The sequence below is a fragment of the Bos indicus x Bos taurus genome, chromosome 10, assembly GCF_003369695.1.
Source record: "Bos indicus x Bos taurus breed Angus x Brahman F1 hybrid chromosome 10, Bos_hybrid_MaternalHap_v2.0, whole genome shotgun sequence".
NCBI classification, from domain to species: Eukaryota; Metazoa; Chordata; class Mammalia; order Artiodactyla; family Bovidae; genus Bos; species Bos indicus x Bos taurus.
Window position 1 is genome coordinate 40,975,844 of NC_040085.1, and position 1,153,433 is coordinate 42,129,276.

A 1,153,433-nucleotide genomic window follows, 5' to 3' on the forward strand; every position below is an offset into this window, starting at 1 on the left:
TACAGCCTGTGAGCTGCAACTCCTGAGCCTGTGCCACAACCACTGAAGCCCACATGCCTAGAACCTGTGGGCTTCAACAAGAGAAGCCACTGCAGTGAGAAGCCCGTGCTCCACAAGTAGAGAGCAGGCCCTGTTCACCAGAACCAGAGAAAGCCCATGCCAAAAGCATCGAGACCCAGTGCAGCCAAAAGTAAATAAACAAATAAAGAGACCCAGAGAACTCTCTTGCCCTCTTTCTGCCATGTGAGGATACTATAAAAAGAGGGTCCTCACCAAAATCCAACCATGCCTGTACTCTAATCTTATGATTCAGCCTCCAGAACTGTGAGAAATAAACTTCCGTTGTTCCTAAACTACCCAATCTGTGATGCTTTGTTACAGCAGCCCAAGCAGACTAGCAGACATACAGCTGCTCTGAAAGCAATTCTGAGGCCACACTGGGCATTTTATGCAACATAGTGGCGGAAGACAGGCAACTTAGTTGGTGAGGGGCCAGGAGGGGAGGGGTACAGAATTCCCAGAGCCAACACATTCAGAGAACAGCAGATGGTACCTGAAGGCTAAGAGTGATATCTGGACTTGCCAAAGGAGGAGACATATGGATGAACAAGGAAGGCATTCTGAATACTCCTCCATGCTTCATGTACTGGCCAGATCTGTCACCAAGTGAATAAAGCTCAGGAGTATTTTCAGGCATCATCGTGGCATGTCTCCTAGAGCCTGCCATTTCTCCTCAAGAACAAAGGCTGTCGTGGGAGTGTGTGTGTGAGTTAGTTGCTCAGTTTTGTTAGACTCTTTGTGACTCAATGGACTGTAGCCCACCAGGCTTCTCTGTCCATGTAATTCTTCAGGCAAAAATACTGGAGTGGGTTTCCATTTCCTTCTCCAGGGGATCTTCCCGATTCAGGGATCAAATCCGGGTCTCCTGCATTGCAGGCAGATTTTTACTGCTGAACCACTAGGGAAGCCCACTGTAGGAGTGTTCAATAACAGTAACTGTTGTACTTCAGGGAAATGTGTTTATTCAGCACAATGTGTATTTAGGCACAGTTACTGTTCTTGGAAGGAAAGTTAGGACCAATCTAGATAGCATATTGAAAAGCAGAGATATTACCTTGCCAACAAAGGTCCATCTAGTCAAGGCTATGGTTTTTCCAGTGGTCATGTATGGATGTGAGAGTTGGACTGTGAAGAAAGCTGAGCGCCGAAGAATTGATGTTTTTGAATTGTGGTGTTGGAGAAGACTCTTGAGAGTCCCTTGGACTGCAAGGAGATCCAACCAGTCCATCCTAAAGGAGATCAGTCCTGGGTGTTCATTGGAAGGACTGATGCTGAAGCTGAAATTCCAATATTTTGGTCACCTCATGCGAAGAGCTGACTCATTGGAAAAGACTCTGATGCTGGGAAGGATTGGGGGCAGGAGGAGAAGGGGACAACAGAGGATGAGATGGCTGGATGGCATCACTGACTCAATGGACATGAGTTTGAGTGAACTCCAGGAGTCGGTGATGGACAGGGAGGCCTGGCGTGCTGAGATTCATGGGGTCACAAAGAGTCGGACACGACTGAGTGACTGAACTGACTGACTGACTGACTGTTGGAGAAGACTCTTGAGAGTCCCTTGGACAGCAAGATCAGACCAGTCAATCCTAAAGGAAATCAATCCTGAATTTTCATTGGAAGGACTAATGCTGAAGCTGAAGCTCCAATACTTTGGCCACCTGATGCGAAGAGCCAACTCACTGGAAAAGACCCTGATGCTGGGAAAGATAGAAGGCAGCAGGAGAAGGGGACGACAGAGGACGAGATGGTTGGATGGCTTCACAGACTCAATGGACGTGAGTTTGAGCAAGCTCCGGGAGATGGTGAAGGAAAGGGAAGCTTGGTGTGTTGCAGTTCAAAGGGCTGAAAACAGTTGGACATGACTGATCGACTGAACAACAACAACTGTTCCCTCTGGATGGGTGCCTCATGGGACCCTTAACTAAGTGTAGATTATTCAAACTAATTTTATTCGGTGGCACTTGCTCTCAAGTTTCTTATTTTGATCTTGCTTTGATATGAGTTAAGACTGTTTTGGTTTCCTACTTTCCTGGAACATGCTGGGGAGAACACGTGGTCCAGCAGAGAGAGGGTGAACTTCAGCACCAGGCAGCTTGGCTTGAATCACCACCTTGCCCTGTGAGCTGTGAGACGGTAGGCACGCGATGTCACCTCTCTGCCTCAGAGTGCTGTGGCAGAGACACAGTGAGATAAGTCCACGAAATCACCCACACAACATCTGACCCAGAGGTGCCAGGAATCAACAAATAGTTGCCTCCCTCTTCTCCCACCTCCTGCAGAACTTATGGCTACAGCACTCTGCACTGCAATCTCAAATCAAACTCCTGCTTTATTTTTCCCTCCTCCTTTGGCTTTGAATGCAGCGGCTGGCCGCTTCTTTACCCACCAGTATTTGGAAAGAGGAGGCATTCATCATTGGCAGCTCTCTTCTCTCTCCTGGTTGTGCAAATTTCTCTGCAAACTACCAACCCCTTATTTTGTGGCTGGGTTCTATAATTCACAAGTTGGTGTGGGTACTTCTTGGAAATGGCAGAGGGATGATCTTCTCTGGGGTTTATCGAAACTGCTGAATTTGAACTCTTTTTGCCAAAGCCCCTTCTGTAGGATGTGAAGCAGATGGTGGGTTGGCAGATGCTGTCCTAGCAGGAGAGAGGTGCCTGCAAAACAAGGACTCTGATGAAAATGTCAGTGAGAGGTGCCCAGGCCTGCAGGAGGGGATACTCAGCACAGACAGATGGCCTGGCTACAACACTGCCCTCTACACAGCAAATGACCAGCCTAGACACCACTGGAGTCAGGCTGTAGCTCAACAACCAAGTTCTGTGCTGGTTCCCAGTACATTGTTTCCAAAGCTGGCCAGGGAGGATTTCCTACAGCCTGGATTAAATCAGCTTACTTCTTTCCCTCAAGCTGAAAGAGAGGGCCTGGGAGCTTCTGTCTTGTGACCTGAGTGATGGCATGGTGATGGGGGGTTGCGGGGATCATTTTCAATCCTGGACAACTTTGGAAAAGACTGGCATGTGGGAGGGAAGTCAGCAAGCACAAGGTACTGGCAAGCCCAAAAACATGACTGACAGGGGAACTGTGGCCAAGACTGGGGATCAGGGCCCAGGGAGTGGGGAGAGGCTGCTGCCAGGGCAGGGCATGTCACCAAGAAGTCCCCATGCAAATGAGAGCTGGCGGCCCTGCCTGCCTTTAACTACATGGTGGCCCCACCTGGAGGCTGTTGACCCACCCATCTTGATCCATTAGGGGCCAGCTGACAGCTCCCCTTTGCCCCGAGACCTTGACACCCAACTGGGGGCATGGGAGCGGGTCTGTGTCCTCAGGGCAGGAGTGAGCTCTCAGCCAGATGCGAGAGAAGGGCCCATATTCTCAGTTCTCTTTCTGATTTCTTCTGTGAGGTCAGAGCTAGGAGTGGTTGACAGAGAGTGAGGGGGCATTCTTTCTCTGTCAACCACAGGAAACTGTGGGCAAAATTTCAGTGGTGAGGAAATACATCTTCTAAGCGTCGAGTCGCCTGTCATTTAACAAGGCCCGGGTGTGTGGACTGGGTCAAAGTTCTCGTGTCTCAACCAAATTCCTTGTTACCACCTCCCCCTAGGTCTGTTCCACCCCTCAGTCCTCCTGGTTAAGCATGACAAAGGGACTCTACTTCTGGTAACTCCAGCCAAACCCTTTAAAGCCATCCTCTTCCCCTCTCAAACCCCACATTCTTTCTCTCATCAAGCCTTGTTTCTCCTCCTTCAGGAAGCCCACCGTCTAAACCACCACCCCTTGTCTCCCAGCTGGTCTCCCTGCCTCCTATGTGACCCCATCCCAAGCCATCCTCCAACCTGCGTCCCCAGTGATCTTCCAGAACATCCCTCCCCTTGTAAGACCCCTGCCTGTGGTTCTCTACACTCCATGGGATAAAGCAAAAGCTCCTTTACCTGTCTTATTATGCCTTTTGTGGTATTACCGCTTCTTACTTTTCACAGGCCTCTCACACCACTCCCCTCCCCCACTGCTGGCCCTTCCACCACCATCCAGGCCTTTATTTATTCATTTTTATTAGTGACTCATTCACCAAGTATGTATCAAGTTCCTACTGCCTGCCAGCCTCTGTTCTAGGTACAGTGAATACAGTAATGGACAATACAGCAAGGGCAGCAAACGATCTGCCACCAGAGAGCTTACACTCTTTAGTGGCAGGGGTGGGGGTGGGGGAGCAGGACAAAAATATGTAATGAGCAAATACGCAGTATGTCAGACGATGATAAAGGCCAAGGGGAAGATGGAGCAGAGGAAGAAATGGTTGGTAGAGATTTCTAGCGCTCACCTACATCCAATTGCTCTCTCCTTCTAGCCCATGGCCTAGCAGGGTCACCCTCCATTGCTATCCTCTGAAGTTAGATGGGGCTAATAGATATGTGGTTGCCAAGGGGGAGGGAGTTAGGGAAGAGATCGAGTGGAAGGTTGGAATAGCAGATGTAGGCTATTACATATGGAATGGACAATCAACAAGGTCCTACTGTGTAGCACAGAGAACTATAGTCACTACCCTGTGATAAACCATAATGAAAAAGAAAATAAAAAAAGAATGTATGCATATAGATAACTGATCATTTTGCTATATATCAGAAATTAACACAACATTAACTATAAATTAACTATACTTCAATTTTTAAAAAAGGAAAAAAGTCAGATGAAGCTATTCAACTAGTTCTTACCAATGGGACGTGAGCCTTGGTGATGTGAGAGTCAGTTTGGGGCTAAAGCGTTTATTGGGGCGAGGTCGTCCAGTGCTTACTTCCCCGGCCTTCTCTGGCTCTCTCCAAGTGCACATTCCTCAGTAAGTCACTCAGTACTCTCTACAATTTTGACCTTCATTCTTACCTCCTTCAATATCTTCCCCAGCATCTCCCTCCATCCCCCTGGCTCCCCTTTCCTCCAGCCATAACAATCTATCCTCCCAAGAAGACACCTTGACATCTTGTGCCTCCTTTCTCCACTCCCCTATCTGCCAACATTTCAAGGTTTGCCTCAAATTCTATCTTCTCAGGAAGTCTTCTTGGATTTCCTCATCAGGGTGAACTTTTCCCATTTGTAGGACCCCACCACCATTAGCATTTCTGTTTTAGCATTTCTCAGAGGCTGCTTTTGTTAGTTGCCTGGTTATATGTGTGTGCTTGCCAACCAGTTTTGGGGCTTCTGGGGGTTGAAGACTCTGCCATATTCATCTCTGTCTCCAGGGCTGCTGTATAGGGTTGCGCAGGTGGGACTCTGCACAAGAACATCCAGCTTGGCAGTGAGGGGAAGGGTGAAGGGAGAGGGTTGTGGGAGATGAAGTAGGCTGAGCATTGCTCACCAAGCTGTGCTGCCAGGCAACAGCCTGCGTCAGCCCAGAGGAAGAGATGACTTTTTACTTCACACAAAGATTCTGTACAGGTGAGAAGGGGCCTAGCCTGTGCCCCTCTTAATACCTGAGCATTTTGCTTTGCAGGTGATAAGGGCTTCAAGAACATTTGCAGGCGAAGCAGCCCAGTTCTTACCATAAATGCTAAATAGTGATTGAAGGCCGTTGATGAACAGAACAGATCATGCCCTCATGCTCTTTTCCATGGCTGCCTCTGTGGGCCACTTGAGTGGTTCACTTTGTTATGAAGACCCTGCATATGCCTGTGAAAGGATTTAGGAAATCTGTCCTGCATCACGACCCTCAGCCTGCAAAGCTGTCAGCCCCTCCCCCTTGGACAGCAGCCTACTTGTCCTTGTTCTCAGGTGGGTCTCAGCCTCGGCCACATCCTTGGGTGGCTTGTGGAAGATTCTACTACCAGAGTCACAGAAGGCCTGGAGCCAGCTGGAAAAATAACTGCATTTCTGACCCCAAAGTGAAAATTGTCCATTTTCGTGTTTCTACCTGGGCCAGCCCTCGGTGGCGTCATCACGTCCACCAACTCTTTGTGAAGCCCAGGGGGAAGGGAAATTGTTAACAGGAAATTCCTTTCAGGGGCGTCCAGAGGCCACCTGGACCTCCACATAGGAAAGTCATCAAAAGGAACAAGGGCTGTGCTTGGGGGCAGGAGAGAATAAGGGAAGGTGGGGGAAGACAACAAGGCAGGTTGGCCTGTCATGGCCTGAGGCCCAGTAGGTTCCCAGGCTGGGAATCACTTGGGGGAGCTGTTCCTGAAAACAGCTGAGACTGGTTGGGGTGGGGTGCGCCTTGACCTTCCAGGCTCTTGCCCTTCTGCCTGTGTCTTTGCTTGCTCTTCACTTTCCAGGCCCCGCATCTCTGCACATCTTGGCTGGTCACCCTCCTTCTAAAAGTCTTCACTCTTCTGGCTTCTACAGCACGGCACCCCAGTCTCTCTGGATCCCTTCCCTCCCAGGGCTCCTCTGCGCTTCCCCTCTTCCCACCTCTGCCACCAACTCTTGGACGCTGGTGGATGTCTGATCTCATACTGCAAGCCTCCCTGGCTAGCCAACAGCATGGAGGGTGGCCTCATAGCTCTTCTCCCCTTTGACAGTGTATTAGTGCACACACATACGCTACTTTTTAAAAAAATCAAGAGTTTCCTACTATGTGTACTGGGTTCTTGATTTCACCTGATAGCACCATCATCCTCTGGTAGCAGAGGCAGAAGTCTGGAATCAACCTTGATTCCTATTTCTCATGCTTTCCAATTTAATCTTCTAAATCATTCTGAATTGCCCTTCTTGTCTATTTGGACTATGCCCACTCATCACCTCTTACCTAGATGATTATAATAATTTTCTAATTGGTCTTTCCATCTCCAGATTGGTCTCTTTTAGATTAAGCCTTTACATCATTAAAAAATAGGGTTTTTGAAATTGAGATGAAAGTCACATAACGTAGAATTCACCATTTAAACTATTTTAAAGTGTGCAGTTCAGTGGGTTTTTTGGTATATTTATAATACTGTACCATCATCATCACTATCAAATTCCAGAATATTATTATACCAGTGTTTTTGAACTCCAAGCCTTGGCCTATTACTGGGGGGTTATGAAATCAATTTAGTAGTTTGAAACCATTATGTAATTAAAAAAAAAATAAAATCACCATAGATCAGGGATCATTGCAAAGGTGAAAAGCTAACTATTGTTTCATGAAAATTTTGTTTCAGCTAGATGCTTTATATGTTTCTTGTGTATACAAAAAATTGAAATGAATTTCCAACTGTGAATCGTGATTTTAAAAAGGGGAGCAGGAAGACCATTATGAGTCCACAGTGTCTAGCTAGAGAGATTTTAAATTATAAATCTAAGTATGTCACACACACACACACACCCATCTAATGCTTGCCAGTGGCTGCCTAGCTAAATCATTCATTAAGAAATGTTTGTTAAGAGCCTAATATGTACAAGTCACTGTTCTAGGGGCTGGGATATAGCAGTAAGCAGAGTGGACAAAAACACCCGCCCTGATTCAGTTCATATTCCACATGGGGGAACATAGTAAATAAGAAAACTGTACAGTATATTGGGGTTTCCCTGGTGGCTCAGTGGTAAAGAAACCACCTGTCAATGCTGGAGATGCAAGAGACATGGGTTGGATCCCTGGGTCAGGAAGATCCCATAGAATAGGAAGTGACAACCCACTCCAGTATTCTTGGCTGGAAAATTCCATGAGCAGAGGAGCCTGGCAGGCTACACAGTCCATGGGGTCACAAAAGAGTTGGACACAACCCAGCAACTAAACAACAACACAGTGTTAAAAGGTGGTAAGTGCTCTGAAGGAAAAAAATTCAATGGGGTATAGGGGATTGGAGTGTAGATGGGGGAAGGAAGCTGATGCAATTTGGGAAAGGATGGTCAGGGCAGGATTCATCAAGAAGTAACATTTAAGCAAGACTTGTAGATGCCTGGGAAAAGAGCACTTGCACTGGAGGGAAGAGGCCAGGAAAAGATCCTGGGGCAGAAGCTGCCTGGCTGATCTGAGGGCTAGGGAGGAGGCTGGGAGAATGTGTGGGGGCCACTGGAAGGAGATATGGTCAAAGAGGGAGCTAGAAGATAGGCCTTGTTGGGCCTGTGGGCCATTGTGAGGGTTTTTACACGGGGGGAGTGGAGCCATTGCAGAGTTTTGAATAGAGGAGTGACATGCTCTGGGCTACATTTTTAAAAGACCATTCAAGGACTTCCCTGGTGGTCCAGTGGCTAAGACTCCACGCTCCCAATGCAGAGGTCCTGGGTTCAATCCCTGGTCAGGGAACTAGATCCCATATGTTGTAACTAAGAGTTCGCATGCCACAACTAAGATTGCATATCCCATGTGCCTCAACTAAGACTGCTGCTGCTGCTGCTACTGCTAAGTCGCTTCAGTCGTGTCCAACTCTGTGCGACCCCATAGACGGCAGCCCACCAGGCCTAGGTACAGCCAAATAAGTAAGTGAATATTAAAAAAAATAAATAAATAGACCATTTATTGGATTAGTTTGAGGTTCACAGTCCTTTATGTTTTGGTCCTGACTACAGATCTAGATTCACTTCTGGCCACTTCTATCAGCAATACCAAAACGCTCTCATTTCCCTCCAGGTACTGTGATGTTTCCCACCCTGGGACTTTGCTGTTCATTTAGCTTGAAAGACCCCTCCCCTGTGGCTGGGCTCATTCTCCTCATATGCTCTCAGCTCAGCTGCTCCCTCCTGTCTCAGTCCTCCCTTGGACTGGTTGATGTGCTCCACTACTCAGCCCCCACCCTTTCCTGAATGTCTAGCAGTTTCCTGGATTGTACTGTGACTCGTGTTACAGTGTTCAGCTTGCTTGCACATCTCTGATTCCTGGGAGGCACAGGACCTTGCCTCTTGCATCTTCTCATCCCATTACCTACAGCAGTGGTGCCCGTAGATCAAGGAAGTAGTACAGGGATGGGTATTGAATCAGCTGTTGCTGCTGAGAACTCAGAGAAGCCTAAACCAATTGCCCAAGCCACGCAGCTTAGTGCTACCTGCTCCTCGCTGGTGTCCCTTCCACTACACCTTGAGGTTCCTTTCCTGGGGTTCTCTGAGGTTTTCCTGGGGTAGGAGGAGTTGCAATTCTGCAATGTCCCTGGAGGAATTTAACAGATGGGATGGGACAAGCTGAGTGGTGGGAGGGCTGGGGTAGGGAAGAGACTTAGAGGTGGCAGCCTGCCTAAGGTTATGCCATGCTCACTGGACTTGGGGGGGTCCCCTTGCAGCATCTGGCTCTGGACCATGATCAGTCTACATGATATGCCCCAGGCCTGTCTGTATCTCTTCTGAGCAGCAGATCTCCTTACACCCAAAGTGCTTCATCACATTAGAACCAGATCAGAGGGGACAAGCCGGTGTCCCTGTGGCCCCTGGCATAGACAGAGCTTTGGCATAATTTGGGAGCAAACTCAGGGACTCCCCTGAGACACCAGAGTGTTCTGCCCTGGGCTGCCCGGCCAGTGCTCAGAGATTAGGAAAGAAGGGGTGCAGACTTCCCCTGTGAGCTCCTCTCTCCTGTGGTGAAAAAGACACACATGGAGGGGAGGGATAAGTGAGGAGCTTGGGATTAACAGATACACACTGCTATATATAAAATAGGTAAGCAACAAGCGCCTCCTGTACAGCACAGGCAACTCAGTATTTTGTAATAACCTATAGTTGAAAATAATCTGAAAATAATATATCTTTTATTATATATATATACACATTATATATTATTATATATTTTTATATACATATTTTATATAGTGCTCAGCCTCTTGGAGGTGTCCAACTCTGTATGACCCCGTGAACTGTAACCTGCCAAGGCTCCTCTGTCCATAGGATTTTTCAGGCAAGAATACTGGAATTGGCTGCCATTTCCTACTCCAGGGGGTCTTCCCAACCCAGGGATTAAACCTGTATGTCTTGCATCTCCTGTATTAGCAGGTGGACCCTACCCTGTGCCACCTGGGAAGCCCTATATATTTTACATACAAATATATATATTCATTTCAGGTTATTTCTTATATATATATATATATTTATATATAATGCATATAACTGAATCACTTTGCTATATACCTGATATCTAACACAGCATTGTAAATCAACTATATACTTCCATTTTTAAAAAAGCCAGGCACACAAGAACAGGGGCACGATTGAAAATGAAATAAAAGATCACACACTGTTCCCTTCCCACACGTTTTTTTCCTTCTTTTCTCCCCTGTCTCCCCATAGGCAACCAAGAATCACACTTTCTGGACACACTATGAGCTTCCTCTTCCAAGCATCTCTGCAGCCTAGACTTAGAGTTTTTCCTTCCCAGGTCTATTTCCTTATAAATATTCCAAGGTGAGGCTGCCAGCCGGTGATTTATTTACGAGGGAGTATCATTTCAAGCAGCTGTGGCTACTACACCTCTCACCAAACTTAGCCTCGTTATCTATTTTAGATGAGACCAGGATGATTCACTGTATCTTGAGTTTTCATTCCAGCCAAGCTAAAATGATTTCTGCTTTAAAAGATCTAGAACGTAAAAAATTGACAAGTCGAACAAGTGGCTGGTCTGATGGTGGCCACTACTCCTAGTGCTCGAACCTTCTCACAGGGAAGGCACCCACGTGTGCACACACTGGTGTGCCATCACCCTGGGGCCTCTGTCGTGGTTCTCCACCCCCAAAGGGAACCTTACAAAAGAGACAGAGGAGCGCACACGGCCAGGCCAGTCTTGCTATATGGCTGCTTATCCCAAATCTTTCTAAGCCTCCTTATTCCACCCCTGTAACTTCTGGGGGATTGAGGGCTCTCTTGGGATTTCCCAGAAGATGATGTCTGTGCCCACGTGCAGACCACTTCTGCCTGTGATTCCAGGAGATGCCGGAGAGTGAAGGGCAGCAGATATAAGGCAGCAGGTGCTGGAGGAGGCTCGAGGGGGCAGCAGTCCAAGGGGGTCAGGCCGAATGGGTAGGGATAGGGAGGGGTAGCTGCAGTCTGGACCCTGGTTTAGACTTGGCGACAGAGAGGAAATGAGAAGTCCTTCAAAGAAGAGATGATTCAAGGTAGAGGAGCAGACACTCAGATGTCGTGCTGTGGAGGAACAATAAAGGGAAGGTGGTGAGCGCTTACTGAACACTGCTATGTCCCAGTCACTGGGGTATGTACCAGAGGGTATAAACAGGTGTGGTCCCTCACCTGAGAGAGCACAGAGTCTAGTGGGGCGGGCAGGTGAGTCCTGGGTGCCATTAACTATAATACAAGTCAGGGGGCATCAGGGAGCAGTAGTGCCATTGTCAAGTCCAGAGGCTGCAGAGGGGCTGCGATGGACGGGCACCCCTGGTTCCAGGGTCCTCACCCCCAGGGCAGAGGGATGGCTTCCCATTAGGGGCTGGGCCCTAGGGGCAAATGCATGATGCCTCAGTTAAGGCTTTCAGTTTTCTGGAGGTCCCTGCCAGCTCCAGCTTCTCACATCAGACACAGGCAGGGTCATATCTTGTTTTCTGGTGTGGTGACTCAGCTGACCAAAATAACTCATGCTAGCAGCAGCTCTTTCTGCACCTTGTGGGCTGGGGACAGGCAAGCTGGGAAGGCCCACACTGCCAACCACGGAGATGAGAGGACTGCTCCATCTGACTCAGCCACAGATACGGAAGGGGAGAAGAGAAGCAGAGACTCAGAGAGAGACGGAGAGATGCAGAGTGGGGCTTCTTCTAGCAGTAAGGTCGGGTGCTCCTCAGCTCTTGGTTTGGCAGCTGGGGAAGTCACAGGGTGATGACTACCAGGGAAAACAGCTTATGAGTCTCAGAACTCAGGATGCTACCCCCCACCCCGAGACACTGCTGGCCACACCTGCAAGGTGGTGTGAGTGCCCCCCCTAAAATGGACTCCTCCCAGTCAGTCTGCTCCCAACTTGCCCAGGCTCTCACACTTCCCTTGCTCTTGGCTCCAGGATGGTCCCGCACATTCTGTCCCCAGGATCCCCTTGTCTTGGCCCTTGGTTGCAGGGTATGAATGTGCACTTCACAGAATCACTTCACAGGTGCCCTTCTCCTAAGGCCGCCTCATTCTGTAAGTTGGGATTTGCCAGTGAAGAGGGATGCCAATCCATCTTTCTGCTCATCCATATCCAGTTCACACACCAAGGCTCATTCATCCCCACTTCTTCCATTTAGAGTCAGCACAAGAAGCTCACATTTAAAAGTGGGTCTCTTACACTGTTGGTGGGAATGCCAACTAGTACAGCCACTATGGAGAACAGTGTGGAGATTCCTTAAAAAAACTGGAAATAGAACTGCCATCAGATCAGATCAGTCACTCAGTCATGTCTGACTCTTTGTGACCCCATGAATCGCAGCACGCCAGGCCTCCCTGTCCATCACTGGGCATACACAGTGAGGAAACCAGAATTGAAAGAGACACGTGTACCCCAATGCTCATCGCAGCACTGTTTATAATAGCCAGGACATGGAAGCAACCTAGATGTCCATCAGCAGATGAATGGATAAGAAAGCTATGGTAATATACACAATGGAGTATTACTCAGCCATTAAAATGAACACATTTGAATCAGTTCTAATGAGGTGGATGAAACTGGAGCCTATTATACAGAGTGAAGTAAGCCAGAAAGAAAAACACCAATACAGTATACTAACACATATATATGGAATTTAGAAAGATGGTAACAACAACCCTGTATGCGAGACAGCAAAAGAGACACAGATGTATAGAACAGTCTTTTGGACTCTGTGGGAGAGGGAGGAGGGGGATGATTTGGGAGAATGGCATTAAAACATGCATAATATCATATAGGAAATGAATCACCAGTCCAGGTTCGATGCAGGATACAGGAAGCTTGGGGCTGGTGCACTGGGATGACCCAGAAGGATGGTATGGGGAGGGAGGTGGGAGGGGGTTCAGAATGGGGAACACGTGTACACCCGTGGCAGATGCATGTTGATGTATGGCAAAACCAATACAATATTGTAAAGTAAAAAAATAAAATAAAATAAAAGTGGGTCTGGCACCTTGCTGGGGCTTCTCTGATGGTTCAGCGGGTACAGAGTCCACCTGCCATTGCAGGAGACATGGGCTCAATCCCATGGAAACACAGGCTGGGAAGATCCCCTGGAGAAGGGAAATGGCAACCCACTCCAGTATTCTTTCCTGAAAAATCCCATGGACAGAGGAGCCTGGTGGGCTACAATCCAAAGGGTTGCAAAGAGTCGGACACGACTGATCAACTAGGCATGCATCACCACGGCACTAGGCTGAGTGCTGACCAACATCCTTTCATCTAGATAATAAGCCCAAGACACAGATACTGTTAAGTAGGGGAGAAAACTGAGTCCAAAGAGCATCAGTGATTTGCCCAAGGACGGATCCTGAGGCTGAAGCTCCAATACTTTGGCCACCCGATGTGAAGAACCAACTCATTGGAAAAGACCCTGATGTTGGGAGAGATTGAAGACAGAAGGAGAAAGGGGCGGCAGAGGATGAGATGGTTAGATAGCATCACCAACTCAATGGATATGACTTGAGCAAACTCTGGGAAATAGTGAAGGCAGAGAAGCCTGGCATGCTGCAGTCCATGGGGTGGCAAAGAGTCAGACGTGACCGAACGACTGAACAACACAAACACCGGTGGTTAGGGTGCAGCTGGGTCTGGGCCCAGTGCCTTCTGAGGCGTTGCACCCAGGGTCACATCCACACGCCTCTCTCTCAGAATCTGACTGTGGTGCTCAGAGCCCAGATAACTCAGAAATACAGATGATTTTATATTAATAATAGCAAGTGGAAGTCCTCTTTTCCTTGTGATTAGGACTTGTAGTTGGTTGATTAATCAAGCTGTAAAGTCAAAATAGGACATGCATAATCTTATTTTGATGTGAATCCAGGGCCTTTTCTTTAAAAATAAAAAAGCCCCCTAATGATAATCTTCTTTGTCTTGCACAAGCCACACTCGTAATTTCTGTTTTTATAGAGAGAAATTAAGCCACGAAACAATTTAAATGCAGAATCCTAGATTTAACAAGTAGAAGTAGTGTTAGTTGCTCAGTCATTTATGACTCTCTGTGACTGTAGCCAACCAGGCTCCCCTGTCTGTGGGATTCTCCAGGCAAGAGTACTAGAGTGGGTTGCCATTCCCTTCTCCAGAGGACCTTCCTGACCCAGGGATTGAACCCAGGTCTCCTGCATTGCAGGTGGATTCCTTACTGTCTGAGCTACAGGGAAAGCTCCCTCTGATTTTTAGTTATCTCATCTTTGTTTGAAAGATTTTTTAGTGGTTCACCTTTGCCAAGTTTTTCTAAAGTAATGTGTTTGTCATAAAATAGCAATAGTTATCTTTTGTTCCACTCCTCTCTTTTGGTTTACATTCCTTTTGATTAAATCAAATCATTACAGTGTTAAGTATAAGTGTCATAAATAGATTGGGGAAAAAAATAATTGATTCTTGGTAAACATTTGGTGGGAGCAGAAGTAAGGAGACGTGTAAGAGATGAACTCCTAGTTGGGAGCATCAGTTGACATATTTAAGACAGAGGGTGGGGGCTGGATGACCCGGCCAGTCAGCTGAGGAGAGCTTGACTAAGAGACTTTATGTAGGGCTAGCTGGACGTGGCTGAGGTGCGGACAGCTGCAGGTAGCAGGAGTGAAAGGATTTAGTGACATGGCACTCACATATAAGCCGTCGCCGTGATTACCGAGTCTTCCCTGGTGCTGTAGACCACAAGGACCCCTGCCCTTGTGACCTTTCTTTCCTGGGGAACATTCAAGAGCCCCAGATCAACCAGAAAGAGGCCTAGGTCTAGTACCAGCCCTGCTGGTGACTGCCATTGTAGATTTGGGCAAAAGGCATTATATGTCTTCACCTGTTTTCTTCTCTGTAAGCTGAAGTGATTATGTGAAATTGTCTGGGAAGGCTCTCCTGGCCCTGTTAGTTTTGAGCATCTCAGGATCAGGTTTCCTGTTCACTCTCGTCCTTGGGGATCTCAGTCACCCTCAAGGTGACAGCACGCTTCCCTAAGACTGTAGTGACCATTTTGCCCCCACATGTTCTGCATTGAGCAGACCCATGATTCCTGCTCTTCATCCAGCTGCCCTGCAAGTGGGATGACCCGACCTCTCTTGGATGAACAGGTGAGACATTTCAGACAAACTAAATGCAAAAGCATATTGTCAAACGACAATTACTAATATAGTACCTCTCTGGAGCACAAAGGGCTCTCTTATAAGAACATAATACATGATAAAGGAACTAATGTTTGGTATTAGAAAAGCTAAGTAATGGTTTGGGAAAAAATCATTTAGGCTCACATCTCAAACTATACTCAAAAATAAATAAAGTTTTTCTTAAATGTAAAACAATTTTTTTCTACAGAAAAATCAAGAGAAAATGTAACAGAATGTTATCAAAGCCCTGGAGAGAAATGTCTCTGAAAGTCTAAAAGCCATGGATAAACTCACAAAGGAAAAGAATAATTGGTTTCACTGGTGGCTCAGAAGGTAAAGAACCTACCTGCAATGCAAGAGACCTGGGTTCAATCCCTGGGTCAGGAGGATCCCATGGAGAAGGGAATGGCTACCCACTCCAGTATTCTTGCCTGGAGAATCCCACTGGCTATAGTCCATAGGGTCGCAAAGAGTTGGACATGACTGAGGGACTAAGCACATATAAAAATAGGTAAAAGCAGTTTGTGAAATAAAGAAAGGGGTGACAGGAAATATTTCCAGCTAAGATAACACATGAAGGGTTAACAGACAAGAAAACCAGCAAGACACCTATCAACAAATGTCTCCTTGTAAAAGAAGACATTCAACTGGTATGGTAAAAATTCCAAACTTTCCAGTAGTTACATACATGCATGAAAATTAAAATAAGAACAAATAAACCATTAAATTAAGCAGAACATAAAAACTTAGACTATTAGTGCTGGTAAGGCTAGGAGAAAGTTGCCAGGTGGAACTACTAATTCCAACCATTTGGAAATTGATTTCACTTCAAGACATTTAAAAATGGCCTTGTTCCCTTTGATTCTGCTTCTCGAAAAGCATCCTAAGAAGATGATGTTAAATATAGATAAGGCTATTTCTAATGAAGCTGTTCATCAGAACATTTTTAAAGGAAACACTATATATGTTACAGAAGAGGGATGAGTTAAACATTATGCATTAATGCCAACCCAATGAATGATTTTGCAGACATTGAAAGAATCAACACTACGGCAAGGTGGAAAATGACATTTACGTTGCAACTCAGTGACCCTCTCTGAGCTTCAGTTTTCTTATTAACAAAATGTGGGTAGTAATAGTAATTTCCTTGAGAAACCATAATTTGAAAAGATATGTTCAATAGCAGCACTGTTATCAATACAAGAGCCAAGACTGAAATCAATCTAATTGACAGATGAATGGATAAAGATGGGGTACATATATACAATGGAGTATTACCCAGCTATTAAGAAAGAATGAAATAATGCCATATGCAAAAACATGGATGAACCAAGAGATTATTATATTAAGAGAAGTAAGCCAGACAGAAAAAGACAGACATATGATATCACTTACAAGTAGAATATTAAAAAAATGATACTAATGAACTTACTTACAAAACAGAAGTAAAGCCACAGACTTACGGTGACAAAGGGGAAAGTAGGGGGAGGGATAAATGAGGAGTTTGAGATTAACATATACTACTACTGTATATAACATAGACAACCAGCAATGATCTATTGCATAGAACAGGGAACAACATTCATTATTTTGTAATAACTTGTAGGAGAAAATAATCTCAAAAAGACACATATACACATACATACAAATATATACACACACATATGAATCACTTTGCTATACAATTGAAACTAACACAACATTGTAAATCAACTATTCTGAAAAGAATAGTAACTTCCTTATAATGTGTTACAAGAATTGAATGAAATGATGTGTGCTGTGTGCTTAACCTAGAACCCGGGCTATGGGAAGCATGCAATAAAGGTCAATTAATGCCATTATTTCCATAATTGTCAAGTACAGATAATATAGAACTGGAATGGAATATAAAAAACATAATAGTTATGTTAGGGTGGTGGGCTTATAGGTGATTTTTTTCTTCTATTTTCCAAACTTGACATACTATTGATATATTTGGTTTATAATCACAACAGCTTTATTGAGGATCAATTTATATAGTATAAAATCTATCCATTTTATGTATACAGTTCAGTGCTTTTAAATATAGTACAGAATTGTACGACATCACCAAAACCTATCACCCTAAAAAGACTGCTTGTGCAAGTTTGTAGTCCCTTCTTGTTCATACCTCAGCCCCAGGCGACAGCTAATCTGTTTTTTTGCCTCTACAAAGTCACCTCTTTTGGACATTTCATACAGATGGATATAGGCAAAAATGGTCTTTGGTGGGCTTCCCCAATGGCTCCCCAGCAATAAAGAATCTTCCTGCAACGCAGGAGACACAGGAGACCCACATTCCCTAGGCAGGGAAGATCCCCTGGAGGAGCATACGGCAACCCATTCTAGTATTCTTGCCTAGGAAATCCCATGAACAGAAGGCCACAGTCCAAGGGGTCGCAGAGTCTGAAGTGACTGAGCACAGCACAGCACAAGCACATGACCTTTTGGGTCTGGTTTATTTCAGTATATAATTTATGGGAGTTCAAAAGAAGAGTATGCCACTGTCATAGCAAAGCAAAAAACAAAACAAAAAGCAGTGGTTGTTCCTTGGCATGGTTGTCCTTTACATTTTCATCCAAACTTCCAATAACAGCCAGAGTCCTGGCAGAAACAGATGCCCACTTGGAGAGGTCAACTCAAGAGAGTTTAATGGAAGCACTGTTTAGAGAGGGGCTGGTTAAGTGAAGGGACCCGATGGTGCATCATCCAAGGCCTCCCATCAGACAGCATCTGGTCCCACCTTGAAGCCTAAAGGACAGAGGGGAAGAGCAGTGGTGCTGGAACCTGCAGAGTAGGGCCAGACGAGCTGGCACAGAGGAAGTTGGTGGACGGTGGGTACCAACATCCCGACCTTGCTCCCTGTCCTCCATCTTCATCTGCTATAATAGCCTCCTATTGGCTAAACCCAGCGGGAAGGCAGCAGATTGGGAGCTCCTAGAGGTCAGCCTTCAGGGCAAGAGGAGAACAGAGAAAGGTCATGTATGGGCGTAGAGGGGCCACAGAGACCCCAGAGCACAGTTTTCCATTCATGTCTCCCTCTGTCTCCACACCCTCCAGCACTGTGCACTTAATCCCACTACAGCACTTGGAAACCTTCCCCATGCTGTGAACTTTAACATCCTCTTGTGTGTGTGTGTGTGTGTGTGTGTGTGTGTGTATTCGGTTATGTCCAACCCATGGACTATAGCCCACCAGGCTCCTCTGTCCATGGGATTTCCCAGTCAAGAACACTGGAGTGGGTTGCCATTTCCCTCTCCAGGGGATCTTCCTGACCCAAGGATCTCACCTGAGTCTCCCACATCTCCTTCACTGGCAGGCGGATTCTTTACCAGTGGGCCACCTGGGAAGCCACCACAGGAGGTTTAGTCTCTTAGAAGAGCATTAGTGCATTTTGCTGTAATTCCGTATTGGCATGACTCTCCATTTCCCTGGAGGGAAGTAGCTGTTTTAGTCATGATGCCTGGACTAGCGCCTGTCACATGCTAGGTGCCCAAAAAATATTTGTCCAAAGGAACAGTGCCCTCTAACTTTTCTGTGTTCCTGCCACTCCGTCCCATTAGCATCATCCCCAGTGTTGTCTTCTAGCTCAGAGGATGGATTTTAGTGTGCTGGTAAATGATGAATAACCTTACATTTTAGAGATGCTCTAAGATAAGGCAACTGCATCATGACCTCTGACTTCGGGATAAGCCCACAACCTAATGAAGGTGGGAAGTAAGAGTATGAATGCTCCTTTTGTACAGATGCAGAGTGACTTCCTCACCATTTTATTTATTGAAAAAATATTTTATTTGTTTACTTAGCTGCACCAGGTCTTAGTCACAGCACATGGTATCCTTGATCCTCACTGTGGCATGTGAACCCTTGGTTGCAGCATGTGGGATCTAGTTCCCTGACCAGGGATTGAATCTGGGCCCTCTGCACTGGGAGTGTGGAGTCCTAGCCACTGGACCACCAAGTCCCTGGGAAGGTTTTTAAATTTAATTAATTTACTTATTTTTGTACTGCACAGCATATGGGATCTTAGCTCTTAAACCAGGGATCGAATCTGTGCCCCCTGCATTCACAGTGCCGAGTCTTAATCACTGTACTGCCGGCCAAGTCCCTTCCTCATTTTAAGCAGCTCCAAGCATTTCACTTTCTCCAGGTCCTCTATCCCAAAGGAAGGGAACCTCTCTAACTTTTTGCTCAGCACTCAGCTTGCCCTCTCTGATTAGGGAGACAGTAATCATCCCTTGGACTGCAAGGAGATCAAAGCAATCAATCCTAAAGGAAATCAGTGCTGAATATTCATTGGAAGGACAGATACTGAAGCTTCAATATTTTGGCCACCTGATGTGAAGAATTGACTCAGTGGAAAAGACTGATGCTGGGAAAGGTTGAAGGCAGGAGGAGAAGGGGAGACAGAAGATGAAATGGTTGGATGACATCACCGATTCAACGGATGTGAGTTTGAGCAAGCTCCAGGAAGGAGTTGGTGATGGACAGGGAAGCCTGGCAAGGTGCCGTCCATGGGGTCGCAAAGAGTCAGACATGACTGAGAGACTGGACTAAACTGAACTGAACCATCCCTAAAGCAGAACCAACAGAGTGAAGCTAAGACAGTGAGTGAAGTGGCATGAACCAGGCATTCACAGATGCCCAATAAGAGCTCAGCCCATTGGAGAAATCTGCTTTTGAGACTATCACCCATTTCTCTCATTTCATTGGTTCTCAAGCTCCTATAAAAGTCCTCAAAGGAAAGAAAAAGAAAACAATTTTCACATTCAGGTGCCCTCCCAGCTGAAGTAGATGCCTCTGTGTGCAGCCTTAAATCCAGTGGCATTTCCTGACTGGCCACTGCAGTGGGCATTCCATCGGGAGCTTTGTCCTCCAAGTATCATCCCTGGCAGGGAGACTCCAGGCCACAGAACAGATTAAAAAAACTCCGAATCCTGGGCCACAGAGCAAAGTTAGTTCTCTGGCAAGAGAAGGAGGAACGGCATTTGGGAGGGTAGCTACTCGATCCCAAGAAAAATACAGAATGAGTACAATGCCATCCAGACGACCATGAAAATGCCCCTTTCAGAAATGGTCCAGAGGGTAGAGTGGTGGAGCAAGAAGATAATCCTTTGAGCAGATCCTTGTCCAAACCCTGCCTCTGACACTCATTGGCTGGGGTAGGGGGTAGGGGCAGCATGAGGGTTCTCAGGACACTATTAAAACAAGATTTCCTGTTGGCTTCTTCCCAGGAAGGCAGCATAGCATAATTGCAAGGGCATGGCTTTGGAATGACACAGACCTGAGTTTGAATGTGAGTTCTGTTATTTACTAGAGCATGCACTGCCATTTTGCATAGGATTTTTAGCTGGGCACATTAGCCACTGAGCTAAAAGCTGCATTTCCCAGCTTACCTCATGGCTGGATATGATCGTATGACCCCAAGTGGGAGTGAATATGCAACTCACTCACCTGCCCTGAAAGTGAAGGAGCATGTACCACCCTTCCCCGTCCTGACTTTCCTATTGTCTGGAAAGTAAACAGGGGGTCAGGGGAGTCTGCTTGGATCATGCAAATCCCCCAGGTGACTGGCAGAAGCAAACCCAATTCATCTCTCTATGTGTTAGTTGCTCAGTCTTGTCTGACTGTTTGCGACCCATGGACCGTAGCCCACCAGGCTCCTCTGTACATGGAATTTTCCAGGCAAGAATACTGGAGTGGATTGCCATGCCCTTCTCCAGGAAATCTTCCCAACCCAGGGGTCGAACCCAGGTGTCCCGCCTTGCAGGCAGATTCGTTACTGTTTGAGCTACCTGGGAAGCCCAATTCATCTCTGGAGCAATGCAACTTCTATTTAGGCCTCAAAGAACTCCATAAAGAACCAAGGCATAAATGTTCACAAGACAGAGACTGAGAAAAAAAATATATGCAAATAACATATCTGAGAAAAGACTTTGTCTTAGTTCATTCAAGCTGCTATAACAAAGTACCACAGACTGGGTGACTGAAAAACAAGTGAGAGGTATTTCTTACAGTTCTGGAGACTGAAGTCCAAGATTTGGATGACAGCATGGTTAGGTGCTAGTGACAGCTACTTTCTTGTATCCTCACAAGGCAGAGGGAGAGTTAAGGAGCTCCCTGGGGTTGTTTAGCCATTTAGTTGTGTCTGATTCTTTGCGACCCCATGGACTGTAGCCTACCTTGCTCCTCTGTCCATGGGATTTCCCAGGAATACTGGAGTGGGTTACCATTTTCTTCTCCAGGGGATCTTCCCGACACAGGGATCAAACCTGCGTCCCCTGCTTGGAAGGTGGATTCTTTACCACTGAGCCACCTGGGAAGCACCTGGGGTCTCCTTACAAGGCCACCGATCCCATACATGAGGACCCCACCCTCATGACCTCCCAAAGGCCCACCTCCTAATACTATCACACTGGGGGTTAAGATTTCAATATATGAATTCTGGGGGGACAGAAACACTCATTTTATAACAGACCTGTGTGCAGAATAAAGAAAGAACTCTTAACAACTCAATAATAAGAAGATAAACATTCAATTAAAATGGGCAAAAGATTTGATTAGACAGTTCACTGAAGAAGATAAGCAAATGGTTAATATGTGATGAGAAGATGCTTAGTATTAATACCATTAGTCATTAGGGAAACGCAAGTTAAAACTACAATGAAGTACAGTTTGACACCCATTACAATGGCTACAATCAGAAACAGACAACAACAAATATTGACAGGAATGTGGAGAAATCAAAATCCTCAAGTATTAGTATTGGTAGGAAGCTGCTTTGGAAAAATGTTTCAGTTTCTTAAAACTTAAAGTTGCCGTGCTGCTGCTGCTGCTAAGTCGCTTCAGTCACGTCCAGCTCTGCGACCCCATAGACAGCAGCCCGCCAGGCTTCGCCGTCCCTCTTAGAGATAATAATCAAGAGGAATGAAAACATACGTCCACATAAAGACTTGCATACTGTTCATAGCATCATTAATCACAAAATGGAAACAAGCAATTAGTGAATGGATAAACCAAATGTGCTGTGTTCATACAGTGAAAGACTAAGTAGAATGCTGAATGAAAGAAGCCAGACACAAAAGGCACATGTTGCATAATTCCATGTACATGGAAAGCCCAGAAAAGGCAAATTTTTAGAGACAGAAAGTAGACTAATGGTTGCCTAGGAGTAAGAGAAGGAATTAACTATGAGTGAGTATAAGAGATCTTACTGGGATGATATAAAAGTTCTAAAATTGTATTATGATAATGGTTATATTACATTATACAACTCAATAAAGTCACAAAACTATTGAATTGCACACTTAAAATGGATAAATTTTATGAGATATAAATTATACTTCAATAAAGTTGAGACATAGAATTGTATACCATTAAATTTTTCTTTTAAGAACAAGAACAAAAAAATTTTCAGATAAGCACAAATCAAGAGAGATTTTAAAAAGACAGTTTTTTAAAAAGACATTTTAAAAAGGAATCTTTAAAGGAGATAATTTAAGAAAAAATAATATGGGAAGGAAGATTGAGGAAGGAGAAATGATAAGCAAATAAACTAGGAAGGGAAGAAAATGAATTAACCTGATCCAAGGCAACTATAGGAGATTGCATAATTACCTTCTCAGAAAAAAGAATTTATAAATAAATTATTAGAATTAATGAGATTTTAACAAAGCTGATGTATTGAAGGTCAATATGCAAAATTCTGTTGTACTTCAACACACCACCAACAATGTTTGAACATATAATTGAAATGATAAGATTTATATATAAACAAAATATGCAAAGTATGAAATTAACCAGACATATGCAAGCTCTTTATGGAGAAAATTGCAACACTTTCTTGAAAGTCGTTAAAAAAAATAAGCTGAATTAAGAACTAAATCATGTTCTTGGATAAGAAGATTCATCATTGTAAAGATATTGATTATTTACAACATAGTTTAATGTAGTTCCAAGAAAAGCCCTAACAAGATCATTTGTGAAACTTGAAAAGACTTCTAAAATTCATATTGAAAAAAAAAACAACCCAAGATTAGCTAAGACACTCTTGAAGAACAAAGACTTGGGAATTAATCAGCTTGCTGCTGCTGCTGCTGCTAAGTCACTTCAGTCGTGTCCGACTCTGTGCGATCCCATAGACGGCAGCCCACCAGGCTCCCCCGTCCCTGGGATTCTCCAGGCAAGAACACTGGAGTGGGTTGCCATTTCCTTCTCCAATGCATGAAAGTGAAAAGTGAAAGGGAAGTCGCCTCAGTCGTGTCCGACTCTTAGCGACCCCATGGACTGCAGCCTACCAGGCTCCTCCGTGCATGGGATTTTCCAGGCAAGAGTACTGGAGTGGGGTGCCACTGCCTTCTCCTTAATCAGCTTAATATAAAATAATTAAGATAGTGTGGTGCTAGAGCAGGAATGGATAAGTAGATCACTGGAGTAGAACAGAGAGATCAGAAACAGACATAAACATATACAGAAACCTGAATTATTACAAAACAGTATTGCATATAAGCGGGGAAAGGATGGACTATCAATAAGTGATGCTACAACATTCTTGATAAATGATCCCTGAGGACTGGAGGGACATTGACTATCTACCTCACACCACACATAAAAGCAATTCCAAGTGGGTTAAGCACTAAACAATGAAATGCAAATCTATACATGGGACCAAATTATGTAAAAACCATACATACACACACACACACACACACACACACACAGAGTATATGTGAAAACTGGTGAAGACAGAATAAGGTCTGTCATCTAGCCAAAGTTTCTGGGTTTTTACATTGTACTATAGGTATACAAGATGTCACATCTATTCATTGGTTTTGCAACTCTCTGTGAGTTTATAATTATTTCAAAATTAAAAGTTAAAAAAAGGAAAAGCTATTAAATGTTTAGAAGACAATATAGAATGTGTCAAAGACCTCAAGGTGGAAAAGACTTTCTTAGCCAAGATAGACGATGTAGAAGCCATAAAGGAAAAGATGAATAAATATGATTACACTAAAGTTAGAAACTTCTTCATAAAATGACATCTTTTATAAAGAAGATAAGAATACAAGAAAATACATGTGCAACATATATAGTCACCAAAGAATTAGCCTCTAGAATATAAAATAACTATGCATCATCAAGAAACAGAAAAACAAGACTTCCCTGGTGGTCCAGTGGTTAAGATTCCACCTGCCAATGTGGGGGACGTGGGTTTAATCCCTGGCCTGAGAAGATTCCACATGCTGCAAGGCAACTAAACCCGCACACTGCAAATATTGAGATCTGAGCAGCAACTACTGAGCCCATGTGTCTTGGAACCCATGTTCTGCAGTAAGAAAAGCCACTGCAATGAGAAGCCTTTGCACTGCAACTATAGAAAGCCTGCACACGGCAACCAAGACCCAGCGCAGCCAAAATCAAAAACAGATAGATAAATAAAAACAAAGCCAAAAACAACCCAATAGAAAGATGGGCAAAATGTACCATAGACATGTTCAGAGAAAAAATAAAAATAGCCTAGATATATGTGAAAAAAAAAATCCCCAATCTACTTAGTACTCAGGGATGTGTGAAATGGAATCTCAATGAAATACCATTTTATACCCAACAGATGAGCAAAAATTAAAAAATCAGACAGTATTAAGTATAGAAAGAGATGTAGAGAAATAGGAACTCACAAATACTGAGGATGGAATTACCCACTGTGGACATCTGGCAATAGCTACTAAAACTGAACATATACATATCACATGACCCAGTAGTGCTGGTGATAGGCAAACACTGGAAGTAACACAAATGTCCGTCCATAGTTGAACAGATACATTGTAGACTATTTACATGATGGAATACTACACAGCAATTAAAATGAACAGAACATAACTCTACAAAACAAAATGAATGAATCTCACAAGCACAAGTTGGAATGAAAGAAGCCAGACACTAAGGAATATATAGAAGATGATTCCATTCCCAAAACAGGCCAAATTAAAATATGTTTCTTAGTGATACACTCACAGAGGGTAAAACAAAATGAAAGGCAAAAAAAAAAAAAAAGATTACTTCAAAAGTCAGGAAAGTGGTTATTCTGGGGCATTAGGGGAGTTGGATTTGCTTTTGATCAGTGAGGAGCAGACAAATGGCTTCTGAGGTATTGGCAGATATTCTCAATCTAGATCTGAGTCATGGTCTTTTTGGTATCCATTTGTAATTATTTCTTAATTTGTATATATGGTATAGATGGCGCTAGTGGTAAAAAACCCATTTGCCAATGCAGGAGATGTAAGAGATGCAGGTTTGATCCCTGGGTCTGGAATATCCCCTGGAGGAGGACATGGCAACCCACTCCAATATTCTTGTCCGGAGAATCCCATGGACAGAGGAGCCTGGAGGGGTGGGGCTTATGGTCCATGGGGTCGAAAAGAGTCGGACACAACTGAAGCACTTGGTCGGACACAACTTAGCACACACACGCACACAAACTTTTCTATATGTGTGTCTCCCAATGAAAGAGGAGGGAAAAGCAGAGCATGTTCTACTCTACATTTCTTCTATTACAGCCTTTATCACCAGATTACAGTTGCTCATGGCACAGTTGACCCATTACCATATAAGACACATGAGAGCAGGAATCACGTCCAGTTGTCCTTTTAGCCTTGCTGGGCACTGAGGAAGTGCTCAATGATTGTTCAGGAAATGAACAGTAACCTGCCACTCTTTGAAGCAAAGCCTGAGCTCGGGAAATGGCATCTGATTTTACAGCCTAACTTACCCTTCTGCCCAGGAATGACAGAAAAAGACTCAACCAGCAACTCTCACCTCCACAAGGGCGCTGTGACCACAGTGAACCAGAGAGAGGGGACACATCCAGTTGGCTGCCAGCTCTCAACACATCACAGAATGTTAGACAACTTGTGGAGAGAAATTACAGCTCAGCTGGGTGGCTCATGATTTAAGGCCTTCAACATCCTCAGTGGATGGTCTGTGGTGAGAACTGTCAGGAAAATGTGCCTGCCTGGAGCCAGCCCTTGTCTAGTGAGGTCCCTGGAGAAACTTAAGACAATGACAACAGCCCCGGGTTTGTTTACAATGTATGGTTCTCTGCTTATGACCTGACATCAAGCCGCTGAACCCAGCTGCCTAGTAGATGATAGCAGTTTGCCTTCCCGACGTGGGTCCCAGCAGACAGAGGAATAAGGAGGAAAGAGGTCAGGGAATCAGACAGTCTTTTGTTCCACGGGAAAACTGTGGTCTAGTGATTCAGGCAGAAAACCTGTATTTCTGCCTTCCTGCTCCCATAGGCTTGGAATGTGATTGCTAGCAAAGCCTGAGTCAAGTTAACCCACAGCGGTTGAGTCACAAAGGTCAGGGATGCTGGGGCTCACATATGGAATGGTCTGGGGGTACACACTTGGTGCTCACACATTCACTCAACAAGCATGCGTTGAGTGCCCACCACGGGCAGCTGTTGTGCGGGCCCCAGGGAGAGTGTCCAGAGAAGAAAGTCAGATCACCTTTCCAGACTAGACTGGTGCAGGTTGCTGTTCAGGAAGGCACAGATATGGTGGAATTGACCAGCAGTCTCAAGATACTGGTCCTGAAGGAGTTTCCTTGAGGATGGAACTCAGGAGTTTTAGGACCAAGGAAAGGAGGCATCACCTTGCCAGATTTCTCATGGGAAGCCCTGGAACAGGCTGGGGAATGTCAATGCTTACAATACAAATCTGGGTTGACTGAACTATAAAGGGAGACACAGATGTTTGGGGAAAGACTCCCAACTTTTGAAGTTATATCAGGAAGAGTAACTGTTCTTTTTAAAGAGCTGTGCCTTGCTATCATGGTTAGAGACAGCATGCTTGGCTAACAAAAGCATGAGCACCGAACCTCCCCATGGCCCCAGTCGCATTTATGGAGCCCAGGCTAAGGCCCAAACAGTCCTTGTGTGGTGGGATACATGCTGAGCCCCTCACCACCATAACACAATGGGCTTATGCTGTAATGGGGCTACATGAAACACTTTGTCCTTTTTCTTAAGAGTTCATCTCAGCACATTTTTTTTTTAATTGGAGCACTCCTGCCAAAATATGGAAAATATTCAGTGATCCTGTAAGAAGCAGGTTTGTTAACTTATATAAATATTGATACTGAGAGGTGACAGGCAAGTATGCAGCTGTTTATAAGAATCATATACATTTCTGATCATTTATGTCATTAACCTTCTCAAATCTAAACTTAGAATTCCCACTCCATGAAATGTTTTTTGAACAGTACATAAAAGTGTGTGAAATTTGGATATTCTCAACTGTATATTTAGTTAATCAAAGAATTTTATGCATTCTGAACTCTTATGTGTTTAATTATGGATTTGAAAATTTAAAGAAGCATAAAAATAAACTATGATAGAAACTTTGAGAAACCATGGAAGAAAAATTAATTAAACATCAAAGGCGAGAGCAGACAGACTGCCAGACTGATTTGAAAGTCTACTGGTGTCTCAGTCAGTAAAGAATCTGCCCGCAATATAGGAGACCACGGTTCAATCCCCAGGTTGGGAAGATCCCATAGAGAACGAACTAGCATTCTCAGTCGTATCCAGTTCTTTGCAATGCCATGGACTGGGGCTTGCCAGGCTCCTCTGTCCATGGAATTCTCCAGGCAAGAATACTGGAGTGGGTTGCCATTCCCTTCTCCAGGGGAGCTTCCCAACCCAGGAATCGAACTTGGGTCTCCCGCATTGCAGGCAGATTCTTTACCATCTGACCCACCAGGGAAGCCCAATTGTGGTCTAACTTATAATTAATGCCCTGTGTACTTTTTTCTTTTTATGTGAAAATTTAATAAAAGATGTCCTGTCCTGTAAACTCTAATATATACATAAATATATATATATACATATATGTATATATATATTTATAAAAACAGCTCATACAACTCCATATAAAAAAAAAAAATCAACAAAAGGGCAGAAGACCTAAATAGACATTTGTCTAAAGAAAATATACAGATGGCCCAACAGGCACATGAAAAGATGCTCAACATTGCTAATTATTAGAGAAATGCAAATCAAAACTACAATGATGTATCACCTCACATCAGTCAGAATGGCCATCATCAAAAAAACCTGTAAATAATAAATGCTAGAGATGATGGAGAAAAGAGAACCTTCCTACACTGTTGGTGGGAATATAAATTGGTGCAGCCACTATAGAGAACAGTATGGAGGTTCCTTAAAAAACTAAGTTACCATAATATCCAGCGATCTGGTTCCTGGGCAATATATATATATAATAAAAGGTGAAAACTTGAATTCAAAAAGATACATGTACCCCAGTGTTCACAGTAGCACTATTTACAATAGCCCAGACAATCAACAAACTAAATGTTTATTGACGGATGGATAAGGAAGATGTGATATACATATTATGCAGTCATAAAAATTAATGACATTTGCAGTAACATGGATGAACCTAGAAATTGCCATAATAAGTAATTCAGACAAAGAAGGATAAATATCGTATGAATCATTCATAGCAGATCTTAAAAAATGATACAAATAAACTTATTTACAAAACATAAATAGACTCACTGATATAGGAAACAAACTTATGGTTAGCAAAGCAGAAAGGGGTGGGGGAGGGATAAATTAGGAGTTTGGGATTAAAAGATACATACTACTAAATATAAAACAGATAAACAATGAGCATCTACTGCATAGCACAGAGAATGATATTCAGTACATTGTAATAACATATAATAGAAAAGACTCTAAAAAAATCTTTATATGTGAATATATAAAGATGTGGGCCTTGGCCACAGCAGATTTGGAAGCCATGGAGGGTATAATCAGACCTGGGATTTTATGAGTAATCATGATGACTCTGTGATGTCCAGTTCAGTGAAGAATGATACTAAATTCAGGCTAGGCTGGAGAAGACCACAACAGCCTAGGGAGGCAGGATGAGGCTGCAACAAGGGAGGGAGGGACAATGGGGTGAGGAGAGGAGCTGGTCTGAGAAGCATGTTGGTGATAGCTGGACAGATCTTGGAGTCACTTGGCTGATGGACAAGGAGAGCTGGACCAGACCGTGACTCTGGTGAGGATAAGTCCAGGGCATGGAGGTAACAGGCTGAGGGACAGACCTGAGACAGATTCAATATGGGGGACATTGGAGTCTTTGTAGAAATGTCAAAGGGATCACCCAGGGAAGAAACTTAGAGAGAGCAAGAACACTTAAGGGAGGGCAGAGGAAGAGAAGACAGTGGAGGAGGAGAGAGGTTAGTTGGCTCCGAAAGGTTGTTCTTTCTTATCATCTTACAAAGAAAACAGCTTCTTTTCTTGAGTGCCTCCAGCATCCTAGGCCCTTAGCCTCTATGACCTCTTTTTATCTTGTCTCTGCATTACTGACCTTTCTGTGTCCTTTCCTATATCACCGTGGTATGATTGTGGACCTCCAGCCTTTGTGGCGAGGTTAGCTCTATGGCTACTTCCCTTGCACAGGCCAGACCAGCAGTGACCCTTGGCTCAGGCATGGACAGAATGGAAGGACCCTCTGAATGACCTTTTGGACCCTACCCAGTTTCTTTAAACAATTCAGCTCTAAAGAAATAGCCCCTGTCATGGGAATCTATGGTTTCAGGTGCCTCAAAATGGGCTTCCCTGGTGGCTCAGATGGTAAAGAATTCTGCAATACAGCAGACCTGGGTTCAGTCCCTGGGTCAGAAAGATCTCCTGGAGGTGGGCATAGCAACCCACTCCAGTATTCTTGCCTGGAAATTCCATGGACAGAGGAGCCTGGTGGGCTACAGTCCCTGGGTCACAGAGAATCAGACACAACTGAGCAACTAAGCACACACCGCCTCAAAATAGTCAGCTTGGGAGTTTGTTTCCTATAACAGCCCTCCCCTGAAATAGTGCCCCGAGGCTCTCTCTTAGTCAAACAAAAATGACACTGTGCTCACACTGTGCCTGTAGAGTGGCCTTAGAACTCAAGACCATGCTTTTTATGGGAACAAAGCCAGATGATGCTCAGGATCTAGTTAATGGAGTACAGTCTTTGCTGGGAAAGCACAATCTCCAGGTGTTAGCCCACGGCTGGGAGCAGTGTTCACTGTAAGAACCTGGATAATCATTTACAAGAGCCTGCTCGGTGTCAGGCTCAGTGCCAGGCCCGGTGGGGAGGGGCAGGGGTTGGGGGATGGGATATGGCCTCACTATTGACTGCTTCAAGGAGAGGAAAGACAGAGGCCTAGAGCCCGTAAAGATAAGTACAACCCATCTTAGACAAGTCCTGCTGCTGGTGCTGCTAAGTCGCTTCAGTCGTGTCCGACTCTGTGTGACCCCATAGACAGCAGCCCACCAGGCTCCCCCGTCCCTGGGATTCTCCAGGCAAGAACACTGGAGTGGGTTGCCATTTCCTTCTCCAATGCATGAAAGTGAACAGTGTCCGACTGAAGCTGAGTGGCTTCAGTCGTGTCCGACTCTTCGCGACCCAATGGACTGCAGCCTACCAGTCTCCTCCGTCCATGGAATCTTCCAGGCAAGAATACTGGAGTGGGTTGCCATTGCCTTCCTAGGGAGACAGATACAGAGGCAAATCCATTTCAGAGAAATGAAATAGGTTGGCAACCTTCCCCAACATCCTCAATTTTCACACATTAAAAATAAGATTATCTTGGGGACTTCCCTGATGGTCCAGTGGTTAAGACTCTGTGTTTCCGGCAGATGAATAGATAAGAAAGTTGTGGTACATATACACAATGGAATATTACTCAGCTATTAAAAAGAACACGTTTGAATCAGTACTAATGAGGTGGATGAAACTGGAGTGTGTTATACACAGTGAAGTAAATCAGAAAGAAAAACACTTAGGATACAGTGTATTAACGCATATATATGGAATTTAGAATGATAGTAATGATGACCCTATAAACGAGATAGCAAAAGAGACACAGATATAAATAACACACTTTTGGACTCTGTGGGAGAAGGCAAGGGTGGGATGATTTGAGAGAACAGCATTGAAACATGTATATTACCATATGTGAAATAGAGCAGCAGTCCAAGTTTGATGTATGAAACAGGGCACTCAAAGCCGGTGCACTGGGACAATCCAGAGGGGAGGGAGGTGGCAGGGGGGTTTGGGATGGGGGACACATGTACACCCATGGCTGATTCATGTCAATGTATGGCAAAAACCACCACAATATTGTAAAGTAATTAGCCTCCAATTAAAATAAATAAATAAATTAATAATAATAAAAAAAAAAGAATTTGCCTGCCAAGCAGGAAATGTAGGTTTGATCCCTGGGTTGGGAAGATCCCTTGGGGAAGGTAATGGCAACCCACTCCAGTATTCTTGCCTGGGAGATCCCATGGACAGAGGAGCCTGGTGGGCTACTGTCTATGGAGTTGCAAAATGTCAGACACGACTTAGTGACAAATAATACCAACAACAATATATATAATCTACAAATTTTTTTTCAGGATAGTGAAGTGAAGCTACAAAATATATTAAAAAGGAGTTACTGGTTTTGAATGGCTTAAATGTTCTAAACTTTTAAGATGAACTAAATTCTGAGAAAACTTAAGATATGATGTTTATTACACAAATCAACAACAGAAGCTTGAAAACTGCTCTAGTTTTGTAGGTCAGGCTGGCTAGAAGCTGCCAGGTATTTTTATACACATCTAGAACATGGGCATGGTAGGAATAATTCAGATTTATTCCCTTAGTAAATTTGATGGGTATATTTATTTTTTACTTTATTTTAGAATACAGCAGTTAACAATGTTTTGATACTTTGAGATATATAGTCAAGTGACTCAGCCATACATATACATGTATCCATTATTGTTGTCTATAATCATTACACTGCATTAGACCTCTAGGACTTTTTTATCTTTTGGTTGTAATACTCTTAAAAAACATCTGTTCCTGCACCCTTTAGCCCCTGGTAACCACAATGTTATTTTCTGTTTTCATGCATTTGGCAATAGGGGTGCCAACTGATGCTACAGTAGCAATCATATTGCAATATGTGAATATATTAAATCATCGGGTTGTATGTACACTTTAAACTTACACAATGTTATATGTCAAATATATTTCAATAAAAAATAATAAAATTTTACAGCACTGTTTACAATAGCTAGAACATGGAAGCAGCCTAGATGACCATCAACAAATGAATGGATAAAGAAGTTGTGGTACATATACACAATGGAATTACTCAGCCATAAAAAGGAATGTATTTGAGTCAGTTCTAATGAGGTGGATCAACCTAGAGCCTGTTATACAGAGTGAAGTGAGTCAGAAAGAGAAAGATAAATACCATATTCTAACGCATATATATGGAATCTAGAAAAATCGTACTGAAGAATTTATTTGCAGGGCAACAGTGGAGAAACAGACATAGAGAATAGACTTATGGACACGGGGAGAGGGGAGGAGAGGGTGAGATATACAGAAAGAGTAACATGGAAACTTATATTACCATACGTAAAATAGAGAGCCAATGGGAATTTGCTGTACGGCTCAGGAAACTCAAATGGGGCGGGGGGGAGGGGGGTGTTTCTGTATCAACCTAGAAGGGTAGGACAGGAAGGGAGATGGGAGGGAGTTTCAAAAGGGAGGGGATATATGTATACCTATGCTGATTCATGCTGAGGTTTGACAGAAAACAGCAAAATTCTGTAAAGCAATTATCCTTCAATAAAAAATAAATTAATAAAAAGAAAACAAAAAAATAAAAATTTTTAAATGGGGCATGTATAAGCCTACATCAAGTTAAAAAAAAAAAAGACTCTGTGCTTCTTTTGAAGAGGGCATGGGCTTGATACCTGGTCAGGGAACTAAGATCCCACATGTCAGCGAGGCAAAGAAAAAATTAGAGTATCTTGAGGAAAGTTTTCTTTATACTAATAAAAGGTAAATTACAAGCTTCATCTCTGCTTAGACTTGAGGGAAAACATATATTAAATATTGTGGTAAAGGATAAGAATCAATGGTTAACATAAAACATCACACTGAGCTAAAGAGTTTGTATTTCTTTCTGTTGTTTAGTCACTAAGTCATGTCCGACTCTTTGCAACCCCAAAGACTATAGCCTGTCAGGCTCCTCTGTCCATTGGGTTTCCCAGGCAAGAATACTAGAGTGTGTTGCCATTTCCTTCTCCAGGGGATCTTCCCCATCCAGGAATCAAACTTGAGTCCTACCTGGCAGGCAGATTCTTTACCACTGAGCCGCCTGGGATAGCTGTATTTCTTTTTATTTGCCATCAATTCTATATGTTTAAGTCTTATTTAAAATGGTATATTTTTATATAATAGAATAAAAATCCATTTAAATTGCTTTTTCTCTGCTTTTTTGACATCTAAAATGATCTTTTTACAAAAACAGAATTTAGTAGAATCTTTGGATTATTTATCCAGGACTAAGGAGAATCTATCTGTAAGATTTCAAGATTAGATGTACGCACTATTATTCAGGTGGCAGGAGCTTATCCACATGAAAAGAATAAATAAAAAAATTGATGCCTGTGAAAACATCAGTATATAAAATTATTATAATCACAACATTGTTTATAATAGCGAGAAATTAAAAACAAGCAAAATGCACAACAGTAGGGAACTGAATGAATTCATTGTGGATAAGTTCTACATTATTGCTGTTAAAAATGATGCTGTAGAGTAAATTTCTGGGGGTTTGGGTGTGAGGTTGGGTATACAGATTTTCCCACGTCCCCCTCTTTCCTTAAGATTCTGGCCAAAAGGAAATTGTTGGACAAAACAGTATCAAAATAATAGCATTATTACTAACAAGGGAAACACCAATAACCAGTACCAGCCTACAGGAGAACAGGACTTGGAGTTGATGCCAAACTAGAGCCTCCTTCTTCCCCTGGATACAGACTTAAGGACTTGTCTGTAGGAATGAGTAGGCCCACCCAATTATCTCTGAGTCCAGTTCCCCTACTGGCATCATGGACTTGGCTTGTCTCACTTGCATGGTTACTGCAGGAAAAAAAAGAGAGAGAGAATAAAAGAGGGAGGCACTGGGCCTTGCCCTGGATGAGTTTACCACACGGAGAAAGGAAGCTAAGGAGAGGTCAAGCGAGTCCACCCTCAGGAGCTGGCCTTTAACGTTTTAACTCTGCCCACTAGCCAAACAGAGCCTGATGCTGGGCCTCACTAGAAGAGCTACTTCTGCCCACTTGAGAAGAGTGACTGAATGTAGAGAGAGAAAACAGAAGAATGAGTTCCTTCCAACTCTCTCCAAGGGAAAGGAGATATGGGTTCCCTCCTCCATTTGTTGTGGTAGAAATACAAAAAGAACAGTGTTCTCCTCCCCCCAGTACATAGAAACATGAAAAGAATACTCTGATATATGGTTATTGTATTATTTATATTCTCATATATAAAATATAACATGTTTTAAATATTTTTTTCTTTACAGACAGATTTTGTTTTTACCATTAGCATTCATTACTTTACTTTTTAAAAGTAATTCATTTTAAAAATACCAATAAAAACAGTAACATTAGGGTAAGCTGGGTAAAGTATGTATCAGAACTCTGTATTTGCAACATTTTCATAACCCACTCCAGTGTTCTTGCCTGGAGAATCCCAGGGACGGGGGAGCCTGGTGGGCTGCCGTCTATGGGGTTGCACAGAATCAGACATGACTGAAGCAACTTAGCAGCAGCAGCATAACTTTTAAATTATTTCAAAATAAAAATCTTAGGAGATACTAGCCTTGTAAATACTACAGCATGATGGAAAAGTGTTTGATGTCATAAACATCATCCGGTAAATGGGGTTTGCCTATGCCTTCTGTCCTAGCTGAGATAGAGCAGTAGGAACTGAATATACCCACCTACTTGAAATAACTAAAAACTGGATAAATGGTTTTCAAGACATTGGACAGCAAGCAATGACAGTCAGGGGTCTTGGAGAGCTGGGAAACAACTAAGGGAAGCCTGCAATTACTCTCAGTAGAATTTACAGGCTATAGCATGGAGAGGGGGGCCCAGGCGGATCCTTGGTGCTCCCCCTGAGTTGAGGAGATGGAACTGGGAGTCTGGTGAAGCCAAAGTGAGTAGCTTTCACAGGGCCACGCACCAGAGAGGTGAAAGCTACACAGAGAGAAAATTCCAGAGATCCTCAGAGCAGCCACCTGAGTACTGGAGAGTACATTCACATGAAGAAGTTGCCCAAAGCCGGAAAGAGAACCACCCTAAAGGATTAAAAGGAACAATCCTCAGAGGCCACACAGAACTGAAAATAGTGCTTGTTCCCACAAGCCAGATGGAAAAACTCATAATTCCAGAGGGCAGTGGTAGAATACACAGGAAGCTTTTGCCTCCGTAGTGGGAATAATTAACCTCAGGTGGAGTCCTCTAGATCCACCTAACAAGTCATAAAAGCAAAACCCAAAAGCATCAAGATGTTTCCAAGTAACTGAACTACGTCTCAGAACAAAGCTCAAGAATATTTATAAGAATTCAAAAATATCCAGTGCCCCCAAGTGCATGGCATCAAATAAAAAATTGTCAGGCATGCAAAGAAGTGGGAAAACAAGAGCCACACTGAGGCAATAAATCAATCAACCCAAACTGACCCATCCTTTAAAAATTGTCAGTCACTGTATTGTATACTTGTAACTTAAATAATACCATCCAGCAACTATACTTCAATAGAAAAATAAAGGGAGGACAAAAACACTTAAAAAAAAAATGACCCAGAACTGACACAGATGATAAAGTTAGTTTAAAAGGACATTAAAACAGTTATTATAATTCTATTCTATATATTCAAGAAACAAATGAAAAGACCGAACATGTTCGAAGGTAACATGGAAGATATAAAACATATTCAAATCAAACTTCTAGAGGTGAAAACCATGTCTGAGATTAGATTAATGGGAGATTGCACGGAATAGCGAACCTGAAGACTAGTGAAAGATTCAGTGCAATAAAAATGATCCAAAACTATCCAATAGAAAGAAAAAAGAGTGGGAAATAAAGGAACAGAGCACCACCGAACCATGAGAGAACTTCAAATATACGTGTAAAAGAAATCTCTGAGGGAGAATGGGAGAAAGTTGGGAAACAAAAAGTTACCTGAAGAAATAATGGCCAAAAATGTTCCAAATCTGATGAAAACAATAAACTCACATGTCCAAGACTGGGACAAACTCCAAGAAACATGAATAAAGCTACACCAAGGCATTGCACAGTTAAATTGCTCAAAACCAACAATAAAGAAAAACTCTTAAAAGCAACCAGGAAAATAAGACAGATTATGTACAGAGGAACAAAGATAAGAAGGTCAGCAGTTATTTTTCTTTGTAAATAATGTGAGAAAAGAGTGGAGCAATATCTTTTAAGGAATGAAGTTTTAAAAAATACAACTTGTCAATCTATAATTCTATATCTAGCAAAAATATTTTCCAAGACTGAATGTGAAATAAAAACCTTTTAAGACATACGAAGCTGAAAGAATCCATCAACAGCAGAACTGCAATATAAGCAATGTTAAAGGAACTTCTCAGGTCTGAAGGAAAATGACACAAGATGGAAACAGGGATCTCAGTAAAGGAATGAATAGCACCAGAGATGTTAACTTCATGGCTAAATAGTAAGATTTTAAAAATTATTTGGTGTGTTAGTCACTCAGTCATGTCCAATTCTTTGCAACCCCATGGACTGTAGCTTGCCAGGCTCCTCCAACCATGGGATTTTCCAGGCAAGAATACTGGAGTGGGTTGTCATTTCCTTCTCTAGGACATCTTGCTGACCCAGGGGCTGAACCCCAGTCTCCTGCATTGCAGGTAGATTCTTTACAATCTGAGACAACTTAAATGACTTTTGACTGTTTGGGGCAAAAACAGTAACAATATATGATTACATTCATATGTGGAATCTAAAAAGAATTTAATACAAACAGACAAAACAAAAACTAACTCATAGATACAGAGAACAGACTGGTGGTTCCCAGAAGAGAAGGGGATTGAGGTGGGTGAAACGGGTGAAGAGCGTCAGTTGCATGGTGATGGATGAGAACCAGACCTTTGGTGGTGATCACCTAATAGAACATACAGACATCAAAGTATAACGTTGCACGTCTGAGGCTTACATAATGCCATGTACTAATTGTACCTCAATAAAAAGTAAAACAAGGTAGTGTGGAGTTTGTAAAATATGTAGAAGTAAAACATGTGACAATGGCAGAAAGGCCAGGAATGAAGAAATGGAGCCATTCTGTTATAAAGTTCTCATACATATGAGAAGCCCACTTGAAAGTGGACGTGGTAAGTTAAAGACGTTACCATGTGCTTTCCATTGGGCCTGTTAGGGAAGAACTGATAGGCTTGGAAAGACGCGGGTCAGGAACATCAGGATCAGGGCTGCTGATCCTGGGGATGGACTTGGGACAGGAGCTGGACACCCCCTCCCTGGTCAGACAATGCTGCAAGACCAGGGCAAGGGGGAGGAGGCCAGAGCCAGCCTCGAATAAACCATAATTTCTTAGACTCAGAACTGAACTTGAGTGGCAAGAGGGTTCTTTTCAGTATTTCTTCTCACTGGCTCTGCATTTAGAAGTCATGTGGATTGTTCCAGACTATAACCAAATAAGATTCCATATTCCCAGTGGGTACTATAGTTCATTTGACATTTTTTGAGGCCAAATACAATAGTGTCACAGGTTAAGACATTGAGATTAAGGAACTGATCTGTGAGATGGAGGAGATGAAAAGAATAAACACAGTGAAAAGAAGGCATGATTCAAAGACAACTCAGGGTCTACAATGAAAAAGCCAGACTTCATGAGATGAATTTTAACCAAGAGCAGGCTCCTAAACATACAGTGAAGTAACACACAGAAGTCAGGTTTCTCCACATAGAATAAAACATCCAGGGACGGCCCCAGTGGTCCAGTGGTTAAGAATCTGCCTTGCAATGCGGGAGATGCAGGTCTGAAATCTGGCTGGGGAACTAAGATCCCACATACCATGGAGCAACTAAGCCCACATGCTGTAACTACTGAGCCCCACCAGAAGTAGAGAGCCTGTGCACAGCAACTACTGAGCCTGGGTGCTTCAAGCAGAGTCCATGTGCCTCAACAAAAGATCCCACAAGATGCCATGAAGATCCCATGTGCCAGAATTAAGACTCAATGCAGCCAAATAAATTAATATTTTTAAAAAATAAAAAAGAGAACAAATCATTTTAAGAAAAAGCAAGAATAAAACATCCAGGTGGGGGAACACATGAAGAAAGTCTTACCTCCATTTCACTGATGAGGAGTGCAAAGCTCACACAGAAAGATTTGTCCAAGGATATGCTCAAATATCAGAAACAGGTCTTAAGACTCAGGCTTCTTGCCTTGTGATTTAGACTTCTAACTAATTTTAAACTGGTGCATCTTTGAAACATTTTAATGAAGTATAATATGTAGGCAGAAAAGTGAACAAATAAAGGATCAGAAACCGAACACACCAGCATAACTAGCACGCAGATCAAGAAACAGCACTCCCAGCCCCAGAAGTCACTGCCCCCGCCCCTTTCCACTTGCTTTCCCTATGAACTGATTACTAGCCTGATATTCAAGCACATAGAATACTTTTGTCTGCTGTTTTACTTTCTAGAAATGGAAAGATAAATATTTTTTTGCTTCTGTTTGCTTTAGCTAAGTATTTTTTAGTGAGGTTCACCCATATTTTTGCATATTCATACGCAAAAATGAATTTCATATTGCATTTCATTGCATTTCATATTCATATGCAAAAATATGGGTAAAACAGTCTATATTCATATAGACTGTTCAGTCTCATTGCTGTACAGTATCCCATTAAGGGCTTCCCTGGTGGTTCGGAATCTGCCTGCAATGCGGGAGACCCAGGTTATATCCCTGGGTTGGAAAGATTCCCTGGAAAAGGAAATGGCAACCCACTCCAGTATTCTTTCCCGGAGAATTTCACGGACAGAGGCGCCTGGCAGGCTACATAGTCCATGGGATCACAAAGAGTCAGACACGACTGAGAAACTAACATACATATCCCACTATGTGATTATGCCACAATATATTCTTTCTATCAAATACTACAAGCACTTAAGTAGTTCTCAGTACAAAGCTATTACAAAGAATGCAGAAATTAAAGTCCTTTTAGGTGGCTCTGATGACTATATGTACACATTGCTGGTGGATACATATTTAAGACTGGAATTGCTGAGTCTTCAGGTATGTATATGCTAAGCTTTAGTAAACACTATAATTGTCAAATTTAAATTTTGGTTATCATAGTTTGAAAATCACCTAACTATAAAATTCAGAATTTGTTTACATCTGGGCATCAGTCTCATATTACTGAATAACTGTCTTCTCTGCTTATTTGGATCACTGGGGAGCAGCTCATGACTTGAACTTTTCTTTTCCTCCTTGATGCTGGATACTTGGGGTAGGTATACAGTATCTGTTATATAAATACTTTCTTATCCAAATGTAGAAAGAACTGCATAGGCATGAGTCTGCTCCCAGAAAGAATCACTGACTCAGACACACATTCAAAAGACACAAAACACCTCAATAGAAAGAATAACGAAACGAAAATTGGTTTAAAAACTTGGGAGCAGAGCTCATGGTTCATGAATCTTTGCCTCCCTCACAGTATCTAATACTGTCTCAAACAGAATAGGTGCTTAATGTCTATTTGCCAAATGAATGAAATCAAGATAGGGATGGCTGTGAATTGCATTTACCACCTACAGCTCAAAGGCAAGTGCCTTTTGAGATGGGAAAACAAGATGAATATAGAATCGGGTAAAAATTGGAGGAAAACATGCTTTAATCCAACTCACAGAAAACATTTCATACAGGAAAGAAACCTAAGTGTTTTATTAATGTTCTGGCCCCTCCCTCCAGAGACAGAGAAGCCCTGGATCTCTTGCCCTGATCCTAAACAATGTAAAACTGAAGAACAGACAAGTTTGAGGTGCTGGACATTAAACTTTATTCCTCAGTACCTGGAGGCAGTGCAGTGGGAGAAGCAACATTTGAAAAGTTCCAGTAACACCAAAGACAACTGCAGCTCTCTGAGAGACCCTCACCTTGAAGACTCAAGGTGAGCCCTGGGGTGGTGGCTGACAGAGGGTCTGAACACTGGCACAGACTCTGGTTACTAGGAATTAAGGTTCAGCTTCCCTGTTTATGCAGCAACAACGTTCATAAAGACAGGCTTAAGCCCTAAGAAACTGAGACAAGAGGGTAAGCTGTTTCTTGAAAGGGTTTTTTAGAGAAAAGCAGAGCTTTGAAAAGAGATCTGAACTTGACAGTGTCTTGAATCCCTCGACAGACCGTAGGCCCCGGCAGACAGAGAGCATGTTACCCAGACGTGCATTTCTGCTGAGGGCAACACAAAGGAAGTGTCTTTTGTGCATTTCAAAGCCAGAGAGAATGAAAAATAGACCTCTGTGAGTTATGCTCATGGCCTGTTTTGACATCTCACAAGAAATCACAGTTCTGCCAAGGAAAAGCCAAGGGTTTTTGGTCAGGACCCAAAGGAGCCTTTCAAACTTCTAATTAGCAAGCCAGAGGACAGTGTGAGCGTTCTCACCCACCCTGTAAACCGTGGTGAATCCCCTTCATTCCAATCAGAAAAACCCACGAATATTTTTCTAAATGGGGAAAGAACTCGAAAAGGAGAATCACAGCTGTCCTACAGCCAGGATGGGAGGAGTGACGCCTTCTCAGGGCCACTGTCGGCAGGTGAGCCCAGCCCAGTCCCACCTGGGCTTGAGAGAGACAGGAAAGGAGATGTGGGATGGGATGGGGAGTGGAGAGAAAGGAAGGGAAGACGAGGGAAAAACTAGGAGCATTAGAGGTGGAGAAGAAAATGAAAGTTTATTGAGCACCTATTTATAAACTAAATAGTTTATTTTTATGTAAACCATTTCATTTGATCCCCAAAGCACCTCTGACAATGAAGGTATATTATTCCTACTTTTGCAGTCAAGGAAATTAATGCTTGCCTAAAATCACACAGCCAGTCCCCTTCCCCTTGAGCAAGTGGGCTCTAGAGGGCTGTACTATGGCCAAATTGCTCTCCATGCGGTCAAGAGACCCAGGGGCAGGGGATTTCCCAGAGCCTGTGCATCCCTCATCTAGATGCTGCTCCAAGTACCTGCAACCCAGGAATCCCCTATCAGAGGACCCCCAAGCCTTCTTTCAAGGTCCACAGAGGTTTCTTCCCTGAGTCCATAACCCTGAAGGGGTGCTGAGACGTTAATGTGTATTCCCAGGCCTCAGGGGGGTACCAAGGGGTTACTGTTGGCAGGGGTGAGCTGGTGTCTGCACCCGTCCATGTGAGATTTCTTGTGATGTAGGATAGACAGGGTTGGGGAAAAAGTGGGGAGAGAAGGATGGGACAGACACGGATTGGGGAGGAGGCTGGAGCCTGAGTCTTCTCACAGTATCAGAGCTGAAGTTCAAGGAGGCTGGGAATTCTGAATCAAAGCTGGCCTTCCAGATTCTTACAAAGGTATGTTTATCAAGGTATAGGATAGAACTCACATTTAACCATTTGTTATATATATATACACATGTAAAACATACATTTGTTATATATATGTTTATGTTTGTTTTATGTATAAATATAAATAATAAATAAATATATATATATATATATAAAACACACATATATATTTAACTCTTCAATATTGAGCCATACAGCATGGCAGTCTTCATTTCTGCTCTTGCATGGCTCCTGCAAGTGTTAGTGGTGGGGCTGCGTACAGCCTATAAGAGATACAGCTGGTGGGAACTGAATCTAGCTCTGTCCAACATCAAGGGTGAATGCTTTCAACCAACTGCCCCGTGACTCCTGACCCCACAGAGAAGTGGGACACAGGAACAGAGCTGCTATGTAATTTATGGACATGTTCTCATTTTACAGAAATTATCCCAGATGATTTCCCATGGCAGGTCCTGAACTGTTATGAACATGCTGCCCTTGGAAAGCCACCTGCTCCTCTGGGCTCAGTTCCCTCTGCTAGGAATGAAGGGCCGATGACCTCTAAGGAGTCATTCAACTTGAAGACGCTGGGCATCTGAAGAGTACTAAAACCTGTTTTCTGACTGTACTGGGTCTTAGCAATGACAGTAAATAACACTATAAAGACCATGATGGTGAAGATAACAAAAGGAACAAGTCACCTCGGACAACTGAAGGGCCAGGCTTTGGCCATCAATGTCTGGAAAGGGCAGGGGCAGTAGTAGGGAAAGAGGGTGGAAAGCTGAAGATCTCTTCTGTGATGGGAAACCAGAGGATCTAGGGAGCTTCTGGGGGTTGGGTCAGTGGGGTCTGGCCCTGGGATCCCATCATGGCCCCTCCTGCTCCATGTCTTTTGGAGGAGAGGGGGCAGGAGGCTGGGGATAGACCCTGGAGAGCGAAAGAGTGCATTTGGGCCCCTGGGCAGCCAGAGCCAGGCTGAGGGAAAGGAGGGGCCTGGTTCCGGGTAAGGTGGGACCCTGACAAACTCCCCAGAGGACTCCCAGGTATGGGTCTTCTCATCTTGGGTCTGGAGATGTGTTTCTGCCTCTCAAGCTCCATCACCCTGTTCTCTGTGTGAAGAATTCTGCCTCCCTCTCCCTTCAGTTCAATAGGCTATTTCCTATCCATTAGCCTAAATGGTCAGTGGGTACTGAGATTCTCTGCAAGAGGGGTGGGGCAGGGGGTGGCTATCTCTTTAGAAAGATGCATTGGTCTCTTGCCCCCTACTCTGAGCCTTGGATCATCAACCCTGCTCCCCACAGACCCAGTGCTGAGGCAGCTGGCAGTCCTCCATGGGCCCTGGTCCTCCTCAGGTGTGCTGAGAGAGGGTACAGGTGGGGAACTACAGGATGGGAGGAGCTTTGGATTCTTGAGTAAGCAGATCTGGGGTTAATCTCTTGCTTCCTTCCCTAGTGGCTGTATGCTCTTGGGCAAGACTCTGCATTGTTCTGAGACTCAGTTCTTCTCATTCGTAAACTGGGGATGATAGTTTCCTATCTTTGAACCATGAATTTAACACCAAATTATACATGCATGTATTTCAGTACTTCATATTAAGGTCAATGTTGCCTTTAAAAAATAAGCAACATCGTGCGTATGGATTTCCTCTTTCCATGCTGTCTCAACCGTCTTCACTTATTCTGTGGGTCTTCCCCAGGGCAATCAGATAAAAGGCATGTGCACTGGAATCTGGAATAAGACCTGGCAGCCTCTAGATTATGCCATTGGTCTCCCAGAGGGTTCTTACATCTCCCCAGACATTTCCCTCCACTGGACTTAAGCATCTAAGCATTATTTATGGAGAAGACCAGACAAATAGACAATGGAGGAGACAGGAAATCAGGACTTGTGTGTTGAGGAGAAACACATCTGGCTCAAGTTCTGGCTTAAAAGAAGGACCCGGCTTCTTTCAAGCAGCAGACAGCCTTCTGTTGCAAACTCTGCCAGGTCAGTCCCTGGATTATCAGAGTAAAACCCAGAGGACATGCAGGCAGAAGCCTTGGTTGTAGAAGACAGAGAGGCAGACGTGGGGAGCATCTACTGCATAGAAGTGGACCTCCAAAATGAGTAAGACATACTGTACAGCCTATGTGCTCAGTGGCCCAGGCCTGGGCAAGGTAGGGGTTTGACGGGCTGGGTCAGAGCAGAGTAACAGGTGACAGGACAAGGAAGGTGAGCCAGGCTGTAGTTACGGCTGTGTAGGAGGTTGAATGCACAATCCCATTTCCAGTTCCTAGACTGCCAGACCTGGGGATGGTGTGTGCCCAGGCTGGACCAGACAGTAGTCCTCGGATAAGTGCTGAGACTAAAATACGCACAAAGGGATCTAGAAACATAAGTGAGAGGGCCATGGTTTCTGGCTCCGTGTGTGTGTGTGTGTGTGTGTGTGCATGTACAGCATGGGGAGATAAACGTCAATACTGATTCCACCAATACCTCCTCTAGACCTTCTTTCTGCACCCTCCTCCTCTTTTTCTTTGGCAAAAATCCCTACTTTTTGACAGTGTATCATAATGACTGGAATGATTCTTGGCTCCATAATTCTTTGACATGCACAAGACTTGGCAGACTCACAGGAAAATGAGGTCATTTAATAGAAACCTTGTAATGATTGAAACCTGTGCTCTCTATGGTAGGCAGTGAGGCAAGGGACGAGGGAGAGGGAGGAGTAACCTGGGACAAAATCTTGTCAGTCGGAAATGTTCAAGCTGGGGATTTCTCTTCTTCAGGGAGGTGTGATGGATGGGGGGCTTTTATGTCTGGGAATGGGTTTCATACCATTGAGCAGAAGCCTTTGTGCTGAGAACATGGCTGGGTTGGCCTGCCCATTCCAGCTGCTTTGCACATAAAATCTGAGCAAGCTTATTTTAGAAAGATATTTAACGCCGAATGCCGAGTGCATGGCTCACACATACCTGAAAGTGGTGGGGGCCAGTCCATCACAGGACGGAGAGCAAATCAAAGTTGTCCTGTAACATTAGCCGCCAGGGGCAGGGGGTAAACTGATAGCTGACCGTGCTTACCCCATCCTCCAGAGTCACCAGTTCACATTCTCACAGGACAGCGGATTAACAGCTACAGGTGTTCCTACCTTGCCACATGCCCTGAAGTCTATGAGCCACTTTCTGCTATAAACACTTTTGAGAAGAAGCAGGGGTTCTTAGCACCACAGAACAGCCTGTGCACGTGCAACAAACTGCTCTTTTTTTTTAAAAAAAAAAAGATTTTTTGTATGGATCATTTTAAAAGTCTTTATTGAATTTGTTGCAATATTGCTTCTGTTTTTTATGTTTTGGTTTTTCAGCAGAGAGGCATGTGGGATCCTAACTTTCCGACCAGGGATTGAACCTGCATCCCCTGCAAAGAAAGATGAAGTCTTAACTACTGGATCACCAGGGAAGTTCCCAATCTACTTCTTGATTAAAAAAAGAAAGAAAGAAATGTCCCTAGGCTCTAACGCTTCTCTAGTGAAGTCTATCTTTCTGGGAGACTGTGGCAGGGTTGGGGGGTTAGTGCTGAAAGGAGTGATGAGGCCAGGGTCTAGTTTTGGATCCTTTTCTTACTATTAAAAGCACTGAGTTTCTTTGCCAGATCATCTGTCTGCTTTAGCTTTATTATATATATATATATATATATATATATTTTTTTTTTTTTTGTCTGTTAACACACATTTGATATCTGCCTATCCCTTGAGGTCAAAATAAATCAGATACAACACCCAAGGTACGGTGAAAGCTAAAAGTGCAATAGGATTATTGTTATTTTGCTGTATAGTCAGTGTTGGACTACTCTTTCTTATGAGCCCTAATTCTAATCAACGTGAGACATGTGAAAAGCCTAATCAATTCATCCACTTCATGTACATTAAGAAACTACCACGTGCTAGGAATTCTGAGATTCATGCGCTAGCCACTGAGAATACAAAGATGAATACTACATGGTTTCTATTTTCAAATTGATTGAATTTTAAGTCCTCTGTTGGCACTTGTGGGCTGTATATTTATGAGTTAATGAACTAACAGACATTTCACTTCCATCTGCCTTGGGACTCCAGGAGATATATAAACACACACACACTTATCTTCACTTCTTTCCAAAACTGCGACCCTCTGGTTTCTGCTCCTCTGCTTGTAGCTGGGGTGTGGCACAGTTAGCTCCACATGCAACCTTGCAGTAAAAGAGGGTCTAGTGCTCTCAACACATGAAGCTTTCAGGGCCTCACACAGTCAGTCCTTGGTGTTTCAGTGGGAGAAAGAGAACTCAGTTGAGTTCACTGAGACCTGGGTTTGAGTTCCAGCTTTGTTTATTAGCAGCTCTGTTACTTGTATTCCCTTTAGCAAGGCTGAGCCCAGCTTCTCGGCCTATAAGGCACCCCAGCTCAGCGTGCTCTCCTAGAAGGACCAGAGGAGCCCCCAGTTCAGATCCCTTCTCTACAGCTTGGACGGCTTCTTAACCATGCTGAGAACTAGTGGCGGTCATTCACTCACCCTGTAAATACTCACTGGGCACCTCCTCTGTGCCAGGCACTGCTCTCACTATGGAAGAAAGCAACAGCCAGGGGCCTGCTCTCCCGGAGCCCATCCTCCAGCTTCTTCATCACAGGGCCCTTCCCAAGGACACCAGGGCCTTGAAATCCCAAACAAGCATCTGGACTCAGCCCCTGTATTCTGATCTGGAATAATTGGTTGGGCTTTTCTTTTTTTTAAACAAATGCTGCATTATTTCCACGCCCACCCCCCCCCCCACCCGCCCCGCCGACCCCCGAGCCCTTTTTTCTTTTTGACCACACCATGTGGCATGGGGAATCTTAGTTCCCTGACCAGGGATTGAACCTGCTCCCTCTTCATTGGAAGCATGGAATCTTAACCACTGGACCACTAGGGAAGTCTCAGTTGTTGTTGTTGATTAGTTGTTAAGTCGTGTCTGACTCTTCTGTGACCCCACAGACTATAGCCCACCAGGCTCCTCTGTCCATGGGATTTCCCAGGCAAGAATACTGGAGTGGGTTGCCATTTCCTTCTCCAGGGGCTCGTCCCAGATCAGGGATCAAACCCATGTCTTCTGTTTGGCCAGCAGATTCTTTACCATTGAGGCACCTGGGAAGCCCGTAGGAAGTCTCAATACAGCCTTATTTCAATTGCGGTCTGATAACTGGGAAAACCAAGATCTAAACAATGATTTAGATCTTAATTTGTTCCCACGGTTTGCTTCCCAAGTGCTATGGCTGCTTTCACGTTGGCCCAAAAAGAGTGCCTGTGAGGGTCCTGTAGACAGAAGGGTCTCATTCACAGCCATCAGCACACACAAATTGTGGAAGTCGTGGCCCACGGGTTCTTTTTGAGTCATGTGGGAGGGGCCTGGTGCCAAGCTGCAGACCCTGAGGCGGGGCCCAGGAGGTGCAGCAAAGAGCTGGGGTTTCCTTAGATCTTGCTGGGTTCCAAATTCCCCTGTCTCTGCATCTCAGTGGCCTCGTCTCCCACTGAGACTATCACTGGCTCCCTTGCCCATGGGATCTGTATTAGGACCAGATAAAGCAATGAAAAGCTTCCTTGAATAAGCACACACACATGACATTTAACAATAAGAAAAATAATATCATTTCAGGATGATCTCACTGTCTATACGTTGATATCACGTGGCCCTCTTTGGGTTCACTTTTCCCAAGCCATTAGTTTTCCTTGGTAGAGAAAATGGAACTCACAAAGCTGTGTCTCTGGACAGAATGTAGCCCTGCTTTTGCAAACAGAGTGGAGGCAGTCAAAGAAAACGTGTGGGCCAGCGGAGAGGGCAGATGCGCAGGTTTGCTCCATGTTATAGACAAACCATCAGGCTTCCTCTGCAGGAATGTGTGAGGCCAGTCAGCCCAGAAGTCAGTCTAATCTGGCTGGGATGGAAAGGGATATTTGCATTCACCCAGGCAAGCCTGGAGAACAGGTGACAGGATCTACCATCCATGGTAGGCACAGGACTGACTCTCCTGAGACACACAGGGTCTGACTGCCTATTGGAGCCCTAAGAGCCACAGGATCAGCCTGGGGTGGGCGAGGGTAGGGGCCTCTGACTCCTTCCAGGGCGCCTGGTGTCCTACAGAGAGGCCTGACCCTCCAACATTTAACTTAGAAACGGTTTAGCCAAGGCCTTCTGGGCTGTAGGCTGGGTCAGCTTCCCATGCTGAGTGCAGGCCTGGAGTCTCCTGGCTCACTCACTTTCTGCCTCTTCTGTGACACAGGGTGAGGCTCTGTGATATGAGGGTGCCAGAGGTGGAACCTGCTGAGCATAGCCAGCCCCGAACAGCAGTGAGGATGCTGTGGGTGGGCAGAAATCCAAAAGAAGGGGGCTAACATTTATTGAGTTGTACTATACCAGATGGCTTTGGCTTCCTAGGTAGCTCAGTGATAAAGAATCCACCTGCCAATGCTGGAGACGTGGGTTTGATCCCTGGGTCGGGAAGATCCCCTGGAGAAGGAAATGGCAACCCACTCCAGTATTCTTGCCTGGAGAATCCCATGGACAGAGGAGCCTGGCAGGCTACAGTCCATAGGGTCTCAAAGAGTTGCACGTGATCGAGTGTCTGAGCACACACGCAGTATACGAGGTAACTTATGCTAGGGGCAAAAGAGGGCAAGGGTCATGCCTCCTGAGATTACCTGGGTTCAAATGCTGGCTCTGCTACTCACTTGCTGTGAGGCATTGAGCAAACTGCTTTACCTCTCTGGGCCTGGTTTCCTCACCTGAAAACAGGAGGGGTAGTGGGCACTTCCATCGTGGGCATCAGAAACAGATTCTGGTTCACTTAAACAAAGAGGGACTGAAGGTGTAGGTAACTCACAGAGGAGGGGGACAGCTGCAGACAGGGGGGCTCGGACACATCGAGTCCCAAAGTTACTCCGGGGATCCTGGAAGCCAGACACCAGCCCAGGTTGTGTTCTCCGTTGGGGATGAATCAGGCCCTCTCAAGCATCCCAATCCTGATGGAGACTTCCCTCATGGTCCAGTGGTTAGGAATTCGCCTTGCAATGCAGGGGACATGGATTTGATCCCTCGTCAGGGAACTAGGATACCATGGGACATGGGACAGCTAAGCCTGAGCACTGCAGCTACTGGGCCCACGTGCTGCAGCAAAGTTCCCAAGTGCTGCAACTAAGACCGGACACAGAGAAATAAATAAATATTTTTTTAAAAGAAAAAGGACCAATCCTGGGGGACAGAACCCAAATGACCTTTCAGGATCACCTGGCCAACCTATGGCTAAGAGAGGAGGTGAGACAACCTGGCCAAACCACCCTGTGCGTGTGAAATAAATCCAAGTGGCTGATACATATTGCTGGGGTCTCCTGTGCCCCCACATCTCTGTCTACATGCGTTTTCCGCTATCCTTCAGACTTCATTTGCAAAACAGGAGTTGAAAGATAAAATTACTAAAGATTTCAGGACAGTGATGGCAAAGCATTAAAACCAAAGGACAGAGAAGGACAGAGATTGCTCTCAGGACAGAGCTGGTTGCAGGACCAGGAGATGGCATGAATGGCTGCTGGAGCCAAAATATCAGAGGAATCCAATGTATGGGCAGTATCACCCACTGATGGCATTGTTGTGAGGAACAAATGAGATCAAACAGTAAAGTGCTTTAAAAAGAATACATTTGAATCAGTTCTAATGACGTGGATGAAACTGGAGCCTATTATCTAGAATGAAGTCAGAAAGAAAAACACCAATACAGTATACTAACGCATACATATGGAATTTAGAAAGATGGTAACGATAACCCTGTATGCGAGACAGCAAAAGAGACACAGATGTATAGAACAGTCTTTTGGATTCTGTGGGAGAAGGCGAGGGTGGGATGATTTGAGAGAATAGCATTGAAACATGTAAATTATCACATGTGAAACAGATCACCAGTCCAGGTTTGATGCATGAGACAGAGTGCTCAGGGCTGGTGCACTGGGATGACCCTGAAGGGTGGGATGGGGAGGGAGGTGGGAGGGGTTTCAGGATGGGGAACACATGTACACCCATGGCTGATTCATGTCAATGTATGGCAAAAACCACTACAATATTGTAATTAGCCTCCAATTAAAACAAATAAATTAAAAACAAACACCTCAGACAAACAGTAAAGTGCTTAGCACAGTGAGTCCTAAGTGGTCCCCAAGGTTTAGCTGCCCAATGACTTATCTTAATTCTCAACAACTGTGAAATATTGCCCCCATTGTCCAGATGGGAAACTGAGACTCCCAACTGGTAAAGAGAATTACCCAAGGCTGCCCGAATGCCAAGCAGGATCCTGACCCCAACACTGGCTTCAGAGGCAGCTACTCAAACTGCAAAGCCCTGTGCAAGGCAAAAATCGAGGGACCCTTTATTCAAAAAGCAGGGGGAAAAGATACCATTCGAGGAACTTAAACAAAGCTTTTTCCTTCCTCCAGTGTCTCTCTCTAGAGTATTGGTGTTTTTTTTATTTCTACTTAATGTCATTAAATTAAAATTTTTAATTATTACTGTCAATTTTACTGGCCATTAAATTGGGCAATGCCAGTTTTAAATGCACATAAGAGCATTTAACTTGTATGTGGAGTCATCAAGTCATCTGCACGAGTGGTTGGCGAATCCAGAGAAGTAACATGAGTAAGAAAGGATAGAGTTGACTTCCTTAGATGTTCCTGCTTCTTGCAATAGCACTGCCTTCTTTTTGCCTGGAAAGAAAGTTTTGATTTGATTGGAAAGCGTAGCCTCTTGCGGTTTTCAGTGTCATAGGTCTAACACTCTTACCTTGTGTTGAGGCTGGGTCTCACTGGATTCCCATGCATCATGGGTCCCCTGGAATTCTGCATTCATGGGGCACCTTGAGAGCCTTGAGCATGTGAGACAGCTCCAACTGGCCGAGACGTATTGCTGGGGTCTCCTGTGCTCACACATCTCTGCTTACGTGCATTTCCCGCTATCCTTCAGGCTTCATTTGCAAAACATAAATTGAAAGATAAAGTTACTAAGGATTTCAGGACAGTGATGACAAAGCATTAAACCAAAGGTGAGGCCCTTCTGAACTGGTCCTGCTTGCCGCTGACCTCAGAGCCTTGGCTTGTGGAACACACGTACCCCTGGCCCCAGGAGTCCACAAGCCTCTTCCTCCTCTGGGTTTACTTTTTGTTCTATGACAGAAACTGAGTTCTGCCATTAGGGCTCCAAGAGCTGAGGAGGAGGAGGAATGTGTGCCCAGGAGCCTCTTTGCACAGAGTATAGGGCCACAGGGACTGTGAGCTCCAGCAAGGGCTGTATTGTTCATACCCAGCACACTGTGGTGAGGGAGAGACACAGGTCTGCAACTGGAACCCTGATTCTTTGAGGGTAATGCTCCAATGGATCTGCCCAGCTTCAGCCAGCATGAAGCTGAGGGGTTGGAAGCACAGTACCCCTCAGGCAACTGTGTCCTGGGCCTCTTGGTTGCAGGTGGCCCCCAGGGTGAGCTCCCCAGGGAACATGAAGCACCCACAAGACTTGCTCTTGGGTCCAGAGCAGAGCGGGTGCCCTGCCTGCTGACTTCTCCTCCTCAGGAGTACCCCTCCAGCTCTGAGGGCTGAGCCGCCACCTCTCTTAAGCATCAGACCCATGCTGGCTCTGTCAGCTCCAAGGGGTTCAGCCAGGATGCCTCCCAGGGTCTTGGAGGCCAGTTCTGGAAACTTCTCCCTCCCCTGCCCCCCACCTCTTGGGGATTCCAAGTGGTTAGAGGAGAACCACCCCACACCCACAAAGCTCAGCTACACACACATAGGTGCTTCCTAGGGATTTTATTGGCAATCCAGCCACTGGAGTGACCAGTAGGCCCCCTTGGTGTGGGTGGGAGGCTGAGGCAGTCTGAGCAAAGAGCCATTTTCCCTTTGTTCTTAAAGAAAAGAGAACAAAAAAGACTCAGATTTATCTTCTGTTCCCAAGAAGCCAACAGGGGCTTCCCAGATGGCGTTAATGGTAAAACAACAGCAACAGCAAAGAACCCCTCCTGCCAAGACAGGAGGCATAAGAGATGCAGGCTCGATCCTTGGGTCCTGAAGATCCCCTGGAGGAGGGCATGGCAACCCTCTCCAGTATTCTTGCCTGGAGAATCCCCTGGACAGAGGAGCCTGACAGTCTACGGTCCATGGGGTCGCAAAGAGTCGGACATGACTGAGCAACTAATACACACACAAGAAGCCAATAAGAATATTGACACTGTGACTCGTTTCTTACCTGTTAAACAGGAAATTTTTCAGAGGAGGGAAAGCGAGAAATAAAATGTGGAGGCTGAGCTGTAATGGTTGTAAAGCCTCTCGACATCCCGGGCTCGGCCACCCACCACCTCCTCCACAACCTGTGCTAGCCTGCACCAGCCCCTGTGCCTGCATCTGGAAGGGAGACGGGGTGCCCCCAGCCTCTGTGAGGATTACGGCCATACAGGCTGGGACGTGCCCAGGCAGCGCTGCGTGGAGGTGCTGTCCTGTTGCTACTGTCCGATTTTCAGAAACTCTCCCAAAGCAGATTTGCTTCCTTTTAAGCAGACAGTAACCTTTGTCTCCCCAGTTTCAGGATTTTATATTTGAAAGAAAGAGCCACTGTATCAGAGAACAGGAAATAAGATTTGACCCACAAATGTTTCATTTTACCAACTGCCTTGGGGAAACTTTGTGGTCAACACCCTCCCTTAAAAGCTTGCTGTGGGAGCTCTGAAATCGTCTCCCTCATCCCTGGAGAACCTTTGTCTTCTTGGCAGGAGGATGCCTTTCTAGACCCACAGTAAATCGTTGTGGGTCAAGGGGCTCAGTGAGAGAGGGGTTGCAGCCCTGCAGTTAGGGCAGGCTGAGGAGGAACCAGGCAGATCTTAGGACTGGAGCCTCTTCAGAAAACCCTCCCTCTGCCCACACAGAAATACCATCTACCTTGCGAGGAAGGCCATCCTCCCACGCTCCTCTCCTTTGTTCTAAAATGTGTGCTCAGGGCCCAGAATATCTCCATGGGCTGGGCCTGTCTGACCAAAGCTCCCGGGCAGGTCTGTGCCGTCCAACTGCTGCAGGAGCAGAGTTCGATGCTGAGCGCTCCAGTGTGGAGCCATCTGCCGTGAAATCACCTCTCTGTCTTGGGTCAGAAAGGAGAAGAAAAATCCACTCTCAGGAGCTCAGGTCGGCGTTTCTTGCTCAGGCCCTGGAAGTGGGAAATGGCGCTCCTGGGCTGGACAGGTGCGGGTTACTGTCTGCTAATGAAGTCTTTAAGCCCTGCACGTGAACCCTGCCCACAGGGGCCCAGCAGCCTACGGGGCACTCTCATTAAAGGGCTGTGGAGGAGCTGGAAGAGATGGCTACATTTTAGGCACAGGAACAGCCACCAAAATTCCCTTTCCTTATAGACGCTGGCCATTCCATATCGGTGAGGTTGGCTCCTTACCCTGAAAACAGAGGCAAGGGGAGGAGCAGCAGGCTATGCCTGCATCCTGGCCCCTGCTGACCCCACCCTCCCCCACTCCCACCCCACACCCTCCTCCCCACGCCCTCCTCCCCACCCCCACTCCAACAGCACAAACATTTCTTTTGCTAGGCTCAAGGATGGGGGGTGGGCATCAGCGAGTTGGCGTCTGAAATGTATCAAGTATAGAAACCACACCAGAGGGACTGGGTGTCTATTTAACATTCCAACTCTTCCAAGAAGCCTTCCTTAACTTCTCCAGAGCAGGTAGATTATTCCTTCTTGGAAACTCACACAGTATGGACAACCTGTACTATAAATGCACCCTTAGATAGGAACACAGTCTGCCTGGCCCCAAATCTCACCTCTGTCATTGACTAGATAGATGTGTGACTCTGGGTGAGTTACCTTCTCTCTACTTCATTCCATTACTTTCACTTTCACTTCCTCTTACTTTTCTGAGAACACTGAAAATGCCCACTGCATAGTCATGGCAAGTACACTACTTAAGATATACAAAGTGCTTAGAACAAGCTTTAGACAAGAGGCTGCTATTGTAGTCATATCATTTTTTTTTTTTTGTGGTAAAGTATGCATAACACACGGAGAAGGCAATGGCACCCCACTCCAGTACTCTTGCCTCGAAAATTCCACGGATGGAGGAGCCTGGTGGGCTGCAGTCCATGGGGTCGCTAAGAATCGGACACTTACTGAGCGACTTCATTTTCACTTTTCACTTTCATGCATTGGAGAAGGAAATGGCAACCCACTCCAGTGTTCTTGCCTGGAGAATCCCAGGGATGGTGAAGCCTGGTGGGCTGCCGTCTATGGGGTTGAACAGAGTCAGACACGACTGAAGTGACTTAGCAGTAGCAGCATGCATAACACACGGAGAAGGCAATGGCAGCCCACTCCAGTACTCTTGCCTGGAAAATCCCACGGATGGAGGAGCCTGGTGGGCTGCAGTCCATGGGGTCACGAAGAGTCGGACATATGACTGAAGCGACTTAGCAGCAGCAGCATGCATAACACAGGGCTTCCCTGGTGGTTCAGCAATAAAGAATCTGCCTGCACTGCAGGAGACCAGGGTTCAGTCCCTGGGTCAGGAAGATGCCCTGGAGGAGGGCAAGGCAGCCCACTCTGTTACCCCTGCCTAGAAAATCCCATGGACAGAGGAGCCTGGCAGGCTGAGGTCCGTAGGATCACACAGAGTCGGACATGGTTGAAGCAACTAAGCAGCAACAGCTGCAGCATACATAAAAATTATGATTTTAACCATTTTTAAGTGTTTAGTTCAGTGCCATTAAGTGCATTCACATTGTTGTGCAACCACTGCCACTGTCCATCTCTAAACCTTTTCATCATCTCAAATTGAAATTGTTTCATTAAAGAATAACCCAGCACTTCCACTTCTCCCCAGCCCCTCATAACCTCTTCTACTTTCTGTCTCCAATCATAACTTTTTATATAAATGTCTTATTTTCTTTATTTGACAAGTAGTTATTAAATACTTACTTGGCACCTGGAACCGAAATAGAATTTGGGGACACAGTGGTCAAAAAGATTGATAAGAGTCTATGCCCACATGGAGCTTTTACTCTAGTAGGTTGAGGCTCAGTTCAGTTCAGTTCACTCAGTTGTGTCTGACTCTGAGACCCCAGGGACTGCAGCACACCAGGCTTCCCTGTCTGTCACCAACTCCCAGAGCTTTAAACTCATGTCCATTGAGTCGGTGGTGCCATCCAACCATCTCATCCTCTGTCGTCTCCTTCTCATCCCGCCTTCAATCTTTTCCAGCGTCAGAGTCTTTTCAAATGAGTCAGTTCTTCACACCAGGTGGGCAAAGTACTGGAATTTCAGCTTCAGCATCAGTCCTTCCAATGAATATTCAGGACTGATTTTCTTTAGGATGGACTGGTTGCATCTCCTTGCAGTCCAAGGGACTCTCAAGAGTCTTCTCCAATATCACAGTTCAAAAGCAGCAATTCTTCGGTGCTCAGCTTTCTTTATAGTCCAACTCTCACATCCATACATGACTACTGGAAAAACCTTAGCTTTGATTAGACGGACCTTTGTTGGCAAGGTAATGTCTCTACTTTTTAATATGCTGTCTAGGTTGGTCATAGCTTTTCTTCAAAGGAGCAAGCATCTTTTAATTTCAAGGCTGCAATCACTATCTTCATTCTTGAAGAACTATACAAAAGGTTGAGGCTGGAAATGAGCAAATAAATACAAAAGACAATCTCAGATAGAGATGCATGCTACTGTTGAAAAAATAATTTGAACTTGGAAATAGGCAAATGAGAGTACAGTACATCCTTTCAAAGCCACACATGGGTTTTCTTTAACAGTACTGCCCAAAGATCATTCAGTACTCCAGAGGACACACCCATGTTTGATTTAACTATTTACCATTTGATCAGATTGCAGACACTGGGAGTTGCATGTTAACTTGCAGATTTCTTGCCAGTGGAATAGATTATCCCAAAGATTATGGGTTTATTATCCTGTAGGACAGTAGCCAAGTTTGTAGCTAACTAGACTGATGAACTATGGACGGAGGTTCGTGGCATTGTACAAGAGACAGGGATCAAGACCATCCCCATGGAAAAGAAATGCAAAAAAGCAAAATGGCTGTCTGGGGAGGCCTTACAAATAGCTGTGAAAAGAGAAGTGAAAAGCAAAGGAGAAAAGGAAAGATATAAGCATCTGAATGCAGAGTTCCAAAGAATAGCAAGTAGAGATAAGAAAACCTTCCTCAGTGATCAATGCAAAGAAATAGAGGAAAACAACAGAATGGGAAAGACTAGCGATCTCTTCAAGAAAATCAGAGATACCAAGGGAACATTTCATGCAAAGATGGGCTCGATAAAGGACAGAAATGGTATGGACCTAACAGAAGTAGAAGATATTAAGAAGAGGTGGCAAGAATACACAGAAGAACTGTACAAAAAAGATCCTCACGACCAAGATAATCACGATGGTATGATCACTCACATAGAGCCCGATATCCTGGAATGTGAAGTCAAGTGGGCCTTAGAAAGCATCACTATGAACAAAGCTAGTGGAGGTGATGGAATTCCAGTTGAGCTATTTCAAATCCTGAAAGATGATGCTGTGAAAGTGCTGCACTCACTATGCCAGCAAATTTGGAAAACTCATCAGTGGCCACAGGACTGGAAAGGGTCAGTTTTCATTCCAATCCCAAAGAAAGGTAATGCCAAAGAATGCTCAAACTACCGCACAAGTGCACTCATCTTACACGCTAGTAAAGTAATGCTCAAAATTCTCCAAGCCAGGCTTAGCAATACATGAACCGTGACCTTCCAGATGTTCAAGCTGGTTTTAGAAAAGGCAGAGGAACCAGAGATCAAATTGCCAACATCCGCTGGCTCATTGAGAAAAGCAAGAGGGTTCCAGAAAAACACCTATTTCTGCTTTCTTGACTATGCCAAAGCCTTTGACTGTGTGGATCACAATAAACTGTGGAAAATTCTGAAAGAGATGGGAATACCAGACCACCTGACCTGTCCCTTGAGAAACCTATATGCAGGTCAGGAAGTTGGAACTGGACATGGAACAGACTGGTTCCAAGTAGGAAAAGGAGTACGTCAAGGCTGTATATTGTCACTCTGCTTATTTAACTTATATGCAAAGTACATCATGAGAAACACTAGACTGAAAGAAACACAAGCTGGAATCAAGATTGCCAGGAGAAATATCAATAACCTCAGATATGCAGATGACACCACCCTTATGGCAGAAAGTGAAGAGGAACTCAAAAGCCTCTTGATGAAAGTGAAAGAGGAGAGTGAAAAAGTTGGCTTAAAGTTCAACATTCAGAAAACGAAGATCATGGCATCTGGTCCCATCACTTCATGGGAAATAGATGGGGAAACAGTGGAAACAGTGTCAGACTTTATTTTTCTGGGCTCCAAAATCACTGCAGATGGTGACTGCAGCCATGAAATTAAAAGACGCTTACTGCTTGGAAGGAAAGTTATGACCAACCTAGATAGCATATTCAAAAGCAGAGACATTACTTTGCCAACTAAGGTCCGTCTAGTCAGGGCTATGGTTTTTCCAGTGGTCAAGTATGGATGTGAGAGTTGGACTGTGAAGAAAACTGAGCACCAAAGAATTGATGCTTTTCAACTGTGGTGTTGGAGAAGACTCTTGAGAGTCCCTTGGACTGCAAGGAGATCCAACCAGTCCATTCTGAAGGAGATCAGCCCTGGGATTTCTTTGGAAGGAATGGTGCTAAAGCTGAAACTCCAGTACTTTGGCCACCTCATGCGAAGAGTGGACTCATTGGAAAAGACTCTAATGCTGGGAGGGATTGAGGGCAGGAGGAGAGGACAGAGGATGAGATGGCTGGATGGCATCACTGACTCTATGGACGTGAGTCTGAATGAACTCCGGGAGTTGGTGATGGACAGGGAGGCCTGGTGTGCTGCGATTCATGGGGTCGCAAAGAGTCAGACATGACCGAGCAACTGAACTGAACTGAGAAAACTAATAGGATGAGAGAGCTCAGAAATGAACCCATGTTTATATGTGCAATTAATCTATGACAAAGGAGGCAAGAATATACAATGGGGGAAAGACAGTCTCTTCAATAAGTGATGGCTTCTCTTATGACTCAGATGGTAAAAAGTCTGCCTGAAATGCAGGAGATCTGGGTTTGGTCCCTGGGTCGGGAAGATCCCCTGGAGACAGGAATGGCAACCCACTCCAGTACTCTTGCCTGGAGAATTTCATGAACAAGGAGCTTGGTGGGCTACAGTCCATGGAATCACAAAGAGTTGGACACAACTAAGCGACTAATACACCCTCAATAACTGGTGCTGGGAAAACTGGACAGTTGCATGTAAAAGAATCAGACTGGTCTACTTTCTCACTCCATATACAAAATTAAATTTTAAATGGATTAAAGACTTAAAAGGTAAGACCTGAAACCACAAAACTTCTAGAAGAAAATATAGGTAGTACATTCTTTGACCTTGGTCTCAGCAATATATATATATATATATATATATATATATATATATATATATATATTTGGTTCTGTCTCCCTAGGCAAGGGAAACAAAAGCAAAAACAAACAAATGAGACTACATCAAGCTAAATAGCTTTTGCACAGCAAAGGAAACTATTAACAAAATGAAAAGGCTGCCTATTGAATGAGAGAAGAAATTTGCAAACAATATGTAGGATAAGGGGCTAATATATAAAATATACCAAGAACTTCTACAATTCCATATCAACTCCCCCTCCCCCCCAGAAAAAAACCAATTAAAAATTGTACAGAAGATCTGAAAGGATATATTTTCAAAGAAGGCAGAATGGCCAACAGGCACATGAAAAGATACTCAATAACATCTCAAACTACTCCAAGCCTGGGCCAGCTGTTTCTTCCACCAGACTTTGTCTCATCCCTGGCTGTGAGAGTTTGAGTTCGGGAAGTGGATGCCCTGCAGAAAGGCATGGAGATGAATGGATAAGAAAGCTGTGGTACATATACACAATGGAGTATTACTCAGCCATTAAAAAGAATACATTCGAATCAGTTCTAATGAGGTGGATGAAACTGGAGCCTATTATACAGAGTGAAGTAAGCCAGAAGGAAAAACATAAATACAGTATACTAACGCATATATATGGAATTTAGAAAGAGGGTAACAATAACCCGGTGTACGAGACAGCAAAAGAGACACTGATGTATAGAACAGTCTTATGGACTCTGTGGGAGAGGGAGAGGGTGGGAAGATTTGGGAGAATGGCAATGAAACATGTAAAATATCATGTAGGAAACGAGTTGCCAGTCCAGGTTCGATGCACGATGCTGGATGCTTGGGGCTGGTGCACTAGGACGGCCCAGAGGGATGGTATGGGGAGGGAGGAGGGAGGAGGGTTCGGGATGGGGAACACATGTATACCTGTGGCGGATTCATTTTGATATTTGGCAAAACTAATACAAATATGTAAAGTTTAAAAATAAAATAAAAACAAAAAACAAAAAAAACAAAGACACACACTGAGATATACATATATCCAAATAGATACAAGAGATCCTATAGCTTTGTTTTCCAAACTTAGTTATGAATAAAAAATGGTTGGAAAAAAAAAAAAAAAGAAAGGCATGGAGAGAGAGGGGCCAGCCCTGGGCTGGCTGGTAGGAACCCAAAAGAGGAACGTCCAGTGAACCCCAAGAAGTTGCCCTAGGGCTCAGCAGTTGGCCGCGGTCACCAGTGTGTTGGATTCAGGGACTTGGTCGCACTCCTGCTGTAGGACCTGTCCAGTCAAATATGAGTGATACTTTCACCTCTAAAGCCCTCCAGAATTCCCTGAACACCACCCCCAAAACTACTCCTCAAATCCCCTTTCTTGCAGGGAAGAGTCCTCATGATAGCGCTACTGAGCAGTGCCCTCTAGGGAACCCTGTGTTCTGGCTGGAACCCCTCTGGGGGAAGGGATGACAGGCTTTTCACAGAGGCCCAGCCCACTCCAGTCCTCGGAGCACCTGCTGTGTGCTCTTTAAGGTGCCATCAGCTGTTGTTAGGTCTGGGAGCAGCACAAGAGCTCGCCGGTCTTGTTCACCTTTGGGCCTCAGCACATCATATTGCCAGCACATACTGAATATTCCTTAAGTGCTTTTTAAATGAAAAAACAAGATGCAGTGTTTGGACCTTAATGAAATCAATGTGGGGACTGTCTTGTGTTACTTCAGAGCTCTAGCATGAGCAGAAGTTGTGTCTTAAATTAAACTCAGCCTAACAGGCAGCTGTGTATACTGTTAAGCAGAGTTCTGGAGTCAGACGGCCTGGCTGTGCCACTTATCAACCCTGTGATCTCTGATAAATTACTTAATCCCTCCAGATCTAAATTTCTCTTCTGTTAAAACAGGGCTACCTCATTGTATTGCCATGAGGGTTAAAATAATTAAAAATTGTAAAGTATTTAAGAGTACCTTTGCACTGTGTTAGTATATGTTTAAAAAAAAAAAAGGGAAAACTTGCTAAAAAATGGAGTACACAATAAACAGTCTAAGTAATATGGTACTGAATTGTCCATAACAGAGGATGTGTTAGCTCTTTAAGATAATCAATCATAACTATTATCTATTAGGCACGTAATGTCCTCCAGCACTAATGCTAAGTACTATGCACTTTTTATCCTATCTGTCATTGTCTGATGCAGGAAACAGAGGCTTTGTGACAAGTTGAGATCCCTTAGCAGGGAGCTGTTGATTCTGAGGTGAGTCATGTTCAGAATTCAGGGAACACCTGGGTGCCCGAGGTCAAGTGGGGCATGGGAAACACGAGGAAAAGGCAGGTGAGCGATGTGTGGGCTGGAGGGAACACTCTAGGATTGGCCAAAGCCCAGGGCTTGGTGATAAGAAACCCTTTGTGTTGGCGCCCAAAGGCAGAGGAAAGGCAGTTGGGGGCAGGGATGCGGAGGCAGCTTTGGTAGCAATCAATCAGATAGTCAACCCACCCACCAAGCCAGAAACATGCTGTGTTTGGCAATGGAGGGAAGGGAGGGGCTGACAGGTGCTTCCAAATGCCCCAGGTGCAAGGCAGTGTCTCAGCCGGTCCATGAAGCTCTTCAAAGCAGGTGTCCCTGCAGAGACAGAGCTGGAAAATACTGGAGGAGGGAACCGCAGGTAGATGGGATGAGAGACGGGGGGGAGGGGGGACTTCCTCGGCAAAGTGGGGACAAGCCTTTCACAGCAGGAACAGGACGGAGGACATGAAGGGAGAGACATACCTAGAGGCAAAGAGGAAGGCTTTGCCTGTACAAAAAAAAAAAAAAAAGTGGAGATTCAGTTTTGTCTTTTATAATAAAAAAGGAGCTGAGATCCTCAAGTTAAGGACATGAAGTCCTGAGTTTGGAGGCTTGAGAAAGGCATAGTTTGTAATAAGCCTGAGTGAGGTATCCTAGCAGAGCAAGAGAAGCAAAGAAATCTTGACCCAGCAGGCAGATCTGGGGAAGGAGGGTGGGAAATCAGGGGTGCTCAGCAAGACAGATATTTATATGTAGGGGAGGCGACTGCTAGCTCAGTCTCTCTGCTACTCAGCCCCCTGGTTCTTGTGTGAGAACTCCAAGTTCTGGGCACTCTGGGAACTGTCCTATTCACCTATAAGTTATTCTTTCTCCTTGTCCAGCCACTCAAGAGCACATGGAGCCCTTTCAGTGGCCCCATAGGACTCCGTGGGCTTACACATCTGGTGTACTCTCTACCCACTTCCTTTACCCCGTGCCTTCTCCACACTGACTCTCAGGAAGACATCAGTGACCAAAGAGGGGCGTGGCTGCAGCCTCCAGACTGTGTTCCTGGATAAAGCCTTTCCCAGTTATTTCACCGGCGGCTAAGTGGGCATCTAATGAACACCGTGACTTCGTTTTCCAGGTTGGGAGAGTTGACTGTATCAGGTTCTCCATCAATAGAAGCTGCATCAGGCTGCCAGCAGTTGTCTTGATATTAAGGCAAGAAGTGTCTGGTGCTGTGGTCTGTACCTCTCTCCGTCCATGCAGGACCACTCCCATCATTGTCCTAACTGTGGGGTTCCAGGGGGTGTTGGGGCAGGGATGGCAAACACTTGAAACACACATCTCACCGTGCTTTAATCTGGCGTCTGTGGCAGACACCCATAATCTGTCATGCACTGTTTCTCAACACGGTACTCCAGGCAGCAGCACAAAACGAGTGCAGTGGGAAATTATTCCATTTGTCGGGTGGGTTGCTCCAACACCCTTCCTCCTGTGAAGCGGGATGGCTGAAGGTCAAGTTGTGAAGGCATGAGGTGTGGCTTTGCCCCTCAGCCCCGCTTCCCCTTTATTTCCAGAGCTGGGTTCTCTCCTGAAGGTCAATCTCCTCAGGGTGCTGAGGAGCTAAACCCAGATTATCAGGGTCATTGGTTGGCCACGATGGGAGGAGCAATGGGTTCCCATCACAGCCACGCCCCCTTCACTGCCTTCCTCTTGCTAAGTCTTTTCTCTTCTGTAAAGGAGACAAATGGCACCCACCTGTGAATCCTTGGCCCTAGGACTGGGCTCAGGATAGAAATGAGTCCCTGTATGTGTAAGATTCTAAATTGAAATGATCTTTATCAACCTAAGAAAATCTTACATTTAATCCCCAGCAACAACACTTCGCATATTTTAACAGGTGCTTTGAGGGCATGGGGCTTCCCTGGTGGCTCAGACACTAAAGAATCTGCCTGCAATGCAGGAGACCTGTGTTTGATCCCTGGGTCAGGAAGATCTCCTGGAGAAGGAAATGGCAACCCACTCCAGTATTCTTGCCTGGAGAATCCCATAGATGGAGGAGCCTGGTGGGTTACAGACCATGGGGTCACAAACAGACACAACTGAGCGACTTTCACTTGGGAGCACAGCTTTTTAGTTTGAAAGGAACAATTCTGATAGTGGAATTTTAAAAAATGTACTTATTTATTTATTGGGTCTTTGTTGTGGAATGCAAGATCTTTAGTTTTAGTTGCAGCATGAGGGCTTTAGTTCCCTAACCAGGGATTGAACCCAGGCCTCCTGCACTGGGAGCTCAGTGTCTTAGCCACTGGACCACTGGAAAAGTCCTTTATGGTAGAATCTTTAACTGGCGTAGATATTTGGAGGCCTTGTGGCACCCTCAAACCTACCTCATGCTGCCACAGAACTCACATGTATATGGTGCTTAACTGGTGATAAATAAACAGCTGATAAAGGGTTTGGCACTTTCTCTTATGAGCACTCTGTTGCTATTTTAGTGGCATCAGCATGGCTTTGTAAATTTCCTACCTGGTAGATGCTGCAAATTCCTTACTTCCCCCTCCCCCCATTTTTAATCAAGGGCTCATGATGGAAGGTAACTTGCTGGGCAGGGACCATGGTGGACAGAAGTTCTGTCTAGGCTGAAAATGTTTAATCTGGGATCATTCACCCATCTCTGCCCCCAAGGGCAGGGAGAGCATAGCCAAGCCAAGCCAAGGGGAGGGTTATTTTTAATCCCAAAGATGCAGCGTTTGAGAACAAACAGCCTTGGCCCTGGAGTACCTGCCAAATGAGTGTGGGCCTGGAGGTGTCAGAACATGGCCACTTCCCAGCGCTCCAGGGCCCCTCCAGAAACTAGAGCTGCGCGGCCGTGCATATTTTTACACCCGCTGACTTGCTGTGGCCTCTGAGGGCCAGCAGGTCCTGTGAGGACGGGGTGGGAGCCCCATGAGCCATGACCTTTAAATCCAGTCAGGCCCTAACCCGAGACGGTGCCTGGCATCCCCGGCCCTCCCCCAATCTCTCATTGCCTGATGCTCCCAACCCCTCCACCTGCTGTCCCATCCCTATCCCAGCCTCACAGAGCTGAAGGCCAATGGTGAGTATGCTTTCTTTCTTTTATATTTTCCTCTTCTCTTCCTTTATTCTCTGTAACACAGATAATTCATATTCATTGTAGAAAAAATAGAATATTGAGATGAACAAAAAGAAAAGAAGGGACCTCCCTGGCAGTCCAGTGGTTAAGACTCCAACTTTCCAATGCAGAGGGCATGGGTTCAATTCCTGGTCAGGGAACTAAGTCACAGGTTGTTCAGTGTGGCAAAAAAAAAAAAAAAAAAATTTTTTTTAATTTAAAAAAGAAAAGAAAAATCCCTATCACCCCCTGATCATATCCCACTGTGGGTGAGGACCAGCACTTGGTAATACTTGGTGGATATTTTCCCTGACTTTTTGCTATAAATATTTTTTACACACATTTATTTTTTTCAAAACAGGAACTCCACCCAAGGCCTGGTACTGAGGAAACCATGACAGCTCCTCATTTAGGAGGAATGCTGACCTTCTTTCCCACTGAGGGCTACAGGCTTTGTGGCCAGGGCTTTGAGAATGTTACAGGAAGATGAAGCCCAGTGCCTATTTCATACACGCAATTCTCCTCTCCATCCTCATCTTTCCCAGCAGGAATCATTTTGCCAGTGTCAGGTTTTGTCTGTCCAATTAAGAAGGCAGGCTCTGGGGACTTCCCTAGTAGTCCAACGGCAAAGACTCCAAGCTCCCAATGCAGGGGAGTCTGAGTTCAATCCCTGGTCAAGGAACTAGACGCTGCATGCCACAACTAAAAATTTAAGTGTATGCTCAGTCCTACTCTTTGCAACCCCATGGACTGTAGCCCACTGTCTCCTCTGTCCATGGAATTTTGCAGGCAAGAATACTGGAGTGGGTTGTCATTTCCTACTCCAGGGGATCTTCCTGACTCAAGAATAGATCCCACATCTTTTGTGTCTCCTGCATTGGCAGGTACTTCGCTACCTGGGAAGCCCAAGAGTTTGAGAGCTGTAACTAAAGATCTTATGTGCTGTAATTAAGATGCAGGCAAATAAATAAATAAACATTTGAAAAGAAGAAGAAGAAAGCAGGCTCTGGAGTCAGGAAGCTTCAATCTAAACCCTTGCTCTGCTTCTAAATAACTGTAAAGTTGGGCGAGTGGCTTAAATCCTTCGTGTTGAATTTCCTCATTTGTAAAACAGAGATGAAGATAAGATACCTGTTACAGGCCTGGCATGAGAATTCAGTGGACTAATACAGGTAGAGCAGCTAGAAGAGAGGCTGGTACATAGTAAGTGCTCAATAAACATTAGCTCTTGTTCTGCTATAATGAGTATCTTCTTCACTTGTATGGAGCACCTTCTGTTTCTGGCACTAGTCAAGCTTCCTGTATGACTTGGGGCAAATTAATTATCTGATCTCTTTCTTACTTCATTCGATAGGTGTTCAAGGCAGTCGTGGAATGGGGAGTAATTCTGGGTACTTGGATATCAGGAGATGTAACACATTTGCATCATGGGGTCACTTTTAAGTGTTAAAAGCCATGTGGCTTTCGTTGGAATTCTCACGCACATACTACTCCAGTTGTGTACTACTTTTGTGTCTGTTTAAAAACTTCCATAATAAAAATTTTTATACATATATATGTATATAATACATCCAGGGCTTCCCTGGTGGCTCAGATGGTAAAGAATCTGCCTGCATTGTGGGAGACCCAGGTTCAATCCCTGGGTCAGGAAGATCCTCTGGGGAAGGGAATGGCAACCCATTCCAGTACTTCAGTATTCTTGCCTGGAGAATTCCATGGACAGGGGAGAATGATGGGTTACAGTCTATGGGGTTGCAAAGAATTGGACAAGACTGAACCACTAACACACACACACGTGTATATAATATATATATATCCTAAAAAATCCACATCACTCTACTTTCACATTTTTTCTTCATTGTTTTAACATACTTCTTTACAATGTTAATCTTTTTTTCATTAATCAAGACAATGCAACCATTAGAAAGGGCTTCCTCTGGGACACAGTGGTGTTGACAGAAGCCATGGCTGGTCTGTAACAGGTTCTGACTCTGGGCTGGTCATACTCAGCTGTACTGATGACGTGCAGAATTCCCAGCTGACAGGTGATGGGGACAAAGAGCAGACACGCTCTGCACCTGGTGCCAGGCTGCCCGACTTCCTTTCTTTGCTTCCCAGTACTGGCTTCCGGCCCTTAGTTTGGGTCACCCTCATCTTATCTTTGTCAATGTCCAGCACTTAGTGTCCACCACTAAAACTCTGAGAACAGAAGAGGCGGAGGTTAGAGACACGCATCGGGATCAATCAGAACTTCCCACCTCAAGGTTAAGCGGCCCTGACGTCTGTCCCCTCCCTCTTCCGGGAAGCAGAACAATCAGCAGATTGCTCACATCTTTCTCCCTGGTTTTGGCACCCCTCCAGACTCTTGACAACACAATGTCATGTCCTCTGTTGAGAGGACCAAGCTTACCTTGCTTTTTGTGATCATCCAGATGCATTGGCTGTTTTTGTTGCTACGAACGTTATTATTGTGAATAATTACAGCTTCCAATTACAGATTGATTACTGGGCATCAAGTGTTGTTCATCCATGGGTATGGTCTGATTTAATCCACACAACAGCCAATAAGGTAAATACCGTCATCCCATTTTTCAGAGGAAGATGTTGACGCTTACAAAGGCTGAGTGACTCATCGAGGGTCCCAGAGCTAATAAACGGAAATTGAAATCACAGGCTGATTCCAAAGCTCATTTCTTGTTGTTGTTATTTAGTCACTCCGTTGTGTTGGACTCTTTGCAACCCCATGGACTGTAGCTGCCAGGCTCCTCTGTCCACGGGATTCTCTAGGCAAGAATACTGGAGTCAGTTTCTTCCTTCTCCAGGGCATGTTCTGACCCAGGGATCCGACCTGTGTTTCTGCGTTGGCAGGCGGATTCTTTACCACTGAGCCACCAGGGAAGCCTTCCAAAACTCATGCTCTTGACGCTATGCTAATTAAGACTCTTTTCCATCCTCAGAAAGAGGAGAGGGATGTAAAAGAATGGCTGGCTTTTACTAGGCCTACAGTTTTGTTGCTGTTTTGTCTATATCATAAACAGAGATTACCATGAAGAGGAACCCCTTGTTTCCTGGGCTATGGCCTTTCATGAAGGGACCCTAGGAGGTGGGTATGTTCATGTGTGTGTACCTCTAAATGTATGAGGGCTGTCCACAGGTAGAGGACTGTCCACAGGTAGAGGACTGTCAGGTAAGACTCAGCACACACGGTTCCTGCCTCGGCTCTGACACTCACCAGCCTGTTCTCTTGACCCAACCCATTCCCCCTCTCTGGGAATCAGTTTCTTCATCTGTAAAACAGGGATAACAAAACCTAGGTTACTGTCAGCAAGCACATTCCAGGAGATCCCAAGTGGGATGTGCCCAGCTGAGGGTCTAACTAAAGTAGAGCTTGAAAACAAAGGTATGCCTGAGACAGTGGTCCCACAGCAGGATCTGGAACAGGAGAGAAAGGGGCAGTGGGGGTGTGTGTGTGAGTGGAACGAAAGAGGGTGGAAACCATCCTGTTCTGAGCGCTAAGTCTGCCCTCTCTGCCTCACGTTCCCTATCATCTTGCCCAGGGTGCTGGCCGGCTCTCCACACACCCTCCATCCTGCTCCCAGCCAAAAAGAAGATCCTGTTCCTTGTCCACAACACAGGTCACAGCCATGTGTTCTGGGCAGCAGGTGGTTGGCGAGATCCTAGTGGGCTTCTGGTCCAAGAAGTTTGGCCACCTGTGCTGTGAGCCACCTTCTCTTAGGAAACCTAGAATCAAGTGCATTCCTGACCACCTCTCTCTGCCAAGAACACATGCACACACACACACACACACACATGGACAGACACAATGATGCACAGACACACTGGCTCTCTCCCAACCCCCAAGGCCAGCGGTACCCCCTCTCCAGCTCTGACTCTGTCGTCTAATAAGGATGAGTGAGAAAGGGTCATGTGATTCCAGAGAGATTTCCAGTACTCTCCTCCAAAAGCCTTTCAGTTGAATGTTCAGCTCTGGGCTAGCGTCCAGAGCCCAGGGCCCCAAGGCTGAGTCATGGGTTCCTCAAGCCCCAAGTCTCAGTTTTAGCCCAGTCCAGACCTTGGGCCTTTAAAAAAAAACTCACAGGTCATCCCTCTGAGTCAGCAAAGGTTCCCACAGAAACTCCATTTGGTGTGCATTTAATCACAGGGTATTTTTAAAGCCTCATCTGGAGGTAATTTGGAATTTAAATTACCAGGAGAGAGGATATTTTTACCAGAAGAAGGGCTTGAAATAGTTATATCCTGTCAGTTATTGATCAACCATTTCCAAAGGATTAAAAAAAAATAGACCTGTTTTTACCAAATATGTTATAAAAATTCCCTTCAGGATTTGCTCATTATTAGCGTAACTGATATAAATTGTTCCACGACACTTAGGAATGTGTTCCATGACACATTTCATGAATTTTCTAAATCAAATTGAATCATACTTAGACCTCCATCTACTGGGACCGCAGAAAATTCCCAGCCACTTGCCAGGGCCCCTCACTCTCCCTCCACACAGAACTCTGAGGCCTTCAGGATTCCAGAAACATGGAGAAGGGCACCAGGTCTGTGATGGTCACTACTGAGTGGCCTCTTGTCCAAGCTCTAGCAGACCACTTGGAGGCTGCTGCCCACAGCATCTTCTCCAAATCCAAGGCCATGGCGCACGTGTTAGGTCCCGGGCATCCCTTCCCCTCTTAGTCACTCCCCCAAGGCCCTGCCAAGTCCAGCGTGCCTGGTGGAGGCCCAGCACTCAAGGGTCCTCCCAGCCCTTAATGACTTCTGGGCTCCAGGCCCCGTCCCAACCCTCTCCATCTCTAACAACTAGTGTTAAGACTCCAAACCCTTAGAAAATCGAAGAAAGGCCTCTAACTTTTCCCTGGGGCAAGAGAAACCCAACCCTCCAAAACGCAGAGGCCTCTGGAGAGGAAAAGGGGAAAATAGCTCACATTCTTTTCCAGTGAGCCTGTAGAAGAAAAACAGACATGGTTAATTTCTCAATCACAGTAGTCCCTGACTTAGACAATAATTACTCGATTTACTTCGTATTGCACACTCTTTGGGGAGTAAGTAGAGAAACTTTTGGGACCAAAACAAAAACAAAACCCCTTCCTTAATAAAGGTTATGAAATCTTTTGGCTTCTGTGATTTTCAGGGTCTCTCTAGGATACTCCTGTTTGGACATGACATCAAGCCACACAGATGCCATCTAGTAGCTTGGTGTCCAGTAGCTTGGTCTCATGGTTGTTCTTCTTTGTGGAAGAACTACACTCCATTTGAGGACAGATGAGGTTGAGATGCTTCCTAGGTGGTACTAGCAGTAAAGAACCTACCTGCCAGTGCAGGAGACACAAGAGACATGGGTTCAATCCCTGGGTCAGGAAGATTTCCTGGAGGGCATGGCAACACACTCTAGTATTCTTGCCTGGAGGATCCCTGGACAGAGGAGCCTGATGGGCTACAGTCCATAGGGCTGCACAGAGTCAGATACAACTGAAACGACTTAGCGTGTATGCATGAGGTTGAGATAAGGGATGACACTGAAATTCAAGTAAACATGGGTTAGCTTCAACTCACACCCAATACCACAGAAGGCAGGGGAGCTTATGGTTAAAGAGGAATGGCTGTGGAATCAAATCAATCAGTTTAAGTTCTGGCTCCATAACTTTTTGGCTGTGTGAATTTAGACAAGTTACTTGGCCTCTCTGAGCCTCAATTTTTCCATTTCTAGTATATCAACAACTTTGCAATTAAAAGAGCTTTTCTTTACAGGATTAAGTAAAAATTTCATAAGCAACTTGTGATTTATAATAAGTATTCAGTTCAGTTCAGTCACTCAGTCATGTCTGACTCTTTGTAACCCCATGGACTGCAGCCTGCCAGGCTTCCCTGTTCATCACCAATACCAACTCAAACTCATGTCCATCGAGTCAGTGATGCCATCCAACCATCACATCCTCTGTCATCCCCTTCTCCTCCTGCCTTCAAACTTTCCCAGCATCAGGGTCTTTTCAAATGAGTCAGTTCTTCATTGCATCTGGTGACCAGAGTATTGGAGTTTCAGCTTCAACATCAGTTCTTCCAATGAATATTCAGGACTGATTTCCTTTAGGATGGACTGGTTGGATCTCCTTGCAGTCCAAGGGACTCTCAAGAGTCTTCTCCAGTATCACAGTTCAAAAGCAGCAATTCTTCGGTGCTCAGCTTTCTTTACAGCCCAACTCTCACAGCCATACATGACCACTGGAAAAACCACAGCCTTGACTAGACGGACCTTTGTTGGCAAAATAATGTCTCTGCTTTTTAATATGCTGTCTACGTTGTTCATAACTTTTCTTCCAAGGAGCAAGTGTCTTTTAATTTCATGGCTGCAATCACCATCTACAGTGATTTTGGAGCCCCCAAAAATAAAGTCTGTCACTATTTCCATTGTCTCCCCATTTATTCGCCATGAAGTGATGGGACCAGATGCCATGATCTTAGTTTTTTGAATGTTGAGTCTTAAGCCAGCTTTTTCACTCTCCTCTTTCACTTTCATCAAGAGGCTCTTTAGTTCTTCTTTAATAAGTATATATTTGATCAACATCCCTCTTCCTGACATGGAGCTCCTAGGACCCTTGGAGTTTCCTGTAACAAGTGTCTTTTGTTGTATGAATGAGGTGACTTTGGGGAAGCACATAGGTCGCCTCAGAATGGGGACTGGTCACCAGAGGAATCAACGGGTGATTAGAGACAACTTTCAGGCCTCTCTGGGGAGGGGAGAGCAGCTGAAGACTGAGTTCAGTCACTAAGGGCCAGTAATTCAATCTATTGTGTCCATGTAATAAGGCTTCTGTAAAAACCCGAAAGTGGAAGAGTGGCAAGTTTGGGGAGGCCATGGACACTCTGAGCCCCTCCCCACATACCCTAGCCTATGCTCCTCTTTCACCTGGTTGTTCCTGAAGTATATTCTCTTATATATACTGGTAACCTGTTCCCAGGTGGCTCAGTGGTAAGGATTCTGCCTGCCAATGCAGGAGATGCGGGTTCAATCTTTGGGTCAGGAAGATCTCCTGGAGGAGGAAATGGCAACTCACTGCAGCATTCTTGCCTGGATAATCCCATGGACAGAGGAGCCTGGTGGACTACAGTCCATAGGGTTGCAAAGAGTTGAAGAGGTGTTGGAGAAGACTCTTGAGAGTCCCTTGGACTGCAAGGAGATCCAACCAGTCCATCCTGAAGGAAATCAGTCCCGAATATCCATTGGAAGGACTGATACTGAAGCTGAAACTCCAATACTTTGGGTATCTGATGCGAACTGACTCATTTGAAAAGACCCTGATGCTTGCAAAGATGGAAGGTAGAAGGAGAAGGGGACAACACAGGATGAGATGGTTGGATGGCATCACCAATTCAATGGATATGAGTTTGAGTAAACTCAAGGAGTTGGTGATGGACAGGGAAACCTGGCGTGCTGCAGTCCATGGGGTAGCAGAGTCGGACATGACTGAGCAACTGAACTGAATTGAGTGACTAAGCACACACACATAATCTAGTCTAAATGTTTCTCTTGAGTTCTTGAGTTCTGTGAGCTGCTCTAGCAAATTAATTGAACCAAGGATGGGGTCACTGGAATTCGTAGTGTTTAATATGTTGGTCAGAAGCACAGGAGAGAACCTAGGCTTGCAACTGTCACATGTGATGGTGGCGGGTGGGAATAGTCTTGTAGGACTAAGACCTTAACAAGGGGAATCTGATGTTATCTCCAAGCAGACAGTGTGAGATTTGAGTTGCAGGACACCCAGCTGGTGTTGGAGAATAGCTTGGTGTGGGGGGAAAACCACATTGAAATTGGTAACAGAATCTTACAACTATGACACATGAAGACAGAGATATCTCTGTGCCCAGAGCTTCAGAAATTAAACTTTGTACAGTTTTTCATAGTCCATAATATTTCAGAAAGGGAAATTCTCTGGCCTGGGTTGGTCTTCTCTGCCTTTATTAAATATAAACACGTTCTTCAGCCACTGAGTGGACCACAGCCTGAATTCAACAGTGACAGGATGTGTGTCACTCAAGAAGCCAGACTGCCTGATGGAGCTGCCCTCTGAAGGACCTTAACAGCACCCAGGGAGCTCCAGCATCAGTCCTCCTCTCGGAAAGAAGCAAGGACTTAAATAATTAGAGAGTACCATGTTTCCTAAAAGTCTTGTTGATGTATCTCTTCCCTAAAATTATCCTTCAGAAAAGAAGGAGTGGTCTTAGACAAGCTCTTAATTACAGGGTGTTCTCATAATAATTGTATTTTTGAATAAGAGAACACTATTTGGAGAATGTGCAAAATCCTCAAAGAAACTCTATCGATGTTATTTTTAGGTTGGTAAGGAGATCACTTGACAGATTTTGGAGGAAGCAAAGAAATGAATATAAATGTACTCATTGCTGGGGCAAGATGTTCACAAATGTGAGTGCTGGTGGTGGTGGTTTAGTCACTACGTCGTGTCCGACTGTTGCAACCCCATGGACTGTGCCCCGCCAGGCTCCTCCGTCCATGGGATTCTCCAGGCAAGAATACTGGAGTGGGCTGCCATTTCCTTCTCCAGGGGATCTTCCCAACCCAGGGATCGAATCCATGTCTCCTGTGTCCCCTGAACTGCAGGCAGATTCTTTTGCCACTGAGCCACCAGGGAAGCACTGGATATCACTACAAACAACTGTTTAAAGATCACTGATCAAAACGATACTAAAACTAGTTATGTTACAGAAATCATACATATACTCCCAAAAGAAACTTAGAAAATTTGTCTTACAAATATGCCAGTGGGTACTTGTGGCTTGGTATACATTTCCATTAACAACAAGAAACACAGATTCACAAAGTGCTGGATTTCAAACAGTTTTAGGAATTAAAGATGACTGTGGGAGAGGACTCAAGAAGCAGCTCCAGTGAGAGAGACAGTGACGGTAAAGAGAAGTTGGAACAAATCTGTTCCATGAAATGCAAAAGAGGGGAAAAAAATGTAATCTTTCTCTGTGATTTTTAATCATGTGATTTGTAAGTTTGTTGTAAATAATATTAAATATCATTAGCTGTACTTGACTTTTCTGCCGACATTCCTAAAACTTAATACATTCGAGTTGTGTCCCCTTCCCAAAGTTTTTTGTTGTTGTTTGTTTAATCTCTCATTTGGAAAAAAAACAAAAGATGGTCAATATTCAGGGTTGACTTTTGCTTGGGTATATAATTTAAGCTGTAACAGGAAAGAAGGTGATGAAGGTCCCTGACCTTCCTTGCCAAGCAAGCCCAGCTGTACTGGAGGTAACAGACTCCACTTAGACTTGCTTTTATTTGTGCCTCTTTGGCAGGTCCAGGTTTGAATCCCTGGGAACCTGAGCACACTGAGGACATGTCGTTGTTCAGTTGCTAGCTGTGTCCTACTCTGTGGGACCCCATGGCAGCATGGCAGGCTTCTCTGTCCTTCACTATCTCCCAGAGTTTGCTCAAATTCATGTCCATCAAGTCGGTGATGCCATCCAACCACCTCGTCCTCTGTTGTCCCCTTCTCCTCCTGCCTTCAGTCTTTTCCAGCACCAGGGCCTTTTGCAATGAGTCAGCTCTTGGCATCAGGTGGTCAAAGTATTGGAGCTTCAGCTTCAGTATCAGTCCTTCCAATGAATATTCAGGGTTGATTTCCTTTAGGGAACTTGGAACTACTGCCTTCACTTACCCAAGAGCAGATAATTGCCTGGTTCTTTCCAAGAAGAACTCCTAAATGCTCTGGACTGAAGGTGTCCTCCACTCCCCAAATTCACATATTGAAGTCCTAACCCCCAGTGAGATGGTGTTTGGAGATGAGACTTTGGGAAGGTAATTAGGTCTTAATGAGAAGATGAGGGTGGGGTCACTGTGGTGAGATTACTGCCCTTATAAGAAGAGGAGGGGATCAGAGCTTCCTCTCTCTGCTGCATGAGGATCCAGGCAGAAGGCAGCCATCTGCAGGCCAGGAACGGGGGGCAAAGAGGTAATGAACTTCTGTCCGGCTTCCCTGTGGAACAGCAGAAGAACTGACTTCCTCTGTTCATGGCTTTGAAAGTCCAAGCCCAACACAGTGGAGAACCATCACTAAAACCATGGATTGGAAAGGCTCATGATCCCACTGGGAGCGTATGGTTTCCCTCTCCCTACTGGGTGTCCCCCAGGCATCAAGGAAGGCAGGGAGGGAGGGTTACCAAATTCCACCCTCCTTTGCAGCCCAGGAGATAGTCGGGGGATAATTGACTGTCTGAAAAGGACCCTGTCAGGGCCTCCAGGAGCTGACTTCCCACCCCTTCATCCCCTCCCAGCTGCCAACTCTGTCTGAACCGTAGACAAAGCAGCCAGTTGTAACCGAAATGACAGAGTATAGAATATCTGAGGTTGTTTCCAATTAGTTTTTCAAGCAGTCCTACAGAAGGGGTTGGGTTTTTTTAAGTGCTACTTTGCACATTAGGTAATCATCACTTTCAGCCTCTCTGAGCAGAGCATCCAGAGTACCTTCTCTTGGGTCTCCTGGGCAGGAATCCAGAAGTTTCCATTTCATGGAAATCCAGAGCCTTTATCCTTCCTGTCAACGTTGCTGATAAAAGTTGTAGATCATTAGATCCTGGGTAACTCAATGTGGCAGCAGCCTTTCATGATGTTTACTTTTTAAAAAAGTTATAAAGTCGAGAAGGTAAGAGCAAACTGTTCCTGGTGAGATGCCTTCCCTGTATCAGCTCTGTCTCCAGTAACGCTGCCCCATGTGGAGGTTTGTGCAGAAGCTTGACAAGGTGCTAAATGACCTCAGTTTATTTCAATGGGAGGAAGGTTGTTTTAGTTGAATTCATAAGCAGATCATAAGAAAATCAGTGAGGCCCAGTGGAAAACGGCCATGATGAGCAGGATTGAACCATGATGATTTAAACCCGTTGGTATTAAGGCAGAAAATGTATCACAAACTCCCCTTCCCTGAGTAGTTCATGAAACTTGGATACACATAGATGGAAGACCCTAGAGTTATGGCAAACCTTAGGCACACCTTTGGAAAGCTTCAATAAAGAACCACCACCAGAAGCTCATAAAACCCAAGTGGGATGGAGTTTGGGGGTCAGAACAGAGCCTTCAGCTCCGGGACATCTTGGAGCTTCACCTCATGCTGTTCCCTTCTTCGTGGAGGCCATCCTTCCCCTCTTCCCACCTTGGCAACACCTAGCCATTCTCAAGGACCATCTCAGGGACTTTCCTGTGGTCCAGTGGTTAACACTCCACACTGTTAATGCAGGAGGCCCTGGTTTGATCCATGGTCAGGGACTAGACTCCACATGCCATAACTAAGACTCGGTGTAGACAGATAAAGAAATATTTTTTTTTTTTAAGGACAAGCTCAAGTCCTGAAAATTAATTTGACATCAGTCTTGGAAAGTCCAAAATTATCACCTAGTTCTATAATCTACCCCCCTTTATACTTTTGAGCAAGAGTTTGAACACCATTGTTGACTGGAGACTCATTACCCCCAGAGATAATTCCTTCTAGCTCCAAATAGCTTCATTTTTATTAATAACAATATATACTATTTGGGCTTCACTCGTGGCTTAGCTGGTAAATATTCCACTTGCAATGCAGGAGACCTGGGTTCGATCCCTGGCTTGGGAAGATCCCTTGGAGAAGGGAAAGGCTATCCACTCCAGTATTCCTTCCTGGAGAATTCCATGGACTTTGGGTCCCAAAGAGTCGGACACAACTGAGCAACTTTCACTTTCATATACTATTTACTGTGTATTAACTTATGCCTGACAACTGTCACGTGATATAATTCTCACAAGAACCTTATGAGGGAAGGTTTTGTTTCTCTTTGGGAACCCAGGATGGACTGCACAGTGCTGAGCACACCTCTGATGGACTGAGTGGCAGTGGAGAGAGTATCAGACCAAGAGTCTGGCGTCCTGGATTCTGGTTCCAGCTCTGCCACCTCCAGACCAGTCTGGCCCATTCTCTAGCCTCTGTTTCCCCACATGAAGCAGATGATGTGTTGATGTGTGCCCCCACCTCTCTTTGATGCTGGCCAGCTAAGCGCTGGAGCTCTTTCAGGCCACAAGACTTGAAGTTAAGGCCAGGGAGATGGAATCCATTACTTAGACTGAATCACGTCTGCAGGCACCCACCTGGAGAAGCGGGAACGGTCCTTTAGAGCACACAGCTGGCACAGGGAGCCAGGTAGAACCCATGGGCAAGCGCTAACTTCTGTAGGCACCTTGATCTATTTGTCCTCTACACTCTCCAGGCTGATAAAAAACAGAACTAACCCTTGCATAATTCAGAGTCTTTCAGCCTCTAACCTTTTCAGAATTTTCTCAATATTTAGCAAAATATAATTGCAAGAGATAATAAAGATACTCCACTCATAAGGTTATTATGAGAATAAAATCATGTGACAAATGTCAGGCAAAAGTTAATAAACAGTAAATAGTATATATTATATTATTAATTAATATTATAGTGACTGAGTGACTTCACTTTCACTTTCATGCATTGGAAAAGGAGATGGCAGCCCGCTCCAGTGTTCTTGCCTGGAGAATCCCAGGGACAGGGGAGCCTGGTGGGCTGCCGTCTATGGGGTCACACAGAGTCGGACACGACTGAAGCGACTTAGCAGCATAATATAGTATTATATTATATTATTAATAAAAATGAAGCTATTTGGAGCTAGAAGGGGTTATCTCCCTTCTTTTCCAAATCTCAATATTTCACACAGTGTCACTGATAATCTCCAGAAATTTCTTTGGAAAATTCCTTGCTGGAGGTGAGGAGGGTGGACTGGGTCCAGCCTCCAGCGTGGTGTTGGGGAGTTTTTCATTCATTCGCTCATGCACTTCACAACCTGTGTGTGGCAGGTGGCAGGGGTGGCTGTTATATCCCAGGCACTGTGCTGAGTGGTGTCTTGATCATCTACAATGATGAATAAGACTGGACATAATTCCTGTCCACAAGGGGTTTATAGTCTCACTGGTGCTAAAAATATTAAGCAAATAATCACACATTATGATTAAAATTTGTGGTGTCATAAAAAAAAAAACACACACACACACACAGGGGGCTACCAGGGAGACCTATCTTAACCTGAGGGTGAGGTGGGATCAGAGAGGGCTTCCTGGAGGAAGTGGCGTTTGCGCTTAGACCTGAAACATTCAGGAAAGAAGCGTGGTGAGGGTTGGGGAGAGGTGGCTCCAAGGAGGGATAACGTGTGATCTGACCCACAACATACTGTGGTGGGTGGGCATGGGACTCATAATCCCAGCTCTAGCTTTCACTGACTGTGAAACTTTGTGTGAATCACCTAACCTTTCTGGGCCTCAGGGGCTTTTCATTTTGTTTGGGTTTTGTTGGTTTGTTTTTTATCCCTTCTGTAAAATGAAGATCTGCTACCTCAAGCAAATGTTGTGATGCTCAGATGAAAGCATTGGCTAAGATACCACCCAGAAAAAGAATTCTACGTGAATAAATATGAGAGATTCTTATTATTGACATTTACCTTTGAAATTCACTGCATCTGTGAAAGTGAAGTTGTCTGTGGGAGAACTTCAATTGACATTCAGAAAAAATGTGAGTGGAACGGGTTTTCCTTATTTGGATTCTCCACTTTAAATGCAATATTCCCAGATAATGTACAGACACATGAAGGGGATGCAGAGGGATTGGGAAACCTGGTCCCAGATGACCTTGAGAGGGAAAAGCCAGCAGACGAGTGATGGGAGAAAGGGGCTTATTAAACAAACCTCACCGACAGTCACTCACCCTTCTTTTCCAGATGCGCCTCAAAACGTTTGCCAAGAACTCTAATGAGAAACAGACCCTCGCTCCATCCTTCACCTGCAGATTTCTAAGCAGAGATATTGCTGCCACTTCTGCTCAGAGTCCAAGAGTGGTTTGTTTTCAATTCTCCCTTGTAGTAATCGGGACTTTGAGAGCTGGAGAAAACAGTTCAGATTTTTCCTTCTTCTATACTCCAGCCAAAATGCACAGGGTCAAAAAACGAAAGGGAGAAAACCCAGGACATTTGGTGGAGGCCTGGGGCTAATCACCCACCGGAAGCCCTGGTAGTTAATTACCCAAACCTGTATGTTGAGAGGAAGCAGAGGAACCCTAGTTTGCACACAGAAATGTTTACTCAGTCGTGGGACTGTCCAAGTTTATGGTCCCCACCCACCCACCCACCGGCTTCAGTGTGGGTCAATGAATCTATTGTGGAAAAAAGAAAGCCAAGGCAAGACCTTAGCCAGCAAAATGTAGAAGTGGGATTTGTCTCCTTAGCCTGAAACAGAGGTTATAAACAGAGATTTGCCAACTTCTACCATCTTGGATTGGGGGTTTCCTTCCTAACTGCATAACATTCTAAGACAAATGTGTTGTCCTCTTTTGTCTTTTGGGCCAGAAATCCAGGCCTGCCTCTCTTCTCCACCACCTGTCCTCGTTTCTCTGAGGCCTGTTTCAATCTGTCTTGCTTGTTTCCTCTGCTTTCCACAGACTTTGCTTGCCTGCTCGGCCTGCAGAGCCAGGATGGAGATTCTTTCTGCAAGGCACTCTCTCCAAGAAGCCAGCACAGACCCTCGCTCTCTCTTTCTGTGTTTACATACAACTGTGGGAAGACCATACTTTTCTATTTCTCATGTCATGCTGTCTCTTAAAAAAATCCTTATTTCTAAAAACTTTTCCTTCTTGGGACTCCCCTGGTGGTCTTCACTCCTTAGTTCTGGTGGCTAAGACTCTTTACTCCTAAAGCAGAGTGCCTTCAATCCCTGGTCAGGGAACTAGATCCCACATGCTTCAACGAAGACCCAGAGCAGCCAAATACATAAATATTAAAGTAGCGGGGGCGGGGGGGACAAAAACCTTTCCCTTCTTACAGGCAATCAGGATAATGGTTTGCTAAAAAAGAGTTGAGCTATAATCGGCATAAGTGGTGGGAAAACCCAATTCTTGACGTCCTTTTGGATCGTTCACCCCACAGCACCCGATTCCTCTCCATGAGAGCGCTATGCTCTTTAAACCAAGCTTCACCCACATGAAAGTTTGCCAAGACAAACCCTCTATGCGGGAGGAGCTCCCGTCAAAGCCTCTTGTTGGAATAGTGTGCCATGTGACAAATGAATGCGCAGAGGCTAAAAAACAAGCTGGGAAACCATTTTTATGATAAAGTTACATGAAAAAGAAAAGCTGGAAGCAAAACTGGAATTTCATGTGTTCAAAAGTATGGAACCCAAACATTAAAAATAAAAATGCTTGCTTAAAAATAAGAAAGGTTGAAAGAGAAGATTCCAAGATGCACTATAGCTGTGAGGATAGTTGAGTGGGATGAGAATGTGCTATGGGGCCAGGCTACTTGCCTCCAGGTAACAGCTCTGAGTGAATTCTAGGAGCCTCAGTATTCTCATCTGAAAATGCTCCTCCTCTCTGAGGGTTCTGGTGAGGATTAAATAAAGTGATGTATGTGAGAGTTCTGGGGGCTTCCCAGGCGGTACAGTGATAAAGAAAGTCCCCATGGACTGTAATCCACCAGGCTCCTCTGTTCATGGGATTCTCCAGGCAAGAATACTACAGTGGGTTGCCATTCCTTTCTCTAGGAGATCTTCCTGACCCAGGAATCAAACCTGGGTCTCCTGTATTTCAGGCAGATTCTTTACCATCTGAGCCACTAGGGAAGGCCCAGTGGTAAAGAATCCCCCTGCCAATGCAGGAGCTGCAGGAAACATGGATTCGATTGGGTCAGGAAGATTCCCTGGAGTAGGAAATGGCATCCACTCCAGTACTCTTGCCTGAGACAGTTGGACACGACTGAGCAACTGAGCACACAGCATGCATATGAGAGTTCGAGCAACACCTCTTCAGCCTTAAGTTGTCTACTATTCTGCACTTTCTAAACTTTCCATGATGTTTGTATCCTCATTGTGGGGAAAAGTAAACTTATAATAACAACAATCTGGTCCAAGTCATTTCAAACAAGGTACATTTCAAACAAGGTAATGTTACCCAGATTGGATATCATATCTAGTGTGGCAAAACTTCTAAAGTGTTTCCGAAAGCTTTAGTAATAACTGGTCTAAAAGTGCAATTATTTTATCCTGCCAATAACGCAACCATAGACTCAATCTGCCATGGTAGAGAGAAGGTTTCATTTCTTTGTAATGATGGCTACTCCAGGGAGCACATTTTAGAATACTGATGCCTCCCACAGAGATGCAAGGAACTTGGCTTTCTGCTTTCAAAGATACCCAGCAGGCTGAATGTCTCTGAAGAATGAGAGTTCCCCTCCCCCAACCCTTTATATCCTCTGAAATGGCAACATTCTTCTCATCAAACATTTTCATTAGCATCCTATTGTAACCCATTAAGTCCTTAACAGCAGCTTTGACGGGTCCCACCTGTTTTCCATCAAGATTTCAACTGTAAGCCAGCACAAACACGTGTGATAAGTTGATGCTAAAATACCATGACACACTCCTTGGATTTACTAGCGTTTAATAAATGAAGGAGAAAGCTTTGCCTTTTATAGCTCTGAGCCTCCCAGGCCCAAAGCAGACATAGCAGTTGCTTCCTGCTAAGCATTCATCACCCACTGCTTCCAGATCCGAGGGCCAGTCACCTCCAGTCCCTATAAGGGCAGGAGGACCCCTCTCTTTAGGAGTAGCAGGTCCAGCATTCTCAGTCCTGACTGTAGCTCAGTGTCAACCAAGTCGTTTTCTAAGAAGCCCCCAGGCCCAGGCCCCAGTCCCAGAGATTCTGATTTAATTGGTCTTTGGTGTGTGTGTGGTGGGGGTGGGGGGTGTGGGGAATGGGAGCTGGGGACTCAGGGAGTCATAGTTTTTAACAACTCCGCAAAGGCCTCTTGTGCATAGACAGGACTGGGATCTGCTGAAAGTGATTTAGATCATAAGCAGTATGAAGTGAAGTGAAGTGAAGTGAAAGTTGCTCAGTCGTGTCTGACTCTTTGCAACCCCATGGACTATACAGTCCATGGAATTCTCCAGGCCACAATACTGGTTCCTTAGGAGAATATAGTATATTCTACCATCATCTTGGATGATAAAACCTCTCTTCAAAGCAAAGTGCCTATCATATAAAGGTCAATACAACACCGTAGTAGAGATTCTAGTCAACATAATAAAGCAAAAAGAAGAAATAAGACACATAGACTGCAAAAGGAAATATCAGTTCAGTTCAGTTGCTCAGTTGTGTCTGACTCCTTGCGACCCCATGGACCACAGCATGCCAGGCCTCCCTTTCCATCACCAACTCCTGGAGTTTACCCAAACTCATGTCCATTTGAGTAGCTGATGCCATCCAACCATCTCATCCTCTGTTGTCCCCTTCTCCTCCTGCCCTCAATTTTTCCCAGCATCAGGGTCTTTTCAAATGAGTCAGCTCTTTGCATCAGGTGGCCAAAGTATTGGAATTTCAGCTTCAACATCAGTCCTTCCAATGAACCCCCAGGACTGATCTTCTTTAGGATGGACTGGTTGAATCTCCTTGCAGTCCAAGGGACTCTCAAGAGTCTTCTCCAACACCACAGTTCAGAAGCATCAATTCTTCAGCACTCAGCCTTCTCCACAGTCCAACTCTCACATCCATACATGACCACTGGAAAAACCATAGCCTTGACTAGATAGACCTTTGTTGGCAAAGTAATGTCTCTGCTTTTCAATATGCTATCTAGGTTTGTCATAACTTTCCTTCCAAGCAGTAAGCGTCTTTTAATTTCCTGGCTGCAATCACCATCTGCAGTGATTTTGGAGCCCAAAAAGATAAAGTCAGCCACTGTTTCCATTACTTCCCCATCTATTTGCCATGAAGTGATGGGACCAGATGCCATGATCTTAGTTTTCTGAATGTTGAGCTTTAAGCCAACTTTTTCACTCTCCTCTTTCACTTTCACCAAAAGGCTCTTTAGTTCTTCTTCGCTTTCTGCCATAAGGGTGGTGTCATCTGCATATCTGAGGTTATTGGTATTTCTCCTGGCAATCTTGATTCCAGCTTGTGCTTCATCCAGCCCAGTGTTTCTCATGATGTACTCTGCATATAAGTTAAATATAAAATTGTCCTGATGTGCAGATGGTGTGTCTACATAGAAAATCCAAGGACTATTAACAAATGCTATTGAAACTAATAAATTTAGCAAGATTGGAGAACCCAAGGTCAATGACAAAAACCAATTATATCTCTAAATCCTAGCAATGAGCAACTGAAATTTTTGGTTTAAAAAGCAATACCAGGGCTTGCCTGGTGGCTCGGTGGTAAAGAATCACCTGCCAATGCAGGAGAAATGGGTTCAATCCCTGGTCCAGGAGAATTCCACATGCCACGGAGCAATTAAGCCTGTGCACCACAATTACTAAGCCTGTGCTCTAGAGCCCAGGAACCACAACTACTGAGCCCATGTGCTGCTTCTACTGAAGCCTGCACACCTTAGAGTCCGTGCTCTGCAACAAAGAGAAGCCACCACAGTGAGAAACCCGAGCGCTGCAACTAGAGAGTAGCCCCTGCTCGCCACAACTGTGGAGAAGTCTGTGCAGCAAAGAAGACCCAACACAGCCAAGAATAAATAAATAAATTAAAAAAAATTTTTTTAAGCAATACTATTTACAACATAAAAAAAACATGAAATACTTAGGTTTAAATTTTACAAAATATGTGTAGGACCTATATGTTGAAATCTAAAAGTCACCATTAAAGAAATCAAAGGAATCTAAACAAGTTACGTAGATTAGAGGGCTACGTATTAAGATATCAATTATCCCCAGATTGATTGAGTATAGTCCAAATCAATATCTCAGTAGACTTTTTGTAGAAATCAACAAGTTGATGCTAAGATTTATACAGAAAAACACGGGACTTAGAACAGTCAAAACAACTCTGAAAAAAAAAAAGGAGCTGGAGGGCTTATATTATCTTATTTCAATGCGTACTATGGAACTCGAGTAATCAGGACCTAGTGGTATTGGTGAGTGAAGAAAGGGGCCCAGAAATAGATCCACATATTTATACGGTCAGCTGAGTTTTGACAAAGGTACAAACACAATTCAGTGGAAAAAGAACGGGATTTTTCAACAAATTGTGTTGGAACAACTGGATATTCATAGTAAAAAAAAAAAAAAAAAAAAGAACCTTGACCCTTGATCCACATTCCATAACTTGTACAAAAACTAACTCAAAATGCACCATAGACATAAATGCAAAACCTAAAACTACAAAACTCTTAGAAGAAAACATAGGAGAAAAATCTTTCTGACACTGGGTTAGACAAAAATGTCTTAGATATGACACTCAAAGCACCATCTATAAAAGAAATGAATAAATCAGACTTTGTCACAATAAAAAAAAATCTGCTCTGTAAAAACCACTAAGAAAATGAAAAAAAACAAGCCACAGACTAGGAAAATATTATTGCAAAATGCATCTGACAATGGGCTTATTATGTTCATAGTGCATAAAGAACTCTCAAAATTGAACAAGAAAACAAACAACCCAACTTAAAAAAATGGACAAAATATTTAAATAGGCAACTTAACAAAGACCATATAGATGGCAAATGAGCATATGTAAATATAACCAGCATTACTACTAGAGAACTTCAAATAAAAACCGCTATATACATTAGAGCAGCTAAAATTTAAAAAAAAAATTGATAATATCATGTCCTGTTTAGGTGGGGAGCAACTACAATTCTCATATATTGTAATGGTGTAAATGCAAAATGGTATAGCCACTTTGAAAAGCAATCTGTTAGCTTATAAAGTTAATAAGCACTTATCAAATGACCTAGCAATTCTATGTCTAGGTATTTATCCAAGAGAAATAGAAACATTTTCACATGACAGTCCGTATACAAATATTTACAGTGATTTTATTCAAAATTACCAAATGTGGAACTCAAATGTCCATCAATGGGTAAATGAATACGCAAACTGTAGTATATCCATGCAATGAAATACTACTTAGCAATAAAAAAGGAAAACCAACCACAGATATATATAATACACAGATAAATCTCAGATGCGTTTTACCAAGTGAAAGAAAAGTGAAAGTGTTAGACACTAAGTTGGATCTGAGTCTCTGCGACCCCGTGGACTGTAGCCCACCTGGCTCTGTCCATGGTATTCTCCAGGCAAGAATACTGGAGTGGCTTGCCATTCCCTTCTCCAGGGGATCTTCCTGACCCAGGGATCAAACCCAGGTCTCCTGCATCACAGGCATATTCTTTACCGTCTGAGCCACCAGGGAAGCTAGACACAAAAGTCAGCAATTTATGTGATTCTATTTATATGACATTCAGCGAAAGGGAGACATTTAGGGACAAAGAATAGATTAATGATTGCCAGAGGCTAGAAGTAGAAAGAAAGGATGACTACACACAGTGATATGAGGGAAGTTTGGGGGGTTATTTAATTGCCCAATGTCTTGATTGTGATGGTGGTTATATCAATATATGCATTTGTCAAAACTCATAGAACTGTACAACAAAAAGTGTAAATTTCATTGTATGTAAATTATACCTCAATTTTTAAAATGTTGGGGCATCTCTGAAATAAAGAAATATAGAATCTCATTGATATGTGGATTGGTTTGACTCAAAGGTCAAGCAGTGGGTGAAAGTGATTCTTCTGCAAAGTCAATCACAAAATTAAAAGAACTGTATCAAGTAAACTAGACCAGTGATTTTAAATCTGGGTCATTGGAGGCCTGGGGATTTATCTAAAAAAGGTAATGATTAGGAATATGGAGTTATTTCCATATTTCAAAAAAAAGTCCTAAGAAAAGTTATGTTTTATATGAGTAAAATCTCACATTCTTTTGCTTTTGGCTGGAATTTTCTTTTTCTGCTGGTCATATGTAATTCATAGAGAGTTAAAAAGCCCACCCTGTAGCTTGTGGATAAAAGTCCTTCTGAAGACGAGGCTCATGGGGAGAAAATTGTAAAAGGGGTTTTTGGCAGTGAAAAGGTTGTGAATGGCCAGATAAAACCAGACATATGAGGGAGGTGAAGGCATACACTCCTCTGGGAAGGTCTGAAAAAATCCAAACATGGTTTTATTTGCCCGAGATAAATTAGGCTCATCCTGAGAAATGGTGGGGAATAGCCCCCCTCCCACCCCCCACCTCAGATCCTTTCAGGCCTGCAGGAGCTCCAAACCAGCCTGTGTGTAAATCAGAGACTGAACAAACCCTCGAGGTCCGATACCACATGTCAACCCCATCTAGAGCTCCTCTCTCAGTACTAGGACATCCCAAATGAAAAGAAGTGCGTTTCTAGGGACTTCCCCGGTGGCCCAAGGGCTAAGACTCCCACTCCCAACGTTGACGGCCTGGGATCAATCCCTGATCAGGGAACTAAATCCCACGTGCTGCAACTAAGTGTTCACATGCCGCAACTAAAAAGATCCCGCATGTTGCAACTAAGACCTGGCTCAGTCAAATAAATAGATATCTAAAAAAAAAAAAAGTGCATTTCTAGGGCCCAGCCTGAGCCTCTTTGTTGACAACTAGTTCATTGGTTTTATGATTGTTCATCGTAGCAAGAAAAGTTGGGGTTTTGCATCAAGCAACACTGAAACAAGTGACACCGAGCCCAGGCTGAGGTGGGAAAATGCAAGAGATTATGACAGCAACCTTAGACCCACCTGTACAGCGGCCAGTTAACATGCCCTCCTCTGATCAGCTTGCACACAGCTCAAGGGAGCCTAACGGGATTAGGGATAAATACCTTGTTGTTATTTTTAACATAGCTCAACTCTCTAGTAAATCTCTCATTGTCCCTGCCAGTAACCTCTTGGTAAGCAGAGGCATTCACCCTTAGAGACACAGCAGGCAAGACTAGACAATTATTTGTCTGAGACCTTACCCAGCAGTCCCTAAAAAAGAGACTCATAATCTTTGACATCTGTGCCCTTTACGGCATGATAGGAAGTTTAAGGGCTTTGAAGCCAGGTAGAGCCAGATTTGAATACCGATTCTGCCACTTATGAGTCATGGTCAAGTTATCTTGCCTCTTTGAAGCTCAGTTTTCTTTAGAACAAGGAAAATATTACCTACCTCATAAAATTATTTACTTCACATAATGAATGCAGAGTCCCTGAAATGGAATTTATTCCCTAGGAGATGCTCAGCAAAGGTTGGCTACACACACACACACACACACACACACACACACACACACACGTATGTACTAAAACCTATATTCACATGTAGCGTGCATGTGTGCTAAGTCTCTTCAATCACGTCTGACTCTTTGTGACCCTATGGATGTAGCCCGCCAGGCTCCTCTGTTCATGGGATTCTCCAGGCAAGAATACTGGAGTGGGTTGCCATACCTTCCTCCAGGGCATCTTCCTGACCCAGGAATCAAACTTGCATCTCTTACATCTCCTGCATTGGCAGGTGGGTTCTTTACCACTAATGTCACCCAGGAAGCCCATACACATATAAGTGTATATTTAAATTTTAATTAATAAATAATTAGAAGAAAAATAAGACGCACACTTTTTCACCTTTGAACATTTCTGAGAGTGGCTTGTGTCTTTTAATTGATGTCAACCAAAATTTGCTAGCAGCAAATAGAGGAGTGACTCATGACATGGTTGTCATCACAGAGCTGTGCAAACTCAGTGGGTCTCTCCAAGTAGATCATGGACGTGAGAGCTGTGAGAAGCTGCTGGGGCTAATTCGTGCCTTGTGGAAGATTATCACTAGACACGACACATCCATTTGTCAAAAGTGCCTGGCTGACTTTCAGATTTCCAGTGATATGCAATTCAGTAATGGAGAAAATGAAACCATGAGTTTAACCAAACAGGAAATACATGCAAAACCTGACATTAACTGTCTTTACTAAGTACACCCAGGAGGTCAAGTCCACGGGTGCAGGCTCTGTAACTCTACATATCTTTGGCAGTATTTGCCTCAAATGGGAAGTATCCTTAGACTTTAAATGCAGAGAAAACTTAGAGTAGATTGTAAATGGTTACATTAAAATAGAAAATGACATGTAATTGTATAGATAAATAAATGTACACCATTATTCATTACAAATTTTAGATGAATTTTAAATTATAATATGATGTGTCATTTCTTTTTTTAATCTACATCAAATTGATGATGCATCTTATAATTGAAGGCATCTTATAATACACTGGACATGCTAATAACTAAGTCTGATAACCTCACATGGTCATGTTTTCTGTGACATTGGCTGACTGGGCTGATTCAAAGGGAGCAGTGGCAGGCAAAACATATGGCCAACTAACACATCCGATCTCATTAATAATTAGGAAAACACAAATAGAGATTACAATGAGATGCCATTTTATAACCATTTTGGGGGGTAAAATGTGTAAAAGTCTGAAAATATTCAGGTGCTGGAGAGAAAGTGAATTCACAAGATCTTCTAGGCATTCTTGTAATTTAGTATAACTACTTTGAAAGACAGTTTGGTGTTCTCAATAGCCAACTCATTGGAAATGACCTTGATGCTGGGAAAGATTGAAGGCAGGTGGAGAATAGGACAACCGAGGATGAGATGGTTGGATGGCATCGCCGACTCAGCGGACATGAGTGAAAGTTGCTCTGTCATTTCTGACTCTTTGCGACTCCATGGACAGTGGCCTGCAAGGCTCCTTTGTCCATGGAGTTCTCCAGGCAAGAATACTGGAGTGGGTTGCTCTTCCCTTTCCAGAGGATCCTCCCTACCCAGGGATCAAACCTGGGTCACCTGCATTGCAGGCAGGTTCTGTACCATCTGAGCCTCCAGGGAATGGACATGAGTTTGAGGAAATTCCGGGAGATGGCAAAGACAGGGAAGCCTGGGGAGCTGCAGTCCATGGGGTCACAAAGAGTCCAACGTGACTTAGTGCCTGAACAACAACAACAGGAAGTTGAACACACATATACTCTATGGCCCAGCAATTCCATTCCTAGTCCAGGAGTCTCTTTGTTCATGTGGGCCAAGAATCAACATGAGGAAGAGGCTAGTTCAGCCCAGGACTCAGTCACACAAATGCTGGTATCACGACGTCCACTGTGCCTCTCTGTGTGTGCTTCCTATTTTATCACGCAAGATATTATAGACATGCTCAAGAGTTGAGGTTTAATAAAATTAATAAGTTTTACTGTTTTATTAAGACATCATCTTAATGAAACTGCCAATTCTTTTCTTGTGGTATGACAATGAAGAATGAAAGGTGGTATAGTGGTTAAGACTCCCTGCTTTTGACGAAGGGAGCCTGGGTTCAATCCCTGGTCAGGGAACTAGAACCTACATCCTACAGTGAAGACTGAAGACCCCATGTGCTGCAACGAAGACCCAGCACAGGCAAATAATTTTTTTTTTTTAATGAAGAATACAAAGAGCAACAAGTACAGTGAAATGTTATTGCCTCAATTTATATTCAGTCACTCAAACTTTAATCAGCCATTGCTTGCCCACCATCAGTGGCATATAAAAATCAGTACAAATGTTAATAGGGAGGAGAAGGCAAATAATGTCTTAGAATTATTGTGAAAATAATCTGACCTTGTAGATTTCCTGAAAGGATATCAGGGTCTCCCAGGGCCAGGCCACACCATGAGATGCTGCTGCGTGGCATTCCATAATATGAAGAGCCTCCAAATTAATTAATGTATTCTAATGCTGGGCTTTCCAGGTGGCACAGTGGTAAAGAATCTGCCTGCCAATGCAAGAGACACAAGAGACATGGGTTCAATCTCTGGGTTGGGAAGCGCCCCTGAAGTGAGAAATGGCAACCGGCTCCAGTATTCTTGCCTGGAAAACCCCATGGACAGAGGAGCCTGGTGGGTTACAGTCCACAGGGTTGCAAAGAGTTGGACACAACTGAGCACACACGCAATACTGGTGGACGTTTGGGTAGTTTCCAGTTTGAGGCTACTGCAAATGGTTTATAGCAAGCTTTTTAAATAAAGTTTTCTCCCTGCTACATAAGATATGTACTCAATTCAGTGTCTAACACACAGTACATTTAATGCATTATGATTATTAAAATTCCCTTACAGAGATGTCCTCATTCTGTTCTGTTTGATTCCCCTATCCCATCCCACACAGGACGTAGTGGAATTTCCACGCCTACAGATAATAAAAGCTGTTTTCTCAAAAAGCCATAAAGATAAATGAATTAGTCACACTGGAAAAGGCAGAAACAAAAATTCACCTCTTCCCTCCCCTCACCCTGGTCCCCAAGGGTATTCCTAAACTTTTCCATAGCATGGGGGCAGGGATAAAAGAGTTGATGAACGGGCTGCCCATCCCCAACAGGAAGTACCTCTCCAGCCAAGAAAAGGACACCCAAAGAATGGCTGATGCCTGTCCCTTGGGGCCTCTAGGCCTCCTTCCCCTGCCACCGGGAACCAGAGGGTCCTACTCTTAGCCTGCTGGCAGTACGAAAGTGGAGACGGGATCCAAGTCTGTACAATTTGGGACTCAGACCATTGGAGGAAAGATGCAGAGATGGTGCGAAATTACTCTTGGAAATGGCAGCTGTTTGCTGGACATGCCCTTGCCCTGCTGGCTGCCACCCTGCCTCACTTGGTTCCCATCTACTGAAGCCTGGATTCTCTGGATTTCCTGCTGATGTGGGCTCCCTACAGACTTCTGTGCTTGAGTCAGCTAATGAATCTCTGTCACCTGCCCTCAGTGACCCTGGCTCACTCCAGCCCTTCATCGGAAGCCAATTCTAAGGATCCTCTCTCAGAAGGAGGTCAAGGCCAGGCTGCCACCCAGGGAGCCTTCGTAGGGGTCACCGCACGTTGGAGTCTGTTCACTCCAGGTGAACAGTGAATTCACTGTTCACATTCAGCCCTCCCTCGAGGCCTCACCCGGACGCACTGTCAGCCTCCTGATCGGGCAGCAGACCAAGGTGACAGCCCTCAGAGCCTCTTTGCTCCCACGGGCATTAGTCATGACCGCCTCCACTCTCCCAGCACCTTGTCTTCACCTCCCATGAGGGACAAATCACATTCTTCCGCAGCTGTTTGTTTACCCACCTGCCTCTGTGTCCCTCAGGGCTGTGGGCCATCAGGGTGATGATGATGATCCAGGAAGCAGTTTACACTGTAGCTGATGACCCAGCACCAAAATGACCCAGACTGAAGGGCCACATGTGCTCTTCTTCTCACCTTCCCATGAGCAAGCCAGGGCTGAGGAACTCAGTTCTACAAAGAAGCCGCAATTTAGAAGGAGAAGGTTAGTTTTCAGAGAACATACTTGCGCGCTTTCCTTGGGAGAGAGCTTTGCTTAGATTCTCAGAGACATTTCCTAGCACGGAAGTTGCAAGGCACAGCCTACACCTGCAAGGTTGGAATCCTCACGAGCTCTACCTCCAGCTGGAGAGTCACCACAGCAGCCTCTGGACCCTCTGGACCCAGGAAGCAGCTGCCTGGAGTGAAACAGGCTACTAGAGGTGAAAAGCCCTGAGTAGCCAGGTGAGCACACTTCCATAGCACCATTGGCCTCAGAATCCCATACCTGCTGGGGAAAGCCCTCTGGGAGTGATGGTGTTATTGGTTCAAGGGTCCTCAAGCAAACCTCCTTTACCTGCATGTGGATCCTTCTGAATGAAAGGTCAGAGGTGACAGTGGCCGTATCACCCCTGGGGCCCTACTCCTGAGGCTCTATGACGCCAGGTGACTGCCTGGCCTGTTGCTGCAGCCTGCTCTGGGCCTTGTTTGCCCAGCAAGAGCTGAAGGGACATTCAGTGCAAAGTTCAGGATGGTCCTGGGCTGTCCCCCATGGCTGTAGAATTGAAGGGGACCCCAAAGGTCATCAGTTGCCTGCACCTGGCAAGGCCACCCCAAAGTTCTCCCATCTCTGGTCCAGGCAAAAAGCTGTTTCCCAGAAGTGGCGTTACCTGGGAAAGCATTCCCTGTGGGTCCCCTGAGTTAGCTGTCTTTCTCATTGTGACCAGACCTCGGGGAAGGTAGACAGGGACTATCATGTCATGGCTGCAAGATAAGATGGGGTCTCTTCTCAAAGGGCATATTATTAAGTAGCCATGATCACAACACAAGGGGTTTTCAAAGGCTAGACTTGTCCCCTAACACTCCAGAGATTCCAGGGGCAGGCGCCTCACTCTCAGAAATCAGGAGGCAGAAGGTGATGGGGCACAGGATATGGGGCTAAGTTGGGGTGGGGGAGCGGCATTCTTTTGGAGAGAGAATTAAGGTGTAACAAGTTCCTTGGCTGATAACTTTTATGTTTCTTTTTTAAAGAAGACTTTTAGTGTGGATCATTTCTAAAGTCTACTGAATTTGTTACAACATTGCTTCTGTGTTTTCATGTTTGGGGCTTTTGGACCAGAGCGATCTTAGCTCCCCAACCAGTGATGGAACCCACGACCCCTGCTTTGGAAGACAAAGTCTTAACTACTGGATCACCAGGGAAGGAAGTCCTGAAACTTGTATGCTTCTATCATCAAAAAATGATTCTATGAGGACTCATGGCTGACGGGCTACCAGAGATCAGCTACCCCCACCCTCACCATGGGCTCCACTGCCCTGGGCCTCTCCTGCGCCCCACAGCAGACAGAACCCACGGCTGAGAGAGAGAGAGAGAGAGAGAGAAACCTCAGACTTTCCCGTTTACCCCACCAACTCTCAGCTTCTTCACCTCTCAAGGAGGGAAATCTGAAACCTTCTAAGGGTTTTGTGAGGCTCCCGAGAGACAGGGCAGGTACACTGAAGTGTGAGGTGCACAGAGCTGCACAATGTGAGCTATTTTTAGTGTTATTGCTGACTGCTGAGTGTGGCCATCCCTGACGGGGAGGTGGCATGCAGAGAATGCCCAGCTGGAAGGGAAGTGGGCCACAGGGGACTTGCTGGGGCCTGTGACTCGGGACAGTGTGCCTGGAAGCCAGGTGTGTGAATAGGGAGTGTATCTGAGGCTGTGGACACATACCCCACACACAAAAGTGTAGGTAGTACGGGCAACCCCGCTTTCAGGACCAGCTCTTCCTCTAGCTCAGCTTGGAGCTGGGAAGCAGAAACAGGGGGCGGATCAGAGCTTGGGGTTGGAGATGATGAGGGGCTGAGGTGGACCTGCCTTGAGCGTCTGCTGTGGGAATGCCATTGAGCACATGCCCTCCACTGTTGCTGCCTGGCTGGGTAGAACCAAGCCCCTGTGCCTTTAAAACTGTTTGACATCTTTGAGATTGGAACCAGAGCTCCCCAGCGGAAGGCCAGCGGTAGCTCTGGAATGCTGTTCTAATAGAAAACTCACTCTGGGTGGATTTCAACCAATACTCCCACTGTCAGGCTTCAGAGTGAAATCACCTATTATGGTCCTGGAAAAAGCCCCAGATTTCCTGGGCTGATCTCGCACCCATGTAGGTTTGTGAGAATCAAGCTGTTTTCCTCTCAGGCTGTGCAGCCTTTTCTTCCACCCTAGCTCACCGAGCCACCCTGAGGTTCCCATTTGGATGCAGGGCTAAGAGCTCAGGGCTGGGGAGCGAGTGCCAGGGTGGGCTGCCTGAGCCTCCTCTAGCCTGGCCGCTCCGGGTGAGCCTTGCCCAAGCACTCACGGTAGGCGAATGGCAGAGCCTGGACTGGCAGCCAAGACTCCCCTCTGCTGCTTCCCCCACTCCACTGCCTCCTCCCCCAGACCATACATGGGTGCACATTTTGTGTGTTCATGGAATCCAGTTGAACTTGGACACTCTGGCCCCTCTTCATGGCCAGTCAGCTTCCTGATGGGAAGGTCCCTTTGTCCCACTGTGGGAGTTCCTCATTACAGCCAGAAGCCTCTCCAGCCACATCCCTCCTGGGCTGGGCCCTGCCAGTGGTCAAGTTTTCTCTTCAGATGCAGGCCCTGGAGGCAGAGAGAGCAGGGTTGAAACCTGGCTGCTGTTCAGCAGCTGTGTTACCCAGGGCAAGCTATTAGACCTTCCTCATCCTCACTTTCCTTATCTGTAAAATGGGAATAGGGAATATAACCCTTTCAAGGTGTCAGGAGAATTAAATAAGCTAGGCTAAAAATAACAACCTAGCTCAAGAGTTCTCAAAATGTAGGTGGGGTCCTCGGAAAGTTCCCAAGATCCTCTCAGGGATGTGGGGTCGAAACTATTTTTCTGAAAATATTAAGATGTTTTTTGCCCTTTTCACTCTCATTTCCTTGAGGGTACAGTGGGGTTTTCCAAAGAGTACTGACTCTGTCAGGTAATGGAATGTGTGCTGGGTATTCTTTTTTTTTTTTTTTTGCAGTCTCTACATGTGGCATGTGGGATCTTAGTTCCTCCACCAGGAATTGAACCCATGCACCCTGCATTAGAAGTGCAGACTTAACCACTGGGTCTCCAGGGAAGTCCCTGTGCTGGGTATTCTTGCTTTTAATTGTTCTCAGTTTTAATTTATAGAATAGTACATGCCAATAGATATAATACACATCAACAGAAACTCTCTGAGGTCATCGATAATTTTTAAAAGTGTAAAGGGGTCCAGAGGCCAAACATTTTGAGAAATGCAGACCTGGTACAACAATGGGTGCAGAGATTTTCTTGTCTCTGGGCTGTCCTCCTCACCCACGTCTCCACTCTTCCGTTCATTTGGTTCCGTCTTTTGCACCATCAAGGATGCATTGTACTGTTACTGTTCCAGTCCCAACTTGTACCTTCACATGTGGGAAGATTCTAAGTATTCAGCCTGATGTGTTGGTCATTGTTTCTTTGCTCCTATTGCTTAAAGGGGTTTATGTAAATGCCCATCTGGCTTGCAGCATGACCTCACTGTTGATATTATCAACAGTGGAAGTTGATATCAACTGGAAGTTTAAGAAGACTAAGCAGTGTCACTGAAGGTGAAAGTCAGGCTCAGACCTGTGGGTTTCCTATGGCTGGACAGTAACAGGGACTCCTGGAAATGTGGACATGGCCTTTATATTCAGCCAAAATCTGCTTTGCTTGGTCTTCAGATTTTGGAAGTTCAAATAGTCCAAAGTTTTCTTCAAGATTCTTCATCATCGCTGAACATTGAGTGTGATCAGTGATTTTGTGACTGTGTATGTGATTGTATTAGTTGGGGTTTTAGTCAAAATAACATAAGCCATTCTAGGTATTTTCAATAGGAAGAGGTTGTGCAGGGGATTAGAGGCATTCACAACCTTGGGACAGCAGTGAGAGGAGAGGTCAGAAAGGCGGCTTTCAAATCTGGAAGTTCAGAGACCATAAGGAAGTGGTCAGACCATTCTGAGGTTTCAGAATCCTGGAGCACCTCAGTGGGTGATTCTCAAGGAGATGCCCCCAACCACATGCAAAACCCCACAGATGGAGCTGCTTATGTGCCTGTTTGGACTGCTTCTGAGACATCAGCCTCTCCTTATTTTCTGTATCCCTTCCAGATGCCAATCTTGGACAGAGCTAGCCAGGGAGTCTGGGAAGTCTTATTTTCAGGCTTCGTGTCCCTGTGGTTTGGGTGACTGCTTAGAAGTTCAGGGAATCAGCAAACAATATGCCTCATGATGGTTTGTGCTCAGTTATTGAGCTGTGTCTGAATCTTTGTGACCCCATGAGTTGCAGCCAGTTAGGCTCCTCTGTTCATGGAATTCTCCAGGCAAGAATACTGGAGTGGGTTGCCATTTCCTTCTCTCCAGGTGATCTTCTCTACCCAGGAATCGAACCCAAGTCTCCTGCACCAGCAAGCAGATTCTTTACCACTGAGTTATCAGGGAAGCCCTCCTGACAGCATATGTGGCTAATTGGCGAAACAATGTTGGTAGTATGAACAACCATTCAGAAAGATGTACATGTGAGTATTTCCTCTCAAACTCTGAGAAGTATTCTAGATGTATACTTGATTTTTTTCTTCCAAAAAATATTCTGCTTAGAAATTCTTCATGCTTTCTGAGATTCATTAGAAGTAAAGTGTCAGCTTTGCCACCCACCTTAAAATTTCAGGAGGTGCAAATGAAATGTGAAATCATCTAAGCATGCATGATGAATCATTCTTAATCCAGAAATTAAATAAAGTATATAAAGAGTGTTTGCTATGACCAGTGTGTTCTCTTGGCAAAATTCTGTTAGCCTTTGACTTGCTTCATTTTGTACTCCAAGGCCAAATTTGCCTGTTACTCCAGGTGTCTTTTGACTTCCTACTTTTGCATTCCAGTCCCCTATAAAGAAAAGGACATCTTCTTTGGGTGTTAGCTGTAGAAGGTCTTGTAGGTCTTCACAGAACCATTCAACTTCAACTTCTTCAGGGTTACTGGTCAGGGCATAGGCTTGGATTACTGTTATATTGAATGGTTTGCCTTGGAAATGAACAGAGATCATTCTGTCGCTTTTGAGATTGGATCCAAGTACTGCATTTTGGACTCTTTTGTTGACTATGATGGCTACTCCATTTCTTCTAAGGGATTCTTGCCCACAGTAGTAGATATAATGGTCATCTGAGTTAAATTCACCCATTCCAGTCCATTTTAGTTCGCTGATTCCTAAACTGTTGATGTTCACTCTTGCCATCTCCTGTTTGATCACTTCCAATTTGCCTTGATTCATGGACCTAACAATCCAGGTTCCTATGCAATATTGCTCTTTACAGCATTGGACTTTACTTCCAAGATGAGTCACATCCACAGTTGGGTATTGTTTTTGCTTTGGCTCTGTCTCTTCATTCTTTCTGGAGTTATTTCTCCACTGATCTCCAGTAGCATACTGGGCACCTAACAACCTGGGGAGTTCATCTTCCAGTGTCGTATCTCTTTGCCTTTTCATATTGTTCATGGGGTTCTCAAGGCAAGAATACTGAAGTGGTTTGCCATTCCCTTCTCCAGTGGGCCACATTTTGTCAGAACTCTCCACCATGACCAGTCCGTCTTGGGTGGCCCTACATGGCATGGCTCATAGTTTCATTGAGTTAGACAAGGCTGTGGTCCATGTAATCAGTTTTGTTAGTTTTCTGTGACTATGGTTTTCATTCTGTCTGCCATCTGATGGAAAAGGATGAGAGGCTTATGGAAGCTTCCTGATGGGAGAGACTGACTAAGAGGGAAACTGGGTCTTGTTCTGATGGGCGGGGCCATGTTCAGGAAATCTTTAATCCAATTTTCTGTTGATGGATGGGGCTGTGTTTCCTCCCGGTTGTTTGACCTGAGGCCAAACTATGGTGGAAGTAATGAAGATAATTGCAACATCCTTCAAAAGGTCCCATGCAGGCATTGCTACACTCAGAGCCCTTGACCTTGCAGCAGGCCACCACCGATCCACCCCTCTGCCAGAGACTCCTGGACACTCATGGGCAAGTCTGGGTCAGTCTCTTGTGGGGTTACTACTTCTTTCTTCTGGGTCTTGGTGTGCACAAAGTTTTGTTTGTGCCCTCCAAAAGTCTGTCTCCCCAGTCCTGTGTAAGTTCTGGTGGCTCTATGGTGGGGTTAATGGTGACCTCCTCCAAGACGGCTCTTGCCATGCCCAGGTCTACTGCACCCAGAGCCCCTGCCCCTACAGCAGGCCACTGCTGACCTGTACCTCCGCAGGAGACACTCAAGCACAGTTCTGTCTCAGTCTCTGTGGGATCTCTGGGTCCTGGTGTGCACAAGGTTTGTTTGAGCCCTCCAAGCATCTCTGGCAGATATTGGGTTAGTTTCCAAATGCTATTTTGCCCCTCCTACCATCTTTCTGGGGCTTCTCCTTTGCCCTTTGACATGGGGTATCTTTTTGGTGGGATCCAACATTCTTCTATTGATGGTTGTTCAGCAGCAAGTTGTAACTTTGGAGTTCTCACAGGAGAACATGAGCACACGTCCTTCTACTCCGCCAAACTCAGGTCTCCTTGCTTCCATATCTTCCTTCCATAGCACAAAATGAATCAGATCAAAGGCTAACAGAGTTTTGCCAAGAGAATGCACTGGTCATAGCAAACACATAGAGAAGATTCTACACATGGACATCACCAGATGGTCAACACCAAAATCAGATTGATTATATCCTTTGCAGCCAAAGATGGAGAAGCTCTGTACAATCAGCAAAAACAAGACTGGGAGCTGACTGTGGCTCAGATCATGAACTCCTTATTGCCAAATTCAGACTGAAATTGAAGAAAGTAGGGAAAACCACTAGATCATTCAGGAATGACCTAAATCAAATAGCTTACAATTATACAGTGGAAGTGACAAATAGATTCAAGGGATTAGATCTGATAGACAGAGGGCCTGAAGAACTATGGACAGACGTTTGTGACATTGTAGAGGAGGCAGTGATCAAGACCATCCCCAAGAAAAGAAATGCAAAAAGGCAAAATGGTTGTGTGAGGAGGCCTTACAAATATCTGAGAAAAGAAGAGAAGCTAAAGGCAAAGGAGAAAAGGAAAAATATACCCATTTGAATGCAGAGTTCCAAAGAATAGCAAGGAGAGATAAGAAAGACTTCCTCAGTGATCAATGAAAAGAAATAGAGGAAAACAAAAGAATGGGAAAGTTGGACACGACTGAAGTGACTTAGCAGCAGCAGAGATCTCTGCAAGAAAATTAGAGATACCAAAGGAACATTTCATGCAAAAATAGACACAATAAAGGACAGAAATGGTATGGACCTAACAGAAGCAGAAGATATTAAGAAGAGGTGGCGAGAATACACAAAAGAACTATACAAAAAGATATTTATGACCCAGATAAACACGATGGTATCATCACTCACTTACAGCCAGACATCCTGGAATGTGAAGTCAAGTGGGCCTTAGAAAGCATCACTACGAACAAAGCTAGTGGAAGTGATGGAATTCCAGTTGAGCTATTTCAAATCCTGAAAGATGATGCTGTGAAAGTGTTGCACTCAATATGCCAGCTAATTTGGAAAACTCAGCAGTGGCCACAGGACTGGAAAAGGTCAGTTTTCATTCCAATCCCAAAGAAAGGCAATGCCAAAGAATGCTCAAACTACCGTACAATTGCACTCATCTCACACGCTAGTAAAGTGATGCTCAAAATTCTCCAAGCCAGGCTTCAGCAATACATGAACCATGAACTTCCAGATGTTCAAGCTGGATTTAGAATAGGCAGAGGAACCAGAGATCAAATTGCCAACATACCCTGAATCATTGAGAAAAGCAAGAGAGGTCCAGAAAAACATCTACTTCTGCTTTATTGACTATGCCAAAGCCTTTGACTGTGTGGATCACAATAAACTGTGGAAAATTCTGAAAGAGATGGGAATACCAGACCACCTGACTTGCCTCCTGAGAAATCTGTATGGAGGTCAGGAAGCAATAGTTAGAACTGGACAAGGAACAACAGACTGGTTCCAAATAGGAAAAGGAGTATGTCAAGGCTGTATACTGTCACCCTGTTTATTTAACTTCTGTGCAGAGTACATCATGTGAAATACCAGGCTGGATGAAGCCCAAGCTGGAATCAAGATTGCCTGGAGAAATATCAATAAACTCAGATATGCAGCTGACACCACCCTTATGGCAGAAAGCAAAGAACTAAAGAGCCTCTTGATAAAAGTGAAAGAGGGTAGTAAAAAAGTTGGCTTAAAACTCAACATCCAGAAAACTAAGATCGTGGCATCTGGTCCCATCACTTCATGGGAAATAGATGGGGAAACAATGGAAACAGTGACAGACTTTATTTTTCTGGGCTCCAAAATCACTGTAGATGGTGACCTCAGCCATGAAATTAAAAGACACTTGCTCCTTGGAAGAAAAGCTATGAACAACCTATACAGCATATTAAAAAGCAGGGACATTATTTTGCTGATAAAGGTCTGTCTAGGCAAAGCTATGGTTTTTCCAGTAGTCAAGTATGGATGTTAGAGTTGGACTATAAAGAAAGCTGAGCACCTGAAGAATTGATGCTTTTGAACTGTGGTGTTGGAGAAGACTCTTGAGAGTCCCTTGGACTTCAAGGAGATCCAACCAGTCCATCCTAGGAAATCAGTCCTGAACATTCATTGGAGGGACTGATGCTGAAGCTGAAACTCCAATACTTTGGCCACCTGATGCAAAGAACTGACTCATTTGAAAAGACCCTGATGCTGGGAAAGATTGAAGGTGGGAAGAGAAGGGGATGGCAGAGGATGAGATGGTTGGATGGCATCACTGACTCTATGGACATGAGTTTGAGTAAGCTCTGGGAATTGGTGATGGACAGGGAAGCCTGGTGTGCTGCAGTCCATGGAGTTGCAAAGAGTCAGACATGACTGAGCGACTGAACTGAACTGATATAAAGAATATGAAACAATGAAGTGTTAGAGAAAAACGAGGTTTTCAAAAATATATTTTTATCTCACTCATCACACTTTACAACAGATTTCAAAAAAATGCTTGAAAAGATCATTTGTTACAGTTTTGAATTATAAATGCTAAATTTTTTAATTGTCAAAGCAGTTGCTATAGACTGCTAACCATTTTTACAAATGGAAGCGCAAGGATTAAAAAAATATATATATATTTCCCAAAGTTTCCTATTGCTGCTATAGGAAATTAACCACAAATTTAGTTGCCTAAAATGACATAAATCTATAATCATACCATTCTGGAGGTCAGACTGAAAAGTAGGTTTTGCTGAGCTAACTTCAAAGTGTCGGCAGGGCTACATTCTTACAGAGGCTCTGGGGAGAATCTGATCTTTGCCTTGTCCATCTTCCAGAGGCAGCCCACATTCCTTGGCTCAAGGCCCTTTCCCCATCATCAAAGTCAGTCATCACATCACTTTAACTTCTGCTTTTGTCTTCCCATTTCCTTCTCTAACTCTGACTCCTGTGCTTCCCTCTTATGAGGACTTTGTGATTATACTAGGCTCACCCAGATAATCCAGGATAATCACCCCATCTCAAGATTTTAACCTAATCACACATTAAAAGTCTCTTTTGCCATGTAATGTGATATATTCACAGGTTTTGAGTCTCAGAGTATAAGCATCTTTAGGGGTCAGTGGCTGAGATGGTTTGGATGGCATCACCAACTCAACTGACATGAACTTGGGCAAATTCTGGGAGGTGGTGAGGTTCAGGGAGGCTTGGCATGCTACAGTCCCTGGGATTGCAAAGAGTCAGACACAACTTGCTGACCAAAGAACAACAACAAATCTTTGAGGGGTCATTTTCCTGCCTACAACAGTTAAGAAAAATAATAAAATCAGAAGCGCCAAAACTTATGGGGGATTGAGCCTTAACTGGTGTTAAAAACAAGTTATGTCAAGTTTTAGAAAGCATGTAACATTGATTAATTCAAGGTCTAGTGTAAATGAATTCTCTAGAAAGCCTTTCTAACATTTTTACATTAATCAAGTTTTCAACAAAATGATTGATTAAAAAACCCTCCTTGGGCTAAGTTCTCATCACTTTTAACGATTCTATTATAAAACAAATAATAAAGAGCCAAAAAACAAAAAATAGTTTATTGAAAAATGTTTTCCTACATTATACTGTCCTGTGTCAAAAGGTTAGAGAGATTATGTGTGCCAGCTGAGTGTGACACCTACTTAGCAATAGAAATGTGCAGCATAGTAACCACGCGAGCAATCTGAAAACTGATATTGCTGTGTGTTTTTTTTTCCCCCTTGTAGCATCAGATCAAAGTTTAAGGGTTTGAAATTTTAACTAAAATAACATTTTCCTTAATAAAATTATAAAATAATTAAAATCTAAAAGTAAAATTTCAGCCTTATTCTTGTATTCTCAAAGTTATTCTATAATCATGCTATTTGACTGATGTTGAATATTTAACACTTGGCCTTTTAGTTTCAACTAAAATGTAGATTTTGTGCACTCTTGCTCATGTGCTCAGTCATGTCCAATCTTTGTGGTCCCCATGGACTATAGCCTGTCAGACTCCTCTGCCCATAGAATTTTCCAGGCAAGAATACTGGAGTGGGGCACCATTTCCTTCTCCAGGGGATCTTCCCTGACCCGGGGATTGAACCGAGTCTCGTGTCTCCTGCATTGGCAGGTGGATTCTTTACCACTAACAACATCTGGGAAGCCCTCTTGTTAACCCTTCCCCAAGACAATATAGAGTATGAAGAGAGAGAAACAGTGTTTTTTAATAAAACATTATACTTCTCTCTTATGTCTATCTGCTCTAGATATAATACACTTTAACTTATTAGAAAATGTCTTTCCTTACCCAGTTTTCGATCATTTGTGACTGGGTGTCTTGACTCTCTCACGCTCAGCTAGGACAGAGGTATTAACATACTTGTAGTCACAACGTCTATTTGTGTGGTTTAAAAAGTTTTCTTTCGTTTTTCACTCAACTGAATTTCATCATTTTCTTTTTTTTGTCTTTGTGATGTTCCAAGCTAATAACCTCCTGGGAGGCATCTAAAAGGATTTCAAACGTGGATAGCAACTTCCCAGTGATCAGCACAGAGTAAGCATCACTGGTTTTCATGCGTCCAGCTGCTTGACCCTGGCCCTGCAGGACCCACTTACTGTCCAGGCTTAGGGCTGCTGGTCCCATCCCCCGCCTCCCAAGAGTGCTTGGTGAAAGTCTCTCGTGGGGGCAGCCTAGAGGCTCCACAGAGGGACTTTCCACCCTCATTTCCTCTAGAAAATGCTGTCACTTCCACTTGTCTTTTTTTTTTTCCAAGTATTTATTTATTTGACTGCCCAGGTCTTAGTTGGGGCATGTGGGATCTTTCATTGCAATATGTGAGATCTAGTTCCCTGACCAGGGATTGAACCTAGGTTCCCTGCATTGGAAGCACACAGGCCCAAGGAAGTCCCATCCTTCACTTACCTTTAACCAGCTAAATAGGGTGCTATACTTGGAGACAGGCATTAAGTGGCACCATCTTTCTGACTTGGTTGACTGGTGTTCTGGTGCCTTCACGGACTTGTGACCTGGACAGCTGGCCCAGTACTCCATCCAGCTCTGTTAAGAATAAAAACTTTGGTGTCTGATAGGCTTTTTTTTTTTTAAACACTGACAGTAGCTTGTGGACAGCCCTTCTTTCCCATGATACCCAGCTGGGGACAACTTCCCCATCTACTTCTTCACAATCTTGACCTTTTCTCAGGAAAGTTGAGGCCTTAGTGGGGACCAAACAGTCCACAGTGAGATACTCCCTTAGGGTTTCAAAAGGCTTTCTGGTCCCATCACCCAGAGCAGAACATGGCACTAATTAAAGATGATTTGGATCCATTTAAAAGATTAAGGGGACCCTGAACTGATTTGCACCCAGTAGGAAAGGCTGTGCAATAGAAGTGGCTCTGGTTGTTCATCTGTGAGCTGGGTCAGAGAGAGGACTCCATCAAGGTGGGGATGAAAGACACTGTTGATCTGTGGATGGGATCCGGAGGTGAGGGGACGGAACTGGGGTTGGAGATGAGTTGCGAGAGGTAAGCCGACTTGCTTCACTTTGTGTGGCAGAACCTAGGTCTATCCACATCACTACAGATGACTCAGTCTCGTTCCTTTTCATGGCTGAGTAGTATTCCATTGTGTACACATATCTCATCTTCTTTTTCCATTCGTCTGTCACTGGTGTTCCAGGTTGCTTCCATGTCCTGGCTATTGTAAAGAGTGTTGCAGTGAACACTGGGGTATATGTATCTTTTCTGTATGACAGTTTTCTCAGGGTATATGCTCAGCAGCAGGTCAGGCTGCAAATGTAGAGAATGGACATGTAGACAGCAGGGGAAGAGGAGAGTGAGGCAGACCGGGAGAGTAGGACTGACATATACATACTACCACGTGTAAAACGGGTAACTAGTGGGAAGCTGTTTTACAGCACGTGGAGCTCAGCTCTGTGCTCCGTGATGACCTAGAGGGGAGTGATGGAGGGGTGGGGGGAGGCTCAAGTGGGAGGAGATATATGTATCCATACAACTGATTCCCTTTGTTGTACAGTAGAAACTAACACCACATTGTAAAGCAATTATACTCCAATAAAAAACAGGGGTAAGCAGAGATCACAAGACTGCTGCTGTAGTCTGCTTGGGCTGCTGAAGAAAGCAGAGCAGACTATGTGGCTTTGAGCAGAAGTATACTGTCTCACAGATCTGGAGGCTAGAATTTCAAGACCAAGGTTCAGTAGAGAGTTGGTCCCTTCTGAGGGCAGGGAGGGAAGCATCTGTTTCAGGTCTTCTTCTTTGGCTTGTAGGTGGCTGTCTTCCCTCTATGTGCCCCTGTGTCCACATTTCCTCTTTTTACAGTAACACCAGTCAAGTTGGATTAGGGACCACCCTCATGACCTCATTGTAACTTGACTCATTCTATAAAGACCCCATTTCCAAATAAGGTCATATTCTGAGGTACTGGGGTGGGTGTTGAGACTTCAACATATGAATTTGGGGGGACACAATTCCACTCATAACAGGCTCATGATAAAGTGTGACGGTGTCGTGATCTCAATATGAAAGTACTCTGCACAGACATAAACTTGGACACAGCACATGAAGTCAACCAGGTGTTCGTTTCTGGGCGATCACACTTAAGTTGATTTTTGATTATCATGCCTCTTCATAGTTCTACATTTTTAAACTTGAAAATATATTCATGTATAACTGGGTGAATACTCTGACAAATAAACATTAGTGGGGGAGGAGAGAAGAGTAAAAACTGCCAAGTTCCAACTGCCCATGCTCAGATACTGGCTCTGTCACCTTGCGGCTGCGTACCCGTGGGTCAGATAACTAAGTTCTATGTGCTTTGTGTCCTCATCCAGAAAACGGGAACAGTAAGTAATACATAATAGAATATATGAAGATTGCATAAGTTAATATGCGTACGGTTCTTTCAACAGAAATGACAAAAACATAAGGTGTTATTCATTTATTGCAGTATTTTTGAGCTCTTGCTTGTACTACACGAGGTGCCAAAGACAGCCAAGTATACAGATAGTATCATGATGGTTAATACAAACTAAACCCTTTCTATAGGCCAGGTGCCTTTCTAGGCCTTTATGTCATAGAGCATTTAATTCTCACCATAACTCTCTGATACAGTTCCCATTTCTGGTTCTCTCTTCTAAGTGGGGAAACCAAAGCACAAGGAATATTAAGCAGCAGAGCAGGATCTGAACAGACAGCCTGGTTTTTAACCACTTCGTTGCCACTCCCCAAATGCATCCAATAATGGGCTATCGGAGGCCTAAGGTGACTGAAGTCTGTCTCAGGCATCACAATTCATGGCACATAAGCTATTTAGGAAGAAGGGACACTTCACACTTAAATGACAGCACTTCAATACCAGGATCAGGGCACACCTGCCAGCTTGGCTGTACCAAATGCAAGGATGCTTTACCCAGGGATGCAGATCTGGAGCTTGGCGTCTGCTGGCTTCATGTGGATCCTCCTGCCTTGATTTTCCTTTCATTAATACAGAGATATTAGCATAGTTTGTGTCAAGATCCATGTCCACCCTCTTATTTTACTCTCAAAAGAAGTCTGTGACTCGAGAGAACAAAAGCTCAGAGGGGTTTTCACAACCTGCCCAAGATGACACAGAGGAGGGCATAGAGCTGTCACCAGAGTTGGGTCTCCTGACTCCTGGCCCACAGTTACTCTTTCACTGGGGCCCGCAGCCTCCGCAGGAGAGTGTGGGCACAGAGGGCTTCTCCCCTGGACAGAGGAGCGCTCACGTGGCCAGGGAGCCTCTCCCCTGCCCCGCCTCCCTGCCTGTCCTGCTCTCAGAGGGCAGGGTCCTCTGCTCCCCAGCAGAGGACACAGTGCCTGGTGTTAATATTCACACATTAATGGGGGGATGGGGCTAGAAGGTACCTGGAGATAGCCTTCGTGTTTGAGTTCTTAAAGCACCAGACCCCTTTTCCAAGTGGAAATACACATGGAAGCCCAACACGAAAGCAGATAAAAGCAGCTCCATCGAAGTAGGTACAGGGTCCTGACTTCCAGCGTCCTCTTCACACATTCCTGCAGAAGAGGCTCCTGGGAACCTTCTGAAAACCCTGGACTCCAAGAAAATTTAGTGTGAAAACCACCAATCTAGGGATTTCCCTGGTGGTTCAGTGGCTAACACTCTGCGTTCCCAATGGAGGGGGCCTGGGTTCAATCCCTGGTCAGGGAATCAGATTCCACATGACACAGTTAAAGATCCCATGTGCCCACAACGAAGATTGAAGATCTACAACTAAGACCTGGCACAGCCAAATTAAAAAAAAAAATTTTTTTTTTTTAAGAAAACTGCCAATCTAGTCCAACTGCACCCCCTTTCCCACCTCATCACTTGGAAGGCTGAGATTTACTGAGGGTAGGTGAGTTACACATGGACCCAAGAGCCAGGATATGAAGACAGGTCCCCTGACTCCATCCACTTCCCAGCACTCCAGTTTCCTAGATACACAGCCAGTGTTCAGTGTGTTCACACAGAGGACGCAGGCATGGAGGATGGAGTTTCTTTGTTTTCGTTTTTCAATGATGAGAAAAACCGTGGGCTTCTTGGTTTGGAAAGACCACTTGCCCTGGAATCAGACGGAACTGGGTCGGAATGCCATTTCTACCCTTTAGCAGATAAAGATATTGTACCTTAGCATCTTTATCTATCAAATGGAGCCAATACAACTCATGCTGCAGAACTGCTGAGTGGTGAACCAGGCAGTGGATATGATCTGGTCCAGCAACGACTAGCACAAGGGTGCTGAAGAAACATTTACTGCTTCATCTAGGAACTAAAGAGTTGGTATTCACAAAGCACAGACTCCATCTGTAAGAACTGAAGAACTGTCAGTAAAGAAAGTCAAAATTACAGAAGTAATTAAGAAAACCCAATACGCCAAAATCCAGATTTGCAAACCAAATAAAGGTAAATGATTCTTCTTGCAGAAGGATTCTCCTATTTCTAAAACAAAACAAACAAAACTCTGAAACATGCACAGGAATCCCCTTTAAATTAAGAAGTAGTAATTTTACTTATCCAGTCTTCAGGAATGTATTTATTGCATAAAAGCAAATTCATGACAACTTGGACAGCTCCCTCTCAGAACTGCCCAGGGTCTGAATTCCCATAAAGGGAGGAGGAATTTACTTCTTTTAAATAAGAGTTAACCATAAGCCTTTGAGATTAAAAAAAAAATGCCCCTTGGATATTCTCAGCATAAATGTTTTGATCTCACAGTCACAAAGAAAATGCCATAAAGGGAAGTGTTTCAATAATACCACAGGAGTGTAATTCACAGGAGGAATCTTCTCACTGGAGGTTCATTGCACGTCTCTCTTTATCAAAACCGTTGCTTAGCTCTGTGGCCTTGAGCCAGCTAGGTGACCTCTCTGAGCCTCAGTCTCTGAGTCTGTGATCAGGGCTTGGAGAGGGGGGCTAGTCTACATGTCAGACAACAGGCCTGCATTAGGCCTTGCCCTGAAAGGCCAGCTTCCTTCCCTGAGGCGGTCACAGCAGGAGATCTGGCCACCACTACTGTTGCCATTTCTGGGCTCTCTGTAAAACACTTGTTATTGATTTTGACATCAAACAGTCTTCCGAGCTGATGCCCGGAGCTGGAGTTTGACCCACAGTGGACTGGGGAAAGGCTTTGCTTTGAAGGACACCAGGCTTAGCTGGATGCGGGTGGGAATGAGGCCAGCAGAGGCACCACGCTGTCTTCATGGACAACAGCTTTCAGCCCACCTGGAGCAGACGTCTGTGTACCGGTGAGTGGGTGACTCCTGCAGGGCAGAGTTCTCATCCTTGGCTGCAGGTCAGATTCATCAAGGAAGCCTTTAGAAAAATACTGATGCTCAGCACCCACCTCGGACAAACTGAATCTGAGTCTTGGGGTGTTGTCACGTAGCCCTGCCTGATTCCAGGCCATCGTCATGGAACCAAACTCCCCTTTTGTGACCCTCCTTGGCTCAGGGGAGTCCAAACCACTGTCAGTTTAGGCAATAGCAGCGAAGCCTCCTGCCACATTCCTTGGACATGCTGGGACTTTTTCATTTTATTTCAGCCTCATAAACACTGGTGCTTGGCAAGACAGTAGATGAGCAGCCAGTATTTTGCGAAAAAATTTTAACAAGGACATTCAGGCTCAAGGAGATAAGGAAGCTCGCCTAAGCTCACATGGCTGCAAAACGAAGACAACAGGATTCGGGGGCAGTTCGCTTGCCTCCGAAGCTAGTAACACCTGGGTTGGCAAACTGTAGCCTGTGGGCCAAATTCAGCTTGCTGTTTACTTTTATACAGTTGGGGAGCCCAAAAGTGGCCTTTACATTTTAAGACAAAAATAAAAACAAAGGCGATGCAACAACAGATGCTATGTGTGGCCTGCCGAGCCTAAATATCCACCATCTGGCCCCACCGTAGAAGTTTGCCAGCCCCTGGTTAAGACAGTGACAGACGCCTGCGTCTGAGCTCACGCTGGGATGGCTGAGATGACCCTCGATGAGGTGTCTCTCCAAAGCTTCACTGTGACAAGCAGCCTTCACAGCGGTTCTGACCCTTACATGACTAAGGTCTTCAAAGGCTCTTGCAATCCTTGTTCTCCTAGCTTGGCATGAAGGTGATGCCCACTCGTTTGGAGGCACCACAGTTTGCCGGAGCATCCCAGAGAGTTAAGGGCTTCGCAGTGTAGCCTGCTTTTCATCAAAGGCCTCGTTTCACATGCCGGGGCTGAGCCCAGTGGCTGGTCCGCCATAAATCAAAAGCCAGAACAATGACTGACCCCATCTGCTGTTTTATTCACTCCTATTTGATCCTCGCAAAAATTCTGTGAGATGGAAGAGAGGGTATTGTTATCCTAACTTGAAAAATCTTAGATGATGCAACTATGGCTCAGAGGTATAGAGGTGAATAGGCACACAGAGTGGCGGGCCACAATTTGAACCTGGTGGTCTTCTAATGTGAATTATCACGCTCTTCTAGGTTACAACAGCCTTGGCGGGGTGGTGGTCATCAGCCCAAGCATCCAAAACTTGGAGTTAGGAAAAAGAACTGCATGGAGACATACCAGAGGCTTATCGAGTTTTCTAGGGATATATTCCTTTGTTTTGACCTTCTATTTACCAGTTGACTGAAGCACTGGATTACTTCAAATGGATGTGAAATCACAGGAGACTGACAGTATTGACAGCTAATTCTTGTCTTACAGAGGCACCATGATTTTGTCTGGAAGAAGAGATTACAACCCAACAGTTATAGTTTTGCTGCCTTATAAAATAATTAATTTAACAGTGATAACCCACATACTCTATTCCAGCAATGATTAATATTTTTCTTTTTGAATGAAACTTGCCATTCTGCTGGTTCCTTCATGAATGAATTCAATAAATCCTTGATGTATGTTCACTCTATATTTGTATAAGATTCATGTTTTTTAGCTTTTAAAATTATATTTTGACACCCTCATCCATGGATACAAATGGAGACCTCCAATATCAGATCTACCAAGATGCAGTGGTCATGCTGGGTGTTCGAAGAGTCTTCTCTCTGGGTGTATTCACCTACTGAGAGGGCAGAAAACCTTTGGAAAGGTTTGTTTTGAAAACAAAGAGGTTCCAAGAAGTCAAGCAATGTTCCCAGGATCATTCAGCTAGAGCCAGAACCCAAATCCCATGACTCCCAGGCCACATTCTGTCCCCTACACAAAGCCCAGGAGCCAGACACTGAATCTGTGTTATAAACGGCTCAGCTTCCTGCCTGTCTTATTCTCCCTATAACTTTCCTTCCCAAGGAAGCGTCTTCCTCCTGCTGCTGCTACTCCTGCTTCTATATTTCAACTTGACTTCCACTGGGGGGCCAGAGGAAAAAGCCAGAGCCTGAGCAAACAATACCAGGTAGACGATGGCACCACGCAATCCCAGATGCAGGAATAGAGGCCGAACCGTCCCGCTCCCTCCCTCTAATTTCCACTCCCCTGGGGTCCTCAGCTCTATGCTTGTGCCTCCAGACAAAATAGTTCAGGATTCCCTTGCCAAGTGATGAACAGAAAAAACAAACCCACGCCATACCACATAACCCTGCATACCAGACATTCCTCGGATGGTTTGCTTTGTAGGTGATTGGCCACAGACGGCACCACCTTACCAGTGGCAGATGTCCGAGAGAGCAGGCATGGAGACTGGGGGTGGAGGAAGTGGAGGACCTGTGCTCCTGGTGCTCGTCCCAGAGTCAAGAAATGGGACTGAGACCTCTGCTCTTCACATGCACATCTATTATTACTTCCATTCCCACTGAGCCAGCCATAAGCTGGAGTCCAGGCATGGCCAACATCACCATTTAGAGGTGAGTCCCAGGTTAAGAGTCATTCAAATACTTACTGAAGACCTGCCATGAGTCTAGCACCATATTAGGCTCACAGGATTTAACTCTTGAAAGTGGAAGAGATGGGATTTTCTTGGGACACATTCTCAAGATTGCATTTATGTAGGCATGAGGCAAAAAGGAAACTTTACTGAATGCCTACTCTGTGACCAGATGCTTGCTGTCCTTTCCGCACGTGACTGCTGCCTGGGATCAATTACACTGTGTTGGCAACTCAGGCTGGCTTAAATATGGCAGGAATGTATGTGGTTAGGGACTAGGATGTATGAAAGAATTAGACATGTTGATCAACAATGTCACCAAATACCCAGATTCTTTGATTATCTTTGCCATCCTTGGTGAAGGCTCCATCCAGAGGCTGGTTTTACTTGTGGTCAGAAGAGGTTTCTTGATCCAACCCTGATGCAGGGTGGGGAGGCTGATGCCCCAGCAGACACTTCTTCCCAGTTCCTTGGCCAAACCAGGTTTTAGTTCATCTGAGAACCAATCACCATTGGGAGGAATGATGCTGTCATTGTGTTGCAAGAAGGGAGATCCCTTCCGGGGTCTGAGAGTGGGCTCTTGTCTAACACTCAAAAATGAACTGTCCAAAGAGACACATGTGCTGACAAAGTAAGAGACTTTATTGGGAAGGGGTGCCTGGGTGGAGAGCAGCAGGGTAAGAGAACCCAGGAGAACGTCTCTGCCACATGGCCCTTGAGTTTTATGGTAATGGGGTTAGTTTCCGGGTTGTCTCTGGCCAGTTACTATGACTCAGGGTTCTTCCTAGTGGCACGCGCATCGCTCAGCCAAGATGGATTCCAATGAGAAGGCTTCTGGGAGGTTGGCAGGACAAATAGACCGGAGTCTTCTCTCTCCTTTTGACCTTTCCTGTATTCTTCCAGTTGGTGGTAGCTTGGTAGTTATGCATTCCTCACCAGGACTTCCTGATGTGAGGTAAGTCATGCATATGAGATAATTCATTGCCCCTGGCCAGGGTGGGCAGTTCCAGCCCGTGTTTCCCCCAACACTTGGACTAATCAGGCCAGCTGTAGACTTGCCGATCAACTCTCCCAAATTACTGCTGCGGCTCCGCAGGATAAGCAGATGTTGGGAGGTGAAGTACAGTGTTCAGTCCATATCCCCACAGGCTTGGAAGGAAGTAACTGGCTGAAAGTCACGTCTCTCTTAAGTCCAGAGCCCCCCAGGTGTGCTCTTTTCACCTCACCGTGCTGCCTTATGAGGCGAGAAAAAGGAAGGAAGAGGGGTTGGAGAGTCACATTTCAGGTGCCCTTCAGCTGCAAGGGGAAACTCTGGCTTTATTAAAGAAACCTCCAGCTCAGCCTTTCCCTTTTTTCCAGATGGCCTCCACATTCCGCTGGGATTTGGGCCATGAGCACCATTTTACAGCCATCAGCTCACAGCATCTGAGGTGTTTTCAATATTTTATTAACAACCCCCTACTAGCTGGCGCCCATCTTCTGGATTTTTCTGAACAACGGTGTTACCAGGAGGTTTCAGGATATATAGGATCAAGTTGTGCTTCCTTGCAGCTGTCTTAGGAAGGGAATCCCAGGAAAGCAATTTTCTGAGGAATTATTTTAGCAAAAGTGTTGCCCTCTGGCATGGTGGGGCCCCATGAGGGTGTGGGAAGGGAAGGAACAGCTGTGGTGTATGACTGGGTTTTTTTTTTCTCCCTATTCAAGTTCAAATCCAAGCTGGAGTCCAAGACAGCTGATCCCCAGGTCATAAACACTGATTGCAAACTGCATGGTCTAACGATCACCCGGGCAATCAATCTTCATTGAATTTCTCACATATCCACAGCTCAGTTTTAGGTGCTGGAAAAGCTACATGTGACAAGATATGATCCCTGCCTGTGACCTAGATGAGGCTGCTGCACAGACGAAATATTACCTAGTAACGCTAGACAGAGCACCAGCCACGTGTGCTAAGGGGGCAGGGGCACAAAAGAGTAATTCCACTGGAATTTTAGGACAGGGTTTCCCAAGGCACGATCCTTAGAACATCTGTCCCTCAAAATATACTGGAATAAAAATAAAAAGTGCTTCAAGGAGCAAAAACAAAAACTGGGGCAAAACCATATGTCAAATGCTCCTTTTGGAGGTAGCCAATGTATTGGTTGGTCAAAAAGTTTGTTGGGGTTTTCTGAACGAACTTTTTGGCCAGCCGAATATATGCATTTCTTACAGGCCCCAAGACACCTTACAGAGAATTAAGACATTTGTTTGTCTAAATTTAATACAATGATTCTTACATTGATTTGCCCACAAAATGTCCTCTTGTTTTCCTTAAGGAAAACAGGAATGCTCTATTAGTGTCCCATGGAACCACACTGCCCCCTGTGGTCACAACCTGCCAGGACACATAACGGAGAAGACAATCTTGGGTGCTGAGGGCTTTCCTCCCGGGAAGCCAGAACAGCCCCAGTGGCAGGAGGGCTTTGGCGAGAGCCATCTAATCTGCAGACAGGGGGCCCTCTAGGATGCAAATCGAGAATGGGCTCCACGGTGCACAAACATCCCACGCATCAGGTGAGCACACGGTGAGCTGGCAGACATAAAGGGCAAGCGTGAAGATTGTGGCCCTGAGGCAGAGTGCAGCCAGCCTGAAAGCTTTGCTGCGTCTCTCCTCTGCTTCTCTGTCTTCTCCTTCCTTTCGGATGAAGCTCTGATTCCACAGAGCACACCTCTGCCCCAACTCCTCTCCCCAGCTCTCGGCCTCTCTGTGGTACTCTCTCTCCACCTGCTCCTTCCTGCCTGCAGGCCTAGGCCCCCAATGTCCTCCCTGCTCCTGGCAGCTAGCCCAGCCCAACTGTTTTCCATCAACTGCAGGTCTCCCCTGCTGGCCTCCCCGCTAGCCCACACTGTTGCTCGTGCCCTGATGCCCCGCACCCTCCCAGCCCTCAGCCCAGCAGAAGGCAACTCGCACTAGTCTCACCTTCCTCGCAGGAGACTGCATTCTTCAGGAAGGTTTGAAGGGTACAACTGCGCCTTTTAGTCTCTTTCCATTTTCATCTTCCCTCATGCCCATGGAGTCCGGTCTGCCTCTTCCTTCCTGCTTCTCCTTGAACGCCCCGACAGTATCGGGGTGCTAGGACCACAGGACCGGGAAGCCTGGCTCACCCTGGGCTGCCACAATTACAACATGGCCCGCCTCTCAGAGAACCCAGTAAGAACTTCTTCAACATTCAGTTCTGGGCTTTACTGACCAGGATTCTCTTTCTAAAAAGTAAGTTCTAGAGTCCCACTCCAGTACTCTTGCCTGGAAAATCCCATGGATGGAGGAGCCTGGTGGGCTGCAATCCATGGGGTCGCTAAGAGTCGGACACGACTGAGCGACCTCACTTTCACTTTTCACTCTCACGCATTGGAGAAGGAAATGGCAACCCACTCCAGTATTCTTGCCTGGAGAATTCCAGGGACAGAGGAGCCTGGTGGGCTGCCGTCTATGGGGTCGCTCAGAGTCGGACACGACTGAAGTGACTTAGCAGCAGTGGCAGCAAAGTCTCTGGAGAGAGAGGCCCAAGCGGACAGGAAGCTGTTAATGATGGCCTGTACCCATCCCCTACCTCTATGCCCAACACACACACACACAAGTTGCCAGACCCACCGGGCACTTCTGCCTCCGGGCACTGAGGGCTTCTTGCTTTGGGATATTCAAGGAGCAAACCTGCCGGAATCCTGCCCTGCTCAGGGTGGAGAGTGTTCAAACAAAAACATATGGTTGAATTGCTCTGAACCACAGGGTTACTCTTGAACGCTGGTGGTTTAGACTCCGTAGAGAATTGTGATCTGAGAGAAAAAGACCCCCAAACAGGATTTTTGAGACACCAGGTAAGAGTAGAGCCAAGCCAGGCTTGTGGTAACCTGTACATTAAAAAAGAAAAGCTCCTTGACAGGTGCCCATTCAGTGACCCTCATACAGATGCAGACTCACCACCGACTCCTGTGGTCCCTACTGTCCCCTCGACCCCCCACCCCACCTGCTCAGCAGCCCCCTTCTTGGACGTCCTAGGCTCTACCACATGACACGTGGTTCCCTCTGCTCCAAGGTCTTTCTCTTTACCTCTGCCTAATTTCCATCCAATCTGCCAGGCTCAGATAGCTTCTCCATCAACTCTTAGCTAAAAATGAGCTTTGGAAACAAACTGGAGTTTCAGCTTCTGCTTGGCCACTGGTGTGTGATCTTAACACCGTGGTTGGGAGATCCCAGTTCTGTTGGCTGTGTGGCCTTAGGCAAATGACCTAACCTCTCTTAGGCAAAAGACCTAACAGTCTTACCTATGTCTGTGTGTGTGCTCAGTCGTGTCTGACTCTTTGTGACCCCATGGACTGTAGCCTGCCAGGCTTCTCTGTCCATGGGATTTTTCAGGCAAGAACACCCTTATGTATACAATAAGCATGAAAGACTGCCTATGCTTTGGCCTTCCCAGGTTCCCCAGTGGTACAGAACCCACCTGGCAATGAAGGAGACAGGTTCGATCCCTGGGTTGGGATCCCCTGGGAAAGGAAATGGCAACCCACTCCAGGATTCTTGCCTGGGAAGTAAACAGCAACGTGGGTCATGCTTTACATGTTGTGGTGGGGACTCAGGGTAATAAAGGCCCACGCCTAGGCACAAGTACCTACTGGTATAGTAGTTCAGTAAGTGCCAGGCATCTGGAGACAAAACCCCCTCTCCCCTCTAAGCAAAGCCTGTCCTGACTCCTGGCATTGGTCCTTCCTGCTATGGGATCTCCCTGAGAGGCTTGGTGGCTCGGCTCCCATCCTCTTTCCTTGCTCTGAACATCTCAGGCCCAGCAGCTTGGGACCCACTTACTCCTGAGTTACTGACCACGGTCAGGTCATCCCCACACTTGGATTGTGAAGACAGAATCTCTCTTCTGATGCCCCCACAGAGCGATTCATCAGCTAACTGTCCCAAGTGCCTTGGCCTGAGCAAGGCCCTCCTTGGGCTCCTGGCCGCCTTTCTCTCCGTGCCGCTCGCCCTTATCCCTGACCACACTGAACCCTTACTTGTCCCCCTAAGCAACCAACTCCTCATGAATCTGGGTCTTTGCATGTGCCCTTCCCATTGCCTGGAACGCTGCCTTCACCTTCTCCCCCAGCTTCTCTGCCTGGGAATGCCGATTCATCAGGAGTCAGGCCAAACGCCCTCTGCGCGAAGGCTGTTCCTTTTCAGGGTTTTGCCCTCTTTATCCCCTGGCCTGGGCTCAGGTTTGTCCTCCCTGGACTGTGACCTTCTCCAGGAATAAGATAGGGGCCCCAGTGTGCTGCACATAGTAGGTGACGGGGCAGTGAGTAATTTTTTATAATCTTTGATTGTAATCAGCCTGATTTAGCTGCAGAGGGTGTGAATTCCCACAGCTTCCAATCTCACGCCTACCACTGCCCAACTTTCCTGAGTTGTTGTCCCTCTGAAAAACAGCCACAGCACCTTCCCCATTGTTGGCCAGGGCTGAGAGGGTTGCATGTCCAGTGCAATCCATCCAGGACACCCCACAAACATAGGCACCCCCTCACCCACTCTTGGACCGCACATCTCAGACTTCCCACCTTCCTTTCTCTGATAGTCTCACCCCCATTTTTAAGTCAAAGATAGAAAAACATGACTAATGGGCTTAGTGATTTAAATCACCATTTTAAGAGGAAAAAGCCTCTTAGTTGTCAGACATAGTGGTGACATTCTCTCCGTCGCTATGGTGAATCTTTGACATTACCCTCTCACAGACTAGAAATGACGCACAGTTTCGCCAAGTCTGGTTCCCCCAAACAAGGACTCTGGCCAAACAACCTGCGTGCCCACTCTCTACAGGAAGGAGGGGTCACAATCTCTGGAGGCTGCCTTTCTGCCTCGGCTGCTGAAGGTAAAATGATCTTCTGGGGTCAGGCTCCGAGTCAGGTTCACGGAAGAACATCTGCACAGGGCATCCAGCTGTGCAACCTTCGCATCAGGGGATGTGTGTGGTCCCACGGCCTGAACTCCTTGTCTGGGACCCTGCTTCTTTAGGAGGAGGATAATAGCATCTTCCTACTTAGGGTCTATTTCTTACTTGGATTTCCTCCAGAGTCAACAATGCTGTATGGAATTCAGTGGTTCCCTGTGGCTTTGCCTTGGTCTCTCTCTCCCTCACACACACACACACACACACACACACTCACTGTCTCCCCTCCTCTAACACAGGTTGGTGACTACAGAGGTAGTGCTCAAAGGGGAGTTTCTCTCACATGATAAAGACACAGTCTCCTCTTCCTCTTTTCCATGTTCCCATTCCCGTGAGACTTTCACACGGGTTCAGTCCTTTACAAGTTTATTTCTGGTGAATAATAAAAAAAAAATAATTTATGTGACCAGATCAATAAAGACATCACGACCCAGGGCAGAACTCGGCTATCCCACTTCCTTGCAGCTTTATCAGCTTGGAAAGAAGGTAGCCAAGGGAGACCCAGCTGCCTGCTTTGTGGAATCAGGAGCTTCTCACACGACTGGGACGCCTATGGGGGTGCGAGGGGGCTCTGAGGAAGGCAAAGCCGAACCTCTTTACAGAGAAGAACTCTCTCTTTGTAGTGTTTGTTTCTTCAGTTCACAGATGCTCTGTCACATGCCTGTTCCTAATGCCCGTGAACATAACACACCGAGCAGATGCTCAGAAGGATGGAGCAGTCATCTCAGGGACATTTAAATATGGCGCCTGGGGACTCTGTAGGGGAAGATGCCTGCTCCACCAGAGGCCATCCTGAGGCCAGCACTTGGAGGAGGCTGTGCTGAGGTGGGACTTGAGTTGCTGATAAGCTCTCAGGACCACTGGGTTTTTTAATTCTACTGCCTCTGAGCCTGAAGTGAATATCCCCCAGTTCCTTGGGATCCCCTCAAAGCTCTGAGAGATAGCCATCACCTCGGTCAGCAGAGGCTGCCTCCTCCAGGATTCTGAGTGCTGAAACATATGGATAGCCTGTGCTGGGAGCACACAGCCCGATCCCTGGGGCCCCAGCCAGTGTCCAGAACCTCAGCGCTGGGGGATACCTGGGGGTTCACACCCATGGAGGAAGCAGGCTTGCTCACCACATCACCCTGCTGCCTGGCTCCCGTGTGAGGTTGTGGCTTTGGGAACACATGGGTGGTAGGGTTCACTCTCCTGGGTGAATTTTGGTTGTAACATTTTGAGAAATATGGAATACACTTTGGTTGTCTGTAAACTCACTAACAACACACCTAGAACGCAAGCAGGGAGAACCCATGAGGAGCCCTAAAGGGCTTTCTGGGATAAAGCACACAGGGCTCATCACTTAACCATGTGAGTGCTCTGCCGGCGGCCTGGGGGGCTCACAACACCGGACTGAAAGGTGCCTGCAACCCAAGGTTCCTGCTGGCACTGATCACCTGGCCTGCACCTGACCCGATGCCAGCAACTTAAACAAGAGCTGCTTGTTCAACTGAATTGGCTTGAGCATTCTTACTCAAAGACTTCTTCTGAAAGGCAGAACCAAGCAAAGCCCAAACTCCCCAATCACCTGGCAGTTCTGAACTCCAGTTCAGGTTCCTTTTTTTGACCTTCAGATCAGTTCAAGTTTCCTGTCAGTTCCTCTCATGGGGCACACACCTACATACCTACTCCCCCTTCACACAGAGAGGCATCTTTATGCTCCAGGCTTGGAACCATTTTCCATCTGAAACCACTCTCTTGTTAGATGCTCTGAAATGAAAATTCACACCCGCTCCCCCCAAATTCATATTTCCTTTTGAAGGAAAACCAGAACCCTCCCTCCCTTGTTGCCATCCGGGCACACCTACAGGAGCACCTATTACATCATGTCCGAAGCACAGCCTTTCCCCCATTTCATGAAATGGGGAGAGACCAAGTCAGTCACGAGGCCACTCATGTATGTGGCAAAGGGTGGACGGGGGAGGGGCAGATGAAAAACCAGCAACACGCCAGGTGGGGAACCAGCTTCCCTAATGCTCACAGCTGCAGAACGTGCCGGATGGAGGACATTCACCCAGGTCCTACAAAATCAACTTTGTTCCGTACCTGTTTTTTGGAGTTTAAAAAGGGCAGGCCTTCCACCTGGCTTTCTGATATCAAACTCAGGACAGGTTTTAAACGACTCTGAGGCAGGGACACAGAACTCACTGGCTGGCTCCTGGGATGCCAGGCTGTGACCCAGGACAGCTGGAAGGGGAGGAGCAATCACATAGCCTGGAAGACAAGGAGGTGATGGTGGGGTGTGGTGGGGCTCCCCAGAGGCCTGCTATGTGAGGCCATTAGCACATCTAGATCCTGAGTCTCTGGATCTGATTCCTAAGAGTCTCAGAAAGCATGGTACGCCCACCTGCAAAGGGATTCTTGGAGACAGCCCCCAGCCCACGGGCTAAGAAATGACAGGGTGTAGCCCAGACAGCAGTGAAGACTTGTGCTGGCCACACTTGAGCAGGGCGAGCCACAGATTTGTCAGTTTCTCCCATTAGATGGCAGGGCCCGGCCAGCTCCCTCTTCTTTAGGGTTGATTCCTTCATCCCTAGCTCTCTACAGACTCTCTCCACTTGCTTCTCATTTATACTGTATTTCTTGTAGCTTCCTACGTGCCTGGGAAAAAATTCTATGTGGAGGACTTACAAGTCTCTTATAAATAGGAGGAGCCATCCAAAGTTTAACTGCATTTTACAACCATGGCATGGGCCAGGGTCTGTTAAAGCAGGACCATTGGGCAAAGTCTACAGGTGATTCTTTTTGAGAATCAAAGCATCATCTTTTCCCTGGGTGGAATATTCAAGCTATCCTGTGAATGAAATATGAGATGTGAGACCACAGGACTGGATAAATGGAGAATGACTGCTGTCAACAGTTACCAGCTTTAAAAAACCACATACCTCCATCACCACTGTCTTCCCTCAATTAAATTTTTTTCAAAGACACCTGCTACCTGGCATTAGTAGCTATCCCACAAGCCATTCATCCTTCACATACTGTCTTGGGATAAGGCTCAAAAAAGTCTTAAAATGCCCTTCCAAGGAGAGGGCTCTGAAAAGAGAAAGGAGGTGGGGGTGGGAAATTTAAGATTCTTGAACTGTCGCATCCAGAAGACAAACTCTGAAAATATCGTATGTCATCACTTTTAAGATGGGCTAATTAGCAAAACTATGTTGTTAAAAATTCATTATGGTGTTAGAACGCATCTAGGTTTTAGGACTATCAGGACATAGAGAAAACATCCATCTTGGGTTAGAGAGGGGGTGACAGATTTTTAAACAGAATTCTGAATGCTGACCATTTTGAGAGCAGAAAATCTGATATGGGACCTAGAAGACAGGGTCACCAAGGAATGGCTTTACTGGAGTTGAACCCTCAGTTTGAATGCCTAAGGTGGGGGCTGCTGTATTGACTGTTACCTGGAAGACCTGGGTTTATGTGGATGAATTTGTATGAACTCAAACAGCCTCTGCAGAGTAAGGAGCCCACACATTTTATTACAGCCCCTGCTCACCGAGCCCTGACAGTCCCCCATGCCTCTGTCCTTTGGATTATGGAGGAAAAAAAATCATTCAATTTTCTGGGCCACAGAATACAAGTTGGAGCTAGATTGTACAAGGAGCTGACACACGGAGGCAAAAAAGCGTGCAAACAGGAGCAGGTATTGTTCACCCTCCGGGTGAACCAGTGCTAGTGACAGGCAGGAAGGCCTGAGCTGCCCTCCTGGAGTCCACACTGGTTTATGTTTCTGGCTTTTATGAACTGTGTCCAACTCCAATGTCCACCTTCGCCTGAGAGGGAGAAGAAGATCTTTGAGTATCTATGGCATTAATGATTTCCCCCGAGCTGTTTTCGTTTTTTCCTATTAAGATTTCACAGCAGGCCCAGCAGCAGGCCTAGGAAAGGACCGACAGAAGCACGAGTGTCCGAGGGCGACGTAATACTGCCTTCGTTTTGGTAACAGTCCGTGAGCCCGCGCCCCTCTCTCCTGAGATGTGTGAGGTGGGGGGAGGCGGCGGAGGAGCTGTGGGGGGCACTCACTGTACCGTGCGACATCACGATCATGCAGCCGGTGCCTGACGGCACAGCGGAGGGAGCCGGAGCGCTCAGGCCCCGGGCTCGCCCCAGGGGGAGGTGGGCGGTGCCTGGGCAGTGCCCGGCCTCCCAGGACCGCTGTCTGTCCAGTTCGCGCGCGGCCGTCCCCTGGGGCGCGCACCCCTGGCTCTGGCCTTATCCTTCGTCCTCCCTCAGCTCAGTGGGTAGGAATTTATACTGCTGTTGGCGGATCTGGGCCAGTTTTTTCCTTGCTTCTTCCAGTTCTCGTTCCTTCTTCAGCATTTCCTCCTGGGCGGCGATGATCTAGAGGGAAAGCATCAAGCTGGAGGGGTGTGAAAGATTCTAGCAAACTGCCCTCCCCTCCATGCCTGCCTCAAGAGCTCCCACAGCCTCTGCTACCACGGGACACAGCACTGCTTCAAGACTGTATATTCTTAGCTCTGGAGACCCGCCTCTGGGCCATGGTTCAGGTTTTAAGACTAGTGATCCAAGACAATAAGCTGATTTCTGGCCGCTGATTTCTGGCCCCTGATTTAATAACCGACATAACCTGCATCCCTACAATGCACCCGGCTCTGGTTTAAGCACTTTACATAGAGTGTTCCATCACCTCCATGGTGACATTGTAAAGTGTGGCCTATTGATAATGTCTCATTGTTCCAAAGAGAAACGTGAAGCTCAAGAGATGTGGGTCCACTTTCCCGAAGGGCCTCAGCTAGTGGAGTAGGACCCATCTCAGGTATTCTTGAAGCTAAAACTGGAGCCCTTAACTATTAGACAGCTTTCATATATTTATTTCAAGCCTCTAAGGTGTGATCTGAAGAATATTAGTTCACAGGTTTCAAGGGGAAAGGGTAAGCCTGTGCTCTAGAAAGCCACATAGATTTCTGAAAAGCAAAGGTCTTTTCAGAGCCTTGCTAGACTAACGAGCATTGTGATATCTAAGGAAGGAGAACACAGTTCAGCCATTCCCAGAACTGCTGGATCACAGAATCTTCTTCATGGAATTTCTCATGGAACTACTGTATTGAGAAAGAGATTCTGGTAAAAATGTATCCTGCTGCTGCTGCTGCTAAGTCACTTCAGTTATGTCTGACTCTGTGTGACCCCATAGATGGCAGCCCACCAGGCTCCTCTGTCCCTGGGATTCTCCAGGCAAGAACCCTGGAGTGGGTTGCCATTTCCTTCTCCAATGCATGCATGCATGCTAAGTCGCTTCAGTCGTGTCTGACTCTGTGCAACCCTATGGATAGCAGCCCACCAGGCTCCTCCATCCATAGGATTCTCTAGGCAAGAATACTGGAGTGGGTTGCCATTTCCTTCTCCAAAAAATGTATCCTATGTATTTCCAAATACAGGAAATGGTTCAGGAGGAGCTAAGGAAGGTGTGGGAATGAGTAAGTTCAGCCACGGAGCCTCAGTGCTCCTGGTGGAAAACCCATCTTGCATGAAGGATTTATATGAACATACCCAAACTGCAAGCCCAGTTTCCTGACCTTTCCACCGCACTCCCATGCACAAGAATGCAGGCCCGCATAAGTCAGATTCCCATCCACTCTTGTAAAACTTCTGGGAGAGGGTCATCGTTCATTCTTTCTCTAGGGCCAAAGATCTGGAGTAGCAGCTCCAAATGCAACATTTGAAGATAATATTGCTGTCCTCTAACTCTCTTCTTTCCCTTTTCTATAAGAGAATCCCTGATTTTTAGGTAGGCACACTACTACTCAGAGAAGAATACTGCGTTTCTTTGCATCCTTTGCAGCTAGGTTGGCCATGTGACCGAGTGCTGGCCAATGGCATGTGAATTAACTGAGGCAGACAACTTCAAAGTCATGCCTGCCCTAACTTTTCATCTTCCTGCTGGCTGGAAACCTGAGGCGATTATCAAGCCATCTCAGACCGAGTGGCCAAGGGAACATCTCGGGGATGGTGGAGTGATAAGGCAGATGGAACCTGGATCTCAGACACAAAGAAGCCGCCATACCATGCCTGGACTCCTTATACCCAAGACTGTCTTACCAGGGAGAAATAAACTCCCATCCTGTTTAGGCCACTGTTATTTTGTGTCTCTATTATAACTCAGTGCTCATCTTAGGAGTAAACACTGTCTGGGTTTAATCACAAACCTGAGCAATGCCCCCTACAAACTTTGTTTTCACTACAACATCGTCATCGTCAGCTTTGCCAAACGCTGCCTTCTGGGCTGCACGAACAAGGTTGTCTGAGGCTCTTTTCACAGCATTTCCTGCTGCCTGGAGAGGGGACAAGACACACATGATATCATTAAAAACAGTCATTTGGATTCAGCAAGAACAGACATGGAGGCACAGCTCACGAGACTAGGTATCTATTTATCACCCAATTATATACAACACAGTTTCTCTCTAGGTAGTATTCATTTGTCTGTCCGTCCACTCATCCACCCACCCATCCAACTATTTATCCATCCATCCATTGATTCTACCAGCATTGGCACCTACCTAACCTTAGCTCATTCATTAGATTGAGACACACTTCCTGGCTCCCAAGGAACATGCAATTCTAATGGGAATTACAGTTATGTGAACACATGATTATAGCACTATGATACGAAGGTTAACAGAAGCTTGCTCAGGAGCTGTCTCCTGGGTGAGAAATTCACCTCCTCCTGCCCCATCCAGCTGAGGCATACTTGAGGAATTGGCTCAGAGATCACTTTTTCTGTCCGCCTTGGCCTTACCCACACCCTCCCACGCGCCCCTGGAATGCTCTGTGCTGGCTTCTTTGCAGCCCTTACCACACTTGTGGTTGCCTCTCTCGCCCCTGGACAGTGAGTAACTTGAAGGCAGGGGCTGTGACTTGAATCTTTGCATCCCCAGCACTGGGAGCAGTGGGTACCCAGGGCTTGTGCTCACCTAAGGCTTTCTGAGGGAATGAAGGGAACACAACCTACCCCCCGCCCCCCGCCACGGGAGGAACGGAGCCCTGCAGTAACTAGGGCCTTTACAGAAGTGGTTTTAGAGTCACAGCTGGCCTTGGGCTGCAGGCTCAAGGAAGTGGCAGGTGGTAAAGACAGTTACAGAAGGGATGGTCCTTATGCAGCCTGGATCTGCAGCGAGGGTGGACCAGGGGGCTTGCCCTCTGCCACCTGAGGTTTGGAATTTCCTTTTCATTGTGGTTAAGGTTTTGTTAAGTCTCCCACAGTCCTTGCCCAGCCCCCTTAGAGTCAAGAACTTGCACTTGAGGGTAAGCCATCGGAGTGATGAAATTTTCTCAAAGTTAACTGGGGACTTCCCTGGTGGTCCAATGGTTAAGACTCCACACTCCCAAAATAGGGGGCCCAGGTTTGATCTCTGGTCAGGCAACTAGATTCCCACATGCTGCAACTAAGACCCAGTATGATCAAATAAATAAATAAACATGAAAATAAAAAGTTAACTGGCTCATCTGGTTGGTGGTTTAAAGTGGCCAAGGGGTTTAAAAAAAGAAAAGTGGCCAAAGGGGACCATGAAGGCTTGCACAAGAAGGGAAGGTCAGAAATTATTAGTGCACTTTTCTATGTAGAAAGTGAAGTTGAGTAACCTAAGATTCTGCAGCTGATAAATTATAGAGCTGGGATTCGAACAGAGGTCTGTGTAGCCCCAGAGAACCTCTGGGTCATTGTAAGGGACTCATACAACATTGCAGCATACAGTTAAGTCAGAAATGATGACATAAGAGTGATGCTCGGCTACATCTGTGTAAATCCTTAGGACTTACAAAAGCACTTTCACATTTCTTGATTCTTGTAAGAGCCAGTGCCAGCATCTCTATCCTCATTTTACGAAAGAGGCAACTGAGGCCTGAAAGGTTTGAAATGATTTGTATAGGACATTGCACTTAATGAATTGTAGAGGCATCAAGGTCTTGAACCTAGGTATCTGTAGAGGTCTTGAACACAGGTATCTCTTAACTCAGGATATTTTCCAAAGAAGTGTCCCCCAAATCCATAAATCACACATTCACAAACATGCAGCTCCCAACTTCCCCCCTGGGTTTATGCCAGGAGAAAAATGAAGGCAGGTGAAGGAGAGAGATTGACACAGGAGGACCAAACGACCGTAACACACTTTACAACTTAGGAAATAACAAAAAAGTCTGGAGTTTCACTGCAATCATTCAAATATTTCTGCCAGTTATGATCTTACATAAACATTTTTAGCAACATAAACGATGTGCATTACAACATTTATAATAGCAAACATCTAGAAAACTGGACACAAATATGTCTAATTTTGTAAAGAGAAATTCTGGAATAATTAGTTGATAGAATGTCATGCAATCATTAAAAATGAGACTCATGAAGAATGAACCAGTTAGCATTGCACAGGGCCATTACGAAGACTTTTCTTCCAGGAAAAAAAAAGTGTAATAAAACGTGAAGTGAAAAAATGCAGACTGTCTCTGCTTAGGATGACAACTAGACAAAAGCATTTTATATAAGATAAAAATAGGATGAGAAAAAACATAACATTGGACACATGAAGATGCTGAGGCTATCTTTTTCATTCCCACATTTCCTTTACTGTGTTTAAAATACTTTTATAATGAAAACAATCAGGAAAACTTAGATCCACTGGGCAGGATTCATGCGTCACCCTCATAAGTATGTTCTTTGAGCTCTGGGAAACCTTAGCAGCATCTCATATAAATTCTTCAGTCCTTTGGCTCCTTTCTTTAGCAAACACTAAATGAGAGCCTTCACTGAAACAGGTACCATCTTAGGGGTGAGATGCAAAGATAAAGATCTGGGACCTGCACCCAAGAAGCTCAGTCTCATCAAAGGCAGACATACAGATAAATCTGGTGGTACAGGGTGACAGGAACCATTAGGTTGGTCTGATCAGAGGCTCTGGCAGGGCAGAAAAAGGACTGACTCCCCAAGGCCTAGGAGTCAAGGAGGGCTTCCCAGAAGAGGTGGCTTTGGAGATGAGTCATGAAGGATGAGCAGGAGTTCACCAAGATTGGTCTGGTGGGAGGAGGGCCCCAAGACATGAGACCAGAAAGTACATGTGGAGAACATCAGTTTGGTGGGGCGGCAGGTATAGGATGCATGCCTCACGTGGCAGGAAATGAGAAACGTGGGACAGAGCTGGCTGATGGAAGGTCCAGTAGGTCATGCCAAGAAAGTTAGACTGCTTACCCTCTGGTGACACTTACCCGCTCCAACAGGAGTATTTTCCCACCAGCATCAGTGACCATTACCTGTAGCCGCCTCATGGCCTCCGAATCCTGATCAGCCTTCACCTTGCAGGCCACAAGCAGCTGAGCCGTGGATGCAGCTACCTGCTTGGCAGATGAGATGAGCTTCTCCTCGCTGGCGTGTCCCTGCACTGAGGCGTTGGCTGCCTCGCAGAGACTGCTGGTCGCGGCTGCCACCATCCGGGCCTGGCGACAGTCAAAAGAGAAGTGACCCCCAGCCCAAACGTCCCTCAGGGGATCTAAAAAGCCAACGGGGAAGAAGGAGAGAGCGACTCACGGCAGAAATCAGGCCCTGCGACCACTGTCCGTCGTCCGCAGCATTGGCAGGAATGGAACCCACCTAGAGAGGAGCATAGAAGGGGTAAGGAGAGTGGGAAGGTGCAGGGTGACTGCACCCCTCATGCCCTACTCATGACCTGCAACTGGACAGAAAAGCAGCTCATCAGACATGCAGCATCTCCCGGGGACCCCTGCCAATGGCACCTTTTCCCACACAGGACCCTAGCAGCTCTAAGACTGCAGGTCCTGGCCGGTTTCCACCTGGGCCACAGGCGACTGGAAACGCTCTCAATGGCCTCCTTTTAGCCATCAGGTACTACATTTCTGGGAAAATGGCTTAGGAATGATGGATGGGGCTATCTTGATATGTCTGTTTCCTCTGCTGACCCCTCCCCGTTTCTAACACGGGAGCCATGGAGGCCTCTTCATTTAAGAGGTGAGGGAAGCTGAAATCTCTCCTGATTCCTGACTCTGGAAGTCACACTGTGACTTTCTGGCAGATGATGTTAAAAAAGGAGTACATCTCTGTACAACTGAGCACAGATCCTTGTCTTAAGGAAATACAGACCATTTTGTCAGGGGTGGGTATAGAAGTAAGAAGCTGGAAGTAGGATGATCTCTGTTTCTATTTAGAAATTATGGCAACAAATAAAACGTTTTCTGACCAGATGTAGAAGGAACTATGGGAGCAAATACCTTTACTGGTGGGAGGTGTGTGGAGAGGTAAGAGATGAGTAGCTAAATTTGAATATGAAACTGGGGATCTCTTAGCAATTACAGGCATCACATGAGGGCTTGTTGAAGGTCAGATAACGCCCCAGGGTTCTGCATACAGTTCCCCCAATCCAGCTGGACCGCTGCTGTTGTTGTTCAGTTGCCAAGTCATGTCCAACTCTGAGAACCTCTGTTACCAACTTTTTAAATGCTTGAACATATAAGTTCCTTGGAGGACAAAGCCTTGGCCATGCTCAAGTTCAGTTCTCTAGTATCCAACCCTCTGTCCAGCATGCAGACGAGTCTTCATCAAGATGCAGATGAACTGAACTTTCTAGGTAGGATATTCTTCTCAGTGATCCATATTTGGTCTTTACATATTAACCAGTTAACAAGTCCTAGGTGAGTAAGGACTGCACTCTGCTCCATCAATAGGGGATTAGTGAGAAGGGGAAAGGGACAGATTTATGCTGGCTGGGGAGATGTGCATACATTAAATTGGAACACAATGGTTTGGAAAGAGGAGCCAATGTACGCAGGTTGGATTAAGACATGGCTAAGCTTCCCTTGTGGCTCAGTGGGTAAAGAATATGTGTGCCAATGCAGGAGAAATGGTTCAATCCCTGGGTTGGGAAGATCCCCTGGAGGAGGAAATGGCAACACACTCCAGTATTCTTGCCGAAATATTTCCATAGACAGAGGAGACTGGCGGGCTATAGTCCATGGAGTTGCGAAAGAGTAGGACACGACTTAGCGACTAAACAACAAAAACAAACAAGCTTATGAGAGACTTCATGGAGGAAAACGGAAGGCCACTAGCTGAGCCTAGCCATCTCTATTGCAAGTTTTTAGGTCAAGACACAATTGCATCTGTCATCTGTACACTGACAGTAAAGAGCTTTTAATATCAAACAGAAGTGACTGACAGGTATGGTGACCAAATCTCCCCAACCTGTCAGGATTTCTGTGGTGCCTCTATGATTGAAAGTCTTTTCTGCAAGATGTAATTTCAATGGAGTGGTTCCATGCTATATAGGCATAACAGGACACATGGAATATTTTCAATTGAAAGGCCTTCCCACACGCAGGATTAGTCTAATGTACTATTAATCCTCTGGATCACTGAAAAAGAACTAAGCTTTCATGCTAATGCAGATGGAATGGGTGACTGGAGATAAAGCAGGTCGAAGAAATCTCAGCTTTAAAAACAGACCAGTTTTTTGACCAAAGGACTCAGGAAAATGCTAACTGCAGAGCTGGATGGCATTCAGCTCAACAGTCCTAAGAAAATGGAGTCACTGGAACTGAACAAGGTATTACAAAGCCCCTGACTACGGTGCTTATATAGCCATCCACCGGGAACATATGACAGTTTACATCTTTAAATAGACTAATGGACAGCAGGGAGATAAATGAATGTTCAGGCCCTGATGGCTGCCTGGAGTGGGAGCTCTCCTTAACAAGAAGCAGGTGAGAGGCCTGGAAGCCAAATCCTTCATTCTGTATGTTAAGCTGAAGCAGAGTGTGCAGTGCGATGGGCAGAGCAGGGTGACTCAGGGAGGGATGGGGCGACAGGGCTTCCTTGCTCAGAACACACGTGGTACTGCCTTTCCCTCCATCCTCAGAGGCTCCAGCAGCCTGACGTTCCTCACGTGGCCAGCGAGGTTTACAAACCTTTCCTTGGGCCACCAGCTCCCTCTGGGCTGCCGAGGCCGATTTGACCAGGGCACTCGTGGCAGCAGCAATGGATTTAGCAGCCTCCAAGATCTGTTCTTCAAAATCCAGGGTCTCGTCCGCTTGCTATAACCAAAAGAAAACAGCATCATACACAATTCATATCCCAAAGGACATTTTCTGCCAAATGACTTACTTCTCAGTCACCTGGCTCTTCAACTGTACATGGCTTCTTATGGACAAACCATACCCAGGGTAGAAAGGCTTAAGTTGGCTGGAGGCCTCTCCATCTGCTACCTCCCCCCACCCCCTCTCTAAAAGATAAAAATTACCAGCATTGAGATTCTGTACACATTTAAAATCAGGCCATTTTAAGACGGATTATTTTTCCAGACCAGAGTCTTTAAAAAGACATAAATTCACTGGGAAATAAAATATATACAAATATATACAAATGGTTTCATCAACATCAACAACTCAAATCAAAATAATCAATAATCAAAATTCAAAGACTAAGTGGTAGCACACTCTCTCGCCGTGTAAGGCTTGAAAAATGGGTTGAAAAAAGGAAGATGGCTATTAGCTGTTGAAAAACCTTATTTCTCTTGGGTGAAAACAAAGGTAAAATAGTATTTGCATTTCTGTGGTTGAGCAGAGAGTCACATGCCAACCAGAGATCACACGTGGTAGAAAGGAAGCCAGGCAATGTGACATCAAGGTAGGGCTGGCCCCTTGGAAGCCTGAGGCATGGCTCCACCTGGGGAAGAACACAGGCTCTGACTGCACCGGGGCTCTCAGGTCATCAGGGCTCTGCTTGAAATTCGCCATCACCAGGTTTCCTGCTGCCAAAATGCCTGGGTTGTTGAAGAGAAGCTTTTGGGAAGTTGGGCAAGTGTAAAGACCCTAGTCCCAGGCTCAGTGGGACAGAGCATCACCATAAAGGGTGGCCAGACTAGATAACCTGCAAGGTCCCCTCCAGCAGCATTGCTCTGTGGCCATGAGCCAGTGTGGATATGGATAAGTGCCTCTTTGGTCACAGTACCTTAAAGATGTGGCTGGTACCTTTCAGGCATTAAGAGATGATGGTCAAGTATAGCAAGAGTTTTCTTTGTGTGTGTTCGTAAAATAAACGTAACACAAAATTTACTCTTCAAATCAACTTAAAGTATACCATTCAGTGGCACTAAGTACATTACCAATGTACAACAGCAATAGTTTTTTAAGAGTGCCTACTATGTGCAGGTATTTACTTCCATGCACACTGACTTGTTTAATTCTCACCAAAAAAGCAAAAAGTCTTGCACTGAAGTTATCTTTATCCTTATATTTACATTGGAATACTCAGGCTGAGGGAGGTGGAGTACTGGCCCGAAGGAGGCCAGTGGAGGCGTGAAGACTCTCGACATGATCTAAATCTAAGCTTCTCTGCCTTCATCAGGATAGGCTTTTCCCAGACCAGGCCACCTCTTAGGGCATCAGCTGGGGGCAGACTTCAGGTCAGAGGCTCCAAGTCGGCTCACGGATGGTCCCATGTGAACCACCAAACAGGATGGATACACAGATACAATGCTTTTCCAGTTCCCTATTCTTTATGGGATTTCTCATGATTCAAGATGTGGCCATTCTCATTTCTGTTTTAATAACTCATTATCAGAAAAATATTTCCACGCAAGTCCTGTGGATCTGAAGACGGACGGCAGCACTTGAGAAGTTCTGAGACAGAAGCAGTATATTCTCTATTTCTGACAAAGTCTTGCTCCAGGAGCATTCAGGATAGAAATGGGCTCAGTTCCAAAAGATTAAGTTTGGATTCCTGGGGTGGGGAAGCCTGTGGTAATGGTGGAATATAAAATTTGTTTATTGAAACATAAAACAACCCATCGTAACACACTCTGGCATAAAAGGTACTGGTATATTGAGTTGGCCAACAAGTTCACTTGGGTTTTCTGTAACATCTTTAGGGAAAAACTCAACTGAACTTTTTGGCCAACCCAATACACAAGCCATGAAGAAATGGTACTGGGCTCTGATTGGTGTATTCAGTGACCTTGAATTAAGAACTTTTCTGGAAATTTGTTCTGCAAAAGTTAAGAAAAGTTAAGCTTATAAAAGACGTAAGCACTGGGGAAGCCATAGAGTGTCTGAGTCCAAATGGAGCTCCTACTCCTTTTGCAGATGAGGAGATGGAGGCTTGCTGGTGGCTCCTAACATCTCCCAGGCCCTTTTCACAGGCTCTCAGCTATGCTATGGCTTCTAAGATCGAGTCCACTTCACAGGAGGTTTCTGATTTCCCAAATTTTAACATGCACAAAAATGGAATTTCCTTAAAACTAAGTGCGAACTCTAAGCATGGACAGATCTAAAAGAATATCTCATTAGAATCAACGTAAAAGACCTCTCCCATATCTTTTGCTACCCTTGAAGTATTCTGTTTTGTTTTCATAAGACACATGGATTAACATATGCCATATGCACACTACTATATATAAGACAGATAACCATCAAGGACCTACTGTGTAGCACAAGGAACTCTACTCAATATTCTGTGATAATCTATATGAGAAAAGAATCTGAAAAAGAATTAATATACGTGTGTGTGTGTGTGTGTGCATAAAATGAAGTCACTTTGCTATATACCAAAACCAATGCAACACTGTAAATCAACTATACTCCAAATAAATCTAAAAAAACCCCACGTGCTTGAAATATATACTCAACTTGGAAATATTTCTTATACCTACATATTTTTATTGCCATGGCAAGTGTTGTAATGCCCTTTGATGAATATCTTTTCCTTTCTATAAGATCTCTACATTTCAAAATAGACATGGCAGGAAGCCTTATCTCTGGGAGACATTTGCTTTGATTAAAAAGTATGAGAGTTTCCAAACAAAAGGCTTAATAAAGCTGACTGTGATGGAGAGTAAACATTTAAATGCTGCAGTTGGGCACAGTTCCATGATGATATCTGCTTTCTACCTGCCAGATCTGTATCTTTCTGCAGGCCAGATTTACCATCAAGACTAAATGCCCACTTTATCTCTCCTGCTGAAATTATGCATTAACACTTGATGTTTCCTCACACCATACAACTTCTAGCCTAAGAGAAAATGGGATTTTTCCAAGTCAAGGAGAATTCATGAAAAGCCATGGTACTGCAGTCTGAGTTCCTGTTGGCTTTAGCTCCTCCCACCAACATACAGGATGGACTCTGGGAGAGGGGTGTGAGGGCAGCAAGAAGAAGAAGGACATATGCTTAACCATGTTGCAAAAAAGGAGACAAGTGGAACGGGCGTAGTCTTTGAAGGCTTTCCCTAAATAAAACAATCACAATTCAAATGCTGGACTGTTAATAGAATAAACCCCACTGTAGCTGGGAGATCAAGAACAGTAACTTGGAGATGCAGCTAGGAAACCCTGGGAAATAATTTGCAGACCAGGACACCTGAATATGAGGAAATGCTTTCACTCAATGGGCCGGTAAACGGACAGCCCTTCCTTGCTCAGATCACTGAGGATCTGGTGCAAGATGCAGGTGGTAAAGGCTGCTGCTGCTGCTAAGTCACTTCTGTCTGACTCTGTGCGACCCCATAGACGGCAGCCCACCAGGCTCCCCTGTCCCTGGGATCCTGCAGGCAAGAACACTGGAGTGGGTTGCCATTTCCTTCTCCAATGCATGAAAGTGAAAAGTGAAAGTGAAGTCGCTCAGTCGTATCCGACTCTTCACGACCCCATGGACTGCAGCCCACCAGGCTCCTCTGTCCATGGGATTTTCCAGGCAAGAGTACTGGAGTGGGGTGCCATCGCCTTCTCCGTGGTATAGGCTACCCTAGGGTAAATGCAGGCCTGGGCTCAAGACACCAGTGAGCTGAATCCTACCAGCCTGTGATCTCCTCCAGGGCATGGACTGTTGTTTTATCCAACTTATGTCTCTGGAGCATAGCATGAGGCAGAGAAACCCATGCAGAAAAGGTTTGTTGAGAGAATGTATCCATTTAAGATGAGTTTCTGAGTACTAGAGTTCAGCCAGAGGACAATTTACATGGTAAGCAAAGGGGAGAGGCATGGAGCAAGTGCCCGCATCAGTAACTTTCCTTTCCTGATCTCTGGGGATAACTGGACATACACATCAAGGCACTGGCTCCTGCCCTGTAGAACACTGTGGGTTGTTAATTGTATGCCCTGCCTGTATGCCTCAACTGGCACTCACACTCTGACACTGATTCACGCATATACAGATGCAAAACACAGCAGCATGTTACTAAGAGGCCCTCTTAACAAAATAGTGTAACAGATGTTAAGCTAAGAACCTGCCCTTAATGAAGGTGTCAGCTGCAGCCTGAGATCTGAATCCACCTTCTCATCCTCTGTACAATACTCTTTCCCTGGTCTCTACTCCAAAAGACTATTGACCAGGTCACCTGTAGTTCTCAGCAACTGTCTTTTCTGGACTGTTGGGTAGACTCTAGCTTTGACTTTTCAGTAGCTTTGAGAAAAGTCTAAGTACCCTTTTGCTGACATTCTTCCTGTGAGGTGATCTTCTCCAGAACTCCTTTTTTAAAAAGTTAGAGGTTGGGTGAGATCCCTCTGGGAAAGGCCACACTTTGGGCTGACTCCCTCACAACCTGCTTCCCGTGCACGAGAGAGCATTTGAGACTCTTGTTGTACTGATGGAGAAGAGGAAGGAGAGGGAAAAAGAGGGCGGAAAAGGGAGGCCTTTACTCATTTCTGTCTTTCGACCTTTCAGGAATTCTCGTTCTAGGGACAAATCTGACTCCATATTGGATCTGTTTTTGTTTTTAAACTTTAACGTCTGTATTCTATTGTGTTTGCTATGAGTTAAGAATGTTGTCTAGAACCTGAAATATGTAAACTAGCCCACTCTCAAGGCTCTGGCCTCTAAAGGCATAACACTTTTCCATTCATTTAGAGACAAAAAGTTGCAGAACAGACAATAACATGTGTCATGTTTGAGTTTATAGAAATGTTGTGACCAAACCTACACGGACAGCTGCAAGAACAAAGGATTCCAGAACCAAGAAGTTTGTACCAACCAAGCACACACTCTTCCCTTTTAGTATTAAGGGAGCCTAAATCCTAACTCAGGGAAGATGGTTCTTTGGGACAGGAGTCACCATCTTCTTTGTCGGCTGGCTTTCTGAATAAAGTTGCTATTCCTTGCCCCCGTGCCTCATCTCTTAATTTACTGTCATGTTGTGTGGCAAGCAGTATGAGCTTGGACACAGTAACATTCTGAGAACATAATCTTTGTGGCAGTTCACTCATTTTCCTAACCTACCTTCCAGCCTGCTGCTGCTGTTGCTGCTAAGTCGCTTCAGTCGTGTCCGACTCTGTGCGACCCCATAGACGGCAGCCCACCAGGCTCCTCTGTCCCTGGGATTCTCCAGGCAAGAATACTGGAGTGGGTTGCCATCCAATAGGGCAGTTATATATAAATTATTAATATACACAGAGCATACAGTAAATGCTCAATAACTCCCAATTAACTTCATTTTTCTTTCTATTAATACACATACTTTTTGTGGTTTTCAACAACAGTTTTTCAGAGTGTGAGTTAAACTAGTTTGTTTTTCTGCTTGAACCCTATTCTTCACCCATAATTCTAATAAAGGTTCTAGCTGCTATTTCTGAATACAACCTACAATACAAACAAAAAAGACAAATCAAAGATAAATGAAGTGTCAAGCGTCGGCACTGCTTCTAGCTCCTCCTTTGACACCCAACCAGGAAATAGACAACTGGGTTTCAGTCCCTGCTCTGCCCTGTCTGGCCAAGTGATTGGGGAATTTGATGCCCTTCTCCAGATATCAAACAAACATTTCATTTTCTGCTTGTGACATCTTTTTAAAGAATGCATGGACTAAAATTAGCACAGACTCCATTTTTTCTTCCTTCCTCTCTTTTGGCCTCCTTCCTAAAGGATCTTTACTAACGTCCACCAAGCCCATCCTCCTACACAGGTCCCTGGGCATGCACCTGGCAGAGGAAGAACATTTCCGTCTGTGGTCCTCTTTTTTGCCCTTGTCTTTGTGAATTACATCCCTGAAACATCGTGTCCCTTCCCCGACGGACTTGACAGTGAAGGAGCTGAAGACAACCATAGGAGATGGCCTAAGGGTCACTAGCCTCATTTCTGCCTCCCTCCCTGAAAACCTCCTCTGAGGGATCACTTTGCTGAGTGCTGATAAGCATCATAGTCATCTCTCTCACAGCTGGCCACTAAAACCAGACTACAACTCACTGCACTATCTTTCCAGTTAGGAATCACGCTGTGTTTGGTGTTACTGAAGGCCTTGTGCTGCTATTGCTGCTAAGTCGCCTCAGTCGTGTCCAACCCTGTGCAACCCCAGAGACGACAGCCCACTAGGCTCCTCTGTCCCTGGGATTCTCCAGGCAAGAACACTGGAGTGGGTTGCCATTTCCTTCTCCAATGCATGAAAGTGAAAAGTGAAAGTGAAGTCGCTCAGCCATGTCTGACTCTTAGCGACCCCATGGACTGGAGCCTACCAGGCTCCTTCGTCCATGGTATTTTCCAGGCGAGAGTACTGGAGTGGGGTGCCATTGCCTTCTCTGAAGGCCTTGTAGACACTTAGAGTTAAAAACAAGGTCATAAATCACATCAGAAATTTAAAAAAAAATTGGGTATAATTTTTTTAAAGTGTGAACATCTGCATATAATTTAAATGTCCTCCAGGAAAAAAACAGAAGGCAAACAACAAGAACTCCATAACGTGAGTGAAGCATTTTCCTGCCAGGTGGAAACCTGAGTGGAACAGGCAGTCCCAGGTTCCTCTCTTTTGGTAGTGAGTCTGGCCACTAGCGGTTTGCTTCTGATTTTGAGTTGAGAGGAGCTGGAGGGGAGACCTTACCTGTACTCAAAGACCTGAACAGTATGTGAGCCAGGTCAGCTTCTCTTCTGGAGGACCCCAGGTGGGTTGTCTTTAGGACTACCACGCTTACTAGTCCTAATAAAAGGGAAACTTCTCAGAACCACGGGAACTGCCAAGAGACCAGAGCTGGTCAGCTGGCCTGGTCTCCCCAGGTTGATCTGGTCCCAGGGGAAACTCCAGGGAAACAGTCAACAGATAAAGCAGGTGCCAGAGAGAAAGCGTTGCCAAATGGTTATGCCAGCCACCTGGGAAGGGACTGGCCTCTGCACCCAGATGTGGAATAACTGCATGTTTCTGCAACATCTGATGGACAAAGTCCAAGCTTGTCCGATTAGTATTTTGGGAGCAGTTTTCCCACAGCAGCCACCACTCTTTCTTTAAATACCACTGGAATAATCTTTTAACTATTTCTGTTCTTTTTTTCCTGTATGTCATTCCAGATTTATGTTACTGATATCTATCCATCCATCTGTCCTTTATCAGAGGAGAAGGCAATGGCAACCCACTCCAGTACTCTTGCCTGGAAAATCCCATGGACGGAGGAGCCTGGTAGGCTGCAGTCCATGGGGTCGCTAAGAGTCAGACATGACTGAACGACTTCACTTTCACTTTCATGCATTGGAGAAGGAAATGGCAACCCACTCCAGTGTTCTTGCCTGGAGAATCCCAGGGACGGGGGAATCTAGTGGGCTGCTGTTTATGGGGTCGCACAGAGTCGGACACGACTGAAGCAACTTAGCAGCAGCAGCAGCAGCATCCTTTATCAGAATCTACTAATTGCGCTTTCTATTTGATAGAAAAATTCTTAAAGATGTGTCAAACTCTTAAAAAAAATATATAGGCACTCGAGTGTCTATCTAGGAAGCATGGATGAAGAACAGATGACAGGATTTTCCCAAAGATTTAATTAGGTAGAATTGTTACACTGTAAAGCCATGTGACATGAATCCTGTGTGTGTCTGAGGAGGGTCTGAGAGACCCACTGCTCTATTTGGTGGGGAGTCATGTGGGAATACATGCTGACTAGGGGCCCCACTCACCTTTACTCTTCCGCCCACCTCACGTCTCCTGGCCTGGAAGCAGCTAGTGGTACAGGAGCTCAATGTCCACTGCTTGGTCATAGAGAAAATGCTGTATCCTTCTCCCTGAACATCTGGCTGCCTTTTCCCATTTGCCCAACTAATCAGTAGAGCCTGCTGGTCAACAGCAAAATGTACCCTAAAAAGATACATCAATTCTAATGTAGGGGCTTCAAACTTCAGGTCCTTTTAAACTGAGCTTTTCATTATTCAGAACAGCTTGCTGTTGCTTTTCCATGACTGTCATTTTGGCCAAACAACTTTAACTGGGCCTAAAACCCAAAACAACGCCATCTAGCTGCGTGAAGGTAGCATTGACTACGGCAGCATCTTGGCTGGCGTACAGCTCTCTTCTCAATGAGGAGGATCCCAGGGACAGGCTCCACTTCCTGACTCTGGAAGCTGGGGCCCCAACACTGTACTGACCTCCCCTGTGTCACCACTTGTCTGCTGCTGTGACCTGTCACTAGGCGGTCCCTGCCAGCAGCGTTGGGCTGGCTCTTAGACCCACCAGAAGAGGCTTTCCTAATCCACCTGTACACACTTCTGGCTCACTATCTTCATAGAGTAGTGTTTGTATGTTCAGGAGTGACCTTTACAAGAGCACATCCTCTTTGCTCCAAAAATCGGAGCCATTAGCACAATACTTCCCCTTTCAGAAAGCAGAGTTTTAAGTCTTTTGTTGAAAGAGATCAGAATGAACTCACATATCCTTCACAGGCTCTTCTAGGGGGAGGAGGTCAGAGCTAACCCAGTTAGGCTGTTACGTGCCAGGAAAAAATGTTTCACAATCCCGAACTTCCTGTTGCACCCAATTAGGCTATGGAATCACTTTCTGATTGTCGGCATATTCTAAATATTATCAACCTCTTCTGACAAGTTAACCTGCAACAGGAAACTCAACAGACAGAGTATATTCCACACTGCGTTATCTTTATTAGATATATTTCGTCCCCAAGGTTTATATAAAGCCCAGTGACTCACCATCCATACATTTGGTTTGGCTGATTTGGTTTATACATTTTGTTACTGTGGGTGGAAAGCAACGTTACAGAGAGTTGATTTGTGCTTGAATTTTTTGCTGAAAGCTTGATCGTGAAAATTACTAATTTCTAAATTGAAGATCAGGATAAAACTGAATTAAAATGAAATGTAAATCTAGATGTGTCTGGAGGTTATAATCCTGACCCTGTATCACAAACATGGGTTTTATTCCCCCACGTTGAGCACAGCCTTTAAGGATTCATCATTGCACAAAACTAAGCTATACATAATACCTAAGCTCTTATGAAACATCATTAATTATGATTTGTTTCTATAATAAACAAAATAATCTAGCAGTACAGATACAGGTTTTAAATGCTACAAGAAGAAATGGAATATAACAAAAGAGATGTAATGAGTAATCTACCTCTGATTCTAACATATTCTTTCCTGTTGCCTTATAAGCTATATTAGGAACCCCCGGAGACAGGGCAAGACACTGTAGGAATATGTTTGATATATAGTTGGATTAAATAACAACCTAATATATCAAACATATCACACAGAGGCCTGCAGAAAGGCATCCAGGTCTGACTGAGCTGAGAATGGGGCACAGCATTGCAAGCTGCAGCCACGTGGGGGTGGGGTGGGGAGGGCGCCACTGTGGCACCTCCGTTACCTGTCTGTGGAGCACAGGAATGTCTGCAGGTATGGAAACGGCGCCATCAGCGGGATCCTAGGCACACGCACCTGGGCTCACCGACATTCTCATTTTGCCTTTATACCATCTTCCCAAGCAAACGGTGGATCCAAAGATGCCAATTTGTTACTTGTGTCTGGGTGATTCCCGGTAAAAAGAGATGCTTACATTTTTAAGGGCCCAAGCTGGGAATATACCAGGAATCATCTTTACAAAGTCTGGATCATTCTGTTTTTAAAACAGGCAACCTGGGAATGTGGTGGGCAAAGCAACGGAGACGAAAACACTGCCCATCCCCCAAACTCCCTCAAAGCAGTGGAGCTGCTTCCCAGGGACAGAAGCAAAGCACATTCACCCAATCTTGGGTGCCTGGGGTTTTATGTAGTTACCAGGGGCAGAGGTATGGCAGGAATGGCCTACTTACAGAACCCTGAGGATTTGGAATTGATTGACTTCCATTTTGGAAGGGGATGGGAAGAATTGGTTGGTCTCAAAAGACTGATTGATTATGATGTCAGATTGGGATCTTTTTTTTTAAACTGGGGAGAAATTCCTTCTTGAAGTCAAGAAAGATATTTTATTTCATGCAGGCATTAACCACAGAGGAGATGGCATTCCCAGACAGGCACAGAATCTGGTCTTGGGTGATGGGTTCTTCAGAATGGTTTTATAGATAACACAATCCATGTGGTGGGAACCTTTGTCACTGGCTGGAGTGAGATTTTTAATCATTTTAAAGATTCAGGAAGGGCCAAATACTCCTTCATATGAAGACGGGAGTGACACAGTGTAGGTACCCCCAAGGAAGGGACTCAAATCAACACTTATGTCAACTGTGACCCTGGCTTTCCTTATAAATCCACACTGTAAACAGAAAGGCTGGGTGATCCTGGGGCAGCGGGGGAACGCGCACTGACCCAGTTCAGCAGTCATCACTAACTTTTTAAGTGCTATTATTTTTAAAACATTGTCTTATGAAATTTTAAGACATAGACCCTCCCACCACCCCAGTCCCACCATCATTCTTACACATTCCTCACCTGTCTCCTTCACTCACAAGTGTTTCTTTTAACAGAGTTGTGATCATACTGAGTACATGACTCCACATCCTGTTTTCTTTTCACTTAATGTTATGCCAGGAGCACCTTCTTCATGCTACACAGACTGATCATCCATTATTCTGAACAGCTACATACTCGTCCTTCAAGGAGACACTCAGGGTCACCTCCAAATTCTTGCTGCTTTGAATAGGATGAAAGGAGCAACTCTCATGCACACAAGACTTTTATCCTCTCTGGATTTCCTCCTCTGGACAGATTCCCAGAGGTGGGATTAATGGCTCAAAGGGTATGGGTAAACCAAAAACATCCCCCATGGGACTGCACCAGAGTTCCTGATACTAGGTAGGCCAAGAGGACTGGAACAGGCTAAACTGCCACCTGGAGCCCACGCAATGCTGCTTCTAGCTTGGTCGAGGTCACCTGACTCTGGCAAGTAATTTGCCTCTGATTCCGCATCCCTAGAGCAGGGATGCTAATGCTGCTGCCTGGTGGACTTGTAAGGACCAGATGAGTCAATCTATGTAAAATACCTAGAAGATTGACTAGCATGTGCTTGGTACTCAATCAGTGTGAGTTTTTTTTTTTTTTAAGCTAAGGCCATAAGCTCATGGATCCATGGAATAACTTTTGTTTCAGACATTTCCTAGGAGGTAGTAGACAAAAGTTCCAGAAGTGTATTTTTGGTGATAGTGATATTACTAAGTCTTATGACATGTCAGACACTATTTCTAAATTATCTAATATGTTATATTAATAATCCCATGGGGTAGGAACTCTAATGACCTTGTTTTTCAGATCAAGAATCATGAGATAAATCAAGAGCTGGACAGAGGGGAAGCAGAATTGAGAGCAGACAGAGCTCGGGAAGATCCTGCCGAAGGACAACAGGACTGGGGTTGAGACAGCAGCTCTTAGAGCTTGGGAAGTGCTGGGGTAAATTAACGCCAGGCTGATTCTCCAGGAGAAAGAGCAACTGACACGGCTGCAGGGCTAGCAGACAGAAGCTTTCCCCAGAGGACAGCAAAGTATGTGGCAAATCAGAGAAGGAAAAGGAAAATGAATTAAGTTTAAGCCTCAAAATCGCAGTTAATGGCTGCCTGCTTCTTAGCTGAAAGAAGTTTTCCACTCACGCTGAACGTGTTTTATAAGCAGAAATAAAGTCAAGTCCAGAAGACGGAGCTGCCCTTACCCCTACACTTAGCTCTGAAGTTTGCAGAGAAAAACTTGGTTAAAATCTCGTATCACCTAAGACCCTCAGGTTAAGGCCAGTAAAGAGGACCTTGACAAACTCAAAAACTAGAAGCTAAAACTCTGAAGTTTTGAGTTCAGATGAGAAATTCTAAAAAAGGCCTTTACCAAAGTTAGAGTGGCAATTAGGAGACTGGCTCTAAGAATTCCAAGGTTTTAAGAAGGTTTGCAAACTTAATAGATTGACGATATGCCCATGTCTATTTTACACACATCATGAGCCCAAGAACTGCTTTTGAGCACTTTGGTGTATTTTAGTACTCAAACTCCACCCTTTGTTTTTTTTTTTTTAAAGGTACACTTTTAGGCATATCTAAACTGGAGATCCAACTTTTTTTTGAGAAGAGCCAGATTTTACTTCCTAATGTATGTGGGTCCTTGGAAGGGAGGTGAGGTTATCAGCAGGGACTTGCTTGATTAGAAAGATGGCTCCCTTTGGTTCCACCATCCTCCTGGTGAAGACAGCCATGGGGGAGACGGGATTATGGTTTCTTTACAGGGTTGGGCTTTGTCCCCCAGACAGCACCAGTGCGCTGTCTTTTTACGTATTAATTGTCCTCTCTATTGCACTACCTTAAAGTATCTCTTTCTTTTAAATGACTTTCTCTTAACACATATTTATGATCTTAAGTTCTCAACATTTATCTAGATGACAACCATAGATGGAGAAAACATGCCAGTTAACCACAGTCTCCAGCATGTACTGAAAAAAGTCAGTTACTGGGTCCACTTTTGAGGTTCACATTGCTCTCTATTGATTTTTAAGGAAAGGAGAGACCCAGCATTGCTACTTTTGGTAAAAAGCATTATGGAAACCAGAAAATTACAGGGTGACAGTCTCACATTCAATTACTGGGGCTTTCTACAGAAAACATCCAATACCTGCTTCATATAATAGTGAAACAAAAATCACGATTTTTTTCAAGAAACACCTGGATTCTTCCTCTGGCTACCCAAAGGTATTTCTTGGGGTGGTTAACCTGAAAGACCCACTCTTGGGTTTTTTCCATACCCTGTAAAAAGGGGCTAGGCAGGCAGAACAGGTTTGCAGGTTACTAGTTCAAGCACAGGTAGGGACATGAGCTCCCTGCAGCCCACCTGGCTCCACTCACAGCCATCCACTGGAAGACCTGCTGACATCAGATAAGCAGCCACACATGGACACTCACTTTCGGTTTTGCTCTTGGCTTCAGCTGCTCTAACTTCTTAGCAGCAGCCTCAATGGATGCTGCAGCCCCCAGTAATTCTGTTTCTGCAATGACGGTTGGGTCTTCGGGATCCACCCACTCTGTTCCTAAAATCAGTCCAAAAAGGGTCATTCTTTGTAGCTGCGGAACTCAGAGCAGTGACTTAATTGCAAACAGTATCGGGATTTGCATGCAGGCATGCTCCATAAGCCGACCAGCTGCACTCTCCTAAGGGATGTTCTCCCCAAGCTCTCGCAGAGACCAATGGGGTGCAGTGGCTGCCTGTCTGATCCTCGCTTTCCAAACCAGTTGTACAGACAGCCCTACCACAGAAGCAGCCATCAATGTGAGCGGCAAAAATCAAGATTTTACAGACCGAGGCTAGCTTGAGTTTTACTCTGATTTGTAACTTAAAGCTCATGAATGCAAGTCAGCATCCACAGGAGAAATGAGATCATGCTGAGCACAGAGATTTGTCATTCTCTTCTGGGAACTTATCCTCATGAGTTCCCAGAAGAGGACAACCACTCCCCTCAATGCAAACAAAGGGAGATTGGTTAGAAAACCCTTCGTGGGTGAGCTGATTGCTTCCATGTTAACCATGAAGGGGTGTGTAAACAATGTACCCAGATAGCACCAGTTCTAAACATGAAGTGTATTATTTAAATAAAAATAAATATTCAAAGAAAAATACAGACGAAAATGGATGGCAAGACCCTTAAGAGAGAAGTGAACAGTTCTAGATGGATTATGCCGTTTATGTTGAAGCACTTAATACATAACTTGTATTATGTATGAGAAAAGACTTGTTTCAGAAGGATATTACTTTTTAAGTCTAACTCTACTCCTATTTGCCTTTAAAAACTTCCTCACTCTATTCCTCTGGCTGTCAAGAAAAGGCCTGTGTTGGCTGCACATCTTCTCTGCTCAGCTGGCTGTCCAGGCTGCCCCACAGGATGACATGTGAGAATCCGGCCTACCTTTCATGGCCTCTGCTGCCTGGATGAGCTCAGTCACGGCGCCAGCCACGCGCTTGGAGAAAGCAGCCAGCTGGTGCTTAAGTTCTGGTGTTGGTTTCTGAAGAATCTGTGTGAAGAACGCGTCAGACATGTAAGGAAGATGCAGCCATTGTGACAGGAAGCCCACTCTTGCTGATGGATGCAGAGCTGGACCCCCTGGTTTGAAGTTGCAACTCTGTCCCTGAGTGACTTCAGAAACTTAGGGGAAACACCTAAGACTCACTGGCCTTCAGTTTCCTCACGTGAGAAATGAAAAGTTGAGGAGCAGGGGTTTTCCTAAGGTCTTTCTGACATACTTCCCTGAGACCATAAGGGAGATGAAGTTCTTAGTTGTCCTTTTGTTTGTACCTGAAACAAATCTACACACATGAAAATTACCCAAGGTGAAAGAATGCTCTGAGTGAACATGAAAGCCCAAGGCCACAGGTCATTTGGTGCTTGTGACAAAGCAAATATGGGGCCAGAAGACACGTGTGACTCAGGTGGGATCTTGGAAGGAAAAATCCCCAAGAGGAGGGCTGTTCCTAAAAGGACAACTCATTTCCAGGGTTCTGACTGCAAGCTCTCCTGGGAGAAGTCCTACGGACTTTCCTTCTTTTAAACCTAGCTTCAAGGGGCTTTAAACTTGCTTTTTTTTTTTTCTTTTTTTATGGTGTTAAAAAACATCCTAAAAAATAACCCTAATCCAATTTAAAGGACATCCTCAGCTGATTTCTTCCCAAATTAATTCAAGAACAGAACTGTGAAATAGATGAGCACTCCCTACCATCCTCCCCCTATGGATTTACATCTGACTTACACCATCTTCTTCCTCCCTAATCTTGAAATTTCCTTCTTTCAATATTCTTTTCTGCATCTCTTACCCATGCTTTACAGGGGTCATGCTGAGATTTAGAAATGCTCAGACATTCAGGAGGAAAGCACCACTCCTGATGACTATGGACAGTTTTGGAGCCTCTGAGCAGTAGACAAAGCATGGGCTTTGGCTTTGTCAAACCTGTGGTTCAAACCTGGCTTCACCTGCTCCTGGTTTGTGACAATGGGCAGATTACTAACCCCCCTCAGAACCTGTTTTCTTATTTGTAAAACTGTAATAATGTTTACTCCTTAGGAGTGGCATAAACATCAAACGGAATCACACACAAGAAGTATCTTGCACAATGCCTGGAACAAAGTAGGCATTCATGAAACGTTAAATTCCCTTTTTGGTGTCCTATACCCTTTTCACATGGCCAGGAATTGTACTCTTTCTCAAGAGTTTGGAAAATATTTCTTTTGAATCCAAAAACTATAAGAGAATTTTAAGAGAAGCTTGGTGAAAAATCTGGGGTTGGGAGAGTTAACAGGGTTACACATTGACCCAGACATACCAGTGCACAGAAGACATTATGCTTGAACTGATCAGTCACAGATTCTGGAACATCACTTCCCAGGCCTCTATCCCTACCCTCCTTCCTCTGGCACTCTTCTAAATGTTATATTTGTTACTGTTCTGAGTTCAGCTGTTCTATTTTTCTCATTTCCTCACCCTAGGACCTACCTACACATGTCACCATGCAGATATTAACTCAGTACAAACCTGTGAATGACTGAACAAATAAATGAAGTACAACTGTCTTTGTTTATAAATAACATGAACGTCTATGTAAAAATTTTTAAGGCATTTGTTAAAAAAAGTAAAGGAAAAAAAGGTAAAATAAGTGAGTTTATTACCAAGGTCACAAGATATAAGGTCAATCTACAAACACCAATTATATTTCTACATATTACCAGTGAGTAAAAAAAAATTTTCACTGTCAATATGCTACTACATATTAGGAGTGAGAATTAAATTTTTTTAAAAAGCAATACCATTTATAGTAGCATAAAAATTATGAAATACCTGTTAAATTTGATAACAAATGTGCAAGATGTGCATGCTAAAACTATATTGTTGAAAATATTAAAGAAAACCCACATAAATGGATAGATATACTATATTCATTGATTAGAAGATTATTAAGATATCAATTGTTCTCAGATATCTCCATGATCCTAGCCAAAATCCCAACAAGATTTTTTTTTAAAAGATACTGACAAGATGATTCTAAGTTGCATGTAAAATGCAAAGGACCTAGAACAGCTAAACCATTTTGAAAAAGAACAAAGTTACAAGTCTTATAGTATCTGATTTTGAGACTCATGATCAAGTTGTAGTAGTGATCAAGACAACATGATATTGTACAGACATACAGATCAACGGAGCAGGAGAGAGTCCAGAACTAGATTCTGTCAGCCATATTGGTTGACTGATTGAGAACAAGATAACTGTGTCAATAAATGATGCTGGAACGATTGGATAGCCATAGGTAAGAAAATGAACCTGACCCTTTCCTTACACTACATGCATACATGAACTAGAAATGGAGTAGAAAGCTGACTGTAAGAATGAAAACTGCAGAACACAGGAAAATAACCTTAGTGATCTTAGCTTCTTAAATAGGGGACAGAACACATAAATTATGCTTTAAAACTTTAAAAAGCAGGAACCTGCAAGTTTGTCTTAGAACCTTAAAAACATTACGCTGCATGAAAGAAGCCAGTTACAAAAGACCACACGCTGTATGATTGTGTTTATATGCAATGACCGAAATACGCAATTCATCAGTTCAGTTCAGTCGCTCACTTGTGTCCTACTCTTTGCGACCCCATGAATCGCAGCACACCAGGCCTCCCTGTCCATCACCAACTCCCGGAGTTCACTCAGACTCACGTCCATCGAGTTGGTGATGCCATCCAGCCATCTCATCCTCTGTCGTCCCCTTTTCCTCCTGCCCCCAATCCCTCCCAGCATCAGAGTCTTTTCCAATGAGTCAACTCTGAGGCATAAAAAAGATCAGTGTTGGTCTTGGGCTAGGAGTGGGGCTGAAGGGAATGAGGAGGGCTAAAGAGCATGAGGTCTCTTTTTGGGAAGAAGAAAATGTTCTAAAATTATTATTATGGCCATAGTTGTACAACTCTTAAATACAGTGAAAATCAAGGAACTGTATGACTTAACTGGAAAAGTTTGTCATATGCCAATTATATTTCAATAAGGTCGTTAACAAGAAGAGAATTAACTAGGCAGCCAAATGAAAGAAGAAAGCAAGGAAGCTGGTAGTAAAGTATGTCACTCCAGAATGTGCCTCTTTGGCATACAGATTGCTTTCAGTTGGTTATTTTGAGAAAAATCAGACACAGGAGATGCTCTGAAAACAGGGAAGTTACCCTTTGAAAGGGAAATACACATTTATAAAAGAAACCTCCTTCTCTGTACCAGTAAGAGAAGGCTGACTCAAAATCACAAGAGAATGCTGTCAATGAAGACGGCTCTGACTTGGACTTCTCCAGTAGTGTAATGGATAAGAATCTGCCTGCTAATGCAGGGGACATGGATTCGATCCCTCTTCTGGGAAGATCCCATAGGCCCAGAGCAACTAAAACCATGGGCCACAATTGCTGAGCCTGTGCTCTAGAGCTCACCAGCCACGACTACTGAGCCTGCACTTTATAGAGAAGCCACCGAAACGAGAAACCCATGCACCACAATAAAGAGTAGCCCCTGCTTGCAGCAACTAGACAAAGACCACGCAAAGCAACAAGGACCCAGTACAGTCCAACAAGAAAAAACGCTCCGACTTAAATCTGCTAACAATCTTAACCCTCATTAACCCTGCTTTTCCTGACCACCTGCTCCAACCAGCCTCTTCGCACCATAAACACCTTTCCCCTTTTTTTTTTTTTTTTTTGCTTAAAGGCAGTATATAATCGGGTGGCTTAGGCCAGTTTGTGAATTACTCGTTTTTCCCCTGGGTAGCTTCCATTTATCCATGGGGTACACATGTGAATAAAATTTTGTTTGTTGTTCTCTGGTTAATCTGTCATACTATATGCGATCTCAGGCAAGAACTCAGAGCAGAAGGAAAATTATTTTTCTTCCCCCACACTGGGATATAATCCTGAAAATAACTTGATAACCTTGGTGAACAATCTGCCTGCAATGCAGGAGATCCAGGTTTGATCCCTGGGTCAGGAAGATCCCCTGGAGAAAGAAATGGCAACCCATTCCCATAATTTTGCCTGGAGAATCCCCATGGAGGAGCCTGGCAGACTACAGTCCATGGGGTTGCAAAGTTGGACACGACTGAGTGACTAACACACACTTGCAAACAAACATTCAGTTCTTCCTAAATGTTTAATATTTTAGATATAAGACATATCTTAGTTGCACTTTCATTTTTACTCAAGTTCTATCTGCACTTTTTTGTTTTTGGTCTGCATTGCTGTAATTTTTTTCCTTTTAAATATACATTTGTCTCCCGCTGCCAGACACTGTTGGATTTCCTTGGTGGCTCAGATGATAAAGAATCTGCCTGCAATGCAGTAGACCTGCGTTCAATCCCTCGGTTGGGAAGATCCCCTGGGAAGATCCCCTTTGGCTCCTCGCTCCCCTCTAGTATGCACTGTGCATCTGCATTATACGTTAACAGATCTGCCCAAGAAATAGCTGCTCAACCATAAAGATCAATTTTTCTTCTGCTGATGTTGCCATGTAACTCCTTAGAAGATAAAATTCCTTTCTCAATCCTGTAAGGGGTCACAATGACCCACTATTCACACCATGTTCATGCAGACTTCTTTGGTGAACTTCACGTACAATGTCAACATACCATTTTCCTTAAAGATAGAGATGGATGCAGAGTAGATTGTTTAGACAATCTGAGGAGATACTGGGCCACACCTAATGAAAGTTCTCAGCTTAAATACTTACAACCTTATTAATGCTACCAGCATTAATAATTACTTGTATTCTGCCTACTTTACAAGATTATTGTTTCTTGCATTACCAAATGTGTGACTGAGCTTCAGATAAAACTAATAATGACTAGGTGAATTGAAACGACTGACCAAATATATAGTGCAAGGACATCAATGACTGTAACAGTGTAACTCATGATATCGGAAGAAGAAACAAGAGGGAACTGAATCCTGGACCATAACAGACTAGTAAGACCGGTGGTCCAGAGGCCTCTGGTTACTGTTAACAGGGCCTGGTCCTATAACAGCACATTGAGTGGCCTATCAACAAAATCCTGGCCTGACCTGTGAATGAGCATTTCTAGTGCAGTGGCACAAATTGGTCACAAAATGCCTTCCAATCTCTGGTTGCAATTAAAACTGAAAGGGAAGGGAGTGTAAAATAAAGAATGTTGCTCCCCCCATCCAGGCCTGTAAGGATTAAGTCATTCTCCACTAAGTTACTGACCTATAATACATCCTCAAAGAAATTTAGGGCAAGGATGAGGCCTTTTGTGCTCCAGGAAAACCGACTGAACTGGTCCTAAGAGAAATAGATATTTTTAAGAGATTTTAAAAATGAACCTGAATTCTTACATCTTGTACTGTGAAAGCACTTGAACTAAGATGTCTATTTCTAGTGACTAGCAGCAAGCTTCTCCCGAGATGAGTGCTTAATTGTATGTAGTCTCTTTGCTAAAACCACATATATACTGATGCCTGCCTTCTCACTTTTCTCTTCAAAACAGTTCTCAGAGCTCTCTGAGAGACTGTCTCCCAGGATATAATCCTCAGGTTCACTCAAATAAAAATTTTCATTTCTTTCTTTGATTGACTATTAAGGTATTTCACCGACATGACAAAGAACTCATGCCTAGAAAATATAAAGAACTCTAATCAATAAGACAAAAACCCAATTAAAAAGGGCAAAAGATCTGAACAGAGATCATCTGAGAAGATATACAGAAGGCAAACCGGTACATAAAAGATACTCCATGTTGTAAATTAAAACCGCAGTAGACTTCTCTGGTGGTCCAGTGGCTGGGACTCCATGTGCCCAGTACAGGGGGCCAGGGTTCAATCCCTGGTCAGGGAACTAGATCTCACATGCCGAAACTAAGACCTGGTGCAGCCAAAATATATAAATATTAAAAAGAAACCACAGTAAGATACCACTTCATACCCACTAGAATGGATAAAATTGAAAAGACTGACCATTCTAAGGGCTCACAAAGACGTGGAGAAATGGGAACTCTCATATATTGCTACTGGAAATAACCACTTTACAAAAGAATTTAGTAGTTTCCTAAGAAGTTAAAAATATACCCATACTATGACACAAATACTCCACTTTAATATATTTATCCAAGAGAATGAAAACATATAGGCAAAAACACATATATAGGATGCTCTTAGCAGCTTTATTTTTAACAATCAAACCTGGAAACAACCCAAGTATCCATCAACAGGGAAACAGATTAGAGAACACCATGTAACAATAAAAGGGGTGAAATTACTGCTACACATAAGAATGTGGATGGAATTGAATACACTGATGCTGAGTGAAAGAAGCTAGACAAAGAGTATACACTAGAGGATTACTTTTATATAAAAGTCTGGAAAGTGTAAGCAAATCTATAATAACAAAATGCAGATCAGTGGCTGCCTGGCAGTTTTGAAGAGTAATAGATATACTCATTGTTTTGATTGTGGTGATGTTTTCACAGATGTATTCAAATATCAGCACTCAAACGGTAAACTTCAAATATGTGTTTATTGTATGCTAGCTATGCCTCAATAAAGCTGAAACAAAAGTGAAGGGTGTGGTAGGGAGATTCACTTAAATCATCCAACTGGAGTGGTGAAAGACTTCTGTCGTTAAAAGAACCTTGATGGAAAGAGAAAACCACTTCTGTATACACTCTGGCTCTAAGAAAGGGAACGGCTCTGACAACAAAGCACGCTATTTAGACAAGGCAGAGCAATGGAGGTCTATTTTTATTCTGCAATTAAGTCAACATGATTTCTAACAGCAGGAAACAGAACAGAATTAAAGTGCAGCTAGTGAAAGTGAGGGTAATTTTAACCTTGTCAAAGAGCTTATATTGTGGGTTAGCAGCAATATTGAACTGTGGTCACTGCAGAGGCCAATTGGCTGTCTCTCATCCTGCAGTAGAAATCCTCCACGACAAACCAGCTAACAACAAATGCAGAAGGCCAAAACTGCTCAAACAGGCACAGCTAAAGCTGCATAAAGTAGCTCCCAGGGCAGCAAGGACAGGGTTCTGCCTAAATTAGATCCCTCTGTTTATAGACTGATAACTGGATTCTCAAACAAACAAACAAATCATTCCCCAAGGAAGGGTTCTCGATTTGGAGTTTCTAAATTCCCAAAGGATGGAGCGGGGTATCTGGGAATCCTCCTAACAGTTTAAGGGACATTTGTGTTTATGTGCTGATGTTTCTCCTATGAGGGTAGAGAGATGGCAGGAAATGGGCTTTTACCTAATTCAGGGAGGCCCAAATCCATGAAAGGTTAAGAAAGCTGAAATCATGATAGTTATTCATGCCTCAATAGAGAAAAAAAGGAGAATGATATTGGTAAAGGATATAAAATTAATTATTGAGAGTTTTTTTTTAAACAAAATAAGAATCTGAAACAAATAAGACAAAATATTAATTAACAGTTAATTATAGATGGTAGACACACAAATGTTGACATGGTTTTCTGTGTTTTAAGATTTTTTTTCTAAAGTTAAACTAAAATATAGAAATCAGCCAAAACAGGTGAGGAATCCTTGACTCTAAGATATTTGAACCGAACAAGCCAAAGCAGGATACCTTCTCCCACATTTTCGTGTGTCTAAATTTAAGAAAAACAGCCCCTAAAGAAGATAGCTGAACTTCTCTGGACCACTTGAAAGTGATCTCAGTTTATTCCTCTAAATTGCCAGACACTTTATCCAAGTGAGGAGGAGGGGAGGATGGGGAGTATGGTGTGTGTGTGTGAATCTCTAGTTTTCACTGCTTTTTAATTCACCACTCTCAAATAGCTTATCTTAGTATTCTTTCCCTCTACCCTAAAGGTAATTTCCAAATAAATCTAATGTCTTCTCTGAATTTGCAATTTGGCTTTCTTTATCTGACTCTAAGTTCCCTCAGAAGTGAACACTAGTGTCTATGTCTGTGCATTTCCATTTTCTTCATTTCTTCTTGGGTTGGGGCTCCACCAGCTCTGTCCTAAGCAGTCTTATGGCTCATGGTCCTCTCATGTGGAGGGCTTCCCTGGTGGCTCAAGTAGTGAAGAACCTGCCTGCAGCGCAGACGTGGGCTCTATCCCTGGGTCAGGAAGATCCTGTGCAGGAGGAAATTGCAACCCACTCCAGTATTCTTGGCTGGGAAACGGACAGAGGGGCCTGGCGGGCTGTGGTTCATGGGGTCACAAAGAGTCGGACATGACTGAGCAACGAAGCACGCACGCCTCTCATGAGGAACAATCTTCCTCATACTTAGCATCGTATTAGCCCAGATTTCTTTCAAATCTGTTTGGAGAAGGAGTGAGGGCACATGAGGTGAAATGTGAGCTTATTTTCAGCTGCAGGACCAAGGGAACTACCACTGTCTGCAGCGTGGAGGTCGGAACGCTGTCACAGAGGTTCCACCGCTTTCAGTCAGGAACTCGTATTTTTCATATTTATGATAATGAACATTATTATCTGGATGTTTCCTTCCTGTATTTTTATTGGAAAATATCCTTTATGGAATATGTGCAAGTCTCTAAAGACACAAAAATATATGAGCTAATTTTTTAAAACAAATATTTGATGTGATTTCATTCTTATCTTCTTGGACATTAGAACCATCAGCACTTGTCACCATAAATAGGCAATAACATCCTTCTTGCAAAACATGAGACCAATTCTGTATGCTGTAAAAAAAGTTTTCATGTCATCTAGCTTTTTTTCCTATTAGTGATTTCAAATTAGCACCAGCGTTTTTCACACCGTAAATCTCAAAACAACTATGGGGAAACAGGACATTTATACTTCTGCTTTACTTATGGGTTACAATGATAATAATTGTATAGAAAAATAAAAAGAAATTCAGGTGGCAGGCTTCTAACAGACACATCGACCACCACACAATCAACCAAATTAGGTTTGAAAACGTAAGGTTTCAGAGTCCTGTTTCTTTAGCAAATATCAGGAAGAACTCATAACAGAAACACTGGGGAAGCATAGCTAGCTGTAAGGTGCAGTGGTGCTCGTGGGTCCATGAAAAGAAGCGAGTGGTCGCTCCCCTATTGCCAACCTCTGGCTTCACATGAAACCTCCCTGTGGAATGTGTCCTTCCTGTTCCAGAAGAACCTGCTGATTATCACTAGGGCTGATGCCTGACAGTCCTTGTGTCTGTGCTAAGGTGCTTTAGTTGTGTCTGACTCTTTGTGACCCTGTGGACCGTAGCCCTCCAGGCTCCGCTGTCCATGGGATTCTCCAGGCAGGAATATTGGCATGGATCGCCATGCCCTCCTCCAGGGGATCTTCCCGACTCTGGGACTGAACACGCGTCTCTTACGTTTCCTGCGTTGGCAGGTGGGCTGTTTACCATTAGCGTCGCCTGGGAAGTCCGACACAGCCATTAAGTGGCCATAAAGCTGGGGTCTCTGAGTGTGTGGCCTGGGAACGGCTCCTAGGTCTTCCCTCACGTTCACTGACACCCGGAATCCTGGGCTTCTTCTTGAGCGAAGAGGCCGACCATTCCCCCGGCCCCCACCCCCAGGAGGCCTGTCTTCTGCCACTAACACACGGCGTGCAGGGAGAGGAGCTGAGGAGACAGGAAGCGCCTTGGTGGATGCCGCATCTGGTTCCCAGGTACTGGGAGAGGGGCTACAGGTGGCTTGAGGTCAAGGAGAGGACCCTATGAGGGCTCCCTTTTCCTTCTCCCTTGGGAGAAACTTCTCAAAACAAGTGCAGGTACCTGTCCTTCCTCATGCAGACAGAACTCACCCGGGACTAGGGGGGAAGGAAACTCGACATCGTCACTGTTTGCCTTGAAGTCTGCTGCATCGTTCCATGCAGCTTCATGGATTTGGCAAAGACGCCACTGCAGGTGGGTCCCAATGCAGTAACATTCTCGTTAAATGGTTCACCAAGAGCAAAGGTGTGCAGGGGCCTGGACCTACTAACCCTGAGTCAGTTGTCAGTGCAACACAGATATGGACATAGGAGTGGGAAAAAATATGGATTAACCAAGAAACGGACCTGGAGGAAACAGGTGAAGTGAGGATCCCTCCTGTGAGTAATAGGAAGATGCCAGAATTGTGGTGCTGGAGAAGACTCTTGAGAATCTCTTAGATAGCAAGGAGATCAAATCAGTCAATCCTAAAGGAAATCAACTCTGAATATTCATCAGAAGGACTGATAATGAAGCTGAAGCTCCAATAATATGGCCACCTGATGCAAGGAGCCGACTCACTGGAAAAGACCCTGATGCTGGGAAAGACAGGGCAGAAGTAGAAGGGGCAGCAGAGGAAGAGATGGTTGGATGGCATCACTGACTCAATGGACATGAATTTGAGCAAACTCCAGGAGATAGTAGAGGACAGAGGAGCCTGGCGTGCTGCAATCCATGGGGTCACAAAGAGTAGGACACAGCAACTGAACAACAAGGAAGTATTAAACAACAGAGACAGAAATCAAAGCATAGGAGAGACAAGGAGAAACGGGGGGTCAGGGGAGAGCCCCACTTAGGAAGCAAGGTGGGCACTACTGCTGTAGCCCCGCACCTCCGCTCAGCCAGGACGGGTACCTTCCAGAAGTATTTCAAATAAGTGTGCAGCAGATGTAAGCTCAGCCAGTGCCCTGGCCTCCCCACAGTCTCACTTAATCCTGAATAAGCTGCCTGTCTAACATCTGAGCAAACTCAAGCCCAGAAATGGCAGTTGTGGAGCCAGCTTCTTGGCAGAGCCTGAATTTGAATTCGAGGGTTCTGAACCTTAGCCTAAGACTGTTTCTACTATGCTTTCTAATGCTTGGACATAACAAGATTCCATGTGTCCAGAACAGATCGTCTCATCCAGAAAATGATATCTTTTGGAAGCCTTACTGGCTTCATTCTCTTTACACTGAATTTCCTGCTAAGTGTGCTCATGGGCTGAAAACTTCAGTCCCAACACAGAGAGCTGGTTTGGCTGAGGGAGGCTCGTGCCTGCAAACGCTGACTGACCAAGATGTTCTCACCTGGCTCACAAGCAATATACTGGCTTCTACTCACAAGTATTCAGGCTTTGGGAGCCCAATGTGAGGAACCCCAGACTGGTCACTCTAACAAAAGATGCACTTTTGTACTGACCACAGTTACTGGTGGCTCAGTGGTAAAGAATCTGCCTGCCCGTGCAGGAGACGTGGGTTCGATCTCTGGGTCAGGAAGATCTCCTGGAGAAGAAAATGGCAACCCACTCCAGTTTTCTTGCCTGGAAAATCCTATGGACAGAGGAGCCTGGTAGGCTACAGTCCATGGAGTTCCAAAGAGTTGGACATGACTTAACAAAATGACTGAACAATAACAGTTACCTGGGTGAAGAATGTAAGTAATGCTCCCTTAGAAAACCAAAAATGCTTAACATCAGAGGGAAATTTAAGGTGAAGAGAAGGCACTGAAATGCTAGGATGGGGACAGCTGAGAATAGTAAGTAGGACATGGTCCCAGGTCTCCCATTAGTAGCTGGTAACCTCAACCAGGAGGCCAAACATCTTTGAGTCTTGGATCCTTCCTTTGCCCTGTGAGCCGCATGTGGTTGCATGAAAAGAGAAAAATTTCAACGCCCAGAGAATCAAAAGGCTTGACAGTCTTTGAGGTACATGTGTTGTATATCTGAAAGTGATGGATCTTTTTTTTTTTTTTTTAGGTTTGGGAAGAAGCAAAAATATTGAAGGGAGGGGAGCTACCGTTAAGTCTCTCCTGGGGTGTTGTTTATGACTCCTGAACAAGCTCTGTTCCTGACCTCCCCCAGTCCTTTTGGATTTGAATGGCACCTCTCTTCAGTCTACACCTGTATCTTGTGAGTTGGAGCAGTGAATTGTGAGACGCTTTTTGGCTCAATCTAGTCCGAGCCTTGCAAGTGGAGCTTGCATGAAGCTCTAAGTGGGATTTTCCCAAGGAAAGGATGCTTAGCTCCTCCCCAGCCCCATCGCTGCCTACGCCCCTCCTCACCACCAAGACGTGCTCCAGGAGGTCCAGGTAGCCGAGGGTGCACTCTGTCCCATACCGCAAGGCTCTGGTGCGCACCTCCTCACTGACGTCAGGGTGGAAGGAAGCTTGCTGGAGAAAGAAAGGAAGGTTACCTTAAGACAGGAAGAACCAGGAGACAAGTGGACCAGGCGGCCACGTGGTGCTGTACGTCCTACCTGTTTCCACTTTAGGTTCTCTGACAAGTTTGTGTCTGGCTTTTTCCAGTGCCAGGGGCCAGACAAAAGCAAGTGAATCTGGCCTCTTTTTTCTTCCTTTCTCATCATGCCGATGCTCACATCTTTTATTGAAAGGAAGAAATTCCTCACTCTGACCAGACCACACTGCAGTCATAGCCAGTCTCCTGACCGGGCCCACTGGCTCCTGGGAACCTTCAGAGAGCGAGCTCCCCAGCACCCTCAAGGTGCCATAAATAACTCACATTATACATGTCGAGATAAGCCAACCAGGACATATGGTTAACACAGCATCTGGCCCCCCTTCTTTTTGTACTTGTGACCTGCTGACTTGAGTTACTCAAGAAATATCGTTTCACATGGCACGTCCATTCACAGGGCCACCAGATGAACCACATAACATCCAGTGATGTTTGAATTTTGAATAAACAATGAAAACTTTTAGCCTAAGTATGGGGCACCCTGGTATGGTTTTTTTATTTTTTTGCTCAGTCTGGCAATCCTACCCATTTAGCCTTTCCTGCTATAACTTCACTCTGGAAAGAACTCCAAGGGGCTTACAAGAATACAAAAAACAGAAAACTGCAAAAAAAAAAAAAAAAAATCACAAGTCAGGACAAACACAAATCATGCATTAGGATAAAAGGTCAAGGCAGAAGGGGAAGAGTGACCTGTCTCCATGCTTCCTCGTGTCAAATCCTTTTTCCCAGGGATTAGGGGCTATTTGGAGAATACCTGGGATTTCTCCTCACCTGCCCCCCAATTTGAGTGGCCAGCATCTATCATTTATGAGCCTGGTTTTATTCATCTGAGAACTAACAGGCCAGGCCTTTAACTCCTTCCACACTTTCATCAGCCTTGCTCCCCCATGTCTCCAAGCGTGAGGACAGAGCCCAGGTCTGGTTCAACGGGGAAGACAAGGGCTACGATGCTCCTCTGGTAGGTAGTGCGCAAGACCCTCATTGAGAGCTGTGTGGGTGCTGATGATCACTGCTGGTCATCACTTGCTGGTGCCTCTAACTTGACAAAACCCTTGGGGAAAGCAACCTAGCAATAACTAGAAAGTCACACCATTTGACCCACTACTTCTGGGGGTTTTGCCTAAGGATATTATCCAAAGCATAGAAAAATACCCAAAGATGCCCAAAGATGTTCACTGAAGTTGATGATTAAGCAAAGTGCAGATAATCTAAATAGCTGATGATAGGGGAAAGAGTATATTCATTAACAATGTATTTCATGCTCATTAAAGAATCAGTTACAATGACTTACAGTAACAAAGAAACAGTCATGTAATGTTAATTGTAATTGGAGGTATGAAGTTGTGTCTGATAAAGACATATGAACATGAAAGCATGCTCAGAAAGAAATACACACTGGAATTAACTGGGGGTGCAGGGAAGTCTGTGTCCCCACTGGAGCAATTAATGTAATCCTCCGTGTCTGGTAAGATGAGTCAATATGGGTTGTACCCCACTTCTGTTTCTGCTCTAGCTGCCCTGCTCAGACCCAAAGGTGGTGTTCAAACACGGCCATGTAGCCCTCTGCTTGGCACAGAATTGTTCCTTCTTGGCCCACCAACTGGCATGCCTAGTTTTCTATCTATTTACTGCACACCTTTTCTAGAAAGCTGTCTCATTTCCTTTCTGCAAGGGATGGGAGATACCAGAGACCACAGGAAACGTAGGCATCTGTAAGTCCTGTCCTGAGAGGAGTCTCTGGGCTTAGCAGTGACCCTTGTCATCAAGTCTGGTGTTGGCATGTGAAGCTCTGGCTGAAAATCAGGATGGCTTGAGCCAGGGAGAGATCATAATGAAGAGTCAGGGCTAGGCCATTGGCACCTGTACTTTAATCCTTAACCTCTTCCCCTGGAGATGGGAACACAGGGGAGGAAAATCAGAGCTGTCTTCCATTTCACATCTGTAACACGGAGACAGAGGTTCCCGTTCACCATGGTGACCTTGATCTCTGTGACTGGGAGGCCACGAGGAGCAGAAAGAGACGGGACCGGAGCTCAGAGGGTACGATCTCAGTTCTGGTTCTGATTGTATGACCTTGGTCATGCCACATCACCTCTCCAATCAAATAAGGAGAATTCCTAGTTAGAAGAATTCCCTTACCCTACCCATCTAGGATCGATTCTAAAACTATGAGGTGCTCTGCATGTGAACCGTGGTGGTGCTCACTAGCCATATCTGGCTGGCAAATACTGCAGTGATGGAGGTTATAACCCAAACAGAATGATCACTTCTGCCAGGGTAGATCCCACTGAGTGCATCAAAACTGTACTTGGGAGACTTCCCCGGTGGTCCAGTGGTTAAGAATCTGCCTTGCAATGCAGGGGATGTGGGTTTGATCCCAGGTCAGGAAACTAAGATCCCACATGCCAAGATGTCAAGGGGCACTTACACCCTGATGCCACAGCTGTTGAGCCCACGTGCCACAACTAGAGTCTGCATATCTCGAGGAAAGATCCCTCGTGACTCGACTAAGATCCAACACAACCAAATAAATAAAAGAAATAACATAATAAAACTACACTTGGGGCCTGAGGAGAGAAACTGCCTGGCCCAGCACACGTGGGACTCGTGACAGCGGCCCCACCCTCTTGTCACCCTCTTCTCCTCCCACCTCCCCTCCCCTGCACCCCGGGGTCCAGGAAATGCAGTGTTGTTCGCCACACCCAGCCCTCCAGCCTGACTGCCTTGCCCTGCCTCTGCCCAGGGACACCAGCCCATCCATCCCTGCTGAGGAACAGGAGAAGCCATCGTCGGACCCTGCACCAGCTCTCCCCACAACTCACTTCACCACAGAGAAGGGCCTGTTCCCAAGGACCCCAAGGTGCAACAGCTGCTTTTCCCCTTCTGTGGTTCATCTCCATCTGCTGACCAGGGTGGTGGGGGTGGGGGGATGAGGGGGTGGGGTAGGGGTGAGGTGTCACTGATCCATCATGGGGAGAAGTCAGGGTTCCAGGGACATGGCTATCCCCAGAAGGGTGTTGGACTGGGGTGGGGCTGCTCAGTGGGAGGTGGGGGGCCTCTTATGGCTCCTTGGCTTAACAGATGTAAAGTCAAAGTTATAAAGCTCAGGTTATAAAGCTCAGGTCTCCCCAGCTCTCTCCAGCAGCACCAGCTCAGGGCAGCTGCCCCTGCTGTCCCCCTAAGGGTTGGAAGAGCTTCCCCAAGACTCCTGGTGCTGTTTGGTTCCTCTAACTCACTCCCTCACCCAATCATGGCAATACCCTTCCTGGCACAAAACGGCTGATTGAGGAAGCAGGTAAGGGCGCAGGCTGACGAGGGGTGCAGTTTTCCTTTGGAGGGCCTGGGACAAAACCTCACAGTCCTGCTCCACTACTGCAGCCCCTATAAGAAGGTGTCCCCCACCTATTTAGGAAGAACTGAGAGATGAAGTGGGAGGGCAAGTCAGCAGACCAAGTCCACGCCCTCTTAAATATGAAGCTACCTCCAGAGTGTCACCTCCCATGGCTGACGGGCACACCTGTCATCAGTGTGCACTCTATCACACAGGCCAGGGTACTGAGCTGCTCACTCCTACACATGGCCAGTCCCTCTCCTTCTCCAGACTGACTGCAACAGCTCAGCCACGACAGAGCACCACCCTACCCACCCCAATCAACGCCAAGGCCTTTACCTTGCAGGCCGTCAACATGTCCGACACGGCCTTCCGGCTCAGATTGGCAGTGGCTATCACGTCCTCCTGTCGACAAGAGTTCCCAGCAGCCACAGCTTTGGCCGTTGCCATGGTGATGCCTTTGGTCATCCTGATGGATTCTTCAGGTGATGATGTCTTCTCAGGTACCTCTTTTGACTGGAATACCTGGAAGTGAGAAATGGAAAAGCTGAAAAAAGTCAAAGAGGGAAGAATGGAAATAACATATGCTTCCCCTACTGGCTGCAGCGCAGTGTCTGAAAACCGAGCCAGCTATGGGAGGAAACTGGTCAAATGGCAGGAAATCAGAAATGTAACTGGAGTACAGTAATATCATTCTTGCTTTCAAAATTCCAGCGTGGATAAGCCCCACACACCTGTCTGCAGCATTCCTGGGGGGAGAGTGTGGGGCGGAGAATGATCCACACTGTTAACATGCTTGCCTGCGGACACTGACACTCCATGTGCATTAACTCCACCCCCGGGGTGGTGGGGTGGGGTGGACTGTGCAGCTTCCCAGATCTTCTGGCCCATTCCTGCTGATACCTCAGTGGTCCCCAGAAGCTCCGCAGCCCTGATGCTGGTTCCAGAGCAAGACTGACCTGGATGAATCACTCTGGACTCAGCTCTCTCTCTTAAAGACAGTGTGAAGCTGGGGAAGAATAAAGCATTCCATTTCTTCTATTCTCAGCCTGTCTTACAAATATAACTGCCTAATTGTGTGGAGGTGTTCATGTCGAGCCTGCCACCGTGACATTGTGAATTATTTAACAATACTCATACACCTTTAGAGAAGCTGAAATACATTAGCTATGGTAAGTGAGTATCTCACTTTAAAATTCCACCTGCCAGTCAAGCCAACCATTTCTGCTTCCAGCCCATCTGCCACGGTTCTACCATGAGTGATGGATCCCTGAATACGAGGACCCCTGAAACAGGTGGGGCTGCTCTGTCTTCAGTCCTTGTTGTTGTTCAGTCGCTAAGTTGTGTCTTTGCAACCCCATGGGCTGCAGCACACCAGCCTTCCCTGTCCTTCACTATGTCCCAGAGTCTTCAGCCCTACGCAGCCATGTTTGAGCCACGATTCAGAAGGGAGGACCCAGCTGACATCCCTGTCATGTGCCCATCAGCGTCAAACATCACTAACCCCCTAAAAATGAACAACAGCAATCTACTGCCCAGGACCACCCCTTAATGCTGCAGTGTGATGAGCATGGACAGAGCCCTCCATGCTAACATGGGCCTTAGGGCTCATGCTACTTTGGGAACCTCCTATGTTCATGGACATGCATTGTCTAGGTCAATTCTTTTTTTTTTTTTTTGATCTAGGTCAATTCTAGGCTGACCATCTGTAATATCCCAGGAATTACAAATCTCTTTCATTGCCACTGTTTGGCCCACCCACACCTGTCAGAATGTGCTCTAGACTTTTGATAAGAAACCTCAGCTCAGGGACTTCCCTGGTGATCCAGTGGTTAAGAAACTGAGCTTCCAATGCAGGGGGTGTGGGTTCCATCCCTGGTCAGGGAACTAAGATCCCACATGCCATGTGGTATGGTATGGCCAAAAAATAAAATTAAAAAAAAAGAAAAGAAACTCCTAGCCCATGTAGGCAGGTGAGAGCCAGGCAGCAGTCTTAAGGATACTGCCTGCAGTTTTTAGTTTCTTCTTTGTGTGAGAACTAAGCACAATGGCAACCAAGGTTGGAGTCATTAAAAACAGGACACAAGAACCCAAGTCTTCACCACTAAAACCCAACAGAATTGCTCATCTCTGCTGCTTCCCAGATGGCACTAGTGTTAAAGAACTCGCCTGCCAATGCAGGAGACATAAGAGATGTGGGTTTCACCCCAGGGTCATGAAGATCCCCTGGAGAAGGAAATGGAAACCCACTTCAGTATTCTTGCCTGAAGAATTCCATGGACAGAGGAGCCTTGAGGGCTATAGTCTGTAGGGTTGCAAGAGCTGACATGACTGAAGCAACTTAGCACGCACACACTGCTGACCCTCAGGAGCTTGTGGCCTTTGCAGGTGACTCTCTGAAGACTCCTCCTTCCAAAAGAGAAGCTGAATCTGTGAGCAGATCTGCTATTAAAAAGGAACCTCACATGATGGCCCATGTTGCCTCTGCATTTAAATTTTATTTATCTGCAATTCTTTGAAAAATATCCTAAAGCTGTCTGTTTAAGTCATTTGGCCTACTGAGAATAAAGGTACATATAAAATAATGAAAATAAATAGCATTTGTAATAGTAAATTAAAAAAAGAGGAATCTTAGTTTGAAGGTACTCATTTTCAGCATATTTGTTTCAAGGGATTAGGATGAGGCAATCCACAAGGCAATCCACGACCACCATGGAGTCAAAAGAACAGGAGACAACCACAGTAACCCCAGGATACCCTCATTCTAAGACAGTGGAACTGGGCAAGAGTGAACACAGGGTCGGAGTCTCTGAGATCAGACACCTCACGTGGAAGGCAGCCTGAAGTTAAAGGGAAGTGTCCCCAGTAAAAGCGTCTGGGTTTTCCTAACAGTGAACTCAGACTCCCACATCTATCTGTGTGCAGCAGGATGAGCTGTTGTTGGTGGCCATGGGAATCAGGCGAGGACTTCCCTGCTGTCTCAGTGAATAAGAATCCGCCTGCCAATGGAAGGGACACAGGTTTGGTCCCTCGTCCAGGAAGATTCCACATGCCACGGAGCAAGTAAGCCCATGTGCCGTGACTACTGAAGCCTACGTGCTCAGGGCCTGTGAGCTGCAACTGCTGAATTCTGTGCACCCTACAGCCCATGCCTCACAACAAGAGAAACCAGCGCAGTGAGAAGCCTGTGCACCGCAACAAAGAAACAGCCTGTTTCCCGCAACTAGAGAAAGCCTGCATGCATCAATGAAGACCCAGTACAACCAAAAATGAATAATAAAATAAGTAAAATTAAAAAAAAAAGCATAAACTCAAGGCGAGTGCAAGGGGCCACAATGAGTTTTCCCTTTGCCGAGGCTCTTCTGCAGTGCTTTCATTTTATGCTGCTATTTTAGTGGAATTAAACATGGTCCCAAGTCATACATTAATTCATTTAATTACATTTGCAAACTGATCCTAGCCAAACTCTGAGGTCAGTATCACATAGGTTCTCCATGGCACAAGGCTACCAGCAGGCAGGTGAGTGGGCCCCCCTAGCTCAGGCACTCCAAGTAAAATCTCAGAGAAGTTGCACTGGGGTCGGCTATTGCACACAGGGCCCTAGGGAGGTGACTGGTGGCTCCTTACCGTGAGCTCCTGCTTCATGTACTCGATGGTGGCCTCTAGTGCCCGTGTGCCCCGAGTGGCCTCGTCCTCCACTGCCTTCACGGTCTTGAGGAGGGAGGTGACATTGGTCACCATCACCTGCATGGGAAGACAGGCCAAGAGAAAACAGTGAGCTGAGGTCCCATCCCTCTTAGTGCAGCTCTAATGTGCCCACACCTCTACGTGAGGAAGAAACTCAGATGCTCACTGCCCCCTTCAAAACCCGAGAGTGTCATCTCTGTCTCTCACTGGAGCACCCCTGGCATACTTGCCCCTGGCTGGGGCTCCACTCTACCTTGGCAGCCCCCTTGAGCTGGTACATGGAGGGGTCATCGGCAGGCTTGCTGGCAGCTCCCTTGGTAGCACCAATGAGATCTGAGAGGGCCTTGGCCACGTCTTTGATGGCATTGATCAACACTACCTGAAAGAGAGCATGCACCCCCGGTGAGCAGCCGCACCAAGATCACAGCACAAGAGCAGGGCAGGGGGGACCTGGGAGGCGGGGCTCAGTGTCCACAGCTCCCCTGCCCACAGCACAGGACCAAGATCACACAGCACAAGAGCAGGGCTGGGGGGACCTGGGAGGCGGGGCTCAGCGTCCACAGCTCCCCCACCGGCAGCACAGGACCAAGATCACACAGCACAAGAGCAGGGCAGGGGGGACCTGGGAGGCGGGCCTCAGTGTCCACAGCTCCCCTGCCCGCAGCACAGGACCAAGATCACACAGCACAAGAGCAGGGCAGGGGGGACCTGGGAGGCGGGGCTCAGCGTCCACAGCTCCCCCGCCCGCAGCACAGGAGAGTCCCCAGGGCCTGCCCTTGGAGACTCCAGTGTAGGAGTCTGGGTGGAAATCCAGAATCCACGCTTGAAGAAGTTCCCTGAGGGAGGCAGATACTGAGCCAGAATGCCGAACCCAGGTACAGTCTATCTGGCAAGTTCAGAAACATGTCCTGGCTGACAGCTCTGCTGAAAAGCTGTCTGTTAAAGGATGAAGGCAGCTAGGCAGACACCCTGAGAGGCAAAACCACTCACCTGTACCCAGAACTGGTCACCAAAAGCACTGCGAACAAAATGCACGCCCCCTGGCCTGGCCTGCAGCTCCCATAGCAGCCTGCCTGCATCCCCAAGTGGGATCCTGACCCACTCGCCATGCTACAGGCATGGAGGTCTATCTTTTTCCCCATTGGAAATCCTCCCCGACTCTGACCTCAGGGCCTCTGCTCCATCCCCTTCTCTGCCTGGACCCCAGCTTTTTTATCCTTCAGGTCTCAGGGCAAATGTCACGTCCTCAGAGATCCTACTTGACCACTTGCGCCACAAGCCCATCTCCACCGGAATGCCCTCAGCTCGCCCTGCTTTATTTAATGCACTTAGCTGTAGTATAATAGTGATAAAGTAAGGTGGAATTAGTTCATTATATACCATCTGCCTTCCTCGACTGGGATGGACGCTCCAGGAGGGCCAGCCAGGACTTCTGTTGTGTCTTGCACTCAGAACAAGGCCTGGCATGTGGTGGGCACTCAGCAAATCCTCAGGCAATGAGTGGATATACAGGTGTGAACCCACATAACACTAGATGGAACTCAGCGCCTTCACTCTTCTAACTGAACAGACAACAGACCACTTCTGGGTGACTTGGAATCTCAAGTACCAGGTGTCCTTAGGAATTCCATGATGCTGGGTATGACATTTAAGTCTTCTGGGTCCAACAGCTACAATAACAACTCCTAATTCTTACAACAGCAGCTTCCCTGCACAGAGGGCAGTGTTCCAGGTGCCGAGCCAAGTACAACGCACACGATCTTATTTAACCCTCATCACTACCTTTTCAAGTGGGAACTACAATAATTGTGTCCATACTTGAAGAGCCTGGGATCAGCTGGGTTGGGATTCAGACTCTGGTCAGCGTGATGCCAAGGACACGGTCTTCACTTCCACACTGTATTGGGCTCCTGTGGCCCTGGCTCCTTATCTGCAAATGGGGTGAGTAGTGCTAGCCGCACCCACCCACCCCCTACCACACTGCCGGCAGATGAACCAGGTAACAAATGTGAAAACATCTTAGAAACACTAGCGTCCCAGACACTGCAAGCACAGCCAGGCTGTGACTCCCAGCCTCCCACCCTCTCCATCTCGTGGCTTCTCACCCACAGAGTGCACGAACCTCTGCCAGACTCTAAAACCACAGGGCAGGCTGGGTTGTGACGGGGCTCCCGAGAAGGGGCTGTGGTGGGGACCACAGGGGAGAGGCAGAGTGGGCAGCTGTGCTGCTGACACCTGGCACAGGCTGTCCCCTCCCAGTCACTGGACACTGACCAGGAACAAGTGGGTGTACCTTTCAGACAGGGTATTTTGTACTGGTGGTCTCAAAAGAAGATGGGCTCTGGGACATCTGGATCATTTGGGAGTTAAAGACTAAGCAATTCGATACATTTTGGATTTAAATCCAAAGATCTAAATCCTCCCAGCTGATTCATTCCAGGTTGAGCCAGGCTCGGGTTCCAACTGCACTCATGCATTTTCTAGCTTTTCCTTCTTCCATGCGGGTAAGAACAATACCCAGGCAGAGATTTCTGTGAATGCTTTGAATTCCACAGGGCAGTCAATCTGGGCTCTGATATTATCAAAGAGAAAGCCAGCACAGGAGTAAAAAGCCAACACATGGAATGTTTCCCTCAAGGGGCTCCACTCCACTGGAAGATGTCAGGAAGGGAGGGGTCACAGCCGTGTGGGAACAGAGCTGGTGGTCTGGTTGTATTCATCAGCACAATAGCTGTCATCAACTCTGGCACAGGACGGAGGGACCCTTCGTCTCCAGTGATGTCCAAATGGGCCTAACAGGCTTGTTAATTCAGTATAGTTCAAGCAGTAGAAACTGAAGTGTTCACCATTTGATGGTGCTGGGCGGTGAAACAACAGAGGGATATTTAAATTTTGCATTCAGGAATGGGAAGAATCCATCAATGCTGGCCATGGTTGGCTGTTAGTTCAGCAAGAGCTCAACTACTCTGTTGGGCATCCACGATGTGTTGGAAGCCGTGAGTTTGTTTCAAAGATCAATAAACCATGGTTTCTGTCCTTGAGGAGTTGATGGTCTTGGCTGGGGGCTAAGGACCCAGCAGGTAACATCAGTGAAGTGGCTGAATCTGAAGCAGAGAGTCACAGAGCCTGGAGACCATCTCTGCCCCCAAGTTCCTCTCTCTCTTCCCCTTCAGAGTCAGATTTCTCAAATAGGGCATCTATACATACTGCCTCCTACCTTCAGCCTCATCTGGCCACTCCTCACTAACAGCCCTGACAGGGTGACCGCTGCCATCCATGGCGCTGGAGTTGGCTCTCACATCTCCTTTCTTGCCTCCTCGGCAGCATCTCTGGAGGGCTGAAGCACTGCTTCCTCTTAACATCAGGCCCCTGGCTTTCTTCCCACCAGCTGCTGCCACTTCTCAGTCTCCTTGTGCATCTTTTTCCTGAAGATGGTCCAAATGATGGGTTCCTCAGCTTTGCCCTGACCCCGTCTCCTCATTCTCCTCTGTGGCTGTGGTCACTGTTTACTGGAGAACAAGCCCTGCATCCACACCCTCCAACCTGAGCCAGCTCAAGCCTACTCACTTGTTCCAGCTGAGTGTCTCTCTGGAACTTCTAATTCAAAACACTGCAATCTGAATCCATCTGCATCTCCACCCAGGCCAGGCCTCCCTCCAGGGAGCCTCGGCTGGGTACCGGGAGCCACTGTCCATTCACTGATGTAGCCTGAAACACACAGTTGTCCTGGCCAGCTCCCTTGCTGTTATCTCCAAACACTCAGCGTGACCAGTCATTTACCAAGCCCAGCAGAGACCTCCTTACAGATTCCTCTCAAACCTGTGGGCGTGTATCCATTGCCACAGCTGCGCTACAGTCCATGCCACGATGCTGCCTGGATAACTGCTTCCTACCAGTCCCTAAACCACAGACGCACCCACACACATACTGTCTATTCCCCAAGTTCCTATTTTGCCTTCAGTTTCTTCTAAGACCTGTGCATAGAGTCTGTGGGAACATGAGGCCTGACGACATGCCTACCTGGGTCTCAGGATCATCAGAGCCCAAGCTGGCGGCCCCCAGCTTGACCACCTCAGCGAGCTGGGTGATGGTGGCTGCAGAGGACTGAGCTGCCTGGGCCAGCTTGTCCGGAGTGGACGCAGCCCCCGACACCAGCAATTTTGTGTCTTCCACCAAGGCCTTGGCTGTCTTCAGAATGTTCTCCCTGAGGGGAGGGAGGGCAGGGGAAGGGGGCAGACAAAGGGTAGACATTGGTCACTGGTAGTCAGGAAGAAAAGAAACCCTGTGTGTGTGTGCTCAGTCATGTCTGACACTTTGCGACCCCATGGACTGTAGCCCGCCAGGTTCCTCTGTCCATGGGATTTTTCAGGCAAGAATACTGGAGTGGGTTATTTCCTACTCCAGGGGATCTTCCCGACCCAGGGAATGAACTCACATCTCTTGTGTCTCCTGCACTGGCAGGTGGATTCTTTACAACTAGCACCACCTGGGAAGCTCAGTTAGGAAGAAAAGAAATCCTCCTAAGGGCTTTTATTAAAGAAGAGAAGGGATCCAGTTCTCCTCTTGTCATAGGAGGCTCTCATCTCCATGTAAGAGAATTAGGATAGAGGAGAGGAAAGTCAGCTCAGAATTCCCAGTCAGTTAATCGTAAAACTTCAATTACAGATTCAGGGCTATCAGTTTGGTCCCCTTCCCCCACCCCGTACCTTCCTCCCTGTGGTTCCTAGTGGCCCTGAAAATACTTCATAGTGACAGGGGGCTGTGAGGACACGTGGGCAAGGGGACCTGGACATCAGAGCCCAGGGGGCTGAGTTTTGGAAGGGGTGACAGGGCACTGGGAATCACCTCCCCTGCCCAGTCTTGGGGCAGTGGAGAGAGGAAGAAAGGTGCTGGACACGTGGCAAGCACACGGGGGGATATATCCAGCAGCAAACGGAGACCCTAGCACCAGCCTCCGAAGCAGAGTCTGAAGAGCCAGCCTGGGAGAGACAGCAGGCTTGGAGCTTCACTCTCCATTTAGGTAGGAGCTAAATGCCTGTCCGGGCCACTCCCAGTCCCACTGGGGTTAGTGAAAAAATCGAGGGCATAGCTTTTTAGCTTAGAAATAACAAAAAAGACGAAAAAGTTGGAACAGACTGGATGTAGGCTGTGAATGGCAGAGCTGGAACACAATTCTGTTTGCAGTTGAGCAAAGGCACTTATTTGGATTACGTGGTCCATTTCCCCCACTTGAACATCCTTGCGAAATAAAAATGCATAACCATATTTCTGGATGTTGGTCAGCATCTCCAAAGTCCATCAGGCCACAATGAACGTCTCCCTGTCCAGGAGCCCCCAGGATGGCTGTCACTCCCATACCTGTGGTCTGCGAATGTCTCGTTGTTCTCTGCATTCAGGGTCCCTGCAGTCGCAAACATGATGGTGGTGTCCAGGTCGGCGATGATCCCAGATACGGCAGTGGCAGCTGTGATACATGCCTGGGTCCCCTTGTTCCCAGCCTGGAGAGCGGACAGCACCAAGGATACCTGAGGGCAGAGAGGGAAAGTCAGTGGGTGTGGAAGATGGAGAAAATACAACCCCAAAGTTTAAAAACTAAAAAAAAAAGACCACAAAGAACACAAAAAATAGAAGAGGAGGAAACTCTTCCAAACTCACTTTACGAGGCCAACATTACTCTGACACCAAAACCAGGCAACGATACCACACAAAAAAAGACAATTACAGGCCAATATCCTTGATGAACACAGAGCAAAAATCCTCCACAAAATATCAAGAAACCAAATTCAACAAAACAATAAAAGTATCACACACCATAATCAAGTGGAAATTACTCCAGGGTTGCAACATTGGTTCAACATCCAGATATCAATGTGATATACCACATTTACAAAACAAAGGGTAGAAATTAAATAAGTCATCTCAATAAATGCAGATAAAGCATTTGACAAAATTCAACAGCCATTTATGAAAAACACTCTCAACAAAGTGCATATAGAGAGAACATATATCTCAATACAATAAAGGCCACATACAACAAGCCGATAGTTAACATTATATTCAAAGGTGAAAAGCTAAATGCTTTTCTTCTAAGATCAGGAACAAGACAAGGATGGCCACCCTCACCAGTTTAAGTCAATACAATAGTAGAAGTCCTAGCCAGAGCAGTAAGACAAGAAAAAAAATAAAAGGCATGCAAATTGGAAAGCAAGAGTAAAACTGTCCCTATTGGCAGATGACATGATATTCTATATAAAAAACCCTGATGATTCCATAAAAAAAACACCAAACTTTTAGAACTAATAAATGAATTCAGTAAATTTGCAGGATACAAAATCAATAAACAAAAACCTATTGTGTGTCTGTATACTAATAATGAACCAGCAGAAAGAGAAATTAGGAAATCAATCCCATTTATAACTGCATCAAAAAGAATAGAATACTTAGGAATACATTTAACCAAGGAGGAGAAAGACTTGTGTACTGAAAACTATAAGAAGTCAAAGAAATTGAAAAAGGTACAAATAAATGAAAAGATATTTGTGCTCATGGATTAGAAGAATATTGTTAAAATATCCATACTACCAAAACCAATACACAATTTAACACAATTCTTGCCAAAATTAAAATGGCATTTTTCACAGAAAATGAACAGTCCTAAAATTTGTACGGAACCATAAAAGATCCAAATAGCTAAAGCAATCTTGAGAAAGAACAAAACTGGGGGCATTATGCTTTTAGATTTCAAACTAAATCAGAAAGCAACAGCAATGAAAACAGTATGGTAAAGGCATAAGAACAGATATATAGATGGAATTAGAAAGCTCAGAAATGAACCCATTCATATCTGATCAATTAATTTATGACAAAGGAGCAAAGAATATACAATGGGGGAAGAACAGTATAGTCATTAAATGGTGTTGAAAAAACTGAACAGCCATATGCAAAAAAATCAAACTGTATCACCATGATTCACCATACACAAAAATTAACTCAAACTGGGTTAAACATAAGACCTGAATATAAGACCTGAAACCATAAAACCCCTAGAAGAAAATATAGCTGGTCACTTCCTTGACAGAGGTCTTGGCAATGGATCTGACACTTAAAGCACAAGCAACAAAGCAAAAATAAACAAGTGGAACTTGTTTACATATTGATATACGTATATATGTACATATATATGAATATATAAAACTAAAAAGCTTCTGCACAGTAAAGGAAACCACCAACAAAATGGAAAGGCAATCTACTGAAACGGAGAAAATATTTGCAAATCATATATTTGATAAACATAAATAGAACTCAAACTTACACAACTCAATAGCCAACCTCACCCCCCCAAAAAAACCCATCATTTTAAAAACTGGCAGACTATCTAAATGGACATTTTTTCTGCAAAAGATACACAGATGGCCAATCAGTTCAGTTCAGTTGCTCAGTCGTGTCCGACTCTTTGCGACCCCATGAATCGCAGCATGCCAGGCCTCCCAACAGGCACATGCAAAGATGCTCCACATGACTATCAGGGAAATGCAAATCCAAACCACAGTGAAATATCTATCACCTCACATTGTCAGAAAGTTTATTATCAAAACGAAGTAACGAGTGCGGGCAAAGATGTAGAAGAAGGCGAACCCTTATGCAACTTTTGCTGGAAATAAAAATTGGTGCAGGCGTATATGAAAAATTTTATGGAGATCCCTCAAAATATAAACATAGAACACTCATATGACCCAGCAATTTCACTTCTGGCTATGTATTCGAAGAAAAAGAAAACACTAACTCAAAAAGATATATGCACCTTCAAGTTCATTGGAAAACTATTTGTCATAGTCAAGACATAGAAAAAATCTAAGCATCCATCAAAGGACATTAGATAAAGGGAATGTGGTACATATATGCAAAGGAAAATTATTCAGCCATAAGAATGAAATCTTGCCATTTTCAACAACATGAATGGACATCAAAGACATTATACTAAGAGAAATAAATCAAAGAAGGACAAGTGCCACATTCCTCCCTTTTATGCGGAATCTGAAAACAAAGACAAAAACACACACCAAGCCCAAAGATACAGAGAACAGATCAGTGACTGCCAGCGGCGGGGGATGAGGAGGAGGAATGGGAAAAAGAAGAGAAACTTTCTGTTCTCAGTTTAAATACACTGAATAAAAATGAAAACAAAACAAAACAAATTCAATCAAATGCACAGAAACAGAGATCAGATCTGTGGTTATGGTAAGGGGGTGGGGTAGAGTTTGGTGGTGGTGAGACAAGGAAACTGGTCAAAGGCAAAACTTCCAGTTCTAAGGTAAATCCTAGGGATGCAATGCACTAATGACGACTATAGCCAACCCGGCTTTGTGATCTTTATAAAAGATGCTGAAGTCCTACGAGTTCTCATCACAAGGAAAAAATACATAGACACATACACTTTTTGCATTTGTAATGAAGTATGAATAACATACAGCGTTATCTATCAACTATATGAATCTCAATAAATCTGGGGGGTGGGTAAAAAACAAAACAAAACAGAACAAACAGAAGAGTGAATTTTCTCTCTGGGAGTCAGTGTGGCTTGGGGTTACCAGCAGTTTGGATTCAGCAGCCTGCCCGCCTTGGCACTGCCTTTGCTGGCGACACAACCTTGGGCAGGGTGTTTCACCTCTCTAAGTCTCAGTTTTCTCATCTGGAAAAGGGGGCTATTACTTCTTACCAATCAAGGCCGATGGGAGGAATAAGTGGGGGGAAATGCATGTAAAGTACTTGGCATGTAATAAGGGTTTACTAGATGGTGCTGGAGAAGACTCCTGACAGTCCATTGGACTATAAGGAGATCAAACCAGTCAATCTTATGGGAAATCAACCCTGAATACTTGTTGGAAGGACTGATGCTGAAGCTCCAGTATTTTGGTCATTTGACGTGAACAGCCAACTCATTGGAATGGGAAAGATTGAGGGCAGAAGGAGAAGAGGGTCAGAGGATAAGACGGCTGGATGGCATCACCAATGCAATAGACATGAACTTGGGCAACCTTCGGGAGATGGTGAGGGACAGAGAGGCTTGTCCTGTAGTCCATGGGGTCACAAAGGGTCGGACATGACTGAACAACAGAGGGCAGGTGCTACTTGATGATAAAAACCACAAAAAGGGTTAAGGGTCAGGCTCCTATGAACAGTGTGGCTGTTTCTGTCCCCACCGATCAGACTTTCTGTAGAAGAGCCCTCTGCTGACACTTGTCACTCCTTCCCTTGGCTGCCTCTTTACTAGAAATTCTCCAGAGTGGACCCCAAAGGGGCTGGAGCCCAAAGAGGATGCCTTCCTTTAACCTCTCTACACGACTCCCTTGCGTCACCACCTGCCACCAGCATACTCTTATGCTTCTAGAGACATTTCCCCCACAAGGCAAGCTGGATCTGCCCCACCCCTGGGGATGGCTCTTCTGCCACGGTAGAGAGGAGCTGAGCTCCCTTCACAACCACCTCCTATCTCCCAGGCCTCCCCCCATGTTCCTGCCACACCAGCCCCCTCCTTCCTTCTCCAGCCACCTCCTGTCTTCCTCTTATGGGTCTGTCCTCCTGGCTGGGGATGATCACACAGACATACCTAGACAGGTAAGGATGGTGCTGGGTGGAGATGGGAGGGCAGGGAGATGCAGCAGGAATCTACCCGTAAGGCTAGATGCTCTGAACAAGCCGACTCCCTGCCTCTGATCCCTCTCCCGGCATCCTGAGTCAGGGGTACTCTGCTTGGAGAAGCAGGAAGATGGAGGGAGGCCAGCTCAGGAAGATCAGCCTGCGTGGCCACGCTCACTGGCACCTTGCAACTTGGACTACCTCCTCCCCTCCTTCATGCTCCTATTCCAAAGTCTCATACAGGGGAACTTGGCAGGAGTAACTTCAACAGGAAGGGCTTTCAAAGGAGGGAGAATGCCTTCCTCGAGCTGAGAGATTTATTTCCTCGTCCTGGGGAAGCCTGGATAGTCCTGTGGGCTGTGGGAGACCGATGCCTGACCACGGTGAGAGACCACGGACAGAGGAGCCTCTGTCCTGGCAGCTTCAGGGGGAGGGTCCCCTGTGCACCCCTCAAGTCCCGCTGCCAAGCTTCTCAACAGTGCGGAGCTCTCTGTCCTACAACCCAAGCGAAGGACAGGGAAACACCCGCTAAGCACGGGTGCTGCTGCCGGCACCCCACGTGGCCTGTACAGCAGTGGCCCTGAAAAATAACTCCGAGAAACCAGCCAAGCAAAACCGTCAGCAAACTGCAGGAGGGTCCAGGAGGAACGGACATTCAGAATGGGGTGCTGTGAACCAGGGAAAACCTCCCAGAAGAAGGGGTGTTGAATAGACTTAGGGAACAGTGGTTGAAATCAATCAAACTTTGAATGGTGTGCCTGGCATGGTGCCAAGCTCTTTGACACTCATCACTGTATATAACCTGCATAACCCCTGGGCCAGGCATTCTTCTTCTTCATCCTCCCTTGACTGACAAGGAAATTGAGGTGTGGCGGGGGAAGTAGCTTAGCTGAGCCCTATGCTCTCTGCTATGAGAGTCTGTCTCTACAAACAGCTGCCCATAGAGTCAGGAAATGTCCTGTGGCTCCTGTCCCCCTTCCTCACTGTGTGAACTTGGGAGGCTTAACCCTGCTGACTGCACTGTCTCCTCTGGAAATAAACAGGTTACACAAGAGGAGATGTGATCCTTCTTACCTAGTCTCAGCACTTGGGAGCCTCCCTGAAAAGGGAGGGTGGGGGCAACCATGTCCCCAGGGGCTTTAGGAGAGGTCCTGGCGCTGACTGTGACTTGGACATGGTCTGACCAGTCTATCCATAGGAGAGCCCATCAAAGTGACCACCAGGGCCCTGACCTCGGTAGGACAGTCCCTCCGTTTCTCAGGACGACGGATCACCCCCAGCTGCCCTGGGGAGACCCTGGGTGGGAGGGAAGACATGTGGACCTGACCGGGCTGGCTGGTTTTGGGCTTGGTTGCCTGGTCTGTGCCTGGGCACAGCTGGGTGCCATCGTGCCCGCCTGGCCTGAGGGCTGCTCCTTACCTTCTCTGTGACAGCGCGGGCACACTCTATCAGCTCCCTCTTGGTGTAGCTGTCCGTGGGGCACACCTGGAGGGCCCCCGCCTTCTGCACCAGGAAGATGCAGCCGTGGCCCAGGTCCTGTACGCGAGTGCGAATCTGGAAGCCGATCTGTGGAGGCAAGTCCGGGGTGGGGAGGCGAAGTATGATGGCCCTGCCGTCGAGGTCTTCCCTCCATGGAAAATTTCTTCTATGTCCTAGGGGAGCCTGGCTAGGAAAATTCCACTGCTATTAGGAGCCTGTGTTTGGTGAACTATGGAATTTGGTTGGGTTTGCTTCCCTTTTCAGAGACTGTAAAATGCCCACAGTCCCCAGTAAGCAAGCTTGGTAATATTTGTTACCTTTTCTGCTGCATTGCTTATCTGTATCCTGAGCCACTAAGTAAGAATGTTAATTAGATGAACTCTGTGGGATTATTCATTCAACCCGTGTTTATTGAGCCCTTCCTGTGTGTCAGGGCCTCTTTGAAGCAGGCAAGGCATTTAATTTCATTGATTCCTCACAAAAGCCTGGAGAGGGTAATTAGAAGTTCAGAATATACAGCTTTAGTATAAAGCATATTTTAAAGGGTTCAGATTCTTACAAATTGCTGTGTTTGCCAACCAGAACACCTTTTTTCCTCAGCTGTACCACGGAGTGAGAGCAGCCGTGCTGGGCCCAGGCTTCCTTTCCAGCAAGCCAGGTTGAGGTTTCCGTACAAAGTTACACTTTTAGAGCTGCTGGCCCAGCAGGCATGCATGCTTTTAATGACCTCTATGTTTGTGTGATCAGAAATGGTAATTTGCTTAAAAAAAGCCAAGTAAGCTCCATTATGGATAACGTGCCAGCTGTCTCTTTGTGGTGTAATAAATTCCACCTCCATTTCCCAACTATGGTTTTTCTAGTAGTCATGTACGGATGGGGAAGCTGGGCCCTAAAGAAGGCTTAGTGCCAAAGAATTGATGCTTTTGAAATGCTGGGCTGGAGAAGACTCTTGCGAGTCCCTTGGACAGCAGGGAGATCAAACCAGTCAATCCTAAAAATCAACCCTGAATATTCACTGGAAAGACTGATGCTGAAGCTGAAACTCCAATACTTTGGCCACCTGATGCCAAGAGCCAACTCATTGGAAAAGACCCTGATACTGGGAAAGATTGAAGGCAAAGGAGAAGGAAGTGACAGAGGATGAGATGCTTAGACAGCATCACTGACTCAGTGGACATGAATCTGAACAAACTTTGGGAGACAGAGGAGGACAGAGGAGCCTGGTGTGCTACAGTTCATGGGATCGCAAGAGCCGCACAAAACTTAGCGACTGAACAACAGCAAACTATCTCCCAAAGTTTGCATTCTTCTGGCTCCGTTTCACAACAATTTTCATTTTGGTCTGATCAACACAGCCCAAGTAAGCAAATGAACACAGAACAAAATACCCCTAAGCCAAGTGTTATTTTCAAAAATCCACCATAATTAGAAGCTGAGTGCTTATCCTTCCAGCATCTCTCAAGAAGAGTTACTCAGAGAGTCCAGGTTTTATGACTAAAACCTGGGAACTCACACACCTGGGAATTTGAGCTACCTGGGTGCAGTCTTTCAACATCATCCCATGTGTCAGAGTTTAAGAAAGGGTGATTCCGGGGAGTGAGGAGGCTGCAACTGCTCACTCTGTTATAGACAGACATAATGCTTCCAGGGGAAAATGTTATTTCCTTAACCCTCTGAGGCCCAAAGGATGTTTAAATCCATTTGGTAATCCATTCTCCTGCCTAGGAAGTGAGCTTCTGCTCTTTGGGGTGTCTTCTAATCACACATGAGCAGGTGCTACTAAAGCTCTGTAATTAGGCAGGGCTTCTTGCTGACCGTCTCCACATGGAATGAGACACGAGCATCAGGCCAGAATCGTGCAACCAGATAGCTCTGAAAACACATCTGGACTAGTACAGCATCAAGGTCACCATTGAGAACGAGACAGGCTTGAATTCAGCCCACACAGTGGCAATGCCATTTAAGTGCATCTCTTTGCTGGGCATGTCTGCTGGTTTAAACATAAGGTCAACCTGAAGCATGGGGATGCCCCAGTAAAGACTATTCTCAGTCTAGCTCTAGAGGCTTTTCAGACCCATATGGTGTAACCCTAAGTTCTCAAGAGTCAGAGCAAGGGACTTCCCTGGTAGCCCAGTGGTTAAAAATCTGCCTGCCAATGCAGGGGACACAGGTTCAATCCTTGGTCCAGGGAGATTCCACATGCCAAGGAGAAACTAAACCTGTGTGCCACTACTGAGCCCTAGAGCCCATGCTCTCCAACAAGAGAAGCCAGTGCACCACCACAAGAGAAAGCCTGTGTGTAGCAAAGAAGACCCAGTACAGCCAGAAATAAATAAAATTTAAAATTAAAAAGAAAAGAGTTGGAGCTCACCCCAAGGTAAGAGCTCTGCTGTCAAGGATGAGCACAGGTCTTTAAGGGGCAAGACCCTAACAGGGAAGTCAAGTAAGGGGGGGATGGAGAAAGAAACAATCACAGACTTTCAAAATAAACAAAGACCTCATGAGTTCAGTCTTCCCATTTTACAGATGAGGAGACTGAGGCCCAGAGAAGTGCTGTAATTAGCCCAAGATCACACAGCCAATCCCTCACAAAGCCAAATGACAATCTACGTCTTTCATCCCAAGCATGGTGCACTGTTCATTAGATCAGTGTTTTTCTAATTTGATTTTTTTTTCTACTTAGCAGAACCCTTTCCCACTCCCCAAGAAAATCTTTCATGGAAACTCAACATCTAAAACTTAAGGAACTTGTTATTACTATACTCTTTCTTTGGAGTTAAAATTTATATTCTTGACTCAAAAAGTCAACAGTTGAGGCTAAGTGATCCAAACATGGGATTATAAAGACCAGTTACTGCCTTGGCCCCCAACTTGTTTCTGTATTTTGCCCTGCTTGCATGGTGTGGAGGATACTCGCCTGTGCATAAAGCAAAAGGGGAGCATTTTCTTACAGATCCCTGGCCACCCCAGACAGAGCAGATGCCGTGCCAACCAGAGGCCAGCATAAAACCACCCATGCCCCAGGGCAAGGCAGGGGGGGCAGCAGTGTATGTTTAAAAAGGGAAACTTGAGTCAAACGTGCAGAACTTCCAGAGCACCAGCTGCTTGAGGGTTCTAGAGAACGTGGTGTGAGGCTACGGTGCCAGAAAAGACCTGGTTTCCAGAAGAGCCTTCTCCAGGCACCTCTCCTGCTCCCTGTACAGAGCTGAGCCTGGGCTTTCCGTTTGCAGAATGACAGGGCACTGGGGCAACCACAGGCCACTGAAATCACTCCCCAGTCACGTGGGGGTGGGAGGGAGAAGGACCCACTCCTGAGCCGTTCCAAACCTGATATCTATGGGCTGACAATGATAAATGGTGGGAAGACACCCCCTCACCCCCCGCCACCGCAACCCACTCATGTTCTCTTAGCCCCCTCAGAAGGCTGTGCTATAAAAACACCCCAACATCCTGATGTTCAGCCTCCTTCCTGGAGATGACATCACATTTGTAGCAAGCAATCCTCTAAATACAACTATGGAGCTGGCACAGTGGTCACCAGTTAGGAAGCCCAAGGAAGACCAGCACCAGAAAGCAAAGGGATGAGACCAAATGAATTCAACAACAGAAAAGCTTTGGAGTCCTTAGTCAACCCTGGGCTTCGTCCTGGAGTCTGGGTTTGTGCTAGATCACATGACTATCTTCTATAGCCTGGTGTAGGGCAAAGAGCACAAACTGTGATCCCCACTAAACCTGGGTTCGAATCCTGACTTTTCTGTCTACACAATAACTTGTTACCTTATTACACTTGAAACATTCACTTACTGCACAAAGTTATTTAAAAACAGGGCTTTGGACTTCCCTGGTGGTTCAGTGGTTAAGAATCCATCTGCCAATGTCGAGGACACGGGTTTGATCCCTGCTCCGGGAAGATTCCACATGCTGCCGGGCAGCTAAGCCCGTGTACCTAGAGCCCTTGTTCTCAACAAGAGAAGGCACGGAAATGAGAAGGCTGCTCATATGGCACCTATAGAGTGGCCCCGCTCACTGCAATTAGAGAAAGCCTGTGTGCAGCAATGAAGACCCAGTGCAGTCATAAGTAAGTCAAATTTTAAAAGGAGGGTGGGTTCAACACTAACTATTGCAGCTGTGTGGCCCTGGGCATTTCTCAGAGTTCCTTGAGTCTCCTTCGTTTGCTTATCTACAAAATGGGAAGGGCGAATGAGTCTCGCCTTACACACTGCAGTTGAGGGAAGATGGGCCAGAGCCCATCACACCATCTGTGCCATATGGATTGGATAAATGGTTCGCATATTCCTATCTGTCTCCATGGGCACACGGGTTAGTGAAGGACACCAGAATCAACACACTCAATGCTACTGCAATTTCACGGGAGGTTTTGTACTGCTGGAGGAACATCCTAAAAGGGAATGCATTTTGAAAGGCTGTTTCAGATAAGGGCTTTAAAAATGCTAAGCTTCTCAAAGCAACACTAAACTTCTCAGCAAACAGGACTAACCCCTTCCACCTCCCACCTCCCCGCCCGCAAAGTGATCCAACTCACCACCAGTGTTTATTATAAAGGAATGTTGCTCCAAGACATAAAACTTGGAGTTTGAAATTGGCAACTTGAGTCAAGCAATACTTAAACCTCAAGAAAAACCCTCAATTCCCCCATCCTGCCCAAATAAAAGTAAAATGGAGAAGATTGTGTCCTGGTTTTGTGCCTTGCGGGAAATTAGAAGCCTGGCTTTCATGAAGTTCTGGCTCTCATTTCAATTGGAGGGAGTCTAAGAAACACTGATCCATCATCTTTTACTGCCTCAAACTAAACAAAACGTACAGATTTTTCTCAGGCTTCAAGATCAATTACATCGGAAACCAGGTCAAGTGTAATTTGCCTGGCAGAGCTTGTGGAAGTTGGAAAGGCAGTAATGGATGTTATCTGACAAACTACAGTTTCTCCTGAGACAGAAAACATGGCAGGGAAAACCAGCGTGTAGAGCAGAAGCAGGGCATTGCTTTCCCACCTACAGAAAGTGTGCCTTGGAGTGGAAAGTTTTAGGGACATCGAGAGTGGACGCCCGTCCCATCTGGGGGAGAGGGCTGTGGTTCTCACCACGGGCTCATGACAAATGTTCCTGCCAGCTTTTAAGACACCCAGTGTTATGAGTGGTTACAGCAACGTGCTCTCAGACATGGCACCATCATCACTAAACCTTTCCGCAGTATTTACATTTAGAAGCCGGTGGCTCACGGGATTTGTATCTTTTTCCTTCTTTTTTTAAAAAGAGGAAGTGCAGTCGCAGTGTAGTGTTAGTTGCTCAGTTGTGTCTGACTCTTTGCAACCTCATGGACTGTAGCCTGCCAGCCTCCTCTGTCCGTGGGATTCTCTAGGCAAGAATACTGGATTGCCATTCCCTTCTCCACAGGATCTTCCTCTGGGTCCCCTGCATTGCAGGCAGATTCTTTACCATCTGAGCTATAGGGAAATCCCTTTAAAAAGAGGAAGTGCATCATAAAATGCCAAGCTGCCAGAGGGTTTTAACTTTTCTGGAGAAGGTATTGCAGAGATGTTAGCAAAAGTTTTGAATTTTCCATGGAAAAACTAGCAGATACAAAGCTCCGGCTTGATGTTCAGAGGGCAGAGCCAGGACTTTTCCTGTCATTGTCACATTCTGGAAAAGCCCAAAATGCTGACTCGGCAGAGCAGACTGCAGGCCCTCAGTGAAGGGGGCAGCTTCTTACTTGCCCTGGATATAAATATTTTCACATGCTGTGATGTGGGGCTCTCTTGGGTATACACATAATTCCACAGTCTTGGGGAAAAAAACTACATTGCTTCAGGGATCTCCTAGCCTTCTCAGTTTTCCCCCAAATATCTGTCTGGCAAATGCACACAAAGAATTTTCCTTTAGCAAGCCACCGGTAATTTTATATTCTCTCTGCCCCTCTGCGCTCCAGGTCACACTGCTCGTGTGTCTGGAATGTAAAACACATCTCAAGATGTAACGGTAAACAGGGGAAACCTTAATGGAAACGTCAGCTGCCGCAAAGGCAGGGCCAGGATGTAAAGGAACTTGCTGCTTTGCTTTTAGCAATGAAATTTTTTTCCTGGCCTATTTTGTTTCAGTGGTCTGGGCTGCAATTAGAAAACTGTTTGCTTCATACACAGGGTAGGGTTGCTAGCTCATAAGAACTCAGATGTGGAAAGTGTTCTATAGATCACGAAGTCTTCACTCAGCAATGCTGTTTAGGCTAGCACTGAAACTCCAGGAGTTGGTGATGGACAGGGAGGCCTGGTGTGCTGCAATTCATGGGGTGGCAAAGAGTCGGACACGACTGAGCGACTGAACTGAACTGAAACTAACCAAAGAAAAATCATGGAAATTCCATCTTTAAAGATTTCTAGAGACAAGAGATCCAAACCAAACCTCCCCCTACAATCACAGTCTCTTTTAGTTTTCAATCCTCTCGAAAAGCCAAACACGTCTTCCTTTTGTCCAACCAAGCTTTCCCTTACTGTAACAGAAGTTCCCTTATGCTTGTTTATGAAATTCAAAACTGCATGTTAATCAAATGAATTATGAGTCCAGTTGCTCTTACTAAAGGTGGGGGGGGGGGTTCTGTTTTTTGTTTTTTAAATGATGGGCCTGTGTAAAGAAATCAAAGGAATCTTATGTGGGTCTCTGATCATTTTTCTTTCCTGGTAGTGACTTGACAGACTCATGGCAAATAGAATTATTCATGCTGCAGTCTAAAAACTCAATCATCCTAAAATCTCAAAACGCAGGCACTGTTAGAAACTAAGGTCATCCCATGCTGGATATATATGTATGCAATACATATATATGTGGTACTCCCATTTACATGCATTGTTACAACATACATTAGAAAGTGATTTGGTTCTGGGTCTTCACTTCAGTAGTGTCGCTGGGAGTCTTGGTGAAGACATGCTTAGACCTGACTCCCAGGAGAAACAGTAACTTGGGGACACTGCCTGTCACCGAAAGGAGAAGGGAAGACCAGCCACAACCTTCTGCCTTGACAGCCTGGTACATCTCAGAATCCCATGGATGGCGTTCCCTTGTTTTCCCTGGTCCCTGAAATTCACTCCACTGTTCTTTACTGCAAGCTGGTCTGTCTTTCTCTAGGGGGCCTTGCACTGGGTCAGGCCCCTTCCATGTGTTTAACACTGATACAGGTGTAATCAGGGGCCCCAGAGTTTCACCCACCCTGTGTGCTGGTCAATGGACCATTCGATTTCTCAGAGGTATGAGATATGGGACCTCTCAGAGAGTGGCTTCTGGAGTCAATCTTTTGCCACTTTAAGCCTCCTACAGGTATAGGTGTTCCAAGGTGAGTCTGTGTTGGCCGTTAAGGAAAGTGGCTGAGGGAAGACGGGAGGGAAGGACAAGAAGTCCACAGGGATCCAAGGACAGGGATCTGGACCAGTTCTTCAAAAGTTACCAACAATATTTGGGCAAGACTTTGTTTCACAAAAGCAGGCTGGCTACGCAGGTTTTTCTTAAGGGAGGGGTGGGTACATCCCATACTTGGCTTGTCTAATACTTCTGTGAGCCTTTGGAAAATATACAAATAATCGAGTAGGCTGCTAAGCAAGCACAGGAAGTACGAGGAGAATGGCAATGTGTGCCCTGCTCTTGGCATCAGGTGATGGGCTGGGGGACAGGAGACACGGCAGAAACTGTCAACAGAGTCCTTCTGAAAGCCCACCTCGCCAGGTGGCTCCAGCTCTATGCCCAGCAGCCTTAGGAAGGGCAGCGAGCCTGGAACACAGGCTGGGGCTGCTGGGTGTGAACCTGCGGGGTTGGCAGCAGAGGAGAGGGAACTATGCCTGGCTGTGGCTATCGGGGTGGGGTGTTCTGGAGTGGAGCTGAGCTATGGAGACTGCCGCCCCTCCCACCCCCACCATCGCCCGGCCGGGGGAGCGGGCACTAGTGTGGGTTTGCTTCTAAAAACAGGGACTTAAGATGGCAGACCTCCTCTGGTTCCGCCGTGGCTGCTGCCAGCTGGCCCTGGAGAGCCAGGTGCCCATAGTCACTGGTCATTTGTGAAGCCAGTCCTCCCAACTCCTCCGGGTTAGTAACCGACTTAGTCATCTGGAAAAAGAAAACAAGCAAGACACAAACACACAAAGACACACAGAGAAAAGCATGAGAACCACGTGTTAATACCACTGGGAGCCAAAGGGTCTCATTCACTTTTAAGCTTGTGGCTTGCGTGTGGGGGCTGGACGCTGGAGAGCCCAGTTCAAGCAAAGCCCATGCTGCAGCCCACACGACAGGCCAGTGGGTCCTGGCTGGGTCAAGGCGACATGCTCGGGTTCAGGCTGTGCAGTGTGGAGGCCGGGCCAAGGGGTCCACTCTCTGGGAGGTGAGAGCGGTAGCCTCCACCAGCCCTGCCCTGCGGGGTCACCAGGGGAGCCCCCCCGAGAAACCACAAGGGAGCCCAGCCCTGGGAAGGGCGCACCCCTGGTCATATGCTGCTCCCAGGCTGGTCTGGTCTCTGGGGACCCAGGAGCAGGTGCCATGCCACCGAGAGAGGGCACGAGGACAGAATCATCAGGAAATCATGCCTGCAGTGATGGGTAAGTCTAACGTTTTGGTGGCAGGAACTCACAGAACACAGCTTTGTAATAACACTGCTCTGAAGAATAATGATGTTTCAGTCATAAATTCAATGAGGAGAATACTGTGGCCTAAATGGTCAAGTTCTGCCCTTTTTACTCTGAAGATATTCTATAGTTATCTTCCGCTTCACAGAAAAACTCACCTTAGTGTACTCTACCGAGCTAATGTGCTTGCTTCTGTTTTTTTTTTTTTCTCCTCTGACAAAAACGCCTCTTGTCTCACAGGGGCAGTCTTAAGCTGCCACCGACAGGTGTCCACGTCCCTGTTGGATCCAAGCCCTCCTCCCTCCGTCCCTCCTGTTCTCTCACTCTGGGTGACAATACTTCCTCACTCTTTGTGGCATTTGAAGTCCTTGATTTTAAAGGACTTGAAAACAAAAATCTGTTAAATGACTACACAACCATTCAAGCTGGACAGGAACGTGGGCCCATCTAAGGCATGTTTACCAGGAAATGTCACAGGCTTTCGGGTAGAGGTGTGGGTGTGCAGGAAATACACACTGCATGCCATGAGAACAAGGCTGTGCCCAGAGCTGCTCCACGTGACCCTGCTGTGAGGAGCACAATGACCCTGGGGGCCGTCGGTGTAGGGGGCTCTCACCCCCCAGGGCTCTTCACCCCTCAAAGCTCTAGCCAGTCCACCCAGGAGCAGCAATACTGGGCTCCTTAGGCGTGTGGACACCGAGGGGCAAGACAGGCGGGCTGAGAAACTTTCTTCCAGAAACTCCTGAGGCCACTGAAGATATTTTCGCCCCTTCTGTGATGCTCCCTGCTCAGAGGAGTCAGCACTGCTGGGCTGCCGGATTTGAGCCACGATGCCCCTAAGCGCTCCTGAGCAGGGCCAGCTCAGGGCCGACTCCAGCCTTCTCCTCGTCGCTGAGATGGGCACTGTTCCTTCCTCTGCAGTCCAAGTCCTTTTCAACAACATTGAGCCTGGCACAACTGCAGAGTTTCTAAGAAAGAACAGCTGCCGCCAGGGGAGCCTCTGTGGTCCAAGCTCAACCTCTAGTGGACACAAGACTACATGACAAAACCATCAGGAGAGGCGCCTGGCCTGATGGGGCAGGGACCACGAGGTGGCCCAGTCTGGTCCCTGCAACTCAGGCTTAGGTGGCAGCATCTAAGAGGCCATCTCTTAATTTTATCCTGTGACATCTGAGCCTTCAGAAGTTAAGAACTTTCTTACTAGGTCCTCGTATTAATGCTTTGAGGACAATACTTTTCTTTCCTTATACAACTTTTTAACCTATCAAGATAGTATTCACTGAATCTCAATGCCATTTACAGCTAAATATCCATATAATACAATTCTGAATACATTACATTTTAGAAACAAAACAAAACAAAAAAGCCACCTCTAAAAGTTACATGCCTTCTGTTGCCAGGAGAAAAAATTTTTCATATAACCACAGCGTTTCATTTTGCCTGAAAGACTGTCAATATTGTACTATTCATTATAAGCACTGTCCAAACATTAAAATTTGATTCATCAGACAATCTCAGTTTTGTCTCCAAATGCCTTCTCTTGTACTGTAACTTAAGCGTTAAAAACATCTCAAGTTTTCTGTGAGATAAATAGGATTTTGTCCTTTCTCTGTAACTCGCAACTTCCTTCTCATTTCCTCCCTTCTCTTCGCTCCCCTGTCCTCATGCCCAACTCTCAGTCATTTTCATCTGGAGCTTCTTCATGAGAAGAGTGTCCACTGTAGCCTGTGTCCAGTGGCCTGGGGCTTCTAGACCACAGGCAGCCAGAAAGACCACAGACTGGGATGAAGCTGCGGCCTGGGAGGAACTAGGAACACAGAGGGCTGATCTCTCTGCACCACAGACCCCAGACCTGAAGATCCAGTGGTGTGGTGGGTAAAAGGGCAGCCAGCAGCGGTGGAGCAGCCCCTTTTCTTCTTACCATTTCCTGAGCTGTTACCGCGATAGCTTTGGAGTATTTAACCACCGTCGTCTGATAGTCGACAAACGTCCCCTTCGGTTCTGGAGGAGTACCTTCATCCAGCTACAGGGGAGAGGAAAAGAGCCCAAGGGTCATCAGAGGCCTGTTCATTTTTGAACAAAATGAACAAAATGTGAGCTTCATTTTTCAGAATCAGTAACTTGGGAAAAATGGAGAGGCCTGCAGAGTTTTTTGGTCCAGAGTCAACAGAATCCCCCAGCTTCTGTGACAGAGGGGCACACAAGTTACTCAGGGCACACAGACAAGGAGAGGCTCCCTGTTTGTTGGAGGAGAGTGGCAGGGCTATCTGGAGGAATGGTGATCCAGTCAAGTCTTACCAGGTAAGGAGTATGCCATACACAAAAGGTGGGGAAGGAGTCTCAAGGAGCAGGATTAGCACTCAAGCATGTGCGGAGGTGGGTGTGAGTCGGACACATGCAGGAAGGTCAGAACGGAGAACAAAGAGCTGGGGGAGGACATAGACCCTCCATCACAAAGGGCTTTCCTAGGAACGGTGTAGCCCAAAGATGTCTATGCTCTAGAACCCTTGCTTCTGATCTACCTTGGGAAGAGAAGGAGGTGGAAACATAGGAAGAACTTGTTTATCTGACTCTAGTGCCACAAGAATTGAGAGATCAGTGTGGAGGGGAAGGGATAGAGGGTCTGCCCCTTGAAGGGCTGGAGATTTTACTGGCTCAGAAGACTTGATTTGAGACCTGGTTCCAAGACTTGTGAATGGGCCTCAAGCTGGGTATTTAAACTGGTTCTCTGGTCTTTCACTGGAAATTTCAAAGCTCATCATAAGGTTGTAATAAAGACCAACTGAGACGATACCCCATATACATGAATGGAGTGGAAAGGATAAGCATGATAATGAAGATGATGATGGTGATAAAGTCCATGATGGTGATGAGGAAGGCAACCCATCCTCACCACCACCATCATCATGACTGTCACCACTGATTGCCAAACAATATTCTAGGTGAGGAGGCAAGGTGAACAGAAATGAATACAGCAAGAGAGAGCAGTGAACAGGAGAGAGCTGTGGAGGGGGTGGGAATCAGGCTGGACCTATTTAATAAAGAAGTTTGTAATCATGAAGAAAATGGTGGGATCTGCAGTAGGCAATGATCTATCTGAGATCTCCCTGGCAGCTCTCTGCTAGACAGACTTCAGTCTGGGAACACACTAGGGACCACAGAGCAATTAGGAAAAGGTTAGATGGAGTCTTCAATGGGAGCTACTTATCGTGAGCAGATCCCTGTTACAATGTGAGTTGAATGAATGTGTCACTGTAGCCTAGTATAACGTGCCTGCATAAACTGGATGTAATCGCTACTAAACCAACAACACAAACTCCAGGATAGACTTTTTTTTTTTATGTTTCTTTATCAGGAGATAGGGGGCCTCACTGGTCAAATGAGGACTGAGGTGTGGACTCACACACTCAGGATAAATTAACTGGGCATCTCGTAAGGGTCAGGCCACGTGCCAGGAACCTCCATATGAGATGTGGTGTAACTGCAAACGTGCCCGGATATTGGAGCTAGACGGCAGCTTAGAACACAGTGTCCACAGGCTGCCATGATGAACCTTTTCCCAGTGTGAAGACAATGAGAGCAGTAAGAACAAAGAAGTGACTATTTTAAAAAAAAGGATTTAAAATTCATTTAGTTGAAAGAACTTTCCTTCATTCTGAAATTATAGTCTATTTTTTTTTTTTTTTTGGCGTTAACATGTCCTTTATTTTATGGAATATTACTGATGTAGATACCAAGGGTTTTGTTTGTTTTGTTTCTTTAATTACCTTCCTTGACCAAAAGGAAAAAAAAAAAATCGCCCAAACACAAAAACAAACAAAGAAAAGTGACTTGATCATAAAATCCCAAAGACTGAGACTAAGCTCATTGAATGGAGGAAAACAAGGTTTAGAAAGCTTCAGTAATTTGCCCAAGGTTACCCAGAAAGCTTATTACTTCATGCTGCTAAGTCACTTCAGTCGTGTCCGACTCTGTGCGACCCCATAGATGTCAGCCCACCAGGCTCTCCCATTCCTGGGATTCTCCAGGCAAGAACACTGGAGTGGGTTGCCATTTCCTTCTCCAGTGCATGAAAGTGAAAAGTGAAAGTGAAGTTGCTCAGTCCTGTCCGACTCTTAGCGACCCCATGGACCGCAGCCTACCAGACTCCTCCATCCATGGGATTTTCCAGGCAAGAGTACTGGAGTGGGGTGCCATTGCCTTCTCCGTGGTAACCTATTAATTCTCAAACTTCTGTGCTTATATACAGAGAGAAAAGTCTCAAAGAGATCCTCCAGAGCAGAGGCTCTAAAAGTGCCAAGAACTGTACCCAAGTTAGAATTAACTTTGTGTACACTTGGGTTTTTTCTGTCACTCACTGCCTTTTGGAACTTCAGACAATGATTCTAATAGTATGTTAGTGTTTTAACCAAATAACCCAAGCTCAGAAAATGACATATTTATATAATATATACTTATATAATGTGTTGCTGCTTAGGTGATCAAAAGACCTGAGATATCACTTAATACAGAGTTCCCAGTGATGAGCAGGCCCGGGTGGGCTTAGCAAAGGAAAGAGACACTGTGTGGTACTTGGGATGTAAGGTCAGGGTAGATAGGAGTTCAGGAGCATCAGTGAAATCCCAGTCATAGTAAGTCCCCTACATATGAAGGAAATCTATTCCAAGAGCGTGTTTGTAAGTCCAGTTTGTTTTAAACTCCAACAAAGTTAGCCTTGGAGTTAACCAACTAACACAATCAACTATATAGCACTGTACACTGTAATAGGTTTATAATACTTTTTACACAAATAATACATACAAACAAAAAATAAACATTTAAAATCTTACAGTACAGTACCTAGAAAAGTACAGTAGTACTTTACAACAGCTGGCATACCAGGGCTGGCATCGAGTGAACAAGCAAGAAGAGTTACTGCTGGAGGAGAGAGAGGAGGTAGGAGATGGTAGAGCTGAAGGATCATCAGCAGAAAGAGATGGAGGGCAAGTTGCAATTTCACTCATGCCTGACGTTGATGGCACAGGTTCTGGTTCCTTGCTGGAACCAGATGCATGTTTGCAACTTGAAGGTTCATTCATATATAGGGGACTTACTGTATATACTTTGCAGAACTGAGGGGGAAAAAACCCTCTGCTCATAGCCTCGGGGGCTCATGTTATTAGCAGTTCCTAATTATTGCCCTCAGGTAACACCAGGCCTATTCCCCAGTACTTCCAAAAGAATCCAGTGTGTCCTAGGCTGAGAGCAGAGCTGTTATACCCCTGAAATCAGACAGTACAAGAGCCACTTTCCTTCTTGAAGAGCTATCACAATATGCAAGGCTCAAAGGCTATCAAAAAAGACTTCCCTCTTCTAGGGATTTATGCAACTCTTCCCTATAATAAGAGTGATGGTGAAAAGCACCTCCTAAGAAGGAAAAGATTATCATTTGACTTTCTAATTTGTACCTTGAGTTGCATTATTTAATATTGTTGGTAGATACAGGGCTTAATTTCAAAGTTTTGTTGTTCCGATTTTCTAAAAATCAAACAAGCCCACTAAGACTTAACTAAGGGCCTTGAGGAAGCGAATTCCATTCATTTTCTGCCAAACTGTGCAAAGCTGAAGCATGAGAAGCCCATGGCAGAAACTACTGGAGTGCTTTGACAAGGAAGCTTGGGGTCTCTGAGGGATCCCAGCACCCCAGCCCAGCTTGGGAGCTTATCAGTCTGATAATGTCTGCATAATGTTTAATGGGAATTATCCTAATGATAGTTTCAGGCTATCATCTCTTTACAGAGATACACACCAACCAATCTTCTCTAAATTAGCAATTAAAGACCACTTATTATCCTGAAAAACCACGTTAGTGTATTCACCATTGACAATGGACATTCCAAAACACAGATGAAGTCTGCAGTTCTTGGCTATGCTATCAGAGAATGGCAATTAGATGCTGATGAAGAGTTGTTCATTCTAATGAGCAGCAAGCTGGCACAACTAGGGAAGGATTCCTTGAGGACAGAGCACAAGATACTGTCCAGTCATCCTTTCCTACTGACCCAACTCAACTGAAGGGTCACTGGAGAAGAATTGATACCTCTGACATCTCTGTCTGCTGTTCTCTGAGGGTTTTACACTTACCATTTCAGTGGTCTCTGCAAAGGGTTAGATGCCAGAACCATGGGGAGATTTTTTTAAATACTAGGATCCATGTTAAAAATAAATAAAGTAAAATAGATTAAATTAAATTAAAAAAAATACTAGGATCCACCACCCCACAGAGATTCCAAAGGATTAGGGCTGGGAGAGAGTCGAGGGATGTACAATCTAAAATGCTCCCAGGGATTCCAAAGGAGCCATTTTGAAGACCAGCACTTGGGAATCACTTCATTACTTCATTTTAGAGTTTGCTCCCTACAACAACTCTATGAGGTGGACAGGGAAGGTAAATAATTACTTCCATCTTATAAGTGAGGGGACCAAGGAGGCCTTCTCCATTTTTTCCCTGTGTAAATGTGGAAGGAAGGCTTACAAAAGTAATGAATGAGTAATAAAGAATAAAGAGTATGCTGGACGTTTGATAGAATATTTGTACATTAAGCAGACCCCTCAAGAAAAGAGGAGGCTTGGCGGTGTCAGCCTGGACTGCCAGCTCCTTAGAGAAAAACCTCTGGGACCAAGTTCAAGGGAGATCTTGGAGGAAATGGAGTTAAGGAGTGCAGGAGGGCATCTGGGAGCCCAGACCCACCTTGCTCATGGCTTCTGCGATGGCGTCAACCATACCTCCCACCAACCCCACTTCACTGGCAGCTTCATTCAGCGTCACCATGATGTCGTCCACGGCCTCTTTCATGAGCTGGGCGGCCTCCGTGATGGCATCGTGGGTGTGCTGTGCCTGAGAAGAAGGGGTCGGAAGAAGAAGATAATTGTAAGCTGCTTCCATAAGCAGAAGACAATGGTGCTTAATCTCTTTAAGAATTACTTCACTTTTTAAAAAAGATAACGTTAAAAAGCAGAATATAAAACTATATTCTCACTATGTAACACAAAAATGTATTCTCTATTTTTTCCTTTCCTTTTATTATATTTGTATACATTTCTTTGCCAGATAAATAAAAGCCAGAAGGACAAATAGAAAAAAATCTCTTTTTGGAATCAAAATGGAAAAAACCCCTGCAATTTCAACCAGCATCTTATGACTAATTTTATGTTACTATGTCTAGGGTGGTAGAAAAAGAATGCTACAGATTCCCTAAAATACAAATTGACAGATTTAATAGGAAAAGAAAAATGATATAAATAAAAAATGTGTTCACAACCAACACTGCTGCTGCTGCTGCTGCTAAGTCGCTTCAGTCGTGTCCGACTCTGTGCAACCCCATAGACGGCAGCCCACCAGGCTCCCCCGTCCCTGGGATTCTCCAGGCAAGAACACTGGAGTGGGTTGCCATTTCCTTCTCCAATGCATGAAAGTGAAAAGTGAAAGTGAAGTCGCTCAGTCGTGTCCGACTCTTAGCAACCCCAAGGACTGCAGCCTACCAGGCTCCTCCACCCATGGGATTTTCCAGGCAAGAGTACTGGAGTGGGGTGCCATTGCCTTCTCCGACACAACCAACACACTTCTATTCAAAGTTACCCCACACACTAGAATTCCATTTCTATAAACACGACTGGATTATGGAAAAATAAGTACAGACAGGAGAGAGAAACCTGCAAAAGGCTACATGGGCTTTGAAACTGAGTCACACATTATATTTACATGAGGTTGGAGGATGAATGGTGAAAGTTCTCCAGGGACAGACACTCTGCAGGCAAAGCTGGAGTGCTCATGAGTTCCCCTAGACAGTCCTCAGAGAAGCTTTAACAACACGTATGCAGTCCAGAGCAGGCACCGGCGAGTAAGTGCATGAAAGGCTGAAAGAATGGTAGTGCCAGCCTCCTTAGAAAACACCTAAGTGACAGCAAGATGAAGTGGGGAAGAGCTAAGGTCCTGAGGTCAAGAAAAAATTCTGGGGCTGAAATCTGTCTCCACTGCTAACTAGCTAAGTGGTCTGGGGTGAGGCTTCCTAAGCAAAATGGGAATGATTATAACCATGTTATGCAGTGAAAGTCTAATGAGGTGATATGGTTGCAGGCATCTTATCATTTATAATAAGAGCAGTCTAGTAGGGGACTGTGCCCTCACTCGGGAAATCTGACCTAATGCTGGGCAATTGGTGTCAGAATTCTATCGCGCCAGGTACTGGATGCCCCCACACAGTGGTCACAGCTGCCCTGATGCTCCTCGGAGGAAGAAGAACCCTTGAAAAGGACCAAGAAACTGCATCTTTACTTTGGTAGATGAGAAAGTAAGGAAGCCAATAAGAGATGGTAAGTGATAACTCCTTTGCATGATTAAATAAAAGAGAAGAGTTAGGAAGAGGCTACATGAGCCACACGAACTGGCTCAGCCTGTGGCATTGAAAAGTCATGGGAACCAAGCAGAGTCCTTTCAAATCAACATCTGATGAGATGTGAAATGTATTAATTATGGATGGTTATTCTCAAGGTGGGGCTTCCTACGTGGCTCAGTGGTAAAGAATCCACCTGCCAAGACAGGTTCAAGATGTAGGTTCGATCCCTGGGTCAGGAAGATCCTTTGGAGAAGGAAATGGCAACCCACTCCAGTACTCTTGCCTGGAGAATCCCATGGACAGAGCAGCCTGGTGGGCTACAGTCCATGGGGTCACAAAGTTGAACACGACTTAGCGACTGAACCATAACAACAACATTCTCAGGGCAATGGTTCTAGGACACAAACGTTAACTACTGACATTACTACTAAAATCACTTTAGAAGGTAATAATGTCAAATAACCTTGAGGAACAAAGATTACTTTGTTCCTTTGACTCTTCCCCAGACCAGTGTCCACCTTCTCTATTTCTCAGGCCCTCCATGGTGTTGGGAGGCACCTCCCTCCCAGACAAATTCCCCCATCTCCCTGGCACAGAGTTCTGGCTGCCATCTGGCTGGTTTCCTCACAGCTCCACCCTCTCATGCTCTGCCTGCAGAGACTGGCTCTGTTTGTCTCCTCCCTCCTCCCCTCCATCTAAATCCTAGCCCTTTTTTCAAGGGCCAACCTCAATACCACCTCCTCCACAAGCCTTCCAGGGATGGTTGTGTGCTCATCAACCTTCCTCTACATTCCTACAGCCCTGAGAGGAAACTCAGGAGTCAAAGAGTCATCAGAGGGCAATGGCCTCAAAGTAAAGAACTGGGGGACAAGTGATGATGCCTGATTTCTGGTAATGGAAAACGATACAGCTTCTGCCTGGCTCTCTCTGAGGATGCGTGCCTTTGAAGTCTTCAGCCTCTATGTGAGAATGTTGGCTATCTTAAGGCTGTATGGCTGGCAGACTGCATGGTGAGACCACGGTAGAAGTAGCAAGGGGTGTTCCAGACCTCCAAAGTCTGAGTGATTTCCGCTCAGGAGCCAGACTGGGAGTGACTGAGCCTTAGGTCCTTCAAGCCCCAGCGGCCATATGGCTACAGCCACAGGAGGGACTGGGTGAGGACTGCCTCGTGGGGCCCAGTGGATCTGTACATCTGCCGGAGAGAATACAAAACTGGCAGTCTTTTAAAAGTCACTTCATTTCAGGATGGCTTGTTTGTAGCAACAGCCGAGTGGGACAGCACCTAAGAAGGGCTCCTAACCCAGCCTTGGCATCAGAGAAGACTTCTCAGATTCTCTAGGCCCTGGAGGAATAATTCAGTCTCTCACAGGGTGAGGAGAAGGGGGGATGGAGGCAGCTTCCAGGCAGAGGGCACAGCCTGTACGGAGGTCGAAGGGTGAGAAGGCATGTGCGCTGTGAAAAGGAGAGGAACGCCGTATGGGGAGGGTCTGGTGCAGTGCCTGGCACACAGCCCCTGCCCCCTTCTGCTGTCTCTCCACCAGCCAACCTCAGCCCCATCTCTCCAGCCAGGCTCTGAGCTCCTTGCAAGCCATTTGCTCTGCTTTCCTCTAGAAGATGGGTTTAAGGTGCTGAAAGAGACTCATATTTATTTTTGGAGGTATTTTTATAAGCATAGCCTTCACAGGCCATTGGTGCAAATCTCTCCTCTGGAGACTCATTCAGAAATAAATGGAGCCATCTTGGGACTTCCCTGATGGTCCAGAGGCTAAGATTTTGCACTCCTCATGCAGGGGGCCTGTGTTTGATCCCTGGTCAGGGACTAGGTCCCACATGCAGCACTAAAGATCCTGCATGCAGCAACTAAAAGACCCCACATGCAGCAATAAGACCCAGCACAGCCAAACAGGTAAACAGAAAAAAGAAAGAAATGGAATCATTTGTTTTTAGGCTTCAAAAGATCATGGGTGGCACACTTGGGGGCAGAGATGTGGTGTGTGTTGGGCGGGGGTCAGAACAGGACCTGGCCCTCCCCTGCCCCCAAGCCACAGACTGGGCTCACTGGAGCTGTGATGACATGCCCCCGCTCCTCTAACTGGACCAAGAAAGCCCAACAACATTCCTAAGGACGTTGGCAAGATGCCAAGGGTTAGCGTGTACTTGTATATGTGAAAGCCAACCTGTGGACCCAATGAGACTTTTGTTCAGTTTTAAAGTCTTGGTTCTTGTATCCTGGCCTGGGTATTTGAGCATTTTATAGACAATGCTTCATCTTAGGTGACAGACAGAGGCCAGGAATAACAATAAACATCAAACCACAGAAAAGCGGCAATGCAAGGACAGCCGCTAATTTGCAAGGGACATTTCCAGGGGACCCTTCTGTGCTAAGCACTACGCTGAGTGCCATACACCTTCTGAAATCCCTACAGCACTCTGGAAGGTGGGGATTGGATGAGAGCCCTCTGACAGGTGCAATCTGGAATGGGAGCTTAAGCACTTAGAGCTTACAGGCCTGGTGGAGGACAATCGCCACTGACCAGCTGGCCATTTGCTGAGCCTAGGCCACCAGTCAAAAGGGAAATGAACCTATGGCTAGATCAGGTTAGGTTTACCAGCACTCCTGAAAAATAAACCTTAATGGAGGGAATGTGCCATCTACAAGGGGGAGCTTTCAGCCTGTCCCTCTAAACAGGGTGCTTTTAAACAAAGTAAAACAACCAAGTACCATGTGGCAAAAGCAAGAGACCTCAGGATCAGGAGCTATCCAGAAAGTTGGCTGGGCGCCCCCTCACCTAACATCCTGGCATCAGCCTGGCTCCAGCTCTCAGCCACTGTGGCCTCCACACCTGACCATGAACTTATTACCAGTTCCCCAATTTTTTCCTGGAGGCTCACTCCTCGCCTCCCATGGCCTAGATTGCATGTGTCTTTCAACTCCAGGTAGCTGGCCACTGGATGAAACCCAGCCCTGGAACCTCACCCACTGCTGAAAACTAAGACATTTGGTTGATCTTTGTCCTCAGTTCCTAGGAACTTTTAACCCCTTAGTATTTCCCAAATGATCACACAAGTGTCTGTTATTTATGGTGGCCACACAGTAGCTTATGCCAACAAGGTCTCATGGGGCCATTAGGTAGATTCAGAATGGGGCTGGCTGGGTCTTTAAGCAACACAGTATCACCCTGACCGCCACGTCTGGGGAAATGAGGGGGAATGATGGAATGGTTCGTCATATGACTAAACTCAGTCCATCAAGGCTACTTCGTGAAATCCCAATAAAAGCTCTGGACTGGAAGCTGGTGGGTGATGCATAGCAGTAAGCGGGAAGGGTGACACATCCTGAGGATGTGGGAGTTGCAAATTTGAGACCCTCCCAGATCTCAAGCTCTGGGTTTCTTCTTTTGGCTGGTTATATCCTTTATCATGGACTTCTCAGGCGGTGCTTGTGGTAAAAGAACTCGCCTGCCAGTGCAGGAGACTTAAGAGATGTGGGCTCAATTCCCGGGTAGAGAAGCTCCTCCAGAGGAGGGCACAGCAACTCACTCCAGTACTCTTGCCTGGAGAATCCCATGGAGAGAGGAGCCTGGAGGGCTATACAATCCATGGGGTCATAAAGAGTCAGACATGACTGAAGTGATTTAGCATGCACACACACGCATCCTTTATAATAAAAGTGTGATTGTAAGTAGAGCAATTTCCTGAGTTGAGTTGTTTCAGAAAATTAACCAACCTAAGGAGTGGTGAGAACCCCTGAATGTAGCCAGAGCTGGTCAGAGTAAGAGAGGTCTAGGGAGCCTGGAGCTTAGGGCTGGTGTCTGAATCGAGGGCACTCTAGCAGGGGCCTGTGGTCTTACCCGGGGAATCTGACCTAATGCCAGGTAGCGGGAGAACCATACTGCCCAGGTACCATGCAGTGGCCGTGGCTGCCTTGATCCACCTTAGGGAGACAGGAGTCTTCCAAAAGCCCCAAGAAACTCCTTTGGTAGATGAGAAGGTAGTGAGAGATGGGAAACGATAACTCTTTTGAATGATTAAATGAAATAGGAGAACTCCAACAAGAGGCTATGTGAGCCATAGGAAGGTGAAAATTGAAAAGCCACAGGAATCAAGAAGAGTCCTTCAAATACAACGTCTGATGAATTGTGACATATGTGATCATGGATGGCTATCCTGCGGGAACTGCGTCAGAACACAAAGCTCTCTCCCCGAGGGATGTGATGGAGGGGAGCTGGTCATTTTAGGCCAATGGCGGATTTCATGGCACGGAGAAGGTAAAACATAAAATGCGCAGATTGCTTCATTTGATGGAAGCCTGAAAAATGACATCTGTACATAATTCTTCAGAGAGAGAATCTCACATAAATATGATCTCATTGATAAAAAAGGTAAAATGTAAGGTGCACGTTTCTGTAAATCTCACTTAGACTGAAGTGACTATGGGTGGCAAAAAATGTCAGCAACTCTGTGCTTTTATATTAAAGCAAGTACACATTTTGAGGGAGAAGAGAGTCTGGTTTTCCATAAAGGTATAGTAAGGGATCAGAAGCTAATTTGGGGAGTGGCAGAAGTACATCACAAAACAGTTCTCTGAAACTCCCTGGAAAACATAAAGGACACTTCCCATACCAAGCACCAAAACCTACAAAAACACATCCTTGTTCTTGGCTGTCCCAGAAATGAATCACCCAGAATTCTGTTCTCCTTCATTCCACATATTAAAGTTTTACAGATACTTAAAGGGCCAGCTCAGAGTCTTTGAAGCCTGCTCCAATTACTCCATGCCTCACCCAGGACTGCTTTCTCTAACTCCAATGGCAAACCTCATCTTGATCACACTGCGGAGGCCAAACCCCACATGCAGGCTGCTTGAGCACACCAGCTTCAGACAGGGAAAGACACAGCAGGCTCTCAATTAAGGCAGGCTTAGCTGTACAAGGACATCTGGAAAGGGGAGCTGGCAGGCTCAACAATGAGGTTGTTATCTTAGAATCTGGAGGGGCTCCTTGTTTTGTTCCTCACAGAACAACACAGGAGAAAAATCAGACTTCACTCCTCTTTGGAAACAAGTCTGAAGTCGAATTCCAAGGGAGCCTTACTTCTTTATTACAATGTTTCAACTACAAAGCCCAGTAAAGCAGGCGTGGACATCACAGGAGTTTGGAAAATGGAAGAAAAGGCTACGGGGGCAGACCTCACCTTTAGTAGAGAGAAAAAAACAACTAATAATGAGAACTGCCCAGTGATGGACACCAGGGGATATTTGTTGGAATGTTACAGGCAGAAGTTGGAAGGTCCCTTCAAGGAGGATGGGGGCAGGGGAATGAGTGGGGGAGGGTTGGTGGGGGCCAGAGCTCTGGAGGTAGAGAAGGAGTGTAGAAGGGGCTCAGTGGGATGGGGTGAAGTCATACACCAAATGCCTTGTAGGCTCTGGGCCTGCCTCTTTTTAATTTTTTTCTTGCTAGATCAAAGCCACTGAAAACCATTCAACCACATTTTAACCACATTTCCTCTGCAAACAAGGACTATGACACCTAATACATACATACATGCATATATCACCTAACACACAGCAAGTAACACCTAGTGAATATTTGCCCAAAGAATTAGCAATCCCCTGAATCCAAGGGGATTAAGTCTCTGCATTTGGCCTCTTAGGAAAGGGGCTGCAAGCCCAGGTGCAGTGTCCCGGGCTCCCTGTGACAGGCCTGGAGGAGTCAGCAGACAGCACGGGTGATTGCTGTTGGTGAGAGGATCCACAGCAAGCCTGAGCTGCCGTCGCTCATCACGCGTCTTAGTTCCTCACCTGGTGCTTTAGGCCTTTCACTGGAAACGACCCCACGCTGGTCTCCAGCCACCACCTCCGGTCAGAAGATGTCATTATCAAGCTTACAGTGCTGACTACAAATGCTCAACCATGAGTTTCCTTGGCAAAAAAAAACAGACTTCCACGAGGACCTCAGAACTCACAGTCCCAGCAGATGTGCTAATATCGTAAACATGCAGAAGCATCCTAATTTGAGTTATTCTCTGAAAACAAAACTCCCTCAGGTTAGGAGTAGAGATGCGGCATTTAAACAGCCCTGGAGAAAAGACAACCCAGAACTGAGTCTTGAAGGTGAGTCCTGGCTCCTCCAGTTCAGGGAGGGAGCAGAGTGGGTGGGCCTGACTCTGGGACACCTATCACTAACCCATCACAGCCAAGAGGGCATTCTTGTTCTTGCTCTGCCCAGCGCTTCAGCAACTAGACTTATTTCGCCAGAAGACTCAAAACAACTTGAGGGCCGAGGTTGGCTCTCAATATTTTTAGCATCCCCAGAATTAGTCTCTTAAGAGTTGCCAGATGCATGAGTGAAAAACTGAACATAGAGGCTGCAAGTCAAAACATTATCCATGCTGTTTCCAGAATGGAGTTTCTAGACTATTGGTGGGTTGTCATCATCCCACGTTGCTCACAATAAAGCCCCAGCTGCTCCATGTGGGGAGGAAGCCAGTCACAATACAGCCTGGACTCCCCTCCCATCCCACTGTCCCTACACTCTCCATGCCCTATACACACCAGCATGTACGTGCTCAGTTAGGTCTGACTCTTCGTGACCACATGAACTGTAGCCTGTCAGGCTCTTCTTGTCCATGGGATTCTCCTGGCAACAATACTGGAATGGGTTGCCATTTCCTTCTCCAGGGGATCTTCCAGACGCAGGGACTGAGCCCGAGTCTCTTTGTGTCTCCTGCATTGGCAGGTGAATTCGTTACCACTGTACCACTGGGGAAGCCCAGGCCAAGTGCTAAAAAGATCCCAATCCTTCTATAACTCTATCTATACCTTTGCAGATGCTGTTTCCTCTTCCTACCATGGCTCTAGCTACCCTTATATGCCAGGTAATTTCCTTTTGTTGAGACACATCAGCCCTCCTCCCTGTATCTCTCCTTGACCCTCCCAGCCCTGCTCCAGGCTGAGTCCGCCGTGTTTCCGTAGGGTGCAGGCTCAGCCCTGTCCCCACATGCACCTCATCAGACATCTCAGGCAACTCAGCAGAGAAGTCAGCTTCCACATGTGTACAATGCGAATCACCTATGTCACAGAGTTTTTATGAAGATTAAATAGGATGAGGGCATAAGATGTCGTAAATGACATAGAGTCAGCACTCAATAACTATTAGCTTCGAGAACACTATTTGTGATTCTGACTCAGTCTAGAGTTTTCTCTGCTATACCGCTTGACTCATTTGAAGATCTTAGAGATACAACAAAACACACTAAGAAATACATATGGATCCCTGGAGCTTGTAGGTCAGTATCCTACAGAAATATTTCCAGTAGTGCTCCCTCAAGTCAGTCTGCTTAGAAGAAGACATTCAGATCAGATGACTTAGTGGAGGAACGTGTTAGAACAAAATACGAGTGTAGTGGGAAGCCTCCACACCCTCTCCAGGTTCTAGAAACCTGAGGAAACTTAAGGTTCATGCTGGATTTACAAGTAAAACAATCACTCTGACAAAATCATTCCCAAGAGAAAAGAACATGCTGCCACCATCTCTGGCCACTTAAAGTACCCGAGCGACACATCAGGCTGAAGAAATGTTCCACTTGCAAACTGGTGAGGGAGATTTTCATATTAAACTGCTGTCCCCAAGGCAACAGCAGCGTATGCCACAGGTGACCGGGCACCATGTTACTCTTTGAACTTAACTACCAGGAATGGAAATGACACTTACTGGAAAACAACAGAAGTTTGCTTTGTGTAAGCTGCGTGTCAACACCAAGTAGGTGCCCGGCTGGTATGGTTTTTATTCCTATGATAACCACACAGTATATTTTTCTTTCCCAAGGACTCTTGCCTCTACATGCCTGAGCTCTAGAGCCTGTCAGCCTCAACTACTGACCCACACAATGCAGTTACTGAAGCCCATGAGCCTAGAGTCTGTGCTCTGCAACAAGAGAGGCCACCGCAATGAAAAGGCCATGCACGACAACAAAGAGTAGCCCCTGCTCCCCGAAAGTAGAGAAAGCCCATGAGCAGCAAGAAGACCCAACACAGTCAAAAAATAATAATAAAATAATGATAATAAAATGATTAATTAGAAAAATGCCACCATCCAAAATGTGGAGGTGCCTTCCCTGGAGGGATATGATACAGAGGAACTTCTGATGGCTTCTCAGTGTCCTCGGTGAGTCCCTAGCATCCTGAGTTGTACCTTGGGGTTTCCTCCGCCTTCCTTGGCTGCATACAGCATCTGCAGGGCAGACTCTGCGAGCGTCTTGGTCTGGTCCAGCACCGTCATCTGCTGCTGATGGTCCAGAATCTTGGAGGCGACACCCACTGCAGCTAAGATCAAGGGCTCAAAGTAGCTCGCCAGCTGTGTCACCTTTCAAAAAAAAACAAACACATACATGAGTCTCCTTTAGGGGTCCCACTGGTGAGGAGGGAGCTTCCTGGGTGGCTCAGTGATAAGGAACCCATCTGCCAAATCAGGAGATGCAGGGGCTGAGGGTTTGATCCCTGGGTTGGGAAGATCTCCTGGAGGAGGAAATGGCAACCTACTTCAGTATACTTGCTTGGAAAATCCCATGAACAAAAGAGCCTGGTGGGCTGCAGTCCATGGGGTGGCAGAGAGTCAGCCACGACTGAGCACAGCACTACCACCGGCGGGGAGAGTGGGGAGAGACGAGGGCAGAGACGGAAAGAGTTGCAGGGAGAGGGAGATCTGCTGGACTCCACTTTTGTTTTTCTCTACTGTACATCCCTTGCTATGAACTATAGTCGCCATGTTCCATTTATTAGATCCTCGGACCTTATTCCTTGTTCAGCTTCAATTTTGAGAGTACTTGTAATGAATGAACTCTTGCTTGGATTTCTATTCCTCTGGGAAGTTCTCTGTCTCTCTCTGATCATAGCAGAAGTGCTAAGAAATCTGTCCTGAGATCCAGAGTTAGGTGTGAGAATTTTACAAATCTTACAAAGTTTTAACTTCACGAATAGAAGAGCTTTTGAAAGAACCAAAGGTGAACAACGTACAGACTCAAAAGGAAGGGGGCTAGGAGAGCGGCAGGGGAGCAGGAGATGAGAGAAGCAGCCTGAGAAAAAATGAGAGTAAGGGAAGGGAAGTTGCTCAGTCGTGTCTGACTCTTCTCGACCCTATGGACTGCAGCCTACCAGGCTCCTCCATCCATGAGATTTGCCAGGCCTTAGAGTAAAGACACCCTCAAAAGGGTTTTAGAAAGTCAACCCACTGCCCTCCACCCCCAAGTATTTTGACCAAACCATGGATTTGGGGAAAAAAAAAAAAAAAAGATTTCCCATCAGTCAAAATGTTCTGTTTATGATGAACCCAACCTGGGATAGATCATGGCACCTGGTCCCATCGTTTCATGGCAAATAAAAGGGAAAAAAGTAGAAGCAGTGACACGTTTTATTTTCCTGGGCTCCAAAAATCACTGCAGATGGTGACTGCAGCCATGAAATTAAAAAGACATTTGCTCCTTGGAAGGAAAGCTATGACAAACCTAGACAGTGTATTAAAAAGCAGAGACATCACTTTGCTGACCAAGGTCCATATAGTCAAAGCTCTAGTTTTTCCAGTAGTCATGTATGGATGTGAGAGTTGGACCATAAAGAAAGCTGAACACCAAAGAATTGATGCTTTTGAACTGTGGTGTTGGAGAAGACTCTTGCAAAGAGTCCTTTGCAAGGAAATCAAACCAGTCAATCCTAAAGGAAATCAACCCTGCATATTCATTGGAAGGACTATTGCTGAGGCTGAAGCTCCCATACTTTGGCCACCTGATGTGAAGAGCTGACTTACTGGAAAAGACCCTGATGCTGGGAAAGACTGAGGGCAGGAGGAGAAGGGGGTAGCAGGGGATGAGATGGTTAGATAGGATCAGCAACTCAATGGATATGAATTTGAGCAAACTTCAGGAGATAGTGGAGGAGAGAGGAGCCTGGAGTGCTGCAATCCAGGGGGGCACAGAGTAGGACATGACTTACTGGTTGAACAACTACGTGGGAGAACAAAAAAAGCCCATCGAGACAGTTAAGCGCTGCTACAGCAGAGCTCTGTCTCTAGTTGGTAACACTATAGATGGCGCACACAGTCGTCCCTTGGTATCTGCAGCGGGTTCCAAGATCCCCGTGAATACCAAAAATCCGAGGATGCTCACATCTCTTATATGAAATGCTGTAGTACAGTCGGCCCTCTGCATCTGTGGTTTCAGCATCCGTGGATACACGGGGCTGAGTGGACATGCTCACCAAAGCTCACCATCTACCTAGCATCTGTAATATCAGATGTTAACATTTTGCTGTACTTGCTTCAAATGCCATCATCTATTCCCACTCGGATAAAATACAAGAGGGGGGTGGTGGTGGTGGGGGCTGTGGCAAGGTGAGGGTCCAAAATATGAATGTTCATTACAGTAATACTGTGAGACTTCCTTGGTGGTCTAGTGGTTAAGACTCTGTCTTCCCAAGGCAGGGGGCCTGGGTTCAATCCCTGAGTGGGGAACTAAGATCCCACATGCTACAACCAAACCTATGTGCTGCAACTAGAGAAGCCCGCACATCGCCAAGAAGAGTCTGTGAGCCACAGTGAAGACCCAGCACAGCCAAAATAAATAAAGCAAATAAAGTAAAATTATAAATATATATGTATATAAAGCTAATAGTGAGATAAGACTATCAGTGAAAAACAAACACTTTTACTTTTCTATCCCCAATTACAGTTATCTTACACATAGGTTTCAAAGCACTTGAGCAGGGCTGCTGCTGGCCCTTATGGTGCTTTATATGAATTTTAAAGGGGCTCCCCATCCTCTGGGCAGACTGACTGATGCCAAGGCATGTGACTTGGCTGGATTTTGGCCTTCAGGCAAAGACTTATGTGTCAGGCCCAGTCTGCACGATCCAGGGCACAATCTTTCATGTTTGCATTGGATTTCATCTCCACTTCCCCAGGAAGGGCACTGGTCTCACCACCAAGAGCAGTGATGGGTCATCAGGAGTCAGGGCTCAGGATGGGTCCTGTCAGTACTAAAAGAGTCAAAATATTTAACACACTAGAATTCAACATGTTTTCTAGATTAGTTTTACTCAGATAGAAAAGAATCTGCATGCAGTGTAGGAGACCCAATTTCTATCCCTGGGTCGGGAAGATCCCCTGGATCCCTGGAAAAGGGATAGGCTACCCACTCCAGTATTCTTGCCTGGAGAATTTCACAGGCAGAGAAGCCTGGCAGGTTACAGTCCATAAGGTCGCAGAATCGGACATGACTGAGCAACTAACACTTTATTATTTTGAAAGTGAATTTTAGGGATTTCCCTGGTCCAGTGGCTAAGACTCAAAGCAGGGCGCCTGGGTTCAATCCCTGGTCAGGGAACCAGACCCTACATGCTGCAACTAGAGATCCTGCCTGCTGCAACTAAGACCTGGCACAGCCAAATAAATATATATGTATTTTAAAAAGTACATTTTTTCAATGCAACTATAAAATGCTGTGCGCTGAGCATAAGTGAACACAGCTAACCATGTGCCTGACTGCCTCAGGGAGGGAGGGTGGTGGGGTGATGGGGAGTAAGCTGTAGCTGCAAAGCCTCTAGATTAGAATCCTCCCTACTGACTCTGTTTTAAGACATCTTAGGCAGGTTCCATCCCATTATTAATACTAAATTTTAGTTTTCTCCTTGGTAAAATGTAAGTAAGTTTCTTCAGATTTCTCAGGGATTAATTCAGCATATGTAAAGGCCTTAGCACCGGCCTCCATGTGGTATAGCAAGCACTAGGGGTCCTTATTCCTCACATATTGTGGGGCAAAGGTTTCAAAGGCATGGGATTTTTTTTTCTGTATTTAAGAAGTCTGGCAAGGACTCCAACAGCTTCTGTTCTTAGAGACATGATAGAAAAGGAAATCTTCTTACGTGGGTTAGCACGGAAGTTAAAATAAAACAGAATTTTGAGTATTTGGTACATGATGTGAGTCCCTAGGCCTAGGGAAGGTGAGTGGGTTGAATGGTGACCCCTCCCCAAAGGTATGTCCATGTCCAAACCCTGGAGCCTGTAAAGGTGATCTTACAAAGGGATCTTTGCATGAATATTTACAGATCTTAAGATGAGATCACTTTGCCAATAAAGATCTGTATAGTGAAAGCTATAGTTTTTCCAGTAGTCATGTATGGATGTGAGAGTTGGACCACAAAGACGACTGAGCGCCAAAGAACTGATGTTTTCAAATTATGGTGCTGGAGAAGACCCTTGAGAGTCCTTGGACTGCAAGGATATCAAACTAGTCAATCCTAAAGGAAATCAACCCTTCATTGGAAGGACTGATGCTGAAGTTCCAATACTTTGGCCACCTGATGCAAAGATCTGACTCATTGAAAAAGATCCTGATGCTGGGAAAGACTGAGGGCAAAAGGAGAAGGAAGTGGCAGAGGATGAGATGATTGGATGGTATCATTGACTCAATGGATGAGTTTGAGCAAACTTTGGGAGACAGTGAAGGACAGGGAAGCCTGGTGTGCTGCAGCTCATGGAGTCACAAAGAGTCAGATACAACTTAGTGACTGCACAACAGCAGCAACAAAGATGAGATCATCCTGGATTTCTTGGGTGGGCCCAAAACCTGATGACAAGTGTCCTTAGAAGAGACAGGAAAAGGGAAGGCAGAAAAGTGGGCAAAAAAGTGATCAGGGAGAGAGACTGGCCAAGATTCAGTCAAGGAAGGCCAAGAACCACCACCAGTAGGAAGCTGCAAAGAACAGATTCTCCCCAGAGCCTGCACAAAACTTGTGGCCCTGCCAACACCTTGATTTTGGGCTTCTGGAGTCCAGGGCTGTGAGAGATTAAATTTCTGTTGTTTTAAGCCCCCCAGCTTGTGGTACTTTGTCTCAGGAGCCGTGGGAAAACAATCCAGGTGGGGTCTGAGAATCTGCCTTTATCCCTCCAAGTGGTACTGAAGCTGCTGAATTGGGGCCCCACATGAGCACCTCCACGAAACACTGGAACGAGGTGGGTATTAACCATCAGCCCATGATCTCTGTGGACCAAGGGCCCCTAGGCTACCTTTGTCTAGAACTCCCTTTCAGAAGATGAGCCTTGTTTAGCCAAAGGGCCAAGAATCAATTGATAACTCAAGTGACACAAGTTAAGTTTTCTTCTCAGGCCACCCACGGACAGAGGAATTAACCTTCCACACAAACAACATACTGGCAGAGATAAAGATATTACCCTGGAAGTTTAGAAATATTTTCTTATGAAATTCCTCCTGGAATCAAAAGCAGCTGTTGGGGACTTTACTGATGACCCAGTGGTTAAGAATCCACCTACCAAGGCAGGGGACACAGGTTCGATTTCTGGTCCTGGAAGATTCCATGTGCCACTGGAGCAGCTAAGCCCACTACTGAGCCTGATGCTCTGGAGCCCATGCTCCGCAAGAGAAGATACTGCAATGAGAAGCCTGTGCACCTAGAGAAAGCCTATGTTCTGCAATGAAGACCCAGCACAGCCAGAAAATAAAATAAATACGTTAAAAAAAAGTAACTGCTGAAACGAAGTTTGGCTTCTGTGTCAAACTTACTCTGCCCACAGTAGTCACATACACTGCACGCCAGCCTCCAGGCCTGTCCTTCCACCCACGCAAACCATTCCACACCGGTGGACAAGCCCTTTTTTATCATAAAGGGGCTCAGTTGAGAAATGAAACTGGCCACACTTGAAATGGCAGAGAGACACTGACTATTTTAAATCTCAAACGCCTCTCCTTAGAACTGGCAGGAAGCTTAGTAGGCCCTTAGGTAATTTGAAAAAGCAGGAATATTGATTTTTTAAAATCAATACCTGCAGAGACAATTTGGCTACTAGATTTCTTGATCTGCACATTGCTGACGGTGGCACTGATAAATGCTAGGAAACCCTGCATGTTGTTAAAAATCCAATGTCTGTCCTCTCTCTGCTGAGGCCTTGACAAGTCAATGCTCCCTGAAGGATCTGCAAAATGACCCCAAACAGGCAAAGCGTTATGCAGTGCCTGAAACCATATGGGTCTGAGTGCTCAGTTGAAGGGCTGACAGAGTAGCCACACGGAGGTTTTAGCCATCGAGGGTGAAGTCTGAAAGTCTGCTTTGCTTCCTCATGTCTGAAAATGGACACAATACCAGAAACTGTGGAGGAACACTGTGTCCTAAACACACTGGGAAGAGGCTGGCCAGCCAGGGCAAAAAAAACGGCAGACACCAGGCCAGGAATGCCAAGTTCAGTCTCTGGCTTGTTCCAGGAAAGATGAAGAGCAAGAAGTAAATGCCTTGTTAGCTGCAAAGTCTGACCATGGCTAAGTTTTAAGACGCTTCAGTCGTGTCTGACTCTTCAGGACTGTATGGATTGTAGTCTGCAAGGCTCCTCTGTCCAAGGGATTTCCCAGGCAAGAATACTGGAGTGGGTTGTCATTTCCTACTCCAGGGGATCGTCCTGACCCAGGGACTGAACGTGAGGCTCCTGTGTTTCCTGCATTGGCAGGCAGGTTCTTTACCACTAGTGCCATCTGGGAAGCCCCAGAAAAATTTCCCTGCAGTTTCTGTCTCAATGCCAAGTCAAAAGAGATCCTCGAGGGGGTCATTTTTGGAGAAGCTGTTGAGGGAGGCTGAGTGGTCTTTTCTCTAATGTAGGCCAGCACTGACCTGGCTCTAACACCGGCCAAGAGCCTTTGAGGAACAAGAGCAACAGAATCAATACCCTCTCTCCCCCCCCACCCCCACCTCCTCCTTGCACTCTTGGCAGGGTCCCCGCACCCAGCGTCTGTTACCTTATGTCCCAGCTGAGCTGCTTCTCCCCGAGCCGCTGTGGCAATGGGATCGATAAGGTGCCCGATTTCCTGGACCACTGAAGTCAGCTGCTCCTGTAAGGCCTGATAAGGAGACAGATCTGTCAAGTTCACCCCACAACAGCTCCCCAAGTAGTTGTACTGATTTAAAAAGGCCCACATGAAAGATAAGGGAGGTCACAAAAAATGGATGTCAAAATGCCTGGGCATACCCTCCAGCCACTGTTCCACTCTAGCCCTCCCAGGGACCCTCGGTTCCCCTGGGATAGACCCCTCAGTTCTACCAATAAGGGGCATGAGGTGGGCCCTAGGAACACTTTTGCTACTGGCTTCTCACTCAACTGGTGCTAGTGGTATCTTTTTTTTGGGTTACTCAGCATCATTACTGGAAGAGTGGAACTGTGGTGGCTTTCCAATAAGGGAAAAGAACTGTGTCCAAATGGAAGGAACTGCCTGGGGTCTGAGGGATAATCAGGTTGCTGCGTCCTCAGAATTAAGAACCCCTTAAGTGGGGAATGGGGAGGAAGGTAACCTAAAAATGAGATTGGCTCTTAAAGCAGGACTATTTCCCAGACACCATCCAATGAAAATGCCCGATGAGGTGCCCACTAGGCTTAGGTCAGGCGCTCTATGCGCTGTACTTGGTGACGCGGATACCATTGTTGAAAATGGCACCCTCAAGGCATTTCTTCTCAGGTTTGAGAGACAGTTTAATTTCTCCATCCCAAAGAATTGAACTGCTCTCAAGAGATGGGGGAGGTACCTAGATGATTCTGAAGTATGAAGGGGGTGAGGAATTCAAAGATGGAGAGTGCTAACTGGTAGTGGGAAAGATCAGATCCTTCAGTGGGAATCTTCCACGGAGCTTTCCGAGACAGACAGGATTTCTAGGTCAGAATGCTGGGTGTTTTGGGTCTGCACATGCCAGCATGGAATGGGGTGATTCCTAAAAAGGTGACAATGTCCTGCCTATTAAATAGGACATCTGGGCTACTCTCCCACCCAGCAATGCTGCACATGGGCTGGCGAGCTTTGAGCAGAGTTCACTCAATGAGAGAAGCAACCTAACCCACAAGCTTGGAAACAAAATCCTGGGTAAGAAATAAAAAAAGGAAAGAGAGTGATAGAGGTGGGTGGAGAGAAACCTCCACACTTTCAAGGGTCTTATTTAGCAAATTACTTCTGGTCTTCCCACTCATAACTGCAGTTAAGAATGTGAGACTATCCAGGCAAGGTTGTCTTGTTAAATTAAATATGGCTTGTTAAATTAAATATGGTATAAGCAGGAAGCACATGCAGATAAAAGGGAGGGATTTTCTTCCCAAGGAGAAAGTCAAGACAGAGGATATACTTTGGAAGGGTGGTGAAAGAATGGGAGAGCAAGAAGTGGGAGGGGTGATCATCATCTCAGTTTCTTGCTCAGGGTGCTAGTTACAGGATGTGCTTAGTTGGCGGTGGTCTGTGAAGCTGCACACATGTGACAAGCACACTGTTTTGTATGTATATGCTACTTTAATAATAAGTTAACAATAATTCTAACATTCTACTTGGAATGAGAACGTACATTATTTCTTTCTTTCCTTGGAAATGGGGAAGACGGGTAAAGTTGGAGTGAAATAGTTCTATTAATAAAAATAACCAATTCCAACTCCAGACCCTGCTTAGAGACAGGCCAAAGTTCTTTTTTTTCCCCTATTCTTTGGCCATCCTACACGACATGCGGGATTTTAGTGCCCCAACCAGAGACTGAACCTCTGCCCCCTGCAGTGGAAGCACAGTGTCTTAACCATTGGACCACCAGGGAAGACCCCAAGGTTTATTGCTGATGAGCTCTGGGTCAGGAGGGAAACATCAGTCAATAGACCATCCATATTTATTAAGCACCTTGAGTGTCAGGCACTTGCACACAGGAAAAAAAGGAGTATGAATCAGGGGACTTTGTAATAAGTAATAGAAAAAACTCAAGGGAGAAAAGTAGGAAAGTCTATTCTCAACTTCAAAATAATGGGCAAGAGAGGGCATAGTGGCTCTGAACAGAATACAAGAGGTGTCTCAATACTAGACACTAAGTAACAAGAGCAGAATCTGTGATTTCTGCATGGACAAAACACAGAGCATTGAACGCTGAATTTGCCCATTAGTCTAAAAAGCACATTGCTGAAATATGATAGGAAGCACTCAAAATTTACATGCTTAGGCCTGCTCTACTGAGGTATTCAACTGAATATGGTAACTCCACTTACGGATACACTTTTATTTGACAATAATCATTGCCTCCCAAATTTCAGCCACAGTGCACGTGTTCCTTCACCAAAGCATTGTTCTCTGCTCCACATGTGCCCTACCCCCTCCCAAGAACTTCCCAGGCTGGTTCCAGGGGAAGATGGTCCAATGATGAAACTCTTGCATCAACAACATGTTGGTACTATTCCCCCATTCCCAAAGCCTGGTGCCGGGATTCTTCAGTCCTTCCAGAGGCTTTCAGGCTGACCACACAGCCCCATATACCTCCACGGAGATGTCATCCCTCGTGGCCAAGCTCTGGCTGACGGCCGCCAACGAGGCCTGCTCGATGTCCCGGATGCACCGGTTGATGCTGTCGATGGAGAAGTCACACTCTCTCTGTCCCGGGGCCTTGTCCCTAGAAGGGACAGGGCAAGTTGAACACAGGGTCCATGAAGTGGGAGTCCTACAACCTGCTCCAGCACTAGCGGGCCAGGAGCCCCTGTCTACTTTCTACCCCACTCCATTGCTTTAGTGAGTGAATCCCTGACTTTTGCTTGGCAATGCTTCTCTGCAGACCCTAGGCGTTTCTTCATTTAACACTTGTGCTCAGTCTACTTATTTATGGTGGGAAGGGTAGGGTGCTGTCCTGCATCACAGGCAGGTTGCCAGGCAAATGAAACAGTTTGGTATTGGATTCTCCATTCAGTGGCTTAAACACAGAAACATCATTTAAACAAAACGAAAATCAGTGCATTTCCAGTGTAAATATACTATGCTCTCTACATTGCACACTACTCACAAAGTCCTGGGCTATGGCAGGAGTTAAAATATTTAGTGGATCTTTCTTCGCAAGGCATTAGAAAGTTGACGTGATCCTGAGTTTTAAAAGCAATTGAAAGACAAAATACAACTGAGGAAAGGGATGCAATTCCATACTGTGGGCTATTAACTTTGGTCAACTTCAAAAATGTTTTATCTACGCAGGGAATAACTTTTCAGGCTCCTACTATCACCAAGGAGGGTAGGGATGCCAAGAGTTACTGTAGGACCTAGAATATTCTTTTCATCTTATCAGCAAGGTAAGTTAACCATGAAGTGAAAGTGAAAGTTGCTCAGTCGTGTCCAACTCTTTGAGACCCCATGGACTATACAGTCCATGGAATTCTCCAGGCCAAAATACTGGAGTGGGTAGCCTTTCCCTTCTCCAGGCGATCTTCCCAACCCAGGGTCGAACCCAGGTCTCCCGCATTGCAGGCAGATTCTTTACCAGCTGAGTCACAAGGGACAAACGTACAAAGTACAAAGTGAAGTTGCTCAGTTGTGTCCGACTCTGCGATCCCATGGACTGTAGCCTATCAGGCTCCTCCGTCCGTGGAATTTTCCAGGCAAGAGTACTGGAGTGGGTTGCCATTGCCACAAGGGAAGCCCAAAGTTAAGCACGAATCCTGCTAAATATACAGTGGTGCTCTCTGCCTAAGCTCCTAGGTATAGACAATACGGTACAATGGTTAGAAGGACTGAGGCTAAAGCAAGCAGACCTGGAGATGACCTTGGGAATGTCATCTAAATTTCTTTCTGAATTCTCTCATCAGGAAAAGGGAGATAATAGCAGCATCTATTTACAAGGTTGTTATGATAAACATAACATTAATACAGGTAAAATGCCTTGAATAGTATCGAGCACGTAACAAATATTTGTTAGTATTTGTATTGTTGTGACAAGTGCTACCATTGGTCCCAAAGAGGCAAAGAAGAAAAAATGATGACAATAATCAATAACACTGCTGTTAAATAAAAGTCCCGATGGGCTTATCCCCCTCCTGCCCTGTCAGATGCAGGCTGCAAGCAATTTCTGAAGGAGACACTAACCTGATGGACGTGATGAGACTCTTGATAGAGTCAGACACAGTGTGGGAATGTCCGGCTAGCACAGACCAGGTGGGCGGGTCTTTGGGGTTGATGGCCAGTGAGCGGGCAGTGCGGATGAGGTACGATGAGCTTTCCAGCATAGTCTTGGCTGAGACCAGGATTGGTTCCTGTGCCTGGGAGCCCTGGGACCAGACAGCGGAAGTCAAGTGCAGGGCACACAGATTAAGTGAATGAGTTTGACCCAGGAAGGTCATGCTCTTTATCAAGACAGAGGGAAGGGAACCACGGAGGCTGGCTCACATGGAGCCTGGATGGGGAGAACTTGGGGCCATGTCCAATCTTTAAGTATCATTTTTGAGTTTGACATATACCAAGAATCAGCCCCAAACCTACGCCCAGAGATTATTCTCAACATATAAAACCAAGACATCACCTTTTGAGAGATATACCAACACAGTTTCATTAACTGCATATGTCATCACCGACAAAATAACAGTGCCCTATGTACTGACAGACAGGGGTTTTGGAATTCTTAACTGTTCATTCCATTCAGGGACACACAAAACTAGCCACAGGCCTCAATGTCACTGTTGCTGTGAAGACTCCCTACCTCGGAGCTGATCTGGGCGGGAACACTGACAAACTCAGGGTTGGAGGCGAATGCCGTCAAGTTCTCCACGGCTGCGATCAAGGGGGCAGTGGCGACGCGACACTTGTTGCGGTTGTCCTCGGAGAAGTCCCCATCCAGGGCCTGATGGGGGCAAACGCAGAGATCACTCCTGGGCCACGGCAATCACCGCCCAGTGAAAAGGTTCAATGGGAATACTCAAAAGGTCTGGTGAGTTTATAAACAATGAATAAGAACTGACGAGCAGGCTCTCCGCCATCAAGCAGAGTGACTAAGTGAGCAATGATAAGGAATAAAGCGCAACATATGGTTCACAGGCCAGCCGACCTCACAGTCCATCAACTCCCGGCTCACATGCTTCAAAGGGTGCCCTGTTCTCCACTCCCCAGTCATGCTACCAACCTTCCGGCTGAGTCACTTTCTTCCCTACTTTTGAAACTATGTTTTGGCCCCTCCATTTCCACTCCAATTAATTCTATTCCCTCCCAAACTATAAAAATACAATTTTTCACACTGTGTGGCACTTTGAACTTCTAAGTTTACCCGGATGTCCCTGAATAACTAACAGAGGGAGGGCTTTTGTATCTGCCCTTCTGAAATGAGCAAAATGGAATGCAATGGAGAAAAAACAGAACTATTTTAAAGTAGAGTTTAAACTAGTTTAAACTATTTTTAAACTATTTAAAAAACTAGAACTATTTCCTAAAATATGGACAAATCTCACAGATTTAATGTTTAGGTAAGGAGGTCACACACAATACGATACCCACAAATTCCATTTGTGCAAAGTACAAAGGCAGGTGAGACTAATTCTGAGTGTTGGCTGTCAGATCACCCTTTGGAGCCAGTGAGATTAACGGAACACAAAGTGGGCTTCTGGGGGCTGGCCACATTCTGTCTCTTCATCTGGCTGCAGTTACTTAGGTGTGTTCAGCCTAGAAAATTCACTGAACTCTACACATATGGATTTTTTGGTCTATGTATCTTAAGCTTTCAAAGCTTATTTCTTTTTAAAATTAGCAGCATTAATACCACATCCTTCTTCTCCTTTTGCCTTGGGTGTAAGATGAGATGGTTAGATAGTATCACCAACTCAATGGATATGAATTTGAGCAAACTCTGAGAGATAGTGAAGGACAGAGAAGCCTGGTGACTGCAGTTTATGGGGTGGCAAAGAGTTGGACATGACTTAGTGACTGAACAATAACACCATGACCAGAGCACTGAATGATTCATCGCATCACCGATTAATAGCCGGCCTGGAAACCAATCCAGGAAAGCAGCCTGTGATGCATGCCAGGCAAACCCACAAAGGGTTAACACTTGGATCCAAAGTTCCCCGACCCCGGACTCCACATTCTCAAGTCCAAGACTGTTAGAACCAACAGTCTGTGATCCAGTGACAGCACTCCTGCCTCACAGCAAAGGGCTACATTTGAGAAGGCAGTTATGTTTGTAGAATAACATATACTTCCTTGTTAAATGACCAACTAAACTTTTAATGTAACCATTATGAGCAGTATATAAAAGTCAGTTTAGACAATTAGTGAGCAAAAAGCCAGAGGCACCAGAATTACGAAATAAACTGGATCTGAGATGGGAATGTTTCTATTTTTCAACACGGCAAGAGGCGGCAGGCATGGTTAGATTTAAAGGCTATTTGAATAACAACTATATTCCAATCAAGTCTTGGCAACTTGGGACAGCAATTATACATGCACCATGCTACTATTTTTCAGAGGAATCCCCATTAAGCCTCGTTAATTTAGTGTCTTTGCTAATACTGTGCAGAGCTCACCTCTGCTCAGGCCCTTCTCCACCAGACAGGCACTGACTTTGACCCAACCTTGCTCATTCTGCGGTTCTTCCAGGCCCAGTGGAAATCCAACGTGCCTGCTACTTACTCATATTGATGGCTTCAATTCTGACTGCCACACGTACTCACTGAGTGTTAAGTTAGCACCACCCGTTACTGCCCTGCAGCACCGCACTGATGATGTGGCAGTGAGCAATCTCGCTGCTCTCATGATCTTACACTCTTACCATCATTGACTGCTTGAGGTCAGGCCCTTCCAGCTCAATGGAAAATGCCCAGTCTCTGGGCGGTGCCACTTATTCTTCCTGCTCTTGCCCTCTCTGCTCTCCTCCCATCCTCTTCTTTACTTTCGACAACGCCCTCAGTCTATTAGGAAGGCAGATTTCTGATCATGTCACCAACCCTCAGGTGAACTTATGAAAAATGTCAAGATGATTACCCCAGGTTAATTCCAAGGAATGGTTTTTCTAATTGTGCAGTTTCATCAACTGCACCAACAGGATGATGAAAATATTTTTTTTTTTTTGAGCATGGGCCCTAAAATCATAAATCATGTGGCCCACTGCAGGTCAAGGGCGGGACCCTGAATAGCACGGACTGTGGACTAGGATGCCAAGCTCCAATCTGGCACCATTGTTCATTTTCAAGAGGGAAAAGCACCGAGCGTCAGAAAGGATGGTTTGTTTACATGGAGAGTTATTTCACTTCTGAATGTGGCTTCCCCTCTGGGGATGGCTGAGACACCCCAGTAAACTGAATACTTAGATCTGGCTACAGGTAAATTTTAGGCAGGCATGACAGTTTTCATAGAGACATTCCACATCACATAATGACTAGCACCCTAGCCATAACAACATAAAGGTAAATCCACTGAGCCAAATGCGCAGGCCCCACCAGGAGAAGGGCACTCTTCATCCTGGGCCCGCAACTCTGAATTTTCTTATTTAGCAAAATCTCACAGAGATGTGGGAGAAATCATTTCTGCGTGTGCAATAGAATCAAGGCTTCATGGATTTCAAGGATTAGAAGGGATCTTGCTGCTGCTGCTTAGTCGCTTCAGTTGTGCCCGACTCTGTGTGACCCCATGGACTGTAGCCCACCAGGATCCTCTGTCCATGGAATTCTCCAGGCAAGAGTACTGGAGTGGGTTGCCATGCCCTCTTCCAGGGGATCTTCCCAACTCAGGGATTGAACTGGGGTCTCCTGCATTGCAGGCAGATTCTTCACTGCTCAGCCACCAGGGAAGCCCCAGAAGGGATCTTAAAGATCACTTTAAGATCTTTAAAAAGCTCCAATGTTCCAGGTGACAAAACTAACACCTAGGAAGTGACATGCGAGGCTAAGCTCATGCCTCAAACCAGAATCCAAGACCCCTGGCTCCCTTCCCTCCTACTGACCTTAGAAAAGGCAATAAGAAAAGGCATAAGAAGCCCAAGAGGTTTTTTTTCCTCCCTTCTTTTTATCTCAAGAAACCCACTTTACCAATTCAAACAAAAGGATGATCAAGAAAGCATACTTACAGCCGAGTTTAAACTGGTTAGTGAGAGCTGGACCTGTTATCTTTTGGACGCCCTGGAAGTGCTTCATGGCAAAACCCTGAGCTTCAGCTCTGCTGTGAAACGCAAGGCTGAGCTCCGGCTTCTCAGAGCAACAGAAGCTGTTGTTGCACAACTTCTACTTGGCATCCAAACCTGAGTGACTGCACATTTAAAATAACATTCCATTCCCCACATCAGATTTGAGGCTAGGTAAGAAGCTGATGAAAGGGAGAAGCCGGCACAGGTGCATGTGGGGACGAGCAGGTAGATGGCACCCGTGGTTAGGGGTCCGTGTGCTTCCAACTTGGCCGGCATCGAGAGCAGGGCCTGGTCAGAAGGAGGGTGCACACATTTATTCTTTCTGAGCCATGCTTTGGGATTGCAAAGAATGCCATCAGTAGAGATTTATGATTCCTGGAGGCAGACATTCTAATGGGCGCTGATAACCCGCTGTGATGTAATCTGCTCCCTGCTCTCCAATGCCCCTCCGGGGAGGGGGAGGTTCCCCCCTTTCTTCAGGACTAGAAAGGTGTGGCGCTTAGGCATACCCGTGTGATTTAAAGGGAAAAATAAGGTTGACTAAGAAGTACAGAACTTAGAGCAAAATGCAGCCTTGATGGCAGCCATTTCAAGCATTTAGGGAATTAAATATTTATTTGTTCTGCTATTTGGCAGAATTCTTAACCATTCCTTAACTCAGGAGATCTATTCGATATGTAGTATGGTATTGGAGAAGGCGATGGCACCCCACTCCAGTACTTTTGCCTGGAAAATCCCATGGATGGAGGAGCCATGGATGGTGGGCTGTAGTCCATGGGGTCGCAAAGAGTCTGACACGATTGAGCGAATTCACTTTCACTTTTCACATTCATGCATTGGAGAAGGAAATGGCAACCCACACCAGTGTTCTTGCCTGGAGAATCCCAGGGACAGGGGAGCCTGGTGGGCTGCCGTCTATGGGGTTGCACAGAGTTGGACACGACTGAAGCGACTTAGCAGCAGCAGCAGCAGCATGCTGCACTGAAAGGAACTTCACCATTTTCCTATTAGTAAATTAAAAACAAAGTTTATTGTCTTCAGCAAAGCCTGCCCCCTGATGGGAATTGAAAAGCCAAGCTCACTTCAGCAAGCTGAGGGGTGAGTGGGTCATTTCTATGTCTCCTGTGCTGCTACGGATCCCTGGAGTACTGGCGGGGGAGGAGGCCTCCATCTACCCCAGTTACAGCATCCTGCATGCACAGGCCTAGCTTTCAGGCCATCCCAAGAGATCATTTGCTATAGGGAGCTACAAAGAGGGCTTGCCACTGTGAGGAGAATCTGAAAAGGAGGTGAGATCTTAAAGGAGACAGGTTAGGACTGAAAACCAAGGAATCGGGCAGGAAAGAAAGGTTTCCCAGAATTTGTAAAGAAGAGTTTCTTACCTTTTCCCCTCCTTGGCCCATCTAAATACAGCCTGTTTTATGACAATCAAAACGATCGTAAAATGGTCAAGTTTAACTGAAGTTAGTAAATTACATGGCAATGAACTATGATGTCATTACTTTTCAATTCTACTGCTGTCTTCCACCCCTGCATCTCCCCAAACTTGCACACAAGCACTCTAAACACACCCAGGGATTTCTTCCCAGGCTGGTGAGAGGGGTTAGTCTCTCCAAGGTATGTACTCTGCAGGCCAAGAGCGAGAGCGGGTTTGGAAAGAGCAGGGGATCTGGGTTTGAATTCCAATCCACTCCTTACTGGCTGAGTCACCCCAGGAAAGTTACATAACCTCCTGTAAAGATGGGGATGATAAGCACAGGGTGGTTGGTTGTGTGGCCTGAATGAGAGATCTATACAAAATATGGAACAGGCCTTGCTCAAATTAAATATTAAAAAATGTAAGCTTTCTTCATTTCTAATACCGTGGATCATGATGGTCATTAAAGTGAGCTGCCACCAGGATCCTGAGGGCACCTGAGCGTGAACTTTATTTATTCATCTTCAATCAATCTTGAGGTGCCTTTTACTTTTTTAAAAGGCTGTTTAAACAGCTGCACAATCTCTCCTTGGCTTCTGCTTGGCCCAGCCTGTTGACTAATTTCTCCACAAGATTAAATTGGCTTTGTGGATAGAGGAGTCTGGTGGGCTAGAGTTCATAGGGTCTTGGAGTCGGACACAACTGAATCGACTTGGCATGCAAGCACAGTGCAGGAATGACGTGTGTGGTATCATATCCTCTGGAGGGAATGGGTGGTAGGGAAGCCCCGCTCCTCCAGGACTTGCCCAGCAACAAAGCAGCTCACCTCACCTCCATGACCGTGAAAACCCTTCAGTAAAGTCAAGCCTTCTGACACCCCTCCCTCCAGCAGGTCTGGTTTGCACAGAACTGGCAGCTTGCCTCTCTGACAGTCTCCTCTGGAAGCTCTTTGCCTGGGGTCAACTGTCTAGACGGCGGTTGTCTTCCCACCTGGTCAGCTGCTTGGTCTCTGCTTAGTGTCCCACGTCGGGCAGGCCAGGTTTACAGTCTGATTGCCCAGATACAAACACTACAGCCCAGCTACTGCAAGTGCCTCCTCACAGGGCACCCTGCCCTGCCACTCCCACCCCCGCACCTGTTTACGACCTCGATCACAAAGATGAACTTGTTATCAACACGGGATATTGTATTTTAAGAAGTTGATGCTCCATTGAAAACATTTAAACAACTATAAGTGGAAGAGATATCATAGGCTAGAATAGATTAAAAAAAAAAAAAAGACGAAAGAGATTTTCCCAGCAATTTCCCATTCCCTTCTTCTTCCACCTTATCTCTTAGTCCAGAGATATGTAACCATGGTAGGGCGCCTCAAAACTGTCCCCCTCCCAAACACATAGCTCACCCCTCCCTACACACTATGCAGAAGGTTCGTAGACACCAAGGCTGTTGGTTTTTCCTAATAACTATGTCCATCATCAATGAACTCCTCCTCAGTGACTGAAATCACGAGAACAAACGAGAAGTTGCCCCTCACTAGAAGCAAGTCTAGGAGCCGAGCTTCATTGCCATCTCGCTCTCTCACCTGCAGCAGGTGTTACAAAGATTCCTGAGGTCTTAGCTCAGTGACCTACCTTTATGGTCTTCACCAGGTTGGCGGTGCTGTTGGCGACCTCCTTGGCGGACTGGACAAAGTGCCTCTTGGCCACGGGGTTGCCCGTCTTGGATGAGGCGATTCGGCAGGCGTTGCACAGGGCTGAGGTGTGCTTGGCGACAATCGTGGCAGCAGACAAAACCTACAAAGCAGGGACTGCGTTGGGGGCACCCTGTGCTTCAGTGCAGAGGGGGTCAGTTCAAAAGACGGCCACCCTGGTCCCCAGCCCTGGATTCCCCCAACTCACACGTCTAGGGCGCTGTAACTAAAACCCATGTCTCTAGCTCTGCTACCCCCAGAGTCCCACCAAGAAAGGGGAGGGCGAGAATTATTAAGGTAGAAAGAAGAAACAAAGAAAGAGAAAGCTGGCGCTGCTGTGGTGATGGGAGAGGGCTGGGCTCCAGGTGGTCTTAGAGGAGAGGCTGTCAGTATGCTTTGTAACCACTAGCCAGGAGGGATATAGCCCAGGGCCTAGGCTGGGGTTACCCAACAGAAATACAGTGCAAACCACATACCTAATTTTAAAATTTCTAGTAGCCACATTAAAATAAGTACAGAAACAAGGGAAGTTATTTTAAATAACATATTTAAACCTCAGATATCCAAAATATTTCATTTCATCATGTAATCCATTTAAGAAGATTAAACTTTCATAATCCTTTATCATACTAAGTCTTTGAAATCGGTCTGTATTTTATACTGACAGCCTATCATGGTTTGGACCAGTTACATTTCAAGTGCTTAACAGTCACGTGCAGCTGATGTCACCCCCACCCCCAGGCGGGCTGTAGGCACCTTATGAAGGGGTCTGGCTCAAGAATTTTGCAGGCTCCAGCTCAACTGCTTTTCTGAATCTGCCTGATCCACTTTGCTGAGGCTGGTAACACTCTTTGGCCTTAACTGGACAGGTGAGGCATCTTAGGTACACTGATGCTTGTTTGGGGTCCCGGTGGTCCCTGTATTATCTCCTTTACTGGGGTCCTTCTCTTGCCTCAAGGATACTGGTCCCAGGGTCAAGCATGGACGAGCCCCTCATGACCTGCCTCTGCTGGCCCATATAGGCCACTCTTGTTCCTTATAGTACATACTGCTGGAATTACTGGGCTTACCAGGTGGTGCTAGTGGTAAAGCACCTGCCTGCCAATGCAGGAGACATGAGAGAGGCAGGTTCGATTCCTGGGTCAGGAAGATCCCCTGGAGGAGGGCACAGGCCGCACAGAGTCAGATAAGACTGAAGCGACTTAGCACAGTGGAATTACTGAACCTGAGCCATGCCACTTGGGTATCAGAAGTATCATGGAAAGTCGCAAATTCTGTCTAGTTCTCAAATGTCTCTATGGCTCTTTCTGCACTGCAGGTTCTGACCCAGCTTTGGGGCCTGGCTCAGCACCACTATTTCCAGGAAGCGACCCTGACAGCCCCTCAGAGAAACCATTGACAATCCTGGCATGGTCATCATACCCCAATCACTCCAGCTTCCAAATTTTATCCAATAGTAAGAGTTAAGGGGGTAGGGGATTGGGTCTTACTCATGGTGACCCTCAGTGCTGAGCACAGAACCAGTAATCCATGTATCTCCCCTGAACTGATGAATGGAATTGTGAGCCTCCTGATGAATCTCGCTGTGATTACACCACTGTGACTGCCTTCCAGCACTCCATTTCAAAGCACCTACCTGTATTCACCTTCATCATATTTTGCAATAATCCTCTAAGTCATTATCTGGCTGGCCTTGCAAGCTCTGAAAAAACAGTAATCTTCATTCTTCCAGTCTCCTAGCACCCACCTCCAAGAGCTCAAGGATGCACAGACTTCACATTCCTCACCCCCTTCCCCTGCCCAAGGTTACCTGTGACGGGCTGCTGCCGGGATCCACCAGGTTCTGGCACGCCATCTGGATAGCCTGGTTGGCCCTGGCAAACTGGATGGGATCCACAAGGCCCTGGTGGCCTGCCTGGCTGTTTGGATCAGAGACGCCGACCAGGTAAGCAGCCTGGGAGGGAGGAAGAAGGCCACAGCTCAGGCTCTCTGTGCACCTAGATAAGCCTGTGGGGGATTGTGGTCCCACAGTGTACATGCAGCAGTCATTCTCAGGTACTCCCAGTGCAAGGTGGTCAGAGTCATCTCATCAATAAGCGTTTAGGGGTAGACAAGCCGATGCTCGCTTGGGCCAGGGAAGTGCCAGCAGGAGTCTGCTATGGGCTCTGGGGAACAAAGTCTCCTTATTCTTAAGAGAGCTTTGAGAAGCTCTTCCAGGGGAACATGGTCAAGGATGCATGTAGCCCTGAGTGCTCTGGCAGCCACTTTATGACTCCGAGGAGGCCCAGGCTCAGCATGAAGCTTTCTCTTTAGCTGGCAGATGGGAGAGGGAAAAAAACCAAGTGGGTGTAGACTGATGGCATGGAATTGCTGGGTAAGCCAACCCTGGAACCTGCCCTACATGAGGGCTTCTCATCTCATAGTCTAATGTATCCTTGGTGTTTTGGCCAATTTTTTCAAACAGTAAGTAAGAATGAGTAAGATGGTTCAGGGAAACAAAATAAAGGTAATATTTAGTCTCCAACAGGACAAGAGGGTAGAAGAGAAGGTCTTTTCTTCAAATGCTTTGAGTGTGTTAGCCAAATAACAAGGAAGAGATGAATCTGTGAGGGGGCATTTTAACCTCAGCTCATTTCCCCTGAGATGTGAGCAGCAGAATAGGAGGGAGGCAATTTCACCCCCCAAACTAGAGATGTTTTTCTTTGGTTCAATAACATCTTCCAGGCTTGAGGTAACATCAGATGATAAATCCTTCAAGGTAAATGCTGACATTTTTGAAAGTTCAGTGATATGAGCCCAGTAATTATTGGAAATGCACAGGACCTTCAAAGATGAGCCAGGAACATGCCTGATCACGTCTCTGAGTGATGGCATCTAATTTTTTTTTCCCTCTGATTCTAAAAAAGAGCATGACTAAGATTTTTGCAACTCTAAAGCCTCAGAGGGAATTTGAATTATGTAGTACCCATCTTCCCCCCACCCCAAACAACTTATCTGTAACTATGACCTTAAAAAATTTTTTTTTAAAAAGCTGGCCTCTGAACCCTTATGTTGGCTTTATAGTACTCAGTGTCCTCTCCAGTTTGGTCTCTTCCTGGGGGTAACTGGCTGATATTTTGCCTAAATGCTCAGGAAGCAAAAGAGCCACCATGGTTTCCATGGTTTAAGTGGTGGTGGTCGGAGTTGGAGCTGAAGTCCCCCATGCCTTCCTCGTGGACCAGGCACAGGATGGGCTGGAAGGCCTACATCATGGGGCATGGGGACCAGTCCCTTACCTGGGCTGCAGCCTCCGTCAGCCCACAGAGAGCCTTGGACGCAATCCCCACACACTCCCCAAAGGCAGGGAGGTCCCCGGTTTTGGCATTCTGCGAAATCCCTGCCATCGATTCTCCCAGAACCTGCAAAACACATCACCAGTGATACTGTGACCAGGATTCCTTCAGACCATGAGGTAAAGGAGCTACCCTTCCAATTTGAATACTCAAGGACATTTTATTTATAATATTTGCATTATTCTCCTTTTTTTGCAGTAAGAAGAGATTCAAGATAATTATATCGCTTCTATCTCATTAAAGAGAAATACATAATGAAAGTATGAAGCTTTCATCTAAAAGTTATCTATATCTCAAGGAGGTACAGTTAATATACGCCAATCACTAAAGTAAAATCTATACAGGGCACCCTATGGGCAAATGGTCTAAATTGACCATCACACAAAATCACACATATCTGCTGAGCTGTAGATGAAGACACACCCAGAAAGTAGAAAACACACCCGTCCCTTCATTTATTTATTGACTGCTGCTGCTGCTAAGTCGCTTCAGTCGTGTCCGACTCTGTGCGACCCCATAGACGGCAGCCCACCAGGCTTCCCCATCCCTGGGATTTTCCAGGCAAGAACACAGGAGTGGGTTGCCATTTCCTTCTCCAATGCATGAAAGTGAAAAGTGAAAGTGAAGTCACTCAGTCATGTCTGACTCTAGCGACCCCATGGACTGCAGCCTACTAGGCTCCTCCGTCCATGGGATTTTCTAGGCAAAAGTACTGGAGTGGGGTGCCATTGCCTTCTCTGTATTTATTGACAGTAAAATCTAAATATATCTTTAAGGAGTGTACATATAAAGAGGAAGATAGTCTGAAACTAAGGCTAAAATAATTTTTAAGGCTAAATTCTTAAAGTATTTCCCTTTACTTTGAAAATCATTGGTATATTCTCTTTTCAGATGTCTTGAAAATAATAGTCAAAAGGGATTTTAGCATTCAGAATACAACCCAGGGAGGTCAAGCACCCTGTACAAGGGGAGACAGAAGGTCACGGGGGCAGAGGCAGGGTGTCTGCCCCATATCTGGGGCTGTGTCTTCTACAGTCTCCTCACGGCCCAGGAAGGCAGGGGTTACTTTCCAGGGTCACAGATGGTAGAACTGAAGGACGTGCAAGGGACGCTTTAGAGAGACTATCAAATTCATGTCTAGAACACAACACAGAGCTCTTTGTCAAGATGCCATCTTGGATGGGCAAAGAGAGAAATTCCCTAAAGTTGCCTAGATACACAAAATAATCCAGTTTACATAAGGACTTGCAAAGCAGTTAGTGGGTATTTTTATGTACGGTATTTTCCTTTCCTTCTCCCTGCATCCCTCTTTAAGAAGAACAGTTTCTTTGGATCTAAGTGTGGGAAACACGTGCATTCTCCGTTTAGACAATCCACAGTACCATAAAGGATGCTGGACAAAGCAAACTCTAGTCTTAGCCTAACTTGAATAAGACTTCCTGACACCACCAATACAGCTGTGTCTCCAAGCAGAAGAGCCCAAGCCATTCTCATTGTAGGCTTGTTGTTGTTCAGTCACTATGACAGGTTGGGCTCTTTTGCAACCCCATGGACTGTAGCCCACCAGGCTCCTCTGTTCAGGGGATTTTCCAGGCAAGAACACTGGAGTGGGTTACCATTTCCTTCTCCAGGGGATCTTCCTAACCCAGAGGTTGAACCCACATCTGCATTGGCAGGCAAGTTCTTTACCACTGAGCTACTAGGGGAGCCCTGCTGTCTCCCCAAAGCTAATGTAAACGTGATGTAAGCTAACGAGCAGGAACACTCCATGTACAAAGCCAAATGGCAACTGCTCAATATCCATTCAGCTGACTTGCATTTCATGTCACCCGGTTCTGAGATGTTCTCAAAAACACTGGTGTATATGCAGAGTACATCATGAGAAATGCTGGACTGGAAGAAACACAAACTGGAATCAAGATTGCCAGGAGAAATATCAATAACCTCAGATATGCAGATGACACCACCCTTATGGCAGAAAGTGAAGAGGAACTCAAAAGCCACTTGATGAAAGTGAAAGTGGAGAGTGAAAAAGTTGGCTTAAAGCTCAACATTCAGAAAACGAAGATCATGGCATCCGGTCCCACCACTTCATGGGAAATAGATGGGGAAACAGTGTAAACAGTGTCAGACTTTATTTTCCTGGGCTCCAAAATCACTACAGATGGTGACTGCAGCCATGAAATTAAAAGACGCTTACTACTTGGAAGGAAAGTTATGACCAACCTAGACAGCATATTCAAAAGCAGAGACATTACTTTGCCAACAAAGGTTCGTCTAGTCAAGGCTATGGATTTTCCTGTGGTCATGTATGGATGTGAGAGTTGGACTGTGAAGAAAGCTGAGCGCCAAAGAATTGATGCTTTTGAACTGCGGTGTTGGAGAAGACTCTTGAGAGTCCCTTGGACTGCTAGGAGATCCAATCAGTCCATTCTGAAGGAGAATAGCCCTGGGATTTCTTTGGAAGGAATGATGCTAAAGCTGAAACTCCAATACTTTGGCCACCTCATGTGAAGAGTTGACTCATTGGAAAAGACTCTGATGCTGGGAGGGACTGGGGGCAGGATGAGATGGCTGGATGGCATCACTGACTCGATGGACGTGAGTCTGAGTGAACTCTGGGAGTTGGTGATGGATAGGGAGGCCTGGCATGCTGTGATTCATGGGGTCGCAAAGAGTCGGACACGACTGAGCAACTGATGGGATCTGATCTGATCTGATTACCAAAGGTCAGTGTTTCTCAACCTTTTAAAGTATTATTATTACTGCTCTGCTAAGAAGTCTTTTTAGACTACCCTCCCTCCAATTGCCACCCATATTAAATTAAATACTAAGAAATCAGAATCTGTTGAGCAAGGTTAAGATTTGGAGAAGGGAGGATATAAACCATTGTATTATCTTAGATATTTTCACTGCTTGCACCCCCAAACCCCCACAAGTTTTCATATCCCTTTTTTTGGTCAAATTCCATAATATTTTATTTATTTATTTTTTTAATTAGGTAAAATTCATGGTTAATATTTTTCTTTTTTTATTTTCAAAGTAATTTATTTATTTATTATTATTTTTTTACTTTACAATATTGTATTGGTTTTGCCATACATCAACATGCATCCGCCACGGGTGCACACGTGTTCTCCATCCTGAACCCCCTCCCACCTCCCTCCCCATACCATCCCTCTGGGTCATCCCGGTGCACCAGCCCCAAGCTTCCTGTATCCTGCATTGAACCTGGACCGGCGATTCGTTTCTTATATGATATTATACATGTTTTAATGCCATTCTCCCAAATCATCCTCCCCCTCCCTCTCCCACAGAGTCCAAAAGACTGTTATATACATCCGTGTCTCTTTGGCTGTCTCGCATACAGGGTTGTCGTTACCATCTTTCTAAATTCCATATATATGCGGTAGTATATTATATTGGTGTTTTTCTTTCTGGCTTACTTCACTCTGTATAATAGGCTCCAGTTTCATCCACCTCATTAGAACTGATTCAAATGTATTCTTTTTAATGGTGGAGTAATACTCCATTGTGTATATGTACCACAGCTTTCTTATCCATTCATCTGCTGATGGACATCTAGGTTGCTATTATAAACAGTGCTGTGATGAACACTGGGGTACACGTCTCTTTCAATTTATGCCCCTTGAGAACACATGCCATAAATGGATGGCAACAGGAGTACACAGGAGAGTCTCACATACGGTCACTGATAGGCTTTCCCCAGCATGCCGTCCCAGGTGATGGACATGCATGCTTAGATTCACAATAAGACGTATCCCTGAGAGGGTATAAGCAGTGGTTCTCAGAGTGTGGCTCCTGGACCACAGGGCCAGACCTGGGAACTGGTCAGAAATGCACAATCTTGCCCATTTTGGGATGTACTGAATCAGAAACTTAGGGGTGTGGGTGTGGCCTAGCAATCTGTGTTCAAGACCCCCAGGTGATTGCGATGCATGGCTAGGATTGAGAAACACCTGGGCAAAGGCACCATGAGCCTTTTAAGACATGGGCACCCCCAGGCCTGCGCACACAAAGCACGTCCCGATTCCTTCCCACAGTGGGGAGGGACGCTAACAGCACAGTCAGGCTCACCTTGGAGTTTTCCATCACACTCTCGATGCAGTCAAAGTACGAGAGGTCACTGACGGGTTCATTGGGATTGTCCAACATCCCCTTGACAGTCTACAAAGGAGAACATGACTTAAAAAGCAAGCAAGCCTTAGAACAAGGGAAACAACAAAAAATACCAATCATCAATCTCCCTGGCACATGCAGCATTCTGATCACAATCGCTCATTGCACACACTCCTGGGAGGAATTTCAGCTGCAGCAACCTGGGTCTCAGTCAGGCCCTTCAGAAGGTGCAATTAACTCTCCCCTCCACCCCTAGCCCATGCTCTCTCACATGGTAAGTATTCCTATTTCAGAAAACTAAAGGTACGTAGGGTACGACCAAGCCACACCCATTGAGATAAACAATACAACCTGAATTGGTTAAGACTGCTTTATGGACAAGTGGGCACACGGATTTTATTTTTACTCACATATACTCTATGGGCATAAATAAATTTTCCATGAAAAATAAACCCTAAGTATGAATATAAATTGATTAGCACCCACCCTGTGTTCTGGGCCACCAGGGGCCTCATGGCCACCTTCATAGTAATAAGTGTTACTCTTGGGTTTTCTCTAATGCATCCTCTACATGCTACAAAATCAAATGTACAGGAAGACCATTTTTACTCAAAAAGTACTTTATCCTAGCTTCTCAGCCCTAGAAAAATCACTCTCAAACATTTTAGGTAGAAATTACTCATTCTCAGCCTCCATTCAATACTGGAGGCCTCTTCCTGATTGAAATAAAGACTCTCTTAAAAAAACAACTCTTAGAGGAAATACGGAGGCAGGGGTGATAACCTCACCAAATCTAATTTTTCTTGAATTCCATCCCACGAGATGGATGGAATTCAAGATTAGAACTTTGGCCCCAAAAGTTTCCTAGGAAAGATAAAAGGCAAGAAGAAAGGAGAAGAACCTGACCCTGGAGGGAAAGGACAGACAGACACATGCTCTTAAATCCTCAGCAGCCTTTCCAGGGACGCACCTCGAGTTCCCGCAGGGCGTTATCACATTCCTTCTGGCCAGGAGCTTGTTGCGTGCACAGCGTGATGAGCTGGTTGATGCTCTCAGTCACAGCTCTGAGACAGAAACGGGAAGAGTGTTTTGGGTTGTGTTTTGTAAAGATCAACAGAAATTTACCCAATGATGTTTTGTGGGTTTGACAGGAATACAATTAATTCACTATAAAGGCTGCAGTCCCCTTTTGTGAGAGCTCTTTCACAAGGCTCTAAACCAAAAATAAACCAGTCAGTGAAGAGAGAATGAGAATCCACACCTTGCTTCTCATTATTTATTCACTGATTTACCCTTAAAAGTACAAATAGGTCTCTTAAGAAAAGTGTGGCTATATACTCAGAAGAAAGAAGTCACAACCAAGTTGCAAATCGCAAAGAGCTCCTGTTAACACTGAAGTCAGTATCCTTCACTAGCAGCCCATCAGGAATAGGATGATCTCAGCCAGGCTATTTTGGACAGCCTTTATGTAGTTTGGACTATTCTGTATATTTTAAAATAGTCACACTGTAAACTGTGCCTTATGATTTTAAAACCTCTTCTTTCCTTTCATTTCTACATGATTGACCAATTCCTAGAAGCTATACCAAAACTATTCTTTAGAAGAGCTATTTTCTTTGTTAACATTAATAGGAACCAGAGATTCTTAGATGATTTTATATGTGTTTCTGTTCTTCTAAGAACTTAAGACACAGCCCAGATTTTTTTCTTCATTGGCAAGGGTTCTCCCCTTCCTGGGCAGTCACTGTTTAGGTTAAGCCATGGATATATTTTAGAAAGGCATGGTCCATTCTGAGTTAATTCCTTTAATAAGGTGTGAAATATGGATCCAGATTTTAATGGGGGGGGGGATATATGGAGATCTAATTATTCCATTACTTTTTTGATCCAGATTTTAATGGGGGGAGAATATCAGTTCAGTTCAGTCGCTCAGTCGTGTCCGACTCTTTGCGACCCCATGAATCGCAGCACACCAGGCCTCCCTGTCCATCACCAACTCCCGGAGTTCACCCAAACTCATGTCCATCGAGTCAGTGATGCCATCCAGCCATCTCATCCTCTGTTGTCCCCTTCTCCTCCTGCCCCAATCCCTCCCAGGGTCTTTTCCAATGAGTCAACTCTTTGCATGAGGTGGCCAAAGTATTGGAGTTTCAGCTTTAGCATCAGTCCTTCCAAAGAACACCCAGGACTGATCTCCTTTAGAATGGACTGGCTGGGGGGGATATATGGAGGTCTAATTATTCCATTACCTTTTAAAATGTCATCCTTCCTGATTTAAATTGCTTTTGTAACTTTGTGGACAATCAGTTGACCATATTTGTGTGGGTCTACTTCTGGATTCTATTCTATTCCATTGAACTGTGTGTCTAACACTGTTTGGATTACTACACCTTTACACTAGGTCTTAAAACTGAATATAGTATGCTTGTTTTTATAAATGAAAGAGAGAGAGAGAGAGAGAGAGAGATGAGATAATTCCCTAAGGAGATGTTACAATAAGGTGCAAAAACAAGACTTAAACCCATGCTTATTTGACTCCAGTGCCAGATCCAAAACCATTTTTCCGCAGGGTGATAACTGGTCTGTACCTTTGGCAGGACCCTGAATGCTATTCAGTCGGTAACCACTGCAGCTAACGGGCAACTTAAACAAACAAAATAAAAATAGGATGCACATTGCTGCTGATCAGTAACACTGTCTAATGTAAAAATGCCTCATTTTATTAGTTAAATTGGCTTTGCAGCTTCCCACAGAATATCAAATTAGATGGAAAATGATGTTGCCAATGTACGAAGGCAATCAGCTTAATTATTTGATGAGGAGCTACTGCTTTGAATTTTAAATTTAGCAAGAATGATGGGAAGAAGAAAAACATTCCTCAACTCAAGAAAGAATCCTCAAATAGTTTCTGTTAGATTGATTCATTTAAAAAAAACAAAAAAGATCGATTCATTTATTTGGGGAAAAGTGCTTAACTATGTGTCATGGGGGAAGCACTGTGTCTTCCAGGTGCAAAGCAAGACAAAGACAAGTGACATAGCAGGACAGTCTCTAGTTGGGACCACCTTTGGAGGGTGCAGTTCATGACGTATTCATTGGAAGGGGCCCCCAAAGAGTCCAACACCGTGTTCTGTGTGGCAGCCCTCGAGACACATTTTAGAGTGGGCAGGCTAGATGTTTCAACATAGCAAAGGGTGCAAAATGACCCTAACTAGGATGACACAATCATTTGGGGAATATTTCCACATATCACACACACTTTCCATTTAGCTTCTTCAATGTTTCCCATTTATCTACATTAAAAAAGTGTGGTCTCTATATAAAGATATTTCCATTAGAAACTAAGTATTCATGGGAATTCCCTGGTGGTTCAGCGGTTAGGATTCAGTACTTTCACTGCTGCGGGCCCAGGTTCCACAGTTGGTCAGGGAACTAAGATCCCATAAGCCTCATGGTGCAGCCAAAAAAACCCCCCAAAACAAAGACACACTATTATGTATAAAATAGGTAACTAACAAGAACCAACTGTATAGCACAGGGAATCCAAAAAAGAGGGCTCTATGTATACATATGGCTGATTCATTTTATTGTACAGCAGAAACTGACACAGCAGTGTAAAGCAATTATACTCCAATAATAATAATAATAATAATAAACCAAGCGTTTACAATTGGTGAATTCAGAGACTGTGTAGCTATTCATTGGCCTATTTCAAATATTTTTTAGAAGTAAAAAATTTCTAATAAAAACTTGGGGCAAAAAAAAATCCAAAAACCCAACAGACTAAGGATTTGTGGTCGGATAATCCATAACAGTGCCAGCATGGCACTGCTTGTCTGAATGAGTCACTTGGTAATACTGATCCATGACTGAAAAGCATTATATAGGTATCATTTATCCTCATAACTCATTTTAGAGTGTGAATTGCATAGCTAAATAAAAAACGTACAGAGGCAATTGGTTATGTAGATCTGACAATTGGAAATAGTATTTTTATGGTTCAAACTATAAAACATATTCATAAGAGCAAAGGATTAGAGAAAACCCAAACACGCAACAATAAAGGAATGATGAAACATACAGTCTACAACATAATTCTGGAGATTATTCCTTGTATCACAGAATATTCATGATATACAACTAAGTTGGATATACAACTAAGTTAATGTTAGAAAAGAATATATAAATATATATAAAGAATATATAAACGTGTAAACCATATGAGCCAATACCAAAATGTTAAGTGATTTTACAATATTATTTTTTAAATTTATTATTACTATTGCTTGCCATTTATCGGCTTGCAGATCTAGTTCCCTGACCAGGGATTGAACCTGGGCCACAGTAGTGAGAGTGCCACGTCCTAAGCACTAGACCACCAGGGAATCCCCAAACAATATTATTTTAAAGCAAAGATTTTAGTAAATTGACTAAAACACTATGAACCAACCAACTCACATCATTATAAAAATATGGCCAAAATTAGTTGCATGCTCCCTCTGCTACATGTAAATCCCATTAGGCTTGAATTGTAGTTATTTTTATTTTCCCCAGTTTTTTTGGTAAAGATCAAAGCTATACAAATTCATTTTAAAAATACAAAAAATTAAATAACCATAATTTCATCATCTAGAGATAGCGTTTTCTTATAATTCATTCTTTATCTAAGCATATGTAGCTACTCTCTGTCTTTAAACAATTGGAATCTACAACCTTAGATGTAAGAGGCTTTCTAACCTATAGCCAGTTAGTGTTCAGAGATACTAAACTGATTCAGACAGGAGTTTGTGAGCTCTGGAAGGAAACGGTTTATAGATAGGGAACTGGGGCAGAGGTGAGAGAAGAAAATCAGTCAATTTGTGCTCATGATGATCTATTAAGCATCCAATAGCGAGCCTGGAGGGAATAAAGCAACTTCAGACAATTCCCATCCTTAAAGGAGGATATGCTTAGGAAAGCAGCAAAGAGCAAACCAAAATTTAACCTTTGGTATTCCCTGGGTCCTACCATCACAGGCATGGGGAGTAAAAAAATAATACAGTTTAAAGCTCTCTAGGAAAGCAAGATGCCAGCAATCCTGTTGGAGAGGCAAGATAATGAACAGATAAGACATGAAGGTGCACCAAAGGAAGCAGTGATGGGGGTGTGACATCAGACAGAACTGGCGGGACACAGGCAGGACTCGCTGGGAGTGAAAGAAAATTAAAGCCTTGACCACAGGTGTGGGCTCTGCCTGTTAGGGAGAGCCAGACAGGGGCCACAGCAATTGTAAAGTCGGGGCTCAGCAAGATCCCAATTTGGATAATGGGAACAGAACATTGTAGAGGAGACTAAGAGACAGAAGGCCCAGTGTACACTTTTCTACTTTATAGCATGGAATTGCTATTTGGTGGGTCATCCTTTTTCACCATCTCTGGAGCCAGAAAGATGCCTGCCTGGCAGGAACCTCAAGGCAAAGGGCAGCATGGGGAGAGGCACCTCCTGCAAGGCCCTAGGGAGCCCTGGGAAACCGGAAAGCAGCAGAACACCTGGCTTAGGACGGTCCTGCTGCTGCCGGCAGTGGGCGTCAAGTCTTCAGCTCCCAAGAGTCCTTTTGAGCAGGGAGACTGTAGGCTGAGAAGCAGCTTGGGGGTGCTTGGAGGTAGAACACTCTTTTTTTTTTGCCACTGCAAATTGGCTTTTCAGTTCCTTGACTAAGTTTAGGGAGCATCAAACCAGCCCCAAGTCACAGAAAAAGCTGATAAACAATTACAAGAGTCTCTGGCCCACCCAACTGGCCAGAAAAGAGCCGGAGCCAAGCAGTTACACGGGAAGAAGAAGAACAACAAGCCAGACACTCCACAGAAAATGACTTCCTCCCCACGAGGCATCAAAAACCAAGGGACCAGTTTGTACCAGGGCTCAAATGCAGAATGATGAGCAAAGCAAAAAGCACACATACTCTACTGCTCTCCCAGAAGTAAACCTTTTTTTTTTTTTTCTAAAGCAGGAAGAATCATGGTGACTAGAAAGAACAAAGAAAGGGTTCAAGTCTGCTGACATAGGAGCAGGGTGGAGCTGAGTTGGTCCAGGTGTGGGTCCCTACAGTGGCATGTCTGGGGTCTTTGGACATCCACAGGGACAGGGAGGGTACCGCTGTCTTGAGAATAGGGAGGCCAGTGGGACTGCACATGAGGACAATAACCATCAGATTCCTGCTACCCAGCTCCAAAGGTGCTTATACACAGGACTTTTGTGAGGCCCAGAGAGGATGGCGGCCGTATGCCCTGGATGTGCCTGTCCTGACTGGACCGGGGCTGTCCTTTCTTACTCACAGTGTGTGCCCAGCACTGGGCCCATATCAGGCATGCAACAAAAATCGGTTTAATGAACAGATGAAGTAACAAGAGAATGAATGATTGCACCCCATGGGCAGAGCTTTACCCCAAAGAGGAGCTGGCCTGACTCACTCAGGCAAGCTCCCACTGGGAAAATACCCCAGGGAGCCAAGCTTGCCAAGAAGCCAAGGAGAATAGGCCAGCAACTTCCTGCAGCAGTTCCAACCCAAGACTATCAATTCACGTGATGATTTTTGAGTGCTTACTTGGCTGTGGAACCATCAGGCTGGGAATTCTCCCTATCAACTGCTGAAAGCCAGGACAGACAGGGCAACGGAAGCTTTCTCACCTCACCTCCAGGGCCCTTCCTCAATGTAACCACCAGGGGGCGTGCAGACACTCACAGAGCAAGGACACCAGCAATAAGCTCTCAGGTCCCGGAGTCCTTTCTTTAAGGGGCTTTCAAAACGCCCATTTATACTCTCCTTTCCTTCTCACAATTTACGAGAGACGTCAACACGCCTCTGAGTCGGAAACTGTAATTTTGAAAAGGGGCAAAAAATTGAAGATAACGAAAAACAACTGAGTTCAGGTACCTGGAAACATTCGCTGCTTTATACAAAGGCTGTTCTTGAAAAAAAAAAAGTGATTAAGAGGGTTTTATATCAGAAATAGCTGCTCAATAGAGAGGACATCACCGTTCCTCCTCATCCCCACCCTGAGCTCAGGAGGGCATGCACCTGCTGGAACAATCACAAGCAAAGCACAAGATGGAGGTGGGGAGATGTGAGTATGTATCCCATCACCTAGTGGCTCTCGCTGTTGTTTGAAGGTAAAGTATCTTTGGGCCTCCCAGGGGGCACTAGTGGTAAAGAACCCACCTGCAGATCCCCTGAAGGAGGGCATGGCAAACCACTCCAGTATTCTTGCCTGGAGAATGCCACGGACGGAGGAGCCTGGAGGGCTACAGTCCCCAGGGTTGCAAAGTGTTGGACATGACTAAAGGAACTTAGCACTCAAAGTACGTTGATGAGAATGAATGAAGAAATTCAAAAGTTTTCAAGGGAGTTGCTCTGAAATTATCTAAGTCCCCCCATAAAAAATAATACTGCAAACAAAGAGGAGGCCAGAGACAGGTATTAACCAGTGGTACCAAGATACCTTGTCTATTGGGAATGGAACAGAGCTCAAGGGTGATGTGGGCTATACACATTCCTGTTTTGTGAATGGGAAAGTTAAGACGGGTTGAGTGGTCTGACCAAAGTAACCTACTTAGTCAAGCAATGAAGTCTGTATTAGAATTTAGGACTCCTGATTCTGACAACTTAAAAAAAGCCAGGAGAGATAAAGACATTGGAAAACAAATAAGCAAACAAAATCAAATTTTAAAAATTTTAAGTAGAATTCAAGCCATGCTTTTTAAAAATCACTCATCTGCATATTTTGAAAATGTTTCCAAATAGGCTGCAAATCCTAACGGTCCTGCATTTAATCTTTCACTGCTGCTAGTTTTCTGATAAAGTGAGACTAAGTAAGGCTAAGAAAACAGGCCTGCACCACCACAGAATTACAGAACACCCTACCCCCTTGGTTCAGGAATATGAATGTGGGATTACCAATATAAAATCTTCCTTAGCTATCACTGCAGTTTCTCCAGATACCAGCATTCAATCACTAGTCACTGAACTAAATTGCCAGAGTGGACGTGGAGCAGAAATTAATATCATATTACCTACTTCCTTGGGTGAAAACAACAGCAAAGAAGGACATTCACATCATCCCAAGTTCAGATTCATGTTTTAATATATTCCCCCAATTTACTCTCATCATCACCCCATCCATCCTGACTTTGAGCCCTTCTGCATGTGACAAAGTGACCATGTTTAAATCTAGCTAATTAACATGGGTGCCAGGCTCATAGTAGTAAACACACAAGAAATGTTGAATGGCTAGTTGAGCATCTTTTTTTTTTTTTTTTAAACTTTTCAGCATCTTCTGATTTCTTTTTAAAGAACATATGGTACTTTCATAATCTGAATGATATTAGCACTACTTAAAAAAAATCTAAGCCACCATATTTATAAATCAATGGAGGCCTTCAGTCTAAACAAGTCCTCCTGAAAAGGCTTTAAGAGGAGACAGAAGGCATCTTTAGTGGAGAATGCGCATGCAAATGAGCCCATTTAATAAGATACCAGCATCTATGTCACTCTCGCTTCCAACTCTGAGAACAGAAGGTTAGCACCACTTCTTCACTCAGCAAAAGCAGCAGGATGTCAGGCGGACCTCGCAAACACTGATGTTATTTAACCAACATGAAAGCCCATTTTGTTCCACACTTACCTTGCAGCTGCAGCCAGGAGATTTTTCGCATTGGGGGCTCCTGGGTCTACAGAGAGAGATTTGGCAGCTAACAGTAGCTTGCTGGAGGCCATGGAGATATTCTTGAGGTTCCCTATGACTTGGATCTGGTCTTCTTTCGTCTGGAAGGTGAAAAGGAGCTAAAGTAATTAGGGGCTGCCCATTTCTCCTAAGCAGCATTCAGAGCTAGGAGCAGTACCCTGAAATGGAAGGAGGTTATCTGTACAGATGGCATGAAGCCCAATTAGTCTGCAGACACCTAGTGTGTCGAGACTCTGCCTGGTATCTACTGTTCCCCAAACAGATTCCCAAACCGAGATGCACACAGAGGCACAGAAATCCATTCCCAAGTGGGTCAGCCAAGAACTATGCTGTATCACAAGTGTGGGTATTAATGGGGGGTGAGGGGTGGGAGTGAGTAAGAGCGTAAACAGACCAAGCCACAGTCCAGCATCTTGCTCAACAGTGCTGGAGATGTCCAGGGGCTGGTGCATCCCAGCCTGGCACATACCACCATCACTGCCTGGACACTGAGAGCTGACTGCATCCCAAAGGCTTCTGACTCTGCAAATAATACATTGCTCACCTGGCTTCCCATCCGAGAAACAGCCCTTTGTATATAACAGAGTAAGAAGCATGCTGGGTCCCACTTTGAGGGAGTTCGAAGCAAATAAATAGCTCGCAAATAAATAGCTCAGTGAGCTCACCCCAGACCAGTCAACCTCCCTTGTTCTAAAGTAGGGGTTTATCTGTTCATCTGAAGGAGGTAATTTTGAATCACTTGATACTCAGGGTTAGACACAACCTTTTCAAATGGACTCACCAAACCTGAAATAACATGAGTTTTTATAGTACCATACTACATTTGAAGTATAGGATGCAGGGCTCTCCTCCTTCTCTCCTCTGCCCTCCTTTCAAACAGTATAAGATGATGAGTTCTGCTGGAGGATCGTGGCAGAAGTTATCGGTCATCTTCATCTCACACATAAGCTAATAGCGTCTTTGGGAATATCATTCCTGTAAGCTCACGAAGGTCTCTGAGCAGCAAAGATGATGTAAAGCCGTGGGCTGTTCACAGATTCCCAGCTCCTATTTGCCACTTAGCCTCGGGGGCTGACAGTCCACCAGAGGCGAGAGGCAAGGGTCAGCTCCACTCGGCAACCCCCTCCCCTCACCTGCGCCTGGCCTGCCATCTCAATGCCAGCATCGAGGAACTCATCGAAGTCATCACTGAACTTCCCGGAGGCTGCGGCCAGCTCTCCGCTCTGGCCCCGGGTGGCGTGGACCACTTCCCCCGCAGACTGGTTCAGATCAGCGGCTGCTTGGTTCAGTTCACTCTGGGCTTCCTGGAAGGGCTTTGTGCTTGGCGGTAACTGTGGGAAGAGAGGGCACAATTGCAGAAGTTTTACTGAGGGTAGGAGGAATGGTGAATGCGGCAGAGGGAAGACAGACTCTCCAGGATGCATTTCTGAATTGTTTAGGTGAAAAGGCTCTGTGTGGCCTGAGCCCACGTTACGTTTGACCTTCAAATAAATATACCCATTCACTTAAATTTGCTGAACACTTATTCAGTGCTAGACAGAGTGGATCTAAAAATAGTAAGGATGGCTTTCCACAGGGCTTCTGGTCTCCTAAGCCGCACAGCCAAGATTCATACCTGGACAGCCTGACTCTGGGATCTGCTCTCTGAACCCACGCTCTATCTTGGCATTCTCAGATGAAAACTTGCAAAGTTTTAGCTTTCTGGTACTAAAAGGCAGATGCTATTAATATTTAAATCCTATTTTTCCAAACTAATAGTCACCAATTTTATTCATCAGTTGGTCTCTGCTAACAATATAGCTTTCCCTCAGAAGTGCCACTAGCAGAACTGTAACTGTTGGTAAAAAGTTCTAGAGAGTTAAGCTAGATTATATGAGTCACACCACACCCACTGTCTGCATACCTGGCTATGTGCAGGCACACAGCAGAGAAGAAACAGAGATGAAGAAGGCCAAGTCCCCCCAAAGGGGGCTTACAAAAAAAGAAGGGAACAAGCTCCACCGTGAAATTCCACAGACCACTCACTCTTTCAGTGAGTCCTGATGAGAGGTCAGATGATCCAAACCCTCCCCGTCAACAGCCTGCCCCATTCTTGGCTCACAGGGATAACCCAAGATCGAAGGGCAACGTGGGCTCAAGGAAAAAGTAAATTTTAGATGCTCTACCTGGGAATTCGGCTGATTGGAAAGCAAAACAAGGAAAAGGCAAATAGGCACGAAAACCAACCCCTAAGGGAAGGTGAGCTACTCAAAGGGTCCCTGGAGGGGAGAAGACCCCACCTGCACCTGAGGTGAGCCCAGGGCCCCAGGTACCCCTTCCCGAGCCAAAACCTCTCACCGAGTCCACCAGCAGCTTCTTGCTTGACTCCCCAATGCTCTTCAAGGCCACATCCACATCCTTCTGCCCAGGGAGACAGTTCACACAGTTATTCAAGGAGTGAGAAACGGCTTTGGCCACCTGAATACACAGAGGGAGAAAAGCCCCATCAGAAAGCAGCTTCCAGGGCAAACAGACTTGCACATGTGTTGCGAGTGGGCAGAGCTAAGAAAGACGGAAATGACCCGCCAGCATCTACCTGACACTGTTTACCATTGCATCAGGGCATTTAGGCCTCTCAGTGGCATGAACATCCTGTGTCTTGGCACCAGCTGTGACACAGTGACAGAGCACGCTCTACCTGCTCCGGAGGCCAGGCCAAGTCCTGACTGTGACTCAGATACAGTCCTCCCATATTCTGTCAGGTTCCAAAACAAAGATGGCCAGTACCAAGAGGAAGAGAAACAGTTCCCTGCTAGGGAGTCCTGCAGAGGGCCTGAGGTGGAAGGAGGCCCCGAGCTCTTTGGATCACTGTTAGGCAGGCCTGTGATGAATTTCTGCTCAGTGACCCTCTGGTGCCATCACCTCCACACCTCACCCAGCTCAAGGGCTGGAGGGGCGCTCTGAGCTCTTCCAGACCAGCTTGGAGTTTGCCCACACGCTGCCTTTAAAGGAGGTTGTGAGGCTCTCCGTCCGTACTCTCTGGGAAGACTCATCTGAAGAGGCACTAGAGAGAGTTTAAAGTGTTGAGTTTCTAAACCAAGTGTATCTACCTCACCTCCCAGGCCAGGAAGAGGGATACATGTAAGTACACTAGGGCCCAAGACAAGCTTGCTGTGTCCAGACCCTTCAAGTTCCAAGCACAGGTCTCAAGAAAATCCCTGTACTTTCTGTTGACTGAATTAAGAAGATCTCACGTTATGGGGGCTACCAGGCAAAGCTTCTGAAAGTGCTCATTACTGGGTGACAGCCTGTCAACATGTCACCGCGATGGTGACCTTAGCTGCCAGTTCTGGGCCTCACCTGCGCTAGTCTCTGCTGACTCTCGGCGTCTCCGGGTGCAATCAGGGCCTGTTTGGCCTCCTGGATGAGCATGGCCGAGCCCTCCATCACGTCCCGGGCAGAATCCAACATGGCGCGCGCAGCCGCCGGGTCACTCGTGGATGCAGCCACGCCCCGGGCAGCCTGGGCCAGCGTTTTCAGAGCTTGGGCCGTCTCTCGAGCAGCCACCCCTGGGGATTTAAAAGAAAAAAAGGCCCACCAGACTTTCTATTAGGTTTTATCCAAAAGCCATCCTTTTACTTGGGAGTAAATCTCTAGGTCCTTCTAAAGAGAAGAGAATCCTCAGACAGTGCCTAGCACAGGTAAGCTCCAAATTGCTTTTTATAAAATTTGAATTGATGTGCTTCTCAAAGAAGTAGCCCATGCCACTGGCTCTGGGCTGCTCCAAGAGGGATGTTACAACAAATGCCACACTAAAATCTATTTCCTTCTGCTTCTGTCACCTGCACTGTCCCGTCTGTCCTTAGACCTCAAATGCCAAGTGCACAGGATCCAACTCACAGATAAATCATTCTAATTCACTTTTCTTTCCAGTCATTTCTATCAGGGCATAACCCACATACAACAAAGTGAACAAGTCTCCCAGAACGTACAAATGTGTATACCCACGTACCTGGCATCCAGATGCAGACGGAACATTTCCATCACCTGTACTCCTTCCCAGTTAATAGACTCTCACACCAGAAGTAATCCCTATTCCAGTTTTTATCACCTTAGCCTAGTTTTACCTGCTCTTAAACTCCATGTTTATTGAACCACACAGTAGGTGTTCTTTTGTGTTTAGTTTCTTTCTCTGACCGTAACGCTGTGAGATTTACCCATGCTGTTACACACAGCAGGCCATTTCTTTTCCTTGCTGCGTAATATTCCATTATAGGAACACAGCAACATCTGCTTATCCATTCTTGCTGTACATTTGGGGACTGTTTCCTGTGTGGATTATTGTGAATAAAACTACCAGAAAAATTCTCATAGCAGCATTTAGGTAGACAAATGGAAGTGATTCTAGCAGATTTAAACCTAGGAGCTGAATTCCTGGGCCACAGACTAAGTGTATATTTAGCTTTGGCGGACACTACAAAACTTCTTCAGAATGTTTTTGACATTTTACACTCCACCAGCACTATATGAGAGTTCAGTTACTCTGCATCGTGGACCAAACTTGCTATTGCTAGATTTTTTTTAGCCAACTCTGATGAGTGTTCAGCTGTATCTCACTGAGATTTTTCTTTTTTGCCGGGGGGGGGGGGGGGGGGGCAGGTGGCATTGTTCGACATGTGGGATCTTAGTTCCCTAACCACAGATTGAATTCATATCTCCCGCAGTCCACAGTCTTAAAGTCTTAACTACTGGACCACCAGGCAAGTTCCTTACTGAGGTTTAATTCTTCTGCCCCCAGTGAGCAGTGATGTTGGACACTTTTCTCAGTGGCTGTTTGGATATCCTCTTTTGTGAAGTGCCTGCTCATCTTTAAATTTACTTCTAAAGATGATGGGATTTGGTGATAATCTGTAAATATAACCAATTCTTAAAAAATGATAGGACTTCCCTGGTGGCACAGTGGATAAGAATCTGCCTGTCAGTGCAGGGGACACAGGTTTCCCTGGTCTGTGAAGATTCCACATGCCTCGGAGAAACAGTCTGGAGCCACAACTACTGAAGCCCACACCCTCAGAGTCTGTGCTCTGCAACAAGAGAAGCCACCACAAGGAGTATGCACACTGCCACGAAGAGCAGCCTCCGCTCACTGCAACCAGCAAAAGCCCGCAAGTAGCAACAAAGCACAACCAAAAACAAATCAATTAAAAAAACTTTAAAAACTGTCGCACCACCTCTCATAGAAAGGAGAGGTGCCACCCTACATGACACCTAGTACTTGGCACACCCAAGAAAAGGATGAAGACTGGAAATGCCAAAGCATGTGACAAAAGGCTCCTAGAACCTGGGGAACTGCAGAATATCCAGCCTCAAAGCTTGTCTCATGAAACCATTTCAGATGAGGACCAGCGCTGCAAAGCTTCTTATCTGTGGACACACTTGAGATCTGAGTTTTCTTGCATCTCAGATGTGTAAGAAAGGGGTCAGACCCTGCTCAGTGCTGTCTGGGACACAGAACCATGAGGGATTCTTGTCAGAACCCACAACATCCGCATGAAAAATTCAGATCATCTTCTCTTTCACCACAGGCTTCGGGTATGGGCCAAAGGCCTCATGTACAGGCTTCGGCTGGGTGGCCTCCGGGCACCACTGAGCGTGGCCTTTACTGCCGCTGATTCAGCTGAGTGGGCACAGATGCAGCAGGTGATCCTTGCCTTACTGGGGACGAGGTGACCTAATACAATAAAGATTGTGAAAGGCCCCGGACCCATAAATCAACCTCACAGTGCTGCAGGCTGGCTCATCTGTAAATATTTAGGAAGCCACACAGCTGGGACATAACTCTACAATCTAATCAAGAAAAATCACAAAGCTGCCAATCTACCCTTTATCACCTGGCACTTCTGAGCATAGCATGTGAAATGAATGCATGTTTTTTAAAAAATGTTTTTTATGGAAGAGGAGAAAACATAAAGATAAATAAAGCCAAGGTGAAGCAGACAGACACGCCGAGCAGAAGTCTGCATTTTATGCTGAAGTTGCTGGCACAGGTTGGAAGGACATCCTTGCTCAGAAGGGCCCCAGGGTGGTTAAGACCTTGTCCAGCTCTGGGGCTGGTGAGCTGCGTGGGCTAAACTCCTGCCACCTTTTCCCTCTGGGCCTTGGTTTCCCACAGGTTGTAGGAGAGGATGAGACCGCATCTTTGACCAAAGAAAATTCAACACAGTGATTTCTTAGACCTCGCCTCTTGACTTCCTACAGGGACTCTTGAATTTATCTGAGTTGTATGATTTTGGAAGAATAAAACATTTATCACATCCAATTAGAAAAGTCATGATCATGCAAAAATCATTCACCAAAAACCTTTTATAGACTCAGACAGTTTTTCTAAAAGGCAGAAACCAGGAGAGTGGAATTCCAAAAGCTGAGGCATATGCACCCTATGTGTTTTCTGCTGAGGACTCACTATGAAATCTCTAGGCACATCAAGAATCCTCTCTGGAAGGATCAGGTTTTGGAGAAAGCAGAAGCCACACCAACAAATGGATGAAAGAGGACCACCAGATGCCAGGAAGCCCAATAAACATCGAAGTCTGTACATGGCTGAATTTATGGCAACGTTCTCAATAGTGATGTTGGTTATCATCAGGGTCATGTGTCCTAGCAATCACCACTCCCCCCCTGCCCCAAATTATTCCTGTAGTCAAGGGTGCAACATACCCCAAACTGCCAGTGGGAAACACTGAAGCAGACAACTATTTCAATAACCACAATCCTTGGAAGACACAGATTACGTTCACAGTATTCCTGCCAGCTACTTCTCAAAATACTGGGTTGGCCAAAAAGTTCATTTGGCTTTTTCCATAAGCTGGAAGTGAAAAACCCGTATGAACTTTTTGACAAACCCAATATATTCAGCAACAGAGCTTAAGGAGACACACTAATAATATGAAATACAGGGGAATTCTTTATCAAATCATCAATCCTGATCAGAATTCATGTAGATTGTGGGTAGACAGCATTAGATCACATATCAAACTCACAAGGTAAAGACCATGTATGCATACTCGTAGCTGATTCATGCTACTGTAAGCAGAAACTAAGACATTATAAAGCAACTATACTCCAATTAAAAAATAAATTTAAAAATTCATGTATGAAAGATTTTTTTAACCTGCCCCCAAAGGATCTAGAAAGGGTTCTCTGTAACTGTAATCAGAGGAGACTAAATGCATTTTGAACACCATGCTGGCCAACCCCCCCCCCCCCCCCCCCCCCCCCCGCCCCGACACATACATCTGCATTAGAATGCAGTCCAGGGGTAGCTTGTGTACAACTTCTGAATACCCCACACATCACAGATGTGGAGAGGGAACTGACACCCAGAGAGAAGTTGTCCACACTCACGTCCTCTCCCTGCTTCCCATCAACTCTTCGACTTTATTGAAACAGCCGTCAACAGGGAGAGTCAGTGACTTAGTTTTTCCTTAAGCCAAGCGGATGCTTAAGTCCCTCTCTTCAGTGTCTTTCTAGGCAGACACTGAGCTGAGAGACATCCCTTTCTCCTGGTTTCCTTGCTCTAAGGATGCACATTCTCGTGTCTTTCAAAGATTTCTATTGCTCAGCCTTCTCCTCAAAGGGTTCGGCAGGGTTATATCTGATAAAATTTTTCTTATTGTGCCACTACCCCCACCCCAAGGCAAACTTCTCTACCTCCCTACCATCGTATCAATCAACACCATTTTATTCAAAATTTAAAAATATTTATCTCCAGCTCAGACTTCTCTACTGAGTTCCAGAGGCAAATATCTAGTTGCCTAATGAGCGCCTCTCTGTGGATATCCTGCAGGGACTTCAAATTGAATCCATTTGAGGTTGAACCTGGAATCCTGAAATTCCAGCCCTCAACATGTCTGCCCATGATCCAGTGTTTCTACCACAGTGTGTTCAGCCATGAGGCTAAACTTAGAGCTGTCTATGTTACTTTCCTTACTCCCATTCCTACCAACTTCTAATCCCACTGCCAACAATTGTCAAGTCTCTTTGTCTTTAATCCATCCCTCATCTCCAAGGCCATTTCTAAATACATTTTTACGTTTGGAAGTTCTCAGATCACGTACAGCTGAAGCCTGGTGTGAAGGACTTTGAGGACAGTCTTGTCAGCATGTGAAGTGAGTGCAATTGTATGGTAGTCTGAAAATTCTTTGCATTGCCTTTCTTTTGGATTGGCGTGAACACTGACCTTTCCCAGTCTTGTGGCCATGGCTGAGTTTTCCAAATTTGCTGATATATTGAGTGCAGCACTTTAACAACATCCACCTAGCTCAGATGGAATTCCATCACCTCCACTAGCTTTGTTCATAGTAATACTTCCTACAGCCCACTTGATTACAGGATGTCTGGCTCTAGGTGAGTAACCACACCATAATAATTATTGGGTCATTAAGACCTTTTTTTGTATAGTCTTCTGTGTATTCTTGCCACCTCTTCTTAATCTCTTCTGCTTCTGTTAGGTCCTTACTGTTTTCTGTCCTTTATCATGCCCATTTTTGCATGAAATATTCCCTAGGTATCTCCAATTTTCTGGAAGAGATCTCTAGTCTTCCCTAATCTATTGTTTTCCTCTATTTCTTGGCAACGCTCTTATCTCTCCTTGCTATTCTCTGAAACTCTGCATTCTGTTGGGTATACCTTTCCTTTTCTCCTTTGTCTTTCACCTTTCACTTCTCTTCTTTCCTCAGCTATTTGTAAAACTTCCTCAGACAACCACTTTGCCTTCATGCATTCCTTCTTCTTTGGAATTGTTTTGTTCACTGCCTCCTGTACAATGTTACGAACCTCCGTCCATAGTTCTTCAGGCACTCTGTCAGATCTAATTCCTTGAAGCAATTTATCACCTCCTCTTTATAATCATAAGAGATTTGATTTAGGTCAAATCTGAATGGCCTGGTGGTTTTCCCTACCTTCTTGAGAGATTAAAATGCCAGTATTCTTTGGATCATGGAGAAAGCAAGGGAGTTCCAGAAAAACATCTACTTCTCCTTTATTGATTACACTAAAGCCTTTGAGTGTGTGGATCACAACAAACTGTGGAAAATTCTTAGAGAGATAGGAATACCAAACCACCTTACCTGCCTCCTGAGAAATCTGTATGCAGGTTAAGAAGCAACAGTTAGAACCTGACATGGAACAACAGACCGGTTACAAACTGGGAAAGAAGTACATCAAAGCTGTATATTGTCACCCCGCTTATTTAACTTCTATGCAGAGTACATCATGTGAAATGCATGGCTGGATGAAGCACAAGCTGGATTCAAGACTGCTGGAAGAAATACCAAAAACTACCAATATGCAGATGATACCACTCCAATGGCAGAAAGTGAAGAGGAACTAAAGAGCCTCTTGATGAAGGTGAAAGAGGAGATGAAGAAACTGGCTTGAAACTCAACATTCAAAAAACTAAGACCACGGCATCTGGTCTCATCACTTCATGGCCAATAGAAGGGGAAAAAGTGGAAGCAGTGACAGATTTTATTTTCTGAGACTCCAAAATCACTGTGGATGTTGACTGCAGCCATGAAATTGAAAGGCGCTTGCTCCTTGGAAGGAAAGCTATGACAAACCTAGACAGTGTATTAAAAAGCAGAGACATCACCTTGCTGACAAAAGTCCATATAGGCAAAGCTATGGTTTTTCCATTAGTCATGTACGGATGTGAGAACTGGACCACAAAGAAGGCTGAGCACCAAAGAATTGATGCTTTCAAACAGCGATGCTGGAGAGGACTCTTGTGAGTCCATCAGATTGCAAGGAGATCAAACCAGTCTATCTTGAAGAAAATCAGTTCTGAATATCCAATGGAAAGACTGTTGCTGAAGCTAAAGCTCCAATACTTTGGCCACCTGATGACAAGAGCTGGACTTACTGGAAAAAGACCCTGATGCTGGGAAAGATTGAGGGCAAGAGGAGAAGGCGGTGACAGAGGATGAAATGGTTGGATGGCATTGTCGACTCAATGGATATGAGTTTGAGCAAACTCCAGGACATAGTGAAGGCCAGGGAAGCCTGGAGTGCTGCAGTCCATGGGGCCACAAAATGTTGGACACAACCTAGCAACTGAACAACAACAAAATCTCCACAACAAACCACTAACATTTCTTACATGGATAATTGCAACAGCCTTCTCACTGGTCTCAGTGGCCCCAACTTTGTTTCTAACTTATCTGCACAGGAAAGAAGGGTAATCTGCATTAAAGGGCAATCTAGACTGTGTCCATGGATGTAAACTTTTCAGTATTTTCACATGCTCTGAGATTAAATTTCAATTTATTTATTGTTTTAAAAATGTGTATTTATTTGGCTGTGTCGGGTCTTTGTTGTGGCTCATGGGCTCTCCAGTTGTGGGGCTTTGGCTTCAGAGTTGGTGGGTTCAGAAGTTGCAGTGCACAGGTTTAGTCGCCCTACCACACGTGGGATCTTATTTCCCTGATCAGGGATTGGACCTGTGTCTCCTGCATTGCAAGATGGATTCTTTTTTTTTTTTTAATAATTATTTTATTTTTGGTTGCACTGGGTCTTCATTGCTGTGCACAGGCTTTCTCTAGTTGCACCAGCAGGGGTGTCTCTTGTTGCAGAGCACGGGCTCCAGGTGCACAGGCTGCAGTAACTTCAGCATGCTGGTTCAGTAGTTGTGGTACATGGGTTTAGTTGTTCCACAGCATGTGGCATCTTCCCAGACCAGCTATCAAACCTGTGTCCCCTGCACTGGCAGGCAGATTCTTATCTACAGGACAACCAGGGAAGTCCGAAAGGCAGATTCTTACCAATTGACCACCAGGAAGGTCCCTCAATTTATGTAAATTTGCTTATGAGGCCTTTTGGGGCTTCCCAGAAGGCTCAGTGGTTAAGAAACTGCCTGTCAATGCAGGAGCCACAGGAGATGTGGGTTTGACCCCTGGGTTGAGAAGATCTCCTGGAGGAGGAAATGGCCACCCACTTGAGTATTCTTGCTGGGAAATCCCATCAACAGAGGAGCCTGGTGGGGTACAGTCCACAGTGTCACAAAGAGTCTGACACTACTGATGGATTGAGGATGTATGCATGACGCCTTTCAGGATCTGACCCCAGCCGACCTTCACAGCCTTATCTTCTCACTGCCTACCTCCCTGCCTTTTACTAGGATCCCTCTCAGTTCATTTGATTAGCCTTCTCCTCCTGCTTTTGGGACTTCACATATGCTGTTTCCAAGTCTACCTAGTTGGTACCTGCCAAAATGAAATGGGGCTATTCCTAGTCTGCTCTTCAGACACCAGCTAGACAGTTTGTCATTCTGGATGTTAATCAGTATCAGATGATACAAGTTGTAAAGCAGTCATTCCTTCAGTAAAAATCCATTTCATCATCTACATAAAATTTGGCAAGCATTCAGCAATGTGCAGAAATTCTTGAAACTACATCTCTATTATGCCCTACACTTTTAAAAATTTACATACACTTCTTCTCCGTAGATACTATGTGAGTTGTAATAATCCTTAAGACCCCTATCAAGTGTCAATTCTGCTTTAGTATCTTCCTTTAGCCTCTCATGAAGACAGAATTGCTCATTTTTACTGTTGTAGGTACTATATTACACTATGCTATAATTCTTTTTGTGTTCGTGTTATGCTTTTATTTTCAAAGTAATAAATATACACAGTTTTTTAAAAAACTAAAGAGGCAGAATAACTTATTGCAGATGAATCCTCCCCTCCTGAGAGACAACTAGAAACACTGGGGAAAATATATGAAACATCTGTTTGAAGACAATGGAGAGGTACCAAGGAGCCAAGGTAAAGAAAGCCAAGATCCTGAAGAGAAAGAAAGCACTTAGAAGTGAGTACAATGTTACTTTTCCCTCAAGGCATTTTCTAATTCGTAAACTGCTGCCCAGAAGCTGAGAGGCTGAGCAAAACCTTCTGCAATGGCGTGGGGTTGGGATGCTAAACATATAGTTCTGAGTTCAACTGTCAGAATGGCCCTCATAAACACCACAGGTGTTTGGACAGCTGGCACAAAGGGCTACATCATGGAACGTACATTGGAAATAGACTTTACAATATCCAGTCAGTTCAGATCCACTCATATTATGGTGATCTGCTCATTTCTAAACCACCTGCTAAAATAAAAGAATAATCCTCTGTATCGAAGAAAGCACAATCTAGAACCTCAAATTATCTCTACAATGAAAATACCAATGATTAGCATTAAATTTTTAAAATATCAGAAACATCAGGAGATAAGATCAGTAATTGAAAACAGAGGGAAAAAACCCCAAAACAGACAATAAGATGCCCATAGTTGATCTTGACAGTGGCTCCTCAAGGCTGGGACTTTGGAACTTCCCTGATGGTCCATCCAGTGGTTAAGACTGTGCTTTCAATGCAGGGAGCATGGGTGCGATCCCTCGTCAGGGAACTAAAACCTTACATGCTGCATGACCAGGCAGAAAAAAATTTTTTTTTTTTTAAATTTTTACCTGGGTTTTAGGTAAATGTGAAAAGTATGTTGAAGAAGTTAGATGACAAGATAGAGAATTTCTGCAGAGAAGGGGGAAGTATAAGAAAGCTATCAAAAGACTAGTATAAAATATGACATTAAAAATTAAAAACCCAACAGAAGGTTTAAAAATAGAATAGACACAAATAAACAGAGGAATAGTGAGCTGCAGATTAAAAAAAAAGCCCCCAGAATAAAGCATGAAGAAAAATCATGCCCAACATAGAAAAAAAGCATAGGAGACACATATAGTGAAAATGTCCAACATAGGGGGTAACTGGGATCTACAAAGAGGAGAGAAAAAATGGGATGGAAGCAATATTAGAAGGTGCAGTGGTTGAGTTTTTTAAAAGTGACCTAAGATAACAAATCTCATCTTCAAGGAGTACTAAAACCCAAGGCAGGATAAGTAGGCAAAACAGCACACAACAAAACTCTGGGCACAGTGGTTGAAAATCAAAGACTGAGAAAATTCAAAAATTCAAAAAAAGATTGAGAAAGTTCAAGTAGCAGAGGGAAAACTAAAACCACATTACCTGTAGAAGAGTAAAGTGACAGCTAACTTCACAGCAGAAATAAAGGAAGCCAGAAACCAAAGGAATAACATCTTCAAAAGCTAGAAGAAAACAACCGCCAACCTAAAACTTTATAATACATAAAATTATCCACCCAAAATAAAGGTTACACAAGGCATTTTTAGGCAAACAACAACTGAAAGAATTGGTCACAACAGACTCGCACTAAAGGAAGTAATGAAGGGAGTTCTTTGGGCAGAAAGGAAACAATCCCAGGTGGAGGCACACTGAGATCAGGGAGGAATGAACAACAGTGGAAAGGTCAATGTGGAGGAGCACTTGATTATTACTATGACGCAACTCTGAATCCGAATTGAGGAGGTTAAATATATGTAGAATTAAAACACTCAACAACAAGGAACGAGTTGGAAGAAAGATAAATAAAGTGTATGTGTCCCAAGATTCTTGCACTGTCCAGGAAGAGGTAAACATACTAACCTATATTATACTTTTAAAAAATTGTTAAAGAATAGGCAATGAGGACTTTCCGGGTGGGCCACGTGGTTAAGAATCTACCTGCCAATACAGGGGACATGGGTTTGATCCCTGTTCCAGGAAGATCCCACAAGCCAGGGAGCAACTAAGCCTGTGGGCCACAACTTTGCTCTGCAACCAGAGAAGCCACCACAATAGGAAGTCTGCACACCGCAAAGAAGAGCAGCGCCCGCTCACTGCAATTAAAGAAAGCCCGTGTGCAGCAACAAAGACCCAGCACAGCCACAAAACAAACAAAATAGGCAATGAAAGTACAAAAAACCAATCAAGGGTAATGGATTTTATAAAGCACTTATAAATCCGAAAGAAGGCAAGAAAGGAGAGAAGAAGGGAACCTAGGGTAGGTAGGACATAGAGAAAAGAATAGTAAGATGACAAATTCAAACCTTGATATATCAGTAATTACATTATATGTAAGTAGACCAAATACTCCAACTGAAACGCAAATAATGTCACAGCAACAAACAACTTCTCCCCCCATAAAAGGACAACTACATGATATAACAGGACACACATTAAATATAAACATAGAGCAAAACTGAAAGTAAAAGGGGAGAAGCTTGATGATGCATACTATAATGAAAACCAAAATATCTATGCAAAAGACTATAAAACAATATTCAGAGAAAGGAAACCTAAATAATGTAGACACATGCCGTATTCGTAGATTGTAAGACTCGGTGATATAAAAATGCCAATTATCTCCAGATTCAGGAAACCCAAATCAAAATCAAACCACCAAGAAAAAAAAAAAAAACTAACAAGGCTTTTATTGGTGGGAAGGCACAAATTGATCGGCTGCATCTAAAACAGAGTGGATATAAAGGGTCAAGGAAGTCAGGACTAACTTGAGGAAGAACAGTAAGGTCAGGGCACTCACGTTCGTGGATACAGTTAGTATAAAACTGCAGTGATTAGGCAAGTGTGGTACTAAGGTAGGAACAGGCAATTACAGCAATGAAAAAGAAGCAAAGTTTAGCAACTGATTCACACACATTGATTCACTTAATTTATAATGAAGTGGCCCTCAAGACCATTGGGGAAAGGAAGTGCATGGATGCCCTAGTGCAAAAACAACTCCACTAGGATCCCGTTTGCCACTCAGTTCCAGGTGGATCACAGTTCTAAATATAGCAAGTCCATTACAAACGAACAGGTTCCATTCCAAGAGCACATTCATTAAGCCCAATTTGTAAGTCCAACAAAAATAGCCTACCCCATAGGCTATTTTATAAAAAATAGTTACCCAACTGACACAATCAGCTATTCAGTACTGTAATAGGTTTATAATACTTTACACACAAAGAATGCATAAAAACACACACACAAATATTTTAAATCTTACAGTACAGTACCTGGAAAAGTACAGTTGTACAGTAAAACAGCTGGCATACAGGGCCTGGCATCAAGTAAGGCAAGAAGCGTTACTGACTGGACAAGGGAGAAGAGAGGGGAGAGGGTAGAGCAGAAGGACTGTCAGCAACAGGAGATGGAGGGCAAGCTGCAATTTCACTCATGGCTGATGCTGATGGGATGCATATTTGCATCTTTGAAAGTTCACAGCCTGAAGGATCATATACAGGGGACTTACTATATGGAAAGTGAAACAAAGCTTCTAGACTATAACAGCGAAGAATATCTTTATGACTTGGAAAAGTAAAATTGTTAAATGGGACACAAAAAGCACTAACCATAAAGGAGAAGTACAAATTGGACTGTATTAAAGTTTAAGTTTTGTTTATCAAGATACACCTTTAAGACAGCAAAAAGGTAAGCCACAAAATATGTGACAACTAATTCCTGCAGATATATAAGGAAGAAACAGAAAATCAATATTTTTAAAAATGCACAAAAGACATGAAGAGATGCTTCACAAGGAAGGTATCCAAATGGTTGATACACTGAAAATATCCTCAACCACACTGCTTCTCAGGGACACACAAATTAAAAACCGTAATGTGATTCCACTACACACTGAATAGAAAAGCTAAAATTGACAGATTAGAGCGGGGCCCAGGATGTAGAACAAGTAGAACTTTCAGGCACTGCAGGAAGGAGTGTAGCTGCGTAGCTGCACAGCTTTGTTTTCTGTTAAAGTTGCAAAGTCCTGTCCAACTCTTTTGCGACTCCATGGACTGCAGGCCACTAGGTTCCTCTGTCCACGGGATTTCCCAGGCAAGAACACACCCTCAGTTCAGTTCAGTTCAGTTCAGTCGCTCAGTCATGTCTGACTCTTTGCCACCCCATGAATTGCAGCACACCAGGCCTCCCTGTCCATCACCAACTCCCGGAGTCCACCCAAACCCATGTCCATTGAGTCAGTGATGTCATCCAACCATCTTATCCTCTGTCATCCCCTTCTCCTCCTGCCCTCAATCTTTCCCAGCATCAGGGTCTTTCAAATGAGTCCACTCTTTACATCAGGTGGCCAAAATATTGGAGTTTCAGCTTCAACATCAGTCCTTCCAATGAATACCCAGGACTGATCTCCTTTAGGATGGCCTGGTTGGATCTCCTTGCAGTCCAAGGGATTCTCAAGAGTCTTCTCCAACACCACAGTTCAAAAGCATCAATTCTTCGGCGTTCGGCTTTCTTCACAGTCCAACTCTCACAGCCATACATGACCACTGGAAAAACCACAGCCTTGACTAGAAGGACCTTTGATGGCAAAGTAAAAAGTCTCTGCTTATTAATATGCTGTCTAAGCTGGTCATAACTTTCCTTCCAAGGAGTAAGTGTCTTTTAATTTCATGGCTGCAATCACCATCTGCAGCAATCTTGGAGCCCAAAAAATAAAGTCAGCCACTGTTTCCCCATCTATTTGCCATGAAGTGATGGGACCGGATGTCATGATCTTAGTTTTCTGAATGTTGAGATTTAAGCCAACTTTTTCACTCTCCTCTTTCACTTTCATCAACAGGCTCTTTAGTTCTTCTTCACTTTCTGCCATAAGGGTGGTGTCATCTGCATATCTGAGGTTATTGATATTTCTCCCGGCAATCTTGACTCCAGCTTGTGCTTCTTCCAGTCCAGCGTTTCTCATGATGTACTCTGCATATAAGTTAAATAAGCAGGGTGACAATATACAGCCTTGACGTACTCCTTTTCCTATTTGGAACCAGTCTGTTGTTCCATGTCCAGTTCTAACTGTTGCTTCCTCACCTGCATACAAGTTTTTCAAGAGGCAGGTGAGGTGGTCTGGTATTCCCATCTCTTTCAGAATTTTCCAGTTTATTGTGATCTACACAGTCAAAGGCTTTGGCATAGTCAATAAAGCAGAAATAGATGTTTTTCTGGAACTCTCTTGCTTTTTCCATGATCCAGTGGATGTTGGCAATTTGATCTCTGGTTCCTCTGACTTTTCTAAAGCCAACTTGAATATCTGGAAGTTCACAGTTCACATATTGCTGAAGCCTGGCTAGGGGAATTTTAAGCATTACTTTACTAGCGTGTGAGATGAGTGCAATTGTGTGGTAGTTTGAGCATTCTTTGACATTGCCTTTCTGGGACTGGAATGAAAACTGACCTTTTCCAGTCCTGTGGCCACTGCTGAGTTTTCCAAATTTGCTGGCATATTGAGTGCAGCACTTTCAAAGAGTCATCTTTCAGGATCTGAAATAGCTCAACTGAAATTCCATCACCTCCACTAGCTTTGTTTGTAGTGATGCTTCCTAAGGCCCACTTGACTTCACATTCCAGGATGTCTGGCTCTAGGTCAGTGATCACACCATTGTGATTATCTGGGTCATGAAGATCTTTTTTGTACAGTTCTTCTGTGTATTCTTGCCACCTCTTCTTAATATCTTCTGCTTCTGTTAGAACCCTACCATTTCTGTCCTTTATTGAGCCCATCTTTGCATGAAATGTTCCCTTGGTATCTCTAATTTTCTTGAAGAGATCTCTAGTCTTTCCTATTCTATTGTTTTCCTCATTTCTCCCAGCAATTCCCCTGGGATGCCAAAAAATCACAAATACTGATAGTTTGGGGGAATCATATTTGATTAGTTTTTGTATGCTTAGCATCAAGCCCAGTAACAAGCATGTGGAATGTGCTTGAGAAATGTGTGTTGAACTGCTGAAATAAAAACATCAGGTTCATTGTCAAATCAATGAACTCCTCCCACCAGCCCGTGGTCTGTACCTGGCCTCAGGGCATCATGAAGGCGAGTCTCACCTGTGTAGTGCTCATTGCCTTGAGCAGCACAGGTCAGGAGCTGCGCCATGGAGGAGCCTACTGCTTTAGATGTACTTCCCAGGTCCTGAGCACATTTTTCCAGCTGTAAGAATATGCAACAGGGAGAAGAACTTAGAAGAACAAAATCATCCACAAAAGTCTTAGTCCCCAAATAATGCAAATCAAACTCTGGGCTTCAATTCTTTCCCATCTAATATACCAATGGCCCTACGAAGAAGGAGGGTGACAGAGGGGAAAGAACCCAGGTTTCAGGGTAAACAAATCTGAGTTCACACCCTGCCCTCTGCTCCCCTCCTCTACTTGCTACCTGTGATAGGTTTGGGTAATTCACTGAACCTCTCCAAGTCTCTGTGTCCTGAGATTATAGTATCTAGCTCAAAGGTTTTCAGAGAATTAATGTAGGTACTCAACAAATGGTAGCTATTAGTATTATGCCTTTAAAAGCTAATTCAGAAAGTCTGCAAAAAATCCTTAGTGAGAATTAATTATGCCTTGGCAGGAAGTGGGCAGACATCCAGCTGTTTCACCTTCCTGGCACGTGGGACCATTACCATTGTTCAATTTGATCATAATACTTTTATGGAATTCTAACCAGAAGGAAATGCAATAGAAATAGAGGCTTGGAGTGGTAAATGAGATTATAAAAACGGGCAAAGTGCTTGCTTCCCATGACGAGCACATCATCTTGCTTTGTCAACAGAATAAATAATTCAGAGAATAAAGTCAATAGAGGCCTAGGATACGAATAATTGTTTGATTACTAGATGAGGACAATATTTTGGAAGAGAACTTTTGGGTGATCAGGAAGTGCATGCCATTTTAACCACAAAACATGTTTTCTAAGAGGCATTTTCTTCAAGTAAAAAACAGCCTGGTCCATTACAGGCAACCATATAATACAGTACACACAACAATTTCTTTAAAAATTACATGATGTTTCTTGCATTCTAACTAACCAGTTGTTTTATGTAAAGGCAGAATGGGCTCCTTGGAGCACAGAACTTTGCAATGGGACCCTGGACCACAGTTCAAAGCCGCTGGCCCAGGAGCCAATCCTGACCTCAACATTAGCTGGGGCACTTTAGGTAAGTGACTTAACCTCTCTGAGCCTGAGTTGCCTAGTTTTTACAATGAGGGGTAGCTTGACTTGATTATTTTCTGTGTGTTTCCTATGTACCAGGCATTGTTCAATGATAAATTAGTCTTCTTATATTCTTAACGTTTTTAGTTCATCCAAAGAGTGGCACTAGTTAAAAGCTCTCAGTGTAAAATATCAAGGACATGGGTTAGGGAGTCCTGTAGATCTGGGTTCAAACCATGATTGCGATGCTAATGCCAGGTAGCACGAAGAAGAACAGTGACAAACACACACCTCTGTTTTCTCAGCTGTAAAATGGGATGAACAACACTTGTTAATTAAGTTACTGTCAGGATAAACTAGATGGCTTGTGTGTGCATACACTGCTTAACAGGTGCTTAATAAATGAAGGTATCTCATCAGCAATGTTCAAGAGAGAGGGAAAGGAGAAATCTATATACAAACGAGGACAACTGGTAAAACTGTAGCCAAGAAAACCCTGGCACAGGCATCAGGAGGTATTGTAACAGGATTAAGTTAGATTTCTGGTGCCATCATCCCATGTGCTGTTGTGGGTTTGCTACAGCAAAGTGCTTTGTCACTGCCCATTATACGATGGAAAAAAATTTTTTTGAATATGATTGTTGAAAATAATTTGCATTTATCTTTATAACTTAACTGCCACCCATTTCACAGATAAAATACTTGGAACATGGAGATCAGGACTTGCTCACAACTGGTAGATGATATATCCTGAACCAAGAAAGCCAGAACTTCTATGTGTAAACACAGTTCATTCAGCTGCACTGGGCATTCTTTTCAGAAAAAGGCACAACCACCAGCAGGTATTGTTTATGGAAAAGAGGGATGAATATTAACAGATGCCTGGTCATCCCAGGCACACCCTAGGGGAGCACACACAGACCCATCACCAGAGACCCCTTGAAGCCATCTCTACCCTAGTTCTAGAGACATGGGGCCATCCTGGGCTTTGCATTAACAAAGCTTGAAATTTAGGCGCACTGACCCACAACTTCTAAAAATGCCTCAATGTATCCTAATTGAAGGTGAAGTCCCACCCCTGGCTGCCACCGATATCTCCTACCGTCTCCCCGGGGAGTGGCTTCAGCTGACTCTCCACAGCCGCCATCTTGGCGTCCTGCAGTTCACTCTTCAGGGTCTGCACGGTGCTCAGTGCTGAATCGATTTCCATGGGACCACAGGCTTCGTGGGCCTGTCAACAGAGATGGGAATATGTACACGAAGGTCTGCTTGGAAAAGCAACCCCAGTACCTTGCAACACATGAATGCTTTTCGGGATATAATCAATGACTCTCCTAATTTAGCAAGAGCAAGCAAAGGTAACTAGCATTTCCTAAGAGAACAAAATTATGCTCAGTTAAGACTTTAGTCCTAAGTTCCCTAAATAATCAATTGTGTGTGCTTCACAACAGGATATACTTAAAGTCTCCTTGAAGCTGTTTATATCTGCAATACACTGCCTCTCATACTAAGAGCATTCTTATTCACTGTGTCTGGGTTCTAGAAATGGGGCAACCAGCACAGGATGAGTGCACACAGAAACTTGGGAAGCATGTGGCAGCTGAATGAACAAACCAACAAATGAACCCAGGACTCTAGGGACAAGTCTATACCAAAATTCAGTTCAGTTCAGTCACTCAGTTGTGTCTGACTCTTTGCAACATGGACTGCAGCATGCTAGGCTTCCTATCCATCATCAACTCTCCAAGTGTGCTCAAACTAGGTCCATTGAGTCGGTGACGTCATCCAACCATCTCATCTTCTGTCATCCCTTTCTCTTCCTGCCTTCAATCTTTCCCAGCATCAGGGTCTTTCCCCATGAGTCAGTTCTTCGCATCAGGTGGCCAAAGTATTGGAGTTTCAGCTTCAGCATCAGTCCTTCCAAGGAATATTCAGGACTGATTTTCTTTAGGATTGACTGGTTTGATCTCCTAGCAGTCCAAGGGACTCTCAAGAGTCAATTCTTTTTCAAATCTCTAGATTGTAAACCATTACCTTTTCATACTGAAGGTTATGAAAGATATTTTTCCTTAGTAAAAACTTTAAAGAAAACTACTTTATTCTGTGATCTTTTAGAAACACTAGTCTCCAAATGCTTTCATCACATCCCCCCCAACACACTCATTAATAAATTATACACAAATATATTAAAAACAGGTAAATCTTAGCATCTTTCATTTTTAGATAATAGTAACAGCAGCAGCAGTACACACTATTTGATTGATTTCTGTAGTTAGTATTACTAGGTGAGGACGCTGAGACATAGAGAGGTTAATTAACTTGCCAGGTTACAAAATTAGTCGATAGCAAGGCCAGAATTTGAATATTTAGATTCAAATTCTTCTTTTTTTTAAAAAAATTATTTATTTGGCTGAGCTGGGTCTTAGAACTTTGCTGTGGCCTACGGGATCTTTAGTTGCCACATGTGGGACCAGTTCCCTAACCAGGGATTGAACCCTGGCCCCCTGCGTTGGGAGCACAGAGTCTTAACCACTGGACTACCAGGGAAGTCCCAGAGCCTATACACTTAACCCTCACACTATATACAAAAATAATTGGAAGCTCTCACAGAATCTTCGTGAACCCAGTGAACAGTCTTGCTTGAGTCCCACTGTGGGGCTCACAGCTCCAAAGCAGTTGTTGGAGGGGGGTGTGTCAGGGTCACTGAGGAAATTTGTTAAAATGCAGACGTTTGGGCTCTAGAACCTGAGACGCTGACTTGGGTGCTCAGGGGCAAGGGCCAGGAGCCTGTATTTTAAGTGCTTCCGTGTGATCCCAGTGCAGATGGCCTCGGGACCTCTCTTTGAGAAACAGGGTTCAAAATAACTTTTTTATTAGATATATTCTAAATCTCTAGATTATATCTTTCCTTAGGTGATATAGTACACTGTTATATTACAAATTCAAATCAGCTTCAAACTTTCTTCCTTTAGTCATGTATGAGGCTGCTTGCTTCTACAAAGGGAATGTTACAGTAAGGAACAATGAATTCATGCCAGAACTTCATGCTAAGACCATATCAAACAGAACGGTAAGGAGGGTCTTCAGGAATTAATAAGTTGCAGAGACAGAAACTCCTCAATCCCTAATTCTGTTCTATTAAGAATCCTGGTGAGGTGAATGTTCCCATTTAAGACGTGGAAAACTTTCAGGACAAAGATAATACAAATGATCCTCCAAGTTAGACCTACCACCTAAATAATTTGTTACTAAGTTCACAAGATAATGTCTGAATGATGTGATCACTTACTCTGCCCACAGTCCACCTGGCATCAAGAAATAGATGACCAGTCTCCTCTAAGACTGTGAGAAATAGATCATTGCTAGTCCCAGCATAAGGGAGGCGGGGGAGTATGTAACCTAGCATAGTTTAACCAAAGTCATCTGTAACCAGAAGGTGATAACTAAGTCGAGGAGACAGCAGTTAAAAGTGGTAGAAGTCAGTCCACACAAGCATATTTAATGGTCAAGCAAAGGAAACAGACAATTTCACCAAGAAACATGCCCAGCAATGTTCTGGCCCCAAGGAACACCCAGGTCACAACAAGCAGCAAGGAATTAAAAGCTCCACTTGCGGCAAGCTAACTGCCATGACGAGGGTGCACTTGCCTTCTGTGAGGCGGTACGCAGCTCTGCCAAGCTGGTGGCGAGGTTCTTGGCACACTGGCTCAGTTGCATGGCCGCAGCCTGGTCGCTGACCGTGGGCACTGCAGCTTTGGCAGAGGATACCATCTTGCTTCCAGGCTGTAGAGAGAAAAACAGAAAGTCAGACAGCTCCTGGGCAGCAAGAGTCAGAGAAGAGAGACCCAGAGAGCAATGCCACCATATCAGTCACAACTTACTTTGGCCTAAAACAATGAACATTAAAACTATCTAGTTTCCCCCCAAATTTGCCACCCCAAATCAGATACTCTAGGGCAGGACACTCTAGGAATGTTTGAAACAAAAAGTATGTGTCTTTGTGGGTAGAGTGGGGAGTAAAATTAAAATTGGGATGGTGGCTTGAAATTCTTATTTAAAAAAGATTTGAAAGAGATTTCTCGTTAAAGATATTGTGTTTCTTGGAATAGCTCTTGAATATGTATCTCAACTATATCTAATAGACTATTCAGAAAAATACAGGGATATAAAATGAAACAAATGACCTCTCACATCTCAGAATCCAGGAAAAGTTCAATATGTGTGGGTCCTGTGTGCATGCACATATATTTTCCAAAATAAGATCATACTACTTATTCTGTTTTTCAATCTCCTTGTTCCGCATATTCTATTTTTTGATAGCTGTTATAACACTCCAGTGTATACATCTGTTATGACTTTTCAATTCTGTATTGAGTATGTTTTCATATTTTCAAATATAATAAACAATAATGTGATAAACACTTCTGTAGCTAAAATGTTGTACACATTCATTTTTTTAAAAAATAAATTCTACGAAATAAAGTTACCAGAGCAAAGAGTATACATAATTTTAAGGGTTTTGATATGTATGCTACACAATTGCTCTTAGCACAGCTATAACAATTTAAATATCAGGTCATAAATATCAAGAACATAGGAATATTATTAATATTTAAAGAATTCATGAGGATTTATATGAAAAATTAGCATGAATATACAAAAAGCATAAAGACACAAGTTTACATAATAAAAACAAATAACTGAAACATGACCACTGTTAAACACTGTGAAAACCACAGAAAGGCAAAATCAAACAATAAAAGCTTTACCAAGCAAATTGGAAAAAACTTTTTAATGATTGCTTTCCCAACTTGGAAGACATGTATTAAAAAGTGTGCTCCATACACTCTAGCTGTACACTTAGATTCATTCATCCTTCTGGAAAGGTTCTTCTATCACACAGAAGAAGAAAGTTTAAAATGTAAACTTGAAAAAAAGTTTGAAACTTTCGGTCTGTTGATTCCATTTCTATTTATTTCTGACTCTGAACTTATTCTTGTAAAAGTCTGATGCACAGCAAGATTAGAAGAACAAAAGAAACAGGAAAACAAGTGTAGGGACTGGCAGAGTAAGCCCTGGAACACGTCCACACTGTACTATTCTAGGACCCTACAATCCTGCTGACCGTGGGACAGACACGGCTGCGTCCAGGCCCGCTAACCACCTACAGCAGAAGACAAACAACTTGTCTAAGCCATAATTCTCGATGTCCCAAGATAAAAATAAGCTGCTTGCAATCTGAGTTCTAGTAACTTACTCTGAGGAAACAATTTAGGAGGGGCAAAGATTTGAGCACACATTAAGTCTCTTTTATTTTTATCATATCACAGGTTGTTTATGATGGCAACTGACTGTAAACAACCTGTATGCCCAATGACAGAAGAAAAGCTAACCACTGAGTATAGGAGATGAGAGACTATGAATCAAAATCATCAATGTTCTTAATAAATGTTAACTTGAAAAACACAGTTAATACACAGTGAATCCCAAGAGAATGCATACATACATAAATGTGTTTATTTATGAAGTTAAAATGTGAGGAAGCACAAGCTTTTCATGTTCTATACCTGCATGTCAGAGCTAAGGCACTTTAACCAAATAGATGTATCAGTGGGTCCTGTAAGCAGAGATTTGAATAGACAGGGATGAGGAAGAAACATACCAAACCAAACTGACTGTTTACGGGGTCCAAGTTGGCAAAGTGCTGAGAGATGTGAAAACAAGAAGTACAAAGGGGGAGTGTTCCCACAACTTAATAGTCATATTTTTTTGAATTAAAAGTGAACCTAGCCTCACTTAACAAAGACTAACAATACTCACTAATTCTACAACTGTCACAAGAAGGCATGACACCTTTGGAGAAGATGTACTCACTGCTTCTTGTTTCCCTGGCTATGAATAGCGCCATGAGATATTCCGGAAACTTGTCATAGTGTTAGTCATTCAGTCGTGTCCGACTCTGTGACTCCATGGACTGTAGCCCACCAGACTCCTCTGTCCATGGAATTGTCCAGGCAAGAATACTAGAGCGGGTAGTCATTTCTGACCCAGAGATGGAACCAATCAAACCGGGGTCTCCTGCATTGCAGGCAGATTCTTTACCGTATGAGCCACCAGGAAAACTTAATGAATAATGGCATGACGTATTCCAGAAACTAGCGAACCTAAAGCAATACTGAGTACTAGGCTGTTCTCAAAAAATGGAACTGGTTACATGTCTTCCCTCAGAGAAGAGAAATATAGATAGAAAAATGGCAATTTCCCTATACGTCGGCATCTTGCTTTGCCAAGCTCCATCTCCCTCTCCAGGTCTGCTTACTATGAAAACTTTGCTCTTGCTCTAGAATCTGTGAAGTACTCTCGTAAGGATAAAGGGAACCCCCTGCCCAGTGTGGGGTGGGTTGGGTTCTGGTTCTGGGGAAGAGCGGGGTGAATGCTACTGCAGTACCTGGAGGAAGTTCTGGCTGGAGATGATGAGAGCCAGCTGGGCGCTCAGGTCTTCTGCTTGAGCTTGGCTCCCTCTGACCCCCTGGACCAGCTGAGGAATGTGATCAGCCACCGCCTGCAGGAAGCAAGAAAGATGAAAACTGAGCACATCCAGGATGGTGAGTTACCAACACAGCGTGCGGGGGCAAATGCCCCAAGTGATAATGTTCTGTAGGTGTGCCTTCCCTCCTAGGGGGATGCCTGGTCCAGACCCTGCATTCACTCAGCAGCTGTAGCCAGCAGGGTCCCTGCCAACACTGAGTCCCAACACAGCACCTGTGGGAAGGCTCCTCCTGCACACACCCTACCCTGTGGTCCTCCAGGTCCCAACACACCCAGCACAAGACGATCCTCTATAACTTGGCCTGAAAACAATTTCACCAGTAGCAACTCATACCATCCTGACTCATGAGGATTGAAAACCCTAGAATTAAAGACGCTCTCCAATTTATAGGTAAAGTAGAGATTTATTCAGTCCCATGATCAGAAGAAAGTGAGAGAAATACTCAACTAACAGTATACTTCAGCATGTCGATTTCTGACTTTGTGGTTATACGTTCTGTCCATCAACTTTCATGTCACCATGGTTCCCCTTCCTCTGTTCTCATTTCTTAAATGGGGAAACCCACTGCCCAGCGTGGGGAAGGGAGTACAGCATCCTGTGGTGAGAGCACTTGAAAGAGACCATCTCCACCGTGCCAAGGAGATGACGGCCTTTCACTCAGAGTTCTCCCACACGTCCCTCTGCGCCCATGCCCCGTCTGACTAACCAGGCCCTCAGAGCTCATGGCACAGTGGCCAGCACTCTAAGGAAGGGCCCAAGAGCAGCCCACCCTGGTGACATGTTCTTTTCAGGAGTCCAATTAGGCAAAAATCTAAAAAAAAAAAAAAAAAAAATTCGAGGAGACTGTCCGTGGATCCTCTCCAGCAATCTGGTCCGCTTTCCTTTCTGCACAGCATCCTGATAAACAGCAATGCTCTCATCCCCTGACAGGGATACCCACAGGATGAGTATGTTCAGTTTCCTCATAAAATGCAGAGGTGAGGGGTTTCATACTATTTACCTGGACGCAAGAGGCATGTGCTCTCTGAGAAGGGAAATGCCATTTTGCTCTGCCTACTGGCGGCTGATGCCAGGCCCCGATAGGAAACCATCTCTCTCCATAGCAGGCACCTGGCTCTCAGAAAAACCCCCTTGACATGCACAGTTCCAAGGTCAGGGTCCTCCTGTATTGCTGAGGCTTTTCTACCAGAGAAAACTTGCTCCCTAATGAGGGGCTGGGCTCAGAGACCCGGGATTCGGGACTTAAAGGGTCCCGGGTGGTCTCCCTGCAGAAGTAAAGCCATTTCTAAAGTAGAGGCAACAACACCCCTCATGCATGCAGCATTTCAGAGGGGAGTTGAGAAAGGAGAGAGAGGGGTCATAAATCTAACATGTCCCTACACCCAGGTCCCACGGCGGACTGCAAACGCTTGTGGGAGACTTTAGTGAGAAACGGTGCCAAGATGTGGGCGACAGCTATGCAATGAGAGTGTGCATCTGGCACTGCTCAGGGCTCTCCCGGGAGTCAACCGTGGGCCTTCAGAGAAGGCGGCAGAGGCGTGCTGCACCCTCGGCGGCACTGTGGCTTCAGCATGGAATCAGGGCCTGGTCTCCGAAGATCCATCAGGTAACCAGAGTAAGCCCCGAGCACAGCAGCACTGAGACCAGGCAGGACGGATAAATCCAAGACTGAAGGTACATGCCACTGCTCAAAGGGAGGGAGGCACTTGGGAAATTCGATGCTTCATTACTGCTTCAGAGCCCGAAAATGGCCTCATCATCGATTGTCCTTGATTTGTGCTCACAAAAAGGAGAAAAGAATCCAGACAAAGGAAAGACAACGCTGGTAAAAACATTGTGCTTCCCTTCCAAGTACAGGCCATCCGCTTAATAGACAAAAGCCAGATGTGCGTATGTGTGTGTACACCTGAAACACGGGAGCCAGAACAAACTGGATTAGGGGCCTGGGTGATGGGTCTTAACTGAATTAGCCGGCACCACGTGCTCTAATGCTATCAGGGTGTCCTTCAGCAGACCTGGCTCTCCGGTGGCCAGAGCCTCACCTTGCAGCTCTGCACCAGCTGCTGCTGGGCCGCGGGGTTCTTGTTGGACACGGCTGCGTTCTGGGAGGCGGCGATGGTCTGTGTGGCTGCAGCCGCAGCCTGCTTGGCTGCAACCTGGGGGCGGGGGGGGGAGCGGGACAGAGAGAGGAGGTGAGCCAGGGTTCTCGTGTGCAAACACACACACACACACACACACTGATATACATCTCTCCACTAAAGGGGGGCACCGGACAGCTATAAGAAAGGGAGCGCCAGGCGCAGACTCCACCCTTTCAGCACCACTGAATCCTAACCTAGCTGAGTCCTGATGTCTTCCTTTGGTTTATGTTGCCTGGGACAAATGAAAAAGAGAGGCTGGCTTGAGTGTCCAAGTTCCGGTGTTCATTTTTCTTTCCACAAAAGACAAGGGACAAGTCCCAAGACCATATGGAACTGATAAGCAGCACCAAGCCTAAATGTTTTAGGAAAAAGGCCTCTCTCTCCCATGAGGCATGGGCTGCTTTCTGGGTCACGTGCCAGGCATAAACACTGGTGCTCCTGACTTGCCTGGGTTCAGAAAGGCCCAGGCCTTTCTGGGCCTGGCACACTTAATCATGTTGACTCTCCAGTCTCCTTCCGTGGACATGGAGGCCGGTTGTTTTCCAGAACCCAGAAAACTACACGTTGGGATTCCTCACCAGACAGGCAAGTTCTGGCCTCAAATTCCCCCCAAATTGTACCCTAAGAGTCTCCTGTGTACATTTGTGAGATTCATTTTCTAAAGAATTTGTACCTATTACTTTTTTCCCAAGAATAAATGAGCATTCTGAAAAATGACAAAAGTATTTATTAGTCCCTTTCATACCTCTTTATTCCCATCTCCAATCTTCAAAAGTGATTACTTTCTATTGGAAGTCCTAAAAGAACATTACCTCCAACAAAATATTTACATTTTAGCTACATTTTTACATTTTTCCCTGAACATGTATATCCCTTAATGCCAGGGGAAAACAAACAAACAAAAAAACCCCACAAAAATCCTGGTTCCTCCTGAAAGAAAATTTGAATTTTATTCAAGACTGTTAAACTTTGAAAAGATCTTGGCTTTGTGCAAACATGACCTGAAGCAGTTTTTCAAACTGTGTCAATGGATCTAAACCACGGGACGTAAACGAACAGTGGCCCCAAACCAGCTGTTCAAGTTGCTCATGGCATCTAATACATTAAACTGCATCATCCATATTGATTTAGCTTCCTTTGGATGGGCATTGCCTTATGAATTCGACTGTTCTTTCAATGGACTCTCTGCAAATCTAAACTCTAGCAAACCAGGCTCTTTACTCCTTACTGACCTCCAGTCGGTTGACGATTTTTTTCTTAATAGCATTCTGGGCCGCAGCATTGGTTGCTACCCGGAGACCTTCGGCAGCTTCTCTCAGCCTTTGCTGCTGGTCCTCGTTCTCAGGGTTGGCTGCAGCCCCCTGCCAAGGTGAAAGCAAAGATTTCAGGAGGTCCAGGGGGCAATGTGCCAAAGACACTGAATTTGTGCCTTCAATTTTATTTTTCCTAGGAGTACAAGATATCTCAGAATGCTCCGAGCAGTATCTTTGTGACAAAGATGTTTCCTCTCAATAAAAAAAAAAATCTACCAGGGGATGGGATGTTTCAACAATGCACAGCGAAACAGGAGAAATCCAATGGTAACACTTAAGGTGATAGCCTTCGTCATCCATATCAATTACCTTGTGGTCAGAAACCCACGGTTTAAAAGCTGTTAAGTCCCTCCTGCTCACATCTCTCGGGAAGAGCTATATTTTAATTAGAGTGACAGACACATATCCCTGCTGAAAGATTCTCCTGTCCTGCTGTACTGGCGAATGAGAATGGGCTAAGATTACAGTATCCCACAGGGGCCCAGGTTGCAGGGAGGAGGGAGAGGAATGCCATTCAAAGTTCTATGAGGCAATGTTGTTCAAGAAAGACCATATCTAGAAATTACATTTCTAGAGAGCCTGAGTTGGCAAATGTATTCAAGTAGAATTGGTACCCAATTGTACTAAAGTAACAAGAGAAATTGATGCTGCTATCCTGGCATGGAAAGGGGAGGGTTCCATGCACTGCCGATGGCCATGCTTCCCTCGTGTAAGCCCATGGCTCTTTTATCACGTTACTGGAGAAGTCCAAGTGGATTTTACTTAGATAAGTAGGGTTTTGAAGAACAGAAAGGCTAAAGACAATGTAGGGAGAAGATAATTTTACTGCATGATGAGTGAGTGTACAAGTCTTAGTCACTCAGTCACGTCTGATTCTTTGTGACCCCATGGACTGTAGCCTGCTAGGCTTCTCTGTCAATGGAATTCTCCAAGCAAGAATGCTGGAGTGGGTAGCCATTCTCTTCTCCAGGGGATCTTCCTGGCCCAGGAACTGAACCGTTGTCTCCCACATTGCAAGCAGATTCTTTACCATCTGAGCCACCAGAGAAGCCCCAAATCAACAAAAACATAAAGCTTATCCAGTCTTCTACCTCTACCAGCAATAAAAGCATCAATCAAGATTCTTTGCACAGGGCCTGGATGTTTTGTGACCAGCACTGGATGTAAATAGATGAACGAGTTTCTTTCCATGAACATTTTCAGGCTATAATAATTGCTTGCAAGGCAGAAAGAAACACACCAATTACTGAAAATCAATTTTTTGAACGTCTCCATTTCCCATATGGCCACCTAGCCAAGTTTACCAATTTGCAAAAATTGACTTCTCTGAACTGCGGTATTTATAAGAAGTCATAGAAATTCACACTGAGTGGAACAGATCTAACACCCATGGCAGAGTTGTACTGGCAATCTTCTTGGATGGAATCTCCCAATCTTTCAAATCTAAAACCACTTTCACTAGTCTTGATTTTGTGTTTCTAGCAACTAAAAAATTGTATCTTTGCACTTCACACGTGAAAGGACTGTTAGGGCTCCTTTTGCATTCTTCTGCTTTCATGAGAGTCATTTTTTCTGGTCACTGGGCATTTTTTATCAATGCCTCCTGTGGCACAGCAGCCTAAACTGCGTGTTCAAGCAGCAGGAAAGCACCATTTCTGTACTTTATACTGACGTGTGTGTCTGGATCCTTCCTTAGCAATGTCTTTGACGATGAACATATATTAGGTATGGGGTACTAATTTTGGCCTGCAATCTTAGTTACTGATTATCTATATTTTTTCTTCACATTAAATATATTCTTTGTAAGTCTAACTACCATATATTCTTTATCTTTCAACAAAATTAAGCAATTAAAATATTGCCATGATGACTTTTAACTAAAAGATTAAAATAACTTAGAAAAACACTCAACTTGTCCCATTTAATATAAATAATCCAAAATAACAAATACTTTGGTAAGTCGGTATATGCAGTGAATGGGTCTGGGGACCACCACCACACATCTAGAAAAAAATGTGCACGCTGGTCGGCTTAGTCCTGGTTACCGGATAATAGGCTTAACTTTTCTCTTAGTTCTAATTTTCTCATCTGTAAAATAAAGGACTAGACTTTTCACTCTGGAAGACAGCATGGCAACCCACTCCAGTATTCTTGTCTGGAGAATTCCATGGACAGAGGAGCCTGGCAGGCTACAATCCCTAGGGATGCAAAGAGTTGAACACGACTGAAGCAACTCAGCACATATGCAGACTTTTCATTAAAGTTCTTTCCAGCCTAGCAAGTAATTTTTGTGAACATGAGGGTTTGCTTCAAATGGCTTTGTTTAAACTTAGAAAGAAGGGAGAAAAAAGGAAAGAAAACTAGTAACAACCTTAAAAAAAAAAAAAAAAAAACAACTTACTATAATCCAAAGGTCTAATGTGTATTTTTGCTAAAAGGCATGGTTAGAAGCAGAGCTTCTTGGCAGAAAGAGGGATCAGAGCAGAAAAAGGAAGTTCAGACTCTGCCCCTCCTTGGGATTCTCTTCAGTCCCACACAGGATATATCTCCGAGGACTCTCAGCCCCTCAGGTAATATAATGATGAGTTAGACAAGGAGGAAGGTCTACTGGATATCACTGCATGTCACAGACATTGAAAGTGAATGAAATTCACATACTTGGTTGAGATACCCTACTGTTCTGTTAGAAGCCAAGGAGACAGGCTAAGCTGTGGGGGATGTATAATGAACCTGAAAATGCATAGAAATACATTCAACATGTTACCTTGGGGATATGAACTTGAAGCTGGTTTCTATTTTTTTAATCATATATATACATGAATTGTATAAGGTATAAAATTATATAAGGCAATTACATATAAAATCATATATAAGGTAATCTTTTGAATTTTGCCTGTATATATATATATATATATATATATATATATATATTCTTTTTCAGATTCTTTTCCCATATAGGTTATTATAAAATACTGAGTACAGAGTTCCCTGTGCTATACAGTTAGTTCTATCTTATATATAATAGTATGTATATATTAATCCCAAATTCCTAATTTATCTCTCCCCCACATCCCCTTTGGTAATCACAAGTTGGTCACTTATGCAAAATCTTGAAAGAAGTTTAGCTGAGAAGTCAAACGGAGGGTAAAGTGACATTAAGGCTACAGGAAGAAAACAGGTCAAAGTGAATTTACTGTTGAAAATCTCAACTTTAGTCACCATTTTCAATAACGTCAATGGCAATGCCTCAATGGAAAGAATACTTGCTAAGCAGGGACTCTGCTATCTATGGCTGAGTCAGCACCATTTTCCTAAAGAGTTTCATTCACGTGTTCCATGATTTCCCTGTGTCCCACTTGAAGAAGGTTAAGCATTACAAAGCCACGTAGATTTTAAATAAATAAAAACATATACTCTGTTAACTACTCTTTATCTTGAAGGTAACTTTCAGATTCTCACTTTCAATAACGTTCACTTTTCAAGTGAATAAATCCAATGTACTACCTTTGCAGCCTCCACCATGCGAGCTGTGGAGTCAGCCAAGAGTTTAGCTGCTGCCAGGAGCTTCTTGGAATTCTCCATGTCGATTTCAGCTTCCGCGTCTGACCTCATGGCGTTGACGAGGTCTGAGGTGGCCTGGGCCAGGACCCGGGCCTGGCGTACCATTTCACCTAGAGGGTGGGACAGAGGATGCAGTCTGTGCGTCTGCCTCTTAAAGCTCAGGGGAAACCTCAGGGGCCAGTACAGTCTCGTCTCTGTTCCTCTGGCAAAAAGGACAAAGAGAAATGAGCCTCCATGCTCCATTCCTAAGCAATGAAGCCAAGTCAGACCCAGAACCAAAAACATTCCCTATGGCTGCCAGGCCTGTCTACCCCAGAGGCATCCAAGTTCAGTCTCTAACTGTGCGGGATAGAGATGACATAAGTAACCTAAGAGGAACTTTTTATAAAGAGAAGGCAGGGAACAAGATTATGTGGATTTACTATATGCATTTATGCTTAGTAAATACTTATATAAAAAATACTATTTTCCACATGTCAAGAGTCTCTTACACCAAAGCCCCTATGATAAGCTCTTTGAGTAATGTGCATAGAAAAAAGTTATTTTTTAATTTTGAGCCTGCCTAACATCAGATGAGTGGTATCACATAACCCACTCTATTTGTGTCACTTGGCTCTAACTCATAGAAAGCACAGACCCCAGTTTCATGCTCAGATGCTGAGATCTGCTTTGGCCCAGTCTCCCTATCAATTATTTCTTTGCTCACCCTTTCCTTCCCAGCATTGGCTTTGATCTTGTTCTTAGGAACTGTGATTTTATTGAAATCTGTTTCAACTTCCTTTTGGAAGTGGGAGGGCTACCATCATAAACATTAAAAAATAAAACGATTCAAATATGAGCAATATCCTCCTTTGGGTCATTTGTGGAGAATCCTGAGGCACTATCAGCATGAAGGGGGAATGGGAAATTTCATGAAAATCATAATGTGCTCGATTCAAGGTACCCTGGATTAGCTCCTGGGACAAGGAAGGGACATTAGTGAAAAACTGGTGAAATCTGAATAATGTCTGTAGTTTAAAGAACTGTAATGTACCAATGCTCATCTCCCAGTCCTGACCAATGTCCTGTAGGCTGGGGGAGATGTTAAAAACAGAGGAAACAGGGAATAGTAAAGGAAAAGTCTATTACTCCAGCAACTTTTCTATAGATATAAAAAAATCCCACAATATGAAGTTTATTTAAATGAAAGAACCAAAAGAACCCACTTCTTAAATCACTTAAGAAAGATGGAGAAAAGCACAAGGTAGTTTTCTTAAAAAAAAAAAAAAAAAACTCGACTGCTCTGTGCTGATGAATAAGTAGGAAAATAGACATCTTTCAAACTACTGGTGGGGTTGCAAACTGTGGAACCTTTCTGGAGAGAAATTTCAGACATATTTAAAATTAAAAATGTACATACTTATTGACCCAGAAACTCAAATGATGGGAACCTGTCCTATCTATACTCCCCAAAGTAAACAGAGATATTTTTACAAGAATCATTACTACATTAACTTTATAAAACAAACAAAAATTTGGAAATTACCATTAGAAAACAACTGGTTAAGTAAATTATGATGTATTCTTGAATAGAATACTATGCTCCCATTAGAAAGAATACTATAGGTCAACAGGCAGAAACATTCTAATATATTCAGTGAAAAATGCTGCAAAAGAGTATATGTCATAGAACTCCATTAATATGGAAAAAAAGAGGATGTTATACACACATACACCTATATCTAGGTAGGAAGACTGAACATTTCTGAACAGGTAAAACGGAAATTGGTAAGTGGTCATTTCCAGAGATTTAGATGGGATAGTGATGGGCTGGGTCTGCTGCTGCTGCTGCTGCTAAGTTGCTTCAGTCGTGTCTGACTCTGTGCAACCCCATAGACGGCAGCCCACCAGGCTCCCCCGTCCCTGGGATTCTCCAGGCAAGAACACTGGAGTGGGTTGCCATTTCCTTCTCCAATGCATGAAAGTGAAAAGTGAAAGTGAAGTCGCTCAGTCATGTCTGACTCTTCGCGACCCCATGGACTGCAGCCTACCAGGCTCCTCCGTCCATGGGATTTTCCAGGCAAGAGTACTGGAGTGGGCTGCCATTTCCTTCTCCAGGGCTGGGTCTGGGGAGACTTAATTTTTAACTAATAGGCTGAAAAGGTTATATATATATATATGTGTGTGTGTGTGTGTGTGTGTGTGTGTGTGTGTGTGTGTGTGTATAGTGATGTTTGACATCTTAGGAAAACTTTTCTGGTTGGAAAGAAACTGCCCCTCACAAAGCTAGCAAATAGTCAGAGACAGTAAAAGGTCTAGCCAAGAGTATGGTGGCAAACTAACCAATCCAGAGCTATCCTCTATCTGGCCCCTACAGCTAGGAGGCAATATTTCTCTGCCTTCATCACCCCAGAGCCATGGATGAGGCAACTTGGGATCATACCTATAAGGGAAGAGCCAGCTGAAATTATTTAGACTAGTCAAACCTAGGTTGTTCATCTTGCTCCATCTTGCTTTTTCTATGGAAATCCCAATAAAGGCAGTGTCCTGAGCTCTCTCCTCAATCCTGTCTCTTGCCATCTGGTCAGAACCTGATGCTTCCCTTGTGACCCTGTGTGACAGGCAAAGACGCCCTGACTGGGACCTCTGAGTATAATAAACGTCCAAGCCTCATTCTTGCCTCTTCCTGTGGCGACACCAACTTTACCATAGCCAACATGGACATTCTAGGAACAAAAGGGATATACTGTGTACCTAAATTATATATATACATATAAAACTCTAGATGACATTAAGTCTCTCGGTGTTGCTTAGATGGGCAGATTAGAAGCCTTCTATCTTTCCCAGCTTCAGAAGAAGGCTATGACTGAGAGTGATTAGCATTAGCCCTTTTACCAGGTGTCCAGGAAACCATCATCTGACTTGCTCACAGTCAGTGCCATCAGGGAACCCCACACCGCCTGGCCCACCCACAGCCCCAGCCCAGCCCCTCACCAGCATCGCCCATGGAGCTGAAGATGCTCTCGGTAACACACATGATGGTGTCGGTGGCCTGGTCGTAGCGACCGATGGGCTCGCCTCGGCTGGCGAACTGGCGTACGTGCTGCAGGAGGTCGTGGAGGGCCTGGCTGACCACGCTGGCAGCCGCGCTGACCTGCTTCAGCAGCTCAGTGTCGTCGGTGGCCGCCTGGCAGGCACGGACACAGTTTTCTACTGAGCGATCCACAAGCTTCCCTGCTTCGATCAGCTGCTCCTGGCACACGGGGGAGCTGATGGTGGGGCTCACGACCTGAAGCGAGACGGGAGTGGGTCTTGGGCGCCGCATCACAACTCTAGTCTCCAGTGCCCACTAGCACTTCTGCCATGTCCTTCCCTGCCCTGGGCCTCAGTTCCTTACTTAGAGGACCAGCAATCAAACTGAACCGTCACTGGAGGTTTCTCATACTCGACCATTTCACTTTGTGATTTTTGGATGCCCACTAACTTTCACCTCCTTTACTGCTCTATTACTGTGGATACTACTGACTACTTCTGTAGAGAGAAATTTCTGATATTTACCATTCACACCTCTTCCTCTTGGGAACCTCTGAACTGAGTCTTCCAAGCTGAGATAAAGACTATGTCAAAGAATTATAATTTTTTTCCAGACATATTTCCTGGAAGTCTGCTTCACGGTTTAGAGAGTAGAGTGGGTTGCTTCAGCATCTGTGAAACTCGGCTGGTGAACAAGGAAAGCAGGAGGAGGGAGACCATCAATGATGCCTCCAATTGATGCTGCAAACCCTCTCCTAGGACTGAAAATGCCAGGGGGAACCAGATTACAGATCCGTGCGTGTGTGCTCGGTTGCTCAGTTGTGTCCGACTCTGTGATTCTATGGCCTGGGATCCACCAGGCTCCTCTGTCCATCCATGGCATTTCCCAGGCAAGAAAACTGGAGTGGGTTGCCCTTCCCTTCTCCAGGGGATCTTCCTGACCCGGGGATTGAATCCATGTCTCCTGCACTGGCAGGAGGATTCTTTACTGCTGAGCCATGAGGGAAGCTCTTACATCTGTACAGTATGTTGTATTGTCAGGTGGAGAAACTAACACCTACCATCTTGTGATGCATTATCTCAGCAAAGATACACATGGTTGAGTGGAAAGGGTATCTGAAGTTAGACCAGCCTGAGTTGCAAGCCTAGTCCAGGCACTTATGATTTCTGTGGCTGTAATCACTCAGTAACATCTAAGGGCCTCAGTCTCCTCTTCAGTAAAGCGGGGGTGATGGTGCTTCATGAGGTTCTGTGTTACACAGAGTGTGTGCATCCTAATGACAACCATGAACTACATCATTATCCCTCATTCTGATACTGTGCAGTGCAGAAAGGGCTCCCACTATGTAGGTTATTACTGAACCCATGTATAATGCTATAACGGCATAATCCAAGAGCTCTTTGTGCACAGGGGTAAATAAGACATGCTGAGAAGTCCGAAGGGGAGACACAGCAATTTACACGCAGAAATGGCAATTAGATATGGAAAAGTACCACTGCTTCAGGACTTGAGCAAGGAAAAAATTATTAAAGTGGAATTGGACAGCTTATGCTAAAATACTACCATTTCACCTAAAAGACACCTGAAGCAAGCTCTGAATCTCAGACAATTTTAACAAGCTCTGCCCCTGTTTCCTCTCACAGACTGGAGGCGGATAAGAGCACGTGACACTCTGAAGAAAGGGCTGGGGTGCCCACCAGCTTACCTTGGCGCACGCCACTAGCTGGGAGGTAGAGAGGGCACACTGGGTGGCCGCAGCGATCACCCTGTTCTGCAGGACCGTGTCCTCAGCCACTTGGGCAACATTCTTTGCCTTTAGTACCAACATGGCAGCAGCATTGGCAACAGCTTTAGCCAAACTCATTAAAACGTCCTAAGGAAGGGGAAACAGAAAATAGTTATTTATATTTTCCCAGTCATCCATCAGAGCTGGAAAATAAAGCACTTAAATATTTTATGAAAATTCCATTCGACCTTTTTCCTTCAGTACTTTAGAATAACACTTTTTCCACTTATTTTACTGAAATGTCAAGTTAGTCTGAAAGCTAATTAAGGAAGGAGACTTAATCCTAATACTACAGTCTCCTATACTATAAGTAGCATAGGTTTCAATATAAAATAGGTTAATTTGAAGGAAGGGCTTTTTTTTTTTTTTTTTTTAGGGCTTTTGTTTTAACCATTGATTCACATTTGTGCATTTAAACAACACTCAGAATCTTGACAACACCTCCTGAGTATGTGGTAGATCCAGCTGAAAATATACACTGAGTAGTAGGAAGGATGAAATTCATGGCCCGCCATGTCATCATGCTCCACTGTGACTTGAAAATTTATCTTTTGGATCTCTACTTTGCACAAGGATCCAAGCTGTTATCAGTTCAGCCACATCTTGGCCTCCAGAGGGCAACGTTGAACATGCATGGCTAGGACCTCCAGCTCAATAGCTCATGAATTCTCTGAACATAAGTTATCCTCAGTGTTCTGTAGCCTTCTAGATGGAGATAAATTATTATGAAAAGTGGAAAGGGAGCCTATATAAATAAACCAGTCTCAAGAAGACCTCACCAATGATGCAAAGCACTCTGAGCCTTTAAAGATCAGTTTATGTTGCAGGTCAACATAAAGGCTTCCTGCCTGCAGGCTGGAGAATCCTTTGACTCCCCCATCAGGTCTGTCATCATTCTGTGACCTGAAGAATCACCACTGCTACATTTAATGCACTTCTTGGCTTTTAATATTGAAGGTCATTTATTTTGTTTGGAAATGCCTTCCCAAACATATAGGCCAATTTTATTTTCAACCAGCATGTCAAGGCTTTCTCCCAGAGGAAATGTGGTCAGAAGTCTTTATTAATTCATCAGATAATGAAAAGCACTTTTGATTCTGAATGCAAAAGGCACCCACAGAGTCTTTACAACAAGATATTTTATGAGAAGATATACTGGAAAGAGTGTTCTGCCTGTACAATTTTATACAGAGCAAAGACTATATGTTTATTGTTGCTGCCACTCTTTGCGACCCTATGAACTGTAGCTTGCCAGGCTCCTCTGTCCATGGGATTTCCCAGGCAAGAATATTGGAGTGCGTTGCCATTTCCTTCTCCAAGGGATCTTCCTGACCCAGGGATTGAACCCATGTCTCCCACATGGCAGGAGGGTGCTTTACCACGGAGCCACTTGGAAAGCCCAAGACCATATATGTTATCCAGGCAAATCAGAAACCCATGCATCCACCAAGTAAGGAGATTTTAAAATGGACAATAACAAAGCAGTCAGAAAAGGGCAGTTTGATCCAGTCTTTCTTAGGTTTCTGGTGTTTACTCGATGTCCAAGGAGAAGTCATAGCCTGTGCTGCCAAGAGGTGAAGAGGCCTTTGGGATCCGACTGGCACTCATCTGCCACAGAACTTCTAGAAATTGATCCCAACACAGCCTGCAAAGCTATGGTTCTTGGCCCTCTATCTCAATGCTTAGTGAAAGCAAAATTTGAAAGTCACAAATTATTATCAAGATTTTTAAAAGCAGTCTTCCAAAATGTGTCAAAGTATTCCTTCCCTTGAAAGGAATCCATCTTCTCACCCAGAGACCAAGATTTGGTCATGGTTTTGTTAGACTGATTTAAAAATCCTGATTCTCCTACTAATTTTGTCCACCCCCCCGCTCACAAAAAATACAGTTAGAAAAAGAACATGATCCTGTGGCTATAGTTGCTGACAAGGCCCTTGTCAAACTTTTCAACAAGACCACTATTATGCAGCTCATGTAGAATAAACCTTTGTTAACTCTGGGAACATGCAGTACACTGAAAACTCAAGAAAAAGCTCCAAGATAGGATCTCAAGAACTGGAAAACCAAGAGAGTAAGAAATCCAATGTCAGTAAGCCAGGGGTTACCCACAACTGGAGGAGACTGTAGGATGACCTTACTGCACTGGTGTTTACCTAGAGACCTTACAGAAACAGGAAACATTCAAGCCAGGTCTTTCCTGTTAAGAAAACCACCATGGGACACTATCCTGAACTTGAACCTGCTTCTCTAGCCCATCTGAATAGAAGCAGACATTGGAGGCAGAGTTTATATTTACACGTGATGGAAACAGTTTGTCAAAGAATAAAAGGGGAAAAATCTATTTAAAAAAAAACAACCAAGAACCCACATGGATATATGAGATGCTTTAAGAAAGAGCTGTGACTTCCCTCTCAACTATTCCCAGACATTAGAAAATAAGTTGACTGCTTCAGGATAATTAAGCCTAGTAAACCAACGGATGAATCTCATATTTAACCAATTTCTAAGTAGGTACCTACTTACAAAGAACTACTTGCTCTAATACAAAATCCATAGGACAACACATGTGTTTGGGGATCTAATCAAGGGGAAGGAAGGATGAGGACATAATTAGCTTGGCTTTAGCAGGTTGTATTTATGTGGTCTACAGTTAGTTCTGTTTACAGTTATTACTGGCCACGCTAGCACAGAAATGGCTTCCAGGAATACCCCTACCACCCATTCTGTGTCTCAGCCTCCCTGATCACATGAATGTTCATGCACTGAATGTTCAAGCCTTAATGCAGGATCTGAACGAGTCCTGTGTCCCCAGCACCCCAGGAATGTGGAAAGTAGAGGAGAAGGGGCATGTTTAATGTATCCACAACATACACGATCATATCTTAGAGTAACTAACGCATCTCGAGGTGATGAAATCCAGTAGTTCTAGATGAAATAGCAAGCAAAATTGCCCCCCTTGAGGCAAGTGGAATGCTAATAGAAAGCTGGATGATTTTATTCTAAACTCTACAGAAATTCCAAACACTGAACCTGCCATAGGATTTAGAAAAGGGTACCTTCCTGAAAACCTGGACTGCAGCAGTTTAATGAGAACGTATTTGTATGTTACTTGTAAAATTAAGACTTAGGAGGAGTAGGAAGAGGAATGAAAGGCATCTGCCCATAAGTATGTGAGAAGAGGAGTTCATCTGGCCTGAAGATCCCCAGCAGGAGGCCTCCCCACCCCATTTGCGGGGGCTGGGAATGGAGGCAGACAAGTTGAGATCTTGTCTGAGCTGGCAGTGCATCCAGCCAGCTGCAGACAGTGGCTACAGCTGGTCCCCAGAGGATATGTCTTTGGTATTGAAAAAAAGGGGGGGTGGGTGACAAAAGGGACTTCTCTGCCACACTTGTGGTTCTGAATATGACACAGACACATTCAAAGCTCTCAACACAATGGAATGCTTGTGCTATGTGGGAGCAGAGTGTATGGGAGTGCGTGTGTTTTCACTATTACATGTGGACTCAAGAATGATGCAATTCAAAACTGCCCCAAATAGATAAAACAAGACTGGCCATGAGTGGATAATTGTAGAGTTGGGTGGTTGATATAAGGATGGTTGTGACATTATTCCTTCCATGTTTGTGTTTAAAGAAAGGGCAGCATGCTGACTAGTGAGAACAGCTAAGCAGATGTTTCAATGTGGTGATGTATGGTGTAAGTGAATTGAGTTTTTCAATTAAAATTTTTTTTCGTTAACACATAAAAGATTACATTCTAAGATAATCCACCTTCACCCTTCTCTTGTCAGTTCAAGGAAGACTCCGTTTTTCATTACCTTCTCCCTGCTTGGGTCTAAGACCATCACTTAGGGTCCAAGATTATGGACTGCAAATATCTTACCTGGAATCGCTCGTCGGTCTCATTCTCTCCGATCTGCCGCAGAAGATCCCCGCTGGCTTGTCCTATGCTTCCAGCGGCGGTCAAAACTGTCTGTCGAGGCTACAAACACAGAGCACATCTTAGTGGGAAAGAGAATGCACTGCCTCCCCAGCAGCATCAGACAGGGCAGCGCAGGAAGAGGAGTCCTACAGGCTGGCTTCCTCCTGCAGCCCAATAAACTCTGGAACTGTCTGCCAGACAGGAGACATACATGTGCTTGTGGAATCTGTGCAAGGAACTACCATTGCTCAAAACCAGCAATGTCTGAATAGATTTGAAACGATCAATTAACAAGCCTCATTCAACTGGTAGGAAATTAGGGTACAGATTTGTATTCCCTTTACATGTGTATTTGTCATGTGTGTGTTAGTTTCTCAGGTTACATCTAATCAAGTAGCCTTGGGTGGGGGAAGGGAGGCTTCCTTCTAAGAGCCTGTTGTTGTTCAGTCGCTCAGTCATATCCAGCTCTTTGCAACCCCATGGACTGCAGGATGCCAAGCTTCCCTGTCCCTCATCATCTTCCAGAGTTTGCCCAAGTTCATGTCCATTGCATCAGTGATGCCATCCAGCCATCTCATCCTTTGACATCCTCCTCTTCTGCCCTCAATCTTTCCTAGCATAAGGGACTTTTCCAAAGAGTTGGCTGTTCACATCAGATAACCAAAATACTGGAGTTTTTGCTTCAGCATCAGTCCTTCCAATGAGTATTCAGGGTTGATCTCCCTTAAGACTGACTGGTTTGATCTCCTTGCTATCCAGGAGACCTTCAGGAACCTTCTCCAGCACCAGAGTTGGAAGGCATCGATTCTTTGGTGCTCTGCCTTCTTTATAGTCCAGATCTCACAACCACATGGGACTACTAGGAAGACCATAGTCTTAACTATATGGACTTTTCTCAGCAGAGTAAAGCTTCAGTTAAGGCACTCAGTCATGTCTGACTCTTTGTGACCACATGAACCACAGCACACCAGGCCTCCCTGTCCATCACCAACTCCCGGAGTTCACCCAAACTCATGTGCATCGAGCTGGTGATGCCAATCAACCATCTCATCCTCTGTCGTCCCCTTCTCCTCCTGCCCCCAGTCCCTGCCAGCATCAGGGTCTTTTCCAATGAGTCAACTCTTCGCATGAGGTGGCTAAAGTATTGGCGTTTCAGCCTTAGCTTCAGTCCTTCCAGTGAACACCCAGGACTGGTCTCCTTTAGGATGGACTGGTTGGATCTCCTTGCAGTCCAAGGGACTTGCAAGAGTCTTCTCCAGTACCACATTTCAAAAGCATCAATTGTTCGGTGCTCAGCTTTCTTCACAGTCCAACTTTCACATTCATACATGACCACTGGAAAAACCATAGCCTTGACTAGACGGACCTTTGTTGGCAAAGTAATGTCTCTGCTTTTCAATATGCTATCTAGGTTGGTCATAACTTTTCCCTCCAAGGAGTAAGCATCTTTTAATTTCATGGCTGCAATCACCATCTGCAGTGGTTTTGGAGCCCCCCAAAAATAAAGTCTGACACTGTTTCCACTGTTTCCCCATTTCCCATGAAGTGATGCGACCAGATGACATGATCTTAGTTTTCTGAATGTTGAGCTTTAAGCCAACTTTTTCACTCTCCTCTTTTACTTTCATCTTCACTTTCTGCCATAGGGTGGTGCCATCTGCATAGCTGAGGTTATTGATATTTCTCCCAGCAATCTTGATTCCAGCTTGTGCTTCTTCCAGTCCAGCGTTTCTCATGATGTACTCTGCATATAAGTTAAATAAGCAGGGTGACAGTATACAGCCTTGATGTACTCCGTGTAATGCTTAGCCAGTATCAAAGGCTGCACCATAGCTTCTGCACACAGTTCAGCAACCCCAAACCTTGCAGTGTGGTAACGTGAGCCACTGGGATGGAAGGAGCAGCTAGGGAAGCAAGAGTCCCATGGGTCTCAAAGGCTGCATCTACCTCATCAGAGCCTGAGTGACTTTGGGGGAGAATGGATCCATGTATATACATGGCTGAGTCCCCTCACTGTCCACTGGAAACTACCACAACATTGTTAATTGTTTATACCCCAACACAAAATAAAAAGTTAAAAAAAAGAACCTTGAGTGACTGCTCACCCCAAAGCTCACCTCTCCAGAAGTTGGCTGCACAGCTTTCAGCAAATCTGACACAGCCCCGGCGAGGGTCCTCGCGGCTCTGAGCAAGTCCTCCCCACTGCCCACCTCGTCATCCATGAGGGCTGCTAGCAGCTTCACGCCCTTGGACATCTCCGTCAGGTTGGAAGAAATGGTGGTGATGGCGCATCCCACGGCAGTGTAGTCGGTGTCCGCAGGATCACCTGGGACAGAGAAGGATTGACACCATCAGAGAAGGGCGGTGAAGGCTGCAGAGAGCCCAGGGTAACATGAGACAGGGGGTGACACTGGCAGCAGACCCCCACCCGCTTGCGACATCCTGCAAGAGTCAGGCATCTCGTCTCCCCATCTCCAAGGCTGCTCTTCATGAGGTCCTTTCACCCTGAGGTCTCACACTTTGAGATTCTGAGTGTGAACACCTTTAAAACTAGCATCTCACAGTCCTTTTCAGAAGGCCTCTCCAAGGTCAGCAGCTTGGAGAGGTCAACTCTGTCCCCGAAACACTGCAAGGCTGCTTGGTGATGCCAAGATCGTCCCTGGCTCTCACTTGACCATGCGAGGCTGAGAGCCATGCAATCCAGAGAAGACCACAGTTAGACAAGATGGAGGAAGGCACCCGTGACGGCTAGTCATACAAAACCATTTTGAGACTGTAAGCTCTCAGAAGGCAGAAACTGGCCTCAATAAACTCTGAAGTATGTCCAGCAGCTTGATGGACAATGAGCTGAGTAAGTGCTTTTCACTGAGGGTGCATGATATAGTCACATAGGCAAGAGAGGGTCCCCGCCTTTCTCCTGGGTCAGGTGGAGAAAATGCTTGAAGCATTGTGAGGGCCTAAAAATAGGCTCTTCTCTCAGAATAGGAAAAATCTGTTGCTTCAATCAAAGACTAAGAACTTCTCTCTTTTTTTTTTTTTTTGAACAAAACCACAATACACCACAAATCCCTCAAGGACTCACCGGCTGTGAGGTTAACAACTGACGCGGTTCCAGCTGTGATGGCATCGACTTGAGAGTGGATTTCGTGTTTGGATTCATCCACTTTATTCTGAACCCACACCCTGGACGCCTGCAAAACCAGATAACTGCATGACACAATCGCTGCGCAGGGTTACCCAGGAAACCAGAGAAGCCGTGCCATAAAATGAGACCAGCATTCTGACCACACTCCTCTCACTGGGCCGGCACCTGTGAGGCCCTTACGTCATCTTTAACAATGTCCTTAACAGGTCTCTTGCTCATTCATTCATGCCACATGGAATGAAAATTCTCAATGCTTCTTACTCGGGCTACCTTTTATTTAAGATTTTGGAGACAAAACTCTCTATGGTTTTACATAGGTAAATCCAGTTAAAAAAATGGAGATAATTAGTATCTTATAATAATACTGCCCAGTGGCACCAACGTGCATGCTCAGTCATGTCTGACTCCTTCTGACCCCATGGGCTATAGCCTTCCAGGCTCCACTGTCCATGGGATTTCACAGGCAAGAAAACTCGAGTGGGTTGCCACTTCCTACTCAATGGGATCCTTCCAACTCAGGGATTGAACTGCATCTCCTGTGTCTACTGCAGTGGCGGGCAGATTACCACCGAGTCACCTGGGAAACTCACTGGCAGCAACTGTTGCTAATTTTCAACTTCATTTTTTTAGAGAATGGAGTGAGAATCAGGGTATTTTAGCTGAGAGTCTTCTCTCAGTGTAGCAACTGTCTTTTATGACATGAATATCATGCTGATGTGCACCTTTACTGGCAGGATTTTGAGGGGTGGTCTTCAGGACTCCTGCTCTGGATCCATAATATGTCATATGACATTGAGCAAACTTCACTCAGTTCCTGTGCCTAAATTTCTTCTACTGTAAAAACTCAGTGGTCTTTTGAAACCTTTCTAGTTCTTATACTGTATGCTCATGTGACTCTTAGCAAATTCTGCTTTTGGCCATTTCTGGTCTTAGCCAATGAGTGCTTATACTGGCAATGGTGATCCCATGGTAATAGATGGTTCTGGTCTCCTTCCCCAAATAGTCCCCAAATATTAATCTTGGTTCAGAGTATGTCTAGCACTAAAATATTTTATATATTAATTCTTCAAAAGTTGGTGAAGCAAGAATATTAAGTCCAGATATTTAAAAACTCCCTCTCCCAACTATGCTGGATATGGGAGGCTGCCATATGTATTTTTAGTCTCAAGTTCCTGAAAGCAAAATACTTAATAACTTCAGAGACTTGAGACAAACAGCTTTGAGGATGCTGCACCCTTCAGGTTTACAGGTACACAAATGAAAAACACATTGAGCAGAGAGAACTTGGAGGCAGCTGTCCTGACTGGATGAGACGAGGCTACAAACTGTGTCTTGGTTCTGCCCCTGTGATGTCCAGGCAGTACTACAGCCATGGTTTCCAACCCTGGCTGCATATGAGAATCATAAAGAGATAAAACACCATGGAAACCCAGGCCCCACCTCCAGCAACACTGATCTGCTTGGTCTGACCTGGGCCCTAGGCTTTGTCCTTTAAGCCTTTCAGGTGATTCTAATGTGCAAAGCGGGACAGAGAATGACAATGGTAGCCGGTGCTTGGCAAACTTCCCTGTGTACACAAAACAGCTGGGAACTAAAACATAGATTCTGATTCAGAAGGGCGGAGGCAGGCCTAAGATTCTGTACCTCTCAAAAGATCCTAGGTGCTGCCAAGGCTGCTGGCCTGGGGATCACAATTTAAACAGCAAGGGACTAGATGATTTCATGCAATGGCAGCTATGGGAAGGCAGTTAAACGCCCTGCCTCACTGAAAAGTTCAGTAGTACGAACCCAGCAGTTCACAAAGCATGGTTCCCAGACAAGCAGTAGCACCTGAGAACTTGCTGGAAATGCAAATTCTCCAGCCTCACCCCAGACCAACTGAGTCAGAAAAAATGGGGGAGGGGCCCATTTTTAGCCTCTGGATGACTCTGAGGTTTGCTTGAGTGTGAGAACCACCGGGATTAACAACAAATCCAGCTAATACTCACTGGGCTCACACTGTGTTAGGTGCGGGGCTAAGAACTTTGTGAAGTGAAAGTGAAAGGTGCTCAGTCGACTCTTTGTGACGCCATGGACTATACAGTGAGAACAGTATAGAGAACAGTACAGAGACTATACAGTCCATGGAATTCTCCAGGCCAGAAAACTGGAGTGAGCAGCTGTTCCCTTCTCCAGGGGATCTTTCCAACCCAGGGATCGAATCCAGGTCTCCCACATTGCAGGCAGATTCTTTACCAGCTGAGCCACAAGGGAAGCCCACACACAAGGGAAGAACTTTTTTTTCATGATTGTGTTGTCAACCCTCACAACAGCCCTTCTCAGGGATAACAAAGTGGACCTTAGAGAAAGTTGCCCAGAAGACATAGCCACTGAGCTGTAGGCCTGGAATGTGGGCCCCACTTGAGTCTAAGTTCTTAGCCTAAAGGGGTACTGCCAATAGCCCGTAGCATTTTATGATTCTTTCTTCCTGTGCTAAGTGCTAAATTGCTTCAGTCATGTCCAACTCTTTGTGACCCTATGGACTATAGCCCTCCAGGCACCTCAGTCCATGGGAATCTCTAGGCAAGAATACTGGAGTGGGGATCTTCCCAACCCAGGGATCAAATCAGTATCTTTTATGTCTCCTGCATTGCAGGTGGGTTCTTTACCACTAGTACCCTCTTCCTTGGGTGCAGCTTAAAGACAGGGACTCCATCTCTTAAAAAAAATATGGATTGGCACCTCACCCAGCTGGAGACAGAGATTCACCTCACTGAATCTAGCCAGAGTACAGAATCCCATTTTCTGTGAGGGCAGAGACATTAAATAAAAATGCTGAACTTCCCTGGTGGTCTAGTGGCTGACTCCATGCTCCCAAGGCTGGGGGCCTGGGTTCAATCTTGGTCAGGGAAACAGATCCCACAGGCCACAACTAAAGATCCCATGTGCTGCAATTAAGACTGGCACAGCCAAATAAATAAATATTTAAAAAAAGAAAATATTCTTTAAAAAAAGTGCTGAATGACCCTCACCATATCCTGGCCGAGAGGTGGCAGGGAGTCGAGCTCGCTGAGGTCATCCTGGGCCTGCTGGACAGCGTGCATGCTCGTGTTGATGGTCCCCATGAGGGCCTGCTGGGCTGAGGTCTGCAAAGGTAGGTAACACAGGGATCACACCATGCTCCTGGCCTGGCAACAGAGCCTCTATGTAAGCAAGGAAATTGGATCTGGGATCAAGACACAGCGGTCCAGAGTACCTCTCAACAAACTGCCTGAACCACCTCCTATTTCAACTGGGGCTGGAAATAGGTATTGTGACACATGAATAGAATACTAAATAGGGGTGTTTGCAATAGAGTGATTATAATCAGCAGAGTGTAGAGAGTGTAATTAGCTGACAAGAAGGCTCAGAAAGAGTCCCCCGCTGGGAGCTCAGGGGCCCCAACCCTTGAGTATTCAGAACAGAAGTTCCCCTGCACAGGAATCATGTGGGTGTTAGATTTGAATTCTTGGTAAGTAAATAAAGATTTCACCCAAACCTACAATACAGTCAACATGCTTCTTCAGTCAAATCACTTCTGGGCTTTCAGGCTCTTCTGCTTTCAAAAAGTTCTTGTCCCAAAGCATGAGATTCCAGAGAGACTCAGGCAGAGGAGCACAGTGTAAGAAACCAATGATGTGCTCGGGGGGTGTGTGGAGTGGAACGGACTTGGACTAGTTCTGAGCCTCTCTGAGGGGTACTGGGCTGATGAGCAAGTTCGCGAGCAGGATCCTAGCCCTCACTCACAAACCACGTGGAGAGGCCACTGGCTCTTGTCCAGCCCTTGAGGACACCTGTAGTCCTAGACAGAGCACTGCCAGAGCCACCCATTTAAAAGAAAACACACTGGGAATTGGGCATTTGGGACTGCAGAGCTGAAGAGCCAGGGTGCAGATAGGAAGTAGCAAGCGTGGGGATAACACACACAACCCATCACCAGGCTGGTATCGCTCCCTGGACACCAGGGCAGCCTAGTGATGCACAGGGCAGGGCCCCCGGGAGCCTCACCAGCGGGGGCATGTGACCGCGGTGCATCTGCCCAACCATGACCTGCTGCTGTGGGGAGGGCATGCTGCCAACATTGAAGGTCTCAGGCCCGCTGGAGCCAGAGCGCATTACCGCTGGCAGGGCCACCGAACCATGTTCCACCTTCCCGGTGCGATTGAACTGCTGCTGCAGGATGGTGGACCTGCGGGGAACAGAAGCTTTGGTCACTGCGAGGTGGCCGCTCACATGGAGTGTCAATGCGCCTGATACCACAGGTGTTAGCAGTGTTCATGCTGCATGCTATGACAACCAGTTTAAAAGAGGCAAATATAGACAGGATCATGAATGAGGTAACAGCACTCAAATGCTCAGCAAAACCCTGAGATGAATGAATCCTTTGATATAATCAGTACTGTAATTAATTACTGGCTTTATGCTATTAGCTGTTCAGAAAGACACAGAAAGCAATGACGTTCTAGGCCTAAGTGAATGTTCTGGATACAGTGATGTAGTATTTGGTAAATTCTACCTGAAATAGCATTCATTCAACACAAATCTACTGCATGCCAGGTTCTATTCTAAGCCCTGGGGACAGAGATCAGTAATCCTTAGTTTGAAGGAAGAAATGTGGAAATGAACTTCACATCTCCCTCAGCTTAGCTCTCCTTTCCCAGGTGGAAAGCCACTGACCACAGAGGATGTTTCAACACCTGTGGAGCCTTGATGACTGGCTGACCTTGGTACCTCGTCCAAATGATGTCAACTTAAGTCTGGGAAGACTCCCAGAGCATCTAGTAAAAAAAAATTTCAAGTTTTTACCTCTTGATATTTTCCTGGAATGAGAGGTGAGTGCCAAGGACTTTGAGCACATGAGGGTAAGACTCTGATAACCCAGAGGACAAACCCACAGGGAATATGGGAGAGTCTGTGTTGCGGGGTGGGGAGGGAGTGGGGCAGGGTTGGTGAGTAGCTGTGTTAAGGCATAGGAGCCTCTGTCCCAGGATTCTGGAACCATCACAGTGTACTTCCTGTTGCCCAGGGCAAAGGTTGTGAGTCAAGTTAGGGTACCAATCGACAGGTATCCATGGAGGGACATTAGCATCTGCAGAGGAACTGGCACTAGAGAGGGTGTATCTAAGGCTCCTCTCAGAGCTCAGCTACATTCCAAGATCTCAGCCAATGTCTAATTCAGGGAGAAGTGAAAGATCTCGTGATGAGGATCTCCCTGGACTGTGATGCCCTCTGCAGTGGGGAGGGGCTGCAGTGGTGCCAGGCAGGGGAGGGTCCCAGCACTCAGGGCACAGACACTTACTGAGCTTCTCCTAGGAGAAGTTCAAGTGCAGTGGAATCCTGTGAAGCGCACAGTTGACCCTATTAGGAAGCACTAGCTTACTAACATTCATCTGATGGTCATTAATAACTCCAAGAAATCAAGTCTTTTGCCAGAGGGTACCAAACAGCACTTGAAATGCAGTACATCAAATTTGGCTCCAAGTTGTATACTTGCTGCTACTGCTGCTAAGTCACTTCAGTCGTGTCTGACTCTGTGCGACCCCAGAGACGGCAGCCCACCAGGCTCCCCCATCCCTGGGATTCTCCAGGCAAGAACACTGGAGTGGGTTGCCATTTCCTTCTCCAATGCATGAAAGTGAAAAGTGAAAGTGAAGTTGCTCAGTTGTGTCTGACTCTTAGCAACCCCATGGACTGCAGCCTACCAGGCTCCTCTATCCATGGGATTTTCCAGGCAAAAGTACTGGAGTGGGGTGCCATTGCCTTCTCCAAAGTTGTATACTAATAGGGGACAAATAGAGAAACACTTTCAAGGGGATTACGATGCAAACTGTGAGAAAGTGGTACACAGCAGCCAAGGTGGAGAAACAGTGACTACAATTGGGCAAGTTCAAGATGCTGCCCTAGGACAGCGCCCTAGAGGAGATGTCGCAGACCTGAATCCGAGTCCTGGCTCGGCCCCAGGTGTACATCTCAACTGACCTCCAGGAGCTTCAGATTCCTCATCCACGGTCTGAGGATGACAAGATCTAGCCTACCTCTGCCATGGGGGATGTTGCTGGGATCAAGTAAGACAGCAAGATGGACACACACAGTATAGACCAGAAAAACTGTCACTACAATGCTCCATGAACATCAAGGGGGTGGGTGAACAGGCTTCTCAACAGGTCTTGCCTATTCCTAAATTTTAATAAATCTCAGTTTCCTCATTCACAAAACGGGGCTAAATTGAGACTGCTCTAAATTTAAAATAATGATAAAAATAGCAAATATGTATTACAATCAAGAGATTGCTTAATGTGCTTTATTTGTTTTATAAGCATTATTAAGAACTCAAGCATCGAAATCAACTTATGAGGTAGTACTATCAATCATTATTCATGAAGGAGACAGAGAAAACTCATAACGCCCCCAGGGCCACACATTGAAAAACAGACCCCAGATTGAAACCTAGTAACTCTGGCTCCAGAGTCCCTGTTTTTACCATTTCCTTTTGCTACCTCATGACATGTGTATCAAGCACAGCAGTAACTAGCGTCTCATAAACAAAAATTCCCCTACTGGGTAGGTCCCTAGCCCAAAAGATACAGAACTGAACTCACTCTCCAGGCTTTGATGATAATGATGCAGTTTATGAGATTTAAATCAGAAATTCAAAGTGGGACATGAAGGCTTACCATGTCTAAAGATGGAATTAAGTACCACATGGTCTTCCGTGTCTCCCTGAAACCCCCAGCCGCCCTCACCCCAACAGGACACCCTCAACAGTGATGACAATGGTCTGGGGACCACACTTTGAGAAGCAAGACTCATCTGTCTCATCCATCATCCCTCCACGTGAAGGACTTCAGGCAACCGGCCCAGAGTTGGCCTAGGAAACCTGCCCATGCTGGGAGAAGGCAGTTATCCCTCATCTTAAATACACTTACTTTTTAGGGGAGACAGATTCTTCTAACATAGTTGACTCCTCATCGCCCTCCAGTCCAAATCTATCTTTACTTTGTTTCTGAGGTAAAACAAGACAAACATGAAAGTTAGCAGGTCTTGACACAAGATCCTTTTAAGGAGGCCTTTTAAAATGAGCCACATAAGCAGGTACGTTAAGGTTGATCCCAAATTCCTTGTATGGGATATTTAATAAGTGATAGGTGAATAAAATCAATAGTTATAATGAAAAAGAAATGTAATATTTAATATATATATATAGTGCCTTTTGTATATATTATTGCACAGACAATTTCATATAGTTAAAATTAAGACACTAATACTCTACTGCTGCTGCTGCTGCTGCTGCTAAGTCGCTTCAGTCGTGTCCGACTCTGTGCGACCCCATAGACAGCAGCCCACCAGGCTCCCCCATCCCTGGGATTCTCCAGGCAAGAACACTGGAGTGGGTTGCCATTGCCTTCTCCAATGCAGGAAAGTGAAAAGTGAAAGTGAAGTCGCTCAGTCGTGTCTGACTCTTAGCGACTCCATGGACTGCAGCCTACCAGGCTCCTCCATCCATGGGATTTTCCAGGCAAGAGTACTGGAGTGGGGTGCCATTGCCTTCTCCGAATACTCTACTAGAACTTGGCTATTTCAGTGGGTGGTATATTGAAACCTTAGGAAAGGTTATTTTATGTACCACTATGGCATATAACACCCTCCCCCTCATTAAAACTGGATGAGAGAGAAAGAAAAAAAATGAAAGTAAATCTTTAGGCCCTCAACCCAGTTTCTAGAGAGGAAAACATAACAACTACCTAGAGAGGAAGATGCTGAGGGGTGAGCTAGGCTCATTCATTAGCTAAATGATACACTTGCTCACTACCTGGCAGTCAATGACACAAATGTGAGCTGCAGCAAAATCAGAAATGGATACGCGGTCAAAGACTGCACACTCAAGCAATCTTAATGCTAAAGATTCCATTAGCGCATCAAGTACTTTACATGAGCTTTTTATTTTCCAGGTAGCTACACCATCTAAACTGAGACTTTTAAATAAAGAAGTGCTGTCTAATCTGCACAGTATGAAATACCTTTTTGAGGATGATGTCAATGTAGCCTGCAATCAGCTGGGATATTTGCTCTCCTTCAGTGGTCTGTACGGAGTAGTAGCTTTCCTGATACTCCCCAAAATCCTAGGGGGGGAAAACTCACGTTAGAAGAAATACAGTCACATCACCAGTTTCAAAGGTGAGGGGGTCCAATCTTGGAACAAGTTCTGGCATAGATTCACTGTTCTTGCTCATCTCCCCTAAATACAACACCCTAAAATGTATTCAACAAACAATGGTAGGGCTCTGAAACCTGGAAAGTTGTATTGACTGGTGACCTCAGTATTCGAGGCACCACAATCTGATGAGTTCTCGAGTTTTATTTTATATCCCACATTTCCAAGGCTGGGTGCTGGAGAGGCCTGAACTTGGAACCTCCAACAGGAAGGTTATGAAAGTCTGTTCTCTCTGGCCAAGGGACCAGGAGATGGGAAGCCCAACAAAGACCTAATTGGGAGCCTCAAGCAGCTTCACAACTGAGTTGCTCATGGGCGGCTGCAAAGCAGTGAAAGCCTGGCCATCCCAGGCCCTTCTCCACAACCCAGGCAGGCAGGTGGTCTGATCGCTCTGCAGCAGTGGCCACAGTGAAGCCCTGTGTCTCCCTCCCCTCCACTCACCTTCTGTGTTCCTAAGAAAGGTCACCTGTTAATAGTAGGTGGCCATAGGAATTACTTTATTCCCTCATAGACAGCACTAGCAGGCTTTGAGCAGGAACCCAGCAATGTCAGAAGAACAAGGCAGTCCAGAACATTGCCAGGGCTCAGAAAATAAATTTCCATTGCCAACTCAAGTCCACAGAAGTATGCCAGAACATTGGACTATACACCAGACCTAAACAAGGTGACTGTCTATGAAAACAGAGATATAAAGAAGATCCTGATATAAAATCCATAGCATCTACGATATAATTAAAAATCACTACGCATGTCAAGAACCAAGATGAATACAATGTAAGAAAAAAAAAAAGATAATCAACTGATGCCAATACTGAAATGAATCAGATGTTGGAATCATCTGGTAAGAATTTTTAAATTTTGAATCATAAAAAATGTTTCAACAATGACAAAATCTCCTGAAACAAATGAAAACAAGAGGCTTAACAAAGAAATTTAAGTCATAAAAAAGAACCAGACTGAAATTTGCAAATAAAAACATGCCATAATCGAAGTAAAAAACTCATGGGATAGATAAAATAGTACTGTGGAAATGACAAAGAACAGAACCAGTCAGCTCGAAAATAGACTGATAAAATTTAGTCAAGTGAAACAACAGAAAACAGGCAAAACAAAAGAGAGCTTCAGGGATCTGTAGGACAATTTAAAAAAGACCTAATATCCATATCATCAGAAACACAGAAGGAGAGTAGAGCCTCCTACTGTTGGACCAAAATATATACATACATTATATATATATATATATGTATATAAAGAAACAATGACTGAAAACTTATAAAAATTAGTGAATGACGTAAGCCTACAAATTCAAGAAACTAAGCAAACCCTACAACAGAATAAGCCTAAGAAATCCACACCAAGAACTTATGAAAACTGGAGAAAGACAATCTTCAAAACATTCATAGAAAAGCAGCATGTTACCTATAAATGAACACCAACACGATGCCAGAAAGTTTCTATGCTGAAACGGCAGAGGCCAGAGAGAAGTGGAATGACATTTTTCAAGTGCTAAAAGAACTGAGAATCTCAAATTCTGTATCTGGCAAAATTAATCTTCATGAATGAAGGGAAAATAAGAAGATTCTCCGTCAGCTAAAGGAAAACTAAAAAATTTGTTGCTAGCAGATTTACCTTTAAAGAATGGCTTAAGAAAAAAACTCTGAATACACAGAAAATGAAGACAAAAGAAAACTGGTAACTTTAGAAAGAGAAAGAGCAATGAGATGGATAAAAACAGAAGTAAATTATATCCTTCACCTTATGCATTTTCTTCAATCTTATTATGAGGATGAAGCAAAAGTAATACCATCTCATGTAGTGGTCAATGTATAATATATAGAAGAAATACTTAAGTAATTATACTCAAAAAGCATGGCAGGTAAGTAGACCTAAATGGAAGGAAGGTATGTTTTCTGAAGATTCCTCCCAAGTGGCAAGAGTCAATGCTCAAATTAGATAACTAACATTCCCACCAAGGCCCCTTCTTGATACCTTTTTTCTGATGCTCTGATGTAAGATCTTTCCTAGATGCAGATGTTTCAAGTGTTCATGAGAGCTGGAGAATGGCACCATTTAGGAATTCTGAAGAAACTGACAAATTTCAACACTTTCTGATTCTCTTATGGCTCAATACAACTACAAAATAATTGCACTACTGATTTTCATATATCAGTGTGGCTGGCTATAGTGAGGGCCACACGGTATACTCTGCTAAAAGCAGATACTGGGGTTGGGAGGGAGAATTCAGAAGTTTAAAGGTCTGGAACAAACACACATCCTCCCGACATTCAGTGTACTTCACTTTGGGCATTTTGTTATCATCGTCTCATTTGACTCTGGTAACTCTGAGAAACAGGTATTACTATTCCCATTTCACAACCAAGGACGTTAAAGCTCAGAGAGGAGAAGTAACTTGAGCAAAGGCATAGAACTGGGAAGGAAAGCTGATTTCGAACACTACCCCACAGTCTGTGCTACTCCCACTGTACAGCATGTCTCTTCATAGGCAGGCTGGGAAAACACAGCTTGGCAAGATGTCACAATTCTTAAGAGCTTATTTAGAAACTTCTAAAACTAGAGATGAGAAGCATCCCTATGGCCTCACAGCATCATCAAATTGTTTTTTAGGCTATACTGGGGATGGCATCAGAACCACAGAAGACCAAGAATCATCCTTGACTGGCTCTTTCTAATTAAGGAACTCAGACCGCCTTAGAGGACCGACCAGAGATAAAGAGGTGGCTAAGGAGACCCAGCGCTCAACATCTCCCTCACTTCTAGACCAGTGAGTACCCCCACTCCCTGCCCTAGGGACTCCCACCATCTGTCCCTCTCCAAGGCCAGGGAAGCCCAGTGGGCTTATCTTGTTTCCCCTGCCCCATGGTATCACCCAGAATATGCTAGCCCACTCATTGCTTCAGCCAGTCCCTACCAGTGTGAAGCTCTTGGGTGAGGCTGCCCAGCGCTTGACCGTGGTCAGTGGCCACTCCTGCAACACTTCCTTGGTCTTTTCATCCACACGCATCACTGAGTCTTTGGTGATCCCCAGCAGGCGAGGCACCAGCTTGTTCTTCCCTTTCATCTTTTCCTGAAACAGGAGGTACAAAGAATCAGTGCTCTTCCTCTGAATACATCTGATTTTTCCAAGTCATCAGTGATTTTGTGATTTTTTACCTGCGGTCAACTTACATCACTGTTTCAAAATAGGCGGGGCTGTTGGAAAATCAAGAGTTTTTTAAAGACTAGATAAATGACTCGTAAATTAAAGGGATGGAAGCTAAAACAGAGCTATCAGAAGACTGGAAGGATCCACAGAAATTGGAAAGATCCACAAGTTTTCTCTGCAGAGAGATACTGTCCAGAAGGTCAGGCTGCTCCAAAAACAGAGATTGTGACAGAAAAAACATATCCAGAGAAAAAGAAGTTAAACTGAACTCCCAGTAGCCACCTCAGTGAGTAACACAAAAAGGTTAATATAGAATTTAAATATGGCACTTCAGCTATTTAGAATTAACTAAAATTGCCAGAGTAGTTATCTTCTCATTACTAAGCACAGATTTTTTTTTTAAATATTCCCTGAAATATATTTCCATCTGGAGGCTTGGGTTTTGTTATTTTTAATGTGTATCTATGGACTCAAAATATTTTGATTGGTTTTAATAAGTTTTTAAAGAAATAGTTATCATACCTATTAAAATAATTTTTTAAAATAATAATTCCTATCTCATTTCATGCAAAGATGAGCACAATAAAGGACAGAAATGGTATGGATCTAACAGAAGCAGAAGATATTAAGAAGAGGTGGCAAGAATACACAGAAGAACTGTACAAAAAAGATCATCATGAGCTAGATAAACATGATGGTGTGATCACTCACCTAAAGCCAGATATCCTGGAATGCATAGTCAAGTGGGCCTTAGGAAGCATTACTATGAACAAAGCCAGTGGAGGTGATAGAATTCCAGCTGAGCTATTTCAAATCCTAAAAGATGATGCTGTGAAAGTGTTACACTCAATATGCCAGCAAACCTGGAAAACTCAGCAGTGGTCACAGGATTGGAAAGCTCAGTTTTCATTCCAAACCCAAAGAAAGGCAATGCCAAAGAATGCTCAAACTAAAGCACAATTGCATTCATCTCACACGCTAGCAAAGTAATGCTCAAAATTCTCCAAGCCAGGCTTCAACAGTACCATGAACTTCCAGATGTTCAAGCTGGATTTAGAAAAGGCAGAGGAACCAGAGATCAAATTGCCAACATCTGCTGGATCATCGAAAAAGAGAGTTCCAGAAAAACATCTATTTCTGTTTTACTGACTATGCCAAAGCCTTTGACTGTGTGGATCACAACAAACTGTGGAAAATTCTGAAAGAGATGGGAATACCAGACCACCTGACCTGCCTTCTGAGAAATCACTGAGCAGGTCAAGAACCAGCGGTTAGAACTGGACGTGGAACAACAGACTGGTTCCAAAGAGGAAAAGGAGTACGTCAAGGCTGTATATTGTCACCCTGCTTATTTAACATATATAAAGTACATCATGCGAAATGCTGGGCTGGATGAAGCACAAGCTGGAATCAAGACTGCCAGGAGAAATATCAGTAACCTCAGATACGCAGACGACACCATTATGGCAGAAAGTAAAGAAGAACTAAAGAGCCTCTTGATGAAAGTGAAAGAGAAGAGAAAAAGTTGGCTTAAAACTCAACATTCAGAAAACTAAGATCATGGCATCTGGTCCCATCACTTCATGGCAAATAGATGGGGAAACAATGGAAACAGTGACAGACTTTATTTTGGGGGGCTCCAAAATCACTGCAGATGGTGACTGCAGACATGAAATTAAAAGATGCTTGCTCCTTGGAAGAAAAGCTATGACCAACCTAGATAGCATATTAAAAAGCAGAGACATTACTTTGCCAACAAAGGTTCGTCTACTCAAAGCTATGGTTTTTGCAGTAGTCATGTGTGGATGTGAGAGCTGGACTATAAAGAAAGCTGAGCACCGACGAATTGGTGCTTTTGAACTGTGGTGTTGGAGGAGACTCTTGAGAGTCCCTTGAACAGCAAGGAGATCCAAGCAGTCCATCCCACAGGAAATCAGTCCTGAAAATTCATTGGAAGAACTGATGCTGAAACTGAAACTCCAGTACTTTGGCCACGTGATGCGAAGAACTGACTCAGTGGAAAGGACCCTGATACTGGGAGAGATTGAAGGCGGGAGGAGAAGGGGACAACAGAGGATGAGATGGTTGGATGGCATCACTAATGCAACGGACATGAGTTTGAGTAGGCTCCGGGAGTTGATGAATGACAGGGAAGCCCAGCATGCTGTAGTCCATGGGGTCTCAAAGAGTCGGACACGACTGAGCAACTGAACTGAACTGACCTCATACTCATGATACAGCAAATTCAAGATAGGTTAATAATTTAGAAAGAATATATAGTTGGATATTTTTGTGATTCCAGCGGGGGATGGGGTGGGATGTGGAAATGTATAGCACAAATGCCAAATAAAGGAAAAGATTAAAAGCTTTAACTATAAAATAGATGGACTTTGATATATTTTTTTTGAAAAGAGAGAGAAATGAAAGAAAGAGACCTCACCATAAAAAATTAAAAGACAAATGACTGGTGAATAAATATTTACAACTAATAGGATGATAAAAAATTTCATATGCTTTATATGTCACAGGTTATCATAAATCAAACATATGTGGCAAAGAACATGATCAGAAAATGTTTAAAATTATAAAATAACTAGTTAATCAGCCATAAGAAGAAATTAGATAAATTTTCATGTATATATAATAGTTTATCTTTTATAAAATTAATGCTCAATTAAAGAAGGTATGAAAGAGGACCACTATTGATGGTGATTTAAAACAGCAAAACCTTTATGGAAGAAAATTTGTTAACCATTCAAAGCTTTAAAAATGTTCCCACTTTTAGTCCAATTTGCTTTTAGAAACTTATTAAAAAAGAAGTTACAAATGTGTATAAAGATAACAAAGCAAGAAGGCTTAGCTAGAGTTTTTCAGAGCAAAAAAATACAAATAACCCAAAATGTCAACTATAAGAGATTTGATAATTATGATATTCCAAACAGAAGACTACTCTACAATGGTGCATAATCATGCTCAGTCGTGTTCGACTCTTTGTAACCCCATGGACAGTAGCCCTCCAGGATCTTCCCTCCACGAAATTCTCCTGACAAAAAATACTGGAATGGGTTGCAATTTCCTCTGCCAGGGGATCTTCCTGACCTAGGCATTGAACCTGTGTCTCCTGCCTCGGCAGGTGTATTCTTTACCACTGAGCCACCTGGGAATCCCTACTCTACAACTATTACAAATCATAGTACAGAAAAACAACTGGATTCATGATAATAAATTATTCACATTAAAAGAGTTTGTACAGCATGATCCTATGAAATAAAATTTTAAACATTTTTTTTTTAAGAAAACTCACTGCATGAGGAAATGGTAGCAATGATCATCTCACATGATTTGTATTATTGTCCTGTGCTTTTCCTTACTCCAAAAATTTAACTTAAAACACATTTCTAGTGGTCAGGAAAAAACAAACTTTTCAAGATTATTTGCAAAAATCTAGCAATTCCCACAGCACCACTACAAAAGCAATATGCAGACAAATTAGCACAAAGTGTACAAGTATACATGGATGTGTATGCAAGGACAGGTACTTAAACCAGTAGTGTGACCGATGCTTAATAAATATTATCATTAATTTTCAGAGCCTCCCTCAAATGTTGCCATCATCAGCACCATCAACTTCCCCACCTTGAAATGAAGGGGCCAGCAATGATAATAAGTGATAAAGCCAGGATTAGAACACAGGTCTGAGTACAAAAACATCTCTGACTTTAAAAGAGACTGTCTACCAGTTTACTACTTCTGAGAGAAACAATTAGAGAAAATGCAAAAATACCCCTCCCAGTTTCTGTGGGCGGTTCACAAAGCATCAGACAGGGAAGGTCACGGCACACCTCCAGCTTCCTCCCAAGAGGAGGAGATAAAGGCAGTAGGAATCTGAGTGGGTGTCTGAGAAGGGGAATATAGCACTGTAAGAACCTCTGAGTCCTTAGGGAAAACTCAGGGACGAGTCAGATCCTTTGTAGAGAGGCTAGTTCCACCAGGGGTGAAATCAGTGCAGGGTGGACCATGCCAGGCAGCATCACTTGGCTTCAGGAGCCACTGGTTTAGTCATACAGGGTTGGCACCAGCCCAGCTGCCGGGCCTAGGAAGGAGATCAGAAATAAAATATGGTTTGCAGCTGTTGCCTTCCTGCTCTCAAATCTGCACCTCCCCAGTGAGGGGCTTTGGGGTGAGGCAACACAGGATCCTGATGGATTGCCCCGACTCCCGAGATCATTCTGGTCTGGGAGAGGAAACCACAGTGAACGAGCAAACAGCTTACAGTGGGCATTCCAGTACAAGTTCATAACTGGGGGTGGGGGAAGAGGGTATAAAAGAAACTCAGAAAACACTGTCACTCAGCAACAGGGACCACCATCAAGGGACACAATTATTTTTGAGTCTACCCGCAAAATGCAGAGCAGCTGGGGAAAGTTAAAACAGCAAGGGGCTTGGCTCTGTGCTAGTGATACAAGGGCTCCCCCAAGAGAGGATCTGCCTTAGAACCTTAGTGGCAGACCTACATAATAGGAGAAGGTCCAGAGTCAATAAGGTTCCCCCTTCCTCCCTAAATCTAGAATCTCAGTCCACCCCACACGTCTCCTCTCCAGTTTTCCAACTACAGACACCAGTATCCTTTTATCTCTGGGAGAAGACAGCAGGCTAGGCAGGATCCAGTGAAGACCCAACTCTTTTGTGCACAGACACATGTAGACTCTGGTTGCGATTCTGTGAGCTACCTAGCAACTTCTATCTTGAGGCAATCCTCATCAGGTTGGTTTTGTTCTGAGGTGTCGAGCTTGCGTAACTTAAAGGCAGGAGAAGGTATGTATTCTACCAAGGAGAGGTAGGATCCACTAATAACCCCAGCCTTTCTTCATTCAGGGGCTTCCCAAGTGGTGTGGAGGGAAAGAAGTGGCTTGCACTGCAGGAGCCGGGGGTTTAATCCCTGGGTCAGGAAGACTTCCTGGAGAAGGAAATGACAACCCGCTCCAGTGTTCTTGCCTGGAGAATCCCATGGACAGAGGAGCCTGGCAGGCTACAGTCCAGAGTGTTGCAGAGAGTCAGACGGGACTGAGAATGCACATGATCCTCTTCCAAGCACCTCTTAGCCGTTACTGAGGATTCAGTCCTGGCAGCTGGCTGTGATTAAGTCTGCTTAGCCTTGGGCTCTTCTTGCAGGTGTGTGTACTGGCTGATTCTTACATCACCTGTGCCTTACATCAGGTTCAGACTGGGGTGGAGGGATGCCAGTGGGCTAAGCTGTGGGCATGCTTTGGCTCTAAGCCCGACTCCAACGTGGCCTAAGTCCGTGAGCCTGCTGTGCTCACCAGAGTTCTACAGTGGCTTCCTGCCAAAGTGCTGCCTTGGTGCTTTGCTGTGTCATCAGTATGCTTTTCTTTTTAATCTTTTAGGCACATGGCAGAGAGGGATGCTCAAAAGCAAAATGGTGTTAAAGACTCTGTTCATTAGCGGTTTCTCTCCCTAAAAACAACTGGCAATTCATTTTGATTTAATTCATGATTCTGAGTTGCTTTGAATGCCTTCTGTGATGCTTTTATAGTTCAGAGAGAAAAGGGTCAGCTCCCCAGGTTTCTCACCTCAAAGCTCTGGTTGTGGTTGCAAGGAAAGTTAAAGGCAAATTTATAAATCGGAAGGTTTACACAAAGATTTCTTGCAAAGAAACAAGATCTTTTGCAAGTCATGGGAAATGCCTTACTGTTCCTTATGGGGTTTTGAAAAACTTATCAAGATAAACTGCAAAAGATTTCAATGAAAGAGGAAGACTGCAGATGCTTACAGGTCCCATCTATTGAAATCATTTGTACAAGCGTCTCCTTTTCTATATTATTTCCTTTAAACCTCATAAAAAGTCAACGTCCTAGGTTAATAAACCGAAGTTCAGAAATGAAAGTAAAGTAACTTATGGAAGGTCAAACTATGTGCAAAGCCAGAATTTGAAACCCAGGTCTTCTTTCAGAGTGTATGTTCTTAGCCACTGAGAACACTGTCACGTAACAGGCTCATGAGAGTTATCCTCCCTACTGGGGCCAGCAAACCATGACAGGTACTAAAGCCAGTTTTCTGCCCCATCACCCCCCGATTTTTTTGGCCTTAGAGCTAAGAGTAAATTTTCTATTTCTACAGAGTTGAAAGAGATTCAAAAGAGCAATAATACTTCATGAAAAGTGAAAACATTATATTTCATAGTCCATAAATAAAACTTTACAAGAACATAACCAAGCTCATTTATTTACATATTGCCTACTGCTTCTGGGCTACAAGCACAGAGAGGAGAAGCACAGCCAGCAAGGTCGAAGACATTGACTATCTGGCCCTTTATTAAAAAAGGTTTCTAGCCCCTGCTCTGTATCATGATTCTAAAAGCCAATTAAAAGTTGGAGGACTCAGGGGCCAGGAATTAGGAAGCTGTAAGAAGGGCTAAGGAGTTGGCTAACCTAAAATTTACTAAATATCCCTATCTTCCAGCTACTATATTTATTTACATACATTATCTCACTTAATCTTCATTAGAGCTCTGTGATGACCTAGAGGGGTGGGATGGAGGGGATTTATGTTAATATTCAGCAAAAACTAATACACAATTTAAAGTAATTATTCTCCAATTAAAACAACAACAACAATAATAAATGGGGAAAAAAGACCTGTCAGATTCTTCATCTGAACCTGTCAATGCACTACTTAAAATGCAAAAGAATTATAATTCCCATTTTTCACATGAAGAAACTGAGGTTTAAGAAGGTTAAAGATGTCTCTCCAAGTCATGAGTTTCTGCTATTTCTCACAGAGACAATATTATATCAAGAATTCTAGGCCAATCTTCCCAGCTCCAACACCCAAGCACTTTCTATTATAACAAAGAAAATACAGCATGAAGTACAGCTGACCCTTGAGCCACATGGGTCTGAACTAGGTTAGTCTACTTCTTGTCAAAAGTTAATTCTATAGAACTACATGATCCATGTTTGTTGAATCTACAAATGGGGACAGAATATTCACCAATATAGAAGGAAATATGATGGAAGTATCTATAAACATATCAAACTTGTTCTCTCACAATATATATATATGATTGATCTGAAGGCTGTGTGGTATAATTGTGTTCAATATCAATATCTACATTTTATAAATTATAATTTCATTGAGTTTTTTAATTTAGAATTCCGAATAGCCTATTCAAGTAATGAATGAATCACTCACTTTTAACTTACTTCTTAAATTATGCCAATGAACTTCCTTCAAGATTTAATGGTATGTTCAAATTGAGGACCTAGAGAAATATGTTATTTATGCCATTAAAACACATTCTACCCCTTATCCAAACAATTTTATGTGTATGTCTGCCATTCTGTGTGTGATCTCTTTTTACCATATATTCTAAATGGTTGCACATGGTTATACATACACACACATGGGTTATTTCATGTTTTTGACATATGTCATGTAAATTTACTTGTTCACTGAATTTAAAATAAATCTAAAAATTTTAAATGACTCTGTATATTGTTATAACATGTACAAGTATCTGCACACTGAAAATTACAAAATGTTGAAAGAAATCAAAGAGGATCTAATACCATGTTCATAGACTGAAAAACTCAACATAGTAAAGTTATCAATTCTCCCCTAATTGATCTATAATTTCGATGCAATGCCCATCAAAATCCCAGCTAAGTTTTTTTTGTGTGAATACAGACAAGGTTTTTCTAACATGTTCATGAAAAGGAAAAGGATCTAAAGTAGCTAAAACAATTCTGAAAAAGAAGAAAAAAGTGAAAGGAATCATTCAGGTTGAAGTTAGGGCATACTATACAGTTAAAGTGATCAGGACAGTGTGCTATCAGCAGAACGACAGATACGCAAATCAGCAAAACAGATTAGGGCACCCAGAAATAGATCCACAGCAATATATTCAAATTAATTTGACAAGGATACAGAAGCAATACAATGGGGAAAACACCTTTCAACAAACAGTACTGGGGCAACTGGACATCCACAGGTCAAAATGAACCTTGATCTAAAACCTTCACACTTCATACAAAAACTCAAAATGGACCAAGGACATAAATGCAAAACCATAAAGTATTTAGAAGTAAACATGGGAGAAAATCTTTGGAGCCTAGAGTTAGAGCTCTTTTAAAATTTTTTTAATATATTATTTGTTTTTGAGTTTTTCTGCTTTTAAAGTTTTATTTATTTACTTAGTTTGGCTGCAATGGGTCTCCGTTACTTTGTGTGGTCTTTTCTAGGTGCAGCCAGTGGGGGCTGCTCTCTGGTTGCAGTGTGCGGGCTTCCCATTGCAGGGCCTTCTGTTTTTGTGCACAAGCTCTAGGGCACGTGGACCTCAGTAGATGCAGCTTGTGGCTCTAGAGTGTGGGCTCAGTAGATGTGGTACATGGGCTTAGCTGCCTGATGGCATGTTGGATCTTAGTTCCTGGACCAGGGATCGAATCTGTGTCCCCTGCATTGGGAGGCAAATTCTTAACCACTGGATCACCAAGGGGAGTACCAGATAGAAACTCTTAGATGTAACACTTAAAACAAGATTCATAAAAAGGAAAACAATGATAAAACACTTGTCATCTAAATTAAGAATGTGTATTCAAGCCTGGCATGCTGCAGTCCCGGCAGTTGCAAAGAGTCGGACATGACTTAGTGACTGACTAAATATCAACAAAATTCTGTGAGAGATCTTGTCAAGGAGATAAAAACACAGCTACAGACCATGAAAAAATATTTGCAAATCACATTCAATGAAGGACTTGGATCCAGAATATATAAAGAACCCTTAAAACTCAACAGTAAAAAAAAAAAAAAAAAATCTAACTAGAAAACTGGCCAAAAAAAAATGTGAACAGACATTTCACTGAAGGGGATACACAGATGACAAATAAGCACAGGAAAAGATGTTCAAAGTCATTAGCCATTAGGGAAATGCAAAATATAACTGTAATAAGATTTCATAAAACATATCAGAAAGGTAAAATTAAAAAAAATGATAACACCACATGCTGGAGAGGATGATAAGAAACTGGATCACTCATATTTTGCTGGTAAGAGTGTAAAATGGTATAGTCACTCTGGAAAATAGTCTGGCTGTTTGTTATAATGCTTAATGTGTTCTTACCATATGGCTCAGCAATTGTACTCTTGGGCATTTATCCCAATGAAATGAACACTTCATTCACACCAAAATCTATACACAAATATTTATAGCAGCTTAGTTCATAATAGCCACAAACTAGAAACAACCCAAATGTCCTTCAGAGATGAATGACTAGACAAACTGCTACTTCCATACTACGGGGTACTCTTCAGCACTAAAAAGCGATGGGGCTATTGATGTACATTATGACTTGGATAGATCTTGAGGGATTTCTACTGAATGAAAAAAAGAAGTCAAAAATTTATGTATTGTATGATTCCATTTATGTGGTACTCTTGAAATAACAAAATTATTGAGACAGAAAAGAAATTAGAGGTTGCTACTGGGTAAAGAGACCAGGGGAAGGGAACAGGGTGTGAGGAGAAGCAGGAAGGGGTGGGAGGTGTCTATGGCCATAAAAGGGTAGCACAGGGTATTCTCGATGGATTAGAGTTCAATATCTTGACTACAGTGGTGGTAACACAAACCTACACTTGTGAGAAAACTGCACGGAACTAAACACACACACATAAATAAGTACATATAGAACACAAAATCTGATTAAGGTCTATGAACTGTATGTACCAAGGTGGTTGCCTGGTTGTGACATTGTACTCCTGACATGTTACCATTGAGGGAAAATTGATGAAAAGAGAACTCTCAGCATCTTTATAATTTTTAAAATGCTGCTGCTGCTGCTAAGTCGCTTCAGTCATGTCCAACTCTGTGCGACCCCATAGACGGCAGCCCACCAGGCTTCCCCGTCCCTGGGATTCCCCAGGCAAGAACACTGGAGTGGGTTGCCATTTCCTTCTCCAATGTATGAAAGTGAAAAGTGAAAGTGAAGTCGCTCAGTCGTGTCCGAGTCTTAGCGACCCCATGGACTGCAGCCTACGAGGCTCCTCCGTCCATGGGATTTTTCTAGGCAAAAGTACTGGAGTGGGGTGCCATTGCTATTGAGATATAATTCGCATAGCATACAATTCACCCACTTAAAGTATCTGATTCAGTGGATTTTGGTATCTTTATAGATATGTGCAACTATCACCATGGTCAATTTTAAAATATGTTCATCACCTAAAAAAAATTCCTGTACCATTAGTTATTACTCACCTATGTCCCATGATCCCACCCCACTCTTAAGCAACCATTAATCTACCTTCTGTTTCTATGGATTTGCCTTTTCTGGACATTCTATACCAAAGAAATCTTGTCATAGGATTTTTTTGTTTTTCTTGTGAAGAAACCTTCCTTCACTTCACATACCAGTTCCAAAATTCATCCATGCTGTAGTATGAAGCAGTACATTTCATTTTATGACCAATTAATATTTCACCTCATAGATGTATGACTTTTTGTTCATCCATTCATCAGATGATGAATATGTTATTTCTACCTTTTGGCTAAATGCAGCTATATACTTTCATGTACAAATTTTTCTATGAATATATGCTTTGAATTCTCTTAGGCATATATACCCAGGAGTAGAACTGCTGGGTCATATGGCATCTCTATGTTGAACATTTGAGGAACTGCCAGACTGTTTTCTAAGGTGACTGAACCTTTCCTACCAGCAGTAAATGAGGACTCCAGTTTCCCTACATCTTTACCCATACTGGTTACTCTGACTTTTTGATTCTCTGCATTATTTTTCCAAGTTCCTGTGAATCTATGGTTATTTCAAATAGTTAAAAATATGATTCCATATATCTTTGCTAAAAGATAAACAAACATAGCAAATATTAATAATTTTTCATTTCCTAAAGATATGTGTTTAAAAAAATTTTTTTAACATATTACCACACTTCCTAGAATGCACAAAATAATGTTAAAGGGTAACTTGCTCTGATCTCAATTTCTGCAAGTTTCTCTCTAGCACTTCTCTGTTGAGTAGAATACTGGTGATAGGTTTAAAACATTCTATCCTATTGAGGAAGTATATTTGTATTCTAGAATTTTACAGAAATTTTTATAATGAATAGTTGAATTTTATCAAACATCTTAGGAGTTTTATTTAAAATGATCACATGATGCCATCTTTTCTAATTTTCTTTAGATATAGCTGATTTAGAATATTATATAAGTTTAAGGTGTGTAGTATAATGATTTGATATATGTAAATATTGAGAAAAGATTACCACAGAATGTTAAGCCATCCATTACTTCACATAATTACCTCTTTTTAGCTGTTATGAGAGCATTTTAAGTGAGAATATTGAAAGCAACAAAGGAAAAACAACAGATAATACACAAGGAATTCCCGTAAGACTATCTACTGATTTCTCAGCCAAAACTCTGCAGGCCAAAAGAGAGTGGCACAATAGACTGAAAGTGATAAAAGAGAAAAACCTACAACCAAGAATACTCTACCCAGCAAGGTTCTCACTAACATTTGATGAATAAATCAAAAGCTTTACAGGCAAGAAAAAGCCAAAAGAATTCAGTACCACCAACCCAGCTTTACGACAAATGCTAAAGGATCTTCTCTAGGTGGAAAAGAAAAGTCCACAACTAAAAAGAAGGAAGTTACAACGAAAAAGCTCACTGGTAAAGGCAAATATATAATAAAAGTAGGAAATCACCCACATACAACTAGTAAGGAGGATAAAAGACAAAAGTAGTAAAACCATCTGTATCCACAATAAGCAGTTAAGGGATACACAAAACAATTAAATGTAAAATACAATATCAAAAACAGTAATCATGAGGACAGAAGAGTACAAACGCAGAGGATCTAAAATGTATTTGTAATTAAGAGATTAGTAACTTAAAACAAGTAGGTATATACATACGCTGCTATACAAAAAGCTCATGGTAAGTACAAGACAAAAATCTGTAATAGATATACACCGACAAAAAAAGAAAAAGGAATCCAAACCCAACACAAAAGACAGTCATCAAATCAGAAGAGAACAAAATAAGAAACGGGAAAAAACAAATCCAAAACAACTACTGAAATGGCAATAGAAATATGAAAAGTGAAAGTCACTCAGTCATGTCCAACTCTTTGCAACCCCATGGACTATACAGTCCATGGAATTCTCCAGGCCAGAATACTGGAGTGGGTAGCCTTTTCCTTCTCCAGGGGATCTTCCCAATCCAGGGATCGAACCCAGGTCTCCCACATTGCAGGCGGATTCTTTACCAGCTGAGCCACAAGGGAAGCCCAATAGAAATATACATATTGGTAATTAGCTTAAATGAAAACAGACTAAATGCTCTGACCAAGACACCAAACAGCTGAATGGATACAAAAACAGGACCTGTATATTCGCCACCTACAAGAGACTCATTTCAGATCCAGAAAGTGAAAGTGAAGTCGCTCAGTCGTGTCCAACTCTTTGCGACCCCATGGACTGTAGCCTATCAGGCTCCTCCGTCCATGGGATTTTCCAGGCGAGAGTGGGCTTCCCTGGTGGCTCAGATCCAGAGATACATACAAATTGAAAGTGAGGAAACGGAAAAAGGTATTCCTTGCAAATGGAAATCAAAAGAAAGCCAGAGTAGCAACACTTAGACAAAATAGACTTTAAAGTCAAGAATCTTACAAGAGGCAAAGGACACTACATAATGATCAAAGGATCAATCCAAGAAAAAAATATAACAAATTGTAAACATATATGCACCCCAATATAGGAGCACCTCAGTATAAAACACAAATGTTAACAGGCATGAAAAAAGGAGAAATTGACAATGACACAATAACACAGGGGGAGTTTAGCATCACACTTATATCAATGGACAGTTCATTCAGACAGAGAAATCAATAAGGAAACACAGCCCTTAAATGACACATTAGACCAGATGGACTTAACTTGATATTTACAGAGCATTCCACCAAAAGCAATAGATTACACATTCTTTTCAAGTACACATGGAACCTTCTCCAGGATAGATCATATGCTGGGCAGGATGTAAAAATGAGGAAGTTACTGGAAGAGTTTCCTCGTCAACTCAAGAACACACTCTCTGCTTGTTCATAAACTGAATTTCAAAGACCCATCTCTGTCCTTCTAGGTTGGAAGGCCAGCAATTTGCAAGAAAAAACAGATCTGAAGGCCACAGAAAATCTGCAAACCCATCTGCTGCTGCTAAGTCACTTCAGTCGTGTCTGACTCTGTGCGATCCCATAGACGGCAGCCCACCAGGCTCCCCGTCCCTGGGATTCTCCAGGCAAGAACACTGGAGTGGCTTGCCATTTCCTTCTCCAATGCATGAGAGTGAAATCGATCAGTCATGTCCAACTCTTAGCAACCCCCATGGACTGCAATCTACCAGGCTCCTCTGTCCATGGGATTTTTCAGGCAAGAGTACTGGAGTGGGGTGCCATTGCCTTCTCCAAGCAAACCCATCTAACAGGATACAAATTAAGTACCATTAAGTTTGTGGTCAACAAACTTCCTAGTCCAGGGCACTCCTGATAACGTAAGTGAAACATTCTTAGGAGAAAGTGCTAGCAAGTAAAAGTAAAGGCACTCCTTTGGGGACTTCACAGTAGTGACAGAGAGCACAGCCAAGACACAGCTGTTCTGAGAGCCTGAGGGCAGCCAGGCTCACTCACCAGCCTCATAGCTAACTTCATGTCTGTCCCACTGCTCAACTCAGGGCCCTACTGCCAAGATGCTGCATGTGCAAATGCTAGGGGTCTGGGGACTACCCCTAGACTCTTGAGAGTCTCTTGGACTGCAAGGAGATCAAACCAGTCAATCTTAAAGGAGATCAATATTGAATATTCATTGGAAGAACTGATGCTGAAGCTAAAGCTCTAATACTTTGGCTACCTCATGCGAAGAGCCAACTCATTGGAAAAGACCACGCGATCCTGGGAAAGATAGAAAGCAGGAGAAGGGGACTACAGAGGATGAGATGGTTGGAGGGCATTACTGACTCAATGGACATGAATTTGAGCATGCTCTGGGAAATGCTGAAGGACAGGGAAGCCTGGCGTGCTGCAGTCTATGGGGGTGGCAAAGGGACAAGACTGAGCAAGTAAACAACAAAAAAGGGACGACTACCAAGCTTATCAGTGAACGCTTTTAACAAAAGAAGTGGTAAAGACAAACGCTCCCCTCCACCACACCCAACTCACCTTCACCAGGAAGAAGGACACACCATATGTCCGAAGGGACCGCGCCAATTTGACATACTTGACTTTGGCTTCTATTTCGCTCATCTCTCCACAGTTCTTGTGCTCCTATAAAAGTGACAGAGGCAGGGACCAGTTACCGCAGCTCTGACCACAGGTGGACTTAGTGAGAGCTACTACTTCACACGCCATCTATTTATTTGTAGATGCACGTCCCTGCTGCCCAAGGGTCAGAGCACACAGAAAGCACTAATGCAAGCCTTCTTAACTAGAATGTGAGCTCAAATTCCCTGTAGATTTTGCATTATAGGGAACAATTCATGCATGTGCAGCGTGACAAGAACAGGGGCCGTAACTGTAACCTAATTTTCAAAGCACTCTAGGTTTCAAAAGGTTCAGGACCAACACTTTAAACAAGGACTAGAAAAATGTTATTGTCCTGGGAGAGCTATCATTCTAATATACAGGCAAAAGACAACAATTTCCAAACAGCACGACATATAAAAGCCTGGACATCTCAGTGTGTGGAAACAATACTGGATTAAAAACTATGCATTATACACATGAAATTTATCTCTTTCAATTTATATTTACATTTCAATGCCAAAGAAGACTTTGATATTTTGGATTCACTAGAGTGAGTGTTTCTTGGCAAAGTTGACGACAAAGCTTTTCTTACTGGTTGCCTAGAATAGATAACTCTCTGAATTTTAGAATAAATCTGGATTTTAAAAACACACCAGTTCCCAGATTCTAAGGTACAAAAACAAATCTCAGGATTAAAAAAAAAAAAGCTCCTTGTAGCTTCCTTGGTACACTTTAATGGAAAATCACCTTGTTTCAATGCTTCAAAGATAATGTCTTTGAAATTAAATGTATGCACATTTTTCTCAGAAGGGCTAAGTAACCTTTAGCAAGAAGGTATGGATTAAGATAATAAATCTGCCCAAAGTAGAACTGTCAGCTCCTTTCCTCCTGAGTCACTAATCATTTATTATATAAGTGGAGTACATGCACGGGGTCTGAAGCTTTTATGTACAGCGGCCCCTCTCAGACTAATAAATGAGGACAGGAAGTGAGGAGAATAACAAAGCTCTGACCATTCCCAATACCTGAAATATTCTCTTTTCAGCTCCTCTCTGCTTGATGTATTCTTTGGGCAGGAATTCTTTTAGACTGAGAGAGAGAGAGAGAGTAAAAAAGGTAAGGCATTTAATCGTACTCTATGATGAGAAGGAAAGAAAAAGAGACTTTTCATAAAACTCACAGTTAAGTCCCTAACTCTCAGTATTTTATGGTATAATTAATAACAGACGGCCACATCCCACAATGCACTTAAGTAGAACAGAAATATAAAAACTAGTCTGATAAAAGGGTCAAACTATTATAACATAGTTCAAGAAGAAAGAATGTCCTGAAATATTGTAAAGTAACAAAGCAAAGCACCCTAGAGCGTACAGTATGCTAGCTTTTGGGGGAAAAGGAGGAGGATATCCATTTTACACTTTTAATATGTATTTTTAAAACATTAGATGGGTAATTCTAGTACAAGTAAAAATGATTCTTCATGGAAAGAAAGAAAAAACACGGAGAAGGGAACATGGATGGATATTAAACCTTTGACTTTTCCTTATACTGTAGTCTTCACTTTAGAACCAAAAGAAATCACAAAGAGGGTAAAATGCAACACCTAAAACTCTAAAGCAAATGGAAACAAATGAACCGAACAGTGTTTGATAGAGCCTAACTTTGAAAAACAGTCTTTGACTATATCCACCCCAATGAGATATATCTTTAATGTAAAATGCGCCACAGTAGACTTGTTAAATCATTATTTTTAAACTACTATCTACTCTCATCCTAAATATATACACAAATACACATACTGTAAAATTAGTATATTATATTATATAAGTTCAGTTCAGTTCATTTCAGTTCAGTCGCTCAGTCGTGTCTGACTCTTTGCGACGCCATGAATCGCAGCACGCCAGGCCTCCCTGTCCATCACCAACTCCCGGAGTTCACTCAGAGTCACGTCCACGAGTCAGTGATGCCATCCGGCCGTCTCATCCTCTGTCGTCCCCTTCTCCTCCTGCCCCCAATCCCTCCCAGCATCAGAGCCTTTTCCAATGAGTCAACTCTTTGCATGAGGTGGCCAAAGTACTGGAGTTTCAGCTTCAGCATCATTCCTTCCAAAGAAATCCCAGGGCTGATCTCCTTCAGAATGGACTGGTTGGATCTCCTTGCAGTCCAAGGGACTCTCAAGAGTCTTCTCCAACACCACAGTTCAAAAGCATCAATTCTTCGGTGCTCAGCCTTCTTCACAGTCCAACTCTCACATCCATACATGACCACAGGAAAAGCCATAGCCTTGACTAGACGAACCTTTGTTGGCAAAGTAATGTCTCTGCTTTTGAATATGCTATGTAGGTTGGTCATAACTTTCCTTCCAAGGAGCAAGCGTCTTTTAATTTCATGGCTGCAGTCACCATCTGCAGTGATTTTGGAGCCCCCAAAAATAAAGTCTGACACTGTTTCCACATCTATTTCCCATGAAGTGATGGGACCAGATGCCATGATCTTCGTTTTCTGAATGTTGAGTTTTAAGCCAACTTTTTCACTCTCCTCTTTGACTTTCATCAAGAGGCTTTTTAGTTCCTCTTCACTTTCTGCCATAAGGGTGGTGTCATCTACATATCTGAGGTTATTGATATTTCTCCTGGCAATCTTGACTCCACCTTGTGCTTCTTCCAGTCCAGTGTTTCTCATGATGTCCTTTGCATATAAGTTAAATAAGCAGGGTCACAATATACAGCTTTGACATACTCCTTTTCCTATTTGGAACCAGTCTGTTGTTCCATGTCCAGTTCTAACTGTTGCTTCCTGACCTGCATACAGATTTCTCAAGAGGCAGGTCAGGTGGTCTGGTATTCCCATCTCTTTCAGAATTTTCCACAGTTTATTGTGATCCACACAGTCAAAGGCTTTGGCACAGTCAATAAAGCAGACATAGATGTTTTTCTGGAACTCTCTTGCTTTTTCCATGATCCAGCGGATGTTGGCAATTTGATCTCTGGTTCCTCTGACTTTTCTAAAGCCAACTTGAATATCAGGAAGTTCACAGTTCATGTTTTGCTGAAGCCTGGCTTGGAGAATTTTGAGCATTACTTTACTAGCATGTGAGATGAGTGCAATTGTGCAGTAGTTTGAGCATTCTTTGGCATTGCCTTTCTTTGGGATTGGTATGAAAACTGACCTTTTCCAGTCCTGTGGCCACTGCTGAGTTTTCCAAATTTGCTGGCATATTGAGTGCAGCACTTTCACAGAGTCATCTTTCAGGATTTGGAATAGCTCAACTGAAATCCCATCACCTCCACTAGCTTTGTTCATAGTGATGCTTTCTAAGGCCCTCTTGACTTCACATTCCAGGATGTCTAGCTCTAGGTCAGTGATCACACCATTGTGATTATCTGCGTCATGAAGATCTTTTTTTGTACAGTTCTTCTGTATATTCTTGCCACCTCTTCTTAATATCTTCTGCTTCTGTTAGGTCCATACCATTTCTGTCCTTTATCGAGCTCATCTTTGCCATGAAATGTTCTGTTGGTATCTCTAATTTTCTTGAACAGATCTCTAGTCTTTCCCATTCTGTTGTTTTCCTCTATTTCTTTGCATTGATCACTGAGGAAGGCTTTCTTATCTCTTCTTGCTATTCTTTGGAACTCTGCATTCAGATGCTTATATCTTTCCTTTTCTCCTTTGCTTTTCGCTTCTCTTATTTTCACAGCTATTTGTAAGGCCTCCCCAGACAGCCATTTTGCTTTTTTGCATTTCTTTTCCATGGGGATGGTCTTGATCCCTGTCTCCTGTACAATGTCATGAACCTCAGTCCATAGTTCATCAGGCACTCTATCAGATCTAGGCCCTTAAAAATATAACTAGAATAAAGTAAATGAGTAATTATGGTAGTTGTTAGAAATCAAGATTTTTTAGCATAAAATAGATAAATAGATAAATAGAGCAAAAGAAGTTAAATGAATCTTGCACTCTTTCATTTGAATGCAAATACTGACCTGAATGTTGATTCACTTTTATTTTCTGAAAACCTTTTCTAGTTCTGTCCACTGCAGAGGCTAAGGGCAAGGACAACTGGGTTGAGATGAGCACCCTAGTAGATCAGCCAGACGGTCTTCAATGTCAGTTCCACTAAAAAGAATCCTTGGAGAAATGACTGATTCTAGCTTTGGGACAGATGTATGAAATGTTCCTGGGGCTTCCTGTGCCTAAGGATCAAGTGAGTGACGTGAAAGTTACTCAGTCGTGTCCGACTCTTTGCAACCCTGTGGACTGTACAGTCCACGGGATTCTCCAGGCCAGAATACTGGAGTGGGTAGCCGTTCCCTTCTCCAAGGGATCTTCCCAACCCCAGGGTCTCCTGCATTGCAGTCAAGGAAGTTATCAAAATGACAATGGACTGACATCAAGGGATAACCAATCAGACAGGACTGAGCACACACTCCCACAACACACGAACATGATTTTTAAAACCTCATACAAAAGAAGAGAAAATAGAACAATGAACCCACTGCCCAGACTCAACAATTATAACTCACGACTCATCTACTTGCTTATCCACATTACCTCTAATGGATGATTTTGAGGCAAAGCCCAGACATCGTATAATTATTTTTATGTGAGGGGCAATTTGAGTGTCAGAAAGAATGAAGACTGCAATGGGTCAAAACACAGGTGTGTAAAATTCAATAACGATTCTTAGAAATAATCATTGATCACCTTAAGAGGTTACTAGGGCACAAGTTCATACTGAAAATTGATGAAGGAAAAGAAAAAGAAACAAAGCTAATAAATGCAGAAGGAATAATAGAAATCCAAAATGACCATTTTACAACTCTGCATGGAATAGTCAATAGATCTAAACAAGCATGAGTGGCTGCTAAAACCAGTGACAAGTCAATGGGGGACTTTATAATAGATGGATGTCTGAGCCAAACCAAATGATCCATTTGGCATTAATGAAAGTGGGATAACCACACAACACATGCCTTCTGACTGATAAACCAGTAAGTATACAGTTTCACCTAGAAGTATTCTTGGCAATAGAGAAAAAAAAAAACAAGTAAATATATAACTGAATATGAATTTCTTTAAGAATCCAGATATAAATATAAGCTTAGCAAAAAACCTCATAATAGTTTAAAAAAAGAGAGAAACATGGTAAGTGATACTACCAGGATACTATGAGCCAAATCCCATCATGGTAAATATTATAAAAATAACCTAGGTTTTTCACAAATAAATGGCTTGCGGGTAGAGGTAAAAAATTTGCCACACAAACAGATTAAGAGAGTTTTAAGAAATGTATTTATGGGGTGTCACTGGTGGCTCAGTGGTGAAGAATCTGCCTGCCAATGCAGAAGACACAAGTTCAGTCCTTGATCTAGGAAGATCCCACACGCTAAGGAACAACTAAGCTTGTACAGCACCACTATTGAGCCTGTGCTCTAGAGCCTTGGAGCCACAACTACGAGCCCAAGTGCTGTAATTACTGAAGCCTGCACACCCGAGACCCCAGCTCTGCAGCAAGAAAAGCCCAGGCATAGCAACCGGAGAGTAGCCCCTCTCACAGCAACTAGAGAAAGCCTGTGCAGCAATGAAGACCCAGCACAACCAAAACTAAATAATTATTTAAAAGAAGAACTGAAATCTGTTAGTATAGAAAGAAAGAAGAAATGTATTATAAAACCACAGTAACACAGATAGTATAGTACTGACATTAGAATAGAATTGAGAAGCCAGAAATTAACCCTTGCCTTACAGACAACTGATTTTCAACAAGAGTGCTAAGACGCTTCAATGGGAAAATAACAGTCTTTTTAACAAATGGTGCTGTGACAACTAGATATCCACATGCGAAACAATGAAGTTGGACCTCTTATCTCACATGACACATAAAAATTAACTCCAGAACTTCCCTGGTGGTCCAGTGGTTAAGAATCCACCTGCCAGGGCAGGGGACAGGGGTTCAATCCCCGGTCTGGGAAGATTCCTCATGCAGTGTGGCAACTAAGCCCATGTGCCACAACTACTAAAGCCCGTGAGCTCCAGGGCCTGTGCTCCACAAGAGAAGCCATTGCAATAAGAAGTCAGTGCACTGCAGCTAGAGAGTAGCCCCTGCTGGCCGTACTAGAGAAAGCCCATGCGCCGCAATAAAGACCCAGGGCAGCCAAAAACATATAAATAAATGAATGATAACTTAAAAAAAAAAAAGATTGCTATAAAAAATGAACTCCAAATGGATCACTGACCTAAATGTAAGGGTTAAAAGTTTAACTCTTAGAAGAAAAAGGAGTAAATTTTTATGACCCTGGGTTAGGCAAAGGCTTTTAAGATACAATACTAAAAGTACACAAAGCAAATGAAAAAAAGTAAACCGGACTAAATAAAAATCTGAAAAACTGAACCGCAAGAGAAATCACTGAAAAAAAGTGAAAGGCAACCCACATCCTGGGAGAAAAGAAGTGCAAATTATGTATCTGATAACTACTTGTATGGAATCTCTTGCAACTAATGATTTTTTAAAAAACAATTAAAATGGTCATAGGGTTTGAACAGTCACTTCTCCAAAGAAGATATAGAAATAGCCAAAAAGGGTGTGAAAATATTCTCGACACCAGCAGCCATCAGGGAAACACAAAGAAAATCAATATTCAAACACAGTATCACACCAGTGCATACCCAGTAGGACACCCCAATAGAAAAAGACAGGTCATAAGGAGTGTTGGCGGGGGTATGGAGGAATGGGAACCTTCACACATTGCTGGTGGGGATGTAAAATGGCACAGCTGTTGGGGAAAATGATTTGGTAGTTTCTCAAAACATTAAACAACAATTCCACTCCTAGGCATATATCAAGGAAAAGTAAAAACATATGTCCACATAAACATCTGTACATGAACGTTCATTGTAGCATCATTTGTAAGAGCCAAAAGATGGAAACAACTCAAATTTCCATCAATTGATGAATGGATGAAAAGAATGTAGTTGAGCCGTACAGTGTAACTTTACTTGGCAATAAAAAATGTATTCAGTATGATACATGCCATAACATGGAAGCACTGTGCTAAAGGGAAAGACGTTCATGGCAAAAGACTGCAAATAGTTATGTTTCTGTTTATATGAAATGTCTAGAATAGGCAAATCTATAGAGGCAAATAGGATTAGAGGTTGCAGACATTGGGGAATGGAGAGGGGGATCAGGGCGGTGACTGCTAAAGGACACAGGGCTTATTTTAGGAGGGATACAAACATTCTAAAATCAGGTTGTGGTGATTAGGTTGCACAATCTTGTGAACACACTAAAAAGTGCTGAAATATAAATGGGTCAGTTGGATGGTATGTAAGCTCCATCTCAATAAAGCTGTTCTTCAGAAAAGAAAAACATCAACCACTTTAGGCCTTGTTTGGCTCGTCATACAAACCAAGTATAAAATGACATTTTAAATACTATGTGGGGGAGAATTTAACACAAACTGGGTATTAGATGTCATTAAAGAATTGCTGCTAATTTTGTTTGGCATCAGGATGCATTTGCAGTTAGGCGGGATTTTAATTATTTAAAAATTCTGTAATTGTCAGGAAAACATATTTAAGTATTGACATGTGAAATGGCATGCTGTCTTGGATTTGCTTTCAATCACAGTAGCCAGAAAAAGGGGCAAGGGACTTCCCTGGTGGTCCAGTGGTTCGGAATCCACTTTGCAATGCAGGGGACATGGGTTCCAACTCAAGTTAGGGAGCTAGGATCCCACATGCCAAGAGGCGACTAAGCCCCAGTACCACAACTTCTGAGCCCGCACACCATAACTAGAGAGTGTGTGCAACTGAAAGAAGGATCTGAATGACCCAACAAAGATCCTGCATGCCGCAGCTAAGACCCGGTGCAGCCAAATAAATGAATAAACAAAAAAATATCTTAAGAAGGGGTCAAGTTAAGGTTCTGGCTACATTAAGACTTGAATCATGATGCCTCTTCAACCTGTAAACTGCATTTGTAGAAAAAAAATTCTGAATACATTTTCTGGAAGGTTGGGGAACTAGGTTTGAGCACCAGCAGAATACTCAAACCTAATCAAGAGACCCCATGTCAGTCCACAGGAAGGAACCTAGGGAACAACTGGGCGGCCGCACCTTAGATGCTGTGACTATTGTTAAGCAGCTCTGGGGACAAAAAGGTCTGATTGAGAGAAGACTGGAAGATATCAATGTCACAGAAGAGGAAGCTGAGTCACAGAGAGGTCAGGAGACTTGGCTGAGGTCACAGCAGCAGAGAGCCTCTGACCTCCAGTTCAAGAGCGGATGCATGTGGACCCAGGGCTGTTCCAAGCTCCCCTTGGAGCACACGAACAATGATAACCAGGAAGCATCATGGTGGGCCACTGCTGTGAGCCTCTGGATGGCAGCTCCCACAGTATCAACAAAGGAGACCTGGCAAAGATTACCTAAAGGGCCCCAAAAAGGGGCCCATGCCAACCCCCTCACAAGAATGACTGTTACTAGAAGAACACCAGATGGTGACTTGTTGGTCATTTATGGTGAGAAAGTTCTGTGTGGCAACAAGCTGCCCTCGACTCAGACTCTGCAAACTAACGCTCCCGTTCTTTTGTAGGAAGAGAAAACAACTTCTAGAAGCTCGCACTGGAGGTGTGACCCCTAATGTTGCAAGAGTCAATTTTGGGGTAGTGTACTGTAAAGCGCGGGCTTCCCTGATGGTTCACATAGTAAAGAATCTGCCTGCAATGCAGGAGACCCGGGTTCAATCCCTGGGCTGGGAAGATCCCCTAGAGAAGGGATAGGCTACCCACTCCAGTATTCTTGCCTGGAGAATTCCATGGACAGAGGAGCCTGGTGGGCTACAGTCCATGGGATCACAAAGAGTCGGACATGACTGAGAGACCAACACTTCACTTACTGTATTTTGAAATCTGAACTGAGGGAGCATGCGTGTGTGCGTGCATGTGTGGGGGATGTATTCTTCCCCAGTAAATCAACAGCACACACAGTGTCAGCAGGAAGCCAGAAAGAGCAGGCAGCCTGCCATCATCGCTGCCTGCCAGCGCGCGGGGGAGCAGTTCCAGCTCAGTTGTTTTTTTTTGATTACCAGACCCAAGTATGGAAGGTTCCTAAGCGTACATGTGAAATCTGTTGGCTTTCTCTGAGAAAATGAGTCAGATGGTCAAATCTGATTGGAAAATTTTCTCCTAATTAAGCAAGCACTGGCCAAGCCAAGTCCTACCTACTGCCTCCTGAAATATTCCCACCTTAAAAGGGCAGCCTGCAAACCCTCTGCCAGCCTCGTATGTATCATCTTTTCTGAGTGCAATAGTAACACTGATTACTAACACAGCAGACTAGTCAGAGTTCCTCTCACACTCTCAGATCCACAGGAGGCTGAAATCTGCAGCCAAAAGACTCTTCTCTCATGAGCTCTACTTTTGCTCTGGCTGAGTCAGTTGTCTTTCTTCTCCCGTTTGTATTGATCTGCATTTATTCTTCAATCTCACTGCTGGCTGTGTATCACATAATTATGCAATAAACCAAAGTAGCCCCTAACCAGGGGCTAAAATAGTCCCTGGAACAGTACAAAAGAGAGCTTACTGAATGCTTCCTAACAGTAAATATTTACAAAAAGTTATTAGATATAAATAAAACATGTGAACTACTAAACAGAAAAAAAAAATTAAAATTTAAAAATAGTCTGTCCTCAGATTGCTTCATGATTGTCTTTATATTCTCTTATGGATGACGTGGTATATCCAACAAAGATAATGAAGAGCCCTATCCAGGTGACCCATACCAGGAAAAAAAGTTGGTCCTGTATCAAAAGACTGGGAAATAAATGCCTAAGTTGAAAGTTAAAATACAGGGTTTCAGAGAGGTAGAAGCATAGATTCTACACTTTAAATGATTTTGGGGGATGATCCAAGAAACAGTAAACCATGTTCATAGGGGGTTTTCCATTACCAACAGCTGCCATTTATTGAAATGCAAATACTGTTTCAGGGGTTTTACATGCATAAATAGATTAAACTCGAACAAAATTCTTGGAAGAAAATATTTCAACATTCCAGTTTTTTTACACATGGAACAGGAGGCTCAGTGATTCTCAGGAAGTTGCCCACAATCATAGCCAACAACTTAAGCCTCATATGTGGGCTCCAGAGACCATGCTCTTAGCCACTTAGCACTCTGGTCTTCCCATGTTACCCTTTGGTCAAAAGACATACCATATGATAGGTATTTGAGAACCTTGGGACAAAGAAACAGTAACACCCAATCAGATAATGGCAACAATGACCATAGTGGTGGCAGTCAATTTTTTAGAGATGCCAAGAGGCAATGAATAAAGGAAGGGGAATTTAATAAACACATCTTGGGGAGAAGGGTCTGGAGTCAAATCCAGACACTCACTTAAAACTTCATTTTCATATATCAAATGTAAGCTGCTTCTATAAGTAATTCCAAAAGAGGCATTCTAAAGATGTTCTCTCGTCTCAAAAAAAGTGCACAAGTATACGGGAGGCAGCATGGTTTGGGAAATGTAAACTGCGTCTCACCTGTCTCAGAACTCTCATCTTGAAATTGCACCACCAGAGGCAACTCCTACCTCTCTTAGCTGGTCTTATCACCTGGGAAGCATTTAAGATTCCCACCTAGGAATCATGCTGCTCATATGAAAACAATGGCTGCCCTCTCATTCCTGGGGAAGGAGGGCAACAATATGAACATAAAGCAGTGAGGAGGGCTTCCCTGGTGGCTCAGTGGATAAGAATCCGCCTACCAATGCAGGGGACACAGGTTCAATCCCTAGTCTGGGAAGATCCCACGTGCCTCAGAGCAAACTAAGCCCACAAGCCAAAACTACCCATGAGCCCTAGAGCTCGGGCTCCGCAACAAGAGAAGCTACTTCACCCTGCAACGAAGAGTAGCCCCTGCTATCTAGAGCTAGAGAAAGCCCACATGCAAATGAAGACAAATTGCAGCCAGAGTTTAAAAAAAAAAAAAAACAAAAAGCGGGCAGTAACAAGTCTACCAGCACACAGTGGAGCTCTAAAGAGGGGAGGGGACAATGACATAGAGGTGCAGCAGAGACAGTGTCACTCGGGGATACGAGAACACCCAGGTTTCCTGAACCCATGCCGAATCACCAAATGACTAATAATATTTCAAATTTGGTATCACATAAAGTTTCAAAGTGTGGTCTGAGGACCAGCAGCATCGGTACCACCTGAAAACATATAACACGCGCCAAGTTTTTAGGCTTTGCGCCAAACCCACTGAATAAGAGGCTCTGAGGTAAGACCCAACAGTGTGTTTTAACAAGCCCTCTGGACGAGCCAGGGTGGAGGCTTCCCTGGCGGCTCCGAGGTTAAAGCGTCTGCCTGGAATATGGGAGACCCGGGTTCGATCCCCAGGTCAGGAAGATCCCCTGGAGAAGGAAATGGCAACCCACTCCAGTACTCTTGCCTGGAGAATCCCATGGAAGGAGGAGTCTGGTAGGCTACAGCCCATGGGGTCGCAAAAAGTCGGACACGACTGAGCAACTTCACTTTCGCTGGATGAGCCTGCCATAGGCTAAAGGCAGAGGACCCACTGGTCTAGTGGGCCGAAAGCTTAAATGATGGAGTTGGATACACTGGATTTAAATCTTGGGTTTAAATCCAGACTCAAAGATGAACATGTGATTTAAGAATATGGGTCAAGTCCTGGTTAATTTGAAGTGATGTAGTAGGTGGAAGAAAACACTGGTTGAGTTGGAAAATAGTTACAGTGGCAAAAAAGTAGAGAGTGAAGATCACACGGGGAATGCACAGGCAAGGCGCTGAGGACCTGTCTCAGTCACACGGCAGTTCTGTGCTCCTGAACCAAACCCAGTGCCCTTCAGTGTAAAGGTGGGAAATCCCACCGAGGCTCACAGATAGCCTAGGGTTAGATACATGCAGAGGTTCCTGGTTTGAAAGTTATGGAGTCTGAAAGTCGTTAGGGAGGGAGACAGCAACCTTAGGAGGCTGAAGCTAGGAGGAAACAGTGAAGGCAACATTGACCAGTCATCACCACCCCAGACTGATGGGAGCACTCCCGGCTGTCAGGAGCATGGGACAAAAAACCCTCTTGCACTGCTGGTGGGAATGGAAACTGATTACAGCCACTATGTAAGACAGTATGGAGATTCCTATAACAAACTAGGAATAAAACTACCATGTAACTGAACAACAGCACTCCTGGGCATATACCCTGAGAAAACCATAACTGAAAAAGACTCCTGTATCTCAGTGTTCACTGCAGCACTATTTACAACAGCTAAGACACGGAAGCAACCTAAATGTCCATCGACAGATGAATGGATAGAGAAGCTGTGGTGCATTTTTACAGTGGAATATTTCTCAGCTACAAAAAGGACCACATTTGAGTCAGTGCTAATGAGGTGGATGGACCTAGAACCTGTTAAACAGAGTGAAGTAAGTCAGAAAGAGAAAAACAAATACTGTATACTAATGCATATATATGGAATCTAGAAAGAAGGTACTGATGAGCCTATCTGCAGGGCAGCAGTGGGGACGCAGACACAGAGAGCAGGCTTATGGACACCAGGTGGGGAAGGAGAGGGAGGGAAAAGTGGAGAGAGTAGCATGGAAACATGTACACTACCACAGGTAAAATAGACAGCCAGTGGGAATTTGCTGTGTGACTCAGGGAGCTCAAACCGGGCTCTGTGACAACCTAGAGGGATGGGATGGGAGGCAGGTTCAAGAGGGAGGGGCATATCTATATCTATGGTTGGTTTATGCTGATGAATGGCAGGAACCAACACAACATTGGAAAGCACTTATCCTACAGTTAAATATAGAAATAAATAAACAAATAAATAAATAAAATGGCATTATCTCCAAAAAAATTTTAAAAAGCCAACCAGAGGAACCAGTGCATGGGCAGTGGAGAGGAAGAGGGGGTAAGACAGAGCTGGGGAGATTCAAAGGCGAAACTCTTGCTTTACTGTGGGTTTGAAAACAGAATCCATAGCCAAGTTATTCTGACAAAAGCACACACAGAAGGCCAACTACAAAGGAGGAATATGTGTTTGAACAGATGCCAAGAGAAAAACTGACTTAAGACTTCATACTGTGTCAAAGGCTTTGTTTGTTGACAGTAGAATTATCTTGAGTTTGTGGGGGAAAATCTCGAGGTCCTCTCTGAAGCCTTCCTCAGAGACTCATACCCCGGCTGCAGTGTTTTCTCAGTGAAGCACTCCTAAGGAACACGGTAACAGGACGAGGGTGAAACCAAGGAGGAGGGCGGTTCCCCCTGCCTGCCTGCACCCAACCACTGCACCATTTCTCCCCGAGGCATCCAGGGTCACGGAACCTTTGAGCCTGACCTCCAAGGTCTCTTAATTTTTTCCTTACTACGTGGTATATATCCAGCCTCAGTGATTACAAGCTTTTATCACCTCTCACACAGACTACAGCAACTATCCTTTTTAAAGACATTAACTGTGGAAACACGAAGTATAAAGTATACACCTCAACTTATATACCAATCATCAAGGATAAATACACGTTACCATATTGTCATATTCGCTTTATGATTGCTACTTCTCTGCTTTAAAGAACAAATTACAGATTGCGCTGAAGTCCCACACCATCCTTCTTTCTCACCCTATAGGTAGTCATTTTCCTGAAGGTAATTTCCATGCATGGTTTATTATGTTCCTACCTCTCCTTGTGTCTATAAACAATACATTCTGTTTCTCTTTGTATTTTTAAATTCAACAGATTCATCTTATAAAATATCATTTCCTCTGTGCTCTGGTGTCTTCATACATTAAAATGTGTGCCCATCTGAGAGGCATGAAAAAGCTATATCCTTATTGATTTTGCATTCTAGATTGCTTACGAGGCTGAATATCTTTCCCTATCTTTACAAGTAAGTTGAATTTCCTCTTCTCTCAAGTGCCTGTGCATTATCTTGATCTTTTTCCCTAGTGAGGGCGCTCAGTCACTCTGTCATATTTAACTCTTGCGATTCCCTGGACTGTAGCCAATCAGGTTCCTCTGTCCATAGGGTTTCCCAGGCCAGAATATGCCATTTCCTTCTCTAAGGCATCTTCCTGACCCAGAGATCAAACGCACATCTCCGGCCCTGGCAGGATTCTTCACCATCGAGTCATCTGGAAAGCCCCATTTGGAAAACGTCTTTTGCCTACTGTTTTAAGTTTCATTAAGGCAAGTTCGTCTGGAGAAGGCAATGGCACCCCACTCCAGTACTCTTGCTGGCAAATCCCATGGACGGAGGAGCCTGGTAGGCTGCAGTCCTCGGGGTTGCTAAGAGTCAGACACTTTCACTTTTCACTTTCACACATTGGAGAAGGAAATGGCAACCCACTCCAGTGTTCTTGCCCAGAGAATCCCAGGGACGGGGGAGCCTGGTGGGCTGACGTCTATGGGGTCGCACAGAGTCGGTCACGACTGAAGCGACTTAGCAGCAGCAAGGCAAGTTCGTCAACCTTCAGAACTCTTACATCACCCTATGTTAATAATAGAGTGTTTAAATTACTATAGCTTTCTAAGAAATTGGGATTAGTTGTGAGTCTTCCATATATTTCACACATACAAACATATCTATACATTTATTTTTCAGTCCTGCAGATGAATACCATGGTTGTCTGGACCTAGGTGATGATAAGCTGCTTTTCTCTTAACAGTTCTGATAAATTTCTTCACAGATTGAGTGAATTATCTATGTAGATAAGCCTATCACTTGCAACTGACAGTTTCATTTTTCTAATCCTGAAGTTGTTTCTTTTTCCTTTCCTTATTTCGTAACTTCTTTGTTACTTATTATCTCCCTCTACACTAGAACAAAAGTTCCATCAGGGAAGGAATGTTTGACTGTTTTACACTGCTGTCCTCAATGTCGGAGAAGGCAACGGCACCCCACTCCAGAACTCTTGCCTGGAAAATCCCATGGGCGGAGGAGCCTGGTAGGCTGCAGTCCATGGGGTCGCTAAGAGTCGGACACGACTGAGCGACTTCACTTTCACTTTTTCTCTTTCATGCATTGGAGAAGGAAATGGCAACCCAATCCAGTGTCCATGCCTGGAAAATCCCAGGGGCAGGAGAGCCTGGTGGGCTGATGTCTATGGGGTCACACAGAGTCAGACACGACTGAAGTGACTTAGCAGCAGCAGTAGCAGTAGAGCTTACCAGGCAGAAGACATGAATAAATTATTTATTGAACAATGAATTTTGCATTCCTAGAGAAACCAGTTATAACTTGCAGTTACAGATAAACAGAAGTAATGCTGAACTTTACTGATTTTTTATGAATTTTAGGTAGGACCCATATTGAGTTTAAAATTTTATTGGTCTGTATTCAGTTCAATTTTGCTATTTGATCTGCTAGCTTCAAGGTAAGGTGAGGAATTTTTTTCCTCTTTCTGTTCTCTGAAACAAAGTGAAGCTACTTTTTGTTTTGTTTTGTTTTTGATTCATTTATTTTATATTATGAGGACTATTTCTTTCAAGATCATAGATCCATCCAGATTTTCTTATTATCCATTTTTGTCTAGATCTTCAATTTTTGGCTTCAAATTTCCATTTCATTTTCTTATGATTTTTAAAATCCTTATCTGAAGTTCTTCCCCTATAATTCATTACTAATGATTATTTTTGCCTCTTTCTTCTTTTGTTTTACTTGACCAAATCTACCAGAGAGTTATACATTTTATTAATTTTTTCAGACAGGCAGCTTCGGGTTCTGTTGATTCTCTCTGAATTTCTATTTCATTCTCTTGACTAAAACATTTTCTTTGTATTATTTTGATCTTGTTCTACTTATCACTTCCTGAGGAAGGTACGTTAAATTAGTCCACTAAATTTGTGTCTCTGAAATTCCCTGTTTCTCTTGCACCCATTTTCCCAACAATAGAGCAGCTGGGGGACACTAAATAATTCTTAAATTCCTGAAAACTCTGAGAATCGTTTAGTCTCTGATTTTCATTTTTCTCAATAAGCACCTTCACTAAGGTGCTTCTGAGTACAGAAATCATTAAGGGGTCTTAAGAAAGGTGAAAACAAACAAACAAACCCCAAAACTCATAAAAAGGTCCATAGTAACTACCCTATGATCCAGCAATCTCGCTCATTGGTGTATCGCCAAGGAAACTGAAGTCAGGGTCTGCAACCCATGTTCACTGCAGTATTATTTGGAATAGCCAAGATAGGGAGACAACATAAATGTCCCTTGATGGATGAATGGGTAAAGAACATGTGTGGTAGATATATACAATGAAATATTTTCCACCGTAGGAAAAAAGGAAACCCTGCCATTTGTGACAACACAGGTGAACACGGAGGGCAATATGCTAAGTGACAAAGCCAGACAGAGAATGACCGAAACTATATGGTATCACTTACATGCAGAGTTCTTTCTTAAGCCATTCTCACAGAAACAGAAGATAGAAAGGGTGGATGTGAGGGCTGGGGGAGAGAGGTAAACTGCATAATACAGGTCAAAGTGTATGAAATTTACAGTAAGAATTTGGCACACAGCATTACAACTACAGTTAATAACATGGTTCAGTGTACTTCAAAGTTGCTGAGTCGATAAGCATTCTCAACACACACACACAGACACAACACAATGTGAGGTAACGGATGTTAGTTATTTTGATCTTGGTAATCATTCTACATGTATATGGACATCATATCATCAAGTTGCATACTTTAAAATATACATAGTTGTCGATTATTCCTCAATAAAGCTTTTTTTTTTTAAAAAAAGGTCCATAGTATGCTGACTCTGAGCACAAGTGCTACACAAATTTTCAAAAAATTAAAAGAAAATTAATTTTATCGTTAAAAGTTAAAAAGAAAGGAATTAAAGTCATTAAACATCCCTCCATGTACCTTACCCAAAAGCTGTGTGAGTAAAATCTCTGCCTGGCTTTATCTTCAACCAGGCTGTGTGACAAGGCCAATCTTTTATTTTTTTTTAACTGTGAACTGTTCAAAGCCAACAGTATATATGACAGCAAGATGGTGAAAAACAAAGACTAGCAGACATGGTTTGTCACCAGGGTCAGCACAGGGACCCTAACCCTGAAAGGTCTCAGACTATCCAACATACAGTCAGGGAACTGTGACCTCGCTGTTTTGTTTAAAAGGAGATGAATATTCTCAGGCAAGTTTTTACCTGTAATGTATGTGCAATAATATACACAATTAAACATCTACATTAAATAAAAATGCCTCATTACCTAGACTAAACTTGGCCTAATTAAAGAGTAAATCAAATTAATAAGAAAAATAATTTCTATGAGGCACATAAGCTTATTTTAATCTGGAACCCGAGTAAGGATACATATACCATTAGAGTCCTGAGCTTTATACCATAATCTCAGAAACAAGAAAGTTGAACACAATTGCTTAACCTTGGTGACCTCACATTACTAAGAGAAGGCACGTCTTTAATAGAGTGTAGGTGTGCCCATAAGTCCCAGGAGACAGTGTGTGAGCAATACCAGCATGCTGATACTGCACGTAATCCACACACAAGCAGTCGGTGGTGTGATGACACTCACTGGGATGTAATAGGCACAACAGAGCGGAAGCCAAAGAATCCTGCGATCACATTTTAAAGTACTTTCCTAATCTTGCTGCATACTGGGAGACCAGTGAAGGGGGCAACTTTGCCCTCCAAGTAGACATCTGTTTGTAAAAAATGTAAATCCCAATGTGACGAGTCAGAAGCTACCTGCAGAAAAAGTCTATGTAACCACGAACAAGCCACTTCTCCTCTCTGCTGCTTCTTCTGCATCCATAGCATAAAAATATACTGCTTGTTCAATTCACAAGGAGGCCCTGAGGATTATCTATCCAAAAGCTCCAGAGAAAAGGCATAAATAAAATGACCAGGGTAGCATCATTTCAGGTACCCAGTGCAAGGCTGAATTTGGATCACCTTCTGATCAGGGCCACACAGGCTCACAGGTATGAAGGCTTAAAAACTAAACGTAAAACTTTTTGGTTCACAAATCTCTTCACTTTCTCCCATGCTTCATCAGTCACTCAAAGAAACAAAATACATTTCCTCCCTCCGGGGCTTAATTAGTTCTTTGTGCTGTCAGTTTCCGTGGCCATAATCCATAGGTTTATGATACCAAATGTATCTGAGGGACCAACTGTGAGGGCAGAATCCAGGAAGGTGAGAGTAACTAAAAGCTCATGTGCTTTCAGTTACTGGAAGGCATCTGGGGTATAAGAACAGAGAAAGGCAAATTTCCAAGGCTCCTGCAGGAAGGAAGTCAGACCAACTGGATACAAGTGGCCCTGAGGAACTTGGCCAAATGACTCATTTGGAGGATGCAGAATAAACTTAATGACAGGACCTGCCTAGAGCTAGTCTCAAACTCAAGGTTGCTATATGGAATACTGTAGGACAAAGCATCACTTTGGAAGGGCTCCCTGGGATTCATCAACCCAAGGGCAGAGGTTTTTTTTTTTAATAACAACTCAGTTTAGACCCAACAGCACACGGCCCAGGCATTCTCTGCCACCCGGAGAGAAGTCTGATTTCCTTTTTACCTCAGGGCACGTGCTGGTCCCAATTACTTTCCACCAAAGCAAAAGTGAGGTCAGGGGCCAAATAAGCAGTTGTTATTGTCTCCTTTCAATAGACTCAGATACAATATGATGAATGACCTACTTAATGCACCTCACATTGGTGTATCCTATAGAAAAGATGACGCCTACCCACCCCAGTCAGCATTCCTGTCAGGTCCCCACTTGCAAAGCCTCCTGCAAAAGCTGCACTCTACGTGAGAGCATGATTTTGACCAGGTTAAGACTTCCTGTAGTGATATTTTTGGCTCAGCCAAATATTTCATTGGATCTAAGAGGAAGTGGAAGACAGAAAGAACAAGTGGGGGAAACCAGATAAAGGAAAGAAATATTATCAGAGAAAGAAAGAGACAAAATCCTTGGAGAAGCCCAGGCCAAACCAGAGGGGAAGATGACCTCTGACAAACAGCTGCCTACAAATAGTGAGGCTTGTCTGCTGGACATCTCTAGGAAACCCAGTCCCAAGGCCCATGTTCAGTGATGAATCTTAGTGATGAATCTGGAGGGTTAGCTTTCTCTTGAACCCGTAAGTACTGAGCCAGAAAAATCACCCCCATCATTTCATAAAATCAAACCAAAGACCAGATGGGTGGGAAGTGTAGAGCCAGTATTTAAAAATATATATATCACACTTTTTCAGAGCAGTGACAATTTCACTAAATTATACTAAATGATGTGAAACTCTCTCTTTTATACTCTGTTGCTCTAATACTGAAGTCTTTAAAAGAAATGCAACATGACAAAATGCTGCCCCATATGAAGAATATTCTAAAGAGCAGAGATTTCAGAAGATGGGAAAAGCGAGTATCTCAGTTCCAGAGATAACCTGGATCAGGGGTCCCCAACCTCTGGTACTGGGTCCATGGCCTGTTAGGAACTGGGCTGCATAGCAGGAGGTGAGTGCTGAGTGAGCAAAGCTTCATCTGTATTTATAGCTGCTCCCTATGGCTGCCATTTCCGTCTGAGCTCCGTCTCCTGTCAGATCAGCAACGGCTGATTCCCATATTAAATTCTCATGCATCACAATGTAATATAATAGAAATAAAGTACACAATAAATGTAAAGTGTCTGAAGCATCCTGAAGCCATCCCCTACCACTCTGTTCCTGGGAAAATTATCTGCCATGAAATTGGCCCCAGGTGCCAAAAGGCTGGGGACCACTGCCTGAGACAGTAGCTTGGAGGGGTACCGCAGACCCTGTGGTCCAGAGGAAAACACACCCTGCCCAAAAGTGGAAAAAGCCCTCTTCATAGTTATCCCAACACTGAATTTCGAGGCCCCTTGCTTTCTCCACAAATGTCATCATATATTGAATCAAGTAAAAACTAACAGTCTCACAACTGACCAAACCTACAGTGTGTACGCTGCATAACAAGCTCAAAAATAAATAGTGAAAACAACAGAAAAAAGAAAAACCAAATGGTCATTTACTCTAAGAATCCAGGCTTGTGTTTATGCTCCACATGAGGTCCGAATTGAATCTGGGCTTGAAATCCACCAAACTCACATGCTTTCTCGAAGGAGACAGGGTGGGAGCCATTCAGGATATCATCCCGAGCCTGCAACACAAGAGGAAGCAAAAAGCATCAGGAGCTTGGGGGGACCAACACGATTTCTCCAGTTCCATGTTCCTGGCACCCAAGCCTACCCTCTCTGGGGAGATGAGGGGAAGCGTGCCAGCCAAGCCAGAGTGAGGCATTCATTCAGGACGCTGTGAGCGACTGTAGCGTCACAGAATTAATGCAAAGGGAAAACAAGTCCGTGCCCAAACTGCCTATGGATGGAAGGCATCAGCAATGCCCAGTATATTAAAACTAAAGCTTGAGTGCAATCTAGGGAGGTAGAAGTGATTGTGAAAAATAAAGGGGCCAAGGGAAGTCCTTGTATAATGACCAGATTCATAGGGGACAGAAATGCAATAGATTTTTATGACCCTAAGTGATAAAGTTAATAGAAAAATTACCTAGAAGTAAAAATCAACCCAATCCCCACCCCAAGATAAACAGAACAGACAAGCACTCAGTACTGCAGACATCTGGGTGAAATGATAAGCAAATACACAGTCCAGGAATCAGGAAGGCACTGCACTTGAAGTCTTTCTCCTGTTTCCTGACCCCCTCACTTGTGTTGCTATTTATTGTCTTTCCTTTCTCTAGTTAAATGACCCCCAGAACACTTTCAGATGTACACTCTGACCTGTGGCCCTGAGCCTTAAACCAACAAGCATTTTCTTATTGTCTGGATCTCTCTCTCCCTCTGGCCTACCAGCCTCATTTCTCCAAGTCCTTCCTCCATCTGCTAACTTGGGGGCCAGCAAAATTTTCCTGTAAAATGCCGGAGAGTAAACAAATTACATCTTCTGGGCCATGAACTCTGCCGTCAGAATGCGAGTGCGGCCACTGACAATACGTAGACAATTATGTGATAAAGAAGGGGATTTACCAGTGTGCAATATGTAAACAAATGAGATGTGGTTCCAATAAAACTTTAATATTTATAAACACAGGTGACACCGTGGCTGCATTTTGCTGACCCTCCCCCTCCCACATTATTGCTAAGAGCCAATAGGTTGATAAGTAAAAGGAGAGGAAAGGGAAGGAATACAGGGAAGAATGAAAGAAGTAAGAGAGGAAGGAAGATGTTTTCCTTGGGCCAACAGAAGTCTTTGGGACTGTCTAGTCAAAGCCCACATCTTACGTACTGGGTAACTGCAACTCAGATAAATTGAATGATTCATCTGAGTTTAAACAATTGCTTAATGGCAAAAATTTTAAATGTTATTGAGAGAATATCTTTCAGTTAATGAGAAATACTGATTTTCTGACCAATATCCATCCTTGTTTTCTAGATGTGAGCTAAGAAAGCAGTAGTACATGTGAATGGTGAGTATTTCCTGCAAAGCCAGAAGACAGAGAGAGACAGCAGTGGCTACCAGGACCCCCGATGGGAAGCCAACCAAAGCCCCTCTCAGGATGGCCGGCAGCACACAGTGGACGTCAACCTGCACCACAGCTCAACATGATTGAAAAGAGAACGTCACAGACACGGCAAGAACCAGAGCCCAGTTCCTGCCCTCCCCCAGCCACAGCCGGAGTTCTGGAAAGCTCACCAACCTCGGGGTCTGAGCGTTCGATACTGTACCTGAACATAGAGCAAGTTCAGCTGCACGGGGTCTCTTGAGTCCACATTCTGATCAGAGTAAAAGAACTTCCGTCTAAGCAGCAGTGTTTCATTTTCATCTACTCCTTGTTCTCTGAATGTTCGGCTGTGATCCAGCCAATTTACTGCAACGCAAGATGACATATCAAAGAACTGTGTCTACTTTTCCTCTTAGTTCAAGGGGATTAACCAAAACAGCAGCATGATGCAGACGTGGATTTTTAAAATGCTCATATTCAGTTATAGTTGCTTCTTAGATTAAATCTGAGCTCTTTAACTTGGCAAAGTAATTGGATGCTTACTACCTGACATATGAAAAAGCAAATGACAGAGAAGTTCACAGCTCTTCTTAAGTTAGTAAAACCCTACAATGAATTTATAATATGCCCATTCCTTGGGTGGAGGAAGAAACAAGGAAAACAATGCTTTAAGCCGAGACAATCAAGTCTGCATTTTCTTTTAAGTCAAGACTGGCCTTTACTCTGATCAGGAGAAATAATTTATAAACTCTGAGCATAATGAGTTGCTACCCTTGACCTTAGGCAGAAAAGAGGAGGAAACTGGAAGTAATTGGGACCAGGAGAGGACAGGACACTGAGGGGCAGGGGAGGGGAGAACCCTGCACATGGCCCACCAGTAATCTCACTCATTTAGAAAATACTGGCCTGATACCTAGATGCATGGGGATGGATCGTTGCTCTATACTTCCCACAGCTCTCATTCCTACACTCCTCCCCAGGCTTAACACACACACACATACTGAGAGCAAGTATTTATTGACAAGCCTTGACTTCAGCACAGGGAATGTACTGAATGGACCTCCTCTCCCACACTAGCCGGGAGAGCATCATGCACAATATAATCTTCAGGATTTGTCTACCAAGGTCTCACTTGGAAAGAAGCATGCAATTGGAAATCGAATGAGGTAAAAAGAAAAGAAAAAAAAGAGAGAGAGATTGGAAAAAGGGTCAGAGGAAATGAAAGCCCCACTGAAGACCAACGAACATAAGGACAAGGATGACATCTTCCCAATGCAACAGCAAGAGAAAGAACAGTGAAAGAAAGTAAGAAGTTGGGAAGGTCTGAGTGAAATGTGCATAAAGTATGGTCCTTCTGGGAAGGTGTTGGGGGTGGTGTCAGCCAGTGCACAAAACACAGGCTTTGGGGACACGTGGTGCACACATACTTGTTTTTCTGTATATTAACTCTGTAGCCATAGAAAAGGATTTTCCTGTGGTGGAATTATATTACTATTTTGTAACCCCTAAGGAAATAATGGATGGAGGCAATAGTCATCCAAGGCTGTTAATGTCACAAAAAGGAAACAATCAAATTCAGCTTCCCAATGGACGTACCACATAGGAGTCGCTATTCTTAAACACGGATACACGTATCTGATCAAGCCTCCAGAACTCAGGAATTAAAAGGGACATATGAACATGTTAGATGACACCACAGGCATCTAACAAAATCCAGAATATAGAAAATTGTATACAAGTAACAATCCAGGGTTCTCCCCTCAAGAATTACAAGGCAAAAAAAAAGAAAAAGAGAGAGAGAGAGAGTGATGGAGAGAAAGCTTGGGACTAAAAGAGTTAAGCAGCCTTTCATCCAAGCTTATTTGGACCCTAGTTCAAACTGCTAACAAAAAAGCTTTTTTTAGAAGGCAATGGAGAAACTGTAAACATGATGCATGTATTTGACATTAAAAGATTACCTTTTAGGTGTGAAATGCTATTATCACTTTTTTCCCCCGTAAGGGTCTTTTTCTTTTAGTGACACAGACCCAAATGTTCATAGATGAAATAAAGGAATAAAGACCCCTGTCTAGACCATACAAATTATGGGAGAGGAGAGAGGCGGGCAGCCCATGTGCCCACATCACACTTCCTCCCTGGACACTCACAGTCGTCATCCGTGTGAAGCTTGGCCTTCAGCTTCTCCATCTTCCTCTCATCTCTTAACAGTGTCCTATCTTTTTTTAGCGTACCCGTCCCTTCTTCTTTCTTTTCTTCAATTGTTTCTTGGATTAAAGAGTATTCTTCATAGTTTGTAATTCCTAAAATTATAAATGAGTTTATCAATTAGATTAGTGACTGCATTGCCATCAGTCCCTTTCGTCCTGGGGCCCGTAATACTCCAAGGAGTCCCTGGGGATGAAGGACAGAAAGAAGCCTTGCCAAGGGGGAAGGTCAGGGTCACTCCAGGGAGCATGCATCAAGTAACTGGCCACAAAGGAGGGTCCTCCACTAGGTAAGTCACATCCCAACGTCATGCTAAAGTCTCCTGAGTAATTTTTGAGTAATAAGAACAAAATAGAAATAGAACAGAGGAAGGCAAGACAATGTCAAACAAGCAGTGTCTGAAGGACCTGGGCTTCATTTTCATTATGAGAAAAATAAGACAGGAAAGGCCACTTTCTTAAAATATTCAAGTGGGTTCATATATTGCAACATCTGTAAGACGTTACCAAAAACCAAACAAACATTTTGGCCAACCCAATAGAAAGGAGACAGACTTGTTCTTTGAGGAGACGAATAGAAGCAAGGTGGGGGGGCAATGTCTAATATGATTGTATAGGCTGGCCCCATGAGTCTCCCGGAGGTAATGGGGGTCAGTGATGCTTAGACAGAATCTCCCAGTCATGGGTGGGAGCCTGAACCATATGATTTCAAAAACATTATTTTCAATTTGAGAATTCATTTAATTTTGAAAGGGAAATAAAAGCTCTCACTTGTGACTCAGAGAGACGCTTAAGTGTTTACAATACCAGTTAGCCGGTTTGCTAATCAGGAAAATGAACACACTCTCTTGGGATTGCGCCAAAGTCAATGAGTTATGATATGTTCAAAATTGCCCAGACACCCAAAGTGGGTGTAAAAAGGAGAAGCATGTTATTAACAACAAAGCCAAATCCAGAAGCTTGGCATGTGAACACTCACCTATCCTGCTGCAGATAGTAACCAGGAGTTCCCCGACTGTCTTGGAGTCATCCACCATCACCGTTTTCACAGATCCATCAAGCATCCGAATTTTCTGAGGTCTCTGTTTCTTTTTATATTCCAAAATATCCTAGAGCAAAATCATGTAAACATTTCATGTTGCGTGGGAAATTAGTTAATAAACCTGGACACTTCTCTTTAATAAAAGAATTTTCCCTAGCTCCCTCTGATTCCCTCCTTCTAATTTTTCACAAGATTTTTGCCACTAATACAGAACCTCCAGTGCTAAACTGCTTACATAAAGATTTCTTTAAAATCTGATAGTATACATGTATACCTGTGGTGGATTCATTTCGATATTTGGCAAAACTAATACAATTATGTAAAGTTAAAAAAAAAAAAAATCTGATAGTAAAATTGCACCCCCAGAAGTACTACTTATAGCTCACAGTTACTGAAAACTAACCTCTATAAAGTCAAAGTAACATATATCCTTCTGAAAAGCTGAGAATGATCTGCTGTAATGAGAATTAGCAAAGGAAAATGCCTACTTGTTTTTTGAAAAGATTGTGCTTCTCCAATGGTCTCTTACACAGTAGTAAGAAATTTGTATATATATATATGTTATAAAAGACATAAATAATGCCCCCATAATTCTTCATTTAATGGTATATCACCAAAAAAGTGGTTTTCACGATAATGGCAAAACCAAAAAGGTAATAAGTTTGAGAGTTATGTCTAAATAAGAGATTTCTCTTTTACTACACTTCTTAAAAATAGAACTATGGAAGGAAAATTAACCGGCGCCTCACACTTCACTCTCATTTATGGAATACTGACTAATCTGATACGTCTATTCTGTACATCAAAACCCAGTATATCTCAGAAGTTAAGTTGAACAGAATATAACACATTTAAAAAAAAATTGAAGTATAGTTGATTTACACACTGTATTCGTTTCAGGTATACAGCAAAGCGATTCAGTTACAAACGTACATTTTTTCAGGGCATCTTCCATTATACGTTATTATATGATACTGAATATGGTTTCCTGTTACTCATTATTTTTTACTCATTATTTCTTCCTACTTCCACAACACAACCATTTTTGTTGTTAATATTACTGATAGTGATTAAACACAGCTAATATGAACTTTTTATAAAAGCAAAACACTGGTTATGATTTAACCTCTGACAATCTTTAGGACTGTAGATAGACTGATAGCTTGACAGACAGAATGAACAACTTTTTTGTTCCCTCTGGATCCTTACTTTCTATCACCAGTCACCAGGGGACGTCCTACATACGTAGAGGAAGATGCTCTACGTCATAACTACCATGGCCCAGCAGCAGCATGTCGAAAGAGCTTAAAACCGTAGCCTCATGCTGCTTTAATTACTCTGCGAAGTCTCAAGAATTTGGACTGTTGATATTTCCTATCACTAACCTGGACAGACTTTACAAAATACATTACATCAAAACTATTAAACAATGCTCTGAAATCAAAACAGATTTTCCAATCTCTCCTTTTCTTTGAAGCATAATCATGTTGGCTTCTATGGAAGGCCTAGGAAGAAAGTGATGAAAACTCAAAGGAAGATCAACAGCATACCCCATTTCTCAACATGTAGTAATCCAGTGTTCTGCCTGCTTCCAGCCAAATTCCTTTCCTGGGGTCTTCATCCGAGAGAAATAGCCCATAGTCAGACGCTGGAGGGAAAACAGAAGGAAAAATAAAAGGCAAAGTGATGATGAACCCATCACTGACTTCCAGGCCCTTGAATCTGCTGACTTGGCAGGATGGGAGGTGGGCTCCTTCACCAGAGAAATACTTCATTCTCCAAACATGAGCAGCCACTGGGACTAAAACAGATTGAGAAGAATAAGAGCTGAGCTGCAAAACCAGCACCCACATACGAGGTTCAGATTTCTTAAACCCAGTGGGCAGTAGGTGTGTCTAAGGTTTAGGGAAACACCAGAAACAAAGCAGTCTAAATTTCTTGTTACTGAACTGGGCTTTTGTTTCCTACCATGTGCTTCTGGACTTCCCTGGTGGCTCAGACAGTAAAGCGTCTGCCTACAATGCGGGAGACCCGGTTTCAATCCCTGGGTGGAGAAGGAAATGGCAGCCCACTCCAGTATTCTTGCCTAGAAAATCCCATGGATGGACGAGCTTGGTAGGCTACAGTCCATGTGGTCGCAAAGAGTCGGACACGACTGAGCGACTTCACTTTCACTTTCTTTCAGGTGCTTTAAAAGTCAGGCCAAGAACTCATGAGAGACCATGGAAATGATCACTTGAGTCCAAGGCCACCCAGGTAAAGAGGGGCTGATGGAGACTTTATACTTGGCATGATCCTTCCATCACCCCCACATGGCGTTACAAAGTAAAAGAGTTCCCATGACGTGAAGTCTCTGCTCCCCATACCATCAAATTAAGAGTAAAGTCGGAGAGTTAAACCCTGTGTTCTTCACAGAAATCCCTTAATCTAACCCAGGAAGTACAAGATGGTGGAGGCAGGAGGAAAGCGGTATCATTTCCTGTCTCAAAAGCAGAGACATTACTTTGCCAACAAAGGTCCGTCTAGCTAAGGCTATGGTTTTTCCTGTGGTCATGTATGGGTGTGAGAGTTGGACTGTGAAGAAAGCTGAGTGCCAAAGAATTGATGCTTTTGAACTGTGGTGTTGAAGAAGACTCTTGAGAGTCCCTTGGACTGCAAGGAGGTCCAACCAGTCCATCCTAAAGGAGATCAGTCCTGGGTGTTCATTGGAAGGACTGATGCTAAAGCTGAAACTCCAATACTTTGGCCACCTCATGCAAAGAGCTGACTCATTGGAAAAGACTCTGATGCTGGGAGGGATTAGAGGCAGGAGGAGAAGGGGACGACAGAGGATGAGATGGCTGGATAGCATCACCGACTCGATGGACGTGAGTTTGAGTGAACTCCGGGAGTTGGTGATGGACAGGGAGGCCTGGCGTGCTGCAATTCATGGGGTCGCAAAGAGTCGGACACGACTGAGCAACTGAACTGAACTGAACCCAGGAAGTACAAGATGGTGGAGGCAGGAGGAAAGCGGTATCATTTCCTGTCTCAAGATTTGTCTCTTCCTAAATGTGATTCAAGGAAACCTCTGAGACCCAGATGAGGGCCAGAGCTCCTGTTGTTTCTTAGAAAAACAACTTCAAGATCTGTAAAGGTTTGTATCTCCACCAGAGCTTTTGAGCAATCCAACTCAAACAAAGTTTAAAAAAGTCTGAGAATAAACAGTAACAGAAAAGTAAAAACATCAGATATGATTGGATAACCAGAACTTGGGAACCTGGGCAATTTTTTTTTTTGGGTGGGGGGAGGGTGGGTTAATCTAGAAATAACAGATTGTTTTGAATAATATAGATTATTATTATAGATTGTGTTTTGAATAATATAGACATTGCTTTTGGACCAAAAGATTCGTGGTTTTGAGAGTAACAGAACTTTTCATGAAGACCCATGCCTAACAATAACTGTCTTTGAATGTTTGATTTTTATGATTCCAATTTTCAAGGAAAGTTTTATTCCATTTTCACACTAAAGGCTTATGAATTCAGGAGTAACCTCAATTTCTTATGCATCAGTCAAACACTAAATAAAGGAAGGAAATGTAGAGAGAAGACAAAGGGAAATGGAAAATAAACTTGTATGACTGACTTGTTTAAACTCAGATTAACTGTGGCCAGTGGTTTAACCAAACATTAAACAAAACATGTCTCACAATTTTTTTTTAAGGTTTGAGATAAAGATTAGAAGCCCCTGCAAAGTACTTGAAATATGATGCTTGCCCTGGGTCCTTATGGCAGTTCCAGTCTTCTTCAGGCTGCTGGCAGTAGAAACAGTGAAACAGGGCTCAGGATACACAAAAGCAATAACTGTTTGAGCAACTTCATCTGTACTCTATAGGCCTTTATACCAAAAAGTGATTTGTAAACTGCAGAACACGTTGCTGAAGTATGAAAGGGACATGATGATGATGCTGGTTCACTGGCAGAACTACAATGATGTCATTACAAGTTTTACATACGAGGCGAGTAAGGTCCAGGATAAGAATTTCATTCGAAACATATACACTAGCTGACCTGTGCACATATGCAGAGCCTCTGTTTCCTTAGCTACCAGGGTAAAATATACAAACACACTTCAAGCAGCCAGCAAATAACCAATGACCTACCTTGGCCAGTTTGCGCCTCGGGTACCCTTTCTCGAATGACTCGACACGCATCGTACACAGCCGTTGATGGCTCAAACTGCATGGTCTTGACCACATTGCAGTGGCGGACACAAATCTTTAAAGACAGAGCCACCATTTTCCCAGGAGATTTGAGGACCCTCACTTAGAGTGCCTGGAAAACACAAAGGGGCAAAGCGTGACATTCATGACACCTGGCCAAAAAAAAGTTACACTCTGAATCAGCTTTAAAAATCGAAAAAGAAAAAAATGGCAATTAAAGAGGCTTTGGACAAAACTACAAATTAAACAAATTTAGAATAAGACAGCAGCACACAGTCTTGGAGTTACCACAGCGTGGCAAGGAGAGCCTCCTAGAAGGAGGGAACTGCAGGCGTTCACCAAGGCTCCTTCCTCAGGCTGCTCCCTACTTGGGGTTTTTCCAAGTATTAGTCAGTCGCGTCCAACTCTTTGCAACCCCATGAACTATATAGCCCACCAAGCTCCTCTGTTCATGGGGTTCTCCAGGCAAGAATACTGGAGTGGGTTGCCATGTTCTCCTCCAGGGGATCTTCCCGACCCAGGGATCGAACCTGCGTCTCCTGCATTACAGGCAGATTCTCAACCGTCTGAGGGACTGGGGAAGCTGTTGGGTTTTCCCAAGGGAGAGAGGAGTTTCCCAGGTGAATGTCCTCCACGTGAGAGGCAGAGCACCCACTGCTGTCTGCTGTAGATACCTGTCAGTATCCTCAATCATAGGGCTCCCTCCCCAGCAGCTCCTGGGCACAGAGAAGGAGCACCTCTACCCTCCGGTGGTGCTTCTCACAGCCAAACTGCACCACGTCTGTACCAGAAGACTTAGCTTGTAGGCCCAGACCCATCCCCAGGAGACAGCAACTGGCCACTCTGCTTCCATTTCCCCACAACAAGAGAGCTATGCTGTTTGCCCTGCATAATTCATAGAAGAACTGAATCCTGAGCGGACATCAATGCCAGGCCAATGCACAGCTATCACTAATGAGGCCAGAGTGAGATATTTTAAACACTCAGTGTGCCAGACAGCTTCACACTCTTCAGGGGTCTCAATGTAGAGAAAAAGATGATTTAGTTGTTCTTTCATTCTGACAAAAGCCTGGGATATTTTACTTCTTACCCAGTTCAATGGCTTTAAAAATAGATAGGTGCTTAGGCTAGGTTTGAATTATTTCACAAAAGCCTTCTTTGCCATTTTATATCCAACCATTAAATACACTTTCCAAGTTGATGGCTTCTAGGTTATTCGAATTACCTGTTCTATTCCTTGGCCAAACTTACCCCCGACACCCAGCCCAGTCCAGTCTCTATCAATGCAGGCCTTGGGTGCAAAAGGGAGGCACTTCTCTGCACCTGAGGAGCCAACACAGACTTACCCAGCTCACTGTCATTCTGGCAACCAAAATAAGGGGCTTCACAGCGAATAAGCTATTAGAATCCTAGAATGGCATGAATAACAAACCTTCAGGAGTGGCAAGCTCACACTCCTTTCTTATCTTTCATTAGATAGTCTACAGGAAGTAAGCACCACAGCTCCCTCTGAGAATGCAAACCCTAAGAAGCAACAAGGTGGCCACAGGCAGAGAGGAAAACAGGCTGACCAGGCCCAGGCCTGGGGTGGCAGCCTCGATCTGCTTCCCAGCAAGCCTCAGTGACCACTAGCTTCCTAATATCAAGCAACTCTGGTCACTTGGCTATGGAGAACACTTTTCAACAGAAGCTCTGGTATCCATGGGCAGGATGTACACACACTCTCAGGCAGCAGCCATTTGGTCTGTCCAACTGTAAAGTCATTCTGACCTCTGCTTACCTTCTACATGAATTCTGTCCATGAAAACATGAAAATATTTCTTACTTGAGAAATATCAAGATATACTTCTTAACAAACAACAGTATTTGCTGACAATCTGCCTAAATGGAATTAATTGACTCTAGTCTGGTCATTGGCTAGACTGAATTATTCAGAATATCTGATGGCTTTCCATCTACAATACTGTGGTCTTACAAAGCCATATATGCAGGCATCCCTTTGGAGATGTTGCAGATTTGGTTCCAGACCACCACGATAAAGTGGGATACTGAAATGGAGTGAATCACATGGATTTTTCTGGTTTCCTCGTGCATATAAAACTCGTTTACGCAATAATGTGGTCTATTAAGTGTACAATACCATTATGTCTGGAAAGAAAATACATATACTCTTATCAGAAAATATTTTATTGCTGAAAAATGCTAGCCATTCTCTGAGCTGTGAGCAAGTTGTGATTGTTTTGCTGGTGGAAGGTCATGTTGATGAACGCTGACTGATGAGGGCAGTAGGGTTGAAGATTAGTCTGGCTGTGGCCACTGCTTGAAACAACAGTGAATTTTGCTGTACTGACTGACCCTTTCTTTCACAAAAGATTTCTCTATAGCACTTCTAATTTCCTTCAAGAACTTTTCCTCTGCATTTACAACTTGACTGCTTGGCACAAAAGGCCTAGCTTTTGGTCTGTTTTGGCCTTTATCACTAATGAAATCACTCCTAGCTTTGGACTTAAAGTGAGAGATGTGAGACTCTTCCATTTATTTGACCACTTAGAGGCCACAGTAGGGTTATTTACTGGCCTAATTTCAATATTGCTGTGTTTCAGGGAATAGAAGAGGCCAGAGGAGAGGGAAAGAGCTGGCTGGTCAGTAGAGTAGTCAGAACACACTTATCAATTAAGTTCCCTGTCTCATGTATGGGTGCAGTTCAAACAAACAATTATAATAGTCACATCACAAATATAATAATGAAAAAGTTTGAAATACTGTTAGGATTACCAAAATGGAAAACAGAGATATGAAATGAGCATATACTGATGGGAAAATGGTGACATTGATAGACTTGTTTGACTCAGTGTTGCCACAAGACTTTGATTTATAAAAAAAAAAAAACACAAAAAAACACACAGTATTTGTAAAGCACAGTAAAACAAGGTGCTATGAAATGCTGTATGCCTATAAGGTTCAACTCAACTCTTTTTATAAGCATATTTAATGAATCAACTCTCTAATTTGAGGAAATCAAAATGTACGGTATCACTTATACATGGAATTTAAAAAATAATACAAATGAATGTATATGCAAAACAGAATCAGACTCATGGAAAAAGAAAACATGTGATTACCAAAGGGGAGAAGAAAAGGAGAGGGACAAATTAAGGGTGTGAGACTAACAAATACAAACTACTATGTATAAAATAGATAAGCAAGAAAGATCTACTGTATAGCACAGGGAATTCCAGCCATTATCCCACAACCCATAATGGAGCATCATCCACAAAAACACTGGATCACTATGCTGTACAGCTGAAACTAACATCATATTGTACCTCAACTATACTTCAACAAAAACAACTCTAGAGATAAATTGACAAATCTGCTGTGATGCAGACCACTCCATGGGTTAGTTTTTCCCCTGCAGCTGGTGACAACTATGGGGATTCCTGAACCTGTGAGATCCATGTGCATGAAAATGAAAGTGGCTCAGTTGTGTCCGACTCTTTGTGACCCCATGGACTGTAGCCTGCTAGGCTCCTCTGTCCAAGAAATTCCCCAGGTAAGGATACCGGAGTAGGTAGCCACTCCCTTCTCCAGGGGATCTTCCCAACCCAGGGATTGAAACTGGGTCTCCCACATTGCAGGCACCTTCTTCACTGTCTGAGCCACCAGGAAAGCCCCATGAGATGGCTGGTGGTAACTGTCAGTGGGAAAGACTGTGAAACTCAATGATTTCATGGATGCTGTTTATGAATACACCAAAGAGAATGGGATGGTTAATATTTTTCATTCCCTGAGAACAGGAAGCAGTACAATATAAGTGTCCCTTCATGAAGCATCTCTTCCCAGCCTAATCATTGGATTTTCTGAAGAGTAAATGAATGGTTTCTGCAGCCAAGCAGAGAAAGACTCAATCATAGAAAGACAGAGCCATGACATGGGGTGAGAGCAGAATTGAGCAGCAGAACAGACCACACGGGAGCTCAGCAGGAGGAAGAACTAGGGCAGCAAGGAGAAAGGGGCAAATGAAGGTCTGGGGGCTGCTCTAGGACAGATGGTGCAGAATCAACGAGTAACGTGGGAGAGAAGCCCAGAACACTGGGAAGCAGAAGGCAAGAAGAGAAGAAGAAAAAATTGACGGTGAAGGAACATCTCTATCCAAAACAACTGGGAAAATGAAGAAGCCATTGACTGAGAAGGAGAAAGGTGCTGGAAGGCACAGGTTTGGGGTGAAAAGTTACTAATGAGTTTCTTTGGGATGTATTCAGTGAGATGTAGAGCGGAGTCCAATACAAAACTGAAGGTATGGGACTTCTCTGGTGGTCCAGTGGCTAAGACTCCACACTCTCCAAGGAGGGTGCCCAGGTTCCATCCCAGGTCAGGGAACTAGATCCCCCCCTGCCACAGCCAAGAGTTCAAATGCCACAACTAAAGATCCCACATGCTGCAACAAAGATGGAAGATCCCGCATGCTGCAACTAAGCGCTGGCACAGGCAGGTAGCTAGACAGAGAGATACACACACACACACACATATACATATAAAATATTTTTTTTAAAAACTGGAGGTATAAATCATCATAGTCAAATCCTTGGGGTTAGAAAGATCATCTAGGGAGTGAGCAAGAGTGGAAACAGACCTGAGGTCTAGACCACAAGAAGGCCTAGTGGTGGGGGAGGGAGGAGTATGGAGAGGGAGTGCAGGCAGAGGAAGCTGTGTCACACAGGAGGGAGCGATCACCTGGGTTAAATGCTAGTCACAGTTCAGGAAGAGGGGCACTGAGCTAGGACAGCTGAATTGGACAGCTTGGAGGCGAAAGAAATAGCACACGTGTTCAGTTCTCTGTCTTCGTGAAGCCAAATGAGAAGCAGCAGCCTGGTCGTGTCTCCTAGGCTCCCGTCCTGGAGGGCCAGGAATTAGCAAGAGGGCTAAGAATGCAGGAAAGTGGACAGCTGAATTGGCCAGCTTGGAGGTGTCTAGCAGCGGAGGTAAGAGGAGCGGGAAAGGCCAGAGCAGCAGGTTTACGAGACAGACGAGGAGAAGGGCTGGCACACAGAGTATGGAGACCTGCTGGAAGGCGTGGAGGGACAGGCAGTGGCTCTCATTCATGCGTTAAAGGCTCTTCATCCAGAAGCAATTCATCACATGCTTGCTGCACACTTTACAGAGTATCTATATAGCCCTGGCTGCCCCCTTATTACAGCCCAAGGGGCAGCCCCGGGATAGCTAAGTGCCCTTCCTGGAGACAGGTGCCTCACCACACACACTGCAGCGTACATGTGTATGAGAGGAGAGGGTAGGATTAGGTAAGCCGTGGTTCAAGCAAAGGCTGCTGGATGGGAGCAGGCGGACCAGGGTCAATCCCAGCCTGTCGATACCTTGAACCTTCTCTCTCGGCTTTCCAGAGAGCAGGAAATGACCAACTCCCATGAAAGGAGCCAGCAGACAGGTGATGCTCAGCTAACTCCTTCCCATCTCCTTATCCTGATATCTCATGATGGAGGCCACTCTCCTTAGTTTAGGACAGATGTTCAACAGAATAAGGGACACCAGATTCATTACTTGATCCGTGTTCAACTTTTCTACCCTCTAAAAACAATCACTGCAAAAACCATCAGTTTCACTACATGGGGACACATTACAAAAAATCCAGTTAGTCACCCTGAAAGAGCTGTGCACAGTGGTTGAAAACTACAAGGCTCCAATTTCTTCTACTAGTCTTGGCTCTCTCTCTTCTTATGACTCAGTGTTCCCAACCATGAAAGCATGAAACAAGACAATTTCCTACATGGGAATATTTTTTTTTAATGTAAATTATGTACATAAAATGCTTTACAAATGACAAAATTCTGTATAAAGACATATTTACTACTAACACGCAAGAGGATCCCACACACAGAAAACCCTCAGTGAAGTTTTGAAACCAAAGTGCATAGAGATTTAATCACCATTCCGCCAGGAGCACAGCAGTGAGAAGTTCCTAGCCCTACTCTCAACATGACAGATGTGCAGAATGGACATTTGTTGGAATAAAGTGTCCTGACTTACAACAAAAAGAAAGTAGGCTTAAAGTATAAAGCAGCCTAGAGATGTCAGCAAAAGATGGGTATGTATTCAACACCCCTGAGAAGTCTCTATAGATCCACTCAGGCCCAAAGAAAATTAGGCAGCTCTGATGACACGTGATAAAACCTGACTTTGCCTCTCCACTGTGATGTTTTCAGGTCAGTGCAGCACTGACTCTGACAACAACTGAGCCTCCTGTCCACTTTTCTGTATTCTTAGCCCTCCTGCTAATTCCTGGCCCTCCAGGACGGGAGCCTGGGAGACATGACCAGGCTGCTTCTTCTCATTTGGCTTCACAAAGACAGAGAACTGAACACGCGTGCTATTTCTTTCAGTCCTGTTAGAGTCTGATGAACCTCTATTCTACGTTCCTATCCTTGTTCTTCTTCTGCCCCAGGTGGAATGTCTGCTATAAAATTGGACCTTATGTTCCTGTTCTTTTTTTTTTTTTTTTTTTGCTAAAATACAGGTATAGGAATTCCTGGCAGTTCAGTGGTTAGGAGGACTTGGTGCTTTCAATGCCTGGGCCCTGGTAGGGGAACTAAGATCTTGCAAGCTTCGTGGTGAAGCCAAAAAAAAAAAGACAGGGTATAAAGGCATAAAACATTCATTACTCTCCTTTGCAAAATCTCTTCTCATTCCGACCATTTTGGCCCTGCGTGTGTGAAGGTTGCCTGGACCAAGACAGAAACCCTTCTGCGCCATCCACTGTGGAAGATGAGCCAATGGAACCAGTGGTGAAGCGCAGACGTTCTCTCCTTTTAAAGTAAACACTTTTCAGTCCCAGAGAGCTGTAAACAGCCCAGTGTGATGGCAGCGGCGCTGGCTTGAGGCTAGCTCCAAGCTCCAGTACACCCTGGGACAAACAAGCCTGACTCAGCCAGACCTCATCCTCTCTGAAAGCACACCCACCATTGGTCAAGATGAGCAATCACCCCTTGGATCTCTGTCCTGGTAAGTGAAGGCCATGAAGTGCTCCCACTGCCCCCGACCCCTGCCTTACCAACTCCCACCCTGAGCTGGTCATTTAAGTGCCACCTGCCTCAGTCTTCTCTCTGAAATAGGAGACAATAATAAATGTACCTCTAAGATGGCTAGAGAACTAAAGAAATTCATACATGTCCAAGGCACACAGAAAGTACTGGGTCAAAGTTTGTTGTTATTATTTATTAGTCATGGTAGTTGGGAAAACACTGGAAGCAGCATACTGTGTTCAGTCACGGCCTAAGCTGCAAACTTCACTTTATTGTTTAATTTGCATCTATCATACACTAGATATTATGATGTTGGTGCAAAAGTAATCACGGTTTTACATTGGTGACCTTTGCTGTTTGATATTGAAATATATTCATAAATGTGGTTATACATCATTTTAATGTGTATTTCTCACTTTATGCTTTTTTGCTAATGACTTATTAGCTGCTGTGTATTTTATATTTATCTTAGATTAGGAAAAAGATGTTAGATAGAAAGTAAATTCGAGCAGTTCTCTTATTTGAGTTCAAAATAGGATTTAGAGCAGCGGAGACAACTTACAACATTAACAACACAATTGGCCCAGAAACTGCTAATGAACATACAGCGCAGTGGTGGTGGTTCAAGAAGTTTTGCAAAGGAGAGGAGAGCCTTGGAGGTGAAGAGTGCAGTGGCCAGCCATTGGAAGTTGATAATGACCAACTGAGAGCCATCATTGAAGATGATCCTCTTACAACTACATGGGAAGCTGTTGAAGAACTCAACGTCGACCATTCTACAGGTCATTCAGCATTTGAAGCAAATGAGAAAGATGAAGAAGCTTGATAAGTGGGTGCCTCATGAGCCGACTGCAAATCAAAAAAATCGTCCTTTTGAAGTGTCGTCTTCTCTTATTCTACACAATAACAATGCACCATTTCTCTATTGGATTGTGATGTGCAAAGAAAAGTGGACTTTATGCAACAAGCAGTGATGACGAGCTCAGTGGCTGGACCAAGAGGAAACTCCAAAGCACTTGCCAAAGCCAAATTTGCAACAACAAACAAAAAAGGTCATGGTCACTGTTTGGTCATCTGCTGCCAATCTGATCCACTACAGCTTTCTGAATCCCGGTGAAACTCTCACATCTGAGAAGCATGCTCAGCAAACTGATGAGATGCACCAAAAGCTGCAACACCTGCAGTGAGCACTGGTGAAGAGAAAGGGCCCAATTCTCCTCCATGACAAGGCCCAACTGCACATCACACGACCAAGGCTTCAAAAGTTGAAAGGATTGGGCTACAAAGTTTTGCCTCATCTGCCATATTCACCTGACTTCTTGCCCACTGACTACCACTTCTTCAAGCATCTTGACAACTTTTTGCAGGGAAAATGCTTTCACCACCAGAAGGAGGCAGAAAATGCTTTCCAAGAGTTCAATGAATCCTGAAAAATGAATTTTTATGCTATAGGAATAAACAAACTTATTTCTCATTGGCAAAAATTTGTTGACTGTAATGGTTCCTATTTTGATTAATAAAGATGTATCTGAGCCTAGTTATAATGATTTAAAAGTCACGATCTGAAACCACAACTACATTTGCACCAACCTAATAATACTTTCGGAGAAGGCAATGGCACCCCACTCCAGTACTCTTGCCTGGAAAATCCCATGGACGGAGGAGCCTGGTGGGCTGCAGTCCATGGGGTCGCTAAGACTCGGACACGACTGAGCGACTTCACTTTCACTTTCATGCATTGGAGAAGGAAATGGCAACCCACTCCAGTGTTTTTGCCTGGAAAATCCCAGGGATGGCGGACACGACTGAAGCGACTTAGCAGCAGCAGCAGCAATAATACTTTTACAGGCATTAGGGAAGCAAAGACAGACATTCCTGCCTAGTTAGAACTTACTGTCTAGTAAACTTGTTCATCTTTATTCAAATCATATAACATGATTTTTTGAAATGCAGAACTATCCTGGGATGAGCTGTGATGCTGAACATTTTTGTGCATCAGATAACTGCTAGTACCTGGACTGTTGCTCTTAGATGTTGGTTGAATTCCCTCATACCAAGAGCCCAAAGGGAAAAGAATCTCACCCTCTGGAGCAGGGTTGGCACCACAGTAGGCCCATGTCCTAGGGCTCATCAATGTCCTCTGCCCAGAGTGACCTATATGAGGTGCCACTGGCTCTGCACTCTGCTAGACAGTAGAGGAGTGGCACTCAGCTGGCAGGACCACAAGGCCAGGCCACCACGCCTCAATGGAGTCCTGGATATGAAAAAGAGTAAGAGCTAACCACCAATCACAGCCTCTTCCTCCAGCCACTGACTCCATTCTGACCCACTGGAGGACTGCTGTACCCAATTATGATTGCTGCACCTCACCCGCTCTGTGGTTCTGCTCCTCTCTCAGCAGGCAAAATACAATTCTGTTTAGTAACAGCATGCATCACATAATTAGCATAAAATGTGGGCCTATACAAAAGCTACCATTCATCTGTATTTATATCCCCTATGAATGATTCTGCTCTCAAAGAAATGCCCTGGAAAGAGCTTCCCCTTCTCTCCACCCCTTACCTCCTCCTCCTGCAAGGGAGGAAGGAGGAAAGCTCATCTGACAAGTAAGAACCCATCTGGGTAGTCACAGCTACCCAGAGGTGCCTCCAAAGCAAAAGCCAGGGTCTTATACTTCACCTGTTCTCCTGGGCTGTTAGGTACCTTAGGGCTCGCCTTGAACATTCAGACCCCATATAGTGAGCCTGCCAGGCATACACAAATGTCTATATCATTATGGCCACCTATGCCTCTCAAGGTCATAGCACAGTACCCACAAGTATGTTTGATAAATGTTTGTGGAATTAATAGGTACACCATGGAAAGATAGATGTTTTTTCTAAATTAGTCATTAGGAATTATTCACACTCACAGCATGACTCAAGGATGAACAGAGGGCAAACATCCCAGCAGACCCAAATATTCCTACTCATCCACAAATGTTTACACTGACCACAGAAACTTAACCTCCATGGCTCACAAGATGAAGTTCTCCATTTTAGAAAATGAGAAACAAAGAAAGAACCAAATCCACAACAGTTGGAAGATCCCTGGGGATCCCTTCTCACGTACCTGCCAGAAAGGAAGGCTCAATACCTGTTTATTTAATGCACAGTTGGAGATACAAGTCAGCATTTTTAATTTCACCAAGAGAACCAAAGAATGCCTACAATGGGAAATTCAGAAGGATGAGAAAAAATCTTTGAGATTATTTTCCATGTTTAGATGAAGACACTATAATCTTGAGACCAAGAAATCTTCTCAAGGTCACATTGATAGCAAAGCACAAAGCAGAGCTCCTCACGTTACCACAATGAACAGAGCTGGTTATGTACATGGTATGGTCAGAGTCCTCCGAGGATCCCTCCAATTACCCTCCAATTCCCAGATGGCTCCTGGCACCTGAAACTCCATCATTAAGTACATGGTTGGTCATAATGATTTGTGTCCAGTTAAACTCTGCTGTAAAAGCAGACACCTACATTTATCACTGTATTAAAAAGCTACATTTCAGAACCTCTCAAGTAAAGGAGATGAGAGCTGCTCATTATTAAAGATGATTCCTAATTACCAGGAAATTCTGAGGAGGGAGGGATAGGTTAGTGCAAATCAATCCAGAACCTGACACTGTTGAAAAAGGTCAATGAGCAGAGAAGTACAGGAAGACCCGCTAAAAGGAAGGAAAACAAACACCTACCTGTTCACAGAGTTCTAATTTGCTTAGAGGCCATTTTTAATACATACAACATTTTGAACTATATGAGTAGTCAGGCTCAAACTGCTTAGCTCAAAGGTCTGGGCCCCTCATTCACCCATTTGCACCCCTACTCACATTGTAAGAACTCTTCATTTTAACAGAACAAATGTATTTTCAATCCCCGGATAACTCAATTATTTTCGCCTTGTGGCATACATCTGTCTAAACATGCACCACCATGCTTCTCCATTCTTCCTGGTTATTCACCAGCATCAAGCTTTGCTTTTAAGGGGACTTCCTTGGTGGTCTGGTGCTTAAGAATTCGCCTTGCAATTCAGAGGACATGGGTTCGATCCCTGGTCGGGGAACTATGATGCCACATGCAGGGGGGCAACTAAGCCCGTACAAGGCACTATGCACCACAACTACAGAGTCCGTGTGCCACAGCTGCTACTGAAGCCTGCACACCACTACTAGAGAATCCGCGCACTGCAGCGAAAGACCTCGCACACCACTACTAGAGAATCTGCGCACTGCAGCGAAAGACCTCGCACGCCACCGCTAGAGAATCCGTGCACTGCAGCGCAAGACCTCGCACACCACCGCTAGAGAATCCGCGCACTGCAGCGAAAGATCGCGCACACCACTACTAGAGAATCCGCGCACTGCAGCGAAAGATCGCGCGTGATACAACCAAGACCTGACGCAGCCAAAGAAATGAATCTTTTTTAAAAAATAAAAAGCTTTGTTTTTAGAAACTAGTCTTTCCAGAAACTAGAAACTGTAGTCTTTCCAGTTGGCAGAAACCCTCTCCTCTCCTAGGCTCTCAGAATTCTCATCAGTAGCCCTCTCGGGGCAGGGGGGTGGAGGGGGATTGGGGGGTAGGTGGGGTGCGGAGTCCGTATTGGAACAACCATGAGACGCTACGCTTGTGTCCGTTAGGCATGGAGCAGTCAATGGCACTTTCACAGGTGTCTTTTCACATGATGTGCTCAATAGGTTACAAAGGAAAACGAGTTTGGTTTTGCTTTGCATTTCACAGATGGAGACAGAGGGTCTGGGAGGGTAGTGAATTCCTGGCCTGTGTGTGGCATATACTGCTGTCTCCCATCAGACTACTAAGAAGGCAGTGCTGGTTTTCCAGTAATCCCTCTAGTCCACCTATGCTCACCAAGACAGTTGAATAAATCATCTACGAATCTCAGTCCCTTTGCACGTTACCTATCAGTCTTTCCTCTGACAAGTAAGGAAGAAAGCTCGACATTTAAACAAAATATTTCTCTGTATTTATTTGGCTGCACAGGCTCTCAGTTGCAGCACACAGGAGCTTTAGTTGCAGCATGAGAACTTGTTAGTTGTGGCATGTGGAATTTAGTTCCCCGACCAGGGATCAAACCCAGGCCCCCTGCATTGAGAGCTCAGAGTCTTAGCCACCAGACCACCAGGGAAGTCCCTAGAAGGCTCCACATTTAACTCTGATTTTGAATTCTTTTATATCCTAACTCATACAAATGATTTGAAGCTGTTTACAGAAATAGGACAGAGAAATGAAAGGTCGGGTCTAAGAAAAAAAATAGAAGAAAAACAAAAGTGAAGGTCAAGACCAGGAGAACTATGAATTCTTTACTATTCATTTGGCTAACTGGGAATAAACACATCCTATTAGTTCTTCTGACCTAGTGACAAGCCTGTAAAAGCCTAAGAAAGGGATTCTCGAGGCTACTGCTGATGTTGACAAACACAAGCTTTGTCACTAAAGGAACACACCCCTGGCGTGGGTACAGATAGAATACCTTTCACTTGGGAGGAAAAAAGGAGAGGGCTTTGTTCTACAATGATACGGAAAAAATATATATTCAGTGTGTTTCTGACTGAACCTGGAAGAATGTATGAAAGGAACTGCACACAAGTTCCCCCTCAGGTCATCTTTCTCAAGCTTGTGCCGAATTTAATGCTAAAATAGCATACACCTGACTGAAGGTAGCTGCCAAGTGTGCACTTCACGTGTGAAGTGACAACACAGGCCATCATGCTTGGTTTCACTTAAGAAACTGAGGAAAATCTCCCAACTCCTAGCTCCATTTTCTTTCACTGACAGGGTTTTCACCGATGACCTCAGACCAATGAATTCCTGGCCACAAACCCCCAGCATCATCCATCATTCAAAAAGGTAATAGTGCGTGGTTTTGGCAAGGATGGATTCTGAAGAAAAAGGAGTATTAAAAACATATTATTTCTATTTCTTTATGTTAATCCATTAACCATAAATCAGCAGTGCATTTGTGTTAGAGCCCAGACTTAAAAATCTGGCACTTACGTGGAGAATGGAACCAAATCAAGGGATGTGACTAAAATTTACATTTCTGGAGAGTCAAAGTCCATCAGCATATTATCAGAGTACCAATCTCAGCATTTACTCATGAGACTAGATTTTCCAAAGGATCTCCATTTTCTATGGTTATTCCTTCCAAGATCACCCTTGTTTTATAACTAAAAATTGCAATGTTTCAGTTACACTTAATATAGCCTGTGGTATCCCAAATCTCAGCCTTAGACGTCATTCAGCTCAGCTCTCTACAAAATACATAAATCTTTGCTCTAACTTTCCCATTCTTCTGAATTCCTTACCTTCATTTATTTTTTAAATTTCTTAAAGAGAATAGCAAGGAACATAGAAGCAATTATGTGTCTGGCACTTGTTCCAAGCCCTTTTCATAATCACTGAATCTTTGCCGTGACCCCAAGCTAAGGAATTTAGGCTTCACCCAGGGAAGACAACCAGGACACAGTGGTTACGTGGCTTGACAGAGGCCACTGCTGAGGGCACTGCCTCCAACTGTATGCTTTTAAAACAGAGAGAAACAGGGAAAAATAAATGCAGTGCTTGTGTTAGAAGAGTAGTACAATGCATGAGCTGTGTATTTTGTTTTTTACTAACAACTGGCTTTTTACTGGTTGTAGTATTACATGTCATACACTGAACTAAGCACTTGACTTAGTCAGTGAGAGAGAGTCCTTATTTACCTTGGAAAATCAGGCTTAAGAGGCTATGTCTCCTAAGCAACAGGCTCACAGAGGTGCGAGGGGAGGTTGAATCTAGACTTTCTGTCGGCCCTGCCTTACCCAAAGATGAGCACTGCTAACATTTTGACACACCTCCTTTCTTTGTTTATGCATAACTTTATGTAGGTTGGAATTCTGCATTCCAACACTCCCCCCATTTTAATTACACAATCATCATTTTCCACAGTATTGCAAAGTTTTTAGGAACACTGTTTAAATAGATGTGTAACATTGCAATGCAAGGCATCCTGATTTACTTTGCTCTATCTTCATTTTTGTGTACATCAGCTACCTGTTTTTGCTATTATGAATAAGGCTGTGAAAAGATTTTTCTATTTAGAAACTCTTGTTCTTTATTTCAGACTTTCTTAGGCTAGGTTTTTCTTTAAAGGAATCATCAATGTTTTTAAAATGCAACCCAGAAGATGTTAAGGTAAGAAGGAAAAATGAAATCTGAATGTACAGATATTGGTGGTTTGATTTATGGATTAGCTAAGTGAATATGCATTAACAACAGGAAAAGCCAGAAATCAATTTAGATTTTTATGATGCAGTCCATCGCACAGAATGATTCGGCTAGCAAGGGCTCAGGGTGCAAAGGACTCTATCCAAAGACAAAGTAGACAAAAGGCATGAATGGGGGGAAAACAGCTGGCATGGGCAACAAACTAGTTTTATAGAAAAGAGGCGGAGGAAAGATGGATGCTTAACACACATTTAAAAATATATTGTGAACAGTGGAAATAACAGACAAAAGAAATAATTAGACTTTACTAAATGAAATAGCATGGATGTGCATGGTCAATATCAACGTTCTGCTTTCTGTAAGCCCAAGTTTCTAAAACCATCCGGTAGACAGAATCAGAATTACAAGAAAGATATTAACAAAACTGAAGCACTATGATGGAGCACCATTTTCCTGTACTTAATAAAATAAAGCCAAATCAAAAGTCTTGCCAATTACATCAGTGAGTGATGGATAAGATTTACATTTACATTACATTTCCAAATGACAAAACTAAATCTAATTTTAAGTCTGTGTACATAAATATTACTTCATTAAGAGCATGAAAAAGAAAGAAACACGTCCCCGGGGTTATGACATGAAATGATGAACTCTTGACAGCATGGGTAAGCATACCATAGTATTTTAAATTATGATTGTAAGATAGTGTTATAGTTCTCTATAACCTAGACTATTTGGAAAACAATTCTGAGAACATATACAGAACTTAAGCTAAAGGGGGATACACAACAGAAGAAAATAGAGAGACCAGTCAAGAGAGAGGGAAACCAAGGCTAAGGATCTCTAAAGAAATGGCAGGACTGAAGTGTGTTCTGGCTTTGAAAGTGAGAGTGCTTCATCAACAGGAATTATGATACAAATCCTGTCATCTATCAGTATTGGCTTATAAACCTGATACTCATCCTGTCCTCCAACTCAACACCTAACATATGTTTATGGGTTAAATTGTGTCCCCACCTCTCCCCATTCTTAAAACTCACGTATTAAAGTTCCAATCCTAAGAATCTCAGAATATGACTTTATTTGGAGATGGGGTATTTATAAATATAATTCAGGTTAAAATGAGGTTGCTAGAGCAGGCTCTAATCCAAAATAACAGGTATGCTTATAAAAAGGGAAAATTTGAACACAGAGACATGGATAGAGGGAAACTAATGTGAATAGACACAGGGAGACAGGCATCTACAAGCCATGGAGAGAGGCCTGGAAAAGATCCTTCCTCTCTAGCCCTCAGAAGGACACCTTGATCTTGGACTTCCAGTTTTCGGAATGGTGAAGCAGTCAATTTCTGCTGTTTAAGCCACCTAGTTGTGGCTTCTTTGTTACGGCAGATTCAGCAAACTCATACACTTAGAGAGAATTATGGTTCAATTCAGATTTCAACTAGTAGCATTTTCCTAAATACAGGAAATTAGTACAGTTTTGACACAAACTGACTAATGTGTAGTAAATACATATTTTCTTTATGAACATGTAAAGGTAGGCATAGGCTTTCCGGGTGGCTCAGTGGTAAAGAACTTACCTGCCAATGCAGGAGATGCAGGTTTGATCCCTGGGTCGGGAAGATTCTCTAGAGAAGGAAATGGAAACCCACCCCGGTATTCTTGCTTAGAAAATCCCATGGACAGAGGAGTCCATGGGGCTGCAAAAGAAGTCGGACACAACTTAGTAACTAAACAAGAACAACAAAGGAAGGCACGGATGCAGCTACTGCCCTATGCAGCGGCACATGGATATGGATACGTTCCGTGTAAAGTCACAAGAGTAGCAAGTGATGGCAGGGGATGGGGGTCACAAGAGGGGTAGGGGTTCTAACCTGGACATACCTACCTCCAAGTCCTTGCCATAATACCACCCAACACATCTAGATTGTAATGTGGAAAGGACAGTATGGTTGAAGACAAGTAGAACTTGGAATTCTTAGACAAAAATATGGGAGAAACTATGTGTCTTATTGGAGTGATAAAATCGTATTTTTTGAGTGTGACTTCTTTTTCTCCTTTAGTTATACACTTTTTCATGAATTTAAATAAATTCAACTACAACAAAACAACACTTTCAATTACTCTAATCTTGATGAAAGGGAATGGCTCTCTTCCTTCTAAGATCATCCCATCCAGTGTACAAAGAGACAGGAAGCTCCCCAGGCCTTTTTATGTCAGGCAATGACAAACGGACCAGAAGTACCCACTGGATGAAGACAGGACTCTGGGAAGAGTCCGCTGAGAATCGTATTAGGCTGAGGGTGAGATGTGAACTTAGCCTTAAGCAAAGAACAGGATCTGAGTACATAAGGGAGAGGATTTGAGTAGATGAGAGAGACGAATAGCCCTCCAGATGGTGTTAGGAGAAGCTACCCTTTAACCCCAGAGGAAATTCGACTCTTGTTCAAGATTCAGCTTGTCTCCCCCTCCTACTCCTCTCTCAGACTGTACTCACCTCCCAGGACTTAGTGACCACCATGCCTCCAGGGCCCAGCACAGAGCCTGGGAGATGAGTAGATATTTCATAAAGACTGAACACTGAATGACTGTTTCTGAGTCTACTTTTCACACACTATGATGAGCTCCTGGAGGGCCCATAATTACTCGTTATCCACAGCACTGGGCAGACTTTCAGAACTATTTGATAAATAGTCGGCGGCAATTCCTCCATATGATTTCCTTTTTATCACAGAGGAACAAACATCAGAAAGAATTTATAGTTCTGTTAAAAATTAGGCCAGTTCCTTCAGATTTAAAATAACCATCTTTCAGCCAAATTCAAGCATATCCCCTCCACTGTCTTGACTAATATTGAGACAAACCATGTTATGGAGAAAACAAATTTGGTCTTGGAGTTAGAACACATGGGTTTTGATGGCAGTACCACCATTTAGGGCCTGTGTGTTTCCAGAGTTAAGATGCACACCGAGTCTCAGTTCACACAAAACTCACTTAAAATAATAAAGATCTTGTTGTTGGAAAAGTCTAACCACAGTATTAGCTGCTACTATTATTACTATTAATACCTAATATGCTATTTGGATTAAAAAAATGTGGAATTCTAAAAGTTATTCCACCTCCAAAAGAGATGCAAAGACAGATAATTTATAGTTATTTGGCTGGTGGACAGGGTAGGAAGGGTAATGGCTCCTCGATAAGAATTAACTTACTACACCCTGTTCGAGTGATTCTTTCTCCCCCTTACCTAAAAGGTAGTCTGTGGGATAATTTTATGACTCAGATAGGTTTCAGATGCAGAAAATTTTTAGACAAGGCAGGGTGGCATCATGGATACTCTAGTCCTTAAATCTTACATAGAACTAATTTAAAAAGAGAGACAACCAAGTTTCAGCCCTGGATCTGCTCCTCACTATGGCAGGAAGCCAACTACTGCAACTGAATGGTGTACAAAATGCTCGATCCTTAAAGAAGCATTCATCCACTTATTCACCCACATAGACTCACTGAGTGCCATTTACTAGACCAGATGCTCCTCCATGGACAGAGAGAGTCCCAACAAGCAATACAGGGTGATGAGTCTCGAATAAGAACTGATGTCACTCTGATCAAGAAAGTCCTCTCAGTAGGAGTAAGGGCTCTAAGTGGTTGTGAGTCCTTGAGGCTCCTGAAGAGCTCTAAGATTAGTCTGAGTCCTTGGCAGGCGAAATTTAACTGGGGGTGCTTCAGTTAGAATGGGAATGGTCTACAGTACAGGCAGGCAAGAACTGACCACCCGGACAGCACTGCCCCACAGAGTGGCACAAGTCCTCAGCAGGACACTGTGTCCTTTTTGAATGATGTGGGCTTTCCTGGTAGCTCAGAGGTAAAGAATCCGCCTGTTAATGCAGGAGGCCTGAGTTGGATCTCAATTGGGAAGATCCCCTGAATAAGGAAATGGCAACCCACTTCAGTATTCTTGCCTAGAGAATACCCATGGACAGAGGAACGTGGTGGACTACACTCCATGGGGTTGCAAAGAGGTGGATACAACTGAGCAACTAACACACACAGGAGTGATGGAGTAATGTTATCTATAAATATTTATATTTTCCTGAGAAGATGCCTTTTTCTTTTGACATTTAGACTGACACAGAGATAGCCACAAAGAGACAGGAAGCTCCCCAGGCCTTTTTATGTCAGGCAATTCCATTAAATAGTCCATCCCTCAACTGAGTTATTTTCAAAAAATTCTGCCCTTTTAGGCCTTATGATTAAAGGCCTAAAAATAGCTGCTGGGGTTATCTCAAAAGCTGTGAGGAGGGGAGAAAACAACTTCTCATCAGTACTTATGTGACTACTGTGTTTTACTGGTGGCCTGATGGCATCATCCATTGTTATTCTCATGGGCTTACATCACCATGGCTCCCAATGAAGCTGCAACTGACAGGTTTTATCATTACCAACATTTCATATATAAAAATATGACTATTAAAATACTACTATCAAACTCTCACGCTTAAAAAGAATGATAGATGGTTATTTGTGTTACAGAAGGTATCCTGACACACAAGTGAATTCACTGAGCAAGGCTTCTTGAAAATTCAATTGTTTATCATCAAGTCCTCAAGGGACTACAGCCTTTAACTCTGGGTCCCTCATCAAAGACAGTCTTAAGGGCCCCAGACATAAGAGTCCTGCTCCAGTCTGCTCTATTATTTCAGTGGATCTCAACTTTCTCTGGATTGGTTCTGATTTTAAAATTCCATGGCTCCATGTATCAAAAAGATTTTATGTACTCTCTAAACTACATACATTTATAATAATCAACCCTCCACTTTCTGGTCACCAAAGACTTAACCCTGATCAAAAAGCATAACCATCTTCTCCACACTGGGGTGCAGGAACTCAAACCAAGTAAAAGAGCTAGGCTTTCCCTGTGCTCACCTGCCTGCCTTCAGGATTTTCAAAATGCAGAAAGCATGCTCAAGGGCCTTCCAAGCAAAGAGGCATGGCTTTGCTTCAAGCTCCTTCTCAGGCTTCTACCTTCCTCAAGAAAGGTAGGTGAGCACCTACTGGGATTGGGCTCGGGGCTGCTCTGAGGGTCTCCACACTTTATGGTGGCTGCTGGACCAGGCACAACAGAATGACAATCCAGGAAGGACTGAAGCCAGGGCTGGGAGAAAGGACACATTAGGGAAGCCAGAGGGACCAGAACCAGAAAAGGATGGGAAGCTGATGGGAAGCTGATGGGAAGAAAGCTGGGGGACACATGGGAAATTGTCAGTCAAACTCATCTATTTTGCTTTTGGGGAGCATAATTATAATCCAAGCTTCCCCTGATTGTTACTATCTCAAGTGAGAAGGGGTTGGCTAAATATTTCAATGCCCCAGAAAAAAAAAATTATAATGAAAAATCCTTTCGAGTTTTCCCATGTACACCCTTGAAAGGCATGTATAAAGTTGACTGAGAAAAACTCTCTTCATTCTCTGCCCCCTGCCCTAGTGGTGGCTATCTCTGTGAGCCAGTCTAAATGTCAAAAGAAAAAGGCATCTTCTCTGGAAAATATAAATATTTATAGATAACATTACTCCATCACTCCTGAAATGTTAAACAGAGCAATTTCTTCATTCTTCTCTTTATTGATTTAGGTATGCAGTACATAATAATCAGAAAGCAAAAAAAAAAAAAAAAAAAGTAACAGAATGCAAGTCACTAGGTCATGCATCAAATAAATGGAGACCAAAAATAATATTCATTAAATCTCTCTGTGATATATCCCCAGAGAGGTACCAGAAACAAGAAATCAATGTCAAAAAAACCCAGCCTCGGGCCATTGGAGATTGGCTGCTCAAGTACCTCCTTCTGTGACGAGACTGTCCAAGTCTGTGGAATTCCTGCTCCAATATACATGCTCTCAAGGGCTAATTTTCACCAGCTGACTGAAGGGCCAGTGAGAAAGAGTGGAAATGCAGGGGGGATATCAAGTCTTCATTCAGCTCTAAAAATATTTTGGGAAAGTGAAGAGGAACTAAGAAGCCTGTTGGTGAATGAAAGTGTAAGAGGAGAATGAAAAGGCTGGCTTAAAACTCATTCAGAAAATGAAGATCATGGCATCTGGTCATATCACTCCACGGCAAATAGATGGGGAAACAATGGAAACAGTGAGAGACTTTATTTTCTTAGACTCCCAAATCACTGCAGATGGTGACCACAGCCATGATATTAAAACACACTTGCTCCTTGGAAGAAAAGCTATTACAAACCTAGACAGTATATTAAAGAGCAGAGACATTAATTTGCTGACAAAGGTCCATATAGTCAAAGCTATGGTTTTTCCAGCAGTCCTGTATAGATGTGAGAGTTGGACCATAAAGAAAGCTGAGTGTTGAAGAATTGATGCTTTTGAGGTGTGGTGTTGGAGAAGACTCTTGAGAGTCCCTTGGACTGCAAGGAGATCAAACGAGTCCATCCTAAAGGAAATCAGTCCTGAATATTCATTGGAAAGACTGATGCTGAAGCTGAAGCTCCAATACTTTGGCCACCTGATGTGAAGAACTGACTCATTGGAAAAGACCCTGATGCTGGGAAACATTGAAAGCAGGAGGAGAAGGGGATGACAGAGGATAAGATGGTTGGATGGCATCACTGACTCAATGGACATGAGTTTGAGCAAGCTCCAGGAGATGGTGAGGAGAAGGCAATGGCAACCCACTCCAGTACTCTTGCCTGGAAAATCCCACGGACGGAGGAGCCTGGTAGGCTGCAGTCCATGGGGTCGCTAAGAGTCGGACACGACTGAGCGACTTCACTTTCATTTTTCACTTTCATACATTGGAGAAGGAAATGGCAACTCACTCTGGTATTCTTGCCTGGAGAATCCCAGGGATGGGGGAGCCTGGTGGGCTGCCGTCTATGGGGTCACACAGAGTCGGACACAACTGAGGTGACTTAGCAGGAGATGGTGAAGGACAGGGAAGCCTGGCATGCTGCAGTCTATGGGGTCGCAAAGAGTCAGACACAACTGAACAAACTGACCTGAACTGAACCTCAATTTTCTTGACCTCTATTAGACCTCATGTCTTTTAAAGTCTCAGGTCTGTTTTCTGGGTCCCTCTTATGAAACCCCAAATTGGGTTCTACCAGCATGACAGTCATCTTCATAAGCGATAGTCAACTTGGAATAAGCAAGGATTATGGTGACTGCAGCCATGAGATTAAAAGACGCTTACTCCTTGGAAGGAAAGTTATGACCAATCTAGATAGCATATTCAAAAGCAGAGACATTACTTTGCCAACAAAGGTCTGTCTAGTCAAGGCTATGGTTTTTCCTGTGGTCATGTATGGATGTGAGAGTTGGACTGTGAAGAAAGCTGAGTGCCGAAGAATTGATGCCTTTGAACTGTGGTGTTGGAGAAGACTCTTGAGAGTCCCTTGGACTGCAAGGAGATCCAACCAGTCCATTCTGAAGGAGATCAGCCCTGGGATTTCTTTGGAGGGAATGATGCTGAAGCTGAAACTCCAATGCTTTGGCCACCTCATGCGAAGAGTTGACTCATTGGAAAAGACTCTGATGCTGGGAGGGATTGGGGGCAGGAGGAGAAGGGGACGACAGAGGATGAGATGGCTGGATGGCATCACTGACTCGATGGACGTGAGTCTGAGTGAACTCCGCGAGTTGGTGATGGACAGGGAGGCCTGGTGTGCTGCGATTCATGGGGTCACAGAGAGTCGGACACGACTGGGAGACTGAACTGAACTGATGATTAATAAGTGTGATATCTGCACAGCTTTTCCAACTCAAGAAAGATGCCCCACTGTATTGTCAGTTAACTCTATCAACTAGCTCTATCAGCTTGACTGAAAATTTTTTCTTCAAAAATCAATTACTGTAATCTATCACATCAACAGGTTTTTAAAAAAATATCACACAATCATGTTAATAGATGCAGAGACAGCATTTGACAAAATCCAACACTCATTAATGATAGAAACTCTCACTAAACAAGAAATAGAAAAGAATTTTCTCAACTTCACAAAGATTATCTATGAAAAATCTAAAGCTAACATTATACTTAAAAAGGTAAGAAACTTAAAGCTTTTTCACTAAGATCACGTAAAAAGCAAAGATATTCCCTCTAACCACTTTAACATCACTCAGGGAGTCCTTGCTAATACAATAAGCAAGAGAAAGAAATAAAAGGTATACAGACTGGGAGAAAAGAAATTAAAGAGGATGACATGATTCTCTATGTAGAAAATCCAAAAAAGTTGACAAAAAAATGAAAATCCTTGAAGTAATAATTGATTATAATGCACATTTGGAACATTCAAGTTAATATGCAAAACTGAATTTCTTTCCTATACAGAAACAATGATCAAAAGGAATTTAAAATTAAAAATTCCATTTACATCAGTTCCTCCCAAAATAAAATATTTAGGTATTAATATAAATCTAACAAAACACATATAAAATCTCTATGTGGAAAACTACAAAATCTAGATAAAGAAAATTAAAGAAGCAAATAAATGAAGGGATATCCCATGTTCACAGAGAGGAACACACGATACTGTCAAGATGCTGGTTCTTCCAACTTGATCCATACATTCAATCAACCCATGTCAATATCCCAATGAGATATTTTATGGGTATCAATGAAGTGATTTTAAAATTTATATGGATTTCCATGGTAGTCCCATGGCTAAGATTCTGCACTCCCAATGCAGTGGGCCTGGGTCCCATTCCTGGTCAAGGGACAAGATCCCACGTGCTGCAAATAAGTTCACATGCTATGACGAAAAGATCTTCAGGCTGCAACTAAGACCCAGTGCAGCCAAATAAATAAATATCAAAAAAAAAAAAAAGCGAATGATTTGAATAATTTTTTTAAGTTTATATGGAGTGATAAAACTCCCCGAATAACCAACATGACATAGAAGGAAATAACAGTTGGATGGCTGAGGATACTCATTTTAAGACTTATTTACTATTGTACTCCCATTCCACAGTACCATTATCCACAGTAGCCAAGGTAAGGAAATAACCTAAGTACCTGTTGACAGATAGGTAGATAAAGGTAGTATGATATATATATACACACATGTATGCATATACTGTGGAATAGTTCAGCCTTAAAAAAGGAAGGAAATCTTGTCATTTGTGACAATATGAATGAAACTGGCAGACATTATGCTAATAAGCTGGACAGAGAAAGATGAATACTACATGGTATCACCTATATACGGAATCCTAAAAAAAAAAAAAAAGAAGCCAAACTTGTAGAAACAGAAAGATGCTCAACATTGCTCATTATTAGAGAAGTGCAAATCAAATTACAATGAATGTAAACTGCCACAGCCACGATGGAGAACAATATGGAGATTCCTTTAAAAACTAGGAATAAATCTACCATATAACCCAGCAATCCCACTACTGGGAATATTCCCCGAGAAAACTACAATTCTAAAAGACACAAGTACCCCAGTGTTCACTGCAGCAATATTTACAATAGCCAGGACATGGAAACAACCTAGATGTCCAGTGACAGATGAATGGATAAAGAAGTTGTGGTATGTTTATAATGGAATATTACTCGGCCATAAAAAAGGAATGGATTTGAGTCAGTTCTAGTGGGGTGGATAAACCTAGAGCCTGTTCATATAGAGTAAGAAAGAGAAAAACAAATATTGTATATTCATGCAAATACATAGAATCTATGGTACTGAAGAACCCATCTGCAGGGAAGGAATGGAGACACAGATGTAGAAAAAAGACTTGTGGACACAGTGAGGGAAGGACGAGTGGGAGGAACTGAGAAAGTAGCATTGACATATAAACACTATCAAGTGTAAAACAGATCGCTGCAGGGAAGTTGCTATACAGCACAGGGAGCCCAGCCTGGCACTCTGACAACCAGAGGGGTGGGATGAGGGAGGGGAGGGAGCATCAAGAGAGAGGGGAGATATATATATAAAATTATGACTGATGTGTTATTGTGCAGCAGAAACCAACACAACACTGTAAAGCAATTTTTCTCCAATTAAAAAAAAAAAAAAAAACCTTGTAGAAACAGTAAACAGGTAGTTGCTAGGGGACCGAGGGGTAGGGAAAATATGGACAGGTTAGTAAAATGGTACAAACTTTTAGATATAAGATGAGTAAGGCCTGAGAATGTAGTGTAGAACATTGTGACTATAGTTGATACTGCACTGTAAAACTAAAGATTGCTGAGAGAGAACTAGATGTTCTTAGCCCCTGCCCCCCCAAAAGGGTAAATATGTGAGATAATGGATATCTTCATAATTCAATGATGAGATCCTTTCACAGTATCTATAGAGTAGCAAATCATCACGTTGGCAGTTTCATTTGTCAATTATACCTCAGTAAAGCTGGGGAAAAACAGACTTACTACAAAGCTACAGCAATCAAGACAGAGTGGTATTGGCAGAAGAATAAACCAATGGACCAATGGAACAAAAGAGAAACTTCAGAAATAGATCCCCACAGATTCAATCAGTTGATCTTTGACAAAGAAGCAAAGACAATACAATGGAACAAATAAAGTCTCTTAACGAATGGTCCTGGAACAACTAGACAATCACACACAAAAAATAAATCTAGACAAGCTTACATCCTATACAAAAATTAACTCAAAATGGATCAGGAATATGAATTTAAAATAAAAGTATAAAATTCCTAAGAAAATAACACAGGAGAAAACTTGGAATACCTGGGATACAACCATGCTTTTTAAAACATAACACCAAGCACATCATGCATGAAAAGAATCTATTGATAAGCTGCAAAAGGTAAAAATTTAAAACTTCTGCCCTGTGAAAAACAGTATCAAGAGAAAATATTTGCAGAAGGCATGTCTGATAAAGGACTATTATCCAAAACATAAAAACAACTTTTAAAGTCAACAATAAGAAAACAAACCACTTGGTTAGAAAGTGGGCCAAAGACCTTTAGAGACATCTTGCCAAAGACATGCAGGTGGCAAGTGAGCATATGAGAAGATGGTGCACGTGATGTGTCATCAGGGAGATGTAAAGCAAAATGAGATACCTACCTATATGCCTATTTCTGCTGCTGCTGCTAAGTCGCTTCAGTCGTGTCCGACTCTGTGCGACCCCATAGACGGCAGCCCACCAGGCTCTCCCGTCCCTGGGATTCTCCAGGCAAGAACACTGGAGTGGGTTGCCATTTCCTTCTCCAATGCATGAAAGTGAAAAGTGAAAATGAAGTCACTCAGTCGTGTCCTACTCTTCGCGACCCCATGGACTGCAGCCTACCAGGCTCCTCTGTCCATGGGATTTTCTAGGCAAGAGTACTGGAGTGGGGTGCCATTGCCTTCTCTGATATGCCTATTAGGGTAGCCAAAATCTGGAACACTGACAATACCAAACGCTGTTGGTGAGCATATGGGGCAACAATAACTCTCATCCATTGCTACTGGGAATGCAAAATAAAACAGCCACTTTGGGAGAGAATGTGATGATCTCTTACCATACAATCCAGTAACTGTACTCCTTGGTATTTATCCAAAGGAGCTGAAAATTTATGTCCATATAAAAACCTGCACATGGATGTTTATAGAAGCTTTATTCATAACTGTCAAAACTTGGAGGCAATCAAGCTATCTTTCAATGTGGTTTAGTTGCTAAGTTGTGTCCAGCTCTTGCGACCCCATGGACTGTAGTCTGCCAGGCTTCTCCATCCATGGGATTCTTCAGGCAAGAATACTGGAGTAGGTTGCCATTTCCTGCTCCAGGGGATCTTCTCAAATGAGGAATCAAACCCAGGTCGCCTGCATTGCATGCAGATTCTTTACCGACTGAGCTATGAGGGAAGCCCGTCCTTCAATAGGTGAATGAATTAATAAACTGTGGTACCTCTAGACAAAGGAGTAGTGTGTGTGTGTGCTCAGCTGTGTCCAATTCTTTGTGATGCCATGGACTGAAGCACACTAGGCTCCTCTGTCCATGGGATTCTCTAGTCAAGAATACTGGAGAGGGTATTACTCAGTGGTAAAAAAAAAAAAAAAAAATATGAGCTATCAAGCCAGGAAAGGACATGGGGAAACCTTAAATGCATATTACAGAATGAAAGAAACCTATCTGAAAAGGCTATGTAATGTGTACTTTCAACTATGTGACGTTCTGGAAAATGCAGAACTATGGAAACAATAAAAAGATCAGTGATTTGGGGGTTAGGGGTGGAGTTAAGTAGAGCTCAGAGGATTTTTAGGGCAGTGAAAGCAACTGTGTATCATATTATAAGGATGAATAGGTGTCCCTATATGCATTTGTCCAAACCCATTGAATGTACCACATCAAGAGTGAATCTTTAGGTAAACTATGAACTTTGATAATAGATTTGGGGTCAATATAGATTCATCCTTGGTTTAAAACCTTTTTTTCTTCTTTTACTCTGTTGAGTGATGTTGATAATTGGGGAGGTTTTGCATATGTGGAAGCAGGGGATATATGGGGACTTTCTATACTTTCTTCTCAATTTTATATTGTAAATCTAAAAGTTCTCTTAAAATAATGAAATCTTATAAAAATTTTTTTTCCTCTTAGATAAAATTCTCAAAATTCTCTTTTCTTGGGTCTATACCTAGAACTGTATATACCTAGGTATATATCTAAACATAATTCTTTGTTTAATTTTTTGAGAAACTGCCTGCTATTCTGAATCAGCCGCACCATTTACATTCCTCACCAGACATGAATGAGGATTCTACATGTTCTCCCCAACACTTACTGTCTTTTCGATCATAGCCATTCTAACAGTTAAAGTGCTATCTTACCGTGGTTTTGATTTGCATCTCCCGGATGACTAATGATGCTGAGAACATTTTCATGTGATTATTGACCACCTGTTTATCTTCTTTGGAGAAACAGTTATTCTAAACCTTTTGCTGTTGTTCAGTTGCTCAGTCACGTATGACTCTTTGCGATCCCACAGACTGCAGCACGCCAGGCTTCTTAGTCCTTCACCATCTCCTGGAGCTTGCTCAAACTCATGTCCAAGGAGTCAGTGATGCCATCCAACCACCTCATCCTCTGTCGTGCCCTTCTCCTCCTGCCTCCAGTCGTTGCCAGCATCAGTCTTTTCTAATGAGTCAGCTCTTCAGATCAAGTGGCCAAAGTACCGGAGCTTCAGCTTTAGCATCAGTCCTTCCAATGAATATTCAGGACTGATTTCCTTTAGGATTGACTGGTTTGATCTCCTTGCAGTCTAAAGGACTCTCAAGAGTCTTCTCCAACACCACAGCTCAAAAGCATCAATCCTTTGGGGCACAGCCTTCCTTATGATAAAGCTTTACTCCATTTTAAAAACTGGATTATTTGCCTTTTTATTGTTGGACTATCTGACTTCTTTATACATACGAAAGTGAAAGTCGCTCAGTCATGTCCGACTCTTTGCGACCCCATGGACTATACAGTCCATGGAATTCTCTAGACCAAAATACTAGAGTGGGTAGCCTTTCCCTTCTCCAGGGGATCTTCGCAACCCAGGGAGCAAACCCAGGTCTCCTGCGTTGCAGGCGGATTCTTTACCAGCTGAGCCACAGGGGAAGCCCCTTTATATATATACATATATATATAATTTTTTAGATATATATATTTTTTATTGAAGCACAGTTGATTTACAATGTTGTGCCAATCTCTGCTGTAGAAAGTGACTCCGTTACACATATATAGACAGTCCTTTTTATATTTTTTCCATTTTGATTTAGGACATATTGAATATCCCTGTGCTATACAGCAGAACCTTACTGTTTAACCATCCTATATACAATAGTTTACAGCTGCTAACCCCAAACTCCCAGTCCCTTCCTCCTGTTACTGCCCCCGTTTTAGCAAGCACAAGTCCGGTCTCTCTGTCTGAGAATTTGTTTCTGTTTTGTAGATAGGTTCACCTGTGCCATATTTTAGATGCCCCATGTAAGTGATCTCATAGGGTATCTGTCGTTCTCTTTCTAACTTCCCTTCACTTAGTATGATCATCTCTGCTTGCCTGCTGGTGCTGCAAACGGCATTATTTCGCTCCTTTTGATGGCCGAGTAGTATTCCATCATATATCCGTACCACATCGTCTTTGTTCATTCACGTGTCGATGGACATTTAGGTTGTTTCTGTATCTCGACTATTATGAACAGTGCTGCTATGAACATAAGGATGCATGTATCTTTTTGACTTATAGTTTTATCTGGGTATATGCCCAGGAGTGTGATTGCTGGATCATATGGTAAATTTATTTTTAGTTTTCTGAAGAACTTCCACACTGTCTTCCACAGTTGATGTACCAACTTACATTCCCAACAGCATAGGAGGGTCCCTTATGCTCCACACCCTCTCCTTATAGACTTTTTAATGATGGCCATTCTGACCAGTGTGAGGTAGTACCTTACAGTTTTCATTTAGATTTCTCTAATAATTAGTGATGCTGGGCATCTTTTCATGTGCCTACTGGCCATATGTAGTTCAGTTTATTACTTGTTTTTCTTTTGTTGCTTGTGCTAATGGTATAATAGTTAAGAAGCTGTTTCCTGATTCAAGGTCATAAAGCATTACACCAATGCTTTCTTCTAAGAGTTTTATAGTTTTACGTCTTACATTTGGACCTTTGATCTACTTTGAGCTAATTTTTTATATATGGTATGAGGTAGGAGTCCAATTTCACTTCTTCCCTATCAGCTTTTAAAACTAAGAAATAGCTTTCTTCTAACTTTCACTGAATAGTGGACGTAGGGAGAAAGAATAGCTATTTCCAAGTCCAAAATTAACTTATGAATAAGAAGAGAAGACAGCAACTGAATTTTTCCTGAAGAGTCTGAAATCACCTTCAGTAATTGTAGAAATCCAGTATTTCAAGCATTGAGGTGAAGCTCAGTGCTCTGTGATTTTCCAATGACCAGCCAAGTAAAAAGACTTCACTTTTAAGGGATACCATGTGAAACCAACAAAATAAATAAAATTAATGGATAACAGTAATATACCCTGCACACTGCTAGCCCCTAAGGTATAGTATACATATAAATATATGTAACTCACAGTCACTTACCCTAATGGCTAAGCTTGTGAAATAACGCTGGTTTTCCAGGAAGTAGTTCAATTTCAATGAGTGAAGTAGTTCAATTATGTAAGCCTTTGGAGGAAAAAAAGGGGTAAAATTCCTTTTAGGAGATATATCCTATTTGCTCACATCAACAGGGCTGGTGAAATATTCAAACAGGGGCACAAGGATTTCGTAAAAACAAGATTTTATAATCTTGTTGATAACCATTCCAACAACTCTTTAACTTTTTTATTGAGTATTAGACAGTGGACAACCATTTCATCAAATAAACAAAAAAAAAAAGGAAAGAAAATTTCCTGATTTTGAAGACACAGATAGAAGAGATTCTCTAAATAGAGAATGATGGGAAGAAGGTATTAAAATGGCCTCTGCATCTTCAATTACCTTTAGAATAAATGTTCATGTATTCAAAAGAGATTTTTTCAAGGCTTAAATGGATTAGAACTTGGTTTAACTGAGTCTTTAAATTTTTAAAATAGCTTAATATTTGCCTTTTATTGGGTCTCACAAACACAAAGAAAGTGGAAAAAAAGGAAAATGTATTCAAAACCATGTTTAGAAATATGTAGGAAGATGAGTAGAAAATACATAAGATCAATATACCCATCATTCTCAAGGGAACAAATGTTTCATAAGAGCTGCTCTCAGCCAGGCACTTGCAATCAAAAGAAAACTGTCTCCCTCTGATAGCTCATGGCTTAGCCTCACAGGGACCTACCTGAGAACGTCAAGAAAACTTCAGAAAGTGCCTCATTAGAGAGAAAGCCATCCATAAAACTAATAGATACCCATGGAGAAAGACAGGCCAGAAATAAGAAATTTTAAAAACAAAAATAACAGGTTATCACTGAGATACCTTCTGATGCTCGGCTCAGAGTTCCTCTCTGAATCACACAGAAAAGAAGAATCACCTTTGAAGCTGGACAGTCTTGGAAAGTGTCATGTACGAGTGACATTGAAGTTACATCTCACACAGAGATGGGCTCACCATTTATGATAATCCATTATGCAGCAGACAAAAAATGATTATCTGACCTACGCCATCCAGGGACCACATAAAATTGGTGACACCAAGGAAGTGATGGAGCCTAGATGATACCTACCTAAGTTTTGGTCTACCAGCATAAGGACTGATACAAAAAGTGGAAAATTGATAGTTTCACCACCAAATAGGTAAGTCACCAGGAGAAGGCAATGGCACCCCACTCCAGTACTCTTGCCTGGAAAATCCCATGGATGGAGGAGCCTGGTGGGCCGCAGTCCATGGGGTCACTAAGAGTAGGACTAGACTCAGCAACTTCACTTTCACTTTTCACCTTCATGCATTGGAGAAGGAAATGGCAACCCACTCCAGTGTTCTTGCCTGGAGATTCCCAGGGACGGGGGAGCCTGGCGGGCTGCCGTCTATGGGGTCACACAGAGTCGGACGTGACTGAAGCGACTTAGCAGCAGCAGCAGCAGCAGGTTAGCAGGATAGGAAATTATTGGAGTAGAGCAAAATGTAGCTGAATATGATTATCACATGACTGACTGCTGCAAGGCCACCCAGAACTCCCTGCTCTGATCCTATAAGCTACAAGCAACTTTTTGCTTTAGTGAGTAGATGGGTCCTCCTAGCAGCTTCCAAATTAAAAGTCCTCTCAAGATGTCTCCTTGAAATAGGAGACCTCCTCCATCACTTAACATCTACTTAGCTCTGATGAATAAGGCTTTATGAAAAGAAGGCTCAATTTTCCATTTACTGTCAGACTGTCTTTCCCCATACTTGGTATACAGAAACATCCAAACTTTCTTCTAATTCTAGATCTTAATTATGAGGATTAATTATCAAGACTTAATATCCAGACCTTCCTTTGAAAAATGTCTCTGTTTTAAGAGAAGGTTAGAGAAAGCAATATGGTCTCCACTATAACTCAGACATACTTAACAATAAATCCATTTAATTCAACAAATGTTTCTTAAAGATTCTACTGTATACAATGTTTTAAGTGATAATATTATTTCAACTTTTGCTCCTGTTGCAATGGCACTGTCTAATTGGGATTTTGCCTGTACAAGGCCCTCCAGGAAAACCATGAAGTAGAACCTGAAGTTGTTCCTTTAAAACGCCAAGGAAGCCTTGGCGGGTGTAAGAACAGTTTCAAAACTACGATCATTTAATCTTATGCCAGAATTATACAGTGAGTTATTAGTAAAGAAGAATGAAAATTATAGCCCTCAGCTTCTTACCAAGACTAAATAACTGCAGCATGAGGTTTAAATAGAGCAATGACTAACAATTAACATCACTGTTAATCTTCAGTTTCTCAATGCAAAGAATCTTAGGTCGCTAGTACAATGATGAAGTTCTGATTCTGTATCGGAACTATAGAAAAGGAGAACATCCACTTTCCATATTGACAGTCCATGTGTGATTTCATCCTGTTCATAATTTTCCCTATTGGAAACTCAAGTCATAGTTCAACCAGAATCTTAATGAATGAAGAAATTCCAGTGCTTCAAAACTCCACATGACAAGGCAGAGCAAACAACACAACCCCTACCTGGAAAGAACTGAGAAGACAAAACCAGCAAGCTGAAAATAAGAATCATTCATTCTGGAAGTTTTTACAAGATGGTTTCTTAAAGAACCCAATGCTGGATAAATTAGAAAAGGCAAAGAAAATTCATGTACTGCACAATGATACTGTAATGATGTTATAACCAATTTTTTAAACGCAAATAAGTAGAGGTAATTCTGGTACAGCTAAGAGACAAAACCCTTAGCATGCATTCAGTATGGCTCTATTTTTAAAATAATGCCTCTGACACACAGCAGTTCAATTTCTGTGTTAGCCTCTAAAAAGCACAAATCAATGTTTCACAATATGATTCTCCGCATGACGAACCTCTTCACTTATCTCAAGGATAACTGCAGCTATTAAATATTATTCTATGAATACAAGTTAATAGCAGAAATGAAGACTTAGCTTACCTAATTCCCTCTTTGGCTGGTTCCCAAAATTCACCAACTCCCTCCATCAGGAGGGACAAAGAGACAGCAAGACAGAATGGGAAATATCTATTAAGGCTCCTCATGATGAAAGCGACTGAGGTATCTGGGATATGATTCTATATCATTCTGCCTTTGGCAGGGTAGAGAATTTAATATCAAATCTTTCTGCACATCCAAGAGAATGGATCAGCCCCTTAAGAATTCTCTTTTGCCAAGAAACAAAATGGTCTACCTACTAGCACTGCATTAGCCTTTGGTGATGATGAAATTTTAAAAGGCATGTGTAATAAAGGCGTGGCTGGAATAAGCAGGCATAAAGCAAGTCGTTCCTTGCTTCTTTAACCACCAGCACTTACCTTAGTCCTTCCTTTCAACCCTCAAAATAATAAACACACAGTTCTATTTTAGTAGGGAAGGGTTTAAAATACTTATGTTAATATAACTGAACATCTGCCAAGAGGAAAAACACTAATATCTGTCCTCATCCCACACTCAAGCTTTTTTCCCCTCTATGTCCAGCATTCAGTACCAAACATGACTCGTGACATCTTTAGTTTCACCTATATGTCAACTTCACACTAGTAACCACAGACACCTGGTCCAACTTAAAGCTCTGCTTTGTAACTTCCCATATAGCATAGCAATATACAGGCCTCAAAGAGCTGAGTGTCCTTGGACAAGGCATTTATCAATTTGATTCCCACTTTCCTCTTATGTAATAAGTGGTGATCTTAAGAGTGGACTGCCAGCATCTAATGCCATACGTCTGGGTGCACATCATTCCTGTTGGCTCACCCCTATCAGGGAGAAAGCTAATGTCAGTCTTGGATCCTTGAGTTCATTTATCTCAAAAGACTCAGGATTTGAAATTAGAAAAGAAAATTTTAAAAGCCAGTAGTGAGTACATTTGTTTTTTTCCTACACCTCAGTCAATAGTGCTTTGACCTGGGCTTTTGACTGCAGATTTCTTAGGGCAAGAGACCTATTTAGGATGATGTCAGTAAGCTATTTATGTTATTACTCCAGCAAAGGAGAACAATAAACTCCTATTTCGGAGAAGGAAATGGCAACCCACTCCAGTGTTCTTGCCTGGAGAATCCCAGGGACGGGGGAGCCTGGTGGGCTGCCATCTATGGGTTCGCACAGAGTCGGACATGACTGAAGCGACTTAGCAGCAGCAGCAAACCCCTATTTTTTATGTTTTTGTTTGTTCAAATGGATGACAATCAACAAAAATAATCGTTCATATTTTCATAAGCTACAGAACACAATTCTAGCAGATACAAGGTAGAACTATCACTCTGAAAATCTGAATATCAGTAATTTTGAAAGCTTCAAATGCATGATCAGCTCCTATTAAAATGTCTTATGTGTATTTACAAGTGCTAACATCTCACACGTACCCTTCTGTGCTATCACCCAAATGCTCAAAAAATCATTAGGAGGAATGGTTTGAGGTTGAGAGCTGTAGGAAGACACATGCTGTCCAACTCGCCTTGTGGCACATGGGAGAATGTGGACTCTGCTCACCTTTCAGAAAAGAATGAGAATGGATTTTATGGGGAATGCAGACCTATCCTCCCTATAGCCTCCACATCCCCTGACTCCCTGTGCTGCACAATCACACAGGAGCAGCCCATAATCGTCCAGCATCCATTCCCATCTGCTCACTCATCTCTGCTTTCTCCAGCAAAATAACATCACCAGAGTGCAGTCCACAAGCCAGGCTGGTGACACGGAAGCCCAGATTGCCTGGATCTGAAAGAAGAATCTTATGGAATAAAAAGACAACTGGCTCCATTTAAGATTCCTCCTTGCCCATCAGCTTCAGCCCATGCTCCCTCTTAATCCCCTGAACATATGCTGTGGCAGTTCCTGTCCTCTCCCTGCCCTTGCCAGGGCACAGGAGCCTAGCTGTTCCCAGCAGTTGGTGACTTCCTCTTGGCTCACCACCGCGTACTAACAGAACGGATGCTAAAGACCAGCTCATGGCAAAAGGCATTTTCTCAGACTCTTAGACTTAACCACTGCCTACGTCCACTTCCCTTTCACCCAATTATGATCTCTGACAGTGAAATATCCCCAACTCACACTGCAGCCACCAAAGCCCAACCATACCCAATGTAGGGGGCTCTACTACAACCCTATGCTTTGAAAGGTTTTAGTTGTGATCAGCACGGTTCCAACTAGGAAGAGTTCTCCTAATGGGTTCGCTTAGGCAGGCGCAACCAGAAAAGTAGGTCAGAGACCTGAGTTACAGTCTGAAGGCTTATATGCATGTTGGCTAGCAAAGCCAAGCCCCAGAGTTCTGGATGGTTTGCAGGATGCAAGCAATGCTATCTGCAGTTGGATCCTCCTGCTACTACCCCCAATACTCCCACATCAGCCTTGATGACCAGCACATTGACAAGACACACTCCTGCATCTTCCAGTTATCCCCAAAGCCCAACAACACTTCCCTTAGGTGGCAGGAAAAACAAGTCATCTAGATGTTACTGGTACAAACAATTTTCTGGTCACCATGCTCCAGCTGTCCCAGGCAACAACTTCTAATTAAGACAGGCCTGATCTTGCTTACTTGTGATGCTTTTTTCCTATTTGGTCAACAGATGTCACATTAATGTGGTGTTTTTAGCTTTCATACTTACGTTTTAAAAAAAAATAAAATAAAAAGTAAGCTGTCTTCTTGCCTTTACTCCATCATGTACTTATGCTTATTATGTAACTGTACATACACAGACATGCACACACACAACCACACACTTTTGACATAACACACAGGATTGTTAAGGGATTAAGTCAGTACTCTAAGCTCTTGAAGACAATCTGACAAAGCAGCAGAAGAAAACTGTCAAAGCTTTTCCATTTCTTTGGTTTTTCCCTCATTACTGTGATAGTTGTTTGTTTTTTTTTTTTCCCCTCTCTCTGCCCTCCAAAGAGAAAATCTTACACCTTTCGACAGCCCAATTTCTGAGCCTAAGCTACAAAATAGCACTCTCCCATGCCCTGTGTCATTTGAGACCTTCCCACTTCTAGGTTCTCCAGGATCAAAACACTCCACACCCTTTCTTGGGGCTACAGACAAGAAGATTTGCTCAGAAGGGCAGAGGTGGCTTACTCTATCTGGTGAGAAGCAAAGAATTTCCTGAGTGTCACAGTAACTTTTAAATCCATCAGAAACTATCTAACACTAAGTTTTTCAAACTTGGGAACAAACATGGAAAAGTGACCATTTGCAAAGAGCAAGCATTGGCGGTTCAATGGTGTAAATCTTCCTGGATCTAAGGAATGTTAAACCAGCCACTGAAAACCAGAGGCAATGTATTACTTCTGAGTAGAAAACTCATAGCTTTACTGTGAAACCATTTGGAGTAGGACCCTTAACATATATTCTTGGGCCCTGAAGATATATCAAATCCCTCAACTCTCCTCTGTATTTAGGGGAACGGTGGAAATCCTGGACCTCAGCCATCATACAGTTGACAGCAAAGGAAAAATAATAATACCGCAAGCCAAAAAACCAATTAAGGGTAGCTCTAACAAGAGTAGTGAACTTGATGGGTCCCTGTTCAATGAAATGGCCAATCAACAGTTCTTATGAATGCAAACACGTCCCCACATACTTTACTCTTTTCAGCCTTATCTCCAGCCCCAAATGAAATACATGAACTTACAAAAAAAAAAAAAAAAAACAAATCAAAGGTCTTATGTCAAATGAAAAACTGCCTAATGATAACAGTCAACTCACTAAGAAGTAAAGTCTTAGAAGACAACTTACACTTTGAATTCCTGTCCACATTCATATTAGCAGTAGCCATAGAGCTGACTACCTATACTGCACAGTGACCTCAGCTTGTGCTGGCATGGATTAGCTATGATTTAAATTTAAGGTAAGATACATTTACATTCTATAAATGTATTTCATGCATGAACTACAGAATGAGCTTATGACTGCTATCTTATCAACACAGTCAGCAAAAACTCATTCACAAATTCATACTTGGTTTTGGTAAACAGAACCATCACTAGATCCCTGGATGAACTATACAAGAGGTGCTCACTTTTCCTTTGACTTAAAGCTCTGAGATTTTCGAGGAAAATAGAACAAATGATTTTCCACATAGGTTCAAACCATTAGCCCCCTTCATGCTTAGTTGTGGAAAAACACATGGAAAGAAATTCTAAAATGCTAGACTATTTACCTAAACTCACCTGGTTTGGGACCCCCTTTCCCAAACAGCTCTGCTCCCACTGGTATGGTCATGTTTAATTCCTTTCTACTGTAGCACAGGTTTATTAGCAGAGGGCTTGCTAAAATCTCCACTGTCCATTCAAACAGTCACTCCGTATGGATATTAAGTAAAGAAAATCCACTTAGTGATGTGCCATGAGGAGGGGAGGTCATATTGATCATCCTGATTAGCACTGTCAGCTAGGGTAAGGAAGACTGGCTGGCGCTAAGGGCCAGCTGCGCAGGGTACACAGACCAAGACAATGAGCAACATCGATGGCCTCTGAGCCATCGGTCTAGGCAGTGATGGATGTCATGTGAACAGCTTATGGGGTTATTAAGGGTAGAGAACTGGCCCGAGAGAAACCCAAAGTCCATCTCCTTTCATTAAGATAAAGTTGGATTTTCCATGACACAGTGCAGGGCTAAGGTTTTGTCCCTTTTATCACTGACACACACAAAAAATCAATTCATATATTAAATAAAAACTCATGAGCATGTGTGTAAAACAAATTACAAAACGCTACTTGTCTGTTTTCTTTTAAATGAAGAACAGAATATATAAAATTCCTTAGTAGACACAATTATAGATTATTTAATTCTATGTTATTTAATCTGCATTGTTTAATGCAGATTAACTGCATTTAATTGCATGGTCCAAGGGAAGAACAAGAAGCTGGGGCTTTCTCTGCATCCTTTTGTGCATGGAAGGGGTACATGCTTAATAAGTATGGGTACAATATATCACTCTGCAGTCTTCACCTTACACCTTAGACTGAATGGAGCCTGTTGCATCCTTCTAGACCAGAAAGAGTCCTTCCTAAGTTGCAATTAAATAGTTGAAATCAGAAATCATCAGTAAAAAAATGTCCCTGTATTTACACATACATATACATACTCACTTATACTTTTCCTATTTCTTTTCTTCTGTGCTCCCAAAAGAAGTCTCTACTATTAATAATTACTTAACTGTATAACCTGGAGTGAATCATTTTAACTTTGTGGTCCTCAATTTCCAAATTAAGACTAAAAATCATTTTCACATTAAGAAACGTCTACAAACCACAGGAACACCCTAAAGACTAAATTGAGTAAGTAATGCCCAGTAGAGTTCATATTAGAAAGACATTATTATCCTTCCCTTTGCTCTCCACCCCTTCTAGCACTTAGCCCTGTCAGTTCCAGAAAAGCTTGGCTCATGTGGAGCACCTCCCGGGAAGGATGACAGCAAATGCTTTCTTCTGGAGAGCAGCCAGGTTTTCGTAAATGTGCATACATGACATCTAAAGCTAGCAGAGTGATTTTCCAATCCAAATTGGCTTCATGTCCTGAGCTTGTCTGAGTTGGGAGGCTCTCTTAGTAGGATCACTAGAAATTCTGTGTGGGGAAATCTCTGGAGTTCGCCCTTCCTTTTGAGCATCTGATAATGAAAGTAAGAGAGACTTTTCCATTGGGCCAATTCTTAATGGTCAGGGAGCCCTTCAGAGCAAATGAGAGGGCTCCTGTTGCAAGAAATCAAGCCAAAGAACATCACGTGGAAGTGCAAGGCTGCAGGCTCTTGGGGATGTTTCTCAGACACTTTGCCACTTCCATCACCACTCCAGGGGAACATATTACTGCTGCACAATCGAGTTCCGCAGCCTGAGGACTTGACTCACCTTGATTTATGCTTCCAGAACACACTTGGGAATACGGGCCTAGGGGTACCACACACAGGGAGGCTGAATCAATGTCCTCAAGATGCTGCATTTTTATCTCTATTGATCAAGAGTCACAACTCCCTTCAAAGACACTGTTTTCAGTAACTGCATATCGACTTCCCTTTCTCCTGATGATAACATGTGGGGCAGCAGATTGTGCTCCCAATGCTGTGCTTCCCAGTGGACATTCAAGAGGATCCCGTCACAGAGGGCAATCTTGCATCCTTTGTAGCGTTTCCATCTTGTTTGTTGACACCCCAACCCCAGGCCTTGAGCACTGAAGGTGTGAACAAATACATCTGTAAGAGACACAATCGATTTCTTATTCCTTAAGTCCCAGCTGCTACACAAGCAGGTTTAAGGAATTTGAAAAATCACCGTGGTGGAATAGCAAAGGCAACAGCCATCTAGCCCCACAGACCACTTCCTACAAATTAAGATTTAAAAAGTCCACGGGAGCTCCTTCAAGTGGCACAGGATTCCAGTAAGTCGCCTTTTACAACACATTGACCAAATTAAAATGGAAGGCTTACCAGACACAGCAGCTTCCTGCACATGGAAAATTTCACTGCACTGAGTATAAACACTGAGTATAATCACAATTTAAAACCTTGCTCACCTCACAGCACCTCAAGCTGAAGGTCAGTAAGAGGATGGCCTTCAAACTATGCCATTTTGTAGTGGCTGTTACATTAATTCCCTAGAGCTGCCATGTGCATGCATGTGGGCTCAGTCACTTCAGTGTCTGACTCTTCACAATTACCATACAATGGGTGTCTTCAAACAACCGGACTTTATTTTCTTATAGCTACAGAAGCCAGAGGTCTGGAATCAAGAGTCTCTGGCGGGTCACCCTCTTCAGGATGACTCTAGGGAGTGTTATTTGCACAGTGGTGTCCCACTCTTTGCAACCCTATGGACTATACATACAGCCTGCCAAGCTCCTCTATCCATGGATTTTTCCAGGGAAGAATATTGGAGTGGGTAGAAGCCTGGATCTCCTGCATTTCAGGCAGATTCTTTACCATCTGAGTCACCAGGAAAGCCCAAGCTGACTCTAGGGAGAATCACTCCTTATTTCTTGGAGCTTTCCGAAGGTTCCATCTCCACATAAGTCACCCTTCTCTGTGTATCTCTCTGTGTCCTCTCTTTATATAAGGATGCCAGTCATCAGATTAACCCAGTACAATCACACCTCTATCTTTAAGCAATTGTATCTACACTGAATATTTCCAAACTGGGTCCCATACTGGGGTTTCAGGTAGACATGAATTTGGAGGGGATATTATTCAACCCACTACAGTTATTAATGAAAAGTCCAGTTGGACTCCTATGGCAAGGATTAGCTTGATATAAAAATAATACTTTCTGGGACTTCCCTGGTGGTCCAATGGTTAAGAATCTGGTTTATAATGCAGGGGACAAGGGTTTGATCCCTGGTCAATGAACTAAGATCCTACATGCCGTGGAGCAACCAAGCTGACACCACAACTAGAGAGTCTGAGCACCACAGCAGAAGCCCCTGCATGGCACAAATAAGACCCGATGCAGCCAAATAAAGAAATACATTAATAAAGACACGTTCTGCAGAAATAGGAAAACAAAGACTATATTTAAAGCCATTAGAGCTGGATAATAGGGTATGTGAGTGACTCATCGAAGGAGATAAACTGAAGTTAAGCTAAGAAAAGCCACAACTATGAGTAAGCCCACACCAAGAGCTTCCATACTTCTCTCTCACTCTTCTTTAAGGGGATAGAGAGCTGTGTCGTCAGAGCCAAATGTGGAAATTATATGACATTTTTCAGGGGGAAGAAAAACACTGCAGCTCTGCTTCCTTCTCCGCCTCCAACCCAAGGAAGACTGTGGACAATACACACCACACTCTCACCTAGACTCATTGCTACCCTCATCTAAGAATCAAACATCTCAGCATCCAAGCAACATAACTTAATCCAAACTTGGAAAAAGAAAGCACAGCACAGTATAGGCCAGTTAGAAATGCTTCCTTTGCTTCTCCAAGTTGCTCTGCAAAAATTAAAAAGCACAGTTGTTCAATCCTCTAAACTAGCTTCTATGCTGTGAGTCTAACTTGTAGGATTAATAGAAACTTTAGAATAGAAGTCATTTTAACAATGCATATTTTCTAACTGAAACTTTATTCTCTACATATAAAGCTGGAAAAGGTGTTCAACATCTTCAGCATTACATTTCACTCTGAAAACTAACACATCAGGAGAAACAATCTAGGAAGCTTCAGGAAACTCCTTCACCATTGCAAGCTCTCCAGTTTTCAGGAATAACCACCTTCATTGTACCATAAAAGTGTTTCCAAGAGGAAGACTGTTGAATGACTAATTCTCCAAGCTTGCTGCTCTCCCTGGTTCCTCCTGCAGGTGGACAGAGACGTGGGCTGCCTTCAACATGCAGTCCTGGCGAGCCAGTACCCTGGCTACAGTGGGAGAGTCTGCCTCTGAGCCCCTCTTTAGAGCACATGGGAGTATTTTAATACACAACCAGTTCGGAACAGTCACTCCCAGTCCTCTAGCTGGGAGTTCCTATAGGGTCTTCCGTCAACACTAGGGTCCATGGTCTCAGTAATCACCTCACAGTAACAGGTTCCAATGTCTGAGAGCCTCCCTTTGTGCCCTGGGAGTAGCAGGGAAGACTGGAAAGAGGGATGAGAAGAATGGAATAAAAACTTTCCCAAGACTTCCCTGGTGGTCTAGTGATTAAGACTTCATGCTTACACTGCAGAGGATGGGGGTTCGACCCCTGGCTGGGGAACTAAGATCCCACATGCTGCGTGCCAAAAAAAAAAAAAGTATGCAGGAATGTGATAATCTATGTACATGTCTGAATATATCTGAAAAAAAAAAATGTCAGTAAGCAGGAAATTAAAAAAAAAAGGAAAACTTTTCAAATCTTGTACCAGGAAATCATTGATGAAGACGGACATAGACCTATCAGAGTATCTAAACAAAAGGTGGAATAAAGGAATAGGAGAAAACGTTCAAATTCCAGTTCAAATTCAATGAAACTCTGTAGAACTGTTTGCCCGGTCTTGGGTGACTATGACCCTCTCTGCTGTTACTGAAGGAGGAAATGTGTATCTTAAACAACAACGGAGAGATGAACCAGCATGGATCATCAACCTCCTTTACGATTCTCCTTTAAGAAAGGACTTTTCATCCGGCTGATGACAAAGCCTGCTTCCTAGTCCATACTTTAAATGCGACAGCATCTGTTTTCACTCGATAGCAAAAGGTATACATTTCTTCCTTTACATCTTCAGCACTACAATCTTTCTCCCTCCTCTATGCCCCTGATTTAGATGTTGCTAAAACCGCAATGAACAGAAACCTCAAAGGAGCACCACTCAGAGTGACAGGCACTTCAAACAGTTCAGCAGTCAGAGGTGTGAGGAGGCTTCGAGGGCCATGGCCGTGCCAGGCGGCCTCCGGGACTCAGGTGTGACAGCCCACGCCAGGCTGCTCACAGAGGCGTGACAAAGGCAGAGCAGCGAGTGTGTCTCCTGCTTCTGTTTCAGTTGTGTTTCTTCTCTCTGCAACTCTGCTAACAGCTCTTTATAAATGTGCAATCGATGGTAAGTGGATACCTCAGCATATTAGATCAGGGAGGTGAAGCGCTGGCGTCACTCAGCTCAGGGAGAGACAGCAGACTGTGAAGCCAACACCAGGAAGTGATCGCCGAGAGGCCTTCAAAGGATGGCCCTCGAGGGACAGCACATCAAGGATGGCCATCGCATCACTGCCAACAGCGTCAGGAGGAGCCCTGCACTCAGCCTAACTCAGATGCAGCAAGTAGGCTCGGCCGGGCTAACTTCTGCCTTCTGCCTGGACACGTTGCAGCCGCTGCACTGTTTCCTTTACATTCATAAAGCTGACAGGATGGAAGTAAGGCGCTGACCTCACTCCAGAGAATGCCTGTGCACTGTGATGTATAAACTCACAGTCCAAACAATCTGAGCCCATGAAGCCTTACAGTTAAATCCCAACTCCAGTCAGGACATTTTATGGGCATGTGGCATACCACAGCCTTGTCCTCTTAGGTTAAAAAACCTTCCTGAGGGGACTCTTCTGCGGCTAAGACTTTGCCTTCCAATGCAGGAGAGTGTGGGTTTGATCCCTGGTTGGGTAGCTAAAAAAAACCAAAACATAAAACAGAAGCAATCTTGTAACAAATTCAATAAAGACTTGAGAAATGGTCTACATAAAACAACAACAAAAACTTTAAAACCTTCCTGAAGATGCACACTGGGGTGACACCTTCTCACCTGCCAGACCCAGTCCAGATGGCACGGGCCATACAGGCCACAGAGAGGAACATGTCACTTCTGCACTGCTCTTCTGAAAAAGTCATTATTTATTAAGTGCTTTCTAAGAAAATGAGTCCCATCACTTCATGGGAAATAGATGGGGAAACAGTGGAAACAGTGTCAGACTTTATTTTTTGGGGCTCCAAAATCACTGCAAATGGTGACTACAGCCATGAAATTAAAAGACGCTTACTCCTTGGAAGGAAAGTTATGACCAACCTACATAGCATATTCAAAAGCAGAGACATTATTTTGCCAACAAAGGTTCGTCTAGTCAAGGCTATGGTTTTTCCTGTGGTCATGTATGGATGTGAGAGTTGGACTGTGAAGAAGGCTGAATGCCGAAGAATTGATGCTTTTGAACTGTGGTGTTAGAGAAGACTCTTGAGAGTCTCTTGGACTGCAAGAAGATCCAACCAGTCCATTCTGAAGGAGATCAGCCCTGGGGTTTCTTTGGAGGGAATGATGCTGAAGCTGAAACTCCAGTACTTTGGCCACCTCATGCAAAGGGTTGACTCATTGGAAAAGACTCTGATGCTGGGAGGGATGGGGGGCATGAGGAGAAGGGGACGACAGAGGATGAGATGGCTGGATGGCATCACTGACTCAATGGATGTGAGTCTGAGTGAACTCCAGGAGTTGGTGATGGAAAGGGAGGCCTGGCATGCTGCGATTCATGGGGTCGCGAAGAGTCGGACACAACTGAGCAACTGAACTGAACTGAAGAAAATGAGATTAATGAGACAATCCAGAAACTAGATGAAAAGGCAATAGCAAAAGCACCTTAATTACTGAAGTGTACCGGTGGCTACCCCCTCCAGGATTCTTGCCTGGAGAATTCCACGGACAGAGGAGCCTGGCAGGCTACCGGCCGTGGGGTTGCAAAGAGTTGGACACGACTAGAGTATAATCATGTTAAGAATTTAAGAAACAAATGTTCTGGGGAGATAGCAAAAGCCTCAGACTCACACAAGATTCCCTGTGAAATTCCCTGTGGCGCTAGTGGTTAAGAACCCACCCGCCAATGCAGGAGATGATAATAAGAGACATGAGTTTGATCCCTGGGTCAGGAAGATCCCCTGGAGGAGGAAATGCAACCCACTCCAGTATTCTTGCCTGGAGAATCCCATAGATGGACGAGCCTGCGGGGCTACGGTCCATAGGGCCGCAGAGTCAGACATGACTGAAGCGACTTAGTAGTAGCAGCACACAAGATTCCCTATGAAATTCCCTATATAAGATGAAGACTGGGGAGAAACTTGCCACACCCCTTAAGAGCTTTGACTGCATCTATCTAGAACAGTTATTTTGAGAAAAATCATAGTGAAAGCAGTAAAAAATGTTGCAAAAAAATGAAAACTTACTCACCAGATTCTAAAATGACAATAAAGTTGAAATAACTACATCCTCACAGTGGTAGAAGACTCACAGATAAATTAGACACGATATAATGTTCATATGTGATAAAAGTGTCACCAAAATTCCATGAGCAAACAGTACTTAAAAAGTGGTGCTATGAAAATTGTTTAATTTGAAAAAAAAAAAAAAGATCATACTTCATACTGTAGGCCATAAAATTTACATCAATTAAAAGTTAGATTTTTTTAAAAAAGAAAACATAAAACAGAAAGATCTATGCAATTTATCTCAGTCGGAATGGCAAGGTCTTTCTAAGTAAAAACAACACAAGAGAAGAAATCACAAAGTGATTTCACAATATAAATAGTAAAAACATTATAAAATAAACCCAGAAGATAAGTAATCAACTTTGAAAATATGCTGACAGAGTATTACTACCTATCTGAGAGATACCAGCTAGGGCTGGCAAAAAATAATTAAGAAAAAAAACAAATACCCTAATGCAAAATGGTTAAAGAACAGTAACAAATTTAAAAACAAAAAAATGGGAAGGAAATAAAATGGGGGGAAAGTTCATCCTTAATAACATGTTTAAAGTACAAATCCAAATAAGACATTCTCTAACTATCATGTTAGGAGGTATCTGAACACTCATCAAGTTGGCAGGAAATACAGTGAAATACACACTTCTCTCTACAGGAGGTACAATTTAGGGGCACAGACAGTATGGCCATAGTATTGAAAGATTATAAATATGGCGGTCACATTCTTTAGACTGCTAACTTCCTTTGTAGATATTTAAAGGAGATAAATAAAGATAAGCAGTTTTTAGGTTTGAGAACATTTTTCACTCCTTTCATAACCATGATAAAAACTATTACAAATTACACATTCATACTGCACAAAGACGAAAAGAAAATCTTCCTAAATTTATTTTAAATTATTTAATAATAAATTTTATTATCTTCAAATTCTGGTTTGTAAATGATTTATAGTTTGCCATGTTTTGATTTCCTACAATGTGCATATACAGTAGACATTCTCATAATCAACTTAACTCTTGACTCAAAGTTACTCTTTGGTGGCTATACCCACTACGGAGTAGTGTGCCGACACGAGTCTGTCTGTTCTGAAACCTGTTCAAGTCAGTCGTATTTATTATGTATTTGTATACTTAAATATCTGGGCTTCCCTGGTGGCTCAGTTGTAAAGAATCCATCTGCCAGTGCAGGAGATGCAGGTTCGATCTCTGGGTCTGGAAGATCCACTGGAGAAGGAAAGGGCAACCCACTCTAATCTCCTTGCCTGGGAAATCCATGGACAGAGGAGCCTAACAGGCTACAGTCCAAGGAGTCACAAAATAGGTGGACACAACTTAGTGACTAAACACCACCACCTGATCTCTTCACACATGGACGGACATTTGGTTCATTTTCAATTTGGGAGTTGACAGTACTGGGTGCATGTGTCTACTGCCCGGCCTGTGACATCTGTGTACAAGTCTTTGTAAGAACATAGCCTACGTATTTCTCTTGGGTGAATCCAAAGGAGTAGAATGTCTAGGACATATGATAGGTGCTATGTTTGTTCAAAAAGTGATGCTGGGCAAATTTTTATTTGATTTTAAAAAGCTAGATCATAATTGATACTATACATGACAATAACATTTATAGGAATTGATAGAGATTTTAAAAAACTAGAGCATAAGACATGGGAAGCTGAAGAAACCTGCCAAATGTTTTACAAAGAGTTGTACCATTTCACATTCCTACCCTTAATGTGTATGAGTCCCGCCTGCTCCATGTCAGCTGTATGTATGTTTTGTAGGACACGGGATCCCTTGTTTATGAAACACACACTATACACAGCTGAGTCTACTTTTAAGGCATTAGAGTATTAGGTGACCATCCTAATTAATTATGAGTGGGAATTTTTAATTTCTACCCTCTCCCTATAACACAGATGATAATGAAAAAAAAAGTACATTGATAACAATATACATCTATTGAGTGTTTACCACATGCTTGATTCTATGCATTCCATCTTGTAAATACTCTATGACCCGACAAAGCTAAGTGTGTGTGCGTGCTAAGTCACTTCAGTCGTGTTCAAATCTTTGAGACCCCTATGGACTATAGCCCACCAGGCTCCTCTGTCCATGGGATGCTCCAGGCAAGAATACTAACATGGGTTGCCATGCCCTCCTCTCCAGGATCTTCCTGACCCAGTGACTGAACCTGTGTCTCTTACATCTCCTGCACTGGCAAGCGGGTTCTTTACTGCTACTGCCACCTGCTGCTGCTGCTGCTGCTAAGTCGCTTCAGTCGTATCCGACTCTGTGCGACCCCAGAGACGGCAGCCCACCAGGCTCCCCCGTCCCTGGGATTCTCCAGGCAAGAACACTGGAGTGGGTTGCCATTTCCTTCTCCAATGCATGAAAGTGAAAAGTGAAAGTGAAGTTGCTCAGTCGTGTCCGACTCTGTGCAACCCCATAGACGGCAGCCCACCAGGCTCCTCCATCCACGGGATTTTCCAGGCAAAAAGTACTGGAGTGGGGTGCCACTGCCACCTAGAAAGCCCTAATAAGCCAAGGACTAAAGTTAAACCATTAAACCCATCTTATAAGTGATTTAAGTATGGGGAAAAGACAACAAATAAATTATACATGATCACAGAGCTAATGAATGGCAGAGTCAGAATCTGAACTCAGAAATCTGAGCACTGAGCTTTAGCTCTTAACTACTATCTGTATCCCGGAATCCCTAGCTATCATCTACACATTCCTGAACGTTGGCTATTCATCTTTTTTAGTACTTATTTATTTAGCTGTGCTGGGTCTTAGTTGTGGCATGCAAGATCTTTAGTTGTGGCATGTGGGATCTAGCTCCCTGACTAGGGATCGAACCCAGGCCCCCTGCATTGCAAGTATGGTGTCTTAGCCACTGGACCACCAGGAAAGCCCCTCAGTTTTTTATTTTACAAAGCTATGAATGATTCCTAATATTTCTTTTCAGTTCTACCTCAGAAACAACTGATTTCAAGTCTTTCAGGAACAGATTGAGAAAGAAGCCCTGGAATATTATTTTGAGCAGAACAAATGCTCAATTCTTACAATACCAACATTTCTACATAATATAAAATCAGCACAGCAATGACAGAGTGGATATTGATTAATTCAGTCCAGCACCTCACTGAGTAAATGCAAAAGTTGGTCCTAAGCTGTGAGAAAGTATTATTTCAAGGAACATGGCTTACTTTGTAACAGTGCTTTTCTGGTGCAAAGAAGAAAAAAAGAAATAAAACCTCCTGAGCAGACAGACTCATTAGCCACTGTGTGTCAGACTGCTGTCCTGTTACTGAAAGGCCTGACCATAAAGACCCAGGGCTGGAAGATAACCAGGTCAGCAATGTGTTGTATTTTAAGAACTTCCTGGCATTTGTAGCCATTATTCTAATGGGTGAAAACAGAGGGTAATTGTACAGCCACTTCTTTGTCTAAGGAGAGCCTAGGAGTCCAGCAGGGATTGAGGACAGTAGCTGCATTAAAGAGAAAGCAAGGAAAACGGCCCTTTCTAGCAGCGGCAGACTGTGATATCGACCATGTGATAGAGAATTTTGATTCATCATCAAAAGGAAAAGAAAGGTTAGAAAAAATAATCAGCATCTCCCCAGTACTGACACAACAAAAGGAAACAGTTCTACTACAGAGATTAACTCCGGGTAAAAGGGTCTTCAAGAGAAGGAGGATTGTTCGATGACAAATTGGATTTTTAATACCTACTGAGTGCACAGCATGCTGCTGGGGTTGGGGGATAGGACGTTAGGCAGTAGTTAGACACAAACAAGAAGTAGGAAACAGGGACTTTCCTGGTGGTACAGTGGATAAGAATCTGCCTGCCAGCGTAAGGGACATGGGTTTGATCCCTGGTCCAGGAAGATTCCACATGTCACGGAGTAACTGGTCCCTGAACCATGATTACTGAGCCCATGAGCTGCAACTACTTAAGCCTGTGGGCCTAGAGCCTGTGCTCTGCAACAAGAGAAGTCACGAAATGAGACGCCATGCCCCACAACAAAGAGCGGCTCACCACAACTAGAGAAAGCCTGTGCACAGCAACAAAGACCCAGCACAACTGAAAATAAATAAATATTTGTTTAAAAAAGAAGGCAGAAACAGAAGGGGGGTCTCTATGCCAGGCTGCAGTTTATCATGCACTTGGGGAAAGTGCCTATGCCCCGGAAACAACCATGACGCACTCCAGGCCGGTCACTAGCTATTCACCACCAGCACCTTTGCTCACACTAAGTGCAGCCACACGTCAAGTCCTCCCAAAATGCTGCCTCCTTTACTCCTACGCAGAATCACATGAGGCAGGCATTGCTCACCTCCATGTTATAGATCATTAAACGGATTGGGGAGAGTTTCGCTACTTGCATCTACCCATGTAGCTGGTAAGTGGTAGAGTCAGGAATCCAGTGCAGCTCTGTTTGACTCCAAAGCTGATGTTTAGTTACTAGGTTATAAAAACTCTCCAGAGCCTCCAGAAACTCTTGCAAGAATGATCCCTCTGGTTAGTGAAGGTCTGGAAGGCTTCCTGTAGGAAGGAAAGTCATGGCAGAGAGACTGAAGAAAAGGGGGCAAGAACATTACAGTGGGCAGCCAGTTGGTAGCATGTGGTCAAACACAAACATTCACCACTCACTTCATATATGCCAAACTCTGGTGACAGTGATGAGAAACTCGGACCTGATCCACGCTCTCCAGGGACTCAATGTTTATCAAGAGAGGCACACACCTCCACGAGGGTGAGTCTACCAGGCAGGGACATACTCCTGAGGGTCTGGCACACTTGGCAAGCCCCACCATTTACACCCGATCTAAAAAACAACAGTGAGTGCTCTGTTTACCAGATAGCATGGCACTGCCACAAATCAATAGCATAAAGTCAGTTTTCATTTCCTGGGACTCAACAGCTTTGAAACTTTAATCTGTCCTTAAACTGGATGATACTTGCGTTATTTCAAATTATGAAAAAACAAGGAGGCTTTATAAATATTTTAATATCAGCCTATCGTTTTTTAGAGAATAGTTGATTTAGAATGTTGTGTCAGTTTCATTTGTACAGCAAAGAGATTCAGCTATAGATATATATACTTTCATTCTTTTTCAGATTCTTTTCTCATATAGGTCATCCCAGGATTCTGAGTAGAGTTCCATGTGATATGCAGTAGGTCCTTGTTGGTTATGTATCTTATATATAATAGTGTATCTGTGTGTTCATCCCAAGGTTCTGATTTATTCCTTCCCCCAGCCCCACCATATTCCCCCTTGGTAACCATAAGTTTGTTTTCGATATCTATAAGCCTGTTTCTGTTTTGTAAATAAGTGCATTTCTTTCATTTTTTTAAAAAAATTAGCTTCCACGTATGAATGAAATATGATATTTATCTTTCTCTGACTTATTTCGCTTAGTATGATAATCTCCAGGGTCCATCCATGTTGTTGCAAATGACATTATTTCATTCAATATCAGCCTATCCTAAAGTGACATAATACATTATACATGTGATCGTAAGATGCAATCATACCACTCACCCTTTCCTTTCTGAAAAATTCGGCCTTAAACTCATTAGGTGTGAAAGAACAAAACACGTGCCAGTAATGGGTATGGGAGGGGGTACCATGGTGCTCAGAACAAAGGGAAACTAGAAGGAACCCCATGGTGTTACACTGGAATTTAAAGCACAAGTGTCAGTTTTCAAGATAGACAGGCAGGTTTTCAAGACAGACAGGCAGACAGATATACTGTTCTGTATGTCTGTAATACACAGACACACAAAGCCGTAGTACTGGCAAAGCGAATATACGTACACACACACACACACACACACACACTCTTCACCCTTTACTGATTCCATATTTCTGAATCCATTTACTCAGGAAAGTTTACTTGTAACCCTAAACTTGATACCTGCAGCAGTTTCCTGGTTATTCTTGGACACATGTAGAGTAGGAAAAACTCTGAGTGACATGATATACATTTTCCCAGCTGAGATTCAAGAAGGCAGTGCCCCGCCGTCTTGTTTCAGCTCTCACACTGTGAACAAGTCCTTATTGTGGTCTATTTAGTGCCATGTTCTTTGCATTTTCTGTGGTTTGCTTGGTATTTACACTGCTTAAAACGGCCCCAAGCGTAGTGATGACCTGTCTTGTGTTCCTAAGTACATGTATGCTGCAATGTGCCTCATGGGGAAAACTGCTGTTGGCCAAGAGTTCAGTGTAAATGAATCAACAATATATATTAAATACATTGTCTTTAAACAGAAACACACATAATACATGGTTACATACGGATTACTTAACAAAGATGTTGTGACCTGAGGCTGGCAAGAACCCAACCCTGTATTTCCCCAAGGAGCAATGGTTCAGTATTTGCTAATTCTATGTTCACTCTGGCTTTATAAATCACAATACTGTAAATATCAAGAACCACTGAGGAAGCCTGGGATGGATGATACCCCAGTAGCAAAGAGCACTCTCAGTGCCCAGATATTGGCTTCAAATCACCTTTTTTCTAATAAAAGCTACCAGAGCTCCTTGGAGAAATGGCTGGAAAAGGGGAAATATAAGATGAACCCGGCATTTCTTTTTCTATTAGAAAGTAAAGAATTGCTCAAAGAATGATGATGCATCAAAAGGCCACAGGAACAAATTCGAATGGGCTCCCACTGGTCACGTCAAGAACAATGTGAACAGAAAAATAATAGTTACAGATTATGTCTTGCTGAATAAAATATGAAACATCAGTCCCTACCAAAATAAATAAATGAATAAACAAAATGAAAATTTGATAAGAAGTGGAATAGTTACACAGTTTCCAAGTATCTCCCAACAAAGTCGTTATTCATCGACTTTGAATAGAACAGAGAAAAACAAAACAACAATCAAAACCTTTACAGGAGTAAAATCTAGCCAACACAACTTCAATCATGTGATGACACGAACATCATCAGTAATGGGACAAAACTAGATTGTGTACCACATGTGTGTGTGCTCAGTCGTGTCCAAACCTTTGCGACCCCATGAACTATAGCCCACCAGGCTCCTCTGTCCATAGCATTTCCCAGGCAAGAATACTGGAGTGGGTTGCCATTCCCTTCTCCAGGATCTTCCCAACACAGGAATCGAACTTGAGTCTCCTACATCTCCTGCACTGGCAGGCAGGTTCTTTACCACTGAGCCACCTGGGAAGTCCAGTGACAGGACACAAAACGAACAGCATCATTCTTGTGATATTCTTGACCAAAGATGCACAACTTCAATTTATCCATGAGATAAGACCGTAACATTGAAAGATAAGCTACAAACTAATAGTCTTTTCAGCTGCAATAGTGTCACAGTCATCAAAGTCCAGAAGAGGCTCATGGACCATTGAAACTAAGGAAGACAAAGGACACATAAAAGACACGTGACAAGTAGTCACAATGAATGATTCTGCGTTTGGTTCTCTTGCTATCAAGAACGTGAAAGGGACATTTGTGGTGCAACTTGAAGGGCATCTGAGGATTAGATGGCAGCAATTGTGATGACTGCACTGTGGTTAGTTCAAGGATGGCCTTTTCTAGGAAACACCTGCTCAAATAAAAGTAACCGGGGATGACTCTGCATTAGGTAGGCAACTTAAAATCAGATGGTTCAGGGAATCATTCTTTGTGCTGTACTTTCAAGTATTTCTTTAAGTTTGTGATTGTTTCTAAAAAATTACAAAGTTTTTTTTTTTTTTTTTTTTGCAGTAAGCCCGGAAAGGAAGCTAGTCCAGATGAGCATTCCTTTCTACTAACTTTTCCTCCACCTCTAAAGCAAAGAAACACCCGCCCCCACCGCCCCGCTACTGCATGCTCACAAACCCTCAGGGCTCCCACACTGCCTCTGTCCTCCCCCAACAGGCACAGTCCCTGCAAGGGCTCTCAGGGTACACTGAAAGACCTCTAATTGCTCATCTTCTGGTTTCTGCCCAGTACTCCACCGGAACCCATTCTGGCCACTTTTCACATCTCTTCCCTGCTGATGACATAGGCCTTCCCTGTCCAGTCTGCCCCCCTGCACAGCGCTGGACACCAGTGGGTGCTCTACTGGACCTCCCACCTCTGACCTCCTCCCTCTCCGTCTCCTCTGGAGGCTCTCTACCTTGCCTAAACCTCATGATCCTTGAGTCTCCTCTTCCTCCTCCTCCTCTTCCACACCTTTGCCTGGTGGATCTTATCTGCTCTTAGGACTTGAAATCACCAGATCTGTAGAGAGAGGCCAGGCCTCCCTGTGTTCTCCTGATCCATGATGTCATCACATTTCCCCAAGATCTTTCACCATATCAAATGGATGCTATCAACAAAATCACCAACATTTATGCTACCCCCCGCCCCTGGGTTTCTGATCTCACTGGCAGCAATTCAGTTCAGTTGCTCAGTCATGTCCGACTCTGTGGCCCCATGAATGGCAACATGCCAGGCCTCCTCATCTATCACCAACTCCCGGAGCTTGCTCAAACTCACATCCATCGAGTCGGTCATGCCATCCAATCATCTCATCCTCTGTCATCTTCTTCTCCTCCTGCTTTCAATCTTTCCCAGCATCAGGGTCTTTTCCAATGAGTCAGTTCTTCACTTCAGGTGGCCAAAGGGTTGGAGGTTCAGCTTCAGCATCAGTCCTTCCAATGAATATTCAGGACTGATTTCATTTAGGATTGACTGGTTTGATCTCTTTGCAGTGCAAGGGACTTTCAAGAGTCTTCTCTGACACCACAGTTCAAAAGTATCAGTTCTTCGGCACTCAGCTTTCTTTATCATCCAACTCTCACATCCATACCCAACTACTGGAAAAACCATAGCTTTGACTAGACAGACCTTTGTTGGCAAATTAATGTCTCTGTTTTTTAAATGCTGTCTAGGTTGGTCATAGCTTTTCTTCCAAGGAACAAGCGTCTTTTAATTTCATGGCTGCAGACACCATCTTCAGTGATTTTGGAGCCCAAAAATATAAAGTCTGTCACTGTTTCCACTGTTCCCCCATCTATTTGCCATAAAGTGATGGGGCTGGATGCCATGATTTTAGTTTTCTGAATGTTGAGTTTTAAGCCAACTTTTTCACTCTCCTCTTTCACTTTCATCAAGAAGCTCTTTGGTTCCTCTAAGCTTTCTGCCTTAAGGGTGGTGTCATCTGCAAAGCTGAGGTTATTGATATTTCTCCCGGCAATCTTGATTCCAACTTGTGCCTCATCCAGCCTGGCATTTTGCATGATGTACTCTGCATATACATTAAATACAGGGTGACATATACAGCCTTGACATATTCTTTCCCCAATTTGGAACCAGTCTGTTGTTTCATGTCCAGTTCTAACTGTTGCTTCTTGACCTGCATTCAGATTTCTCAAGAGGCAAGTCAGGTCAGCTGGTATTCTCATCTCCTTAAGAATTTTCCACAGCTTGTTGTGATCCACACAGTCAACGGCTTTGGCATAGTCAATAAAGCAGAAGTAGATGTTTTTCTGGAACTCTCTTGTTTTTCTATGATCCAACGGATGTTGGCAATTTGATCTCTGGTTCCTCTGCCTTTTCTAAATCCAGCTTGAACATCTGGAAGTTCTCAGTTCGCATACTTTTGAAGCCTGGCTTGGCTAGCATGTGAGATGAGTGCAATTGTGCCGTAGTTTGAGCATTCTTTGGCATTGCCTTTCTTTGGGATTGGAATGAAAACTGACCTTTTCCAGTCCTGTGGCCACTGCTGAGTTTTCCAGATTTGCTGGAATATTGAGTGCAGCACTTTCACAGCATCATCTTTTGCTACTTGAAATAGATCAGCTGGAATATTAGATCCATGAGTCAAGGTAAATTGGAAGTGGTCAAACAGGAGATGGCAAGAGTGAACATTGACATTTTAGGAATCAGTGAACTAAAATGGACTGGAATGGGTGAATTTAATTCTGATGCTAAGTCACTTCAGTTGTGTCCAACTCTGTGCGACCCCATAGATGGCAGCCCACCAGGCTCCCCCGTCCCTGGTATTCTCCAGGCAAGAACACTGGAGTGGGTTGCCATTTCCTTCTCCAATGCATGAAAGTGAAAAGTGAAAGGGAAGTTGCTCAGTCATGTCCGACTCTTAGCGACCCCATGGACTGCAGCCTACCAGGCTCCTCTGCCCATGGGATTTTCCAGGCAAGAGTACTGCAGTGGGGTGCCATTGCCTTCTCCGGAATTTAATTCAGATGACCATAATATCTACTATTGTGGGCAAGAATCCCTCAGAAGAAATGGAGTAGCCCTCATAGTCAACAAGAGAGTCTGAAATACAGTACTTGGGTGCAATCTCAAAAATGACAGAATGATCTCTGTTCATTTCCAAGGCAAACCATTCAATATCACAGTCATCCAAGTCTATGCCCCAACCAGTAATGCTGAAGAAGCTGAAGTTGAATAGTTTTATGATGACCTACAAGACCTTCTAGAACTAATACCAAAAAAAAAAAAGATGTCCTTTTCATCAGAGGGGACTGGAATGCAAAAGTAGGAAGTCAAGAGATACCTGGAGGAGCAAGCAAGTTAGGCCTTAAAGCACAAAATGTAGCAGGGCAAAGGCTAACAGACTGTAGCCAAGAGAATGCACTGGTCATAGCAAACACCCTCTTCCAACAACATATGAGACAGCTCTACATAGACATCACCAGATGGTCAACACCGAAATCAGGCTGATTATACGCTTTGCAGCCAAAGATGGAGGAGCTCTATACAGTCATCAAAAACAAGACCAGAAGCTGACTGTGGCTCAGACCATGAACTCCTTATTGCCAAATTCAGACTTAAATTGAAGAAAGTAGGGAAAACCATTGGACCATTCAGGTATGACCTAAATCAAATCCCTTACGATTATACAGTGGAAGTGACAAACAGATTCAAGGGATTAGATCTGATAGATAGAGTGCCTGAAGAACAATGGATGGAGGTTCATGACACTGTACAGGGGACAGGGATCAAGACCATCCCTAAGAAAAATGAATGCACAAAGGCAAAATGGCTGTCTGGAGAGGCCTCAAAAATAGCTGAGAAAAGAAGAGAAGTTAAAGGCAAAGGAGAAAAGGAAAGACATACTCATCTGAATGCAGAGTTTCAAAGAATAGCAAGGAGAGAGAAGAAAGCCTTCCTCAGTGACCAATGCAAAGAAACAGAGGAAAACAACAGAATGGGAAAGACTAGAGATCTCTTCAAGAAAATCAGAGATACCAAGGGAACATTTCATGCAAAGATGGGCACAATAAAGGACAGAAATGGTATGGACCTAACAGAAGCAGAAGATATTAAGAAGAGGTGGGAAGAATACACAGAAGAGCAATACAAAAAAGATCTTCATGACCCAGATAACCACAATGGTGTGATCACTCACCTAGAGCCAGAAATCCTAGAGTGTGAAGTCAAGTGGGCCTTAGGAAGCATCACTGTGAACAAAGCCAGTGGAGGTGATGGAATTCCAGCTGAGCTTTTTCAAGTCCTAAAAGAGGATGCTGTGAAAGTGCTGCACTCAGTATGCCAGTGGCACCAGCAACCACCCAGCTGTCAAAGTCGGAAGTGAAAGTCATCCTTGACAGGCACCTGTCCTCTGCTGTCACATCCACTCACCTGACGACTGAAAACTTCAGCTCCTAAGTGTCTCTCAACACTGTCCTCTTCTCCAGCTCTAGAATACAATCGTCTTCTGCCCAAATTAGTCCAAAATCATCCCAACTGGGCTTCTCACTTCTGTTCTTACTGCCCCTAAACACATACTCCACGTCCTAAAGATCCCACTCATCTTAAATCCTTTAATCCCTGTTTTTAAGAAACATCCAAATTCCTTACTAGACATTAAAGATATCTTTGTCATCTCTATCTTTAATCCTCTGCACCAATTATATTACATTTTCCATCCTCAGCCTGCCAACAGTCCTGCTGCCAGCATCCAGCAGAATGCCGAGTACTCTACAGACAGTCAATGAGTGCTTACTGAATGAACCAATGTATCAGTTAGATGAGGGGACAATAGACCAACCTATTATCTGACAGACTCAAATCTTCAGATGTACAGAAGTGTTAAGCATGTGACTAAAACCCCTGGCAAACACTTCAAAATGTCAGAGAGGGTCTGCACAAAGTAATTAGCAGTTCAAGGTCAAGGTCCTTGAGGTTAGATATTAAAGTGGAAGAAGGGAAACACAGTTGCTTACAATCAAGTACAAAGTGGTTCCCTCTATCACATGCCACAATAGGACTTGATGCCACTTTATTTAAGGTGTGGGGCACACTGCCCATGGTGTACTAATAGTAAACTCAAATATAGTGGGGCAGTGGGCTTGCCCAGGGACAGACAGACAGACCCAGATACACACACACACACACACAAAAACCAAGGGCTGGGGAAAGTCAGGTCTGCTGCACATAGGGGTCAAATAAACTCTAAGAAAGAAAGAACAAATGACAACCAAAAACCAAATGAGGAACATTTATGGAAACTCATATGACACACAATGGTATGGAATGATCTTTCATTTATTATTTCTTATATTTACCCTAAAACTCCACTAAAATTTGGCCATTCTGGAGGCGTCACTAAAAATAGAGGCTATTAATAATAAGGTCCCAGCTAGGGTCACTCACTTTAATTTAGGTACTGCTGGGAGTCAAAGGAAACATGAAGTCAAGAAAAAGAAAACAAATGCAATGGAATTAAGGCAAGTTTAGCTAAAAACCATAATTGAAATGGAATCAGTAATCTAATTAAGGGGTGGGGAGTGCCACCAACCTTTCCAGCCTCAGAAAGAGCACTTGATGTCTAGATGACAAATAAAAAGCTATCATGACTTCTAGTGACCTCAGGATGGCTCTGATGCCTACTAACCATTCACAGAGATCTTTCCCTGAGAGGAAAGACAGTCTAAGAAGAGTCCAGGAACACTTGAAGGGCAGGAGAAAGCCCAAAAGCACAAAAAGGAAGCAACGTTTGTGGGACCCAGGACCACAGGTGAGAAAATCAGGAGATGAGAAGACCGAGGACCCTTCAGGCCCTGCTGGTACTGGTGATGCCACCACACCAACAGCTGCAGCCCACCACAGGGTGCTGGCTGTGGGCCAGCTGAACAGTATCTTACAACAAATGTTGTGGGGAGGATACTATTAATTCCATTCTTCATAGCAGAAAGGTCAATTCCACCCAATATGTAAATCAGGCAAATGGTGAAATGAAGACTTGACCCGAAATCTGCCCAACTTCCAAATAATGACCTTCTTTTTGAAGTACCATGTCTAGTTACTCCCGTATAAATGACTATTCTTATCCAGAAGAAGAAAGGGAGTGTCGGCTTAAAACACTCACAGAAGAATCTGGTAGTGAGGAAGCTAGCCAGCCAAAGCATGGTGTAAAATCATCCTGCTTCACTGATCTTATGTTCAGGTTAGAACAACCAATGCTAAAGTAATGGATGACCAAGACAATACTTTAATTTACCATCCTTCATGGGGAAAATGAAATACTGTCCTCTAGGTCTGGATTCCACCATCACTGAACTTCTCCCTGTTGAATGATAGCTGTTCCTTTCCTAATATTACTCAAAATATTAATGAAGTGAAGTCCCTCAGTCGTGTCCAACTCTATGCGACCCCATGGACTGTAGTCTAAAGCTAAATGTAGTCTAAAGTCTAAATGTCCATGGAATTTTCCAGGTAAGAGTACTGGAGTGGATTGCCATTTCCTTCTCCAGGGGATCTTCCCAACCCAGGAATCGAACCCAGGTCTCCTGCATTGCAGGCAGACACTTTACCATCTGAGTCACCAGGGATAATTTCCAGCTAAAAAAAATCTTTGTGACATGGCAGATATCGCCTAAGTTTTATCAGTCACCAGCAATATTACTTATATTACTACTAAAACTAACAACTAGGAACTCTGGTGCAACACTAGTAACGCTAGTTACTGTGATCACTATGCAAGTCTATCCAAACAGACCACATGTAGCCAAGGAAGGGAAAATCAGATATTCTGTCCTTTTACACCTAGCAGTGGTGGCATATGTATCTGAAGAGGCATTTCCTGCAGTTTGGAACTGTGGCAAATACAGCAATTGGCTCACTTGTACAGAGAGGCTGCAAAGCTAACATGATGCCCAGGCTCTCTTGCCACTGTGGGGCCCAACGGCCCGTAGACTCTGCCAATGAGACAGCTGCACAGGTGACTTCCCTTTGGAACTAAGGCATGGTGAAAAGAGGCAGAATGTGTATGCATCCTGAGAAGACTCTTCTTTTAAAACTTCTTATTTAAAAAAAAGATAAAAACTTTTTATTTTATATTGGGCTTGTTGTTCAGTTGCTCAGTAGTGTCTGACTCTGTGATCCCATGGGACTGCAGCACACCAGGCTTCCCCATTCTTCACCATCTCCCAGAGTTTTCTCAAACTCATGTCCATTGAGCCAGTGATGCTATCCAACCATCTCGTCCTCTGTCATCCCCTTCTCCTCCTGCCTTCAATCTTTCCCAGCAACAGGGTCTTTTCAAATCAGTCAGTTTTTGCATTAGGTGGTCAAAATATTGGAGCTTCAGCATCAGTCCTTCCAATGAATATTCAGGGTTGATTTCCTTTAGGATTGACTGGTTTGATCTCCTTGCAGTCCAAGGGACTCTCAAGAGTCTTCTCCAACACCACAGTTCAAAAGCATCAATTCTTCAGTGCTCAGCCTTTTTTATGGTCCAACTCTCACATAAAGTACTGGGGTATAACCGATTAACAATGTTATGACAGTTTCAGGTGGACAGCCAAGGGACTCAGCCGTCCATGTATATGGATCCATTCTCCCCCAAACTCCCCTCCCATTCACGCTGCCACATAACACTGAGCAGAATTCCCTGTGCTATACTGTAGGTCCTTGCTGGTTACCCATTTTAAATATAGCAGTGTGTTCAGGTCTATCCCAAACTTCCTAACTATTCCTTCTTCTGCACCTTCCCCAGCAATCACAAGTTCGTTCTCTTTCTAAGTCCATGAATCTCTTCAGAAGCCATTTCTTTTCACAGGAGGCACAGAGCAGGAGCCAACCATTCACTTGAGTATCTACCGTTCACCCAGTACTTACTGGGTCCCTCATTAAAGACCTTCCCACAGCAGCAGCCAGGGCAGCTTTCCAGATTCTGGCAGGAGATGAGGATCCTAAAGGTGGGGTGCGGTGTATGCTGGGGGCTTAGCCTAGAACTCACTCCTCCAAACCTTCCAAGGATCCTGGAAGCATTCGCCTCCAGGCTTAAACCTACTTCAGCTCTAACTCCCTGGAGGAGATTCTGTGTCTAATACAGGAAATGTGAGCAATAAGAAGAAGCTCATCACTTCTACTACTTTATTAAATTTGCAAAATATTAGGTATAAAATACTTAACCACAAAGGATAAAGAAACAAACTCAATCTATTTTCATTATATTTTGGTACAATATCATTTGGGCCAGGGTAATGCTTATACACCATCGTATCACACCATTTTATAAACCTGAACCTACACTGTAATTCACCTCATTCATAAACATGAGATAACTTGACCTACTTTCTAATATATTCAGCTCCTTCTTGTCTGCATTAATCTGCAGTGACATTTTAAAAGTTGCTCTAATAATTTCCATTATATGAAAATGCATTTTTCATTTACATCATCTTTGATTTTCCTCCCACAAACAAAATACTGTGTTTTTTCAATGGTTAGCCTACAAATGTCATAGGAAACAAGATGTACAGGACAGCTGATACAAAACGTTCCAGAATGAATTGGGCTCAGTTTTTTGGTGGGGGATGAGGGTGGCTGGAGGAGGAAGAGGCAAAGAATGAGGCAATTTTGCCCAAGTCCACATAATATGGGATGGTGGGTTTGGCTCTCTTGTTGTATAACCTGTGGCAAATTAGAGAGCACAGCTTTAAACAGTAAATGTGGGCAATAGCACCCCACTCCAGTACTCTTGCCTGGAAAATACCATGGATGGAGGAGCCTGGAAGGCTGCAGTCCATGGGGTCGCTGAGGGTCGGACACGACTGAGCGACTTCACTTTCACTTTTCACTTTTATGCATTGGAGAAGGAAATGGCAACCCACTCCAGTGTTCTTGCCTGGAAAATCCCAGGGATGGGGGAGCCTGGTGGGCTGCCGTCTCTGGGGTCACACAGAGTCGGACACAACTGAAGCGACTTAGCAGCAGCATGATTTCATATCAAATAATGTAATGCTTTCCAAATAACATAATGCATCCACTCATCCCAGTAATTCTCCAATCTCAGGTTATAAAGAAGAAATCCACTTCTACTCTTGTAGCTACTTACCAACTACATCCACATTTGACCATCAATAGCCTCTCAGGCTTGGGTTTCTTCCCTCTGACGAAGCCCTCTTTAAGCCCATTATCAACAATCCTTTTCAATAGGTCCTGCTGTGTTGGAGAACTTCCTCTGGCTCCCCAACAATGACAGCAAAGGTTTGCAAACTGCGGCCCACAAACAAAGAATGGTTTTTACATTTTTGAATGGTTGAAAAAAATTAAAAGAAGAATTACACTTTGTGACATGTGAAAACTGTGAAACAAATTTCAGTGTCCATAAATATAGTTTTATTGAAACACTCATTTATTTATGAAATGTCTATGGCTGATTTTGATTCCAGCAGCAGAGTTGACTAGTTACAAGAGAGATGGTAACTTAAAATATTTACAGCCTAGTCCTTTATGGTAAATGATTGCCAACTCCTAGCTTGGGGTGTAGCATCCATAGCTCTTGGCCTGGCAGTGCAGGTCATGGAAACTTGGATCTAACCAACCTTCCTAAGCCTTATTTTCATTTATTTGAAGACATAACATCTACTTCACTGAAATGCTCTTCTCCATTTGTCCCCAACTTAACTCCTTTTCCTTCCTTCCCTTTTCCAAAGCTCCACTTAATTCCAACAGCTTTTAAGTTTTTTCCTAAAATTTATTATTATTGCTCTTATTTTATTTATTTAGCCACTTGGCTATAAGATCTTATTAATAGTTCCTCAACCAGAGACTAAACCTGGGACAGGGAAGAGAAAGCACCAAGTCCCGTTAGGATTTCCCTGTACCACTAGGGAATTCCCCTCACACCCCAATAGCTTTTAGATATCCTTCTCTTTCTCCATAAAAAGTGAGATCATACAGATTTATATTCCATGAGGTTAAAAAAGAAAAGTCATTTTTAAAGTGCCCAAAGGTATTCTCCATAGCACTATTTACACTAGTAAAAGATGAAAAATATCCTAATGTACACCAGTTGGGCAGGGTGAACAAGGTCAAGGCAATTCACACAATGGAGGATGGGACAGCTGTGCCAAGGGGTGAACTTCATCACTATGACCACTACATTACACCACTATGACCACAACAGAACAAGAGCCAGGAGAGAGTAAATGAGAAAAAGCAAGGTGGAGGGAAGTGTGCACAGCATACTACTATTTGCCTAAGAAGGGGGTGAGATATAAATATTAATATGAAAACATACAACCATTTGCTGAGATTTGTTTTTTCAAAGGTGCAAGGAGAAGTCCCATCTTTTTCAATCGCTACATAAGGGGAGGGAGGATGGAAATGCATGTGTGTTCAGTTGCTCAGGCGTGTCTGACTCTGTGCAACCCTACAGACTGTAGTCAGTCAATCTTCTCTGACCAAACGATTCTCCAGGCAAGAATACTGAAGTGGGTTGCCATGCCCTTCTCCGGGGGATTGTCCCAGCCCAGGACTGAACCCTTATCTCTTATGTCTTCTGTATTGGCTAGAGGGTTCTTTATCACTATCACATCTGGGAAACCCAGGATGGAAAAGGGTGTTTGCATGAGCAAACACCTCTGAACATATACACCTTATTTTATGGATGAGACATGGAAACCTTGACCATGTTGTGCAAAATTATTTAAACTGAAACTGAAAAAAAGAATTTCCTAAAAGCAAAAAAAAAGAAAGAAAGGAAGAAAGCAATGAACCTAACTATATATCCAGTTGGTGGTATGATGACAGAGAAGAACTATTCCAAATGTCTTTAAAATACTCTATTGTGCACATAGCATGGTATAAAGCAGACGAAAACATATAACACCATTAGTGAAACAGAAATCTGGGTGAGTGAAAAAATACAAAGTTGATAAAGCTAGGTAAAAACCCTGTATATCTGAATTGCACTCAGAAGTATTAGTATTAATTAATAATGAGTTTTATCTCTGTGTATGTACACATACACACAGACACACATTCATCAGTACCTACTCCCTAGTTCAGTTCACTGAGAGGATCCAGGAATAACACTAAGTCCAGTAGTAATAAATATTCCTAGTTTCTACATTGTACCTTCTAAATACTCAAAAGAACTAGGGTTTTTTAGAGAAGCAGTGGATCCAAGTTTGGGGTACAAAATGGATAAGAAAAACCAATAACATTTTGTCATACAAGAAAGGACACAAAAACACAAATTATGCCAAAATGACTTGGTCAGTACTTTCCACTGGTTAAATATGGGACAATTTGAGTATCAATAAGAATATTAAATTGAAAGACATCAGTAACATTTATACTGAAAAAAAGAAAAAGAAAAAAAACAGCCAAAAACAAAAAACAAAACACCCTCAATGTTAACTTTTAGATAACCCTACAAAAGAGAACTCATTGCTTTTTCAACAGAGTCAAAGCATCAAGCATTTATCCTGACATTTCTCTGTGAATCTCAGGGTAAACAAACAGTTGTGATTAAATGTCTTTCTTCCTTCCTTTCTATTTTTTTGGCCACACCACACTGCTTGCAGGATCTTAGTTCCCTGATCAGGAATTGAACCTGGGCCCCAGCAGTGAAAGCACTGAGTTCCAACCAGTGGACCACCCGGGAACTCCCTGAATTTCTTTTTATATATGTATTCTCATTTATAAACAAGGAAGGAATGACAGAATTGGCATATCACTATTTTGCAATCACTAATGAATTAAAAGACATAGGTAATAGGCATCAATGATCAACAGTATCACAAAATAAGACCACCGTTTACTATGTATTTCTTAATGAAAATACACAGCCTGCCTATGATATAGTCTTGCCAAATAAAACAAAAGTCTGTATATGAAGCTGACCAAAACTCGAGATTCAGTGAATAAATTACAGCAAACACAAGGAACAGAGGAACATGTTAAATGGCACTATGGGGAATCAATGATGAAAATCCAGACTGTGAAAATTTCTACAGCACAGTTTCTCAACCTCAGCACTAATGACGTTTTGGGCCACATAATCCTTTGTTGTGAGGGGCTGTCTGTGTACTGTGGGTTGTTTAGCAGGACCCTTCACCTCTACCCACTAGATGTCAGCAGCACCTCCGAGCAGTGACAATAAGAACTGTCTCTAGGCAGTGCCAAATGAAGAGAGAGGAGATCATCCCAGGTGGAGAATCTCTGCTGTCAAGGATAAACAGCCAGTTTCTCCAATAAATCACAAGGGTGGGAAAAGATGGAAGGGTAACCTGTAGATCAAATGGAGATTAGAAACATGTCAATCGACTACAATGTATTTTTTAAAAACTATTTATTTATTTACTTATTTGGCTGCACCAGGCCTTAGTTGCGGCATGTGGGGCCTAGTTCCTTGACCAAGGGATCGAACCTGGACCCCCTGCATTGGTAGTGAGGAGTTTTAGCTACTGGACCATTAGGGAAGCCCCCAATTGCAATGTATAAACCTTATTTGGATCCTGATTCAAAGAAATTAAAAAAAAAACAGTCGAAGAAATTTGAACATTAATTTGATATTTAATGATATTAAGGAAGCATTGGTAATTTCTATGTTTTTGGTGTGATAAGGTTTCGTAGATATGTTTTTAAGTCTTATCGATTAGGGACATGTAATAAAATACTGACAGAGGAAAAAATTAAATAGCAAAGCAGTGCCTCCAAGTAACTGGTGGGAGATAGGAAGGTATACGTGATATAAGACCAGCTAAGAATTAATCATCATTGAACTTGAGTGATGGGCATGTAGCTCACCATACAATTCTCTTAACTTCTGGATATGTTTGAAAGTCTCCATAAGGGCTTCTGTGGTGGTGCAGAGGTTAAGAAAGTCTCCATAATACAGAGGTATGAATAAATCAATCTGGCAGGTAATTTCAGTCCCAGTCCTCACAGAGCACATAAGCTCCAGAATGACCAGCAGAGGGATGTAAGAATCTGTAGTTCCCCAGGTCTGTCCAGTTTCTAAATGCCTCCTGGGGTCCTACTGGGATGCTGAAAGTAATCATATTGTTTACGACACAGCCCTTAGACACAGGAGCCAACTGCTTAGCTGCAAGTTCTTTCAGTGCTGGGAGAAAACTTGTGTCGGGCTGAGTGGGCGCTAGAATTCTGGCATCTAAGGTGGCATCTGCCTAAGGGATATTCTAGGGCAAATTTGTCTATAAAGGATTTTTGCCTAAGTCTTGGATACAGACGTTCGCCTCCAAGTAAGGTATCAAATTTTCCTCATCCTGGAAGGAACCCAAGCTCTGTGAGCTGCCCAGCCCACCTCAAATCATCATCCTAGGTAAGAGAAAATAAACTTCTATCTTGTTTAACCTATCAGGATTTATAGTCTGTTCCACTATGCACAGCAAAACTTATACCAATTAAGCCAGAAATAAATTCTTCTTTCTCTTGGAAGACTGTTCTAGCCTACAAGAAATAGCCACTTCTTTCTCTGAACTGACTCTCTTCCTGCACATTTGTCACTGATGCCTCTGCACTCTTCCTGGAATTTCTTTCTTCCTGGAAACTTGCAGACCAAACACGACGATGTCATTGCGTGCTCCAGGGCCAATTCTTATTTCTGTCCTTCCTAGCTCAGAGCATTGACTGTGCCTCCTCTGAATCTGAGTTTCTGTGAACAGTGGCCACCAGAGAGGACAAGGGCCTTGCTCCACACAGCTTATCCCCCAGGCCTGTGTTAAACTCTCCAGTGGGACAGAAAAAGGAACCAAGAATCCTGTGTGACCCAGATGCCTAAGCCAAATGCTCTCCTGCAGCGGAGATAGAGTCATTCTTCACTCCTTAGAGGTAAATAAATGGGCGACTATAAAATGTTCAGGGATTTGAACATTTGAACATTCCTGGGGAATGTTCAGGATCAGGTAATAAAAGACTAATAAAAAAGACTTCTTAAATGTCACTTATTCCCTCTCTTGCTCAGGGGTTGGGTTCTATCCCAGTCTTCTAGAAGCTATGTTTATAGGCATGGGATAAAACCTTAACCAAGATTTAAATTATCCTAGGAGACTTTTCCACCAAATCACTTTTGCTCAAGTATCACTTGAATATAAAACTGAAGATCAATGATCTTTGTAAAACAGAACCAAAATTGTCTCACGTGTATTACAACTCTGTTCATTTAGCACACTTTCCTACCCTGACAACCCATCAATTGATAGATAAATAACAAATTGCCAAGTCAGAATTTATCTTTGCAAGATGATGGCAAGGTCACCTTGGACTAATCATTATCTAATTGAAATGTGAGAATTCACCTCTGATCACCACTTCAACAAAGGAAATACTGACCCCTCTCTATTCATTCAGTCTCAATTTCACTAAACTCAGATAGTTCCTCTATAAACAAACAAGCATGCATGCATGCTAAGTCGTTCAGTCGTGTCCAACTCTTTGTGACCCTAAGGACTGTAGCCCACCGGGCTCCTCTGTCCATGGGATTTTCCAGGCAAGAACACTGAAGAGGGTTGCCATGCCCAGGCATTGTCTAAAGACATCTCTTTCATGCTTATTTCGGGAACATGCACAAAATAGGTCAAGATGTTTGGAGAATAAGCACTATTTGCACTGAGGACCCCATGTTAATGCCACCACCTTGACCTAGCAGAGGAGACAAAGAGGAACTCCATCTGTGGCCTCTGACACCTCAATGGGCTATGACACAGAAAGCAGATGACAGGCTCCATGGTAGACAGTGGAGAGACTGCTGGTTCCACTATTAAAGCTCCACCTGGGTCTACTTAGTAAGTAAGGCAAGCATCCCAGAGAAGGGAGAAGGACAACACTGTGTGGACCCAACAGCCATCCATCTGGTCACTGTCATAACAGTAAATCACTAAACAGAGTTAAGCCAGACGATTTACTCCGACCAGTCCATTCATGAGAGAAAGTAAAGTGTGTTCAAAGTACAACTTGATTGTCTCTCCAATCTTTCTAAAATAACTACCAAAACACACCTTATATTAAGATAATCAGAGAATTCCCCTGGTGATCCAGTGACTAAATGCACCTAACTCACACACAGATACTTGAAGGTCTAAGAAAACCCTTAGATCAATAACCACCATTGATAAAGCACCTTTCCAGTTTGCCATCACGACAAAGAGTATAAAGCCCTCTTTTTTACTTTGAATTCACAAAAGGGACATTAAGCAGGTAAGTACTTTCCAATTTCCAGTCATTCTGTATAAGGAGTCCCTGATCACACAGTGCAGCCACAAGGTTGAAGATGGGAATTAAAACAGAGCTGATTCTCCTAGAGCAGCAGGAATTTTTCGGGGGAAGATAGAGGTTTGTTGAAGAAAGCATGCAAGAGACAGAAGTTTTTTCTAATCTATAAAATTACAGCTGCCACCATGCCCCCAGCCTGTGCCAGAATCTAAGAAGCACTTCCCAGTGGAGACCTTGGATAGCTGTCATTGAGATTCTCAACTTCACGGTATACAAAATGTCAAGGGTAACATCTGTTTCATGGGGCTGGTGTGAAGATTTCCATAGACACCAGGCCTCTAGTACCGAGGTGTCTAACACATCAGGTCCTCATTAGATGGTGGTTAAGGTCAAAGATCAATTGGGCTTCACTGGTGACTCAGTGGTGAAGAATCTGCCTGCCTAGACAGGAGATGTGGGTTCAATCTCTGGTTCAGGAAGATCCCCTGGAGATGAAATGGCAACCCACTCCAGTTTTCTTGCCTGGAAAATCTCACGGACAGAGAAGCCTGGCAAGCTACAGTCCGTGGTCTCGCAAAAGAGTCAGACATGACTTAGTGTTTAAACAACAATGTCAAAGACCAGGCTACTGTCCCTTTATAGACACCAGAGTCTGAAGCTACTTTTCCAACAGCAGAAAACAACAACAACAACAGCAACTTCTCCTGCCATCAGCGCTAGCTCACAGGCAGGTAGCACACCCAAAAATCAGTTCTTGCTAAAGCCTGTGCCAGTGAGACCTCCAAAAACAAAGTGGGTTCCCAGGAGGGATGAGAAGGCAGAGTCTAGAAAAAGACTCAAGACCGCTGGGGCTGTGTGCAAGGGAGGATCCACTCACATGTGCTCCATCGCAGGGCCTAGGCGTGAGGACATCAGGCTCAGAGAGGAAGAGATATAACCACTCCGTAATCTGACTGCCATAGGAGCAGCAGCTACCTAGTGATGATAGAGTTAAAGGTTGCTTCTTGGTTTTAACATTTGGAGTCAAGTTATAGGTAACTCATGGAAACCTTTGCAGGGATGAAAGAATATAATTATTACCAACTCCGAGAATATAAAATTCAAAGGTACAGCTGCCCAAAATGGAAAGGCTGAGTGGAGGAAGGATGGTAGACAAGAAACAGTGCCTCTAAGACTGGAAGGGGCTGCACGTGTCATCCAAGGGCACAGAAGGAGGATTCAAAGCATGAATCAGCCATAGAAGGAAGAGAGGTGGGGAGGTCAGAAAGAGCTAAACAGCCATCACAAGACACCAAAAACCTGCCTTTTAAAACTGATAAAGGGAGAAATGGTGCTGCAAGCATAATATTTATATATGTGGAAATCACCGAACAAGCAGGAAAAATGATCCGTGTGGGTGGGGGTGGCGGGGACAGCGGAGATTGGTTACTTCTAAGAAGAAAAGCTGGTAAGTGAAGGAAGAGAGAGTGTGAGATACTTGTTCCTTTCCATGAGAAGCTTTTCTGTAGCATTTTCTGTTTTTATCCATTTGCATACATTACTTTGACTTAAATTTTTTTTTTTTTTAATGAAAGATCTTCTATAAGACCATTGTTTAGACCACAGCAGGAGGATTCTTCTCAACTTCTACCAGGCCTGACCTTGGTGTGTTGAGAAGACTGCAGCTGGCTTTACGCTGTGTTTACTTTATTTTAATCTTAACGAAGTCATGTTTAAACTCTACAAGTGCAGTAGGCATTTTACAGTTCTGGAAAGCTGTCCAATTCTGGTTTGTTGTAAACAGAATAGAAAGGCTTTGATGGTCATTTTAGATTGTCAGAAAATGGGGCTTCACAGCTAAGAAAACAAGAGAGTCATTTTCAAGATATATGTTCAATAGGCACAAGTATTCAGAGCCTTGGAGTCCATGAAATACAATCAATTCTTAGACAGCAAAGGCTCAAATCTTGAGTTCTCCAGGAAGGCTTTTAAACTTTGAAAGAAATTAACTGATGAGCATAATTAGCCAAAAAGCTTAAGAAACAGCATATTCTACAACACCCATGGATTAAGTTTAATTACGAAAACGATCTGGAAATGGCTATTTTGTTGTTGTTGCACAACATTTAGCAAATACAGACAGCAGAGGAAGGACCCCATCACAAGTCTGGAAATCCTGATCAAGGAGATAATGCTAATTAGGACTCTCAGCCACTCGGGGAGCCCACAGCGGGTGGTAAGGGGCAATGCCTACAGTCGACAAGCAGAGTCACCTCAGGAAAAACCAGCTAATGGAGATGGCAGGAAGACAGAAGTGCATAACAGATTACATTTTTAATGAAGAAAAGCAAGCACAGGAACAACTTATCTTTTCTGACATAGCTGATTAAGTGACTGATACAGAGTAACAAATAGCTATGTAGATCCTGCCTTGAATTTTACAGATTCAATCCTCTCCTAAACAGCACTGGGAACTAAAAATTCCCCAAGCGCCAAAAACAATGTTTTTCATTTAAACTCAGTTTTAAAATATTTTTTCTTACTAGCCTGCAGGGAACATGGAGATAAGTTCAGATTATTGCATCTATTCTCAAATCTGGAATATACCATGAGTCATTAAGTTAAACACTAAACAAATCATTTATCACATGCTCTCGTCCATCTACTCTCCATCAATCTCTCTCATCTCTCTCACTTGCTTGCAATGCTTTAAAGCATCCCGTTTATTCTTGTGAAGCATGGTTGTCTCACATTTAATAGCTTATCGCTACAACATCTCACCCAGCATGGCCTTGCCTTCTGAGAGGCTCACAACATGACTGATTGATAACATTGCTCATTCTTTAAATTTTATTCAGAGTAGGACTGGCCCAGATCCCTACAATTCTACTTCCTCTCATTTATGTCAAAATAAAAGTGCCTCTAGCATTTATTCATGACTTCAGACACTTCCAGAAACGTCAACATTTCAGATCATCTCTCTTATTCCTATACATTTAAGAGAAATGTTTCTGTTATTGTCATCATTGTTTGATACAGCTTTTCACTTTAAAGAAAGGGAGGGGGTGGTGTGGGGTGGGCAGTAAAATAAATATCCCTGGGGTAGAAGCAACCCAACTGAAGCATACAAATCAGGCAGTAAACCAAGTGTCAGGCTGACAGAAGGGGAAACAACCAGATAAGTCTGTCAGATTTCATTTAAGTTTCCCAGAAACTAGGAATATTAAAACACAAGAAAGCCAGACATCACTGGGGGAAAGAGTTTAAAAGGACTGAATCACCATGTTGCAATCAACAAAGACCATAGTTAACAACACAGCATCCTGAAGCAATCAGGGTTGGGCATGCGGCATCGTGAACCATGTGTTAACTACTGCTCCTCCCTCACACTATCTCACTGTCCTCATACTCAGTCCATTATTGCCTGTGTCCTCCACCCATCCCACCCCTCCAACACATCCCCACATCTCCAAGGAGAAGTAAGCAAGAACCGTACTCTTCCGTTCTCTACAGACCCAGGGCATAAGAACACATCTGGCACACTGGTTTTGGATCTGAAATTGATGGGAAAGCCATATATCTGATGCTGGGAAAGACTGAAGACAGAAGGGGAAGGGGGTGACGGAGGATGAGATGGCTGGAAGGCATCACCGACTCAATGGACACGACTTTGAGCAAGCTCCGGGAGATGGTGAAGGACAGGGGGAAGCCTGGCACGCTACAGTCCATGGGGTCGCAGAGAGTTGGACACAACTGAGTGACCGAAAAACAATGGTATATCTGATGTGTTTCCTGTCCACTGTGCCCAGCCCTTCACTGAGACTGGCTACCTAGTGCTGTCTGCACATCCTCAAAAGACAACATCCGTGTCAAGACACCCAGAAGATCTCAGGGCAGGATGGCTCCTTTACTTTTTCCTGTCCTGTATATGTCTGGTCCCACTGCCCTCAGCTCCTAACTCTTGACCATGTCCTTGACCCCTTCCCAGCCTTGCATTCCTCGCACTTGGCATTTGCAATTGTGTCCAGAGTTAGATATTCAGCCCTTCTCACCCCTAGCTCTCAGCATCCCTACAGTGCAGGCAGACACTTATCCATCAAACATCACGTGTCCAGAGGCTGCCCACAGTGGTGTGAAGTGAGGATTCTGCACACTTTTATCAGACAACTCAACACACTGTCACATCTTCATTTTTCCACTGACTGCAAGGTGGCTCACAGATAAATTTAATGTTCACATGGACGAGCCATTTTTCACTTAGGTTCCCCAGCAGAACAATCCCTTGTCTTTTCACCTCTGACTTCTTGTCAGAGAAGTCAACCATGCCAGCTGTCACAGTACTTTCTGAAAATAGCCAATGTATATAACTAGAGTATATTTCTTTCCCACTTTAAAGGAATGATACAGTTTTAGAGGTAGAAGAGCTCTTATGAATCACGCACCCAGTATTTCCCAGAACTCAGTCCCCAGGCCGGCACTAGTTGATGCGTAATGGTCAGTGGTCACCAGAGAAACAAGAAAGAGGAAGGAAATAAAGAGCGTTTTCACAATGCTAAACACAATCAAAAGGCAAATTCACGACACACCTACTTTTTCAGTAGTAAAATATTTTTCTTTCATGAAATGATATTAGCAGATGCTAGTTATTTTTGAAAAATATGAAAAATTGTAAAACAAAATAAAGAGATTAGCATATAAATAGAGAACACTCATGCACTATCCAGCTTAAACAATGACCAACTTCCTTTAAGTATAGCCTGAAAAATCTAGTAAAAATAGATCTTCATTTTCTGTTTTCCTCTTTCACAAAATATAAAAGTGTGGGAATTATGAGGCTGGGCCAGCCTCTACATTTTACAGATAAGGATTTGGAGACTAGCAGAGATTAACCCGTCTAGAGTTGCACAGCTGGTCGAGAACTAATATATCTGTTATGCCATGATACGGTTTTGGAGCAGAAACCAATCCTTTTTAACCTGTTAGACTTTAACTGAGTCACAGCCAAGACTTGAAGAAGACTGCCTTTTGTCCCTGCCCAGGGCACTTCATACACACTACTTGGGAGCAGAGAGAAGGCAATGGCACCCCACTCCAGTACTCTTGCCTGGAAACTCCCATGGATGGGGGAGCCTGGTAGGCTGCAGTCCATGGGGTCACGAAGAGTCGGACACGACTGAGCGACTTCACTTTCACTTTTCACTTTCATGCATTGGAGAAGGAAACAGCAACCCACTCCAGTGTTCTTGCCTGAAGAATCCCAGGTACGGCAGAACCTGGTGGGCTGCCATTTATGGGGTTGCATAGAGTTGGACACGACTGAAGCGACTTAGCAGCAGCAGCAGGCACAACAAATACAACTAAATGAGGAAAACCAATAATCTGTAACCAATGTATACTTCATCTCACACTGTAGCAATTGTGTCCCATCGCTGGAGGGCTCCAGGAACCACTAAACTGTTTCAGCACAAAGATTACTGAAAATAGGTCCATCATTACTAAAAAAAAGGGTATCTTTTTAGATATCATGCTGCTGCTGCTGCTAAGTCGCTTCAGTCGTATCCGACTCTGTGCGACCCCATAGACGGCAGCCCACCAGGCTCCCCCGTCCCTGGGATTCTCCAGGCAAGAATACTGGAGTGGGTTGCCATTTCCTTCTCCAGTGCATGAAAGTGAAAAGTGAAAGTGAAGTCGCTCAGTCGTGTCTGACTCTTCTCGACCCCATGGACTGTAGCCTACCAGGCTCCTCCATCCATGGGATTTCCCAGGCAAGAGTACTGGAGTGGGGTGCCATTGCCTTCTCCTTAGATATAAATATGCGTGAGTTAATATACAATATTTGACTTTTTCTTTCTTCACTCTGTATAATAGGCCCTAGGTTCTTCCACCTTGTTAGGACTGACACAAATACATTCTTTTTTATAGCTGAGTAATATTCCATTGTATGTGAGTGAGTGAAGTCGCTCAGTCGTGTCCAACTCTTTGCGACCCCATGGACTATAGCCCACTGGGCTCCTCCATCCATGGAATTTTCCAGGCAAGAGTACTAGAGTGGGTTGCCATTTCCTTCTCCAGGGGATCTTCCTGACCCAGGGATTAAACCCGGGTCTTCTGCATTGCAGGCAAACACTTTACCGTCTGAGCCACCAGGGAAGTACCAATGTATAATGTAACACAATCTCTGTATCCATGGAGACAGACCTAGAGAACAGAATTGTGGACACGGTAAGGGAAGGAGAGTGTGGGACTAATTGAGAGAATAGCATGGAAACATATACACTCTGTATGCAAAAGAGATGGCAGGCGGAAATTTGCTGTGTGACACAGGAAGCCCAACCCAGTGCTCTGGGATAACCTAGAGGGATGGGGTGGGGAGAGAGACGGAAGGGGAGTTCGGGAGGGAGGGGACACATGTATACCTCTGGCTGATTCATGCTGATGTATGGCAGAAACCAACACAATATTGTAAAGCATCCTCCAATTAAGAAACAAAAAAGGCTGCTGAAAGTTCCACATTAACTTCTCATCCAGTACTTCCCTCCCTAACTCCAAAATTATAAGGTAAATTTTGAGTGAGAGAATGACAGTCCACACAATAAGGTAAAAAACCAGCTACTAACCCCTTTTTCCAAGCCCTACCCTGCCCCCATCAAACTAGCAGACGGAAAAAAATCACACAGCAGTGGAGGTAATAAGACCAGGCAGCTACAGTCCTATCTCACAGAACCGTGGTAAAAAAAAAATCAAACAAGACAGCATGAAGCGACAATGTTTTAATGCTCTGTAAAATTTTATCAGTGCAGGAAGGTGACCCATTGAAAATAAAATAGTTTTTTTTAACAGACTCACCTAAATTCTCAGTTTATGTGAAATCGATTTCCCTGAAGCATCTGAGAATCCTTCAGCAGCAATACCTAAAACAGTTATGAAAACCATCAGAATCAACTAATGTTATAGACATCAGTTTTCCAAAAAAAAAAAAAACTCAATCTATACATTTGGTCATTTCCCCCACACTAAGTGCGAAAGGAAATAACTCAGGAAACAATGAATTTCCGCTGCAACACATGGGCTGGGAATTTTCTTGACCAACAGGGAATCAAGGTCCCAAGGCACTTATTTCAGAGACCAACATTACGTTCCAGTTGGCAAAGAAGCAAAACACATTATTTTCTTCCCTGTGATGGGAATGTTTAATGGCTTTAGATTTAAACAAAGATCAAATATATACATTATCCTTCCTGCCCCCACCTATATTTAAAACAAAAATCACAGGCACTGCACTGATTGTTTTTAAAATCAGCATCCATGAGCTCTTGTCTTATTCACTTTTTCCTCCTGTCTGGGAAGCAGTCCCGTCTTGCTTCCACTGTTTCCATCTTACTCCCAGTTCTCTGAGGCACTTGATATCTGAGAATTTAGCACCTTATCCATGCAAACCCAATTTGAAAGAGAGAAGAACCATAATAGATCACAGATTATGGCCAACAAAATGGGCCAGCATTAAACATTAAACAATGACTGCTGTTAATAGTTAAACAATGGCCTGAGTGAGAACACATATATGAAATAACCAGACAATAAACATGCAGCCACAGAAACAGGTTTCATATGAAATAGACCAAGTGCATGTAATCTAGTCTGGGTAAGTATGTGAGACTAGTTAATAAAAGATGTTGGCTGGCTGTATGGGAGGAGAGAAAAATCTAGCGCGCTCTTTCTCTCTCTCTATTTAAAGAGAATAAATTCAAAATAGAATCAAATGAGTACTAGAAAAACATACAGATGAATAGTTTTATAATATTAAGATAGAAAGGCCCTTTTTAAACATGACATCAAAATGTAAAACTCAAGGACTGAGACATTTGGCTCGCAACATTTTTTTTTTAATCTCAAATACAGGAAAGGCAAAAACAAGTAAAAAATAAAGACAACAAACAAACAAACTTAGATACTTTGGGTAAAATAAAAAACTAAGTAAAATATTCATACAAGAGCTGAAGGACGGACTTCCCTGGCAGTCTAGTGGTTAACATTTCACCTTCCAATACACGGGGTGTGGGTTCAATCCCTAGTCAGGGAGCTAAGATCCCCCATGCCTCAAGGCTAAAAAACCAAAACATAAAAACAGAAGCAGTATTGTAACAAATTCAATAAAGTCTTTAAAAATGATCTGTATCCAAAAAAAATCTTTTAAAAAAGTCAATAAAGAAATTAATACCCCAGCTCAAAATGGATGAAGCAAATTAATAAACTTCCCATGAGAAGAAATAGAACAGTGAACGATAACAAATGCATGAAGAGATACTCAATTATACTAACAACGGGAAAACACAACTTCAGAAAACCGAGCTCCTTTTATCTGTCAGATTGGTGATGATGTCCAAGACTGACAGGAGCTGTTGTTATGGCCACAGCTCACGATGTAGCCACTTTGGCAATTATATCAGCATGTAAAATGGCATACCTTTTGATCTAGCAATCTTTCTCTAAGAATCTACTCAAAATACATTATTGTGAAAGCAGAAAGATGGATACACATAACATGTTTATAATCACTGAAGGCAGAGGGAGTAAGTATCCTAAAGGTTTACAAATAGGAGATGTCAAGTAAACATGTATTTATTGATGATAGTTATTGGTATGAAAAGAGCCGTGATACACTTCTGAGTGAATAAAACAGGCAAGACTTCCCTGGTGGCACAGTTGATAAGCATCCGCCTGCCAATGCAGGGAACACGTGTTCGATCCCTGGTCTGGGGAAGATCCCACACGCTGAGGAACAACTGAGCCTGTGTGCTACAACCACTGAAGCCTGTGTGCCTAGAGCCCATGCTCCACAACAGGAAAAGCCATCACGATGAGACCTGCGCACGGCAATGAAGAGCAGCCCTTGCTCGCCGCAAATAGAGAAAGCCCGTGCACAGCAACAAAGACCCAGTGCAGCCATAAATAAATAAATAAAACTTAAAAAATAAAATAAAACAGGTAAATGACCATGCAAAGTATGATTACATTTCTGCGTGTGCATGCCAGTGTTTCTAGATGTCCTTATACATGCTAGAAGGACGTTTATTAAAACAGTAATGATTGCCTATCTGAATTTTAAAGCATTCCTGCTTTTCTTATAACTGTTTGAATTTCATATAATGAGCATGAATTTTTTTTTCCCCAAAGAACACAGCGGAGCTGTTTTTTAATGTCACGCTTGAGTGTAAAGTAATACACTGCATAGATTGCTACTTTCCCTCCGTCACCTCTCTCCCCTCCTTGTAACGTTTGTGTCACACATGTGCTTGCTGTGAACACTGATGAAAGAGGTCCCTTCCTTCTCTCTGGTTCCTGTTCATTCCTGAGGGCCACTTCATCCTTGCCTTAAGTTCCTAAGACACACCTCTATCCTTATTATAAATCTTTTTTTTTTTTTTTTACTTAAGCTAGCTTGAGTTTGTTATCTGTGACCACAGGAACCCCATGTAATACAGTGCTGCTTTTGATTTTCCACCTTCTCAATCATCCATTCCATTTGAAAACAGAACAGTAAATCTTGTAATCACATGAATGAAGATTTGTTATACACAATGCCATGTATTGTTTATGACCTACAGCCAAAGGGACTGAAGCAGGCAGCTCAAAGTTAGTATAACAAAGGCAAAAATACTATTCAATACTTCAAGAGATAGAGGAGCTCTTTCCTGACTAACATGAGAACCCATGAAAAGACTATTTGAAAAAGAATAAAAACAAAGGGGACATATTTGTCCAGATGGGCTATTTCTACGGTTAAAATAGTCTCCATTATCATGTTTTACCCACTTTGCAGATTTATTTTTATTGGGTTATATTTACATATGAAAAGCTTTTTTTCTTTCTATTTAGACTATAAAATACAGAAATGTATTCCCATAATGGGCCCATTATGTTCAATTTATCTCCAGCAGACAAATTTACTCTTCTCATTGCCCTATCTTTAAAGGTTCAGAAGTTCCATATAATACAAGAATCCTCCTAAGACTGTAATTACAAACCTGGCTAAAAAGCAACAAATATACAAATCCCTTCAGAGGTGTATTGGATGTCAAATACAAATTTAATTAATCCCCCTCAATCTCCCAAAGGGTCCTATCCCCAAAAAAATTTCTCTAGAAAGTAGAAAAAGGACTATCCAATTTCAAAGACAAGCCATCAAAGGTTTAACTTAAACATCTGTGCCTCCAGGGCATCACTCGGACAAACCCGCAGGCCACCCAGTGCCCACTGCTGGCCTCTGTTCTGACCGCACACACCCCACTACCCAGGGTAGGGGCACCCTTCTAAGTAGATACATAGGGGAACCAGGTAAGTCCATATTTGAGGCTGAGATGCATTAGGATTTGAGACAGAACATGGCATTTAGGGGAAGAGCAATAGCACAGTGATTTACAGTGACTGACCCTGATTCTGTCATTTAGTAGACCTATTAAAAAGCAGAGACATCACTTTGCCAACAAATGCCCGTATAGTCAAAGCTATGGTTTTTCCAGTAGTCATATATGGATGTGAGAGTTGGACCTTATATAAAGAAGGCTGAGCGCCGAAGAATTGATGCTGTCGAACTGTGGTGCTGGAGAAGATTCTTGAGAGTCCCTTCGACAGGAAGGAGATTAAACCAGTCAATCCTAAAGGAAATCAACCCTGAATATTCATTGGAAGGACTGATACTGAAGCTGAAACTCAATACTTTGGCCACCTGATGCAAAGACCCAACTCATTGGAAAAGACCCTGATGCTGGGAAAGACTGAAGGTAGGAGGAGAAGAGGCCAAAAGAGGATGGATGGTTGGATGGCATCACTGACTAAATGAGCATGCATCTGTGAACATGGGCAAACCCCGGGAAGTAATGAAGGACAGAGAAGCCTAGCATGATGCAGTTCCATGGGGTCGCAGAGTCGGACATGACTGAGCGGCCAAATGACAACAATTAGTCATTTGGCTCTGGTGTACCTCAGTTTCTTCCCCTGTAATAATAATGCCCAGGAAAAGGGCTGTTGTGAGGATTAAAGGTAATAATACATCTAAAACAATGAGGTAAGTTCAAGAATCAAACATGACCTTGCTTGACCTCCAGCTCAGTGGTCAGTGAGATGGCCACTGCCCACAGGCAGAAACTCATTGCCTGATCAGAGCAAGGTCCCTAGAGAACCCTAGGACAGAATATGTCTCTACATAGGACACTTACCTATTCAAAATGTTTATTTTAAATATGAATAAGACCCTTCCAATTAAATAGGAATTTATTCTAAAGGTATCAGGAGCCTGTTATTTGAAGGAATGCTGCCTTTAAGTAGCCTTCTCTGGATCATATGATAAACCTCTTGGCAGCTCCCATGTTCTACCTTTTCTGGAGTATTTTGAGAAGTGTTTATAGACGTGATGAAAAGGCAGAAAAGCTGCTGGCTAAAACGCTTGTCACCAACAGAAGTACCTAACTGTTTTGTTTTGTTTTTTGCACATCTTGGATCACTTCCTACTTCCTTGTGGAAACTTAGATATAATTCTCCAAGTCCCATGTCACTCATTACCAGAGAAAAGAGAGGAATACTTAGATACTTCAGATGCAGAAATAAAATGAAAACGGATGGGTGAAGTTCCTAACACAGTGCATGGAGCCCAGTAAGCATCTAGTAAAAGGTACATCTTTAAATGATTCATCTGAACAGCAGTAAAGAAGCAAAACGCATATTAAGTAATCTGGGACTACACAAGGCACTTTTTCACCAGGAGAGTCTTACGGACTCTTTGTTTTCCACATCTCACTTGGCAAAATCCCCACAGGAATGCAAGGCCAAGTTGAAGGGGGTTTTAAGCCATGAAGAGCCTGCACAATGTATATGGCTGACCCATAGGAGCCAAGAACACATCTGTCCTAATATTCCAATCAAAGATGGAAAACGGCAACAGGACACTCAAACTTTACCCTCGTACCATCTACACGAGCATAAAAATACTAAGATAGGCCTGTGTGGGCAATATCCCAAGTGTTTTTGGTGCCCAAAGTTGCAAAAGGGCTTTTATAAGGCAAGACCAAGCAAAGGGGCAGGACAGCCACTAGATTTTAGCCAACCACGAGCAGAATATACTATTCTTAGCTTGAAGTTACCACTAACATTTGACACATTTATTACTAATTGCTCAAAAACAAAATCCAAGAAGAAAGAGACCAAGTGTGATGTTTCAGTAGCCATAAAATAAAGACAGGAAGAGCCAAAGAGAGAAAAGAGGACAAATTGTGAAGAAAAAATTCTTCCAACTTCCCAACTTCCTCCAATTCTACCCCTTGCCAAGGATTATTTTTTTTTTTTCTCCTCTGAAACCTTGAGAACATTTTCTTTGAAAGCGCAGTTCAATAATTAGAGTCCAGCTCTACTGTGTCAGAAGGTATCTGACTCTGAGGGAAATGACAATTCTCTTTTCATGGCTTTCCTTGGCTGACTTTCCAGCTAGAGACTGGGTCCGGGGGTCAAAGGAAACTCAGTGAAGCCAAGCTCCAAGTAGCAATGCTCATGGCCCTCAGAAGTAAGGAATGATAGATGACCTTGATCTCTGCAAGCAGAAAGAAAGGCTCCACAAATCCCTCTGGATGCCTCTTCCAGCAAACCAGGAAGTAAGAGGTGTTATGCGTGAAAAAAGATTCTCAATATACATGTGTGAAATGCTGGTTTAAATCAAGGAGTTCCTTTAATGCAGAACATTTTGGACAGTTGAGTGTGCTAATGTGGATATAAATAAGAGGCCCCAACCTTATCTATATACAGATTCCTTTACCTTTTGTGGTCTATGTCTTGGTACACGTGCCCAGGTCGACAGTTTGGAAAATAATGTTATAATTAGTTCTTTTATGCAAATGACTATTGAAGGCTCACTCTGCCCCACTACACACGCAATGACATGACCAGGCACCATGCCCCTAAAGATCAGGTCACAGTGCAAACAATATTAATGCAAAGTGCTGTGAAACTTCTGTTTACTAGGAGGGTTAGAGAAGTGCTCTAATTACACTGCTTTACCTCCTTCAGTCTTTAGATGCTTTTCACAGCTGGACAACCTGGGAAATGCCCTGAATTCCCTGTTGCATTATAATACACTGTTCTCCATCTCTCGTTTATATGTAAGTAAAACTAAAATAGTAACATGAGGTAGAATGTAAGCTTTCACAAGAACAGGGACTCCTCTTGGTATAGAGCTATTCTTCCAGCCCTAGAATAGCTTGTACAGGATGTTCCACAAATATCTGACTATTATGAATAAGTGTTAGTCACTCAGTAGTGTCAGACTCTTTGCGATCCCATGGACTGTAGCCTGCCAGGCTCTATCCATCCATGAAATTCTCCAAGCAAGAATACTGGAGTGGGTGGCCATTTCCTTATCTGCTATATGAATAAAGTACAGAATAAATAAACTTATATAAGTGTATCAACTCATTTTATGAGCTGGCCAAAATATATGCTCTACAGCTTTAAATTGATTTTGAAATGCTTACTGTAAAACAATTTCCTATTTTTTTTCCCAAAAGTAGTTTGTTTTGCCTGTTTCATTCCTACTAATATCTCTCATCCTTTGTAATTCCCTCCCACAAAACCACCCCTCTAAAATAAAGGATATTTTTCCTTTGACTTTTGGATTAGAAAGAACTTCAATATTCTGAACTTAATGTATAAAATAACCCTTGCAACACATTCAAAAGAATACATTTTAAAAGTTTTTGCTAAACTAAATTCACTGTAACAAAATAGGATAATGCATTAAAATTTTTTAACAAGTATGCATTTTTTTTCTTTAAGGGGATGAGGAGGAAAGAGTAGGAAAAAATTGTTTTGGTTCTTCCTTGATCATTCAAAAAATTGATGAGACCTTTCCCTCGCCCATTCCTGACAAAACTATTAATGCCAGTGTGTTTCTATTTGGCAATTTTCAACTTTTGGTTTGGCTACAGTCCCTTTTTTCTTTTCTTACTTTTTAAAAATTAATGTTATTAGAATATCATTGCTTTACAATGTTGCATTAGTTTCTACTGTACAGCAAGGTGAATCAACTATATATGCCTACATGTATCCCCTCTTTTTTGAACTTCCTTCTCATTTAGGTCACCACAGAGCACTAAATAGAGTTCCCGGTGCTATATGCAGGAGGTTCTCAATAATGATCTGCTTCATACATAGTATCAATGGTATATCTATATATATGCATATCCTAATCTAATTCACTCCACCCTCCCATTTCCACCTCGTTGTCCATACACTTGTTCTCTACAAGTGTCTCTATTTCTGCTTTGCAAATAAGATTATCTACGCCATTTTTTCTAGATTCCACATATATGCATTAACATATGATACCTATTTTTCTCTTTCTGACTCATTTCACTCTGTATGACAGTCTCTAGGTCCATTCATGTCTCTGCAAATGGTACAATTTCATTCCTTTTATGGCTGAGCAATATTCCATTGTATATATGTACCACATCTTTGTCCATTCCTTTGCTGATGGACATTTAGGTTGCTTCCATGTCCTGGCTATTGTAAATAGTGCTACAGTGAACACTGGAGTGCATGTATCTTTTGGAATTCTGGTTTTCTATGGGTATATGCCCAAGAGTGGGATTGCTGGATTATAGTCCCGTCTCTTGCAGCAGCCCTGCCCTGTGCCACCAGCATGCCAGCCCTTCTCCAGCCCAGAGTAAACCATCTAAGAAAGTCATTTGAGCTATCCTCAGCTTCCCAACTGCACGAATCTCCGGGGCCCCTTTCTGCACCCCCCGCCTCATCTGGCCTGGCAGTCAGTGCCTCAGCACCAGCGTGCCCACACTCCACCTGGAACCCTGTACTCTGTACTGCTTCCCTGCAGTGCTCTCTGCCTTCCCAACTTCCATGCCTCAAATGGCCTCCACACTCCCCTGCTCACCCAGCACCCCATCGAGTTCCACCTACTTCAGGGAGACTTGATGGACCACATCTTTGTTTCTACATTTACCATGCTAAGTCACTTCAGTCGTGTCCGACTCTATGCGACCCCATAGATGGCAGCCCACCAGGCTCTCCCGTACCTGGGATTCTCCAGGCAAGAACACTGGAGTGGGTTGCCATTTCCTTCTCCAATGCATGAAAGTGAAAAGTGAAAGTAAAGTCGCTCAGTCGTGTCCGACCTTCAGCAACCCCATGGACTGCAGCCTTCCAGGCTCCTCCATCCATGGGATTTTCCAGGCAAGAGTACTGGAGTGGGGTGCCATTGCCTTCTCTGATATTTATCATATCACGTTCAAATAATCTATTTAAGTGTCTGTAGTCCACACAAGACAGTGAGCTGCCAGAGGACAGGAGCTATGACTCCCCCTAGAGTTCCCGCCTCAGTTCACAGCACTGTTCCTTACACCCATTATGTGCTCAGTAGGTATCTGCAGAATGAATGAACATGTGTAGTATGATTAATAACCTCGAGACACCGGGGATGAGAGTGGCAAACTTTAAGAGACTGGAGTACTACAGCAGCAGGGTCAGGGTGGGTTCAGGCGCGCGTGTGTGTATGTGTATACGCACACTCACACTGAAGAGAAGGGCTGCCTCATTCCATGACCCTCCTTCCTGCTTCTTCAAGGTCAAGGTTCCTGTTAACAAACCCCCACTCCTGCCGCCCCACTTTCCTTTTTCAGTCCCAGGGGTTTTGGTTGATGACTCACTCTCCTGCCACAAACCTAAGTGTCTTTGAGTAAGCGTCTCTCCTGTTTGGCCTCCTATCAATAAGGGAACTACACCTTTTCATAACTATACCTTTTCCCCCATCTCAAAGCAAAGAAAGGCTTTGAGATTTAACGATTAGAGGATGGTATAAGATGTCCCCCTCTAAGCTATTCCCTATCCTAACTCCTAAAGAACGTCTGTTGGCTCACTCCAGCTTGGACCCTGTGGGAGAGCAGAGTCACACAGGGACCCACAGTGCAACCTGATGAGCGAGTCATTTTCTAGGCAGGTTGATAATAAGTCTAGGGGTCCCCAAGGAGAGAGGGGTCTGGAATTCTCAAGGAGGAAGAAAGGACAAAATTTTTTTTCCCCTCTACATTCCTTAGGATTATATAATAATAATGTATCCTGCTTGAGGACAGTCTCTGGAAAAAACCTTCTGGCTAATTCTGTTATCTTAAAATGTAAATTATGGGAGTAGGTCTAGTGAGGTCTTTACAACCTCCAGATGTTCTTTTGATTCACTGTAATAACTAATTAGAGAGCATATAATTCCATTGCTAACACTAGCAAGGGGGTACTCTTTCTGCCCCCTTCTGATGCCTATGTCAGAAGCTTTCTCTATCTCCTTTATACTTTAATAAAACTTTATTACACAAAAGCTCTGAGTGATCAAAGCCTCGTCTCTGGCCCCAGATTGAATTCTTCTCCTCAGGAGGCCAAGAATCCCGGAGTCTTTGCATGGTTCAGCAACAACCTTTCACTGATGCACATGGAGAGGCAAGTGTTAGTCATCAACCAGTGGCTGCTGCTGCTGCTAAGTCGCTTCAGTCGTGCCCGACTCTGTGCGACCCCATGGACGGCAGCCCACCAGGCTCCCCCGTCCCTGGGATTGTCCAGGCAAGAACACTGGAGTGGGTTGTGTCCAGGCAAGAACACTGGAGTGGGTTGCCATTTCCTTCTCCAATGCAGGAAAGTGAAAAGTGAAAGTGAAGTTGCTCAGTCATGTCTAACTCTTAGTGACCCCACGGACTGCAGCTCACCAGGCTCCTCCGTCCATGAGATTTTCCAGGCAAGAGTACTGGAGTGGGGTGCCATTGCCTTCTCCATCATCACTTACTACCCCTAGCCTAAACCAGCAGAGCATTTCTTTTAGGAAGGCAAGGTGAGAGACGATACCAATGTGAACAAAAAGGTTCACCTGTACAGTGGAATACTGTTCAACACTAAAAAGAAGTGAGCTCTCAAATCATGAAAGGACACTGAGGAATATTAAATGTGTATCATAAGTGAAAAGCCAATCTAAAAAGGCTATATACTGCATAATTCCAACCAAATGGCATTCAACAACAGAAAAGGCAACACTATGGAGACAGTAAAAAGCTCAGCGGTCCCCAGAGGCTGTGGGCTCAGAAGGGATGAATGGGCAGAGTACAGAGGACTTTTAGGGCAGTGAAACCATTCTATGTTAAGCTATTGTGGTGGATACAACTCAATATACATTTGTCAAAGCTGACAGAACATACAACACCAAGAGTGGACCCTAATGCCAAGAATGAACCTTGGGTGGTTATGATTTGTCACTGGAGGTTCATCAATTGTAACAAACATACCCCCTGGGAAGGAATGTTGATAATGGGGTGGGAGGGGGAGCTATGTATGTGTGTGGAGAGTGGGCGTGTAGGAACTGTGCTCACTTTTTGGCCAATTTTGCTATGAACCAAAAAGTACTCAAAAAATAAAGTCTATGACAGTAAAAATAAAATAAGCAAGAAGAAAAGGGTGAGGTGTGATGTCATGGATGCCCCTCCCCTTCCCCAGCACTGAGGCCAGGGAAACTCCTATGGCAGAGCCTGGGGAGAGGCTCAGAGTGAGACAAAGTGCGCTTGGCCTGCAGAAACAGTGGTGGAGGACCTGGGCTCCCCTGGCCAACTGGATAGCACTTGTACACAGAGCAGTGAGGCTGAACTTGCCCCACATAGAGATCCAACCTGCTAGAAGTGACCCTGAGAAAGTCTCCTCCCCCACAGTTATTCTCACTGCCATCTCAATCTTTAACTTGTGGGCTACTCCTCCGTACTAGCTCCTCAAGAACTTCTTCTTCTGTACTGAAATCATTCAACTGAAGAACACACAGAGAGAATACTACTTTGTCAAGTGGTAAACTATGTAAATTTCCATGCCAATGAAAAACCTATCAACAATGATGGAATATCCCAGGGCTAGGCAAACGGGTGGCCTTCCCGTAGAGGAGAAGTATTAAACTCCTATGAATTCGTTTAAACACTTATTCTTCCAGCTCTCAAAACCTGGCTGCCCAGGTGTTGTGAGCACCATAAAAGCAACAGGAAGAATCAAGGTGCACTGTGGAAATTCATTAGCTTCTGGGCAACTTAAATAGGCATTACAGATAAGAACACGGGGCCTTTTGGGAGGATGGCTTGGCTAATCAAGAACAAATTAGCTACTCAGGTATACATAATGTGAAATCAGGGACACTTTTTTAAAAAATAAATAAGAACTTGTCATCACTTGACTGATCAGTAGCTATTGTATCCCTCATCATTCATCACTCAAAGGTAGTTTTGCTGCCCTCATATCTCTTACTATGTGCAATCTGGTCTTCATGAATGACCACCTGATACATTTTCCAAAAGGCTGAATCATTCTGATCTTTGTTCCACTGGCCAATGGTTCTCCTATACATATTCATTTTGGTACATTTCATTCAAAACCAAAATACTCCACAAGAAACAGTCTTTTGCCACTGAAATTTCCTCTTCTTGTTACCACATTTCGAATGTCAATCCTCCTGAGCCATATGTGTCCTCCTCCTTTCCCTGACCTGTCATTCTAAGCTCCTCCTTTTCCCAGGAGCCTTCCTTCCATGTGGTTTCCCCTACTCTTGCTGTTCTCTATGTTTTCACGGGTCTTGGTAGATTCTCTGCATAATTTGGCCATTCATTATATTATATTGTATTCCTTCCAATTCTGGTTCCACAAGATACTATGATTCCAATAGATAAGGTGTCCAACTATTCCAACAGGTAAGGTGCCCAAGTGCCCAACACAAAGCCTGGTGCCCAGTCACCCACGGCCAGGGGCATCCTGGTTCCCTTACACCCATGTTAAGTGCAGAGAGCAGTGTGGGTCCTCCGAGCCTCACTCCACTCCTCTACAAAAGGCAGAAGGAGGACCTCCTTCACAAGCCAACCTAAGGGCCACATAAGCATAAGGCCTGGGGTAAAAAACATCTGTAACCAACACTGACTTTTTTCTCTGAAAGTGTTATCTCTGGGCTCTGGAACTGGAATAAAATGTCTGTAAGAGCAACATCAAGACTCACATCTTTCCTGTATTTCTTCAAGACATCTTCACATAAAGGAATGTTCAATAGATGCTTTTCAAGCTAATGGCAGTTACTGTTGGATAATGGATTTCAGAGCATTTTTTTTTTTTTTACAACTTCATGTACCATTTAAATACCTAAAGCTTTCTATTAACAATTTCAAATAGCTAATAAAGAGAATAATGAATCCCTAAGTAATCATCACTAGTCATGTATAGATGTAAGAGTCAGACCATACGTAAAAAAGGCTGAGCGCCGGCTAAAGAACTGACGCTTTTGACCTGTGGTGCTGGAGAAGACTTGAGAGTCTCTTGGACAGAAAGCGGACCAAACTCTCAATCCTGAAGGAAATCAACGCTGAATATTCATTGGAAGGACTAATGCTGAAGCTCCAATACTTTGGTCACCTGATGCCAAGAGCCAACTCAATGGAAAAGACCTTGACGCTGCGAAAGATTTAGGCAAGAAGAGAAGGGAGCGACAGAGGATGAGACGGTTGGATGGCATCCCTGACTCAACGGACATGAGTCTGAGCAAACACCAGGAGGTACTGAAGGACAGGGAAGTTCATGGAGTTGCAAAGAGTCAGACATGAATTAGCAACTGAATAGCAACAACAAAAGTACTTTCTTCACTCAGCTCCAACAATTATCAACTCATAGTCACTCTCATTTCGTCCAGACTCCCTCTTATTTCCTTGTGCAAATCTCCCTCACTGGAGATTATTTTGAAGCAATACCAGCTATTATCCCACTTCAATATAACTATTTTCTAAAACTACAATTTTTAAATCTGAAAAATGCACAAAAAGCCACTTTCACTTAGAAAAAAGAAAAATTCTATGCTTATCCATTAACATTATTGCCATCTCGTCTTCTCTGTCCCTGCTGCATACTGCAAGACACAGAGGACTCAAGACAGACCCAGCAGGCCTGAGTTCTGATTCCCAGCAGCACAGGAGCTATCTGGGCGACTGTGGGCAGGACAGTCACACAGCCCCTCCCTATAGGCCTCTGCTACCAAGGAGGAAATCAGAACAGGAGGGCTCTGATGCTCACAGTTCCCCTGCTTGGGCACAGCTAGAACTTCCCCTTTTCTATGTTTCTTTGTCATTCCCAGCACCAACTTCACTACCCAGAGTAACCTAGTCTCTACCTACTCTTTGCCAAAAACAGAATTAGCAAGTATACAGTATTTAAATAGCAAAGTCTCTTCTAGGAACAAGTTTCCTACATAATAACCTTGCATTAAAAAAAAAAATCATTCCATATATATATATATATATATATATATATAAATTAAATCTCTCAAATAAAAAACAGAAACAATAAAGCAGTGTCCTGCTTGACTCTTTCCTCTGGTCTCTGCCCTTATGGAATAAGCAAAAGCAATTCTTGAGTTCCCTCCCTGCCCCTGGGTGAGACTAAGCAGCTAGTCCACAGAAATGACCTGCTAAAAATCACTGATACAAATAGCCAGATGCATTTTGGGAGGAGGGGTGACTCCCCAGATCCCCCTACTATCCCCTCTAAGGTAACTATGAATTCCGTTGAAATTCTTCTGGACCAAATCCTAATTCAAATATAAAACTACTCACATAATTGTGCAAATTATCTCCCTCACTGTGGACTTCGGTTCTCAATCTACACTACCCAGTAACATGACTACTAGTCATTCATGGCTAATGAGCCCTTGACTGGCGGCTAATCCAAATCAAGACGTGCAATGTGTATAAAGTCTACCAATTTTGAAGACTTAGTAAAATAGAATATAAAATACCTCGTTAATACATTCTGTACTGGGACTTCCCTGGTGGTTCAGTGGCTAAGACTCCGTGTTCCCAGTGGAAGGGGCCCAACTTAAATCCCTGGTCAGGGAACTAGATCTTGCATGCCACAAATAAGAGCCTACATGTCATAACTAAGACCCACCACAGCCAAATAAATAAATAAATATTCAAGAATAATGTGGGTTACTTATGGATAGCATTAAAAAAAATCTATAGCAAAGATGCTTTTAAAAATAAACAAGTAAATTCCATATTACATTTTGAAATGTTAACACTTCATATGTACTTGATGAAATAAAACATTAAAATTAATTTCAGCTTTTTCAATGTGGCTACTGGAGAATTTACAATTACATGCATTGTACAATATTTCTAGTACAGTGCTTCTCTAGATTCTAATTCCTTTTCACAACAGCAAAAATAGGTTTCATGTTAACCCACCATAACTGGTGTTATTTGAATACAAGCCTAAAGCTAGAATTAATTTACTTGGACTTCTCCTTCAAATTATTTTGTATACTTCCCCTAATGGTTCTTCTTGCCAATTCCCATTAACATTTAAATATTTAATTTAAGTGTTCCAGTAAGACAATCACAGCTACCTTGAGCATAAAATATCACGTAATCACCAGATAGACCCCATCAGACTTCAAGTCAAAACATTTAAAGGCTGTGCTATTTAAAAAGCAATTCCCAATCCTTATTTTTTATCTAGCAATCAGAATATAACATTTCTTCTGGCTGTTATGACCTTGAGTATTAGAATTTCACTGTATGCAGCTGAGAAAATACTCAAACCCACATTTCTACTATAAGACAAAGGAGAGCTAGGTACACTCCATAAATGTGAAGGAGGAAAGCCACTTATCTGCCTTCTACTGGTTTTCAACGGATGAAATAATGAACATCTGATTAAACATAGGGTTGAACAGTGATTTTTTTTTTAAAGTCAAACATTCTACCTGACCTCTGAAGGTCAGTAGACTTTACAGCTCTTCCTAGCTGTGTTTCTTTGTTATCAGCAGAGATCAGAATAAGTTGGAGCAATTTCAAAAAAGTTTAACAAAAAAACTGGACTCCATGGAAATTGATGAACAAAGTAAAACCTCCACTGTCTAGCCCAGCACTCTCCACAGGGTGGTCTGCCCACAACTAGCTTGTGACTGGTCTGCAATAACGCAAGTACAGAAATCGAGAGTAAACATTTGGAAAGTTTTATAGTAATCTGACAAAGTATTTATGTTGGTTGAATGTAATAAAAATAAAAGTGCTTATAGTTTATGTCTGTTTTAAATATTTCATCTTTATTGTATTTTTTTATTGACACACAAAAGTCGGTCAGCCCAAAACAAATTATAAATTAAATTATGATGGTTCCTTTCAGAAACACTAATCTAAACCAACCCACCAGAATCCTTCATTTTCTGATCATCTCATTCTTCATGTGTAGGACTTGGGAGGCATAAGGTAATGAAGGGGAAAGGGAGCAGAAACTACATTTTTGGGAAGGAAAAACCACCACTTACAAGAGGGTGAGTAAGGCAGAACTATGTCCAAGACACAGCTAGGATTAGGGTCTATAACACTGTTAGGGGAAGCACATTGACTGAAGCCGCCCACTCTGGCCAGGCACCATAGTAACCATTTGCATGAGTTGTCTTAGGACTGGAGGTCCTGGTAAGGGACACGGAACTAATAGCCACCACCAACCGGAAGAGTTCAGGAAAGATCAAAAGGAGACACCACATGTCAACCACCTCCCAGAATCCTCCTCTCTGGCGTCCATCTTGGCTGAACAAAGCATGCACCACCAGGAAGGACTCTGAGTCAGAATGATTGGCTAAGGACAACCTGGAAACTAATCCCATCACCATAAAACCGGAGACTGTGAGCCACATGGCAAAGTTGTTCTCCTGGGTTCCCTTATCCTACTGCTTTCCACCCGGGTGCCCTTTCCCAATAAAATCTCATGCTTTATCAGCACATGTGTCTCCTCGGACAATTCATTTCTGAGTGTTAGACAAGAGCCCAGTTTCAGGCCCCAGAAGGGATCCTTCTTCCTGCAACAACTCTGTAATATTTTTACCTCTACAATACAGTGCCATTTTTCTTCAATTATAGCTTCTTCTTCTTCTTTCTTTTTTTTTTTTTTTGGCTATACCATGCAGCTTACAGAATCTTAGTTCCCCAACCAGGAATCAAACCCAGTCAATGAAAGTGCAGAGTCCAGCTCTTTGCGATCCCATGGACTGCAGTATGCCAGGACTCCCTCACCATCTCCTGGAGGTTGCCCAAGTGCATGTCCATTGAATCAGTGATGCCATTCAACCTTCTCATCCTCTGTCACCCTCTTCTCCTTCTACCTTCAATCTTTCCCAGCATCAGCGTCTTTTGCAGTGAGTCGGCTCTACGCATCAGGTGGTCAAAGTATTGGAGCTTCAGCTTCAGCATCAGTCCTTCAGTAAGTGTTCAGGGTTGATTTCCTTTCAGATTGACTGGTTTAATCTCCTTGTTGTCCAAGGAACTCTAAAGAGTCTTCTCCAGCACCACAATTCGAAAGCATCAATTATTCGGTGCTCAGCCTTCTATTTTCCCAATTATTCTCCAATCCTATCACAGTGTTGAGGTTCTTTTTTCCTGTTCTTCGATCTTAGTTTTAAAACAACAGTCACTTTACTAAGGTACTGATAAGCCCTAATTTCTACCTATCCTGCAACATCTCTGGGATTATTTCTCTTTTACTTGAATACCTACTGCAAAAATATTTTCAATGCTGGCTTTCAGTGGTACGATTTTGAGGGCATATACCTGAACTTATTTTTATTTTGCCCTTGTATTGTTTTTCACTTTAACATTTAAATGATACTGTGCTAGATAGGAAAATTGTAAGTTAAAAGTTCTTTTAGCATTTAAAAATTTATTTTTCAACTGTGTTTTTGCAAACAGAAAAGTCTGATGGCAAGCTTCTTTCTTTGTAAAAGATCTGCTATTTCTATCTGGAAGCGTTTAGAGTAGTATCATTGCTTTTGTTAGTCTAAATGTTGTTTTGTTAGTCTATATGCATTGGTAGTATTTTTTCTTGTCTCTCACTCTGAGCCGTTTCAGTTCACAGCCTGTTATTTAAATTTTTGAGACTCAGCAAAGAGTCACATTTTATAGCTTATAAATTATACCTTTATACATTTTAAAGCTTAGTTTGCACTTTAAAAATATTTACATATTTTAAAAATAAAATAAAATGCCATGGATTAAAAATCACTTTGTGATATGATATGCAAGTGATGGGTCCTGATTAACTATTAAATTATAAACAAACTAAAGTTCATATGTGGAATGATTACAACTCAACTGAACAAAAATGTCAAGTGTTCATTAAACATGCACGGAAATCAAGTAATGGTGTTTTCAAAAAGCCTTCTAGGTTGAAGTTAAAAGCCAAAAATTTTTAGGTGAGTAAGGAGCTCATTAGTAAGCATCAACCACATGCAAAATGTTCTGAGGGACAGAAAACTGAAGAGGCAGCCTCTAAAGAATTCACAAGTGAGACAAGACAGATGGTACCCAAAATATCAAGGAGCAGAGAGTTAAGCAGCTTAAGCATCAAATGACTCGCACTGACTGTCACTTCAATTACAATCAGTCTCAGACTCCATTTCTAAGCACTGGGTCATCCCACAGAGAGGCTACTAAGAAGGCTGAGTCCTCCCCATGTCTGTGACCCAAGGTCAAGGGCTGAGCAAGGAGTCAGCATCCACACACCCGCCCCATGGCCAGTAGTCACCAGCTGTTCATGCCCAGCCAATTACTTCCCCTCTAAACCTCAGTATCCTCATCTGCAAAAAGGGTTAATAACGGATATCCCTCAGGATTATGGGGATATGGGGTTCTGATGCTAAAAAACTCAGGGATTTGAATTTGTAGACGGAAGGAAAGAAGCCACAGCCCAGAGGAGGAGGGGGACTCCTGGAGAAAGGGAATTATGGGGGAGGGGGCAAAGGAAGCTGCTTCTGCCCCAGAGCTCTTTCTTCACACTGGACACTGGCCGGGAGAGGAGGGAAGTGGGCCAGGGGGCACCTCAGGGAGCTCCGTGCTCTATGTGGGATAGGAGGGGTGTTCTCTATGAAAAGTGAGTGCCATTTCACCTTGCTGGGGAACACATGTATACCTGTGGCGGATTCATTTTGATATATGGCAAAACCAATACAATATTGTAAAGTTAAAAAATTAAATTAAATTAAAAAAAAAAAAAAGTGAATGCCAAGGAGGAGCTGGAGTAAGGGGACTCAAGCAAGGTGAGGTCTGCGTGCTTCCCGGAGGAACCTGAGTGCATGGACCAGGGGCTCCTAAAAGGACACCCCTGTGGGAAGAAGCTGAGAAGTGGCTGTGGATTTTAGTGTGTGCAGGCGCCAGCCTCAAGCGGAGTCCCCAGAGGGAGCCTGCATTCTCCAAGCCCCAGGGCAAGGGCATGCGGATCCAAGCTCAGGTCCCCAGTCAAGGAGGAAGTGTGAGCAGGGGATTCTAATCGAGTGGGAGGAAAGGAGGAGTTTCCATAGGGAGGTTTCAGTGAGGTCAAAGAACGGAGATTCATGGTGTCACCAGGGTGCAAAGAAACTCTCAAGAGAGCTGCTATATTATCTGGTAAACCAACACCTGCCTTGGGATGTGGTTATGGAAACTGGAAGGAAAGGCCTTGACAGACAGCCAGTCATGGGTCAGCTGGGTTGTTAAAGGGCACACCTGCAGTGGGGGCTGGAGCTGCCAACCATGCAGGAGCCTGGGAAGGTGGGAAGGCCCATGTGTGGGGGATCAGCTCCTGGGGGATGCCTGGCATTGAGCCCCAGGGACTGCACATGGTGGGGAAGGAGCCACTGGGCAAGGAGGGGCATGGTAGCAAGAGGTGATGGACTTGCAGGAAGCGCAACTGGGAGGTGGTAGCAGGGAGTCGACCCCTCCTCCAGACCCCTAGGAATGTCCTGCCAGGGCAACAGTGACTAAGGAAAGGCAGGGGCTATGAAAGAACCTGGAATCAAAGTGTCAGCAAGCAGCATTCCAGGCTCAGCTTTGTCACTCATAGAAACTGCTCGGTCACTAGGTACTCCACTCTCAGGGACTTCCAGATCTCTGGCTGCACCACACATTCTGGCATAGAAACGTTTGGCAGAGGACTTCCATGGTAGTCCTGTAGTTGAGAATCCGCCTGCTAATGCAGGGGACAGAGGTTCGATCCCTGGTCTGGGAAGATCCTGCATGCCACGGAGCAACTAAGCCCATCTGCCACAACTACTGAGCCCGTACTCTAGAGCCTGTGCTCTGCAACGAGAAGCTACCTCAATAAGCCCGCACACCACAACTAGAGAGTGGTTGCTGCTCGCTGCAACTTTTGCTTGAAAGCCCAAGCAAAGCCACAAAGACCCAGTGCAGCCCAATAAATAAATAAAAATTAAAAAAAAAAAAAAAATTGGCAGTGAGTAGATTGAAAGGCTTCATTTAAGTGTAGGGGAGGAGACGGGAGGCTTACAGGCCCACCCAAGAGCACATGTGTGCTGAGGAGAAGCTACAGAGCAATTTAAGGTACCTGCCAGCTGAGTATCTTCCTTGAGAAAATGACTGTACCCCATGGGGTACAAGCCAGAGAACCTGAAAGGAAGAACTCACAGACTTTGAAGACAAGCAGGTACCTACTATGTTTCTGCCAGGCCAGGCACTAGGCCTAACACCTTCATGTATCCATACACTGGAAACAAAGAGAATGAAAGATGGTTTCCAATCTGTTCTGCCCTTGAATATCATGATTAGACGAAGAAGAGCCCTGCTGCTGCTGCTGCTAAGTCACTTCAGTCGTGTCTGACTCTTAGCGACCCCATGGACTGCAGCCTTCCAGTCTCCTCTATCCATGGGATTTTCCAGGCAAGAGTACTGGAGTGGGTTGCCATTGCCTTCTCCAGAAGAAGAGCCCAGAGCAGAGCAAAAGGGACCGAGGAAACATATCAACCAAAGGCAACAGATATTTAGTACAAAGGCACTTTTAGGTTTAACATTGATTCATTTATTTTTAGAGAAGATAATTATGTTTAGAAAAAAAAAAAGCTTCAATCTTTTAGAGTTACATACTGAAATATATATAGATGAAATGCAATGTGGAGTATTTAAACTAATCAAGTGAGTGGAGAAGGAGATCTTGATGAAACAAAACAGATTGGAATTAATAATCACTGAAGGGGGGGATGGGTACAGTGGAGCTCCTACTGTGCTTTCTGCTTCTGTAGATGTTTCCAATTCCGATTAAAAAACAAAAACAAATAAATGAGAGGCACTACATGAAGGCACAGTACGTTGTTTGTAACCTAACTGTGTTCCTTTGATAACAATACTGCAACACACTCAAAATTCTGAAAGTATGTTTAAATGATAGAAATGCCTCTGGCTTTAGAGGCAGATCAACAGTTTCATAGGGATGCAGTCTTTTCTGTAAGTTTTCTAAGGAAGCACAACTAGCCAGCTGTACGTACAGGCAGTCACGCTTGAGAAGATCCAGGAAATACATCTGCCCAAACAATGTGTCACCTTGACATCCAAGTTCGGCACCTTCCCCTCCGATGACACAAAGTAAGTTTGACTGATTCACAGGCGTTGATAGGCAATAGACTCCTGTCATGCTTTGCTGCCCAGGTGAGGAATCAAGCAATGGAAAGATGCCAAATGTCAGGCATCCTCAATGTGACTGGCATCCCCGTCTTAAAGCCACCAGAGGAATGGCAACAAGTCAGGGAATAAGCCTGCTCTAAAAGCTAACAGTCAATAACGTCGATTTGATCAACGACCTACTGGCCTCACTTGTGTGAGACCCACATCATGACCAGATTGAGCACGACTAGGCTGAAAGGACTCGCAAAAAACAGGAGTCAAGGCTGAGAAATTGAACCACCACTCCTCCGTACCCAGCGCACACATACCTTTATCCTTTCCATCATCAAATTCAGGACCCTATCCAGGGGTTGGACCTGCGTCTCTTGTGTCTTCTGCATTGGCAAGCAGATTCTTAACCACTAGCGTCACCTGGAAAGCCTCCTTTTGTGCTATCACTTTGCAAAGGATCGGCTTAAGCTGGTGTTTCTCCGCCTCGGGTGATTTTGTCCCCCTTCCCCAGGTAATGGGACACTTGGCATTGTTTGGATTGGACACTTTTAGCTGCCACAACTAACTAGGGAGAGGTGCTACCAGCGTTTGATGGGTGGAGGCCAAGGACACCACTGCTCAACATGCTCCCCTGTATAGGACTACTCCACACGACAAAGAATTATCTGGCCTAAATATCAATGGGCTCAAGTTAAGAAGACCAGGCTTAAACAAGGAAAATGAAAAGTGAAAGGAAGATTCAGACTTGTTCAGAGAGGAGGGAGGGCAGGAGAATGCGACTGCCTTCTGCAAGTTCTGTATCTACATATTTCTACCACTGTTCTTCAACCAGATGCGGTATTTGATGCCATGCCCTCTGCTGTAGCTCTTCTTTTGTCCACTAACACGAGAGGGACCAGACACTCGAGAGACTACAACTGCCAAGACCAATATTTGCTCTTTTCCAACGGCCATGTTTACTCAAGATTACTCTGCCCTTGGTGAACTGGAAAGCAATTGGCTGTTGACACACTTGGAATAGAGCCGAGGAATAGTCTGACATCCTTGCTCATGGGTGGTGAAGAGAGAATACGGCTAACAGATGAGCCGTCTCTAAAAACCACCTCAGCTTTGGGATGCAACCCCTTTGAAACCATTGGGAAACAAGTTCCTATCAACAGGGCAACCCTGATAACATTCTCAACAGCACAGGAGACCTTCGAGAAGCAGAAAAAGAATGGCAGTGAAATTAGGCAAACTACACAGAGAGGGAAGGGAGAGGGACTACAATTATCAAATAATTTAACGGCACTTTGACCTGAAGGAGACAGAAAGGAGAACCCACACCTAATTACTGCTCCATCAACTGCAGTTTTATAGCCAGTTGAAACGATATATATATCTTGATTGTAAACCCAGAAATACAACCCACACCGACCTCCATGGTGACTAGTCAAAGATTCTCTCCTTGTTTGATTTTTATTATTTACATTTGCATAAGTGACCTGTTTATATAATAGATACTTCTGGTAACTGAAATTCAGCTGCACCTCAAGGGCACAATCGCAGATTTTCTCCCACGGGCCACAGAGCTTCATTTTTCACAGCCATTCATGCCCCTTTAGCGCAAAAATTAAACTGTGGTAACTTCCCTGGTGGTCCAGTGGTTAAGAATCCACCTTCCAATGCAAGGGACGCAGGTTCAATCCCTGGTTGGGGAAAATCCCACGTGCTGCAGGGCAACGAAGCCCAAGCACCACAACTAGAGACAAGCCCACACACCTCGATGAGCCCTTGCACACCGCAACTAAGGCCCGACACAGTCATAAATAAATACATACATACATAAATACTTAAATTAAACTGTGGCTATAATTACTACCAACCAAGTTCACCTGCTAACATGAGAAGCCAAGAGATTTTGGACTAAAGACTATACCAATGCCACACATGAATTCCAACTGCTATCCAATTCAAGAACGTCTGGGCAGAAGGTATGCCCGAGATGGCAATTCTGACATCCTGGCAACAGCGAGCACCCATGCCTGCTGATGGGTTCTTTCTCAATCTCCCATGCCTGGACTAATGTGGGCTCTGATGGATTCTTTCTCAATCTCCCCACTTCTGGGAAGGAGCTCAGGCACCAGACCCAGAAAGTCAGACCAGAGGTCCCTGCCCCAAGAGTGCATAACCTTAGGGTGCAGAGGCCATGTCAGAGCAGACCCTTGGTCGTTTCAAGAGAACTCACACCCAACCTCGGCATGAAAGGGCTGAATACTGGCCTCTCAAAAGATAAGTCCGTGACTTAACTGTGGGAACCTGTGAATGTGGCCTGATTTGGAAAAAGATTACAGATACACATTCGGATAGATACTGACAATACTGAGCTGAGATGACCCTTGGACTACACAGGGAAGTCCTAAATCCAATAAGAAGTGTCCTTATAGGAGCCAGAACAGAAGACACAGAAGACAGAGGTCTGTGTGTGGAGTGCGGTAGCCACAAGGCAAGGAATGCCCAGGGCCACAAGAAATGAGAAGAGGTCAGGAATGATTCTCCCCCAGAGCCTTCCAAGGAGCATGGCTCGGCCAACACCTTGATTTTTACTTCGGGCCTCCAAAACTATTAAAGAATACATTTCTGCTGTAGTGAATGAAAGGTGGCAAAATATGCCGCTTTGGTATAATGATTATTTTCAGCTGTAGGCAAGGGAGAAACAGCAAATGCAGGGAGATGCTTTCTGTGATCTGCCCTTATTTGCCTCAAGATAAACCTCCAAAAGCAACTGGACTGTAAATCCCTACCCCTGGAGTTTCAGCACCCAGGAGAGGAAATACACCCTCCCTGCTTCTTTCCCTATTAAGTACATGTATTAAACAGATCCCCAGCCCCCTTCCCTATTAAGATGATGTTGTTTAGTCACTAAGTTGTGTCCGATTCTCTGCTACCCCATGGATTATAGCACGCCAGGCTCCTCCATTCTTCACTATCTCCCAGCGTTTGCTCAAATTCATGACCGTTGAGTCAGTGATCCCATTCATGGATCACAGCCTTGTCGTGGCAAAGAGGCTTGTGTAACTCAATGAAGCTATGAGTCATGCCATGCAGGGCCACCCAAGATGGACAGGCCCTAGTGAAGAGTTCTGACAAAATGTGGTTCACTGGAGGAGAAAATGGCAACCCACTCCAGTATTCTTCCCTAGAGAACTCCATAAAGTGGTATTTAAGCCAGAATTCTACCTCTGCCTCTTAGAGTTACTTATTATACCCCACGTGTATCTCCCATTACACATGAGGCATACATGTCAATAAACTTCTGTTTTTCTCCTGTCAATCTTTTATTATAGGAGGTCTCAGCTGAGAACTCAGAAGGGCGGAGAAAAAAATATATTTCCTTCATACATAAGCCACTCAACTTGCAGTAATTGGTTAACATGGTCCTGGGAAGCTACTCCATGGCCCAGCACTGGGCCTGGCCAGCCTTAGCATCTCAGAGTGGCCAGGTCAGGGTACACCTGGGCATATTCCAGAAGCTTCTGCCTGAAACTTGTGAAAAGTTCAGGTAGGCAGGGCTGAGGATATGCCTTCAGCCCTGAAAGCCCAGGCCAAGGATGTTTTCCAAAGGATGAGCTCTGCAGAAAGTCAAGAAAGTGATTCCATCTGTCATGGGCAGAGCACCACTGACAAGAAACAACCCCTCCCAAAGGGACTTGGGCGGGGGGCAGGGGTGGGGGTGTAAAAAACACCCACCACCTTGAGGGTCCTCAGATGAAGGGTTGTTCATCATCAACCACCTTTCCTGACACTTCCTGAGAACTTCCCACTGGCCATACCACCCAGGTTACTACTTATTTTGAGTTTTGATTGCATCATTTTCTGCCTTTTCTTTAAATTGGTACTTCTTGCATATGTTGCTGCTGTTTAGTTGCTAAGTTGTATCTGACTCTTTGGGACCCTATGGACTGTAACTCAACAGGCCCTCTGTCCATGGGATTTCCCAGGCAAGAATACTACAGTGGGTTGCCATTTCCTTTTCCAGGCGATCTTCCCAACCCAGGGATCAAACTCGAGTCTCTTGCATCTCAGGCAGATTCTTTACCCCTGAGCCACTTAAGAAGCCTGAAAATTTTCATTTAGTGTTGCACCTGAAAAGACATTGGCCCTATTGGTACACCTCCTGAGAACACTGAAGCTGAGGGGATTTGAGCAGTTTGCCCCCATACTGTGGGTTAGCTGATGGAGAAGCCAGAACTGTGAGTTGCAGCAGACTCCAGAGCGCATGTCTTCAGCCTTGGGCCACTCTGCTCTGCCTCCCTTGCATGCAAGAGGCTTGTACTAAGCCCACCCCACCCCACTCCAGCGTGCTCCCTGCCAGGGCCCCCTGCCTAAGCCCCACTATGGCAAGGTCCCCGTTCTTCCCAGCCTGAACCTCAGCCATGGCCCAGGCCCCTTCCCTTGACCCCAGTACCTAATGGTGTTCAACAATAATAGGTACATAAAAACGCTCATGCCAGGTATCAGGGGTTCAGAGAAAATCCAGACAAGAATAGGGAAGTATAAACAAACGGTTTTGTCGTAAGAACTATAGGGGACCAGAGAAGAGGGAATTCCCGAGGTCCTAACTCAACGCGTGTCATCTTCACCTACAAAATGACATTGGCTCTGGCTAAAGTTAATGATCCCCATAAAGGCAGGCACCTCACACTCAAGCAAGGTCCCGTCACTCTGTCGGCAATGCCACTGCCCTCCGGGAGCCCACATGACCTAACTGCTCTGACTCCAGCCTCTCTGTGCTCAAATCCACCCTCTGCCAAAGTTCCAGGAATCTCGAGGACACATAAAGGTTTACTACCTTTTCAGTCAGTGCTTTCTTTCAGCCAAGCATTCTGACAGTGCACTTCAGACACCTTTGAAATACCTGGTCCCTTGAGCCAGCAATCACAGTGATGGCAATCTATCATCATGGAATAATCTTACATGCAGAAATGCTTTCATATATGAAGACATATATGAAATAAACCTTCCTTCTTCACCCTAACAAGAATTTGAAAACAACCCTATGTTCCAAAAGAAGGGGCTAAGTTATTAACAGGGTTTGATTCTCTTGATTGGATATTAATTACCTAGCTAGGAAAAAAAAATGTTGTTTATGAGATTTTTAGAAAATGCTTACTCTCTAATAAATAGAAAAACCAGAAAGCTAAATGTACTTATGGCATGACCACAACCAACCCACCCCATGGAAGAGAAATCTGAGAGGCAGTCAGTCAAAATACAAGTGTTTCCTGAGTGGTGGGGCTCTAGGTGTTTCTCTTTTACTTTTTAATTTTGCCACACATTTTCTATAATGACAATGTTGAGAGCAGAGGAAAAATGAACTTCCTAGGTAAGATAAAAGATAAGGCTCCCAGAGCTCCCCACTGCTGCTGCAGCTGTTCAGAAGGACACAGAGGACCCTCCACAAGTGAGTGCTACCTTCGGCCCTCAGCTTCCACAGCCCCTTCCCCCACCGACCCTGTGCACCCCACCTTCCAGGCACATCTCGTTACTTAATATTCCTAGAAGCACCCTTACACCCTCCACCTCAGAGCTCCACACCCTGGCGCGTCCGTTTCCCCCCCCCCCCCCCCAGGGAAACTGAAAATACAAGGTTTATTAGTCACAGGTCCTGAAAGATAAAGGGGCATGCCTAAGATAAGAGAGAGGAAGTACAGATGTGGGTTCTGTCTTTAAAGGAGTGGAGGGGAAAGGTGACTAGTACTTGAAGAGTTCACTCTATATTGGTGAATTTAACACATAGGAGGAACTAGTGTGCAGGAAGAGAAAAATGGGGTCACTCAAGCAGTCAGTTACCTAGGTTACCCAGGACTCTCTAAAAGGTGACCTTAGTGGAAGGAGTAGCCTAGTTTTTGTCTGATTGTTTAGCTGGTAACTGTTATGCAACCAGTAATAGATTCATCTGAGATGCTGAGATGGATGTCTTTGAAACAGATGCCTCAGCAATTGAAACCTAATGTCAGCCACTTACACTGTAACTTTTTAAATGCAAAGACATTCCCCCAGTTTCTTAAGGAGAAACTAACTCCCCCAACGAAAGAAGGGCCTTTTTCTGTCTATTAAGATGCTTAGAGATCTGGTCAAAGTGTTCTCCCTCTTACAATAATCCTTTTTTTTTTTTTTTTTGGTGTGGTCTTCCTGTCTCCCACTGGGATGCAGGTTCCAAGAGGGCACATGTTTATTACTCTGCATAAAGAAGGCTGAGCACAGAATTGATGCTTTCAAATCATGGTACTGGAGAAGACTCTTGAGAGTCCCTTGGACTGCAAGGAGCTCAAACCAGTCAATCCTAAAAGAAATCAACCATGAATATTCACTGGAAGAACTGATGCTAAAGCTGAGGCTCCAAATACTTCGGCACCTGATGCAAAGAATCGACTCATTGGAAAAGACTGTGATGCTGAGAAGGATGGAAGGCAAAAGGAGAAGGGAGCTACAGAGGATGAGATGGTTGGATGACATCACCAACTCAATGGACACGAATGTGAGCAAGCTCTGAGAGATGGTGAAGAACAGGGGAGCCTGGAATGCTACAGCCCACGGCGTTATAAGGAGTCGGACACAATTTAGTAACTGAACAACAAAAACTAGCATAGCAAGGGTAATCAAAAGAGGTCCAAGTTCATTCGGGATTAATATACAGCTATGTAAGGAATTTAAAGGTGCAACTGTTGCCAGAAAGTGCCCCTCCAGCAATCCAGAAGCACTTCATTAACAAGTGGTATGTTAATTGTTGCTCACATACCCCTGGGCACAGATTCCCCTGAAATTCTCTACTGAGCAATAATGTCTTAAATTTGGGGCCGATCATATTTCAAAAAGCTCTTTCAGGCATGTCATCTGTCAGCCTAAAGCAATTTATTGTGAAGATACTTTAATGCTTTCAAATTTTCCTTAGAATTCTAAGTTAGGTGACTTCTTGCTATTCCAAACTAATGAAAATTTTTACTGCACCAAAAGAATATTATGAACACTTCTCAAAATGATATTTATGAACTTTCTTCACCATGGCAAGTCAAGGGGAAGTTTGTGCCCTGAGTGTTAGCAGGGACCTCACCCAATGCATACCCGCAGTGTTTTAACACTTATTAGCAGCCTGTCTGGGGTTGCTGCTGAAGCTCTAGTAAGCAGACACACACCAATTAGCAGGTCAGACAGGCACCTCTGCTGTATAAGGCTAACTGCACAGGTGACGAGGGGATATTTATAAGCAATTCTGAGCACATATGTGTCAGTGGGAAAAATGCAGCATCTTATATAGTTTGAGAAATTAACATGCTCAGGAAAAACAACATCCAAGTGTGATTTGTAAGAAAATCTATAAGGCATATAATCCAGGATGGGGCCAACCTAGGCAAAACCTGAAGTGGTCACAGAAGTTTCTCATCTAGGTCTGAAATCTTCAGAGATTAAAGTGGGTGGGTGGGAGTAGTTTGCCATCATGGGAAATAGCCAATCCAATCATCTTTGCTTTTACTGTGAGACCAGACTCTCAACCCCACAATAAAGCCAGAAAGCTGGGCTGCCTGATTCCTACTAGAATGTGACTTCCACTGAGTCTACAGGACTTTCCCCTAGTGGGGAAAAGTCCACCAAGCAAACCTCTTAAGACGCAGGTCTCTGTCACCATCATGCTTCCTACAAATCAAGTGGCTACAGTTCTGAGGCCCTCAGACTCCCTTCCTCACTGGTGAAATAGGACAGGACCTGTTTACAGCTTCAACCTCTGACAGTATTAGGGTGTGTGCAATCATTTAAAAAATTCTAACACCATCACTGAAGATGTGTATATTGTTTTTTTTTTTTAATGTTCCCTACGAACTAATTTATTGGCTCAAGAAGTAGGAATTGCCTGCATGGCACTTGGTTAGGTGATAGGAACATAGGAGAGGTCATGCCAGGCCTCTGCTATAGAGCTGTCCTCCCAATCCAGGGGAGGAAAGACCCAAACACAAAGGACTAGGACATAATGAGGTACACAGTGGCAGGGCTGTGGGGTTCATCCAGAGTGTTCTGGGGGTAGACTGGTAGGGGAACCAGAAGGAACCTTTTCATAAGGAGCTTCCCATGGGAGCTAGGTGGAGCTGGCTCTGGAAAACGACCAGGGCCACGGCAATTGGGTATCATGTGCAAGAGGGGGCAGAAAGCCATGATGTTTCAGAAGGGACATTTCAGGAAGGCCAGCCCAGGGGCAGACAGAGGGAGGAGCGGTCAGAGAGCTGGGCACCACCATCTCCGTGACTGCATTTCACCCTCACTATTCTGCAGTGACCATCACAAACCACAAGTTAAAAATGAGGACTGCTCCAAAGGATACACACACCTCAATGTTCATGGTAGCACTACTCATGATAGCCAAGATACAGAAGCAACCTAAATGTTCATCAACAGAAGAATGGATAAAGATGGGGTACATATAGGATACACGCACCTCAATGTTCATAGCAGCACTATTCACAATAGCCAAGACACGGAAGCAACCTAAATGTCCATCGACAGAAGAATGAATAAAGATGTGGCACATACATACAATGGAGGATCAGTCAGCCATTAAAAAAGAAAGAAATGATGCCATTTGCAGCGACATGGATGGACTTAGAGGGAGTCTCAGGTGGCTCAGCAGTACAGAATCCACCTGTCAGGGCAGGAGATGCAGGTTCGATCCCTGGGTCAGGAAGATCCCCTGGAGGAAGAAATGGCAACCCACTCCAGGGTTCTTGCCTGGAAAATCTCATGGACAGAGAAGCTTGGTGGGCTACAGTCTGTGGGGTCACAAAGGATCAGACACAACTGAGCAACTGACCACTCCCACAGGGATGGACCCAGAGACTGTCATCCTGAGAACTAAGACAGAGAAAGAGAAATATCATATAATATTTCTTATATCCAGAATCTAAAAAGACATGATATAAATGAACTTACAAAACAGAAAGAGACTCACAGACTAAGAGAAAGAACTTACGGTTGCCAGGTACGGGAAGGATGAGAAGAAGGGATAGTTAGGGAGTTTGGGATCGATGTGTACACACTGCTATATTTAAGCTGGATTACCAACAAGGACCTACTGTATAACACAAGGAACCCTGCTCATTGTTATGTGCCAGCCTGGATAGGAGTTTGGGGGGAATGGATTCATGTATACGGATGGCTAAGTCCATCTGTTGTCCACCTGAAACCATCATAACATTATTAATCAGCTATACCCCAATACAAAATAAAAAGTTAAAAAAAAAAAAAAAAAAAGTCCTGCAACCCAGACATTGGGACTCAGGCAACTGTCTCAGCAACCCCTTGCTGCATAGTTACCACACTCCTGGCACATGTAAGTTCCAAGAGATAAGACAGATGGGTAAAAACAAACCAAAGTGGTTTCAATAAAAACACTATTTTAAGATCAGAAGTTGTCAAGGGTATCACAGAAACATATTTATGTAATATGGGGCTGAAATTGGCTCTAGAGAAAAATAAAATTAGAACATATCATTAGGAGACCAAATGCATCCAAACCACTAGGATGCAGCAGGAATCACCAAACTGAAGATTCATAAAACACTGTCCTCAGCATCTAACAGAGGGGTGGGGACTGGGGGGTCAGCACAGGAAGGAGGAGTAGGGGGAGGCTTCTCAAGGGAGAGGATGTTTAAATCTGCAGATTGAGAAGAGAGGAGAAGAAAGGGGGAAGGGGTGGTGGGATACTGCAAACAGGAAGTTCTTGAGAGGGGATAGGAACCTGGCCCAATAGGAAAACCACAAGCCAGAGGGTTGGGAATATTCTAGAACATGAGGCAGCTGATCTGCAGACTGAGGACAGCAGCAGGCCACTGGACCTGAGCACAGAGAATGGCACCCTTTTGCAAGAAAAGAGACTTTTTTATATAAACATTTTCCTCCACCCCATACAAAGTGTTTGGCTCACTGGTGCTTGGAGATGGAGGCAGTTGTCCCTGGAATATCAGAAGCCTGTGTGCACTTTCTGCAGGAGAGGGTGGGGCATTCAGCCACAGGACTCCCTGGAGGACTGTGACGTAAGGTAAACTCACCTGGAAAATGGTCCCCTGGCAGAGACCCTAAGGAGGGCCTCTGAATGACTCCGCACAATGCTCTCTCTGGCTCCTCTGGTGAACGCATTAGCTGCTCAGGAGAGGGCTTAAGGAAACACAGACACACCCGCTCAGGAGGGGCCCGGTGGGGCGGGTCACATTCCTTTGAAAACAGGGCCCTGCTGTAATTTGTGCAATCAGACCAGAGATTGGACGGCCCAGCTTGGCTTCCCATTTACTACAATATCTCGCTCCTGCTCAGGAAACCCCACCCGGGCTTTTGTTTGGAATTTTTGTTCCTTGATTAGGTGTAAGCCCTGTTATTCCCGCCACTCCAAAGTAGCACAGGGGTCTGATGGAGCCGCAATGCACAGCACAGGCAGAAACCCACTTCTGTGAATCAGGCAAGCGCATTCTTTTCTTCTCAGTCGTTTTAGAATGATGATTTCTTTTTCATTCACTACTCAAGAGAGGAAGGTGGAAAAAAAAAAAAGAGAGGAAGGTGGGAGAAGCAGGGACATTTTGTGCAACTGGAAAGGCAAATCAGTTTTATTCTCGATTTAGAACCACGCGAGCCCAAGGGACACTCCCGGGCTGTACGCAGAGCCTCTCATTGCCTCCTGACCTGGAGGCCTGGTACATCTCTGCATTCAGCTAGTGAGAGGGGATGAAGGAGACCAAGCCCTATCTGTGCATCACATCTTTGCAAAGTCTGCAAAGTCTTCCTCCTGGCAGGAATGGCAGAGCTGCACTGTAATGCTATCTGACCGCCTTCCTTATGCAGTTCAGCTGGGATCCAACCCCTAGGGCAGGCTGAAGAGCAGGGCAGGGTCAAGGGCCAGTAGGAAGATAGATTCCAGAATGATTGACATTTCTTACAAGGAAAGACAGAATTTATAGGTAAATTTCATTTCAAAGCAGCAAATATTAGAATTGGCAAAAAGAATAAATCATTTCATTAGTTAGTAAGTACTCAAGCAACGTAGGAAGGCCTATCCTGTGGTTTGTCCAACCTCAAGTACCATAGGCCTACCTAACCTCCTGCCCTTCCAACAAAGCCTTTCTGGGGCAGGGGTGGAGGTCTGAACCTAAGGCAGCTAATCCATCATCAGGTCAGGGACGTAACATTTAGGTGATCTGGCTCTAACAAGCCAATTTTGGCCTAGACTATCCCCCAGTCATTCTGATGGAACCCTAGCAGGGAGGTTGGAAGGTTAGAAGTCAGAAAAGCCAGGACTGGACCTTGCAAGTTCAAGTGCATGAAAAGAGGATCAAGGACACCTCAAGCTAGGCTCAGAGATGAGGGAGCCCAGAAGAGCACCTTGAGTGTCTCAGCCCAACTCCCCTGAGCCCTGGACATCCTATTCTTCCCATCCTGTGAAGTCCAAGACGACACATGGAAACCTTCCCCGCTGACCAAACTGATGTGAACGGGTTTCTCCCACAACCAAAGGCCCTTGCCTGAAATATCTGCCCAATGTGTATACAGTGCTATTTCAGAGCTAAGACAAAATCTCTTACTGGAAAAACTGCAGAATGTGGCAGCATAGCTGCAAGAAAATGCTAGTGAGATAATACACAAAGTCTGGCTCAGAAATGGGCAGCACAGCTCACTCTGGGTCAGATTTGCCAGAGAGCACTCCTTAGGAGAGAAAGGACTCCACCTTGCCCAGGAAGAACAGGAAGGGTATATCTGAACATGGAGGACAAAGTTGATAATCCCTCTGTGAACAGGACTTCATTCTAATTCCTTTGGGCTGCAGCCACATCCGCTGGCCTCAGTCGCTTAGACTGTAGCCCACGCAAAACGGGGAGAGGTTCTGCTGGCGAGCTCTCCTGCCCTGATTTTTGGTGATCCTAGTGAAATACAGCAATCCCCCGCGGTAGGCTACTTAGTGCTCTCTGGTTAACAACTGGCCTACAGGCTGAAAAGCAAGAGGCAGGTCAGGCTGCTGGGGAATCCTGCCTCTAAACTCCTCCCAACCTGGCTTCTGGTTCACATCATGAGCAGAAGGGCAAGGGGATGTTCATTCATAGCAGTCCAAGTGGAATCAGGAACTACATCCTGAACTTGTCAGAGGTATTCAGGGATGAGGATGAGAGTGGAGATAGAAAACAAACAAAGATGCCATAGCACATCCTTAAGCAGCTTATCATTTATCAGGAAATATGACTTGTACACAGATGACCCAATCACAAGCATGCACACACTAACTGCTCACACTAAGCGCACACACCAGATCAGATCAGATCAGATCAGTCGCTCAGTTGTGTCCGACTCTTTGCGACCCTATGAATCACAGCACGCCAGGCCTCCCTGTCCATCACCAACTCCCAGAGTTCACTGAGACTCACGTCCATCAAGTCAGTGATGCCATCCAGCCATCTCATCCTCTGTCGTCCCCTTCTCCTCTTACCCCCAATCCCTCCCAGCATCAGAGTCTTTTCCAATGAGTCAACTCTTCACATGAGGTGGCCAAAGTACTGGAGTTTCAGCTTTAGCATCATTCCTTCCAAAGAAATCCCAGGGCTGATCTCCTTCAGAATGGACTGGGTGGATCTCCTTGCAGTCCAAGGGACTCTCAAGAGTCTTCTCCAACACCACACTTCAAAAGCATCAATTCTTCGGCGCTCAGCCTTCTTCACAGTGCAACTCTCACATCCATACATGACCACAGGAAAACCATAGCCTTGACTAGACGAACCTTTGTTGGCAAAGTAATGTCTCTGCTTTTGAATATGCTATCTAGGTTGGTCATAACTTTCCTTCCAAGGAGTAAGTGTCTTTTAATTTCATGGCTGCAGTCACCATCTGTAGTGATTTTGGAGCCCAGAAAAATAAAGTCTGACACTGTTTCCACTGTTTCCCCATCTATTTCCCATGAAGTGATGGGACCGGATGCCATGATCTTCATTTTCTGAATGTTGAGCTTTAAGCCAACTTTTTCACTCTCCACTTTCACTTTCATCAAGAGGCTTTTGAGTTCCTCTTCGCTTTCTGCCATAAGGGTGGTGTCATCTGCATATCTGAGGTTATTGATATTTCTCCTGGCAATCTTGATTCCAGATTGTGCTTCTTCCAGTCCAGCATTTCTCATGATGTACTCTGCATATAAGTTAAATAAACAGGGTGACAATATACAGCCTTGACGTACTCCTTTTCCTATTTGGAACCGGTCTGTTGTTCCATGTCCAGTTATAACTGTTGCTTCCTGACTTGCATACAAATTTCTCAAGAGGCAGATTAGGTGGTCTGGTATTCCCATCTCTTTCAGAATTTTCCACAGTTTATTGTGATCCACACATTCAAAGGCTTTGGCATAGTCAAGAAAGCAGAAATAGATATTTTTCTGGAACTCTCTTGCTTTTTCCATGATCCAGCGGATGTTGGCAATTTGATCTCTGGTTCCTCTGCCTTTTCTAAAACCAGCTTGAACATCAGGAAGTTCACGGTTCACATATTGCTGAAGCCTGGCTTGGAGAATTTTGAGCATGACTTTACTAGCGTGTGAGATGAGTGTAATTGTGCGGTAGTTTGAGCATTCTTTGGCATTGCCCTTCTTTGGGATTGGAATGAAAACTGACCTTTTCCAGTCCTGTGGCCACTGATGAGTTTTCCAAATTTGCTGGCATATTGAGTGCAGCACTTTCACAGCATCATCTTTCAGGATTTGGAATAGCTCAACTGGAATTCTATCACCTCCACTAGCTTTGTTTGTAGTGATGCTTTCTAAGGCCCACTTGACTTCACATTCCAGGATGTCTGGCTCTAGGTCAGTGATCACACCATCGTGATTATCTGGGTCGTGAAGATCTTTTTTGTACAGTTCTTCTGTGTATTCTTGCCATCTCTTCTTAATATCTTCTGCTTCTGTAAAGCGCACACACCAACTCCTCATAAAATAGATGAGGAAATCACTTCTAAATCCTGAATTCAAGGGAATTTTCATTAAGAAGTACAACTGAGTTGCAATATAAAATATTGTAGTTACATAGGCAAGATCAGTATTACCGTCAAAACATGATTTAAATGAGTAAAATGAATGACAATGATGGCTTTCAAGTTTTGTGTTTTTTTTTTTTTTAAAGCAGCCAAGTGTTTTCTTTAAATGTAACTTTACTCAGAAGCCAATAAGCAAAGTAGATTCATAAAAGCAGAGCTTCTGTGGTTGAATGGGGGCTCAAGACCTGGAGCTCATTTTCTGTAGGCTGCTCATGGGCCACCATAGCTGGAAAACACTTCCTGTAACATATTGGGGCTGATGTCTTTCAGGCACACGTGGTAATTTTAAACTCACCTAGTGGAAGTGTACCCAGGCAGCTGAATATACTTGCAAAAAAAAGGTGATTGTGTACAAGGCAAGGACTGAGATTTTTATTTTAACTGAGCCTGTGGTTTTAATTTTAACTCTGCCAGTCTACCTCTGACAACCCAGAAACTTATCCCTCATCTCAGGGAAGGGCCAGAGTCCTAAGCTAACACACTAGACACCTTGTATGTCACTATCTGCCTCTTACACATCTGCTTCTTAAGTCTAAACTCACTCTGCTCCTGCGCAACCTCCAAAGTCCCTCTGAATCTAACCTTCAGTAAAGATTTTCTGAATTTCAACCCTTCCAGTTTATTCTCGGGGCACACTGATAATGTGGCTCTGAAACCGTTTACCTTAGTCTGAGACTTGACTTCACGTGCTGGGACGCAAACCCAGCCAAAACCCTGCCTGGGACTCGAACCCCAGTCTCTGGGACTCAAACCTAGCCAAAACCCACAGTCTTCCAGCTGAAGTCACACGCCTGGTTTTAGAACCTAGTGAAACTCAGGTTCTTGACATCTCGTGGCAGAAAGAATTCAGTGAAAGACTAAGTGATAGGTAAGAAGTGGATTTATTTAGAGAGAAACACACTCCACAGACAAGAGTGTGGTCCTTCACAGAGGGAGAGCACAGCCTCGAAATGTGGTGTGGTTAGTTTTTATGGGCTGGGTAATTTCATAGGCTAAGGTGTGGGAGGATTATTTCAACTATTTGGGGAAACGGGTGGAGAGATTTCCAGGAATTGGCCATCACCCACGTTTGGGTCTTTGATGGTCAGCCTTGGAGCTGTCATGGCACCTCTGGTTGTGTTGTTTAGCTTGCTGCTGTGCTACGATGATCATATATTGAGGATCAAGGTCTAGTCGAAGGTAACTTGTTGGCCACCTTGGACCCACTTGAGTCTAATCAGTTTAAGTTGTGTCCTTGGACTATGTCATGGCTTCCCTGGTGGCTCAGAGGGTAAAGCACCTGCCTGCAATTCGGGAGACCTAGGTTTGATTCCTGGGTCAGGAAGATCCCCTGGAGAAGGAAATGGCAATCCACTCCAGCACTCTTCCCTGGAAAATCCCATGGACGGAGGAGCCTGATAGGCTACAGTCAGTGGGGTCGCAAAGAGTCAGACACAACTAAGCGACTTCACTTCTTCACTTGGGCTATGTCATTCCTTCAAAGGTTGTGCCCAGTCCCCTTCCCTCCTGCTTCAGCTCCATCTGCTTAAGGAGAATATGACTATTATATCCCAAGATTTCACCCAACCTGTGTCTATGCCCCCTCTGGCTAGACCCCCTCTACTGAACCTATGCTCTCCAAAAAATCTAATCATCAGGCTCATGTAAGTCAGCCTGGCCCAAAGCATGTTCCTAGGATTGCTGCAGAGGTCCTGAGGACCAGAAAGTCCTCAGAGGCTTCAGCAGCCTCCTATATGCTGTGAATTCCTTACAGGAGAATCAAGAAGGAGCACCTCAATGCATAAGAAACATTTCATGTGTACGGCATATCCCACATCACTGCCCTGTCCTTTGGGAAACATCAATGACTTAAACATTTCCTCCAATTATAGTCAATTTGATATTTTCTTATAAATACTTTCCTCTAAAGATAACTAAATCAGAAATACGTGGAAATGAGCCAACAAATGGTAAATTACAAGTAATGTCCCATTAAAATGACAAAGATGACAAGGATGCATGCTATTTCTACTCAATATTTTACTTCACCCTCTAACTAATGCAGAGAAATGAATTAAGATAAAAATACTAGGAAGGAAGCAGGAGATCTTCATATTTTTTGCTAATGAAATGCCTGTCTGCCTAGAATATGGTCAATTATAGATGGCCAGATACAGTAACCATTTAGAAAATGCCATTTTAAAAAATTCCAATCATTATCAAGAAGGGGAGAAAGGGAGGGAAGGAAACGGGGGGGAAAAACCTAGAAATCAACTTACCTATAAATATAACACATCAATCTTATCTTAAATTTTATTGAAGGACAGTAAAAGAAGATACAATAATGGAGATAACTACCGTTTCCCAGATGAAATAACTCAATATTGTTAAGACAGCAATTATCTCTCTCCCAGTTTAAAAAAATCAGTGTGACCCAACCAACACAGCAACAGGATATTCTATAGAACTTAAAGCTGATTCTAAAGTTTAATTGGAATAGAAAAATCTTCAGAATGACTACGTTTTTAAAAAAGAAGGGAAAACTATCCTGACAAAACTAAACATGCTGTAAAGCTACAGTAACTAAAATGGTGTGATATCATCACACAAATAATGAACAGGATACGGGACACAAGAAACAAATGCATAGATATCAAGGTGACAACAAACCTACCATTTAAAGGAAAAACAACAAACTATTTGACACACTATATTAGGAAAGTAAATAGTCATGTAACAAAAATGAAGTCACAAGCCTACCACTGTCAGACACAAAAACAAATTCCAGGCAGGTAAGAGGCACAGATGTAAAAAATTATAGAGCCAGAAAAAAAAAGTGAAGGCACTCATTTATGTATTTACAAAGCCCATGAAACAAAGAAAAACTTACAGATGTGGCAACACTACAGTTAAACCTTCTACATTGTATAAACAAAGCCAAAGACATGCAAAAAAGAGACATTATCTGCAATCGATATTTTGAGGAAGGCAACACAATTAGCTTGATCTATTACTTTTTACTCTCAAACTTCTTATCATGGTTAAGTATTTAACATTTGAGAACTCAAATATTGTTAATAATACATATTTAAATTTTTTTAACCAAAAAAGTTAATATGAAGGAACACTTCAAGTAAACCCTTTCATAAATATTCACAAATTAAAAATTAGTACAGTAGAAAAAAACTTGTTTGCTATTTGTCAGGAATAAAAATAAGATGACTGTGGGCAATTATCTAAAATATTTTCCTTTAAACATTGTCCTTAGTGCCTCTCCCATAGATATTCTGGAAGAGAAACTATGCACTCAAGCGGGTGTGCCTCTTGGTTTTTATGATTATCTGAATGCCTGCACGAGTAAACAAACAACCATCCCATAAGTAAACTAAGAATCTCCTAGGAGAGACCCTGTAACTCCCAACCTGTGGGAGGGATGTTCTCTTTTCTTTTCAAAAGGGATAGATTTTATAAAACTAAAGAGTTCTGTGAATTTTTCATAACAAATGCATTGTAAAAAATAAAAATTGTTTTAATCTGTATCTCTGCCAAATCCTTAAGTTTTCTCCACGTCTACAAAGAGACCTACTAGAGTCTTGTTCAAGTGCTGAATTTGGAATCAAAGTGCAAAGTTATTGTGTAAAAGACAGTCCCTTATTGCAAAGTAGAATCTTATGCCCTGCAAAACAAAACCTTGTAGGCCCTTTTTGCTGTGAGGTGAGGAAATTCACACTCAGCCAGTGGCATGACCTTGTATTTTCCATTCTTTTCAGAAACCAGCCCTTCTTGGTAAAGTCATACTTTTTATTTTACCATTTTCCAATAGTCAACTGGTAACGTTGTCTATGTGCTCACTCAGTTGTGTCAGATTCTTTGCAACCCCGTGGACTATAGCTCACTAGGCTCCTCTGTCCATGAGATTTTTCAGGCAAGAATACTGGAGTGGGTTGCCATTTCCTCCTCCAGGGATCTTCCCAAACCAGAGATCGAACCCACATCTCCTGCGTTACAGGCAGATTCTTAACCACTGAGCCATGGGGGAAGCCCCACAGGGAACCCTAAGTAGGTACAATTTTCCTGTCCTAGAAACAGCATATATCATTTATTTCAAAGGTCTTTCCATCAATCAATGCTACTAATGTGTTAAGTCTTTCTTTCCCAGGAGCATTTTTGTTATCTCACTTTAAATCATCCTAGGTGAAAATTATAGTTTTCTGATAGAAATAAGGCTTAAAATTCTATCAAATGTTCATATCTAGTATCAACAGCTGGTACAAAGAGGTCTCACTTCCTCACCCTAGATCAGGGAGTTCTTATCTACAGGATTCCCAGTCACTCCAAGTAGTCTCTGTGGCCATGAAACTCATAAGTGAGCATCAGATGTCTTTTTTCCTCTAGTCATGGTGAGGGGAGGGGTTACAGAATCACTTTGACATAAAAGTGTTCCTCACATTGTAATCATTCCACGAACATCTGCGTACTAATTAATATTATGCATTTTGCCTGATCCTGGGCAATGTTTACCCACTGGCATCCACTGATTACTTTTCTATCAGGAAATTCAATTCTCTGAAATCCTCCATCAAGCCTAGTGATTAAAAAAAAAATCATAAAATTCCAAGACTGAATCTATGTTGTGTTCTGTAGCTTAGGCTACTGGCAAAAAAATAAATACAAATTAGATTAAAAGACATTTATCACAAGCTCATTGCTTAGCACAAAAATTAAACTATCACTATTAAATAGAAACATTATTTATGCAATTTTTCCTGACAACTTAAGTATTTTCTAAATAACGGGAAGCATTTTTTACACCTAAATTATATGAAGTAATAAAGCATAACACAAAATAGGCAAATATTCAGTTTCATCTGTATTAAATTATGGGTATAAAATGCATTTAATTTCATGTGTGTTTATTAAAAGCCTTGAAATGACACATACCAAATTCTTAACACTCTTTAGGAAATGGTGGGGGAAAGTGAGACGAAGAGAGATTTTTACAGTTTATTTTCTAAGTGTCTGTATCACTTGAATTCTCTAACACGTTCAATTTTTTTCATTTTAAAAATAGGAAAAATGCAGAATAATGCTGGCACAGATGCACTGGAAATGGCACTGTGGTGAATTGCTATGGCACAGGAAACTGATACAACATTTTCACCACATATGTAATGGTTTTCAATGTTTGTGTCCATTGACTCTGCAATTATTTGTTTTACCATTACCATGGCTATCTTAATTTTTATAAAGAAAATCAAAGTAGGTGAACATATATATCTCAGTAGATCTTTAAAATACAGGCTTTTGAAATGTAAGCTAGCCAAGTATCAGTAGAGTTGATCCTTGCTATTTGCAGTGGTTATGTTCTACCGTCACCACAAACACTGAACCAGTCAATAGTAACTAGTGCTTCAAAGGGGAAATCCAGGCTTAGGCAGGTTCCTGTGAGCCTCCAGTCACAGCAGTTTCATCAGCTCATCAATACATAACCCTGTGTTATGCGTGTCTCCAGACAGATAGATGGATAGATATGACTGACATTGAACTCATGGCCAACAGCACCATCATTCATGCCTCAACGACGCTTATATAAAATACCCCCATTTTCTCCATAAGGCATGTTACAGCCTTCCTGTGCTTAAACACTACTCAGCACTGTACTTAGGGGCTGTTTGAAAGGGCAAAATCACCAATAAGGAGCACAAAAATCTGAAAAATGTGGCACTAAATAGACCCTGAAAGGGATACTTGTTTACAGACTGAGAGTTGAAACAAGGCACAGCATCACCTTATTTGACCTCAGCTGGGAACAGATGCATCAGGTGACTCAGATTTTTTTTGCCTCTCTGCACATGTGTGTATCCAAGACTAACTGTAAAGGAGCCAGGAGTATCGATTTTAGGTTTACAAATGAACTTTAGCAAGTAGACAAATTTGCAAATATGTAATCTTACATAATAATCAATTGTACACCTTTCCCTTTATTAGATAGAACAACATTCTCAAAAGATTAACAGCAGAGTCAAGAGAGATCCGTGAAAAACTTTCTTGTCTCTGCTCGGTGGTTCTCAACCAGGTGTGATTTTGCTCCCAGGGGACATTTGGCACTGTCTGGAGACGAATGTTGGTTGTCATGATTGGGTCTAGTGGGTAGGGGCCAAGGATGCTACAAAACACTAGGAATGTACAAGACAGCCTCCGAACAACAGGATTATCTGGCCCAAATTATCAATAGTGCCAAGAATAAGAAATCCTGTGCTAAGTGACCTTTATCTTTACACCTATCAAGATACACATTAATGCCTAAACAATAAACAATTAAATGTCAAGGACAAAGCAGTTCTCCTACTTTATTGACGCCCCTTTACTTTCAAGCTTAATTATGTGCAACTGAAGGGGCGTCCCTCGTGGGTCAATGGTAAAGAATTCACCTGCCAACTCAGGAGACACAGGTTCCATCTTTGGTTCGGGAAGATCCCACATGCCGCAGAGCAACTAAGCCCACACATCACAAATATCGTGCCTACACTCTAGAGCCTGGGAGCTGTGACTACTGGGCCAACGTGCTGAAACCACTGAAGCCTGTGCACCCTGGAGCTCATGTTCTGCCACAAGAGAAGCCACAGCAATGAGAAGTCAGCATATGGCAACTAGAGTAGACCCCGCTCAGCACAAGAGAAAAACCCACACCTTAATGAAGACCCAGTGCAGTCAAAAATAAATAATAAACAAATGCAACTGAAAACACAAAACAGTTATAAGCTATATTGAGAAGTACTACTTTTCCCATCATTTCCACTTGAACAGGGAAACTCCAACAATAACACAAAACATTGCACCAGCCTGAAATTTTTTTTCTGCTTCAACACTAGGAAAGTAAAAATTATTGCTGCGTAGGTAATAAGAAAGTATAATCTGTAGTATACTGCTCATGAGATAGAGAAGTACGCTTACTCCTAGCAGCTTTCAGATTAAGTTACAAGCCTTTGAGAAGGTTCTTATAGTTACCCTGTCTGAGGAACAAAATGCAACAGTCTTATGGCTTAATGATTCTATGAAAAAAGGCCCAGTTAAGTGGCCCCCAAATATCCTTACTGCACATTGAACCCATATGCCTTTAATATTATACATTTATTCAGTCTTGAATCAATCATATTTTTAAATAGTGAATCAAGCAATTTGTAGAGTGGCCTCCAAGGTCACTCAAGAGCATTTCAAAACCCCTGAGCTAACTTAACAAGGATAAATAATTCCCAACTGGGAGGCACACTAGTAGACTAAGAATTGTACTTGGAGTTTGGAACCTGAATTCTTGGCTGTGTGAGTTTAGAGCCAAGTGATTAATTTAAGAGTCTTTTATTCTGGAAAGATGTTTCAGCACAACTGTGTAAAAATAAGGCCAAGATACTGTTTCCTGTCCTAAGTATGCTCTGCTGGAGATTATACGCTCTGCTGCCAAATGCTTTCAACTTCCTACTGGGTCCTGCTGACGACTCAGACCTAGAAACCCTCTATCCAAGCTAGTGCACTAGGACGACCCAGAGGGATGGTATGGGGAGGGAAGAGGGAGGAGGGTTCAGGATGGGGAACACATGTATACCTGTGGCGGATTCATTTTGATATTTGGCAAAACTAATACAATTTGTAAAGTTTAAAAATAAAATAAAATTTAAAAAAAAAAAAGAATAAGGCTGATTTAGAAAAAAAAAAAAAAGAAACCCTCTATCCTTCTGCAACTTCGCTGGCCACCCTCTCAGGCTCCCGCTCTTCTTCTCTTCCAGCCTCCATTTGCAGCCCCACACCCACATACCACACTCCAGGCCAGGACTCTTCAGACCACCAGGATCAAAACCACCCAAGGAGTCAGAGATTAAAATGTGATTCTCAGCCCACATTCCTGACCTGCTAATTGAATCTTGGATGGAAGAGTTGAGAATCTGTATGTCCACTCCACATCCCACTTATTTAAGAACGATGTAGCCCAGCCACAGAATAACACCTGTGGCTTCCTGAAAATGTATCATTTTATCTTTGATTTATTGATCACAATTTCTATCGCCTGACTCTATCCCCTAAGCCCACTTTCAGCATGCTAGTGGAGCTAGGAAATGTCATCTGTTGTTAATACATACATTTGAGACAAATACCTCTTTTCTAAACTTTAATATGCTACTTATGATATCCACCACATAAAGTCAGAATTGTGCATTTATTGGCTGCCACAACCAGACCGAGAGCACAAGGGTAGAGATTATGTGCCATACCTAGCCTCATCCCCATTTACAAGCACAGTCCATGGCACACAGCAGTTCTCATTCGTTGAACAGATGGATGGATGGGTGGATGGCCTGCCTCTCAATGGCACTATTGAACTTCAGTAATTTTACATAATTTGTGATTAATGTTAATGTGAACAATCCAAAGACTCAATTGAGTACCCCACCCCTCAGAAGAATTTTGAGTGAGTGGATCTTTGAGTGTGAATTTTGAGTGAGAGCCTCACAGCAAAAAGGAGAGGTACTTCTCCAGAGCCATTCAAATTTGGCACTTTGTAGGGTCTTCATAAGTTGGCTAGTTGACTGAGCAAGTGTACTCCTAGCAAGGAGCAAAAGCAGACAATGAAGACGAGAAGGAAACTGGTCACCAAAGAACTTTTCTGGGCATGAGAAGACAATAGTTAAGGCCAAGGTTAAACATTCTTATCATCAAAGATGAAGACAAATCTGTAATTAGCCCAAATGGATCAGCCCACAGGATAAAGTCTAGACTCATTCAAGGTCAATTATCCTGAGATTCAAAGCTGTCCATAATTTACAGGTGGAATGGACTTTTTTTTTTTTTTTTTTCATTGTTAACCCATTGACCAAACCTCCTATTCACTTCCACCTTTCTAGATTTTCCTTTGGGAAATCACTATATAGCAGCCTCAGGATTTAGGTGCTGCTGCTGCTGCTAAGTCGCTTCAGTCGTGTCCGACTCTGTGCGACCCCATAGACGGCAGCCCACCAGGCTCCCCCGTCCCTGGGATTCTCCAGGCAAGAACAGTGGAGTGGGTTGCCATTTCCTTCTCCAATGTATGAAAGTGAAAAGTGAAAGTGAAGTCGCTCAGTCGTGTCCAACTCCTAGTAACCCCATGGACTGCAGCCTACCAGCCTCCTCTGTCCATGGGATTTGCCAGGCAAGAGTACTGGAGTGGGTTGCCATTGCCTTCTCTAGATTTAGGTGCTAGTGGTCCTAAAAAATGAGTCCCAGAGGTTGACCCTTACTAGTATAAGCCAATCAGCCCCATCTTATCCCCATTCTGACTAATTGTGAGATGAACAGAAACTCAGGCCTAAGTACAAGGCATTCCCCTGGCTGCCTCGATGGTTAAGACTGGTCCAGTCAGAAAAGGCTCAGGTCTTTTATTTGATGGTATGGATGTGAACAAAGAACTATGTAGCCATGCTGCTGGCAGCCATCTTGTGAACATGAGGAAATCTAAGGAAATCTTGAGGACCAGCTCTGCAACCTGAAAAGTGGGCCTTTTCCCCCATAATCAAACCAAGGAGTTATCCAGTTTAAGCTAACTTGGGTTTTTCTGTTATCCAAAGCATCGTGATGCATGCCCATTCCTACTTTTCAAGTTGCTCTTTCCCTTTTCTCTTAGCACAAACATAGATCTACTATTTCAAGAGTCTGTACATTGTCCACTAACATAACTCATTCATTCCCACCTCCACACTCAGCATGTCATTTATGCCTAAAATGTTCTTCCCTCATTCTCTTTTATTCAAATTCGGTCTGTCTTCTAGACCCAGGCTGGCATCCTTATCTCTCTAAAGGCAGATATCCAGAACCATAGTTTTCTTATCTCCTCTGAACTCCTGACCTTGAGCACACCATCTTTATTAGTTGTCATCCATATCTCAACCTTACACTTTTTAAGAAATGTTTTTATTTTTAATTGGAGGATAGTTGTTTTACAATATTGTGTTGGTCTCTGCCATATATCAACATGCATCAGCCATAGGTATAGATGTGTCCCCTCCCTCTTGAACCTCTGGTGCTCTGTGACAACCTCGAGGGGTAGGATGGGGTGGGAGGTGGGAGGAAGATCCAACTTTACACTTTTAATGATCCTTTTAACATTTTATCCATTTTTAAAACAGAGTCACAAACTAGAATTCAAGTACTCTATATTTTTCAACCCTTTCTGAACAGCCTCTTGCACAATGTCTTATGGTTCGCAGAAAACCAATACATTTCTCCAGGCAAATTCAAAATGTGATTTAAACCTCTAAGTGACTGCCAGACATACCCTCTTACTTCACAAAGCAACACAGAAGATAGCAAGGAATTTTGGCATTACACAGTTGGCCAGGGTCCCATCACATTTCACAACCAGACTGGCAGTAACAGCTGGATGAAGATGAGAAATTCATCAGGCTGCCTCCCCGTGTGCAGATCACTGAAGGCCTTCCAGTGAAGACGCAGACTGACACTGCAAGTTCTAAAAAGTCCAGTCCCAGACCTTTCAAACACCTGTATAAAAATCATCCTAGGGGCAACACCAGACTAGAAAACAGGAAAGCACAGTCCAAGGCGTTCACAGAACAACAGCTCTGGTCACCTGTAAGCCTTTCATATCCTCTTTCAGGCTTGAAGTCTTAGGTTCCTTTACAGCACCCAAGGGTGCATCTGTAAGATTTAAATGACAGTCATGCAGTAAACAGAGACTGAGATTTATCCCCCTTCACAGCGACAGTTAGACAATGAGTAAGGTGAACAATGGTATCAGGATCCAGGATTATTTCCACTGAAGACGACAGAAAATGAGAAAAGGGGAAGTATGCGTGTGCGTTGTGTGTTCACACACAAGCAGCAAAGATGCTGATTCAGCCAAAGGATCAAAACAGTCCTGGCCACTCAAAGTCAACCCTTTGGTGTGTGGCGTGACAGGTCTCCTGCACAAAGATTTTGATGTTCCAGTTAGGGTCTATATACTATCACCTGACCGTGTTTTTCAACAGGTTATAGAAATGGAAGGGCTGCCTGACAAAATTTACACCACCACTATAAATGATCTATAGCAACAGCTTTCTTATATGTATACACCTATAATGACTGAGAGCCTAGTGCCAGTTAATCCTCCCCTCCTAGAGACTAGTGGTTTCTTTGGTTTCTTGGCTCAATGGCCAGAGTCATCCATTCAGTACTGCTGCTTCACTCTTTTCCCTCCCTGTTCAACAGTGCCTTCTCTGCCTAAGTCCTAAATGGGTTCTGAAGAGGTTCACAGATTGCATTTCATTGACCAGCCCCTGCAGACAATGTGACAGATCAAAGGCTTGTCAACTGACACATTTCATGTCTTCTCACAGTCTCTGCATATCACAAGAATTACCGTGAGGAATTCAGTTCTACTAGTGGCTCAAGTTTGCAAATGCTCTCAAAATTGCCCTTTATTATTAGCCACGTGGCTAGAGATGGCTCTCAAAGCACTTTCTGTTTTTGTTTTTTTGAATTTTTATTTTGTATTGGGGTATAACCAATTAACAATGTTGTGAGAGTTTCAGTTGAACCCTGAAGGGACTCACTCAGCCATACATATAAATGTGTCCAGTCTCCCCCAAACTCTCCTCCCATCTAGGCCGCTACATAACATTGAGCAGAGTTCCGTGTGCTACGCCACAGGTGTTGTTGGTTATCCATTTTAAACACAGTAGCCGCACTTTTTGTTCTAAAGAGATCTGCCTTGGCTTTGTGGTCAGTGACCAACCTGGTTTTGCTTTTCTATCCAGATTGTCTATGGTGCCAAGATGGTTTCATGTACTATCACTGGCCCAGACTCTCCCTGGATCTGTACGCTAAGAAGGACCCTCTCTCCTATTCCCTAGACCGGACAGAAAGAACAAACCTTACAACTAAGTGAGGTTAGAAAACCTGTCTCCTAAGAAGCCAGTCTGGAAGACCAGTCTTACTGCTTCTTTCAAAAAAAAATCTCCCTAGCTCACAACTGTGGGCCAAGAAATGAAATAACCAGAATAGGGCAAAAGCAGAGAAGCAAATCCAAATAGCTGCTGTTTCACCAGGGGAAGAAACCAACCAACCACCGCCATAAGAATCTCTGCCCACACTTACATCCCTTCTCTGAATCCCACAGAGGCAGATTAGCCATGTCCCAGCGCAACGGTCTGCCTCTGTGTTAAAGGGGAAGTCCCTGTCCAGAATCTACTTCAATGAAGCCATGTGGTTTGCAGCAACTGCTTTTCTTTATAACCAAGAGGTCAGGAAAAGTGCCCCCTCAGAGATGCGGGAGACTGAAGTCCATGCCTGCTTCCTTCCCCACGCTGTGTGCCAAGCAGACCAGCCACATCTCCTATCAGAGGACCTGCTCTTGCCATAAGAAGCACAAATGGCTGTCCCCCTCTCAAGCTTCCAGTCTTTCAGAATGTTCCAGCCCCACCTAATGTCCTGCATACCTGGCGCTACTGCTTCGCAGAACCAACAGAATATGGAAACAACATCCCTTAGACCTGGGATGCACAGAGATAGCCAAGCCTGTCCCTGGTAGTCTTTCCAAACCATGTTCCAAGAACTGACAGGATCATCCTGGGACACAAATACCCACAGCTTCAAGCTGCTATTCTGGGTATCCATTCAATATTTATTGAGTGCCCAGCTGGAACAAGGTACTGTCAATACAGCCCAGCCAGGTTAGGCTTGCAAAGGGCTCACCAGCACACCCTGAGTGGCACGAATTTCAGGGCTCTGTCCAGGAAAAGGGAACTATTGTCCTTTATTGATTTAGTTGAGCATAAAAGGATATGCAAATTTGCAGATTTGCAGGCTATGATATATCTGGAACACCACCAGAAAACTTGGAAACTAACACACACACACACACAGTAGAATAAGACATACGTTGCAGCTACAAGGTTAAAGAGAGGCTTCCTCACTAGTAAGGTTTCTTATCCTATCAACCTGCCTTTTCCCCACTGTTTAACTTTTCTCCTATAAAGGAAAATGTGGACTTCCCCCAAATACCTTAATCATTATTGCAACAAGTAATCTATGAAAGGAAGAGCAAAGAAATGTATTGTTTTCCATCCCCCATTTTCCCATACACATCAGTCAATAAAAGAAAAAAAAAAAAACACCAAAACACGTAATACACATAGTGAACTGCTCCCTGCGGTCACCCCCAAATCTCCACCAACTTAGGCTATTAATGCAATGACTATGCTGTCCCCACTGATATGGGAACAAGGAAAACTATAATAAAGCTAACTTATCCTGATAATGTTTCTTTATTTCTACTACAACTCAGCATAGAAATAGCACACAGTCACTTTTTTTGGTATCTCGGCTCAAACTTGCTTTTAAAAGGTCTTTCTCCAGAGAAGAGTAGATGATCACAGGGCAGAGGGAGAGAGGGTGTAGGATGGTTTGGTGGCAGGTAAGTTAGGAACAGTTGCTCCAGAAAATGAAAAACGTTCCAAAGCAGATCAGAGCCTAGCATCTTTGCAAGATTATGAAATTCACGTCTGTTCTTTTCAGGCAACTATGACCCTTCCTGTCCAGAGTGTGCAGGTTTTTCCCCAGGTGTCTGGAGACAAGCTTTTCTAGAAATACATGTTAAACCTCACGTCTTCCATTCTAGTTATCATTAGGTATCATCTTCTGGAATGACCCATGAAAAGATGGCTGAGAATACAGATGCCCCACAGGAGGCATGGACTATACGTCCTGAGAGTCTGGAAGAAGGGGTGCCCTGAACTCGAGGAGGTTGAGGGTACTGTGGAAGAGAGATAGAACTAGGCTTGGACCACTCAATGCAAACCTGTTACGGGCAAGAAACTTCCACAATATTTTTGAAGGTCTGGAGAAATAAAAAAATTATTTTTTTCAACTTTCAGGTATATAATACAGTATTGACTATAATCACCTTACAATACATTAGATCCCCCCTATTTATTTATTTTATAATTGGAATTTTGTACCCTTTGCTGGATATCTTCCCATTTCTCCCACCTGCCAGCCCCTGGCAACCACCATTCTATTGTTTCTGTGAGTTTTGCTATTTTAGATTCCATGAAGTGATATTACACACTATTTCTCTGACACATTTCACTTAGCATAATACCCTCAAGGTCCACGCCTCCATGGTTGTCACAAATGGCAGGACTTCTCTCCTTTTCATGATTGAACAACATTCTATTGTGTATATGTACACCACATCTTCTTTATTCATTAAGGAACATTTTGAAGGAATCTGAAATCTAGATTATTGAAGAACAGATAGATTCATGGAGAGATTAACCCTAAGAACACATATAATTATAATAAAGAAAACTATAGATAACTTCATATGGAGCTTGGAGAGAGAAGGATGGCCTACTATATAGCACAGGGAACTCTGCTCAATATTATATAACAACCTTATATAACAACCTAACTGGGAAAAGAATTTGAAAAAGAATAGATCCAGGTTTATGTATACCTGAATCACTTTGTTGTACAACTGAAACTAACACAACATTGTTGATCAAATATACTCCAATATAAAATTAAAAGTTAAAAGAAAAAAATGAGACTTGATGTGATCTCTCAGATACCTCTAGACTATGGGGACCAGACGGCCATCAGATTCCTTGAGGGCCAAATGGATTGCGAAGTTCTCACTGGCCTTTACAGCAGCTACAGGCTCTAAATGTCACTCCCCTAAGGCTCCATCCTGGGTTCTTATTCCCTCTAGTCCTCCTGTAGCTGCCCTATGGCTCCCTATAGTAGAACTGAATATGGCTTAAAGTATGTATTTATGTGATTATTTTCATTAACTATTTGGTAAGGGCCAGGCATGTGTCAGAACTCCATCTAACATCTGTCTTACCATTTAGTCAGTGCTTATCTTTTCCAATAAGCCCATAAGGGCAGAGGCCATATGTACACTGCATGCTGTTTTAACTGTAGTCCCTGATATAGAACCTGGAATCACAGGTGCTCAATAAATACAGGGTGAATTAATCTAGACCAACCCCCTTACTTAAGAGTTGAGCGTACTGAGTTTCTGAACAATTAGACATGTAACCCAAGTCAGACTCCTGGAGAGTGACACGCAAAGGACTATGGGCTGAGACTTTCTGAGAAACAACACCGATAGTGAGGGTTGTCAGCCCTCAGCTAATAACCATCCTAGGGAAAGCAGCTTCAAAGGAGGTTATCATTTGGATGACAAGGTTCTGGGACTGGATGGAGTACTATGTTCAAACCCCAGCACTCAGACTTCCCTAGTGGTCCAGGGTTAAGAATCCACCTGCCAATGCAGGGGACACGGTTTCAGTATCTGTTCCGGGAAGATTTCACATGCCCCAGGGCAACTAAGCCCGTGTACCACAACTACTGAGCCATCCACCTAGAGATCATGGTCTCAACAGAAGAAGCCACCGCAGTGAGAAGCCCACATACCACAACTAGAGAGTAGCCCCCACTCTCTGCAACTAGAGAAAGCCCACGGGCAACAACGAAGACCCAGAGCAGCCAAAAAAAGAAAGAAAACAGCCCTGTCTCTGTAGTGAACACCAATGAATAGCCTCCCAACACTCATTTCCTTCTAACAAACAGCCTCTGCTTGTATTTATGCTTCTCAAGAAGTTGACATCACTCCTCAGCTGCAGGACATGTGTTCTAAAGTCAGTACAAGCAATGGAATCCTTTTCCCTGGCCACAGTCATCCGTTTAGGGCAAACACATGACCTCAACCAGTCCAACCCTTGTGAATTTCAAGACTTCTGCTTGCAGTGCTGGTTCAAAGTTGCTGGCTCTTCCTCGGTTGATGGAATGCTCTAGAGCTCTGAGGCTATTGTTGCTTTCATGAGCTGAAGACAGAATGAAGGTGAGGCCTCCCATACAGAGAAGAGCAGAGCTGAAAGAGTCCTATAGGGACTTCCCTGGCGGTCTAGTGGCTAAGACTCTGCATTGCTAATGCAGGGAGCTTGGGTTCAATCCCTGGTCAGGAACTAGAGCCCACATGCTACAATCAAGACTGAAGATCCCACACACCACAATTAAGACCTGGCACAGTCAAATAAATAATTAATTAAAAAAAAAAGAGTCCTGTAGACATGAAACTAGATCCCGAATGCCAACATGAATCTCTAGCATATCCCATCACTTTATTTCTTAGTCCCCAAACCACTAAATACCCTTCACCATTTCAATCAATCTGTGGTAGATTTTCTTTTGCTTACAACCCAAAGAATCCTAGTACATACTAGGTGTGTGACACTGGAAAAGCAAAAATGGAGGTAATGTTTACTTCGAAAAGGATATCTTACAAATCAATGGGAGGCAAGAAAGGACTTACTGCCGGGACAACATCTGGCACTTAACAAGTCCTAAATACTTTCTACTTCTTATGAAGGGATTCACCAGAGTTCCGCTAAATAAGTCTTTTCACCCACCATATTAAACAGATTGTTTACAAATAATCTACAACTTAGCAAAGCATCTAAAGTGGCCACAAGACACAAAAAGGTTGAAAGTCACTGACAATCACGGCTCAATACAAAATGGAAACAAATATCCTTGAAATTATAATAAACATCTATACAGTAATGTCTACAGGCTCAGGGAGTGATAGCCTTCTACTGTACATACACATGTGTGAACAAAAATACGATGCCAGGAAAATCTAATGTTTGCAAAGCATTTCAAGAAGCCATCCTCTGTATAAAAGGGGACGTTATCAATTGTGCTGTCTTCAGCACATTCTCTTCCGATTTCAAGCCCCTGTAAAACCTCCCCACACTCCCTACACTCCAACACACACACACAATAGGTACCTGGGCCAATGTGGTTCCAATCAAGCAGGCTGATCCCTGTGACTGGAGGGTGGGGGGTGTCAGCAGAGGTGGTTTTTCAGGTGTCACGTAGGCTTGTCCTTGCAAGTAGCATTCAGGGTCAAAACCAGAAAAGCTGGATTGTCCAAAATCCACAGGGCAAATTCCAGGTCACAAACAGAAGACAGCAAAAACTAACAGACGGGGGAAGGAAAGGTGAAATTTGGCCAAGACAGTAGGCAATAATAGCAATAGTCAATTGTCACCAAGCACAGAGCTGGGTGAGATGTTTAGTGTTAGATCTCTTTTCAGTATCACAAAAAACCTGTGAAGTTCTTGTTCTCCCTATCTTTAAGATTATTACCGAATCCTATTTTCAGGGCAGAAAAGGAGACGCAGACGTAAGCAGCAGAATTTTGGGCACAGTTGGGGAGGGAGAGGGTAGGATGACTTGAGAAAGTAGTATTGAAACATATACATTACCATATGTAAAATAGATATCCAGTGGGAATTTGGTGTATGATGCAGGGAACCCAAAGCCAGAGCTCTGTGACAACTTAGTGGGGTAGGATGGGGAGGGGGGTGGGAGGGAGGTTTGAGAGAGAGGGATATGTGTACATACATGTGGCTGTTTCATGTTGAACTATCACAGAAACCATCACAATATTGTTACCCTCTAGTTAAAAAAAAAAAAAAAAAACCACCAAAACCCACAAAAAAGTTCAATGAACCTCATTACCACATCACAGCTACAAAAATCTACTCAGAGAGAGCCTTGCTTGATCTGTACCCACATGACGCACTGCTCAGCGCTGCCCCACACCAGGAGGGCCAGGAAACCACCAATAAGTCATGTCAGCAAGCCCAGGTGAAAATTCGAAACTCTTAACTTTGACAGCACAAACCATGGCCTGTTTCGTCAAGCCTGCAAATCTCCATTCACTAGGCAGGTACAGGGTCCAGTTCTGTTCTGTAGTGAACTGTGATCACAGCAAACATCGACAACAGAGCTGAGCTACCGCATGTCAAAGACCAGGGAAAGACCTCCAATCTTTATCTTCCCCCAGAAACTCCATTAGGGACAGGGGTCCTGGTACTGCCTCAACTCCTGGGTGATTTTCCCCACAAGTAGATTAATTTTGTCTTTCCAACTAGATCATGCACTGTGACCTGGGCATCTACTGCTAAACCGCGCTTCAGGATCAAATCCAAACTGATGCCCCCAGCTAGAAAGGCTCGCCACCTCTGGCACTTTTTCTCATCTCTCACATATGCCCCCCTAATACCCCGGAAACACTGAACATCTTGGTGTTCCGAAGTACAACTCCCAGCCTTCTGCAAGGATTTTCTCACCTTTTGGCTGAAATGTTGTCCCTCCCCAAAATCACCAGTGATGGCTGAACATTCCTTTCCTCACTTCCAGAAAGCTTTCTGGGATAACCTTTTTGTTGTTCAGTCAGTGAGTTGTGTCTGACTCTTTGCGACCCCATGGACTGCAGCACGCCAGGCTCCTCTGTCCTCCACTATCTCCTGGAGTTTGCTCAAATTCATGTCCATTGAGTGATGCTATTTAAGCATCTCATCCTCTGCTGCCTCCTTCTCCTTTTGCCCTCAGTCTTTCCTAGCATCAGAGTCTTTTCCAATGAGTATTCCTATAAAGCCACACCCATCTCTCACTCTCTGCACACCTACCCACATCATTTTATAGTGACTCCCAATTTTATTAAGTGCTTTTTGAGGGCTGGGAGATTTAGCTATTTTTTGGTTTTATTTTTTATGTTTAATGGAAATCTAAGAAATAATGATGACTTTGTCTGGACTGAGTTTGATGAAGAATATTTACATGTACCTGCCCAATGACTAGCTAGAGGTCTAGAGATCTAGTGAAAGTGAAGTCGCTCAGTCGTGTCCGACTCTTTGCAATCCCATGGATTGCAGTCTACCAGGCTTCTCTGTCCATGGGATTTTCCAGGCAAGAATACTGGAGTGGGGTGCCATTTCCTTCTTCAGGGGATCATCTTGACCCAGGGATTGAACCCAGGTCTCCTGCATTGTAGTTATGTCAAAACATACTTCTGTTCCTTTTTTAGTCTTCAGTGCCTAAAAGAGGAACACAGTAGGTCTTCAAATAATGTTTATTGAATAAAACAAGCCAAGGAAAGAATGAGATGATGGCCAGATGGATAGCAGGGAACACACCTCAAACATTTATTTGTCAACAGCACTTCATGGCCAGATCTAGATACAGCTGATGGACCAAGGTAATGAGCCTTTTGGGTTAACACCCAACAGACACTGTGCCTGCTTCCCTTCAGCCCCTTGGGTACCCGCTCATCCTAGTACTCAGTTATTCAACAGACAAGCTTGTGCTCACCCTGCTGACAGGTTTTACTATGATGCTGACTTCCATCAAAACTCCCTCAGGCCCTTGTCTGAAACTGACTGCAAACTCCTCATGTCTTGAGCATCCCGCTCCCACTGAAGGCACACTATTATCTGGATCACTTTAGCTGCACTTTCTGGACCTGGGCCCTCAGCAGCAAATTTCTTAGGAACGACACCATTACTACAACCAAAACTACTCAAAGCACAGTGGGTTGTCTTACCTACCAATCATACCCACCATCCAAGCTTGGCACATACAACAGGACAACTCTCTCTGTGCTCAACATCGTACACAGATAAAAACAAAAACGCTAGAATCTAAAATACAACACAAAACAAGACATGAATTGGGATTTCCCTAGTGGTCCAGGGGTTAAGAATCTGCCTTGCAATGCAGGGGACACAGGTTCGCTCTCTGGTGGGAGAACTAAGATGCCACATGCTGAGGAGCAACCAAGCCCACGCAACCACAGCTACTGAGCCCAGGCACTCTGGAGTCTGCAAGCCACAGCTAGAGAGTCCCCGCACCACCGCAGAAGACCCCACATCATGCGACAAAGACCACGTGTGCCACAACGAAGGCCCATGCAGCCAAATAAATCAACAATTTTTAAAAGTAAAAATCCTTAAAAAAAGAAAATAAAATGTGACAGAAATGAACATATATCTACGAAACAGAAACAGACTCGGATGTAGAGAACAGACCGTGGTTGCCAAGGAGGAGGGTGTAAGGGAGGGATGAAGTGGGACTTTGAGGTTAGCAGATGTAAAATATTATATATAGAATGGATAAACAACACGATCCGTTGCATAGCACAGGGAACTATATTCAATATCTCGTAATAAGCCATAACTGAAAAGAATATGAAAAAGAACATATGTATAGTAAATCAGCTCTACTTCAATGAATTTTTTAATGCTCCTGAGATAGTGCATCTCCTATCAGAACTGCCTTGGAATCTGTCTTCTTATCTGAGGTTGGGGGAGGGGGTACCATCAGGGAGAGGAGATCATCCCTACCTTTCCATGCAGGTAAGCTACGGTTTCTGCCTGAAGGTGAGCCTTAAAATTTAGATTCTACAGGTAGCTTCTCTTTGCAAATCACAACTGAATCACCCTAAACCAGCCTCCACCAGAAATAAGGCACTGGGTATAGTACTTTAAGGTCTATTGTCATTTTACGTTCCTCTAAAGAATAAAGATGTTTTATTATGGTAATCAGCAGGTTATAAAGCATTCGACTTCTCTCTAAAGTAAATCAGATATATCTCTCCCCAAGAGTTTTTTTAAACCATTCCATTTGTTCTTAGAACTTACAACAATTTTTCAGAGCGACAGTACCAGGCTTATTGATTCACAAATGGCCTACGCGTGTCAAGTCGGTATATTGCTCTTCAAGTAGAAAGGAGTTGGAGGGGAGAGTTAAACCTTCTGATTCACAGGCAGAACTCACCTCCATTTGCCTCTTAGGTCATGTACATTGAACCCTGTGGACATAGAAATCTAAGACGCCAAATCTAAAACCAAGGAGGAAAAAATGAATACATAAAACCAAGGAGGCAACCTAAAAAGCTCTCCAAGACCAAACACTGGGGACAGAATTTGCTTCTATAAGTACGTGTCCCTGCAATGACCTTTCCATTTCATGATTTGGAGGGAATTTATTTATCTGGCATAGCTGAGTTGCAAGCTCACACTGAGGTCTGAGACCTTGGACAAGTTAGGCTACATCTAAAGCAGAGTATGGCAGAGTACTGATGATGAGAAAACTCTGCAGTGATCCTGTAAGAATTAGAGCTACTGGGGCAGAAGTACTCACAAGAAAGTGTTAGTTGCTCAGTTGTGTCAGACTCTTTGCGACTCTATGAACTGTAGCCCACCAGGATCCTCTGTCCATGGGATTCTCCAGGCAAGAATACTGGAGTGTGTTGTCATCCCCTTCTCCAGGGGATCTTCCCCACCCAGGGATCAAATCCAGGTATCCTGCACTGCAGGCAGACTCCTTATGGTATGAGCCACCAGGCAAGCCCATCCCATCAATGGCCATTATAATGTGATTCCTTAAACTCCTGATAAAGTAACAGAGGTAAAAATAAAGAAAGACGGGCGTTCTTCAAGGCCTTGAAGGACAACTGTTGTGACAAGAGGTAGCATTTAGGTCATTTGCAGTGATGTGGATGAACCTAGAGTCTGTCATACAGAGTGAAGTAAGTCAGAAAGAGAAAAGCAAATACCATATATTAAACATATATATGGAATCTAGAAAAATGGTACAGATGAAATATTTGCAGGGCAGGAATAGAGACACAAACACAGAAAACAGCCACATGGACATGGTTATGGGGAAAGGAGGGATGGGTAGGAAGAACTGCACTGACATTTATAGACTACCATGTGGAAAACAGATAGCTGGTGGGAAGCTGCTGTATAACACAGAGAGCTCAGCTCAGTGCTCTGTGATGATCCAGAGGGGTGAGATGGGGTGGGTGAGAGGGAAGCTTAAGGGGGAGGGGATATATGGATACATATAGCTGATTCACTTTGTTGTACAGTAGACACTAACACGACAGAGCGACTTCACTTTCACTTTTCACTTTCATGCATTGGAGAAGGAAATGGCAACTCACTCCAGTGTTCTTGCCTGGAGAATCCCAGGGACGGGGGAGCCTGGTGGGCTGCCGTCTACGGGGTCGCACAGAGTCGGACACGACTGAAGTGACTCAGCAGCAGCTGCAGCAGTGTTTACTGGTGGAGAAGGCAATGGCAACCCACTCCAGTACTCTTGCCTGGAAAATCCCATGGGCGGAGGAGCCTGGTAGGCTGCAGTCCATGGGGTCTCAAAGAGTCGGACACGACTGAGCGACTTCACTTTCACTTTTCACTTTCATGCATTGGAGAAGGAAATGGCAACTCACTCCAGTGTTCTTGCCTGGACAATCCCAGGGACAGGGGAGCCTGGTGGGCTGCCGTCTATGGGGTCGCACAGAGTCAGACATGACTGAAGCGACGCAGCAGCAGCAGCAGACACTAACACAACATTCTAAAGCAACTATACTCCAATTTAAAAAAAAAAAATTTAGGTCTTCCTGAATTCCATAAAAGGAAGAAGGTATCCTGATTAAATGTATGAACTGGACTCTTAAGATCAGTCTCTGTAGTAAAAAAGCTGAGCAATAAATCAGGGTTGAACTTGATAGAAGTACCTCTTTAAACCTTCTCATCCATCATCTAGCCTCTTAAATGAATCTAACCAATGAGTAAACCATCCGGGGCTGTGGTCTAAGAGTAAGAACCAGTTGAGGGACTGAGCAAGAAAACCCCCTCTGCCCACGAGGCTCAGCTTCCTCAGATGTAAAGAGTTGATTCTAAGCATCCCATAAGATCATCTTCTTTAAAGAATTTTAGAAACTTCATATGAAGCATGGCATTGGTCCACCTCCCAGGAGCTTAGCACCCCTGGAGAGCTGGTTCAGCTTCTGAACTAAATAAACCCTGCTGGAAGATGAGCCCCTAGCCCCTGAATACCAAGGAGCTATTAGTCCCAGAGAAGCAGACTTTCGCTGAATACTACTTATTTAGAAAACTCCTTTCATGAACAACAACTACAGTATCTATTCTTGGAAACAGGTTAGTTAGGAAAGCATTCCACTGGCTTTACATAGCCCTAGCAGGCAGCATCCATCCATCACTTCCCTCACTCCCACAGAGAAAGCGCAGGTGAGCCTGGGACATCGCTCAGCCAGCCTCCTGAATGCAGCTGCGTGATTACGATCGGCACAATTCCAGCACTGCGCACGGTCCCCACGGAGGGAAGACAAAACCAACGTGCTGTACCAGCTATTTCACCACCAACAGGTGAAAAGAGCAAGTGGACAAATAATCGGTAAGCTCTAAGAAGTCATTTTCCTTGAATCCTTTTCAAAATTGCACCCAAATCGGTGCCACAGAAGGAAAAATGAAATGTCAGAAGCATGTGTCTTTGCTAAGAACCCTGACCTTTCACCTGCAGATACATTATAGAAGAATCAGAAGTGGCCCTCAGGCCTGGCTGCCCATTAGTGACACCTGGGCAGTTTCAAAAAGGCCAGCGCCTGGGGCTCCCTTAGACATTCTGTCAAGCTGGTCTAGGGTGTGACCTAGGTGCTGCTCTCCAACACTGCAACACACTGATTAAGAGGGTCTCCAAACTGAACCCACAACAACAGAAGAGAAGAGAAGGCCATGTGTTTCGGTTTGTCATATTAAGGAGGAAAAATCAAAGTGCATTTATGAAAATCAAATGCCAGCAGTCAATCGTAAAGGAAATCAGTCCTGAATATTCATTGGAAGGACTGATGCTGAAGCTGAAGATCCAATACTTTGGCCACCTGATGTGAACAGCTGACTCATTTGAAAAGACCCTGATGCTGGGAAAGATTGAGGGCAGGAAGAAAAGGGGACGACAGAGGATGAGATGGCTAGATGGCATCAGTGACTTAATGGACATGAGTTTGAGCAAGCTCCGGGAGTTGGTGATGGACAGGGAAGTCTGGTGTACTACAGTCCACAGGGTCACAGAGCCAAACACGAATGAGTGACTGAACTGAGGAGTCTTGAATGCAGTGGTGACTTCATGATTCTATATTTTTAAAAACTCACATGTACGCACAAAGAGTTACTGTATGGAAATTAAAAAAAATCAAATTATGGACTTATTTAACCTAGTTAATTTTTAATCTTAGCTGAATAGTAAGAACCACCCAAATCCTGTTGCCCAGGCTACACCCCACATCAATCACTTAAATCTCCAAGTATCAATAATTCTAAAAACTCCACGGGTGGTCCAATGGGCAGCCATATCTCCTCATTCCCCAGAGGAAGAACAGAGGCAAAGGTGATCTCAACATAGGTCCATAGAAATGTGGCTCCAAACCAGTGATCACACCTACACGTACAGTCCGTGATCCAGGGAAGTTCACTAACATCTACTCAAGTGTCCAAAATTTCTTTTCTATCAACTTTCATTAGGTTTCAAGACACTGGCATGATCCATAAGCCTAGTAAGAACAGGGCTGGATAGTCACGAGTAGAGTACTCAATTGCCTCAAAATGTGCCGACAAGGGACTTCCCTGGTGGCTCAATGTGATCTGTCTGCCAATGCAGGAGACACGGGTTCAATCCCAGAACCTGAAAGACCCCACATTCCACAGAGCAACTAAGCCCATGCACCACAATTACTGAGCCTATGCCCTAGTGCCCTGGAGCCAAAGCTACTGAAGCCCGTGCATCCTAGAGCCCATGCTCCGCAACAAGACAAGCCACCACAGTGAGAAGCCCATATGTCAAAATGAAGGGCAGCCTCTGCCCATCACAACTAAAAAGAGCCCACATAGCAACAAAGACCCAGCACAGCCAAAAATAAATACAATTTTTAAAAATTAAAAAACTATTGTGTAAACCAGGATGGGCATCACCTAGGACTGGTTAGAAATGCAGAATCTCAGCCCCTATCCCAAACCTGTGGATTCAGAAAATGTCTTAACAGGATTCTCGGTGGTCCAGATGCATATTAAAGTTTAACAAGCATGAGTGCTGACCAATTCTCATGTTCATTCAGCAGAGTTACTGAGCACCTGGCCTACATACTATATCTAGCAGTGAATAGAGCAGAAAAACCTCTGTCCTCTAGAAGCTTCTATGGAGCAAAGGATGGAACTAAGGCCCAGGGCTGTGGGTCACAGAGAGAGTTAGCGGTAGAAACAGGTTTAAAACTTCTGTCTACTAAGAATACAGGCAACTTTCTCTAAAAATCACAAATATAATTCCCAGAAGAGAGGTTGCCAAATAAGAAACCAGAAGACAGTCTCTATATATCAAGTTAGAAAACTTTGGCATCAGAAATCCAGTTTCCATAAACCTCTACTCCCTGAGTAAACCAGCACAGCCAGATTACACCAGCCAACATGCCATGTTTACATAGGTAAGTTTTTCTCATAGGTGTCTGAACAGGATGAACAAGAAACATGCGTTAAAAGGAAAAGCATCTTGACCACAAGCTAATACTCAAAGTCTTTCTTTAGATACTCTTAAAAATCTAGTCAACTGATAAGCCTCCCAATTTTTTCAAAATGTATTGTTCTGACACATTTAGATGAAAATCCAACTACTGGTGCTCTTCGCTTCTTCCTTGTCTCATAAACAAAAGTCTGGTTGGAAGACTGCTAACATTTGTCCTGCTAGGTGCTTACGTAGACTATCCCTCTCGATCACACTGTCTCTACCATGCAAAGAAGAAAACCAAGGCTGGGCAAGGTAACTCGAGTAAACAAAGACACACAGGTAGCACAGCTGAAATGACAGAGCCACGCTTTAAATCTAGATCTAACTCCTAATCCCTTCCAGGCAAAGTGAGGTCCCTGGACCTCCCACCTAGAAGATTATTGCAAATGTAAACTCCCTGGTCCCAGCCTGGACCTGCTAAATCAGAATATGTATTTTAATCCTTGGTGATTGACGCCCACACTGACATCTGGGAAGCATTGAACACATAATCCCAAAGGCAAGTTAACTGGCAAACATCTTCGGTTCCCTCCATAAGCGGAGAGCAGTCACTTACCTGAGACTTGAAGCCACTTGTCACATCACAAACTCATAGTAATTCACATGGCTTGGTGCAGGGGGTCTTAATGGCTCCCTACAGGTTGCTGGACAGAAAGACCAAGTTTTCTCTCCAGGCAGAATGCCAGGGATGCTTACAGTGTCTTAAAGCTTCTAATGGTCTATAAGTTTGATATTAACAGGCCTGGGTTCAAACACCCACAAAGAAATAAATACTGCCCTAATTCAAGAAATAATACTGCCCAAATACTACTGGGCTTCCCAGGCAGTGCTGTGGTAAATAATCTACCTGGCAATGCAGGAGATGAAAGAGACTCAGGTTCAATCCCTGGGTCAGGAAGATCAAATGGCAAGCTGATCCAGTATTCTTGCTTGGAAAATTCCATGGACAGAGGAGCCTGGCAGGCTATACAGTTCATGGGGTGGCAAAGAGTCGGAGGACACGACTGAGTAACTGAGCACACTTACAAGCCCTCCTGGCATTAACCTCAGCAGTATGGTTCCTTGTTAAATAACTAATGAGGTGACAAAGAAAAACACTATTATTCTCAGAATACATCTTACTGTGTATCTCTGTGTCTAAATATACACACACACATATATATATATCTTAGTGTATATTTCTGTCGCTCTGTCTCATTTTATACATATATATATTTATATATATATGGCTGCAAGAATGAAATTAAAAGACACTTATTCCTTGGAAGAAAAGCTATTACCAACCTAGACAGCATATTAAAAAGCAGAGACATTACTTTGCCAACAAAGGTCCATCTAGTCAAAGCTATGGTTTTTCCAGTAGTCATGTATATATGTGAAAGTGACTTCTTGGAAAAGACCCTGATGCTGGGAAAGACTGAAGGCAGGAGGAGAAGGGGACGACAGAGGATGAGATGATTAGATGGCATCACTGACTCAATGGATATGAGTTTGAGCAAGCTCCAAGAGTTGGTGATGGACAGGGAAGCCTGGCATGCTGCAATCCATGGGGTTGCAAAGAGTCAGACACGACTGAGCGACTGAACTGATATATAAAATGATCCTTGGAGTCTAGAGACTTGAGTAAGAGCTCTTACAACTAAATGTAGGCTTGATCCAAATTCGCCATGAGGAGATGGGGAGGGAAGGAGGATGACGCCTAGGAACACATCCCCACCAGCTTTCCCTGACTCACCCATTTCCAGGTTTTAGTTAGTTTTGAGTTTCTCAAATTGTGGATCACAGGCCAACTGCTTCAGAATTACTTAAGCAATAAAAATGCACATTCCTGGGCTTAAGACTCCACATGTTTAACAATATCCCCCCCCCAAAGATTTCTGCAAACATAAAAATTTTAGGACACTTGCTCATCTGACCTAAGTATCAGTTCTGTGGCTCTGTCATGTCTGACTCTTTGCAACTGATATGAGAATTATCAGACTCATTAATCCCATAAGCCACGGGCAGTTAAGCCCACAACTACTGAGCCTGAGTGCCCCAGGGCCCATGCTCCACAAGAGAAGCCACTGCAATAAGAAGCCCGTGCACCGCAGCTACAGTGCAGCCCCCACTCGCCACAAACAGAGAAAGCCTGCGCCCAGCAACAAAGACCCAGCACAGACAAAAACAAATAAATATTTTTTAAATAAATAAAATAAAATACATAACATCTTGAGTGCCTCTGAACTTGCAGATAATGATTCAGGGATGAAAGACAAACCCGTAATAGTACTAGGGGAAAAATACTCTATAAAATGAGTATTTCATAATAAATCCAAAAACACACTATCAAAGGAGTCCAACAATAAGTGATAAACTGGGATAAATTGTTTGCAGGTAAAACAAACAACCTCCTTAATATATTCAGAGTTCCAACAAATGGATAGGAAGTAGACCAACAACCTAACAGAAAAGAAGGCACAAACTACAAACAACTGTCAAAAGGAATTAAGACAGTTCTTCAACAAACCTATAAAAGGTACTCAACCCCACTTACAAGAGAAATGCAAATTACATCTGCGGTAAATCACTTGTTCATCTTTCAGGAAAGACAAAGATCAAAAAGATCCAGGAGTGGGAAACAGAACTCCATACATCTTTCCCCAAAGAAAGAAGTGTAGCAATAGCTATCAATTTTTTAAATTGATATTCATTTGACCCAACAATTCTTTGAGAGATTTCTTATAAATTCATGTATATTAGAAATCTTCATGAAGCTTCATCAAGAATAACAGAATCTGAGAAACCAAAAAAGAAAAAGTCAATTGTAGATGAATAGGCAAATAGGCTATAGTACATCCACATTACATAGAATACTAAGGAGTCATTGAAAAAAGGAACCAGAAACAGGCAGTTCTATATGTATTAATACCTATGTGCAAAGACCTACAAATGTAAAGCAAAATACTAAAGAGTAACGTGGTAAAGCTATCACTTTTGCTTTAGAATATATATAGTTATACTTGTGCTTTGTGCTTAGTCACTCAGTCATGTCCGACTCTTTGCAACTCCAGGGACTATGGCCCGCCCTCTGTCTACAGTATATTTCAGACAAGGACACTGGGATGGGTTGCCATTTCCTCCTGCAGGGGATCTTCCTGACCCACGGATGGAACCCACGTCTCCTGAGTCTCCTGTACTGGAAGGCAGATTGTTCACCTGCTGAGCCATCTGGGAAGCCCCATAGTTATATATACACAAACACATGCATGCTTGTCTACATACAGATTATCTCTGGATGGACACATAAAATATGAGAGAAGGTTCCTTCTGGGTAAGGAATCTTGTGTCCAAGAGACAGAGGTAGGAAGGATAATTATTTTCCCCATGTATCTGCCCTCCATGCATGTACTGGCTAGTCAAAAAAATTTTAAGAAAAATAAGAGAACAACCGAAAGAGGTGGGGAAGGCAAAGACTGGGGTAGAATAGAGGAGATGCGACCGAGTATAAAATGAGAGTTCTCCCCACTTCTTTCCTCAACAGTAATGGACAGTATGTGCTAAAAGCTCTAAAAATGTTTCCTAAACCCATGTACTTCCACTTCTGATAATTCATCCTGAAACACTGAAAAACACTTTCTGTACAAAGATATACAGGAACTGACCAGGTCAATTTTCATATATTCACTTAAATTATGTATCAATTTAAACTATATTTACATAGTTTGAAACAGCATTATAACCTTAGCATTGCCAACATTAATTGAAAAATGAAAATATAAAACTGAATAAGATATAAGCTACTTAAAATATTTCCTCATTTTATTGAAAAAATATATATACATATGTTCATCTATAAATAAAGGAAAACATTATAAAGAAATGCACTAAAAGGTTAACAGCAGTTATCTTCAGGGTAAATAATACATGCACATGATTTCATTTTAATATATTTTCCACATGTGTTATTTTTATAACCTAGAAAAATTAAAAACATAAAGATGCACAGAGAAAGATACCAAGAGGAAATCTATCAAAATGCTAACAGTTGCTGTGAGTTTTAGAATATTAAGCTTATTCTTCCACTATTATAACACTTCCAGTAATGATCATTTTGTATTTTATCATCAAAAAACCACACTTTTGCCTTCGAGAAAAAGAAGCTGGCATCAGTTCTGGATTAGAACCCCCAGATAAAAGCTGGCCCAGGAACTGCGAGTTAAAGCCTTGCTGTGTTCAGGGCGAGGTCTCCGGGTGCTCCCAGTCAAAATACCATCTGCAGAGAGAATCTTCCATGTTACTTCCACAGCGGGGCAGGAAGAAATTTCCTACAAAGTTCCCAAGGCACATCTTCATCTTTGGGCTTGACTGACCCCTAGTTCCTCAAGAGTGTAAGGTAACAAGCCAGGTGGGTTTTTCCACAAAGCAGGGTTTTTGTTTGTTTGTTTTTCCTAAACATGCACAAGAGGTCAACTGTTTCTTGAGGGAGAGCACTGGAATTTTTATCCCCAGCCCAGTTGTACAAGACAAAGGTACCAGCTCACCCAGGCAGGATTCTATAAGGGGAGTCAAACTAATACCAGTGTGAAGAAGACCAAAGTGTGTTCATAGTCATAATCACTTAAAATGGTCTCTGGGGAGAACTAAACTGAACTTCCGATTCTAGCACCAGATGCCTGACACCTTTCCAGTTCCAGCAGCTCCAGCATGTACTCCTCACCTACAATCCAACCCCCCATTCAGGGCCCATCCAAGCAGCAAAGGGAGACTCATGGCTCAGCGTGTCTTTGGTACCAAGCGTGCATGCGTATACCACCTGTATACATACGCAAGCGTGTATACACTCAGTCGCTAATCCATCCGACTCTCTGCAACCCCACAGACTGTAGCCCACTAGGCTCCTCTGTCCATGGGATTTCCCAAACAAGAACACTGAAGTGAGCTGCCATTTCCTCCTACAGGAAGGAGGACCCCAACCCACGGATCGAATCTGAGTCTACTGCATTGGCAGGCGGATTCCTTATTACTGTGCCACCTGGGAAGCCCCTTGTATAATGCAGATACACATACACACATACACTCTAACAGACTCCATAGATAGATTGTATATAGGGGCTCACATACCACAATGCCCACCCATACACCTAAGTCTTACATCTGCTTTATAGCCTAACTTTTCAGTGAATCACAACTTATCTGTACCCACACAGTCTTATCTATATACACAGTCTGAGAATAGGACCCAGACTCTGTAACCCTTGCATATCCTTTCACACAGAAACAGAGAACATTTCCAAAGTTACCAACAGAAATACAGACCACTGGGGACAGGGTCTGGGAGAGATCTACTTGGGCCAGTGTCCTAAGCTAATAGAAACAACATGAGATTTTACAGTTTTACTTCTATTTGGAGGCAGAACACTTTTAAGATCGCCAAGGGATTCTGCCCAGGAGGGGATAATGCCTCTTAACCCACTGAAGGAAGGGCCCTTGGGACCACTCAGACTGGCTAGACCACCCCAGAGACGAGGCCTGCACTGGAGCCGGGAGTGGCTGTCACTGGGTGTCAGAGGGGACTCTGACAAGCTGCAGAAGCAAAATCCCAGGGAGGCACGTGTGCAAACTAGTATCAGATCACACGAGAATGGCAGCTCTACATATGCATGTCTAAGGGAAAGGCACCCATGTCTCCACTGTCATCAGAAGATAGCATTCCTTAACTATTTTGTCTATCAGGTTTAAGTTTATCATAATATAAGAACAGATAATAAATGTACCAGCAATCCCCATGACCAACCACACCACTGCCAACTCTCACACACCCCTCGTGCCCTAGGACCACCATTAATGCAAGACTAAAGCCTTTAGTTGTGGATCCAACACCACATTGCAAAGAGTTCTAACAAACAGATGATCAGAATTGCTCAGCAGGGCCTCCCTGGTGGTCTAGTGATTAAGAATCCAGCAGCCAAGGTAGGGGACACAGGTTTGATCCCTGGTCTGGGAAAATTCCACATGCTGCGGAGCAACTAAGCCCATGTGCCACAACTACTGAGCCTACGTGCCACAACTTCTGAAACCCACGCATCCAGAGCCTGTGTTCCGCAACAGGAGAAGCCACTGCAATGAGAAACCCACGTGGCTCAGCTAAAGAGTAGCCCCCCCGCCCCGCTTGCCACAACTAGAAAGGCCCACGCAGAGCAACAAAGATCCAGCTCAGCCAATAAATGGAAAAAAGAACTGCTCAGCAGGCTGGTGCGGACCAGCCTGGGGGAGCTGACGGAAGGCTTCAACTAGAGGCAGGGGTGTGGTGAGGAGCAGGGCAATGAGCACCGCATCACTCGCCTCAGCCCCGCTGATGACCAACTTCTCTGGAACCTGGTCTCCTCATCCCTTCACCTACTCTAAGGGTCCTTTTCTAGACAAAACAGCCTCACGTCTAAGTCAGTGTCCCATTTCCTGCAAGGATTTGGCACTCTATCCCTGAACATGTAATATGAAGCAACAAAGCAGAAGTCATCAAAATTGGCAAGAAATGGGTGATGCCATTAAATTTTCACCCACTTCTGATACTTGAGGACAAGATCAAATAACCTGTACATTACCACAGAAAAAAACTGGACTATCCTTGAGTACAATCCTGCCAATGACCTGAGAAGACGAGCCTGGGGGAGAGCGGGTAGGGAGGTGCCAGGGGACCTAGTGAATGACCCCATTTCAGAAGCAAACGCGGGGATGTATTCAATACATTCTAGTAGCACCAAGTCACATGAATCTGGATGCACAAATTAACCCCAGGCTGGTTTTAAATCATCTCTAAGAGACTGTTACACATTTCAGGGAGATCTGAGAATGTTGTGCACATGATCCTCGCTGTGTGCAAGAAGATGCCTGCCTCACTGAAGGACAGGTGGCTGCCTTTAGCAACTTTGTAAGTAGATTAAACACACCAAAGAAGCAGTGCAGAGTTCTGGATACCAGGATGAGACCTGCAGCCAGATGGAACAGCACAGGAGCTGCGTAACCTTAACCAAGTGCTGCACATTCCCTAAGCCTCAGATTCCTTACATGGAAGACTGGAACAGCAGCAGCATCCTCATAAAGATGTCACAACATGAATTAACACACAGACACCATGCTGGTAACCATGGCAACACGACAACATTATTCTTGTCCTATCTAGCTAACTTTACGGCTTGAGGTCAATCATTTGAACTCTGTGGTCCTCTTTTCTCCCCCTCGAGTAAAAAATGAAGGGAGGAAGATTCTTTCCAACTTAAAATCCTTTGATTCTAAGCTCCTGTCTGCTCATCTGCTTAGGAGATGCATCATGGAGAGCAGAAACAACTTGAACTTCTAGACCCTACCAGTTTCTGAATTATCTGTAAGAATGACTGAAGAAGAGTCAACATGCAATGGATTATGAATGCAACCCAAGTGACTGCAAATTCTAAAGCTAAAAGTCTCAGTCAGTGAAGTTGTAGGTAACTATTATCCCAACAGGTATCATTTACTGCCACTTACTACTTGATGGACATGGGTTTGGGTGGACTTCAGGAGTTGGTGATGGACAGGGAGGCCTGGCATGCTGCGGTTCATGGGGTCGCAAAGAGTCGGACACGACTGAGCAACTGAACTGACTATATGCCAAACACAGAACTGTCTAAAATATACAATTTCCTCTATTCTTTCAGAGTGGAGAAGCAATAGGCTTTTTTTAATTGAAGTATAGTTGATTCACAATGCCATGTTACTTTCAAGTGTATAGCACAGTAATTCAGGTGTGTGTGTGTGTATAATATTATATTGGTTTTCAGATTCTTTCCCTTCAATTCACTTTTATTCCCAGTGATACTGCTCTCCCGGGCTCTCAAGCTCAAGACCTTCTCTCTAAGCCACATTGCTACAAGTACCACTCAGCTCCAACAGGAACCAAAACAGCTTCCTATACACACACACACACACACACACACACACACACACACACACACACACACACACACACACCCCCCCCCCCCCCTCTCTGGGAATGAGAATTTCTACATTAAGAGAAAAATTTGCAGTATAAAATCCTCCATTTACAAAGCTCCTATTCACAGCTTTTTGAAAGCCAGTGATTTTAATTTACGTAGCAACATGACATTTTAATTTCCCAGCCTTGAAAAGGCCAAGTTATCAGGGCACAGGAATGCTGGAACAGCCTGGAATTCCCATAAACAAGGAGTCCCAGGTGGTTTTAAGGGCTCTCCCTTAAAAGAATAGAAGGGCAGGGATTTATATTTAAAAAATGCCTCATTGGGAAATGCAGAGGAGTGCCTGTGTCAAAAAAAAAAAAACAAAACCCTCCATCCTGGGCCCTTCAAAAGGAGAGAGGACCAGCATCCGATCTCTGTAAAACTGGGCTGCTCCACAACAGGCTGGCATCTCCACTGCCCTGCTGCCAGGTTAGCCCCCCCAAAGCTGAGCTCTTCCTACCTGTGTCTGGACGCTCACCATGGGAAGGGAACTGAAGGGCATCTCACATGCACAGAGCACTTGCCTTTGAGGCTCTACATTTGCACTTGATTTTGATTCTGAGTAGCCTAAACAATGGGCTTCCCAGGTGGCGCTAGTGGTAAAGACCCCACCCGCCAATCCAGGAGACACTAAGAGACAGGGGTTCAGTCTCTGGGTCGGGAAGACCCCTGGGTCCTCCCTGGGTTGGGAGGAGGGCATGGCGACCCACTCCAGTATTCTTGCCTGGACAATCCCAGGGATGGTGGAGCCTGGCAGGCTACACCCCATGGGGTTGTAACGAGTCGGACACGATTGAAGCAACTTAGCAAGCACACACAGCCTAGCCTACATGATACTGACTTTAAAATTTATCGAAGACTACCCCTTGTCACTTTTCATAAATGTTCCACGTGTGCTTGAAAGTAAGTATGCTCCAGATATGGGAGCTGTGTTTTATACATGTCCACTGCCTTAAGCGTCTATATTCTTCACTGTTTTCATTGTTTGCCTGCATTTGATATATGAAATACTAGGAAATGGGTAAAATTTCCTAAAAATTGGCAGAATTTGGTTAAATTCTCCCCCTATGCCAATGGACTTGTCAACTTTTCCCTTTGATATCTGGCCAATTTTACTCTCTTTACATATGTACACATAAACATGAAAAGCCATAAATAAGGGCAAACAAGTTTAGAATTATTATATATTCCAGATTTACAGTGTTGCAGATTTATATTAGTAGTTTGAAGCCAGCTTCAGCATCTGAACAGAACTGGGTACGACTCCCAACTCCATAACCTGCTCTAAGCCTCCACTTTCTCATCCATGAAAAGAAAACACAACCTCAAACCTCATAAGGTGCTTGAGAGGATTAAGTAAGAAAGAGTATATATTGAGTTGGGCAAAAAGTTTGCTTGAGTTTTTCCATAAGATGTTAAGGAAACTTCTGGCCAACCCAATACACTTAGCATAGGTGCCCCATTCTGAGGATGCTAGCTACTAACAAAATGGTCTATGACTACTTGCCTGATATCATGCTGCTATGCCATAGTATAGAAATGGAACCCTTTGACCTCTTATTCATCAGAAAGCAGGATAGGGTGTCAGAGGAGGCAGATGTATTAAGTGTTTATTCCAGGGCTTCAGGGTTGGGGAAGTACAGGAGAACACTACCCAGTTCATATCTCACTGAGAATGTCAAGTCACATGGCAGCTGAACATGCCACCTGCCCCATCTGAACTGCAAGTGCCTGGTTTAGCTTAGTTCTCGTTGGGATTTATTTCGCCTTGTTGCTAGCTTGAGGGTTCTGTTGAAACAGCTGTACAATCGTGTACTTTATAAGATTCTAGTTCTGAGAAACACTTGGTAAATTCAAAGCAGGCAAGAAATAGTATCTAAGCTGTTGATTGCTTGTGTTTATCCCAGCCCTGGGATCCTTGGAATTGCGTGTACGTGTATACTTGGAGTAGGGGGTGGAGGCTGTAAGGGGCCAGTATGTGAGAAAACAATTTCAGGGCAGACCATTCATTTCATTAGCAGCTTCCAAACCCTCAACAATATTCTCCCACCCCAGCAGGGTGAGCAAACCTCTGCCAGAGTCAAAGTTAACTGTACATCCGGGGGAGAAGATGCAGCTTTCTTCTCTGGCTTTTGAACTCTAAAATTGACACTTGGGACTCGTTCTGTCCTGAAATTGTCAGCTGTAGGAAAAAAACAAGAAAAGCATGATAAGCCAGCCAGTAAAGCTGCCAAATGGAAGAACCATCTTAGAAAGCCTCAGCGGTTTTAGCAAGTCACAGATTTGCTTTAAAATAAAAAAATAATTATAATAAAGCAAAATCACCACCAGTGCTGGAAAACAACTCCTTATGAAAGGTTTTTGCCTCCAGGTCCATTAAAAACGGGGAACTACAGAGAGCCCACAGGGCGTGCAAGAAGGCATTCAGTCCTGCTGCTGGGGCTGGCACAGACCAGCCCACACACAAGCTGGGCAGCACCCTAACAATCTGAGCAAACTGCATTCACAAGAACTTGATAAGCGGACAACACAGCCTAAAACAGACTTACTCAGAAACCAAACCCTCAAAAGGTAGAAACCAATCAAGTGCACAGGGTGTCAAACCCAGGAACAACAAAAATTTAACAGGATTTACTAACAGAGTCTCCTTTATTTCTTGACATGTTCCCTTTAAAAGAGAGGAAGATAATGCAGCTACTTAGACGTGCTGCTTTCTTTTCTTTGAGAGTTGCACCACTATTTGTCAAACGGGTGTCACCAGTGTCAACCACTCAATTCACACGCCCACAAGTGGTCCTGCTAATCCGATCCCAGGGCTCTCACATTCCACATCAGCCATTCTTTGCTTGCCTCAAAACCACTGCACAGACGTGAGAAACTCAGCCAGAGGGAAGGGATATAAGAGGGGGACATGATCTTCTGTGCAACAAAAAACTACATATGATCACCTTTCCCTTCAAGCTTTAGGCATGCTCTTTAAGCACCTCTGACCCAGAATTCCAAGGATCAGACACACTTTCCCGTCAATCTTTTAATACATGAGAGACAATAGTTCAAGGGAAAAGATGAGTGAGGTTTTCACTGGGGTATCCTCTCCCTCCTTCCATGCGAGCCACCAGGCAAGAGCTTCTAACTCAACCCTTTGCCTTGGCAAGGACTAAGTAGGGCGGAGAAGGCAATGGCACCCCATTCCAGTACTCTTGCCTAGAAAATCCCATGGTCAGAGGAGCCTGGTAGGCTGCAGTCCATGGGGTAGCGAAGAGTCGGACACGACTCAGTGACTTCACTTTCACTTTTCACTTTCATGCATTGGAGAAGGAAATGGCAACCCACTCCAGTGTTCTTGCCTGGAGAATCCCAGGGACGGGGGACCCTGGTGGGCTGCCGTCTATGGGGTCCCACAGAGTCGGACACGACTGAAGCGACTTAGCAGCAGCAGCACAGGGACTTCCCTGATGGCCCAGTGGTTAAGACTGCACTTCCAATGCAAGGGGCGTGGGTTTGATCCGTGGTTGGGGAACTAAGATCCCACATGCCTAGCAGTGTAGTCAAAAGTAATAATAATAATAATAAAATAAACTAAAAGTCTTATTTTAAAAAAATTGAAAACGATATATACTAAAGTTAAAAGGTCTCTAGCAAAACAACCTAGGGCAAGTGAGCAGACAGCCACTACAGAGATGACTTTACACTTCATTCTGTCTCCCTCAGATTTTCAAAAAATCTTGCTGATTTTATTTTCCAGCTAACAAAGGTATAAATGCTGGTAAAACAAATTCAAACCTCATTCCATCCCTGTTCCCCACCCTCCATCAAAATAATGTGAGTGTACAGTTTGACAAACTTTATTCCACGTGTTTTTTCCATGCCAACCATGGCTATATTAACTGAACACTTGCTGCATTCCAGTTACAATTCAAACTCTCCACTGTGTACCATTTGGCTTTCATCTTCATAATTTCTCTATGAGGTGAGTATTTCTAACCCACTTTATGGACAAGGAGATCGACTCAGAATGGCAGGTTATTTGCCCAAGATCACATCCCCCAATCCTGCTAATGAGGTCAACTTCTAAAATCGCTACATACACACACTCTTTTTACCTGCATGCTGAACCTCTTAAATACACAATTTGTTGCTCCTTTTCCCACTTAACAACATACATGGTCATCTTTTCATGTACCTCTTTGGTCCCCACACTGTAGCTCCAACTTCTGTTTTAAAGAAAGAAGGCTTTGATTTATTGTTCTACTGCCAAAGGGACCAGGAAAGGGGGGGGAGGCAGGTAAGAAATAAAAGCTACTACTCATGATTCCGTATTTTCCGTGCATTTAAGATGGAAACTTAAATGGAGGTTATCTGTTTAGCCACTTCAGGAAGCTTGTGAGCCTGTGTATGCGAATATATTTTTGCACGAGTAAACACTGCTTGGTTCTTGTATCTTCCACATCAAAGTCAAATTTCAGTATGTAGACAGGCACGTGCCATTTCTCTCCAGAATAAATACACATTTGGGAGGGACACAAACCTCTACAGTGACAAAGATTTCAGATCCCCAAAGAAAGATGGCATTTTATTTCTCAGTTCCTGGCTCGTTCCCCACCCCCCTTTTTTATAGACACTAAAGACTCTTTTAAAGAGAAACTACAGGGATATTTTCTTAGAAATACAATTTCAATTTCACGAGCACATAACATACTCCCTTCTAGAGACTATGCTTTGTTGAGAATTGTGCAGCCAGTTTTATAGTCTTCAACCAAACGGAACTTGACTGCCACAAATTATACTCCTTCTACACCACTGACGAGACACACTTCCCTTTTTTTCATCCCTTTTGCCTCCTGGCCTGATTCTAGGGGCTGGCATATCCTGCATCAGCTTTTGGAAATAGGAGAATACTGGAGTCATCAGTTCCCAATTCTCCATTTTGCAAACAGACAGAATTTCCAAGGTTAAGCATATTTAATACGGTATTATCATCTCCTGCTAATGATTCCTACTGAAAAGGTACAGGAAGCAAATACCCTCAGTGTCTCATTTATGAGCCACTAGGGATGCAGTTTTAAGTAAGGATGTAAGCAGTAACAGGAAAAAAAAAAAAAATGAGCCTTGCCCACACCAAGAATTCCTTGACTTGGTTCCTATCAATACTTGGGAGATATTTACCAACTAAGTGAGAAATACTTTACCCTCACCCAGGGATGCTGGGTTAGCACATCCCCAACTGTTTGGGTGATGTTTATCTTTCATACAAAAAAGCACAGTCAGGAGAGAAGCGTTTTATCTGGCTTAAAATCCCCAGCTCTGTGGTCAATACTGTGGGCTCTGGAAGCTTCAGACCACGTTCACCCAGTTCTACCACTTATAGCTCTATGACCTTGGCCAAGACACATAACCATTTTGTATAATATGGGGACAATAGTAACTACCTCAGAATTGTTGAAATAAGTTAATACTTCTTTTTTAAATTTTTATTTATTTTTCATTGGAGGATAATTGCTTCACAATGTTGTGTTAGTTTCTGCCATTCATCAATATGAATCAGCCACAGGTATACATATGTCCCCTCTCTCTTGGACCTCCCTCCCACTGCCCAGCCCTGTAGGTTGTCACAGAGCCCCGGGTTGAGCTCCCTGTGTCACACAGCAAATTCCCACTGGCTGTCTATTTTACATATGGTAATTGGCTGTCTATTTTACATATGGTAATATATATGCTACAGTGCTGCTCTCTCCATTCATCCCACCCTCCTTCCCCTGTTGTGTTCACAAGTCTGTCTGTTCTCTGTGTTTGCGTCTCTATTGCTGCCTTGCAAATAGGTTCATCAGTACCATTTTTTTAAACTCCATATATATGTGTTAATTTATGATATTTGTGTTTCTCTTTCTGACTTACTTCACTCTGTATAACAGGCTCTAGATTCATCCACTTCACTGAAAGCAAAAGTCGCTCAGTCGTGTCCAACTCTTTGTGACCCCATGGACTATACAGTCCATGGAATTCTCCAGGCCACAATACTGGAGTGAGTAGCCTTTCCCTTCTCTAAGGGATCTTCCCAACTCAGGGATCGAACCCAGGTCTCCCACATTGCAGGCGGATTCTTTACTAGCTGAGCCACACTGGAACTGACTCAAATCCATTCCTTTTTATGGCTGAGTAATATTCCATTATATATGTACTACAGCTTATCCATTCATTTGTAAGTTAATACTTCTAACCACACTTAGATCTCTGTGTGGGACATGTAAGTGCTCAATAAATCTTTAATATTATTATCTATTCTTTCAACATTATATTTCCATCCTATACTCAAAATGCCACACTAATAGTAGCTCTGTACTGAGTACCATACTTTTCCATGCATTATCCCACTCTAAGGTTAAGCTTATTTAATAAGCCATCATCATCAATTCTGGAGAAGAAAATGGCAACCCACTCCAGTGTTCTTGCCTGGAGAATCCCATGGACAGAGAAGCCTGGTGGGCTACAGTCCATGGGGTCACAAAGAGTCGGACACAACTGAGCAACTGTCACTTCACATCTATTTATATTGTCCTCAAAACTAATGCCAGCTGAGGCAGATAGTAACTCAATTTTCTGTTGAAGCATCTGAGATTCAGATATGTTTAAACTCTTACCTAACATCCTACATTAGTGACCTGAAATCTGAACTTGAGTTTGTCTTCAGAAGCTACACTGTGCCTACCTCCCCAAGCCCTGGGCTCCTTTCTGCCCCAGGCACAAGTCAGCACAAAGGAGTGTTACGAGTCAACGTCTACCGAGTCCTCACCAAGTGCTGGGCCCAGAGTTAGTGCTTTATACACACTCCCACTCCAGACAGTAACCTTGTGGATGGGTAAAACCACCACTCCCAGTTTTCAGATGAGAAAATTGAGGTTTAAACAGTTGAAGTACTATGTGCAGGGGTAAAAAATTTACTAGGAAAGCTAGAACATGGGCTGTAGAGTCTCACATAATTATTTTATTAACAAAAACAAAGAGGAAAGGAGGAAATGTTCCAACAGGCCCAATAAACCTCTGTACCAGCAAATCAGTATGTTTTGAGGAAGAGTTAACACATTTGTTTCAAGATGGGCAATGTGGTAAGACACACAGCTCCTAATTCTCTTAGAACAACATGAACAGCATATGTGACTATTTTTTTATTAATTAGATGTAAGCAGAGTTCTCAAACAGCCTGTATGGCAGAGTAATTTTTGCTAAAAAAAAACAAACAATAACAACAACAACAAATACTGGAGCAATGAACAACTAATCAGATTCATTACACAGCGATAACCACCTCCTTTTTCTCCAGGGCCCTTAGGAGAAAGTGGGCTGCTGCTGCTGCTGCTGCTGCTGCTGCTAAGTCGCTTCAGTCGTGTCCGACTCTGTGCGACCCCAGAGACGGCAACCCACCAGGCTACCCCATCCCTGGGATTCTCCAAGCAAGAACACTGGAGTGGCTTGCCATTTCCTTCTCCAATGCATGAAAGTGAAGGTATTCAGTCGTGTCCAACTCCTAGCGACCCCATGGACTACAGCCCACTAGGCTCCTCCATCCATGGGATTTTCCAGGCAAGAGTACTGGAGTGGGGTGCCATGGGCTTCATAACCGAAACCCCTAACAAATTGAAAAAAAAAAAACAAAAAACAGGCACAACTGTGCTTGGGGTATCTTTGCTTCTGTAACAATGTAACTCAGTCATTTTTCCAAAGAAAACATGAAACCTCACATTTTATCCCAAGGAGAACAAATACCTTAAACTTTTCTGTGATTGTTAACAGCAGTTTGGGGTATGAAGAAAAGGAAGAGGACAAACAAAGAGGAGTGAGCCCACAGAGCAGTAAAGCAGGACAGACAGACAAGGAGAGGAAAGGTGGACACTGGAGGTGCTACAGAGGAGGAGGAGGGGTCAGAATTCCAAAGATTCCAAGTTAGTAACACAGCCTCGCACTGTCCTTGGGGAAGGAGACACCCCCACCCCCCACTGAAATCTCCTTAGCTCACTCACCCATATTCATTGATCTTCAACGTTCAATAAAACGGTGCCCGGGAGGGAACTGCTCACGTGGGGAGGGACAGGGAGTGGGTTCCACCATCTTCCCATCTCCAGCATCACAGCTAGAGCAGTACCATCACCTGATGGTCCAAAGCAGCAGTCCCTGAACTTTTTGGCACCATGGACCAGAGGACAATTTTTCCATGGACCGGGGGGTGGCGGGAGGGTAGTTTGGGGATGATTCAAGTGCATTACATCTATTATTATATCAGTTCCACGTCAAATCATCAGGCATTGGATCCTGAAGGTTGGGGACCCCTGGTCCAAAGGAAACCCACATTTGCCTCCTCTCTGTTCAATCTGTGCCTCAGCAAGTAGGCTCAGGCCCAAGTTTGCCAAAATAGTATTCTGCCTCTTTATCATACAATTGCTCAGTTCACCTCTTACCTGAAATTGCCAGCAAACTGTTCAAACATACCTTTCCACTATCCCAATGATGTGAGGCACAGATACTAAGACAGATTTCATAGCATAAAGCAAATAAGTAGTGATGCGATTGATCACCTGCCTACCAAAGATTCCAACCGGCTTAACGCCAGGCAGGCAGAGACTGACAGTACCAAAGGCAGAAGGACACGGGGCCTTCAGTCATGGGGAAATGAAACAGAGGGCAGAGGGGGAACTCTCCAGGCCGGAGCAGCTGTCTAAAAGCAAGCATGCTTCCCAAGTTGAAATCAAAGGACTTGAGTTAATTACAGGTCACTGACAACTCCACACAGTGAGTGGATTCCCTCAGCTGACAGAGAAATTTTGTCTTACTTGTAGTCAAAAGAAATCTCAAGTGAAATTTAAAATTCTTCAAGCGGAGGAGCACAACTAACTAGATGTCAGCATAATGTGATTAGGACCAAAATAAACCTACAACCCACATAAAAACACTGAGCATTTAAAGCGAGGCGGGCACAATGCTGTGTGTCACTTGCCAAGAAGAGAGAACAGAAAATCACATATTATTCTGGCCCTTGTTGTTTTTTTTTTTTTTAAAAAGCTTTCGTTGCCCAAAACCAATAATAAATTCTGAGTACATCAAGTCCTCTTTCAATACTGCCTTAGCCTCAGCCAATAAATATTACTAGTTTAAGAGAAGCTGCAACCTGAACCGCAGAAAAAGACATGAGTTCTATTTGGACATGCCACTTTCTCTAAACCCACGTCTCTATCTATAAAAGGAGCTGGTTGGATTGGCTCACCCTTCAGGTGTGGGTGTGTCCTCCAGCGTCTTGAGTTTGGGGATTTGTTGTGATTTCAGTTTTGTCACAGCCATGTCCTGTTGGAGTTGCCCATCTTGTTGGATGAGGACTCTACTGGCACGGGACTCAGTCGGGCACCGTACGAAAGTGATATGTCACTTGCACGGCTGGTATGGGCGTGATAAACACACACAAAGGGAAGGCAAAAAGTGCCTACCAAAGGGACGCCAAGTATGTCCTGCTGGATTTATTTATACTTTAGGATCTCACCACTGCCAAAAGAATTCACAGGAGTCTGATATGAAAACACAAACAATCATGTATACAGGGCAAGTGAAGTGAAGATAAAATAAACCAGAACCCACAGGGAGTTCTCTCCTCCACAACGATCACTGAGTCACTGGTAAGCAAGTCCACACAAATCAGGCTAAAGATAACTTCTACGTAAGTAACAATCCTGCAAACCTTGGAAGCATCCTTTTCTTAGGTGAGAATGCTCATCAGAAAGTTTCCTAAACTCCACAAATAATAGGACCCTGCACAAGTTATATCTCAAAGAAAAGGGGAAAGAAGGCTTAAAGTCCGTGTACAGGTGCACCAGACACAAGGCCATGGTCACTGGCTCCTGGGCACAGGCGAAGTCTGCAAACAATCCATTAATAGGAAAATGGATACATTATAGTATATACACACAAGGATTTAATACACAGGAATAAAAAGGAACAAACCTGTGAAGCAAACCATCACACACACAATGGTGAGGAAACAGAAGCAACAGCTAACTGACACAATAAATTTCCTTTTTTCAGGGGTCAGAATCGTATTAGGAGAGAGTGACCAGCCACCTACCACACAGATTTAAATAGGAGATCACAAAAATCCGAGAAGTAAACACAGCATTCAAATGGGCCTTAGAGCTCCTCTAACTCAGCTCCATCATTTGGGGAAACAGAGGTGGAGTTCAAAGGCACACAAGTCCTTACATTCCAGGTCTAAACCATTGTATCAGACCTGCTCCACTCCTAAAAGGTTTGCAAGGTACATTTCTGCTCTCCTTGTGGATATGAGGTACATAACAAGACACATCTTCCTTTAGTAAAAGTTTTCACTTCCCCAAGTTGTTAATCCCACACCCCAAGATGAGTAAACTCTTCTCATTAGCTATGCCCATTATTTAGTGACAATACCTGTTAAGACTCACTTAAGGGCAGCTGAAAGATTAAACTGAGCTTACAACTCTCCAAGTCTTTAACCCTTCAATTATCATCATAACCTGCCACAAAATTAACTTCCATGTTTTGAAATAATACACCAAACTGACATACAATTTCTGTTTTCTTCCCTCTGTCAAATGTCTGTGCCCATGAACTGTGAAATTTTCTTCAAAGGTTCTTGAAGGTCAGCTTATGTTTACATGCTAATGACTATTCTGAATTAATTACAACTCTTCATTAAACAACCTCATCTGCCTAATACAAGCTAGGAAAGACCTCTGAAAGAAAAAAAGCCACATTAAAACTCTGTTCCAAAAATATCATACACAGTTCTAAAGGAAGACCACTGGGGTGTTCTCTTGAAGGGATCACATTTGACCTTTTTAACAGAATTATATTTTACTGACTCGTTGGAGGAAGTTTTAGGGTTATTTTTTTCAACATACTACCAACATAATGAAAGCAAGCAAACCTCATTCATAGTCTGTTCAAAACTTTTGCTCTCAAGTAATAAAAAGAGGACCTCTGGGAAATTAATTACCAAAAAGAATTGAGAAAGAATTGAAGATGTGTTCATATTAAGCTGGTAGCCTTCAAGGGATTTGTGGCAGGAGGGGAAGGGGCAAGTCATAGTGTGTGCTGTGCACATAATTTAAGCAAGAAAGTAGAAAGACAGGCCCTCCAAATTACAGCAAAGATAACACTGAGGTTTCTGCCTGCTCCCTAACAGGGAACTGTCATTCTCTCTTGCTTCAATAAGGGGGGCTGGGGGAGAAGAGATTAATGTGTAAGAGATCTGGAACATTCTCTGTCTCTAGTAAAGACAGAATTCAGGGCTTCCCTCATGATCCAGTGGTTAAGAATTCACCTTGCAATGCAAGAGACATGGTTCAATCTCTGATCCAGGAAGGCTCCATATGTTGCAGGGCAACTAAGCCTGTGTGCCACAACTACTGAGCCTGTGCTCCAGAGTTGCAGCTACTGAACCCACGTGCAGCAGCTACTGAAGCCCACACTCTCTAGAATGTGTGCTCCACACGAGAAGCCACCATAATGAGAAGCCCCCACGCACCACAACTGGAGAAAGCCCAAGCACAGCAACAAAGACCCAACGTAGCCAAAAATAAACATACAAAAAAAAAATTTTTTAAAAGACAGAAATTGGTGTGATAAAGCCTGACTCACAGCTCCCACACATCAGGCTACAAATTTTTATGCCAATTTGATCTGTAGCTGCAAAATGTCCTGCAGGCCCTGAGGGGGCCTGTAATTCAGTCAGTATTTACCAGGCACCAAATTCATGCACAGCTGCTTCAAGACCCTGTCTGGACTGAGGACTGGGCAAGGAATTTGCATTGACCACATGCTTCTCATGTACAGGACACTCTTCAAGGCCCCTTACCTGGCTGTCCCATCTCAGCATCCATTCTCACAGTCATCCTACAGAGAAGAGTGATGGGCCATTTCCAGGGGCAGCTGGAGGTTAAATGACTTGCCCAAGGGCACATAGCTCAGGGACAGAAGCAGGAGGGGAACCCAGGTCTACACGGCTGTCACATGTACTCCCTCCACTGCCCACACAGACCCCAGGCTACAGGACAGCCGCCCCCCTCCCCTGCGAAGATGAAGGAAACTCAACATTTGCAATAGAGCAAGAACTTAAGACACAGTAAAAGGACATGAACATTGAGGTGAGATGACATGTCACAGGGCCTTGGGGAGGAAGACCCCACCTCACAGGCAGGTAGTAAGTGGACCAGAAAAAGTGCAAAGGAGGAATCACTGCTGCTGGGCTTTAGGGAATGAGGTGGACACCATGCCTAGTGACAGGTGGACAAGTACAGCAAGCAAAAGAAAAACATGGCTAAAGTACACAGGCCTGCAGGGTAGACACTTTACACAGGAGGTGGTGTGGGGAGATGAGGCACTGACAGGAGGAAGACAAAGGCCACCCTTGTGAGGAGGGCTCAGATGACCAACTGGGTTTATATGTCATCCACTGGAGAAAGTGGAGTCAGAGGGCATATTAGCCCATTTGAGGTGCTATAGCAAGGACGTATGTATATGGATGGCTGAGTCCCTTTGTTGTTCACCTGAAACTATCACAATATTGTTAACTGGCTATATTCCAATATAAAATGAAAAGTTAAAAAAAAAAAAAAAACACTGCAGACTGAGTCACATAAATAAGGTATTTGTTTTTCACATTTTGGAGACTGGAGGATCAAGGCGTGAGCAGATTTAGCATCTAATGAGGTTCAGAGATGGCCATCTTCTTGCTTGTGTCCTCACATAGTGGGAGGGCAAGGGAGCCGAGAGGGATCTCTGTTAGTTGGTGTTAGAGGTAAAGAATCCAACTGCCAGTGCAGGAGACATAGGAGTTATGGGTTCAGTCCCTGGGTTGGGAAGATCCTCTAGAGAAGGGAATGGCAACCCATGCCAGTATTCTTGCCTGGAAAATTCCATGGACAGAGGAGCCTGGGCTATAGTCCACAGGATCGCAAAAAGTCAGACATGAGTGAGAATGCAGCACCTACAATCTCATTCATGAGGATTCTACCGTCATGACCTAATCACCTTCCAAAGTCCCACCTCCCAACACTGTCACATTAGGGGTTAGGATTTCATCATATCAATCTTGGGAGAACACAAACATTCAATCCATAACAGAGGGTCTTGAAACGGAGGCTGGAAGAGAATGATTTGGGAAAGATTGAGTATTCACTTTTGCAGGCTAGATGAATGGGGGAAAGATACTGTTACAAACTCAAGCAGGAAAGAACAGTATCCTAGGTTTGTAAATGTCCAGAGTACCCTTTCCCAAACATCCTTACCCAAACCAGCAGTGCAGTACAGAAGATTTTTGAAGGATGGTTTCTCCTTCCAAGAAACAAAGATACTATGGATAAATAATACATAAACAAATAGCTCCCAATTTTTTATTCACCTTAATGTAAGGAGAACCCAAGAATTATCAAGAGTTGGTTCAATGTCTATTCAGTTAATACAATCACCGAATTTAAAAAGTCTATTAAGAGAAAATATAAAATCTGAAAGGGAGAATTTTGCCTTTGAACAATTATCATCTATATTTCTGAAGTACATCAATAAACATCTTGATAGAGAAGACAGAGTGTTGGTTTAGTTATGAAAAATGTATATAGCAATCTATGTTTCTGTGACACTTCTGGGTCTTTTTAGAAAGAGTTACTGTGATATTTAGGTTTATCAATGTTATCAAGAATAAAGAAAAGCTTAGAAGTAGAAAACAAAAAAGGTTTTCTGACCCAGAGACATTTCTGAATTAATAGGCCCAGAAATGAGCCACTCAAAGAGAAGAGATAGAGAAAACTCAGCCAGAGGGCCCTAGAAATGATGCTCTTTCCATGAAATGGAGGCATGTCACCATTAAAAGATGAAAATTTTACTTTGCTATGACAGACCCAAACCATGCAGAGACATCAAGGGGCTGGAAGACTATGTGACATGGCAAACTGTGAAAAATTCATCCAGCTGGATTAATGTCAGATTCACCGGCCTTTAGTTCTAACTCGTGAGCAGAGCCTGGTCATCAATGAAGGGTATTCCTGTGAGCACTGACCAGGACTAGACACTGAAACCAGGGCACCAGGAGGAGGCCTTTAACTCACAGCCTTTTACAGAGAGGGGTAAAACCAACCGGGTTGCTACTGGCTCCTCGGTAAGACATCCAAAAAAGACCATATGAAGGCAAATTAAAGATCTATTTTTATTTGAACTAAAGACAAAAAAATCCAGAAAAACGGGGCTGTTCATTCAACCCTGGCTCAAAAGAACAGCTGGAATACATCCTGAGTTAGAAGTTTTAGTCTCTAGAAATTCCACAATGGTCAATTAATGAAACTTGAATTGAATATTAAGAATTAGGAGTGAGGACTTCCCTGGTGGTCCAGTGGTGAAGAATCTGCCTGCCAATGCAGGGGACACGAGTTTGATACCTGGTCCAGGAAGATCCCACGTGCTGCAGAGCAACAAAGCCCACGCACCACAACTACAGAGCCCATGCGCACGGGAACCCGTGCTCCACAAGAGAGCCACCCCAAGGAGAGGCCCACGCACTACAACTAGTGAGCCTCTAGTTGGGTTGCCCGCACTTGCTACAACCAGAGAAAACCCTTGCACAGCTATAAATAAACAAGTAAATGAAAGAATTAGGAGTGAAATTTTTGAGTATTCATCTCTAGAAACTCAAAGAGCATGGCTACATCCTCCCACAAGGCATCCTTCTTTTGGGGGCAAAAAGGCCTCTACTTCCCACGTGTCCCCCCAGGGTGCACTGCAGGCAGGGGAGCTACAGGACAAATGTGCCATCTCTTACAGGCCAGTCAATCCTCCTCTAGGATTTGGGAATAAAAATACTGTTTCTATGTTAAAAGAGATAAGATGTACTATGAGATGGAATACAAAATTGAAGTATTCATAAGAAAAAAAAACACAAAAGGACCATTTAAATAAATTTTCACAAGCCTCTAGTGGACAGTTTGAAGCCAGGCCCAACCTTTGAGGGGGCGGGTGCTGAATTTTTCATGTAGAAGCAGAGAGTACTTCCTATAATCTCATCAGCCTTTCTTTAACTTAGAAAGATGCCTGAACACGAAAAACAGGCTGAGTGACCCCTCAGATGCCTGTATGTTTTACTATTTTGATATGTCACAGGTGCCAAGTTCTCCTAGTTGCTGCCTAATCATCCTTAGTGAATCATCCCTCAGAAACAGCTGGAAGCAGCACAACCAGAAGGAGGATCCACGGCTTGTGGTCACTCCTAAGTGAGGACAGAAGACGGACTTGCTTCAGGCCTAGCACTCAGCAATCAGGAGTCAGCCCACTGGCATTGCAGGCACTTGTTATCAAAGTGCTTGGGAATAGGTGGCGCTAGTGGTAAAGAACTTACCTTCCAATGCAGGTTCCATCCCTGGGTCGGGAAGACACCCTGGAGGAGGGCATGGCAACCCACTCCAGTATTCCTATCTGGAGAATCCCAAGGACAGAGGGACTGGAAGGCTAGAGTCCATTGGGTCACAAAGAGTTAAACACAACTGAAGCAACTTAGCACAAAGACCTAGGGCCAAGGCCAAGGGACGACCTGTACATCTTAACTTTTACACCCCATTCCAAATGTGACTTACCTTTTCTGAACTTGGGAAGGGCAAGTGGTATGACTTTATAGCATGCATTTGGATTCTCTAGAGGCTGTCCTTTCACATCCATAACCACACACTTTGTCATTAATTCTCAGAGTTGTTTCAAGGGCCTGGAGGCACCCAGTGGGGAGAGGCAGGGCGATGCTTGGTGCTCCGGCCCATCACAGTCTACCCTCAGCTGCAAATCACCAACCACACTACTACCCTCAGGTGGGCAAAACATCACCATGGGCAGATCAGCAGGTGAAAAGAAACAGAGGCTCCAAACGGGGCCTGGGGCTACAATAACCAAAACTTACGAATTAAATGATGTGCTAATTCCCAGGCCCAGCTCAAAGAAGTAGTCTTATTATGTGTCAGACAAGATCCGTGTATTTTGCATGTATCATCACCACACACCTATGTCAATAATATCTCATTACCTGAATTATCCCAACGCCTCTGTCCATGGAATTCTCCAGGCAAGAATACTGGAGTGGGTAGCTGTTCCCTTCTCCAGAGGATCTTCCCAACCCAGGGCTTGAACCCGGGTCTTCTGCATTGCAGGCAGATTCTTTACCATCTGAACCACCAGGGAAGCCCAATCTCAACTCTAGCCTAAGATAAGAGCCAACATAGTCCCCATTTTACAGCTTAAGAAAAGAACTTCAGCAAGATGAAATGTTTGCCCAAAGCCACTAAGCAACATCCATGTCTGACTGCCCCTGAAGCCAGTGCCCCTACCCTCTGGGTCACTACCTCACAGGGCCAACGCTTCTGCACCCACAGCCCTGAGTCCTTGAGAAGACAGCATGTTCTGGTGGATCCCCAGTGCTGACTGATGGGCTGACAAGACATGTCATGATCTGGGACGCTGAATGTGGGCCATTTGGGGCCCTGGAACCACAACTTCCCAGCTCACTTTGGAAAGTGCTTAACAAAACCACCAGGGACAACATCAAAAAGAATGGGAAAATACAGTCTGTTGGTAGGATTCCAACCTGAAAACTTCTCCTATGTGTTAAGAACATTCTGCTTCATGTGGCTTATAAAAATAAGAGCTTTAAATACAGAATTAATTTCAAACTAACATCCCTATCCAAACCCCAGCCTTAATGTTTCCTCTTCTTATTGGGAAACAACAGGATGTGGACACTGAATCAAAGCCATTGGATTCTCTCTTGCTCTCAAGGGAGCCCAAGTATAAGAAAGTGGCTGAGTAAAGGGAGTTCCAGGCAGGGAGGTGGAAGGTGGGCAGGGTTCAAGGCAGGCTGGTTGGTGGTCCTGCTGGGAAGGGAGGCATGTGAAAGGCCAAGAATTGACAAGCCCCCCCTAAACCCCTTTCCTCCCTGGCTCTGTGGGATGAGTGAGATGCTAGCAGGGTGGGGCTCAGAGAGCCAGATGGAGCCAGTCCTAGAGTTTATGCGTTCCAGGCAAAACATGCCAAGGATCCAAGTGTGGATGGACACTCCACACCCGGCTGCTGAGTCAGAAGTGGAATCCCAATGCCAAAACATTCTTTGAAATCTAGATCCTATCAGAAAATCCCTTGGAATTTTGCTCAGACAGGTTTGAAGTGTCAACTGGTATATCTGTATTTTATTATGATTATCACAAGCTAGAAATTCATAAGATAACAGAAATAGAAAGTCATCAATGGAATAACATGTACCAAACGCTATTATCCATAACTGGCTAAAACAAACAGGCTTTACTATTGAACTGAGGCTTTAACACACAAGAGTCATTCTTCCAAAAAGGTAAACCCTTACTGAAAAAAAAAAAAAAAGTCTATTTATATTAAATAGCTACTCTAAAATCCTGACCCACTCAAAACCACCCCTGTCAGCATGACCAGTATATGCAGACATGATGCACAGGATGATGGCTAAAATCACAGACCCTAGAACCAGACCCCTTGATTCAAATGCTGGCTCTGTCACTAAGTATCAGTTCAATTCAGTTGCTCAGTCGTGTCCAATCCTTTGCGACCCCGTGAACCGCAGCACACCAGGCTTCCCTGTCCCTACCAACTCCTGGAGCTTGCTCAAACTCATGCCCATCAAGTCGGTGATGCAATTCAACCATCTTATCCTCTGTCATCCCCTTCTCCTCCTGCCTTCAATCTTTCCCAGCATCAGGGTCTCTTCCAGTGAGTCAATACCTCACTTCAGGTGGCCAAAGTACTAGAGCTTCAGCTTCAGCATTACTCCTTCCAAAGAATATTCAGGACTGATTTCCACTAAGTATGACAGGATCCTAAGCAAGTTACTTAACTAATCTGTAGCTTAGTTTCTTTATCTGTAAAATGAAGATAAGAACAGGACTTTCACCCTAGGGTTGTTAAAAAGGCTAAATAAATACTGGTATTAGAACCTGGTTTATGGTAAATCCATCCATAAGTGTTTACTTGTCATAGTTATTCAGTTCAGTCGCTCAGTCCTGTGTGACTCTTTGCAACCCTGTCAATCGAAGCACGCCAGGCCTCCCTGTTCATCACCAACTCCCGGAGTTTACCCAAACTCATGTCCATTGAGTCAGTGATGCCATTCAGCCATCTCATCCTCTGTCATCCCCTTCTCCTCCTGCCCCCAATCCCTCCCAGCATCAGGGTCTTTTCCTATGAATCAACTCTTCGCATGAGGTGGCCAAAGTATTGGAGTTTCAGCTTTAGCATCAGTCCTTCCAATGAACACCCAGGACTGATTTCCTTTAGGATGGACTGCTTGGATCTCCTTGCAGTCCAAGGGACTCTCAAGAGTCTTCTCCAACACCACAGTTCAAAAGTATCAATTCTTCAGTGCTCAGCTTTCTTCACAGTCCAACTCTCACATCCATACATAACCACTGGAAAAACCATAGCCTTGACTAGATGGACCTTTGTTGGCAAAGTCATGTCTCTGCTTTTGAATATGCTATCTAGGTTGGTCATAATTTTCCTTCCAAGGAGTAAGCGTCTTTTAATTTCATGGCTGCAGTCACCATCTGCAGCGATTTTGGAGCCCCCCAAAATAGTCTGACACTGTTTCCACTGTTTCCCCATCTATATGCCATGAAGTGATGGGACCGGATGCCATGATTGTAGTTTTCTGAATGTTGAGCTTTAAGCCAACTTTTTCACTTTCCTCTTTCACTTTCATTATTATTAGAGAAATGCAAATCAAAATTACAATGAGGTATAAAACTCATACTGGCCAGACTGGCCATCAAAAGGTCTACAAACAATAAATGTTGTAGACAGTGTGAAGAAAATAGAACTCTCCTACACTGTTGTGTGTGTGCTAAGTCACTTCAGTCATGTCCAACACTGCGACCCTATGGACTGTGGCCCTCCATGCTTGTCTGTCCATGGAATTCTCTAGGCAAGAATACTGGAGTGGGTTGCCATGCCCTCCTCCAGGGAATCTTCCCAACCCAGGGATAGAACCCTTTCCTTATGTCTCCTGCATTGGCAAGTGGATTCTTTACCACTAGCACCATCTGGATAACCCTCTACAATGTTGGTGGGAATGCAAATTGGTACAGCCACTATGGAGAACAGTATGGAGTTTCCTTAAAAAAGTAAAATTAGAAATATTGTATGATTCAGTAATCTCACTCCTGGGCATATATCTGGAAGACCAAAACTCTAATTCTTTTATTCAAAAAAAGATACATTCATCTCAATATTCATAGCAGCATTACTTACCATAACCAAACATAGAAGCAACCGAATGTGCATCAACAGAGGAATGACTATAGAAGATACGGTGTGTATACACAATGGAATATTGTGCAGTCATAAAAAAGAATGAAACGGTGCCATTACAGCAACATGGATGAACCTAGAAACTACCATACATACAGAGAAAGAGAAATATTATATGGTATCACTTAAATGATGCCAGTGAATTTATAAAACAGACTCACAGACATAGAAAACAAACTTATGGTTACCAAAGAGGTAAACAGGGGAGTGGATAAATTAGCAGTTTTGGATTAACAGATATCCACTACTATATATAAAATAAACAACAAGGACCCACTGTATAGCACAGGGAACTATATTCAATATGCTGTAATAACCCATAATGGAAAATAACCTGAGAAAGAATAATATATATGTGTGTGTATAACTCAATCACTTTGCTGTACACTTGAAATACAGCAGTAATACAACAGTGTGAATCAGCTATACTTCAGGAAAGAAAAAAAGTGTCACTCTCACCATCACATGTATGTGAAGCAGCACTAAAGTAAATGGTGATTAGAAGTAATAGATAGGACTTCTCAGGTGGTACAGAGGGTAAGAATCTGCCTGCCAATGCAGGGGACACAGCTTCGATCCCTGGTCTGGGAAGATTCCACACGCCTCAGAGCAGCTAGGCTCGTGCACCAAAACTACTGAGCCCGCCTGCTGCAACTACTGAAGCCTGAGAGCCTAGAGCCTGCGCTCTGCAGCTGGAGAAGCCACTGCAATGAGAAGTCCTTGCACTGCAATCAAGAGTACCCGCCACTCCCCAGAACTAGGAAAAGCCCAAATGCAGCAATGAAGTCAGCACCCAGCACAGCCAAAAACAAATAATTTTTAAAAGAATAGTCTATTCACAGAAGGAAGGGAAAATAATGGCTATATACAGATCTTTAATAGGCTAAAACTACCACAGAAAATAATCTATTGTAAAAAGGAAAACATAAGCCTAGACATTTTAAACTAAAAAAGTTTATGCTCAAAGCTTGAACCCTTATTTTCAAGGGAAATTTAAGAAAGTGAACTAAGTTATAAAATTTTTACTTTTTATCACTTGTTCAAAGTTAAAATGTATTAAAAAATAACTTATTTCCCTACTTTATAAGTTAAGTGTTAAGTTAAGCAGCTAGTTCAACTAGCTCAGTTGTGTCTGAAACTTTGCAACTCCATGGACTGTAGCCTGCCAGGCTCCTCTGGCCACGGAATTCTCCAGGTAAGAATATTGGAGTGAATTGCCATTCCCTTCTCAAGAGGATCTACCCAACTCAGGGATCAAATCTGGGTCTCCTACATTGCAGGCAGATTCTTTACCATCTGAGCCACCAGGGAAGACCTACTTCTCTAAATTTCTTTTCAATGCAATACCAATTTGGCCACTTTTATTTCAAATTGCCCACATCTTAAAAATTTTTTTTCTTCAATGCTTAAAAATTTACTACAGTGGTTAAAAATTCATCTAGAAGAAAACACTACATTTTAAAATTTACCACCATAATTAAATGGTACTTTTATTCTTCTCTATCAAATGTACCAATTAAGGCTTACTCAGAGAGCCACTGTGAAGAATTTACATGGAATCTTACTTATTCTCTAATGAGAAGTACAAAAAAAGAGAAAGAAAAGAAAAAAAAAAAGAAATCCAAAATTTACAACCAAAAGAAAGAGAGAAAGCAAGGCTTGAAATTTCACTAAGGACAGCAAGTAAACATTCTGCATGTCAAAAATCAAGTTCTATAAAGATTATTTCATATAAAATTATGAATCTGGTTTTCAGGTACGAATGATATGGGATTCAGCTCTTTATTTCAGAGAAACACTTCATCTATCTTCCTTACAAGACAAAAGGGCAAAACAGTCCCCAAAAAACAGCTTGTTAAAGACATCTGTGCTTCTCCTGCCGGGTGCTGCCTACATCCTTGGGAAGACAACTCAATTGCTTACTAGGCATGCCACATTTTATTATGCCTCAATTCCACACTTCCTCTGATCCACCGTGTTAGCATTTAATTACCACCCAATTAATTCATAGCAGTAACTCAAGCTCATGGGCATTTCTGCTTTAGTCACAGCAATCAAACCAACCACCCAAAGCCCACCCCACACTTCCCACCCACCTGTGCTCTGTCTCCCAGCCATTTCTCTGGGCTATGACTGCAAAAGTCTACAGAACATCAATTCTTCTCCAGCCTTAGCCACAGCTGCCCAGAGGAGAACCTGTCTTGGGTTTCCAGTGCAAATATCCCTACTGGATGGGGACTTGGTAATAGGAGGAGGACAACTCAAGCATCCAATGGGGTTTCAACTAAATGAGTGGTTACCAAACTAGAGGAGTGGTATCCCTCAGCAGAAAATCCCCACTCCTCCCTAAGCTATGCTGATTGATAAACTTTCCCTTCAATGTCCTCCCCCTTGAGAAAACAACCTCAAGCCATCATTTCATTAAAACCAGCCATTTTAAAACCTAAAAAGTAGAACAGATATCATCTTTCAATAAAAGGTGATGCTTTGAATACATTTATCTTAATAGAAAGTATCTTTATATTTTTTCTCCTGTTGACTTTTTTTTAATCATTTATTTAATTTGGCTGCACTGGGTCTCAGTTGCTGCATGTGGAATCTAGCTCCCTGTCCAGGGATCGAACCCAGGCCCCCTGCATTGGGAGTGCAAAGTCTTAGCCACTGGACCACCAGGGAAGTCCCTCCTGTTGACTTTTAGAATGATTCATGGATCAGTTCTTTGGGATACACCAGCTTTAATGGTTTTAAGGTCCCTGCTGCTGCTGCTGCTGCTAAGTCGCTTCAGTCGTGTCCGACTCTGTGCGACCCCATAGACAGCAGCCCACCAGGCTCGCCCGTCCCTGGGATTCTCCAGGCACGAACACTGGAGTGGGTTGCCATTTCCTTCTCCAATGCATGAAAGTGAAAAGTGAAAGTGAAGTCGCTCAGTCATGTCCGACTCTTAGCGACCCCATGGACTGCAGCCCACCAGGCTCCCCCGTCCCTGGGATTCTCCAGGCACGAACACTGGAGTGGGGTGCCATTTCCTTCTCCAATGCGTGAAAGTGAAAAGTGAAAGTGAAGTCGCTCAGTCATGTCCGACTCTTAGCGACCCCATGGACTGCAGCCCACCAGGCTCCCTTGTCCCTGGGATTCCCCAGGCAAGAGTACTGGAGTCGGGTGCCATTGCCTTCTCCATCAAGGTCCCTACTGACCCTTAAGTTACTTAAGCACAGCCCAGCAAGTGTTTTTAAATTAAAGAAAAATTAAGATGTTTGATTATTTGTCAACAATAAATTTAAAAAAACAGGATTATTGGGTCATATGGTAGTTCTATTCCTAGTTTTTTAAGGAATCTCCATATGTGGCAACCTAGAGGGGTGGGATGGGGTGGGAGATGGGAAGGAGGTTCAAGAGGGTAGAGATATATGTATACCTGTGGCTGATTCATATCGTTGTATGGCAGAAACCAGCACAACATTGTAAAGCAATTATCCTCCAGTAAAAAATTAAAAAAAATAATCTGTGGATCATTTCACATATGCTCATCAACAAACAGATATACAAGCCCAAAACAAGAACAACAGGGAGCACTGTAGGATTAAAATGAAGCTTTCTGCTTTCCTGGTATAATTCCTAGGAAGATTAATATCCTGTCTAAATGCCATTCTACTCATACGTGATTCCAAAAAGATGTTTTTCTGGCTCTACAACAGAAGCAAAATCAGCTGTTTTAACTTGGGGCCCCAGAGTGTAACTCTCCAGTTGCACAGCTATTTATAACTACAGAGAAATGCTTGCTTCTGCCACATCAAAGTATGCAAGACCCCAGGGAAAGGTCACAACACATTGTTACTTGTTTCAAACACACTGCCAATTTAAGATTCCCTCAACCTTTGGGTGCACTTTCCTATTAAGAAAGCTCCAGAAACAAACTAAAGGGTTTCCTGGCAGGAGGGCTCTCACCTTACCTACATTCAGCAGATTTCCTAAGAATTCAAAAAGCTCGCCTGAAGAGCTGGATTCCAGTTGGCTGTTTGTAGGATGATCTGAGTGATGCTCCCATGCAGATATGAACTTGCTCAATAAATATTTGCGGAACATTCCCTGCTTAGAAGGTACCCCAGAGACTCTCCTCAGTCTTCTCCTCCCACCACACCCAAAAAAGGTCCACTTTTCCGGACGGTAGCCTGGGCTCTTCCACAAAGTGCCACGATCCGATGTGCTGTAACAAATGCCACGCTCTCAGACCGAGCAAGGCACACAAATGATTTCAGAGAACAGAGAGGTCGCTTCCTCGTAGAGAGATGGTGGTTGGCTGGATTTGAGCTGAACGCTTCAGGAAATTGACAAGGGAGAATGTATGTCAGGAAGCCTTTAACCGGGAACTAGAATGTCAGCTCCACCAGGGCCCGATCTTAGGGGTCTTGCTCAAAACGGTGTTCCCCACATCTTAGAACAATGCCAAAAAGTAAAGCTCTCTAAATATTTAAGAAAAATAAAGGAAAGAACGGTTCTAGGTCTATCACTGACTTAGCTATCATGTCATTTGCTTCACAGCATTCAACGACCTTGGATTAACCTAAGAACCAAGTCCAGGATGCCTAAAGGGGCAAATTTCTCCCCTCCACACTAAAGGGGAGAGGCAGACAAGACTCCACACTGTACATCAGAGATTGGCAAATGGGCTGCATGGAGAACTTCTTTCACCCTTCCTCACATCAGTCATGAATTCTTTAATTTCTACCGATGTCACAAAGCAGTCCTGAACCCAGCATGCAGAAGGGACCGAGTTGAAATTTCATTTAACATCTAATACTCGTGCCTACAAGAAGACAGAGCCAACACTGTGGTTGGGAGAAGTCCAGGAAGTGCACCAGCCTGGGGCCACCAGAGAAATCACAGCGCTGAGTGAGGGGTCACCCACCAGCTGTGCTCCCCACCCCCAGACCCCAGTTAGAGGGCAGGTGGGCCCCAGTGGGCAGAACCCCAGGACAGAACTGCCGGAAGAACACTAGCTAAACAGGAGGAGTCCTTGCTTACTAACGTGACGGCACAGGACTGTTTACATGTCAGCATTTCCGAGTACATTTTAAAATAGGCTTCTTTAAATGAACGTAAACCAGGTTTGAAACCACTTTTCCTGAGCTCTCTGCATAAGCTAAAGTGAGATTCAGTTGTAAAATAAGAGGAAGAGGACAGTAAGAGAACCAAAATCTACTTTCTGAAGGTACCACCAAGAACATGGCTTTGGGGTTTTGTTTTTTGCTTATGTTATCACCCAATAGCAGTGTTAAGAATGCTCCAGAATGAAAAGAGAAAAAACAACTTCTTCCTCTGCTACCCCCTCAGCATTCAGCACACTGTTCCTCCCTCATGATTGCTGCTGCTGCTGCTGCTAAGTCGCTTCAGTCGTGTCCGACTCTGTGTGACCCCATAGACGGCAGCCCATCAGGCTCCCCCGTCCCTGGGATTCTCCAGGCAAGAACACTGGAGTGGGTTGCCATTTCCTTCTCCAATGCATGAAAGTGAAAAGTGAAAGTGAAGTTGCTCAGTCGTGTCCAACTCTTAGCGACCCCACAGACGGCAGCGCACCAGGCTCCTCCATCCATGGGATTTTCCAGGCAAGAGTACTGGAGTGGGGTGCTGTTGCCTTCTCCGCCCTCATGATTACATGATTACAATAAAATGTAGTCAGTCCTTTGATTACAAAAGAATCAACTATTAGGGTCTACCTAAATGAGCTATCAGAAATATCTGTTTATGATCTACCTCAAGTTCGTTTTTTTTTTTTTTTTTTTAATTACAGTATAGCCTAAGAATCAAGGTTCCCTTTTTTCCATCTAGATACACAACAGTTCTAGCATGACTTGTTGAAAAGCCAGCCCATTCTCCATTGAATTAGTTTGTCTCTCTGGTGGAAGTCTATGGACCACTGATCTGTGGTCTGTTTCTAGATTCTCTGGGCTTCCCTGGTGGCTCAGATGGTAAAGAATCTGCCTGCAATGCAGGTTCAATCCCTGGGTTGAGAAGATTGCCTGGAGAAGGGAATGACAGCCCACTCTAGTATTCTTGCCTGGAGAATTCCCTGGACAGAGGAGTCTGGCAGGCTACAGTCCAGGGGTTCGCAAAGAGTCAGACACTATTGAGTGACTAACAACAGTTTCTAGACTCTCTAGCCTGCCCCAGGGATCAAGTCTGTCTGCTTACAGGATGCTGCACTGTCTTGTATCTATGCCATTTCATAGTAAGTCTTTAAATTACATAGTGTAAGCCCTCCAACTATGTTCCCCCTCAATTATTTTGGCTACTCTAAGTCCTTTGCATTTCCATGTAAATTTTATAGTTTGTTGATGTTCTTAAGATTTTTTTAAATACCTTTCTGGGATTTTGATTGAGACTGTATTGAACCTTTAGGTTAACTTGGGGAGGGGAATCTCTTAATGTTAAGTCTGCTGCTGCTGCTAAGTCGTGTCCAACTCTGTGCGACCCCAGAGACGGCAGCCCACGAGGCTCCCCCATCTCTGGGATTCTCCAGGTGAGAACACTGGAGTGGGTTGCTATTTCCTTCTCCAATGCATGAAAGTGAAAAGTGAAAGTGAAGTCGCTCAGTTGTGTCTGACTCTTAGCGACCCCATGGACTGCAGCCTACCAGGCTCCTCCATCCATGGGATTTTCCAGGCAAGAGTTCTGGAGTAGGTTGCCATAGTCTTCCAAACCTTAAACATGGTATCGCTCTCCATTTTCTTGAGGGTCTATCAGAATTAAGCAAAAACATAAAATCTAGGGCATCTACCTTGTGTGTGTCAGGAAAGAAAGAACAGTTGGAAAACAATCTCTGCAAATTTACAACTTTACAGTTTCTACACGAGCTCTCCATGTGATGAGTTATATTGATGGATAAATAAAGGCTCAGGAATGCAATTATCAAAAAAAAAAAAAAAAACCAGCCAGATGCAGAACCAAAATACAGGTACTCTTTCTCCCTCAATTCAGGTTCTTCAGTCTTAGATACTGCACAGCTTGCTGCAAACTAGGAATCAAAGGGAGGTTTGTCAGGAGAGAGGATAACTGAGGAAGCAGTGTAAGCCGCACTACAGGACAGACACCTGCTCCTAAAGGAGCTCAGTGGGGCTTCCTTCCTCTTCCTTGTCCTCAGCCAAGCTCACAGGACAGAGGAGGAAGAGGAGGAACCACCACAAGAAATTCAGAGCCAGAAAAAACCCTTCTAGAAAGGCCCCAGCTGGAAAAGAGCCAGGAGAGGAAACGGGCAGGCATACTAGAGGAGCTCCACAGAGCACAGCCGCGGGCGCATGCATGGTCACCAGGATGCCTGGGAATTTCTAAGAAGGGAAAAGCTGAGGAGGAGGGCGGGCACTCTAATTTCCTTTTCACTCTACAGAAAAAAAAAAAAAAAAATCAGTTGCCTAAGGAGCTTTAGAAGGTGGTGACAGTGAGTAAATCTACTGCGCGCTTAAGAATTCTCTCAATGTACAAAAGCACATTTGGGTTAAGTAGACAAGTCCACGCTAAAAGGTGAAGTGGAGGATTCAAGCTCAGTGTACGATAAACACAAATCACATCAAGATATGCAGTTAAGGGCTTCCTTGGTGCTTCAGTGGTTAAGAATCCACCTGTCAATGCAGGAGACACAAGTTCGATCCCTGATCTGGGAATATCCCACATGCAGCAGAGCAACCAAGCTTGTGTGCCACAACTATTGAGCCTGTGCTCTAGAGCCCATGTGCGGCAACTGCTGAAGCCTTGTGCCCTAGAGCCTGTGTCCCACCACACGTGAAGCCACTGCAGTGAGAAGCCTGCGCACCACAACTACAGAGTAGCCCCGGCTCACCGTAAGTAGAGGAAAAAACCCGAGCAGCAACGAAGATCCAGCACAGCCAAATAAATAAATCAAAAAAAAAAAAAAAGACAGCTAGTTAAGTCCTTACTGAGTGCCTCAGGATGGTGAGTTCAGACCTCAGAATCACAGACACAGAATTTAGGGTCAATTCTGTGCAGAGTCAGGCCATTTGTTTTACTGAGTGGGTGCTTTTTATTCTCTAAATGTTTTACATTATCAGAGATTATCTACAGTAAACACATTACTTCTGAAATTAAAAAGTAAATAAGATGTCTTAAATGGCTATGGAGGGAGTGTATCTACTCTGCTGCAGCTCCAAAACCAGCCACATAAATCCAGGCAACATGGATGAGCATGGCTAGGTCACGAGGTATGAAGCACTTGGCCTTGGAAGAATGAGCAGCTAATAGAGTGGTATTTGACAACACAGCAAAAACAGCTGTAAAGTAAAAGCCTTTCAGGCTTTACCATGTTACTTTCCTCCAACCCATCTCTAGGTTTTATGATATCTAAAATATAAGGATTAGCCTCAAAGTTGTTACCAGGAATGCAAGAATAAGAAAGGGAGACAGAGGTGACATGAAAGTAAAGTCTAAGACCATTTATCACCCAGCTTTTATATTTCACACTGCCCTGCAATTTTACAAGTGGCAATTCTCACAGCCTGCCTATGTGTTCATGTTTCCAAATTCCATCTCCAAACGTGGATGCAGAGCCATTGATTACGCCCCTCTGTCTCATCCTCCAGCTAAGCCAGAAGCCAAGCAACAGAAGACACAACAAGAGTTTTTGTGGATCAATAGAGTTGTGATAGGGGCTTCCCAGATGGCGCTAGTGGGAAAGAACCTACCTGCCAGTGCAGGAGATATGAGACGTGGGTTTGATCCCTGAGTCGGGAAGATCCCCGGGAGGAGCGCATGGCCGCCGACTCCAGTACTCTTGCCTGGAGAATCCCACGGACAGAGGAGCCTGGCGGGGCTACAGTCCACGGGTCACAAAGCGTAGGACACAACTGAAAGTACGTAGCACGCATGCTTGCAGAGTTGTGACAACAAACTGTTGAGTCCAGAGTGCAGTGAATTCCTTTCCGAAATTCATCATTTCAGGAGAGCCCAGCCATCACCGGCCCAGTGCTCCTTCCTGGCAACAAATCTGACACCCTGAGCCTGGAATGACTCGTCCAAGGTCAAGCACCAGTGGGCAGCACAGGCTTGCCACCCTGGCTGACCCCCTTACCGACTGCTTTTCCCGTTATGTCACAAAGACAACCTTCCTCAGAAACATCAAAGCCTAAAAATCTCAATTTATATCCCCTGAAGGGGAAGCTGGCAATCCAAGCATTTGTTTTTGGCAACTCTGTGTTCTATAATGGCACTTAAGAAAAGCTGTCAAAGTTAGAAAATTCAAGCTACAAGGTCTTTTCCAAGAAAAACAGGGCTTGTTTTAAAAAAAAAGAAAAAGAAGAAGGAAGTAAACAGCCTTGTAAAGGAAAATAGATCCCCAATTCTGTAAAGCTTCATGCAGCTGAGGAAAGCTGTGGTGATTATCTCCCATTCAATGCAGTAGACTGTCCCATTCTTTTATTTAATATTTATTTACTCACTTATTTATTTACCTGTGTCGGGTCTTAGTTGCAGCATAGTAGCATGTGGGATCTTAGTTCCTGGAGCGGGGATCAAACCCATGTCCCCTGCATTGCAAGGCAGATTCTTAACCAGGGGACCACCAGGGGAAGAAGACTGTTCCATTCTTGAAGGTGGAGCCGTCTCTCACTGGGCCCATCAGAAGCCTAGGACTAAGAGGGCAAGGCAGACCACAAAGCCATGCCATATGCCAAGCTGTCTGCATCCCACACACCCTACTCTGTCCTAACCATGCTTCAGTGCTTTTCAGCCAGTGTCGTAGTACCTGACCCTCTATGGACATGATGTCCATTTATTAGTTATCTACCTTGCAAATCAACCTCTCCAAAATCAGCTGTCAGAGTCATGAGATTCTTCCAATCACATCTTTAAAAACTAACTACGGAGCAATCAGAGTCTTCATTAGATACAGCATAAAATCATTTACCACCCTAAAATCCTGCTAGTAAAACTAGGTGCAATCAAAGAAAAGACAACCACTTCCACAGGTCAACCCACATCAATGGGGATGAATCCCGCTCACTGTGCCTCTTCCTTCCCCAGGATAATGTACAGTCACTTCTGTGACTTAGATATTCTGCACCACCGCAGATGGCTTTACAATGCAGAGAGTGGCTGAATCATGAAAAGCTCTAATCAAGAATTAAGGTTTAATAAAGTAGATACGGTGTATGTATATACATACATATACATACAGTGGAATATTACTCAGCCATAAAATATTGTATATGAACAATGCGGCTTCCCAGGTGGCACAGTGCTGAAGAATCTGCCTGCCAATGAAGGAGAATTAAGAGACTTGAGTTCGATCCCTGAGTTGGGAAGATCCCCTGGAGTAGAAAATGGCAACCTGCTCCTGTATTCTTGCTTGGAAAATTCCATGGACAGAGGAGCCTGGCAAGCTACAGTCCATGGAGTTGCAAAGACATAACTGAGCAAGCACTCATGCAAGCATATGGACACACATATATGGGAAAAATCGGTAATAGACTATCTTATTTACAAAGCAGAAATAGAGACACAGATGTAGAGAACAAACATACAGATACCCAGGGTAAAAGGGAGGATGGGGTGAATGGGGAGATTGAGACTGACATATATACACCATTGAGTCTATGTATAAAATAGATAACTAATGAGAACCTACCTTACAGCACAGGGAACTACTTAGTGCTCTGTGGAGACCTAAATGGAGAATTCACTCTGCTACACAGTAGAAACTAATAACATTATAAGTAACTATACTCCAATAAAAATTAATTTAAAAATTAAAAAAAAAAGAATAAAGGTTTTCCCAGGGCAGTCCAAGTACAAGCTTCATTTTGAGAAGAATCCATCAAAACCTCAGGGTGTTGTATGGTAGAAACCAATATGACATTGTAAAGCAATTATCCTACAGTTTAAAAAAATTTTAATTAGAAAAGGCAAATGTACAGAGTACGAGAAATGGGTGAAGAAGACCAAAAAATACACACTTTCAGTTATAAAATAAGTTAAGTTCTAGGGATATAATGTACAGCATTGTGACTACAGTTAATAATACTATATTGCATATTTGAAAGTTGCTAAAAGGTAGATCTTAAAAGTTCTCATCACAAGAAAGAAAAAAAAAATCTAACTATATAAAGTGATGGATGTTAACTAAACTTACTGTGATGATTATCTCACAGTGTATACAAATACTGAAATCATTATGTTGCATACCTGAAACTAACATGTTGTATATCAATTATACCTCAAAGGAAAAAAAAATGGGAAAAAAAAACCCACCTCAGGTTGGTATCCAAGCAACCCCACGGAAGGGTGACCCCCTTCAGCACAAGCCTAGCAAGGACGGAACTGACGGAAGTTCTCAATGGCCAGTCATGAATGTCCACCCCAGCCTTCCCCATGGCCTCCGCCAAAGGCTTGTTTGATAAATGCAAGCCGAGAGACACATGTGACCGGCTCAGGAGGAAGGGGAACAAAGGGGACTTTGTATAGTCCTGAGTATGCCATCCGATGGCCCAACCCACGTCCTTCAGCCAAATGGAAGCCAGGAGTACAGACAAATCTTTTCTTAAACAATGCATGGAGGGAAGCTTACCTGGCCCAGTCTCTCTCAGCCTTTTGAAAAAAGTCTGCTCACTGGGATGGTCTCTACCATGCCCATGGCACACTGAACCTTTATTTAAGCAGAATATATCTACACTTCCAAATGTACACAAAATGCCTTTCTCAGTGGCACTATTAGTGAGGAACAGAAGTGCTTTGCCAAGAATGCAAGCCCCCTCAGGTTCCCAAATTCTCAAGATCAGGTTCAGAAAAGATGGCTTGTGAGAACTGTCTTGAAACAATGATATCTTTCTTCTGCATCTTTAACTGCTCAAGAAGACTATGCATGTTAAATAGCAGGACAAAGTTACTCAATTGAAGCAAAAATTCCTTTCCCAGTAGTGCTCCCTCAAGAAGGAATGTTACATTATGTTCAACTCCAAGTAAGAACTGGTAGAGCTTCGGATGGCCACAGCAGAAATTCCAGGTCTTTCTCAGCCATTTCTAAGGATGTTTTGTTAAACATAATCTTTCTCCCCTTACCTTGTTTTAGGTTTGCCTTCTGTGAGCCTGGCTGTGTTTTGGCACCATGAATACAAAGGCAAGTCAGGGACTTCCCCTGTGGTCCAGTGGTTAAGACTCTGCACTCCCAGTGCAGGCGGTCTAGGTTCGATCCCTGGTCAGGGAACTAGATCCCACGTGCTACAGACCCTGCATTTCACAACAAAGATCTAATGTGGTCAAATAAATTTAAAACAGCAACAACAAAAAGGCAAGTCAGACTGCCCTTGCCCAACTGAATCCCCATTTAATCCACAACAAAGGTGCCCTCTTGTTTTATGACACAGAGGCCAGCCACAATGCACCTCCCTGTATAATGAGCAAACGAGAGACAATGAATATTTGGTTCCCCAGTGAGGTCTGTGGCACCGTCTTGGCCAGGAAGTCCTACTACACACACTTTAAACGTGAAAAAAAAAAAAAAACAACCCACCAATGGTTACCACCCATTGGGACATTCATTCTTCTAACTTTCACCAAAATTGCAATTTTGAAACAATGTGAGGAAAGAGTGTTGAAGGAATGACAAATTTTAGCAAACTAAACTTTTCAACCACCTTTCTCTCAATTTCAAAATATGTTTGCTTAAAAGAAGCCTGGTTTCAAGTCATATCCAGGCCATTTCTCTATTCAAGTTTTTAAGTAAAAATAATGTCTGAGAGCAGAAAGATTAGACTGCAAATACAAATGCAGGCCCGGGGGGAAAAACTGTCATCAAGTTATTCCTAGAATCTTCCATGAAGTTAGCATGGCATGTCTGTAATTCTGTCTTAATAGGTACTAGAGCAAAGATCCAATCTTCTTTCACTGGTCATATCATCATCAATGACTTAAGACTCCACTATATTCCATCAATACATTTCTTTTGTTTAACAGTAACCTTTAAACAGCTCTCAGAGCCTATTAACTCCTTGAATGGTTTTGCCAAATTTCTCTTAACAATTTTTCATCTCTTCCACCAACTTCTCCCAACTCTTCCTAAAAGGTAATGATCAGTAATGAATATTTATCCATAAAAAGAACTGAACTTTAGGGGGAAAAAATCTCCTAGAAAGAATAAGTTCTGTGGAAAAGATTTCACCAGGTGTTGGGGGTCATTTGACATCAGGATGCACCTTGTACTCCTGTGAAGTATACTCAGACAGAGGTCAGGCTTGTGGCCATCTCGGCTCTCCAGGATACAGCCACCAACCCAGAAGCATATTTAAAAAAGAAAAAAAATCTCTTCAGGGAGATGAAGGCATTGTCCAATAGCTTATCACACTTTGTTTCTTTTTAAAAAATATTTTCTTGGCTGCGCTGGATCTTAGTTGCAGCACACGGGATCTTCGATCTTCACTGTGGCATGAGATCTTTAGTTACGGCCTGAGAACTCTTAGTTGCAGCATGAGGGATCTAGTTCCCCCATTAGGGATCAAACCCAGATCCTCTGCCTTACTGCATTAGAAGTACAGAGTCTGAGCCACTGGGCTACCAGCGAAGTACCCCCAACACTTGAAAGCAAGTCTCTCTTACCTGAACTCAAAATTGTTGACCACTGTGTATGTTTAATTCCAACAAACTTGCCAAGTGGCCCTTCTGCCAGAGAGTAAGTAGCCACTAGTCAAGAAAGGACAGGCACAGTGACCGTGGGGGAACTGACCGCTAACCTGGAGGGAGCTTGAAAGACTCAAAAGACTCAGCACTAAAACTGCACAAAAAAAGGTGTGAGGACCTACTTTGTAGGATTCTACAGTTCTACTCAAATCACTCACTCGTGCACCACAGGAGTTATGAAATGACAACAATTCTGAATTATCAGGAAACATGTTGTTGTAGCACATGCTTGAAACAAAAAAGCAGAAGAACTATTTAGACAGATTTCCAAAGGGTTTTAACTGAATTAAGTTCAAGAGCTTTCAAGGGTAAGAACCTATTCTCTGAATGAAAAGTTCACACAATGTGAAATACACCTCATCCCACAATGAAGCTGGATAAAAGAAGGGTAGAGACAGCATTCTGTTTTCACATTCAATAGTTAACCCTTCATAGTAACTTCACTACACTGTATGATTGCTTCGTATCATCCCAGCTCCTTGCAAAGCCAAAGGCCTTCCTGTCACCTCACCCATGCAGGGTTTGTGCACAAGCTTGTAAGAAATTTCAAGTAGTTACTGAAGGTATAAAAAATAAATAGCCTATCAGCCTTTTAATGACCTCAAAGACAGAGTTTTTTTAACATAATCTCATAGGCCAGTGGATGATGCTAGGGGCTGCTCCACTGTGCCAAAAAAACGCAAACACAACCATAAACCTACATGAGAGATATTAAGAAAAGCAAGTTCAGGTTAGATAGAAGAGCCAAAGCATTTACTTTAAAATCTAATTCTGACTTACATTTATAAGAGGTATACAATTCTAGACTTAATTTCTCAATTAAGACACAAAGCTGGGGATGTTCTTAGTTTTCATACAGCAAATTAAAAGCCATCAGGACTTGGGCATCAGTAAAGAAGGACCAGGTGATGTAGAATACAGAGAAGAACCCACAGCCCATTACCAAAAGAAGAAATTATATGGATACTGAAATGCAGTTCTTTTTTCTTTTTATTTTCAACATTAATATGCCTTCTCAACTTAGCTTATGGTTATATTAAGCTGACTATGGGGTCTCTGGCATAAAACCATTCTCAGGAAGAAAAAAAAAATCATCCTGTGATAAGGTTTTTGAGTGCCCTGTGGCTACTTGAGTTCTGGGTGGCTGCAACTTAAGGACAGAACTTCGTGAAATCATTTCAAAGTCATCAACCCAAAGATAAGGCTAGACCTAGACACAAGCTTCTTCCCATCTAAGGATGCAGGAGCCATTGATTCATAGGAGGGCACTTCCAGAAGGAGCTGAGAAAAATACTAATAGGCTGTGAGTGACTCACAGTCATTCTAAACAGCCCTCCTAACAACCCAATTAAAGATCCAGCCATTTAGCCTAATTTTTTTCACCTCCATAGGTTTAATCTTCTTAGAATCAAGTACTACGATCTCCAATAGAAAACAAAGTAACCCTCACTTGTGATGCCCAGATATGTTGGGGAGGAAGTAAGAGAAAAAAACACAAGTGCAGAGATACCATCCACAGACAGAAGAAATACCAGAACTCCTCTGTGCTCAATAAACACTCATTCATTTATTCCGCCAAAGAACTTTTACTGAATCCCAGGTATGCCCTCGACACAGGGGATGCGGCTAGGAATAAAACCAGTACCTCATTTTTGAAAACCAAAATTTCAACACACTGAGGAAGTGCGGGAACAGTCCAACACTAGAGAAAAAATCATAGCCCAGAGGAGGAGCAAATCACCTCCATGTGAGAGAAGGAGACAGAGTCAGAGGTTGCTTCACATCATGGGGAACACAGGCAGGAATAATGAAAATAGAGCACAGAGAACCCTTATTTGGCTACAGAACATTGTTCATTTTACAAGTATATTTAAATGAAACATTAATGAGTATATGTGTACTCAACAATAACAGGCAAAACAACTAGACATTAGTCACAATCCATAGAGGTGATTCACATAATTAAAAAAAATTAGACCTATGCAAATCACAGCCCCATCCTTAGGAGGAAAGGCATTAGTAGACTAAATACACAAATGTATAGAATCAATATTCCATTGCCAGGGAACAATCAAGCAGCGATCACACACAACCACATGGGAGCAGAGCTTCTCAAACCTTAATGTGCACACACACAAGCTGGAAGCTGGGGTGGAGCCTGACAGTCTGCATTTCTAATAAGCTCCCAGGTGATGCAGACAGGGCTGGGCCCGTGGCCCACTCTGAGTGATGCTCAGTTCTGACTGAGCATCCTAGACATCTACAGAGGGGGCTCATAAACGAGACAAATTCCAGTCCTCATCTGAAGCCTGATGAGCAAGAATCTTAGGAGATGAGGTTCCCTGTCATTTCTCTCTAAACTATAAGGTGGTTCTCAAGTGCAGCCAGACTTGGGAAATCAGTCACATAGACTTTTTGTATACCTCACCCCAAGAAACAGGTCAGTTCTTTTCTGTACATAGAAAATGCCAGCAGCTGTAGAAGATATCCATGGAGATAATGAGTCAGAAAGAGGAAGCCCAGCTAACCTGACCAGGCTGATCAACTTGACCATCGTGATGCCTAGAATCACAGCCTCCACAGGCTGACACCTGTCGTAGAATCTATCTTGCCCCTTTTCATCCACTATAACTATAACCAAACTATAACCAAAGCTAGTGCTTAGATCATTATCTCTTTAGCTTCATAAAACACACCAAAGAGGAAAAGGACTTTTTCTTTGTTTTTGCCTAAAAATTATAGATAAGGGGTCATCCATGATGAAAGACTGGAAAGAAACCAAAAGACAAACATGCAATTAACCAGCCCAATGCCTCCAGGCTCCAGTCTTGAAAGGGCTCTTCAGCCACACACACCCTCACTACAAAGTGCAATTCTTTTAATAAAAGGGACTGAGTGGAATGTAGTCTTTCAAGGCTTTCATGCACAAAATCGCTTCTAGAAAAAAGGAAAAGTAATCGTTTACCATCTCCAGTGGAATAGGTGATAGACCCGGGTCCATCTGAAACACCAGCATTTCATGTTTCTCTATGTCCACTTTACATCTAAGGAGACATTTCTGTTCCATGTATTCAGCCTCTTGCTCCCAATTTCTATCCATCTCATTAAAAGTTGTAAGCTATAATCCCCTTCTCACCCCTGCTTACCCTGGCAGAGGGCAGGAAAATTGGAAAATCTTCAACTAGGATGAAGATGTTCATAGCAGTACTAGTCACAGTAGCTGAGACATACAAGCAACCTAAAAGTCCATCACCATATAACTGGATAAAGAAGATACGGTACATACGAACAATGGAATATACCTCAGCCGTGAAAAAGAATGCCATCTGAAATAATGCCATCTGCAGCAACATGGATTATTATGCAGCAACTACAGATTATTATGCCAAGTGAAGTAAGTCATAACAGAGAAAGATAAAAACCATATGAGATCACTTCAACGTGGAATCTAAAATACGACACAAATGAACTTAAGTACAAAACAGAACGAGATTCACAAACAAAGAACAGGCTTCTGGCTGCTCAGTGGGGGAGGAATGGATTGGAAGCTTCAGATTGGCAGATGCAAACACTTTCTATGGGATGAATGAACAACAAGGTTGTGCTGTATAGCATAGAGAACTACACTGACTATCCTGTGCTAAATCGTAATGGAAAGGAACCTGAAAAATAATCTACATATGCATTTTTTAAAGATGTGGTGTATATACACAATGGAATACTACTCAGTCATAAAAAGAAATTTCTCCATATGCAACAACATGGACGGACTTGTAGGGTATTATGCTAATGAAATAAGTCAGGCAGAAAAAGTATTTATAATATCACTTATATGTGGAATCTAAAAACCATAACAAACTAGAGAATAAAAAAACCCTAGTAGATTCACAGACATAGAGACAAACTAGTAGTTACCAGTAGGGGGTGTGGGGGGTACAAGACAGAGGTAGGGAGAAAAAAAGATTATTATGGGATTATATGAACTCATGTATGTGAAACTTTTGAAAACTGTAAAGCACTATAGAATTTAAAGAACTCTTCATCCAATTTTTTTTTTAAGTGTTGTCAGTTCAGTCTCTCAGTCATGTCTGACTCTTTGCGACCCTCTGGACTGCAGCACACCAGGCCTCCCTGTCCATCACCAACTCCGGGAGTTTACTCAAACTCATGTCCATTGAGTTGGTGATGCCATCCAACCATCTCATCCTCTGCCATCCCCTTCTCCTCCCGCCTTCAATCTTTCCCAGCATCAGGGTCTTTCAAATGAGTCAGTTCTTCGCGTCAGGTGGCCAAAGTATTGGAGTTTCAGCTTCAACATCAGTCCTTTCAATGAATATTCAGGACTGATTTCCTTTAGGATGGACTGGTTGCATGTCCTTGCTGTCCAAGGGACTCTCAAGAGTCTTCTCCAACACCACAGTTCAAAAGCATCAATTCTTTAGCCCTCAGCTTTCTTTATAGTCCAACTCTCACATCCATACATGACTACTGGGAAAACCATAGCTTTGATTAGATGGACCTTTGTTGGCAAAGTAATGTCTCTGCTTTTTAATATGCTATCTCAGTGGGGTTCCCTGGTGACTCAGACGGTAAAGTGTCTGTCTGCAGTGCGGGAGACCCAGGTTGGATCCCTGGGTCGGGAAGACCCCCTGGAGAAGGAAGTGGCAACCCACTCCAGTACTCTTGCCTGGAAAATCCCATGGACGGAGGAGCCTAGTAGGCTACAGCCATGGGGTCGAAAAGAGTTGGACATGACTGAGCGACTTCACTTTCACTAGGTATTGTAGTCAGGGTCAATAAGCAAGGCCATGTCCTCCTCCTCTCTATTTAATGCTCTGGGGAGAAAGATCCAAAGCTCCCTCAACATGGATCACATCACTCAAATGAAAAAAAGGAGGACGGGGGAGCAGCAGCTTTCAATTCCTACCACGTGCCACACACAGCATGTTCATCTTTCTATCTTGAGTCCTAGGAAGGTAACTGTATAAAGAAATGAATGACTGGATAAATAACTGGAAATAACAGGATGAACAACATCCTGTCCTCCAGGACTTCCATTTTCTAGCTGGAAGACCAGACAGCACAGTGTAACTGCAAGTGCAGTGAAGGAGGTTCAGGCTCAGTGGCAGCTAGGAGGCGGTGAGGCCTGCGTCAGGACTCAGGTCTTCCCATTCCATGTCACTTGCTCTGCTTTAGCCCATGTTGCGTTCTTGGAAACAGATGTCAAAAGCCTTAGAGGAACAGAGAGGGAGGAGGGCTCAGCTGGGAGTGGAGTGGCTGGGGAAGGCGGCAGGATGGGGTGGCATGTGACGCAGGCTCAGGGGAGGAACCAAACTGCCTGGCTGTCAGGGGCCCATCACTTGCACAGCTGTCTTGCAGCAAATCTGCTGGGAATCGACTACCATTTACTAGTATTCAATAAGCATGGAGGGGGGATGGGGAGTGGAGGTGAGATGGGGGAGGAGACAGGGCAATGTCTTTTCAAATGTATGTATTTTTTCCTCTTTTAAAAAAAAAATTTTTTTTTTATCCTTATCTGCTAGGACTAGGAAGGAAAGGACAAAAGCCTAGGATAGGAAAGAAATAAAGATGTTTTTCCCCTCCAACCAAAAAAATACACCATGGGGACAGTCAGAGGTTCCTGACAATTTATCCCATCTGTGGAAGCATGACTCTTAAAATGGAGAATCACCCAGAAAATCTCCTATGGGGCCTGAACCTCTGCCATGTAATGATTTTTCCTTCTTAAGGGAATAAAGGTTAACAGAGTGCAACCTTTTTTCTAAATAACGTTGCACAGTCCTTTTCGCAATCAGATACCTGCTCTGAGAATTAACACATCCAAATCCCCTGCTTGAATGGACATCTCCCTAATCTACTTCTGGAGAGGCGCATGCTTTTGTTTAAAACCCCCAAGACCCTGCCAGCTGAGGTCCAGCCATAAGCAGAGACTGTAATTTAATTTTGCCAAGAGCTCAGGACCTCAGTCCTAGGGAGAATCAGCCCTTAGTAAAGGCTCCAGGGCCGAGGCACGCCCCCCTCCCCGGCCATGCCCACCCCAACTATGAGGGAACACACAGACCCAGGGGGTCTCAGGGCCCTTGGGATAATTGAAGATGCTAACTACAAACACTGAGGATCAAAATGCATGTGACACCTATTGGCCGGTCTGCTGTCCCTTGGCCTCCTACCATTTGTCTTCCTGGAAATAAAGGAATCCCAGTATTACCCTGACAGAGGGCAGCTGCACACCTAATTCAGGCAGATCTAAATGCCACCTTCCTCACCAGGATCCTCCCTTCTAGCAGACAAGCAGGCTCAGTGCTGTTTACTTAGACGTTTGATTTAGCCACTCTGTGATGGGCCTTATAATGTGGGAGAGTAAAGGGGTGATGCTGGGTAGATATGGGAGAACTTTTGGTAAGGCAAGCTTAGAACAGATTCACTCCAGACAATAATATGCTCAAATTCAACCTATACTTGTAAAAAAAAAAAAAAAGCCAAGGGTAGATGGGAAGACAGTTACTTATTGTACAAGTATTATGAGCCAGACATGGGGATGGAGGCTTTACCTGCATTATCTTGCTTAGTCCCCTTCTCACAGCAACCCTACCAGGTGGATGGGTTCCCAGCATTTCACAGGTGAGGAAACTGCAATTCAGGAGCTCTCTAACTGGCCTGCACTCATGCAGCCATTAGATGGTGAGGTAACATTTGAACCCAGATCTGGGTGACCCGTGTCGGGCAGTATGGCTCTGCCCTCTGACACAATCGAAGATTATCAGATGAAAGTTTACTGTTGAGTTACCAGTGCTGCAGCTGGCCAACAGCAGTTCAGAGATCAGACTTCCCAGATCATGGTTTACACCCATGAACTGGACCCTCCAGCTACAAACTACACACATCCTAACCCAGTGTCCCAAAGGAGGCAGAAGGGAACACAAGGCAAATGCAGACTTCTGATCCTTCTTCTACCCCAACAGGAAGGCACAAACAATCCGAGTGCTCCAATGTCACACAATGAGAAGGTGGCCAGAGCATCATCCTCGGCTAGCGCACCCTTTCCAAAGCACCACCTCAAATCACCAGAGGCTTCAAAAGTGGCCATGTTCTCTGTGATTACATGAATTCCACCAGAGGGGCACTTACCCTGGTAGTCCAGGGGTTAAGAATCTGCCTGCCAATGTCAGGGATACGGGTTCTGTCCCTGGTCCAGGAACCAACATCCCACATGGGGTTCCTGAGGCAGATGGTCAAATGAGATACGAGAGAGGGGAACAACCCAAGGACTCTTATCAGTCTGGAGGGTTTTGAAGTCAGCACAGCATCCTGAGTCACAGAGGGGAAAAGATAAAACTGTGATGCTTATCTACTCCTTTTTAAGTGGGAAAGTATACAAGATACTTCAGACATTTGCAAAAAAACACAGTAGTCTCACCTGTAATTGAAGGAAAGCTCAATCACTTAGCTAAAACTTGCTAATCCTGAATTCCTCCTTCCTGGAAGATCCCAAAGTAAACGAACCACCACTACATTCTCAGAGGGTTTTTTGTTCTTTTTTTTAAGATCTTTCTGATGTGGGCCATTTTAAAAGTATTAAATTTGTTACAACGTTGCTTCCGTTTTATGTTTGAGTTTTTTGGCTGTGAGGCATGTGGGATCTTAGCTTCCCAACCAGAGATCAAACTCACATCCCCTGAACTGGAAGATGAAGTCGTAACCACTGGACCACCAGGGAAGTCCCTTCAGCGTATTACTTTTCATCTATCCTAGCTCTTCTCAAAACCTTATTCTTCACATTTTATGGACATCTTTGTTTGCATCCATCAGCCTCACCTTCCCTTCCCACACCTTCCCCAACACCTACTCCCCATCACAACCACCACCAGATCACATTTATCCAGCATTTCTACATTAGATACAGAGGATCCTATAAAAAGAAAGTCACGCTTACTTGGCCAAAGCCCCTTCCTCATACAAAAATACCATAGGCAGAAAATCAAATGATGCTCTATCAGTGTCTTTAAAACTTAAGAACATATTAACAACTCAGAGAAGCTTTTGCTGATACCAAGACACAAAACAAGGGATTAAATTATTAACATTCTTCTAGGAGAGATGGACAAATGGCAGCCCACTCCAGTATTCTTGCCTAGAAAATCCTGTGGACAAGGAAACCTGGTGGGCTGCTGTCCACAGGATTGCACAGAGTCGGACATGACAGAAGTGACTTAGCATGCATGCATGCATTGGAGAAGGAAATGGCAACCCACTCCAGTATTCTTGCCTGGAGAATTCCAGGGACAGAGGAGCCTGGTGGGCTGCCGTCTATGGGGTCGCACAGAGTCGGACACGACTGAAGTGACTTAGCAGCAGCAGCAGCAGGAGAGATGGACTGTCTCCAAATCTAGTTGCCCTAAGGCTGTCCATAATTTTTACTCAAATTCAGGCATAAGCACAGCCTGAATATATGGCCTGGGAATATATGGCCAGGCATATTTATTTTTCCAAGCATCTGTCTCTGGGATGTAGTGAAGGTCTGCCATCACAATTCTTCTGATGACATGGACAAATGTGCTCTAATTCATGCAGTGATAACCCCACAAATAAGTTAAGGCACTACAACTGCCTGGAACAAATCAAAACACTATTTAAGAAAAAAATGAATTCATAAATCAGTTTAATCTTTAAAACAGTTCCTTTTTGAAAAGGGCAACATCCTTGAGGTCAGGGGTTGTGTCATATTCCTTTATATGTTCCCCCTCTCCAATATTTAGCAGGATACTGGGTAGAATAGTCAAGATGTACTGTTACTCATGAGTATTTTTGAAACCTCTATGCAGGTCAGGAAGCAACAGTTAGAACCGGACATGGAACAACACACTGGTTCCAAATAAGAAAAGGAGTACGTCAAGGCTGTATATTGTCACCCTGCTTATTTAACTTATATGCAGAGCACATCATGAGAAGCACTGGGCTGGAGGAAGCACAAGCTGGAATCAAGATTGCTGGGAGAAATATCAATAACCTCAGATATGCAGATGACACCACCCTTACGGCAGAAAGTGACGAGGAACTAAAGAGCCTCTTGATGAAAGTGCAAGAGGAGAGTGAAAAAGTTGGCTTAAAGCTCAACATTCAGAAAACTAAAATCATGGCATCTGGTCCCATCACTTCATGGGAAACAGATGGGGAAACAGTGGAAACAGTGTCAGACTATTTTTTTGGCTCCAAAATCACTGCAGATGGTGAGTACAGCCATGAAATTAAAAGACGCTTACTCCTTGGAAGGAAAGTTATGACCAACCTAGACGGCATGTTAAAAAGCAGAGACATTACTTTGTCAACAAAGGTCCATCTAATCAAGGCTATGGTTTTTCCAGTAGTCACATACGGATATGAGAGTTGGACTATAAAGAAAGCTGAGCGCAGAAGAATTGATGTTTGTGAACTGTGGTGTTGGGGAAGACTCTTGAGAGTCCCTTGGACTGCAAGGAGATCCAACCAGTCCATCCTAAAGGAGATCAGTCCTGGGAGTTCATTGGAAGGATTGATGTTGAAGCTGAAACTCCAATATTTTGGCCACCTGATGTGAAGAGTTGACTCATTTGAAAAGACCCTGATGTTAGGAAAGATTGAAGGCAGGAGGAGAAGGGGACAACAGAGGATGAGATAGCTGGATGGCATCACTGACTCGATGGACATGAGTCTGAGTGAGCTCTGGGAGTTGGTGATGGACAGGGAGGCCTGGTGTGCTGTGGTTCATGGGGTCGCAAAGAGTTGGACGTGACTGAATTGACTGACTGACTATATTTCACTTTTAAAAGTACTTTCCCCCCTGTTTGTTTATCTTATTTTGTATCTTATTTTACTGACCCTAGACTGCATGTTGCTATGTTGTTTGCTTCTTAATAAAAAGTGGGATCAACAGCTCTAGGGGTCAGCAAGGTCAAATATTCAACAGGAAACAGCGCATAAAGTGGAAGAAGTTTGAAGCAGAATAAGCGTTAATCAAAGTAATATTGCCAAGGACTTCCCCGATGGTCCAGTGGTTAAGAATCCTTCTTCCAATGCAGGGGAGACAGGTTTGATCCCTGGTCGGGCAACTAAGATCCCATGTGCTACAACTAAGACCCAATGCAACCAAGTAAGTTTTTTTTTAAAAAAAGGTAATGCTGGCCACAAACTGAAATGCCCAGAGCTCTAAACAGCACATCTTTCCCACGTGGCAGTCTCCTGAGTCTTGAGTTATATCTACAAGGAATCCCATGATTGCTTAATGAGCTGGGAGCAACCATCCTAGGTCTTAAGAATCCCACAATCAGTCCAAGAGCTTACACACCTGATATTCAACACCATGCAAGCTAACCAGACCCAAGCAGCTCAATGTCAGAATCCATGTCAGAAGAGATCATGAAAAGAAGAATGCAGCGGCGGCAGCCTGGATCATCATCTTTTGCATTTGTCAAACACATGTAAACAAGAGATTTCTCCACATCCTCATCGATCCTTTCCACTCCTACATAATTTGGAGACAGGCAGGACAGTCAGATGGAGTCAAAGGGAACTCAGGGTTCACAAGGCTTTTGTAGTTCTGTCTCCAGGATTTACTCTTGCCACAGGGCAGAGAGGATGCTCTGTTCCTGCCTCAGGCAAGTTTTTCCTATAAGTGGGTTCTGAGGACATCAGCCTTTTCACCTGCATTCAGGAGCAAACCCCGCAGAGAACAAGAGTGCCCACTTCAGGCAAGTCCCAAGTACAAAGAGCACCTGCAAACCAGACTTCCCTTTAAAGGAGGGTGTGGTCCTCTTTACATGCTCACCTCCTCTGGGAAACACAGATTAAATAATACAAGCTCAATATTAACCAAAGGATCGCGGCTAAGATTAGTGTAGGACAGAAAGACATCTTGTGCTTTCTGACGTGATATACTGAGAAAGGTTCAAAACATCATTTATGTAGCATTCCTGACAGAAACACATCCAATCATGAGGAATCTCCTAGTGAGGAATTATCATACAAATCCAAATTGCTAGGAAGTAACTGACATTTTTTTAAGAGTGCAAGTCAATGCCATCAAACACACACACACACACACACACACACACAGAGGCAGAGGGACTGTTTCCAATTAAAAGGATGACAGAGATGTGACAACTGAATAAAATCAGCACGATCCTGGACTGAATCCTAGGTCAGGGGAAGAGTGGCCATAAAGGATGTTATTGTCTTAAGTAGCAAAATTGGGGCATGAACTGTATATTCAACAATAGGACATCAATGTTATACGTCCTCATTATAAAGCAACTATATTTCAATGAAAATTAATTTGAAAACAATTTTTTTAAAGAAAAAGATATGCAGATTGGGGAAAATGTTATGTATGTTCTGTTTTACTAACTAAACTATAGTTACAAAGAGGAAATGTCTTTGTTCTTAGGAAAGACATGCAGAAGCTATTTAGAGGTCAAGTGGCTGACATGTGTAACTTCAAATGGTTCAAAAAAGATAATAGGCATCAATATGGAACAATAAAGCAAATGAGGCAAAACAGTCATAATTGATGAATGAAGGTTAGACTATACAGGAGTTCTTTTGTACTCTGGCAACTTTTCTGTAAGTTTATTTTAAAATAAATCTTTTTAAAACAACATAAATTCAAATTCCACTTGCAAAGTATTTCTACAGTAACACTGGTTGAATAAGGCAAGGCCCCCATCCCATAGGAAAAGCACCTGTCACCATCCACCCACCCCCAGACCCAGGTGATGTGCCCCTCTTCCACCTCGAAGTCAATATCTGGCCAAGCTCAACCACTGCGATTCATCTCCCAGGAATTTGAAACTGAGCCAGGAAGAGGTGAGAACACTGAGCAGAAGAGAAGGCAACTTCAGGTACGAGGGCTCCGCATAAAGAGTGGGCAGAGGAGTGGGTCTGGTTTTGATGAGGAGGACGTGGTGACACAGGACAGGACTGTCTCAGAGCACGAATGAGCACATTGGTGGTTATGTCTCAGGCACACAGCAATCCCTCAATACAGGCTGGCTGCAATCAGCAATTACTGGGCAGAAATGTCTCAGAGCACGAAAGAGCACATTGGTGGGTATGTCTCCGGCACACAGCAATCGTTCAATAAAGGCTGGCTGCAATCAGCAATTGCACTGAACAACTCCACAACTCCACCCCACCCCCGCTTCATTTTAGCTACCTCAACTGTGTCTGTTCCTTGGCAACAGACCATCAATACAACAAGATTAAGAGTCCCCATGAACTCCTGCCCACAAAGGTAGACTGGGGAGTGCAGCCACCCACCCCTCTCCTGCTCCCAAGCTGCCGCCCTGTTTCCACCAAAGAAGGGACGGCTCCTTCTATTCTCATACCCACAGCCTCTTATCCAGGGACAAACTGGCTGCAGCAAAGTGTGCAGCCTGTAACGGAGACCACTCAACCTCTACCAGGCACGACACACTGTGGCAAACAGCCAGAAGGAAAAGACCTGGGCCTTGACCAGGCAGGAAACCTGGATCCTTGTACTACGAACCTCAGTGAAAACCTGGTAAGTTACCACTTTCATCTGACCTGCAGGGAGACAGAATAATGGTACCCAAAGTTGTCCACGTCCTCATCTCTGTAACCAGTGTGCATGCTACATTACATAGCAAAATGCACTTTGCAGATGGGATTAATTTAAGGACCTTGAGGTAGGGAGATTTTCCTGGATTATCCAAGTGGGTCCAGCAGAGTCAAAAAGATCCATAAAAGCACAGAACCGTTCCCAGCTGTGGTCAGCGGAAGATCAAAATGTAGCAGGATTTGAAGATGGAGAGAAACAAGCCAACGAAAGCAGGTGGCCTCTAGAACCTGAAAAAGGCAAAGAGATGGAATTCTCCTCTAGAGCAGGGGTCCCCAAACTCCAGGATCTAATGCCTGATGATCTGAGGTGGAGCTGATGTGATAATAATAATAGGAATGAAGTACACAACAAGTGTAATGTGCTTGAATCATCCCAAAACTATCCCTACCCCCTGCCTGGTCCATGGAAAAACTCTTTCACAAAACCAGTCCCTGGGGTCAAAAAGGCTGGGGACTGCTGATCTAGAGCCCCCGGAGGAACAGAGCACTTGATTCTAGCTTCCTGAGACTCGTATCAGGCTTCTCAGCTGCAGAATTGTAAGATCAAATAGATTTATGGTGTTTTAAGTCACTCAGTTTGTGGCCATGTGTGACAGCAGCACTAGAAAACTAACAGGGACTTTATTCCCTCCTCTGGAAATGAGAGGGTTTTCATCCTTTCTGAGAAGTGGGGTCAGTAGAACTCCTGGGGCACCCCTGGAGAAACCTTGGCCCTTGACCATAAGTTCTCTGAAGGTACGTAATTCACAAAACCAAAAACCTCCATGTCAGATGGAATTTATTTAGTATCATCCGCCCTTGTTTTGTGGGCTTCCCAGGTGGCTCAGTGGTAAAGAATCTGCCTGGCAATACAGGAGACTCAGAAGGCATGACTTTGATCCCTGGGTCTGGAAGGTTCCCTGGAGGAGGAAACGGCAACCCACTCCAGTATTCTCACTTGGGAAATCCCATGAACAGAGGAGCCCCTGGCAGGCTATATATAGTCCATAGGGTGGCAAAGAGACAGACACAAGTGAGCATGAGCATGCATGCCCTTGTTTTGTATTTTGCCACTAGAACTCATTCTTTTTTTAGTAATAAAAATAAAATGTCTCCCAAGTTACTAACTAATTGGCAAACCCCAGGGGCCCAGAACACCAGCATCCACATTGTATCCGCTTGATCAGTAAACATTCCCCCAACAACCACGCCCACCCCAGAGGACTTTAGCACTGTCTCAGATCCAGTAGTGAAATCACCATGGCCGCCTTCCAGATTTCTGAGTCATCTTCACCACTGCAGGTCCAAGCAGCAGCAGCTGGATTTTGACCTCAAGGCACCAAAGCCCAAACCCAGCCCTGGAAATTCAGCTGCTGCACAAGGCCTCCCAACCCCCACCTCCCTTCTCTAACATCTTCCCTATGCAACTGCCCTGCTGTCTCCTGGGAGCCATGCAGCTGGCTGAAGGAGATGCTGCCAAGTGTAATCCATGGGTGTAGTGATGCGCTCCAGCTACATCACGGGAGCTACTTAAACTGATTGCCTCTGTTCTCAGGAGGGTGTTTGAGGGTATTTCTTATCACGGAAATATTTACAATGAATGAAACATCTGGGGAAGACAGCTACTGTCCTAACTCTGATGCAGCCTCACTAGAAAGGCCTATGACAAACCTCGTGGCTATAGTGAAGACAGTAGTTTTTTTGAGCAGAGCCTATTTGTAGCTTCCACTTCTTTATTCTCCCAAGAGCTGGAGAGTGTGTGTGCCCCCTGCAAGTGCAGTTCCAAGGACAAGAGGTCAAAGTCCATCAGAACAGACCTAGGAACAAGGAGCTGTTGTTCCTTCTGACAATCTTTGCTGCATCTATTCAAAACTGGGGCCACCAGGTGGGTTTCCCAGGGGGTCTATTCAAGTATAGAGATTATCACCTCTAAAGCAGAGAGCACCTAGATACCAGGGACTTGTACTGGAAATGGTTCTGGCCCAAAAGGGAGTCTGTTCTAAGCACCGTGGTGCAGGAATTGGCCAGACAGGGTGCCGGCTGCTCTACAAAAGGAAGAAGCCTGTTTTAGGGTGGGCAGGCCAACAAAGCTCAGCCACGGGGAATTTGATCACCTTTTTATCATCCTGTCATCACCCACTCCAGTTAAACCAAGATCTGCCACAGATGCCTGCCAAATGACAACGCAGGACCATGGCTCTGCCTTGGAGGAAAGTGCTCCTGAAATGTCACACAGTCATTCTGGGTGCCCAGGAGACCCCGGCCACAGACAGCCCAGCACGGCCACAATAATCTGCCCAAGAGTCTCCCTCTGAGCAGGGGCAGAGGTGGGGAACTGGAGAAGGGGGTGAGCCCACAAATGCCTGGGCAGAAGGCAGCCGCCTCCAACCTGACCCACATCTTCCCTCTCCCGTGTGCTGCAACACACGCTCCGGAGCATCCATCAACAGCACCACTGCGTACAAACAGAACGAGAAAGATGCAGAGAAAAGGAGCCTGCGGGGAGGAATCGGCAAGTCCGGAGGTGAGGCCTCAAAGGCTGAAACATAGAACCAGAAAAGACATCCTGGCAACCTTGCTACTCAGAGACTTTGTTTGAAGCCCTAGAAACTCCTAAACCTGGCATGGCAATAATTCTTTTTCAAGTCCTCTATATATGAAGCTTTCAAAATGACAAATTTTCAGGACTAAACAACATTCTGTGCTAGTGACAGCTCTTAGGTCACTGGGCACCTAAGAGTATCTGATCTTCTTAAAGGTGAATTTTTAAAGGTGCATAGCTTCTGACCTCTACAGAAATGCCACATGGTCTACAAATAAATATTTTAAAAATGCTCACTACAGTTTAACAAAATGTAGGGAGAGGGAGGGTAGGAAGCCCAGCCAGCAATGAGAGAATGAAAGCTCATAAACTTACATCTTCATGTAAAAAATAAAACACAACAATTAACAACAACAACAAAATAATAATAATATGTGGTCTTTCAATATAGGGTCGATTTTTTTAGCATGGAAAGTGTGTCCATAATAGTTTTTAAAATATACTACACAGATTATTATACCATATTAATTTAAAAGGAGAAAACATGTTTTCTCATGTTTTTTAAATAATATCAGGAGTATAAAGAGTCCTACTACCACTTTGAAAATACCTTCCCTTCTCACAAAGAGCAAAGGGTGTCAACAGTATCCTTTATTGTTCTTAAAGCAGGTAAGGGCTCTGTCTGCAAGGAGGGAACAGTTGTAAAAAAAAAAAAAAAAAACTGCCAAATCCCCAGTCAGTCATTCCTTTAATTAGACATCTTGCTTTTTTAGGCTTTTCTTTTTTTAATAAAGAGAAACATGCCCCTGAGGGTCCCAAATGAGAGAAAGCATTGGGATTGGAAGTCACCATAGACCCACAGCTGCAGACAAGGTCATACAACAGACCAGAACATCCCAGTTGGCTGGATAGGGTGCCTCTGGGTAGTCAGCCACAGGCTGCGGGCGAAATCCTTCCGTACCCCAAACCCCACGTGCCCTGGGAGCAATGCTGGCTCTAGGGTTGGCATGTTGAAATGAGGGAGATTGAGAGAATCCTGCAGAGGCAGAGGCGGGAAGAACCGCAAATCACAAAGTATCCGAATGTTGTTTATTGCTTCATTTGAAGGTCTGTGTCTATCCTTCGGCATCCTAAAACGTATTACATCGTGAATTTTTAAGTATATCTGGTACAAAAAGGGGAGACAGTCCCAAATTTGGCAACCCTATAGCATGAAACAGAGGTCCAAGGGGCTGGACAGCTTGACTGGGCTTACCCGAAGGGAAGAATGTCATTAAAGGGGGAGCCATTCTCTTTCTTTCTACAAAATTTTTACTCCTCTTCTTCAATTACATGTTGTAAATTATCTTTGTAACTTTGTAAAGTACATTACATTTTAAAGAAATATAAGCAAAACCTGTTACAGGAAGAGTATACTTACTCTTCTTTTTTTTTTTTTTTTTAAAGACCCTCATCCAGCCTCTCCCCTATTACTGAACATAATTGAAGAACCCAGAGAGGAGGACTTAAGTCCACAGAAGGCAAGGAAACCCTTACTGTTGTGTTTACCTGTTAAGGCTTGCAATTACCAGAGATTCCTCTGACTACTGTTCCCAGCAGCCTGTTTGCTCAGGGGTTCATCAGCAGTGCTTATTAAGCCATTGCTCTTCTGATACACTGGCTTTAGATAAGCCAATGGAAGAGAGAAAAGACATTGTTGGGTTCATTTAACAAATGTTTATTGAGCCTAAGGCTGAGTGCTGGGCCCTGGGATACAGGATAAAGCATAATCCCCCTGTCCTCAGGGGCTCTTTTCTACAGACCAAGAAATTGGCTTTAGACACGAGCAAAGAGCTCGACCAGAGGGAATACAGCCAGACAGCAGGGGAAAGGGGCACTTCAGCTAGTCTCCGAAGAGCGAATGGCCAGGATGAATACACAGGGCTCAAAGAACATCATAGCTAAAACCACTCTCTCGTCTCACCTCCTTCCTTTCACTGTTGAGGAAACAAGTCCAGAAAATAGAAGCCACTAGACATTGGTGCCAGTATGAGAATGTCAAGTGCAGGTAAACACTCTCGGGCCCAAGGTTACCCACTACAGAGCAAGGAGGTAAATCCAGCTCCCACTCGCTCCAAATCCTTAACTCTGGATGCAAAAGCCTAAAGAAGGGAGAAGGAGCTGCTTCCAAGATCCAATTTTACATTTTCATGGGTGGGCGGGCCCACCTTGCCACTCCGGTGGGGAGGTACAGGCATGAACTTGGTAACACAGACTTTGCAACACAAGCCTAACAGTACAGTTCCTCCATTGCCTAAAACATGAGAATAGGAGTGCACACCTTGCCTCGAAAACCCAGTTATAGGGATTCAACCTAATTCTGCATTTGGTGAGTGATTCAGTGGTTCAGAACGTAAAGCATCTGCCTATAATGCGGGAGACCTGGGTTTGATCCCTGGGTCGGGAAGATCCTCTGGAGAAGGAAATGGCAACCCACTCCAGTACTCTTGCCGGGAAAATCTCATGGACGGAGGAGCATGGTAGGCTACAGTCCACGGGGTCGCAAAGAGTTGAACACGACTGAGTGACTTCATCTTCAGTTTCACTTTTCAGCTTATACACAAACTCAGCATATATGTGAAGCCAAAATCACAGAAACCTCATTCAAAACTTAAAACTCATAAACTCTAGAATTGTGTACCTGATACAGAATAGACAAAATAACCCTGAGCAGAATGAGGTTATTTGGAAATGGTCAGATACAGGAATCCCACACAGTGATCAGAAAATGGTCTTCAGAAACAATGCAATCAGGACTTCCCTGGTGCTCTAGTGGTTAACAATCAGCCTGGCAATGCAGCGGATGCAGGTTCAAGCACTGGTCAGGGAACTAAGATCCCACACGCCTCAGAGGAAGAGTCCACCCAGCCAAAAATAAATTAATTAAAATGTTTTTAAAAATGCCTTCAACCTGACTTCTCACCTTCTGCCTCCAGCAGGAGCCATCAAGGATTAAGTTGTAGCCCTGAATCTTAGGGCTAAAGGCAGTTATGCAAGCCCCCTAGAGACCTGTCACTGGGGAGGCTGGCGGGAGCCAGCAGGGGTGGGATGAAAAACCAGCCTCCCCAGTGCACTTTTCTCTTCCCAGTTCATTTCTGCGAAGCAATGACCAAGTTCCTTCTATAACTCAAGAGGCCAAAGTGCTACAGAAGCAATATTTTAAAGCTGATACACAGGGCAGGGTCATACCCTCTACGGGTAAAATGAGGATGAGATGGAAGAAAAACAGCACAAATAATCAGCAATTCAGTCTTGCCACCAGTAGTAAAGTTCTCTTTCTAGTTGTGATGCCGGTGATGAAAGAAAGAAGAGAGAAAACCCTGCCCAAGGTCCAGCAGACTAGGCCGGACCCTCGTCTTACTTGCTACGTGATCCCAGGCAACTGCCTTCACCCCCGACCTCAATCTTGTCCTCTATGAAATGGTCACTACCTGCCTCGTGAGTCGTCAGGAGGCCTAAGGCACAAGGTCATGTGCCAAGTGCTTTGCCTTAAACCTCATATGTTGTAAGTATTCCATAAACGGCCACTGGAACTATTAACTACCCAAGAGGCAAATCAGTCTGGCTCTTTGTAAAAACTACACGACTTTTGAGAGGCCTGACTGCAGCTGTACAGCAGTGCTGAGCCGGCAACAGCAACACTCGGGAGAACAGCCCAGGGCCAGTTCACCAGCTGGATTCAAGACGCCCTCTTTGGCAGCTGCATCCTGAGCCTCCCCAACAGCCCCTTGAACCCTCTCTCTGCCTGCTTTTTCTGTGGTCAGTTCTCTGCTTCCAATATAGTCTCTCTTCTCAACAACCCACTTAAGTGCGTTAGCCTAGCTGAGGCAGCCTGCTCTGAAAAACAAGAAACAGCCCCAGTGTTTTCAGAAATGCTGACTTCAAAACAGGCACACTCGTCCTACGAGGCAGAGACCTTATAGGATTCCACCTCAAGAATCTGAAAAGCGCAGAACTTAAAGGGAGGATTTCCCTGACAACACCATAACACAGTATAAGGAGATACGAGCTCAGACTCTGGTGAGGGTAACTTAACAGGCTCCCATACTCCCTGGTCAGGCTCATATCTCAAACCACTCAGCCTCACATCGTTCAAGAGACGAACCCACCAGAGAAACTCCCGCAGGGTCTCTGAGGGTTTTGCAGGCACACACCCTAGGCAGTTCACCGAGAGTCACACTCAAGGACAAGTCTCGTGGGCATCAGGATCCCCTTAGACCTTTCTTCTCCAAGTGTGAGATACAAATCAGCAGCTTCAGCATCACCTGGACCTTGTGAGAAACACAGGCTCACAAGCCCCACCCAGACCTACCCCATCGGGGTCCCCCTTTTAACTAGATGCCAGGGTGACAGTGCTTGAGAGTATTTAGAACAAAGTATAACCAGAATGGACTGTGATTGTTGACTCAGGTTTTCACTCAGTCTTTTCCTTTCTTTGTGGAAGAAAGGCAACTTTAGCCACTGGCACATAGTAGATAATCAATATTCGTTGAATGGATGAACAGATGAATGGGTAGTCTACCAAGTGACTCAAGAAACTTACCCTGTATTAAGTGCAAAGAAAGATGCAAGCATGGGCCTCAGAGACATTTGGGGGCCGGGATAAGGCGTCTAAAGACGAGGTTGTCAGTGGAGGCCTCTCTAACAGGAGCTCACATCAGGGGCGGCATGAAGCTACGCTGTGATGGATGAGCAGGCACATGCTGGGAAGAGGATGTCAGCCCTACAGGTCAGCACCTACACTTGCAACATAAAGGGTCTCTGGCTGTAGACCAGTAAGGACAGATAAGACTCATAAGTTTCTTGGTCCAATGGTTAAGAACCCGCCTTGCAATGTAAGGAATATGTGTTCAATCCCTGGTTGAGGAACTTAGATCCCACATGCCGCGGAACAACTAAACCTGCGAGCTGCACCTAAATCCATGTGCTCCAGAGTCCTTGAGCCACAACTAGAAAGTCCGTGAGGCACAATGAAAGATCCCACATGACTTGATGAAGATCCTGTGTGCCACAACTAAGATCCGACATAGATAAATAAATTTTTTTTTAATTTTTAAAAGAACCCTGGAACTAAGAAACTAAAGGGAAAAGAAAAAAATTATTTTAAAAATACCCATAAGTTGGGCTCTGATGGTAGAAAAGAGCAGCTCTCAGGAGGCACATTCAGCAGGTCCCCGACTGTAAGACAGTGGGGGTCAGGAAGGCCGTGTCTGGAGTCACAGTTGCCATCTCCATGGCTCCTGGAGGAGGGTGTGCCAGAGGAGGGCTGAAGAGGGAAGCAGTCCATCAGCTAGACTCTGTTTCCTGGCCACAGCCCCTCCAGCCCAGAATCCCAAGCAGAGACATGGAGATTACTCACTGTTTTCTCCAAGTCGATCCAGGAACTTGCAGCCGAGCATCCAAGGGTCCAGGAGCTCAGTCCAGATGTTACCCTGCAACAGCACGCTGGCCAAAAGGAGACAAACGACAGGAGTCAGTGCAGGTGGCCACATTAGTGAGTAAGGAACACTGTCTCAGCATGGAATGACACTGACGGGGTTCAGATGATAAACAGCAGAAAAGCAAAGTGCCCCCTCGGAGCCAGTGGTCTCAGAGCGCTGTGCAGTGATACGGCAAACTCCTCTGCCCTCAGCGCCAGCAGAAGCACCGGCCCACCAGCAGCAGCTTCAGAGCAGTCTCTCTGCAAATCCCCCGATATGGAGTCTAGACATAGGGCTGCAAAGGGCCCTTGGAGAGAATCAGGCCCAGCCCCTCTCTTTACAGACAAGAAAAGCCAACACTTAGAAAAGACAACAGGCCTTGTCTAAAATCAGCAGAGTATAAAGGCTAAGCCAGGAAGGGAATTGAGGAAGCAAGTCTATAAAAAAGCTTAAGTTTACCTGTAAATTACCTTCCTTCAAGAAACCTGGGTTCTAAATAAATGTTTTTCTTATCTGTTCTGGCTCTTAACAGACAGACAAAGCAGCCTGCAGTTCCAGATCTTAATTGTTTCCCGAGTTCTCTCTCCTTTATCCCCAAAGACTTTGAAGAGCCAAACTAAAACTCCTGGTTTTCTTCAAAAACAAAAGAAAACAAGGGAGAAAAAGAAAAACCTCAGGACTGTTCATATTTGAGTACAAGACGAAAAACCTAAAAACCTTGGAGAAAAACTTGAAGACCTAAAAATTCTGAATTTATGAGATATAAACAGCACAGAACAAACACAAAAGCTTCTCTTCCATACATCAGGTTTATAGACCCGAGAGACTAGAACATTCCAGGGACATGCCTGGAGACCATAAGAAGTGGTACACTTCAAAGACGAGGGGGCTGTCTTGTTAAAATAAAATGGATGATCAAAATGCCAAGTCTTTAAAAAAATGACACTTCTGATTATGTTTTTTTTTTAATGAATTGTCGTCTAATTATATATTTAAAACATAATTATGTAAACCGTTACCTCTTCCCCTGGGGTTCTAGTTCCAACTGACCTTGACAAATCAATGTAACCTTGGGCATATCACACCTAACCATGCACGTCTTCCATCAACTCATCCATGAAAAGGCAGTGATGGGATAAGACTCAACTCTTCAGCTGGAGACTTCTGAAAATCCCCTACATTGCTAAAACACGCTGAAAGTACCTCCCATTAAGTCAGCTTATACAAAGCATAGTTACTCGCCTACTTTGAAAAAATGAATGTCAGTCATTATAAATTTAAATTGCCATCTCTTAAGAAATAACTACAAAGTTGGTGTAACAACAGTCATGTTCTGTTTCCAGGGAGTTTACTTCAACAGTGACAAATCTGCCCCCACCTACACTAAATGGGGTATCTGGGTCTGTTTCCCCAAAGGTCCGTTATTATTTATAAGGATGAAAGTTAGGGTTTCTTTTGCATGAAGTGGAATTTAGGCAGTGAGGTCATTTGTTTTGAAACTACAGCAACCATTCCAGTTTTTTCCCCCCATTTTAGCATTTCAGTTACTCTGGGTCAAGAGTAAAAGATTAAGATTTCAGAGAAAATCCAAAGCCTGGTAGGCCACCCACAGAATGGTCAAAGATTCTGCCCTGGACAGTCCAGGGCACAACTAACCAAGGGGGTTCCCTTTCCCAAGTTAGGCAAGTTCACTGATAAAAAGTCAGTGCAGACTTGCACACACACAGACTCATACATATTTCAAAGAATGTTCAACAGTCCCAGGATTCATTTTTTAAAAATAAACAAAAAAACAGAACCTACCATACTGACCACATGGTTCCTGATCCTTACAGGGCAGGAGGGTCCATAAACTCCTCTGGAAATATGATGAACCCTCTCGCCCAGAAGAAGGACATGATAGATTCAGTTTCAAATTTTCACAGAAATTTCTCTGTACCTCTGGCTAAGGACCCTGGCTTAATTAAAACAAGGAATCCCTTTTCATCTTTCTCTCTGAAATTTGTACAAGCTCTTGGTAAAGAGGGTCATGAGTGACAGTCCCATTTACAAAGTGATACACAAGGGCAGGGACCGGTGAGAAAACTGGCTTCGTGCAGCTCTTAGGATGGAGAGTATGACTCTGCAGCCAGCAATGCTAACAACTGTTCTTGAGGCCCTGGCTGTGCCTGGGAGCCTTTGCCAAACAGTTTCAACAGGGACCTTCCCAAATCTGGTTTTGCACTTGGCACTCAGTTCTTCAAAACAACAAAGAATAGCACAGAAACATATATAATACCATATGTAAAAGAACCAGTGGAATTTGCTGTGTGACTCAGAGAAGTCAAACCGGGGCTCTGTGACAATCTAGAAGGGTGGGAGAGGGTGGTGGGTGGGAGGCAGCTTCAAGAGGGAGGGGACATATGTATACTGATGGCTGATTCATTTCAATGTATGGCAGAAACCAACACAATATTGTAAAGCAATTACCTTTCAACCAAAAATAAATAAATTAAAATGGCTGCAACAACACAACAACAAAAATCAACAAACATCTGCATGACTTAGGAATGCATACTAAGGTACCAAGGATCAGTTAAAATGAAAAACCAAGATGCTTATCATAACTCTGAGGTGATAGGGGGCGATTTTTTTTTGTTGAGATATTTGTAATGTTGATTTCTTAGCCTGGCTGTCGGCTTCCCAGATGTTCAGATTATTCCTATATGTTGCATATATTATTCTCCATGTATGTCACAGAGTAAAGCAATCTTCCTTACAGAGAGATTCAGGCCAGGGACAAGGCTCTCCAGGACTTGTCATCTCAGCCCCAGCTCAAGACACAGCAGTAAAACTGCACTGAGCCCAGCAATGGTCTGAGGGTGGGGCCCACCAGGGAACAGTGACCAGCTCTGGCCCCTGGGACACCATCTATAAATAAGTCTTTTTTTTTTAAACAAGTCCACGCCCTGGGACAGTCCGCTGTTCTGGGCTGAGGCCACGCTGACCTCCGACGCTGCCCATCACTCTGGGAAATGCTGGTGTTGAGTTTCTGTGAACTCACTGGTCTTCCTCTGCCATGCTTGGCAGGCCTATATCCTGGGGCACATTCTGTTACTGTGAACAATCTCAGCAAGTCTTCCTGAACCGCTGAGAAAGGAACAAAGCCCACACTCATATGTGGAGCTGGCAAGACTGCTTAGCCATCTCCTTCCTCAGCTGGATACAGAGGCTGGAGGGGCCTTATGTGTTCTCCTTCAGCTGCCTCATTACTCCACCCTCCGGGTGAGAATTCTGCTCATTCATTGAGCGGTCAAGACATCTACTGGCCAGAAAAAGAGGTAGACAGTGTAAGGAGTTGTGACCAATATGTTTAGATTCCTATCCCTTTTGTCGGAGAAGGAAATGGCAACCCACCCCGATAGTCTTACCTGGAGAAATTTCATGGACAGAGGAGCCTGGCGGACTACAGTCCATGGGAATCGCAGAGTCGGACACAACTGAGCGACTAACACTTACTTACACTTACTTATCCCTTTTGCATACTTACCAATACTATCTTGATCAAATAAGGAAAGTATGCTCCTTGCCTAATAGTTTGAGCAAGAGCATGCCATTCCAAAAAGACCCATCTTAGGGTAATCTTACTAGCAGATGAGGGGCTTCCCAGGTGGCACTCGTGGTCAAGAACCCACAAGCTAATGCAGGAGACATAAAAGACATGGGTTCAATCCCTGGCCAGGAAGATCCCCTGGAGAAGGGCATGACAACCCACTCCAGTACTCTTGTCTGGAAAATCCCATGTACGGAGGAGCCTGGTGAGCTGCAGTCCATGGGGTTGCTAAGAGTCGGACACGACTGAGTGACTTCACTTTCACTTTTACGTATTGGAGAAGGAAATGGCAACCCACTCCAGGGTTCTTGCCTGGAGAATCCCAGGGACGGGGGAGCCTGGTGGGCTGCCATCTATGGGGTCGCACAGAGTCGGACACGACTGAAGTAACACAGCAGCAGCAGCAGAGTCAGATACAACTGAAGCAACTTAGCATGCACACACGCACTAGCAGACAAAGCTCTGATTTTTCAGTTACAACAGCCAAATATTGACACTATGACATCACATAACATTTTAACCCGGTTTGGAATAACCTACACCCATACCCTGTGGCTTTTTCATACTGTTCATGGGGTTCTCAAGGCAAGAATACTGAAATGGTAAATGCAGCCATGAAATTAAAAGATGCCTGCTCCTTAGAAGAAAAGCTATGACAAACCTAGACAGTATATTAAAAAGCAAAACATTACTTTGTTGATGAAGGGCCATATAGTCAAAAGCTGTGGTTTTTCCAATAGTCATGTACAGATGTAAAAGTTGGACCATAAAGAAAACTAAGTCCTAAAGAATTGATGCTTTCAAACTGTGGTGCTGGAGAAGACTCTTGAGAGTCCCTTGGACAGCCAAGAGATCAAACCAGTCAATCCTAAAGGAAATCAACCCTGAATATTCATTGGAAGGATTGAAGCTGAAGCTCCAATATTTTGGCCACCTGATGTGAAGAGCTGACTCACTGGAAAAGACCCTGATGCTGGGAAAGATTGAGGACAGAAGGAGAAGAGGATGACAGAGGATGAGATAGATGGATGGCATCACCGACTCAATGAACGTAAGCTTCAGTAAACTCCAGGAGACAGCGAAGAACAGAAAAGCCTGGCATGCTGCAGTCCATGGGGTTGTGACGAGTTGGACACGACTGAACAAGAACATACCCTGTGGAAGACAGACACACAGTAGACCGTGTTCCATAAAGGAAATAGTGCAGCTCTTCATCTCTATGTCTCTTCTACTCTTCTCCTAGCTCAATTCTGCAGTTCAAAAAAGCAAAGCAAGGGAGTTCCCTGATGGTTCAGTGGCGAAGACTCCATACTCTCAGTGCAGGGAGCCCAGGTTTGATGCCTGGTCAGGGAACTAGATCCCATGTGCCACAGCTGAGACTTTTACACATCAATGAGGCCAAAAAAATATTATTTAAAAAATGAAAAAATTTTATTTTAAAAATAAACAACGCAAAAGCCAAAATACAAAACCCACTCTCTAATATGTCACCTTCAAAAGTAGAACATCCCTCTGACTACTGACCTTTCTCCTGAGTTCAAGACTGGCATAGCTTGCTGTGTGCCTGTGTGTGTGTGTGTGTATGTAAGCACTGGACAACACGCATGCATGCAAGCCCAACATTCTTGATGGACTCAAAACAATAGCTTACAGGGAAACTCTCGCTCAGAGCTCAGGAAAAGTAAAGGCCAGCCAATTCCAGAAAAACAAAGGGTTTTAGCAACTAACATGAGAACAAAATGATCTCATGCCCCTTTCCCACTGCGCCTGCGCCTAAGTGGGATCCTTCTCAAACTTGAAGTGCTCACTCAGAGGCAGTCACTGTTTCCACCCTAGGGAAACCCATGGGGAGGACGGCCAAGCCAGGAAGCAGATTCCAGAGGTAGCTTTTTGATGTTTAACCCAGAAGACCCACAGACGGGGGCTCCTCAGCCAAGGAGGGGCCGGAACGCTCGGTGAGGCAGGAGACCTCATCCTCAGGGCATGAGTCACTACGTCCAATAGCCAGTTCCTTTACATCAAGGGCCTGGCCCAGGAATGAAGGTGGACCCTCCAATAACAGGCCTGAATCTCTGGGGCCCTAGACTGTGCTTAAACTTCCTTTCTTTCTCTCTTTTTTAATTTATTTTTGGCTGCACTGGGTCTTGTTGCCGCACATCTACTCTCTAGTTGTGGCGCTCAGGCTTCTCACTGAGACGGCTTCTCCTGTGGCAGAGCGTGGGCTCTAGGCACACAGGCTTCAGTAGTTGCAGCACATAGGCTTAGCCACCCCGAGGCATGTGGGATCTTCCAGAACTAGGGATCGAACCCACGTCCTCTGAATTGGCAGGCAGACTATTAACCACTGGACCACGAGGAAAGTCCCTGTGCTGACTCTTTCAATCCTCGAGATTCTCTTACGTCTCAGCGAACACAGACAGGAAAAGACCACACTCACAGGGCTCCTGGTGCCTTCCCCCCATTATCACATAGAGCGGCACACAGGCTAAAGGGACAGGTAAAAGCAGGGAGCGTGCTCCAGATTTCCTACACAGTGCAGACCCCACCCCCCGCCCTCCACTCCACAAACACACCAGAGGAGTTGTAGTTCTGGCTTCCTTGGAGAGAGGAACCATCAAGACGTAAATGCTCTTAAATCAATTTTTAATTCATCCCAAAAGCCCCTACATGCATTTTTAAAACAGCAAAAAATAATTCTAAGGCATTATTAATTTATTCTGTAAGCAAATACTTAATACATATGGATTAAGGATCCCTTGAATGACTTCCACAACACAATGAAATAGCCTGTGTTCCACCTCACAGTGGTGCTGGGGCAGGGATTGGGGGAGTAAAATATAGCCCCCAAAACACCGGCCATACCTAGAGGCTATTCTGTTTGCAAGAAACTCTAAATAAGTCACGTGTGAAGGTATGAATTATTTTTGAAATCAGCCAAACCTGCATTGCCTCCCGCAGCTGGGTGATCTTCTCCAGCGCACAACCCCCAACCACCGTCCCATGCACAGCTCTCCTGCAATTCCCTTTGCAGGGACCCCACCACTGTGCTTTTGATAGGGTACCAAATCATCTCTTCTCTGGTGTCTCACCTGGAGATCCCTGAGGGCAGCCTTAGTACCCTACACTGGGCACCCAGGAGATCAATAGTAAGGAACAGGTGGAAAGAGGGAGAGAGGTGATAACTTACAGAGGCCACTGCAGGTAACTAAGAGGAACGATAATAAAATTTGGGGAGGAGGACAGGTATAAGTGTACCTTTCCCTGCCCCCAGACCAGCATAGCTCAGCCAATGCTCAATCAAGTTTGAAAACCCAGGACTGTAATAAAGATACAAAGAAACAGTCTTCCCAGAGGCCCAGCCCACATTGAGCAGCCAGCTTCCCCATCCATCAGCCTGACAGCAGCATGGACAGAAGCAGACTGGAAGGCGCTGGGTGTCCTCTGCTCAGAGCTGCGTTTTCCACCTCCTTTCTCCCTTCTCTCCTGCACTTGACGTTCACTGATTCCAGCTGCAGTTCAAATCTCTTACCCGGGGAAAAGGCCCTGCACACCCTGACCCCCTCTTGAGCTCCCCTGGCTCAGCCACTGCACAGAGATGCCCCTCCCCTCCCACCCCCACAGCCGCAACCTAGCCCTGGGAGTGTGTCTGGTATCTGGGATTCTCCCCAGCCCACCATACCCTGCCTTCTCCTCGCCCCCTTTGAGGTTTGTCCCCAAGCCATGCCTTCCAGGAAAGCCCAACACCCTCATCTGATATCCCCTCAAAACCCAGATCAAATGCCCTCAAGCCTCCAAAATGACCCCTCTGAGCCTCCCAATCAAAATTAGCCTTTCCTTCTCCATATATGCCATGCCAGAGTCTTTTGTCCCCCTGTGAGACACCCAATATCCAGAGCGTTAGTTTCTGTGTGCCCTTTCACACTCCTCCCTAGACTGAGTTCCTGGAGGGCAAGAATGCTATGTAGGGAACAAAGATAAAGGTGGATCAAACAGTGAAGCCTCTTGACAGAACAGTCCAGACCCGGATACCTACGAGATGCCTATGCCTTGGTGTTAAAGATTCTTATGGGTTTCAGGGTGACAATTCTAGAATCAAATCAAGCACACAAATAGCCTAAACAAGGGTTTATGGGTTTGAGGTTTTTTTGGTTTGTTTGTTTGGGTACACTCTAGTAACTCAACCACTCAACCATATTAGTCCATAAGTTCAGGCTCTATCTCCCCAGGAAATAGACTTCTTCAGTGTTCCTTGGGGACCAAAAAATACTGCAACTTCAAAATGCAGAGGCACACTCCTCTTTAGAAAAGACACAGTGTCTCGATAAGTAACATTATTAAAGAAGCTGAATTTATAAACTCAGGCTCATGGCATAGATTTCTTTTTGAGACAGATCAACCCACACACTTTTTCTTCTGATTCATTGAATGTGTTATGCGGGTCTAGAATCCAGACATTTCCTTAAGTCAGAAAATCCATTTGCTTGTGAAAAGACAGAAATGGCAACGTCGTTATGCTGGTCTCCAATGAGAAGCCGGCTTACATGCTCCAAATAAAGTAAGGAGGCAATATTTGACCCCAGTCAAGAAGCCTCTGGGATCTATTTTCCCCTCAACACAAATGTTTCTCATTTGGTCCAAGCTCTGTTTCAATTACACGCCAAGAAAAGACAAAGAAAAGCCCACTACCACCCACTCCTGCTTTCATGAAAACATTATAAATTATCTTTATTACGTCATATAGTAAAGTGGCCTCACATAAGGCAACGCTGACAAATGGTTGCAGCAGCCGCTTTCCTGCCTTGTTCACAGGTGTCCCCCTGCTTGTCCGCCAGGCAGTGGCCTTTCCTCTCCAGAAAACAGCCTGGGGACGTGCTGATGCCTTTGATGTTTGTTTCTAAAGGACTGTCATGAACATCAACAGAATAAAACAACTTCTGTGTAACATTAAATAATGTTTATTTCAGCAACAAAACTTGAATGAATACAGTGTCTTAACAGTCTATCTTTCTTCAGCTAAGTCAATCCCAGCTGCAAGCTGGGAGGTCAGTAGTTTTAACTTCCACCTAGAGCCCACAGGCTGGGCTTCCCAGGTGGCACAGTGGTAAAGAATCCACCTGCCAATGCAGGAGACATGGGTGATGCAGGTTCAATCCCTGGGCCGGAAAGACCCCCTGGAGGAGGAAATGGCAAACTGCTCTGTATTCTTGCCTGGAGAATTCCATGGACAGAGGAGCCTGGTGGGCTACAGTCTATGGCGTCGCAAAGAGTCGGACACCACTGAGCGACTGAGCACAACAACAGAGCCCATAGGCCAACTCCCTTGTCACCATTCAGGTAGAAGCATTTCAAAGAAATTGAAATCACCAAGCTATCTCCTCTGGCACTGTCCTTCAATTAAGTAAACTCTTAAGTGTTAAGCTCTGAGGGTCCTACAGGCTCACACTCCAGAATGGAAGCCAAAGCTTTCCCATTTAAACCAAAAAGAAAGGAAGGAAAGCGTGAAGCATCTGAATTCTAAAGACTAGACAACCTTTATCATCAGTGTCTCTTCTTCCCAAGGTCCTGGATGGTGATTGGTATGAACTTACACAAGATTCTATACTCAAAGTCTACCTTCTTCATTCCAACCAGAAATTTTAGATGCAGTAGGAAACTTGGAAATTCCTGGGCCCATGGCTTATCAAATTCTCCTGCCAGAATTTCACTAGACAGAAGAGGGTGGGCCACCAGGATTGGGAAGCCATTCATAGCAAGCATGAGATGTTCTTCATTTCATTCAAGTTCTATATCCTAGCTTCAATTCTTATCAGGCAGATTTTCCACTTACTCAATATGTACATGTGGCCAGTGCCTCTCGTGGCTTGTTCCACCTCTCCCTTGAGATGTTCTTTCTGTCGCTTCCTTAATAAACTTGTTTAAAAATATATATATTTATGTACATGCTAAAGTACCTCATCTTCCAAATTCCCTGGGTGAAATTAAGGCTCCAATAGTAACCTTAGGAGAATTCTGTGATTTCATACACCCAGGCTACGTTCACCACCCTGCACTTCATCGTGGTCCAGGGGGCAGGAATCTTGGCTCCGTTCTTCCCGCAGACGAGGAACCTGAATGTGTGATGACTTTACGAAGCGAGTTGGAGGCAGCCCCAAGTACAGAACCCAGGTCTCCGGCTTCTGAGTCAGGGGCTTTTCACCCATGTGCATCCAACAGTTCATGGCCACCCAGAGTCAATCCTTAACTCATAAGGTCCTGGTCCGCTTTAAAATCTGTCCCTACCTCTGCTCTATATTCAGGCAGGTTTAAGTTAATCAGTGTTTTCTTCTGAGCTTACCTCAAGGTTCACAAAATAGGAACTTGAATTTTCATGGGTTTCAGATTGCTAAAAATCCCCTTGGCCTTTGGAAATGTTTTGACTTCTCGCCCACTCACAGTGCACGGTGTCCCCATTGACACACAGTGCCTAAAATTAAACGTACAAGCTGCTTCGTGAAGGACAAGTCAGCATTCAAAATCTAAAAAGAAAACCAAATCAAATCTACAAGGGAAAAGTGTCATCCCAAACACAATGCAATTCAGTTCAGAACCATGCTGACCACTTTCCTATAAATGGCCTTGGAGCCAGTGTTATCTACTGTTAGAGATGGTTCAGATGGTAAAGAATCTGCCTGCAATGAGGAAGACCCAGGTTCAATCTCTGGGTCAGGAAGATCCCCCGGAGAAAGGAATGGCTACCCATTCCAGTACACTTGCCTGGAGAATTCCACGGACAGAGAAGCCTGGCGGGTAACAGTTCATGGGGTCGCAGAATTGGACATAACCAAGGGACTAACACTTTGACTTCACATTTAAAAGCAAAAGGGGAAAGGGGCCATGCCAATATAAAAGTTGTATCTCTCAATTTCGAGGGGCATCATATACATCTAAAGCAGTGGTTCTCCATAGGGAGCACTTTTAACCCCTCAAGGGACAGCTAGGGATACTTGGAAACATTTTTGTCTGTCACAATTTAAGTGGGAGAGGGAGATGCTACTACTCTCTAGAGGCCAGGGTTGGGGCTAAACATCCTATAATGCACAGGACATCCCCCACAAAAAGAACCGTCCAGCCCCAAATGTGAATGGTACTGAGGTTTAGTACACGTACCTAAAACACAGGAAGAATACTAGGGTGAAGTCAGGAGTCCTGTTTCTTCCCCCGTGGGCTCTTGGTCTGGGCAAAGCACCCGAATTTCTGGGTCTCTGGTTCACTGTCACTCAAAGACGTTGGCCTGTCTCAGAGACTTTGCAACCTCAGCACTGAATTCAAACATTACCTCTGCAAGCTTTCCAGCATGGCAGCTCTCCAAGCCTTTGTGGCTACTGTTTCTTACCCTAACACCCTTCACCAGGGGCATTTCCCACCACTCTCAGGTCCATCACATTTCCCTTGGGAGGAGGAGCAGTGCTGAAAGCGACCTGTTTCTTAGTATCACCAAGCGCCACACACATCCTCGGTGATCTCTGAGGTCACAGAAATAAAAGCAGAGGGTTCCTGGATACAATCCTCTTCCAACTCTAAAACCATTCTACGGAGTCAACAAACCAAGGACAGACATGTAAGCTTCATTTTACATTCTACATTCTGCTTTGAAAAAATGCCTAAGCGAAAAAAAGAAAAAAGTTTTATAATAGAAGAAAACAGCATGGCTACAATGGTATTCAATGATGTAAAAGGTTTTTTTGCATTTTCATAATATTTGGCAGCCATCAACCAGCCTACCACCCCAACTTAAGGAGCAGACTCAGTATGAAGTCACAGTTTTGTGGACAGAGTCAACATGAGACCATCTTCCCATTCTCAAGACCTTCTCTACTGGCTCCAGCTGTAGACACCACTTCCATGAGACCAGCTTAGCTGAGAGGCTGAGCCCCTCCATACACAATCCAATGGTATCTAAAACCACAGAACCCAGGAATTGTTTTACAAGTAGAATTCTCATTTTTAGGAAAACAAATATAACCTGTCTGACTAGGGGGAGAACATCAACATGTTAAACTGCCTGCATAAGTCCACATTGCTCTCTCTCTCAATGAAGGCAAAAGAGCAAACCATTTGTCCAGTCACGCTGCTTAGGAATCCCCTTGTCTCCACTGCGCTCAAAGCCAATGATTCTCCAGATCCCAAGCTGGGACACAGTACCTGGATTCACAGGAAAAGCAGAAGCCAACCAGAAGAGAAAAGAGGGAAGTGTAATTTCTAAGACTAAAATGCAATAGCACACACCCCTGCTGCAAGACGAAGGGTTTTCACACATTTCATTTGCCTCAAAAAACAAATAAACCAATACTCCCCACAAGTTTCCAATACATCCATTATCCATAAAGCAAATGGGAAGAAAAAATTCAAAAATCATTTAAGAGGAAGAACAAAAGCTAGTGAAAACTCTACAGATGGCAACAGAGAGTTAATGTCTTGAGGCAAGGCTTCCTCTCGGCAAGTACAAATCCGAAATCATAATAAAGATGCTGAAGGATTTAGTCATGAGCCCTCCCCTCTGCCATCAGAAGGAATGGCAAAAATGCAGAGTGAGTGCTGGGAGCCAGAACATTTCATTTCTTTCTAACTGTGCAAAGAATTTGCATTTAAAACGAGCATTGCATCAGTGCTTCTAAGAATGCTTGATATTGCGCTGCTAAGAAGAAGAAAAGTGGTCCTCCACAACATCAAATTTCTAATTATTTAATTGCAACACAAGTATCTGGGTTCCCTGGTGGACTCAAGAACACTTGTAGCTAATTACATCTTCCTAGTCAGGTGAAACTTCAAACACAGTCAAATACAGACAACTCTAAAAATACACTCAAAATCACATTACTAAACAGTAACAAGGATAAAAAGTACCTTCCTGGTGACTAAACACCCCATGAGTCAAACTTTACTTTCTATATAATTTCACATTTACAAGGAAAGTAGTATCAAAGAGATAAAGATTTGTATGAACTAAAAACCAATAGGAAAGCAAAAGGCATTTTTTCTTGAGCAGCTATTTGTTGAACATCTACCGTGAGAAGGACGGAGTGCTGAAGCAGGATCAAGGTAGCAGGACTCAGTGGCAGGAAAACCCAAGAGAGACGCCCCTCCCACCCAAGCCAGGAAGGGGAGTGCTTATATACACAGGACCTATAAATTAATAACCCTGAATCTCAGCATCTACATTCAAAACACAAAACTAAAATTTGATTTTTTTTTTAAAAAGGAAGAAGGATGAAAGAGAGGGATCCAGGGAGAAACACCAGAGAGTGCCTCATTTCCTTCACCAACAGAAGTGGGATCAGGGCTTCCCTGGTGGCTCAGATGGTAAAGAATCTGCTTGCAATGCAGGAGACCTAGGTTCGATCCCTAGGTTGGGAAGATCCCCTGGAGAAGGGAATGGTAACCCACTCCCAGTATTCTTGCCTGGAGAGTCCCATGGACAGAGGAGCCTGGAGGGCTGCCGTCCACGGCGTCACAAAGAGTCAGACACAGTGGAGTGACCAACACTTTCATTTCACTCCCTTCAGAAGCAGGATCAGAAAATGGGGATGTCAGTCAATGGCTTTGTCCTAAGTAATTTGTTAAAAGTGGGAGGGGTTTTGTCTTCTTCACTCAACAACATTGCAGGGTAGAAAGAAATACTAGAAAAATATTAATACAAGTTTTAAAAAAAAGGGTTACCAGAGCCGTGGGGCTGGAAAGAAGGCAAGAGCACCCTGTTTTGCAGGGGAATAAATGCTCCAATGAGACACGAGGCTCTTGTGATCATAGCCACCAGCTGAACTGAACAACACAAAGGGAATTCTTGGGAATCTGAAGCTGTTTCCCATCTCCTTCCACATCTTCCTCATGTGGGTGGCTGCTCTGCGGTCAGGATAGCTTTTCACCAGCGCTAGATGACTTCCTAACAAGGGCATTTTAATTAAAGATGAGACATGAGGCAATGCAAACGAAAAGAGCCCTCAGCTAGGGATGGTGTCCAGCCTGAAGCCTCCATGCAGCTCCCATTCCGACCAGGGCCTGGCACCAAGCTGGCTTCATATGCGCTGGTTCTGAATCTGGACAGGCGGCCTGGACCCGCTGGCAAGAGCCACACCCGCAGCTCAGGGCCATTTCCTGTGCTGGCTCTCTCGTTATTTCAGCCTACTTCGCTACCCCACCCTTCTCCCCCAAACCGAGTGTCCCCCCCCGCCAGCTAAGCAGACTTCCCCAGCATCCCCAAGGGGTGACACCTCTGTCATCCGTGCCTGGCAAATTCCCAGGCTGGGGATCTGGACCATGAGGGTCCAGGGAGATGAGTCACTGGCTCAACACCAAGAACCCAGCAGGTAGTGCTGGTTTCCAAAACAGATGGCCCTAACGACTCCTGGAGCAACCAGCCAACTCCATGGTGCTTCCCTTAACTGGACCGCCCACGGGCCTTTCAGACTGAGGCCAAGGACCAGCTGTGGACAGCTGATGCATGCCACCCCACTCTCTTCTGAGGGTTTCTGTGAAACAACAACAACAAAAATCCAGCCCTCCTCCTCCTCCTAACTCCTACACAGATTGTCCCAGGCCATTACCTCATCAGCTTGGATAGGGTCTAGCCAACACTTGGACTTTCCTGTGCTGACCCGGCCATTCTTGAGCCAGCAGCAATCTCCCTCAGAGCTCTGGCGTGTGTTCTTCCCTCTGCCTGCAGTATTCTGGCCCAGGTGCCTCACCTGGATGGCAAACTTTCATCCTTCAAGTCTTAGCTTAAATGTCATCTCTCAAGAGACTCATCCAAAATACCTACCCCCTACTCCTCGGCTCCCCCCTCACTAGGCTTTGCTCCTCTTGCTCCCAGCTGTCGGCCCAGGACTGGAGCGGAGCTTGGCCCATGGTGGATTCCCAGGCATAATTTACTCCACGAATGAATGCCCCGGGAAAAGTAAATCAAACCACATCTGAATTCTCGCTCCTCAGAATAAATCCATCCGTGTCAAAATGCACGTACAAGAATATGCACATCAGCTTGTTTATAAGAGCCCAAATCTGGAAACTACCAAAACGTCCGTGAACAGAAGAGACCCTATGAATAAAAGGAATAAATACTAGACAACATCGGGAATGACAGTCTACAATTCACAGGGCAGCATGGAAGCATCTCACAACCGTCATGCTGAACAAAAGCAACGAATAACAAGGACACACCGGCAGGTTCCATTTATAGAAAGTTCAAAGTCAAATCAGGAGAGCGATTCCAAGGAGGACGCAAAGTCGATGTTGGGGGCACCTGGGATTCTGGCTACACTCTTTCCTGATCTGGACACAGGTTATACAAGCGTGCTCAGTTTGAGAATTCATCAAGTTGTAAATTTATGATTTGGGTACTTCAATTCTATTTCAACAACGCTTCAAAACAACATCTGAAATAAACATGGGTTTCTTTTCTCTTTTTAAAAAAATATTTATTTATTTGTCTGCACCAAGACAGATCTTTGATCTTTGTTGTAGCATGAGAGATCTTTAGTTGGGGGCATGCAGGATTCAATTTCCTGACCAGGGATCGAACGAAGACCCCCTGCTTTGGGAGCACAGGGTACCAGGGAAGTCTCTGGAATTTTTCTCTTAAAAGAGCCAACTACAGACACTATTCTGCCACAAGGCCCGACATCCTACACCCAGGCTTCCTTGGATGGTGTTTTATGGGTGTGCAACACTAGCCTCCCTCTACATACATCTAGCATGTTGTCCAGCTGCCATGTGACTGCATTTAAGGCTTCCAGGGCTCAAATCCACCAGGACAATGCTATCTGCTACAATATTCTTCTTCCTCATAGTCCCAGAAATGCAAGACTGGGTCCTAACATTACTGACTTTAGATGGAAACAGGTGACAAGAATCACTGCCTACATAGGCTGAATGCTTGTATCCCACTTGTCCCTGCCCCCAAAATTCATATGTTGAAATCCTACCCCCCAGTGTGATGGTATTTAGAAGATGGTTAGGTCATGAAGATGGAGCCCTTGTGAGTGGGGTTAGCACCCTTATAAAAGAGACTCTAGAGAGCTCCCCAGCTCCTTCTACCATACAAGGACTCAGTGAGAAGATAGCCATCTGCTTATGAACAAGGAAGTAGCTCTCAGATACCAAATCCATCAGCACCTTGGTCATTGTAGACTTTCCAGTCTCCAGAACAGTGATACAAATTCCTTTTGTTTATAAGTTGCCCTGTCTGTGGTACTGTTAGAGCAGCCCGAATGGCCTAAGATGCATTCCCCTACAATCACAGCACATGGGCAGACACGTGAGGCCACAACTCAGCTCAAAACCCAGTGACCTGGACTTCCCTCGTGGTCCAGTGGTTAGGAATCCGCCTGCCAATGTAGGAGACACAGGTTCCATCCCTGGCCACGGGCATTCCACATGTCACCGGGCAACCAGGCCCTCACACCGCAACTATGAGCCCATGAGAGCTTGTGCTCCACAGCTAGAGAACAGCCCCTACTCGCCCCAACCAGAGAAAGGCTGTGAGCAGCAGTGAAGACCCAACGCAGCCAAAATTAGTTTTTAAAAAACCAATGACCTGAGGCCCTGGGTCACACAATGAGAACAAGAAGCATGGGTTACCTTCTATCTTTCTAGTAATTTCTTCTTCTTAAAGTTGTTCGTGAGAACCAATCATTCAAGGGAAACTCCTCTTAGGCAGGAAAAAAAAAAACCAATGAGTGACAAAGCAGTGGCCTCTTGGCTCAGTCCAAATCTTAGGAGCAGAGACAGCTAAATGGCCCCAGGCCAACTATGATCTGGAGGACACACGGCCAGCAGAGAATCAGAGGGAGGAAAAGAGAGGACTGCGCCTGCCCAGGACATCTACTGAGACACAGCCAGTGACAGACAGGTCTGTGCGTTCAAGGGCCCAAACCTCAAATACCAGTCAGATCATGATCCTACTGCCAACCTGCAAAACAGAGGTCCACACTCGACTTGCCCGGCATGCGTGTGCACTTTCACTCACACACATTCCACACACTTGCACACACACTCTCACCTCCAACTCAAATAAACTTCCCTCTGTTGAAATTAATCTCACCAAATATTCCGGCTTGAGGAATAGTGCAAAGGTATACAGTTACTAGGGTTTCCCTGGTGGCTCTGATAATAAAGAATCTGCCTGCAATGCGGAAAACGAGGGTTCAATCCCTGGGTTGGGAAGATCCCTGGAGAAGGGAATAGCTACCCACTCCAGTATTCTTGCCTGGGAAATCCCATGGACAGAGGAGTCTGGCAGGCTACAGTCCCTGGGTTCACAAGGATTTCACCTTCCACTTTGTGGAAGACACAACTTAGCAACTAACATTTCCTCTTTCACACCCTGCTTTATAAAATATGTCCCCTTCCTGAATGAAGTACATTCCTGTTTTGTCATCCTATCTATCTATGCTTCTGCCCTGGAAAGGTAGAAAGAGCAGATCAATTGATCTCTGTTGCAATTCCTTTTTTTTAAACCAGACCCACTGGTTTCCAAAGGTAACCTGTGCCGTGTGAATGAGCAGACTCCTGGGATGGAGGTCCCACTACCATGGCCCCCACTCAGGTCCACTTGTCACGGGGAAGTGAAATGGGAGAGGAGGACAGGAAGAAACTGCCTGGCTGAACTCGTCTGGGCAAACAACAGGACCCCTCGACCCGGCATGAAACTCTCAGTTCTTAAGTCTGTGGAACCCCTCCCCCACCTAGCGGTCTGGGAGCCGCTCCAGGAACGGTACAGACAGCCAGGACCAGCCAGACACGGCCCTTTCCTGACAATGAATCCATGTGCCGTTTCTCATTAGGCCCAGCTCAGGAGGAGAAATGAGAATCACACAGGGACCCAGGGCCCCAAGGTGACAGCAACTGCAAACTTGCCAGTTCTAATTCCCATCTCAAGGAACGCGCGGCGGTGCAGGGGGCAAACCGTGCCTCAGCGTGGGCTTGGAGAGCAAGTGGAAGGAGGCACAAGAGCAAGCTTTGTCCCCCATCGCTGGCCCCAGGGGAGCGTTCGCCCATCGGCGATGCCAGCAGAGCCACAACAGAGCTGGTCCGGGAGCCGCTGAGAATAAAGACCCCATTGTTGCCGCCTGTGAGGTTTTCAAAGCCCACGACACAGAAGCCAAGGCCTGACAACTGTCGGGGAGGAGCAGCAGGTTGGACTTGTCTCGTCACCATCATCTGAGGAAACCTTTTACCCATTTTCTTGGCCAACCTGCCTCCCCACGACTGCTCTTTACACCAGGACAGGGAGCTCGAGACATGACAGGCCACAGGAAAGGACAGAACAGCAGGGACTCCGTCCTGGGCATGCAAAGCGGAAGGTGACAAATGAGAGACTGGCTAAAGGTGAGCAGAGAAGGGGACCAAATGTGACTTGGCCACCCTCCCTGTAACCCACCCAGGTTTCCTGCACCTGGCATCTGGCCCTCACTAAGGCACAGGCAAGCATGTGCCTTTGCAAGTTCCCACACACCTTCCTTTTGTCCAGTCCCTCAGCTTGTCACGGCCTTGTCAGCCAAAGACGGCGAAGGCGCCAACACAAACCAGCCAGCTTCCTGCCTCTCCAGATCCCACAGCCCTCAGTCCCGGCGGGATCCCTCCCTGGGCAGGACCACTTTCCCAGGGAGGCAGGCCATTTGAAAAGCCTCTTCTGCCAGTAAGGCTGGACCACCAAGTAAGATGGGGCCCAGCTCCCCTGCACAGTCATCCACCCCTGCCTGAAATAATTCACAGCTCAAATATTCAGAGTTGCTCAGTTGTGTCCGATTCTTTGCGACCCCATGGACTATAGCCCACCAGGCTCCTCTGTCCATGGAATTCTCCGGACAAGAATACTGGAGTGAGTTGCCATTCCCTTCTCCAGGGGATCTTCCCGACCCAGGAACTGAACCCACACTGTACGTGATTCTTTGCCATCTGAGCCATCAGGGAAGCCCAAATGTCCCCTGGAAACCCAAGGAGATCCCCCTTTACGAAGAGCAGACAGCACATGGGCAAGCTACAAGGCATGTCAAACACTCACAAATTTTAAGACTTATTTCGAAAGCATGATGTCCTACTATCAAACCCTCTCCTCCCCAGACCCCCATCCCACAGCCTAATCCTAGGGATTCAAAGAGCCCTGCACACCCTCTTTCCTTCCAGAAGGCAGCAAGAGCAGACAGAGCAAGGGAGAACCTCAGCGGTGAGATACGTTCCAGACAATACCCCGGGACAATGCCAAGCCCCAAGAACAGAAATGGCCATACGTGTCTGTACGGAGATCAGAGCCTCTGAAAGCACCCTGACTATGTGATAAGCCCTCGTACCCACCCCAACCACTAAGAATCTAAAATTAGCCAGAAAAAGCGAGCACTCAGCCCCACTTCTCCTACACAGCACCTGATAAGTGTCACTACCTCCTCTGGCAATGGCTTGTCTCGGGGAGTGCTATAAATACCACCGAGGCCTACCCGATGTGAATTATGAATACCAAGAATAGTTTCAGGGTTTCCAGGCACTGGCTATGTGACAGAGGTGTCAAATTCAAAGTCGCCTGTGCAAGACGCAGATGCAGGGAACACACAAACCCCTTCCACCCCGCCCTGCCTTCTAAACCTTGGGGAGGATTCCTCCAGCACTGCCACCTCCTGCTCGGCTGAAACCGCTGCCAGCACCACCGCCCTAGAAATCCAGTGAGATGCTCTTTGCTTCTTAACAAATTGCTAGGACGTTTGAGATGCAGGGACTTAAGTGGTTTGAAGTTATAGATAAAGACAAGTAGGATTTTAGCTTTCTTAGGTACTTAAATCTCAGCGCTTTTAAGGGATAACGTGTCTGACTCTTTGCAACCCTATGGACTGTAGCTCGCCAGGCTCCTCTGTCCATGAGATTCTTGGAGGCAAGAATACTGGAGTGGATTGCCGTTTCCTATTCCGGGGGATCTTCCCAACCCAGAGATCAAACCCACATCTCCTGCATTGCAGGAGGATTCTTTACCACTAAGCCATCAGGGAAGCCCTTTAAAGGGGTGAGGCCCTTGCAAACAGAGGCTGGCGGGGAAGCAGGTATTGACTGGATGACCCCAAGCGATTTCTGTCTCCCTTGCACCTTGCATCCAGAGGGTGTTTAATTGATGTCTGTGGAATGATCTTCAATTTGGGGGCTTTCAGGGGTTCAAAACTGCAGAATCCTAACCCCTAGGGTCTTGGCTGGTGGCACTGGCACAGATAAGGGAACTTGCTGAAGAGCAGAAAGTCAGCTAGGACACTGGATTGAGTGAGAGATAAAGCCCTCGGCACAGGGAGTAGGTGGGGGTAGGGAATGATTTGGGAAGACAGAAGGCCAGGGATGCCGATATGCATAGACATAAGAAACAGGACTGACGGGAAGACAAGAAGGTGGGTCCAGGCAGTATCGTGTTCCAGAGGCGAAAGGGAGAGAGAGTGTTAAGAGAAAAGGATGATAAACAGCAAGATGTGAAGGGAGGCCAAGGATCCAGCTGTGACAGTTGGCCCCCAAAGGGGGTGGGGAGGATCTTCCAGAACAGTGTTCTGCTCAGCGGTAGCTGTGGAAGTTGAAGAGCAAGGGCAAGAGGTATAGGCTACACCTCTTTTCTAAAGTTTGTCAACTGATATCTAACGACACTATACTAGTAGTGAAAAGAAAAATAATCACTCCCCATCAATTTACAGCCCTAGGCTTTTAACACCCTTTCTCCCCAATGTGCCTTCCCGCCTTTGCGTCTTTGTTCTTCCTTCTCTCCCAACCAGAACAATCTGCTTTTCAATGTCGTACAGAATCTCCAAGCTCAGTTGAGGCTGCACCTCTGGGAACCCTTCTAAGTTTCCCAGGTCCCCATCACTTCCTGTCCCTGTTGGGTACCACTCTCCTGACCCACAAATGGCTGCGACTGTGTGTCCTCTCTCATCACAAACTCCTGTAGACAGCGCCAAGGTCTCACTGTTTCCGTGTTTCTCTCAGGAGGTACCATAATCCTTTGTCCATGAGACAGCCTCAAAAAACAGCAATTAATAAGACTGTTTCTTTAAAACCAGTTGTTTTCTCCCTCCTTTGCCCAGATTCTTTGCGCTTAGTAACAGTCGTAACTGCCCACACACCATCCCTATGTCAAATATTTCCCCAGCGTGTGTGATTCTGTCAGCCCCTTGGGAAGAACAGAACATGGCAGTGAATCTAAAGGACTGGAGTTGGGGGTGGAGGGAGAGAAGACAAGATACTAGAGTTTCTCTCTTCTCTTCCCCAAGTACCGCCTCCCCCCAACCCCCACTCCATCCCACATAGTCAGAGGAAGCCAGGGCCTTGGGAAGAATCCTCTGGAGGCATCACTTCCAACCTTTATCCCAAGGAATTCAGGACTTATTAAGCTAGCCTAGGTCATTTTTTTCTCTGAAGGGCTGAAATAATGGAAGTCAGACTTCTAGAGTCTGAGCTAAATACCTGGAGCTGGGATTTCCCAGATGGTCCAATGGTTAGGACTCTGCACTTCCATGTCAAAGGGGCATGGGGTTCAATCCCTGGTTGGGGGACTAAGATACCACACGCCTTGCCACACAGTCAGAAAAATAGAAAACCTGGACCTACATGCTTGGAACAAAACCCCTTTCCTGCCCCAAGCCCTGCCCTCCCAGGGTCAAGATGAGGTCTGACAGAACTGAGCCAGGAGGAGCCAGTGGGCCAGATGCAGCAAGTCTAACAACCAGACCTAAAAATGACCCGACACTCCATGAAGGTAACCCCACATGGTAATTCCCACTAAGGCTCCTGGACAGAGAAGCAACAGCTGGGCAGGAGATAGACAGACCTCCAGCAGCCACCACCCTCAGCCAACCACACTCCTCCAGTGAGCCTGGAAGCTGCAAGGATGGAACACGAGAATGTCAAGGCCTGGCCTCTCTCATATGTGGGGGCAGCAGCTGAAGCCCTCTCTCCCTTGGGGTCCCAGAGGCCCCCCTTCTCTCTCCCATTTCTGCCTGCCTCTGCCACCAACACTTGCTTGAGGACTGCTCTGCAAACTGACAACAGTGGAAAGGAAACATCCAGTCTATAGTCACAGTTGAGTCATTAATTATGGCATAACTTTACTGGGGAAGTAAAAGGCCAAAACGAGCCACCAATTGCTAGGGCTTCAAAACACCAAAATGAAGTGCGTATGCCCTTACGGTGAACAAAGGATACTGCATACATATGTCCTGGAAGTTTCAGGAGGCATCCTCAGCAGGCAGACCCCTCAGCTCTCCCACAGGCTGCTGGGGGCCTGCGATCGCATTTGTGGGTGGGCCTGGCCCCGTAGAGAATAGCATCAAACACTGATTTTCTCCATCTACTCACCAGCAGCTCAGGAAGGGCTCACACTGTTTGCAAGGCCTGAAAACTATTATTTTCTGTCCTCCAAAACACAGCCCCAGGAAGCTAAATCCGAGAGGGAAGGGATAAGTGCAAACAGCCACATGGACAACACAGAGAAAGGAGAATTCAGTGCCAGGTTGACTTAGAGCAAATAGTATCGGTGGCATTTTTGTCGAACTCTTAAACAGAAGACGGACTCCAAGTGTCATCAAAGAGAAGCAACCTGAGGACAGTTGACTGTTAAACAGGAAGGGACAAGAGGGAAACTTGGAGTCAAGTTTCCATTTTTCACACTATATAAAACCACCTCTCCACAGCTGGCTCCATCCATCAACAAGAGAAACTCCAGCTGGGGCAGGCCTGCAACAGGCCCTGGAGAATCCCTCAAATACCCTCTCCAGGATCCCTGCAAACTGCCAGGTATCATAACACCTGCACGGGAATAATGAATAACTGGAGATCAGACCTCCTACTTTTGACACCTGTCATGCACAGGTTGTATTTTGATCACCAGTGGGTACTTTCTGCCGCTTTATCTATAGACACAATAGACAAGAGCCTACGCGATTACTATAAAAATCCAACTTTTAGGAAACAAGTTTTTAAAATTGTTTAATATCCACCAAGAGTAAGTTGATGATGCCAAGTCACCTCTCCCCTACCATCAAATCTGCCCATCTCCTGAGATCTTTTTTACCCAATTATCTGACCTTCTACCCAAGAACCACTTTGTGCTTACCATAGGGTTGCCCAGACTTGGCAAACAAAAATACAAGCTATTTGGTTAAATGTGAATTTCAGAGAAACCATAAATAATTCCCAAACACAAGTATGTCCCATGCAATATTCATGACATGCTTCTCATAAAATTATTCACTGCTTCTCTGAGACTTAAATTCAACGGGGCAGCCTGTATTATATCTGGCAAGTCTAGTTTGACATTCTAGAGAAAACACTGAAGCCTGACAGCAGCTGGAAGCAAACTTTGGGATCCCCCAGCTGTCGCCTCATTCCACACAGAGGATTAGCTGAAGCAGTGCACTGGCCTTGCCGCTCTGGGCACAAGGACGGGAGAGGGAGGCGGGAATAGTCTCTACCACACAGAAGTCAAGCCCACTCTCCACTACTTACAAGGCTTATTGAAAATATCAATACAGAAAAAATGTGAACTTAAACACACAAGCCAGACACAAAGCAAGCGTTTTATGCTTCTACTTATATGAGGTACAGAGATTCCTAGAGACAGGAAGTAGAATGGTGGTTGCCAGGGGCGGAGGGGAAGGAAGATAATGACAAATTACTGTTTAATGGGTACAGAGTTTCAGTTTGATGAGAAAGTTCTGGAGATGGATGGTGGTAGTGGTTGGGTGACTTATGTGTACTTACTGCTCCTGAACCGTACATTTAAATGGCTAAAGAACTAAATTTTATGTTATGTATATTTTACAACTTTTTTCTTTTAAATTAGCCAATTTTCTCCTCTTTTTCACATTAGCTAGTAGCTTTTCCCTCCCTTAAGCCTAATTTATCTCTAACTTCATGGAGTAGGTATCGCTGCTAAGATTCTCACAATGTATGAGGAAATCACATCAGCAAGACAGGGATGAAAATCAAGATTGGCGGGGCGGAGGGGGAAGGGGGTGAGTCCCTATACCCAGCTGGCCCCATCGATCAGGGCCTCCCAAGGCCCCGCAGAGGCACCCCACCCCCCACTGCACCCGCCCTGCTCCTGTGTTCTCAGGCCCCGTCATCATCCTCCACCCAGCCTTCAATAGGCTCTAGAAACCTCTCAGGAACTGAACTCAAGAGAGTCAAGAAAGGTCAAGGAGGCCACTGGACCTGTGGAAGCAGAGCCCTAAGCCCCACACCATCTCTGTAGTCGGCATACTTCTCTTCTCTGAAACAGTAACCAGGTCTTAGGGCTCTGAACTTGCCTTCAGGAAAGTGAAAAAGCCAAACAATAGTTGAAAGACAATTGAAGGGAGAAAAACCAAGTTTGATTCCTCTGGGACCAAGAAAGGGTTCTTTCCCATCCGCTCACACAGTGATGTCACATACACATCCCTTCTACCACCCGACTCCGAAGGCTCCAGGCCAGAGGTCACTTCAAACACGTTCTGGTGTAAAGTTACAGGTCACTTGCCTTGCAAGGGCCAAACAAAACAAGATTTGGGGACTTCAGAAATGGCTCTGACATATACAGTTAAAAAAATAAAACCCAGGCCGAGTCAAGGGCTAGAAAATATTTTCAAAGGCCACAAACCTGTGCAAGGGTCCACACGTTGTCTGGAGACAGCAGGGAGGCTCCCTCACTCAGTCCTGGTAAGTCCCTGGGTCGATCCTCAGGGCTGTGTAGACTCTCCCTCCCAGGAACCCATATTCTTTTTTTTTTGCAGGGGGGTGGGTTTGGGGTGGGGCGGCGCACCGTAAGTCCTTTAGGAATCCGGATTATTCTCAGCTCTTACTTGCCCAATCTGACCCTGACCTGGCCAGACAGCTAAGCAGCCACAATGACCCCTCATTCCCCACACCAGACTCAGCAGGGCAGACAGAGGGACAAGGGGGTGGGTCTTTAGCAGGGGTTCTCTTACCTCTCTGAGCCACAGAATCACAATGGAGATTCCCATGCCACCCCCACCCCATCCCCAGATTCCTCTCTCCATCTAGTGCAGAGTCCAAGGATCACCAGGTTCGGCAAGTACCCCAAGCAATTCCAAAGGAAGGGGACCCTCAGACCACACACAAAACAGAGGCCAGATTTAAGCTTTAAAAAAATAAATGTTAGAGCAATTCAGTGATACATAAGAATGCTCACAATATAATGTTTGGTGGGGAAAAGCTGAATAGCCAACTTCATATCCTGGGGTCCAAGTTGAATATTTATATACACACTGAACTTGTTTCCAAGTTAACTAGTGGAGGTGATGGAATTCCAGCTGAGCTATTTCAAATCCTAAATGATGATGCTGTTAAAGTGCTGCACTCAATATGCCAGCAAATTTGGAAAACTCAGCAGCGGCCACAGGACTGGAAAAGGTCAGTTTTCATTCCAATCCCAAAGAGAGGCAATGCCAAAGAATGCTCAGCTACACAATTACACTACCACACAATTACACTCATCTCACACACTAGCAAAGTAATGCTCAAAATTATCCAAGTGAGGCTTCAACAGTATGTGAATCGTGAACTTCCAGATGTTCAAGCTGGATTTAGAAAAGACAGAGGAACCAGAGATCAAACTGCCAACATCCAACAGATCACAGAAAAAGCAAGAAGGTTCCAGAAAAACATCTACTTCCGTTTCATTGACTACGCTAAAGCCTCTGACTGTGTGGATCAAAGCAAACTGTGGAAAATTCTTCAAGAGATGGGAATATCAGACCACTTTACCTGCCTCCTGAGAAATCTGTACGCAGGTCAAGAAGCAACAGTTAGATCCAGACATGGAACAACAGACTGGTTCCAAATTGGGAAAGGAGTATGTCAAGACTGTATATGTCATGCTGCTTATTTCACTTATATGCAGAGTATATCATGTGAAATGCCAGGCTGGATGAAGCACAAACTGGAATCAAGATTGCAGGGAGAAATATCAATAACCTCAGATACGCAGATGACACCACCCTTATGGCAGAAAGCAAAGAGGAACTAAAAAGCCTCTTGACAAAGGTGAAAGAGGAGAGCTGGCTTAAGGCTCAACATTCAAAAAATGAAGATCATGGCATCCAGTCCCATCACTTCATGGCAAATATATGGGGAAACAATGGAAGAAGTGACAGACTTTATTTTCTTGGGCTCCAAAATCACTGTAGATGATGACTGCAGCCATGAAATTAAAAGACACTTGCTCCTTAGAAGAAAAGTTAGACAAACCCAGACAGCATATTAAAAAGCAGAGACATTACTGACAAAGGTCTGTATAGTCAAAGTTATGGTTTTTCCAGTAGACATGTATGGATATGAGAGCTGGAGCATAAAGAAGGCTGAGCACCAAAGAACTGATGCTTTTGAACTATGGTATTGAAGAAGACATTTGAGAGTCCCTTGGACTGCTAAGAGTCACACCAGTCAATCCTAAAGGAAATCAATCCTGAATATTCTTTGGAAGGAATGATGCTGAAGCTCCAATACTTTGGCCACCTGATGTGAAGAACTGACTCGTTAGAAAAGACCCTGATGCTGGGAACAATTGAAGGCAGGAAGAGAAGGGGACAATAGATGATGAGATGGTTGGATGGCATCAGCAACTCAATGGACATGAGTTTGAGCAAGCTCTGGGAGGTGGTGAAGGACAGGGAAGCCTGGCATGCTGCAGTTCATGGGGTTGCAGAGAGTGGGACATGACTGAGCAACTGAACATACAGCCGCTGAATATACATACAGCCAATATGTATCAATCAGTACATATTGAACTTGCTTCCAAGTTAACTAAGGAATAAGACTTCCTTCTATAAACATTTTTGCTTCCCTGGTGGCTCAGAGGTTAAAGCGTCTGCCTCCAATGCGGAAGACCCAGGTTCAATCCCTGTGTGGGGAAGATCCCCCGGAGAAGGAAATGGTAACCCACTCCAGTATTCTTGCCTGGAGAATCCCATGGATGGAGAAGCCTGGTAGGCTACAGTCCATGGGGTTGCAAAGAGTCAGACATGACTGAGTGACTTCACTTTCTTTGACTTTCTATAAACATGGTGATTTTCAGACACCATCAGCTTCTGAATCTGCCTGCTCATTCATCCATGCTCTGATGCCAGCTTCTGGTAGCCTCACCATCTGAAAACAGGATCTGCTATTGAAGGGAAGAGAGTGATTAGTGGGGAGAAGAGGGTTCCAGACCAGGATCTTTTCTGATTCAGAGCTGAAGGGTGAGGACTCCCAAGACACGCTGAGAGATCAGCAGGGAAACTGGCTGGCCAGAGCAGAGATTTTGCAGGAGATGGAAGAAAACAACATTAGAAAAGTGAGTTGGGGTCCAGCTATATATGCAACCGGGGCCACTTGAGCAGCACTGGAGCCGCAACACACAGTGAACTGTGTGCCAGAACTTGACGACAAGGAATGCAAATTGTTTTACAACCAGGACAGGGAAGAAACAGCAAGAAGGAAGGGGGATGGGGTAGGGGACAGTGGAGAGTAAATCAGAAAATACAGACTGACAATCATCCAACTACCCACCTTTGACTACGAATATTAAGTCTGGAAGCCCAGCCACCTTCCAACTTTCTCTTGTCTTTACTATGCATAGCTGTGGCAGAGGTTCTGTTTGCTTTTGAGGAGAACTTGGCACTCCAGGGCCAGTGGCTCGAAACACTGGAGTTGTCCTGATAGCAGCAACTGTGATTTCTCAACCCCCTTCCTTGTGCCAGCTCACCTGCCTTTCAAGCATCCACCTCAGCCCCAGGCTCCAGTAGCAGAGAGAGGAGTGAAAGGGAAAATGCCAGCATCAGGACCAACTCTGGCATGGAGCATCCTTCAGAAACAAAGGATTCCCGTTATGCCAAAGACTTTCACAGACCCCCTTCGTGACAAACTACAATACCAGGCACCACCACTTATCACCCACCAGCCATGTGGGCCTCCTCCTTTAAGAGCTGGTCTATCTCTAAGGCTTCTCTTGGGAAATTAAGCCACTTTACTTCAGGCTTTGAAAACTAATGCTTAGTGACAAGTTATTTTTCCTACTGTCAAAGAATAATACCCAGAATTCAGTATTCTATATTAAAATCAGTTCTTTTTGCTATACATCAAAAGCCCATTCCCTCCTACAAATGGCAAAGCTGAGACACCATACCAAGGGATGTAAAAAGCAGCAGCCAGTTGCCCTGCAAAATCACGCCAATAATACCCTCTCTCACCCTGAAGAAAGAAGCCCCCAACACAAATAAAGGAGAAGAAACTGGAAGAGAATGCACCATCTTAGTCATCTGTTAGTGGGATAAGCTGCATTTTGACATTTTAAACTAGGTCAGAACTTGGGCTCTGATCTTGGGCTTTCTTTTATTTATTATTTTTATTTTTTGGCTGTGCTGGTCTTTGTTGTTGCACAGGCTTTCTCTAGTTGTGGCGAGCAAGGGCTAGCTAGTCTCTACTTGCGGTGAACGGGCTTCTCATTACAGTGGCTTCTCTTGTAGAGCATGGGCCCTAGAGTACAGGCTTCAGTAGTTGTGGTACATGGATTTAGGGACCTCGTGGCACGTGGGATCTTCCGGGATTAGGGATCAAACCCATGTCTCCTGCATTGGCAGGCAGATTCTTTACCAGGGAGCCACCAGGGAAGTCCCTGGTATTGGGCTTTTAAAGTACTTTCTTACTTTATATTTGGAGTAACAGATTGGTGAGTGTAGAGACTCCTTCCTAAATTATGATGCCTAATAACCAAAGCGTATTTCTAATTTTTTTGGATCTCAATTACAAAGCCTGCTGTGCTTAAAAAAAAATTAAAAAATTCTTTGATTAAAACTATTAGCTGCACCATAAGATTAAAACATAAATGTCTTCTCCTCCAATGGATTTCAAGTGTTTCAGCCTTTAATCAGAAGTGGTCAACCTCTTACCTCTTTGTAACAAAGAATTCCTCATGGGTTTTAGACAAGCATCACATGACTGTGAGGGCACTAGAGGGAAGAGCAGACACACAACAGAATCAACTAAATGCGGAGGAGAGGCTCCTTCCAGCCTGCCCACTTCAAGTCTCATTCTTCCCTCCCTGGATGGCTCTAATATGATCATGCGTTCTTATAACTACATTTGCAAATGACTGACTCAATTCAATAACTGCTACCTAATTATATCTAGACTTGGGATGTACTTGTTTGAGGGAAGCTATATGGAATTAGGGCCTTAACAACCGGGAACTCTGTTGTTCTTCACTGCTGTGAGCCTGTAGTCTACAGCACTGGTGTCTCCCCAGGCCTCCCCAGGGCAATTCTGGACCCAAAGGCTCCAATGGAATCTAATGTAAGGTGGAGATATAGGCTCAGTGGGGCCAACCAGAGACAGGCTTCCAAGTTCAGCTCCTAAATCCACGGCCTTGGGGGTGAGCTGAAAGTACAGATGCCTCGGCCCCTCTGGAGGACGCTCCACCAGCACCCTGGGGAGGGGCAGCTGCAGGTGACAGTGCAGCCTTAGCAGTTCAGCCTTGGCTCACTGTAGATAAGCAGTAGCAGTTCTAGGTAAGGGCCATCGGCCCCTCACGATAGCACATTAGCCAAGTACGAAGCTAGAAACCAGCTTATTGCTGATCAATATAGCTGGTACAAAACCAGAAAAACACTGGAGTGAGGAGTGGTAGGAAGTCAGGTCCCCTAATACTCTCAGGGGATTTGGAACTTGAGAGGGGTTAATTTTATCAAAGGAGCACTTCCAAAGATGACTGAGCCTTTGAAGAAAGAGTCGGGGTCCTGTGCCGTTCCAGTCACTTGTCTTGCCAACTCAGTCACAGGCTTTTTCCATGTACTTCCCTGGCCATCCTGCTTGAAGCCACCTGTCCCCACTTTAAACTCCTAATGTACATCACTTATACAACTTCCCAAATTGCACCCCACTCCACTAGTGAATAGTCCATGACCTTAAAAGAAAATAAAGGGTTTCTTGGACAATAAAGTCTGATAAACCAAAGATTATGCAGATGTGTATTCATTATGGAGACTATGATTCTGAGGTTTTTAATAAATTGTTCAATTTTATTTGAGGAAAAAGCAAGAGAGTTCCAGAAAAACATCTATTTCTGCTTTAATGACTACGCCAAAGCCTTTGACTGTGTGGATCACAATAAACTGTGGAAAATTCTGAAAGAGATGGAAATACCAGACCACCTGATCTGCCTCTTGAGAAATTTGCATGCAGGTCAGGAAGCAACAGTTAGAACTGGACATGGAACAACAGATTGGTTCCAAATAGGAAAAGGAGTACGTCAAGGCTGTATATTGTCACCCTGCTTATTTAACTTCTATGCAGAGGACATCATGAGAAACGCTGGACTGGAAGAAGCACAAGCTGGAATCAAGATTGCTGGGAGAAATATCAATAACCTCAGATATGCAGATGACACCACCCTTATGGCAGAAAGTGAAGAGGAACTCAAAAGCCTCTTGATGAAAGTGAAAGTGGAGAGTGAAAAAGTTGGCCTAAAGCTCAACATTCAGAAAACAAAGATCATGGCATCCGGTCCCATCACTTCATGGGAAATAGATGGGGAAACAGTGGAAACAGTGTCAGACTTTATTTTTTTGGGCTCCAAAATCACTGCAGATGGTGACTGCAGCCATGAAATTAAAAGACGCTTACTCCTTGGAAGGAAAGTTATGACCAACCTAGATAGCATATTGAAAAGCAGAGACATTACTTTTCCAACAAAGGTCCGTCTAGTCAAGGCTATGGTTTTTCCTGTGGTCATGTATGGATATGAGAGTTGGACTGTGAAGAAGGCTGAGCACTGAAGAATTGATGCTTTTGAACTGTGGTGTTGGAGAAGACTCTTGAGAGTCCCTTGGACTGCAAGGAGATCCAACCAGTCCATTCTGAAGGAGATCAGCCCTGGGATTTCTTTGGAAGGAATGATGCTAAAGCTGAAACTCCAGTACTTTGGCCACCTCATGCGAAGAGTTGACTCATTGGAAAAGACTCTGATGCTGGGAGGGATTGGGGGCAGGAGGAGAAGGGGATGACAGAGGATGAGATGGCTGGATGGCATCACTGACTCGATGGACATGAGTCTGGGTGAACTCCGGGAGTTGGTGATGGACAGGGAGGCCTGGCATGCTGCGATTCATGGGGTCGCAAAGAGTCGGACACGACTGAGGGACTGAACTGATCTGAACTGAAATGCAGTTGACCTAGGAACATGTTTTCAAGGAAAACCTATTACTGACTTGCAGAAATGAAGATCTACAGAAGATGTGGGGAAATGCTGAGCTATCCCATTCACTCAACAACTCATTATGTCACATCTTATGTTATTTAAGTGGCTTGAATAGTTATTCAATTTTTCATTATTTAGTTCTGTATGCATTTGGGTATTATCTTAAGTAGAACATTCATTTAAGCTAAGATCACATCTTACATGCCTTTGAGTTTCCAGAAGCCCCAAGTCTACCTGCTATAGAGATACACTCAAATTCTTTTAAGTGTTAGCTCTGACATTATAAAACATGTGTGTTAGAATATATGATTTTTAAAACCTCAGTTCATCAAGTTTCTATATACATATGGGCTTCCCTGGTGGCTCAGTCAGTAAAGACTCCACCTGCAATGCAAGAGACCCAGGCTGGATCCCTAGGTTGGGAAGATAACCTCAAGGAGGAAATAGCAGCCCACTTCAGTATTCTTATCTGGGAAATCTCATGGACAGAGGAGCCTAGAGGGCTACAGTCCATGGGGTCACAAGCATCGGATGTGACTACACCACCACACACACACATACATATAAAAGAGGCTTCCCAGGTGGCTCAGTGGTAAAGAATCTGCTTGCTGATGCAAGAGATGCTGGCTCAATCCCTGGGTCAGGAAGATCCCCTGGAGGAGGAAATGGCAACCCACTCCAGTATTCTTATCTGGGAAATCTCACAGAGGAGCCTGGCAGGCTACAGTCCATGCGGTCACAGAGTTGGACACGACTGAGCACACCTGCACGCGTACACATATGTATGTATGTATGTATGTATGTATACCAAAGCCCAGGGATGTAAATGGGTTGTCCAATATCATAAAAAGTTAATCAAAGAACCATGAGAAGATCCGAGGTCTTCCAACTCCTTAGTCTTCCTTCTGTAATTTAAGGAAGGCTTATCCTTTCAGGTTCCAGTTGGTTTTCCAGTAGGTGAAAGAATGAATTTCAGTGATTTGAATACTCTAGGGAGCATGACACACTCTTACCAAGTAAAGAACAAAAATGAAAAAAGATTCAAGTAATAACAGAGGTTCAGGGGACTTCCCTGGTGGTCTAGTGGCTAAGAATATGCCTTTCACTGCAGCAAGTGTGGTTTTGATCCCTGGTCAGGGAACTAAGATCTCACAAGACACAAGGTACAGCCAAAACATTAAAAAAAAAAAAAAAAGGAAAAGTATATGCGTCTTGTGCACACACGTGCGTGTGCGAATCTATTTCTTCCTAAAGGTGTCCAGTGATAAAACCATGATACCTCTTATTCCTCCACTAGTCTCAAACTGACATGGATTCAATCCTAGCAGATCTATATCAGAACCACTTGGGAAGAAAGAGGGGGAGGGGTGTCATCTGCTAATACAGAAAAAAGACCTCCAAAAGTGCAGGTCTCAGCATTTTCACAAAGCCCACAGGTGACACCAGCCCACAGACACAGATGTGAACTACAGGTCTGGAGGCCTGGAGCCAAATGTCTCATTTGCAAGGGACTGCCCAACGGACATTTCAAGATTTCACTCTACTCCTAAAGGTCAATTTCCTCCAACAAAGACTCTCCGACCCACTCTTCCCCAAGCCTGCCATTCTCTTTCCTGTTCCAGAATCCCTCAGTGCTTGACTTGTACAGCTGACAGTGAGAATTCTCCTGTAACGCCAGGGCTATGAGACACAGTAACCGTGACTGTTAAAGCACACATCGTGGGACCTCCCTGGTGGTCCAGTGGTTAAGAATCCGCCTTCCAAGGCAGGCAGACTTGGGTTCGACCCTTGGCTGGGGAACTAAGATCTCACATGCCACAGAGCAACTAGCCTGCACCCCGTAACCAGAGAGAGCCTATGCAGCCAAAATATAAGTAAATAAATGCAATTTCCCTCACATTTAAAAACAAAATAAAGCATACACTGTGCTTCTTTGTATTAAGACTTTTTAGTTCCTCACGGGGGCCCAGACGTTCTCAGCCCATGCACAGACACTGCAGATGTCAGGCAATGCTGCACAAGCATTGCACTCTGCTTCTCCCCTTTCCAAGCCACTCCATAATGCATATTAGAAACCACACCAGGGAAAACGATCTTATTACAAAGTGATCTTATCACTTTGCTCCCTACTTTCCAGTAGGTCATCCAAAAGGATGGTGTCTCAACCAGTAATCAGTAGCAAACCACCTCAACACAGCTCACAATTGATTGTGAGTCGCAGAAGTGTCAGGACACTGGGGTTAAGAACTGTTGACAGAACTAGTCACTAATATCCTTATGCTGGTGTTGGAAATGAAGACACAGAAAAGAAGACTAAGCAATGATGGTTCTCTAGAAAGTAGAAATGTCCATTTGTTCAAAATCTACTTTATTGCATTTAAGGGGATAAATTACTGACTATGGGAATAGTCCTCACAAAGCTGGTAAATCACAAAAGCTCCAAGACAATGGCCTTATAAAAATCTGAAGACTACTAACTAGGGAATCCCCTGGCAGTCCAGTGGTTAGGACTTGTTTCACTGCTGGGGTCCAAGTTCCATCCCTGGTCAGGGAGCTAAGATCCTATAAGCCAGGCAGCATGGCCCCCCCTAAAAAAATGAACAAATAAAATTTTAAAATAAAAATAAAGACTACTATTACTATACTTCCTTTGTGGAACTTATCCCTTACCTTATAGACAAGAACCCCAACATCAAAACTTCCCTGGTGGTCCATGGAAGACTCTGCTTCCAATGCAGGGGGTGCAGGTTCAGTCTCTGGTTGGGGAACCACGATCCCATATGCCGTGTGGCATGGTCAAAAAATAAAATTAAATTATAATAATAAATAAAAAGGACAGCATCCACAGGGCCAAGACCATCTGAAGGCTCAGTCCGCATGTGGTTTGTCACCTCTGTGGACAGCACAAAGGTAACCAATGACCTCATGTTGGTAAAGACAAAGTCCATTTCTCAGAACCCCTCATCCTACCCTCTCATCAGCACCTAGAAGTCCTACCCTCACTCACCTCAACACCGCCCATCCCCTCGGTTTTCCTCCTCCTCCTCTGGCCATAGCTTCCTAGTCTCCTCTGCAGGTTCACCCTGCTCTGCTACACTGTGAACTGGGAAGGTTGTGCCCAGGCTCGTATCAGTAGGTACTCAAAGGTTTGCTGACTGAATGGTGAACTCTGTTTACACTGATGGATAAACTGCTGGAAACCAGACTCCCATGCTACAGGCACCCTACAGAACGATCCCCAGCCTCTCCAACCAGCAAGGCAACCGGAAAAACCAGGGTTTGCATTCACACCCTACTCTCTCCTCCCAGTGCTCCTTGATTTTTTCATTTCAGGCTTCGGAACTTGCTTTTTTCCCATTTCTTTTTGTTGGGGATTGTTTTGATTCCTGTCTCCTGTACAACATCACGAACCTCCGTCCATAGTTCATCAGGCACTCTGTCTATCAGATCTAATCCCTTAAATCTCTCACTTCCACTGTATAGTCATAAGGGATTTGATTTATGTCTTGAGAGTCCCTTGGACTGCAAGGAGATCCAACCAGTCCATCCTAAAGGAGATCAGTCCTGGGTGTTCATTGGAAGGACTGATGTTGAAGCTGAAACTCCAACATTTTGGCCACCTGATGCGAAGAGCTGACTCACTGGAAAAGACCCTGATGCTGGGAAAGATTGAGAGCAGGAGGAGAAGGGGACAATAGAGGATGAGATGATTGGATGGCATCACCCACTCAGTGGACATGGGTTTGGGTGGACTCTGGGAGTTGGTGATGGACAGGGAGGCCTGGCGTGCTTCGGTTCATGGGGTCACAAAGAGTCGGACTCGACTGAGCAACTGAACTGAACTTAGGAACTTGAGAGGATTTTGATTAGGTCTCTTTTGAGGTAGCTGGGAATAAAAATTGTTCAACAGGAAAATAACTGCTCCATAACAGGTTTATTAAAGAGCTCCTTCCTAACTCAATGTATTTTCCTTTTGCCCAAGCTTTAACATTTTAAACAAAGAATGCAGACCTTTTATCAGTAAAGGTCACTGTCCAACAGAAATTGCTGATGGCGGTAAAACAAATAGTAGTTTTATATTAAAAAACAGTGAGGGCAACAGGAAGGGCATGTATGAAAAACCAACACTGTAGTCAGAAGAAATACTAGACAGCATCTATAAGTCTGATCTTTTAAAGAATAAAGATAACATATTAGGGGCCTGCTAGGTAGCGCTAGTGGTCAAGAATCCACTTGCCAATGCAGAAGACACAAGAGACCCAGGTTCCATCCCTGGGTCAAAACATCCCCTAGAGGAGAAGTGTCAACCACTCCAATATTCTTGCCTGAAAAGTCCATGGACAGAGGAGCCTGGCGGGCTACAGTCCATGGGGTTGCAAAGAGCTGGACACAACTAAAGGCACACACATATAACACCTGAGCTGTGACAGGCTGAGCGATGCCCTTCCCCCAGAAGATGGTCTCCTAATCCCCAGAACCTGTGCAAACGCTACCTCACATGGCAGAAGAGTACGTGCAGATGTGATTACGAACCTTGAGATGGGGACAACATCCTGAATCATCCAGCTGGGCCCAGTGTAATCACAAGGTCCTTAAAAGAAGTGTCTAGGTCAAAAGAAAGGAGAAGTGACATTGGAAGCAGAGGTCAAAGAGCAACCTAGGAAGATGCTATGCTGCCGGCTCAGAAGATGAGGCCACAGGCCAAGGAATGCCAGCTGCCTTTAGAAGCTGGAAGAGTCAAGGAAAGAGAATCTCTCCAAGAACCTTCAGAAGGAGCATAGCCCTGTTGACGCATTGTTTCTAAGACTTCTGACCTCCAGAACTATGAAGATAATTTTGTGTTGCTTTAAACTAGTAAGTTTAAGGTAATCTGTTATACTAGCAAAATGTTTTTATTTCCATGGCTGAGTAAATCACCTGAAATACTTAAGCTCATTTCTAATGAGATAAAAACAGAAATTTTCCTCTGGCAAGTAGGAAGTATGAATACCATTTTTCAAAAGAACAGGAGTACTTTAATGAGTCCACCTCGCCAGCCTTTCATGTGAACGTTCATATGGGCTTCCCTGGTGGCTCAGTGGTAAAGAATCCACGTGCCAATGCAGGAGATGTGGGTTCAGTCCCTGGGTAGAGAAGATCTCCTGGAGGAGGAAATGGTCACCTGCTGCAGTATTCTTGCCTGGGAAATTCCACGGACAGAGGAGCCTGGTGGGCTACAGTCCATGGAGTCACAAAGAGTCAGATATGACTGAGATACTGTGCACAAAGTCATTTATGCCCTTAGTGTGAACAAGTATCAACTCCTGATAACTGCCCCAGGGAGCAGATAGAATAAAGCGAGAAGTCAAGTTCCAACTGAAGGCAGGTTTACAGATCTCCACGGTGTAAATACTCTCACCAAAGCCAAGTAAAGCCACCAATGTAATGTCACCGAATATCAACTTGAGAAGAGATGCAGTCAGCTCACATGAGCAGCTATGAGACAGCTGGGCAGTTCATGCCCTAATTTTCTGATTCACAGTACTTAATATGTGTTTCCGGAGAAGGCAATGGCACCCCACTCCAGTACTATTGCCTGGAGAATCCCATGGGCGGAGGAGCCTGGTAGGCTGCAGTCCATGGGGTCGATAAGAGTCGGGCACGACTGAGCGACTTCACTTTCACCTTTCACTTTCCTGCATTGGAAAAGGAAATGGCAACCCACTCTGGTGTTCTTGCCTGGAGAATCCCAGGGACGGGGGAGCCTGGTGGGCTACCGTCTATGGGGTCACACAGAGTCAGACATGACTGAAGTGACTTAGCAGCAGCAGCAATATGTGTTTCACTTTGATGGAGGTACTATGAGATTCTTTAGCAAACAAAGTAGTCTTTTAATTAAATAAAAGTTTGGGAAACAGCACTATACCTTCCCTCGGATATTCATACATTAAAGGCTCTGACAAGTTCTGCAGGCTTTTTTGTGTTTTATTTTTTAAGCTCAGTTATCATAGTTCAACTCTGTGTTTTGTACTTGTATTCACGGGTGGGGCCACCTGAAGCTTACTCAAGTTAGAAAGCTCTTTTTAGGAGAAAGGATACAAGATTAGGTGCAGACCCTTGGTAGGGACCCTCTATTTGAGGGATCCTGGAGCTTCAACCTTATAGCTTCATGGCAAATTTCATCCGTGCATGTGTTGAAATCTCCCTGCACTTACCAACACCTGACATTGCACTAGTTCAAAGATGCACACACGTTAAGAAATGCTGTCCCAGAGCATGAATATGAAACAGGCCAGAAACAGAAAGTGCTTGCTGAACAAGGTATCTATTCTACACCAATGTGACTATATCTGGACCCTAACTTTGTTTCCAAGGGCCAGCTTCCAAAAGATAGAAATAGCCTTGTTTTATAGGCTGCTTCCTTCAGGAAAGTATTCCCTGTAATAGTCACTGATTCATGCTTTCAACATTTCCTGAGCACCACACGGGAGGATACAAAAAAAGGCTGAAATAGCCTCAAGGAGCTAAACTCTGAAAGAACAGCAGATGTGCACCCACACCACAAGCTGCTTGGCATGACAGCTCCATTTGAGATGGGAGGTATCAATCTCAAGTAGAGGCATGGTGGTCAATAATTCTGCTATGATGATCTAGGAGTCCATAGCCAAGGGCAAGATAGGGACAGAATGGGGATAGGAGGAGAGAGTAATGAGGTTGCTATGGAAACCCTCCCCAGAGCAGTGAAGGACAGCCAGCACTGCCCTCCCTCGTCCTTGGGCACAAGCACCACTCTACCACCCTTCAGGCTATGGGTCTATTTCCAGAAAGAAAAAAAAAAGCTCCGTTATTAGGTTACATTTACAGACCCACTGAGAGAACAATGCTCTTGCTAAGTTCCCAGATGCACCTCACCCAAGGAAAAGGATCTACCTTTAGGCCTAACCTACCTAAAAGATACAGGCTTCCTGGTGGCTCTGCTGCTGCTACTGCTGTAATGTCGCTTCAATCGTGTTCAACTCTGTGCAACCCCATAGACAGCAGCCCACCAGGCTCCGTCGTCCCTGGGATTCTCCAGGCAAGAATACTGAAGTGGGTTGCCATTGCCTTCTCCCCTGGTGGCTCAGTGGTAAAGAACCTGCCTGTCATTGCAGGAGATGCGGGTTTGATCCCTGGGTTGGAAAGATCCCTCAGAGAAGGAAATGGAAACCCACTCCAGTATTCTTGCCTGGGAAATCCCATGGGCAGAGGAGCCTGAAAGGCTACACAATCCATGGGGTCGCAAAACAGTCAGACACGACTTAGGGACTCAACAACAATAAACAACACCCAAAAGATATATAAGAATCAAGAATGACTTGGTCTCTATCTCAAGTTCAGGAATAAGGAGTTTGAACAGGCAAAGGTGCACCATACATCTAGTATTTTAATTTGGCAGTGATTAGATGATAAAGTCTGGAGAAGGCAATGGCACCCCACTCTAGTACTCTTGCCTGGAGAATCCCATGGACAGAGGAGCCTGGTGGGCTGCAGTTCATGGGGTCGTGAAGAGTCGGATACGACTGAGCGACTTCATTTTCACTTTTCACTTTCATGCATTGGAGAAGGAAATGGCAACCCACTCCAGTGTTCTCGCCTGGAGATTCCCAGGGACGGGAGAGCCTGGTGGGCTACCGTCTACAGAGTCGCACAGAGTCGGACATGACTGAAGCGATTTAGCAGCAGCTAAAGTCTAGGTTATATGTAACCTCTGGGAAGTGGAAAGAATCAAGTTCATGAGAGGTCTAAACTGTTGTCCTTGTTGAAGGACAACAAGGCGCATGAAGCTGGGGAGGTGGTGAGAAGGAACCCAGGACAGAGAGTTCAGTGTCTCACACACAGTGGGTTCTTTACAAACATGTGTTGATTACATATGAACATGTCTGAACCTAGTGAATGAAGAGACCATCCCAGCTGTTCAGCTCACGTCTCAAGTCTAGTCACAGGACTCAGAGCCATGCCTTGCATGCTGTCAGCACTCCTGTCCAAGTACAGGAGTTCCTGTCCCTAGAATAACCTTGATCCTGGTTAACCCGGAGACCACAGCAAGGGAGACCAAATACTTTCTTGTCCCCTCGCTAAGGGCTCCTGACTTCAGCCCAAAGCAACTTTTAAAATGCCAAGTTCACTGGAATCGAGGCCAAAATCTCAGTGTTCCCATATGACAACTCATTCCCAAAGGGGAAAAGACCAACACTGACCAGAGGCTTTTACAATCAGAGTCACTGACTCTGGCCATTCACCAGAAATAAATATTTATTCCCACTGGAGGCCTTCCAGAGGCTGGTGGCATGCTGACCCATCACATAAAGACTGATCAGGACAGGGCAAATGGCCCATGCCTCAGGACTAGCTGTGTCCAGGATGAAACACAGGTTTCATCACACCTGCCAACTCCCAGGGACTGGCAGTGGCTCCCTCTCCTAGGATCAGTAGGAAACTGTCATGATTTTCTAACAATATCTGCCACAGGCACAAAGTGATAGCACATGGGCTATTTACTGCCCCTGGTCCTGGTTTACTTACACTGTATGAATTTTATAAATGCATATGCTAAATATATACACATATGTAACAATATAACCCATTTGTAAGTCCCCCTGATTAGCTTTAAAAAAAAAAATAAAAGTTTTATTACAAACAATTACATCTAAATTGCAACCATACTGAAGGGAAAGAGTAGGAAGCATGACTCCAATCAGAGCCCAACATGTGGTAACACAGCTCTTGCTGGGAGGATCCAACTATACAGGCTTGTCAGCCACAGGCCTTTCCCTCCCCAAGCAGGAAGCTCCCGGGTGCAGAGAGAGGAGTCGCTGGGGAGGCACTTCCTCCCATCCTTGGGATCACCAAGCGCCTGCCTTGGCTTGGGCCTTTCACAGCAAATTCAGCAGGGCGAGGAGGGCTGACCCTTGCAGACCCACCATTCACTGCTCAAGGCTCTGTTTGGGGGACTTCCTTGGTGGTCCAGAGATCAAGAATCCACCTTGCAATGCAGCAGATGCAGGTTCAATCCCTGGTTGGGGATCTAAGATCCCACACACCATGGAGCAACTAAGCCCATGCACCGCAACTAGAGAGTCCATATGCTGCAATGATGCAACAAAGGTCCCATGTGCTGCCATTATGATGCGATGTAGCCAAGTAAATCAATAAAAATACATTTTTTAAAAAAGGCACTGTTTGGGGGTTTTTACACGGTCTCAGGAGCCTCATAATCATCCTTAATCCCAAACTTTGAGCTAAATACAGTGAATGCTGGCTCCCCCTCACTTCCAACTTCCCTCTTTCTCTAGCTACATTGGATACCAGGACAGATCAGCTATGTATCCAGCCATGCGAGATGAAACATAAACACTGCAAGAGAAGTAAGGAGATCAGCAACTCCATGACGCTGAAAAGGATGGCATATGTTTAGAGCAACACTCTAGCACACAAAGCTATGTTTCCACCTAAAGAGGAGAGAGGAATCAAATGGAATTTGTACAGGAAAGTGTAAAAGTGTCAGTCATTCAGTCATGTCTGAGTCTTTGTGACCCCATGAACTGTAGCCTGCCAGGCTTCTCTCTCCATTGAATTTTCCAGGCAAGAATACTGGAGTGGGTTGCCATTCCCTTCTCCATGGGATCTTCCCAACCCAGGGATTGAACCAGTGTTTCTTGCATCTCCTGCATTGCAGGCAGATTCTTTACCATCTCAGCCACCAAGGAAGCCCAACTTTCCTTTCCTTGTATAGGAAAGGACCTTCCTTTACAGGCAAGTTTGTCTTTCACTTGCAAGGATATATCTATTTCCACAAGGTAAAATGAAATAGTCTGTTTAAATATTCTGGCAAGTGCAAAAAACTAAAAAAAAAAAAAAAAAAAAAAGGCAAGGAGGTGGTCTGGCTGCTCCTCAGTGTCCCCTCTGTTTTCCATGAATAATCACTACCAGATTAGGTCATGTTGACTATTTCTAGAGCAGCAAACAACGGCTCAGCGCCAGACATCTTGGAAGTAAGTTTGACTCTCTGACTAAGGCTGGCTTGTGATGCTTCTCTGAATACTTTCTGGCCCTGAGGTCATCCCACTACATCCTCTTTAATGCCTGCCTTCCCTTCGAGCTGTCAGGACCGGGGCAGCTCCCACCAGAGGAGGGGGTGGGAAAGAGGATGGACTACTGATGTCTGGTGCTCCTCCTGAACCCTCAAGCCTGCAAATCAATTCACTGCACCGACGGTTGTAGCATAAATGATTCATAGCTGTGTTAATCAATACATTTCTGCAGACACTGCTATTAACTCTTGGTCATTTCAAGGGGAAAATACATTTCAGAAGCTGTTGTGCCAACCTGGTGGACACAAAATCCTGGAGCTTTGTGAAAGTATCTAGTCACACAGCGGGGGGGAAAAAGGTAACCTGACCTACAATAGAGACGTTAGTATTCTTAGGCAGAGGCTGGGATTAAAAGCTCATGCCAGTAAGGAGATGGCTCTACACATGCCCAAAGCAAGAGCTACGACTGTGACCCTTGCCCAAATTTACCTTTGCCAACAGAAACTGAGCAGCAGGGCAAAAGAGTACCTGTCTTTATAATTAACATTTCAGGTCACAAATAGCAAAAGAAACAGCACCATGATAGTAACATCCACGCCCAGTACCATGACAGACATTACTAATCCATCACCACACTCTGGGCCACAGAAGCCAATTTGGCCTCATGACTTGTCTCACCTAAATCCTCTCAGCAGCCTCTCTAATGGCTAGGATATGAAACTGAAGATGAAACCCATTCACATATCTGCTTAACTCCTAACACTGCTGTCAATGATGTACTAATCAGGAAATACTCCTGGACTGTGGGCAAGCTGCACACTAGCATGGGAGCTGCTCTTTAAGAGGGCTTGATGGTATTTTATCTAAAGTAGCTTATGATCAATAAGAGATAAAACAGAACCATGCAAAACAAAAAGCCAATGTGATAGAAGTCCATTGAACAAATAAATGTGTCGGCAATTCTGAGGAAATATTAGAGGATGCACATGAAAGAGAAATCACAGAATCAAAGAATTGTGGAGCAAATAACCCAATCTGTAACACAGTCCACGAGACCCTCCCCTCGCAACCAGGCCCCTTGAGCCTTCTCTCAGAGACTTGCTCCAGCCACTGTGGCCTTCTCTGGTTTCTCTAATACAGTAAGCCCTCCTGCTCCAGGGCCTTGCCCCGCAGCTTCCTCAACTTAGAAGACCCCATGGCACCACTCCACTGACACCCTGCCATCCACTCCCTTGAGTCTGAACACCCTCCACTCAGACTACCAGCTTCCATTCAGACATATGCTCTGAAGGAAGCCCTCCTGAGCATCTTCATGACCACACCACCCCAGAGCAGCATAAGACTCCTGGTCCTTCATCAGCCCTCATCCCAGTTTCAGTGACTCTTGGAGTGAAGCCCACATCCTGGCTAAATTTTCAACTAGTTCTGTAAGGACAGGGCAGATGCCTGCTGTGTTCGCCACTGCATCCCCAAAATACAGAGCAGTACCTGGAACCTACAGGGAACACTGAATCAATGAATCGATAGATCAGTGTGCAAGTAGACAATAAGGCAGAGAATTTAATTAGAGCTGAAGGTCAAACAGGGGTTTAGAAGATGATGTGTGATGCAGAGGGTGATGGAAGTCAGGAGAAAGATGTCTACCTATGACATAAGTTTTGAAACAATTAGGCACAAGAAAGACCCAGAGAGAGTAGAAAAGGCAGACAAAAACAGTATCATGAAGGATGATACAAACCCAAGTCATGAAATAAGTTTAACCACAAAAATTAAGTTTTCTGCAGGGAAAAAGCTAACAAAATCCAATGGGGGAAGTATGTGTATCAAGTAACAGAAGAATCACTTCCAGACTATGTAAAAAGCAACTAGAAATCAATAGGTGATCCAACAATATAACAGACAGATGAGCAAAGAACAAAGAGACAGTTAACAGAAAAATACAAATGATTTAAGCACAGAAAAATATGTTCAAGCTCACACATAGTAACTGACATAAGATACCATTTTTTTCCCAGCAGATCAGAAAACACCAAGAAATTTGGTAACACACTGTTCATAGGGTGCAGGGAAACAGGAAAACCATGCGTTATTGGTTAGACAATTAATACCTTTTGGAGGACAGTTTGGCAAATATCAAATTAAAGATGAATGCCCTCTCTGACTCAACCATTTACTTCTAGGAAGTCATCCCACAAATGTGTTCACACTTGTGTGCAAATGTGTGTGTGTTTGCATCAATAGCATTGCGTAAGACAAAGGAAGACTGGAAACAAGCTAAATGTCAATTAATAGGAAGCCAGTTAGAAGAGCCAATGGAACACTGTACTGCTGTTCCAGAATGAGGCGCATCTATATAGTCTGATGTATTGGGCTGGCCAAAAAGTAAGATGTTACAGAAAAATCCAAATGGACTTTTTAGCCAACCCAATAAAATGATTTACAATGGTAAGTTTGTTGTTGTTTTTTAAGAAAGGTATATAGAAGTATATAGAGTACTCCATTCACATAGGGGATAGGAAAAGGCAATGGAAGAAAGGAAGAAGGACTACTAAATATTCACACACACACACACACAGATTATTTCCAGACCATACACGACACTGCTAATAGCGGTCATCTTTGGGAAGAGACCTTAGCTTCTAAGGTACCGGGGTTGGAGGGAAACTTTTCATCATATACCCCTTTTTACAGTCTGAAATTTTTAACCACACGATTTTTAATCATTTACCTTTGTAAAAATTAACATTAAAAACAGGGAAGGAAGACAGATGACTCCAAAATACAAATTACTGAGAAAGGAAGAGAAACTAGACAGGAGACCTGAGTCATCAAGATTCAAATATCCAGGCGGGAACCCAGAGGGGCATGCTGAGATAATGTCCCTCGTACCAGAAGAGGGGCCCTTGGGTACAGAGGCTGTGATGAGCAAGGACCCTGGATGACAACCTTGACCCAGAAGCAGAGCCCGCTTTGCAAGTAGACCCCAAGCAAGCAAGCACAGGCATAAAACATAAAATTCAAATGCCTGAGATCTGCCAACACCAAGCCTTTTAAAAACTGAGGTCAGTTACACTGATGATAGTCACTTGGTATGGGGAAACTGTCCTCTGGGCTTAGTAGGCCCTGACAGTTTTTAGAACTTTGGAGAATCGGTCCTCCTGAGCCACAGGAAAAGGTCGGTCCAGAGGGCGACCACAGCTCTGGAGTTGATTTAACAAGAGAACAAGAGGTTACAAAGTAGAGAGCCTCAGGCTTCTGTGTCAAGTTGTCCCCTGGGTTCCTGAGGTCGACAGCTACAGATGACAGTCACTGAATGAACTGCCCAGCCAGAGCCGAAGGAGGGCTGCAGTCTTCCTCTCAGGAAAACAGCACCATTTATCCTTAAAGTTTCAACTCCCTGGGTGTTTGGGTGGAAGACCCTAAGGTGGAGACCCTGAGTTCTTCACCCTAGGAGGACACATTTCTCACCACTTCTGCCCCGCTATTTGAGGCCTGTTTCCACTGCCTCTTTCAGCACAATTCTCTAAAATAGAAACCCGGTGACCTAGGCTGTGGTCTATTTCAGAAATCATGTTAAACACATCTGGATGGGAAAATGCCTGCCTGGCAGGGGCTTCTCCTTGGCACTTAATAAGCTAGAGCACAGACACATCTCTGTCTCCTGCCAATCGTGAGTGATCTTTGGAGTCAGTGAGTTTCACAGGCACAAATATTTCGTAAGTACGCATTTTAGTGAATAAACCAAAAGAACTTAAATTATTCATAGCCAAGTAGTAGTTTTAAATCTAAGTATTCAGATTAGCCAGTTGACTTCTAGGAAGTTGCCAGCGACCTAGTCAGAGCTCAATACGACACCTTCTGCAGCTTCTTGGCCTCTAAGCACCTAAGCCTCAAAAGGCCTAAAGGTAATAAAAATAAAAACACCTAACTGGGACTTCCTTGGTGGTCCAGGGGCTTAGACTCCACACTCCCAAACAGAGGGCCCAGGCTCAATCCTCGGTCAGGGAACTAGATCTTGTGTGCCACAACTAAAGACCAGGCACAGACAAATATTTTTAAAAACACACACACCTAACACACATTAGCACAACTCTGCAAGCTTTTCAAAGTGCTCTCACACATTCTCATATGTACACGGTACACGTGATACATATGGTACCCTGTATGCTTCCAGCCCAAAGTAAGTGTGGCCGAAGCATGCTGCATGGTACATAGTAGCCTCCTCAATAAATAGCAGAAAAGAACGATTTATCTTCGAAAGTAGAAGTTTTCCAGAAACGTGAGACAAGAAAGTAAAGCAACATCTCAGGCCCAATTTCGTACAGACGGATTACAAAAGTTATAGCACTCCACAGCTCAGAAACATTACTTTAGGGACTTTTAGAAACTTCTAACTGCTTCTGATTTTTCCTCATAGTCACTCTAAACTCATTTTCTCTTCAAGTGGAGGATTATTTTTCCTTTAATGTTTATGTACTTCTTTTCCAGCAATTTTCTCTTATGAAAAATCTAATAAAGGCATAGTGTTAAAAACTTTTTTTAATTAACCACACATATACACAGCCCAGCCACTATGATACCAGGATGAGGCCTGCTATGATTCTGAATCACAGGTGAATTTGGTATCCATATGTACTAAGTTGCTCAGTCATGTCCGACTCTGCAACCCCATGGACTATAGCCTGCCAAGCTCCTCTGTCCATGCGATTCTCCAGACAAGAACACTGGAGTGGGTTGTCATGCTCTCCTCCAGGGGATCTTCCCAACCCAGGGATCAAACCCACGTCTCTTAGGTCTCCTGCATTAGCAGATGGGTTCTCTACCACTAGCATCACCATAACTGGAGCTAAAAGAGCAATCTGTCCCTTCCTGGAGATGCTCCCTGACTGTCCCTCTGATCCACGGCAAGGGATGTGCTTGCAGCCACGGTCAGGGCCTGAGGCCTGGACAGGTCTACCCTCTGTGCATTCCTATCCCAAACATTTTGTTCAGCAGAAATGAAATCCAAGAAAACAGTAACACCAAAACCATTGACAAGGACCAAAGAACTGGCTACCCATCAGTTTCAAGTCTCCTATTCTAGAACTTTCTCATTCCTTCTATCTCTATCCAAATTTCCCCCAAAGCCTTGGTCACAGCCTGAGGGGACTTGTGGCAATGAACATGCAGCTTTCCCCCTTGGACAAGGGAACGTTCTTAGTACCTAAGAACCAACTGATGCATGCTCTCTTTCTCCCCTTCGCACATTCGTCCAAATGGAGAGGCTGAAGAAAGCCGCACAAATTCCTATTTGCTGAGTTCTTAGGATCCCTTCAGCCTCTAAACTTGAACCAAACTCAAACAAGCCACTTGTCGATGTTTGGTTTCAAGATTCCAGAGTCTGAGACAACATGTGGTCCTTCTGGGCACAAACCCTGAGAAATCAAACAAGCAGTACAGTCACAGTTGTAGTTACTCAACCCTGGAGGGGGTTGTTCTGGTGTCCTGAGGATTCGGCACATGTCTCAATGGCCTAATTATGTCATTACCTAATTTCATGTTTAATATATCAGTGTGCGGTCAAATTATAGCCACAAATATGTAGGGGTGAATGCTGGGGCTTAACTAGGCATTTACCCCTGGGGCTGTGCTGGGTTCATGGCAGATTTAAAACCTTGATACTATTAAACTAGGTCTCTTTTTAATGTTCATTTTAGACATATACATAAATGAACACACTTCCCTTGTCCAAGGGGGAAAGCTGCACATTTATTGCCACAAGTCCCCTCAGACTGTGACCAAGGCTCAGGGAGAAATTTGGGTACCTACAGCCCTCTGCCTGGGCCCTTCAGAAAGATGCTGACCTGTTCAAGAAGAGGTTTTCCTTCAAACCTCACTCTGTAGACCTGGGGCGCTACAGGCAACATCGTTGCTCAACAAGAATCCAGAGCGAGGTATCCAGTCTCTCAGTTCCTCTCTTGTGCTTGATCATCCATGTTACAACCATCATCTTGGGAAGAACTGAAAGGCTTCTTTTCCAGGAAGCCTTCCAGATGTTCATACAACACCGATCTGTCTGCTGGCTAAAACTGAGGCATGCTCAATTGTGTCCGACTCTTTTGCGACCTCACGGACTGTAGTAGCCTGCCAGGCTCCTCTGTTCATGAGATTGTCCCAGCAAGAATACTGGAGTGAAAAAAAAAAAAAAAGAATACTGGAGTGGTTTGCCATTTCCTCCTCCAGGGGATCTTCCCAACCAGGGATCGAACCTGTGTCTCCCGCATGTCCTATATTGCAGAGAGATGTTTTTACCACTTAGCCACCAACGAAGCCCCTAAAACTGATGATCATTCAATAACTGTCCTGAGCAACTTACCCTGAATTATTCATGTTCCTTCATTACCTTGAAATTGCTGCCTCCGTGTAACAATCTTGCTGCTTCATTCTAAGTACTGAGCTATGTTTTATACTATGTTCATAATCCATTTGGGTTTAAATACAAGGCAGGGCACCAGTATACACACAATGAATACTTATTAGCCGTGTTGACTGCGTCTCCAACAGTGGGACGGATTTTCTCCAGCACTCATCTGAACTCCTGCAGAAGCAAGCCACTGTGCCCAAACTTTGAGTGCAAATTAACTCACGAGTGCTAAACTTCCCAACACAAACTGCTTGCCCCCAGTAACCCAGATTAAGTGCTATTTAGAAAACAAGGGTCTAGGGGAAAAAACAGCTGCAGCCCTAATTGGGGTCAACATTCTATAGGCAGGGAGAGCTTGGACAGGAAATGGCAGCTGTAGAGTTGGTTTTGCTAGCTTTTCTATGGCTTAAATTGAACCATAGATGACCCAATAAAACAGGTACACTGTTTTCAAGCTCACAGTAATTTGCTCTCCACTTAAGAAACAAAGCAGTTGTTTAACTTTCCACACAATGGTATGTTCCCCAAAGTCAGTTAAAACTGTAATGGAACTGTCTCCCTTCAAAACACTAATAGTATCAATCACTGCTTCTGTTAGAAATCTAATAAAAGTGTTCAGAATATGTAAATACTTGGGACTAACAGACACCTAATTTTTTTAAAAAACCTGTATACATTTAGAACAGAAATAATACATGTTGGGGAGGATGTAGAGAAAAGGAACCCTGGTACACTGTTGATGAGAATTGATGTAGCCACCATGGAGAACAGTATGGTTTCTTAAAACACTAAAAATAGAATCTAGCAATTTCAATCCTGGGTATATATCTGAAAAAAAAAAAAAAAAAAAAACCCAATGCAAAGATATATACACCTCAGTGTTCATAGGAGCATTATTTATAAGATATGCCAAGGTATGGAGGAAACCTAAGTGTCCATAAACAGATGAACGGATAAAGAAAGTGTGGTATGTGTATACAATGGGATATTATCTCAGACATAAAAAAGAATGAAGTTTTGCCATTTGCAGCAACATGAATGAACTTGGAGGGCGTTACGGTAAGTGAAGTGAGTCAAAGGAAGACAAATACTGTATGACATCACTTCTGTGGGATCTAAAAAATACAACAATAATGAATATAACAAGATAGAAACCAACTCCCAGATACAGAGAATAAAATAGGAATTACCAATGGAGAGAAGGAAGGGGGAAGAGGCAGTATAGGGGGATTTTATTAGATATAAAATAAGGTACAAAAATATATTATACAACATGGGGAACATAGAAAATATTTTACATAGTAACTATAAGTAGGTTATAAACTTTAAAAATTGTTAATAACTATATTGCACACCTGTAATTTATATATTATATATCAAACTATTCTTCAATTTTTAAAAACCTGTACACTTTTAAAATATTCCAAAAAACTCAAAAACCAGAGTAAATTAGCTTTTTTAGAGTATCACTAAATTAGAATTATTATAAAGTGAAAACGTTTTTGCAGTCAGGACCAGGATTTCAGGAAATTTCTGTATTTATATCAATTATGTAGGAATCCTAACCAGTGATCTTAGATCACTTCTAAGATGAAACAATAAAATCCTTTCTGGGAAAGGATCAGAATTTCCGTCCTGCATCATCCTTGCCAAGGAAGCTGAACAGAGGCACAAATACTCCAGCACTTACTTATGTCTGTTTCTGTATCGTTTCTGGTGTTTCTGACATCAGCGTGCCCAAGGTTTTAGGAATTCACAATTAAAGTAAAAATGACTAGGTCATCCTGCACACCTTAACCAGGAGTCAGCCAGAACACTGTCCAGCTTCTACTGTGAAAACCAAGCTAAACTGCTGGCGCTCCTCCAGAAGACTTCCAATGTGCGTCCTTTCTCTGGCTTCTCTGAAAGTCACTGATACTTACATACACCAACAAGAGTGAAATTCCCCCTGAATTATGAACCTGGCAGGCAAAACTTACAGGATAATAAACCGTGAACAATCAAGACACGTCTCGAGTGAGTAGAAGCAGGGAACCATTCTTAACAAAGTCATGTCTGCCAGAACCACAGTGAAGACTGAGCCACACGCAATTATAACACATGTGCTTCTTATAAACTGTAAGACGTTTTTAGATTTTTAAAGCAACTGAAGGGAAGGGTTTGGGCATTTTCAAACCGATCAATCAGTTCACTCTGCTGGCTTCCCAGCATAGCCACGTCATACCACCCCGGGCAACACCATCACACGCATATAACCCTGCTCACAATTTGCTGCTACCAGGCATCTTCTCCACTACTTTCCTAAAATAGTACCATCACTAGCACCACACCCCCAGAGGGGATGGGGTGTTGATTGAGGACTCACCCCGACCCTCAAGACAGAGCAGCAAGGGCAGAGAGCCTGGAGACCTGTCAGGATAAGTGACATGTTCTAGGGCCTGTCTTCACACAGAAGTCTCCCCTGGGAGACTTTGAAAAACAGGGTCCCACATTCCATGCAGAAAGGCTCTGATTCCCTGGGTCCAGGGGGGTTTAAGTCTGCATTTTCAAAGCTCCCCTAGGTGATTCTAGAAGGTCAGACAGGATCAGGAATCCATGAATATTAAATCCCTATTACTAATAACTTGAAAGAAAGTGAAAGTCCCACAGTTGTGTCCAACTCTTTGCAGTACCATGGACTGTAGCTTGCCCTGCTCCCCTGTCCATGGAATTCTCCAGGCAAGAACACCAGAGTAGGTTGCCATTTCTTTCTCCAGAGGATCTTCCCAACCTGGGGATCGAATCTGGGTCTCCTGCATTGCAGGCAGATACTTTACCAACTGAGCCACTAGGGAAGCCCAAAAATATGATTATTACTCCAGGCAAGAATACTGGAGTGGGTTGCGATGTCCTCCTCCAGTGGATCTTCCCAACCCAGAGATCGAACCCATGTCTCCCACATTGCAGGTAGATTCTCTACCATCTGAGCCAAACCTGACCTATAGGACATTGTGACATTCTTGGAATTCCCACACCTGCAGTTTAACACAGGACATACAACACTCGGCAGGTCATCAATACACAAACGCCTCTTCCAGAGGGACCACACGCCATCCTTATGGAGAAAGGAACACAATGCTTTGTAAAAGCTTTTTCTCTTCTGAGAAGCACATTCAGTAGTGGGAAAGAATCTAAAGAGACTCTGCTGTGAATATGGAAAACCAAACTGAAGCAGCCCACTCTGGACACAGCAGGCAGGAGACGGAAATGGCCCTTGAAATGGTCAGCAGTCAAGGCAAATCCGCTTCTCGTGCTTTCTTTCTTGAACTAAGTTTACAACCCTGCTCCTACTGTTGTTCTTAAGATAAATCCTAGAGACACAAACATTCGGTCTACATTAAACACAGGCCACAGAAACCAAATGAGGAAGGAAACGTCTGTGCGTCCACAAAGGCAAACAAACAAACAGTGTTTCAGGCTGTAAACCTTTACGGTTCCAGGAAACCAAACTGCAGGTTAGCTGTCACTAGAGTTAAAGCCACCGCCACCAGATACAACTGCCTCTCCCTCCAGCCCCCTCCCCTCACTCCTCCACCTAACCCCTGAAATCCTCTGCAAACATGCCAGTCTACCAACGACATGCCAATCTACCAACGAAAGTAACATCCCCAATTATTAAACATTAGGTGGAGAAGGAAATGGCAACCCACTCCAGTATTCTTGCCTGGAAAAGTCCATGGACAGAGGAGCCTGGCAGGCTGCAGTCCATGGGGTTACATGACTGAGCATGTGTGCATGAGGGTGGAGGGTCACAGGTTGGTAGCAATAAACTGGTAGAACTAAAAAAAAAAAAAAAACATTAGGGACGTCTCTGGTGGCCCAGGGGCTAAGACTCTGAGCTCCCGATGCAGGGGGCCCAGGTTCGATCCCTGGTTGGGAAACTAGATCCCATATGCTGCAACTAAGACCCAGCACAGTTACAAAACAAACAAACAAACAAGTTCGCGGGAGGGCAGCTAATTAAAATAAACAAGTAAACAAATAAACATTATTTTTCTTCCAACAAATCAATGAATCTCCCACCTTTCCTTGGGAGCAGGCTATGAAAAGGGGTCTGAGGAAACGAGAAACCAGCAGAATGGGATTAGGGGGAGATGGGGAGGGAAAGAGGAAGGTGGAGGGTGCACATCCAAGAAAATGAGGGCTGAGCTTGACGTCTCAGCCACTTGCTGGCCCCATGAATCCTCCCCTTCTGAGAGCGGAGCTCATAAAACAGTGAGGAGCAACACATATGTCGGTCATCCCACAAAGACTTAATGATGCCTTCCAAGTACCTGGCACCAGGCCCATCCCTGGGAACAATCCTCAAGGAGCTTTGAGGAAATTCTAACGGTGATCGAAGGGTAGGCACCCTTTGGAGAGTGCCCGAAGATGGAGAGTCAGGGAGACTGCTACCAGGAAGTAGACTGCTACCCTGGCTAGGACTGCTACCTATCCAGGCTGAGATCCTGTGTACCTGTCAGTTGGTCAGTCAAGAGGGAAGGGCGAGATAACTTCCAGGATATGGGCATGGAGGCAGGGCCAGACTCTCCAGGGATCTGGAGCCCAAGGGGCTTGTCCAGAGGCAAATGATCTGACCCGACCTGCAGGTCAGAGAGGGAGGCCTCCTCTCCAACTGTGGCCTAAAGGAGGAGGCAGAGGGAGGCAGCAGGATCTTCGATGTACAAGAAGGCTGTGCCCGAGGTGGGGCACCAAGGGCAGGTTTCTGCTAGGAAAGACCACCACCACCGCCACCCCCACCCAAAGGTTTGGTGCAGACTTTTAACCTGGCCACCTTATCAAAAAAAGGGAGAGAAAGAACATAAGAAAAAAGGAGACAAGACTTGTTTCATGAGTGTAGCAAGAAGGCAGTTCTTAGATAAAGCAGCATAGGCAGCAGCAGGGGAAACCCAAGCTCCCCAGCAACACCATGCCCTGAATCCCACTCCAGGATGGAGCTGTGAGAGGGACACCTGCAGACAGACCCTCACCCATCACACCAGGCCTCCAAGCCGTCACACCTCTCCTGGAGGCCTAAGATCCACCCCGTTGACACTGTCCCTCATCTCAGACCTAGCAAAGTGACCAGGGCTGGGTCTGTTCACTGATCGACCCTTGGTGCCCAAAGTGGAAAAGGGGCTCAACATTGGTTAAGTCAATGGTTCTCAATGGGGTTATTTTACCTGCCATGGACATCTGACAATGCTGAGATATTTTGATTGTCACAGTGAGGGCAGAGGGTGATGCCAGCATCTACTGAGCTGGGGCCACGGATGCTGCTAAACATCCTCCAGTGCACAGGACAGCCTCTCTCCCCCTCAATAGAACTGATCAGCCCAAAGTGTCAACTGTGACAAAGCTGAGAAAGCCTGGGTTAAATGAAACCAATGTAAGACTGGGAGCAGCAGGCTCAGGGTAGACAGCACCTCTGAGACACCTGGGGGACTAGGCCTTGGCACCCACAGCACTGATGCTGCTAAAGGTGGGGGTTGGGGGGAGTACCCATCCACCTCCAACCTGGCAATGGTCAAACTCTGCCAATCTCCCATCCCTACTTTTCCCCCGCTGCTGCCTCTTCCTGCCACCTTCAAGCCCCACTTGGCGGTGGGGATGCGGGGGGAGGAGGAGGACTCACCCAAACCACTCAGGAAGTAGATGGTATCTCATAAGAGAGGCTACAACAAGGCCAAAGTAGAAGAAGCCTGGCCAAAGAGGATGAAAGCAAGAGAACCTCACACAGATCATTTTTAAGGGCTCAGACATAAATCTGGGCAGCCCCTCCCCCAAGAGTTCCTGGGAGACCCATCTTTCCCGGCCCTTGCTTCTCAGACCCATAACTCCTCACATCTGTGGACACGAGCATGCTCACGTGCATAGCCCTCAAGACCCACGTGCGCCGAACCCTCCCTTCCCTGCCTGATATGTCCGTAGAAATGCCCAGAAGCACCCCAGCCAGAAGCCAGGCATCCTGCTCCTCACCTGCACTCACTCACTCACTCACTCCTTTGGCTCTGCCCCGTGAAGACCCCCAGAACCAGTCCCTCCTCTCCCCTCTCTAGCCCTTTTGCCACCACAAAACCCAGATTTTTGATATTTCTCACCCAAGTGGTGGCAATACCTCCAGGGCTAAGCTTTTCAAACTTTGCAGTAATCTAGGAATATAGAGGTGGTGTCTGGAAGGCTTGCTTAAAATGCTGATTTAGTAGCTACGGATGGAGCAGAGGAATTCCCCAAGTACACGGATGCAGTGCTCCCAAACCACATGTGGCCCAGCAGGCTTTGGAAGCACCCCACCTCCACCCCCAGAGAGCTGGCACTGTGCTCAGCTCTGTGTCCCTGGCACCACAAGGCAGGGCCTCCCAGAAAAATGCCTCCTGAGGGAATTAACACATATTACACACATATACCACACACACACACACACACATTAACACATGTATACACATATACCACACACACGAAAAATGTCTCCAGAGGGAATTAACAGACATATACACACGCACAGCAAACTGACTGAAAACCACAGCCTCCTGAGGGAATTCACACACACACACACACACACACACACACACACACACACACACACACACAGAGCAAACTGATTGCAAACCACAGCAGACAGATAGGACTCAAGCGCCAGCTTCTTTCTAGCATCCCCATCCAGCGATGCCAATGATCTAAGAGTGAGTTCAGACAAATGTCCAGCTTTGAGCCCCAGTCCCCATCACCCTAGAAGAACTCACCAGGAAGTCCAGACTGAGGTGTATCTGGATCTGAAAGGCTCTTGTCCACATCCCCTCTTCTCCTCCCATCCCAATCCCTGCCCATGGTGGGTGCCCCCCCACTCTCCCAGACCCAGCCCACCTCCCTCCCAGTCAGAGTCCAGGCAACAGGGTACCAACCCAGGTCCAGGCCAGGCCAGAGGCCCCAGAAGGGCAGCAACGGCTTTGCTGCTCTGCATCTCCTGAGGGTACAGGGCCTAGAAAGTGTTTGCTAAAATGGTAAAATCAAATGAGGGGAGAAGACAGTGAACCGTTGCAAGCTGCACCTTTCCTTTCCTTTAACTTGTGGTACAGGCACTTGACAGCCCCACAGAAAGGCCTGGAAGGAGCAAGCTAGTGACAGCAGGAGTCGCTTCTTGGACATATCACCGGCCTCTTCAGGCCTTTGCCAGGCAAGGTTTCAGGACCCATGCTTCCACACAAACGCCTCTGGCCAGGTCATGTTCTGGACTTCCCATGCACTGGAGAAAGGCAACTCCCACCACCAACTCTCCCCACCCTCACCCGTTAAAGACACAGTTTTAACTGGTCTGGAGGCCTGAGAGGGAAATTCAAGACAGAAACAAAAAGCTGGTGGTTTCAAGGCCTCCCAGCAGTTCTGACACAGGTCTGGGTTGAAAACTGTCTACGAACAATCATTATTATATTTGGGCCAATGAAGAGTTCTCCCCAAAAACAGGGATGGGAAGGTAACAGCAGCAACTATCACTAAAAGCAATGTGACAAAAGTTACCCACCGGGACTTCCTTGGTGGTTCACAGATTAAGACTCTAAGCTTGCAATCCAAAGGGCATGGGTTTCATCCCTGGTGAGGGAACTAAGATCCGACATGCTGGGTGGCATGCCAAAAAAAAATTTTTTTTAGATAAAAGAAAAAAGCTACCTACCAAGTGGATCCTGTAGAATCAAGGCAGACAATCCTGATGTACCAGCACTTTCATGAGGCTTAATTCAACCCAGGAAGGACACAGCCATGCACAAGTTTACACAACAAAACACAAATGTGTCGTCCTATCTCCGAGAGGAGACAAACACCAAAGCAGGAACATTTACTCCCTAAACCACTGTACTGATGGACTGAGGCAACTGTATACCAGCCTCTTCCAGTCTTCTTAGAACCATCCCTTGTGAAGTCCAACCCTCTCCTATAAAAGTCCACCCAGCCTCTGGAATGCAAAGAAGGGTCTGTTACAAGACTACTGAAGTCAATGCTACTTTACCTCCACTATGAGGTGAGGCCAAGGAGCCCTGTGAGAGAAGGCAGCTGACCAGGCTGCTCAGTGGACGCACATCCCAAAAAGAGAGCTCAGAGCACACGCGGAGACCATGCCGGATTTGCATCAGCCCCATGGGCAATTAACCCAAATGCACATTAAAATCACCTGGGGGGGTACTTCCCTGGTGGTTCTGTGGTTAAGACTTTGTGAGTCTACTACAGAGGGCAAGGATTCAATTCCCGGTTGAGGAACTAAGACCCCTCCATGTCATGTGGCACAGCCAAAAATAAAACAAAAATTAAAAATAAAATCACCTGGGGGCTCTTGTAAGCCAAGGATGCTTGGGCTGCAGCAGTGGTGTTACAGATGACACTGGTTGGGGCAGGGCGGAGCGTGGGTGGAGTTTAATAGTTCTCAGGTGAGTGTAATAAGCAATCAAAATGGAGAGGCACCAGCCAGTCCCCAGGAGGAAGCCAGCTATGCAGCTGGAGAAGACCTGGTAGCTGGTACGAGAACAGCTCTCCTGCCATCTGCTGCACAGACTCCACTTCTCTAACCCCTGCAGACCTCACCCAAAAAAGACAGGACCAAGGATGTCCCTGGTGGTACAGCGGATAAGAATCCGCCTGCCAATGCAGGGGGCACGGGTTCGATCCCTGGTTTGGGATGATGCCACATGCTGTGGAGTAGGTAAGCCCATGCACAAGAACTACTGAGTCTACGCTCTAGAGCCCAGGAACCACAACTACCGAGCCTGTGCTCCAGCGCCCAGGAGCCGCAACTACTGAAGCCCTGAGCTTGTACACCACAATGAAGAGTAACCCCTGCTCACCACCACCAGAGAAAGCCTGCGCAAGGCAGTGAAGACCCAATGCAGCCAAAAAAACCCAGAACCAAGCCTGTCTGAGGCCTCACCACTCAGCTTCCCATCCTTCCTATGACGACGCACAATTCCAGCCACCTCCCAGAGAAGCTCGATCCACCAGCCTTCAACAGGGTGTGGGGCACAGCAAATACAATGTTTGTTCCTGTCCACTGTTCTGTCACTACCATCTTCAGGCTTAAGAGAAATAACCAGTGAGCACTTCCTCTGCCAGGCCTTGCGCTAAGTGCCTTATGCATTGGATCATTTAATCCCATCACAACTCATTGAAGCCAGTAACCGTTATTATTTCCATTTTACAGATGAGGAAAGTGAGGTGTGGCCAGTTAAGAACTGAAGCAGCGAGCTGTGCCACTAGAACCACGATTCAAATCCAGATGGTAGGGCTCTAAGTCTTTGCTTCCAGCCATTCTGCTACTCAGACAACATCGAGTTAGAATTACCATCAAGGTCAACTATGGCAGAGAGCAGATGTTACCCAGTGAAAGCAGAGTCCATTAAAGCCCTGAATTTGGTATCTTAAGAATTTCATCACCAGAGATGGGGGATATCTGATTCTTACTGACAGTTCACATGGATAGGTTTTAGGGACCATCCATTTGTTCTTACATATTTGCAGGGTACCTATCTATTATAGGTAAGATATAGAGATGGGGTGTTGGTAACATGGAGACACACAAGCCACTCCCTCCTGATGACTTTCTAAGCTAATGTGATTCTGGGCTACATCAGGACAACCTCCTCCTCATAGGAAAAGCCAGCCCCATGTTGCTCTGCACTGGGCTGCATAGCTATTTGAGTGATTGGGTGGTTATTTCATGTTGGTTTTAAAGACCAGGTGCCCACACTCCACTCTAGACTCTCTAAACCAGTCTCTGGAAGAAGGTCCAGGATATGCCAGCTTACAAGGTTCTCCAGCTGGGCTGAGAACCAGTGACCAAAGAATGGAAACAAGAAGGTCAACAATCCAGAAACCTCACATGTGAAGAGTTGTTGAAGATGGGTTGAATAAAAGGGACATTTAGCCTGGATAAAAGATGGAATGAAGGGTGGAAATGGGACATGGGGACTTCCCCATGGAAGGCATTTCTACATTGCTGCTGGGGTGCCAGGGGATAAGATCAGGACCAATGGGGAGACAACAGGGAGAGGAGGACAACTCCTAAGAAAAGAAATTTGGGGCCCCTTCAATTTGGAGATCTCCAAGCCTCCTCCCAACTCTGGTTATCGTGCTCTGAAAAGCTTCAGTGTAAATGACCTGCTACCCAGATAATCAAAAGATAATTACAGTAATATAATAAAAAACTGCCATTTAAAATTAATAGCAACTAACTGCTTTTGAAGTTCTAGACAAGAAACTTTGATCTCCTTGCAGTCCAAAGGACTCTCAAGAGTCTTCTCCAACACCATAGTTCAAAAGCATCAATTCTTCGGTGCTCAGCCTTCCAACTCTCACATCCATACATGACTACTGGAAAAAAAAAACATAGCTTTAACTTACAGACCTTTGTCAGCAAAGTGATGTCTCTGCTTTTTAACACACTGTCTAGGTTTGTCAAGGAGAAGGCAATGGCACCCCACTCCAGTACTCTTGCCTTGGAAAATCCCATGGACGCAGGAGCCTGGTAGGGTGCAGTCCATGGGGTCGCTAAGAGTCGGACTTCACTTTCCAACTGAGCGACTTCACTTTCATGCATTGGAGAAGGCAATGGCAACCCACTCCAGGGTTCTTGCCTGGAGTATCCCAGGGACGGGGGAGCCTGGTGGGCTGCCGTCTATGGGGTCGCACAGAGTCGGACACGACTGAAGCGACGTAGCAGCAGCAGCAGCTAGGTTTGTCATAGCTTTCCTTCCAAGGACCAAGTGTCTTTTAATTTCGTGGCTGCAGTCACAATCTGCAGTGATTTTGGAGCCTAAGAAAATAGAGTTTGCTACTGTTTCCACATTTCCCCCGTCTATTTGCCATGAAATGATGGGATCAGATGCCATGATCTTAGTTTTTTGAATGTTGAGTTTTAATTGGTCCACTCACTGGAGAAGGGAATGGCAAAACTTCAGTATTCTTGCCTCAAGAATCCCACTCATAGGGGTGCTCAAAGGATGCCTTCTGAATGACTGAATAACACACTGATTTCATTTTTAAGTCAGGATTGGTTAACCATTATCATCCAAAGTGGTATGAAATTCTATTGAACATTTTATTCAACTCAAACTTCATTGCTTTTTAAATGAGAGCATTTAAAATTGTTTACATGCAATACAACGAGCTGGCAGAGTCCTTGCTGGCCCACAACTGGACCATGAATGCACCAAATTCTGGACCATGTGGCTTTCAAGCATGTCTGCCGTACAGTGTGACACTGTTTTGAATTTCCCAACTTTTTAACAGTTGATTGCTGTTACTGTTCTTTGACTGGGGGCCTAACATAAAATCCAAAGGGGACTTCCCCGGTGGTCCAGTGGCTAAGGCTCTGTGCTCCTAACGCAGGGGACCAAGGTTCAATCCAGATCCCACATGCTGCACTAAGAGTTCACATGCCACAAAGAAGAGCGAAGATCCTGCATGTTGCAACTAAGACCATGTGCAGCCAAATAAATACGTCAATTTAAATTTTAAAAATAATTTAAAAGAAATATATCGAAGGAAGCCAAGTTGGATCAACAAGGAACCTCAAAGAGCCCTAGGGGAGAGCCATCTTTCAGGAAGTAGACCTGATGGAGAAAAGGAGTCCCTGGAGCTGTCAGTAACCAAAGAGTTCAGGCTTCCGCATGGAACACAGCAGCTTTTCTGAAAGGAATGCTCTCCCCATCTTGCCCCCAGGAGGACACACTATTGAGATGCGGCAATGGTTTAGAATTTTTAAGTGGCCAGCACTCACTGCTCCTTACATATGCAGGTCACTGAGGAAGACCCCAGAAAGCGTAACTCTACAGCAACTTCTGGATCCAGCAGCTTCTTTGTGGCCTTCCAATTCGCTTCTGTGATAGACCCGGGTCTAAGCCTACAGAAATATGAATCATACATTTTTTCTTACAGAAATATAATTTGAGTCATATACGTGATTTTAAATTTTCCAGTAGCCACATTTAAAAAAGTAAAAAGAAACACGTGAACATGCTTTTAGTAATGTATTTTATTTAATCTGATATACCCAAAATATTATCATTTCAACATTTAATCAATATAAAAAATCATTAATAAGATATTTTACAGTCTTTCTTTTATGCCAAGTCTTTGAAATCTGGTGTGTACTTTACATGTACTGCACACTTCTTAATCTGGATACAAAATCTTCTTTGGAAATAAACGTGTGATCTATATTGTGAATTCATAACACTTACAGCTGAAAAGGCTGATTCACACACCCAAGTTATTCCAAACACACTTACAAGTTTTCCTATCACCAAATTGAGAAACTGATTTTAAATTCACATTTAAATGGATTACGTAAATTCAGAAATTCTCTTTCTCTACCCCACTAGCCACATTTCAAGCATTCGCGAGCCATATGTAGCCAATAGCTACCATAATCAGACAGGACTGAGGGGTCTTCTCTCCAAAGCACTCCATGTTGAAAGCTTTCTTTTCTTAGTCATCAGAAGGAAGGGCTGCTCATAGGGTAAAAGCATGAGGGATTTGTCGTTGTTGTGAATATTTGAAAAGTTTTTTTGATTCTAGATCAGTATATGCAGTTAGTGGCCTCTCTTAAGGATGACAGGTTCAACCAGGAGAGAGACCACGAGGAAGAGAGTGGAAGCAGATTTCCAGAGCACCTACTGTGAGCCAAGCACTGTGCTGAGTGGAACAGCCACTTCCTACTTGGTCCCCACCATCCCCTGGGTGACTCATCATTAAGTAGATTTAACAGATAAACAATCTGAGATCAGCCGCAGTGAGGGAATTGCCCAAGGCCCCACAACTCTTCAGAAGGACCCTTCCTTTCTCCCCATGCCACATCAAAATCCAAGGATTAGGGGCGGGGACATGCTGTGTCCTCTTTTTTTTTTTTTTTTTTTTAACTCTTTTGGCCATGCAGCATATGGGATCTTATTTCCCCGACCAGGGATCAAAGCCATGCCCCCTACACTGAAAGTGCATAGTCTTTACCACAGGACCGCCAGGGAAGTCCCTGTGTCTTCTCTACATTTAGTACCAGGTAGAATTCAAAACAAGCCAGAATGCAGGTAACCAGAGCTGACAAACCACACACTGGTCTGAAAATGAATGTGGAGGGGAAGGAAGGGGGAGCAAGAGGATAAAAGGGAGGGAAAGATCTGAAAATGCTACTTTTTACATTTTTGTCCCACTAAATACAAAATCCTTCAGTGGTGCCCCCTCACTGCCCACTGGCACTGTTGTGGCCAAGAATTGGGTGCTCGTTTCCCACCGCCAGGCTCGGAGCCCTCAGAAGCTTTACTTAGCTCTAGCTTCACAAGTCTCCATCTAGACTGGATTCGGTTCTTGCAGAACCGAGGTGCCAACTGTGAGGTTCCCACAGTAGGGCTGAATCAGGCAGGGAAAAGAATTTTCTGACTTGGTAAATGAAGGATAAGCAATTCATTGAAGCATCATCTGATAGGAAATTTCTGTACATAAGCACTGCCAGTCAACTCAAAGTTTCTTGGCAAAACCTCAGAAAGACCAAGGTAAAGCAGTTTCAGCTTCCTCAGGACTTCCCTGGTGGTGCAGTGGTAAAGATTCTGCCTGCCAATGCAGGAGACACAAGAGAGGCGGGTTCACTCTCTGGGTCAGGAAGATCCCCTGGAGGAGGAAATGGCAATCCACTCCAGTATTCTTGCCTGGAGAGTCCCATGGACAGAGGAACCTGGTGGGCTACGGTGTCCATGGGATCACAAACAGCTGGACACGTAACTGAGCACACAGGTGACCCTGACGTGAGGCTTCCTCAGGCATTAGAGGAAGGAAGCATAAAATGCCGGGGCTAAAAGGCACATAAAGTCTCACGACATCCTTTAGAGAAGAGCCAGAGAGTAAGCGGATGAGGATTCTGATTGGAGGGGGAAAAAAGACAAATGTATTGAAGGCAACAAATTGGGGAAGGACGGTGACAAATTAAGTGATTTTTATCACCTTATAATGGCAGGGTGAGTCAGATAATGAGCAAAGATTGAAACCCGAGCAGAATCCTATGGGGCCTTTCCAGGTATAGAAGTCCCTCCTTGTGCCCCATTTCCTGTCTGTGAAAAAAAAAGGTTTAGTCTCCTAGGCTTCCCAGAGTTTCAAAGAGCACTCAGACTCAAGCAGTTAATGATTAGAACAGTAGAGTCACAGGACTCCTAGTTCCTCCCAAAGGGATATAGATAACAATCTGACGCATATCTTTGATTGTTCCACAGAAACTAAGACCACAACACAGGTGGAGGATGGTGAGGACATGCTGACCACAAGCCTATAAACCCTGGACCAGGTGGAAGCAGAAGGCTGATGACTGAGATTCCTGAAACATCACCCCTGCCCTCACCCCTATTGTTGCCTTTTAAAACTCTTACCTGAAAGCCACTGGGAAGTTCAGGTCTTCTGGGTACAAGCTGCCCGTTCTCCTCGCCTGGTGCCCTGCAATGAACATGGTACTATACCACAACACGGTGTCACTAAATTGACCTTGCTGTGGTTTCAGGCAAATTCTGTCTGCTGTACAGAATTATCCTTCAGGACCTTACTGCTTGGGGGAGAAGAAGGTGGCTCTGCCCAGGGGTACCCCAAGGCCTGATGCCGTCTATGAGGCACTCCCAACTGGAGCTCCAAAAGCTGGTTTGTAACTCGATCTGCATATATGTATGATCTGGTAAGATTTCTTAGCCAGGCTGCAACGGCTGTCCGACCAGGCTTAAGAAGAGAAAAAATGGCAGCTTGGGGAAATGAAATGGAAACAGAGCCTCCAAATCATGAGACCAAAGAGCTTTAGTCCTACCTCTTTTTTCACATGAGAATCCTAAGATACTCCTAAAAGGTAGTTGTCCAAGGTCAATGTCTATATCTGTAGGTAGGAACCCCAATGAACTGAGGAAGATCCCTGATTCCAGGATACATAAGCCACCCTCACCAGGGAAATGGGGCAGGGCTGCTCACGTAAGGTCAAATACTAAATAAGCCTCTCTCACAACTGCCTGAGAATCACCTCTTTAAACTGTAATCATCGAGGAAAATAAAGCTCAGTTTCCTGGGAGGAATAGGACTTAACTTTAGTTGTCACCAGCCTCCAAAGTGCAAGCCCTACCTCCAGTGGTAAAGACTTGACAAACGGAACAATTCTATCTTGAACGCTTGAATACAATGCATTGTACCCACCTAGCTACAGAAAAGACTGAGAATTCTTTCCACCTTTGTAATCTCTAGCTTTGCAGTCCTCGCAACAGGCTGCCTGTGATATGTATCACATTCTGGTTTAATGTTTATTCAATAACAAAATGGTTTTCTTTCTCTTCTCTTTGTGGGGAGGTGTTCTGGGCTGGGAGGAGATTTTGTCTTTAATTGTATTTCCCTAACACTCCTCATAGAAATGCCCCAATCTGCACCCAGATCCGACCTCCTAGAAGTTATTTAAGTTATTTTTTATTTTAGTTATCTTACACTAAAATGGGGTACTATTTTGGCTTTATGATGTGGTTGGCCATATGGGCAGGGGACAGTCATCTCCATAACCCACTCAGAGATCCTAAAAGAAAAAGCAGATTGTAGCTTGGGGACAGTCTTTTCCATTAGCCCCTCATACCCCAAGGTCCAGAGAAACAATCCCAGCAGATGCCAGAGCCCCTGAGCTGTGGCTGACTCCTCCCTTAAACCGTGCCCTCTGCCAGGAAAGACAGACAGCTGCCCCTTCCTCTGGGTAAACCCCCTACCATGGCAGGAATTCTGTCTTACCCCACTCTTGCTGTTGCCCAGCACAGAGAAGGTATGAATGAATGGAAACCTTTAACTCTCCTCTTTTCCCTCAAGTCAATACTATCTCCACACTCAGTTTGATTCAGTTGGAAACATTTGTTCCACAAGGAAATGTTTCTCAAACAGAGAGCTCTGTTTGAACTGATGGAATGAAAACATCCTTTCAAGAGACGAATGCTCATCAAACATTTCTGCTATTGCACAGCCAGCAGAAACACAGGTGAAAAACATCCCCCTCTTAACCCTGCTGCTTGTTATGATGTTTCCACAATGGAAATCTGTCTCTCTGCAAGGTCCTCAGCCAGTTTTGGCACCTCTCCTGTCCTTTCCTCCCTGCTACCTGTCCATCTCTATCTACCCCTGACAGGAACACTGTCAAAGACATCCTTGAGAGGAAATGTCCTGAAATTGATTCATCGGAGAAGGCAATGGCACCCTACTCCAGTACTCTTGCCTGGAAAACCCAAGGATGGAGGAGCCTGGTAGGCTGCAGTCCATGGGGTCACTAAGAGTCAGACACGACTGAGCAACTTCACTTTCACTTTTCACTTTCATGCATTGGAGAAGGAAATGGCAACCCACTCCAGTGTTCTTGCCTGGAGAATCCCAGGGACGGGGGAGCCTGGTGGGCTGCTGTCTCTGGGGTCGCACAGAGTTGGACACGACTGAAGCGACTTAGCAGCAGCAGCAGTCACCATCAGAGCATGCTTTTTGCAAAGACCGGTCTGAGGTGAGTTGGACGGACCTATCCATCCAGACTGTGGGCTACTGTTAAATATTACTGAGCACTAATGGAAATCTAGCTCTACGAACCCCCCATTAACTTGGCCTGGGTTACCAGAACAAGAACCCAACCCAATTGGAAGGCTTCGGGAAATGATCCACCAGACTGAACATCCAAACAGTTCTTACTGCTTGAGAACTATACGGCAGGGACTTCCCTAGTGGTCCAGTGACTAAGACTCCACATTCCCAATGCAGGCAACGCGGGTTGCCTCTTTGGTCAGGGAACTGAGATCCCCATGCCGTGCATCACGGCCAAAAGAAAAAGAAACAAATTGACTGTCTATATTTAAAAAGGAAGAACTACACAGCAGCGGTTCTCAAACCTTGCTGTGCAGTCAAACACTCTGCAGAACTTGTTCCAACACAGGCTCCTGGACCCCTGCCCCAGAGTTATGAATCAGTAGGGGAGGGAAGGGCCTGAGGGCTCTGCCTCTCTGTCAGTTCCCAGGTGATAACTGTGCTGCTGGTCCCAGAAGTACACTTGGAACAGCTGAACACAGCACGTCAGTCACCGGTTGAATGACCAAGCTAGAACCTGGCTTCTTACCAGACTGGCCAAGTTGCACACAGAAGCCTAGTGGTTCTCAAACCCAGTCCCTGCAAAACACTGGTATTCTACCACTGAAACCAAAGCATGGGATTTCCCCTCAGCTTTCAAAACAAACTCAACCTCTGGCACTAACAAATTACTTGCTTCTGTCATAATCTAAAAGGATCTAATTTCTCGACACATTATATACTTTTGTTAATACTTCATTGATATATATATATAAATAGATAACCAACAAGGACCTACTGTACAGCACAGGGATACACTCAGTATTTTGTAATAACCTACAAGGGAAAAGAATCTGAAAAAGAATAGACATATATGTGTATATAGAGATATATGTATATAAATGTGGTGGGGCTTCCTGGGTGGCTCAGTAGTAAAGAATCTGCCTGCCAATGCAGGAGACATGGGTTTGATCCTTGGGTCAGGAAGATCCCCTGGAGAAGGAAATGGCAACCTACTCTAGTATTCTTGCCTGGACAGAGGAGCCTGGAGACTAGTCGACAGGATCACAAAGAGTCAGGCATGACTGAGTGACTGAATAACAACAATGTATATGTGTGTATGTGTGTGTGTGTGTGTGTGGTATGTATGTATGGTGTTGACTAAACAACAATTTATATGTGTGTGTGTGTATATATGTGTGTGTGTGTGTGAATCACTTTGCTGTACATTTGAAACTAACACAACATGGTAAGTCAACTATACCTCAGTGGAAAAAAATAACTTCATTGAGTTCAACCAATATGACACATGACTGATAAGAAGTTGTAACGGCCGGGCTGACACAGCCAGCACCACAAGGAAAGACAGCAAAATTCAGTGCACTTGGCCTCTAGCTCAGGTCCAGCTTCGCTAAAGCGTTTGTCTCCTCTGACTGTGTCATCAGGATGTTCTAACTACTTAACACACCCCCAAGACTGCTGGACAAAAGGTTTGGTTGTCCTCAAAATTCAATCTAGTGAACAAAATGAAACAGGCACACACATTACACTTTTTTAAACCAAGGCAAAGTGTAATCTATTTGCTAAGCCATCACAGGGTTCAGATTTTCCACACGAGCAATGAAGCATCACAGAAATGGCCATATCCTCCCCATGCCTGGTCAGCAGGGCCCTTTAGGATTCCCCTCCTCAAGCCAAAGGGGTTTCCCAGGTGGCTCAGTGGCGAAGAACCTGCCTGCCAATTCAGGAGATGCCGGAGACTCAGGTTCGATTCCTGGGTCAGGAAGATCCCCTAGAGAAGGAAATGGCAACACACTCCTGTATTCTTGCCTGGAAAATTTCACGGACAGAGGATCCTGGCGGGCTGCAGTCCACAGGGTCACAAAGAGTCAGACATGACTGAGCACGCACACATGCACTCAAGCTAAAAGAACCACCAAAAAATTTCAGTCTTCCCACAATTTAATTTTAAAAATGTAATATGCGTCTGTCCTTGGCAAGAGCATCTAAACCCATACTGCAACTACGAACATAAACATTCTGCCCACGTCCAGCGCAGAGCCTATCCCTGTCCTATGTGCCACAGGCCACTCAATTTGATGCCTCAAGCCAAGAAAAACAGCCTAGTGTCACACCCCCAACCACTGGACACTTACCAGCTTGGGATTTTTCCTTCCTGACCTTTATCCCTTGAATGCATAAGGTGGACTAGCAAATGAAACCAGCAGATTTAAATATTCTATTTCATTAAAAAAAAAAAAAAAACCCACTATGTTAGCTTTAAAGGGGGGGCTGGGCCAGAACATCTGGATCCAATCACTATAAAATTTCACATTCTTAGCATCTTCCCTCCCATAGAGAAGGCCGCAGAGCACAGGGACAGAGCACAGATGGAATCCCTGGACCCTGACCCAAGCTTTGCCACTAACCCAACACATAACCTTGGATAGAGTCCATGACCTCCCTAGGGCTCAGTTTCCTAAAGAGTCTCCGTGGCCACACCACCAGTGGTAACTGGTAATAGAATTCAAATGCTGATGAATTTGTAATGACCTTCATTTTTCTGCTTAATTTTATCTGCAAAGATTTCAATTCTCCTGGGAAGAGACAGAGCCATTGTTCCTTTCTCTCTGGGGCCATCACTTCCATTGCCCCTCCTCCCCATCCTCCCCTCTCCCTGGCGGTCTCAGCACTTCCCCAATTTAACTTCTCCAAGAGGGGGCTGCGATGAGAAAGAGGGCCCCTGGGAGAGCTTCCCAAATTGGCACTGAGCTCTCTTCGACTAATGTCTAGCACAGCAGGCCTTTGGTTCATCAAATAAGCTTCTAATTGTCGTTTTGGAAATGTGTGTGGACGTTTATTTCAAGCCATTTGGCAAGAGCCTCACAGGGTATGTTCTCTGACATTGTGCTTGGAGAAGAAGGATTAAAAAGTCTGGAGGAGCATTAGAAAAATTGCACTCCATCTGACCCTGACCTTGGATGGAGATAAAACAACTTTTTCAGGGATCCACCACCAGGACGATACAAACTTCTGCAGGTCTCCAAGAACTCAAAGGTGCTGACTTTGACATTTGGACCTAAGTTTCTTCCCAGGAACAGTGAGAAGGGGTCTTGACAGGGTTAATGATGCCAGAATCTCAGCTTCTCTATACACCGGGGCCAAATCAAATCTTGAAGACAGTTTTGGGTGAAATAGAAAAGGATAGTTTTATCACTTTGCCAGGCAAAGGCGGACACAGTGGACTCCTGCCTCAAAAAAAAACTTTGTGTCCCCATTTGGAGACAATAGAGAGGAGTTTTATAGTAATGGTTCAAAGAGGGTGTGATCAGATTGTGGACATTCTTCTGATGGGCTGATGGTGAGGTAAGTAGGAGTCAGCATCACCAACCTTGAGGTTCCAACTGATCTAGGGTCTACATGCTTGTGGACAGTACACCATCATTAATCTTAACTTCTCCCACTTGGAGGGGGTTTCAGTATCTGCAAAACAATTCATAGATACTGTTGTGTGTATCCTTTGATAGGGAACCAGGGCCTTGACCCAAGATTGCACTATTGTTTCTCTTGACTGTTTGTTTCTCCCTTGTCTTACATCCCCTCCCTTCCCTAATTATCAACTGCTTGAATCTACCCATTGGAACTCTGGGAAGGTCATGGAGGCTGAATGAAGGCTATTTCCTATAAGCAAAGAAATGGAAGACACAGAAAGGCTTTGTGCCCAGGAGCCCCACAGGGCCGACTCTGTATCATGAATGGACGCCAAGGGCTACGGCACACTTGAGTGTTCCCAGCAGTCCTCTCCTGTCCCCAGGTGGCATTCTTCCCAGGTGCAACACTAACAGGCTGAGGGCCCTGACATCAGGCTAGAGACACACCCTCAGAGTCTGCAAGTACTGGAGCTTCAGCTTGTGTGTTCAGTTCAGTTCAGTTCAATTCAGTCACTCAGTCATGTCTGACTCTTTGCAACCCCATGAACCGCAGCATGCCAGGCCTCCCTGTCCATCACCAACTCCCAGAGTCCACCCAAACCCATGTCCATTGAGTCAGTGATGCCCTCCAACCATCTCATCCCCTGTCACACAGCTTGTGTGAGGAGCACTCAACTTGGAATCAGAAACCTGAGTTCAAATCCCTGGCCTAACATATCTTCTGATTCCTCAGAAGAGATAATCAGACCTGTTACCACCACCTCTCTGGTGTAAAATGTTGACAGGTGTCCCTGCCCTCTAGGCAAACCCTGCCCCAAATTGATTCTGGATATACATTCAAGTTGGGATCTTATTAAAATGCTGATTCTGAGTCAGCAGGTCTGGATGGAACTCAAGAGTTTCAACGAGTTCCCTGCTGATGCTGATGTTGCTGATCCTCGGAGCAAATTCAGGTGGCAAGGACAAAGGGATTTATGACCTCATCCAGGGTTTCTCAAATATCCCCTATAAGAATCACACGGGGTAACTGTTACATACACAGATTCTAGGGCCCAAATCCAGACCAGGGCAGGCCTGATGAGCTGTCAGCTTAGCAAGTATTCAAGTGAGTCTTATTATCAGAGAAGTTTGGGAACTCTAGTCTAGATCATCTGCATCTCTCATTTTACTTTATTTTTGGCTGTGCTGTGTCTTCATCGCTATGTGAGGGCTTTCTCTAGTTACAGCCGGGGGTGGGGGGGGGCCTCCTCTCCAGTTGCAGTGCTTGGGCTTCTCACTGCAGTGGCTTCTCCTGTTGTGGTTTGCAGGCTCTGGGGCGCACGGGCTCGGTAGTTGTGGCTCACAGGCTTAGTTGCTCTGCGGCATGTCGAATCTTACTAGAGTGTGGATTGAACCGATGCCCACTGCATAGCAGATGGATTCTTAACCACTAGACTACCAGGGAAGTCCTGCATCTCTCATTTAAAACTCCCAGGCAGCCAGGGGCAGTCCTTACTTCCTTTACATTGTTCTCTTCAGTGAGAAAAGAACTTAAAAATCTAGTAACCTAGCTCCTGCTTCCGGGGGTTAGGGTGAGAGCACATTTAGAGATGTGCTCCCCCCAAACTTTTCCAAGTCTTGGCACACCTGGAAAATTATCCTCTTTGTCCAGCCTGAGCTCTGCAGGCCCTGAGAGCCAGAGGAAGGAAGCGGGCATCACTATCTCAGTGAGCTTATGATCATAACCCAGCTCCCTGGCTAGAAAGAGCTGCTCCCACCTCAATCTCATTAGTCAGTGAGCAAAACCAACTAACACAGCCCTCCAATATATTCCTCCATCGTTCTTCAGATGATCCAAAACACAAGAGAAAAAAGCAAACATTCCAAACTCCCATTCTGAGGTTGTCCACAAGAGCCAGTGCAGCACAGTGGTGAGAAATACAAACATATTTACTCACCCTAACAAATTACAGATAATTACCATGTGCCCAGAAGCATGCATAGTATGCTTTACATTTATGATCTCATTGAATCTTTGCAACAAATCCTTGATTCGTCTCTTTTATTGAGGTCACTGACGCTTACAGAGGTTAGATGACTCCCGCAAGGTCACACTCTGAATAGTGGTCACCATATTACAGGTTCCTACATGTAACCTTTGTGACACTCAACCCTGCCAATTACAAATTGGCCCTTGCTGAGGGCATTTGCCATCTGCCTCTATGGAGATCAAACCCTGTGCCTTGCAGCTGTTGAAGTTCGACATGCCCTGAACGGAATTCAGGGTGGAGAGTGAAGCACTCTGTGCTCCAGGGAAACTGGTGGAACAGGTCTTTAGATAGATGTTTTCAGAAACTGACTTCATGAGCCCAATCTTTGCATCTCCTCATATCTAGAAAAGCACTGAAAACCTTCATGATAATATCAGCTCTTTGTGACTAGCAGAAAAGTAAAATATGTGCTTGACTCATTGAACTTCCCCTTCACCAAAATCACATATATCAGTCTTCCCCCACGACCTCTTCAGAGCAGTTCCTCAGAACTATCTGAAGTGCTGTCTACTGGGCTGCAGTCCTCATTTTGACCCAAATAAAACTTAACTTGAAACTCTCATGTAGTGCATCTTTTTTTAGTCAACAATCCTCTTCTGATTTGTTTTAATGCCTCCTGCCCACACATACCCTCCCAAACTGTGCTTTCCATGAAAGCAGTGCTCCGGTCTGGGCCATGTCCACCATGCATGCACCTTAGAGACACTCAGAAAACGACCTGCCAAACTGATGAATGATTTCAAAGCCAGGGCTCCTCCATGATAACAGAATGCCTCCACTCTACAGGCTACAGGTACACCTAGGTTTAAAACACCCCCAGCTGATAACACATGAATTTACAAGACCTAAGTTGAAAAAAAGATGGTGAAGGGCAGTGGTCTGGGAGTCAGAGGCATGAAGGAAGGATTCTTCTCCCATTTCAGCCACGCTGACCTCACATCTGGACGAGCCACTTGGCCTCACGGAACTGAACCTCGCTTTCTCCATCAACATGATGGTTTTATTCATCCCCCAAACCTTTGTGAACTTCCACCATGCACTAAATGTGGCACTGAGATGAAAATGATCCAGATGGGTGGGAGGCGACTTCCCAGGTGGCTCAGTGGTAAAGAATCCTCCTGCCAATGCAGGAGACATGGGTTGAATCCCTGGTCTGGGAAGATCCCACATGCTACAGAGCAACTACTGAAGCCCACTTGACTAGAGACCGTGCTCCACAACAGAAGCCATCACAGTGAGAAGCCCACACACCACTAGAGAGTAGCCCGCACTCACAGCAGCTAGAGAAAAGCCCGCACAGCAGTGAAGACCCGGCACAGCCCACACACAAAAAAGAATGGGTGGAAGGCAAATCCCACCCCTCAGTCCTGTGCCGTCCCCACTCCTCCCACCCCACTAAGGACCAGCGAAGGTAAAGCACACAGAACACTTTTCAAACAGGTATGGAACAAAGACGAACCCAGGGGAGTCATGTGCGTCACAAACGACATCTTGAATTCAAAAATTAATTCACAAAAAGAATGGTTAAAGTGACAAGTTCCCCTGGCACATTTTTTGGAGACAGATTCATTTAAGTATTATTATGTACAGTAAATTTCACCCTTTTTAAGTGTAGAGATCAATCGATTTTGACAAACACATGCAGTTTCTGCAGCAATGTTAAAAATAGATTATTCACCTCTAACTTTCCAAGAATATGTTACATGAAGTAAAGAGGGCACATATGGCTTGATGACACAAAACTAACTCTAGCTTCTCTTTCTAAAAGTAATGGTCCCCATTCTGCCAGAAAGAAGAACCTAGAAGTGAAAATCTTGTCTTTGGGGGAAAAAAAATCAATTTGTAGATGCATCTACAAAGCAAGGAATGGAAACTACCAAGATATACTGGTCAATGCAGTTGAATTTCCTTTACTAATGGGAGAGTCCCTCCCCTTGACAACACCCCTGCTCATATGAAAGCATTTACCTTTTTTTTAAAATATACAAATGGAGCCCAAGAATACAAACCTATTTCTACCATAGGTCATCTTTAGCCACTTGTGCAGTTTAAAACCACAAAGCCTCCTTGAATTCATTCCAAAAATCTCTAATAAGTTTCACATGACTATCAATGCTCCAAAGGAATTTACCTGGACAAGGAGCATAACTTTCATTTTAAGACGTATCTTAAAATGAATTGCATGAGCTTATGTACAAAAGGGAGGGAGGTGATTATTCAACTAGAACTCTAAAAATCTGTTAAAATTACATCCCAGCTGCAGAACAAGGTCCTGGTAACTTCAGACTACAAAAAGAATTACAAGTTGGAAAATGGCAACAAATGCCACTGTAAACAATCTAACAGTGTTTTGTTAATTTTATTTTTATGTATTTATTGTTGGCTATACTGGGTCTTCGTTGCTACACGTGGGCTTTCTCTAGTTGTGGTGAGCAGGGACTTCTCTCTGGTTGCAGTGCATGGCCTCCTCGTTGCAGTGGCTTCTCTTACCGCTCGTTCGCAGGCTGTAGAGCACCAGCTCAGCAGTTGTGGCACACAGGCTTAGTTGCTCCATGGAATGTGGGATCCTCCCAGACCAGGGGTCGAACCCACGTCTCCTGCATTGGCAGGTGGATTCTTAACCACTGGACCACCAGCAAAGTCTCTAACAGTGTTTTTAACCTTCCTATTTGGCTGGACTCTGGTAAAAACCACAGGGTTTTCCAAACCCTGGCTGAGTGGCACTGAAACCTCAGTATCCCTAACAATCTTCTGATTATGAAAACTCCCTATTCTTGGGTCCCACACAGATCTACCAAATTAGAATACCTGGGGCCTGGGCAACTACAGTATTTAACCTTCATCCTTTAACCTTATTCCTGGGTAATTCTGATCATACTTGACCTAAGGACCACATTCTAAGAAATACACTAAGAGAGCATGTGTTTTGTTATACAGTCATCAAAATAAAGTCAAGTTGGTGAAATAACCTGAACATTGATCCTGAGTATAAGTTATATAATCTACAGGCTAACGGCCAAGGCTTAGGAATGTTTTTGTGATTCAGAGAGAATGTCATTGTAATATCAACAGATGAACTACACAGGGATAATCTTTCGTTAATACTGTGTTGCCAGTTCTGTGGTCCCCAGACTTGTATCTCAGAATTTTTGAATACCACGTTAGAAAAAAAAATCTCTAGGGCTGGAGCCTAGAAATCCAGGTTTCAAAATTTTCTCTAGGTGTTTCTTCTGTACTGGGCACGCGCCACCACACTTTATTTCCTGTGAATCCATTTTATAACGATGAATACTTAACAGTCACAAAATTTTTCTTGTCCTCTTGCCAGCTCTATTTCTGCCTTGATAATGCATGCAATGCTTATGTGCTACCACAAAGGCAACAGTTTAACTCTCACCCGCTCCCCACTGCACCGCAAGGTGCGTCTGTACAGCACGGAAAGTTCAAGACACATTTGCTGTCCATTAGGTGAGAGAGTGTGCACAGCCTGGCAGCCAGAGGCCCTCCTCATCAGTATGGTGGCAGGGGCATGATCTACGAAGGTGCTTCTAGGCTCAAAGCACCCCAATTCCAGTGAGCGCCTTCTCAGGATGTCTCCAAGGGCCTCCCAAAGCCACCGACAGAAAAACGCGAACTTGACAGTGTTGGTGGGTTCCCTCCCCGCCAAAAGTACCTCCACGGCACAGTGCACACGTTCTCACATATTGCAGTGCATCAAAAAATCTCCAGGGGAAACAATAAAAATACTTGGCTGTGTGTGGCTGCACAATATGGCGTGTGCGATCTTAGTTTACTGACCAGGGATCAAACCCGTACCTTCTGCAGTAGAAGCATGGAGTGTTAACCACTGGACCTCCAGGGAAGGGCCCAGAAACAATAAAAATACTGCTTCCTTACTTGCAACCTCAGCTTCTGGTTCAGTAGCATTCCACAAAGTTTCCTAAATCTTAGTATTTTAAACGAGTCTCCCAGGAGATTCTTATGCATACCAAGACTTGAGAAATCACCACTGTTACAGGAGACATCTAAGATACAGAGGAGAAAATCTGAACTTAAAACAAATGTACCCAGTGTTTAGTGTGTAAACCTTGGAACGTATCAATTTCCTCAAAGTAGAAATAATTCCTGCCTGCCATGGCCGTTCTGATGGCAGAAAATACAGACAAGACCTTAGGAAAATATAAAGTCCCAAGTGTAGGTCAATGAAACTGTTAGGTGCAGAATGGCAGGCAAGGGTCCCTTAGCCTAAAGAGGTAACTTCAGTAACAACCATTCCATGTCAGAGGCAGACTCTGAGAAACAAGTCTGTCTAACAATGTGTTATGCCTTAAATTGCATCCCATCAAAAAATAAATGCTAGAGATTTCCATGGAGTATCCCCTGACAGTTCTTTCCCTGTCAAAGAGAAAGGCTGACCTAGAACCACTTGGGCTCCCTTTAAAAAAAAAAAAGGGAGGTCCAGTAGTTAAGACTGTGTACTTCCAATGCAGGGGGCAGAGGTTCAATCCTTGGTCTGGGAACTAGATCCCACATGTTGCACAGTGCAGTCAAAAGAAAAGAAAATGTTGGAGTCCTAACCCCCAGAACCTCAGAATGTGACCTTATTTGGAAATAGGGTCTTTACAGAGGTAATTAAGTTAAAATGAAACTGTTAACAGTGGGTCCTAGGCTCCCCTGGTGGCTCAGATAGTAAAGAATCCGCCTGCAATGCAGGAGACCAGGTTTAATCCCTGAGTTGGGAAGATCCCCTGGAGAAGGGAATGGCAACCCACTCCAGTATTCTTGCCTGGAGAATCCCATAGACAGAGGAGCCTGGCGGGCTACAGTCCATGGGGTCACAAAGAGTCGAACAGGACTGAGCGACTAACACTTTCACTTTCACTCCCTTATCTGTTGTGACTCATGTCCTTATATTGATACAAAGAGGAAATCTGGACACAAAAACAGAGCTGCCTAGGGAGAAGATGGCCATTAACAAACCAAGGAGAGAAGCCTGAAATAGATGCTTCCTCGAAGCAACAGTTAGAACTGGACATGGAACAACAGACTGGTTCCAAATAGGAAAAGGAGTACATCAAGGCTGTATATTGTCACCCTGCTTTTGATGTATGCAAAATACATCATGAGAAACGCTAGGCTGGATGAAGCACGTGCTGGCATCAAGATTGCCGGGAGAAATATCAATAACCTCAGATATGCAGATGAAACCACCCTTATGGTGAAAATCGAAGAACAAAAGAGCCTCTTGATGAAAGTGAAAGTGGAGAGTGAAAAAGTTGGCTTAAAGCTCAACATTCAGAAAACTAAGATCATGGCATCCAGTCCCATCACTTTATGGCAAATAGATGGGGAACAGTGGATACAGTGGCAGACTTTATTTTGGGGGGTTCCGAAATCACTGCAAATAGTGATGGCAACCGTGAAATTAAAAGACGCTTACTTCTTGGAAGGAAAGTTATAGACCAACCTAGACAGCATGTTAAAAAGCAGAGACACTACTTTGCCACAGGGCTTGTAGATTCCACAGGGCTTGTTCTCATATCTTCATCAGGTATATTCATAAAATTATATATACTCTACTTGTCAGTCAGGACCATCAGACACCCAGCTCTTGGGGGACAAGGCATCACAGTCTGGGACCTGTAGCAACTGTCACAAACTCACAGCTCCAACACTTCTGGAAGTTCACCAGCCTGAGAGCAAGCAAGTGATTTTTCATTCTGACAAAATAGTGCAAACCCACCTTACACAGCCAATCAGACTCCCTTTTTTCTTCCATCAGCACCTATGGGCAGCTTTTCACTTCCAGTGGTCTGAGAGCTGGTAAGTTACCTTCAACATGCAGGCACCCAGAGACCCTAAACAAGAGGACCCATAAAAGCCCTCGGGACATGATCCTCTCAAACCGAACACAGCTTTCATTCTTGACTAAGTGGCAAAACACATTGGGAAATGCTCCCAAAGAAAATATACAGTCCTGCTAATATGCATTACACCCAGAACCCCACAAGATCACAGTCAGTAAGCAGAGGGAGTGTGGGAGAGAGAAGAGCGGATTGGCCTGGTTGAAATGATTACACAGCCTCAGGAAGAAGCCATGTCTGTCTAGAGTGCAAGGCTGGCAAGCATCACCCCTGCTGGGCAGCTGTCCCCAAGGCCCTGGCTGATTTTACCCCCTTCATACCCTTTCCGGGCAATGTCTCCTAGAAGGCTCCCTTTGTTGTTTGGTGGCTCAGTCATGTCCAGCTCTTTGCAACCCCAAGGACTGCAGCACACCAGGCCTCCCTGTCCTTCACCATCTCCTGGAGTTTGCTCAAATTCATGTCCATTGAGTCGATAATGCCATCCAACCATCTCATCCTCTGTCACCCCCTTCTTCTCCTGCCCTCAATTGTTCCCAGTATCAAGGTCTTTTCTAATGAGTTGGCTCTTGGCATCAGGTGGCCAAAGTAATGAAACTTCAGTTTCAGCATCAGTCCTTCCAGTGAATATTCAGGATTGATTTCCTTTAGGATTGACTGGTTTGATCTCCTTGCTGTCCAAGGGACTCTCAAGAGTCTTCTCCAGCACCACAGTTTGAAATCATCAATTCTTTGGCACTCAGCCTTCTTTATGGTCCAACTCTCACATCCATACATGACTCCTGGAAATAGTGTCCAAGTCCCGCTCGCCAAGATCCCAAATCGAGGGGAGTCTGGGAACTAGCACAATCAGCCTGTTTAAGGAGTTTTCTTGGTGACTTTTTTTAATATTTATTTATGTATTTGGCTGTGCTGGGTCTTAGTTGCAGCCCTCGGCATCTCCAATCTCCACTGCACCATTCGAGGTCTTTCAGTTGCAGTGTGTGGGATCTAGTTCCCTGACCAGGGATCAAACCCAGGTCCCCTGCACTGGGAGCACAGAGTCTTAGCCACTGGACCACCACGGAAGTCCCCACTGGTGATTATGATACATGCCTAGAGCCTAGAATCATAGTCATGAATTAAAGTGAGGGTTCACCCGGGCATCCCAGAAAATGGAGGCCGTGGTGGTCAGGAGGGTGGGAATTCAGAGCCAGTTGTCCCAAGGGACCCCGTCAGTCACATTCTCTGGGACTCAGTTCTGTCCCTGTCAAAGAGAAAGGCTGACCTAGAACCACTCAGGCACCCTTTTAAAAATAAATAAATAAATATAAAACACTGATAATAAAAATAAAGATGTCCCACAAGACATCACTCTTTCTTCCTGGAAGTACTAGACTCAAGGGCTGTGTGGTGCATATCAGGCTGCCCGTGGCTGACATCTTACCCACAGGAAGAGCTCCTTCACCCCATGGGGAGGGCCCAGGAGTGACAGATGCTAAGCCCAATGCAGAGCCCTTCAAGGAGAAAATTAAGCCTCTTAAAGTGCCCTTGATGTAATCTCTCAAACCCAGGAATAAGCCACACTCTTCTTGGAAGATTTACCATGCATGACCTCAGGCTACACTCAGGAAATATCTCTACTTACATCAAACTAGGTCCTGGACACGGATGCCAAGCAATTAAATGGGCAGTCGTGAAGCATGCAAATAGCGAGAGAAGACAGGGCCTTGATTTAAACACACAAAGTCTGGAGGCTGAGAGAGTAGTGCAGAGGGAAGCATAGAACACTTCACCCATCTGCAGGAATTCACTCTGCGAGGGCCTCAAACACTGTGCGAGTAAAAGAGAGTCATCTCTCCGTGTGGTCGAGTGGACTCTGGGGACGAGTGATGAACCAAGACAATTCACCAGAACACTGAGGTCAATGATAAACACTTAAGACAAGTGAACTTACGTCTTCAACCCAGCGGCAAGTTAGCAAGCAGACCACTTAAGAGCCCCTCTTCAGAGATAAAAGCGAGAGGCAGCCATTTGTCTCGGTCTAGCTGTCCTCAGCAGGTGCTTTCCCCCACTCGACAAGTATTTAATAAGGACAGGCTTCATTCATTCAGTGCTTGGACTCCCTAAATCTCAGCACATGACCTAAGAAATACTGTCCCCCAGAGACGCTGCTTTTCTACCTCAACACTACTCTCTTCCTTAACTCCAATCTGGAAAACAATAATTTTTCCTCACACAAAGCTAACTCTATAATCAACAAGTTTTCCTCATCAATTACTCACATTTTTTTTGTTGAATGAACCTATCTATGAAACAGAGACAGACTCACAAAGAACAGACTTATAGCTGCCAAGTGGGAGATGAGGGGAGGGGGAGCGGGGGGAATGGACCGAAAGTCTGAGATTAGCAGATACAAACTAGTACAAAGAATGGGTAAACAAGGTCCTACCACACAGCACAGGGAACCACAGTCAATATCCTAGGATAAACCATAATGGAAAAGGATATGGGAAAAAACGGTGCGTGTGTGTATAGATATATATATAAAACTGAATCACTGAGATGTATAGCAGAAATTAACACAACACTGTAAGTCAATTACATTTCAATAAAAAAATTTTGTTGTTGATGATCTACCATGTGCCAGATGTTGTTTGACTCTTGTGGACAGGGTGCCATGGATGGTTTCTCTCACGAGCTTACATTCTAGTGCCATGAGACAGGCATGCAATGAATCATGTATGTAATACAGGCAGACCTCATGTTACTGCACTTGGCTTTACTGAGCTTTGCAGATGCCACTATTTTTACAAACTGAATGTCTGTGGCAACCTTGTGTTGAGCAAGTCTATCAGGACCATCTTTCCAAAAAACATTTGCTCATTTCCTGTCTCTGTACCACATTTTGGTAATTCTCACAATATTTCAAACCTTTTCGATATAATTATATTTGTTAAGGTGATGTGTGATCATAGATCTTTGATGTAACAATTATAATTGTTTGGCAGGTACTGTGAACTGCACCCAAATAAGATGACGAACTTAATAAATGTGTTCTGGCTGCTACGCCAACCAGCAGCTCCCCGTCTCTCTCCTTCTCCTCCAGCTTCTCTATTTTCTGAGACACAATACTGAAATTAGGCCAATTAATAAGCCTACAAAAGCCTCTAAGTGTTCAAGTGAAAGGAAGAGTCACACATCTCTCACTTTAAATCAGAAGCTTGAAATGGTTAAGCTGAGTGAGGAAGGCGTGTCAAAAGCCCAGACAGGCCAAAAGCGAGGTCTCTTGAGCCAAACAGCCAAGCTGTGAATGAATGCAAAGGAAAAGTTCTTAAGGGAAATTGAAAGTAATACTTCAGCGGATAGACAAATGATATGAAAGGGAAACAGCTTTATTGCTGACATGGAGAAAGTTTTATCAGTCTGGATAGAAGATCAAGCCAGCCACAACATTCCTTTCAGCCAAAGCCTAATTCAAAGCAAGGCCCTAACTCTCCTCCATTCCAGGAATGCTGAGAGAGGTGAGGAAGCTGTAGGAGAAAAGCCTGAAGCTTGCAGAAATAGGTTAGCGAGGTTCAAGGAAAAAAGCTGTCTCCATAACATAAAAGTGCAAAGTGAGGCAGCAAGTACTGACGCCAAAACCTGCAACAAGATATCCAGAAGATCTAGCTAAAATCATTAATGAAGGCGGCTACACTAAACAACAGATTTTTCAATATAGATAAAACAGTCATACTAGAAGATGTCATCTAAGACTTCCATAGCTAGAGAGGAGAAGTCAATGCCTGGCTCTGCGAAGGACAACAGGTTGACTCTCTTTTTAGGGGCTAATGCAGAGGATGACTTGGAGTTGAAGCCAATATTCAGTTACCATTCTAAAAGTCCTAAAGCCCTTAAGAAAAAGACTCAAGCTATTCTGCCTGTGCTCTGTAAATGTATCAACAAAGCCTGAATTACAGCACACCCAGTTTACAACACAGCTTACTCAATATTTTAAGCCCACTGTTGAGACCTACTGCCCACAAAAAAAAAAAAAAATTTCTTTTCAAATATTACTGCTCATTGACAATGCACCTGGTCATCCAAGAGCTCTGATGGAGACGTACAATGAGATGAATGTTTTTCATTTTTACATCCATTCTGTAGCCCATGGATCAAGGAGTCATTTCAACTATTAAGTTTTATTCTTTTAAGAATTGCATTTTATAAGGCTGCAGATGCCATAGACAGTGATTCCTCTGATAAATCTGGGCAAAACAAACTGAAAACCTTTTGGAAAGGATTCACCAGTCTAAACACCATTAAGAACATTCATGATTCGTGGTAAGAGGTCAAAATAACAACATTAACAGGAATCTGGAGAAGCTGATTCCAACTCTCATGGATGACTTTGAGGGTTCAAGGTTTCAGTGGAGGAAGTAACTGCAGATGTGGTGGAAACAGCAAGAGAATTAGAATCTGAAGTGGAGCCTGAAGATGTGACTGAATTGCTTAGATTTCATGAGAAAACTTGAATGAATGAGGAACTGCTTCTTATGCATGAGCAAAGAAAGTGGTTTCCTGAGATGGCATCTGCTCCTCGTAAATGCTGTAAAGGTTACTGAAATGACACCAAAGGATTCAGAATATGACATACACTCAGTTGAAAAAGCAGCAGCATGGTTTAAGAGAACTGACTCCAGTTCTAAAAGAAGCTCTACTGTGGGTAAAATGCTATCAAACAGCACTGCCTGCTACAGAGACCATTCATGAAAGGAAGAGTCAAGCCATGTGGCAAACTTCATTGTTGTCTTATTTTAAGATGTGGTCACAACCACCGAACCTTCAGCCATCACCTCAAAAATAGGTTAGCAGCCATCAACATCAAGGCAAGACCCTCCACCAGCCAAAAAAAAAATATGACTTTCTGAAGACTCAGAGGACGGTTATCCCTTTTTTGCAATAAAATCATTTTTAATTAAGATATGTACATTGGTGTTTTTTAGATGCAATGCTACTGCACACTTAATAGACTATGAAAGTGAAAATGTCAGTAGCTCAGTCATGTCTGCCTCTTTGCAACCCCATGGACTGCAGCCAAGCTCCTCTGTCATAGAATTCTCCAAGAAAGAATACTGGAGTGGCTTGCCATTTCCTTCTCCATGGGATCTTCCCAACCCAGGGATCAACTCAGGTCTCCCACACTGCAGGCAGATTCTTTACCATCTGAGCCACCAGGGAAGCCTATTTACTATAATATACTATATACTACATATAGCCTATATACTGTAATAGACTTTAGTATAGTATAAATATACTCTAGCAAACCAGAAACTTTGTATGACTCACTTTGATATTCACTTTATTGCAGTGGTCTGGGACGGAAGCTACACCATCTCCTAGGTATGCCTGTTATCAGGGGATGACACGTGATATGAAAACAAGGAAGAGGCTGAGAGCAGGGACAAGGGGGACCTAGGAAGACCTCTATGGAGGCGATACTGGAACAGACACCCAAGTCAAGTGAAGTGTGAGAGAACAGCCCCCACCTTCAGAAGCCAGAAGGAGGAGATCAAGCAGCAGAGCAGGAGCTGGAACAGCCTGAGTGTAGGAGGAAAACCAGGTGAGGACCGTGGCGCAGAAGCCAAGTGAAGACAGCCAAAGAGAGAGCTGGCTACCTGCTGCCGAGGCCACAGGCAATGACAACTAAGCGCTGGCCACCAGGCATCACTGGCGCCTGGAGAAGTGTACTTTCTGTGAAGGGATGGGACAGAAGCCAAATTGGTGGGTTCAAGACAGAATGAGAGAGGGACATGGAACAGAATGTATGACAATTCTTTTGGAAGATACTGACTCCAAGGGAGAATAGAGGAATTGGGAGAACTGTCAACTGGGATATTGGGTTAAGAGTGTTGTGTTGGTGGTACTTTTCCCCTCAAGATGAGAGAGACTACAGTATGTTTCTCATGGAGATGATCCATCAGAGGGAGAAAGCTGATGGTGCAGAAGGGAAAGAAGATTCATGCACGAGTGAGAGCCTTGCATGCCAACAGGGAACAGGCTCCAGGGCTGTGCAGCTACAGTGCAGGTAGGCTAGCAGATTTAGCATGAGGAAATGATGAAACTACTTCCCAACTGCTTCCTTTTTCTCAGTGAAATAAGCCAAGTCATCAGCTGCCAGTGAGGTGGGGACAGAAATACAGTGGGCTCTGCAGTGCCAAGAGTCCATCTGGAGGTTTATGGTCATAAATAAAAAGTGAGACGATGCAGGATGGCTGGTTTTCTCCAGCCAGGTTCATCAGCCTGAGGCAGGAGCAGGGTGGACAGAGGATGGAGTTTTCCTAGGAAAGTAAGATGAAGGGAGAAATAGTCAAAGAAGTTGTGGGATGTAGGCAAGCACCTTGGGGTGGGGGTTGAGGGTGGGGCATAGTGGGAAGAGATAATAAGGGTGACAGAGGATGAAGAAGTGCAAGGGTCACCAGGTCAGAGCCCCTTGGAGGGTGCAGGCTGGGTGCACTTGGGTAATAACAGGAATAAGGTGAAAGAGAAAAGGCGAGGGTCAGATGGGAATGCTTGTCAAGATTTTGATGGAGGTACAGTTATTGGTAATGATAAGGTCTACACTTGCGATTCCAAGTTTAGTGGGTAATAAAATCAATTTAGCCGGTCATGACCAGCAATTTTTTTTTAATGAGACAAAATAAAAAGTATGTGACTACATTACAGCTAGTAAGGGTGAACACTGTTGGTGAAACTTGGTTCCGTTGTATGTATATTTGCATTGGGTCATCACATAAGATGTATTTCTCCTATAAATCGGGGTTTGAAAAAAAAAACTCCCCCAGGACACCAGGGCAAGGTTTCTCTATCGTGACACTGCTTATGTTTTAGGCCACGTAATTCTCTACATATGGGGGCGGGTACTGGGGGAGTGCATTATACAGTGTTTGCCAACATCCCAGGCCTCCACTCACTGAATACCTGACGCACTTCCATGTCCCCTCAAGGTGTGACAGACAAAAATGTCTCTGCATGCCTGTGTGCTCAGTTGCTCAGTCGTGTCCGACTCTTTGAGACCCTATGGACTGTAGCCCGCCAAGCTTCTTTGTCCGTGGGATTTTCCCGGCAAAGAATACTGTAATGGGTTGCCATTTCCTCCTCCAGGGAATCTTCCTGACCCAAGGATTGAACCCAAGTCTCCTGCGTCTCCCGCATCGGCAGGCAGATTTTTCATCACTGAGCTACCCGGGAAGCCCTAAAATGTCTCTGCTGCTCCTGCTGCTGCTAAGTCGCTTCAGTCGTGTCCGACTCTGTGTGACCCCATAAACGGCAGCCCACCAGTTCCCCAGTCCCTGGGATTCTCCAGGCAAGAATACTGGAGTGGGTTGCCATTTCCTTCTCCAATGCATGACAGTGAAAAGTGAAAGTGAAGTCGCTCAGTCGTGTCCAACTCTTCCCGACCCCACGGACTGCAGCCTACCGGCTCCTCCACCCCTGGGATTTTCCAGGCAAGAACACTGGAGTGAGTTGCCATTTCCTTCTCCAAAATGTCTCTAGACATTGCCAAATAGCCTCTGGGTGGCAAAACTGTTGAGAACCAGCAGTCTAAGAATAACTGTGGGAGGGATGGCTGAAGTAGACAGAAGAAAGGATAACTAAAAGAGAGTTGGTCAAAGGACTGAGTTGGGTGGACAATCTACATAGATGCCCAAGTTACCAAAAATGTTGATCAGAGAAGGGACTGTGGTCCAGATGAACACCATCTTCAAAGAATAAGGCAAAGTGACCCTGAGAACTGTAGATGCATGTTCTCTACCCCAGCTACATATTAGAATTACCTGGAGAACTTACCCACTAATGTCCAGGCCCCATCCAGACCAACTAAATCAATATCCCCAAGTGATCCCAACACGTGGCCAGGGTGGAGAACCCTACAGAAGGGGTCCACCCTCCAGGGGAGTATGATGAAAAACAAAAAAACAGGAACCAGAGACTAATAGGCTTCTCTGCTTTCCCATGAGAATCCACTACAGAATATTTAAAATAAACCTGAACTTTGACTTTCACTGTAGATTAACCACACATCCATGTACGAAACATCATTATATCCCCAAACACCTACATCGGATACAGACAACAGTTCAGTAAAGTAACTCAAATAATTCTTTTTCTCAGCAAGGTGAAACTGATAAAACTGAGTTAATTTGCCTCGACTGGCATTGTAACTTCCATCCATGAAAGGGTAGAGCACTGGCTGGACAAGAACACAACAGCTGCAAAACACAAGAAACTGTTCCCCTACACCAGTGGTTTGCAAAGTATGGTCCAGGACTAGGAAGATCAGTGTGATCTGCGAACTTGTTAAAAATGCAAATTGTCAGGCCCTACCCAAGACTTCCCTGGTGGCTCAGACGGTAAAGCATCTGCCTGCAATGCAGGGGACCTGGGTTCAATCCCTGGGTTGGGAAGATTCTCTGGAGAAGGAAATCGCAACCCACTCTAGTACTCTTGCTTGGAAAATTCCATGGATAGAGGAGCCTGGTAGGCTACAGTCCATGGGGTCGCAAAGAGTCGGACACAACTGAGCGACTTCACTCACTTTACTCACTCACCCAAGACTTGCAGAATCTAAAACTGTGGCTCAACAAAGTGGGTTTTAACAAGTCCTCCAGGTGATTCTGATGGTGAAGAATCACCATCTCCTGCCTGCAATGCAGGAGACCTGGGTTCAATACCTGGTTTGGAAAGATCTCCTGGAGAAGGGAATGGCTACCCACTCCAGTATCCTTGCCTAGATATATCCTTCCCACAGATGGGGAAGCCTGGTGGGCTATAGTCCATGGGGTCTTAAAGAGTCACTGTGCAGGGGATTCTGAGGCATTCACACCTGGAAACCACTGAATCTAAAGCACGGTTTTCAAATTTGCAGCACAGCCCTGGCTTCCAAGTGGTTGAGATTCTGAGTGTCCCACCAGCATTCAGAGTCATGTGATATGTACTTTTTAAAATGTGAATGGAGGTGTCACTGCTTTTGAAAGTTTCATTTTTTTGGTAGTGACTGCCAAGAACTCAAATACTATTAAGTTTCAAAAAACACATCTAGAGGCAGGATTGAAAATGGTACACAGGTAGAGCAATCAGCTAAGCTAAAGATAGTATGGATGGAGACCGGGATTCAAATGCCAGCAGAATCATTTAGCAGCGACGCAGCAGCAGCAGCAGCAGCAGCTCTGGGCTTCCCTGATGGCTCAGATGGTAAAGAATCGGCCTGCAATGCAGGAGATCCGGGTTCGATCCCTGGATCGGGAAGATGCCCTGGAGAAGAGAATGGCTACTCACTCCAGCATTCTTGTCTGGAGAATTCCACAGACAGAGGAGCCTGGCAGGCTACAATCCATGGAGTGCAAAGAGTCTGACATGACTAAGCAACTAACACACTCATGTCTCTCTCTCTCTCTCAGGCTCAGGAAAACCAAGTTTGAGGACATGCTGCCTGTCTCCTGGAAGACTCTCCAGTTGGCCAGAAGACCTCCCCTCTACCTTCAGAATGGGATCAAAGAAAGTCAAGGAAAAGGGCTTCACAAACTCTTATCATCATTGTCCTGGGAGACAAAGGTAAATAGCTCTTCTGGAAGCCAAGGCTTATACTGAAGGATTTCACTTAAAGTTGGGAAATCTCAGAATTTTAGAAGATAATTGAAAGTTTCCAAAGAGACAAGAGATTGCTGCAGAATGGATCAGGAAAAAAAAAAAAACAGAATATTGCCCAGTTTTTGTTTCTAAAATGGTTCCAGACAAATTTCGTATTCATTAACCAAATAATTCTTTAAAATGTTTCCATATGAAAAAAGCCTGAATGTTTAGGCAAGTAAACCATTCAAGGTGTATAGGGAGCAAGTTAATCACCCCTCCGCCCCACAGCTAATTTTAAACAATATTCGGTTTTAATGTGTCCTTCCATATCTTTCTTCAAGGTCATACACATAGGGCTTCTTTTTTAAATCAGAAATAGTATCATACCACATATGATATTTGCCAACTTTTTTATTTACATATATCATAGACATCCTTCACAAAATAATCTCTCTATATATGGATGAGAGGGTCCATATATATGGACCCTATATATTCATCCTACTGATGGAAACTCATAATGCTTCTAGCTTATTTACTGTAGTAATCTGGCAACAAACATCCTCACACACAGATCCCTACATGCTGTTTCTACTTCTGCAAGAAAGGATTCCAAATATGCGACTGCATACACAAATATACACATTTCAAATTTTCACTGAAACTGTCTGCTTTCCCACAAGGGTGTACCCATTCATACTCCCACCAAGAGTCTGAGGGTTGCCTCCAACCCACCTAACAGAGGATGTTACCAACCTTTAAAACACGCACTAATTGGATGAACAGAAAACTAACCGTTCTTGGCTTTTTAATTTGCATTTCCCTGACCGTGATGTGTTATGAGAATCTTTTCACGTTTATGACCATTTGTATACCCCTTATCTCGAGAATTGCCTGTTCACATCCTTTGCATATCTTTGATCATGCTGTCCTTCAAGTACTATTTAATCTCATACTATTGCCCTCCTCCACCTCCCAATCTGCAAGACGCATAAAGTATAAAAGATCATGTTCTAGGAACTGGGTGTGTGGGGTGAGGCCAGGAGATGTCTAAGTACACAATAAACCCTCAAAAACAATCAGAATAGCAGTGAATAGCAGACTTAGAAAATTTTGTTTGAGTGCAGCTAAAAGAGTAAAGGGAAATACAAATATTCACTTCCTATTCTACATATTCAGAACAACATCACTTTGGATGAAATTTAATTGTTGGTTAACGGAGAAATGAAACACTGTCCTAGCACTGACTCTAACAACCCACTGTGAAAGAGCGGCAAAAAAGCCGTCTTGATTCACAGCTCTGGGTGGTACATAATCAAAGGCTCTCAAAACCAAGGGACACCTGCCACTAAGCCACAGGCTTGGTCAACAGACAGGTGAAGTCCACCTTAAACATTTTGTTCTTTTCTTGTTTTATCTCCACTGCCATCCAAGGTTTTTTTGCCTTTGAAAATTTCCTGCTTATTGAGGAAGGGAATTGAGGACAGCCTACAGGGGAGTTTGATAGAGTTCAGATTTCTTAACTCTTTTAACTTTAGGCAAAACATCTGGTTATACCCAGCATTTATCCCCATTATTTGTAATAGTTCTGTTTGGCTTATATTTTAACTAGTCTCCTTATTAAATATAAGAGTAATAGGATTAAAAAGTTCTGGGGGAAAGTACTGTAATTAAAAAGGCACCAGTTGGGTATATGTTAAGCTGTAATTCTGGTCCTGCTTATTAAGTTTTCCTTCTTGTCTTTAATTTTTTTTTTAACCCATAAAAATAACTTTGAATTACTTAACTCTTTTTTAGTACTTCCTGTATTGGCTAATTCACCACCTCAAACCTCCAAGAAAACATTATGACTCAAAAGTTCTGAAGTAGTAATGTCAGATATCACAAATTTTAGACACTGTCCCAAGAGTCTGGGCATGCCACACACACACCACAACACACACACCACACAGTAACTTGACAGGCAATTCTCCAAAATGAATAAACATTTCTAACCTCTTGAAGTTATAAAATCTTAATAGGAAAAAATTGCAGGAACTTTGATCAAGCCAAGAAGTTATAATAAGAATCAGGCTGCTAAGTCACTTCAGTCATGTCTGACTCTGTGCGACCCCATAGACGGCAGCCCACCAGGCTCCCCTGTCCCTGGGATTCTCCAGGCAAGAACACTGGAGTGGGTTGCCATTTCCTTCTCCAATGCATGAAAGTGAAAAGTGAAAGTGAAGTCACTCAGTCGTGCCCGACTCTTAGCGACCCCATGGACTGCAGCCTACCAGGCTCCTCCGTCCATGGGATTTTCCAGGCAAGAGTACTGGAGTGGGGTGCTATCGCCTTCTCTGAAGAATCAGGCAAGAGGCAACAAAGCACAATCTGTAACACTTTGTTAAGAGAGGCATAAAAAATATATATATTGAATGAAGATACAAGGGTTTATAATAAAACTTTTTTAATTTTTAATTTTAGCTTTATTGAGAATACTTTAGATTTTTATTATGTAATGTTTAGCACATGCACAAAAAATATGTGACATACATATAGTTATTAAGCACAATACTAAGATGAATAAATACATCTTTAGACTTTTTTTTTTTCTGAGCAGTTGGTAAAAATTTAAATTGTTCACCACCTATAACCATCCTTAACTGCTCTTGGAAACAAATGATCTGCTGGTAACAGGGAGAGGAGGAATGGGAGAATCAGTATAATTTGAGCTATAGAAGAAACTAGACTAAAGCAAATAACACACACACACCTCTTTCTAAAACCTGACTTTGCTTAAAAATACTTTAGGGAATACTGTTTGAAAATCCCCAAACAAGTAGATTTAACAGTAGATGAATTCAAAACCCATATAAATAAACCTATGCCTATAAAGAATATCCCCAATAACTCAATGAACAGGGCCAAGTTTTAAAAGTGCACTTTCCCTTTGGAGGTAAAAGCACATCAATGCCAAAAACAGAACCTCTAATAATTCTTCAGTACTCCTTGATGACCTGAGTGGGTACAAAGGCAGAGAGAATCCAAGGACTTCCCCAATCTGAGGAGCCCTGTGTTTTCTGATTCAAGGCACCATTTCTAAGACTGGCAAGTTTACAAAAGGGATGGAGGCTTTCAGCAACTAATTTGATTCTCTCCTAAATTAATTACGCTAATTCTAGAAAAATGTATCTTAGGCTCAGGTTGTTCTCCACAGTTCTAGGGCTCAGTGAAAACAAAATTAGCATTTTTGCAGGTATCCCTCCTCTCTCAAGGTCATGTGTCTTGTCACATCCATGGCCTCTCCCGGGTTTTTGCATAGGTACCCCAGATCAGCCAAGGAAGATAAAATGTTGGAAATTCAATGCCTGACATTCTCACTGGATAGTATTTATTGAAGGGACAGACGTAAGAGCAGCCTAAATCCTGACATCACAGGGCACATCTCTGAGATGAAAGCCTCCCCCCTCCCCCACATGCTCTCAGTGATCCCATAAAGCCTTTCCAATGATGAAGCCCCAAAGTGCTGACATGACCTCAATACTATGGCATCATTTCTCTAGCCAAGGAAAAAGGCTGGCACGTTCCTGCCAGCGAACTGTAGGTCAGCCAACTCGCCCTTCCCCTGCCCCTTCACAAAGCAGAGATCACAATCTATCTCAAAAGTAAAGATTTCCCCACCGCCCCCCTCCCGAGAAGTCGCCAACTCCAAGCTCTGAAGAAAGGAGAATAGCGCTCAACCTGACGAATGTCACCACTCAGCACCCCGGGTTCTATCAGAAGCCAAAGTTCAGTGGTATTTAGAGCACCGAGCTGCTTGTAATTTATTATATCTGGGGGTCCAGTTCTCCAGAACACCCACCCCGCCCCGCTACTCTCGCGTCTTTAAATGCGTCTCGGACAACACCAACACTTCCGCTCATTCCCCTCTCTCATCGTCTAGAAATAACCAGAGGTTAGTTTTAACCACAAGACAGGCATTCTGAATCAATCTCCTTTTCCCAAGTCACCTGGGTTCTTCACGGGCAGCAAAAATCCAAGTTTCCCCACGCATCCCGTGAAACCCCAACTTCTGGAATGTCCCCCTGACCTCGCCTCCACCAGCTGGCACCGCGGGGAGAGCCGAGCACGCAGCCGCGGGCGCTGCTGCTGTCGCGGCCGCAGCCAGAGAGTCGAGAGGCGGCTCGGGCTGGTCTTCCGCCACGGGGTCACCGCAAACCACGGACGATAACCGGGGCTCCTCCTTTACGCTGGGAGTGAGCTCCCGCGCTCTGATGGGCACCCAGGAGGGTCCTGGCGCCAGCAAGACGGTCCACACCGGCGCCCGACCGGGAAAAGCGGTCAAGCGCACGGCTCCAGCGGAGCGCCCCGGCGGCCGCGGCCGCAGGAGAGGGGCGTGTTCCTTGCGCCTCGGAGCCCGACCGCCGCGTCTCAGCGGGACCGTGGACCGAGGCAGGCAGAGCGCGCAGTCTCTGACGGCGGCTCTCGGCCCTCAACCCCAGCGAGCCGGCCTGGCGACGCGCTGCAGCCCGCGCGCCCTTGCGGGGACAGGCGCGGTGCGCGCCCTGTGGAGCCGCCTCCGTGCCGGCCTGGGCGCACAAACTTTCCCGGGGAAAACCGCTCCAGCCTCTCCTGCCGGGGCGCCGCGCTCTTCCCCCGGCCCACCAGCTGTTCGCCCACTCCCCTCGGTAGCCAAGACCCACTGAAAATATGGCGCCCTCGAACGTCGCTCCTCGGTCCCCTTGGGGAATCCCGAAATGCCGGTGTCCGGGACCCCTGGCTCCCGACGGGGGCGAAATTTCAGCTCCTGGGGCCAAGGAAGGAGAGGGCGCCCCTGGTCCAGCGCGAGGACAGCGGCGGCACTGAATCCCAATCCTCCCCTCGCTCTTGGTCCCCCAGCTTCCAGCAGTTTGCTAGTGGCGAGATTGCCAAGTAACACAATCGTGGAATCGGCAGGTCTGAGAGTCCGGGACTGGGAAAGGAGCTCCGCACCGGCCGGCTGTCTTTGCCCGGAGCCCGGCCGGAGACTTGTTTGCAAAGTGGCGCTGGAGTCGGGGCGACCAGTGCTGGAACGAAGCCGCTCTGCCCGCGCCAACTCTCCCGGCGCGGGGGCCCGGCCGGGGCCGAGGGGACACTCCAGACAGGCGGGGCCGCTTTTCAAAGCCCAGTTACCGGAAACCCAGGGGGAGCCCCGCAGGGGACCAGCTGCCCACAGCTAGGAATCCGCTCTCGGGAGCCGGCTGTGAGGCTGTTTGCAAACCGCCGCGCTCGGGTCCAGCGCAGTAAAACATACATGTGCAATAGACAGGTGCATTAATTTCATTTTATTTTTATTTTCCTGCAAAAAGCTCCCTAGAACATCAAATCTGGGAGCTTTGCGAGGTTTTTTCTGCATTGGCATCACTCACGAGATGCAAAAGGAAGGGGAAAACCACCCACATTTTCCTTCTGTAAAGGGGAGGGAAAAGACACGAGAAATTCATGCAACGTGCATGCAGCTGGAGGAAGAGGAAAACCCGAGTGAGCCGTGCGCCTTACCGGGGGATGCATTTACTGTCTCACTGCAGAGCGCCTGCCTCGGAGTGCAGCCGGCGTCCCCCAGCGCGCCCAGCTACCGCTCCGCTCCCGCAGCCGCCCCAGCCGCTGCCGCCGCCGCTGGCTCCAGGCGCGGAACAAGAGCCGAGGGCGAGCGCGAGCGCACGGCCCGGGAGCGCCGGGAGGGCAGGAAGCGCGTCATCACTCGGGGACGGCGCGGCCCCGCGCGGCCAGGGTTCGGCCGCCGCGCAGCGCGGCACCGAGGTTGGGCAGGCACGGGCTCCACCGGGCATCTCTTAGGTCTCTAGCCAGCCGTCCGGTGCTGGGAGGTTTCGGGGGCAAAGGGGGGCGCCGGCCGAACTGTCGCAGAGCTCGAGTCTGCTGTGTAAAGAGGAAGGGAATGCACCGTCTTGGGGAATGGGGCCCCTGGGTCCGCAGAGCGCTTCCCCAAACCGCTGGCCCGCCGCGGAGGGGAAGCGAGGTGAGGTTCCAACACAAGGAACCTGGTGGGCTCTGGGGTCCTTTAGCGATGCTGTCGGTGGGAACCCCAAGCAGGATTGTCCCTCTCTGTAAGTGTCGCACGCGCCGACACCAAAACCCACCAGGTCAGAGGTCATTTAGGGATTTAGAGAACGGCTTTTAGGGATGAGGGGGTGTAATCTATTAAATTCAGCAGAAGAAAATTTTCTCCTGCCTACTGTGCCCTTAAAGTCAATGATATATCTTTGCAATTACACAGCCATTAGGAAATGTTGTAGGATGACCTGAAACAATGAGAAGTTTTGGAGGTCAGGAGACATCGCAAAACACTATGTACTATATGATGTCATTTTTGAAATTATGTGGAGAGGTAGAAAAGACTGGAAGCAGAAACCAAGATGTTAACTGGGGCTCGGTAATTGGAGTTGTGGGTGATTTTTCTTTGTCTGCTTAGTTCTAGTTTGTGATTTTTCTATAAGGGACACATGAAAGTGAAGTCGCTCAGTCGTGTACAGCTCTTTTCGACCCGATTGTAGCCTTCCAGGATCCTCGGTCCATGGGATTTTCCAGGCAAGAGTACTGGAGTGGGTTGCCATTTCCTTCTCCAAGGGACATACATAACTTTTGTAATTACAAATAAAATGTTTTTAATAAGAAAAGACCTTGCATTTTTCTCCATCCCAATATAAAATAATCAGGATTAACTCCTTTTCCCAAAAAACAGGTAGCAAATCTCTTTAATTACTCCTAACTGAAACTACCACAACTTTTTAGTGTTTCTCAGAGCATGAAACTTCTGCCCTTATGAACTGGAGACTATGTAAATTGATCTGTCTCGATGAACTCTGTTGAGACATTGGATAAGGCTGGATACTCTATAAGAAAAAAAAAGCATGTTCTTGTCAGGGCTGATGGAGTTGACTTTACTATGACCACAGATGTTAATAACAGAGAACAGCTTTGTAACTTATTTCAGAAAATAAACTTTATAAAGCAAAAAGCACAGTTAGAGAACCAATGAACTGGCTACTTGAGAAAGTTCAAAACGGTTCTGTTCACCACACTCTTTTAAACATTCCCCAGTCTAACAATCACTGGTGGTGGCAAGAAGCCACCTCAGGGGATGGTTAGAAAAGTAAATGTTTATTGATTTTTGTAAGAGATTGGTAATAAGGTCATTAAATTAATGCCACCTAAATTGTCCCTTGGTTTACTGACCGTATTTTTATAGCTCAAATGACAGGTTTGTGTAAGAGGCTCTTCAAGACAAAGAGAAGAATTGACTACAACTAAAGCCATTTTCCCCTTCTGCTTAGTTGTTAGTTCATGGGTCCCAGTGACTTCTTGTCAAACATCTCAAAATTAGATTTTTTCCCCAACTTGGATTTAAAGATTTTCCATAATTTAATTCACCATTCTCAAAATATCCCATGTTCTCCCTCTGCCTGCCAGTGAGAAGCTGTTGAATTTTAGAAAATAATAGCAAAGTTATTTCTTGTGCCTCTGTACCTAAAAGGGCCGGACACTTAGTAGGTACACAATAAATACTTGTTCCATGAAAATGGCGTATTTGTTCACTGTCTACTTGACTAGTTCCTGAGATATTTGAAGAGTCATCTCTCCTGCTAGACTATCAGTGCAATCCTGGGATACCAACATCTTGTAGAGTTATATATAGCATTGGTTTAGTCCAGTAATTTCACTCGTTTCAAAATAGCAGCTAAGCCTGAGACATTCAGAGGAGTGAGGTGCAGGTGTCTAAATATCTATGCATTATGTGTTCAATTAGCCTATTTTGTGGTTCTCAGATCAATCAGACCCTTTCCCCCAATGAGAACATCAGTCCTAGAATTCTTTGCTTTAGTCTGGGCTTCTAACCAACTGACTTTGAACACTTCACCTATCTTTATGATGTCTCAGTTTCTCTAACCTCTCTTAATAACCTCAAAGCCATTTATTGTTTCTTTAGAAAAACCAACTCTAACCATTCTAATGGCTAATAGTTTATTTTTCAACAGTTTTCCAAATAAAAGTAAAATAGATTTTACCAGTAACCTACAGTAACTGCTTTGAAATTGAGACACCTTCTGTAGACCTTCAGTGCAGTTCAGTTCAGTCGCTCAGTCGTTTCCAACTCTGCGACCCCATGAACCGCAGCACCCCAGGCCTCCCTGTCCATTACCAACTCCTGGAGTTTACCCAAACTCATGTCCATTGAGTCTGTGATGCCATCTAACCATCTCATCCTCTATCCCCTTCTCCTCCTGCCTTCAATCTTTCCCAACATCAGGGTCTTTTCAAATGAGTCAGCTGTTCGTATCAGGTGGCCAAAATACTGGAGTTTCAGCTTCAACATCAGTCCTTTCAATGAACACCCAGGACTGATCTCCTTTAGGATGCACTGGTTGGATCCCCTTGCAGTCCAAGGGACTCTCAAGAGTCTTCTCCAACACCACAGTTCAAAAGCATCAATTCTTCAGTACTCAGCTTTCTTTATAGTCCAACTCTCACATCCATACATGACTACTGGAAAAACCATAGCCTTGACTGGATGGACCTTTGTTGACAAAGTAATGCCTCTCATTTTAATATGCTGTCTAGGTTGGTCATAACTTTCCTTCCAAGGAGTAAGCGTCTTTTAATTTCATGGCTGCAATCACCATCTGAAGTTATTTTGGAGCCCCCAAAAATAAAGTCAGCCACTGTTTCCACTGTTTCCCCATCCATTTGCCATGAAGTGATGGGACTGGATGCCATGATCTTAGTTTTCTGAATGTTGAGCTTTAAGTCAACTTTTTCATTCTCCTCTTTCACTTTCATCAAGAGGCTCTTTAGTTCCTCTTCACTTTCTGCCATAAGGGTGGTGTCATCTGCATATCTGAGGTTATTGATATTTCTCCCGGCAATCTTGATTCCAGCTTGTGCTTCATCCAGCCCAGTGTTTCTCATGATGTACTCTGCTGCTGCTGCTAAATCACGTCAGTTGTGTCCAATTCTGTGCGACCCCATAGACAGCAGCCCACCAGGCTCCCCGGTCCCTGGGGTTCTCCAGGCAAGAACACTGGAGTGGGTTGCCATTTCCTTCTCCAATGCATGAAAGTGAAAAGTGAAAGTGAAATAGCTCAGTCGTGTCCGACTCTTAGCGACCCCATGGACTTCAGCCTACCAGGCTCCTCCGTCCATGGGATTTTCCAGGCAAGAGTACTGGAGTGGGGTGCCATTGCCCTCTCCAGATGTACTCTGCATATAAGTTAAATAGGCAGGGTGACAATATACCGCCTTGACATACTCCTTTTCCTATTTGGAACCAGTCTGTGGTTCCATGTCCTTAAAAGACAGTTACTTCTAAACTATTTCTATAAAGTCAGCTATTATTAGTCCCTCTCTTTACTAGTTACAGTGATCATAATTCATTGTAGACCAGCAGAAAACCTGATCTAACAAGTTCACATTCTTGAACTCTGTCTCCATCCAGCAGAGGAAAACATGGTAGCAGTTTATCTTAGAGTCTAGAGCTTGTGATAAAACTCATTCCATTAAGCAATTTACCAAGTCTTCATATGGTCCCATGGAGAAGGAAATGGCAACCCACTCCAGTATTCTTCCCTGGAGAATCCTATGGACAGAGAAGCCTGGTGGGCTACAGTCCATGGGGTCGCAAGAGTCAGAAACAACTTAACGACTAAACCACCACCACCACTATATTGTCCCAATTCCTGCCAAGCAGATCATTAGAAACTGAAAAAAATGCACATTTTGTGTGACTAAAATGTACGATATTGGGGGAACTAAATCAAAGAGATAGCTTCTGAGTCGATTACAAATATATCTGGAACTAAAATTTATTTTTTTCACTAGCTAGACAGCATATTAAAAAGCAGAGACGTTACTTTGCCAACAAAGGTCCATATAGTCAAACCTATGGTTTTCCAGTAGTCATGTATGGATGTGAGAGTTGGACCATAAAGAAAGCTGAACGCCGAAGAATTGATGCTTTTGAACTATGATGTTGGTGAAGACTCTTGAGAATCCTTTGGACAGCAAGGAGATCAAACCAGTCTATCATAAAGGAAATCAACCCTGAATATTCATTGGAAGGACTGTTGCCAAAGCTGAAGCTCCAATTCTTTGGCCGCCTGAAAAAAACTTTCAAAGAAAGAACTGACTCATTGGAAAAGACCCTGATGCTGGCAAAGTTGAAAGCAGGAGGAGAAGAGGACGACAGAGGATGAGATGGTTGGATGACATCACCAACTCGATGGACATGAATTTGAGCAAGCTCCGGGAGTTGGTGATGGACAGGGAAACCTGGTGTGCTGCAGTCCATGGAGTCACAGAGAGTCGGACACAACTGACTGACTGAACTGAACTGAGAGCTATAAACACCAAACCATACTTGCTTGGTGCTACAGAAATTCTAAGAAATTGATCTATTCACCCATTTCCCTATTAGCCATAACCTCTTAACTTTCTATTTGCACATATGCCTAAGAAAACCCTATTGTGTCCATGTTGAAAAACAAAAAGAAATTCCACCAAACATTTTGTTCTACTTTTGTTAATACTTTTGTTCATATTTTGTGGTATATTTTCTGGCATTTCCTCAATACAGTACACCAACAGTTCATGATATTTTCAAAATTGCCTTACCCATTCCAAGAAACAGGGTGGACAGGGGAACCATGTTTTCTGAAAATGTCCTGTTACTCAGAACCAGAGATGGAAATGGGATGCTTGAGCTTCTATTTATTCTCATTTGACACTTTTAGGTTTATAGAAATCTCTCCATCTGCTCTATAATTTTAAGATCTAGGAGAGATTACTACCTAATAATTATAGACAGAATATTATCTGAGTTTCAGTACAGCATATAATTGATAAGTTACTTTCATTTTATTTGAAGGGCAGATTTTTGACATTACGCAGAATTAATATATTTTAGCTTTGTAGCTATCTCCATGGATAGAGCCTCACCTTATTCCTGACATTCAGTGTGGAGTGGAGGATGCAGATTTAAATGTTTTTTTTAAGAAAAGGAAATCATTCACATGGATTCAGGAAACAATTGTTATTATTGTACCCAACACAGGAGATGCTTGAGATTTATTTTGTTTTCCTATGATATATAAAACACACCAGTGAAGGTTCTTTAAGTATCTCTGAAGAACATGCTATCTGGAAGAATTCCAGTAATTATGATGTTAAACTGGATTTATCTTTAATCCAAATCACATGGTTAATATCAGCATTCAGTTCAGTTGAGTTCAGTTCAGTCGCTCAGTCGTGTCCCACTCTTTGTGACCCCATGAATCGCAGCACGCCAGGCCTCTCTGTCCATTACCAACTCCCGGAGTTCACTCAAACTCACGTCCATTGAGTCGGTGATGCCATCCAGCCATTTCATCCTCTGTCATCCCCTTCTCCTCCTGCCCCCAATCCCTCCCAGCATCAGAGCCTTTTCCAGTGAGTCAACTCTTCACATGAAGTGGCCAAAGTACTGGAGTTTCAGCTTTAGCATCATTCCTTCCAAAGAACACCCAGGGCTAATCTCCTTTAGAATGGACTGGTTGGATCTCCTTGCAGTCCAAGAGACTCTCAAGAGTCTTCTCCAACACCACAATTCAAAAGCATCAATTCTTCGGCGCTCAGCTTTCTTCACAGTCCAACTCTCACATCCATACATGACTACTGGAAAAACCATAGCCTTGACTAGATGGACCTTTGTTGGCAAAGTAATGTCTCTGCTTTTGAATATGCTGTCTAGGTTGGTCATAACTTTCCTTCCAAGGAGTAAGCGTCTTTTAATTTCATGGCTGCAGTCACCATCTGCAGTGATTTTGGAGCCCAGAAAAATAAAGTCTGACACTGTTTTCACTGTTTCCCCATCTATTTCCTATGAAGTGATGGGACCAGATGCCATGATCTTCGTTTTCTGAGTGTTGAGCTTTAAGCCAACTTTTTCACTTTCCTCTTTCACTTTCATCAAGAGGCTTTTGAGTTCCTCTTCACTTTCTGCCATAAGGGTGGTGTCATCGGCATATCTGAGGTTATTGATATTTCTTCCAGCAATCTTAATTCCAGCTTGTGTGTCAGGAAGCAACAGTTAGAACTGGACATGGAACAACAGACTGGTTCCAAATAGGAAAAGGAATATCAGCATTATGTGAGACAAAATGTTTCCCTTTTGGTTGCTTGATAACTGAGTTGAGAAGACTTGTTTGGGGTTATTATACTGTGGCTAAAAACATTTTAAAATATTTTTAGTGTGGATTATCAAAACTCCTTTACTATTAAATGTCTAACTTTTAAGTCTTTCTTGTCATTAGGGATTTTTTTAAAATGCTATATGTATAAACATATTTTCATGAAATGTTCTCTAATACCAAGGTATTGTAGAAAGACTTTTAAACTAAAAAAAAAAAAAATTTTTTTTTTTTAATCTGTGGTCATAGTTAATTGAATAAGAACGGCTGGTACTTCCCTGGTGGTCCAGTGGTTAGGAATCTGACTGCCAATGCAGGGGGCACAAGTTTGATCCCTGGTCTAAGAAGATCCTACATGCTGCTGAGCAACTGAGCCCAACTGCCACAACTACTGAAGCCCGAGCACGCCTAGAACCCACGTTCTGCAACAAGAGAAGCCACTGCAGTGAGAATCCCACCCACTGCAACTAGAGAGTATCCCCTACTCACCACATCTGGAGAAAGTCCAAGTGCAGCAACGAAGACCCAGTGCAGCCAAAAATAAATAAATTTTTTAAAAAGAATGGCTTCTTTGGCTCTAGAGATGTATTTACTTATAGGTGCCAAAAATTTTGTTTAGGCATCAAACCAACTTTAATTTTAAAACAATGTATTTATGTTCATGTAGGGAATATTATTCTAAATCAACCTCAAATGGAATAGACTGGTTCTAAACAAATAAGATGATTAAATTATGGCTAAGTCATTAATTGTTTTTTATTACATAATTGAAAGTGATGAACTGAAATAGAGTAAATGTAGGTAGAAATTAGATATTTTTAATGTTTCTTCAGAGAGGTAAGTGATGGCTTTGGGTCTACATCAAAGACAAAATAAATATATCCAACACAATTGTTACTTGCCTATTTCTTTAAATAGATTTAGCAAATATTTGTTGGATTAGTGCCAAGACTCATTATGAGCAAAACACTCTCCCTCCCAGCTGCGCAGAATCCAACTGAACAAAAAACAGTCCTTGCCTTTCTGGGGGGCTTCCCTGGTGGCTCAGGGAAAGGCTACCCACTGCAGTATACTTGGGCTTCCCTTGTGGCTCAGCTGGTAAAGAATCCACCTGCAATGTGGGAGACCTGGGTTCGATCCCTGGGTTGGGAAGATCTGGAGAAACGAAAGGCTACCCACTCCAGTATTCTGGCCTGGAGAATTCCATGGACTGTAGAGTCCACAGGGTCGCAAAGAGTCAGACATGGCTGACTGAGTGACTTTCACTTTCATTCAGAGTGACTTTCACTTTCATTCAGAGTGACAAGCTCTTAATGTCAGTTCAGTTCAGTTCAGTCGATCAGTCGTGTCCCACTCTTTGCGACCCCATGAATCGCAGCACGCCAGGCCTCCCTGTCCATCACCAACTCCCGGAGTTCACTCAGACTCACGTCCATCAAGTCAGTGATGCCATCCAGCCATCTCATCCTCTGTCGTCCCCTTCTCCTCCTGCCCCCAATCCCTCCCAGCATCAGAGTCTTTTCCAATGAATCAACTCTTCACAAGAGGTGGCCAAAGTACTGGAGTTTCAGCTTTAGCATCATTCCTTCCAAAGAAATCCCAGGGCTGATCTCCTTCAGAATGGACTGGTTGGATCTCCTTGCAGTCCAAGGGACTCTCAAGAGTCTTCTCCAACACCACAGTTCAAAAGCATCAATTCTTCGGCGCTCAGCTTTCTTCACAGTCCAACTTTCATATCCATACATGACCACAGGAAAAACCATAGCCTTGACTAGATGGACATTTGTTGGCAAAGTAATGTCTCTGCTTTTCAATATGCTATCTAGGTTGGTCATTACTTTCCTTCCAAGGAGTAAGCGTCCTTTAAATTCATGGCTGCAATCACCCTCTCAGTGATTTTGGAGCCCCCCAAAATAATGTCTGACACTGTTTCCACTGTTTCCCCATCTATATGCCATGAAGTGATGGGACCGGATGCCATGATCTTCGTTTTCTGAATGTTGAGCTTTAAGCCAACTTTTTCACTCTCCTCTTTCACTTTCATCAAGAGGCTTTTGAGTTCCTCTTCATTTTCTGCCATAAGGGTGGTGTCATCTGCATATCTGAGGTTATTGATATTTCTCCTGGCAATCTTGATTCCAGCTTATGCTTCTTCCAGCCCAGCGTTTCTCATGATGTACTCTGCATGTAAATTAAATAAGCTTTTAGAATGCACCAAAAATAATGGTTTTCCCTACCAATCCTAGGCACAAAGGCTTAGCTGTAGTCCTTGTAGCCCAATGTTCTGTTGTCCAGAGCAGCTCAAAACAGACACCTTTGATATCAGCTTGGCATCATTATGTGTTCATTTAAATCTTAGCGATCAACTACAATGCAGGAGTTCAAATGAACTGGCCCATATGTCATTTGTCTCACCGTTTTGAATATACTTTTACTTCCTGCCAACCAGATCCATCTCCTGAAGCTTCCTCAGGTTAAGAAGATTTAATTGTTCTCATTTTGCCTCAAAGGTGATTCCATTGAGTTTTATCAAACTTTCAGCATTATATAAACTCAGAATTTTCAGCATTAGAACCACCTTTGCAAAGACTGTAAAGCTGACATTATACACAAATATGTGCAGGGTTAGGTTAGTGAGTCAGAAGGGAGCTAAAAAGAGAAGGAAATATCCATTCTGATGATTTGTAATGCATCAGCTCTTAACATTATTATTTAAGTATTTTCCCAGTGCAATATGAATAATACTAAAATTAAAAAAAAAACTCAAGCATCAACTCAATTAGCTTAATTTTTTCTACCCAAAGGTAAAATAGAAACAAAGGGATAACATTTCATCTTCCTTCATATCAGAATATATGCAAAAACATCATTTTGGTCTCCTGTGAAATTAAAAGATTTTAATTTTTTTAATGTATTAATATGTGGGTGAGAACCACAAGGCCACCATGGAAATATAGGGCTCTTTACAATAATCAGTGGGATGAAATAGTACTTTAATATCATTTACCTCTCTAATTCCTCTCCATGCCATTCTAACTTTTATTAATAATCCTTATTGTTACAGTGAGTGAGTGAAAGTTGCTCAGTCATGTCCGATTCTTTGCAACCCCATGGACTATAGAGTTCATGGAATTCTCCAGGCCAGATTACTGGAGTGGATAGCCTTTCCCTTCTACAGGAGATCTTCCCAGCCCAAGGATCAAACCCAGGTCTCCCACATTGCAGGGGGATTCTTTACCAGCTGAGCCACAAGGGAAAGTAGTTGAGTACAAAGTTTCCAACACAGAAACTTCCTGCATTCACTGGGCTTCAATCATTCTAACATAACTCTTTCTTCATTATCCATATGACTTGGCACAGCTAAATAGAATTCTTAATTAACCATAAAGACAGTCAAAATTAAATAACAGTTATTCAGAGGTTCCTTCTTTTATGCCTAAAATTAAAAATAAAGCATTAGTGAAATTATGTTAAACACTATCAATTTGATGATGACAAGTGTCTGACTCATCTTTTTATCTCCTGAGACCCAGTGCCCATAGGAGCAGGCACTGAATATATGTTTATTAAATAAATTTCTCTACCATTATTTAGATAAATTAACTCCTTCAGCTGAATGTGGCCCACAGATACCCAATTTACAACCAATAAATGACTAGGGCACTGAGAGGAATAAAACTAAACTAAGGAGGGCCAAATCTATAAAAACTAATTTCTGTCCTTTTGCAACATCTGCGTATGCTGTGCTCAGCCATGTCCAATTCTTTGCAACACCATGTACTGTAGCCCTCCAGGCTCCCCTGTCCAAGGAATTTTCCAGGCAAGGATACTGGAGTGGCTTACCATTTCCTCCTCCAGAGGATCTTCCTGACCCAGGCATCAGACCCGGGTCTCTTGTGTCTCCTGCATTAGCAAGCAGATTCTTTACCACTGCGTCACCTAGGATCTTCTCTTTTAAAAATTATTTGAGGAACTCCCCTGGTGGTCGAGTGGCTAAAATTACTTTGAGCTCCCAATGCAGGGGACCTGAGTTTGATGCCTGTCAGGGAACTAGATCCCACATGCCAAAACTAAAGATCCTACATGCCACAACTAGGACCCAGCACAGCCAAATAAATAAGTTAATTAATTAATATTTTTTATTATTTGAATAGCCTTCCTTCCATCCTTGTCTCCCAGTCACCTAGTTCCTCTATTCAGAGGCAATCTTTTTACTAGTTACTAAGGTATCCTTTCAGGATATACAAATATAAACATATTTTCCCTTTTCCCCACGAATTGTAGTATACTATTCTGTGACTTTCTTGCTTTGTTATTATTTGTAGGTAGAATTTTTTTAAACATGGTATTACGAAAATCTTAAAACATCTACCAAAAGTAGAGAGCATTATGTAATGAACCCCATGTACTACCACACCTAATTTCAACCATCTCAAGGTATTACCACTTGCTTTGTCTATTTTTTTACTTGTATTGTATATTTTATAGCAAATCTCATACATTGTGTCATTTCATCTCTATTTCCTAAGTACCTTCTACTGTCTAAATTCTATGAACATTTTCTTGTATAACTACAATGCCATTATCCCACATAATAAAATTAATTCCTTGGTATCATTTAGTGCCCAGCCTATACTCAGGCTTCCCCAATTTTCTTTGTTGTTTTTAAATATTTATTTAATTAACAGGAGCTAGTGTATAGCACATGGGACACTGCTCAATGTTATGTGGCAGCCTGGATGGGAGGGGAGTTTGGGGGATAATGGATACATGTATGTGTATGGCTGAGTCCCTCATTGTTCACCTGAAACTGTCATTAAAAAAAAAAAATTGTTGACCTGCTATACTCCAACAAAATTACAAGTTTAAAATCAATCAATAAACAATGTTTTATCTACTTTCCCGTGCCGGGTCTTGCCGCACTCGTGATCTTTGCTGTGACATGCAGGGTCTCTTAGTTGCGGTGTGTGGGATCTAGTTCGCTGACCAGGGATCAAAATGCAACCCTGCATCGGGAGCGAGGAGTCTTACCCACTGGACCACCAGGGAAGTCCCACCCTAAGTGATAAAATGACAAACACTAGATTTATTCTCTGTGTTTGTTATGCCTCCTTTCATCTTGACATCTGAAGTAACCCATCCTTATTTTTCTGGTGGTACTGACTTGAAGACAACTGTTTACCATCCTGTAGAATGTTTCACACTCTGGATCTACCTGTTCTCCTGTGTGCTGTTGCTTACTTTGTCCTCTATCTCCCTATTCCTTGTAAACTGGAAGTTGTTTCTCTCAACTTAATTAGGTTCTGGTTGAAATTTGGGGCAAGCAGATTTCATAGCTGGTATGAAATCGAGACTCAGGTTCATTCCCTGGGTTGGGAAGATCCCCTGGATGAGGAAATGGCAATCTACCCTAGTATTCTTGCCTGGGAAATCCCAAGGACAGAGGTACCTGGCGAGCTACAGTCCATAGGTTTGCCAAGAGTCAGACATGACTGAGTGACTAGACACACACACTGCATGTCTCACACCACACCACACAAGGCAACACATAATGGTAAGTTGTCCAAATTTCAGTGAAACTGAGGTTGACCAGTGGGTTCAGAAGGTGCCATCCTGGTGTTTTCGTAAATTTCCCACAAGCCTTTTATCAAGGTGTTTCATCATTGATGATTTTTGCCTATATCAGTGATTCATTAAGGGCTATAAAATGGGAGTATTCTAGCAGTACTGTGTGGTGACAAGCACCTTCTTTACCTGAACGGATTCACAAGATCTTAGAATTCATTGTGAACTGGAAAATTTACAACCAAGTTCATGGAAATACATGATCCCAAGAATTAGCACTAAGAAGTTTCCAAATCTGTCTCAATTCCATTCAAGTGAAAATTAAAAACTTGTAGCTTCAAAATCTTTGTTTTTAAGACTTAAAAAGTCTAGATCCATTTGGGAGGAACAGATCTTATCACTTGGGGGGGGGGCGGTGTTCTGCAGTTATATAACATTATAAATATAATCTACCGGGAATGTCTCCCATATGCACTAGGCAGCCCAACATATCTATAGAAAGAATATTCTCACTCAATATGAAATTAATTATAGAATTATTCCCTGTATAGAATGCTAGAAAGATGAAAACAATCCTCTCCGGAGAGGAAATCTCCAGGGAGATGAATATTTCCAGAATTGCAGATAAGGGCCAGCAAAGAGCTAATGTGTGGCTTCGAGGCCAGAGAAAGGGAGGATGTTCAAGCATTGGGCATCTCTCTAAAACGAGGGGCTGTCTCTTGTCCAAACTTAGACTCAGTAGGCTTCTCACTCAAATGCCTACGCCCTGCTCCAACAGATTCAGATTTGCTAAGTTTCTTCCTTTAAAAGCATCCCAGGAGAAAATGATGCAGTGGTCCAGTGCCTTAGCGGCCTTTTCATATTGTAACTGTTAGATCAACATGATACGTGTCCTAAAATGAAGTGAAAGTGTTAGTAGCTCAGTCATGTCTGACTCTTTGCGAACCCTTGGACTGTAGCCCACCAAATTCCCCTGTCCCTGGAGTTTTCCAGGCAAGAAAACTGAAGCGGGTTGCCATTCCCTTCTCCAGGTAGTCTTTCTAAACCAGGGATCGTACCCAGGTCCCCTACATTGCAGGCGGATTCTGTACCATGCGAGCCACTGGGGAAGCCCGGTATGTGTTCTACCCTATTTTAAAGTTGAAAGTGTAAAGAAAAGAAAAGAAAGAAAGAAAAGAGAAAAAAAAGGAAAGAAAACAAGGCAGTGGGTCCAGAGATCACATTCAGAGAAAAAACCCGCAGTAACTACTGAGGGGTCCGAATCTCACACCTGTACACACATTTGCCATTGTCTAGTACCCCTGGGAGGGATTGGGGGCAGGAGGAGAAGGGGATGACACAGGATGAGGTGGCTGGATGGCATCACCGACTCAATGGACATGGGTTTGGGTGGACTCCAGGAGTTGGTGATGGACAGGGAGGTCTGGCGTGCTGCAGTTCATGGGGTTGCAAACAGTCAGACATGACTGAGCGATAAGACTGAACTGAACTGAGTAGACCTGCTTCACTGTAACACTATTTGTCTCTGAAGTGTTTCCTCAAGAACTATATCCATTATACTACACTGGGAAGATACCTGCATTCTCCATCCTCTTTGTGCAAGTTCAGCAGAGCCCTTTTATCAGTGCTCAACAGTATGCCCTGCAGTTGTGGCTGTGCCAAACAGGACTCTGCTTGCCATTGAGTTGAGTGTGACAATGATTACTTTTACTCTGCATGCCCTCCCACCCCTTCTGCCGTTATTTCTGTGCTGGAGAAGTTTTGACCTCCAATGGCTGATAAAAATGTGTCAGTCATAGTGCAAGATCCATCACGGATGAGCAACGTGGGAGTGAGACCTTAAGCTGTCGACAGGCTCCAGGGCCTCCTAGGAAGCAGCCACAGAGGGTAAAGAGCAGTGGGCAATTACAGGTTGGTGAAGGGAGATTTTCTAGAGGGAGAAAGATAGTAAGGTATATCGCAGCAGGGTGGATGGGCCAACAAGAAACCAGGAGGGGAGGCCTGAGACTTCAGAGGAGGTTGGAAGAGAAGTGAGGAGCACCTACCAGTGCAAAAGTTTGGAGACATCCATCTCCAAAGAGACTAGTGATGACCTCGTTCATCACTGAGTTCGTGAGGCAACCTCATCCTAGTCTCTCCCCCGCCAAATCCCCACAACACAGCTTAGTTCTGTGTTGGGCTTTGGGCTGGATAATGAACCATTTAAGAATGGAGAAACACCAAAGTGTAAGAGATGTGTGGAGTGTGTCCATGCTCTCTGCAGAGACACTGAAGGGGCTAGGGTAACCAAAAAAAGCCACAGTGGAGGGCTGGAGAGAAACACTGCACAGGATAGAATATTTTTGTTTCAAGAGTGTGTTAAGGAACTCAGGTTCTAGGGAAGTGAGCTAAGAGTAGAAGAACCACTAGAATGACTCAGTTGCAAAGAACTAGGAGAGTGTCCCAGTTCAGAAGAGTCAAGGGATAGAGATGTTGAAAAAGAAATACAGAGACCTGGAGTTAGGAAGAAGCTAAGCTCCAGTCTACTTGAGTAGGTCTGAGTAGGACGTGATATGGAATGGATGGGATGCTTGAGTTCCCTTGACATATGTATGCTTCAGAAAGCAAAGCACAACAAAATAGATGTTTTAATACATCAAAACCCTTCATTATTAAGAACATTATTAACGAGTCACTCAAGTAGATGTACCTGAAGTATCTAGTGCTATACTAGGCACATGGAAATCTCCTAGTAACTGTTTTTTAGTGAACAAACAAATAATAGGGCTTCACTGATTCAATGGATATGAGCTTGAGCAAACTCTGGGAGATAGTGAAGGACAGGGAAGCCTGGCACGCTGCAGTCCATGGGGTCTCAAAGAGCTGGACACGACTTAGCGACTGAACAGCAAACCAATGGGTGGGACTCAAGCCAAATGATGCTTCACATCAAACAAAGTAAATGGCCTCTTTGTAGCACAGACAACTCTAGCGCCATCCCACCATCCACGTCCCTGCTCTGGTTTTCCTTGTAGCACTATACTTGACTCACATTCACATCTCTGTCTTGTCTACCAGATCAAGCTGCCTGATGACTTGGTTCCTGAGAGGCCGTATCTTACTCATCTCCAAGCCTTCAGTTCTTACAAGGTCACTGAGGATAAAGTGCTGGCAAATACCTGTTGAATGAGTGACTTCAGGAATGAACAGGTAGTTACTTATCAAAAGACTCAGATCTTTAATACTGACTTGGTCCTATGTCACCTAAGCTGCCCTTTCTGTTACCCCCTCAATGCATCTTACATATCTGTAAAAGTACCTTACATGGATGGGAAAAAAAAAATGAACTGGAAAGTTCTAGAAGAAAAGGAGACCCTTAGAAAGCCATGCTGTCATTTGGAAGACAGTGAGCACTACTACAGACTACAGTTATGGTTTACCAAATAACCTCAACAGCGGCTAGATAGCACCAGTGTGGTCTGGTCTTGACTCTGGTTTTCTACTTTTATGTTCTTTGGTGTTTTTGGGGAAATGATTCAAAACTATTTCTCATTTCCACAAAATGAGCATAGCCGGGGTGGATCATTTCTTCAGGAGAGATGGCGGCCTCCCACATGACCACAAACAGTCTGGCAAGTGATAAAATGTGAAATTACTTGTAAGCTGAGGGCAGTCATTTCTAGTCCCATTTCTTGACTGACAGTTGTTTAGATTAAAACCAAAGATATTCTTTGACTTTAATTCTTCTGGTGAGGACCTCTTTTGAGGGTTCTGCTTTCTGCCTTACCTAGATCTAGTCACAATTATATAAGATCAGTCCTGTCTCAAGTAATCACTTCTAAAGGCAGGGAGTGGGAGGTTTACTGAGGAGGAGAATGAGGACGGAAATGGGAATCAGGAAACCTAGGTGGCTCCTTGGCAGATATGTAAGCTTGGACATGTCCCCCATTTTTCACGTCAGAGTATTCTCACTTGGAAATGGAGCTGATTGGGTCCCAAAATCCATAATTCCACTTCCAGCTTTCTGTCATTTCTCCACACATCTGTAAAACAGACAATCAGTGCCATTCACTTACCACTTAATAATCTATTGCCTTGTACTGTGGTTAATGTACATGGTCCCACAATAAGAGTGTAAGCTCCTTAATGGCTGAGATGCATCTTTTATTTTGTGGTGGTTGCCCTGGTACATCCACTGAGGAATCTCTTCCCTCTGTTGCTGGAAGTGTTGTTGGCCAATAGCTCCTATCTGAGTCCCTCTCCACCCTTCCTGGTACAAGGGAAGTGTGTGTGAGTGGCGTGTAGGGTAAAGATAGCCAGTACCAACAACTAGATGGTTGATGTGGGAGAACTAAGAATAGTGGCCAAGGGGGGACAACTCTGAAGAGCTGCCCCAGAGCAGAGCATCCCTGGAGATCCCTGAGGTCTTTCTGTGACCAGCCTCTTCCTCCATTTATCCCGCTCTCTTCACTCCCTCACAGGTGTGGTTAATAAGAGCGTTTCCTAGTTGACCTCCTGCACACACATCTGAATCTCAGAGCCTGCTTTCTAGGGGCTGTAATTATGTGCCTGGCTACCTTCCCGTCTCCTCCCATGTACCCACCATGTCCCCTGTGTAAGGTGGGCTGAAATGAGCTGGAGTCCACAGGGCCACGTAGGTAGGAGAGAAGCCCTGTTCCTTGTCTCCACAAGTGCTGAAACTCACTGTGTTTCTCCCAGGCTCCAAATCTCCACCAGCGAAGCCAAGAACAGACGAAATGCTCTCCATGGGTAAGGCACCCAGGAATGATTTGTTCCTGCTCATCTCTTTTCTTGTGTACGTCTAATTCCTGGCAACAGCTAGAGTGGAGTAACTGAGTCCTATGTAACACAACTAAGACTAACAGAATATTTAAAAATTGGCCGGTCTCCTTGTGTTTCTAAAGCCAGAAGGAAAAAAACCCTGGTTTTCAAGCTGCTTCCTCTCCCAAATGAAAACCAGGAGGAAACTGATCACACAGGGATGGTCTGGCATCCATCAGCATAGATGGTGTCAAGGTGTTTAGCAAAGCTTGCTGCTCCCTTCCATAATAAAGGGAAAAATTGCTTTAGGCAACTCCTCTCCCCTCCACATATTCTAATACATTTACTTGATTGCTCTTATGAGCAAGTTGTGTCATTTTTAACCAGGTTAATTATAGAACCTACACACACAGCCACACACACACATCTTAATCTGTAGAACCAACTGACTGTACTTTATCATCTTGTGTTCACATAAACCTTTCAAAAGGATACTTGCTTTTAATACGCAATGTCATTTCCTTTCTGCTGTATGCTTTTCTTGGATAGCCAGGAGTATCTGTGCCTCATTTTTCCCCTGCTTTTTTGGTTTGAATCTCAGACATTTGATATGATTTATAGAAGCACAGTCCTTTGAAATGATAAGACAACGAACTGCAGATTTGGGGCATATTTAAATAATTCAAACATTGTTGGAGACATTGTGATTCCAAGAGGAAAGGAGAACAGTCGACACCAGAAAATTTCCTGCTGGAATTCTGCCAAAGAATAGCTGGCCGTCCTGGGGAGGTCCGTCATTATGGGACTTTGCTGTTTGTAAATTTAATAAACGGCTCACATCTGCTTATAATATTATGGAAGCCTCTGCTAGCAGTGCTTCTTCCATAAAGCACATGGTTTGTTTTACAAATCGATCGATGCTTTCTGTTTGTGGGATTTGTCAGGGTGGACAGTGGAAACGCAACACCTGTATTTACACAAAAGAGCCCAGGCGGCTGCATCTGCATCCCACTTGTGTCTGAATCGCAGTGTGACCCTGCTGGAACCATCTAGTCCTTCCTCAGCACGTATAACCTAGGCCTGGGGAGGGACTCGAGGGCAATTCATCCAGAGTTAGTGACAGAGTTAGGGTTCAGGGGTTCAAAGGGTGTCAGAACCCTCCCTCCCTCCCTCTATATCCTTCATTCCTTCTTTCTTTTTTTTAATGTTTGTTTTTATTTATTTGTTTATTTGGCTGCGCAGGGTCTTAGTTGTGGCACACGGAATCTTTCATTTGCAGCATGAGGGACCTTTAGCTGTGACATGCCCACTCTCAGTTGTGCCACGTGGGAATCTAGTTTCCTGACCAGGGATCAAACCCAGACCCCCTACATTGGGACTGCAGAGTCTCAGCCTCTGGGCCCCCAGGGAAATCTCTTCTTTCTTGCTTCTTTTTGAGTGACCGCAGCATACTTCTCGTCCCCATTTGGGGCACACGCACAGCATCCTTGATCTGAGCGTGGTCCCCCTCCTATCTGATCCATGCACTGCGGCCTCCCTTCCAATCAGGCCACCCCTCTGATGTGTTTCACATGCCTCCTTTTCATTTTTATGAATCTTAAAAGTGTCTGTTTCTCCACCCCCCAGACACTGGCTTTGAGGTCCTCCCACGGTGCTCCGTGTGTGTTACGTGTATGTAGTACCTGCGTGCTGTATGTAGTGTATGTACGTGTATGTACGTGTGTGTAGTAACGCTGCGCGCTGCAGCCTCCTCCGGGCACTGGGCTTCTCCGGCTGTAACACCCTGCCACCCTGCCATTCCGTCCCACTGTGGTTCTGCAACCCCATGTCTGGGCTCCTTTGCGCTCTTTCAAGCAAAAGACATATCCCCTCCCCCCTTTTATAAAACTTATAAGGCACAACAAATCCAATGAATATAAGCGATTTAGCAGTGGCTTCAGTAACCTTTCACCTCTAGATAAATTACTGGTACGATTTAATACAATACAGACGGAAAGTGTTCAAAAACTGTTTTATGCAATCAAAATGGGCAGAATGTTCTGAAAATGTTTTCCCAGCACTAACTTCCGTTCTCAGGAGACAAATATCTTCATTGTTAAAAAGAAAGAAAAGAACTTTGGCAGGAGTACAGCGGGGAACTGGACCATTTCTCTGAAAGACATTTCTGCAATATGTATTAAAGGCTTTGATCCACTAATTGCATCTCTAGGAATTTATCACAAGGTAATAATAAGGAGTGGGTGCAAAGATTCATCAAAGAATGTTAGCAGAATTATTATTTATAATTGTGAAAAAACTGGAATCCATCTCGATGTTCCACAATAAAGGATAATTTATTCTACTAATTAATACATTCTACTAATGAGTTCATTCAACACATGTTTATTGAGTTCCTGCTGTGTGGCAGGCAGGGTGCTAAAGGTTGGGCATATAGGATGATCAGAATAAACAGGGTCCCAGAGGCTTCCCTGGGCTTCTCCAACGGCTCAGGGGTAAAGAATTCACCTGCAATGCGGGAGACACAGGAAATGCGGCTTCAGTCCCTAGGTAGGGAAGATTCCCCCAGAGGAGGAAATGGCAACCCACTTCAGTATTCTTGCCTGGAAAAACTCCCATGGACAGAGGAGCCTGGCAGGCTAGAGTCCATGGGCTCGAAAAGAGTCGGACACAACTGAGCTTAAAACTGAGCTTAAGCACTAGTATGACCAGGGACTTCCCTGGTCATTCAGTGGATAAGACACTGAGCTCCTAATGCAGGTGCCCAGCTTCAATCTCTGGCCAGGGAACTAAGATGCCATATATCTCAACTAAGCTCGTGCATGGCCCACACACCTCAAGTAGATAAGCCCACATGCCACAAGAAAGAGCCTGCCTGCCCCAGCAAAAATCCAGCACAGCCAAAAAAATAAAAAATAAGGTCCCATTCTAGAAAACAGAGAGCCATTCAACCTGATGCACTGAAAACATTCATGATAGAATAAATGATAAGAGCAGGCTAAAGAAAAAACATTATTATTACAATGTGCAATGTTTTATTTTTAGATTTATTATTGCAGAATGTTATTTTTAAAAAGCAAAGGTATAAGTTAAATACAAAATAACAGATGTGATTTAAAAAAAAAAATCACTCAAGGCAGCACCTGGTCAGCAGAGCAGCCAGACACACCCTTGGAGGCAGTGATGACCCCCAGAGGCTCTTGTCCCTGGGGCAGGTTAGCACTTATGAGTTAAATTACCATTATGAGTTATTTAACCCTTGGTCTGCTGAGCTGGGGGCTGGGAGGTCTGAGTTCCACTTGAACATCGTGAGAGCAAAGACAGGCTTCCATCTGTTCATGACTCTGTTTCTTACCTGTAAAATGAAGGTGCTGGACTTGGGGGTCCCCTCTAGTCCCCTTCAATCTGAAGTTTTTCCTTTCCTCCTGATTGTATTCCACATACTATCATTTTCTTATTTTCCCCCCTGTTTTGTGACATTTGTGTTTTTTCAACTCTGAGTGACTGAACTGGGTCACTGCTCCGTAAATCCAGTTGTCAGCCTGTCACCTGTGGAAATGACTGGAAATACACGATTGCCTGTGCTGAGAGCAGCATAGCTGGGCTGTACCCGTATGTCCTTAGGGTTTTCTTCTCCGAACTGCATGTGTCACTAATAAAAGGCAAAACTGCTTCTGTGGTCACATACCAAAGAATCGAGATTTTTATTTCATATCTCATATACTCTTCTTATTAAAAATGTTTACTTATAAAGTTAATTTTCTTCTAAAACTAGATTTTTTTTCTTCTCATTTTAGAATTTGCAAGTCAAGTGTTGCTTCACAGTAAGAACATAGTATTCCATCAAAACCTAGGGAAACATTTACCATCTTTCTTTATAATATAGTTATTCTGAAATACCCTCTCTGATGGCCACTGTACAATGATTATATTTTGAACTGTGAAAAATCGAATATAGTTGCGTTTTAGGAGATGGAGAGTATTAGGAGGGTTTGGAGCAATTGACAGATCTGCTGGAAATGTCTGAAGGGCACTTGTCAGGATGACATTTCACACTCTGCCTTGCTGTCCACCCTTTGCCTAGTCTTTCTAGACATGCTTCCATTCATAATTTTAACAAATACAGTATCTGATGACATATATTATGTATAGTAACTCAATTGTTCTTAAACTTTGACAGTCAAAGCAACATATTATGCTCATTAAAAACATAGATTCCTAGGGACTTCCCCGGTAGTCTAGTGGCCAATACCTCTCACTCCCCATGTAGGGGGTATGAGTTCCATCCCTGGTCAGGGAACTAGACCCACAACTAAAGATCCCAAGTGCCACAACTAAGACCCAGGCAGCCAAAATAAATATTAAAAACATAGGTTACTGGACTCAATCTTAGACCTACTAAATCCTAAATCAGAATCTCTGAGGCTGAGGCCTTGAGATCTGAATTTGCCTCCCCACTCCATGTGACTCTCAAGTACACTAAAATTTGAGAACCCCTGAACATTATCATTTTATAATTAAAATTAGCCACTCTCGAGTATTTTATCTTCTCACTTATAATCCCATGTTTCCTTTTGTCTAATATGTCATAATTCCTGAGGCTTACCCTTGAAACAGACTCCACAACTAATCTTTTCTTTGGAAAACTTGGCCATTAACTTCCTCTTTGTGTTTGTGGCTGTGACTAGTTTTATCCAGGAAGATCCCAGGACAGGATCTCATTTCTATCCGTTGTTACTATTTGGAAATGATTTTAAAGACACTAAGGTCCTTATGAAGACACAGCTGACTTTGTTCTGTTGTAGGTTCTGGGATTAGAATGTCTTTTTTATGTCAAAAAGAAAGAAAATAATTCTTCTCTTCGTTCCCACTCAAGTGCTCCTCCAGTATATTCCAGAAGTTTTAACCCCAAGTGGGATGTAACTCTAGCCAACACCAGCCTGCTTAGATTTTATCTATGGAAAGAAAGTAGAAGAGAGGAAAGACAGCAACAAGACCTCAAACCAAAGAACAAATTTTTAAATTGCTCTTTCAAAACACAAATAATTAAGAAAAAATACAAAAAAAAATACCCCTTAAAAAAAATTTCATATTTCTATCTCCCTTCCCCAGCCCTTCACCACAACCCCCTTCTCTTTAAAAGAAAAAATTAAAACCCCTTAATGAAAACAAAATAATTAATGTAAAGTATTCCAGTCTTCCCCCTCTCATTCCAATGTCCCAACTCCCTACTCTGGGAATGAGTTCAGCAGTTAGAACCTAGTGATTAATTTTCTGACCAAATTTATGTCATTTATTAGTCACATATTCAGGTGACTTTCTGTATTAGTTACCTACAGTTATGTAACAAGTCATCCCAGGTTTGGTGGATTAAACTATAAATATTTATTATCTCACAGTCCCTGCAGGTCAGGAATCCAGGAGCAGCTGACCAGTGTGGTCTGGCTCAAGGCACCTCACGAGGTGGCAGCCAAGATGTCAGCCAGAGCCGCGGGGCAGACACTGGGCTTGACTGCGGCTGAGGGTCTGCTTCCAGAGTGGTTCATTCACGGGCCTAGCAAGTCGGTGCTGGTTGTTGGCAGAGGCCTCAGTTCCTTCCCACACTGATATCTCCAAAAGACTGTGGGAGGGTCCAACGGCTGCTGGTTTCCCCCAGAGGGCACAACAGAAGCATTTCCAGAGAGGCGTGAAGGTAACATTAGGGACACAGAGATGCTTTGGAAGCTTTTCTCAAATTCTGGTTCTCTCTTTTTTGTTCTGAGGTTGGTTAGTGTTCTTCTTTCTCCCCTAACATTATACTAACAGTCATACTAGAATGCTGTGCGGGACATTTCTTTAAAAAGGAAAGTTCAGGAGACTTCCATGGTGGTCCAGTGGTTAAGACGTTGCACTCCCAATGCACGGGGCAGCAGTTGGACCCCTGGTCAGGAAACTAAACTTCTGCATGCTGCACAGTGTGGCCTAAAAACATGAAAAGGAAAGTTGCCTCTTTTTTTTTTTTTTTAAGTTGCCTCTTTTTTGCCCCTGTGGCAGAAGGCTGCTGGCAAGGGTGAATTTTTTAGTTCTCCAGAGAAATACATTCACATGTAAAAATGCAAGTATATCAAGAATACTAGACTAGGTTGTGTTTCCCTGGTAGCTCACATGATAAAAAATCTGCCTACAACACAGACCTGGGTTCGATTCCTGGGTTGGCAAGAATTGGCAACTTCAATGTTCTTGTCTGGAAAATATCATGGACAGAAAGCCTGGTGGGCTGTAGTCTGTGGGGTTGCAAAGAGTTGGATATGACTGAATGACTAACACGTTCAGAGTGAGTGGCCATTCTCTTCTCCAGAGCATCTTCCCGACCAGGAATTGAACCTGGGTCTCCTGCTTTGCAGGCAGATTCTTTACTGTCTGAGCCACCAGGGAAGCCCCCACCCAGTATACCTGGGTTTGGCTAAATCATCTTCTAGGTTGAATATTTTGTTGTTCAAAATTGAGTAGTTGTGAGACCAATTATCTGAAGTCTTTTTGGAATTGGAAATCTAGGAGGCAGGGGTTATCATATTGGAAACATATTTTGAAATAGATCAGAACTATATCTATAAGCTTTCTTTGACTCTGGGCATCGAGGCTTTTAATAAACTGTTTAGTTGAGAAATGACATAGGAGGAAACAAAATCCTGGACCAGAGCTCTACAGACCAGGTTCTAATCTCATGTGGCCCCTGACACTCTGTATGTCATCCTGGGCCTCGCTTCTCCCATAGGAATACATGGTTGATAATGGTTTTTTCCTTCTACATTGAATAACAGTAATAATATCAAAGTATCCCATTATTCCTGAATAGCTTAGCCAAAGATTAAGAGTGGAGCTATTTAAACCTCTGGAGATAGATGGGGAGAAAGAAGCAGTGAAAGGAAAGTAAGAGAGGATTATAAGGATGCTTTAGTCACCAGCTGTGAATGAGCAGCTAACTCTGGGAGGTGAGACTATGGAAAGAGCCAAAGAAGCTCACTTTCCTCATATCAGCATGGTGATGACTACACACCACGAGGGGACAATCAAAAGGAATCATGTACAGAGCAGATGACACAACCCTTATGGCAGAAAGTGAAGAGGAACTAAAGAGCCTTTTGATGAAGGTGAAAGAGGAGAGTGAAAAAGCTGTCTTAAAACTAAACATTCAGAAAATGAAGGTCATGGGATCCGGTCCCATCACTTCATGGCAAATAGATGGGAAAACAGTGGAAACAGTGAGAGACTTCATTTTGGGGGCTCCAAAATCACTGCAGATGGTGACTGCAGCCATGGAATTAAAAGACACTTGCTCCTTGGAAGAAAAGCTATGACAAAGCTAGACAGCATATTTAAAAGCAGAGACATTACTTTACTGACAAAGGCCTACCTAGACAAAGCTGTGTTTTTCCAGTAGTCATGTATAGGTGTGAGAGTTGGGCCAAAACGAAAGCTGAGCACTGAAGAATTGATACTTTTGAAGTATGGTATTGGAGAAGACTCTTGAGAGTCCCTTGGACAGCAAGGAGATCAAACCAGTCCATCCTAAAGGAAATCAGTCCTGAATATTCATTGGAAGGGCTGATGTTGAAGCTGAAACTCCAATACTTTGGCCACCTGATGTGAAGAACTGACTCATTAGCAGAGACCCTGATGCTGGGAAAGATTGAAGGCAGGAGGAGAAGGTGATGACAGAGGATGAGATGGTTGGATGGCATCATTGACTCAATGGACATGAATTTGAGCAAGCTCCGGGAGCTGGTGCTGGACAGGGAGGTCTGGTTGTGCTGTACCCCATGGGGTCGCAACGAGTCAGACATGAATGAGTGACTGAAGTGAACTGACCTGACAAAGCAATTATAGCTCCCTTTGGGAGCCTTCACTCTTCACCCATGTCCATGGTTAATGTGAGGTTTATCACATACTTTTATTAAAAGTTGATCAGTTGGTCAATAAAGTATCCACTGTAGTTTAGTTTCTTTCCGTAGGCGAATTTAATAAATTTGTACTAAAGTCCAATCTTTCACATGCAGTTTTTCTTAGTTCAGTCTGATTTCTGACATATAAAAACTATCTTTCATTTGCTAGGTCCCCATCTGAGATCTTTGTGGTACACTTCATCTTCTATTTATCTATGCATCTTTAAAATCACTGAGCAGTTAGGGACCCATTTTGATAAAAAGTATTGAAACTTTTTAAACTATTTATTTACTTATTTGGCTGCACTGGGTATTAGTTGCAGCACACAGAATCTTTAGTTGTGGCATGCAGGATCCAATTTCCTAACCAGGAATCAAACCCGCACCCCTGCATTGGGATCTCTGAGTCTTAATCACTGGACCCCCAGCGAAGTCTCAGTACTAAGGTTTTAATACTTCATCCCTTTGTGTATGTCTTTTTATGTGTTTTTTTATACATAGTCCTTTTATGTGTGTTTATGCATACATAAAGCAATGCATGATGGGAAAAAAGAAGCCCAACTCTGCCCTTGTGGAAAGTGTTAGTTGCTCAGTCGTGTCTGACTCTTTGGGTCCCCATGGACTGTAGTTCACCCCACTCCTCTGTCCATGGAATTCTCCAGGCAAGAATACTGGAGTGGGTATATTAGCTTCCTCACCAGGGATCAAACCTGGACTTCCTGCTCTGGAAGCCTAAATTTTAATCACTGGACCCTCAGGGAAGTCCCCCTAATAATTTTTTAATTCTTTTAACAAATAATCCTCTAGAATGGACAATGAGCAGGCTTATGCTGTGTAGTGGAAGAAAATAGTAGAAAAGATGGTTCCCATTCTTGCTCTTACGGAGTTTACAGCCTACAGAGGAATATAGATTTATAGCAGGTACTTTAGAAGGAGGGGTGCCGAGTGCTGAGAAATCATGGGAGAATTTTTTTTAACAATTTCTTTCTTTTTTAAATTTTATTTTATAAATTTTATTTATTTATTTTTGGCTATGCTGGATCTTTGTCACTGCTCAAGGGCTTTCTCTGGTTGTGGCAAGTGGCGGCTACTCTCTAGTTTCAGTTCACGGGCTTCTCATCAAGGTGGCTTCCCTCTTGCAGGGCACAGGCTCTAAGGCGCGTGGGCTCAGTAGTTGTGGCTCGCTGGCTTAGTTGCCCAGCGGCTTGTGGAATCTGGGAAGATTCCAGGGATCTTGATTGATTCCAGGGATCAAACTTGTGTCCGTTGCATTGGCAGGCAGATTCTCAACCATTGGACCACCAAGAAGATTCTGTGAGAAAGTTTTTTATGCTTGTATCATATTAATCTCAAACCTGCAACTTTAGCTTTCATGATCTGTAAACCCAGGAAACGGAGGTGCTGGGCAATCTCAGGGCAGGGCTGAAGTAGATGACAGATCTGTTACTGGGCTGGAAGTAATGGATGAGGTCCTCTGTGGCCCAACCCAGGAATGGGAGAAGGGCCACACCTCACCCTCCTAACAGATACTGCAAGGTTTTTTTCTCTTGTGAGTGTTTATGGGGTTAGTTTTGTGCCCTCAAGACTATAAGCTAGAGTCATCCCTCAATTTATCTTTTGTGTTTAAAATAACATCAGTTTATTCAAGTAAAACTGACACCCATAAAATCCACTGATTTGAAGTGTACCATTCAAGGATTTTTAGTAAATTTCCACCGTTGGGCAATCATCACCACAATCTAGTTCAAGAACATTTTCTGTCGCCCCTGAAAGAAACGTCCTGCCCTTTTGCAGTCATTCCCCATTCACGTACCCAGCCTAAGGCAACCACTAATCTATTTTACATCTTGATAGATTTGCCTATTGAGGACATTTCATACAAATGGAATTAAACAGTATGTGGTCATTTGCGTCTGGCTTCTTTCACCTGGCATGACGCTTTCTCGGTGCATCCATGTTGTAGCTGCTCTCTGCACCCTTACTGCTGAAGAATTGTGCATCACTTGGATGTTGCATGTGTGATCCTCTCACCAGCTGATGGATGTTTGAATTGTTTCCATCTTGGAGCTATTATCCTTGATTTCGCTTAGCCCCTCTGTGAATGGGTCAGATTACTGGCAGAATTATCCTTGTTTTTGCCCCAAATGCAGAGTCACAGTGCCATTAAAGCCTTCAAGCAGCATCCTCAAGAGAATGGGGATTTCATTCTTGTTTTTTTCTTAAGTCCTCTTTCCCTGCGTGGTCTCTGTCTTTTGTCTCTTCGCTCTGTCACTTCTCCTTCTTACCCCTGCCTCACTGTGTCTCTCTCTCTTAGCTGGCCACGACGCAGACAGTATGGTTCATTGGCAAGAGCCTTAAGGGCAAGCCAGAACATCTGGATTTCAGCCTGCTGTTGGCTAGACCCTCTCTGGGCCCTAGTGACTTCATTTGAGGGAGAGTACTAGATCTAGTGACCTATTGATCACTAGACTGGAACAATATTATTTTAGTCATTTTTAAAATTAATCAAATTCATTTATATATATTTGGCTGTGCTGGGACTTCGTTGCTGTGCAAGGGCTTTCTCTAGTTGCAGTGAGCAGGAGCTACTCACTAGTTGCGGTGAGTGGCCTTCTTATTGTGGGGGCTTCTCTTGTTGTGGAGTACAGTCTCACACTTCAGTAGTGGTGGCGCACAGGCTCGGTAGTTGTGGCGCATCAGCTTAGTTGCTCCTCGGTGTGCGCAATCTTCCTGGACCAGGGATCAAACCTGTGTCCCTTGCATTGGCAGGTGGATTCTTAACCATTGGACCAGCAGTGAAAGTGTTAGTCGCTCAGTTGTGTCCAACTCTTTGTGACCCCATGGACTGTATAACCCACCAGTCTTCCCTGTCCATGGAATTCTCCAAGCACGAATACTGGTGTGGGTTGCCATTCCCTTCTCCAGGGCATCTTCCCCACCCAGGAATCTAACATGAGTCTCCTGCATTGCAGGCAAATTCTTTACCATCTGAGCCACCAGAGAAACCCACTGGACCACCACCACCAGGGAAGCCCCTATTTACTCTTTTAGTAGAATCATTTTCTTAAAATAAAATCTTAGTAGACTCTCACTGCATAAAAGAATAAGCTGCCACAAAGTTTGTGGTGGAGGGTGAAGTTTAGGATCCTGTTGACTCTGTCTGGGGGTGTTCTATCTACCTCAGAGCTCCAGGGTACCCAGCTTGAAATGCCCTGGGCTAGTTTCATTCTAAGCATCTATCCGTGTTTTTAAAATCTCAGATTATCCTAGCCCTTCTCCAACATATTCAAATGGAAGGAACCAGGATAGTGATCATAGCAGTAAACATAAGAATCAGAAAAATAGACCAAACTCTAACATTTTTTAAGTGTGTAAACTTGGGCAAATTATTAAACTTGAATCTTAGCTTCCTCATCTGTAAGTTGCAACTGGTAATAGATATGGTGATGTCACATCATATGCACATTTAATATACCGGTTGTGCGTAACATAATGTGCATAATGTAAAGTACAGGCTATAACTGGCACGAAGAGAAGTTTACTTATTATGCAGGTCCTGGTTCTATTTATCCTCAGCTCCATTTCTCACCTTTTATCTGCTCTGTGTCTTGGGCAATCAGACTGATCCCTACAAGCTGCATCTGACTCCATTGTCTGCTGGCTGGCAGCTATGTTCCACTAAAGAGAGGAGCTGGTTGGAGACCAGAGGGAAGGAAGGAGAGGCCAGGGTATTTCTCCCTCACCTCATCTTGGATGGCGTCTCCTTTATGGCTCCACTTCCTTCAAAGCTGGCCCACCTTGTTCCAGTTTAACTCCAGTGATCCCAGCCCATAGGTCCTGGTTACACTTTTTTCTGTTTTCCTCCATCCAAGTGGTGGTAGAGGCTTCCAGAAATTAGGAGACGTTTGATATCTTCACTGTCTTTTGTTTGACTTCTCAACTCTCATCTTCTGAGCGCTTCTATCACCTATATACCAATTTCCTATATTCCAGCCCATCTATTTGAGTATCCAGAGTGGTTTTTCTTCTCTCGGTGAGACTCTGACTTTTGCAACTAAACACTTGGCAAAAGAGAGAGAGATAATAAGAATCTAAACAGGTTGGGCGGGACTTCTCTGATGGCCCAGGGCTAAGACTCCATGCTCCCAATGCAGCAGGCCCAGGTTCTATCCCTGGTCAGGGAACTAGATCCCACATGCCACAACTAAAGATCCCATATGCAGCAACTAAGACACAGCATAGCCAAATAAATAGATAAACAAATAAATGTTAAAAGTAAATAAATGGGTTGCTCACCTCCACTAGCCATTCATATCAATGACCTAGTGCCTTGAGTGAGAGTGAGTCAGAGACATGAGCCCCTCAGTCAGGCTCCTGTCCTTATTGCCTACTCCCCACCATTGGGCTTAAAGTTGTGGAGGGTTTTAGTATATCCAGGCCTCTAAAGGCAAGCTAACTTATTTACATAGACACCAAACCACGTGTTCAGCACTTTGTGATCAGGAGACGTTAAGTAGATGTGATTTGTCCTTTGCTGATGACTATAGATCGCCACCCTCCCTGCCCCCACTGCCACACAAGATAAATGCTGCTGAGCATCACAGGACAATATGAGGATCAGATAAAATCGTGTGCGTGAAAGCAACTTATAAACTGTAAAATTTAAAACAAATATAGGGTATTATTATTACTTATATTCCAAGGCTAGTTCTTCCAGGAACAGTGCAACTTAATACTGCCTTTTTATGGGACTTAACACGTCCTTTATAACTCCGAAGTTACTTAGGAAATTGTTCCAGGGTCCTTCATTGTTTTAAACAACTGTTCCACAGGGGAGATGAGGAGAAGGCATTTAAGTTCACAGTTTTGACACAAAAAATCCCCAAAGTAATGTTCTTTCCTATTCTATAAAATGCATTGAAATTTACAGAATCATTCAAAGGCCACGTTGCTCTTTGTCTTGGAGATGAAATTGGTTTTGGGGAAAGTATGACATTTTCTTCTCTTTACCTTGCTAAGCGCTCAATGCCAAATTAATGTTTCTTAGTATTTCTTTACACTTTCCTTCTCCAGTTACCTCGAAACTAAAATTAGAAAAGGAAAAGAAACTTAAATTCCATTTTCTTTTTTTCCAAGTCAGAAAGGCGACTTTTGATAAACCACAGGATTTTCACATTACTGTACTAAATGACCTATGCTACTAATGTGAACTGCTGCTGCTGCTGCTGCTAAGTTGCTTCAGTCGTGTCTGACTCTGTGTGACCCCATAGACGGCAGCCCATCAGGCTCCCCCGTCCCTGGGACTCTCCAGGCAACAACACTGGAGTGGGTTGCCATTTCCTTCTCCAATGCATGAAAGTGAAAAGTGAAAGTGAAGTCACTGAGTCTTGTCCGAGTCTTAGCGACCCCACAGACAGCAGCCCACCAGGCTCCTCCATCCATGGGATTTTCCAGGCAAGAATACTGGAGTGGGGTGTCATTGCCTTCTCCGAATGTGAACTAGGCCCCTATAAATTTTTTCCTCTGAAAATATGGATCTTATGGGCACTCGTTTTGAACAAGAAAACATTTTTCTTAAGTTTTCATTCAAATCTTTAAATGCTTTAAATGGCTTGTATTTTAGGACCAAAAACTGAACCTTCTGTTTGATTATAAGAGGTAATGAAGCTAATGAAACATTCATCCAAGTTGGACTATCAGTTACTAATCTCAATTTCACAAAATAATAATGATGATTACAATAAGCCCCAGGAGATTGCTGTCTTGGCTTTTTAAAATTAGAATTGAGAAGGAGTTACTACCCAAACATCATAAAATTTGTTCCCTGGATGCTGCATGTGAAAAATTTGTCTCTGGTGACACATACCCAGCTTGGACCCATAGGATGACGAAATACCCTTCTTATTGCCTGATCTTTGTTTCGACTGCAAATTCAGCAATAGATCTGAATTTTTGTATTCAGCTTTTAGATTACTCCAAGTGTCTCCAAAAATGTAATAAAGAGCTCCAAATCAATTTTTTTATTGGTTCAAAATACAGTTTTTCTATTGAGACAAGCACTGATGGATATTGCTGGATTTTTACCAGCATGTGTATGGGGGTGGTGGGAGTGGGGAGGGGGTTGGAGAAGGATGAGGAGGGACAAGCTGGGTCTGTCCTGCATTACCGAGGGCTGAAGTCTTACAATACATGCCATGTAATCAGGCTAAGAACAAATAATCCCCATGAATAAATTTACAGTAAATTGACCTACATTTCACATTAGATAAAGCACACTTAAGTCATTAAATGAATTTCTCCCTCTGGTTCATTAGTTCTCAGCGTGCTCTGATCCTTTATCCATTTGTCATATAGCTCATGAAAGCTGAATATGAAAAAGAAACTAAATTATCGTGTCCATCCCTTTACCGGGTCAGGACATGTTCCCCACAGAGGAATTATGACAATATCGGAGATTGACTGGCTCTCCTCTTGATCTTGGCTAAAAGACCGAGAAGTTACCTTCGACGTATGGGCCTTATGGCACTCTGCCAAGCACTGTGCCCATTAGCAATGATGTGCCCATGCTCGCCCTTACCCAGAAGTTATCTAGTGCTAAGAGCTTAGATTCAGCATTTTGAGAGCCCTCGAGAATGGATCTAGTGACAGTTCTGAGCATCATAGTTGACGATTAAAGAGGTTGGCCTTTTAAAAAAATTCTCACTTGAAGCTCAAACACTCTCTTTCCTCTCTGAAGGTACTCATTGAGTAAAGGTGGGATGGAGGGGAACAATGTAGGGTTGCCTTGGGTAATATTTGCCACACCAAGTGGACCTACTTTTTTAAATTGAAGTATAGTTGATTTACAACGTTGCGTTAGTTTCAAGTGTACTTCAGGGTGATTTGGTTATACTTGTATATGTATATATCTATATTCTTTCTTTTGACTCTTTTCCATTATAGGTTATTGCAAGATATTGCATGTAGTTCCCTGTGCTGTACAGTAAATCCTTACTGTTTTTCTACTTTATGTATGCGAGTGTGCTTCTGTTAATCCCACGCTCCCTATTTTATAACCCCTTTTTCCCCTTTAGTGGGCTTCCCTGGTGGCTCAGATGGCAAAGAATCTGCCTGCAAAATGGGAGACCTGGCTTCCATCCCTGGGTTGGGAAGATCCCCTGGAGAAGAGAACAGCTACCCACTCCAGCATTCTTGCCTGGAGAATTCCATGGACAGAAGTGCCTGGTGAGCTACAGTCCATGGGGTTGCAGAGAGTTGGACACAACTGAGCAACTTTCACTTCACTTTTTTCCCTTCAGTAACCATAAGTCTGTGAGTCTGTTTCAGTTCTGTAAATAAGTTCATCTGTACTATTTTTTTAGATTCCACATATATATGATATAGTAATTGTTTGTCTCTGTCTGACTTACCTAATTTAGTAGGAAAATCTCTAGGTCCATCCATGTCGCTACAAATGGCATTGTTTCATTTTTTATATGAATGTTTTATATATATATATATATATATATATATATAAAACATCTTTTTTATCTATTCATCTGTTGATAGACATTTAGGTTGCTTCCATTTCTTATCTAGTGTAAACAGTGCTGCTATGAACATTGGGATGCATGTTATCTTCTCGAATTAGAGCTTTTGTCCTTTCTGGGTATATGCCCAGGAGTGGGATTGCTGGATCATATGGTAACTCTATTTTTAGTCTTTTAAGAAGCCTCCGTACTGTTTTCCATAGTAACTGTACCCATTTACCATCAACAGTGTAGGAAGGTTCCAAGTGGACCTATTTTTAAATAGCATTATCCTTTTTGGTGAGGGACTTGTGGCATTTCATGAAGCTTAGGGTCTGGCTTTGGAAAGTCTGAGAGACAAAGAGATGCTAACATTAGCAGCTAAGGGCAGTATTTTAATAAATAAGGTCATATATACAGTAATGCTGTAGGGTAGAGACAGATCTGCAAAGAGGAAAAAAGGAAACCAACACAAACAAGACTAATTATCTGTCATCAGTGGCTGCCTTCAGAGTTCATGGGGTCTTGGTTGTCACTAGTTAGATATACGAACAATGGAAGGAAGGAGGTACACTGGGAAGACTAAACCTATGATATTTGTCCATAATATTGGCTGGTGCTGTAAGAGGTACATAGGAAAAGTGGAGTATGTTCAGAAGTGAGTAATACAAGAGAGGCCAGGACTTCCTGGTCCAGTGGTTCAGACTGCGCTTCCACTGCAGGGGGTACAGGTCCGATCCCTGGTCAGGAAACTCACATCTTGCTTGCTGTGCAGTTTGGCCAAAAAAAAAAAACAACACCAAGAGATGCCATATAAAAATTTATTATATTAAAATAACATACGCTAAGACAAGTCCAGAGCTAGGGACTAGAGATACAGAGATGAATGATACCCTCCCTGCCCTGAAGGAGATAACAGCTTAGTAGCTATGATCTGAAGATTGCTAGCTAGGTAAAATGAAGACCCTGGTGCTCAAATTCTTCAAAAATCATCATCTAGCAGAGGGATTAGTCCTGTTCTGTGTGTTACTAAGAGTAGAATTAAATCCAATGGGCAGAAGTTCATTTCAGCTCAATACAACAATATCAGGTTGACATTTTTAACTTTTAGAGGTATCTAAAAGTATAATGGACAGCTTGGAGAAACTGTGAAGTCTGCATTCTTAGGAGGCCTGATGACGTGCAGGAATATGGGGGTAATAAAGGCACTCACTCACTATTTATGAATCAGTACACCAGGTATGCTACTATGTGAGCAAAACCCAGGATCCTTTTCTCAAGGAATTTGTACCTAGTGGGAAAAGACAAATATGAATCAAATGATCACAAAAATACATGTAGAAATGCAACGGAGGAAAATATTTGGATGGAAAGACACATGGCATTACAATAATAGGTAAGAGTGCTTGACTTTGTGGCAAGGTCAGGGAAGACGAGGTGGAGCTCTCAACTGAGTTGAGATCCAAAGGGTGAGTGGGGGTAGAGAAGATCGTTTTGGGAAGAAGGACAAATAGCACAAGGTCCTATGGTGGGAAGAAACCGCTGATGATGGCATTTCTCGATGACCTTTAAGGTCCTTTCCTTTTAGGAATTTTAATTATTTATTGAATGAGAATAAATAAACGAAACAAAATTCAAAAGTAGGGAAGGTCATCAAGTGAAAATAGATCTCTCTTTCCGCTCTTGACTTGCTGAAGACAGTAACTGTCACAGGTCTATCTGATCCTTCTGGAGGTATTAGACACATCAGCCAATATTCCCTCCACAGAGTTGTAGCTCCCTATACACCATTCAGCATCATGCTTTATTCTCCAAATGGTAGATCTTGAGGCTTGAGAGAGTGTCCTTTAAAGCGACTTGGAAGTTTTTTTTCTCTTTTTAATAGCCATTTTTATAGCAGTCCATTAAAGAAGGGACCATAGTTTATTTAATTTCTTCTTTACTGAACCCATTTGAGAAAATGGCAAGCAATGTAGCAATGAATATCCTTGTATGCATTGGGTTGACCAAAAAGTTCGTTCAGGTTTTCTGTACCATTGTATGAAAAACTCAAATGGACTTTTTGGCCAACCCAATACATAATTTTGCACATTTAAAAATATAACTGTAATGCAAATTTTTGTTTTATTCCTTAAAAAATTTTTTTTCTTAAATTGATGTGGACCATTTTTAAAGTCTTTATTGAATTTGTTACAATATTGCTTCTGGTTTATGTTTTTGGTTTTTCAGCTGCAAGGCAGTGGGATCTTAATTCTCTGATGAGGGTCTGAACCCACATGCCCTGCATTGGAAGGGGAAGTCTTAACCAGTGGACCACCAGGGAAGTCCCTGTTTTATTCTTTAAAAAAATCTTTCATTTCTCTTCTATTGGCTAAAATGATACCTGCTTATAGGGAGGTATTTAAACATTGCAGAAATACATCAGGCAGAATGTGAAAGTACCCAAGAATTTTACCCTCCAAAAATAACCACGATGACTATTAGTTTACCTAGATGATTTCTAATCTAGCGTAACTAAAAAAGAACAGACATGGTGCAAAGATCAGAGAGTAAATGCCAGAATATCTCTATGTTTGGGGCTCCCGTGGGAGAGAAGTTGCCAGAAAGGACTGATGGTTTCCTCTATTATATTAAGGGTTTTTAATCTGTCTGGGCTCCATAGATGGCTTTGGAATGCAGATTAATTTATTAACACAGCTGTATTTTCCAAAGAAGGGGTTTATAGCTTTCATCAGATTCTCAACGGAATCCCTTGAAAGTCATGTCTGACTCTTTGTGACCCCATGGACTGTAGCCCAGGCAAGAATACTGGAGTGGGTTGTCATTTCCTCCTCTAGGAGATCTTCCCCACCCAGGGAATGAACCCAGTCTCCTGCATCTTTTGCATTGGCAGGCAGATTCTTTGCAACTAGCGCCCCCTGCCACCAAAAGAGAGAGGCCATTCTTGTTTAAGAACCATGCTAATCTTGGCAGAGGTCTCTTCCAAGAGTTCCCAAATTCTTATGGAATCTGAACAAATTATTTAGCCTCCTCTATAAAATAGGGATAATAATTGTAATTCTTAGGGTGGTTGTGAGGATGAATTAATATTTATAAACATTTAGAAACGTTTCTGTCCAATAACAAGACTTACATACATGTCCGTAAATTAACTCTAGTTCCTATATCCCCTGCCTTCCCAACCCCAGTAAGAAAACCAAGGTCTGTAAGTAAAGAACAGCAGACTCTTGACAAGCAGCCCAGACCTCCTGAATAATTTCTACTACAGAATCCTCCCCAGGGCAGCATGCTAACCCTATCCAGGGATCAAAATGTATCTAGGTCAGTTGAGGAGGTGGCTAAGGCAAGAGGACGTTGAAGCACTGCAGTAAAACTTGGTGTTAATTTTGCAGCTAGTAGGATAGTCTTTCAGAGAAGGCAATGGCACCCCACTCCAGCACTCTTGCCTGGAAAATCCCATGGACAGAGGAGCCTGGTGGGCCGAAGTCCATGGGGTCGCTAAGAGTCGGACAAGACTCAGTGACTTCAGTTTCACTTTTCACTTTCATGTATTGGAGAAGGAAATGGCAACCCACTCCAGTGTTCTTGCCTGGAGAATCCCAGGGACATCGGAGCCTGGTGGGCTGCCGTCTATGGGGTCGCACAGAGTCGGACACGACTGAATCGACTTAGCAGCAGCAGTAGCAGCAAGATAGTCTTTTGGGAGAAGGGCATGGCAACCCACTCCAGTTTTCTTGCCTGGAGAATCCCCATGGTCAGAAGAGCCTGGTGGACTGCAGTCCATGGGGTGAGAGAGAGTTGGACACGACTGATCGACTAAGCACAGCATAGCACAGGATAGTCTTTTAATATAAAAAATGCAAATTAAATTATATGGGATAAATAAATACATACATTCACACATACATACATACATATGCCTTATTTCTATAAGAAATTATTTAATTCTCAATAGAGGAAATTTTTTCTCTAACAGCAAGAGAAGAAAGTACCTCTAAATCAAAATAACTAAAAACTCTCAATTAGGATATGGATCCAGCGGGAATTATGACTGCTCACTCTTTTCTCAACCATTACCCTCTTCACAAAAACGTAGAATACATCCACACCCACACACCCTGTCCACATCCAGCATCATCTACTTTACCCAGTTGCAGGGCACATCCCACACCTGTTTGGTGGGCTTGGGATGCTGCTCTTATGTGGATCTGGGCTCTGTGGACAGGCCTAAGAACAAGCAGTTAAAAAACAGTCCCACTTGCCTGTTTCCTTAGGCCTGTGCCACTTCACTGGCAGCTCTGTTCTCTAGGCCAGAAGCTGGAGCCCAGAGCCCGGTCCACATGAACCTAGCAACAGCAGACCCTGAATTGTTCATTTGAAACTCCCTGAAGAAAGCTTCTTATCAGCTGAACTTGCTGTCTTTAAGGTTTTGATCTTGGCAAAGTTGAGTCATTCTAAGTGCTTCTGTGTGTGGTTTGGAGAAACATTCAGACAGGGCTGCAGGGCCAGCTCCTCGCCGAATCATCCAGGATGAGCTCCTGTAGGGACCCACCGGAGGCCAGTCCCTGAGGGACATTCCCAAGAGTCATGATAACAAGATGTGCTTGTTTATTTTATTTTTGGCAGTGGAACTAGTTTTCAAAGCACAGTCACACTCAGGCAGGTTGGGGCAGGTATGACTGACCCTTCCTTACAGCTGAGAGAAGAGAGGACTAGGGGTGGGAACTCAGGGTTCATGGTACTATTAAGTTGCAAAGGTAAGACAGGAATGCAGTTCTCCCAATGCCAGGCCCTGTGGTCTTTACATTCTTTCGGTCTCAGACCACCCTGTAGAGCCAACCAGGTTTGTCTTGGAAACTCTCCGCCCTTTTGGTGATCCAGTGCGCTGCAGTAGCCTGCAAACTCATTGTCAAGCTGAGACCTGCCTCCCTTCAGTGAAAGGCACACGTTCTGAATTGCGCTTTTCTCCATCACCTCATCCGATCCCTCACTGTCTTTCTGCACAGATCACAGGTCAAAGGGGAAAGTAGTGGAATTAAATGCATTTGTGCATAGATGTGAATTAATAAATAATTAATGAGAGATCAGGGCTTCCCTGGTGGCTTAACGATAAAGAATCTGCCTGCAATGCAGGAGCCACAGGAGACATGGGTTTTATCTCTGGGTCCAGAAAATCCCCTGGAGTAGGAAATGGCAACCCACCTAGTATTCTTTTTTGGGAAATTCCATGGACAGAGGAGCCTGGCAGGAGACAGTCCATGGGGTCTCAAAGAGTCGGACATGACTGAGCAACAACATGCATGTCACATTAAATACTTTGGAATCCCCAAACATAGGCTTCTGGGAAAGTACAGGTTCAAGAGCTATTGCTGGGCACAAAAAATACACCATAAGGTATCTGCTTGCCTCTTTTTCTAAAATATTTATTCATATTTATTTGGCTGTGCTGGGTCTTAGTTGTGGCATGCAAACTCTTAGTTGCAGCTTGTAGGATCTAGTTCCTTTGACCAGGGATTGAACACATGCCCCTAGCACTGAGCGCTCAGAATTTTAGCCACTGGACCACCTGGGAAGACCCTGGTTACCTCTTTCTAAAAAAATATTTGTATTTATTTATGTGGCTGTGCTGGGTCTTAGTTTCAGCATTCAGGATCTTTAGTTGTGGCATGAGAATGCTTGGTTGCAGCATGTGAGATCTAGTTCCCCTGGCTCCCTGTACTGGGGCACAGAGTCTTAGCCACTGGACCACCAGGGAAGTTCCGAGAGTGTTTTATAAAAGGTCAAAAGCAAAGTCAGCATCCCTTTTGTGAGTCTCCTGAACGAGCACCACAGTTTAAACCTCTGCAGCTGACTTCTGTTTGCACCAATATTCTAGGGTCTCCACCATTGCGTGTAACCTAGAGGGCTGCTTCTCAAACTTTGGAGTGCTCCAGGATCGCCCCAGAGTGTTTGTTCAACACTCACCTTTTGGGGCTGCTCCCCACACCTGCTAAATTACAATCTCTGATGAGAAGGTAGGCTCTAGGTGGGAGTCCTGGGCTATAATCCTGCTTTAGGAGAGTTACTTAATTGATTTGTGCCTCAGTTTTATTGTCTATAAATTGGGGCTGACAGCATCTCCCTGAGGGATTACTGAAAGGAATGAACAAGGTTGTTCAGTTGCTCAGTCATGTCAGACTCTTTGTGACCCCACCTGGAGGAGCAGGGGCTCCCAGGGTCCTGCCTGCTATGGCTGCTGCCAAGTCGTTTCAGTCGTGGCCGACTCTGTGCGACCCCATAGACGGCAGCCCAACTGGCTCTCCCATCCCTGGGATTCTCCAGGCAGGAACACTGGAGTGGGTTGCCATTTCCTTTTCCAATGCATGAAAGTGAAAAGTGAAAGTGAAGTCGCTCAGTCGTGTCTGACTCTTAGCCACCCCATGGATTGCAGCCTATCAGGCTCCTCCGTCCATGGGATTTGCCAGGCAAGAATATTGGAGTGGAGTGCCATTGCCTTCTCCGCCTGCTATGGCTAGGGGGTTTCATTTCTTCAACAGAGTCTTTTGTTATTGTGGCTGAGCAGGGCTGGAAGCAGGAGGTGATGAAATATTGCTTTATGTGTCTCTCTAACTTTTCAAAACTATGTCCTTCCACCAACGGGTGATGTCATTATCCTTGTTTTTCTGTTGAGAGAAATAAGGTTCAGGGAAGCCCTGTCACTTGCTTAAGTCCATGCAGCTTCCAGATGGGAGGGTGAGGATCTGAAGCCAGTGTGTGACCCCAGAGTCTACCCTTCACCTCCACCGTCCTCTGGGAAGGCTCCTGTGTCCTCTTGTAGCATCTGCCCCTTGAGCCATGCTGCAGGAGGTCCCCTGCTTTCGTCTCCAATCCTTCTTTCCAGTCTTCCTATTCAGGTTCTACAGACTTGTCTGAGTGACACAACACTATCATTTGGTATAGACTCCAAGTGAGGCTGAACTCTTGCTGGCTGTGTTATCTTGGCCAAGTTAGTTAGCCTCTCTGGGCCTTCGTTTCCTCATCTATAAAAGAAGACTCAGAAGGCAGTGTAATCATGGTGTTATTGTGAGGACTGTGTCCTAGGCTCAGCTCAGAGCCAGCACTAGTCATTTATATGTGACGTCTTTATAGTCATTTGTATTGATTACACTTTCATCTTTTAGGGAAAAAGTTGGTATCCACAGTTTGTGTACCAAATCTGGCCCATCACACATTTTTGTATGAACAGTGAGATGAGAAGTTTTTACATTTTTAAATGGCTGAAAAAAATTTAAAGAACACTATTTCATGACACATGAAAATTATATACAACTCAAATTTCAGTGTCCAAAATAAAGTCTTATTGAAATACACCATGCTCATTCATTTGTATATAATCTGTGGTTACTTTCCCTCTATAAGTTCAGAGTTGAGTAGCTGTAACAGAGACTGAACTGCATGTCTGGCAAAGCCAGAAATATTTACTATCTGATCTGTTATAGAAAATGTTTGCCAATCCCTGATATAGGGAATAAACAGCTTATTCTAAAGTCTTCTGTGTAGACCTGTCCTGGGCTATAAGTAGGGAGGAACCCTCTTAAAAAAAAACAGGTTTTGAACCCCTGGTGGTAAAGAAGGAGAAGTAAGGGACTTCCCTGGTGGTCCAGTGGTTAGGAATCCACCTGCCAATGCAGAGGACATGGGTTTGATCCCTGATCAGGGAACTAAAATCCCAAAAGTCATGGAGCAACTAGGACTGTGCGCCTGACTACTGAACCCAAGCTCTAGAGCCTGTGCTCTGCAACAAGAGAACCCTGAGCACTGCAACTAGAGAGTAGCCCCCCTCACTGCAACTAGAGATAACCCGCATGCAGCAATGAAGGCTCAGCTCAACGGAAATTAATTTACTAATTAAAATTTAAAAAGAAGGAGCAATGAGACTCCTGTGTAGCTGCTGACCATGTTGGAAGGAACAGTTATGTGGTATCACCACAATGTAGGTCTTGGACACAATGAGGCAGCCCACAAAGAGTGTTGGCAGAAAAGGTATAAAGTTGTTAGCTGGGATTCAAAGAGACCCACCCACCATCTTCTCCCAGCAGACACCCCTGGCTTCCAGAACTTCTCAGCCTGCATTTCATCTAGCGGGGTCATGAGATCGAGCCCTGGACGAGGACTTATAAGTACAAAAGCTGTACCAGCTTCCAGAACACTTCCTTAAAAATAGTTAGCATGGTCACTCCTTCTTGGCCCTTTCTTTTGCTTTGTTGCCTGGGGGATGACCGAAGATCTAGCATCCATGTCGGACCATGAAAATAAGAACCATTTCCTTGGAATGATGGAATAGTGATCTGGAAGCAGGCTAGAGCGCAAGGACTTTGAGGAAAAGGGACATTGCTCCTGGCCTGAATTGCTTACCTCCAGACTTTTACAGGAGGAAAAAAAAAAAACAACTTTGCTGTTATTTTGAATTTCTTTTTAAAAAATCTTTAAATTTTTTATTGGCATATATCCGATTAACAATGTTGTGATGGTTTCAGGTAAACAGCAAAGGGACTCAGCCATACATATTGGAATTCTTATATACTGAGTCAAACTTAATCCTAACTGATACAGTTTGCAAGGTGTCTTCTGGTGATAACTTCCTCTTTTCTGCCAGTGGTTCTTGACCTTCATTTTAATTGACTTTCCCTGTGTCAGAGTGTGGGGAGCTGGGGAGGGGGAGACAGCCATCCCCTGTGATTGAAGAGGTGGAATAGGAGGGTGGTGGAACTAAGTAAGGGTCCTTCCTTTTAGCTGATTTCTGTGCTTGCCTTCCTCAGCCTGCAAAAAATGATGGCAGTTCCGTCCCTCATCTGAGCACCGAGCTGGGCACAGGCAAAGAGGTTTTAATTTATTTTTTTTTATTTCTTAAACTAGCCATCTGCAGGCTCAAAATTTATCCTCTGATAGTTCCCCAAGTACTGAGGGCAAGCATTGCCTTATCCAGTGGACTGGTCACTTCCATCCGTACTTGAGTATATGTGCTGCTGAAGCGAGTGTACTTCCAGCCTGCTTTAAAACTTGCATCGCCCAATGTTTCACATTACCTGTAAAGCCAAGAGTAACATCTTTAGTCCAGCCATAAACTGCTTCAAAATATGGCTGAAGCCAACTTCTTCATATCAGCCCCTGCCTTTTGGAAAATGAGAAGTGCAGCTGCTGAGAAGTTTTACTTGAATAAAACGCAGCTTTCCAGTGGCATCCTGTTCCTCAGGATGTTGTGTAGATTGGCCACTAGAGAGACCCTTCTCAGAGTCGAAGACTAGTGTGTGTGTGTGTCTGTGTGTGTGTCTGTGGTGGGTGGGCTTCCTCACCTAAGAGCAGGTGGTAGAAGACACTGACCTGGACTGGTGCCCTGAATGTTTGCTCAGGCAGATTGGATCAGGGAGCCAGGAGGAAGTGGGAGAGGGAGCCCTGGAAAATCTGGTCCAGACCTGCCTTGTGGTCCTAACACTCTCTACAAATCCAGGCACTGAACAGACTAGGATATTCTTTATTTTTTCTCCATACCCTGCAATATGTAGGATCTTAGTTCCCTGATCAGGACGGAACCCATACCTCCTGCAGTGGAAACTCAAAGTCTTAACCACTGGACCACCAGGGGAGTCCCTAGGATACATTTTTTTGAATTAGGACTCAAATCCTTTACTTTCCTAATTCAGGAACTCAGGAAACTCAGGAAACTCAGGAATCAAATGGATTTAGAGATCACAATACCCCTTTCTATCTCAATGCACTTTCCAAGCTCAGGAATCAGATAGAATGATGAGGGGTAAGGTAAAATATTCCCCTACTTGATACCCAATGGGTCATTATTTCATAAAAATATAATTATTAAGTTTATAGAACAAAATTTATTTCTGGAGTCAGGTTTATTAAAAGATTGCAACTTTTAAGCTGGTTACATATTTTTTTCTCTAGAACCAGAGTGATGACAAGATGGTTTATAACTGTCACTGTTTTCATGGCCATGGGTTGGCTGCTATAGCCTCAGGTTAAATTTCCTCAAAAGATGTCCAAGATCCTCCACAATATTAGCTGTGTTTTCCTAACCAGCTAAACCATCTCACTGTCTACCCATATATGTTTGCTCATTTCTTGCCTTGGCTATCAGCTCTCTGTGCTAGGAACTTACTCTCCCTCTCCTTTGCCTTCCAAATATAATCCCTTTTTTTAGAAAGAAATACTGCTCTTCTGAACTGTAATCCTCAGAATGGATACCACCAGTTCAAACACTGTAGAATTTACCTGTTTGCTTTCCTAAGGTGCAGGCACGTAAGCCTCCTTCCGTAACAAAACCATAAGCTACTTAAAGATGAAGACTGGGCCAATGCTGTCTTTTCTTTCCTTTCCGTTTTCACTTCTATATCCAGGGTCAGGCTAGTACCAGAATTTCAATAAGTATGTCTGGGTCCCTGCTAAATGTGCCACTTGTTCAAAGACAGACATTCAACTCAGAAGTGCACCAGGACCAAGTGGGAACCAGAGATAATAAAACCCCATAAAATGCAATTTCCTGTTTTCTGTGATGCCAGAGTCAAAGATTTCTACCGTATCTCCTAGGAAATATAGAACGAATCAAAATTGAAAAATGGAAGGAAGCTGAACTGAAAAGCTGCTAAGGAAACAAAAACAAGCAACGAGTTTTCCTGGCCATAGATTTCTCCCCCTCCCCCAACCCAGGTGACCAGTTGCAAGGTAAGGACATCCTTTCCCAAGTTCAGAGTACTGGATGAGTTCAGAGCCTGCCGCACCTTGTGTAGGTATGGCCACTCATTCCATTCTGTCTTTTGAAACCTCTGTAGGTGAGAGGCTGACTAAAGGTGCTCTTCTAGCAGCCAAGGACTTCTCAGATGGCGCTAGTGGTAGAGAACCTGCCTGCCAATGCAGGAGACGACACAAAAGACTCAGGTTAGATCCCTGGGTCAGGAAGATCCCCCGGAGGAGGAATTGGTAACCCACTCCAGTATTCTTGCCTGGGAAATCCATGGACAGAGGAGCCTGACAGGTTACAATCCATGGAGTCACAAAAGAGTTAGACACAACTGAGCAACTGAGCACATACACATGCCTAGCTGCCAAGGCAAAGGGCCAAAGACCGGATGACGGGTCCTGTGTCTAGAGGAGGGCTCTGAACTTTGACTTGGCAAAGTGGGCAGTGTCCGTACTACATTACCCAGACTATCCTGCTAGCTGCTCTTGGTGGGAGTCTGCCACTGGGGACTCCAAAGCAGGAGAAGAAACCAGCCTACACTGTCTCTTGCTGTTGGCAGCATCAGAGGGTGGTGAGCAGGATGGTGAACAGTGAGTGGCAAGGAATCTAGGTGGCCAGCAGCGGTGAGGGCACTAGCATCTTGATGTCTGGGGCATCTCTTCTCCCTGTTTTCTCCTGCCCCTTCACTATCTTTGCAACCAGCTCTTTGCATGAAATATGCAGAGCAGATACTGATTTCCCAACTGAACCTTGCTCATACAGATGCCAGATTAAATAGTCCATAACCCAGATGCTGTGGATATAACAAAAGGCCCAGGGGGAGACCCAAACAGGGCAGAAAAGTGAGGAAATGCAGAATGGAAGGCATTTGGGACCAGGAGGTCAGCCACCTGAAAGGAAGTTTCCTCTGCTGTTCGCAGGTCAATGAGTGAGCACTAAATGGTCAGCTGGGTATTAGATCAGACCAAGCACAAAGTCAGAGACTATCCTGAGAAGAGGTTCAGAAGGAGGAGGGAAGTGTGGAGAGGACACAGAAGTTGTGTGTGGAAGAGAAGGGCCACTAAGAGGCAACGGGGTGGTCATATTCCCAAAGACACTGCCGTTTCACTGCATGGCATGGAACTGGCCTTAACGCATAGAGTGATGAGACAGTTAGATTTCAGGCTATGGCTTAGGGTCACCCATTGGAGTTAAGGCAGATTTGATAATACACTGTACTTTGAAAATATCTTAAAGTGGATTTGATGAACTTTAAGAAACTCAGGACTTCCCTGGTGGTCCAGTGGTTGAGAATCTGCCCGTCAATGCAGGGGACAGGGGCCGGGTCCAGGAGGATCCCACATACCTCAGGGCAACTAAGCTCATACGTCACAATTATTAAATTCATGCTCTAGAGCTTGTGCTCTGAACCAAGAGAAGCCACCGCAGTGAGAAGCCTGAGCACCACAAGGAACAGTAGCCCCTGGTCGCTGCAACTAGAGAAAACCTGCGTGCAGCAACGAAAATCCAGGGCGGCCAAAAAATACACACGTACATAAATTCAGACCTTGCTTGGGCTGTAAATTTGGTGTTACCCCAATAGAAGTTCTTGCTTTCTCAGTGTCCCTCAGTCCCTAGGTTGAACTTGGTTCTATCAAATAACATGCTGTAAAGCTGATGGGATATCACCAAGAACAGGTCACAATAGGCTATTACTTGTCTTGTTAGTGCTCTCTTTCATTGGCTCTTCTCACTTGCCGGCTTTGATAACACCCTTGTGAGTTGTCCTATAGAGAGGCCCATGTGTCAGGAAACTGAATGTGCCCACTGGCCAACAGCCCACAGGGAACTGAATCTTGCCAACGGTCTCATGAAGAGATGCCTTCCCAGTTGAGTCTTGAAAAGTCTTCAGCTCCAGCTGACACCTTGAATGAAAGACCACACCCAGATTCCTGCACATGGAAACCAGGTGCTAATAAATGTTGTTTTAAACCTCTGAGTTATGGGGTAATTTGTTACACAGCCTAGAGAGCTGATATAGATACTCTACCTTGAGTTTAGCCAAGATGAGGTTTTCTTACCCACCCCCTCCTCTATTTGCAAATCCAAAGCATGAGCCCCATTCAGCAGTGCATGGACAGGGATAAATGACCAATGACTCCCTTGAAGACCGACCCAAAGGAGAGGCAGGATTCTTTGAAAGGAAAAGAAGCATAGGAGATAAATAAACTAAGAGGGAGCAGTGGGGGTGTGGGGAAGGTGAAATTGGGGGAGACCTTACAGAAGGAAGTAGTCCTGACAGCTGAGAGCTAGGCCCACACCTTAAACAGGGGCTGGGTTACAAGTGAACTTTCATCAGGGCTGACTCTCAGCCACATACTTCTCTGTATGTACAGTCTGGAAGGGTATATGCCAGTCTCTTGACAGTGGACACCTCCAGCAGATGGGATTAGAGAGGACCTTTTCTTCCAACTTTGTAGATTTCCATCTTGGATAATGATTTTTAAAAATTTTATACTATTTTTATAAACATAAAAATTATATTAGTGAGTACTATAGAACCTTCTTGAAAATTTGATTTGGATTGCATTATTTGATAATGACATCATCTCTAGAATAATTTTCTTGTCCTGTACATTGTGTACAGTGTTACTTTTACACTTTTCAGTAACATTTGGTTACACAACACGTGTGTGTGTGTGTGTGCGCGCGCTGTGTATGTTAAGAACAGAATAACTAAAATGCATCAGCTGCCTTCCCTGTGTTGCCCGCTGTTTATTCATAGGCCTCACTTTAGTACTGCTGCTGCTGCTGCTAAGTTGCTTCAGTCGTGTCCGACTCTGTGCAACCCCATAGACGGCTCCCCCGTCCCTGGGATTCTCCAGGCAAGAACACTGGAGTGGGTTGCCATTTCCTTCTCCAATGCATGAAGGTGAAAAGTGAAAGTGAAGTCGCTCAGTCATGTCTGACTCCTAGCGACCACATGGACTGCAGCCTACCAGGCTCCTCCATCCATGGGATTTTCCAGGCAAGAGTACTGGTGTGGGGTGCCATTGGACTAGGAAATAGGTATTTACAGATGAGGAAACAGGCTCCTGACTTGCTGGGAACTGGGCTCCCAGTCTGAATCAAGATGAAACAGAAGCATCATCTTTTCTCCAGGTTCCCTATAGTCTAAAGCAGTGGTCCCCAACCTTTTTGGCACCAGGCACTGGTTTTCCAGAAGACAGTTTTTCCATGGATGGGGGGTGGGGGGTGGTGAGCTATCAGGTGATAATGCGAGAGGTGGGGAAAGATGGGGAGTAGCAGATGAAGATGAAGCTGTGCTTGCTCACTTGCTCACCTCCTACTATGCGGCCTGGTTCCTAACAGGTTGCAGACCAGTACCAGGCCACGGCCCAGGGGTTGGGGACCCCTGCTCTAAAGAACATAAACTGGGTGTAGACGAGATAAGCTGTGTGATATCCATTCCATAGTTCGTGAACCTCTTTCTCCTTTGGCCAACCAATCACAACCTACAATATACTATAGAAGCATACATTAGTATGGAGTTGTGAACTGTTGGGGTTTAAAAATATTAAAACTTAACTTCACTCTAATGATTGTACTAGCCTACATGAGACACTTTTATTTCAAGAATCCAGGATTTTCATCAACATTAATGGTCAGCATCCTCAAGCACTTTCAGAATGTACCATATATTTTTCCATTTCACACATCAGTAGCCACTTTTCTTTAAAGTTATGTGTTTTTAATGGGTATAAACATATTTTTTTTATATTTCAGAAGAGGCTTTCTTGAAGAAAACTAGGGTCAGATGAGACTCTTTTCTCTTGGAGGCTCTAGGCCATCTGCTGAGAAGCTCTTAGTGGCACAGGGCAGAGCAGGTGCTCTGGAGTCAGAGGAACTTGGTTTGAACCCCGATTCTGCCATTTCTTTTTTTTTCCATATTTATTTACTTATTTGGCTGTGCCAGGTCTTAGTTATAGCACACCAGATCTTTGATCTTTGTTGCAGGATCTGTAGTTGCAGCACGTGGGATGTAGTTCCCTGAACAGGGATTGAACCCAGGTCCCCTGCATTTGGAGTGTGGAGTCTTAACCACCGGACCATCTGGGAAGTCCCTCTGCCATTTCTTACTGTTTGTCCTTGAGTAACTTACTTTACTCCTTTATCAGTTAGGAAAACAGAAACCTGTTGTTTTACCAGAGAGAATTTTATACAGGAAATTGATTAAATCAGTGCTACAGGGACTACAGAAGCAAAAGGTAACCCAGCAAGAACACAATAAAATCACAGAAAGCAGCGGTTTTGTCCCCTCTAGGGCTGCGGGGAATGGGGGGAACATGAAAGAAAAGCTGGGGTTCTCAGAATCTAGAAGCTGTCAGGAGCGACATTGTGGAGTGGGAGCCCAGATCTCTGAAGGCAAGGGCCATCACTGAGAAGGTGTTGACAGGTGCAGGAAGCTGAGGGAAGTGGCAATCCCTCCTTCCCTCTCCTTGCACCCCTTGTTGGCAGAACCTGACAAAGCAAAGAAGAAGAGAGGCTGCAGAATCCCAGCTCAGTGGTGCTAGTGGTAAAGAAACCTCCTGCCAATGCAAGAGACATAAGAGACATGGGTTTAATCCCTGGGTCTGGAAGATCCCCTGGAGAAAGAAATGGTAACCCACTCCAGTATTCTTGCCTGGAGAATCCCATGGACAGAGGAGACTTGTGGGCTACGGTTCAAGGCATCTCAAAGAGTTGGAAATGACTGAGCATCTAAGCACACATACACAGCTCCTAGAGTCACAGCACAGTGTACGGGGTAGCTGTGTTGCCCACATCTGAAGCCTCAGCTTCTTCAAAGAGAATTAGAAATGATAAGAGTACTTACCAAAAGCTTGCATTGTAACCAAGCAGAGCCTTGTGGGGTTCCTGGGCAAAAAGCCTTCTGGGTCCCCAATTTCTTGTTTGTAGGAAATAGATTTCATTCTGCCTCCAGGATCTTCCTTGAGTTCCAAAGGGCAGGTTGAAGAAGCTGCTGATGAGGGAAGGGAGGGGGTTCAGGGAAAAGGAAGGAATTATCAGGAAACAATAGTGCAGCCTTACGGTAGGGCCTCGGTTCACCCATCAAGGGACACACATAACAATATCTTTGAGCTGTTTTGCAGATAATGAAACCCCCACCTGTGGGCATGCTGCCCACAAGGAGGTAGACCCCAGACCAGTTAGAATCAGAAGATAATGATGCTGACTCCCAATTACCTCACCACCAACCAATCAGAAGAATGTCCATGAGCTGATCATGCCCTCCTCTATGAACCATTGTTATAAAACTCTTCACTATTGCCTCCAGGTTGAGACACAGTTTTGAGGACATTATCCTGCTATGGCCCCCCTTTTGCCTGGCAAAGTAATAAAGCTATCATTTTCTAGTTTGTCCAAAACTTTGTCTGTGAGAATAAATTTGGCACCCATGTACGGAGGCCGAATTTCGGCTACATTATAAGCATGAAATGAGATCACGACATTGAAGTGATCAACCCAGTGCCTGGCAAATAGCAGTGATTCATTTTTGGTGACTTACTGTTTTATTGGAAAAGACTTTGATGCTGGGAAAGATTGAGGGCAGGAGGAGAAGGGGATGACAGAGGATGAGATGGTTGGACGGTATCACCTACTCAATGAACATGAGTTTGAACAAACTCCAGGAGATGGTGAAGGACAGGGAAGCCTGGCGTGATATAGTCCATGGAGTCAAAAAGGGTTGGACATGACTGAGCTACTGGACAACAACTGTTAATAAACCACATTCAGTTTAAGACATATGCCATGGAAATCAGTGTCAAAGTGTTAGGTAGTTAGAATAGGAAAAAGGAGTCAAAAATGGCGGTAGCTAAAAGACAAAGAAGGAAGAAGCCTGCGAAAATAGAACAAAGGAAGATCCCAGGACCAGAGTGAGAACCTCAGGTGAAACATGCAGCCCTCCTGGCTAGCCCAGTTTACAGAGGGCAGGCTCAGGGAGAGGAAGCCAAGATGGATTGAGGCTCTTCTTTCGGGTTGGCTTGCCCTCACGCCTCAAGGATGTATTTTTCCTTTGCTCGCCAAATAAAACTGAGCTGTAACCGAGCTGTAACACTGGTCTGCTGTTTCAAATTTTCACTGTGATGAGACAGAACCGAGGAACTTACCCACTGCCCCAACAAAAGAATAAAAAACATTTATTTCACTTTTTAAATTATTTTTTTAGTTTATTTTAATTGGAGGCTAATTACTTTACAATATTGTAGTGGTTTTTGCCATACATTGACATGAATCAGCCATGGGTGTACATGTGTCCCCCATCCTGAACCCCCGTCCCACCTCCCTCCTCATCCCATCCCTCAGGGTTGTCCCAGTGCACCAGCTTTGAGAGCCCTGTTTCATGCATCGAACTTGGACTGGTGATCTATTTCACATATGGTAATATACATGAAACTTTTTTTTTTTTTTAAACTTTACATAATTGTATTAGTTTTGCCAAACGTCAAAATGAATCCATCACAGGTATACATGTGCTCCTCGTCCTGAACCCTCCTCCTTCCTCCCTCCCCATACCATCCCTCCGGGTTGTCCCAGTGCACCAGCCCCAAGCATCCAGTATCGTGCATTGAACCTGGACTGGCATCTCGTTTCATACATGATATTTTACATGTTTCAATGCCATTCTCCCAAATCTTCCCACCCTCTCCCTCTCCCACAGAGTCCATAAGACTGTTCCATACATCAGCGTCACTTTTGCTGTCTCGTACACAGGGTTATTGTTATCATCTTTCTAAATTCCATATATATGCGATATTTTTTATGTGCAAATTGTTTATTCACATGTGAGGGTGTCAATTGGTAGAGGAGAGGAGGACACAGGAAGGGAAAGGGGGGTGAAGAGAAGGGAAAAAAGTACCTAAGCCTGGGAACAGTGACTTAAAAAAAAAAAAAAAAATTTATTTGGCTGCTCCAGGCCTTAATTGCAGCACACAGGATCTTCAACCTTCATTGTGGCCTGCAAAACCTTTTGTCGTGGCATGCAAACTCTTAGTTGAGGCGTGTGATATGTACTTCCCAGACCAAGAATTGAATCCAGGCCCCACTGCATTGGGAGTGTGGAGCCTCAGCCACTGGACCACCAGGGAAGTCCCAGTAGTGACTCTGGCTTGCAAATGTTGGTTATACTGGTTACACAGCAGCAAGCAGGAACATTCTTTGAGTAGGCTGACTAGGCATATCAATTTATGGATTTTCTAAATATCCTGAGAGCTTGGCTGTGTGTGCATTGGGCAGACTAGTGTGTGAGCATCCTTCTGCCAGCACCATCCCCTTTGTGTGTGAGCATCCTTCTGCCAGCCCATCACCTTCGTTAGGTAAGGGCTGCACTAGTTCCCTCCTTGGGAGGTCTCACCTGGGTTGGTACTTCAATCTGGGTCTCACCAGTGATACTAAGCCTTGGCTGACCTTGTAATTGCCTGGAGCTTTGAGGAACTGAAGCCTAGCTCCATCTCTACCAATTGTGATGTAATTAATATGGGGTGCTGGGTAGTAGGATTTCTAAAACTTCCCAAGGTGATTCTGAGGTGCATCCAGGTTTGAGAACCACTGCTATAAACAAACAAAGCAATCTGAACTGGTGTTGTCTGAATTAACAAATCAATTCAATTTTTTAAAATAGGCCTGCTTAGGGACTTCCCTGGTGGCCCAGTGGCTAAGATTCTGAGGGTTCTTAGCCTCAATGCAGGGGGTTCGGTTTCAATCCTTGGTTAGGCAACTAGATCCCACGTGAGGCAAATAGGAGTTCACGTGTCTCAACTAAAGTTCCTGCATGCCACAACAAAGATGGGAAATCCTGATCCCTGAGTGCTGCAGCTAAGACCCAGCACGAGTTGAATAAATTGATTAACCAATTAATTAAAAAATAAAGAAAATAAAAAGTTCAGCTTAAAGAGGAAATAATTGACAATAGACCAATTTTTTTAGCTTAAGAAAAAGAAAGGAAAGGAAAAAACATGAAATGTTTTACTAAAACAAAGTAAGAAATAGGTAAACACTAATAGCCCTTTCCCAGATCTATTAAATTAGAACCTTGGAGATCTGGTGGGAATCTAGAGGCTTTTTTTTTTCCTTGTTCATATTTTTTTCCCATATGGCTTATCACAGGGTATTGAATATAGTTCCCTGTGCGGTACAGTAGGAGGGAATCTCAAGTTTTAAAAGTAGTCCAAGTGATTCTGATGATCCACCAGCTTGGGAAACTCTGCAGGTAAAGTACAATTCATTAACTTTTCAAAAATTCCTCTTGATATTAACATCTTCTTGGCTTAACTTGCCTTCATGTTGGATCCAGACTTAATTAGAATATGTCCTCCAAGTATATCCTGCATTTTTGCAACAGATCATTCCTGGATTCTCTCAAACTCCCTTTGACTTAAAAACCCTTGCAAATTTTCACAGTTGTAGGCTGTACACACTTTACTAAAGGACACTCTTCAGTGGTGGCCTTTGCCCACCTGATTTCTTCCTAATAGCAAATGCCGAAGGTTAGGTACAGTGTGACTTGAGTAATGAACAGTGCAGTCCTGGAAAATGAGCCTGTTTGGGGCAGTCAGGAAGGCAGGGCTCAGGATGGGGAGGAGATAGCCCCAGCCCTTAGATTCTGAGTTGAAGAGGCCAGCATCTCAGCGGTGCCTTCATTCAGTAGTGGGAAAGGGATGAAAGACACTTTTCCCCAAACTGATCAAATAACCCACACCATGGCCAATTACAGGGCCAGGGGCGGCTGCAGATTCATTAGATGGCCCTGGGGCCCATGTAGGGCCCATTATCACCTCTAGGTGTGTGACTACGTTGGGTGTAGAACAGAGCTTCCCTGTAGTGGGGTTGCTTACCAGAGTCCTGATGACTCACAGAGTAGACTCAGTTGGTCATTTTGAAGGCCAAGGTATACAAAAACACCTAGCTAAGTATAGTACAATTTGCGATGAAATGTGATTGGCGTGTGTTATCAGAACATTTCAACACCCACCTTGGTCAGAATAGAGTGGTTTTCTTCTCTATAGATCAGTGTTGTGGAAATGCAAAGAAGGGGGGAAAATTAGAAAACAGTGTATGCTGTAAGATTCTGTTTACGTAGAAAAGTAATTTTATGACTAGAAAAAAGCTGGAGTGATAGATTAAATAATAATATGTTAATAGTTTTCTTTAAGTGTGGGACTTAGCAGTAATTTAAAATCTCCTGTTAATCTATATTTTCTTAAGTGTGAAAGTGAAAATGTTAGTCGCTCAGTCTTATCTGACTCTTTGCAACCCTGTGGACTATAGCCTGCCAGTCTCCTCTGTCCATTGAATTCTCAAGGCAAGAATACTGGAATGGGTAGCCATTGTCTTCTCCAGGGGATCTTCCCAATCCAGGGACAGAACTCGTGTCTCCTGCATTACAGGCAGACTCCTTATAGTCTGAGCCACCAGGGAAGCCTATTTTTTTTTCTAAGATCAGATCAGATCAGTCGCTCACTTGTGTCCGACTCTTTGCGACCTCATGAATCGCAGCATGCCAGGCCTCCCTGTCCATCACCAACTCCTGGAGTTCACTCAGACTCACATCCATCGAGTTGGTGATGCCATTCAGCCATCTCATCCTCTGTCGTCCCCTTCTCCTCTTGCCCCCAATCCCTCCCAGCATCAGAGTCTTTTCCAATGAGTCAACTCTTCGCATGAGGTGGCCAAAGTACTGGAGTTTCAGCTTTAGCATCATTCCTTCCAAAGAAATCCCAGGGCTGATCTCCTTCAGAATGGACTGGTTGGATCTCCTTGCAGTCCAAGGGACTCTCAAGAGTCTTCTCCAACACCACAGTTCAAAAGCATCAATTCTTTGGCGCTCAGCCTTCTTCACAGTCCAACTGCCACATCCATACATGACCACTGGAAAAACCATAGCCTTGACTAGACAGACCTTTGTTGGCAAAGTAATGTCTCTGCTTTTGAATATGCTATCTAGGTTGGTCATAACTTTCCTTCCAAGGAGTAAGCGTCTTTTAATTTCATGGCTGCAGTCACCACCTGCAGTGATTTTGGAGCCCAGAAAAATAAAGTCTGACACGTTTCCACTGTTTCCCCATCTATATGCCATGAAGTGATGGGACCGGATGCCATGATCTTCATTTTCTGAATGTTGAGCTTTAAGCCAACTTTTTCACTCTCCACTTTCACTTTCATCAAGAGGCTTTTTAGTTCTGCTTCACTTTCTGCCATAAGGGTGGTGTCATCTGCATATCTGAGGTTATTGATATTTCTCCCAGCAATCTTGATTCCAGCTGTGTTTCTTCCAGTCCAGCATTTCTCATGATGTATTCTGCATAGAAGTTAAATAAGCAGGGTGACAATATACAGCCTTGACGTACTCCTTTTCCTATTTGGAACCAGTCTGTTGTTCCATGTCCTATTCTAACTGTTGCTTCCTGACCTGCATACAAATTTCTCAAGAGGTAGGTCAGGTGGTCTGGTATTCCCTTCTCTTTCAGAATTATCCACAGTTTATTGTGATCCACACAGTCAAAGGCTTTGGCATAGTCAAGAAAGCAGAAACAGATGTTTTTCTGGAACTCTCTTGCTTTTTCCATGATCCAGCGGATGTTGGCAATTTGATCTCTGGTTCCTCTGCCTTTTCTAAAACCAGCTTGAACATCTGGAAGTTCACGGTTCACATATTGCTGAAGCCTGGCTTGGAGAATTTTGAGCATGACTTTACTAGTGTATGAGATGAGTGCAATTGTGTGTAGTTTGAGCATTCTTTGGCATTGCCTTTCTTTGGGATTGGAATGAAAACGGACCTTTTCCAGTCCTGTGGCCACTGCTGAGTTTTCCAAATTTGCTGGCATATCGAGTGCAGCACTTTCACAGCATCATCTTTCAGGATTTGGAATAGCTCAACTGGGATTCTATCACTTCCACTAGCTTTGTTCATAGTGATGGTTTCTAAGGCCCACTTGACTTCACATTCCAGGATGTCTGGCTCTAGGTCAGTGATCACACCATCGTGATTATCTGGGTCGTGAAGATCTTTTTTGTACAGTTCTTCTGTGTATTCTTGCCATCTCTTCTTAATATCTTCTGCTTCTGTTAGGTCCATACCATTTCTGTCCTTTGTCGAGCCCATCTTTGCATGAAATGTTCCTTTGGTATCTCTGATTTTCTTGAAGAGATCTCTAGTCTTTCCCATTCTGTTGTTTTCCTCTATTTCTTTGCATTGATCGCTGAAGAAGGCTTTCTTATCTCTTCTTGCTATTCTTTGGAACTCTGCATTCAGATGTTTATATCTTTCCTTTTCTCCTTTGCTTTTCACTTCTCTTCTTTTCACAGCTATTTGTAAGGCCTCCCCAGACTGCCATTTTGCTTTTTTGCATTTCTTTTCCATGGGGATGGTCTTGATACCTGTCTCTTATACAATATCACGAACCTCTTTCCATAGCTCATCAAGCACTGTATTTATCAGATCTAGGCCCTTAAATCTATTTCTCACTTCCACTGTATAATCATAAGGGATTTGATTTAGGTCATACCTGAATGGTCTAGTGGTTTTCCCTACTTTCTTCAATTTAAGTCTGAATTTGGCAAACAGATCCTAGAGAACTCCTTTAATCTTTCTGCCATATTGAGAACATGTTGAGAAGATAGCCATCTGTGGGCTAGGAAATCATCCCCACCAGATGCTGACTCTGTAGGCATCTTGATCTTGGACGTCCCAGGCCCTATGAGAAACAAATGTTTGTTGTTTATAACCTACCCAGATTATGGTATTTTTAAATGGTGCATGGACTAAGACAATCCTACTTCTTAAATTTTAATTTGATAGCTTAAATGGTGCATGGACTAAGACAATCCTACTTCTTAAATTTTAATTTGATAGCTTAAATGGTGCATGGACTAAGACAATCCTACTTCTTAAATTTTAATTTGATAGCTAAATTAAAATTTAAGAAGTAGGATTGTCTTAGTCCATGCACCATTTAAAAATACCATAATCTGGGTAGGTTATAAACAACAAACATTTGTTTCTCATAGGGCCTGGGACGTCCAAGATCAAGATGCCTACAGAGTCAGCATCTGGTGGGGATGATTTCCTAGCCCATAGATGGCTATCTTCTCAACATGTTCTCAATATGGCAGAAAGATTAAAGGAGTTCTCTAGGATCTGTTTTATAAGGGCACTAGTCCCATTCAGCAGATGAATTCTGTGCAACACAAACATTCAGTCTATAGCAATGGCTTTATAGACAGGAAAGGAAAAGCTGTGGAGAAGCAGAGTCTCATGTGGGCTGGGGAGAAAGATGTTGGCAAGCCCAGTTTCCAAGTCATTGTGCAGACATAGGATAAAATTGCATAATGTATCAATATCTATTTGTTGGTTGACTTGTTTAAATCAGAAGGAAGAAATCAGTGGAGGAAATGTCTGAGGTGCACGTAAGGAAATCACATTTAAGTAAGTAAGGAGACCATATTTGAGTCTTCATGTTTCCCTGCAAAGTATCTCATAAAGGCTCTGCATATAGTTTTACATGAAACATGTTTTTCATGTGTTTATCTGTTGAAGAAGAGAGAAATTTTAAGTGGTAGCCCTTCAAAGAGAAGGCCAATTTAATGTAGTATAAGTTAAACATTTGTGTCCTGGCAAGGGCTTTTTTTTTTCTGGAAGAAAAGAAAAAAAATCAGAGCAAACCTCATCCACTTGTGACACTCCCCAAACAGATTTTGATCTTCATTCCTCCAAAAAAAAATTTTTTTTCCACAGTTTAGTTCTCTCTCCGTTACATTTTGAGGGCCTTTGATCTCCTCAAATCCAGCCTTTAGGAATAGCCAACTAATTAATCTTCTCCCAGAAGCAGAAGCTTTGGAAAAAATGATAATTAGGAGGTGAGTGAAAAAAGCTTTCATCTCAAATATTTACTAATGAGTAAGAATGTTCATCTTACCTCTGCCCCAGAAGACTACAGAGTTCTGTCCGCCCCAAGTCTGGTTGCACAAAGGTCTTTTTGATTTTTTTCTTTTTCGTTTAAATTTCTCATCACAGCATCATGTTTTGGTAAGCGGTGGATTTTTGAAGTGGTCTTTGTTTTGGGTTATGGTTTGCAATTCTAATTGTTACAATCAAGCCAGTCAACTCCATGCTGCCAGACGAGAATGATCACATTCTACCATAACAAATTGGGTAGCACCTGCTAACCAGTTGGGGAGCCCCAGGAAGAGGTCCCTCACCCCTCTAAGGCCCAAAGATGGGGTAGAGGTGAGGTGGAATTACACAGGGGTAGAGGGAGGTGGGTAGAAAATGAGTAAACCATTCTACATGGGAGGATTTCTTCTCCCAGCATTCTGAACAGGTAAAAATATTAATTATTTTTTAATAGATAATACATGCATGAGGCACAAAATCAAAAAGGTACAAAGAGGGTGGCAAAGGATCAGATGCTTAAATAGCATCACCGACTAAATGCACTTGAATTTGAGCAAACTCTGAGGCACAGTGGAGGACAGAGGAGTCTGACATGGTGCAATTCATGGGGCCGCAAAGAGTCAGACATGACTTAGTGACTGAACAACAGCAACAAAAGGATATACAATGATGCGAAATGTGTTTCACGCAGGCGCATAGCTTATGGCTATGCGTGTAGTTCACTGCACAACTCCTGGGAAACCTAATTCATAGTTTAAAATTTTTATGTACTTATTTTTCAGGATAAACTCTGTTTTCTTATTATATAAACAATCTATCTTGATGGAAAATACTGAAAAGTCCAAATTACGTAAAAATAAACTGTCTTTCCAGCCAACTAGCAGTAACATCTGCCTGCGTTTGGATGTGGTTTCTTTCAGCTTTTTAAAAACACATACATTTGCTAAGTGCATTGAATAACACACTTGCATTAACTAATTGCAATTCTACTCCCATCTGCTAGTCACTTCAGCATCCTCTCAAAGTCTAACCATAGCCAGGGCCCAGAAGGCTTCGTTTCATATAAATAAAATAATGTTTAGGTTGCGGATGCCTGGCCTAGTCCAACATTTAAATTATCCAGTCCTGATACCTGAGCCCCAACTCCAAGCCTGGGATTGGCCAGGAAGTGGAGGTAGGGCTTCTGGTAGGGTCAAAAAAACTTTTGGCAATTTTAAGCAACTTCTGGACAAAACCTTCGCTTTTCTTGGCCCTTTTGGGGTTTTTAAAAGGGAATGGTTACCAAATGCCACAGGTCCATGAAAAGATTTTCAACTATTCATATCGTGAAAACAAAAGGACAATGCAACGTTTTTCAGAGTTAAATGTATTCAATATAAAAGGATTGTCTTTCATAATGTCTGACTTTTTTTATGTTAAAATAGGCTTTTCTTTTAGAGATGGTGAATGTTTAAAACCGATTTTCTTAACAGTAGCAAAAAGTTGACAATCTGGTATCAATGCCTTAAATTATTTTTAAAGTTGTAATGACCTGTGAAATCTTTGAGCTCCATAAGAACCTCTTACTGGATGAAACCATTCCATAGTAGGCTATGTTACGTATTCACTTCCCTTGCACACCCAAGGCACTCAGTGCACGTTTGTCATTGCTCACAAAGCGAGTGGGGATGAGACTGGGGTGGGGAAGGGGGAGTTAACTGGGTTGAGGCTCCCTGAAACACTAGATCTGAGAAAATTATTCACTTTTGCTGCAATGACATTATTGCCTACCTTAAAGAGGAGCTTTAAAGTCTTCATATCTCTGAATTGCTCCTGAGGACATTGCAAGTATCAGTATTCTCATTTTATGGAAGAGGAAATGAGAACTCTCAGAGACTAAATTGCCCAAAACCACACAGCTGCAGAGTTTAGACTGGAACCCAGGCTAGTTGGACCCCAGAGACGTGACATCTCCCCTATACAGCATCCAGATCACAGACAACCAGTTCAGGACCCCTGAAATTTTAAATTTTCTTTATCTACCTCCCTCTTCCCCCAAAAGAAGAAAAATATTAAGGGGGAGGAAAAGGGGAGGTGTCATCTTAATTCTCAGTAGCACTTTGGTTGATAACTCTGAGCCGCTTCCACCTGAGTAATAATGGCTCCATTTCAAGATCAAATTGAAGAAAAATCATAAAGAGCTAATCCAATTTTATGCAAACATAGCAGATGAATGATCTGTATTCACCCTCAGGTTTCCTTTTTGCATTTTTTCCCCCTCTCTAAATTTACTGGCTTGTACCCAGCCAGCCTCAATTTGATTTAATGGAATCCCTTAAGGCTGAGTCATGAATGTTTATTCACACTTATATGTGCAAAGCACACAGTTAGATTCAAGCTTCTTGAACTTGAAGGTGCAAACGAATCACTTATGCATCTGGTAAACACGAAGCATCTGATTCAGTGGGTCTGCGGTGGGATCTAAGAGTCTGCATTTCTAACACGATCCTAGTAGATGCTGAAGTTGCTGGTCCTTGGAAGACCCACTGAGCAGTGACATTTTAGATAATAATTTTCCTAACTAGGTAATTTCTGAGCTGTTTTCCACAATAAAACCTTCTTTCAGGAAAAATAGAGATGTGGATGGGCCTGGAGTCTGTCATACAAAATGAAATAAATCACAAAGAGAAAAACAAATATTGTATATTAAAACACATATGCGGAATCTAAAATGGTAAGGATGAACCTGTTTGCAGGGCAGGAATAGAGACACAGATGTAGAGAACAAACATGTGGACACAGGGCCGGTAGGGAAGGGTGGGATGAACTGGGAAAGTAGCACTGACATATATACAGGTACAATAGATAGCTAGTGGAAACCTGCTTTAGAGCACAGGAAGATCAGCTCTGTGCTTTGTGGTGACCTAGAGAGGTGGTGTGGGGCTTCCCTGTTGGCTCAGACAGTAAAGAATCCTCCCGACAATGCAAGAGACCCTGGTTCGATCCCTGGAGAAAGGAATGGCTACCCACTCCAGTTTTTTGCCTGGGAAAGCCCTTGGACAGAGGAGCCTGGGGGGCTACAGTCCATGGGATTGCAAAGAGTTGGACACGACTGAGCAGCTAACACGCACACACAGGGGTGGTAGGGGGGTGGGAGTGGGAGGGAGGCCCAAGAGGAAGGGTACATATGTGTACATACCCCTGATTCATTCCACTGTACAGCAGAAACTAACACAACCTTGTAAAACAATTATACTCCCTGATTTCCTTCTGTGTGGATCAGAATAAACTGTGGAAAATTCTGAAAGAGATGGGAATACCAGACCACCTGACCTGTCTCTTGAGAAACCTATATGCAGGTCAGGAAGCAACAGTTAGAACTGGACATGGAACAACAGACTGGTTCCAAATAGGAAAAGGAGTACTTCAAGGCTGTATATTGTCACTCTGCTTATTTAACTTATATGCAGAGTACACCATGAGGAACGCTGGGCTGGAGGAAGCACAAGTTTGAATCAAGATTACTGGGAGAAATATCAGTAATCTCAGATATGCAGATGACACCACCCTTATGGCAGAAAGTGAAGAAGAACTAAAGAGCCTCTTGATGAAAGTCAAAGAGGAGAGTGAAAAAGTTGGCTTAAAGCTCAACATTCAGAAAATGAAGATCATGGCATCTGGTCCATGGGAAATAGATGGGGAAACAGTGGAAACAGTGGCTGACTTTATTTCTGGGGGCTCCAAAATCACTGCAGATGGTGACTGCAGCCATGAAATTAAAAGACGCTTACTCCTTGGAAGGAAAGTTATGACCAACCTAGACAGCATATTAAAAAGCAGAGACATTACTTTGTCAACAATGGCCCATCTAGTCAAGGCTATGGTTTTTCCAGTGATCATATATGGATGTGAGAGTTGGACTATAAAGAAAGCTGAGCACTGATGCTTTTGAACTGTGGTGTTGGAGAAGACTCTTGAGAGTTCCTTGAACTGTAAGGAGATCCAACCAGTCCATCCTAAAGAAGATCAGTCCTGGGTGTTCATGGGAAGGACTGATGTTGAAGCTGAAACTCCAATACTTTGGCCACCTGATGCGAAGATCTGACTCATTTGAAAAGACCCTGATACTGGGAAAGATTGAGGGCAGGAGGAGAAGGGGATGACGGAAGATGAGATGGTTGGATGGCATCACCGATTCAATGGACATGGGTTTGGGTGAACTTGGGAGTTGGTGATGGACAGGGAGGCCTGGTGTGCTGCAGTTCATGGGGTCGAAAAAGAGCTGGACACAACTGAGCAACTGAACTGATTTCCTTCTTTACAATTATAGAGTTATAGGCTTCTGTGATAGCTCAGTTGGTAAAGAATCTGCCTGCAATGCAGGAGACCCCAGTTCAATTTCCAGTTTGGGAAGATTCCCTGGAGAAGAGGAAGGCTAACCACTCCAGTATTCTGGCCTAGAGAATTCCATGGACTGTATAGTCCATAGGGTTGCAAAGAGTCAGACACGACTGAGTGACTTTCCCTCACTCATTCATGTCCATGGGATTCTTCAGGCAAGAATACTGGAATGGGTTGTCATGCCCTTCTCCAGGGGATCTTCCTGACCCAGGAATCCAACAAGCATCTCCTGTGTCTCCTGCTTTGCAGGCAGATTCTTCACCCTCTGAGCCTTCAGGAAAGCCCATTTGCTTATAGCTGATTTGTGTTGTTGTACCGCAGAAACCAACACAAGTTTGTAAAGCAATTATCCTCCAGTTAAAAAAAAAAAATGAAATCATGCAGGAGCATGGCTGACCACCTGCCCCTACATTTTGGCCTCCTGAACTTTTAGGACACAAGGAATCAGATTGGTGAGCTTCCACTCATTATGAATTAGCACATTCCCAGAACATGAGCGATGGTATTCTGGTGGGTTCTATGTTTAGCATCACATGTCAGGATATCTGGCAACTACTTTTTAGAATTTAAAAAAGAAAGTGCTTCAGAAAGAAAATTGCCTAGTGACAGAAGCAACTTTCAAATAATTTTTAGCTTTCAGAGTATTTTCTTCCCTTTAGCAATTATATAATTAAGTGCCTGTTGCTTAAGGTTTTCCTTCCTTCTCTTTGTCGCTCCCTGCTTTCCTTCCTTCCTCCTCTTCTCCTTCCTTCCTTTTTTCCTTTCTCCTTCTTTTCCATCTGTCTATCCATCCATCTGTCTTTCTTTAGGTAACTGGGGATTGTCTACAAATATAGATGTGCTGGGAAGCAAAACTTAACTTATACGACATGCAGGGAGCTATAGTTTTTAGGAAAGTAGAGTTTAACAAAACACACTTAAAATTTTTTCTCAAAGTGTTTCCCACAGAACACAGATCTCATAGGATGTGCTGGTAAAACCAACCAAATGAAGAGCTTCTGTGCTCTTAACTGGGAAAATTTCCTAAATGTTACATGTGGAATATATCTCTTGTAGATTTATGATGCCCGTTAGTATATTAAAATCTCCGGGAAGTACTTTTGTAATACATTTATATTTTTTTAAACTTAAAATATGGTCTGTGGATTAGGTCAGCTGAGTGTTGGAATTGTTTTCATACTGGTTACTGATTAAGTATTGAAATGAACAGAGTAAGCATTTAGAAACTTTAGAGAAATTTGGCAGAAAAATATTTGTTGACTGTAATAAATTTCATTTATTTGGTGACAAGTTTTATTATATTTGACAAAAAATGGCCTGAGAAAAACAGAATAAAAGAAACACTGGTCATTCATTACAGAGAGTTAGAGAAGCTTTGGTTTAAACCAATTTTTCCAGACCTATTTGACCAAAGAAACTCTGTTATCGGCCACCCTGTTAGCAGCCTGAGGAATTAGTTTTGTACGCGGCATCTTGGGAAATGCTATGCAAAAATTTTAACTGTACATAATTTAATATTCAATAACTTCAAAAGTACTTCAGGATTTTGAGGACCTCAAATTCATAATTTAGACAAAGTTTTTTGCCCTGCTGCATATAGCTGGCTGGTAGTTTTAACGACTAAACATGTGTACCATACAGATGACCAGGCTGCAGGATTTGCTCTGTGAAGAGCTTATAGCTCACATTAAGGATTAGAGACAGTTCTGACAAGGCTGTCAGCAAGGGGTGAAATTTGCAAAAGGTGAAAAAATTTTAAAAAAGGAGCGACATGAGACGAAGTACTTAGTGCCAATTAAAATTTCATGCTTTGTCAAATCAACTGCTCATATTTTAAAGAAATTTAAGACTGCCATATAAGTTATAAAAATTTTATTTCATTTTATCATTCCTTCAAATCTGAGTTGAAAGGATTTCTCTGTTTAAAATGTCCTATTTCCCCCAAATTACCTTAGCTCAATGCTAATTTAATCTCTTCATTATTCATTCAAATTTGCAAAGTTAAAGGAAACCATGATAATGAAAGGAGAAAAAAAAGGCTTTACTTAAGTATATATACATACCTATGTGCTTGCATACTAAGTCTCTTCAGTTATGTCCGATTCTTTGCGACCCTATGGGCTGCAGCCTGCAAGTCTCCTCTGTCCATGGGGTTCTCCAGGCAAGAGTACTGGAATTGATTGCTGTGCTCTCCTCCAGGGATCAAACTCCAGGGATCTTGACCCAGGGATCAAACCTGTGACTCTTGTTTCCTGCATTGAAAGGTGGATTCTTTACCATTAGCACCACCTAGGAAGCCCCATACATACGTGTAAGTATATACTAATAAATAATACATATATATTGTATGTATGTGTATATATAATAATTATACAATACGCTGTATTACATATGTACACATATATTATGTATGTTAAGATTGGCAGTTCTCTGGAACACACTTTGGGAAACTCTTATAAAACCCATTCAGAAAGCAAAAGTGAAAGACGCTCAGTCCTGTCTGACTCCTTGAGACCCCAGGACTATGCAGTCCATGGAATTCTCTAGGCCAGAATACTGGAGGGGGTAGCCTTTCTCTTCTCCAGGGGATCTTCCTAACCCAGGGATTGAACCCAGGTCTCTCACATTGCAGGCAGATTCTTTACCAGCTGAGCCACAAGGGAAGCCCAAGAATACTAGGGTGGGTAGCCTATCCCTTCTCCAGAGGATCTTTCTGACCTAGGAATTGAACTGGGGTCTCCTGCATTACAGGCGTATTCTTTACAAACTGAGCTATCAGGGAAGCCCAAAACCCATTCAGAACTGAAACTTTATTCACAAGAGAAATACATTTAAAACCCAATATCACTATATATTTTATATATATATATAGTGACTATATATATAGAAATGAAGATTTTTCACAATTGTACAAATTGTATAAAATATGTTATGTACTATATCCCTGGGTTGGGAAGATCGCCTGGAGAAGGGGATGGAATCCCACTCCATTATTCTTCCCTGGAGCATTCCATGGACAGAGGAGCCTGGCGGGCTACTGTCCATGTGGTCACAAAGAGTTGGACACAACTGAGTGACTAACACACACACACTCACACATATGTTATATTAGTACATAATATATTTTAATATCCAATAAAAACTACCCTTGAAAGTATATTTAAAATCCACTGACAAGGCTTCCTTCTGCCAAAATTTGTACAATTGATCACAGACTAATGAAATAGACAAATAGACAAAAGTAGCTAATTGTGGCAGGTGAACGGGAGTGACAAATCTATATTTCATAAACTATATAGTAATAGATACGGAGTTTTAAGATGTATTTCACTACTGAATGAAGTTTCATTTCTAAATGTGTTGAATAAAGTTTCCCAAAGTGTGTTGCAGAGAACAGTTGGTCTTTACATAAACAAGGGATTCTATGTTCATGAGTCTCATTACACCATTTTTCTCCAAGTTCACAACGTATATTAGCGTCTTAGCTCTTGGGCTATTATAACAAAATACCACAAACTGAATAGCTTGCAAACAACAGTTGTAGAGGCTGAAATTCCAATGTTGGGGAGAAAGAAAATTTCCTCTACCCTCCTAGATTCTTCTGACTTATCTAAGGATTAACCTGACATGAGACAATTAACAGGAGAAAATAGAATTTAATGTCATATGTACGGGAACCCCACATACATGAGAGATTCAGAGATAGAAAGGTAAAATGAGGTGTATGTGCCACGTTGAGCTAAGGAATAGGATAGGGGCTTGGGGCTTCCAAGAACAGGAGGATCCATTCACAGGATGATAAGAAGAGATATTTGGTATTACACGTTTGCCCTGCCATATTGATGGGGCCACTTGGATAAAAATTTATCTGTGGAAATAATTCTTTTTTGGGGATAATCTCCAATTGAAGTTCTTCTAGATTGTTAAGGGAGAGACCATAGTTTCTCTTCAACCGCAGGGTCTTGATTGCCTTTAGCTCAAAATAATCCTCATGCAAAAATGACTTATTTTGGGAAGACTTGTTCTGAACCTCTACATCAATATCCCAGTGCTAGCATGGTCAGGTTCTGGCTAAGACCTCCGGCCAGATTGCAGACTCCAAACTTCTGGATGTGTCCTCACTGGGTAGAAGGAGCTAGAGAACTGTGTGGTGCTTCTTTCATAACAACAATAGCCTCTTTTGAGAAGGCTGCACCTTCAGGACCCAATCATCTCACAATGGCCCCACCTCCTAACACTGTCTCATTGGGCATTAGGATTCCAACAGTGAATCTGGGGATGAAGCAGGTTCCAGTAGGAATTAGCATATAAATGACTCTGAGGCACGCTGCAGTAAAGATACTGCTTAATTTTGTTTAAATAAAACTTTGCAAAATTTAATTGACCATGAGATTTAAACATATTTTTAACTACCATATTTTAGAACTTATTGTGGCCCAGGCAGCTTGCAAGAATTATTTTCTTTAATCTATTGCTTCAAACACACACACACACACCATTTCTTTTTTTTTTAATTGAGATACAATGGATATATCATTGTGTAAGTTAAAATTTTATAGCATGATGATTTGATACACATATATTGCAAGATGATTACAGTACATTTAGTTAACCTCCATTACCTCATATAATTACCTTTTCCCTCTTTTTGTGGTGAGAACATTTAAGATTTACTCTCTTAGCAATTTTCAAATGCGTAATACAGTATTGTTAACTATGGTCACCATGCTGTACATCAGATTCCCCAGAACCTATTCATCTTATAAGTGGAAGTTTACACCCTTTAATCAACACCTTGCCATTTCTCCACATTTCAGTCCCTGGCAACCACCAGTCTAGTCTCTTGGTTATTTTATTTTATTAAAAAAATATTATTTATCTGACTGTGCAGGGTCTTCGTTGTGGGGTTCAGGATCTTCAGTCTTCCCTGTGGCATGCAGGATCTTTAGTTGCGGCATGCAAACTCTGAGTAGCAGCATGTGGGATCTTGTTTCCTGGCCAGGGAGGGATTGAACCTGGCCCCCCTGCACTGGGAGAACGAAGTCTTAGCCATTGGACCACCAGTCCAAGTTTGGTTATTTTAGATCACATACATGAGTAAGATCACACAGTATTTGTCTTTCTCCGTCTGACTTATTTTACGTAACATAACATAACTACTCCAAGGCCTATGTATGCTGTTGTGAACGGCAGGATTTCCTTCTATCTCACGACTGAATAATATTTCATTGCTTGTACATGTGTCACATTTTATGTATTCATTCATCTGTCGATAGACACTTGTTTCCATGCCTTGTGAATACTGCTGGAATGAACATGGGAGTATAGATCTTTCTTTGAGATAGTAATTTCATTTCCTTTGGATTCATGTCCAGAAGTGAATTGCTGGACTACATGGTAAGTCTATCATTCATTTTCTGAGGAACCTCCATACCGTTTTCCATAGTGGCTGCACCAATTTACATCCCCACCAACAGAGCATGAGGGTTCCCTCTTCTCCACACACTCCTCAGCATTTGTTATCTTTTGATAACAGCCATCCTAACAGTTGTGGGTGATATCTCATTGTGGTTTTGATTTGCATTTCCCTGATGACTGAACTGAACTGATGACTAGTGACGTTAAACATATATTTACATATCTATTAGCCATTTGGAAGTCTTCTTTGGGAAAATATCTATTCAGGTCTTCTGCTCATTTTTAAATTAGATTATTATTATTTTTTCTATTGAGTTCTATGAGTTCCTTGAATATCAAATAGATGGTTTGCAAAGATTTTCTCCTACTTCACTGGTTGCTTTTCATTTTGTTGATTGTTTTGTTTTTTTTTTTTCACTATGCAGAAGCTTTTTTTTTTTTTAAAGCTCAACATTCAGAAAACAAAGATTATGCCATCTGGTCCCATCACTTCATGGCAAATAGATGGAGAAAAAGTGGAAACAGTGGCAGACTTTATTTTCTAGGGCTCCAAAATCACTTCAGATGATGACTGCAGCCATGAAATCAAAAAGCGCTTACTCCTTGGAAGAAAAGTTATGACCAACCTAGATAACATATTCAAAAGCAGAGACATTACTTTGCCAACAAAGGTCCATCTAGTCAAGGCTATGGTTTTTCCAGTGGTCATGTATGGATGTGAGAGTTCGACTCTAAAGAAAACTGAGCGCCGAAGAACTGATGCTTTTGAAGTGTGGTGTTGGAGAAGACTCTTGAGAGTCCCTTGGATAGCAAGGAGATACAAGCAGTCCATGCTAAAGGAAATCAGTCCTGGGTGTTCATTGGAAAGACTGATGTTGAAGCTGAAGCTCCAATACTTTGGCCACCTGATGTGAAGAGCTGACTCATTTGAAAAGACCCTGATGCTGGGAAAGATTGAAGGTAGGAAGAGAAGGGGATGACAGAGGATGAGATGGTTGGATGGCATCACCGACAGGATAGACACGGGTTTGGGTGAATTCTGGGAGTTGGTGATGGACAGGGAGGCCTGGTGTACTGCAGTCCATGGGGTCGCAAAGAGTCAGACATGACTGAGTGACTGAACTGAACTGAACTGAGAAGCTTTTTAATTTATAGTTCCACTTCTTTATTTTTATATTTGTTGTTTGTGTTTTTGTTGTCATATATTAAAGAATCATTGCCAAGACCCATGTCAAGGAGATTTCCCCTATGTTTTTTGCAAAGGATTTTACAGTTTCAGGTCTTACAGTTAAGTCTTTAATCCATTTCAACTTAAGTTTTTGAATTAATAGCTTATTTTTGGCTCTGCTGGGTCTTTTGTTGCTGTGCTCAGGCTTTCTCTCGTTGTGCTGAGCGGGGGCGACTCTTCGTTGTGGCGCGCAGGCTTCTCACTGCGGTGGCCTCTCTTGTTGCAGAACACAGGCTCTGGGCCCATGGGCTTCGGTAGTTGTGGCAGGTGGGCTTAGTTGCTCCATGGCATGTGGAATCTTCCCAGACCAGGGACTGAACCCGTGTTCCCTGCATTGGCAGGTGGATTCTTATCCACTGTACCAACAGGGAAGTCCTCAACTTAATTTCTGTGAGTGGTGTAAAGCAGGGGTCCAATTCCATTCTTTTGCAGATGATTATCCAGTTTTTCCAACACCGTTTGTTGTAGAGATTTTCCTCTCCCTATTGAGTATTCTTGGCTTCCCAGTCAAACATTAGTTGATTGTCCATGCTTACTCACACACAATTTCATCATTATCCCTAAACAGTCAGTGTTGATTCTTTGGATCGAAGGAAATGTTAAGTGAGAAGATAAACATTTCATCACATATTATGCTTATCTCTTTATATATTTTACTCTGTAATGTATTTGACTTCTTGGTATTTTAATTATAAACATTTCCTTGTGCAATAAAAATTACATAAATAACAAGTACATGGTTTCCCTTAGTTAATGCTGGCAACTCAAAATGCTTAACAGCGTCTCCCCCAGAAACTGATTTTCTTCACAAAATGTCCTGAGATTAAACCATGGAAAGGAATTCTTTGGTGCTCTCCATATTTGTATTTAAATGCTCATATTAATGTGATAAATAAAAATAACCAAAATCCTCAAGGAAATAAAAGCATAGCACAACATCTTTGTGCTTCGAGCTGCAGGGTAACAGTTGAAGCAGTACAATATGTGTGTCACATGGGCTCCTGTGTATCCAGCAAAGCTAGGCCAGGTTCCAATCTGACCTCAGGAATCCTGTAATATTTCTAATGTAAGGTATAGAAACACTACCACATCAGGGGGAAGTCTGTTTTCTTTTTTCCTCCTTTTTTTTATGTTGAAGTTAAATCAGCTATTGAAAAAAGGATTTTAAAAACACATTCCTGTAGGAACAAGCTTCAGCACATTCTGAAGCTCCAGAAATGTAAACACAACTTGGAATTTGAATCCGGATGATTCCTGACAGGATCTGTGATTTGGACTTGACTAAAAGTTCTCAGTCTGATTTTCCAGGCCTGCTCCTCTCCCCTCCTGCTTCCCCGACTCTGCTCAGGCCTTTGAAATCCACACCAGCTAACAGCCGCTGGAGGTAGGCAGAAGGGCCTGGCAGGGATGGGTGGCCCCACCTGTGTCTCAGTGGTGCCAGCCCCAACAACTGTTCACCGGGCTGGTAGAAGGGCAGAAGGACGGAAAGACAAATCCAAGGGCCAGAAGTCAAAGGAATCACGGTGACAGAGGGGTAGTTAGAGTCAGGGGAGAGGAATTTGGGTGGGGAAAGGCCTGTTCAGTGGCTTTAGTGTGAGGGGTTTGGCTTCTCTGAGGGATTTGTTGGAATCACACAGCACCAGTGAATTGGGAGGCCTCTCATGGAAGTGCAAATTAACAATAATTCCCTTTAAAAAACATAGCCACCTAGGTGGTATTCTTAAATCCTCTGATCCTGTAAACCCAAAAGTTTGAAACGTGATAACTGCTACTGATTCCATCAGAGGTAAACAGACCACATACACTTTTCAGACTCAGAGGTGAGCTCCACTGGGGGTCTCCCTCAGGAGGGCAGAACATCCCAGGAAGCCCTGGTTTTGAAACTGCACCACCTCTGATTGGGACTTGAACCCAGCTGAAACCCATCGTGGGAGCTGAACCCATGGTCTTCTAACTGAGATCACACCTGGTCTTGGGGCTTAATGAGACTCAGATTCTTTTTTTCAACCTTTAATTGGAGGATAATTGCTTTAAAATGTCATGTTGGTTTCTGCCATACAACAATGTGAATCAGTCAAAGGTTTACATATGTTCCCTCCCTCTTCAACCTCTCTCCCATCCCCTACCCCATCCCACTCCTCTAGACCGTCATAGAGCACAGGGTTGGAAGCTCAGATTCTTGATATCTCATTGAAAAAAGAATTCAATGAGAGACAAAGTGATAGGTAACAAGTGGATTTATTTAGAGAGAAACACACTCCACAGACAGAGTATGGGCCATCTCAGAAAGCAAGAGGAACACCAGAGTATGGGGTTGTCAGTGTTATAGTGTTGGGTGATTTTATAGGCTAATGAGTGGGGGAATTTGGGGGAAAGAATGAGGATTTCCAGGAATTGGGCCACCACCCACTTTTTGACCTTTCTGGTGGGCCTTTGAACTGTCCTGGCCCCTGTGAAAGTGAAAGTGTTCGTTGCTCAGTCTGGTTTGACTCTTTGAGACCCCATGGACTGCTATAGCCCACGAGGCTTCGCTGCCCATGGAATTCTCAGACAAGAATACTGGAGTGGGTTGCCATTCCTTTCTCCAGGGGATCTTCCTGACCCAAGGATTGAACATGGGTCTCCTGCATTGCAGGCAGTTTCTTTACTGACTGAGCTACCAACGAAGCCCAATGTTACAATGAGTGTATATTGAGGCTCAAGGTCTAGTGGAAGGCAACTTGTCTACCGTAATCTTGGACCTATTTGGTTCTAATCAGTTTGTGTCGTGTCCTCAAGCTATGTCATTCTTTTGTGCACTGTCCCCTTCCCTCCTATTTCAGTTTCAGACAGCTATGATGAAGGCCTCCTCGAGGTAGAAGCCAGACAATCAGGCGCAGCATCACAACTAAGTCTGAGCACACTCAGGCTTTTTAGGGTCCCCAGCCCGATCGCCTAGAATACTCCTTATCACGTCTTCTTTTTAGGTAAGGCCTGAAGGGCAGGGCAAGGCACCTCTGGTAAAAATGCAGCCTCAGCCTCGGGGGTTATGACTTCAGATACCCATGATTCACAGGAGACACTTCTTTGGAGGACTGCCCTGGGCTACATTCAGCCACTTGTGCAGAGAGCCTGAAAGACCTGGAAATTTCTGCCTGTGGGGCTTTTAGCCAATGACACTGGAGCTGGATTCATTGCCTCAAATCAGGACAGACTCTGAGGTGCAATGTACTCTCTGGAGCTCCACTGCAATATCAGATTGAAGCTACCTTCTGTAGGATTTTCTATGAGCTCGCAGCTCCTTCATAGGGAAGGAGCTATACTTTCCCCTTTATCCTTCTAGGTTCTTGGCTGAGACTCCCCTATAATAAAAGACAGGTTAACAAGAGAAAAACAATTTAAATTACATATGCACAGATACACCTATGGGAGTTCCACAGAGATATGAGACTCAAAGAAGTGAACAGACCAAGAAACTTTTATACCTTCTAGACAAAGAAGCAATACATTTGTGAAGAATTGACAAGTGGTTTGGGCTAAGGATAGTAACCTGGTGAAGAGGTAACAAGCTTTGTTTAGATAGCCTTCGTGGCCCTAAATTCCCTGTCTCTGGTGAATGTCTCCTTTCCTCCCAGCACAGGGAAGGCACCTTTCAAAGGGAGATTTATCTCCTGCTTTCAGGGAAGAATGGTGAGATCAGAGAGACCTTCCTGTTTCTGTTTCTCAAATTCCTTTATCTTAAAGAATAAAATATTGTCAATGTGTTAAAGTGACATATTTCAGGGTAATAAAACAGGAGGGAAGGGGGCAGGCCATAACCTTTGAAAGAATGATCAAGGACACAGCATAAACTGTTTAGAACCAAATGGGTCCTAGACGGTGGGCAAGTAGACTTCTACTAGACCTTAAGTAAGTGTTAGCTGTTCAGTCATGTCTGACTCTTCGCAACCCCATAGACTGTAGCCTGCCAGGCTTCTGTCCATGGGATTCTCCAGGCAAGAATACTGGAGTGGGTTGCATTCTTTTCTCCACAGGATCTTCCCAACCCAGGGATCGAACCTGTGTCTCCTGCATTGCCGATGATAGCTTACCGTGAACGGTGTCAGATTCGTGATTTCCGAAGAAGATTTGGCTTTGGGACCAGGGACCAGGCTTGATCACTCAAGAGCTTTTGTGTAGCAGAGTTTTATTAAAGTATGAAAAGGGACAGGGAAAGCTTCAGACATAAGACATCAGAAGGGGGACAGAGAGTACCCCCCTCGCTAGTCTTAGCAAGGCCTTATTTACTTTTATCAGACCCACTCCTACAACATACATCTTAAATTAACAAGATTAGAACTAACAATAGAAAGGTCTTACCAGACCCACTCCCACAGTATACAAGTTTTAAGATAACAAGATTAGTCAGAAGGTTCTTGATAAGGAGAAACATATCTGGAGCAAGAGACATTGCTATATTGACTAAGACAAAGCAATGTAGAAAAAAATGTTTGTCCTTTTCTCCTCCTTGAGATCCTCAGACTCCTCTCTACTCCTTGGGAGCCCCAGACCCCATTCTCCTCCTCGGGGACCCCGGACTTCTCATCAACCTAACTAGGAATTGACTCTCTCACAGGTAGATTCTTTACTGACCTTAAGCCTCAGTATATGCTCGCTGTAACACATCAGCAACCTAAATGACACATTCACAGGCAGCACGACAGTTCCAAGGCAGACCAGTCAGTTCAGTCGCTCATTTGTGTCTGACTCTTTGCAACCCCATGAACCGCAGCACGCCAGGCCTCCCTGTCCATCACCAACTCCCAGAGTTTACCCAAACTCATGTCCATTCAGTTGGTGATGCCATCCAGCCATCTCATCCTCTGTCGTCCCGTTCTCCTCCTGCCCCCAGTCCCTCTCAGCATCAGAGTCTTTTCCAATGAGTTAACTCTTCGCATGAAGTGGCCAAAGTTAGCTTCAGCATGAGTCCTTCCAATGAACACCCAGGACTGATCTCCTTCAGGATGGACTGGTTGGATCTCCTTGCAGTCCAAGGGACTCTCAAGAGTCTTCTCCAACACTACAGTTCAAAAGCATCAATTCTTCGGCACTCAGCTTTCTTCACAGTCCAACTCTCATATCCATCCATGACCACTGGAAAAACCATAGCCTTGACTAGATGGACCTTTGTTGGCAAAGTAATATCTCTGCTTTCCAATATGCTATCTAGGTTGGTCATAACTTTTTTTCCAAGGAGTAAGAATTTTAATTTCATGGCTGCAATCACCATCTGCAGTGATTTTGGAGCCCAGAAAAATAAAGTCTGACACGTTTCCACTGTTTCCCATCTATTTCCCATGAAGTGATGGGACCAGATGCCATGATCTTCGTTTTCTGAATGTTGAGCTTTAAGCCAACTTTTTCACTCTCCACTTTCACTTTCATCAAGAGGCTTTTTAGTTCCTCTTCACTTTCTGCCATAAGGGTGGTGTCACCTGCATATCTGAGGTTATTGATATTTCTCCTGGCAATCTTGATTCCAGCTTGTGTTTCTTCCAGCCCAGCGTTTCTCATGATGTACTCTGCATATAAGTTAAATAAGCAGGGTGACAATATACAGCCTTGGCATACTCCTTTTCCTATTTGGAAGCAGTCTGTTTCATGTCTAGTTCTAACTGTTGCTTCCTGACCTGCATACAGGTTTCTCAAGAGGCAGGTCAGGTGGTCTGGTATTCCCATCTCTTTCAGAATTTTCCACAGTTTATTGTGATCCACACAGTGAAAGGCTTTGGCATAGTCAAGAAAGCAGAAATGGATGTTTTTCTGGAACTCTTTTGCTTTTTTGAAGATCCAGCTGATGTTGGCAATTTGATCTCTGGTTCCTCTGCCTTTTCTAAAACCAGCTTGAACATCTGGAAGTTCATTGTTCACGTATTGCTGAAGCTTGGCTTGGAGAATTTTGAGCATGACTTTACTAGCGTGTGAGATGGGTGCATTTGTGCAGTAGTTTGAGCATTCTTTGGCATTGCCTTTCTTTGGGATTGGAATGAAAACTGGCCTTTTCCAGTCCTGTGGCCACTGCTGAGTTTTCCAAATTTGCTGGCATATTGAGCGCAGCACTTTCACAGCATCATCTTTCAGGATTTGGAATAGCTCAACTGGAATTCCATCACCTCCACTAGCTTTGTTCGTAGTGATGCTTTCTTTTTTTTTTAATTAATTTTTTTTAAAACTTGCAATGCTAGTGATAGAACCAAAGGCCAATATCTACATCAAACAGGAGAAACATAATGGAAACTAAACAATTTTACATAATAACGTTGCCTTGCTCCTATACAGTCAAATGGACATTCAAAAGGACATGATTTTTCTGAATGTTTCTTTCAGAAAGTTAGAATTGGATGCCTGCAAACAATAAAACTAATAATATATTAATACATAATGTTAATAATATACAGTTGGTCATTCTTTTTCCTATTCTACCACAGCTAACTGACTGGAAGTCAGTTTTAGTTAACTACTAACATAAGACCCTCGTCAATAAGTGAAGATATATAGGAAAATCCATAATATATCTAAAAAACATCAAAGATAAAATGATGATAAAAAAATACAGTGACATCTTAGTTGATATAAGAAACAGGATGATTATGAAAGCAAAGCCCATGATCACATACAGGCCATGGAAGCCTGTGACTGTCATGAGTGTTGACTTCTCCTTCATCTGAGGTTGTAAAAAGTGCTTTGTAAAATCCTGAGGTTTGCAGCAGTTGTAACCTTCTGAAGAGACTGTAATAAAAAGGGTTTCTAGAATATCCTGATGATTTCCATCTACCACGCTGTGGTGAGCTCAAGCAATACATACTCCAGAGGACAGAAAGCAGACATGTTGGGAAGTGGGGATGACTTCTACTGCACTTAGGGAGAAAGGACATGTTGCTAGTCAGCCTAGTACAAGTGCAGAAGCAACACCTTAGTGATTAAACCTTTAAAGACTCTATAAAAATGACAACGACTGGTAGGAATAAACCTTCAGAAGTGCCTTCTCAGACCTCCTGTCATAAGCACAAGCATAATAAAAACACTGAGTTTTCATGGTCTCACACAAAATTAGACTCACTTATGACAATGGCCAGAGAGGCTCCTATAAGACATTGGGGCTGGGATTTACTGTAGGATGCACATCAGTTTCAGTTCAGTTCAGTTCAGTCTCTCAGTCGTGTCCGACTCTTTGCTGAATCTCAGCACGCCAGGCCTCCCTGTCCATCACCAACTCCCAGAGTTCACTCAGACTCACATCCATCGAGTCAGTGATGCCATCCAGCCATCTCATCCTCTGTCATCCCCTTCTCCTCCTGCCCCCAATCCCTCCCAGCATCAGAGTCTTTTCCAAGGAGTCAACTCTTCGCATGAGGTGGCCAAAGTACTGGAGTTTCAGCTTCAGCATCATTCCCTCCAAAGAAATCCCAGGACTGATCTCCTTCAGAATGGACTGGTTGGTGGTAATTTTGTCAAGCTAACGAATGAGTAATATAAATATGAATAATTAACTTCGTTCTTCATAGTTATTACCATCCAGTATTTGCTTTGAAAGGAGTTGAACTACTCATTGTTAAAGAGAAATGATCCTTTCCTCTCTGAAACATTTGTGAATCTTTCAGTTGGGTGTGGTGAATAACATACTTAAGGATCTAATACATAAAAATGCAATAGGCAAAGCACATAGATTTTCCGCTCCCTTTCTCAAAGGATAGAATATTTTGTATTTGCCCTGATTTTATGTCTTGACTTCATGTACAATTGTATATTGATATTTTTAGTTGAAATACAATAGGACTAAAAATATTGATATAATACTAATAAATCATGTTGGTATGTGTGGTTGTCACATAGGATTCACAAGAGATTTACATTCACAGTTGTCAAAGTAAAAGATTAATGCTATTTAGCTTCTTCGTGAATCTATACCATGAATGAAGAGCTTTTCTCAACATATTTCGCTGAGGGAACTACAAGGATGACAGGCATAATACTATGCTTCAACTCATGGATTTCTAAGCATTGCTCACAATACAGATCTGATTTTCAACATTAGGGTTCTTTCAGTGTCCTTGAATAGCATTTGTTTTTCTGTTCAGTTCAGTTCAGTTCAGTCGCTCAGTCATGTCCGACTCTTTGCGACCCCATGAACTACAGCATGCCAGGCCTCCCTGTCCAGCACCAACTCCCAGAGTTTACCCAAACTCATGTCCATTGAGTCGGTGATGCCATCTAACCATCTCATCCTCTGTCATCCCCTTCTCCTCCTGCCTTCAATCTTTCACAACATTAGGGTCTTTTCAAATGAGTCAGCTCTTCGCATCAGGTGGCCAAAATATTGGAGTTTCAGCTTCAACATCAGTCCTTCCAATGAATACCCAGAACTGATTTCCTTTAGGATGGACTGGTTGGATTTCCTTGCAGTCCAAGGGACTCTCAAGAGTCTTCTCCAACACCACAGTTCAAAAGCATCCACTCTTCTGCACTCATCTTTCTTTATAGTCCACCTATATATTCCAGATGAAGTTCAAGGGAAGCTGTGATACTCACTGACCTTGAAGGAGTCCACACGGAATGAAGAAGTACTGTGGGAAGTCTATTAGTAACCACCGTGTCTTGGGTCCTCTGGATGACCAGGCTCCTCAGTCCATTGAATTCTCCAGGCAAGAACACTGAAGTGGGCTGTCACTTCCTTCTCCAGGAGATCTTCCCGACCCAGGGACCGAACCCGGGTCTCCCACACTGCAGGCAGACTCTTCACCAACTGTGGTCCACACCCCTCTGCTCCGCTCACTGGATACCGATCAATGGGGACCCAGGAGCCCACGAAATGGGCGTTCCCAGCTGCAATGGCGACCTGTGAGAGCACAACTGGGACCCCCACCCCCCGATGCCCATAGTGATGCTTTCTAAGGCCCACTTGACTTCACATTCCAGGATGTCTGGCTCTAGGTGAATGACCACGCCATCGTGATTATCTGGGTCGTGAAGATCTTTTTTGTACAGTTCTTCTGTGTATTCTTGCCACCTCTTCTTAATATCTTCTGCTTCTGTTAGGTTCATACCATTTCTGTCCTTTATCAAACCCATCTTTGCATGAAATGTTCCCTTGGTATCTCTAATTTTCTTGAAAAGATCTCTAGTCTTTCCCATTCTGTTGTTTTTCTCTATATCTTTGCATTGATCACTGAGGAAGGCTTTCTTATCTCTCCTTGCTATTCTTTGGGACTCTGCATTCAGATGCTTATATCTTTCCTTTTCTCCTTTGCTTTTCACTTCTCTTCTTTTCACAGCTATTAGTAAGGCCTCCTCAGACAGCCATTTTGCTTTTTTGCATTTCTTTTCCATGGGGATGGTCTTGATCCCTGTCCCCTGTACAATGTCACAAACCTCCATCCATAGTTCATCAGGCACTCTGTCTATCAGATCTAGTCCCTTAAATCTATTTCTCACTTCCACTGTATAATCATAAGGGATTTGATTTAGGTCATACCTGAATGGTCTAGTGGTTTTCCCTACTTTCTTCAATTTAAGTCTGAATTTGGCAATAAGGAGTTCATGATCTGAGCCACAGTCAGCTCCTGGTCTTGTTTTTGTTGACTGTATAGAGCTTCTCCATCTTTGGCTGCAAAGAACATAATCAATCTGATTTCGATATTGACCATCTAGTGATGTCCATGTGTAGAGTCTTCTCTTGTGTTGTTGGAAGAGGGTGTTTGCTATGACCAGTGCGTTCTCTTGGCAAAACTCTATTAGCCTTTGCCCTGCCTCATTCCGTACTCCAAGGCCAAATTTGCCTGTTACTCCAGGTGTTTCTTGACTTCCTACTTTTGCATTCCAGTCCCCTATAATGAAAAAGAGATATTTTTGAGGTGTTAGTTCTAAAAGGTCTTGTAGGTCTTCATAGAACCATTCAACTTCAGCTTCTTCAGTGTTTCTGGTTGGGGCATAGGCTTGGATTACTGTGATATTGAATGGTTTGCCTTGGAAATGAACAGAGATCATTCTGTTGTTTTTGAGATTGCATCCAAGTACTGCATTTCGGACTCTTTTGTTGACCATGATGGCTACTCCATTTCTTTTGAGATTTCTGCCCACAGTAGTAGATATAATGGTCATCTGAGTTAAATTCACCCATTCCAGTCCATTTTAGTTTGCTGATTCCTAGAATGTTGACGTTCACTCTTGCCATCTCCTGTTTGACCACTTCCAATTTGCCCTGATTCATGGACCTGACATTACAGGTTCCCATGCAATATTACTCTTTACAGCATCGGACCTTGCTTCTATCACCAGTCACATCCACAGCTGGGTATTGTTTTTGCTTTGGCTCCATCCCTTCATTCTTTCTGGAGTTATTTTTCCACTGATCTCTAGTAGCATATTGGGCACCTACCAACCTGGGGAGTTCCTCTTTCAGTATCCTATCATTTTGCCTTTTCATACTGTTCATGGGGTTCTCAAGGCAAGAATACTGAAGTGGTTTGCCATTCCCTTCTCCAGTGGACCACATTCTGTCAGACCTCTCCACCATGACCTGTCTGTCTTGGGTGGCCCCACACAGCATGGCTTAGTTTCATTGAGTTAGACAAGGCTGTGGTCTGTGTGATCAGATTGGCTAGTTTTCTGTGATTATGGTTTCAGTGTGTCTGCCCTCTGATGCCCTCTCACAACACCTACCATCTTACTTGGGTTTCTGTTACCTTGGACTTGGGGTATCTCTTCATGGCTGCTCCAGCAAAGCGCAGCTGCTGCTCCTTAACCTAGGCGAGTCACCTCTCCTGACCTTGAACGTGGAGTAGCTCCTCTCGGCCCTTCTGTGCCCGCGCATCTGCTAAAGCAGACCAGAAATGTCCAAAAGTGGGTAGTGGCCCAATTCCTGGAAATCCCCATCCCGTCCCCAAAATAGCTAGAATACTCCTTCCACTCATTAACCTCTGAAATTACCTAGCCATATAAAAACTGATAACTTCATACCCTGGGGCCCCTCTCACCTTCTGAGATGGCCCAAACTCTGTGAAGTGTGAAAATCACTCAGTGGTGTCCGAGTCTTTGCGACCCCATGGACCCTTTATGACCGAAGGACCTGCTAGGCTCTTTTGTCGATAGAATTCTCCAGGCAAGAATACTGGAGTGGGTAGCCATTCCCTTCTCCGGGAGATCTTCCCAACCCAAGGATCAAACCTAGGTCTCCTGCATTGCAAGCGGATTCTTTACCGTCTGAGCCACCAGGGAAGCCTGATAGGTAAGAAGTGGACTTATGCAGAGAGAAACACTTTGTTTCTGAATTATTTCTGCGATGAGACATTAAGAACCTGGGCTCCATTAAGTCCTGGGACCAGGTGTGTGATCTCAGTTAAAAGACCATGGGTTCAAGTTACATGATTTCAGCAGCATGTCTTGAAACCCACCACACCTTTCACTCTTCTGCTTCCCCATCTCTTCACCAGTCTCTTCTGGAAGCACTTTGTTCATAAATCATTTGTTCCCGAATTCTCCTCTTGACATCTGCTTTTGAAGAAACCAACTTAAAATGGGCAGTTCTTAAAATCCAGGTGTCCCTGAGAAGAATAGCACCTTTGAGATACAAACGGGCCAGTTCATTATTTGACAAGTGCAGTCCCATTAAAAAACTGAAAATAAAAGTCACTCTGTCGTGTCTGACTCTTTGTGACCCCATGGACTGTAGCTTACCAGGCTTCTCTGTCCTTGGAATTCTCCAGGAAAGAATACTGGAGTGGATAGCCATTCCTCTCTCCAGGGGATCTTCTCAACCTAGGGATCAAACACAGGTCTCGATTTAATTAAAAAGTGCTTGCTCCTTGGAAGAAAAGCTATGAAAAACCTAGAGAGTGTATTAAAAAGCAGTGATATCACTTTGCTGACAAAAGTTTGTATAATCAAAAGTATAGTTTTTTCCAGTGTACGAATGTACGAATGTGAAAGTTGGACCATAAAGAAGGCTGAATGTGGAAGAATTGATGCTTTTGAATTGTGGTGCTGGAGAAGACTCTTGAGAGTCCTTTGGAGAGCAGGGAGATCAAACCAGTCAGTCCTAGAGGAAATCAGCCCTGAATATTCATTGGAAGAACTGAAACTGAAGCTCCAACAATTTGGCCATCTGTTGCGAAGAGCCAACTCATTGGAAAAAACCCTGATGCTGAGGAAGATGGAAAACAAATGGAGAAGTGGGCGACAGAGGATGAGATGGTTGGATAGCTTCACCAGCTCAATGGACATGAATTTGAGCAAACTCGGGGAGACAGCGGAGGACAGATGAGCCTGGTGTGTGTGTGCTGCAGTCCATGGGATCACAAAGAGTCAGGCTTGACTTAGTGACCAAACAAGGTTGGCCAGTCAGGATTCTAGGCTGTGATTTCAAAGCAAAAGAACTGCTCACTTATCTGGCTACTTTTTAACCATTCCTCTGGTTCTCTGTATAATGAGAATGCAAACTAAGAGAAGTTCAAGGCTGTACTGTTTGTACTAATTTAAAAATGTTAGCAATGTTTTACACTATCTTAAAATCATAACCTATAGAAATGCAAAAAAAAAAAAAAAGTTTCAAATGGTCTTTTCCTTTAGGCACCTAAAACCCAGGTGTTTGGGTTTTAACTCTACGATCTTGCTCCATTATGTATTTTTAAAAGTTACATGTAAACAGGCACCGTTTACTGAATATAAAGGGAAATCATTTGATTTGAGCAGGACAGGAAATATGAACAATTTATATGCCTTGAGGCACAAATGAGAAAGAATGGTAGAAGTTGTAAAGTCTGAATGAATGGAATCTATTCATGTTCTGTTAAATAGCCTGGGACCAAAGCAGAAAGTATGTGATATTAACTTAAGTAAGTACCTAGGGCTGAAAATACAGGGTTTTGTTTTTAAAATGTGAGGAGATCTAGACCAAGTTAATTTTAAAGTCCTAGATGGATATGATTATTAATACTTACACTTTGTTGCTTAAAGTGAGATCGGGAAAAGGTAAGGGTGTTAATAGGACATGAGATTTTATTAGAAAACGAATTTTAAAAATTGTTTTTGTGGACTTCCCTGGTGGCACAGTGGGTAAGAATCTCCCTGCCAATGCAGGGACACGGTTTGATCCCTGGTTTGGGAAGATAACACATGCTATGGAACAACAAAGCCCGTGCACCACAACTGCTGAGCTCGCACTCTATGGTCTGCTTGCTGCAACTACTGAAGCCTGCAGCCTCTAGGGCCATGAGCCACAACTATTGAGCCTGTGTGCCGAAACTACTGAAGCCTGTGAGCCTAGAGCCTGTTCAGTTCAGTTCAGCTCAGTCACTCAGTCGTGTCCGACTCTGTGACTCCATGGACCACAGCATGCCAGACCTCCCTGTCCATCACCAACTCCCGGAGTTCACCCAAACTCATATTCATTGAGTCGGTGATGCCATCTAACCATCTCATCCTCTGTCGTCCCCTTCTCCTCCTGCCCTCAATCTTTCCCAACATCAGGGTCTTTTCAAATAGGTCAGTTCTTCGCATCAGGTGGCCAAAGTATAGGAGCTTCAGCTTCAGCTTCAGCATCAGCATCAGTCCTTCCAATGAATATTTAGGACTGATCTCCTTTAGGATGGACTGATTGGATCTCTTAGCAGTCCCAGGGACTTTTAAGAGTCTTCTCCAACACCACAGTTCAAAAGCATCAATTCTTCAGCGCTCAGCTTTCTTTATCATCCAACTCTCACATCCACATGTGACTGCTGGAAAAACCATAGCCTCGACTAGACGGACCTTTGTTGGCAAAGTAATGTCTCTGCTTTTTAATATGACTTCTAGGTCAGTCATAACTTTCCTTCCAAGGAGTAAGCATCTTTTAATTTCATGGCTGCAGTGACCATCTGCAGAGCCTGTACTCCACAACAAGAGAAGCCGCAGCAAAGAGAAGTCCACGTGTTAGGGGAAGCACACTGATTGACACCGCCCATCCTGGCCAGGCACCATAGTAACTATTTGCATGAGTTGTTTTATGACAGGAGATCCTGATAAGGAATATGGAACTAATAAGCCACCACCAACCGGAAGAGTTTGGAAAAGGTCGGAAGGAGACACCGCATGTCCGTTCACTTCCCAAAATCCCTTTCACTAGTATCCATCTTGGCTGAGCGATGCGTGCGCCACCAGGAAAGACTCTGAATCAGAATGATTGGCCAAAGACCACCCGGAAACTAATCCCATCACCATAAAATCCGAGACTGTGAGCCATGCGGCAGAGCAGTTCTCCTGTGTTCCCTTACCCTACTGCTCTCCACTCGGGTGCCCTTTCCCAATAAAATCTCTTGTTTTGTCAGCACATGTCTCTCCTCGGACAATTCATTTCCGAGTGTTAGACAAGAGCCCAGTTTTGGGCCCTGGAAGGGGTCCCCCTTCCTGCAACACACGCACCACAGCTAAGAGTAGCCCTGGCTTGCTGCAGCTACAGAAAGCCTGAGCACATCAACAAACACTCAGCACAGTCAAAAATAAATAAATAAATTATTTTTGTGAAGTATATTACACCAGAGAATATATTACACATGAACAGTCTGAAGAATATAAATGGCATGTACCTGTGTATTCTGCACTCAGCATTAGAAATAGATTATATCAACACTTCTGAGGACTCTGAATCCTCTGTCTCTCACCTGGCACTCTTTCCTCTCCTTTAAGGCATAAAAGTCAAACTATTAGTTGCTCAGTTGTGTCTGACTCTTTGCGACCCCATGGACTATAGCCCACCAGGCTGTTTATGGAATTCTCCAGGCAAGAATACTGGAATGGGTTGCCATTCCCTTCTCCAGGGGATCTTCCCAACCCAGGTATCCAACCTGGGTCTCCTGCATTGTAGGCAAAAAAAATTTTTTTTTTTTTTTTAACCATCTGAGCCACCAGCGAATCCCTTAAGGCATGACTGCTGCTGCTGGTGCTTAGTCACTTCAGTTGTGTCCGACTCTGTGCAACCCCACAGACGGAAGCCCACCAGGCTCCACCGTCCCTAGGATTCTCCAGGCAAGAACACTGGAGTGGGTTGCCATTTCCTTCTCCAATGCATGAAAGTGAAAAGTGAAAGGGAAGTCACTCAGTCGTGTCCGACTCTTAGCGACCCCGTGGACTGCAGCCCATCAGGCTCCTCCATCCATGGGATTTTCCAGGCAAGAGTACTGGAGTAGGGTGCCATCGCCTTCTCCGTAAGGCATGACAGCTATCCTAAAATCTGTATTTATCATTCTTTTGCTTTTCTTTATAGCTTTACATATATGTTTGGAGACTTTAACAATATTTTGTTAAGCTTTGTTTGTTGTAGACCTTTATATAACTAGAATCACATTGTATTTTTCTGTTAACAGCTTTTTCTTTCTTTCAATATTGCTTTTGAGATGTATTAGCTGTAGTCCATTCATTTTCATTGTACTGTTTTATTCCACTATACTTATACCATCATCCTCAATCCATTCAACTCTTGGTGGGATGTAAGTTGTTTCTGATGTTGTAAAACAACAAATCTGGCTTTATGCATGTTTTTCTGGTGCACAATTTTAAAATTCTCTAGGGAATACTTTGGGCTTCCCTGGTAGCTCAGCTGGTAAAGAATCTGCCTGCAATGCAGGAGACTCCAGTTCGATTCCTAGGTTGGGAAGTTCTGTTGGAGAAGGGATAGGCTACCCACTCCAGTATTCTTGGGCTTCCCTGGTGGCTCAGATGGTAAAGAATCCACCTGCAATAAGGGAGACCTGAGTTCAATCCTTGGGTTAGGAAGATCCCCTGTAGGAGAGCATGGCAACCCGCTCCAGTATTCTTGCCTGGAGAATCCCCATGGACAGAGGAGCCTGGTGGGCCACAGTCTATGGGGTCACAAAGAGTCATGTATGACTGAAGCAACTAGCACACAAGGAAAACCTAGGGGTGGAAATACTGGGTCCTAGGTATGTGCATCTTTAACTTTTAGACAATGCGTGGGTTCTAATCAGGTGAGGCCTGACAGTGTTTTGCTTCAGGTATGTAACACTACCTCTTACCTCCTGCTCTGGATGCTCAATTTGGAAATATGGAAGGACTTAGCTAGCACCTTCTGGGGCAAGCCTCTGACTGATGGTGGATGAAGCCTGTGGCTTCCCTCTCTTTCTTTACCGCCAGGAGTCAGAGATGCAGTTCCACCAGTTCCTCAAAGGAGGACCCAGAGCACCTCTGGCAGCAACACAAAATGCCTCCTTAATCTCCCGCCCTCCTCTCCAGCTTCACTCCCTCTTTCAATTTTGCCCCAGGGAACACCCTCTCCAATACAATGCTTTGTTTTATTTGGCTGTACTTCCTGGGAAGTCCAAGCTGCTGCTGCTAAGTCACTTCAGAAGTGTCCAACTCTATGCGACCCCATAGACGGCAGCCCACCAGGCTCCCCCATTCCTAGGATTCTCCAGGCAAGAACACTGGAGTGGGCTGCCCTTTCCTTCTCCAATGCATGAAAGTGAAAAGTGAAAGTGAAGTCACTCAGTCATGTCCGACTCCTAGCGAGCCCATGGACTGAAGCCCACCAGGCTCCTATGTCCATGGGATTTTCCAGGCAAGAGTACTGGAGTGGGGTGCCATTGCCTTCTCTGGAAGTCCAAGCTAAGCTATGCTTATTGTATTATAAACTTTCACAGCTGTATATTTTCTTCTGATTTCCCCCACAAGTTGTATCTCAACACATTTTGATGTGCATATCTTTTGTTGGGGGAATGGGGAAGTTCTTAGACTTCTCCAATTTTCACTAATTTTTTGTCATTGATTATGAATTATTTATGTGTCTTTATATTTTAAAATGTATAGATTTTAAAATTATTTGATTTTTTAAAATTTGTATTGGAGTAAAATGGTATGGACCTAACAGAAGCAGAAGATATTAAGAAGAGATGGCAAGAATACACAGAAGAACTGTACAAAAAAGATCTTCATGACCCAGATAATCACGATGGTGTGATCACTGACCTAGAGCCAGACATCCTGGAATGTGAAGTCAAGTGGGCCTTAGAAAGCATCACTATGAACAAAGCTAGTGGAGGTGATGGAATTCCAGTTGAGCTATTTCAAATCCTGAAAGATGATGCTGTGAAAGTGCTGCACTCCATATGCCAACAAATTTGGAAAACTCAGCAGTGGCCACAGGACTGGAAAAGGCCAGTTTTCATTCCAGTCCCAAAGAAAGGCAATGCCAAAGAATGCTCAAACTACCGCACAATTGCACTCATCTCACATGCTAGTAAAGTAATGCTCAAAATTCTCCAAGCCAGGCTTCAGTAATATGTGAACCATGAACTTCCTGATGTTCAAGCTGGTTTTAGAAAAGGCAGAGGAACCAGAGATCAAATTGCCAACATCCACTGGATCATGGAAAAAGCAAGACAGTTCCAGAAAAGCATCTATTTCTGCTTTATTGACTATGCCAAAGCCTTTAACTGTGTGGATCACAACAAACTGTGGAAAATTTTGAAAGAGATGGGAATACCAGAACACTTGATCTGCCTCTTGAGAAATTTGTATGCAGGTCAGGAAGCAACAGTTAGAATAGGACATGGAACAACAGACTGGTTCCAAATAGGAAAAGGAGTACGTCAAGGCTGTGTATTGTCACCCTGCTTATTTAACTTATATGCAGAGTACATCATGAGAAACGCTGGGCTGGAAGAAACACAAGCTGGAATCAAGATTGCCGGGAGAAATATCAATAACTTCAGATATGCAGATGACACCACCCTTATGGCAGAAAGTGAAGAGGAACTAAAAAACCTCTTGATGAAAGTGAAAGTGGAGAGTGAAAAAGTTGGCTTAAAGCTCAACATTCAGAAAATGAAGATCATGGCATCCGGTCCCATCATTTCCTGGGAAACAGATGGGGAAACAGTGGAAACAGTGTCAGACTTTATTTTTCTGGGCTCCAAAATCACTGCAGATGGTGACTACAGCCATGAAATTAAAAGACGCTTACTCCTTGGATGGAAAGTTATGACCAACCTAGATAGCATATTCAAAAGCAGAGACATTACTTTGCCAACAAAGGTCCGTCTAATCAAGGCTATGGTAAAGGCTATGGTATTTCCAGTGGTCATGTATGGATATGAGAGTTGGACTGTGAAGCAGGCTGAGCACCAAAGAATTGATGCTTCTGAAGTGTGGTGTTGGAGAAGACTCTTGAGAGTCCCTTGGACTGCAAGGAGATCCAACCAGTCCATTCTGAAGGAGATCAGCCCTGGGATTTCTTTGGAAGGAATGATGCTAAAGCTGAAACTCCAGTACTTTGGCCACCTCTTGTGAAGAGTTGACTCATTGGAAAAGACTCTGATGCTGGGAGGGATTGGGGGCAAGAGGAGAAGGGGACAACAGAGGATGAGATGGCTGGATGGCATCACTGACTCGATGGATGTGAGTCTGAGTGAACTCCAGGAGTTGGTGATGGACAGGGAGGCCTGGCATGCTGCAATTCATGGGGTTGCAAAGAGTCGGACACGACTGAGCGACTGATCTGATCTGATCTGATCAGATAGTTGATTTACAATGTTGTTTTGGTTTCAGGTGTACAGAAAAGTGAATCAGTTACATACATATATCCACATATAGTATCTATTTATCTATACCTATATATATCTCCACTCTTTTTTAAGATTGTTTTCCCATATAGGTCATTACAGAATATTGAGAAAAGTTCCCTGTGCTGTATAGTAGGTCCTTTTTAATTATCTATTTTATCTATAGTAGTGTATATATGTCAATCCCAATCTCCCAATTTTATTTACCACCACCCCCCACCATTTCCCCTTCATAAAAAGTTATCTTTTATAAATTAATTTCTATCTCAATTACATTGTGATTAGTGGATAGGTCCTGTTAGGCACTGATTCTTTGAAATTAATTATGAAGATTTGCTTTATGGCTTACTATATGGTCATTTGTTATTTAACATAGCCATTTCTTAGTTTTTTTGTAACAGTGCTCTTCTCCAAATCTTCTGTATACTTGCCAATTACTGTTTTGTGTGTTTAACCTGACAATTACTGAGAGAAGATTACTAATATCTCTCATTATGATGGCAAGTCTGTCAATTTCTCCTAGGCATTAAGTTTTTATGTATGTATTTTTGCTTTATATAGTCAGCAAAAGAGGTTAGTCAGGCTTAAAAAATGTAGTTGAGGTCAACAAAATGATTGTTTCAGCATCTCAAATTCTCCTAGTCTGTTTTAAATGGAAAGAAATGGGTAAAACTCAACTGAGCTAGTTCTTCTTAAGTAATGGGTGAACAGGTAAGGAAAACCTAATTTGTCTATAATGAGTTGGTCTGTTTGACTATATATGGATTCTCCACACAACTGAATTAGGCCAATTAAATGCCCAAGTAAATGACATTTAAATGTTTAAAATTTTAAAATATTTAACTGTTTTCTCTTCCTATCTTTTCATTTTGAAAAGTTTCGAGCATGTGTGCATGCTCAGTTGCTTCAGTTTTGTCTTACTCTGCAACCCCATGGACTGTAGCTCACTAGGCTCCTCTGTCCATGGAATTCTCCAGGCAAGAATAGTTGAGTGGGTTGCCATTTCCTTCTCCAGGGGATCTTCCCAACCCAGGGATGAAACCCACGTCTCCTGCATCTCCTGCATTACAGGCAGATTCTTTACCCCTGAGCCACCTGGAAGCCCTGAAAAATTTCACACCTATATAAATTTGAAAGAATAGTATAATGAAAGCACATACAACATTTAAACTCTTTTTCCAAATTCACCAATGTTAATGTTTTGCCAGATCTGCCTCCCCCTCACCTTACATATACATTGTTGGTTGAACCATTTAAAAGTAAATTGCAGATGTCGTAACACTTCACCCGTATATGTTTTAGCCTGTGTCTCCTAAGAACAATGGCGTTTTCCTAAAGAACCATGACACCATCATGTCATTGAAAAATTTAATATTGACTCAATAGAATTATTTAATATACATGATGGTGGTGGTGGTGGTGGTGGTTTAGTCACTAAGTCGTGTTTGACTCTTGAGGCCCCATGGACTGTAGTCTGCTAGGCTCCTCTGTCCATGGAATTCTCCAGGCAAGAATACTGCAGTTGCCGTTTCCTTCCCCAGGGGATCTTCCCGACCAGAGATTGAATCTGAGTGTCTTGCATTGGAGGCAGATTCTTTACCATTGAGCCATCAGGGAAGCCCTTATTGTGTGTGTCTATTTTTGATATTTTTTTGATTGATATTGGATATTTTTCATATTCTTTTGCATTGTAGCTTATTACAGAATATTGAGTTCCCTGTGCTATACAGTAGGTCCTTGCTGGTTACCTATTTTACATATAGCAATGTGTATATGTTAATCTCAAACTCCTAATTTATCTCTGTATCCCTCAAATCAATTTTTAAATACTGCTTGATACATTAATACTATTCTGAGAGATTCACCATCAATCAGGACATATTAGAGGGCCAGAGAACAAATTTGTTTTAACTTTAACTCAGCATTTCCTAAACTTAGTTGCAAATGGAACCCTGCCCTTCGTTTTTTGAAACGCAATAAATACCACTTATTCCAAGTTTCCTTGATAATGAGGCCTGTTTTCCAGTTTTTTCCTGTCTCCTCCCTCCAGGGTCATCCTCATTGAATGCTGTTTCAGCGAGACTGCAGCCTCAAACACAGTTTTCTAACTCAACCACAAGGTGGCTCTGCTTGTCTTACAAACGAAGGCTGCAGGCACCTTCCAACTTCTGGGCAGGGCCTGACACAGCCAGGGTTTGAGGCTGTGCTACACAAGGTAGTCTGTTCTAGAGAAAACTGGGGTCTTTGTTACCTGTGTACATGGGTCAAGTTAGAACTATAGTTCCCTGATCCAGATGGGTGAAGCTTTCAGAAGGATTTTGTAAGAACCGAGATTTTCTCATTGTCCCTTCCAAGTTTCTATTTTGAGGGTACATTTCTGTAGAGTTCATGAACAGGACGCTTTTCTCCCAGGTCAGTGATGAACCAAGCACCTGAAATCTGGAAAGAGGCTTCTCCAGCAAGCCACTGATTCCAACTAAGCATATTTTTGTTTCCTTTTAGGTCTTTAAGAACAAAGAGATCTTGAAGCAGGGAGATGTTGGTACTGAGCTCTATTGCATCCTAACCTCCGGCTTAACCCTAGGGGCTGATGAATTCATTTTAATTAGCAGCAGCAGGAGCAATTCAGCGGTTGAGCCTATCCTGACTGAGTTGTTTCTGAAGAACTCCTTTTTGCAGATACATGCATTTTTAATGAATGGGAACAATTACTGTCCTTTAGGTCAGAAAAGTGGTGTTTCTCACTGTGTTGAAAGAGCTTATAATATAAGCTGTGCTGTGGGTAGGCAAGAAGGGTTAATGATTTCCAAGGGTGTCAGTATCCTTGTGGTCACCAATTCTAAGAAGGTCTGTGTTCATAGACGTTAACTTCAGATAGCTTTAGGAAAAATCTCTTTATATCAGCTGGTTCTCAGTCACCCACTCTGTTCTTTTTTAAGTTCTCTCTCACTCCAGGTTTCATTCATTCATTCACTCCCTCATTCAAAAGATTTAGTATCTATTCTTTGTAAAGCACATAGTAAAATGCTGTAGGAGGTTAGAAGATGAATTCTCTTGACATGGAGGTTGGGGAGGCGTGAGATAGACAAATAAATAAAAAGTAGCAAGTTAGTCTGTCTAGCTTACTTTCAACCCTCACCTGCACCCTATGTTCAAAGATACCTGATGTCTCCAATCTGATGAGTCTATGACCAAATTTGTCCTGTCTCTTTTTCACCTTAGTTTTCAACTCTCTCACATCTGCTCAATCAGTTGCCACTTGTCCATTCATTTTCTAACATGTGAAACATTACTGCCATCTTTCCTCTGCTGTCATTTCCACTCAGCCTTCTGACTAATGCCCTTTTAATTTTGATCTGGTTGTGTCTCTGCTGGAACTTCTGGGAATTTCCAGAGCCCACCCCACATCCACATTAGTAGTTGTCGCCTCTGAAACCACTGGAGTCACAACATGAGTACTGAGATCAGCTCAGCTCACAGCAGCCTAGGAAACTTTATTGGCTGCATGGTTAGCTGTATTGCTGCTACTGCTAAGCCACTTCAGTTGTGTCCGACTCTGTGCGACCCCATAGACGGCAGCCCATCAGGCTCCCGGTCCCTGGGATTCTCCAGGCCAGAACACTGGAGTTGGTTGCCATTTCCTTCTTCAGTGCGTGAAAGTGAAAAGTGAAAGTGAAGTCGCTCAGTCATGTCTGACTCCTAGCCACCCCATGGACTGCAGCCTACCAGGCTCCTCTGTCCATGGGATTTTCCAGGCAAGAGTACTGGAGTGGGGTGCCATTGCCTTCTTCGAGCTGTATTGCTAGCCTTGATCAAATGAGTACTCTTAGTCACAGGCTTAATGTAGCTGAAAGCCCATGTGCTGTATTAAATACTTCTCATCCTAGGTAAGTTCTCCTTCCATCATCATAATCCAGATACAATGATAAGCAAGGGGACATTATGGAGAGGGAAGTGGAGATGCGACCTTAATCCCTAATACAGATGTATGTGTTCTTTCAGGTCTCATTTGATGATATTTTCTTCCTGTGGATATATATGACTTATCACATATACCTGCCTATGAGCAGTAGAAATGCCTGTGAGTGTACTTGGTAGCTCCTGATATTGTGACTTCCAGGATGATTGCTTCAACATGTAGGTATCTTCCCAAGAGACTTGTATCAATAAGATAAATACTGGAATTACAAAGCCTTCACTAGATAGAGTAAAAGGAACAGCCCAGCTCTAACTCCTGGACTATGCTTTTAATCACAAAGGAAGTCGAATGACTATTTCAATTGTAAGATTTAAAGAAGAAAGTGAATTATCATTGGATGCTTTATATACACATCAAGTTAGGATGCTGCGTAACGGAGACTCAGGGAAGGTAGAACACGGAGTAAGGCAGGTTTTATTCTGTATCTCCATCTCCTTAAATAGAGAACTTCGTTTGTATCTTTTTCCTCAACCTAAGTTTCCTCCCCAAGTCTGTTATCTAGTCATGTGATCTTGGTGAGTCATGTAATCAGGGGTGATACTAAAAATGTTTCTGCTGACGTGAGGCAGGCTCTGCTCTTCAGAAGACAGTCCCCAGGTTTCCTGCTGTGCTAAGCATTAATACTTCCTTGGTGGATTGTGATGGGGTCCAGGACGCCCTGGGGGAGGGTCTGGGACGTCTGGAGCAAGAGAAGCACTTAGGAGTCTTGGGGCAATAGCTATGTACTACTTGGCTTAGAATTAGTTCAGCATTAAATGAACTGATGTGACCGCACTAGTACGCATGATCTTTTTGAGGGAATGTTCCTCATCTGTGAAATGGGGATAAGATCCACTCTGCCTTCCTGCGCTATGTATATAAATATTCTCTGGGCATGGTAGAGCCCTGAATAACTGAAAGATGAGATCAGAGTTCTTGTTTTATGGGTAAATGTGCCTCTGGTGGGGGAGGTGAGGCACTTTCCCAGTGGGTGAGGGTTCAAAAGGGCTGAGGTTGTGAGAGGGACTGACTCTACTCTGAGAGTACCCAGAATTTCAACAAAACTAAGAGCTGATTGTGGACAGTGGGGTAGGCCTGCCAGAAGAGAACTTTCAGCAGCTATTGGAGCCAGACTACAGGCTACGTACGAGGAGGACTGGAGCTCAGGGAAGACGAAGAGGTGAGGAAGAACCACCCCCGCTGCAGGGACTGTTTCCCAGGACTGCTCTTCACTGACCCCTGAAGTGTGATTTTGGGGTGAGTGGACAAGAGATGGAGAGAAAAGGAAAACCTTGTTTCAACTGTGACCCCATCAGGGGTTTTCTGCCAAAGAGAATATAATTAAAAGTGTATGGCTAGGGACTTCCCTGGTGGTCCTGTGGTTAAGATCCCCATGCAGAGGGCCTGGGTTTCCATCCTTGGTCAGGGAACTAGACTGCACATGCGGTAACCAAGACCTGGTGCTGCCAGATTAATTTTAAACAAGTGTATGGCTCATAAAAGGTACTCCGTGTATGTTGATAATTAATTGCCTATGCAATGTATACTGAAACAATATTGTGTAGAAGATATTTAAAGTGTGCTTATTATTTATCTGAAATATCAGAAGTATCTAAGTTACATGTCTCTTTAATTAGATTTCCCTGATGATTCCGTTCTCCTTGATGGATCTTTGTTTTGCAGAATTTGCTTATTAAATTCCTTACAGTAGCAATCTAAATTCCACTGCACTGTAACACATCTACAGTGATCACATCTAACTAAGTGCACTACTTAGTCTATTAAACATTCATTAATGAGCAAACACATTCAACAGTAACATTATGAGCCAGTTTACTGAGCATGTACTGGCATATAAACAACTTTGAGAACTGTTCTTCAAATTTTATTTGTTGAAACACATAATACCATCCTTCGTGGCCAAAGCTGCTTTTCCATTTTCTGGATTGCATTGCTTCTCTTGACCAATGACTTTTAAAAATGTCCACTGACCTAAAAAAAGCACTGTCAAAAAAATTTATTCCCATCTTCAACCCCACATATGACTCTTTCTCTTGCTCCCATGTCAGGAGAATATTTAGTAACTCCATATAAAAGACAGAATTCTGTGGGAGATGAAACCATTTCAAAAGATAGTTATGGTAAGGGTAAATGCCATAATAATTATCCACTTCAGGTAGGAATTTACCTGTTCATAAATAAGGTTCCTTTTAAGAACATCCTTGACATTCAAAGGATTTTTTTTTTTTGCCAGTACTTTCCTTATTGCTTTCAAAAAATTCCCGTAAGTAATGGAGTTCTATTAAAGCTGTTTGTTCTTTCAGCATACATAATCCTATTGCTAAAGAGATATTGAAAATTATGAACAAGACATAAGTAGGTTTCACTCAATGGATTATTGGGATCTTTTCTTTAACATTTGACTATTATTTCAGCACTTCAAATAAACTGATATTTTCACACCTGCAGGTTTTTTTTTTTTAATTTTTTTTATTTTTAATATGGACCATTTTTGAAGTTTTTGTTGACTTTGCTGCAATATTGCTTGTTTTATGTTTTGGTTTTTGGACACCGAGGCCATATGGGATTTTAGCTCTCTGAGCAGGGATCAAACCTGCCCCCCCTGAATTGGAAGGCAAAGTCTTAACCACTGGGCCACCAGGGAAATTTCCTCACACTTATATCTATTAAAGAGAGGCAACAGGATTTAAATAACAGAATGGAAGAATACTGAGTAACACCTATGTTAGGGGTGCTGGGCCACCTCCACACTCAGCGTTTAGATGTGTTCCTGACTTGTTACAGAGCCATGGCAAGGATACACAGCCAGGTCGGAAGGGGGGAAGACTCCAGTGGAGTCTGGAAGAGTCACTGCCCTGGCTTCCCAATGCTCTCTTCCTCTCACAGGGGTCACACTGAATATACTCTTCCCCTGGCAACATGTGTGTAATGTTCCTGCCCAGGGAAGGCCATTAGTGTCTTAGTGCCCAAAGTTGCCTCTTTTTAAATAAATAATTTAGAATAACTCTAGATTTACAGAAGAATTGTAAAGATAGTAGAGTCTCCACTTACCCATTTCCTCTATTATTATTTTGGCCACACTGCACAGCATGCAGGATTTTAGTGCCCAGACCAGGGATGGGATCCATGCCCCTGGGAGTGGAAGCACAGAGTCCCAACCACTGGACCACCTGGCAAGTTCCAATTTTCCTCTGTTATTAGCATCGAATTCATATGGTATGTGTCTGTGTGTGCTCAGTCATGTCCGACTCTTTGTGACCCCATGGACAGCAGCCCACCAGGCTCCTCTCTCCATGGGATTTCCCAGGCAAGAATACTGAAGTGGGTTGCTTTTCCAGGGGATCTTCCTGACCCAGGATTGAACCCAAGTCTCCTGTGTCTCTTGCTTTGGCAGGCAGATTCTTTACCACTTCATCACTTATTGGACTTTTTGGTCACAACTGGCAAATCAACACTGATACTTTATTGTTATCTATTTGGGCTTCCCTGGTGCCTCAGATGGTAAAGAATCTGCCTGCAGTGTGGGAGACCTGGGTTTGATCCCTGGGTTGGGAAAATCCCCTGAAGAAGGACCTGGCAATCCACTCCAGTATTCTCGCCTGGAGAATCCCCATGGACAGAGGAGCTTGGCAGGCTATAGTCTGTGGGGTGGAAGAGTCTGAGTGAGTAACACACATGTAGTTTATTCAGCTCCCTTTTCACCCAAGTCCTTTTTCATTCCAGGATCCCGTCCAGGACACCGCATTACAGTTAGTCATTACGTCTCCTCAGGGCCTTCTTGATTGTGACAGTTTCTCAAACTTTCCTTGTGAACTGATCCCAAGTCACTGCTAATTATCGGTGATTATTTTCTTGATTTGGGATTTTCGTTAAAGAATAGTTTCTCTCTTTCTTAAATATAAAAAAAAAAAATAAACGTTTTTACCTCTCAGTCCCTTCTGTTGGTTTTCCCTCAGCTAAATCTGCAGGAGGGATCATAAGGAATTGTCCAGATCTTTATTTGGGAGGGATGTGTATGATTTTTAGCCAGTGTTGCCATTTAAGTGATGTAAGTACCAGTAACTGTGGCAGGAAAAAAAGCTAAAACAGCTCTAATTGCTGAATTCTTGCAATTTATTGAAAAAAGCTGAATATAAGACATTGAAGGCATTCTGACATGATCAACATAGGATTCAGGGCAAAATTATGCAGGATATATTCTGCCTATACTCTGGTAATCCTATATTGGGGTCACTATCCTGGGACTCTCATATGGCACGTGGCTTGCTCTAACCCTGAGGATAGAGGCAGCCTGGGAACCAGATAATCCCACCCTACCCCAGGGCCTCCACCAAAAGGAGCCTTCCTCCCTTGTTTTGAATTTTCTGACCCTGGTTCAAACCTTGCTGGCACCTATGGGCTTTTAATATTTTGTGCCCCTGGCTGTTATACAATATTTCACCTCAAAAATATAGCCTCCCCCTCACCAAAGGGTGCACCTCTCCAGTGAGAGGACCTGGCTAGGTAAGTGGAGGTGACCTACCGCCTCTGGAGCTTGGAGGAGGCCCAACCCAGCACTGCAGAGAAAGAGGGGGCAAAAATGTCTCTCCATTTTTGAGGAGACAGAACCAGCTCCTGGGCCAGCCTGAGGCCTCCTGGTCCCACTCGAAGCCCCACTGGAAGCCCGGATCCCCACTGGTGCAGGGGTTGGGGGGGAACCCCTCATCCCTCCCACTCACCCTCTGATCCTGGTCAACTGGCTTGATTTCTCTGAGCCCAGTGGGGATGACAACAGTCCCTGCCTTTCAGGGTCCTTGTGAGGCTCAACTGTCACTCATTCGGCTATCCGGGAGCTTTAAATCCCACCCTGTGCAACCCCTGGGCAGTTCTGATGTAACTGGTGTGGGCGCCACAGGGACCACAGTGGTTTGAAAATGCAGATGATTCTCACAGCAGCCTGACCTGCCGCTCTGAGGGGACAGCTCTTCCTCCGGGGATGCTGGCCAGGCTGCTGCTTTGATGAGTGAGGGTGCCACTCCCCCATGTTCTTGAAAATATGACCCCAGGGACGCCTGAGCTCCACCGTGGAGGGAAAGCACTTAGAAAAGGCTGACAAGGGTCCTGCAGATGCGCCCTGGGCTTTCCCTGTTGGCCCTGCCCGCAGCTGGATGCCTCTGAGCACCAGCCCAGCCCCAACACAGGCGGGGACCCACAAACCTGCCTTGGTGACCCCTCTGCTGGGCAGCCATCCCCATGGGGACCCAGCCTCTCCTGCCAGACGCAGGCCCTGGGCCCGGAGGGTGGGGTTTGGGGTGGGGGTAGGGCACCCTACTCTGCCACCTGTCACTGCAGAGAAGGGCTGCGGTCACCGGAGAATGAAGGAGAAGAAAGCTGGAGGCCCTGGGGTCGGGGAGATGTCTGGGGACCTGGTAGGCAGAGCGACATCTGCTTTCCTCATCCTGAGGAGAGAGGATCCACAGAAAGTTCCAGAGCCCAGAGGAAGAAAGTCCGGGGATAGCCAGGCGTCCTGGGGTGGGGGTGGTGGAGTGGAGAGCAGGGTTTCCCGGGGATGCCTGCACCCCCGAGCCCGGCCCTGAACAGAGGCCGGAGAGCAGGTTGTCTCCGGGGGCCACATAGCGCTGGCTTGGGAGCTTCACCCAGAGTCCAGTTTCCCCAGCGGAGGCCAGAGCCCTCAGCCTCCCAGGACCCCAGTGTTCAATGGGTCAATGAACAGCCGGCAGGCTTGGGGGCTAGAGTCCCCGCGAGAAACTTCAGCCATGGGAAGAAGAGGCCAGAAACCCTGTTGTGGGGTTTATTCAAAAGACAGGGTCCCAGGTTCCTAGCCAGAGGGAGGGAAGGAGAGAGAAGGAGGGAAGTATGGGGAAGGGGAGCATGGTGCAGGGGCTTCAAACCCTTATGAAGGATGCTTGCCAGTGATGAATTCTCAAGGGATGTTTTACTTTCACCTGAGAAGAGGCAAATTAGGATAGGCACTTCTCTTTGCAGTGTGTTGGGAAGCGGTAAATGCTTCTACCTAGCATCTATTCGGAGAAGGCAATGGCACCCCACCCCAGTACTCTTGCCTGGAAAATCCCATGGATGGAGGAGCCTGGTAGGCTGCAGTTTATGGGGTCGCGAAGAGTTGGACACGACTGAGCAACTTAATTTTCACTTTTCACTTTCATGCATTGGAGAAGGAAATGACAACCCACTCCAGTGTTCTTGCTTGGAGAATCCCAGGGCTGGCGGAGCCTGGTGGGGTGCTGTCTATGGGGTCGTGCAGAGTTGGACACGACTGAAGCAACTTAGCAGGAGCAGCAGCAGTTCTTCTGGGGTACCAGTATTATGGGGGGTAGAGTTTAGGTCCTCCACCTTGAGCCCCCTGGGTTTCTCCCTTAATCATCTTACCTCCATGAGGCTATGGAAACTGAAGTTCAAGTTCATTTTCAAGACTGGGAGGTCTACTGCTGATTGGCTGCCTTTGTTCTTGTTGTTCAGTTGCTAAGTCATGTCTGACTTTATGAAGTCCTTACGATAAAAGCTGATTGCAATGCATAGCTTACCTCTCTAGATTCTTGGGGTTTTGGCCTCAATATTTCTTACTTCCCCTCCCAGCTCATCTGTGTGTTTAAGAAATTAAAAAAATTTTAATCAGAATTTGTTTTCAGAAGCATGCTTGTTCAGGACACTTAGTCCACCTTACCACCAGAGAGGGAAGTGTTCTCAGTTTTTTAATCTAGAAATTGAGGTAGTTGGACTGGAGAAGAGGGTCCTAATATTTTTGGGACAGACTTAAAAATCTGATGAAAGTTAGGGCCTGGGATTCTCTTTCCAGGAAAATGTATGTGCATACATACAAAATGCATGCATGCTCATTCCCCTGAAGCTGTTCACAGACTCAAGGTTAAGAACTCACAAACAAGCTGCTCTCTGAAATCCCAGCCAGAATTAACATGGGCTTGCTGTGTTCTCTGTTCTGGGGAGAGAGTTTCCGTGTCTCCTCTTAATAGATCTGAAGAACAGAGACTTTCTTTTGTGAACCAGGGCTTCCAAGAACTTCAGGACCTGTCAGAACAGGGCAACAGACTCACCAGCTAAGACTCACCTGGTGTTGAAGCAGACCCCCTCTTATTCAGTCATTCATTCAAAAAACATTCACTAACCTAGTTCCAATTATCTATTGCTGTAACAAACTACCCCAAAACTTAATGACTGAAAGTGAAAGAAACTGAAATGGCAACCTACTCCAGTATTCTCACCTGAAGAATCACATGGACAGAGGAGATTGGGTGGCTATAGTCCATGGGGTTGCAAAGAGTGGGACACGACTGAGTGACTAGCACTTTCACTTCCACTCATGGTTCTGTTGGTGACTGGGCTCAGCTGTGTGTTTCACTTAGGACTTTTTGTGTGGTTGCAGTCACACAGTGGCTGGGGCTGGAGTCATCTTGAAGACTTAGTGTCATGTCTAACAGTTGATATTGCCAGCTAGAACCTCAGCTGGAGTTGTCAGCTGGAACCCCTGTATGTGGCCCACGTTTCCTCCTAGCAGGATGAGTTTCCCAAGGGAGAGAAAGCTGGGCAGAAGTTCTCTTACCTCTCAAGACCTATCCTTGGAAGATATTTGACACTCCTTGATGGTAGAAAAATTAAAGGATATGCAGGCATGTTTTAAAACTACTACATAACCCCTCCACATCAAGCACGGGACAAAGCACTTGGGATGGAGAGCGGTGAGTCATACAAATCCTGCCCTTATGTTGCTTGGTCTAGTGGCAGAGATAAACCCTAGTAAACAGTATTACCAGTATGTACACAATCATAAACTTTGATGGTACTATGGAGATGAGTACAGGGAGAATGAAAAATTGTATTACATATTTGTATGACCTGGACCAGAAACTCAAGGGAGAATTTCCTTAAGAGGAGACATTAAATTCCTAGCAAGTCTTTTTAAGTCTCAAAATCAGTCTTGAATCTGTCCACCCCCCTCCATTTCCACTGTTGCCAGAGCCACCAGCATCTCTCACTCAGATGGGTTCATCAGCTTTCTAACCACCTCCAACTTCTACCCCTACCTGCCACCCAGCCCCCACCCAGTTCCTTCTCATAGCAGCTAGAGTGAGTTAAAATGTTAGATGAGGTTGCATGTTCATATGACTTTATTTATAGTTAACAAACGGCACCTTTTAAGTGCACTGTTTGATGAGTTTTGACATATGTACCCATGAAGCCATCACTACAATAAAGTTAATGAACACATCACTGTAAGAGTTTCTTCATGACCCTTTGCAATCCAAACCTCCCTCTCTCACTTCCTACCCCCTAAGTCACCACTAATCTGCTTTCTGTCACTGAAGACTAGCTTGCATTTTCTAGAATTTGATGTAAATGAGATTATATAACATACTATCTTTAGTATGGTTTAATGATTTCATTCTGTTACCAATACTTACTTTTTATTGCCAAGTAGAATTCTTTCATAAGGGCTTCCCAGCTGGCACTAGTGGTAAAGAACCACCTCTGCCAATACAGGAGATGTAAGAGATGTGGGTTTGATCCCTGGGTTGAAAAGATCCCCTAGAGGAGGGCATGGAAACCCATTCCAGTATTCTTGTCTGGAGAATCCCATAGACAGAGCAGGCTATGGTTTATAGGGTCGCACAGAATAGGACATGACTGAAGCAACTTAGCATGCATACCTGCAATCTTTTATATGGATGTAATGCAATTTGTTTTTTCATTTACTTTTTGCTGGACATTTCAATCACTTCCAGATTTTAGCTATTAAAGATAAAGCTATGGGAAGTCTTTGTGTGGATATATGCTCTCATTTCTCTTGGGTAAATAGCTGAGAATGGAATAGCTGGATCATGGACTTGGTATATGTTTAACTTTGAAAGAAATTATCTAAATATTTTTCCAAAATAATTTTACTATTTTCTATCTCCTCTCCTGAAGTGACTGAGCTTTTCTGTTGTTCCACATCCTCTCCAACACTAAGTATGAGCAATCTTTTTTATTTTAGCCTTTCTAATTGGTGTATAGTGATATCTCACTACGGTTTTGATTTGCATTTCCTGGTGACTAAAGATGCTGTGTTTTTATCATGTGTTTATTGTCAGACTGGCGTGCTGCGATTCATGGGGTCGCAGAGAGTCGGACACGACTGAGTGACTGATCTGATCTGATCTGATTGTCAGACTCACACACACACAAGTCAAAGCCAAGGCCTGCGTGGTTCAACTTGTAAGGATACAATGAGCCACTTTCAGTTTCTACAGTTACTTATGTAGGTAGTGAGTAGAAGAGTAAGCTAAAGGCGCCAGCTCCCATGGTTCTTGCCTGACACAATAGAAAGAATGAGACTGAGACAAAAAGGGCCAGATGACTGTGTCATGAAATAGGGGAAACCCCATCACTGAGGAGCCAGTTCTAAACTCAGCTAAGAGGTTTTATATTCAGCCAACTCTTCTGATGAGGTGGGGCCTCCCAGGGAAGATTGCCTCGAGCTTCTCACAAGCCCCCGGTCCTCTCCTGTTCTCCTGAGACATTATGCCAAGACTCAGACAGGCTGTGATTCAAGCCTTTGCCTGTGGGGTTGCCGCAGCTTGCCAGGGTGAACCTGTTTCCCTAGATTTATTTACTATTCATGTTATTTTGGAAATTTTTAAACTTAAAAATTTTTATTTTTATTGAAGTATGGTTGATTTACTCATGTTCTCTTCTTTGATGAAGTGTCTGTTTAAAGTTTTTGCCTGCTTTAAAAATTGGGTTGTCTGTCTTATTGAGTTATAAAAGTCCTTTATATAATCTATATATAAATCCTCTCTTGGATTTTATGCTTTGCAAATAATTTCTCCCAGTCAGTGGCTTATCTTTACATTCTTATTAAAGTTTAAAATTTTGATTAAGTCTAGTTTACAAAAATTTTCTTGGGGTTCTTGGTGACAACATATCTAAGAAATCTTTGTCTAGCCAAAGTCACAAAGAATATCTCCTCTATTTTCTTGTAGAATCAGTAAGTTTTATAGTTACAGGTCTTATATATAGGTTTATGATACATATTGAGTTAATTTTTGTGTATAATGTGAGAAATAAGAGTGGAGGCATTCCCCCCTCCCCACAGATACCCAGCCAGTTGTGCCAGTACTGTTATTGACAGTTTCCAGCTGGGCTCCAGCAAGGGTCCTCCTGGCTGGTGAGCTATGGAGACTGAGTTGGGTTCAGAAGCAAAGGAAAGGATTCTTTGATTAAAGAATGGAGAGGTGGGAGCTCAAGCTCTAGAGTCCAGACTCTGCTGGAGAGGCAGAGCACCTGGCTGCTTTTTAGGGGTCTTGGCAGTGGGGGAGGGGGCAGGTGCCAAGTTCTCTGCTGCTTTGCACTCTCCAGATCTCAGTGCCAGGCACAGTGTCTCTGCACACGGCCCACTGCGGCGCCATCTTGAACTGAGGTGTCATGTCCAGCACTTCTGCACACGCTCCTGGAGCTGAGGTGTCAGTTCGGCCATTTTGGAAGGAATTCTGTCGGGTCTGAAGTGCTGGGCACTGCAGTTGTGTGCTGGGATAGCTCATCTGATGTGTTAGGTACAAGGCTTCTGCACACAGCACTTACAGGCAAGTAAAACTAAATTAAGCAAAAAAGAAGTTAGACCTCATAGCCTAGATTCCATTTTATTCCCCTGTCCCTCCCCAACCCCTACCGCAGTGGGCTTTGCCGGTGACAGCACCACTCCTTGAAAAGATTATCCTTTTCCTGTTAATTACCCTGGGAACTTTGTTGGAAACCCATAGCCATATATATATGGAACTACTTCTGTGCTCTCTTATATTCCATTGAGCTGTATATTTATCTTTATGCTGATGCCACACTGTCTTTTAAAAAATCTTTATTTATTCATTGGACTGCTTGGGGGCTTGGTTGCAGCTCTCAGGAGTTCTTATTTGCAGCAGGTGAACTCTTAGTTGTGGCATCTGGGATCTAGTTCCCTGACCAGGGACTGAACCTCAGCCCCCTGCACTGGGACCTCAGACTCTTAGCCACTGAACCACCAAAGAAGTCCTAATACCACACTGTCTTGATCACTGTAGCTTTATACTAAATCTTGAAATCAGGCAGGGTAAGCTCTCTAATTTTATTGTTCATTTAAAAAATGGTCATCTTAGATTCTCTGCTGCTAATGTTATGCTTCCTTCAAAAAAATTTTTGGTAGCTTTTTTCCTTTTTCTAAGTTCTGGATATATTAAATTGTTTCCTACAGTTTGTTAAAATTACTCTGTGAAGTCATCTGGGCGCAGGTCATTTTGGAAGAGTAGGGATTACTATCTGACAGTTTCCTGGAAAATCATCTGTTTCGCCTACATTTGCAAGTATATTTGCCTGAGTAAAATAATCACTTTTGACTCTATTATCTTCTTTTAGGGAGGGCTTAATTTTTTTGTGTTTCTGATTTTGGGTGTCTATACCTTTCTTTTCATTGTTTAGGTTATATAATTTATTTTTCAAAGAGTTAACCTACTCTTTAAATTTAATCATCCAAAGAACTAGCTCTTTAGTTCTATCCTTTTCCTGCTTTATTTATTGTGATGCTTTCCACTTTAATCTTTATTAATAAGCTCTTCCTGTTTTCCAGATTTTTGAAATGGATGTATAATTTATAATTATTTTTTACTTAATGGAAGAATTTACATCTATGAATTTTATTCATGGAAATGCTTCTGCTGAAAGCCATAGATTGTGATAGTTGATGTTTTCATCATTATTACGTTCTGGATGGTCTACAACTTTAGAATTCATTTCTTATGCACAAGAGCAAAAGGAGTTCAAATTTTTCCAGGTGATAGAATTTTAATCTCTTAATTTTTAGTTTCATTTATTCAGAGAATATTGTCTACACAATTTTCAATACAATATTTCTACTTTGGGGACTTTATTTTTTCTTTGTGGTATGATAAATGGTCAGTTTTGCAAATATATCAAGGGGTTTTGAAAAGGTCTGTCTTTTTTTTCAATGAATAGAGTATAATATACATCAGTGAAAATCTACCCATCTTTAAGTTTAAAAGCTGAGAAGATATTTTTTGTGTTTCGTGGTTATATACTAGATTTTTGCTTCATGGATATTTAGGAATCATGAAGGTTTTATCTATTTTCCCTTTTATCTATTTTTCCTTACCTGTTTCCCCTTTCATTTCTCTTCTATTTATCGTGTGTGTAATAAGTAAATTCATTTTATTTTTAAAATTGGATGTTTCACTGAAAATAGTGAATGTTCTATGTTAAGTCAAAAGTCATATGTTGAGTGGAGTAATTTAGAGTTCTTCCTTTATAAAGAGAAAGCTTATCTATTTTAAATTTACATGATTTCCTATTCCTTTTTAAGAGTAATGGACTTGCACATGTACAAAAAAAGTGGCCTATTTAGGCAGATGTGATTGTAATGACCATACTAGGGTAACAACCTAACAATCCATCAATATATTTATAGAATGACATGCAGCTCTCAAGAAATATGGAAAAAGACCTACATATACAGACATGCAATTCTCTCAAACAGTAAGTGAAAAATGGAGTGTATGTACATGCAGGCACATATTGTAAAGACAAGAGACAAGACAAGAAAGATGGTCAAGAGGTTGTTGTTGATTGTTACTCATAAGGACAGGTAGGAGGTACATGGGACATTTTGCTTTTTACTCTAAATTTATTCTAATTCCTTGATGTTTCATGAGACCATACAAATATTGTTTTGTTATTTTTTTTTTAGTGTCTAGGCCCTCAAAAGTAGAGGATAAAGGTGTTCTGTACCTCTAGTCTATGTGTAGCATGTATGACAATACTGTGGATGAGATGTTTTCCTTTTTCCACTTGTCAAGAGGCCTTGCAATTTCTTTTCTCACACTCCCTTTCAGAAAGGTTGTGGCAAACACACCACTCCTTTTCAACTGTCCTTGGTATTCAAAAGTTATCCACCTTGATATCCTACCTAAGTGCGGGTAATGGGCAATGTTAAGATGCATCCTTACATTTTCTCCAAATAGAATTTATCTGCCATTGTCCTTTTCCCCTAAAGTTTATTTCTTGCTAAGTGAAAATGGGTAGTAATGTATACTTAATGCTAACTTGAAACTCGTTACAAATGGTAATAATCCATGGATATTTTTTGCAAAGGTAAATCGTGGAACAAGCTAGGTAACATATTATTACTCTTGGAAGATATATCTGACTCTGATGCCCATGACTGCACATTTCTCAGAAGATTCTGCTTCCCTTTCCCTCCACCTGGGAATTGGGTGCCAGCATTCCAGGCGGAAGATGAAGTACAAGGGCAGGAGCTCTACTTTCTCCCACCCAGGCCCTGCTCCTGCTGCATCCAGTCCCCTCAGACTTACCGAGCACTGAAGTGTTTGCAGGAAGGTGTCGGTGCTCCCCAGCCAGCGATCTATGGTACAAGTCTGAAGACACATGCGCCAGAATGTCTTCTGTCTCAGGCACTGATTCCCTGGAGATGTGTGAGATGAATCGGGGCAGCACAAACCTGCTCTGCTGAGAAGTAGCCCTGACAGTTCCATCCTGGCCCTTGGAATGGGGGGCAGTCCAATGTCTAGTTTATCAGTTTCTCCGAGCTGTCCGCCTACTTCCTTTGGCTGGAAACTATCCAGGCAGCAGACTCACTGTCAGATCATTATCAGGGATGAAATCCTGGAATCTAGAAACCCTGGGCACAAAGCCCCCTTTTCCCCTAATTCTTTTAAAATTTACCATAGGAACCTGGATCTGCTTTCATCCTGCTTCCTAAGAGAATTATATTATTTTAGAGTTGTTGAGGGACTTGCGGAAACCATGCATTCAATCCCTCATTTTACAGATACAGTCACTGAAGTTCAGGGAGGGGAAGGGTCTTGCTCAGGATCAGGCAGCTGACAATAAAACATCACAGACTGAGTCTCTGCCTTGCCCTTCAGCTTGCAGGCCATCAGATACTCTTATGCCAGTGAGCACATCACAGAATTTCCCTCACAGTTTCAATTTCAAATAGTCTGTATCTCACAATAAGACAATACTGTTTTATTTGATAGAAACTTAGGCTCACTACATGTACTTCTGTGGTTAAAATCAAAGGTTTAACTCTCAAATTCCAAATCTGAAACCCTTTAGATATTGGAATCTCTTTGAGAGCCTGATGAAATTTATGAAACCTTTTCACCAGAAAATCCTACTCACATATACAAATATATACTTTTGCATGCAATGTCAAGAGGCCTACAGACAACTTAAAGTGCACCAACATCTACAAAGTATAGGTTCAGAACACTGATTTACAAGTAGAAATTTCAATATTGGTCAAGAGGATGGAAGCACCATAATAGACAAAGGTGTGCAAATATGAGGTGGCAGCACTCAAATCATAAGTACTACAATGACAAGGAATATTATATGTTCACACCTTAGAAAGATCCTTTTAACCTCCCACTACTGTGTGGTTTGAAATAGCTCAACTGGAATTCCATCACCTCCACTAGCTTTGTTCATAGTGATGCTTTCTAAGGCCCACTTGACTTCACGTTCTAGGATATCTGGCTCTAGGTGAGTGATCACACCATCGTGATTATCTTGGTCGTGAAGATCTTTTTTGTACAGTTCTTCTGTGTATTCCTGCCACCTCTTCTTAATATCTACTGCTTCTGTTAGGTCCATACCATTTCTGTCCTTTATCGAGCCCATCTTTGCATGAAATGTTCCTTTGGTATCTCTAATTTTCTTGAAGAGATCTCAGCAGTGGCCACAGGACTGGAAAAGGTCAGTTTTCATTCCAATCCCAAAGAAAGGCAATGCCAAAGAATGCTCAAACTACCACACAATTGCACTCATCTCACATGCTAGTAAAGTCATGCTCAAAATTCTCCAAGCCAGGCTTCAGCAATATGTGAACCGTGAACTTCCTGATGTTCAAGCTGGTTTTAGAAAAGGCAGAGGAACCAGAGATCAAATTGCCAACATCCGCTGGATCATGGAAAAAGCAAGAGAGTTCCAGAAATAACATCTATTTCTGCTTTATTGACTATGCCAAAGCCTTTGACTGTGTGGATCACAATAAACTGTGGAAAATTCTGAAAGAGATGGGAATACCAGACCACCTGACCTGCCTCTTGAGAAACCTGTATGCAGGTCAGGAAGCAACAGTTAGAACAGGACATGGAACAACAGACTGGTTCCAAATAGGAAAAGGAGTATGCTAAGGCTGTATATTGTCACCCTGCTTATTTAACTTATATGCAGAGTACATCATGAGAAATGCTGGGCTGGAAGAAGCACAAGCTGGAATCAAGATTTCTGAGAGAAATATCAATAACTTCAGATATGCAGGTGACACCACCCTTATGGCAGAAAGTGAAGAAGAACTAAAAAGCTTCTTGATGAAAGTGAAAGTGGAGAGTGAAAAGGTTGGCTTAAAGCTCAACATTCAGAAAATGAAGATCATGGCATCCGGTCCCACCACTTCATGGGAAATAGATGGGGAAACAGTGAAAACAGTGTCAGACTTTATTTTTCTGGGCTCCAAAATCACTGCAGATGGTGACTGCAGCCATGAAATTAAAAGACGCTTACTCCTTGGATGGAAAGTTATGACCGACATAGATAGCATATTGAAAAGCAGAGACATTACTTTGCCAACAAAGGTTCGTCTAGTCAAGGCTGTGGTTTTTCCAGTGGTCATGTATGGATGTGAGATGCTTTTGAAGTGTGGTGTTGGAGAAGACTCTTGAGAGTCCCTTGGATTGCAAGGAGATCCAACCAGTCCATTCTGAAGGAGATCAGCCCTGGGATTTCTTTGGAAGGAATGATGCTAAAGCTGAAACTCCAGTACTTTGGCCACCTCATGCGAAGAGTTGACTCATTGGAAAAGACTCTGATGCTGGGAGGGATTGGGGGCAGGAGGAGAAGGGGATGACAGAGGATGGATGGCATCACTGACTCGATGGATGTGAGTCTGAGTGAACTCCAGGAGTTGGTGATGGACAGGGAGGCCTGGCGTGCTGCGATTCATGGGGTCGCAAAGAGTTGGACACGACTGAGTGACTGAACTGAACTGAACTTAACTGTGTGGTTAGTTAATATCAGTAAACCAATTTTGTCCATGAGGAAACAGAGGATCAAAAATTTCAGGGACCATTCCACTTTGCTGAAAAATGGCAGTCAGAATTAAAACAGATCTTCTCTCTAGCACTGTCTCAGCTGCACTACTTGCAGATTTGTCTCAGGATCATTCTTGAACAACTAAAGGCAAGAGTTCTTTTTTTTAAAGACGTGGATCTTTTTAGGGTTTTGCAAAAATATCCTTAGACAGCAATATGAGTTAGAGGCTGACTAACCTCTTACAAAACCAAAGGAGTATAAGCCTGTAGCTACCCTCTGAGCTTTTTCTAAGATCCCGGAGAAGTTCCCAGAATAGACTGGTTGTGACTCGGGATGAGCTCTTATAACCACCAGGGCAGATTCCACAGAGGTGGTTGACATGAAGCCTTCCTACAGCTGTATTTCTCCAAGAGCTAGCCTAAGCAATGATACCTAACATGCAGCCATGAGAACATGATTGCTTTGGTTCTGAGACCTGTCACTGTTCTAAGAGAAAAAAATATAGATTTTTTCCATCCTAGTCTATCCTATTTTCCCACAGGACAAATGAGGGATGAGTTTACAAGCGGAGAGAAGACAGAGCCTCTGCCAAAATCTTAGAGAAGGGAAGCAATAAAGGGCACACAAACAAATTTTACTTATTTCATATGTGAAAAGAATTCTAAAGCAGGATAGTGGGGTGACATTAGAAGTCCCTGTATATGAAGTCAGGTTTCAAAAGAAATAGCAGTGATCCTTGCTGCAGTGCTTCTCACCCACCCCAGGCAAGCGGGAAAAGTTTAAAACCCTTACAAATGTGGGTCTTACTGCTGACAATCCCTGGACTTCATCACTTATAAAGCAACTCAAAGAGACACAGTGGGGAGCTACATGTCTTTTTCACCCTAATATGAGTTATTCTGGCCTTGTGCCAAGGGACAGCTGAACGATTTATCAAGAAGAAGTGAGCATCCCAAGATACCATAGAGCACTTGTTAGGGGAGTGAAAAACACAGAAGCCAGAACTCTACAGGAGGTGGAAGATCAAAAAAGCAACTTTCTGTATTTCATGAAGAGATCCAGGACAGTCCCTCAATAAAGATTCTATAGAAATCTAGAGATTCCCCTCCCTGCAGAGGGTGGCAGTTTCCTAAGGCAGAGAGGATGAGAACCCCGAGCCTACCCATAGTCAGAAATTTCAGAAGTGATGCCAGTCACTTGTGTCCTCAGATAGGGGCAAAGCACAGGTTCCTGTGTATTTCAGGCCAGATTCCTGGTGACTGCACTCTCCCTTCAGTGACAGCTTGGAAAGTGGGGAAAGAAAAGGGGTGTGGGATTTTGAGCGTATTTTTCACGTTCGGCATCTGGTCTCTTCTCTAAGGATGAATGAAAGTTGGTTTTGATAGGGGGAGTGGGAAACAGAACATGAAGCTTCTGGGTACCTGAAGGAAGGCTAGAAAGAAAGATAGAGCATCAGAATGGGAGATGGGAAGCTTGAGAACAAGCACCAAAGTCCTCTGTGGGTCTAGGGCAGGCTGAAGGAAAGCTTCATAAAGTCCTCAAGATGCCCTCTACAGAATACATGGTAAAGCTTTAAGCTTGCAGGACAAGATCTTATGTTTATAAATCAGATTATTTCAGAAATGATCACCATTAACCTCTCCCAAGAAGGGACAAAGTGTATATCGAACCTACACAGTCAGTCGTAGAGGAAATCAGTCCTGAATATTCATTGGAGGGACTAATGATGAAGCTAAAACTCCAACTCTTTGACCACCTGATGCAAAGAACTGACTCATTGGAAAAGACCCCGATGCTGGGAAAGATTGAAGGCAGGAGAAGAAGAAGACGACAGAGGATAAGATGGTTGGATGGCATCACCAACTTGATGGACATGAGTTTGAGCAAGCTCCAGGAGTTAGTGATGGACAGGGAAGCCTGGTGTGCTGCAGTCCATGGGGTTGCAAAGAGTCCGACACAACTGAGTGACTGAACTTCGTTGCTTTAAATTTAGTAGATCCCCGAGGGCCTTGAGCTATGTTCCTGATCTGCCCTTGTTTCTCCCTTGGGAAGTAGCTCAACAAAATCACGTGTAGTTGGGGAGGGAGCTGAGATCATTACCTTAGTGAATTCCCTGCCCTCTTAGAAAAAATGACAACTTGGAGTTAGCCTTGTTGCACAGGGGGAAGAAAGAGAATAAGTACCTGGGAGGTGGCAGCCAAGAAAGCAAAAAAAAAAAAAAAATGCGCAAGCAGTAGCTGGGAGAGCAAGAAGCAAGTGGTTATGGTTCATAACAAAGTCTAGAGCAAGTTGTGGGACAACTGGGTTTCAGACACTCCTGAAATACAGGCTATAGAGGCTGCCATGTCTCAAAGCCGGGCAGGATGAGGACACAGAACATTCTTTTTTGTAAGCCAGAGCTTACTGAAGGGGCATCGTCTACCTTTGCCCTAGACAGGGGAAACAGACGTGTGTAAGCCTGTTGTGAATCTTTCTAATGGCTCAGAGAGGCATCGAGAGGCATATGTGAAACCAAGGTGATTTCTGAGGAGCTAGAGCTGGGTTAATGGCAGGGGTGCCAATCCCAATCTGAAGCAATGGGGAAGATCCAGGAAAATGTTTTTACTGATGCAAGCAAGAGGAGAAAAGATGAAACTGTATACTGAATTTTAAAGCCAAATGATTCCTTTTGAAAGTTTTTGCTGTATTCTTACAGTTAGTCCTTTCTAATTTTAAAAACTTTTGTTTATTTTTGGCTGAGCTGGGTCTGTTGCTGCACCTGTGGGGCTTCCTCTAGTTGAGGTAAGTGGGGGCTGCTCCTTAACCGAGGTGCGTGGGCTTCTCACGGCCGTGGCTTCTCTTGTTCCAGAGCATGGGCTTATTCTCCCAGAGGCATGTGGGATCTTTCCAGATCAGGGATCAAACTTGTGTTCCTTGCTTTGGCAGGTAGATTCTTAACCACTGGACCACCAGGGAAGTCCAGTTCTGTTTTTTTGGTGCCAAATTTTTTTTTTTTTTTAATAAAAATGACCAGGGAATACAGAGTGACTTGGTTTTATGAATTTTTGTTAAAATGTTCTTATGAGGCTATATTAAAAGTGCCAAGCCTATATTATTTTTGTTTGTTTTGTTGTTGTGTAATTTTGCTTGCTCATGTCTGAGACATACTGGGAAAATTCACAGCATCCTCAGCTGACTTTTAACATCACATCAAAAAAAGCCTGGGGTGGCAGGAAACGTTCTCCCATATCAGCAGACACCTGCCCTTCCCTTTGTTTTTCCGCTCCTATGGTAAATGGGTCTTCTGGGCACAGGATTATTTTGGAAACACCTGCCAGTCCTTCAGACCTCTGGGGTGCTGCCCAAATACACACCCTCACTTCTTTCCCTTCCTTGTTGCAATAAGCTGTACCTGCTTTCCAAATTATTCCCCCAAACCTTCCCATATGTAGAGACAGATGCTATTTAATATTTTTTTCTCTTTTCACAGGGATGTTGGATGATGTGGAGATAGAGATAAGAAGAAACAGGAACCAAGGAGAGAAGGAGCAGTTCCATGATGTACACCCCCTCCCTGTACTTGCTCCAAGGATTTGAAGGGCCAGAGCAGGCAGTGATCCACTCCCAGCTGTGCTGCAGCTCAGGCCAGACGAAGAGTACTAAGGTGCCTTCAAATACCACCGGCAGGAGCAGGTAATATCAAGAGACTGATAAGGGAGGAGTTACTGGTCTGACTGCCTAATTATACAGTTTTGTTTCTCAAAACTGCCTCCTTTAGGCAACCCCTAACCCCTGACCATTGCTGCCACCTATACTCCAAACCAATTTATAACACAAAACTTGACTCTCTCAGAAGACTGGCTCATGTGAACACCCACCTCACGTAGTCCAAGGAAGTCTCACAATAGTATCTATCCCACCCCCCAAGATTCTTCTCACATTGGGTGAAATCAAGTATAACTGTCCACCGCACCACAAGTTCCACCCTAATTGAATATTTCTAAGAATGAACCAACAAGAACAAAAGTTTTTGACCAAGGGTCTATATACAGCCTTAGGAGTTTAAGGACCTGCAAACAGGGCCCCAAATATATATATACAGATTTTCTCCTTTAGAGTACTTTCTATTACTTTGGGTGAAAACTGATTTTTTTTTTTTTTTTTTTTGCATTCACCAGATGTTTAAAAAATTTTCTTTCCTATTCCTCATTCAGGAAAGACCAGACAGTAGAATGGCCAAAAAGAGAAGGGGCCAGAGGAGAGGCAGAGTTTCGTGGACCACCCAGCAGAAGAGGACATAACCAGGGATGGGAAAGGAGGTAGCATTGTTCCCTCTTCTGGTCTGTTTGTAAATAGGGAGTGAAAGCAAGAGATATCCATCAACCATCCCCTACTCCAGGTTTTTATTCAACAGCCCTAAATGTCACCCCGATCCCTCTAAAGGATATGGCAGCACCTTTAGAGACTTGACCTTGCAGCTAACACCTACATCACTTGACATCCTAAGTATTATAATATATAATACTTATATTACCTGAAAGATATACTTGGGCCTCATCTGATGTCCTTCTGCCACCTCTGAGACACACATGCAAAGAAGGCCATTGTGGGAAAGCCTCCACCCTCTACCATATACTTATTCTCACTTTAGGCCAAGTCATCTATCAACAGAGAGACGGGAAGGGAATCCAGCTATAATCTTGGTTTAAAAAAAGAAGAATAGAAGAAAAAGCTGTTATTTTTTAGCCATTGTGAAGGTTATATGACTGCTTCCCAAAGGGCAACTGAGGGTTGGTTTGAATAAAGGAGGAAAGGACAGAACATGAAGGTTTTGGTTACCCAAGAGGAGGGCTCAGATTCACTGCAAGGGAGGTGGCAAGGCTGGAAGACAAATACCCCGACCTCGTTGAAGTCTACAGAAGATCCTGGCGACATTCCTAATCCCTGGAGAATTCTCCCCTGGGAAACATGTTACTAGCAAAAATGGAGAACCATGGATGTCTCTGACCACAAGTGCTAATCGCTAATTATTTGCCTTCGTATCCAAAGAGCTTAAAGGAGGTTTTGACACGATGGTGCTGAGGACATCAAGACACTGGGCATGAGGAGGAAGGCTATCAAGAAGATGGAAGAGGGAGATGAGAGGACGAGTGAAGGAGAGCAAGAAAACAACCTTATTTTCTTTCTCAGAGAAATCTGGGGCAAGCCCTGGTGAAAGATTCTAACTATGCTCTAGGGCTACAGTGTGATGTATCCCAGAGCAGGCATGGTGAGAATGCACAGCCCATCTGTATTTCAGAGGTTTCAAAAATATGTTTCTTCTCTGTCTGCCTGGATGAGGGGAAATGTGTAGATCCCTGAAGTCCAGACAACATTCGTGTTGGCTATTGCACTCTCCCTTGGGCTGTAGGTTGACCATCAAGACGAACTATGGGTCCTTTTCCCCTTGGTGTGATACACCTGGTCCTTGCTGAAGGACACATGATTTTTGGTTTTGCTAAAGGAGGAGGAGACAAAACACGAAGGTGTTTGTTGACTAAGAGGAAGCCTTGACAAATACTTCAACTTTGAAAAGGGACGTGGGAGAAGTTGGAAAGGACCACACTTCACAGAAGCTCAAAAGAAAAGGACCCCTCTGTTATTTATGGCCCAAAGATACTAACAGCAAGAGAGAGGGGTGTGTCTGAAACCAGACAGAATGACAACTCTTCCACAAGCCAGAGATTGAGGAGTGACGTAAGCCACCTCTGTCCTAAGGCACGGAAGGCACATCTTTGCAGACTGAGACCTCCATCTTTGTCCCCATCCCCTCCCTGCAGCACCTTGGAGAGGAAGCAGTGGGGAAGGTTTGATTTCACTTATGGTGAGTGATGTGACCTGTGATGACTCACAAGGATGACTGTGAGCTTGTGTGGGCAGGAGGATATCAAGGAAGTGGGTACTGCAGAGGAGCCTGCCATGGAAAATACTGACACTATTGAAAGGGCAGAGGAGGAGCTGGAATATAGCACCCAAGCTCCATAGACACCAGGGCACATCTCAGAAAAAGCTCCAAAGGTAGGCCTAAGGTGCTACCCACCAATCAACTGAGTTCCAGGACAGGGGATGCAGGTCCATGGTTTGGTGTTGAAATGTCTTTCATCAAATTACAGTGATGGTAGACATGTGTGTACTTATATGTGTTGCTTAATCCCACCCTTAGTAGATGCTGATTCAGGGAAACTAGAGGAAGTCTCATAATTTCTCCCACAATATATATAACTGAGGATGTGGCAGCCGTGGGCCCAGTAGTCCTAAAGTACCCAATTAACACTTCCAGTGGTGCCAGAATCTTTAAAGGTCTGAATCTTTAGCCACTAGCCACATAACTGGCTCCCCGTCCCAGTATAGTCTGTGGACCCAAATTTAGGGTCATTGAAATCAGTTTCTGCCCAGTATGCATGAGGAATGCCTTAACCCCACCAAGCCTTGCATTCAACCACAGTCCAGCTGCAAGAACATTGGCATTATTCCTGCCTTTGGCAGGGTATCACATAATTCACCAGCAGGCAATTTAAGAGCAAGGAGCTGGTCTCACTCATCTGATTTCCCCTTGTTTCTAAGCCTAGTGCACAGAATAGTCAGCTCTCAATATGTATTTATTAAGGAATAAAGGAAAAAGGGAGACGAGGGCAGACAGAGAAAATATGCTTCTGGGAGAAAGGATACAACTATGTACTCTTGCTGTCCTCTCTTGAAAGACTCTAACCCCATGCCTTTTTTCTCTCCTTCTTCTTGCCTATATCCTTCTTCCAGTGACCAATTATTTCTTTACTTTTAATGTCACCTAATCTCTTCCTGTTTTTGCCTTGTTTTTACCCATATTTACTTTCTCACCATTTCTGCTTTTCTCTTACTCAGGTTTTTGCATATCTCATCTGCCTATTTTTTTCTGTTTGATCTCTTATTCTATCATCTGATAACATTTTATTTTATTAAATAGGAATGTTGCAGCTTCAGGAGAGTAAAGGGGTGAAAGAGTCGTTATAAAGCAAAAGTGTCATCTGGGAATTTTCCATATTGGTAGGACCCATTCATCCTTCTTCCCCTAGCCTTTCCCAAGGAATCAAAAAGGACTATTCAAGGCTGTCCCACCCCCATCACCCTCTGGGCTCTATCTGGTCGCCCTTCTGGTCTACCAGTTACCATCAACAAGGGAACTAACCCTTTGAGGCACTGCCTAGCTTTCTGTCCTCTACTGCACTATCTCAAAGAAACAAGCCCCAGGTCCTATTTCTGAGCCTATATTCTACAATGAAGACCTATTTCTTCAAAAGCCAAAAGAAATCCTTGTTTTCTCCACAGTCTGCTTTCCCAGAAGCTGACATCTGAGAACCCCACATGCCTGTCTAGCCTCGGTACTGAAGTTTCTAGGAACTTTGTTAGATATGCACAGAGACTGATTAGCCCTTAATTAAGGGATGAATCCCAGCTTCAGCTTTCAAATACCCTAAGATCAGCTCCACTAATTGAAAAGAACCTTCACAGAGTAGGGGCTTTGAACCTTAGCATTACCAGGGAGTGACTCCCCACAGTAGGTTCTCTCTATTTGAAGAATAAAATAATTTCCTTAAAGGCATTACAATGTAAAAAATTTAATTTATTTATGGCTGTGCTGCCTCTTTATTGCTGCATGTGGGCTTTGTATAGCTGTGGTAAGAGAGGGCTCCTCTTGCTGTGGAGCATGGGCTCTGGGGTGCAGGGGTTTCCGCAGTTGTGGCACACAGGCTTAGTTGCCCCTCAGTGGTAGGTGGGATCTTCCTGGACCAGAAATCAAACCCATATCCCCTGCATTGGCAGGTGGATTCTTAACCACCGGACCAACAGGGAAGTCTGCCATTACAACTGAAAGTTCATTTTTTTAAAGCATTATAATACATGCGAAAATGTAAGGAAAAAACGTTTGCTTCCTTTACAGAATGAGGTAGGGGCAGGCAGAGGTCGGGGCTACTACCCTTGCCTGGTGCAAAAAGCATGGCTATGTGTGGAGACTCAGAGGGCGAGTCTGCAGATCGCAGTCAGTGAGTACCTGTGAAAGTGGGTGCATCTGATTTCTAATGACGTGGACGGGAGCACACAAGGGCATCTTTCCCTTTTTCAGAATCCTCGCGTGTGTGCCTGGGAAGAGGATCTAATTACGCAGACACAAAATAAACTGTCTAGAGTCACCACCTGTCTGATAAAATTGCCCTCAACCAGTGACTCCTGCTGTTCAGATACCAGCCCCTTTATGAGAATTAGTAGTCTTTGATACAGTCCAAATTCTTTCAACTCTAAGAAATTTGAATGGCTTTGATGCCAGGGATATTTCTTGAAATGATGCTTGTGGGTTTAAATCTTGCATTGTTATTATTTAGATTGTTGAACATTAAGTCCAAGATTTTCGTTCCCCTTTCAGCAGGGCCTAGGATTTGGTGTGCTCACAGTACACTGTAGATGTGGGTAGGAGTTGCATAACTGTTTCATCCATTTCAACTCTCTGACCCTTGTGATTTAGCTCTTGTTCTTAAAATTGTTCTTCGCAGTTGTTCTTAAAATTACAGTGGCATCTGCATTTCTGTCCTCTTCGTATTTGCTTCTGTCTTGAAGAAACACCTTTGTTCTTCAATCATCTTCCCCCTTGGCTCGGTACCTCCAAATTGGGGAAATGGTATGTGTAGCCACATTGGAGTTGTTTTCTAATCAGGAGTTCCTCTTGAGTCAGCTTAGTCTAAAACTTTTCCTGACCTTTTCTTACATCCTACTTATTCAGGGCCTGTCCAGTTCTGGTTCTAAACAGGGTATGAATATGCCTTAATGGTGGACTGCTAGAGACACCAGCAAAATTTCTGTCCTTCCCCAAAATAAGGCTTTTAAATTCAAAGGCCTATGAGTGAGAAACTGAAATTCCATCATTATTCTGATTTCCCAAGTTTAAGCAATTGCCTTTTAGCTCAAAGCAAATAAAAGGGTCCAAAAGGCAGAGGAGAGCAAGTTCTGAGGCTAGAGATGGAAAGAAGGGACTAAAGAACAACAGGATATGAAGAAGGAATGCAAAAAGGGTGAGAGCATCACTGGCCTTCCAGTGATGACCACTCCAGACAAGGAGTGGTCCTTGTCTCTGCTCCACTCCTCTCTGTTCAAGCTGTTACTGTGAAGAGCTGTTTCCGGCAAACAACCCATTGAGGGCAGAGGGCCTGGTCAGCTACGTCTGAACTTTGTTCAGCCACGTCTGGACTTTGTTCAGCCCTTCTGTGTTTATTCTCTCTATACCTTTCCCCCTCATCTGTCTCTCTCAGCTTTTTGTGGTGTCGTCCCTTTCCTTGCCCTCTCATACTCTTCCCTTCATTGCTTATATTTGCTCCCTATTCTGTTTTCCTAGCTTGTCCTCAGTCTTTCCCTTGGTCTCCCAAATCATGCCATGACCCACACCTACAAGAACAAAGGACAGCAAGAGGAAGGAAATCATTTCTTTCTAATTTATGGACCGACCCTTTGAGCCAAACTGATGCTCTAGTTGATGCCCCATCCTTGTTTCCTTTAGAGTTCACACCCAGTACCCTCCAAATTCCATCATCATGGAAGCTCTACTGTTTTCCGAAAGTGTAATCTTAGTCTCCCCCCTCCAAAGAAAAATGTTCAGTTTCATTGTAGAAGGCCACCGCAAGAACTAGTTATTTAAAGGCTGATTTCTTCATACACATCTTTTTCTTGCCTCTTAGACTGATGTCATCTCCCCAAGTTCTTGTTCCAGTGACTTTCTCCCCAGACCCAGTTCAGCAGACTAGAATTTCTGCCGGCTCCTCCACCCAACCCCAAGGCAAATGATCACGTGATGTGAAACATTCCAAGGGCAACTCTGAAGGCCATGTCAGATGTTGGCCCTAAAAATGGAAAATCCTCATGGCCACTGTATTGCATGTATAGAAATAACAAATTACGGTGTTATACACCTGGAACTGACAGTGCTTTAGGTCAACTACCCTTCAATAGAAAATCAAATTTAAATTAGAGAAAATTTTAGCAGTATGCCATAAGGCTGATGTTTTATATAGCTATTATTAATATAATTTATTAAAGAAAGAATATTTTTTAAAAACCGTTATTTTAAAAAATAGACAACCTCAAAGTTTTATGCTGCCTCATACCAGGTGAACCCAAATGTCAAAATTCCTTACCCCATTAAAAAGCAAAGTTAGTTGCTCCACTGGACAGGGAATCCTTTGAGACCAAAACTCATCCATTGTTTCATTCATAATGCTCCAGTGAGCCTAGCGCATGGTAAATGCTCCATAATTGACTAAAATGATTTCTCTAAATATACCAGAAAAAATCAGGGTTCACTCTCTATAGTGTATCATCTAGATCTGGTGACAAATAGAAGGGAAAGCATGTGGTGCTGTGTGACACAAAGTATAGAATGAGTAGGATTTGATTGGAACATGAGAGGAGAGAAGGAAAACAGGAAAATTCAAGACAGGAGATGCCCCAGGTTGTGATAGACTGTAAGCTGGGCACAGATGCACATTTTTGATGATCTCAGTTGCATCCGGGAATGGAGAAATCTGTGACCTGCAGATCCCTAAAGGAACCAGAAGTAGGTTTTCCTCAACAATTGTAATCAAGAAAGCTACTTATTAGGGAGAAAAAATTGTCTCAATATTGAGTTAAACAAACCATCTGCTCTCCTTGTGGTTCATATTCAACATCTATTAAATTCAACTGTACATTTTCTCCAAATTGAGTATCTTTTATGTCATTCTTTTTCCCCACAATAAAGTTTGAGTTTGGAGTTTAATTTACAGCCACCATGTGCTTGTCCTATTAATGGGCTTTATAGACTCCTGCAGCTCAAACCCACTCTCACTCTAAGGTCAGGTCTCAGGCCACAGCTTATGTGGGAAGTGTGGGCCCATCTACAGTTCAAGTTCTCAGCTACCGAGGTTTTTGATTTTCCAGTTTGCTATTTGCTAGGGGGGAATCCTCTCGACAGTAGCGGCTCTTTACAAAGTCAATTATCTTTACCATCTTTTGGACCAAATGTAAGTAAAGTAACAGACATTTCTAGGTGGTAACACTCCCTAAGGTCTGACGGAAGGTCAGGGGTTGGAGTTTACTTGGCTTCTTGACAAGCTTCCTGGCAGGGGCCATCAAATATCCTAGTGATATTGTCAAGTTTTCCATTTAGCATATGGGGGCTTCTTGTCAGGAGTTCTGGGAATGCTGGCTCATTCAGCAAGGACAGGCTCAGCCCCTCTAACAGTTCACTCCTTCATTCATAAAGCTATGTATTGGAGCACCCACAACATGCCTGTCTCTCACTGCGCTTAGCAGTGGGCGTTTAAGAGGACAAAGTGTAGGAGCTAATGGTCATCACTGATAGATGTCCCCAGGGCTCTCTTCTGCTTGTGGCAGCTTCCAGAAGCTCTTCCTTCTTCAGTTCACAATGTCTACAGTTTCTATAGAAAATTTTCAAGTTTCTATCTTGCCTGACTGCTTCCTGCCCTGTGTTCCTGTATTTTTTAAAATGTGCTACACTCAGTATGTCTTCAAATTTGGAAAACCTGGCAGTGGCCACAGGACTGGAAAAGGTCAGTCTTCATCCCAATTCCCAAGAAGGGCAGTACTAAAGAATGTTCAAACTACCAGACAATTGCACTCATTTCCCATGCTAGTAAAGTTATGCTCAAAATCCTTCAAGTTAGGCTTCAGCAGTACTTGAATTGAGAATTTCCAGATCTACAAGCTGGGGTTAGAAAAGGCAGAAGAACCAGAGATCAAATTGCCAACATTTGCTGGATCATAGAGAAAGCAAGGGAATTCCAGAAAAACATCTACTTCTGTTTCATTGACTGTGCTAAAGCCTTTGACTGTGTGAACCATAACAAACTGTGGAAAACTCTTAAAGAGATGGGAATACCAGACCATCTTACCTGTCTTCTGAGAAACCTGTATGCAGGCCAAAAAGCAACAACAGACTAGTTCAAAATTGAGAAAGGAGGACAACAAGGCTGTACATTGTCACCCTGTTTATTTGACTTCTATGCCGAACACATCTTGCTAAATGCCGGGCTGCATGAGTTACAAGCTGGAATCAAGATTGCTGGGAGAAGTATCAACAATTTCAGGTATGTGGATGATACCACTCTAATAGCAGAAGGTGAAGAGGAAATTAAGAGCTTCTTGATGAGGTGAAAGAGGAGAGTGAAAAAGCCAGCTTAAAACTCAATATTAAAAAAACCTAAGATCATGGCATCCACCTCCATAACTTCATGGCAAATAGAAGGGGAAAAGGTGGAAGCAGTGACAAATTTCTGCTTTTGGGGACTCTAAAGTCACCATGGATGGTGGCTGCAGCCATGAAATTAGAAGACAATTGCTTCTTGAAGTAAATCTATAACAAACCTAGACAGTGTATTAAAAAGCAAAGATATTACTCTGCTGACAAAAGTTCGTATGGTCAAGGCTATGATCTTTCCGGTAATCAGGTATGGATGGATGTGAGAGTTGAACCATAGAATGCTTTTAAACTGTAGTTCTGGAGAAGACTCTTGAGAGTTCCTTGGACAGCAAGGAGGTCAAACCAGTCAGTCCTAAAGGAAATCAACCTTGAATACTCATTGGAAGGACTGATTCTGAAGCTGAAGCTCCTAAACTTTGGCCAACTGACTTATTGGAAAATATCCTGATGCTGGGAAAGATTGAAGGAAGAATGAGAAGAGGGAAACAGAGGATAAGATGGTTGGATGGCATCACTGATTCAATGGACATGAACTTGGGCAACCTCTGAGAGATGGTGAGGGACAGGGAGGCCTGGTGTGCTGCAGTCCATGGGGTTGCAAAGAGTCGGACATGACTTGGCAACCAAACAACAACAGTAAAATGTACTTAATATAAAAGTTACTGTTAGTGACATTTAGTATATTCATAACTATCACCACCATTTAGTTCTGGACAATTTTCATTACCCCAAAAAGAAACTCTATTCTCTTTATAAACATTTACTCCCCATCCTCTGCTTCTTCCCCTCCCATGACCACCCAGCAGCCATGAATCTGCTTTCTGTCTCCATGGGTTTGCGTATATAGATATTCCTTAAAAACTGAATCATGCAACATAATAACCTATGTATGTGTCTGTCTTCTTTCATTTAGTATAAAGCTTTCAAGGTCCATCCATTTTATAGCATTTGTCAGTGATTCACTCCTTTTAATGTCAGAATAGTATTCTGTGGTATGGAATATACCACATTTTATCCATTCATCAGTGGATGGACCTTTGAGTTGGTTTTACTTTTTGGCTATTATAAATAGTGCTGTTCATCCATGTTGCTGTACATGGCATTATTTCATTCTTTTTTATGGCTGAGTAACATTCTAGGATACAGATAAATCACATCTTCTTTATCCATTCCTCTGTCTGTGGACATTTAGGTTGCTTCCATGTCTTGGGTTGTTTTTACTTTGGGGCTATTAAAAGTAGTGCTGCAAGTTTTTGTTTGACACCTGTTTTCAATTTTTCTGGTATAAGCCTCGAGTGAGATTGATGAATTATATGGTAATTCTAATTTATTAAGAGGTTTTCAAACTGTTTTCCATAGTGGTTGCACCATTTTGCAGTCCCGCAAACAGAGTATGAAAGTTCCAATCTTTCCACATCCTCACCAACACTTGTTTTCTGTTTTTAATTATAGCCATCCTAAGGGAATGTGAAGTGGTACCCTCTTGTGGTTTTTATTGCATTTCCCTAATGGCAAATTATGTTGAGCATCTTCTCATGTACTTTTTGGCAATTTGTTTATTTCCTTTGTAGAAATGACCATTCAAGTCCTTTGCCCATTTTAAACTGTGTTTTGTCTTTTTGTTGTTATGAGTTCTTTATATATTTTGGATAATAGACCCTTATCAGATACATGAGTTTAAAATATTTTCTCCTATTCTGTAGAGTGTCTTTTCACTCTCTTGATGGTGTCCTTTGATGCACAAATGTTTTAATTTTTTTTTACTGAAGTATAATTGATTTACAATGCAGTGTTGGTTTTGATGTACAGCACAGTGATTCAGTTACACACACACACACACACACATTTTTCCTTTATAGATTATTACAAAACATTGAGTATAGTTTCTTGTGCTACAGTAGGCATTTATTGATTATCTATTTTGAGTGCAGTAGTATTTATTTATATGTTAATCCCAACCTCCTAATTGATCCCTCCTCTCCTTTTCCCTTTGGTAAACATAATTTTGTTTTCTATGTCTGTGAGTCTCTGTTTTGTAAATAAGTTCATTTGTATCTTTTAAAAAAATAGATTCCACATATAAGCAAAAATCATATGATATTTGTCCTTCTCTGGCTTTGTTGTTGTTCAGTCGCTCAGTTGTGTCTGACTCTTTGTGACCCCATGGACTGCAGCACACCAGGCTTCCCTGTCCTTCACCACCTCCTGGAGCTTGCTCAAACTCATGTCCATTGAGGTGGTGATGCCATCTAACCATCTCGTTTTCTTTCGTCCCCTTCTGCTCCTGCCTTCAATCTGGCTGGCTTACTTCACTTAATATGATAATCTCTAGGTCCATCCATGTTGCTGCACATGGCATTATTTCATTCTTTTTTATGGCTGAATAATATTCCACTATATACAGGTAAGGAGAAGGCAGTGGCACCCCACTCCAGTACTCAGGCCTGGAAAATCCCATGGACGGAGGAGCCTGGTAGGCTGCAGTCCATGGGGTCGCTAAGAGTCGGACATCACTGAGCGACTTCACTTTGACTTTTCACTTTCATGCATTGGAGAAGGAAATGACAACCCACTCCAGTATTCTTGCCTGGAGAATCCCAGGGATGGGGGAGCCTGGTGGGCTGCTGTCTGTGGGGTAACACAGAGTCGAACACAACTGAAGCGACTTAGCAGCAGCAGTAGCAGCATATACAGATAAATCACATCTTTATCCATTCCTCTGTCAATGGACATTTAGGTTGCTTCCATATCTTGACTGTTGTGAATAGTGCTGCTATGAACATTGCAATACATATATCTTTTCAAATTAGTGTTTTCATCTTTTTTGGATATATAGCTAGGAGTAGAATTGCTGGATCATATGGTAGTTCTGTTTTTAGTTCTCCAAGGAAGCTCCTTACTGTTTTCCACAGTGGTTGCACCAATTTACATTCCCACTAACAGTAGAGGAGAGTATATTTTCCTCTGTATCCCCTCCACATTCCAGCCTTTATTATTTGTAAACTTTTTGATGATGGCCATTTTGACTGAATGAGGTTAATACCTCACTATAGTTTTTATTTGTGTTGGTCTATTGGAAGGAAAAGTTATGACCAACCTAGACAGCATATTGAAAAGCAGAGATATTACTTTGCCAACAAAGGTCTGTCTAGTCAAGGCTATGGTTTTTCCAGTGGTCATGTATGGATGTGAGAGTTGGACTATGAAGAAAGCTGAGCACCGAAGAATTGATGCTTTTGAACTGTGGTGTTGGAGAAGACTCTTGAGAGTCTCTTGGACTGCAAGTAGATCCAACCAGTCCATCCTAAAGGAGATCAGTCCTGGGTGTTCATTGGAGGGACTGATGCTGAAGCTGAAACTCCAATATTTTGGCCACCTCATGCGAAGAGTTGATTCATTGGAAAAGACCCTGATGCTGGGAGGGATTGGGGGCAGGAGAAGGGGATGACAGAGGATGAGATGGCTGGATGGCATCGCCGACTCGATGGACATGAGTTTGAGTGAACTCCGGGAGTTGGTGATGGACAGGGAGGCCTGGTGTGCTGTGATTCATGGGGTTGCAAAGAGTCTGACATGGCTGAGCGACTGAACTGAACTGAATAATTAGATATGTTGAGGTTTGTTTTTTTTTTTTCATGTATTTTTTGGCCATTTGTATGTCTTATTTAGAGAAATATCTTTTTTGTTTGGTTGGCTTTTTTGTTTTTAGAAATTATTGCTTTATTTGAGAAACTTACTTCCAAATTACTTTTATGTGTTTTAAAAAGTCATAAGGAGCAGTCAAGAAAAAAAACATATATAGTTTCCATAGGAATAAGGACAAAAAAATGGGGTTGATGACTGCCAAATGATATTTCCTAAAGGAAAAAAGTGTAATATTTAACTTCTTTTTTTTTTTTTTTTGAGGCGGGGTAAGTGAACTACATACATCATAAATAAAATTTTCTTACTTTACAAGGAGGAAGGACTGTGATCCTGTTTTTGATGCATATTAAATACAAAAATCCACTGTTCTGATCAAGATGAGAGAAGAAACATCATTCTTCAGCACTTCAGTTCTCGCGCGATGAAATCCAAAGGTCTGTTGAATCCCCCTTTTCCATTCATGTACTGACTATACTTTCTCTTCTGAGACGTGTTTATGGCACAGGCATTTACAGAGCCATCCACCTTTTTCCCTTTTGTGGAGTCAAAGGAGGCAAATCCCATTAACTTCATCATTTCTAGTTCTTCCTCTGTTCTGTTGCTTACTCAGTTATCTCACATTCTTTGCTCTTTGTTTTCTTTGTCCTCCATCTCTTCTTTCAGTCGAGAAGGGGAGGGAGATGTGGATCTGTGTCGTCTTGGGGACCTGGAACGCCTTCTGTGAGGGGAGCGAGAGTGGCTTCCTCTCCGATCTCCCTCGCTGGACTGGGACCTTTCTTGGTGCCTGTGTTCTCTTTCCTGGGACGTGGACCTGACCGCCTACGCTCCCTGTGACCCATTTGGAATACTCCTCCAGGACCGAGAAATATCTATTTAGATCTACCTAAGATTGACTTGGTTGCTTTTTTGATATTGAACCACATGAGCTGTGTACAGTTTGTAAATTACTCACTTTTTAGTCACATCACTTGCAAATATTTTCTTCCAGTTTGTAGGCTGTCTTTTGATTTGTTTATGGTTTTCCTTTGTTGTGCAAAAGCTTTTTCTTTTCTTTTTTAAAAAAATATTTAACTGGCCTGTGCTGAATCTTCGTTGCAGCATGCAGAATCTTATTTATTATTTTTGGCTGTGCTGGGTCTTCTTCATTACAGTGCATGGACTCTTTGTTGTTGCACAGACTTTTTCTAGTTGCAGCAAACAAAGGCTGCTCTCTAGTTGCAGTGTGAAGGCTGCTAATTGTAGTGGCTTCCCTTGTTGGGGAGCACGGGCTCCAGAGCACATGGGCTTCAGTAGTTGTGGTGCTTGGGTGCAATAGTCCAGGTGTGTGGGCTTATCTGCCCAGTGGCATGTGGGATCTTAGTTTCCAGACCAGGGATTAAATCAATGTCCCCTGCATTGGCAGGCAGATTCTTAACCCCTGGACCACATATGTGGGATAGTCCCAAGTATGTGGGATCTTTTAGTTGCAGCAGGCAGAATCTTTAGTTGCAGCATGTGAACTCTTAGTTGAGGCATGCAAACTCTTAGTTGCGATATGTGGGATTCTAGTTCCCTGACCAGGGATTGAACCCGGGTCCTCTGCATCGGCAGCTGGGAGTCTTTATTTAGCCACTGAACTACCAGTGAAATCTCTGCTGTGCAAAATATCTTAAGTTTAATTAGGTCCCATTTTCATTTTTATTTCCATTACTCTCGGAGAAGGCAATGGCACCCCACTCCAGTACTTTTGCCTAGAAAATCCCATGGACGGAGGAGCCTGGTAGGCTGCAGTCCATGGGGTCGCTAGAGTCGGACACGACTGAGCGACTTCACTGTCACGTTTCACTTTCATGCACTGGAGAAGGAAATGGCAACCCACTCCAGCGTTCTTGCCTGGAGAATCCCAGGGACGGGGAAGCCTGTTGGGCTGCCGTCTTGGGTCGCACAGAGTCGGACACGACTGAAGCGACTTAGCAGCAGCAGCAGCAGGAGACCAATCCAAAACGATATTGTTGTGATTTATGTAAGAGTGTTCTGCCCATGTTTTTCCTCTGGGAGTTTTATATTAACTGGTCTCACATTTGGGTTTTTAATCTCTCTGAGTTTATTTGTGTGTGTGGTGTTAGAGACTTCTCATTTCACTCCTTTACATGCAGCTGTCCAGTTTTCCCAGTACCACTTACTTTTTTGCTTCTTGTTTTTTGGCTGTGTGGCGCTGCTTGTAGGATCAGGGATGGAATCTGGGCCCACAGCAGTGAAAGCATGCAGTCCTCACCACTAGACTACCAGGGAATTCCCCCAGCGCCACTTATTGAAGAGACTGTCTTTTCTCCATTGTATATTCTTGCCTCCCTTGTCATAGATTAATTGGCCATAGTTGCATGAGTTTATTTCTGGGCTTTCTATTCTGTTCCATTGGTCTATTTTTTTTTTTTTTTTTCTGTGCCAGTATTATACTGTTTTGATCACTGTAGCTTTATTGTATGATCTGAAGTTGGGGAGCCTGATTCTTGCAGCTCCATTTTTCTTTCTCTAGATTGCTTTAGCTTTTTGGGGTCTTTTGTGCTTCCATACAAATTAAAAAAATTTTTGTTTAGTTCTGTGAAAAATGCCACTGGTAATTTGATATGGATTGCACTGAATCTGTAGATTACCTTGGGTAGTATAGTTGTTTTTACAATGTTGATTCTTCCAGTCTAAGAATATGGTGTATCTTTCCGTTTGTGTCATCTTCAATTTCTTTTATCATTGTCTTGTAGTTTTCTGAGTACAGGTCTTTTGCCTCCTTAGGTAGGTTTATTCTTATGTATTTTATTCTTTTTTTAATGCAGTGGTCAATAGGATTGTTTCCTTAGTATCTCTTTCTAATTTTTTGTTGTTAGTATATATTATAAATGCAGATTTCTATGTACTAATTTTGTATCCTGCAACTGTACCAAATTCATTGGTGAGCTCTAGTAGGATTTTAGTATTTTCTATGTATAGTTTTCTGAGCTTTCCCAAGTGGTTCAGCAGTAAAGAATCCACCTGCCAATACAGGAGACACAGGTTTGATTCCTGGGTTGGGAAGATCCCCTGGAGAAGGAAATGGCAACCCACTCCAGTATTCTTGCTTGGATAATTTTGTGGACAAAGCAGCATGGCAGGCTACAGTCTATGGGGTTGCAAAAGAGTCGAACATGACTTAGTGACTAAACAACACATATAGTGTTCAATTATCTGTCATCTGCAAATAGGGATAGTTTTACTTTTCCAATTTGGATTCCTCTCACTTTTTCTTCTCTAATTGGTGTGACTAGGGTTTCCAAAACTATGTTGAATAAAAGTGGCGAGCAAGCATGGGGATCCTTGTCTTGTTCCTGGATCCTTTCACCACTGAGTATGACGTTAGCTCTGGTTTTGTCATTTATGGCTTTTATTTTGTTGAGGTAGGTTCCCTCTATACCTACTTTCTGGAGAGTTGTTTTTTTTTTTTAAATCATAAATGGATGGTGAATTTTATTAAAAGCTTTTTCTGAATCTATGAAGATGATTATATGGGTTTTATTTTTCAATTTGCTATTAAAAAATATTTATTTGGCTGTGCCAGGTCTTAGTTGCTACGCATGGAATCTTCAGTCTTCATTGCAGCATGTGAACTCTTAGTTGTAGCATGCAGACTCTTTGCTGTGGCATCAATTTGATATTTGTATTTTATTTTTTTAATTTTATCAAAGTATAGTTGGTTTCCAATGTTGTGGTAATTTCTGTTGTATATCAAAGTGACTCAGTAATATATACACATATATTATTCTTTTTCATGTATTTTTTCTTTATAGTTTGTCACAGGCTATTGAATATAGTTCCTTGTACTATACACAGTAGGACCTTATCATTCTCATCTTCAGTTTGTTAATGAGGTGTATCACATTGTTTTGTAGATAATGAAAAATCCTTGTGTTGTTGTAATAAATCCCACTTGATCATGGTGTATAACCCTTTTAATGCATTGTTAGATTTGATTTGCAAGTATTTTTTTGCTTGTGGCTATGTTCATCATTGATATTGGCTTGTACTTTTCCTTTCTGTGTGTGGTATATCTTTGGTTTTGGGCTTCCCTGGTGGTTCAGTGGTAAAGAATCCACCTGCCAATATAGGAGACTCTGTTCGATCCCTGGGTCTGGAAGACCCCTGGAAAAGGAAATGGCAACTCACTTCTGTATTCTTGCTGGGGAAATTCCATGGACAGAGAAGCCTGGCAGGTTACAATCCACGGGGACACAAAGAGTCGGACGCAGCTTAGTGACTAAACAGCAAAAACAACAAATCTTTGGTTTTGGTACCAGGCTGATGGTGGCCTCATATAATGAATTCTGAGGTGTGTGTCCTTTATTTTCAAGTTTTTTGGAATAGTTTCAGAAGAATAGGTATTAACTCTTCTCTAAATGTTTGGTAAAATTCACTTGTAAAGCCATCTGGTTCTGGACTTTTGTTTGTTGGGAGTTATTAAATCACAGATTCAATTTCAGTACTTATAATTGGTCTGATCATATTTTCTATTCGTTCCCAGTTCAGTCTTGGGAGATTTTACCTTTCCAAAAATTTATACATTTCTTCTAGGTTGTCCATTTCATTGGCATATAGTTGCTGGTAAAGATTCTTATGGTCTTTTGTTTTTAGTTGCTGTTTTTTTTTAAAATTTGAATCATACCTTTTTTTGGGGCCACACCCCATATCATGCAGAACTTTTTCAATCAGGGATCAAACCCACACCCCCTGTAAGTGGCAATGCAGTCTTAACCACTGGATGGATCACCAGGGAAGTCCTCTCCTATGGTCCTTTGTATTTCTGTGGTGCTGGCTGCAACTTCTTTTTCATTTCTGATTTGATTGATTTGGACCCTTTCCCTTTGCTTCTTTATGAGTCTGTGATTCTGCCTAAAAGCTTATAAATTTTGTTTATATTTCAAAGAACCAGTTTTAGTTTCATTGATCTTCACAAAAGTTTTAATTCTGATGAAATCCAATTTATTTTTTGAAAATTATTTGTGCTTTTGATATTATATCTAAGAAACCATGGCTAAATCTAATGTCACAAAGATTTACCCCTATATTTTGTTATGAGTTTTATGGTTTTAGCTCTTATATTTAGTTCATTTTGAATTAATTTTTGCATAAAGTGTGAGGTAAGATCCAGCATCATTCTTTTGCACATGGCTATCCAGTTGTTCCTACACCATTTGTTAACAGGACTATTCTTTCTTCATTGAATAGTCTTAGCATCCTTGTCAAAAATCAATTAACATTCAATTTATATTTCTGGAATCTTAATTCTACTTTATTGATCTATATATCAATCTTATTCTAGTATCACATTGTCTTGATTATTATAGCTTTGTAGTAAATTTTGAAACAAGGAAGTAAATGTGAGTCCTCCAACTTTTTTTTTGTTTTTTTTGTTTTTTGGTCCCCTTTCCATTCTGTATGAATTTTAGAATGATTTTTTTCAATTTTTGCAAATAGATCTTTGGTTTTGTTTTTTTAAAAAATAATGATTGCACGGATTCTGTGGATTGCTTTTAGTATTATCACTATCTTAACAGTTTCAAGTCTTTCAATTCATGAAAATGAGATGTCTTTTCATTTAGATAACCTCTTTAATTTCTTTCAGGAATGTTTTGTAGTTTTCCTTGTATTATACACATCTTGGTTAAATTTGCTCCTAAGTATTCTATTCTTCCTCATACTACTGCAAACAGAATTTTAAAAATTAATTTCCTGTTTGGACTGTTTATTGCCAGTTTATAGAAATACAGCTGATTTTTGACCTTGTATAAAGTTGATGAATTTAGATGAATTTTAGCTCTAACATTTTTTTAATAGATTCTTTATAGACTATTCTATATATAGGATTATGTTATCTGTGAATAGAGAGAGTTTTACTTATTTTTCAATTGGTTGCCTTTTTTTTTTTTCCCCTTGCATGGTTGCTCTGGCTAGGACTTCCAGTACAATATTGAATAGCAGGGGTAAAAGTGAGCATCCTTATCTTGTTCTTGATCTTTAAGGCAAAGATTTCAGTCTTCTATGCATATGAGTATGATATCACTGAGCTCTCTCCAAGAGCTCACAGGCAGAGCTGCTCCTTAGGCTTTCCTGCTGGTGGGGGCTGATACCATCTCCTCCTGCCTTTAACTGCCATGGGGTCCCTAGACTGTATAGCCTTGGTTCCCTTCCAAGCTCAACAGTTCGGGGAAAATCTTTTAGTTCCACGGCTGGGGACCAGCTCCTTACAGAGTCTCTGGTAGCACTTCTGTTCCACGCTCTTTCAAAAAGTTTATAAAGACCTCCTTGGAATGGCACTAGGAGACTGAATAAATCTATCATTGCCACACCAGCTACAGTTCTCAGGCCCTCTCTGGCACTTCGTGCACTGGGGGCAATGGTCAGGCTCTTCAAAGAGAAAAAACCTGTAAAGGCCATTGGCCCACCGCTCAGTCCTACCCCAATCTTTGTTGGTCTTGTAGCCACACTTTCCACCACATTTTCATGTGTTACAGGGAATAGATCCCATGAACCACAACAAAAGAGGAATACAGTCTCTAATGAAATACACCAGGAATGGAATTAAGCCTCTCCCTTCAAGAGCTTCCTCAGTCAGAACCTTCTTTCCACAATAGTGAGATTCCAGCCAGCTTCACATCTCTCTTCAAAGAACTGACTCCCAATAAAATCCCTAGATGTCCAGCTTCCATCAGACATTTTTACAACCCTACATTGAGCAATCAGATCCCCTTCAAAAGAGATATAAGCAAGAGCAGGTTTTGAGATGTGAAAGGTAGAGAGAGGACCAGGTGGTACTAGGCAACTGAAAGGAAGAGGGGGCTTGGATGGGTATGAAAAGACTGCAAATCAACTTCCCTTTTGAATAGCTGGCCCTCAGGCCAACCCTGAAAACAAGATCCAAACAAGATCCAAATAAGTACTAGAAGTGATGTGTACAACAGACACAGTCTAAGAGAGGCAAGACTAGAGCCCAGCTGGCATGGCAGGCTTTCAGGGGAGTGATGGGTCATCTCTCCGTTCTAAATATCCTCCTAAACCCAAAATACCCCTTCTTGCTCCTTGTTTTTCTCCTCACTGCATCCCTCCAATAGACCAGAAGAGCCTGGATGGGACTTTAAGGGTGCCAGCACTATCACTGGGTAGAGGAGTAATGGCAGCCAGCGTTGATAGATGGTAACATCTAACTACACAGAGCATTCTGCTTGTATTGAACTCATTTTACCTGCCCTACATCACGCTGAGGTTGGTACTAATTATTATTTCATTCTTACTTTACAGTTGAGGAAACACAGAGATTTCAAGTAACTGGCCCAATGTCACACAGTTGGTATAACAGCAGGACTTGAACTCTGACAGTCTAGCTATAGCCTCTGACCTCTAGTGCCTGCGTCTTTCCATGGTGACTGGGAATTTCTCTGGCAAGATTTCTTTTCCATCAGTGTTTTCTTCCTTTCACTTTCCCTTCCATTTTATTCTTTTAGCTGAAGAACACCACTTTTGGTTGCCGCAGTCCTCCTGGGACAACATTTTCTCTAACTTTTCCCAGTCAACCCCTTCTAACCTGGACTTTGCTCTGCTACCTGCTCCCCAACCTCGAGGACTTGCAAACGTCTTTCTCCTTTTCCCTTTGAGCTGAGAGAACTGAAGAGGAGGTCTGATTTGGCAAGGGAGACTCCTTGCAAGGTCAGAGAGATACTGCGTGGTCAGCAGGATCTGAGCTCCAGTGTCTAAATTTCCTCCATGTTCTTGGGGGAACCTGCTCTCTTCCACCCTCCCTCCTGCTTTTTGATCACTCTGTCTCCTCCGCTATTACTCTCCTGGCCTGTGGCTCCTTCCACCCCCAATACCCATTTCCATTTTTTCATTGCTTTATCTGTTTTTCTCTGCATGTTCCCCTTCTCCTGATACATGTTCATCTCTGGAATATTTTTCCTCAGCTTACTTTTTCTGCATATATCTCACTGAAGTTATGTCTGTGTCTGTTTTGTGTGTGTGTGTGTGTCTGTCTGTCTGTTTTTTAATGCTGATTTTTTTTTTTTTTTTTTTGTCGGGTGAGCCCAGAGCGGAGCAAGAGCTCAGTAAGATTTATTTATTTATTTATTTATTTTTAAAGATACTCCTATTCTCTTTTAACGTGGTTTAAAGGCCTTTGCCACTTGTGCCCTCCAAAGTGATGCTGTAGCCATAAGCACCTTGGCTCTTTGCTCTACCCTTTGGAGGTACCATTCCCTTTGCTAGAAAGAATTTGCCACCCTGAACCCACTATTCAGCCAACTCCCACTCATTTTTCTAGGCTCAAACACTGCTTCCTCCAGGAGGCAATCAGTGACCACCCAGGTGTCTAAGATGGGCTTCCAGCCTGTCTTTCTGATGTTAAAGCAACAGTCATGTGTACTGCATTTGCCTTTTATCTTATATGTCTCCCCATTAGACTTAGCTCCTTGGAGGCAAAGATTTACTTCCAGACTTACTTCCTTTTAACGGAATAAAAAAAGGTCTCCAGTTCTTGGGCCTCCCTAGTGGCTCAGCTGGTAAAGAATCCACCTCCAATGCGGGAGACCTAGGTTCGATCCCTGGGTCGGGAAGATCCCCTGGGGAAGGGAACAGCTACCCACCCCAGTATTCTGGCCTGGAGAATTCCATGGATTGTCTAGTCCACGGGGTTGCAAAGAATTGGACATGACTGAGCGACTTTTACTTCACTTCAGAAAAAAGGCTGCTTCTGGCATGCTTCCCTACCAACTAGTCTCTTACCACATCATTCTCTGAAACAGTGGCTCATTTCTGCTGATCTGGGGATTCTACAAGCCCAAATACTACCTGCGTCCTCCTCCAAGTCTTAAGAGGCTTTGGTTCCTTGGGGGTGTTTCTTCTGGCTTCTCAAGTCAATCTCTTGTTTTTGTTAATTAATCATGGAAGAAAGGTTAGGTGGAGGTTTTGTGGAGTCCTTCTTATAACCACGTTGGTGGCTCCACTTCTAGGTAGGAAACTTAGGTGAAACCACATATAAGCCTTCCCCACTGCTCTGTAACAATAGTGTGCTTTTCTCTAAGGGAGGCACCATATCTTAGTTTTTTCCTTCTTCTCCCAACGCCCTGAAAAAACATTTGTGGAAATGTTTCATTGACATATATACAATATACATGTGTATGTGCGTGTGTGTATATACCTACGTACAGATTATCTAGATATAGATCTTCTACATAGATGTTTCTTTCATAACATATATATGTTTATATGTACATATCTATATATAACTGAGAAATTGTGAATTTGGGCCATAAACTGGATTTTGAGAGGACCCAGTCAGTTCCAACACCTTTAAATCTGAGCCGTGAAATTTATATATTCTCTTAAAGGAAAATGTCTTCTCCAGTAGCTTTCAGCCAAAGGAAAACTACATCATTGCTAGCATTCTGCCTGTAGTGTCTGTTTCTTGAATGTTCAAACACTGGTTAGTCAATTCACATTTCTCTGCATGTTCCCCAATCCTAGAGAGGGAAATCTGAGCCACGGCAGATTTTAAGTTTCCTGTTGCTGGTTTCACCCTCAATCAGGGCACCCAGCAGGGTGCGCTCTGCCCTGGTCTCCCTCCTGGTGGTGGCAGCTTCCTTAGCTGATCTGCTCAGAGTCACCCTCTCCACAGCAGTGCCCTGGCTGAGTCCTTTCACAGACCTTTCTGTGCCCCAAGCCCAGGCATTCAGGAGCTCTCTTGAGACCCTTATGCCACATCTCATGATATCCTCAGTTGTCTTCTTTTATGTGATTTTCTTAGCTATTTTAGACATTTACTCTCCCACGTGATCTAAGATCATCTTATCTGATTTTGGAACAATAAACAAAAGAATTCTTGAGCTATTTTAAAAATCTTCCATCATAGCAAATATTTAAAGAAATCAAGTTCTCATTGCATGGCTAGTAGTTTTTGCTTGATACACTTAGTAGCTGTATCCCTAGGCGTAAATAAGTTTGTGACATAATTTATTCAACCTAGCTTCTTAGTGATAGTATTTATGCTTTCTTGTTTATATATTTTCATTTGACCATTCTTTAAATTCTTCAGGCCTTTTGAAAGCATTTTAAGTGTATTTCTTGTTCAACAGCATATAACGGGTTTTTTTTTTTTTTTTTTAAACTCAGTTGCATACTGTCTTTTAATAGGGAAATTCAGCCCATTTACATTTCATAATAACTATATTGTTAATCTCCCTTTTATTCCTTTCATTCTACTTTATGTTCACCATTTACCAAGGGTATCCCCTTCTCCACTCTTTTTTTTTCCGCTTTCCTTAGTTTTCACTTTCTCCTGGCTAATTTAGAAACTCTACTGTGTTTATCCATTTTGTCATTTCCTCCCACTTTCTGACACACATGATCAAATGCATGTTTCTTTTCTGGGAAATAAAAAGATACAAATTTTCCTCCACTCCCTCCATAAATTCTATATATGTTGTCACAGAGAGAGGACTTTGCCCAGCCATATTTGGCTGAGGAGGGGTAGGGCAGGTAAGCAAAGTGGGCTCAGACCTGAGAATGGGACTCCAGGAGCCCCCATCCAACACTGTCTCTATGGACAGACTAGATCTGACAGCTCCCAGTTACCAACACCCCAAAAGCCCTACTCTTAAAGCTGGAGATGCCTCTCTCAAGACTTGATGCACCTGTCCTCAGACCCCTTTGGGGACTGATGTGGGAGGAGGAGATAAAGAGGCTGCACCAGTAAGTGCACTGAAGGGAAGCTATGGGGCCCCTCTGTCTGCAGAGTGGATATGGAAAGCTCCCCACACCAAAGCCAGCTGGGGCGCTGGGCAGCTGGAGTGCTGGGGGCTTCGGTGCTCATAGGGAGGAGGGTAAGGCGTGATGGGGAAGAGTGCTCCTGGGGATCACGGCTCGGGGAGGGGCATATAAGATAAACAAAGAGGCCCTGCTGGGGAGGCGGGACTGCAGGAAGACTGAGTTCTATGACAGGGGCTTTCCTGCTATGGAGGATGTAATTTTAACTGGGGAGGACAGGACAGTATCCTGGGTCTTGTGACTCAAGTGTTTCTTTTCAGGGAACATAGAAGTTCTGGGGTAGTCAGTCAGCCTCAGATTGGGAGTGGGCAGGCCCCTCTACCCTTTGCCCTCGGCTGTGCACTGCATATTTAAGAGGTTGGTTCAGAGCCTGCGTGAGACTCTTCATTCCCCATGGGGAAGATGGACTCTCCAGCTCTGTACTCCAAAAACCCAGGATCCTAGACCCCAGAACACCCTAAAGGACAGTGAGGGTCGGGGGTACCCTTTCTCAGGGTCTGCAAAGGGTTCTGTGAAAAGGAACGCATCTCAGCTCCACTATCTAATACTGGGTTCTCATAGAGTGTTGGGCATACAGATGAGAATAAGGTGCACACTAAAGGAGGCTATGGCTCCTTTGGTGGTGGGGAAGCAGGAAAGAGGCTACTAATTCTCATCTAAGCATGGACTACCTGACAGGCACTGTGAAGTACAAAAATCCTGACAACAAGCATTGTCAACACTCATTCAGATGAAAAACCAGAGTCTCTGACTGGATGGCCTGCCCAAGGTAGCACACCTCATCCGTGTGGAAAGCTCAGATGAAAGCTGATCCTGTCCAATTTCAAAGCCCAAGTCCTAACCTCTAGACGCTCTCAAGTTGTTTTGAATACTCTGGTAGCCATAATTCGGAATCTGGCCTTACACTTACCACTGAATGGGGAAGCTACCCAAGGACTGAATAAATAAGATACAGGAGATCCCTTGGTGACAGGGCAGTCTGCTCCCAATTCACAAGTATGCAGTGTGGGTTGTCCTCTGGTCCTTCTCTTAGGGGAAGGTATAATTAATTACTCAGGTCCCTCGGCCCCAAACCATGGTCAGAATCCCCACTAACCCTTTCCATACCAGTTCCTTGTCCCCTAAGCTGCCCTTGCTTCCTCTTTCTGTTAGAACCATACTGTGTGGGAAAGGCCTGTGAGTATTAGAGGAAGTTCCCCACAAGAGCAAACAGGTATCTCTTGATCAGGTTGTCAAAGGGCTTGGTTCCCTGTTCCCACAGTCTCTTCATATCTCTTAAAAAGCCTTTTAAAATATATTTGCATTGTAGAAAACACAGATAAAAGGAAAATGGAAAGCATTCATCTCATCACTACTAAATAACCACTGTTCCCATTATAGCAAATCTCTCTCCATCTGTCCTGGGAAAGAATAGGTCTGTGAAGCAAAGCTTAATTGTTGCCTTTGTGGAGGTTAGAGGTTATAAAGCCTATAGTTCTTGTAAGAAGTTTTGTTGGCTGTTTAACCCATTGTTCAAAAGACTCCACCATACTAACTTTATAATTTAGATAATATAGGTGATGTTTATTAAACCTGTTATCAACAGGTAATGCTCAATTAAAAATGTTTTTCAAAATGGTATTCATTAAATACCTGAGTTTAATAAGCCAAGCACAAAAGACATAGAGGTAGTGCTTGCCATGGGCAGAAGCCCTTTGGATCTGAAGGGTAGCCAGGTAAAGGACATGTGAGTAACTGAGACCCAGGAGAGGGTGATGAAAGGACATAGAAAATGCCAAAAAGACCCAGGAGAGGCCAGGAACACGGGAGTGACAGGAGCACAGATGCCTCAGATGCTTCAGAACAAGGGATTGTATGACCACCTTTGCTCAGCCAGAGCCCTCTTACCTGCAGATGAGAGCCAGAGGGCCAGTTGGGCAAAGGGGGCAGGGATGAGGCTTAAATGCCCGCCTAAGCATCCAGTGGAGCAGGACAAAGGAGAAATGGCTTCATTTCTGGGGAGGATTAGGAGGTGAGAAAGGGGCACCTGCCCTGCCCCCATGATCCAGAATAGTCAAAGACTGTTCAACCCATCAGGTTAAAAAATTGAGACCAGAAGGGCTGAAGAGGGCAAGGAGAAGGCATACAGGTCTGCCCCCCACCCCCCGCCCCCCCATGTGCAGTGTAGAGCTGCTAATCTGGCATCCAGAGGGCCCACATGGGGTCTCGTTGCTGTCGGGGGAGATGGGCAGACAGCCACCACAAGCGGGACAGAACCCCAGCCTGCGACCAGCCAAGAGCGTCCATGTGACACCCCCAACGTCTCAGCGGGTGGTGTAGGGCTCGCGCACAGAACTCCAAGGTCACAGGAATGAAAGGAGGCGGGGCTGCCCAGGAGAGAGACCACCGACAGCTCACCTGGACATCAGCCCGGTCATTGGTCAGATCCCGGCAGGGAAGCTCTGAGAACCCTGCGCACCAGCCCAGTCACCCGGGAGACTCCGGGGCGGGGCGGGGGAGAGGGCTGGGAAGGGCACGAGGGGCCGGGCTGTCGTTGAAAGGCGTTGGCCGTTGGCGGAGCCCCTCCGCAGTCTTCTTTCTGTTAAGTTCACTGCTGGAGTCAAGGTTGGCCACACGCCCTCAAGGCTGCAGCAGGCTTGCCAGTCGAGAGGCTGTGGAGGTTGGAGGCTCGAAAAACTAAACTGTTGCCCAGGCCTTGAACTGTAGCAGAGCCATATATTCTTGTGGTGACCGTGGCCTTAGGAAAAGAAATCTTCCTCTAGGATGATTAGGTTGGAGCTGCGCAAGCTTTATTAATATAATGCAACCGGCCTATGGGGTGACCTTGGAGGAACCGCGGGAACATTTCAAACCTTGTCCTGGGCAGGGGGTTATATGGTGGATGTCAAATTGGGTAGTTACACCCATAAATACAGAGTTTGAGCTGATGACTTCTCTTTAGCTCAAGGTTGAGGATTTTTAGCCAAGTTTTCTGATTCCAAGGGGGAGCAGACATGCCTCCTGCTATGAGTGACTGATGGGATCATTGCCATCAGTTTAGTGACACCTCCACATAGTTAGGGTTTCATGGACTCGGCCTCTGCATCCAGATTCCTGTCCCCATGAGACAAGCCTAGGGGTTCCTGTCGTCATTCAGGCCATCTCTATTTTCCTTCCGTTCCTTTCTTTTCCCTATCAAAGCCCTCTCCTTCTTCATCTCTTAGGATACAATAGTTTAACCTCTCTTCCCCTTCTTACTAGATATGAGGAATTCCCCAAATGACTTTTAAGTCACTTTGATGTCATTGGGGAAGTCACTTGGTTATGGTTAGGGTTACAATTAGGGTTAACAGTTAAGCATGCTGTTAAGGTTCAGGGGATGAGACAAAAGAATATTGCCCTTCAGTGGGTTCCCTCCCTAGTGGGAGGAAGAGTCTGGTGTCTTAAGTAAGGCAGACATTCTGGCTTATAGGTTAAGTGGGGTATGTGAGCTGCATTAAAGCTCTGAAGTTTGTCTGTTGATGAGGCAAAATTTGTGGTGGTCCTGCACTGGAGCCCTGAAATGATATTGGACTGGATCTGGATCTAGGCTTACCAAGAGTTGCTGGGCATTATGGGATTGGGGATGGGTGTTTTTCCCAGAAACCAGAACTGGGGAAATAAAATAGATAATACCTGGGGTAGTGAGAAAGGCTGCCTTTAAGGTTCTGTGGTGGGGCCGCTCTTAGAACTTGTTTTAAAATAGGTTAAGCCGGTATAGGAACTGTTCACATCCATGGTAATAGTCATTAGAAAAGACTTAACTGCAGTCTTCAGGGACCCAAAGGAAAAGAGGATGGCACATCACTGCTGATAGTTGTTCCTGACCTAAGAGACACATGTGGGCTTAGAGGAAGACCAATTCTTCCTTCCGGAATTATTACCCTGTCTCTGTAACTGGGCCTGGAAGATAGAAACAATATCGCAGAGAGAACAAAATGGCAGTCAAATGCAATTTTAAGGGTTGTTAAGAGTTTGGGATCCAATCCTGAGATTGAATGCCATTTAGCACTTAAGGTCTGGGAAGTGGGTGTCAGAGTAGCAGGAGTCTGGTGGAGAAGGGGACATATGATATTCATTGTCAGGCAGTTTGTCACTATAAATGGCATCTCCATGGTCTGCTTACATCTTCTGCCTAGCAGGAAGGACCCTGGATGTATGATGTCAGCTATGCATCCACGTTCTAAACTGGGGAAATCTTTTTTGGTAATTTGCTGCTTTGGTCTTTAGCTCTCCCCTCCGTGTTTATATCAGCAAAGTGCCTAAAGTTAGCCTGTGCTGTTGTTCCCCCACTGAAAACATGCCCTCTATGCTAAAGTGGGAAAGAGTGTTGGATTCTGGTGGGAAGCTAGGGTTGAATTTGTAAGGATTGTAAGTCTTGTCCCTTCCTCCAGTTGTGAGATCATCTGATGAGGCCAGACACTTTTGGAACCCAGATTAGAACTGGGAAGAGGGAGTTTGCAGAGGCAGCAGCCCTGAAGGAGGTTGCATTATGATCAGAAAATGGGGAGGTACATGAGATGCGTAGCAGTGGTGCTGAGCAAGGGCTTGGCTGCAGCCTTAGGATGCTAGCTGGGGCCTTTGCTGTCACTCAGAACAGGGCCTCGAGCTGCCTCTTTGGAGCAGTGTGCAGAAAAAGCACCAGGTATCCTTGTGTTGAATGAGGAGACATACCCCTGAAAGCATCAGTTCCCAGGTTGATGGTAACTAGAAGAGTTTTTAGGGTTACTTTGAAGAAGCCAGAGGATAGGCTAGAAAATACCTGAATGGAAATGTCTTATTCTTTGTGATAAGACAAAGGCAGGGGAAAGAATGATTTCTATTTACTGAACCCTTGGGCCTTGCTTTTGTGGGCCTCTTCTTTTTGGCTATTGCTTCATTTTTCATCATTTTGAGGTATTCCTCTTTTTAGAATTTTTTTTCTTCTCGCTTGCTTTAGGTCTGTCAATCCTTACCATAAAGGAAAAATAAATGAGGCCATGAATAATGAAAAAACTAGAGTAAGGAGAGGAGAAACCAGGAAAATTGTAGAGAATAAAAACATTAGGGAGTTTAGGTTACAACAGCAGAGAGAGGAGAAAAACTTGGGGGGGCGGAATTAGGAAAAATTGATTCAGGTTAGAGATTATGTGAAAGGAAAGATAGAGGAATATTGAGGAAAGGGCGAAGGCTAAGAAGAGCGAGGCTGCTAGGGCAGAAGCATAAGAAACCCACACGCAAAACAGGAAGAATTAAACCTCCTTCCCTCTGTCTCTACTTTGCTGCTTTTCTCCCTGCTTTCCTTCCTACGCTGAGTGTTGACTACATGCCAAGTCCTGTACAGGCACTGAGGATAAAAGATGAGCAAGAGTCCTTCCCTGCCCCATAAGAGCTTATATGTAGTGGGGAGATAATGTCTAGGCTGTCTGTAGGATTGTGGGGTGAGAAGTGGGTTTCCAGGAACTCCCTTTTCCATGTATAGGTAAAGAGAGGACTAAGAAAATGAAGACTTCTGCCCCTGGAATGGATCCTGAAGTTTTCTCTTTTAATTGTTATTGGCCCGAGGGTGGAAGACCAGCTGATATGTATGGTCTAAGGATTCAGACTCTACTCACTACTTCTCTTTGCGTTGTATTTTGGGGAAATGTTATAGGCACCCGGCAGGGGTCTGAAGTGAGTCAGGGATAGGATGTTTCTTGTGTCTGGATGCCACACCCACCAGGCACCGAGAGAGGGGTCAATGATCACATCTTTCAATGAGGTTGCAGGTCATTCAGCAGCAACGCACCTTGGGCTCTTGCTTGGCTGTCATGCTATGTGCAAAAGAGAGTAAAAGAAGTTGTGAGAAAATTGGGAAGTACAAAGAAGGATGAAGAAGCATCTTTATCCCCAAATAACAACAACAACAAAATAATAATAATCTGAAGAAGAACAACTTGGTATCCAATTTATGGGTTCCTAAAGTCCAGGAAGCCCCCAAACCAGAGAACACATACCCCTCCCCCCGCCCCAGCACACACTTTTGTAGAAGAGACCGCCAATATTTAAGGGTTGTTAAGAGTCTTTGCTGAGACTGAGGAGGGAGGTGGTGGGACAGAGCAGAAAGAGCCAAGGTTTTCAACCCTTGATGGGAGAGCCTTTCGCGGGGAGGTACTTTTGTGAAGGTATTTAAGATCTTCCATATCCTTGCGGGTGGAAGAGTATACAGAAAGTTTCCAGAACAATAGCCTTCTGAGAGACTAAAGGTTTACTATGCATCTAGGTTTTTAGTTTTATAAAGCAGACATTGAAAACTAACTGAGTTTTGGGCAACAGGGTTGGGTTTTGAGTGGATCTGGGAACTCTTTCCTACATGCTCTGTTTGGAAGGTATTCCCTTCTGTTGATTGAGAGAGGGCCTCAAGGTCCCTGGCCAGAGTCCAAAAGAGCCTGGAACTAATGTACTGAATAGATGGACACTAACCTATAGACACAAGGTCGGATGAAGGACATTGGCTGTCCTGCTGTCATTTTACCAAGTATTTTGAGTGTTTTGTGTACCAAAGTCCTCTAATGATGGGTGGCATGTTAGGTTGGACAGATGTCTTCACTACAACAAGAGCAGCACCACCATATTTGCTCCATCACCATGGGCCTTTGAAAACTTTCAAAAAATTGCCACAGTCCTTGGACAGTATTTAGTTTGCATGGACCCACGCCAGCAACAATGGCATAAAGTCACAAGAGATTCCCCATCTTCATTTCTTTGAGCAGATACCCAAAGGAAGAGTTCTGGGAGTGTGACCAGAGACTTGACAGAGGTTCTGAAATCTCTGACTTATGAATTGATTAGGGGTTCTCACCTTGCTTTGCCCTACTGGAGGTGTTTCTCTGGCCGTTTAGCAAGTTTCCTGACATCTTAGTCTTCCTATGACTCTTCCAAGTCTTTTTTCTAGCTGTCATAGCTCCCTTTTGGTATGCATTATGCCTTTCCTAAGATGTTACTGGCTGTTCTCACAACTAAGCTGTTCTTTGGGAAAGGCCAGGTATTTCCTAACTACGGAAAAAAACAAAAAACAAACTTGTGTACCTCACCACTTCTGGCATCTGGTTTTGTTTTCCTTTAAATAGTGTTTAGTGTCTGGACTCCAAAGCCTGTAATTCTAATGACATTTTTCTGGTAACCCGGCCTGGGAGTAATGCTTGCAGAGTATGGTGACCCAAGGACTAAAGACCAGATAAAACCAAGGAGGGTCTTGGAATGTAGTAACGGAGAAACCAGACCCTTATTGTCCTTCCCTCCCCGCTATTGTAACTATTAATGGATTTCAGGTCCTCCTGAGCAGTACAACCTCTCTCTCCTCCTACCCGCCACAGGGAGAAGGTATTTGCCTTACTCCCTTACTCTTCCCCCACCCAATATACGTGCCTCATCCAATCAGCAAATGACCCGCAAGACCCCTGTCCCACTCCTTGTACCCTGGGTATAAAAGTGGACTAAGGATCCCTGTTCAATGCCCGTTCTCCCTCGAGCTGCCCGCTGTTCTAACAGCGTCTCCCATTCTAATAAATTATTTCCCTCTCATTCTGTCTCATGTCTGGAAATTCTTTTCCAACCTGTGCCTGGACCATGACACAGAGTGCCACTATAAACAGCACGATAGGGCGCCAATCTGCGGTCTTACAGTCCTCTCCTACTTGCTGTTCAATCTTAAAAATAACTGCTTGTTGAAATGGGTTGCCAATGAGTTTTCCCTGGGTAGAACCTTCATTCCAAAATGGAAAATATTATATGTGAAACTGTTTTGAACAGGGAACAAAAAGCCTATGTTCTGGTCCAGGCTGCAGACTTATTAGCTGTGTGAATTTTGGCACATCTTCAGATTGCTTTGGGTTTTGGTTTCCTCATGGGGAAAATTAGGATATTATACCTACCTCACAGGGTTGTTGTGAGGATTAAATGTGCTCTATAATATGTCATACCATATAAATATTTGCAACTTTTTGTTAGGATATGAGTTCTTTAAGAATATTCCCTTGCTACATAGCAGATATGCTGACATTTCTGCTATCAGATTAAGGATTTTCACTGTCATGTATTGTATAGTTGTCTTTGGAACAAAATTTTATGTTTTCAGGTAAATATTTCTGGGTGGAAAGGATTCATAGCTTTCATGTTTCCTAAAGAAGGGATTCATTGCCCTAAAAATGTTAAAATTCAGCACTTAGGAATTGGAAAGTTGGATTCAGTAACAGAAATTTATTGCTTCCAGAAGGTCCCTTTTAACACATCTGTAGTAGTTGCAATGTTTTTTAGATAGTCAAATTCTTAATGTGGCCTGATGACTATACAGAATATTTGAAATCAGGGCTGAAAATCTTGGACATATTGTATATTGTCATGGTAGCAATTAGATTATCCAATTGCCTACAGTGTGAGGGTAGGTGTAAAACTAACTTATTTAGCCCCATGAAAGTCACCTTACCTCATAGAATCTGTTACCTTATTTGTGAAGTGTAAGAGATTGGACCTTAAAGATTTTCAAGGTTGAATTCTAGGTTGAATTCTCTAGGAAAGTGAGACCAAAGTTTGACTTTGATGGAACCCTACTGAGGACGAAATGAAACAGGCTCTGTGAAAGAGGAAAGAGAGGGAGTGTCCGAGTGAGCATCCCGGAAGCCAACCCTCCATAAAAGTGGAAACGCGGGCCTGCTGAGGTGAAGAGCCACAGTACTCCGGGCAGTAAAAGAGCTGGGGTCTACTTAAGATAAAAGACTCTGATGCACCAGAGGCTTAGCCTTCACCTTTCTCCATGGGACTAACTTGCCAGAACAAGCTGTTCCTCAACAAGAGAACACATCATCTCCCAGAACTTTCAAAACTTCTTCCAGTTCTCACAGGAGCAAATGCCTGGAGTTTTCCCACTTTCCACGTCAGGAGGTTTACCTACTTTCAGAACATGCTGCTCTACAGACATCTGAAGCTACAAGTAAGTCAAGGAATGACAAGGCTGTTTGGAGTGGTGAAGAGAACCCCAAGACTGTACTTTTTTAGGGTGCCTTGGAATTCCCACTCCCACATGAGGAATTTTAAGCATAAAACCTTTATATTCTTAAATTTCTTTTCCAATATATGATTATTAACTAAAGTCTATAGTTTACATTCACTATAGGGTTCAGTATTTGTGGGTTGTTTTTTTCTTTAACTGGCTTGAGGCTATTTGTGCACGTTGGATGACTGTCTCATCATGTAGTAAGTGTATATTTAGCAGCCAAAGAAACTACCAAATTGTTCTCTGAATTGATGGTACCACTTTACATTCCTACTAACAGCGTGTGAGTATTCTATCCTCACCAACACTTGACATTATCCTTTTAATTTTATCCTTCGGATGGATTTTGAGATATCTCATTGTGGTTTAAATGTTCAGTTCTCTAATGACTAGTGAGGCTGAACATCTTTCATTGTTTTATTTGCCATTCATATTTTCTTTGAGGGCTTGTCTTGTGGCTCAGCTGGTAAAGCATCCAAAATCCATGCTCTTAACCACTACCTTGTTTAACCTGCCTCAGAGGCCCCACTGCTCTGCAATCACCGGGCTTGAAAAGCTAGGCTTTTATTTCTGAGCCTTAGCTCTTCACACACATACTTCATAGTTCATTGTGAGAATTAAATCTATGCGTGTAGATCTGTGCATGGTGCCTCACTAGTAAACACGAGCAATGTGAGTTATCAACAACATCGCCATCACTACTATTACTAAGTGCCAAATGCCTACAGATCCATGTTTCCAGGTTTGCCTGCCCCTCACACTCTCCCTCACCTGTTGCCCTGCGCTAAGGTAGGTCTCTGACACTCACAGTTACTCCCAGGCTGTCTCCACCTTAGTTTCCAGGCTACTATGTAGCTCAGCGGCTTCCCTTTTGGCTGAGCTGGTAAAGAATCTGCCTGCAATGAGGGAGACCTGCGTTTGATCCCTGGGTTGGGAAGATCTCCTGGAGAAGGGAAAGGCTACCCACCCCAGTGTTCTGGCCTGGAGAATTCCATCGATTATATATAGTCCATGGTCTTGCAAAGAGTCAGATATGACTGAACGACTTTCACTTTCTATTTTCTTTGAAGTGTCTGTTCAAATCTGTTGTCCTCCTCTCCACTTATTACTGAATTTCAAGAATTTCAGATATAAGCCCTTTTACAGATATATCTGATGTTTTCTCTCAGTATGTTTCTTGTCTTTTCATTTAGCAGTGTCTTCTAAAGAGCAGAAATTTACAATTTTGATTAAGTCTAGTTTATCAGTTTGTTATATATATATATATATATACACACACATATATATATGTATATATATATACATTGTATTTTAGGAGTAGTATCTAAAAAAACTGTAGCCTAACTAAAGATCACAAAGGTTTTATTTTGCTTTCATCTAGAAGTTTTATAATTTTAGATTTTACATTTTGAGTTAATTTTTGTATATGGTAAAAAACGTTGTATATAGTCCTTCAAAAATACAACTCAAAGTTCACTTTTTATTGGCATATGGGGATCCAGTTGTTTCAACACCACTTACTAAGAAGATCATTTCTCTCTCTACTGCTTTGCAACTTTGTTAAAGATCACTTGTTAATATATGTGTGCTTCTGTTTCTGAACTTTCTATTGTATTTCATTGATTTGTTCATCTTTGTGCCAATATCATATTGTTTTGATTACTACTACAGTAGCTTTACAGTAAGTCTTAAAATCAGATAGTACTATTAGTCTTCTGACTTCTTCAAAGTTGTTTTGAATCTCCTAGGTCTTTTGCATTTCCATGTGAGTTTTAGAATGAGCTCATCATCAGTTTCTCAAAAAATGCTTTCTGGAATTTTTATTAGGGTTACTTTGAATCTATAGCTCAATTTTAGGAGAATTGCCGTCTTAGACTGAGTCTTCTGAACTATGAGCTATGGAATAGCTCTCTATGGGTCTCCTGTAATTCAAGCAGATTCTTCACTGTTTGAGCCACCAGGGAAACTTACTTGTTAGATCTTCTTTAATTTCTTTCCACAATGTTTTACAGTTTCAATTATAGATCTTGTACATCTTTTGTTAGATTTATCCTAAGCAGTTCATATTTTTCAATGCTTTTGTAAATGGTATTGTTTTCTCAATTGTTTGTTGCTGGTTTTGACAAATATAATTGATTTTTGCATATTGATCTTACACCTTGCAAATTCACTAGGCTAACTTACTAGTTCTATTAGGTTTTTTATTTTTAAGACTTCATCCGATTTTCCTGTCATCTGTGAATAAAGGCAGCTTTATTTCTTTTCCATTCTGGATGTCTTTCCTTTTTCTTGCGTTATTGTACTGGTTAGAAACTCCAGTACACTGCTGAATAGAAATGGTGAGAGGGAACATGTTTTTATTTTTCCTGAACTTAGGAATGCGTTCTATTTTATACCGACAAGTATAGTCTTATTAAAATTATGATGATAGCTATAGATTTTCTTAGATGTCCCTTATAAGATTAAGGAGGTTCTCTTCCATTATTGATTTGCTGAGAATTTTAAGAATGGATGTTGGATTTTGTCAAATGGCTTATCATCCTCTGAGATGATTATGTATTGTTGTTGTGGTTATTTTGAAAAAATAAATTAGCTCTATTGACTAGAAAATTTAGGAGCAAAAGGTTACTTTTTTAATAGTGATACCCTTATTTTATGATTCTCTAGCAATCAGCAAACTTTTTTTGTAGTTAATATTTCAGATAATATTTTAGGCTTTGTAAGCCACATACAGTGTCTGTCACTTATTCTTTGTTTTTGTTTTTTTAAACTATTCTTAGCTTATATTCTTAAAATTTTAGTCTGGCCACCTGAACTAAAAATAATTTTAACATTATTACATGATTGGCTATATAGTTGTAAAAAGAAGCAACTTCAGTAGCAACAAAAAGGTATATGATTACCAAACCAAAATTTTCTATTGGCCCTTTGCCAAAAAAAACCTTTGCAAATCTCCTATTCTAGAATATTGTTACAGAATACTTTTCAAGGAGTAATACATTTTCACATATTGTATATGGCCTAGATAAAATTAAGCCAAGAGTGGTAGCTTCTCCCCATCTGTAATCCTAATCCTTAAACTGGGAATTCTTTTTTAAGTGTGATTATTAAATATGTGGCATGAAGAAGCAGCTGATAAAGTCAATTTCATTGTTAGTCTGGAAATTAATTGATGGCAACTATGCTTGATTTCTCAGACATTGGAATACCTGGCTCCTAAGTTTAGAAACAGCACTGGCTGAAACTTGCTTCTTTGGAAACAAACCAGGTATAGTCTTGATTGGCTGGGTGTTAAATACTCACTTTAAGTGCATTTAAAACTGACACTTGCATAGCAGTAATTGTATTCCGGGTATTGTGTTATGGGTTTTTTTCCTCTGAGCATGTCTCCTTGTCTACAAAATGGGGATGATAATGATGTTAATAACAGCTTTCTTGTAGAGTTGCTGGGGGGGCGGTTTACGTTACTTAGCTAAGATGCTTATACAGGTGGAAACAGAATCTGGCTCTTAACTCTATATTGTGCTATTTCCCTAGTGCATTAAGTTCTCCTTTCTCTGCTTCCTCCCTTTACCATTTGATCTTCTCCAGGTCCTCTAGGTTGTCACAAAGACTGAAAAGTTCCATTAACACTAAATAAAGTGAACTACAAGATTTATGGTAGTTTTTAAGCAGTGTTCAATTTTAACTTGCAGTACAAAACAATGTTTTATTAATCTTCATTTTGGTCTGGACTTAATATCTGTTCAAGAATTCAAAACCTTATGAATGAGGAGGGTTAGAATATTTTATAAAGGGAGAAAGAGAGAGACAATAAGAATGAAATTAAAGAAACTAAGAACTAGAAAAGCTTGCACCTGTTTCTTACCTGAATATAGAATTGAAATTTGGAGGTAGTCAAAGTACTTTCTCCCTTATTTGGCTTCATTTGGATCAATTTAACCAATTTGTGTGTTTTTGAAGGAACCTCTATGGGCTAACCATCAACTGCATGTCAATTATGACAGTACTTTCAAAGGTCAACAAACAAAATAACCCAAATCAAAATGACATGTCATTCATTATAAACTACATTGATTCATTCCTCATACCATGTACATCCTCAGGGTTACTGGTTTTCTTCCTAGGGAATGGGCCAGGATGCACCTGTCTGATGGGGCATTCCACACAGATCTACACTACTGATTCACTCTTGTGACTAGTTTCCATCCACTTCCCTGGGCTAGGCCTGATTCAGTTCTCCCACAGGCTCATGGTCCTTGGTTTTCCCCTTTCAGCATAAGTCCATTGCTCTATTACCAAGCCCCTAGTCGTATGGCTTCACATATACAGCAGTTAAGTAGTGTGGGTCTCTTTCTGCCTGGCAGGGGCCCACCATTTGACCTATAAGGGAATCAGGGAAAGCTACATTATTTTCAAGCTACAACATTTTCACTTTTTCTTGAGCTTTCAGTGAACTCATGTACTTTCCCATCTGCCTAAAGCCTTTTTATTTTACCCAGATCTGTCCTTTCCCAAGTTCCTGGGCTCTGAAGTGGCAACTGTTACACTGACTATATTTAAAACTCCATCCTAATATCATCAACTATTACTCACATTCATTGTCTAAAGTAGCTTCATGTCCACCTCCCTAGAGAAGTACCTACTTCTTAAGGGACAAGTGTTCTATTGTGGAACACTATCATTTTGGTAAATCTAGAAAATACCAGCAAGCAATGAGATAAAGATTGGAATTATCTGCAACCATCCGGAGTCAACTTGCTGGCCACATTTTAGTGGATATACCCACAGTGTTTGCCCTATATACATTTTTTCTTTCAGAAATGGGATCATTTAGTACAATTCTGTCTACCACACTGATTTTTTTAATGATCTTTCATATAATTGTGCTTTAATTTAATTAATGAATTAACAAACTTGTTAACAAATTAACAAAATTAACAAATCTGCTGTTGCCCACAGGCCCCATTCCAGGAGGATTTTCACGTGGAAGGTGAATGGACACCAACCAGAGACTAGAGACATTGAGAACAGGGACCCCCCTGTGTTGCTCCGTATCCTGAGTGAGAGGGCAAGTGTGCTTTTAAGTGTGGGATATTTGAATTCTTTTGTGTGAGGTTTCTTTGAAACTGTGCATTTCCACTCACGAAACAAATGGTGCCATAGAATGCCTGGCACTAAGGTATATAAACGATTTACTGAAACCTTGACATTTGTGCTATCTCACAACATATATACTTCAAGGCGATACTAGAGCATTGTAATAAAGTGGACTTTTGATGACATATGATCTGACAAAGCATTTATTTGTGTAAAATATCTTTCAAAGATGACACAAATTAAGTAATATGTAGTACTATATATGTTTTAGATAAGGATTTCTTCATACTACTTATATAAAAAAATGTCATACAACTTGAAGCCCTCACTTGCAAAGGGCAGCAATAAGTGTTATGTATTAGCCATTGGAGGGCTCTTCACTATTTAGACTGTACCAAGGCCCAAAGTCTTAACTCTGAGAAAATATTCAAGGGAATGTGGGGAGCTTTTGCTTTTTAGTCCATTGGTTCATTCTGAAGATGCCTGAACTCCACTGACCCTGGGCTGGGCTGGCTGCAGTGAACTTAGCACTGCTACTCTCAAAAGCTATGTCCACGGTATACAGCTTCCCATGGGGCCATTATGTTTTCTCTCTTCCAAGATGCCTCTGTCTCAGGGATGCTGAATGTGAGTAGAGTGATAATATTATTATATTAGCTACCATCCAAACTGGAAAGCCCAGCTACCTCAGTGGATCCAGAATCCATCTGTTCTTCAAGTTGGGCAGTTCATCCTGAGAGCTTTGTTGGGTCTCTGTCATCTAGTCAAACAAAGTGGTGACGAAAGGGGTTATTCAAGCTGGTTTATCTGCACTTGGCTTGAAACATGCACACGGTATCATTCCAACTGTGAACCAGAAAATATGACTCAAGACAAATGTCAGACTGTACTTAAGTATAGAGAGACTTTTAATTTTTAACAAGGCACTCCAGTCATCTCTCTTAAAAAAGACCCCCTTCACAGCACACAGAACTTTAAAAGAAGGCACAGGGACATGGCAGATTATGCTAACAGTATTTGAATAAAATGTATTTAAGGGAAATGCTAATTGCAGAGAATGTCTGGCATTTTAAGAGAAAAAATTGCTCTTAAGTCGAACCAAGTTTTGTCCTTTATGTTATGGAGAATGAAAAGTATTTTATAGTCCTTTAAATTTCCTTAAGCAGCAACTGTTCTTTAGCAAATCTGGGAAAGCTTCATGGATGAGGCAAGACCCTGGCCAAATTGAGAAATTTTCATGTTTCCCTTGGGAAACAGATTTGAATAGTCTTATTGAAAAGCAGAGGTGTAGAGGTGATCTCTTTTTGCTATGCTGTGCACAATTGATTTGGTTCCTATGACGATGCCTGTCTGTGTCCCAGCACTGAAGTTATGCCATCTTCTCAAATGATGAGAATGGATACTGCTGACAGTAATAATAGCAACAGGAATAATGTCCCACTTTTGTTTGCCGTGTGGCTGAACCTGGCTATTATTATGAATCTCTAAAGTCTCGGGTCAAATACTACTATTTACTGTAATATTTTCTGTTTTCTCCATACAAAATTGATCCTCTTTGGGTTTTCCAAAATGCTTGTTTTTTGTGTGTTCCATTACATGTGAAAAGTTTTCTCGTAAAAGTTGCAGAAAATTGACATAATTCCATAGCTCCAGAGGGAGTAGTTTGAGAAGCATGGTGCTAAATAATAACCGACCACAGCTCTCACTGAGTGCCTGCCTAGTAAGGCATCAGATGGTGCTCTGTGAGGAGGAATTTCTGCAACCTGGAATAAAGGGAGGTTTGGGGAGCACCACTCAGGCAGCAATCACCTTATTTGTTGTATCTTATTATAACAAAAAGTTGTTGGGGCCTCCCTGGAGGTTCAGTGATTAAGACTCCATGCTTCTAATACAGGGGACACAGATTCGATCCTTTGTCGGGCAACCTAAGACCTTGCATGTCACATCACAAAAATAAAAAAGAAACCATTTCTTCTGACTGGGCCTTGGGAATTAGTTCCAAGCTCAAGTTACACGTTACACTCTTTTGTTTATTGCAGGTAGAAAAATACCTCCTAGATAGCTGAAAAGATGAAATGATAATTGAGATATATTTAGTGTTCTCGGAACTAAATATGTTCCATGTAAACATAGCTTGGAGTAACCACTGATTGCATCTTAATTTTGGACACTGATTAGCATTCAAAACCAAGAATAAATTAATCAAAGACAAAACTGCACATGTCATTAAGAGTAAACCATTCTTCCTTAAAGGCACTTTTCCCAAGTTACTGATCTTCTTCCTTGGGGAGAAGTCAGAATCCTTCCATCACATGCTCAGTTCAACTCAAGTCAACCCCTGGCATGTAGGTGCAATGGGGAGTTCCTGTGTAGCATCCCATGACAGGCATGGGGGCTTTTCCCACAGGAAGATGTTAATGTCTGTCTGCAACAGCATGTTTCCTTAACTTTCTCTGAGCTGATAGACTTCAGGGACATAGACTGACATGCACACAGTTAGGTGTTGTGTTGAACGGCCTTGCAGCACACAGAGCTCATTTGATGTGCTCTTTTGTCAGTCCAATGAGCCGCCGCTTCTGCCACCACTCTTTGGTGGTGGCCCTAGGAAAGCCCCAAGTGAAACTGCAATGTTAGGGCGTATCTCGTGAGACAATTACTTTTTCAAATTGTTTATGCTTTGGAGAAGTATTTCAGAGAACTCATGCTTCCTGACGAATTTCTAGACTAGAAAGAAACAGGAGAAATTATTTTTAATATTGTATATTATTTAACCCAATATATCCAAAATATTATCATCTCAAGATGTATTAAAATTATTAATGGGATATTTTACATTTTTAATACTAAATCTTTGAAATCTTGTACTTTACAGTTAAAGCACACTCCAGTTTAAACCAGCCACATTTCAAGTGCCCAAAAGTCACATGTGGCCGATGGTCACTGTTTTGAACAGCACAGGTCTAAACCTTCTTCTCTTACTCACACCTCTCCTTTCCTAAATTTCCTGGGATCTGAAGTGGCCAGTATAATATACAAATTCCATTTAAAGTCCTGTTCCTGATTTCTTCCCCTGGTGATTAAACAAATCACTGCTTGATTAACATAGTCATAAGGCCTGCTCTTCATCTACTCTTCAGAGGAAAATGGTTTTTTGTCCTATTACAGAAGTAACATGCTTATTGGGTTGATCAGAAAATACATTTAAGCAAGAGGAGAAAAATTTGAGTACTCCATAATTCCACTGTCCAGAGATAACTACACACCCTGTTTTAGTGGCCATTCTGAAAGATTTCATATGTATATCTTTACCCAGAAATGAGATTGTATGGTGCACATTGTTATAATTATTGTCATCTATAACTTCAGTTTAAGTGATCTCTAACATAATGGATATTATTGTGTTGTTTAGTTGCTAAGTTGTGTCTGACTTTTTTGTGACCCCATGGACAGTAGCCACCACTGGGGTCCTCTGTCCATGGGATTTCCCAGGTAAGAATCCTGGAGTGTGTTGTCGTTTCTGTCTTCAGGGAATCTTCTCAACCCAGAGATCGAACCCGTTTCTCTTTTTGGTAGGCAGATTCCTCACTACTGAAGCCATGGATGTTATATCTCAGTTTATTTAACCAGTCAGCCCAGAGGTTATCAGAAATGAGGACTTGGTCTAGACAAGAAATGAATATTATCTGGATATACCTTAAGTAGTCTTACCACTCAGGAAGGACATGAGTGCATTTGTGATTAAATGAGGGATGGGTGAATTGTGTTAAGTGGAGGAATCTTTAGGATTAGATATTTCTGCAAATGGAGTGAAGGATGCCAGCATGTGCAGAGTGGTCATGGTGTGTGTGTTTTGAATGTGTCAACTCTCCGGTAGTTACTCCAGAGAATAGTCACTTATGAGGCTATGGTGTGTTGCTCAGACTACCACCCCCACTTCAGCTTCTAGGCACTCATTCTCCTAGCTGCTAACAAAACACAGATTAATTCTTCTCCAGGAAGGAATTGCCTTAGTTGAGGGACTCAACCATGATCAAGGTCATGCCCACTTCCCTGGGAGACCTCTTGGCCAATGATTGATTGATGAGGGCAAGAGGGATAATAATTGCCTGCCTCCTTACCCCACACTGAGATAACTCCTCAGGCCTCTCCCAGTTCCAGAGCTCTTTGTGGAATCTGCAGAGGCCTCTGTGGGGACTGCCTTGCCACTTTCGTGCCTTGGCCCAATCCTGCTCTCTTCACCCCCCCACAGGTGTATCTCTCAAGAGCATCTTCCAATAATGCAGTTAACGTGCACATCTCTAGTTTACTGTTTCTCAGGGAACCTAGTCTGTGACAGACACTTAAAATTTTATTGATCTGACAAAGAGTTTGTGTATATTTTATAGAAACAACTCAACTATTCTAATTGTAATAGTTACAGATTTCTCCACAATTCGGGTGTTACTAGAAATGTCACATTTCCCTTCTAAGTGAGATCTGGCTTGGATTTCTTGCTTGAGAAGGCAACTAAAAATGTTCTGTATCTCTCCTTCTCTATGGCTCTTTCCAGGCTTCCCTGGTGGCTCAGACAGTAAAGAATCCACCCTTCAATGTGGGAGACCTAGGTTTAATCGCTGGGTTGGGAAGATCCCCTGGAAGAAGGCATGGTAGCCCATTCCAATATTCTTGCCTGGAGAATCTCATGAATAGAGGAGCCTGGCGGCTACAGTCCATGTGGTCACAATGAGTCGGACACCCCTGAAGCTACTTAGCATGCATGCATGGCTCTTTCTTTACCATTTGGGCTGTACCAAGATCCCAGGTCTCTGGTCTGACAAAAAGTTGACAGGGGGGTGGGGACCCCCTGCCCAGGCCTTAGCAGTCTTCTCCCTTGAGGGACCCCTTGCCCTGTGCTGGCCTGGGCTCTTCCATGCTCTACTCTGTACTCATGTGGCTCCACAGCTCCCCACGTGGAGGAAAAATGCTCTACAACCTAGTTCCTTCCTAGAAATTCCAGGCTTTATTCAGTCATTTCCTTATTCATGATGAGCGGATTTTATTCTTTAAACAGCAACAGTTGGTTGTCAGCCAGTTGGAAGCAGCCTCAGGAAAGTGGCCGAGCCTTAAGTGAGTTGGCTAACTTTCACATTTCCCCTGAAGAGGCAACAATTATAAATATCTCTACCCAAGAAGCAGAGGTGTGGAAGTGGCCTCCGGTTCCTGTGCTGGGAATAACGGGGTGGTTCAATTTTTATGGGGATTCCTACATTTTTTCCTCTTTTAGAAATTCCCCAGACGTCACTGATGACAGATGGATCAGACATGGTATGATTCAGTCATTGTTGTGGGTTGAATTGTTTCTCCCCAGCATATCTGTGGAAGACCTAACTCCAGTACCTCAGAACTGGAGTTCTTGTGACCAAGTTTAGAAAAATAGCATCTTTACAGATGTAATTGGTTAAGATGAAGTCCTATGGGAGTAGAGTAGACCCTTAATCCAATAAGACATGTGTCTTTTTAAGAAGAGGTGAAACACAGAGGCACAGACACAGGAGGGAGAATGCCATGCATAGAGGCAGGCAGAGACTAAGTTGCAGCTGTAAGCCAAGGAGCTCCCAGAGCTTCCAGCAAGTAACCAGAAGCCAGGAAGAGGCGAGGAAGGATACTTCCTACAGGTTTCAGAGGAAGCACAGCTCTGCTGACATCTTCATTTTAGACTTCTAGCCTCCAGAGTCAGAAGACAATTTCTGTTTTCTATTTCTCAAAAGACATCATAAAAATATGAAAAGCAAGTCACAGGGGAGACAGGTACAGTACCTAAAAGTGACCGAGAAGTAGTGTTCAATGTGTGTATATATGTACAAGAGAAAGAAATGACGCAATAATGTATTTTTTTTTTAATTTAGAAGAAAAAAGAAGAAAGCTGCATGATTAATTACACACAAAATTGCTACACCTCAATTATCAATGACAGGAATGCAAATTAACATGATAATTTACTATTTTAAAATCACTGTATTAGTATCTAGGGCTGCCATAACAAGGAACTACAGACCACAGGTCTTAAATACTGGAAACGTATTTCTGCACAGATCTGGAGTTAGGAGTCCAAAGCCAGATGTTGGCAGTGTTGACTTCTAAGGGACTCTCTCCTTGGCTTGCAAGTGACCATCATCTTCATATTGTCTTCCCTCTGTGCGTGTCTGTTCTAATCTAATCTCTTCTTTTTTTTTTTCCTAATCTCTTTTTATAAGGATACCAGTCACATCAGATTATGGCCCCCTCTAATGACCACTGGAATACCTCACTCCAGTATTCTTGCCTAGAGAATCCCAGGGATGGAGGAGCCTGGTGGGCTGCCATCTATGGGGTTGCACAGGGTTGGACACGACTGAAGTGACTTAGCAGCAGCAATGACCTCATTTAACCTTAAATACCTCTTTAAACCGGCAATTTTGGATGGTAAAGAAGGCTAAGCGCCAAAGAACTGATGCTTTCAAATTGTGGTGTAGGAGAAGACTCTTGAGAGTCCCTTGGACAACAAGGATATCAAACCAATCAATTTTAAAGGAAATCAACCCTGAATATTCATTGGAAGGACTGTTGCTGAAGCTAAACCTGCAATCCTTTGGCCACCTGAGCCAACTCATTGGAAAAGACCCTGATGCTGGGCAAGATTGAAGGCAAAAGGAGAAGAGGGCAGCAGAGGATGCGATGGTTAGATAGCATCGCCAACTCAATGGACATGAATTTGAGCGAACTCCGGGAGATAGTGAAGGACAGTGGAGCCTGGCGTGCTGCAGTCTATGGGTTTGCAAAGAATTGGACACGATTGAGATACTGAACAACAACAACAGCTTTAAAAGATCTTGTCCCTAAATATAGTCACATTCTGAGCCACTACAGGTTAGGATGTCACATTGTGAATTTTGGGAGGGCACAATTCAGCCCACAACACTCACCAGATTAGCAATATTTTAAAATCTGAGGCGTCCCTGGTGGCTCAGTGGTAAACAACCCACTTGTCAGTGGGGGGACGCGGGTTCAGTCCCATATATTGAGGATCGCATATGCCGTGGAGCAACTAAGCCCCTGCACCACAACTATCAAGCCTGCGCTCTAGGTCTTAGGAACCACCACTTCTACTGAAGCGGGAGTGCCCTAGAGCCGGTGAGCCACAGCAGAACAAGCCACTGTAACGAGAAGCCTGTGCACCATGGCTAGACAGTAGGCCCTGCTCACCACAACCAGAGAAAAGCCCACACAGCAACAAAGACCCAGCACAGCCAAAAATAAATAAAATTATTTAAAAAAAATCTGATCATACTACATGTAGTTGAGGATGGGAGCAATAGCAAATCTTATATACTGCTGTGAGGAAAGAGATTTCACATTAAAACTGAAGGCGCAAATACACTAGAGATGTACTCTAGAAAATCTTTGCACAGGTGACTGAGAAGACCTGTATACCTGAGCTCATACAAGCTGTGGAAAAACTGGAAACAATCCGAGCATCCATCAGCAAGAGAATGAAGCATGTTTACACAATGGAATGCTGTACATCAGTAAGAATGAATGCACTAGAGCTCTACATGGGCACGTACATGAATCTTACAATGTAGAATGAAAAAAAAAGCAAATTGTGAAGAATGTTTAGAATTATCATTTTTATAAAAAATGGAAAAAATTTTTAGGGAGAAATATGTATATGTGTTATTATTTAGTCTCTAAGTCTTCTGACTCTTCTTGACCCCATGGTCTATAGTGCATCAGGCCCTTCTGTCCATGGGATTCTCCAGGCAAGAATACTAGAGCAGGTTGCTATTTCCTTCTCCAGGGTATCCTCCCAGCCCAGGGACTGAACTCAGGTCTCCTGCATTGGTAGGCAGACTCTTTACCACTGAGCCAACAGAGAAGCCTACATGTGTATATGCAATAAAACTAATATTTAAAGAGGAGGGGAGGGACTTCTGTGGCAGCCCAGTGGCTAAGATGCCTCGCTCAATGCAGGGGGCCCAGGTTCAATCCCTGGTCGGGGAACTAGATCTCACATGCTGCAATGCAGATCGAAGATCTTCCTGCACGCCTGCAGCTAACACCTGGCACAGCCAAATAAACAAACAAAATAAAGGGGTGGGGGAGAGAGAGGGAGAGAAATGAGAGAACAACAACCCCAAATTCAAGATAATACTTAAATCTGGGGAAGAGACAAGAATGTGGTTAAGAAGTGTTACCTTGGGAGCTTCAACTGTTTTCAAAATAGTTTTTTTTTTTTTTTTTTTTTTAAGCTGGTTGGTGGGTAAAGAGGTGTTCACTATATTATGCTTTGGTCTTTACATACATGAAAAGCATTTTTTTCTAAAACCTAGAAAAGAAAAATTGAAGAAAATGTGAATGGAATCTAGAAACCCCAGACAAAGAACAAAAATAAGTCTTCAACAGGAATGTTACTTCTGGTCAGCATTAAAGTAGTGATAGGAAAGAGAATGAAATACTTAAAAATTTGCTTGCTATTTGCAGAGAAAAGACAGATAAATCAGTGACTGACTACCTAGGATCAAGCGTTTCACTGGGGATCAAGACTAAAGAGTTTATTTTCTAGACAGCCCATAAGGAAGTATAAGCTGCTATTCATTAATTAACTGTGTTCACCAATTTTAATAAGTCATATCAAGTACTTGATTTAATATGAAGGTATCATAATCACTATCATAATGTAAATGTACATACATGGTTAAAATTTTAAAAGACTATTTGACTTACAGAGATGGAAATAACATTAATGACACTGTACATAACTTGGATTAAGCAGTAATTAAGACAAGCACCACCGGAAAAAACACACAACTACCCCAGGAAAGAATATACTAACTTAGAGTGGAAATGAAAAGTTAATACTACAATGAGGATCCATTGTATAGCACAGGGAACTATATTCAATATCTTGTAATAACTTTTAATGGAAAATAATTGAAAAAGAATATATATATATATATATCTGATTACTTTTCTGTACACCTGAAACTAACACAACATTATAAAACAATACTTCAATTGAGAAAAAATAAAGTTATCCCCAGCCTTCTCACGGGGGCTTCTTTCACACCTTGTTCTTCCCATTTTGGGGTCATAGGTAGTGTCAATTAGTGACTTCACTCTTAGCTAATTGCATGTCTTTTCCATTTTTACCATGTCAGGCGTTAGCTGACAATAGATTCTCTGGGTCTTTATTATGTGGATCACCGAAAATCCTATTTTGGAACCAAGGTATGGTATAAATAGAGAATCAGTACACTTCCCAAGAAGACAAGGATTCTGTCTGCAAGTGGTATAACTAGTGATTTCCTACTTAGGACAATTGCATGTTTTAATCTTTTAGGTGCTGGTATCATCAATAAGCGGAGAAGGCAATGGCACCCCACTCCAGTACTCTTGCCTGGAAAATCCCATGGATGGAGGAGCCTGGAAGGCTGCAGTCCGTGGGGTCGCTGAGGGTCGGACACGACTGAGCGACTTTCCTTTCACTTTTCACTTTCCTGCATTGGAGAAGGAAATGGCAACCCACTCCAGTGTTCTTGCCTGGAGAATCCCAGGGACGGCTGCTGCCTATGGGGTCGCACAGAGTCGGACACGACTGAAATGACTTAGCAATCATCAATAAGGTGTGTAGTTTCAATGCAAGGCCTTGGGATAAGGCTTTCTTTTCCTTTTGTCTACCTACCTAGAGAGGAGATGGGTTCAGGAAAAGCAGCTTTGAGGGTGGCACTATACTGAAGTGGTTAAAGCACACAGGGAATGAGCTGAAGTGATCTGAATTTGAGTCCCAGTGCCACTCTTACCAGATGGCAGATTTTGGACAATTGTTTACTCTCTACAAGCTGCAGTTTCTAAATCCCTACCTTCTTTAGAGGGTTGTTTAGGGATTAAATAAGACCCCAGTATGTAGTGAGTATTCAGTAAACATTAATATCATTAATGGTATAGTTTCTTTAACAATTTCAGAGCCTGAATAAAAGATGATGGTGAACCTTTTGTATTTATTTGTTGTTGCTGTTCAGTCACTCAGTTGTGTCTGACTTTTTGTGACCCCAAGGACTGCAGCACACCAGGCTCCCCTGTCCACTATTTCCTGGAGCTTGCTCAAATTCATGTCCATTGAGTTGGTGATGCCATCCAACCATCTCATCCTCTGTCGTCCCTTTCTCCTCCTGCCTTCAATCGTTCCAGCATCAGGGCCTTTTCTAAACGAGTCAGTTCTTCACATGAGGTGGCCAAAGTATTGGAACTTCAGCTTCAGCATCAGTCCTTCCAATGAATATTCAGGATTGATTTCCTTTAGGATTGACTGGATAGATCTCCTTGCAGTCCCAGGGACTTTCAAGAGTCTTCTCTAACACCACAGTTTGAAGGCATCAGTTCTTTGGTGCTTAGTCTTTTTTTTGGTCCAGCTCTCACATCCATACATGACCACTGGAAAAACGATAGCTTTGACTATACGGACCTCTGCAGGCAAAGTAATGTCTCTTCTTTTAATATACTGCTTAGGTTGGTCATAGTTTTTCTTCCAAGAAGTAAGCATCTTTTAGTTTTCTGCAGTGATTTTGGAGCCCAGGAAAATAAAGTTTGTCACTGTTTCCATTGTTTCCCCATCTATTTGCCATGAAGCGATGGGACTGGATGCCATGATCTTTGCATTCTGAATGTTGAGTTTTAAGTCAGCTTTTTCACTCTCCTCTTTCATCTTCATCAAGAAGCTCTTTAATTCCTCTTTGCTTTCTGCCATAAGACACAAAATAATGAAATAATGGTGTTATCAGAGTTTCCGCTGGGGGAGGGGGTTTTCACTTTCTACTATTGTGATTTAAGAATCAGGAAGGATACCAGGCCTCTAACTCTGGACTCAGCCTATAGCTATTGGTTTAGATGAATGAATGACTGAAGTGTATCCCAGTGTAAGTAATTTAATTGTCCTGTATCTTAGTTCTCTTCTGTAGAATATTAATCTATGGAAAACTAATTGTTTTAGAAAACCCTCTATATAGAGATTGTGTTTATGGTGTGCTTGTTTTTCCATGAACATGGCTATACTGGTAGCATAATTTCTCAAATCTCATGTCCTGCTTTTAGTGGATTTACTTGCTGACAGAAGTTCTGTGCGTTCATGTCACAAAGACCTTCAGGAGAGGAAAAGCCATTTTCACTGAGGTCTCATTGGAAGTGAGCTGGCTCCTGGGCATATCATGCAAGTGTGCTATGCTTAGAGAAGGCCATTCACCCAAGAATTTGCAGACTGGCCTGAAGAATCAGTAGGAAATGATCCAGTCAGAGACCTCTGGGAATTCTTCTGCTTGCAAGTTTGACTTCAGCAGGTATGGTTACTACTCCCTGGCTGCATATTGATTCACACTTGCCCTCTCAAAAAACAGAACAACAGTGATCACTTTTAAAAGAAAATATTAACTATTCACTTATGGAAAACATTCACTTTCCTTACCTTTAAAAATTTGGAAATAATGGTACTTAATCCAAAGCAAAGATAATGGAAAATACTTAGGAGACCAAGTTGCTTTAAGAATGAACGTTCTGGATGTTAAGTGCAATACAAAACATGCACACAATCTCTGACACATAGTGAACTCAGTGAATGAAACTGAACTGAGTGGATGAATGGAAGGAGAAAGGAAAGAGAAGGAAGAAATTAGCAAAACGCTAGAATTTACAATACCTGAGCTGTGATTCATAATTTGACTGATAAGCCTCAGTTTCTTTTATCGTAAACAGAAGCAATGTCCACCGCATTGGTTTGTTGTGAGAAAGAAACTGAACAAAGCAGAGAGAGATGTGGTTAAAAGCACATGACAGTCATAAGACCGGATCAGGCTAAATACAACACAATATAATTCATCAAATATTTACTGAGCACTTTTTATTTTCCCGGCATTGTATGTCCAGGCACTGAAAGTGGAGGAGATGAATAAGACAGCCAGGCTTGTCCCTTAGAGAGGTCTGCTTTGGGATGGAGGCTGACCCAGGTTCTAGACAGCAGCCCTTTTCTTTATTTTACATATACTGATAGTAGGTCCCGCAGATTCCTCTCTGGTCATCTTACCACAGTCCTTGCCCTCAAGAAATTCCTAGTTTAGTAGGGAAGACAAACTTGTCAACCAAAAATTGCACAGCAGCCTGCTGAATGCAGCAGTGGTGGTGCCTAGAATGCACAAGAAGGGATGAAGGAGACATGGAGAACTGTAGTGAAGGAGGCGAGTAAAGGATTCTGAACAGGTGGATGTCTGGCTGAAGTAAAACAAAAGGAGTTCTTTATAGAGGAAAAAAAAAAAAAGCAGAGAAGGGCATTTCAGATTACAGGAAGTGTCACGTGCAAAAGCAAACCGACAGGAAATTGCTAGTTCCAGCTTCTGCCATTAATTAGTTCTGTTGAACCCTTTACAGGATTTCATCAAGTCCCACTGGACTTCCAGTTTTCTCATCTTAGAAAATGAAGGTTGGGAGGGAGGTAGAGGTCGAGAGGCAACGTGGATTTTTTTGTTAGGTGCTTGAGTAGAGAGAAAAGGGCAGCTTTGAATTATCATGTCATGTTTAGGGCATGAGCCAAAAACCCATTATTTGTGACAATCAAGATGATAGGCAGGGACTTCCCTAGTGATCCAGTGGCTAAGATTGCATTCCCAGTGCTTGCGACCCGAGGTTCCAACCCTGATCAGGGAACTAGATCCCACATGCCGAAACCAAGACAAACAAATAAATATTTAAGTTGATAGAGCCGGTAGACATTCAGAGATTTTTGCATACTTTAATTCACCCACTCCACCAACATATATGGCATTGACTGAGGCAGTCAATGATACTCTTTAAGAAGGCCAAGGTTTAGCAGAGGGAGACAGACGCATAAATAAGTACACGAGTACCATGGGAACTATACTGGTCTACAGACTGCAGGTTCATGGGGGCAGTAAAACAGAAGCTACTAGTGTGTGTTGTTCACATGTGGGGTTGGGGGTGAGGAGAGGGGGACAGGATTTAGCTCCCAGCTAAAAAGAACTTCTTGCTTCCTTATCCTTCACCTTTTCCGAGAAGCCGCCGGCATTTTCAGCCGCCAATTCTTCCTGGCAGGCCGACCCAGGCGTTCTCCCTCTACCGGCAAACTTTCGCAGGCCCATGTGAGCGGTTCCCTGCATGCAGAGCGGATGCAGGCCCCAGGGCTGAGCAGAAGGGGGCTGGCCTTCGCCACAGCTTCGCTCCCACGCGAGCCCCAGCAGCTCTGGCGAGAAGGGGCCGCCGGAAGGGCGAGCCGGCCGGCGCCTCCAAGGGTTGGACTCCTGGCCAGCTGGGCGGGACTCAGGTTGCAATATAAGGGGGAGCGCCCCTGTCCCGGCTACAGTGCTGAAGCTGGAGCGTCAGCAGGCACTAGAAGGCAACTTGAAACTTACGAACCAGAGGGATTGAAAAAGAGGCAAAGGTCTGATTTCTACTTCTTTAATTAGTACCAATGAATGGAAGGCGGGTGGCTTTGTGGGCGCGAGCGAGCTCGCCGGGACTGGCAGGGGATCGTTGGCGCGCTGATACCCCGAGGGCTCTGGATGGGTGTCCAGCCACTCTCGAGAGGCCCGAGGAGCCCAAACTCATTCGCTTCTCTCCTCCCGCAGGAGCGCTTCTTCCCGCCACTCCCAGCCCCAGCCTCTGAGGATGCGGCTCCTCGGGAAACTGCGCGCCTCGGCGGCGAGCAGCGCGCCTCTGGAGCCTGCCTTCTCCAATGTGCTCACCCCGAACCGCATCCCCGAGTTCTTCATCCCGCCGCGGCTGCCCACCCCCTATGCCCCCGAGTCCTCCCCCCCGGCCGCCGCGCTGCCCCGGAGGTGCGCTGCTGAGCCAGACCTTTGGCTTCGAGGAGCCGACGACGGCGCGGGGCGTACGGACTGGGACCCGCGCTCGCAGGCCGCACTCTCGCTGCCGCACCTGCCCCGGGCGCTCACTGCCTACGGCTTCTGCGCGCTGCTTGAGAGCCCGCACACCCGCCGCAAGGAGTCACTCTTCCTCGGGAGCCCGAGCTCCGCCGCGCTCCCGCCCGCGCCCCGTCCCCGGGCCCACACCTACGGGGGCGGCGGCGGAGACGCCCCCCTCGCTCCCGGGGCGAGATCCCCCATTGCGACCCCCGCAGCCCGCGGTGGCCCCAGCCCGTCCCTGGACACGCTCGCCCCGCCGCCCCGCTGCCGCCGCCTCCTACGCGCCCCGGAAGGGCTGCTGCGCCGAGCATTGCGGGCCGGGAGGAGCCGAGGCCTGGCCCGCGCCCGCTCCGTCTCCAGCGGGGACGGGGAAGATGATGACGAGGACGAAAGCCGCGCCAGCCCCGGGTCCCCGACGCAGGCCCCAGTCACATCCCTTTCGCCGCATCGCGACCCGCGTCCCGAGCGCCTGGAGGCCGAGGGCACCGTAACTCTGGGCCGCGCCGGGGGCGCCCTGCGCCTGGCCGCCGAATACAATCGGGCCAGCGGGCGCCTCCGTGTCCGGCTGCTCCGTGCTGAGGGCCCGGCCGGAGGGGCCGCCGAGCCCCGCGCCCCGGTCGGCTGCCGGATCAGCTTCGTCCTGAAGCCGCGGGGCGCCGTGGTCCGGCGGAGCCGCAGGGCCGTCTTGGAGCAGGACTTGTGCTTGGACGGGCTCTCGGAGGACGAGGTGCGCCGCCTGGCCGTGCGCGTCAAGGCCGAGAACCGGGGCCGCGGGCTGGAGCGGGGCCGCCTGCTGGGCCAGGGCGAACTGCTGCTGGGCCCCCTCCTGCTCCTCTGAGGGCGCGCTCTGCCGCGGGGCCTCTCGGACACTGATTAGCCACTGATATTGTACAAAATAAATGTTATTTATTTATTTTTCTAATCATGTTCTTGCTTTGTTGCCGTTTTAATTCGTAGATGTCCGGATTTGCCATCGTTTATTGGTAGGGAAGGATAAAATTATGACTCCCTCCTCTATTCAAAACACTCAATCCTTTTTTCCAGGCCTTTTTTTTTTTTCTCTAAACATAAGAGATTGGCTTGTGGCTGGACGAAAGGAAAAACAACGACACTCCATCTGCGTTGTTTTGTCATTCCTAATTTATTAATATAGCAATACCAAACGACTTACGGGTTTTTTAAAAAATGGTATTCCTTCAGCATCATGCCCAAGGCCAGGATGGACATAGGCAGCTTTCCATGTTTGGTGTGGTGCGGGTTCATGTTCTCATTCGTGAGCACACACCTCAGGGTGGGAACCTTCTGTCACATGGATACCTTGGTGAGAAAAGAATTCCTTTTCCATGAAGAAAGAACAGGATCTTTTTGAAAGTGGAGTCTTTAATAATGGCTGAGGAAAAAGCAAAGAGAGGAAGCAAAGGAACTTCAGTGGATGGTATGTGGGCAGTAGATACTCCTGGCCTCCCCTTCTGCCTTCTCCAGAAGGAGCCCTGGGAAATACAAGCTATTTCAGAAGGGAATTCATTCTTGTCTCTGTAAACAAGGTGATATTTTGCTTTGTGGCTTTATTTCTGCCTAACTATATGTAAGGTGCTCTGTCATTTCAGTCCTGACTCTTTGAGACCCCATGGACTGTTGCCCACCAGGTTCCTCTGTCCATAGAATTTTCCAGGAAAGAATACTGGAATGGGTTGCCATTTCCTACTCTAGGGGATCTTGCCAGCCCAGGGATCAAGTGTCTCTTGCAAACAGATTCTTTACTGTTGAGCCACTGGGAAAGCCCTGTACATAGTAATTAATCCTATTGGATTTCCCAGACAAGTTGAAATGTAAACTGCTAGTTTTTTGAAAACAAGGTTCTAAGAGAGGGTTTCTTAATCCAATTTATTTTCATTTGTTTATTCAACAAATAGACCTGAGTCCACTGGAAACTGATTATACCCAAGAAGGTATGCCCTTGACTATAGGTATCTATGGTGTGATGGAGAGCAAGAGGAGGTTAGAGAGTGATCTAGATTTCAGTCTTTTATCTAGTGCTTGTCACTTGTCTGTACTATGACAAATCAGTTCACCTCCTGGAAATCAGTGAAAGGAGGAGTTACCTACCTCACCAGGTTTTGTGACGATATGCCTTAACATCCAAATAACCCTTAAATACACCTGAAATATGCTAGCATCCCTGAAAAGACTTGAACTGTACTAGTGAACAGGGGCTCAATGATGTTCCATAAAATGAACTCCTTCATTTATTCTCCTTTCTTTCTAATTGTTTCTCCTCCATCCTGGAGTGGAAGCTAGCAGAATGAATGGCCACCTGAGACTGAGGATTTAGGGCAGCCCAGGTGGGGTTATAGAACTGTTCAGCATCCCCGTGGTGAATTTCCCCAGAAACAGTAGTTTGCACTCATGCTTCATCAAAATGCACTTCAACATTGTTATTAGCAAAATGAAGTTCTAGGTACCAATTTGGTTAGAATAAATAGATAAAAATCTTGGATTTTAAGCATAATTTCAAAGTTGACAAATTAGCCCTTAGAAATCAGCTAATCAAATGACTTCTGAAACTGATAATATACCGCAGAAGTGACAGGTCCAAAGCCAGTGACTAGCTGGGCTCAGACAAGAGCCAAGGTGTCCTGACTTCTGCAGAGGACTGACCTACCCTTTGCTTTTTCCTTCAACAATTAGATGTTGAGTTCTTACTCTGAATAAGAATGGTACCAAGGTCAGGGGACAAAGCTATAAACAAGATAAAGTTCCTGTTCCCCCAAGAGTTAATTTTTGTAAGGGTACCAAACCAAAGCCAAATTTTGTTATTACAGTTTGCGGTGACTATCATAAAGACAATAAATTATGGAGGGTGATAGAGATCCTGTGGGTTGGGGAGGTGGCAAGTGGGATGTTCTCTGGGACAGAGTGGTCAGAAAAGTCTCCATAAGATCTGAGGAAGGAATCATCCACAAGAGAAATCTGACCTATCCAAATAACCGCTTAATATGGACATATGACTCATCAATACCTCCAAATCAGAATTCTCGATTTTCTCCTCCCAAATCTCTTCCTCCCCTGATTTTCCTTATTTCACTAAATGGCACGATCCTTCTTTCTTTTACTCAGACCAGAAACCTGGAATCAGCTTTAACTTCTCTTTCACACACCCTCCACTTTTCTTAGATGTAAATGTCACCTCCTTAGAGCATCCTCCACTGGCCATCGTATTTTTAAAAAGCATCATTGTCGCTGGCACTGCTTTATTCTTTTCCATAGCACTTAGCACTACTTTACATTATATTATAGACTTATTAATTTTTGTTTATTTTCTTTTCAACTAGAATGCATGCTTTATAAAGACAGATTTGTTTATTTATTCAGTGCTCTATTTCCAGTGCCTAGAAAAGAGTCTGACATATAGTAGATATTCAACAAGTATTGATTGAGTGTTGAATGAATAGAGGAAGAGATTAAATAAATACAGGAGAGTGCTTACTCCTTGAAAGGAAACTTATGACCAACCTGGATAGCATATTTAAAAGCAGAGACATTACTTTGCCAACAAAGGTCCATCTAGTCAAGGCTATGGTTTTTCCAGTAGTCATGTATGGATGTGAGAATTGGACGGTGAAAAAAGCTGAGTGCCAAAAAATTAATGCTTTTGAACTGTGGTGTTGGAGAAGACTCTTGAGAGTCCCTTGGACTGCAAGGAGATCCAACCAGTCCATCCTAAAGATCAGTCCTGGGTGTTCATTGGAGGGACTGATGTTGAAGCTGAAACTCCAATACTTTGGCTACCTCATGGGAAGAGTTGACTCACTGGAAAAGACTCTGATGCTGGGAGGGATTGGGGGCAGGAAGAGAAGGGGACGACAGAGGATGAGATGGCTGGATGGCATCACTGACTCGATGCACATGGGTTTGGGTGGACTCCTGGAGTTGGTGATGGACAGGGAGGCCTGGTGTGCTGTGATTCATGGGGTCTGAAAGAGTTGGACGCGACTGAGCAACTGAACTGAACTGAACTGAGAGGACCTAGGACCAAGTACTGAGACAGTCCAACATTTGGAAATGTAGAGGAGGAAATGTCAGTGTAGGGGACAGAGAAGCAGCAGCCAATGAGGTAGGGGAGAGGCCAGGGTAGCACAGAGTCCTGGAAGGCAAGATAGGAATGTATTCCAATAAGAAGAGGGTATTCAACTCATTTACATCCTGCTGGAAAGTCTAGATAAATGGAAACAGAGAAATGCCTATTGACATTGGGAAGGTGAAGGTCAGTGGCGAACTTGACAGGAGAAAGTCTAGTAGAATAGTGACATTTGGAACCAAACTAGAATGGATTAAAACATGAGTGGAAGGAGAGAGTGCACAGACAAAGTTTTGGACGAGGAAAGGAGAGAAAAAGAGCTGTAGCAGGAAGAGAATACAGAGTCAAAGGATAATCATTGCTTAAAAAAACTTTTTAAAAGATTTTTTTCATGTGGACCATTTTTAAAGTCTTTATTGAATTTGTTACAATATTGCTTCTGTCTTACATGTTTTGGTTTTTTGGCCTAAAGGCATGTGGGATCTTAGCTCCCTGACCAGGAGTTGAACCTGCATCCCCTGCATTGGAAGATGAAGTCTTAACCACTGGACCACCAGGGAAGTCCCACATTTTGTTTTAATCTGAAAGAATCCAGCACATGTTTGGAATTCCCAGGATGGAGGGAGGTATTGATAATGAAGAGAAAGAAAACCGGCAATAATTATGGAAGTACAGTCTTATAAAAGCAAGAAAGGGTCCAGAACACCAGTGGGTAGAAACAGGGTAAAGAACACACATTCCTGGTGCAGCTCTTGTTCCACAGCTCCATTCTGCCATCCATGCATCATTCCATCCTGGGGCAGCTCACAGTTGTAGTCTGAGGATGCTGGGACTACCCTCTGATTTCTCATCAGAGACCAGGCTAGCGAGAAGGCCTTGTTTCTACAAACATTTCCGTAAGACTAAGAATGAATTTCCCTGGAAAACCCCAGTGAACTTCTCCACGTGTTTTATTGGCACAAATTGAATCCATCGCTGAGTATGAGGTCAGTGTCTACTGAGGCCCATGCTTCTTCCTATTAGGAAATAAGACGGGAAATGATGTGGAGTATTAAAATAAGCCAAAAGCCTGATGCTGGAAAGACTTCGCTTCAAATCTTGGCTCTGCTGCCAACTAATTGTTTGATCTTGGGGCACATGTTTAACTTCTTTGAATTGAGGTTTTTGTCTTTTCTAAAATACTGAGTGTGAAGACATGTGTGTGTGCTCAGTTGCTCAGTCATGTCCAGCTCTTTTGCGACCCCATGGACGGTAGCCTGCCAGGCTCCTCTGTCCATGGCATTTTCCAGGCAAGAATACTGGAGTGGGTTACCATTTCCTCCTCTAGGGGATCTTCCTGACCCAGGGATCAAACCCTCGTCCCCTGGATCTACTGTGTGAAGGTGGCCAGGGTTAAAATAGAGAATTCCATTTCATCCCAGGAAGTTTTGCATTAACAGAGGGAGGGGCCCTTCTGTTTTTGAATATATTGTGAACACCCTTCTTCAGTGCTTGCTGACGAGTATCATTTTGCTGAATGGTTTCATGTTCACCTGTGGTTCTAGTCTTAAGTCTGTACAAAGGGCAGGCTGCTGGGAACCTGTCTGGGTGGCTGCACTAAGTGACATAAACACAGAGAATTGCATCTTTCCATTCCACTGGTTGTGCCCTTCAGACTCCATCTGCCGTGTTCCCAAGAGAGGAACAACAGCTCCGCTGGTGTGTCCTTCTAAAATCCAGCCATTACCACGAGGAGGTTTCATCGTTTGCGAACAGCAAGTGCTTGATAAATATCCCCGGTGATCAGACACTGTTTGTCCTGATATAGAAAATCCAAACTTTATTTTACTTGGTAAAAAGAATAGGATTTATTTTGCAGATTGCTAACACTTTTTAAAAAAGAAGCAGTGTCTCCTGTCTGCTCCTGTCAGGCTGCTGCTACTGCTGCTAAGTCACTTCAGTCATGTCCGACTCTGTGCGACCCCATAGATGGCAGCCCACCAGGCTCCCCCGTCCCTGGGATTCTCCAGGCAAGAACACTGGAGTGGGTTGCCATTTCCTCCTCCAATGCATGAAAGTGAAAAGTGAAAGTGAAGTCGCTCAGTCGTGTCGGACTCTTCTTGACCCCGTGGATGGCAGCCCACCAGGCTCCTCCATCCATGGGATTTTCCAGGCAAGAGTACTGGAGTGGGGTGCCATCGCCTTCTCTGGTCTGTCAGGCAACAGTGCCTCGTTTGTCAGAACTGCTCTCACAATGCTCAGGATCCTTCTCTCTTCCTCCTCCTGGTCACTGTGGCAGGAGCCACCCTCTTTCCTCCGCTTAGGCTGCTCTGCATTGCCTCTTTACCATCATCAAACTTTTAATTTTTATTTTGAAATACTTTCAGATTTACAGAACAGTTGCAAAAACGGCACTAAAAATTCCCATATACCTTTCACCCACCCAAATTCTCCACGTGATAACATTTTCCACATTTTTATCATGACCATTGTTTATTTACAATCTACTCTAGGTACCCATCTGTCTTTCTTTTCCTGAAAGATTTCCGAATAAGTTGTGTACATGTGCCATTTTGCCCCTCAAAGCCATTGTAAGGGCATAATATGCTGAAAGCAAGAAGGCCCTGCTCACCCCTCTGTGTACAGACAAAGCCATTGTAAGGGCACAATATGCTGAAAGCAAGAGGGCCCTGCTCACCCCTCTGTGTACAGAACACCTGCTCTACTTTTTTTTTTTTTGGCCACGTCCCACAGTGTGTGGGATCATAGTTCCCAAACCAAGGATTGAACCCTCACCCCCTGTGTTGGAAGTCTGAGTCTTAACCACTGGACCATCAGGGAAGTTCACCTCCGATCTTTCCTGAGAACCTCTGACGTCTGGACCAACGACGGGCACCAGTGACAGTGCCAATAGTTCTGTTGGTAAAACTTGATTTCCTGCTTTTAAGATGAAAACATAAATATCTATATTGATATCTTTTTCTCTGAAATGGATTATCTTTCCCCTAGGGTGCATAGAATCCATAGAATCCAATCCTCTAGATTTTTAATTGTCAAGGAGATCAAGTACTCATTAGGAAGATGAATCTACTTATTCCCTGAAAGAAATTGCTTCGATCCTTAACAGAGAAATCGAAGAAGTCTAATACAAACAGAGGAATTCATAGAGAATGAGCAGAGAGTGTAAATGTTAGCCTTTTTGAGGCTAGTAAATTGCCAACATTCATTGAATCATAGAAAAAAGCAAGAGAATTCCAGGAAAACATCTACTTTTGCTTCATTGACTATACTAAAGCCTTTGACTGTGTGGATTACAACAAACTGTGGAAAATTCTTAAAGAGATGGGAATATCAGACCACCTTACCTGCCTCCTGTGAAACCTGTATGCAGGTCAAGGTGCAATAGTTAGAGTTAGACATGGAGCAACAGACTGGTTCCAAATTGGGAAAGAAGTAAGTCAAAGCTCTGTATTGTCATCTTGCTTATTTAACTTATATGCAGAGTACATCATGAGAAATGCTGGGCTGGATGAAGCACAAGCTGGAATCAAGATTGCTGGGAGAAATATCAATAACCTCAGATATGCGGATGACACCACTGTTATGGCAGAGAGCAAAGAGGAACTAAAGAGCCTCTTTATCAAAGTGAAAAAGGAGAGTGAAAAAACCGGCTTAAAACTCAACATTCAGAAAACGAAGATCATGGCATCTTGTCCTATCACTTCATGGCAAATAGATGGGGAAGCAATGGAAACAGTGAGAAACTTCATTTTTGGGGGGCTCCAGATCACTGCTGATGGTGACTGCAGTCACGAAATTAAAAGATACCTGCTCCTTGGAAGAAAAGCTTTGACAAATCTAAACAGAGCGTTAAAAAGCAGAGACATTATTTTGCCAATAAAGGTCCATCTAGTCAACGCTATGGTTTTTCCAGTAGTCATGTATGGATGTGAGAGTTGGACCATAAAGAAGGCTGAGCACCAAAGAATTGATGCTTTTGAACTGTGGTGTTGGAGAAGACTCTTGAGAATCTCTGGGACTGCAAGGAGATCAAACCAGTCAATTCTAAAGGAAATCAATCCTGAATATTCATTGGAAGGACTGATGCTGAAGCTGAAGCTTCAACACTTTGGCCACCTGATGTGAAGAGCTGACTCACTGGAAAAGACCCTCATGCTGGGAAAGACTGAAAGCAGGAGGAGAAGGGATGACAGAGGATGAGATGGTTGGATGGCATCACTGACTCAATGGACATGTTTGAGTAAGTTGTGGGAGATGGTGAAGGACAGGGAAGCCTGGTGTGCTGAAGTCCATGGGGTCACAAAGAGTTGGACACGACTGAGTGACTGAACAACAACAAAGCATAGTAAATATATGAGGCCTTGTACTGGGTTGGCCAAAAAGTTCATTCCTATTTTTCTAAACATTGTATCAAAAAAAAAAAAAAAAACGAACTTTTTGGCCAACCCAGTACTTGTGACTTGTCTGACAAGTGATTTCTGACCACTCTCTTCTAATGAGCACTCTGTCCTGTAAAATTTGGATCAGTAGTGGGTATTTACTGATAAGTAATTACTCCTTGTGGCGGCAGTATCTTGATTTTCTTAAGTGGCATCTCTCTACCAGTTCTCTCAGTTGATACGTTTCAGGTGATTCTGCATCATTTCAGGGGTAGGCTGACTCCGGCCTGGCCAATGAGAGTATTTCTTACTCTTGGCCTCAATGATTGGTTTGAGGATGGAACTGTGATCCAGTGAGGCTCACGTTTGGTTCAGTGAGATTCAAACCTAGGAGTTGTGTTGAGAAGTGAAAGTCACTCAGTTGTGTCTGACTCTATGCAACCCCGTGGACTATACAGTCCATGGAATTCTCCAGGCCAGAATACTGGAGCTGGTAGCCTTTCCCTTCTCGAGGAAAGAGAGAGAAACAGACAGACAATTTGTGTTGAGAAAGAGACAATTTGCTACTGAGTTTGAACCTGATGAGACGCAGGCCTGGAGCTCCTGCTTGCTTTCTTGCCGGTGCATTGAATGCAAGGATAAAGGCAACGTGAAGGGGACAGAATGGTAAGTGGAGAGTCAGCATCCCAGCGACATCACTTGCCTTCTGAATCTAGCTGTGGCTGTAGCTGGGTTACCCTTCATCTCTCTTCAGTTAAACTGGGTTTGAATTGGACTTTCTGTCACGACATCAAAAAAGGACTTTGATTGGACATGCCAGAACTTGAGCTCACCTTATTTCTCATCTCCTCCCCATTATGGACCCTACTTGTCTCCTTGATTTCTAACTCAGGAAGTCAGTGATGGAGTGAGGTGCAGAATCGAGCAAGACTCGACAATGGGGTAAGTATGTATATTTAATGTGTTGATTGGTCACTCAAAAAGAAAAAAAAAAAAACATCGAGAAGCTTAAAGATTTGTTCGTGGGCCAGGTCAAAACATGCCCATGTCAAGATGACCGTGTCAAAATATCAAATACTTTCCAGGTAAGGCTGTACCTGGCAGCAGCTCGCCTGAATTGCATGCATCACATCTTGTAGGAAACAGGTCTCTGAAAAGATAATCTTGGAAATTTGAAGCTTGCAAAGGGACAAAATTTTGAGAGGTGCTGTTTGTGTTGTGAAAACATTTTATATGAATAATAACAAGAATTTCCTGCCTATCACTTTCTAGTCTGTAAAATGTTTTCACTGAATTTATTGCTCTTGATCCAAACAGCAACCCTTTAAGTCAGATGTAGATACTTTTACTGTTATAGCCAGTTGCCCTATTTTACAGATTAAGAATTGTAATAAATTACTCCTGCAAGCCCAGTATGTGAGGGAACCAGGAATCAGTCCCAGATTTTCTGATTATATCAACATGCCCCAGTGGAATTGTCAGCTCTTTGAATCAAGGTCCATTTCTCACACATCTTTACATGTCCCTGCCAATGCCCACCGCCCACCACCCCTCCCCTGCCCATCCCAGCCCAGCTGTATTCCATGAGGTAAGCCTGCAGTGAATGCAGATGAAATGGTTCTGTGCTGGGCATTTGGGGACCAAATCAAAAAAGGACAGGATAGAGAAATGTCCCTTGGAGCTTCAGGCAGTTGAGCAGTTGTGAGAGGTCCCTCAGACCAAACCAGAGTTTTATCACCACCAACCTTCCTTCCCTATTCTTCCTCTCACTTCCACAACCCTTATTCTAGGATGTTCTGGGTGTCAGTCACAAATTTTGAAAACTCTGTAGAATTTATCATAGAAGGTCCTTGTTTCTGATAATCTCAGCTTTAAAAAAATTAAAGTAAAAACAAAAATCAAAATTGCGCCCCCCACCCCAAAACCTGGACTTGATGTGGTTAGTTAATGATAAAGAGGAAAAAAGAAACAAAAGTAAAGTTCCTATTTTAACTTTGGTTCTGATTTACAGAATACATTAATATCACTGGATTATATGCCTATATAATTTAAGCAGTTCACCTAGAAGCTTGGCTACAGTGTAGTTTAGACTATAAAATAATGGCTCAGAGATATTAGTCATGGGATAGAAACTTTCAGTTATAAGGTGAATAAATTCTGGAATCCTGTACACCATCTGTACAGCATGGTGACTGTAGTTAATAGTAATGTATTACACACTAGAACTTTGCTAAGAGAGTAGATCTCAAGTTTTTCAACACAAATATACACAAAGTAACTGTGGGAGGTGATGGGTGTGTTAACTAGATTGTGATAATCACTGCACAGTGCATACATGTATCAAAACATTACCTTAAACACCTTAGATATATACAGTTTTTAACTGTCAAAAATGCATTAATTAAAATATTTTAAAAACTAATGGCTGAAAGAGACAGATTTGTCTCTAAAGGGACACTTGCTTGACTTAATTTTATATCCATGCTTGATTATGCTATTTTTCTCCCAAGGTCAAATTGGAGTCATTCTGGATTCACTCCATGGTCACTGTAGAATCCCACAGTGAGTATTTCTGGGCTCCCTCAATGCTGCAGTGAAGAACGCTCCCCACTGCTCCACAGAGGCAGTAAGTCGGGAGAAAAGTCAGTCTTCGCAGAGATAGACAAAACTCAGCAAGTAATACATGTCATGAATATTACTGCTATTAGGAGTGTGCGATTGTGGTCATGCTTTTCTTTATTCATAACCTTTTTTTTCAAAGCTGAGTTTATAATTTAAAAAACAATTAAAACACCCCACTTGATTTTACAGAGATCTGTCTTAGAACCTGAAAGAATGATCCTTGAGCGCAGTGCTTAATCTTGCTAAGCCTCAGCTCTATGTACATTCATGGTGATGGTTTAGCCACTAAGTCAGTCCATGTGACGCCATGGATTGTAGCCAGGCAGGCTCCTCTGTCCATGGGATTCTTCAGGCAAGAATACTGGGGTGGGCTGCCATTTCCTTCTCCAAGAGATCTTTCTGACCCAGGGATTGAACCCTGGTCTCCTGCATTGCAGGCAGATTCTTTACCAACTGAGCTACATGAGTCAGTGAGTTAGTGAAAGTTGCTCAGTCGTGTCTGACTGTGACCCCATGGACTATACGGTTCATGGAATTCTCCAGGCCAGAATACTGGAGTGGGTAGCCTTTCCCTTCTCCAGGAGATCTTCCCAACCCAGGGATCAAACTCAGGTCTCCCACATTGCAGGCAGATTCTTTACCAGCTGAGCCACAAGGGAAGCCCACTGAGCTACATAGTAGCTTGGAAACTAAGGTGGAGACAGCCTGGGAGTAACTGTGAGTGTCAGAGACCTACCTTATCGCAGGGCAACAGGTGAGGGAGAGTGAGAGGGGCAGGCAAACCTGCAAACATGGATCTGTGGGCATTTGGCACTTAGTAATAGTAGTGATGGCGATGTTGTTGATAACTCACATTGCTCGTGTTTACTAGTGAGGCACCATGCATAGATCTACATGCATAGATTTAATTCTCACAACGAACTGTGAAATATGTGTGTGAAGAGACAACTAAGGCTCAGAAATAAAAGCCTAGATTTTCAAGCCCGGTGACTGCAGAGCAGTGGGGCCTCTGAGCCAGGATAAACAAGGTAGTGGTTAAGAGCATAGATTTTGGATTTTAACCATCTCTCTTCTACTTATGAGCCATGTGACCTTCAGAGATTTACTTTTTTCCCTGTGTTTCCTTAGTGTGAAATCAAGGTGTAACACCACCTACCCTGGAGAGTTCTTGGGAGGATTAAATCAATAAATATGTTAATTACTAGCCTATTTCAGGTACCTGTCAGGTTGTTCCCTTTAGACCAGGACTGAAATGAAAGGATGTTTGCAGACGCAGAGTCACAGTGGGACCTCCTTCTTTAAAAAAATTATTTGTTTATGTATTTGGCTGCACCAGATCTTGGTTGTGGCACACAGGAGCTTCGGCCTTCGTCACCCCTTGCAGAATCTTTCAGTCACAGCATGTGAACTTTTCGTTGCAGCATGTGGGATCTAGTTCCCTGACCATGGATCGAACTCAGGTCCCCTTCATTGGGAGTGAGGAATCTTAGCCACTGGACCACCAGGGAACTCATGTCCACCTTCTTAGCTGGAAGTCTAGAAGCTCAGCTCTCCCGGCTGACTTTGCACAGGGTGGACTTGTGTTTCGGCCCCCAGCCTCGTCCCGCTGTATGCCTCCATCCTCTGACTCTGGTACCTCTGGGCCCACTCAGCCTACTCCCAGCCTGCGGTGGAGATGCTGAGGCTGACTCTGCATATCCTACCAAGTCCCTGGCTCTGGAGTGATCACTAGGGACCATCGGTGTTGATCACATGTGTGTGTGTGTGCCCACCTTTGGGAGAACGGAGTGTGAGAAGGGAACCTTTGTGTGCTCCCCATGCTGTCTGCATCAGGACCTCAGAGACTGGGTGGGGCTGGGAAGCAATGCTGGGAGAAGGGACGTTGTTGCTGGAGAAAACCCGTGAGTTAGGTGCGAGGCAGAGGTTCATCTATGGAGGGGTGTGATGAAAAAGTACATTCACCTCTTTGGGTGTCCCGGGCTGGGCCCTTCCTCAAAGCAAAGTGGAAAAAAAAAATCAACAATGAGGGATTCGTGCGTGAAAATGAGCCGGTCTCTCACCAGAATCTCAGCAAGGAGGGCTTGGACTCTGTCCCACATGGCAAAAGGCAATGCTTTTGCCTCTGGAAGTGAGGTTGTTTTGAGTAGGAGGAGAAGGGCAGTGCTGGGCAATCTCTTGACTCCCAGAGAAGAACCAACCTTGGTCACAGAGGATCAGGCTTCTAAGTAAGAAGCCTGTCCCAAGATCTTTTCAAGCTGCTTGGGGCTGAAAGCCTTCTGTGATGGGTACCTTTTGGGATGGGGCTGCTAGCTTACTGGTGAGCCTGGCAGGAAGGCCAAGCAGTGGTTGGTGAATGTAGCCCCTACCCAGAGCTGCCTGGGGGCAAAGAAAGACAAGGGATCGAGGAAGACAAGGGTGTTAGGACAGGAGTGGGTGCTGCCAGCCCTCAGGGATGTGATAAGGGGAGGGCTGATGGGAGGATACAGCCGTCCTGGAGCTGTGTCTTCCTGCAACTGCCAAGCAATGTGCGATTGGAGGAAGGGTGAGAACAGGAAGGAAAGGAAATTGTGATGGGGTGGGGTGATCAGGACCCTATTGAGAGGGACAATTCTTGATCCTTCTTTTGGAGGTTTTATTTGGGCAGAAGGTCACAATTTTTTAAAGTATTATTTTTTACCATCTCATTCTGAGTGCAAGGCACTGTTCTAAGTGCTTGAAATTTATTCAGATATTTCATGCTCAAGGCCAGGGGTCCCCAACCTCTGGGATCTAATGCCTGATGATCTGAGGTGGAGCTGATGTAACAGTGATAGAAATAAAGTGCAAAATAAATGTAATGCTCTTGAATCATCCCCAAACCACTGCCTCTTCCCTCGCCCCCAGTGCCCATGGAGAAAAACTGTCTTCCGTAAGACTGGTCCCTGTGCCAAAAAGGTTGGGGACCACTGCTCGTGGCATTATTGTTCCTACTTTGCAAACGAGCAGAATGAGCGACAGTGGAATCTAGTATCTTGCCCAAGGTCACACGACTAGGAAGGGGTAGAGCTTGGATTTGAACCCAGGCAGCCTGGCAGGAGAGGTCCAGTTCTTAACCCTAGTTCCTCTCTTTGGAAGACTCTAGATGTGGGCTATGGAGAAGGCAATGGCACCCCACTCCAGTACTCTTGCCTGGAAAATCCCATGGATGGAGGAGCCTGGAAGGCTGCAGTCCATGGGGTCGCTGAGGGTTGGACACGACTGAGAGACTTCACTTTCACTTTTCACTTTCATGCATTGGAGAAGGAAATGGCAGCCCGCTCCAGTGTTCTTGCCTGGAGAATCCCAGGGACGGGGGAGCCTGGTGGGCTGCTGTCTATGGGGTCACACAGAGTCAGACACGACTGAAGTGACTTAGCAGCAGTAGAGACGTGGGCTAAGGAGCCTGTTGCACATAGAGACATTGGGTTGGCAAAGCAGGGAGAATTTGAAAACAAACTTCATCCATCTCCCAACCTTTTTACAGGCACTGACCTTAAAAAGGGCTTCCCTGCTGGCTTGGTGGTAAAAAAAAAAAAAATCCACCTGCTAATCCCAGGAGACCTGGGCAAATTAAACCCCAAACTGTTTAATCAGTTCTGTTCTTTGTGTTTCCATTCACTGTAATGTGGTCATGATTACAATATCATTTTTGTTCCCAGGAACAGAATTCCTGAAAGGGAAAGGATCAGGTGAGAAAAAGAGGAAAGTATGAGAGCAGAGAGGTTTCCTGATACCCTGAGCTCACTCCAAAGTGCGTTAGTCTGGACTGAGTTTTCCTTGCTGATGGGCCACAATGGTTTGCCCTCTTCTAAAGAGGAGAGCATGATTATGGAACCGTAGAGAAGGCTTGGGCTTCACTGGTAGCTCAAACAGTAAAGAACCTACCTGTAATACAGAAGACCTGGGTTTGATCCCTGGGTTGGAAAGATCCCTGGAGAAGGGAATGGCAACCCACTCCAGTATTTTTGTCTGGGAAATCCCATGGACAGAGGAGCCTGGTGGCTACAGTCCATGGTGTTGCAGAGAGTCAGACATGACTGAGTGACTAAGCACAGACACAACCTTAAGAAGTAAATCCTGTGGACATAAGGCTTAGAGAGAATGTCCTAATGTACTTTACCCTGAGATATTAATGCTATAACCATTCTGGAAAGCAAACATATGTTTACCTTCCAGAAAGTTTTTCTGAAAATGGATATCTTAAGGACACTTTAAAAAATAAAAAGTAGATACATTCTTTGAAAGGGGACAAATAAAAATAATTAGTAAAATAACTAATGCACAGAAAAAGCTAAAAATCTTAAAGAGATTTGAATAGAACATTGGATGTGGATTTGGTTCCAGGTACATCATGTGACAAGAAACCCCAAACAGTTTAATCAGTTCTGTTCTTTGTGTTTCCATTCACTGTAATGTGGTCATGGTTACAATGTCATTTTTGTTCCCAGGAATAGAAATCCAGAAAGGGAAAGGACCAGGTGAGGAAAAGAGGAGAGGGTGAGAGCAGAGAGATTTCCTGATGTCCTGAGCTCACCCCTAAGTGCGTTAGTCTGAACTGACAAGTCCCCATTGGTTCATCCTCTTCTAAAGAGGAGAGCGTGATTATGGAAACTTAGAGAAGGTTTGGGCTTGCTTCACTGGTAACTCAGATGGTAAAGGATCGCCTGCAATGCAGGAGACCCAGCTTTGAGCCCTGGGTCGGGAAGATCCCTGGAGAAGGGAATGGCAACCCACTCCAGTATTCTTGCCTGGAGAATTCCATGGACGGAGGAGCCTGGTAGGCTACAGTCCATGGTGTCACAAAGAGTCAGACACAACTGAGCGACTTTCACTTCATTTCAGAGAAGGTTTATGAAGCATTTCCTCTGGGCTGCCTTCAAGGAACTTATAATCTTGTGGAAGAGAAGGCATGTCTACAAGACAAGACAAAGTGAAAGAGTCCAATGGGGGCAGAAGCCGAGACGCTGAAGGGCTGATTAGCTACAAGGCCCCCTCCCGGGCAGGGCTGATCTGTGCTCTTCCTTCTGCTTTCTCCCTCGTGGTTCCTGAGTGGGAACACAGCACCCAGGGCTGATTCTGATGGAGATTAACTCAGTTCCCAGGGTACTTTCCTAGAACACACTCTGGAAGGCACCATGAAGTGGGGGACACAGGTGGAGAGTTTGATTTTCACGGAGCCTCACCCAGAGCGTGGGGAGGCATGGACTGGTGGAACAGCCTGGGATAACTTGCCTGTGCCTGGGAGGCTGGGTCCAGAGCCAAGACAGAGGATGCAGGGACAGGGGGTGCCATCTTGTTGGAAGGCTGGCTTCCTGGGGGCTGGAGAGGGCTTGCTCAGTTTTGGGGTGTGAGGAACAAAGGAGGTCGCAGTGAGGATTTGGGTCGGGGGTAAGGACTATGGCAGTATCTATGTCCACACACTATGCCTACACACACCAGGCTTCCCTGGTATCTCAGTCGGTAAAGAATCGCCTGCAATGCGGGAGACCTGGGTTCGATCCCCGGGTTGGGAAGCTCCCCTGGAGGAGGGCATGGCAACTCACTCCAGTATTCTTGCCTGGAGAACTCTCACAGACAGAGGAACCTGGAGGGCTACAGTCCATTCAGTTTCAGTGAGTCAGACACAACTGAGCGACTAAGCACAGAACAGCTCATGCCCACACAACAGTTGCCCTGGGTCAGCTTCCTTACCTCCTCCCCCACCTCCTCAAGCTCTGTTCCCAGAAGCTTATATGCGACCTGAACATTTGCAAAATGGATTCTATTTTTACGCCTTCCTGTATTATACTTCCTAAGATGTTTTACCATTTCTGTTTGGTCCTCAATTGTCAGTTTCTACAAACTTCAGATTTAACAAATGTTCTGTTTCATCCTCTCCTCTTCAAGCCAAACTTCTCCCTAACTCTTCCAGCTCACGTGTGCACACTCTTAAATATAAAGGAATGGTTTTGTTTAAAGGAGCACTCCAAGATTTCCTACTTAGAATTTTGCTTTTCTTTCTATGCACTCCCCTACTATTTGTGCAGAGGCAGAGCGATATCAGACCATTTGAGTTCCATTAAGGCTCAGCCACCTAATACCTAAGTGACCTCAGGTAATTTACTAAACTTGTATCAGCCTCAAGTTTATTACTGAGAATAACAACGTCCATCTAATTTAGGATTGTACTAAGAATTAGAGATAATACATGCAAAGACCTGGCACATAACAAGCACTTGGTAATGGATATTTATACTGTTGTAAAAGAGATCATTTCAGTGCTTTTAATACTTTGATAAATAATCCACAGCATGCACAATCCTGGGAATCTGTAACTCTGACACCGTGAGAATTGCTCAGAAGCTTTTAGGTGTGTCCTGTTTCAGGGAAAGTTTAATATTTCATGGGTTGTTTGGAGGTAAGGATTAAAATAAGCTGTTTTCACAGTGAAATGTGTGTACGTGGTTGCTAAGTTGCTTCAGTTGTGTCCCATTCTTTTCGACCCTTTAGACTATAGTTCTCCAGCTCCTCTGTCCATGGGATTTCCCAGGCAAGAATCCTGGAGTGGGTTGCCATGCCCTCTGCCAGGGGATCCTCCCGACCTAGGGATCGAACCCTCATCTCTATGTCTTCTGCATTGGCAGGTAGGTTCTTTACCACTAACGCCACAGGAGAAGCCTGTTTATTGTCTACCTTGACACATTAGACTCTAACTTCCATGAGATCAGGATTTTCATCTTGTCTTGATTATACTGTATCCCCAGTACCTAGAATAGTACTTGCCCCATAGTAGGCACTCTATCAATATTATCTGATAAATGCATGTCAGATAATTTCCAATAAACTGTTTAGGAAAACAAGAAGACATGTTTATGTTTTGTGTGTGTGTGTGTGTATTTATATTTTTTCTTTTTAGATCTCTGACAACATTGGTCATCACTTTATTCTTTTATAGTTTTATTTATTTATTTATGGCTGTGCTGGGTCTTTGTTGCTGCAGAGGCTTTTCTCTCATTTCGGCGAGCAGGGCTATTCTCTAGTTTCGGCAGGGAGGCTTCTTGTTGCGGTGCCTTGTCTTGTTGCAGAAGCACGGGCTTCAGGAGTCGTGGCCCTTGGGCTCAGTAGCTGCAGCTCCCGGGCTGTAAAACACAGGCTCCATAGTTGTGATGCATGGGCTTAGTTGCTCCTCCGCACGTGGGGTCCTCCCGGACCAGGGACTGAACTCATATTTCCTACATTGGCAGGCAGACTCTCCACCACTGAGCCACCAGGGAAGCCCTGGTCATCACTTTTTAAATGCTACTAGATGAATGCCTTGTCGTGGGGCCTGCCTGGGAGGACAGCAGTGGCTGAGGGAGTAATGCCAAACCTGTGGAGTTGGGATAAGCTCACGTGGTGTGATAAGGCCCCAGAAAGCATATAGAATTCCCCAGGGCACCCCAAGAGGAGCTCAGCAGTGACTGAGAGCCAGTTGGTCCACCCAGAAAGGCCTGGTGTCAGAACCAAGAAGTAGAGTGTGTGGGCCCAGAGAGCAGAGGCCATGAGGAGACGTGAGCATCTGTACTGTGACCGGTTCATAGGAATGAAGACCAGCTGAGCACCGTGAAACCACCACTCAGCACAGCCAGGCACCTCTGACAACGGTTCTCTGTACATATGCCTCCCTGTTGAAAGGAGGAATGAAAGGTAGGGAAAGGTGGGAAATCTTGAACTGATGGAGTTTAAACTCTGAATTCACCATGTTTAAATGTGAGAATTATGGAGTTACTGTAAACCCAACACACACATACACGCACGATGCAGAAATCCCTCCAGACAAAAAGCTTTCATGATATCTAAAGTCAAGTGTTTAAAATTATGTAATTTCAAAAAACAACATGGGTAACAAAACCTCAGAACATGGGCTCTCTAAAATCCTTGCAAATTGGTTTGGCCTGGCAGGTGTCAGGGTCAAAGTTAACCTGATAACTAAATTGTTTAATGGAAATGCGGCTGCTTGTGGGAATTATAACTTGTTTGAACTTTGGTCTAAGTTGGCAATTTCTAAAGAGACAGGTGGCTGAGGTGAAACACTAGGATTGGGTTACACAAGCCAGAGTCTGGCTTCACTCTTGCTCTTTTTTAAATTGAAGTATAGTTGATTTACAATATTGTGTTAGTTTCAGCAAAGTGATTCAGCTATTACTTTGTGATATATATATATATTCAGATTATTTCCCATTATAGATTATTTCAAAATACTGAATATATTTTCCTGTGCTAATTCCCTATGCTATACAGTAAAACTTTGTTGCTTGTTAATTTTATGTATAGTGGTTTGTATCTGTTTAAACCCATGCTCTTAATTTATCCCTCCCCTCTCCCTCTCCCCTTTGTTTATTTTCATGTCTGTGAGTCTGTTTCTGTTTTGTATACAGATTCATTTGAACTATATTTTAAATTCCACATATAAGTGATATCATATATTTGTCTTTCTCTGACTTAATTTAGTATGATAATCTCTGGGTTCATTCATGTGGCTGCAAATGGCATTATTTCATTACTTTTTAATGGCTGAGCAATATTCCACTGTATATATGTATCACATCTTCTTTATCCATTCATCTGTCAATAGACATTAGGCTGCTTTGATGTCTTGGCTATTGTAAACAGCACTGCAATGAATGTTGCGGGGCATGCATCCTTTTGAACCATGGTTTTCTCTGCACATATACCTAGGAATGGGATTGCTGTATCCTTTGGCAGTTATATTTTAGTTTTCTAAGGAACCTCCATGGAGAAGGCAATGGCACCCCACTCCAGTACTTTTGTCTGGAAAATCCCATGGACGGAGGAGCCTGGTAGGCTGCAGTCCATGGGGTCGCGAAGAGTCAGACACGACTGAGCGACTTCACTTTCACTTTTCACTTTCATGCATTGGAGAAGGAAATGGCAATCCACTCCAGTGTTCTTGCTTGGAGAATCCCAGGGACGGGGAAGCCTGGTGCGCTGCCGTCTATGGGGTCGCACAGAGTCGGACACGACTGACGCGACTTAGCAGCAGCAGCAGCAGCAGCAAGGAACCTCCGAGCTATTCTCCGTAGTGACTGCACCAGGTTAAATTCCCACCAACAGTGTAGGAGGGTTCCTTTCTCTCCACCCCTTCTCCAGCATTTATTACTTGTAGATTTTGATGACTGGCTTTACTTTCAATGGGATGTTATGACTTTGAGGGCAGTGTTCTGCAGCTGCCACAGTTGTTCTCATGCTCACATGGGTAGCATGAGACCCTGGGTCTTGATAGCTACTGTATCTTAGCCTTTTGTCACTCGCGCTTTTCCAGAAAAGCCCCACAAGATTCGTTGTTTAGCTGTAGACAGAACATACGGACTGGGAATCTGGGTTGGGGTGAGAGAGTCATTTCCTAGGCAGGTTGATAGGAAATCTAGGGGTCCCCAAGAAGAGAGGGGTCTGGAATTCTCAAGGAGAAAGAAAGGACAAACTTCTCACAGTCTTTGTAGACCAGGACCTGGGGACTGGAGTCGATGAAAATGAGAGGATAACAGGCAGGAAGGCCAGGGGTCTCCAAATGGAGGAAATAGCCTGCAAGTGTCAGACATTTTTATCTCTCTTAAGCGACAGGAGGAAACAAACTAGCAATATTTTTTCCTTCTCTATACAAATTTAAAGGGAGGTTTCTCTTAAAATACTGTGTTGCCATAATGACACCTGGTTTCGCCTGAAGTTAGCTATTCTTGAGCCTAGAGATAACCAATGCCTTTTTCTTATGGAAATATTTGTCTTAAGCTATGCTAATGTACTATGCCTTTACCCCAAACTCTGTCTCCAAGTCGGTTCCGCATCTTGGCCCAGAACCTACTTGACAAACCAGTATGTTAAACTCAGATATTGTTCCCCTAATCTATGTAAATGAAACTATTTGTATGGTGAACCTTCTTCAAGGTTCAAGTTAATCATTTTATGGCCCAGGATAAACCATTTGGTGCCAAGATTATCCCAAAATGCATCTTATGGGTGAGGGGCCTGGTGCCATTCTGAATTTTAAGACATTCCTTTTTTTCATTAACAGACTGCTAGTGACTATATAACATCCAGCTGAAGACTAGCAGGGGGTTACTCTTTCTGCCCCCTTCTGATGCCTATGTCAGAAGCTTTCTCTATCTCCTTTATACTTTAATAAAACTTTATTACATAAAACTCTGAGCGATCAAGCCTCGTCTCTGGCCCCGGATTGAATTCTTCTCCAGGGGCCAAGAATCCCAGTGTATTCGCGTGATTCAACAACAACCTTTCAGGGGGACATTTGGGAAGTCATGAGGACAAGTGGATGGCATGAATAAAAGGCTGGGAATGGAGGAAACTTCCAGGCCTTCAAGTAGAATGGGACACACACAAGAAATGAGAGCTGAGTGAGAACTGAGTGAGGTGTTCCAAAAGGGGACTGGTTGACACCAACAGTTATCAAATCTGGGGCTAAATTAGTTGCTAAGAAGACTTGACGCTAAACTCCACAATGTGTCTGACTAAACTTTTTTGCATCGGATCACGGTAGGGCCCAGGAACTGGGAACAAGAATGGCCCTGCTGGTGCAGATTCTCCAGCTTTGGCCAGGAAACAAGCTGGGTCCAAGAGTCTGTCCCAGCATCTGCTGCCTTGAATCACAGTATAACAGTGATAAGAGTCCCACAGGCCTGTGTCCTGTCACCCCAACTAGACCAGAAGGCAGGGACCGTACTGCACACTTCTTTGCATTAAGCACATCATTCACCTTCTTGTTGATATTCAGTGAATGTATGCTCTGGATTGATGGGTCTTTGTTCCTTCAAGTTACAAAAAAAAGACTGAAATATCATCTCCTAGGTAGTCTGGCTATGTTCAAAGAAGTTGTTTTCCTGGTTTCCTGCATGGAAAATGATGAATAATCATGGAGCTGGAAGCAGGGTCTAGGAGGCCTCTCTGGGGTAGGGGAAATTTATGAGGCGGGGTGGCTCGTGGTCAAGTCAGGGCACGAGGGACACTCTGGAGATGCTCTCACTTCTCCCTGCCACAGACTCCCATGGGCTGCATTCCTCTGCAAGACAGAGCTAAAGGCACTGCTGGGCTCCAGGCTCCGCCCCGTGTCTCAAGTCTCCAGCAGTTACAGTCTTGACACATATGCTTTTCATTTTAGGTTTTGCTCACTGGATACTTCCATGTCCTCTGTCTCCCAGAATCCTCATGTTCAAGGACTCTCCCCTTCCTTGGGACTTTGGAATCCCACCAGTCTGAGTGCGTAAAGCAAGGCCCAGTGTCCTTGATTCCTTATGATTGTCCCCTTAAGCGCTCTAGACTTGGGCTTGGTGTGAGTCAGAGATGACGGGAGAGAAGGAAAGATTCTCTCTTCAGGCCCAGGAAGGCCAGATAATTTGGTGCTGGCCTCTGCTCTGAAGCTTCTTGAAGGGACCAGAGCCAGAAATTCCAGAGCAGGGTTGGGGAGGTCAAAAGAAGCTGAGGAGGACTGAAGTGCTAGAGGCAGAAGGAATCAGGGATTGGATGTTGGTCTTAGGGAGAGCCTGAGGTCAGACCAAAATTAGGATGAGGGTTGGAAAGGAGGGTGGAAATGGTCAGGTAGAGTGGCTTGATTCAAAGGCAAAAGGTCCAAAGAGACACCAAAGCTCTGACAAGATCATGGTTGACTTTTGAAATAGCTCTGTCCTTGGAAGGTAGAAACAAACTATATGAAAGTCCCAGTGGAGAATATAAAGGAATTGTTCAGATTTATACCTGCATCAATTCTTTTAATGTTTGTAGCTACCATGTTATTGCCATGATAATGCCCATTTATGCCCAGTGTAGTAATATGGAAAGAGTCCTAGTCAGGTTTCTGGGGTCTGGTCTCTTCAATAGAAAGACACTTATCTCTCTGAGCCTCAGTCTTCTTATCTGTAAAATGGGACAATAATATTGCTCTCAATGTGCTGACAGAATTGGAGGTAATTAAAGTGATTTCCTAAGAAGCCCAAAGGCCAATACCATTATAAAAGAAAGAGTTTTAATTGTTTACTGTCCCAGCTATGGAAAGATGTGAATTTGGAGAGGTTATGTGTGGAGGGTGTAGACAAAATACTAGCATTTTAAATTTATTTCACATGTTATTTGTTTTTTCTCTTGGGCCTCTGAGATGAATAGGAGCCTCTGAGACCAAATTTTAAAAGGTAAAGAAAGACATCAGTGAAATTTTGGTATCCTGTAAGCAGAGCCCAGTCTCCTGATAAGATATTTACATTTCCACTAGATATTAATGGACATGTGTTTTAACAGAAAAAAAAAAAAAAAAAAAGAAGGGTTTTTCAGGTCTTGATAACAGTCTGCTTGAACCATATTTCTTAGCCAGCCATATTTTTGCTTGCCCAGAGAAACAAGGTCTCTATTGCTGTTGGTTAGTATTGATTTTTTGCTATGTTGATAATCCTGTTACAATTTCACCTCTTTTTAGTATTTTGTAAACAGTATCTTAATGGTGTATTTCAAGCAAAAAGATTTCAAGAATTCTGATGACACTGCTGTACAGCCAGTGTTTACTTGTGGACCTGTATCAAAATGAGGATTTATGATGGAATATGGGGTTCAAGGGCTTAATTATAAATTGTCAAAATGCTAGAGACAATGAAAGAAATAGTCCATTGGGTTTCCCTCGTGGCTTGGTGGTGAAGAATCCGCCTGCCAATGCAGGCGGATTCAATCCTTGATTCAGGAAGATCTCACATGCCTCGGAGCAACTAAGCCCATGCACCGCGATTATTGAGCCTGTGCCCTAGAGCCTGGGCATCACAACAAGAGAAACCACTGCACCGAGAAGCCTGCACGCTACAACTAGAGAGCAACCCCCGTTTGCCACAACTAGAAAAAAGCCCGAGCAATGAGGACCCAGCACAGCCAAAATGAAGTGCTCTTTTTAAAAGAAATTTTTTGTTCTTAAAGAGCTGGCTTAACCCAAATGAGAAACAATTTTAATGCGACACTAGGGGAAGATCTGATAAAAACACAAGGAATGATAGTAAAAATTTGAAGATTTAAGAGAGTAAGAGTGGAAATAATGCCCAAGAGAAAAGGTTACAAAATGGAATCAGAAGTCTCAAGGTCCTCAGTTGTAAATAATATGCCTTTGTCTGTACTGTTGTATCAAAAGTAACTTATTGAAATTATTTTAATTTGAATACTGTGCAAACATTTCAGAACGTTAGGAAACAAAGAGGATATATCAACCACAATTCTACCACCTTATCACACACAGCTAGAATATTTTCATATTTCCTTCCCTATTTGCTAACTTTTCAAAATTACAGTTGTACACTTCCTACAGTGTTGTGCATTTCCACATTTTACAGTCTTCATAGTTATGGTTTTCATAGGCATGTTTTGCTTCCTTCACTGATTTCTTTTCCTTGTCTTACAAATATATTCAGATTTCTTTTAATTGAAATTTAGTTGATTTACAGTGTTGTGTTAGTTTCTATGTATACAGCAAAGTGATTTAGTTATACAAATATATATATTCTTTTCATATTGTTTTCCATTATGGTTTATTACAGGATATTAAATATAGTTCCCTGTGCTAGCCTCAGATTTCTTCATCATAAAAAAGTATTCCTCATCTCTTTATTTTAAATAGAAAAATTCAATATATATATTGCCAAGTGGAAATAAGTCAAGCTCAGGAAAAAAATGTGTATGGAATGCTCCTTGCTCCTTAGATGTAAGATATCCACTTTGATTATAGCCAGTATAGAATTTTGAGACTCTTCTAGATAGGAAGGGTTATAATTCTACCAACAGTAAAGGTTTTGTGCTCTGTTAAGCAATTCTTGGGCAGCTTTCCCTTTCCCCTACAATCCTTATCTTTCTCATTTGCTTCTTAATTTAGTATTATTTCCATATTCTATCTGGGGAGCCAAACCTATAAAGTCACTGCCTCAACTTTATGATTCAACCTCTGTTAGGTACCCATTGTTAAAAGATAAACTGAAGCATATTAAAAACTTTAAGAGTTTATTTGAACAAAGATCAATTTCAATTGGGTGGTGCCAGAGTGCAAATGGTTAGGAGCCCTCTGTGGACAGGAACTTAGGGAGAGAATTTTATAGAGGAAAGGCGGAAGCAAGGTAAGGAAATTATTGATGGGCTCTAACTGCAAGCCTCGGTGGCTGTTTGTAATTGGTTGTCCTTATGTTTCAATTTTGTAATCTCGAGACATTCACAGGCATAAAGTGTGGTTTGCTTAAATGGGCTGCCATGGCATTAGAGCCACCTCAGTCTTATGATCTCCCTGTTTAATTAGTTTAACACCGTTTACAGGACCCCAGGAAGGTTTGATATAAACCCCTTAGACCTGAGGCAGGACTTAGCCTTAATACTGTGTATTTACAAACTAATTTGCTTCCAGACTGCAGTCATTGCTCTGCCGTAGAGTCCTTTTAAGCCTCAGAATTAATCCCTACAAACACCTAGGGCATGAGAATATTTTGCACTTTAATTTTGTATCCCATTAGTATATATACCTGGGGGCTTCCCAGGTGGCGCTAGTGGTAAAGAACCCGCCTGCCAATGCAGGAGATTTAAGAGACATGGGTCCGATCCCCGGGTCGGGAAGATCCCCTGGAGGAGGGCGTGGCAACACACTCCAGTATTCTTGCCTGGGGGATCCCATGGACAGAGGAGCCTGGCAGGCTACAGTCCATGGGGTCGCAAAGAGTCGGACACGACTGAAACGACTAAGCATGCGCGCAGCACATACACACAGGTCAATATTTCTTGGAAAGTAGATATGAGCCAAGTATTTTAATGAGATCCCCCACTAGTTAGATTAATTATCATCAGTACTTGATAAAATCAACCAGGTGATTGCTTCACTTTTCTGAATTATTTTCCCAATTTCAGAACCTACTCTTTTAGAACATCCAAAGCCCTCACTTTCTCCCAATTTCCTCTCTTTTTAGCAATGCATATTTCAGCACTTAGAACACTGCCCAGTACATAATCGGGATTTAACAAATTTATCAAGTGACTGCATGTAAAGTATGAATTCTTATAAAGCACTTACTGAGATGCTATGCAGTGTTTCACATCAGACCTTCTTTAAATCCTATAATCTTGCAGAGTAGGTATTATTATCCCCATATACAAAGGAAAAAAGAAAGATTCAGAGAATAAAGTGGCTTTTTTTTTTTTTAAGTTCACTTGTCCACTCGTGGTAGGTTGGATAATGGTCCCCCAGAGATATCCACATCCCAGTTCCCAGAACCTATGGATACATTGGGTTTCCTTGGTGGCTCATACAGTATATTTGGGAGAGCTGGGTTTGATCCCTGAGTTGGGAAGATCCCCTGGAGGAGGGCAACCAATCCACTCCAATATTCTTGCCTGGAGAATCCCCATGGACAGAGGACAGAGAAGCCTGGCAGGCTACAGTCCATGGGGTTGCAAAGAGTCGGACACGACTGAGCGACTAAGCAAACATGAAGACATTGCCTTACATGGCAAAGGGGACTTTGCTGAAGTATTATGCGGAGGATATTGAAATGGGAAGATTACCCTGGATTATTAGGAGAGGAGTGGTCGATGAATCACAAGGGTCCTTAAAGAGGGAGGCAGGAGAGTCAGCTAGATGGAAGGCAACATAATGATGGAAGCTGAGGGAGAACAAGAACCCATGACGTGATTTGAGACTCTGAGCCAAGGAATGTGGGCAGCCTCTAGAAGTTGTGAAGGGTAAGCAACAGATCCTCCCCTGGAACCTGCAGAAGGAACACAGGCTTGATTTTGGCTTGTAAAACCCACTTTGGACTTCTAATGTTCAGAACGGTAAGATTATACATTTGTGATATCTTAATACACTGTGTTTGCAGTCATGTGTTACAGCACTTGTGGGAAGCTAGTACACTGCTCTAACTGATCTTCAAGGGGGCAGGACCCATAACAGCAATATTACAGAGACCTCATCTTTTCTCACCCCACTCCTGCTGTGGGGCTGGTTCTTTGGCCTGAGATGAAATCTCATGCTGGTACCATAACTTCTATGTAATAAAAGTCCCCAGTCACCTTAGCCCTTTAAATCATCTCCAGTAATAATTAAAATGTCAATTACAATGTAATTTTTATTTTTAGCTGTTCTGGGTCTTTGTTGCTGCTTGGGCTTTTCTCTAGCTGTGGAGAGTGGGGGCTACTCTCTATTGGGGTGCAGTTTCTCACTGCGGTGGCTTCTCTTGTGTAGAACAGGCTCTAGGATTTGTGGGCTTCAGTACTTGCAGCACATGGGCTCAGGACTTGTGGTTCCTGGACTCTAGAGCACAGGCTCAGTAGTTGTGGTGCATGGGCTTAGTTGCTCCACAGCATGTAGGATCTTCCCAGACCAGGGGTCAAACCTGTGTCTCCTGCATTAGCAGGTGGATTCTTTACCACTGAGCCTCTAGGGAAGCCCTGTGTAATTTCATTTTTAAAACACAAACAAACCCTAAACTTTAAATATGAATCTTCTCTGTCTCCCCAGCCAGGACCTCTGATGGAACAAACCTGCCTTGGACACTGGGTCTCCTGACATCACTGCTTCTTTGCACATCAGACTTGCTTTACATTCAGATGACTCCAAAAGTTGCAGTGGTGAGAGGAAGGAAAGGAAAAGACAGGAAGGGTCTTATTTGACCAGCCCTGGTCTGATTTCAGTTTTGTCTGACCTGGCAAGTGTCTAAGGATGAGTTTCTCTTTGGTGGTTTTCTTGGAGATGAAGAAAGAAAGATGGATTTCTTTCTTCCAGGCTGAAAATCCTTTCCCTTCCATTCCCTTGTTGGTGGTAGATGTGTATCGTCTGGCTGGTCATTTAGTAACTCCTCCCTCTACCCCTCTGACGCTCAGTACAACTTTGGCCCTTATTCTTCCAAGGCAGACCCCTGGGGTGGGACCCCAAGGTCTCCAGGCAAGGTCTTTCTGCTAGGGCTCCTATCTGGATCTGGGCAGACACCAACACATCCTTGGACCTCCAGGAGTGCACTGACACCATAACAGCAGCCCCTTCTACTGGCCCAGGCTGCTTCCGCCGCCTCTCCTCTTGAACTGTTTCACTGACAAACGCAGTCCTCTGAGCAAACAGCATGGCTCTCCCGCCCCCTCCTTCCTGTCCACATCACACACACATCTTCCTCTTTGGCATGAGGGCTGGGACTCACAGTGCCCTGGCAGTTCTCTAAAGAGATACTCCAATGTCCAGGTTCTCTCCAGCTCTCTGACTGGACTCACAGCACCCTGGCAGTTCTCCAAAGAGATGCTCTAATCTTCAAGTTCTCTCCAGCTCTCCGACTGTTACCTTTTGGGGTTTGCAAGTGGTAACAAGAGTTCCAGCTACCTGGAAATTTGAAAGCAAAATTGATACTTTGCCCTGCTGCTATTTTAAGTAATGTGTACATCATTTTTTCACAACCAAAGAAAACAAAAAAGTCAACTTAGGTTTTAATGGGAGATTAAAATAAATCGATCACTATGTCTAGTTCTGCTTCCCCAAATAAAGGAAGCCTTGACCTTGTCCAATAATAGGTTTCTAGCCATTGTAACTGCTTCCTCAGGGGTAGAGTTGTCATCTGATTCTTACCTGACTTGAACAAAAACTTTACCCTGCTGACATCTGACCGCAAGTTATGACTTTTGAGGTTATGACAATCACATGCTGCTTTTCTACCACAACAGCTAATTGAAACTAGGTGGCTTTTTCTAATATTGAGTGTTTTCCCTCTTTAAATATCTCTATGGATTTTCTTTTAATTTTTGCCAACCTGTCCTTCTGAAGACAGATTCCCTTGAATCCTTTTTAAAGTAAACTTCTTTTCTTTCCTGGGCTTCCCCGATAGCTCAGCTGGTAAAGAATCTGCCTCCAGTGCAGGAGACTCCAGTTTGATTTCTGGGTCAGGAAGATCCCCTAGAGAAGGGAATAGCTGCCCAGTCCAGTGTTATGGCCTGGAGAATTCCATGGACAGAGGAACCTGGCAGGCTACAGTCCATGGGATCGCAAAGATTTGGACATGAAACTTCTTTTCTTTCCTAAATGCTTTTGTCTCTGAATCTTCTTTTCTCAAATCCACATGGGCTGTCCATGCAGCCTACACGGTGGGCATCTATCATCTTGGACATTGTCTCGTGTTAGCCAGAATTGAGACTGACATCACGCCACGGTCACATCTCGGCCCACGAGTCGGGTACGAGACTGGGAGTCATAACTGGGCATCATGGAGTAAAAGTGCCCGAGCTTCTTTACTCACTCTATTTGTGTTTAGACTTCCATCTCTCCTGGAGCTGGACAAAGGAAGGCGTTGTCATCAATGCCTCCACTTTCTTTAGCTGACCTAAGAGCTTCAATGCACGCACACCTTTGCTTTTAGAGCTGTGTGCTGGAGGGAGCAGGGTGCCTTCAGGATGATGTACAGTAAGAGGAGGCCAGAAGGAACCCTCCCCTGATGGCAGGGTCACCCACTGGTGACTTAGTTAATGTGGGTACCATGTTCTTTTCCAGGCCAAGGCTGTCACACCACTGCCCTCTAACCATTTCCCATCAGCACTGCCATCTTTCAGGTTGGGCTTCCCCGTGCTCTCCAACATGTCTCCTGTTGAACTTCCTGTCTCAGCACTGGCTGTGTCCCCTGAGACCCACCACTCGGCACCCAGTCCTGATGCCCCTGGTGCTGCTGGCTGTGTCTCTGCCCACCTCCATCAGACTGGTTTTACCTTCACCTGCCTCCAACAGACTGGCCTGACCTAAGGGTCTGTGAGCCGGCTAGTCACTAACAGCATTAACATTAGCACAATCCTAAGGGTCTGTGAGCCGGCTAGTCACTAACAGCATTAACATTAGCACAATAGCCTGAGCAAGGTGACCAAAGTGACACCTTACCTGTCCTCATGCTTCTCATTCTCATTACCTTTTTTTTTTAATGTGCTTTTAGGATCAGTGGTGTGCTGAGGCCTGTGGAGACCTGAGTACTCACAGCCTGGTGAGGGGGAGCAGACTTGCAAACAGATGACTGCCATCAGTGTGATAAAACACTGTCAAGTTCGTTTGTAAAAATTGATGGTGATCTTAGCGTGGTCTCCTACCCAGATGAAGGCACTCTGCTCAGTTCAATGTGAGGTTCTTAAAGTGGAACAGGTGCCATGATGGCTATGACTGTGTATGTGTGTGTGTGTGTGTGTGCGTGTGTGCACACACTCACCACCCATCTACTGGGGCTTCTTAAAGCATTCCTTCCTCTCTGTGATGCCAAGGATAGGGTCACACGCACAGGATTTAGGCAGAATCATAAGCCTAGGTTCCATCTCTACCAGGTGGCCTGGGGAAAGCCATTTAAATACTCTGAGTTTCAGTTTCCTCATCCTTGAAACCAAAATTGAAAATTGCCTCACAGGGTTGTTGTGAGGATCAAGAGTTAATGTATACGATAAAGGGAACACACAGGACTTGCAGTGACTCCAGCCAAGTTTGGGGGTGTTTGTTTAGAGTAGGCTGCAGGCTGGCTGTCTGTGCTGGCCTTGTAAATGCCTCGGGCTCTTGGAGAGCTGGGAAGAACCCCGCTGCGCCTGCCATGGCGTCTCCTCCCACACCCCGGGTCCTGTACACACATGGGCAGAACCTACCTGCTTTGCTGCTCAAGTTGGCAGGAATGTTGGCTGCTGCTGGGAAACTGAAATGAAGAAGGGGCAGTGTGCCAGGGCAAATAGGAAGTTGGCACATTTGAACAATAATGGGGATTTTTTTTTTTGGTTGGGAGATAAGGGTGTTTTTGTTAGTTTAAGAGAGGCAGGGGGCTCATAGCAGTTATCTGAACAGAATTTGTTTGTGATGGTTCCAAGCTGCAGAGCTGGCAGGTGCTGGCACTAGGTGAAACTGAAGTGTTTTGAACCCAGAGGAAAATCCGAAGGTTCCTGATTATTGCTATAGTGCTAAAGTCTGCAGAATGGACCAACACTCAGGCCAACCTAGAGCCTCGACGGAGGTAACAGAGATGCTGCCGAGACCCTGGGACTGGGTGTTGGGCTTGTGATAAGATAAAACCAGTAGCTAGGGGGAGCCCAGAAAGTGTCAGGGCTGAGGCCTCTCCTCTCCCTGGTCTGCAGTGAACAGGCTGAAATACCTAATCAGGGGACCAGGGAAGAATTTCTCATGGCCCCAAGGGTGAATTCCTAGACACGGGCTCTGTAACCCTGTGCTGCCTAGTTCTGCAGTCCAAGGTCAAAGCCCTCTGTGAGCTGATGCAGTCTAGCCCTCTCTCAACCTCACATCAACCCTCTTGGCTCCATACCCTTCACTCTTTAAAATCCCCTGATCTTGCACATGCCCTTCTGTATCCCTGTAACTTTGCTGCTGCTTGACATCCCCTCTGCCCCAGCCCGAACCCGTCGCCTTTCTTATTTGTGACCCGGGGATGGGGTGGGGGCTGCAACATCTTCTCAGTACTCTCAGGTGGAACTGATACTCCCTCGTGGGTTTCCTGGGGCTTTTCCTGGGTACAAACCTGCTTAATAAGCTTTGCTGCAACCCCATATAGGCATCTGTCTCCCCCAGTGAGGCAGATGGCAGAGCCTGTGTCCCCTTGGTTTTCCTTATACCTTCAATAAATTAAATCTCTGATGTGCTGATGTGCTCAGTTGCTCAGTCATGGCCAACTCTTTGCAACCCCATGAACTGCAGCAACCAGGCCTCGCTGTCTATCACCAACTCCCTGAGTTCACTCAAACTCATGTCCATTGAGTTGGTGATGCCATCCAGCCATCTCATCCTCTGTCGTCCCCTTCTTCTCATGCCCCCAATCCCTCCCAGCATCAGAGTCTTTGCCAATGAGTCAACTCTGCGTATGAAGTGGCCAAAGTATTGGAGTTTCAGCTTCAGTATCAGTGAACACCCAGGGCTGATCTCCTTTAGAATGTACTGGTTAGATCTCCTTGCAATCCAAGGGACTCTCAAGAGTCTTCTCCAACACCACAGTTCAAAAGCATCAATTCTTTGGTGTTCAGCTTTCTTCACAGTCCAACTCTCACATCCATACATGACCACTGGAAAAACCATAGCCTTGACTAGATGGACCTTTGTTGGCAAAGTAATGTCTCTGCTTTTCAGTATGCTATCTAGCTTGGTCAAAACTTTCCTTCCAAGGAGTAAGAGTCTTTTAATTTCATGGCTGCAATCACCATCTGCAATGATTTTGGAGCCCCAGAAAATAAAGTCTGACACTGTTTCCACTGTTTCCCCATATATTTCCCATGAAGTGATGGGACCAGATGCCATAATCTTAGTTTTCTGAATGTTGAGCGTTAAGCCAACTTTTTCACTCTCCTCTTTAACTTTCATCAAGAGGCTTTTTAGTTCCTCTTCACTTTCTGCCTTAAGGATGGTGTCATCTGCATATCTGAGGTTATTAATATTTCTCCCGGCAATCTTGATTCCAGCTTGTGCTTCTTCCAGCCCAGCGTTTCTCATGATGTACTCTGCATAGAAGTTAAATAAGCAGGGTGACAATATACAGCCTTGACGTACTCCTTTTCCTATTTGGAACCAGTCTGTTGTTCCATGTCCAGTTCTAACTATTGCTTCCTGACCTGCATATAGGTTTCTTAAGAGGCAGGTCAGGTGGTCTGGTATTCCCATCTCTTTCAGAATTTTCCACAGTTTATTGTGATCCACACAGTCAAAGGCTTTGACATAGTCAATAAAGCAGAAATAGATGTTTTTCCGGAACTCTCTTGCTTTTTCAATGATCCAGCAGATGTTAGCAATTTGATCTCTGGTTCCTCTGCCTTTTCTAAAACGAGCTTGAACATCAGGAAGTTCACAGTTCACATATTGCTGAAGCCTGGCTTGGAGAATTTTGAGCATTACTTTACTAGCGTGTGAGATGAGTGCAATTGTGCAGTAGTTTGAGCATTCTTTGGCATTGCCTTTCTTTGGGATTGGAATGAAAACTGACCTTTTCCAGTCCTGTGGCCACTGCTGAGTTTTCCCAATTTGCTGGCATATTGAGTGCAGCACTTTCACAGCGTCATCATTCAGGATTTGAAATAGCTCAACTGGAATTCCATCACCTCCACTAGCTCTGTTCGTAGTGATGCTTTCTAAGTCCCACTTAACTTCACATTCCAGGATGTCTGGCTCTAGGTGATTGATCACACCACAGTGATTATCTTGGTTGTGAAGCTCTGTTTTGTACAGTTCTTCTGTGTATTCTTGCCACCTCCTCTTAATATCTTCTGCTTGTGTTAGGTCCATAGCATTTCTGTCCTTTATTCAGCCCATCTTTGCATGAAATATTCCCTTGGTATCTCTAATGTTCTTAAAGAGATCTCTAGTGTTTTCCATTCTGTTGTTTTCCTCTATTTCTTTGCATTGATCACTGAGAAAGGCTTTCTTATCTCTCCTTGCTATTCTTTGGAACGCCGCATTCAAATGGGAATATCTTTCCTTTTCTCCTTTGCTTTTCGCTTCTCTTCTTTTCACAGCTATTTGTAAGGCCTCCTCAGACAGCCATTTTGCTTTTTTGCATTTCTTTTCCATGGGGATGGTCTTGATCCCTGTCTCCTTTACAATGTCATGAACCTCCATCCATAGTTCATCAGGCACTCTATCTATCAGATCTAGTCCCTTAAATCTATTTCTCACTTCCACTGTATAATCATAAGGGACTTGATTTAGGTCATACTTGAATGGTCTAGTGGTTTTCTCTTTCTTCAACTTAAGTCTGAATTTGGCAATAAGGAGTTCATGATCTGAGCCACAGTCAGCTCCTGGTCTTGTTTTTGCTGACTGTATAGAGCTTCTTCATCTTTGGCTGCAAAGAATATAATCATCAGTCTGATTTTGGTGTTGACCATCTGGTGATGTTCATGTGTAGAGTCATCTCTTGTGTTTTTGGAAGAGGGTGTTTGCTATGACCAGTGCGTTCTCTTGGCAAAACTGTATTAGCTTTTGCCTTGCTTCATTCTGTATTCCAAGGCCAAATTTGCCTGTTACTCCAGGTGTTTCTTGACTTCCTACTTTTGCATTCCAGTCACCTATAATGAAAAGGATATCTTTTTTGGGTGTTAGTTCTAAAAGGTCTTGTAGGTGTTCATAGAACCATTCATTTTCAGCTTCTTCAGCATTACTGGTTGGGGTATAGACTTGGATTACTGTGATATTGAATGGTTTGCCTTGGAGATGAATAGAGATCATTCTGTCGTTTTTGAGATTGCATCCAAGTACTGCATTTAGGACTCTTTTGCTGACCATGATGGCTACTCCATTTCTTCTAAGGGATTCTTGCCCACAGTAGTAGATATAATGGTCATCTGAGTTAAATTCACCCATTCCAGTCCATTTTAGTTTGCTGATTCCTAGAATGTTGACGTTCACTCTTGCCATCTCTTGTTTGACCATTTCCAATTTGCCTTGATTCATGGACCTAACATTCCGGTTCCTATGCAATACTGCTCTTTACAGCATCAGACCTTGCTTCTATCACCAGTCACATCCACAACTGGGTATTGTTTTTGCTTTGGCTCCATCCCTTCATTCTTTCTGGAGTTATTTCTCCACTGATCTTCAGTAGCATATTGGGCACCTACCGACCTGAGGAGTTTCTCTTTCAGTATCCTATCATTTTGCCTTTTCATACTGTTCATGGGGTTCTCAAGGCAAGAATACTGAAGTGGCTTGCCATTCCCTTCTTCAGTGGACCACATTCTATCAGAATGTGACAGTCCTTTAGTAAGGAGGACTTACTAAATATCAAAATGAAATGAAAAATTATAGCATATGAAACCATATGATACTGACATTGGCCAAGAACTAGAGATCAAAGAACCTAAAAACAAACCAAAACAGCCCTGCATAGTTGAAAACTAGGTTTTTGAGGAAGGTAATATTTTAAATGTTTGAGAGAAGGATGGGTAACATTTATTAACTTTTATCAAGATAACTAGCTATCCTTTTATACAGAAAATTTCTTCCTGATTTTTTTTTTGTGTGTGTGTGCATATGAACTTGGGCAAACTCTGGGAGATAGTGAGGGACAGGAAGGTCTGGGTGCTGTAGTCTATGGGGTTGCAAAGAGTTGGACACAACTTAATGACTGAACAACAACAACAACATATGGAACGATAGAGTCAGAGGCAATTTGGGGCTTTTCCTTTTGGTCCAGAGACTTACTGGTTTAAGATATGAGACTCCTCTTAGAGGGTCCCTAGAATAAATTAGAAGGGTCTTAGGTGGCTTACAGTATGAACAGTTTTTTGATGATGATACGTGATGTAAGAGTGAACACATAACTATGATTGATTGACTGGAATGGAGTAGAGAATGAGCTTGCTGGGCATGTTTGGTAGTAATCACAGTTACACCCTGATAAGCTCTTGACAAAACCAGTGCTTACCTTGGCAATGACCAGCTCTCTATCTGTGCTAAGTGCTCAGGGGAGCACTGCCCATCCCAGGAACTCCAGACGCAAGTGCTCTGTGTCCCCTGGAAGGAAGGAGCTACTCCTTACCTTTATTTTATGTTTAAATTTATTTACGTATTTGGCTGTGCCAGACCTTAGTTGAAGCATGTGGAATCTTCCACCTTCTTGGTGGCATGAGGGATCTTTTTTAGTTGTGGCAAGTGAACTCTTTGTTGCAGCACGTAGGATCTAGTTCTTGGACCAGGGATCAAACTATGACCTCTTGCTTTGGAAGAACAGAGTCTTAGCCACAGGACCACCAGGGAAGTCCCTACCCCGTAGCTTTAGGGGGCCCACCATTGGTTTGGCTGGGAACATAGCTGGATGGGTATATCTGTACAGGTGCCTTCTCACTTCACTACTCCTACTGCTAGCTCTCTGGGTCAGGGGCAGTAGAAGGCAACAATAAAATACATTTGAGTTTTATTGAAACTCTTGCTGTAAGTGTGTGCTGTCTATACTAGGTCCAACCCACAGAAACAAAAGCTAGATACAGTGTAGTGAAACTGCAAAAGTTAGAGGATACAGAGAAAACCTTGAAAGGAGTAGATGGAAGGAGAGAAAGGAAAGAAGCTGATGATAACAGGAGAAAGGCTTTGGAAAAGAGATTTTTTGGCTTGTTTTCTTGGTGTTGGTTTCTAAAACTAAGAGTGATTTGAGGCTATTTATGCTAAGGGGAAGAAACTCTTTTTTAAAAGGCTTAAGATAGAGGAGTTCTGATAAAATGTGGTCCACTGGAGAAGGGAATAGCAAACCACTTCAGTATTCTTGCCTTGAGAACCCCATGAACAGTATGAAAAAGCAAAAAAACAGGACACTGAAAGATGAACTCCCCAGGTTGGTAGGTGCCCAATATGCTACAGGAGATCAGTGGAGAAATAAATCCAGAAAGTGTGAAGAGACAGAGCCAAAACAAAAACAACACCCAGTTGTGGATGTGACTGGTGATAGAAGCAAGGTCCAATGCTGTAAAGAGCAATATTGCATAGGAACCTGGAATGTTAGGTCCACGAATCAAGGCAAATTGGAAGTAGTCAAACAGGAGATGGCAAGAGTGAACGTCGACATTCTAGGAATCAGCGAACTAAAATGGACTGGAATGGGTGAATTTAACTCAGATGACCATTATATCCACTACTGTGGGCAAGGATCCCTTAAAAGAAATGGAGTGGCCATCATAGTCAACAAGAGTCGGAAATGCAGTACTTGGATGCAATCTCAAAAGGAACAGAATGAACTCTGTTCATTTCCAAGGCAAACCATTCAATATCACAGTAATCCAAGTTTATGCCCCAACCAGTAATGCTGAAGAAGCTGAAGTTGAATGGTTCTATGAAGACCTACAAGACCTTTTAGAACTAACACCCAAAAAAGAGGTCTTTTTCATTATAGGGGACTGGAATGCCAAAGTAGGAAGTCAAGAAACACCTGGAGTAACAGGCAAATTTGGCCTTGGAATACAGAATGAAGCAAGGCAAAGGCTAATACAGTTTTGTCAAGAGAACGCACTGGTCATAGCAAACACCCTCTTCCAACAACACAAGAGATGACACTACACATGGACATCACCAGATGGTCAACACTGAAATCAGATTGATGATTATATTCTTTGCAGCCAAAGATGAAGAAGCTCTATACAGTCAGCAAAAACAAGACCAGGAGCTGACTGTGGCTCAGATCATGAACTCCTTATTGCCAAATTCAGACTTAAATTGAAGAAAGTAGGGAAATTCAGGTATGACCTAAATCAAGTCCTTTACGATTATATAGTGGAAGTGAGAAATAGATTTAAGGGCCTAGATCTGATAGATAGAGTGCCTGATGAACTATGGATGGAGGTTCATGACATTGTTAAGGAGACAGGGATCAAGACCACCCCATGGAAAAGAAATGCAAAAAAGCAAAACGGCTGTCTGAGGAGGCCTTACAAATAGCTGTGAAAAGAAGAGAAGCAAAAAGCAAAGGAGAAAAGGAAAGATATACCCATTTGAATGCAGAGTCCCAAAGAATAGCAAGGAGAGATAAGAAAGCCTTCCTCAGTGATCAATGCAAAGAAATAGAGGAAAACAGTAGAATGGGAAAGACTGGAGATCTCTTCAAGAACAGTAGAGATACCAAAGGAACATTTCATGCAAAAATGGGCTCAATAAAAGGACAGAAATGGTATGGACCTAACAAAGCAGAAGATATTAAGAAAAGGTGGCAAGAATAAACAGAACTATACAAAAAAGATCTTCATGACCGAGATAATCACGATGGTGTGATCACTCACCTAGAGCCAGACATCCTGAAATGTGAAGTCAAGGAAACATCACTACGAAAAAAGCTGGTGGAGGTGATGGAATTCCAGTTGAGCTGTTTCAAATCTTAAAAGAGGATGCTGTGAAAGTGCTGCACTCAATATGCCAGCAAATTTGGAAAACTCAGCAGTGGCCACAGGACTGAAAAAAGTCAGTTTTCATTCCAATCCGAAAGAAAGGCAATGCCAAAGAATGATCAAACTGCTGTACAATTGCACACATCTCACATGCTAGCAAAGTAATGCTCAAAATTCTCCAAGCCAGGCTTCAGCAATATGTTAACTGTGAACTTCCAGATGTTTAAGCTGGTTTTAGAAAAAGCAGAGGAACCAGAGATCAAATTGCCAACACGACTGGATCATTGAAAAAGCAAGAGAGTTCCAGAAAGACATCTATTTCTGCTTTATTAACTATGCCAAAGCCTTTGACTTTGTGGATTACACCAAACTGTGGAAAATTCTGAAAGATGAAAATAGCATCTAGGTTGCTTCCATGTCCTGGCTATTATAAACAGTGCTGCGATGAACATTGCAACCTAGATGCCCATCAGCAGATGAATGGATAAGAAAGCTGTGGTACATATACACAATGGAGTATTACTCAGCCATTAAAAGAATACATTTGAATCAGTTCTAATGAGATGGATGAAACTGGAAACTATTATACAGAGTGAAGTAAGCCAGAAAGAAAAACACCAATACAGTATACTAACGCATATATATGGAATTTAGAAAGATGGAAACAATAACCCTGTGTATGAGACAGCAAAAGAGACACCGATGTATAGATCAATCTTATGGACTCTGTGGGAGAGGGAGAGGGTGGGGAGTTTTGGGAAAATAGCATTGAAACATGTATAATATCATGTATGAAACGAGTCGCCAGTCCAGGTTCAATGCACGGTACTGGATGCTTGGGGCTGGTGCACTGGGACAACCCAGAGGGAGGGGAGGGGAGGGAGGAGGGAGGAGGGTTCAGGATGGGGAACGCGGGTATACCTGTGGCAGATTCATTTCGATATTTGGCAAAACTAATACAATATTGTAAAGTTTAAAAATAAAATAAAATTAAAAAAAAAAAAAAAGAAAATAGCAGACCACCTGACCTGCCTCTTGAGAAATCTGTAAGCAGGTCAAGAAGTAACAGTTAGAATTGGACATGGAACAACAGACTGGTTCCAAATTGGGAAAGGAGTACGTCAAGGGAGTGTACTGTCACTCTGCTTATTTAACTTAAGTGCAGAGTACATCATGAGAAATGCTGGACTGGATGAAGCACAAGCTGGAATCAAGATTGCTGGGAAAAATATCAATAACTTCAGATATGCAGATGACACCCCCTAGAACTAAAGAGCCTCTTGATGAGAGTGAAAGAGGAGAGTGAAAAAGTTGGCTTAAAGTTCAACATTCAAAAAACTAAGATCATGGCATCTGGTCCCATCACTTGATGGCAAATAGATGGAGAAACAGTGGAAACAGTGGCTGACTTTATTTTTGGGGGCTCCAAAATCACTGCAGATGGTGACTACAGCCATGAAATTAAAAGACGCTTACTCCCTGGAAAGAAAGTTATGACCAAACTAGACAGCATATTAAAAAGCAGAGACATTACTTTACCAACAAAGGTCCGTCTAGTCAAGGCTATGAATTTTCCAGTGGTCATGTATGGATGTGAGAGTTGGACTATAAGAAAGCTGAGCACTACAGAATCGATGCTTTTGAACTGTGGTATTGGAGAAGACTCTTGAGAGTCCCTTGGGCTGCCAAGAGATTCAACCAGTCCATCCTAAAGGAGATCAGTCCTGAGTGTTCATTGGAAGGACTGATGTTGAAGCTGAAACTCCAATACTGTGGCCACCTGATGCGAAGAGCTGACTCATTCGAAAAGACCCTGATGCTGAGAAAGATGGAAAGCAGGAGGAAAAGGGGATGACAGAGGATGAGATGGTTGTATGGCATCACCGACTCAATGGAGATGAATTTGAGTAGACTCCAGGAGTTGGTGATGGACAGGGAAGCCTGGCATGTTGTGGTCCATGGGGTCACGAAGAGTTGGACACAACTGAGTAACTGAACTGAACTGAACTGAAGACAGGGGAGAAGATTGTCTCCAGAATATGATCAATGGTTACAGCTTCAATGACCACGTAAGCTATCATTCCCATCCCCTCCTTTAAAATTCTTATTCTCAACTACCTCCCTGACTTTAGCCTTATCTGTAATATCTTAATTTCTTAAATGAAAAAATCCATTAGAGTCATTAATGAATAATTGGAAATTAATTTAAAACCCCCAGTTCAGGAGGGAGGCAAGTTCTTTTAAAGAATGAGATCCAGTGTATTGAGTTAACCTTAAAAATACATTCCAATATACTTGTTTCACATGCATGCTTCATGGACCATAGCCCACCAGGCTTCTCTGTCCATGGAATTTCCCAGGCAAGAATACTGGAGTGGTTGGCATTTCCTATTCCAAAGGATCTTCCTGACCCAGGGATCAAACCCATGTCTCCTGTATCTCCTGCATTGGCAGGCAGATTCTTTATTACTGTGCCACCTGGAAAGCCCCTAATTTAGGTGCAGACAAATACTGTTTGATTCCACTTATAAGACTTCCACCTTATAAGGTGGAAGGTCAAATTCATAGAGTCAGAAAGTACATTGGTAGGTGCTGAGTCCAGAGGGTGGGAGCGGGGTGGGGAGGGGAATGGGGAGTTAGTGTTTAAGGGGACAGAGTTTCAGATTAGGAAGGTGAAAAATCCAGGAGATGGATAATGGTGTACAACAGTGTGAATGTACTTAGTGCCACCAAACTGTACAGTTAAAGATGGCTAAAATAGAATGTTTTATATTATGGACATTTTACCACTATAAAAAACTATTGGAAAAAAAAGGGTGAGGTCCAGAGCATAGGTGACACAAAGTTTAAACTTGGATAGAGAGGAGTGAATGTAGTAATAATGAATAAAGACAGGAGAAAATGTGCAAAATACAACAAAAGATAGTATCTTTCTCTAGGAAGTGGTACACACATCCTTTCACACACTGGGTTCCAGTGGGAATGCCTTTTTCTAAACTTGGCAGGTTGGGGGAGGGTGCTCCTCAGGTTTCAAATAAAGGAAATGTGACCAGGCCCCTCATCCCATCTATTGGTCCATTGAATTTGAGGGAACTGTTCCTTTATACCCATCCTGGTAACTCATTGTGCTAAATTGTATGAATCCTCTTTTGAGCTGAGCCAAGAGAAGCTGCTGACAGGTAAGGCTTGCCTCGATGGATTGATTGACAGGGTCGTAATATATGGGTGGGTCTACTTGGTCTAAAGGACTAAGAATAAAGTGAGCAAATTAGAGAGGAGATCAGCTGCTGAGCATCAGGAAGTGTGGAACAGAGAAAGGCTGAGGATAGTGTGTCAAGGAAGCTGCTGAAAGAATTGCCAATGAGCATCAAGGCCCCATGGGTCAGGAAGATCCCTGGAGAAGGAAATGACAACCTACTCTAGTATTCTTGCTAGGAGAATCCCATGAACAGAGGAGCTGGGTGGGCTAGAGTCCATGGGGTTGCAAAGAGTCAGACATGACTGAGTGTGCTCGACTGAGTGTCTGAGCACACACATCAAGGCCCCAAGTGAAGTTCTTAACCTTCTGTCCAGGTAGAAAAGTGAGATAAGGAGTGATTTCCTGTTTCATTTTACCTAAAATATCACAACTTCTTTTACTCACTAGTTCTTCTGCAAAATGATTGCTTGAGTGTGAAAGTTGCTCAGTCATGTCTGACTCTTTGAAACCCCACGGACTGTAGCCCACCAGGCTCCTCTGTCCATGAAATTCTCCAAGCCAGAATACTGGATTGGGTAGCCATTCCCTTCTCCAGGGGATCTTCCCAACCCCGGGATCGAACCCAGATTCTTTACCATCTGAGCCACTGGTGAAGCCCTGCAAATGATATGGGTCTGAATTTTTCCAAGGACTTATGCATTTCTAACAGCTTGCCTGTAGTATCAGTGATTCAGGAGCAGTCAATATTTGTACAGCCTTGTGTTACTTGAGGTTGCAAATGATTACCTGTCAGTAGAATACAAGCAGTTTCCTAATCTCTGAACAGGCTTATTGTATTTTTCCCTATCGCAGACTTTTAATCTTTTGTTGAGAAAAAAGCTAAAGTAGAAAGGCCACCTCAACATAGTGATTAAGAACACAGTTTCTGGAGAGGGGCCCTCAGTGGGTGAATCCTGATTTCAGTATTATGGCCCTGTGATCTTGCAAGCTGCTCAATTTCTTCGGGTCTGTTTCCTCATTCTACATAATGTGAATAGTAGTAGCATGGGGCCCCTAGCATTGTCATAGGAATAAAATGACATAATGTAAGCAAAGTGCCTTGAGTAGTACCAGGATCCAGTAAACACTGAATGCATCGTGGTTGTATATAGCATGTGTAAGAGGAATGTTAAAAGATCCTGGGTGGTCTGTGAATGACTAAAAAATAAATCAGAAGTTTAGAGTCTGAAAGAGATGGTTGAGATCATTTCTGTGAGGATGGTAAATACCTAGCCTATTTTCCACCATGGCAGATAATCACTAATCAATTCTGAAATTCTTTCCCACGGAACTCAGGAGTCTGAGTCCTCCAACAAGGTATCTTACATGATCACTACCAACTGATTGGTGTGGATCCTTGAAATGAAACCCATCTGCCACCCTTAGTTAACGAAGTGACCTTTCTAGTGTGTCCCAGGTGATTAGTGTCAGAGTCTGGACAAAAACAAGAGTCTCTTGTTGCATTGTTGACTGTATCCATCACTGTATGCTCTATAGCCTTATAGAATACAAAATCTTAAAAGGATCTAAAAAATAAATGCTCTTGGAAGGAAAAGGGTAGCTGGAAGTAGATTTGGGGGCTGAAGAAAATGATAAATGGGAAGTTATTATTGTCTACACCTGAATTCTTTTCAACTTTGGCCGTTGGTCATGGTTTGGATGATGGAAAAATTTAAGATGACTGCAGAAATCATGCATTCCACACCATTCCAAAAAACTTTGTTTACTAATTCAACAAACATTATATTTGGTAGAAATGAGATTGTATGGAGGAAGAGATTCCTCTCTACCCTGGGGCAGAGAGAAAGAGAAAGAATTCCTACAAGAAAGACATGGACAAAATTGGGTGCATCAATAATTTCATTTCAGTAAAGACACGTTCAGGGTACCATGGGGAACAAGTGGTCAATTCTACACAGGGGAATGGAAATCAGGAAGACTGCTTGACCTGAATCTTCAAGGAAAAATTAACCTCTGTCGACTAAAGAGAATAGTCAAGCTAAAAGTTGAGAGTTTGTGTTTTAATTATTGAGAGTTTTTAGGACTTCAAGCCCAGGAGACAGCGTCTCAAGTGACCATGAGAGAATTTTTCCGAGGAGGTGGTGGCGGTGGGAGGTGGGAGCAGTCAGGTTATACACAAGTTTGCAACAAGGGGCAGGTAGTCTGAACATCAAAAGATTATTGTTAATTAAGGAAAACCAGTTATCTTAGACTTAAGGAATTTAGCACTTTTCTATGTATGGGAAGGGTTTGGGTTTGCTGAAATCATTCCTTTCTCTGCATCTCAGCTATCTGGGGCCAGTATCCTGGGGCTCAGTGCTTGTGGTAGGGAGTGGAGGCAACTTGATGGTTGCCAGAGAGTGGGCATTGTTCTTCCTATGCACTCTCGGGGCTCAGAAATTCATATTTGGAGGGTCGGAATCGTTGATAGCTGTGATATCTTTGTTTATTGATATGGCAGAAAATACTCTATTTCTCACCTCAACAACCCAGAGATTCTGAAAAATGTTAGTAACCATACTGGCAGGCTAGAAGTTGCATTTTGGGGTGATGAGATTTACGTGGACTTAAATTTACTCTGTTATAAATTACTCCTAATAGTCATATGGGCTTCCCAGGTGGCACTAGTGGTAAAGAACCCGCCTGCAAATGCAGGAGACATAAGAGACATAGAGTGGATCCTTGGGTTGGGAAGATTCTCCTGGAGGAGGTCTTGGCAACTCACTCCAGTATCCTTGCCTGGAGAATCCCCATGGACAGAGGAGCTGTCCATGCAGTCCATGGGGTTACAAAGAGTCAGGCAGGACTAAAGCACCTTAGCATGAATAGTTACATGGTTTTGTTAAGGGGAGGCCACAGTGAATGTTGCTGCCTGCCATAAAACTAATGTCACAAAGCAATGTTTGCCATGACCACATCTCAGGAACAGATTGCTTTGCATATTTACCTGAGGGCCAAATACACTTCCTAGTCTACTGGCCTCTCCTTGTGTGTCTAAACGGCGAATGTCAAGGAGTTCACTGACACTGTGGGAACCCTGCAGGTTCAAACCTACGTGAACTCTGTAGGCTTAAACCTGCAAGACCAAATTGATGCTTTACCCTGTTTGACGTCATGGTCTTAAAATCAAATTTGCTTACCCTCATTCTTCCATTGTTAAACACACTCTGGTTATTATTCTGCTGTTTCCTTAAGGGAAAAAGATAAAGAGGCTCTAAAATTCTAGGCTATAAAAAAAAAACTCAGGGTGGCTGCAAACCTGCCATCCAGATGCCCTTGGGCAATTGGTGGACAATGAAACCTAGGGTCAAGTAGGTCACTCAACCCGTTAAGGCTAAAATTGGTAGACTGAAAATTCTGAAAGAGATGGGAATACCAGACCACCTGACCTGCCTCTTGAGAAACCTATATGCAGGTCAGGAAGCAACAGTTAGAACTGGACATGGAACAACAGACTGGTTCCAAATAGGAAAAGGAGTACGTCAAGGCTGTATATTGTCACCCTGCTTATTTAACTTCTATGCAGAGTACATCATGAGAAATGCTGGGCTGGAAGAAGTACATGCTGAAATCAAGATTGCTGGAAGAAATATTAATAACCTCAGATATGCAGATGACACCACCCTTATGGCAGAAAGTGAAGAGGAACTAAAAGGCCTCTTGATGACAGTTAAAGAGGAGAGTGAAAAAGCTGGCTTAAAGCTCAACATTCAGAAAACAAAGATCATGGCATCCGGTCCCATCACTTCATGGGAAATAGATGGGGAAACAGTGGAAACAGTGTCAGACTTTATTTTTTTGGGCTCCAAAATCACTGCAGATGGTGACTGCAACCATGAAGTGAAAAGACGCTTACTCTTTGGAAGGAAAGTTATGACCAAAGATAGCATATTCAAAAGCAGAGACATTACTTTGCCAACAAAGGTCCATCTAGTCAAGGCTATGGTATTTCCAGTGGTCATGTATGGATGTGAGAGTTGGACTGTGAAGAAAGCTGAGCACCGAAGAATTGATGCTTTTGAACTGTGGTGTTGGAGAAGACTCTTGAGAGTCCCTTGGACTGCAGGGAGATCCAACCCATCCATTCTAAAGGAGATCAGCCCTGGGTGTTCTTTGGAAGGAATGATGCTAAAGCTGAAACGCCAGTACTTTGGCCACCTCATGCGAAGAGTTGACTCATTGGCAAATACTCTGATGCTGGGAGGGATTGGGGGCAGGAGGAGAAGGGGACGACAGAGGATGAGATGGCTGGATGGCATCACCAACTCAATGGACGTGAGTTTGAGTGAACTCCGGGAGTTGGTGATGGACAGGGAGGCCTGGCGTGCTGAGATTCATGGGGTCGCAAAGAGTCAGACCCGACTGAGAGGCTGAGTTGAACAGAACTGATAGTGAATGTTGCTGCCTGCCATAAAATTAATGTCACAAAGCAATGTTTGCCATGACCACATCTCAAGAACAGATTGCTTTGCATATTTACCTGAGGGCCAAATACACTTCCTAGTCTACTGGCCTCTCCTCGTGTGTCTGAACGGCGAATGTCAAGGAGTTCACTGACACTGTGGGAACCCTGCAGGTTCAAACTTACATGAACTCTGTAGGCTTAAACCTACAAGACCAAATTGATGCTTTACCCTGTTTGACGTCATGGTCTTAAAATCAAATTTGTTTACCCTCATTCTTTCATTGTTAAACACACTCTGGTTGTTGTTCTGCTGTTTCCTTAAGAGAAAAAGATAAAGAGACTCTAAAATTTTAGGCTATAAAAAAACTCAGGGTGGCTGAAAACCTGCCATCCAGATGCCCTTGGGCAATTGGTGGACAATGAAACCTAGGGTCAAGTAGGTCACTCAACCTGTTAAGGGTAAAATTGGTAGACTGACTTCTAAAAGTGTTTTTCCACTTTCTTTGCCAGGGATAAGAGGAAATGCATTCAAAGAGGTCAATAAAATCAAGTTTGCCTGGAGCTTTGCGGCTAATGAAAGGCTCTGTTCCAATGTGGACCATGGCAAAATATCATTGACCCGAATCCTCTGTTGAATGAACACCACTGAGAGATGCTGACCCAGTTTCTTTCCGTATGGCCTTTATTTTCTCTTTTTATGTTTGGATTTGAGTTACTATGGATGCCAAGAGACAAAGGTTTTTTTGGGTCAAAGACTTGGTGTGATTATGAAATCACTCCTCTAGGAGCCACTGAAATGAAATTTGAGGCTGAGCCTGAGATGCCCTTGGATTATATCAAATGTAGATTAGACTCTTACAGAGGAAATTTGGCTAAAACAAATGTCAGTCTTTTTTACCCAGTGGTGTTAATAGCTCTTAATGCTTCAGGCCACCATGGAGTCAGGAGCAAGATTGGAATTAGGAGAAATGGCACGCTGCAGGGAACAGTATGAGGGAGGGGGCAGAAGTGAATGGAGGTGCGTGGGCACTGTGGGCAGGATAACAGTCTAGAGCCCCTTCAAAGATTGTTTGACGTTATGTTGGAGGAGTGCTCTGTCTGGAAGGAAGAGAAATGAGGTTAAGTCTATCACCACCAAGAGCCTCTCCTCTCTGGTCTGGGCTACTCAGTTCTGGATCCAAATTTGTAGACTCCTAACAGAAGACAAGATGGTTGGATAGCATCACCAACTCAATGGACATGAGTGAGCAAACTCCAGGAGATGGTGAAGGACAGGGAAGCCTGGTGTGCTGCAGTCCATGGGGTCTCAGAGTCAGACACGACTTGGTGACTGAACACTAACTCAGCAAAGCCAAAAAAAACCCAAAACAAAACTCTGAAGGCAGCTGAGGTATTTACTGCTCTTTGTTATCAGAGCACACCTCTTGGGGATCTAAATGCTGCATTAGTATATAATAGCATACAGTACCATGTTGCAGTAACTGTGATGTTCTCTGAATTTCTGCGTTTCTGGTGGGTCTTCTGTGCCTTGTATAGAGGACTGCCCTAGGGGAATGACTAGCCAGTGATTCCTGCTGGAGAAAACCAGTAGTACTGTTAGGGGAAGCACACTGATTGAAACCACCCACCCTGGCCAGGCACCATGGTAACCATTTGCGTGAGTTGTTTTATGACAGGAGATCCTGATAAGGAATACAGAACTAATAAGCCACCACCTACCGGAAGAGTTCAGGAAAGGTCTAAAGGAGACACCGTGTGTCTGTCCACTTCCCAGAATCCCTCTCGCTAGCATTCATCTTGGCTGAGCGATGCGTGTGCCACCAGGAAAGACTGAATTAGAATGATTGGCCAAAGACCACCCGGAAACTAATCCCATCACCACAAAACCCTAGACTGTGAGCCACGTGGCAGAGCAGTTCTCCTGGGTTCCCTTACCCTACTGCTCTCCACCCGGGTGCCCTTTCCCAATAAAATCTCTTGCTTTGTCAGCATGTGTCTCCTCGGACAATTCATTTCCGAGTGTTGGACAAGAGCCCAGTTTTGGGCCCTGGAAGGGGTCTGCCTTCCTGCAACAGTACCGGGAAGAAAACCCAGGATGCCTGCTCTGAGCCCACACCCTGGGATAGCCACCAGAGAGGGGGTTCTTTGAGGGGTTCTTTGTCCAGCTGAGCATGGGTGGGCAGGACTATAAGCTAAGTCCTGAGAATAGAAGAGCAGCCCGGAGGCTGAAGCAGCCAACTCTGGTTACAGGGCTGGGCTCACCAAACAATGGTCCTATTGTGCTAAATCTTAGAACATGATAAAAATATAATTTTGAAAGAAATGTTGAGTCTCAGTATTCAGAGCCTCTCATACTAGTGGCAAATTTTCTGTGTTCAATTTTGGCCTCTGACCTCATGCCACTTTTCCATTGTCATGAATCTCCTCTGTTTACTTAAGACATTTTCATACAGCATCTTATTTCTTATTGTTCAGGTACAGTTCTAGGGACTGGAGGTGGGGCTAGCTCTATTCTCTTGGATACTATGTTTTACTGGACGAACAGACAGAAACAAAGACATAAGTATATAGTACATAATAGATGCTATATGAGATGGTTGGACGGCATCACCAACCCGATGAACCTGAGTTTGAGCAAGCTCTGGGGGTTGCTGATGGACAGAGAAGCCTGGTGTGCTGCAGTCCATGGGGTTGCAAAGAGTCAGACACGACTGAGTGACTGAACTGTACTGAACTGATATACTATATTATACCATATCATATCATTCCATACCATATCACATCATGCATACATATATTTTTTGATGTGAACCATTTTTTAAGTCTTTATTGAATTTTTTACAATATTCCGTCTGTTTTATGTTTGCTGTTTTGGCCATGAGGCATGTGGGATCTTGGGTCCCTGATCAGGGATCGAACCTATACCCCCTGCATTGGAAGGTGAAGTCTTAACCACTGGACCACCAAGCAAGTCCCTCATACATACATTTTTTAAAAGTGATGCCGAGTCTCCTCCCTAAGGGAGGAGAGAAGGTGGGGTCAGAGAGGTGTCTCTTACACATTACATCTTCTCTGGCTTAGAGCACGAATTCCCTGCTATGGATGAAAACCTGGACTGGGGAATAAGTTTTCCTTTCAGTAGGAGTCGCACAGGAGGCAGGAAATGTGGGTGAGTTCCTTGAGCGATACTTCTTGCTCTAAGCAAGGGGGGCTGCTGTGTTCCTAATCCCTGAGACTGGCCTGACGGATGCTGGATAATCCATCTGTTGAGCGTGGCTGGCTGGCAGAGAACCATGCTAGCAGTCAGGGCCAGCTCAGTCTCTTCCTATCCCACTCTGACAGCTTATTTATCTTATTCACCTGGGTAACAGTTGTAGCAAAGTGGAGTGTGGGGTCTCTGCCATTAGAGATGACATTATGCTGGACAGCAGAGCCATCCTGTTGTTTAGTGAAAAGACAATGACCCTGGCCTTGCGCTCAGCCAGAGGGACTTCATCTCTGGTGACCTGGCTGGTGATGACTGGGGGATCTGGGGACTCTGATTTAGCAGGGGGCCGGAAAGAGAAGGTGAGGGGTCAAGCAAGTCTAGGTGGTGTTGGCACACAGGAAAGGGCATGGAGAGTGACAGCCAGCAGGTGTGCAGTTACGTTCTGGGACGAGAAAAATGTTTTAGGATGAGAGAGGGGTGACGGTTCCACAACTTTCAGGATATACTAAAAACCACTGAATTGTGCCCTTTTATAGGGTGAATTTTATGGCTTATGAACTTTATCTTTTTTTACACTTATTTTTAAAAATTTTATTGTAGTATGGTTGATTTATTATCGTGCATTCGTCTCAGGTGTACAGCAAAGTGATTCAGTTATACATATAATGTGAAGTAGTAATTATCACAAATAACTTCAAATTCAGCAGAAAGGGGGGAGGAGACTTGATTTCCTGACCTCACCTCTTAATATTCTTCCCATCTCACCACAGCCACCTCTTAATTATGTTATTATGTTACCTTATTTTTCATCAAAGGAAAACATCATAAATTCAAAACCATCTGACTGGTTCTGCTTCAGGGTGCCCAGGGACTTGTGGTTCCACTTTTGTTTATAAGCGAAGTCATTTAATCCCAGCTCAGGCAAAAACAAAAGCAGTGCGCTAACAGGAAGTCACTGCCAACACCTGTACACAAGAGCACAAACACGAATTACCATAAGAACAGCACGTTTCTGAATCATTGGTGTGATGAGTAAGTGAGAAGAAGCCAAACAGGGTCGCAGTATTGCCGAAGGCCTGAGCTGAGTTATGGCTCCCAAACTGTTGAATTGTAGAGAGGCCTAGGCAAGGGGGGCTGCTGTGTTCCTAATCCCTGAGACTGGCCTGACAGATGCTGAGGAATCCATCTCTTGAGCATGGCTGGCTGGCAGAGAACCGTGCCAGCAGTCAGGGCCAGCTCAGTCTGGCCCTGCAATTAAAATCAGGGGGGGAGGGTCTGCAATTAAAATCAGTAACCCCATATCCTAAACACAAAATGACAGCACCACCTTGATAGGAGAGAGAAAGGAAGCACATTGTGCAGAAGGTGGAAGCTTTGAGGGGAGAAAGTAGTCTTCCCCTGGCTTCCTATAACCACAGTAACACCTTGAATCCAGTGGAGGTGGGAAGCCTTACAACCATCGTCCCTTGACTTACTGGGAAGATCAGCAAAGACCGCTCCTGCTTATGCCACTTCCACCTATAAGATCTAAGGATGTCACATGGCCTTCCTGAGCCTCAATTCCTTCATCTGTATAGTGGGGATAGTAATAGTTCATCCCTGGTAAGGTTGATAGAACGGTTAAATGGGATACTGCCTGTGTACCCTGCCTGTATACAACTACGATATTAAAAATATGGTAGCTTTTCTTGGCCAAGAGGTAGTCAGGAAGGTGCTGTGGTCTGATTTAACAGACAGAGGAACTGCAGCCAGAAAGAGTGATTCATGGCCTTCCAGAGACAGAACTGAATAAACTCCTGTTTTGTGGCCTAGCCTAACACACTGTCAATGTTATCGTAAAGATAATATATAAAGAGGTAAGAGAGGCAAAACAGAACATGGAGCCTCCCAGAGTCACTTCCCAGAGAACTCATGTTGCAAACTGTCTCCTGCCTTCTCTTTGTGTGTGTGTGTGTGTGTGTGCGTGTGTATGACTGCATCGATTCTTAGTCGCAGCATGCGGGAGCTTGGTGTGGCATATGTGGGATCTTGGTTGCTGCTTGTGGGATCTTTAGTTGTGGCATGTGAACTCTTAGTTTTGGCATGGGGGATATAGTTCTCTGACCGTGGATTGAACCCAGCCCCCTGGCACTGGGAATGTGGAGTTCTAGCGTCTGGACCACCAGGGAAGTCCCCTGCCTTGTCTTTTGAAATCACATGTCAGATTATGACACAAGTCATGTAAATTCTCCTTTCCTTTCAGGAGAAATTCTGGGCTTGCTGCTGGGACGTTTCAGGCCCTTTTGTCAAGGGCCCAATTCAGCTAGCCAGACTTCCCTCCTGCTTCTTCCCTCAGTCAGTTCTTGGAGTTTCCGGGCCATGTGGGTCACCCTACATGTCTTAGCACAAGTCAGAGCCTCTGTTCAGAACACCCTTTCATCTCCAACTCAACCTTGAAGGTCTGTTTCCATTGCTGCTGCCCCAAGAAGCTTCTTCACTCACTGGGCTTCACTTCACTGTGGTTTCATGGGTGACTCCTCATGCACAAGGACTCTGTGTCTGAAATCCCGTGGATGGGATGGGATGGGATGGGATGAGATGAGATGGGATGAGATGAGAGAATCTTACAGTTAAATATCTTAAAGCCGTGGGTCCTGAATCAAGGCTAGCAGTTTGCTGAAGCTGTTGGTTTCAAGCAGGAATATAGAGAAATCTCTTTCTTTGGTCTGTTGGCCTTTCAGAACTTAGGAAATGTAATAGTCAATTCATTAGAAACATCTCAGTCGTTGGTGATACATACAAGCTAACACTTACTTATAGTTGATTAATACTGGAATTCCAAAATTGAGAGCTCTCTGATTTAACTTGCTCATTAGAATGATAATACTGTTAGGTCTAATTACTGCTGCTGCTGCTAAGTCGTTTCAGTCGTGTCCGACTCTGTGCGACCCCATAGACGGCAGCCCACTAGGCTCCTCTGTCCCTGGGATTATCCAGGCAAGAATACTGGAGTGGGTTGCCATTTCCTTCTCCAAAAAATCTAATTACTAACCCCCGAAATTGCTGTGGGATGATTCTGAACTGTGAGCTCTCTCTGAGTATTATCCTTTTGTATGGTCAGAGTCCTGACTTGTATATTTTAGACTTCATTCAAATTAGAAACTTATATTTACTATTGGGCTGTAAAACATTTTGAGTTCTATATTGGATTGTGAAAGTGCATCCTTATTGCACTTTTGAGACAATCGAGACACTAATTGAGAAATTGGGACACTATTCTCTCTATTGACACAATTGTCTCAATTGGGACACTAATTGAGAAAGTTACTTACTTTCACAGTAAATGCACTTTTTAAATATTATGATCTTCATTATATGAAAGGCATAAATCTTGCCAGATTTCATTTCCCTGGAAAGATATACAAATATTTGGATAGTAAAATGTATCTTTTTAATACAAAGAAAGGAAATTTTTCTTGCTCTTTAGAAAGGAAAACTATTTTTTTTCTATTCTGTTTATTAAATATTTAACCAATTTAAATAAATAACTTAAGGTCTTAAGTGAAACATGGAATTGGAGACACTGAGGTCACAGATCCACCAAAAACCCTTATTTTAATTTTTATACTTAACTAACTAAAATAACAGGAACTATACCATTACTAAACCATTGGTAATATTTTTATACATATTAAGTAATAATTCCTTAGAAATGTTTCAGAATCTGCTTCCCTTGCAGTTTAAGCGAGAAGCTTGTGTGAACATTTATATGCATGCCTAAAGGTATTTTGTCTTCCTTGTCTGATTTTATGACTTGAAACTGGTGGTTCTTGTCATCAGCTCCCACCTTGTCCCCAAAGAAACTCACTTAAATGCATGCCTTAACTCTCCTTCTTCTGAGAAATGGGGGATGTGGTTAAAATACCAGGGTTTACTTTCTTTGTCTTGTTTCAGTTTTTAAAATTTTACTTATTTATTATTTTTGGTTGCACTGCGTCTTTGTCACTGCCTACTGGTTTTCACTAGTGGCGAGCGGGGCCTCCTCTCTGCTTGTGGTGTACAGGCTTCTCATCGTGGTGGCTTCTCTTCTTGCGAAGCATGGGCTCTAGGGTGTGCGGGCTTCAGTGGTTGTGGCATACTGGCTTAGTTGCCCCATGGCACGTGGAATCCTCCCAGAGCAGGGATTGCACCCGTGTCCTCTGCAATGGCTGGCAGATTCTTAACCACTGACCACCAGAGACACCTTGTCGTTTTTAATCTCTCCCCAGGATGCATTGTAAATACCTTTACTCCTGACCTGCTATATGGACTATAATTTTTTCTTCTCTCCCTCCCTTTCCCCCAACCTCAATTATATCCAAAGAAGTGACATCTGATCATCTGGGTGCTGAGGAGGTGTGTACAGAAACAAATAATGCATGCAAATACCAAAACTTGGCAAAAGAAGAATGTGTCAATAGGGTGTAATTAATTATCTTATTTGGGGAACAAGATATAGATTTCCTAACAAAAGTTCATCCAGTGGGTGAATGAGTGAATAAATTTGTAAAGATAGAAACAGGATGAATAAAGGGCAGGGTGAACTTGGGCTTGAAGAACAAGAATAATGACTGCTTTTATTTGGTTCAGGGCAGGAAGAACTGCAAATGCATGAGCCTGTTTGGGGTAGATGATATCATGTTTACAAGTGACAAAGAGAAAACGCACCTGTTTTTTAACTTTGCCATTCTATCAAGGTTAATGATCAACACAATGCAAAACATGGGGAACAGGAAATGGAAGCCCAAGGTAGGGGAAGAAATGGGGGGAAAAAAACACCTGTTTTGAATAAGTTCATATCCTGATTCAGTCAAATTGCAGGTAAATGGACTAGAATGCCTGTCAGTCATCTCTGAGGAATTATGAAAAACAGGAAGTATGGAAAGGCTCAAGGTAAGAAAACACTGCTCTAGACCCAGCCAGCCTGGGCCAGGGCCCCCATCCCCAGGCCTCTGGCTTCAGCCTTCCAGCCTCAGCTCCCTAGTAAGGGCCTTCTGTGTCCCCCTTCACACCCCAGGCCCCAAGGACCCAGACCTGGGGTGGGAGCTGCCTCCCTCCTGGTGAAAGTCTTGCCACTGCCCAGCTCTCAGGCATGCTGGCCAGGTATGGCTGGGCTCCTGCAGGCCTCTGCCCACCGTGGGCCCAGTATCCCCCAAGGCCTGTGGGCCCCCAGGTGCTGCCTGCCTCCCCCAGGGAGCTTCTCAGCCCCATGTTGGCCTGGGACGCTGCCTGGGCAGTCCATGCTGGCCAAGGCCAGCCAGCCGGTGCCACCTGCTCCTGTTCCATTGGCCCCAGGCTCTGGCAGCTCCCCACTGACCCCCTGCCTCCACCCTCTGATTGAGCTCTGCATGTTCCACTAACCCATGTAGGTGGCGGGTGGAGGAGCCCGGCTTTGGCTGCCTTGGAGGGCAGAAAACTAAGCTGACCATGGTGGGCCTGCCATGCTTGCCCCAATAAAAGCAATTCCAACCTCAAAAAAAAAAAAAAAAAAAGAAAGAAAGAAAACACTGCTCTAATTGTCAAAAAAGGAAAGGAGGTAGAATCAGGACCTAACCTGGCTGCCCAGTGGTTAGGACTTCATTTTTTAATGTAGGGGGTTTGGATTAGATTCTGGGTCAGGGAGCTAAGATCCTACATACCTTTTGGCCAAAAAACCAAAACATAAAACAAAAGCAATATTGTAGTAAATAAAGACTTAAAAAAAAAAAAAGAAACAGGAAAGAAGGTAGAATCTAGAAACTCCCTAGGGAATTAAGTGAATGTTTTGTGAATTCTTAGTCAAGCAAGTAGAAATTTACCAAGAGCCAGCAGTGGCTCACTGTAAATCATACCCAGCGATCTTTTATTTCCCCTTCCAATGGGACTATTGGTCGATCAGATCGGGGGTATGTATGTAGCAGGTATGGTATATCTGGACTGTAAAGAGCCACTAAATTTATAAAATGAAGAAATGCTGATTGAGTTAGGAGAGAGATTAATCTGTGACTTTTTAAAAGACGGAATCTAAAACATTATTGATTGAAGAATGGGTGACAGCCTGGAAGAAAGCCTCTAAATACATTCTGAAAAGCTTTGGTCTTTAACAGTCATGTTCAGTGTTCATATCAGCGACTCAGATTCACACTATACATCTTAATCGAATTTGAGATTTATAGAAAGACAAATGATAGTGAGTTTGATGGTAGAATTAGGGCCCAAAATAATTTCAGCAAGGTGGAACAGCTGCCTGATGTCATCAAGGTGGAATGTCATGGATGGAAATGTACAGTCTTGCAATGATTGATGAGTATAGGAGAAGATCTGGGACACCCCTGGTTAAGGCTCCGTGCTCCCAAGGCAGGGGGCCTGGGTTCAATGCCTGGTCAGGGAACCAGCTCCCACATGCCACTACTAAGACCCGGCACAGCTAAAAAAATTAAAAAAAAAAAAAAAAAAAAAAGACTGCTTTTGCTTAAAAAAAATGAAATACAGGAGAAGACCTATGGGAAAATGAAGTCGTTTTCATAAATCTGGATAAGAAGATCAGGACTAGAAATGCATGAAAACATTGGTGTGGTCTTTCTGATGATGAGGGCTGTCTGGCAGTGAAAAGAGGTGGTACTCTCCCTATCACTGGAGCTATGAGAGCAACCAGGCTGAAGAACCCGCTATAGACAGTGATTTCCTGGACTGAATAAGGGTTGCTGCGTTCAGTGACCTCTAGGGGGCGCCAGGGCCAGGCCCTGTAGACAGGGGTCCTCTCCCAGGCTGGCTAAGCAGGCACCAGCCACAGGGAGGAAGGCAGCAGAGGGGGCTGGAAGGGCAGACTTCCCGGGTTCCAGGCCCTCTCCTCGCTGCATGTTCTGTCCTCCAGCCCACTGTGGGATTGCCCCTTAGTGCCCATGAATTTCAGGGCAGGCGGTTCTGACAGTTTTGGTCACTGTGTATTTCTTGTCCCTGAAGCTGTCTTCTTTAACCATTAGGACACCGGTGGAGTTGGGACCAGAGCAAAAGTGGGCGGGAGCAGGAGGTCATGAGACAGTTGGGGCCACCATATGGGCAGAGTGCATGGGATGCACAGGTGGTCTGTTGGCCTAAGGGACCAAAATGGGGCAGCCATTGGCAGAGGGGACGGCTGACCACGAGCTGACGGAGCCTGATCTGTGTTAACGTGTGAGGGTGACGGTAATGGAAAGAATGAGACGGGAGGGAATTGCGAGGTAATTACTCCTTGACAGCCAGATAAGGAAAATGAGATAATCCGCAGCAGTGGGGACAGTGATGAGTGCTTATGAGCTTTAAAGGCAGAGAGCCTCAGGGTTGAATCTTGGCTCTGCCCCTAGTCAACTGTGTGTCATTTAACCCTTGAGCCTCTCTTTCCTCTCTAGTCTGAAGGGCACAGTATACCAGCTCTCGTGTTGTCAGAAAGAATAATGGAGTCTCAGGCCTGATTGAAAGCATGTGCCTAGCATGGAGGGAGTCTTTTGGTCTTGTTTTGTTTTCTGGCCTTGTCCTACAGCATGTGGGATCTTAGTTCCCCAACCAGGGATCAAACCCGTGCCCCCTGCAAAGGAAGCGTGGAGTCTTAACCACTGGGCCACCAGGGAAATCCACAGAGGGAATCTGGAAGGAAGTTCATCTGGGCTCTTCTCCTTTCCCTGGCTTCTATGTTCTCCTTTTTTCTTTTTCATTTATTTTCTCAACTGTGATAGACTGGCCAAAGCCAGTGTGCTATTTCTAAGCAGGGTTGGGGCGAACACTCCCATAAGAAACCTGACAAGGACGGTGGGTGGGTCCAGGGTTGACAGCTCCATGGCTGGCGGATCAAGGCCACTAGTTGTCCTTCCAGGGCCATTAATTTAATAGAATATCTCCTTGTGCAAGAGATGAAATATCATCTCCAGAAAAATGGTGGTTGTACCAAACAAGCCCCCTACCCCTCAAGAAAGCTGCCTGGAGCTCCAGGGGTGTTAGTGCAAATGAGATTGGTCTGTGTTTCCTATTCACATGGGCTTCCCAGGTGGCACAGTGGTAAAGAATCTGCTTGCCAATACACGAGACACAAGTTTGATCCCTGGAGTAGGAAAGGTCCCCTGGAGTAGGAAGTGGCAACCCACTCTGGTCTTCTTGCCTGGAGAATCCCATGGACAGAGGAGCCTGGTGGGCTACAGTCCATGGAGTCACAAAGATTTGCGTGTGACTGAGTGAGCACACACATATGCACATGGCAAGTCATGCTTAGACACTAACCATCTTCCTTGTGGCAGCAACCATTTAGGCCAAATTTCTTGCCCTTCCATGTCCTCTCTCTTCTCAGACTATCCCCATATTCCTTGCCCGGTGGACAGCAGTGCAACTACTCTGCTTTCCTCCACTCATGAACATTCTCTGTTCATATTGAGTTGGCCAAAAGGTTTGTTACATAAGATGTTATGGAAAACCCAAACAAACCTTTAGGCCAACTCAATATTTTGAGGAGTATCTTGGAAAAAATACACCCATGTTTTGAAGAAACAAAACCTTAAATCCAAATGGATGCATGGGAGTCAACCTTCCCAGTGTGAGAAAACACATCACAACAACACTGGTTATGTGCTGCAATTAATGATGGAGAGCTTCCTTTACACTCCATACAAGCCTTATGTCTTCCATTTTCGGGGCACTCACAGGGCCAGACTACTTATACATGAAGTCATAAAATTGCCCCCTGCAAAATGAGAAGGGTGTGGCAAGCTATTTAGAAACAATGGAGAAAAGCAGAGAGAAGCTAACGAGATTCTAGGCACTTTGCAGGTTTCTGGGGACCAGAGCATAGTCACTCTAGCCCTGGGGAGCCCTAGTCAGCCTGACCCTGAGTGTCTGATGGTGAGCCTGGGTCCTGGCTGAGGGCAGGCCTTGAAGAGCTGGTGGGTGGGTATAGGTATATCATGTGCCATTGTTTGACCACCTTCTCTACAAGTCACAGACTTGACTATTGGCACGTCAGTTGTTAGATGGTTTTTATTGTTGTTTTTTAACACACATTTCTCCAGTGATTTTTTTTTCTTTTAAAGAATGGATTTTGAAGAGAAAAAGAATTGGGGGCAGAGATGTATAGGATAGAAAATATTGATTAAATGGAAATGTAAGCTGTCTTGCTAACTGTTTTATAACTACAACAAACTAGTACAGAGAATGCCCTGTACAAGACAATAAAATTTCAAAGATCAAGCCATTCTCTTAGGCAGAACTGAAGATTTCGGTCTTGGGTATTTGGAATTTAGCCTGCAGTCCTTGTGTTCGGATGGATAACAGGGTGCGTGGGGCACAGTCCATGCTCTGATTTGAACAGAAGAAGGGCCACTTGGCACAGGTAGAAATAGATGAAGCGTGGGTTTCTTGTGTCATGTAATTACAGTTGTTCCTCCCCATGATGCAGCGTCAGGTGGGGCTGGACTTACTGTCAAACCCCTTGACATCATACTTCTTCCTCTAACCTGGCAACAGGAGCTCAGTGACCCTCCTACCCACATGTCTCCTTAAATTGTTAAAAATGTATCTCTTTAGAGAAGGAACTCTAGCTCTCCCAAGTATTTCCTATCTCCTCACTAGCTCAGCTTCCTGAGAGAAACCCCACTTTCCTTCCAACACAGTCTCTGTTGGTTTGGGTTTTTTTTTTTTTTAATGTTTACTTATTTGGCTGCATTGGGTCTTATTTATAGGATGCAGAATTTTTAGTTGCAAATGTAGGATCTAGTTCCCTGACCAGGGATCAAACCTGGGCCCCCTGCATTGGGAACGCAGAGTCTTAGCCACTGGACCACCAGGGAAGTCCATATAGTCCCTGCTTTTTGCTGAGCTAGTTGGAGAAGATTTCTGTTCTTTTTGCCTAAAGGAAAAGGCGTCTGAACAAAGAGGATGGTGCACAGTTGCTTCCTGAGCCTGGGGCAGCAAAAAGATGCCTGTGGGTAGGAGGGGGAAATTGACTTCACTGAAGCAGCACTAGAAAACCCTTTGAAATAGCTGAGGTGTGGACAGAGGTAGAATTTGTTAATGCCAAGTTTGATCATCATTCCTTTGTTCCATGACTAGAAAATGTGGGTTGACCCTTTAACCACAGGGTTCCATAACTATCATTGGAAATGCTTTTCATCTTGTTTTCCTGTTTACCACACCTCAGCTCAGCAGAGAGAAAACAGCCTATCAGTGACATTCATATTAACGTAGGTCAAAGAGACATGTGAGTAATGTTTGGCTCTAGGAAAGAATGTACAATAATGATGAGAGGGATGTGAGTAAATTATTCTGACAGTGACTCAGTCATTCCGCTGCCCCACATGAATCATTTGTAGAGGCCAAACAAGTATTAATACAGAAATGTGTCCCAAACACAGGGACAGATTTGACATTCTGTAATAGCTCTCTTTGTCATTGATGGTCCAAAACAGATGAGTTTTGGAACATGTAATTTTATTGCTGAAATCAATCAAGGCTGGCCTCGAGCCAGGGCTTAGAATAGCTGTTGCAACTGTCTGGCAGATGGAAAGATTGTTGCCTCAGGCCTCTTGGGCTTGCCCTTCTGTTGGCCCAGACTCAAACCTGGTCCCCAACCCTCTATCTTCCATCCCAGCCCATGGATGCTGAATCCCTTCCCCACATCACTGAGGGTCACAGCTCAGACTCAGCGTCACCACATGTTGGTGTGATGTAGCTTGGCCTCTCTTTCTCAGAAAGTAAACCAAACCAAACAAACCATTATTTTTCCATGGTCCACAGCACAGTCTGAGTCATAAAGGCCACCAGTCATTTCGAGAATTTTCTCCCTCATTTGGGACAGGATTTCAGGCTTGGCTACATGCTGACATCTGTCACTGCCCTTATTGTGGGGCACTAGGAACCTCCTGGAACTCTGGTGTCTTGTTAAGAGCACTGACCAAGGAGGCTGAAGTTAAAGGTTCTCATTGTAGTGGTGCCATGAATGGGCTGTGTGAGCCGGGCAGGACTCCACATTTCTCTGGGCCTTATTCCTCCAACTATATTGGGCTCAATTTAGGCAGGGATAGGGGTCCTGCAGAGATGCTTCAATTCAGTTCAGTTGCTCAGTCATGTCCGATTCTTTGTGACCCCATGAACCGCAGCACGCCAGGCCTCCCTGTCCATCACCAGCTCCTGGAGTTTACCCAAATTCATGTCCATTGAGTCAGTGATGCCATCCAACCATCTCATCTTCTGTCATCCCCTTCTTCTCCTGCTCTCAATCTTTCCCAGCATCAGGGTCTTTTCAAATGAGTCAGCTCTTCGCAACAGGTGGCCAGAGTATTGGAGTTTCAGCTTCAACATCAGTCCTTCCAATGGACAATCCAGGACTGATCTCCTTTAGGATGGACTGGTTGGATCTCCTTGCAGTCCAAGGGACTCTCAAGAGTCTTCTCCAACACCACGGTTCAAAAGCATCGATTCCTCAGCACTCAGCTTTCTTTATAGTCCAACTCTCACATCCATACAGGACTACTAGAAAAACCATAGCCTTGACTAGATGGACCTTTGTTGACAAAGCAATGTCTCTGCTTTTTAATATGCTGTCTAGGTTGGTCATAACTTTCCTTCCAAGGAGTAAGTGTCTTTTAATTTCATGGCTGCAATCACCATCTGCAGTGATTTTGGAGCCCAAAAAAATAAAGTCAGTCACTGTTTCCCCATCTATTTCCCATGAAGTGATGGGACTGGATGCCATGATCTTCGTTTTCTGAATGTTGAGCTTTAAGCCAACTTTTTCACTCTCCTCTTTCACTTTCATCAAGAGGCTCTTTAGTTCTTTTTCACTTTCTGCCATAAGGGTGGTCATCTGCATATCTGAGGTTATTGATATTTCTCCCGGCAATCTTGATTCCAGCTTGTGTTTCTTCCAGTCCAGCACTTCTTATGATATACTCTGCATATAAGTTAAATAAGCAGGGTGACAATATACAGCCTTGACGTACTCCTTTTCCTATTTGGAACCAGTCTGTTGTTCCATGTCCAGTTCTAACTGTTGCTTCCTGACCTGCATACAGGTTTCTCAAGAGGCAGGTCAGGTGGTCTGGTATTCCCATCTCTTGAAGGATTTTCCACAGTTTATTGTGATCCACACAGTCAAAGGCTTTGGAGTAGTTAATAAAGCAGAAATAGACATTTTTCTGGAACTCTCTTGCTTTTTCAATGATTCAGGGACTCTGCAAACTCGAGTCAAATTTCATTAAAATATGAAAGTGGCTTTAAAAAAGAATAAAAGACAGTAAGAATAATCAAACAGATCCAGTGTAATTTTAACCATAGGAGATATGAGCATATGAATATATATTTACATGTGAACTTTTTTTGTAGCCCTGGAAAAAATCTTGTCGAAACATCTCAGCCGTGCATATATTGAGATCTCTTGTAGATGTGTATTGATCTGGAAGCTTGCCACTCCTTGCTGGTCTTGTGTGAAGGTCAAGGCTATGCATGTGTTTTAGCACAGCTGTGTGGACCTCACTGGATTGAAGGCTGGGCCAAGTGCAAATGCATCATTACAGAGTTATTCTCACCTAGGTGATAACTTGATAATTAGTGAATTACGAACATGTTACAACATGAAAAATTATGTTATCGATAATAAGCAACGATTGTCCATTCTTGGTGCTGATGGATATATATATATATATATAGATAGATAGATAGATATACACACACACATGGATATATACATATATGTATATATATCTTCAAGCTTTCAGTTTAGTTCAGTTCAGTCGCTCAGTCCTGTCTGACTCTTTGTGACCCCATGAACTGCAGCACGCCAGGCTTCCCTGTCCATCACCAACTCCCAGAGAATACTCAAACTCACGTCCATCGAGCCAGTGATGCCATCCAACTATCTCACCCTCTGTTGTCCCCTTCTATTCCTGCCTTTAATCTTTCCCAGCATTAGGGTTTTTCCAGTAAGTCAGTTCTTCACATCATGTGGCCAAAGTATTGAAGCTTCAGCTTCAGCATCAGTCCTTCCAATGAATATTCAGGACTGATTTCCTTTAGGATTGACTGGTTTGATCTCCTTGCAGTCCAAGAGACTCTCAGAAGTCTTCTCAAGGGTCTATTGAACACCACAGTTCAAAAGCATCAATTCTTTGGTGCTCAGCTTCATTTATGGTGCAACTCTCACATCCATACATAACTACTGGAAAAACTATAGCTTTAACTAGATGGACCTATACAAGCTTTAGGGATGTTTTTCTCAAAGTGTCTCCCAAGACTGACAGAAGAGCTGTTAAAAGACTGGGACCATTAACAACATGCAGCCCAGTTTCCTAGATCCTGAACAACTCAAACAACAAGTTATTGAAGATGATAGAAAATGTAACTGTCATCTAATGTCCTAATTTCAACACAATCTTCTTGTTCATACATTTTTGGGTTATAATGAGCAAAGGTTATACAATTGCACTGAAAATTTTTATATTGATGAAATAGGATATGTTCCTGTTTTATAAATATCAGGATCCAGGGTAAGATTTCATTTGAAAGAAGAGAGATAGTTCCTTCTAGAAATGTCTGCACTCTCCTGGGGGGGATGATCCTTCCTACTTTACACTGCCCTTCCAACCAAGGCCACCCCATAAGAGGAGGACACCTATCTGGTGTGATTGAGGCCACCAGAAAAGTCCTTGCTATTTATGTGGTTTTCTTTACCAAGAGGTAAAGCCCCTTTTTTCCCTGGTGAGGCTGAATAGTTATCATGGCATGCTTCTGGATTGAATGTTCAGAGAAGTAGAAATTCATATGAGGTGGCAAAGCTTGACATCAGAGCCTTTCCAGAGAGCAGATTTTGGCTGCTGTGGCAGCTCCCAGGTACATAAAGGAGGTAAAAGGGGGAAATGGAAGCTGGAATTTTTGGATTTCCTCAATGGTTTTGGCAAGAGAATTTCTGTTCTAACTCTAGAGACAATAATTTGCTGATGATTGGGGTGGGAAGGCTCAGTATTTATAACATACCAACTATGAGCTCATAGTCATAGGGGACATTCTTACCTTTGATGTCTTAATCCTTACAACTACTTTGCAGGGTAGTTACTATTACTTCCAAATAGTAGGTAAGGTAATTGAGATGTCGAGAGACTAAATACTTTGCTCCCAGTGGTCTGCCTGGTAAAAGGCAAGACAGGATTGAAAAGCCTGGTCTTTCCTTCACATTCCACATCAGGGTAGAGGATCGAGCCTGTAGTCCTTTTTCCCTTTGCTGGAACTAGGAGGGGAATGTGCTTCCATGACATTGGAGGTTTGTGAACGCAGCCAAGATGATAGCCACCGGATGAAGCTGGAGGATACACTGTGGGAATGAGCATGTTGGCACTGGGGTTTGACCTTTGCAGGGAATCTCACGGCAGTCTGAGTTGAGTCATTCCTCCTGGTTTCAGCTGGAAGACGTGCAGATGAAGCTCCTAGCAAGGAAGAATTGAGGGGAAAAACAAGATGAATGAGAACCTCTGAACCTATCCTCATGGAACTTTATATTTGTTACTGATTGACAACAGTCATAACAAGTCCTTCTTGCTTCCAGCTGATTCTAGTTACTGATTTAACCAGGGCGTTGTAATGTGGCTGCAATTCTGTGCACGAAGCTTTTGAAGCTGTTAATTCCGTCTGCTGGCTTGGAGCTCCAGTGGGCAGAGGCTGTCCCATCAGCACCCTCCCCACCCCAGCACCTGACACACCAGCTCTCAAGGACAGTGACCCCCTGCAGAGATGGGCCCAGAAAAATGCACTGGAAAACAAAATCTCTGTCAGTAATTTTGGTGGACAATCAGGGCTGAGACTCACTCACCTAGTACCTAATAGGTGGTCAATTTATTTTTCTTGAGCAATTTAGTAAATAAAGATTGAATGTCACAGTGACCATGGAAATGCACCATGGATCTCCTGCCAGCAGTGGGATAATTAACTGAGGGCCCCAGCTGTGGCCTCTTTGAATCCACCACAGTGTTTGCACAAGGCCATGTGTCCTGTGGGCTGGCTTCCAGCCAAGAACAGAACATGGTGAGGATACTCAAGGTGTCCCATTGCTGTGAGACACATGGCTCCTCTAATGGGCAACTGGCTTGAGGAAACCTTTCTTGCCTGTTACAGAGTGAATTGCATTCCCCCAAAGTTCATATGTTGAAGTCCTAACCCCAGTACCTCTGAATATGACTTTTAAGAGAATTAAGTTAAAATGGGGGCTCCCCAGGTGGCTCAGTGGTAAAGAATCAGCCTGCCAATGCAGACGATGTGAGTTGGATCTCTGGGTTTGGAAGATCCCCTGGAGAAGGAAGTGGCAATCCACTCCAGTATTCTTGCCTGGGAAATCTCATGGATAAAGGAGCCTGGTGGGCTACAGTCCATGGGGTCAAAAGAGTCGGACATGACTTTGTGACTAAACAAAAACAAGTTAAAATGATGTCATGATGGTGGACCTTAATCCAATATGACTGGTGTCCTTATCAGAAGGGGAGATGAGGGGGATTTCCCTGGTGGTCCAGTGGCTAAGACTCTATTTTCCCAATACAGGGGCCCTAGATCCCACATGCCACAGATAAAAGATCCTGCATGCTGTACCTAAGACCCAGTGCAAACAAACAAACCAACAAATCCTAAAAAAAAAAAGAGGAGGATGTTATGATATAGACCTATACAGAGGGAAAATGAAGCACAGACACAGGGAGAAGACAGGTATCTACAAGTCAAGAAGAAAGCCCTTGGAATAAAACCAATCCTGCCAACACCTTGATCTCAGAAATGTAGCCTCCAGAACTATAGGAAAATTTCCATTCTTTAGGTCTCCCAGTCCATGGTCCTTTGTTGTGGCAGCCCTAGGAAACTGATTTCAGTCTATCCGAAATGTTCTTAGAGAACCTACAGTCTGAGACCTTTCCTCCCCCACCTCCCAGTGCCGCCTTTCTCTTCACAAGTGACAGCCCTGCTTTGGGGTCTGGAGTCTCTCTCCCATCTCCCCTGGCTCCCACTGCGCCTTTTCCCTCACAGGTGTTTCCCTCAATAAATCTCCTATATGTCTAAGCCCCTCTTGGCATCCGCTTCTCAAAGGAACTGAGCTATCACAAATGTGATATGTAACATATTCCTGAGATTATCTTTAGACTTTTTAAAAACAGTAATTTATTTATTTATATTTGACTCTGCTGGGTCTTCTTGCTGAGCAGGCTTTTCTGTAGTTGCAGCGAGCAGGGGCTACTCTCTAGTTACGGTGCATGGGCTTCTCAGTGCGGTGGCTTCTCTTGTTGCAGAGTATGGGCTCTAGAGCCTGCAGGCTTCAGGAGTTGAAGCAAGCGGGCTAAGTAGTTGTGGCTCCTGGGTTTTAAAGCACACATCAGTCTCCCTTGCCAGTATAGACAGGTTTTTAATGCTCTGACCATGTTTTCTGCCTTAGCCACTGGATCACCAGGGAAGTCCTGAGATTATTTTAAAGTCCTGAGATTATTTAATGTACAGGCTCAGTACTTGTGACACACAGGTTTTGTTGCTCTGCAGCATATGGGATCTTCCTGGATCAGGGTTAGAACCCATGTCTCCTGCCTTGGCAGTTGGATTCTTTACCACTGAGCCACCAGCTGCTGCTGCTGTCACTTCAGTCGTGTCCGACTCAGTGCAACCCCATAGACGGCAGCCCACCAGGCTCCCCTGTCCCTGGGATTCTCCAGGCAAGAACACTGGAGTGGGTTGCCATTTCCTTCTCCAATGCATGAAAGTGAAAAGTGAAAGTGAAGTCACTCAGTTGTGTCCGACTCTTAGAGACCCCATGGACTGCAGCCTACAAGGCTCCTCTGTCCACGGGGTTTTCCAGGCAAGAGTACTGGAGTGGGTTGCCATTGCCTTCTCCAGGGGAGCCCCTAAATTTTTAAAACATTTATTTTTATTTGTTTGGCTGCACTGAGTCTTAATTGCAGCATGCAGTTTCTTCAATCTTCTATGCAGCATTCAGGGTCTTTAGTTACTACTGCACGTGATCCCTCTGTTCCAGCATGTGGCATCTAGTTCCCTGACCAGGGATTGAACCTGAGCCCCCTGCTACTGGGAATGCTGAATCTTAGCTACTGGATCACCAGGGAAGTCCTGAGATTATTTTAAAATAAGCTCTAGTAGTAAGTGACAGGTTTTTTTGGGGGGGAGGGGGAAGTATTTTACACATCAGTCTCCTTCCAGTATAGACAGGTTTTTAATGCTCTGACCATGTTTTCTGCCATGGTCCTCTGGGCAACACAGCTGTCTTGGGGCTGCCTACTTCTGTTTGGGAAGGGAAGGGAAGGAAGTGACCCCCGTCTCATAAGACTATAGCTGCCAGAGCTGGAAAGGACCTCAGAGATGATCACTCAATTTCTGCCCCTTACCTTCATTTGGAGAGACCGAGCACCACATGGTTAAGTGTCCTGGTGACTCACCAAGGTCACAGAGCTGACAAATGGCTCTTATTGACATTTCCATGAATGTGTTTTTTTAGAGGTAAATAGATACTATTATTTAAAATGACATGTTTGGATCACCTATGAGTTACTAGTCACTTTAACTGGTTATCTGTGGTCCTGTTGATGAAATTCTGGCTCTCTAGTCCCACATGCAGTCAGAAGGAAGGATGCATTTTTCCCTTTCACCAATACCTGGGGCTGTTTCTAGGTACAAGCTTCTGACAGCATGCGACGGGGTTGATATTTTGTGAGCTGTCAGAGAAGATAAAGCCTAGCCCAGTAATTGAAGCGCACAGTGCACCCACATCAAATAACAAGGCCTGCCTTGGGCTGGCAGCAAGCTGGATAGGGTCTGCCTGCCTCTTCCTCCATCTGTCCCCAGCAGATCTCATGTGGCATCGCCAGCAAGCTGGCTGCGCCTGCCCTCATCAGCTTGGGGTTGAGGAGGGGGAGTATGGGGCTAGAGCTACAGGGCAGAGGCTCTGCTTGAGTCCAAGGCCTCCCACCAGTCTTTTTTCTTCAAAATCAAGTGAATGGCTTGTGCTACTAATATGGGAATGAGTGAAAGTCATTCAGTCGCGTCCAGCTCTTTGCAACCCCATGGACTATACACTCCATGGAATTCTCCAGGCCAAAATACTGGAGTGGGTAGCCTTTCCTTTCTCCAGGGGATCTTCCCAACCCAGATCTCCCACACTGCAGGTGGATTCTTTACTAGATGAGCCACAAGGGAAGCCCAGCAATACTGGAGTGGGCAGCCTATCCCTTCTCCAGCAGATATTCCTGACCCAGGAATCAAACTAGGCTCTCCTGCATTGCAGGCGGATTCTTTACCAACTGAGCTAGCAGGGATGCCCAAGTTGCTCAGTCGTGTCGGACTCTTTGTGACCCCATGGACGGTGTCCATGGAATTCTCCAGGCCAGAATACTGGAGACGGTAGGCTTTCACTTCTCCAGGGGTCTTCCCAACCCAGGGATTGAACCCAGCTCTCCTGCATTGCAAGTGGATTCTTTACCAGCTAAGCAACAAGGGATGATCCTAATTGTTAGGGAAATGGAGCATCCTCTGCTTTCCCATACCTCTCTGAAACAGGAGGCCAATTTAGGGCTGACTTATAGCCTGGTGGCTCAGAAGGTAAGGAGTCTGCCTGCAATGCAAGAGACCCAGGTTTGATTCCTGGGATCAGGAAAATCCCACGGAGAAGGGAATCTTCTCCAACCCATTCCAGTATTCTTGCCTGGAGAATTCCATTAGTAGAGGAGCCTGGTGAGATATGGTCCATGGGGTCACAAAGAGTCGGACACAACTGAACGTCTAACACAGGAACAGGTATAGGATAAGAAGGGCTTCCCTGGTGGCTCAGTGGCAAAGAACCCATCTGCCAATGCAGAAGATGAAGACTTGATCCCTGGGTTGGGAAGATCCTTTGGAGAAGGAAATGGCAACACACTCCAGTATTCTGGCCTGGGAAATCCCACAGTCAGACATGACTTAGCGTCTGAGCACGCACGCACGTAGGATAAGAACACCTCACAATTTCTGAGTTCCAAGAAGCCCTAGGACCCAGAAAGTTTCTTCCAGAACTTCAAAAATTTCTAAGGCAATGGTGAGGCAGAGCCTAACTCCCCTGGGAGGTAGCCCAGACACTATTATAAAAGTTACTTATAAATAAAAAACAAAAAATGCAGGCAGGTGCTCACTTTGGCAGCACATATAGTAAGATTGGAACAATACAGAGAAGACTAGCCTGGCCCCTGCATGGATGACATGCAAATTCCTGAAGCGTTTCATTTTTATTTTTTTTTTAAGCAGCCAGCCTGCAGGCTGTAGTTTTCTGGTTCAGTTTTTTTTTTTTTTTTTAAGTGCATTAAAATATTATTTAACTTGCTGAGTTTTTGGTGCCCTCTTAAATTTTACACCCAATGCAAGTCTCAGCTTTGAGATACCTACTGCTTTCTGTCCAGCATCTCCTTCTCCTTGGTACCAGGACACCCAGTTTCTTTGGAAAATTAACCCTCTGTCTCTGTTCTTACTTGTGTGGTTTGGGTGGGACTGACCCCACCCCTAATCCAGGAATGGGCTGTGATTGGCTTAAACCAGCCAATATATCTCTTTCCCATAGGCTGGTTGGTTCAAAGAGAGGGCAATTAAGCTTGTCCAGGGACTTCCCTGGTGGTCCAGTTGTTAAGTTCGATCCCTGATTGGGGAACTAAGATGCTGTCTGCCGCAGGGCCAAAAATATATGCATTTTTAAAATATATACATTAAAAAAGGCTTGCCCAAGAGGAGTGACCTAGGGAATTAAGCTGGGAATGCAGAGCCACAGACACCTTCTCCTCCTTAGGTTTGTGGTGAAAGATTTCTGGTCAGAGATTGCTGGGAAAGGAGCTTCCCTGGTGGTTCAGATGGTAAAGAATCTGCCTGCAACGCAGGAGACCTGAGTTTGATCCCTGGGTCAGGAAGATACCCTGGAGGAGGAAATGGCTACCCACTCCAGGAGGAGCCTGATGGACTACAGTTCATGGGGTCACAAAGAGTCAGACACAACTGAGCAATTAACACTGAAAGTAAGCTTGAAGCTCTGGGCCACGCTATGGATCCTTCTAAAAGGATGAATCCCAGGGTAAATGCAGGTTCTGTGAGGTCTGCAGCTTATACAGTTTTGGTGATCTCTTTAAGAAAATGAGCAATAATTATAAATACATAAGTACCTATGTGAATATTAAATTTGATAGAGAAAAGAAGACAAATAACAAGCTAGAGAGAACTGACAAATACCATAGGCATAACAAAATCCTGATAAACAGCATGAAATTTTTATGAATGAATATTTGACACACCTCGAAAGTACTTTCCCCAAGTTTTAGGCTGTATACTACTTGATCACCTCTTTATATTACATTAATTTAATAATATCAATTTTATAGAGAGGAAAAATAGGTATTCTTCCCTTTAGTATGAATTAATTAAATATTTTACTATTGATGGTTTGGAAAAGTTTGTTTCAGCATTATAATTCATTAATGGTAGTTTCATGGAATGTTTTTAGGATTGCTGTCAAATATGGAAAGCTTAAGCTTCACTAGCTTCGTGGTAGCCCTACCTCTTTTTAAAAATTTTATTTATTTATTTGGCTGCTCTGGGTCTTGGTTGCAGCACTCAGGATCTTTGCTGCAACATACAAACTCTTCATTGCAGCATGTGGGATCTAGTTCAATTCCCTGACTGAAGATCAAACCCAGGCCCCCTGCTTTGGGAGCACAGACTCTTAGCTGCTGAAGCACCAGGGAGGTCCCTAGACCTATCTCTTATCTTACTCTTTTCCCCAACACAAACTACATATTAGATGATGTCTTCCTGCCTCTTAAAATCTCTATGAGACTTAGTTCAAATTTCTATTCCAGGCTTTATTAAAAAATACAGTGCCCTTCCCAAGACTTCTACAATTTCTGTGTAGGGTCTTATATACTCATGGTAGTGGTTTTAGGGTAGCCCAACATCTCTTCTCCCTGTTTCTAGTAACATATTTTTGGTCTTTTCTTCCCCCTGTATTGGTGAAATACACAGTGAAATGGGTTGTTGTTGTTTGGTCACTACGTCGTGTACAACTCTTTTGTGATCCCATGGACTCTAGCCTGCCAGGCCCCTCTGTCCATGGGATTCTCCAGGTTTGGAGCACCTGTCCCGTATATAAAGCCTCCTGGCCACCATCTTTGGTTCTGGAATGGGCATGAGCCTCAGTCAGAATTTACGATATTCAGGGAGTCTTTTGTTGAAACTATTGGGAAAGAGATGTTTGCTGCCTCCTAAGAAAGTTTTAGGTTAAAGTATTAAAAGTGTCCAAGTAATTGCAGGACTGTGTGAACTAGTTTGGAGAAAGGAAGAAAGCTGGGCTAAATTTAGTCTTTTTTGCTCCTTTGTAATATTTGGGAAAATATTACAATCTAACATGTTAGATTTTTATCTAATATCTTTGTTAGACTGATGGATGTCATGGTTACTACCAAAGGAAAGAAGATACGAAAAAGGGAACCAAGGAGAATGAGCAAAATACTGAGTTTAATTTTCTTAAGTAGAGGAAGACATCCAGATTCTTGACTTTTAAGAATAAAAAATGGGCCCAGCCAAGAGTAGGACAAACTAATCTCTTTATAGCCAAAAGGGTTCATAAACCTTAACCCAGTGACCTATTTATTTTGAGTAACATTTAGTATATAGAGTGTTTGAGTTGGGAGGACCCTTCTTAAAAGGCAGGGCTTAGAAATATTAGGATTTCAAATATTAGGATAAAAAATAAAGTTCATATTCAATGGGAACTTGGCTTGTTATTTTTATTAATCTTATTTCTCAAAGCTTCAATGACACCAGGAATCCCCATATATAGATAGATAGATAGAAAGAACTCATGACAGAATTTGTTATTCACCCATTTGCTCTCCCATGCAACCTGACTCATTCCGATCATGAGAGCCCTTTTTTAAGTCTGTGTCAATGTGTTTATGGATCTCTCTCTTCCGCTAGACTTCAAGCTCCTTCAAAAGCTCTTTCTTATACTGCATTTTCCCCAACAATGCCTGGCCAGATTTGGAGTCTCACTTCTTTCCCTGGCTGATTAAATATCCTTGGACAAATTATTTTAACCTTTATGAAAGGTCTCAGCACATGCTTCATGCAGAATATATGCTCTTCCCTCTGAGCAAATGAGGCTGAGGGGAAAAAAATGATGATTCCCAGGAAACCATTAAGAATATGTGTGATAAGAATCCAAGACTTTTGCACGCTTGGCCCAAGCATCTTACTTGCAAATCTTTCTTCAGCTAAGAGAAAGCCATTGCTGGAACTCATCTCCCAAATCCAGGTTTTTCCTGTTTGACAGGAGAACTGTAACCCATAGCAACTCCTCGCCATGATGGATATAATGCTATACCAAAGGAACCATGTAGCTGGGCTTTATGCACAGCTGATTAAATATTTGAGCAACTCATTTTATAATGTGACTTCACTAAGTGCATACTTATCACACCAAATCTATTGGCAATTAGAGGGCTCAGAATCTCCTTGAATGCAAAGGCACATCCTTCACTGCTTAAAATAGAAAAATCACTAACCGTCTCCTGATGGATGCAAATAGAGATGTTGGGACGTATGCCATTTTTTAATGACTCAGCCAGAGACAAGTCCCTGTCAATGGGACTCCTCCGAGGTTGCCCAAATGTTACATGACAAGCAGCTGTAAAGCATGATTTAGAACTTGTATTCTGGTGGTAAAACCGAGTGAGTGTGTAGCTGAGGTTGGGATTTACATTCATGTTAAGCTCCTGGCGAGCAGTAACTGCCTTTTCAGTTGTCCATAGCTGCTTCACTTCCTCTGACGTCAATGAATTAGGCAGACTTCCTTCTAAACACATTAAAAAAATAAAAGAATCTAATGAGTTAGAATTTTCCATTCACTTGAAGCATACTGACTCATGACCAGAATTTTTTTTTTTAGTAAATGGAATAGAGTGCCATAGAATAGAAAACCTCAGCATCTTTCACATATAGTAAGAGTAGGAGTGTTCTATGTATGTCTTAGTTTCATGCATGAAATGTATTATTATATAAATGTGTTACTTATGGTGGGTCATAAGGAAAAATTGAAAGCTACTGGATTTGAGGATGCAGGATCTTTGTTTCCCAACCAAGAATCAAACCTAGACCCCTGCGGTGGAAGCTAGGAGTCTTCACCACTGGACCACCAGGGAAGTCCCAGGACTCTTGTTTTTAAGATGACTTTACCATCATCATGGATCACTTTACCATCTTTATTTGTTTTCAGCTATTACCACAAATCTTTCAATGAAAATTAAATACTGTCAGAGGTCATTTTGGTAATAACATCCACTATTTGTTGGATACCTACTACATCCCTGACATTGCGGAAGTTGCTTCCCAGAACTTATTTGCAAGCTAAGTTTTAATATTCCTATTTTAGCACTTAGGAATCTAAGGTTTAAAGCTGATCACTGGGGACTTCTCTGTTGGTCCAGTGGCTAAGACTCTGCACTCCCAGTGTAGGAGCCCAGGTTTGATCCCTGGTCAGGGTCCTAGAACCCCTATGCCATAGCTAAGAGTTCTCATGCTGGAAACAAAGATGGGAGATCCAGCATGCTGCAGCTAAGACCAGGTATAGCCAACTAAATAGGTAATTTTCAAGAATTAAAAAAATAAAGCTGTTCATTTGGTGTGTCCACCATCACACCAATGGCAAATATCTCACTTTAGGACTCACCTTCTTTTCCTTATGCACATCATTTTAATGAAAAAATGATAAAAGGATAAAGTGCTCTAAAAATCTGTTAGTTTGGGTTTAGAAGAGATTTGAACTCTTTAGACATGGTTGTTGGAGAATTTGCCTTGCACACACAAAGGTCTGGGATAATACTGGGCAAGATAGAGGCAAAAGAATGTATCGCCAACTGCCCACACTTCCTTGAAACTGACTCAAATGATCTAAGGAAGATAAAAATAGAAGACACTGGGCATCAACTCTGAAGTCAGAGAAAGTGTCCTCTATATGACCAGCTTGGTGGAATTTCGAGAAATTTCACATGTAATCACAGCTCTGTTTACTGAGAAAGTAGTACTAAGTCATGGAAAATCCTAGTAGCCTCCCCAGTCCCTGGCTCAGATATCCTTAATTTGGAGGGTTGATAAACTGCCATCTCTACCTCTAATCGCCTCTCTTCCTCTTCCTCCCAGACCTTCATTCAATGCTTACCAACACGAGCAAAGAGATCTCAGGGTGGGTTTGTCTCTCCTGGGCTTTCTTGCTCTTAAAACACTTCCTTCTATTGGCTCCTTGTTTTCCCAACTCCTGTGTAATGTATTCCTTGCCTTAAAGCTCCATGATTTTAAGTACTCAGGGTCATTTCTGTCTTCCAGGTTAGACCCCGACTGAGTCACCATTCTCTGAATCCCAGTTATATTCAGCTGGAACGCTTTGCTACGTGTCTGCGTGCATACATGTTCAGTTGCTCAGTCACATACTCTTTGAAAGCCCATGGACTGCAGTCCACTAACTCCTCTGTCCACTGAATTTTCCTGCCAAGAATACTGGAGTGGGTTGCCACTTCCTACTCTGGGGATCTTGTTGACCTAGGGATCGAACCTGAGTCTCCTGCATCTACTGCATTGGCAGGAAGCTTCTTTACCACTGAGCCAGCTATGTGTTTACCCGAAGATAAGTATGGCCTTGTGAGTGGGTAAATAATAAAGTGTCTGAGAAATTACCTACATGCAGGTGAGATGGAGAATGTGGGCTCTGGATCTCAGGGGACCTAGCTGTAAAGCAGCATCATGACTGCTCTCCAGGTCTGAACCTTTGATGGTAGACTCCCATCACCTCCTGGAGCACAGAACTATCTGGACCTCGCTAAGCAGGGGAAGGAAGGAAGGAAGGAAGTGCTCCCCCACCACCTCCACTGCCATATACTTAATTCCTGTCTAATGACTGTACAGCAAATAAAGGTCTTGCCTGGCTGTAAAAAGGACAAAGATCCAAGATATTCAGGGGTTTCCAGCTAAAGTATATTCTTCACCTGGCCTTGGCTGTTGGTATCTTTAGATTTTATAGTAAATAAAATGGATCTGGAGATAAAACTCATAAATAAGAAAAACCTACTTATACTTACAACTTTATTTTTATTTTTGGCTGCACCATTCAGCATGTGGGATCTTGATTCCCAGACCAGGAATCGAGTCCGCACTCCCTGTGTTGGAAACACAGAGTCTTAACCACTGGACCACTCCAGGTAAGTCCATAACTTTATAAAATTAACATGATACCATGACTGTGTGTGCGTGCTAAGTCACTTCAGTTGTGTCTGACTCTCTGTGACCCTATGGACTGTGGCCCACTAGGCTCCTCTGGCCATGGGACTCTCCAGGTAAGAATGCTAGAGTGGGTTGCCATTTCCTTCTCCAGGGGATCTTCCCAACGCAGGGACTGAACCCACGTCTCTTATGTCTCCTGCATTGGCAGGTGGGTTCTTTACCTTTAGCGCCACCTGGGAAGCCCACCACAACTATAAGGGAGACACAAAAGAAATGTAACAATGATAAAATTTATTTCAACATTTAAATGGTAGGGAACCACTTCACTAAAAGACAGTGAATTGATCAGATGGTTGTTTGTATACCTAATAAATGAGTCAGGCTTTAAAAGAATAAAACAGATAAGATATCATCCAAAATATAAGATATAAGGGAGAATAAAAGAGCAATAGTAGCTGGGGAAGTCACTGCAGGAGGAACTAGTATGAGGATACATATTAGCAGAACAGAGTCATTTATCTGTGATAAGAGAAAGTGGGAAGTAACCTTAGTTAAAGTAGGGATAACATGCCAAGATAAACTACATACTAACATAGTGCAGAAAAAGAGGAAGTGTGACATCATCTCCCTAACAGACTCAGACTTACTTATAAATATAGTATCAGTTGTTGGTTTTGTTATGAGATTAACTGAAGAAGAACTGGGTTTTATGGCAAAATTCCTATTTTCAAATCCTACCACATGTTGAGTTTTTAAAAATTCCATCTCTAGTGCATCAGAACAACTTTGGAGACTGTATACTTCAGTAGGTGATGAAAGGTAAAAGATAGACTGGAGGAAGAGCCATCATTCAGGAGTAGACATTGAAGGTTATTAGTAGAGTAAGGTGGAGAAGAACCCAGGCAATCCTAAATGTTTAATTGCAATACTAGGTTTCTTATCACTTCTAAAAAATTATAAATAAGTGATAGCAAAATTGTGAATATTAAGAAAAAGTTTTACTAGGAAAATTCATGATGTTTATTTATAAACATATGTTAACATATAGCCATATTTTAATAAGGAGTAGGAAATGGCAACCCACTCCAGTAATCTTGCCTGGAAAATCCCATGGAGAGAGGAGCCTGGCGGACTACAGTCCATGGGGACATGACTGAGCATATTTTAATAACATTTGGATCTAAATCTGTTTAAGAATCTGCTAAAGGGAGTCTCAAATGTCTTTAGTTACATTTTTACATGAGACAGTTATAAATACAGACTAACAGGTGTGTGCAGTACCAAATCAGCAAGTGGACTGACTCTCCACAGTGATGAACAACTTTTGATATATTTCTGAACAAAACAAATTACTGATTTCCATAGGATTTATACTCATGAAAAAAATCAGTTTCTGTTAAGATAAATCCAAACTGACTTCAAGTTACATGTAAAAACAGAAGTAGGTTCTGTTCATGCTTAGTTGCTCAGTCATGTCTGACTTTTGCGACTCCATGGACCAGGCTCCTCTGTCCATGGAATTTTCAGGCAAAAATACTGAAGTGGGTAGCCATTTCCTCCTCCCAGGTTGGGGAGATCCTGGGATCTGCCTAACCTAGGAGTCGAACTCACATCTCTTGTGTCTCCTGCGTTGTAGGCGGATTCTTTACCCACTGAGCCACCTAGGAAACCCCACGCTCATATAATGATAAAGAGGTTTTTCCACTATGTGGATACCTGCTGGAACATTTAATAGTCATGCCAGACTTGGAAAAATTCTTCCTTATCTGAAACTATCAAATTGCAGGCCACTTAGGATTCCCAGTGTATCCACCACAGGAGGACAGTGTTCCTATGTCACTGTGCTGACCAAAATCCCTTCTTCAAATTACCAAAATACCTCCTGAGATATGATATCATCCCATTAAGAACCACTACTTAAGTCATGAGATGAGCTTATCTGACTCTTCCCCAGCTGTTCTATCAAGAGCTTGTCTCCCCTCCCCACTCCGATGCCGGGGTGACCACAGGGGCTGAGCTGATGCCTGTTATCCAGTGCACAGCTGGTGTGGCTTTCCTGGGACATGGCCCAGCTGCTGTGTGTGGTATTGCACACAGGGTGAGCAGCACATAGTCCACCAACTGGGATGTGAGCCAAGGAGAGGGAGGAGGAGAGGTTTCTATCACATACCCCATCAGAGGATACGTCTTGACTCCTAAACTTTTACTATGAACATAACAACAGCTTATTCAGCAGGATTCCTCTTGCTGCTCCTCCCACTTCCAGTGATTGAAGGATTCAAGATCTCTGGAGGGTTGAATGCTGATTCATCAATTCCCTTGCTAGCCCACATGATGGTGATGGTGATGCCATCCTATAAAGTACTAAAAGACACCCTCAAGATGCTTCAGTAGGAAAATGCCATAATATGCTGATTTTGTTGTAATAAATCCACAGATCTGTAGGGTCTACAGCGTGAATGTTCCCCTCCCCCACCTTCAGTCCTCAGTCAGCTCAAACCTTTGGGCAGCCCTGGATTTTTCAGTCTGTATGAATCAGGCTGTGGCTCCTCCTGGTCATTGCTGATTGTAATCATTCTGACTCTGAATTAACTCAGCAAACACCTATTAATCTCCTACTACGTGTAAGGCTCTATGCTCAGCCCTGAGAGGGAAACATAAAAGGGATTATTAAGACAGGGTCTCTTGAGGAACTCATAATTTAAGTTTGTGAAAAGAAAGTGTGCTGTGTATTTCCCTGACTGCTGCTTTTGGATTAGTAACTTGAGATAGATAACTTGCTGAAGTTTATTGCAGATGGTTTTCCAATAGGAATTCAACTGGTCTCCTACCAATATCTTAGTAATTGTGTGAGATATGAGGACTGGGAGAAAGAATCAATACCTTAGACATTTAAAAAATTGGGGCATAAATGACTTTCTCCTACATAAACATAATTGCTTTGGAATCTGCATCTTGCTGGAAACTGTAACCTCTTGCCTTGTAAGAGATTCAGTTTTATCTTGAGGCCAGGTGGAAGAGTCACTATTTAGAGTCTGCTAAGCATTTTTTTCTAGTGATTTCTGGTGAGCTGCTTTTATTTTTCAGCTGACAATGCACATTGGATGTGACCTTCCCAGGGAAAAACTGCAAGCTAAAAAAATTATATGCCTTTAATTAGTTCTTTGACATAAATACAAAAATCATATTTTCTTTTAGGAGCACGTCAATTCTGTTCTCATGATTAAAGTGCACTAATAAATTCAAAGGATCACTCAACAAGTTATAAGAGTTCAAGGACTAGAACAGTACTGACTTGTTCACATTCCAGACTCTAAATGATGTCATTTAAATTGGTGAAAAAAATAACTTCAAGAAAAATGTATTGAATCAGGCAATACAAATTTGACAAAAGATACAAGAGATGTATTTCAAATAACCTGCGTATCAAAAAGATCATCAAAGATCATCAAGATCATCAAAAAGAGAAATTGAAATTTTCTGTAAATGTGCTACCATAGCATAACATACCATGAAATGAGGGCAAGGTTTTCTGAAGCATATTCTTCGCAAGTCTTGTTTTTGACAACTTGCGTTACTAGCAGAATAGCTTCTCTCTTCCCAAATAAAAACTCTTTAAGGAACTCTGGAGGAAAAGAAAATTTAACAAGTTACCACAACTTAGAATTAAAAGTGCTTCCCAGGTGGCTCAGTGGTAAAGAATCTGCCCACTAATGCAGGAGATGCAGGTTAGATCCCTGGGCTGGGAAGATCCCCTGGGGAAGAAAATGGCAATCCACTCCAGTATTCTTGCCTGGGAAATCCCATGGTCAGAGGAGTCTGGCAGGCTACAGTCCATGGGGTTGCAAAGAGTTGGCCATAATACTTATGCCCTTATTAGCAACTAAACAACAAAGAAGCAGAATAAAAATGAAGTTATAAAATTATCAGTGATATGATTCACATTTTAAAGTTTGTTTTGTATTGACAGAATACCTTCTTTACTTTTTGTTGCTGGTGGTTTCAAATTTCCAAGTTGATAAGCATAGTAATTTTTCCTTCAGAAGAAATAATGGTATTTGGTTATTAATAAAGTTATGTTCCCATGTGTAACAAAGTAAGCCTATTTTTATGTACTAGGGGTGGGTATTGGAGGATGAACATCTGTTGTTTTTCCCTGGCATCCCTGTGCTCTCTCTCCTGGGATAGCACCCCCTTTCTTGGAGGAACTGGCCCTCCATCACTCCATGAGGTTTTGGTCCCACTGCTGACAGTGGTACCCTTCCTTGGCCATGGTGATTGGCCCAGGGAACATCCCAAGACTAGGCTATGCCAGTCAGAGGCTTCCCTCGGAATGGTGTTGCTCTTCTTTCCTCTGAGGTTCTTAGGCTAGTTTAATATATGCTGAAGATGTTGGCAGCAGTGGTCTCCACCCATGGTTTTCTCCACTCCATGGAAGAGACCTGATCACTGGAGGAGAACTGGAGATGGAGTGAGAGACAGAGAGAACCGTAGACGGGTTGCTGTGGTTTGGTATCTTTTGATGATCCAAGTTCCCATCCTGCTTGACAATACCCTGTGCACCCTTATTGCCAGCATATCGCAATCATTATCTCAACCTTGTTCCCAGCTGTAAACAATAATAGTGATAGGAGTAACAGTGAATACTTACTGAGCTTGTTTGTTTAAGCTGTGCCAAACCCTGTAGTCCCAGTGTCTTATTTTGTTCTTACAACCACTGCAGAAGTATTGTAGCCTAGCAGAAATACTGCCTCTAGTTTAAAGTTGAGGAAACAGACACAGAGAAGTTAAGAAATGTGTCCAAGACTACATTTTCTAGAGACAGAGCTGACATCCGAAGTTAGGAAGTTGTACCCCACAGCCTCAGTGAGGTTTCCAAGATTCCAATATGAGAGATGCAGACACAGGAATTCATGCCTCCTCCTTGAAGCCCTCCTGCATTACAGAGGTGATATTAAACTCCCTATTATCTCAGCCTTATTTACCCTTATAGCCACTTCTCCAAGAGGTTAACATAAGAGGCAACACAGAGTGTGGTTAAGAGTCTGGGTTCAAATTCTAGCTTGACCTCTTCTAGTGACCTCAGCTTTAGTTTCCTCATTTGTAAAGTGGGGATAAAAATATAGTACCTCACTCTTGACATTGTTGCCTGCATTTAGAGAAGGATCTGTCTCTTAGTATGTAAGCGTTAGTTGTTATCATCCTAATGTTCTCCAAATGTTTTTGATGTCCATGTTGCCTCTCTGGGTAGAGTTTAAGGTTTGTGAACCTTGAGTCCCTTGTCCCTCTAGCATCCTCCAAAGAGGCTGATGATACATCACACAGTGTGTGAGGAGGAACACCGAGTAGGCACTTATGGATTAAATGCCTGTGGGTGAAGCCTGCTATTTTTTGACTCAGTGTCCTGACTCATAAGCATTATTAAAGATGCATAAGGAAAAAAAAAAAAGGGCTTCCCTAATAGCTCAGTTGGTAAAGAATCCACCTGCAATGCAGGAGACCCCAGTTAGATTCCTGGGTAGGGAAGATCCCCTGGAGAAGGGATAGGCTACCCACTCCAGGATGTTTGGGCTTCCCTTGTGGCTGAGCTGGTAAAGAATCCGCCTGCAATGTGGGAGACCTGAGTTTGATTCCTGGGCTGGGAAAATCCCTTGGAGAATGCAAAGGCTACCCACTCCAGTATTCTGGCCTGGTGAATGCCAGGGACTATATAGTCCATGGGGTCAAAAAGAGTTAGACACAATGGAACGACTTTCACTTTCAAGGCAAAAATGCTCATTTGGAATTTTGCTTTTCATGCCCTATATTCACATTATCTGTGACAGTGAAAACCTACATTAAATGTTGTGTTAGTCTCTCAGTTGTGTCCAACTCTTTGTGACTCCATGGACTGCAGCTTGCCAGGCTCCTCTGTCCATGGGATTTCCCAGGCAAGAATATTGGAGTGGGAAGCCATTTCCTTCTCCAGGGGATCTTCCTGACCCAGGGATCAAACCCAGGTGTCATGCATTGCAGGCAGATTCTTTACCATTTGAGCCACCAGGGAAGCCTTATGTTTCTGCCCTATAAAATCAGAAGACCTGAAAATCAGACACACTTTCTGGGAAGTTCCCCAGTCCTGGCTCAACATTTGAAAGCCTGACCTTCCCAGCAACCATCCAACAGGTGGTGGCTTGGGGAGGACCACGGAAGGGAGGGAACTGGAGAGGAAATATGAGCTCTGAGAAAACAGTTGTCTCTTTCAAAATATCACCAGCAGAATGAGGCGCGTCACATCCAGCTGACATTTTCATTTTATTGAAGAGATGCAAACAAAGGGTTGTGTAAGGGCTTCAGCATTTATTGAATCAGGGTTAATAGCCCTTGGGGCTTTACTTAGCGAAATCACAAAGATCACCAGGCTTACGTTACTAGAGTCATCTTAGAGATGAACAGCTTCATTATTTGTCAGCTGGTGACATCCATTAGTAGGTAATTTATCTCTGCAAATTATGTGCATGAGCTTAAAGTGCCAATTTCAAATTTGAAAGAAAGAACAAAGCATTGGAGGTGGATTCAGAACCTGGATCTTCTACCTGTACCTGTGTGACAATCCAGAGTCTTCTATGTAAAACAGACATAATGAGTGAATTGTGGTGAGAAGTTGAGATAATATATGGCAAGTACCTAAACCGTGCCTTGAAAACATTTGGTGCTCAAAAAATAACGTCAATGAAAGAGATGATGTCAAAAGGCAATGGACAAATGGCTGGGTTGAATGTTACCAGATTTTCATTCAACAGTTACTTCCTAATCAAACATTTGGACCAGGCTATATCCAATTTAAAGATTCAGATGCATGTGTGCATGCTAGCTGAGTTGCTTCAGTCTTGTTGGACTCTGTGCCACCCTCTGGACTATAGCCGGCCAGGCTCCTCTGTCCATGGGATTCTCTAGGCAAAAATACAGGAATGGGTTGCCATGCCCTCCTCCAGGGGATCTTCCCAACCCAGGGACTGAACCCACATCTCTTATGTCTCCTATATTGGCAGGCAAGTTCTTTACCACTAGTGCCACCAGATACATACTTTAAAAATGGAGTTTACCCCCTTAAAACTAACATTTGAACGAATGTTCAACTGGCCTCATTACTGATAAGTTTCTCTGTCTTTGTATTTTAACTGGTACCTTGTAAATATGGGGCTTTTGAGTATAAGAAAAAGGTTTAAAACAGGAATAAAATGTGTGACAATACCTTCTTATCACATTCTTGGCAGACATTATTGATAAATTACAGTTTTTCTTTTCCTTGTTGCTGAACCCAGATGTGGTTTCTCTTTTTCAACACATTGCTCCAGATAGACTTTCCTAATTGATCACATTTGATGTTTGAAATAAATTCTATTTGTCATCCTGGCTTAAATTCAGATAATTGAAAAAATAATAGAAGCCTATGGGGTAATTGGAGAAGGCAATAGCACCCCACTCCAGTGCTCTTGCCTGGAAAATCCCATGGACAGAGGAGCCTGGTGGGCTGCAGTCCATGGGGTCGCTGAAGTTCGGACACGACTGAGCGACTTTACTTTCACTTTTCACTTTTACCCATTGGAGAAGGAGGTGGAGGCCCACTCCAGTGTTCTTGCCTGGAGAATTCCAGGGACGGGGAGCCTGGTGGGCTGCCATCTGTAGGATCGCACGGAGTCGGACATGACTGAGGCGACTTGGCAGCATGGGGTAAATAATTTAGCCAGGTGGGCCCTATGTGCCCCTCAAATTAAATCACAAGCAACTGTCTATGAGGTTCAACTCAAGTGGACAAAACCAAAAACCCATCCTTCTTCATGACTCTGATTTTGCTGGTTATAATATACTGGGGGGGTTTGTTTTTAACTATTTGATTAATTTATTTGGCTGCACCAGGTCTTAGTTGCAACATGCAAACTCTTAGTTGTGGCAAGTGGGATCTGGTTCCCTGACCAGTGATTGAACCCAAGGCCCTGAATTGGGAGTACAGAGTCTTAACTGCTGGACTACCGGGCAAGTCCCATAAAGTAGTTTTTATGCTGAACTACTGGTATGGATTTGAATCCACGCAACATGTTTGCTTTGAGACCTTGCTGTGTGTAATACCTGGAGTTATCACCAATATGACAGTGCAGAAAGCACAGAAGCAGTCTGTAGAGGGATCTGGGGGTTGTGGTGCCAAGTGTATGCTGCTCCCTGTCATCAGAGGAGCAGAAAGGATGGATGGAATCTGCACACGAGAGCCCACTGCATGCTGGAGGCCCTCACTGGAACTCTTGCCTACAGCAAGGCACACGAGGTTATTCTCCAAGCCAGAACTAATGGTGTGGAGGCTTGAGGTAGACTCTGATGGTGACTCAGAAGCCAAAGTATTTCTCATTATCCAAAATTTAAATGTTTAGCTTGGAGGAAAAGTTAGGTCCAGTGGTTCATACCATCCCCTAGGCAGCTCCTTTAACATTAGCGATTAGTGCTCTGGCTCTACTGGAGATGGGGACCAGAGTCAGTAGGGAAACCAGCACATCAGAATGGCCATGGATTTGCAAAGTGTACTCTTGAAGTCCAAGGGATTCCAGGAGGATTCTGGAAGCAGTTATGGGAGAGAATAGGAGGCTGAGAGGCAGGGCTTGAAACTATGTCCAGATCCTTGACATATTTCTCACTCTCTCTAGTGCTTCTGCCCTGAATTCGTGTCTGTGCTTTCATCCTCATTGCCATCTAGTTTATTTTCAATGCAGCAGCTATAGTGAGTCTGTTAAGACAGAAGTCATGTTAGGCAACTCCTTGACTCAGAACCCTACAGCGGTTTCCCCATTTCACTCAACGTAAAGGCCAGATTCCTGGCCAGACTCTTCAAGGCCTTGCACAGTCTAGCCCCCTTTACCTCTCCAGTCTCTTCTGCCGTCCCTCTCCTCCTCGCCCACTGCCTCCCTGCCACCCTGGTGTCTTTGCTGTTGCCCCACTGTGCAGGTGTGCTTCCACGCAGAGCCTTTGCTCAGGCTACTCCCTCTCCTGGGTGCTCTTCTCCCAGACACCTACTTGGTGGTTTCCTCACTCCCTTCTCAAATATTTGTTCAAACCTCACTTTCTCTACGAGAACATCTCTGACTTCCTTCCCTATTGCAATTTTCCCCACCTCAGCTGGGCACTCTGGATTCTCCTTCCTCTAGTTTACTTTTCTCTTTCTTGTTTTATCACCTTTTATTTATACCACTGTTTTTACCATGATTTACCAACATACTACGTATATTTACTATATGTTGATTTACTCTGTTTATTGTTTATCTACCCTCTTGCTGAGAAGGAAGTTTCATAAGGGCAGGGATATTTATCTGTTTTGCTCACTGATGTTTTCCAGAACACTGCCTGACACATAATAGGATTTCAAAAAAACATTTGTTGAATTAGTGTATGAATAAATGAATGGGTTTTTGGGTCCCTCACCTCTTCATCAACCAGAGCGACTTCATCTTTAAAATGAGCATTGATGTTAGATCTCTCTGTAAGATTTCATTTTCAGTCTGTTCGTAAAATTTTATTTGAAAAAGTCCATTTAGAAACCACCTCTCTTGTCCAATGCTGCCTTTACGTATATTAGGGGGACAGCGCCCAGAGGAGTGACTGGTCTGGTTAGAGCAGAACCGGGAGAGGAACCATCTCTTTTATTTATTTATTTATTTATTTTTTTCTTGTGTTTAAGATATACTTTGATAAGCAGATCTTAATTTTGTCTTTCATCTCTTTTATTTATAATCTCACCCTTCTTCAGTCTTTCACTCTCATCATGCCCGCCTAATGCCTTCCCTACTTCTTCCCTATCTCTTTACACCTGCTTTTAAAGAAGAAGCATTTCATAATTATTTCAATGAATAGTTCCACTGCTGAGAAATAGTAGCAGAGCTACTCTCTGAAAACCCTCCTCCCCTGCTTCTTTTTAAAGCTCTGGTTACCATAAGTGACAGGTTTATAAGTATGTGATAAGCTGGGTTTTCTGTTTCCAGCTCAACCACCTCAGGTGTGATTAGGCTTATTGATGCTGTTATTACCAGCAATTAGCTTACATAAATATCTGTATTCTTCTGGCTATGCCAAGTTCCTAGAAATTTCGCAAGCATTTCTCACATATGCAAAGGTTAATGAAGTGATAAACATCACCATCTGTTCTGTATTTTCCTCCCCAGGATTTTTTTTTTCCCCTTCTCTTCTTTTTTATGGTATCTTATGAGAAAAACAGTTGGTTAATCAGTTAGCCAGAGTTATAAACCCTTCCTGGGCTTTATCCTGTTTCCAACTTTAAATAAAAAGGAAAAAAAAGTCCACAAAAGAATTGCTAATGCTTATCTCAGTGAGATTTTGATGTTCTGGAGTGAACAATTTGACCAGAAGGACAATATTAAGGTGCTGATGACAGAGCATCATAAGGGTACCCCTCCTTCTAGGATGGGTGGTCATGGTGGTTGCAGGGGCTCTTCCCTCAGTCCGAGATGCCCTGCCCCCAGGCCTACCACGGTTGGCCAACCTCGGTCTCCATATCAGCACCGTCACCTGAGACAGGGCTTCCCTGTCGCCAGTCTATCACATCACTCTTGTGTCATTTCACGTTACTTCCCATACCTTGTTTAGCTATCTTTTAAAACTCATTTACTGTCTGTCTCCAATCCCCTGGACCCAGGACCCCTCTTTCTTGTTCCTTTCTGTATTCCAGTGCCTGGAAGAAGGCTTGACATGAGTTGCATACTTCCATATAACCATGTTTTAGAAGCTTGTACCTCATTTAGAGTTATTCATCTCTGGGTCACCTGAATATCGTTTGTTTTTTTTTTTTTTGCAGACACAGTCCTTCCCACTCTGTGGAAGCAGTTCGCTATATTTTCTTATCTTTGTTTGAAATACCCAAAGTGGTTTTATTTTCATGATTGGACCTGTCAACAAGTGATGAGATCACCACTCAATATCTGAAATGAAAAACAAAAGTGAGATTATTGCCCATTATAGGTAGAGGGCTGTGTTGGTCAGGCATATCCGTTTTGAGCAGAGAAGGCTGCTAGTATCTTTTAGGGGTGTTGGGGAAAGCGAGGAGGTCAGGGATTGGAGGACTTTTTGAGGCAAAACTGATGAGGTTCTCTGCAGCTGCTGGCTGATACAGCTGAGACAGTTGTTGACTGGTGGTCACTCAGAGGCTGGTTTACAGAAGTGAGTCCATCTGATTGACTAGCCTCCAGAAGTGAGGGTTGATACTGGTTGGTTGGTTTTAGAAGTATGTTCAGTGCGGCAAATTGTTGATCAATGAAACAGGTTTAATACCAGTTTTTGTGACTTCTTATTACCATAGTTATATATCAGTCTTTTCCTGAAGTTAGTGGGAACTTATTGTAAGGCTCAGTCCTAATCAATACACTCAGTCTAGTTCTGAACTGTAGGTCTGTTTCTGACTATGCCCCTTATTAATGTTGTGACATTTTTTGAAAAAGTTACTTAACTTTACTAAATGTCTTGCTCCTCATTTTTAAGATGTGGCTAATGATACCTACTTCTAGGGTTATTGTGAAGATTAAATGTTACAATGGTTGTGAAAACTCTGTAAACTTCTCAAAACTCTGAAATCTTCTCAAAATTTGATAATGTATTCCAAGATGGTGTGTAAATTCTAAAGTGCTATAATAAAAAATATATCATCTTTTTTAGTATTTATATTATTATTATCTTGCCCTGTTCTTTAAGATTCAATTTAAGTCCTTTTTCCTCCAAGAAAATATCCCTGACTACCCAAGTCTGGAGAAGGAAATGGCAACCCACTCCAGTATTCTTGCCTAGGAAATCCCACAAGCAGAGGAGCCTGACAGGCTACAGTCCATAGGGTCACAAAGAGTCAGACATGACTTAGCAACTAAACAACAACAGCAACCCAAGGTTGAATTAATAAACTGATCTTTGTATTCTCTCAGTTTTGATGTTTATCATCTATACCACACAAATTAGCCCTTATAATTTTTCCACCTTGATTTATTCAATGTATTTAATTTCTGGTGGTTGGTCTTATTTCCTCGAGCACATTTTAAGTTACTTAGGGCACAAATCTTATCTTCATTAACATTAAAGAATAGCGGAGTTGGAGAGCTCTTGAAACCAGGAGCTCTGGTCCTGGTAGCTAAGTAGTAGCACAAGTATCCATACCTCTGTGTGAACCTACACAGACATAGCTAATCAATCAACAGCACTCTTTGCTGCTGAGTCCGATATTGTCTTAACAATCATTTCAACATTGCACTCCAGGCTACCACTATAAGTTCAGTGGAGCTTATGCCTGAGATGAAACCTACTTGCCATTCTGGAGCTACTCCAAGCTTCTCATTTTCCAAATGAGGAAATTAGGACCCAAAGAGGAAGTGACTTGCTCATGGCATGCATAGCCAGAACTAGAACTTGTGTCTCCTATTTCTTGTCATCTTCTTTCTTCAGTGTTGTTAATATCCCCAAGGGTGCCTGACACAGTTGCTAAGTTCATACTGGGTGCTCAACAAACACTTATGACCATCTTTCTCAGGGTTGAGTTTACTCAGGTATTTGAAAAGCAGAGTATTTCACAATGTTACTGACATCGTAATTTAATATCATTGGCTCTGCTTGGGGTGACAGCTTAATTCATGATTGTGAATTATTTGACATCTCAGTTCAAATTTGTAATTTTCAAACTCTTTTCCTCCTGTAATGAGATCCACAAAAGATATCCCAAATCTATTAAATACAAAACCCCTTTCAGCACTTGCAACAGTCTTATATCAGTCATGCAAATGGAGTCTATAGTTGTACAAAACCTTCTTGGTTAAATGTGAAAAACTATATCAATCGTATTCATAATGAACATTAGATTTAAAAAGCTTAGTTCTAAAAACATATTTGCCCAAAACCAGTTTATTCTCCTCCAAATGATTTAAGACTGAGTTTGCTGCTTATGAGCAAATTATTATTGCCAGTTCTTTTTCCAGGCACTTAGAAAGGTGCTTAACAAAATGCAATTAAAGGCAATCAGTTCAGTTCAGTCGCTCAGTTGTGTCCAACTCTTTGCAACCCCATGAATCGCAGCACGCCAGGCCTCCCTGTCCATCACCAACTCCTGGAGTTCACTCAGACTCACGTCCATCGATTCAGTGATGCCATCCAGCCATCTCATCCTCTGTCGTCCCCTTCTCCTCCTGCCCTCAATCCCTCCCAGCATCAGAGTCTTTTCCAATGAGTCAACCCTTCGCATGAGGTGGCCACAGTACTGGAGTTTCAGCTTCAGCATCATTCCTTCCAAAGAAATCCCAGGGCTGATCTCCTTCAGAATGGACTGGTTGGATCTCCTTGCAGTCCAAGGGACTCTCAAGAGTCTTCTCCAACACCACAGTTCAAAAGCATCAATTCTTCAGCACTCAGCCTTCTTCACAGTCCAACTCTCACATCCATACATGACCCCAGGAAAAACCATAGCCTTGACTAGATGGATCTTTGTTGGCAAAGTAATGTCTCTGCTTTTGAATATGCTATCTAGGTTGGTCATAACTTTCCTTCCAAGGGTTTTTAAAATCCCACAGGAAATACCATTGCTCTTTGGGGCCTCTTGTTGTAAACTAGACCCCGACATGGGAAAAAGGAGATTGGAGAGGAAGGTTTCCATGCTCAGAAGCAGTTCAGACCAGCAAATCCTTTGAGAGAATCCTTACTATCCATTAACATATAGCAATAGTTTTACCTACAACAGTAGCCAAGCCATACTCATTCCTTTTCACTTGCTGTGTTATCTCTGAAAACACTGTGCCTTCTACAAATACGTTCAGTTCTTTAGTTACAAGCCTATTAAATTTAGGGCTTTTCTCCTCACAGTACTTCTCTTCCTCATTTCACTTTGTAAAAGAAAATATAGCAAACTGAAAAAGACAGTTTATTAAGGTGTATTAGGATTCCCTTGTGGCTCAGCTGGTAAAGAATCCACCTGCAATGTGAGAGACCTGGGTTTGACCCCTGGGTTAGGAAGATCCCCTGGAGGAGGTCATGGCAACCAACTCCAATACTCTTGCCTGGAGAATCCCCATGGACAGAGGAGCCTAGCAGGCTACCATCCATGGGGTCTCAAAGAGTCTGACATGACTGAGCAACTGAGGACACACAGGAGAGATCACCTTGTTCATAGCCTTTAATCCTGAAATCACATCACTTAGAATTTATTCAAGAAAAAAAATTAGAGAAAAAAATTGGGAAGAATGAAAAATGTTCAACAATAGGGATAATGTGATATTAATTATTATATGCCTTCTTCAGGAGCTTTAATACCAAGGACCAATGGCAACACGAACAACTCAAATTATAATCATAAATTAAAAAATAGGGACTTCCCTGGTGGTCCGGTGGTTAAGACTTCATGCTCCCAATGCAGGGGGCATGGGTTTGATGGCTGGTCAGGGAACTAAGATCCTACATGCTTTGAGCCATGGCCAAAAAATAAATTAATTAAATGAAAAATAAAGTAAATTAAAAATAGAAAAAATTCTATGTGTACATAAACTATTCTTGAAACTATGTAAGTACTGGCATCCTTATCAACAAATACTGGCAAGTAGTGAATAAAGACAAAAATTATTTAAATAGATCAGAGTGGCAGAAGAGTGGTTGTGGTTTTTTGTTTTTGTTTTTTTATTGAAGGATAATTGTTTTACAGAATTTTCTTGTTTTCCATCAAACCTCAACATGAGTCAGCCATAGGTATACATATGTCCCTTCCCTTTTGAACCTCCCTCCCATATCCCCCTCCATTCCACCCCATCCCACCCCTCTAGATTGAATCAGAGCCCTGTTTGAGTTTCCTGAGCCATACAGCAAATTCCCTTTGGCTATCTATTTCACATATGGTAATGTAACTTCCATGTTACTCTTTCCATACATCTCACCCTCTCCTCCCCTCTCCCCCTGTCCATAAGTCTATTCTTTATGTCTGTTTCTCCATTGCTGCCTTGAAAATAAATTCTTCAGTACCATTTTTCTAGATTCTGTATATATATGTATTAGAATATGATATTTATCTTTCTCTTTCTGACTCACTTTACTCTGTATAATAGGTTCTAGGTTCATCCACCTTATCAGAACTGACTCAAATGCTTTCCTTTTTATGACTGAGTGATATTCCATTGTGTATATGTACCACAACTTCTTTTTTTTTTAATTTAATTTTTTAACTTTACAATATTGTATTGGTTTTGCCATATATCAACATGAATCCGCCACAGGTATACATGTGTTCCCCATCCTGAACCCTCCTCCCTCCTCTCTCCCCGTGTACCACAACTTCTTTATCCATTCATCTGCTAATGGACATCTAGTTTGCTTCCGTGTTCTAGCTATTGTAAATAGTGCTGCAGTGAACAGTGGGATACATGTGTCTTTTTCGATTTTGGTTTCCTCAGGGTATATGCCTAGGAGTGGGATTGCTGGGTCATATGGTGGTTTTATTCCTAGTTTTTTAAGGTATCTCCTTACCATCTTCCATAGCAGCTGTATCAATTTACATTCCCATCAACAGTGCAAGAGCATTCCCTTTTCTCCACACCCACTCCAGAATTTATTGTTTGTAGACTTTTTGATGATGGCCATTCTGACTGGTGTAAAGTGATATCTCATTGTAGTTTTGATTTGCATTTCTCTAATAATGAGCAGTATTGAGCATTTTCCCATGTGTTTATTAGCCATTTGTATATCTTCTTTGGAGAGATGCCTGTTAAGTCTTTTCTCCACTTTTTGATTGGGTTGTTTGTTTTTTTGGTATTGAGTTTTATGAGCTGCTTGTATATTTTGGAAATTAATCCTTTGTCAATTGTTTCATTTGCTATTATTTTCTCCCATTCTGAGGGTTGTCTTTTCACCTTGCTTAGAGTTTCCTTTGCTGTGCAAAAGCTTTTAAGTTTAATCATGTCCCACTTATTTACTTTTGTTTTTATTTCCATTACTCTAGGAGGTGGGTCATAGAGGATCTTACTTTGATTTATGCCATCGAGTGTTCTGCCTGTGTTTTCCTCTAAGAGTTTTATAGTTTCTGGTCTTACATTTAGGTCTTTAATCCATTTTGAGTTTATCTTTGTTTATAATGTTAGAAAGTATTCTAATTTCATTCTTTTACATGTCACTGTCCAGTTTTCCCAGCACCATTTATTGAAGAGGCTGTCTTTGCCCCACTGTATATTCTTGCCTCCTTTGTCAAAAATAAGGTACCCATAGGTGCATGGGTTTATTTCTGGGCTTTCTATCTTGTTCCACTGGTCTATATTTCTGTTTTTGTGCCAGTACCATACTGTCTTGATGACCACAGCTTTGTAGTATAATCTGAAGTCAGGAAGATTGATTCCTCCAGCTCCATTCTTCTTTCTCAAGACTGCTTTGGCTATTGGGGTCTTTTTTGTTTCCATATGAATTGTGAAATTTTTTGTTCTTGTTCTGTGAAAAATGCCATTGATAATTTGATAGGGTTTGCATTGAATCTGTAGATTGCATTTGGTAACATAATCATTTTCACAATATTGATTCTTTCTAGCTAGGAACATGGAATATCTCTCCATCTGTTTATGTTGTCTTTGATTTCTTTCATTAGTGTCTTATAATTTTCTGTGTACAGTTTTGTCTCCTTGGGTCAGTTTATTCCTAGATATTTAATTCTTTTTGTTGCAATGGTGAATGGGATTGATTCCTTAATTTATCTTTCTGATTTTTCATTGTTAGTATATAGAAATGCAAGTGATATCTGTGTATTGATTTTGTATCCTGCAGCTTTGCCAAATTCACTGATTAGCTCTAGTAATTTTCTTATACTATCTTTAGGGTTTTCTATGTACAGTATCATGTCATCTGCAAACAGTGAGAGCTTTACATCTTCTTTTCCAATCTGGATTCCTTTTATTTCTTTTTCTTCTCTGATTGCTGTAGCTAGAACATCCAGAACTATGTTGAATAATAGTGGTGAAAGTGGACACCCTTGTCTTGTTCTTTATTTTAGGGGGAATGCTTTCAGTTTTTCACCATTGAGGATGATGTTTGCTGTAGGTTTATCATATATGGCCTTTACTATGTTGAGGTAGGTTCCTTCTATGCCCATTTTTTGAAGAGTTTTAATCATAAATGGGTGCTGAATTTTGTCAAAAGCTTTTTCTGTATCTATTGAGGTTATCATATAGTATTTATCTTTCAGTTTGTTAGTGCAGTGTATCACATTGATTGATTTGCATATATTGAAGAATCTTTGCATTCCTGGAATAAACCCAACTTGATCATGGTGTATGAGCTTTTTGATGTGTTGCTGAATTCCGTTTGCTAAAATTTTGTTGAAGATTTTTGCATCTATGTTCATCAGTGATACTGGCCTGTAGTTTTCTTTTTTTGAGTTGTCTTTGTCTAGTTTTGGTATCAGGGTGATGGTGGCCTCGTAGAATGAGTTTAGAAGTCTTCCTTCCTCTGCAATTTTTTTTTTTTTTTTTTGGTTTTAATTTTATTTTGTTTTTAAACTTTACATAATTGTATTAGTTTTGCCAAACATCAAAATGAATCCACCACAGGTATACATGTGTTCCCCATCCTGAACCCTCCTCCCTCCTCCCTCCCCATACCATCCCTCTGGGTCGTCCCAGTGCACCAGCCCCAAGCATCCAGTATCGTGCATCGAACCTGGACTGGCAACTCGTTTCTTACATGATATTTTACATGATTCAATGTCATTCTCCCAAATCTTCCCACCCTCTCCCTCTCCCACAAAGTCCATAAGACTGTTCTATACATCAGTGTCTCTTTTGCTGTCTCATACACAGGGTTATTGTTACCATCTTTCTAAATTCCATATATATGCGTTAGAATACTGTATTTATGTTTTTCCTTCTGGCTTACTTCACTCTGTATAATAGGCTCCAGTTTCATCCACCTCATTAGAACTGATTCAAATGTATTCTTTTTAATGGCTGAGTAATACTCCATTGTGTATATGTACCACAGCTTTCTTATCCATTCATCTGCTGATGGACATCTAGGTTGCTTCCATGTCTTGGCTATTATAAACAGTGCTGCGATGAACATTGGGGTACACGTGTCTCTTTCCCTTCTGGTTTCCTCAGTGTGTATGCCCAGCAGTGGGGTTGCTGGATCATAAGGCAGTTCTATTTCCAGTTTTTTAAGGAATCTCCACACTGTTCTCCATAGTGGCTGTACTAGTTTGCATTCCCACCAACAGTGTAAGAGGGTTCCCTTTTCTCCACACCCTCTCCAGCATTTATTATTTGTAGACTTTTGGATCGCAGCCATTCTGACTGGTGTGAAATGGTACCTCATAGTGGTTTTGATTTGCATTTCTCTGATAATGAGTGATGTTGAGCATCTTTTCATGTGTTTGTTAGCCATCTGTATGTCTTTTTTGGAGAAATGTCTATTTAGTTCTTTGGCCCATTTTTTGATTGGGTCGTTTATTTTTCTGGAGTTGAGCTGTAGGAGTTGCTTGTATATTTTTGAGATTAGTTGTTTGTCGGTTGCTTCATTTGCTATTATTTTCTCCCATTCTGAAGGCTGTCTTTTCACCTTGCTAATAGTTTCCTTTGATGTGCAGAAGCTTTTAAGGTTTGCAATTTTTTGAAAGAGTTTTAGAAGGATAGGCATTAGCTCTTCTCTAAATGTTTTATAAAATTCTCCTGTGAAGCCATCTGGTCCTGGGCTTTTGTTTTTTGGGAGATTTTTGACCACAGCTTCAATTTCAGTGTTTGTAATTGGGTTGTTCATAATTTCTATTTCTTGCTGGTTCAGTCTTGGAAAACTGAACTTTTCTAAGAATCTGTCCATTTCTTCAAGGTTATCCATTTTATTGCCATATAGTTGTTCATAATAGTCTCTTATAATCCTTTGTAGTTCTTCACTGTCTGATGTAACCTCTACTTTTTCATTTCTAATTTTGCTGATTTGATTCTTCTCTCTTTTTTTCTTGATTTTCTTTTTTTTTTCTTCTTCTTGACAAGCCTTTAGTCTGGCTAAATGCTTGTCAATTTTATCTTCTCAAAGAACCAGCTTTTAGTTTTATTAATCTTTACTATTGTTTCTTTCATTTCTTTTTCATTTATTTCTGCTCGGATCTTTATGATTTCTTTCCTTCTACTAATTCTGAGGCTTTTTGTTCTTTTTTTTCCAGTTGTTTTAGGTGTAAAGTTAGGTTGTCTATTCAATGTTTTTCTTGTTTCTTGAGGTAGGATTGTATTGATATAAACGTCCCTTTTAGAACTGCTTTTGCTGCATCCCATAGGTTTTGAGTTGTCATGTTTTCATTGTCATTTGTTTCCAGAAATGTTCTGATCTCCCTTTTGTTTTTTTCAGTAACCTGTTGGCTATTTAGAAACGTGTTGTTTAATCTCCATGTGTTTGTGTTTCTTACAGTTTTCTTCTTGTAATTGATATCTAGTCTCATAGCATTGTGGTTGGAGAACATTCTTGAAAGATTTCAATTTTCTTAAACTTACTGAGGTTTGATATGTGACCCAAGATGTGGTCTACCCTGGAGAATGTTTCATGTGCACTTGAGAAGAAAGTGTATTCTGCATTTGGATGGAATGTCCTGAAGATATCAATGAAATCCATCTCATTTAATGTATCATTTAAGACTTCTGTTTCCTTATTAATTTTGTTTTGATGATCTGTTCATTGGTATGAGTGGGGTGTTAGAGTCTCCTACTATTATTATGTTACTGTCAATTTCTCCTTTTATGTCTGTTTTTCTTAATATAAATGTATTTGTTTTAATTGGAAACTAATTACTTTACAATATTGTATTGGTTTTGCCATACATTGACATGAATCTGCCATGGGTGTACATGTGTTCCCCATCCTGAACCCCCCTCCCACCTCCCTGCCCATCCCATCCCTCAGGGTCATCCCAGTGTACCAGCCCCGAGCATCCTGTATCATGCATCAAACCTGGACTGGCGATTCATTTCACATATAGTAATATACATGTTTCAGTGCCATTCTCCCAAATCATCCCACCCTCGGCCTCTCCCACAGAGTCCAAAAGACTGTTCTTTACATCTGTGTCTCTTTTGCTGTCTCACATACAGGTTTATTGTTACCATCACTCTAAATTCCATATATATGTGTTATTATACTGTATTGGTGTTTTTCTTTCTGGCTTATTTCATTCTGTATAATAGGCTCCAGTTTCATCCACCTCATTAGAACTGATTCAAATGTATTCTTTTTAATGGCTGAGTAATACTCCATTGTGTGTATGTACCACAGCTTTCTTATCCATTCATCTGCTGATGGACATCTAGGTTGCTTCCATGTCCTGGCTTTTATAAACAGTGCTGTGATGAACACTGGGGTACACGTGTCTTTTTCAATTCTGGTTTCCTCGGGTGTATGCTTAGCAGTGGAATTGCTGGGTCATATGGCAGTTCTATTTCCAGTTTTTTAAGGAATCTCCACACTGTTCTCCATAGTGGCTGTACTAGTTTGGATTCCCACCAACAGTGTAAGAGGGTTCCATTTTCTTCCACACCCTCTCCAGCATTTATTGCTTGTAGACTTTTGGATAGCAGCCATTCTGACTAGCATGAAATGGTACCTCATTGTGGTTTTGATTTGCATTTCTCTGATAATGAGTGACACTGAGCATCTTTTCATGTGTTTGTTAGCCATCTGTATGTCTTCTTTGGAGAAATGTCTGTTTAGTTCTTTGGCCCATTTTATGATTGGGTCGTTTATTTTTCTGGAATTGAGCTGTAGGAGTGCTTGTATATTTTTGAGAGTAATTCTTAGTCAGTTGTTTCATTTGCTATTATTTTCTCCCATTCTGAAGGCTGTCTTTTCACCTTGCTTATAGTTTGCTTTGCTGTGCAGAAGCTTTTAATTTTAATTAGGACCCATTTGTTTATTTTTGTTTTTATTTCCAATATTCTGGGAGGTGGGTCATAGAGGATCCTGCTGTGATTTATGTCGGAGTGGTTTACCTATGTTCTCCTCTAGGAGTTTTACAGTTTTTGGTCTTACGTTTACATCTTTAATCCATTTTGATTTTATTTTTGTGTATGGTGTTAGAAGGAGAAGGCAATGGCACCCCACTCCAGTACTCTTGCCTGGAAAATCCCATGGATGGAGGAGCCTGGTAGGCTGCAGTCCATGGGGTCGCTAAGAGTCAGACATGACTGAACGACTTCACTTTCACTTTTTCACTTTCATGCATTGGAGAAGGAAATGGCAACCCACTCCTGTGTTCTTGCCTGGAGAATCCCAGGGGCAGGAGAGCCTGGTGGGCTAATGTCTATGGGGTCACACAGAGTTGGACACGACTGAAGTGACTTAGTAGTAGCAGTAGCATGGTGTTAAAAAGTGTTCTAGTTTCATTCTTTTACAAGTGGTTGACCAGTTTTCCCAGCACCACCTGTTAAAGAGATTGTCTTTTCTCCATTGTATTTTCTTGCTCCTTCGTCAAAGATAAGGTGTCCATAGGTGTGTGGATTTATCTCTGGGCTTTCTATTTTGTTCCATTGATCTATATTTCTGTCTTTGTGCCAGTACCATACTGTCTTGATGTCGGTATCTTTGGAGTAGCGCCTGAAGTCAGGCAGGTTGATTCCTCCAGTTCCATTCTTCTTTCTCAAGATTGCTTTGGCTATTCGAGGTGTTTTGTATTTCTATACAAATTGTGAAATTATTTGTTCTAGCTCTGTGAAAAATACCGTTGGTAGCTTGATAGGGATTGCATTGAATCTATAGATTGCTTTGGATAGTAAACTCATTTTCACTATATTGATTCTTCCGATCCATGAACACGGTATATTTCTCCATCTATTAGTGTCCTCTTTGATTTCTTTCACCACTGTTTTATAGTTTTCTATATATATGTCTTTTGTTTCCTTAGGTAGATATATTCCTAAGTATTTTATTCTTTTTGTTACAATGGTGAATGGAATTGTTTCCTTAATTTCTTTTTCTATTTTCTCATTATTGGTGTATAAGAATACAAGGGATTTCTGTGTGTTGATTTAATATCCTGCCACTTTACTATATTCATTGATTAGCTCTAGTAATTTTCTGGTGGAGTCTTTAGGGTTTTCTATGTAGAGAATCATGTCATCTGCAAACAGCGAGAGTTTTACATTTTCTTTTCCAATTTGGATTCCTTTTATTTCTTTTTCTGTCCTGATTGCTGTGGCCAAAACTTCCAAAACTATGTTGAATAGTAATGGTGACAGTGGGTACCCTTGTCTTGTTCCTGACTTTAGGGGAAACGCTTTCAATTATTCACCATTGAGGATAATGTTTGCTGTAGGTTTGTCATATACAGCTTTTTTTATGTTGAGGTATGTTCTTTCTATTCCTGCTTTCTGGAGGGTTTTTATCATAAATGGATGTTGAATTCTGACAAAGGCTTTCTCTGCATCTATTGAGATAATCGTATGGTTTTTATTTTTCAATTTGTTAGTGTGGTGTATTCAGTTCAGTTCAGTCACTCAATCGTGTCCAACTCTTTGCGATCCCATAAATCATAGCACACCAGGCCTCCCTGTCCATCACCAACTCCCGGAGTTCACTCAAACTCATGTCCATCAAGTTGGTGATGCCATCCAGCCATCTCATCCTCTGTCGTCTCCTTCTCCTCCTGCCTCCAATCCCTCCCAGCATCAGAGTCTTTTCCAATGAGTCAACTCTTCACATGAGGTGGCCAAAGTATTGGAGTTTCAGCTTCAGTATCAGTGAACACCCAGGACTGATCTCTTTTAGGATGGACGGGTTGGATCTCCTTGCAGTCCAAGGGACTCTCAAGAGTCTTCTCCAACACCACAGTTCAAAAGCATCAATTCTTCAGCGCTCAGCTTTCTTCACAGTTCAAATCTCACATCCATACATGACACCAGGAAAAACCATAGCCTTGACTAGACGGACTTTGTCAGCAAAGTAATATCTCTGCTTTTCAATATACTATCTAGGTTGGTCATAACTTTCCTTCCAAGGAGTAAGCATCTTTTAATTTCATGGCTGCAATCACCATCTGCAGTGATTTTGGAGCCCCCAAAATAAAATCAGCCACTGATTCCACTGTTTCCACATCTATTTCCCATGAAGTGATGGGACCAGATGCCGTGATCTTCGTTTTCTGAATGTTGAGCTTTAAGCCAACTTTTTCACTCTCCACTTTCACTTTCATCAAGAGACTTTTTAGTTCTTCTTCACTTTCTGCCATAAGGGTGTTGGAAGTTTACCTTCCTCTGAAATTTTCTGGAAGAGTTTGAGTAGGACAGGTGTTCGCTCTTCTCTAAATTTTTGGTAGAATTCAGCTGTGAAGCTGTCTGGTCCTGGGCTTTTGTTTGCTAGAAGATTTCTGGTTAGTTTCAATTTCCCTGCTTGTGATGGGTCTGTTAAGATTTTCTATCTCTTCCTGGTCCAGTTTTGAAAAGTTGTACTTTTCTAAGAATTTGTCCATTTCTTCCACGTTGTCCATTTTATTGGCATATAATTGCTGATAGTAGTCTCTTACGAACCTTTGTATTTCTCTGTTGTCTGTTGTGGTCTCTCCATTTTCATTTCTAATTTTATTGATTTGATTTTTCTCCCTTTGTTTCTTGATGAGTCTGGCTAATGGTTTGTCAATTTTATTTATCTTCTCAAAGAACCAGCTTTTGGCTTTGTTGATTTTTGCTATGGTCTCTTTTGTTTCTTTTGCATTTATTTCTGCCCTAATTTTTAAGATTTCTTTCCTTCTATTAACCCTGGGGTTCTTCATTTCTTCCTTTTCTAGTTGCTTTAGGTGTAGAGTTAGGTTATTTATTTGACTTTTTTCTTGTTTCTTGAGGTATGCCTGTATTGCTATGAACCTTCCCCTTAGCACTGCTTTTACAGTGTCCCACAGGTTTTGGGTTGTTGTGTTTTCATTTTCATTCGTTTCTATTTTAATTCATTCATATTTTGATTTCTTCTTTGATTTCTTCTGTGATTTGTTGGTTATTCAGCAGTGTGTTGTTCAGTCTCCATACGTTGAAATTTGTAATAGTTTTTCTCCTGTAATTGAGATCTAATCTTACTGCATTGTGGTCAGAAAAGATGCTTGGAATGAGTTCAATTTTTTTTTGAATTTACCAAGGCTAGATTTATGGCCCAGGATGTGATCTATCCTGGAGAAAATTCCGTGTGCACTTGAGAAAAAGATGAAATTCATTGTTTTGGGGTGAAATGTCCTATAGATATCAATTAGGTCTAACTGGTCTAATTGTATCATTTAAGTTTGTATTTCCTGGTTAATTTTCTGTTTAGTTGATCTATCCATAGGTGTGAGTGTGGTATTAAAGTCTCCCACTATTATTGTGTTATTGTTAGTTTCCCCTTTCATACTTGTTAGCATTTGTCTTACATATTGCGGTGCTCCAATGTTGGGTGCGTATATATTTATAATTGTTATATCTTCTTCTTGGATTGATCCTTTGATCATTATGTAGTGTCCTTCTTTGTCTCTTTTCACAGCCTCTGTTTTAAAGTCTATTTTATCTGATATGAGTATTGCTACTCCTGCTTTCTTTTCATCTCTATTTGTGTGGAATATCTTTTCCAGCCCTTCACTTTCAGTCTGTATGTGTCCCTTGTTTCAAGGTGGGTCTCTTGTAGACAACATATATAGGGGTCTTGTTTTTGTATCCATTCAGCCAGTGTTTGTCTTTTGGTTGGGGCATTCAACCCATTTACATTTAAGGTAATTATTGATAAGTATGATCCCATTGCCATTTACTTTATTGTTTTGGGTTCGAGTTTATATACCCTTTCTGTGTTTCCTGCCTAGAGAAGATCCTTTAGCATTTGTTGGAGAGCTGGTTTGGTGGTGCTGAATTCTCTCAGCTTTTGCTTGTCTGTAAAGCTTTTGATGTCTCCTTCATATTTGAATGAGATCCTTGCTGGGTACAGTAATCTGGGCTGTAGGTTATTTTCTTTCATCACTTTAAGTATGTCCTGCCATTCCCTCTTGGTCTGAAGAGTTTCTATTGAAAAATCAGTTGTTATCCTTATGGGAATCCCCTTGTGTGTTATTTGTTGTTTTTCCCTTGTTGCTTTTAATATTTGTTCTTTGTTAATTTGATTAATATGTATCTTGGGGTGTTTTGCCTTGGGTTTATCCTGTTTGGGACTCTCTGGGTTCTTGGACTTGGGTGATTATTTCCTTCCCTATTTTAGGGAGGTTTTCAACTATTATCTCCTCAAGTATTTTCTCATGGTCTTTCTTTTTGTCTTCTTCTTCTGGGACTCCTATGATTCGAATGTTGGAGCATTTAACATTGTCCCAGAGGTCTCTGAGATTATCCTCATTTCTTTTGATTCGCTTTTCTTTTTTCCTCTCTGTTTCATTTATTTCTATCATTCTATCTTCTACCTCACTTATCCTATCTTCTGCCTCCCTTATTCTACTGTTGGTTCCCTCCAGAGTGTTTTTTATTTCATTTATTGCATTATTCATTATATATTGACTCTTTTTTATTTCTTCCAGGTCCTTGTTAAACCTTTCTTGCATCTTCTCAATCCTTGTCTTCAGGCTACTTATCTGTGATTCCATTTTGTTTTCAAGGTTTTGGGTCATTTTCTCTATCATTATTTGGAATTCTTTATCAGGTAGATTCCCTATCTCTTCCTCTTTTGTTTGGTTTGGTGGACATTTACCCTGTTTCTTGACCTGCTGGTTATTTCTCTGCCTTTTCATCTTGTTTATATTGCTGTGTTTGGGGAGGCCTTTCCGTATGCTGGCAGTTTGTGGAGTTCTCTTTATTGTGGAGTTTCCTCACTGTGGGTGGGGTTGGATGGGTGGCTTTTCAAAGTTTCCTCGTTAGGGAAGCTTGTGTCGGTGCTCTGGTGGGTGGAGCTGGACTTCTTCTCTCTGAAGTGCAATGAAGCGTCCAGTAATGAGTTATGAGATGTCAGTGGGTTGGTGTGTCTTTGGGCAGCCTGTATATGGAAGCTCAGGGCTGTGTTCCTGTGTTGCTGGAGAATTTGTGTGGTATGTCTTGCTCTGGAACTTGTTGGCCCTTGTGTGGTGCTTGGTTTCAGTGTAGGTATGGAGGCATTTGATGAGATGCTATTGTTTAATGTTCCCTGGAGTCAAGAGTTCTCTGGTGTTCTCACAACTTGGACTTAAGCCTCCTACCTCTGGTTTTCAGTCTTTATTCTTACAGTAGCCTCAAGACTTCTCCATCTATACAGCACTGATAATAAAACATCTAGATTAAAGATGAAAAGTTTCTCCACAATGAGGGAAACCCAGAGAGGTTCACAGAGTTACTGGAGAAGAGAAGAGGGAGGAGGGAGATAGAGGTGACCAGGAAGAGAAGAGGGGAAATCAAAAGAGGAGAGAGCAAGCTAGCAAGTAATCACTTCCTTTTGTGCTCTCCACAGTCCGGACCACTCAGAGATGTTCAAGGAGTTACACAGAGAAGAGAAGAGGGAGGAAGGAGAGAGAGGTGGCCAGGGGGATGAAGAGGAGAATCAAAAGGAGAGAGACAGATCCAGCCAGTAATCAGTTCCCTAAGTGTTCTCCACAGCCCAGAACACACAAAGAGATTCACAGAGTTGGGTAGAGAAGAGAAAGGGGAAGGAAGAGATAGAAGAGATAGTGGAGAAAAAGGAGAGTCCAAAGGGAGAGAGAGCAGTCATGCCAGTAATCTTGCTCCCAAGTAAAAATGGGAACTGAAGATTGGGTTCTTAAAGGTACAAAATTGATAACAAATACCAAAAGGCAAAGATTAAAAATCTAGAGTAGAGGTTGGATTCTCAAAAATACAATATTAAAGAAAAAAAAAGTCACAAAAATTATTAAAAAAATATATATGAAGTTTGATTTATAAAATAGGGTCTTTTTTTTTTTGCAAAGTAATACTAGGTTATAAAAATGAAAATTAAAGGAGTAATAGAGGACTTAAAAATAATTTTTTTAAATTTAAAGAATGATAATAGTAAAAATATATCTAGGACTTTCTCTGGTGTTGTTGTGGACAGTGTGGGGTTAGTTCATTTTCAGATAGTTCCTCGATCCAGCTTATGCTTCTCAAGATCTATAGGCCCCTTCCTATGTAGTCAGTGGTAACTACAGGGTTTTAATCTACTGCACTTCTCACTTCCAAGGCGGTTCCCTCTGTTTGTGTTAGCTTTTTCTGTTTGCTGGTCTCTTCAGTGTCTAATTTCCGCCCTGACACAAGGGGGCGGTGGTGGACACTTTTTTAGGCTCACTTGTTCAATTGTGCTGTGGGGAGGGAGGAACACGGCAAACAAATAACACTGGCGTGTGCTTGCAGTGTCTCAGCCACACTGGGTTTGCCCCTGCTTATGGCTTGTGTGCTTTCCCTGTCTACACTGCTTAGGCTCTAGGTTGCTCTGCAGGGAACTGTCTGAGGCCGGCCGTGGGTTGTATGCACTTCCCAGGTCTAAGCCGCTCAGATTCAGGTACTCGGGTACTTCACAAAGGCGCAGACTCGGTTGGGCCTGAGTTTTGTGCTCTTCCCAGGTCTGAGCAGCTCAGGTGACCAGGTGCTTGGTGAGCGCAGTCGCTGTGACTTACCGCCTCCCCCAACCCAGCCGCTTGGTTTTCTGGGTGTACAACTGGCGCACCTTCTCAGGTGTGCTGTGTGTCTTTTCTGGGGAGCTAATCTCTGGCTGCAACCCTCCCAGCGGATGTCGACCATCCAGAATCCCAAGAAGTCTTGGTTAGCAACGAAGCCTGCTTGCATTTTGGTAGATGACGCCTCTCTGGGGCTGTGATTGCCCCTTCTGGCTCTGGCTGCCCTCACCTGTCTGTCTCCGGCGGGGGATGGGCCGCTCCTCAGCCGGCTAGCTTTGCTCAGTCCTTTGTTCTGTGAGTGAGCCTGGCGGTGTCTTAGGTTAGGGCTTTTCATGGGACAGCTATCCCACAATCTGGTTTGCTATCTCAAGTTAGTTCCCTCAGATTGTCCTTGGGGCATTCAGGACCAGTACTTACTCTAAGCAATGCCCCCCACGGTGCCTCCCTGTCCAGCCCCTGCTTGCTAGTGGCGGATGTGGGCGTCTGTGCTGCTTCTCCGCTGGGAGTTACCTTTGGGCATGTAGTCTGTGGGTTTTGATATATTTTTTTTTCTTCCGTTTATGTTGCCCTCTGAGGTTCCAAGGCCCGCCACAGACTCGCCAGTGAGAGTGTTTCCTGGTGTTTGGAAACTTCTATCTTTTTTAAGACTCCCTTCCGGGGACGAGTCTCAGTCCCTATCTCTTTTGTCTCTCTTTTTATCTTTTATATTTTTTCCTACCTCCTTTCAAAGACAATGGGCTGCTTTTCTGGGTGTCTGATGTCCTCTGCCGGCATTCAGAAGTTGTTTTGTGGAATTTACTCAGTGTTCAAATGTTCTTTTGATGAATTTGTGGGGGAGAAAGTGGTTTCCCTGTCCTATTCCTCTGCCATCTTAGACCATCCCCCCTTTTATATCTGTTATAGTGTTTGTTTTATGTATTGAGATGCTCCTATGTTGGGTGCATAGATATTTGCATTTGTTATGTCTTTCTCTTTGATTAGTCCCTTGATTATTATGTAGTGTCCTTTCTTATGTCTTGTAATCTTTATTTTAAGGTCTATTTTATCTGATATTAGGATTGCTACTCCAGCTTTCTTTTGCTTCCTATTTGCATGGAATTTATTTTTCCATCCTCTCGCTTTCAGTCTATATGTGTCTTGAGATCTGAAGTGGGTTTCTTGTAGACAGCATATACATGGGTCTTGTTTTTGTATCCTTTCAACCAGTCTGTGTCTTTTGTCTGAGCATTTAATCCATTTACATTTAAAGTAATTATTGATATATATATTCCTATTGCCATTTTCTTAAATGTTTGGGGTTGATTTTGTAGATCTTTTTTCTTTTCTTGTATTTCTTGACTATTTAAGTCCCTTTAACATTTGTTGTAAAGCTGGTTTGGTGGTACTGAATTCTTTTAACTTTTGCTTGTCTGAAAAGCTTTTTATTTCTCCTTCAATTTTGAATGAGATCCTTGCTGGGTACTGTAATCTTGGTTGTAGATTTTTCCCTTTCAGCACTTTAAATATATCCTGCCACTCCCTTCTGGCCTGCAGAGTTTCTGCTGAAAACTCAACTGTTAAGTGTATGGGGTTTCCCTTGTATGTTAGTTGTTGCTTTTCCTTTGCTGCTTTTAATATTATTTCTTTGTGTTTAGTTTTTCTTAGTTTGATTAGTATGTGTCTTGGCATGTTTCTCCTTGGGTTTATCCTGTATGGGACTCTTTGTGCCTCTTGGACTTGATTGACTATTTCCTTTTCCATGTTGCGGAAATTTTCAACTATAGTCTCTTCAAAAATTTTCTCATACCCTTTCTTTTTCTCTTCTTCTTCTGAGACCCCTATAATTCAAATGTTGATGTATTTGATATTGTCCCAGAGGTCTCTGAGACTATCCTCAGTTCTTTTTACTTTATTCTGCTCTTCCAAAGTTATTTCCACCATTTTATATTCCAGTTCACTGATTCATTGCTCTGCTTCAGATTCTGCTATTGATTCCTTCTAGAGTATTTTTAATTTCAGTAATTGTGTTGCTTATCTCTGTATGTTTATTCTTTAATTCTTCTAGGTCTTTGTTAATTGATTCTTGCATTTTATCCATTTTAATTTCAAGGTTTTTGATCATCTTTACTATCATTATTCTGAATTCTTTTTCAGGGAGTTTGCCTATTTCCTCTTCATTTATTTGGACTTCTGTGTTTCTAGTTTGATCCTTTATTTATGTAGTATTTCTCTGTCTTTTCATTATTGTTTTTAACTTATTGTGTTTGAGGTCTCCATTTCCCAGGCTTCAAGGTTGAATTCTTTCTTCCTTTTGGTTTCTGCCCTCCTAAGGTTGGTCCAGTGGTTTGTGTAGGCTTCATATAGGGTGAGATTTGTGCTGAGATTTTTGTTTGTTTGCTTTGTTTTTCCTCTGATGGACAAGGCTGAGTGAGGTGGTAATCCTGTCTGCTGATGATTTGGTTTGTATTTTTGTCTTGTTTATTGTTTAGATGAAGCATCCTGCACAGGATGCTACTGGTGGTTGCGTGATGCCAGGTCTTGTATTCAAGTGGTTTCCTTTGGTGAGTTATCACTATTTGATACTCCCTATGGTTAGTTCTCTGGTAGTCTAGGGTCTTGGAGTCAGTGCTCCCACTCCAAAGGGCTTGATCTCTCTCCAAGGACCAGCCTAGGTCCAATCTATCAAGACAAATTTCATCTGAAATGAAAGGGCCTTTACTTGAGTTCCAAAAGCCAGTGCAGAAGAACACAAAGGAGATCCCTGACTCAGTGGAAACTTGGTATTGCCTGCCATGTGGACTGGCCTCCTTGGATTGCAACAGATGACTAGAGGGTCTGTCCTTGGCAGTGGTCAGCAGAAGTGTGGTTGTCTTTTGATGGTGATCATTTGTTAAAATGTTCTTTAATAATACAAAAACTTAACAGTCTACCAGTACAGTTAGTATTATGGCAGATGAAGGGAGAAGGGTTTCTAAATTGGGAGTCAAGATATGTCACTACCTGACAATATGATTCTGCAAAATCCTTTCACTGTTTGATCTCACTTTTTTCATCTATAAAACGAGGACACTGAGCAACATTTTTCTAAGTTGATCTAAATTCTATTATCTTCACAGACTTACCTTCTTCTTTATTTAAATTGACATTTTGAAAGTGTTTGCTACTATGTACAAAATAGATAACTAATGAGGACCTACTGTATAGCATGGAACTCTACTTTGTAATGACCTATATGGGAAAAGAGTCTTAAAAAGAGAAGATATATGTATATGTATAATTGATACACTTTGCTGCACAGCAGAAAGTAACACAACATTGTAGATCAACTATACTCCAAATACAAATTAAAACAAAAAAGTCAAATGTTTTAAAATGTTTAAGGATGGTAAATACTTGTCACATTTCAGGGCCTTGGTCCAATAAAGAACTCTCAAGTCTCAATCCCAAGTTTAAAGAAATGAGTTATATAACATAAAAAGTAATATATCTGTCTTGGTTCAAAATCAGTCATTTTTTTCTTAAGTGAAAACCTTTGATTTGTCCTTTTTTTCAGAAAAGCTCATACTTAGAACTACTGCTGAATACATAGTTAATCATGCAATAAAATATCTTTAAAAGATGGAGAAATAATGTTGTCCTTGGGCGACATGATGTTTTGAGTGAATAAATCTTGACTGCTAACATAGGATGAGCTACTTTCTGCTAATTGTTGCAAGGCAAAGTGGTATCTATGTTTTAGTTAATTTACATGCCAGGACTTCAGCAAGCCAAAGTTCTCCACACGTGGGACATGGTCACCAAAGATGCTCCCAGGGGCTGTTGGGGATTTAAGAAGCAGTGTTTCCAGGACACAGTTTACTTATCTTGGATTCAAAACTTAGTTCCTTTTTAAGGTTGCCCTTCTCCCTTTTCTGTTTAAACCCAAATCCAATCCCCTTCTTGGGTACCCAAAGTCTAGTAGAGGCTGTGTGGTCATATGTTGTTGTTGTTTAGTCAGTCAGTCGCATCCAACTCTTTGTGACCCCGTGAAGTGGTCATATGTACTCAGTTCCAAATCAGTGTCTTTCCTTTTACCAGCCATATGAAATGCATCTTTTCTGAGCATCAGAATCTAATTTTTTAATGGAGTATAATTGTTTTACAAGGTTGTGTTGTACTCTGTTGTACAACAATGTGAATCAGTTGTAAGTATACATATATCCTCTCCCTCTTGCGCCTCCCTCCCACCCGGCCCTTCCCACCTCCCGAGGTTGTCACAGAGTACTGAGCTCCCTGTGCTATACTGCAGCTTCCCACTAGCTACTTATTTTGCACATGGTATTGTATACATGTCGGTGCTACTCTCTCACTTCATACCAGCCTCTCCTTCTTCCCACTGCCCCATGTCCACAAGTCTGTTCACTACGTCTCCATATCTATTCCTGCCCTACAAATAGGTTCATCAGTAGCATTTTTTCTAGATTCCACATATATGCATTAATAGACAATATTTGTCTCTTTCTGACTTACTTCACTCTGTATGACAGAGTCTAATTCATCCACATCACTACAAATGATCCAATTTCTTTCCTTTTCTGGTTGACTAATATTCCATTGCACATATGGTACCACATTTTATCCATTCATCTGTCAGTGGACATCTAGGTTGCTTCCATGTCCTGGCTGTTAAAAAGTCTTTTTATCACTTGGCAGTGGCACAAAGATATCTAACACTAATTGTGTCTCTAGTACAATGTCTGGAACATCAGTATTAAATAAAAGTCAGAGCCTTTCTCATTTCTCAATTCCCCTTTTTAAGAATCCTTGTCTAGAGCACTATTATTTGTAACATTTGCTTTGGCAATTTGTATTGTTCCTCAAATGATTCATATGAGTATAACTTACCTACTAAATCCCTTAGATGTTGGGTTCCAGCTACAGGATAAGCAACTACTGAGCATTCCAGAAGCTTGGGGGGAAAGTCCAGAAATGTCATCCATTATGGAGAAACCAAAAATAGAACTACTATTTACTGAGTGGTTCTACATAACAGGCCCTGTGCAGAGGACATTGAATTCATTGTCTCCTTTCATCTTTACACAAATCCTATGTGGTAGGTAACATTATTACGTCTCTTCTAACTAAGAAATGACATTTAGAAAAGCTAATTCACGTGACCAAGAGACATGGATAGTAAACATCAGCTGAGATCTGGAATCCATGTCCCTCTGACTTTGAACATGAACTCCTCTTTAAAAAATGAATTTACTGTCAATGACCACCACTTGGAGAGTTGCTGCAGTCTCCAGGCCCAGATTTGTATGTGGAGTGGCACCTTGGACTAATGGCTGTCAGAAACTGGCCCCGCATCTGTGTTCTAGCTCTGATGGCACCAGATAGCTCATATTTCTGCTCTCCCAGCTTCAGGGTGATACAGAAAAGAAAGAAGAGATTGTCAATTCCTTGACAAAGATGATTTCTATTAACCTACCTACCAGAAAAGTAACAGTGTCTCTAAGCTCCATCTATTCAGACTTTTCTCTAGTGATATAATTATTTCCTTTAACTGACTCTCACAAAATTGGATCCTGATCTATGGTAAATCTCTTTTATCTGAATTGTTTTAAATGACTAAATTACTGGCTTTGGGAAAGAGGTTCAATGATTCCTGAAACTTGAAAGGAATTGTCATTGAATATTTTTAAAAATTCTGATGTTCTAGGATTATTTTAATGCACCAAGATATTTTATAGCTATGTTATACCAAGATAATAATGGTTACATTACTTTGAAATTCTGCCCTAATTGAGACCTTTGCCTAATTATTAATGCTACATTTTAATTATTAAAGTAAAACTGTCATGAAAATTCTTGAGGGGACTGAGGTACATGCTTATAACAACACATAAGCAACAGAATAGAAACTTTGTAAAATGTAAAAATATATATATAGAAACTTTGAATATGTGTTTCCTTCAAAAGATCTTTATATGTGCAAGCTTTGGTGAGGATGTAGGGCAAACAGAATTCTGACATGTTGGTGGGAAAGTTAAATGGTATAACCATTTTGTCACTTTCTTATATGATGATCCACTTTAGGTATTTACCTAAGAGAAATGAAAGTGTATGCTCACACAAAATCTTGTACATGAATAGTCACAGTAGGTTTATTTGGAATAGTAAAAAACTAGAAACAATCTAAATCTCCATTAATAGGTGGATGCTGGTTCTGCAAGTCTAGCTTCCTAAATGGGGTCAGATTTTCTTTTTTAAAAAAATTTATTCTATTGAAGTATAGTTGATTTACAAGATTATGATAATTTCTGCTTTACAGTAAAGTGATTTAATATATACATATATATATACACACACACACCCATACATATGTATATACATATATATATATTCATTTTCCATTATGGTTTTTCATAGGATATTGAATATAGTTGTTCCCTGTGCTATACAGTAGGGCCTTGCTGTTTATCCATCTGGGGGTCAACTTTTCTCTAGCTGCTTCCCGGGTGGCTCAGACAGAAAAGAATCTGCCTGCAATGCAGGAGGCCTGGGTTCGATCCCTGGGTTGAGAAGATCCCCTAGAGAAACAACTGGCAACTCACTCCAGTATTCTTGCCTGGGAAATCTCATGGACAGAGGATCCTGGCAGGCTACAGTCCATGGGGTTGCAAGGAATCGGACACAACTAAGTGACTAACACACACACAAATAGTTGTCAGTGTATACTGCAAGCAACAAGGCAACCACTAAAGAAAATTTTAAAAGAAATATAACTGATATGAAGAGGGAGAAGAGAAAATGAAATCCTATAAAATGCTCAGTTAAAACAAAACAATGCAGAAAATGAAGGAAAAGGGGTAAAAAAAACAAGTAACAAGTATAAGGAATAAATAGAAAATAGTTACAAACAGGTGAATAAAAAGAGTTGTGGTTTATCCATTCAATAGCCCTTCATTTAGCAATACAAAGAAACATACTATTGATATGGAAAAAATATGGATATACCTCAAAATACTAACGCTACGTGAAAGAAGGCAATCCTCCCACTGACTCCAAATATATGATTTCACTATTTGCATAAACTTTTATAAACTAATCTGTAGTGAAGACAGCAGATGATTCCCTGAGGACCAGAGAGGGGAGGTGGAGAGGGCAGGAGAAAGGGATTACAAAGGAGCATAAAGAAGCTATTAGGAATCAGGAACGTTCATTATCTTGATTTTGGTGTTGGTCTCATGGGTGCACGTGTATGTCAAAACTCATGAAATTGTATACATGAAACAAGTGCCATCTATTGTATGCCAATTGTACTTAAAAAAATTTTTTTAATAGCTTACATGAGGAAAGATGATGAGATGTGAAAAAAGCAGTGAGCATGGAGGTCTGAGAGGTCTGTAATTAAATTCATGATTTACTCAGTGCAAGACCTCATGAAACTTTTTAAATTCTTCTGAGTAGAAACCAATACAATATTGTAAAGTAATTAACCTCCAATTAAAATAAATTAAAAAAAAAAAAGAAATGTCCTTCTCTGTAAAACGGATATTGTCTGTATCAGTTAAGATTGTGTTCATATACATCTGAATACTTGACAATGGCTGAAACAGGTAAAGGATGTATTTGTCTCATAAACAGGAACTTTGAGTTTAGGCTGTCCAGAGCTAGCATGGAGGATTGGTGATGTTATTGGGGAGCTAAGATCATTTGGGAAAGACTAGATATCTCTTCAAGAACATTAGAGATACCAGTGGAACATTTCATGAAAAGATAGACACAATAAAGGACAGAAATGGTATGGACCTAACAAAAGCAGAAGATATTAAGAAGAGGTGGCAAGAATACAGAGAACTACACAAAAAAGGTCAAGAAGCAACAGTTAGAACCAGACATGAAACAACAGACTGGTTCCAAATTGGGAAAGGAGTACGTCAAGGCTGTATATTGTCACCCTGTTTATTTAACTTCTATACAGAATATATCATGCTGGGCTGGATGAAGCCCATACAGAAATGCTGGGCTGGATGAAGCACAAGTTGGAATCAAGATTGCTGGGAGAAATATCAGTAACCTCAGATAGACAGATGACACCACCCTTATGGCAGAAAGTGAAGAAGAACTAAAGAGCCTCTTGAATAAAGTGAAAGAGGAGAGTGAAAAAGTTGGCTTAAGACTCAACATTCAAAAAAACAAAGATCATGGCATCCGGTCTCATCACTTCATGGTAAATAGATGGGGAAACAATGGAAACAGGGACAGATTTTATTTTTTTTGGCTCCAAAATCACTGCAGATGGTGACTGCAGCCATGAAATTAATAGACGCTTACCCCTTGGAAGGAAAGTTATGACCAACCTAGACAGCATATTAAAAAGCAGAGACATTACTTTGCCAACAAAGGTCTATCTAGCCAAAGCTGTAGTTTTTCCAGTGGTCATGTATGGATGTGTGAATTGGACCATAAAGAAAGGTGAGTGCCAGAGAATTGGCACTTTCAGACTGTGGTGTTGGAAAAGACTCTTGAAGGTCCCTTGTGCTACAGGAGATCAAATCCTGAATCACTCCTAAGGAAATCAATCCTGAATATTAATTGAAAGACCTGATGCTGAAGCTGAAGCTCCAATACTTTGGCCACCTGATGCAAAGAACTGACTCACTGGAAAGACCCTGATGCTGGGAAAGATTGAAGGCAGGAGGAGAAGGGGATGACTGAGAATGAGATGGTTGGATGGCATCAGGAACTCAGTGGATATGAGTTTGAGCAAGCTCTGGGAGATGATGAAGGACAGGGAAGCCTGGCATGCTGTAATCCATGGGGTCATAAAGAGTCAGACACCACCGAGTGACTGAACAGTAACAACAAAGGTTATTTTACTGTCCTTCATGATGTCTGCCATTTCTCAGGTACCTTGTGTCCTAGCAGGGAGAGGGAAGGGGCAGAGACACCACCTGCTGACTTCCCCACATCTTCATTGGCCACAGTGAGTTGCTTAGCTGTCCTTAGCTGAAAAGGGGCCTGGGAAGGCAACTTTTTATTCTCTAGCCTCTATAGCACAGAAATTAAAGCAATAAGGGTTTGAATTGTGTGTTGAAGGAGACAGACTACAGCATCTAACCCCAGGTACACTACGAGTAACTAGCCCAAATTGTCTGTGAGAAGATTTAAGCATACAAGGATAAAATTGGAGCTAAGACTCCAACTTCCCTGGTGGTTCAGTGGCTAAGATGCCATGCTTCCAATGCAAGGGGGCCTGGGTTAAATTCCTGGTCAGGGAACTAAATCCCACTGGCAGCAACTAAGACTCATGCAGCCAAATAAATTAAAATAAATAAATATTTTAAAATTTTTGTTTGAAAATTATAACATTGCAGAAAAAAATCATGTTGCTATTTGCTTCCTAATATTCTGAAGGCCTAATCTGGCCAGAGTTTGTAATCCTCTCAAATTAATGCCAAGACTATTCATGGCACCATAATAAATCCTTAGCTATGGGATTTTGCTGTGCTAAATTATGCACTGCAGTGAAAAGTGGGTTTATAAACTCTATTGGCTGCCTCAAGTCAATTTCATCTGTTGAACTAATAAGCTTGGAGGCAGATCTCCTACATAGAAATGTTGAACCCCACAGGAAGTATTTCTCACTAGTGATAACTTAATAGCAGGATTCCTAGGAAAACACTTCTCAGATCCCCTGGGAGGTCAAGAAGTCCTCAGATCAGGACATTGGATTAAAATATGATAGTAATACGTATGTAACCACAAGAGGCTCAGTGTCAGTATACAGGCCTTTCTTAACCATCCAATCTAAGGTACCCCTTCACCCTAGCTAGTCATGCTCTTTACCATTAGCACATTTAATTTTCTTAAACACTACTAAAATGATTTGTTTATTGTCTGTCTCTTCCCCTGGCTTTAGAAACTTAATTCCCTATGAGCAAGGACATTTTATGTCTTATTTACATCTACAAATGTAGCATCTTGAACATGATAGATGTTCTAAATGAACCTCTTTGGTACCTTTTTATCCACTTATATATTTTTATTACTTTAATGTCATAGGGATCACATAGTACCCACTTCTTGCTCTGTCTCTCAAATATCTTTGACTAAAAGAGTAATTTTTACCTAGGTCCTGGGGATGGATTTAGGGAGAATTGTTGAAGTCTGGGTAAAAGAAAATTAGATTCTAAAGAAACAATATTCTAGGCATGTTTCAGTCATATCAAAGCTAATATTTTAGATGTAGAATGCATTGTCTTAGCAAGGCTAAGTGACCAAAATGTTGATTTGATTTTAAATTTGCACTTAATGCTATTTAAATCGACATATTTCCCATTGTTGTACAGGTTTTTGTTTTTGTTTTAATATGTTCAGATATTAAACCACAAAGAGACAGGATTGTGCTGTGTCATTCACGGGAAAGATATGGGTACCTAAAGCTCAACTGGAAACATGAGAACTCTTAAAGCAGTTTTCTGCAACCAACGAACTGTTGCCACACACACCCAGCTTCATTATTACTGGGAAAGTTTTTTTTTTTTTTTTTAATCTAAAATATTTTGGCACCTTTTATGCTCAGATAGCTATATTTAGTTATTTTTTGTGATGTGACTCTTCCTGTCATCTGGTATTAGCACACATCAAGGTCATTGTGTTCTGGCATTGGATTGGTTGAAATGGTCCAATAGGAAGAAGACAGACCCACTGCCAGAACACTCGAGGGATCCACTAGAGCACAGCAAAATAGAAACCAAATTTGCCCCTAGAAAGACTGATGTCCTCACAAAAATGAGCTCTAAATAAGATTCCTTAAATGCAAAAAAATTCACATTAGATCAGTCTTAAAATAATTTATGCACAAGTATTTTTCCTTTCTTGGAAACACTGGTCCAAGAGCAAAATGAAGACAGAACTGTGTGAATAGCTCTTTTACTAATTGTATAATATGGGGCAATCGACAATTTGCCTCTCTGGTCCTCTTCTATGATACACAGATTTGTACAAAATGATTCTCAGCATTCTTCTCAGCTCTAACATTATATGGTTTTATGATTAATGATTCTATTTAAGTCATTTAAAATCTTTTTGATTAGGCTATTATATTATTTAATGAACTGTGACTTAACATTAATGGAGATTCTGTTTGGGTATTCCCAAACTGTTATTTCATGGAAAACTTAGGTCCCTGATTTGCACCGATTTACCTTCTTAATAAAATTACACTTCTGTCCCCAAATTGTTACTTGTATATAATCTAGTGTCAATCATGGTTATAGTGTTTTCTGGAATAAATTGTATGATTTGAGCCATCAGTGCAATCTGTTTGTATTTTAAAAAAAATAAAAACATGATGGTATTGTAAATACCCAGGTTGTTCTCAATTTCCATTTATTAATATTTTCCTTTTAAAGTACTGCATATGTGAACTCAGTCACTGTACCAATTCTAAATTCTAATGATTAAATTCTAAATGATTAAGAAGGTTTTATATATATTATACCTGAGTCTCCTTCATTGCAGGTGAATTCTTCACTGTCTGAGCCACCAAGGAAGCCATATATATATATATATTTTTTTTTTTTAAAGCATTGGTTTGAAGACCAAGGAAACAGTGACTGTGAGTAGATAAAAGAACGTGTTAAAGATATGAACTACCATGATGTCATCAATCATTTAGTCAATCAATCACTTTGAACTTCCAGATGTGACTGATTTTGACAGTCAATGAATTCACACTCTTCACATTTGTTCAGTGAATTTCATTATAAATATCTATCATAATAACCCATCTTCAGTTTATGCCTGGGCTATTATTAAAACTGAAACTCTTTTCTAAATAGCATTTTTCATGAGCACCAATGGATAAAACTGTCAGCAGCTTAGTAAAAGCAGAAACCATTTCCAAACCCAGACTGATAATGTAGTCATATTTAACAGTACACCACATGTTTAAATATTTTCAGCCCTCATTTAGGATACATTTTCCTCCTATATGCATAAGAAAGGAAGTAATATGGCTGGCTGGCAATGAATTTGAGGGATGAAGGAAAATCATCCTTTAAAAGATAGTAAACCTATTATTGGGCTTCCCTGGTGGCTCAGTGGTAAAGAATCTGCCCATAATGCCAGAGATGTGGGTTCTGTCCCTGGGTTGGGGAGGTCCCTTGGAGAAAGAAGTGGCAATCCACTCCAATATTCTTGCCTGGAAAATTTCATGGACAGAGGAGATTGGTGGGCTACAGTCCATGGGGTTCCAAGAGTCAGACACAACTTAGTGACTTAAAAAAAAAAAAGTGAAGTTCTCTCAGTCATGTCCAACTCCTTGTGACCCCATGGCCTACACTATCCATGGAATTCACCAGGCCAAACTACTGGAGTGGGTAACCATTTCCTTCTCTAAGGGATCCTCCCAACTCAGGGATGGAGCCCAGGTCTCCCACATTGCAGGTGGATTCTTTTATCAGCTGAGCCACCAGGGAAGCCCAACTGACTAAACCACCACACAAACCTATTATTACCATCAGAAGCCAGAGGAGGAAGAATACCATTATAGGTACTCTTGACTCTGCCCTAGCACATTAGCTCACCTGGTGCCAATAAGACTGGTACCCCTTTTATCTATGACTCCGAGGTCCTTAGTTTCCACCTCAGTCAATTGTAGACCCAGCTCATCTCAATGCCTGATGTCAGCAGCTTGAGATGATAAATCACTCATTTTAATGTATTTGCTTTTCTACCGGAGGGTGAGAAATGTGAGGAGACCTCAGCCTCAGAGTCAACAATTTCAGATATAAGTTGCAGTTTCACAACGCTAGTAAGATAAGCTTTTCAGACATTGTAGTATTACTTATACAGCTTTATGAGGAAAATACTGATCACTTAGGTGCAAATCCTTCTTGTCTTTATTCTGTACCTCCATACTCTCATCTGTAAAATGGGGATATAGTCATACCAGTTTTTAAGGTTGTTTTAAGAATTAAATAAATTGATTTTTGTAAAACTATTACAATTATTATTTAAGCTCAGAATATTAAAATGGTTTCAATTCTTCCTACGTTTTTCCAAGATGTAGCCAAGAGTACGAGATTGGAGTTCCTACTAACAGTTCACTGTTGACCTTTAACAAGTCAGTTTCTCTCTCTCCATCTCATTTTCTCGATCAAGGTCTGAAACAATGCTTCAAAAGTAATTCATGTTCTAAGATGGTTTCAGTGGATGTTGTGGAATGAACAAACTTCAAAATGAGGATATTGGAGCAAACAGACCATCAGGAAACCCTCTAACTTTAATACTTCTTATGATTCATTATCTCTCAATAAGACCCTGGGTAACACAGGAAATGCCATTGGTTATCCACATTGGGAAACACCACTGCAAAACTCCATACTGTTTACTGAAAAATAATGTTGACAGTATATACACAAAATATCCACAAAGACAAGTGTGTGTGTGTTAGTCACAGTTGTGTCTGACTCTGCAACCCCTTGGACTGTAGCCTGCAGGCTCTTTTGTCTGTGGAATTCCCCAGGCAAGGATACTGGGGGGTGCCATTGCCTTCTTCAGGCAATGAAGAACTAGTAAGATAAGCTAAGTAAGTAAGATCAGGGGATCTTCCTGATCCATTGCAGGCAGATTCTTTACAGTCTGAGCTACCAGGGAAGCCCTCTCATAGCCAAAGCTATGGTTTTTCCAATAGTCATGTATGGATGTGAGAGTTGGATCATAAAGGCTGAGCGCCAAAAAGTTGAGGCTTTTGAATGGTGGTGCTGGAGAAGACTCTTACGAGTCCCTTGGACAGCAAGGAGATCAAACCAGTCAATCTCGAAGGAAATCAACCCTGAATATTCATTTAAAGCACCAATGCTGAAGCTGAAACTCTAATACTTTGGCCACTTGATGCAAAGAGCCGACTCAGTGGGAAAGACCCTGGTGTTGTGAGGGCAGAATGAGAAGGGGCTGACAGAGGATGAAGATGGCTGAATGGCATCATTAACTCAATGGACATGAGTTTGAGCAAACTCCGGAAGATAATGAAGGACAGGGAAGCCTGGAGTGCTACAGTCCGTGAGGTCTCAAAGACTGCGACACTATTTAGCGACTGAATAACACAAAACATAGCATCCTTTATCATGGTAATTAATCCAACATCATCTCTGCCAATACTGGACCTGAGTAAACAAAGACCTGAGGAGAAGAATGAAAACACATTTATTTTGTACAAAGCGGCTGTCAGTGTCCGAGAGGCCCCGCGGCAGAGCGCGCCCTCAGAGGAGCAGGAGGGGGCCCAGCAGCAGTTCGCCCTGGCCCAGCAGGTGGCCCCGCTGCAGCCCGCGGCCCGGGTTCTCCGCCTTGACGCGCACGGCCAGGCGGCGCACCTCGTCCTCCGAGAGCCCGTCCAAGCACAAGTCCTGCTCCAAGACTGCCCTGCGGCTCCGCCGGACCACGGCGCCCCGCGGCTTCAGGATGAAGCTGACTCTGCAGCCTACGGGGGCGCGGGGCTCGGCTGCTCCTCCAGCCGGGCCCTCGGCACGGAGCAACCGGACACGGAGGCGCCCGCTGGCTCTACTGTACTCAGCGGCCAGGCGCAGGGCGCCACCGGCACGGCCCAGAGTTACGGTGCCCTCGGCCTCCAAGCGCTCGGGAAGCGGGCTGGGAGTTGGCGAGGGGGACGCGCCCGGGGCCCGCGCCGGGGATCCGGAGCCGGAGGGGCCCTCGTCCTCGTCCTCGTCGTCTCCGTCCCCGCTGGAAACAGAGCAGGCGCGGGCCAGGTCTCGGTTCCTCTGGGCCCGCAGCACGCGGCGCAGCAGCTCCTCGGAAGCGCGCAGGAAGCGGCGGCAGCGGGGCCCGGGGCCGAGCGCGTCCAGGAGGGAGCCACTGCGGGCCTTGGGGGACGCAATGGGCGCTCTCGCCCGGGGCGGGAGGGAGTCGTTTCCGCCGCCGCCCCCGTAGGTGTGGGCCCGGGGACGGGGCGCGGGCGGGAGCGCGGCGGCGCCCGTGCCCCCGAGGAAGAGCGACTCCCTGCGGCGGGTGTGCGGGCTTTCGAGCAGCGCGCAGAAGCCATAGGCAGTGCGCGCCCGGGGCAGGTGCTGCAGCGAGAGTGCGGCCTGCGAGCGCGGGTCCCAGTCCGTGTGGCCAGCGCCGTCGTCAGTCCCTGCTTGTTCGTCCCAGGAGTCTCGGACTGCAGTCAGAGTCGGGCAGGGCACGAGTCGCGGGGGGATGCAGAACTCGGGGATGCGGTCCGGGGTGAGCACGTTTGGGCACCCGGCGGGCGTGAGGGCCGTGGCTCGGCGGGCTCCATCCTGGTAAAGCCGGTTTCTGCCCCGCAGGAGGCGCTCGGGTCCCAAGAGGAGCCGCTCCAGGCACCACATTAGGCAGCAGGTGCCGGTTCCTGAGGAAGCTCTGCTGGAGCTGGTCATCCTGCAACGCACAAGCACACACGGATCTCAGAGTGAGCTCTGCAGGGCACAGGAGCTCCGGTCTCCGGTCTCTTCTACTTACGGGGTGCCTCCTCCTGCCTCCCTTGGAACCAGGCAAACTGCCCCTCACGCTGCTATTGCAGATGTTTCAGTGTTTCTCTGATGTCTTTGGGTTTGTGCCTTAATCTAGACCTGCCCTCGCTGTTCTAAGGCAGAGCTTTTCAACATGTTTGCCTCGCGTTGTCCTTGGTGCCAAGAGGCACTATGCTTGTGCAATGGTTTCCTGAATCCTTGGATTATTGCATTCTAATCCTCAGAGAGATTTAAAATATTTATTATCCTTTCTAGGATATTTGGCTTGTTCCCCGCTTTTAAGCTCAAAGAGCCTCAGACAAGTCCCTGGGAGAGTTAAGCAAGGCTATGGCCTCTCCTAATATACCTGGGGTCCAGCGTCATATAGGTCTCCGCATCGTTGTGCCTGGGGCACCAAACTGTAGAAGTGCACGGCCTCTGGGGAGATCAAAGTTCCTGCTGCAGGGTTCAGTAAAGTTTAAAGGCAGTCGTCCTGAACCTTTATACCTGAGGCCTGGGAAGCCCGCCAATGGGCGGGCCGAATTGGCACTGCTAGGTAACCTGACGCCAAGCCTTCCAACTTTGGCTCTGCCACGTGGCTGGATCCGCAGTGCAAATTCTAGACATTCACTTCTAAATGGGGGGTGCTTTTGTTTACTTATGTGCAAAAGAGGGCTCAGCCTTTACTATATGGCAAAGTCATTGTGAGGATCAATCGGCATACTGAATTGAATCGCAGAAGCTCTCTATACCCACCGTGAAGAGGATACAAACCTCGAGTTTGTTTCATTCTTAGTTAATATCCCCCCCACCCTCCAAATCCAGCCTTTACTCTGCCCAGGTTTCAAAGTTCCCTATCTGCCTTCTGGCTTTCTGCTCTGATTTTAAATCATTTTTCTTTGTTGATTACAAACCACTGTGTGTACAGGGAACCTTATAGGTTGCTGGAAATATTCTGCATCTTGATCTGAGTGGGGTTACTGGGTTGTATTCATATGTAAAAAGATAATCTAGCATGCATTTAAGATTAGATATAAGATTATGTATCTTATACCTCAGTTTAAAAAATAACAACCCACTTCTTAAACCTTGTGTGCTGATTTTTAAATTGGGAAATTATATTCCTGCACACATCTGGGCTGTTGGACCCATCCTTTGGAGGCACCCTAACCACATCTGGCCTTTCTAGACTGTGCTCACCTGAGAGATCTTTTCCTTCCTTTGAAAACTGACCTAAATTTACTTTCTAAGTGACCTTCTTCCAGCTAGCTTAGGTTGAAAGAGATCTAAGGCATTTTGTTTGGGTGTATGTTATTTCTGGGCTTCCTTGGTGGCTCAGTGGTAAAGAATCTGCCTGCGAAGCAGGAGATGCATGTACCATCCTTAGGTCAGAAAGGTTTCCCGGAGAAGGAAATGGCAACCCACTCCAGTATTCTTGCCTGGAAATCCCATGGACAGAGAAGTCTGATGAGCTACAGTTCATGGGGTCTCAAAAGAGTCAGACAACTAAACTGAGTTAGTTGTCTAAGACAACTAAGAAAATCAGACAACTCACAAAAGAGTCAGACAAAGCAAAAGAGTCAGACTTAACAACTAAACAGCAACATGCTATTTATGCTTAAGATTGAGTTCAGTCTTTCAGTCATGTCTGACTCTTTGTGACCCCATGGACTGCAGCATGCCAGGCTTCCCTGTCCATCACCAGCTCCCAGAGCTTACTCAAACTCATGTCCATCGAGTCGGTCATGCCATTCAACCATCTCATCCTCTGTCATCCCCTTCTCCTCCCGCCTTCAATCTTTCCCAGCATCAGGGTCTTTTCAAATGAGTTGGTTCTTCACATCAGGTGGCCAAAGTATTGGAGTTTCAGCTTCAGCATAAGTCCTTCCAATGAATATTCAGGACTGATTTCCTTCAGGATTGACTGGTTGGATCTCCTTGCAGTCCAAGGGACTCTCAAGAGTCTTCTCCAACACCACAGTTCAAAAGCATCAATTCTTCAGTGCTCAGTTTTCTTTATAGTCCAACTCTCACATCCATACATGACTACTGGAAAAACCAGAGCTTTGACTAGATGGACCTTTGTTGGTAAAGTAATGTCTCTGCTTTTTAATATGCTCTCTAGGTTGGTCATAACTTTTCTTCCAAAGAGCAAGCATCTTTCAATTTCATGGCTACAGTCACCATCTGCAGTGATTTTGGAGCCCCCAAAATAAAGTCTGTCACTCTTTCCACTGTTTCCCCATCTATTTGCCATGAAGTGATGGGACCAGATGCCATGATCTTAGTTTTATGAATGTTGAATTTTAAGCCAACTTTTTCACACTCCTCTTTCACTTTCATCAAGAGGCTGTTTAGTTCTTCACTTTCTACTCTGAGTGGTGTCATCTGCGTATCTGAGGTTATTGATATTTCTCCCAGCAATCTTGATTCCAGCTTCTGCTTCATCCAGTCCAGCATTTCTCATGATGAACTCTGCATATAAGTTAAATAAGCAGGGTGACAGTATACTCCCTTGATGTACTCCTTTCCCGATTTGCAACCAGTCTGCTGTTCCATGTCCAGTTCTAACTGTTGCTTCCTGACCTGCATACAGATATCTCAGGAGACAGGTCAGGTGGTCTGATATTTCCATTTCTTTAAGAATTTTCCACAGTTTGTTGCGATCCACAAAGTCAAAGGCTTTGGCATAGTCAAAATGCAGAAATAGATGTTTTCCCGGAACTCTCTTGCTTTTTTGATGATACACTGGATGTTGGCAATTTGATTTCTGGTTCCTCTGCCTTTTCTAAATCCAGCTTGAATATCTGGAAGTTCTCAGTTCACATACTATTGAAGCCTGGCTTGGAGAATTTTGAGCATTACTTTGCTAGTGTGTGAGATGAGTGTAATTGTGCAGTAGTTTGAGCATTCTTTGGCCTTGCCTTTCTTTGAGATTGGAATGAAAACTGACCTTTTTCAGTCCTGTGGCCACTGCTGAATTTTCCAAATTTGCTGGCATATTGAGTGTAGCATTTTCACAGCATCATCTTTTAGGATTTGAAATAGCTCAACTGGAATTCCATCACCTCCACTAGCTTTGTTCGTAGTGATGCTTCCTAAGGCCCACTTGACTTCACATTCCAGGATGTCTGGCTCTAGGTGAGTGATCACACATCGTGATTATCTGGGTTATGAACATCTTTTTTGTATAGTCCTTCTGTGTATTCTTGCCACCTCTTCTTAATGTCTTCTGCTTCTATTAAGTCCATACCATTTCTGTCATTTAGTATGCCCATCTTTGCAAGAAATTTTCCCTTGGTATCTCTAATTTTCTTGAAGAGATCTCTTCAAGAGAGATCTTTCCCATTCTATTATTTTCTTTTATTTCTTTGCACTGATCACGGAGGAAGGCTTTCTTATGTCTCCTTGCTATTCTTTGGAACTCTGCATTCAAATGGGTATATCTTTCTTTTTCTCCTGCCTTTCACTTCTCTTCTTTTCATAGCTATTTGTAAGCCCTCCTCAGACAACCATTTTGCCTTTTTTTGTTTCTTTTTCTTGCAGATGGTCTTGATCACTGCCTCCTGTACAATATCACAATCTCCATCCATAGTTCTTCAGGCACTCTATCAGATCTAGTCCCTTGAATCTATTTCTCATTTCCATTGTATAATTATAAGGGATTTGATTTAGGTCATACCTGAATGGTCTAGTGGTTTTCCCTAGTTTCTTTTATTTTAAGTCTGAATTTGGCAATAAGGAGTTCATGATCTGAGCCACAGTCAGCTCCTGGTCTTGTTTTTCCTGACTTAGATCTTCTCCATCTTCAGCTGCAAGGAATATAATCAGTCTGATTTCCATATTGAGCATCTGGTGATGACCATGTGTAGAGTCATCTCTTGTGTTGTTGGGAGAGGGTGTTTGCTATGACCAGTGCATTCTGTTGGCAAAACTCTGCCGGTGCCAGCCAGCAAAGCCGATCAGGTCCCGAGAACGTGCACGGCGGGGCTAAGAAAGAAACTAAAGCAAGAGACTACAAAGATGGGGTCGAGAGGTTCAGACACGTCTCCACGAAGGGACGCAGTCTGACACCAACTTTATTCAGCATCTTATATTTATACAGAAAAGCGTGAGAAAGACAAGACAGTTGACATTTTTTCTTGGTTGGCCTATACATCTTACAAACAGTCACAAGAAATCTTGAGAGCATGGGAATGGCTCCCTGTTATTATTTCTTACACCAGATAACATTTCTCTGTGCATGAGAAGTTTGCACAGAACTTCAGGTGCCTGCAGTAAATAAGCGCCTAATCTCTGGGGTGGCGGGACAGAGAGCTATGTTTGCAAGCAAACCCTCAAGGACTGAGGCAGCTCCCAGAGCTGTGTCCTTTGGACAAGGGACCCTGTTCTCACGGGCAGCTCCCTGCAAAACTCTATTAGCCTTTGCCCTACTTCATGCTGTACTCCAAGGCCAAATTTGCCTGTTACTCCAGGTGTTTCTTGACTTCCTACTTTTGTATTCCAGTCCCCTATAATGAAAAGGACATCTTTTGGGGGTGTTAGTTCTAGAAGGTCTTGTAGGTCTTCATAGAACCATTCAACTTCAACTTCTTCAGCATTACTGGTTGGGGCATAGACTTGGATTATCGTGCTAATGAATGGTTTGCCTTGGAAACAAACAGAGATCATCCTGTCATTTTTGAGATTGCATCCAAGCTTTGCATTTCAGACTCTTTTGTTGATTATAATGGCTACTCCATTTCTTCTAAGGGATTCTTGCCCACAGTAGTAGATATACTGGTCATCTGAGTTAAATTCACCCTTTCCAGTCCATTTTAGTTTGCTGATTCCTAAAATGTTGATGTTCACTCTTGCCATCTCCTGTTTGACCACTTCCAATTTGCCTTGATTCATGGACCTAACATTCCAGGTTCCTATGCAATATTGCTCTTTACAGCATTGGACTTTACTTCCATCACCAGTCACATCCACAGCTAGGTGTTGTTTTTGCTTTGGCTCCTTCTCTTCATACTTCCTAGAGTTATTTCTCCACTGATCTCCAGTAGCATATTGGGGAGTTCATCTTTCAGTGTCCTTTCTTTTTGCCTTTTCATACTGTTCATGGGGTTCTCAAGGCAAGAATACTGAAGTGGCTTGCCATTCCCTTCTCCAGTGGACCACATTTTTTCAGAATGCTCCACCATGACCTGTCCATCTTGGGTGGCCCTCAACAGCATGGCTCATAGTTTCACTGAGTTAGACAAGGTGGCTGTGTGGCACTGGAGTAACTTTGAGGAGATACCCCACATCCAAGGGCAAAGGAGAAGCCCCAGCAAGACAGTAGGAGGGGCAAAATAGCATTTAGAATCAAACCCCATACCCACCAGAGGCACTCAGAGGGCTCAAACAAACCATGTGTGCACCAGGACCCAGAGACCCTACAGAGACTGAGACAGAACTGTGTTTGAGTGTCTCCTGCGAGGTATGGGTCAGCATTGGATTGCAGGGGCAGGGACTCTGGGTGCAGTAAACCTTGGTATATCATAAGCCCTCTTGGAAGAGGTCACCAAATACCCTACCATAGAGCCACCAGAACTTACACAGGACTGGAAAACAGACTCTTGGGGGGCACAAATAAAATCTTATGCACACCAGGACCCAGGAGAAAGGAGCAGTGACCCCACAAGAGACTGACCCAGACTTGCCCGTGAGTGTCCAGGAGTCTCCAGTGGAGGTGTGGGTCGGTGGTGGCTTGCTGCAGGGTTGGGTGCACTGAGTGTAGCATGAGACCTTTCAACAGAGGTCACCATTATCTTTATTACTTCCACCATAGATTGGCCTCAGGTCAAATAACAGGGAGGGAATATAGCCCCGCCCATTGACAGAAAACTAAGGATTTACTGAGCATGGTCCCGCCCATCAGAACAAGACCCAGTTTCCCTCTCAGTCTCTCCCATCAGGAAGCTTCCATAAGCCTCTTATTCTTCTCCATCAGAGGGTAATGGGATTAGTGACCTAAAGACCCAGGAGAACTGCCTCGCCACTATCTATCTATTGTTCTTGTTTATTCGCTAAGTTGTGGCCAACTTTCTGCAACGCCATGGACACTAACCTCCAAGGCTCCTCTGTCCGTGGGATTTCCCAGGCAAGAATACTGGAGTGAGTTGCCATTTCCTTCTCCCAGGGAACTTCCCTACCCAGGGATCAAACCAGCGTCTCCTGTGTCTCCTGCATTGCAGGAGGACTCTTTACCACTGAGCCACCAGGGAAGCCCATACAATAAGATAATGCAGATGAAAAGTTTAGCATACAGCCTGATATACACAATGTCAGATATTTATTGTTAGTACAGAGGAGAGTAAATGTTCATTAGTCCACTTATTCATTCAAAGTGATATTTACTGGATGCATCCTGGCTTCCAGCCACTATGCTAGGCAGGTAGATCCTGCTGTACAAGATCATATTAGCTATGCACTTCTGTCAGAAGAGGAATGAAATAATGAGGATGGCGTATTTGAACTTTGCTTGGCTGAGGCAGAAATGAGAAGAGACTGTTGAACACGGTTTATATATCTAGCCTGGGGGCAGGGTGGGTATGTCCTTGAGTTTGCCATGCCCTTGACTACCTACTTCTTTGTCTTCACTTGAGCTCCACTCCTGGCCAAATTTCTTGTTGTTGTTGTTCAGTTGCTAGGTCATGTCCGACTCTTTGCGACCCCATAGACTGCAGCACGCCAGGCTTCCCTGTCCTTCACTATTTCCCTGAGTTTGCTCAAACTCATATCCACTGAATCAGTGATGCCATCCAACCATCTCATCCTCTGTTGTCCCCTTCTCCTCCTGCCTTCAATCTTTCCCAGCAGCAGGGTCTTATCCAATGAGTTGGGTCTTCACATCATGTGGCCAAAGTAAGGTCACTTGACTTCACACTCCAAGACGTCTGGCTCTAGGTGAGTGACCATACCATCATGGTTATTTGGATCATTAAGACCTTTCTTGTATAATTCTTTTGTGTATTCTTGCCACATCTTCTTAATCTCTTATGCTTCTGTTAGGTCCTTACCATTTCTGTCCTTTATTGTGCTCATCTTTGCACTAAATGTTCCCTTGGTATCTTTAATTTTCTTGAAGAGATCTCTAGTCTTTCCTCCATTTTGTTCCTCTATTTCTTTACATTGTTCACTTAAGAAGGCTTTCTTATCTCTCCTTGCTATTCTTTGGAACTCTGGATTCAAACGGGTGTATCTATCCTTTTCTCCTTTGATTTTGGCTTCTCTTCTTTTCTCAGCTATTTGTAAGGCCTCCTCAGACAGCCATTCTGCCTTGTTGCATTTCTTTTTCTTGGGAATGATTTTGACCACCACCTCCTATAGGATGTTATGAACCTCCATCCACTGTTGTTGATCACTCACTCAGTAATGTCTGACTCTTTGCGACCCCATGGACTGCAGCATGCCAGGCTTCCCTGTCCTTCACTATCTCCCAGAGCTTGCTCAAACTCATGTCCATTGAGTTGCTGATGCCATCCAACCATCTCATCCTCTGTCATCCCCTTTTGCTCCTGACCTCAATCTTTCCCAGCATCAGGGTCTTTTTTAATGAGTCAGCCCTTCACATCAGGTGGCCAAAGAATTGAAGCTTCAGCTCAGCATCAGTTCTTTCAATGAATATTCAGGACTGATTTCCTTCAGGATTGACTGGTTGGATCTCCTTGCAGTCCAAGGGACTCTCAAGAGTCCTCTCCAACACCACAGTTCAAAAGCATCAATTCTTCAGTGCTCAGTTTTCTTTATAGTCCAACTCTCATATCCATACATGACTACTGGAAAAATCATGGCTTTGACTATATAGACCTTTGTTGGCAAAATAATGTCTCTACTTTTTAATGTGCTGTCTAGGTTTGTCATAGTTTTTCTTCCAAGGAGCAACTGCCTTTTAATTTCATGGCTATAGTCACCATCTGCAGTGATTTTGGAGCCCAAGAAAACAAAGTCTGTCACTGTTTCCATTGTTTCCCCATCTATTTGACATGAAGTGATGGGATCAGATGCCATGATCTTAGTTTTTTGAATGTTGAGTTTTAAGCCAGGTTTTTCATTCTCCTCTTTTACCTTCATCAAGAGACTCTTTAGTTCCTCTTCATTTTCTGCCATAAGGGTGATGTCATCTGCATATCTGACATTATAGATATTTCTCCGAGCAATCTTGATTCCAGCTTCTGCTTCATCCAGCAGGGCATTTCTCATGATGTACTCTGCACGTAAGTTAAATAAGCAGGGTGACAATATACTCCCTTGACATATTCTTTTCCGAATTTGAACAGGTCTGTTGTCCCATGTCCAGTTCTGACTTGCTTCTTGACCTGCATACAGGTTTTGCAGGAGGCAGATAAGGTGGTCTGGAATTCCCATCTCTTGAATTTTCTACAGTGGGTTGTGATCCACACAGTCAAAGGCTTTAGCATAGTCAATGAAGCAGAAGTAGATGTTTTTCTGGAATTCTCTTGCTTTTTCTATGATGCAGCAGATGTTGGCAATTTGATTTCTGGTTCCTCTGCCTTTTCTAAATCCAGCTTGAATATCTGGAAGTTCTCAGTTCACGTACTATTGAAGCCTGGCTTGGAGAATTTTGAGCATTACTTTGCTACCATATGAAATGAGTGCAATTGTGAGGTAGTTTGAACATCCTTTGGCATTGCCCTTCTTAGGAACTGGAATGGAAACTGACCTTTTTCAGTCCTGTGGCCACTGTTGAGTTTTCCAAATTTGCTGGCATATTGAGTGTAGCACTTTCACAGCATCATCTTTGAGGATTTGAAACAGCTCAGCTGGAATTCCATCACCTCCACTAGCTTTGTTCGTAGCAATGCTTGACTTTGCTTGACTTCGCGCTACAGGATGACAGGCTCTAGGTGAGTGATCACACCATAGTGGTTATCTGGGTCGTTAAGATCTTTTTTTGCATAGTTCTTCTGTTCTTGAATCTATTTGTCACTTCCACTGTTAATTACAAGGGATTTGATGTAGGTCATACCTGAATGGTCTAGTGGTTTTCCCTACTTTCTTCAATTTAAGTCTGAATTTGGCAATAAGGAGCTCATGATCTGAGCCACAGTCTGCTCCCAGTCTTGTTTTTGCTGACTGTATAGAGTTCTCCATATTTGACTTCAAAGACTATAATCAGTCTGATTTCAGTATTGACCACCTGGTGATGTCCATGTGTAGATTCCCCTTTTGTGTTGTTGGAAGTGGGTGTTTGCTATGACCAGTGTTCTCTTGGGAAAAGTCTGTTAGCCTTTGCCCTGCTTCATTTTGTACTCCAAGGCCAAACTTACCTGTTACTCCAGGAATTTCTTGACTTTCTACTTTTGCATTCCAGTGCCCTATAATGAAAAGGACACCTCTTTTGGGTGTTAGTTTTAGAAGGTCTTGTAGTTCTTCATAGAACTGTTGGACTTCAGCTTCTTCAGCATCAGTGGTTGGGGCATAGCCTTGGATTACTGTGATATTGAATAGTTTGCCTTGGAAACAAACAGAGATCATCCTGTCATTTTTGAGATTGCACTCAAGTACTGCATTTCAGATTCTTTTGTTGAGTATGAGGGCTACTCCATTCCTTCTAAGTGATTCTTGCCCACAGTAGTAGATACAGTGGTCATCTGAGTTAAATTCGCCCATTCCGTCTATTTTAGTTCACTGATTCCTAAAATGTAGGTATTCACGTGTGCCATTTCTTGTTGACCACATCCAATTTACCTTGATTCATGGACCTAACATTCCAGGTTCCTATGCAATATTGTTCTTTACAGCATCAGAATATACTTTCACCACCAGTGAAAGTGAAAGTCTCTCCGTCATGTCTGACTCTTTGCGACCCCATGGACTGTACAGTCCATGGAATTCTCTAGGCTAGAGTATTGGAGTGGGTAGCCTTTCCCTTCTCCAGGGGATCTTCCCAACCCAGGGGTGGAACCCAGGTGTCCCGCACTACAGGCAGATTCTTTACCAACTGAGCTATCAGGGAAGCCCTTCACCACCAGACAAATCCACAACTGGGTGTCCTTTCCACTTTGGCTCAGCCTCTTCTTTCTTTTTTGATCTGTTTCTCCACTCTTTCCCATTACCACACTGGGTACCTACTGACCTGGTGGGCTCATCTTTCAGTTTCGTTATCTTTTTGCTTTTTCATACTGTTCATGGGGTTCTCAAAGCAAGAATTCTGAAGTGGTTTGCCATTCCCTTCCAATGGACCATGTTTTGTCAGAACTCTCCACCATGTCCCATCTGTCTTGGGTGACCCTGCACAGTGTGACTCATAGCTTCACTGAGTTACACAAGGCTGTGATCCATGTGATCATTTTGATTAGTTTTCCTTGATTGTGGTTTTCACTCTGGAGGTCATTCGATTGTAGCTCTTGCTTCTTCTGTCTGCCCTCTGATAAATGACAATAAGAGGCTAATGCAAGCTTCCTGATGGGAGAGATTGGCTGGGGAAAACTGGATCTTGCTCTGGTAGACAAGGCCATTCTCAGTAAATCTTTAATCCAACTTTCTGCTGATGGGTGGGGTGGCACTGTGCTCCCTCACTGTAGTCTGTCCTGAGGTGGCCCAGAACTTGAGCATGCAGTCTCTGTGTGCTTAGTCGCTCAGTTGTGTCCGACTCTTTTCGACCCCATGGCCAGGCTCCTCTGTCCATGGGTATTATGCAGGCAACAATATTGGAGTGGGTTACCATGCCCTACTCCAGGGGATCTTCCCAACCCAGGGATTGAACCCAGGTCTCCCACATTGCATGCAGTCTCTATGGTAGGGCTAATGACGACCTCCTCCAAGAGGACTTAGGCCATGCCTCTTATGCCTTCTGTGCTTCTGGCCCTGTGGCGGGCCATTGTTGACCCACACTTCTGCAGGAGACCCTCCAACACTCAAAATCTCTTGTGGGGGTCACTGCTCCTTTCTCCTGTTTCCTGGTGCACACCAGGTTTTGCTTGTGCACTCCAAGCGTCTCTGGAGGGTATGAGGTTTGATTTCAACATGATTGCTCCCATTCTGGAGAAGGCAATGGCAACCCACTCCAATACTCTTGCCTGGAAAATCCCATGGATGGAGGAGCCTGGTAGGCTGCAGCCCATGGGGTCGCAAAGAGTTGGACACGACTGAGTGACTTCACTTTCACTTTTCACTTTCATGCATTGGAGAACGAAATGGCAACCCACTCCAGTGTTCTTGCCTGGAGAATCCCAGGGACGGTGGAGCCTGGTGGGCTGCCGTCTATGGGGTCGCGCAGAGTTGGACACGACTGAAGTGACTTAGCAGCACAACAGCTTCCCTTCTAATGTCACGTTACAGCTTTTCCTTTGTCCTTGGATGTGGGGTATCTTTTTTTTTTTTGCCTTGGGTCACTGTTAAACCTGTGGGAGAATGTTTACCAATCATGCACTCAAGGGTCACGTGATTGTGTTTTGACTCATCTTTCTCAGGAGGCAAGATGCTGTTAGCTCTGCAAATGAGAGCCCAGAGAGCCCTGGATTACAATAGTGAGGCTCACAATCTGAGAAGCTGTCTGAGAAGTGGTTAAGCAAAGCTGTGCTGTGGAGGGAGAGATGAATTAGTGGTAAAGAAACATAGACTTTGGAGTTATCCATCCTCGGTTCAAATATTATGCAGCTTTTTAACTATGGAACTGTGGCCAAGGAAATTAACTTCTCTGAGTTGAAGTATAATGGCGGTTACAAGGCCTACCACACATGATCACTGTGAGGGTTAAATGCATGAAATGCCTGGTACATAGTAAGTGTTGGCTATCACTTAGCAGTTATTATTATATGAGTCTGCTTGATTAAGGATTAGGTGATTCACACATAGATTCCCTTAAAAACATTTCTCTTTCTGGCCAAGCCAAGTAGATTTGCTTTGTTTTTATTAATAAATCACCTTCTTCAATAACACTTTGGAAACATTTCCTATATAAGATGTCTTGAAAACAGCAGAAACACGCCCTTGCATGGCTGGTCCCCTGTGACCACATTAAGCTAATGTTTTACTTACTTCGGAAGCATGATCCATGCAGTACTCGGGTGGTTTGTCTAACAGGATGAGGCTCTGTTCATGGAACACGCAAATCTATTCAGAGGAAGACTGTCATTATCCAAGCTCACAGCTATGGGAACATTCAGTGATGGAGCTGGAAAACAATTCTGCAAAGCAAGCATAAATAGATCACTCACCATCGAGGTCAGAGGTGCTCTTGGAGTAGAAGAAGACACACCATTTAAAGCAGACCTTGAACTTTCTTGGTGGTCCAGTGACTAAGATTCTGTGCTCCCAGTACAGGGGGCCCAGGTTCAATCCCTGGTCAGGGAACTAGATTCTGCATGCCGCAGCTAAATATCCCACATGTTGCCACGAAAATTAATGATTCTGTTGCCACAGTTAAGACCCGGTTCAGCCAAATACATAAATAAATATTAAAAGATAAAGCAGACCTGCAAGATAACATATAGATGTCAAGGAAAGCAAGAAGAGGAAAGTTTATAACCAAATAAAATACTGGTGTTCTGACTTACTCATCTCGTTCAACAGAATTAGAGTGTGAAGTAATGCAAAGTACACAGACCAGGGAATTGGGACACTTGGATTTTAGCTCTGATAGTAACTTCCTGAGGGACTTTGGCTAGTCCCTTAATTCTCTCTCGCACTCAGTGTCTCCATTTGCCAAAGGAGGGGGTTGGATTAACCAGATGATATTTGATCTCTTCTCTGACATCCTGCAATCCTCTCACAAGCCTTCTCCCAGTTAAACTTCCAAACTTTTCTGAAAAACCACAGTAGCATTCTTATTCTCTAGCTTTCTCCTCCATTTCCTTTCCGCCAAATCCCTTTGTTTTTCTAAACAAAGTTGAGGACTAGGAGGAATGGGGTGTGGGTAGGAGGTAGTAGTGTGCACTACAATTTCTTATTTTTCAGTCTTAAAGCAAAAGTCATCAATTTCTAAAGTGTCCCTAATTTTGACTTAAAAAAAAAATAGAAAAATATTTTGCTAATCAGTTTTTATTGCTCAATCCCTCCCTAGCTTTTGATCGCCTTTGTTAAACTTCTCATTGTTCTGAAGCCAGAATGAATATAAGAGCTATAATTAATAGAATGCTTATGTTTTTTAGTTAACCTGTGTGTCCAAATTCCTTTTGGTATAGTGTGTTACAGGGCAAATGATGCTTCTTTCATTAGTCATGGTTTGTTTTGGATTAGGATTTTTTCAAGAAGTATATGAAATTTGGAGCATTACTCTGTGCACATAATAACCAATTCCTCAAAATATACTTAAAAAGTAAAATATTAAAACTTAAAAAGCTTTTTATCCTATATGATAATAGCATTATTTGTACTGACAATTTTGAGCTGAATTTTTCTACTCTGAGATTTTCCATTCTGTCAGTACCCTTTCAAAATAAGATCTCTGAGAATTATTACTAGCCTAGTGGTGATTTGACTCTACTTATTAAAAGAGAAAAAGTGGCAGTGCTCAGGGAGCTAAGGGAAAGAAATACTTGTTGTGTAGTTTTATGTAAATCATTTAATTTTACGTAAATCACTGACTTTAATTTTCCTATAAATGAAGACAGTACTATTATCTGCATTACTTGTCTCGCAGATCTTTTGTGAGGATTACTTGAAAATGTATACCTTGGCATAATACTGAAATGATAGCTCATGAGGTACAGCTGCAGAAGTATTAATAAAATGGAATCATGCTTATGAAGGTAGGCATATGCATTATGTTACATTCCTTCAAAAGTGTAAAGTACCATAAAAGTATAAGAAGTTATTGTTACGCAAGGATTAGTATTTCCCACTTCTCCCAGCAAATTTCCCCTTCTGTTCCATTTCCTTGACCACACTCTTCGGCTTGTGACATCTCTTTTATCCTCTTGTACAGTTATTCATATATCCTTGCATTTTTTGGTTTCTCAACTTTTTCTGGTGCACGCCTATTTCAGTAACAATGTATGGATATCTGTATGGATATATCTATACATCTTTTTTTTCATTCTGTCTAGTGCATAGTTGGTGTGTATGTACAAGGGGAGAGGGGTGGTTGGGAGCAGATTAAAAACAAGTTTGGCACAGGTTAGCGGGTGATTGCATAGTTTGGATGATATATAAAGAGAATTTAGGAAATATGCAAAAGCAGAAGAGACATGTTTGGCTGTTAATTGGTTGTGGATGTAAAGGAATGAAGTATGAAGTGCTTCAAAATACATCCTAGGTATTTTGTCAGGGTGACTAAGCTAGGAAAAACAAATGGTTAATGTTTTATTTTCTGTGGGCTGGAGTGAGGGATGAAGGTGGTTATTGATAGCATTAGTACTGCTTAGTGTGGATTCTTTTCTTTTACATCCATTTTATATAACACCAATTCTAGATATTTTGACTTTTTTCTCCGGTGAACTTTGTATTTAAGGAATGATTTTTCTTTTCGATCCTCTTATTAGTCTGTTCAGGCTGCTATTACAGAATACAACAGGCTGAGTGGTTTAAAAATAATACAATTTTCACAGTTCTTGAAGTCAGGAAGTTCAAGATCAAGGTGCCAGTTGATTCAGTCTAGTGAGGCCCTACTTCCTGGTTCATAGATGTCAGTCTTCTTGCTGTATCTTCACATGGCAGAAGGGGTGAGGGAACTCTCTGGGTTCTCTTTCATAGGGGTACTAATCCCATCCATGAGGGCTCTACTTAATTAACTAATGACCTAGTTACCTTCCAAAGGCCCCACTTCCTAATACTCTGACAGTAGAGGTTAGAATTTCAATATTTGCATGTTTTGATGTTTGACAGAAAACAACAAAATTCTGTAAAGCAATTCTCTTTCAATTAAATAAAAAGAATTTCAACATTTGAATCTGGGGGTTACACAATGTCCATAGAAGTTGTTTAAGAGCAATTCACACATAGTTTTTCAGACATGTGCAGCGAAGCATTTAATAAACATGTGACCACAAATAATCTCATTATCCTCAGGTTTATGTTTGCAAACTATCTCAACGGTATTTTCTTTTTCATAAATTTTAAAAAATGTCCTGTTCTCTTAAGAGAATTGGCTTGTCAACGAGTGGCTAAATTTTACTAAAAGCCTTGAATTATAAAAGTCTCACTTTCAAAAAGTCTTGGCACACCAGAAATAGTTCAATGATTAAAAGAGATGAAGTTAACAGCTAACCTACAATTAAAGGGAAAAAAAAGCAAGTACTACGTCGTTTTGTTCTTTATTTCCTTAACTTAGTATGTAATTAAGAAGTGACTCCTGAATTAACTAAGAGCCAATCAGGCACAGAAGGGAGTAAAAGAACGAGTTAACGAAATGCATACTGAGCTCCCATTCTGCCATCTTATGATGCAGTTCTGTTTCCCCTCCTCTCACTTGCAAATTACTGAAGTGTGTTTTGCCTCAGGGAGCTGGTGCCAGGTGCGGCTGTAGCAGAACTAGGGTGCAGGGTCTCCTATTTTCCCCTCCTGAACGGATGGTTACTTATGAGGCTGCTCAGTGTGGACTGGAGGCCTGGGAAGCGCCGGGTAGCCATTCGGTCGGCTCCGGCGCCGATGCTTCCCACCCGGACGACGGAGCCTTACGGTCCTCAAGGCAAAAGAAAGAGACTCAGAGGAAGCAGAGAGACGGTCAAAGATGTACCCGTGCTCAGCAACTCCTGCCTCCCTTTTCTTTCTCTAACAACTCTTTCCTCTGGTGCTGGCCGCTGAGGCAAGCCACAAAGCAGCTTCGCCGCCGCTCCGCCCGCTGTCAGGTGCCCTGGCGGCCTGCGGCCAGGGGGGTCACGAGTTTGCGACGCGCCCCCGAAGCTCCAGCTCCGGGAGGCGGGAGGAGCAGAACCAGCAGCAGCAACAACAGCAGCAGCATCGGCGGCGGCGCTGTGGCGCGCCTGCGCACAGCCCAATCACGCGCGGTGCAGCGCGGCGCGGGGGCGGGTCGGCGCCCGGGGGGGCTGTCATTCGCAGCGCTGGTCGCCGCCCTCAGCTGCGCCGGTCGGTTCCGGCTCCTCCCTCTCCTGTGCCTGGGTCCCACCATGGTGCTGGAGTCGGTGGTCGCGGACCTGCTGAACCGCTTCCTGGGGGACTATGTGGAGAACCTGAACAAGTCCCAGCTGAAGCTGGGGATCTGGGGCGGTAAGCGAGAGGGCGCGGCCGCGGGTTGCTGGGGGTTGCAGACGCTGGCCATGGGGCCCCAGCCGCAGGCTGCTCCCCTCCCGGCTCCAGCCCCGGCCGAGTTCCTTTTGCCGTCTGAGGCTCCGCCTCCGGGGAGGGCACTCGGTGGGGCCCCCTCCCTGGGCCGCAGGTGCAGGGCGTGGGGAGGCCTGTGCCCGCCTCCACCGCCACGGGGTCCTGGGTGCTCGCAGGGTCTGGAGAGGGGCGGTTGGATCAAGCCCGTCCCGCGGAGATTCCCAGCTTTCTTGTCCCTGAGTCCGAAGTCCCTGCCCGGTCACATCTGCCCACCTGGGGGGACCTCTGCCTGCCCTCGGCCTGGCCCCTTCGACTCCACAGAACCCTTCCTGTTCTCACTCCAGGTGGAGCGAGGCTGGCTGCGTGGTCACACACGCCCAAGTGGCATCAAGGAAGGAGAAACAGGAAATTGTGTTTCGCAGTTATCTTTTCTGGCGGTTGATCCCTGTCAGGAACTGGCTTTTCCCTAAAGGGTTTGGGAAACGATTGGCAAGTAGGGGAAGATCATTAGGAAAGGCTCTTCGGTAGAAATTCTTAACTCATAATACTCTTAGCTACTGAGAAAGTGACTACTTCCCTTAGGATTGATTTTCCTCTTAAGAAGAGGAGTTTCAGTTTTGTTTTGGAGCAACAGAGAGAAATTCAAGCCACGAGCTACATCATCATTAATTAGGTGACTCCGGGAGTTGGTGATGGATAGGGAGGCCTGGCGCGCTGCGGTTCCATGGGGTCGCAAAGAGTCGGACACGACTGAGCGACTGAACTGAACTGGTTGCACACTGAAGAATTGACACCAACGCTTCTATCCTAGAGGCTGTGTATAGAAGTAGACCGTAGTGTGCTTCTCCATCTTCAGAAAGCTTATTTGCACCATTTACCTGAAAAGCTCTGGGGACACTGGGGATACTTCCTCACTCTACAGAAGAGTTTTGGGAATTTTGTCAGCTTTGAAGGGAAATCTGAAGTAGTACTCAAATGGATGTTCGGTTCATGGCCACTATAAGAACATTTCCAGTGTAGTTAGTGCAAAATAAATTGTGCTAGATGTATAAAGTACACAGCAAGTTTTGAAAATACTCAATAGGAGAAAGTGTAATATCTCAGCAGTTTTTTATATTGATCATGTGGTAAAATAATATTTGAATATATTGGGTTAAATAAAATATACCATTAGAATTTATTCCATTTCTTTTTGAGCTTCCATGGTGGCTCAGATGGTAAAGAGTTGGCCTATGATGTGGGAGACCCAGGTTTCATCCCTGGGTGGGAAAGATCCCTTGGAGAAAGGAATGGCTATCCACTCCAGTATTCTTGCCTGGAGAACCCCATGGACAGAGGAGCCTTGCAGGCTACAGCCCATAGAGTCACACAGAGTCAGACACAACTGAAGTGACTTGGTACTTGTGCGTTATGCCCATGGCCAGCATCAACTTTATAACAGGCCCTGAGCAAATAAACCCATTTCTTTTAGGAAATGCCTCTGATGGAAGTCCATTCAGGTTTATCAGACCACAGCTAAACTCGTATAAAGTTTTGCTGCCTTTTGTTTTTGTGATAAGCATAAAGAAAGCAATAAGTTATGAGCTTTTACAGCTATTGCTTAAATATTTTGTTTATAATACTAATTCTCTCATTAAAATAGGCAAAACTGTGAGCTGGTGATTTCTGTTCTTTGAATAAATTTATCTTACACTTTTTATAGTAAAACAAATGAGATTATTAAGTTATTATTAAGAAAACAGCTGATATTTATGAGATCTTTAACATTGACAAGCTTTATAAAGAATTTAAAATTTTATATAATAATTACTTGAAAACTGGTTTAGCAGATAAGATTTATGAGTCACAGAGTTTGACCTTTTAGTTTTTTTCTTAAATTTTCATATGTTGAGAAAGGGAAGAATTCCATCTGCAAACATTTCGCACAGCTGATCTACTATTCTTTCCAAACAAGGGATAAATTGATACTTCTTTGACTAATCTATGGCAATGGTTTTCAACCAGGAATGACTTTGCTTCCAAGAGAACATTTGCATATCTGAGACACTTTTGATTGTCATGCTGTGGGGAGATGTGTGCTTTTGGTATTTCCTGGGTGAACCCCTAAAGACTGTTATGTTCTAAATGCTCAGGACAGCTCCCCACAGCAAAAAGTTGTTGTTGTTTAGTCACTAAGTCATATCCGACACTTTGTGACCCCCATGGACTGTAGTACTCAGCCCAAAATGTTGGTTGAGAAACCCTAGTCTAAGGGGAATATTGAAATTGTATTTTGCATTTATAGTAGACCTTCTGGTGCTGAATAGGTTGTAGTAGAAAATTAAAAGGTACTTGGAGGAATTATATGCTTCATGAAATTTTTAACTTAAGAAAGAAACAGAAGTTTTAAGAAGTGACTTGGTAGCATGTCAGTAAAAATGCATAATCTTTGCTTGGATGGTATCAGGAAGGACTTTTAGAAATCAAAATGGTGTGTTGATATAATTTGAAAAATTTTCTGTGCAAATATTCATACATATACAGGCATTCCCAATGAAATCCACAAGAAACAAAAAATTAGAGTGAGAAAGATGGGGAGAATTATTGGAAGGCCTAGAATCTGAAAGTTTATTGTGAATATTACCTTAAATTGCAACACACACACACATAAAGGCTTTGTCATCTCCGTTTTTATTCTTATAAAGATTTTTTTTAAATGCCCAGCAGTTCCTCTGTAATTTTAAAAGTGATTTACACATAATGATTTTTAAAAAATTCTTGCTGTGGTGGAGAAATGAAAACTTATTTACTAGCTGTGGGATATAGGAGAAACATTTAAATTCTTTAAGCCTTAGTTTACTTATCTCCCTTTTAAAATGCGGAAATAACACTATTTGTAAGGTAAATCATGTGAAAAGTTTTTGTGATTCTAATTGGTAAATTGTTAATACTGATAGTAATGGTGATGATACACAAACCTAGTTGAATGATGGAAACCAGCCTGCTTGTTTTATTTTATACGAATACCTTGAGAAATATTGAGAGTTTGGTTCCAGACCACTGCAATAAAGTGAATATCAAAATAAAGCAAATCACATGAACTTTCTGGTTTTCTAGTGCTTATTAACGTTAATTTGGAACATACCTTAGTAGTCTTTCAAGTGTACAATAGCATTATGTCAAAAAATGTACATACTTAATTTAAAATACTTTATTGCTAAAAAATGCTACCCATTATCTGAGCCTTTAGTGAGTCATGATCTTTTTTGCAGTAGGTACATCAGAAATCACTGATCACTATAGCAAATATAATAATAATGAAAAATTTGATAGATTGCAAGAATTACCAAAATGTGACACAGAGACATGAAGTGAGTAAATACTGTTGGAAAAATGGCACCAGTAGGCTTGCTTGACAGGGTTGCCACAGACCTTCAACGTGTAAAAAATTTGTAAAAAAACAGTATCTGTGAAGCTCAGTAAAGTGAAGTGCAGTAAAATGAGCTATGCCTATATTTTCATAAGTATGACCTTTAAGGTTTTCACATTCTTCAGTGTAATAATTTTGTGTAGAGAGCTAATACCACATTTCCAAAGATTGTTCTTAAAAGAAAAAAAACTATTTCCATTTGAGTTTACACTTAGAGAACTTATACCACCTGCCAGGTATTTTGTAAGTCCGATTTTCAAAGGTTCAGAAAAGTGCCTGGTGGGCATGTTGCTGCCTATGTAGGTGGGAAGGTTTGTCTACGTTTTGTTACCCATAAACTGGTACCAGGAGATAAGTTGCACAGCCTTTAGCTATTTGAGGCATGTCCAGAATTTAATTGTTTTAAGAGTAACATATTTGAAAAGGTATGTTGAAACACCAGATCTTTTGCAGTTTGGTTTAGGCAAGATTGTGGCAATGTAGAACCTTTTTCAGTTTGATTTTTCAAGGTGACTTGCCATGAAAAGTCATCAGAAAATCTCCATTCAGAATTCTGCTGCTCTTGCTTTCATTTGATAGGTAGAATATACAGAGGCTGTGAAGAGTTGGATGTAGGAGATGGCTGTGGTGACCTGCTGGCCACCAGTAGGAGTAGGAGCCAGGTGGAGTACCCTCAGAGTTTTAACTCTGATTACTCTATTGTCCTTCACTCTGCCCTTGACACTTTCCTGTCAGCTGCCAGATGTTCTGAGCTGAGCAGCATAAGGGAGGAGGAAACATGGGATCTAATTACATGTCCAGTACTGCCTGGTTCACTGATTTTTAGCAAGTCACTGCCCAGTGACTACTAGCTTCGTATCTGTAAATGAGAAGGCGAGGCAAGGTCGTTTCTTCCGGCTTTGAACTTTAGTGACTTGAACAAGGCCAGATCCATGTATACTCATTCATTAAGTACTCCCACTTGCCCTGCATTCATGGAGAGAAATGATAGTCAAATCATGTTTACCTTTTTGTTCTTCACTCACTACTGGTGAGCAGATTCACAGTCATGAAGTATGGCAGGAAGAATGAAGTTCCAGCCTCATGCTGATATTTGCAAATCCAAATCTATATATTACATTGTCTTAACAGGTAGCTGAAAGGCAGCTTGAAAAAACAGGCCTCTTTGCTTCTTTCTAACCTTAATCCATAAAACATAGCAATATTTAAGCATTTCTAAACCTGTTGAGGAATTTTATTTCTCTCCTCCCAGCCAACACTTAGCCTAGTGAACTACTGAGCCTAGTGAAAGCCACACTTCTCATTAGCTTGTCCTGTCACATGTAAACAAAAAAGTTCAATATCGTAACATACTTAGGTATTTAAATATCATTATTTAAAACAATGCTTTAAAATTTTATTAAAAACAACTTTCCACAAATTTGAATAGTATGATAAATTAAAACCACCCCTTTCTACAAATAGAGCTGGAAGTTGGTACTTGGGTAACCATTCTGCAAAGGGGCTCTGCCACACTACTTACTCTTACGAGAGCCCTGAAATGTATTTGAAAAGGAGAAAGTTCAGTGGTGACATGGCAGCTTTCCAGCTTTCTTTGCTGAGACTTCCTGTTTCCATAGGGAAATGGAAGAGTGAGAGTCAGTTGTTTCTTCTCCTTCCCCCAGCTTCCCCTCCCAAGACAAAGTTACTGTGAACTCCTATTAAAAGGACTCTAGATGAGATAATTTGGGTTAAATAGCTGGATTCAACTGAAATGAGTTGATATAATATTTTATTAAGTATTTTTACTAAAGCAATAGTTATCAAAATAATTTGATTTATTTTAGAAATGTTCATTCATTTACTTTAGCTTAGGGCTTCCCTGGTGGCTCAGATGGTAAAGAATCTACCTGCAATGCAGAAGACCCAAGTTTGATCCCTGGGTTGGGAAGATCTCCTCGAGAAGGGAATGGCTACCCATTCCAGTATTCCTGCCTGGAGAATTCCATGGATAGAGGAGCCATGTGATCGTAAAGAGTTGGACACGAATGAGTGACTAACACTTTCGCTTACTTTAGCTCACGTCCTTGGGAAATGAATGTGTTTGAATATTTATATATACTTTCAAATAAATAATGAGTTTATGTTACAGATAAGCAAAGGAAATCTTAAATAAAAAGTGCATAGCACCACATATTCTTTTTTCACCATTTTATAATATGCAAAGCTAGTTCCCTGGATGAGGGCATTTTTGTTTATTGGTTGATTTTTTGTTTTTAATCCCAGTTTTGTATTTGTCTGTGTGTTTTATATTAAGAACATTGACCAGGGAGTCGGGAGACATAGATTCTATTCTAAGCACTACTGCTGTTGCTGTTTAGTTACTAAGTCATGTGACTCTTTGCCACCCCTTGGACTGTAGCCTGCCAGGCTCCTCTGTCCATGGTATTTCCCAGGCAAGAATATTGGAGTGGGTTGCCATTTCCTTTTCAGGGGATCTTCCTGACCCAGGGATCGAACCTGCAGTTCCTGCTTGGCAGGCATCGCCTGCATTGGTGGGCAGGTTATTTACCTCTGAGCCACCTGGGAAGCTGCTGCTGCTGCTAAGTCGCTTCAGTCGTGTCCGACTCTGTGCGACCCCATAGACGGCAGCCCACTAGGCTCCCCCGTCCCTGGGATTCTCCAGGCAAGAACACTGGAGTGGGTTGCCATTTCCTTCTCCAATGCATGAAAGTGAAAATTGAAAGTGAAGTCACTCAGTTGTGTCCGACTCTTTGCGACCCCATGGACTGCAGCCTCCCGGGCTCCTCTGTCCATGGGATTTTCCAGGCAAGAGTACTGGAGTGGGGTGCCATTGCCTTCTCCGCCTGGGAAGCTACTACATATTAATTGTATAACCTTGCATAAACCACCCAGTCTCTTTAAAAGATTTCTTCATGTATAAAGTGAAAGCAGATTAGGTTTTAAGGTCTTCATGATCCTAAAACGTTCTAAATCATAACTTATGAGTTTCTTTTGTTTTTAGAAAAATGTAGATTTTTAAAAAGTACTAAAATGACCCTTTGCAATGCTGTCTCCTGCTTCTGTGTTTCCCACGGAGACACATTTCTTTTTCTTAACATAAAGCTTGACTTTCCTTTCCTTTCTGGTTATATCTTTGCTAGTAATACTGATTTTAGTTACCCTTTTTGGTTTTGGGTTTCTAAAGAAATTCTTTTAAAAAGCAAAAACCAAAAATGGCCCACCAGCTATCCAGACCTCTCAGTGCGGGGTCCAGTTCTTACATGGCTTTTTTTTTTCCCCAAGGAGGACAGAATTATCAGATTCTCTAAGCTATCTGTGCTCTTTGGAAGATCGTGTAATGTTTTTAATACAGCCTGGGGCATCAGGAGATTTGAGCCCTGGCTGCACCACTTACTATGTTCACATAGTGTTCTTAGGCCAATCATTTAACCTCTAAACCCTGATTTGTTTTTACATCCTGCCTCCTTTTACATCCAGGAGGCTGTGAGGATCAAGTAATGTAGTAGATCTGAGAGTGTTTTCTATCAATAACATAGAAAGATTTATGTTCTTAATGTAGTCATTTCTATTTCAGTACAAATGGCAACCCACTCCAGTGTTCTTGCCTGGGAAATCCCATGGACCGAGGAGCCTGGTGGGCTACAGTCCATGGGGTTGCAAAGGTTGGACACAACTGCGCGACTAAAACACACACAGGCATTCTAATTAACTGAGTCAGTGTTTTCTGAGTACCTTCTATGAGGAGAATCAATGAGTTTGAAGTTAGGTGGGGGATTTATATACCTGAGTGTTAAGTGCCATAAGAATAGTGTAGTGAAACTTCTGTGAAAATTCAGATTATTTCAGACTGGAGGTATTTAGCATCAGCACTGAATTTCTTACATTTATTCTGTAGGCCATTATGTGTTTTAAAAGGTATTCTTGGACTGAGGCAAACTTGCTCCACATTATATCAGTGGCATTTGATTTTTATTCACAAATGTACCAACTTTGTTATTTTGTATAATTTAGCGGTCTTTTCTTTTTCTTTTGAAATTTTTCTGAGCTGGCTCCAACTCTGCCTCCTTGGTTTCATTTGCTAATTTAATGGATTTACTTTCATTTCCCTCCTCTGGTTCATTCATAAAGATTAAATTAAATTTTGATTGAGGATTTACTCTTTTAAGATGCTTCTTTAAAATATCCTTCAAGATTAGCTTTGAAAGTTTATATGTGACACTCTAGTCACATACATTTGTTTATTCATGATTTACTTTCATTTCTTTCATCATATAGTGCATTGAGAGGCCTGGGTAGCTTGTGGGCCATCATTTACTTTTATCATATAGGATCAAAATCAGAAACCTTGTCTTCTGAAGCCAGACTAACTTTTGCTGTCATCCTTCAGACTTGGCAGTCCATCATAGAAGGCAATCACTTCACAGAGCCTCTTTTCTTCTTTCTCACCTTGGTCTCCTTAGAAATTTGTGGGCTTAGACACACTTGATTGTGGGATTGGCTTTAGTGCCTTCCTCGCTGGCAGAGTTAAGTTTATCCATCTCCAATTATTAGTCTTTCTTTCCTCCCTTTTTTGGAGGGGGTTGTTAAAGATTAGACACAAATATTTATCCTTCCTCTAGGTTTTCAGGAACTTCCTATGACCTCTGTGCTCTTAGCCCTGGGTGATCTGATTATAGCTATTAAAGTTCCTTGCATGTATATAGAATTATATTATCTTGAATAGAGATGGAAAACTAAATCTTAACTTTTGCCTCAGCAGTCAGTTAAGTACAAAGAGGCTGATATTCTGTATCTGCAGAAAAGCATGCATTTTAGTGGGAGAGTACACTAAGAGCACAGTGCCTTACTTAGATAAGGCACTCATCTACCGGTTGAATAAATGAATGCACTTTCACCCTGGTGTTAATCAGAAATACGCTGCTGTTCCTCCCCTTTTCTTTGTGTTAGGAGTAGTGACTCCTCCTTCAGTGCAAATAATTTATAGAATATATCATTCTTATTATCACTGTTATGGTTACTATTTGTTAGATAACATTTACATTTTTTCCAGAGAGGAAATATGCATTTGATTGCTAGACTCTTAAGTAGTAGAAATAGATCTTTTTTTTAATGTTTCTGTAGATAGTAAATAGTAAATATAGGAGGAATTTAGATAAAACATATTAAGGTCATATTGACATTGACATTAGAGTTTACCTTGTTTCCCCATTTTATATTATAATTTAATAATATTAACATAAAAGTAATATCTGTTTATTGTAAAAACTAGAAAATACTGAGGAACATGAATTAATAAATCCTTAATTCTGCCTCCCAGAAATAAACACTATTACCTTTCTCTCATATGCCTTTCTAAATGTACTTGTTTAGCTCTGTTAGCCATATTGGTAGCTTTACTATTTCACATCTTAAATAGCATCTATCACTTCATTAAAGAACCACAGTGCCACTGTGGTAGAAAGTGTGCTTTTTATGAGAGCACTTATATTTTTACATTTATTAGTGCTTTAACAATTGTTAGAAAATGCTTCATATCTACTGCAGGTTACTTGAGAACATTCCTGGTGACCCTTGACCCTCTAGTTGAAAATCAAGGGGAAGAACAAGCAAAATTCATGAGCAAGTTTACAAGCCTCCCTAGAGGTGTTGCTGCTGCTGCTAAGTCACTTCGGTCGTGTCCAACTCTGTGCGACCCCATAGACAGCAGCCCACCAGGCTCCCCCGTCCCTGGGATTCTCCAGGCAAGAACACTGGAGTGGGTTGCCATTTCCTTCTCCAATGCATGAAAGTGAAAAGTGAAAGTGAAGTCGCTCAGTCGTGTCCGACTCTGTGCGACCTCTGAGACGGCAGCCCACCAGGCTCCCCCGTCCCTGGGATTCTCCAGGCAAGAACACTGGAGTGGGTTGCCATTTCCTTCTCCAATGCATGAAAGTGAAAAGTGAAAGTGGAGTCGCTCAGTCGTGTCCGACTTTGTGCGACCCCATGGTGTTAGGTCTTGTTAAACTGGTGTGTGTGGCTTCACATGTGCACTGGCTTCTGTGCGCATTACTTCTTTTGACTCACATAGAATTCCCAATTGTAATTTTTTGTAATTCGTCATCTGACAGAATTAAGTCCAGGAATGTTCTCCCACTTTATGTAATTTTTATTCATATAATACTTTTTTTAAAGATTTTTTTTTCTTAATTCTCAAAATACATGTCAGTTTTCCATGACTACTTTTTTATTCATATGTTTGGTCAGTGATGACATCTTGTCAGTTCTAGCCCCAAAATAACTTTTTCATCTGTCTCTTTGACCCTGAAGTTATTGCCTACTTCAGGTTTTAATTTTTCTTCAGTATATTGTAGAAATTTTCCTCCTGTTATTATGCTGTAGTATTTTCTTCCCATTTGCGAGGCTTCTACCTCCTACTTTCCTTTTCTTGCAGCTTTTAAGTTTATTATAGAAAATTTACAATATGCATATATAAAGAAGATGAACTTTATTATATGGTAATAACAGCTGTGATTATTATGGTGTCTAGTGTTAGAGTTGTTTGTTATCTATGTATATGTGCATATATGTAATTTTAATATATAGATCAAGCTGGGCATTCCTTACCATTGTTTTAAACCTCACTGCTTTATGAGTGTGTTTCCCATGTCTGTCTATATTTTGTTGCTCTGTTATAGGTTATTATGATGTTTGCTGTCTTTTTGGACTTGGAGTTCTTTAGGTCTTCCCCCCTCCCCCGCCCCGCCATCAGTCCTTTCTGCTTTGTAACCAATATTGCTGTATCTTTAGGTAAATTATTTGGACAGATCCATTTCTTAGAACAATAGAATAATGGTTCTAGCTCAGATTTTGTCATCCTCGTTGTACATATTTCATCTCTCTCTTGTAACCAGTCTGAACTTTTCACTCCGAAGACTCTTGGTTAGCCTAACTCCTGTCAACCTTTCTGGCTTTATCTCCCATCCTCACATCCACCTGCAAAAAACCACATGTGCATTCTAAAATACATCGTACTCCGAGATGTCTGTTGCCTTCTTTTCTTGGTGGTGGTGGTTTAGTTTTAAGTCGTGTCTGTCTGACTCATGCGGCCTGGTGGACTGTAGCCCACCAGGCTTCTCTGTCCATGGTATTTCCCAGGCAAGTATACTGGAATGGATTACTCTTTCCTACTCTGGGGGATCTTCCTGACCCAGGAATCAAACCTGTGTCTCCTGCATTGGCAGGCAGATTCTTTACTGCGGAGCCACCAGGGAAGCCCTTTGCTCTCTTTTCTTATCCACCCAATAAATATTCCTTCAGTCTTCTAGCTTGAACTTTTGTGTGAAGTTCTTAGTCTCCCTTGGCAGAACTAGGTGGTTCCTCCCTTGCATCTTATGTACTATTCTGTTGGCATGTCAATAGAGTATTAACCAAATTTTAGAAATTTGCTCTCCTCAACCAGCAGGCTTGTTCTCTCTCTTTCCAGTACATGACTTGGAGTAAGTGCTTAATAAATGTTTGCTTGAATAAATCTGAGATCTGGGGAAAAGCGAATCTCTTAACAGTGGCATAATAGAGGAATATACTTTTTAGAATACCACCAGAAAGAAACTGCTTGATTGAGAAATGTTTTGAGAGAGCATAGGAAGCATAGTATTTTTTGAAAAAGCAAAACAAAAACAGAAATGTGTCATGAGTGATTAAGAAAATGCATGATTGAATAATTTATACTTGTATTTCATGTTGGAACTTGCATTTTAGTAATCTTTAGAGAATTTACATGAAATGAAAACTTTTTTTGGTTTATATTTTTATGTAAACAATATTTACTTATTCTGTATGAACATATAGGTGCAGTGTTTAAAATTTGAGTCATGCAATAGTGTCATTATGGCTTTTGTTTTTATAACTTAATATCTGAATAAACTTTTAAAAAGTTGGACTAATGAGAGAATAGTAGAAGCATAAACAATTACTGGGGAATAGGATCTTTGAAGTTTTAAAAGACCAGCACTGTATTCTTATAGAAATTATTCACTGACCCTATGATTAAGGAAAAGATTCTGGGTTACAGGATAATTGATCTGTTCTAATAGTAACCTCTTTATTTCCTTCTTTTAAGATTTTGGCTTCATCATTCAAAATGATGGATATATAGATATTTTCAGTTCTAGAGTTCTTTAGTCTGAAAGGCATCAGTTTCTTTCTCATTGTCTATTTAAATGTTAGCCAGTTTAAATATTTTATGATTTCTTTTGCATTGGGCTCACCTAAAGTATGCCATAACTAATACTTCTTGTGTATATAGAACAACTCTTTTGTGCCTTAGCTTCTTAAATTCTTGAAGTTTGCTTTGCTTACTTCTTAGCATTCAGCATAGTGTTGGTGCTGCATTAAGATGGGGTATACTAATACTAATTGGTGTATTAACTTTATAATTTTTGTCTTTTTTTTTTAAAGGTAATGTGGCCTTGGATAATCTACAGATCAAAGAAAATGCTCTGGTAAGTTTTTTTTTTTTTTTTTTTAATATAAACTATGTTGAAAGTAAAAATGTTAGTTGCTCAGTCCTGTCTGACTCTTTGCAACACCATGAACTGTAGCCCACCAGGCTCTTCTGTCCATGGAATTCTCCAGGCCAGGATACTGGAATGGGTAGCCATTCCCTTCTCCAGGGGATCTTCCCAAACCAGGGATTGAACCCGGAATCTCCTGTATTCCAGGCAGATTCTTTACTATGTTGACTACCCAGTTAATTTGATAAGCTCTTTGAAACCCTGGTTGCTGGGTACTTGGTACCAGGTACCAGATGAAGTGATTATTTGTTTAATGATTTATTCTAGGAAAATCTGAGATTGAAGATTTAGAAAAAGAATTTTTTTCCTTATGATGGAAATAGTATCTTTTGGAAAATGAAATGTTCTTTAACTATAAACTCTTTTTCTATCATCCTTGTTTATATTTTGCTTCTCTTATGAATTCTTTCTTAAAAGTCAATTGTAAGTTAATAAAAACATTTTTTCACCTATGAAACATATCCTTTATGAGTTGCTCAGATGTAAAAATTTTATTTTTCCTTAGAGATGATCGTGTATTTAAATAATTACTACAGAGATGATTTGGGGGCACTTAATAGTTTAAGATGTTGTTTAATTTTTTTTTTCTTTCTTCTGAAGAGTGAATTGGATGTTCCTTTTAAAGTCAAGGCTGGCCAAATTGGTAAGTACTTCACTCTTCATTTGAATTATTCTTCATCCTTTTAGTTTTTTATTTTTCCTGTTATTTAATCTCAGACATCTTTCTTAGCTTGAACAAAATGTGATAGGTTTTTGGCTTATGTTGATTAGAGCTTTCGGAGTTCTGAGCCTAATGTATACTGTACCTAGTATATGTATGGAAGTTTTTGAGCAAAGTGTAGAAAATTACCTTTTAAATTAGAAGGATATTTGAACTGCAGTGATATTTTTCAGGCTTTGGTTCCACCACAGAAAAGTATCTTCATTTTCAAAGTTGATATGCAGATTTTTTTTTAAAATTTCAAAGCAGTATAATTTGCAGACTCTAGTAAAGAGAATTTGTTGTTGTTCAGTTGCTGAAAGTGAAAAGTGAAAGTGAACGGTCAGTCGTGTCCTACTCTTTGTGACCTGTGGACTGTAGCCTACCAGGCTCCTCTGTCCATGGGATTCTCCAGGCAAGAATACTGGAGTGGGTTGCCATTTCCTTCTCCAGGGGATCTTCCCGACCCAGGAATCAAACCCAGGTCTCCGGTATTGGTGGCAGACACTTTAACCTCTGAGCCACCAGGGAAGCCTTACTCAGAACTCAGTTGCTGAGTTGTGTCCAATTCTTTGCAACCCCATGGACTGCAGGACCCCAAACTTCCCTTGCTTCATTATCTGTTAGAGTGTGCTCAGATTCATGGCTGTTGAGTTGGTGATGCTGTCTAACCATCTCATCCTCTGCCGCCCTCTTCTCCTTTTGCCTTCAATTTTTCCCAGCATCAGGGTCTTTTCTAACAAGTCGGCTCTTTGCATCAGGTGGCCAAAGTATCGGAGCTTCAGCTTCAGCATCAGTCCTTTCAGTGAATAGTCAGGGTTGATTTTCTTTAGGATTGACTAAAGAGAATTTAAGTATAGCTAATTTCCCTTATGTTTTATTCAGCCATTTCACTTGATATATTGTGCAGCAATGTGGTATAAAAGATATGTTCTGTTAAGTTGAAAGTCTGTGTAGCTAAACTCTCACACTAAGATCATCCATAACTAAGCATACATCTTTGTTGGAGAAATTTTTCAATAGGAATTTTAATATTGCTGCTGCTGCTAAGTCGCTTCAGTCATGTCTGACTCTGTGCGACCCGGTAGATGGCAGCCCAACAGGCTCCCCCGTCCCTGGTATTCTCCAGGCAAGAACGCTGGAGTGGGTTGCCATTTCCTTCTCCAATTCATTAAAGTGAAAAGTGAAAGTGAAGTCGCTGAGTCGTGTCCGACTCTTAGTGACCCCATGGACTGCAGCCTACAAGGCTCCTCCGTCCATGGGATTTTCCAGGCAAGAATACTGGAGTGGGGTGCCATTGCCTTCTCCATTTAATATAGCAGGTCTTTTCAACTCTCCATGCTGCCTGGTTTTTACTTTTTAAAAGCTATAAATTACAACCCTAGATGAGTTACTCTTACTTTAGAATTTTCACTTATGCCACCAATCCTTCCTTTCATCCCTGTCACCCTGCTACTTCACCACATCGCTTTCCTTCTTCATTCATTATTTTGTATTCAGGGAAGGCTTTGTCTTTTACTGTCGTAGCATCTTTTTAGTAATTACTTGAATACTTCTGTGAATCTGCATTACTTCATAAATATGTGTTCCTTTTATATAAGTTAAAACATTTTAATGTAAATTCTTTTTTTTTTTCCTCTTGAAACAGGAGATACTCCTTTAGATTGAAAATATTGCTAGGGCAAAAAATTATATTTTTTGTTTGTCTATTACACAGAGCCTTGTTTAGCAGTGTTGTGGATGTATTGTAGCCCTGCATGCTTAATTGAAATCCTCCAGTGAAGTTATAGTTATTAACTCAATCTTTTACCTTTAAGATACATAGCTGTGGGAGAAGCAAGGGTAACTATGGTATCTTTGTCCTCAAAGATACTAGGGAGATCTATAATTAGGACAAAATATTGCAGCTTCATACCCAGGTTAATGGGTGAGTTATATTTGCCTAAATAACTTATATGTTATTCATTGTATTATTACAACAAAATTTATATTTTGGAAGAGGTTTTCTATGGTTCTGAATTTATTTTCTTTGCTTTTAAAGTATTATAAGAATTTAATGGCTTTCTTCCAGGTTACTCACTGAGTTAGGAGAGACACTTTGCATGTAAGGATGCAAAGCATATTTTCTTTATACTTATCTCTGTTTTGAGGTTTATCAGGCACTTACATTACTGTTAGCTTAAAATTAACAGTTTTTAAATTACTGTTAGCTTAAATATTATACCTAACCTGTCGAGTTAGTGTGGCTAAGTACACCAAGGATGTTTTGATTTTCTAAGAGCTAGATATGTTTGTGGATACTGCTTTTACTTAAAAATTTAAAAAATTTTCCTGATTTATAAAAGGAAGGCAGTGGAACTTAATTTCAGTGGAATACAGAATAGTCAAGGACGGGAGGATAATGAGTTATGGTAAAAGGAGAGAAAAAAGGCTTAGAGAACAGATAATTTATTTTTGGTATATTAAAGAAGCATTTCCCACTTTTTCAATCTCATGCTCACCAAGAAGGCAATTAAATCTATTTTTAGGAGTTGATGAGATAATTACAAATAAAACACTATCTGTTATAAATATAGGTGGTGCTCACTATAAAATCAACAGACTTAGAAATGACCCAGAAGTGTACTGCCCTTACCTCTAGGCTCCTCTGATGTAGGAACCATTTAAGGATCTCATCAGGGTTACAAGCTAGAGAAAAGTAAAAATCTAGATGGAGAAATAATTCTGGATTTTAACCTCGGTAAGAGATTCCCAGCCAAAACTGGCTTGCCTCCATAGCCATCCAGGTGAAGCAAAATATCCTCCCTTACATTACATTATTTTATTTCTTCTTCAGCTTTTTATCCAGGTCAACAATTCTTTGAGCTTTCAGCATCTTGATTTAAAAGTGCCAGTGATTCTGATGGTGTAAGTAGTTTAGTCACTCACATATTAGCATGACTTAGTTGAATCAGATTCTTTTGTCTTAAGAATCTGATCGGCAGTACTGAGAGAACTATAGCTTTTATAGGGTCATTATTTTTTAAATTGTGATGAGAGAAGGTATCTAATTTTGGAACATGGAAAACTGTAGGGGTGAAAAGGTTTGGGTAGAATTGCTCTGATACAGTTGAGGGCAGATTGGGACATTGTGCTGCCTGGAGACCTGAAAAGAGGGCATACTAGTGATTGGGAAGAGCATAAAGAAATAATAGTGTGGAAAGATACCAAAGACAGATTTTTGCCCATTTCAAAATTTAGCTGAAAATATGCCCTTTTTATCTTCTCTCTCCTGCTTTGCATAGCTTTTTCCCATAAAACTCCAAACTTGGCTTAGTGACACTTAGGGTAGTTCATCTACATTATGGGTGAGAAAGTTTCTGTAGGCCAGTCTCTGAAGGACTTGATATTAATACCATTATTTCTAACAGAGAAGATGTGTTCTTCCTTTCATGTAATATTTGGAATATAACTAGTCTGACCTGCCTGTCACTTTATAATACTGGTAATCATAAAACAGTATACCTTGCCTTCAGGGTTGGCCTCTTCTAGTTGTAGCAATTTAGCATACTGTCAAAGGTCTTTTCCTTTGGTGCTCTAATCTGTGTTGCTGGTTCAATTCCTGGGATCTTGAACAGATACTCTTTTACACTGATGCTGTAGAGATGAGGTTGCAGGTGTGACTAGAACAGCATGTACCATATTTAGATCATCAGTTCTGGTTCCATTGATGACTTGAGTGGACTTAAGCAAATAATTAAACCTGCCTGGGACCGAGTTTTCTTTTTTTCCAAACCAAAGTAATAGTTGCCTCATTTTTCTTATAGTTTGGGAATATTAAATGAAATAATAGTTATCAAAAAGTTTAAAAAATATAAAGCACAATGTGAATAGTTATTTCTAATAGTAATATAAAAAGATGTTTTAAACTGTGTTAGTTTCTTTTTTTCTGAGCAATGTTCATACTCTATATCTGAAGGGTTTTGTATACTTTTTCTCTTAATGGAAAGCGAGAAATGTATATCTTCTTGAGCATCCAAATAAGAAAGTTGAAATCATGTTTGTTTAGATAAATTAACTTTGAAGATTCCTTGGAAGAACCTTTATGGCGAAGCTGTTGTTGCAACTCTAGAGGGATTATACCTGCTTGTTGTCCCAGGAGCAAGTAAGTTATTTTAGGTTATAACCATTCAGTAAAGTCATAGTAAAATTAAATTGTTACTTTGGTTAAATATTTTAATATGTTTAGTAAAACAGAACATAATTTAAATAAACTAATCATACTCATATATATACACACATACATGCATTTTACATATACATACATAGCCACATTTTATATAAAGTATTTTATATTGTTGTTGGAAAGAGTAATTTCAACCATTTGTGAAATTTATTATATTCTCTGTGAATAATTATTTTACAACTAAGTCTTCTGTTGAGATGCATTAGACAGATTTACTTTTGAGAATGAAAGTAAATAAATTTTAAAAAATGTACTGTCATGTTAATCTACAGATTGGAAATTTTTTTCCCATTTTGTTGCTTCTGATTTTGAGTGAATGTTCTTTCAAAAGCATGTATAAAGTAGGTAATTTTCTCATTATACATTATAGTATTTTAATTTTCAATGAATGTTTTAAAGTAGTGATGTTTTTCAAAGTAATATCTTTCACTATTAATTTTATTAATTTTTTTTCAGTTTGAGATCAATATAATGTTAAGAAAAGTTCAGATATTTTAGGGAAAAGTTACTTGTTTTATCAACCATAAAAGACAGTTTGTATTTTTATAACTTGTTTTCCAGTCTTTACTGTATACATGCTTGATTTAACATAGCATTTATCACATTATATATGTAACATGGATCCAGCTTCTTTGCTTAGTATGTGTATATATATTTTTTCCAAACTTAACTTATTTTTAATTGAAGGAAAATTGCTTCACAATGTTGTGTTGGCCACTGCCATACATCAGCATGAGTCAGCCATAGGTATACATGTGTCCCCTTCCTTTTTAACCTCTCTCCTACCTCCCACCCCTCTAGGTTACAGAGTGCTGGTTTGAGTTCCCTGAGTCACACAGCAAATTCCCACTGGTTATCTATTTTGCACATGGTAGTGTATCTGCTTCCATGTTGCTCTCTCTGTTCATCCCACCCTCTGCTTTCCCCCACCCATGTCTGTAGGTCTGTTTTCTATGTTGGCATGTCCACTGTTGCTCCGAATAGGTTCATCAGTACCATCTTTCTAGATTCCATGTACATGTATTAATATAAGGTATTTGTTTTTCTCTTTCTGACTTAAGTTCCCTCTGTATAATAGGCTCTAGGTTCATCCATCTCATTAGAACTAACTCAAATGTGTTCCTTTTTATGGCTGGGTAATATTCCACTGTATTTATATACCATGACTTCTTTATCCATTCATCTGATGATGGACATCTAGGTTGCTTCCCTGTCCTAGCTAAATAGGGCTGTAGTGAACATTGGGGTACGTGTGCCTTTTTCAATTTTGGTTTCCTCAGGGTGTATGCCAAGCAGTGGGGTTTGCTGGGTTATGTTGTAGTTCTACTCCCAGTTTTTTTGAGGCATCTCCATAGTGTCTTCCATAGTGCCTGCATCAGTTTACATTCCCACCAACAGTGCAAAAGGGCTATTTTTGATGAAATATGAAAACCACAGTTTCCATGGTGATAGTGACAATTTTGAAAGGCTATATGATATTTTATTATGGACTGCCAACTGGTTTTTGCTGTTACAGTGAACATTATAACTCATCCTCCTTATAGATATCTTTCTCATTTTGTGTTTTTTCCTTAGGTACGTGATCAGAAATGAGATTACTAAATTAAAAGGATATGATTTTGTGTATTTTATGATTGTTGATACATGTTCTTGAATTACTTTCTCAAAGTCTTTTTTTAAATCAATCTTACACTGATACCAGCTGATATTGGATTTTACATGTTTTTGTAGTTACTCAAAATTTTACCACTCAGATCTAATAACTGGAAATTTTTGGATGTTTTTTCTGCCTTCTCTTTGTTTTTCCCTTTTACCTTCCTACTCACCCTTTCCCCCAATCATCCTTTTTCCTGTATTCTTTCTCCCTTTAATTCCTTTCCTTCCTTCCTTTTCCTTTTGATGTGAACTTTGTAAGTAGATAGGAATCATTTATGTAAACTTTTTGTAAAGCCAATCTAAAGAATATAAATGTTTTTTGCTTACAAAGATTACCTGTTACACATACACACAATATTATAATGAGGCTGAACTTTGCTTATTTATTTATTATTGCCTTTCTTGATATGTGAATTAACTATATACATATTTTAGGTATTAAATATGATGCTGAAAAGGAAGAAAAATCCTTGCAAGATATTAAACAGAGAGAGTTATCCCGAATTGAAGAAGCCCTTCAAAAAGCAGCAGAGAAAGGTACAATATGTTTATGTTTTAGAAAAATGTACATATACCTATGTTTTAGATACATTTAATATTCTGTAAAGAGGATTCTTTCATAAGCCTTCATAAGCTATTGTTCCAAAGAATCTTTTAATATCATATCTCATAATATTGATTGTAAAGATTTTAATGACACATTTAGGAATCATTGCCTTTGTGATTATTTTATCTCACTGCCAGTTAAATTTTCTTACTTTTCTTAACCAGTCATTTCTACTATGCTACTTTATGGAGACTTCCCAAATTCTTTGAGTTCTTGTAGTCCTGTTTGTTTTTGCCAAAGGTTAATGGTTTCTTTGTCTATATTTTCACCTGTGTTGTTGAAAGATAATAAAGTTCAGCATATTAATATAGTGAAGTAATGTTTAGAGGAAATGGTGCTGTAATTCTTTTCCTTGCTATATCTTTTCATATTATACAGGATAATTGTTAAAAATTGGTTTTTCAGATTTCAACATTTTAACATCTTAAGTTTTAATATTTTGTTTTTATCTAAAAATAAATCTGGTGACTGTTTTAATTTGGTTTATGGAGCAAGAATAAGGATAGGATAAAACCGAATAGTCTGTAGGATGGTGAGTTGAAGGCATTTCCAAGCCTTTCCAAGTTTGTTTTTCTCTTTCAAGGCAAATCATACTCTGATTGCTGGTTGGCGTATGAAAATTAATGGCATTTTACATCATTTTTGCATCATTTGGTAGCATGTTTATATATTTCTATGATGGAAGAAGATGGTACTAGAAATGCCTAAGGCATTTCTCTTTGGTCTCTCTTTAAAGATATGGCCAATGTTAGAAATGATAGAAATTATTTTTAGATACTATAATAAGATGCTTAAGCTGCTGATGTTTAATTAAATCAAGAGAAATCTCTCTTAAAAATAGCTTGTTTATTAAAATTCTTTGTCAAAGATTCTAATTCTTTTTTCCCTGGCTGTTTTTCCCTTATTCAGAATTACTGATTCTTTTACAGAAAAGTACTAAAATATTTCAGATACAGAGGCTGTTTTTAATGGTAGAAAAATTTAAAAGTCTAAACATTTTTTTCCTTTCTCTTTTCATATTTAACTGTATCTTATATTTCCGCTGAAACTTAAGGATCTGTATTTCCATGAAAATGGTTTTGTTAATTTCTGTCACTTTTATCTGCCAAACAAAGCAAAGTGGTCATGGTTTTGTTTTATGCCAATTCAGTGTGAATATTTCTTTTTACTTAATATTGGTTATTTAGAAATAGTTTTATTAATTTTAATATGAGGAAAAAGGCTTAGAGAGCACTAGAATTTAATTTCTTCCTTAAATCAGTTCAGATTAAATCTGTTTGTTAATACACATACATATAATTGTATGTAGTCATCAATTGGTATATGTATGGTTGGATATATTGCTGTTACATGTAATTATATACTTTTAATTTATAATATATATAATTTATATTTTCCCTCTTGAGAAACAAACCCCAAACTCATTTTTTTCTTTTTTTTGGAATAGAAATAACTGTGATTGCTTTCAAAATATTTTAGTGTTTCCAGTGAACTATAAGAGAAAGCATGGTATATACTCTCTCCGTTTTAGTAGTTGACAGCTTAATCAGCAAAATGATAGTTTGCTATACATTTTGTATTAAGTGCTTGTGAATTTTGACTACTGCTACTGCTAAGTCACTGGGTTGTTAATACTTTGGAAACTTATTTTTGGGTCTGGCAGAGAGATTGTTAAGGATGATTTGATAAATCTATAGAGCATCAACATCTGTAGTACTAAGCTTGTGTAAATGGGGCTGTTAAGCTTATAAATAATCATTATATTGTAGCTTCTTGGATGATAAGTTTAATTTTTGTTAGTATAGAACTAAGATTCAGAAATTGAAACTCAGTTTCATTAACATTATTAGATTTGTCAACAAAATGCTCCAAGTATAAAAGAGATAAATTCAGAAGTTGGGAAATATGTTGATAGAGATTTTTTTTCTCAATTATTAAGAAATACATTTAGTCATTTTGACTGCATTTAAGTACTTTCTCTAGTTTATATGAATATAGACCCTATCTTCATATAATGTTGTTCATGTGAATGATTAAAGACAACCCTGGCCTTTATATGCTTTCCATTTCATCATTTTTAATTAACAGTTTTGACTTGACTACTATACTTTATTTTTTTTTACTTATTATTTTCCCACTTATTTCTTGAGTTTGAAAGCACAAAAGTACTATTGCTTATATATGGAGACTCAGAGATAAGGAGAGAAAATGATTTAACTATAAGCAGCAGTTGATAAAAATGAAAATAGAGTTTTTAGTCTGATCTGCTTTAAAGATGTACTTTTACTCAGTTTGTTTCATTTGATAAAATAGAGTGCCTGCCCACTATTATGTGGGAAAAAAAGAAAATTGAAATACAAGTTCATTTCTAGAGAGCTTGCTTAACTGTCAAAATAAATTTCTTGATATTTTTCTTCTTTTATTTCATTGTACTAAATTTATTTTTTTGGAAAGGCTATTGTAAAGTAAAGGGTAATATTAAATTCCTAGTAAAATCAAAAGATTTTCAAATGCTATATAGATTCTATATTTTAAAATATTAATTTATCAAAACTCTTAAAATTTTAGAGTTAACGTTAACTCTGAAATCAAATAGTTTTTCCAAAAAGATTTATGAAAAATGTCAGTTTCTTGTTTCACCCTTCTCTACCCTTTCAACTCACTCCTTAGAGGGAGCCATCATTTTAGAAATAGTAACATTCTGTGGTTATCTAATTTATTAATGTAAGGCACTATCTTGTATTTCCTTCCACAGTAGTCAAGGAATTTACCTCTCTTACCATCTTCCTTCATCCTCAGTTCCTCTTTCTATCTTCTCATAATATGGTCGTATCATAATTTTTGGCCAATTATGAGTCAAAATTTACATTACTGTGACAAAATAATTACTGTTCACTGGATGGGTCAGATAATATACTGTGATTATATTTCCTCTGCACCAGCCTTTTGTTTTTCTTTCTTAAATTTGTAAATGCTTCTTTCCTTCTGTTTAAATTTACCTTAAATTCTTTTGTGTGCTACATGAAATCTATCAATCATATGGCTCTCAGTGTTATTTTGCAGTTGTCCAAACACATCTGTTGTCCTCTCCCTGTCCCCCTTGCCCTCTTGAAGAGCAGTTTTTTTGGTTGTGTTTTGTTTGTTTGTTTGTTTTAGTTCTGCTATATAATTGTCATCCTAGAACTGATCTTCACTGCTCTTCTGTTTTTAATTCATTGAGTCCCTTGCCTTTTGTTCTTAGTTTTGTTCCTTTGTTTAGCTGAAGCATTTCTGATAGCTTTTAAGAAAGGATGCACTGGATATAATTTTTAAGATCCTTTCAAGTCTGAAAGTTTTGTAATTTATTTCCACACTTGTTTGATTTGGCTGGGGATAGAATATTGAGTTTAACATTAGAATTTTAAGGGTAAAAATCTTTTAACTTCCAGGTACTTTTGAGAAGTCTGCTGCCAGTCTGTTGAACACATTGTTGTAAACACAAAAATTAGAAAATTCCTGTAGCCTACTGTCAGAGACCTCATGTATGGTAATAGACAGGAGAGGGTGTTGAGTCTCATTAATGAGATGCAGTTAGAGTATTACAGAAGTTCCTAAAGGGCTTATCATGTTCAGCCAGAGATCGGGGTGGACACTCTGAAGGTCTGTATTTCAGCTGAGTATGCAGAAGGGAGAGAGGGCGTTCTAGGTTAAGGCGATAGTGAAATGAAAAAGTGTAGAGCATGTATGGGGAACTGCTAAGAATTTGGGACTTTGATAGTGTAGCTGGAGGGGAGTTGGAAAACTAAGTTTATATCGGTTTTGAGAAATTTGAATACCATGATGGTGATGATGATAATGATAGCAGCTAACATTTATTGAGAATTTACTGTTTGCGGGTCACTCTTCAAAGTGGTTAATATCAGCTGACTCATTTAATAGTCATAATTCTATGCTTTAATGGCTTTTATTGTTCCCATTTTATAGTTGAGGAAGCTGGAAGTTAAATAGCTTGTTCTAGGTTATGCTGTTAGAAAATGATAGAGCTAGAATTTGAACTCAGTCTGGCTCTTGACTGCGTTATAATGGACTTTGATCGATAGTCAGTGAGACAGTCAGGAAGTTACTTTTTCTTTAAAAATCTGGAGAGTGATTTGATCATGGCTGTGTTTGGGTAGTGGTATATAAGCTGGATTTGGGGAGCAAAATGGAAGATGGTGTTACCTAACCATCACTAACAAGAATGAATAGAAAGGATTCAGATAGTGTGTCTTTGAAGGGAACATGATACTAAAGTTAGATGAATTCATTTCAGTTAACCCTAAAATTAGCATAAATATTGCAGCAGTGTTTCCTTCTGAAAATGAACAAATGGTGGGCAGAAAGGGAACCAAATTAGCAGATTTTTACTCTCTTTGAAAATTGGGTAAATCAATGAGACATTAGCCATAATTGATATTTGTCTGTTTTGGTTAACTTGAAATTATTAATTGTTATAATTTTAATTATTAAGAGTTTTTGTTTTAATATATGAAAACAGAGCCTGTCTGTTGAAAGAATGGAAATGGTGTCACTTGAGAATATTTCCGTAGAAGTAAGTTGTTTTAGTGTCACTGGATTTTACTTGTTCTGTTATCTGATGTCTAATTATTTGAACTGAGTTCAGATGTATTTTACATGTGAAATTAAAGATGTCTTAAAATGCTTTGCATTTTGGTTATTGCTGCCGTGCGGATGCAGGCGCACATTCAGGGGAGTTCATATATGGCTTGGAAAACTTTGTTTACAAGGACATAAAGCCTGGTGGGTATGCACGGTTAATTATACTGAGCTACATACAAAATTATATTCTTATCCATGCTTGTGCTTTTAATGGAGTTTATATGGCATGTCATCCTTTTAGAAAATATGGAAATGTAATTCATGCTTTTCCCCTTCACTGTCATTTCGTTTCTCCATCTTCTGCAGCCATTTATTCACTCACCAAATGCTTAATGTCTTCTAGTAGGAAGACTATGCTGGATGCTCAGTGTTCGTGGGGTGAAACAGACCCAGCCCACTGCCTTATGCAGTTTACAGTTTGATCTGTGGATAACTTCCAAATCTGGACTGCCTTTTTGACTTCGTTCAATAGTATAGTAGTTTTTCAATTAAACGATTTCTCTTCTGTAGCAGTGGTTCTCAAACTTGTAAAAAGCAGTAAAATGGAACCTTTATTTTTTTGAGTGAGACTTTATTTAGGACCTTGATAAAAGATGTTTCCCTGACTTTCTTCTCCTGTCCTCCCTGATTTGCTTCATCTGTGTAGTGGCTTTGCAGCACATGTAGACTACTGTCCTGGACAGTCTCACAAAAAAGGCAGATTTGAAGGCTGACTGTTGTAGGATTTACAGTAGGATTTTTTTGTATCTTAGGAAGTTTACCAAGCACATTAAAATAATAATTTCTAATATTTTAAACAATATTTAAATACTAAAATATTTTAAATATTTTTAAATATTTTAAATATATTTATAACTTCTCAGGAACTTGTTATATTAACTTAGTCACACTTAAAATTTGTTTCGATTAAGTGGCAGGCAATTGGCATCTCTATTTCAAGATATAAACCACAATAAGCATTATGATAGAATTACTTTTGCTGCTAGAAACTTCTTTCATTTTTAGGTTCATTATGACAAATGGAAGGATGAGTTGCATGGCAAATTTCATAGCATGAATGAAATTATCCTGAAAGGAGTTTCTCTTTGAACAAATCTGCCCCTTGAGTAAGAGTGACTGACTCTTGTCTTAGAGTCACTTTGTTTAATATAAAAGATAACTCATGGTTCACTGTCCAATTTTGTGGGTTATAATGGAACCAACTTCTGTAGACTGCCAGGGGCAATGTTTTCTGATCTTACTAAGTGCAACCTGCCTCCAGGATACAAATGAGTTCTAGTGGCCTATTTAAATATGTAAAAAAAATCACTGGGCAGCAAGCAGTGCTTAAAAAACAAAACAAAACAGACAGAGGTCACTCTAAAGTAAAACTTCATGATTCAGAGTTTCTTTTTATTCCAAAAATGTGTATTAGCCTGGATTAAAAAAACAAAACCAAAAAACTAAACTTGGCCTAGAATTTGATGATTCTGAAATGAGAACAGTTAATTTTGTTGAAGATGTCTTTTGTTTAGTTGCCCTGGACTTCATGTGTTCTTTACAATGCTTTCATTTTTTCAGTTCCTGAGTGTATATTTGTTGTTGTTCAGTCGCTCAGTTGTGTCTGAGTCTTTGAGAGTGTATATTTACTCATCAAAAATTTTTTTTCTGGAGCAATGATTTTCAAAAAGTCAAAACTATTTTCATAATAATTCTAAGACGTTATTTTTTTTCCCCACTGTATTGACATTGGTACTGTTGGTGCAAAAGCAATGTTGTGTAAGATTGCTGGCTGCCTTCCCATGATTTAAGGCAGTGGCACCAAACTCTACTGCCAGGAGCTATTGTATTGTTCCCTGCCAGTCACGCACAGTAAAAACCAAAATAGAATGGAAGAAGCAGCAATTTTGCTTAAGAAAACCATTGATGAAATAGAAACCATTTAATTTTAATAGATTACAGCTCTTGAGTATATGTGTCTTTGTCATTTTGTGACAAAAGAGGAAGCATACATGTTGCACTTCTGTAGACTGAAGGAGGATAATTGTCTCAAGGGAACATACTTGTGCAGTTGTTTGGGTTTTCTGATCTTACTAGTTGAACTAGTGGAACTAGTTGCTTTTTTCATGGGAAGCCATTTTACTTCAAAGAATGGCTGACAGACGATTATTACTCAGATTTGGGTGTTTGGTAGACATTTCAACAACACAGCTTTAAGAAAAAAGAACTGACACTGTTTGTTACCAGCAATAAGATTTGAGCTTTTGAACAAAAATTAGAATTTTGGGGAATTTGTATTTGCTACTTTGAGCTTCACAGCTTCCCATACTCAAAGACTTTTCTGATGAGATTTTTGGTGGTATTAACAATGTGATTTTTCATATTAAAAAATAAAATGACTCCGCATTTATAAGATCTGTATAATTCAATGAAGCAGTATTTCTGTATTATAAAAGTGTGGTAAAATATTATGAATGTATTAAAGTGCACAGTAGACCGACTTTAATTTAGACGAAAAATTGACAGATAGTTTCAGATTCCAAGGTACAGCTTTAAGAAGCTATCACTGGTTGAGTTTGATGTAGTATCCATAATTACATGAAAAGATGGTCATATGCAAAAGATGAAGATGTTCCTCCTGTTTCCTATTACATTTCTGTAATTAGGTCAGATTTTCCTCACATACTCCAACCTAAACAATAGATCCTAAAAGAGCAAAGGCAAAAGCAGGTATTTGTATCCAGCAGTCTCCTACTAAACCAGACATTAAGGAGATTTGTGACTGTAAAACCGTATCAGTCTTCTCATTACAAGTTTTTGTTCAGAAAACATAGTTATTTTTTATAAATACACGTTACCTGTGCTATTGCATAATGGGTTATTTAATAAGTTAATAACTATTAAAAAGCTTTTCAGTGTTGATTTCCAACGTGGTAAATATCAGTATCTGTAACCCACCCTAATGAAAAGCTGGTTAAGGTTCTTAAATTTTAAGTGTATTAAAGGGACCCTAAGACCAAAACATTTGAGAACTGCTTTAGAAAGTGACTATCCATCAGATTAAATGAAGACTCTGTAGTACTCAGATTAGAGTTTGAAACCATTTGGAACATGGTGCATCTAACATTGAGATCAAAGACAGAACAAGGTTCTAGGACAAATGTGAACCCAGAAGGATAATAGGAGGTCAGATGAGAAGGGTGAGTTACTCCAGACTCTACACCCAGGCAGCTGAATCCTGTCTCCGAAAACTTTCTCCCTAAGTGGGATGGTTTTCAGGGCTTCTCTGGCTTTCTTAGCTATTTCTTTTCAAATAGTATTTCTCTGAGAACTTTGCTGAATGTTTAATTTGTAAATGAAAAAGATTTAGGGGACCATCACTGTGACAAGAACTCCTGGTAATAGCAAAGTCCTGTTTGTTACAGGTTTAGTAAATATTTTCTTCTTGAAACTTAGGGTCTTATGCTTAAAATCCAGGACTTGATAATTTGATTCTTAGTTCTTGTAGTGGCAGGATAATTTGCTTTAAAATATCAAGGAAGAACAAATTTAAAATTTCGAGCTAAATATCAATGTATTCTCTATAACATTAATTGAGCTTATATATTTTATTTTAATATCCAAATGTAGATAACTTTGATTCAGTTGAATAGATACATATCATGTGCTTTGTGCCTAGATATTATAATTCTTGTCCTAATGAAGGACTCCTCCTGACTAGAAACAAACCAGTTGTGCAGATACTTCAAATACAGTGTATTCATTGCTTAGTGGAAGTCTGCATAAGGTACTAGAGTGGATGGCCTTGGAGATCCTTGGAAAAGTTGAAGAAGGCATTGCACATGCAGTTGTGCTGGACCTGAGATTTGAAAGCCTCCTAGGAATTTGCCTGAAGAACTTGAGGGAGAGCAAACTAAGTTCAGGGAATCTACTATGTGTAGAGGCAGTAAGGCATTAGAAAGTTATAGCTTGTACTCATGGAACTCTGCTCAGTGTTATGTGGCATCCAGGATGGGAGGGGAATTTAGGGGAGAATGGACACATGTGCATATATGGCTGAGTCCCTTCTCTGTTCACCTGAAACAGTCACAACATTGTTAATCAGCTATACACTAGGACAAAATAAAAAGTGTTTGTTTTTTTTTTTTTTTAAAGTTATAGCTTGTTTTGGAAAGTAGCAGTAGTCTTCTTGAAGTGTCCAGTGCAAGGATGAGTGGCAGAAGATAGAACAGGACAGAGAGATAGGGACTGGATCATAAAAGGACCTCTGTGTCATGCAAACACTTTCTCATTTTATTTGGCAGGCTACAAAGAGCCTTTAAAATAATTTTGAGCAGGGATTAACAGGCTGTGAATAGTATTTTGGAAGACGTGAATCTGGTCGTATTAGGTCAGAGGAGGTTAGATCAGAGAAAAGAGTGGAGATTGGAGACAGGGGAGACCATACAGAGGCTGCCCCAAGAGTGAGGACTGGATTTGATGTGTAGCAGGCAGTTGAATGTAAAGATTTATAAGTTGGGTAAGATAGGTTTGGGTTAATGCCATGAAACAAGGCAGTGCCAAATAAAAGAGATACTAAAGGAATTATTAAGCTAAATGTAAAATTCTGTGTGCAGTTTTTTTCCCTTTTTGTATTCTTTATATCCTCGAGACTGCAAAGGATCCTGTTTTTGTGAGGTGTATCATTCAGAGGAAGTCATCTGTCAGCAACCTACCCATTCATTTCGTTTGTGCTCCTACCATACATATTCTGTCATTATTACATTTCCAATATTTTGGCAATGTTGAAAATAAAAATTAAAGTTTATATTATAAGCAGTTGTAAATATTCTAATGGGCACTGTGTACAGATATTTTACTCAATTTTTGTGTAATTGCATCTGCCAAGTTACTTTCTTTATTACAGAAGGTTATTCTAGACTAAAAAAGGTTTGTGAATTTCTGCCTGTATTGAAGTAACAGGTCAGTTTAGAATATAATACGGTGAATTGTACTAAATTTGCTGTCAGGAAGAAGTCTCTTGTTGTTCTCTTCTGTCCTCTAGTCTGCTAACTTGAATTTTATCCTTTTCTCACTAAAATGCTTCCACTGAGAAGGACGTAAACGTAAAAAGCACAAAAAACATTTTAAGAAACCTTTTAAAGGTCTTGATCGCTCAAAAGGTAGGTAAAAGTGGTTTTTATGCCATGTGTTATTTATACACATTGCCACTTGATTTCTGTCTTCAAAGGTAAAATAAATGTTAGATTATGATGTAACTTCAAAATAAGTTTTAGGGATTTCCCTGTTGATATAGTGGCTGAAAAATAAGTTTTAAGTTGGAAATGCATATTAAAATCTAAAATAAAGCAAGGAATAGGTTGTAATTCCCGTTGAGTAGTACTTTAGCTATCCTTGATCATTGATTATGAATTATGTGATAATTTCAGCTCTTGAACTTGTATTTTTGTATTTTTTATAGATAAAGCAAAAGAAGCCAAAAAGGATACATTTTTGGAAAAATTGGCAACTCAAGTAATTAAAAATGTACAAGTAAAAATCACAGACATTCACATTAAATATGAAGATGATGTAAGTAGTTTACTTGGTGTAAGTAATTGTGTGTTTTATGACATTAATTATTGATTAATTATTATTATTAATTATTGATTATTGATTTGCCCATACATGGCAGTTTTAAATCCAAGATTAAGTTTTTCCTGATTAGTACACTACCGTATCTCCTTATTAGCATTAAGCTTTTTACATTAAATGTGTAAATATATCATAAACCACCATATGTTTCTTTCTAAAGCTAATTTAAGAGATTTTTGGATTTCCTTTATTATTTATTTTGAATTTTGTTTAAAGACTTAGACTAATAAAGCTTTAAGGAACTAATTTTTTTATTTTTTACAAAGACAAAAAATTTGGTTCCCAGAGGTAATGAAGTAATTGGTTACAATGGTGGTTGTTAGAAAGGGGACTAAAACCTAGGTCACTTGGCTGGTAGTCTCATGTACTTTACATTCTACCACACAGGATTTTAGCACACAGAGCTACTCACATACATGTGGAGCAATGTTTAGAAACCACTTTACTGATAACTAAAAGCTTAACGTTAGTTGATTAAGAACTATTTGATTAATTTCAATTAAAACATAATCAATATTTTAAACTTAATGTGCATTGCTTTGTCTTAAAGTTTGAAGCATAATTGAAAAGCCTTGAATTTTTTCATTTATGTAACCAATTGGAAATGCTTTTTCATCTTTTCCAAAAATGAGTTGCTTTCTTTTTTGTTTTTAGTTTGCTCTAAGTTTAGATTACATTTAAAGTCATACTGCCATATAGAGAATTTATTTTACTTTCCTGATAAGTCCCTTTTTTCAGTTCATATTCAGTAAGATACACTTGTAGTTTTTCAAGATATACCATCTCCGTCTTATACCAACTTTATGTTTTGGTTTTCTATAGTCATTAGACTGAATTTTGCTAACAAATGTCTGAAAAACCTAGCTCATCATTAGACTGAAATTTTTTTTTGGCTCTGCTGAGTCTTCATTGCTGTGGGCTTTTCTCTAGGTGTGGTGAGCAGAGCCTGCCCTCTAGTTGCGGGCCTGGGCTTCTCACTGCAGTGGCGTCTGTTGTTGTGGAGCGTGGGCTCTGCGTGTCCCGGCTTCAGTAGTTGCAGCACATGAGCTCAGTACTTGCGGCTCCTGGCTCTAGACCACAGGCTCAGTAGTTGTGGCTTAGTTGCTCCGTAGCACGTGGGATCTTCCTGGGTCAGGGATCGAACTCACGTCTCCTGCATTGGCAGGTGGATTCTTTACTGCTGAGGCACCTGGAAAGTCCAGTAGACAGAATTTTACAAACAAATGTCTAAAAAGCCTAATTCATAAATTGCCTTGTTTAAAACAAACTTAGAACTCAACTTGTCATGGAAGTAAAAGAATTATTCTTAAAGCCAGTGTGGTATGTTGATGAATAATAATCTCAGCTTTTAAAACTTTTTTTATTTTTAATTGAAGGATAATTGCTTTACAGTATTGTGTTAGCTTCTGCCAAACATAAACTTGAATCAGCCATAGGTATACCTATGTCCCTTCTCTCTTGACCGTCCCTCCCACTTTCAGTTTAAACTTGAACTAAGCTTTTCTACTGAGCAAGTACAGTTTGAAAGGTACGTTATTTCTTTCTCTTTAATGAAAAAATACAGAGATGCTCAGGAGTGGGACAAGTAACATCAATTACAGTTAAGTTGGTGTCAGTGACAAAATATATTAAAATAATCTACAGAAAAAATTAAAAGCGCAAAGGGATCTTCCTTGTATCTTGCCTCTTTCAGTGTGATTACCTTAATTATTGTGTGTGGAAGGATAGTTAAAAATATAGAAATGAGGGTAGGGGGAGTATAATTTATCATAAAGATGCTCTTTGTATGACAGCAGTAATTTATGGGTAGTGCATTAGCAGCTGAGGAGTTGTGCTTTATTAAAGTTCCTACTGAAATAGCTGCAAGCTATTTTGAGCTCGATATCCATAGGCCTAAAAAGATGAATATGAGAATGAAGCAAATATATTTTGCCACAAACCATAATATATCTGATATTAAAAACAAAGCTCACAAAGCTCCTTCTTTACAGCTATACCAGATCATGGTTTTCCTGTTTGAGAAGGGTGTATGTGACGCAAGTCCCTGATGGATGATTTAGAACATTATATGATTTTTCTCTTGTCTCTAGTTTCCCTATTTTCTTTCATGACCAAAAAACACTAATTTTTGTCCATCTCTGAGATGTCAAAAACAAAGTCATCATACACACAATAGCACAGTTTAAGCACTGTGTATAAATATTATTAGATATTGAAGATGAGAACTAGATCAGTTTAATAATGGCAGATTTTGGGTTAAGGGATTGAGGAAATTAAATATTAGGGATCTTGAGCATCTTCTAACAAACATTCTTTTTTAAGTGTCATTGGAAATTAAAGGTGTAGAGAGACAGTTCACGTTTCTAAATGTGAAAATCTTTGTAAATAATTTAGTGGCACTGTTTTATCTGCAACTCCTTGTTTTATTTATCTATGAAGAACATCTTTAGTGGTATACATAAAGAAACTATCTCTTTTAAACTATCTGGGCAAGAATCTGTTTAGTGAGTGTTCTCACTTCTAGTAAAAAAAATAGTTCCACTGGGAAAGTATCATGTTAGTGTCATGCCTACAAAATATGGAAAATCTCAGCCATGTTAGTGTCTTCCTTCCCTTTCTTCTCCACAAATCCATTTGTGTTGTGTAACTTCCTTGTAAATTCTTTGTCCTGTGTTGCCTGTTGTAGAGTGTAAAATGGATTTATCCTCACTATGAGTGTATTTTAATGTCACTTTTTTTCTTTGACAGGTATCAGATCCCAAGCGGCCTCTTTCATTTGGTGTCACACTGGGAGAACTTAGTCTATTGGTAAAGTTGACCTTATTTAAAATTTCTGTGGAATCTGTAAAATATTATTCTCAGGGTGAATTTCCTAAAATCAGCTATTGCTGCAAATAGCTATTTTATTTTTTTGTGTAACCTTTCTACAGCTTTTCTAGAAATTTATTATTTTTAGTGATACTTTTATTATATTCTGTAATTATTTTATCTTTGAGTTTAACAAATATAGAAATATTAAGAACAAGTGTTTTGAAGGTCTTAAAAGCTGTATCTTAAATGTGTAGTAAATTAGGGGAAGATAGATTTCCAGAGTCAAGTTCTTCTCCACAGTATAATTTCCAAATAGCTTGTACATGTGTATCTGTTTATATGTATGTATATGTGTGTTTATTATTTTGAAATATACATAATTTATTTTGATTAAGTATTTTACAATGCAGTTTGTTTTTTCTTTTAAGATCCTTAGTATATAGAGTGTATATAGAGTGGGTATATCCTGATTGGACTTTTTTTTTTTTTTCTATTATGGACAACTAAGTGGTAGGAACATGTTTTAAAGTTAAGGGCAGTGAGTGGTAAATCACATTGGGTATATTTTTGCCTTTTGATTAGTTATGTGAAGAGGACCTTAGGAAGGAAAGAAGACGAAGGAAAAGGAAAGAGAAGTAGTCTATTAAACAGAAAAAGGTCTTTGTTCCATGGATTCCTTAAGAATGATACATGCATACAGAGAAGTAGAGATATACATCAGTTGAAGATCAAAGCAAAAAAAAAAAAAATTAACAGGTATTGGAGAAATAAAGGAAAGGGAGTCAAGGAAGCTAGTGTTTAATACACTGTTTATCCTTTGCTTGTCTCCAAAATAAACTTGAAATAGCTTTCAATAAAAAAGAAATAATCCTATAATACTTTCGAAGAACCAGAATCTGTGTTCTGAAAGGTAGAGACATAATCGTTTCAGAAAAATGAGACTAACAATATTAGTCATAAGAAAGGTCAGTATTTAATATTGAGCTTCTAGCGGACCAAATGAAAAACACAACATAGTCATGTGACTTAGTTTGCATTGACTGATGGCAGGAGTACTAGGGTGTAAGGATGATGTAGTTTCTTGTTGTTTGATCCTCTGTATCTTTCCTCAGATTTTTCATGTGGTTTTCTTTGCCTGTGTTACTCTTTTCCCTTAAACTTCCTGGTGATTTATTCAGGTTTTAATATTTCCTTGAGATATTACTGTTTCTCATTTTTTTTTTTTTTTTTTACTTCACTCTTAGAATTTACTATTTCTTTTTTAAAAATACTCCCCTTCACATTTTATCAAAGCACCTGTGACACCTTACTGTATGGTTACCATGTTGGTTTCCTTCTATCCAACCTCCATTCATTACTACAGTATTACCTGTATTTTAGTGTTTTTGTGATGATTTATTAAATAGTTTGAATAAAGTATTTGCCACATTGGCTCAATTTCTGCTTCAACTACTACATTGACTATTATAACAACAATAATAGCAGACTCACCTCTTTCTGTATCTGTACCATTCCTTTTTTCCATCTTTTCAAATGCAGACTAACTCTTAAATCTTAGATAATCTCCCCACCTCTGATTGGATCCCATCCTCGCCCATGTCCTTAGGAGCCTTTCCCCGACTTTCTCTCATTCTCTTCTACCTTTTGTCCTTTCTTCCTTATTTCTGTCAATTTCCTTTTCTTTCCTAAATCTTCAACTCTTCTTCCCTGCCCACCTCTGTCTTCTAACCATTTAAGCGCATTTAAGTCTCTCCTTTATATTAAAATTGAAAAGCCTCTCCTTAACCTCCTCTGACTCCACTCAGCCACATCTAACTACTGCCTAGCTAGCTCTTTGTTTTTTTTTTTTTATTCATACCCACTCTCAGACACACAATAGCTCAGTAATTATTTTCTGGATGAATGAACTCAATTAAATTAGAACCTCCTCAATTCTCTTTTTCACTGTTCCTTTGATTTTGTAATATGAAAAACAGGTAACTCACATTAGCCAGTGTTAACTGGATGTCTTGTTATTTCTAAGTTATTTTGTTACGGTTATTAGAGCACTGTTTTGTGATACATATACTTCATTTCACAGTTACTCTTTTTTTCTGTTTTAGACTGCAAACAAACACTGGACACCATGCATATTAAATGAAGCAGAAAAAATTATATACAAGGTATTAGACTAGACTTTTAAATCTAGTTATTTTCCTAAGTACAAACGTTTAATGTATTTTCTTCAAGAAATCTTGATAGAACAGAATATTCCATTGAATGGGAGTTGAAAGTTTAGGGTTTAGTTTTGGCTCAGCTAGTTACTATGTTACCTTCTAAAATCACTTACCTTTCTTCACCTAGAATATAAAGAAGCTGGATAAAATTAATATTTCCCAAATTGTATTTGATGGGGCATTAGATAATTGAGATAATATTAGATTTGTTGAAAAAATATTCTCTGGTCAAATAAGATTACTGACTAAAACAGAAAGGTGTTCATAGTTAGACAGGTATATTTTGTTTTGTTTTAAACTCCAGGATTTCACAATACTTTAAATATGCTAATAAACACTTTGAATCTTCCAAAGGGATATTTTGTATGTACTTTTCTCCACCTTGTTGATCATAGAATCCTCTTCCCTTCACCCTTCCTTTGAAACAGCCATTTGTATTCATTGGAGGAATCATGTCTTTCTTATTCATTGAAATACAGAGTCTGTTATATACTGAATTCGCAATAAATATTTGATTATTGAATGAGTAAATCCCCTGGGGAACACTGTTCCTGCAAGCACAATTCAGCAAATGCTAGATTAATAAGTGTTAGTTACTCAGTCATATCCGACTCTCTAGGATGCTATGGATTGTAGACCGCCAGGCTCCTCTGTCCATGGAATTCTCCAGGCAAGAATACTGGAGTGGATAGCCATTTTCTTCTCCAGGGGATCTTCCTGACCCTCAGATTGAACCCAGGTCTCCTGTGTTGCAGTTATTTTTTTCACCATCTGAGCCACTAAGGAAGCCCAGATTAATAATAAAGTCTCTGAAGAACATACATACATTTTCCTCCACTTTTGCATTATCTTCTTCCCTTTAAAAGTTCAAAATGACAGTTGGATGATTTTGGTATAGTGAACATGAGAATATTCTTTTAATATTGATACATAACTTCGGTTTGTTAGTTGCCTGATCTTTTCCAACTTTTCCTTTATAGCTGATACGACTTGATAGTCTCAGTGCCTACTGGAATGTGAACTGCAGCATGTCTTACCAGGGGTCAAGGGAACAGATCTTGGTAATTTCAGTTTGTCCCCTGAATAGCTGACTATACTCCTGGGATTTACTTTACATATGCGGTCTCTCTCTAATGAGGACAAGATACTGGTCTTTTGCTTAAGTTGTAACTAAGTCAGAAGTGTGCAACACAGTTTTTGAATTGACTCCGTGTTAAAAATAGCACTTTTGTTTTTGAAGATCTTTGTGACATCTTTCACTTGACAGTGAGATGAAAACCTATACTATCAAATTAAAACTGGATTTATGGTTTTTCACACTCTCATTTTGATGGCATTCTGGTTGCATTGTGGAGTTTCATATGAGAATGATTACTTGAAAAGGATTGTAAAGAAAGATGATACCTGTCAGATTTTTAAAAAATGTATCCGTAGCATATATTTTAAGCATTTACAGTGATGCATCACAGTGAATGATTGATTCAAAACTAAGCATGCTAAGTCATGTCTTAAAGCTAAGCAGTCTTAGTCATATTTACCTAGAAAAGAACAGTTGAATTTTCTGAACTGAATTAATTCCAAGATTCTGTCTTTTATTTCTCAGAAAGATATTGTAATGATTAATTTGCCTTTGTCTAGAAAGTGATTGAGATCCTAATTTATGAATGTGTGTGTGTGTACACATTATATACCTTTTAAGTCAGAGTGGAACAGTCTTATGTTGTTTCTAGGTATTTAGAATTCATAAAAATTACCTACTGAAGTAATATTCTAAAGAAATATATCTGTAAATAGTGCTCAGTGTGTTTTTCTTATGGACTAATAATTACAAAGTTGGGAATAAAGATACTGATTTAGAACCAAATTTCATGTGTGTGTGTGTGTGTGTGTCAGGGGTGCTGAGAATATATGCATTTTCTTTTTCATTCTCATATCATTCAAATTTTTTTTATAGGATCAGCTGAAAAGTGAAATTCTTACAAGTAACAATATACCCCCAAACCATCAATACAGTAAGTAATGGTAAAAGTTTATTTTATGTTATAGGAAGCGTGGAATTAAATACTGTATTTTAATATACTTTTTCTGATAAAGTTATTTTGACAAAGAGAAAGTATTAATTTTATATGTTAGTGTCATGATAACAGCATATTCAGTATATATTTTAGTATTTAGATATTGATTGTAACACTTACACCACTGGAGAGTGAGAGAGAAGGGCTCTGTGGGTATAGTTCACTCCCAACAGCTAACCCCCTTGACCTCCATGTTTTTTCCCTATCTTGTTAATGTCTACTTTCTTTTAAGAATTAGATTTTCTTTTTTTTTCTTTGTTTAATAATGAAATCTCTGGGGTCTTGATATTCAGGTTACTTTGAACATGTCAGTATTGTAGTGTTAAGACAAAGTACTCCAGAGATTTTTAAAAAAAGAAGTATAGATGATTATAGCATAGCCTCCCAGGTGGCGCAGTAGTAAAAAATCTGCCTGCCAATGCAAGAGATGCAGGAGTTGCATGCATGCACATAGTTGATTTATAGTATTATGTGAATTTCAGGTATACAAAGTACAGATAATGTATTTTTACAGATTATACTTCATTATGGATTATTATAAGATACTGGGTCCAATTCCCTGTGCTATACAGTAAATCCTTATTGCTTATCTGTTTTATGTGTTGTAGGTTGTACATGGTAATCACATACCCTAATTTGTCCCTTCTCCTTCCCTCTCCTCTTTGGTAGCTACAGGTTTCTTTTCTACATCTGTGAGTCTGTGTCTGTTTTGCATATTCAGTCATTTGTGTTTTCTTTAGATTCCATATATAAATGATATAATGTAATATTTGTCTTTGTCTTATTTCACTAAGCATAATATTCTCTAAGTTCATCCATATTGCTACATATAGCAGTATTTCATTCTTTTTTATCGCTGAGTAATATTCCATTATATATACGTACCATATTTTAATCCGTTCCTCTTTTGATGGGCATTTGGGTAGCTGAAATAGCTTGGCTGTTGTAAATAGTGCTGCTGTGAACATTTGGGTGCACCTGTCTTTTCAAATTAGTGTTTTTATTTTTTCAGGATATATGCCCAGAAGTGGAATTGCTGGGTCATACGGTAGTTCTATTTTTAGTTTTTTGAGGAACCTCCATACTGTTTTCAGTAGTGACTGCACCAGTTTACATTTCCCACTGACAATGCACAGAGGTTCCCTTTTCTTCATATTCTCTCCCAGCATTGGTTATTTGTAAACTTTTTGATGGTAGCCATTCTGACAGATGTAGGGGGTAAACTCACTGTTGTTTTGATTTGAATTTCTCCAGATCTCTTTTCTGTTTCTTGGCAGCCTTACCTTTATTTATTTTTGAGTAGATCTCTAACAAAGCTGCCTGTATATTATTTATCCCATACATTTTCTCTGCTATTCTTTTTTTTAATATAAATTTATTTATTTTAATTGGAGGCTAGTTACTGTACAATATTGTATTGGTTTTACTGTACATCAACATGAATCCGCCATGTGTGTACACGTGTTCCCCGTCCTGAACCCCCCTCCCACCTCTCTCCCCATACCATCCCTCTGGGTCATCCCAGTGCACCAGTCCCGAGCATCCTGTATCATGCATCGAACCTGGACTGGCAATTCGTTTCATGTATGATATTATACATGTTTCAATGCCATTCTCCCAAATCATCCCCCTCTCCCTCTCCCACAGAGTCCATAAGACTATTCTATACCTCTGTGTTTCTTTTGCTATCTCGCATACAGTGTTATCGTTACCATCTTTCTAAATTCCATATATATGTGTTAGTATACTGTATTAGTGTTTTTCTTTCTGGCTTACTTCACTCTGTATAATAGGCTCCAGATTCATCCACCTCGTTAGAACTGATTCAAACGTATTCTTTTTAATGGCTGAGTAATACTCCATTGTGTATATGTACCACAGCTTTCTTATCCATTCATCTGCTGATGGATGTCTATGTTGGTTCCATGTCCTGGCTATTATAAACAGTGCTGTGATGAACATTGGTGTACATGTGTTTCTTTCAATTCTGGTTTCCTCAGTGTGTATGCCCAGCAGTGGGATTGCTGGGTCGTATGGCAGTTCTATTTCCAGTTTTTTAAGGAATCTCCACACTGTTCTCCATAGTGGCTGTACTAGTTTGCATTCCCACCAACAGTGTAAGAGGGTTCCCTTTTCTGCACACCCTCTCCAGCATTTATTGCTTGTAGACTTTTAGATAGCAGCCATTCTGACTGGTGTGAAATGGTACCTCATTGTGGTTTTGATTTGCATTTCTCTGATAATGAGTGATGTTGAGCATCTTTTCATGTGTTTGTTAGCCATCTGTATGTCTTCTTTGGAGAAATGTCTGTTTAGTTCTTTGGCCCATTTTTTTTTTGATTGGGTTGTTTATTTTTCTGGAATTGAGCTGCAGGAGTTACTTGTATATTTTTGAGAGTAATTCTTCGTCAGTTGCTTCATTTGCTATTATTTTCTCCCATTCTGAAGGCTGTCTTTTCACCTTGCTTATAGTTTCCTTTGTTGTGCAGAAGCTTTCAATTTTAATTAGGTCCCATTTGTTTATTTTTGCTTTTATTTCCAGTATTCTGGGAGGTGGGTCATAGAGGATCCTGCTGTGATTTATGTTGGAGAGTGTTTTGCCTACATTCTCTTCTAGGAGTTTTATGTTTCTGGTCTTAGGTTTAGATCTTTGATCCATTTTGAGTTTATTTTTGTGTATGGTGTTAGAAAGTGTTCTAGTTTCATTTTTTTACAAGTGGTTGACCAGTTTACCCAGCACCACTTGTTAAAGAGATTGCCTTTTCTCCATTGTATATTCTTGCCTCCTTTGTCAAAGATAAAATATCCATGAAAGAAAGAAAGAAAGAAAGTGAAGTCGCTCAGTCGTGTCCGACTCTTTGTGACCCCATAGACTGTAGCCTACCAGGCTCCTCTGTCCATGGGATTTTCCAGGCGAGTACTGGAGTGGTTTGCCATTTCCTTCTCCAGAGGATCTTCCTGACTCAGGGATCGAACCCGGGTCTCCTGCATTGTAGGCAGACGCTTTACTGTCTGAGCCATCAGGGAAACCTATCTCTGGCTTTATCTCTGGGCTTTCTATCTTCTTCCATTGATTTATATTTCTGTCTTTGTACCAGTACCCTACTGTCTTGATGACTGTGGCTTTGTAGTAGAGCCTGAAGTCAGGCAGGTTGATTCCTCCAGTTCCCTTCTTCTTTCCCAAGATTGCTTTGGCTATTTGAGGTTTTTTGTATTTCCATACAAATTGTGAAATTATTTATTGTAGCTCTGTGAAAAATACCGTTGGTAGCTTGATAGGGATTGCATTGAATCTATAGTTTGCTTTGGGTAGTATACTCATTTTCACTATATTGATTCTTCTGATCCATGAACACGGTATATTTCTCCATCTATTAGTGTCCTCTTTGGTTTCTTTCACCAGTGTTTTATAGTTTTCTATATATAGGTCTTTAGTTTCTTTAGGTAGATATATTCCTGAGTATTTTATTCTTTTCAGTGCAATGGTGAATGGAATTGTTCCCTTAATTTCTCTTTATATTTTCTCATTATTAGTGTATAGGAATGCAAGGGATTTCTGTGTGTTGATTTTATATCCTGCCACTTTACTATATTCACTGATTAGCTCCAGTAATTTTCTGGTGGAGTCTTTAGGGTTTTCTATGTAGAGGATCATGTCATCTGCAAACAGTGAGAGTTTTACTTCTTTTCCAATTTGGATTCCTTTTATTTCTTTCTCTGCTCTGATTGCTGTAGCCAAAACTTCCAAAACTATGTTGAATAGTAGTGGTGAAAGTGGGCACCCTTGTCTTGTTCCTGACTTAAGGGGAAATGCTTTCAATTTTTCACCATTGAGGATAATGTTTGCTGTGGGTTTGTCATATATAGCTTTTATTATGTTGAGATATGTTCCTTCTATCCCTGCTTTCTGGAGAGTTTTTGTCATAAATGGATGTTGAATTTTGTCAAAGGCTTTCTCTGCATCTATTGAGATAATCATTTGGCTTTTTTCAATTTGTTTATGTGGTGTATTACATTGATTGATTTGCGGATATTGAAGAATCCTTGCATCCCTGGGATAAAGCCCACTTGGTCATGATGTATGATCTTTTTAATGTGTTGTTGGATTGTGTTTGCTAGAATTTTGTTAAGGATTTTTGGATCTATGTTCATCAGTGATATTGTCCTGTAGTTTTCTTTTTTTGTGGCATCTTTGTCTGGTTTTGGTATTAGGGTGATGGTTGCCTCATAGAATAAGTTTGCAAGTTTACCTTCCTCTGGAGTTTTCTGAAAGAGTTTGAGTAGGATAGGTGTTCGCTCTTCTCTAAATTTTTGGTAGAATTCAGCTGTGAAGCCGTCTGGTCCTGGGCTTTTGTTTGCTGGAAGATTTCTGGTTAGTTTCAATTTCCGTGCTTGTGATGGGTCTGTTAAGATTTTCTATTTCTTTCTGATTCAGTTTTGGAAAGTTGTACTTTTCTAAGCATTTGTCCATTTCTTCCATGTTGTCCATTTTATTGGCATATAATTGCTGATAGTAGTCTCTTATGAACCTTTGTATTTCTCTGTTGTCTGTTGTGGTCTCTCCATTTTCATTTCTAATTTTATTGATTTGATTTTTCTCCCTTTGTTTCTTGATGAGTCTGGCTAATGGTTTGTCAATTTTATTTATCTTCTCAAAGAACCAGCTTTTGGCTTTGTTGATTTTTGCTATGGTCTCTTTTGTTTCTTTTGCATTTATTTCTGCCCTAATTTTTAAGATTTCTTTCCTTCTACTAACCCTGGGGTTCTTCATTTCTTCCTTTTCTAGTTGCTTTAGGTGTAGAGTTAGGTTATTTATTTGACTTTTTTCTTGTTTCTTGAGGTATGCCTGTATTGCTATGAACCTTCCCCTTAGCACTGCTTTTACAGTGTCCCACAGGTTTTGGGTTGTTGTGTTTTAATTTTCATTCGTTTCTATGCATATTTTGATTTCTTCTTTGATTTCTTCTGTGATTTGTTGGTTATTCAGCAGCATGTTGTTCAGTCTCCATATGTTGGAATTTGTAATAGTTTTTCTCCTGTAATTGAGATCTAATCTTACTGCATTGTGGTCAGAAAAGATGCTTGGAATGAGTTCAATTTTTTTGAATTTACCAAGGCTAGATTTATGGCCCAGTATGTGATCTATCCTGGAGAAAGTTCTGTGCACTTGAGAAAAAGGTGAAATTCATTGTTTTGGGGTGAAATGTCCTATAGATATCAATTACGTCTAACTGGTCTATTGTATCATTTAAAGTTTGTGTTTCCTTGTTAATTTTCTGTTTAGTTGATCTATCCATAGGCGTGAGTGGGGTATTAAAGTCTCCCACTTATTGTGTTATTGTTAATTTCCCCTTTCATACTTGTTAGCATTTGTCTTACATATTGCAGTGCTCCAATGTTGGGTGCATATATATTTATAATTGTTATATCTTCTTTTTGGATTGATCCTTTGATCATTATGTAGTGTCCTTCTTTGTCTCTTTTCACGGCCTTTGTTTTAAAGTCTATTTTGTCTGATAGGAGTATTACTACTCTTGCTTTCTTTTGGTCTCTATTTGCATGGAATATCTTTTTCTAGCCCTTCACTTTCAGTCTGTATGTATCCCCTGTTTTGAGGCGGGTCTCTTGTAGACAACATATATAGGGGTCTTGTTTTTGTATCCATTCAGCCAGTCTTTGTCTTTTGGTTGGGGCATTCAACCCATTACATTTAAGGTAATTATCGATAAGTATGACCCCATTGCCATTTACTTTATTGTTTTGGGTTCGAGTTTATACACCCTTTCTGTGTTTCCTGCCTAGAGAATATCCTTTACATTTGTTGGCGAGCTGGTTTGGTGGTGCTGAATTCTCTCAGCTTTTGCTTGTCTGTAAAGCTTTTGATGTCTCCTTCATATTTGAATGAGATCCTTGCTGGGTACAGTAATCTGGGCTGTAGGTTATTTTCTTTCATCACTTTAAGTATGTCCTGGCATTCCCTCCTGGCCTGAAGAGTTTCTATTGAAAGATCAACTGTTATCCTTATGGGAATCCCCTTGTGTGTTATTTATTGTTTTTCCCGTGTTGCTTTTAACATTTATTCTTCGTTAATTTGATTAATATGTGTCTTGGGGTGTTTTGCCTTGGGTTTATCCTGTTTGGGACTCTCTGGGTTCTTGGACTTGGGTGATTATTTCCTTCCCCATTTTAGGGAAGTTTTCAAGTATTATCTCCTCAAGTATTTTCTTATGGTCTTTCTTTTTGTCTTCTTCTTCTGGGACTCCTATGATTCAAATGTTGGGGCGTTTAACATTGTCCCAGAACTCTCTGAGATTGTCCTCATTTCTTTTAATTCACTTTTCTTTTTTCCTCTCTGTTTCATTTATTTCTACCATTCTATCTTCTACCTCTCTTATCCTGTCTTCTGCCTCCCTTATTCTACTGTTGGTTCCCTCCATAGTGTTCTTTTTATTTCATTTATTGCATTATTCCTTATATATTGACTCTTTTTTATTTCTTCTAGGTCCTTGTTAAACCTTTCTTGCATCTTCTCAATCCTTGTCTTCAGGCTATTTATCTGTGATTCCATTTTGTTTTCAAGATTTTGGATCATTTTCTCTATCATTATTCAGAATTCTTTATCAGGTAGATTCCCTGTCTCTTCCTCTTTGGTTTGGTTTGGTGGGCATTTATCTTGTTCCTTTACCTGCTGGTTATTCCTCTTTCTCTTCATCTCTTTTATATTGCTGTGTTTGGGGTAGCCTTTCTGTATTCTGGCAGTTTGTGGAGTTTTTTTTTTTTTTTTTTTTTATGGTTTTGCACGCTTTATTTTTATGAGAACTATCAACATGTGTTTTCTTTTCTTTTTTTTTTTTTTTACTTTACAATATTGTATTGGTTTTGCCATACATCAACATGAATCCGCCACGGGTGTACACGTGTTCCCCATCCTGAACCCCCCTCCCACCTCCTTCCTCATACCATCCCTCTGGGTCATCGCAGTGCACTAACCCCAAGCTTCCTGTATCCTGCATTGAACCTGGACTGGCGATTCGTTTCTTATATGATATTATACATGTTTTAATGCCATTCTCCCAAATCATTTCCCCCCTCCCTCTCCCACAGAGTCCAAAAGACTGTTCTATACATCTGTGTCTCTTTTGCTGTCTTGCATACAGGGTTGTTGTTACCATCTTTCTAAATTCCATTGTGGAGTTTCCTCATTGTGGGTGGGGTTGTAAGGGTGGCTTTTCAAGGTGTCCTGGTTAGGAAAGCTTGTGTTCTGGTGGGTGAGGCTGGACTTCTCTCTGGAGTGTAATGAATTGTCCAGTAATGAGTTATGAGATGTCAGTGGGTTTTGAGTGACTTTGGGCAGCCTGTATATTGAAGCTCAGGGCTATGTTCCTGTGTTGCTGGAGAATTTGTGTGGTATATCTTGCTCTGGAACTTGTTGGCTTTTGGGTGGTGCTTGGTTTCATTGTAGGTATGGAGGCATTTAATGAGCTCCTGTCGATTAAATGTTCCCTGGAGTCAGGATTTCTCTGGTGTTTTCAGGATTTGGACTTAAGCCTCCTGCTTCTGGTTTTCAGTCTTATTTTTACAGTAGCCTCAAGACATCTCCATTTATACAGCACCGTTGATAAAACATCTAGGTTAAAGATGAAAAGTTTCTCCACAGTGAGGGCCACCCAGAGAGGTTCACAGAGTTACACAGAGAAGAAAAGAAGGAGGGAGATAGAGGTGACCAGGAGGAGAAGAGGGTAAATCAAAAGAGGAGAGAAGAGGGGAAATTAAAGGAGGAGAGTAATCACTTCCTTATGTGTGCTCCACAGTCTGGACTGCTCAGAGATGTTCACGGAGTTATACAGAGAAGAGAAGAGGGAGGAAGGAGAAAGAGGTGGCCAGGGGGATGAAGGGGGGAATCAAAAGGAGAGAGACAGATCCAGCCAGTAATCAGTTCCCTAAGTGTTCTCCACCGTCCAGAACACACAAAGAGATTCATAGGGTTGGGTAGAGAAGAGAAGGGCGAGGGAGGAGATAGAGGCAACTTGGTGGAGAAAAAGGAGAGTCCAATGGGGGAGAGAGCAGTCAAGCCAGCAATTTCGCTCCCAAGTAAAAATGGGTATTGAAGATTGGGTCCTTAAAGGTACAAAATTGATAACAAATACCAAAAAGCAAAGATTAAAAATCTAGAGTAGAGGTTTTATTTTCAAAAACACAATATTAAAGAAAAGGAGAAAAAAAAAGTCACAAAAATTATAAAATATATATATATGAAGTTTGCTTTAAAAATAGGGTCTCTTTTTTTGTGGGGGGCAAAGTAGTGGTAGGTTATAAAAATGAAAATTAGAGGAGTAATAGAGGACTTAAAAATAAAAAATAAAAAAAAATTGAATGATAGTAAAAATAGTAAAAATATATCTAGGACTTTCTGTGGTGGTGTTGTGGGCAGTGTGGGTTCAGTTCATTTTTGGATAGTTCCTTGATCCGGCTTATATTTCTCAAGATCTATAGGCCTCTTCCTATGTAGTCGGTACTATCTACAGGGTTTTAATCTACTGCACCTGTCACTTCCAAGGAGGTTCCTTCTGTTTTAGCTTCTTCTGTTTGCTAGTCTCTTTAATGTCTAATTTCCGCCCTGGCACCAGGGGACGGTGGTAGACACTTTTTAGGCTCACTTGTTCAGTCGTGCTGTGAGGAGGGAGGGACACGGCAAACAAATAACACTGGCGTGTGCTCGCAGTGTCTCAGCCACACTGGTTTGCTCCCGCTCACGACATGTGTGCTTTCCCTGTCTACACTGCTTAGGCTCTAGGTTGCTGTGCCGGGAACTGTCTGAGGCCGGCCCTGGGCTGTGTGCACTTCCCAGGTCTAAGCCACTCAGGTTCAGGTACACGGTAGTTCTCAGAGGCGCAGACTTGGTTGGGCCTGCGTTTTGTGCCCTTCCCAGGTCGGAGCAGCTCAGGTGACCAGGTGTTGGGCGAGCGTGGTGGCTGCAACTTATCGCCTCCCCCGTCCCTGCTGCTCAGTTTTCTGGGTGTACAACTGGCGCACCTTCTGCGGCAGATGTTGACTATCCAGAATCCCAAGAAGTCTTGGTTAGCATGAAGCCTCCTTGCAGTTTGGTAGATAATGCCTCTCTGGGGCTGCGATTGCCTCCTTCCGGCTCTGGCTGCCCTCGCCTGCCTGTTTCCGGAGGGGGATGGGCCGGCCTGCAGCCGGCTAGCTTTGCTCAGTCCTTTGTTCTGTGAGTGGGCCTGGTGGTGTCTTAGGTTAGGGCTTTTTGAGTGGTAGCTATCCCATAATCTGGTTTGCTATCTCAAGTTAGTTCCCTCAGATTGCCCTCGGGGCATTCAGGCCTGGTCCTTACTCTAAGCAATGCAAACCGGGGCCTCCCTGCCCAGCCCCTGCTTGCTAGTGGCAGATGCAGGTGTCTGCGCTGCTTATCCGCTCAGGGAGTTATAGGTGGGCTCATAATCTGTGGGTTTTAATTATTTATTTATTTTTCCTCCGGGTTATGTTGCCCTTTGTGGTTCCAAGGCTCGCCACAGACTTGGCAGTGAGAGTATTTCCTGGTGTTTGGAAACTTCTCTCTTTTCAAAGACTCCCTTCCTGGGATGGAGCTCCGTCCTTACCTCTTTTGTCTCTATTTTTATCTTTTATATTTTTTCCTACTTCCTTTCGAAGACAATGGGCTGCTTTTCTGGGTGCCTGATGTCCTCTGCCAGCATTCAGAAGTTGTTTTGTGGAATTTACTCAGCGTTCAAATGTTCTTTTGATGAATTTGTGAGGGAGAAATTGGTCTCCCTGTCCTATTCCTCCACCATTTTAGGACCGCCTCTAAAATTCTTTTGTATATATTTAGTGTACCTCGTTATGTTTCAGTTTTTATGCCCATGTTCTTCTGTATTCCATACTACTATGGTTCACTGTTGTTTTCTTTTTATTCTTTTATAGCTAACTGCCTTTATATGAGAGTTGGCACTTTTTCTTTATGTCCACAAGCATGCCTGTTTAATGATGGTAAAGCTTTCAGATGCTGTTAGTTTGTCAGAGCATTTAGTTTCATTCATGAAATAACTTGTTTAGAAAAATCTGCAACTTTATTCTTGGGCATGTTTCAATTATAAATAACCTCTAAATAAGTTAAAAAATTTTATATGATCTTTTGTATATTATAAATACTATAAGATATCACAATTTATATAATTTTAATACTATTCACAATTATAATTTAATACATTACTTTTTGTTCTGTCATATTCCCTGATACTCTTTTTTTATACTACTTAACTTCAAGAATATTGTCTTCTTTTGAGTCTAAAACTATATATGTAATAGTCATTTGAAAATTATAAAGTAGTAGGTAATTTTTTCTGGGTAATATGAATTTCATTCATGATTCTGTTCCTAAATTCTAACTATGATTAAATAAGATGAAAGTTAATCAAGTTTTATTTCCTGTCTTGTATTGGTATTTTTTGTGGGGGCATCTCAGGCAATAATGACTATTTTTAAAAAAATTTTTATTGGAGTATAGTTGATTTACAATGTTTTGTTAGTTTCATGTGTGCACCAAAGTGAATCAGTTATCTATCTATCTATCTATCTATCTATATATATATATCCACTTTTTTTAGATTCTTTTCCCATATAAGCCATTACAGAGTATTGAGCAGAGCTCCCTGTGCTATACAGTAGGTCCTTATTAGTTATCTGTTTTATATATTATAGTAATGTGTATATGTCAGTCCCAATGTCCCAATTTATCCATACCCCTGTATTAGTACTTTTAGTGAATAATAAAATCATTAAATATCTTGCAGCAAGGAAGAGAAACATAGTTTTACATAGACTGTAAATAATCAAGATTAGATTGTGTATATTTTGTGCATTTCTTACTTAGAGGCATAGAACACAATCTTCCTCCTTGGAGATTCTACTTTTACCATTGAGTTGGGAATTCTTATTATGTAGATATGCTATGCTATGCTAAGTCACTTCAGTCGTGTCCGACTCTGTGTGACTCCATAGACGGCAGCCTACCAGGCTCCCCTGTCCCTGGGATTCTCTAGGCAAGAACACTGGGGTGGGTTGCCATTTCCTTCTTCAATGCATGAAAGTGAAAAGTGAAAGGGAAGTCGCTCAGTCACGTCCGACTCTTAGCGACCCCATGCACTGCAGCCTACCAGGCTCCTCCATCCATGGGATTTTCCAGGTAAGAGTACTGGAGTGGGGTGCCACTGCCTTCTCCGATTATGTAGATAAATAGGTGCTTAAGTAGTTTTTGGTGATTATTTTTTTTTAATATTTTTAAAAATATATTTTTGATGATTTTTCTTTACTTTCAAGGTAACAGTGTTCTCATAATTATTTACAGTTTTTCATAGGTAAGGGCATATAAACATATCTTATGTCTTCCCATCTTGTGTAAGTTTTTCAGCCAATATCAGCCTCTGCAAAACTTTACATGAATCCTTATGCAGAAACAGAGCTCAAAACACCTAAACTTGATTGGAACATAGAAGTACAAAATATTGCAATTGAACTGACCAAACCTCAGGTAAGATTCATTTAAGGACTTCCAGCTTTGAGTAGCCTTGAATCTCAACAGCTTTTGTCCTCTGTGACTGTTCTTTCTTCACTGCTCTGGTGGTTCTTTTGGTTTGTTATTGTTGAGTTTTGATTCCTCAAAATAGATTATATGTATTATTTTAAAATAAATACCAAATATAAGAAATAGTTTTCTTTCATTTTTTATGATTTTCATCTTATTGGTAGAGAATCCTACCAAATTATAGTATATGGCATGGTTCCATTTAATTCCCAGTTCTTGATGAAAAATTTTAATGGTTTTATTTTCCTTCCTCAGATTTTAATAGCAGACACTCTTACATTAAATATTGTTTACTTAATTTTTAGAACAGCTGTGTTGTCAGTTTTTTTTCCTTTACTTGTTTCTCAAGTTTGGTTATGTACCTAAGGAGTTTCAATAACTAATTTGGAGAACTGGAAGTGAAAGGAGGATGAGGGCTTTATAGTTAATTGAACTTTTGGCTCAGTGCAGTCCAGTACACATATAATGCAAGTTATATGTGGAATTTTAAATTTTATAGTAACTACATTAGCAAAGTAAGAAAAGAAGAAATTAATTACTAAAATTAATGACATTTTATTTAACTTAACCTACCCAAATATTATCATTTCAACATGTGAAAAGTGAAGTCACTCAGTTGTGTCCAGCTCTTTGCATCCCCACGGACTGTAGTCTACCAGGCTCCTCTGTCCATGGGATTTTCCAGGCAAGAGAACTGGAGTTGGGTGCCATTTCCTTCTCCATAGGATCTTCCCGACCCATGAATCAAACCCGTGTCTTCTGCATTGTAGGCTTTACCATCTGAGCCACCAGGGAAGTGGTGATTACATTTCAACATGTAATCAAAATTAGAAATTGTTACAATATTTTATATCCTTTTATTTTTTAAGTCTTCAAAATTTGGAGTATGTTTTACACTTACAAATACATTTAAGTTCATGCTATCCACATGATAAGTACTGGTTACTCTTAGGTTAGACCTCTCCTTTCTTTATCTTCTCATTGTGTGTGTGTGTGTTTTCCTCCATGTGAGTTGTTTGTATTGGTGGTTAAATAATTTTATCTTGCTTTAGTTATGCAATAATTCCCTGGAGCAATTTGGAAACTTAGCTTATAGGTTGCCACTACTTGAAATGATGGTCCAGAGGAAAGTATGTTTGGTTTTAGCACTAAGCGAGTTTCATGTCAGTAGTAACAGATACCGTATTTCATTGGTTCTAAGATTTACATTTATATCACACTTTAATATATCTGAAAATGGCATGTATATTATTATTAGTGGTATGATGTTTAATCAGCAGTGCTTAATATTATCTTACAATTGGTGGTTTCTTAACTTTGATGAAATATATTATTGAATTACCAAGCAGCTATGGTATTCATTGTTCAGATAATTTGAAATCTCACTAGGCAGAAAATATAATAAAATTTGGTATTTATCCATGTTGTGATGTAACAGATGTAACTTGGTTTTTGTTTTTATAGTACTTAAGTATGATCGACCTTTTGGAGTCAGTGGATTACATGGTTAGAAATGCTCCTTACAGAAAATATAAGCCTTATTTACCACTTCATACCAATGGTCGACAATGGTAAGTTAGAATTTTTAAAAAAATATTTTATGTAATCATATGATTAGGAACTCTCAGAGCTAACAGACCTTGAAAGACATGTAACAAAGCCACTTTTTTTTTTAATAGACATTAGAGGGCTTTTATATTATGTCCTTGTTACTTTTTTTATAAACACATTCTCCTGTACTCTTGCTCCTAGATTAAATTCTTAACTCAGCATTCAAGACTTTCAACATTTTTTTGATCATATTGCCCTTCAGTCATGCATGTGAACTCAGTGTCACAAATATATTGGGATATTATTAATTTCACACAGCATGTCATTTTGTGTCTTTATTATTTTGCTTTGACACACCCTCTTCCTGGAATGGTTTGCTTATTTCATAATGTATTTAAGTCAGAGAATTGAAGTATTGGGGAACTGAAATATTATGGCTGAACCTTTGTAAGAATACAGTTAATAAGAACAAAATAAGTAACAGTGTAGCTGTAAAATGTCAGTGCTGTTTTCCTGCTTTTTAAACCTTCATATTCCAATGTGCATTAACAAAATTTGGTTTACAGGTGGAAATATGCAATCGATTCTGTTCTTGAAGTTCATATAAGAAGGTATACACGGATGTGGTCATGGAGTAACATAAAAAAACACAGGCAATTGCTCAAGAATTATAAAAGTGCCTATAAAAATAAGCTAACCCAGACTAAAGTCCCAGAAGAAATACAGAAACAAATTCAGGTATATCTTGCATGTATTGGGAAGGTGTTATTTGTTAAATCATCCTTAAGTATTAATTTTTCTAGATATAAATTTAAAGACAATTTTAGGAAGAACAATACTGAGTTCTTTTTGAGAGAACTGTATGGAAAATGCAAAGTGTTTTTACCTGTTTTTTCCCTTTAAAAATACCTTGCTAATATCAGCCTACTATAAACTATTTGGAGAAACGTGTTTAGTTTTTATAATAATATTTAGAAAATCAGTATCAGAGCTGTTTGAGTATGTAATTATTATTAGCTAAATATGTATTGTTTATTTTGTTAGTGGCTTTTTTTTAAGAGTTCAGAGTATTTGTAAAAAAATAGTTCTTATTCCTTAAGATAGGAGTCTTATTTACCCTCTTTTGAAATACAGAAAAACACTGTACTAAATATATAATTTATTTGTAAAAAAAAATAGTTCTTATTCCTTAAGATAGGAGTCTTATTTACCCTCTTTTGAAATACAGAAAAACACTGTACTAAATATATAATTTATTTGTAAAAAAAATAGTTCTTATTCCTTAAGATAGGGGTCTTATTTACCCGCTTTTGAAATACAGAAAAACACTGTACTAAATATTTAATTTGCTGAATATCATCTGGTTTTGATTATATCACTATTTTTGCCATAAATTCATAATGTAAAGAATTAATTGTTATTCTGAAATATATGACAATCACTAGTATTATATATTAGGAAAAGCATCAATTTTCTCAACATCTTAGATCTGTTATTTTCATGTATAAAATGGAGATAGTATGTATCTTACACTCTTGTGGGAATTGCATGAAATAACAGATAGAACATCTGACAAATAGGTCATCCAGTACATATTAGATTCCCCTTACATAAATTCCCCAAGTCAGTTTCTGCTTTGGCATACTTGACTTGAAGAATTTTACATTCTTAAATTTTGTATTTTATTAAGGTGACTTTAGTATAATGATTGTAAAATAGCATGGAGAAGAGGGAGTCCAAAGTAACAACCATAAGGCCAATACCTAAAACAGGTCCCCCTCTTAAATATTTTTGTTTCCATTTGCATGTATGGCTGTCTCTATATTGTTTTGGTTTCATTAAAATTCTTACTTTCATATTTAACGAGGATTTACTTTTTTGCAAAACTATTTTCACATTGCAAAATGTAAAAATGTAAAAGCCAAATATCTGTTCAAATTTATACTTACACTTTCATTAGATCACAGATACTGTTTGTTCATGGACTGGAATAAGCCTAGAAATATATATGAAAAAAATTTAATGACCATTTTCTTTGTTTACAAGTGTCCCTTTGTTTTATAGGACTTGGAGAAGATACTAGATGTTTTTAACATAATTTTAGCAAGGCAACAAGCACAAGTTGAGGTAATCATTTTTATTAGCTGATTTTATGTTTTAAATGGCTTAATACTACTCCTTTAAACCTGGAATCAAGAATTTAAGTTGCATAGAAAGTTGTTTAGATTTACTCAATTGATAATAAAGGTTGAATTTTCATGGCTCAGTCTCAGGAAAAAATAAAATTCGAATATTGTGGGGAAAAAAACCTCAGTAGTATGAAGGGGGAAAATTCCTAATTTTATAACAAAATTTTTGCTGGTCCCCCAAAAGAAAGTAAGTAAAAGTCAAACATAGTTCTAGCAACACAGAATGCAGGTGTTACCATTTTGATATGTAGGCTTCCAGTTTTTCTCTCATGCATATGTCCCTAGTTACTTACGCTTTGTAGCTCCTATTTCTTTCCCTTTATTTCCTCTTCCTTCCCTTCCTTCACCCATCTTCTTTTTTCCCTCCTTCTCTCTTCTCTTCCTTCCTTCCTTTTCTTTTTTTCTAAAATTGAATTCAGTCTCTTTGTAATACTTTCAGTACTTACAATCTTTTTGTAGTAATAATTACTGACTTACCTTACTTGGTAACTTCTCCTCTTTGTTCCTTGTCATTTCTATTATTCTGTAACATAACTTTTCTGGTAATTAAGATATAGTTAGGGAGATGGTGATGAACATGCACACACTACTGTATTTAACATGGATCACCCATAAGGACCCACTGTATAGCAGATGGAATTCTGCTCAGTGTTATGTAGCAGCCTGGATGCGAGGCGAGTTTGGGGGAGAATGTATACATATGTATGTGTGGCTGAGTCCCTTGCTGTTCACCTGAAACTGTCACAACATTGCTCATCGGCTTTGTTGTTGTTCAGTCGCCCAGTCGTGTTTGACTCTTTGCGACCCCATGTACTGCAGCATACCAGGGCTCCCTTTCCCTCACCACCTCCCAGAGTTTGCCCAGTCCATGTCTGATTTTCACTGGTGATGCCATCCAACCATCTCACCCTCTGTCACCGCCTTCTCCTCCTGCCTTCAATCTTTCTCAGCATCAGGGGCTTTTCCAATGAGTTTGGCTCTCTTAAGGTGCATTTCAGCAAAGCGCTGAAGAACATGAGGGAGTCAACCAGAAAGATACCTGAGGAAAAAGTATACCAGGAATAAGTAGTAGAGCAAGCTGAAAGGTTTTGGGCTAGGAGCACATCTGACTCATTCAGGGTTCTAAGTAGAGTGGTGAAAGAGAGGAGACACCGGTGGCTGTGGTTAGTGAGGTCAGAGAAGTGAGGTGCTAGAGGAGGGGGAGAGGTGCTTGTCAGTATTGAGGAGGGTGTCAGATTGTGGAAAGTGTTATAAGCAGTTGTGTGGATTTGGGCTTATATTCTGAGTTGAGGAGCTATTTTGAGAACAGAATGATATAATCCAATGTAGATTTTTAAACATTACTCTGGCTGCTCCTTTGAAAACAAAAGCCCATAGAGGGACAACAAGGATGAAAGCAGGGAGGACAATTAGGATGCTATTGAAATATTTGAGGTGAGAGATAATAGAAGTTTGGCTGAGAGTAGTGGCAGCAGAGGTGATGAGAAAGGCTCAAACCCTGGAAATATTTTGAAGATAGAGCCAATATTTCCCATCTAATTAGATACGGGTTTTATGAAAGAGAGGTTGAAAGTGACTATAGGGATTTAGGCTTGGAGCAGTTGGGAAGGATGGAGTTGCCGTGAAATGGGATGGGGAAGACTAGATGGAACATGCTTGGGTGAGATGGGAGAAGATCAGGAGTTCTTTCTGGGACTGATAATTTAAGCTATCATATATTAACTTGGAGATAGGGAGTATGCAGTTGGATGCATGAATGTGGAGTTTGGAAGAGAGGTCTGTGCTGGATATATATACACATTTAGAAGGGGTCAGAACATAGATGTTATTTAAAAAGCCATGGCATTGGATGAGATCACCTAAGTTAGAGTACCTGGAGCTTAGAGTACCTGGAGTCCAAAGACCCAAAGTCTATGTATTGTTTATAGGTCAAAGAAGTGAGAGCTGTGGTTACCATGGAGGAGTTGCCAGAGAGGTAGGCTGAAAGCTCTATGACTGTAATAACCTCAAAGTCAAGTGAAGAAAAGATGTCAGCGAACAGGAAGTGATCAGCTGTGACAGATGCATCTCATTGGGCAACTGAAATAAGGACTGAGGATTTATCAAATTTGGGATGTTTCAGCCATTATTTCTTCAAATAATTTTTTAGTTCCTATTTCTTCCTTCTTTCCTTCTTGGTCTCCAAATTTCAAATGTGTATATGTGTATATATATATAATATACACACATACACACATATATGTGTGTGTGTATATATGTATATATACACACAACACAAACATGTATGTGACCATAGGTTCTTGAGGTCTTGTTCATTTTTTTCCTTTAATCTTTTTTTCCTCTCTGTTCTTTTGATTGGATAGTTTCTCTTAATCTCTTTTCAAGCTTACTTTTCCCTCTGTTATCTCCATTTTACTATTGAACCCATCTTCATTTTTTTATTTCAGATATTGTATCTTCCAGGTCTAGAATTCTTACTGAATTCCTTTTTATAGTTTCCATTTCTCTACCGAAAATTTCAGTCTTTTTAGTAATTTCTAAAAGCAGAGACATTACTTTGCCAACAAAGGTCCGTCTAGTCAAGGCTATGGTTTTTCTTGTGGTCATGTATGGATGTGAAAGTTGGACTGTGGAGAAAGCTGAGCACGGAAGAATTGATGCTTTTGAACTGTGGTGTTGGAGAAGACTCTTGAGAGTCCCTTAGACTGCAAGGAGATCCAACCAGTCCATTTTAAAGGAAATCAGTCCTGGGTGTTCTTTGGAAGGACTGATGCTAAAGCTGAAACTCCAATACTTTGGCCACCTCATGCGGAGAGTTGACTCATTGGAAAAGACTGATGCTGGGAGGGATTGGGGGCAGGAGGAGAAGGGGATGACAGAGGATGAGATGGCTGGATTGCATCACCGACTCGATGGACATGAGTTTGGGTGAACTCCGGGAGTTGGTGATGGACAGGGAGGCCTGGCGTGCTGCAATTCACGAGGTTGCAAAGAGTCGGACACGACTGAGCGACTGAACTGAACTGAATGTATTTCTGTTTATCTCATGTAACATGGATACAGTGACCCTGTGATAGTTTAAACATCTTGATTATATGAGTATTGGCATCTGTAGACTTTTCCCCTTGAGAAATGGTCACATTTTTCTTTTTTTCTTTGTCTGTTTTGTTTTTGTATGTCAGGTAATTTTGGATTGTATTCTGGATGATGTGACTATTATGTGTCCTTTGGAAAATGTTTGATATTTTGTATTAACACACAGTCTGGTTTGGTTTTGATTTTAAGTTGGGTTTTGCCTTCTGTGGATAGCAGTTTAAATCTCAGTTCAGTTCTTTCAGCCTTTGGTGTGATGGTTTGAGTCTGTTTTGCACATGAGTAATACAGGAGTTTGAGACTTGTGCAGATGATTTATATCCTGCTTCAGGTCTCTAAACTTGTGCTGCTTTCATTTAGATCAGTTTCATACTGAACTGAAAGTTCATCATTGGATTTAGCCATAAAGAAATCATTTAAAGAGCAAATTTTATGGGATATTATAGGTAGAAATTTGATAGGAATGAGAGAAGGTGGAAGATGAGGAATTGGAGAGAGTAAGCACAGGCAGTCCTGATACTTCATTGTAAGTGGAAAACAAGATAAAGCGTGGCAACTGGTGGGCATTGTGAAGTCAAGGAAAGGTTTTCTAAGTTACTTTTGTGGCTCAGATGGTAAAGAAACTGTCTGCAATGCAGGAGACCCGGGTTCAATCCCTGGGTAGGGAAGATCCCTTGAAGAAGGGAATGGCAACCCACTCCAGTATTCTTGCCTAGAGAATTTCATGGACAGAGGAGCCTGATGAGCTACAGTCTATGGAATTGCAGAGAATCGGACATGACTGAGTAACTAACACTTTTGTTTCTTTAAAAAAAATACTGTGTTCTGTTTTATATAGTATTCCATAGAATTGTTTATCCAACATAATTTTGAATAACTGACTCATATTCCATTCTGTTCGTGCACTGGAATTTGCTTCACAATTTCCTCCTGGTTATATTTAATTATAAATGACACTACAGTGAATAGCCTTGTCGTCACATTTTCCGAAGCATTTCTAATTTTTTTAAGGACAAATTCCCCAAGGTGGGTCAGAGAGTGTCTGAGTATTTTAAAAGGTATTTGCTACTGCTGTGGATTGTTCCTATGAATTAGAGGAGTAGTTTTCCAGAAGAAACAGTTAATTCCAATCCTCCTTAAATTAAGTGGCTTCAATTTAATTGGTATTCTTAATAACACTTACCAGTTGCTTGAAAATTGAAGGAAGAAGATAAATTAGTTGTTGTAGCTAAAGAAGGGCGGGATGTAGATGAAGAGATGACAATTAGATTCATTCCAAATTGATGCTTTTTCATTATAATAGAAAATCTGCAGGGCCAGAGAGTTTAGAATGTGGGCTGAGGATTGGCTAAAGTTATTTACCTTGGCCCCTTAGCTAGATAAGGAAGGGAAGTGAAGGCAACAGAGGTGGTATTTAGGAAAAAGTGAAAGGGATCTGCATCCCTCTTCATATTAGGTTTTATACACATTGTAAAAGTTCTTTTTGGTCTCATATAGATATATTTTACTGTGGAAAATAAAAATGCATACTAATCTATGCTAGGAGAACAAAGAAATTAAATATTATTTCATATAGAATACAAACCAGCCAGCTATATATTTTTTTACCCATTGCATTTCTAACTCTTGAAGATGGATAAAGCTTGACAAAAGATAGTTACAACTGAGATATAATGGAAAACATTAATGATTTTGTGGACAGATACAAACCTGTTTCCCTATATAATATCTACTTGTCAAAGATAGCTTAGTTTAAATTGAGTTGTTAATCAAACTATTCTCTTTACTATATAATTCAGCTCTTTTCTTTAACTTTGCTTTTGGATTATTTCACTTTTTGGTATACACTGAAGCTTGCAGTATGTTACCAATTCACTACCAATTTAAAATATTTTAAATTTAAAGTGGGAAAATTATTTACTTATTCAGGGAATGAGAAGAGTCTAAATTACTTAACCCCTTCATTCTTTTTATCCTTTCGTTTTCCACTCTTGAGTTATTCATCTGTATTTTACTAAAAAGGGGTGAAGACAAGGAGCAGCAGATAAGCCAAGATTTGTTGAGAAAGGATGAAATGAGATTTGAGCACTTTTTAATTTTATTTATATTCTGTCCCCAAACTATGTTCATAGTTAGCAAGTCAACAGTGTGTATGGATTATGAAATGGGATTGTTAAATTTTATTTTTGAGATCACGTATCTTCCTTTCAGGGAACTTTTCATTTTAAAAACCTGCTTTCCTCTTGACTTCTTACCTTATAAATTTAGAAAACACATTGCTCAGAAGAATTTTACTTGAAACTTTATCTGAATCACTCACAAAATGCAGCTTCATCAGAAAGCTGTCAGTACGTGTGGAAAGTAATTAATAGTGAGATTGTATTAACCAGATAATGCTGAGAATCAGTTCAGAAGGAACTAGCTGTATTGACTGCTTTTAACTTTATGTAGTGTTAAAAAAAAATGTAACCACTGTTCTTACCTGCCTGGACCTGAAAGTGAAGAGGGCATTTATTCTTTAATTAAATTTTTTGATTTTTAATTTTTAGGTGATTCGATCAGGGCAAAAATTGAAGAAAAAGTCTACTGACACAGCTGAGAAACGTGGAGGCTGGTTTAGTGGGTTTTGGAGTAAGAAGGAATCTAAGAAAAAAGATGAAGAATCTTTGATTCCTGAAAGTAAGTTCTAAGTCTTATGACTTATTGCACACTGGTAAGGAAAAAATATATAAATTCTGCTTTAGCTAGTTAGTTGAATTTTATTCTGTAATAATTTTGAAGTAAAAGTAGCTCAGTATAGTAAACATATAAGCAGATATATCAGGATGAAACATTTCCATGTTTATTTAAAAGGAAGCTTTGAATTTTTGAGAAAAGTCATTTGTGTAAAAATTTGAAAATTGAAATTCAAAAATCTCACATGTGGCATTCTTTATTGTTACTTTTTACATGGATATTTAATTAGATATTTCACTTAATTTTTAAAATACTTAGGAAATTGTAAAATTTCTATGTGACACATGAATTGCCTTAATGTTATGTCTGCATTTTCTTGACCTAAATAAGCAAAATACATGATCTTTAACAAGTCAACATAGTATACTAGAGGAAATTACTTTGCTGCTTTTGCTTCAGCATTTGTGTCTATAAATTTAGGCCACCTGTTAATTTGTTTTGATTTTATTCACAGTCTCTGTAAAACTGAAGCAGTTGATTTCTTAAAATATTGTCTTTTTATAGCTATTGATGACCTTATGACACCAGAGGAAAAAGATAAGCTCTTCACGGCTATTGGTTATAGTGAGAGCACCCACAACCTAACTTTACCCAAGCAGGTAATTATTTAGGTGGTAATTATTCAGGTGGTTTCATTTTTCTGTACTATCTTGAATTGGATTAAACAAGTATTGATTTTTAGAGTAGCTAATAAAAACATGTTGCAATTTGTTTCTGCTTTGTTGTTGTTCAGTCGCTAAGTCATGTCCGACTCTTTGCCACCTCATGGTCTGCAGCACACCAGGCTCCTCTGCCCTCCTCGACTTCCCAGAATTTGCTCAAATTCATGTCCATTGAGTTGGTGATGCTAATCCAGGACCACAGTGTGAAAGTTTTGCTTTACTGTTTGTTAAATGTTTCAGTCAGACCTTACCATTTAAAACTGTCTCCAACTTTCGGTATACTTGCTTTAATGAGTGTGAGAATAACCTGATAAAAAGTACTTATTGCAGAGGTAATTAAGTCTTTTAAAATTTTATCTTTCTTGTGTATGTGAAATAGAACTCCTGTATGAAAGAGTGAGCAAAATCAAAATGTGTTGCTCATTGGATTTGTCATAAAGCACAACTGTATAATTACCATCAAGGTTAATTTATGGACCTTGGCAATAGGGCATTATTTTGAGATCCATCTCTGTTCTTTGACTAGTTGTATTTTGCTCATTTTCATTGCTGTGTAGGTATTTTCATTTGGAAATACCACTTTATTCATACTTTTGTTGATTGGCATTTGGGTTGTTCCTGTTTTTTGGTTGTTATGCTATTAACTGCTTGTAAATGTCTTTTAGTGGGTATATGAGGTTTTCTGCTCATTAAATCCTTTGTAATGGAATTGCTGTATCATAGGATATGAGTATATTTAACTTTAATAGATTCTGCTAAATACTTTTCCAATGTGGAGAACATTTCTATCAATAGTATATGAGGATTCTCATTATTCCATGTCTTTACCAACTCTTATCATTATCAGTCCTTTAAATTTATCCATTCTAAATGGTGAGTATATAGTATTTCATTGTAGTTTTAATTTGTATTTCTTGGATAACTGAAGAGGTTTTTCACTTTCTTGTATATCTTCTTTTGTGAAGTGACTTTTGAGTCTCTTGTTTCTTATTGGGTTGTCTTTTTCTTGATGATTTGTAGAAGCCTTTTATGTATTTGTTACATTAAATTGCATGACATCCCTAGAAATTATTCATCTGATAACTGGAAGTTTGTAGCTTTGACTGCCTCCATGTATTTCCCCCAAACCCTGCTCCCTGTTCCTAGTAACCAACAGTCTATTTTCTGTTTTTGTGAGTCTTTTCTTTTTAGGTTCCACGTGTAAATGACTTACTTCACTTAGCATAATGTCCTCAAGCTACATGCATGTTGTTGCAGGATTTCCTTCCTTTTTATGGCTAAATAATATACCATCATGTATATCCATACCACATTTTCTTTATTTTTTCATCTGTCCTTGGAAAGTTAGGCTGTTGGAGTGTCTTGGCTGTTGTGAATAATGCTGCAGCGAACGTGGGGGTGCACATATCTCTTTGGGATATTGATTTTATTTCCTTCAGGTAAATATCCAGATGTGGAATTGCTGGGTCATGTAGTATGTCTCTATTTAATTTTTGAGAAACCTCCTCATTGGTTTTTATACTGATGATACTAATTTGTGGGCTTCCCAGGTGGCTCAGTGGTAAGGAATCCTCCTACCAGTGCAGGAGACTCAGATTTAATCCTTGGGTTGGGAAGATCCCTTGGAGAGGGAAATGGCAACCCACTCTAGTGCTCTTGCCTGGGAAATCCCATGGGCAGAGGAGCCTGGTGGGCTACCTTTTGTGAGGTCACAAAAGAGTTGGACATGACTTAGTGACTAAACAACAACAGTACCAGTTTACATTCCCACCCACAGTGTACAAGGGTGGGAATGTAAATTGGCATAGAATGATAGCCATTCTAAGAGGTATGAAGGGATACCTCATTGTGTTTTTTTTTTCCTAAAGTACATTGACTGTATTTTCCTCCATATAAAGCTATTGCTTAATCTTTTTAAATTGAAGTATAGTTGATTTACACTATTATGTTAGTTTCAGGTGTACATCATAGTGATTTAATATTTTTATAGATTAGCCTCCATTTAAAGTTCTTAGAAAATAATGACTATATTTCCCTGTGACATATAATGTATCTCTGTTGCTTATTATTTTATATATAATAGTTTGTACCTTTAACTGGATTATTTGTTCTTTTGCTGTTGAGTTATATGAGTTCCTTTTGTATTTGTCTTATTAACCCCTTATCAGGTATGTGGTATACAAATATTTTCTCCCATTCTGTTGATTGCATTTTCATTTTGTGATTTTGTTTTTTTCTGTGCAGAAGCTTTTTAGTTTGATGTTGTCCTGCTTGTTTATTTTTGCTTCTCTTCTGCTCAGTGTCATATCCATTGAATCATTGTCAAGATTGCCACCAAGGAGCTTTTTCTCTATGTTTTCTTCTAAGAGTTATAGTTTTAGGTCTTATATTTAAGTCATTAATCCGTTTCTAGTTATTTTTTTGTGAGTGGTGTAAGACAGGTGACCAATTTCATTCTTTTGCACATGAATATCCAGGTTTTTTAAGCACCATTTAATAAAGAATATCTTTGGCCTGTTGAATATTCTTGATTATTTTGTCAAATATTAATAGACCATATGTGTATGAATTTATGTCTGTGCTCTTGATTAAGTACTATTGGTCTGTGTGCCTATTCTAATGCTAGCACCATACTGTTTTGATTTCTGTAGCTTTGTAATATAGTTTGAAATTAGGACATGTTGTGCCTCTAGCTTTGGTTTTCTTTCCCCTCAAGATTGCTTTTGCTATTCATGGTCTCTCGTAGTTCCATGCAAAATGCCATTGAAGTCTCGTAGGGATTTCATTGAATCTATAGATTACTTTGGGTAGTATGTACATTTTAAGAATCCATAAATAAGACATAGCTTTTCTGTTTATGTTTTCTTTAGTTTCGTTCATGACTATCTTTTAGTTTTCAGTGTAGAGATCTTTCAGCTCTTTGGTTAAGTTTATTCCTAAGTATTTTATTGTTTTTTTTTTTTTTTTTTTTTTGCTGTTGTAAATGGGATCACTTAAATTTTTTTTCTCAAATAACTCAAGAAACACAACTGACTTTCATTTGTTAATTTTGTATCCTGCAACTTTACTGAATTTTTTCATTAGTTCTTTTTTTGATGGAATCAAGGGTTTTCTCTATGTAAGAGGATACCATGTGCAAAGACAGGAATTTTTCCTTCTTTCTTTCTAATTTGGATACATTTTGTTTCTTTTTCTTGCCTGATTGCTCTTGCTATCATATCAGATACTATGTTTAATAGTAGTAGTGAGAGTGGGCACCCTTGTTTTGTTCGTAATCTTAGAGCAAGAACTTTTTTACCTTTCAACATTGAGTATGATATTAGCTGTGGGCTTGTCATGCTGAGGTTGATTCTTTCTATACCATATTCCTTGAGAGTTGTTATTTTGAATGGGTGTAGACTTGTGTCAAATGGTGGTTTTTTTTTTTTTTTTTTCACCTATTGAAATAGTCATGTGATTTTTATCCTTTTATTCATGTGATGTGTTATATAAGTTATTTTCATTTGTTGAACCAACCTCACATCCTTGAGAGGAATCCTAATTGATTATGGTGTATGGTCTTTTTATCCACTCCTGCACTCTTGCCTGGAAAATTTCATGGACAGAGGAGCCTGGTAGGCTACAGTCCATGGGGTCGCAAAGTCAGACATGACTGAGCGACTTCACTTCTTTTCTTTCTTTGATTATTCATTCAATCTCCTTCATTATTGGTTTATTCAGATTTTCTGTTTCTTCATGATTCATTCTTGGTAGATTATGTGTTTCTCAGTATTTATCATTTTCTTCTAGATTTTGCAATTTGTTGGTGGATAGCTGTTCATAGTAATCACTTATGATCTTTGGTATTTTTATGGTATCAGTTGTTATGTCTCTTCTTTAATTTATCATTTTATTTATGTGTTGTCTTTTTTTGTTGTTAGTCTATCTAAAGTTTGTCAGTTCTGTTTTTCTTTCCAAAGAACAAATTCTTAGTTTTGTTAATCTCCATCGTGTTTTTATTTTCTATTGTATGCTCTATTTCATTTATTTCTGCTGTAATCTTTATGATTTCCTTTATTCTTCTAACTTTGGGCCTAGTTTGTTCTTTCATAATTCTTTAAGGTGTGAAGCTAGGTTGTTTACTTGAGATCTTTCTTTTTTCTTGATGTAGGCATTCATCACTATAAATTTTCCTCTTAAAACTGCTTTTGCTGCACCCAGTAAGTTTGGTATGTTGTATTCCCATTTTTGTTGTCTCATAATAGTTTTTGTTTTCCATTTTGATTTCTTTCTTGATCCAGGAGTATATCCAGGAGTGTGTTGTTTAATTTCCATGTATTTGTGAGTTTTGTACTGTTCTTATTATTGATTTTTAGTTTCATTTCATTGTGGTTGAAAGATACTTGATATAATGTGTACTTTCTTGAATATTTTGAATTTTTTTTTTTTTTTTTATGGTTAAGTGTATGATCTATCCTAGAAAATATTCTGTGTATTCCAGAAGAATATTCTGTTGCTATTCGGTGGAACATTCTATGTATGTCTGAGAAATCCACTTGGCTTGTAGTGTTATTCATATCCATTGTTTCCTCATTGTTTCTGTCTGGATGATCTCTCCCTTGTTGAGAATGGAGTATTGAAGTCCCCAGTTAATATTATATTGCTGTCTATTTCTTTTGGTTCTGTTAGATTTATATATTTAGGTGCTCCAGTGGATACATAATATATTTATAATTGTTATCTCTTCTTGATAGTTTGACCCCTTTATCTTTATATAATGACCTTCTTTGTCTTTTCTGACCATTTTTAATTTAAAGTTTTTTTTATGGTGTAGGTATAGCTATCCTGTTTTTTGGTTAATGTTTGCTTGAAATATCTTTCTCCATCTCTTCACTCTTAGTCTGTGTGTGGCTTTAAAGCTAAAGTGAGTCTCTTGTAGGCAGCATACCATTGTATCTTTTTTTTAAATTCATTTTGCCAGTTTCTGTCTTTTGATTGGAAAATTTAATTCATTTACTTTTAAAGTAACTACTGATAGATAAAGATTTATTATTTACATTTTGTCAGTTGCTTTCTGACTCTTTTATAGATTCTGTGTTCCTCCTTTTCTTCTTGTGTTGTTTGATGAGAATCATCTTTCTGGTTATCTGTCTTACCTTTAGTCTTGACCTATCAATTTTGGGAGCAGGATTTATTTTTCTCCATGTCTTATTAACTCTCCAAAGTCATTAAGCAGATGTTCTTTGAATGTTGTTCAGTTTTTGAGCTAGATGATTGATCTGAATTAATTTACTTTATTGAAAGCTACTGAATTGAATATTTAGGCCACAAAATATTTTATCATTTCATTTTTTATTACCTTAAAAACTAAGAGAAGTTAATTTTGAATCTTTTGCAATTTTGTATTATTGGGTTTTCTAATGTCCTTTTTTTTTTATGGTGAACATAGTGATGCAAAGACCAACCATGTTGTTTTTTAGATCATTTTATAATTTAACAATTTTAAATATGAAGAAATTATTAAAGTAATTTCTTAAAATTTAACCATTTTCATTAATTTTTTTCATTTAGTATGTTGCTTATATAGTGGCACTGAAGTTAGTAAGCACCTCAATTACAATAAGAGAAAATAGAAATATTCCAGAAATACTGAAAATTCAGATAATTGGTCTTGGAACTCAAGTATCTCAGCGACCAGGAGCACAAGCACTTAAGTAAGTTTTAAAAACATATTATTTCAATTTTTATTTCTAGGTGTGACTTCAAGCCAAAAAAATATAGTATAGTTAGCATAAAAAATTGATTAATAGTAATTCCTCTCTGTTTTTTTTCGTTTAGCATGTGAGTATGGTCATTTTATTTGAGTTTGTTTTGTTATGAAACTATGTGAGAAGCTCATTATTTGTTCTCTTGCTTCTTTCCTTCACAAATATTTCTTGTATACTGTTCAGTTCATGGATTTGTTACTATGAAGGCTATGCATAAGAATAGTAACTTTTTGTTTTCAAGGTGTTTATGGTATAGATGATAAGAGAAGGAATACAGAAAGTTAACGTAAAATCTGTATAATAATTGGATTGGCCAAAAAGTTTGTTTGGGTTTTTCCTTAAGATATTTTGTGCTTCCCAGGTGGTGCTGGGAAAAGTGGTAAAGAGCCTGCCTGCCAGTGCAGCAGACATAAGAGATATGGGTTTGATCCCTGGGTGGGGAAGATCCCCTGGAAGAGGGCAAGGCAACCCAGTCCAGTATTCTTGCCTGGAGAATCCCATGGACAGAGGAGCCTGTCAGGCTGCTGTCCACAGGGTTGCATAGAGTTGGACATGACTGAAGTGACTTAGCATGCATGCATTATGGAAAACTCCAAATGAACTTTTTGGCCAGCTCGGTATTTCAGAGCTCAGAAGTAATAAGGAGCTGCAGTGTTAAATACCTTAGGATTAATGCTGTACAAACTCAGCTGTGGAAGGGAATAACTGGTCTCAAAGAACGGGGACTTAGCTTAACTGATTGGAAGGGCCAGCAGGAGCAGGGATGAGGGAGAACAGCTTTAGGGTCATGTGAAACCGGGAGAAACCGGGAGATGAATCCCATGAATTAAGTGTAGCATGTATTCGTGTGACAGTTCTGCAGTGTTTTGAAGCTAGCCAAAGCGGGTTTTCATGAGGATTAGGAGAACAAAAAAATAAACCAAATCAGGGAAAAAAAAAAATCCCAGACTCCGTGGGTAGTTAAATGCCAGGCTAAGGAGTTTGGACTTCAACTCTGGATGATAGACATGGTCCTGATTCTCAAAGGAGTTTTTTTTAAAGGGAAATTTGTACTTCAAACTGTTATATTGCAAAGGATCTTATTTGTAATACTTCTTTTTTCCTCATTGGATTGTAGAGTGGAAGCAAAATTAGAACACTGGTATATAACAGGTCTGAGACAACAAGATATTATACCATCACTTGTGGCTTCAATTGGCGATACTGCATCATCCTTGCTTAAAATTGAATTTGAAACCAATCCAGAGAGTAGTACTGCTGACCAGACTCTGGTTGTTCAGTCTCAGCCTGTGGAGGTCATCTACGATGCTGTGAGTACAAGGAGAAAGTGAATCTTAATCAAACACATCTTAAGCTTCTAACATACGGTTTCTTGTTTTTCCATTTTCATATTTAATCTTTATTTACCTAGCAGCTCCGTTTAGTGATACTTTTTTCTTGTTTAAAGGGCAGTACGTATTTAGTTTTTTATATTTATTTATTTGGCTGCATTGGGTCTTAGTTGCGGCATGTGGAATCTTGGTTGTGACGTGTGAGCCTGTCTGCTCCGTGGCATGTAGGACCTTAGTTCCCTGACCAGGGATCAAACCAGAGTCCCTGCTATGGAAGGTGGAGTCTTAACCTCTGGACCACCAGGGAAGTCCCAGCAGTTAATTTTGATTTTTAATATACTACAGATTTTTTTTTTCCCCTACTGTAAGGTATACTAGCTATGCTTGTGTTACATTTTTTAAAAATGGTAATATATTCTTAAAGAAGTCTATGCTTTTATACCAACTAACTACTCACAAATAATTATATACTGACTTTCTACTCCAGTTTCTTTTGGCTTATTCTCCCTTTCTCCTCAGTGTTTGTAACCAATTTAAGGAACTTTAGGAGCAAATAAAAGAATTTTAGATACTGATCACATGAGAAAAAAGCGTTGTCATTTCTGTGTTATTGAAACAGCTGGCTCCAGTTCTGTATCTGTAGCTCCGTCTTTATCCAGACTCTCTTAATTCATCCTGAGCTAGCCAAGACGTGGAAGGCTGTGGTTCATTATTCCATCACTGGTTGGTTGGCCCACTTTGTGTTTTAAGGTCTCTGACTTATTTTTACTGTACAGTTATGGAAATAATTTCACAGTGTGGGTCAGAGGCAGAACTTACTGTTTTCTCTGATTTTTAAAAAAATTTAAATTGTGGTAAAATACATATAATTTACCATCTTAGTCATTTTTTAAGTGTATAGTTCAAAAATGTTAAGTACATTTGCACTGTTGGACATCCAGTCCCCAGTACTCATTCTTTCTTGCAAAATGTCTGATTTTTAAGTTGCAGTTTTAGATGTAGGTAAGGGCAGAACAGTTTTCTTATTTCCTTTCTAAACTTTAGAGCACAGGGGAATCCAATTGCGGTATACATTCTGCTGGCTAAGACTAGAAGTAATACCCCATTGCTACATGGACATGATACCACCAAACATAGTCAAGGTCACCTTAATGATATGCACACCTTTGTTGCCTTCTCAATAAGCTTAACTGGCCTATTACCTTTTTTCAGGTTCTCTTTCCCTCCAGAAGAAGATGTAGGAGGGTAGCTTATCTTTGGAAGTGCCGTCTCAGTTCAGAGCCAGATTTGATTAGAATTAAACTGTAACTTTAAAATTTATAATATGGAAAATACTGTGTATAACTTGCTTATATTTTCAATGATTTTACAGAAAACCATCAATGCAGTGGTTGAATTCTTTCAGTCAAATAGGGGATTGGATCTTGAGCAAATAACATCAGCTACATTAATGAAGCTGGAGGAAATTAAAGAGAGAACTGCTACAGGTAAAGAATTTGATGCAGAAGCAACATCTCAACTCTCAAAAATTTTTTTCTCTTCTAATGTAAACACTACATTTGAAATAGTGTAGGTAGCTTTTTCTTGAATATACCTGCCAGACTGGGTGAGAAAGAGAATGATGTGGGGCATAGGTGATTCTGTCAGCTGTTCAATTTAGGAACCCGTGCTGTAGAGTAAACTTGAAATGTAAAAGTTCCCTGTCTCAGTTCTTAAGGGACTGTTCACCATGCTGTGTGTGAATCGAGTTTTAAAGATAACATACTTTTGTGCATCATGGCCTCTAAGTTCAAGTTACCCACTATATCTGGTTACTTAACTAAAGTGAAAAGTGGAAGTCGCTTAGTCGTATCTCACTCTTTGTGACCCTGTGAACTGTACAGTCCATGGAATTCTCCAGTCCAGAATACTGCACTGGGTAGCCTTTTCCTTCTCCAAGAGATCCTCCCAACCTAGGGATTGAACCCAGGTCTCTTGCATTGCAGGCAGATTCTTTACCAGCTGAGCCACAAGGGAAGCCCAAGAATACTGGAGTGGGTAGCCTATCCCTTCTCCAGGAGTGGGTAGCCTATCCCTTCTCCAGCGGATCTTCCCGATCCAGCAATTGAACCCGGGTCTCCTGCATTGCAGTCGGATTCTTTACCAAGTGAGCTATCAGGGAAGCCCACTTAACTAAAGAAATAATGAATTTTTCACTCTCTGACTGAAATACTAGGTGTGTCAGGTTTATTGTATTATGCAGTGTGATTGTTTCCCATTGATCACATGTAATTTAAACTTACATGCCAAGTGGAGGACCTAATCTGTGAAAAGAACGTCACCAACATACTATTCAAGTGATATTCTTTTTCTCATTAATGATATGATTATATTAATGTATTTAAATTTGGCTGTTTTTCATCATTTCCTTTTCTTCTTGTAGGACTTACACATATTATTGAAACCCGAAAAGTTCTTGATTTAAGGATAAATCTGAAGCCTTCTTATCTAATAGTTCCACAGACCGGTTTCCACCATGAAAAGTCAGATCTTCTCATCTTAGATTTTGGTACCTTTCGGGTAGGTGTGTATACATTTCTGCCTGCCCGTGTTTGCTCAGCTTAGTAGCTAGCTGTCTGACAGTTCGCTGTTTTTCTCTCAAAGTTCACTTAAACTAAACCCAGACTTACTTCTTGTTAAGCATTTTGTCATGCTTAACACAGATTGTGTAGTTTCTATGTATTTTGTGGCTATTCAAAAAAAAATACCTTACATTTTCTGAAATGGTGGATGATTTGATATTGAAGGCTGGATTAGTGCTGTCTTTTCCTAATTAGAAAGATGCACTTCTAGTTTTCAAGCGTTCCTGGGTTTCTAAAATCCAATTACATAGTTTTCTTTGTTCATTTATGTATCTTGAGAATAGAAAATTATGCAAACATGATTATATATTTGTTAAATCACTGACAACAACTATTAGAATAAGAGAACTCCAAGGGCGTGGATGTTGAACCTCCCAGCATTCCAATCTTCTGAGAAAAAGTGAAGATTTCAAAAACTGTTGTCCTGAATTGATCCTTGATTCCTTTCGGCAGAGGGAAAAGGAAGTTGAGATTGGAGCTGAATTCTAATGGCCTAATTATGCATTTATGTAGTGGGGAAAGGAAGGAATAAAACCTTCTGTTTTATGGTGGAGAGTTTAAGATGAACTGTAGGGGAACTTGATCCACAAGTAGTGACGATTCCTGAGAGCCAGGATTTGTTGCATGTTTAGACAGATTGAGAGAGAGTTCTTGTAACTCATCTTCTAATTAATGTCAGCATGCTGAGTCCCTGTTATCCAAACATAATAGAGACGTATACTCATATGGTATATTCCAAATAAAATATTTGCTAATAACTATCAGAAACTGGAGCAAAATGTGAATTCATTAAGAGCAACATTTTAATTTTATTTAGGCTTTAAGAAAACAACTTATGTTGATATATAGATTTTTCTGTTAAAAAATTAAGCTTTCTCTCCATTTTAGCTTAACAGTAAAGATCAAGGTTTGCAGAAGGCCAGTAATTCATCTCTGGAAGAAATAATGGATAAGGCATATGACAAGTTTGACGTTGAAATAAAAAGTGTGCAGCTACTCTTTGCAAGAGCAGGTAAACTGTTGCTCAGTTTTCAGGACCTTGAAATTATGTTGAATAGCTTTGGTAAATGGATATGTATGTTCGCATGTATATCATCCCTGATGACGTTTTGAACATGTATGCTGCTGGTCACTTAAGAGAACCAAATAGGAGCCCCTCAGTGAAAATCTTTGTCACAATTCCAAATAGAGATGGTGGCTGTTCATCTTCAGGTACTTAGTACTGTTGGTATCTAAGTCCAGTCACTGCCTATTTTTTTTTTAAATGTGACGTAAAACTCCCGTAAAACACAAAATAGAAGTTGCATTTAGCTCACGTTCCTCTATCCCAGTGTGTTTGGGATGTCTCAGTGTTGTTTCTCCTTGCTGCCTTCATTTTTAAAATATTTTACTATCAGCCTAGTTTTTATTTTGAGTAGTATTACATTTGATACTTGAGAAGTATGGATATAATCTTTAAAGGTAGTGAACTTATTTTCCAAAAGCTTTGGTGTTTTCTGCTTAAATGAAGATCACTGGTTCTCTATACTTCTTTAGTATCTAGAAGCAATAAATATTTGCAAAATATCCTTGAGTATATATCACTCTGTGGAAGGTCATTGGAGGAAAGGACGTGGCTTCTATGTGCAGAGTATATACAATAGTGGGAGTGCTGAGATTTATTAAAATATAAATACATAATGCTGTACTTAGTCTTATAGATAGAGCCTGAATATTAATTTCTTGAAGAGAATTACCTGTACAGACCATTAAAGCTGCCTTTTCTTTTGTATATACTTAATAGTAATTGTTTGAATTATAAGCAATAAAAGAAGTTTATTTATTGCCATCAATTAAGATATGTGTAGGGTTCTGTTAATCATTGGAAGTTTGTCTTTACAACCTTCTTATTTGGAAGAGAAGTGACTATTGTTCTTTTCTTGTCGTAAAATCTTGCTTGATAAAACTCATTTTTCCTTTAGAATAATTGCCAGAAACTTCTTTGTTCTTCCCCCTACCCCATTTTCTCCTTTTTCTTTTCCTGCAGCTCCCCAGCCTTGATCTCTAATTCTGGAATCAAAGGCAGTAAATTCCTAGATTGTTTTCTCTGTTAGCTTTAAAATGTAAGATGTTATAAAAAAAATTCTTCAAATAAATATTTAGAATTATTTGTATATCATAGTCTTTGACTTTTGTCAATTAAAAAATATAGGTCATTTAGCTTGTATGTTGAAAGAAGTAAAAGTCAGTATTATTGAATATATTTCTAAATTATTTCTGATCAGTTTTCCATAGAACATCTGATAATCTAAAATAATTATTTAATAAATAAAAATAGTGATTTAAGTAAACATTTTTTTAAGATGAAAACTGGAAGGAGTGTCGATTTCAGCATCCATCTACTATGCATATATTGCAACCCATGGATATTCACGTTGAGTTGGCCAAAGCAATGGTGGAAAAAGACATTAGAATGGCAAGGTAATGTATGAGTTTCCTTTATATTATAAAATCAACAAGGTGAAATAATTCTGCATCAGTTACTGAATTTTAAGAAACCACAGCTAGGTTTCTAAAGGGCACAAAAAATAATGATTATCTTATAGCAGAAATACATTTTTAAGAAAATGTTTATTGGAATTATATATCACCTCTCTTGTTTCAGAAGCATTTGGACTTTCACATCCTGTAAAAGTTGGTTATCCATTTTTTATTTTATTAATTTTTATTGGAGTATGGTTGCTTTATAATGTTGTGTTAGTTTCTACTGTGCAGCAAAGTGAATCAACAGTATGTATACCATGTGTTTTTGGATGGATCAAATTCAAGGTTCTATATTAAAAAAGAATATCTTTAAAAATTACAAGCTGTTTTGATTATGAAGCCATAGAAATCTTGAGAATAAGGGAATGGAAAGTAGAAACTGAATTTTGAATTTAAGTAAATAATTATGATATATTTTTGTTGCGTTTTTAAGAACGGTCTTATTGAAGTCTCATCGACATTCAATAAGCTGCATCTGTTTGAAACGTACTTTTTGATAAGTTTTGATGTAAGTATTTTTCTATGGAACCGTCTCCATGGTCAAGATCATGAACACGCCCATCATCCTCAGAAGTCTTTGTGCTGCTTTGAATTCGCTCCCTCACATCCCTTCCTGCTAGCTTCTCTCCCCTCGGTCTCCAGGAAACATTGATCTGCTTTCTGACACTCCCAGTTTGTTGGAGTTTTCTAGACTTTTATATAAATAAAATCATACAATTTCAGTTCTTTTTTTGACTTCTTTCATTATAATTGATTTGAGATTTATTTGTGTTGGGTGTATCAGTAGTTCATTGGTACTCTTTATCAGTTGGATGTTAAACCAGCCATTCATTACTAGATAAACCTGTTTTAGTAATGTATTATTCTTTTAAAATGTTGGAATTGCTTGCTAAAATTTTGTCATGAAGTTTTAAAACCTTACATCTCTGTTTATGAGGGCTGTTGACCTGTGCCTTAGTTTCTTGTTTTGGCATCAGTGTATCAGGCCTCAGGGAGGGAAGTTGTGTAGAATTGGTGTTTTTTTCCTCCTTAAACATTTGGTAGAATTTGCCAGTGAAACCTCTTGGGCCTGGAGTTTTCTTTCTGGGGGAAGTTTAATACTATGTCAGGTGCTGACAAATGCTATAAAATTAATTAAAGGGAGGTAAGAAGGTAGAGAATGATGGGGTGGGTACTCTTTGATGTTTAGAATGACAAATCTTTAACACCAGCAAATAAGTTATATACAGTGTTTTAGGTTTTAAAACATAGACAATTTGTGTTTACAATATCTTCCTAAAAAATAAGTTTTGCTTAAGATAGTTTAGCTGCTTAAGAAGGATACAAAACTTGGCTTACATAGAACTTCCTATTCCCTGACAGTGTTGAGACATTAATGTAATTATATTAAAACATATCCAAGGTAACTTTGACCCCACAAGGTAATCTCCTCTCCACTCCCTTCCCTCTTCCATAGTATAGAGAAGCTGGACCTTGAAACCTTAGAGTTTAATTATGTTTTTAGATTTAAAGTATCCGGAGGGCTTCCTTTGATGCATGTGAGAATTTCTGACCAGAAGATGAAAGATGTGCTATGTTTGATTAACAGTATACCCTTGCCACAGAAATCATCTGCACAGTCTCCAGAGAAACAGGTAAATAGAGATAATAAAAATTCTAAATATCTTTACATCTTTATATATGGTGAGTTTTTTTCATCTTTTTGTGAGCTGTTTTGTTTTTCAGTATTGTTTACAGCCAGTTTCATTTATGTGATATTTTTGGGGGGTTTATTGTAGTTGATTCTGTACACTGAGTAAATAAATAAAGACTAGCCTTTGGTTGCTACTGTTTTGGAGTGATGGTATAAAGTCTCTTGTAGGGAATAACGGAAACAAAGATACATAGATGAAAAGAAAAATGTTCTTCACTTTTAGGAAATGTGTTTTAAGTAAAAGTAGACGTAGAAACCAGACATGGTTGTCTGAGGCCTTACAAATTGCTGAGAAAAGAAAAGACGTGAAAGGCAAAGGAGAAAAGGAAAGATATACCCATTTGAATGCAGCGTTCCAAAGAATAGCAAGAAAGATAAGAAAGCCTTCCTCAGTGATCAGTGCAAAGAAATAGAGGAAACCAATAGAATGGGAAAGACTAGAGATCACTTCAGGAAAATTAGAGATATCAAGGGAAAATTTCATGCAAAATTGGGTGCAATAAAGCACAGAAATGGTATGGACCTAAGAGAAGCAGATCATAAGAAGAAGTGGCAACAATACATAGAAGAACAATATAAAAAAGATCTTCATGACCCAGATAACCACGATGGTGTGATCACTCACCTAGAGCCAGACATGTTGGAAGGTGAAGTCAAGTGGGCCTTAGGAAGCATCACTAGGAACAAAGCTGGTGGAGGTGATGAAATTCCTGTTCAGCTATTTTAAATTGTAAAAGATGATGTTGTGAAAGTGCTGCACTCAGCATGCCAGCAAATTTGGAAAACTCCGCACTGGCCACAGGACTAGAAAAGGTCAGTTTTCATTTCAATCCCAAAGAAAGGTAATGCCAAAGAATGCTCAGACTACTGCACAATTGCACTCATCTCACACTCTAGCAAAGTAATGCTCAAAATTCTCCAAGCCACGCTTCAACAGTACGTGAACCATGAACTTCCAGATGTTCAAGCTAGATTTAGAAAAGGCAGAGGAGCCAGAGATCAAATTGCCAGCATCCATTGGGTCATCAAAAAAGCAAGAGAATTCCAGAAAAACATCTACTTCTGCTTTATTGACTATGCCAGCCTTTGACCGTGCAGATCACAACAAACTGGAAAATTCTGAAAGAGATGGGAATACCATACCACCTGACCTGCCTCCTGAGAAATCTGTATGTAGGTCAAGAAGCAACAGTTAGAACTGGACATGGAACAACAGACTGTTTCCAAATTGGGAAAGGAGTACGTTGAGGCTGTATATTGTCACCCTGCTTGTTTAACTTATATGCAGAGCACATCATGAGAAATGCTAGGCTGGATGAAGCAGAAGCTGGAATCAAGATTTCCGGGAGAAATATCAATAACCTCAGATATGCAGATGACACCACCTTTATGGCAGAAAGTGAAGAAAAACTAAAGAGCCTCTTGATGAAAGTGAAAGAGGAGAGTGAAGAAGTTGGCTTAAAACTCAACATTCAGAAAACTAATATCGTGGCATCTGGTCCCATCACTTCATGGCAAATAGATGAGGAAACAGTGGAAACAGTGACAGACTTTATCTTTTTGCGCTCCAAAATCACTGCAGATGATTGATTGCAGCCGTAAAATTAAAAAAAGCTTGCTCCTTGGAAGAAAAGTTACGACCAACCTAGACAGCATATTAAAAAGCAGAGACATTAGTTTACCAACAAAGGTCCAGCTAGTCAAAGCTGTGGTTTTTACAGTAGTCATGAATGTATGTGAGAGTTGGACTATAAAGAAAGCTGAGCACTGAAGAATTGATGCTTTTGAACTGTGGTGTTGGAGAAGACTCTTGAGAGTCCCTTGGACAGCAAGGCGATCCAACCAGTCAATCCTAAAGGAAATGAGTCCTGAATATTCAGTGGAAGGACTGATGCTGAAGCTGAAACTCCAATACTTTGACCACCTGATGAGAACTGACTCATTTGAATAGACCCTGATTCTGGGAAAGATTGAAGGCAGGAGGAGAAGGGGATGACAGAGGATAAGATGGTTGGATGGCATCACCGACTCGATGGACATGAGTTTGAATAAGCTCCAGGAGTTGGTGATGGATAGGGAAGCCTGGTGTACTGCAGTCCACGGGGTCACAAAGAGTTGGACACAACTGAAAGACTGAAGTGAACTGGAGACATAGAAATCTTTAAAATATTGCCAAACATAATGATCATTATAAAGTGTTCATATGTGTTAGACTTAAAAGTCCTAGATCACTTTACTTGGAATTGATCTTTATAACATAAAATATATGTTGGGCTTCCATGTATTTTGAAATGAAGTTTGAGATAGCCAACTAATATTGATACTATTTTCCAGAAACCTTGGAGAAGATGTAGGGTTACTATTGTAACAGACAGCAACTGAATGACACAATAATAAGCAAACTTACCTACTAGTTATACATGATTTTGCCCTTTTAAATGCAAGTGATAGTCTTAATAATAAGTAAACTCCAGCCAACCATTAGTTAGTTGATTGTGAAGTGTGCTTTGTTGGAAGATTTGTGTGCTGTATATGTGTCTTTGCAGCTCTCACTCACTATTACTTTTTAAGTATTTATCTCATTTATGTACATTGGCAAATTAGTATGTTTAGAAAACTTTTTGTATTATTTTCTAGGTATCCTCAATTCCTATTATATCAACTAGAACAAAAGGCCTACTTGGTACGCCTTTGTTGCTGGATGGCATTGAATCAGGTAAGGAGAGTAAAATGTTCTTTATTAAACAAAACCTATCAATTAGTATATTGAAATACAGTTTTGACAAAAGAATTGTGAAAGTGTTGTAGTATTTGGTTTTATTTCTAGTTGTGCTACTAACCAACAGTGAGACTTTAAATCATTTATTTTTATTTATGGCTGAGTTTCTTTGTTTGTATGAAAGTGTTTTTGTGATTGACAGTGTTTAAGATTCTAAATAAGCTCCTTTTTTTTGGCCCTGATCTCTACTTGAGTCTTTTCTTTATCTCTGGTCTAACTGATCTTTTTTGATTTAGAACTGGAATGTAAACTTGATGAAGGCAAGGATAATGTCTGTCCTGGTCACTCTAGTATCCTTAGTGGCTAGAACAGACTGATATGTGATAGATGATATCCAATAAATATTTTATTGAAAAGTGAATGAATAAGCTGAAGTGAAAAGCAATCAGAAATGTTGAAGAAGGAAATAGAAAGGCAATTTGATTTTATATATGATTATCTCATGCCAGGTTGAGTTACTTTGTGGGACTTAGAAAGAAGCTGTATTATGATTCTGAATATGAAGGCTTTGTCTAATAAATGAAGTTTACTTCTGAGCTATTTCGGTTTGAGTGTTTTACGCAGTTTTCGATGGACATTCTCTCAAGTCAGTTTTCTTCCTTTAGAATCTGATGATGAGTATTTTGATGCTGAGGATGGAGACATACAGCCTAGTAAAAGTACGAAAGCGTCAGATGTGAAAAAAGCTCCTGAGGCCCCAAATGAGGAGCTCATTAATCTTCTACTAAAGTTTGAAGTTAAAGAGGTATGTGTATTTGTTTGTCCATAAATATATTCTTGTTACTGCTGTCCTTATAAACAAGTCTCTTGCTAGACCCAAACATTAAATATATTTAAAATATGGTATTCTATCTTCCCTACTGCCACAAACGCATGCATGTGTGTATACACACACATAGACACATAGTTCTAAGGAAATGTTATTTTGTAAAAACTGATATGTGTGATCTACAGTATATCTGATCTAGGAAAAGCTTGAGACTCTCAATTAGGATTTTCTTTTCTGTAGAAAATTTGTGACATATTTACTTCAGTTTTTTTCAATTTTTAATCTAAAGAATATAGTTTATTTTCATGCTTACAATTTAGAAAAATGCAAGCAACCTAAAATTGCAGCTGGCTCAGACAGTAAAGCATCTGCCTACAATGCGGGAGACCTGGGTTCAATCCCTGGGTCGGGAAGATCTCCTGGAGAAGGAAATGGCAACCCACTCCGGTATTCTTGCCTGGAAAATCGCATGGATGGAGGAGCCTGGTAGGCTACAGTTCACGGGGTCGCAAAGAGTCAGACATGACTGAGCGACTTCACTCACTCTAAATTTGCAGCATTGTCTTTACAGTCATTAAGTCATGTAATGATAAAAGGAAACATTGACATGGAGCGATGTTCCCAGCATATTTTTATTTGGGGGAAAAAAAAGAGGTTACAGTTCCAAGGATATAATTCCATTTAGAAATTAAACACGTGCAAACACACCTTTTTAAAATAAATGATAGTGTTCCTCTTTGCATGGTGAGATTATAGTTTTTCATTTTCGTTTTTGCCTCTTTGCTTTTTATGTACTAAGGAATTTTAAATGAAAATCTATTGCTTTGGAATAAAACAGAAAAGGTATAAAAAGGAGGTGTTTCTTAGTGACTGTTGTATACCTATTATTGGGATTTCTTTAAAGAAAGATGTATTCTCCATGTTCAGCCTTTGAATTACCTGTCTCTCATATTTCCATCTAACATCTTAGAAAACCCCTTGACTTTACCTTCATAAGATTCTCAAATGATTTCCCTTCTGTTCCATTGGACTATTGCAGAAGGCTCTTAACTGTCTCCCTGCTTCTATCGTGTACTCTGTTCTCTGCACAGTACCTGGAGTGATCCTTTGATAGGGAAAGTCAGATCATGCTTTGCTCATACCCCGATAGAGGCTTTCCATCTCACTCACAGTAAAGGGCTAAATTCTTCCCATGGCTACAGTGTTTTACATGATCTACAATCACACCATGTGACTTCTTTGGCTTCATCTGCAGTTCTCTTCTGCCTTGTTCATTCTGCTCCAGCCACATTTCATTCATTCCTTCAATAAATATTTATCAATGTCAACAAATACCAGGCATCATTTTAAATAATAGAGCTACAGCAGTGAGCAGATTTCTTGCCATGTGGAGCTTATGCGTGCTTTTTTTGTTTCTTATATGCACCAGCACATATTCTTTGTGCTTGCTGTTTCCTTTGCCTGGAAAACTCTTCCTGTATGACTTGATTCTTTACTTCCTTCAGAAATGGTAACTTACTAGAAAGGCCTGACCACCCAACATAGGAGAGTAACCTTTGCTTTCCCCTAACGTCCCTAGCAGAGAAGGCAGTGGCATCCCACTCCAGTACTCTTGCCTGGAAAATCCCATGGATGGAGGAGCCTGGTAGGCTCCAGTCCATGGGGTCACTAAGAGTCGGACACGACTGAGCGACTTCACTTTCACTTTCATGCATTGGAGAAGGAAATGGCAACAACCCACTCCAGTGTTCTTGCCTGGAGAATCCCAGGGACTGGGGAGCCTGGTGGGCTGCCATCTGTGTGGTCGCACAGAGTCAGACATGACTGAAGTGACTTAGTAGCAGCAATGTCCCTAGAGTGTAAGCTTCATGAAGACAAGGACCTTGTCTGTCCTGGTTATTTTGATGTTCTAATTGGCTGACACTCTCTTATACATGGAAGATGAGGCTCAATAAATATTTTTTAAAGTATTAAATTAATGAACTAAAGTGATAAACAATCAAAATCATCTAAGAAAAAATAGTAGTGTCATTTGAAATATTTTTCCCAGTTTGACCTTTTTTTTATGCCATTCCAAATTTTTAAATGTTTATATAGTGAAATTTATCTAATTTTTTTCTCTATATTCTAGTTTTAGGGTGTGTTTAGCATTTTAGTCCCAAAGAAGGGCAATGCCAAAGAATGTCCAAACTACCGCACAGTTGTGCTCGTTTCACATGCTAGTAGGGTAATGCTCAAAACCCTTCAAGCTAGGCTTCAATAGTGTGTGAACCAAGAACTTCCAGATGTACAAGCTAGATATAGAAAAGGCAGAGGAACCAGAGATCAAATTGCCAACATTTGTTGGATCATAGAAAAAGCAAGGGAATTCCATAAAAATATCTGTTTCTGCTTCATTGACTATGCTAAAGCCTTTGACTGTGTGGATCACAACAAACTGGAAAATTCTTCAGGAGATGGGAATACCAGACCACCTTACCTGGTTCCTGAGAAACCTGTATTCAGGTCAAGAAGCAACATGAACATGGAACAATGGACTGGTTCCAAATCGGGAAAGGAGTACATCAAGGCTATATATTGTCACCCTGCTTATTTAACTTATATGCAGAGTACATCATGAGAAATGCTGGGCTGGATGAAGCACAAGCTGGAATCAAGATTGCTGGGAGAAATATTAATAACCTCAGACATGCAGATGACATCACCCTAATGACAGAAAGTAAAGACGAACTAAAGACCTTCTTGATGAAGGTGAAAGAAGAAAGTTAAACACCTGGCTTAAAACTCAGCATTCAGAAAGCTAAGATCATGGCATCTGGTCCCATCACTTCATGGCAAATGGACGGTGGAACAATGGAATCAGCCCATGTTCCTAGGCTCCAAAATCAGTGTGGACAGTAAATGTAGCTATGAAATTAAAAGACGCTTGCTTCTTGGAAGAAAAGCTATGACAAACCTTAACAGTGTATTATACAAGCAGAAATATCACTTTGCTGACAAAGGTCCATCTAGTCAAAGCTGTGGTTTTTCCAGTAGCCATATGTGGGTGTGAGAGTTGGACCATAAGGAAGGCTAAGCGCCACAGAATTGATGCTTTTGAACTGTGGTGCTGGAGAAGACTCTTGAGAGTCCTTTGGACAGCAAGGAGAACAAACCAGTGAATCCTAAAAGGAATACTCATTTCCTGAATATTCATTGGAATATTCATTTGAAGGACTGATGCTGAAACTGGAGCTCCAGTACTTTGGCCACTTGATGTGAAGAGCTGACTCATTGGAAAAGACCCTGATGCTGTAAAAATTTAGTGCAGAAGGAAAAGGGGGAGACAGGATGAGATGGTTGGATGGCATCATTGCCTCAATAGACATGAGTTTGAGCAAACTCTGGGAGGTAGTGTAGGAAGGGGAAGTCTGGTGTGTTGCAGTCCATGGAGTACAAAGAATTGGATACTACTGAGCAGCTGAACAATAACAAAAATATTTACCCATGATTTTATTTATTATTATATGATTTGAATGCTTTCATTTATTTTTTTATTTTAATTTTATTTCTTTTTTTTTTCTTTTATTTTTTAACTTTACAATATTGTATTGGTTTTGCCATATATCAAAATGAATCCACCACAATGCTTTCATTTAAATTACTGATTTATTTGACATTTTTGGATCTCAGTTGTGTATTGAATTATCTTACAGGACTGTTTTACTGTTTCTGTTTTTCAGTTGACACTCTGATTTTCTTAGATATATGTTTATATCACAGCTGATAATATTAGCTTTTGCTTTTTCCCTGGCATTTGTATTATTCTAGTTACTATGGCTGGCTTATAGGTTTTCCCAACATGTAGTAGTCCAAAACAATTATTTTATCTTGCTAATAGTTTTGTGGGTTGGGAATTCTGGAAGAGCCCATTTAGTAATTTTTGCATGTGGTCTTTCATGTGCTCTTGGTCAGATTTGACTGGAGTAGCAGTGACCCGAATGAACACTCAGAGGGCTTCCAGAGATGGCTCAGTCATGAGGCTGGCAGTGGGTACTGGACCTTGACTGGGGCTCAGCTGGGATTGTTGACCACAGCGCCAACTCTTGGCCTCCTGAGCATGGCAGCTTCAGGGTAGTTGAACTTTTTATCTGGCAACTAGCTTCCCCCAGAATGAGAAAGCCTAGGTTGACGTTTCATGGCCTTTTTGACTTTGGAAATCCTTATGGAACTCTGTACTCTATTGATTGAAGCAGTTATAACCCTGCCCAAATTCTAAGGGAGGGGACAAAGACCTCCATCTTTTGATGGATATCAAAGAGCTTGCATGTTTTTAAAAACATATATGTTTTATTTTGTTGGCTAAATATACTGACTGTCATTTCTGCAGTAAATCTGAATAGTAGTGTAATAGTAAACATCCTTGTCTTACTTTTTACATTAATGGTGATGATTCTTTTATCACCAAACATGACTTTTAGTTTTGAGGTATAGGTTTTAGAAAATCATATTAAGGAAGAATTCATGTAGTTCCATGTTTACTAAATTAAAAGAGTAAATCAATAAGGTTATAAAATTTCATCACAATTTCTAGATAGATGTAGTTATATTCTCATAGAGTTTAAGATGATAACATGCAATCATGGTAAATAGCTTGATTGTAATAGAAGAGTATAAGCAAAATTTCTATTATTGTCTTGATGATATATATGAAGAAGGATTTTGTGTTTTTAAGTATGATTCAGAGTACTCTCTTTGGCTATCCTGATTGTTTTAGGTGATTCTGGAATTTACCAAACAACAGAAGGAAGAAGATACAATTCTAGTGTTTAATGTTACTCAGTTAGGAACAGAGGCTACAATGAGAACATTTGATTTAACTGCAGTGTCTTATTTAAAGAAAATCAGCTTGGATTACCATGAAATTCAAGGTAATAACCATAAAAGTAGAAATAATAGACAATAACAGCTTTATTATCACTTTTGAGTATATGAAACACTTATATTTATTTAGTAATAATTTATAATAAATAATACCTAGAAGTGTTCTAAGCATCTTATAAATAGTAACTCATTTAACTCTTATAACAATGCTATGAGATAGGCAATGGTATTATCTCTAGCTTTCACAAGAGGAAATGAAGTTGTAAATTGGTTACATAATTTACCCAAGATCACACTGCTAGGTAGTGGCTGAACCATGATTAAAACCCTAGAAATCTGGCCCTAGGGTCTATATTCTTAACTACTACTATGATCTTCTGCCTCAGAGAGTCTGTATAAATCCCCATTATATAGGGCGTATTACTCCCATTTAACAAAGGAAGGTTAAATAGAGAGAGATTAAGTGGCTTATTTAAGATTATGCATTTTATGAATGGCAAAATTTAGAATTTATCTCTGGTCTTATAATATTGAAATCCTTTTTCTTTCAATTCAGTAGTGTTTGTATATCAGAAACAGCATCAGGTTATAAAAATTAAAACAATGGGACATAAAATTAAATCTCTCAGTAGCTTTTATGGTTTATTCATTCCAGGGTACATCTTGTGTACTCACTGGATGTTTGAGGAATGAAGGAATGAATCCACAGTAATTTCCTAGGCTATTATTTCCCTTAGAGAAGATTATTCCAGTGGAAAATTCTAAGCTATCTCATAAACAGGAGTTATAAGACTGCAAATAATAAAAGATGGATAAAACAGTGGATAAATCACGTCTCCCTCCCTGGCTTCCGGAGGCAGTGACTGGTATATCTTCATGAGGTTATAGAGGATATCTGGTAGTACCTGTTAGCAGTTTATTTGAAATACTTTTTTTTTCTTTTTCTTTAATCCAGGATCTAAAAAGAAGCCACTTCACTTGATTAGCTCTTCTGACAAACCTGGGTTAGATCTTTTAAAAGTGGAGTACATTAAGGTAAGGGTCATAGAATGTTTATGTATTTATTTTAATACTCTAAGCTATCCTCTGGGAGGGAAAAGATGAGAGTAGATTATTAAAGGCAGTTGTTTGTGCCATGGCTTTGAATCACAGGGATATCTACTGTTTCTCTTTCCATTTGTACACCTTCTTTCTCTTTCACTCAAGTACAGGACTAGGATTTTACAAAGCCAGACTTCTTGTCTACAAAGATGGAAGCCTGGATGAAATAAATCCTCCTGTCTTCTGGGGGACATTCGTCCACCTGCGTTCATTGCTTGTGTAGGTGATATTTGGCTGGGTATCCTACCTCAGAAGGGATGCAGTCAAATTGGATTTGATTGAGTAGAGAACTGCCAGGGTTTGGAAGTGACTCAAAAGTATGTTATATGAAGAATGCTGCAGGAACTGATGGCATTTGGTTTCATTCAAGATTAGTTGATTTGTTTGATCATTCAATAACTATTTATTGAATGTCTTTTGTGTCAGATTCTGTTACGCATTTGGGATACAGAGATGAAAACATTCTCTATTCTTAAGGAATATGTAGACCAGTAGGGAGATAGGTAAGCAATAATTAAAATATAATGTGTTTGATTCTTTAATAAGGAAGAACACAAAGCGCTGTGGGAGTGGGGAGGCAGAGATACTGATCTAGCCAGAAGGCTTCTCACAGGAGGTAAAACTTTGAATTTATGTATTCCTGAGGGACAGAACTTGAAGCAGTTGGTAATTATGATGGGAGATGGGTTTTTGATTCAGTGTGAAGACCTCATTAAATCAAAGTTCTCTAAAGTTTGGAGTTCTAAGGAAATGAGATTTCTTTTCCTGGAGATATCCTAAAATTGAAGACTTTCTAATGGGATTTAAACATTAGGTAATAGATGTGCTGGGCTTCCCTTGTGACTCAGCTGGTAAAGAATCCTCCTGCAATGCAGGAGACCTCGGTTCAGTCCCTGGGTTGGGAAGATCCCCTGGAGAAGAGAGAGGCTACACACTCCAGTATTCTTGGGCTTCCCTTGTGGCTTAACTGGTAAAGAATCCACCTGCAATGCGGGAGACCTGGGTTCAATCCCTGGGTTGGGAGGATCCCCTGGAGAAGGGAAAGGCTACCCACTCCAGTATTCTGTCCTGGAGAATTCAGTGGACTGTATAGACCATAGGGTTGTGAAGAGTCGGACACCACTGAGTGACTTTCCCTTTCTTTCACCTTCTAATAGATGGGCTAGACTACCTTGAAACCTTCTAGCCTTCATAGTTTATCCTTCTGATCCCTAGCCATTTCCCAAAAGTGAGTGATGCCATGCTCTCCTCTGTTTAAAGGAGGAGGACAAATTTGTACTCTTATAATAAATGGATTTGGATGTAACCTTAAAATAATGATAAAATTAAATATATAATGTATTTAAAAATACAGTTGTAACTGAATATAAATAAATTAATGACTATAAATAAATGATTTGTTTACTTTGGTCTTAATTCCTTCCTTAGAACATTTTTTTTTTTTTTAGGCTGATAAGAATGGACCCAGTTTTCAAACTACCTTTGAAAAAACTGAACAAACATTTAAGGTAAGAAATTCTATCAAAAGACTACATCCTATTTGGAAATAACCTGCTCTGGAAGTCTAAGTATCCTTTGAGGAACCATTACAAGTTATAAATTAACCTCATAAATGTCTTTTCATACTCAGTGTTTATGATTCAGGATAATAATGCTCTTATTTTAACTTACTGTATCACATCCAGATTATTTCTAAAGGAGGGAATGCTGTAGATGAGGGAACTTTAATTGACGAAGAACCAACAGGATTCTGAACAAACCAGACAATATCATTTAATGCAGGGCTCAGAAAGAATGTGAAATATAAGGAGAGATGCTGAGTACTCTGGAGCCACACTAAGGTAGTCAAATAGAGGAAGAATTTTGTTTTAGGAAACAATAAAAAGAAAATGAGAGAAATGAGTTTCAGATTTTATCTTGGAGACGTGGGAGAATCTATTAAATATTGATTCTTCCTTTTAATAATTTTTATGTCCACTTAGTGTTTTGAAGGAGAAGGCAATGGCAACCCACTCCAGTACTCTTGCCTGGGAAATCCCATGGACGGAGGAGCCTGGTAGGCTATAGTTCATGGGGTCGCTAAGAGTCGGACACGACTGAGCGACTTCACTTTCACTTTTCACTTTCATGCATTGGAGAAGGAAATGGCAACCCACTCCAGTGTTCTTGCCTGGAGAATCCCAAGGGCGGTGGAGCCTGGTAGGCTGCCGTCTATGGGGGTCACACAGAGTCGGGCACCACTAAAGTGACTTAGCAGCAGTAGCAGTGTTTTGAAGCAATGAAAACAAATTCTTTTGAATAAAAAGTGAGTTTTTTAAAAAAAATTTCACTTTGGGATTTCCCTGATGGTCCAGTGGTTAAGACTCCTTGCTCCCAATGCAGGGGGTTGGGTTTGATCCCTGGTCAGGGAGCTAGATATCCTGCATGCTGCACCTAAGACCTGGTAGAGCCAAATAGATTAAAAAACAATCAATTTGCTTTTAGAAAATCATATATTCTTTAAAGCAGTTTGTTTTCTATTTTAGCTTTTTGGAGTTACTGTTTTAAAAAATATATTTTTTCCTATGAGTTATGTATTCTTTTTTTAATGATAAGATCATAATTGTGGTAGAAGATCAGTGACTGAGTCACTCTTAATTGTGTTTTTTATATTTAAATCTCATGCATATCACATTTGAAATAATTTATTGACATAAGGGTAACACATGATGATTCTGGAGTTTCATGCGCTAATATATATTTTATATAATCATAATAGTCAGTCATTGAAGATTGAGAAAAGCCATGTATATGTGGAATGTTAGAATGACCATTACTGGCAGATTATATACTCTATGATAATTAGGCTTGGGGAGTGGAGTAATTAGGTTATCTTGATCCCCAAAATATACTAAGTGTAATTTATTCTGCATATAGTCCCTATTTAAGGATTGTGGGTTATAAGTCTTCCTTTCCTCTTCCTTCCTTCCAGGCAGTATAAGGCAGTGATGCAAACCTAGTTAGGAGCCTTTTGCATTCATCATATGGAGACTACTGGTACAGCTGGCCTGGGAAAGTAATTTTCTTTCTAAAATATTTCTAGGTGGCTTTTTCATCTTTAAACCTGTTGCTGCATACACAAGCTCTTCTCTCTTCTATTAACTACCTGACAACCATTATTCCATCAGATGGCCAAAACATGAGTGATACCAAGGACATACAGGTTTCTACTGAAAAACAGCAAAAAAATTCAGCTCTGCAGAAGGGTATGAAAAACATGGTTGTTTCTTGTTAGAAAGGGTTTTAGAATTGTAGAGCCAAATGGGGAATCTTAGAGACCATCTAGTTAGTCATTTACATGCCATTTCCCCTCCTTTTGTTCTTTTCTTCAAACTAAGTCATACGTGGGTGCCTGATATCTTAGATAAATGTGATTAATACTGTTTTTTTTTTTTTTTTTAATGTCTGTTTTTGTTCTTATTTTGTTGTTGATGGGCGATGCCTTTATCAAGGTACTAAGGGAAGAAGACCTGTATTGATTTTGAGCTCTTCCTCCTTTCTTAGTGGCTCCTGAATGGGCTCCATAGAAGACTAATCATATCTAACATTTTGCAGATAAGGAAATCAAGACCCACAGACATGAGGGCCAGGATGCAAGGTTATCATTGAATTGGAAAAGAGCCCAGCTTTTGAACCAGAAAGAACTCAGTTTAGATCCTGACTCTGCTACTTAAACTGTGGGACCATAGGCACATTATTTAGCTTCCTTGAGTTTCAGTGTCCTTATATTTATTTAAATGTTTTCTTGCTTTTACATTATAAAAGTAACACCTCACTATTGCAAATGCAAACTACAGAATATATAAAGCGAAAAAGTGTTTGAAATCTTTAAGAACTTGAGACTTCTGTAATTATTTTAAGCCGAACACTTAATATAGGGAAGAAACCTTCATAGAATATGTAACCCTAGAATCCCACTGTGATAGAATTGCTTTGTTTGTTTGCAGTGGTTGTATCCTCTAAAGACAGTGACATGATTCACTTCAGGCTGTTTGCCAAATTGAATGCTTTCTGTGTTGTTGTTTGCGATGAGAAGAACAATATTGCTGAAATCAAGATTCAAGGTAAAAGTTCTCATGATCTTAAAATTCATTGAAAAGATAAGGTTTCTTTTGCAATGCTAAAGCATATTCACAAATGGAAGCCTCTGAGCTTTGAAAACTGGCTTATTTTATGACATAATTGGACTACATACTTTCTTTTTAACTCTTCAAGAGCTGAACCACATATACTGGTGAATTGGACCTTTTTGAGAGTTGTCTCTGGAGAAGGAAATGGCAGCCCTCTCCAGTATTCTAGCCTGGAGAATCTCATGGACAGAGGAGCCTGATGCACTGCAGTCCATGGGGTCACAAAGAGTCAGACACTGCTGAGTAACTGAGCACGCACACACAAGTGTCTCAGAGGTGAAAGGAATACTAATGTCTTTGTAGGGATGCTCCTGATGAGCTGAGCTAAGTGTCAACCCAGAATTCAGTTTAAGGTCTGTGAATATGCTTTAGCTTGGTACAAATACAAAGCAACCTTATGAAGAACAAATCCTAAGAGCCCATTATGTTCTTTTAGGCAAAAGCTGCTAAAATGAGTCTAGATTTTTTCTCTGACTCTATAAGCTCATTGTGATCTGGTAAAGGTAAAGAATGTGTGTAATACAATTCTTGTAGAACTTAAAACCCAGAAAACCAGGCTTTTTCTGTGTTCTTTCTGAACTGGAGTGTATCTACTAATCTGAAGTTGATTCATGAAACTTTTATAGTCTCCATGTAAATGACTGGATATAAGTATAAAGAATTTACTAAAATTCTAAGATAATCTGTTTGTACTAGATGTAGTTTCTTCACAAGGTTGAAAGTTCAAATAATTATTTTTTAATGAATTTATATGCTTCATTGTTTACAAAACCAAAAATATCTAATATTGCACTTATCAATTGGGAGTTCAGACATTGCTAAATTTATGAAAATATCACCTACAAAATAAAGTTATGCAATAGAAGAAAAATCTTAAGATCCTATTATGGTATCTATAGAAATTAAAATAATATGCTTCTTTTCAGGACTTGATTCTTCCCTTTCTCTTCAGTCAAGAAAGCAGTCACTATTTGCCAGATTGGAAAATATTATTGTCACAGATGTTGATCCTAAGACAGTTCATAAAAAAGTAGGTGACAGTAAATCATTAATATTTTTTGGTGAATGAGAGATTTTATTTTAATATATATTTTATTTTTTAAAATGGTAATGAAATATATTTTGATAGAAGATGTTTCTATAATGATTATAAACACTTTTCAATAGGGATTTTATTTTGTCATTGTCATTGTTCATCCACATTTCTGCTTTTCAGGCTGTGTCAATAATGGGAAATGAAGTCTTTCATTTTAACTTGGATTTGTATCCAGATGCTACTGAGGGGGATTCCTATACTGACATGTCCAAGGTGGATGGTGTGGTATCACTCAATGTTGGCTGTATTCAGATTGTCTATCTCCATAAATTCCTCATGTCACTTCTGGTAAAATCACCATTTATATATAGATTTTTTTGACTTAGAAGTACTTAAGCAAGTCTGATAATTATGATTGCAATCTTAAAACTTTGAATTTAGGATGTGCATTGATTTGATTATTGATATTATTTATGGATTAATGTAGAGGTCAAAACCTCTCTTTAACAGTTGAAATCATTTAATGATTTTTGTCTAGCATTGTCTACAATGGAATTGTTTTTTCTGGAACATAGTGAATCTAAATTCTCAAGTGTAAAAACTATTATAATTTTTTTTCTCTGTTTCTCAGCCATATAACTCTATTTATAATTAGCCATTGTCAGGTAGCTCATGCATATGGATGGATAGTCAGTAATTCTTTCCTAACTTTAGAAAAATAGAACTCAACTGAAAGTTACTTATTGGGAAAACATTAGCACATAAATAAAAAGAAGATGGTGTTAGAAATGATGTGCTTATCCTCCTGTTTGAATTTGTCCTTTTACTTTGTGTCTCCAGAACTTCCTGAACAATTTCCAGACAGCGAAAGAGGCTCTGAGTGCAGCTACTGCTCAGGCTGCAGAAAAGGCCGCCACAAGTGTGAAAGATTTTGCCCAGAGGAGCTTTCGTGTTTCCATCAATATTGATTTGAAAGCACCAGTTATAGTCATCCCACAGTCTTCCATTTCCACCAATGCAGTAGTGGTTGATCTTGGGTTAATCAGAGTTCAGAATCAGTTCAGTCTGGTATCTGGTGAAAACTACTCAGACCCTCCAGTGATTGATAGAATGGATGTGCAACTAACAGAACTGAAGCTTTCTAGGTAATGCTCTTTCAATAATTACGTATTCAAGTGTTGTTTAATATTGTCTGTGAAGTTTTATGACTGTTGAAATTCACACTCAACATATTTCTGTTGCACAGAACAGTATCTTAAATCAGTTATCTTAAAATATTTATTAATTTTTTTGGCTGTGTTGGGTCTTAGTTGCATCATGCGGGTTCTTTGTTACGTCATGCGGGATTTTCTTTGGAGTGCGTAGGCTCTCTGATTACGGTGCATGGGCTTAGTTGCTCCAAGGCCTGTGGGATCCTGGTTCCCTGACCAGGGATTGACCCGTGTCCCATTGCATGCGTTCATGCAGTGAATCTGCGTTCTTAACCACTGGACCACGAGGGAAGTCCTTTAAATCAACTTTTTATTTTGAAAAATCTCAAGCCTGCAGACAAATTGCAAAAATAGTAGTACTGTGAGTTCACATATAATCCTTCACCTGGATTCACCAATTGTTTGCCTTTGCTTTAATTCTGTATATATACTTAATATTTTAAATTAAAAATTTTATTTTTATTGAGATATAATTGACAGATTATACTAGTTTCAGATATGCAGCGTAGCAATTTGATATTTGTATGTATTGCAAAATGGTCACCACAGTAAGTCTAGTTAACATTTGTCAACACACATATTCCAGAAATTTTTTGTTGTTATTATGAGAACTTTCAAGATCTGCTCTCTTAGCAACTTTCAAATATACGATATAGTGATATTAACTATAGTCACCATCCTATACATTACGTCCCCAAGGTTTATTTCATAACTGGAAGTTAAAACATTTTTTGCTAAACTATTTGAGAATAGATATCTTATCCTTTGCCCCTATATGCTTTAGCATGTGTCTCCTAAGAGCAAGGACTTTAATCCTCTTACATAATCACCACAGTTACCAAATTTAACATTGGTATAATGTATTATCCAGTATGGGTTCTATAGGGCTTCCCCGCTGTCTCAGTGGTAAAGAATCTACCTGTCATGCAGGAGTTGCAGATTCAATCCCTGGGTCAGGAAGATCCCCTGGAGGAGGGCATGACAGCCCACTCCAGTATTCTTGCCTGGGAAATCCCATGGGCAGAGCACATAGCACATGCAATCAATATTCAGATTTTACCAGTTGGTCCAAGAATTTCCCCTTTAGTCCATGGTAACATGTGGCATTAAATTGTATTTTGTACTAGGGAGGGGGATTTCTGTACTGATAGACTATTCTGTAATAGTTCTTTAGCCCTCTTTTGTTTTTCATGATGATGACAGTTTTGAAGAGTATAGTCTAGTTGTTTCATGGAATGAGTCTCAGTTTTGTCTGAGTGATTCCTCATGATTTAATTGAGCTTATACATTTTTGGCAGGAGTGCTGTGTAAGTTATGATGTATCTCTTGGGCTCACACCAGAGGACATTTGAAAGTGTGTCCATTCATTTTAAAATCATTTTCTACCCCATCCAAGGATATTTAATTATCTTGAGTAAAAAAGGAATGATTATAAGGCATGTCAAGAAAAGAATGCTGGTGAAGAGCTTTATAAACTTAGAGCTTGCTTTTCAAATGTCGCTTTTTTCTCTAATCTCTGTACCAGCGTATGTATGAATCCTTGAACAACTGTACAGATAATTCCTCCATATTGTCAGTGATATCAGTTTCTTTTTAAAAATTGTTGTCATCTATCTTCTGTTTAAAGAAAAAAATTTTTTAAAAGGTTAATTGTATATCATATACAGTTGACCCTTGAACAACATGGGTTTGAACTGCATGATTCTGCTTATAAGCAGATTTTTTCCCATTGGTAAATAATGCAGTGTTAACAGCCCATGGTTGTTTGGAGCCATAGTTGTGGAGGAACTGCATATACAGAGGAACCAAAATATGGAGGGCAAAGTAAAAGTTACATGATTGAGTGGAACGTTGTCACCACTAGCGCGCCCCCGCCCCATGAAGTTCAAAGGTCAGCTGTATTTTAATCTGTTCATGCTGGTGCATTGTAGATTAAATTAACTATAAATCAAGTTTAGAAAACACTAAAACAGCACTGTGTTTCAAATCAGCATTTAGAGCAACAACTTTGGACTTTCTGTTTTTTTTTTCAATGATATATTGCATTTACCCCGATGTTTATGCGTATATATCAATTATATTTCCCATAAGGACAGTGATCCAGCCAGGAATCTCCCATCCTGATATTCAGCTGTTGCACCCAATTAACTTGGAGTTTTTTGTAAATCGGAATCTAGCTGCATCTTGGTACCACAAGGTGCCTGTTGTGGAAATTAAAGGACATCTTGAGTCAATGAATGTGAGTAGATGAGTGGAGAAAACCTTGTTATTGAAAGTTGAGACTCTGAAGATTTTCTCATTATAAATCCAAATGAAATGTGGACTTTTTTTTTCACTGATTGTTGTAAGAAAAATTTCAGTGTGATATTGTCCAACAGTATCTTCATTGTTTTTAGTAGAATTTAATCTTTAGTTAAGTGTTCTTTAGCTTTTAAATTTGTTATATGTACACATTAGCAAAGATCTACTTGTAAATTATTAGTATCAGTATATTATAATTCTATTTCTTCTATATATTATATATACAACCTTTTATTTTAGGGATATCTAAGTACCCATAAGATAATTATAGCATTGAATGAACCCTATTTTTTATATTGAAGATGGCCTTTCTATTACATTGAAATTGTTATTATTTAAAAAATAGCATTTATATGTGCATAGTAGCACTTATGTTCCAAAATTAATTTCTTTAAAAAAAGGTGATCTGATTTCTTTAATCATTATTAACTTTCACTGAGAATCATATTAAGTAGATGAAACTAATACTGACTCATAAATCATACTGTTTTTCTCAGACACTGTCTTCACTTTGACATGAAATAAGTAGTGAAATACTTGAGTGTATAGTGATTATATAATTTTTTAGTCATCATTAAGATTATTCGGTCCTTAGTGTTTTGTTACTAAGGATTTATTTTCTGTGTTAGAATTGTTTCATTAAAAATGAAATTATCTTTTCTTGGAACATTGTATTTCACAGGTTAATCTAAATCAAGAAGATCTTAATCTTTTATTTAGAATACTAGCAGAAAATCTTGGTGAGGCTCCTGAAGATTTGAATAAAGTAAAACCGAGAATACAGGAGACAGGTAAGAGGCTAACAATAGGTGGCATAATATAAGTTATTTACAATTTAGTAGGAGAAGGCAATGGCACCCCACTCCAGTACTTTTGCCTGGAAAATCCCATGGGTGGAGGAGCCTGGTGGGCTGCAGTCCATGGGGTCGCAAAGAGTCGGACACGACTGAGCAACTTCACTTTCACTTTTCACTTTCATGCATTGGAGATGGAAATGGCAACCCACTCCAGTGTTCTTGCCTGGAGAATCCCAGGGACGGGGGAGCCTGGTGGGCTGCCTTCCATGGGGTCACACAGAGTCGGACACGACTGAAGCGACTTAGCAGCAGCAGCAGCAGCAGCACAATTTAGTAGGGGTGACAGACAATAAAAATGAAATAAATGAATACATATTTACAACTGTGGTTTGTATTACCGAGAAAGTAAATAAGATACTATTGAATAAAACGACAGTTTGCTTTTAAGTTAAGCAAACTGTCAGTTATTTCTAAGTTGCATGAGTTAGGAGGAAGCCAGAAAGAAGGGTTTCAGATCAGTGGTGAATTCCTGGAATAAATTTTAAATTTGCACATATAGGAAAGAAGAAAATTTAAGTTGACAGTATGCTATGTAGCCTACTCAATCTGACTTTAAAATAAGATTTAGTAGTAATATACCTGGGGCTTCCCTGGAGGCTCAGTGATAAAGAATCCACCTGACAATGCAGGAGATGTAGGTTTGATCCCTGGGTTGGGAAGATCCCCTGGAGAAGGAAATGGCAACCCAATCCAGTATTCATGCCTGGAAAATCCCATGGACAGAGGAACCTCATAGGCTGTAGTCCATGGAGTCTCAAAGAGTCGAACATAACTGAGCATGCACACACTAGTAATATAGATGTAAAAACTGAGGTGGTTGATAAACAAAGATACGGAAAAAATTGTACTGCAATATAAATGCAAGAGGATTTAAATTATTAGATACAGTGGCCCTTTAACTTAAGGCAAAGTAACTGCCAGACTTATTTTCTAAGCTGTTTTATATGTATGTATATACACATAGCCTAAAAGAGGGCATGGTAACCCACTCCAATATTCATGCCTTGAGAATCCCATGGACAGAGGAGCCTGACAGGCTACAGTTCATGGGGGTGCAAAGAGTAGGACACAACTGACATGACTTAGCAGCATGTACACATACATAGTGTATCTTGGTGTTCATTCCATATCTGTATATATGCTGTGTATAGATCTAACTCATTCTTTTTAATGGATGCTTGGTATTCTATTGAAGTATCATAATTTATAAAGTCCCTATTAATGGACATGTCAGGTTTATTTCAGTCTTTCACTTTTATTATGTTGCATTAATTATTCTAGTGCATACACTTTTACAAGTACATGTTTATCTGTTGGAAAAATACCAGGACTACTGGATAAAAGAGTATTTAGTTTTTGTTAAAATAATAATTTAATTAGTACATGTAATAAAATTTAATTTCACTTATTGTTTTGACAGTTGAACCTCATAGAGCTTATACGCAAAATGAGCATGAGTGTTTTGTACTCCCATCAGGTTGTTTTTCTGTGCCTTTTCTAACACAGCATATTATCAGATTTAAAAATTTTTGCCAATTTGCTGAGTGAAAAAATGGTATACCACTGTATTTTTTTTTGATTTTAAAGAGCTGTTCTTTTTTTTTTTTTTTTTACCTAAAACTAATACAATATTTTAAAATTTTAATTGGAGGATAGTTACTTTACAATATTGTGATGGTTATTGCCATACATCAACATGAATTGGCCGTAGGCATACATGTGTCCCCTCCCTCCTGCACCCCCTCCCACCTTCCTTCCCACCCTGTCCCCTCCAGGTTGTCACGGAGCACCAGCTTTGGATTTGCGTTCAATAATTTAAGTCAGTTGTATCTCAAAAACAACAATAACAACAACACACACACACACACACACAACAAAAAAACTAGGGAGGGGTGTCTTATTTTTTTACAATATGTTAACACATATAGTAAAGTGTAAATTCAGTGAACTTATTTATATATGGCTACACTGGTGTAATCACCAAGATTAAGATATAAAACATTTCCAGCACTGCACCCTAGAGCCCTCCCTATGCCCTTTCCTGGTCAGTACCAAACTCCCACCCTCCCCTAAGATCTACCCAGAATTTACTGCCATTCTAGTTTGTAATACCGTAGATAGAGTAGTTTTCCCTCTTTTTGAATTTCATATAAATGGAATCATAGAAAAATTTTTTCATGTTTGGCTTCTTTCATTAAACATTTTGTTTGTGGGATTCATCCATTGGAGTATCTAGCACTAGTTTGTTCCTTTTATTCCTGTTTCCAGTTTTTGACTATCATGAGTAAAGTTTTTATGAAAGTTATTGCACAATCTTTTGGTACAGTTATATTACTTTTTTTGTTCTGAACATACAACTCAGAGTAGAATTACTGGCTTATATGTTAGCTTACATTTAGCTTCAGTAACTTACGCCAGGTTATACTGATCAGTTTTCCATGTGGTTGAATCAATTTACTTTGCTACCAGCTGGGTATGAGAGTTCCAGTTTTTTCACATTCTCACCAAGAAGACCATTGTCAGTCTTTGGTTTTTATTTATTCCTTGGTAACTAATGAAATTGAGTATCTTTTCATATGCTTATTGGTTATTCGGATATTCTCTTTTTCGACATGGTCATTCAAGTTTTCTCAGCCTTTTGACTAAGATCAAGTGTAGTATGGGGCTTCCTAGGTGCTCAGTGGTAAAGAATCCACCTGCGAGTGCAGGAGACGAAAGAGATGCAGGTTCGATCCCTGGGTCGGGAAGATTCCTCTAGAGAAGGAAATGGCAAACCCACTCCAGAATTGTTGCCTGGAAAATTCTATGGACAGGGGAGCCTGGCAGGCTGCAGTCCATGGGGTTGCAAAGAGTCAAATACGACTGAGCAACTACTCACACATTCGAGTCTGTTGACCATTTTTATTAAGGTGTGGTCTTTTTTTCTAATTGGTGTATAGGAATTATTTATTCATTCTGGATAGGAGCCCTTTGCTGGTTACGTTTGCTATATGTATACATGTTAGTATGTGTGTAGAAATGTCTTCTCTCTATCTGTGGTTTACCTTTTCACTCTTAATGGGCCTTCTGTTTATAGAATTAGTTACTTTTAATGAACTCTAATACATATTTTTTAAATGATGAGGGCTTTTTATTTTCTATTTAAGAAATCTTTGCCTATTCTATGAATTGTTTTCTAAAAGCAAAACATTTGCTAGAATTATTTCCCCTGGATCACATTATGCCTGAAACAGTGCTAAAATAAGGGGATAGTTAAGAAGCCTTGCCCTGTGTATTGCTTTCTCAAAGGTAGTAATTAACAGCAGTGGTTTTCCACATGGAAAACACTAAGCAAGGCACTGAGTCTGTTGGGACCTCAGTTTGCTCATCTGGGAAGTGAGAACAATAAAGTTTTTACGTCAAAGTATTGTTAGGAGAGTTAACTGAGCTAGTCCATGTAAATCTGTTACCACACATCCTACACAGAGGTGAGTACTTAGCAAGTGATAGCTGTTATTAGTGTTGTGTATTACAGTTTGGAAAGCAAATTTTGTTGTGTTTCAGGGTATGAATTTCAGGACACCAAGCCCATAGGCATTTGGTTTTACTTTTGGTTTTTGGTATGGCATAAGAAGCTTCAACTTTCCCCTGCTTTTTTTCTTATCAAACCTTCGTTCTTGTTATTCTCCTCATGATTTAACCATTTCAAACTCCTTTCTGTTTGCAAAACCTGTCCTGATGTGTTCTTTCTCTGTGATTTTCTGCTGCCTCTTATTTTATTCCTGTCTCTTCTGAGGAGATCCTCCAGTTCCACTTGAAGATAACTGTCCTGTTAAGACTTTCTTGATCTCCTTATGGCAGTGTCTTGCCTAGTTACGTGGTTTCTATCCACTTACATAGAGTCTGTCAACGTTTGTCTATTTAATAAGCAGTTGAAGCCTGCTTATTTTGTCTGTACTATATATGATGTGTGTGTGTCTATGTATCTTCTACTAAACTGAGCTCTCTAAGGGCTGGGGCTGTATAATTCTGATGTGTAGATTTTGAATGCTTGCACCAAGTCTGGAGTACTTGTCTAAGTCCTCATTGAGTATTCATGTAGGAAATGTGTGAATAGAGGTAAATCAATTTCTTTTAAACCTCTTTAGGTGAAATTAAAGAGCCACTTGAAATCTCTACATTAAAACAAGATGTGCATGTTTCTCAAGATACTTCAACAGCTGGAGTAGAAGAAATAAAATCTGTAGACATCATTAATATGCTGTTGAATTTTGAAATTAAAGAGGTGTGTAATTTTCATCTGTTTTTATAAAATGAGGTGAATAGATAATGGATATTTGGAATTACTAAAAAAATCTTACATAGGCTATTTGTAATTTGTATGTAGATGTAATATTTATAAATTTGAGCATTAAAGATGAATTATTTTTTGAGGTTATAATATTTCATAGAAAAAATGGTAGTATGCCCTCTAACACACTTTTCACATGATTTTAGGACAAATGGAATGTGGCTTGCTTTGGATTTTGTATAGGAAAGACAGGAAAAGGACTGAGAAAATTCTTTGAAAATGTTAGTAACCATTAATACAATAGAATAAAATGTGTATAAATTTAAAAGATGTTATCTTATTTTTAGTCTGCTGTCCAGCTTCAGATTCTTAAGGAAAGAGTAAATGAGTTTTCCTCTTCTGTATTCACACATGTAGCAAATACTCATTGCATGTGCTGAGTGCTAAGGAAACAAAGGTAAAAGGCATAGACTCAACTCAAACAAGAAAACTATTAACAGTTTTGTAATATTCCCATTAAATTACATTCTGTCACGTGGTTCCCAGTCTCTGGTTCATGGTAATGGGGTTGGTTGCCAGGTTATCTCTGGCCAGTCATCTTGCTCACCAAATACGTTTGGTGACTCAGGGTCTTCCTGACGGTGCACGTGTGACTCGGCCAATGTCGATAGCAGTGTGAGGGCTTTTGGGAGGTTGGCTGGACATATTGTCTCCTCCCTCCTCCTTTTGGCCCTGTCTGAATTCTTCTGGGTTTGTTCGCTGGCATCTCCTCCCTCCTATTATCCGCTTTTATCCCGAATTCTGTCCATTAGTTTTCAGGGGAAGCTCTGTTTTCCTTATTGGACCTTCTGCTGTGAGACAGTTCAGGCAAGCGGTTATCATCATGCCTGGCCAAGGCAGGTGGTTTCCGTCCTTGGTGCCCTCACAGTAGGAAGAGGGCATCTAAGCAGTCTGAGAGGATCAGGGAAGATTTCCTGGAGGAAGTGAGATTTGGGTTGCATTTTTAAAGAGTAATAAAATGGAGTCTGAGAAACAGGATTCAGGAAGGGGACTGGGACAGGGTAGAGAGAGGAACCAGACATAAACATGTTTATATGTGGGAAAGCGTCACACAGAGGGACTTGGAAGAAAACAATTTCCCCTAAAAATCCCTTCATCGTTAAACAGTTGTGTAGAGGTTATATTCTGTCTCTGAGTTAAGCATAATAAATTTTTAAACAATTGAATGCTACTTTTAAAATCTGAAATATATGCTTTGAAACAAACTTCCTTAATGTTAAACGTCTGCTGTTTTTCTGGTGATATTAAGTTATTGAAGATTTTTAAGCTTTGATAATTGAAACGTTGATAGATGAATCATTCTATTTGCACGTGGGCTTCATTAACATATGTACATAGAAAAACCCATAAGTCCTTTTTAATATCATTTGTGATACATGTAATTACAGTTGTCTTTGCGAGGACAGTGATTAGGGTAAGAGGAAGCAATTTGCTGATAATAGGCATCATCTGGAGAGAGTTTTGGTTTTTGCCATCCAGAGAGAGGGGTCTACTGGCAGCCAATGGGTAGAGGCCGGTGATGCCACTGAACAGCCTGTAGTGCTTGGGACTGCTCCTCCCTGGAAAGGATGACCCAGCCCCAGATGTCATTGGTGCCAAGGTTGAGAAACCTTGCCTTAAGTGTAGTTTAAAAATTGATTGTATATCTCAGACTTTGAGATTTAGTCTGACACCATCCATCAGACTAGGACTTCTGGGAATTAGGTAGAACCACTTTTTTTTTTTTTTCCTAGCTGTCTTGAAATCCACTAGAATATATTGGCTGTGCTTTAAAAATCTGAACAGGTAAGTGTGCCTCCAAAGTAAATAACCCTAGGCAATTTCCAGACACAAATAGAAGTGCACATCTTTACATTGGGTGAATTTTTTATTATATTACTCTGGATGGTTATTAAATTGTTAACTTATATCTTCATTGTATATTAGTGAAATAGTTTGTGGTAATACTGGTATCTTTTTCTAGGTTGTGATTACTTTGATGGAAAAAGCAGAAAAGAAAGGAAGGCCTTTACATGAACTAAATGTCCTGCAGCTTGGACTGGAAGCTAGAGTTAAAGCCTATGACCTGACTGCTGAAGCTTATCTAAAAAAGATTAGTATGCGATGCTTTGAGTTCACTGGTAAGTATGAAGTGTAGTCTTTGTAAATTGTGCATGTAATAGACAGAGGTCCCTACCTTTTTATAAACTTTAAGCATATCTTTTAGTGTCACTGTAATTATTTAATTAGTTTAAATTTATTACATTTAGTAGAAAGTAATTTGATATTTAAAAATAAAAAATTCATTATCTATGTAGTAATTGATCATAAAGTAAGTCTATATCTAAATATTTAGCACAAAGTAGAATATATCTAAAAGAAGAATGAGGCCTATGTCTCTAGTGTCTATATAAAACACTTCAGAACTTGTAAAAGGCAACATTATAACTATTCTCTGTGAACTGACATATTAGGAAATCACAACCCAAGTACAATACTCAGGTAGAGAGCCCAGGGACCCTTTTTGAAAGGTGAGTTAGTTTACTAGAAAGTAAATTTTTTGTTTGATTTTTAAATTTATTTTTAAATTACAGCAGTTTTTTTGTTATATTAATATATTAATAATATTAATATATACTTGTAAAAAATAACAAGCAATATGAAAATATATAGAGGAAAAAGTTTAGCATTCTTCTGTAGTCTCTTCAACCTTTCAAATTCACTTTCTAAATTGCACCAAAGTAACTTTTGAAGTTAATACAGGTATTTAAAGTTCATTGGAATTCTATGGGGTCACTTTAAGTAAAGCAGACTTGTATTGAGAATAATCCCTAGTTTAAGTATTTTTTAGCTTTGTCCTTTAATATATTCTTATTTGTTGAAATAAGTAATACCAGTAGTACCAAATATTATATCATTTGTAATTGGCTAGTGCTGGTTTTTTGTCTTTGTGGAGTATCTCGGATTTTATTTCAAAGCCAGTTTTACTGAGATATGATACATATAGTAAAAGTCACCATTTTTAGCATACAACTCTTGAATTCTTTAAAAATGTATTTTCGTGGTTTATTTTTGCCTGTGCTGGGTCTGCGTTGCTTTGCATGTGCTTTCTCTAGTTGGGGTGAGCTGGGGTGGCTCTTTGTTCTGGTGCAGGGGACTTCTTGCTGTGGTGGCTTCTCTTGTTGCAGAGCACTGCCTCTAGGTTCAAGGGCTTCAGTAACTACAGCCTGCGGGCTCCGTAGTTGTGGAATGCGGGCTCTTGGGCACTCAGGCTTCAGTAGTTGCAGCACATAGGCTCAGTAGTTGTAGCTCAAGTGCCCTAGGGCACACAGGCTTTAGTTGCTCCACAGCATTGTGAAATCTTCCCGGACCAGGGATGGAACCTGTGTCCTCTACACTGGCAGGTGGATTCTTATCCACTGCACCACCCAACTGTTGAGGTTTGGGAAATGTATATGTTGTGTATCTGGCTGATCTGTTTTTAATATATTTGAAATATCTAAAAGACTTCATGATCTCTCTTTCTCTTTTAGACTCTAAAGGAGGACCTCTTCACATTATTAACTCTTCCAATGTAACAGATGAACCCCTTCTGAAAATGTTATTGACAAAGGTACCTAGTTTTAGTTCTAAAATTCTTTAACATTTGAATGTATGAAGTTACATAGTTCCCCCATATTCAATGTCTCAGTTTTTTCCCCTAAAATTTTTTATTCTAAAACTGGTTGATTATAGTGCATTATGCAAGCATCTGACAGTCCTGGATCATTTCAGTAACCTTCAGAGTTAATCGTATGTTTTTGAATAAGTGGAAATATACAAAGTTCCATTGTAACTTGAAGCAAAATATAATCCAGATGCACTAGCATTTTCCCTACCTTTAGCATTTCCTCCTAGTTTGGGATTTTGCTTTTACAGAATGTGAGAATTACTTATGTGGTTGTGTTTTGGGCATATTCTTCTTTGCTTTAAAAAATATATTTATAGTGTTTTCATAGCATGCTTTGAAAAGTAAAGACTATATGTATATATATTTTTGCACTGTGTGAATTTTTATTGTTTCCAACCTGGTGATTTAATCCTCCATTATTTGTAGGCAGACATTGATGGACCAGAATTTAAAACCACTCATGACAATACCAAACAAACACTTGAGGTATGTCTTTTCTAACTCACTGTAAGGCTAGGGTATATGTTAATGATTAAATATAGCTTCAAAGCCATCTTTAGCTGTGAGATTGTGAGTTCTAAAATTAGAGTAAGAGTGGTAATGATAATAGATCTAATCTTGTAGATGGAAGAAATGAATATAGAGCTGAGATAAAATTATTACAAAAGTTTATTTGATTTCCTAAAAGACTATTTGTTTCCCACGTACAAATTAATGATTCCTTGTTGAGGACAAAATAATACATTTTTAAGGGAATTTTATTTACAACTCTTATTTGACATCCTATTAATGGAAGCATTAAGCACTTGAATTGTTAACTGACTTTAGGATTAGAAAAAAAATTAAGGGTCAGGCAGAAAGTATGGCTCAGTACAGACATTGCCTGGAACCTTCTATAAGGGGACTGAGCTAAGGCTGATAATACTTCTAAATCTTTACTTAAAAGCTATCAAGTTCTGTTGAAGTTAGAAGTATGGTCATGTGTGGAAGTTGGCAGTGTTAGTTTATTGTCTGATAAAGGATTAACAGAGTAATAGTGAATTCTTTCTCAAATAAAAAAGGTCCTTGGTTGAACTATTCTTGGGCTACTTGTATATGTTGAAGTTTGACATAAAAATGTTTCCATATCTGAAATTTGCCTCTCTAATTGTTCATTATCTTAGGTTTCATTTTCATCTTTAGACTTAGTTCTTCATTTGGAAGCTTTACTGTCCTTCATGGATTTTTTGTCCTCTGCTGTTCCATCCTCTGAACCTTCTAAGAAGGACTCGGAGCTGAAACCACTTATGGGGGAGTCCAGAAGTATCATTGCCAAAACTGGTATTAACTTTTGAGTCATGGTCTCATACTTTCTACCTGAACTTTAATAATCATATGTAATAACTGAACTGAACAGAATAACTTGTATTTTTAAGCTAAGATAACCATTTAGCACCTTAATGTTTCCAGTGCTTTAACAGATTATGTTGGTTTCAAAAGAAAGCGGATTTTACTCTTATGGTATTGATATAAATTTAGTGAGAGATTTTAAGTATGTGTTTAATATTAATCATGTATTTATATTTGATTCCACTGCCTTGCTTTTTCATGAAATAAAGTCGTATATACTTTGCATTGATGTGCCCATAGCCTTCACTCTAGTGAAAGTGAGAAAGGAAGAAATTAAAGTATGATCACAGTCATGCATAGTAACAAAGGCCCATTTCAGTCAGTTAAAACTACCTGGTACTCAACAGATTTAAGCTTTGCAAGACACAAAAGGAATAATCTCATGGAAGAGACAGACTCACTTTGATTTCAAACCAAAACTGGATTTAAGTCACATAGAGATATGGGCACATGCCATGACTTGTGCCCTGAAAATATTAGATGTAGTATAGCCTGAGTGAATATGTGCCTATTTTTAAGTCAAATATTACTTTAATTATTTTTCTTTCATATCATATGGTGTGAGTATCTAAATATCTGGTCATTTAATTTTCAGACCATAATTGGTTGCAGTATCTATATTACTGGCATCTTTAAAGTGTAAAGCTGTTAGTAATATTAGATCTGATACAGGGAGTATTTAAGCTCACAATAAACTATAAAAAAATCCTAATCCAAAGAAGCAATATTCTAGTTATGCTGTGTAGCTGTTTTTTTATGGTTTGATTATGCTACTTTAAATTTTAAGGGAAAACAAACAAACTCTTTTATCATCTTGGTGATTAAGGACTGATGTCCCCATACTTTTACAGTTTTATAAGAAACATTGTTTCCTTCAGTCAAGACACATCTCTAGGAAATTATATCTTATATTTATCAATCCGGACTTGAACTAAAATAGATTAAGGGAATCCATTTGATTGTGATTCTTAGACATGTACATAGACACAAATACATATTATAAAGTAGCTTTTTGTTCCTTAACTTTAGCTCTTTATGTTCATTTCTTACAGACTTTATCTTAGGATTCTTCATGGAGAAACAGAATACAGTCTAGAGAAATTGGCTGTATAGTTAATAACATGTATTGTACGTGTCATAGTTAATAATACATATTTTTACTAATTTACCATTTCAGTTTTTCATGAAATATTTTTCTTTGATCTAATATATGATGTGAAAAGAAGTTCCAAATCAAAATTTATCTCTGTTAGAATCCTAGAATTCTATTATAGGGATTTTTCTTTTTTTTCTAGGAGAAAAGTTATAGTAAAGTTTTCCATCTAACAAAATTGTACTTACCAGGTGCTAATAAAGGTTGCCTTTATTTTTAATTTGGATGGAAAAATACTAGTTTTTGTCTGATTGGCATTTGAAAATTGGTTTAAAAATAATAATATGTATAATCTTAATGGAGACCTTTTTGGTTCTTCACAGTTCATATTGTACTTCTAGTGAATTTGAGATTATTTTATGTGCTATATCTTCTTTACATTTTGCTGATCACAAGGATTTTGTTACTTTTCAGTATCCAGCAACTCTTCTCAAGACGATGTGTTTGATTTAAAGGTCACCGCTAAATTAAATGCATTTAATGTTTTTGTCTGTGATCAGAAGTGTAACATTGCAGATATTAGAATACATGGTAAGTACTTATTCCTTGGTGTAGGTACTTTTGTTTTTACATAGACCTTCAGGAAGAATGAGCTTGTTGCATGGTAGATTTCTCATGGCTTGTCTTTTTTTTTCCCCCAAGATTTCAGTAACAGTAAAATTATATTTTTTCCCTCATCTGATTGGCTATTCCACATTCTTTGCATTTCCGTGTAAATTTTACCATTAGCTTTCCAACTTCACAGTTGTTAGAGTTGGACCATGAAGAAAGCTGAGTACCGAAGAATTGATGCTTTTGAATTGTGGTGTTGAAGAAGACTCTTGGTTCCTTGGATTGCAAGATCAAACCAGTCCATTCTAAAGGAAATCAACCCTGAATATTCATTGGAAGGACCGATGCTGAAACTGAAGCTCCAATATTTTGACAACCTGATGTGAAGAGCCGACTCTTGGAAAAGACCCTGATGCTGGGAAAGATTGAAGGCAGAAAGAATAGGAGACGGGAGAGGATGAGATGGTTAGATAGCATCACAGACTCAATGGACATGAATTTGAGCAAACTCCAGGAGATAGTGTAGGACAGAGGAGTCTGGTGTGCAATGGTCTGTGGGGTCACAAAGAGTTGAACATGACTTAGCGACTTCAAGGACAACAGCCAATTTCAACAAAAAGCTTTGTAGTATTTTTTTTTTTCTTAGCCTTGTAGTATTTTAATTGGAATTGCATTGCATCTGTAGACCTATTTAGGGAGAATTGATATCTTAATGATATTGAGTTTTCTCATTCATTAACAAGATACAACTTTCCATTTTTTTATTTTCTAAATGGTAAACTTTATTATGTATTTGTTGTTTAGTTGCTAAGTTGCATCTGACTCTTTAGGGACCTCATGGACTGTAGCCCGCCAGGCTCCTCTGTCCATGGGATTACCCAGGCAAGAATACTAGAGTGGGTTGCCATTTCTTTCTCTAGGAGATCTTCCCGAACCAGGGATCAAACCCGTGTTTCTCGGACGCATCTCCTGCATTGCAGGCAGATTCTTTACTGCTGAACCACCAGGGAAGCCCTATTTATTTATTTTTGAAATATTTTATTGGAGTATAGTTGCTTTATAATGTTATGTTAGTTTCTGCTGTATAAAAAAGTGAATCGGTAGGCTTCCCTGGTGACTCAGTGGTAAAGAATTAGCCTGCTAGTGCAAGAGACATGGGTTCAACCCCTGTTCCAGGAAGATACCACAGGCTGTGGAGCGACTAAGCCATGCACCACAACTGTTGAGCCTGTACTCTGGAGCCCGGGAACCACAACTACGGAGCCCTTGCACCAGAACTACTGAAGCCTACACACGTCCACGCTTCACAACAAGAGAAGCCACCACAATGAGAAGCCCTAGCATTGCAAAGAAGGGTAGCCCCTGGTCAACGCAACTAGAAAAAAGCCTGGGTGCAGCAGTGAAGACCTAGCACAGTCATTAAAAAAAAAAAAAAAGTGAATGAGCTATAAAAAGTGAGTGTGTTAGTTGCTTAGTTACATCAGACTCTTTGTGACATTCTGGACTGTAGCCTGCCAGGCTCCTGTGTCCATGGGATTTCCCAGGCAAGAATACTGGAGTGGGTTGCCATTTCCTTCTCCAGAGAATCTTTCCAACTCATGGATTGAACCTGGGTCTCTTGCATTGGCAGGCAGATTCTTTACCATCTGAGCCATATGTGTACATATATCCCCTCCCTCTTGAACCTCCCCCGCACCATCCCACCCCTTTAGATCATCATGAGTCATCTTTGGGTTTATTTATATTGAAGACTCCTGCAAACTTTTCAGAGATATGCTTTGAAATGTTAGAAGTAAATTTGTTATGATTCATGACTGATATAAGACATTTGTTATATTTTAAAATTTTTTTCAGAATAAGTCTAAGATTTAGTCTCATGTTCTGTTTGCATTTTCAAAATAATATGAGTTTAAACTGAGAAATGAATAGCAGAGCATCTCACTGAGTAAAGAAATTGTCATTGTCCTATGGCCCTTGCCTTTTGTGCGTATATAACATCAGTAAAAGAGGTTTCTAAAAGAAATTTTATAAGCTTTACTCATCATCAGTCTGATAGAAAGATGAGTTCAGATTATACCATGGATTCTGGAACAGCCTGTCAAGGTTCAAATTTTGGCTCTAAAACTTACTGGTTGACCTTGAGCACGTTAATTTATGTTTCCATGCCTGAGTTTCCTCATCTATAAAACGGACATTGTTACAGTAATTATTCATGGGATTGTTGTGAGGATTAAGTTTGCATATTTGCATATATTAAGAAAAATGCCTGTCATGTACATAATAAGCAGTTAACAGGGGTTAGAAAATCAGTTCCATTCAGCAGATATTACTAAGGATCTGTTTATGGGTAACGTGGTAATGATCTAGGTTCATTTTTGGGGTTGAGCTATAGCCATTCTCTGATTCACTCTGAGAAGTGTTTTTAAAAATCATGCCTTTAGAAATCATGAAAATGACAAACATTTTTTGGAGAGAAATTGTGTTTTGGATAAAGTTTATTGTAGAAAGAATAGTATTTATTCATCAAATTATATTTATTCATAGTTTTCAGATTAATAGTTTTCATTATATAATGTTTATAAAATGACTGTTCAACGTATGTTAGGTGTTGTCCTAAATGATTTTGATCATGCTAATGCCCAGGATACTTGTTTTTGGAGACCTGTGATTAATTGTCTTTGAAATTTGATTACTTTTGTTTTGAAATTTCCACAGATTTTATGGGTGAGATGCTTCTAGCACTTGAAGATATTGTAATATTTAATAAGTATCTCATACATAGTAATTGCTACCTTTGGAACTTCCCTGGCGGTCCAGTGGTTAAGATTCTGTGCTTCTAGTGCAGGGGGAGCTGGTTTGATCCCTGGCTGGGGAACTGAGATCTGACATGCCACATGGCACAGCCAAAACATTTTTAAAAAACTATTAAAAACTAAGTTGTTACTTCACATATGTCTAATAGTAATTTTATCTGTTCTCTATCTTGGTAGTATATTATTGAATTTAAATAACACTGAATTAGTTCACTTGGATTAGATTAAAAGTGTTGTATTTCCCACAGGAATGGATGCCTCTGTCTCTGTGCGGCCAAAGCAGACCGACATGTTTGCCAGACTTAAGGATATCATAGTTACGAATGTTGATTTAACATCCATTCACAAAAAGGTAATTAAAAAAATGTGTTTCAGTATTGAAATTTATTTTTGTTTTTTTGTGTCTGGAGATGTCTTTAATCATTTGTTCAGTGTATATGTAGTATCTGTCATGTGTCAGGCAATTTGTTGGGAATTGGCCATGAATATGGTCATTGTCTGCTTTCACATTGTATATGGACTGCTGCTGCTGCTAAGTCGCTTCAGTCACGTGTGATTCTGTGCGACCCCATAGAAGGCAGCCCACCAGGCTGCCCCGTCCCTGGGATTCTCCAGGCAAGAACACTGGAGTGGGTTGCCATTTCCTTTTCCAATGCATGAAAGTGAAAAGTGAAAGTGAAGTTGCTCAGTCGTGCCCGACTCTTAGCGACCCCATGGACTGCAGCCTACCAGGCTCCTCTGTCCATGGGATTTTCCAGGCAAGAACTACTGGAGTGGGGTGCCATTGCCTTCTCCAGTATGTAGACTAGATGATGTGTTAAAGTAATTTTTGACCAATTAAGTGATTGATATCTCCATTGATAAACCTTTTTCTTAGAGATTTAGGAAAATGTTATTGTCAAGTTAAATGCTTTTAACTAGTATTTTGTTGAAGCTTGGATATAAATGATGCTTCTTTGTATGTCAAGGACTCTGTAATAAGAAACTGTGTAATACAGTGATACAATTCTTTTGATGTAATAACGAGTTAATTTAATACTTTTAGGCTGTCTCTATTTTGGGAGATGAAGTCTTTAGGTTTGAAATGACTCTTTATCCAGATGCCACAGAAGGAAAGGCCTATTCTGATATGTCTAAAGTAGATGGCAAACTTAGTCTCAAAGTGGGTTGTATTCAGATTGTGTATGTTCATAAATTCTTCATGTCTCTTTTGGTAAGTTTATTTTAAAAATATATTTATTTCTCATTGAAGCCTAAATATCTTTGCCTGTGTATCTGAATCTAGATAGTCAAAATCTTTACTAAATAGGGTTGTGTGATAAACTCCTAAATGCTAAATAGATTATTACAGTTATTATTGGTTTGAACCAACTATGAAGGATCATTCTTTAACATAGTTACATAGTTTGAAAATACTTTCTGATATTTGTTATGGCTTTTCAGTTTTAGTTGTTTTGAGAGATACCCTTAAAATATGGTTAGCTAAAAGAATCCTTTAAGGAGACCATTAGGCATTGGAAGGGCTAATACTGGAACTTACAGCTTTGATTATAATTATAATAAAGAAAGCCATAAAATTCTTTTAATTATTTATTTCCATGTAAGTTTCATGGAGTAATGAGTTTAATTTGCCTATACCTTTCTTTTAGCAGGACTGTTAATCAAAGCTTTCAAATCACACATTTCTATGTAAACCATGATGTTTTATTTTTCTGAAAAGTAATTTATTTGGAGGGGGGTTAGTTAAATAAACAACTGAATAAGCCATCTGTGTTATTAATGGATGTGCATCAAGAATATCGCTTCCAGTTCTTTTCTCTTTTGGGAAAAGACTTTCTGTGTTTAGTTGAATTTGAGATGAATGGTATCTTACTCTAAATAAATAATTTTTGACTCTTGTTAGTGATAGCAAGATTGTAAAACTTAAGCACCTTTGCTCATGTTGAAGTACACTTAAGAAAAGAATCTTCAGAAATAAGCAGGCAAAACCTTAGTTTCTAAGACTAGACTTTATTCCTATGACCTAGAGGTACAGATTCAAAGCTACTTTGGGAGCCGTAAAGCTTTCTCCTCCACCTCTTTATGTAAATTTGGGTTGAAATGGCCAACATTCATGAGTAAAAGGGAGGTTTTAAATGAGTGAAAGGGAGGTTTCATGTCCATGTATGGCAGAAACCACCACAATTGTGTAAAGTAATTAGCCTCCAATTTAAATAAATACTTAAAAAATATGAAACAAAGAAAAACATGTAAAGCATTTAGCAAGTCCTCAATAAACATTGTTATTTTCACACACACAAAAAAGAATTGCTACCAAAATTTGTCAATAAACAAATAATTCTGAAATACATAAAGTGAAGGGACTCTTGTTCATGTTAATATATCAGAGTGTATCTTTCTAAATTTTATTTCATGTACACAGTCATAAATAACATCTCTTTTATATCACCTCTTTTATTTAGCTTCACTTTTTTAAAGTTTTTCCTTTAAAAAATAAATCCCTGTTTTGGGGGGAACTCTAAATACCAGTATTTTCCCACAGAACTTCCTCAACAATTTTCAAACTGCCAAAGAAGCTTTGAGCTCAGCTACGGCCCAGGCTGCAGAAAGAGCTGCTTCCAGCATGAAAGACTTGGCTGAAAAGAGTTTCCGCCTTTTGATGGATATCAACTTGAAAGCACCAGTTATTATCATTCCTCAGTCTTCAGTATCACCTAATGCTATTATAGCAGATCTGGGTTTAATCACAGTTGAAAACCGGTTTAATGTAGTTTCTAGGGGACATCATTCTCTACCCCCCATCATTGATAAAATGGACATCCAACTCACTCAGCTAAAGCTGTCCAGGTATAAATATATAATCCAATTGCATACTGTTTAGTCGCTAAGTTGTGTCTGACTCTTTTTCCATTCTGTGGCTATAGTCCGCCAGGCTCCTCTCTCCATGGGATTTCCCAGGCAAGAATACTGGAGTGGGTTGCCATTTCTTTCTCCAGGGAATCTTCCCTACCCAGGAGTTACCTGCATCTCCTGCATTTTAGGTGGATTCTTTACCACTGAGCCACCAGGGAAGCCCCAACTATGTATTACTTACTAGAAATAGAATTTTTATAGAATCATTGCCAGGGTAAAACACTCTAGTGGTTCATGGTTCATATTCCTTATTTCTTCTAATCATGAAACTTTGACCATTGATTTTTGGTTAGTGGTTGATAGTGATGGACCTCATAGAATCTATACTTTGTCTTACTAAATTTATGATGTGTTTTTTTACTCTATAAAAATTTCCTATTATAAGATTATTGTTAATACTCAATTTAGATATTTATTTATTTGCTTTGCACAGAGCTATACATGGACAAAGCCTTCTTAAAAATATAATAAAATTTAAGATTTATTTCTCGTTTCCAAAGCATGTCACATCTAGGAATTCTCAGTAAGCTATCTAATGGATTATCAAATCAAAATGGGAAGGTGTTGGCTCTGTTGGATGACAAGAGCGAATTATTTGGTGGTTCAAATATGTGTTAGATGGCAGGCTAGAAATGACTATTACAATATGCTTGTTTAACTTCTAGGTTTGGTGAGCTTTTCCCTTTGAGTTTGGAGAAGTACTAATAGCATAAACCTAAGGGCCTAGTACAGCACCACTTTCTTTGTCCTTCAGAGATGTTTTAGGAGGATGTAACATTTGTTTGTATGACATTGGTTAGTAGCTATTATTAGTCTTTGGGAAAGATAGTAAATAGCGCAATAGTCATACTCATGCCGTTTGTTTCTTTGAAATCAGCATTGCATGGGCTTTGTTTATGTAGCTCTGTTTTATAAACTTATCCTGATTGATTTTTGAAAAGAAGCATGTTCTAAAAGAATTCTGATAGCAGTCTTTAGTGTTTGGAAAAATGCTGTGTGGAAACTGGTACACATATGATGATAGTCTTCATTTTAAAATGTACATTTTAGAAATATAAAATAAATTTTTAATTATCTTTCAGAACAATTTTGCAGGCTGACTTACCACAACATGACATTGAAATTTTAAAACCAGTCAACATGCTTTTATACATACAGCGAAATTTAGCAGCATCATGGTATGTGCAAATTCCAGGAGTGGAGGTAAAAGGAAGACTAAAACCTATGCAGGTAAGTATGTGTATAAAATAATTGCTCGCTAGCTAGTCTTTTATCATTGATCACAGTGTAGTTCTAGTGTACATCAGAAAGTGATAAAACGTTTAAAAGGGAATGCTTTGTTAACTGAAAATGAAGGTGTCGTAGTTTTTCACACTTTTGTTTATTTCTTATTAGTTGGATATTTGGTGAAGCCAGCAAGAACTCTGAGGTTGAAAGCTAGGGAGTCTACTGAGATTATTATTAGTAATTTTAGAAGATTCTGTTCAAGTTTTAAGACAAATAATAAAAGAAAAGTGATATTTTAAATTTTATGTAAAAATTTTTTTTGACCATGCTATATGGTGTGCGGGATCCTAGTTCCCCAGCCAAGGACTGAATCTGTGCCCCCTGCATTGGAAGGATAGAATCTTAAGTATAGACCCTCTAGGCAAGTCCCTGTAAAGTGATACTTAGATACCACATCCAAAGCACCTTAAATAGTGTTTTTAATGTATAGAAACACGCTTTTAATTAGAAGAGCATTTTCAGTAGGTGAATATGTTTCATTGGTAAGCATATAAGCAGCAGTATTTTTAGTATTGTAGTTAGCAGGTCGTAGGTAGGCTCACAGGAAGAGATGATACTGATCAAAGATGGTCACCCTAGTGTAGGAACCTTGGGATTCTTGTGTGCCTGTGTATGAAACTGCTGAAGCCAAGCAGTAGGGGATAGGGAAGGAGGGAGTGACTAAACAGAATGTGTGGAAGATGAGTGAAAATTCGGCAGTGTAATGGGTTTTGATATCTGTGACTATTTCAGAGTTAGTTCTAAGATATAGCAAGAAGGGTCAAAGGATCCGAGTTCTACTAGTGAGGATATTAAAATTGAGGCTTGTTATAGGAATGAGAGATCCCTGTCTGTGGTATGGATAAATATATAAAGAAGAGCATGTGTTTATTCAGAGTATTGACTTTTCTATTCTAGGATATAGTACTGTTCTCTTAAATTCTCCCTTGCTCAGATTAGATCACAGAACTAACATTGGATCCTTTTCAAATACTAGGAGGTGGTGAAGTTAGCTGTTCTTCGGGAGGCTATGCTATCTCAGTTGGTAGCACAAGTGGAAATGAATATAGAAAGAAGTTCTGGGAAGTTAAAGTGATGTCTCTTTTCTAAGGACTGGGACTTGGAGCAAATAAGAAATCCCTGGTCGTCATCTCATGCTAAAATATGTCCACACTTTCATTTAGGCTGGGAATCAGGTGTTGTCCTTGGGGATAGGGGCACAATTTGAGGGGCTCAGGGTACTGCAGGGTTCAGAAGAAAAGGTGCTGTGAATGCACCTGTTTGGATTTGGGTTGGAAGGAATGATGCTAAAGCTGAAGCTCCAGTACTTTGGCCACCTCATGCGAAGAGTTGACTCATGGAAAAGACTCTGATGCTGGGAGGGACTGGGGGCAGGAGGAGAAGGGGACGACAGAGGATGAGATGGCTGGATGGCATCACTGACTCGATGGACGTGAGTCTGAGTGACTCCAGGAGTTGTGATGGACAGGGAGGCCTGGTGTGCTGTGATTCATGGGGTCGCAAGGAGTCGGACACGACTGAATGACTGAACTGAACTCAACTGAACTTCAAAAAGACCTTTTGGATCACTATTACTAGGTGTAGGTTATTACTGTTATTTAGTTGCTAAGTCGTGTTTGACTCTTGCAACCCTATGGATTGTAGCCCACCTGGCTCCTCTGTCCATGGGATTTCCCAGGCAAGAATACTGGATTGGGTTGCCATTTCCTTCTCCAGGGGATCTTCCTGACCCAGGGATCGAACCTGAATCTCCTGTATTGGCAGGCAAATTCTTTATCTCTGAGCCACTAGGGATGCCTCAGTATGTGTAGGGGAAATGCACAAACGATGGAAGGATGAAAAGGTTTAATGGGTCTTAGCAGCCAGTAGCATCTTTCTTTATTCTAGCAGCTTCATGTTGTTCTGCAGCCACTGATGAGGAAGATATTATTTCTCATGAGTTAAGGAGGCTAAGAAACTTAGCCAACAGCACAGCTTGAGAGTGGTATAGTTGACACATATCTACTTGACTCAAAATCTCTTGCCTTTTTTTTTTTTCTTTTTGTCACATATCCCCTTTTTATAAAGGTTGGAGATTAGCAAGATGCTCATCTTGGCCTGTGTTTTGGCTTTTAACAGTTCTGTGCAGATGGATTTATTACTGTTCTAGGAGGCATCATCTTGATAGGTTAAATGATTTAAGTATATGCAGACACGCATGTACTGAGAATAAGACTACATTGCAGGAGCGCATCTTTTTCCTTCTTGATGGAGACTGGAAACTGAACAGCATTCTTCCTATTTTGAGTTTGGGGGAGAGCAGACAATGTGGAGGAGGATGCCGGTACTGGATGAGAAGAGAGAGAAGCAGAATGGAGATGAGCTAGGGAGAGGGGAGAGGAACACAGGTCCAGACAGAATGAGTTACAGTAACAGTAACAGTTAAGGCAGCAGGAGGGGCGTACCGGAAGCAGGGGCTTGGATATGAGTGGAGGCAAAAATCTGTCTACACACAGGAGTAATGTCTAATACTATACAAGATAAAATACTTTCATCCTGCTATTTATGGTCTCAACTCGCTTATTTTTTTTAGTTAGATGAACAGTTTATTTGACAGACCATAAGTTAAGACATAGATATTTTGCATCATTTATTGTTTTGTATTAACAGTAACCTATTGTGGTTTCTAGGTTGCTCTCAGTAGAGATGACTTAACAGTTTTAATGAAAATTTTGCTAGAGAATCTTGGAGAAGCTTCTTCACAGCCAAGCCCTACACAGTCTACCCAGGAGGCTGTGAGAGTCAGACAAGACGTTTCCAGTAGACCTGAGCACTTCATAGGTATAAATTGATGGAGATTTTTGCTTTGATTGTTGAAAAGAATTAGATGTTAATGTCATATTTACATTTAGTGGGTTTTTTAATTGTCCAGTGTAATGTGGTGTGAACTGATCCAATGCTGTATTATTTACTGTGGAAGATCAGAAGGGGCTGAGACTGCCTTGAAGTTCCCAGGGGAAAGAACTGGGCTCATTGCTCTAAAGGGAGGGCCCACCTCTTGTTGCCTGCATGATGCATGCTTGCCCTTTATTTGTGAAAGTTGAATTTGCCCAATTCAAGGGGCATTGAGGTAGTATTATTACGAACAAAGCTAGTGGAGGTAATGGAATTCCATTTGAGCTATTTCAAATCCTAAAAATGATGCTGTGAAAGTGCTGCACTCAATATGTCAGCAAATTTGGAAAACTCAGTAGTGGCCACAGGACTGGAAAAGGTCAGCTTTCATTCCAGTCCCAAAGAATGGCAATGCCAAAGAATGCTCAAACTACCACACAGTTACACTCATCTTACAGGCTAGTAAAGTAATGCTCAAAATTTTCCAAGCCAGTCTTCAGCAATACGTGAACCACGAACTCCCAGATGTTCAAGCTGGTTTTAGAAAAGGCAGAGGAACCAGAGATCAAATTGCCAACATCCACTGGGTCATCGAAAAAGCAAGAGAGTTCCAGAAAAACATCTATTTCTGCTTTATTGACTATGCCAAAGCCTTTGACTGTGTGGATCACGATAAACTGTGGAAAATTCTGAAAGAGATGGAAATACCAGACCACCTGACCTGCCTCTTGAGAAACCTGTATGCAGGTCAGGAAACAACAGTTAGAACTGGACATGGAACAACAGACTGGTTCCAAGTAGGAAAAGGAGTACGTCAAGGCTGTATATTGTCACCCTGCTTATTTAACTTATATGCAGAGTACATCATGAGAAATGCTGCGCTGGAAGAAGCACAGGCTGGAATCAAGATTGCTGGGAGAAATATCAATAACCTCAGATATGCAGATGACACCACCCTTAGGGCAGAAAGTGAAGAACTAAAGAGCCTCTTGATGAAAGTGAAAGAGGAGAGTGGAAAAGTTGGCTTAAAGCTCAACATTCAGAAAACGAAGATCATGGCATCCGGTCCCATCACTTCATGGCAAATAGATGGGGAAACAGTGGCTGACTTTAATTTTTTGGGCTCCAGAATCACTGCAGATGGTGATTGCAGCCAGGAAATTAAAAAACGCTTACTCCTTGAAAGGAAAATTATGACCAACCTAGATAGCATGTTAAAAAGCAGAGACATTACTTTGTCAACAAAGATATTGTCCGTCTAGTCAAGGCTATAGTTTTTCCAGTGATCATGTATGGATGTGAGAGTTGGGCTATAAAGAAAGCTGAGTGCAGAAGAATTGATGCTTTTGAACCGTGGTGTTGGAGAAGACACTTGAAAGTCCCTTGGACTGCAAGGAGATCCAACCAGTCCATCCTAAAGGAAATCAGTCCTGGGTGTTCATTGGAAGGACTGATGTTGAAGCGGAAACTCCAGTACTTTGGCCGTGCTGGGAAAGATTGAGGGCAGGGCACGACAGAGGATGAGATAGTTGGATGGCATCATGGACTCGATGGAGATGGGTTTGGGTGGACTCTGGGAGTTGGTGATGGACAGGGAGGCCTGGTGTGCTGCGGTTCATCGGGTCACAAAGAGTAGGACACAACTGAGTGACTGCAATGAACTGAAGTAGTATACTTTGAGAGAAAAAGCAAAGTAGGGATGCAGCATAGTAAAAGCCCAAAATAATTAAGAGAGAAAAGGAACTGGTGTCATACTCAGATGACTGGTCCATGAAATAGGAAGGTATTCTGGTTCAGTAACAGCTTTGCTTCTCTGTCTTCACTGGGGAGTGATACAGTCAGATACAGAAGGGAATTTTCCAGATTATTAAAATTGTTATCTTTCAAAGGCACTGAACCTTTTAAATTCAGCTATTTTTAAAAGACAATCTTTCTAACATACAAGGTTCCTTTCTGCTTTCTTGGCCAAGTATATAGAATAGTTTTATAATTTCACTGTTTTTCATCATTTAAAATTGTTATGTGAATATCATGTTTTGTTTTAGACTGTGAATAAGTTAGTATTTTCATGGCTAAAGTGAGATGGAGTGTTCCTTGTCCATTTAATAAATGACCCCAGACTGTTGTGCTTTTTTCACGTTTAAGTCATTGACTGTTAGTTATGGCAGCAGTCAGTTAAGCTGCCAGTAACTATACTAAGCCAGCAGTGCTTCTCCTATAGTTAGGTCTGGTGTGTTTTGAAGTCATAAAACAAATGCCTGGAGCAGTGAGCAAAATAAGGTTTTTGGTTGAGGATAGTTATGAGCACTATATGAATTTAGTGAGGCCTCCCTGCATCTCTCCCCAGGCTGAGTTCATGCTGCCGTGCGGACAAGTGATAGATACGTAGGCTGTTGCTGTAGTCAGACAGGAACAGTGTACTGTATGGACGAATAAACTGCAGCAGGCAAGCTTTATGTGGTTAACAATCTCACTATATTCACCTGTGGTCAGTCTGTGTCCCTGGTTCAAGCTGTATAGTTAATGTGGCACTTGGGAAAACAAAACAAGTTCTGATGGAAAAACTACGTGGGAATGTAGCTTATTTTCGGGAAAGGTAAAGGGAAAAAGCCTGGCGTTTTCCAACTTGGAGAAGCCTTAATGTAGTTAAAGCTATGCTGTGCTTGCTCTTGCAGTAACATGTAAGAATAGACTTTCCTATAAATGACCAAAATAATAGAATCCATCTCCAAAAGAGACTGCAGAATCACTTTGTAAGCAGGATTGAAAGCATTATGTATTCTTTGTCTAAAACGTTTCTGTCTAAAGATGAGGGATAAGACTGCATTACTTCTTGAAGTCTCTTTCACCTCAGAATTCCAGAGACTCCCTGTGCCACATTATATTTGAGGTCTCTTCAACTCTGCTTTTAAGTTATCAAAGGTAACTCTGCTTTTATCTATCAAAGGTAATGGATTGGATGTCATAGGTAATTAAAGATAGTGAGACATGAACTACACTAGCAGAGGATCTTTTACTGACTAGCTGTCTGCTCTTGGACAAAGTATTTTACTTTTCTCTGCCTCCAATTTCATAATCTCTTGAGAATAGCCTGTAACCAGTTAAGTGAAATGCTTTAATAATTATAAACTACAATTAAGTAGACTTGCGTTTGTAGGGCTTTTTAAAAAAAGTTGTCTTAATAGTCTTTGCCAGGCCGTCTTTTTATTTTTAATATAGATAGTCTGTGTACATTTTGCCCAGTACTAAATATTTATGGAATATATTGCTATTTTTGTTCATTGTTTCATCATGATTTAAATAATTCTTGAAAGTATCATATAAATTTAGAATCATGCATTATTATCCTAGCTTTATGTATACAAAATATGTATAAAGTCATATACATACTTAAAAGCTTACTAATTTTCATATTTATGTTTGAACCATTAGAACAAGAAGATGTGACAGACCCCAAGCTTGCTTTGGACCAGAGTGTCACTCTCCAGTTTGACTTTCACTTTGAATCTCTTTCTATTGTACTGTATAACAATGATACCAGCCAGGTATGTAGTTAATGTCTATATCTAGGAGAAAGTCCTTAGCTCTTGATATTCAATTTTAGAATATTGTCATTTTTTTGATGTGATTCTTCTTCTTAAGGTTGATCTCTGTTAAATTCTATTTGGCCTACAGAGTATGCATTGGTCTTGCTCTCTGTTTGCACTTTGTTAGTGTTTTTAATCTTTCTAGGCTTAGGAAAACTTTTTACTTTTTTCCAAGTAATATCAGTGCTAAAATATTTAGACCTAGCTCTAGGAGAAATATTTTATATGTGGATAATTAGCTATATGTACAGTTTTACTACATAGCTATATATACATGCATATTTAACTATTTAAGGAAAATAATTTAGTGGCTTTGGAACCTTAGAGGGTTATTTTAAAATTTATGATTATCTATGATATATAAGCATTATGTTTTCCTTGAATAAACTTTTTATTTATTAGATGATATGTTAAGGATACTGATGAGTGAATTGAGGAACCAAGGTCTAGTGTCATTATGATTTGAACCACATACTATGTCATTGATTTTTTTTAGGAAGCTTTTTTATATAGTGTCTTCTAATAAATGTTTTTTATTATATCAGTTGATTAGTATCATCATAATACTCATGCATATAATATAATAATACCCATAATAAGCACTTATTGTAAGTATTATATCTATTGTTTATGTCCATGTATATGTTTTGTTATGTTTCATATTATAAGAGTTATACAGTATTCATATATTATTACCGTTGGACCTTGAGCCAAGTATCTGTCATTTGTGCAATTCAGTTCAGTTCAGTTCAGTCGCTGAGTCGTGTCCGATTCTTTGCGACCCCATGAATCGCAGCACGCCAGGCCTCCCTGTCCATCACCAACTCCCAGAGTTCACTCAGACTCACGTCCATCGAGTCAGTGATGCCATCCAGACATCTCATTCTCTATCGTCCCCTTCTCCTCCTGCCCCCAATCCCTCCCAGCATCAGAGTCTTTTCCAATGAGTCAACTCTTCTCATGAGGTGGCCAAAGTACTGGAGTTTCAGCTTCAGGACCATTCCCTCCAAAGAAATCCCAGGGCTGATCTCCTTCAGAATGGACTGGTTGGATCTCCTTGCAGTCCAAGGGACTCTCAAGAGTCTTTTCCAACACCACAGTTCAAAAGCATCAATTCTTCGGCATTCAGCCTTCTTCACAGTCCAACTCTCACATCTATACATGACCACAGGAAAAACCATAGCCTTGACTAGACGGACCTTTGTTGGCAAAGTAATGTCTCTGCTTTTCAATATGCTATCTAGGTTGGACATAACTTTCCTTCCAAGGAGTAAGTGTCTTTTAATTTCATGGCTGCAGTCACCATCTGCAGTGATTTTGGAGCCCAAAAAAATAAAGTCTGACACTGTTTCCACTGTTTCCCCATCTATTTCCCATGAAGTGATGGGACTGGATGCCATGATCTTTGTTTTCTGAATGTTGAGCTTTAAGCCAACTTTTTCACTCTCCACTTTCACGTTCATCAAGAGGCTCTTTAGTTCCCCTTCACTTTCTGCCATAAGGGTGGTGTCATCTGCATATCTGAGGTGATTGATATTTCTCCCGGCAATCTTGATTCCAGCTTGTGCTTCTTCCAGTCCAGCATTTCTCATGATGTACTCTGCATATAAGTTAAATAAGCAGGGTGATAATATACAGCCTTGATGTACTCCTTTTCCTATTTGGAACCAGTCTGTTGTTCCATGTCCTTTACCGTGTTGTATTCATTTCTGCTATATAGCATAGTGATTCAGTTATACATATACATATATATATATTCATTTTTTACATTCTTTTCCTTTATGGTGTATTATAAGATATTGAATATGGTTCCCTGTGATAGACAGTAGGACCTTGTTGTTTATCCATCCTATGTATAACAGTTTGCATCTACTCCTCCCATACTCCCCATCTTTGGCAGCTACAAGTCTGCTTTCTATGTCTGTGAGTCTGTTTTTGTTTTGTAGATACGTTCATTTGTGTCACATTTTAAGATTCCACATATAAGTGATATTATACGGTATTTGTCTTTCTGACTTACTTCACTTAGTATGATAACCTCTAGTTCCATCCATGTTGCTGCAGATGGCATTGTTTCATCCTTTTTGTGGCTGAATCATATTCCATTGTATTTATGTACCATGTCTTCTTTATCCATTCAGTGGTTGTTTCCTTATCTTGGCTATTGTGAATAGTGCTATATGAATATAGGGGTGCTTGTATCTTTTCAAATGTATTTCTGCCTGGCTATATGGGCATGTGATTGCTAGATCATGTGGTACTCTATTTTTAAATTTCTAAGGAACTTCCACACTATTTTCCGTAGTGGTTGCGCCAGTTTATATTCCCACAAACAGTGCAGAAGGGTTTCCTTTTCTCCGTACCCTCTCCAGCAGTTTGTTATTTGTAGACATTTTAATGATGGCCATTCTGACTGGTATGAGGTGACAGCCTTAATTTCTAATGTTTAACGTTAATGTTAATAAAAGGTCAGAAAATGATGTAATGCAAAATGAACAGTTAAATATATTCTTCATTTCGATTAAGGTACTATTATTCTACTGGCTGCCCAGCCTTACAATCCTGTTGTTTTCTTTTACTTCCTTCTTTGTTGACATTCTTTATTCATTTGGACACCAAGTACTGTCAGTTTCAGTGAATTTCTGTTCTTTCCTGGAAGTTCTCACTGCTGCATCATTTGAGGCTTCTTAGCTCACACAGTACTGCAGTGGCTTCCTTGTTTGTTGTCATTCAACTTACACATTGGCACAAGTTCAGGTTCCTCAATGTCATGTAGCCATTTACAAATTCCCATTTTATTTTTTTTATTTTTAAATTTTATTTTATTTTTAAACTTTAAGATTCCCATTTTACTTAGAAAACAGTCAGTGTTACATTATGTGAATTTTAACTTATTAAAAAAGAACATTCAGTTCAGTTCAGTTCAGTCACTCAGTCCTGTCCGACTCTTTGCGACCCCATGAACCGCAACACGCCAGGCCTCCCTGTCCATCACCAACTCCCGGAGTCCACCCAAACCCATCTCCATCGAGTTGGTGATGCCATCCAACCATCTCATCCTCTGTCGTCCCCTTCTCCTCCTGCCCTCAATCTTTCCCAGCATCAGGGTCTTTTCAAATGAGTCATCTCTTCACATTAGGTGGCCAAAAGAATTGGTTTCAGCTTCAACATCAGTCCTTCCAATGAACACCCAGGACTGATTTCCTTTAGAATGGACTGGTTGGATCTTCTTGCAGCCCAAGGGACTCTCAAGAGTCTTCTCCAACACCACAGTTCAAAAGCATCAATTCTGCACGTAGCTTTCTTTATAGTCCAACTCTCACATCCATACATGATCACTGGAAAAACCATTGCCTTGACTAGACAGACCTTTGTTGACAAAGTAATGTCTCTGCTTTTTAACATGCTGTCTAGGTTGGTCATAACTTTCCTTCCAAGGAGTAAGCGTCTTTTAATTTCATGGCTGCGATCACCATCTGCAGTGATTTTGGAGCCCCCCAAAATAAATCCAGCCACTGTTTCCACTGTTTCCCCATTGTTTGCCATGAAATGATGGGACCAGATGCCATGATCTTTGCTTTCTGAATGTTGAGCTTTAAGCCAACTTTTCCACTCTCCTCTTTCACTTTCATCAAGAGGCTCTTTAGTTCTTCACTTTCTGCCATAAGGGTGGTGTCTTCTGCATATCTGAGGTTATTGATATTTCTCCGGGCAATCTTGATTCCAGCTTGTGCTTCCTCCAGGCCAGCGTTTCCCATGGTATACTCTGCGTATAAATAAGCAGGGTGACAATATATAGCATTGATGTACTCAGTGCCTCCAAATCGTCTACATCAGTAACCATACCAGAAACCCTATTATATTGTGATTAGTAGATGTGTCATTGGTTATTTCTATTAAAAGTTACAAATCACAAGTTTGTGAATTATCTGTATTTTTGTAAATTAAAGACATTGCAAGTTTCCAATAATAATTTCGTTCTGACCCATTTACATGCATTGTACTCTTTTGAGTAAGAACCACGGTGCCAAGAATTGCCCATCAGCAGCACCTTTATATCAATACACTCACTGGTCTGTAGTGAGCAATTACGGCTAAACTAAAAATCCTACTTCCCCAAAGATTTTCTCTCTCTGTGGTTTATTTATTTATTTATTTTTTTGCTTGGTTGGTTAGGTTTTGTTCTTTCAGTGTCTCATCATACCTATAGAAATTTGAGCTATGTGTTATGGTGTGGAATACATATTGAGGTCGTTTTTCCTTAAAGTTTAAATCTTGAGGGTTTGAGACCACAGTTAGGCCTCCACATTTCTTTCTAGACTCTTTTCCCTACTTTTCTTTTATTGAAATATTCAAGCCTAAGATGCCAGCCTGTACCTTGTGCCCCCAGAGCATCTTGAATTGTTTGCTCATGTTCTTTCTCCATCTGGAATGCCTTCTACCCCTCTTAGCTTGATTCCAATCACTCTCTGAAGTTCAGTTAGTTCTCACATTCTTCATGAATTTTTCCCAGCCCACAATTATCTCTTTGACCCTATGAGCTTTTGCTGTTTTTATTCTTTACCTAATCTCTTAATATTCTTTGTGGAATATAGGAAGATGTAAGTATGAGTAGATAAGTGACAATGTATCATTTTTTATTTATTTACAAATTATAGCATCTCCTTGTGATGTTCTTTGTAATAAATTTCCATTTTATTTTTTTCAATTAGAGTATAAGCTTACTAAGATCGTGTACCATGCTTTATCCTTTCTCATAAAGCCTTTAGTTCCTATCACAGAGTGATTTACAGAAGAGCCCATTAAATATTTATAAGTTAGAGTGATTGATTGACAGTTTCCCGATTTTCTTTTTGCATTGAACTGTAAATCAGAAAATTTTATGTATTAACCCTTGTTGAATATGAGCACACACACTTAGGTATGTATTTGCATGTGCATATACAGTCACAAACATGCATATTTTTCTTTGTTCCAGTTTTAATACCCATACTTTAAAAATTTGCTTTTAATCTCTGAGTTAAGAAATATGTTTAAAACTAATTACATACACCTGAAGATAATTGATTCTTTTGCTTGAAAAATGTACCCCAGGAATCCAAACTTGCATTTCATAATGATAGTTTCCGGCTCGGTGAACTCAGGCTACATCTTATGGCCTCTTCAGGGAAGATGTTTAAGGATGGCTCAATGAATGTCAGTATTAAACTTAAGACCTGCACTCTTGATGATCTCAGAGAAGGAATTGAGAGAGCAACATCAAGGTTTGTCATTTCTCAATTTGCTGCACATATAAAAGGTTGATGCGCTTGGCATTGTTACCAGGCATTGATTGCTTGGCTTCAGATTGTCAGAAGGGATCTTTTGATTATCATTTTTGGGATTCTGTTCCTTGGAATTATCAATGTAGGTCTTTGGTCATATTTCAGTTTGAAGTGCTTCAAGAAATAGTGCTAATTTCAGGTTCAGTTGCTTTTATGTTTGAATTAAAGGGAAGTTTAATAATATTGTCTTAAAAGTGGGAACTAAGAAAATGTAAGAATTTTAATAGTGAAATTCATGTGTGTGGTTCATTAGTGGTACATTTTTGTAAATTGTTTTCAGTAGGCAGAATCTTTTTTCAAAAAAGCCTTCAATTTATGGATCTTTGTCTTATTTATTTTGTATATATATTTTAAAACAGTTCTGTAAAATTTCTTTAAAAGTTTTAGTAGATCAACTATACTTAAATTTAAAGAAAAGACTCTACAGGATTAAAAAAAGTTTTAGCAGAAATGGAATCCCTAATTTTCACATTTATCAACTCATTTTTGAAAGAGTAATTCATATCACCCTATTGGAAAGTGAGAGACACGCAACTTTAGTGGCCTAATAATATTTTTATTCCTTTCACAAATAATGAGATACATAATATTTTTGTTCTTGATTATTTTTGGAGAAAAACTGTTCTGCTGCTTGAGCCCTTTGTCTTTCTAAGAGATGAATAAATGAGGGAAGAGTGCTTTCATGCATTCAGCTTTTCTAGTTTGCAAACTTTGTGTCTTGGCAAGGGTGCCTAGCCTAGCAGTCTAGGCGAGGGTGATAAAGACCATGCTTCTGTTTCATAGCCTGCTTTTTGCAGCATGCTTGAGGCTGTGTGGAAACTGTCATTGCAGACCCTTGATGAACACTGCCAGATTTGAATTACATGGACTAACTTGGGAGTCAGTTGTATCGAATGATCTTTGGAGATAAATTCCTTCAAGAAGGTTTTATTTTATAAAATAAAGAGGTTGTCTTTTAAATTTTGTGGGGCTACAATAATGTGTTTTGCCAAACTTCCTTTCAGTGGTCATTGATTTGTTTTTCTAGTATTGCGTTATAATTATAAAATGCTCTTATGATTACTTATTACCATGAACCTTGGCTGTGGAGGTTAGGAGACCCTGTCTTGGTTGCTGATTAGCTAATTAGATTGCAGTTAACACTGATCTGTTTTCTATACAGGTTGGAAACTGAAAGGTGAAAGAAAAGCTATTACAAGACACTTAGAAAATTTTTCATCTTTTTAAGTGTTTTAGCAGGAATAAAATATTGAATGTACATAAATTTTTTTCAGAATGATTGATAAGAAGAATGGTCAAGAGAACAACAGTTCTATGATTGACATAAGTTACCAACAAGGCAAAAATGAAAGTCATATTGATGCTGTTCTTGACAAGCTGTATGTATGTGCCAGTGTGGAATTTCTGATGACTGTGGCCGATTTCTTTATCAAGGCTGTACCTCAGAGTCCAGAAAATATGACTAAAGAATCACAGATTCCACTGAAACAAACTGCCTTAGCAAAAATCAAGATGGAGAAAGGTTAGCAGAATTTATTTGTCACAGATGATAACTTGTCTTATATTATACCAGAATTGCAAACAGGAAAAAAGAGAAATGGAGCATTTAAGAATGTAAAATTACTCTTTCAAATTTAAATATATTCAGAAGAAAAACCTTAGTAAGTGTCAATTTTTGAGAGAGAGGTAGACCCCTAGAGAAGGAAATGGTAACCCACTCCAGTATTTTGCCTGGGAAATTGTATGGACAGAGAAGCCTGGTGGGCTACTCTGTCAAAGAGAGTCAAACACAACTTAGCGACTAAACAACAGGAATAGAAATGTGTATTGGATCAGGGGCCAAGAAGCCTGTGCTCTGGTTCCAGCTCTGCCATTAACATTTCTTTTCTCTGTTAAATTGTAATTGTCTAAGCTCATGCATATTTCTCTCTAATGTGCAATTGAGCAGTATTGGAAAACTGCTGTTCACTGGCAAGGTCAGAATTTTATTTTTCCATTTACCTTTCTTAAACAGTAGGCATATGATATCTCTGTATTCATATATACATGTAATGCATTTATACTATAGATTGTATGACACTGACTATATACGTTAGGGTAAAATCAAAGTAAACAAGTAAAGTGGTCTGTGTGCTTTTAGCAGGTCTCTTGTCTTCTTCCTGATGTTCCCCTCACCTGTTTTCCCTTCCCTGCTCTTGCAGCATACATAGTACACACTCCGATGTATATACATGCATTGCATATATGCATTAATTCTGACAAAAAGAACTTCAAGACTATTTCTGTTAGGTCAAAGTCTTAAAACAGGGATCAAGATTGCATTATCCCACATAATCAGCATTAGTTAATAATTATTTATGGTTAGTCCTAACCAATCAGTTATTTATATTGTTACTTTCACCATATCCCTAACAGCAGGATATTAGAAGCAGTGTAGAAACTTACAGATAACATATACACAAGTGACAAGATTTACTTTACTAGAACTTTTATGGTTCCCATTTATGTTTCTTCAGATGACTCTCTAAGACCAAATATGATTTTAAATGCCAAGATCACGGATCCAGAAGTGGTTTTTGTTGCCAACCTGACAAAGGCTGATGCTCCTGCTCTAACAGCTTCATTCCAGTGTGACTTCTTTCTATCAACATCCAAACTTGAACAGATAATGACAGCTTCTCTGGGAGATCTTAAAGTGCTTGCTTGCCCTTTTCTCAGAGAAAAGAGAGGAAAAAATATTACCACAGTAAGAATGACTTTATATCCTAAGCTTGAATTGAAGGATGGCAGAAATGGTTGATTCATAGAATCCTAAAATATGAGGGCTCTATATTTACTCCAGCTTGAGATGATACAGATAAAGATGTTGAATTCCAAAGATGTTAAATGATTTACCCATGTTTGTAGTGACAGAACTATAGACTATTTCCAGACTTATTTTCATTATACCATCTTTTGCTGAACAGTATTTGAATTTTAGTACATACAAATCAATATTCCGTTTCAACTGTTGCTTTTTTTCACCACTATATATCCAATGAATGACTGAGTGGATGAATGAACCAAACATTCAGTGGAGTCACATGCCCAAAAGAGATTGTTTTTCTTTATTACAAATTAACTTCAATGGTGCTTTCACATTACTGTCAAAAAATGTGATTTTGGTTAAATGAATTAACTATCACACCATTTGGTTTTTAATATTAAATTGATTATTTTATGTTAAAGAGCATCATTATATAATGTGACTTATTTGCAGTGTTATTTTAAGTTTACAAAAAAATGGATGGATAAAGTGACTTGTGTAAAGAAATACAGTGCTGAGCTTAATCTGTACGTTATCATGAAACATTCTTAAGTGGGATCGTCTTGACATGTCACAGAAAGTTTATATTAATCATTTCTATTTAAAGCTCATCCTAATTTTTTAAAAATGAAAGCTGTTTAGTATTAATTCCCTCATTCAGTTCAGATGCATTTTATTTGTTTCTTTAATGATATTTAACAATATAGGCCTCATAGTTTTAATAAATCATTGAATTTGAAGATTTGCAATCTGTTCTAATAAGGACTTACAGGAAATTCAAGACTGACCTGTTGTTAATCATTGGGAAACTGTTCATTTACCTACCTTACCAAATAGTCTTTTTTTAATAAAAATGTTAACAGAACTATTTATTTAGAATAACAATTTCTAGTAATTTTGTGATCATAAAAATTATAATGAAATACCTTTTTCATTTACCTCTTTGCAAATGTAAGACCTTGCTTAGCTCATTTTTATAAATATCTTTAAAGTATATTTTACACAGGACATCATTTAAAAGATATTTTGGGCTTCCCCGGTGGCTCATACGGTAAAGAATCTGCCTGCAATGCAGGACATCTGGGTTCGATTCCTGGGTTGGGAAGATCCCCTGGAGAAGGGAACAGCTGTCCACTCCAGTATTCTAGCCTGGAGAATGCCATAGACAGAGGAGCCTGGTGGCTACAGTCCATGGGGTTGCAGAGAGTTAGACACAACTGAATGAGTTTCATTTAAAAGATATTTTAGACTTCTGCTAGTAAATGTGCATTACTACCTAAGAATTTGGCATAAAGGAATTCGTCACAACTGTTGAAAGTCCTTTACTGTGATCGTAGACTTGCCATAGTTTGGAAGAGCCCTCATGAGAGGTTTTCAGATAATTTAATTTGCTTTTCCTTTTAGTAATAGGCGATAGTTAAAGATCTCAAATTAAGTAAGACATGTCCTTAAGTAAATTTCACTTATCTGTTTGTAGGTCTTACAGCCCTGTTCTCTATTTATGAAAAAATATACACAGACATCAGGAAAAGAAAATATAGATATTAAAGTTGAAGAATTTATAATTAAGGTTAGTGCCTATCATATTATTTGGGTGAAAATCAATTTTTCTTTTTCTTATCTTTTGATTTGTCTCATGTTTAGAGCATTATGCTAGTCACATATTTAGTAATCAGTAAATACCCCTAATCCGTTTTTCTTTAATGCAAATGTTTGTTTCTGTTTTCTTTGAAAGACTGCAGTTGACCCTTGAGCAATGTGGGGATTAGGAGTGCTTAACTTTATAGTCAAAGACCCTGATATTGGGAAAGATTGAAGGTGGGAGGAGAAGGGGACGACAGAGGATGAGATGGTTGGATGGCATCACTGACTCGATGGACATGAATTTGAGTAAACTCCCAGAGCTGGTGATGGACAGTGAGGCCTGGCGTGCTGCGGTCCACGGGATCGCAAACAGTCAGATATGACTGAGCGACTGAACTGAACTGAACTTTATAGTCAGGCCTCGGTACATGCAGTTCCTCAGATTTTCCATGTCTGAGGTTCTAAATCTGTAGATGCAAATAGTGTAGTCCATAGTATTTGCTATTGAAAATTGGCATATTTAAGTGGACCCTCATGGTTCAGATTCATGTTGTTCAGGGTGAGCTATACTTTTAAATGTATACAGATGGTCAGGATAATTTTTATCTAGTATATTTGCTTGTGTGTTGGAGATTGGGTTTAGGTGGGAAGAACAGAGATGAAGGGGAAAGAGAAGGAAAGGATGGAAAAATGAAGTTGCTGTTATTTTATTTACAGTGTTATTTTTAGGCTTTTATTTGGGGTGCTATTTGGTTGAATTTAATATTTATGTAATTAAATGTTTTATATGTCTTATAAAATATTTTAATGACATGTATGCTAGAAATAAAGTATTAGAATTTTTTTATCTCTTACCTTTGAAGTATTGAAAAAGCAATCTGTTCTCCAATGCCTTTCACATTCTCTAAGTATGACCTCTTGGTCAATTACAAATGAAAAGTACAGAATACTTTATAAAATCTGTTTCTCTCTCTGTTCAAGGGACACAAAATTGAGGTGGTTAATAGCAATTCTGATAGTAGCTTTATTATTTAGGTAAATAGTGAATAGTGAATAAACCAAGGTTCAAAATAATGTCATTTGAATTACCATGTAAATAACAATTCAGTTTTCTCTCAGTGTAGTTGGTCTTGGGTGGTACTTTGTTGAGACTACACTACTAAATGGGGAGAAAACTTGAATTTGTATGCACTTTGTCTGAGACACTGGGTTAAGATGCTGAGGGACTGTTTTTCCATGTATATCACTTTACTTATATATATATATATGTATATAGGTCCAGGTTTGAAAAATCCTTTAAGGTCTTGAAGGGGTGATCCCATATGTCTGGGGAGAATGGTGTAGTGGAGTTGGGACTAAGAGGACTAGTTATAGGTTACATTAACAAGGCAAGGCAAAAAAGGATTTGGTTGACAGATAAGTTTGGGAAGCACTACATACTGAATCCTTCTTTTGGTGATGTAATCATATTTCTTTAGCATATTAAATAAGTAAGGATTGTAAGAAGTGAACATTGAAATCGATCTACTTAACTTATTGCTCAAACTTTGGAAAGTCATGGGTAACTAATTGATGAGGTGTCAGGTCACAAAGAGGTTTGTGTCCTTAAAGAGAGATCTAATCTTATCCTGAAAGCGAGGGGGAGTTGTTGAAGATTTTATTAAGCATAGGAATGACATGTTCAGATTTGGGTTTTAGAAAAATCATGTGGAGGGTGGGCTGAGATGGTGTTCACCAGGCATGGAAGACATCATCATGGAAGACGTAAGAACTAAGGCACAGTGATTCGAATGAAGAGGTGAGCAAAGAAACTGTCCAAAGATGGTAGGAGGTGGACTCTTCATGTCTTCTTGTGAAAGGGGTTCCATGGTGAGTCTCAGGTTTCCTGTTTCAGTGAGACCAGTGAAAACCATGTGTGTATATCTTGGTGAGGATCACGCAGTTGGTTTAGTTAATGCAGCTGGTTGAAAAATTCAGTTACCCTTCTGCATTTTTCTCTTCACATAATACTATTTGCCTCTGAATTAATTGATTTAACTTTAGGTTTTGACAGTTGACATGCATGTTAGTTACTTAATTCTAGAACAAGTTGAGCAGAAATCACTGGTTTGAGGTCAGTTAACTGGACGTGTGATTTTGTGTGTGCTCTCTTTTGTATTCCTTAGTTATACAGTTGATATATTCAAATTTTAATTAGTTACTTAAATTTTTTTTTTTTTTTAATGTATTCATTCTTCTCATCTGGGAAAGAATTTACTCTGAATTTTTTTCTGCTTTTTTTTTTTTTAAAGATTTCACCCATAATTCTTAATACCGTGATGACAATAATGGCTGCTATGTCCCCAAAGACAAAAGAAGATGAATCCAAAGATACATCTAAGGAAATGGAAAATCTCTGGGGCATCAAATCTATTAGTGATTGCAACTCTTGGTTTCTTGGTGTTGACATGGGCACAGAATTAACAGAAAGTTTCAGAGATGTTGAAAATCAGTCGATAGAGGAAAATTGTGCTGTTGTTGTCGAGTCAGTTCAAGTTACCTTAGAATGTGGCCTTGGGCATCGAACTGTACCTTTATTATTGGCAGAGTCTAAGTTTTCAGGAAATATTAAAAATTGGACTTCCCTAATGGCTGCTTCTGCTGACATGACATTAGAGGTATGACCACATTAATTATTACCTTCCTGCAGAGGCAACTTCTTAAAAGTACAACTGATGAATTAAGAAGAGAGCTTTTTGTGTGTGCATGATCATAGCAAGTATACATATGAATAGATAATACAGTCTAATATTTAATTTGTTGATATATAATACTGTTTATTTGGCCATCATTTTTAAAGGGTTCTTTTGCTAAATAATTTGTGAAGCCAAGAGAGTAGAATAAAGTGCACCCTTTTTTATGTATATTCTTTGTGTCTTTAGGTATGTTTTTAAAATGGTTATTGACATATTACATTACTTAGTATTTTTATACTGGTTATGGAAATATGTAGTTAAAGTTTAAAGATTCTCATTATAATTCTGTGCCTTTCCAGGTTCATTATTACAACGAGACCCATGCTGTTTGGGAGCCACTGATTGAGAGAGTGGAGGAGAAAAGACCGTGGAATTTAAGCCTTGCTGTAAGGAAATCATAAAATATCATTGTGCACATTAATTTATATATATTCTTTTAAAAGGTTCAGAGATTCTTAAGATGTAGTCCAGGATCCTTGAGACCCTTTTAGAGGATACTGGGATCAAAATTCTTTTCATAATAACATCCAGTCATTGTATATCATTTTCATTCTCATTCTCTCATAAGCAAACAGTGGAATTTCCCAAAGAACATGTAATTTTGCAACAGATTGTATACAGAATTAGAAATGAGAGACCACCTGTCTTCTATTTTTTTTTAACTTTTTATTTTGTATTGGGGTATAGCCAATTAACAATGTTGTGATAATTTCAGGTGAATAGCAAAGGGACTCAGCCATACGCATGCATGTATTCATTCTCCCTCAAACTCCCCTCCCATCCAAGCTGCCACATAACATTGAGTACAGTTCCATGTGGTAGGTACAGTAGGTCCTTGTTGATTATCCATTTTGACTATCCACCTGTCTTCTCCTAAGGTTTGCACTAAAGAGATTTGTAAATGCCCTTCTCACTATGTATTTTTAACAGTTATTTTTCATTAAAATATTATTAACATGTAATTGTTAGTTTTAAATGAATATTTAAAAATTTCTCAGCTTTTAGTTTTTTTAGAATCAATTGACATGAGTGTGAGCAAACTCCAGGAGATAGTGAAGGGCAGGGAAGACTGGTGTACTACAGCCCATGGGGTCACAAAGAGTCAGACATGACTGAGTGACTGAGTAGCAACAACAGCTTTAGTTTCTCATAGAGTACATACCGATAGATAATAATCCACATAAATGAATCTCTTTAGGATTCAATCATTTTAAGACACTGAAAGACTCAAGAACTGCTCTTCTGGCTCATGAATTCTTTATGTTACCTCTTTATGGTACTTCTTGAAAACCCTTCAGAGTCCTAGATACTGAAGTTCGTCTTTCTAGATTAACAGGAACATACTTTTATACCCTTCACAAATGATCCCATCACATCTCTCTGGGGCAGCCTGACTCAAGTGTGAGGCATTGAAATTGGTTCAGCAATTTCTTATTTTAAAGATGAGCAGTCACTTAACCTATGTCCCCGATTTCCTCTCAGTAAAGTAGAAATAATATTTCTGACCTAGCCTTCTTTGGTATAGGTGGGCTAACAAAGTTTGATAAGATATTTGTAATGCCTTTAGAATAAAAGCTATGATGGAGTCTGATGATTGATTGGAAGCTTATTGTATTACTTATTTATAGGTATTACTGGTAAAAAGTAGAAAAAATTCCAGGTGTTACTTCCAGTGCCGATAAGTTTAGATTTCAGTGTCCTCTTAGAGTGTTCAGTAGCATAAAATGAGCAATTAGTCAGATGACTCTAGGTAAATAGCTTTCTGTAGAGAATAGACTGGAGACAACTATCATAACTTCCTTGGAGTGCTTCCATGGCGCAGTTGTAAACATTTCCCTACGTGTGGATTACACACTGAAAGAAAGAATGTTGATCTGTGCTAAGTCAAGGTGAAGCACTGAATATGTTTGAGAATTTTGAGGAGCCTTGATATTAAGTGACAAAGTTAGAAGAATTTAACTCTATCAAGAGTATTTTAATTTTATTATTCATTGGCTGATAAATTTGTTATGTATTTACCCTCATAGGTAAAGAAGAATCCAGTCCAAGATAAAACTTTGATGCCAGGAGATGATTTTATTGCAGTTCCTGAGCCACAGACAGAAATTGATATTTCTTCAGGAGATACAATGAATATAACAATATCCAAAAGCTGTCTTAATGTTTTCAACAATTTAGCAAAAGTATGTTTAATTCTTGGTTGCAGTATGTCAAATGGAATTTAAATTGAAACATGCGTGTTATTTTTGTGTGTCATCCGCATTAGTTTCTAAAAAACATGTAGTCATAATTTAATTTTTTAAAAAAACTTGTAGTTTGCAAATATTTAACTGTGATGTTGTGTTCCTTTTCAGGGTTTTTCAGAGGGCACTGCTTCTACTTTTGACTACTCTTTAAAAGACAGGGCTCCTTTTACAGTAACAAATTCTGTAGGTGTTCCCATTAAGGTGCAGCCCAATCATAATCTCAGAGTGATGGGCTGCCCTGAGAAAAGTGATGTGTGTGATGTTGATGCTGGTCAGATTCTGGAATTGGAATACGCCACTATGGAACCTTCACGTCAAGGGAAACTGTCTATACTCAGCCGTCAAGAGAGCTCCCTCTTCTCTTTGACCTTTGGTATGCTGTATTATTTTATTTTTAAGGGAATCTTTAGAAGTACTGATATCAGCTTATTTTTGGTAAAATATGGAAAAATATTTTGCTGCAGATTTCGAAAGGCTTGAAACAGTTGACAAACTTTTGTTTTCTTTCTCAAAACTTGAGAAAATTAAACTTGATTAATTTAAAAATTACCTTAAAGAGCTAAATTGTCTCTATACGCTTAAATAGTGCAGTATGCCATATGCTTCAGAAAGGACGGGAGTTCACTGAGGAGTGAAAGTAACTACATTCAGATGTCTCAGAATGTTGACAGTAATTATCACCATTTCAGAAAACAAGATGATTTTTATTGTTTTATAGAGTTGGGAAAGTAAGGAACGAACTGGGTCTTGTTTGTTTTAATACATACAAAACCTCCACCTCAAGAGAAATCGTTTTGGGTCAGAAAATGTTGTAACAATAAATAGTTTCCTTTCTTTGTTAGCTCCTGTGTCTTAGACAAGAATTTTGTGTAGTCATCATTTCTAGTCATGAGGAAGGATACGCTTGTTGTTATTTTGAGGTGCTGCTGTTGATTCTGTCTTATAAAAGTTTGTGTAAATTAGTATTTGGAACGCTCTGCCTTAGCACCTCATGGATATACAGAAGTAACCAAAGTCCCAATTGCCAGACCTGGACGGCGGCTGTATAATGTATGGAATCCTAATACCAGTCATTTTGACTCACTCGTGGTACAAATTGACGCAACTGAAGGGAATAAAGTAATTACTGTTCGTTCTCCTCTCCAGGTAATGCATTAAGTGAATTGTATTCCTTTTAGTATATCAAGAAATACTAAACCACTTGGCTGACCATGGGAATATAATAAAACTTCATTTTATTATAGATCATTACTGATTTTCAGAAATAAATAATAGTTTAAATTGGCTGCTGTTTCCTGTCCAACTTACTTTTGTAACATTCTTCATTTTAAATATCTCATAAAATGCTCTTGTTAGTTTAAAGTCGATTATTGTTGTCTCCTGGGTTTGAAATTAATGAAACGTTTTATCTGTTCCTTGGAAGATTCAAAACTGAGGAGTATGGTAGTAATAGCTGGTGGTCAAATAAGATTACATCCCGTTCTCTTTGTATTGCAGTTTTCAAGTATGTGTGAAGGAATATTGGAATGATCTCCCCCCAAAAAATAATTTAGCATGTTAACCTGTATAAATATTTTTTTCACTTTTAAGACTATTAATTTTTCTTTTTCTGTGTGTTATAACAGATTTCAGCATATGATCAGCAAAAGAACATTTCTTCTTACCTAGAAAATTAGGTGAAAATGAAAGGATTTCAAGTTCTGGTCCTTGTTGTCTCTCAGTTTGCTATTAGGTCCTACCTATATTACATTATGGAGAAGGCAATGGCACCCCACTCCAATACTCTTGCCTGAAAAATCCCATGGATGGAGGAGCCTAGTAGGCTGCAGTCCATGGGGTCGCTAAGTCGGACACAACTGAGCGACTTCACTTTCACTTCTCACTTTCATGCATTGGAGAAGGAAATGACAACCCACTCCAGTGTTCTTGCCTGGAGAATCCCAGGGATGGGGGAGCCTGGTGGGCTGCCATCTATGGGGTTGCACAGAGTCAGACATGACTGAAGCGACTTAGCAGCAGCAGCATATTACATTGAAGTTAAGGAAGAACTATACCATGTTTATTTACCTCATTTTTCCTTTGCTATCCTTTTGTGTTTAGTCATATAGTACTTTGAGAAAAGGTTATAATGAAGAAAATATTATGGCTGAAGTCTTCAAAGATTAATACATATTTGAAAGATTATAATGTATACTAAAATTCAGCATGTAATATGTGAACATGTGAATATCGTAATAATTCTTAGCTTCCATTTAACAGCAAGTTTCAGATATATAGCACTTAAATAAATAAAAGTTTTCAATTACCATAAAAATATCTTCCAATTTTGGGCTTGCAGTTTTTTAGATCTAAATGTAATTGTGTGCGGCTCACAGTTTTCTTTTTGAATGTCTACATCTTTTTAAACAACTTGTATGTTTTTTGTCCAACAGATTAAAAACCATTTTTCTATTGCTTTCATCATCTATAAATATGTTAAGAATGTGAAGCTGTTGGAGCGCATTGGAATAGCCAGACCTGAAGAGGAGTTCCATGTTCCTTTAGATTCATATAGGTAGATACTTCCTTGAATATATTAAACTATGAAAGATTCATTATGTATATTTTTAATTCTGTGAATTAGCAACTATATTCTGGGGAAAAAATAAAACATCTGTATTCTACAATAACAATAATTCTTACTATCTAAAGATCTATAAAATCCAATTTTAAGACATATGGAGAAATATATTTAATTATTATTGAATTTGCCAAATGAAACTTTTTCATTTGTGTATTTGATGTTTCAGAATTTTATAAGACTTATTAGATTGTCTTTGTATTTGATATTAACTTTTTTTTTAGTTGTCATTTTTTACAGAGTAGTTTTTCTCAGAAGGTGCCTCCATGAGTCAGCTGTGTGACTTTGGGCAAGTTTCTTAACTTTTCTTAGCTTTGTTTTTCTTATCTATAGAAATAGGGATAAGAGTATTTGTCTTGTAGAGTCATCAAGAAGAGTTAGTTGAATTCTTTTTCTTAAGTTCTCAATAAAAAATTTTTTCCCTCTCTGTTTTTTCCTTTAGATGTCAGTTGTTCATTCAGCCAGCTGGTATCTTAGAGAATCAGTACAAAGAATCCACCACTTATATTTCCTGGAAGGAAGAGCTTCATCGGAGCAAAGAAGTCAGATGCATGCTGCAGTGTCCATCAACAGAAATGAACTTCTTACCTCTCATAGTCAACACAGTTGCTGTGCCTGATGAATTGAGCTATATAAGTGCACAGGGGGAAGACTGGGATCCCGCTTACATCATTCACCTTTACCCTACTGTCACCTTGCGAAATTTTCTCCCATATTCTCTAAGATACTTACTTGAGGTATGTCTTTTGCATTTTTTAAAAATTCTGTTTGCTTTACAATATTGTATTGGTTTCTGCCATACATCAACATGCATCAGCCACAAGTATACATATATGCCCCCTGTTTTGCATTTTGTTTGACTTTTATTATTGCATGGAGTGAATTCTTTTTTTAATGGTATTTTTGTTGAGTATTTATGTGATTTATGTGATTATGTATTTATGTGATTACATCACATACTTGTAATGCATTAATAGTAATAATAATAGCAAAAATTGGCATGGCATCTACTTTGTGCCAGCCACTAGTTCATGTGTTTTACATGCATTATTTAGTCCAAACAATAACTTACCAAAGAAGTTGCTATTATTTGACCCATTTTACACATAAGGAAACTGAGTCACAGCGGGGTTAAGTGCCAGGCTCAGAATCCCGCATCTAATAAATGGTAGAACTGAGATTTGAACCGAAGCAATGTGATTCCTTGTTCTTCACCACTTAACTCTGCTGCATCTGCTATAAATTAATACTTGTATTTATCTCTTTATTATCTAAGTGCAGTTCTCTTAGCTAAAGTACAGGAAAGCACCAGTGAGAAAATACTTCATCTTAATTTATTATGAAGTTAATCTTAAAGTTTTTTAAAGTGATGATTATTTAGTTCAGATTTATTTTAAAGTGATGATTATTTGGTTCAAGATGAACCAAAAAATAATTACTGTCTGTCCTAAGAAGTATTAGGGAACATTTTCTAGAAATGAAGTATAGTATATGCTTTTATTTTATTTTATTTTTTTAAAAGGCTTAAAATGTATTTTAATAAGTTCATGTTGCATTATTCATTTCTCAGAAAAACTTCAAAGGTATTAGGGACAAATCAAACATGGTACACCAATAAAAAATGCACAGCATAACTACCTAAGATAGGCAAAGCTAAGAGCTACCATCTAACATTCAGCATACAGCAACCCTGTTCTCAAGATTGTATAGGCCTATCAAGAAAGCTGTGAATGGCAACATCACAGACACAAAAGGGCCATTTCTGGGTTGTCCTCACCCAAGAAAAAGATGGAGGCAAGTTTAACACAAGATTTTTTAAAGATACACTAAATGAAAATCTCTAAGAGAAAATGTCTTCCTTGGGACATGAAAGGGTAATATATGGGACATAACAGAACCGTATGCATGTTGTCTGTGACCTCTGTGGACATGTGCCTCAATTCCCACCTGGGAGTGATTGGAACAGTGGGGCCAAGGTCACTGGGGGATGTTTGGTTTTTGTGGTATATGTGGCAGGATCTCTGGGGTGAGACAGTGCACTAAGTCGTGTCCGACTCTTGCGACCCCATGGACTGTAGCCTGCCAGGCTCCTCTGTCTATGGGATTCTCCAGGCAAGAATACTGGAGTGGGTTGCCATTTCCTTCTCCATAGTATATGCTTTTAAATTTGTTCATGCCACAACATTTCAAAATACAAAAATCTGAAAAGTGTTTGGAACCTAAATTAATTTTCTTTATGTGACAGGAAGCCACCCTTGACTTGTGGAGACTAAAATTAATTAGATGACCTAGGTAGTATTTATTTAGTAAGCTCTTGCTCAGACAGTAAAGAGTCTGCCTGCAGCACAGCAGACCCAGGTTTGATCCCTGGGTCAGGAAGATCCCTTGGAGAAGGGAATGGCAACCCACTCCAGTATTCTTGCCTGAAAAAAAATCCCACGGGCAGAGGAGCCTGGCAGGCTATAGTCCATGGGGTTGCAAAGAGTTGGACACAACTGAGCTACTTCACTTTCATTTTCAAGTAATATTTATACAAGAGAAGCTGTTGGTAAGGAAGCCTAGTTTATTATATTGCCATTACTCATTTTTAAAGTAGTTCTACCTTAGATAGCTTGTCAGAATAGTTTGACATCACTTTCCTTGTTTTATTTGAATGAGAACCATTAAGTGTAGAATATGAATAAAGGATGAAGCTGAAGCACAGGCTGTTATGTGGCTCGTGTAAGGACATATCTCTTAATGGAAATAGCCAGTGTTCTTGAATCCAGCCTTAGATTCTTGACATGGGTCTGAGTTTTTCTCAAAACTAACAGCCATTGGCCGATGATAGCTGAATGACAACTTCTGCCTTTGGCTATATTAGTGTTTTCTTTTTAGTCCTTAGTAATTGTTGGATATTCATAATATGTAAAGATGGTACCTTGAAGACTTCTCAGTTAATGTGAATCTGGTAGGTAATTTAGTATTTGTATAAGATGGGGAAGTTATTTCAGAGATTTTTTTTAAATTGGTAAGCAAATTTAGTTTTTGTTTGTTTTTAGGGAACAGCAGAAACTCATGAGCTGACCGAAGGCAGTACAGCCAATGTTCTACATTCGCGAATCAGTGGAGAAATAATGGAATTAGTTCTGGTGAAATATCAGGGCAAAAACTGGAATGGACATTTCCGTATATGCAGTACACTTCCCGAATTCTTCCTTGTGTGTTTTTCTTCTGACTCCGAAGAAACGTTGACAGTTGACCTGTCAATACATGTCAAGCGAATTGGCAGCCAGATGGAGCTCTCCATTTTCAGTCCCTACTGGCTAATCAACAAGACTTCTCGGGTTCTCCAGTATCGTGCAGAAGATACGCATGTGAAACATCCAGCTGATTTTAGGGATATTGTTTTATTCTCTTTCAAGAAGAAGAACATTTTTAGTAAAAATAAGGTACGTTTTTATCAATAAAACAAATTGTTCAGTGTCACTGGTATGCATTAGATCCAAGACTACTTTTAAGGAATACATGATTAAGTGGGGTATGAGGAACTAACAACAATAGTGTCCCAAGGCTGAGGTGTCTTTTTCTCCAGTGCCCCTAGAATTACTTCTGTTCTTGACATAGTGTCGAGTGGAAAGCTTGACTTTATGTAGGTTACCGGTGATGCAATGGCATTTCAAAAGAGAGAGCAGTTGAATTTGGTTTATTTTAACTGAGCCTCATATGTATGAAGGATTAAGGCGGGCCTTCAAGAGAAAAACAAAGCCTAAGGCCTGATCTGATCCTTTTTGCTCTGGTTGCTTCTTTCCTGTGCAAACTCACATCGTGATATTGCTTTTGTGTAGCTGCACCTGCTTAGAATGTCTTTTGCCCTATGCTTTCCCTGCCTGCTTCTTGTTTTCTCATTATCGCTGTTCATGCTTTGACATGCTGCTCCAGCCTGACATGTGTGAAAGATTTTCTGATCATCTAAAGCAGAGCTAGATATCCCATGCATGTTCTGTTAGAGCAGTGCTTCTCAGTCTCAATCTCAGTGTGTAACAGAGTCACCTAGAGGGCTTTGAAAACAGACTGCTGAGCCAGGCCCCCATAGTGCAGTTCAGTAGGTCTGAGTAGGGCCTGAGACCATACTTTGAGAACCTCTCTCATAAAGTGTTGATTAATGCTTGATATTGTACCTGTTTATGTGTCTGACCTTTGGTTGTACTCAGGTTTTTATCATCTGCTGGGTAGATGGAGGTTAATACAGGAGCAGAATTAGATCTCTTCTGTAAAACTTTACCTTTTCCCATAGCCATAAGTAAGCTTTTTATCCTGTCAGTTTGATAGGATTTTATCCCTCTTATGTGGCTGTTATCACATTGTCTTGCATTATAATTATTAGTGTGTATTTCCTGTCTCTGTTTAGTTGGAAACTTATTGAGGACAGGTATTGTGTCTTCCATTCTGCTTATCAAAACACTTTTCATTGTCTGCTGAATAATAAAAGCATAAATTTCCTGTGTGTGCTAAAAGTTTAAGAATTCATTAGCTCTGTATAAAAAACCTAACACTGGAAAATATCACTTTACATTGTAATTCCTTCCTAAGTAACAGAAGGTCTCATTGGTACACATCTTTAAATTCATCATACTCATCACAGAGGTGAATGCAAAGGGAACTTTAGAGCTCTGCTTTTATTGTATTGTCTCCTAGAGTTCCTGTGGTTCTCTTACCCATTTGCAGCATGCCTTTGATAATACTTTTCTTTGTCTCATGTTATTAAATAAATTTCAGGTGGTCTAGCACCTATCCATCAAATAAAATTAGTACAGTGTTTTAGATTTCTTATATAATTGTCTGTGTTCTCTGGTGTAGGTACAGTTAAAAATTTCAACTAGTTCGTGGTCCAATGGTTTTTCATTGGATACAGTGGGAAGTTACGGATGTGTGAAGTGTCCCGCCAACAACATGGAATACCTGGTAGGTTTTGCTTGCTTATTTACCTCTGATTTCATTCACATTTTCTTCACTAAATAAGCTGGAAATCCTCAGGGGTATAGAAATGTGAATTCAGGGTATTACATGGAGGATGTCTACTATTACATTGTGTCTGTCTACTTAATTTCTAGTACAGTTAGTAGCAAAGCAAAGCCTAAATTTGTCAAAGTTTAAGACAGTGATTTGAATACATTTAAGGAAGGAATTTGGTAAATATTCAGAATTACTAGAATCCACATCCATACCACTCCCTGCCAAAAAGCCTTAAATCTTAAATTTCACTGCAACAATTTGAATAATCTGATACTAGTTCACTTGTTTTATTACTTCTTTAAAATTTTTATTTCATTTTATTGATAGCAGAGAGAATAAAGCAGCAAAGGAAACTGTACACTGATTTTAAAACAATTTATTTTGGAATGTGTAAAAGTAAAGGATTTTTAAAAATTAAGTTTGTTATTACAAGTCATCATTTGTTAAATTACTGATTGATATTTCTTGAATTGGTTTCTGCTGGTCCCAGACTAAGGAACTGAAATTTTTCTTCTTAGTGAGAAGATAGTCATGGAATATGGTTCTTTTTAGTTACTTTATTTTTTTAAGAAATCCTATTTTAAAATACTTGAAGAAGACTGTGAGTGAATAGCTGTGTGTGTTTCAAGGTGTGTAGAGTGGTGGGAAATGATAAACTTGTTTGTTTCCTTTCCACAGGTTGGTGTCAGCATCAAAATGAGCACTTTTAATCTTACACGAATAGTTACTTTGACTCCCTTTTATACCATTGAGAACAAGTCATCATTAGAACTAGAAGTTGGTGAAATTGCATCTGATGGCTCACTGCCAACTAGTAAATGGAACTATATTGCTTCTTCAGAGGTAATAATTTTCCTTTGATATAATTGGCTCCTAAAATGTACAAGTAAATATCGACATGTAAATAAGAATTATATATCTCTCTGTCATAATCACTTTGCTACCATATTTGTGTGTTAAACTATGACAGCCAGCTTAGAAAGACTTCCCTTTCATACTATAAGCATATGTTAAAAAGAAGAAAGAATTGTTGATAATATTTATCACTAGTCTAGACTGTTAACACTCATTTTATGGTTCTTCCTATGTGTATAAATGTGGATATGTACTGTAAAATGTACATATAAATAATGTACTATTCTGTCAGTAGTCAAGATAATGTCTTTATATTCAAGAAGCATCCAATCTTGGAAGGCTTAAGACTCTCTTAATACATAGAAGAAGATAATATATGGCAAGCTACTGGAGGCAGGTTACCTGGTCTTGTACTCCCACCTCTTAAAGAATTTTCCACAGTTTGTTGTGATCCGCAGAGACAAAGGCTTTGGCATAGTCAATGAAGCAGAAGTAGATGTTTTTCTGGAACTCTCTTGCTTTTTTGATGATCCAGCGGATGTTGGCAATTTGATCTCTGGTTCCTATGCCTTTTCTAAATCAACCTTGAACGTCTGGAAGTTCATGGTTCATGTACTGTTGAAGCTTGGCTTGGAGAATTTTTAGCATTACTTTGCTAGCGTGTGAGATGAGTGCAATTGTATGGTAGTTTGAACATTCTTTGGCATGGCCTTTCTTTGGGGTTGGAATGAAAACTGACCTATTACAGTCCTGTGGCCCCTGCTGAGTTTTCCAAATTTGCTGGCATATTGAGTGCAAGCACTTTCACAGCATCATCTTTTAGGATTTGAAATAGCTCAACTAGAATTCCATCACCTCCGCTAGCTTTGTTCCTAGTGATGCTTCCTAAGGCCCACTTGACGAAGCAACAGTTATAACCGGACATGGAACTACAGAGTGTTTCCAGATTGGGAAAGGAGTGCACCAAGGCTGTATATTGTCACCCTGCTCATTTAACTTATTTGCAGAGTACATCATGAAAAACGCTGGGCTGGAAGAAGCACAAGCTGGAATCAAGATTGCCAGGAAAAATATCAGTATCCTCAGATACACAGATGATACCACCCTTATGGCAAAAAGCGAAGAAAAACTAAAGAGCCTCTTGATGAAAGTGAAAGAGGAGAGTGAAAAAGTTGGCTTAAAACTCAGCATTCTAAAAACTAAGATCATGGCATCTGGTCCAATCACTTCATGGCAAATAGATGGGGAAACAATGGAAACAGTGACAAACTTTATTTTTGGGGGGTACAGAGTCACTGCAGATGGTTACTGCAGCCATGAAATTAAGACGCTTGCTCCTTGGAGGAAAAGCTGTGACCAACCTAGACACCATATTAAAAAGCAGAGACATTACTTTGCTAACAAAGGTTGATCTAGTCAAAGCTATGGTTTTCCACTAGTCGTGTATAGATGTGAGTTGGACTGTAAAGGAAGCTGAATGCCGAAGAATTGATGCTTTTGAACTGTGGTGTTGGAGAAGACTCTTGAGAGTCCCTTGGACTGCAAGGAGATCCAACCAGTCAGTCCTAAAGGAAATCAGTCCTGAATATTCATTGGAAGGACTGATGCTGAAGCTGAAGCTCCAATACTTTGGCTACCTGATGTGAAGAATTGACTCATTGGAAAAGACCCTGATGCTGGGAACTATTGAAGACAGGAGGTGTAGGGGACGACAGAGGATGAGATGATTGGATAGCATCACCAGCTCAATGGACATGAGTTGAGCAAGCTGCAGGAGTTGGTGATGGACAGGGAAGCCTGGTGTTCTGCAGTCCATGGAGTCTACAAAGAGTCTAACACAATTGAACGACTGAACTGAACTGACTGATAGGTGGTTATAGGATCTCTGAATAGATGAACTGGAAGTTTCCTTGGAAAAAATCCCCAAAATTCAACCACCTTACTTTACAGAGAAGGAAATTGAATCTGTTTTTTTTTTTTAGGTCAGTAAGGTTATTGGAGATTGAGATCATTGTGGCCTAGATCAAAAGAAAATGTTTCATAGAAGGGCTGGTATTTGAACAAAACTTTGCAGACTCAACAAGAGGTGAAGTGAAGAGAATAAGGAAAGTGGGGGAGGGGGCAGGTGCACCAACAAGCATTACTGCTTGAATTTGCCTGAGTTTTCAACCAAACCAGCTGACTTAAGGATAGGACTGTTTTTCTGTACATCTAAAAAGAATTCTAAAATTATCTTTAAAATTGCTTGGCAAAAAGTTTAAGAGGAGGGACTCCACTTACAATACAAAGTTAGACCTCTAAGAGGCATGGGCTTTCCAAGGCACTTAGAATGATCTCCATAGACTTGGCAGCAAATACGTGTTCCTTATCTTTTTATCTTTGATGTGAGTTTGATAGTAGTAGTATTCTTTTCCGAAATAGCTTTTACCCAGTATTCTGTCATGGGTGAGGAACTTTTGTTTTATGAACTAAAATCTCAGTTTTACAGATAGGAAACTGAGGCTCAAAAAGGTCAAGATTAAGATCAAACAGCTATAGGGGGATAGTGTCAGGAGTGCCAGCAAGGTCCTCTGCCTTCAGTTGCCTTGTGGTTTATCTAGGACAAGATACTCTGAAAGAATTCATAGTACAATTCATAAAAGCAAATATTAAGATTATAATTTTTAAATATTTAAGATATTTGAGATGTTCTTAATAGCACTTCAGTTCCTCATATTGTAATTATTCTGTAAGTATGAGAAGACTAATACATCTATTCTTCTGATGGAGTTTCTTAGGCTTCATAAATAATCATTATATTGTCAATAATCTCAATATGAAATGTAAAGGAGCTATTTTAAGAAACAGTGATAATTGAGTTATGATCTGAATTAGAATTTAAAACTTTATTAGCCACTGTTTTACTTACCATAGTATTAAGACTGATATTTGACTTCCATATTTTCAGAACCTTCCATTTTGGCCTGAGAAATTTTCAGGCAAACTTTGTGTGAGAGTGGTGAGCTGTGAGGGATCATCCAGGCCATTCTTTTATAACCAACAGGATAATGGCACTTTATTGAGCTTGGAAGATCTGGTATGTTTTCCTGTTTTTAAAATAAAATATTTTTGATTTTTAAAGTTTGCTTTACAATATTTTATTAAGACGTGCTGTAAAATATCCTGATAATTAATTGAAGGTATGCTAACTCTAACAATATATAATGCTGTACATATGTTTGTAAGAGATCAGAGCCAATGTGATTTTCTGTAGGAATTTAAGAAAACAGACTTTTTAATATCTATATGAATGATTGAAATTCTAAATGTAACGTGCAGTTTAAACCAATGCTTCAGACATACTCCTTTTTTCTGCAATAGAATGGGGGTATCTTGGTGGATGTAGATACTGCTCCACATTCAACTGTCATCAGCTTTTCTGACTACCATGAGGGATGTGCACCTGCCCTAATAATAAACCACACACCATGGAACATCCTCACATATAAACAGAGGTATGAAATAAAAAGGGTTCTTAGAAAATATGATTTGTTTTCGATGGTTTAGTTGCTAAGTTGTGTTCAACTCTTGGAACCCCATGGACTGTAGCCTGCCAGCTCCTCTGTCCTTGGGATTTCTGAGACAAGAATACTTGAGTGGGTAGCCATTTCTTTCTGTAGGGGATCTTCCTGACTCAGCGATCAAACCTGGGTCTTGTGTGTCTCCTGCATTGGCAGGCAGATTCTTTACCAGCTGAGCCACCAGGGAAGCCCACTGGTCCACAGTTCCTTCTAGGAAATACTTGGATCTAAATGTGTTTCACCTTCCATGTGTTTTCAGATTTTAGAAAGGTAATAGGGATGCGTATTGCTAATAGCCCTAGCAAGTTCTGAAGCAGTATTCTGTAACCAACACATTAGTATTCCTGCAGCAAAACATGTAAACATTTATAATAAGTGAGATAAATGAAAGTATTAATAGTTTCCCATCAGTTCAGATAAGTTTTGCTGCCACATGAGTTTGGACACCAAACTTAAGAGAAGAATATTTGGAATTTTGAAGCTTTTTATATTTCAGAATTGGATACAAGGAACTGTGAACTTGTTTAAGCAGTACCGTTCTTTTGTGGTCTCGTGATGCTCAGTGAACTTCTCTCTATAAATCGTATTTTTTTGGTTGGATAGTAGAATATTAAACAGGAGGGTAGAGGGCTGAAGACAGATTTAAGTGGAAGATTAAATAGTGATATTGAATGTATTGTAGTACAGACTGACAGGAATTTTGTTGTCCTTGTGTGTGCTGTTGTTTAGCTTGGGTGATGCCATTAAACAGGGGGCTTTAGATTCTTAAAATATGTAATAATATATTTGCAAAGAATTATTATTATAAATCTTCAGGGCATTATTTTTATGTATGTATATATAATATAAAATAATAATACCCATTATATATATGTATACACACACACATGCATATAAATATATAAAAAATAATGCCTTGCTGGGACTTCCCTGGTCATCCAGAGGTTAAGAGTCTGCCTGCCTATGCAGGAGACATGGGTTCGATCCCTGGTCTGGAAAGATCCCTCATGCCTCAGAGCAACAGAGCCCATGTTCCGCAACTGGTGAGACCACGGGCCACCACTACTGAAGCCCAAGCGCTCTAGAGCCTGAACTCCACAACAAGAGAAGCCACCACAATAAGGCCGCATGCTACAGCAGAGTATCCGCTGCTGCTGCTGCTAAGTCGCTTCAGTCGTGTCTGACTCTGTGCGACCCCATAGATGGCAGCCCACCAGGCTCCCCCGTCCCTGGGATTCTCCAGGCAAGAACACTGGAGCGGGTTGCCATTTCCTTCTCCAATGCATGAAAGTGAAAATTGAAAGTGAAGTCACTCAGTCGTGTCCAGCTCTTCGCGACCCCATGGACTGCAGCCCACCAGGCCCCTCCGTCCACGGGATCCTCCAGGCAAGAGCACTGGAGTGGGGTGCCATGGCCTTCTCCTGAGTATCCGCTACTCACTGCAACTGGAGAAAGCCCTCAGACAGCAGTGAAGACCCAGCACGGCCAAAGATAGATAAATAAATTTTTAAAAATTAATGCTTTCCGGATCTAACGTATTCTTAACTCTCATGGCTTGAATCTGCTGAGAGATTTGAAAGTATAGATTAAACCCTAAATGGGTTACTTTTTGTTTTATTTTAGTTCTCTGCAAAGTTTCTTGTGTTATCTAGACCAGTACTCCTTAAACTTAAATATCAGTATTAAGAACACCTAGAAATCCTGTAAAAATGCAGGTTCTGAGTTAGTTGGTTTTAGGTGGGCCCCAGAATATTGCACTTTCCAGCAAGGCTCGAGGTGATGCTAGTGCTGCTGGCCCAGAGACCACACTTGGAGTAGCAGTGGAACAGACCTGTTGTTTTCTCTTCTGAGACTCTTACTTCTTATGCATTGCTTTTGATTAAAATCTCAAATTTGAGTACCAAGTACAGTTCTCTGCTCCTAAAACGTTTACTATTCACAACCTTTTCTGTAGATGAATTCTGAGGTACCAGTCTGTTTCCCTTCATGAATTTTGTTAGTGCCATCTTACCTGGATCAGTTCAGAATATACTGCAGCTTCAGAAAGAGCAATATTCTTTTCCCTCAAGCCTCAAAATCATTAGTTATTTGGACATTTTAGGGTACTCATTTTTAGGCACAGTTGTGTTTTATTAACAAAGGCAGTTTTATACCATGTTTGTGCCAGTCCCCTCCTCGATAAACCACAGGTCTACGTTTCTCAAGGCCAGGGTGTTTTAACCTTCCCTCTGTCGCTTGTGTTTCAGCGGGTCAAAGGAAGAAATGGTATTGCTGCCAAGACAAGTTCGACTCTTTGCCTGGGAAGATCCCACTGGTACCAGAAAGCTTAAATGGAGTTATGCAGAAAATGTTGGGGAACATGATCTGTTAAAGGTATCATCTGATGTGAATGGGTATCATATGAAGTGTGCTGTGCTTAGTCGCTCAGTCGTGTTCGACTCTTTGCGACCCTATTGACTGTAACCTGCCAGGCTCCTCTGTCCATGGGGATTCTCCAGGGAAGAAGACTGTAGTGGGTTGCCATGCCTTCCTCCAGGGGATCTTCCCAACCCAGGGATCGAACCCAGGCCTCCTGCAGTGTAGCAGATTCTTTATCGTTTGAGCCACCAGGAAAGTGCCTGATAACAAAGGAAGTAGACAAGTTAGCTTCACACTGTCAGCTTTTTCTTTATTGAACTAAAAATGAATTGCAAGTATTTTCAAAATAAGTTGCTTTGGGGCTTTAGTTGGTAAATAGTTCACACCAATATTTTGTCCTAGATCAGTCAAAATACTTTATTTGCGTCTGTTTCAGCTTGCCTAAGACCAGTACTTTTTTATTTACTTTTTTTTATAAGGAAGGAGTTTTGAGGCTAAGTAAAAAACAGGTTTATTTTGTATACCACTGTTAGCTGTAAGATTTTTTAAGGCAAGGTTTCCCTATCAAAGCCATATGGTTTTTTAATTAAAGGAGTATGACAGTAGTAAATTATCCATATAAGAAATATAATTAATTACTTATGGAAATACTATTTAGGTAGCTAAATTAATTAAACATGTTATTTCCTAGACACTTAGACTTTGAGAAGGGCTTAAGAATTCATCTGCCAGGAACTTCCCTGGTGGTCTAGTGGCTAAGACTCCATGGTCTCAATGCAGGGTGCTCGGGTTTGATCCCTGGTCAGAGAACTAGATCCCACATGCTACAGTAAGAGTTCACATGCCTTAACTAAAGATCTCGCATGCCACAACAAAGATTGAGATCTCACATGCCACAACTAAGAACCAGTGGAGCCAAATAAATAAATACTTATAAAAGTAAAAGAATTCATCTGCCACCCTCCCTCCAATATAGACACTGGTCCTCCGCGAGTGGTACCTAGTTTCTGTAGGATTATATTCTATGCTGAAAAGTTCTTACAGTGTCATATTCCACTGTCTGATAATGCCAGTTGTCATAAAAGCTTTCTTGGTTATTTAAAATAGTAATTGGCCAAGAGTGACTGAATTACCCTCTCCTATATTCTCTCTGAAATACCCATAAAAGAGAGAGACTTTTGAAAAATCAGACTGATGGTTATGAGATTCTTGGAGTGATTTTTGCCATGAAAATTTGATGGAGCTCTGTTGCCTGCTTTACTTTTTACAACAGAGAAACCCTCAAGTGGTAAGTGGTAGAGAGGAGCTTAAGTTCCCTGTTACAATGAGGTCTCTGGCTCAGAGACATGCTAGCTTGACCAGGGATCCCTGTACTATGCTGGTGTTATTTTCTTTCTCCTCACATTTCATGCTCCTCGGCAACCACAACTCCCATAAGGCAGTACACAGATACTGGAGAAAGAACGGTATCGCCATCCTGAAAGACTATGTCAAGGTCTATAAATTCAGGCAAAATCATAAAGAATCCTGGCAGTAGTGTATTCACAGGCTTGTGGTTTTAAATGTTTCTGTTCTATTCGGTGTTAGAAAACCAGACAGTAAGAAATAGATTATTGTGCCTTAGTCAACTGGTGATCTGCCAGGTTATGAAAATTAAGCTAGAAACAAGACAGTTAGCCATTTCCTGGCTGATCTGAGAAGGGAATTCTTCTGAGGCTCAGGTGTACATGAAAAGGGAATTCAAAGAAAATCCACACAGTACTGTAAAGCACTTTCCTCATTCAATTCAGTTCAGTTCAGTCGCTCAGTCGTGTCCAACTCTTTGCGACCCCATGAATCGCAGCACGCCAGGCCGCCCTGTCCATCACCAACTCCCGGAGTTTTCTCAAACTCATGTCCATTGAGTTGGTGATGCCATCCAGCCATCTCATTCTCTGTCATCCCCTTCTCCTCCTGCCCCCAATCCCTCCCAGCATCAGGGTCTTTTCCAGTGAGTCAGCTTTTTGCATGAGGTGGCCAGAGGATTGGAGTTTCACCTTCAGCATCAGTCCTTCCAATGAACACCCAGGACTGGTCTCCTTTAGGATGGACTCCTTGCAGTCCAAGGGACTCTCAAGAGTCTTCTCCAACACCACAGTTCAAAAGCATCAATTTTTCGGCGCTCAGCTTTCTTCACAGTCCAACTCTCACATCCATACATGACCATGGGAAAAACCGTAGCCTTGACTAGACAGACCTTTGTTGGCAAAGTAATGTCTCTGCTTTTTAATATGCTGTCTAGGTTGGTCATAACTTTCCTTTCAAGGAGTAAGCGTCTTTTAATTTCATGGCTGCAACCACCATCTGGAGTGATTTTGGAGCTCAAAAAAATAGTCTGTCACTGTTTCCAGTGTTTCCCCATCTATTTCCCATGAAGTGATGGCACCAGATGCCATGATCTTAGTTTTCTGAATGTTGAGCTTTAAGCCAGCTTTTTCACTCTCCACTTTCACTTTCAACAAGAGGCTTTTTAGTTCCTCTTCACTTTCTGCCATAAGGGTGGTGTCATCTGCATATCTGAGGTTATTGATATTTCTCCTGGCAATCTTGATTCCAGCTTGTGCTTCCTGCAGCCCAGTGTTTCTCATGATGTACTCTGCATATAAGTTAAATAAGCAGGGTGACAATATACAGCCTCCTTTTCCTATTTGGAACCAGTCTGTTGTTCCATGTCCAGTTCTAGCTGTTGCTTCCTGACCTGCATATAGGTTTCTTAAGAGGCAGGTCAGGTGGTCTGGTATTCCCATCTCTTTCAGAATTTTCCACAGTTTTGTGATCCACATAGTCAAAGGCTTTGGCATAGTCAATAAAGCAGAAATAGATGTTTTTCTGGAACTCTTGCTTTTTCAGTGATCCAGCGGATGTTTAAGTGTGAATAAACAGGAAAAAAACAAACATGGGGTTTACGAAAAAATAGTTCAGGAGAAAACTGTAGCCTGATCCTAAAGATTCAGAAGCTGATCACACTTCTGAAAATTTTTTTTTACCACAGAAGGACCAGAGAAAATTTTCAGCATGTTTGCCTGAGATTCCCAAAGTTATAAACATATGACAACTGTGATAGGAGAAAGTTGGTGAAACAAAAGACAAAGACAACAAAATAAAATGAAAGGGAGAGCAAGGAAATAGTATGTTATGAACAGAATATATTAACAGCATTTAATCCTAAATTTTAATTACAGAAATATAGATCAAAGATGACTTTTTTTAAAAAGGATACCAATTAATAGAAGCAAAGTGAGTAATAAAAGAATTCTAAAACAATTGAGAAAATGAAAATAAAGAAAAATTTGCTCTTACAGTAAAAGAAGGAAGCCTAAGGAAGTATATAGTAAGTGGCAAATGTCAGTACATTTTGTTGAATATATCATATGTTAATGCTTATTATATAGTATCATAAATTCTTATGTTTATAACTTAGAACTGCTGGTTAGAATTCAAAACCAGATCTTCTTGACTTCATAGTCCCTGGACTTTTCCCACTAAACCGTGCTTCCCATCAAGTATGTCAGTAAATGAAAATGGTTTAAATTCTCCTATTAAAAGATCACATTCAGATTAAGTTAAAAAGTAGTTTCTAACAGATGCTATTTACATGAGATCTGCTTTAACTGCACAGAAAGTTAAAAGCATGAAGAAATGATAAAGATTTAACAAGTAAACAAAAGTAAAAAAACAATTTATGATTCAAAGCAAAAATCATTAAATAGAATATGATAATGTGACAAAGAAGTCATGATAGCCATAAACCTTCATGCAGTGAATAATATTGCATCAAAATGTGTAACTGAAAATGTTGGAAGTCAACTGAAACATTGTTGCCTGGGGATATTTTAAAATATACCTTATTTAATTTTTAACAGATCCAATAGATTGAAAACGAATGGAGAGCATTTGAATAATAACTAAGATTGAACCAGGAAGCATATCAAATTTTGTAGTTTACAAGGAGAAAATTCACCTTCTTTAGTAGGTATCTCTGAAACATTTATAAAATTTAATCATGTTAGACTAAAAAATTGGGCCATCTACTTTGATATATGTTAAAAGCTGTAGATCAGTTTCAGAGAACAGCAAATACCAACCATTTCTGTGCTTTTGGTGACATCCTTTGTTTTTGGCTTTTGTGTCCCAAGAAAGCATGAAATGAAAATCACATATTAGGTTCTTATACTTCGTGTTGAAATGAACTGTTGTTTTATTTGTTAAGTCCAGAATGAAAAAAATCATTATTTAAATCTCTGAAGACATGCACCAAATCAAGCCTAATATTTTTAAATGCTATAAAAGACTGTCAGCCAAGAAGGCTCTTCTTAGTGAAAGTTAATACAAACTGATCACCATAGTTTGACTGTTTAACAGTGTGATTTATATAAATACTTGCAGCATTATAAAGTATTAAAACCTAATTTTATCTGATATTACATTTCCAGTAAAGTTTTAAACCATTCTGTTCTCTATCTGGGAGACAAGTAAGCATCTTATGCCATTGGTGCCTTTGAAGGAGATTCTTATTCCTCCTGAGTACCCTTTGAGCCTAACTAGGTAACTTAAACTAAGGTTTTAAAAAAATAAGCACTATTGATCTGTTACAGTTTGAAAAAATTGGTGAGGATGTTTCAAAACACATAACTTTAATTAATTTATATTATTTTGATGGTTTTCTGATTTATAGTCATGCTTTCCTAGCTACTGCAGTTCAACTTTATGTAATAAAAGCTTACTGTTTGTGGTTTTAATATGAAATCTTTCTTTCCCACAGGATGAATGTGGACAGTTTGCCTATGATGCAAACATCCAGATACACTGGGTATCATTTCTCGATGGGCGCCAGAGAGTCTTGCTTTTCACTGATGATGTTGCCTTGGTTTCCAAAGCTCTGCAGGCAGAAGAAATGGAGCAGGCCAATCACGAAATAACTTTTTCTCTCCATAGTCTTGGGCTTTCACTGGTCAACAATGAAACCAAGCAGGAAGTTTCATATATTGGGATAACCAGGTATGGGAGAAGAAAGATAAGGTATCAGAAATCTTTAAAAGGCATTAAGTTCATAATATCAAGTTTGATGAGAGTAGACAAATACCTATTTTGAATTTGATGTACTTGTACATACCTTTCAGCAAAGCTTACTGAACAGCTGCTTTCACTGCTAGTTGAAAAGCCCCTAAGATAAAATCATGTCTTGGCCCTTACGACAACATTCATTAGTTGGTGGGAGAAGAGGTTTTTTCTTCCCTTGTTGTTTGTATGTATTTTTTAAATGAATTACAAAAACACTAAAAAAAAAGCTACAAAGAAGTATGAACATGTTCTGTGGTGCTGTAGAGGCTGGAGACACTGGTGTGGGTTGGGGAAGCCAAGAACACTGAATCACATAAACTGGAAAAAAGTTTCACGGAGGCAGTAGTTTAACCTGCGTACATGATCTTATTGGATGGTTGTTTAGAACATTTTAATAATGATGGAACCAGTTCTTTTCTCTGATTCTGCTTATACTTATATAAGGAAAATATTTGAATTTATCTATTTTGGTTTTCAATCACACTGACTGTGGTAAAAGACTCATTCTTCTTTGGAGGCTATTGAGGGAAATAATTATCAGGTATAACCAGTATAGGGTCTACGGATAATAATGTGTTTGATGAAGTTCAAAAATGCTCTTTGTGCAGCACCTGGCAGTTTAATTTTGTGAGAAGCGGCTCACCATTTGGTAACCATGCCATGAATGAATGAGAGATTCCTGGTGTTCCACATCCTTGCCAGCATTTAGTATTGTCAGATCACCTATTGTCAGATCATCTATTAGATTTGTAGTGATCTCTGTTTGTTTTAATTTGCAGTTACCTAATTACATATGATGGTGAACATCTTTTCATATGCTTTTTTGTCATTGAACCTCATTTGATGAAGTTTTGATCTTTTGCCCAATTTAATATTTTTTTGCTATTGTTGTGTTTTAAGAGTTCTTTGCATGCTTTGGGTACAGTAAGTCCCCTGCATACAAACAAGTTCTGTTCCAAGAGCATGTTCATAAATCCAATTTGTTCTTAAGTCCAACAAAGTTAGCTTAGGTACCCAACTAACACAGTTAGCTATATAGTACTGTACTGCTGCTAAGTCGCTTCAGTCATGTCCGACTCTGTGCGACCACATAGACGGCAGCCCACCAGGCTCCCCCGTCCCTGGGATTCTCCAGGCAAGAACACGGGAGTGGGTTGCCATTTCCTTCTCCAATGCATGAAGGTGAACAGTGAAAGTGAAGTCGCTCAGTCGTGTCCGACTCTATGCGACCCCTAGGTTTATAATACTTCACACAAATAATACATAAAAAAACAAAAACAAAAAATAAAATATCTTTAATCTTACAGTATAGTACCTTGAGAAGTACAGTAGTACAGTGCGGCGTCTGGCATTTCTTGGGCACCAGCTGCATCACCACTGCTTTTATGTTTGCTTCTGGGCATCCTGGGCTTGACATAGAGATACTGTACTCTATGCAGTACTACACAGTAAAGTACTGAAAAGCACAGCCGCTTGTATGCACACATGTGACAGTGTACACCGGACATGTAAACTAACTTATGGGACTGGACATGTGGACACCTGTTCTGTTCTTTGCAAGTTTGAAACTTAAAGGTTTGTATGTAGGGGACTTACCATATCAGTCTTTTATCAGATGTATGTTTTACAAATATTTTCTCCCAGCCTTTCCATTCTTTTAACAATGTCTTTCACAGAGCAGAAATTTTCAATTTCAAGAAAGTCCCACATCTATTTTTCTTTCATGGATTGTGCTTTTAGTGATGTATTGTAAAAGTCACTGCCAAACCCAAGGTCACTTAGATTTTCTCCTATGTTATATCTAGGAATGTTATAGTTTTATGTTTGATATTTAGGTCTTCCATCTTGATGGGTTTTTGCCTAAAATATCCCCATATGAAAAAATTTTGCCAGTTCCATAGTTCATTGATGTCAGTGTGTGATACAAAAACGTATCTCCTGCCTCTTTTCCTTATGTACTTTTATATAAAACGTAGATATATTTTGGTGTTTAAAATCTCTTGCATAAATGTGATTTTCATAGGAGTTGACAGTTGCGACAATTTGGAGTTGAGTGAAAATTCCACAACCTAAATTATGCATTTAATTTAATTAATTTTCTTTGTGAATTATTTTAGTTCTGGTGTTGTTTGGGAGATGAAACGAAAACAGAAGTGGAAGCCATTTAGTCGAAAGCAAATAATTTTATTGGAAAAGTCCTATAAGAAATATCTAGAATCAAGAGACCTTGGCTGGATTAAACTAGATGATAATTTTGAGGTATACCAAATTTGTGTTTTTTCTTATTTATGTATTATGTTGCCAGTGGTGGTAGTAAATAAAATTTTGCTATCCAAGTAAATATATGTATGCAGAAGCTAATTTGTTAGTAGCATTAGTATGACTAAAAATTTATTAGCACATTTTAAATTAAAATATACTGTTCATCATATACTGTAAAACATTATTTAAATATGTTTCTTATCTGCATTTTTATAATTTCCTCTATTTGCAAAGCAGATAGTTTCATGTAACTTGTTTTTAGGAAAATTATGGAGAAATCAACGTTACTTATTGAAACTTCTGTTCTGAATGATATCAATATATTGCTATAGGCTGTGCAGAAATGTGTATCTCAGTGATGAAAACCCTATAAAAAAACTTGCCCAATTAAATTCATTAAATGTAAATTATTTTAGGACATGAGTAGATGTCCACAAATAAACATATGCTCTACACAGGGCCCTACATTATTAAAATTGAAAGTCACTTTTGCTTCAGGAAGAGCCCAGAAGCTTGACTGAAGTTGCAGTCATGCAGTGTGTGTTACTCTTTGTCTCTGGTGGTTGCATTTGCATTATCACCATACCTGCTTCCCACCCCCACCCTCATCCTTATAAATGTTGGTCATGCTAAAATGAAAGAACACTATTCAGTTAGTGTCAGACATAACTAAGCTATTGACTATTCACTGTTTAACTTTGTTAAAACAAAGCATAAGTGTTATCTGGAATTATTCATTACTGTTGACGTTTTTTGGAGAAGGAAATGGTAACCCACTCCAGTATTCCTTCCTGGAGAATTCCATGGACAGAGGAGCCTGGCAGGCTACAGTCCATGGGGTCGCAGAGAGTTGTATTCAACTGAGTGACTATCACACACTCACTCTTTGAGGTTTTTAAAAAAATGAAAAACATGGTTTATGTTCTTTAAGTACAGTTCATATCACTGAAAATATATTTTCCACATAACCTTAGTTATGTGATGATTCTGCTTCAAACATCTCAGCTCTAGATCATCTTAAGGTAGATCTTTTGATTAGATGTAGAAATGAATATTTTTCTTTTTCAGTTTGTGAGTAAGTGGATATTTAAAATGGTCTACACTGCTAATACCAGTTCATCACAAGCACATCTGCTTTTTTTCCAGGTGAATTTTGGCAAGGACCCAATGGAAATGCGCCTCCCTTCTCGGTGCTTTATAAGGCGACATTTTTTATCAGGAATTCAAGTTGAATATAAGCAATCCCCTCACCAAAGAAGTTTAAGGGCCAGATTGTATTGGCTTCAGGTAACATTGTCATCCTATTCAATCAGTTTTGGAATCTTGGGTCTGAATTTTATTTTTTCACAAGGTTCTGTCAAGGGATTAGATCTGATAGACAGAGTGCCTGAAGAATGATGGATGGAGGTTCATAATATTGTATAGGAGGCGGTGATCAAAACCATACCCAAGAAAAAGAAATGCAAAAAGGCCAAATGGTTGTCTGAGGAGCCCTTACAAATAGCTGAGAAGTGAAGCAAAAGGCAAAGGAGAAAAGGAAAGATATACCCAGCTGAATGTAGAATTCCAAAGAATAGCAAGGAGAGATAAGAAAGCTTTCCTAAATGAACAATGGAAAAATACAGAGGAAAACAACAGAATGGGAAAGACTAGAGATCTCTTCAAGAAAATTAGAGATATCAAGGGAACAAAGATCCATCTAGTCAAAGCTATGGTTTTTCCAGTAGTCATGTATGGATGTGAGAGTTGGACTATAAAGAAAGCTGAGCACCGAAGAATGGATGCCTTTGAACTGTGGTGTTGGAGAAGACTCTTGAGAGTCCCTTGGACTGCAAGGAGAGACAACCAGTTAATCCTAAAGGAGATCAGTACTGAATAGTCATTGGAAGGACTGATGCTGAAGCTGAAACTCCAATACTTTGTCCACCTGATGTGAAGAACTGACTAATTTGAAAAGACCCTGATGCTGAGAAAGATTGGAGGTGGGAAGAGAAGGGGATGACAGAGGATGAGATGGTTGGATGGCATCACTGACTCAATGGACATGAGTTTGAGTAAGTGCTGGGAGTTGCTGATGGACAGGGAGGCTTGGCTTGCTGCAGTCCATGGAGTCGCAAAGAGTTGGACAGGACTGAGCTACTGAACTGAACTGAACTGAAGGGAACATTTCATGCAAAGATGGGCACAGTAAAGGACAGAAATGGTATGGACCCAACAGAAGCAGAAGATATTAAGAAAAGGTGGAATACAAGAATACACAGAACTATACAAAAAAGATCTCCATGACCCAGATAACCATGATGGTGTGATCACTCACCTAGAGCCAGACATCCTGGATTCCAAAGTCACCTGGATCTTAGGGAGCATCACTACGAACAAAACTAGTGGAGGTGATGGAATTCCAGTTGAGCTCTTTCAAGTCCTGAAAGATGATGCTGTGAAAGTGCTCCACTCAGTATGCCAGCAAATTTAGAAAACTCAGCAGTGGCCACAGGACTGGAAAAGGTCAGTTTTCATTCCAATCCCAAAGAAGGGAAATGCCAAAGAATGCTCAAACTACTGCACTAATTTCACATGCTAGCAGAATAATGCTCAAAATTCTCCAAGCCAGGCTTCAACAGTACATGAACCCAGAACTCCCAGATGTTCAAGCTGGATTTAGAAAAGGCAGAGGAACCAGAGATTAAATTGCCAACATCCGTTCGATCATGGAAAAAGCAAGAGAATTCTAGAAAAACATCTACTTCTGCTTTATTGACTATGCCAAAGCCTTTGACTGTGTGGATAACAACAAAATGTGGAAAATTCTGAAAGAGATGGGAATACCAGACCATCTGACCTGCCTCCTGAGAAATCTGTATGCAGGTCAAGAAGCAACAGTTTGACCCAGACATGGTACAATGGACTGGTTCCAAATTGGGAAAGGAGTATGTCAAGGCTATATATTGTCACCCTGCTTATTTAAGTTATATGCAGAGTACGTCATGTGAAGTGCCGAGCTGGATGAAGCACAAGCTGGAATCCAGATTGCCAGGAGAAATGTCAATAACCTCAGATATGCAGATGGCACAACTCTTATGGCAGAAAGCAAAGAGAAACTAAGGAGCCTCTTGACAATGGTGAAAGAGGAGAGTATAAAAGCTGGCTTAAAAGTCAGCATTCAGAAAACTGACATCATGGCATCTGGTCCCATCACTTCATGGCAAATAGATGGGGAAACAATGGAAACAGTAACAGCCTTTATTTTCTTGGGCTCCAAAATCACTGTAGATGGTGACAACAGCCCTGAAATTAAAAGATGCTTGCTCCTTGGAAGAAAATCTATGACAAACTGAGACAGCATATTAAAAAGCAGAGACATTACTTTACTGACAAAGGTCCATATAGTCAAAGCTATGGTTTTTCCAGTAATCATGTATGGATGTGACAGTTGGACTATAAAGGAAGCAGAGCGCTAAAGAACTGATGGTACTGAACTGTGGTGTTGGAGAAGACTCTTGAGAGACTGCAAGGAGATCAAACCAGTCAATCCTAAAGGAAATCAACCCTGAATATTCATTGGAAGGACTGATGGTGAAGCTGAAGATCCAGGACTTTGGCCACCTGATGCAAAGAGCTGACTCATTGGAAAAGACCGTGATACTGGGAAAGATTGAAGACAGGAGGAGAAGGGGGTGACAGAGAACGAGATGGTTGGATGGCATCACTGCCTTGATGGACATGAGTTTGAGCAAGCTCTGGGAGATGGTGAAGGACAGGGAAGTCTGGTGTGCTACAGTCTATGGCATCGAAAAGAGTTGGACGTAACTTAGCAACTGAACAACAACAAAAATCATACATCAGAATTGATATCTTTCTTTTTGTTTATGTTATTCTCCTTCTTTCACATATCCTGTGATTCACCATACTAATTATCCAAGGCTAAATGACCGCTGAGACTTTTAATTTTGTCATATGTTTTCTTACACAAATTGTTATTTTTAATATTGCTTTAAATTTGTCATCAAATCCCAAATTAAGATTTTCTTTTATTCTTCTATATGGGAATGATTAGGGCTTTATTGGAGGCTGTTTTTATCAAACGGTTCATTTGCTTTCTCCCTGCCTGCCTGCCTCCATCTCTTGTTTTTAACTACGGATTACTACTTTTTAGGACATTTTTGTTCTCTTTTTCTTAATACCTAACCTGTAATTTCATACGCAGTCTTCACTTACATTTTTATTTAAATTATATATAGTTGAAATCTCACATGATCCATTGATACAAATATTTCCATGAGTGGTGTTCATGCTCCACAGTTCTAGTGCAATTATGAGAGTGTTTATGTATTCCTGTATGTGGAAACTTGCCCTTGGTGAGATATATAAGAAATTTAGATTTAAAGTGAAACTTTTAATAGCAGCACATACAAAAAAAAATATAGATATTATTTATGATGTAATTAGTGGCATCTTCTGTAATACATCTCTGAAACAAAAGTTTAAATTAAGTACGGCTGAATCAGTTTTCTTTTCTTTAGGTTGATAGTCAGTTACCAGGTACAGTGTTCCCTGTTGTATTTCATCCTGTGGCCCCTCCAAAATCTATTGCTTTGGATTCAGGTAAGAAAAAATTAAGTTGAGATATACCCTATATATAAAAGTTGAATAGATATCATTTTGACCTACTAGAAAGCTTGATTGCCTTTTTCCTGTTTTCTTTCTTCCTTTTAGAGCCCAAACCTTTCATTGATGTGAGTGTCATCACAAGATTTAATGAGTACAGTAAAGTCTTACAGTTCAAGTAAGTAAAGATACCCTTGATCATCTAAAGGAACTTAAAATGAGAATCTGCTTTGAAAATACATTATGTTTTGGAAGTGACTTTTGTATGAAAATTATTTCCACCTGAACGTATCAATCTACTTTATGGTCAAGTGATTTTATATGTTGAAATTTATTTTAATAATAGCCTCTATATATTTTAAAGTGTGAAATTCCTTCAACCACTTCTCCCCTTTGTAACTTCCATTAGAATATAAAATAGTGAAATATAAATGATGTGTTTCTGAGGTGTGTTCTTTAATTCCTGCGGACTTTAAAAATTAGATAATATATGCTACATCATCATTGTTCTTATATCTTCCATAACATGGTAAATAGAGCATTTGGAACTTTAAATGCTAAGTGTTAATATAGCAGTATTACCCCTAGTGAAACTTTTACTTTAATTAAAAAAAAAAGATCTCAGTCTAAATAAACTTCGATCTTGCTAACATAACGCTTGTTTTAGAGATCACGGAAAAAGATCTTGCTGTGGTTTTTGGCCAAAATCAAAGTTTTAACATGGAAAATTACAAGCTTTGATGAAATGCCTTTTTCATCCTTAAAAAAGCTTTTTCTATTAAAAAAATGTTTTTTTCCTTAGGTATTTTATGGTTCTCATTCAGGAAATGGCCTTGAAAGTTGATCAGGGATTTCTAGGAGCTATCACTGCGCTGTTTACCCCAACAGCTGACCCTGAAGCTGAAAGAAAATGGGTAATTTTTATTTTTGGGGAATATTATGAAAGATCAACCATTCTTTTCAATAATTGTTGTAGAAAAATATTAAGATAGAAAATCTTGGTTAATTCTTTTTCAGACAGAGTTGATCCGGGAAGACTTAGATGCTATAAACACAGAACTAGTGGGGACCTCAGTGACTGATACATCCATGCTTAGTTTCTTTGAAGATTTCCATATTTCTCCTATAAAGGTTTGTTGTAATTATTACTTTGAAAATTTGACAGAAGTCTTGTAGAACTTTTAAAGGATCTGTATACAAATGTGGGTTTTAATTTGTTGTATCTAATATTTGGAGGGGAGTTTTGTTTGATTAATTGAAATAATTAAGACAGTTCTCTGTAACATATGTAAAGCCACAGTTCCCATAGAGAAACCACCAGAGCATGATCTCTAGTCTTGAATTAATAACCCCTTTCTTCAAGGAAGAAGCTGACAAAAGCATTTCTTAATTAAGCAAAGAAGTGCTCACCAACATTTAATGTTGTGGTTGTGCTTTGTAACTCCTCCCTGTCTGAATAGAAAGCTATAATGGGTGTCCTAACCAGCCTGTGAAAACGCTGAAGTTGCTGTTACACTGTTGATGTGGTATTTTCCACCCTTCCAAAATTCGATTGTAACTAGGGGAGTGGAAAATTGGATACCTTTCACTTGCCTGATTTTGTCCTTTATGAACCCATTTCCTTGTCTCCTTTTGTTATTCCTTTTAGCTTTTCTGGGGAAAGGTGACTGCTTAGAGAATCCACAAATGCTATCAACCATAAAGCTCTAAACTTGTGTAATGGGCCAGATTTACAATTAAGTAACTCTTTAAAAATATCGATGATCCTTTACATTCTCAAAAACTGTTAACAGCACATTATTGTCAGTTGCATTCACCAATCCATTCAGCTAAGTGAATGGAAGTATAAAATGAAGTTATTGTTATAAATTGATATATTAGTTTGGTGATATCAAACATTGATAGTGTTAGGTTCAGAATTGATATTGTTTTATGTGGTGAGTTGTACACAATTTCTTTTTCATTATTAAATGAAAATCAGTTCTTTATGAGATTGGACAATACCTTCAACAAATTGTTAACTGAAGACCTGCTATTGAAGTTGCTGTTGAAGATATAAAATGACTTCATGGGGTTTATAATCTCCATGGGGTATTACAGGTTTATAATTTACCTATACATATTGTGACTCAGTTAAAAATCCTCCTGCCAAGCAGGAGACACGGATTCAATCCCTGTGTTGGGAAGGTCCCCTGGAGAAGCAAATGGCAATCCACTCCAGTATTCTTGCTTGGGGAATCCCATGGACTGAGGCAGGTTACAGTCCATTCAGTCACAAAGAGTCGGACTTGACTGAGCGACTGTGTAACAACATTTTTAGGTGCACTGGGAATTGTCCCATAAAGTTGAATAACTAAAATTATGACTATCATGGTCATTTTCTTACTCTGTAGGAAAAGGCTGGATCTCTTTTCACCTAAGATTGCCTTTCATGAATCCCAGCCCTCTCTAAGTCTGCAGATGGACAAAAGTCCACATGTGAGAAGAAATTCAACAACCAGGCTTTCCTAGCTTTTCCACAAGTTCCCTCTATTGAGCTCTCTGTTGATGAGGGAGAATGCCTAGAGAATTGGCAGAATGAGAAGGCAGAGTTATCTGCTTTACTTAACGCATTGAATTACCTTCTGCCTGTATCTTCTGGCACTGTCACACTAATGTTGATGCAGCACAAAGTAGAAGAAGCTAAATGGGAATGTGAAAATCTCATGGTTAAGTCCGAGTTGAAGGGGTTGTGGAAGCTGAAAACCTTATTATTCTTTTAACCATTTATTTGGAACTTGCTAAAGTGTTGCCATAATTGTCATGCTGTTGTTATGGTGTTATCATATAATTATACTGCAGTTATTCTTATTAATTGTTACTAAAAGTTATTTATCTTGTAGAAATGATTATCCATTATTTTGAGTTAAACTGCTGGTAGGCCAGTTGACGTTTTTCCTCTTAAAATGATTATGCTGCTTTTGCAAAGTGTTGTTTTTTTTTTTTGGTTTTCTCCATATAAACACAATGTTATATATAAAGTTTGAATAAAATTATAGTTCCATTTTGGAACTATATTGGAAAAATTGATTTGTATTTTATTAGAAAGTAAATATGAGGATCAGAGCTGTTCTGTGTAATATATAGAGTAACATAATAGTTTTCTTTAGGATTCTAATTGAAAGATACATTTGTTTGTGTCTGGACAATTTGGTGTCCATGTATGTAAATATTTTTGTTTTTAGTTTTCATTTATTGAACATTATTTTCCTTTTAGTTGCACTTGAGTTTGTCTTTGGGTTCTGGTGGTGAGGAATCAAACCAAGAGAAACAGGAATTGATTCCAATTCATTCTGTCAACCTGCTGTTGAAAAGCATTGGTGCTACTCTGACTGATGTGGATGACCTTATATTCAAGTAAGAGTTGTGATGAAGTGTGTTAGGAGGTTTTATACCAGGATGCTGTTTCTGGATATTCATTCTTTTCATTTGTGCTAGAAGTTACCTTAGAAAAGTGGTAATTCTTACTACTTACACTGTTAATAGTTTGGACTTTAGGTATATTTATTTTACTTATAATGACAAGGTAAAGAGTCTAACATTTTTTTCAGTTATCAGCATCTAGATAATACCTGAATATAGTATAAACATTGAATTATTTTAGTAGTATGTTATAAATGGACCATGTTTTAAGTGAAATTATATTTAGAAATATATAGCAGTAGGATTAGATTTCAGTATAATTTGTGGCAAAGTATAGATAATAGCTCCTTGCTACCTTTAATATAAGAATATTTGTGTGTGCCAGATACATATAAATTCAATGAATATTTATTGAATTGAATGTTCAACAGTGGTATTAGAGAAAAAATTCATTAATACTATTTTTACCTTGTACACTATCAAATTTTATAGGACTCAAAGGCTTAAATATTAAATTCAAATGAAAAGAGAAAGACTAAGGAAAAACAAGTTAATTGCTATCAAATCTCTAAATAAAAGGAAACCGTCCTATGTTTAAAAGCAATGGCAAAAATCCTGGTGGAAAAATAAAAATTAATTTGACTACATAAAAATTAGACTCTTAAAACAAAATCAATGAAAATAATTAAAAAACAAAGAACTGGGATGATATGACAAGTATAGCAAAAGATTAATAATTTAATTTTTAACCTAAAAATTCGAATGCTGTAGGTACTAGAGAACAATGTTAACTAATTCATAAAAGGGAAGATACAGTGGCTAATAGATATTAGAAATGTTTAGCTTTATTATTTATCAAAGAATATATGCAAATTAAAGCAAATTATCAAAGATTTTCAAAATATGAGAAATCCTAGTACTAGAGAGAAGTGCATCTAAGAAATGGACTTTGTTTTTATCATATGTACGAGTGGAGAGGGATATATCTCAAGAGTCTTAAACGTTTTTGTAGTCTTTCACTCAGTAATTATTTTGGGTAGGAATTCGGTCAGAAAATAATCTTGAAATGCAGCCAAAGTTATATTCAGAATACACATGGCAACTCTGATTATTATGTCAAAATTTATAAATATCTGATCATGAAAGAATTGTTTGACCCATCCACATGATGGAATGCTATGTTATTAAAAATGGTTACATCAAAATTTGAAAACCTAAAAGTATATTTATCTAAAATGTTGAGTATAAAAATGCATACAGAGTGTTTTAATATTTTTCAGTTGCATAGAAAAGAAAAGAAAGAATCTGAAGTGGAAAATGAGGAAAAGAAAAAGTTTAAGAAAAAATTCACTGTGTAGTGGGATTATGGTCAACTTTTTACTCTTTATGTGTTTATGAAAGATTTGCATGACAATGTACTATTTTTATCATAGTTTTGGCATCCTAATATTTAACATCTCAAACTATATGTACAAACCTAGTTGTGATTTAGAAATGATTAATTTATCACTGAAATTTTAAGTCTTTTTTTTTTTCCCAAAAAATAATCTTAGTACTTTTGACTCTTTCTCCTCCCAGACTTGCTTATTACGAAATTCGGTATCAGTTTTACAACAGAGATCAGCTCATGTGGAGTGTTGTTAGACATTACAGTGAACAGGTAACTTCCTGTCATATTAACAGTAGCTCATACGGAAGATACTTCATAAAATATCAAAGCAAAGCATTTATGACTGTAGTGGGTGACATTTACCTAACTTACTGCAATTCACAATCTCATTACTTAGTAGTTTTCTGGAATGATTAACTTCTATTTCTTTAATTCCACCTACCTGCCTTTGCCCCTCACCAACTATGTAAACCTTTTTAAAAGTTTCCTTTAGTGTGTTTTCCCTTTGCAATTATACATTTACCACTTTGGGGAAGAATAGTGATTTAAGGGTCATTACATTTTATTCCCTCAGTGACTATAGTTTCTAAGCATAGTGTAGTAGAATTGCCGGGAAACCCAGCTCCTCTTACTGATGCCTGTCACTCCAGGTTTGAAGTCTGTGCACAGAGACACAGTAGCTGTTTAGGGGCACTAGAGTACCATTGGCTTCCCAGGTGGCACTAGGGGTAAGGAACACACCTGCCAATGCCGTAGATATCAGAGACGCAGGCTCTATCCCCGAGTTGGGAAGATTCCCTGGAGGAGGGCGTGGCAACTCACTCCAGTATTCTTGGCTGGAAAATTCCACGGGCAGAGGAACCTGGCAGGCTACAGTCCATGGGGTTGCAAAGAAGCGGACATGACTCAAGCGACTGAGCACGCACGCACGAGTACCATTGCTATGGGGGACATTCCTCTTGCCTTCCTCTGCTGAAAGGTCTTTTCTCTTAAGGTGTTTAAACTTGATTTTTACATGTCCAAATAAGGATATTTTTTCATTTGGCTTTTTGTTTTGGTTATCAACCCATTTAGTTCATAGCAATGCTGATAATAATGTAACAAAAATGAGTACCAATTATTGAAATATATATTCATTTAATATGCATACTCAGCCATGCCTCCCAGTTTACAGATTAAAAGAGCAGGGCCTATAGAGACTACGCGACTTGTCCAAGGTTATGTAACTGATAAAGGGCCGACTTTGCCTCAAACCTGAGTTCTATCCCATTTGAAAGTCCCATGTAAAGTACAAGCATAATGCCTGGAACATAGTAAAACGTCACTGCAGAGTTTTCCTTTAACAACCTAATTTAGTCAGTATCCCACTTTTTCCACATTGGTTCATGATGTATTTTCTTACAATGGTTGCAAAGAACTTCATTTATTTATTTATTTTCCTGTAGTTCTTGAAACAGATGTATGTCCTTGTATTCGGCTTAGATGTACTTGGAAACCCGTTTGGATTAATTAGAGGTCTATCTGAAGGCTTTGAAGCTCTTTTCTATGAACCCTTCCAGGTATTGGTCTTTTATTTATTTTAAGTGTAGTATAGAAAAACGGATGTTCTACTTTTTATGACAGATAATTCATATTTTAATTGTATCTTGGAACTGAATAATGTTCAAATACCAAGTACATCAATTTTATATATTTTTAAAATTACTAGAGATAACAGTAAAAGATTGTTTTAGAACTAACTGAGCACTTCTAGTATCTGGGTAATAAAGCATGCCTACATTTTCTAGGATTTAATGTAGTTGTTAGGAAGAGTGCTAAGTAGACTGAGAACATTTCAAAACTGTGTCACCACTGTGTAAAGAACTAATGGGCATTGAAAGCTGACTTTGTTTCATAGTCAAGCTTTCCTCTAACCTGTTCTCCTCCATTTAAAGGATGCAGGATCTCAGTGTGGTGAGGGTTTCAGAAGGACAAAGCAAAAAGAATAAATGGAAAAACAGGAGAGTCCAAACTGTGTGGACTTTAGTCTTGCTGTCAGTGTGGCTTGCTTTAACAGTCTGATGGCACTTGGTCCTGGAAGGCCAATTTCCAATTTTGGTTGAAGCCAATGATTTATTCCTCTCCAATTTTTGTCCTCTTAAAGGGTTTGCTAAGATCATGTGGGTTAAAAGTATCTTCAGACACAATAGGTGTTCTATCAGTTTTGGGATTAGAAGGTGAAAACTGTCAGCACAATGTTGACGTATCTTTGGGATTCTGTATCTTCATGGAAATTCTGAAATACTAGATTCAAAATCTTAAACGTATTTAAATTTTAAGTAGCAAACTTTTTTTAAATTTTCGACCAGGGTGCTGTTCAAGGCCCTGAAGAATTTGCTGAGGGGTTAGTAATTGGAGTAAAAAGTCTCTTTGGACACACAGTAGGTATGTATTACATATTTGTGTGTCTATGTGTGTAAATATAATTATATTATTATAAGTTATTATTAAATTCATTCTTTATAAAAAATAAATGACTATGTTTAAGAAAAGAGGGTTTTGCTGTACAATAATCCTTCTAAAAGACGTGTTCATTTGTTCTTAAATGGAAAATAATTTGACACTGATCTGAGGGTTTTTTTTTAATATGTTAATTTGTTTATTTAATATGTTGATTTGTTAGTCAGTGTACTTGAAATAGTTTTATTCCTCTTCTTGCTAAGTGGAAACTGAATACAATCAATATCCGCCTTTTTGTATAAGGGACAGAATTTTAAGCACCTGTTAGTTTCAAGCAGCCACATGCTCTCTATTGCGATAATGCTCTTCAAAGAAACAGTGTGATTTACTTCTCTGGGCCTTTTGATAGGTGGTGCAGCAGGAGTTGTATCTCGAATCACCGGCTCTGTTGGAAAAGGTTTGGCAGCAATTACAATGGACAAAGAATATCAGCAAAAAAGAAGAGAAGAGATGGGTCGGCAGCCTAAAGATTTTGGTGACAGCCTGGCCAGAGGGGGAAAGGGCTTGCTGCTTGTAAGTCTCCTGCTGAATCTTCAAGAAATACTAACTTACAGATACACTTTAGCATATGTACTGGTTGTGTGGCACGTGGAACACTGCTTGTAAGTAAAAGTCTGTCAGAGTAACAGTAGTGATAAATTGCACACTTTCTGTTTCCTTTTTTGTTGTCCTTTCCCTTTATCAGCATCAGTCTACCCTCCCCCCCAGCCCATTCCTAGACTTTGGTACTTGGGCTGGAGTGAAAACTATAATGATGGCAGATTAGCACTAGTGTGGAAGGTGGGGAAGTGGAGCAGAGGAATGGTGGAGGTAACTGGAAGGAGAGAGTCATCGTCTTCAGGTCATCATCAGTCAACTGTTTCTATAGAAGGCAGGTGCACAGGTTACGTGTTATAAAGCAGGAACTACCTTTCATTACTTTTCAGGACTATACCATTCAATTATACAGGTAATACATGACTATCTTCCTTATGAGTAATTATAAGAACTTCTAAGTTATTTTTTTAAGTGGGTAATGGGAACCTAGGTAAGGCTATAAAGTACTCTTTGATTATCCCTCTCCTCTTCCTAGAGGTATCTAATCTTTTCAGTATAGTATACATCCGTCAGTTCTTTTTCTGTGTGATATACAGCCGTTTTTAGTTACTAACACTACTTGAAAGCTATGTAAAGAATGCACAAATATTACTTTTTAAATTTTGAAATTAATCCAGTAGACTGTTAACTGCTGTGTTTGTGCCTGTGATTTGTAACGTGTATTGTCTCCTCAAAGCGCTTTATTTGTCAGGTTATTTGCTGTCCATGAGAGGTCCCTTCATTTTTGGTTTTCCACACTTGGCACTAAATTATGGAGTAACTTCATTGGAATTTGGACTTCCCTGGTGGCTCAGACAGTAAAGCGTCTGCCTGCAATGTGAGAGACCCGGGTTCAATTCCTGGGTCGGGAAGATCCCCTGGAGAAGGAAATGGCAATCCACTCCAGCACTCTTGCCTGGAAAATCCCATGGACGGAGTAGCCTGATAGGCTACAGTCCATGGGGTCGCAAAGAGTCGGATACGACTGAGCGACTTCACTTTCCTTTTCCCTTTTCATTGGAATTTATAATTAGATCTCTAATTTTCTCAAGTCATTCATTTTACTGATATGGAAACTGAGGCTTAAAGAGATTGCATCAACTAGAGAATCCCATGGACAGAGGAGCTTAGTGGGCTAATGTCCACTGGGTCACAGTGAGTTGGACATGACTGAAGCGGCTTAGCACGCATGCACACAAATCAGCTAGTGATTGGTGTCAGAGTCAGATGTAAAAAATGTTCACCTTCTCTACTCTTCTGACTGTTAAAAAGTTCTGCTTCTGTAAAGTGCTTCATTTAATATGTGCTATGAGGTCATATTTTAAAAATCAGAGATCTCACTTATACGTGCATATTCTCTGTCAAGTCCTTGTTTTTTTTTAAAAAGTTATTCCTGTAATAATATGTCTGTAGAGACCTCTAGTGGTCGGTTTAAAATTAAGCACCTTCCATTCAGGCTTGACTTGATCTATAATTTCTCTCTCAGGGAGTTGTTGGTGGAGTGACTGGAATAATAACAAAGCCGGTGGAAGGTAGGTAGAGAATGTTTCCTTTCTGTACAAAGTCTGAAGAGTTGATACATGGTAAAAGTAATAGATGTTATTGTTAGACTAGATTCTCTTGGACTCTCAATAGCAATTGACTTTTTTTTAATCCTAGTTAAAACACATTCTTTATTCAGTACAATCCCTATCAAAATCCCAATAGTTTCTTTTTTCAAAGATTGATGAACTGATTCTAAAATCTATATGGGAATTCAGGGGAACTCTAAATAGCCAAAAACATCTGGGGAAAAAAAGAATGAAGTTGGAGGACTTATACGATTCAATTTTAAAACTTACTGTAAAGTTAAAGTAGCTATGACAGGTGTTTCTGGCATACAGATACACATATAGATCAATGGAGTAGAATTCAGATTTCAGAAATACATGTTTATTGTTATGGTCAATTGCGTTTTGACAGGGGTGCCAAGATAATTCCATAGAAAAAGAATAGTCTTTTCAACAAACGGTACTGGGACAGCTGGATATAAAGATAGAGCTTATATATGTGACCCAGCAATTCCGCTCTTAGGTATATACCCAAGGGAATTGAAAGCCTCTGTTTGCTCAAAAACTTGTACAGAAATGTTTATAAAAATATTACTGATAATAACCAGAATGTAGTAGCAATCCAAATGTCCATCAACTAATGCATGGATAAACAAAATGTGGTATAAGCCATACAAATGGGTTAACATCCATTTATAAAAAGAAGTCAGGTATTGATACAAGTACAAGATGAATGAACCTTGAAAACGTGATTCTAAGTGAAGAAAAGCCAGTCACAAAAGGCCACATATTGTATGATTCTGTTTGACCAGAATAGGCAAATCCATACAGATAAAAATTAGGTCAGTGATTGCCTAGATCTGCAGGGTAGGGAGGAAGGAGGTAAACTACACAGAATTGGGAAGAGGGTTTGGGGAAAAATAGGAAATAATTGCTAATAGGCATGGGCTTCCTTTTTGAAATAATGCAAATTTTCTAAAATTGATTATGCTGATAGTTGCAGAGCTGTGAATATACTATAAAAACGTTTTATTTGTATACTTTAATGGGTGAATTATATGGAATGTGAATTATATTTTTATAAAGTTCTTATATTTTTTAAAAAGTACACTTCTTTAAAAATCTCCTGATGGTTGGCAGTAATAATAAGAATAATATTTTCTGGTCAGTTCTCAGATCCTCCAGTCATAGTTACTAACTAAACTCCTAGATCACTAGTTGTAAAACTTGAGTATGCCTTAGGATTACCTTGGGGGTTTGTAAAAATGCAGATTACTGGCTGGGAGTGGGGCCTCATAATTTTGCATTTTTAATATACTTTGAAAACCACTCTTTTATCACAGGTTAGGATTAAATTTAACCTCTTTAGAACGTCAAATTCTAGGAGCTTCCTGGGTAAAACCATTCAGTATTTGACTTAGATGTTCGTTGAGTTCAAATTTGCTGATTTTAAAATCTTTATACTTTCATTGTCTGGTTTTATGAAGGTGCCAAAAAGGAAGGAGCTGCTGGATTCTTCAAAGGGATTGGAAAAGGGCTTGTGGGTGCTGTGGCTCGTCCAACTGGTGGAATCATAGACATGGCCAGTAGCACCTTCCAGGGGATTCAGAGGTAATTAAATATGTGCACCATGTACAGGCCACGTGTCTATGTGCTGATTGTTGCTAGGAGTACATAAGTATGCTAAATACTCTGCCTGCCCTTAAGAACCTTAAAGTCTGATGGAGAGCTCTTACTGGTCCACAAGGTTAGAGCTCCCCCAAAGAGGTGTAAGAAGAGACTTTTTTTTTAATGGCTCATTTTCTCTTTTATTTGACAAATGGTTATTGGTCCTTACTATATGCCAGGCACTGTGCTAGACACCATGGAATAAAAGAGTGGATGGCCTACTCCCCGCCTTTATTATTAAGAAAAGGTGGGGGAGCATGAAGTCAAACTGACCTGGTTTTAATATTAGTCACATTATTTTGGCAAGTTATTTAAAATTACTGTTTATCAAATACTGATATATTGTGTTACATAGTGGAGCTTCCCTGGTAGCTCAGTTGGTAAAGAATCTGCCTGCAATGCAGGAGACGCAGGTTCGATCCCTGGATTTGGAAGATCCCCTAGAGAAGGAAATGGCAACCCACTCCAGTATTCTTGCTTGGGAAATCCCATGGCAAAGGAGCCTGGCTGGCTATAGTCCCTGGGTCACAAGAGTCTGACAAGACTCAGCACAGTATTCATGGTTCATGTGTTACATAGGATAGTGGTTGAATCAATACAATAATACATTTATGTTATTTTGAGAGATTCTCATGTGTTTTCTTATATGTACTTACACAGGGTTGCAGAATCAACAGAGGATGTGTCCAGGCTCCGTTCCCCTCGCCTGATCCATGAAGATGGCATCATTCGGCCTTATGACCGACAGGAGTCTGAGGGCTATGACATATTTGAGGTATAAATTCTGTTCTTTACGATCATGAGTGAAATTGAATTTTAAAGATTTCTACGGTCAGAGCTTCATGGCTGGTTCCTAAAGTTCCTGATTCATGAACTTCTTTAAAGATTACACAGGAAACAATGGTATGCAGGGTAGAATTTGATTATTTTATTTTATTAGCATAGCATATCAAATAGGAGTAACTCATCATTTTTTTCTTTTCTGCCCAGGATCAAAGCTTTTTAGTGCAGAAAGGATAATGTTGAAAGTAGTCATAGGCTTTATTACTGTTTGTACTGAGCGCCTTATGTTGTTAAACTTTGGTCCTCTGCTTATAGCTAATTATTGGAATTTTGCTGCTTCCTTTTCTCTCCTTTTCTCTCAACCAAATTAATTTATTTGTCCTGTATTGTAAATCTAGATTTATTCAGGTAAACAGAAGCTGGAAGAGAGAAAAAAAGATTATGTACAATTATAATCTTTTGTTAAAACCTTGAAACTTTTTTGGAATTTCTTTTGGTTTATATTTTAGTTTTAATTTTGTAACGTAAACAATATACACATATGTAAAATGCTATTCTCTCATGACTAGCTTTCCTCCAAAATAAAATTTTTAATATTTTTCTACTTTGACTTTAAAATAAAATGACTCTTCATTGTTCTTAGCCTTTGGTTTTTATAGTATGTGATTACATTTTACCTTTCTGCATGCTTCTAACTTTATTTTCTTTCTTTTTTCTGCCTACACAGCAAGAACTGGAAATACAGGAGTAAATGTTTTGTATACTACTACTTGATTTCATCCTTAAAAATCAAAACAAACTGTGGTATTAATTGACTGTCCTGATCTATTTAGAGTGAGAGTCCATTTTGATGAAATTATCTTTACATTTCTTACCTCTCTCTGAACTTTTTATTGTAGTGGCTTGGCTACAGATAAAAACTGTGATATTCCTAGTAATATTGTACAGGAATAAGAGGTCAATATAAAAGATGAAAAGATGCAGGAAATCAACTTTGTTTTATATTTAGTTGGAGGGATACTTTATTGAACTTTTACTGTCATCCTGAGAATTTCTCCTTTTCTTATGGTATTCATATGCGTTTCTGGTAAAGTTGAAAAAAAAAAAAGAAGAATTCTTATGTCCAATCTGTGTGTTCTTTATGTATATGAGTCCTGCTGATAGAATTACATACCTGTGTTTCATAAATCACCATAAATTTACTCAAGTTATGAAACTGTTGATTGGGGCATATATTTTAAGAAATGAAGTATCACGTGCTCTGGGCTTCCTTGATGGCTCTGTGGTAAAGAATTTGCCTGCCAGTGTGGGAGACTTAGGTTCAGTCCCTGGGTTGGGAGGATCCCCTGGAGAAGGAATTGGCAACCCACTCCAGTATTCTTGTCTGGGAAAATCCTGTGGACAGAGGAACTTGGCGGGCCACAGTTTGTGGGGTCACAAAGAGTCAGACACAACTGAATGACTAAACAACAGTCAGTTGCTCTGGATCAGTCCCTCAACCTCAAATAAGTATTGGCACATCAATTTTGAGAATTTATTCCCTTGCCTCTTTTTCTATTTTAACTTCTCTATACTCCTGCTAGATAAATTGCAATCATTTTCTAATTATGTTATGTACAGTCTTAGCCCTTCGTATTTATACTTTTTAAAAATTAAGTCTCCTTATTGGTTATGCTTATTTCACAATTATTAGATGTAAAAATAGAAATTGAACATGTAATTAAGCAGATTACTTATGTGGCTTTTGAATTGATGGATGTCTTTATATTTAAAAACCAATCTCTTTTGCTTTTAAATCCTTCAAGAGGATGCATAATCCTAATGGAAATTTAAAAAAATATAAACTATGATTTTGAAATTAGCGACCCCAGAATAAATTTTCAACATGTTATATTTTGATTTCTCTTTTTTCTATAATTGATAAAAATGTTAGATTTAGCAGTATCTTATCTAGCAACTTTCATGTTTCCTCCCAAAATTGGAAACAAATTATGAATTTAGATTTATTGTGTTTTACATTTAAAGAGAATGAAGCTGTTAACATACAACTGTTCAGTTGCATTATATATTTTTAAACTATAGTTATCAAAATAATAAATTGAATGCTTCATATTTGAAGCAAGCACTTTATAGAAGAATTTGCAGCCCCATGAACTGTAGCCCACCAGGCTCCTCTGTCCATGGAATTCTCCAGGCAAGAATACTGGACTGGGTTGCCATTTCCTTCTCCAGGGGATCTTCCTGACCCAGGGATCGAACCCAGGTTTTCTGCATTGCAGGCGGATTCTTTACCGTCTGAACCACCAGGGAAGCTTCCTATTTGAAACAAGCACTTTAAAATAGAAGAATGACATCCAAAGACTAGCCTGCCTAAAATTGTAGCTGAAAAACTTTTCTTGCGCCTGGATAATTGAGGGTTGGCAGAAATGGCGCCTCATATACAGTTTCTATGAGAATCAAGCACAGTAACTAATTCAAGATTCTATCTTAAATCATCACTAATAATTATTCTTTCTTCTTAGGTAAAAGTAATATTTTTTCAATTTTCCTGGAAATATTATTAATACAATTTTATGAGACTTCTGGGAAAAACTTTTTCTTCACTGTTTACTTTTTGATCGTGTAGCTCTTTAGTGTTCTTTTCCTCATGATTTCTGTTTCTTCCAACTGCATGTCAGTAAGCACAAAACTTCAAGAAACTTTATTATTTTAGCTAAATATAGTCATCGTGTGTGATTCAGTAGTTTTCGTTAAGATATGAGAACTGGAAGAAGCAGAATGATTGTACATTAACAAAAGAGCTTGGTAACTTTCTTCCATGGGTAGCAAGGGTAGGCGTGGATAGTTAAGAAGTTTAGGCTGTTTCATCCCTTACTATCTTGTTGTAATCAGTTAGTTAGGAACAAAGTATTTGATTATCTACACTGTGCTGGATATCCAAATGAAATGAGACTTCTGTCCTTAACAGACCAAGTATAACATAAATGTGTAAACATTGAAGATCACTAGAGGGTAAAATTATATCCTCCTTAGTGCTTGCTATAATATGGGTACATTCTAAATAATTTGGAATAATTTGGGAATCTGGATTTACCCCCTTTTCTTTTCTCCTGAGTATTGTTCTGCATTCTTTACGAGTGAGCTTTGAAAGTTACTGAATTATATTCTGTGTTTTCATAGGATATACTCTTCTACTTATCCTCTCTTCTCCCAGGATAATTACCATCTACACACACACACACACACATTCATATAAATACTTACACAGAGACATATATGAAATATATATATATGTATAGCCAGTTTTTGTTTAATATTCATCTTGCTTCCCATAGTTAATGATTGTATAATATTTAAAATGGCATTCCTTGCTTTTTTGTCTTAATTATATTTTTCCTGGTTCTTAGAAATGCTTCATTTTTAATTCTTGCTTTATCTATTGAGCTAACTTTACCACATATATTTGACTATTCCCAATTCTTGACATTAGAGCTGTTACCATTATTTTACATTAATGACACTATGATACTATATATATGTTTAATATATTTTACATTAATGATACTATGATAATATATTGATGTAATAAACATCATTATACACATTGCTTTTTCATATCTTGTATTATTTCCTTCGAATTTACTTGAAAAAATTGAATGCTTTTGCTAAATATTATAAATTCTTCCAGTTGCCTTTTTGGGAAGGAAGAGTGAATATTTTATAAACTCATCTGCCATAGAGACTGAATCTCAGAGTGTAGTGGGTTTCAGAAGTGCTGAAAACTAGGTTTCTGTAATGTGTTATGGTGGTAAAATATACTTTAAAAGCTTTAGTTTTGTAAAATGCAAAGCTTATAACTAATGAAAATGCATACAAGATGGTAGAAGATGGAAAGCGAGTAGTATTGTATATTTCATCTCAGATCTAAATGTTTTAACATATTTAAATTTCAAGGCTGAAAATAAATATACTAAATTGTTATTTTCATTTATATTCACTTTAAAGGAATTAAGGTATAAATATTAAAAGATATTAGTTAATTCACACAAGAAGATATGAAACAAGTAACTGTTAAACTTCACTTCTCTCTGAGATTCATTCTGAAGTTGAGACATCCATTCTGAGGTTGAGACCCCCATTCTTTAGGGATTCATCTTTGTTGTTCATGGCTTTTCGTAATTGGTCAAAGAATGACGGAACCAAGGATCTTTAAAAAAAAATGTGTATTTTACTATTGAAATAATAAACAAGTGTGCTTTCTCTGCTTGTGATTATTATTGATTATATTATCCTTTTGATAATATTGATGTATTCTTGGTTATAAATTGTTATTATCTTATTTGTTGGGTATGTTTATGTTTTATATTTTCATATATTTTCTCTAATTTTTAATTATGCATTATATATAATGTCAATAATATTTCATTAGCATTAATTGTAAATGTAACTTTATTGATATTTAATGTTTGTTGATTGAGGTCACAATAGTTTTGAGATAGTTAAAAAATGTATTTTAATGTGCTACTATTTATACTTGAATTATTTTATGCTTGTAATTGTATTCAGTAATAAATTGTGCCAGCTGTTTGAAATCTTAGAAATTCTTCATGTTTGTATTAAGATTGCCATTAAGTTTTCTTTTCTACCAGGAATATAATTCTAGTACATATTTGTACTCCTCATGCATGTTTAATATATAAGACCAAATATTCAACAATATTAGTTATCTTGAAATTTTATTATTTTTATTATTGTAGATCAGTGGTTCTTAACATTTGAGAAGGATAACAGACTCCTTTAAAAATCTGATGAAAAATATGAACTGTCCTCTGGAAACAAGTTCAGAAACACATATTCAAAATTTTGTATTTTTTTTATGGTATTTCATAGGCCTTCCAAAGTCCTTCCAAGGACCCCAGTTTAAGGACCTCTGGAATGTTAATGTCCAGTTTTATATTAGTGTTGGTTCATATAAATAAAATTTGTGATTATTTCTGGTAAAACTATTTAAAAGTTTTGGAATTATCACACAACAAAGTGTATTTTATTAGAAGATTGCTTAGTAAGCATTTAATAGTTACTTGACTTTTAAGGCTCAGTGAAAGTCTATTTATAAAAATGCTGTGAACATTTTTCTAGCTTCATGTGCCAATCTGTAGAATTGTGCTTTTGGTTTTAATAATTTTTTCCTAACTGGCACTAATATAGGGTATTGGAAATACTGTTCAGATGCATGTTACAACACAAATCTTGAGTCTTCTTTTCTTTTCAGAATCACGTCAAAAAGTTAGAAGGAGAGACTTACCGATACCACTGTGCTATTCCTGGGAACAAGAAGGCAAGCTTTATGGTTACAAATAGGTATTGACTTCAAGTGACATCTTTTCAAATGCTAACTGTATATATTATAAGAATTTTGGAGACGAAAATGACATTGGATTTAGATAACTATGCTTCAGCTGCAAAATGTTCATTGTCATTGTTGTTCTTTAGTCACTAAGTCGTGTCTGATTCTTTGAGACCCCATGGACTGTATCCTGCAAGGCTCCTCTGTCCATGTGATTTCCTAGGCAAGAACACTGGAGTGGGTTACCATTTCCTTCTCCAGGAGATCTTCTTGATCCAGGGATCAAACCCGCATCTTCTGCATTGGCAGGTGGATCCTTTACCCCTGAGCCACCTGGGAAGCCCTGTTCATTGTCATAGAAGCACAGAAATTCAGGTCTGAATGGTTCCTTCAAGATCATCTGTTCTGACCTTCTCGTTTTAGAGATGCTGAAACTGAGACTAAGTGTGGTTTAGAGGCTTAACCAAGTTACACAATGTCTGAGAGACAGAATCGATTAGAGTTTATAAGTACAGTAGTATACCTTTATATGTGAACTGTATGTCCAGTTATGGAGGATGAATTTACTTTTTCTCACTAGGTTTTATTTTGGAGGTTGAGCATACCTTTGTAAAAGTATGTTATTATATCTTTGCGTCCCATTTTCTTTCTAAATATTTTGGGAGTAGTGGATCATTTTTCCCAATAAAAGAACTTGGACTAAACTACTAAGTTTATTTTCCTAAGATCTACCCTAATTATTCTAATTACAGATAAACAATTTTCAAAACATTCCAAGTTATGTGTTTCTTAGGACTAAAGCAAAGCACTTAGAGTAGGTAACATTTATATATTAGATTTCTTACTACTGCATTTAAATGTATTTAGGTGGGAAGGAGAGAAAGGAAAACTTGAGAATTCAGGCTTAAATCTACAAACTGTTTCTAAGAGAGAGTTAGCTAGTCCTCTGATTTGGCCATTAATTAAATCAAAATATTCACGAAACAATCTAAAGAGTAGTTTTTATACTTTTTATGTAATTCCATACTAAGCAGTGGAAACCCATATTTTGGGGATTGAATGTAATATTTTAGTAGTTGTTTGATTTAGGCATTTGGTAGGAATATTAACGTGTACATTATACATCTATTTTTCTTCAAGTAAGTTGAAAAATCATAGTAATTTAAAATCATAGTAATTTCAAATCGGATCACTTGTAGAGATTTTCAGAAGACAATTAGTAAAATAACATTCCTGACCAGCTCAGTGAGTTACTCTGCCTTAGGTATGAAGGGGCAGCCTTTAGAGACGAGGGTTGGATGACTGAATATGAAAGAAAAGGGAATACCAGATGACTTCGCTGGTTTTTGGCTTGAGTACCATTTACAGTAGTTTGGCGGAAAAGATGATGACTTGTTTCCATTTTGAACTTGATGAGTTTGACATAGCTTTGAGATATTAAAGTAAAGGTCAAGGAGATGTGTAGAAATAAGTATAGGTGTAGATACGTGGAGTTTGGATAAAGATATGGAGTTGAGATCCAAGAGACCATCCTGAGAGAATGTGTTATTCAGAAGACCAAGATTTGAACTCCGGGAAACGTGGTGCAGGAGGGAAAAAGTGAAGGAGGTTGAGGGCAGCAGGAGGACAATTGTATTGTCGAAATGGTCAACAGTAGAGTTTTAAGACAATCAAAACGGTGAATTGCGTTTGATGCAATGATTTGTATTAGTTATCTTTAACTCTTATCTCTATCTTCTGATTCTCTACTAGGCAGGAGGCTGGGGGTAGGGGAGCTGGAGTCCACTTCCTAAAGACTGTTTGAAATGGGTAGGGGTGTTGGAGGTTGTCATAGTCATTGGAGGCACTGCAGGCACTTGGTAGGCTGGGGCCCTGAATGCTGCACTTCCTACAGTGCTCGACACAGTCCCAAATATACCCACAATTTCAGGAGCACCTGTGCAGAAAGATGCAGTGCCTGGGGTCTGTATCAGTCCTTACCCCATCAGTCACTGAGTTCATTCACCCCTACCTTCTAAACATCTAAAATCTATCTCTTTCTTCTCACAAGCCACCACCTTAAATGAGGGTCTCGCTGTTTCCTAATTGGACTATTACGGTCACTTCCCACCTTCACTGTCTACCCAATCTCTCCTGCTTTGGCCATGACTCTTCAATAAGAAAATTTATCATATCATTTCCATCATCTGTAGATTAAAGTCAAAATTTCTTAACAACCTCCACTATCCCCTCAACCCCACCCGCCAACAAAGAAAAAAACCTTCAAGAGCTGGCACCAAGCTAATTTTCTCACCGCTGTATATGTCTGGTACTCCAGCTGCAGACCTCCACCTTCCTCAGATAAATCTTTCCTTTTTTGAACCACCATATATGTTACTGCACTCTTCCCTTTGTCTAGAATATAATTTCCTTAGAAGACTTCCTCCTTTCAAGAATCAGCTCTTACCCTACCTAGTTTATCAACAGTCAGTTCCTCGCTCCTGTGTACCAAGAGAATTTTCCACACACTCCATTAGTATTCTTGGGCTTCCTTTGTGGCTCAGCTGGTAAAGAATCTGCCTGCAGTGCAGGAGACCTGGGTTCAATCCCTGGGTTGGGAAGATCCCCTGGAGAAGGGAAGGGCTACCCACTCTAGTATTCTGGCCTGGAGAGTCCCAAGGGGGTCACAAAGAGTCAGACCTGACTGAGTGAATTTCACTTCCCCTTTTAGCCTATAAATACCTCTCAAGTAGAAAGCCGGGTCTTTGTTTCTCCAGCACCGTGCGCATTCATAGATTCAACAGCTCTCCTTTCCTAGTTTTACTTTCTGTTACAGAAACTTTGGAATCAAGTATAGTTATATCAGTACCCAATCTGAATCACACACTGGGAAATCAATGTGGATGCCCTTTAAGGATTCTGTGATTTTTTTTTTTTTTTAATTGCTGTTGAGTAAAATGAGCTGCTCACTCTGTGATATAGTACATCAGTATTAAAATGTTCAAACCTGGTATTTATTAGTAGGCTTAACATGAATCTTTGCTGATGTTTGAAGTTTGTGACATTTCTTTCCTGATTAGAAGGCATACATGATTGACAGTAAAAAGCAATTAATAATTTTCCAAGTAAAACATTTTCAGGGGCTTCTGCCTTTATTACTTCCTGGATGAAAGTACAGCCTGTTCCTTATGTGTTTTAAAGAGAATGATTTCAGTTTTCTGCTCAGTTTTTTTAAAATGACACTGTCCTGAATTTTCCAAGATTGGCAGAAGGGGGATTTTTGAAGTTCTGCTGTGTTAGTTGTGCTATGTTCGCTCTTTATTTGACAGTTATCTTTTTTTTTTTTAATGTGAAGCATACATTTTTTTAGTGCTCCAGGTTATATTGCTTACTAAGCAAGTAATATCTATGGCATCTAGTCGAGGGAAATATTAGAACAACTAACTGTTTTTATCAATACCTATATATTTCTGTTTCCTTTTGCAAAATAGGCGAGTTTTGTGTGTAAAGGAAGTTGAAATCCTAGGCCATATGTCCACAGACTGGCAATATCTATTTGAAGATTTTGTACAGCCTCCCACTGTCGATGGAAATCTGCTCAAAATATCAGTTGTGGTAAGAAAACATGAATCACACACCTTTAGAGTAAAAAATCTGTTAAATGAGTAGAAACCAGGAGTGCTTTCTGACTCTTGTTTTACAGTTAACTGCATAAAGTATTTGAAGAATTATTATTATTATCATATGCTGAAGAGTAAAGGAAAATGTAATTTGTGTTCTGTACTTCGTTTTCTGGCAGTCCTTGATGCGCTGAGTGAAATATTAAATCTGTTCACTGAAAGAGTTAGGTTCCTTTTTGGTAGAAGAATGGAAGTGAATAGAAGTGGGGTTTTTGTTGTTGTTGTTTGTTTTACTTCAAATGGATATGATTTTGCTATAATATAAAATACTCTTGGAAAGATTCCCCGTTTTAGGATTTAAGGAGATTATTATAAACATTATGTCCAGAACACTCACATTTAGTAATGTTTGGCATTTATAGAAGACTAATGCATTTTAAGTATGTAATAATGCTATCATGTCTTTTCCTCTCCATTTTCTGTGGAAAAACTTTTTAACTGTATAGCAAGTAATTGGCAAAAATGATACCCTATCTTTTGCTTACTTCTCAAACTCATTTTACTTTGTAATGTATAATTTTTCTTATATATGTTGTAATTCTATTTTCACCCTTAAAAAAAAAGTAGAAACTGTTATTCCAAAGATGGTAATTTCTATATTTTTTCCTAAGCAATAATTATGTTATCTCTATTACTGAAACTATTTAAAAAATGCTTACTGAATTATAAAATTCAATAGTTAGAGATGTAAGTACTATTATCCTTTATGTTTCCTTTCTTTTCAAAGAAGTTTACAAGTAAAAGAAACCACTTATGAAACCATGCCATTTTGTATTTCAGCCTTACCTCATTGTAGAGTTTCAAAACTGAAAGAGTGCCTTGGTATATGAAACATAGTTTTCAGACCACTGAAAGACTGTGTCTTTCCTGTCAGTATGCATGTATATTACAGTTCTCTCAGTTATCACTTTCCTTTCACATCAGAGGTGAGAATTGACTCAGTGTATTTTACATTATGTACAAATTTTATCTATCAGCCAAGGAAATAAAGGGAGGGTTTTTGATTTGTCAGATGTGATGAGTTATCAAGTGGTATCTCTGTACGTGATTTATCATCGCCTGCAGAAAGCCATCATTTTATGCAGATAGATGTATACTGATCCAATTTCACAAATTCTAACAACTCACAAATATGGAGTCACTATACTTGTACCAAAAATGATTTATTTCTTATCAGACCTGAATATGTGTATTTGGTTAGTCTGCTGATTATAAAATAGAGTTGACATTTAAGCACTCAATTAAAGGTTATAGGTTTTTTTCCTTCCCCATAATAATTTCTTTTCTGTTATTATTTGTTTTGAAACAGAGACAAGGTCTGTTCCAAAAAAAAGATAGTGCCAATCAAGGCTACATTCAGAAAATTTACCTGCGGGATACCACCACGGCAGAGGTAAATGATTTATTTTAAAGAATGCTCCCTCCTTTTTTTAGCTGAAAGACAAAAAAAAAAAAAATCTGTTATTATTAGCAACAGTCACCACTTTTCCCAAAAGATCTTCAAGTTGAAGCTTTGGATGGATATAAACTTGGAATAATATGTTGCGGGCAGACCAGTCTTAGCATGACATGTACTGACCGTGTATTCTTCCTTTTGGACCTGTGCGGGCAGCTCGTACCCTTGAGCGCTCCACCATGTGAGCCTGTACTTGTTTTTGCCATTTGTGATAAATATTTTGTTTTCCAGAGAGCATGTCGTGCCATTGAGGAAGGACAGTCAGTGAGACAGCAGCAGAAATTGATGAAGCAACCATCACTGAGAATTCTCAGGCCCCAAGTACTGTCTTAATCACAGATCCTAGGGGCTGCTGCTGGGAGAAAAACCAATCACCATCTTGTCTGTAAACCACTCGTCGTTGTCTTGCTAAAGAGAATTTTTCAAGGAATCCTTTAATTTTGGAATTTTTTTCTAGAGTAATTCATTTTCCATTTCCCCCCCAATTTTGGCTCCCAATTTGGCTGTGTGTTTGATAGCAGTCCATGTCCACACTGCCGCCCGATGGTCCCATTAAAGAAATACCACTTTAAATTCAGAGTGAAATTTCCATGAATGTTAAAATTATGGAACAAGGGTAATAAACTTGTTTTTAATTACAATCCCTACTGAAAAATAAGAAAGGAGCTTAGAATGACTAGTGTTCTTTGAGAGCCTTTTAGACAATTGTGTCTTTGGACAAAATATGGTATATTTTGTTCAGTAATTGAACTGATGTAACATTTTTGGTAAACCGAGTGGTTGACTTAAGAAAGACCATTGAAAGGAGAAATGACATGTTTCTTTCTTTTTTTTTCCTCCAGAAAAACATTATTTTCTCTTAATAAAAACATGTCTTGCTCTGGTGCTTATTTTTCTTCCTTTCACTATAATATAAAGACAAATGAAAATCAAACCTTAAAATATCTATACTCTGTTCTCTGGAAGTTTTGGGTATTATTTACATGAACTTATGTGGCACAATTGTAATGTGCTGATGCATGAAAATATTGCACTTTAAGTTTTTCAAGTCAGGCATGAAAAATTAAATATTTTTATATACTTAGAACTTGTTTTTTATAAGTTGAAAGATTTTTAAGGGCATCATAACACTTAATTTTAACACATACCTAGAAATGTATTTTAAATACTTCTGTAGGAAGAATGAAAAATCTCTAGTTGCTTTATATGTGAATAAAATAAGGCATCTAGCCACACTGTGGAAGAATCATTGGTTGATGTGTCCTTTGAGCGAGCAGGCTCAGTTCATTTTTGTTCTTTCTGCATCTTGTTTATGCTGGTTAGAGATGCACTGCCTATTAAAGCTTTTTTAAAAATGCTCAAAAGTTTTTCATTTCCGTGGATGAACCCTACAATTTACTCATGTTTTTTAACATGACATTTACTTAAAGGCACTGAAATGAAATGAAGCTGTGCACAAACTCGGTTTGCTCTGTTTTGTTGATATGTGTGGTAATATTTTTACTATCCTTATTCATGTTTTTTAAGACTGGCCTTAAGACTTTAAAAAATGTTCCTAGTTATAAACTTACTGTAGGCTCAAAAAAAGGGGTATAATAACTAATGCCCTAAATATTTGATTCAGTATTGTTGTCTTTGCCTTTTCAACATCACTTTTTTTCTGTCAAGAAACATTTAACTTTAAGTAGAATTTCTGTATCAGTGATTAATTGCAGTTTATTCAAGTGTACTTATATTTTGTATTTATATTTTTGCAGGAATTTGAGATATCTAGTTATATTTTTCATAAATCACAGCTATTGACAGTGTCCTGAATATTAAAGTAATTAAATTGTATTGATGGCATGTACAAAACATTGAACTAAGAAAAATTAATTTACAGAAACCCAGAAATTCATCATCTCGTCGGCTTAGAAATAAACTTCCAAATATTTGTACTGTTTTTGTTTGATTTAATCCCCTAGGTGAGAAGTAATTCATTAGTGAAGTGTAATAATGTCTTTTGTGTTTTTTAAAATGCTTTGGGAGTCAACTGCTTGCATATGAACTATTGAGAGAAATTAAACATTTGGTGCATTATTTGCAGGTGTGAAAACCTTGTGGGTTTGTGTTTCATATTCAATAATATTTGCTTTTACTTTTTGTGACATGTTAGATTAATAGTTATGGAAAGCTTTTTAAAAATTTTTATTGAAGTATAGTTGAATTATAATGTCATGTTAATTTCTGCTGTACGGCGAAGTGACTCAGCTTGTATATGTACATATATATTCTTTTTCATCTTCTTTTCCATTATGGTTTGTCATAGGATATTGAATATAGTTCTCAAGAGCTTTCAAAGATGCTAAGCAGGACAAGGTTTTTCCTGGGGGTATGGATCTTCAGTGCTGAGAGAATACAGAGACCTGATGTGACCATGGACCTGGCTGCCACATTGTGAATTTATAGCTTCATTTGCCCTGTCCATGCTTTCTATCAGTCACCAACTGGGGATGGCAAGGATATTGGGGCTCACCCACTCCTGGGAGACAGGGAGGTCCTCTGATAGCCAACTTTGGCTTGAAGACTCCTCAGTGGCTTTACAGAACCTTTCTCAGACCGCTCGGCAGTCTGGGAGGCTTCCACACAGCCTGTCTCTGTCTCTCTGTTTTTTCTTTTTTATCTCCCACCCTCCACCCCATCCCGCTGGGAGCTCAGACTACAGGTCTGAAGGCTATCACCGTACATGGTTATCCACTATGAAGAACAGGTGCTGGCTGAGGAATGTAGCAAAACTGGGGCCATCAAAATGAAAACAAGGACAAAAGGTTCAAGATTCATAAGAAAAATGTGATCTAGGATATTAACACATATATATGAAATCTAGAAAGATGGTACTGATGATCCTAGGGTGGACTTCTTTACATGTGTTTCATGATTTAGTATTGTTTTTATTTTGATTTATGTGTAAGGGAGGGGACTGTCACCTTTTTGGTGCTGTGGGTCTCTAAGTGCATTGATACGGTGCTGCCTGGACATCTGTATTTTCAACAGGGCTCCATGTGTATTTCTAAGATACGACTGGGACTAAAAAAATTAATACTGTGGATTTAAAGTAATCAAACTCTTGAAGAACTCTGCAGGTATCAATGCCAGTTAAATTACAGAATTGCAGTTACTGCCAGAGCTAGAAGAATCATCTCTTTACTGGGGAGAAAACCAAAGTTGGTTTTAATATATAAAATTTTATTTATCTTTATTTTTGGTTGTGCTGGGTCTTTGTTGCTGCTTGGGCTTTTCTCTAGTTGCAGCATGCAGGCTTCTCATTGTGGTGGCTTCTCTTGTTGCAGAGCACAGGCTCCAGGGAGCATGGGCTTCCATGGTTGTGACACATATGCTTAGTAGCTGCAATTCCCAGGCTTCAGAGCACAGGCTCAGTAGTTGAGGCCCACAGGCTTAGTTGCGTGGTGGCATGTGGAATATACCCAGATCAGGGATCGTACCCATGTCTCCTGCACTGGCAGGTGAATTCTTTACTAGTGGGCACCAAGGAAGCCCAAAACCAAAGGCTTTTAAGGGGTAGGAGATTATTCTAGAAATTTATAAGGATTTGGAGTTTATTCTAGAAAGCTAAGCACTGAAGAATTGATGTTTTTGAACTATGGTGTTGGAGGAGACACTTGAGAGTCCTTGGACTGCAGGGAGATCCAACCAGTCAATACTAAAGGAAATCAGTCCTGAATTTTCATTGGAAGGACTGATACTGAAGCTGAAACTCCAATACTTTAGCCACCAGATGCGAAGAACTGACTTGTTGGAAAAGACCTTGATGCTAGGAAAGATTGAAAGTGGGAGTAGAAGGAGACGACAGAGGATGAGATGATTGAGTAGTAGCACCGACTCGATGAACATGAGTTTGAGTAAGCTCCGGGAGTTGATGATGGACAGGGAAGCCTGGTGTGCTGCAGTGCATAGGGCTGCAAAGAGTCGGACACAACTGAGTGACTAAACTGAGGAGATTATTCATATTAAAATGATACATCCTTGAGGGGCAAGCCCTTGTGGTTGAGAATCACTGCAAGGATGACGATTAATACTGATGAAAGTGGGTTCTGTGTTGTGTGTGTATGTTGGCTCTGAAAAGAAATTTGAGACTCCCTGGGCCAGAGGGAGCCCATTTATCTTAGTAATTGTGCATATAGCAGAACTTATGCTTACTGTTTTTGAATTTAATACTCAACACTGAGTTTCTTTTTGAACTGAGAAAGCCTTTGGAAACACATTTTGTTTGTTTTTTACATATTGCAGAACTTCAGTCCCTTACCTAGATTCACAAAGCTCTGAAAGCCAAAAAGTTTTTTTATGAGTTTATAGTGGAGACATTTTACAGCAAAATCTGAGCTGAACTGATATGAGACTATTGTGGTCTTAATTCTATTTATGTCAATGAGTTTGGCTGTAGCAAAGTTAATGTATTTGACTATGGGATCCCACTCCAGACTTCCTTGGAGGTGTACCAGCTTTACGATATATGAAATATATTGCCTTTCTAAAATTTGAAAAATTCTGTATTGTGAGATACATCTGGTCCCAAGGGTTTCAGATAGATTATAGGTCTGTATAACCTCAAAATTATCTGTTTATTAAAGTTCCATCCTGAATTTTGGAAACATCATAAAACAATAGGAGAAGCTACAAAGAACCATAGAATTTTCTTCCCTCTTCAGACCATGTCAATGTTTCATTTCAGTTTTGCTGGCAAATTGTTTTGGTGAAGAATTCAAAGTAATTGGTGTTGTCATATAGGAGATTGAAACATTACTATGGTTTCTGTCCCCTTCTCTGTTAATTAAGTAAAAATCTGGTGAACAAACTGTTTTTAGGATTGACTCCTATTGCAAAAATAATTAGAATGGTAATGAAACAAGCCAACATGATCCTTTAGGGTGATAAAGGAGATAGGGCAAGAGGAGAAGGGGGCAACAGAAGATGAGATGGTTGGATGGCATCACTGACTCAATGGACACGAGTCTGAGCAAACTCTGGGAGATAGTGAAGGACGGGGAAGCCTGGTGTGCTGTGGTCCATAGGGTCGCCAAGAGTCCGATACGACTGGGCAACTAAACGGCAAGGGTGATAGCATACACTAAGATAGTAGTGAACACATACTTCATGCTTCACCAGAGACTGCTGCTGTAAATCAGTGAAGCATGCACTTACTGAGGGTTTAAATTAAGAGGCCACACGTGCACAGGACACATCTCCCCTCTCTATGGAGCTCTTTTAGAGATTCTTAACCCACTTTGACACTTCTGATCAAATCTTACTTCATTCAATTCAGGGTGATTCACACTTTCAAAAGTAGTGGGGAAGGAAAGGGACAGGGGCATGAATTAGAGTATTAACAGAGTTAAATTTTTCATTAAAGATTTCCTGGACTCTGCAGTCATTCAAGTATCAGCAGCTGTGTAATGTAAGTAGTAGATTTTTTTTTTTCTTTAAGCCAAGATAAGGGGGTCATACTTAGTTGTAAGGTCTGTATGACATTTTAATGTATCTGGAATTATTGACTGTGCAGGAAATAACTGCTTGCCTGTGTAAAGATTCCTTTGTTTAAAGCTTAGAGACCTAGAAAATGCTCCTTTGGAACTGACCCCAAATGAACAGAGCGGAAATTTTGCATGATGATTATTACAATCCAGATGGTGAATGGTTACTATTAAAAACACTGTTTTGTAGAGGTCATGAAGACTGATTACCCATGACTCAGACTGGTGAATAAGAATATATCGCCCCTTCTATTTAAAATTAATGACTCAAATCAATTAATGTTGAATTATAATGCAGCTCTTTTAGAAGCACCAATAATGCTTCCTTTTATGTCAAATGGATTAATTTTTAATTAGTATTATCATTCACTTTTTGGAAAAAGTAATTCCCTTGGCAGTCTTTGTTTTAGTTGTACTTAAATGCACACAATTATAATAATCTGTGGTTGGAAGGTCCTTACATTAAGCATAACTCTGCTTTCCTGTGGCTTCCGTCTGTTGAACTCAGTCCCAATCCTTGGGGCCATGAGAGTAAGAATGACTTTTTATATAGACAAAGCCCAGTTAATAACTAATCTTTCCTCTCCTGGCTGGTGTCCTTCTCATGGGATGCATTCCCCCCAGCAGTACATACGTATTAATATTTCAGAGAGAAGAAACACAGGTTTGTTTTCTGTGAAAGAATGTTCCTTAAACTCTGAGAACTTTCATTTTTACAATAGAAAACTTGGAAACCATTTACTGTCTGTCTGCTGTGTGCTAAATCACTTCAGTTGTGTCCGACTATTTGTATCCTTATGGACTGTAGCCTGCCAGGATCCTCTGTCCATGGGATTCTCCAGGCAAGAATACTGGAGTGGGTTTCCATGCCCTCCTCCAGGGGATCTTCCAGCCCAGGGACTGAACCCGCTCCTCTTATGTCTCCTGCATTGGCAGATGGATTCTTTATCACTGAGCTACCTGTAAAGCCTGCTAGTTCCCTGACCAGGGTTCAAACCCAGGCCCTCTGCATTGGGAGCATGGAATCTTAGCCACCCGTTTATTGGGACCACCAGGGAAGTCCCAATAAGTGATTGTTTAAAACAATGACTTTATAAATGGAAGCCTGTATATGGAGGCACTGAGTAATAGAATTGAAGGCTGATCTCAGGTCCATTCATTCAGCAAGTCATGTAAGTCTTCAAGTTCTCATCTCTTTCTACCTAAACCATCCCTGATTAGACATAAATTCGGGTCATCCCATCATCTTGATGGTCCTCCCCTAAATACAACAGTTAATCCATGTCTCTCTCAGATATTGTACCTGATCTGAATGATTGTTGCCAGAGACAACTTAGGCAGAGTGGTACCTGGGCAATCGTATTCTCTTCTACCTTTCTAATAATAAGTATCCCAACCTATTAGAGTAATAACTTACATAAAGTAAAATGTCCCCATTATTGTACTACTTTTCCTCATGATTATAATTTATGAATCTCATAACTTTTACTTGAGAATATTGTTGTTTTACCTTTTATCTTTTACTAAGCATAACAGTGAATTTGTGTGGTACTATAAATTTAAAATCAAAAGATCCCCACCCCTACCCAATCGCTTTACCTTTCTCAGCCTCAGTTTCTTCATTTGAAAGTAAGACCTCTGGACCAGATCTGCCTTTTTGTGCTCTGTGTGGATTTTATAGATATGGAAAAAGTGATGGGTTTTATCATTGTTAATTCAAAGTGTGAGATGTGTGACTTGAAAGTATTCTTATTTCCTCTTTCCCACAGTATCCCCATAGAACTTAAATATATGTATTTTTAATGGTCAATGAGTTCTTTAAACCACAAAGCCTTTAATAGAAAAGGAAGAGGAAGTGTGTAGTGGTGTTGCTAATTGTTGTGTATGAGAATGGTCTGGTAACTGAGAGCTGAAAGAGAGCCCCCTGGTTGGTCGGTGAAGAGGAATGGCTTAGTCTAGAGCCTGCCTATTGCTCTGCAAACAGAGTCTTGATTGTATCTCTCAGAGCCTTACCCTTAATGGTGCCCTTTAGTTGTCTGACCATTCAGGGTGTGTAATATAGGCATTATATGACACCAGGCCAGCCTAGGCCCTCCAGGAGGTAATACTGTAATGGACTGAATGTGTTATTTTCATATCCAAAATTCAGTTGTTGAGACTGTAGCCCACAAGGTAATAGTATTAGAAGTTGGGGCCTTTGGAAGGTAACTAGGTCATGAGGATGGGGCTCTCACAAATGAGATTAGTGCCCTTATGAAAGAGCCCCTAAGAGATCCTCGCCCACTTCCTGCATGTGAGGACACCACAAGAAGCCACCACTTGCCTATGAGGAAGTGGGCCTTCACTGGACAGATCAGACTACAGAACTATGAGAAATAGTTTATTGCTTATAAGGCACCGTGTTTATGGTATTTCTGTTACAGCAATACACATGGACCAAGACAGCCATCCACTCAGAAGATTTCCTTGCTGCCCATCCCTGTCATCTGAAATTTTGTTGGAGTCCTTCCTTTGGAGAATGGATTGCAAGTATTACGTGCGGATGAATTTGCACAAGTTAATTTACCAAATCAGCAAAATGATAGGGTTGAATTACTGAGAAATTAGAAATATCCAGTAAAAAATGCTACATAGATATAAAGGATTAAAAACAAGATGTTATTTTGAAAAAGGAAGAGGCAAATTAGAATGAGAACCAAATCTTCCAGACATAAAAATAATCAGTGGGCAGCCATAATACAGCTAAAGGAAAAATTAGTGAATTTGTAGATAGAACTGACTCACTGTATTCCCTGGAGTGCAGCAGAGAAAAAGAGATGGAAAATATAAAACAAGTTAAGCAACACGGAGGACTGAGAATATCTAACATAGTTCTAATCTAAATCCTAGCAGGAAAGTATAAAGAAACAGTTGATACATTCCAGAATATAAGAAAGATTTGATTTGATAATTGTAGGAAATAAGGTGAGTCCAGGGCTGGATAAATAAAAATAAATCCAAACCTAACACACATTGGGTTGAGACTGTAGCTGTGCAAATACAAAGAGAAAAAATTGAAAAAAAAGTAGATGACCTACACAGGACCAGCAATTAGCAGAATTCTCAATGATGGTTCCCTGGAGGCAATGACGTATCTACAAATTGTTGAGAGAAAACCAACTCAACTGTGTGCCTATTTGTCTTTTTTTTTTTTAATCTTTTGGCCACACTGTACAGCATGTGAGTCCTTAGTTCTCTAACCAGGGATCAAACCCGTGCCACCTGCCTTGGCAGCACAATCTTAACCACTGGACCACCAGGGAAGTCCCAGTGCCTAAGTTGTCTTTAATCTGCTAAAGTATCATTCAAGAATGAGGGTTAAATGATCCCATTTTTCAGGGGAAAAAAAATGGAATCCTTTCTTTAAAAATCACTAAGGGATGACGTTCAGGAAAAAGGAAGTTGAACTGAGACAGGTGTATCTGCAATGATTTGTTCCATCACAAATAAAAGATTGTTAGCAAAAAATGGCAAAATGCTGATATCTGTTCAATCCAGGTGATAAGGACATGAATGTTTATAAGATTATTTTTCACACTTCATGTACACAAAACATTTCACATTTTAAAAGAAGTGAGGGAGGAAGGAAAGAGAGGGAGAGAAGAAAAACATGGCTTGGTGGCCATGATATTATTTGGACTGGAGGACCGTTAGCACAGCTGGAGAAGTTGGATACCCTCATCCCTGGATGAAGGGAGCCCAGAACACAGGAGAGCTTTCTCTCTTTTGGGAGCCCCATGCACTCTAGAGAAAAGATAGACTTGCAAGGGTGGGGCGGCTTCTGGTGAGACTGGGGGCTGTGAGCAGATATTGAGTGACTCTGGGTCTTGGCAAATGTCAAGGAGGGAAAGCAGGGAAGAGGGGGTATGACCAAATACACCGTGGACACCATGCTTAGGATGTCTTAAACAAAGCAAGATGAAATCTGCATGGAGGTTCTCTCCTTACTGTCCCACCCAGGTAACTAACTGGCAATGGAGAGAAAAAGGAACAGACCTACCAGGGGAGGACAGTGATGGAGACGTGACAGATTGGACTGTGACTGGTTTAGCAAACTAGATAGAGCTGCCACTTAGATGGTTTCAGGAGGGTTTGGAGGATGCCAAAGAGGAGTGAGTAGCTGGCACTGAGGAGCACTGGAAGCCTCAGATGATAAAGAAGGCCATGCTTGGGGTGGAACGGAACAGAGGAGACTGCATCGGAAGTCTTAAAATGAGTGATTCCGTCCCCATCTCATCTCTAGGCTCCCAGAGCTGGCTGATCTCCTTTCTCTGGACGTTGAAGGAGGCAGGTGTGCAGGGCTGTGATGCTTGAGGCAGTTAGTGCTCTGGAGAACTTGACCTCAGCTTGTGCTACAATGAAAAAGGGGAGCTGTTAGAGGGGAATTAACAATTTAATGAAGTAGACCCACATCTGCTTCCCCTTCTTTGCTCAGGCTCCCCAGATGCTGAATGGACGTTCTTTTCCTCTGGAGAAACTGATTTTCCCAAGAGGTTTCTAACATTTGGAGGTGTCAGCATTAGAAATTTCTGACATTGGAGGGTCTCCCAGCAAAAGTGGCTGGGTCTGATTTGGACACGGGACAGCAGCTGCAACAAAGGGGACCCATGAACTTGAGAGATGAGGCCCCTCGTTTTCCAGAGCAAGGAACGCAGTCCCAGGGAAGGCAGGCCTGCCCAGGAGAACACGCAAAGAAGTCAGACATCTGCTGCTACACATAATCCAGGTGCTTGCTCTCTTGAAAATTGAAAGGCTGTAAAATAAAAATGCGCAAAGTCAGACCACACTGAAGGCAGCATCTGAGCAAAGTCAATTCTTTTACTTTCAGGTACAAATGGTTCAGTCATTTAAACTAGGCTATCAAGGTATGGTCTAGCCAAGGCTCTGGGGAACCCACTTTAATGAATTAGATAAAAGTTGATTCATATCTCATATAGCGATTGGTTGTCAATTGCTGCTTCCAAGGTAATTGAAAATGCTTGAAAGGTAATTTAAATGATACTTTATCCTCTTAATTAGCTCTACCTAACTTTTTAATTTCATTGATAGAGCCCAGGCCTGGCTTGAATCACTTCAGTGATCCATGCTAAGAAGGTTTTCTGGGTAAGAAATTTTTTCTGGATCTAGTATGGTCTGACTGGAATTGGATTCAAATCCAGAAAACTTCTGGCCTTCTGTGGACCTTCATTAGTATTTCCATTGGCAGCCCAGCCCCAAGCTTATCTCAGTTTAGCCACTGATTAAAACATTTCCACCAGAAATATCTACCTCTTTCAAGCAGAACCCACATATTGGAAACAGACATGTCTTTGGGCTGAGCTGATTAATTAATTAAGAAACCAAGGCTTTGGGTAGTTAGCTTGTTGCTTCTAGAAACATTTGCTTTTGATTCAACTTCTTTGTCAAAACAGAGATAAACACGGATAATGTGGCCTCCTGTAGAAAGATAATCTTCCCCTCATTTGCTCTATGAGGAAGCTTGCCGTGTCTTTTATTCTTCCTGGGACAAAAGACATAGGGTGCAAAGAAATGCTGCACGTCTGCTTCCACAGTGGTCCTTGCCTTCATGGGCTGATCATCCAAATGGGAGTCCCAGTCCCGAGACCCAACCCAACACAAGGCCTTTGTGGAGGGTATGATTAGGGGTGACGCTGACAAATCTCCATGACCTGCATTCAATTGCCCTTAGAAAAAAAGACATTCACTATTATTTTTATTTTATGTTTTGACCATACCACACGGCATGCAGGATCTTAGCTCCCCAATCAGGGATCACACCTCTGCCCCCGACAGTGGAAGCCTGGAGTCTTACCACTGGACCACTGGGGAAGTCACTGTACGTGTTGATTTTCACTTCTGTTCCCTGAAATGCCCCCTTTTAAAATCTGCCCCCTTTCCCAGTTGCCAGCCACTAAAGAGAAGACACTCTGCACTCACCTACCTGGACATGAAGGAAGGCCCATCACACTGCTTGTTGTGTTTGCCTGGGCTGCCCCACTCAGAGGACGTGGCAGCTGATTAGCCATTGTAGAAGAGAAGAGCTGCTGGGATTTACCTTGAAGATGCTGCTTTTCTGGGAGGTGGGCATGCCTCAAGGCCCCAGCTGCACAGGCCTAAGAGGGAAGCACCAGTGTGCAGTGGGAAGGCCTCGGTAGGGCACTCGGGGCTGCCCTCACCTCTCTGAGCCTGTCCACCTGATGGGGACCAAACAGTTTGGTTCTGAAAGCCCTTATTTATTGCCAGATCGCAATAAGCTTGGAGGTATGTCTGTCCTTGGTGATATTTAGAGGCCTTGCTAGGGATCAGACCTGCACCCCAGAAGTTGTTATTACAGGTGCATTAAAGAAACTGAGCCCCAACCATTGGTCAAATCCTGTGCTGGGTGGGGATGCAGGGGTAACCAGTCTCTGCTTATAAGGGCCATTTGGCCAAGAGAAGCACCAAGGTAAGGAAGAAACAGATCTAATGACATTATTTTCATTGCTCTTGAAGTTTTGAGAATAGTTTCTCTTTTGTTGCCATAAACATATATTAATATATGCATAATTATCATTAGTCTAAAGAATTGTACACTTCAGAATTAAATTAGGAAGCACAGTCTTACTAATACAAAAAGAAAATGGATGGGCATACTGACAGAGTTACCTTTTATAAATGCTGAATTGGCTTCTTGAATTAAAATAATCCTAAGTGTCTCTTGAAGAGATAGTTACACTGACAGTTTATAAATGCTAACGAAATTCCTCCCAGATCAAGCAGCCAGGCCCTTAGATTGGAGGCATTTAATTTTAGGAAAGGTGAAGTTTAATTAATTATTTTAAGTTATTTTTACATTATTTATAATGTTTTAGTAAGTGCTCCAAAGAAAAGCCAAAGTTGTCTTTCTGCAAAGAGCATTTGTTGATGTTTTCAAATCTGTTATTTAAAAGTTGTGCTTTTGGTGAATTTGGATGTTGTGTCCTCTTGGGAATACGTACCGGTGTTTTGTGTACTGTTTGATTTTGGTCTTCAAGTTTCCGAGTGGTTTGTGTAATTTGGGTTGGAGATACTATTTAGGACATTTCTAAAGACACCTTTGTATGAGAACATTTTGCTGAATGTAATTACTGCAATCTTTTCCTTCTAAGCATTTACTTTATATTTCTGCAGTATTGTTTATTCTTTCTCTTTTGTTTCTTATTTTGTTTATTTGGGTCCTCTCTCTCTTTTCTTCTTGGTGAGCCTGGCCAGAGGTTTGTCAACTTTTTTTATCCTTTCAAAGCACCAGCTCTTGGTTTTTTTAATTTTTTTCTAGTTTCTTTAATCTCTATTTTATTTATTTCTTATCTGATCTTTAACATTTTCTTCCTTCTGTTGACTTTAGTTTTGCTTTTTCTTCTTTTTCTTTCAGGCCGAGTTAGTTATTTGAGATTTATCATGTTTTATGAGGAAGGCCTATATTGCTATGAACTCCCCTCTAAGAATTGCTTTTGCTGCATCCTGTAGGTTCTGTATATTTGTATTTTGTCATTTTTCTCAAGGTAAATATTTTTAAATTTCCTCTTTGATTTCATTGTTGACCCACTGGTTTCTTAGTAGCTTGTAGTTTAGTCTCCATGTAATCTTTTTTTTTTCTCATTTCGTTTTCAGTGGTTGATTTCTAGTTTCATGCCGTTGTGGTCAGATTAAGCATTACTTTAATCTGACTTTTCTGAGTTGAAATTCTATTTGTCTTTAAAAATATTTTTTATTCAGTCAGCTTCCTCTGGTTTAGGGTACTTTGGAAGTAGGCTGTCCTTACCAGCAGTGATAATACTTACAAAGGAGGCAGTAAAGCAGGGTGGAAAGATCCTAGGCTTTTCCACCAGACGGGTGTGGTGTGAATCCCTGCACGATCATTTTGTGGCTCTGTTTAGTGTCCTTAACAATAAAATGGAAATAATAATCCTGCTTCATGGAGGTGTTGGGAAGTTTAAACAAGATTATGTATGTAAGGAGTCTGACAAGGTGCTTAAATGCGCAGAGGAACCAAGTATAAGATGACTAATAATGAAATCCCAGTGGTCTTTGATCTTATCTGATCCAATATTCCTGTTAACTATCCATATTCAAATACTGTTATTACATTTAATTGGTTGTATCAGTATTGAAAAACCATGAAAAAAGTAATTGTAAAAATATAAACAAAGATTAATAACACATATAAATAATTCCATTTTGATAATTTTAAACTTCCATGAAAATGTAGGCTTACCTCCGTGCATGCCCACAAAATAGGAAGAGTGCGTCTGCCTGAAGCATTATTGGAATCTATTTCACAGGAATGGGTGTGCGCGGCAGAGTGGATTTTATGCTTTAAAGGGACTAATAAAAAGACCAAAACGCTTTGCAAATGAAGTGATGTGTTTTAAAAAGAACAGCCACTATTTGTCTCGGTTTTCAGACCTCCTATTTGAAAGAGTTGTGCCTGGATTAAATGCCCAGACTTGAAAGTTCCCTAAACCAGGAGAACCATGTGAGAAACACATCAAGGGAGCCAGCCTTCCCCAAACCCAACTTCATTGTTTTTCTTGGAGGTGGAGAGAGCTGCCGTTCAGAAAAATTTCCAAGATTTCTGTGATTTGTTATGAATTGAAGGTCGTTCCCTGGACTGGATCGTAGGCGGGACCGGAATCTGCTTGCCAGTCAACGTGGAAGCAGATGTGTGCTGGCAATTTTGTAGCGGAGGAAAGAAAATCTGGGAGAAAAAAACTCAACTTGGCTTGTGGGGGGTTAGGTTTCATTTTGCATCTCTCCAGACGGTCTTCCCATCATCATCCACTAGAGGGCGCCCAGCTATCAGCTGTGCCCGTGCTCCAAGGAGGGGTCTTTACTCGTCCTGGTCCAAAGAGACAGCTGGGGTCAGCTACAGACTTGAGAGGATTCTGGGTCCAGCCTGGGGTCCATTGCTTCCTCAAGAGGTCACCCTCAGACTCCTTAGTGAGGGTGGAGACCGTGAGAGCCCTGCACTTCAGGACTGGGATTTCAGAAACCCCAGTGAGGGTTTTTCATTTTTAGTTGTCTCTCTTTGTTTCAGAAGGGCACTGCAGGGGTGAATTATGACAGATTCCAGGGCTTCGAGGACTATATTTCCTGCACCCCAATTGCCAGACCCCTCCAAACACATATGTCCTTATGGGAGCAATAGACTGGAATATTTGAAACCAGAACTCCAGAAAATCAAGAACAGATGTTTTCCCTGATCAGGGCAAGCCCTCTGTCACGGAGCCCCTGGGTCTCCCTGCCCCCTGCCAGTGTTGCTGTGGGTGAGGGTGATTACTCTTGACTTAGAATTCTAATTAACAGGTCACTGTTTCATAAGTGGGCTCCCACTCTGCATGCTTTATAAACAGAAGGGTATGTGATAAATGTCTCTCCACTTCTTTGTTTCTCCTGGCTCTGTGTTTGAGGACCTAATTTTGAGCCACCTGCCCCTGTGTGAAATACTTCTTCCACTTTGCAACATTTGATTAGAATGACCGGGAGCCTAGTTTCCACTGCACTTACTGCTTTACAACATAATTTTGCACGCATGTTGTTTGATACCACCGTTAGGCATGACTCTGGAGCCCTCCTACTTCACAGATGAAAAAAACAAGGCTCAGAGCAAGTAAGTGCTGACACTCCAACCTGAACTCACATAATCTGATTTGAAAGGGATTACTCTTGTTTGGGGTTGACTTCAGAGAAAACCTCTGCCTCTCTGACCTTCACATGTGCATTAGCAGGAGATTGTGACATCCCTCCAGATCCTCTTCAGAAATGGCAGCAATATCTTTTTCCTGGAAAGGTTGAAGGATATCCTTCCTTGAGGCAAGAGAGTTAATTGGACAAACCCTGGAGGTAGTTTCTAACCATCCTGATAGGAATCAGTCCCTTTTAACGCAAGAACATTTATGGATAATTGTATGAAAACAGGCAATTTCCGGTCCAATTAATAACTACCGTGGACCCTTTTATGAGGTGCTCATCCCTATGATAGATTAAAAAATTGTTTTCAGCTCTGAGACGTCATTGTTTTGGAACCAGCTTCTGACCCATGTGGAAAGTGCAGTTCTCTCAGTGGCCACGGGGTAGCGGAGTGACTTAAGCTTCTTCCTCGCTTTTCAGTGTCAGGACATAAAGCTAGGCTCTCATCACAGGGAGCAAAATGGAGCAACTAGGCGTTTGTTTACAGTAACCTGGACTTTTATAAACCTCTTAAAAAGGGAGCAGAAAGATCTCTGTTTCCAGAACATCAGTGTCCGGAAGGAGTGAGATCAATCTACTGCTTGATTCTGAAGCCATAGAAGAGGACCTTGGAAGGAGCTCCAAGTAGCCAAGTCAGACACACCTGATGACCCTTGACCTGGAGGGTGCTGAGCAAGTTCTGTCCTGGAGAATTCTGGGATCTCTTCCATCTGAGCTTTTTTAGATTGTTGGCTCAGACAGTAAAGAATCCGCCTGCAATGCAGGAGACCCAGATTCAATCCCTGGGTTGGGAAGATCCCCTGGAGAAGGAAATGGCAACTCACTCCAGTATGCTTGCCTGGAGAATCCCATGGACAGAGGATCCTGGTGGGCTACAGTCCATGGGATGGCAGAGTCAGACACAACTGAGAGACTAACACTTGGATATTTTTAGAATTTTTACTTTTATTTTTGGCTGTGCTAGGTCTTCATTGGAGAAGGCAATGGCACCCCACTCCAGTGTTCCTGCCTGGAGAATCCCATGGACGGAGGAGCCTGGTGGGCTGCAGTCCATGGGGTCGCAAAGAGTCGGACACAACTAAATGACTTCACTTTCACTTTTCCCTTTCATGTGTTGGAGAAGGAAATGGCAACCCACTCCAGGGTTCTTGCCTGGAGAATCCCAGGGACAGGGGAGCCTGGTGGGCTGCCGTCTATGGGGTTGCACAGAGTCGGACACGACTGAAGCGACTTAGCAGCAGCAGCAGGTCTTCATTGCTGCTTGGGGCTTTTCTCTAGTTTTGGTTCTCAGGCTTCTCATTTCAGTGGCTTCTCTGTGGCAGAGCACAGGCTCTAGGGAGCACAGGCTTCAGCAGGTGCGGCCCCCACGATCTACAGCCCTGGCCCAACAATTGTGGCCATGGACTTAGTTGCTCCACGGCGTGTGGGATCTTCCCAGACTAGGAATGGAATCTGTGTCTCCTGCATTGACAGGTGTATTCTTTTACCACTGAACCACCAGGGAAGCCCTGTCCCCATTTTAAAACTCATTATTTATTAAAGGCTAAAGTGTGTATAAAGTAAGGAGGGAGGACAGCGCACAGTCCAGCCGAGATAGAGCAACAATCCATCTCTGAATCCCAAATTTGGATGTATGTTTCTAACATGCATGGCTGTATTTAACGGAATAATGAGAGAATCTTTAAATGTGGGACTGCTTTAGACTCCCTGGAACATGCAGGCACTGTGCATGCATGCACGCACACACACAATCGGAGCATAGAAGCCCCTTCCACGTGCGTGCCTGCTGTGAGCTGTGCAGTGCAGGTGGGCGCCATTGTCCCTGGACGCTTCAGGCCCTACTGGGCTCCCACAGGTAGATGGAGAGGACAGGAGCCAGACGGATCCCACGGAGGCCTGCGGAGAAGCCCTGAGCTCTCACCTCCTGCAGCTTCACCAAGCCGGGGTGCCACTGTATAAAGACAGCAGAGGTTCAGTGCCATTAGCTCTAGTCCTCTCAGCAAGATTAGCAGAAGCAATGTTGAAATTCACCGTGGGAACATTTTTCAAGCACAACTTGAAGGATGGAGGAGTCTCAAACATTTTTTGTAGAAGTGATTAATAGTCATCTTCTCAACTTTGAGATCATAGACTTGTGTGTGCGCCTGCGTTTGTGTATGAGACACACACGTCTGTAACACACACACAGAACGGGGGAGGTGTTGCTGCTGAAGTCTCAGAACAGAGACTATGTATATTTAGCTTCTTCCTCCTCCAGTATTTGCTGTTGTGTCCATGTTTATGTCATTTGTTTATTAATCTTTTATAGATATTCAGAGAACACCTACTGTGTGCCACACAAATTAAAATGAATCAGAGCCATGCTTATTTTTAGAAAAAGACCCGTGGGAATTGGTCCTTTATTTGGTAGGAAAAGCAGGGCTGTGCCGTGTGGCTGAGCATGTGAGGCTGGGGCGAGGCTGCCTGGCTGTGAATCCGGCCTAGACTCTTCTTGTCTGTGTCATTCCCTTAGTTCTCTCATCCCCGTACGTGGATGAGAGCAGTCCCCACATCAGTGAACTGTTGTCAGGACAAATCAATGAGCATAAAGGGCTTTTCATCGCGTTCCTACAAAGAACTCAATGAATACATAGCCTTACTAGTCTTCCCTCTCTTTGTCACCTGAAATTTTCTGGGATTCTTTTAAAAAAAATTATGTATTTATTTATTTCCCCTGGAAAAGGGAATAGCTACCCACTCCAGTATTCTTGCTCGGAGAATTCCATGGACAGAGGAGTCTGGTGGGCTACAGTCCATGGGGTTGCAAAGAATCGAACATGACTGAGTGACTAATACTTTCACTTTTTATTTATTTGGTTGTGCTGGGTCTTAGCTGCAGCATGTGGGATCTAGTTCCCTGACCAGGGATCAAACTTGGGCTCCCTGCATTGGGAACATGGAGTCTTAGCCACTAGACCACCAGGAAGTCCCCCGGGATCCTCTTTAACAGACATCCTCCATGTGCTTATGGTCCAGTTAAGGGGGACTGCAGATGAACTGGGCACAGGATCTCCTGGGAGCTGGGAGAGCTAAGGTGACCCATCTTGGTGGCCATCAGGGAGGGGTAGGTGGTGACAGAGTGAGCTCAGAGATGACCTCGTCGCTCTAGCCAACTAGGTGAGGGGTGAGGGAGGGGGCTGTGGCCCTGGGTGTGATTGGGTGGCCTGGTTGGGAGCCTGCATTCTCCTGAGGCATCGCTTCTGTGTCAGAAACTGAAGTTCCCTATGGAGAGTGTGACCTTCAGATACACAGAGGGCCCCTTCTCCCGCCACCAGGATGGTAGGGCGTCAGGGGCTGTCCTTGAGAGCTGGGCTGAGCTCACGTTTCTGGGAGAGCCCCAGGTCGGGGAGTCCCGTGTGGCCTTCCAGGGTCTGGTAATGGGGACACAGGCCTATGCTGGCACCCGTGGGGTGAAGGCACCCCCGATAGGGTGCTGTGTGCATGTGTGAGCTGGAGCTTCCCGGGGCCACACCTGCCCCAGGGGCTGAAGGTGTGTGTGTGTGGGAGCTGTGTCCTGAGTTCCCTGGTTCAAGAATGGGGGACCCAAGCTCTGGGCAGAGGATGGGCCAGTTCCCCAGGACTCTGAGCTGAGGCCCACAGGACTTTCCTCTGGCCTAAGCCCAGGACCACAGCGGCTGATGGGAAGTGAGTGACTCTGCGGGCAGGGAGTGCCAGGCACCAGGGGTGCACCCCAAAAGTATCTGTTGGACAGAGGTGGAGACAGGATGAAGGGGACAAGGCCCAGAGGGATGGGAAGAACCCCTCCAGAAGGGCAGGGACCAGGCCTGAATGTCCAGTTACTCTTTGCTGGCCAGGAGGCCTCAAACAGCTTCTCTCACCCTTTGGGGCCTCAGTTTTCAAATCCATAAAATAGGGAGAAAAATTTCCATGCTGCCTCCCTCACTGGGTCTGACCAATGTCAATGTGTCCAGCTGTTGTGTCTGGGCAGTGTGATCCCTGAAGAGAGGATCTACCCTTTGGGGCTGGCTGCCAGCAGTGTCCAGCCAGGCCTTCCCACTGTATCCCCAGCCTGCCTCCAACTCCCTGCCTCCTTGGGTGAGAGCACCTGGCGTGTCCCCAGGTTGTCCATTCTCATTATGCAGCCAAGGCACAACTTTCAGGAGGCAAGTTCTGGTGGGTTTTGAACTTGGCTGGCTCTGATCTCAGCAAACTTCTCAGCCCGCTCCCCGACCATGTCCTGCTGCCTTACAGAGGGCTTTCTGGGGCCTCATGTTCTGTGACACCCTTTCCTTCAGCCAAATACATAGACTCCTCAGTTTCCTGTGCTGGCCATCTAGTTGACTGGGCATGCTGACATCCTGGGTAGAATCCCTTAAGCCTGGGGCCTCTCCCACCCATGCCCAGCCCAAAGCACATTTTCTCCAGTGCCTGGAGCTTAAAGTCTGCATAAAGGGAGATCTGTGGTGCTCATGGGCTCCCCTTGTGGCTCAGCTGGTAAAGAATCCACCTGTAATGCAGGAAACCTGGGTTTGATCCCTGGGTCGAGAAGATCCCCTTGGAGAAGGGAAAGACTACCCACTCCAGTATTCTTGCCTGGGAAATCCCATGGACAAGAGGAGCCTGGTGGGCTACATACAGCCTATGGGGTCGCAAAGAGTGAGACACGACTGAACCAGTAAGCACACAGGTACGGTGGGGCTCATGGCAGGGCCAAGGGGACCCTCCACTCCTCAGGAGGCTCTTCCCTGGCATTGGTCATGCTGCCTGTGTTTGCATCAGTCACCTCCTTCCAAGCTCACGGTGACAACCCTGGCTGTGTCCCTCTCCCTGGATTTCTCTCTGGAACCCCATGTGCTAAAGGCCCTCTGACACAGGCAGATGTCAGGTCCCGGTGGGTCTAGAGGACGCAGCCGTGACCAAGATGTGTGGCCATCTACCAGGCGCTCATTGGCTGGTTGGTGGAGAAGGGTAGAGACTGCTTTACCTCTGGCCTCATTCTTGCATCTGTAAAATGGGTTTTCCTCTGGGTCCCTCAGCGGAGTCACCCCAGACATCCTAGTGTTCCTCAGGTCTGCTGATGCCGGACCACTGCTTATCTCTGTTGATGAGCTTTACTTAGCACTTCCTGTGTTCTCCCATGCTGGGCTGGTGCTGGGGGAACCTGCAGTGAGCAAGGCCATTTCCCCATGGAGTTTCTGGTCTAGAAGAAACCCAAAACAACATAAATATTCATCAGAGTGGGGGCAGCTCCATCATCGTTATATTTGCTTCTGTCCCGTGGCCCCGCTGCTTCTTGGGAAAGTCTGGGTCTGTGCGTGGATGAGCCCCTTTTGCTTACTTGAATGGTCTCGTGTAGCCCCTCTCCACTGGGTCCCTCCTGGGAACCACAGAACACAGATAATAATCTGAGGGACACTTTTCTCAGCTCTGCCCGGGATGGCCCCTAACAAGGACGGTCCGGGTGCACAGGAGAGCAGTGAATTCCCCACATGCAGCTGATGCCTTAGGGCACTAGGCTTTTTCTTTTTTTCTTCTTCTTTGCTCCTTTGTGACACATTCTTCCATTTTCTAAACTCTGAACGTTGGTTTCCCTTGTTTCCTGCCTCTTCTGAACCTTTTCTTTTTTAATCTCCCTGCTTGGATTATTTCTTCTATCCTTTATTCCCCTGAGCACAGAGGGAGAAAGCAGAAACACAGGGCTGAGGTGGGGTACTTTCATTAGTGATGGTTGATGATTCTGCTTGATTTGAAAGTCTGCACACGGAGGGGGTGGGATCTAAGACAAACACACGTTGCCATCTGTAACTCAACCAGGATGTTTTTTTTTTTTTTTTCTGGTTAACCATGAAGAAGAACCTAAAATTCAGCGAATCTGTCTTATGCCCCTCCCTCCACAGTGGCTGACTTTGTAACAGAACACAGTTCTCTGTCCCTTTTCTCTTAAAGGGAACTTCTCCATCCTGCCTTTAAAGCATTTGAATTTTAGCTTCTTTAAAAAAAAAAATAGATAATATATGCCCATAACCCAAACCTCAGCAAGATGCAAAAGTGCAGGCAGACCAGAAGCAAGATGCTTATCTTCAAGCAAGATGCCTTCCTTGAAGCTGAGTCTGGCCTCTGAACCCTACACTGAATTAATTCTCAGAAACAGAGGTTTAATTTTGGGTGAAGTATTAATAGAAAAGAATAGCTTTATTATTCTACCAGGCAAAGGGGACCACAGTGGGTTAATACCCTCAAAACCGTGTGTCCCAGCTGGTGTGGGTAATGAGGAGTTCCATAATAACTGTCCGAAGAGGGCGTGACCAGCTCATGGACATTCTTCTGATTGGTTGGTGGTGAGCTAATTGGGAATCAGCAGCATCAACCTTCTGGTTCTAACACTCTGGGGTCTACATGCTTGTGGGCTGCATACCCATCTTTAACTGCTAACTTCTCACACCTGGAGAGGGTCTCAGTCTCAGCAAAACAGCTCAAAGATATTGTTGTGTGTATCCCTTGATGGGGAACCAGGACTTTGCTCCATGGCTACACAGTTGTTTTTCTTGATTATTTCTCCCTTGTCTCGAACCCCCTCCCTTCCATAATTAGCATTTGTTTGAACCCACCTGTCGGAACTCAGGGACGGTCATGGAGGCTGAACGAAGCCTGTTTCCTATAATCAAAGAGATGGGGGACACAGGAAGGTTTTTGTGCCCAGGAGCCCCACAGGGTCCTTCTCTGTATCATCTTGACTTCCCAAGCCACCTCACTCCCTTCTCCCAGGAAATCACCACCCACCACCAACTTCCTTCTTGGTTCAGTTCTCCAGACAAGTATGAGTGATGGATCAGACGTGACAGGTGATATGAAATGAACTGGCCATCCTGGGTGGAAGGGAAGCCAGGGCAAAATGGTGGCTGGGCAGATGGAGGCCTTCTGGCTGATGGTGGGGTTCATGGACTGACTGTGGGACTAAGAGTCTCTGGTCATGGGTGGCAGTCCTTGGGGCCATTGCTGTGCTTTTTTCTCATTCCTCTCCGGGTGTCTGCCCACTTCTGCAGGGGCTGGACCCAGTGTGGGCCAAGGCCATGGTCCATAATCACTATAGCCCAGCAGCTCTCTGGCCCTGGGTAGAGTGTTGGGAGGACAAGGAGCTAAGCAGAATTTCCTTCCAAAAATACTTGACCGAGCTCTGGTTTTGGAGCTGAGAGGGGGCTCTGCAGGTGGAAGACAGTGATTTGTTATTGTTATTGTTTAATATTCATCAAGTGCCTGTAATATGTTGGACGACATTGAAAAAGATTCGTGGCTCGTCAAATTAAACTGAGCTCAGAACTGGCCTGGTGCCTCTGGCAGGCCAAGTTCTGGTTTCTTCTCTTTGTCCACAAGAATGACCTCACAAGCAAGAAATGAGAAGCGCCCATCAACAGAGCCCTGCTGATAATTCTCCTTAGAAAACACATTGTTTCTCATTATTTTCTCTACATCAGGAATACTTTTACCCTCAAGAATGAGAGAACCTGGGACTTTCCCTGGTGGTCCAGTGGTTAAGACGCCACACTTCCACTGCAGAGGGTCCAGGTTCAGTCCCTGGTTGGGAAATTAAGATCCTGCATGCAACAGGGTCAAAGAAAAAAAAATCATAAAAAAAAGAGAGAACCAGAGAGGGAAGGTGACCTGAAAAAGCAACAAAGCAAATCAGTGCAAATGACATCCTTGAGCCAAACCTGTGACATCAGCAAAGCTGGCCTGCAGCCCTTCCCTCACCTTCTTCCTGATTGGGGTGTTCCCTCCTTAAGACACACAGGCTCCTCATTCTCCCTCCCGTTTCAAGACCATCTGTCAGAAAAGGGTTACACACACATTCATACTAAAGAGTAAAGGACTGAGGCATTATGCTAGGTATTTTTACCTCCATTATTTTGTTTAAAACTCCCAATCACCCTTCGTGGAAAATGCTGGCATTCACCACATTTTTACAGGTGAGAAGACACAGCATTCAAAGTCATCTAGTCCACAGGTAGGAGGAGCCAAGATGCATCACCACTGCCCTCTAGGTACCACACCTGGGCGGTTTACCCTTCAACAAAGCAGAAGAGCGTTAGGCCTAGCTGAACATTAAAATCACCTGGGGGGGCTTTCAATCATACCTATGCCTGCGTCCCTTTCCTGTGACTCAGATTTAATTGGTGGGGACAGGGAGGATGCCTAGAGCTGAACATGCCTGCTAATGAGTGGGGGAAGGGGCGGGCATGCTCAGTAGCTCAGTCGTGGCCAACTCTTCACAACCCCATGGACTGTGGCTCACCAGGCTCCTTTATCCATGGACTTTTCCAGGCAAGAATACTGCAGCGGGGTGCCATTTCTTTCTCCAGGGGATCTTCCTGACCCAGGGATCCAACCCAAGTCTCCTGCTCCTCCTGCACTGCAGGTGGATTCTTTATCTCTGAACCACCAGGGAAGCCCTGGAAAGAGGGAGGGGCAACCAACACAGGGAGGAGGCAAGGGCTGCGTTTGGGAAGATTGTCTCCAAGAGAGGAGGCAGTGTCTGTTAAAGAAAGTCAGTCTTGAGCCCTGGGGGATCATGCAAACGAATTAATTGCACTTCCAGGGAGAGGATAAGGACCCAGGAGCTGAGCCAGCAGGAGAAAGAGGCAATGGTGGAAGGAGGACAAGAACATGGGGAGATCAGATCTCAGAAGGCAGAGCTCGCCTCCTCCCTGTGGCTCCTCTCCAGGGCATGTCACGTGTGCCTCCACCAGGGGAATGCTGTCTAGAAGGGGCTGGTTGCTCAGGGCAGTTTGAGACTGTTCGTCTTTGTAGCCATCTCCCATGCTGAGCACAGAGCCAGACATAATGGGTGTTCAAAAAGACAACTCACTGGCCAGGGTTGCATGGGACTGAAGAGGTAGCCGTGTTGTGGAACTTTGAGTGCTAAAATGGGGAAAGCCTTGGGCAAACTGGAATGCGCTAGTCACTCCAGTGCCCTAGGAAGCCTCAGAAGCAAGAGCCCAAAAGTAGCTGCTCCAAGACTCCTTGTGTTAGAGCTTGTGTTAATGGAGAGTATTGGTGTCACCTGGAGCTCAGCTGTTTTCCTAAATGACGTTGTCGATGCGGCATGAAGTATTTACCAAAGTCATTGATCCAACCAATTGTCCCCCCTCCCTTTCTTTTTGATACATGGGGAAAAATGCACCAATTCTGTGGGTGGTGCAGAAGGGGAATGGAGAAGGGGAAGCAAAGCCTTAAGTCAGAGACTGAGCATCTTCAGGGAGAAACTGACACTTGCCGCTTACTAAGAAGACAGTAGTGTTGGGAATACAGCAGCTGACCAGGTGAATGGTGTAGGAGAGTGAAATTGTGCTGGTATGAGACACAATAATGGTCAAAAGAATGGCTACTCTCTTTTGAACACCTGTGTTATGCCAGGTACTGTGGTAAGATTTTTTAATAATTTGAAAAATAGAGAAAAACACCCTAAATTAAAAGGTCCTGTAATCCCCAGCTCTTCCGGGGTGGTGGGTACGATTCTGTGAAGTTAGATAGGAGAGCCCCCTACCTTCATCTGGCTGTCCAGTATCATGGTCCAAAAGGATCTCAGGCAGCAGTCTGGGATTTGAACTTCCTGACTTTCCCCAACATAACACAGATATATTTATGTCAATAACAGATACGTCTTTCAAACATATGTTTGGTCTGCAACTATTTTTGTCTCGTTTTGTTTTTAGCATATATAGACATCCTACTTTCCAGATCGTTGAATATTGATCTTGATACTTTCAACTTCTGCTTAGCCTTCCAGGGTGCAAATGCAACATAATTTGTCTACCTCTCGCTTATTGGTAATTTACTTGTTTCAGGTATTCTTATTACCATTTTGCTATTACAATGCCTTATTAAATCTTTTTTACATATGTAAAAAAATCTTTACATATCCTTCTGCTCAGTAAATTCTTATACATGGGGGTGTCTGGACCAGAATTTAGCTACAGTTTGATCTTCATAAATACTGCAAAGTTAATGTGCAAAAAGATGCTACCAGTTTCTATTTGCGATTCTATTTCTCTAAGACCATGACATTATTGGATGTTATCATTTTCAAAAAGAGCTGCTGAGCTTGTGAGTGAACACTGGTATTTTGTTGAATATGCACTTCAATGATCTTTTTAAAAATGGAAGTAGAGTTGATGAACAATATGTGCTAGTTTCAGATGTACAGCAAAGTAATTGAGATGCATGTGTGTATTTTCCGCTTCTTCCCACCGTAGGTTATTAGAAGATATCCAGGATAGTTCCCTGTGCGACATAGTAAGTTTGTGTTGCTTATCTATTTTTATGTGTACTTGCTTGTATCTGTTAACCCCATATTCTTAATTTATCCCTTCTCCCCTTCCCTCTTTGGTAACCATCAGTTTGTTTTCAATGTCTGTAAGTGTGTTTCTGTTTTGTGTATAGATTCACTTGTATTATTTTTTAGACTTCATATGTAAGTTATATAATAACTGTCTGTCTTTGGTTTACTTAGTATGATCATCTCTAGGTCTATCTATGTTGCTACAAATGGCAATATTTGATTTTTTTATGGTTAAGTAATATGACACATGATATGATAGTAATATGATACATACATGTATATCTCACCTCTTCTTAAGCCAGTCATCCAGTGATGGCACTTGGGTTGCTTCCGTGTCCTGGCTGTTGTACACAGTGCTCCTGTGAACACTACAGGGCACGTATCTTTCGGAAGTAAGAGTTTGCACCTTTTCCAAATATATACCCAGGAGTGGGATTGCTAGATCATATGGTAGCTCTATTTTTAGTTTTTTAAGGAACCTCCATATTGTTTTTTCCTGGTGGCTCTGTCGGTAAAGAGTTGGTAAAGAGTAGTGTGGGAGAGCCAGGTTCGATGCTTGGGTTGGGAAGATCCCCTGGAGAAGGAAATGACAACACACCAGTATTCTTGCCTGGAAAATCCCGTGGATGGAGGAGCTTAGCAGGCTACAGTCCATGGGGTCACAGAGTTAGAACTGAACAACTTCACTTTCACTATATTGTTTTTGGTTACCTTTTTGACATGAATTAGAGCATCTTCTTACGTGTCTACTGGCCATTTAAATTTCCTCTTCTGTTCATATCCTCTACCTAGTTTTTTTATAAAGTACTTTTATTATACACGTGTTACAGATCTTTTCGTGCAAGATATATAAACACTTTGAGCATTATAATCTATTTTACTATATTTTTTACTTTTCAAATAAGCTTTTCATTTTGATCTGGCAAAATCTGTTAAGTCATTTCAGTTTTCTCTATTCCTGAGTTTTTATATAATGTACCATCCTTGCTGAATTCTTTGCCCATATTCTTGTATTTAAATTAATGCTGCAGAAAGCTAGGAAAAATCTGTAGGACCTCAGAGATACCAGTAAATAGAGATTGAGTGACAAAGTGGAAAAAAAAATGTAACAAAGTAGAAACATACATTTCATAGGTGTTGCCAAGTGGAAGTCTGGCCAGATTTTGTTATGGGGGAAGTTAATGCAAAAAGCCCTCCAGTCTTTTCTTACCTTCTCTATTCATCTTTAGGGTTGAAAAGATTAATTTTGGAAACCTTGGCTCGACTCTTCCAACTGTGAGCACCCTATCTGTCCTCCCCTAGGCTGTGCCACTGTTGTCAAGCCCTAGTTAGAAAAAGTCATTTTGGAAAAAAAAAAAAGGAAGGGGCCACAACAGGATGGCTGAAAGTGAATTTCTAGTCACGGAAGTGCTCAAACCTCTTAATGTGTTGTTTTTTAAAGTTGAGTTTTTATTGGCTTTGATCCACATGTCTTGGCTGATGGTAGAACCTTACTTCCAGTGGAAGACAGCTCTTTATTTTTATATATTTATTTTTGGCCACACCACACGACGTGTGATACTCGTTCCCCAACTTGGGATGGAGGTATTGGAAGCACGGTGGTAGATATGGAAGTGGCACTGGAAGCACGGAATCTTAACCACTGGACTGTAAGGGAAGTCTCTCCTATTTTTTTTAAGGTTGTTCTTTACTTTTAAAAAATATTACTATTTATCTATTTATTTTGGCTGCACTGAGTCTTCATTGCTGCGCTTGGGCTTTCTCTAGTTGCGGTGAACGGGCTTCATTGCTACGCTTGGGCTTCTCGTTGCAATGGCTGCTCTTGTTTTGGAGCGTGGGTTCTAGGGGCGCAGACTTCAGGAGTGGTAGCATGCGGGCTCAGTAGCTGTGGTGCATGGCTTTGTTGCCCCGTGGCATGTGAAATCTTCCCGGACTAGGGATTGAACCCTTGTTCCCTGCTTTGGAAGGGGAATTCGTAACCACTGGCCTACCAGGTAAGTCCCGGAAGTCCCTCTTGATGGGGTTTTAACAAAGGAGATGGAATCCCAGGATCTGATGACTGTAAAACACTTACTAACCTTGGGGTCCTCTGATTCCAGGACTCAGCAATGGAATACTGGGAAAGAATATCATATAATGTGTTTAACAGTGATAGAATCAGAACTCAAAGAAGGGGAGTGGGAATCTAGCAAATTTTCACTGGAGTGCACACCCCAACCTGGAGGGAGGGTGCTGGTGGAGAGCAACAGGAGTCCTATTTTCGGAATCTATGGATCATACTTTTTAAAGGCCTAACACAAAGCTGGCATGGAGGCAGGATCCAGGAGTGAAGGAAGACTTAAGCCATCTGGGCATCAGCCGGAGTCTCAGGCAGCTAAAAACAGATAACGTCTTGTCTTGCCTTGCTGACAATTTCATCTCCAAAGGGAGAGAAAGCAAAGAGAAAAACTGGTAATTGGGACAAGAAGGAGTCTATTTGGGGTAGGAGAAGACAAGAACCTTGAGGACTGTGGCCCCAGCCGTGGGGTCCATCTAGGAGGGAAGAGAGGCTGAGAAGGGAGTAGCATGTCAGTCATATGTGAGCAGGACCTGGTGCAAAGGTGTCAGAGAGAAGAGGGGTGATTCTTCTCCCTAAACTATTAAAAGGTGATCTGGTTGCAAGGGCAGGAGCCTCTCGACGGCCATTCTGCTTATGTAGTCATAAGTGACCTAGAAAGAAAGAGGAGAAGGCTCGCAAAGAAGCCAGTACAGCCACATGGAAAAGGAAAGCAGGAGTGTCTTAGTCAGAGTTCTCCAAATAGGATAGACACGTGTGCATGCAAACCTGCTCACACTCCTATATACACACATCCATGTAATTCTTTTAAGGAATTGACTCCTGTGATTGCGGGATTGGAAAGTCCAAAATCCATAGAACAAGCCAGATTGGAAGTTCAGATGAGAGTTGATTTTGCAGGCCGGAGTCCAAATTCTTCAGGGCAGCAGGTTGGAAATTCAGGCAAAGTTCCTACATGGCAGCCTAGGGGAGAATTCCTTCTACTTTAGGGAACCTCAGTCTGTGCCCTTAAAGCCTTCAACCTATTGGATGAGGCCCATGTACAATATTGGGGGGGTGGAATCTCCTTTCCTCAAGTGTATTGATTTAAATGTTACTTTCATCTAAAAACCAGGCAACATCAAGATTGGTGTTTGACCCAAAAATGGGGCACCGTACCTTAGCCCTATTGACAGGTAAGTAACCCTCACCAGAAACATGTAGCCAAGGACCAATTCAAGAACACTGCCTGGCCACAGGATGAACCCCAGGAAGGCTATGGTGGGATGTGGCTGAAAGGACACGGTGGGGACACTGAGAATTAGTGTGCAGTGGATAGAGGGGGCACTGATAACAAGATGCAGATCACTTTCTTCTTGGTTGAGGAGGAATCTCTGTAACCTGGATAGGGAACGCGAGAGATCGGATACCACATAAGATGCTGAAAGTTACTGATCTATTCCCGATGCCCTGTCAGAGTTGAAAAACATCAGCTTCAGCTTGTATGTAAGAATGACTGAAGATCTGGGAAACAGAGCGTTTTTTGCTTAAATTACATTTTACTAATATTACACAGTCCTGAATTTCTCCTGAGGGAGTCATCATGGATATGTCCAAAGATTTTGTTGCAAAGCCTTGTGCATAACAGTAAGACAGGCAGAGAACCTAAACATCTTAATAAAAGGATATTAAGTGAATAATTATGGGATATTGTCACAGTGCAATACTATACTGTGCAACCATTAAACATGACAGGAAGATTTCTTAATGGATGTTGTCTACAGCATTTGGTCAAATAAACAAAGCAGGTTATAAAAAATGAGAAAGATCTGAGGCTGAAGATAAGAAGAGAGACCTGCACACCTTGAAGTCTACCAGCCCCTTGGCTAAGACCCATTTTGACTCAGGCTGCTGCAACTTTCTGGGGATGTGCTTGGTGAACTCCTATCGAGAATTCAGAGAGATCACAGAGAGCCCAGAGGGGATGAGAGGGATGCAGGGTAGCATTCAGCTTTTCATGCAGGGAACATAACTGGATATAAATCGTTAGCCAATTTCTAAAATAAATTACAAGCCAAATTGCTCAGAAACTAAATTCTGAGCATTTAGAAATACAAGTTGCAGAGGGAGGAGGTAGCCTGGGGTAACAGGTTTGAGATGGATCACCCACTTGTGCATAGGGACTCCTCACCCCGTCCTCCCAGCCCTGGGCACGGGGCTGCCTTTCTTTATTCTCCTTGGTATCCCTTCTGAGAGCCAAGCACAGTCAGAGGGCATGGACCCAGTCAGCCTGAGATCCCGCAGCTGGACATTTAGGACCCAGGACATCAGTAGGGCTTATGTTCCTTTTTCTTACTCTCCACCAGGGCTGGCAAACTATGGCCATGGGCTGAATCCAGGCCCCTGGCTATTTCTGTATGTTCTGTGAGCTAAGAATGGATTTTATAATGGTTGCGAAAAAAATATTTTGCGACATGTGAAAATGATATGAAATTCAAATTTTGGTGCCCATAAATAAAGTTTTGTTGGAACACAGCCATGCCCTTTGTTTATATATCGTCCATGGTTGCTTTGGGGCAAGAAAAATGGAGTTGAGTAGTTGTGATAGAGACGGTCTAACCTGCAAACTTGAAATATTTACTCTCTGGCCCTTCACAGAAAGAATATGCTGACCCCTGTTCTCTAGCCTTGTGGTCAGTTCTTTTAGGGCTCCTATGTTAACGATGACTGTCCTACCAGAGAACATTTATGAAACCATGTCAGAACCTGGGAAATAAAATATAGAAAGCACTTTTGATATTGGCATAGCTGGTGGGGGGTGACACCATGCAGCATGGGAAGACGAGGGGAGACAGGACACGTGGCATGGTGGAGCTTTCCGGGATTTATTCTAGCTTTAATTTGTTTGTTGTTAGATTTTTTACCTATGGAGGACATGAGTAAAAATCAAGCTTTTATATTTTTGCAGATCAGATCAGATCAGTCGCTCAGTCGTGTCTGACTCTTTGTGACCCCATGAATCGTAGCACTCCAGGCCTCCTTGTCCATCACCAACTCCCGGAGTTCACTCAGACTCATGTCCATCGAGTCAGTGATGCCATCCAGCCATCTCATTCTCTGTCGTCCCCTTCTCCTCTTGCCCCCAATCCCTCCCAGTCTTTTCCAATGAGTCAACACTTCGCATGAGGTGGCCAAAGTACTGGAGTTTCAGCTTTAGCATCATTCCTTCCAAAGAAATCCGAGGGCTGATCTCCTTCAGAATGGACTGGTTGGATCTCCTTGCAGTCCAAGGGACTCTCAAGAGTCTTCTCCAACACCACAGTTCAAAAGCATCAATTCTTTGGCACTCAGCCTTCTTCACAGTCCAACTCTCACATCCATACATGACCACAGGAAAAATAAAAGGCTTGCAAAAAAAAAATACATAAATATATATGATTTTTGCAAGCCTTTTATTTTGTATTGGGGTATAGCTGATTAATAACGTGTGATGGTTTCAGATGCACGGCAGAGTGACTCAGTCACACACTTACGTGTCTCCATTCTCGCCCAAGCTCTCCTCTCATCCAGGCTGCCACATAACATTGAGCAGAATTCCCTGCGCTCTACAGTAGGCCCTTCTTGGCTATCCATTTTAAACATAGCAGTGACATGTCCATCCCAAACTCCCTACCTTGGCAATCATTGCTTCTTTCTCTAAGTCTGAGTCTGTTTCTGTTTTGTAAATAAATATATTTGTATCATTTCTTTTCAGACTCCACACATAAGGGGTATCATATGATATTTCTCTTTGTCTAGTCTTTTAGAGATTATGATCCGGGCTTTCAGTAGGGCCTTTGCAAAGTCTCTTGTGATATCCTGTGTATCCAGTAGTGAAAATGTGGATTTGATGATAAAAAATTAGTTACAGGTGTTAGAGGCTGATGAACTGTTCCCACAGGATGTGGTTAATGAATTGCTGCCATCCTAAGAATCTAGTACTGTGCTGTGGGGTCAAGTCTTGGAGCCTGTCTTAGCTAGCATTTACATCAAATCTTTGAATAAAGACAGAGAACATGGCCATCCAGTCCAGTGTAAAATAAGGCTGGGCATTTTAGCAGTTCAAGGCAGAAAGCTGGGAGTGTCACATCAAGCAGGGGATGATTATAAACCCTGAGTGTGATATCATGAAAGACTAGGAAGAGAAGTGTGTGCTCAGAGCATGAGACACCCCAGGACTTGCACTGTACTAGAGAGATGTCCTGGGAACATCATGTTCCGTCCCAGCTCCACATTGTAGGAGAGAAATTTGCAAGTGAAATGGTCAGCAAGAAGCTTGGCCAGGGTAGTTACAGGTCTGTGAACAGAATCACATGTGGAACAGGAGAAGGTATGAGGGCTCTTCAGCCTGAGGAAGAGCACTTAAATAGAGCATCATTTTAGTTGGGTTCCCCGGGAATGGACCATGAGACAAGTACTGGGTGTGTGTGCTATATTTGAGAAGTACAGAAACCCCGGAGGGGAGTGAGGCAGCCAGTGATGGATGTCAGCCAGCCAGCTCCCACTGTGGGTACTGGGGCTTAATTCTGCAGAGAAACTGGGAAATGGCATAGAACGTACATCTCAGTGATCCCATCTAGCAGGTGAGTTCTCTGGGGCATGTGTCATTGACTGGGGGCTATGCTCAGGGTCAAGCCAAGGCTTCAGAGAGAGCCCCAGGCCCACAATTGGGACACCGATAGTGGGAAGGCTCTACAGACGTGGTACCAACACATGTGCCGTACAGACATCCAATCATCCTTGGATGTTTGAAGGGCTGTGATGTGGGTGAGAATAACAGAAAGCAAATTTGAGGTGAAAGGAACAAGGCCTTTGCTGGCAGCCGGAGTGCCATGAATTGGTGACGTCACAAGTTTGTGTAGCTCCCAGCATAAGGACCTGAGGGACTCGATCTGGGAAATGCTGTGGAGACATTCTAGCTTTGATCAGGGTGTTGGAAAGAATGACACACTATTCCTTTCCAGGTCCAAGATGCTCTCATTTTATGAATGAAACCCTAATGGATGTTGGAGCACCCAGTATTGGGTGACAGGCCTGGTGGTGATGGAGAAGGGTTGGGGGTCTGTGAGATGGTGCTGTGCACACAGTCCCCCAGGCTCCCTGGGCTGGGGCCAGCCCTAGATAAGAGGGTGGGGAACTGCAGGCCATTCTCATCTAGGGCTTTGATCCTCTGATTCCCAACATCAGCCCTGGTGAGCAAAATTGAAGCACAATTGAAGAGTTCAAAATCAGCCCCTTGGGCAAAAAAATTAGCACAGACGACAGTGTGCGGTCCTGCCTGCCTGCCAGCCCAGTGGCCCCAGCTTTGTTTCAGAGGTCTTGGAGCCCTGGGGCTTGGTCCCCCTTCCTACCTTCCCTCCCAGGCCCTCTGAGCTGGAGCTCAGCCGCTCAGGGCAGAGGCAGCTCATTATTTTGCTGCAGTTGACTTGCAATCTGAAATCAATTGGGTATCAAATATGCAGGCCTCAGTTTGATACCGTTTTTCAAAGGTGCAATAACGTTCAGAAATGACACTGCATTTCCTAATTATGAAATTCTGTCGTTGCCGCTCAGTCTAGGGTGACTTGGCTGCAGGGTTTTCTCTTTCTTTCTTATACTTTTTTTTTTTTTTTTTGTTAAGGGTTTAGCACACACTACGATTATTTTAAAATTGCTTTGGAAGAATATATTTCATCAGCGAACTACCAGCGTGCTTATTACCGAAGTTTGGAGGCAATTGAGAGGAAGGATAAATTAGCACAGACTCTGCAGGCCCAGGAAAGCAGTGCCCTCCCTGGCCCCCACCACTGGCTTCTCATCACAGCTAATAAAACCTTTCACCATCAGCACCTCCACATTCTTACCCTCCTTGCTCATGGCACATGCATCAAGATCCTGAACTACTTGGGGACCGCAAGAGGCTGCTTGGGAAACCCCTGCTCTGCATCGGAACTGGGGAGCTGCCATGGGGAAGGATGGAGAAGAGGCAGGGAGTTAATGACTCACAGAAAGCCAAGGTCCTTCACATCCCCATGAACTCCACAACTAGAAGAATTGCTGCTTTGGTGCTCGGAGCTCCTGGGATGTCAAGGCTTTGTTTGCTCAGGAACCCAAGTGCCTCTGTGGGAGGTGGGATTGTCTAGTGAGCTCCCAACATTTACCAAGTGGTCCAGAGCCAATGGCTGACAGATACCAAGGCACGGTGATTCTGCAGACGTCATGTTGATTGAGAGAAGCAGAGACACCAAGAGCACAGGCGGCATGATTCTATTGACGTCACTGTTCTAGAACGGGCATAATGCATCCATGGGGATAGATATCAGAATGGTAGTGCCAGTGGAGAGGGGGAGATTGACCGAAAAACAGCACGAGGGAACATGCCGAGCTGATGGGAACATTCTCATGTTGTTCTATGAACAAATAGACTTGCCCAAATTCACTGAACTGTGTGCTTAAAAAAAATCTTGGGTTGACTTAATGCTACTTAGGTGATGTAGCTGGGGGCTTTCAGAACAGTTGTGGCCCATCCCATATGGGTACTGATGACTCCTCGCTCTCAAGAGAGCATGGCCTCAGGGGTTTATGCTTTCTGCTATGAAATAGAATCACAGTGGCTATCCATCCTTGCCTGGGGCTCTGCCCTGTTATCCTAGCCATGAGCTAAATATGCAAATACTGCCCCAGTCTCTGGGGAAGCAGCCTTGGTTTCTGAGAAATATATGCCCCTTGCAGCCCACACCATCCCTGTCTTGACAAAGAAGTGACTGCCAGGGGTATAGCACAAAGTCAAATGCTGATAACACATGGGAACCTCCGGGGTTGGGGTGAAGGGGATCGTATGAGATGATACTTCCCAAGGAACTTTGTTCCATTCTTTCTTCTTTTTTTTTGGTAACAAAGACCTCTTCACATTGGTGAATTATGAATATGCAGAAAAGATGGTATGAGACCACTCTGTGTCTCTGAACTGAGGCCAGTTTAATTCCTAGGGCTCTAGTCCCTGGTACTTTTCCTGCATTTTCAGCAGCACCTGAAATAGATTTCACTTCATATGAAATGCAAAACACTGCAGAGTAGAAAGCTCACCCTGGTCTGTGATCCAGGCGAGTGTTCTCAAGCCTGGTGTTCATATTTTTTTTTTCCTCCCTTTCTTCAAAATACTGTCTTGCTAAAGCCCACAGATGGGGATCATAGGATAAGTAGATGCATAATATATTACCCAAAATATTCCACCAGGCATCTTCTTTTACAGGTCAGGAGGACTTGCAAATGGAGTCTTCTAGGTCACCACATTTCCATCTGAGAGAAATTCTCTCTCATAATTAAGATTAGGTCAGCATTTCCATTACAGAACCCGGTGGTAAAATCCATTCTGAAGTGGGGCTTGATTTGAAAGCTCTTGGAGAAAACTCTGAAAATGGTCATATAGCACTTTTCCCTTTAGAAACTAGAGAAACAAAAATGCACCGCGAGTCAGAAGCAGCAGGGTCAAGGGGCTGGGGGAGGTTGCCGCGGCCCCTCGGTCCAGCAACATACGACATGGGAGGAGTTTTCAAGTCCCAGCCAGGGTTCCCCTGTCAATCCTCTGTTTTCTCTGTCAATCCTCTCTAACAGAATCACCTAGGCTCTACCTGTCCTCAGTGAATGCAGAGTCTTGCCCTCCTATGGCACAGGCTACCTGCTCACCAGATCCACCCACACAGAAGGGCCAGGGTGGGGCCTGGGAATCTGTATCTCATAACTAGGTTCCCAGATGTTTTCCAGGAAAAGGCAAAGCCTCCTAATCTAGGTTTTACTGCTTTGTTGCTGGTGGCCTTGGCGAAATATCTCTACCTTCTGATGCCTTGTATCCTTATTTACAAATAACAGCTAAAAGTAAATAACATTTACTGAGTGTTTACCATGTGTGAAGCATGTTCTTAGAGTGTCTCATGACTTAGCTCATCTAATTTTCACAGCAGGTTTATAAGATTGGTACTATAATTATCTCTATTTTTAGGATGAGGAGTAGGAGACCCAGAGTAGTTAAGTAAGTTACCCAATAACACAGCTCAGTTGAGTGGCAGAGCTGGGCTTTGAGATCCAGTCTGGGGCGTCTCTGGTGGCTCAGACAGTAAAGCATCTGCTGGTAATGTAGGACACCTGGTTCGATGCCTGGGTTGGGATGATCCCCCGGAGAAGGGAATGGCTACCCACTCCAGTATTCTTTCCTGGAGAATCCCCATGAACAGAGGAGCCTGGTGGGCTTCAGTCCATGGGGTCGCAAAGAGTTGAACACGTCTGAGTGACTAGCACTTTCTGGGTCTGCCATGTTATGCTACTCCTTGGAGGATAATATAATTCTTACCATCCTGGATTGAGAGGGGCAAACGAAGTAGAGAATATCAAACTACTTTGTGGATATTTTTTTTAGGACTCAAAAAAAAAAAAAAAAATGTATTTGGCTGAGCTGGGTCTTAGTCATGGCACACGGGATCTTTTACTTACAGCACGCGTGAACTAGCTCCCTGACCAGGGCTTGAACCTGGGGCCCCTGCACTGGGAGTGTGGAGTCTTAGCCACTGGACCACCAGGGAAGTCCCTATTTTTTGAATATTTCTCTGAACCCTGGGTCCACATCTCCTGGTTTCCTATCTGGAATTGTCTGGGTTCTTCCCGCTCTCCAGTCATCTTCCTCTCCCTTTCTGGTACTACTTGAATCTTTGATTTGTGAACAGCCAATCTCACTGGCTAATCTACAATCCAGTGTTGATAAATGATGATAGCCTAATGCGTTTGCTTTTCTCAGATTACACACTTCCATTTTAGCTGAAGTTTTAACTACGATTTCCTAGTCTGCTGACACTAGGGGTCCCCCCTCCTTCTCCTCATCAGCCCCATGTTCTATGAGATGTTTCTGAAAGAAGCAAACTTTGTAGGAATTGGTTCCACACATGCGAGCATCTTTATACTTTATAAGACAAAAGAGAATTTGTGGGCCTTATTTCTGTGTCTTATTTGAAAGCTTGAAAAGTTCAGAAGAAATCCTCCTCACTGCCATCTGAATGGGTCACCCTTGTAAGAACCATTGTCTTGGGACTTCCCTGGTGGTCCAGTGGTTAAGACTTCACCTTCCAACGCAGGAGGTGCGTGTTCTATCCCTGGTGGGGAGCTAAGACCCCACATGCCTCGTGGCCAGAAAACCAAAACACGAAAGAGAAGCAATGCTGTAACAAATTCAACAAAGACTTTAAAAATGGTCCACATCAAAAAATCTTAAGAAAAAGAACCATTGTCTCTCCCCAAGGGCCACACAGCTGTGGAGGCTGTCAGAGTGGGGTACAGAGGGTACTGTGTGTGATAGGTGACGTCCCACTCTGTCTCTGGGTCAGGCTGGCCCTGCTGCTCAGCACGTTTCCCCCAAGAGCTGATGAGAAGGTGGACAGCAGACTCACTAAGAGGGTGGAACGTGGAGCCCATGGGGATGGGATGGGGCTGCTGCCCAGAGAGGGGAAAACATGCCTGCAAGTTGCTGAGAAAGGTGAGTGTGTTTGCCTGAGGTTCATCACAGCCCTTCATCCTGTGTGCTGCTTGTATCCCCCCTGTTTCTGTTAATGGATGTATTCTCGGGGCTCTGTATACATACCTGACACATATAGGGGCTTCATTGCTCTGGGGCCATGAATGGCTCCAGGGCCTGTGGAGCATCTGTGCTGCCTCTTGCCCCCACCACCAACCCCACTCCCTCTCCTCCAGCCACACTGGCCTCCTTGGACACATGACCCATACTCCTGCCTTGGCCCTTTAGCTGGTCTCTTTCTTGGGCTTTTGGTTCTAACAGTCTTACATCCTGGGCAAACTGAGGTCATTGATCCTCCTACATTTCTCTGGAATGTTCTCCAACATTCCAACCAGGCAAACAAATTCCTTTGTTCCCATCAGGTCTTTGCTTAAATCTTGCTTTCTCAACGAGGCCCACTACTTCCTACTCTCATGGTAAAATGGAAATTCTACCATTTCCCTAGAATTAAGCGCCCTGAGGGGCAGTCTGTCTTGTTGGTTTCTGACTTAGCCTGAGTGCCTAGAACAGTGCCTGGCATATAGTAGACGCTCAATAAATAAAGAAGGAATGAATGAACACTCATATTTTCTCTGCAGATGTTACTAGATATCATAGGAAGGGGGGTTAAAAAAAGCACTGCTGTCCTCGCTTTCAAAGAATTTATAATGTAGTGAGAGAAATACAGCAAGAAGTCAAATTCTTTTCATCTGAAAAAGATTTATCCTTTATCCTGAGGTCCACTCTTGATATAATCTAATTCCTTCCACCTCTGGCCATGTAAACTCTGTGAGAGGAGGTGCTCTTTGAATGATAGCCATTTCTTCATTGTCCATCAAATCACACACTATTTGACTTTCTCTTCTCCTGCTCCACTGAAATCCTTCTCCTTAAAGCCATTGATAACCTCTGTACTGGCAAATCAGTGACTAGCTCTTAGCCTCCTGAAGCCTCAGTCTCATCAGCCTGGGTTGGATGCTTCCTCCTCCGTCAAGTGCTTCTTTCCTTTGCTTCCGTTGTATCCCCTGTGGAAATTCTTTCTTTTACAGGTCCCTTTAAAAGAAAGTGCAGAGATTGCCCCTCTCTGCACTTCCCAGATGCTGGTTCTTTCAGAAGGTTCTGTCCTTGGACTGCTCCCTATTCCTTTTACAGTGTCCCTGTGTGAACTCACTCACTCTCAGGGCTTTAGTGGTTTTATATTCCTGATCTCCACCTCTCTGTCCTCAGCTCAAAACTCACTACCAAACCGCCTCATGGACACTGCCTACTTTGTATCTCCCTTTGGATGACACCCAGGCCCCCCTGCAGGCCACATCCCAAGAGAACCAAATGCCAGCCACTCTTAACACACTGCTTCCTGTTTCCTTGATTTCTGTTAGTGGCACCACCATTAGTTAGGCTTTCAAGCTGGACAAGCGGGAGTCATCCTTGACTTCTCCTTCACCGCCTGCCCTGCCTCCCCCGACCATATTCATTAAATTATTGGGTCCTATTAATTTTACTTCCAAAACTTATTTTCAAATATGTCATTTTTACTCTATACTAACAACCATCCTCTCTCGCTTGCCCCTCTCAGCAGCCAGCAGCCTCCTAACAGATTTCATGCATCTGGTCCTTGTCCTCAAGCCCGTCATCCATGATGTTGTCGTTCTTTCCCTATTGACCGCTTATCGTGTGCCAAGCGTGGCGATAGGTACTAGGAATACAACAGTGAAAAAGACATAGACCCCGTTTTCATAAATCAGCAAGATCCACATAAATAATAAATCTCACCCTGGCCCTTTCTGGTTTACAACCTTCCAACATGTTTCAACCCTTGTCCCAATTAGCCTTCGCATGCTTTAGTCATGAATCCCTTTTGAAATCTGATAAAAGCTGAATTCCTGCATAAAACTTTATAACAGCTTCAGGGGGAAGGACCCTGACCCTGAAGGCCAGACTTCAAGAATCCTTGACCTTTGGGATGAGCAGATGCAAACCATTATACACAGGATGGATAAACAGCAAGGTCCCACTGTATATCACAGGGAACCATATTCAATATCCTGTGATAATGGAAAGAATATGAAGAAGAATGTACATATCACTTTGCTGTACAGCAGAAATTAACACAACATTGTAGATCAACTGTATGTATTTAAAAAATTAAAAAAAATGCTTGACCTGAATGATCAAGTGTAAGCCTTTCTGAATATACACCTAGCCCTCCATAGCCTCACCCGCAGCCTGCTGCTTGCCTCGCCCATAGTCATGTCCACCTGTCTCACTCTTTGGTGTCACAACAGCTTCGACCTTCCTGAAACTCCTCACATGCCTCATCCACTTACCTGGTGACCGTTCATGAAGAAGCGAATTTCTTAGATTCTGAGTCACAAAAGCACGGAGGTGAAAAAGAACGTGACGTGGGCTTTACGTTCCCCATGGCTTTCTTTTGCTTTGGCTATGCCCTCTCGTGGTGCCTCTCGGGTCCTTCCTTCATAACTGGTCATTGCCCACTTTGAAATTCAACTCAGGCATCTTTATTCCTGGAAGATTCTCCTAGATATAACCTCCTCCTTCAGATTGATTTCCTTCTCTGGGTTCATGGGTCTGCAAGTATCTGTCTCTGAGTCTTAATACATTATACTGGTACTTTTTTGTTACTTTGAAGGGGCTTCCCAGCTGGCACTAGTAACGGCACTAGTTCTTTCCAGATGGTAAAGAAACATAAGAGATGTGGGTTCAGTCCCTGAGTCAGGATGATCCCCTGGATGAGGGCGTGGCAACCAGCTTCAGGATTCTTGCCTGGGAAATCCCATGGACAGAGGAGCCTGACAGGCTACAGTCAATAGGGTCGCATAGAGTCAGACACGACTAAAGTGACTTAGCACACACACAGGAGCTTTACAAGGGCAGAAAGAGTTTTGTTCTTGAGTGCTTTATCCTTTGGTGCATGCTTCGATTTACTGCTCAATAAATATTTGTGAAATGGATGAATGACGAGGAAGAATGAATAAGGCTAGAAATACTGTATCAAGCTGCACCAAAGGAGACCCCTGAATGCTGGCCTAGGCGTTTTGTTCTTTACTGAGTAGCTCATGGGAGAGTCATTGGACATGTTGGGCAGAGGATGGTAGGGTATAAGTGAGCCATAAGTGCATCTTTGTGATGGCAAATCCAGCAATGGCTTCCAAGTGGAGGAATAGCTTCTGCCAAGGGCAGAATCTGAGTACCAAAGAGGCGAGGTGGAGGAGGGAAGAGCCCTGCTGGAAAAGCTGGGTTGGGGGCTCTGGCTTTAGCTGCACCACAGTTTAAGCTGTGCTTTATTTTTACTTCCCTCTCCCAGCCCTGGTTTCATCACCTGTTAACTTAGGGAGTTTAATTGGATGAGCTCTGGGCTCCTGTTCTATGTCTCTGGGTCTTTCCTGCTTGATGGCACCTCTCTGTTACAGACCCAAGCCCGCAGCTTCTCTAGGAGCTCAGGAATTACAGGGTGCTTGCTAGAAAATGGCTCTTGGAGTCCACCGTAGTGACCTCGTTCATGTCTTGCTTAATTTGGGTGCCTGGAGAGATAACTCAGACTTGGAAGGCAGTGGAGGGTATTTCAGGGTTGATAGGGATCTCGGAAGTCACCAGGGCTTTGACTGCTGGATAATTAGACCCCAAGTGCCGGCTGGCTACATCTCCAGCCCCCGTGTCCCATGTCAGCCTGGCTCTGGCTCCCTCGTTTTCTCTTCTTGGTTACAGAGATGGCCCCTGACTGGGATATTCTTGCAAGGAGAGGCCCGTTGTCAGAGCTGGATGAGGTCCCTCAGAAGAAACTCCGTGCAGGTGAGAGGGGCCAGTTTGTGCCCACTCTTCCCTCTAACAGGCTGAGGCTTCCCATCTGGTTGCTGCTTTAAACACACCCCAGGTCCCTACAGGAGGCAGGCATCTGACAGGGATGTGTGAGCACCCCACCATCTGTGCCTGTGCATGGCCTTGCTGGGGTGTCAGGAGTGTCACCCAAGGGCTTTGCAACAGCCTGGGCAGGTGGCGTTTCTGCTTTTCTTGAGGAATGAGGGACTCAGACCCAGAGAGGCTGAGCAACTTGCCCTGGTCTCGAGCCAGTATTTGCCCCTGGGCTTTTAACTCCAGAGCCAGTAGTCTGTCTAACCATACAGGTGTGGAGAAGAAGCCGTTCCAGCACAGCGACTTTTTACTATTGCGCAAAAATGGAGGAAACTTGGAATCCCCAAGGCGGGTTTGAGTCCTGACTCTGACATTTGCATGTGGCCTCTTGTGGCTCAGTTGGTAAGGAATCCACCTGCAATGCAGGAGACCTGGGTTCGATTCCTGGGTTGGAAAGATCCCCTGGAGAAGGGAAAGGCTACCCACTCCAGTATTCTGGCCTGGAGAATTCCATAGGCTGTATACTCCATGGGGTTGTGACGAGTCAGACATGACTGAGCGACTTTCACTTTGGGAAGTGACTCCACACACCTGTGAGCTTCGTTTGCCGTATACAAATCAGGGGCCTCTGATCCCACTTACTATAGAAAGTTGTTGTGAGGAAGAACTGGGCTATCAGGCGTGGGCCCCAGGTTTTCTGGGAAGTGGCAGGATCCCTGTGGGAGAAAGAGGCAAGGGGCAACTCTAGGGCCCCTCTAGCATTCCTTCAGGTGGGACCGAGAGGTCTCAGAGGCTCGGATGCAGGAGGAGGTGAGGAAGAGGGAGCCCCTTGCTTGGAGACAGTCACTGAGGAATGGAAGCCGAGCTTCAGCACCTGCTGGCTATGAGACTTCCTGTAATTAACTTGACCCCTCTGCACCCCAGTACCTGCATCTGTGACTCTCAGTGTACCCCACAGGTTGTTATACAACTTTTAAAAGGAGAGGAAGCCAGCCAAAGGGTGAATAAAAATATGGAGGCCGTATAGTTCTTTAAAAACTAGCTTATCGTGATGTTTTTTCTAATTTGTGAATGTAATTCTGTGAAATGTCTTACGAAAGGACAGAATTAAACTGTATTTTGGTATAATTTAATGAATAATCTTTGTTTCAAAGACTCAAAGCATTTTGGAATATTGTGCAAAAAAAAAAAAAAACGAAAAACAAAAAAAACAAAAACCTCTAGACTGTTTGATCACTGTTGATAAGGAATCCTTTTAATTCTTTTTTACTGATGTCAGTTGCAAGAGGCTGTAGATAGAGATCATGACAAAAGCAGCCGGGAAAACAGAACCTTCTCTGTCCCTTATGAATATTTTGAACACGTCCATAGAAAATATTTTTACCTGTTGACTCTTATTTCCCAACAAGGACAAACACTCACCCTCTCATGAATGCCTTTTTTTTTCCATTTTCAATGTTAATTCTCCCTATGATGTCCTTTTCTAGAGACCAAAGTAAGAGTTTGCTTGATATAAATAATGACACAGTGCATGGTCCTGGACTAACACAGAACACCAATTCAGGCCTGACGTTCCCCTATTATTTATTGTGCTATCAGCACAGCTTCTCAATTGGATCCTGGTCTTAAATCAGGGATCCCATCACGGAACCTAATGTGAGAAAAAAACCAGATGCCCTAGGAGCCTGTTTTATTTATCCTCCCTGGCTTGTCAAGCAGTCAGAAAACAGAGACTTGGCATTAAAAGGTATGAGCTGAATAACTCTGTCTGGTTGCTAATGATACTGTGATGTGTGAAACACCAGGTATTGCTGATGCTACTCCGAGCAGATCTGTATTCTAGCGGAGTCAGACCCAAACTCCTTTGTCTAATAAGACATTTAGCATTTAGAACATACAGCTAGAGCGTTCTCAAGGCATTTAAAATTTCATTTGAGTCTTATGGGAAATGCAAAAGGGTCGAGGAATTAAGAGAGTTGTTTGAGCTTCGAGGTGGACTCAGTAGGTTGAATTCCACTGGAGCATTGCTTGGACTACCTGGATTAAGTATGGGACAGTCCCCCGATGAGCTGCGTCCGGGTCAGGTGGGTGTTGTTCAACACACACAGGCACTCAGTGCCAACTCTGTAACAGCTGTTTCTAGAGATGAATGCAGAGGTCAAAAACTGTTGGTTCCTGCCCTAAAGAACCTACACTGTCAAGAGAGGTGGGAAAAAGAAAATATGATTGCAGTCCCTAGGTGAAGCTTCTGCAGTGCTCTCCATGAGGGTGACTGCCAGGCCTGTTGGACTTTGGCTTTGGGGCATCAATAATGGAAAAGAGTTCCAGAACTCTCCCATCTTCTGATCTCTGCCTCCTAGAAAGTGGTGGTGACCCCATGTTTTCAAAAGGGCAATTTTCAAGGGTCCTTGTTCATTCCCTCACAATAATTAACTAAAAGGAAAGGAAAGGCGTTTCAGTGAAAGACAAGAGGTATCAGGTGAGATCCTGGATGAAGTCCTATGATGCAAAGATGGAGATTTCTCTTTGACCACCCACTCTCAACTGAGAGGCCGGCCACATGTTACAATGGAAAAACTCTACTCTCTCCTGGAGACCTCTGGCCAGGCATGGAACCTAGTAAACTAGGTCTCAAAGGGGAAAGAAATAGCCTTGATTTATAATGTTTGCCAGTTTCCATGGTGTAATACTTCATCATGGTTGATTTCAAGCTCTCAGTGGTTTAAAAATGGGCTTGAAATTTTTTTGAAAATTTAGTAGGTTCTGGTGAGCCACAGGGACTGGGTTCTGTTTACTGCTGCATGGAATACTGTTTAATTTTCATTTCCACAGAGCTAATAATTTCTGCCTTGGAATGTCCAAGGTTATGGTAAATATGGGCGTGAGGTAGACTGTGCCATGGATTATCATGGAGGGTCTTAATAAATGTTGGTTCCCTTGACTCCTCTTTTCTGTATCTTCAGAACAGCAAAGTGATATAGGAATTGTCACTCACTCATTGATTCATTTGTCCAATATTTATTGATCAGCTACTATGTAGGCTATGCTTCTAGGCCCTAAAGGTTTAAAATTGACCCTGATGCTGGGAAAGATTGAGGGCGGGAGGAGAAGGGGATGACAGAGGATGAGCTGGTTGGATAGCATCACCGACTCAATGGACATGGGTTTGGGTAAACTCCGGGAGTCGGTGATGGACAGGGAGGCCTGGCATGCTGCGGTTCATGGGGTCGCAAAGAGTCAGACATGACTGAGCAACTGAACTGAAGATAAGAGTCTTGTCTGAGTGCATTCTCTAGACCGGTGTGGGAGATGGAGCCATGGGTCAGAGTCATAGTTGAGTGCACAGAGGTTAATGCTGTGAACTAGCAGCATGAAGATCGTGAGCAGAGCAAAGAGGAAGGCCAAAAAGGAGTGGGGGATCAATTGGGGAAAGTTTCTTGGAGGCAGACACATTTATTAGTCCTGATGCGTGAGGTAGATGAGAAGGGGAGAAAGTCACTGTAAGCCAGTGTGGACAAGTGACTTTCTTTTCATTATTTCTCCTCTAAGGAACCTTTTCAGACATCTTTTTCTTAGTCATTCTGACCTTCCTTCATGGAAAGTAAAAAGAAGCTGCATATCTGTGTATGTACTGCATGGAAGCTTGGGCTTCATACATAAAAAGAGTGTGATACTTTTCTTCTCCCCAGAACCAAAGGGCAATGTTGCCTCTTATTGAGACTCTTTGCTAATTCTTGAGCCCATAATAAGCTGTTGATCATTATTTGCAGAATGAATGAATACATAAATAAGTGTCCCCACCAGCAGAAAACGCTACTGCGAGAAATGGGGCAGAAGAGTAGAATACAGCCTAGGTGAATGAGGCACTGCAAGGCTTTGCTCTCATTTACAAATTTGGGCTTTCCAGGTGGCACTAGTGGTAAAGAACCTACCCTCCAATGCAGGAGACGTAAGAGTCACAGGTTCAATCCCTGGGTCAGGAAGATCTGCTGGAGGAGGGCATGGCAACACACTCCTGTATTCTTGCCCGGAGATCTCCATGGACAGAGGAGGCTGGCAGGCTGCAGTCCATAGTGTCACACAGAGTCAGACAATGACTAAAGTGACTTAGCACATGCAAATTAGGAAACCAGGCTCAGAGAGCAGTAAGGGATAGGATTGGATGGGTCAGTTGGGTCCAGTGATTAGGTAGGTCTTCAACTGTAAGCCTGAGATGTCCAGTCTCAGTGACCTATGAGATTCTAAACCCCTTGGCTCACAGGAGGAGAGTTACCTGTGACTCTTAGGACTCCTCCTAGTTGTTCCTTAGCAATGAGCCAAGTTGAGGTCTGTGGACAGAGATGCACAGCCACTGGCTAACTTATTACGCTCCAAAGTTTTAATGAAAGAGCTACAATTGCCAAGCTCCCTGCCTTTGGCACTTGAGAATCCATCTCAATTTCCCCTTTCTTTCTGAAGCGACAGTGATTAAGGATTCATTCTGCACATAAAGCAAGTGATCAATGGCTCCTGGCAGTTGCCATTGTCTGTCCCCCCATCACCCTCCCATCAGTAGACAATGTATCTTGGGGAGCTGCCGGGGCCTGAGAAAAATGAGTTTGCCAGACACAGTTCTATTTTGATTTAGATCACAAATAGCTCAGCTGAGTTTTTACACTGATAACAAGGAGATGGGCTCTATTTCCTGAGTTCTGAGATCTGAGAGTACATTCCATCTCTGTTGAGAAAGAAGGGGAGACTTCTTGTTGCTAGCTGTAATACACTGGACCCAGAGTTCTGTGGTCAAGAAGGTGCCTAAGGGACTCAGTCTCACCGATCTGGCCCCTTTCCTGGAACTTGAGGGGTTGATGGGGTCACTGAGCCTGAGGTCTTCCTGGCCTGGGTCCTTCCTAGGCCCCTCAAACCAGGGCTCACCAGGCATCAGCCTTAGAGAGAGGGAGAGGGGAGGCCAACCTGTCAGCTACTGGTTCAGTGTCTAGGTGGGGAAGGGGCAGAAAATCCAGGGAGAACTAGAGGGTGCGAGGGGTGTCTTGGGCTAAGGCTGCTGGGCCCGCCCCTCATGTTCCTGGAGGGACGTCAGCCAGGAAGAAGGAGGGGGTCTTCAGGCAAGGAGATTCAGCTTCCCCATCCCATACTCTCCCACACATGCTTTCCTTCCCTTCAGCTTTCCTAATGGGAATAAATCCTGAATTTGTGCTTGAGGAGCCCAGGTTAGGGTCAGAAGCCAGTGGTAGGAATAAAGAATGATCAGTGAGAGAAGTACCAATAGAAGCAAATGCTGAAGACTCTGGGGAAACTTTTGCCGAGGAGACTTTAGGGCAGGCAGTGAGGGAAAAGTGGGGAGTTTCCAGCCAGGTAATCAGGGGAAGGGCCTTCCAGTCAGAGGACACCATCTAGATTAGAACACGGTCCTCAGGAACTGGCGGGCAGAGGTGGGGCAAAGGTTGGACTATGTGTCTAGGGACAAGAGCACCTAGGGGTTATTCCGAGGCAAGAAGTGAATTCAGGTGAAACAGTGTCCACCTGTAATTTCAACTATTAACATAACCATTGAAAATAAAATTTGGAAGGAAAGAAACCAAAACATGAGCAGCACTTAGCTCTGGTGGTCACGGGTGACTTCTCTGTCCTTTGTTACATTTTCTCTATATTCCAACTGTCAGTGAGCATGTGCTAGTTTACTTTAGAATTTTTTGGCCTATTTTTAAACAGCTTTATTGAGATATAACTCACATACCATATAATTCATCCATTTAAAGCATATAAATCAGTGTTTTTTAGTATATTCACAGAGTTGTACGGTCATCACAATCCATTTTAGAATATTGCATTATCCCTGAAAGATGCCCTGTACCTATTGAGAAACATTCCCTGTTTTCTGCATCCATACCACTCCCCGCCCCCCACTCCTACTTTCCATCTCTAAGCTTGTCTATTCTGGACATTTCATAAAAATGGAATCATATGATAGGTAGGTGCTTTTGTGTGACTGATTTTCTTTCTTGAAATCATGTTTTCAAGGTTCATCATGTAGCCTGTATTGATACATCATTCCTTTTTATGACTGAATAATATTCCACTGTGTGGATATACCACATTTTTCTGTCCATGATTGGTTGATGGACATTTAGGTTGTTTCTAAATTCTGGCTGTTATGATTAATGCTTCTATGAATATTGTGTGAGTTTCTGTGTGAATATCTGTTTTCAGTTGTCTTGGGTATATGTATGTGTATGTGAAATTGCTGTATCACATCCTGGAGAATTCCATGGATAGAGGAGCCGGGCAGGCTACAGTCCATGGGATCATGAAGAGCCAGACATGGCCATGCGACTTTCACTTTTCATGTTAACTCTCTATTTAAATTTTTGAGGAACTGCCAGACTATTTTCCACAGCAGCCCTACCACTTTACATTCCCACCAGCTATGTATGAGGGTTCCAATTTTTCATCGTCTTCTCAACACTTGTTGTTATATATCTTTTTTATTCTAGCCATCCTAATGGGTATTGAGTGGTATCCATTTTGTATCTGTGATTCCAATTTGCAGTTCCCTAACCTAGATAGCATATTGAAGAGCAGAGACATTACTTTGCCAGCAAAGGTCCATCTAGTCAAGGCTATGGTTTTTCCAGTAGTCATGTATGGATGTGAGAGTTGGACTGTGAAGAAGGCTGAGCGCCGAATTGATGCTTTTGAACTGTGGTGTTGGAGAAGACTCTTGAGAGTCCCTTGGACTGCAAGGAGATCCAACCAGTCCATCCTAAAGGAGATCAGTCCCGGGTGTTCATTGGAAGGACTAATGCTAAAGCTGAAACTCCAATACTTTGGCCATCTCATGTGAAGAGTTGACTCATTGGAAAAGACCTTGATGCTGGGAGGGATTGGGGGCAGGAGGAGAAGGGGACGACAGAGGATGAGATGGCTGGATGGCATCACCGACTTGATGGACATGAGTTTGAGTGAACTCTGGGAGATGGTGATGGACAGGGAGGCCTGGCGTGCTGTGATTCATGGGGTTGCAAAGAGTCAGACTCGACTTAGCAACTGAACTGAATGATTAACAATATTGAATACTTTTTCATGTAATTATTAGCCATTTGTATATCTTCTTTAGAGAAATTTCCATTCAGATCCTTTGCCCACTTTAAAATTGGGTTATTTGTCTTTCTATTGTTGCATTGTAAGAGCTCTTTATATATTCTGGAGACTCTACCCATATCAGATATACAATTTGCAAATATTTTCTCAGATTCTTTAGGTTGTGTTTTTTACCTTCTGAAAAATATCTTTTGCAAGACAAAAGTTATTAATTTTTATCAAAATTCAAATTTATTTATTTTTATTTTTCTTTGGTTTCTTGTTCTTTAGGTAATAAGAAACTTTGGCCTAATCCAAGGTCACAGAAATTTACCCCTATGTTTTCTTCTAAGAGTTTTATAGTTTCAGCTCTTACATTTATATTGATTTATTTTGAGTCATCTTTTTATATGATGTAAGGTAAGGTTCCAACTTAATTCTTTTGCATGTGATTTTGGGCTTCCCTGGTAGCTCAGAAAGCAAAGAATGCACCTGCAATGCGGGAGACCTGGATTCAATCCCTAGGTTGGAAAGATCCCCTGGAGGAGGGTATGGCAACCCACTCTAGTATTCCTGCATGGAGAATTTCCCTGGACAGAGGAGCCTGGCAGACTACAGCCCATGCGGTTGCAAAGAGTCAGACACGACTATGCGACCAAGCATAACACAGCATTTAGTTGGTCCATCACCATTTGTTCAAAAGTCTATCTTTTTTCTTCCTTTAAATTGTCTTGGCACCTTTGTCAAGAATCAACTGCCTTTTAAAGGTGTGGATTTTTAAAAACTTTTTTTTTTTTAATTTAAGGCTAATTGCTTTACGGAATTTTGTTGTTTTCTGTCAAACCTCAACATGAATCAACCATAGGTATCCATATATCCCCTCCCTTTTGAACCTCCCTCCCATCTCCCTCCCCATCTCACCCCTCTAGGTTGATGCAGAGCCCCTGTTTGAGCTTCCTAAGCCATACTGCAAATTCCCTTTGGCTATCTATTTTACATATGGTAATGTAAGTTTCCATGTGACTTTTTCCATACATCTCACCCTCTCCTCCCCTCTCCCCATGTCCATAAGTCTATTCTCTATGTCTGTTTCTCCATTGCTGCCCTGTAAGTAAATTTTTCAGTACCATTTTTCTAGATTCCATATATGTACATTAGAATAAGATATTTATCTTTCTCTTTCTGACTCACTTCACTCTGTGTAATAGGTTCTGGGTTCATCCACCTCATCATAACTAACTCAAATGCTTTCCTTTTTATGGCTGAATAATAGTCCATTGTGTATATGTGCCACAACTTCTTTATCCATTCATCTGTTGATTGACATCTAGGTTGCTTCCATGTTCTAGCTATTGTAAATAGTGCTGCAATGAACAATGGGATACATGTTTCTTTTTTCAACCCTGGTTTCCTCAGGGTATATTCCTAGGAGTGGGATTATTTCTGGATTCTTAATTCTGCTTTACTGATCTATATGTATATTCTTATGTTAGCACTTTATGTCATATAGTTTTGATTACTGTGGCTTTGTAGGAAATTTTGAAGTTGTGAAGTGTGAGTTCTTCAACTTTGTTTTTTTAAAGGATTATTTTGGCTTTTCTGGGTCCCTTGAATTATTATATGAATTTTAGGGTCAGTTTGTCACTTTGGCCAAAAAAGCCTACTGGGATATGATCAAGATGGCATTGAATTTATAGATCAATTTGGGGGCTTTACTTTTAAAAAAGGAAAGTGGTCTTGAAGTGAAGCTGTATGGTATAGAAGAAAGAATGGATGGAAGTTTCAAAGTCAGGTGGGCATCAGTTCATATCTGACCTCCCAGCACTGGCAAACTCTTGATCTTGGGTAATTCAAGTCTTCTTCTTTGAGCCTCACATTCCTTATTTGTAAAGCAGATCTAAGGATACTTATTCTAAAGCTGTTTTGAGAATTAACCAAGCTTATCTGAACAATGTATAAGGACAGTGTCTAGCAGTGTCTGTTTTCTGGGGTCTTTGGAACTCACCCAACTAACAGGAGGGAAAGTATCAGATCATAAAAATGTAAAGGCTGGGAAGGACCTCAGTGATTAATGCATATTGAAACGTCTTTGTCTGTGACCTTAATCTTTCCTTTGCCCCTAGAATACTTTTCTCCCTATAGTGCTGACAAAATTCTGTTCCCTCTGATGGCCTAGTTGGAAGTAATCTTCTCTTTTTTGAAAGTACCCAGCAGTTTTTCTTCTCTGACAGTATCTAATTCTGTTTGCCTATTTTCTCTGGATTTGTGTATGAGTCTTGGCTCCACTTTTAAATTGTAAGCCTATAAAGGCAGGATTGGTCATGCCCTCCTTAACAGATCAGTGTGGCAGGGTGGGATGAAGCATGGCCCTGTTCATGGTCAGACAGTGTGGGTGTCTATGTGTGTATGTGTGTAGGGGTATCATTCCCTCCACACCTCTCTTCACCCTTCCCAAGCATACACATAACCCCCCTCATGCTCGTCAAGGCTCTGCTGACAGTGAAGTGTTTAAGGACAGATGAGTTGACTTGAAGACCTTTGAAAGGGTACTGAGATTTCTTCTACCCTGGGGTGTGGGCGCTTCCTTCATCACCCACACTCGGCTCAACTGGAAGGCGACTGACATCCTCTCCTCATTGATCATTACTTTTAGCTTTGCCAATTTGATAGGTGAAAAATAATATCATGTCCTAATTTGTATTTCTTTCATTGCTCCTGCAGTTGAATTTTTAAATATGTTTATTAGCTATTTGTAATTCTTTTTTGGTTACCTTTTCTACCTGAAGTATTTCAACTTTTGGATTTGTACTGCTAAGGAGTAGACTGGGATTAGCAGGAGATGCAGTTTAACAACCTTTTGCGGGCCAGTCAGTCAGAAGTTTGAAACTGACTCATTCTGGGGTGTGTGGGGGGTTGTGTGTGAGGTATAGGGTATGTCTGGGGGGTTGTGTGTTTGTAGGGTGGGGACACAGCCTCAGAGAACTGAGGACTCACTTCTGATATCAGTCTGTGGCACTCTTAGTTATGATAGAACGATTCTGCCATGTGGTCCTTATTAAATGCAAATTTTAGCATCATAGCCCTCTGTGTAGAGCTCCAACTGAGATCTGTTTCTCTTAATTCTTTTATTTAAGCCTCCTTGCTGACTTCAGATGCTGGTGACTCTGTCAAAGCGTCTCTTCTGTGCACACAGGCTTCTGATCACTGCCCTTAGAAAAATAGAATGGAACATTACAGGCCCCCATTGGGGTGAAAAATTGCTTTTCTGTATCTGTTGCCAGTTGTCAGTTAATTACCTAAATGTTGGATGAAGGCTAGAAGTGGGGCAGGCTGGAGGCAGAAAGGGAGGGGGAGTTTCTGTGCTCCCTGGCCACATGGAGGGGTCCTGATGCCTGGAGTGGGCTGTTGGAGCAGGAGGATCACAGGAAGGTCCAGACAGGCTGTCCTGGTGAGGCCCTGGGAAGTTGAGGGCAGAGACATCAGTGCCCTGCAAGGCTCAGAACCCAAGAGAAAGATCTTGTGGATGGCTTCATGGAGCAGGGGATGTTTGGGTTAAAAGTGGGGGGGCAAGGGATGATGATGCTTTGTGTGGAGGGACTAGCAGGGAAAAAACCTGGGGCCATGAGAGCCCCACTTCCCCTGTGGGAAGTGGCAAGTGATGGAGACCAGCTAGGGCTCCAGGGCTCTAGGTGTGGATGGTGGGAATGAATGGTGGGGATGGACCCGGAGCGCCTGGAGGAGGCTTGTAGGTGGCGGAGATATCAGGTAGGACAGCCTCAGGGCTCTCAGGAGGCAGAATCTGCCACATTCACTGAGGGGCTGCGAGATGAAGTGACAAGGCCTTGTAGGGCCAACTCTGACTTCTGGGTGGATGGTGTTGCCAGGAACAGAGGTGGGGGTATCAGTAATGACTTCAGAACCAGTTCAGTTCAGTCGCTCAGTCGTGTCTGACTCTTTGCGACCCCATGAACTGCAGCACACCAGGCTTCGCTGTCTATCACCAACTCCCAGAGTTCACCCAAACTCATGTCCATTGAGTTGGTCATGCCATCCAACCATCTCATCCTCTGTTGTCCCCTTCTCTTCCTGCCCTCAATCTTTCCCAGCATCAGGGTCTTTTTAAATGAGTCAGCTCTTTGCATCAGGTGGCCAAAGTATTGGAGTTTCAGCTTCAACATCAATCCTTCCAGTGAACACCCAGGACTCATCCTTAGGATGGATTGGTTGGATCTCCTTGCAGTCCAAGGGACTCTCAAGAGTCTTCTCCAACACCACAGTTCAAAAGCATCAATTCTTCGGTGCTCAGCCTTATTCACAGTCCAACTCTCACATCCATACATGACCACAGGAAAAACCATAGCCTTGACTAGATGAACCTTTGTTGGCAAAGTAATGTCTCTGCTTTTGAATATGCTGTCTATGTTGGTCATAACTTCCCTTCCAAGGAGTAAGCATCTTTTAATTTCATGGCTGTAGTCACCATCTGCAGTGATTTTGGAGCTCAAAAAAAAAAAAAAAAAACAAATAAATAAAGTCAGCCACTGTTTCCACTGTTTTCCCATCTATTTCCCATGAAGTGATGGGCCCAGATGCCATGATCTTCGTTTTCTGAATGTTGAGCTTTAAGCCAACTTTTTCACTCTCCTCTTTCACTTTCATCAAGAGGCTTTTTAGTTCTTCTTCACTTTCTGCCATAAGGATGGTGTCATCTGCGTACCTGAGGTTATTGATATTTCTCCCAGCAATCTTGACTCCAGCTTGTGTTTCCTCCAGCTCAGCATTTCTCATGATGTACTCTGCATACATATAAGTTAAATAAGCAGGGTGACAATACTTGACGTACTCCTTTTCCTATTTGGAACCAGTCTGTTGTTTCATGTCCAGTTCTAACTGTTGCTTTCTGACCTGCATACAGGTTTATTCGAAATGGAACATGTTAAAATGTGGAAATTGAGGTGGGAGTTTGGGGAACATCAGGGTTTGTGGGCAGAACAAGGAGCATCTGTGAAAGAGATCAGGGTGAGAGGAAACTCTGTCCAGGTCAGTTTCTTGGAGGCCCATAAAGGAGGAGTTACTTCTAGAAGGCAGGCACCAGTGATAGTGTCAGTTGCTAAAAGAGTTTAGATCAATATTTAGATGGATTGGACAGAGACACATTTGGCCAAGGGCATGGGCTTTAGGTGGAGATGAACTGGGGTTCAAAATTTTGTTCCAGTACCTAGTATTTCTAGGGTCTTAGAGATATAATACTAAGCCTGAGTCTTAGCTTCTGCATCTGTAGAATGGGGAGATGATAGTAGTAGCCAATGTAGGACTGTTGCAAGAATTAAGTGAACTGCAGGTGAGGTAGTAGGTGCAGATCCTGGAACACTGAGCAGACAATAAATATTACTCATTGTAGTTATGATAGGTAAAAGTGGTAACAATGTCTACTTACAAAACTGTGCTAAGAATTACATGAGAACGTGCATGAACTCGGACTTCCCAGGTAGCGCTAGCAGTAAAGAATCCCCCTGGCAATGTAGGTAGATGTCAGAGACACAAGTTCGATCCCTGGATTGGGAGGATCCCCTGGAGGAGGGCATGGCAACCTACTCCAGTATTCTTGCATGGATAATTCCCCTGGACAGAGGAGCCTGGCGGGCTACAGTCCATGGAGTCACATAGAGTTGGACTTGACTGAAGCGACTTAGCATGCATGCATGGTTGCTGTCTCTTGTCTAGTCCGTGATGTTTGGGTGTTATACTGTGATTTGTAATAAGAAATGTATATATATTTGGTCTCTGTGGCCTTTGCACGCACGAATCTCTCCAAACCCCTAGAATTGTCTGTGATGAGGCCCATATAGGCATCTTTTGTTGTGTTAATGAGGTGACTTTTGGAAAGCATCTAAGAATGGGGGCTGGTTGCTGGGGGAACCAAACTTGTGATTACAGGGCTTGAACTTTCAGTGCTCCACCGCCCACCCCGTGAGCCCACCCCCAACCTCTGGGGAGGGTAAATGGACTGGAGATTGAGTTCAATTGCCAAGGCCAGAGATTTAATCAATTGTTGCTATGTAATGAAGCCTCCATAAAACCTCCCAAAGATGGAGTTTAGAGTGGTGTGCCTGGAGGGGGCATGGAAACTCTGTGACCCTTCCTGATACCCTGCCCCATGCATCTCTTCCATCTGGTTGTTCCTGAGTTATATCCTTTTAGAATAAACCAGTAATCTAGTAAGTAAAGTATCTCTTTGAGTTCTTTGAGCTGCTCTTATAAATTAATCAAACCCAAGGAGGGGGTCATTGGAACCCTTGACTAGACTGAAAGTCTTTCAGAAATATAGGTGACAACCTGGACTTGAGATTGGTGTCTGAAGTAGGGTGGGGGCAGTTGGGTTAGGACTGAGCCCTTCACCTGTGGGATCTAATCCCATCTCCAGGGAGGGAGACAGTGTCAGAACTGAGTTGAATTGTAGGACTCCCAGGAGGTGGGGAGGCTTTACCAGGGACTCGGCAGTAAAGAACCCGCCTGCAGTGCAGGAGCCGCAGATGAGTGTTTGATCCCTGAATGGGGAAGATCCCTTGGAGGCGGGCGTGGCAACCCACTCTAGTATTCTTACCTGGAGAATCCCATGGACAGATCTCTATGGGGTCACATAAAGCCAGACATGACTGAAGCAACTGAGCATGGATGCACACAGCTGGTGGGGAGCATTGTTTGGATGTGTGGGAACTTCCACCCCTACACACACACACACACACACACACACACACACACACACACACACGATGTAATTGAGTGTAGACATCTTCATGGGGATGAGAGCTGCCAGGGGAAGGTATCAGCTAGGACCAGGCCAGGAGGAGTATAGTGTGGGTCTGAGAGAAGGCCTGGTGTCTGGACCAAGGCTGGGAGTAGTAGATTCAAGTTCAGTGCTCCAGGGGTCTGTTCTGAGAGGTCCTAAAGGTGATAATATTAAGTGGGAATCTTTTTTTTTTTTTTTTTTGAGAGTCTGACAAAATCCAAACAAGGCTAGGCAACAGGGTGAGGGGAGTGAGCCTTTGGGGCAGACTTGGGCAATGTGGGCACAAATGCTGTGTTCCTGCTCTGTGGACGCTGTAGCTGAGTTCTCTCTGGGGACTTGAGCTGGCCCCACCTTGAGGTGCACAGGCAGGAGAGCTGGGGACTATTTGCAGATGATGCTCACTCATGGGTAGGGCTCCATGTGTTCCCAGGTCTGGCTCTCACTGGCCCAGGACCAAGGCCTGGAGAACTGAGCTTATAGGTGACTGGGTACATCTTGGTCATCTGGAGATCATTTCTTATGAACTCACTGACCCTGTGAAAATGTCTAGACTGGGACTTGAAGTCAAGACGGTGTTGGGAGTTCATGCTTGAAAGTTCCCTTGATGTCAAACACATTGCAATGTGGGATGAAATATTTAAGAAGAACTCAAACATAGCCACATTCAATAAGGTGAGCACCTCTGTGAGCCAGAAGCAACACATTAGACTTACTGGGCTCCTGGGCTTGGGAATAGGTAGAGGGGGCTTGTAGTACACCTGCTGTGAGATGACAGGGACCAGAAGTTTTAGACTCATGACTGGGAACTAGACCTGAGCTCAATGGGTGAAACTGAAGTGCTCACTGCCAACTCTTCAGAAAGGACTAGAAGAAACTAGTTACTGCTTGGAGCTGCAGGATGTTGCAGAGCCGAATGCCTGGGTAGAGGGAAGAAGCTGAGGAAGCCGTACCATCAGGACCTCAGGAGCTACTCCTGGCCCAGTGACTAGATCTGTGACACCCCTAGAATCACCTTGGCAACGGAATCCTGAGCCACCATTACCACAGCTGACTCTGGGCTAGGAGAGCTAGGAGGGGAACTGATCAACTTCCAGACAGGGAGGGATGAGAGGAGACCGAGGGATGATGGGAGGGAAACGTTCCAAATGAACCTACCCACAGAAGTCCCAGAGCCCATGAAGTAAACTAATGTTGAGAAAGACAGCCAAAAGCTCAAAAATCAGCAGAATTCACTCCCATTGAAACTGAATAGAGCAACATGAAAATTACTTTAAAATGAGTATGTTTGAGATCCTTGAAGATATAAAGGAAGGAAGAACACCTAAACAGCAGGAAATCATGAACCAAAAACAGGCAGGTAGAAATCAAGAACAGGTGTATGTGAAAACGAACAAATTAGGGACTGGAAGTGAAAAACCAAGCAATTGGAATAAAGATATATTCAGGGGACAAGATCGACCCTGGAGTGGATGTGCCCAAGAGAGCATCAGTGATTTGGGAGGTAACACTGAGGTGGTCCCCTGAATGTGGCGCCTAGACAAAGAGGTGGAATCTGGAAAGAGACGTGGAGGACAGACAGAGTTTCCAACAGATGGGCTTCCAGAGATGGGGAACTGAAGGAATAGGAGAAGAGCAGTTTTCAAAAAAAAAAAAATAATAGCTCAGAAAATTCTGCAATTGAAAAAAGATACAAATCCTCAAGTGAGAAGCACATACTAAACACTGAACAAATGCGTGTCTGGCACAGGACTCTGCACACAAGTGGTAGCTGCACAGTAGATATTAGTTCCCTTCCTTTCCCTGTCGCTCCTTCCTCTTGTCCTTCCTGGTTTCTTTCCAGAAATCATCACTGACCATCTGGTATGAGCTTGACACCATGCTGGACTCTGGACACACGAAGGTACAACACGTCCCCCACTAACAAAGAGCTGAGAATTTGGTAGGGAATACAGACATGTCAGCAAGTATTTGCAACAGAGTTAACAGGGTCCTTGACAGAGATCTGTTTAGAATCTGGAAGATACAGAAAGGAAGGAAAGGTGTGTTTGTGTGTATGGTTTGATAGAGTAAGTGATACTTCCAGAGTGTCATGGGAGGGATGAGCAAAGGAGAGGGGACAGCATAAACAAAGGCACAGAAGCTCATGCTTTTGCACCTGAGGGAACTGCAAGCAGCTTCCTGTGGCTGGAGTGTGGGGTTTGAGGGGTATGTGTGTATCTTCCCTTGATTGGCTCCATGTATCACAAACTCCCCAACAGTAGGCTCTGTGGGGCCAGTGCCTTTCCAGATCCATGAACAGCTGACCTTTAAAAAAAAGAGTCTTGCTGACCCACCTGCAGAGGTACAGAGCTGTCTTCATGGATGCATTTTATTGACACATTCTGGAGAACAGAGGTTTGATGCCCTCCACAGATGCTCTGGGGAGCTCACATTCAGGCCCTTCTCAAACCCAAATCCCCTTAGAGGAAGAGCTCCGACAGCCCAGGGAGGTGTTGCTGATTCCTTGGAGAGGGGCTGATCCACCCCCATGGGTCCCTGGCTGATTCACTAGGGGAGAGTTTCTCAGCTTCTCTGTTCTTTCATCTGTCACCGGGGGATGACTTCCGTGTTTCACAGACGTGTCGTTAGCAGGAGCAGTGGCAACACCCTTTGATATATGGAGATGAAAGATGCTGGATTAATTCAAAGCTTTATTTGTTGTTTTTCACTATTATTACTAGTTAAACTGCTGAACACACTTTTGACAGTCTTGTCAGAAGCTCTCCCATATGGCCTCTCCCTGGAAGAGTAAACACTGCCTTCAGAGGCATGACTACTGTGTTTTTTTTTTTCCCCTTTCTTGGCAGTGAAAAATGACTTCAAATCACAGTATTTAGGATGATGATATTTTTGATGTACTCTATCTTCTTTCAAGCTCTTACTCTACTCTGTACTCCTGTGTAAAAATCAAAGGACAAAAGAAAATTTAGGAGCCGGCCTTGCCTTGGCCTCCAGAGCCACCTAGGGGTCAGTGTGAGGAGGCTGTCTGTAGGTGGATGATGGGGAGGAGTGGGCACTCAGAAACAAAGATTTCACAGGGGTTGAGTTTCATGGAGGCTTCCGTGGTGACTCAGATGGTAAAGAATCTGCCTGGAATGCAGGAGACCCAGGCAAGAGAAGGGCTGTACCCTCATACAGGGGCCGCATGAGACACCTCTGAACAGGATCTGCCTTCTTCCCTAGATCACAAGCTCCTTGAGAGCCTGGATTTCGTGTAACCATCTGTCTTTTGGGTGGAAAAGAATTCTTTGGAAGTAATGAAGTGTAAGCTTTGGTAATCCTTCATCTCAGATCTCATCCAAGGCCCTAGGAGAAGCCCTAACAACACGTTCACATGTTTTTGTAAAATTTGTAAAACTAAGACATTTTAACAGCCATTGGTTAAAACCAGTCTCTTTCCATTTAACTTCTCTATTACACTTCCCTTTGTGTCCAGGGAGCCTGGGGTGGCCATGAACACACTGGGGATTCTGCTAATGGAAAGTTGTCTGGAAATATGCCAGTCTGACTGCAATTTGTAAAAATAATTTGGAATATGGCAATAAACAAGTAAGCATTTACAGATTCCAGATTTGGGCCTATAAGAAGCATATCTTCTTTTGTCTTCATTTATTAAAGAGCTATGAGAAAATTCAGATGAAGATTAATAGATTGCGAAATGAATGCAAAAAGATATATAATTATATCAAAAAAATTCTCTACTTCCTGATGTTAGAATATGCAACGCAAAAAAAAAAAAAAATCCAGATTCTATTAAAAGGATATCTGTAAGAGAAAGAGATACATTTTTGAGTTTAATGACACTTAGGTCCATATAATTCTTGTCTGTAGCTCTCCTGGGCATTGTAGACAGTTTAAGTGTTCTTGGCCTCTGTGTGTTTATGTGTGCTCACTTGCTACAGTCGTGTCCAACTCTCTGTGACCCTATGGATGGCAGCCCACCAGCCTCCTCTGTCCATGGAATTGTCCAGGCAAGAATGCTAGAGTGGGCTGCCATACCCTCCTCTAGGGGATCTTCCTGACCCAGGGATCGAACCTGTGTCTCCTACATTGCAAACAAATTCTTTACCTGCTGAGCCATCAAAGAAGCCCATCCTTGGTCGCTACTCACTAGATATTAGTGTCACTTCCCTGGTTGTTATAACCTAAAATTTCTCCAAACATTGCCACATGTGCCCTGGGGCAAAATAGCTCCTTTTGAGAACCACAGACATAACTGCACTGAAGGGGGTTTGAGAAGAAAGGAGCTGACTTAAGTACTTTCGGAAATCTGTGTTTTTGACTTGATACTGTAAAGCTAAAGACAGAAAGTATTGCTCATACACATGGGATTTTCCCATGGAGATTTGGGTTAGCAATTCTGAAAGCGCTTTCTGTGTACACTAGGGTACAAATAAGTAGAAGTATTGTCGAGAACAAGAGCTTTCTTACTGTAAGAGGAAGAAGTTAAAAGGGAGGAAAGTATAGATTGAATACTGTGGTATCTGGATTGAATTCAGAAAATTATTAGTAACTCTTAGTGTGTATATAACATACACATACACATGTAAATACACAGATGCACAAATATAGATGTGTGTGCACACAAGGGTTAATGTACATGCATTTAATTTTCTTCTGTGGCGCATGAAAAGGGCCTGGAAGCAGAGCAGTGACATCCCAGGAGCAATGAGCAAACCTGCTCTCCATATCGTGATAAACACTGCTCCATAGAAAGGAGTCAGAGTTCCTTGGAGAAGTGGCAGATTCCAGAGCAGGCTTAGGGAACAGACAAGATGAGCCTATAACAAAAAGTATGGAAGTCCACCCCCCACCCCCAAAAAAGGGGGAATATGTTGAAGAGCACAGAAGTCAATCTCAAAGAACTCCTAGTGGTCAAAGCTGGAAAATTTTGACAAAAATTAGATTAGGATAGCACTGGATTATATCCTAAAGAATGAAATAAATAAGCATGAGTCCCTAATCACATGGAAAGCAACTGATAAATGTGGGGAAAAAGCTCTTTCACAGGGAAGAATTCCACGTAGTAAATAAAGAATTATACTTAATAAATAAAGAATGAGAGAAATAGAAAGTCATGTTTAAAACCACTGTATTGCCACAATAATAATTTCTATAAGTAAGTTCTACCAATGGATAATACAATTAGAGGGGGAAAGTTTAAAGGGAACCAGGATTTCTGCATAGTCTCCAAGTATCTTCTTCCCAATGTTTATTAAATACAAATGGAGAAATAGTTACTTTTCAGTGGAGAAGTGTGGCATGTGCCACCTTAACCAAGAATCAAGGTTAATATCACCTGTAAGGCAGAACAACTCAAGTCCCCCTGACGTGATACACCACGGATATCACCTCTGTGGAATTCTTTTCAGTAAAGAATGTGCTCAGTTTAATCGTGGGAAAACTCCACAAATTCACACGGGGGACCTTCTGCAAGGCAACTGACTAGTACCAAATAAAAAGCTCAAGGTCATGAAAGACGAGGAAAAGCCGAGAAACTGCCACACATGGGCAGAGACTAAAGGAGCAGCTACTAAATGCAATGTGGATTGAATCCTGGGACGGAGAAAAGACATAAGTGGAAAAACTAGTGATCTCCAAGGAAAGTCCGTAGTTTTGTTCATGGTGTTATACTAGTGTTAATTTCTTGTTTCATGGCTTTCCTATAGCTATATGGAATATTTACATTAAGGGAAGCTGGGTGAACACTTGGTGCTGTTTTTGCCACTCTTCTGTAAGTCTAAAATTATTTCAAAATAAATATTTTAAGTTTTCAGTTAACTACATCAGAGGAAATATTTAGTTACCTTTGTAATCTTTAGTTAGGAAACATTATAATTGTTCCATGAAGTGGTAATGACAAAATATGCAGTCAAAACTGCAGGAAAAACAATATTATAGAGTGTGTAGAAACATACCCCCAAGTTAAGCAAGAAAACAAACAGTTAAGTAAGAAAAACATTGTTTTAATGAATTTTCTGGTGCTTTTTATTTGTCAACTTCTTATACTGATAACTTGCAGTGATTTCTCTTATTTTAATATTCATTTTTGTACTTAAATTTGTGTTCTTAATCTTGTATTCAAAGGCACAGAAGAGCTGTCTATTATCGATGTTGGTTTCCTGTCCCGTTCTTTCCTAAGGAACTGTTTTCTCTGTAACTTCACCCCCCATTCTCCTCTACATAATGGTGAGGGCAGCAACCTCTAGCTCCCTCCACTGATAGTTTAACACAGTCATGGTGTGTCTGCAAAAGAGACAGACCTGGGGGTTAAATAAAGTTCTTGGAATCTTGATTTGAAGACCCTGCTCCTCATTTTCCTAAATTTCCTGGTTGTCTGTCCAGTGGTCCCAATTTGCATCTCTTTCTGTGTTTCATCCTCTATATCCACCGAGCTTAATTATTTGGGATCTCCAATGATGAGAAAATATATTTGCTTATTGTCTTATTTTTTTTTAGGTTATTATTTTCAGTCCTAGAAATAAATAAATATTCTCTCTTTGAAAGGAAGGAAAAAGAAAGAATTCTTTCCAAGAAATTCTAATTCCAGCCCAATCAATGTAAATATTTTAGTATATTTCGTTCCTGTCCTTTTCTTAGGCATGGGGATATGTATATTTTAAAACATCATGGTGATAATGCTGTATGTATCATTTCATTTCCTGCTAACAGTACAACATGAATATTTTCTCATAGTATTTTATGTAATATTTATATGCGTCATATTAGTAACTACACACTCTTCTGTAGAATGAGTATCATAGTTTACTTAACCATTCCTGGGTCACCGGATGCAGCAATGGACTTTATACACAGAGTACGTGTGTTTTCATGTGACTTTTACAAGGTACACTGAGGAAAGTGTCAGTTGCTCTGTCATGTCTGACTCTTTGTGACCCCATGGACTGTAGTCCACCAGGCTCTTCTGTCCACGGGATTCTCCAGGCAAGAATACTGGAGTGGGTTGCCATGCACTTCTCTAGGGGATCTTCCTGACCCAGGGATCGAACCTGGGTCTCCTGCATTAAAGGCAGATTCTTTACCATCTGAGCTACCTGGGAAGCCCTAAGGAAAGGCAACCAGAATACCTCAGCAGGGTGTAAGCATATTAGGCAAGTACATTGTCTCTGCGAGGCCCCTGGACTTTTCCCTCAGACGATGTGAAAGGTAGGGGGACCATACCAATTGAGAGACAAGTTTCAGTTCTAGTCTGAGACTGGAGTTCAGCTTTTTGGTTGAACTATATGATTTCCTTCTTCTAGGATGAATGCCTAAGAGGATGTTTATTAAGCACCAGGAGAAATGAAAATTAATGCAAATGTCTATGAGCCACTAAAGCCCAAGGAAGGACAAGAATGAGACATTGCAGCAGAGAGGAAACGCAATCCATAATAATGGAGCAAATAGTGTGTGTGGGGACTTCCAATGAAGACAGAGACTTGCAATGTAATTAAATCAGGTCCTTGGACAGCTGAAAAACAGGGCCGTTAATGCAATGAAGCCCACTCTGCAGCAGAGGTGTCCGAGGACGCATTAGAGATCAGAGCCTTGGCTTCTAGATTCTGGATGCCACACTGATCCTGTGGTCTAGCATCTCAAAGAGAATAATTGTGCTCCCTAGTAATGTGAGTGATATGGAGGGCCCTGAATCTGCAGATTTGCCCAAAGTAAAGGAATGCAGATGGTCATTTAGGAATTTGGAAAAACAAACACTCTTTTACCGAGAGAGGGTATTGTTTAGTTAATAGAATATTGTGGACAATTGCCTCCCTCGGTAGACCATGTACTTTGAAGGATATTGGTGACGTTCAAAAGTCCAGAAATGCTTGGCATGGAAAGCACAATGGGAACTTAAGACCTGTTGGCCCAGGAACTCTGTAAAAGCCAGCTGAGTGCTTGAAGCCAGCTGGTATTGGAGATAGTCAATGGTCTACCAGAGGAATCCCGAGAATTGTAGGGGCTGCCACTCAGCACAGAGAAAGGGCTTTGTATCAGAAGCCTTAGCTCTTGCTGTCAATGCCGCACTGATGCCCATGATTTCCCACAGATGTTTCTAAACAAAGCGGAGAATGCTATTCTGTACATGTCTGTAGATCCTGCCAAGTCAAGAGAGTCAGGATTCTCCCAGGGGCCTGCTCAGCTGCTCCATGGAGAAGGGAAGATGAAAGAGGGGAAATTGTTCTTTTGGTGTAGACTGGAACAGACTGTGGTGATTCCATGTACCATGTTGGCATCTGATAGGGTAAGAGTTGTTTCTGAGCCAAACGTACAGGGGATATCATTGCCCTTTTAAAAGTGACTTTCTTTTTTACTCATTATGAGGATTTATTTCCAGTAAGGCAATGGTTTTCAGAAGGAGAAGATAATAAAATTTCCAGCCACAAAAATAAGTAAACAATTTTGGATTCTGTTCCTGCCCCTCCTAGGATGACATCCCATGTGTTGGCACTGAGTCTCCTTGTGATCTATGCTTTTTCCAGTTTCATCTTCCATCGTGTTCCTGCCAAGATCATGCCCTCACTGACTTTGTGGTTTCTAGAACATACAGGCACTGCCAGTCCTGTAGGTCCCAAAATGTTGATGAAATAGGTGCTTTCCTCTGTCATATGCACTTTGTCCTGGTGATCTTCCATGCACCCTGAAAGATCCATTCCAACATTCACCTCCTCGGGGAAGCTATATCAGACAAGACTTCAAAAGGAGACAAAGGGTGTACTCACTTTAGAGTAATTCCAGAAGGGTTTAATACAGTTCCTAATAGAAGCAGAGGTACTATTTAGAGAGGAATTGTTGCTTAATTGTTCAGTCATGTCAGACTCTTTGCAACCCCATGAACTGCAGCATGCCAGGCTTCCCTGTCCTTCACTATCTTCTGGAGTTTGGTCAAATTCATGTCCATTGGGTCGGTGATGCCATCCAACCATTTCATCCTCTGTCTCCCTCTTCTCCTCCAGCCCTCAGTCTTTCCCAGCATCATGGTCTTATCCAATGAGTAGGCTCATTCAAAGAAAAATGGACAGCAATATAAGCATCCCTAAGTCCAAAAGGATGAGGAAAGGGAGAAGCTCCCAGAATTCAAACCTAAAAGCATAAAGTTATGTGTAAAAGGCCATCTAGAGAGAATCAGGCCTATTTAATCAAATAGACACTCTGGATGCCCTCTCTTCCCTTCCTGTGATCTCCTGCTAAAGCTCCCCATTAGTCAACACCCAACCACATGTCAGGAGACAGGGGAGTCTCGTTGTTGAGATCCAAGTGGATCAGCTTGGGGCAGAGGACAGGGCAGATAGAGGAGGAGGGAGGGTAGATCTGGAGGAGGAATGGAAAATACCAAGTGCGGTCCACTTCTTTTGTCCTGCAGAATCCATTCTTGTTCTGTGTGTGTATGTGAAAAGTTAATATTCTTCAAGGAGCAAATGCAAAAATTCATCAATTCAGTTTTACTTACTCAGGAATCTTAACCCACTAGCCACTGCTGATATTCTTTGTATTAGGAAGTTTTGGGCAGGGGGAGGGAGAGACATGAAATATTAAGTAACCTAAAACACAGATGTTCCAGTCCTTGCTTCTGAGCTAGTCTTCAGGTTTACAATGATAATCATATTTTCTCTCACCACAATTCCATGTTCTCTTTACCCTTTTCCAGACTCATAGGTGAGATGAGATTCTTTAACTTACTTTATTGCTAAAGATACCAGAACCTTTTTCCTGTAAGATCATAAGCCTTGGCAATCTTGTTTTTATTGTGTTCCATTGATCAAGGCCACTCCAGTACTCTTGCCTGGAAAATCCTATGGACGGAGGAGCCTGGTAGGCTGTGGTCCATGGGGTCGCTAAGAGTCAGACACGACTGAGCGACTTCACTTTCACGCATTGGAGAAGGAAATGGCAAGCCACTCCAGTGTTCTTGCCTGGAGAATCCCAGGGACGGGGGAGCCTGGTGGGCTGCCGTCTGTGGGGTCGCACAGAGTCGGACACGACTGAATCGACTTAGCAGCAGCAGTGATCAAGGCCACTGCACAAGGGAGTGCAAAATGGCACTCCAGTGAGTATTGTGGATTTCAAGCATACTCCTCTTTATTTCTTTTGGGTATCAGCAGTCTATTTTACTCCCAGCTTTTGGGATCATGCATATGTACACTGGCCATTAGAATGTCCCCTTTAAATTCCTTTTTGTTGGAAATGGTAAAAAGTTTTGTTTCCCCAAAAACATAACTTTGCCTGGGAATAAAAGCTTCAGACTTTGCACAGATGGTGCTTCTGTATACCTGATGATGCATCTGCTTTGGGTATATAGTGAAGCTAGAAGCTCCTTTCATTCATGTCACTTACTCCTTTTCACACAGATATGTGTTTGTGTCATGTCTAGATTCTTCCAGAAATCCTGAAAGGAGTTTGGTCAATAGCCATAAAGGCATCAGCTTTATCAGGAGCAGGCCTCTAAATCACAGTATTTAAAAGATATTTTATCCAGAAACAGGAGCAAGATATGAAGAACTCTTCTCCCACAGAGAGGTGCTCTGGCCAAGAGAGAGAGAGACTGCTGGCCACGGCTAACAAAGTAAAGCCAGAATTTTAAATGCTTTTCTCAAGGAAAAAGAAAAAAAAAGTCCTTGAACCTTTCTGAAAGAATTTCATCCATGAATTAGCTTAACCCTGCAGATATGTTTTGCTATATAAATAAGAGAAATCTTTGAATTCAGGGTCTTGGAGTTATCATCGTAGATGC

General features: G+C 42.5%; 4 protein-coding genes, 3 non-coding genes and 1 pseudogene across 21 annotated transcripts; 5 read left to right on the forward strand and 3 right to left on the reverse strand.

Moving 5' to 3' along the window:
* Positions 1 to 118,209: 118,209 nt before the first annotated feature.
* On the reverse strand, positions 118,210 to 614,748 carry TLN2 (talin 2). 11 transcript variants are annotated; one of them, XM_027553836.1, is made up of 60 exons: positions 614,616 to 614,701; positions 524,271 to 524,356; positions 402,738 to 402,802; positions 358,780 to 358,863; positions 329,363 to 329,534; positions 326,769 to 326,866; positions 325,156 to 325,285; positions 324,120 to 324,272; positions 322,196 to 322,338; positions 320,486 to 320,613; positions 301,469 to 301,532; positions 300,360 to 300,464; positions 285,880 to 286,035; positions 282,757 to 282,858; positions 281,665 to 281,741; positions 278,747 to 278,927; positions 277,732 to 277,845; positions 274,658 to 274,766; positions 273,693 to 273,901; positions 271,537 to 271,635; positions 267,573 to 267,740; positions 265,828 to 266,122; positions 262,798 to 262,964; positions 259,213 to 259,341; positions 257,882 to 257,995; positions 255,738 to 255,851; positions 252,938 to 253,072; positions 250,392 to 250,520; positions 248,155 to 248,290; positions 233,773 to 233,981; positions 232,771 to 232,890; positions 231,567 to 231,764; positions 230,374 to 230,513; positions 222,684 to 222,777; positions 221,672 to 221,761; positions 217,517 to 217,639; positions 216,052 to 216,195; positions 214,183 to 214,344; positions 207,724 to 207,864; positions 207,114 to 207,295; positions 205,527 to 205,659; positions 203,001 to 203,102; positions 196,403 to 196,573; positions 186,566 to 186,712; positions 181,757 to 181,858; positions 179,201 to 179,320; positions 171,159 to 171,305; positions 165,462 to 165,628; positions 164,124 to 164,307; positions 160,357 to 160,482; positions 160,044 to 160,160; positions 156,756 to 156,941; positions 152,893 to 153,000; positions 140,827 to 140,932; positions 139,829 to 139,953; positions 126,677 to 126,802; positions 124,287 to 124,349; positions 123,968 to 124,195; positions 120,916 to 121,041; positions 118,211 to 119,092 (listed from the first exon to the last, which is right to left on the reverse strand). In XM_027553836.1, exons 5-60 carry the CDS (start codon positions 329,496 to 329,498, stop codon positions 118,964 to 118,966), a joined length of 7,707 nt encoding a protein of 2,568 aa, XP_027409637.1. In that variant the 5' UTR covers positions 329,499 to 329,534; positions 358,780 to 358,863; positions 402,738 to 402,802; positions 524,271 to 524,356; positions 614,616 to 614,701; the 3' UTR covers positions 118,211 to 118,963. The 11 variants fall into 11 exon arrangements, with proteins under 11 accessions (XP_027409640.1, XP_027409636.1, XP_027409638.1 ...); XM_027553834.1 differs by lacking the exon at positions 358,780 to 358,863 and adding an exon at positions 524,025 to 524,177; XM_027553839.1 differs by lacking the exons at positions 524,271 to 524,356; positions 614,616 to 614,701 and adding an exon at positions 433,450 to 433,465 and having other exon boundaries at positions 118,210 to 119,092.
* On the reverse strand, positions 226,027 to 226,098 carry TRNAE-CUC. The gene has a single exon. It is a non-coding gene; the product is annotated as a tRNA-Glu (tRNA).
* On the forward strand, positions 602,412 to 613,783 carry LOC113899632 (annotated as a pseudogene).
* Positions 614,749 to 774,322: 159,574 nt separating the features above from the next.
* On the forward strand, positions 774,323 to 776,092 carry C2CD4B (C2 calcium dependent domain containing 4B). Its single transcript, XM_027553844.1, has 2 exons — positions 774,323 to 774,686; positions 774,874 to 776,092. The coding sequence occupies exons 1-2, from the start codon at positions 774,415 to 774,417 to the stop codon at positions 776,006 to 776,008; spliced, it is 1,407 nt and encodes a 468-aa protein (XP_027409645.1). The 5' UTR covers positions 774,323 to 774,414; the 3' UTR covers positions 776,009 to 776,092.
* A 50,491-nt stretch (positions 776,093 to 826,583) lies between these two features.
* LOC113900542 lies at positions 826,584 to 826,715 on the forward strand. Its single transcript, XR_003513180.1, has one exon. It is a non-coding gene; the product is annotated as a small nucleolar RNA SNORA2/SNORA34 family (small nucleolar RNA).
* Positions 826,716 to 843,096: 16,381 nt separating this feature from the next.
* On the forward strand, positions 843,097 to 843,201 carry LOC113900590. Its single transcript, XR_003513217.1, has one exon. It is a non-coding gene; the product is annotated as a U6 spliceosomal RNA (small nuclear RNA).
* A 47,751-nt stretch (positions 843,202 to 890,952) lies between these two features.
* On the reverse strand, positions 890,953 to 893,906 carry LOC113900249 (C2 calcium-dependent domain-containing protein 4A-like). The gene is made up of 2 exons (XM_027553845.1): positions 892,619 to 893,906; positions 890,953 to 892,180 (listed from the first exon to the last, which is right to left on the reverse strand). The coding sequence occupies exons 1-2, from the start codon at positions 892,633 to 892,635 to the stop codon at positions 891,028 to 891,030; spliced, it is 1,170 nt and encodes a 389-aa protein (XP_027409646.1). The 5' UTR covers positions 892,636 to 893,906; the 3' UTR covers positions 890,953 to 891,027.
* A 14,326-nt stretch (positions 893,907 to 908,232) lies between these two features.
* VPS13C (vacuolar protein sorting 13 homolog C) lies at positions 908,233 to 1,089,802 on the forward strand. 5 transcript variants are annotated; one of them, XM_027553846.1, is made up of 85 exons: positions 908,237 to 908,409; positions 920,312 to 920,355; positions 921,028 to 921,070; positions 925,176 to 925,271; positions 927,444 to 927,545; positions 932,332 to 932,394; positions 937,329 to 937,394; positions 937,694 to 937,803; positions 940,615 to 940,674; positions 942,780 to 942,839; positions 943,874 to 943,954; positions 944,848 to 944,905; positions 956,383 to 956,510; positions 958,029 to 958,135; positions 958,682 to 958,853; positions 960,180 to 960,242; positions 965,947 to 966,076; positions 966,638 to 966,732; positions 972,346 to 972,488; positions 973,660 to 973,852; positions 975,246 to 975,360; positions 976,296 to 976,432; positions 977,383 to 977,506; positions 978,837 to 978,954; positions 980,522 to 980,651; positions 983,348 to 983,426; positions 984,095 to 984,234; positions 989,015 to 989,168; positions 990,077 to 990,156; positions 991,671 to 991,730; positions 993,305 to 993,467; positions 994,209 to 994,325; positions 995,318 to 995,421; positions 995,608 to 995,775; positions 996,268 to 996,572; positions 998,730 to 998,877; positions 999,622 to 999,730; positions 1,003,924 to 1,004,060; positions 1,006,090 to 1,006,246; positions 1,007,639 to 1,007,718; positions 1,008,202 to 1,008,261; positions 1,008,939 to 1,009,095; positions 1,010,732 to 1,010,848; positions 1,013,931 to 1,014,034; positions 1,014,728 to 1,014,895; positions 1,016,225 to 1,016,529; positions 1,017,678 to 1,017,825; positions 1,020,552 to 1,020,702; positions 1,024,189 to 1,024,301; positions 1,029,438 to 1,029,607; positions 1,030,942 to 1,031,189; positions 1,032,184 to 1,032,413; positions 1,033,951 to 1,034,043; positions 1,036,349 to 1,036,714; positions 1,037,092 to 1,037,178; positions 1,038,820 to 1,038,975; positions 1,039,147 to 1,039,411; positions 1,040,024 to 1,040,184; positions 1,041,471 to 1,041,592; positions 1,042,101 to 1,042,395; positions 1,044,700 to 1,045,089; positions 1,046,498 to 1,046,602; positions 1,047,332 to 1,047,496; positions 1,050,456 to 1,050,584; positions 1,050,869 to 1,051,002; positions 1,053,315 to 1,053,441; positions 1,058,228 to 1,058,463; positions 1,060,644 to 1,060,785; positions 1,061,935 to 1,062,075; positions 1,065,309 to 1,065,390; positions 1,065,502 to 1,065,571; positions 1,066,196 to 1,066,307; positions 1,066,411 to 1,066,524; positions 1,068,650 to 1,068,789; positions 1,070,374 to 1,070,455; positions 1,071,631 to 1,071,744; positions 1,072,534 to 1,072,609; positions 1,073,034 to 1,073,197; positions 1,074,747 to 1,074,792; positions 1,076,298 to 1,076,421; positions 1,077,139 to 1,077,253; positions 1,082,534 to 1,082,622; positions 1,086,079 to 1,086,202; positions 1,087,577 to 1,087,660; positions 1,087,955 to 1,089,802. In XM_027553846.1, the coding sequence occupies exons 1-85, from the start codon at positions 908,310 to 908,312 to the stop codon at positions 1,088,054 to 1,088,056; spliced, it is 11,262 nt and encodes a 3,753-aa protein (XP_027409647.1). In that variant the 5' UTR covers positions 908,237 to 908,309; the 3' UTR covers positions 1,088,057 to 1,089,802. The 5 variants fall into 5 exon arrangements, with proteins under 5 accessions (XP_027409651.1, XP_027409647.1, XP_027409648.1 ...); XM_027553847.1 differs by lacking the exons at positions 932,332 to 932,394; positions 937,329 to 937,394 and having other exon boundaries at positions 908,310 to 908,409; XM_027553848.1 differs by lacking the exons at positions 1,082,534 to 1,082,622; positions 1,086,079 to 1,086,202; positions 1,087,577 to 1,087,660; positions 1,087,955 to 1,089,802 and adding an exon at positions 1,077,989 to 1,081,527 and having other exon boundaries at positions 908,310 to 908,409.
* The last annotated feature ends 63,631 nt before the right edge of the window (positions 1,089,803 to 1,153,433 follow it).

What these genes read in the sequence shown, in the direction of transcription:
- VPS13C (XM_027553846.1), top strand. Translation starts at nt 908,310, where the DNA reads ATGGTGCTGGAGTCGGTGGTCGCGGACCTGCTGAACCGCTTCCTGGGG. An exon ending in TAGACCTGAGCACTTCATAG is followed by an intron (nt 1,020,703 to 1,024,188) that starts GTATAAATTGAT and finishes TTGAACCATTAG; the next exon opens with AACAAGAAGATGTGACAGAC. An exon ending in CGTGGAATTTAAGCCTTGCT is followed by an intron (nt 1,037,179 to 1,038,819) that starts GTAAGGAAATCA and finishes TTACCCTCATAG; the next exon opens with GTAAAGAAGAATCCAGTCCA.
- C2CD4B (XM_027553844.1), top strand. Translation starts at nt 774,415, where the DNA reads ATGCAGGCCCCAGGGCTGAGCAGAAGGGGGCTGGCCTTCGCCACAGCT. An exon ending in GGATTGAAAAAGAGGCAAAG is followed by an intron (nt 774,687 to 774,873) that starts GTCTGATTTCTA and finishes CTCCTCCCGCAG; the next exon opens with GAGCGCTTCTTCCCGCCACT.
- TLN2 (XM_027553835.1), bottom strand. Translation starts at nt 329,498, where the DNA reads ATGGTGGCTCTGTCTTTAAAGATTTGTGTCCGCCACTGCAATGTGGTC. An exon ending in CGAGGCGCAAACTGGCCAAG is followed by an intron (nt 326,867 to 329,362) that starts GTAGGTCATTGG and finishes TTTTCCCTCCAG; the next exon opens with CGTCTGACTATGGGCTATTT. An exon ending in CTGAAAAGAGAATATTTCAG is followed by an intron (nt 300,465 to 301,468) that starts GTATTGGGAATG and finishes TCACTTTTATAG; the next exon opens with GAGCACAAGAACTGTGGAGA.